The 1,153,433-nt window shown below is 45.3% G+C and overlaps 2 protein-coding genes across 2 annotated transcripts in view; both read right to left on the reverse strand.

Annotated features, from left to right (window-relative positions):
• Positions 1–74,514: 74,514 nt before the first annotated feature.
• LOC138516394 (uncharacterized) lies at positions 74,515–820,907 on the reverse strand. The gene is made up of 32 exons (XM_069631475.1): positions 820,729–820,907; positions 769,648–769,825; positions 656,511–656,588; positions 622,805–622,921; positions 591,791–591,868; positions 591,587–591,700; positions 585,183–585,777; positions 582,688–582,887; positions 554,404–554,831; positions 533,086–533,240; positions 502,707–502,915; positions 478,855–478,994; positions 476,143–476,256; positions 447,092–447,250; positions 444,732–444,855; positions 428,301–428,510; positions 426,277–427,160; positions 408,784–408,923; positions 366,366–366,494; positions 360,468–360,799; positions 337,924–338,057; positions 320,576–320,704; positions 313,125–313,372; positions 276,564–276,732; positions 266,428–266,629; positions 191,468–191,598; positions 161,654–161,823; positions 155,690–155,844; positions 147,265–147,471; positions 130,808–130,902; positions 100,547–100,671; positions 74,515–78,162 (listed from the first exon to the last, which is right to left on the reverse strand). Exons 1-32 carry the CDS (start codon positions 820,860–820,862, stop codon positions 77,891–77,893), a joined length of 6,555 nt encoding a protein of 2,184 aa, XP_069487576.1. The 5' UTR covers positions 820,863–820,907; the 3' UTR covers positions 74,515–77,890.
• A 205,254-nt stretch (positions 820,908–1,026,161) lies between these two features.
• Positions 1,026,162–1,153,433, reverse strand: part of RWDD4 (RWD domain containing 4) — a 139,264-nt gene continuing 11,992 nt past the window's right edge. Inside the window, exons 2-7 of the mRNA XM_069630209.1 lie at positions 1,093,032–1,093,112; positions 1,077,704–1,077,813; positions 1,077,444–1,077,594; positions 1,076,960–1,077,071; positions 1,068,153–1,068,328; positions 1,026,162–1,026,224 (exon numbers count right to left, since the gene is read on the reverse strand). Of these exons, the coding sequence (XP_069486310.1) occupies positions 1,026,162–1,026,224; positions 1,068,153–1,068,328; positions 1,076,960–1,077,071; positions 1,077,444–1,077,594; positions 1,077,704–1,077,813; positions 1,093,032–1,093,112 (693 nt within the window). The remainder of the gene's footprint in view (positions 1,026,225–1,068,152; positions 1,068,329–1,076,959; positions 1,077,072–1,077,443; positions 1,077,595–1,077,703; positions 1,077,814–1,093,031; positions 1,093,113–1,153,433) is intronic.

Consider the following 1,153,433-nt stretch of genomic DNA (forward strand, 5'->3'; position numbering starts at 1 on the left):
TTGGGAAGTAGAGAACATTATTAAAAAGCTCATAACCTCCAACTGTAAAGGTGACTCCTGCCCAGCACCTATCATTAAGGAGGCTGCCCACAAGCGGGCCCCATTTATTACTACCTTCATAAACACCTCCTTTAAATCGGGGATTGTCCCAGACAACCTCAAGGATGCATGGGTTATCCCTCTAATTAAAAGAAAAAAAAAACTACCCTCGATCCTAGCAACCCTGCCAATTACAGACCCATTACCACGGTGCCTTTCCGCCTATCTACAAATTCAGGCATACCTTGAATCCAACAAACTTCTTGGCCTCCGTCGATTGGGCTTCCGTCCTAGACACGGAACTGAAACATCCCTTATTGACCTAAAAACACAAATTGAGGACTTAAAAGATAAAGGCAAGCTGGCCTTACTTTTATTGCTTGATCTATCGGCAGGTTTCGATTTGGTCAACCACCAAATTTTTTGCCAGCACCTTAAAACCACTGCCCACTTTTCAGACAAAGCAACCTCTTGGATCAGATCATTCTTAGCAAACTGAACCATGCATGTCTTTTCACCTACCGCTTCTGCTGATCCATCATCAGTCCTGTGCGGGGTACCACAAGGCTCATGTGTTTCCCCAACACTTTGCAATGTATTTACGAAGCCCCTCTTCGATATTCTCGACTATCTGGGTGTCACCTATACCAATTATGCTGATGACACCCAGATACTCATCCCGATCATGGGCAACCATGCTATTGACTCTAAAGCACTCAATGAGGTTTACTCGGTCATCAGGCTTGGATGGCACATCATGGACTATGTCTAAATGATGAAAAAACCGAGCTACTCATTTTAGGCTCACACACTAGACTCGGTAAACTGGACCTCGCCTTCAAAGCCTTCACTATTGACAGAAACACCATTAACGTTTCTAATTTTACTAAAACACCTTGTCACTCACAAGACAAACTAATGCTGTGGTATCAGCTTCAGCCTACATATGAAAGCTTATAATAGCTTTAAGACTGTTCTAACGGCTCCTAACTGCATCATCCTCGCCAGAACTCTTGTTATGTCTAAAATGGATTACTGTAATGCCCTATATATAGGTACTATATAGGTACTAGCCAAAGGAACATCAAAACGCTCCAAGTTACTCAGAATAATGCCATGAGGGCGGCCCGTAATATCCCTAGGAAACTCCAGATTTCCGACACACGCCACAGTCTACATTGGCTCCCTGTTGCCGCAAGATCATCACTCAAAACTCTTGCTTTGACTCACAAATCCCAAGCGAACCAGGCACCCATCTATCTTGCTAACCGCTTCACTGCCCACACTTAACTGACCCTTAAGATCTGCCGAAGCCCACTCACTCATTATACCCAGATTCAAGCTCCAGAAGGCAGGAGATTCTAGCTTCTCAGTCCTTGCCACCAAACTCTGGAACACATTACCTCTCACACTCAGAGCCAAACCATCTTACCATGTGTTTAAGAATAAAGTCAAATCCTGGCTCACTGAGCAGGACCACACTCCATCTCTTATGTAAATCTGCTGCACCTTCTACAACCATCTCTTTATTTTCTTGCGAATATACTTTCCTACTTTAGTAACTGCACTGCCTTGGCAAATATGTAACCCATGCTAATTCTTGGCCTCCTTGTAAATATGTATTCAGTATTACACTCTGTTATTGTTGTAAATTACTGTTATTTTATGTACCTTGTTACCTTGCCTTGTAACTATTGTGCCTTCCTTAAGAAATGCACCCAGATGCCCTTGTGCCAGGTGCGCAATACAAATAAAATAAATACACATACAAATATCTATCGGGAAATCACCATATGCATTTGCTTTGATCCCCGTTTCCCATAAAATGCAGCAATTGAATTTGTCATTACATACCTGCACACTAATAAGGGTATAATCGGCACCACTGTCAATTAACATGGAAACGGGTACTCCTTGGATTGTTATAATTGTGTATGGTTTGCGCTTCCTCACTTTTCCAGACACAGCATTCACTTTTTCTCTTCCTACGTTCACATATTCTTCATCCTCATTGCTTGCACTGATTTTCTGTGTTTGACCTCCAAAGTTGAAATTTCTACAACATCGGGCAATATGACCCTTCCTGCCACACTCACGGAAAACAATGTGTATCGCTATGCACTCTTTGTCATATGTAAAATGTGATCCACTACCACACCTGTAACTCCTTTTCTCTGTTATTCTCTGGAAGGACCCCATGGTCGTTCCACACTCCTCCTGCTGGGATTAGCATCACTGGATGCATCTTTGGCTCTTCTATCAAGTTTTTCACCTTGTCTCACAAACCGTCCTGTGGGTTGCCTCTGTGTCGACTTTGAAATTTTGTGCACAGCACCTTCTTCTATGTTGATCTTACTATCGCCACTTTTTGTTCCTTTATCTAGCTGGAGAGCCTTGATACGCTTCTCAGTATGTTCCACACTCTTTGCAATCTTATAGCTCTGCCCCGGGTAGGGGTTTGCTCCCTCCACATCTCCTGCCTAACCCTGTCATTGTTGCACTTTATCATCAGCTGGTCCCTCATCCTGGCAATGTTAATGTTAAAGGACATTTGTAATGCGCACTATCACCACTGGAGTGGTCCCGTGGCACTCTGGCGGCTCTGAAAGAGGGAAGGAGGGAGGGTGAGTTAGTGGGATGAGGCTGGAAAAGTGCAAAGGAGCTTTGATGTGCTGTTGCCGGCTTAAGCCCGGTGGGTCCTTTGGCTGGGCCTGGGGTGTTTGTGGCCGGTAGTCGTGTACTGTTGTGCGAGTCTGTGTGTTTTTTGTCTTGTTGTTGCAATTTAGTGAAGTTTGTGTGGTTTGTTGTGCTGTAGGTTTGTGGTTGTATTTGGAGTTTCAGAGGTGTATGCAGAGGGGGAAATTGTTAGTGGATTGGCTAGTTGCCATTTCTGTCTTGAAGTGCGGTGCTGGGTTTGAGTAATCTGCCCAGATCGGGTGTGGGAGCATTTCTGTGCCTCTGATCCGGGCTTGTTTGGTATTCAGTCCCTTTCACATCTGGCCTCCACTTCCATCAACTTCCTTCATAACCTTACCTGTGTTCCTTACCCACTCATATGGCCAATGTACCTGCTAATGTCCACAACTCAGTTAGAGTGTGGTGATTGCTAACATTTAGACAATTCTATAAGAGTGTGGTACCTGGTAGCAACTATGGGGCGAGTGAGGATGTTGGCTGGGGGGGGTATTGATTTTGTTTTTATGGGTGTCGCTTGTGTTCTATTTGACTTGGCGTTACCTGTCTAGGTGTTGTGGGAGTTTCTTAGTCTGTTCTGAGTGTTGTCAGTATCCTCTTAAGTTTAGTCATCCTTTTTCCTTTTTGTTTCGGTTTTCAGTTTGAGTCTGTGGTGTTGAAGAGCCAGGTTTTTAGAAATTTCCTGAATTTTAGGTGATCTTTGGTGTTTATTTCTTTTGGGATGTTGTTCCAGGTTTTTGCCGCTAAGTGGTAGAAGGAGGTGCTTCCGAGTTTTTTCTTAAGGTATGGTTTTAGTTCCAGGTGGATTTCGTTGCTTGACCTGAGGAGTCTTGTTGGCTTGTAGATGGTTATTTTTTCTTTTGTAGGAATTCTTCTCCTTGTCCACTGATTTCCCTGTGCGTTATGCACATTGTTTTGAAGGTGATGCAATGTTTTACTGGGAGCCAGTGTAGTGTTTTCAGGGCAGGAGTGATGTGGTCTCTTCTGGATAGTTTGAGGAGTAGCCTGGCTGCTGTATTTTGGATCCGTTGTAGTTTCTTCAGGAGGTATTCTGGTATTCCAAGGTAGAGGCTGTTTGCATAGTCTATTCTTGACATCATAAGGGCGACGATAGTGAGTGTTTTGTGCGTGAAGGAGAGGAAAGGTAGGATTCTTCCTGCTGTGTGGAGGAGGAAAAAGCATTTATTGACTGTTGCATTATTTGTGGTTCTAAGGCCAGGGTGTTGTCCATCAGTACTCCCAGATTTTTCACTACTTTAGATGGTGGTGGTGCGGTTCCCATTTCTGTTGGCCACGGGATGGCGGTTTCGTTCTCTTGGTCTTTGGATATGATCATGATTTCTGTCTTTCTAGGGTTGATTTTCAGGTTGTTGGCATTCATCCAGTTGAAGACTTCTTTTAGACACTCGATTATGGTTGAGTGATCAGTTTGGGTGTCTTTGATTTTGTAGATGATTTGAGTATCCTCTGCGTAGTTGTAGCATGTAATGTATTTTCTGAAGATTCTGATAACTGGAGTCTGGTAGATGTTGAAGTACAGTGGTGATAGTGAGGATCCTTGTGGCACTCCAGTCGTTCACTCGTGGGGTGGATTTGAAGGGTTTAATCCATATGGTTTCTGTAAATTGACATTTCTTAGCCAACCCTCTCAGTGCTGTTATACATTCTTGAATACTCTCACCATTCTTCTGATCCCTGGTTGCAAACCGATACCGCTCGAGAATAATATTTTCCTCGGCTTCCAAATGCTTGTCAAGCTTAGCCAGGGTTTTCTCATGTGCATCTGAGTCCTCCATTCCAACAGGTTCAGGTAATTTACACAAAATGTCTTGACCTGTAGGCCCTAAACAATGAAACAGCAGAGCTTCTTTCCTCTCATTGGAATAATTTGAGCCAAACATGGCCAGTGCATATTTCGTGAAGCCCTCTCTCCAGTCGGACCAACGCACCCTAGGTTCACCCGGCGTGGCAACGAAAAACACTGGAGCTGGAACTTTAGCCATGTTGAGTTATTATGACACCTGGACTCGAACCCCAGCAAACCGCTACACTTTCTAGTGTTTTTGTCTCTCAATTTGCTTGACTATAATTTGAACTTCTGCAATGTTGCCAAACCTTTCACAACTTGTGTGCATAAACTGTCTGTTATTTCACAACAGGCATGCGTGCAGTGGTTAAAGCGACTATGTCCTTGTTTCACAAAGTTACTGTCTTGATATCGCCATCCATGCAGTAGCATCGTATTCACTTCCGAGCTGTCACTCACCAATCAAACGCTGTTGATCGTTTCATCCCTGTCACCACTGCCCTGTGAAATTGCTGCAGATCCGGTGTATCACGCTCCATAACTTGTCGTGATGGCCGCCGTAAGGACCATCAAACCAGTCTCAACCACTTGGCTGTCAAGTACTCAGGTCCACTGTGCTCCGTTGCTTGTATACGTGGTGAGCACGGCAACCAGTTTCCCAAGATGGCCATCACGCAAATCCACGTAATAAGGTCCCCTTTTCTTTGCATGCGTGGTAGCTGTTGCTTGTTTATGCTGTTGCTAGGGCAACCATGGACTTTGCACCCATTGACGTAGCAAGATCCTCTTCCCCTTGTACACAGATCACCATGGTAACCAGTAAGTTTCCACTCTGATACAACTTGCGTATAATCATTAATTTCTTCTTTGTTTCTCGTTGTCCTCCATGCCCACTCCTTACCGCTTTCTTCGTGTTCTTGCTTGTCCTCTGCTCTGAGTGCCTCCGCTCCAGGCAACAGCAACACTTTCTGGGTACAGGGCAGGATCTTGACCTCTCTTCGCTGTTGGCCCTCACAGCAACATGCGCAGAGCCTGGCGCTAACTCGCCTTCCACCTCGGCACACCTCACTACGCCGCATTGCGCACCGGAGGCAGGTTCCCGCTCCTGGGCTGCTCTTTCATCTGCTGCCCATGCTACGGCAATCTCACATCAAACCTAACGCTTTCTGCAAGGGTCGTTTCGCTGCTGCTTGCACCTCGTCGCCAAAATGTTATGTATGGAGGTAATGACACAGGGACACAATCTGGAAGGAATGCTCTTTATTAAGCCATAGTCGGTAACAACCCCCAGCTGGGGAAACGACTCAACTGACTCCAGCGGAATCAGAACCTTCTAATGCACTTATCTCCAAGTTCTACCTATGCTAAACTTGGAACCTAATGACTATGTACAGGGCCACTATATAAACTATGTACGATGCAACTATATACAAATGCACATGCCTACATGCAAGCAGCTATAACATGGTGGGTTCTCCTTCTGTGTCTACTTCTTGGTCTGCTTCATTCGGGCCTATTTCACTTGGTGACTTCCTAATTCAGTGACTGTGGTTAAGAATATGGGAGTTGTTTTCTGTTCCTCATTGTCTATAGTCCCACAGGTTAGTGCCGTAAGGAAGACTGGCCACTTCTTTTTGAGGACACTTCGTAAGATACTATCCTTTCTCCCAAGGCACTTACGTCCCTTGGTTGTGGCCTCTTCGTTGTGACCTCTCTTGTAAATGGTCGGATGGACTATTGTAATGCTCTATAATCTGGCCCAACCTCTGGGTTTGATACATAGGCTTCAGCTCTTACAGAATGTGGCTGCTTGGGATGACACTGCATTATGGTACCCATATCTGTCCTGTTCTGCAGACCCTCTGCTGGCTCCCAGTGGCCAAGCGGATAAGTTCAAGTCCTTCTGCCTCGTCCATCGCGCCTAATATCGGCAAGGCGCGGAGTACCTACAAGGCAAATTCCCGCATTTCATTCCTGATCAGACCCTGCGTTCTAGTAATGCCCATCTTGTAGTCGTCCCTAAAGTTCGCTGCTCTAGAATAGGCGGCCGTGTCTTCTTGGTGTCCGCAGGCAAGCTGTGGAATGCACTGCCTATTGCTGTGATGCAGAAGGAATCCTCTTGAATTCAGACGCTCTCTTAAGACCTTACTCTTCTGCACCACCGTGTTTTTCCTGTACATAAATGCCTGTAACATAACCTACAATACTAGGCTGCATCTGCCATACGCAACCCAGCTAACTTAAAATAAGGGGAATTGCCTATATGCATCTGCTCCCTGCTGGGCTGCTCCTAGCATAAGCAGTCCAGCCTTGTGACCTGGGGCCCCTGCACACTTGCTGCCTATTGCTAGAAATTCAGAGCCATTGCAAGAGAAAATGTCACATCACGAAAGAGGAGCAAAGATCTAGAGACAGCCCTGGCCAGGTTGCTCCAGAAGTAAGGTGTTCTCTTTATATATAGTTTTTTTCTACAGGGCACTATATGGACTTTATATTGTATAAGACTTATTTTAAATATGGGAAAGGAATTTTTCTTTTTAAATGTTTCGTTTTTTAAATCTTTAGATATGCAGCTGTTTAGGATTAGTTTAATTTGTATATGGTGTCTTCTGATTTCCCTTTTAGTAAAACACTCTGAAAACCCTGCTAGTATACTGGAAGTGAAAAGTATAAGTGATCCTTATAACAACTAAAATAACCGTTCAACAACATTCCTTTGTCCGCCTTTCATTTTGTGTGCCAGTTACTTTAACCTTGTGTCTTTTTCCTTGGGGGTATTTGGGGAATCCTGCCCTAACCTTCAGACTTTTCCTACCTTCACCACATTCACAGCAAGGCTCACGGGGGTGATCCTGAACACAGGGAAACCTGGTTTGGAGATGGGTAAGAGGCGGGCCAGGTTATAAGTTAATGCATTAGATGTATATTGTGCCTGCCTACACCTGTCCCCCAAAAGGGTGCGTAATAAGATCACCTGACCCCCCGCTACATTTTTCGGGGGCATTACTGAGATCTCTTTGGTATGCCTGTACCCTCCCTATCCTTCATACTAGCTCATGCCCACCCTTTTTCCTGCCTGTGGTAGGGTAGTTTGCTAGAGTAAGTTTTGTCCCTTTCCTTCTCACTTCCCCAATCAGTTTTTTTGTATGCACGTTTTGGATAGGGATTTGTATATATTGTTCTAATCATTTTGTTTTTTAGCCGGTTTTGACAACTTATCTGACAGACCAATACCATCCTCATGGATCAGCTTCAGGTAGCCAGCTGGGCTGAGGGTGAAATTAAGCCTGACCATTGCTTTATCATAGGTGAAGTCCCTTGGAGCACACCTCTATATTGGATGCTCAGGTTGACGAGTCCTAGAGTCCCTCACTGGCCAGGTCAAATGCCTGGGTAAAGCCCCTTGCCAAGCAAGAACCAGTATCCTCGTCTGCTACTGGCCTAAGGAAGTTGACCCTGACACATTGCTGCTTACCATCCATGGGGGCGCCCCTATAGTGTCAAATCCTTTCTGGGCATTGACCACATGGGCAGGGTTGCAGACAAGTGCACCAGTCGCATCACCTATGCTTAGCAAAAATCCTGCCTTGTCCAGTGTATGTGCCATCATGGCTGCGCCTGTAAGCACCACCATTTTACCAGGGTCTGGCGTGCTCACATGCGCTACACCAGAGGATCGAGGTGTCGAACTGATTGCTTCCCCCATGGCGGATACTTTCAAGGACGTGTTTCACTGCACGGCCCCCATGTCTGCCTGAGACCCTTCTCTGGGGAGAAACCAACCCTGAGGGGTAAAGAATACAAACTTTGAGTGGAGCAGACCAACCGGATGTCACATGATTGGAGAGTTACCGACCGGGAGAAGAGGTATTGCATCATTGAGAGTCTGCATGCGCCTGCATTGAGGGTCCTCCAGGCACTCTGTGACATGAACCCACAGCGAAGGACATGTACAAGCTGGATGGAGTGTTTAGAGCTACCGAGTCCGGTGCAGGGCTGATTGTGAAGTACAATGCCACCTGCCTTTAACAGAGTGAGCATCTCAGAATATCTAGCTAGGACTGAGCTGATTCTTCAGCAGGCTCTACAACAGATGGGAATTCAGCCAAACAGCCTGAACCTGGTCAGGCTGCAACCAGTCACGTGTGGAGCCACTGTTGCTTCTGCAGTTACAACTCTGAGTACGGACCTAGAAACCACCACCCTTCGATGAACTCCTCTGAAAGGTGTGTACTCTTGAAGGAGATTGAAGACGCAGTGTACAGTTTAGTCAACTGGTGTCTCCTACACTGCCCCGGAGTATGACGTGAGACATCAAGTGGAGGAGTTGTGCCAAACCATCCAGGCGATGCAGCTGCAGAGGGTGCCTACCAAGCCACAGCCTGAAATGACTTGGAGAGAGAGGGGGGAAAAAAAAGCTTTTCCGGCATGCTTAAGAGCCATTTCAGCCATAAGTGAACCCAATGGCGTGCTGCACCACTCCAGCCTTGCCAGTTCTCCCATATGTGTGGACAGGAGGGCCACACCTTCCGTATGTGCACAAACCCACTGGATGTAATAGTTGCAGCAAGGTTCCAGACCTTGAACACCCCAACTCATGCAATGGTGAGTAGAGACCACCAACAATCCTGCGCTACCAGACTGGCCCAAGGCTGCAGTGACACCCCCAATGGGCAAGTAATCTGTGAACGAGCATCCACCCAGACCGGCTAGTTCACCTAAGCCGAAGATCACCTGTAGTCAAACTACCATCAAGTGCATTACCCTAACATCATGGGCAAAACCTTATGGGCTTGTAGAACCACCAGCTATTGTGACGGTTGCCATCGCAAGATGACGGGCCCAAGCGATTCTGGATAGTGGCTCCCAAGTGAATATCGTCTATAAGCCATTCTACTAAAACACCTGGTGCATATCCCATTGGAGCCCTTGCCTGGACAGAACTGTCTCTGCATTTGAGACAACTCTTGCAAATATTTGGGCTACATCTGGTTCAGACTGCAGGTTCCACACAATGCTGGAGTCTGCACTCGTATTGACACCCTGATTCTGGTCTGCGGTAGTTGGAGAGCAGAACCCACAAGACCAGTGGTGATGGGAAATTCCTCAATATTTGCACTAGCAGCATTATGTCGGGAGATGGCTGGACATGTTGTCCATCTGCCAACAGGGGTACTTTCAGAGAGATCTGGTCCAGAGCTCCACCTAATGGACCCATTGGAGATGTTCGCACCACCGGTTTGGGCAGATCAGAATCCCAGCACGCATCACTGTGACTGTTCCTAGCAGAGTGCGACTCAGCGGAGAGCAATGACCAAGATTTCTGGTAATGGAAGCACCAGAACGTGGCGAGCATCCTGGGGTTTACTGGTACAATGCACCATGGTAACAACCGATAGAATAGACCTGAAGTTTATCAGGGTACCAGACAATAATGTGACCAATAGGATCATCTGCGTACCAGGATGCACTATCATCGCACAGTTCCACCTGACCTCTTCTGTAGCCCCAGCTAGTGTTGCCACCGGCCCATCCGAGACAGCGTTGAATCCAAAGACATCAGATTTTGGAAACTTCTCGATTTCGGAGAGGAACAAGGAGCACTTGAGGGGAGGAGCTCGCCCTGCATGCCAAGGCATTCTACACAAGCCCCTGGGACATTGGTAAGGCCCATGGAGTGGAACACTGGATCCGGGTGTCTGATGACACTGCCTTCAGGGAGCGGTTGCAATGCCAGGCCCAGGGGGACATGTAGGATGTATGCTGCTATCTGGACGGGGATTGTCCAGGAGCCCCTACGCTTCTCCCACTCATCAATCGGAACAAAAATGGGGATATCCTGATGTACATCGACCGCCATCGACTTAACACCTGCACTATTCTGGTCCAGTACACCATGCCCCGGGAGGGTGAGGCATTGGTCTGCCTGACTGGGAGTAAGTGGTTTTTGGTCCTGGATTTGGAGCGACTTTTACCAGATTGTGATGCATCCAGTGGATTGTGAATAGACCGCTTTCATCTGTCCGTTAGGATTTCATGGGTTCGTCCAGATGTCTCAGCGTATCTCCAATGCGCAAGCGACTTTGCAGCAGCTCATGGAAAATAATATTGGTGACAGGAAACTCTTTGAGGCACTGGTGTGCCTGGATGATATCATTGTGTTGGGGAGGACCCTTGAAGAACACAACAGGATTCTCAAGAAGGTGCTGCATCATTTGCAGGAGCAAGGGCTAAAGGTGAGTGTGGGTAAGTGCCAGTTTTGCTGGATGACTGTCAAGTACATCGGACATATAGTATCCATGGACAACATCGCTGTGGATCCAGCAAAGATGGGTGCCCTCCTCACCTGGCCAAGACCTCATGCCCTCGAGGAGTTAGTTTCCTTGGATTCTGTAACTACTACAGGAGGTTCATCGTGGGATACGCAAACATCTCCCGACCACTTGTGGACCTCACCAAAGGATACCCACCTACCCAGAGGAGCTGCAGGAATAATGCTAACTCTAAGGATTATCTTTATCATCCATTGGAGCCCTTCTCCGAGTGGTGGACTGACTGATGTCAGCAGGCCTTCGAGGAGCTCAAGTTGACCCTGGCCAACGCGGATCCTCAGTTGCCTTACACCTTGCATGTGGACATGAGTCTAGAGGGGCTGTTCTCTGCCAGGATACCAATAGTGAGATGAGACTGGTCTCTTTCGCCAGCTGAGGCTGGCACGTGGCTGAGAACTACCCAGTCCACACGTTGGAATGTTTGGCATTGAAGTGGGCTGTTCCAGAGATTTCCAGGAATACCTCTGTTGCCACCTTCATGGTGAGGACAGACAACAACCTCCTTAAGTATGTGTTGAAATCAGCAAAGCTGGATCCTACCAGACACTGATAGCTTGCTACACTGTCACAATTGCAATACAGACCTGAACACACTAACATTGATGCATTCTCTCAGAGGCCTCATGCTCAGCTGGATGATACAGCTGAATCCACCCCTTTGAAGGAATTGTCTTCAGCAGGCTTCATAGCTATCTGCAAGGCTGCAGGTCTGCAGGAGCGTGGATTGCTTGGGATCCTTAGTTTAGGCAGTATGCACGTTCTACTGCAACATCATCAGTCTGGAGGTATCTGAACTACCGCGTCTGACCCGATTTTGAGATCTGTACGTCACAGCTAGTGGATGCTGGCATTGCTCTGTTCCTGAAATCCAAGACCACGGGAGCTGATGTATCCAGAGATGTCCATCATGACCCTGAGCAAGCTGTGATGCTGAAGGAGTGGAAGACGCTCATGCAGAAGGGTGGAATGCTGTACAAGGAAAGCAAAGTTGGAGAACTGCTACTAAAACGCCTGGTTTTGCCACAGTGATTCCACGGAGCTTTATCGTTTGCACTCCACGACTAGCATGGACCTCTTGGCAGCAACAAAACCTTTGCGTTGGTGCGCTCAAGGTTTTTCTGGCCCATACTAGCGGGGGATGTCAAGTATGTATGCCAGCACTGTGCTATGTGTGTCACCAGGAAGACCGTGGCATTTCCTGCAACCTATCTTCACCATCTGCAGAGTTACAGGCCCGTGGACCTCGGCTGCATCGACTTCCTCAAGCTGGAGGTTGACAGGTGAGGTGTACAGAATATCCTGGTGGTGACCGGCCACTTCACTTGGTACATGCAGGCATTTCCAACCAATGGTCAGCAGTCCACCACTGTTTCCCGTGTGTTGCAGGAAAAATACTTTGTGCACTATGGTTGGCCGGCCGTGATCTATTCTGGCCAGGGACCGGCCTTTGAATCGATGCTCATCAAGCAGATGCTAGAGCTGGTTGGCATCTAGAAGACCTGTACAACTCCATATCACCCTTGGGGGTGGGGGGGATGCCCAAGTTAATAGAACCCTCTTGGCAATGCTTGGCACCCTGAGGTCAGAGGAGAAGAACAGATGGAGTCACCTTGTGGCCACCCTGACCCATGCTTACAACTGTATGAAGAATGATGCCAATGGGTTTGCATTGTATTTCTTGATGTTTGGATGGGACTCGCTGCCTGTAGATCTGTGTTTTGGAATTTACACATAAAGAACAGGCACTGGGAACTACGCCACTATGTAAACGGCTCAAGTGTCAACTAGAGCAATCCTATCAGTTTGCCCAGGCTGCCAAGGAGAAGACCGCAGAAGGAAACAAACGCTGCTATGACGCCAAGATCAGGTTTCACGCTCTCTAACCTGGCAATTGTGTGTTGATCCACAGCCTGGGAAAGAGAAGACACAACAAGCTAAAGTGGGAGTCTGTCTTTCATCATTGATAATCAGCTGGCAGGGCTCCCAAACTACTGACTGCGAGAGGAAGGACGGCCAATGTAAATCAAGACCTTGTACCGGAACCACCTGCCCCAGTTGGGGATGAGGTTGAGCTGACAGCAGAGATGACTGAAGGGGAATTGGCCAAGGGGACAGTAACAAGACAGCAGTGACTCTGCACTGAAAGAAGGTCCTTTTGAAGGCTCAATCCCTTGAAGCCTCTCCAGCTACTAAGGCTCTGAGACCCTGAGACCATCAGAAGACCAGCCGGAAACCAGTGAAGATTCTGATGCAGAGGGTGATTAGACTGGTCTCCACCCAGACCAATGGTTAAAGAAGACTCTAGTGTGAGTCCCTACACCCATAGAGCTAGATCCCACTCCCAGGGAACCTGAACCCCATCTTGAGTGTTTTGTTGGAGTCCAACCCAGATCCTGTTCCAATCGTCCCTGCTACGCTGGATGTGGTAGAGGAACCCTTGCCCATTTCTCTGCTGGAAGATGGGGACCCTGACTTGGTAGAGTGCACACTACCGGGTCAGGAGGAAAACCTATCTGAGGCCCCGGTTGCTCTCTATCATACCACCAGGGAGAGCAGACCAGTTCTGAAATGAACTAATGATTTACCAGGGATCTGGTGTGAGGTTTCCATTACCTGTGAGGTTTCCATTACCTGTTCTTCTATCTTCCATTCCTTCTTCTCTAGAGCAAGTTTCTGGGAAGACTAAGAGGTGCCTGAGATTCAGGGTACTGGGTAGTAAATGGTGGCCTGTCTATCAAAATCATGGTTTGATAAGTTTATAGAATATACCGAGGCTATCCTTGTGGCTGAGGATAGTTCAAAGTGGGAGGGGGCATGTAACCCCTGTTTGGGGTAAAACTAAAATAAAGAATTTGATCCCCAGCATGCTGAGGATCCATAAAGGAAAAAGAAAAAAAGGTTAGAGTAAAGTACCCTCATATGTGGTTGTGCAAGGGTTCCTTTACGCTTAAAGGAAAGAAAAACATTACTGGCATGAGCAGAGCGCTGGACAACTGTTGAAGCCCTCCAAGTGTTTTGAAGCACTGTGCTCAGTGCCCGGTTTACCACCACTGCCTGGGCCTCTTGATAAGCACTCCCCTGCTTGTCCAGGGAGCACCCACAATCACAGCTGCCTCTCCTGGCACCCTTCTGCTAACTGCTGGCCCCATTCAATTACTGGCACTCTTCACCGCAGGGGAGCGCCCAACGGTTTCAGCCCTCCTGGGCTCATAAATAAAGGGGCTGCCCCTGACAGGTTGCCCATTAAGACCTAGCAAACGTGGCCCAGGAGGAGTAGTGCTGTGGGCTCCCACTACTGCATACAAAACCATGCTGCATCTGACATATGCAGCCCGGGCAACTTAAAATTTCCCCGTATGCTACTGCTACCTGCTGGGCTGCTCCTAGCATAAGCCGCCCGGCCCTGTAAGAGACTTTTGGGCTCCTTCACACTGTTGCTGCTGGAAATCCAGAGCCATAGAACGTCACGAAAGAGCAGCAGTATGTGTGTATGTATGTATGTATATGTATGTATGTATGTATATAATATATATATTCAGTGAAAAAACTTTGTTAAATGTTGGAGGCACGTCACGGTTAAATTGCACCAATAAAAACCTATCAAAACCTGATGAAAAAGTGTGTTAAAAGGATTTATGGTTACAAGTAAAATCGAAAAACCCTTAAAATTCGCCAGTCATGGTAAGCTAACCAACCATAACTTGCGCTACCACCGTGCACTGCTAAGACTAACGCCCATGACATCATTGATGACCTCACAGGCCTGGCCCCTTGTTTTTGTTCACTGACATATCTTGGCTAGGTGGTTTTGTTCACTGACAGAAACTGAAAATTCAAAAGGTAGTATATTTGTAGACGTTACCCTTCTCATATGTTCTTACAGTACTATCCTTAGGGTTCAGTCGCTGCTTGTGGTGCATATAAATGGGGGAAGAAGCAGGCCTGAAACACCGCAATCGATTCTGTACATGAACAGGTTATGAACAGTTTTTGATGATGCTGCTTCTTTTTTGCTTGCTTTACTTTCCCTGTATATGCCCCAGATTTGTATGCGTTGTGGTTTTATATGTTTTGTTTGTAGTAGGACAAGTGTGTAGTAAGTGACGAATTATTAGCTAGTTATTACATGTTTCACAGTACGCAAAAGTCTGATACGGAAGCATTCATTATTTTACTATCCAACATTGCAAGATTATAAATGCTGCACCTCCTATGGTGCATGCTGCAGCCAATGACTGCGTTTTCTATGAGTAGGTTCTTGTACTGGAAAGAACACTGCAATGGAATGTTGTTTAGAGCAGTACATTGTTTAATAAAGTATGTAGTTCATGATACGTCTCCCAAATCACCCATGACAGTTTTTTGCCAACATTATAACCTCAACCCATTTAGGGACTTTTCATCTAAAGTAAGTGCACATTTGATGTCAGCGATTTGGCGGTTTGGGCTGTAGGCATGAGCAATTTTTTTTCCCATTGCGTCTATGGAAAACATTTTTTGGGCCCCCCCCTAACAACTTTTCCCCTCCTTGACGAAACCTCACCAAAATAATTCAGAGCGGGCCATATATTTTTTTTTTTTTTGCAAGGTTTGGTAAGGATTCGTCCAGGGACAGCGAAGTTATAAGCCACACAAAAAGTGCTCTTCATATGAGTTAAGCAACTTAACCATAACTACACGGCTGCAACCACAGGCTTTGTAAAATATATAGGACAAAAGAAAAAGCTGATTGCAGCTTTGTGGCGGCACACCCCTCCACATAAGAAAGTACCAACCAGATGAAAAAAGGATCTCTGTCATAAGTCCTTTATTTTTCAAAACGGTGGACAAGTAACTAGAGCGAAAACAAACAATAACGTGTTTCACCCTTGCGGGCTTTGTTGGATTGTATATATATATATATGAACAAGCGCAGAGTGGAGTGTGAAACGTGTCGTGCTGAGCAGGATTTTCCCAAGGGCGTCCTGCCTCTGTTGTGGGTGTTGCTGTCCAACAGCTTGACAAATGATTTTTTTAATAATAAAAATTCGTAACTTATTACTATTTGAGTCTGAGTTTTTCCTTTCTCTGACTCATTAATGTGGAGATTTCATCTCGCCTGAAGTGCGGTTTGTTTTTCCTTCTATTTCTCGTGTGTGTGTGTATGTGTGTATGTATATATATATAATCGTTTTTTTGTACAGTGCACTGTATGGACTTTTTATATATATTTAATATTGGAAAGGACATACTTATATTGTTTTTTTTAATCTTTAGATATGCAGCTGGTTAGGATTCGTTTAATTTGTATATAGTCTTTTGCTATTTCCCTTTTTGTAAAAAAAAACTCTCAAAACCTTGCTGGTGAACTGGACGTGAAAAGTATAAGTGAACATATAACTAAAAGAACCGAACACCAGCATTCCTTTGCCCGCCTTTCGTTTTGTGTGCCAGTTACTTTAACCTGGTGCCTTTTTTTCTTTGTTGGTATGTGGGCATGCTGCCCTAACTTTCAGACTTTTCCTACCTTTACCGCATTCACAGCAGGGGTCACCGGGGTGATCTCAAACCCAGGGAGGTGGGTTTGGAGACAGGTAAGTGGCGCATCAGGTTATATGTTAAGACATAATATGTATATTGTGTGCCTGCCTGCACCTGTCTCCCAATAAGGTGCGTAATACGACCACCCCGCTACAATAATATTCACTGTAGTGCCTTGCAAAGCATCCTAATGTATGTCGCAGCATATAGTAGTGTTTCTTAAAGATTTTTGTGATGGTGCTATATTCGGACATGTAGTAATGAAATACTAGTTTTGGTAAACGAAGTATAAATGTTTCTGATTTAGTTGTGAGTTTTTAAATTAAACTAAATTTCTTTGTGAATGTTAATTGTACTATATTTTCTTAGTGGTGGACACCTTTCTCCCACATTCATTGTTCATATATAACTGCATACGTCATGATCTGGAAATCTTAAACTGCCACCACTGCCGAAGAGACAATTAAGCATGACTCTGGCACACAATTCCACCGGTCCTGGATGTAACACCCCAAGTATTTATATAGGCCTGTGCCCTCTTACCTCAGTTCTTCTGTATGCTATGGATTCTTCTTTGAAACTAGCCAGTGGATTTCAATTTAGCAGTTTATTTTCCTTTTCTGTCCTTATATATTACCCAGGAAGTCTCCAGTATTTGTATGTGGAACGGAAATGCAAGATTCACATTTGATCACAGATCAGCCCAATACAGTATGTGTTGCCAGTCTGTGCGACCACATTCCTGTCCGCCATGCCAACCCCTGCAGCCACAGGTCATCCATGAATGCTACCTGAAAATCTTCAAGGTGCTGAATATATTGTACAGGGCTAGTGTGATGAATCCAATGGAGTCATCACTGGTACCCCGGCGGTGACCTCCTCATGTGGCCAGGTGACAGCAGTCACTACCTGATCCTGGGGGCAGCTATAGAAAGGAGGGTCACATGGGAGGAGACGGCCTCTGGGGTGATATCATGGCTTCATTGGATGAGACATGGTATCCCCTAGATGATAATTCTATCATGCCCAATACCCTAATTGCCATACCCCTGTACCTTCCCCCTTGGAAGAATGGAAAAAACATTGCCAAAGCATGTAAACCCAACCGCTAACTTTGGTCTACCATGTGGACGTAACCATGATTCCTCTATCAGTTCCAGCTATTTATAACACAGAACTGCTTTGCCATCCAGGCATGTTGACAGTGATTACCCAAACTCTTCATCAAACATCAACAATGGACTCCTTTTCTCAGAATCCCCTGAATACTGGGATGAGGAAGAGGAGAAGAGCGGTGCAGACCGGATGAAGCTTTCATCCCAGCGAGCGCTCTAGCTGTTGGCCGCAAACACCTATGCCCGGGAAATGTAAAAAGACTGGCAGCCCAGTATCTAAGGCTGCTGCTGTTGGCAAGAGAACGGTCTGCCCCTCTGTGAGGCTTGAGGTCCCGAACAGGTGTGGTGGAACCATGCGGCTCAAAGCAGCATAAGCAGGGAAACTCTGTTAGAACGGGGCATGCTGCAGAGATGGTGGGAGATGGGAAGAGACACCTGGGTGTTCACTGACCGCAGAAAGCAGACCCTTACTTGCTAGAGCCCAAACCGGCGTGCTGAAGGAAGCCACAGGAGAAGAAAGGACACTGAGAAAGCAGTCATGAATGGAAAGCAGGAAGAGTACTTTCACTGAGTGACTGCAAACGAGCCCGAGAACAGCAACAAGAGGCTGTGAGTCAACCCAAGAATGGTGGGGACCCTGGATGTATCGGCAGGCACACCATATGCAAATAATAGTAAAGCGGTCTGAAGAACAATAGAAAGCAAAGAGACTAATTGTAAGAAGGCAAAGTGATTTAAAATTGAAGGCCTTACCAGTATGTGAATGCACATACATGGAAACACAGAAACGCATAATATATCAGTAGGATATATTAACCAACCAAGCAAATGTACAATTGTGGAAGTGAATTAATATAAGAAGTCTGGGCAGGAAAGTATACCAAGCAATTACAAGTCAATGACTATACAAAGTCCTTGCAGGAGAGTATACCAGGCAATTACTACTGTGGTACAAGAAGCCCTGGCAGGCAAGTTATACCAGGCAACCACAAGGGTGTAAATGCAAGAATCGCCGGCAGGAGAGTATACCAGGCAATTAGCAAATGTGTGGAAACAAGAGGTCCTAGACAATTATATTAGGACTGGGTTGGCCAGACAAGCAGTAGCAAACTCTTGGCCACAGAACTCTGGAGTGGATAGATGCATAGCACTTTGTGTGTCACAGTGCCACTGTGGGCCTAACAAAACCAAAGCAATGGTTGTATAAAGAACTGTTTGTGATAAAGAGGAATACAGGGCAATTGAGTCATCCTCTGGAACAAGGACTCTTTATCCCTGTAGAACTTTGAGTTTGAGCTACTTATTCTTTCTTTATGAACACTTTCTTTCCCCAAATGTATCAACGATTAAAAATATTTCCCTTTTTGTTTTGTTTAATGTGAGGGTCAGAATAGAACTTTTTGACACAGGGACAGTTTTGATTTTGACGTCCTGACACAAGCAAATCCTTGGTTTAGGTAGGGTAATTCCTCTTAGAGAAGGGCCAGAGAGGCCTTTTCCCCAAAACCTTTTATTTCAATAAAAGTCTTTAGCCATGTTTTTGCTTAATTTGTGCCAGTTTCATTTCGGACTCCCCACATTAGTCTGTCCTGGTCAGCCCTGCAATGCCTTGCTTCAAATGCAGATAATGTGGCGAAGCAAGAGAATATGACTGTCCTTCTAGTAGAAGCACTTGTCCTCTGCCTGCTCATAGAAAATTCCCCTGGAAGAAACTGATTAAGAACCAATCTTTGTCCTGAAGAATGTGCAAGAGTGTGGTTCCATTCTCTTCATGCATCTCCACAACTGCTGAGTTGGGGGACATTCTGGCAGACTACGTTGCTGATTATTTCTTTTTTTCCCCTCATAAACCCAGAACATTTGAACATTTGACATCCAATTTATTTTCCAGCACCCTGGTTTTGAGGGTTTTATAAGGTGTGCTGGTGCTTTTAGGAAGAATACATCACAACCTGCTGACACCCCACCTGTGCAGGCTGTGTGTCAGTCAAGTGTAGCATTTTGCTTCAGCACTTGTTGCAAGGCATATATTTTCCTTATTGACCGTGTACCACAGATATTGACACAGGAACTGTTCCAGATGCAACCTTTCTATGCCATGTATATGTGTAGCTACTGACCCAGCTCTGACGAGACCATGACAACAAAAGGGAAAATGGCAGAGAATTTGTGAAAGTGAGGAGAAGGGAGAGAAAACAGGACTGTGACAAGAGGCTTGAAGGGAAGAAGGAACTAGTGAGAAATGCAGTAGGGAAGAGGGAAAGGGTGTCTGAGAACAAGAGGGGAGCTAAACTGAATGGGTGGATATAGAAGGGGGGGCAGAGGAAATAAAATATGTGGGAGAATGTAAGCGGAACAAGCAGGTGAGGGAACATGAAAGGAAGCATGGACAACGCAAGAGAAGATTTAGAAACCAGTAATAGTGAGCGACTGAACAGGAGGGAAAGAAGTGCAAGAGAGAAAGGGATATTTGAGTTGAAAAATTGCCAGAACGGGAGCGAAGGGCAATGAGTGGGAGAAACAAAGTAGGAGAGGAGTGGCGCCTGATGGGGAAGGGAAACTGAATGAGTACAGATGATTGAATGGAAGAAGAGGGAATGGAAATGCGAGAAAGGCAATAGACTGAGCAGGAAGAGACGACAGCTAGAATGGGAGAGAAACTAAGATGGAATAGAAGTGGGTGATAAAGAATTGGAGGATGGATGGCTGAGCTAGAGAAAAGGCAGATCAAGAGTGATCACAAAGACTGAAATGGAGAGGGGTGAGAGAACAGTGGGATAGGAGATACCGCATTGACAGAAAGACAAGAGACTGGCTGAAGGGAGAAAGGAAAGACCATGCAAGGGAGTTACCTGAGGAGGAAAGAAACAATATTGGGTGTGTGAGAAAAGGAAGCGATTGCAAGAGTGTGGCAAGGCTTATGCAAACAGCTGAAAAATAGGTAAGGGAAAGCAACAAGTGCAAGAGATTGAAGAATGGAATATAAAATGAAGCGGACTAGTTAGGAATTGGAGACATTAGATGAGGAAGGAGTGTGATAAAGAGTGGAATAGTAGGCATGGGAGGTGATGACAATGAATTGAAAATCAATAATAGGAGCAGGATACAAAAGAATCTATCGCTGCTTCTGGTTCGTGTCTCTGCATACCCCTACCCTTCAATGCCCTTGCACAACAAGCAATCACTTCACTCTCCCTTATTTCGACAGTGCCACTCTTCTTCAAATGAATTTAAACCAACTGCCTCATGTTCACGTCAACGGGATCACATTGTAAACCTGATTTCACTCTTTGGCGACATCACAGATTGAAAGGTATGTGCAAGAGTGGGCATTTAGCCTCTTGACATTCTGTTTGTGACCATTAGTAGGTGGTCTCTGGCAAGTTGTTTGGGTACTTCCTCAACCCCTTCCAGCAGCCTTAATGACGGTTCACGGGGTGCAGGGCTCTGACCTCTAGTGTTTTCTCAAGGGGGTGGGGTAGAGGCTTGTTACATTTTGAAGACCATTGGTATAGGACAGGGGTCTGCAACCTGTGGCTCTTCAGATATTTTGTTGACTCCCATGATCTAAAACCATTGACTATGCTAGCTATGGATGGAGGGAGCTGTAGTCCAAAATATCAGAAGAGGCAAAGGTTGCAGACCCTGGATATATGGGAGCACAAAGTCTAATCCTCTTTTTGATGCCTTGTTTGCTGATTTTGTTTTTGAATGGTTGTTGCCTTAACACATACTCAGAAATGCATAAGCTCATTTATTACACGTGGTCTTCTAAATAATGCATTGGTTTTTCTGCAATTATGACACTCCAGGAAGAAAATAGATAGGATTGACATCCTAGAGTTGACGCTCGCTCTACCTTGTAGGAAAGTGCTTACCAACCCCTTGAGGGGGTAGAGGCTTTCTCATCTCCATTAGGTTCATGACAAACCAGTAGTAAAAGTAAGTCTATGTGAAGATGAGCTTCCTTCATGCAGACGGTATTCCTATGTATCCATATCTAGACGATTGGCACATCCGTGCTACCTCGTTTGGGGGGTGGGAGATTCTAGTTTGCGCCTGCCTAACTTGCTACGGCTAGGTAATCAACCAGACATTCCCGTCTGACACCGGCTCCTGCTCCATTCCATTCTGGGGAGAATTATTCTTCTAGTTTGGAGATCTCTCAAACTTCAGTCTCTTCTGGAAACTTTAATGGATCTGACGTAGACCACTGCTCAACAGTGGCTGTGGGTACAAGGGGGAGGATATGTTGGCTTGTGTGTTTACTTTCCCATGGGTAAGGTTACATCTTAAGCCACTGGTTCAAATGCTGAAGACTGATCTTCAATTGTACCTTCTCAGTGGAATTCATTTATCTTGCCCGAGGGCATTTTTGGGACTGCAAATGCATGTCACAAAAGGCGGGTTAATAATTACCAGGCTCTTGGTTGCTCCTTGATGGATATGTTTGCCATGAGTCCCGACAGTCTGTTCCCTGTTTATTGTTCCTTGTTCAGAGACCATCATGCTTGGGTGGTAGATGCTGGAACAGCATGGTGGTTGGTGTTTTTTTCTAAACATTTTGTTTTTTACACCAGCTTTTGCAGGTCAGGTGAGATTCAGATCAGGTAAGCGTAGTAAACTAATCAGTTTGGTCAACAGCATAGTAACTACAATAAACCAGTAATAGCAAGATAGTTGAAGCTGTCTGGAGAAGGCCGGAGGAAAAGGCCTCCACTGCTCTCTGCTGCGAGAGACCGATCTAACTAGGAAGGAATCAGCTGTTTGCGGCATCAACGACCTCAAGATGGCTGACATGGTTGCCAAGACAAACAACATAAACATAATCTCACTCAGGAGCTTCACCACCGCAGGCCCGGGTGAGGATTGGCTGCCCCAGCATGCCTGCTTCTCCCCTCCTGCCTTAAAGGAAGAGGGAGGAGAACGGCAGGCAAAGCCATCTGGAGAAGGCAGAGGGAAAAAGCCTTAGCTGCTCTCTGCAGCTCTCCGCTGCTTGGAGATGCAGCCTGCCGCCAGCCATGCTGTTAATCCTGCTAACAAAGGTAAGCCCCCCCCCCCCCCCTGCTATCAGGAGCGTTGTATCCCTCCCCACCCTCTCTTTTGATATCACCACAGCAGCTACATCTACGCCAGCTTTGTTAGATGCCAGGATCACACTACTCTGAGCACGCACCATCACTGCCCCACTTGCCTCCTATGTCCCCCTGCCCCCCACACCAGGAACTCGCGGCTAGGGTCTAGGTCCCATTCCCTTCAACTGCCCTCCACGTTCTGTCTAACCAGTTGACCCACAATAACAGCTTTATGTGTTACTCAGTACCCGCGGACGCCCACGTGACACCAGTGCCATTATTTAAGTAGACCTCCTGCCTGGCTCGACCTGAGGCTAACCCAACTGGATCCCCTCGGGCTCAATGCAGGGTTCTATCTGCCCCTATTACACATCATGTCAAACCTAATTCTCTCTAAAAGACATCCGCGCGAATGTAAACCAAGGTGCACAGGGTGTTACGGCTTTCATCTGCACTGTCACTTCAAAGACTTTTCCCTCGCTCTACAAGTCTATTCCACACGAAAGCAGCCGCCCTCGGCTGCCAACACCATCTGTTGACCACCCAGCACCGTCCTTGCCTGCAAATGCTTTTGAGAGGACACCACAGGCTCCAGAGGATGCATTGCTGCCCCTTTTGCTAGAACCTGTCGTAACCATCACCATGCCTTTAACCGACACCTCCCATGATGGTAGAGTATATGCCCATATTATACCACCAGTTGTTGACCTCACTGTGCCTGTGATTATTAATTCTGAAACTACCACACTGATTGCCCCTATGATACCACCAGTTGCTGCCACCACTGTGCCTGTAATGATTAATTTTGATAGTGCTTAATTGACTCTGATTCCACCTTAGGTTTCAAACAGGTCTTCATTAAGCCCACCCATATCAAAGGACGCACCCTTGACTGGGTCGCTCACCACATCTGCCCGTTCACAATCACAGCCATTTCACCCATTCCCTGGTCAGACCACCACTCCATTTGTTTCGATCTTAACCTAGCCAAAGGCCCTCCCCGTGTAAGAGACTCCACTCCCCCCTGCTCTCACTAGGCACTCCCATCAGCTCACCAAGGATAGGCTTTTACCCGACCTCCTGGAGTCTGCCTTCAAACCCCCTTTCTCCATTGACTCGGATACTCTTGCTTTCACCTGCAACACCACCATCACCCAACATCCACCATCACCCAAGCTGTTGACGCCATTGCACTAAACACACTAATGCTTGGTTCTCATCTGAGCTTCTTGAGCTGTACACTAGAAAAAGAGCAATGCACTCCACCTGGTTAGCCAAGCCTAGTGACTCCTCTAAAACAGCATTCAAGACTATCTCCAGAGAATATAAAGCTGCCATAATTAAAGCCAAAGCCAACACATTCAACATGAGGATAGCAAACGCTAAATCAGATTCCAAAGAGAGCGTTGCCATTTTCAGGGAGTTGGGAACAGCTCCCGCCCTGCCAACCCTCACTAAAGATGAAGACCGGTGTAACAGTATCCAGGCTGCCTTGCCCGACAAGCTGAACATCCTTCAAAACAAAATCGACCACCAACAGGCCCGAAGCCAACACATATCTAACCTCTAAAGTAGCACCTCTTGTGACTCCCCCCTCCTTTTCCTTCAAGGAAATGAATGAACAGGAAGTCATTGCCCTCCTCAAATCAATCAAACCCTCTAATTGTAAAGGGGAAGCCTGTCCCGCTCAACTTATCAAAGAATGTGCCTCCACCCTCGTCCCGTTCCTTTCGGCCTTTATCAATGCTTCCTTCACATCAGGCCATGTCCCAGCTTGGCTCAAAGAAGCTTGGGCACGCCCGCTCCTGAAGAAGCCTGCGCTTGACCCAACCTTCCCAGGGAACTACAGACCCCTTAGCACAGTCCCTTTTCTCTTACAAATCCTCGACAAAGCAGCTTACTTGCAGGTCCAAAAATTCCTTGAGTCTAATAACCTTTTTGGTCTCCGCCAGTCAGGCTTCCGTCTTGGCCATGGGACTGAAACCGCACTATTGGACCTCAAAAATCAAATTGGTGATTTCAGAGACGCAGGCAAACCAGCCCTCCTCCTGCTCCTCGACTTATCTGCAGCTTTTGATTTGGTGGACCATAATACCCTTTGCCACCATCTCTCCTCTGCTGCTAATTTGTCCCCTAACACTACAGCATGGATCACATCCTTTCTCCATGGAAGAGTTATGAAAGCTTTCTCTGACCAAGCTTGCGCCAGCCCTAATCTGATCAAATGCGGAGTCCCACAGGGCTCTTGCATCTCACCCACACTCAACAATCTTTTCATGAGGCCACTATTCAACTTCCCGGACACGCTAGGCATCACAAATACAAACTATGCTGATGACTCGCAGGTCCTCATCCGCCTCACCGGCGACTATGAGTCTGACAGGAAAACCCTGAACTCGATTTACTCCACAATTCAAACCTGGATGGCAGAAAACTGGTTGTGCCTTAACGGAGAAAGAAACTAACTACTACTTATTGGATCACCGGCAATCCTAAAGAAACTCGATGAACAGTACAGCTCCTTCACAATCGACAACACTCAAATCCCAGTCTCCCAGGTGGTCAAAACCCTGGGGGTCTGCTTAGTCTCCAACCTCTCGATGACCAGACAGGTTAACGCCATAGCCTCTGCTGCGGCCTACCACTATAAACTGCTCAATGCACCTAGACCTTTTCTGTCTGAGCAGAACTGCCTCACCATAGCAAGAGCAATAATCTGGTCTCGGCTTGATTATTGCAACGCCCTCCTAGCAGGCACCTCCGCTAAAAACATCAGAAAACTCCAGACTATCCAAAACAATGCCCTCGGGGCCACCACCGGCATATCCAAAAGAGACCACGTTTCAGCAACCAGGAAACTAGTCCACTGGCTCCCCATCAAGGAACGCATCATTTTCAAAACTCTTGCCCTCCCACACATGTCTCCATAACACTGCCCCCCTGTACCTTTCACAGAGAATCGCCAAACCAAACACAGACAGACGCACCAGAACCGCATACACTAACCAAATCACCATTCCTAAGACCTTAAGGACTTGTGCAGGAGGGTCTAGTTTCCCTGGCATTGCCACGACCCACTGGAACTCCTTATCACCGCACCTGAGAAGCATTGACTCGCACATAGCCTTCTGGAAAGCTATCAAAACTCTGTTGCTTGTATAAACTGGGCCCACCTGGCCTCTCTGCTTTCTAGTGCTGTATGCTACTTCTCCCCATGCTATGTAACCTTCTCTGCTAATGTATGATTTATGTAACACAGAACCACCTTTGTACTTGCTTCACCCCACGCCGTTAGGATTTCCTCTCTCTGTAACCCTGAGCAAAGCCTTCTTCCTTGTAACCTAAGACCCTTTCCTGTAACAGCATCTTGATGCCCTTGGGCTGTTAGCGGGCTTTACAAATCTAAAAGAATAGTATAGGGAGAGGACAGATGAGGGTGGAGGAAGCATACAGAGGTGGCCAATTGCATGACTGGTACCAGAAGACATGGACCATCTCCCAAAACAAGGATTCGAGGGGATTGGGTCCTCCGACGTATTCAATATCTATGACAGTAATCACCACAGCTGTGCTGCTTCAGAAAATCTTTCTGCGTCCTGCGTCTATGACGTCGATACGCTGTCCTCGAGGGCCTCCGTCGAGCCGATGTCACCGTATGTTATAAGTAGGACGCACGACGCCCGTAGCCTCAGTTCCGTTTTTTCCACAAACTGGTTTGCTTCGGAGATCACGGCGCGCCTCGGTCTGAATCCTGTTCTTTTGGTTCTTCGAAACCTGTTTGTTTGTGTACTGAAATGATGTCTTCGGCTTCTTCCACCCCGCGGTCGGGTTTTAAGAAGTGTCGGGTGTGCGGGTCCAAGATGTCGTTGACGGACACGCACAACACTTGCCTCTGGTGCCTCGGGGAGGACCACGATACGGATGACTGTCGACTGCCAGTTGCTTACATCGAAGGCCTTGCAGGAGCGTAAGAAGAAGCTGTCGGTGGGTAAGGTGGCCAAGCCCCGGAAGTCGAGATCCACTGGACTTTCGATGGATGATTCGAGGGACGACTCACCACATCGCCGCCGTGAGTCCGGGGGGTCTCGGTCCAGGAGTCGGTCTCGCCATTCCTCTGCCTCTTGGAGGCACTCACGGAAGCGCCGTCACAGGTCGCCTTCCCGTCCTCATCCGAGGACTCCGCCCGTCGGCGGGTTGCCTGTCCCAACAAGCATTCCATTCTGAGGAATGGGATTCCTTCCGAAAGGAGATGATGGCGATTTTTCCATCGCAGGGCTCCGGTCCGTCGTAGGACGCTGGCCGTGACCGTGCTAGAGACAACACTTGTATGCCTTCGGGCTCGAGCGGTGGTCGTGACCACCGGGCGCCTTCGAGGTCCTGGTCGGACAAGGATGGTCGCTCTAGACATGCCCGTTCCAGGTCCCGGTCCTCGACGCCCTCGAGACCGCGTGAGCCTGTGAAGTCTTTGAGGAAGACATCGATGCCTGCGGCGCCGATGTCATCGAGGGACTCTCTCGAGGCTCCGTCTCCGAGGAAGTCGTGGACTCCATCGGCACCCAGGCTGTCGAAGGACACGCTCAGGGCTCCACCCTCGAGGCCTGTGTCGACGCCATCGAAGTTGTCGATGCCCTTGACGCCTTTCGAGGCTGCTTTGTCGGAGGTGCCTCGTGGCACGGTGGAACCCCCAGAAAAGTTCTGGCCAAGGCTAAGAATGTCTTTGTCCCTCTTTCTGTGCCCTCTTTCCGACCTCTGGATTTTATTTCTGAGGGGGATGAGGGATCTGAGGAAGGTTTGGTGCCTGAGGAGGTGCCTGATGAGATTTTGTCTAGTCACAGCCAGATTGAAGACATGTGTCAGTCGCTGCACGATGCCAGTGGCCTGGACACCTCTCTGGAGGTGGAGTTCTGTCGGCCTGAGCCTGACACCCATGCCAAGTCCTCGTACTGGCGCCTTATGTCGAGGGTCATGGAATACTTGGGGTGGTCTGCGCCACCTGTGGATTTTCTGCAGAATGATCTGACGGACATCCTCGAACAAGGTCCTCCAACTGACCTGGTACTGCCATTCCATATGGCTTTGCAAAGAAGGGTGGCTGCAGTTTAGACTGCTCCAGAGAGTCTCCCGGCAGTGAGCAAGTCTTTGCCGTGAAAATACCGTCTTAAGTCCTCCAGGACTCTTGAACTTCAGGACTGGTTGGTGTCCCTCGACCTCAAGGACACTTATTTTCATGTGCCGATCCATCCAAAGCACAAGAAATACCTGAGGTTCGTGGTTGGCGAATCGCACTTTCAGTTTCGGGTCCTGCCGTTGGGATTGACCTCCGCCCCGAGGGTATTCACCAAGCTCGTGGTGGTGGTGGCAGCGCATCTCAGGAAAGGGGGATTCACGTCTACCCCTACCTGGACGATTGGTTGATCAGGGCGCGCTCTCCTGAGCAAGTCCTGGATCATCTGTCCGTCACCTGCCACTCCCTTCACAGGCTGGGCTTCTCCCTCAACTTAAAGAAGTCCCATTTGACGTCAACCCAGCGGCTCCAGTACATCGGAGCAGTGCTCAACACTTCCCTGGGGCAGTATTTTCCTCACTAGGTGAGGGCTCATCACATTCAGCAGATGGTGCACAAGTTTCAACACGGCCAGAGTCTCCCAGCGTTCGAGTTCTTGAGGTTGCTCGGCCTCATGGCATCCTGCATTCTTCTGATGCCGGAGGCCAGGTTGCGGATGAGATCTCTGCAGTGGGCCCTCAAGATGCAGTGGTCGCAGTCCTCCGGCAGGATGTCGGACCCCGTTCAGGTGCCGCCCTCGGTCGCCCAGGACCTTCTGTGGTGGGGCGTCGTGGTGGGCCGTCAAAGGTAATCTGATGAAGGGTGCTCTGTTTTGGCTACCCTGGCCGGAGGTGACGATCGTGATGGACGCATCCCTCACGGGATGGGGAGCTCATGCCAACGAGTTGACGGTCAGCGGTCGTTGGTCTCCGTCGGAGTCCAGACTCTATATCAATCTGTTGGAGCTGCGGGCCGTCAGGCTTGCCCTGAAGGCCTTTCTGCCGACTGTGCGAAGAAGGAATGTCCTGATTCTGACGGACAACACAGTGGCCATGCACTACCTCAACAAAAAGGGGGGGCGGGGTCACTTCCTCTGTGTAGGGAGGCGATGTAGCTCTGGTTCTGGGCCATCCAGCAGGAAGTTTCGATCTCGGCAGTTCATCTGGCCGGAGACAAAAAACAAGACGGCGGACGCTCTGAGAAGGTAGAGCGCGATCTCTCGAGTGGGAGCTGGCTCGGGAGACTCTCCTGGAGATCTTCGCCCTTTGGGGGACCCCTCAGGTGGATCTCTTCGCCTCCAGTGTCAACTGGAAGTGCGAAAGGTTCTGCTCGTGGGAATTTCCTCCAAAGGAAGCCTTAGGAGACGCGTTCGTGGTGGAGTGGTCCTTCCCACTGCTGTACGCATTTCCTCCAGTCACCGTCATCCTGCAAGTGCTGCAGAGTTTACAGAGGTTCAGTTCCCGGATGATCCTCATTGCTCTGGCTTGGGCTCGGAGGACGTGGTACCCAGACCTTCTCGACTTGTCCATCTGCCCTCCACGTCGTCTTCCCTACCGAGATGACCTGCTCTCACGGGAGGGGGGGGGTCAGGTTCTCCATCCAGAGGTCAGATCCCTCAACCTTCACGCTTGGCTTCTGAAAGGTTGAGGTATAAGGATTGGGACCTCCCTGAAGAGGTGATGGAGGTGTTGCTTTCGGCCAGACGGCCGGCAACAAAGTCCCTGTACCTTTGTTGTTGGAGAAAGTTCTGCGACTGGTGCAGGGTTAAGAATGTGGATCCTTTTTCATGTGACATTCCTGTAGTTAAGTCTTTTTTGCTTTCGTTGGCCCACAGGGGCCTACAAGTGGGTAGTGTTAAAAGTTACCTGGCGGCGCTGTCTATATTTAAGCGCTCGTCTGAGGAGTGTTCTTATTTTAAAATTCCTTTTATTTTCTCTGTTTCTCAAAGGACTCACTAATGTGTTTCCGCCGGCACCTTTCCAGGTGCCTGGTTAGGATTTGAACCTTGTTCTGAAATTCCTTTTGGGTGCTCCGTTTGAGCCTTTACATTCTTGTCCTTTGAGGCTGTTAACCCTTAAAACTGTCTTTTTAGTTGCGGTCACTTCCGCTCGCAGAGTGAGTAAGTTGCAGGCACTTTCAGTTAAGCCACCCTTCACTGTGTTTTATAAGGACAGGGTTGTCCTTGGAGTTCGTCCTTCCTTTCTTCTGAAGGTGGTGTTGGAATTTCATTTGAGCCAGAAGGTTATCCTTCCGGCATTTTATCCTCCTCCACATCCTGGTAAGGAAGAGGAGAGGCTCCATAGGTTGGATCCTGGGAGAGCTTTAAGTTTCTACATTTCTCGTATTTCCTGGGTTAGAGTGGACGATCAGCTCTTTATTGGTTACGCTGGAAGGCTTTTGGGACACGCTGTGACTAAGCAGACTTTGTCTAGATGGATTATCTTGGCAATTTCTGAATGTTACCGCTTGGCGGGTAAGGACCCTCCGGTAGGCTTACGGGCCCATTCTACTAGGGGCATGGCTGCCTCTACTGCCCTGCAGAGGGGTGTTCCTATTCGTAACATCTGTGATGCAGCCACTTGGGCTTCGGTCCATACTTTTGTACGTCACTACTCCCTCGATTCTATCCAGGGGCAGGATCTGGCCTTTGGCAAGGCGGTCCTTTGCTATGCAATTTGATTGGGCATTCTAAATTTCTATATTCTAAATTTTTTTTCCCTCCTCCATACGTTGATACTGCTTTGGGAATCTGTCATAGATCTGGAATACGTCAGAGGACCCAATCCCCTCGAAGAACAAGTTACTCTCTTACCTGGTAACGTTCTTTCGATGGGATGTTCCGCCGACGTATTCCATATCGCTCCCTCCCTACCTGCCCCACTACAGAATTTCTTATGCGATTGCAGCTTACGTTTCCGCAAGGCTTTCTGTGGTCCTACTGGCAGTGGTTTGGTGCCCCACATTCTGGGGGAAAAACTACAACTGAGGCTATGGGCGTAGTGCGTCCTACTTATAACATCTGTGACGTTGACAGAGGCCCTCGAGGACAGCGTATCGACGTCCTCGACGCAGGACGCAGACGCCGAAAGATTTTCCAAAGCAGCAAAGCTGTGGTGATTACTGTCATAGAAATGGAATACGTTGTTGGACCATCCCATCGAAAGAACGTTACCAGGTAAGAGAGTAACTTGTTCTACGATTTCTTTATTTAAAAAGGTAGGCTGTGAGTTTATTTTGTGAAGCAATGATAGTTCTGATCTTGGTTCTTGTGGGAGTGGGATGGCATTCCTAATGAGTGTCTGCTGTGTCCAGAGTTTTTGCACCCTATCTTTCTTACCCTGAAGGGAGTAACCGCCAACTGCTTGGAAGGAGATGATCACAGCTGTCTAAGCAGAGCATACACTTTCATCTTTGCAATAATGTAGCCTGGGTTGAATCCCCAGAAAGTTATTCATAGGATGCAAATGGTTAGTTCCATTTTAGCAGGCACTAGGAGGCATAACAAGGCGATGTGGTCCTGGGTGGAACCAGAATCAGCCCAGCAGCCTTGTTTTGAACCATCTCTAGTTGGTGGGTTAAGTATTTAGGGAGTCCGAGATGAAGGCTATTACAGCAACGTAAGTGAGATGTGACTATGGAGGAAGTGACCTGGATTATGTGTTGCATGTTAAGAAGAGGGAGTTTGAGCCTAAGATCGAGGAGCTTGAAATTAGATTGTTTTGATGATCTCTTGTATCTGCTGAGAAAAGGACAGGAGCCTGGCAAAAACTCTGCCAAGGTTTCTTCACAGTGGCGGAGAGACACAGAGAATGTCCCAGGCTGGAGATCCAGGTAAATGGAAAAGTGTTCAGTATTTGTAGCATTCTATTGAAGGCGGTTGTTGAGCATAATGTTTTGGATTTTTAGTAGGGAGATGGAGCTGGCTTTGGAGCCCAAGGTAGGGTTAGCAAGATTACAGAAAGTGTTTGTGTTGTCGTCTTAGGTTTGGAAGGTTCTGAAAGGAAAAACGTTGCATGGAGGCTTCAGGTACACTTTGTAAAACCTGGGGGGAGAATAGAGGCTTGTGCAACTAATAGAGTGAGAGTCTGAGTTCTAATAGAATAGAATAGAATGAGGGAGGTACAGCCGTGGAGATTAGGACCGTATCCTCTGCATAAATCAATTTTGTAAGTTATATTCCATTCACACTCAATCTCCATAGCGGTGTACCTCTGCTTAATTAAGGTTGCACAAGGTTCTGAGGTATGATTTAAAGAGCAACTGCTTAGTGCCTCTAGCGACTTGGAATGTCTCATTAGACCAAACTCCATCTGCTGACTCAGTGTATAAGCATCTAAATATACTCCCAAAATCTAAACATATAGTGAAATCATAAATAGGCCTATTGACACGATCAACCATGTTGTTTGCATCTAAAATAAATCGGTGCAGTTGGTCTTTCTTGTTTACTGACCAACTCTGTCACATCAGGGGACAAATGATATAACCACCATGTCTCTGAACAAATCAAATCTGAGAACGATGAATCAGTTGAAAGAGATTGAGCCATCTATTCATGTAAATCTTCACCAGCATTTTAACATCTACATTTCATAGTGAGAAAGGATGTTTTTCTTAGATCTAGTGTGGTCCCAACCAGGCTTTGGAAGGGTAATCGCAACAGCCTATGCTGAGTTGCAAAATTCCTCCATCATGTGTTTGAAAAGATGGAATACGATGGGGATTAAATAATCGGCAAGCTTGTAATAGAATTAGGTTATGATTCAACCATGGTCCAGAATCTTATGATCTTGGGTATCCGTTTGTGTCAAGTTGAATTGTATCCAAAAAATGCTAATTAATCTCCTGAGGGGTATGTATTTTTGTGTACAGGCCCTTAGAGTATTAATTGAGCAGTCCACAGATCCACTCACTGTCACCGCCCCGCTCTTATCAGTTTACAGGCAGGTAGCCTCTCAACATCCTGCTCCCCCTATTTCTGTTCAGACTAGAACCCCTCTATCCCCCCTGCTAACCCCCTATCCCTCCGGCCCTTCGTCATCCTCCTAACCACCCTGCTGCCAGTATTTTAATTCAGAAAGAAGACCCCTCTTGGCCAACCTCTGAACCACAGGTATGAATTTGTTTTTTGTGGTCTCGCGCAGAAGGGATGTGACCAAGCGTTTCAGGCCGGACTGCTTCTTTTGGGGTGGCACCAAGCCTGATTTGTACTTTTCCCTTTCCCTAATGGCTTGGCTGGCAAAGAACTGTGGGCTGGAGGGTTACCGAGAGCAATTTCAGAGGTTAGGATTCATTCCAAACCTTCCAGCCATCACCTCTTTTGTTGTGCCTTAGTTACCCAGAGTGGGATGAGTATGCTCAGACATGGATCCCATACCTGCTGGGCTAGAAACACAGACTACACCTCACTGATGAAGCCATTGAGGGTGTAACCTCTATTTTATTTATTTTTATTTATTTATTGTATTTGTTACACGCCCAGATCCTTGGGTATCACAGTGAGGTTCCAGACAGCTTAATAATGCATACATTCAATTGGCCATTGTGGCACAGTTACATTCACATTTAAAGGAAATTAACACAAGAGATTATCTCAAGGTAAAAATAACGAACACCGTTACTAGCAATGCAGTGGGGTATATACAAGTACAGAACTATTTACATGTGTTGTGCTGAGTTTATTGGTATTGATTGAATAGCCAGGTTGTTTGTGATTTCTTTTGAACCTCGTGAATGTTTCCTGATTTTTGATGTTTAAGTGGTAGGGAGTTCCAGTGTTTAGCGGCTAGGAATTGAAAGCTGCTTTTGAAACTGGGTATTGCTAGTAGTGAGTGGTTGTTAGATCCTAGGGATCTGGTGATTTCCTTTTTTGGTGATTGCATGGTTTAAGTAGATGGGAGCATTTTTATAGAGGCATTTGAAGGGGATACACAGGGTTTTGACGATGGCTGTGTCTTTGATGGGTAGCCAATGAAATATGGTCAGTTTTTCTTATTCCCAGGGTTGCCCGAAGGGCTTTGTTTTGTATAAATTCTAATTTGTTGAGGTTTGAGATGGAGGTACCAAGTAGTAGTACGTTACAATTGTCAAGTCTTGATTAAAATCAAGGCCCTGGCTAGTGTGATGCAGTTGGTGGGTGTCAGGAATTGGCGACTAAGAGAGATGAGTTAAGAGGTGTAGGAGGTGGAGGATGAGTGCATTGATATGTTTAGTCATAGAGAGGTTGGTATCCAAGTAGACTCCTAAAGTTTTTACATGTTTTAGTACTGGGATAGTGGTACCGTCTGTTAATGGCAGCCTAGTCTGGATGAAGAGCGCTTATTTTGGATTGAGGGCCCATGATGAGAATCTGTCTTCTCATCATTGAAGCAGAGGCTGTTTAATGCCATCCAATTTTTGATTATGGCACAGATTTTGTTGATAATCGGGGTATCTTGGGTGTAATTCCCTGTGAGTGGGATAAGGATCTGGGTGTCACCAGCAAAGTTTGTGTAGATGACACCCATGTCATCCAGAGCTGAGAAGAGAAGCTTTGTATATGCGTTGTAAAGCGTGGGTGAGAGGCAAGACCCCTGAGGAACGCCAATAGGGACTGGTATGGGGTCTGCAGCTTCTTTGCCTATGGACACTCTAGATGTTCGTTCGGCAAGGAAGGTTTTGATCCACATGGTAGCATCTGTGGAGAAGTTGAAATCTCTAGCTACGGTGGAGCAGAGTTTATTGTGATCTACAAGATCGAACGCTGTGGATATGTCCAAGAGGAGAAGGATGCAGAGTTTTCCTGAGTGTCTGATGGAATCCATTTGGATTTTAAGATCCATGAGGGCTGTTTCCGTACTCTGGTTAGGATGGAAAACAGATTGTCTGGTGCCAAGGAGTTGGTTCTGTTCCAAGTGTGCTTGGACTTGGTTGTAAGCTATTTTGTTGAGGATTTTGAGTAGAATCGGGACTGCGGTTATTGGCCTGTAATTAGTGGGCACCGCTGGGTCAAGGCTGATTTTTTTAGGAGGGGTGTGACCCAGGCTTCCTTGATGCTGGCTGGTACCTGATTGGTATTGAAGGATGTATTTTCGAATTTAGTTATGATAGGTGTCGGTATGGGCACATGACTTGACTACTTTTGCTGGGACAAAATCTCCTTTGCAATTAGATGCTTTGAGATTGGATATTGTGTTAAACACTAATTCTTGTGAGACAGTAGTGAAGTAGAATATGGGATTGGTGTTTTCGTTAAGGGTAGGTAGGTGATTGTCAGTAATAGGTTTATCTGCTAGGAGTTGTTTTTTGGTTGTGATTTTGTTTTGAAGTAGGTCAATCTTTGCCGCTAGGGCGTCTTGGATAGTGGTACACCACTCTTTGCTGGAATTGGTAGAGTTGGTGGCTGGCACTGGATTTTCCAATTCTTTTGAGATTGAGAATAATTCTTTTGAGTCAGAAGCAGCGTTACTGATCCGAGTGTTGTATGCATTTGCTTTGTGGGAGATAATGGCTGTTTTGTAGGTTCTATCAGCCTCCTAATAGGCTGCTTCAGTCTCTATTGTGGGATGTTTTCTAAAGGTGTGTTCGAGAGCGCGTTTGGTTCTCCTCAGTGAGACAAGTTCTTCATTGAACCAGAAACATGATCGTTTGTCGTTGCGTTTGGTTTTAGTAGTGAGTGGTGCTAGTGCGTTGATGGTGGAAGTGAGGCAGTTGTGGTAGGCATCTGCTAGTAGGCGTGGGTTGTCATTGGACATATCAAACGTATCCAGAGCTTTAGAGAGCAGAGGCTCTAAGTTTTCAGGTATGAGTTTACAATGGTTTCTGGTTTCATACGAATGAGTGGTTTTGGGGATGGTAGCAAGGGGTTCAATGGTATCAAGGGGTTCAATGGTATCGAAGGTGAATATGATATTGTGATGGTCTGTACAATCTAGAGGAAAAATAGAGTCGATGGAAATGTCAGTGTTGAGTGAAAGGATCCAATCCAGGGTTCTTACTTTAATGTGGGTAGGGGCATTCACTACTCTCTGGGTTTGCTTGTGGTCTGGTGCAGAAGGGATGTGACCAAGCAGTTTGGGCTGGACTACCTTTCTGGCATGGGACCAAGCCTGTTATTCAAATGGTCTTTCCCCGTTCTGTAAAGGCCTGGCAGGCAGATCATCTAGAGGGTTACCTAAAGCGGTGTCAGAGGTTAAGATTAATTGTAAGCCTTCCAGCCACTGCATCTATGTTGTGCCATAAATTTGCTTTCTGCCATTTGTATCACACGCATGCCCCATGCTGCACCTGTTTTGGCATACTTCTTCTAGGTTGTATGCTGTGTTTGTTGCAATGCAGTAATGTCCTCCAGACCATTGTTTCTGCCAAGTTGTGATTCCTAATTCAGTACCCCATGCTGCCCCTTTATTGTGGTTTTAAATACCTCCTGTACTGTGTATATCCTGGCTGTACAACTCTTCCCTGAATAGTTATCCACTTATCTCTTTGAGAGTGACCACATATGTTTTATCCTGTAATATCCTCCACCCTCAAGTGCCATCTAGGTTCCTCTAATTTTAAATTAGGTTGAACTTTTGTGTGATCTGAGATGCCAACCTTTTGGATTTCCAGCTCAAGGTATCCAGCACTAGAGCCTTGGAAATGTGTTAAAGATCATTGTTTTTTAGAGGACAATTGTGTATCTGGGTGTAATATGAATACTCTGTAGCACTTGCGGGAAAGTGCCTCAATGGGAGGTCATCAGTTTTTTTATTTCTTTGTTTGCGTAGTTTTGTGAGAATCTGCACTTAGCAGATGGGCCTGGGTAATACTGACAAGGTGGAATGAGGTACTCTCACAAATGTATCAAATGAATACCTCTGCAGTTTGCATCACACTTGCTGCATTTTCATTTTGTGATCTACATGTAAGGAGTTTAGGTATGATCAAAATATATTTTCTTTCCTGCAACTCTTTCTAGACGCGCTGGTCTGGCCTCCATAGTATGCACATGTGTCAAGATTTTCATACGATCTGATGTGATATTCTTGTTCTGCAATTAATTATTATGCTGGAATTTGTGTCTTTTCTGTATTGCATTTATCTACTGGTAACAGGCACCTTCTCTCAATGTATTCTCTGAATCAACTTGACTAAAGAGCTCTGGGTGAGACCTTTTAGTATGTAAGTATTAATGGATTTGCACCCTGGAAGGGGGAGCCAGCCAATCAGATGGCTAGGAACACAGACTTGACCCACTGGTGAAAGCCCGCGTGCCATGCCGTCTGACGGCTGGCTACCCCTCTGCCATCTACACCCCACCCTCTGTCCCCTTATTTTTTTGTTTTTTTTTAATTCCCCCTACCCAACTTTCCTTATTTCGGCTCCGGTGGCACTCTCTGCAGCTTCCGCTCTGCATCTGACAGCCACCATAAAAAAGGGAAGAGGGGCTCCGTACGGAGTCCTGCCTTCCCTTTCCATGGTGGCCATCATGGAACAGTCTTTTTTTCTCCGTGAACGGGACTCCGCGAAGCGTCCTGTTCATTGAAATTCGCCCCGTCCTGTGGCTGGGATGGGTGCTAATGGCCTTATGTACCCGTTCCACGGGCATCACCGGGTGTAACGGACCGGGCCCTGTTAACTGCCCTTGCTTCGCTCAGGCTGTAAACTTGGATCCAGGCCCCCTGGTGAAGCCCATGGAACAGGTACCTAACGGCACCCCCTTTACCTTCCTGGTCGTTTCTGTTTTGATTATCAAATGAGTGTTACTTCTAATATCCTTGTTTTGAACATCTAATTGAAAGCTTTTGAATTAAAAAAAAAGGGGGAGTGGGAGAAACTCTTAGTGTTAGATGAGCTGCTAGAAAGAGCCCAAGTGGGGTGTGGCCAGGCGGCACCTAATGTAGACGTGCCTGCTGTGGGCTCTTGTCACATGAAATCTAAAACCCCTGCATTATAGCTTTATTTTCTAATATAATCCCCCCTCTACTGTGCAGTGAAGCCCCCCCAGCCCCCGGCTTAGGTACTTGTGCACATGGATGATTGGAGCTCTGGAGAGGGATGTGCAGTGCTGAGCCCGACTGGACCGGAGTTGCTGTCTGTGAAATATGGTGACGCTTGGGAGAGGCTGGGGGTCCGAGCAGTTGCTGGCCTAAGATCCAGAGGGCTGCGCCGGTGGAAAGTAGAGCTGCAGCGGTTTGGCCCGCAGTGAGGCGCGGGCCTAGTGACTGAAGGCCTGGAGCGGGAGGGATGACTTCTACGTGGTGCCCACAGCGCTGCTGGCCGGGTGTGCTGGAGGCCTGACAGTGGAGGAAGGCGACAGCGGCGGCGGCAACGGAGGCAGTTGGGGAACCCATCTTGACCAAGAGGATGCTGGGAAGGGAACTGGTTCGAGTTTGGAGCTCAGAAACAGCTTCAGAAAACCCAGGAGGAGGAGAAAGTTGGCAAAAATCTTGCTGAACTATGAGAGGGTTTCCTCCTCCCTCCCGAGGAGCCACGACCTGATATTTTGGAGTACTGTATGCCTGATGAGAGCTGAGCTGTTCTTCTGAGTTTCTATATACTCTGCACAGGGTGTTCATTCTAATTGTCACTCCTAAGCAGCCAGGATTGGCACACACATATGTTGTTTTTCCTTTTCTTGTTGCACGGTTGTGGGGTTAGAAGGGGGGGGGAAGATGTCACGGGAATTATGCCCGTTTCAAAGTTATTTCACGTGTATGTGAAATTGCTTATTGCCCGTTGTTGCGATTCTATTATTCTTTTTTTTTTTTTTTTTTTAAATGTTATGTTTGACTTGTCAAACTTTTCATTTTTTTTTTTTTTTCTTCCCGTTTCCCTGTGCTCTTCATGCTACTACATCATTATTCTGTTTGTTCTTTTACAGTTCTTTGTTGATTTCGATCCAGAATTTGATCACTGTGATGATCAACCAATGGTTGTTTCCTTGGAGCAGCTTTGCCCATCGCTCTTCTGTCGTCATTTGTTGCTCTGAGATTTTGAAGAAGTCTCTAAATATATCACGTTTATTTTTTAGCTCTGGGCACATCATGATTAGATGGAATAAGGTTTCTTGCTCCACTGGGTCTTTACAATAACGACAGATTGCCGAGATGCTACGTGTTCTATCTATCATTGACAAGTATTCACGCGTGGGTAGGATATTCAGACGAAATCGTAAAAATAAGTCGCGAATTTTCACACTGGGGAATTGAAGTAAGTACGGAGGCATCTCATTGATAGCTCTTACTTCCATAGCGGTGTTTAGATGTCTTTTAAATTTCTTCTGATCTTCTGTTGTTCTTATCCAGTCATTTTCTTGTACTTTCCGTTTGGCATATTGAGGTCTGTTTCTCAGCATTTCTTCAGTAATGCCTTCATCTTGCATATTTCGTTTGATCTCACTTATCCACTTTGTTAACGCTGTAATTTGGAATGCATCTTTTTTATCTTTGAAAATTTCCAGTGATGGGATGTTTTCTTGCGAAATGATTTTTCTATATAGGTCCATTTGTTTCCAAATTACAATGGATTGGATAGATTGGAGGGCAAGTTCATATCGAATTCTAGAGATTGGTAAAGATTTCGGCAGAGCAAGGGTTTTCCTCCAGAATATAGCTTCATATCTTGGCCATTTCAATAGATGTTGATTTATCAACGATTCGCTCGCATAAGTCAGGATTGGAATGACTTTTTGCTTATACAATAAAGTTGTAGGTTTTACTGTATATGCACCATATTTACAGTGAAAGAAGCGGCCTTGTCTTGACAACGATATTGCCTTTTCTTCGATATTTTCTTGCCATTCTTTTTCGTTCTTAGATGGGTTTATTATTACACCTAAATATTTTATGGATTTGGTTGCCAGAATGCTTTTGTGTTCTAGGCAGAGATTTGGAGTCCTTTGCTTCTTAGAGTTTTCAGTTATGAGTTTCATCATTTTGGTTTTTTCTGTATTGATTTGTAGATCATTTTCCTTCATGAATGTTTGCGTTTTGTTCAGTGTTATTTGTAGACCTTTCACCGTTTTGTCCAAAATAATAATATCATCGGCAAATATTAAAGTTTGGATAGGTTCACTATTTATCTTCGGTGGATTTGCCGTAGTGTGTTGAATATTTCGTTCAAACTCATGGGTGTAGATATTGTAGAGGCAAGCAGCTAGTGGACAGCCTTGCTTGAGCCCATTCCATGTGAGTATTGGTGCTGTTGCCTTTCCGTCATTTGAGAGGCGAACTCTAATTGACGTATTCGAGTATAGTTGTTGTATTGGTTTCAGAATGGCCGGTGGGCAACCCCATGCAGCCAATTTGAACCATAGAAGTTGTCGGTTGACTAGGTCAAAGGCCATTTTTAAATCTATAAAGATTGCGTATACCTGCTGTACTTTTGTAAATGCTTCGTGTTTTATCATGTTCAGCAGCAGAAGATTAACGTTGGTGCTTATTTTTGAGACAAAACCGGTCTGTCTTTTTGCTTGTTTACCATGGTGTATGGCCCAATCAGTTAATTTTTTCTCAAGATAGCCTGCAAATAATTTGCCCAATGGGTCTAATAGTGCTATCGGTCTGTAGTTGGTAGGGTTTTTTCTATCTCCTGCCTTGTAGATTGGTATTAAAACGGCTGTCGACCATGTACGGGGAATCTCATTCGTCTTTTCTATCAGGAGTAAGAGATGTGAGAAAAATTTGGCCCAGTGTTCTGGATTTGCTTTAAGGTTGCTGTTAGCCAGCCCATCAGGTCCTGGGGCCCTAGATGAATTCAGACTCCTCATAGTAGTGGTGATATCTTCTATATCCCATTTTAGGGTCCAGGGTTCAGTGTCTTCTTGTAGACTTGAAGCTGGTTGGAGTATTGGTTTCTTATATAGGTTTTGATAGTGTTTAACCCATATATGTGATTCCACCTCTTGAGTCAGGGTTTGCTTTTTCGATGTGTTGTTCATCAAGGACCACAACTGTCGCGTGTTTTTTCCACTTAACGCTTTCAAGAGTTCTTCTGCATCATGTTGTTTCGTTGTCATTTTGTATGCTTTCATTATGTGGGCAAATTTTTGATTTTCTTTTTTTATTTCAATTGCATTATTTCCTTTTTTTTTCTTTATTTGTCGGAGTTGTTTGTAGTGTTTCTTTTTTTCTAAAAAGATTTTAAGGTTGAAATAATGAGTATGCAACTGTTTGGCTCTTTGTTGATTTCTTGATGTGGATTGCTGATATTTCTGTAAGATCCAGCCATAGTTTAGTTTATCTTGGTCCTTCATCGCTGTGTCTTTAAATAGGTTAGTTAAATCTCGAGCTTGATGATCTTTAATTCTAAGGCGATTCAACCCGTTAGTTATTTCAAGTTCAGGAAGATTCAAACAATGATCGCATGAAGGTTCGACCGGCCAGGAGATGAAGATTTGACGATGATCGCTATTTGAGTTTGACACATTCGCAGTGCGATTTGTGATTTTCCGAATACCTTCTGTTGTGAAGATATAGTCAATTATTGTGTTGGAGTTTTCTCTTGACCAGGTCGGCAACGGGATGCCTTTTTCGTTGGTGGGTTGCACGCTTAGGCAAATGTTGCGTAACGTCATTTCGTTGATCCATTTTCTCGCTCTCGATGACATTTCGTTAGGTGCCAATTTCTTTCCTTCTTTATCAAAGAGGTGGAAATTGAAATCTCCTGCCAGAATGATTTCGTTTGTGCTATTACTGATATTCAGTCCATCGATTTCCTCACATATAGAGTCGATGAATTTGTTGTCAGACATAGCTGTAGGGTTCCAGTAGATGTTAAAAATCGATAAACGCGTATATTTTGCAGTATAAGATGTATTGGATTTCTGTATTGACGGAATGTTGATGGTTAGGAATTGGGCCCATGGGTGGATTATTTTACTTTGCAATATACGCCATGTGAGTTTTATTTTTGTTAGTATGAGCATTCCTGAGGCTGGTCTTCCTTGTTGAGAGAATATGGCTGGATTCGTAAATGATCTATAACCGTCGCACACCACTTCCTCTTTCAACCATGTTTCCTGGAAACAGATGATATCGACTTCTTCAAGTGTAGATGTCTCGTTTTCCAGAAGATGTCTGTAACCCCTCGTGTTCCAGGAACATAAGGTTGTATGAGGGTTCAGTGAGTCTTTTCGTTGTTATAGGTACGTTTTCTTTGTTCTGTGGTTCACTTCTAGATTAGTGCTGGTTCTTGGCTTTTTATTTTGATCGTGTGGTCTCAAACTTAGATCGTTGAGCTTTGGTCGCCCTTCTTGGATGGTGTATTGTCTGTTTCGTTTGTTGAATATATTCTTGCTAAAAATTTGTAGCGTTCTTGTTTTTTTTTCTGCCATCAAACGAGATACCATTATTTCCTCTGTTTGAAATCCCAGAGTCGATAGGTGATGTTTATTGTCAATGACACATTGCATTGTGTCGTAGTTTGAGAAATCAACGTGGGCTTCTTCCATATATTGCTTGTTTGGGAATATGATTAACTCAATGTCTTCCGTTTTTATGTGAGACAATTGTGGGATTGCCTTAAACAGGCGTAGGGTATTGGATCTATTTAAGATGACAGGAGCTTCAGTGCTTGAGTTGTTCGGAAATATGGCCAGTCGATATGCACATGATGCATTTGACAGATTTTTAAAGATTGGTCTCGAGAGTTTAGTTGTTGTATGAATCGGCGTGTGACCGTTGGTTTCTATGGGTCTTTCTGACTCATCTGCTGGCCATTCTTCTTCAATTGACACTGTCGAATATGCCAAAGAGATGTTGCTTTGGTGCACATTTTCGATGCTTTCGCTCCGAGTGCAGTCAGATATCGAATTTTCATATTCATCTATTATAATGTGGGATTCATCTTGAGAGTTTATAGAAATGGGGTTGTAGGCTCTTCTGTCATCTTCTGTAGAGATGTCTGTCAGGTTACTTGAGTTTGCAGGTTTAATTCGCGATTCTTGTCTGGTTAAATCTTTAAGTCTCATTGACTCGTTAGCATGTGGCATAAAATTTGTAGTTCTATCTCTTTGTTCCAGGGTCGAGGATGTTTGCTGGTTAATTGCATCTATGAGTATATCTAATGGTTCCATCGTTGATTGGTTGTCTTGAGGTGTAAGATTTCGAGCTTTATCTTTTTTTCCAGCGATTGGAATTGGATGTGATAGAGTAGACTGATTATTTGGTAGAGATTTTCTGTTGGTCTTTGTTTTTTCATTGTTTGTTTTCTGCGCATTTAGTACCTTTCGCAGAAATGCACGTGACCCGTTTTTAGCAGGTTTTTTGGGCTTTGGTTTATTCGATGAGTCCTGTCCCACTAGTCCTCGTTTTGAAAGATCAAAGATATCAAATGGTGTGCAAGCAGGAGGTTCGGTGGTGTTTTGCCACACAGACACCAGGGGTTGTGGCACTGGCACTGGATAGGGTTGATGGTCATATTGTGTCGTTTGGTCTATTTTCCTCATGTTCAGGTTCGATTGGTTGTCTGTCTGAGTTTGTTTAGTGGTCCATTGTAGGGTCGTTGGTACTTGTGCAGATTTTTTTACTTTATCATCTACTATTTTTTTTGTGATAATTGAGAATGTGTCCATTAAATTTAGTTTGTCAGCTCTATCAGCTCTTGCCACTTCGGCTAATCTATTTTGCCATATTCTTGACGATTCAGCTTCATATTTTAGTCTTTCTTGTATGGAGTTTATAAGGGATTCAAACTGCGTTTGCTTGGTCAAGAGCATTGCTAGCAGTGTCGCTTGATCCTTGATAGAATCAACCATCGCTTCTTCAATTTTTAAAAAAGGAATCATAGCTGTTGATAATACTGCTACCAGAGTGTTTTGGAGATCTAGCATCGTCGTCGGTATTCTTTGTTGGTATTCTGTAGGATTACTTCTATTCCCCAGGTTCACTCCGATGGACGAATTGTTTTTATTTGGATTGTTTTCCAAGGGTTCATTCGTAGGTGAAACGGTTCTGGGTGAACCGATTGGGGTAGATGTCTCCATTTTTCCGATTTGTTTTGGCGTAGAGAATCCGCCAAACACCTCCTTTATTTTTCCTTGTGAATCCATAATCGCATCAATTTCTGTAATGTCGAGAGATAAACGGGCAATTCTTGCTTTGAGTGGATTTGTGGGCTCATCATTTCTCATAGCAGTCGGCAGATGTGTTGTTTGCCATTGCCGTTTGGCTGCCCTTGCACGCTCTTGTAGCGGTGTTTGGTAATGAGCTTCTAGTCTCAGATTTTGACCTTGCATCTCTGGAAGTGATACTGATTTTGTAGCATCACGTATGGGGTATATGTGTTCCGGATGGGACGTGGAAGGTGTGACCAAACGTATGGTTTTTATGTCTATTTTGCCAGATGCAGGTGTGTGTGCTACATGTTCAGGGTTGTCCAGGCTATCCTGGACTTCAGGTTTAACTTTATTTTTATTATAAGTATTTGGTGTCTTAGAAATATTCAATATGGTTTCATCTAGATCTCGTTTGATGGTCATATTTTGTGTAGATACTAACGATTCGTCCCGTTTACCTTGTAGCCTTGTTCGGGGCCTTGTGGTTTCCATGTAGACTTGCGATTCCTATCGCCGATCCAGCCGCAAACAGCAGAAAACAGCCTCGCCCTTTTCTCCACCGCGGGCTTCTCGCCACAAGGGTGACGGAGTGCTGGTTATGTAGGTACTTCCTGTAGGCGTGTCACACGGACGTCAGGTGACGCTTGTCACGTGATGCGGGAATGATGGGTAAGCACGCCGCTCGCTTCAACTGCTATCGGCTCCTGCCAATAGACTTACGCGAGTTGGAGCGGCGCTTCACCTTTCCTTGGGTCAACAGGTAAGATTCAGGATCGAGTGATCGATTAGTAACTCAGCCGCACAGCAGAAAACAGCCTCGCCCTTTTCTCCACCGCGGGCTTCTCGCCACAAGGGTGACGGAGTGCTGGTTATGTAGGTACTTCCTGTAGGCGTGTCACACGGACGTCAGGTGACGCTTGTCACGTGATGCGGGAATGATGGATAAGCACGCCGCTCGCTTCAACTGCTATCGGCTCCTGCCAATAGACTTACGCGAGTTGGAGCGGCGCTTCGCCTTTCCTTGGGTCAACAGGTAAGATTCAGGATCGAGTGATCGATTAGTAACTCAGCCGCACAGCAGAAAACAGCCTCGCCCTTTTCTCCACCGCGGGCTTCTCGCCACAAGGGTGACGGAGTGCTGGTTATGTAGGTACTTCCTGTAGGCGTGTCACACGGACGTCAGGTGACGCTTGTCACGTGATGCGGGAATGATGGGTAAGCACGCCGCTCGCTTCAACTGCTATCGGCTCCTGCCAATAGACTTACGCGAGTTGGAGCGGCGCTTCGCCTTTCCTTGGGTCAACAGGTAAGATTCAGGATCGAGTGATCGATTAGTAACTCAGCCGCACAGCAGAAAACAGCCTCGCCCTTTTCTCCACCGCGGGCTTCTCCAAGGAGTGCTTCTTGTGTTCTCAGTTCTATATTATGTCACTCTTCACTGCAATGGTTTTCCTTTTTGATGGTCACTTAGCTTCTTGGTCTGTTCATAAGACGGACCCGCACTCCTTCACCTCAATGGTCACAGAAGAGCAGACCGCACACCTACCGCTGCACCACAGCCTCCTTCGCTGCTGATTCTATTATTAATCTGAGGGTTATTGATCATAATTGTTTTTGGTCACACGAAAGGCTTTGGTAATAAATAGTGAACGACTCCCTTTTACAGGTACTCTCTCAATTGCCTATCTGACTCGCCTAGTTAGATATTGGCCTGAAGTGGAGCATGATGTAATTCCCTGACTTTCTCTACTTGAGACTGAATGTGAGGGGTCTTAATTCACTAGTAAAACGTAAAGCATTGTTGCATAGACTTGCCTCGGTGGACGTGGCCCTGGTTTTTCTGCAAGAGACCCACCTATTGGAAGGAGAAGGAAAATGGCTGCGTAATAGGTTATGCCCAAGGGCATATTTTGCCACCAGTGGTTTTAAAATGCGGGTGGTTGCCATCATGTTTCGCAAGGGCTTACACTTGAAGGTGTTGTGGGACTTGCGAGACAAGGAAGGGAGATTACGATTACTGAAAACTCTCATGAATGGCCGCAAAATTACATTAGCAGTTATATATGGAACAAATGATAAACAGGATGAGTTCGTGGTAGGTTTTTCGGATACCCTGGCTGAGTTTGCAGAAGGGGATATTATCCTGGGGGTGAGGGGGAGATTTTAACTGTGTTATAAAATCCAGGTATGGACAAATCGTTAGCACCTAATGACAAATGAAATATTTACGCCATTATTGTGAGAACACTCTTTGATAGAGGCATGGCGCTTCTTTAACCCTGGGGGAAAAAGATTATACCTTCTATTCACCTGTTCATAAAGGCTTCTCTAGGCAAGATATGTTTCTGTTTTCCAATACTCTCATTCCTGCTGCTAAGGGGATAGATATTCTGCCGAAAGCTTTGTCAGCCCCCTCACCCTTCTTAAGCTAACACTAGATTGGGTTCAGACCGCACCACAGCATAGGCCTCCTGGAGGCTTAATGACTCTATACTGACTGCTATAGCTCTGAGGGCTTGCATGGAAGAAGCTATAAAACTATTTTCAAGATAATGATAATGGGGAACTGGACTCTCGGGCGACATGGGTTGCTGGTAAGGTGGTTCTGCGGGGGTACATTATTGAGCAATCGGTAGCCTGGGGGGAAGGGCTCACACACAGCAACAAGCTGTGCTGGAAGGCATAGTCCAGGAAAAAGAGAAGGAACATATAGAGAAACGTATAGAGAAAGAGAGCCTGCGGTCCCTGCGGGACCTCAGGGTATCCTGACAAGACTTGGAGGCTCCCCTGACAGGGAAAGCTGCCGAATCGATACTTCAAATGAAACAATTCTTTAATTCTAGAGGAAATAAAGTGAATAAATTGCTAGCCAAATTAAAGAAGATGGCCACTTGCAATTATATAGGGGCTTTGAGGGACTCAAAAGGGTCATCACAGAAGAGGGGAAATTGCAGGTACTGGAAAATCTCTTTCACGTGGCATCAGCCCCACACCAGGAGAACCGCACCCACATCCATGATTTTATTGAACAGGCACAGCTCCCCCACATTCCTGAAGAGGCTACAGAGGCACCAGAAAGGGAGATGACCTCTCAAGAAGTATCCCAAGCAATTCACTCGCTGAAACCTTGGGGTAGGGAATCCCTTATTCAGGTCCCCAGGGAAGTACTGGCCCTCTCAGATCCCAACTCTGGGGGTAGACGAGTGACGGAGGATCACCTGGGTGGGGGAACCCAGGGTTATGCTCTGGGGGCAATGCCCCAGGTGAGATGTGGTATACTGAAGGGGTAGGCTGTACCCAATGAATCTCTTACCTAAATCCAACTACCCCTCTGTATATGGTAAATCCCCTAAAAACCCAAACCCTGTTGCACTCAAACTACATCTCCCAGAATCCCCGTTTTCCTGTGTCCTATCTGAATACTCCCAGTGATTCTCCTCCCCGTCCCTCTGATTTATTATTTCCTGAATTAACTTTTTCGAAGACACCTACCCCCTAGAACGAAGAATATAATCCCTCATGACACATTTTCCCCCCATCCTACCCAGTAGGATACTTAGAGACTCTACCCTCACCCCTTTTCCGACACAAACACTTTCCCACACTGTGAAAAACAACGGACTAACACCACAGCCGTTTTCCTGACACGTTCCGACACAAGGGTCAGGCAGAGTCAGGCAATTGACAAGAACTACACACACCTGACGGCTCTTACTCTTCCCCACAGAGATAAAAGGTGGAGCAGGAGAGCACACATTGAGCACGGCAGACTGCACCACACGACAGCTGTTCCAGGACGGCAGTTCAAGAGGAGGAGAAAGGTGGTGATAACCGAAAGGAATTATAAGTCCGGGAACAATAGCTAGTGTGTGGACTAACAGATGCCAACAGTGCATGGAGCCCTCCTACACTGATAACCAAGTCAGGGAGAGATGTTTGCTACTGTGGTACTGGCCTTGACTCCAGCGACGAGAAATACCAAGCGGTTCATGACAGCCGGTGAGTCGGAGTGAGAACCGATAGTAAACGGAACTGTGTTGAATGAAGTTTGCAGATGGCAACATAATGTGAATCAAGAACAAAGACGTTGTGTGTTGCAGAACTGTTGAAACCATACAGGAAGAGACCAGCTGCATAGAGGTCTGGCACCACGTGGGCGCTCATTCGAAAGACTCTGACTGGTCCACATTTGTTAAAACTACAGATCCCAGGAGGCCCTGGAAGAGCCGATGCAAGAGGTCAAAGTGGTCATACAAGGGTCAAGTAAAAGCCCTTGTAGAATCGAAAGTCTTTGCCCCATAACCAAGAGGAAAGCAAGTAAATCCTGCATTGTGTTAAGTAAAGTGAACTGTGCAGCTGGCAAGTGTGAACCCTGCTGAGGGATGCCTGCAAAACAGGGTGAAGTTCGATATCCCTTTGAACGTTGTGTTGACAAGAGTGAACACGGCTGAGATATGTCCACAGTGAAAGATTGTTTAAAGAGACAATGAGACTCACAAATACAACAGTGAAATATTCTGAGCAAAAGGCTGCAGTGAAACCGACCGAGGGAGGCCCAAGTTGTAAGAAGAATCAGAGCCCGGTTAAGGGGGATCCAAGGGTGAAGATAAATCACCCAACATGAAGATTTATTGAAGATACATTTTGTTTGTTGTTTATGGTCTGTTTGGCCCCAGAAGATCCTTGTTTTGTTGCAAGGACCTATGACCTCGTGCTGGCGAGGCCCAGGAGTGTACTGTGCTCAAGAGTCTGCCTATTCCCGTGCTAAAAACGTGGGGGAAGGGAGACCCGAGCCAAACCATCCTGATTTACCATTTGGTAAACGCTACTTTCTTTTCTTGAGAACATTATCCCACACTATTTTGTAACTTGGTTGAAAGGATTGCCAATATTTCTTTTTTTTTTTTTTTTTGTATAGGCCCTTTTTATTTGACAAGTCGCCACTAGGACTGCCTTATTATTTGATGGTCGTAGCTTGCTCCCATCTTAGATTTACGTTTATATTAGGTGTTTTTCTCCCCCATTGTACAGTTGTATAAACACCCTTTAACTGTGATCACTTGTGTATGTCTTTACTGTTGCCTCCATGAGTTTGTTACACTTCCAAAAGCCAAAGCCCCTAGCCCAGATGGCTTCACAAATACATTTTACAAGACATTTGCGAGCTCTCTGACACTGCATCTCACTAAACTCTTTAACTCCTTTTTAAAGTCAGGGAAAGTATCAGATTCAATGGCAGAATCATCCAGAACCTTGTTGTTAAAGCTGGGAAAAAATCCAGAGGATTGCACTTCGATATCGATGTGAAACCTTATAGTAAAATCCGACCTACCAGGTTGAGGGAGGTCCTCGCACAGATAAATACTAACGACCAAACTGGCTTCATAAAAAATAGAAGTGCCCATGATAGTATTCGGAGGGTGATTGGCTTAATCACCTTGGCTCCTCGAATTGCGGGTAGTTTGCCCCTCCTGTTCCTGGATGCCCATCGGGCCTTCGATAGAATGACTTGGGATTATCTGCATGCTCTATTACCAGCATTTGGATTCTGCCCATCCTTCATCAGACTAATTATGGAAAACTTTCACATTCCAGCAACTAGAGTTAAGGTTAATGCCCTTAGATCACCATCGATTCCCCTAGGCAGAGGAACGAGGCAAGGATGCTCTCTTTAACCCTTAGTCTTTGCCCTAGCAATAGAACCCCTGGTGCAGATGATATGTAACCATGCCCGTATCTTCGGACTTTGATGTGGTCCGGACAGGGGGCACAGCAATCACTGCACCCCACTAAACTGGCCGACCTCTCAATTATCTTCCCCACCATCCATTAGTTTGTAACCTGCATGTACCGATCTCTATTTAGCAATTGTTACCCATATAAATCCATTGAGTCGTCAACTGGGTTGCCACTCAGCCTGATTGTGTAAGTTAGCCATACCTCATATTTAACCTGATTGTGTAAGTTAGCCACACTTCATGTTTAGCCCGATAGTGTAAATTAGCCACATCTCACATTTAGCCTGATATAGTAAGTTAGCCATATCCCATATTTACACAGATTGCGCTAGACAGGCATTCCCTGCATTTAGACCATTTGCGGCAGCCAGCCCTATCTCTCATTTAGACAGACGTCTTGGCAACACATCTCAAATTATTATCTCATTGAATGCTGTGCCCCTTCATTAGGTCTTTCCCGGTGCCCAGGTTTAAAGTTGCTGCAGTACTGCTGTGGCCCCCTACCAAGGTGTCCCGATTCAAAGTGTTATTGGTTGCTGCATCCACTGTTGTACCCCTATCCAAATCAAAGCGCTATTGCATTGACTGTTTTGCCCTCTTTAGGCCTTTTCCCCCCTCATCCAGGTGCCCCAGGTCTAAGGTTGCTGCATCTACTGTTGTGTTCCTCTACCCAGGTGTCCCAGATCATAGAGTTATTGCGTTGACTGCTGTGCCCTACTTGTTTACTGTGTTTAACTAGCCATACCTCCCACTTAGCCTGATTCCTTTGTAAGCCATCAGTTTAAGTATTACTGCATCTACTGTGAATATCAGCTTGCATCACATCTAGACAGAATTGTAACTATTAACTTGCGCTGCACCCAGACAGAACTGTGAATAGCCTGCGCCAAATCTAGACAGAATTGTGAAGATTAGCCTGTCACATCTAGACAGAATTGTGAATATTAGCTTGTGTCGCATCCAGACAGAACTGTGAAAATTAGCCTGCATCACATCTAGACAGAATTGTGAAGATTAGCCTGCTTTGCATCCAGATAGAACTGTGAAGATTAGCATGCGTCATATCGCGACTGATTTGTGTACATTAGCTTGCATCACATCCAGACAGAACTGTGAGAATTGGCCTGCATCGCATCTAGAGATTTGTGAATATTAGCTGTGTGACACTAGCTTGTGTCACACCTAGCGAGAATTGTGAAGATTAGCCACGCGTCACAGACTATGAAATAAACCATGTGTATCACTATAAAGAATTGTGTAGATTAGCTACATAGAAGAATTAGAGAATAGCCAATGTACTAACCACCCCACTCTTGCTCCCTCCTACACACCATCACACACCATACACGCCCACTGGGCTAGCCAACCTACACACTAACACACACTCAACACAAGTAACACAACCTTACAACAATAAACCTGGGCACTGGACCTTACCCATACGGATACAACAAGCCAGTGCGCACAACCTGAAATACCATCCATTCTACACATAATACACACAGGGCCTCATTACAAATCAGGCAGTCCGGAAATAACGGTGGCGGTAAACCCGCCGCAACCCTCGTTTCCGGACCGCCTGATCCCGACTCCTGCAGGCGGGAGGTGATGTTCCCACCAGGTTTGACCTGGCGGGTTTAACACCGCCTGCCTGCAGGCGGACAAGGAAACCCCGGCAGCATTACGAGATGCTGCTGGTGTTTCCATGATCCCCATTCCCATTGAGTCCCATAGGACTCAATGGGAATGGGGATTACCACCATTCCGCCTCCGTGATTCCCGGAAAACCGGGGTTGTAATGCCCCGGTAATTCCGGGAATCACGGAGGCGGAATGGTAATACGAGTCCGGTGGTAACCAGGCAGTTTTACCGCCTCGGTTACCGCCGGACTCGTAATGAGGCCCACAGACACACTACTACATAACAGTCATAGAAACAACCCAGGCATTGGACCTTACCATACGGATACAATCAGCCAGTGCACGCAACCAACCATCTGCAAGCCAACACACACAGACTCCAGTTTCTCCTGGTTCTGGACCTATCCTATCACTCTTCCCTCACTAATAAACCCTGTCCTCTTTCTTATAGAGCCATGTGAGCGTCTGGAGACTGCCCATGGGCGGTAGCGGTGTGCGGTATAAATCAACTTAACATAACATATGGGGGGAGTACACATAAGGTGGCATTATATGCTAATGATATTGTTTTTTTCCTTCATACTCCCCTGACGTCTCTACTGACACTCCTTGAGCTCCTGGAAGAGTGTGCCGTGATTTCTGGCTTCTGTATTAATCATGGGAAGTCAGTGGGGCTTACGATCTCAGAACCTGCTGAAGTCCAAAATGCTCTGCAGTCCACCTTTCTCTTTAAATCACATATTTGGGGGGTACATATTACTAATAGCTAGAAGGCTCACTTGGGAGCTAATATTCTCACACTCTGAAAAGAGGCTAAGGCTACACTTCGACGGTGGGAGATGCAGGAGATCTTTGGGCTGGGACGAACAAGTGCAGTCAAGATGACCTTGCTTCCGAAACTCCTGTATGCCTTCCAAGCCTCACCAATCATTGTCCCAGAGCGGGATCTACTAGAAATACAGAAAGCAGTGGGGCAGTTCATTTGGCAGGGTAAACCCCAGAGAATTCCTTGCAAAATACTCTTGAGGTCAAGGGATTTGCAGGTGTGTGTGTGGGGGGCGGCGTTGGTGTGGGAGGGGTTAGAGGGTCTTGTTGATTCAGCGCTATTTTCAGGCTTCGCAGTTGGCTCCAATGTCAGATTGGGCCCGTAAGGAACTCATGTTGGCAACAGTAAAGGCAGACACAGGTGATCACAGTTCAAGGGTGTTTATTAAACTGTAAATGCATGGTGGAAAAACGCCTAATCTATACCCAATTCTAAGATGGGAGCAGGCTTCGACCAATAAATGAAAAAGAAGGCCGTCTGTGTGGCGTTGTGTCAAAATAAAAGGGCCTGCACTAAAGAAAAACCTATTGCCAATTCCTTACAACGAATTACAGAAAGAGTGTGGGACAGGGTTTCAATAAAGAAATAAGTGTTTCAAATAATAAGTCACGATTTGATGCCAGGAGTCTCCCTTCCCCACGTTTTCAGCACGGGACAAGGTGGGACCTTGGAGACAGCACATGCTCGAGCTTTCCCAGCACGAGACGACAGTTCCATTCCAGCTATCGGATTCTTCGATGGTTAAGTCTCTTTTCAATAAAAAAAAGTCTCTTGCCTTCGAGGGCCTGATGTATTAAACAGCAAACTATCAAAAAGTTCCTTTGCAAATGGACTTTGGGTGAGGACTTTTCACCCCTAGATCTCCCTTGACAGGGCTTGGACCCACTTGACAAGGGGGGCCATTCATTTCCCCTGGTTTTCCAATACTTTTTATTTTTAAGAGTCTCAATATCTTTTTAAACAGTTCTCGAGGCTTCACCCCTGATTGTCAGCTTCCCTCTGCCGGGTTCACTCGCACCAACTTTTACAGACAGTTCACTGTGGACACCCCTTGGTTGGGTTTACTTTGATCCACACACTATTCTGGTGGTTGGCTTCTCTCTGCCAGGTTCACTCTCACCAACTTCTACAGACAGTTTACTATGGGACTTTAGACTTTACCCGTCTTGTTAGCATCCCTCCGCCGGGTTTACTCTTGCCAACTTTTGCAACACTATGTTCAAGTGTTCAATTCACCAAGCGGGATTCATTTACCTTTCTTTCACAATCATCTTTTGGTCAAAGACTTTCAACGGTACAATGGATTTTACGAGACCCTTGTATGACCACTTTGACCTCTTCTAGTCTTTTCACAAGGCCTTCGGGTTATGGTAATCTATACCATCAGGTAATCACCCAGTTTCCCGCATGAGTGCTGGACTCCTCTGTTGCTGCCCCCCCCCTCTTTTCTCAATAGTTTCTTTAAATCTCTCAAAAGTTCATATTAGCAGCTGGCTACTTTTCGTTCAACACAGTTTGGTGTCTTATCTACTCTCCCCTCGACTCACCGGCTGTGATGAACCTATTGGCTTTCTTCTTCTGGCATTTGTTTGTGGTCTTATGTTTCCGTCTACAGAGGTTTCATGGGCCTGGATCAGAAAGGGCAAGGTCACTTCTCTCTGTGTCACCCTCTCGGTATTCGCCGCCTTTCGCCTCCTCTTGAACTGCCACACTGAGTTAGCTCTTACGTCATGCGATATGCCTTGCTCGTCCTGTGCTCACATTCTCCACCTTTTATCCCTGTGGGGAAAGGAATGGGCTGTCAGGTGTGTATGATTCTGGTCAATTGCCTGACCCTTGTATTGGGACATGTCGGGTAAATGGCTCTGGTGTTAGTCCGTTGTTTATTGTGTTCTGCGAAAGTGTTTGTGTAGAATAAAGGGGCGGGGGCAGTGATTTGGAATATCCTACCTGGCAGGATGGGGAAAAGATGTTGAAAGAAGGGGGATACCGCATCTCACCTGTTGGTGTCCCACTCCCCAAAGATCCCCCATCCAGGTGATCCTCCCTCACTGGTCCACCCCCAGGAACTGGATCCAATATCGATGGTCATGTTCTGGCCACCTGGATGACAGATCCCCGGGGACTAGCCAGGGAGACGCCTTCAGGTTTCTCGCAGGCTTCAGGAGAATGGCACCCGAAATGGAAAGTATTGGAACAGGCCAATTTACCTTTTCCCATAGCTCATCTCCCGTTTCTTCCTAAAACCGTCAGGGGTATTCAAAGGGCCTTTTAGAATAATCTAGGTCTACCTTCTACCACTGGGATAAAGCTTGCACACAATTGGGACTGAAGTCAGGACTAGGCCCTCTTTCCCCAGTACTGCAAAATCCAGAGTTCTCCCCAGGCCTGGAAAAAAGTGTTTGCACAATTTGAAGTTTCTGGGGTTTTACGGTTAAGAAACCTATACACAGAAGGGATACCACCTACGGTTGCAGAATGTAAAGAAAAGTTTAAACTATTTGAGACGGAACGGATTCGATATGCTCAACGCCGTCATTGGATGTTAAACAACCAAATTAGGCAAGTGGTATGCCGGCCACCTAAAGGAATAGAACTCAAGGTGATAGAGGGCCAGGAAACATGTACAATATCCTCCTGCTATCGATTTCTGGAAAATGCTTCTCTAGAAGAGAGACTAGCTTATATGGTATGCTGGGAGAGGGAAATAGGGATTGAAATCTCAGTGGTATCTTGGCAAAACAATCTGGTCTTGAGCTCTTATTAGAGAAGGAGCTATTAAGTTATGTTATCAGTGGTATGTGACCCCTCAAAGGCTGCATGCAATCCATCCTGATCCGTCAGATCGCTGTTGGCATGGGTGTGGGAAGTTGGGAGACCTAGCTCACATGTGGTAGCACTGCCCAATCATACTAACTTATTGGCAGGAGATTTGCTCTAGGATAAAGGACATTACACAGGTCGCCTGCTCCCCATTTGTCCATTGGCCTTGCTGTTTGGGGATGTCCCTGAAGATGGCACCTACCCATTGACAGGGGCTCGAGAAACTTGATATCGAATTTACCGATGGCGGCAAGAGTAAACCATGCACGCTTTTGGAAATCTTCAGAGAGCCCCTGCACTTCATATTGGTGGGTAAAGGTGTGGGAGATTATAGTCATGGAAAAGCTTACCGCACTTATTGGGTCACATGGTGAGATTTTTACGCACATGTGCCCCTTTTCTGGACTTTGTCCAAGAGAGAGAGAGCACATCTTTTTTCACCCGCAAATTTTGAAACGCCTGTTTTAAAACGCACAGCACATCGATGGCCTTCATTTGCAATTAGAGCTCACAAAACGTCTTGACCTATTCGTGTGATTATACTTTTGTTGTTTATTTGTGTAAGGTATTGTTTAAATATGGGGGTTAATTCCAAAATGTGAAAACGAAATTTCTATGTATATTAACTTTTTGGGCGATATGGCATTGATGTATGTTAAGTGTGTCGAGTTTTCAATAAAAAGACGGTTTGGAAAGAAAGAAAAAAAAAGAAAGGGTCAATGCTTAGGTATACAACTTGGCCATGTCCCCCCACCCAACCTCCCGACAGGTCCACTAAGATATCCAAGCCTGTGACAACCAGCCTGCTACACCATGCACAAAGTAGTTGTTTTGACAGACGACCAGGTAGGTGAACTCTGGTGTTTTTTTGAATGGGTCACAAAGTCCCGCAACATGGAAGTAAACACTTTCCTACTTGGGATAGGATTACGTAGATGTCTCCTTAATTCAGGAGATGCACAACAACACCTGTTGATACAGAAGAGGGAGGTGGTTGGAAGAAATGGCATATGGCCATGCTGATCCTTAAGCTGCAGCGGTTTCAAAATCTGGATGAGTAGAGAATATAAAAAGGTTATTGTAAAGGTACGTATACTGGGTCCCCCTGCGTTGCTAAGGCTCTGTCTATGCAGTGGTGGCGAGTGTTCCTGTTTTAGATTAAAGGATAGTTCCGGGACTTTTTTTTTATTGTCCCTACGGTTCGGCCATGTGTTTTTAAGCATAAATCGGTAGATCGTAGAAAACTTTCCTATGGACCATACCCGACTTTTCGTCCATTAACGCACTCGAAATCAGCCGCCATTTTCTGATAATCCTCTCACTTGCCGCATCGCCCTGGCTCACCTGCTTTTGCGGCACTAAATCAAATCCCCCGCCCCTGAGCCTGACATCAGCAGACGCGTACCGCCCATTTCCCAACGCCAAAGCACGTTTCGTGTCAACAATCGCTGCGCCTCAGCTAATGACGTGTCGCCATGGAAATGGCAGGACGCCTCTTTCCTCAATAAGTATAAACACACCGTTTCACAACACACAGCAGCAGATTTTCGATTCCATTATTCTCCCTGTGTTTGAGTATTCTGTGACTCGTTTCTGTGCTCTGGTCAGCTACCTTCGCCACTTCTAGGCCTTGTGAACACCTGTACCATCTCTGTAAATTATTTTACTTTCTTTACCACACAATGGCTACAATAATGCCGTATATGTACGAGCCCGAGTACACCGAGGAAGAACTACTGGAAAGGCAAGCACGCGAAAACGATGGGGATTCGGACGGCAGTTGGGAGGACCAGTCAACGGATGAAGAGCCTGGACCATGTCGCATGGACGGCGTCTCCACCTGGTGCACGTGCAATCGGTGCGAGCTAATGCCAACTGAGGAGGAGAACTGCTGCTGCCGTGAAAATTCCGGGTGCTTGGCCTACATTTCGGAAGGCGAGCCAAGTCCGCAATGCATCACCGAGCTGCCAGAGTTCAGGGAAGCCTGCCTCTCACGGACCGTGTTGAGGATGATGATGGTGCTTATGCACGAACTTCGCGGCACTGTTCGTCCGCGTAATCCGAGTAACGAGTAAGTATACTCTGGTTTTGATGTCAGTGATGCCACTACTATGTCATGGTCGTCTCCCACATATAAATTGGGTCCATATTGTTCATTTTCTAGATAGAATTTTTTTCAAAGCAGAATGATAAGAAAGTTTTGTCATTTTAATACAGTTTGCATCTTTCATTTTCACAGGTGGTACAGGCTGGTGGCCTATCGTTGCTTCACTTGGTGGCTTCACGGGAGGCTCGGACACCGCGTTCGGAGAGTAATACCTGCCTGTGCGGTACTTGCCATTAGACAACATTTCCCAAGCGACAGTGGACAATACCGCGGATTTTCCCTGGATGTGCTGCAACCGGAACTTTACAATGTGTAATGTTTATTATTTATGTTCAATTGAAATTAAGATCTAAAATAAAACCCAACATATATTTTAACAATGGTTGTTTTCATTTTTTAAATGAATCTAGTGTGTCTCCATTGAATAGTCTTCCTGTGCCTTGTCTTGTCACACCACATGTCTCCGGCCAGCATCCTCCCTCACGCTGGCCGCCCACCTTCAATCCACATAACCTTTGCACCCATATATTCTCCTGGGAGGGTGAGGTATTTATAAAGTCACCCCCCTGCCTTCCATGTACTAGATCCTGCAGCCTGCCTCTTACATGCAGTTAGATGGCCTCTCCTTGGTGAGGCCCTGCAGCAAACGAGTCTTGTCTGCACGACCACCGCCCCAATCCACCCCCTGCCCTATCAAAGGCAGTTCGCACCGGGGTACTTGTGCTGGCAAGTGGAGCTGTCAGGGAGCGATAAAGGCCAAGAGGTGCCAAAGACCATGTACACTTCAAAGTGGTCTATAGAGCATGGGTTGTTGTTCCCATGTCTACCTCCACACCCTGTGTCTCCTGCCAAGCATCCCCCCTCACGCTGGATGGCCCCCTGCAATCCACATAAGCGTGTCTCCATTCACGAGTCTTCCTGTGTCTTGTCTGCACGACCAGCGCCCCAATCCACCCCCCGCCCTATCAAAGGCAGTTCGCACCGGGGTACTTGTGCTGCCAAGTGGAGCTGTCAGGGAGCGATAAAGGCCAAGAGGTGCCAAAGACCATGTACACTTCGAAGTGGTCTATAGAGCATGGGTTGTTGTTCCCATGTCTACCTCCAGACCCCGTGTCTCCTGCCAAGCATCCCCCTTCACGCTGGACGGCACCCTGCAATCCGCATAATGCCACGACATATAGACGTCATTCATTCACAAACACACCCCTGTTTCGAATTCTTTATAACGCACTTCATATTTCTAATGAGCACTTCTTTGCGCTTTGCTAGTCAACCCGTGAAGGTGCTGGTTATCTGCTCTTCGTCTCTGTGAACTTCCGTGACCACTCTGAGGAAACTCCTCAGTTTGCAACCGGTGAACTGCTCCCTGTTGTACGACAAGAAAGTACTCTGATCCCTGCATCTAACTGTTTGTTCGTCAAGGTAAGGCCATGTACCATAATCATTTTGCGTCCAATTTCTTTTTGTTCAAGACAGTACATGCAAGGAACTAGTCACATGTTCTGAGTTTACATTGGTATTCATAGAGAATTGTTGATCTTTACTTTTCAGAACTTTCCACAATGCCTGCCTGTTCCATTGGCGGTTGCCCTTCGAAGACCCATAATAAATCTGAAGGTACTATAATGCATGTTTTCCCTAAGACAATAGATCAGATAAGAGAATGGGTCCGATATTGCGGATATCCACCGTCTGAGCTTGAAAGTAGAGTCCTAGAAGTCTTTGCGGACAAGAGGGGTGATCGATACCGCATCTGCAGCAGGCACTTTAGCTCAGACATGTACTCCACATCATTGCTAATAAAGAAGAACACACCGCGAGCGAGGCGAAAATTGCTCTCAAACGCTATTCCCACTCTATTCGTCCACATCCCTCCACTGGTGAGTCAAGTTTACGTATTTATCTCTCGGCCTTGCGGTAGTGTGTAGCATTAGCTAACAATAATTTCCCCATTTATGTATCCACTCAATATGAAGGCGGAAGATTCTCCATCCGTGTCGTTATTGCAGTCATCAGCCACTTCAAGCGCCTATCGGGTAATCTTACTTGGCTATTCTGCCACTGACTTTTTTTAGGCATGAAAATCAATAGTTTTAATTTATCGTGTAATTATTTTACCTAATGGTACACCCTTGTACTCGTCCTCTAGTCTTTGTTTTCAGTTATAATTATTGTTATCCAAAATAATGCAAGTACTGTCTTTCAGGGAGATGCTGAGGAGTCCAACGTATTGACGACAACCGTTGATGTCACTCAGATGCTCGAGGTACGTTTCCGGACAGTTCCATCGATGGAGATCATCAGATCTTGCATTCTTGTAGCGTGATTGTTACACACAATGTTTCTTTCGTTTTTAGCCATTGATATGTCCTTCTGTCGTCGCCCTCCTATGTGTCTTCTTTTTTCAATATTGTGTTCATTACTAATGAAAGTCCTACGTTTCAGGGAGTCGATGGAGCATTAGTCCAAGAAGAAGGGGGAGCATGCAGTTACGGGTCGGCGCAACAGCTTGCCGAAGTGTGCACCGCAGTTACATCGTCCCTTGATGTTCTTATGCATTTCGAGGTATGGATACTGACAGTTCGATCAAGCGAAATCATATGACGTGATTACATCCGCTATACTTCCTTCTTTATTAACGCAAGTACTATGTTTCAGGGAGATGACGGACCTTCTTCTACAAGAACATCACCCCTAGTAGTTGATGCAGATCTCTGGGTGGTGACACTTCCAACGATCGAGCAAATCGAATCATATTTACATATCCATTATTTATTTTAGACAACTGATCATTTGTGCAGGTCTATTTAGATGAGCCGTTGACGCCTGCACAAAGTTTCTGTTCTTTTTATCAAAATAGAAAACCATACTAATGCAATTACTGTGTTTCAGGGAGTCACTGAAGCATCATCTTCAATAATATCATCAATGGAAGTCTATGAGGAGCCCGAGGTATGGATCTTGACAGTTCCATCTAACTAGATCAACAATGCGTGAATAATTGTCGTTTGAATGTTCTACACAAAGCGTTAATTCGTGTTTTGCTATTGAGATGTATGTGGGTATTGGTCCCCAAGTACATTTTGTGTTTTCGATATTATTATACATACTAATGAAAGTTCTATGTTTCAGGGAGTCGATGGAGCGTCAGTGCGTGATGGATGTGCTTATCATGAAAATATAGTCGTTGCAGCGCAAGAGGAAGTGGAGACATGCACACACGAGTCGGAGCAACAGCGTCCTGATGTTGAAGTTCGAGGCAAGAAAGTTTCAAAGAAAAGAAAGCAAAAGAAGGTTAGTGTCCTGGTCACTATATTATGTTGTTTTTCACTGTTAATAGTTCAATACTGTAAGTTGTGTTTAAACTGAACATCCCTTTTCCAATCTGTCCTCTAGTTGCGAGTGGGTGTACGAACTAGATCTACACAGACAGTGAAGCGAACGAGAGATGTTGCTTGTCAAACCTTTTGGCAGGGACTGGAGATGCATCGTGCCAATGGGAAGAATATGAAGTGATTGACAACGGAGCTATACCACATCCAGCCATTGATAGTGAATGTCCTCCTGGTAGTTCGGATGCAGTCGGAGATCAGTTCACAGAATCCACACCCGCAAAAACTAAGACCGCGAGAAAGTTGAAGAAATTGTCTTATTCACCCATCGCCGGAGAAGGAACAGATGTTGCAATGGAAGAGAATGAAGTGGACGACAATGAAACACCATCAATATCACTGAACATAGCGGAAGACGATATCATAGATTCTACCTTTCATGTGAGTGACATGTCCTCAACGTTACAGGCCGAACCAGCTGGGATGCAGAGTGACAGTATAAGGAAAGAGGCCAAATTCATTGTATTCGATAGTTGTTTGATTGATATTATTATTCGGATGAAATGTGGGCATTCGGTTGGTGGGGAAGTATGTGGGGAGCCATTGATTAATGTGACTCGTGCAATTCGAGGCACTAACCTTAAAATACATGCCACCTGTACAAAATATCATCCTTTCTCATGGTCTGCACAACCCATGCTGGGGCAACTGCCAGCAGGCAATCTACTTTGTGCAGCGGCTGCACTTTTTAGTGGTTCAAGTTTTAAAAAGTTAGTCTTTCTTTCAGTTTGTGGGAATCCATTTCATTGCGAAAACTCAGTTCTACAAATACCAAACCGATTATCTATTTCCAGCCATTAGCGAAGCTTGGAGAATGGAAAAAATGTCTATTGATAGTACATTCGCGGGCAAACGGTTCAGGCTAGCCGGTTATGGACAGTGCGACAGCCCAGGATTTTCAGCCAAGTACTGCACCTACCACTTTCAGGACATGGAAAGTAAGAAAATTGTGAGTTCGGTGGTCGTGCAGGTGTCACAAAGTACATCCTCAGTGGCCATGGAGAAAGTTGGCTTTGTAGCATCATTGCAAGAACTACAATCGCGGGGAATGGTGATCGACCTGATAGCCACGGACAGCCACGTTTCAATTGGCAAGACAATGAGAGAAGAGTACAAAAATATAAATCACCAATTTGACGTTTGGCATCTTGCAAAAACAATCAATAAAAAAATGTCTGCTGCAGGTAAAAAAAAAGAAACGCAAGGTATTTCACAGTGGTCCAAGTCAATCAGCAACCATCTTTGGTGGAGCTCAAAAACATGTGGAGGGTCGTTGGAAATTCTACTGGAAAAATGGTGGTCAGTAATGCTACACTGTACAAACGTTCACCGTTGGAACACAAACCAACATTTCCACAATTGTGAACGTGGCCATTTGTCCACAGAGGAGGCACGGAAGAAGAAGTGGTTGATTCCTTCATCACCCACTCACAAAGCCATTGAAAAGATTGTATTTGATAAAACTATAACAAGAGATTTGAGGGGACTCACGGAATTCTGCCACACTGGAGATTTGGAGGTGTTCCACAATATGTGCCTAAAGTACAGGCCAAAACGATTGCATTTTGGCATGGAGGGCATGATAAATCGGACTCTTCTAGCGGTCTTGGCACATAACCATAATGTTGGACGTCAACAAAGTAGGACGACCGGAACTTTAGGGACGCTTCGCTACAATAAGGCCTTCACTAAAAGAAGTAAACAATGGGTGATCAAACCAGTGTTTGAGGATATGCAATATGAGTTTATTGAGAGACTTATTGTTGACGTCCTAGATAGGCACATAAATGGAGTTGTGAACGAACCTGTGCAGGGGACAACTGCATTGCCACCCAACATTGCCTCTGTTCCATGTCCACCTAAAGAAGAGCTCATTGAGAAATACACATCACGGTTTAAATGATTGTAATTTGATTGTCTGTTCTCTCGAGTCTCCTCATGTCGCAGGCCCATTGAATATGTGTATCTATGTAATGTGTAAATTAAAGTGATTGCTCAGTGTACATGCAATGTGTCTATCCAACCTTGTTCATCTGCGCATTAAATTAAACCAAACAGTATTATAAATCATTTTTCAAAAAATATAGAATGTCTCCGTATTTATGGTTCTCTGGGGCTGCAAAGCAGGCAGACAAAATGCAAAAATTGAGTGTAAATTTCAAGTCCTGTGAGATGGCCTTACACTGAATGTAGCTAAATAGGAATGTGCGCTCGTTCAAAGTGAAGGTCAGCTGCTTTGATTTTTTGCTCGGGTGCCGGAATGGCCCACGACTCAGTATAAGGTTGTATTGTTATTTGACCTTGACAGGCCGGGACCATCCCGAAAGACTTCTTTTTGGGGGTGTGAGGCAATAACGTAAGAAACGATAATGAAGCCATTTCATGTTCGTTCATTAGAAGAAATAACGTCGGCATAGAAGGAGTGGTATTTCGGGGCTGCCCTACGCACAGACACAATGGAAAATGCAAATATAATGTAAGTAACTCTTTAGATGATTTTATACCGCAATTTAATTACTATACAGTAGCTTTAAAGACGGGTTAAGTTGTACTTGTTCGTTCTATGTGGCATATTGTTTTGTACCGCCACTATCTTGAGGAGAACCATCTCCTTTTACAGAAGCACCTCAAAACCTTCCTCTTTGCTTCTGCTTTCTCTCTCCCTCTCCCCTGCTACAACTGGTCCACTGTCTGCGACCTCAGTCCTGGGCCCTTCCACTCTCCACCTGCACTGCCTCCCTGTCAACCCCTGCACTGGGGGACTGTCTCAGTATCCTACAGCCACCCCTTGATGTATAATACCCAGTTGCACTGTCCTAGCTATGAAACAATTTCCCGACCTAATATATAAAATGAATAATTTTAATAAAGATCTGATGGTGAGACTAATTTCATTTTTTATGTTTTTCAAACAGGTACATCATGCATTACTGCATGTGTCACGAGTACCAGACACCGGCGGATGGTTTTTTTAACCGCCAGTTGCTTCTCCGCGTGAACAACGTTACCACCCTGACCATTTTATGGGACGATCGCCAAGTACAAGTATGCCCTTACGCGGTACTAACGGCTAGATGCAACATACAGACCGTTGTGGTGGCCTAGTGCCTCGTTGTTGGAACAGCCATGTGATTATCAGTGCGACCGAAGAGCTTATTTTATCGTAAACCAACACCCTGTGTACTGCACACGAACATCGCTTGCCTCAAGACGGACTATTTTGGATCGAGAGCAAAGAAAAATGCAAATCCCAGAATATTCTCTAAACATTTGATGTCGAATAAATGTACTTTGCCAAATGTACAATCTTGCCATTTGCTTTTAAACCACAGTTTCATATTCCGAATTGTGGCGCTGTATTGTGAGATGATCTAAGACCCTGTGTACAGCAAAGGAACATCGCGTGCCTCAAAACGAACTTTTTGGAACGTGAGCAAATAAAAATGAAAATCGCTGAATATTCTCAAAACATTTGATGTCAAATAAATGTACTTTACCAAATTTACAATCTTGAAGTTTAATTTAAAAGTACAGTTTCATATTCCCGATTGTGGCGCGCTGTGTTGTGTGAGCTCATCTGTGTTGATTTCCGGGTTCTGTGTGGAGTCGCGTAGAAGACGCCTGGGCGCGTTTGCCTACGCAGCTCAGTCACGTCACGGATAGAGGCGGGGAATATGAATGTTTTGATAAAGTCTGTTTCAGGGGCGGGGGATTTGATTTAGTGCCGCAAAAGCAGGTGAGCCAGGGCGATGCGGCAAGTGAGAGGATTATCAGAAAATGGCGGCTGATTTCGAGTGCGTTAATGGACGAAAAGTCGGGTATGGTCCATAGGAAAGTTTTCTACGATCTACCGATTTATGCTTAAAAACACATGGCCGAACCGTAGGGACAATAAAAAAAAAGTCCCGGAACTATCCTTTAAGGATGTGCTGACGTAAGAGTGGAACATTTTGATCATTGGAGGGAATTGATATTATGCTGGACCTGGTGGGGGATTGATCCAGGAATTAACACATTGGGATTACAGGGTCTGAGAAATTCTGAAAGAAATCCTAAAAATAACCCCATGGTAGAAGCACGGAGCCTACTCCATGCCAGACTTAGAGACCCCACTTACATGCCATGTTTAGTACCTTTACAACAGTGGACGACTTAAGTACCTCCAGATCGCTCCTGGATAAGTGTGAAAGCTTGATGGCTGTTTTTCCTGAGTATGCCCTGACACATCTAGTAGGCTTGCTCCGTAGAGACGGACCTTACACGAAAATTTGGTACATACATTTAAGCCCCTATCAGAATCAGGTAACTGAGACACAGGTAATGGATGTGTCCAAGTACTACATGGATCTGAACGCAACCCCGAAATTACCAATGGGAATAGACACTGGCCGGACACCCTTTAGATCATGAGGAAATGGGAGGCTCTTATTCAGTTTCACCTCACCGCGCATAGAACATAAACAGAAGAGTGGCAAGTTTCTTGGGGCAAGACTGCTGCTAACTGGACAAAAAAAAGGGCCATGCAGAAAGACCTCCAGTACACAAAAGACCTTTGGTATAGGACCAAAGTGGCTCCCATAAATACTGTCACTAATCCATCTGACAGCAAGGAAGTCTGCGGGAGTCACAATAGCTTTGGATCCTTCCCATCTATCTTCCAACAATCAGGGCAATTTCATAAAAAGCAGCAGGCTTACTGGCAAGCAGAACCCTGTACAATGTGAATCAATGAACTGACACATATGGAAGCCTGACACCCACAAACCCACCAAACACCGCTGCCAGGCCATTCCGGATGAGCCTAGTGTATAATAAGTGTTATTTTGTTACCATGGCAATGGTACATCTGTTTCAAGAAGACCACATTCCATTCTCTCTTTTCCATATTGGCAATGAATTACCTTATCACCATACTTTATTTTTTTATGATTTATAGTCGGTGGGACTGGATTCGACTTATGATTTCCTACTTTTTCTTCACTCACCTTTTCCCTGTAAGTTGTGAGTGAGCTTGTGGTTACTCATAGGACCTCTTTCAAAGTCTACTAGTCGATTATTAGGGTTGTTTTCTGTGTTTAATTCATCTCTCCATTTCTTTCCATTTGATATACTATTGTCTTTATGAAATATTGGTCCCTGAGTACAGAACTGTTTAATTGCAGGCAGCTTGTGTTACCTTAAATATTGCTCTCCCGAAATTGTGGTGAGTGCATGGGCGCAATCATGTGGTATAAACTCTAAAAACATTACCTTCAAACAATTACAAGATACTTTGTTCTATAAATTTGGCGTTGAAAAATGTGTAAAGTCACGTGTGTCTAAGTGTTTGAGATCTTAGTTCCTGAATTATTGCTCTTAGAGTCGGGATTCACTCCTCGGCCAATTGCCTCTATCAACATGAAGTCCTAAAACTTTGGTAAAGTCACATGTTATAGGTGTGCCTGCATCGTCCGCAAGATTATACTCAATTTTGGTGGAAAAGCTATCTCCTTTGGTTTTGAGACCTATTTAGGTATTAGCAAGGTTTCCTTTTCCCTGGCTGCCACTAGAGCTCTGGGGTTCTTCTGATTATTGTTCAAACCATTGACTGTTACTATTCATATCTCCCCATAATATCCAGGTATAATATTCCACTTTCTGTCATGTATTGCCATGCTTTACGATGGTCCTTTTGGCACAAATGGAGAAACCGCCCTTTATTAAGCTGTTCATTCCAGATGGTCGGCATATGTTGCCTCTCCCAACATGGTGCCCGGAACGTGACGTATGTTTTGCGCTCCCTGGTTTGCCTTTAGACACGAGAATCCAATGTCATTGAGGGGTGCCAGGGCCGTAAGAGTTCTTGCAGCGTTCTTTAAAGGTAGGTGCGGACTATGATGTTTTGCCTCTCAACGCTATGGTGTTGGTATTTTATCTCGGTGCTTTCCTCTTTCTGTGTGTTTGTTCCTTATTCCTCATTTTCCTTACCATTCTGTTCCTCCTGGATTCAATTTACCTTCCACCTGTTTCTGGATTCTGTTTTTCTTCCATATATACACCTATCTACATCCTTGCCGTATTTCACTGGATCCTGCTTGCTGCCACTCATACCTTACCTGCCTCCTTCCATTTCCATTGCACTTTGTGTTGCTGCCAGTCTTGCCATGTCCGCCTCTTTGTCTTTTGTCAATGACTGCTGTTCTCGTTACTTAAGGATTACTGCATTTGCAAGATTTTGGATTACAAACTCATCTCTAGAGTAAGTCTATAGGCCTCATTACAAGTGCTCCGGTCCGGAATTAACGCAGCCGGTATAACCATACTGGCACCATTTTTGCATCTGCCTAATCATGACCTGCGAACCCAGAAATAGCACCACCTCCAACCGCCACGGTGGAGTTAAAGCTCCGGTAAACTCCGTCTGCACGGAAACTCCTCTGTTGCTGCCAATACGAAACACCGTGAGCATCACAACTAGCGCGGACATGGAAACACCGACAACAAAATGGCGGTAAAACCGTGATCACGTTGGCGGTACTGCCGCCACAGCGAACATGACGTTAAACTGTGCCTGGTGTCCTGAATCGGGCCACAGGTGCACCAAATCAGCCCAGCTGGACGGAGGAGGAGGACCAGGACCCCAGGACCCCAGGACCCCATTGTCCAGGACCCCATTGTCCAGCCGGCAATACCATGCATCAGGGCCTCACCCCAGGACACATTATACCGGCTGAACCGTCCAACAATCCTGTACATCACTGGCCTGATATAGGACGACATCAGCAGCCACATAGACACCGCCACCGCCACCCCCCCCACCCCCGTCCTGAAGGTCATGTCTGTACTGCACTTTCTTGACACCGGTACCTATCAACACACAGTCGGTGAGCTGCACGGCCTATCCCAACCCTGTTTCTCAATAATCCTGGTTCAGGTACTGGATGCCCTGTTGCGCCATGTGTCTGAACAGATTGCCCTACCCCATACCCTCCTCCAGATGATTGTCACCAAGTTGGCCTTCCATGCCATAGCAGGCATGCCAAATTGCATAGGTGCAGTCGACTGCACCCACATTGAGCTGAGAGTACCACGTGCAATTGAAATAGTGTTCTGCAATAGGAAACAGTACCACTCACTGAATGTACAGATGGTATGTGATGCGACGCAAGTGATTACACATTGCTACGCACGTTTCCCGGGCTCAACCCATGACTCGATGGTACTGCGGAATTCAACATTGCCACAGTACATGGAACGCTATGCTGGACAAAGCACATGGCTATTGGGTGAGTACAGCTGCCAATGCTCCGGACCTGCGTAAGTGGGGTGTGTGTGTGTGACCAGGGCAATGAGCTACGTGAGTGGGCTGCTGCGACTGCACATGCATCACTCCCCGCCCATCCACTGAATAGACAGCAGAACCCAAACTTCACAAAGCAACACATGACAGGTAGCCACAGTGAGGCCGTACACACCCTGCTGCCTGACACACACAGCCTGAACTCCTGCTGGCACACACACCTGGAGCCACAGCAAACCCCCCCCCCCATAATATGCAACACAGCACTCACAATGCACATGATGGCTGTACATGAGACGTCCTGCATTTACTATATCATCAATGTGGAGTGACCCTGCCATCTGTGCACATCACTGCACAATGCCATACTCACAAGCCACATGCACACCAATGCATTGGTCAATGTCCAGCTGCCAACCCCCACTATGATGGCCATAGAAGATTAACACCCATCTGTGAAAACACTGCATGACACATACGCATGAATGACCAATGACACAAGATTGCACTACATCTGATGAAGACATGATACCACCAACATTGACATGTCTCCCACATCTACATCCCATGTAGGAGATTCCGGATATGCACTCACGCCATGGCTGATGACGCCTGTACAGAGGCCAAGGAACAGGCATGAGGATGCATACAACAGGGCACATGTCCGCACACGTGGCATGATTGAGAGGACATTTGGACTACTGAAGGCCCGGTTCCGCTGTTTAAGCTGATCTGGCGGATCACTGAGCTACAGCCCAGTGAATACTGGTAAAATTATGCTCGTTTGTGCCATGCTGCACAATCTGTGCCTGCGCAGGAACATTCCAATGCCCCCAGATGGAGATGATGAAGATGGGGATGGGATGGCACAACCACCTCCTGGGGGTCCACTAGATGGACAATGAGCACGGGATGCACTGATTCACATTTACTTTTGAGAGACAGCACATCCACACCATTTCAGGGATATGGTGATGCCACTAAATGAATAAAGGGTATTTCTGTGACCAAATTGTAATTGTCCCTACGGGTCGGCCATGTGTTTTCAGGCATGGATCTGTCGTTCGTAGAAAAATTTCATATGGACCTTACCCGACTTTTCGTCCACTAAACAAACGATAAATCAGGCTGCTGTGCGCCGACATTAGGTGATAATCCTATCACTTGCCCCATCGCCCTGGCTGACCTGCTTTTGCGGCAATAAATCATGTCCCCTGCCCCTGAGCCTGACATCAACAAAGCATTCATATTCCCCATCTCTCCCCGTGACGTTACTGGACTGCGTAGCCAAACGCGCCCAGTCGACTTCTACGCGACTTCACACAGAACCCGTAAAAGAACACAGAACATCTCACAACACAGCGCGCCACAATTTGGAATATGAAACTGTGCTTTAAAAGCAAACAGCAAGATTGTACAATATTCAGCGATTCGCATTTGTCTTTGCTCTCGATCCGCAAAAGTTCATCTTGAGTCACGCGCTGTTCCTTTGCGGTACACAGGGTGTTGTTTTACGATGAAAGAAGCACTATGGTCGCACTGATAATCGCAAGGCTGTTCCAACAACGAGGCACTACACCTCCGTAACGGTTGGGATGTTGCTTCTAGCCGCTAGTACCGCGTAAGGGCATATTGGTCCTTGCCGATCGTCCCATAAAATGGTCAGGGTGGTGAAGTTGTTGACATGGAGCTGCACCTGGCAGCTGAAGAACCCGTCGGCCGGGGTCTGGAAATTATGGCATTGGCAGAATGGAAGGATGTACCTGTATTAAAAACATAAATTAGTCTCTCCAGCCGATCTTCATTAAAATTATTCATTTTATTTATTGGGCCTGAAACTATTTGCTAGCGAGGAGAGTGCAACGGAGTATGTTACGTTATTCCCACTAACCCACCCCCTCTCCTCCGCCTTTTTCAGAGCCGCCTGGGCGCTAGGGGAGCACTTCGGCGTTGATAGTGCGCGGTACAAAATGCCACATTGAACTAACAAGTACAACTTAACCGGCCTTTAATGCTACGCTATTGTTAATATATCTCGGTATAAAATCATCTAAAGGGTTACTTACATTAGATTTGCATTTTCCATTGTCTAGGCGTAATGCAGTCCCTAAATACCACTCCGTCTGTGCCAACGATCTTTCTTATAGTGAACAAACATGAAAATCGGTCTTGTTTCTGAAATTTCATACTTATCCTCTCTTACGTTATTGCACCCCTCCTTCAAAAGAAGTCTTTAGGCACGGTGCCTGTCTGTCAAGGTCAAAAAAACAATAGAACCTTATACTGCGAGTCGTGGGCCTCTCCGGCCCGCGAGCAATAAATCGAAGCAGCTGACCTTCACTGTGAACGTGCATACATTCTTACTTTGCAACATTCTGTGTAAAGCCATCCCTGAGAACTTGAATTTTACACTCCATCTTTGTATATTGTCCGCGTGCTTTGCAACCCTAGAGAACCATCAATATGGAAATAATTGTCTATTTATGTAAAAGTGAGATTTATCGTTTGTTTAGTGGACGAAAGGTCGGGTAGGGTCCATAGCAAATTTTACTACGATCGACTGATTAATGTTTAAAAACACATGGCCGACCCGTAGGGACAATAAAAATTTAGGACCGGAAATACCATTTAATTGTACTGCATATGAAATGACAGATGTCCACTCATTATGGTACTTTTCAAAGGTGTTGTATTTTCGATAAACCAGGTAAGAAAGTGCATTGGGTAGGTAAGCTGTACACCCGTGACCACCCACCACCCAAACGTACACACCCCCAACCAGGCCCCAAACGACTAACCCCCTAATGGGCCTCCCCCACCACCCAAACGTACCCACCCCCCTACACCCATGGTGTCCCCAAATGTCATGTTGACTGGCAGCCCCATATGCCACTATTTGCGGGGGCGCTTATGCGATGCCGTGTCCTTGCTGGCGGCTACAGTCACCCGACTAGAAAGACTCCGTGTCCTGGCAGTGGCAGAGCTGGATGGGGTGGTGCTGGCTGAGGTGACTGTCGGTGTGACTGTGGGCAAGCGCCCTTGAAACACCTGCTGGGCTACCAACATTGACTGAGCAATGCTGGATTGCACACTGTTCCCTTCCCTGACATGGCGTGCCAGGGTGACAATGGTGGCCGCAAATCGTCCAATCGACCTGGAGAGCCGCTGCACCGACGTAGCATTGCTCTCACGCTGCAGCCTGGCCTCCTCCCGCTGATGCACGGCCTCCTCACGCTGACTTTCCACCAGCTGCGTCAGGGTGGCCTGTTGTTGCTCAAAGTGCTGCAAGCGTGTACTGAGCTCAGCCATGGAGGGAGTTGGGGAGCGCATGGGGCTGTGCAGTTCTTGGGGGCTGAACTGTAGGCCATGGATGGGTGACACCTCATCCATGTTGTCCCCCTCACCCTGTTGTACTGCTTCGGCCTGCATGGCCGGGGCACTTCCATCACTTGATGCAGCCTCCTCAGCTGTGCAGATGGGCTGCGAATCATCATCCGGGGCTAGGGTGGGTGCCTGCATGGGGATGGTTGCGTATGCTGGTGTGCCTGATGTAGCCGGTGTGCCTGATGTAGCCGGTGTGGCTGATATACCCGGTGTGCGTGATGCAGCCGGTGCTTGTGTGCCGGAGCAGCTACCATCATCCTCCTGGCAGAAGTGCTTAGTTGGGCGCCTGCAGGTGGCCGCTGCGTTGCCTCTTGGCCGTCGCTGTCACTTGTCTAGACTGTGGGGATACAGAGGGCATGCTGTTAGTTGTGTGATGTTACTAGATGTGTCCATCACATGCATCCAACATGATAATCCATTACCACTTGCATGTACACACTTGTGACTATTGATGCACTCAGGTGTTTGTGACTGCTTCCAGTCAGGCACGCACTGTGTGCATTTCCAGGGTTCATGCTTTGGGGATGTGTTACTTGTCATCTGGCCAGTCAGTGGGTCCATTGGGTCACTCCTGTCCTGTTGGAGGGGGGGGCATTGTGAGTGGGTCCATTGGGTCACTCTTGCCCTGTTGGGGGGGGCATTGTGAGTGGGTCCATTGGGTCACTCGTGCCCTGTTGGGGGGAGGGGGCATTGTGAGTGGGTCCATTGGGTCACTCTTGCCCTGTTGGGGGAGGCGGGGCATTGTGAATGGGTCCATTGGGTCACTCTTGCCCTGTTGGGGGGGGGGGGCATTGTGAGTGGGTCCATTGGGTCACTCCTGCCCTGTTGGGGGGGGGGGGGGCATTGTGAGTGGGTCCATTGGGTCACTCCTGCCCTGTTGGGGGGGGGCATTGTGAGTGGGTCCATTGGGTCACTCCTGCCCTGTTGGGGGGGGCATTGTGAGTGGGTCCATTGGGTCACTCCCATTCACACCTATGGATTTGTACTATGTGCACTTACCAGCATGTGCAGGTGGGCTCACTCCTGCCTCTGCCTCTCCTGTGCCTTGGATGCCTTCGAGCCAGCTCTCCTCCCACGGTTGCAACTTGAGAGGGGATGCAGGGCCTCCACCAGTGCCAGTGCTGTGTTGGCAGTGTGCAGTCATGAGGTTGCGCACCCGGAGCCTGAGGTCATCCCACCTCTTACGGCAGTCCTTCACAGAGCGTGTGGTCACACCGACCACTGTGCACTTGCGTGCTGCCTCCGCCCACACCTCCTTGCGCCGTTGCTGAGTAGCGCGCCGCTGATCTGCACTAAAGAGCATTTCCGCATGCTCAACAATGTGGTCCACCAGAACTGTGAGCTCAGCCTCACTAAAGCGCGGCTTTCGCTGTCTGCGTGCTGGTATCCTGGATGCCATTCAATGAGTTGTCAGTCTCAGGGAGGTAATCTGACCTGTGGTGTCTGAGGATGGCAGTGGATTGTGCTTTATATAATGGCCGCCTCTCTATTTCCGTTTTTTTCCCGCGGTCATGCTGTTTCCGCTTCCGGTGTTTCCGTGTCGGCGGGGGCGGACACGGGTTTAGCACCGTTTTCTGTGGCGTAAAGTCCATGTGCATGGGCGTTTACATGACGGCGGTGACTCCGTTTCCGCCTCTGTGTGTTGCGCGCGACCCAAGTGCCGTAATCGGCCCTTCTTTCTGCAACCTTGCGTTCGCGGAAGTGGAGTAACCGTCGTCACGGAATCACCGGATTCCGGCACAGCCAACTCGTAATGAGGCCCTATGTTTTTTTTTTACCCCTTGTGGGTATTTCTCTTTTCCTTTAAGTTCACTCCGGGGGTCACAACGGCTGTTGCACCTAGTGTGGTGTGGCTTCCAGAGAGGATTCCCCTTACCTGCAGGATTCCCCTCTGCGGCACAAGCATAGAACAGAACCCTCTACAAAGTCTTCTCATAAACATCAGGTAAGCACAAACCCTACTATTTACTTCTATTATCTTTTCGTTCTGTCTATGCCACCACTTCTAGGCTGATACCACAAAACGTTTTATCTCTTTCTCGTATTTCACACCTGCTATTCACAAGACTATCTCATCCTGCATCCTTGCCAACTAGTCCTAGATGTCTAAACCATTTCCTTTATCTTAACTCTTCCAAGACCGAACTTCACTTCTTTGCTGCTTCCTCTGTTCCTCCTCTTCTCCCTCCTGTGTTCATTTCTTTCACTCCAAATTCTCTACCTATTTCAGGCTGCACACGCAATCTTGGAAAATACATTGAATATTCCCTTATCTTTTCTGTTCACATTTCTGAAGTTTCTCGTTCGTGTCGATTTCATCTTTTCAACCTAGATCGTTTCTCTCTTTTTCTGCTACCAAACTACTTGATTCCGCTCTTGTTTTTTCTCGCTCCTTCAACTGTTCCACTGTTCTTCCATCTTTTCGTCTTGTTCCTCTCCATCTACAACTCCTCCATCTACCTTCTCTTCTCTCTCCTATCTCAGCAATCTACTTCTCCTGCTCTAGCATCACTTCACTGGCCTCCCTTTTACTCCAACTTGCCCTTCAACTTCCTATAATAACATATATAATTCCTATGTATTGTCTTTAAATCCCTTCACAATCTTGCTCTTCCATATCTTTCTTCACTCATACATTTCTACTCTCCCTGGCTTCACTCCGAATCTCAATTTCTCCTCACTGTCCCTCGTCCTCCCTGTGCCTCTTCTTGTTTTCGCTCTTTTTTTTTTATACTTCCACCTCTTCATTGGAACGCGGTTCCTCTTTCTCTATGTTCTCTCTCGTCCTACTCCTTGTTTCGCTCTCATCTCAAGGAATACCTTCTTTCATTAATATTTAGTTATTCTTTCTTTTAAGCTTTGTCATGATCATTTTGTTTGTACCGTAATGACTTTGTGAAGCGCTTTGGCATAAAGCACTATAAACATGCAAATGAAATACAAAAAAAGAAATAATCTTGTACCTGCAATCTTCATCTATACTAGATCCCATGCACCATCTGTGAAACCCTTTGCACAACGCTGTGTAACTGAGGTGTCTGCAGTTATCCACAGTGTAATGCTATAATGATTTGGGGGGGGGGAAGGAACGTGTGCAAAGGCGTTTTCTTTGTATTTATGGAACGGCTTGTGGATCACAATGTAGACTCTCCATGACTAGCATGCAGTAGCAAGTGTCACATTTCTGGTAGACGACCAGTGTCCAGGACTGAATTGGCCGGGAAAAGGTGAATGCAGGAAAAAGGCAAGAAGATAGTGGAGGAAGTGATATCTCGACCCTCCAAGCCATACCGGTTTGGCAGCTGGACAAGACTGGATGATCATTGTCGCTTATGTGCGTAAAATGTAGTGTTATCACATCCTAGATATATGTACCCGTCTATAGTAGGGAAATAGACACTGAACCTCCTAGCCAGGCGGTGAATATATACTTTACCTGTCTGCTACTTTCTTTGGAATGAAAAATGCCTTTAGAAATGGGTACACCTGATACAACCTGACAAAGGTTGGTTCCAATTGAACATCCCTTGTGCCAATTCGGTTGTAGTGCAAATAATATGAAGCTGGAATGCAAGTGACAGAAGCTATAAAATACTGCAAACACACTGGTAAAACATGAGCACTTGGAATTCACAAAATTCATTTTGACATCTGGGTTTGGAAGACACATTTGAAGACATGTTTGCAAACCATTCCATTGTTTATTTTCTGTTGTTGTAAACATTGAGTGATAATTACAGCCAACCTGAGTAGAACCCCAAACAGCCATACCACAAGAGGTAAGTACAGGTCATAGAGGGAGTTTGGAAAGGAGTGGCATATGCAGTCTTCATAACACCAGGGGAGCCCGAAAATAAAAATGACTGGGTAGGTGGACCATGCAAAGAGCCCTTCCAATGCAATGCGCTTCAATGGGAATTTACCAATTTTAATCGCACTCCCATTTCAGAGTGTCCACAACATTGCCCAACTGTCCTACTAATAGAAAAGGGTGTTCAAGCATGCTTTGGGTCTCCTGCTTTCTCAGGGCCCCAGGGAACGGGGTACCGTCACAGAAGATATAGTGCACTGGTACTCTATTTAATACAGCTGTCTGAATCTTGCCTCTCTTACAGCATTGCAGAATCCTGTGAGCCCAGAAGCAGCTGGAATGTAGCACCCCAGTGCTATATAAAACACCAAAACAATCGAGCAAACCTCATCTGCCCACTAGGCATAAGCACCATTTCTGGGTGGCAGTACCTTGAGCTGAAAAAAGGCTTCATCCTACTGGAACTCATGTAGAGGTCTGCTGAATGTTAATATGAGTGTTGTCTGATATGAATGTTGGACACCACGTATATACAGATATATTACCATAGAGCCGCTGGTGGAATGACAACAAGTGGTCCACCGAAGCCTAACAAAATTATAAGAGTGCTAAATGATGTGCTTGAAAGGAAGAAAGGCAAAACACTGGGCAAAGTAACACTGGCTTTATGCATCTTCTTCGTTTAGATTTGTCCTCCACTCGTGCAAATCTTGCCTCTGATATCAAGCGGCATTCACAGCACGAGCAGAGAAGGGATACGAGTCTATGGAGAGGAGAAACATGTTGTAGTAATTGCCTCGTCTCTCCTAATAGGGCAGGGGTCAGAAGCAGATCACAGACTCTCTCTACAAGTAGCGGCATCAATTCGGTATGGAGATGAGGGCAAAAGAGGACAAATGTGGCTTCGAAATGCGGGAGCGACGCCTCGTCGCTGGTGAGGGAAGGAGCTGGAAAGCAGCTCCAACTAGAGAGTGTGCTCTCTTCGTGAGGGATATGTTGTGCATTGTTTTCTTTCCAGGGATCAAGCCGAGTTATTGGCCCTGGTTAGAGTAGGAGCACACCATTTTGTGGTTTCGTTTTTGAAGAAGGCGGCGGTAGATTTAACTGAGTACATATGCAGTGAGTCAGACAGTTATTTACAAGGCATGTGATTGGACAGGATCGAAATGCGTCGAGAAGATGGCTAAAGGAGTCCATGTATAGTGGCAAGAGCAGAGGGGGATTACTAGCGCTGAGGAGCTTTTCGGAAATCGATGATGGACTTGATGAGATAGCCATAGAGAGCGGTTTAAATAGAATAACCTTATGGTTTGAGCAGACTAAGTACAGTACAGTGACTACATTTGAGAAACAGGGGGCAGCTATCGCTAAGTTCAGGTGTGGTTATGCCGAGGATTAGGGATAGCAATATGCTTCAGCAGCCACCTGCAGAACTGAAGTGTAACAAGGTGATCTAATGGAGCTGAGCTCAAGAATCAAGGTGGGGTGCAGCTGGAGAGACATTTTAAAGATATGCAAGCCCTGCTTTACAGTGCACCATGGGCACCGCGTTAAGGATATAGAATTCCATTCTATTCTACACTGACAGCCAAAGCAGAGATGTTGGGACCTGTTGAACATGGAATTTGTCTTTTGCTTATCGGCTGTTCTTGTCGCTCGTTTTTCAGACAACTGGATCTTCCACAGTGAAAATTACATTATATGAGACACAAAGGTGCTGGGCTCTGACGTGTAGATAATAGCTACGTGTGCTATGTGTGTAAAGGTGAGGTAAGCATATTTTACACCATTATGAGTTTGAGGTTTGCCTTTTTCAATGCACTGGCCATTGCAAGCTGCAGAGCGAGATTGCAGGCAATGATGATCCCAAGGTTTGTTGATGGCTGCGCTGGAGCTGAAGTAGATTCAAGAATGACGTACAGGTGGAAAGGACTGTCAGGGTGACTACCATTACCAGCATTGATGATTACAGCTTTTGAACTGCTCAATACCAGGTGATTGGTTTGAATCCTGCGGGAGCTGTTTGTCAGGCAGTCAAATGTCTGCACCCTGAATTTCCTACTCAGGGGCCCGGTCTTGATTGTCACTTTTTAACTGGAAAAAAAGTTGGTTATCAACAAAGGTAATGAAGCTGCTAAATGATGACGTCACTTAATGGCTACTTAAAAACGTGGACTAAGATCAGGGACGGGGTTAATGCCGATGTCCTCTCTAATGCCCCAGTGGTTGTGGAAGAGATACAAATGCCCTTATTCCCCAAAAGCAAGTTAAGAATCATCTCTCAATGCCCAAATGGCAGACTTTCATCTAGGAGAGATACTAAAGCTTACTGTATGAAATGCTCCAGACAGTTGCAGCAGTGTAAGTACTGTTGGCTGCCCCTGATCGCAAACCTCAGTTTAAGACTGATGCAAAAGTGTGTTGGCCTTGATGGAAGTAAATAGTTGTTGAGTAACATATTTCTGCAGGAGCCTGTTCATGAATATGGTTGAATATAGACCTGTACTTGTATACATTTGCTGAGTGGGGCTTTCCTTTTCATTCTCAAGAGAAAGAGCCAGCAAGGCACGTTCAAGTAGAGGAAAGCCTGAGACTTGCTTGAAAGAGTCTTGGTTGATATGTAAACCTTAACAAAAACCACTTTGGGAAAGACCCATAATGTGCCTGATTCCAAATTATAGTTTTAAGTTAAATATGTTTCCCGACTAAACGTTTCATGAATAAAAGGAAATGATAATTCATCATGTTTTTGAGTTTTGCTAGTGGAGCACAGATGGGATATTGTCTTATAGTATTAGACAAAATATGTTACGCTGTAAACCTCTTCCTGGTCCCTAGGCCTAATGAATAGTATTTTCTGCTCCAAAGGCCAAACGTAAACGTTAAATAGGATTGTAATATGGATTCTGCTTGCCCAATTCCTGGATCTGTAGGTCAGATCCGCTAAGATATTGAGGCATTTTTTATTTGTAACAACACTTCATGAAGACAAAGTATTATAAAAAGTATGATTTCAGCTGACACCTGGAATACTTGACATACGTGTCAGTGGAGTGATTAAGTGTGTACCCACGTTTTTGCATAACCCTCTAGTAAACATATGTTTGGCTGATTACACTCTGGGTGCTGTGCTGTGCATGGAGTCTGCTGTATATGGGCGCCCAAGCATTGGTGCACAGTCTAAACTGAAGGCGTCAGTGGTCGATCTTTGAGGTTTGATTTGAGCATAAGCAAGTTTTCCATTGGTCAAAAGTGGCCTAAGTTTTTGTCCACTTGTTCATTTTCATCCACCTCATCCTCACTGCTAGTGTCATCTTCTCCAAATAAATCTCCTCCAATAGTTCCAAGGTTTATTTTGTCTTTGGATGCCAACTTCAAGGTGATGAGAGCAGGACTATCACTCATTCCAACGAGCATTGTCTTTCTGTCTGCTGCCAGAGAAAGGCAGCATATCTTGCTGTCCGGTGTGAAGATTGATATGAATGTGCCAGCATCCAGGTCCCACAGGCTGACCTCATCTATAAATAAAAAGGAATAGTTATGGGGGCCCATTAGGGAGCTAATTGAAAAATCTATATACTGTATAGTGACATGCATACATTACATTCTAAAATATATAATCTGAATACTGAGACACATACATTGTACACTGAGATGTATATGCTGTATATTGAGATAGATACATACATTACATACATTTTGCAGTGAAATATATTCGCTGTTCACTGAGATCTCTACACTGGATACTAGGATGCATGTACTGAAAAATTGAAATATATACATTATATATTGAAACACACACCCACCCATGTATATTTAATAAGTACAACGTAATGATGTTACATTTTGCATACTGTTTTGATTGTGATCTATATGCTCATTAAATGTGTCCGATCTACATAGAACTTAGAACTGATAACCTCATCTCAACAGTGGAAGTAGTGGTCCACCATTTGCAAGCTGAGGTTTAATTTAACATGCTTTGGTAGAAGCCTACATATTAAGTGGAGCTAAGAACCAGAAAATACATGTATCCCTACAGGTTTCAGAATGTAATGCAGATGTTCCTGTGCTTCACCTCTTTATCTTACTAATTCTAATCCAATGTTCCCCGTTTCGTTCCATCCTGTATTGCTATCACTGTGTTCCCTGTTACCTTTTTCATGTAATCTACTACACTATATTAGGGGTGTGTGAAAATCGGGGACTTTGCTAACGCACACTTTGTGAAATTATGTACAAAACTTCAATAGGTGGGCAAAGAGTACATTAAGCAAAGCTTTTGGAATTGGGAGTGTGACGAATCACTGGATGTTGCCACTTCTCCCCGAGGGGGAGCCCTTTCCCATGAGGCCAGGGAGTGAGGCCACTACCTGTTAGTCCCCCTCTGGGTGGTATAATGCAGGAGGATCTGATGGCGAGGGACACCCCCCTAGAGTGAAAGACAGCCATCTAGGGTGTAGCTCTTATGCAAACATCAGACCCCGACACACTCTATCCTCTCCTTCTTCTGATAACCTCTTTGTAGACAGTAGATCTATGGACTGTTATAAGGCACACTACCTCAAGGTTCTGGAAAGTACTGAGATGAAGAAGAACATCAGGAACATAAGTAATCCAAGTACTGGGATGAGGTGGGACACAGGAACTATGAAGAGCAATACCAAGAAGGAACTACAGCGGTATAGACGTCTGCAGAGGCGTGCTTCCTCATGTGCAATAAAAAACAAAGAAGGACTACCTATCTCTGAGACAAGCTTGGGAAGCACGAAGGAGACATGGAGAAGGCCAGAGCCGAGAGCAGACCACTCCCGGAGTCGAGAGGCCAATGGGATTCCTTTGCTACATGGCATACAGACAGTAACCAGAGGCTGGCAGATGGCCCTGCGAATGCAAGAAGCAGTGTCCATACCGGCGCTCCAAGGGCCGGGCAGGAGTTCCGCGAGGTGAAGGCACGGAGATACCCGCCCAGCATACGGAGTAGAAGGACCCCAGGAAGAACTGGCTGTGCATCCCAGGAACAGCCGAGGTAACTGGAGAGGCACAAGGACCGGTAGGGGCTAGAAGGTACAGGAGGCAAAAACCCTGTATGAATATAACAAACAGGACTATACCCCTCGTGTCAATACTTGGCAAGAAAGGCAGCCAAGGGAACATCAAGATAAGGGAAGAGCAACAAGGGTTGGAGACCTAAACCAAGAGAGATATATTCATATTCCTTGTGGCAGTACTTGGCACGGAAGTGGGTCAAACCAAAGAAGAAGAGAACCAAGGGCTGAGAACCCAAAAAAGAGAGTTATATGATTCATCTTCCTTGTGGCAGTACGTGGCGTGGAAGTGAACCATGTTGGCCCAACTAAAGAAGAAGAGAACCAAGGGTCAGGACCCAAACCAAGAGACTGCTACGAGTCATCTTCCTTGTGACAGTACTTGGCAGGTGAGTGAACCAAGTGGGCCTAACCAAAGAAAAAAGAGAAGCCAAACATGATAAAGAGAAGACCAGGGGAAGAGAGTAATTCCCCCTGCTTGCAAGAGATTGTTTTGTGATTACCAGGAGAAGGTGATCATTCTTCTGGTAACTCAGACCAGGAGGAAAGTCCAACAGGCCTGGGGAAGGGAGTCATTTCCCGAGGTTATTTTGAGACAGAACCGCAGGAGAGGGGGGCATTCTCCTGGCCCACCAAGGAAACATTGTGTGAAGCTATACATTGTTTTGAAATACAGAATATAATATATCATTTATACATTTGTATAACATTTTAACTATGTAAAAGAAATACCATGTTTTTTGTGTAACTTTATAAAAACGTGTACAATATATATTCTACATCTGGCATTTTACATTTCACAATTTATTTGTAATTTTATTTTCAATTAGCCTTTGGGCCTTAATATAAAACCAGTCAATATTGTTTTTTATTATTGTTATAATTAGATTTTATTTGTTTACTTTTGAATTGTTAAACTTTGTGATTATTTGTTTTTGTTTTTTAATCTTGATGATTATGGATAGTTTTGATTTAATATAAACCGTATTCCTTCCTGTATGAATTTCATAACAAATGTAAGAACTATTTGAATATGATACAAGTGACGAGCGCAGATAGTGCTTATATAATAAAAACAAAATAAAACCTTGGGACAAAAACCGTGACTATGAAGATCTGAAAATATCTTCATGAAAATATAAACACAATTTGCACCTATGCACCCCATGGGCCAACATGAAATCCTGTGTATTAAAGTTTCCCTCCAAAAAACATAGAGATCTATACCTAAGATGTTCTTCCGACAATGGAAGTCTTAGGACTGAAACTGTTAGCACCTAAGGAAATGTGTGGATGTCGTGCATGTGGGCTAGTCCCAATCAAATCTTTCTTTCACCTGGGCCTTGAGTGCCTGGCCTTCTCGGGGCTCAGAATCTGTCTTCCTGGAGGGTTCACCCACTCGACTTCTTGGGTATTGTCTGACCATCTTTGGGACAGGATCATGACTACCTCTAACGCGGCTCTAATAATAGCTCTGACAACACTGCTTGAGTAAATATTTAAGGATCTGAATAAGAGAATGTTTTGGGGAGAAGCTGACTGGAGAGCGATACGGGGGGGACTAATCTCTCTCCCTAGAGCTGCGCTGGTTTTTGGTACCTGCTGACACATTCTGTAATGAGACACGTGCACTGTTTTGGGGATTAACTAAGTTTAAGTTTTTGTGAAGACAGCTTTTCCATACTGTGGTCTGATTATGTTCTGCTATTTTATTTTATTACTTATTTCCTTTTTTTTTTTTTTTACTAAACTGTAAAATTTAAATTGTAAACTAAGCACACTGTTCTTTTTAAATCAAAAAAATAATATTGTATTGTTAATGATTAATTTTTTTAATTAATCTTGAGCATTACTGTTTGTTAAGATGAATGTTATTTTGTATAAATAGTTATAGCTAAGTGTTTAGTTTTTTGTTAATGTTGATTCATGTTTACTATTTCTATTTTAATTAATCTTGTTCATTCTTCTCAATTCATGTTATTTTGCATTGCTCGTTTATTCTTTAATAATAATGACAATTTTGATTTTTTGAATTTTAAAAGCTGTGATATATTTTATTTTGTGTACCTATTTTTCATTTGTACTATTCCTTTAGAAAGGTGATGAATAATTTTGAATTTATTGTGTTAATATTTTCATTTCCATGATTTCAAGGCATTGTTTTTATTTTTGTATTGATCTTGCTTATTAAGTTTGATTATCACTTTAATAATGTACATTTTTATTTTATGACTATTTTATTTTATCTTGTATATTTTTTTTATTTTGTATCATTATGTTCTTTTCCATTAGTCTTTGTTTATTTTCCTTTTTGATCCATTTTGTTGATTATTTATTTGGTAATCCTATTGTATTTCTTATTTATTTCTATTTTCGCATTTGTTTTTTATTAATAGTTAAATTTTTGGGATTGGAGTGGACATTACTAAAGGAATCACAAAGGTTTATGGCAGAGGAGCATGGCACTAGAATGTGGAATAGTAAATCAAAAGTGAGAAAGAATAAAACTGGATACTGCCAATTTTGAACAATTTAAATTAGTGTGCATGGAAATAGTGTAATTAGTAATGTGTCTATTTCAGCGCTTGAGAGACATTTAGTCCTGCCAGGTCCAGGAGCCTCGTCAGATTTGCAATTAGGCGTATGTAATGCATGTATACACCAATGTACAATATATGTACTTCAGCATTTGTTTTTTTCCTAATAAACCCTGACTACTGCACACACCTAGTGAATGCATATTTATGTTTGTTCCTCTTCCATGCAGGTACAATAATCAGTCAAGATTTAATTTTCTGAGAAGGCCTATTGAAAAATGGCACCTTAATAACAAGCTGGAAAAAGAAAAATGTTCCCTCCTCCAGGAAAACAATCAGTGTGGCTCAGACTGGCATCAAACCATCACAATTCTTCAGGAGAAGTTGAAAGCAGCAGTCACCATCTAATGTGCCTGGTGCAACTACTAGTACTGAACCTGGTAGTGAACAAGGCAAAAATCATTCTGAGCCCAAAGTGCCATTTGAAAGCACCAAATAAATACCAATAAAATACAAGTAAATGTCCCTTCCTCTGACTGGCACTGTAGTGCTGGAGGCAATCTTAGGTGGTGGGGTATAAACTGAAAAGGATGAGCAAGCAATGGAAAAAAGCAGGCAAGTCTAGCCCTGGTTGCAGATAAGGAAATGACATCTAATGCAAATGTGATTGCTGATGATCGTGAGGAAAATCACCCTCCCCACCATGCTTTTCATGCGATGATGTATGTGACCCTATATCGATCCCTGCAGATAATGGTAAAAGGAAGATCGAAAAATAAATCATGCACTCTATTGATGTTGACATGTACTGCTCTTAGCCCTAGACATGTGAGTGCAAGTTTAACTTAGCAACATAAAACAGCATCTGTATTACTCACCAGTGACATTTATTTGCCGAAGACAAAGACATTAAGTCACATTAGGGCAAGTAACACAAGTATAAATCAAATCGCAGTAGCAGTAACCAAGAGTAATCGAACAACCAACAGGCTCGGGGATCTCCTATGCCCATTGAATCTGCTGGCACCACCAAAGCTCTGTCACTGATTTCTCCACTGTGAAAAAGGCCACAACATCACCAGGGGATTCTTTCCACCGTTGATAAGATCAATGACTGCTTTGCAATCTACACAAAATGCAAAAAAAAGCTATACATTGTTGAAAAACAGGAACACATTATGGAACCGTAGGACCGTGGGGGTCACTTGGAAAATATTCCTTGAGTGGAATTGCATGCTCATCATTGAAAAGAGTCCACATTGGTTGGGCGATGGAAGTTCTTCTGAAAGGACAGGGCACGTTGACAACAAAGAAGATGTTGGTGGTGCAATATCTTTGAGCAGGATACAATGCCCCCAGCACCATCCAGGTGGCACCATCCAGGTGGCACAGAACAGTCAATCCTGTCAGTTTGTGGTCACCACTTAGTTAGCCAGGCACCCCTGCAGCTAACACACTTTCACAGTCAGTTGCTTAAACACACCGGCATCAAAACTCGTTTAATCAAGACAACAAAGTACCCCTCTTGCTGAACAGTCCATTGACCGGGCAACCACCACAACTAACTCAATGCCAAACTGAAATAAACATGACAACAGAAATCTCTTATTGGATTCAACACAAAGTAACAAACATCCTGGCAGTATTCAATGACAAGTTTTTGGGATGAGCAATGCCAACGCCAATGACTGTTAGTTTTGTTAGCCACAGGTTTAGGTCATTGGCGTATCTGCAAAAAAAGCTGCTCTTCCTCAGGAGAGCAACATATATCAACAACAACTGATCAGAGCACCTGAGAGCTGCGAGCCTTGGAAGCAAATGGAAGAAGCCATGAACACCCGACAAGTTGACATTTCTGGTAGGTGAAGCTATTGGCAACATGCAAAACTATTGTGAATGTGACAAATAGACTAAGCGATGAAAAGAGGACAATAGCATTATCCACAACTAAAATGTAGTTACAAATAATACATTGTTAATTCATTACTGCACCACTGGCCAACCAGAGGCACCTGAAAGGCAGCAGCTTCAGAAAAGGATTCACAAACAAAAGCAAAAGAGAGCACAAACATTACACTGGTTAGTTCATCATTACTGTGGATTAACAAAGTCATTATTGCCCTAAATAAAATAATATGACTAAAACATGCAAATACTGTTTTAGCAAATCATGTTACAAGTATTAATAAGAAACCCTTTACAGTGTTATTAGGAAACCTCAATTGCATTAATTAATTTGGGTAACTCCATGAACACCTTAGCTCAACAACAATAATGAACTATAAAATTACATTTATTTACACAGCCAAATTCACATTTTTGCCACAGCCAAACCCCTACCAAAAGCACACTTCATAATAAGCCACTTAGACAAGACCAAAATAAAACAGCATCAAATGCAGCCTTTACATACACATTAAAACCAAGAAACCATAACTATTGAAACACTGCTACCACTAAACCACACCCACCTACCCTGTGAAATGAAAATGGCAACTGCTTTTGGAGAGGAGTTTAACTGTGTTGGTGAGAAACCTTTTATTTGGTTACTAGGATACTATGGTTGCATTACAAACAACCCTTTGTGCATTAGCATCAGGATGAACTAAATCATGTAACATCACCCAAACATTACCCGCACAACAACAACCAATAACTAATACTTACATCTATTTACTGAGTCTGCTTCATGTCTGTGTGTGTCACAGACAATTCCCTGGGGAACAAACCATAAAAACGACTGCTCATGAGACTGAACCCAGAGCTCACCAAAGCAAAACTGCACCAAGTACAGCATTTATGTACACCTTAAAAAAGTAAGAAACTATACCTATTGACACGGTGCTATCACTAAACCATTCACATTTGCTGTGCGAAAAGGAAACTGCAATAAAATACATCAAATATGTACACCTTACAAACTAAGAAAACCAAAACTATTGAAACAGTGCCACCGCTCGAACATTCATGCCTAAAATATAAAAGGAAATGACAACTGTTTTAGGAGAAAATTGTAATTGTGTGTGCAAGAAACCTTTTATTTTCATACTAGGAAGACCTACTCGCACTAAATACGCTAGCAGAGAACTCTACTAGGATTGATGAAATTGTGGTATAACACAACCAAAAATGTACCTCACAAACACACACCAGTATCTAATTATGTACGTCTATTTACAGAGTTAGCTTCATGCGTGTGCCAAAGTAAAACCACTGTGGTACAACCCATCAAAACTACTGCTCAGGTGTAGACACCAAGAGGAGACCACCACCCACTAAAACTACCACTCATGAGATGTCACCCAGAAATTACCAAAGCAAAACAGCAAAAGCAATAAATAATGCAGGAACGTACACCCTACAAATAAAGAAAAGACCTACTGAAAAGTAGGACTACAACAATAAATTATAGCACTGGAAACTAACCGCTTTACCAAAACAGAAATGTAACTAAGTCAATGGGGGTTAGTAAGGAATAAATTAAGTATTGGTACTCGCAACATTGCTAGCAAACAATTAACGAATAAACATGTAAACGTGTCAAAAACAACACGAAACCATCTGCTCACTGTGCTGGCAGCATTGAACAAAACCCATGAGGTTGCAAGAAGCCAGCAGCAGCCTACAGAGGACTGCTTATCCTTGGTTAAATGTATTCTCCTAATACAAATCAATAACTTAGACAGCAATCAAGTAATGGACATCCCTCTACATTACGTTTTTAGGTATACCTGAACCTGAAAATGGCTGTGTCAAAGGGGACTCTCACCAGCACATCCCAAACCGACTCACCTGCAAGACAAACACAAACTCCACACAACTCATAACACTATACACACTATGAGTACCGAAACTATGACTGCTGACACTACACTCATTACTAGGAAAACAATTACACCCAAGGCTGCATGCCCAAACACACTCACATTGAAAAGATTCCCCAAACCTATTTCCACTCTCACAAAACAAGACAACTACACCCCTCCTAGCAGTCCCAAAATACACGGTGAACATTCTGATATATCCACCAGCACCACCCCAAACAGCACACTGCAAACATCTGTATGCACAACTACAAGTGTCATTTGCCCTCTACTTATGGGGACTATGCGCAGGAATAATTTGAGCTCTCAGACTGGCAAGATTTTAATAAATTCAACTGTAGTAATTTACTCCATGTGCCTAGGCATTTTACAAAGAGGTAATCCCCATGACTTCAACCTGGAGCCATCTTGTAGGTTAAACCAAATGCAACAAAACACGCTGTCGCGTACTATAAACACAGAGAAGATGACTAAATAGCAAAGAGGACTTCGCTAAGCACTTTATCTTCCCTAATCTAGCTACCGTATAACCTCTCCCACTGCCCCACACATTGAGGCAACCCAGAAAAAATGTGCCCCAGCCCATGTTGGTGAGCCTTGCCCTCTACCAATGTTACAAGTCAATTGGCCTCATTACAAGGTTGCCAGTCCGGTAACCACACTACCGGTAAGCTTGCCGGTACCGTTGTTACCGGACCAGCAAACTACGAGTTCTGCGGGCAGGTGCCCTTCAGCCCGGCAGGTCTGACCTGCCGGGAGGGACGGCAGCCACAAGCTGACCTACACGGTAGCACCAGCACCGTTATTTACGGTGCCGGCGCTACCGGACTTCCCATTCCCATTGAGTCCTATGGGACTCAAATTGTAATGGGGATCAATTTTTACCGGCACCCGCGAAGGGGAATTACCGGGTCCGCTGGGGCCAGAATGCCCCAGTACATCCCCATTGCTGGGTGCCGGTAAAAAAATGACTCTGGCGGCAGAGGTGCCGGTATTGGCCGGCATGGCTACTGCCAACCTTATAATGACCCCCAATATCAAAAAAAGTGTATAACTACTTTACATACATTGCCTTAAGCAAAGACATACCATTAATGTGGCAGTAATAAAAGTGTCAACCTGTTTCAAAATGATACGCAAGCACACTACGCTACATAACAAAGGCATTTTATACTCTACACAAATTAAGTTCCACATGTTTAAAAGGCATATGTATGCAAAACAATCAAAAAACATATGACAAGGAAAAATGCAGTATGACTCAAATGATACTGGCTTCATTTAAAAGAAGTTTGACAACTACAATTGAAATGAGTCCTGCATACTTATAATTACGAAGGTAATCAATGAAAACTAGCGAAATCATCTATTTCTATATTGTTCTTGCAAGTTATGTTCACGTCTCCGGGAATGTCTCACAGAGAGCCTCTGAAATGTAAAAGATTCACCAATAATGGAAGGTGATCCTTCAACACGAGTATAATATGCAGGAACCAAACCCCAGTGAGCAAAACACTCTGTAAATGTGATCTTTCAAAAAGTAGAAAGAAAGTTGAGAATGGATTACTGCATCTAAAAAAATAAACTGAAGGAAATAGGAAATTAAAGTCATTAAATAATCTACATAATGATCTGACAAAACAAAAATTATTATTTCATCCTTGTAAAAACCATACTAGCCCTTAAAGCTCTCGGTACGCATGGACCATTTTATTCTGCTGTGAACCTACTGAAAATCATGCCAGCCCGTAGCAGGTCTCGTAACACACAGATCATTATTTCATCCATGCACCTGTGAACATTGCTGACTCTAAAAGGACTTGGCCAAACAAAAAAGGATATGAAATCCAACCAGGAAGTGACTCTCTAAAAACTAAAAAAACATCCTATGCATCCAACAAGTTCAACTGACCGAATCCAGCTGAAGTTGTACAATAGTATTCCAGTGGTAAAAAAATGGTGCATTACACCCGCAACCTACTTGCTGCCATCAGTTCGGAATACCACACAAAGAATAAGCCATTAAATGAAAAGTAAAATTCTCATTTTAAAATGTACCTGTAAGAAAGACAAAACCTCTTAAATGTTTAAACAGTCCTTACCTAAAAAACATACTTTTAGATTTAAAAAATCCACACAACTGATACGTCACATGAAACAAAATACACACCGGGGCTCATTATAAGTCTTGCGGTATACGTTAAAAGTGGCGGTAACAGTATAACTGCTGCTTTTACCATTCCATCAAAATAGGAGACCGTATTACCGTCGGCAGTAATACCTTTGGCGGAATTAACGCTGACGGATTTATCGTTGGCGTTCTGACCGGTGAAATCATAAAGCAGTATTATTGCCATATTACAATCTTGAAAATGGTGATAATACCATTGAAATTGTGCGATAATACCACCAAAATCTCAGTTAATGCCACCAAGAAGTTGGAGGTATGTACATACAGGTGATGTAAATTAAGCCACAGGTGCACCCAATCCACTCAGAAAGGGTTCATTCGGCCCACATCTTCCTCAGACACACTTTATAACACCATCATGTTGCCACTGGCTTCTGTGCGCATGGACATGCAGCTGCTCCAGCTCTGTATTGAGCTGCAGAGACTGGAAGAGCAGGATGCAGAGGAGGGGGAGGAGAAGACACCATGCAAGCCGTACGCCCATACCCAGGTCAGGCCTTCACCCTGGACCTTGATGGACACCCAGCTAATCACCCTGTACCGGCTTAACAGGGAGATCATTGCTGAGCTGCTCACCCTAATCCAGGATGACATAGAAAGCAGGATCAACATCAGGACAGTCTTGTTGAAGATTGTGTTGGTCCTGCATTTCATGGCAACTGGCACCTTCCAGCACACTGTGGGGATGCTGCATGGCATGTCCCAGCCCACATTTTCCAAAGTGCATGTGCAGGTTGTGAAAGCGTTCCTGCGCCATGTCTCCCAGCACATCTCCCTGCCCAACACCCCGGCACAGGTAAACGCCATGAAGGCACGTCTCTATGCAGCAGCCCACATGCCCAATGCCATTGCTGCTCAGGACTGCACCCATGTGGAGTCGGTGGCACTCTCGCTATCTGAAGAGGTATACTGCCACCGGAAGCAGTACCACTCCCTGAATGTCCAGATCACCTGTGATCCTGACCTCCTCATTACACACTGCTGTGCCCAACTCCCTGGTTCCACCCACGATGCCATGGTCCTGCGGAACAGCACACTGCCGAGCTACATGGAGAGCGACAGAGGGCAACAGACGTGGATATTGGGTCAGTACAAGTGCGATCACACAGACTATTCTCGCAGCCCAATAGACATGAGACATGACATCTGGGGTGGGTGATTACCACAACTAAACAATGCATGCCCTGTCAAGGACCTATACATGCAGGATCTGCACACACCCCTGCACATGAGAGACTAACACCAGCAGGACTAGGACATGAGTGACAATGCTGCAGTAAATTGCCAATGCATATGTGCCCAACAGGCTAGCGACACACACATAGGACTACAGGAACCACAATGCAACGTTTCACACCCCTATACATGGAATGGCACGCTACAACACTGTGACAAAGGAATGCAACACTGTCCGAAGTGCCATGTACTCAGGTGACCATGAATGTGAAGCTGTTGCAGAATAGACACACACAACCTGAACTAGTACCACTAAAAACCCATCAAGGCACATGCATGGGAGCAATACACAGGTACAACGGCATGCTGCCCTGTCAATCACAGACCCAAAAGCAATGAGTGCTGGCTGTGAGCTGTGTGCATGATGTTCCATGACAGAGCAAATGTACCCCCTGAGTGACGGACTCCATATACAAATACTGGTATGGTAAAACACGTTGTGTGACAATACTTGTGAAATGCATGCACAGGCTGTCTACCAACATGCCATTGTAATGTGTAACACATCCACAATTCTCTGTGACTGACACCTATGATGTTTGCCCTTGCAGTTGACTCTGGATGCCCCAGCTACCATTGCTGATGACACCAGTGTGGAATCCACAGAGACCACAGGATTTGGCCGACAACAGGGCGCATGTTCAGACCAGGGTCTGCCTGTTGAAGGCTTGTTTCTGGTGCCTACACCATTCTGGAGGGTCCGTAGTGTACAGGAGAGAGAAGGTGGGACAAATTGTTCTTGTCTGCGCCATGCTGCACAACATTTGCATCAGGCAGAATATTCTCCTGCCCCCTGATGAGGACATGCCACCCCCAGAAGAGGAGGACTCACTCACTTCCTGCGGGTGCTGTGCTGCCACACTGAGCGGGAAGAGGGTAGAGATGGACGTCTGGTTCGTCAAGAACTCATTCACAATTTCTTTTGATGACAATTGAAATACACTTGCTACGCACCTCTGAATATAGTCACATTATTGATTTAACAATTGCACACAATAAGAATGTCCTAGCATTCCTTTCAGTGAACAACTATTTAATGTGCAAATGCAAACAACCCTCCCCCAAAACTCTCCCTGAACACCATCCCCAAAAGACCATTCCCAAAACACCCCCAATGACTCTTCCCCAAAACCCCTCTTGTACACCATCCCAACACACTCAACCCCAAAGCACCTCCTCCCTCTCCAATGTCCCTCCCCAGAAACCCTCCCTAAACACCATCCCCAAAACACCTTTGTCTGACAGTTGCTTCCGGTGCCTCTTGGGCAAAGAAGCCTGCTCCAGCACCTTGGGAGTCAAGTGGCGCTGTGAGAGGTGCCTTGGGGTGCTGGGTTGTGAGCCCTCTGTTGTGGTAGCACAGATGGAGGGCTCTGACCCGTGGGCCAGGATATAATGTAGGGTCAGCTGCATGCACTGATTTAGTGTCTCAGCAGAGGCGGAGGTCGCCTCTGTGTGCTCCCGCACTCTCTGACCTACTGAGGTCATGGCAGCAGTGGCCTGGCCAAGGGAACGGGACATTCAGTGGCTACACTGCTGCAGGCACTCAGGCATTGCCTCAATCTGTAGCTGCCGCTGCTCAATGGCATCTAGCCTCGCCCATACAGCCACCCGGCAGAGGTGGTGGGCTGTGTGGAGGGTTTGGGCTGAAGCATGGGGAGTGGAAGCCTATGTCCTGCTCCTCCTCATCCCCCTCCTCGTCAATGCTATGGACAAGGCCCATGTTATGATGGACTGGTGGCTGCACTGCCCGTGATAAGAGATGGGCGTGTTGGTACCCTGATGTTTTGCAGCCAGAGCAGGGACAGAAGCAGTGTGTTCTGCCACAGGTGCCTGCTATGGCATGGCAGTGGCACCTTCGGTGGCAGCCGTGCCACCTGTCTGGCCAGTGGAGGGGCCACTGTGCACTGCCTGCCAGAGTTTCCACTGCAGTGGTAGGTGGTGGTGTTGTTTCTGCCCTGCTCTTTGGCTTTCTCCCACTGCCAATGGGTCTGGCCTGTGCTGGGGGGGTGGGTGGTGTGCCAGCAGTGGAGCGTCTAGCCACCTTGTCACTGTCTGTGGAATGTCTACCTGTTGGGAATAGAATGGCATGCTGTCAGTCATCTTGCAGACATGTCTGCAGGCTTGCAAGACACTCATGCAACATTGTGTGCGTTCTACAGATGCACGTTTTGTATGATTGGCACGGGTGGTATCAGACCAATGAGTGCTGCTACTACTAGGTGGTGGTAGTGCCTGCTGAGGGTGTACACGGTGCATGCATGTGCATGTTGACTCTTGTGGGTGCACTGGGGCTTCAGTTGCCAACATGGATTGTCATGGCACGCATGGGTGCATCTCATTTTTCCATGTGTTGGCATGTGCATTTTACCTACAGTACATGTGCATTACTACATTTACCCGCCTCCCCTGGCACATGCATATACTCACTGTGCATTTGCTGTGATTGCCATGTGTTTGCCCATACCTTTGCCCATCTATGCTGGGGGACGCATGCTGTTGGCCACTGCATTCACATGTACGCGGTGTCTGATAGACTTACCGCCATCACTGTGCCTTTCTGCTCTGGCCTCCGTGCTCCCAATGCCCTCTATGCCCTTCATGTGTAGAATAGAGCTGGCCTTCTCCTTCCACGGCATGAAGGTGAGTGCTGCCACTGTGCCACCTCGTGTGGCAGCACTCTCCCTCCTGTGTCGTGAGATCAGGCTGCGGACCCTTGCCTTTAGATCATTCCACCACTTGCGGCAGTCCTCAGCATCTGGGAGAACAGTGCCAACTGCTGTCACCTTAGCCATGATATCTGTCCATATTTCCACCTTCCTCTGTGCAGAGGTCTTCCTCTGCCTGCTTCCAAACCGCTCCTCAGCATGCTCAATAACTGCATCAGCCAGTGCAGTGAGCTCCAATTCCGTGAAATGTGGCTTACACAGCCTCATTACCTTTCCCATGTCTTGATACATGTTGTTTCCCCAAGTATGTTGTCTGGATGGCAACAGAAAATAGGAGATTCAGAGTCGATTGTGTTTTTAAAGATGGCAGCCGCTGTGTTTCCCGTTCTGGCAGTGATGTTATTTCCGCAGGCAGTAATACTGCCGGCGGTGATACCACTGGGTGTGCCAGCAGTAACGGTAATACTGTTGTGTTTTGGCGGTATTACCGCCCAATGTCTGTTGTTGGTGGTAATACCGCTGGACGGTATTACCATTTCCGCCAGGAGGGTGTGCATGTGCCCACCAGGTCATAATATGGTGGTAATTCCACTGGTCATTCCGGTGGTAACGGTAATACCACTTATGTCGTATTACTGCCAAACTTGAAATGAGCGCCACTGTGTTAAAAATAAATTATACAAGGCAAAATTTTCTATCACTCCTACTGGAAAAAGATGTGGATTAATTAATAATATAAACACTAACTTTAAACCCCTTGCTGTGTCCCCAATGTACCTATCCTCCATGCACCCCACTTCATGTCCGGAAAATATTCTTCCACCAAAGTTGATCGTGGAACACAAAGATCTATTCACCCCGTTCCTGCCAGATTTTTAAATGCATCTTTCAAGGATGGCCACGTACCCGACTCAATCAAGAGTGTCACAGTTACCCCTCTCCTTAAGAAGCCCAATGTGAACCCAAAAGAACCAAGCAATCTTAGACCGACCACAAACTGTCAGTCCCTCCTTAAGATCTTAGATACATTTTCCACTTCTCAGCTTCGAGCACATGTGGAACATAATAGCATCCTCCATAACAGGCAATCGGGCTTCCGACCTTCCTTCAGCACAGAGACTGCTCTCATCGACGTCCAGTCCCATATGTTAAAAATAATGGATGATTGGAAAGCTGGCATGTTCATTGTATTGGATCTACCCGCAGCTTTCGACTTGATAGATCACAAATGTCTTCTGCACTCCTTAAGCCATCCAGGTCACTGCTTTAAAGAGGCTGCTGGCTGGTTCCGCTCATTCCGCTCAAATCGAGACTCCAGTGGGGCTCAGTCTCAGTTCTCTCCATCAGCGCCCATTACATGTGGGGTACCCCAGGGAGCGTGCCTATCGCCCATGCTCTTCAATGTTTACATCAGATCGCTGTGCTTGCTCCTAGACAACTTAGGTGTATATTTCACAAACTATGCATATGACACCCAACTAGTCATGGAAATTAGTGCCGATCACACCAAGGACTCGACTACCCTAACCAACATCTAACCAATATCTATAATCAAATTGAAGACTATGTAAAAAAACTGGCTATGCCTAAATGGCAGCAAAACAGAGCTCTGGATTTTTGGCTCATGGCAGGCACAGGGAAAACTTAGCAAAGACTACAAAAGTTTCCAAAACAGAAACAATGACATCCAAGTACAAAAGAATGTAAAAACCCTGCATGTTCAATTGGAGTCCTCCTTAAATGCAGATATTCCACCATGTGAGTCAGAACTGCAATTATCATCTACGCCTACTTAGGAACATTCGCCCTTATATTACAGAAACGAACTGCGCAATCATGGCCTGAGCAACCATTTTAATCAGACGCGACTACTGCAACTCTTTATTAAGTGGAGCCTCACTCTTCAACCTTAAAAAGTGTCAGATAATACAGAATGATGCAGTGCGTATTGTCAAAAATGTCACAAAAAGGACCCACATCTCAGACCACAGAAGGGACCGCCACTGGTTACCGATACTGGAACGCCTACAGTTCAAAATGGGCACCATGGTCCACCGTTGCCTCTTTGGAACAGCCCCTGCCTACCTCAAACATTGACCCCGCCTTACTTTCCCTCTTGAACCCTACGCTCCTCCAACCAGGGGCAAGTGCTGGGTCCAAGCTTCAAACACACTAAAGGCCTAGGAAGATAGCTCCCTGCAAAGACAGCATATTTTTGTAACACATTGCCACTCGCACTTAGGATAGGGGCAGACGTAAAATCATTTCGGAAGTCACTGAAAACTTCAAGTGATCCGATTAACAGTGTAGTACTTATTATTTATTCTTCTTTGTTTGTATGAGCATGTTTATGTCACTGCGCCCTGATACCTGTGGGCTGCCGGCGCATTATAATAAATAAATAAATAAATGTACAGCATTGAATGCTCCCAATGCTCTCAAGCTTTGTTTTCAGTTTTGAAATCCCATAAATACATATGAAATAGAAAACCTAAAAGGTACAAGCAAACCTTGACATGAAAATGAATACATACCTAATACGTGAACAAGTGTTGCAAAAGAACAGGTTCCATCAACAACCCCAAAACAATTAATTTCATTCTTACTCTTGCAATATATAGAACTCAAAATTAGCCCTTTCAAAATGCAACTGTAGCCATACAACACTACTGATTAACACAAAGTGCACATTTTATATTTTTATATTGGCATATCCTTTCCAAAGCATATCTTTAAAACAGTCCTGACTACAAAAAATACAAATGACTAGCAAACACAACATAATGATAAATAATAACAAATAAGTATATCAAATAGGTACAGCACACAAAGAACAGATTTAATCAACCATGTGCTCATATGTTCACGCATCAAGTGGCCACATTCGCCTGTATTATAAATGTAACTCTGATCGATATCTCTCTCTCTCTCTCTCTCTCTCTCTCTCTCTCTCTCTCTCTCTCTCTCTCTCTCTCTCTCTCTCTCTCTCTCTCTCTCACACACACACACACACACACACACACACACACACACACACACACACACACACACACACACACACACACACACACACACACACACACACACACACACACACACACACACACACACACACACACACGCGCCACCTCCCCCCCCCACACACACACAAGGTCCTACCTCTTTTACAATATGTTGTGTAAACCTCTTGTACCATGATAACTGGCAAAACAATCCATCACACACAAAAATACAATTGCCCTCATTACGGGTCCGGCGATAACCGTGCCGGTAAAACCGGCAGGTAGCCGGCGGATCCTTAATGATTTATCGCCCCCTGGCTTGCCAGAAACACTGGGGCATTACAATGCCGGTGGTCCGGTAAGTCAGGCACTGGTAAAATGTTGATCCCCATTCCCATAGAATCCCATAGGACTCTATGGGGGTGGGGACTAAGGAAGCACCGGCTTCCGTGAAAGTCTGCGGGTGCGTGCCGTTCCACACACCAGGTCTGACCCTGGCGGGCACTACGGCACCCGCCCACAGACTTGTAGTTTGCCGGTCCGGAAACAACTGTGCCGGTAAGCTTATCGGCACTGTTGTTTCCAGACCGGCAACCTTGTAATGAGCACCAATTTAATTCTCAGATCATTAGCAAAATAATACACAAACCCCGCAAAAAATATAAAATAACACTACTTAAAGCAACCATATAATCATTTTTAAAATCTACAAAATGCAAATTCATTTAGCAACATAATTCAGACCAACAGAGACCAAATCCTAAGGCTAAAGCTAAAGGCAAAAGACTGGGACAGAAGCAACACCAGTTGCACTAAATTAGCGCAAAAGAAAAGATATACGACCTTTGCCTCACAAGGTTTTCCACCTAATTCACCCTGTACCTACCTTACTAAATTGCCCAACCTGGCACAAAAAAGATTCATTATATATCTCTGGCTTAACTTACTCCCCACAGTTGAATACAGGGGTGCTTGGACAAACATACAACTGATGGGCAGAAAATGTAGATTATGCCGTATAGAGATCGCAACCGACAGGCACGTATTAAAATGTTGTATAAGAATGAAAGCACAATATCATAAGGCCTATGGGAAGTTTGTGGACCGTATCGAACGCATAGAAACGGACCAATTTTAATTGTAAACTATACACTATACTGTGCAGAATCCATTGGGATTACAGCAGCAGCATACCATTTATGGATCACGTTCTTAAATATATTCATTTAGCTGACATCAAACACACCCTGCTCTGTTAGAATTTTATAAAGTGTTTTAACATTAACACAAAATAAATGAAACCAGGACATTAGTCAATAATATATAGTTTTTTAAGAACACTTTTACGAAATGTGTGATTATAACATGCATAATGTTTATCAGTATTGATTTTATGAAATGTGTGATTATGTAATGTAACCCTATGAAATGATTTATTTTGATATGAATTTTATATAATGGATGATTTTATGAAATGTGTTATTATGAAATGTATGATGTGCTTAAGGTTTTGTTAACCAAATGCACAATAAAGTTTTTAAAAAGATAGAATAATAGTTTGTGGTCTCTGAATAACTATGTTTTAGTTTATTTGTGCGCCGAGTACTGACAAAGTCCATGGGGCTGTGGAAGAAATCTACCGGCAGAAGCATGATCTGCTTAGAGGACCACTGAGGATTAAGAAGTAGAGATGGATGGACACATATAATGGGGAGCTGCGCGACAAGGAAGAGAAGGCAGAAAGTAATTTAGGGACAAGCTGGAGGATAGGAACACTGAATAGAGATCAGCAGTGTCATATTTAGGCTTTCTGCTGCCCTCGGCCCAAATAAGTGCATGCACCCCCCCCAACTTTACTTCACCTCTGCCAGACTCTGCACCTTCATCATATTCTGCCCTTTCATTATACTCTGCCCACATTGTCCAAACTGCTCCCCTTTGCCTTTTCAGGTTGCAGGGATTAGAAACGTATTGATTCCTCTCTATTAATTCATTTCTGTCATCTTCCATGTTATGTTAGTTGAAAGAGTGTTTTCAAATCTCTGCAGCCCAGGATTTGGAGAAGGCGGTGTGTTCGACAGTTGAGTGTACTAGAGGTAATTGTTATGGCTAATTGTCTACTTTTGGTTAGGTCCAAAACAATTTTTTAGAGGAAGCAATAAGAACATAAGCTGTCTGCCACTTGGACACTAGAGAAAGAAGGTTGGAACAAGGAATTTTGGTTTCAATGCTCATATCTGATTTCTCCCTCCAATTACCTCTGCCACTCTATGGGAAGCACCTAGACTGTACTGTAATATTAATGGAACATGACTACATTACTACATCCGGTCTTGTCAAATGGTAAAGATTACATATGAAATATATGCAAGTGGTACAGGCACAACTTATACAAATGCTGAATAAAAGTAACGCTACCCCCTTCTAATGGTTACAGCACTGGTGTTAGCAAGGGGCACAATGGAAATAAGGCAAGTTGCGTGCTGCATTCCCGTGCGCTGGAAGCCATACAAATATGGCAAAATCACAATGAAGTTTGTAAACTCTGCTTGGGCATAAACACCTCAGTAGAGAAAAAGACAGTTGAAGAAGGTTCTTGGAATCGTTGGCTGTGTATTCTCACCAGTGGTCGAAGTGTATGAAAAGAAGTAGTGGAACTATGTTCCCTGCTGGCCTGCCCCTGCTCCCCACAAACTCCATTGCCAGAACCTCTCCCACACACAATACACCCCCCCAAACACTTGCACCTGCTGTTTAAAGGAACGTTCAGTGCAGTGCACTGAAAGTGAAGGTTTCAACTTCTTCCTACACTTTTATTTTAAAACAAAACCATTCCCCAACGGTTTCTTTTTAAAATAAAAGTATAGGACCTGTACAAGATAATTTAAAAAAGTATAGGAGCACCGCTCCCGACCGCTCCCGCTCACCTCGACCACTGATTCTCACAGTGTAGTAATGGATAAGGGCACCCTGAACATTCATGTGTGGGAAGCAACAGGATTCCTCTTAGCTGCACAATGCAGCACCTTTTATAACAAACGAAGTGGCACATACTGTTTACATCATTGCTGTTTGTGCAATTGTTCAAAATACCCAACACTAGAAGAGTAAAATTGAGCAATGGATCGGGCATTCCAGCACAATATTACCTTTTGTGGGTGTGGTTTAGGACATGGGTATTGCCAACTTGCATTTAAGTTCATTTAAAATGTGCGTTAACTCTGTAGAGCTGATTGGACTGTACAATACATAGGAACATTTAGAGATTTGCGTTCTAGATACAGATGTCTTGCTGTCGTTAGAAGTACTGTTTCACAGTAAAAGTCTTGCCTCGTATTTAAAATAAATGTAAAGATTACTTAGAAACATCATAGTTATGCATTGTGTGTCATACTTAGTTGTAAAGGTGTCCCGTAAAGATATCCATTCGCCATCTTTACAGAAGCTGCACGGTGTTAAACAGGCAAATGGCATCCCTGCTGGGTTTATCATGTGTCTTTGATGACATTCTGCTGCACACTCAGTACCACCAGGAGAATCAACAGTACCTTTGGCACACAGTTTTTGTTCTCAACCTTCTATGGCTTTGGGTAACCTTTCATAGGTGTCGTGATGCACTTGCACATTCAGACGTACGCCATTTTAACTTCCATATAATCTATTTCATACTTGCACCTTTTGGGCGGTGACAGACCTCTGAAATGGGGGGCTGGTGAGAGAAATTAGTGCTTGCTTCTGAACATCATATTAGTGCCGCTTGTGGGAAATTTGTGCTTGACTTAAGCATAGGCTGCATTTAATATTGTAAAATGGTGCATACTTTTTATTCTAAGGAGAAACCCACCTTTTTTCAACAGTTTAAAAAATGCATGTTGTGTATTTGAATATAAACGTGATTGTTTAGTACATTGTATGTGTGTATTGATTAGAAAGAACTCCAAAGATAATGTGGCGTGGCACCAATAAAACCAATAAGGTTTTGTCTGTTTTGCATATGAAAGAGCATTTCGGGAAGATATGAATCACCAAAGAGTTTTATATCTGTCATATACCTCTTTGAGAGTTGTATGACTGAATCACTAAATACCTAATGCATGTTGTGTTTGGTACGGGTTTCCTTTTTTATTTTTAAAACAAAAAGTCACCCTAAAAATAAAGCTTTTGTAAATATCAAGCATATATACAAGTTTGGCCATCGGTGTCAGAGTGGAATGACTGCTAAAAGATCATAGTTACTTGCAGTTTTGTGGAGCAGCCAGACTCAGATGACACAAAGAAAAGATATAGAGGTGGACACAAAAGAGGGGAGAATGGACACTGATAAAAAGGGGCATAAAAGGGGAGATGAAATGAGGGAGAGGGCAGAGAGTCGCAATAAGGAAGTGATGGTAGAGGGTTACATAGAAGAGAATGCAGAGGGCGGAACTGTAACGAGAGAATGAAGGGTGATCCAATGTAGAAAGAACAAGCAGGAAGGGCAGAGGGAACAGAAGGCAGCCAGTGACATACAATAAAGAGGACAGCGGGTGATAAGGGAAGGAGAGGGAGTTGAATGGAAACACAACATAGGACAAGAGTGGCACCGAGAAGTGGGGGATGTGCAGCAACCGTGTCATTTTCTTGCTGCCAGGTGGCTTTTACATGTATTATATTGCAGCATACATACAAACAATTTCTCTGATAGGTAAAACAGTTCTTCACTTTTTTCTTTTTAATTGGGGTAGTACAATTGGGACCAGACATAAAATACAATCATAACTACATTCTTGTAAAAGTAAAGCGTATACTACACTGTACTTTCAAGATGCTTTGCCAAATAGAGAACATATTGGGGTCATTTTCTAATCCCTTGGTGTGGTAAACAGCTGTTAAAATACCTGTTTTACGTCTGCATAGGATTTTCTAAGTTTTCATACATGGAGTGGGGGTAAGTAACAGAATATGTGTTTCTGTCTCCCTTTTCCCATCCACTTGTCAAAACCTATTTTTTTCTGCCAACATGACATTTTCATGCAGGTTGAAATTTGCCTGCTTTTAGCATCAAATAACCGGCATATTCAATAGATATGTATTGTAAGTGCCCTTTACCATGTCTATAGAGCAGATGTCGTTTACACTTTTGCGTTAAGAAGTGCAAAAGTGTTAACCTGGTTCAGACAGGAAAATGGTTCAGTGAGCGCCAAGTGCATGGAAGTGAACATGTTGGCGGTCCCCTCTGTGCAATTTTTCACTTTAAACAGATGTCCCCCATCCAATACTATTTAATAAAAGGCCAGATATATAGTGGTCCTACTGTGTTAATGAAAACCTGACTTTCACGCTAGTTGTGTATAAAAGTTTTTTTTAATGCTAATATCTTCAAATTTCAACAAGAGAAAAACAAAATGGTTCCACAAACCTGTCAGCAGGATTGCCTTTGCCCCTCCTTCAATCACTTGCAGTTTGCTGTTCATTTTGAGGTGCATATTTTCATAGCCTCGAATCACCTTGTGTCCACTTCTAAATGGATCCCACACCTTCAGTCTGTCAATAAATAGAGTTCATATGTTATTTATTTTATTTATTGTGCTTTAGTTTTAGAAAAACAAAACCTTGCAATAAAAGTAGACAAAGGGCATTATAAAATACATCACAATACATGTTAAAAAAGTATCTTTAGAGTACAACATAATGACAAGAGAGACCATCATCAGATTATGGACCTGATTCACAGAACGTTTTCCTATCGGATTGCACCATTATAAAACAGTTCTGTGATTCAGGCCCATATATACCAATGTAAAAACACAGTACGATACAAATTACGTTTTGAGTCTATCATGAGAAAACACAAACATTGCTATCATACTACTGCTAAAATTAAAGAAACCTGGGTACCATATAAAATTCGACCTCAAAACTCAGGGTGGGAAATATAATCGAGCTTCCATCACATTTAATATATCTTGTAAAACTTGCATAGTTTCCTTGCTGATACATTTTGAGTGCCCTCTTCCTGTTGTTTTTTTCTCCCTCTCTATTTGGTCCAACCCTTTGACCCAGCATGATGCTTTCTATACTACAGGAAGAACATACAACTATAGTCAACCCCTCAAAAGCCAATTACTTAATGGTATTCATATGATTCCGTGTAAATGGACTAAATGGAAAACAACATCTATGACAAACTAAACATTTCATTTGCTGTATCAAGAGTTTTATCCTGGTCACTAGGATAGAGGTCCGAGAAGCGGTTTTACTGCCCGTTAGGTGATATAAATATCTCAGAAATCTCACCTGTGTGCACCAAAGTAGAGGTCCTTTGGCAGGATGTTGTGACCAGTCGTCGTACTTTGCGCGGATGTGCAGAAACGACAGTACTGAGGTGAACGAACACAGTGTTGACCACATGGGAAAACTGATGAGTCAATTACAGGTTTTTGCTACAGATATGGGTTGAAGGTAGACTCCCACAACTATGAGCCAGATGGCCTGCAAGGCATTTAAAGAGTGCTGGCCAACCAATACGTTCTTGGACTTGCTGGGGTTCAGTTTTACACAATTGCGATCCAACCAATTGCCTGTGGTTCCACTGTAGCATGTCTGGATTTTTCTGTGTAGCGGAGGGAAATGTCTATAAATGCACAGTCAAAAAATATCAGTCCAGTGTGAGGTATTAAGCAAAACCTAGCCTTTTAACATACTCTGTATTATGTTATTTTACAGGATCTCATTATAATTTAGCTTCAGCCATTTACATTTCCCCTTGGCGTTTATACAGTACTTGCAGTCAGTCTTTCATAACTATAAATGTAAAACTACAAGTACCAGAATCTGGTAAGTAAATAAAAGAAAGACTCAATGTAGCTGAACACCTCACATCTGACATTGGACAACTTGTAATCTCTTCCCTTTCCTCATCTTCCCCCAGAAACACAATGGGCCTCATTAGGACCCTGGCGGAATGGGTTTAACGGCGCCGGTAAAGGTGCTGGAGCCGTTAAACCCATTCTGCCCTATTACGAGGTCCCCTTGGTCAGACCAGGCGTCCTTTGAGGGGACCAGGGCGCTAACAACGGGCACGTTATTAACAGGCACGTTATTAACGGGCCCATTGTTGGCGTCCTCCCCATTCTCATTTAGCCCTATGGGGGCTCAAATGGGAATGAGGATGGTTAAATTGAATGAGGAATTACCGGGTCCTTCAAGGCTGGAATGGCCCGGTAATTTCTCATTCAAGGAACCTGGACCCAGACCCGAGTTTGGAGGCAGCCATGCCCTTTTTAATGAGGCCCAATGTCTCCAGAACTCTGGCCCTCTCCAGGCTGGACTACTGCAACAGCGTCTTCCTCAATCTACCTAATTCCTCCCTTTCGCCCCCTTCAACTAATCCAGAACAGGACTGCAAGACTTATCCTTGGCCTCAAACCCAGGGACCACATTTCTACAGCTCTAAAATCTCTCCACTGGCTCACGGTTGCTGCGAGGATCAAGTTCAAGACCCTCTGCATCATCCACAGAGTCTTCTGGGGGCCCGCTACATCCAACTCTCTCTCCGTAAATACCTCCCTGCTAGAGCCCTTCAGTCTCCTAGCTCTAACTCTCTGCAGATCAGACGCTTTTCCAAGCAGTGAGTGTGGAGTAGATCTCTCTCCTCTGCAGGTGCCTCCCTTTGGAATGACCTCCCTGCCCCTCTCAGACTTGAGCCGGATCTCCTTAAGTTTCTGGAAGCTTCTTAAGACCTTCTTTTTATCTTCCTACTGTGGGGTACATTTACCAGCTCAACAGAAATCCCTGCATCACCAAAATGCATTTTCAGCCGTTACAAGAATAATGGCTGTGCTGTGTCTGCTGAGCACATATGGGGCGAGATGGTGCACAGACACCCCGAGAATGGCTGCATTTATTTTCTTCATGTGTACCCAAAAAGAGGAATTCAAAGGCAGAATGGCTCAGCGCTGCTGTGCTGTCACCTCAGAAATGTAACGCTGCTAAAGAAAATGTTCTGCGTTTAAAACAACCCTCCACTGATGCTATTTTCATCTTCAAACATCACCCAGTTTGGTTCCAGTAAAACCCAGCCATGTCCATCTATATTCAGGTTGAACACCATCAAATGAGGGCCATTCCTCCTTGAACGGCATTGGTGTGTCAAATAAAGTCTATGAAAAAGCAGGAATTATATTTCAGGCTTCATTGAACATTTACTTTGGAAACAAATTTAACACACGCACAACACTTCAAAAGAAGCTCTCTCTCGCCTTTTCCTGATTTCAGTTTCAAAGAACCCTTTTCTTGAACATATCCCGTGGGTAGAAATTGACCAGTGCTATGAAAGCTGACTGAAAGCAAAATGCGAGGAAAACCGCATTTTTAAATAGACATGAAAATAAAATTAACCTGTGTTACACTGCTTGGCAAAGAAGTGAAATGCCACTTTGAAAGCTAAATGTGAAATCATCCCAAATACACGCATAGAAACAGTATATATTTGTGGGACTGGGGTGGTTTAAATGTATAATATATTTATGTATAAAAAGAATGTTTGAAAGCTGCTTGAAAGCAGCAGAACCAGTTTTGCCTGGGAAGGCACTTCAAAGATATCCAACCCCTTGGGAAATGAAGCCCCTTTACAATTATGAAAGGCCCTGAGGTGTGGGAAGTAGCGACCTCGTCAGACTGGCCGGCACTTTTGCAGCCAGGGACAATGGATCAAGGGGAACTGGTCTTGTCACAAGGAAGTGTGAATTTCTTTGACATCTCTCCTCAGCTTCCACTGCCTGGGATGAAAGAGCGTCATGGTAACCCTGTTGTTCAGCTGACCAAGAAAAGACATTTGGCTAGTGTGTTGGAAAGACTGCCCACTTTTGGGAACAAAGCCAGTCCATTTGAATCAAAAGACATTTTACATTAAGACATTTATTTCAGTAATATGAATAAGCAGTAATGTGAAATTATGATGGGGTTTAATGTGATTTTTGTAGCAACAAGATGAGACGATGTGGGTCTTCATAGCATGTGGGGGACGTGAACGGCATTAAACGGGCATTTCTGAAGGAAGCCTACATGACACAGATGTAAAAATGTAATGGAAATATGCCCAACATTGATAGGCTCATGAGTAGCCATTTGTAGAATTTTAGGTGAAATGTCCATCGAAATGGCAAAAGATTGCTAGAAGGGCAAAGCAGCATTGCACAGACTTGGCGTTTGAACCAGTATACTCCTTGTGAAAGATGGGATCTGCCTATCTGATTTTCATGAGTATAACAATTGTAAATATAAGCGTTTTGTTTTATAACTGATTTTGGCAAATGTAACTGTTGTATAACAAAGCACCTCATAAAACACACACCCTAAGACTGATGTCACTTCCCTGGGCCCAATATGCTTGCAGGGAGGCGGCGACAACCACAGCCTGACCTATCCTATCTTAGAGGTATGTCCAGGTTATTTCCACCCACATAGTAAAAATCCTTTGATGTCATCCTGCTTATAAAAGGAGGAGGCATAGAGAGAGTCAGGACATTCAAATTTCAGAGATTCAAAAATCCAACATTCACAATCCAGAGATCCGGACATTCCACATTCACCCTACAAGACTCCAGAGCCAGGCCAGAGGTAGCTGATCCATATCAAGGCATAACCTCCTATCGAGGCAGAACCACTATCCAGAACTAAACCCTTCAGAAATCCCAATAATTCAGGGGTAAAGGGGAACAAGCTGCTGACCCTTTGGTAGAATCCAGTTACCAGACCTGTCCATGCCAGCTGATGCACCCGCTGTCCACTGTGACCAGACCCCGGTTGCCCCGATGTTCCCTAAAAGGAGGGCCCCGCCGCTGTGCAGTGACCAGATCCTTGTCCCGCTGTCCAGAGACCCGGTTAGCTGTCCAAACTACCCAACTCAAGTGGGTTTTGTAAGTATCACCCTCCCCAGTAGCCAAAAAGCTGCATACACTGTCCTGTTACTTTGTATTCTGTCCAATCCCATAAAAATCCTATAAGTACCTTAGTAACTTCTTACATTGTCAGAATCCTCTGTGTATCCTGTCCTTGGAAGAATCTGTGTTAGTCTCCATGTGTTAGCGCAATTCTTTCCCAATCATTTCAGTCCTTTGAGTAAGTCCTGAATAAATTAATTAATTCCCCATAGAGATGAACGCGGCCTGAATAGGTTAACCTTGCAAATTAACCTCCTTGCAACTGTGTCTTTCTTTAATAATCTAGCACTTAAAATATAGTTGCAGTAAAACAAATCATTCGGCTAACAAAACCGAGTTTGCCCGTGCAAGTGTTTCCTTTTAAAAATCTGATTTTTCCTTTCCTTTTAAGAATCCCACATCGTCAACCATAAAGAGTCACCTTTTCACTTTAGTATCATTCCTGTTATGTGCCTTGGTACCTCATCAGCAAAACCGATTTTCGATTCTGTCTGTTTAGCTCATTTCTGAAGTTGTTTGCTTGTTTTAAACCTGTGAAAACTAAGAGATTGCAATTTTGCCACGTGTGATTCTTGCTGCACTGTTTTTCCTTCCCAAAGTCGGTTTTCTAACCTGTATGCATGTTGTTTAGTGCCTTGCCTTGTAGCTTGTAAGTTTTCTTGCCTCTTTAGTACAGCCACACAAATTCATGTCTTATCCATTCAACCGCACATGTAAAATAACTATTCAGTAATTCTGAGTGCCATTTTGCTCAATTTTAAGGGTTTTCAATCCTGGTTAGTCGGATTTTCAATCTAATTTTTGCCTAATGTACCTGACTCCTTGCTTCTCCTCTCCACCCACACAAAGTCTGGTTAACAGGGGTTGGAGGGAGTGTTGCAAGGGGAATGCACAAACGTGGTGCCATTTAAAAGTATTACCCAAAATGTAATCTTACTTTCATTAATTTTTGCAGTGAATGTCTGATGTTAGAAAGTAAATTAAGTGTATCCTATCATTTTACTGTGTAATTATCACCACACTGGTGATTGCTGCCCTATATTGAATCTGTTTGATTTTCATTTGAATTTTAAAATAAATAAATATAATTACACACTGGCCTGGTTCATGGTCCATTGCGACACGGGGTGTACGTCCAGGGGGGTGTGAGACTGGTTGGCTGCCTTCTCAAACAGAATATGAATTTAATAAACTTAACAGCGTATTTATTGTGCACCACATCCCTGGCCAGTAGAAAGAGTCCTGGTCTGGAGTGTGCTGTGTCTTTAAATACGTGACATTACTTACCTCTCCCCCTCCTCTGGTAATGTCCCTGTCTGCCTCTTGCTGGCTGCCTGGTCCAGTCTACCCCTGCACTTGGTCTCCCCTGATAACCCCCTCATCCTGCACTTGACCTGGGCCGCTCCCCCCACACTAGCTTGTCTAGGCCTGCACCCTTGTAGCCCTTCCAGCCCCTTACCTCGCATTTAGCTCGTGGACCTTCCTTCCCCTGCACTCTCTGCTTTCCCCTGGCTCTGTCCACCTGGCCTCCCATGGCATTCGCTTTTTTCTCATGGGCTCTTCCGCCCTGATTGGCACTCCCCCCTGCACTTATCTTACTGCACTTGCATGATCTGAATGTCACAAGGACTAGTAGGATCATTTTCTTTTGTCCTCCTTGTTCCCCACCCTCTTGTCTTGTTGCACATCGAAACACATTGTGTGTAGGCGCATTATAAATACCCAATAAATGAATAAATAAATACATTCTGGATCTATGGCTTGACATGGCTCCATGGGATTTTACTGGTTGTACACTGCCGGATGCACTTTTCAGTGCTGTTGGAACATATGTGGCTCTGCCTGTGTGGCACTTGGGTCTAAATGGCAGCATTCCAGGATTTTTGCTCTAATCTGTTTTAGGGGGTCACCCTGAATCTCCAGTGCCTTGTACACTTTGGCCTCCTCTTGCCTGCATCTCCACTCACCCACCTCTTGGACCCGCTTCCTATCAAAGAGGAAGAGAAAAGGCTTTTCCCAGCATATTCATGATAAGCCAGGCTCTGCCCTCATGCCATGCTGCCGAAATTCATGCTTCCAGATTTGTTCTTTCCCAGCATTCATCCCCCGGCCCATTTAGACTCTGCGTATTTCAACTGGAGTAACCAGCCAGTATGCTTTACATACAGGCTGGCATGCAGCAACATTCTTAATTTCGAGTAAGGACAAGCAACAGGCTGAAATTGGTTTGGTGGGTATGAACGGGGGGTGCAATAGAATAAAATGGAATGATGCCAATGTGGATTGTTTTAATGAAACTATCAAAATTACTTTGTTTTTTAATGTGTTTGTTTTTTTATTGGCATTTTTAACATGTACAAAACATACCCATCTCCCTTCTCCCCCCGGGTGCCTGGTTTCTGCTCCATTAATATCACGTGATCGCGATACGTATGGTTGCTTGGCAACCGACGGTCGCAAGACTAGTATACGTCATATTCACGGGACGTACCTGCACTCAAACTTGTTTTTCCCTACGATGCGAGTCAACGAAGTCGCTTGCTCCTCACAGCGAAGGGAGTGGATACTGAGACACGCTACGAGCGCGTGTTGAGGGAGGTGAGTATAACCCCATATTGGAGCCTATTTTTCGAATAAGGCCTTGCCTGGTTATATTGGGTTGTAATGGATACTTGCCTATTCTGTGTTTAGGACCTACTTTGGAGGCGAAACATCAGGTTGTTACCTGATCCATTGGAGGACGTTTGAAGCCTTGTGAGACACTTTATCCATTGGAAATGTCACGTTTCTCTACGGCTCTATTAAGGTGAGGGACCAGAGGTGTTGGAGACACGGGGTGTCCCATTAGATTGCTTTGAGATTCTGTGTGTATCTGTATAACAGATCTGTGTAGATGCTTGTTAACAGTCTGTTCTGGGGGCTTTTCGCCCCGTTATTTTGTTTTGGTACAGTTTAACCGTGGGGTCTGTTGTTGGACTAGACGACCAGTGTCTACAGAACTAAGGAGTTGTAACCTTATTTGGCCTAAGAAAATTATTCTCTTGGGACGCCAGTTTTCAGGTAGAGATATAGTCACATTTTCCTACCTTTTTCTTCCCCTTTTGGTATTGAGGGCTAGGGCTAGGTGTAGTAATGCAAACCTGTGACGCCCACATATTGATATGTTTATATTGTCTTTGTTGCACCCACAGATTTTGGAATATCTTTTTTGAAAACTAAGAATAGAATTTTGAGCGGAAAAGGACTGCCATTTCAGAGCACAAGAGATATGATTGCCCCTGAGGAATGTCCAGTTAACACACAACACTAAGGACAGAAACTTATATAAGTTGGGCTATGACGAGCACAGTGTGGAATAATAATTAATTTGGCACTGTTCTCGGTTTTCAGGTTCCAACTTTTGTTTCCTGTGTCTTTTAATTGTTTAAAATTGTTTTTTTTGCTTTGTATATATTGTATTGTAACGCGCATATGCTTTTTAAGTGTTTTAGATCTTTTTGTCAGGGTCTTGTGTTTTTGAGTTCTTTTTGAATATTAAAATATGTGATTTGGAACATCTTTTGAGGACATATACTGATGATTGACGAATGTACAAGGTGATGTCATGGTATTACCATTTGTGTGCATTTTGGACATTGTTAATGTTTACTAGGGATTAGACTCCTCCTTTGTTTGTAAAATAATTCGATTATATCCCCACTTAGTAGGAGGGGTGAATACCAGATACGTGTGGGGTAATACCCCTGTAGAAATTTCTGCTCCATTAAGACATGTGTATAATGTCACTACTAGCCGCAGCTTGACTTTTTACATTATGTTCAGTATTTTCAGATTTTGGGGGAAGCATTGTTGCATATAGTCGACCCGAAGGTCAAAATCAATCCCCAGTCCTTGCAAAAGTTATCTCTTTCCCCCTGTATCCCATAGGTCACCCATTCCATGGCTAAAATCCCCCATATTTTATGTAACTATTCAGTGTTTGTGGGGGGCACCTTTTGTTTCCATTTCCTAGCCAGGCCACTATTAAGAGAATCATGAATGCTTTCCGTTGGGTTTTCGCAGGAATCTGGAACTCAGGGTCAAAAAGACTGCACATCCTTTCCTTCAGAGAGTAGGTTGTCTGTCCGCCTACCATTTGTTGTATCTGGTCCTTAACTTCTTCAGAGAAACCCTCCAGAATCGGGCACTCCCACCATATGTGTCTCCAGTCCCCTCTCCCTGAGCAACCCCGCCAGCATTCGTGTGTTTCTCCTGAGTACATTGAGTGCATTCTTTTGGGGGTGTAGTGCAACTACACCATTACCTTTTAGCATGCCTTCCTAGTTTGAATGCATCTAGTTAATATCGGTATTTGTTCCCAGAGGTTCTCGCAGTGTTTTATAGGAATGTCTTCCCCGAGTGTCTTATGCCAATTCTTCATGTGTGTCCAAGTACTGTCAGGGCACTCTCCTTGCAGGATAGTGTATCGTTTTGAGACCAGTATTTTGTCCCCTCTGTGTGTTGTGATAAACAACTCAAATGGGGTCAGATCTCTTATGGCGGCTTTCTTTATCTCAGGTTGTTTTAGCCAGTGCCTCCGTTGGTAGTATTCTAATTCGTCCTTCTATGTTAGCCCTAGTTGTTGTTTACGGTCTTCAAACGACCAAGCTTTGCCACCCCCCATCATGTCTCCCACCTTTTGACATCCCATATCTCTACATTTCTTAAATGTACCTTGGTTCATCCCTGGTGAAAACTGTGGGTTCCCGAAAAGAGGGGTGAACGTAGATGGGGTAGTGGTTAACTGCCCCTGACTAAGAAGGCAATCCCATAGGTCAAATACTACCCTTAATATCTGACTCAACCCCACGTTCTGGGGTCTATCTTGTCTTTGTAACCACTGCAGTCCCTCCAAGGGAGTCCCAGCTACTGTCTGGTTCATTCTGGCTCCTGGCTTTGACCTATCATTCGAGAACCATGTGTGTATGACCCGCAGTTGAGCAGCCTCGTAGTACTTGGCGAAATTCAGTAGTCCTAACCCACCCTTTGATCTAGGAGCCGTCAGAGTCTCAAGGGCTATTCTAGGGCGTTTGTTTTGCCAAATAAATTGTCATACCAACTTGTTAACTGTTTTGAAGAATGATTGGAGGACTTTGAGGGGTCGCGCCTGGAAGTGATATAATAGTCTAGGAAGTGTAGTCATTTTTATTGTGGCTATCCTACCCAGCCAGGATATGCACATGGGAGACCATCTGCGTAGGTCTGTTTTGAGTTTGGCGAGCAGCTCTGGGTAGTTTGCCCCATAAAGGCTGGATACGGATTCTGTTATTTTCACTCTTAGGTAAGCAATTTTGCCTTCCGCCATCTTAAATGGGGAGAGCATTGATAACTTCCTTATCTAGATTTCTGTAAGCCCCAAACTCAGCAACTCGGATTTGGTCGCGTGAATCTTTAATCCTGCAACCCTTTCCATGTCGGAAAGCTCAGTGAGCAACGCTAGTATAGAAGTCTCAGGGTCTGTCATGGTCAACATCATATCGTCGGCAAAGGCTGCTACCTTGTGCTCCTCTTCCCCAAATCTTATTCCCTTTATAGCCGTATTATGTCTAATTGATGTTAGAAGCAGTTCCAGAAACACTGCATAGAGAAGTGGGGATGAGAGGCATCCCTGTCTCGTCCCTTTTGAAATTTGTACCTTTTCAGATAGGTGAGAGTTGATTGATAGCCACATCGTGAGGCTGTAAAAGTTGGCCTTGACCATGCTTATGAAGTTGGGACCTATTCCCATCCGTTCCATTGTCTCAAACAGAAAAAGCCATTCGACCGGTTGAAGGCCTTTTCAGCGTCAAGCGAGATCCGTACTGCTGGGACCTGATGATGTTCCACCTTCTCTATCAGGTGGGCTAACCTTCTAGCGTTATCCCATGTCTGACGCCCCCTTATAAAGCCTGCTTGGTCTGTACCCACCAGTTCTGGCAGGAAAGGTGATAATCTAGCTGCCGGGACCCCTGTGTAGAATTTTACATCCAGATTTAACAGAGCTATGGGTCGGTAGGACTCACAGACCGTCGGGTCTTTGTTAGGTTTGCTGAGCAGCACTGCTTTAGCTTTTGTCATCGACTGAGTCACGGACCCCCTGTGGTGCATTGTGTTAAAGAGGCAGGCCAACCTTGGGCTCAGTTGTTTGCTGAAATTTTGATAGAACCACGCTGGAAACCCTTCTGGGTCTGGCTATTTGTCCCTCGGCAGTCTCTTGATAATATATTCCACCTCTTCTTTAGTGATTTCTGTCTCTAGTCCCTCCATGTCTGAGGTTATAAGCTTCTTTAGGTGGAGCTTCCCCAAGTATTGCTGTACCACTTGATGGTCTGGATTATCGGATTTATATAATGACCCATAGAATTCCTCAAAGAACCCATAATTGTTTTTGCATGTGCGCCAGGAGACCATTTTCCAGAGCGCCAGGGGACCATTCCGGTGGTGATAGTGCGCGGTACAAATATCCTTTAACATTAACATGTGTGGCTATTGACCCGTCCATCTGTTTTATAGACGTTATTGTATGGCTTGCTTCAGCCCTTCTCAGTTCCCTGGCTAGGAGCCTGTTAGCCCTACTAGCATTTATGTAATAGCGCTGCCTTGTGTTTAGTAGAGAGCGTTCTGCTCTGCATGAACGGAGTAGATCAATTTTGCCAATAAGATCTTTTAATTTCTTATAAGTGGCTTTACATTTTCTCTTGCTTAGATTCAACATGGTCTCTTGTAGTTGGGATTCCAGTTCTGTTTCCATTGCTATCCTCTGTTTCTGTTTGTGGGCTTGAAGAGTTATTATTTCCCCTCTCATCACCGCTTTGAATGCTTCCCAGATCCCTTCCTGCGTTGCATCCTGGTTTTCATTGTCTGTAAAGTCATACCTATCCTATCTCTCAGATGTACCACCATTAGTTCATCTGCAAGAATCTCCCTGGGATGTGCCCAAGCCCACAGCCCTCTATGAAGTTCCCATCTTTTAATTTCTACTATTTTCGGAGCATGGTCAGACAGCGATATAGCTCCTAAACTTACCTCCTCCACTTCTCCCAAAAGAGCTGTTGACAACCAGAAGTAATCGATCCTAGACAGTGTCTGATAAACATGTGAGAAACTGGTGAACCCACTATCTCCTCTTTTTTTCACTTGCCAGAGGTTCTTGAGGGCTAAGCCTCCTTCAAGAGATTAGTAGGGGGACGTCCCTCATGGCTACTCCCTGAACTCTTGTCCTTGCTGGGCTCCCATGCCAGGTTGAAGTCGCCCGAGAGAATAATTTCACCTATTGCAAACTTTTCTAACTTCCGCATCACCTCTCACAGAAAGCCCTCTTGCCGTATATTTGGTGCGTAAAATGTCACCTGGATCACTTTTGTAGGTCCCAGTTGTATTTGTAAAAATAGAAACCTCCCCTGTCTGTCTTCTAATGTGTGTAGTACCTTGGCCTGAAGTGAAGCCTTGAGGCCTACCAGGACCCCTGCTGTCCTTCCCTGGGCGTTTGCCTGGTAGATTTGTGTGAAATGGCATGAAACTGATTTATCGGTTCTCTTAATGTGGGTTTCCTGGAGCATTATTATATCCACCCAGTGACGGATCAATTGCCCTTCCTCTTTTTAGCGTTTAGCTGGGGAATTTAATCCCCTTACATTATGGGAAATAATTGTGATTGACATTGTGGCCTTTATGTATTGTTCCCTGTTCCCTTGCCAGTGCCGGGGGTTGTAAAGTGTTGCCGGCGTGTTCTGCACTTGTAAGTCTTCCTTGCTCTTGTCTCCCTCCCCCTCCTTTCACGCACCATCCCCCTCCCCCAGGTTCCCCAAAACTCCCCTCCCTCCCTCCTTACCCCCAGTAACTTTAATTCTCCCATTACCCGACCCCTTCCCCGTTCAGGACCATTTTTCCGAAGAACTACGCCAGATGCTATACTGGGGCTTCGGTCCTGGTGAAACCCTGTGGGTCTCCTCTGCAGGGGCGAGCTACACCCCCTTTCGGATTCTGTGATGCCACTCCAAAATCCCTCTCTCCGTCTGGCTCTTTTATCTAGCTCCGTCGTACTTCTGATTGTTTCACTATGTGCAGGGGAACTTAAGTTGCATACTTCATTTAGGTGTTACATCTCAAGTCCCTAATGTTTTGCCATTATCCCTCGATGGAAAGTACACCACCCGTCTTGGCCTGGGTTCCCCTCAATTTTGTGCCTCTGTTGCCCTTCCTTCCACAAACTCCCATCCATTCCCACAGTTTGTTGCTCCCGTTAGGGGACGAGGGTCTGGATATTCGCTGCGTGTTACTTTCTTCTTCCTCAAGTTCATTACCGACAAACCTTCTTGGCATGTTGTGACTCACTGTTGTCTACCTTCCCACTGAAAGAGGAGCCCGAACAGGACGTCCATTTGTAAGAAATCTTCTTAGCGATCAAGGCTTTAGTCACTGGGTTCATGGCCCTCCTTTTTGATAGAGTAGATAGCACCAGCTCCTGGCAGAGTTGGATTTGAGCTCCATTGATTGTCACTCCTAAGTGGCCTCTTGCTGCACAAAGTATGTCTTCTTTCATGTGTAGGACGATAGGGCCGTTAGAATGTCTCTTGGCCTAGACCCTGGCTTTTGTCTCTTGGGACCTACCCTGTGAACTCAGTCTATTCTCCCATCCTCCGGATGCATCTCTGTCAGAAGGTGTCCGAAGCATTGTTGTATGGTATCCTTCAGGTCTCTATCGAGGGTTGCATCGCTCAAGCCTTTCACCCAGATATTCGACCTGCGGGAGCGATTCTCCAGATCTTCCGACTGCATCTTGAGGTTACAGGTGGCTCTAGCAACTTGTTCGAAGAGGTTGCTGTTTTGTCTCACCTCTTCCGCTACCTCTGACAGCCCTTGTTCGTTTATGTCTACTCTGGCACCCAAGTCTGTAACCTCATTCTTTAGTTCCTGTACAGAGTCCCGCAATTTGTCCTTCATCTTGGTGAGTTGGTCCTGAAAGGAGCTCACCATTCTGTTTTCCATGCCTCTAAGTCATTTCTGCAGGTCCTCTTTGTTCAGCGCCTTGTTCTGAGTTCCCCCTCCTTGGGCCTGCCTTTCGGTTGATACTCTGGGTTTGCGGTCCTGGCTTCTTCCGAGTGCTGGTGCCAGCACTGTTCCAGTTGGCCCCCTTGTGGGTCGGATGGCCCTTTAGGTTTGATGGGGGGGGTCTTCCCCCTGGCTTCAGGCATCTGTGAGGCTCTCAGTGGCTTTTTGTTTTGCACCTTCCCTGCTGCTGAGTTGAAGTGGCTTACCACTGCAGCCCTGTCTTTTTCCCCCTACCAAGTGATCTCCCCTGGTGGGTGAGTCGGCAATATGGTGAGGGGTTAGGGCGTGGGAAGAGGCGAGGGAGGCAGATGTCAACAGTATACCAATTTTCTCCAGGTGCCTCTTAGATCTCCTCACTTCTCACTGTTGATTTAGCCTGGGGGGGCTTCCCATGGAAGGTGGTGACTCGCCCTGTGCTGTGCCCTTTCCCACATTTCAGCTCACTCCTGATGGTACATAGTGCTTCCTGGCTGCTCAGATTTGCAGCTTATTATGTCCTTCCCAGAGCCGGTATATGGCTGCTCGTTTACCTCTGTCCCCTGTGATTCTCTCAGGGACGGTGTTCGGATATATATCCCTTCTGGTGGCTTCACTAGTAGAGCATTCACTACGCTTGGTGTACGCCCCCATGTGTTTCTCTTGGTGCCTCTTCTAGTGTTGGTGGCGTTGGGGGCTCTTTTGTTCAGGCTGCTTTTGTTTTCCGGGCACCCAAATGTCTCCTTGGACCGGGAGGAGCCTGCGTCTGGTCCGCAGCACCTCGCCCAGCAACCTCCTTGTCCTCTGTTTCTGTGGCCGTGTCCGAGTGGGAGGGGTTAGGAGGGGGAGGGAAAGCGACCCCTGCTCCAGCCCGATTGGGCTGTCCGCTCGAGGGCCTTGGGGCAGGGAGGGGGTCACCCACTCCTCACCTCCCCCTACTCACTGCTGGTTACCACTGGTCATCACTTGGGACAGGTCTCCTCCTCATACGCTACGGGAGCTGCCACGGTCCTTCCGCCTCCCGAACCTGCTCCGGCTCTTCTTGTTGTCCCAGGCTCGCACGTGCCAATGCTCCACTCCACCACCCAGTGACCTTGCTGTTCCACCCTCTGCGTTGGGGCAGCAGGTCTTTCCTTAGCTGCCACTGGTGTGTCACAGCTCTGCAGGGGTTAGAGATCTCGCTCCATCGGACACCATCTCAGCTGCTTCCTTTATATTTTCCCGCTTGTCAGATGTATCCCGTACTAGTTGTATACGGGTGCTCTTCCCTTTTTGAGTTAGCCCGAAGGCCTGCTACTGTAGGCCCAGACGGAGGACTGGAAAGCACATCCTCACGTGTCAGCGGCCATCTTGGAATACTCAAAATGAAATTACTTTTATTAATACTACCATAGAGCAAAAAATCCAACTTTATTCTTTAATAGTACTGTCAATCTAATTAAGAACGATAAACAAAGACTGAAAAATTGGCTTAAAGCCCAATGTTCCAACCTATGGCAGCAGGAAGGAGAGGCGATGTTGGCCATACTTGAGAGGAAGTTTGAAACCAATTTTTGGTCTATTATAAGTACGTTGGATACTAAAAAGGGGGAGGCCTAGATGAATCCCATTCCAGAAGAGGTGTGGGTGCAGTATTTTACAGCACTATATGGGAGGAAAGAAAGATGCGAGTGGCTGGATTTATCCATGGATACCAGTTCATGGGATTTGGATTTTATGCCGAGGAGGTGGTAGGGTTGATTAGGAGCGGGAGTAGCTCAAGAGCTAGAGGTCCAAACCAACTCTTGAATATTATCTTTAAACAGGCTCCTGAGTTATGGGGATTTTTTTGTTTTGTTTAAGATATTGGGCCTCATCACGGGTCCGACGGTAACCGTGCTGGTGATAGCGGCAGATTGCCACTGGATCTGTAAAAAGTTACTGACGCCTAACTTTCCGGTAACACCGGGGGATTATCACCCCAGCGGCCGGCCGGGAAGTCAGGCGCTGGTAAAATGTTGTTCCCCATTCCCATAGAGTCCTATTGGACTCTATGGTAGTGGGGACCACGGAAGCACTGGCACTGTTAAAAACGGTGCTGGTGCTTCCATGAAACTCTGCGGGCGGGTGCCGTTCCACCGGCAAGTCAGACCTGCCGGGCGGGAAGGCATCCGCCCGGCAGACTTGTACTTTGCCGGTCCAGAAACAACCGTGCCGGTAAGCTTACCGGCACCATTGTTTCCGGACCGGCAAGGTTAAAATGAGGCCCATTGTATGTAAACAGAATACTCCCAAGTCCTGGAAAAATGCTCTCGTTATCCCTATATACACAAAAAGGGTAACAGAATAGTGCTGAACAACTGTAGGTCCATAACCCTAATCGATGCAGAATGTAAGATCTTTGCTGCACTGATTTTGGGAAAGTTGGAGAGCTGTGCTAATGAGGCTGGGTTGCTCAGAGTAGCCCAGACGGGTTTCCGGAACGGATTGTAATGGGCTCCTTATTACCTGTATACAGTCATTGGCTTGAGGGAAGCATGCTGCACCTATCTATATGGCCCCCTTACGCGTCTCTGCAGCATTCGGTTTGGTTGATCAGCATATATTTGCGGGCTAAACTACATAGGTGGGGCGTTCCTATTGGGCACCTAAAACATTCTGATATACCACCTTTCAGATACCTTTATACAGGTAAGCTAAACCATGAGGGAGTACTGTCAAGGAAGGTGGCACCCTGTCTTTTTAATTTATATGTGTAGCCGATATAGGAACAGCGTTAGAAAAAGTGTCCTCCAAAATAGGAAATATTAAGTTATCATGGCTAGCATATGCCGATGACCTTTTACTTTTAGATTTCACACAATTGGTCTGGATCGCTTGTTAATGGCTTTTACACAATTTATGGAGGAGAATAAATGAAAAATCAATCTGATGAAATCTAAAGTGGTAAAGTTTTGCCGGAAGGATGAGAAATGCAAATTGAATTGGTCTATTAAGAAGGTAAGACTTGAAGTCACAAGTAGTTTATTGTATTTGGGGCTTCCTATTGTGGCAAATCCGAAAAAGAACTTGATAAAAAATATGGGAAATTCTCCTTGGCAGCAGTTTTAAAATATTATATGGGTATGGTCGTCACAAAACTCTTGTATGGTCTAGACGTTTTCCTGCATTGGCTCTTAGAGGAGCTGGCCTATTATGAAGCATTTTTAAGGCAGAGAACACTCTATTTTGTTCCAAAATGCATTCGAATCATGGCAATCAGGCATGAGTTGGGCCTACAATCTTTAAGGAGTAGGGTTGTGTGGAAAAAAAACTGGCCTTCTACCGTAAAATACTGTGTTCCCCAAAGGACACTATGTATTCAGAAATAGGAATAGATTCTTTGGCATAAACTGGTGCTTCAGTTAAAGATTGTATGGTTAGCTGTATGAGATATCTTCAGGAGGTAGACTTGTCCAGGGAGACTTTGATTTGTAATCCAATGAAGGTGAAGAGGGATGTCTGATGATGGTATGTGTTCAAGGGGCCTGCAGTTAAACACATGGTTTACGGAGTGGGGACTCTGCTCCCTAAACGGTTGTGTACACTCAGATTTTTCCAGGGCAAGATCACATTTGCAGGCACCCAGGCCACCTCTACAATCGATTATTTGTGTATGCTCATCCAACACTGGCATCCAATTATGGAATTCACGGTTGTGGATGAAATGGTCAACCATCATTTCCCTATGAGACTGTTCTTAAGGAAGGGACACCCAGATTGCTCCACTGTTGCCCACCCACACCTAGACCTCTGCAAAATAAACCCACACTGCAAACGCAGGGTAAGATGGGAAAAGTGTGACCAGAAAATGGTCCAACACAAAGTGGTGAATATTAATTTTCGAACATATCACATGTATTCTTGATCATGATACCGAGCTAAACCAAATGATACTCGCCTCTGAAAAACTCTGGAGGTCCCTGACAGACTTATTTCAGAGGGACTTTAAAACTGACAAAGGAACTCCAGTCAGTTGTTTTAACGATACATGCAGGGTTGCACAAAACACACTGAAGGAAGCTCTATGCAATATTGATAGCACCAGGGGAGATATAACCAGGGCAAGGGCCATTTACAAAAGGTTAGTGGAAAACAGGAACATTCAGTTACAGAATGCAGCGTGGAATGAATTACTTCTGCCCGCCTCCAACAAGCAATCTAAGAAATGTTGGGACTTTGTTGCAGGTGGACCAGCAAATAAGAGAGGAAGGACACACGCAAAATGTGAGTGGCAAAACCTGGCTAGACCATTTTACGTTTCTGCACGAGGGCCAGGTAGTTAGATATGAGGGCAGTGATTGGTGTTCCTCACTGCGCCTGACTTTGAAGGAGGTGGAAACTGCAATCAAACAGCAATCAAAAAACCGTGCACCAGGCCATATACAGCCCCCTCTGATTTATTCAAAGAGGAATTAGAACTGTGGGCCCCATTGCTGACAATCTGCTTTAATTCATACCTGGAGTCAGGAGTATACCCACAATCATGGAAAAGTGCCATTATATACCCCAAATTTAAAAAAAATGGGATCCGGGTAGCCCCCTGGGCTATAGGCCCATTTCTCTGCTGGACACCTCCTTCAGGGTCTGTGGTCGTGCTGCCTTGCAACACCTAGAGGAATGGATATCCCAAAGCCAAATCCTCTCAGAAACCCAATGCGGCTTTAGGCCAGGTTTGGGTACTCGAGAACAAGCATTAAACTTATATCTGGTAGGGGCATCCTCTATCTTTGCAAGGGTCAAATCGATTTATCTGGCATTCATGGACCTGCGCACAGCCTTTGACAGAGTGGACAGGGCCAAGCTATGGCAGGTGATCGGGTCCATGGGATGACCAGCTGAGTTGTTAAAGGTACTGCAAATCATCCATGAGGACAATAGAGCATGTGTTTGTTTTGGGGAGCAATGGAAATGTAAGGCTACTTTGAGGTAGCCTCGCGAGTGCCCCAAGCTTGTGTCATAGCCCCTGTATTATTTGCACTGTATATTAACGATTTAAATGAAGCACTAGTGGAAACAAAGGCAGATTTCCCTAGGGTGGGCATCAAAGCCATGCCTGTATTGGTTTACGCCGACGATATGGTTCTTATTGCCCACACCCCAAAAGCCTTACAGCAGTTGATATATGCGTACACCAAATTCATGTCGGACTTGAAGCTATCCATAAACACAAGTAAATTAGCAGTGATGGCATGCTCCCGAAGGGGAGGAAAAAAGATTAAAATGTGTAACATGACAAGTAATGGAGCCATTATTCCACAGGAGACCAAATTTGATTACCTGGGCTTTTGCGTCACTGAAAATTAGTGGGGGCTATCCCACATACAGAAACGGAGCATGAAACTGAAACAAACTCCGGGGGCATCTCGCGCTTTAGGACAATGTGCCAGGTTCAACCAATCAACCTCATTTCTGAAGTTTACAAAGTTCAAGCCAAAGCCACGACTAATTATTGAGGTAACCGAGAATAACTTTTTAAAAAAAACTATTGGGCCTCCCTTGTTCCGCCCAAACTACGCTACACATACAGAGCTGGGTTTCACACATATAGGGGATGACTGGCACATGACTGGCACATAGCACTACTGCTGCATCCGCTAACATTATGGTCAAACCTAAGTGCTAGCCTCTCCCATAGCATCATTAAAGGTTTAATGAGGGGACCTTCTTGGTGAAAAATGCCATGGCTGAATTTTATTTTAAACTGCCTTTCACAGCTGCATGTTCGAAGCTGGCACCGCCCAGACGCATTTCTAGCCACTGTTGAGTCTAATAAGTATAAGCAGGCGTTCCGTACTTTAGTTCCCCCAAGCGGGAAACATCTGGGTTTCTGAATGACTGAAATAGAAAACATATGCTAATCACTCAACCACATGTAATTCAACCTTTCCTGCTGTATAGAAACAAAGTGATAGAACGCTGGGCACTGACCAGGGCACGTTTCCACCTTTTATGGCTCAGGGAGAAATGGCTGAGCCATGAGCAGCCTATGGGCTGCCCGGGCTGCAATACAGATAAAGAAGAATTGTTACATTTTGTTCTCTTGTGCCCATTTTACCAAGATATTAGAAAGCAGACTATTGCCCCCTTATTGAGAGAAGCCAATTTTCATCAATGTCGACCTGCTCTGACTTTTCTGTTACTTGCCAATTAAATTGCTGTTGCATGGGGGTGGTTGGAATTCTTAAGAAAGTCATGTAACAACAGGAAACATCTGATGCATGATTAATCTAACTTTTTAATGTCTTTTATCGATGTCACCAATTATGGACATTTTAACATTTTGTTTTCATACATCTTGTCCGATACCATGTATTGTTTTATTATCTGTGATGTGGTTTATGGATTATTTTATCTGAAAATACTTTGATTGATTTAGGTGAAGAGGGATGTGGTTTTAAGAGACTGGACACGAACAAGAGAGAAGTTGGGGGGGTTTACCTTGTATGGGGACTCCTGTTTCCTCTTTTCACGCTTCACTATGGCCACCCTCTATGGGCTCTCCCCCCTCCCCTTCCTCTGAAACCAGAAACCTGGGAGTTATCTTCCACTGCTCTCTTTCATTCCTCACATCTTGGACCTTGCCAAGAAAGCCCATTTCCTACTCTAGAGCCTCCGAGGCATCCTCCCATTTCACCAGAAGCTTAATGTCTCCAGAGCTCTGATACTCTCCAAGCTGGAATATTATAACAGCCTCTTCCTCAATCTACCTTCTTCTTCTTTGCGCCTCCTCCGGCTAATCCAGAATAGAGCTGCAAGACTTATCCTTGCCCTCAAGCCCAGGGACCGTATCTTTCCAGCCCTAAATTCTCTCCACTGGCTCCCGTTTGCTGCAAGGATCAAATTTAAATCCCTCTGCATCATCCATAAGGCTGTCTGGGGCCGGGGACCACGCTATCTGCAACTTGCTCTCACCAAATACTCTCCTTCCAGATCCCTCTGATCCTCTGGCTCTAACTCTCTGCTTGTCAAGCGCTTCTCTAAGCAGAGAGCGGGTGGCCATTCTCTTTACTCGGCTGGCTCACTCCTCTGGAACAGCCTCCCCCTTTCTCTCCGTCTTGAGCAAGATCTCCTCAAGTTTCACAAGCACCTCAGGACTTTCCTCTTCTCCTCCTTCCCGTGTTAAACTCCCTCAGTCATTGTGATTGATGGCCTGGGCCATTATGTGTCCCGTCCTTCTGTCCAATTGCCCGCAGCATCAGCCATCCCTATGTACTTATTGTATTGGCTGGTGATCCCCCCCTTCCACCAAGTGGTCACTGCCTAGCACTTACCTGTTGCCTTTGCAACTGCTCACCGGCACGTGCCCCTTCTGTGGAACCTCTAGCACTTACCCCCTCCCCTGTCCCTTCTCTCTCTCTGCACTTGCATGCTCCGAATGTTCACAAGGCCTAGTAGGACCGCTATTGTATTTTTGCTCATCACTGTTATCATACTTCATTGTCTTGCTCTTCTCTTGTTCCCTTCCTTTTGCCCTGTGGGTGCTTTGAAACCCAATTCCTTGATGTATAAGCGCCTTACTAATGCTCAATAAAATAACATAAAAAATAAAAAAATGTAATGTGCCTACATAAAAGAGTTGGTATAGCGGAGCAATATATACTGAAATTCCATAGGGTGATCTCATATTTTTTATTTTATTGTTCATTTGTAATGCGCTTATACATGTGTGTGTGTTTCATGGCGCAACAAAGAAAGGGGGTGGGTCAGTGGTCGAAGTGTAAGAAAAGAAGTAGTGGAGCTATGTTCCCTACAGGCCTGCCCCACCCCTCACAAACCCCATCACCCACCCCTCCCATACACAATACAAACCCCCAACCACATTTGCCTGCAGTTTAAGGGAATGTTCAGTGCAGTGCACTGAAAGTGCACGTTACAACCTCTTCCTACACTGTTATTTTAAAACGAAACCGTTCCGGAACGGTTTCTTTTTAAAATAAAAGTATAGGAGCTGTAAAACTTAATTTAAAAAAGTATATGAGCACGGCTCCCGCTCACTGGGGTGGGTGCAGGGGGAGCCATCCATCCTACTAGGCCTTGTACATTCAGATCGTGCAAGTGCAGGTATTTATAATGCGCTTATTACCCCAGATAGATGCATCGATTTCAAGCACAGATCCGGGATTCAAACCAGTGTTGCTCAGCGTGGTCTTCCTTCCCAGACCTGCGCGTTGCCACTGAGCTATCCGCCCTTCATAATGAATTCATGAGGTTCAGGCTAACTGTATTATTGACGAGGGAAATTGTGTGCATTCAGAGTGGCCTACCAAGAGAATTGGCTTTTTGTAGGTTCTGTTCCAATATAAGGGATAGTGAATCTTTGAGACACGTGTAACCCTGAACCTTCACTGCATCGCCTTTCTGGGCAAGTTTGTGTATAACAGCGCAGGTATATACAGAGAACCTATGGAAGACTACATTGGGAGGTTGATATGTTTCTTTGTCATTGGAGGTTTAACGTTTTCTTAAAGATTTAGATTTTTATAAATAATGAAAGGTATAAAGAATATGTTTTATTCTGGCATTTACATTGAATGTATTTTCTTGGAATATAATAATGAAATGTATATAATGTGATTTTATTTAATGATGAGATGTATTTAATGTGTTGAGATTCATTTTAAATGTGGATTATTGTAAAGGTGTGTTTTAAACCAAATGCAATGAATAAATAAAAACATCTATTGTACAGCCCCTACAGGGCTGGCTTTTAGCTCAGTAAGTTTAGCACCTACACAGAGATCTGCTGATCATACGTTCGATGCTAGCCTGGCTCACTTGGCCTTTTATACTTGTGAGTACCACTGAGATTGCTGAAAATAGCACCTATTATTCTGGCGCTCCGAGATGAGATCATTCGGTTTGTGTTGTTTGAAATAGAGGTATCCAGTGTCATTATGAAGCTGGGTGATATGTTGCTATCTGGTACTTCAAAGGCTGGAATCCCCGCTCCAAGATGCCAGCTGGAACTAGAAGCAAAAAGCCGCAATTATGATGTGTTGCGCACACCTGCAAACCTAGGTTCAGAAGACAAAGCCCTTCCTGTATGATTGGAAAATCTATTAGCATTCATCCCCAGGATAAAATGCCACTTTTTAAACCACCTTTACCGCACTCCAAGCAAACCCAATGTTTAAAAAAAATGTACGGTCGCCAGGCAGGTCAACACTTAGAATCTCTGCAAATTAAGCAACTGGAGTTTTTCTACAGGCAAAGTGAGTTGACGGGTTACTGGTGCTACCATATTCAATGGTAGATTCAAACGAGAATAACTTCCTTTGAAGTAACAGCTGTATATTAGAAAACAATCCCAGAGTCCAGTACTGTTGTTAACTCTGACGTTTTTCAAAACTGGGGCCCTTCTGGCAGAATTAAATGCACGCTGTGACAATAGAGTGCAGAAAGAGCATAGAAGTGGGACACCATTTGCAATAGATAAGCACGTGCGCGCATTTGTCTAATGGAAGTGTCTGATGACGACTACAGTTCAGAAAGAGAAACATTGACCTATAGGAAAGAGAATTTATTTGGGTGTAATGTACACACGAACCGACCTACTAATGGGGCACAGCTCGTATGTGTTGGGTGCTGACCAGCGATTTGGAGCATGCAAGATATCAACACAGATCCTCAATGAGCATGTGTTTTACATTCTGAGACAAGTCTGCAACATAACCTATTACGTTACGCACAAGCAGCGCCTTGGACAGGACATGAGTCGGCAGATCCACTATTATGGGCAAGCTGAGGATACTGTACATGAGAGAAACATAGCACCACAAAACCTGTCATCCCAGTAGCCCTTGCCATCCTGCCCAAAGCCAGGCCACGAGCTTGGCCAAGAGCACAGAAGGGAGAAACTCTGTGGGCTGAGGCTGAAGAAACATTTACTCCTGGGTGATCCCGTAGACAATTGCACAGTATGCCTCAGTGCTGGAAACTGCCCCAGTTTACACAAGGTGACTGAGCTTCGGGACTGTCACCAGCACCAATGCTGGCAAGTGGAGAGGTGTAGCCAAACCGCGAGCGAGCCGATGTGCCTGGTTCTTCCCGTAAGCTAAGAAAGGAAAGTCAACGGTACCAACTACTGTCTTCCCTCGCTTTTCTTGTGCAACCAAATCCATTACAGATGTGTGTTATTTCTTTGAAATGTGCACATGAAAAGAAACATTAAACCATTTATAAAATAATCTGGTAGTGCGGCAACTCTCATGAAGAGGGCGACGTCATGCAGCTGTAAAATAATGAGAGTAGAGTTTATTTCCTCCTCTTAGGGAAAATCCATAAGTGCCGGGGAGACAGCCCACAAGCCCCCTCCTCCATCCCCCGCCCCACCATCCAGACAGGTAGATGTCAACAGACAACCCTGGAATCCAGCAGGGGAACCCAGGGGTGGCCTGGCAACCAAAAGTGACCCAGAAACTGTTTTTCAAAGCAGCCTCATATTCCACCATGTGAGCAAGCCCAACTCCTCCAAGTAGGGTCGCCCCAGAAGAACACTACTGAGTTGTAAAGCACATTTGTCGCTGTATAGGGATTCTAAACTAGTTAAGCATAACACAAAACTGACATATATCAATTAAAGAATGAGGCATAGCATACCGGAAGCTACATAACCAATTCTTTACTTCAAAGCGATATTGGGTAGGTTGAGGACCGATGGAAGGAAGAAGGCGCAGTGCATGGGAGTGAGGGTAAGAGGAGAAGAAAACCAGGCTGCCGGCAAAAGAGGCCCATGGTGCGGAGGCCCACCGGGAAATCTCCAGAGTTGGTGGTAGGCCAGTCCACCACTGGGGGAACCACACAGCAACATTCTATTCATGCTCTCCGACACCCGTGGTATCACTAACATGCTGGAATTCCACAACGGCAGAAGAAAGGCAGGGCGACTACCAAGGCACCACACGTCTTCCCTCTCACACAGGCAACCAAACCAAAATAGCAGCAATTCTCCTAGCATTCATTTAAAGTCTATTCATGTTGGTCATTATGGGCAAGTCATTCACTTCAGATCAAAGCAGAAAGAGTGGTGGTGTAATGTAAAGTGGTCTTATAGCGCAACCTCAGCCAATTTTGTGGTTTGGTGGTTAAACAGCTGTGCAAGGTAAAGGTGGAGGGAAGGGGAATGTTAGTGGGAGTAGAGTGAGAGGCAGGTGTGCATCCTGAATTGTCGATGAGTGCAAGCCTAAAGTATCCAATTTCTGTGTGCAGGTAAGTTTCCAAGTGGTGTCTGGAAATTACACTTTGTGTGTGTGTGTATCCAGAGGGGATCCCTGCTTGTAGCTGACCTGCTTGACTCGCTCACAGAGAATACCTGCAGGAGAGCGCGTGGTCTGGCATGTGTGTGTGTGTGGGGTAAAAAGGTCGAGGATGTGTAGGGTCATAAGGAGTGGGTTCTGCTGGAGTTATTGTGAGGTAGTGAGGGCTACTAGCATGTGTTCAGCTGCAGTGTGTGTGTGGGGGGGGAACGAAAATGTGTCTTGGCTAGTGCATACATATTTTATTGAGTGTATTTATCAGGCCAAGGGGGTCCTGGCAGACATGGGAATATTCCTGGGGAGTTAATGCAGGGTCATAGTTTTCACATAATCCAATTGCCCTTTGCCCGGTTTAGGCCAGAGCTTGCTGGGGGTCTTCATGTCCCATGTCTGTAGTGCAAGGATTAAGGGCCATTTCGACCCAGTTGGCTCCGGGCCTCAGTGGAGTATAATCACATTATTGTGTTATTAGAGAGGACTTGGAAATTCTGTGTTCCTTGTGGCGGGTGTCTTGGTGAGACTGGTCTGATTGTGACAACCAGCAGAACGTGTGTTCTTTAGCTCTGGTTATCCTTATTATCCTTGGTCCAGTCTAAGCCTGTGCTTGAGGGGTGGTCTTGGATCCCAAATCAGGTACAGGGCACGTGGGGGGACAAACCCAAATTGATGTCTGTGATTTCTTCGAAAATATTTCACCTAATGGAGATTTCACTGAATCTATTTCACTGAAAAACGAAATCTACTTTTTACTTTTTTTACCTTTTTTTGAATGTGGGGGGAGACCCCCCTCCCCCTTCCTACCCTAACTTCTACCCTTACCCCACACCCCACCTATTATGCATTACACAGATACCATTTCCCCTACCATTTTTGGTGAAGTCTCATTAGGTGAAATGGTGTTCGAAGAAATCTACGGTAACAAACTCAAATTACACTGACCTTGGGAGCTTAGCATTCTAATATTCAGCTTGTGTTGGGTTCACTGTGCTCCTATGCTGGAGGGGTGACCATGGGGTCCTGTGCTGGCTGCGGAGGATGCATGGGCGAGTTGGTGTGCCTATGTGTACTGTCAAACAGTGTTTGATTTGTAAGGCTGAAAACTCCATTAAACTAAGTTAAAATCCAAGGTTATTTGTCTATAAATAAACATGTTTGTTTTTCAAAGACAGGTGAGGTAACCTCTACGGAAGTAATTAAAAAAAGAAACAATGGTGCGTGCCAACTTCATTTATTCTAGAGATAAATGGACTTTCTGCACATTTACGATCTGGGTAACTTAAAGAAATACACCTATGTGCCGAGTCACAAACAAACAGGCTGTTTGGTGTAAAATGTGATAGTGTGGCTGCGACTGTGTGCAAAATGCATGAAGGTTTAGCAATTGCCTCTGTTTTGAGATTGCAGGGCACAGTATTGAACCCCATAAGTACAAACTCAGACCTTCATTTTTCTGATGCCGATATCTTGACCCCCATGAAATCCTGTAATAGCATCAATTTTTGCAACGTTTAGAAGACGAAGGAATCCGGCATAATTCTCTGTAAAATGTGTTTTATTCCTGAGGAAAAACTGCATATTGTGGGCCTCCATGAACTGCAATCTGAGCAAAATTGAATACATCCTAAACTTATTGATGCCATTTGGACACATTTTATCTCACTCATTTGTCATGACTCCTTACTATATTGTATCTCTTACACCCGGTCCTGACAGGGGGATGGGGTGGGGGAGGGGGCGGAGGGAGAGAGAGAGATAGAGATATATAGATATATATATCAGACTGGTTGCCTAGTCATCTGATTTCTCAGTACTGCACTGTTCATTTGCCACTTCAAAGGCTCCATGGGGGGGGCGCATGCTAGGTCCACTATAGTCAGTGTGATTGGTGCATGGTCTGCAATCTCCATAGGCTCTATATCTATTGTGGAGGTCTTCGGAATCAATGAAGAGGTGATCAGAAGCATGTCTAGTCTGGAATAGCTTTTCTGGACTGCTGAATAGAATGTGTAGTCTCTTTCCCCCTGATGGTGAAACCGCCACGTTTCTACCAAGTCCAATTACCTCAATAACCTTGTTATTGCTTTGAGGTTCCGTACATCTGACATTACAGCCAATGAGGTTTTATTGATATAAGGGTCTATTACACAATTAAAGTCCGTCCCAAGAATGAGTTCACTTTTCCTGAAATGTGCATTAACGGAATGTGGTGCAATAAGAACTTGTTTTGATTCTTGTTCGGGCCATATATCACCATACAAGTGATTGGAAATCCATATAGAAAACCCTTGATGGCCAAATACTTGCCCTCAGAATCCACAGGACTATCTTTAATGTTAATCTGAATATTGTGAGCTAATAGGATAGCTACCCCTCTATTTTTCCCTGAAAAGGCAAAGAAACCCTCTGGATATTCCCTATCATTCAACCGCTTTTCATCTTGGGTGAATGGGTGCGTTTCCTGTAAAACCCAATTCCCCCACCCCTGCTCTCTCATTATCCTAAGAACTGCATTTTACCTTAGAATTGAGACCCCAGCTGTTCCAGGAACCTACCCTTAGATCTGCCATTGTATTTGTATATTATCCCTCTTTTGTGGGGAATAAGCAGAGAGCTCAGTATAAGTGAGGGTACAGGATGGCAATGGGCATAACCTTTTTCCCAAACGCTAACACATGATGATGTAAAAAATACCAATTTAAACTCAAACACCTTATAACAACCAGATATTCCCAGCACTTGGGCTCTCGACATCGTACCTTGTTTGACATCATCGGAGCCCTGTGTGCTGGGGTCAACATGTGCCCTCTCATACCCGACCCTCTCTCCCTCTCTGCCCCTACCTCACCCCCTAGCTCGCAATAGACCACATGGCTTCGCCTCTCTTCCCCCGCCCAACCCACAATCAGAGATATGTCCCCTCTCACCCACCCCCACCCCTCTGGTCCCGATGGGCATGAAAGAATAAACCAGCCGGGCTTTACCACCAATCTAGGCTTCCAACTGGGCCACTGGAGGGCAGGGGAGGGGGGGGACTAGCCCCAGTCAATAAGGCCTCTGTGGTCATCAAGTCTCTGCGGAGCAGCTAAGGATAAGTGATTGATCTCGGGCTGGCTGAGAAATGCCTCTCAGTTTGCTACGTGTTCCAGAATTCCCCTCCGGGTTCTGCTGGTGTCCATTGCTGTCTATTGCAGCTGTCGGCTCCTCTTCCGCCCACATGGAGGATACTTATTCTTCTTTGCAGATGTTCTATTTTCTCTCCCTGACCTCGAATAGGAGCCAGCATGGGAAACCCCACCCGCAGGCAATCTTTCTCCCCCTTAGCTACGATGTAATCATGTTAAGGCATCTTCGCCTGGCCAGAGTAGACTGTGATAGATCCTGAAGCAGCGTTAAATTGGCCTTCTTGTACGTGATACTATTTTGCTTTCTGGCTTCCCGTGTTACAGTGTCCTTCTGGTGATAGACGTGCATCCTCGTCAAGACATCCAGGCTTAGCTTGTTTTTAATTTGGAACGAGTTATACACTCTGTGAGTTCGGTCCAGAGTGATCTCCTCCCCAGCGGGCAGCTTCAGAATGTGGCGAAATAGACCCTTTACATAGACCTCCAGTTCCTTGTCCGGTACCTGCACTGGTATCCCCCTGATTCTAATGTTGTTTCGCACAATGCATTATCAGAATCTTCCTGTTTCGCCATAGGAATTTCCATCTGCTGCTCCAGGCAATCCATTCCCTCTCTGAGGAGAGCTTGTTTGTGGGCCTGCTCCCTTACTGTGGTCTCGACTTCTTCCAGACAGGATTCTGCTGCCTTTATATGCGTGTTAATTTCCACAATCGACCCTGCCAGCTCATCTGTACTGCACTGAATTTCCTGCTTCATTTCGAGGAGCATGGCCCTTAGGTCGGCCCGGATTGATGAAATGTTCAGTGGTTCTTGAAATGGTTGGGGTGATGCAGCTGTCTGGACCTGCATGCAAACCTGACTAGCTTGCTTTTCCCCCACTTCTTCCTGTCTTTGCAACAGCTGATTGATATTCCCTGAACCTGTCCCCCTGGTTTAGCTGGTGTTGACATTGTTTATCTTTTGGATCCACGGTCGCCACCCAGATTCCAAGGCTCTCTCCAGGTGTCCCACCAGCACAGGGGAGGGTCCTGAGCCACGACCAGATCTCCACAGCAGATCTGTGAAGTGCCGGGAGAGGGCACCGTCCTCACCAACAGAGCACTTGCCCCCTCTTAGCACCACGCTCCAATGAGTTCAGCTGCGTTTTGAGGCTCAATCTCCACTCCAACATAACTTGTTTGGGAATCACTCCAGGCCTACTGCAGGTCACTTAACTCACAGGTACTCTGAATATTGAAGCCACCTTCTGGCTCCCTGGGGCTCGCTGCTCGTCCTACTCCTCCCTCCGCGCTGCTGCCAAGATCACTCAGGGACAAGTGTCAAGGCCTGACCGAACCACTCCAGCCAATGAAGCTCAGCAAGTGGAGGCAACCATGGCAGCCAGTTAGCTAAGTACTTCCGCCTCAATCATTTTCCTCTCTGGCATCAGGTTCTCATTGCTCCGGGATCCTCTGTGTCCTGCCCCAGTAGCATCAGCCCCGGCCGATCATCGCTGGGCTCAGCCCCCACTGTGCGGCAGGTGGAGCGTGTGCCACCACCGTCTGGGACAAAAGGGGGGAGGTCCACACCCTTGTCAGCCGCTGGCACTCCGATGATTAGCGCTGGATGCCATCTTGGGGAGTCACGTTGCTCCGGCATGCATTCAACACAGTCCCGCCACTAGATTTCTGAGGGTCATCTTCGCACGAGGGACCCATTAGCCACCAAGACACAGGAGCTCACTGGAGCCGCGTCTCCATGGCTCGCCGCTTGGCCACAGCTCCGGTTGTTGCTTTATTTTGCCCACCCTGAATGGAATACAAGTACCGCAATGCGATGTGAGCATAACAAATTGCCTTTTTGGTTTTGCAAATGCACTTTCCATGCTTAGCCACACAGCAAAAGGTACTGTGTGATCGCTTCATTGCCTGACAGGCTGCAATATTGAAGCTAATGGGATAGCCCACAATTGGGCTATATTTAGGCCTGTTTTTGAGTTCAATTGGGCTACATGAAGGTTTCCATTTCTAGCAGCACAAGTCAAAGTGCACAATGCAAGTCCTTAGAGAGCATCTCAAAGGTATCTCCTGTTGTGTGCCACGTGTAGTTTGCGTATGTGTAACCCACTCATATTTACATTTTTTAAACTGATGCCAGTCATTTGTGTGCATAAAAAAGCTTTTCAAATCGGGCCCATGGATTTGGAAAAAAAAATAGACAAAACCCTACCACTATATTGTGCCATCTGTAGTTGTAATGTGCTCTGTTCTCACATGGCATCTATTGACAGTACATTCTTAAGCCTTTGCCTTACTTGCTCCCCACCGTGATGCCGAACACAATGCGGCTGGCATCGTCGGTAATGGCCATGCAGCAGACGTTTGGCTCCTTCTTCAGCTTCTTCTTGACCTGGAAATACAGAGGAATCAGTCAGTAGCGCAGTTGCATCCATGTCCATATTGAGTACTTTGCATTTTAGCTCCCATGGAATGATGGCAGTACATAGATTTGGAGATCAGTTATCAATCGGGGAGGAGCGCGCAGCAAATCGGGCATGAGCCCAAGTTCTCAACGAGCTGAAGGTTGCTTCCACCCTCCACTGCTCCTTCCTCACCTCCTGCTGCCTGGTCTTAACCTCACTTTCCCTTGTAATAAAATTGTGCTTATTTCTCTAAGTTCTGCCACACACTCTCGCTCGCCTCCAATGCCCCCTCCATATCCTCCTGCGTCATCATGGAACTGGTAGAAGGGCTCCTTCGGGTTAGCTCGCTGACATTTATTTTGCATGTAGTTTCTTTTTTATGGAACAAACCGGTCACGCCAGATGTTTACCCCTGGGTGCTAACAGCAATAATACATTCTATGGTAGATCTTCACGCGGGAAATAGCCCACCTCACATAATAACTCATGCAGAGGGTCATTACCGTCCAATACGGCCCACTATGGAAGGCATTGTCGCCAAGCGCAATATTTACTTAGTTGTACAGCAGAAGGGGGGAGGGGGAGAAGCATCAGCTCTCAAACATTACCATTATATCTAACATGCAAATTCAAAGGGTTCCATGTGTTCAAATCGTGGCAAAAATGGCCGTGGACACAAAATATTGCGGCACAAAGGCCGTGGTTTTCCTGCCGCAATCCATGTAAAAGGTGCAGGGGACACCCCTGCAGCCCCTGCTCCCCTTAAATGGTGTAATGGGGTACACCTTTAACAGGTCAAACCACAGCATTTCTTCCGCAATTTTTTGTACAGGCGACATTTTTGTTGCGATTTTATCACTGCATACCAATCAAAGGACAGCGCAATCCAGTTGCAGTCTATGAGAGTATCATGTATATTAGCGATGGTCTATGTATTTTCTGAAATTTGTGGATTTACCCGGGGGACTCAATGCATTTTATCTTTCAAATACATATTTTTCAGCAGTTCACTTTTTGTAGGCAATTCGGGGGCGGGGGTCACATTATTACACCCTATATCAATTATCACTCTACCAAATGAAAGCTTATAAGCTTTGGTAAGTCACTTACAGTAAGATCAGTGCTGAATGAGCGGTGGGACTTTGTCCATTGTAACATAGTGTTAAGCTTGTCTGAGTGCTCTTGATCGTCCATGTGCCCCATGTAAATGAAATGTAATTGGAGGAGCAGAGCAAGTGGGTGAAGTGGATGTTATACATAATTAGGCCTTGTAGGACTCTTGGGTGGGGGTTGGGGGCAAGGAGGTGTCATGATCATGGGATAATACCCGCCCCCATTTGTGCCACGGGGAATAAGTTAGGGAAGGGTATTTTCAATGGCATTCATGCAACCTCCCCTGCACCCTCTCCCAGCCCTCGAGGGCTATAAGGCCATTAGCTCTTGGGTTTAAGCCTCTTTTTTCCTCATTTTCCCTCCGTGAAAGAGAGGGTCAAGATGGTGGCTATTGATATTTGAAAAGAAATATGAATGTCCCTCTTCAATGTTGCCGGAAGCAGCACGAAAAAGGATAAGTGGCATGTCAGACAAAAGAGGGTGAGCTGCGGAGGGAGGTGGCAGCAGGCAGCTGGCACAGGCAGAGACAGAAGGCCCGGGAAGTGGTATATATCAGTAGTTATCGACCACATTCTGATCATTCTGATTGACTGCTGCATAGGCTATTACGGCAACCATGTGCTCGTTTTTAATATACACCAAATGATGACGTAGAAATCCCCAAATGCATGGGACCCCCCTCGGCCTACTGTCCCCACTTCGGCCATTCTCTGGGTTACCCCTTTTCTGGATGGCGCTTACACAAGCGAAACGGACACGGATGGAGGCTTATACACCAGCACTTTATTTGTGCGGCTTGATGGTGAAGTTCCCTGTGCCAAAACTAATGCCTCTTCCCCTAAACCTTCCTCCCACAACCTCCCACCACGCTTGGACTGGCCTATAGGGCAATAGACCCATGGCCGAACCAACAACCACAAAATTCTGGTGTGGGACAGATTTTTGGGTCAAAGTGGGCCACTTTATTGGACAATTTGGACCAGTTTGCCGAGTTACTTCACTCTGTGGCTAGTAGTTTTGACTTGTGTTGCTGAATAAATATTCTTTAAAATGCACAATTTGCATCACACTTGATCAAAACACTCCTGCTTGGTTACTATTCAGTCTGTCACAAAAGGAATGAATAGCCATTTGCAGCGGTTGGCAACTTTTTCATTCGTGCCCGAGACAATTTTATGCCCCAGTCTGACCCTATCTCCCTTTGTTCTCCCTTCGTGGTCCGGCTGTGTGGGCTGTAGCTCTGTTAAAGGGCCAGGTTCTGTCCCGTGTAACACTCTGCAGCGCACCCTGTGCTGCTAGTTTTCAGCGATATATGCAGTAGACTTGCAGTCACTGCCAAACCTCAGGACCACTAGGGCAAGCTTTTCATGTCAGGGTTGGGGAGAAGCTTGACACTCAGAGCCAGTGTACAGTACTGGTGAGGAACACGGTTCTGTAAGGGAAGTAGCTCCTCTCCAGGGCTCAGAAATATCACTACTGAGGGAAATTCCAAAATTAGTTTATTTTCGTTTTTTTCTGGTGATGGGCTAAGTGTTTGGAGTCTTAAAGTTCCAGAAAACAATTGAGAACAGGGACAATAACCATGTCTTTATAAGAACTGCTACTTTGTGTCAAGTAGAAAGGTAAGATCGCTCAGCCCATTAAGCGCTTGCCTCAGCTACCTGTGTGCAACCTGCCATCACAGCTTTTAATCTCTGAGAGGCCAACTCAGACCACCATCATTCCGAGGTCGATAAACAGGGTAATAATGAGGGCAATTGCAACAGCTCATAGAAGGGGGAAGAATCAATCCAGCATGAAGCACTATACAAACACCTTTTACAAGGGGTAGACTGATTCAACTCAATGGCGAAAGGCAACAAAAAGAGGCAGGTTAAGGGGAAAGGAACTTTACACGGAGCTAAAGATAATTTCTTGTGATATCCTGTGATGTGACCTCAGAGGATGTGTCCGCAAGTGCCGAGAGGGGAGGATACAGGCTCTTGTGTAGACAGATCCAAATTCTTAGACTGTTTGACTTATGAAGAGTCAAACACCCCTTCCGCATACATATGATTTTGTTGCTAACACACTGATATTTCTTCCTCATGGAATTTTTCTTCATGATTAATGCAGAGATACAGATGGCTATGTTCTCTTTGACTGAAGAGAAACTCGTTTCTGGCTATGCACCAGCGCCAGAGGCGTTGCTAGGGGGGAGGGCTGAGGGGGCTATAGCTCCGGATCTCTTGGTTGTAGCCCCAGATAAAAGCTCAGGGACTACAACCAAAAGGCTGTAGCTAGCCCAAAGTCCCTCCATTCCCGACATTAGCGTAGCCCCTGATCTTTTCCAGACCTAGCAACACCCCTGACCAGCGCTGAAGTCCACATTGCGGCTTTGCAATGGCCCTGACAAAAGGATTTTAATGATACAATGTGAAGTAAAAGGGAATGTTCTCTCAATGCTACCGCCCAACCGGACGGTGATCTTAATGACCTGCAGTGGTCGGGTGCGGGTGCAGCGCAACCGGCGACTCATCGTTGCAGTCAATTATTGCAAAAGAAGACGAGTAGATGTGACAAACGGATGCACCAAAAACGGTCGGCATGGTACCTCACCAGCTAGGTTAAACAAGACCTAAATGGCAAAGACTTAGGGTCGGTACAATTTCTATTGTTCAGGACAGAAGAGATAAGGAACAAGACAGCACTAACCAAAAGCCTAGACACTGCCGATTCAACAGCAGATATGCAAAAGTAAAAGGCACACTCAAATTCCTTCCCAGTAGCATAGGCAATAATTTGGCTGATGTTTACACTAATTAACATATCCTAGAGATTCCTGCCTGCCTGATGTCACCCAAGCATTTAAAAGAGTGGTGTGAAACCCTCAAATTACTTATTAAAGAGGCAGCATTTACAACACATGGCCCATTAGTTCTAACAACTATCTCTGTGAATAGGGTGCGGTTGCAGGTCCTGCAAGCTAACTATATTAAAGATGGATGTGCCTTGATAATAATATTTCTTAACTGATGGATTGAATTCCAGCTCTCTGTTCAGTCTCATGCTGCTACAACTGTATTACTCAAACCAGGATAACCTCCTCAGTAGTTACAGACAAAACAGCCACATTGCATCTTAATGCCAACATTCCTGCATGTGTCGGGGGATTGAGGAACAAATGCCCTCAATAACAGCCTCTGATCACTTGGTGTCATAAGGGGCAGGCTAGCAGTAGACAACCTGGAGCAATTGGTGACCGGTCAAGGCAATAGAAGAGCATGGTAGATCCTTTGGGCGCAGGCAAGGCATGGTAGTAGTAAAGTGCATTTGCCACTATTCCTTGAACGTCTACATTTTAGCGAGCTAGCCGGTGGGCCTATTTGAATCTACATATACAGGCAATATGTTTTTTAAAACGGCATAGATCATCAAAAGCAGCTCTGTTACTGGTCAAAAATGCTCAAAGCCAGGTGACACTTTGGGCCTAATCAAGAGTTTGGCGGTAACCCTTAAATACGGCGGTAGCGCTGTTACTGCTGGATTTAAGGGTCCGACAAATCATGGCCTTGGCGGATTTCTCACCAGCTCTGAGCTGGGGGGAAATCCGCTGAAAATTCGCGCTCATACCGCCGGCGGTATGAGCGTGAAATTTCCCCATTGAGCCCAATGGGGAGTGGGGCGTTCCCGAATGGGCTCAATGGGGAATGGGGATTTCCAAATCCGCCAAACCCGTTATCCAACGCTAATAGCGCCTGTGGGTTTGGCGATAGCGCAGATAGCGCCAGCGCTATTAGCACTGGCGTTACCGCCCAACTCGTGATGAGGCCCATTGTCTAAAGCTTGGAGGGTTTCAAATATAGATCCATGGAGCTGTCAATCCAGGTCGTGATATCAATAATCAGTGTGTACAAGGACAGCTGAAGGGGGTGGGAGGATGTGAGATGCCTAACTGTGAGATCTGAACATTGCCCAGGGAACAACAAATTACCTCTGTCTCCCAATGGAACAATGGATGTTCCGTGTGGATATCGTGCATGAAGTCACAGGTTGTTGATTATCCTCCTGTTTCTTTAGAGTTAGAGACCCTTCACATTAACAACTCAGAAACAGCACAAGCTCTCACCAATCATCTTAACTTTCTATTTTCAAGAGAGCAAAGAGGAAGTGTGCAAAAATACAGTTAAACTACTAAATGTGCCAGTAATGTCTCTAGGCTTCATTATTACAATACCATTCTTTTCATTAGCTTCAATAACCCATTAAGTAGTTCAGAAAATGTAAATGCTGAGGCGAGGCTAACGATCAGTGCACCTACCTGTGATCTACACAGGCCACATCCATTACACCGCCTGATCCCACTTGCCCAGCCTGGGATTGGCTGTGCAGCTCTATTTCCGCATCAGCACGCCACCGATAGGCAGAAGCCGAACAGAAGGGAGGACCGAAGTTGCTGGGCCGTGTAAAAGGGCCTGTCTTCGCCTGTCTTGCCGCGTCGACACCGCAAGGCACGGTACTCCGCTCATCGCTCAATCGGTAAGCACCTGTAACCTAATCACCCGCCACCGAGTCATTCAGGAGCATATCAGTTTTCTTGACATTTACGCGCCAGAGCTAATCTGAACAAATTAATCACCACTCTCCCTGTAACTCTTGAGACAATCCCAACTGTTGTTAATCCTTCGGTTAATTGTCCCTTACCATAATTACTGCTGCTGCATACCTTGCTACCTCTGTTATCACCAGCTGCGCATATCGTGCATCAGCTCTCCTTTGCCCACCTGAATTTTCGGTTCCCAGCAGCCTCATTGTAATAATCAGCTTGCAACTAATGTATCCACTGTTCCTATGTTGCGACTGCACTGTATTATGTCATATTGTGTCTCTTATACTTTGTAATACACCAAAACGTTACTTAGCAGCCACACAATCTCCTGCATTAACAATACTATCATCATGCCAGACTCCTAGACACATATTGCCATCTGCTTAGGTGCATCCTCCGCGGATACCACATTGCATTGTACTGGCCTATTGCCACATGTATTTTACCAGTCTAGCTGCCTCTGAACTAGCCTTTCACAGCATTCATCTTGCCTATCCAACTTGACTATCTAACTGCCTTTTTGCCTAAAACTGCCTTGTTCTAGCCTACTGGTACACGTATTGTACTGCCAAACACATTCTGCTTAGCTGTCTTTTACAGGCCTTTTGCCTCATGCATTTTGCCTTCTTAGTTGCCTTGCACTCGCCTATTGCTATATGTATGTTGCCTGTCTAGATGCCTCTATACCAGCCTATGGCCACATGCATTCTGCCTACTTAGCTATCTTTTTACGTATTTCCAGATTCGTTTTGCTTGTCTTGCTGCATGATTTGGCCCGCTGCCAAGTGCATACTGCCCTTCCAGCTGCTGACTGCCGCATGCATTTGGCTAGTTGCCAGACTGTCCTGTATCCTCTATGCCATTGAGAATAAATAGAACCAGCCTATCCTATCCAATTGCACACCCGTATGCCATTACGGACCAGCCTACTGCTGCACATATCTATGCCAATGTTACCTCACTGATTCCTTAGATCTTATCATAGCATGTTTATTACAGTCCATAACCTTAGTGCCCTAGGTGCTATACTCACGCTTAACATCCTATGGTGTTCTGGCAGACTCGCTCTCCCTTATCATCGAGACCCCGTAAATTGGCCTATCACCAAGATGACGGCAGATACACAGCAAATAACCCATGCAACTCTAGCAAAACCACTAACACAAATCTTAGTCATTTCCACCCCATGTAAGACTAACTCTAGGAACATGAGACTCAGATGTAACCGAAATAATAATCACCCCACAAGCCAAACGATCACCAATACTAAACACAGTATTACGCACTGTATAGCCACTACTAAACACTGCAATCAGCAACCTAAAGAAGACACACCCCTGCTAAAGGGGGCCCTACTAAATACTAGGTCCCTGGTGGTGCATGCCACCGAAATTGCAGACTTGATATTAACTAATAACCTTGACTTTCTTGCCTTAACTGAGACTTGGTTACATGATGCAGCAGGCCCTATACTTATGCTAGCAGTACCTGATGGCTACTCCATCCTCAGACAAGACAGACAGGAGTCCCGAGGCGGAGGTATTGCCTTTATTTTTAAAACCTGCCTAGCCATGAGACTTGCCCCATCCCAAAACTTTAAGTCATGTGAAACGCTCACAGTCAAACTCCCACTGGTCAACTCACAAACTTTAACCCTTCACTTGATCTACAGACCACCAGGTCCCATTGTAGCATTTGAGGAGGATATATCTATTTTACTCTCAAATAACCTAAAAAACACATCACAAGTCCTACTCCTAGGTGATCTTAACTTAGGATTAAACGACCTGCTTGACACACCAGCCACTAAAATGGCCACTATCCTGACTTAATTTGACCTATTCCAAAAAGTCCTCTCACCTACTCACAATAAAGGAAGAACACTAGACTGGGTGTCAGACCTTAATTGCCATGCCAACATCACTTCCATCTCCCCTCTAACTTGGTCAGACCACCTACTGTTGTCCTTTGTGCTTAATACAATTAGGCCTCTCCCCACCCTGATACCCACCACCCGCCTACCTTAACCAGAAATACAAAGAGAATATTACTGTGTATAAACTCATCCCAGCCATCCTCCCCACCCTTAACTCTCTTCCAGACAGCACTGACCCAGGTACCCTGGTTGACGAGCACAACAAAATCATGGCAACCTCACTAGACTTAATGCCCCATTAAAACTAAGACCAAGTAAGCCTAAATCTCATTTGAATAAATGGTTCACCCCATACCTAAAAGAGCTAAGACAAAAAAAAAAAGAACTTGCGAGGCCGCATGGCAACTATCCTCTTCAAGAGATAATAAATCCAAACTAAGATTTACACCATCTACAAAAAAGAAATCTGCCTGGCCAAAAAAGAATCCTACAACAATCGGATTTCTCAAGCCAACTCCAGCATGCAGGAGCTATTTACAATCCTCAAAGAGCTAGAAACCCCCATCCTTATTCCAGATATTTGCACCAAAGATAAAAGCTGGTGCTCCAGCATCCAACATGCGCTATCCAATAAAGTAGCCACGCTCCAAAACAAAATTGCTAAAAAAAAGCATCCCTGAACGTATCTGCAAATGCACCACCGCCTAACACCCTTACCACTAACGCTACTCCCCCTTCTCCACTATCTCCTCCTAAGACTCTTATCAACCCCCCTCCCTTCAGCTTCTCTAAAACATCAATCCGGGAGGTTGAAAAAATCATACTCTCTCTAAAACCATCCAACTGCCAGGGAGACCTTTGTCCAGCTCAGCTCATCAAGGACGCTGCAAGGGATCGAGCTCCCTTTATCTCCAAACTAATAAACGCCTCATTTACATCTGGCACCATCCCCACCAACTTAAAAGAATCATGCGTACTCCCCCTGTTAGGACCCACTAATACCCACCAACTACTGGCCCATTACGACAGTACCGTTTCTCCTAAAAATTCTAGATAAGGTCACCTATACACAAATCTAGAAGTTCCTGGAACTACACCACCTCCTGGGTGTACGCCAATCTGGTTTCCGGCCACAACACGGAACAGAGACAGCCCTCATCGACCTGAAGACCCAGGTTGATGAACTTAGGGACAAGGGGAAATCAGCACTCCTTCTTCTCCTCGACCTCTCAGCTGCATTCGACCTGGTGGAGCACAAGGTCCTATGCAGTCATTTGGACTCAGCAGCTCATTTCTTCAGGGAGGCCATAACCTGCATCAAATAATTTCTGAGTGAGAGAACCATGCAAGTATTCTCTCCCTCAGCAGCGGCTGACCACATCTCCATAACTTGTGTGGTCCCTCAGGGATCATGGGTCTCTCCTATACTATACAACATATTTACTAAGCCCCTCTTCTACGATCTGGACAATCTCGGTATCACCTACACCAACTATGCAGATGATACACAGATTCTCCTCCCACTTTCAGTGGATTACGATGAGGATTTGGCCTTGGTGAATAGGGTGTATCACATCATCCAGGCATGGATGGCAACTCATGGTCTATGCCTGAATGATGACAAAACAGAGATCATCATTCTGGGAACCCCCAACAACCTTAAGAAACTATGACCTGAATACGCGCCCTTCATAATCGATGGCAACCTTATTAAAGTGGCTAATGAGGTAAAAACCCAGGGATTTTATCTGGACTCAACCTGCTCCTTCTCCAAACGAGTCAACAGCATGGCTTCCACTGCTGTGTATACTTGCAAACTTATACGAACCGGCAAACCTTTCCTATCCAACAATAGCTGTATTATCCTGGCCAGAGCCCTCATTCTGTCCAGGATTGACTATTGCAATGCCCTCTACTTCGAATCCAACAAATCAATCATCAAAAAAATCCAAATACTTCAAAACAACGCCCTCAGAGCGGCCTTGGGAGTAGCCAGAAGAGAACATATTTCTGAAACCAGGCGTCAAAATAATTGGCTCTCCACAAATAACAAAATCAAGTTGAAACTTGCCTCACTTAGATACAGATCCCTTAATAAGGCAGCACCTAGTTATCTAACTGAGAGATTCCATAGAAGGACCTCCACCAGACCATCCAGACTACCCCAAACTAACTGCCCCCACGTCCCCAGTTTCAAACTTTCCAAAGTGGGAGGCAGGAGCTTTCTGGTTAGAGCAGCCCAACTCTGGAACTCCCTGCCACCTACCATCCGTGAAGACCCGTCATATCGCAGCTTCAGATCTGCATCAACTGGCTCAAATGCACCGACCTCTAAACCTTCCATCCTTTGGATAGCTTTATAACCAATCGGTATCTGCTTTTCTCTGCCCATGTATACATCTACAATGTATACTCATGTATATATCTACAATGTATATTTGTTGTCCTACTGTGTACTTTGCTATTTATAGAATGTATTGTATTTATGCTATCCTACTTTGTAACTAAGCTTTAAATTTTCCTGTAACCCCTGCACCCTGATACCTAAGGATCTGGAGCATAATACAAATAAATAAACAAACAAACAAACAAACATGTGAAGGAGTGTATCCCGGTCCCTATAGTTCATGAGTTGGGCAATGACCGCGTGGGGATGGGCACTGGGTATTGGCCTGCCGGCAGGGATTCTATGTGCCCTCTCGATGGAAAAAAAGTTTGAGAGCTTTTTGGGTGCCATGAGATCCGAGAGCCAGCTTTCTAGGAAAAGCTCCATGAAAGGTCCTTCTTCTTTTTCTGGAAGGCCAAGTATTCGCAGATTGTTGCAACAGGATCTGCCTTTGCTGTCCGCCGCACGAGTCTCGAGGGTGGTAAACTTGTGCGCCACGTGCTCCATGCGTTCTTCCAATCTTTTAACGGTGTCCTCAGTGTCTGATATTCGTTGTTCGGTTTCTCCCACTCAGGATGTCAGATTCCACAAGTCCTGACGTAGAAAGGAGACTTCGGAGGCCAGGCCATCGATTTTGATCTCCACCGAAGTGCTGGATTCTCTGATGGCTGCCATGATGTCCGTGAGTGATGGTATCTGGTTTGCACCCCCATTTGTTACATCCTCTCCCAGGTTGTCTGCTGCCCCATGGGCTTTTCACAGATGTGTTTGTTGTGTATCTGTCTATTTTATTCTGTGCTGTCCTCTTGTGGGGGCATGTCTTTCACCAATGCGTGATTCAGTGGATCACCTCAGGAACCCCAGTTCAACTTACATTCTTTTCAGAGCCGGTGACTTCATTTCCAGGTAAGCAGAGAGGTAAGTATTGCGCCACAGGCCTCTCAGGCAGTCGTGTTTCCCACTTTCCGGGTAGGCAGATCGGGTGGCGGGGGGAGTCCCCCACCCGGAGTCCAGGGCCCCAAGGGTTCAAAAGATGCCAAGGGTGCTCCGCCAGCTTCAATTGGGAGCCAATGGAGTGGTATTAGTTGGTGTCTCATGTGCCGCTGGTGGTGAGAGCCTGGCCCGGTGTACTGCCTTGTCTTAGCCATCTCAGGGTGTTAGGGCTCGGGGTCCCGAGTGCCCGGCCCTACCTCAGTTCAGCTGTTCTTCTCGGCCTCAATAGGCTTGATATATTGCTCCTTGCCTTCTGGGGGAACAAGCCTCCTATTAGCAGGAGCCCTAGTACCGCCTCAGTACCATATCAACCATGTCTCAGCTTCCTCATTCACAGCACTGCTAGCTTCTCTTTCAGTTGCGCGTAATCCCCCACTTCACTCTGTTTACTCATTCTCCCTCCTCGCTTTCCAGCCAATGCACTGGTGTCCCTTTAATGTTATACTCACTTGCTTGGCCGGGCTCGCCCATGGGGGAAGGGGGTGTGTATCACACAAGATGGCCGCCGCGACTTGTAGCAATCTATCTCTCCGTTGAGGTGGGGTTGGAGGGATCGAGGAGGGACCCACAAGTCCTCCGCTCCCCCCGCTGTGCCAGGCACAATTCACTCCCATGTGCAGGGCTTACCGCGGTGGGGGTGGATCTGTTTCCCGTGTCTCCCCTCAGGCTCCTGCCACTTGGAAACTCCTCCAAACACACAAATGCCAGCAGCCTGGCTCGGGCACTCAGTGTCTTTCTACTTAATTTCCTTTTCACATTACCCCAGCGGGGTCCAGTGGAAGTCTGTCGCTGGAGTCTTGCTACGGCGGTCCACAGTGCGCTTCTTATGCCTGTGATTGTGGCTGCCGTCTGACTGCACATCTGTCGGTCAATGCGTCCTGGCAGTCAAGCAGACGGTTATCCCCCACAGGCTCCCTCAGTTATGTCCTGCCAGTCTTCCAGGGGGCGTGGAGGGTGTCAAGCCAGGCCCCAGGTCCCTGGTATGGTCTGAGCAACACCCATTGTCCGTTCTCTTTCGGCAGCATTGATGCGTGCCCACGATTTCCTCCCTCGGGTGGCCGCAGGTCTCACTCGCAGTTGGGTCACCTTTGCTGCGTCAGCAGAGTCATAAGGCTTAAAAGGCTCTGATTTTCTCCAGGACTTTGGGAGAATAATGCTAATATGTTCCTCCCACTATCGCTGTTGATTGCTTGCAACGTTTATATCGTTAAGCAGGATATTTATGCAAGATAAAGGCAGCCCTGGGGTACCAGCCGATCTTTACATCTGCGTTGTCGGCTGGTCGACAGCACCCCCGCCCCATGGGCAACCTCTTGACACATTTGGTAGGACATTCTTGAATGGTATGTACCTTCCTGTGATATTCCTTACATTAATCTCCCAGAACAGGGTGACTATCCTGCGATTCCAAAGGGCTGCACTGGGCAGGAAAACATGCACTGCACGGGACTCACAAATCTGGAACGTGATTCCCAATGACTTGTGGGCAGATACTAACCTTTTGATCGTCTGAAAGTTATTTAAAACGATTCCTTTTTGCCTGACAAAATATTACTGCCTCTGTTTCAACCAACAGGCACTTTGATACCTTGTAGAGCATTAAAATACTACTTGACAGCAACGATGATGAACAAGGCTTGATTCTTTATTCACACCCAGGGAAGGGTGCTCAGCCAATCAGGTGGCTGGAAAAGCGGTCGAGAACACACTGTGTACTGCCTGCTTTTTCAAGCCACCCAAGACCGTTTGCCGGGTGGCGCCATCTTGATTGTGGGTAGGCAACATGGAGTTGCTCCCTGTTGCCTCCCCACATCTGCACCCACCCCCTCCCCCACCCCAAAAGACGTACCATTTTCCCACTCCCTCTCTCCCTCCCCACTTACCTGCTGGACTGGACCTTTGTGCTCCGGTCCCAGGCCTCCTCCCAATTGTGGCTACCGCTGTGGAAATAGAAAAGGGACAAAGTCCCTTTTCATATGGCAGCCATCTTGTTTTTTTATTTTACGGGAGATTGGGCTGGTGGAATATTTGTGGAGCCCATCTCTTGTAAAACTCAGAAAAAACCCAGGTTGCGAATAGCAATCACCCCCGCTCAGGGTGGGCGTACAGGGCTGGTAACGGCCCTGAACCCTTACTGAGCCCCTTGCTTAGCTCAGGGCTACCTAGGCTCGGGCTGGTGGGCCATTACCGGCCCTGCACACACCCCTAAGCGAGGTGATTGCTACATTACACTGACTGCATGATGGGTGGCTCACTTCTATTGAAAATAAATGCTATGTTTAAAGGCGTCTTAAGCAAGTAACATGTTCCCATAGCCTTCATGTAATTCTGAATATTTGGAGAATGTCTTACAGCTGACATGAGAGATTTTATTCTTCAAATTGATAGTGGTGGATGGTCTGAGAATATTCAATCACCTATTTTGGTATTGGTGGTTTTGTAACTCTTCAATGTCTTATGTAAGACATTTTCCCACTCCCCCTCTCCCTCCCCATTTACCAGCTGGACTGGAGCTTGTGCTCCGGTCCCAGGCGCTCCTCCTGCCCGTGGCTGCCGCTGTGGGACAAGTAAAGGGACGAATTCCCCTTTCCTATGGTGGCCATCTTGTTTTTAATTTTATGGGAGATTGAGCTTGTGCAATACGTGCGGAGCCCATCTCCCATAAAATAAAGCAAAAAATAAACTTCCCACCCGGATGAACCCTGGGGTGGGAATATCAATAACCCCCACTCAGGGTGGGCCTACAGTGCTGGTAACGGCCCTGAAGCCTCGCTGAGTCCCCCGCTGCGCTCAGGCCTACCTTGACTTGGGCTGATGGGCCAATACGGCATGCACGCCCTCCTAAATGGGGGTGATTGTACATTTCACTGAGTGCATGATAGATGAAGCACTTCTATCGAAACGAAATATTCTATGTTTAAAGGCGCCTTAAGCAAGTAACATGTTCCCATAACCTTCATGTAATTCTGAATATTTGAAGAATGACTAACAACTTGCATGATAGATTTTATTCCTCAAATTGATAGTGTTGTATGGTCTGAGAATATTAAATCACCTATTTTGGTACTGGTGCTTTTGTAACTCTTCAACGTCTTACTTAAAGCATGATTGTAGTTACACTTTTTCTTGTTCTGGACTTCGATGTTCAAACCTCTGAGCAAAATGATCAGGGTTGTGTGGCAGAATTACATATTTGACAAATGCTTTTTAAAAAACTGCAACTTTAGAGGGTCATGTGTTGTTTCAATGGGGATAACACCAACGACTGGCACTTAAGCACCAGACAAAGGGAACCAATACAGGGGAGTCATTTATGGGTTGCCAGGGGTTACAAGAGCGGCCCCTATTTATTTTTTGTGACCTCTGGACCAATCCTGCGACCCCATGGCCCATCCACCAATCATATCCTGGGAAATGGGCCGGGGGCGTGGCTAAGTCATATGCACGCCGAGGCAAACAGAGGCATGCACCTTTTTGGGCTCCATTTTGTTGCAGTCTCTCCAGCGTACCACTAGCAGCCAGCCAGCATGCCTTGGCAACTTTGCCAGTCCCCCCCCTCGACGTTCAGCGATCCTCCTGCTGATTTAACACAGGTGAAGACTGGAGATGAATAGCAGGGGGACAACAATTGGTGTTGAGGCAAGGCGGGTCACTCACCGGCACCCAACCGGCACCTGTCGCACCGAGCCTTTGCTGCAAGCCTTAGTCGCACGCATCTCACTCCCGGTATCATATTTATCGCAGCATTACCACCAGCGGCGGTAATTTGCAAATGTTCTTCCTATCCTTGAAATGGATACTATAGAATCAATCGGCGGCAGGTTGACAGAAACTGAAACTGTCAGCGGTGTCCTGTGTTACGGGTTAAAGGGGGGCCTTTTTGTTTACTTTTTTCCCGTTTGATGAGCAATGGGATCTCCTTTCTAATCATGGGCGTAATTTTAGGGGGGGACAGGGGTGCTTGTCCCCCCCAACTTTCATGGCAGACCATTTTGTCCCCATTCATTTGGCTTGGGCACCTTTTCATCAGATGTCATGCCCCCCCCCAACATTTTCAGCAAAGTTACTCCACTTTCTTAACACCATTTGTCCACAATAAGTGTACATCTCGTGCCTGCAGCACGTGTCTGGTGTTTGCCTCTAGGTTGTTCAATTCAATTTATTGTTAGTCTGGTAGCATGGTCTGTGTAAATGGCATGCCTGCCGGATGTCGCATTTCTCGAAAGTTTAATTGAAGTTGTTAGTATTCTAATGTTGCGCCAGACATCAATAAACACGCATACCCCCGACCCCTGCGTTCCCCAGAGCCTTCCCTTCAGGCACCTCACCCTGCCGCATAACCACGCATAACCCTTTCCCCCCGACCCCTGCGTTCCCCACAGCCTTCCCTTCAGGCACCTCACCCTGCCGCATAACCACCCATACCCCTTTCCCCCCGACCCCTGCGTTCCCCACAGCCTTCCCTTCAGGCACCTCACCCTGCCGCATAACCACGCATACCCCTTTCCCCCTGACCCCTGCGTTCCCCACAGCCTTCCCTTCAGGCACCTCACCCTGCCGCATAACCACGCATACCCCTTTCCCCCCGACCCCTGCGTTCCCCAGAGCCTTCCCTTCAGGCACCTCACCCTGCCGCATAACCACGCATACCCCTTTCCCCCCGACCCCTGCGTTCTTCCCCACAGCCTTCCCTTCAGGCACCTCACGCTGCCGCAGACCCAGAAGCCGCTCCCACGAATCTATAGTGAGAGCAGGTACAGTGCACAGTATGAAGTAGATTTATTGTATTTGGTTATTTATATAGCGCTCTTTCCCCACTTGTGTGGCAACACCACAAAAAAGAAACCCTGCTAAGACCCGAGCACCGGGCAAACTTTCAAGAAAGATTGAATAAAAGTGGAGTGGGTTATAGAGACTGTGACCTTGCGACACAGATTTGACAATGATATAGACGATGTGTGGCGCACTCGAGAATACAAAGGATTACCCCTGGCTTCATATGCAAAATTGAAGTTGTTAGTATTCTAATGTTGCGCGGGACATCAATAAACACGCATACATTGGACTTATTCCAAAGTTGTTTATATCCAAATATTGTTTCCAATATTATCACACAGTACTTGTAGTATGTCTGAATGCCCTTAGTGGTTAACACGTGTTTCAGCCAACAGGCCTTTCTCAATTCCGGGCTCGGTATTCTGATACATTATTCACTGTCTCCAAACAGTAATTCACGTGTATTCAGTAATCTGGTATGCGGGTCGCTATTGAGGCTTCCTTTGCACCAGATGGCAACTAGCCCGGATATTTGGGAGCACATTTGAACATTAAAACGGGATAGGCTTGGATGCATGCTAGATTGCAGATTACTGAAAGCCCATAGTTCAGGTTACCGTTCCAGTGCCCAAATCCCATAGAGTTATGTAGCTGATCTTCTCATCGTCACTGTAGTTGGAAAGTGCCAGGTAGCTGCCGGTGTAGGTCAGGGCGGCATGATGAAGGAAGAGCATCGATGTTCGGTTCTCCAGGGTGTGCAGGTGGGACATGCTCTCAAGACTAAACACGCAGAGGTGGTGGGCATAGTAGGAGCACACTATCACCTGAAAGGAAATAACAATTGATAAGGTTATGATTGTGCCACAAAGTACATAGAAAACACATCCACTTTCTTTTATTCATGCAGGTGGTGTTTATTGATAACCCTACTGTTAAAAACTCACGGCTCTAGGTGTACCAATGAATAACCAAACAGAAGAAAATCGGAGAAGGTTGAGGGCACTACTCTCCTCTCAGCAGATCATTCCTACCTCAGGAACCGCTGGACAATCAAGAGGCTTACAGCGCGGGCTGTACTGTATGGTACAAGCCTGCATTCCGAGCTGCCTGAGCAGCCAGCGAGCCCTTCCCTTGCCCGCTCCACCTTTACCACTTAGCACCTGTGTAGTTTCCTTTCACCACTTGCATGCTGGAACTTGTAGTTTCCCATTGTAAGGTTGGGCCTACAAGTCTCAGCATACAGGATGGCTGGAGGGGAACTGTTAAACTTGGCAGCTGTTCTTAAGGGCATCCCTTTTTGTTGGGCCCATGTCCGAAGGAAGCGCTTCACTCGCAGAGCTATCCCCCTCTACATTTTTACAGATGTTTACATCCCAAAAAGTAGGTTTTCAAGGTTTGTGTAGGAACGTGCCCATTGCTGAAAAACAATCACTGGTGGATCTTGTGCCGAAAACCAGAGCAGGACTGCTGTACCCACCTCCTCAATATCATGACACACATGCAAGGTACTTTCACGGGAAGGCGTGGGAGAACGTAAGATGGTATTTAATGTGATCACCCTTATCATACCCTGCCCCCTTGCTTTTTACTTCCTCTTTACATTCTTTGTGGTAAAGAGTCGAATGTGTTTCAAGGGACCAAAACGTAAAAAGGCAACCTAATGTATATAACTTTTGATCGGGCATGAAAATACATTCTTTCCAACTCCCTGACAAGTCTGGGTCATATTGCTCCTTCTTCAGAGGCATTAGACACAGCTAGATTAAGGCAAAAATATCCACCCAGGCAGTAAAGTTCCAGAGGCGAAGTTAAAGGCCCAAACATAGCAAGCATCTCTAACGAGGTCTCTGAAGCCCTTAGCGCCCAAGAAAGCCTGCCTGCGGGAGTATTATAACTATTAGCACCCATACATAATGTCCGGTGTATTACTATGTCAATTTTCGAGGAAAAACAATGACTGCAAAAACAGATGGCTGCCATGAAAATTGCGAGGGGTCCCTTCTTAATTTCCATTGCCATCCATCAGGAGGAGCGTGACACTGGCGATGGAGGCCTGATGAGCAGAGGTTGGTTTGCATACTAGGAAGGCAATGGCGGAGGGATGCGATGAGGGCTTGGAGGGAGGGCCCATTTCTTTACCTGTACTCCTAAAATGAAATCGCCAAGCTTGAGGCGAAAACTGAATTCCATATTCAGAATATGCACTTCCCAACTCAGAACACTTCCTGGGAGGATGGTAGGATGATACCAAAAGGGCACACGCCCAAAATATAAACACTTCATACAATGCAAATACCCGCGTGGGTCAGCGACATGGATGTTACATAATCAGGACAATCCGAAGGCCTTAAACATATCATCACCCGGGCGCTTGTACATTCAGCCGATCCCCAACAAGTGGGAAGGGCCCACACAAGGGACAGACATGAGTGAAGCATACCGATTCACCAAGCCACTATTCTGGAGGACTGGCACATTTAGTGGCACACAGGTTAGTAGGCCAAGCCTACAGTGCATCAGCCCCAACCTCAAGAACAAGTAAACTCAATACAAACCTCACCACCATACACACACACGCACACACACACAAATTATTGACATAGGCCCTCATTACAAGGTGGGCGCAAAGGGATACCGGGCACCGGTAATGGCACCGGTGCCGGTAATCCCTTTTCACCCTATTCCGAGGTCCTTTGCGGGTCCTTCCCTTAACGCCTGGTTTTACCAGGCGTTAAGGATGGCACCCGCAAAGGCATACCGGGGTCAATAACGGTACCGCAATTTACGGTACCATTATTGACGCCTTCCCATTGAGCCCTATGGGGGCTCAAATGGGAATGGGGAATGGCTTTTCAAATGGGGACTTACCAGTCCCGCAATGGTCGGAATAGACCGGTAAGTCCCCATACCACCAAGTCGGTGGCGGTACCGGTATTGGTGCTAGTCATGGCGCTAATAGCACCATGACTAGCACCAACCTCGAAATGAGGGCCATAATGTTCCTTTTATGCAATATATCTTTCGGTTATCTTTGTGGTTTCTTAGTACGCCGAGTCCCAAGGAACCTCCCCCACATACCAAACATAGTAAAACGGTTTGACCAGTATAATATAATTTGGTGATATGGAAAGCTGGGATTTGGGCCCAGGTTTCTTGTTGTCCCAGTTTGCTATTTGAAAATAGGCTCCATCACCTCCCATCCTTTCTTTAGTTGTAAACCAATGTAAAGAGGCAGGGAAACAAGAGATAGAGATGAGCCAGGGAGTCTGTCTTCTCTCTTAAAGCCAAATACAAACTGCATGGCAAAAACAATACCTGGGCTCGCCCTCCCTAACCCGCAATACACAAGCAATACCTAGCAGCCTCTGTACCCACCCGCACGCCACAATATAAGACCCCATCTTTGCATCCTGCCTCTCCACAAGACAAGACCCACACCTGGCATCCTACCTCCTCAAAAGTGTGCATCAACATTATAGTCATTTTTTAAGTAACACTATAGATTATACAACCATATGACTGAGACTTTCCTTACAGCTAAGACAGAACTAAATCACTGCTGTCTGAGTCTAATTTTGATAGTGAAGTAAAATAAGGAACAATGAGGTAAAGTGATTTGCTCAGGGTCCAGTAATATGTGAAGTGTAGAAGACAGAATTTTACAATTTACAATTTAGACAGCAGATGAGACTTTTGTTCAAAGCTGTGATTCAAGGACTAAACATGTACATTGTTTCATAACTATGTCTTTCAAAGAGCTAAGTCATATGATAATGCAACCTGATAGAAACACATGTTCCAAAGGCAAATATGCACCACTTCATCGAAGAAGAAAGGGGCTCATTCCGCCCTACAGTCTGGTGCATTGACGTTGAGGCTAGGCTCAGATCGCAGCAATAGTCACTCAATCAGCTGAACTATCTATCCAAATGTGTACCTCTTTCTCATTTACCTTATTTGCCTTGCCCGTCACCCTCCAGTGTCCTTCCCTTGCACATCATCCTCAATGCCCTTTACCCACTACCCCTTATAATTAACTTTCAGACAACTAACTTTCACACTCACACACTTCCTTTGTCCCTATTGCACAGCCACCAATTCCTTGCCACTCAAACCCTTCAATTGCCCATCAAACCAAGTCCATTCCTTGCCCGTCACCATCCTCTGTTGCCCTAGCTCACGTGTGTTTGGTGGCCCACCTTGGCATTTGCCAATCCACCTGTGCCAGACACTGTAAAGAAATGTGATAATTGTGAAAAACCTGAAGGTGTCTCCCTAGCCAGTCCCCAGGGATCTGTCATCCAGGTGGCCAGGACACGGCCATCGCTATTGGATCCAGTTCCTGGGGGTGAACCAGTGAGGGAGGATCAACTGGATGGGGGGTCCTCGGGGAGTGGAACACCGACAGGTGAGATGCGGTATCCCCCTCCCTTTGACACCTTTTCCCCATCCTTTCACGTAGGACATTCAAAACCACTGCCCCCCCTTTTCTAACACGAACACTTACACAAAACACAAAGGGTAACAGACTTACACCAGAGCCGTTTACCTGACATGTCCCAATGCAAGGGTCAGGCCAAGTCAAGCAATTGATCAGAATCACACACACCTGACGGCTCTTTCCCTTCCCCACAGGGATAAAAGGTGGAGCCAGAGAGCACAGTACGATCACGGCAGACAGCACGACGAGATAGCAAATCAGGCATGGCAGTTCAAGAGAAGTAGGAAGGCGGCAGGAATGGAGAGGTTGGCGAGGAGAGAAGTGACCTTGCCCTTTTCGTCACAGACCCACGGAACCTTAGTGGAAGATTGCCTAAGGCTACAAACAATAGCACAAGTGTCTTGCAGCAGATTTCAATGGTACATGGGGCAAGCCTACGCCGATAAGCAGGAGAGAGAGAAGCTCCCACGACTGTGGTACCACTGGCCTTGACTCCAACAAAGAAGAAAAGCCAAGCAGTTCATCACAGCCGGTGAGTCGAAAGGGAAAACGATAAGAACCGGGCTGTATTGAGTGAAAATCGCAGAGTGGCAAGTTTGAACCAAGTTCTATGAATTGTGAAAGAACTGTAACAAGTGTTAAGGGGGAAACCAGCTTCAGTGGGAAACCGGCACCACGTGGGTGCTAACTCAAGAGACTCTGGTCAGGCCCCGTATGAGAAACTACAGATACCAGCAGGCCGTGGGAGAGCCAGTGCAATAGGTCATACTGAAGGTCAAGCAAAATCCCTTTACAGTCGAAATGTCCGTGGAAACTATTTAAAAATACATTAAAATGTGTGGAATACGATATATGAAGGACCAACGCCCAGAAGAGGGGGACCCAGGTGTGAAGCCATCACCCTACATGAAACTGTGGTAAACAATTGAGAAGGGGCAGCGCCCAGAAGAGGGGGACCCAGGATTGAACCCATCACTAGTGAACATTGGGAACGAACTTTCATTTTTTGAAGGCACTTTTGTTTTTGTTAGTTGAAGACATCAGGTACTCGAAGGCAAGAGACTTTCAAGTGAAAGGAGACTTGGCCATCGACAGTCCTGAAAGCTGCCATTATAACTGTCGTCTCATACTGGAGAAGCCGGAGACTGTTCTGTGCTCCAAGATAGCACCTTACCCCGTTCTCAAAACGTGGGTAAGGAAGACCCAGGCTACCACATTCTGACATATTATTTGAGAACACTTCTTTCTTTTCTTGAGAACTATCCCACACCCTTTTTTGTATTCGTTGTAAGGTTTGGCAAGGTTTAGCGAGTCCTCCTGGGAGCTGCTGATGAATCAAGAGTACAGGTGACCTGTTATATTTATTTGTATTTATACAGAAGGCGATGTGTGTGTGCGTTTATGTTTCAGTCGGAGTAACTGGGGTTATGTGTTAAGTATGTTTCTACTGTTTAAAATATATGTGGAAGGCTGTATGTGTGTGTTCATGAAATTGCGTTTCTGTATATGTTGTTGATTTACATGGGTGTCTTTTGCTGTTCACATAATAGTGTTTTGGACAAGTCAAGGATGTACTGTCAACAGACACACTTTGTAGTGTACTAATAGGGAATAATTCAAAAGAACTTTACATCTTTCTGCATGGGTTTGCCAACTGTGCCCGAAAGTCACCTCCACAAACAATGCAACAGCCTTTGCCATAAGCACAATATAGTAACATCCATGAGTGCTATTCGGGGTACAGTAGCAAGAAGAACAAAAATAGAAACAGTCCAACAGACCATTGAAGCGAGCCACGCAACAATAAACACAAATGAAATTACGGAACCACCAACAACCGACGCACCACCAACCGATGCAACCCTGAACCGTTTTGAACCCATAGATGAAGACGTTTTCTCCATACTAATAAATAACACCAACCTCGCTGGATCCCCCAGTGATCCATGCACAAGGCATCTACAAATAAATCTCAACCACAGCACCCCTGCATCTTACTACCGGCTACTGATGAACCTATCCTTAAACAGAGGAATAGTACCGAAATCTTTCAAATCACCTTACTTCAAGTCACTCCTAAAATACAAAGCAGGAAGCACGGAAGATCCCATCAATTAAAGACCTACATCAAATCTACCCTACCTGGTGAAGCTACTGGAGAAAAGCAAAAACTACTCACCCACTTAAAAACAAATGGAATACTCAACCACTCGCAAGTTCGTTTCGGATCCATGGCAGGAACAGAATCAGCACTTCTATCCATATGGGATAACCTAAAAATAAATGCAGACAACAGAACACGATCTGCCCTCATACTACTGGACATATCAGCCATGTTCGACACAATCAGACACAAAACACTAATTAAGAGACTGGAGGAATGTGGTGTAAAACACTTTGCTTTACAGTGGCTAAAATCTTTCCGCACTAACTGAACTGAAAGAATTTACCTACCGTCATTTACCTTTAGCACCAAAAACATCTCCTGTGGCGGACCACAAGGCTCTAGCCTCTACCCACTCCTTGTCAATTTCTACATGTCCCCCTAAATGAAAATCATTCGAACCACAGACTGTCCGCCTACAACTATGCAGGTGATACCAAACTCTTTGTCAAGATAGCTGCAACCCAAAACCAAAACAACACCCTCAACTATTGCCTCGCTGACAAATACAGCTGGATGACAACAACCTCAAGCTAAACCAGACTAAAACAGAAATAATGATCTCACTCCCAGAGAATAACGGAATAGACACACAACTGAACTGGCCACCCGCAATGGAAACCCAACCGGAAGTATCACTTGTGATACAAAATCTGGGAATACTCATGGGCAACTGACTCTCACTAGTACGACAAGTCAACGCTATAGCAAAGAAATGTGGAAAGGATGTATTCTACCTCCTGCCACTATTTAGAGGGATCCACCTCTACCTCTCCTTCCCACACAAAACCCTTGCAATCATCTTCCTAGTATTATCAAGAATCGACTACGCAAACATCTTCTACCTTGGAATGCCAGAACAGCTCACAGAAAAACTGCAACACAACCACAACACTGCAGCAAGGATACTCCTCAGACTAAACAGAAGAGACCACATCACACCAGCAGAGGTGTTGCTAGGGGGGCATTAGGGGACTATAGCCCCAGGTCTTTTGGTTGTAGCCCCGGATAGAATCTCAGGGGCTACAACCAAAAGGGTAGCTAGCCCCGAGTCCCGACAGACCCCACATTAGTGTAGCCCAAGATCTTTTCCAGACCTAGCAACACCCCTGCAAACCAGTCCCGAGAAGCCTACACTGGTTCCCAGTTAAAAAATGCATTAACTTAAAAGCCCTATGCTCCGCCCACAAATCACTACACGGACAAGGAGGTAAATTCCTACAAGCCAAGGTCAACCGCTAGCACTTAAGACGAAACCTAAGATCAAGCAAGGACCTCCAAATTGAAATGCACAATACGAAAAAAGGAAATTCGGTGGAACTGCATTCTCACATCTAATTGCCAATCTATGGTGCCCAATCCCAAAGCAGACAAGAACAACAGAAGGCCACTTCACCTTCAGAAAATTACTGAAAACCTAGCTATTCAACTCACAATGATTTGCATAAAACAGGCGCTGTGAGCAGTATCACTGGGGACCGGAGATAATCCAATGACAGTACGGATTCTGGAACCAACAATAAAACAAACACACCGTACCAACCACTAACCATCCCCACTCCTTGCTCCTCTACCGCATACCCCTCACACGATCTAACGGGCTAGTCTCATCACACAAACACACAACCCACACATCCACCATAACAGCTAACTGCCACAAGCAAACATCCCAGTCACTGGACGCTGCCCTTCCGGACACAATAACCGCCGTGCACACAATTCAAACTCACTTAGAAAGCCAACTTGCACAGATGCCAGTTTCTCCTTGTTCTACAATCGCCAACAGAAAAGCACAACCTGTATCCTAATCCCTCTACCCTCACTAACCAATGCAACCCACTTTCTTACAGAACCACATGAGCGCCTGTAGACCCTGCTCATAGTAACAGTGTATGGTATAAGTCAACTTAACATAACATACAATTAAACTCTTTTCATAATGAGGTTATCAACGAGCAAGGCACTCACCACCAAACTTTGGTAGCATTCTTACAAGGTGAAACCAAGGACAAACTCTAATAAGTTAAGGACACTTATTTCCTTGGCAATAAGGAATGGTGATAAGCTGCTCAGGTTTGTAACAGATCATTGGTGTATGAGCTCAGTGGTGCCCACATTACCACTCAGAGTCACAGAGTCCATTCAAATGCTTACATTGCCTCTGGGCGATTTTAGCATGTGCCTGCCACCTGTGCTCTTCTCCTTTTCACTCACTCACTGTGGGGCTATCTAGGCTCAACTCAAGTGCCTCATGCCATCTACACAGAAGCCGGCCTTGCACCTCTCGTTTCCATCCTGGCAGGATGGATTTTGAAAGGGTTTCTCTTTTTAATGTTCTTTTTACATATTGCAGTCTTGGGACAGGGAGCAACCTACCTGCCAACGCTGGGGGAAACGTAACCTTTGCCCCCAGCCAGCTCCCCCACCTATGCCTTACCTTCTCATTGCCACTGAGCAAGTACTGATCAATGGCATTGGACTTCTCAATGACGATCTGCTGCAGCTTCTCCGTCTCCCGTCTCACTTCCCTGTCCAGGCGCCGCTTCTTCCCCGTCTTGGTTTCATTACGTCTTTCCCAAGGAGTCAGAAGTGCTGAAAATGACAGGAGCTCGTTAGCTCATTACTACAAAACCTACGAACTGCAACCACCAACAACATTTTGATCAGTGAAGTCAAATGTAACTGTTGGGTAAAAGGCGGACTGAGACACACAAATGCCACAGTGATGCTTAACATCCAAAATTCAACCATCACTTTTAAACAGACAAATACAGATCATGAATTGTAAAGGTTTCAATGTGTCCTTGGTTCCTCCTGGGCGCAAAGGCCTATGTTTTATAGTAAACCGTGATACCAGTTTTCTCCCGGGCGTGCCTTTGTGGCTCCCTAACCGGAAAACAATAATGTACTCGTATAGAAAAAGGGAAAGATACAAGTGAATGAGCAGCATTTGGAATTAAAGTTCATCACAGCTCATTCCATTATGGCTCCTCGGGTGCCCCTTCAAGCAGGGCTTTAAGTGGGCCGGGGCCTGCCGGGGCCGGGCCCCGGCAGTCTCCAAAAAGTGGGACTGAGCCGGGGCCCTGCCGGGGCCCCCGTCCCACCACACGCAACATTGGCGGGATGCCGCCGCGACGGGATATGCGCCTGCCATGAAGTCAGGCGATCTGACAGAAGTGGCAGCCAGCCACAGCAATGCTGTGCCTGGCTGCCACTTCTGTAAATCATAGTAACTGCCTCTGGTGACCTCTCGCGCGAGGGGTCACCAGAGGCAGTTACTGTCCCTTTGTTTCCCCAGGTCGCCGAGGCGTCTTTAACCCTCGGCGGACCTGGGGATTCCTTGATATTTTTCGAGGTTTATGAAAGATGGCTTGAAAAGTACACAATTCAAGCCATCTTTTATAAAGCTTTGACGACGGACAATTTTGTCCGTAGTCAAAGCTTTATAAAAGATGGCTTGAATTGTGTACTTTCAAAGCCATCTTTTATAAAACCGAAATGTTTTTTTAAAAAAATGGCCTGAAAAGTAGGCAAACCGTAAGGTATGCACACACACATATATATGCATGTTATATACCTGTGTGCGTACCTTACTATGGTTTGTGTTCTTTGCAAGCCATCTTTTCTAAACATAGAAATACATATTTCTATGTTTAGAAAAGATGGCTTGCAAAGTACACAAACCATAGTAAGGTACGCACACAGATATATAACATGCATATATATGTGTGTGCATACCTTACGACTTGTGTACGTTTTAGGCCACGCCCCCCACAAGCCACGCCCCCAAATGAGGGCCCCCCCTCGATTTCTTACCCCACTTAAAGCAGTAATCAGAGTTGATGCCTACCATTCATGTGTCTGCAAAAATGGACCCCTCCAGTAGAGGCTTAAGCACATTGCTCCCCCTCCCCCGGAACCTGAGAGCCATGGATGGGCAGCACCCAATTATCCTGTCAAATTCATGCTGGTGGCCGCAGCTGGGCTCCAGCCAACCACAAGAGGGGGAATGACCTCCAATCAGACGAAAGGCTCATGCACAATCAAGTCTATACTAGGGCAGAGCAAACATACAAATACAAATAATCTGTAATCTTATGCATGAATGCCATACATATTTTTAAAAAATTAGCCAGGCAGCTGCATGATTAATACCCTGATATAATACAAACTGAACTGATGGGTGTTGTTACGTCCCAAACTGAACATTAAGAGTTAAAAAATGCTTACATTATTTCAGTACTGATACCGATAAGCTTTAGTACTCGTGTTTGGGCTAGTAGGTGGTGTGTAAGGGCCATCTATAAGATGAACTATTGTATTGTATTACAGGTAGGAGGGAGATGACATCTGAGGAGGGACACACATCTCGTGGGTGTTGTTTGGCTATTTACCGACCCATTGCCTGCCAATGGCCATAATAATCCCTATAGCCATTCCCACCCACTACCTGCCCCTTCCCGCCCTAAACACATCCTCGTGGGATCTCTTTGAGCTCTCTCTATCAAGCATTACCATCACATTTTAGCCTGGCAGTGTTTTTTTCTAAGCAGCCTACTGAGAGGTAATGGCTTAATTGCAGCTGTAAGTGGCTACTGGTCTAAAACTATTTTCTTAACCAAGTGTGTTTTCAGCCACTTCATTTAGATCTCTTCCATGTACTGAAATCCTGTTAAAAACCAGCTATGACAAAGCCAGCAGTTTTGGCTTGAGGCATGAAACAAGCATGTGCAAGGTACTGACATGGTATGCCCAGGTAATCCCTCAATTTTCCAGATGTTGTGATCTTATGTCTAAGGAGTACTTTATATCAGTGCCTAGCAAATGCTTATCCCATAACTACACACAAGCCCAAACAGTTGGCTCTGCCAGTTCTTATTTTATCAAGCTCTGTGGATTTAAAGACAGAATGCACACATTGAAATTCAAACCTACAACCTTCTAATGATTACACATGTTTTTGCAGCTAGTGCATTAACCCACTGAGCAGACATTTTGTAGACTGGTAGTAAAAAGCAGCTGAAGTTCAGTGAAATTGCAAACATTTTGTACCCAATGGTGTTGCTTGATACATATGTGTGAGAGAGAGCGGGATAAGAAGTATCCTGACATTAAGTTGTGCACCCAAAGTTTCATCACAGCCCCTATTGTCTTTGAAAAGATTCAAAATGGTTGGTTTCAAATTCTTCAATTTTCTAAAAGTGATATAGGAGGACCTATACATATGTGGGTGTTTGACTGGTACACTTAAGGGGGTCATTACAAGTTTGACAGTAGTCAAACAGAATTACTGTTGGGTGGATAGCTCAGGGGCAACACACGCAACACAGTTTAAATACCCGGGTCTGCGCTCAGAAACCTCTGGGTATTAAGCACGTTATAAATAACCAGTTATAATTAATAATCATATGTGGTAAGCAGTCATGCACACCCTACTGTGGGCTCCCATTGAGGACATGCAGTAATATTGCATGGGTAATATGTCCTGGGGTAATGGAATTTTCCTCTACACCAAAACAGCAGAGAAAGGAGAGTTAAAGCATTGAAACTGGTGTAAAGGTGCGTCCAGGATCACACAATTAGTCAGAATAATACTCAATGTTGGAGGACTCAGGTGCATGTCAAAACCCAGCTCCAGCTTCATTCAAAGAACGAATCCAAGCCAGGACAAGCCAGGACAGCAATTTCATTCTCATAGCTTGCACGTTTTTAGCATTTGCAAGCATGTTTTGTGGCAAATCTACTTAATTAATGAAGTCACATTAAACTGTCAGTTTACAAAACCTACAGTGAATGTTAATGGCTCAAACTATATATAGACTGTATACGGGTCAGTCACTCCTTTAGTGGATACTTATCTGATGGCTCCGCCTGGACCCATCCTACTACAGCTAATATTTCTAATACATCATTTGTAGGGACAGTTAATTGGTCGACATTATCTATTATATACGTTGTGGCAAGGGGGCTTGTTATTGGTTGGCCTCTACTTTACCAACCTTGGAAACCTTTGACAAGGCGTTAAGATATGAGCGAGATATAAGTGGGGGTAGAGACTTCCATTATCTGCCATATTTTCAATTTAAGAATATTCCTAATCATCCCTGAACTTGGCCGCCTGGTGTCTGTGTGCATGCTGAGGGAGTTATGCACATGGCCTATCTGTGCTTGGCTCATAATGAATAGCCAGTATTTTCTACATCTGGATCACGTGTTAGGATACCATATTTGAGAGTGGGTTTCCTTCTATTTATTTAGGTTTTAGCTAATGCTAACATGCATGTTGTGCTCTTTGTGGTCACTGAGGACACTATTCAGTTACTTTCTATAAAGTCTTTTAGCTTGCTGATCTCATGCACCTGGACCTCAATGGTTGTTTGTGCTCTTATTAAAATTGATTAACTGGGGAGTTTACCGCTCCTTGCCCTGGGAACTGTTATCCTGTGCCTTGGTTCAGTTCATCCATTACTCCCTTAGTTGTTTCTGACCTTGGCTGTAGCTGTGAGCTACTGTCTGAGCCCTGTACGAGTTTCGAGGCTACATGTGTTTTTGTAAATTCAGCATCGTGGGTTCTGGGGACTTGTTAATTCTGAAACCTGCTGCGGCCTCTGAGTTTAGGAAAATGCCTGTGCCTTAGTTCATTCTTCGCCATGGTATGCCCTGCATCTCTTTCATGTTATTGCTCATGGGGGCTACATCTATACGTGTGCATGTCCTTTGCGTCTATGTGCAGATGTCCTTCATGTCTATGTGTGAGTATTATTTGTGTCTATGTGCTCTTCGTGTATATGTGTACTTGTGTCTGCTACATGTAGTTTGTGTGTATGTGTATAGTCATCTAGTTATTCTTTACCTAAGTATATAGGAACAACTATCTATCACCCTACTGGTGACACAATCAATTCTATTCGTAATGACAACTTCATGGTCTTCGTTTGTTTCGTCTTTTACCCATAGACACTTGGGGTGGTAGGGCTGTCTCAGCTGGTATTGTTTCTCACCTAGACGATAATGGCGAGGGGCAGGACCAGGAAGCGGTACTTTCATACTCATCTGATTAGGGGCCATAGGAGTTATCTGCATATTCATCTGCCCCATTACACTTGGAAAAGGCTGGAGCGGTAAAACATCCACGGTTTCTAAATGCTGCAGGCGCATGTTGGATAAAAACGTAATTTGACAGCAAGGAGCTGTTAAACTATTCTGTAAGCGGCTCCCCGCCGCCAAATTTTCATCATTTGCACAAGCGTGTACGCTGCCTTCTGACTTTCACATTTGCACTGTGCAGTGCAAAGTGAGTAAACGCTACCTGGCAGGCTGGCATGCCAGGCAGCGTTTACTTTTGTTTGTGAGTGAAGCTGACAAGCGACACTCACAAATAAAATGGAAACTGGCCTGACATTCACGCACATCGGGGAGGGTTGAATTTCACCTTGGAAAACTGCTTACCATGCGTGCATGTTAAGCAGTGTTCCCAATGGTCAGGGAGGATTTAATTGTCATTGTACATGCTCCCTACCATGCATGTACAATGGATCGCTATGGGGTCTGCCTGCTTTATGCTGGTGTATAAAGCCGCAGGACCCAATAGAGAACTCCAGCATTTGCGCGGGGATGAAAATCCATGCTAGCACAGATGGCGAAGCATTTGTATGGTGGAGAGGAAGGGAGCGGCGGGAATGCAAGTTGCGTTCGGCCCCTACTTTCTGCCATACAAATATTTGAAAATGAGCTGTGGAGTGATTGCAAGCCATTAAAACCTTGCTCAAGGTTTTTACGCTGTGCAATCACGCTATTGCCCAATGGAAAATAAGCACCCTGCATGTTTTAACACTACCATTACAGTCTTAAGGACCCCCTAGGGATTTAAAAGAGGCCAGTTATTTTTCCTACGTACATGAAATAAATTCAAGCGACCACCTTTGGCTTAGAGGAACTTTGTTCTTTAGACGTTAAACAGAGCTGGCAGCTTTAGGTCTAATGTTATAGCGGAAAGACAATCAAAACATTAATATTTTGAAATATATAATATATTTCCCTTTTTGGCTATTAAAGACATGACAAACATGCATAAAAATGCAGATATGTGACTGTTATTTCAGGAAAAATTGCAATTAGCAAATAAATCACAGTTAAACCAATCTAAAACTGTATTTTATGTCTTCATTGGAATTGATTCTGAAAAGAACATTTTACATTTTTGTTTTCGAGTATGTGTTTGTGATGACCAATAATAGTCAACATAATGGAAATAAATCATATATTAAACAATATTTCAAATGAAGTGGTGGGGCATCTTAATTTGTAGGCGATGCAATTTCAGGGTGGTCTCCTAAATAGATCCCCAAAAACATCTTTTTACAGCAGCCCACCCATAAGTTACCCCAAAGCCCTTCTGCACCTGCAGTTTCTTTTCCTTGCCTTCTTCTTGGCATAGCCTCTGAGGATGAGGTATCATTTGGTGCAGAATGATCAGGCAGAAGGTTGAGCAAGGAGGGCTTCTCCTTGTAATCTGGTCTTATTCGATGTTTGATAAATCCAGTATCAAGGCTCCAGATGACAAAATGGTCTCTGAAAAAGAAATCCAACATATAATCTTTCTGCCAACCTTTTCCAAAAAATGATTCATTCCTACAAAATGCATATTTTCCTCCAATCATAAAGCATGGTAGAAGAGTGCTTTTCATTAGCATACGTTTGTCGCTTAATGAGCACACGCTTTTTGGGGCTTGTGTGGCAGTCTATACAAGCTTTGGTCAACCACTAAATAACTCACTCTTTCCCCCATCCACAATTTACATTAAGCATAGATGAACCAAAACAAGGCACAGCTAGAACACCAGTATTTGCCATTTGTTCATGATCCGAAATGTATTTAACAGTTGTACATTTTTCTCCCAAAGCATTACTCTTATATACATTCTCTTTCGTCAATCACGATTTCAATAAATGGTGTACATCTTCAAAAACAAACATGTGCCTGCACTCAAACTGGATTGTACAACCTATTCATCTTTCATTCCATTTGATGTTTTATAATTCAGTCTAATATGGATCTGAGTGTAGAATGAGAAGATTCCAGGAACTGGTGTAAATATTACTATCCTTGATTTATGTATTCTATTTTGGGTGGTAAAGTCAAGAAAACAACTTCCCACAAGCCAAGGTGGTATTGGCATTCCATGGCATTTCAAGGTCTCACTAGAAGGGAGCTTAAGCTGTTGCTAGAGAAAGCTTTACCTCTCTTCCAGTTTCCGGACTATACATAGCAGACAAACCCTTATGCCAATCAGCTGTTCAGTAATGAAGAAAGAGAATGGTGAAGTGTCAATCATTTTGCGGAAGCTTTTGTAACTGTTCAAATGGGTGAACAACTGTCTCTTGCATATGTTGGATGTTAAAGCTTCTTCTGTTTCCATGCTGCATGGCACGTTGAGGTTTTTTCTGCTTTTATGTTGCATTACAGCGTAATTCAAGAATATGAAAACGAGGCTCGAAATCCATGAAATGCAGCTGCTTTGTGATGCAGAAAGCGCCTTTCTTTGGTCTATATCGTCTTAATTAAAGCCATATCTTCACAAGTGCCATCTTGCGATGGCAGGTCATGCCTGTCAATGTTGTTGTTGGTTGTAGGTGTCAGTGCAGTGATAATGTTTCTATTCAGTGTGATTTTCTTGTGCGCAATAACTCTGAGCTGCAGCATGTAATTATACATTCTAATCAATGAATCACTACATTATATTGTAGGAGAGTATTATCACTGTGTGTGTTTTAACATTGAGCTGTGTAACATGTATTGAGACTATACATAATCGGAAAAGGATCTGTGCATTGTATCATGGGAGAACCTTTCCACTTAATGCTTAATTTTACAAGATAGTGTGATTCAACTGATGGCATGCAGGCTCGATGCAGCCTTTCAAATCATGATTAATGGCCCGCCAAATGACTTGACTGTGTCCCGCTTCTGTCTGTTTAATCTCTAAATTGAAGAGAGAAAACAAAGCAAGGCAGGCATTAAAACATGTTGACAAAACAAGAGCGGTAATAGCTGGAAGGTTTAGAATTAAACTTAACCTCTGGCGTGGCATTGCTCTGGGCAACTGTTGAGATCATTGTTCTTTGCCTGCCAAACCATTACCGAATGGGGAAAGGTCATATGCAAAGCAGGCTTGGCCCCAACCCCAAAAGGGCAGTCCAGCCTGAACTGCTTGGTCACATCCCTTCTGCACGAGACCACAAGCATCCCCAGACATGTTTTGTGTCCCATTGGTCGTCATCAGTGAGGCACACACCGTAGACATTAGCTTATACATTCCATAAGGGGGAAAGTAAAAGAAAACTACTGGGAGATAGAGACACCCTTATCAGTTTATTCTGGTGATTTCTGGGAAGGAGTATATTGTGAACTCGTGTGTTTCATTGGGATGAAAGAAACTCAATTAGCACTGGGAGATTTCAAGATTCATTACACTCAAGCCCTGTGATCATGCATATTGTGAGTTCTTGTTTTCTATGTGGAGGAAAAAAGCAATCTGCACTTGGAGGTGAAGGGATTAAATGCTGTGTAACTTTGTGATCTTTAGTGAACAGTATATTCTGAGTGCATGTGTAGGAATCATGGGTAAAAAACGCAATCAGCGTAGCAATCAGTACTGGCGTTGGAGGCATTATTACAGTGCAGCCTTGTGATCTTAGTCAAACAATATATCCAGAACTCTTGGGTTGCACCCATGGAGGAAGAAGGAAGCAATGCAAATTGGGAAGTGCATGTATTATTGCAGAGCCACTTTGTGATCTTGGGCAAAGAGTATCCTCTGAGCTCTTATGCTCCATTCTGAAACATGAAACACATACATTGTACGGTTGCCTGTTTTCCTTCGTGGAGATTCCTGCACAGCCTCATCAATCATTCTTCGTAACCCAGTCTGAAAATGGGGCCCATCTTCTCCTACAATCCCCTGGGACCTGAGATAGGTGTTGCCTGACAGCATGCTTCAATGTCAGGGGATTTAACACTGGGCAGAAATGTCCCATAGATATGATACGATATGATATGGCATTTATAACACACCTATACAGAAGTGTTTCAAGGCTCGACGAGGCAAGGGAGAGGGAACAAAGGGGAGACAGACAACGATCCTACTAGGCCAGGTGTCATTCAGATCGCGCAAGTGCATGGGAAGGGGGAAAGGGAAAAGTGCGAGGGGGGAAGGGAGAGGGCAAAGTGCATTACATAGGATGTAGAATAAATAAAAACGGCCAGCTGCTGGCAATTACATGGAATGTGCAGACATATGTGCTGGTAGGGGACTGTAGGGATACAGAAAACAGTCCCCAGGTGCAGGGGTTGCCTGGGAGGCAGTGCAGGTGTGCAGCTGGCGGGGCCTGGGCCCGAGATCAGAAAGGGTGGCCAGGTAACCAGTGCAGTTTCAGCCAGGAATTCAGCAGGGGAGAGAAAGCAGAAGCAAAGAGGAAGGTTTTGAGGTGCTTCCGGAACCGGAGATGGTTCTCCTGAAATTTCCAGGAGGCAGGAAGGCTGTTCCAGAGGGAGGCCCCTGCCGAAGGGAATGATCTACTACCAACTCGTTGCTTGGAGAAGTGACTGACCCTGAGGGAGTTGGAGGCGGATGAGCGAAGAGCTTGAGACGGAAGATATTTAGGATGAGAGAGTTCAAGGTATTGCGGCCCCAGAAGGCCTTGTGGACAATGCAGAGGGTTTTGAACTTAATCCTCACAGCCACTGGGAGCCAGTGCAGAGATTTCAGTCCTGGAGAGATACGATGCTTGGACTTGAGGCCAAGGAAAATTCTTGCAGTCCTGTTTTGAATAAGTTGTAGAGGGCAGAGAGTAGAGGCAGGTAGATTTAGATAGAGGCTCTTACAATAGTCCAGCCTAGAGAGAACCAGGACTCTGGAGACAGTGAGCTTCTGGGGGAAGGAGAGGAAAGGAATAATACCTCTGAGGAGGTGCAGCTGGTAGTGTGACTTCTTAGAGGGTCAGAGATGAGAGGAGAGAAGGAGAGTGTGGAGTCAAAGATGACCCCAAGGTTTTTAGCCTCACAAGTGGGAGCAGGAAGAGGGCCAAGAGAGGCCAGCCAGAGAGTGACTGGAAAAGAGGCAGTGGGTGTGCCGATGAGTAGAATCTCAGTCTTACTGGCATTTAGGCAGAGGTCATTGGTGGCACAACACTCCTGGAAAGCAGAAGGACAGTCAGAGATGAGGGAAGGAGAGGAGGAGGCAGAGGGTAGCCTGAAAATGAGCTGGATTATCATTCGCATAGCACTGAAAATTGGGGCAGAGAGCGGCGATGCGGTGGGCAAGGAGTGCCAGGTATTGGTTGAATAGCCAGGGAGAGAGGTTAGATCCCTGGGGGACACCACAGATAGAGAAACAAATATCAGAGAGGAAGGACCCAAGTTGGACCTGGGAGGGTCGATTGGAGAGGAAAGAAGTCAGCCATGCCAGAGCCTGACCAATGATACCCAGGTTATCACGGAGACGGTTGAGCAGGATGGCATGGTTGACAGTATCGAAGGCAGAAGAGAGATCAAGCAAGATGAGGATGCACAGGGTGTTAGAGTCAAGGTTGGAGAGCAGGTCTTCACGGATGTTCAGGAGAGCAGTTTCTGTGCTTCTGGCATCTCTGAAGCCAGACTGATAGTCATGAAGACAACCAACAGATTCAATGTGGAGATTAAGCTGGGAGATGGCCAGTTTCTCCAGGAGCTTGCCCAGGAAAGGAGTGATGGAGATTGGGCGATAGTTAGCCGGGCAGGAGGGGTCGGCAGAGGGTTTCTTAAGAAGAGGGTGCACAAGTGAGTGCTTCAGGGGGATGGAAAGACTCCAGTGGCAAAGGAGTGATTGCAGAAATCAGCCAGGACAGGAGCCAGGGAGTCGATGTGGTCCTTAATAGTTTTGGAGGAACAGGGGTGAACCTGTTTCAACGAGACTTTCATAGATCGGACTTGTCTAGAAACCTCGTCTGCAGAGAAAAGGTGAAAGGCAGAGAAGGAGAGGGGGGTAGTTGCAGAAGGGCCAGAGGAAGAGCAGGGAATAGCACGGGGAGGCGATAGGAGGAGAGTGAGGACAGGATGTCCTGAGTTTTTTAAATGAAGTGAGAAGCCAGTGCTGTGCAGAGGGCCTGGGAGGGGATAGGAGAGGTAGAGACTGCGGCAGGATTGGCCAGTTCCTTGCAGATTTTAAAGAGTTCAGCTGAGTTGTTAGATGCCACATAGATGCAGGCTTGGATATGAGCTCTCTTCTTGGTGAGGACGGAGAGCCGGTATTGCCTTTGCAGCAGGCCAGTTTGTCAGAGGATGAACATGAAGCACACCATTTCCTCTAGGCCTCCCTGCACTTGCATTTTAGGGTGACGAGGTCTGAGTCATACCAGGAGTTACACTTGGCTTCGGGCTTCAGGCGGATTCTCATGACAGGGGCAAGGATATCAAGAGTATCGGATATAGAAGAGTGGAGCGTGGAGAGGGCTGTGTCATAGCATCCCATATGCATAACTGTGACCTTTCTGCCTTTTGCATCTAGCTACGTGCCAGCAATACAGCCAGCAATACATTCTAGGATTGGGGTAATTTCAATAGCATTTATATGTGTATACGATAAGCTTGAACTATTCTTCTGTACCCTATATCAGGTAATGCTTTCCTTATGTTTATACGAAATATTACACATCTTTCTCACAAAATGTTACATTTTAACTGAAATGAAATACAATGTTTATAATTCAAAATAAAGGCTAGAAGGTGTAATTATGTTATTTTACTTTTTAAATGACACATTTCTAGGACAAAAGGGCAGTTGCGCTGCCAGGCTAACCATAAAAGGATTGCAAGGAACATTCTCCAGAAAAGCCCCCGGTCCACCCCCTGGGTAATTCTTTCCGGACCTTTTTCAAAATTGCTGGGCATTTGGGTGGAGGGATGAGGTGTGCATCACTTTTCCTAAAGCTGCGTTTGACATTTCCTGTTATGGTATTTCACATTCTTTTCTAAAGTACAACAAATTGATCTGTATGTTGCACTTTTCCTAAAAAATATCCAACCAGGGGTGGCCATGTTTATTCACACAATACTGTGCCTCGCCTGAACCGTTCCCCATTAAACCTTTAGCAGTCTATCATGGGTGTAAATATAGTATGATTTACAGGTAGAGCACAGTAGTGTTTAGTCGAAACAGCAGGGAATCATGGGTATGTAAATGAGTCCTGGCTAAAGCATGCTTGATAGGTCCCGTTGAGCGAAAAAAAAAAACTCAAATAAGGCTGAAGATCAAACAGGGAGCATGGCAATCTGACAAACCTCAAGTAGTGGTAGTATTGGAAATGTTCTTCAAGGGCAAATCTACACGAGCCTATATGCAATCATCAGCAAACTATTCTATGTAATGTTTCAAATGTGCAACATTTGGCTTTCCAGTTTTGCACTAAAACCCCCATCAGTTCTAACCAGCACATCCTAACCAGCATATCCAATGGTGAGGGACCAAGGAGGCATAGTTCAGAACATCTTGAGAGCTTCAGGTTGTGTGATAGATGAAGCATAAGATACATTTACATACACTGCTTTTTCACCTTTGTATCTTTCATACATTCACTTGTTTGCATGTTCATGCAATTCTTGGAAAAGCTGAAAAACATCAGGTGGGCGTCAGTGTTATGAGTGTCAAATGGAACCACATTGTGGTGTCTGATAGGGTCCCCCAAATGCCCCCTGGTGTCAGCCCACTCTATTTTCTAAAACCGTTGCATCCAGAGAACATGTCAGTGTCTTTTTACTAACCTTTCTTCATTGTATGGTTGGTTTGATTATATGTTAATCAATATATAAGACTAAGCTGCAAAACAACTAGTTTTATCGGTAAATACAGGATAGTATTGTTTTCTTTTACAACATGAACTTTTGAAGATTGTAACATGTCAAACTACATACCAAGTGTTGCCCTTTAAAGCAGGTTGTGTAGAATTAAAATTAGGTCCAAATAACAGATTATGTAATGCTTCTTAGCTTTTTTAAGCATTTTGGAGAGCAGCCAAATTGGAATTTTACTGAATGCAGGTGTGCACAGAGCACCCACCATATTTATGCCTTCTCTATTGTCACTATTATAACATTTACAAAGAGTGCAGCATTTGCTGCATTCCTTTTTATGCAGTGTGCCGTGGCAGCATGCAATGAGGAGTCTGGTATAGTGATTGCTATAAACTCATTTCTTTAATGAACAAGCCTACCTATCACAAACTAGAGGTGGTTTCCCTACCTCAAACAAACAATAACTCGGGCAGTCAGGAAGTCTGTGTAGTCCACATCAAAAGTTCACAGTTATAGTGCAAACTCCTATTCTATCCCTACCACTTAAACACAAATCCTAATCTAAGAAAAATAGTTCTTACTTAAAACCTAGGAGAATGCCTCCCTTCTCCTGGGTATGGGTCTCTCAAGGTACAGCATTCTCAAGCTCAGGAAATGTTCCAAGTTCACAAACAATGGAGATGTTCCCAAGTCCACCACAGAGTTTCAGAATAACTCCCTTCTCCAGGTGTGGCCCCCAGTTCTTGTAAACCTTTTCCAGGCTAGCTTATCTTCATTTTCTTTAACAAATGTTGCAGTTTTCTCCAAGTGTTTCTTCCGCCCTCTACTTTCTCTACCTTCTTTAAGTTGCCCAACAGGAACCAGGTAGAGGCTTGTCATTTGTGTTTTGCTCTTTCGAAAAACCAGTGTCTCTAGCACAGATTTGGAACAAAGGATTCTCTACCTCTTCCTTTCAAAAAAAGACATGTGTCCTGTTGGTTTCCAAGGGACACTAACTCTTGGTGGGATCTGGTGTTGATGAAAAGAAGACAACCTCTCGTGTACTGTCGTGTGTTGCAAAAGGTATCTTCTGGGTCACAGGCACATGCCCATGAGGCTGGCAGTTTCTGGGCTGTATACCAGGAGGATACTGTTTTCGGCAAGCATGCTCTGAAGACCCCTGGATGCGGGAGCTGATCCTCTCGGGACGACCTCTGCATCTTTTATCTTTGGAGGCAAATGCTTTAGTGGCAGCCCAGGCTTCAAAGTAAGACACTTTTGTATGTGATTTGACTTTCATTTACATATCCCGCTGCTCCCTCTGGGACTTTCTTCCATTCCCACTACCTGTTCTGGGTGGGGAACATTTCACTGGTTCTTCCTGGGGCTGTTCTGTGATGTTTGTTTCTTCCTTCTTCTTTTGTTGGGACTTTGCTTCACAGCCCTTGGCTATAGCCAAGTTGGGCATTCGTTGCAGACCTGACCACCCTGCCCTTCCAGGTAGCATATTGCTTGCACTTCTGGCTGTATCCCATGTAATCGATCCGCGGTCAGCCAGTGCTGGAGGATTAAATGTCGTCCACCTACTACAGGTCCCGCCACCAACCCACTTTCGCTTAGTTTTAATTATGCTGGCCACTATCTAGATGCTCTTTGTGCGTCCCATGCTCAATATTTTCCACTTCACCCGACCTTTTCTCAATAGCTTCACCTTTGTATCGCCCTGTCTCTCTCTCCCGGGCTGTACCATTTTTGCCTTTCCTCGGTCTCTCGCTCGCCCTCCAATTTCCATCATTTTTTTCTTCTACTACTATGACTACTACTATGACTACTACTACTAATACTACTACTACTACTAATACTACTGTAGAAATCCTGCTTACATCGCAAACGTGCTTGTGTGTTCAGACCAAGAACACCCTTCATGTAGGTCTCCTTCTCTGGACCCTCTTGTCCTCTCGTTCAATCTCCTTCAAGTGTGCCAGCTGCCAAGATGCAGTCCAGGCTTCCCACTGTTCATCTCTGCTACACTGGAGAGCTGCCTCACTGCAGTCTCCCGAAGGCCAGTTCCAACCTTGCAGGCTTCACGACGGCGTCCTCGCTCGCCGGGTTTTTCTTCCGGATTCAAAACAGAACTAAGTCCCTCTTTGCTGTTTGGCTTAAATAGCGGGGACTGCCCCAGCGTAACGTCAGTTCGATTGACAACAGCTGGTTGAGTGTTATGGATTTCTAAGCTCTGACCTGGTGGGCAGAAGTTTAGGAGGCCCTCCCTAGTTTAGTGGAACAGGGGAAACTTCTAGACAAACCAGACTAATCTGCTGTAGTTTGGCGCGGTGAGAGTGATTTGAAGCCCACAATGAACACACACAGTAAAACTCCACAGATTACCCTTAGACAGATGTATACCAAAAACACATTTATTATGGGCCTTTATAACAAAAACATGAATAAACCAGGTATCAAGACAACAATGATCACACACGCTTATTCACTATGTAACATACATTAATACGATTAGCCTAAAGCTGATGATGGGTGAAAGAAATAACCACAACCTACAACAGAAAGGGGTTAGTTGAACACATATATCAGCAAATATATCAGTTTAGGCAGTCCATCATCAACAATCCCTAATTTATGTAGTCCAGCCCTACGAAGTGAGGAGCCTAGCGCTCAAAGTACAGTTGTGTATTACTATGAATGAATGAGCAATTCTCACAGTATTTCGTACGAAAAGGTCGGAATCAAATGTATAAACATCGTTTCACTTAGTCCAAGAATTCATCAATTCACTTTCCACTTCATAATTCTAAAAGTCTCTTTCTTTAGTAATTTGTGAATTATCAATTAAACATTCTATAAAGTGCCTATTAGGAATATTTTCTGTAACTATGTAAATATCATATCTATATTGCACTGTTTATTTGTGCTGGTACAACTGTCATATTTTCCCTTACCTTCCACCTTGGATTCCAACTCATCCTTGGTGTGTTATACTTTAAAACTGTTGTAACAGCACCTCTCCCAACCCCCAGTTTTTCCAATCAGTTTCACCAACTAATATCCTGCCTTTATTGAAAGCATTGCATCCCACTTGCCAACTTAAGAACGTGCATTTAGCAAATGCTGCACTGTATCATGCAGAATCCACTATCATTATCAACTTGATAAATGTACCTCTTAATGAAAGAACTGTTCCCTACTCTATGAAACAATCGGTTGTAACACTGATCTTCAAAAAGCCATCACTGGAACCTACCGTTCTCAACCAATTCCATTCTCTTGTTGTCTAATCTCTTTTTGAGTGAAGCAGAGTTGTCCCATTGGGGCTTACGCACCAGTCTCATATCCAACTCCTGTTCTGTATCTATATTGCAAAATTTCATTTTAACATCTCCTAGTATGTTGTGCACTATTGGCTTCTCCAACAGCTTGTGTGTTTGATAGAATTCTCTCTTCGGATATAAAATGTGCAATTTACCTGGGTTCCCTATTCCCTTCCTTGTTTAGCTGCACATTCAAATCATTGTTATCTCACAAAGAGCTGTGTACTGATATTGTAGGATTTAGAGAGATAAAGGCATCAGTGACAATTTTCTAAAACTAATGTTAGAAAATATGGAGACCTAACGGATATGGGGAGGGTGGGGGCTCAGCAGTATATAATCCAAAGGCAGTGATAATCCATGAAAATATTTAAATTCAAATCTTCTAACACAGAAATACAAGTGGAGCCAGGGGAAGGAAAAGGAAGCGACAACTGGGGCAGAAGGGATAGTGCCAAATTACATTTTGGGGAATGCATTATATTGTGTCTGCATCCACTAACTTATCTTTTCAGGAAATATCTAATAGCGTGCTATTCTGCTTCTCCTGATCTCCATGACTTCCAAGGTAAGCACCATGCTGCTACCTTGGTTCACCTCGAAATGGAGTTCTATGGCAGTGACAGGAAAATTCAATTGAATTGAATCACAGAACACAAAGCTGAGGCTGAGACCCCATCTTCCAACCCCAGAAGCCACCAGGATCATGGCCTCTTGCAATAATGTACCTGAGAGTACGGCTCTACATATCACTTTTTATTATCAGCCGAATCGGCCATATTGGCCATAGATCTCAACGCTGATCAAAATATATCTTTGCTGCTAGTGTACATAGACTTTCATTTCACTAATATGTGGCTGCAGCATTGAAGGCCTACCTGTTGTACCCTTCATAAGCCCTTGATAAACCATGTGACCAGGGATCAAACCTGGTGCAAGTCTAATCAACAGGGCAAATGCCTCATCATCCCGATGACGCCAAAATCCAGTTGGTACCAGGATTCTATCCACTCCACCCTTGCTACTTTTATTGGGTTCAGTATATTGTACATTGTACATCTGTTGTATTTATTTAGAAAATATGTACAGGTTGGGGCCAAAATAACAAACTAGTAAGGCCTACGTTAAACTAAAAGATGTATAGTGTTTCCGGACAGCTTAACAAAAGAAAGTGTCTCGCGATTGATGGAATTTGTGTGTCGGATGTGCCCGTTCATTTGCATTTCCTTACTGCTGCCTTATGGTGCGGCTTGATGCCTTGATGCCTGAACGTATTGGATGCCTGGACACATTGACACCTGAATGCCAAGAGGAGCGTTACTCGGAGGATCACTGGTGCACGATTGCACGAGTGTCGGACCTTTGCCTTTTACGGAAGTCCAGAGGATAGCAGAGGAGAGTGGCGGAGCAGGGAATGCAGTGAGGACACCCTGCTGGCAGCAAGCAGTGAGCAGGAGTGCCCGGAGCGGCACAGTGTTTGCTTCCAACAGGGGAGTAATATTGTGGGGAGCAGTAATTTTTGCCTTTTGGGAGCAAAAAAAGCTGAAAATACGCTAACACGCTGTGAGGCAGCTGTCAGTTTTGGGGGCTAACAGCAGAGCTTGCAGAAGACTCATATATTTTGCACATAGGCTCCTTTGCCTAAGCCGCAGTCTAGCTGCTAACACAGGTGTACTGTTTGAGTCATCATTACACACTTGTTTGCTCTGTTTCCACGCGGGCAAAAATGTTAATACAAAAGAAGTGTGTTGAGCATTCTGTAGGGTGTATTGAAGAACTGAACCAGGCCTTCTAGTCATCATGTGTCTTGTCCTGGTAGAGTCCAAAGCCATGGTTCTACTAGATTGGGCTTATCTAATGTATCCTGAACCGAGGGGTTCACCCCCAATCGCAGCTGCAGCCACAGCCGCTGCCCAAACCAAGCAGCAAGTGCATTCTGCACTCTGCAGTGGAACGGATCAGTCAGCAGGTGAAAACTGTGTGGGAAGGGGCCCTGGGTACAAGCTCATCATTTTGAAAATGGTGTGGACTATAACGAAGTCCCACAAACGGAGCAAGTAATATCTGTGATTGAAATACTGTGCTAGAAAGGTAATAGTCAGAGTGAACTACCATCTGTTTGGGGCTAACCGCTTGTGCAAACCGGCTGCTGAGTCTACAAAGTTCAAGTGTAGGAAACCTGCCATAAAGGAAACTAAAACGCTTTAATCCAAGAAGTGCAGAGCAGATGCCCATAGATGAATTTATGGAAAACAATCTTTTAGCGCACAAAGGTGAGGACTTGGGAAAGATCACAGCGTTATTTTTCCTCTGCACCGCATATAACTTTTAGTGAGTCCGTAAAGGTGGGTCATCACATTGCTAATGCATCAATGATATGTTCAGTCACGGATTATGGAGATGGAATCGAAATATCTGGCCTGGTGCTACAGGACACTGAAAGACAAGCGAGTATGTCGTTTAAAAACATATGCATCAGTTTGGAAGACAGGATAACGCCCCGGAAGGGCCTCATCGTCACTAAACGCCGAATTAAGTGAGTCCCTGAGAATGTTTGATTCCCCGGATAGAGTGAGTTGGAAGTGAGTCACGTACAGAGTAATATTGAGGCTCAGCTGACCAGCAACGGGGTCAGGGATGAGTCTGGGGCACTGATAACTGCCCACCCTCGTCAGTGTTCTGTAAATTGATGGATACGGAAGACGTCATAAGAAGTGGAGACAGCCCACTAGTGGCACTACATTTGGTTCTGCAATCCTTCATACGCATATATGACACTGTAGTGGGGGACGTTAGAGCGAATTCCGGGTTCTCAAAGAGCTAAAAGATCTTTTATTGAAAGGAGATTTTTGTAGTCCACATGAAAAAAGAAGATCGGTGGACTTAAGTAAGACTCTCACCAGTGTACACATGGAAACACAAACCAATGCAGTGAACAGCAAGACTATTGCACAGGTGTTGGTGAGTGATGGGGGAGGGACGTTGGAGTGTGCTCCTCGGGCTAAGGATGGGGTGAGAATGAAAAAGTCCAAGAATTGTAAAGGTGTGAGGCAAAGCAGACTTGGGGATCACTAAGCAATGACTAACCAAAACATAATTGTAATAGAAGATTCCCAGATCCCATCACCATCAGAGGTGGACCGTAAAAAGGCCAACGTTAACAAATCTAATGTGGACGGTAACATAAGCCAAGAGGTCCCAGTGAAAGTAGCAGTGGGTAACAGAAAGCAGTTAACATAAAAGAAGAAAGGGAAAAGGGTGGGGAGTGGAGCTAAAAGGAAAGTAGGTGGGGCAAGTCTGATCATTGATAGGGAAGTGTTGGCTCTTACCTGTGAGGGTAGAGGGGAGCCTAGTAACATGCCTGTGATTGAATGTGTTTGTGCATGTAAGGCGGGATGCTGTGGTCCATCACACAAGTACCACCAATTTAATATCTTCTATTGAAAAAAGCGCATTTGAGGAAAGGTGAATATCAAGGGTGGGCAAGGAAACAGGGCAAATGTGGGATGCACAAATTGGGACAAATAGCCATACCTCAGCAACATTCTCACCCTTGATTTTTTAATCATAATTTGAAGAGGAGAGAGAAACTCCACTGTATCGAGTTAGAGTACTGCAGACTGCAGCTCTTCTCTACTATTAATGAGTTGAGTGCGGTTTTCTATTTGGATATTAAGTTTGTTCATTTATTTGATAAACGGAGGATGGGGAAGTGTGTAGTTCATGTTTATTCAAAGGTGATTGAGAAACTGATCTATGCTTATCAGGAGGAACTACTAATAAGGGGGTATGAATGCTACTATGCCAAGAAGAAGGATCTAGGGGGACATCATGTGGACAGCCGGGGGAGGGTTTGCAGAACAAAATGAATATAACGTATTCCATGACACAGGATGGATGGAGGCAGGTCCACCTGGACAAGGACCCAGGAAACTGGTTTTGGCTGGCATCTACACTTACCATTACTAAGTAGGGGAGACCTGGATAAATAAACGGAGGAGTGTAAAGTGCTGCATTGGAATTCCCGGGGGTGGAGCTGTTTTCAGAAAGTGGGTACGAGGGCTCTCTTTTTAATATATGACATTGGGCCTCATTATGATACTGTGGTAGCTGTGCTGGTATCATTTTTTTTCCGGCGCCCGCGAATGGGCAATTACCGGGTCATTACGTCCTTGCCGGACACAGTAATTGCCCATTCGCGGGTGCCGGAAAATATTCTTCCCCATTCCCATTTGAGCCCCCAATGGTGGCGGTGCATCCAACATGCTCTGCTCGCGGGTGCCGGTACGCCCGCCATGTCACACCTGGCGGGCGAAAAGGCACCCGCGAGCAGAACTCATAGTTTGCGGGTCCGGTAGTAACGGCACCGATAGCTTACTGGCCCTGTTACTACCGGACCGGCAAACTTATTATGAGGCCCATTGTCTTTGTACAGGAGACATGCCTAATGTCAAAGCCCATAATGGATGGGTTTAGTGTTATAACAAAAAATGCTAAGAAAGGCAACAAAGGGCATCCGTTTGGAGGGATATTGATGGCATTTAAAATTAAGCAAGTAAGGAGTAGCAGCTTATCTCAACAGCTCCTGGACCTATCCCTGAAGACATTAATAAGAAATTATTATGAATTCTAAGAAAAAGATAGAAGAGGCTGAAAACCCTGCTTCAAAGAAGCCCAAACAGATTGTGGAGATGGATGATACTCCAAGCATTCAAGATGTCTACAAAATACTTCTCCAGGTTCACCAGGATGTTTGTGATGTCAAGCTTACTCTGGCTGAGCTCAACTTAAAAACAGGTCAACTTGATGGCAGAGTGTCTGATTTGGAAAAATCATCTTTAACTATGAGCACTGAAATAGCTGGCAGCTTTCAGGCTTACAACAATTTGAAATCTGATTTGCAGAAAGAAAAGGAAATGCATTTGGAGATGGAAATGAGGATGAGGGCTAAAAACATCAGATTGGTTGGAGTAGATGACTCTGTTGGAAATGAAGCTTTGACTACCTTGATTATTCAAGTGTTTAAGGAGAGTTTCCACTGTGACTCAATTACAAAGGATGACATTGATAATGCCTTCAGAATTGGAAAGCTCATGGGGGTCAAGGCGAGACACATTCTTGTATCCTTTTTTAATCAAAGATCAAAGGAGTGCTTGATGAATGCAGCCAGACTGAAGGGGAAAGCTTCATTCAAAGGTAAACCTATTTTTATTTATTTTTATTTTTATTTTGACTTTCCCAAATAATTTCTACTCCTGAGGAAATCGTTTAAGAATGCAAAAGACCTGGCCAAACAACTTAACTTGTAGGCCTTCCTTAACAAAAGTAATGTTTTTACAATTGTAATGCCGGATGGTGAAAAGAGCACTTCAGACCCTGCACAAGCCATGAACTGGTTGGAAATATATAAGAGAGACCTTCCTATAACTTCTCCCCTCAGTTAGGATGTGTTTTTCATGTTCCCTTCTGCTCAGTTTGGATCATATATTTTTATTTACCACTTATTTATATTACATTTTGCCATTTATTCATACATTTATATGCATTAAAATGGCGCCGGTAAAATGGTCAGTTAACGCTTGCTATTTTCAAACAATTACAATGGAACCTCTTTGCGCTGTGTTGGGCTTCAGCAAACCTCTGAGCATTCCATCCAACTCCGACACAGTCTTCAGATAATGGATCCATTCCGTATTCTATTATTTTAATCCTGGGGCAGTGGACTTTATAACACGTTGATTTAAAGAACACGGAGTGGCTACGTGTTATTTTCTGCGTGTTCTCCGGCTGCTTCATTGTTTTCATTTTTCGGATGCCGCTTTAGAATAAAGGACCCTAGACGCACGACGCGTGGATCAGCTTACCACAACCCAGCTTCACTGAATTTCCGGGTGCCATTCCATCTTTACGATTCTGCAGGGCTGCATTGGATTTCGGCTGCTGGGGTCATGATCTCATGGGTCTCGCAGCTCCATAAAATGTCGGAATTGGATGACATCTGCGGTGAGTTTTTTCAGTTATGTGGCTCCGTACTTCAGTGCATTGTAGTTGCTGAATCTATCCTGCCTCTATCTCCTCTCAACCTGTGCTCATGGAGGTGATTGAACTGATACTTCATTTTGCCTGAACATACTTTTAATGGGAAACGAAATGTTTTACATCAACAATACCTCTTTGCCTGGGATTGAAAGCAACATATTATTACTGTGGAGCTCAAGGCTGTTTCCAGGATTTTTTTGCATACACGCGTGATGAACATGTCATTTCTACATGGTTGCTTGTCACGAGGAGTAATATCTGTCCTGAATGTTTTACGTTATGGCGGACAATATTTTCGCATTTTTTCTCCATTCTACTTTTGTTTTCTGCCACTGTTTTAATCTTGGAGCACTGTGGGACATGTTACAAACTCAGTTGTTTTTACAGTTTATCTCATGTTTATTTCTAATCAAGTACAGATTTACTGGGAATTTTGTGCAGCTTAGTTCCTGGGCTCACTAATTACAGTGGGTGTTATGTCCTTTGAATAGGTAGCGTGGTTATACTTGTTTTTAAATGATTCCTTAGGTTTATGTTTTATGTTTTTGGTAAGTTTCAGGATATAGTGTTACTGACAGGGGTATGTGGACTTTGGGGTCCATTAATAATGCTTTTTGTGTTTAGGTTTGATGTTTAGTTTGTTTTTCTGTTTTTTGAAGCAGGTTTTATCGTTAGTGATTTACAATGAAAAATTTAAAGTTATGGGGATAATATATGGGACTTGGGAGAGGTCCTAGAGATTGTTTTTTAATGTTTTCTTTAATATTTTTTAGGCTGAATAGACTTCACAGTCTGGACTGTTCTTTTTCTTGGTTGTTTATTTGTCTGTTTTTTACTTTATGTTTTTATTTTTTTGTTTTTTATTTTTCTGATAATAGTGCAATGATGGCTTTGAAGCCAAAAGGTGCAGTTAACGTTAAAGAAAGTGTTTACAATGTTGGATGATATGAAGGCGTATTATTGCTTTTTACAAGAAACACATATTTTAGCTGAGGAGATCCCAAAATTAGAGAAAGAATGGGTTGGAGCTGCTTTTGGGTCTTCTTTTACGGTGAGATCCAGAGGAGTAGCCATATTAATTCACAAAAATATACCTATTAAAATTTTGAGAGAATGTGCTGATAAAGAAGGGAGAATGATTGCTTTGTTGGTTGAAATTCAGGCGGCACTATTGACTCTTTACAATGTGTATGCACCCACAGTTGATGATGGTTCATTTTTTAGAATGGTTGCATAGACTCTTTTAGATTTGAATTCGCCTAATATCCTTCTTGGAGGAGATTTCAATACTATTGTTGATCCTCTGCTTGATAGAAGTCAGGTCGGACGGGTTTCTCGGAGTGATCTTCATCATAGAGCACTTATGTCGCTTTTAATGGAACACAACTTGAAAGACAACTGGCATCTTATGAACCCAGATAAACGCCAATATAGTTTTTTCTCAGGAGCTCATGGTGTGTATTCTAGACTGTATATGCTTTTGACTGGCGGGGCGGTGACTGAAAGCTTTATTTCTTGTAATATCAGTAATATACTGGTGAGTGATCACGCCCCTGTGACAATGCGTTTGAGGTTTAAATTTCAATGTTGCAGGTCCTTTTCATGGAAACTGAATACATCTATTTTAATGGATGATGATATTTTAGATTGGATTGTGTCGGAGGCAAACTTTTTCGTTGATGAGAATCGCTCATGTGAGGTCAATTTACTGAACAAGTGGGAAGCCTTTAAATGTTGCATGCATGGGATTTGCCTGGGACTGTCAAGTAGTAAAAAGAAAAGAGAAGAAAAAAGCAGGCTGGAACTTGACCTAAAAATTAGTGAGGTATCCAAGGATGTAATGCTTGATCCATCTAATTCTACTAAATTGACAATCTTGAGGAGAATTAAAAAAGAAATGGATGATATTTTGTCACTAAGGGCAGAACGTAGTTTGTTCTACTCTCGTTGTGCATACTTTGAAAAAGGAAAAAAGCGCGATAGATGGCTCGCATATAGGCTGAAAAAGAGAGTGCCTGAATCTGCTATTGCTTCTATTATCGACTTGGAAGGCAGAATTACATTTGATCCTAAAAAAATAAACTCAGTTTTTCGGGACTTTTACATGAAACTATACAGCACTGAGGCTGGCATCACAGGCAGGGGGAGGGATTTCCTTGGAAAAATTATGCTTCCTAAGATCCAGGATGATGAACGTGAACTTCTGGATGCTAATCTGATAATTGATAAGGTTAAAAATGGAATTTCAAAACTGAATGTTGGTAAATCCCCTGGTCCGGATGGGCTTCCTTGTGAATTTTATAGAATTCTTCCAGATTCGGCCCTGGAACTTTTGAGAGATATGTTTATTGCCAGTAAATCGGGTGAGGCATTGCCTAAAAGTACATGTCATGCGTCTATTTCAGTTTTTCTGAAAAAAGGGAAGGACCGCAATCATCCAGCAAATTACCGTCCCATCAGTCTTATAAATAATAAAATCTTGGCTAAGGTTCTGGTCTTATGACTAGAGAAGTTTATTCCTAAATTAATTGATGAAGAGCAATCTGGCTTTCTGAAAAATCGGCGCACGTCTAGTAATATTCTGAAATTGTTACTTAGCATGGAAAAGTCTGATGAGGTCAACTGTGATGCCGCTGTCCTTTCCCTTGACGCTGATAAAGCATTTGACAGGGTTAACTGGGACTTATTTGTCAACTCTAAGGGAGAAGAATCTTGGTGATGTCCTCATTTCATGGATTGCGCTTTTGTATACTAATCCGACGGTGGATGTTAAGACAAATGTTCACCACTTCTATTCATTTTAGTGATTGAACCGCCTGCTATTTGTCTAAAAAATGAACCGGGTTTGCATGGTATAAGCTGCTGGGGAGTTATGCAGAAGGCCTGGTTATGTGCGGATGATCTTTTGTTGGTGCTTCAGAATTTGGATGAATCTCTCCGCTGCCTGATGCGGATTTTATATGGTTACCATGATTCTTCGGGCAGCAAGATTAATTGTTTAAAGTCAAAGGTATTGCCTCTTTCGCCTCAATGTGATAAATCTCTAGTCACGGGATTGGGATTTCAATGGTGTGATACGCGCTTGCGCTAGCTGGGTGTTTGGCTGACTTCTCCTATTTCAAATATGGTCGATGTGAACATGTGTAAGATCATTAAAGATTCTAAAATGGATTTAGCAAGGTGGTTTCTTCTTAATCTGTCCCTGTGGGGTAAGGTTAACGCCCTTAAAATGAATTTGGCTCCCAAAAATAATTTCATAGCTAGTATGCTTCCCTTGAGAATTAATAATAGTTACTGGAAAGACTTAGACTGTCTCATTCAAGAATTTTTATGGGATAAGAAACCGCCGAGACTTAGTATTTGGAAATTGCAACTTCCAGTTCATCGGGGTGGATTGGGGGTTCCAATTTTAAGGCCTATCACTTGGCCTTTTCATCTCTTTCATTCATTCCTTTTTTGAGTGGGGCGTCGGACCGCTGGGCGGTGGCAGAATCGAATGACTTTGGTCCGCTTGGCCCGGAAGCTTTGTCAACTACTAATACTAAGGATTCTGGCAGTAGATCATAAGTGACGACTTTTTTTGCGCTCAGCTTGGAGTGAGTTGTTGGTGTTTTTGGGTGTAGATGCTTTTAAATGTCAGCAGGCCTCAATTTGGCTGAACCCTAAGATTTGAGACAATATTAAAACCATTTTCTGGCCTGATTGGTATCTTGCTGGCATTAAACAGATTTCCGATCTCAGTAAGGATGGCCGATGGATGACTGCGAATGAGATGAGAGTGAGATGGGACTTTGATAACCTATCGGATTCTGCTTATAGGCGTCTGAAGAAGTCTGTAGGTGATGTTGACTGGTCAGACACTCTGGGCCTGAACATCTTTCTTACTAATTCTAATGGAAAGGAGGGTGGTCTGGCGAGTAGAATTTACAAATTGATTGTGTCAAATTATCAGGGTAATGACAAACTACGGGAGGTTTGGAGCGAGAGGATTGGCTTTGAGATTGATTCTGAATGTTGTCAAAATATATGCAGAAATGTTTCCTTGTGCTCACTGAAGTTAGGTGAAAGATCTCGACAAATTAAGATTCTTAATCGTGTATTCTGGTGCCCGGAGACTTTACACAAAAAGGGTCTTACTATCATGCCTGCGCCGCTGGCGCACGCATTGGCAACCATCATGGACTAATTGTTATTCATTTACCTACAGAATACTCTTGGAACAGCCCCTATTCACATTTTGGTCCTTAATTCTCATTTGCGTGACTTTGATGCTTTTTTATTTTACTCAACTAACTACACGTACCATAATGCACCTGGCTACAGTCCTCAATTCCTGGCTATTCTCATTCATCGTTATTGGGACCACAATCCCTAGAAGCTCTAGCGGCCAGTGCTGCTTCCACCTGCTCAGGACCAGAGAGGGAGGAGGCAGATTGTCTTCAGGTGTGCTGCTCCAGGTGCTGTCAATTAGCCTGCCTCAGAACAGGGCAGGGCTGTATATAAGCAGCTGCCTGCAGGAGCACAGTGTCTTGCATCTTGAGATCTCCCCGCTCCTGTTTGCCTTGACCCTCAACTTTGTATGCTGTTCCTGTTGCTGCATTATCCTGTTTTGATCCAGTGCCCTTTCCGGACTCCCTGCCTTGCAGCCGATGTCGCTCTGCTGCCTTCTACCTACAGTCCTTGTCCTCTGGGCTCCCTGCCCTGCAGCCTGCCTCACTCCGGCTGCCTACAGTCCATGTCCTCTGGGCTCCCTGCCCTGCAGCCTGCCTCACTCCGGCTGCCTACAGTCCTTGTCTTCTGGGCTCCGTGCCCTGCAGCCTGCCTCACTCCGGCTGCCTACAGTCCTTGTCCTCTGGGCTCCCTGCCCTGCAGCCTGCCTCACTCTGGCTGCCTACAGCCCTTGTCCCCTGGGCTCCCTACCTTGCAGCTTGCAACCCTCTGCTGTCTCCAAGCCCTTGTCCCCTGGGCTCCCTACCTTGCAGCCTGCACCTCTTAGTTGCCTACAGCCCGTGTCCTCTGGGCTCCTTCCTTGCAGCCTGTCTCCCTCCGCTACCTACAACCCTTGTCCTCTTGGCTCCCTGCCTTGCGGCTTGCTACACTCCTCTGCCTTACAGCGTGTTTTACACTTAGCTGCCTACAGCCCTGCTCCGCTGGGCTCTCTACCTCGCGGCCCTATTCTTTTGGGCACTCTGTCTGTCGCCTACTACTAATCACTCTCTGTCCTGTTCTTCTGGACTCCCTGCCTTGCAGCCTACTACAGTCCTCCACAGTCCACTACAGTTTGCCTGCACCTAGTGCCACTCTTGACTGCAGACCTGCTTCCTACTTTGCAGCCCTTCTGTTTTCCTGACTGCTGCTCCCTTGTTCTCTTCCTTGAGTCCTCTGTACTCGACCCTAGGTTATGTATGTCAGTCTAACTGCCTTTCCTTCTGCTAGATTGCTCATTGACTTCCTTTTCGCTGGATATTTCTGTTCTTGTCTTCTCATGTGTCTTATGTAATCCCTTTGTACAGAGCTTGCCTGTTGGTTTCCGGCAGGCAACCTCTGCCCCTTCCCTTGTCGCGTTTTCAGTGTTACAGACACCCACTGCTATTGTTCCCAGCCATGAGCATACAGCGTGGGCCTCTGTTATAGCAATCTGTGCAGAAGGCTGGAGTTTCCTAAGGTTCGTGGAACACTCTTTCCCATTTCAGCATACACCGCAAGAGGGAATCCAGTTTGTTTGTACCTTTGTATCTTTTGCCCCTTTTGGCACACAGCTACAGTTTCCTACTCTTCTTTCTTGTTGAACTTCCTGCTGTGTGTGCTTATCTGCTACCTTACTTCAGCACAGCCACCCAAACCCTACCTGGGTACCCTGTCCCACTCTTGACAGAGTGCCATCCCTGACACTTACAGACAGTGATGAGTGCTGGGGATGTGTATAGGATGTCGGATCTTTAGAACACATGCTGTGGAGCTGTATACAGGTAAAAGGTTTTTGGAGTGAAGTTTGTGATGTATGTGACACGATTACTGGTGGGGGGTCCACCTTGGATTTCAAGACAATGATCCTAGGCGATGACTCTGGGTTGTCAGATCTCTTCTCTGCCCTTAAAAAGTGGCTTTTTAGGGGTGCCATTGTCGGCAAGAGATTGGTACTTCGAGGTTGGAAAAGCCGGATTCCTCCTTTATATGAGGATTGGGTCCAAGAAATGCAGTCTTTCAAGGATTGAAAAAATTATTTATAAATTGAAACGCAAATTGACCTCGTATGATAGGATCTGGAACAAATGTAATGACTTTTTTTGAGTTTTCTTTTTCCTTTCTCTGCTTTGTTGTTTCACTATTATGCTCAGTTTGTTTTACTCTTGCTTATGTATATAATTGTAAATATATAAATAATAAAAAAAGAAAATAGTATTTCGACAATATCAGAAGCACTGCCTCCTTCACTGCAAGGATATACGGCAGAGATTTAACTGTCTTAACCATCAATCTCTACTTTAATCTGCTGAGAGTGGAAATAGACTCGGTCTGGAATTGGTCTCATATCCCCCTTTGAAAAATTGGGTAACAGGAGGGGGTTAAGTGGGGTAGTTGAAACTGACCTATAGTGTAAAAACAGTAAATGTGGGCTCACATGGGCACAAATCTTAGCAAGATGGGACTTTCGGCAGTTAAATGCGTTGGCATCCCCAGAGTCGATCCCTACACAGACGTGGCATGGTTCCTTTGCAAAATCAACCATAGGTAATACCTATGTAGAAAACATCAAAGGCATAAATATGAAATCGTTTGATGTGATATTGACTGGAGATAGTGATCATAATATGCTGATTGTTCCTTACTCATTTTTGAAAAGGGAAAAGCAATAAAGGAAGCCAGGTGTGCAAATCCTGTGGTAAAGCCTCGAAGAACAGTGTTCCAATTTAGTAGAAACATGGTCAATGTGAATAAATGTATAGAAAGATGGTGGGGCAAGCTATGTGAAAACGATAGAGCGGTGTACTGCGCCAGGTGAGTTTACACAAACACTAACGCTGATGAAGCAGTATAGTGCCTCAACTCGTTGGTGGAAGCAAGAGGTTTTTGTTATTGACAAATCCCACTTTGACAAGGCTATTGCCCTAAAGAAGCGATCAATGCGATCCGACATTAGGAATTTGAGGAAAGCAAATATGATAGAAAGTAACACTGAGGCACAGGCCGTCAAGTGTTGTAGACAAAAGTAGAAAAGATGGGTGAAGGTCACAAGCTGCAAATCAATATAAAGGAAAATCAAGACCTGTTTAGGAATCTGATTGGAAAAGATGTTAGACTGGTTTGGTGGCAATTGAATCACAAGAATAAGATGCAAATACATTGTCAGGCCTGGTGTGTTTCTGAGGGTGCATGGGTTGCTTCAGTGAAATATAAAGGGGATGCGAGTGGTGCGTTAGGAAAATCAAATGCTGATAGGCCATCAGAAATACTGTGGACATATGTTTTTGGCAAAGATGATGTTGTGACCATAATAAAGGGGCTAAACGTATCGAGAGCCAGTGGGCCCACTGGAATGTCCAATCGGCTTCTAAAAAGTGGAAAGGAACTACGGGCAGATGTCCTTTATCGACTGTTTAAGTAGATATTGCAACAGGCAATTGTCCCGAGTCGTGAACTGTGCCTATTTTGGTTCCAATTTTAGAAAAAGGCCCTACAGGGTCTCCAATTAGTTATCGCCCCATTTCATTACTGGATGCATCCCCCAAAATGTTGGCGGCTTTGGCACTAAAGGATCTAACTAAGTGGGCAGAGTTAACAGTTTAAACCCTCTACAGACAGGGTTTAGAAAAAGCCTTGGGACCACACTAAGCGGTATGACGCTTGCTTCTTGTATGGTCCAAGCCAGAGGAGGCACCGGGAGAGGGTCTGTATATAGCGGGAGTGGATCTCTCCTCAGCATTCGACAGTGCTGACTTGGGAATGTTATGGATGAAATTGAATTTGTGGGGGATTGACCCAGGTTTATGAAAGATGCTTGTATTGCTATACTCAATTAAAAGCAAGGGTACGATTAAACACTGACAGAGATCTTTCTAGGTTTATCCCTCTGGGCAAAGGAGTAAGACAAGGATGTGTATTAGCTAGCATATTATTGAAGCTTTTCTTGGCGGATCTGCGGGAAGTGAGCAACAGTTGGGGAGGATACCCATCCAGATGTGCTGGTTTAAGAACAAACTGCATTGCCTATGCAGACAATCTGATCTTATTGGATTTTACCCCGGCAGGGTTAAAGAGATCATTAAAAGGATGTCAATATATCCAAGTTTTAATAAACTAGAGATAAATCTGTCAAAATCCTTTGTAGTAACAATAAGTAACAACAAGCGAAGGAAACACTGTGTGTGATCAATTAATGAAACACGAGTGGCAGAAGTTAATATCTTTAAGTACCTGGGCTTCTCATTTTACATTGTTGATTCACTGAAAGTACTAAAAGAGATCATCGAGATCAAGGTGCTATCTTGCACAACCTTAAGGAAGGTCATAAAAAGTAGGATGTGTGCATTTTCTCTGATCCCCCTAATAGAGTTCTATTGAATGGAAGGGACCTCTATGGTGTCATACAAAACCAAATGTATACATTTCATTAGTAGGCAATTCTTAGATATCTTGGGAGGGTATCGTTTTGAAAGAGGTGTTGGGTCTGCTAGATCTATGCCCATAAGTATAATGTGTTTAGAACTGCTTCTTCAGTCATGATGGGCACAATACTTGAAGTGATGCTTGTTTACATATGTTAAGGTAATCAAAATGGAGAGACCCACTTTGGGGGCATATTTGGGTGAGATTATGGATGGCGGGCGTAACATCTTTCTTTGGAACTATAAGAAGCGATGTATCCACTTTATGGAAGGGTCGGGTATTTTGAGTACAGATTCCAAAATAGTTATGAAAAGTAAAATCAAATGATGGGACGTGATTAAAGATTTTAAATACCTCAACAGATCTATTGTAATAATGTGCTTTATTATACTCTGACAAAGGACATTAGAATTTACCTAAGAAAGTTCCTGGCACAGAGGTTTTGCAGGTGGTACTTCAAATTTAGACTAAATTGCCTACCAACTTTGGTAAGGATTGGTCCGAGTCTGGATATCCCAAAGGAATCGTGGAAGTGTTGATTGTGTAAAACGGAGGATGTCGAGACTTTGAAACATGTGGTAATAAAATGTCCTTTGACTGCTTCGGATCGGGTATCATTTTTTGGGTCCTTTTTGCATTCACTTTCGGCAGTTGTTTCTATGGACTTTTGGGATAGACTAATGACAACATCACAAGTCTCGCTAATCTTAGCTGTAGTGACAATTATTATAAAGATTTATAATGATTTATGGCAAGTAATTACTGGAGGCGAGGATATGCTTTTGGGTTTAGTTACGTGTTAACTGAAAATGTGGGTTTTTAGAGAAATTTTAAGATGAGTCTGGATTTTAGTGACATTTTAAGATGAGTGTGGGTTTTATAATGAAAAATTGTATGAAATATATGACATGAATTTTATAAGGCTCCCGGTTTTCTGGTATTTATTTTCCTGCCATTTCCGTCTGTATCTATCCATATTTACTTTTGGGCCTTTTTTCTCTGTATTTATCCACATTTATTTTGTGTCATATAAAAAGATAATTTGCAACCAGTATTTCTCTGCATTTATTCTAATAAAAAATGCATTTATTAAAGCACACATGCAGCCATTTAGGAAATAAATGGCAACTCATTTTTTCCATAACACAAACTGTCACTTCAGTGACTGCTGCTGCCTTAAGATATATGCTGTCAGCAATTTGAAGAACTTTAATGCTATATTTTTACAACCTTTACACCATCCTGCATGTCTGAAATACGATAGGCCTGTTTTTTTCAATTTTTAAAAATAAATACAGACAGAAAGCAGATTGATTTGCATCTGTATTTATGGGGGGAAATCAGTAAAAACTGAAAACTGGAAGCCTTATTTATGAATAAATTGTGTAACGATATTTTGCATACTAAAAACACAAATAATTGTTTTTAAAGTGTCTCACGTTAAGAGTGTTCCAATTAAAATATCTCCAGATCACAGTAAGATTGGGCCCATCTCTTCTGGTTGCCTAACACCATTACCAGTAAGCACACAGTCTCAGCTCCAAGGTCTCCCAACTCCTTTGAGTCCACCTTGTGAGTTTTTAAGAGGTTCCTGAACTCTTCATCTAGTCCCCATATTATGGGTCTCTAAGGGGTTTCCAAACCCTTTCCCCACAGTTTTCTGTGTTTCTTCTCCTTGTTTCATCATCCCATGTCAAGTCTTGTTCCTTCACCTTTTGTATCTTTGGGCCCATCACTTTCTCTTCACTCTTCATACCCCACCTCTCTTGTGATGTGATTACTTCCCCTTACACATTAACAGTATTAGATTCCTCCTCTGCACCCCACACCTCTCTCTCTACCACCTCCTCTTCTAGTTCCTTGTTATCTTCCACTTTCACTCGAAGTTCCTCTTCCTGCACCTTCTTGATGTTACACGTTTCCCCTTCTTTCTAACACCTACTCCATCCACTTCCTGATGTTTCCTCACTCCTCCATTTATTTCATCAACTCTTTCAACATGTTTGCATCTCTAGAACCTGTTCTTTTCTTATCCACCTCTCACCAGTGTTTTCTTGCACTGGCCACCACCTGCTTGCCACCTTGCTCAGCCATTTGGGCACCTTCCTCACCCATTTGGGCACCTCTCTTATAACAATTTAGGTTATCCAATTCTCTTCTAATTCTCTCACCATCTTCACCCCTTTGAGCACCTTCTTCTCCTTCTGGTTTTGTCGCCTCCCAGCACTTTGGGTTAATCATCTTCCAACTTGTTGGCCTTTGTCTCCCCAGCCACCTGGCCCTTTATCCTCCGAGGCCGCTGGGTCTCTTGATTCCCCACCTCCCGGGTGTGACCTTCCCCAGCATTCTGGGCATCCCCTGCAAAACCCTATCTCCTTACTCCATCTTCAGCGCCTCTCCCAAGACTTCCGCCAGGCTCCAGGGGATCTCTTAATTTTCCTGTCTACAGCTCTGGCTCCTTCTCCAGCTTTTTCGGTTGACCTCTCCAGTGAGCTTTTGCACCTAATTTCTCCACCAACTGACTAAGACCATGGACGTTTATATGGATTTGGCCCCACCCTCTCGCCTCTCTGTGGAGCAAGAAGATACAGATATTGTATGGATTGGCTGTGTGGTATTGTGAGATGTATCACCACTGACACAGTTTGAGGCTTACCCACCATGACACTGTCCGTATATTTGCAGGGCCAGGATGAGACGATGCACAGGTATTAGGAGTGCAACAAATCATCTGTACTGTAAACCAGCACCCCAACCTAACAGTGACCAGCACCCCAGAGAACTCAGCACCAAAGCAGACACAATCATTTCCTGCCCCACAGCAGGACAGGTAAACAGCAGAAAAACCATCCGACTGTATGCAAGACCTTGCTGGAAAAGTGGCAGGTTCTTAAAGAGGGATTTAAAACCTCTCAACTGGGTCCTTGGGAAAAGGCAGGCACTGATTGGTGCAGATGTCAGATGATCACTGCAACCAATAAGAAGGGGAAAAAGAGACACAAGCCCCCCCCCCCCACACTATAGAAGCAGGCAAAAGGAAAGGCAGGGTTTGGGTTGTTTGGCGAAGTTGCAGGAGGAGGTGACGGTGAAACATGAAACCAGACGGATGACAGACAGAGAAGCAGAATATAGGGGAGTTGGTGGCAGAGCTTAGCAAAGGTGAGGTATTTGTGTGTGCAGTGTAGTGTAGGAAGTGGAAAGATGGGTGTATAGAAGGTGGGCGTATAGAAGGTGGGTGAGAGAGAGAGAAAAATAGAGATAGTGTGGGATAGGTGTGAGGGCAGTAGTCAGTGGGAGAGGGAGTGAGTGTTAGAAGAGATATGAGGGGGGCTCGAGGAGAGGAGTGTAGGGTAGAATTGGGGATGGGGTGAGAATAGAGAGAGTGAGTATAGTCGAAGTCCCTGAGCATACGGGTGAGGAGTAGGAGTAGTGCAAAGGGATTGGAAGTAGTAGGACAGACGGAGGAGTACCATCAAAGGGTGGAGGTGAAGGTTATAAGTGCAGATGACTATGGGGGAAGTGCAAAGAGGGGAGAGTAGTGGCAGTGAGAGGAGTAGTACTGCTGGTAGTTGTAGATGTGCTGGAAGAGTATAAGTAGTGCTGAGGAGGGAGAGTTGCAGAAGTGCAGAGAAGGTATTAGTAGAGTAGAGAGTGGTATGAGAGAAGAAAATAATATCTGAGGATGGTGGTAGACGGAGAGAGAGTAACATCTAGAGAGAGTAACATTAGAGAGAGGAGAGAGACGTGTGGAAGAGTGAAGGTGAGTTGAGTTGGATGGAGGGGTATACGGGTACGAGGAGAGTAGTACGGAGATTGAGTGAGACGTGAGGGTCTGGCGGTGCACACCCCACCCTCTAGTACTAACATCATTGACAGTGTAGGGCTAGCTAGGAGGCCTCTGGGGAAGTAGATAGCCTGCATTCAGCGAACCATCTGTAAACAGAAAAGTTATGAGACAATTGGGTTACTGGTCGGTAGCACTAACTGGGGGTTACAGATGCTTGGGTTAGGGAGGGAAACCTAAGGGAGATGAGAGAGAGAGAGAGAGAGAGAGAGAGGGATGGGCCAAGTGCTACTTTCAAAACTCCTTTTCCAGGCGGTGCATCTGGATGACCTACCTGCCTGTTCAAGCTGAAAGTCGTGCCTACTGAAAACAGATGATCCACCATTTGTGAAATAATCACCGTCACCACTGTGAAATAATATGTCCAGTTATACATTGCTGTCACTGCTGCTGCCTCCAGTGGCTAAGGTGCTCTATGTAATAAATCATGATGTCCAGGCAGTGCATCATGTGCATGGTAAGTTCCAATGAGTGTCAACCTCTTCGATCAGTTTATGGCAGGCTGGCTTATTCATCCCTTGAAGCGCATTCAGGACATTTCAGACACTGTGAGAATGGCTGTAATGCCAGAATACATTCTCTGCATTAGCCAATAGCACAAGGGCTGCTATAGAAACAAGAGCGGAAGGGGATCACTAACCCATTGATAACATTGTCAACAAGGGTATATTTGTAAGGCCGCCATTATTCCTAAGAGTCGCTATAGTACTGAATGTAATCTGAGAGTACACTCTTCAGTCATTTGTGTGTGGTTAAAGCCCTACATGAAGACCAGGGTCCATTTGTCTTTGGGTTCATGGGTACTGCTGTAAGCACGAATTGTCAAACACACTAAGTGAGTGATTACAGTCATGCAGTCCATACTTTAACCAGTTTTCCACATGCAAGCTGTCAGATGAATTTGTCTTACTTGGAGTCATACAATAACTTTCCAAGTTTCATCAGCACATTAGTGTACAAATCTGTGATTGCAATTTGGGTACAATATCATACCCCTGACGCCTTTTAGCGAGGTAGCCTCATCTGTCTTTACTTGTGGGAAAACCTTCTACCTCACAAAATAAAAGGGAGAAAGTCCACTGCTAGCTTGGGTGTCTCCAGGGATACATCCTCATGCACTGGAAGGATTGTATCACTGCCTGCTGCTGCACCACACCTCCAGACTCGTTCTCCCAGCTCCTGCCAGGCGTACATCATAGTTGCTAGGGTCACAACCATCTCTGAGATGGTGGAAGAGAATCCAAACAGTTTCAATATCCGGTTGTATAAAAGAAGTGAGAAAAAGCCTCCTTGATACAATGCAATATGAAATGGAACTTCCATATGACCATCTGCAAATGCTTATCTTTGCACAACGGTTTCATCCCAGAAACAAGCACACATTTCAAGCGTGCTTATGCATATTTCCCCCAAGTTATACCTGTTTGGCTCAATAGTTTGTAGGGGAAACTCAGATCACTGTCCTAATCTTGAGCCATGGGTGAAATATTCAGGAAAATTGCTGTGTTGTGTGAATGACCACTGTGAATGTTCTTTATCCACTATAAATAAACAAGAATAATGCACTGCTGAACAAATTGACTAAAACCTTACCTGTTTTCTGAGAGACCAAGCAATAGGCCGCCATCAAGAATCCTGTACTCATGCTTCGGGCAAGGAATGATGTAAAGACCAGTCTGCTTCCTTACATATTTCTTTTTAAGGAGGTCATAGGTGAGCAGCGTCTGTCAAAACAGCATGTAATAGACCAGAGATTAAGCTACCACCATTCATCACCAACATTACATTTCATTCATATATTAGAGGCCACCCTACTGAGGACAGAGATCGGTCTTAGCTCCCCACGATAGAGACAATTACTGCTACCATGGGGATGACTTTCAGGTTGTGTGGAAATGTGGTGGAGGGTTCGATCCTAAATTACAATTTACTATCAAGCCAACCCCAAGAACTTTATGAGCAGAAACATGTACATTCCAGCTGCATAGAGTTAAGTGTTAAAACATGTATGTAAATTGTTGTTTAAAAGGATGAAGAAGATATAATAACTTTAGAAATTACAACAATGCTTTCAAATATGGGTCATACAGTAAAAGCTCGATTATCCAGCACCTTTGGGAACCCAATGGTGCCTAGTAATCAAAGGTGCTGGTTCATTGGCTTTTAGTGTACTTTCCTATCCTCTATGCATCTCCAAAATATATCTTGACCTTGACTTGATAGACACATAGCTGGCACATTCCCAATACACTGCTTGCCCCTTTTTTCAAGATCATACGACACATTGTACGGTGCTATCCTGCATATTATGAGAGACAGCACATCAGGAGACTGAGATTTGCTTCCTTGGTATTCCCCCTATTGTTTCCCTCTTGCTTAATGGCCCAGCTCCTGATTGGCAAAGCAACATGATTGTTAAGTGGAAAATGCTTCCAATTCTTCCTCCTTATGTTGAACACTTGAAACACTTGTGTATAGGCGCATTACAAATGCTATATCATATATCATATCATATCATAACTAGCAGCCATCTTTAGTGTCAAAAGCACATACAATGATGTGTATTTTTCAAATGGGTTTTGAAGATCGGTGTCATGAGGCCACTATTGTAGACTACTTTAAGGTGTAGGCGAAGGCGGTATTGACCTGTCAGGCCACTGCACAGTTTTTAAGAGTAGAGCAATAATACTGACCCACAATGCAGGTCTCAGTTTCCCCTCCTCTGCAATGGTCCCCATTAGAGGAGGGCGTATTTAAATCCTCTATCTTCCTCTAAGTGGCAGGCCTCTTGCCTCCTCCTCCTTCCTGTCTTGCAAAGGCCTCTTTCCCCCACCCCTTTGAACGCATTGATGACTCTACCCACCCCAACACAGGGTTCATCTATCATCCATCCCATTAAGTGTCTGTCACTTCTCTGCCCATGTCCAGATCTCCTCCCCAAGTCCTGGTGCACAGGATTACCCTTCCCTTTCTCCAAAAGCATATGTACTTTTTTCTTCTTTTGGCATCGGCATTCATAGAATGTGATATGAGTTTATGCTCCTAGTCTCTCAACTACAGACCAAAGATTCAATTCAATTTAATTATACTTACTTTGATATCCGGACCTGATCTTTGTATGACTGTGTATTTTTTTGGTATGAACACAAGTTAGCTATGATGTGGAACCCTGACGTATGTGATTTGCTAGTACATCTAGTTGTCTGGTTGTAAGACGTTTTTAGATGTACAGGCTCGCTTTTATGTAACAAAAGTTATGGTTGACCGACTTTTTCTTTTAAGTTGTGATCCTATAGCTGAAGTTTCAATAAAAAAAAACAAAACAAAAAAACATATGTACTTTTCTAAATACCGTCAGTGTATGAGAATCACCCAACCCCAAATCTCACTCTTTCCAAGTGCACTGAATCCCTCCTTTTCAGCTGCCTGTTAGGTCACTTCTTTTGCTCATTTGAAATCTTAGAGGCCTCCATTTGGAAACATTATGCTGCCATATCAAATGTGCAGGACCTTTATCTTTTCACACAAGTCATTTCCTAGAATACTTTCTTTTAAATTGTATTTCCAAACTGAACATTGTCAAATGTTTTTGGGTAGCTAGGTAAATCACTACATGTGGGCACTGGTTGTTTTTTTGTCAATTAAAACATATAAAAGGTGGTTCGATTTTTTTCAAGAATGCATACTTGTGTATGCCAAGTAATAAATTAGCAACTTCTTCCAATCTATTATGACGGTTTATTTGGCGCCTATATAAATTAGAGGAATTGCCCTATAATTAGCACATTTTTGAGAGTGCTTTATTTTTCATTTAAGAAGGACGTTCTCTCTACTTGAAATACATTGTTGTACACTTAACAGGGTTGATTCGTGAAAGTCAAGGAACATTTTAATGAACAGTCTCTATTTCATTGATATGGGCTAGGACACCTGAGATTTAATAGCATTTTTCACTTCCTGGAGCTTAATCAAACGCTTTTGTTTGTCCTTTTATTCAATTGGTAATTTGAGCAGATTATTAGTTAAAAGAAATTCCATAGTAGTGCTTTAGGCATTTTGTTCACCATTATTGTTTTGGTAAAACTTTGCAGATTCTTTGTTACTCTCTGAAGATGACTTTTAAATTATCCTGCTGTTTTGCATGCTGTGAATAACATTCATTTCAAGGTATATGTTAGCAGTTTACCACATATTTCATCCTAATTCCAAAAACTCTGTTTAAATCCAATATTCAGCTTTTTATCATGGTGCCTGCTGATGTTAAATTAAGCTAATTCCATTTTCTTTGTTGCACTAAACTGGAATTTCCAGAATCGATGGCCTCAGAGTCCAGCACTTTCAATGCTGATTCACGTCTGATTATTGCTGCAGATTCTGTATTTTCCTGTATGGGGCATGAGAGATTATTTGGCCTCTTAAGTAAGCTTTTGAATTTACTGAAGCTATAACATTTCAAAAACCTTAGGCATGTGCATCTTGCCTAAAAGGAAAGGTAGGCATTGAGGGGCCGATTTATGGAAAAGAGCGCATTAATCGTGCAAGGGCCGTGCGCCAAGAACGACACTGCATGAGCCTGCACGTAGAATAATTAATGCGTGTCCCACGTATTCATGGAATTTTCTGCGCAAAGTAACCGTATATGCAAGTCGCGGATGAAACGCCCCCAACACGCCCCCAGGCAAAGCAAAAAACAGCTACCTTTGCATGCTCCCCTGGGTGTGAATACACGCACCCTTCAAATAGTGTGTGGGGTCTCCCGCAAGTGGGCCTAGATGTTAAGTATTCTGTACGGTGTGCCCCGTAACTGTTACCAGCATCCTGACAATATGCGGATGGTGTGTCGTTACTTGGGTGAAGCTCTGAAAATCTGCATACCAACCCCTGTAAACCGTTCCTGCTCCATACTACACAGTGTACACGCACACCTAAGTCTGATCAGATCCCCAGCTGCATACACGCACCCCTAAATCCGACATGCAAACCCACCTACGCACTGCGATTGCTATGCGCAAGTGTTCTTACGCTTGCCTGCGGGTGGCGGAGAGATGGATGGATTTTCATGGGCATTTCACAGGTGGGAGGTTGCGCTGTCACATCCATGAATACGATTTGTCATGTGGATTTGTGGGCGTGCTATGGACTGCCTGTGTCCCTGACCCACAATGCAGGTCTCAGTTTCCCCTTCTCTCCAATGGTCCCCATTAGAGGAGGGCGTATTTAAATCCTCTATCTTCCTCTAAGTGGCAGGCCTCTTGCCTCCTCCTCCTTCCTGTCTTGCAAAGGCCTCTTTCCCCCACCCCTTTGAACGCATTGATGACTCTACCCACCCCAACACAGGGTTCATCTATCATCCATCCCATTAAGTGTCTGTCACTTCTCTGCCCATGTCCAGATCTCCTCCCCAAGTCCTGGTGCACAGGATTCCCCTTCCCTTTCTCCAAATGCATATGTACTTTTTTCTTCTTTTGGCATTGCCATTCATAGAATGTGATATGAGTTTATGCTCCTAGTCTCTCAACTACAGACCAAAGATTCAATTCAATTTAATTTTACTTACTTTGATATCAGGACCTGATCTTTGTATGACTATGTATTTTTTTGGTATGAACACAAGTTAGCTATGATGTGGAACCCTGACGTATGTGATTTGCTAGTACATCTAGTTGTCTGGTTGTAAGACGTTTTTAGATGTACAGGCTCGCTTTTATGTAACAAAAGTTATGGTTGACCGACTTTTTCTTTTAAGTTGTGATCATATAGCTGAAGTTTCAATAAAAAAAAACAAAACAAAAAAAACATATGTACTTTTCTAAATACAGTCAGTGTATGAGAATCACCCAACCCCAAATCTCACTCTTTCCAAGTACACTGAATCCCTCCTTTTCAGCTGCCTGTTAGGTCACTTCTTTTGCTCATATGAAATCTTAGAGGCCTCCATTTGGAAACATTATGCTGCCATATCAAATGTGCAGGACCTTTATCTTTTCACACAAGTCATTTCCTAGAATACTTTCTTTTAAATTGTATTTCCAAACTGAACATTGTCAAATGTGTTTTTGGGTAGCTAGGTAAATCACTACATGTGGGCTCTGGTTGTTTTTTTGTCAATTAAAACATATAAAAGGTGGTTCGATTTTTTTCAAGAAGGCATACTTGTGTATGCCAAGTAATAAATTAGCAACTTCTTCCAATCTATTATGACGGTTTATTTGGCGCCTATATAAATTAGAGGAATTGCCCTATAATTAGCACATTTTTGAGAGTGCTTTATTTTTCATTTAAGAAGGACGTTCTCTCTACTTGAAATACATTGTTGTACACTTAACAGGGTTGATTCGTGAAAGTCAAGGAACATTTTAATGAACAGTCTCTATTTCATTGATATGGGCTAGGACACCTGAGATTTAATAGCATTTTTCACTTCCTGGAGCTTAATCAAACGCTTTTGTTTGTCCTTTTATTCAATTGGTAATTTGAGCAGATTATTAGTTAAAAGAAATTCCATAGTAGTGCTTTAGGCATTTTGTTCACCATTATTGTTTTGGTAAAACTTTGCAGATTCTTTGTTACTCTCTGAAGATGACTTTAATATTATCTTGCTGTTTTGCATGCTGTGAATAACATTCATTTCAAGGTATATGTTAGCAGTTTACCACATATTTCATCCTAATTCCAAAAACTCTGTTTAACTCCAATATTCAGCTTTTTATCATGGTGCCTGCTGATGTTAAATTAAGCTAATTCCATTTTCTTGGTTGCACTAAACTGGAATTTCCAGAATCGATGGCCTCAGAGTCCAGCACTTTCAATGCTGATTCACGTCTGATTATTGCTGCAGATTCTGTATTTTCCTGTATGGGGCATGAGAGATTATTTGGCCTCTTAAGTAAGCTTTTGAATTTACTGAAGCTATAACATTTCAAAAACCTTAGGCATGTGCATCTTGCCTAAAAGGAAAGGTAGGCATTGAGGGGCCGATTTATGGAAAAGAGCGCATTAATCGTGCACGGGCCGTGCGCCAAGAACGACACTGCATGAGCCTGTACGTAGAATAATAAATGCGTGTCCCACGTATTCATGGAATTTTCTGCGCAAAGTAACCGTATATGCAAGTCGCGGATGAAACGCCCCCAACACACCCCCAGGCAAAGCAAAAAACAGCTACCTTTGCATGCTCCCCTGGGTGTGAATACACGCATCCTTCAAATAGTGTGTGGGGTCTCCCTCAAGTGGGCCTAGATGTTAAGTATTCTGTACGGTGTGCCCCGTAACTGTTACCAGCATCCTGACAATATGCGGATGGTGTGTCGTTACTTGGGTGAAGCTCTGAAAATCTGCATACCAACCCCTGTAAACCGTTCCTGCTCCATACTACACAGTGTACACGCACACCTAAGTCTGATCAGATCCTCAGCTGCATACACGCACCCCTAAATCCGACATGCAAACCCACCTACGCACTGCGATTGCTATGCGCAAGTGTTCTTACGCCTGCCTGCGGGTGGCAGAGAGATGGATGGATTTTCATGGGCATTTCACAGGTGGGAGGTTGCGCTGTCACATCCATGAATACGATTTGTCATGTGGATTTGTGGGCGTGCTATGGACTGCCTGTGTCCCGTCCCTCATAATGCCCACTTTTTCCCTTGTTCTTCCTCATTTTCTGAGTTCCGCCCTCTGCGCAGGCCTCGCCCACGCTCTGCATGGTGTCTCGCGAAAGGCAGTCAACCACTCGCAGAGGCGTGCAGAGCCTGCGCAAAATACACACGAGTTAGGAAAAAGTGCTGCGCATTACATTTCATGAATCGACGGACGGGATTACGCACGCAGTTTGCCGTGCAAGTTCCCTATTTTCCGTGCAAGTAATTCCATGAATCGGCCCCTTAAGGTGTTAGATGAGGTGGTAAAGGATATGTGATGACTGAGGTTGCTACTGAAATTTATTTTGGGAAGTGGTACACACCTAATTGAGTGCTTGAACATTTATTTTACAGACCATTGGCCAAACTCCTTCAATTTGATAAACAGGCTGATCCAGGGAGGCGATGAGCAAGTTGGTGCTGTAAATCGCTCTAGATAGATTTTTATGTATGACATAGCTTCACCACTCAAGGACTAGACACATTGCGCTCAATGATGGAAGTGCACAGACTGATATCAATAGATGGCAGAGCCATTCCACATTAAGACCTTGGGGATGTGTTGCTGCATTTAGAGTTGGGTTAATATGGTGGGCAAAAGGACTACTGCAGAATAAATGCTTCCATACTCCAAAATAATACTTTTGTGGAATGTCGTAAATGGGGGATTGATATATTAAGTTGAGAAAACGTGGATTCTGTTTCCAATCTATATATGCCATTGGGCAGTTTGAAGGCAGTAATTTATGCAGGGACGTCATTTCACCAAAATGTCAGGGGTAGCGGAAGTGACATCACACGACCCTTGACCTCTGATGACATCACAGGAAGTGATGTCAATTGACCCCACCCTGAAGTGACATCACGGGAAGCCACGGAACACAACCTTTCACCCCTTGTCAAAACATGAAGGGGCATCACATAGCATTGTTTCTAAGTACAATACGTAAAATATGGTCACTGAAAAGTGATATATATTTCATACAGGAATGGATCACCATATGTATCATTAATATCAGCACGTATAGGCCCATATTACCAAATGACTCTGAATGCAAGCAGACGTCGAAGTCCAAATGATAATGATGTGGTATGATATAGCACTTACGCTTAAGCACTTCATATTGAACAAATATACATACAATATCACCCAACCTGTGTTGGGACTCATTTATCAACCTCAGCAGGATGAAAAGCTGAGTTGACATGCCGAAAGTCGAACCTGCAGATCACACACACAGTGCAGTCGCAAGCGCTCAACCCAGTGAGCTATCTTACTGGCTATAGCTATCTGAAAATCAGAGAGATAGGTTTAGCTCGATCTGCCTGTGACAGCCAGTTTTTAAGGTTTTTTCCTTTTTTGAAGGCAAACAGAGGTCGTTCCAATTCTGGATTATTAAGTTGTAGAAGGTGCCAGTGTTTATAAATCATTTTTTTGATCTCCTTATGATAAGAATTAAAAGTGGTTACACATACAATGCGTTGATTAGTGATATCTGGTTTATTCTGTTTGGTAAGCAATATATCTCGATGCTGATATCTAGCTCTCTTGCGAGCCTGTCTAAGTAGATGATCCGGATATCCTCTAGCTTTTAATCTGGTAGTGATGATATCAGCCTGAGTAGAATAATCACTAACTTTGGTGCAATTCCGTCTTGCTCTCAGAAATTGCCCGTAGGGGATACTTTCTCTGAGTGCTTTCGGATGAAAGCTATCAAACCGCAAAATGGAATTGCGGTCTGTAGCTTTACGGAATAAGTCCACAAAAATGTGCTCACCATCAGTATTGACTGTTAAGTCCAGAAAGGGAAGCGAGATGTTGCTAGAGGTCATAGTAAATTTAAGATGTGGATTAAGAGAATTAATCCAGGGGAGAAAGATGGTATGGTCCCCTTTGGTGGTATCCCAAACCATGATAATATCGTCTATATATCTTTTATATAGACGTATAGCTGCAAAGAATGGATTGGACTCATGTAATATGAGCGATTTCTCGAATTGCCACATGTAGAGGATAGCATAGTTGGGGCAAAGGATGCCCCCATTGCTGTACCCTTCACCTGTACATAATAGGAGTTCTTGAATCTAAAATAATTTTTGGTAAGTGCCAGTTCTAAAAGCTGGATCAAAAATTCACTTGGTATATGTTGAGTCTCAGTGCGGGTGTCCAAAAAATTGTTTAATAACAGTCAGGGATTCATCTTGTGGTATTTTAGAGTACAGAGACTCTACATCTAGAGTAATTAACATCTCATGTTCTGGATTAAAAGGTAAATTTTTGAGATGTTTAATGGCATCTGTAGTATCTGCTACATAAGTCGCAGTATTGGATGCCAGGGGTTTCAAAAAATAGTCAAGAAATTGTCCCAATGGTTCTAGTATGGAGCTACAGAGTGAAACTATGGGACGACCCGAGGGATTTAAAAGGTCTTTGTGTATTTTAGGTAGTATGTAGAATAGGGGGACTCTAGTTCCCTTGTCCGTAAGGAATAAAAATTCCTTTTCGCTGATAATGTTGGCCTCGCGTGCTGTGGTGCAAATGGCATTGATTTCTTTACTAATTCCTTCAGTGGGATCCCCACTCAATTTATGGTATACCATGGGATTATTAAGTTGGCGCATCACTTCTGAATCATACTGGGTGGCATCTAGGACAACGATGCCACCCCTCTTATCTGCTTGCTTAATCACAATGGACGAGTCTTCTTTTAGTTTTCTCAGGCATTCCCATTCCTTGTGAGAAAAATTGAAACTGGATGTGTGTGGATGCTCAGTGATTCGTTTATATAATAGATTGAAGTCCCTGAGGACAGCTTTTTCAAAGATCACCGTTTCATCTGTCACCATATTCCGACTGGGCGTAAAGTTAGACTTATTCCTGAATGGGGTAGTAGAGCCTTCATCAATGTGTTCTTTGTCGTTCTTACCAAAAAAGTCTCTCAGTCTAATTTTACGGAACAAGCTACGCAGTTCAATCTCCGTATTCATTTTGGATGGATTTTGCATAGGTACGAAAGAGAACCCTCTCTCTAGTATGGAAATTTCAAGAGGACTCAAAGTCCTGTGGGAGATATTGTAAACCAATGACTTAGGTATTACCTCCTGTAGGTCCATCTCCTGGTGTGGAATTGATTGTCTAACGGTGGTGGTCCTAGGTCGGGAGGAGGAAAAGGAAGGTTGGGGGTGGGAAAGGGGGCATTCTGTCCATATTGGGCAAAAGGAGGCAGAGGACCATATTGGGGAAAGTGCCAGTACTGTCTGTCTCCTCTACCTCTATGTTGTCCTCTGTTCCTTCTGTTGCCTCTATTATGTCTACCCCGATTGGGGTGGGACTGGCTACCATCAGATGACGTGTCCGAGAAAGTGACCCTTTTATTGTGGGATATAGGGCCCATTTGAGGATCAGAGTTGGACCAATATCCTGGTCCTTTGTAATCAGCATTAAGATAAGGGAATGTGCCTTCCTTAGTGAAGGCCAATATGTCTTTTTGTAGTTTATCCATTTTTGCTGTCTACGGAAGTTATGTACTTTTGAATTAAGTTATGCACAATTCACTTATGCTTACATCTTAGGATGTTTAGTGAAATAATATGCACTTTAACTGGATATGTTCAGCATTAATTATGTGTTTTTATGCTGTTTTTATTTGTACGGTAATTGAATATTTGTTTATTAAAGATTGATTGAATACTTCTCTATGTTCCTTGACCTGATCTATCCCCATATTCAGCTCCCTCACAGTGGGCAGTATATTCCACTGATTGATTCTATGGTCTTGTTCGCATGAACCCTCTCTCCCCCTTGGTGGGTCTGTTCTGTTTTGGTTCTCCCCTGGGTTCATGGTGCTGGGGACGCCTATTCTGGATTACATCAATGCTAAATTGTAGCCTGGTTTACACATATCCATTAAATAGACGAATAACTATTTTACACCTGAAAGTGTGCTATTCATTTAATTGGCTCTGCAGCCCTTTTAACCAGAAAAAATCCATATTTATTCATACTGCCTGCCAGTACAGTTCAAAAGGTGTACAATGTTCTAAAAGTATTGAGGCCTTGTTTATATTCATGTCACAAGAAAGGCATTTCATTTATGAGCGTTCATGGCAATATACTGTATTTAAAAGACATGTTGCATTCTTACACTGCTTTGAATGCGAAATGTGTCATTTAATGTAACAAATGCAGACTGTTTGCCCTATTAATTTTTCAAATCCCATTATGAAATCATAACCTGTTTATATTGGCAAAAACCCAAGCCAGTGAATATTCTAAAAGCATGTTTACTGAGTTGAAAGTGTAACTTTTCGTTTGAGCTATTTCCAAGCCATTCGCTTTTAGAGAAAACGGATAATCATTAATTATTTATTTGAGCAATCCTTGATTTCATTTGCAATGAAATACTGCTCAAAATGTTCACAATTAGTGTTTTGATAAAATGTCCATGTTACATATAGGAGAATGTAGCTGGCGGTTTATGGCAGTAGCTGGATAAGAGGTTCACTGAGGGCCTCATTACCTGGATAAGAGGCTCACCGAGGGCCTCATTACAAGTTTGGCATTAATGGTAAAGTAGGCGGCATTAGGAACTGCCTGTTTTACTGCTCTGCTAAATTATGATTTTCGTTTAACCCAAAATGCGTTCTTTACATAACTCTCCATATTAAACTCCTTGTTAAACTCTAGGACAAAGCAGCTCGTTGTTCATCAGAGGGGATTAATATAAGAGGCTATGAGACTCCAGTGATTCCCCTAATTTTGCTTACAGAGTAGGTCAATGTTAATTATAGGAAAAACTAGCTGGGAGTGCAGGCGAAGATTGGTTGCTAGTTATCATATGATCATCAGAAGGCCTGATTACATCAAATATAAAGCACTCCAAAAGGGGAGTGCTTACCACAGACCCTGTGGAGTTCCTGACTAGCAGGCTCTATGTGGGACAAACCTGATGGGGACTGGATTGGTTAATAGGAGATGAGCAACCTTACCAAATCACATTTCCAGGAAAGAGTAGATCTGCAGTTTAGTTCTGAATTACTGGTATTCTGCCAGTTTTTCCAGCAGTGGGCATACTGTATTTTTGTTATGTTAGCTCATATCTGTTCTCTGAGGTTTTGGAAAGCAAGACACTGAGGCATGCTACATCATTGGGCATAACATATTTCAAAATCTTTGCTTCTCTTGTACTTCTTCTGGCCAGGAAAAGATGAGCCATGGGTGCGTTGGTGGATCTAAGAAAGGAATCAGACAGGTGAGTTGCTGCTGTTTTACCTACATATTTACTGATGGCTTTACACTGCTTTTAGGACATTGCCTTTTAGTAGTTATGGGACTTGATAGGGTTTCCACCCTTCCATTTAATCGGTTTCCAATGGCTGAAATAAGATCACACAACTACTGACTTGCTCTGCTGTCAGTATTTCTTTAGTTTTACTCTGCCACATTTTAGATGTCTATACACGTCGTTCATTGACTGCAGGCTTTACATTCCTATAAGTGAATAGACGTAGAGTAGGATTCTGGGACTACATTTAAGTCCACTATTATTATTAGGAATTGCTTATTGTTCGACTATCCTATTTTTAATGCTTATATATCATCTCTAAAATAGAATAAATAAACATAAAGGATGTGTGAGAAATTTGTGGTATGAATTTGAATTTTATGAGTATAAACCGTCACTATTTTTCAAGTATAAATTCATGTTGTTTTAGTGATAAAAGTCTGTAGCGAAGTTTGGATGACGTCTACCATTAACCAGTTACGCAAAAGTAAAAGGATTTGATTCCTAGATGTTCTGGGGGGAGGCCTACCTACAATAACTTTGCTGTTTAACAGTGAACCTGCCAGGTGCTCTGCAGTAGAGGGTCCTCTTGCCATACAGCATAGAAGAGCCCATTACGGGTATCGCGGTGCAGGAAATAAATTGGTGGCAACAGAGTTACCGCCACTTTTCCTGCTCCACCCCACCATACTATGAGTATGGCCCTAGAGTAGGGGAATTACCTCCAACATCATGCTGGAGGGAAATCTTCCCACCAAAAATTGGCAAATTCCGTTGGTGGAAATTCCGTCAAAACGGCCACATTGAGTCCAATGGACTCTCAAAAGAATTGGGATTAACTCCACCACCACCACTTGCAATCCTGTGGTCATTCCGCAAGACCAAGTGGCAGTAATGGTAATTCCATTGGGTGGCATTATGGCAGATTTACCCTGGAATACTGGCCAACTCATAATGAGCCCCAGAGATTTAATCTCTCTGGGACACTACATCATCTTTTAAAATATACTCTGTTGCAAAATCTGTCCCAGTATGTTATTCTGACGGGGTAGCAAGCAATGTATGATGAAAATGATGTCCGGAGGAACACATTCATGAATCCTCCAACTTTCCCCCAAACTCGTAATTGGGCGGTGCAGTAATGCAGCGGTAACGCTATTACTGCTGCATTTTTACTGCATCACCCAACTTGTGATGAGGCCCGATTTAGCTGTCTCTCGTCCCCCCACGCTCTGATTATGCTTTTGCAGAGACAATTTTTCAAAGTGCCTGCTAATTTGCAGGTTCAATTTCCCAACTTACTATTAGTCAGAGATTTTAATCTTAAACCTAATGATCCATTAGATCGCTCAGCTGCTCATTTTATTACTGTCATGAAGGATTTAGGTCTTCAACAGCTTGTTACAGAACCCACTCATCAGTTAGGAAACAAGTTAGATCTTGTTTTCTCATCTGAAGCATTGACAACCATTTTCCCTGTTCTTCTTGCTGTTTGGACTGACCATTTTATTGTCCCTTTTGCTATAGGGCTTAAGTCTAGCTCTCTCACCCCTGACATCCGTGTTGTTATGAAACGAAATTGGTGCTCAATTGCTGTCTTAGATATTTCAACCTATGTTAACAAATGTTGTGCTACACCACAGATCTCTGATTTGTCAACACTCACGCAGGTTTTTACTAGTACTGCCAATTTGCTGGCCCCATATAAAACTCCCCAAGACACGTGGCCATCCCTCGGACCCCTGGTTTAATGAGGGTATCAGGACACTTCGGCTTGAATGTAAAAAGGCTGAATGGAAATGGCAGTTAACATACTGCTTGGCTGATAAAGTTTTATTGCGATAAGCTACAGTTATTTATCATAAAGCTATTTGCAAAGCAAAACACATTTTCTACAGCAGATTTGTTGAAACTACTCTTAATCAACCCATGGAGCTTTTTAACCTTGTACGTTCACTTACGTCTAGCTCGTACTCTCGCGAGGTGGTTTCACCATTGCATGTGCTTTGTGATTCGCTGGCTAGTTATTTTACACAAAAGATTGTTGACATCCGTGACAAAATGTCTTTATCTGGCTTGAAGACGGGAATATTTGCTATGGGTGCCACCCATTCCTGGTCTTGTTTCCCTTCTTTTACATCTGTTGATATAGTCGCTGCTACCAATAAGCTGAAGTCTGCCTCTTCCCTTGACCCCATTCCTCTAGCTTCATTGAAAGACATTATGCCCTCGATCGCACCGAGGGTTGCCCAGGCGGTGAATCATTCTTGTTTATCTGGCTCCATCCCTTCAACATTGAAACACACCCTAGTGATCCATCTTCTGAAATAAACTTCATTTGACCCCATTATTCCGGCAAAATGTCACCCTATTGTTAGGACACCTACCTGTGCTGGGCGGCGGGGCCCTGGGGGGCGTACTGGTTCCTGGCGTTTGTACCCACGTCTTAGATTGTGGGGAAGACGCGTCGCTCCGGGCACAGTTTCCCGGCGGATTTGCTCTGTCCTGGCCCGTGTGGGGCACGGTTGTCGTTCGCGCATCGGTTCGAACGGGTTTGCGTTCCAAACCTCGTTCGCGCGGCGACGCCTACTCGCGCATGCGCATTGCCGCGCGAGTCAAGCCTCGTTCTCACACAGGACCGCTATTTCAGCAATCCGAATTGGTATTCCCATCGCGTCTCAACGCGGTTGGTTCCCTTCCGCCACGCTCCCTGGTTCCGTGGTCCGTTGGTCCTGATCCAGTGCCTGGGCCTTGTCCTTTCTTGCCCCAACTCCCCTCTCTGGCCTTTCCTTTCCCTTCCTGTCCTCTTGTGTACTCCTGTCTCCTTCCTGGGGGTCCTCCCTGCTTCCATCCTTGCCTGTATTGCCCGCCTCCTGCTGAGTCTCCTGTGGCCCTGGACTGCCTCTCCAGCTCCCCGTCTTGTTACCTTGGACCCCGGCTTACCTGCACCTGTATCTTAGACTCTTTGCTTACCGGCATTAATTCCTTGGACTCTCAGCTTGCCGGTATAAGCTACCTTATACCATCCTGGATAACTGCTTGGGATACTTTGCCGATACCTGCCAACAACATCTACGACCTTCCCAGTCAGTGCTTGCACTGTTCTGACGCCACGTTAATCTTGGGAAGCGTCATCCGTGGCGTCAGGAGCGGGCCCCAGTTCAATCCTGTATTACAGGACGGATCCGGGGTTGGTTCTTTACGTTACTACTCTTCAGTTGCGAAGACTTCATCAGCTACGAGTCTACCTCTACCACGACCTGGCTACCTCAGCACGCAAGACTTCTGGTGATACAGGTACGCCCCGTCCTCGGGATACGCAACTTAACAGATTGAGACGCCTTATCCCCAGTTCTGTGACGGAGATGGAGGAATCCCAGGTGATCCATGACGAAGTTAGAGCTTTAAGGGCAGAAATGGCGGTATTACGTCAGGAGAATCTCAATCTCCGCCAGATGGTTATGCAAGGAAACCCTGTGGAGACACCCATGGCTACCACCGCATCCATGAAGTTTGATGGTGATCCTAGGCGTGTGGCGGAATTCTGCAACCATTGCAGGATACATTTTCTGTTCCGGGCATCACATTTCACACAAGAAAAGGCTAAGATTGGCTACATATTGGGAAACCTAACTGGAAGTGCCTTGGCTTGGGCTTCTCCCTTGGTATCAGCTAACAGCCCCATTCTCAACGATTTCGTGGCTTTTGAGAAAGCGTTTTTGGAGGTATTCCAATCTCCCAATTTGGCAGTTACGGCACAGAATCAGTTGATGGATTTAAAACAAGGATCCAGTGATATCATCACATATATAAGTCGGTTTCGTCAATTGGCTACGGACTCTCAATGGCCCGAAGTAACGCAGAAGACCCTGTTCAGACGTGGCCTAAGAGAAGAATACAAAGACGAGCTACTTCACATACCCGAACCTGAGACTCTGCCGTTGCTCCAGGAACAGGTCCTGCGTATTGATCATCGCCTGGCCGAACGAAGAGGCGAAAGACGTCGGTTAGAGAGGTTCCTTCCCCGACCTCTTCCTCAGGCTGGAAGTGCACCCGTCAGTTCAGAGATGGGTCTAGAACCCATGCAGCTAGGAGCACTCAGAGGACCATTATCGGAGGCTGAGAAAAGACGCAGGAGAAGTCTCCGTCTTTGTTTGTATTGTGGTACAGCTGGACATTTTCTCAGCGCTTGTCCGTTGCGACCAAACAAGAAGGTGGGAAACCAGGAGGCCTGTCGCGACAGAGGAAGGCAGTGACAGGCCCTTCGATCTCTTCAGTCCTTCCCATTCCTGTGACGACCCATCCACCCATGACTCCGGTGGCTCTTATGGCTCTTCAGATCCGGGTTACCTGGCAGAGTAAATCAGTGATCGTAATGGGTCTTCTGGATTGTGGAGCCTCAGGTAATTATGTGGACTTTGAATTTTCCAAGAAGAACGGGATACCGCTGCTTGACAAGGATTGTGTTACCTTGGTGGAGGTAATTGATGGAACCCCGTTGGCCTCCGGTCCAGTTCGTCAACATACCGGAATTCTACAACTCCAGATAGCCGAACACCACGAACTGATTTCTCTTGACGTGATTAAATCACCCTCATACCCGATAATACTGGGGTTACCGTGGCTATTACATCATAATCCCATTATTGATTGGGTTTCCCGTACCCTGACCTTTGCTTCCAATCGATGTAGTCGGGAGTGTAACACCTTCGGACCTAGCACCGGATCTTCCACGATTGCTACTCAGACAGAAGGATCAGGACCACTTCAAGTATGTACCTTGTCTTCGGTACCTTCCGACTACAACGATTACCATGAGGTATTTTCTGAACCTGGTACCATACCTCTGCCACCACACAGAGACTTTGATTGTGCCATAGATCTACTACCCGATGCAGTAATTCCTCATGGCAAATTGTATTCTCTATCACCCCACGAGAGGGAGGTCCTGCAGGAATACTTGGATGACTGTCTTCGGAAAGGTTATATAACACCATCTAAGTCACCTGCGGGATTCCCTTTGTTCTTTGTGAAAAAGAAGGAGGGCACTTTACGGCCTTGTGTGGACTATAGGCAATTAAATGACATCACACGAAAGGATCGATATCCATTGCCCCTGATACGCAACATTATGGAGTCTTTACGGGATGCCCGTATATTTTCTAAATTGGATCTCCGAGGGGCATACCATCTAGTACGTATCAAGCCGGGCGATGAGTGGAAAACGGCTTTTAAGACCACAGCAGGGCATTTCGAGTATCGTGTAATGCCGTTTGGTCTGTGCAACGCTCCAGCCGTTTTTCAACGGCTGATGGATGACATTTTCTCGGATTTGATTGGTGTGTCCGTATGGGTCTATCTCGATGATATCTTGATATTCTCCAAAGAGAAAGAGGAACATCTACGTCATGTGAAGGAGGTCCTTGGTCGGTTACATCACAATCATTTATACGCCAAAGCGGAGAAATGTCTCTTTCATCAGAGGACTATCGAATTTCTTGGATATGTTATTAGTGAATCCGGAATACACATGGATCCTGCCAAGGTAAGGGCGATTCAGGAATGGAGACAACCTTACGATCTGAAATCTCTTCAGCGTTTCTTAGGATTCGCCAATTTTTACCGGCGTTTCATACCTGCCTATTCGGAAGTAGCCGCGCCTTTGTCTGATTTGACCAGCAACAAGACTCCGTTCAGATGGACTACAGCAGCAACCAATGCTTTCAAGAGACTGAAGGAGGCATACAGTTCTTCCCCAATTTTACATCATCCGGATGAGAACAGGCCATTCATCGTGGAGGCGGATGCTTCCGATTTTGCGGTTGGGGCTGTTCTTCTTCAAGACGATCCTCAGATAGGATTGGAGGTTCCTGTTGCCTATTATTCCCGGAAGCTAACATCCAGCGAACGGAATTATGCAATCATTGAAAAGGAGTTATTGGCCATAAAGATTGCATTCGAGGAATGGCGTCACCATCTTCTGGGAGGAAGATTCTCTGTGGAAGTACGTACTGATCACCGGAACCTACAGTATCTACGTTCCTTACAGTGTCGTACTTCTCGTTTGGCTCGTTGGGCCTTGTTCTTCTCCCAGTTTGATTTCACGATTTCCTACATCCCTCAGTCACGTAATTTGAAGGCTGACGCTCTCTCCCGCTCCTTGGAAAACAACGTTGAGCCAGATCATCGAACTCAACAATTACTTCCTTCCAAACACTTTTTGTTGGTCATAACTCAATGCTTGGATACCATTCTACGGGACACTCAAAAGGACCCCAAGTATTCCTTATTTCTTCAACACCCTTCTATTAGGGAGAACGGTGGTCTACTTTTCTTTCACACTCGGTTATACCTCCCCACTGAAGTACTTCGGACCGCCGTCCTGCAAGCATTACACGACTCTAAGATCGGGGGACATCGCGGCATTCGATCCACTCAGGAACTGGTTTCTCGTCAATTTTGGTGGCCAGGATGGGCCAGGCAGACAAGAGAATATGTGGAATGTTGCCCAGTGTGTGCCCAGGTCAAGATTCCACGAAAGAAACCCATAGGACTTCTCCAACCCACCGAGAGAGCACCTTATCCTTGGCATACTATTGCCACCGATTTCATCGTGGACCTCCCTCCCTCGGAAGAAAATACATGCATCATGGTAGTCATCGATAGTTTTTCTAAACTAGCCCATTTCATTCCATTCCGGAAGGTACCTTCAGCCAGTAGTATGGCTCAGGCCTTTTTACATTCTGTTTATCGCTTACATGGACTTCCTGAGAAGATTATTTCAGACCGTGGATCACAGTTCATTTCTGCCTTTTGGAAACAACTCTGCCGTCACTTGGGTGTCCAGCGTGCTCTCAGTTCCGGCTATCATCCACAAACCAATGGCCTGACCGAGCGGACAAATCAGACTTTGGAGCAATACTTACGCTGTTTTTCCAATGCTTCTCAATCCAACTGGGCAAAACATCTGGATCTAGCTGAGGTGGCTTATAACAATTCCAAACACTCGGCCACTGGAATGAGTCCTTTCTATTGTTCCTCGGGTCTACATCCCAAATTGATTCCGTTTCATCCTGTTCCTTCCAGTACAGTTCCCTCCGCTGATCAAATGGTTGCTGTCATCCAGAAGAATCAGACACAGGCCACAGGAGCTCTCGCCAAGGCGTGTGCGAGTATGAAGGCACAGGCTGATAGAGGTAGGAGTAGTGAACCAGCTTTTCTGGTTGGGGACATGGTATGGCTCTCTTCTAGAAACTTACCAGTACGCAATCTCCCAACTAAATTAGCACCCCGTTTTCTGGGACCTTTTCGGGTAGTTAGACGGATCTCTTCTGTAGCTTTCAAATTGGATTTGCCGCAGTCTTGGCGGATTCACCCCGTCTTCCATGTGTCTCTCCTCAAGCCGTTTCGGTCTGATCCGTACGGTCGTTCACATTCTCGGCCTGCGGCCATTGATGTGGGGGGCACTCCGGAATTCGAGGTACAAGAGATTTGTGACTCCCGTTTCTTCCGGGGTAGGCTTCAGTTCTTGGTGGACTGGAAGGGTTACCCTGCTTGTGATCGGACTTGGGAACCCTGTGTGAACATTCATGCCCCCCGTCTACTACGGGAATTTTTTCGTAGGAATCCTTGGAAGCCGGGTGCTCCGGGTCTTTCTGGTGGGGAGCATAGTGTTAGGACACCTACCTGTGCTGGGCGGCGGGGCCCTGGGGGGCGTACTGGTTCCTGGCGTTTGTACCCACGTCTTAGATTGTGGGGAAGACGCGTCGCTCCGGGCACAGTTTCCCGGCGGATTTGCTCTGTCCTGGCCCGTGTGGGGCACGGTTGTCGTTCGCGCATCGGTTCGAACGGGTTTGCGTTCCAAACCTCGTTCGCGCGGCGAAGCCTACTCGCGCATGCGCATTGCCGCGCGATTCAAGCCTCGTTCTCACACAGGACCGCTATTTCAGCAATCTGAATTGGTATTCCCATCGCGTCTCAACGCGGTTGGTTCCCTTCCGCCACGCTCCCTGGTTCCGTGATCCGTTGGTCCTGATCCAGTGCCTGGGCCTTGTCCTTTCTTGCCCCAACTCCCCTCTCTGGCCTTTCCTTTCCCTTCCTGTCCTCTTGTGTACTCCTGTCTCCTTCCTGGGGGTCCTCCCTGCTTCCATCCTTGCCTGTATTGCCCGCCTCCTGCTGAGTCTCCTGTGGCCCTGGACTGCCTCTCCAGCTCCCCGTCTTGTTACCTTGGACCCCGGCTTACCTGCACCTGTATCTTAGACTCTTTGCTTACCGGCATTAATTCCTTGGACTCTCAGCTTGCCGGTATAAGCTACCTTATACCATCCTGGATAACTGCTTGGGATACTTTGCCGATACCTGCCAACAACATCTACGACCTTCCCAGTCAGTGCTTGCACTGTTCTGACGCCACGTTAATCTTGGGAAGCGTCATCCGTGGCGTCAGGAGCGGGCCCCAGTTCAATCCTGTATTACAGGACGGATCCGGGGTTGGTTCTTTACGTTACTACTCTTCAGTTGCGAAGACTTCATCAGCTACGAGTCTACCTCTACCACGACCTGGCTACCTCAGCACGCAAGACTTCTGGTGATACAGGTACGCCCCGTCCTCGGGATACGCAACTTAACACCTATGACTCTTCAACCCTTCTTAATGAAGCTTAATGAAGCTTCTTGAGTCCTTGGTTACTCCTTTGATCAGTGCGTTTTAAAGAGTCCCATTTTATGACCATTTCCAATCAAAGGTTTGCCATTGCCGCGTTACTGAAAGCGTTATTGTCTCTGTTGTAGATGGCTCATCTTTCTGATCAAGGTGGTGTAGGTGCGTAGATTCTATTAGATCTATCGGCTGCATTTGACGCCATTGATCACTCCATCCTGCTCAACCGCTTCGCCAGGGAGGAACTCTCAGGTACAGTACTTTCTTAGTTTAAATCCTTTTTGACTGATGAAGCTCAATCTCTTTCTCTCTCTTTTTTCCATTCTGCGCCTGTTCTTTTGATGTGTGGGGTCCCTCAGGGCTCTGCTCTATACCCCGTTTTGTTCAACGCATATATCCAGCCTCTGGTTGAACTCATCCACTCCCACGGCCTCCTCTGCTACTCCCATGCTGATGATACACAGATCATCGTGTGTTTAAATCTTTCTGAGCTGGATATTGCCTATCAGCTGAGGAGTTGCCTTGAGACTGTGGGATGTTGAATGAGCAACAACTGGCTCAAGTTGAATGGGGACAAAACTGAAGTGTTGGTGATTGGATCTCCATCAGCTGTCTCCCTTTGGACCCCATTTTTCTGGATCTTTCTGATTGGTCCTTTTCCAACTATGGTTTCTGTGGTTAAAGGAATGGTTCGGTCAGAAATATTATTGTCCCTATGGTTCGGCCATGTGTTTTTAACCATAAGTTGATCGATCGTACAAACATTTCCTATGCACCTTACCAGAGTTTTCGTCTTTTGAACACAAGCGTAATCAGGCAGCAGGGCGTGGCCATCTTGTGATAATCTTATCAGTTGTCGCATCGCCCTGGGTGAACTGCCTTTGCGGCACTAAATCATATCCCCCGCCCCTGAGCCTGACATCACCAAATCATTGATATTCTCTGCCTCTCTCCGTGACGTTACTGAGCAGCGTAGCCAAACGCGCCCAGTCGTCACCTACGCGACTTGACGCAGAACCCGGAAAACAACATACATCCTCTCACAACAGAGCGCGTCACAATTCGGAATATGAAACTGTACTTTAAAAGGAAACAGCAAGACTGTACAATTGGTAAAGTACATTTATTTAACATTAAATGCTTCGAGAACATTCAGCGATTCACATATTCAATAAAAATGGAACTTATTTTCTTTGCTCTCGATCCGCAAACGTTTATCGTGAGTCACGCGCTGTTCATTTTGGGTAAACAGGGTGTTCGTTTTGTGTAAATGAAACTCTTTGGTCGCACAGTAAATTGCAATGCTGTTGCATCAACATGGCACTAGACCACCGTAAAGGTTGTTATCTTGCTAGGAATCGCTGGTACAGCGTAAGGGCATATCGGCCCTTGGTGATCGTCCCAAAAAAGAGTCAAATAAATCCAGTGATTGACATATAGCTGCAGCTGGCGGTTGAAGAATCCATCAGTTGGGGTCTGGAATAGATGACAATCGCAGAATGGCAGGATGTACCTGTTTGCAAAACATAAAAATAGAAATGTGTCTCAGTAGGCGATCTTTATTACAATTAATCATTTTACTTATTAGCACAGATGTGACACAATGCGAACCAAGGGAACACAACGTGGAAAGTACTCCGCTATTTGCTTCCAAGGATAGTGCAATGGAGTATGTTCAGCTCTAAACGTAATGTGTAAACTGAGGCAACCATTCGAGGTGCACAATGTAATGATTTATTAGCATTGAACCAGGGGGAAATGAGTGGTGGTGCACTTGCGCTTCATTGCAATATGCCACACAGAACTTACCAGTACAGTGTAACCCAGCAGACTGTCAGATATTGATATTTGGACTAGTTCTGGTATAAAACCGTCTAAAGAGAAACTTACATTATATTCAGCATTTCTATTCTCTTGCCGTAATGCAGACCGCAAAGCAAACTCCATTTGTGTAAATGATTTTTCATAAACTGAAATTACATGTAACTAAGTCCAGTTTTGGAATGGACAACCTTATCATATCCTACGTTATTACACCCCTCCTTCAATTCAATCTCTTTCGGAATGGTCCCTGTCTCTCAAGGTCAAAAAACAATAGAACCTTATACTGTGTGTGCGACCCGTGGACCTCCCCAGCTCCCATGCAAATATTCAAAGCTGGTGACCTACACTCACAATGAACATACATTCTTAGTTTGCAACATCTCGGTCAACGCATCCATGAGAACAGAAATTTTGAAGCACGGCCCTGGAGGAAAATTGGCGGCCGTCACTGCTCGCTGTTTGTGGCGCTGCTGAGGGGTAGGGGAAACTTGCCGACAGAATGCGCCCTACTCCAAAATTGTAGTCGAGGAAACACAAAAACGGAGTCAAAGTGTGTCTAGTAATAGCCCCGCCTCTGCTTATCTCACGGTCTCCTACCCCATGGCATGTTTTCACAGTCAGTACTTCTTCCGTGCCTAGTATCTTATGTAGCCTGGGTCCCATCCCTTTTGTGTGACGAGCAGATATTCAGCTGTTTGGGGAACTATATGGCAATGCAACAGCCGAAACCCAAAGATTCTTACACACTGTTATCCATCGGGCACTAAAACGATAAATGAAGGTCCCACAGTAGCTCGACGAAACTGTGAAATGTGAAAGCAGTGTTACATTGTATGTCAATCGTAACAATTGTACTATTTAAAAAAAAAAGGACAAAGAGGATAGATTTCAAAAGAGAAATTGCATACTTTATTTGGACACTTTATAAAAGCTATATAAAATTTTTTGGCAAAAATAAAAATGGATGATAATCATTTGTACCGGGATTTGAACTGTTCAACAAGCTCTGCTTTAGGTGGACATGGCACGTTGGCAATGTTTTGTGGCAATGTATGTGTGCTCTGAACAGATTTGCGCGCAATTCCATGAGTATGCATCTCTACGACATTAATAATAAGATAAGCAACAAAATCGAATTCCATTTCCTCATATACTGGTTTGACCACCCATTTTTTGCTTCTTTTCATAAAGGCCATAGTGTAGCGAAGCAACCCTCAGTTTCCTGCAGTCCTAGATTGTTCACAGCCTACATTCTCGTTATGCGCTAATACCACTAGTAATGTCCCATATTTCATCCCTCCGATGACGAAATGCAATCTCTTTGGCCTGTACTTTAGGCACATATTGTGGAACACCTCCAAATCTCCTGTGTGACAGAATTCTGTGAGTCCCTTCATATCTCTTGATAGAGTTTTATCAAACACAATCTTCTCAAGGGCTTTGTGTGGAGGTGAAGATGGAATCAACCACTTCTTCTGTGCCTGTTCCGGGGACAAAGGGCCATGTTCACATTGGTGGAAATGTTGGTTTTCTTTCTAGTTGTGAACGTTGGAACAGTGGTGCATTAGTGACCGCCATTCTTCCAGTAGAATTTCCACAGACCCACCACATGTTTTGGAGCTCCACCAAAGATGGTTGCTGAAAGACTGTGACCACTGTGAAATACTTTCCAAACCTTTTTTTTCCCTGCAGCTGAGATTTTTTTATTGATTGATTTGGCAACATGCCATACATCAAATTGATGTTTAATATTTGGAAACTGCTCTCTCATCGTCTCGGCTATTGAAACATATCTATCCATGGCTATGAGGTCGATTTGCATTCCCCTCGATTGTAGATCTTCCAGTGATTTTACAAAACCAAGTTTCTACATGGCCACTGAGGATGTACATTCGGACACCTGCACGACCACCGAACTCACAATTTTCTTACTTTCCATTTCCTGAAAGTGGTATGTGCAGTACCTAATAGAAAATCTGGGGCTGTCACACTGTCCATCGCCGGCTGGCCTGAACCGTTTGTTGGAGAATGTACTTTGAATAGACAATTGTTACATTTTCCATGCTTCACTAATGGCAGGGAATAGATAATCACGTTGATATTTGTAGTACTGCGTTTTAGAAATGAAATGGAGTCCCACAACTTGCAGAAACTGGATAACTTCCTAAAACTAGAGCCACTGAAAAGTAAAGCTGCTGCACACAGTAGATTGCCAGCTGTCAGTTTCCCCAGCATCGGTTGAGCGGACCATGAAAATGTTTTATGTAGCATTTCACAGGTGGCATGTATTTTGAGGGTACTGCCATGTGTTACACGAGTCATATTCACCAATGGCTTCCCACATACTTCCGCTCTCACTGAATGCACACATTTCAGCATCTTTATAATCTCCATCAAGCTGCTGTCGAATACTATGTATTTGGACCCCTTTATTAGACTGCCATCCTGCATTAATGTTGTTTCGGACGGAACCATTGTGGACATATCAGCCAAACTGAACATACTATAGTCGAGATCTTTGTCTAGTTCGTCGGTCAATTGTGTTGATGCTTCAGTCTCTGTCATTTCAACATCTGTTACTTGACCGTGAATAGGAGAAAACATCAATGTCGACTGGTTTTTGGGTGTCATTTTTTTGGCGGGTGTCGATTGTGTCAAGTGCTCTGCGACTAATGTAAAAGTATCTTCTATACATTCAGTTTCATCTTCATCTGGTGGACCAGTCACATTGTAGCAATGGTCCAAAAACACTTTGCTGGATTCGCCGGTCACATTAAATTCATTTTCTGGCCATTGGACAAAGGCATCTCGAGTCTCAACACGTCGCGCCTAAATTAATAGTTCCTCCATGGTGAAATCAGTTTGGCAAGCAGCATCTCTCAGTTGTGTCGCTGTCTGTGTCTGCACAGTCCGTACTCCATCGGGCAACTAAAGGATAGATAGGAAAAAGGTTGTTCAATGTAAATCCAACATCCAGTATCGTACAATTTACATTAAAAAAAGCATACAATGAAGGCCTCAGCACAAAACAATTGCTAAAAATAGAAACTGTTTACAAATAACCTTATTTTTCTTTCTCTTCATTGAAACCTTCTTTACTCTAACATCACCAACAGCAAGTTGGTGCACCGACTCGGATCCACAGGCCTCCCGTTCAATATACAGATCTTGTATACATCCCTGGAAAAGAGTATCCATTTAAAATAAGTCATTTGTATTACAAATAAAATTAGACTGACTTTCTTTCTTTAGAGGGTACTGGCAGTACGCATACCTCTGGCTCAAGATCGACTACAAGGGATGATGTAATTGTAGAGAAAGCTCCAGCAACTCCCTGAAACACAGTACCTGCATTAGTATGGATGAAAATATTGTAAACTGGACACACACATTGGGACGACGGCAAAGGTACATATCAATAGCAAAACATGAATTAAACATTGTGTAAACGAATGACACAATATGTAAATATGATCAGATTATCTAATTCAATGGAACTGTCAGTACGCATACCTCTGGCTCTGGATCAACTACAAGGAATAATGTGATTATAGTGGCTGCTTCAACATCTCCCTGAAACACAGTACTTGCATTAGTAAGGATGAAAATATTGGAAATTGAACACACACATTGGGACGCGGACAAAGGTACATATCAATAGCAAACCACGAATGAAACATTGTGTAAAAGAATGACAGGGTACGTAAATGTGATCAGATTATCTCAAATTCCATGCATAAAAAAATTCCGGGACTGAATAGCTAAGTAAGACTACCTGAAACACGCTCAAAGTGGTTGTTGACTCCAGGCAAGACATGGATGCTGAATCTTGCTCCTTCATATTCAGTGCATAGTCATCGAGTTGTAAAGGGAAAACATTATTTGATTTAGAAATGCTAATCTTAAAAATTGGCATGTAAGTAGACAGATTACAAAAACATTATGCTTATTTCAAAGGACACTATAGCATAGTTATTAGTGACATTTACACCTAAAATAGCAATCAATCCATTTGGTTACCTGCACACTACCACAAGGCCTAAAGTTAAATCCGGAAGCGTGTCTCACCTGTGATGGCATGTGAACGAATAATGTCAGAATAGTGTTTGGGAGCAATTTCCGAGTCGTTCTCAGTTGATTCTTCTTTGTGTGCAAGGTTGTGTCGTACATATTCGGGTAAAGTGCAGGTTGCAGATGCAGTATCGATCACCCCTCTTGTCCTCAAAGACGTTTTTTACTTGACTTTCAAGCTCTGCCGGTGCATATCGCCAATATCCGACCCATTCTCTAATTCGATCTACAGTCTTAGGGAATACATGCATTGTAGTGCCTTCAGATTTGTCATGGGTCTTCAAAGGGCAACTGAAAATCGAACATGCAGGCATTGTTGTAAATTCTGCAAAAAAAAGGTCAACATTATTCGAAATTTACTTTGCATAAAAATGTGAGAAAGAAGGAATTAGACCATACATTCTTCAATGCAAGCTATGTTTTGGTCACCACAGCAAAACCAGTGCAGCGTGGGCAGCTGTATTATAGGATATCTTTCATAAACAATTCATTGATGTGACGAAAATCAGAACATGTTACTCGTCCCTTGAATGTACTATCGTGCATGAAAAGGAAACATGCTTATATTATAGATACGGTCCGCAAAGGATGCAATTCGATGCCAACTGACACTGATGAAAATTGATATATTGATAACATAACAAATGAAACTCAAGTCAATAGCAATTAGACGAATGAACATAGCACTAGTGAGTATGTTAGTTCGAAATAGATAGAAATTTACAGATGAAGGAGATATGATTAGGATACATGCCCTTACCTTGACCAACAAACAGATTCAGCAAGCAGAGTAGTTGGTGGCAGGAGAACAGGGAGATGTTCACAGGTAGCACACTGACGAGTTGACTTGCAGCGGTCACAGAAGTTCACAGATAGCATGACGACAAGCAGATTAGCATCGGTCACCGGGGTTCTCAGGTAGCACGTTCAAGAGTTGACTTGCAGTGCTCAAAGATGTTCTCATGATAAATATCAAGTGGTTTATGAAGAATTACAGAAAGGGTTGTGTATGTGAATGAATGACGTGTATATGTCGTGGTATTACTTGGTTTGCTGGGGCGCGGTCTGCTTCAAGGGGAGCCTGCCTAGAGACACAGTGTCTGAGGAGGGCATGTGAACAATGACCTGTGCGCAAAAGATAGCTTTGACGTATACATGGTGTTTGGCACTTTGGCCGTTCGCGCCCCTGACAGCCCCCCTTGGCAGCGCACATCCACTGGTGCCAACTGCCTTTGATAGTGGAGGGGGGATGGATGGGCCTGAGGCGTGCAGACAAAGCACCGGAACACTGCTGAATGGAGACACACTTATGTGGATTGCAGGGGCACGGCCTGCTTCAAGGGGAGCCTGCCTGGAGACACGGGCTCTGAGGAGGGCATGTGAACAATGACCCCTGCGTGAAAGATAGCTTTGAAGTGTACATGGTGTTTGGGACCTTGGCCGTTCGCGCCCCTGACAGGACCCTTTGGCAGCGCACATCCACTGATGCCAACTGCCTTTTATAGTGGAGGGGGGATGGATGGGCCTGGGGCGTGCAGACAAGGCACCGGAACACTGTTGAATGGAGACACACTTGATTCACTGAAAAACTGAAACAACCATTGATGAAAAATATGTTGTGTTTTATTTTGTTTCTTATTTTGATGGCACAAACTACTACACATTGTAAAGGTCTGGTTGCAGTACAGTGAGGGAAAATCCCCTGTACTGACCGCTATCACTGGGGAAAGTTTCTCTAATGGCACCAATGACACAGGAGGGTATTACTCGTCGAACGTGGTGTCAAAGCCTCCCATGAAGCCACCATGTAAGCCAACGATAGTCCACCAGCCGGTACCACCTGTGAAAGAGTAAGATACAAACTGTTTTTAAATGACCAGGATAAGTGTATTAAACCTTAGTTGTCAATGCCAATTCTTATATCCAATGGCATTTTTGCCAGGACAAATGCTACCTAGACACTGCACAATATTGAACAACTTTTATATGACTATTACTAGAGAATTGCAAGACTTAATTGGTATGACCATGATATATTGAAGTTATGACAATATAGGAGACAACCATGAAATAAGTAGTGGCCTAACTGACATCACAACCAGAGTATACCCACTTGTTACTCGGATTACGAGGGTGAACTGTTGCGCGAAGTTTGTGCATAAGCACCATCAAAATCCTCAACACGGACCGTGTGAGGCAGGCAGTCCTGAAGTCTGGCAGCTCGGTAACGCATTGCGGCCGTGGCTCACCTTGCGATATGTAGGACAAGCATCCAGAGTTTTCTCGGCAGCAGCAGTTCTCCACCTCGGTTGGCATTAGCACGCACCGATTGCAGGTACACCAGGTGGAAACGCCGTCCATGCGACTAGGCCCAGGCTTTCAATCTGTTGAATCGTCCTCCCAACTGTTGTCCAAAGCCCCATCGTTTCTGCATATTTCTCTTTCCAGTAATTCCTCCTCAGAATACTCGGGCTCGTACTGGTAGGGCATTATTGTTGCCATTGTGGGGTAAACATATACGGAAATAATTTATAGCGATGGTACTGCTATCTGTTCGCACGGGCTACAAGCAACGAAGGTCGCTGACCAGAGCACAGAAACAAGTCACAGAATACTCAAAGAAATACAGTGAGAGGAATGGAATAGAAAATCTGCTGTTATATGTTGTGGAATGGTCTGTTTATACTTATTGAGGAAAGAGGCGTCCTGCCATTTCCATGACGACACGTCATTAGTTGAAGTGCAGAGAATGTTGACACGGGATGTGCTTTGACGTTGTGAAATGGGTGGTACGCGTCTAGTGATGTTTGGCTCAGGGGCGGGGGATATGATTTAGTGCCGCAAAGGCAGTTCACCCAGGGCGATGCAGCAACGGATAAGAATATCACAAAATGGCTGCGCCCTGCTGCCTGATTTTGCTTGTGTTCAAAAGACGAAAACTCTGGTAAGGTGCATAGGAAATGTTTGAACGATCGATCAACTTATGGTTAAAAACACATGGCCGAACCATAGGGACAATAATATTTCTGACCGAACCATTCCTTTAAGGATTTGGGCTTTAAGATCTCTGTCTCTTTATCGACTGAAGCCCAAATTGGCACTCTTTGCAAATCTTGTCACTTTCCTTGGAAGGTGCTTTGTAAAGTTCTTCATTTTCTTCCATCTCATTTATATAGATTACTGTAATTCTTTATTCCTAGCTCAACCAGTGTATCTGATTCATCACCTTCAAATCTTACAGAATCCGGCAGCCAGAGTGTTAACTCAATCCCCTTTTGGGATTTACATTTCTCCAGTTCTGCGTTCTCAACACTGGCTCCCTGAGTCTGAACAGATTCAGTTTGAATCCCTTTCTATAGTCCATTCCGCCTTTTATGGTACAGGTGCAGAATACCTCCAATCTCAATGCGCGCATATGTCCCTCTGCGCTCGCTTCGTTTGCAAGATGCTTATCTTATTCAGGTCTTGCGCGTTAAATATTCTCAGATTGGGGGCCACGCCTTTTCAGTGGGCACAGCTAAGCTTTGGAACTTACTTCCTCGTGCATTTTATGCGCAAATGAGAACCACCTACTTTTTAGGTCTGGCATTAATTCATTTCTGATGGCCTTCTCTTGTTGGGGTTTTCTGTCTTCACCTCCAAGGTGCCTCTGGACGAATGCTGCACTTTACAAATAAAGATAACATAACAAGAATGGCTGCAGCTTGAAAATCTACCCAGGGCAGAAGGAAAGAAATGACTCTCAACATCTACAAGCCGTGGACATGGGAGGTCACTGTGTCCCAGCAGGATTTTGCCACACATCAAGCCCACAAGGGTCAGACATGTGGAACACTATGTAAATGTGGTGTAACATTCTACCATTCAATGGGCCTGTGAGTGAGTATATGATTAACCTTCCAAGGTGATAAAACCCTGAACTGTGAATAATATTAGCTATGGGAAGACTGTGCCAGGACATTAGGTCCTATTTAGTTTAGGATATGTTCAAACTTGTTTAGAGCTTTTTTTACACTCTTGTATTTCCCTATGCCCCTCTTGATGTATCAATATAGTTTCCTTACAAGAGTTCCCTTAGGCTCTTTTCCATTATTTGTGTTGGATTCAAATAAAACAAGGGTCAAACTTGACTTTATGTGTTTCGAGTCATCCATGGTTCTTGTCACATTGCGGCAAATGATGTTAGAAGTTGGCTCAACAGGACCTGATCTAGAGGCCCCACCCAGATAGGCCTCAACCGGATTTAAAGTGTGTCCATGTTAGAAAAAACCACACTACCCTACAGGGTCATCCCGGAGGTTTGCAGGGATTGATATATATAATATACAAATCATATATGAATTAATATACATCCCCAATGTTGGACAAGTAAAATTGTTGTCAGTGGCCAATAGGGGAGAGGGAGAGTTTTGTCTGACCCATTCCACTAAAAGCCAAAACCTTTGGGTAGAGCTTCTGAAAAATTCCCTAACTTTGCTGCAGCCCAGCAAAATTACCCCTGCTTGCAGAGTACATTTAACCAGGTCATATTGGCCCCTGAAGGGAAAGATAAACGGGGTCCTTACTTCATAGAAAAACAAGGCCTATTATAAACGATATAGAATAATGCCAGAGGTGATGGAACTACTAGATATCAACCACGGTACTAAACACTTTCCAACAAAGAGATTGGGATAGCCCCTTCCCACCCTACTGGAGGCCATCTTGGGATGTAAAAATCAAAGATTACGTACTCTATACTTTCTATTGGCCAGGGATAGATAGACAGTTCAGACATTATTGTGCGACGTACCCCATATATGAAAAGACCCCAAGAGCTGAAGTTCCCCAAGCTCTACTACAACCACTACCTATTATTAATGTACCTTTCCAAGGATAGAGATAGATATTATGGTCCACCTGCTCAGTCTGGGCACCAACGTATTGTTATTATTGTAGAATATGCCACCTGCTATTCAAAGGCTTTCGCTATATAGGCAAACTCTACCTAGATGATCCTTGAACATCGTCACCAGAATAGGGTTTTCAAAAGAGATCCTTATGGACCAGGGGTCTAGCACATTTCACATCAAAGCCCGCTTGCATAGCCAAACATTTTCACCTGACTAGATAGACCCCAAACCAATGGCTTGGTGGATTCATTTAATCGAACTTTGAAGAACATCTTCAGAAAGCTGGGATCCAAAGACAGAAATAATTGGGACAATGTATTACCTTGGGCACAGTTTGCACTAAGGAAGACCCTGCAAGCCTCCACTGGGTTGAGCTCCTTTGGATTTATGTATGCTAGACATGCTGCACAAAGGTTGGTAACAGCAGGATGACCAAGCAGTGAACATCACCCAATTGTTCCAAAGAACAAAGGACAGGATGACCCTTGCCCAGGAACTGATGAACCATCCTATAGAGTTAGGCTAAAAAAACAGAAGAGAATATATGACCAGAACTAATGACTATGGAAGTAGAAAATAAGGTGATGGTATGCCTGACCATCTTCAAAAACATATTAGCATAGGGGGTTGGCCCTATGTCATAATAGAAGTTTCAAGCGACCATTACTACTGAATCTAGCCCTCAGATACATAAAGAAGGACCAGATATACCACATAAAATGGTTGAAAGCTTGGAAGAATGATATTGACCAATCCCTTATTGCAACAAACGGGAACAAGACAGTGGAAAGTCGAGTGATCAAGCCAAACACTAGCATGATTACTGAGGGATTGGAGACTGTTGAGAATGAAGATCTGGAAAACCTTTTCAATCACTTCTACAATGTATTCTCAGACCTCCCTGGGAAAGTACCAAGGACTCTACAGCTGAAAGATATGTTGTGCTACCCACAACAGCTTGTTATACCTAATTTAGCCCAACCTTTTATCCTACAGGAAAATGTTTTTTAAGGGGGGTTTATTGGACAGTTCTAGCCCAAGAGCATCAGGGCCATGAGAGATCCATCTTTTTCCTCAGCTCTACGCTATTCCACAGGAAGAGTAATTATTAGTTACTAAAGATGAACCCGTGCCCTGGCTATCCCAAAACAAAAACAGAATTCTCTGGGTCATGAGGTGGTTTTTTGGATTAGAGTCTTATTCTTTATGGTAGGATAGAGGGAGGGAATGCTTCAATCAAATGTTTACTTTCTGAGGCAGCAACCTCTTCCCTCTTGCAAGGAATCTAGTGGGAGCCACAGGGAAGGTGGGGGTATCAAACAATGTCTGATGCTTCAGGCAAGGGTAGGGGTACTGGAGTCAATGAGGGCTAGGGGAAGCTATTCGCTGAGCAATGCAACCCCAGGAGGTGCTACAAGGGCATGCCACAGGTCCTCTATCCCCTGCCCTTCCTTCTAAGCAAAGTTACACTAGAGACCCTGCCATCCTTTAAGGGAGCACTAAGTTGTGGGGAATCATGGAGTAGAATGGCGGTCCATGAGCTGAGGTTATTAACAGAAGTGAAATTGCTGGAATTGTTCAAATTGAGAGCCATCAATCTGCAAGTCAAACCACGGGTGACTCACTCACTTACCAGAAACAATCATGACTTGCCTACTAACCACAAGCAATTGCGGAATCTCCTGGGGAGATCAGGACAGGCATAATGAGTGCTGTGGAGCCATGGAAGTATCAGGTGCCTTCTATAACAGTGCCACCTAATCCCAAAATGGTGGAGGGAACTTTTCTGCTTTTTGCCTGCGATTGATAAGAAACCAGATAAACACTGTCCCGGGAAAGTGGCTGCACTGGAGGGGCATGAAGCTATTAGGAATGGGGCACATTTAGAATGCCACAGACCTAAGACAACAAGTCAAGAGACACAGAGGTCATGGGGGAAATTGGAATCAGCTTCACATTATAAAAGGGGTCTGATGCAAAAGACATTCGATGGTAGTGAGTTGTGCAGCAAAAGAGGAGAAGACAGTCAGATGGTTGAAGGAGACAAGAGTGAGACAGCTTGGAAGACAAGAAAAGGAAATGATGGGAAGGGAAAGGAGGCGAAAGAGAGATAGTTAATGGGGAAGTTGAAGGAAGAGAGTGTAGAGGAGAGAGGAGGAGTGAGAGAAAGAGACAGTAGCTGGAGGAGTTTATTCAGTCTTGGGTACTGTAAGAGAACAACCTTGCACAAAGCCTAATGTGGGGCCACAATACAGATGCCAGTACAATGAAACTGAAAACCTGCTGGGGTGAGATTCACAGACCCCAGGGGAAGAGGATAATGTAGAAACTGAATAGTTGGTCTGAGCCTCCATTGGGCTCACCACCATACCTTCTGAGCCCAAAACACACTATTGTAGTACTGATCTGACTTTGGCTGAGAGGCCAGAAGAATGACTGCAGCCTGAAAATCTACACAGATAATTCTGTCAACGTTTACAAACCCAGGACAAGGGAGGTCACTGTATCTCAGCAGGGGTTTGCCAGACAGCAAGCCAAGGGGTTGGGGGAACATTCCACATTTGGTACACAATATGTGTGTGCTAGGACACTTCCTGTGACTGTATGAGCAATCTTTCAGGGAAATGCAACACTGAAATGCTAATGATATTAACTTAGAGATATCTAGGCATAAGACAATGGGCCTCATTACAGTTTTGCTGGTGCGTTAAAAGTGCTGGTAAAACTGCCGGAAATTCTGGCACCGGCACTTTCACTGCACAGGCAAAACAAGTTTGCTGGTGGGGGAAAGATTTTCCAAGATTTAGCCAAGAGCTGGAGGTAAATCTTGCCCCCACTGTCAAAAAAATGCCAGAACTACTGGCAACGATAATTCCAGTGCCGGTAACTCCGGCAACTCCATGGAATGGGAATTTACCTGCGTTTCCGCCACTTGGAATATGATAGAAATTCCGTCTTTCCAAGTGGCAGAAATGATATTACCATTTTGGTGGCATCCCACTGCATTTACCGGCGGGATACCACCAAAACTACACCCCGACTAGATTATGGAGGATGCTGCTTAGCCTTTTCAAACATCACAGCCCAATTTTGAATCCTCTTCCAAAAGGAATTTGCACAATTCAGGGCCAAATTACCGTTCAGAAAACTCTAAATACATGGCTGTTCGACAAACCAAAATTAACTAAGTCCCAGCCACCAAAAGTCATCTGGGGACGTTGACACTGCACCAACTGCAACTTCACAGGAGCAGCTGCATCACTCCAGCGTTAAGAAAGCTGTCCTGACTTCTAATCAAGAGCCGATTTCAAAGCACTCTGAATCTTCCAGCGTGCTCTCAAGGCCATGGAGGCTCACCCCATACTTCCCAAGGAGGCCTTTGAGATCTAGCAATTATGTACTCTCAACAAGACCACTATAAATTAGAGAGAGACACCGAGACTCACCCTTCGCCAACATCACAGTCGAAACTGTGGAATTCTGTTTCAAGAGGAAGTCACACAATCCAGATCCACTATGGCTTCTGGAAATCACCAAAGAGATTGCTGTTAATTAAATTGTAATTAAGGGCCAGCCATTATCAAACCGGAAAAACTGAAGTACTCCTAGTTTTCTCCAGTTTATGAGTGGGTCTCAATCATCATACATCCCATATGGTGCATAGTTCCATTTTGAACCATTATGATATGGCGCCACAATACCTAACAGCCACCATTTTGACCCAACGTTGCGAGCTGGCACTGAACCAAGACCAACTCTCCAGAATACGGACACGTGCACTGCAAAACAAGTCTTAACTCAAGGAAGGCTCATAGTATGAATGTGGGGGATGTCAACCAATGAGAACATGAAAACAACCACCTTCTGGGTCACATCTAACGTTGGACTGCTTCCCAGGAGACCTATGAGTGAGTTAGGCCAATCCAAGAATTGCCAGTCACACCACACCACATTTACCAACTCTGGACAGCATGGTAAAGGTATGGTTAGTGCTACTACACACTTTCAGATTTCTGTTATATTACCTGCCAGCAGGGTGAGCTACAAGACCCACTGCAAGGGGCAGATGCAGGTGTTAAACTTAGTCCAGGATCCTGATTGAGTTCTAAGAGGATTCCCCCCTGAGTGGCAACCCTAGGTGCTCCTCTGCTACCTTGGCCTCGACTCCCCACTGTGATCTATACCCTAAATGGTTTTCTGTTAAACACAGAATCCCACACACTGCAAGGCACAACCTTTGACTCAACCTTGGGTGCCCTTCACCACCAGCTCATGAACACCCCAATTGTTTGCCTGGGATTTGCCCACCATGACTTCAACCTAGTTGCTTTTATCACCAGCCCTGAGCCACCCGACTGGAGCAATTATGCCCCAATGGGATTCTCTGGCAGGGGTGGACTGGGAATCAAAGAGGCCCTGGAAATAATGTTCAAAATGGCCCCATATTACACAATTTCAGCAGGCCCAACCCTTTTCCTGTGAGAAAATGTCGAAATATAATAGGTAACCACACAAGAGAGGCCCATGGTGCAGAGGCATACCAGGACATTTCCAGAGTTCCGTATAGGCCAGTCCACCCCTGCTAACGGGGCCCTACTAGATGTCTAGTATGCATGACTGCTGCCATTGTCTGGGCGACTGTGGTTTTCAGGTTTTGGGGGTGTATGATCATATGAAAAGTGATTGCGGCAAACTGTTCGAAAAAAACCAGCCCGCATACAATCACTTCTCATATGATCAAACACACTTAAACCAACCCACTCTGCACCCCCCAACTACCATCCCCTTCTCTACTTACCTCTTTACTCGCCGCTTGGTGCACTTCAGCCCTGCGGCGTCAGATACGTCCCTCTAACGCAGGTCGGATCTGATGCTGCAGGGTCCCTTTTTTTTTCTTCAGTCCCCCGCCCCATTATTAAGGAAGCAGGGGACACCCCCCAACCCCCCAAGGCTAATACATACCGAACATAGGGAGCGGGGGACACCCCTGCAACCTCGCTCCACATGTTCGGTATGTATTTGCTTAATTGTTCGGTTTAATTCTATCAAAAGTTACTGACCAAATTCGGTGAAATGTAACATTAGTTCAAATAAAACCGAACAATTATATTAGTTCAGGTTTTCACACTGCCCGCCTCTCCTGGATTCTAGCCATTGCTTTCTTGCCTTATTGGGACTGTGTATCAATTTAGTCTGATCTGGGTACCCACTATTGTGCCCATGGACGTCTTCCCTTTTTACTCCTTTGTGATCTAGGAACAGGCAATGCACAATGCCTACCACCACGAATACTGGCTTACTCTATGGCACGAGAGGACCTCTACACAACAGCCACACCTTAGGTGCAACCAGCACTTAATTTATAACTAAATGAGTGCCAGGGCCCAAATGTTTTCTGGCACACATGTGCAACATTGGCGAACAACGCATCGCAGGTAGCTTCCTCCACTTACTTCTGTTAGCCATGGGGTTACCATTTTGGGGTTGCAGCTGCAACTGCCACCGGCTCATTGGCTGTGATGTGCAAACTATCTATGACAGAAGTGCCATTGACAAATACCAATAACATAAAAGTGATTGTGTCTTGAAATTAAACACCACATGTTTAACTGCTTCTATAAGCTTATCATCCTCTTCATCAGTTTCCTCTGAACCTATAGTTGTCCAATGTAATATGTTGACAGTCTATCCAAAGAAAGTGCTTTCTTCCTTGATGGACACATGCAGAGCAAACCATTACTGAACATATGAGCATGCCTGTGAAACACCTCAGCAAGATTATATTTTATAGGTAGGTTGGCATTCAGCACAGGCACTCTTCCTTGGTAATGGCCGTGTCCCTCTGGTGGTACTACTGGCCAATAACTATCCTGTTGTCCTCTCTGTGCCAAATGACCTCTGCCCCACTAATTGTACTGGCAGATGTGTGGCACTGACCACAGTCATGTGCCAGTGTGTGTTTAAGACCTAATGAGCTGGCATTCTGGCATGCACCTGCGTTTTGGTGAACCCACGCTGGCTGCATACCATAAGCAAAAAGGGGAAATGCCCACCTTACTAAGGCATCGCATGTGCTTTTGTAAGTGCCCCTGTCTGCAGAGGCGCATCAAAGCCAGCATTCTGCTGACACTGGCAACTACACATATCCATGCTCGAACAGCTGCTGAAACAGTGATCTGTACCTGGTACTGGTGCTGCCTGGCTGCTGCCAGTCCCAAACACATGAGCCACCCACCCTGCTGCGGTAGTGCTGCCAGCTATTACATAAGTGGAGCACTGCCAGTGTCCTTTTAAGTCTTCTACAGCAGTGTCCTAGCAAGCCCAACATGAGCGCCAAGCTCTGCCACGTTCTGGCTCATTGGTGTCATTAAACTGGATACCTGTGACAGCAGCACCGGCATGGCTCATACTGCTGTTGCTTGTTGTGTGACTAACACTGACAGGTAGTTAAATAAATAGTTGCCAAAACGCCACATTATAATGGAGCTGAGTCTAAGTCAACTGGTGCCAGTGCTAAGAAATAAGTGTCAGGGTTCAGCCATATCAAAGACCCCGACACATTAAGCACTGGGCTCACCACCCCTTGGACGTTCACAGGGTGACACCAGATAAATACTCCAAATGACCATCCAGGTCTACAGGGACTGCTCCATGCACTAAAATGCTAACGTTCTACCTCTAATGCATAAGAGGACTGCCAACCAAGCCACCCACCCATACAAAATGGGCAATCTTTCCAACACAATCAAAAATGTGGTATCTCGCGGGAAACTATAACAGCAATTTAAATGGTTTAAATAAAAAAACATAATACTATATTGGAGCCTAACCAGGAATCCTAGACTGGCGGTGGCTAGGAAATTACTCACATATTTTTTTTTATTAATCATCAAAACACATTTTCAAAACTTCTTCAGGACCAAAAAACATATTCCAGTGGGATACTCCCCAACTACTTTTTTTCTTTTTGTTTTCAGTTATAGTTTCATGCGAGACACCACTTTGTGATTGTATTATTGTCCTCCCCAGGTGTCTGCGAGGTTAAGGAAGCACCCATATATTGTTTTTGGCACTCTGCCCAACAGATATCCAACATTAAAAGGCAACCAGTACTTCCTTGCGAGACGGTCACCCATGGTTCCCCTCTAGTTACATATATCTCAAATGCTCTTGACACAAATCACAGGTGACATCAGAGCTCTCCACTTCCACAGCTAGCTTCGACTCCACCGCCCCAAACTAACGAGCAAGCCAGGTCAGGGCATCTCCCTTCCCCGACCAACTGACCACAAGCTGCGTTACTCCACTTGGAAAGCTTACATTCTGACACCGCCCCGTTTAGACCCTCCACCCACAGGAAAAATGAACACCAAAACACCAACCAACAACCTGGGCAGCCACCAGACACCCCAAGCGAAATACACACACCCTAGAACTATATCAAGCCTGGAAGCACCCTAATATTTCCACCTCATTCACACCACAGAATACGGACACCCCAGCCAACCTGCCAACAGCAGCACCACTATCAACACCGCCTCCTCCAGACTATAACCCAAAAAGAAGAGAAACAACGAGAAGAGAAATCAACAAAACCAGCGCCCTCACTCTTAATTTCACAAAAACACAAGGAAACCGCCACCCACCACACCAAAACATAGAAGAAGCAGAAGAAATCGGCAACCAAACAATTAATTTAACAGACCGCTTCAATGACGAAGCAGACCCCATGGAGCTCCCATCAATCTGTGACAGCAACACAGAAGCACTCCAACTGAACAACCGCAATAACAAAACAAATATTAAAAAATAAACCACACCACATCAAAAGGATCCACTGCAACCTAATGAATGCAAAATCAGTGTCAAAACATGCCACATAGATTTACGACCTCCTGTGTGACGGAGGTATCGACATCCTATTCAAAACGGTTAGATAACAACTACAAAATCACACTGCATAACTGCCTCCCTGACAACTTTAAGTGTTCACAGGCAAACAGGAAAAACAAAAGAAGAGGAGGAAAAACAAAAGAAGAGGAGGACTTGCAATAGCATACAAAGAACACCTGAAAATCAAAACAGATGAACCACTAAGCATCAAAAACTGCAAATCCCTAATCTTTCACCTGACAGCAGACCCCAAAACAAAACTCAAATTCATTCTGGTGTACAGACCACTGACATACGACGTGATATACGTGGACACCTTCACAGAAACCATTACCAATCTAGCCATTGAGCAGGAACACCTGATAATCCTCTGAGACTTGAATGTCTGGTTTGAAGAAGAAACCGCTAACTCACAAAAATCACTAGCCAAACAACTGAAGACAATGAATCTACATCAGTTAGTCAAAGGAGCAACACACCTAGCGAGACACACTCTAGATGCAATCACCAAGAAGCCACCAATACAGATCCTCTGGAGCGATCACCTCATCATCCCATTTGTGATCATGCTACCTACGAAAGCAGCCAAACAACCCGACAAACTGCCGACTATCATAAAAAGAAACTGGAGGACTTATCAAAGCTAGAAAATTAGTAGAACAAGTGGAATTGAACAAACCATCAACCACGAATCTGAATGAAGTGGCCCTCGACAGAAAAAACAGAACTACTTCACAAATGGATCACCCGAACAATCAACGATATCTCCAAGGAAAAACCTTTCACCCCATCGTGCAAGAGAGCAATGGCAAAATGGTTTACCCCGCTACTCAGCACCATGAAAAGAAAAAACAAGAAGCTTGAGCTAGAATGGAGTAAAAAATACTACCAGGCAAAAAAGAAAAAGACAATTCCAACAACAAATCTGTCATACAAAAAAGGAAATCCATAAGGCCAAAAAGAAATATTACGACAACCAAATCACCAAAGCTGCAAATACCCCAAAAGTACTGTTCAATATCATTAGCAAAATGAGAAACCCCCTAGGCTGCAACAACACACCAATACCCTCATTGAAACTATGCAACGACCTTGCTGACCACTTCAGTTACAAAATCAGCACCATCCACCAAATCATACAAATGAGACCGCTCAACCAAAACACACAACTCACCCTCCCAACGAGGAACGTCAGAACAAACGCCAATGTTTCCCCCAAATATCAGCAGAGACATTAATCAAGTTGGTAAGAAATAGCAACACAGCAGGCTCACCCATGGACCTCTGCCCACCAGACCTACACAAGTCAATCCTCACTCAAGGCACACCAATGGAATACTACAGAAACCTCTGCAAGTTATCACTTTCAACAGGGAAATTACCATAATATTTCAAATCAGCATACATCAAACCACTCCTCAAGGACACATCAGGCAACGTGGAAGACCTCTCCAACTACAGGCCCATCTCAAACATCCCCTACCCAGCGAAACTACTCAAAACATATGCCTATAGAATAATACAAGAGCATATAAAAAAATACCTACTGCTGGACCAGGCACAAGTCGGCTTCAGTCCTATGAGACAGACGGAAATGGCATTCCTCACAATATGGGACGACCTAAAGACAAATGCAGACTCGGGGTCATTACGAGTGCGGCGGTAAGGGGTTAAAGGCACTGGTAAGGATGCCGGTGCCGTTAACCCCTTACCGCCGCATTACGAGGTCCCTTAACGGGTCCCACTAAGGCTGGCTGGTAAAACCAGTTGTCCTTAGCGGGAGCTGCTAAGGGACCAGGGAGCTAATAACGGGCACGTTATTAGCTCCCTCCCCATTCCCATTGAGCCCTATGGGGGCTCGAATGGGGATGGGTATTTTGAATGGGGACTTACCGGGTCCTCCAAGGTTGGAATGCCCCAGTAAGTCCCCATTCAAGGAACCCGGACACGAGTTTGGAGGCAGCCATGGTGCTAATAGCACCATGGCTGCCTCCAAACTCGTAGTGACCCCCTCAGACACAAGTGCAGCTCTGATACTTCTGGATGTCTCTGCAGCATTCGACACAGTCAACCACTCATCCTCATCAGGAGACTGGAAGAAATCGGAATCAATGACCTAGCCCTACTCTGGATTAAATCATTCTTAACAGATAAAACAGAAACCGCCTGGATTAAACCTTTTAAATCCTCTCCAAGGGAAACCACCTGTGGAGTACCACAAGGATCCTCCTTATCTCCACTCCTCTTCAACATCTACCTGACTCCACTAATCAAGCTCATTAAAAGAGACAGCTTCACATGCTACAACTACGCTGATGACACACACATCATCTACAAAATACAAGACACACTAGAAGAGAACACAAAGCTGGAAGACTGTCTACAAGAACTATACGGTTGGATGAACACAAACCACCTCAAACTCAACCCAAGCAAAACAGAAATAAAGTTTTAAAAAAGGAAATGTTTAATTCGCTTTCTCATAACCGCAACCAACAATAACCAAACAACAATTATATGGCATGACTTTATCAATGGCTTAATACCGTTACCCTTTTAACGTCCCTGCTCCTCCCCATCCCCCTTAGCCTGTACATTCCACATCATTGTTCATTCCACCACACTGTCTCCCACATCTTCTTGTGTGCCTTGAGTAGCACATTCTGTTTCTTGCTGATCAAACAATGTCACAGTCAATTCAATCCATTGGAGAATGCCCGTTCCTAATTCTTGCCTTTGTACCCTCAACGCTTTCTCCCACACCCCGTTTCCGTTGTTGCCCACTTCTTCAGGTCCTCCCACCATTTAACAATGCTGAGCTCCCAGGTGGCTTTCCATCTCATAGCAATACTTCGCTTGGCTAATATGTCTTTCATTTTTGCCATGGTTTTCTGTTTGGTATTCCTCTTAAACAGACCCAACAGGCATCTAACAAAATGCCCCCTTTAGCTACTTTACTCACCACTTTCCCCCACAAGGCCTGAATCACCCGGCAACACCAAAACATGTGACTCAATGCTGCATTTGCCTCTGTGCATCTGGGACACACTTGGCTGTGGGCTGCTTTAAATTTTGCTACAGTTGCAGGTGTGAGATATGCTCTCTGCGTAATGTACAATTGTATAAGTTGTAGCCTGCCGTTCCTGGACACCTTTTTATGATATAGGGAAATACTATCCCATTCATTATCTTCAAACCTTCTCCCCAGGTCTTCCTTCCACCTTGCCTTACATTTCAATTGCGCTCTCGAAGAGTAGTCTATCAATACCTCAAAATTCCTGGAAATAGCGTGTCCCCCGTGAGAGATATTTATGAGCGTTTCCAAATCTTCGCATCCAAGGGTCACCCCTGTGACGGCTGGCCACCTATCTTTTATTATATGTAATTTAGTCCTGTGCAGTAGAAATTGGCCTTCGTGTATGCTCGTTTTCACCCTCAGCTGTGCAAAATCTAATCATCCCTCCTCGTTTCGCAAAATATCCTACCATAGCTATTCCCTCCACCTCCCAATATGTTCTCACTCTCTTCTTGTGTCCATGCGTTTCAGACACCACTGCTACTAGGGGCGTCTGTGGCGACAACGGGTCTCCCATTCCCATGAATCTTCATATCCTCTGCCATACTTGTATCCCTAACTTGACCAGTTCAGGATATCCACCCCGCTCATTCCGGGAAACCCAAATCAAGTCCCTGAGGAATAGGCTATGCACTGCTGGTTGCAAGAGAAACGTGTCAACAGTGGGGTAGTCAGCCATCCAGTGTACCACATACTGCAGCTGACAGGCCAGGAAGTATAGTTCAAAGTTCGGGATCTTCAGTCCACCCTGCGCGTATGGCCTCTACAAGACATTGAAACAGAAATAATGCTTATACCAAAAAACGGTGAAAACTACATCCCATGGCCAACAGAACTAGGAGCAGCACCGACGTTGTCAATGACAGTGAAAATCATTGGAGTCCTGATGGACAACGCACTAACACTGGAACCACAAGTTAATGCGGTAATCAAAAACAAGTTCTTCCTCCTGCACACAGTAAAAAGGATTCTAACGTTCCTTTCCTTCAGCCACAAAACAATCACAATTATCTCCCTCATCATGTCCAGAATAGACTGCGCCAACAGCCTGTACCTAGGAATGCCTGAATGCCTACTAAAGAAACTGCAATGTATCCAAAACGCAGTGCCCAGACTCCTGCTCAGACTAATACGAAGACATCACATCACCCCAGAGCTGAGAATGCTACACTGGCGACCGATAAAACAACAAATACATTTCAAAACAATGTGCATAACGCACAGAGCAATCCATGGCCAAGGAGCAGAGTTCCTAAAAAAGAAAATAACCATCTACCTTCCAGCAAGACCACTCAGATCAAGCAAGAATGTTTGCCTAAAACCAAAACCATACAATAATAAGAAATTAGAAGGGTCATCATTCTCTCACCTGGCAGCAAAAACCTGGAACTGCCTCCCAAAAAATATAAGCAATACAAGGAATCACCTGAAATTCAGAAAACTACTTAAAACTTGGGACTTCACATAAGAATCAGAAGTGAACGACTAGCAAAATAAAGACTCCACTGGAAACAGACATGAACGTGACCCTCTGCACATGTCATTCCATACTCTTTCACTGGTGGAGACAATTCAGCAATGAAATCCACTGGATGATAAACTCCAAAACAATATACCTATTCTTGGGCTATGTTATTAAATTACTATGTAACATGAACAGAATATTAATAAAGGTTTACAGACATTGGAAAACTTCTGGTAATTTTTACTGATAAACTTAAAATGTATGCGCCCCTAAAAAAAGAAACTTGTAATATTTAGGCCAACTGTTTAAGAATAATTAATTATTCGTTTTTGAAGAGCTAGTTGCAAAATATAGAATTCATCAGCACTGACATTTAAGTACCATCCCATACATGTGTACTAAGGCCAAAAATACGTTGTTCAGTATCTCAAAGATACACAACATTTTGGCACTGTCCATGAACTGATTCTGCAATTTCGGTTGGAACATCGTATACAATTATTCAGAACCATCCCTTAATAAATCTCTCAAATACAGCTAGCAATTGGGATAACATTTTAAAATCGGAAATGTCTACGGACGTGATCATGGGAACACTTTGAAATTAATAATAAATATGGGATGGGTTCTAAAATCAAATTATACAATTATAAACCTATCTACAATATGTATTAGATTTTAGTTAAAGGATTTAGATATACATCCTGTAATTAAGGTAAAGGTATTTTACAGGTTTAACCTTTTGCTGATTGTTTGCACAAGTTCTCTATGTTTGATAGTCAGTAGGATTCAAGATAGACTTTCTAACATCTTTGATATTGAGTGCCTTCTAACGGAAACTAAGATAATACTGGCCATTTTATAAGGGTACCTGGGGTGTACTACAAATCTGTCATTAATTGCTGGTGCCATACACAACATTGGCATCTACTGTTTCTATTCTAAAGAATATGAAATATCAGAACTCTTTTTAGCAATTTGAGAATTGTTCTTCTAGTATTTGGACGCTGTCATCTCCCGAATACTCTTCAAGCTCTTAACTAGTATAGCGACAAAGATGCTTCGTACCTTTATCTTTTTTACCTGTGGGTGATTTCCTCTAATTTATTTATTTGTTTGGTAAAATACCTTTCCAATTTGGTGATCTGATAAGTTATGTTTGTTCAAATTCAATCAAATAATAACAGAATGATAATAAAGAAAAACATGTAGAATATTCTGCACTAATATGCCACATAATTGATCATTAAGGCAGAAGCAACATACTATGGCTTCAGAAAGAACATCATCATTGTACCCTTCAGAACAATGCATAATGCAGTGAATTGCCACCAAATCATTATGGAGTCCTGAGGAAGCGCACCAAAAATGTGCTCACTCTCCAATAAATTGATATGCACATGGAAGCATTCCTTGAGACTCATATATCAGTTTTGTTGCATTGTCAGGTCCTCATACACTACAACAGTCACCGACCTTACATATCATAACATGTCACTATTTCTTTTCAAGAGGTGTCTGGCTAGTCCTAGCCCATCTCGTCTGGGAGACTGTTTCACCTCTTTTTTTGTAGCATTTTTTGTGGGGGGGTGTGCCTTTTCTACATCATACGCACCCAAACCCCCACTACCATACAATACAAATACAATTCTAGCTATATCCCAACCCAACCCCCCCTAGAAATACTGCAGAAATACAGCAAAACTGCCATTTCAACAAAATTGTTGACAGCACAGCAACAAAGTGGGCAAGTTGGGTCTGACTGGTCCTTGGATGTAAGAAAGACATACGTTAAAACTCTGTGGTGGGATGTATGAAGTAGGTCTATACAAGATGATAGATTTTCAGATAGACACATAGATGTTTTGTACCTTTATCTTTTGTTTCTGTGGCTTATTTCCTCTCATTCATTTATTCGTTTGGCAAAATACTTTTCCAATATGGTGATCTGATAAGTTATGTTTGTTCAAATTCAATCAGATAATAATAGATAGAAAGTAAAGAAAAATGTGTAGAATATTCTCACCTAATATGCTACAGAATGGAGCCCGCAAAATACATTATACCATTATAATTCTATTCAACAGAATAACACCTCCAAAACCACTTATCTATGAATTATGCAAATAAGAAGCGATGTGCCACAGAATATAGCTATAGAATCTTCGTGCTACAGAATACTGATCTACTGAACCCCATATGACATCATCAGAATGACTTTGAGGTTGTCACTACACCTGTGCCAAGAAATAGGGTCTTTGCAATCATGGCACCACGAAGTATGGCAATCAGGAGTAGTATTGTTCCTCAATAAATCTTAAATGGATTGAAGTATTACTGTCGGTGATAATGAAAAGCCACATTTTACCAACATTTCCCTCTTTCCCGTCAAATACTGAGCCCAGTTTAGCACAGAAGGGAACAATGCAAGGGCCTTAATTAGACTGCCACTAAACAGTGGAGTAACATTAACATTTTGCATCAAGAATTAAATGAAAATATCATTTGTAAAAGAGAAAAATTCAAATAAGGTAATTGGGATAATCATATTCACTCTACCCTTTAGAGCAATGTATATTGTGGTAGGTTGGATCAGATAGACTGCTATCATTTATATTAACCCTATAATCGCCACATCAACAACTAATAACGATATTGTATGGTGCATGAACTTAATAAAAAGGATTACAAATCGATATCGTAATTGGATAAAGTTGTGGCGCATATCGAGTAGAAATGTGTGGTGGCAAAAGGTGATAGCAGCATTAATCAGTAGGAACACAAAGTGAATTTGGCAATTGCTTGGTAATGCTAAAGGGAATAAAATCGGGTTGGATATGAATCCTATTAATGAATATCAGTGGAGCGAATACATTGAGCATAATTTCTGCAGCCCCGTAGTAAAGACAAAAGTGAGTTGTCCTATGATCAAAAAGATTTCAAATTACAAATAAGTAGAGATGATATTTTAATTAAAATGAAAAAGATTTAATTCCTCAAGGGCACCTGGGCCCAATGGCCTAGCGAACATAGTCCTAAAAACCGATCCGGCAGTATGGTCCAGGATACTCGAGATGTAGTTCAGAAGAGTAATAGCTACTGGACACATGTCAATGTCATGGAAAAGAGCAATATTAGTAGTCCCTATATTTAAAAAGGGCAAGCAGTCTGATTTATCTAATTATACACTGTTATTAATGTTCGACAGCGCCGGGAAGCTGTTTGCCTCTTTTTTTATTGGTCGAGCTTACTGAATGGACAACAAGTGCTGGCATATTGGATACATTCCAAATCGGATTCAGAGCTGGCTCATCTACTATGCACAATCTGAGATTATTAGATATGCTGATTGCAACAGCCACCGCACAAGATGCGCCAGTTCTGTATTCACTTTTTGTTGATTTTATAGCCACATGTGACTCTGTTAGCAGGAACAAAACTGTGGCTAAAATTGGCATATTATGGATGTCCGAAGTATCTGTTGCATTTTTAGAAATGTTATAACAAAGACACAAGATACGGCTGGACAGCAGGGGGGCCATTTCATCCCTTATAAATTCTAAGAAGGGAGTTAAGCAAGGATGTGTTTTGGCTCCCGTGCTGTTCAACCTGTACGTTGCTGATCTGCCCATATGTCTCAAGCTTGCACCATGTTGTCCACCACAGGTTGGACCTTTCCATGTCATTAGCCTACTTTGACACAGGCAGTATAGCACAGTGGCAACACGCTCATCTTTGTAGCAAGACGACGCAGAGCAACACAAGTTTGAACCCCGGGTCTGCGCTTAGAAACTTCCTTGGTATTAAGCATGTTATAAATAACCTATATATATATATTTATATATATATATACAGACAAACTTGTAATTTTTGACCATACCTACTCCAGTCTTAATAGGACCATTGGGGAATTATGGCGATATGTGGCTGAAAATAAGCTAACAATCAATAGAGATAAATCCGGGGTTATGCTTTTTTCCTATAAGGGGCTTAAAAGACTGAAATGTATATCACCTGAGGGCCCTATCGACTATACTGATAGCTATAGGTACCTATGTGTTGATATTGATTCCAGACACAATAATTTCGATTGTTTGGGCTCTAAGAAAAAAAATGCAGCATTGCTTACCTTGTCCATATTCATATTTTGAAACAAACACCTGGTTATAATATGGATGGTGCCCTTCATCTGTATAGACAATGTTTCATCACTGCAATTTGCTGTGGTTTAGAGGCACTAACCTTGAATGATTTAGCTTGGCTAGATCTCCTAGAAGGCAAGCTATGGAAAAATATCTTGCAATTGCCGGCCTGCATCCCAATGACTGTTCTTAGATTAGAACTGGGTCTCATCTCATTGCAAAGTAATGTAAAACAGGGAATTTTGTATATAAAGTCCATGATAATCCAAGTTGCCGTTTGCTGTCTTTGCTCAGGGACGCTATGAAGCCAAATACCAATGAAAGATACGTAGAGGCTGAGAGAGGTTTCTTTAAGAAAACTGACTGGCATCTCAATTGGGACGAGGACTTTTATACACAGAAGAAATCCTTTCTCAAGAAGGCAGAGAGATGAGACTGGTTACAGCACTTTGAGCATCTGTCTTCATTGAATAATTATGCCTATATAGCAGAAAGGTCTTATAATTTCAACACTACACACAAATACTAGACTCTTTGCCCTTCGCCTGCCTTGTGCAGATTTGTATTACTAATGCGCATTAATCGCTTTCCAGTCTTGTCTGTTTTAGGACCTACTTTGAAATTAAGAAAGAAATCCTCACAGACTGCACTCAGCTCCTAAAGATTCAGTCAGTCAGAAAATGTTATGACATAAAGGCACTTGGTAAGTGCTTGATTTATTAGTGATACAAATAATAATCAGTGTTCCTCATTCAAACTGAGATAAAAGTCAAATGAATTGTCTGTGACAAATTCAATTTAGAACGCATACAATAATTGATTATTGCAATGCCCCTAATACATCAGTATATATATATATATATATATATATATATATATACACATACAGAGATCGGTTAGTAGTGTGATACAGAGATATATCTGATTTTTTAACAACACTACGCCAACACGTGTTTCGACCCTCCAAGGTTGTCCTCAGGGCATACACTAGTCTAAATAGCCCAACACATTCATTTTAGAATTACAACCATATATGCATTTCAAGATTGGTGAAACTGATTTTAAAACCAAAAACTTTTCAGGGCTTTCAATAAAGCTTTTAGCCCATCACATTCAGTTTAAATTTTACAGAGCATAGCTCTTTCAATCTAGTCTTAATTTCGAAAGGAAACAACCAAAAGAAGGAAGGGGGAGACAAAAAAAAGAGATATGGTCAGCAAAATGTTACTTCACATTTTGATGTAAAAATTGCAAATTGAAAAAGTGATTAGCTTTAGTTAGCGATTTTTGTGTGCGTTCGTAGTGGTAAGTTTAATTAAAGATGGTAGTTTAGTTAAACTCCTTATCATTTTTTCACCCAGAGCACAGTTTGGTTTAAATATTTCTAATATAAAAGATAACAGGAGACTCGTAGTTACCTGTGGTTTTTTGTACGAGCCGCGTTCAAATCAAATAAGTAAGTTGTATATTGACATTTTACATCTGCTTTTTTCAGTTTGCATAGGTTGTTTTGTCCTATTTCTGATCAGCTGTGGTAGAAAAGCAAATATGAGGAGGGACGAGATAAGTACATACTAAGGTAAGTATGTGCCCTATCCTCTTTATGTAGATTACATTATATTCATACATGTCATTTATAGCAATGAACAAATCTTGATTAGCAGTTTACCTGCAAATCGCAGACTATAATGTTAATTTGCTTTTGAGCATGTCTTTTTGTCAAAACTTGCGTTCGTATCACCATCCTACTTAGATAGCAGCGATGTGAAATAACAAATGGAAAATATCCCCAAAGCTTTATAAGTACGCGTATTAATTTCGTTACAAATAATTGTCCTTGTTCATGGTAAGGGGCTTGAGACTCAATTAAGCGTGCATCACTTACCATGTATAACGCTTTAATGCGTTTACAGGGATTTCTCATTAGCGAAACGCCGTCGGGCGGCGTGGGTGCATCGGGAGTGAGTGCTGTCTTCACATAATTCTGTAGTGCTAAGCGTTCAGTTTTGGTAAGATTATTATTTTTGCTACTGAAACTTTTTTGAAAACCATCAATGTGTTTATGAATTTCTTTTGTAATTGTTTTGTAGAAAGTTTTAATAACGTTTTCCCCAAAACTGGGGGCATGAATTTGGATCTGTTTCTGTGTTCTTTGATATCAATGTTTCTCTGTTGAACTCCTACCTCTTTTTGAATGTCACTAAGAGTTTTGGATTCTTCTCCTGCTAAGTTCGATATTAGGTGTATGTTCTCAATTTCTTGAATACTTTGTGAGCTAGTAGGCAGAAGAATTTCTGATGGTCTATATATTGTTGGTTTGTTATGGAAGATCAATCTGAACTTCGGCCATGTTTGATGTTGCACTGGGTGCAAAGGTGAGGCCATAGTTTAGAACAGATAATTGTTGTTTTGAGAGGTGCTTGTCAGATAAATTGAAGACTAAGTTTTTAGTATTGGCTTGATCTTGGCGTTCTTTAGACTTGATCTGGTAAATCTTTTGTTAATATTGCTGCCATCCTCTCTTGTTTGCTCCTCTTCCTCTTCCTCCTCTGAGGTTGTTGGAGTCGTTGTGATATTTCGGATATTCGACACTCAGAGGCGAGCAAATAATATTTAAAATTGTTTATTTGTAAAATACACTTTCCATTATTTCTAAAAACCTTTGTTCCCTTAGTAACTGCCAATCACAGACGGTACAATACCCTGTCTCGTACAGCACTCAGAGGTGAGAAAATAATATTTAGAATTGTTTATTTGTAAAATACACTTTTTCAATATTTCTGAATAATATATTTGACACATTGAATAGAAAAAGAAATAAAAGTAACTTTAAAGTTAAAATCAATGTCTCTTAGAACTTCTGGTAACTCGAGACCCGTTGCCAGGCAAACAGGAAACACGTGACCAGTCATCTGACCAGAAGTACTTATCATATTCCATAGCAACCAGCACTCACTCCCGATGCACCCACGCCGCCCAATGGCGTTTCGCTAATAAGAAATCCCTGTAGAAGCCACCAGGGGGCGCACAGGCAATGGCTGCCTGAGTGTACTGCTCCCGCCATAGCCAGGCAGTTACAGGGGATTGAGCCCCCCGATCCCCCCCAGGCAGACTCAACTTGGCGGATTGGCGTGGTGACCCCCCCCTCACCCCCCCAGGCACCCCACGCGCGAAAGAGCGACGCTCGAGAACCCCGGGGAGCCTGAGAACGAGACCTGAGGCTTCCGGGGTAACAGCGAAGCGAGGCGTCGGCGGCCGCGGTGCCAGGAGTGGGGAAGCACCCCTCTGGAGCGGCGTGGACGCATTGGACGGGCCGGCCTCCCACCTCGAGCAACCCCCTACGCCTGCCGGAGGAGCGGCCTGGCCGGGGACAGTGTCCCCAACAGAACGGGGGAGCTACCACAGAGTGGGAGGCGGGCCCACACCTCCCCCCCCTGAGCCGGGGCATAATACGCCAGAGGCTCGATTCGGCGGACAGCGAGGGCACGCTGACTGGGGGCTGGTGCCCCGGGAGACTGGGGCGGAGGTGCCAGGGCCCGACGTCCCCCGGAGCCTGCCGAGATGGAGTGAAGAAGCAGGGCTGGCTCTGGCACGGAGGCTCCCCGCGAGAATCCTTGGCACTGGCCATAGGGGCCCAATGAAGATCGCGCAGGCAGGCAGGAGCCTCCCGCAACGCATCAAGGCCTCTACACATCCACACGGGGGGCCCAGGAGAACACAGGAGCCGCTTTCGCGCCGGCCATTGTCCAGGAGGGATCGGAAGGCACCAGGTGGGGACGGTGAGGCGGTGCCGCCGGGCCCTTTGCCCAAAGTGAGAGCCCCTGGGGCTAGTGCCTGCGGCCACAGTTGAACATTTCATCCCCACCTTGGGACACAGAGAAAACACTGTTAGTCCCGGGGTATTCCGCCCGGTGTTGGAGGGGCGTGTGCCCACCCGGAAACTACCCCGTTCCCCCCCTCGGACCACAGTGCCCACGATTGACATTAAGTTGAGGGCAAGGATCACAGTGCCCTGCCCGCCTACCCTGTGGAAAAGGCCTTACGGGCCTGGTCAAACAGACTCAGCTGACCACGCCAAAAGAAGTCCCCGACTGCCACGGCAAAGCTGGACTGGGTGAGAGGCCCCCGCCCGGTGGCGGTGAGGCATGTGCCCGCCCAATAGCGACCCCGCTGCAGCAGCAAAGGCATATTACAGTCAAGTGGTAGGAGACCTTATCCCAGCCCCCCCCTCCCCGCGAGTCCCCTCTGGGTACCCCAAGAAGGAGACCACCGGCCGACCCGGGAGGGGTTCCCCAGTCCCCGCCGGGGCCGCAAAGGTCTCGGCGGCAAGACACAGGGGGTGACCAGATCAACTGGCGGGAAACCTTGCAGGAATATCGCTTCCAGGAGGCAGCAAGTAGTAACAAAGGTGCAAGCCTCAATAGAGACATGGCCCAGTCGAAGTCCCCGGCACCTTCCACAGTGCCAATGGAAATGGGTTTTTCCTCAATCCTGCAGGAAATCAGGGACATGCGCTCCGACATCGCCCAGAAATTCGAAAAGATGGACCAAAGGGTGGACAAGGTCGAGGACAGACTGTTACAGGTGGAGACCAACCAATCAACATCAGTGTCCCAAGAATTACAAATAGACATGAGGCTAGCCGCCCTGGAGAAGAGGAACGAGGAATGGGCCAGGCAGATGGATGACTTCGAAAACAGGGAAAGGAGGGACAACCTCAGAATCTTTGGGGTGCCCGAATTAGAAGGAGAAACGGAGAGAGACATCACCCAAGCGGTGAGAGATATCATCACCCTCCTGTTTGCAGAAGAGATGACAACGGAACTCACATTCGATAGGGTGCACAGGGCAGGAGGTAGAGCAGGGGGCCCCCGGTCGATTTTGGTCCGGTTCCACTACTACTCAGAAAAGACAAAAGTGCTGGAGGAGGCCAGAAAGGCCAGGAGATCTCTTACAATAATGCCCAGATTTCAATTTACCAGGATCTCTCCGCCTATACATTGGCCGAATGCAGAATGTGTCTCCCCCTAACACAACTGCTCAAGGAGAAGGGAGTGCGCTACAGATGGGGCTACCCCTTCTCCCTGGCCTTCAAATATATGGGTCAACGGTCAACTTTGATCACAGAAGATGACATACGGGGAGCCATCCAAGATTACGTGGTAGAATCGAACCCCGGAGGGGCCCAACGGGTCCGGAGATGGACAGACCAAGTGGCCCAGGCCCGTCGGGAGACAGGAGAAGGAAAACTGGCCCGAGGAAATTCAGAAAAATGAACACTCCGTCACCAGCGAAGGACAGAGAGCGGCACGATGAGGACTGAGGACGGGGGCAACCCGTCAAGTTCTGGATAGAGGAGAGATGACTCAGAGGTTCTACCACTAACGGCGTCCCCACGAACAGCAAGTATAAGGGGTCCATTGAGGGGACGATGTAGCAGGGGTGCAGGGGGGGGCTCAAAGCGATGAGCTTTAAAAGGATCACCTGGCTGAGGTGGGCAGGCTGGTGGTTCGGCCAAAAGCCAGCAATGGCAGAACTAACTGGCTGGACGCCGGGGAGGGGGGGGACACACATGAAAGTTGGGGTTGTTCAGTTAGGGGTTGGGAATGGGGGGCAGTTTGGGAAACGTTTCAGGCTCACCCTGGGGGAGGGGTGGGGTGAGAGGGAGCGTGCAAGGAAAGGTAATGTGATGATGTTGACCGAGAGAGATGAAAATCTAGATTATGGCTGATAGTCTGCCGGCCCTGGGAGTGGGTTCACTCAACGTACGGGGCCTGAACACAAAGAGGTCCCTGGTCTGTAGGGAATTTAGAAGGGCGAACCTTGACCTTCTCTTCTTGCAAGAGACTCACTGGGCACTGGGGAAGGATCCCAAAATGCAGGGGGGAGGAATTGGAGAGGTTTTTTGTGCATCCCACAAGGCCAAAAAAAGAGGGGTGGCCATTTCATTTTCTTACCAAGAAATGGTGGCTTCGAAAAAGAGACATAGTGAAAGACCCAGAGGGCCGCTACTTGCTGGTACGGGGGTCCCTGCAGGGCGCCCCACTTACTCTTGCCGTAGTATACGGTCCAAACGAAGGTCAAACTCTTTTCTGGGAAGAGGTGAGGGATAGACTCAAGCTATTTGTTCAAGGCACGGTGTTGGTGGGGGGGGGGGACTTCAACATGGTCCTGGACTCAACCCAGGATAGGAAATGCGTTGGTCCCCAGATCTCCAGGGCAGCAGACGAGACCATGGAACGAAACTTCCAAAGGGTTAACTCGAAATTAGGCCTGGTGGAAACGGTCCTGACCCCCAGGACGGGTGCCCCCTCTTTCACATATTACTCAGCCATCCACACGTCTTTTTCCAGAATAGACTACATCTTAGTGGATGAGATCCTGCACCCATTTGTCACCGGCCACAGGGTCGACCCCGTCCCCTGGTCGGACCAGGACCTGGTCCGAGTGACCATAGCAAAGGGATGGCTAAGTGACCCTAGGGGGCGATGGAAGTGTAACAAATCCTTGTTGAAGGATGAGGTCCATGCTCAGGAGGTACTAGACGCCATAACGGAATTCTTCGAGCTTAACGATAATGGGGAGATAGGCTCACACACCCTATGGGACGCCTTCAAGGCAACTTTAAGGGGAGTCCTCATCAAAAAGTGATCCCAGAACAAAAGAGAAAGGGAAGCCCAGGAGAGGTCTCTGAGAGAGAAAATAGCCCAACTCCAGCCGGGGGGGCCCCCAAGTAGAACCCTTAGATCGAGATCAGGTAGCCGCCCTGGACGACTAGAGGCTCCAGTTGAAGGATTTCCTAATACACAAAACAAAAAGGAGTCTTCAACTGGTTAAGCAAAAGTATTACGAAAAGGGGGGCAGGGCGGATAGGATTCTAGCCTGGAAACTGAGGGAGGTACAGAGAAGTAGAATGGTGAAAGCAGTGAAGAACGAAAAGGGGTCGATAGGCCATGGCACGCCCCACATAGGAGAGGCCTTCCGCCGATACTATGAAAAATTATACTCATCAGAATACAACGGGGGTGAGGCTGAGATTGAAGGGTTCTTGAACTCTATACAAATCCCGGCCCTGACTAGGGAGATGGCGGAGAGGTTGGAGGGTCCAGTAACCGAGGACGAGGTGGAACACGTGATCAGCGGGATGAAGGTGGGCACTTCCCCGGGCGAGGACGGCTTCACAGTGTACTTCTATAAAAGGTTTCGCTTGATTCCAGCCCTGCACTTAGTAAAGGTGTTTAATGCGGTGCTGGAGGGGGGTACTCTCCCGGATTCCATGATGGAGGCCATAATTGTTGTGCTGCCCAAGGATGGCAAGGACCCCACGGAGTGCTCCTCCTACCGCCCAATATCTCTGTTGAACATTGACGTAAAGATCCTAGCTGAGGTAGTTGGGAGGTGGATGGAGGAGATTCTGCCGAAACTGATCCACGGGGACCAGGTGGGGTTCATAAGGGGAAGACAGGGCTCAGACAACATCCGCAAAACTATAGATTTGTTCCATTATGCCCAGGGGTCAGACCTCGATGCGAGTGTCCTCTCCCTAGACTTGGAAAAGACGTTCAACAGGGTCGAGTGGAGATACATGGAACTCCTCCTCCAGAAAATGGGCTTTGGGGTACACATTAGGGAATGGGAGGCCGCGCTGTACAGAGCCCCGAGGGCAAGGGTACAAGTGAATGGCAGGTTGTCAGACCCATTCCCCCTCTCACGGGGAACAAGGCAGGGATGCCCACTCTCTCCCCTGATCTATGTCCTTACAATGGAACACCTGGCCATAGCAGTTAGAGCACACCCGGACATCAAGGGGATTAGGAGAGGTGAAGTAGAATTCAAGCTTTCCTTGTTCGCGGATGACATTCTGGCTTACCTGGTGGATCCTGGCTCCTCGCTCCCCCCCTCCTGTCCCTGAAGGCCGCATTTGGGCATTTCTCGGGGTTAAAGATTAACGCATCTAAATCAGTTCTGCTGCCCATGAGAACACGGGACCCCGGCTTAGACCCCCTGGACAGGCTCAATGGGATAACAGTGGGGAAGGTCTCTATCCGATACCTGGGCGTCCTCCTCACCAGGGATCTATCAAAACTTGCCCCTACCAACTATGACCCTGTCATGGCAGGGATCACCGCAGACCTAAGGAGATGGGGCTCAATGATTCTGTCCTGGTACGGCCGCATGACGGCAGTAAAGATGAATATACTACCGCGTTTACTGTATCTCTTCACTGCTCTCCCAACCAGCGTCCCTGACCAAACCTTTAGGGTTCTACAGAATGCAGTGCGGGAGTTTGTATGGCAAGGTAGGACCCCGAGGACCGCGAGGGCTGTCCTGACCTTACCAAGAGAAGAGGGAGGGTTTGGGTTGCCAGATTTTCATCTTTACTTTCGTGCCTCCCAGTTGCGCGTCCTCCTAGAACATATGAAAGAGGGGATGGGAACCTATTGGTTCTACTTGGAAGACATGGACGCCCATCCTCTTAAAGTTCGAGACTTCCTGTGGGCCCCACGCAGGTTCATCCCGAACAGACTTAAATCCCACCCAACACTGGGAGTTCTCTGGTCAATCTGGAAGGAGGGCCCCCAGACTGCATACTTAACGTCGTGGCCGTCCCCGATGTCCTCACTCTGGTGACAACCCCTCAAACTGGGAAGTAGGGGGTTCCGCAATGCACAGGCCTGGTCTGACTCGGGAATGGAGTGGGAGGGGCAGATGTTCAGGGAAGGGCAATTCCTAGCATATGAGGAACTGAGAGACGCTCTTGGACAGGGGTCCCTCTCCATACTTGATACAGCGACCTCAAGGAAGGGGGCGGTATCCGGGATGTACAAAATCCTGAACACTATTAACTTAGTGGAGAGGAGGGGCTTTCGCACATTTTGGAACGGTTTAGCAGGAGAGGTGATCTCGGAGGAGGCCTGGTCAAGGATATTTAAAATAGCATTCCACGGGAATTCATTCACAGCAGACATGGAACACAACTTCAAGATTTTGCAGGGGTGGCACAGAGACCCCGTGAAATTGTCAAAAATGTTCTCGGTAGTGTCCCCCGAATGCCCAAGGGTTGTGACCAGGCCAGAACGAGGGGCCACATGTGGTGGCACTGCCCAAAAGTACAGGCATATTGGGAGAAGGTAAGGGGTTGGATCGCTGAAGTCTCTGAGGAATTATTCCCCAGAACCCTCTGACGATGTTGCTGGGTCTCCCTCCGGAGGACACGGATATATACAGGTAGCCTAGAATGTGGGAAACAATGCTGAGGGCGGGAAGGTTGGCCCTACTACAGAAATGGAAGAGTCCGGAGACCCCCTCAAAGGAGGACTGGCTGAAAAAGGTAAAGAATATGTTCATAATGGACAAACTAACGGCAATGATGAACAATGACTCTGGCTCATTACAAGCGAACTGGTATGGGGTGCAGCAGACCTTGGGATGGGACGTTCACTGAAGTCTGGCAGGGGCCCCGGCGGGGGCTGACGGGGATGGGGCAAGGGAGGGACGAAAGATGGACCGGGCGCCCACGGCCCGGGGGGATGTGGACGAAATACAGCCATAAAAGATTCAACGACCACATTTACACCCAAGCTCCGGACACAATGAGCCTTTAAGGATACTCCCAAAATTATGGTTCAAGTTGGATTATGTTACTAGGGGGTGGGTTCGTATTGGGGTGGAGGGTGGAGGGGAGGTGGGGCAGGGGTTATTGGGCCTGTCGAATGTTTATCCTTTGAACATGCATTGAGCCCGTTTGTTACACTAAAAAAATGCTAATAAAACTAAAGTTTAAAAAAAAAAAGAAATCCTTGTAAATGCATTAAAGTGGTATGCATGGTAAGTGATGCACGCTTAAATGAGTCTCAAGCCCCTTACCAAGAACAACGACAATTATTCGTAACGAAATTAGTACGCGTACTTATAAAGCTTTGGGGATATTTTCCATTTCTTATTTCAGATCGCTGCTATCTAAGTAGGATGGTGATACGAACGCAAGTTTTGATAAAAAGACATGCTCAAAAGCAAATTAACATTATAGTCTGCGATTTGCAGGTAAACTGCTAATCAAGATTTGTTAATTTCTAAAAATGACATTTATGAATATAATGTAATCTACTTTAAGATGTAGGGCACATACTTTCCTTAGTATGCACTTATCTCGTCCCTCCTCATATTTGTTTTTCTGCCACAGCTGATCAGAAATAGGACAAAACAACGTATGCAAACCGAAAAAAGCGGATGTAAAATGTCCATATACAACTTACTTATTTGATTTGAACGCAGCTCTTACAAAAAACCACAGGTTAACTACGAGTCTCCTGTTATCTTTTATATTATAAATATTTAAACCAAACTGTGCTGTGGGTGAAAAAATGATAAGGAGTTTAACTAAACTACAATCTTTAATGAACCTTACCACTATGAACTCACACAAAAATCGCTAGCTAAAACTAATCACTTTTTCAATTTGCAATACTTTACATCAAAATGTGAAGTAACATTTTGCTGACCATATCTCTTTTTTTTGTCTCCCCCTCCCTTCTTTTGGTTGTTTCCTTTCGATATTAAGACTAGATTGAAAGAGCTATGCTCTGTAAATTTTAAACTGAAGGTGCTGGGCTACAAGCTTCATTGAATGCCCTGAAACGTTTTTGGTTTTAAAATCAGGATTTCTTTCTTAAGTAAACTTAGTTGTTTTTAGGTGGTAGTGAAAAAACACCTATCTTTCCCCACGGCTGCAGCACACAACAGCTGACGGTTTGTTTGTCTAACTCAGTCAATGATTGTGCACTTCCAGTATAGGGGTTTTTCACAAATACTTACGTACTTTGAAATTAACCCAAAATAAAAGATATTGTCGAATCTGTAAAGTAAATGTGTTGCCAGAAAAAGGTAAAACTGTGTTAACAGAATGCAGGGAGCTTGGCTCGATTTGTATGTGCGATTTAGGGAAATTTGTTTACAAACTGGAATCTAAAAAAAGCGATGCCTTTTGGAAGAACTTCCTAAATTCAAAGAATGAGGCACTACAAATAGCACTTTCTGGTTAGAGGTTGCTAAACGACTTGTCTGAAACTAGACGTGTTTTGCCAAATAGTATAAATGACATACTTTATGAAATTATTATATAGATGGAATTATTTCACTTTTTAATCGAAGAATTATGAAATATGAAACATGATATACGTATTTGTATGAAATATGTGTTTCATGACGGGGGGCGCTAGCGAGCCCGGCAAAGATGGCCGCAAGTCCGTAAGACTCTTCAGCACCACGTCTATCCGGAGCATTATCCGGACATCTCCGTAGAAGTTTTTGTGGCCACGCGGCGAGTGAAGGGGTGTTCTGACCCCCGGCCCCCTGTGGAAGTGGTTTTGTGACGATCCGGAGCAGCGTCGGCTGTCGGCTGGTGGAGCGGAGAGCTGGCCCGAAACCACGCGGGAGAAGTGCGGGGGAAGGGCTGCTCGATTGGAGCCTGGAGCGGTCCAGCGGCGTTGCCTACTTTGGGGGCCGTCGAGAGCTGGATGTGACTGCCTGGTCTGTTGGAGGGACCGCCGGGCCTGGAGTAAATGGCAGACCTACTGGAAGACGCCCGAGGCCACTGGAGAGGGCGGCCGATGCATGCCCGTGGACTGGTAGAGTGAGCGGATCGGGCACTTCTTGGACTGCAGGCCTGCGAGTGTGGCCGCGCAGCGACTCCCCGGGCTGTCCTGCCTCCAGGGGAAGGTGGTGGGTGGCCGTTGGAGGGGCGTGTGGCTGCCTGGCGGGGCCCCAGAGGAGGCTGTGAACGGGGTCAGTGTGACTGCCTGCCAAGTAAAGAGAGTTCTGGGTGCTGCGCACGCTCCGTAGTCACGGCTGGATTTCGAATAGTGGAGGGCACCATTTGTTTCACTGGTGTCCCTGCAACCTGTGGAAGTCTGGAACCCTGAGGCCAGGCGAGGACTGATATTGTGGAATGTAAGTGACTTTGTGCCTCTAGAGTTTGGAGTTGGATGCTGCAGGAGTACCTGGCTCGTGGCGCCCCCCCCAGCGGAGCTGGTCATTAAGACCTACATGTGGTTGGCGGCTGGCCTGACTTCCGGGGGGCTTGGGTGAGACCTGGTTCCGGCCCTTCGGACAAGTATGGTGCCTCTGACGCCTGGGGCCCCCAGGTGCAAGGGGATCGACAGTGGGCATACCGGGTCTTTGTCTGGGGTTGTGGTCTCCCCGCCCCTGGAGGTGTAGGTGGGGCTCAGGTGGAGAGTTCCGGAGGACTAGGAGTCGGCTGGGTGTGTAAAAGGGCCAGCGAGGAGGACAATCGGCTTGCCCGTGAGAGCCGCAGAGTGAGTGTTGGCTGTTGAAGAGGTGGCTGGGGCCCTTGCCTCCCGCACACTGAGGTACATGGTGTATGATGTCCAAGTCCAGCAAAGGGGGCAAGCAGCAGTCCAGGCTACACTTCGAGACAGTCGCGCCGGCCAAGGGCAGCGGGCCAATGGACAATGCGATGGGGGCTGAGCCGGACCCTGTGACGGCTTTTCAAGATATAAAGGACATGTTCATGCAGCTGCAATCCGGGATACAATCCTTGGTTGGGAAACTGGATGCGCTCACCTGCAAAGTAGACCAAATGCAGGTCCGTCTAGATAAACATGGGGAGCGGCTGGATGAAGCAGAGGGGCGAATATCCGGAGTGGAGGATGTGGTGGCCTCAGTGTCGGGAGAGATGTCTGCGGTCAGGAAAGCATTGAGGGAACTCAAGGAAAAACAGGAGGACCTTGAATCAAGATCCCGCAGAAACAATGTCAGGATTATTGGTTTGCCGGAGTCGATGAGTCGGGGGAGCTTGGAGTCCCTGGTAGAAGATATCCTGCGTGAGGCACTAGGATCTGAGGGCTTCTCCCCACTCTGGATAGTGGAACTGGCTCACAGGATACCGAGTGGGAGGGGACCGGTACTGGGGGCCCCTCCGCGTCCCTTGATTGCTCAGCTGTTGAACTACCGGGACAGAGATGTGGCTCTCTGCAAGGCAAGGGAGAGGGGTACAGTGTCCTATAAGGGTGCTGTCATCAAGTTTTTCCCTGACTTTTCGGACAAGGTGCAAGCGGCTAGGAAAATGTTCCTAGATGTGAAAAAGAGGCTACGGGACAAGAATATGAAATATGCCATGTTGTACCCGGCTAAGCTGCGGGTCGTGCATGGAGAGAAGGTGTTGTTTTTTCAGACTCCAGATGAGGCCGCCTCCTTTTTGGATATGTTGCCGAACTCTCCTTAGACAAGGAGGGGAAACAACTGATTCTGTGTAATGTGGGATGGCGGCACCGGCTGTGGGTGGTCACACAGCACTTGGGGCTTGAAACTGCTTGGAGGCAAGTCTCTTGGTTGGTGCTGGCGAGTGTCAGGCTCGTATTCACCCTTTGAGCGATAGGAGATTATGCAGATGTGGGGGGTATTACGAGTGCTGGAAAGTTGCGGTATCCAGTGGAGAAGGGTGGGGGTTTTGGATATGCTGCAGTTCGGGGTGGGGGGTATGGGAGAGGGACTCACCGAAAAGTTGGGGAGTTGTCGGTAGGGGTGGGGAGAGGGAGGTGTGGGGGCGAGAGGGACTTTCTGGTACTGGCGGTGTGGGTCTGGGGGGCAACATACGGAGCGGGGTTGGTAAGTATCAAAATGCTCCATGATGGCAATGCTGAACTGTATGACCTGGAATGTCCGGAGCCTTAATGGTCAGCCTAAGGCTCGAAAGGTCTTACAATATTTGAGGCAGCACCATGTAGAGGTGGCCTTCCTACAAGAGACTCATCTGATGGAGGACACATAATCCAAATTCGGTAGGAGCTGGGGGTGTCATCAGTATTTTTCCTCCTATTCCTCTTACTCGAGAGGTGTGTGCATCTTAGTGCACAACTCAGTGGGTTTTAGGCAGACAGAGGTGGTGAGAGATCAGGAGGGCAGGGTTCTACTGGTGCAGGGGATTATCCGGGGGAAACGCTACACGCTGGTGTGTTATTACGGTCCCAATACTGATAATACTGAATCGTTGGATTGGGTGGAGAGACGACTGGGGGAGCTTCCTGACGGGGAAATTATCTGGGCGGGACATTTCAATTCTGTATTAGACGCTTCCCGGGATCGGACGGGCAATGCGGCGTGCTCCAATAGTAAATGCTCTACTAAGATACGGGGTATGCTGGAGGTGTGGGGACTTGAAGACATTTGGAGGGTAAGGAACTCAGGGGTAGACCACTTCACGCATTACTCAGCCCTGCACGGTTCTGCCGCTAGGTTGGACTACTTCCTGGTGTCCCAGGCGATTATGGGTCGGGCTGAAGGTGTAGATATCCTGGCTCGGACTCTTTCGGATGATGCCCCTGTTTTTTTTGTCTTTCACGGTTGGGGGACAGGGAGGATCCAGACCTTCGTGGCGGTTTAAAAGTGATGAACTCCTGGATGGAGTTTTTCGGGAGGAGCTGGGCAGAGCTATTGATGGCTATTTTGAGATGAATGAGGGGTCAGTGTCAGCAGCAGGTATATTATGGGAGGGGTTTAAATGTCTGATAAGGGGGGAATGTATAGCAAAAGAGTTGGGAATATTGAGGAAGATTCGTGGGGACTTGGCAGTTGTCGAAAGTGAGTTGATACTCTTACAGAGAGAGGAGCCTAACACGTCCAAAGGCCAACAGGGTAAAATCATGAAGATGCTGCAAGAATTCCACGCTTCAGCCCAACGTGAGGTTAATGTCATGATCTCTGCTTCCAAAAGGTCAGGGTTTTCCCAACTCCCTTGGAAGCAGATCCATAACCCAGGTTCCGAGTGCCAACCAGTCCCAATTGGGACCTTTTGGACCCAGTCCTGGCGCCAGTGGCACCAGGCTCATAAATATGCACAGTCCCCGCGCTGGAAGCGCCGGGCTCATAATGCTTGGGTGGACTTACCTGCAGCAGACCATCCTGCTTACTTGCCTGCCAGTTGAGCCTCTGATCCTCTTCTGTTTGGAACTACTTTTCCTGTTGGGTGGGGCAGGAGCCACTCCCTGGATTCAGAACACTGGAACTCTTCTGGAAAGCAGGAACTCTTTTCTTACCTAGGCGTGGCTGTGGAAGGAGACACCTAAGCACTAAAGGAGGCTATTTAAACCACACCCGATGGATGAATCTTGCTTTGCGTTATTCTGCATCCTCTGCAGCAGAACGCTCATTGTGTCTTCTGCATCTGATCCTGGGCCTAAGGAAAAAGGCTTACCATCCTGAATCCAGTCTTCAGCAACACCTATAAAGACAAGAAAGAACAGGTTAGCATTACGGTCTTCAGTGACAGCTCTTCACTTACCTGGTCCATCGGCTGTCACCAACGCCTCGCGCTGCATTCCGGCATCTGAAAGACAAAAGCTTACCAACTCTTCGCACGCTCCGGAGGCCTTCGGCGCTGCATCCCGCATCTGAAAGACAAAACAAGGTGCGTTTAAAGACATTGGGGAACTTTAATACTCACGTGCCATTACTCCTTTCCACATCTAACCCAGTGGGTATTCCGGCACCCTGCAGCCGCTCCGAACTTGTACCTGCAAAATAAAAAGACAGTTAGAGCGCATCGTGAAGCAGGCAACAAGCGCTTACTTACGTGCTTCCAGGCGCTTCTATTCACACGGGCTCCATCTTCAACTCACTTCAGCCCGTCATCCGCCATCGCCGGAACCCTGCAAAACAAGAAACATCATTACTAAAGACTTTAAAGACATTAGAATTACTCGAAACTTACAGTTCGTGCAGTAAACGACGGACAGCAGTCCTCTGAAGTCAAGAGGCCTGCTCCCCTTATCCAGTGAAGAAACTGGTTACAGCACCCTGCCCCGAGGCAGATGGAGAGCACGGCGTTCACTTACCTAAGGTGAGAGCGTTAACCTTTGGGGTTCTACAGGAGAAGAGAACGGGAAGAAGAGAGAGACATTCAATAACCCAGTTCCTTAATCCCATATTTTCTATCTGCAGACATCTTACCCTTCAAGTCAGACATACAGTGCACAGAGGTCCAGCCCAAAGAGCCAGCCGTGTGTTACACATCACCTTTGCAGATACGGTATACGCCCAGTCAAGACCGGCGCCTCTACGGGAATCAGGTGAGCGTTACAGAACGCAAAGCCTACCACAAAACTCCCGTCCAGGCGCTATGGAAACCTCAGATACCGACCAGCTAGCCCAGTTACTTGGGGAACTAAGGGCAGAAGTGCATGCAGCCCGTCAGGAAACGAACGCTCTAAGAAGGGAACTGATTATTTCCAAGGAGCGAACAGATGATCTCGCTAGACAATTGCTACAGTCACAAGCCGGACAGACCCCGTTACCCGCATCTGGGGGAAATCTTCCTTCTACATCCTCTATGAATCCAGTGCAGATCAACCTACCTGGGAATGTACCTCTGGCTCCGCCCGAACGATTTTCTGGTGACCCAAAGAGGTTTGCAGTATTTATCAATCAGTGCCGGTTGCATTTCTTATGCCGGCCAGCAGCCTTTCCAACTGATCAAGCTAAAGTAGCTTTCGTGCTTTCGTACCTTAGTGGCAATGCGGCAGACTGGTCGATCCCTCTAGTAAATCAAGATGATCCGGTCCTCCATGATTTTCAAGCTTTTCAGCTCAGTATGGAAAAACTGTTCGCAAGACATTCACAGGGACAGGCCTTGGACAATGAGCTTCTTTCGTTGCGACAAGGTAATCAAGACCTTTTGGCTTATATTGCGTCTTTCAACAGACTGATAGTGGAAACTCAATGGCCTGAGGACAAAAGGATTACGCTGTTTTATAGAGGTCTACGTGGAGAGCTCAAAGATGTGTTAGCCCAAGTAGTGAATCCCCCACAAGATTGTTCGGACTATATAGACTTAGTCGTTCAAATAGATCACAGACTGCAGAACAGGAAGGCCGATCGTTCCAAGTTTGATGCTCGAGCATTTTCCAAACCGCCAACTCCTTCCAAAGGAGTAGACCCCGGGGAACCCATGCAAATAGGGGGTCTGAAAGGTCCTCTAACACAAAAGGAGCGGGAAAGGAGAAAACAGTTGCAATTATGCCTCTATTGCGGAAACTCAGGGCACTTTCTTCGAGACTGTCCGGTGAAACCTGCCAAGAAGGCAGTAGGAGCTGCAGTTACCAAAGTTACAAACTCTGAGCAGGGAAACGACCTCGCCCGACAAGAATAGAGGTCCTCTTGCCGAGCGTGAAAACCAGTTCCGTGACCTCGCATTTCGTGATACCTATGGTCCTCATTAGCCCTGATAATCCGGATCGATTACATGCAATTGAAGCTTACGTCGACAGCGGTGCCATCGGCAATTATGTGGATCATGAAATGGTTTTGAGGATGAATCTAACTCTTTGTCCCAAGGCTGTTAAGGACGTCATTACTACGGTGGATGGTACGGAGATAGCCTCCGGGCCAGTAACGCATACCACTCAAGAGGTGACGCTAGTAAGTCAAGATGGACACCATGAGAAGATCGTGTTCGATGTGATCAAGGCCCCTCAGTTTCAGATTATTCTAGGAATACCTTGGTTAGAGAAACACAATCCTCTGATCGATTGGCGAGCAAGAACGGTCCAGTTTCCAGAATGTGTCTCTACTTGTCACCCTCCACCTGGTGTTGCACTGGCAGCAATTTCTTCAGAGACTCCCCAGTTACCTCCCGAATACCTAGAATACCAAGATGTTTTCCGGAAGGATCAGGCTAACTCTCTACCTCCTCATAGGTCTTATGACTGCCAGATAGACCTGATACCTGGATCTACTCCTCCTTGTAGTAGAATTTATGCCCTCACCGAGCCTGAGAACCTTCACCTTCGACAATACCTGGATCAATACCTGGCAAATGGGTTTATTCGTCCTTCCAAGTCCCCTGCTTCTTCAGCTTTGTTCTTCGTTCCAAAAAAGGAAGGAGACCTTAGAACTTGTATAGATTATCGCTCCCTGAACCAGATCACCGTTAAGAATAGATATCCGTTACCTTTGATCCCTGAACTCCTGGACCAAGTCAGAAAAGCATGCATATATTCAAAGCTGGATCTTAGAGGAGCTTACCACTTGGTACGAGTAAAAGAGGGCGATGAATGGAAGACGGCCTTCCGCACCAAGTATGGACTATTTGAATATCAGGTCATGCCCTTCGGACTTTGCAATGCCCCGGCCGCCTTTCAATATTTTATGAACGATGTCCTCAGAGAGCTCATAGATGTGTGTGTTGTTGTTTACATTGACGACATCCTCGTTTATTCTTCATCGGAATCTGAACATCGGAAACACGTGAAAATGGTCCTCGAAAGATTGCGTCAACACAAACTTTTCGCTAAGTTGGAAAAATGTGTTTTCAACGTAACTGAAGTTGAATTCTTGGGATTCATATTATCACCTGGCGGAGTGCGTATGGATTCAAAGAAGGTCGATGCAGTTCTCAAATGGCCATCACCATCCTCCGTAAAAGGTGTGCAAAGCATGTTAGGCTTCGCTAACTTTTACCGCAGGTTTATCCCCGAATTCTCTCGAATAGTCCAGCCCATAACTGCCTTGTTAAAGAAAAACAAACGTTTTGAATGGTCTACCGAGGCGGAACAAGCTTTCCAGGATTTGAAGACTAAATTTATTTCTGCACCAATCTTAAAACACCCTCGCCCCGAACTCCCCTACATCGTGGAAACTGATGCTTCAAGCCTTGCCATGGGGGCAGTTCTATCACAAAAGGACCCGGTAACCAATCAGTTGCATCCCGTGGCATTTTGGTCCCGCAAATTCTCGCCTCCTGAAATCAATTACACGATTACTGACAAGGAACTTCTGGCTATCAAGTCTGCCTTTAAGGCTTGGCGGCATTATCTGCTGGGGGCCCGACACACCGTTACTGTGATTACGGATCACCGAAACCTGCAATATTTGAAAACCGCAAAAGCCCAATCCTCTAGACAACTCCGTTGGCCATTATTCTTTGCCGAGTTTGACTTCATAATTACCTATCGACCTGGTACAAAGAACGGTAAAGCTGATGCCCTTTCTCGGATGGGAGTGGAAGAACACTTGATCAACCCTAAACCTGTACCAATCATTCCCGAACAAAGAATTCTGGGTGTAATCGCCACAGAATCCATAGAGGAAGTTAAGGATAAGGCCAGGCAACTTGTAACTCCAGCAGACATACAGAATTGGCATCTGCAGGGAAAGGACTTTGCAGTAAAGGACAACTTATTGTATTTCCAAGAACGATTATACCTACCCAGCACAGATTTACAGAAAAAAGTAATCTCTTGTTATCACGATTCTTTAATGGAAGGACATCCCGGTATGGCCAAGACCTCAGAAAAGATCAAGCGCTACTTCTGGTGGCCGTCTTGGAAAAAAGATATCAGAGACTTTATAATGTCCTGTGGAGTATGCGCCCAAAACAAGAGTCAAAAGGAAAGACCAGCAGGCCTCTTACGCCCTATTGACACCCCACCTCGCCCTTGGCATACGCTTTCTATGGACTTCATCACCGATCTACCTCCATGCTCCGGATACAATACGATTCTAGTAATCGTGGACTTATTCTCCAAGATGGCGCATTTCATTCCGCTCAAAGGCTTGCCAACAGCAGCAACTCTGGCCCGAGAATTTCTCGAAAACATCGTCCGACTGCACGGTTTTCCTTCGGTTCTAATTTCGGATCGAGGTAGTCAATTTATTTCTCATTTTTGGCGAAGTTGCTGTCGGTCGGCTCAAATTGATGTGAGACTATCGACCAGTCACCACCCTCAGACCGACGGACAAACCGAGAGGACCAATCAAACTCTGGAACAGTATTTACGCTGCATGCTGCAACAAACTGAAAAAACTTGGAAAGACATCCTTTGGATAGCCGAATATGCCTACAATAACTCTGTCCATTCGGGAACTGGGAAAACCCCGTTTTTTCTTTTGTACGGCAGTCACCCTCGAACCTCGGAGTTGGATCCCCTCCAAGATCTTGAAACACCAGCAGTAGACTACCTGCATTCTACAATCACCCAAGCCTTTAAGGAAGCTGTTTCTCACCTTCAAAGGGCTAAAGAACAATACAAGAAAGGAGCAGATCAACATCGGAAGGAAGCCCCTCAATATCAATTAGGGGATCAAGTCTGGTTATCCACCAAATATCTACCTCTAAAAGGGCCACGCACATTCAACCCAAGATACCTTGGTCCCTATTCCATCACTACCATAGTAAACCCAGTAGCGGTCAAGTTGGACTTGCCCCCGCACATGAAGATACATCCGGTCTTCCACGTCTCTCTATTAAAACCCGTGCAACCTCAAACCCGACTAACTAAATCTCCAAAACCTATCCTAGTTGATGGAGAACTCGAGTTTGAAGTCAAAAGCATTCTGGACTCCAAGATCTCCAAATCTAAACTATTTTACCTAATTGACTGGAAAGGCTACGGCCCCCAAGAGAGATCCTGGGAACCTGCTGAATATGTCCACGCTCCTCGCCTAATCAAAAGATTTCACCGAACATTTCCTGACAAGTCAAAACCCCCGGAGAAGCCCGGTTTGGGAGGGGCCTTGAGGGGGGGTACTGTCATGATCTCTGCTTCCAAAAGGTCAGGGTTTTCCCAACTCCCTTGGAAGCAGATCCATAACCCAGGTTCCGAGTGCCAACCAGTCCCAATTGGGACCTTTTGGACCCAGTCCTGGCGCCAGTGGCACCAGGCTCATAAATATGCCCAGTCCCAGCGCTGGAAGCGCCGGGCTCATAATGCTTGGGTGGACTTACCTGCAGCAGACCATGCTGCTTACTTGCCTGCCAGTTGAGCCTCTGATCCTCTTCTGTTTGGAACTACTTTTCCTGTTGGGTGGGGCAGGAGCCACTCCCTGGATTCAGAACACTGGAACTCTTCTGGAAAGCAGGAACTCTTTTCTTACCTAGGCGTGGCTGTGGAAGGAGACACCTAAGCACTACAGGAGGCTATTTAAACCACACCCGATGGATGAATCTTGCTTTGCGTTATTCTGCATCCTCTGCAGCAGAACGCTCATCGTGTCTTCTGCATCTGATCCTGGGCCTAAGGAAAAAGGCTTACCATCCTGAATCCAGTCTTCAGCAACACCTATAAAGACAAGAAAGAACAGGTTAGCATTACGGTCTTCAGTGACAGCTCTTCACTTACCTGGTCCATCGGCTGTCACCAACGCCTCGCGCTGCATTCCGGCATCTGAAAGACAAAAGCTTACCAACTCTTTGCACGCTCCGGAGGCCTTCGGCGCTGCATCCCGCATCTGAAAGACAAAACAAGGTGCGTTTAAAGACATTGGGGAACTTTAATACTCACGTGCCATTACTCCTTTCCACATCTAACCCAGTGGGTATTCCGGCACCCTGCATCCGCTCCGAACTTGTACCTGCAAAATAAAAAGACAGTTAGAGCGCATCGTGAAGCAGGCAACAAGCGCTTACTTACGTGCTTCCAGGCGCTTCTATTCACACGGGCTCCATCTTCAACTCACTTCAGCCCGTCATCCGCCATCGCCGGAACCCTGCAAAACAAGAAACATCATTACTAAAGACTTTAAAGACATTAGAATTACTCGAAACTTACCGTTCGTGCAGTAAACGACGGACAGCAGTCCTCTGAAGTCAAGAGGCCTGCTCCCCTTCTCCAGTGAAGAAACTGGTTACAGCACCCTGCCCCGAGGCAGATGGAGAGCACGGCGTTCACTTACCTAAGGTGAGAGCGTTAACCTTTGGGGTTCTACAGGAGAAGAGAAAGGGAAGAAGAGAGAGACATTCAATAACCCAGTTCCTTAATCCCATATTTTCTATCTGCAGACATCTTACCCTTCAAGTCAGACATACAGTGCACAGAGGTCCAGCCCAAAGAGCCAGCCGTGTGTTACACATCACCTTTGCAGATACGGTATACGCCCAGTCAAGACCGGCGCCTCTACGGGAATCAGGTGAGCGTTACAGTTAAATATCTGTGGGACAAGGCAGCACCTCATAGGTATGGGGAGGGGCCGGCCCCGGGTAGGTCACTTGCTAGGGCCACCCGGATCCATGGCCGAGACAGCAGGGTTATGGCAATTACAGACGACCAGGGTGTAGACCACATTGATGATGAGGGGATCGCTAAAGAGTTTCAGAAATGTTATGGTCATTTATATGCGTCCCAGTTGCAGTCTGACCAGACCACTATTGAGGCGTATCTGGATCAGGTGGGTCTGTATTGGTGCTCGGAAGAGCAGAGAGAGTGGTTGAATAGGCCACTATCTTTGGAGAAAGTGGTTGGGGCTATTAAATCATTGCCGGGGGGGAAGTCTCCGGGCCCGGATGGATTTACTGCCGAATTTTATAAGTGTTTTGCTGACAAGCTGGCTCCATATCTATTGCGAGTGTATCAAGAGGCGGTGTCAGTAGGCCGACTTCCGGACTCTCTTAGAGAGGCCGTAGTAGTGGTATTGTTAAAACCAGGGAAACCTGGAGGTGATTGTTCCTCGTATCGCCCGATTTCGCTTATCAATTTAGATAATAAAATCTTGGCGAAAATTATAGCGACCCGATTGGCGCCCTTGATGCCGACACTTGTGAGGGCTGATCAGGCGGGTTTTATACCTGGTCGGTCCACCTTGTTTGGGTTGCGGAGGATGTTTGGTTTGATGTCTGCGCTCCCAAAGGATGATCCGGTGGTGGCAGTGTTCTTGGACGCCGCCAAGGCTTTTGATTCAGTTGAGTGGCCCTTTTTGTTCATGGTTTTGCGAAGGATGGGTTTGGCGGGTTCTTTATTTCATTAGTGTCGCTGTTGTATAAAGATCCGGTAGCTAGGGTGCGGGTAAATGAGCTAACCACAAAGCTGCTTTCACTCGAGGGGGAAACTCGTCAGGGCTGTCCCCTATCCCCTCTGCTGTTTGCTCTGGCGATTGAGCCGTGGGCTGAGAGGGTGAGGGATCACCACCTACATCGAGGAGTCCAGTTGTTCAGTTTGCATAGGGTAGTGATCTCGCTCTACGCAGATGACATGGTCCTATTGTTCGGCGCCCGGAGATCAATCTAGATCCCATTATGGTGGATGTGCAGCGGTTTGGCGATGTCTCAGGGCTCCAGGTGAACACCACCAAATCGGTCATATTCCCGTTGACGAATGGACCGAGTCAATTCCAGGATGCTTGGGGTTTTCAGTGGGAGTTGACTAGTACCCGTTATTTAGGTGTCACTGTGGCTAGGGAGGAGGAGGTGGTGTACCGCAGGAACTATGGGGAAGCTCTTGAACTGGGCAAATCTGCGATGATGAGATGGAACTCTCTTCTGATTAATCTGTTTGGTAGGAAAGATCTTGTTAAAATGTCCATTCTGCCTGAGCTACTCTATGTGTTTCTTAATGTGCCTGTTAGAGTACCCCAGCGGTATTTTCGGGATCTCGGCGCACTGGTGTCGAAATTTATTTGGGCCGGTAAGAGGGCCCGGGTCTCCTGGGTTAAACTCACAGCACCAATTCGGGAGGGGAGACTAGCTTTGCCGGACCTGGAACTGTATTACATAGTGATGCAGGCTAGTTTTCTCCGGTATTGGTACGGTATGGTGGCCGAGCGTCGCCATGTGGAGATTGAGAGGTCCATCGCGTCGCCGCCGCTGCTACGGTCGATTATCTTGACTGCACTGGACCGCTTGCGGGCGCAGAGGAATCTGGTGGAGTTAACATGTAGGGCTTGGTCCCTCCTGGAACGTGTCCCTATAGGTGGAATTCTTTACTCACCTGACTTGCCGGTTATATATATTCCCGGTCTTCCTTTGACCAGTGAGGCGGGATACGTGACGATGGTGAAAAGGCTGGGTGTCACTAAATTCGGAGACTTGTTCCCGAACGGGTGGTTTGTTACGCTGGATCAATTGAAAGAAAGGGGGGCCCTCTCGGGCTTGGATGTTTTTTTGTACTACAGGTAGAGGGTTTCGCTGCAACGGTTGTTCCCCTCCTTCCCGGAATCACCCCCGGTGGCGGTAATGCTCGATAAAGTGATCGGGGGGGAGTATTGGGAGGCGTGTCCTCTCTGGTCTGTATGCAATGGGCTTGAGAAATAGAATGGGAGCCGGGACATTATGGGAGAAGACGTTGGGTAAGGAAGTACCGGTGGCCACCTGGGATTATTGTTGTGAAGTGACTCGGAAGGGGGCTATTAATACCAATTTTAAACTGATCCATTTCAAGTTCCTGCACAAGTGTTACTATACCCCAGCTCAACTGAAGGAATATTTTCCCCAAATGTCGGGGGATTGCATCCGGTGTGGGAGAGAGGGCGCAGGGTTCCTCCATGTGGCTTGGGAGTGTGGGGAGCTTGAGCATTTCTGCAAACAGGTGTTTGTTGTGATTGGGGACATTGTGGGACAGGTGGTTCGGCCGGATCCTGTGATGGCTCTGCCTGGTTATACCAAGCTGATACCTAAGGTGACTAGGAAACTGATAGGCTCCTCCTGATCCTGGCTAAACGCCGAGTGGCCATGGGCTGGGGCAAAAAGCGGGGTCCAACGGTCGCCCAATGGTCTGCTGATATTTTATACTGTAACGATATGGAGACTAAGTGGAGTGCAATGAAGGGACCGAGCTGGGGGGATAGGCAGATGTGGGATGCCTATACGATATATCTCCTTCAACAATCCTCTGATCGAGGCTCTAATCCTGTACTAACACGGGACGATCTACCTAGCCGGCCTGGTGGGGAGATATCCGGCTGTTAGTTGCTGGTGTTTCATCGTGCGTGATCCGGGGTAGGTGGGTGCTGGTTGCGGGCCTGAGGCTGCAGAGGAGATTAGGCGGGGGCTGCACTGGGCTAGGTGTTTTAAAGGGGACTGTTTATGGACAATGGACCTTTTCCGCGCCTTGTACTCTAGGTACCTCTGGGGTGGGCTTTGTCAAGAAGGGACTTTACACCTATATGTCAGTACCGGGAGGGGGGTGGGGGAGTGGATGGTTCTGGTGGTTGTTTTGATTGTTGTACTGTTTGGAAAATTCTAATAAAGAAAGTTTTAAAAATATATGTATTTCATGAAATATGTACTTTTTTATTTTTTATTATGTAATTATGTGAAAAGTTTATGTTTGATCTAAATCACATTAAAATAAATAAGTTAACCCTATTCAAGACGTCATTGCTACACTATAGTGCTGCATTCAGAAAGCTGACACCATCCTATCTAGGCACTCCGGAAGGGAAGTGCGGCTGCTCTAACATTGCTATCAATCACCATAACCATTATTTCCGTTTTCGCAGAAATTCACCTTGTATTTTAAAGTCAGAATTTGTTCCAATTCAAGTGAATTTTCTGATTATTTGGGTTGATACCTCCTGCCTTTCACGCGTGTTTGTCTACTGTTGATTCCTTGTAATACCCACGTCTATTGCAATTAGTTATTTATTTCCACTCTTTTTTTTTTAAATCAGAATAAAAAAAAATCAGTCTTTTTTGCCACAGGATTTTTGCGGCAACCATATCACATACGACCATAGCTGTTTGGTGCTAGTCTATGAATTAGCTCACACGAGTTTGGCTGTAGTTCAGCAGTAATTCCACGGAACTACCGCCAAATGAAATTGCTGATACGCCCACTTGGTCCGGTGGATATTCCACTGGATTACAAGTGGTGGTAGGCAGTGTTAGACCCCAGCCATTTATTATTTTGGCAGAATTACCACTGGCAGTAATTCCGCTGGCGGTTATTCCACCGATTTGTTGTGATTTTTGCATTTTTGCTGGAGATGAATTCTCCACTTCTAAAAAGATGCGCCAGCCAGAGCCTGCTTCACTGAGCATCATGCAGCACAGTTAACCATTTGTGTACCAATCACGTGCTGTGTGCGCAAGTAAAAGCATTTTTCATGGCACTCGCTACAAGCAGTTTACACAATCATGTGCATTTTCATTTGACTTTGCCTGCTGTGAATTACTGCTCTTTTGTTTAAACATGTTACGTCCCCTTTGTGTTCGGTTGGGCACGGTAGGGATAAAACATTTTTTATTATGAATACACGTTACTCAGAATTATTTTCCGTACCAAAATAGCTACTGTGTATTCTGATATTGCAAATTAACATAAATGATTTACTGATTGAAATGCAGGTGCTAGGCCAGAGCAAAACGAGGACTTTCACCAAGGACATTACTGAACTGCTAAACCCACCTCCTGGCCAGAAACGCTATTAGCACCCCGGGAACAAATCTGGGTGCTAATGGATTTTTTAAAATGCTGATTTCCCTTAACAAAACTACAAAAATGGCCACTGGAAATACTATTGGGTGCTTGTGCTGAGCCCCTTTATTATTTCAATTACCAGCAGGTAGGCAGCAGAGAGCAGGAGGGCAAGCATGTGGTGTGGGGTAGCCTTTGTCCTTGGGATGGATTTTCTGCGATCTGAGATCCGGCATAATACTTCTTCACGGGTCTCGGATCCGGCTTTCAAGGATTTTAGTGTTTCCAAATTGGATTTTTTGTCGAAGCCCGGTTCTAACGTACGTTGTCAGGGCATAGATCAAGAAACTTAACCACTAGACCATTTGAACTTCTGATCAAAACACACGTTAATACACTTGTTTGCTTTGCAGTTTGCAGAAAATATTTAAGCAAGCTTTGTATGTTTAAAAGGTGTGCACTTTTTATACTTTGCTTGCAACGTTATAGGAAATACTCCTCCTCACTTGGGGTTATTTTATAAGTGTTGCAAATGAATTAGTCTACTGAAGTAGATATGTTTTTTTTTATGGGGGAGCTTAGAAAAATCCCCCACGTTCAACTACATCCCGCCAACCCCCTCCAGCCCTGTCGCTGGTGGAATCCCACAGTTAATCATTTCCATTTCCAGCAGTGGGGAGATGGCAGGGTTGAGTGGCGCGAGATTCCTGTTAGAGGGGCCAAGGCCAATTGTCGGGTGAAGGTATATGTGCAAAAAAACATAGCGGCAAGCTGGATGCACACTGGTGTTTGTGACAGAACAGAGGTTTTTATTGCCACTTTCCGCCTGCATGTATGGCCACTTGACTGGCTGGCATCTCACCAACAGTGCTAATTTGAAATGTACTTCAGTAATATTGGTATTGAATCACGCATATCGTATGCACATGTACAATGTCAATTTGTTCCCACCTTGCATCCAAGTTTGATTGGGTTGAAATGTACTAATGTAGGTAATTAACATACGGTATGTTGTAAAAAAAAAACATACGGCTAATGGAGATAATGGGCCTCATTACAACCCAGGCGGTAAGTTCCCTACTTTACCACCATGGTAAACTCTGTTTACACCATGGTGGATGGCGGATTTACCGCCCAATTCCGAGGTGAGTGGGGCGGTAAATCCCCATTCCCCATTTACCCTTCCCCATTCCCATTTTTGCCCCATAGGGCATAATGGGAGTGGGGAAGGCGCTAATTACGCCACCGTAAATTACGGTGCCGTAATTAGCACCAAGGCGGGTTAGCGCCTTGCATTTTAACGCCCGCTAAAAGCAGGCGTTAAAATGGTAATCAGGCGTTAAGGGTTAACGGCGGCGACGGCGACGGCGCCGTTAAACTCTTAACGCCTGGGTTGTAATGAGGCCCAATGACAGAATAATGCAGGAAATATGCTGGATTCATATGCAAAACGAACAGTGAGTACCTGAAATAGGGGTCGTGGTGTTTCCGTGAAAGAAGCCATTCCCCTGTCTGTCAAGACAAACAGTTTCATGTCTTTAACCAGAACAATATCGGAGCTCTCGACCAGTCCACGCTCCACGCGAACAGCACTGCTCTTGCACTTTGATTTCACAATGTTCCACACCGTGATGACCCCAGGTCTCACACTTCGGCAAACCACATACCTTCAGAAAAAGAATAGTATTTACAGTCAGCAGAGCAGACAATAGGTAGACGTTTCAGACTTCAGTAATGTCCATATGTATTTATTATATACACAGTAGGGCAATAGCTCTTTTCAATTCCATGAAATGGGATCAAAGCAAAATCAACCTGAAACAATGCTTCTGAGTTCCTAAGATTTACAAGCCTCCTATTCCTGAGAACATTATCAGTCTTCATTTGTATATCCTTGACTACCCTGGCACCCCTGATGTGTGCCCTGCATGATGCAGCAAGCCTCGTTAAAGGGCTCTGCAAATTCAAGCACATCACCCTGACCCTCATCGAACTGTACTGGCTACCACTACAAGCCGGTATCATCTTCAAATCCTGTTGAATTATCTGCAAGGCTGTCATCCTGAAGTCCCCAAGCCTCCTCACCGAGAAACTCTTCATCTCAGGAGGCTTGCGATCCACCAGAAGTAAGGAAATGTGCAGACTTGATTTACGACAGTGCAGGAATGAAAGAACTAGAAGACAGGCCTTCTCTGCCTATGCTCCAAGACTCTGCAACCTCCTCCCGGTCAACATCAGTCTTGCCACATCACTTCTACAGCTAAGGAAAGAGCTCAAGACCTTCCTCCTCAATACCTAGGAACACACACCCTGCACTCCCCACCCTACATGAGACTCAGTGATCTGCTCCCCACTGTCTTCTCCCCATGCTGCCAATTGCCCACCCTCCCCTGTAAACTCTCCGCTCTTTTTTCTCTGCTTCCCTCACTGTGCTCTTACCCCTATGATTGTAAAGCGCTCTGTTGCTTCCCGACGCGTTCAATAAATACAATACTAATAATAATAATAATTAATAATAATTTATATTAATTTACCATTAGGGCCCAGGAGGATGTGAGCACTTTTTGGTCTTAATTACCTGCAACTCAAGTTAATATTCCCAAGCATAGTGATGGCTGTTAATCAGGGTTCACACTCCTAGGCTCTAAATGTGTTAGCCTAGTGGGCAATGCCAAGCGTGACACCTTGAGCCATTCCTGGCATTCCTGGTTTTTCATTCAAGGATTTATAGTTTTATTTTTCCCATGACAGGAGTGGGTATAAAATTCTCAGCTCAACCACTTGGCAGCTAGGAGTGCTTCAATGGGAAAATGTGTTCAAAACGAAAGACACAAAACCAAAGAAATATGGGTGTCAAGACACAGATGGCATCTAAAATCCTGTTTTGCTATCCAAATGGGTACATGGATGACATTGGTATGATGGAAGCTACGACAGACCCTGTGTGGTGAAAAGTAAAAATTGAATGGTGAAGAAAGAGAGGGGCGTGGAGGAATGAGAACTAGAAGCAGAGCAGAAGCTGCAGGAAAAGCAGTGAAGCAGCAGATAAGCACAGGTGCACTAGCCAGAGCAATTAATATCTGCAGAGAGGTCTCAGACCAGGCAGACAACGAGAGCGGGATAGGATGTGTGAGTGCCTTCCTCACACCTATCAGCAAATGGTGTCCCTCATTCCAAGAATCCTCACTGGATTATCAGCCCCCAAAGTTCCATTCGGGGTGCTAATTAAGCACTAAGCCCCGAGCCGGGGGGCCGTTAATGCTTTGGGTTAATGTTTCGGGTAAGTCCTGTGGTCCATAGTTACCGGGGCATTACCAGAAGCGGTAATGGACCCCCACCGAGGGGCTTATTGCTATTGGTACTCCGCTCTGTTAGACCAGGGTACTAATAGTTTATTTTTTTGGTTGTCAGATGCACCAACGTTTAGCAATTGGAAAAAAAAGCTGCAATGGAAAGGGATATGTAGTCCGTTCTCCATTTACATTGCAGCCATTCATATGAGTAAACAAGGATGATGGCCGCCATGGAACAGGGAGAAGAGACTACACTAAGTGCTTCTCCCTTTGCATGGCGGCCATTCGATCATTGAATGCGCCTCAGGGAAATGTTTTTAGTGCTGGTAACGACTAGGTGAGGGCCAATGAGCTTGTTTTTTACAAGCTCATTGCGCCTCGCCGGGTACTAATACCAGTTATGTACCTTTGCATGATAAAGACTGCACAAGCCTGCACAAAAGGAAACCAAATATGTCATTGCAAATAGTTTAGGTCCTGGGAAACAAAACAGTCTTCACTTTTAATGCACAGTGCTGGCAAGCAAGAGTCTAAAAAAAACATTTCTAGAGAGCAAAATAACTTTAAACTCAGTTCATCAGCTCAGTTGCCATGGGTAAACTGCTTTCCCTATGTCAGATATGGATGAAGCTCTCCAGATGTTTTGGGCTATAACCTCTATGACCCATCGCTATTTATTATATGGGCTAAGGCTGATGGGTAAAGTACTGCAAAGCATTTGGAGAGCCAACTGTTGAAGACCACTTGGTGAACAGTCCTGGGCTCTTCTTTTTACAAATACTTGATATCGGACCCATAAGTACCATTTGTTCAAGGAAAGCCAGGGGTTGACAACCTGAGGATCTCCCTCCAGATGACTTGTCTATATAGCTCCTACCAGCACTAGCCGGTATAGCCAAAGGGGAGAGCCACCATTTGCCCACACCAATTTAAGTGAAACATGACTAAAACTGCATGGCTGTATCTGTTTGTTAAATGAAAATGGAGGACTGGAAATTGTTGTCCAGATGACATGCAGTCATCTGGTCACCTTGATATTTTGAGATGATCTAAGTAAACAAGGCAAAAACAGCACTGTGTTTTTTAAATAAAAGTATTGTCTTTCCTGGGTCTTCTTCTTTGAGTCCTGCAGCTTCAAGGCGAGAAACTGGCCCCATGGAGGGATAACGAAGGTTTAGGAGTAGCACTCTTTTTCTGAGTGCTACTTCATATCACTTATGATGAGGCCCTTTATAACACTGACATCAAGGTTAACTGCATGGCAGTAAGGATAAGACGACTAAGAATGCATTTGAAACATCAACCTTAGAACATGCAAAAACCCACCACAATATGTTGAATTTAGAACCAAAAGTCGGTCCAGTTCCTCAAAAAGAAACTCAATATCAGGGATATTTTGTAATTTGATGGAAAATGAACTGGAGCATGTTTTTCTTTTTTAATAAGGTTAAAAGGAAGTCCAAGAAAGAATCTGAAACTTAGCAGATTTTAGAATAGAAATACAAAATCTAAAGCCAAATGTACTGCCTCATTCCCTAATCAGTAAAGAATGTTTGTGTACAAATTATGTCAATTGTACTGCTTGGCATCTCAGACAATCTCCTAAACATTTCATGCAAAGGATTGCATATTTTTGTCCCTTAGGATGCTGTCCCCTTTTTTAATCAATAGTTGTCCAAAAGAAAATCCATAGGTTTTGCCTCTGGTTACAAAATTACATTGCATTGAGATACACTTGAATGTCTTGGAGGATTATGTGGATTTTATTACAATGTGGGATTCTTTACTGTGAGAAGCGTTGTCAAATCCTCGGCAATATAGCCATGGTTGAGTCCCTTTATTTATATTATCTGTCCATACCCTGCTCTGTGGAACACACCCAGCTGCCCAAAAGCGTACACCAGGGGTACAGGGCTGTACCCTCACCCATGGGTGCCATAAGGTATCCCAAGGTTCTCTATTCACCACAACCAAAAAGAGGAAGAGCTGCACTGCCAGGAGTCCCACATGGACTCCTAGGCAGAAGACAACACACAACACACATGATAAGGTAGTACAGGACAAGGACATGGAAGCCCTGTTCCTCCAATGCATTTCCAGCATCACAGCCATGGCCCGGGAAATTCTTGGAGAAAATTGTCACTAACCAACTGCAGGAGTTTGTAGAAAAGGAGTACCTTCTGGATCCGCTTCAATCTGGTTTCCGCCCAGAATTTGGGACAGAATCTGCCCTGCTGGCAGTTTGGGATGAACTTTTATGGGCTGCAGACCAAGGGAATCTCTCTCTATTAGTAATTCTAGACCTGTCAGCAGCGTTTGATACGGTGGACCGTGGCATCCATGTGAAGCGACAAAGAGAATTAGAGCAGGTTTCAACTAGGGCAATCAGGTGGTTCACCTCTTTTCTGTCAGGGCATCAGCAACAGGTGAGGTCAGGAGGTTTCTTGTCAGAATCTCTCTTGCAGGATTGTGGGCTTGTCACCTTTATTGTTCAGTCTCTACTTATGGCCCTTAAACATGGTCTGCTTCCAGTCATAGACGGATGACACCCAGGTGTTCATTAGATTGGACAATGTGGAAGAGTCCTTTACGACGGTAGATGAGGACTCTTGTGATAAAATTGTGACAATATTTAACAACCAACTTCAAAAGCTTATACACTGCCACGCCCCCATCAAATGCAAACAGGTTAGACCCAACCCAAATCATCAGAAATGATTTAATGCTGAAACTTGTAAACTTAATACAGAAAAGAGGAAATTAGAGAGAAAGTGCCAAAAAAAATCCCTCCAATAGCAACAAAAGGAAATGGAAAGAACTGGATAGCTTATATAGAGAAAAACTGATGGAAGCAAAGAAAAACTACTTTAATTAACATATCACTGCATGCTCCAGCTCTACTGGCAAACTGTTTTAGGTTCTGGACAATTTGGAACTTGCCCCCCCCCCACCCCCGAAGAGGATTAAATTCAAGTTCTCCCCTATCTCCCTAGAAGACATGAGCACTTTACTTTGTACCATCAGACGAACGGCCTGCTCTGAGAATATACTACCTCCCAAGCTTATCCTGGACAATGCTGGGATTTCTGCCCCTGCCTTCAGACCAAAATGCTCAGTATTTTGGACATAGGAAAGGCAGGTATGCTGATATTATTGGACCTCTCAGCAGCATTTGACTTGCTTGACCATCAAAAACTCCACGAGGCTCTAGATAAATCAGGCAATCGCTCTCAGGAAGCCATTGACTGGGTTCTTTCCTTGAAGAACGGAGCGCCAAGATCCAATGGGGTGACCAGTTCTCCATGCCCGACTCAAACTGTGGCATATCCCATGGGGCCAGCCTATCACCCCTTCTGTTTAATCTCTATGTACCCTATTAACCAACGTAGGGGTCTTTTTCACAAACTTCGCCGATGACACGCAACGAGTAATTGAATTGAGCGGTTGTCACACTACAGACAACAACAAGCTCGCTTGCATCTAAACCTGGGAGAATGTTGGCTTGGCTGTGTAGTCGGAATGATATGAGATCGCTGATATGCTCCTTCCGGAACGCACACCTAGAGGAGGTATTCTCATATCATTCCGTCTACACAGCCAAGCCAAGTGGACATAAATTAGGTGTTTTATGAATATTATAAAGTATTATACGCCGACCCCCTGGGCAGAGAGGAACAGGACATACAGGATGTTTTTGAATCAATAGCACTGCCTCAGCTGGATGCTCTCCAAGCAGAGCCACTGCAGACACCCATAACCCCAGAAGAGATAATAGTCACTATTAGGACATTGCCGACGGGAAAAGCACCGGGTACGGACAGGCTCCAAAGTGAATTTTATAAAGCCTACGGCAATGTGTTAGCACCATTGCTGGCAAAAGTGTATAACAAGGTGTATGCAGATAATATTCTACCGGGAAGCATGAGGGAAGCCCTGACAGGTTAAGTTGCTTAACCAAGAGAAAATAAGTACAGACTGTGGGTCCTATGGGCTGCTGTCGCTGCAAAGTCAGTACAACAAGATACTCACAGCCATCCTGGCAAATAGACTTTGTAAGGTGATACATATATTGATCCACCCAGATCACGCAGGGTATGTAACGGGAAGGAGTATTTCAGAGAACCTCAGGAGATTACACCATGTTATTTACTGTACAGAAGACAGCAATGTAGAATATGCTGTGGCCTCCTTAGACGCGACTAAGGCATTTGACTCAGTACATTGTGACTGATTATATGCCACTATGATAAAGATGGGGAATGGGCCACGGTACATGAGATGGGTAAGGCTGGTATATAGTGAGCCAAGGGCCAGAGTCAGGACGGGGAGTACGTACCCAGAAGCGTGGCAGTTGCACAAAGGCACAAGGCAGGGATGCCCGCTGTCCCCAATGCTGTATATCATAGCAGCTGAACCTATGACAGCATACTTGCAGCAGGAATACAGAGATGTGGGGATAGGCATAGGCGGGGTGAGGTACGTGGTATCAATGTATGCTGATGATGTGTTACTATATCTAAATGACCCAGAGACAACTCTGCCATATATCCTGGAGGTACTGGATAACTCGAGCAGGTTAACAGGAATCAAAATCAATAGGAATAAGTTGTGCCTCTGTCCGCTGGCCGCTATGGCAAAGAGGACTTAAGAGGACTTGCCAGTCCTTCCTCTGCCATGGAGTAGGTACTCCTTCAGATATTTGGGAATTAACATCTACCATGGCCCTAAACGAGAACACAAATTTAATACAGTGCGAGCCAAACTTGGGTCAGTGAAAACTATGGAGTTTTGGAGTAAGTTACCGCTGTCGGTAATGGGAAGTGTAGCGTTATTGAAAATGGTTGCACTGCCAAGACGCATGCACTGCTTCGGGAACGTCCCATACTAAATACAGAGACAGTACTTTCAGGAACTGGAAAGAATGCGTAGGGGGCTCCTGTGGGAAGGTGAGAGGAATAGGGTGGCCTTGTGCACGCTGCAAAGGCAGTACGCACGGGGGGAGTTAAAGATACCTAACTTTGAGATATACTTCCTGGCGTGCCAGCTGAAATATGTGGTACAATGCCTGGCAGACGATCCCACGACGGAAACAGTGCTGTTACGACCAGCTATAAAAGGGAGATACATGAGGGACCTGCTCTGGATCCCCTGCTCTGGATCCCAAGCTGGTAATCCCTATTTGGTGGAGTTGGGCATTCGAATTTGGAATAGGACTTGCAGCGTTATGGGGATAGTGGACCCGCTCTCACCACAAATACCGATAGTGGCTATCCTGAGAGGGAAACCAGGCAGTAGGGCAGTGGTAAGGGCACAATGGGAAATGTGTGGAGTAGCCACGGTGGGAGATCTGTGGAAGGAGGGAGGGTGGAAGACATTTTGGGAACTACAAGAAGCTGCTGACTTACATCCAGGCCAGTTCCTGCTATACAATACAGTAATGAAAACATTGTGAGGAAGATGGCCGAACAACACGGAGGAGGCCATAGCTAATGAGGACATTGAATTTATGCTTACTGTGGCGGAGGGTGGACATGGTAGTTCTAGAATTTATGAGATATTGCTAGATCAAACCTCACGACCAGAACTGAAGTGTACAGAGAAATGGGAAAGGGAACTGTGGAGGACCTTAGGGGATAGAGAATGGGAAAAGGTAATATTGTACCACAAGAAGGTCTCTAGGAAGGTCAAGCTGGAGTTAATACAATTTTATATCACACACAGAGCATACCTCACGCCGGCTGTCATTGCAACGTTTAAAGGTGCGACCAGACAGGAATGTCCTAGATGCAGGGTGGAAAATGCTGGGCTTATACACATGTTTTGGGGATGCCCGATAGTGTAGGAATTCTGGAAAGGGATTGCACATAAAGCAGCCCATGGCAGTATAGAGCTAGACACCCAGACACTGGAGGCCTGCATGCTAGGTTGTTACAAGAGAAATTTGAAAGATAAACCGTTGAAGAAATTCAAAGAATTGTTGTATATACTGGCTAAGCATAGCATAGCCATGAAGTGGAGAGATACTAAAGAGCAGAGCATAGCTGAATGGTGGAGGGAGTTGGAGAAATGGTCTAGAGCAGAAACAGGGGCATGGGAGAAAGCATTAAGAGAACAAACGGCTGAAGTGAGCATGGATATCAAATGATGGATAGCGTTGACGGTAGGCGAGAGGGACGAGGAGGCAGTGTAACTGGCAAGGGAGGAGGGCGATTCTACATGTTAGATATTCATAATCATATAGGTCATATAGGCTAGGCTGGGGGGGGTTTGATAGAGTTAGTTGTAGTTGAAGAACATATAAGATGTTATACACGCTGAATAATGGTATGTAGGAGTTGTTTATAGAAATGCAATAAAACAAAAATGTTCTTTAAACCTTGCTTGCATCTGCAACTCCATTCAGGCCTGGATGAAGACAAATTGGATTTACCTCAATGGAAGCAAGACTGAGCTTATGATATTTGTATCTCACCAGGCTAGGGCCTAACTAGATACAGACTATACCACTTTTATGATCAAAGACACAAATGTCGAGGTCTCTGATAAGGTCGAGAAATTAGGTGTCTACTTGCCAGCATCTCTAGGAGCCAATGCCCATGCAGCATACTTGAAAAATAACTGCCAATACCACCAGAGGTTACTTCGATGTATTAGACCAGTCCTGAGTCAACAAAACAGTACCATCATTGCCAGAGCCACAATCTTATCTATAATGGACTACGGGAATGCGCTGCTGATGGGGGGCTATAAAAATGCATTAAACAATGGCAGGTCATAAAGAACAATACAGTGAGGACAATCACTGGAAAAACAAGAGGGGAACACATCAAAGAGGATAGAAAGTCCCTTCATTGGTTAGCCCTGGAAGACTGCATCATCTTTAAAACAATGAAACATTGTCCATCACTGTATATTTGTATCTGCCCCCGCCTACTTAAAAACCAAGTAACCATATATGAACCAGGTCGCCCCTTAAGATCCAAGGCTCAAAGGATGGTGAAAGTCATTCATTCCAAAAAAGCCAATGGACTTGGGCAGGCTTTTCCTACAAAAGCGGTATCTAAGTGGAATGAGCTCCCAAACATCCTAAAACTAGAATCTAACTATCTTTTAGAAAGAAATTGAAAACACTGTTGTTGAAATAAACGACCCATTTGAATGACAAAGAACAGGTAAAGTAATCTACTCAGGTTTTGTAATCTTGCTCTGCTGTCCCGTTTACTACTCGTTTGTACATGGCATGTCTACTTGTAACGCGCCCTGATGCCTGTGGGCTTCGGCGCGATAGAAATAAAAAAATAAAGAAATACGAGGGTAAGCCTCTGCTTGGATGAAATCAGCAGCTGCATATCTGCTAACTCTCTCCAACTCAATTCCAATAAGACAGAGATTGCTCTTTTGGGACCAACACATCTCCTTAAAGAGGACCGATGTCCTCTGCCCCCAGTTCTGCTGGGTACAGAATTAAAGGATGCATCCAAGTTAATATATCTTGGTTGCAAATGGCAGAACAATCTTGGCCGTGGGGTGAAATTGGAGCCAAAGTGCAGACTGTACTTTACTCTTCGTATTTGCTCAGACACACTCTTCCTCTTGTCCCTGTAAATGATCATGCGACTGTGTTGGGAGCTCTGGTAAATTCGCAGCTCGACCATTGCAACAGCCTCTTAGCGTCCCGGCCAAACAAGTTCAGAGACATCAAAAGGTGCAGAACGCTGACGTTAGACTGGTGTTTGGTGTAAGGTAAACCACACATATCTCTGGGCTTCATCGTTCTCTGAAATGGCTGGCAGTGGAGGATAGGATTCATTTCAAGATCCTCTGTCTGATATATAAAAGCATTAATAATCTGGCACCGGCCTACTTGCCAGAAAAATAATTGAATTATTATCAGCCTACACATGCATTTCGATCACAGGAAAAGCTACTCTTGGCTATTCCCCCTTTGTACTGTGTATACAGAGGTGACCATAGATTCTATCTGTTCGGACCGAAATTATGGAATAGTCACCCATAGGAGATTAAGAAGTTGGGGTCTCGCCCTCAGTTACAGAGAGCGGTAAAAATGTACCTGTTTAAATAAGCAGAGGAATCATTACCATATTTTGCTGAGGAACTTGTCCTTCTACCGGTCCACCGGTTATCCAACCCTGCCAACTTTTTGCCCTCTGCGCATAGATTTGATTAAGTATGTCATGCTGCGCGATACAAAACCCTTAATCAATCAATCAACACTTTGTATGTTCCCCCTGATAATTTACACCTGGCTTGATCCAACATTAGACTTGTTTTCATACTTTGAACTCACCTGGGAAAATGTTCCATAACGACAATTTCCTGAATACCGTCGGGTTTTTTACCCCTGTTCACCATAACACTCAAAGACTGGTCATTAATCCGAGAAGCCAAATTCCATGACTTAAGGTAATTGTCATCATCGCTGAAGGCTAAACAATAACGGAGATCAAAACAAACACCTACAATTGTAAGAGAAAGATGTGATTATTTTGTAATAGCACATCTGCTCTATTTATGAGTCTTATTTAATGCTTTTTAACATTTAAATAATTTAATAAAAAGACAATTCAATCACTGGTTGTACAATTATGATGCTAGAAACTGAAGCCCTCCATTTTTTCTGAAGAGAAACATTGCTTGCACAGTAGCAGCCAACTTTACATACATTGATAATGGGCCTCATTACGACCCAGGCGCTAATGGGTTAACGGCGCCGTAAAAGGCTGCGGCGCCGTTAACCTATTAGCGCCTAATTACGAGGTCGCTTTGCAGGACCCGACCTTAACGGCTGGTGTAGACCAGCCGTTAAAGTAGGGACCCGCAAAGGGACCTTGGTGCTAATTACGGTGCCGCACCGTACTTAGCGCCTTCTACATTCCCCTTGAGCCCTATGGGGCAAAAATGGGAATGGGGAAGGACCATGGAGGAAGGGGGAATTACCGCCCCGCCAACCTTGTAATGGGGTGGTAATTCCCCCTTTCTCCATGGCGGAGCCGGTAACTTACCGGCATGGACCATGGTGCTAATAGCACCATGGTCTTCCGCCAGGGTCGTAATGAGGCCCAATGTGTCTCTCCAAATCTAGTGACGCTTGGGGTGGACATGATTATGCATCTTATTGGATGTTTTCTATGAGTGTCCTGGGTTCTAGGTTAAAGGGCTCATCCTCTAAGTGGCTAGCCCAACCTGCCATGTTAAATCATAGAGCAACACAGTAAACCTCTAAGGAAACTGACAGTTGTACAAAGCGATTCAAAGCGTACAGCTTCTGTAGCATTCCTGTAGCGCCTTGCAAACACACACTTCTTCAGGTGCTTTATACTGGAGAATATAGTAATCCAAAGCACACAGTAGATGCACCAGGATGGACCACTTGAGCAGGCTGGCATACAATATATTACCATGTAAAGTCATTATTTGTAATCATTCTAAACAATGCCAGAAAAACACTTTTTTAGGGATAGATGTTGTTTAAACGAAGGAGTGGGCAGCTTACACAATAAGCTGTAATAGCCTGTTCATACATACACAATATTGAACAGCTTTCTGAACAGGCCCTTTTCTTCATTGCAATCAAATTGAAATATGCCTATGTAGAAATGACCATAATACAGATTTTTTGAAAGGTTGGTGGTGACTCAGCTTGTGCTATTGTTTTAATGTTGGGTGTGGCTCAACTAGTGCACAATGTATGGAATGGAAGGTGCGTTCCGTATCAGTAACTGACATGGGGATTCATTCCTTATTAGCTGATATGAAATGGGAGGACTGATAGATGCAGATGTTTGGATTTGCGAGTAGCTGCATTTGCTCAAAAAGTTAGTTCATCGTGGGACGAGAAATGGATCCATGGATCCCTTTTAAGCACCCAGCCAAGATAATGCATGCATTGCACTGCACTGCACTGCACTGCACCTGGAGCAGAATGGAAGGTGGCACTTCGCTCCCAGCAGCAAAGAAAACCTTTCAGGGCATAAAGAACTCAGCACTTGACCTCGAACATGGAGTTTTTTCCAGTGTCAAAAACACTGCTTGGGGGACACATGGTAAATATTAATATAGGCTCCCAAAATATACAATCTAGACAGACAGGAGAAATTAAATTAAATGTGCAGCAAAACAGCAATAAGAAACCAACAACACAGGCTATTTTTTACAACATTAAAGCTAGGAGTCAGAATTGTTCAAAGCTCCACCCTTTGAAACGTTTTATGGACTAACTAAAGTATGATGAGATGATACAGTGATTATAGTCACAGAGTGAATTCGGTATTATTGTCTGCTGGTCGCCTCTAGCCTTTCTTCATATAATGAATAATGAATGCTACTGTTGGTAGCTAAGGGCATAGCTGCATCTAATTTGTTCTGCTTGTCTCTGCCAGCCCACTGTTGGAACACCAAGGAAACCTCCTCCTCCTCCCTGTGATCCCTTTGATCCATCATCATGTCACTCACCTCCCTAATACACTTTTGCTCTTCTCACGACACCATGCTTCTGACTATATTACTACTCCCCAATCTGTCCACACTCTTCCTCTCTCTCAGGACCTCTGTCTGCTCTAATGCTCTTTATCACCATTCCCCCATCCCGTCGCTCCCCATCCTCCACTCTCCGACCAACCAACACCCCAGCATGCTTCTCCCCCTCACACTACCCACTCCACACTCATTTACTCTACCCATCTTCCCCATATTATTCTTTAACCTGTGCCCCACCTATCAAAATCACTCTGTAGCTCTGGAATGCCCAATTACTTTACAATAATGCATCTTTCATCAATGACCACTTCAATTCCTCTCACCCATGATGAACTTCACCGCAACGTGGATCTCCCCGTGACATGACACTTTCACTTTGGCTGCTCTCATTGCGGACTGTGCCACTTTTTCTCCCTCGTCTCAATTCACTGATAAAGGTGATGGTAGTGGCCTAATGATAAGCAAGGGCACACTATCAGCCTCTCTTCTGTCCCTGACTTTACGCCCTAGTGTTTTAAGCGCATGGCTGTCCAACTTCTCATTCCCAACTCTTTCATCAACCCCTAATCTATCGCTCACCAGGCATCTTTAATCTTTTCTGAATTTGACCTGCACTTGAATTGATCCCAACCAACCGATGTCCCTGTGGTCATGTGGAGCAAACTGAATCTCTCCAATAGTACAAAGGCCCATGAGCTACAGTTGTTAAACATACTCTCTGATCACTCCTTGGTCCACATACATAACTGTCCAGCCACACCTGGGGTAACTCCCTTGAACTCATCTCCCTATACTCCAACCCCATCTCCTCTGCTCCATTGATGCCTCCTCCTCCGATCATGCACTTATCCACTTCGCCGCTCTCACACATGCCTTCATTTATCACTAAAAATAAAGTTCAAACCGGACTCCATGGTCCCATACCTCGACCAAGTCAAGTCCTTGCAACAAACCCTGCCTCCTCCACTTGCCCACTCTATAAAACAAGTGTGATATTGCACGTGCTACCTCGTTTGACTATCACTATTCTGCTCACTCCTTCACCACCTCATGGCACCACACGTTGCCGTGCAACTAAACAGCCATACAACAGTAGAAGACAACAATCGATATTTACTTACAATGCTGGTGCAATGATCACTCTATTTCTGTTCTCACTGGCCCTTTCCTTGCCCTCACTGACGCGCTTGCCTCTGCCAAAACCTCTTATTATACTGATCTCATATCCTCTCTCCACTCACACCACTTGAAAACCTCTATGACCGTCCAGGCTATGCTTACCCCTATACAAACTCTCTATCCTCCTCTCTCTGTTGATACTTTGCCTGTTACTCTCCTGCAAATTTACTAAAATGCGCAACATATTATCCACCATCTCATCTCTACAACCACATCCCTGCCTCAGTCCACCTCCTGTTGCCCGACACTCTCCTCACTATCCCACTTCTTCCCCACCTTCCCGCAGAGTTCCTAGCCAGCCTCTGTTCAGAAAACTCATCGTCTGTTCCCCCACACCACTTTGCACCACACGCAACTAAACAGCTTGCACCTACCACCTCCTCCTACCTCTCCTCCCTCTTCAATTTTCCGCCATCACAGGCATCTTCTCTGCCTGCTACAAAACAGCCACTGTGACCCCTAACAATACCTCTTTGCACAGTCCCAACCAACTCTCTCCTGCGTTATCCCCTCCAAAATCCTTGATTTGTTGCTAACCACCTTGTCGACTACCTCAAGGATCACTTACTCTGTGATCTCTTTGCACAGCCTATTTAACATGACAAAGAGAAAGCTAAAAAAATAGAAAAGGCATCCACTTGCTCATAGAGAAATCGTTTACATTTACATGACATCTCATGATGAATGCTCATGTTGAACCCTCTCCAGTAGAACCAAGTTTAAAATTTTAAGCGGCGGGGGCATTACCGACTCAGGTAATGCCCTGGGGCCCATAGTTATATGCACGAACGAAGCGAGGGCCTTAGCGAAGGCCCCGGGGCATTACCAGATTCGGTAATGCCCCTGCCGCGAGGGGCATATAGCTATTAGTATCCCAGTCCGCAAAAACTGCGTGACCGGGGCACTAAAAGCTTTTTTTTTGTCCTGAAACGCTGCGGCATTTCGGGAGAAAAAAAACGGACGTCAAAGAAAATGGGCGCCATGGAAAGGGAAAACTGAGTCCGTTTTCCCTTTCCATGGTGGCCTTCAGGAGCGGACGCGCTGGAAACAGAAGTGTTTCCAGCGCGTCCGCTCCCGGGGAAAAAAAGAAGGTAAGTGCGGTTGGGAGGGAGGAAGGGAGGGGAAGAAAAAAAGAAAAAACGTACCTGGGTCCCTGGCGGGGGACGATAGAAGACTCCAGCCGTGTGGAGGCTCGGAGCGGGGATGGCCCCGCTCTGAGTCTCCACACGGCAGGAGGCTGCCATCGTCCCCCACCGGGGACAAGGGATAGAAGGTAAGTGGGGTGAGGAGGGAGGGATGGATGGAGGGAGGGAGGGAGAAAAAAAAAAAGCCAAAGTTTTACCTGAGTCCCCAGCGGGGGGCGAAGGCAGCCTCTCAGCCGTGGGGAGGCTCGGAGCAGGGATGGCCCCACTTCGAGCATCCTCATTGGCTGAGGGGTTGCCTCGCCCCCCGCCGGGGACAAAGGCAGTGGAATCCCGACAGAGGGATTCCCGGCATGGTAATGACTCGGCGAGGGCCAATCAGAATGGCTCTTTCATTCTGATTGCGCCCTCGCCGCGTACTAATAATGCTTAACATATGATGACAACCTTATTTAAATCCTACCAAATAAATACACATTTAAAGTAGCAGCTCAGTTTGTCTATTTACGGTGCTCATCATTAAGGGAACGTTTTCACTTCACCACAAAAACTCCTAAACATGCATTGCTATTATCATATTTCCTGAAATACTGATAGCCCTCAGGATGAGTCAATATCGCTTGGGAGAATGACCCTTCTCCAACTTATGGCCTGAGGCAGAGCATCGGTCCGTAGCCAGTTATTTAGTTTCAGGAAAAAACAAAGACTAAAAAATGAGGAGTACAAAACAGCAAATGAGTTAATAAAGAGGGCATCAAATAACTACTAGAGGTATAAATGTCGAAATACAGATAGGGCTGTAGAATTACAGGTGTGAGTTGTAGTTGTAAAAAAAGTCCAATTAGTGTACAGTATAAAATAGTCTAAAGTGGAGGGATCTACGTGTTGGTGCTGCCACCCACCCACCACCAAAACAATATTGGAGAAAAATGGCAATTACTTCGAACACTACTACATTACTTTTTTCACTTTTATGGTGCACCACATGCCCCATTCACAAACATTCTTCTACTGTCATTCCAGTTGTTTTTCTTGCTCCATTATCCCTTTAATATCCTTACGCTGCACTCCATCCAGCCTCACCTCCCACCGGACTCATTCTCCGTTTCCTTTTATTTATAGAAATAGTTGTCTTTTATTTGTCTTTTTCCAGGTTGGGGGGTCCTCCTGTAATCTGCTCTTGTTAAATGGAGGGGTGGGGTGTAAACCCCTGTAGCTCCTTCATACATCTCCTTTTCCTTTCCTACTCTGGATCTACCTCTTACCTTTTTCTTCTTCAAACCTTTCTAGTTTGTTGATTAGGTGTGCATGGCCCCTGTCCTGTAACTTACATTTGTAAGGGCTGCCATGGCATAAGATGCATATCATGACAGCGGCTGAAAAGCACTTAAAAGCTATGTCAATGCTGTTCAACAAACTATTGTATACAGACATACACACGTGGCCTGTGGTCTGCTTTAAAAAAATGCATTATGCTGTGCTTGTGTAACACGATGCTACTGAGACACAATGATTTGAACACTGATCTGAAAAATCGGATCTTCATTTTAGTGATGGGTTTATAAATGTAATGACTGGTTGTTTTGATATGAGACATTCAAACTCGGGTCTTGTTGAACAACAAGCAATAAGTACTAATTTCACAACATTCTTACAGAAATATTCTTGTGCTTAAGCGGGCAAAACATTCATGGGGGTCACATTCGTTGAGCAGCTGATCAGTAAAGGGGACTGTTAGGGAGAATTCTCAAAAATGTGCTAATTCCCTGAACCTTAGAGACCCCCAGCAACTTTGCTGGATTTTGAGGACTTGATTTTTTTTTACCTGGAGAGAGTGTGACCCTTTTTCCTACTCTCTCATGTATTTTGATATGTGTTTTACCCATATGTTTTTTTTTGGTTATGGAGTCTAACCAACTCCATATGCATCATCTTTTACAATTGTGTCACAAAGCACCTTCAGTGCAGTGACACAGGGAAGTCTTTCAGATTTCCCAAGGTTTAAATACCTTCTCTGGGATCAACTACTGTTTCCCAGAACAGTAGAGTGAAATTGACTTCACTTAGCCCTGTACATTTCTAGACCCAGCACACCCTCTTACATTAGAGTGCTGGAGGGGTTACTTAGTATCCCCTATGTCTAGTTACTCATGTAACAATCAAATGTTCCTCTTTCCTCTCAGAAGGGCTGGTGGCAGTGGTTTTATAACAAACTACGATGATTTTTCCCGACCGCAAACTATTCGTAGCTCCGGTAACGTTAAATCGCGGGAGCCATGTTTTTCAAGATGGCACCCAGCCATCGTTGCTAAAAACAGGTCCGGGGCTTCTTTTTTTGCCATTTCTTTGTGAAAGGTCCTTCTAGAGTTTTCCTCTGCACGTCAAACCCGTTTTGGTCTCTTTGTTCATTCGCCTTTGGCGGGCTTCAGGAGTGAAAGACCGCCTCTGGCTCCAGAGTGTCTGGGGTAGGCAGAAAGTGTGGGAAGTGCCCAAAACTCCCTGTGCTTAGTCTCCTAGGAGACCCAAATGCACTCTGTGATGATTGGCTGGCTGACTGGCAAGGACAGCCACCCTGCTGGGTCAGTGGCAGCTAGGCTGGAATTAATCGGAGAGAACTGAATAAAAGGTGAGTCTCTTGGCTTGGAAGGCAGAGTCGACCACTGGAATGAAGGAACCGAAGAAGAGCTTGAAAAGGACGTCTGCTGCAACTCCTGGACCGTTGGTTTTCCCGGTGAAGCCCTGCTGCAGGTACGAATCATCAAGTTCACATCGACAGAGAAGCCCTGCTAAGGATGTCTCCCTTTGAGTTGGTAGGACCAATCAACTCCCAAGTAAGCCACCTGGACTCTTCTCTCGGAGCTGGTTGCTTTTCCTCAGCGTGCCGCAGGAAACTGTGCGCCAGGGAGAGGAACACCAGATTCTGTGCTTTACTTGTAAGCTGGCCAAAAGCGTTTGGAATATCCTGCGGACTCCCACGACGTCGGACCGACCGAGTCTGACCCTCCTCAGCTGAGTGCAGGACCTCTGAAGCAAGGACTGTCCACCATGACAGCCAGAACCAGCGTTGTTACCAATGCGGTAGCTGAAACGCAAAACAGCCACTGAAATTGAAGTTTGCCAGTTGCAAGCTTTGACCAGTCCCAGTGCATTGCAGGAGTCCCCCAACGTCCTCCCTCTTGTCCCCACGACTGAGGCCCAGGAACAGTGAAATCTGCAGGAATTGCCAGGAACAGAGATCATCAGCGGCATCTTTTTCTTCATTGAAAGGTACTGTAAAACAAGACGGAGAGAACTTACCTCTCACTGTGAAAGTGCTTGAAACATTTTCAGCTCACAGGCCTAATCAGCTTGTGACCCAACATATGATTTTTTCTTTTTACAAACTACTTCTAAGAACTTGTGCAGAGACTTTTCCGTTTAACTACCAGAACTGCTTTATCCTATCCAAGACTTTAGCCCATTGCCTTTGGCCTAGCCTATTGAATTGAATTGACTCTTCTGGTGAACTCAAAATATTTGCACTGTCTAAGAATAATTGTAGTCTTTCATGTTCTAATAACCTTTGCCTTTTACTTACTTTTTAAAGAGTGCACAGTATTGAAGTATATTTGTGTGCTATTATATGATTGCCTCCTTCTAATGAGTGTTTTATAATTAAACTGCTAAATACATTATTAATTGTTATATAAGAAAGTTTGAGTGTAAGAGTCTATTTGAATACCTGTAACTGTCGATCTTTGTGCAACTCCACTACAGCTCACATTTCCCCTCTTGAGATAAGCCTGGCTGCTCGACATGCTACCAAAACTGTGTAGTACAGACTTATACCAAAGGTTGGTTTGCTTACACCTGTGGTCATAGTTGTGTGTAGTGTTCCCAAAGGGTACGGCATACAAACTTTGCCTAACAGGGACATGTATTTCCCAATACTCTTTTACTAATATACCTCATTTTTGTGCATTTGTCAGATGGAGTTGGGGAGTGTGGTGGACATACCATGTCCACATCCATGTTTTGCTTTGCCCGATAGATGTGGCTGACTTACCGCCAGCATGGATTTTCATGCTGGCAGTAATGCCATGGATTTCTATGGAATCGGCCTGAAATGACCACATGGTAAAACCGGGCAGATACCATTGGAATCCATTGTAAATGCTTCCTGCAATTGTTAATTGATGGAGGCATTTAGACTTTCCCACCAGTGTAGTGTGAAAGTGGAGAGTAAAGGGGATTTTTCCAGTGTTTTACTCCTTACTTTTCCACTCTTTAATCGAAAAGGCGAAAGCTGCATGCAGGGACCCTTTTACAGTGAAGTGTAAACAGAGGTGGTCCCCTCCTTGCAATGTACTCAGTGTTTATTCATGCTGTCTGCCAGTGCAGTCCAAAAGCAATAGAATCTGCTCATTATAATCCGGAAACTTGTGTAAGTGGCCAATTATGTCATGCAGATCCTAGTGCTGGAACCAGTAATGAAGTGCACTATGGCTGCATGTTTATTTTTCAATATTCGATTATAAAAGCAGTATAGTTAGATGAATTAATCATTTTTTTTTTTAGCAAATGCACAGTATTGTTGAATAATGAAAGCACATGCTGAATTTCACTTGGACAGTTAACCTCACACCATTTTAATGTTTGCTTTGTAGCCATTTGCATATGGAGTTAAAGTAAAGCCATGAATGATTGAGCGTATGTTTCTGCTTACAATGAGATGCTTTGTAATACAATTCTGCCCAAAAGGTTAACAATTATTGTTTTCATTATAAGCACATTTTAGGTATATGGAAGAACAGCCAGCCAGTTAGAGGAGTCAGATAAGAGGATAATTTTGCTTACCTAACTTTACATGTTAAATATAGGGAAAAGCAGCCACTGGCTAATGGGAGGAATTAGAAAGAAGGTAATGCCGCATTTATTCACTTGAATTGATTATATATTACACTACTTTTAAGCATAGGGAAGAGCAGTCGGGAGCTCCAGTGGGAAGACACGGTACGACATTACAAACAAAGATTGGTTGTCAAAATTCACGCAGTATTAGATAAGGCCAGATTGACCCTTAAAATCGTCCCTTCTGAAAAGTGCATGGTGTAGAGTAGCCCTTCAGCGCTCACACCAGAAAAAATAAAACCCACTAGGGAAAAATGTTCAGCACACTTCTTGCAAGGAGAACAAGGTTTAATCTCACAAAAATACAAATACGTGCCAGCAAAGAACACTGCTGCCATGGAGCGCGCTGACAAAAACAGCATACGCAATGGGTTTTAAAGATACACATCATAAAAAGTGACGTACATTACATAGGTTACAAATCTGTGTAGCTGGTTGGTGCAACCCTATACACATATAGCCAACTCCATAAGGGATGCCAGGTGATTGATCCCAGCATCTTCTGTCCATTGTTTTCCACGTGGGGATCTTTTTCTTCCATCACCGGGTACAAAGTCTCTAATTGGTAATTTAGTTACACAGTTCATTATTTCATAGCTCTACGGTGCACCTGGTACCGGGGACATAATTGAGGCATATACTCTCGAGGTTGTGATAACTTCTCAGAACTACATGAACCCACACGCCTATCCCAGGCACGCTGGCACCTTCACAAATTTCCGATCTGCAGTTTAAATGAGTTCCCTTCTCCCCTGGCTCCTCGCAGCACAAATCATATGAACCAATCGTGGGGGAGACCCGTCACCTCTCTCTGACCTTCCTGATCTATTGGACAATTTACAGGTTTATGGCCAGGGGTTTTGGGCTGCTCAGTGCACTCAAATGCTTGAGACCTCGACTCAGGGGTCCCTGACTGCGAAACTTAAAGATCTAGACTGGCAGAGGCCTAAAGCCCTCGCCCCCCACCCCTTCCCGTGGGATAGCTCTCCAAAGATCAGTTCCGACTCTCCCTTGGCCTTGCAGGGCACATTGCTTTCAAGATGGCATCTAAAATGAAAACTCGTTACACATGTGATATTAATGCCAGGATTACAATTCTACTACAATCCAGCTCCTGTTGGTGACTTCCCTAACCCCTCCATTCCTCCAGTTCCCCTATATCTCCTTCTACAATCACCTCGTCCTAAATCACAGAGGGGCCTCGTACATCCACCCCCTCCCCCAACAATGGTTAGACCCAAAATCCTGAACTCAGATTCCATGCAGAGCATAGCTAATAGGCAATAGATGGGATCGGAAATGTTGCAGACAGATTTTCTATTTGCACCTTGGTTCACAATTTTTCCAAATTCCATTTTTGTTCTTGTTCATATAGTTTTGAAGTTTAAATGAGACTTTTTAATATACCTTTCTTCTCCATATTTCTGCATGTTTTCATGGCCTTGAAACGGAGTGGACATTTTTCAGGTTAGCTGTTGACTGTCCACAGGTGTTTGGGGTGCAATGAGTTGAGATGTGGTATGAGTTTGGGTGCAGCACATTTCAAAACATGCACTCCACTTGATCGTTCTTCTGACCAGGAGAAGTGAGCCCATAAATATATTGGTTGATGGAAGATAGAATTTCACCAGGTGGATTACTACTGTTTTTCTTGTTTTTATCCATGGCTTTAGATTGCCTTTAAGGCATTGCACATAGTAGTCATGGGATTTTCATAGAAATGTTAGGCCTTTGTATTTAATGCATTTGCAATTGCTAAAATGACATCATGTTATTATTAGCTTGCCTATCTAGGCAGGTCTGCCTAACCCTATCCGGAGAGCAGTAATATGAGGATATCCTTGTTTTTACAGTGACATATTTGCGATGGCTAAGCACGCTACAGCTTGGCTGTAGATCACAGATACCTAGAAGTAAAGATGGGGAGTAGGATGCTATGATTCTGTTCAAGCACATCAATAACCGTTTATTGATGTGCTTCAACTGTTTGACTAAACTAGTTTAATGCTCTTTAATCATCACTACAAGAGAATAAGCACATCTGAATGAAAAACAGTTTTGTTATGTGGTTCTACCTGGTTTCATCAAAGTAAATTACCCTGTGTGTTTTCAACTCCTGTCCAGCCCCCACCCCTGTCACCTAAGCTCCACATCCCCCGCTAACATCCCCAATTCCATTTCACAGCCATCTCCACAGAAGACATCACCACCACAGCCCAGCACCTCAAACCCTCCAACTGAAAAGGTGATGCATGCCCTGCGCCACTACATTCACTCTGGCACTTTGCCGATTTTGTCAATGCCTCCTTCACCTCCAACAATGTTAATACGCACCTCAAAATGGCATGGTTCTTCCCCCTTATCAAGAAACCACCCCTCGATCCCACCTGTCCTACCAACTACCAACCAATCACCACTGTTCCCTTCCTCCTCAAAATCATTGACCGCGTGGCCTATTCCCAAATTTAAAACTACCTTAAACAACATCAGCACAGAAACAGCACTCTTGGACTTAAAAATCCAACTCGACCATACCCGTGATTCAGGCAACTTGGCCATTCTACTCCTCCTTGACCTATCAGTGGCATTTGACCTTATAGACCACGATGTCCTTTGCTAACACCTCCTCACAAACTTTCACTTCTCCCACCAGGCAGTTCACCGGATCAAATCCTTCCTGAGTAATCGCACCTCGAAAATCTTCATAAGTGATCACTCTGCAGATCCCATCCCCCTCCCTCAAGGCTCTTGCATCTCTCCAGCACACTAGAAAACCTACACCAAACCTCTTTTTGATCACCTCGACGCTCTAGGGATCCCTTTCCAAACTTTGCAGGTGACTGCTGCCGATCTCAGGGACTTACGCCCATGACATCAAAGTCATCAATCAGAAAAACAGTGTTATACAGAACTGGATGGCGACCAACAACCTTTGTCTCAATGACGAAAAGACTGAGCTTCTCATTGTAGGTCCCCCCCACCGGCTAAGCACCCTGGACCCATCCTATGTCTCCTTTTCCATTGATGACACCACCATCCAGGTCTCTAAACACGTGAAGACACTGGGCATATATCTTGAAGCTGAATTTAACATGTCCTGCCACATCAACACACTGGCCTCTTCCCGAGCCTACACCGCCAAGCTCATATCACTGAGGAGGAAAATTCATCTGACCCACAAGCTGCCTCCCCCTTGCACAGGCTATCATTGGCAGTAAGCTCGATTATTGCAATGTCCGGCACCTCTTCCAAGAACCTGGCAAAACTTCAACTCCTACAAAATAAGGCACTTAGGACAGCCCTAGGCCTCAAACTCACCGACCGCATCTCAGCAGCAAGAAGAGAAGTTCACTGGCTTCCAATAAAAGCACAAATTGACTTTGAAACACTTGTCCTTGGCCCCCGATTTCTCTACTGCCCGCATTGTTGCAAAACCAGTGACTCGATGTCTCCGTTCTCCATCAAGCCACTCACTACTCACCCCCAAATTCCAACGTTAGCAAGCAGGGGGCTCCAGCTTCTGTGTGACTGCTCCCACTCTTCCTGATCACATCATAAAGCAACATTCACTCCTGCTATTAAAACAACTCCTAAAAACCTGGCTTTTTAACGAGTATGCCTAACTGAATTTTACCACTTTGATGTATACTGTTATCTACAGCTTTTGACTGTGTTTCACACACCTGTACGAGGGATGTGATACCTCTGGGTCTGGGTGCTATATAAATGAAATAAATAAATAAAATAAGTACTTCCCCACTAAGTAATTCTGTCATAGTAAATTACCATGGGGGTAATTAACTTTGATAAAAAAAATAATACGTGCTTTATGTGTTCGTATGTGTATCTTTATGAGTATAAAGATGTGCTAAGTTTGAATGATTGTTGTTTCAGTGAGAAAACTGTGCAGGGACGTTTTGAAAAAATCGAAAGTTAATAATTTACATAAGGGTAATACAAATTGTTTCCTAGATGCTCTAGTCTAGGCCCATGACAATTATGCAGCCTAATATTAAACCCACCAGGTACTCAGCGTAGAGAGGTCCCTTGTTATGAAGCACAGAGGTCTAATTCTCTCCAGTGGGGTCTGGTGATTTAAAAAAAAAATGAATTGGCATGAATATTTACTCCAATGTTGTTGAGCTATCAAGTATAGCAAGGAAGCTCCAATCAACCAAAATGGGTTTGAGTTGGATTCTCTCCACTGAGTTTTTTATGGGTTAAATGGTTCATTTTACAGCACACTTTTTTTTTGTAAAACTGGATAAAACAACAATCGCAATTTAGAATTGGCTTTGTAGCCTTACTCATGACAAAAACAAAAGATTCAAATTTACCAACTGCATACAGAAGCATTTTGCAACACATTCTCATATTGCATTTACCTACAATCGATGCCAGAACACATTTTCCTGATGGTTGTGCCCATTTGCAAGTATTCCGCCATCATTTTAAGAAGACATTTTCATCCTGGCTGTGCCAATGAATGCCAGCATTGTCTCTGTAAAAAGACAAATCCATGGTGCCTGTGCTGCCAATATAAGGCAGTATCCCCATGTCAGAACACTCATATTGGCTTTACCCATAATGCCAGGAATGCAACTGTAGGAAAACATGCCCATGCTAACTTTGGCCATAAATGTCAGAATTCCCATCTAAGAACATACTCAAGTTGCCGTTATCCATAGTGCCAGAGGGTCCACGTTACGAATACAAATATATGCTGGCTGTGCAAGTATATGCCAATAGTCCCACATTAGAACATGAATGTTGGCTTTACCAATAATGCCTGTAATAATGCCACTGTAAAAATATGTTCATACTGCCTGTGCCAATACATGTTATGTTAATGTGCTTCAGTGAATGTGTACATTTAAGTATGTTGCCATAGCGCATGTGCATTTCATTTACAGACTGCTTCACCCCTAGGAACTGGCAAGGTTCAAACTGTATCACATTAAACTGGATTTAATTTAAAAAAAAGTCTAACAAAACGAAAGTACCTTAAATGTTCATACATGGGATAAAACGGGACATATTTCATAGTTAGTGAATGCTTTTATATTGCGCTCACCATGGACAGAACCACCTCTATGTATGAGCTGCAGCAAACATCAAAGATCTGAGGAAATCGTATCCTCTGACTTGATTTCCAATTAGCTCTATTCTTTCTAGATTACAGCACTGAGCAACCCATATACATTTCTTTGGGAACCCCCTTAAGAAAAGGAAGGAAAATAACATATTTGCAATCTTATATATGTGATGACAGCCTCCAGTTGCCTTTAAGGCAGGCTGTGTTGTTTTGTATACTAATACTTTTTCACCTTCATGCTCTCTCTACCGGATTGGAACGTATGTCTTGCAATTTAGTTGCTATAGTAATAATGGACCAATTTAGGGTCCAAGTGATTTTTTCATTATGTTAAATATTCAAGTATTTGCAAATAGATACTAGGCTATATTTCATTAAGAACCAATACAATGAAGACCAGTGCATTGATTACTGCTTTTTTTTTCTTGGTAATATCTCAGACTTGTGTTTGGAAGTCTAATCAGACCAACCTTAGAATGAGGACTGAGAAGACTGTTGAGACATTGTTCTTCCAATTCAGCACAACATGAGTCCATAGATTGCCCTTCTCATGTGATACCTATAAATAATAAATGAGGTGCCTATGGCTGAATGCCCTTATTGCATGAAATAATATGTGTTTGTACTTTATATCCTGAATAAGAAATGCAATTGTAGTAATCTGCCAGAGGCCAAAACTAGTACTAGTAGACATTCAATACCATGCACATTTATTTTAGTTATGTTACTATGTATTTTGTGTGTTTGAATATGATTTGTAATTAATGTGATATGTGAAGAGGATATGTGAGAGAAGTGTGAATGGAATTATTTTACCGTATTTACCATAGTCTTTGTCATGGCACCCACCATTGCCCATGCCTTGACAAAGACCACGGTCGAAACATGTGTTGACTCGCCTCTCAAATGCACCTAGCATATTCTGCTAGGAATTCTGGTTTATCTGTGTAACTACATTAAACCTTCACTGATGACAACAATTCAAGAGTTGCTCCATTATCTCAACAACCAAGAATCAAGAAATCCATGGTCATAACCAACGGTTGAAACCAAACACCAGCGCCTCTACTCAACAAGGTTTGCCAACCAACCCACACTAAATTCAGTCATTGGGAATCTGCAGTTTCTATTATTGCAACATATCCATCAACTGCCAGTTAGCACAGGGGTCGACTGGTCCTCCAAACTCCATACTACTGCTGCATTAACTTGAAGCTCCAGTGTTAGCTTGTTGTCCATGAGAAGTCTGTTTTTTTTTTACCACTTTAAAGGGTTCTGGTCTAGTTCCAATTTCCGTCATCCATGATATAGGTAGTTGTTTAGAAGGGTGATGAAACGTGATCATGATTACATTTTTATTCAGGTTGAGTTTCAGGTTGTTGTTGCTCATCCACACATTGATTTGCATAAGTGTTTGTCATAAGTATATGTGGTGCAAGGTGTGTGAGTATTTGTAAGTGTCTAGCATGTGAGTGTAGGGCATGTAAGTGGCAAATAAGTGTTTGGTGTAAAGTCATATGAAATGTGCATGTCCTATACTCCTCCTATATGTATGAAAACTTTGATGTGGGTTTTATAAGCATAGGATGTATATAAGAGTTTGTCATTTCCTACATTTACGCAATCCACAGCTCCTCTACATCTTATATACAAATGAAAACTGACATGAAATGTACATCTCTTACACATATGTGAACAGTTTGTAAAAATGCACATTCATTCTGCTCATGTCTTATACACCTCCTATATATATATGAAAACTCACATTAAAGTGAGTTTTATACATGTTGGAAGCTTATATGAGCTTCTGTTTCATAACCATACAGATTGTATATCATATGTGCCTCATTTACAGATGAAAACTCACATCAAAGTATGTCCTGAGTGTGTGTCATACAGCTATGACATATGGTGTATAGCATTTGACTTTATGGCACATCAGTGGCATTTGAGTATTTGGTATGTGAGTGTGTGGCATATGAGTGTCTGGTGTATGAGTGCCATAGGTATAGGATAGGTATAGGTAATGCGTGTATGGCATGACAGTGCAGGTCGTGACAGTGTATGCTGTGTTAGTGTATAGTATGTTAATGTATGTTGTGGGAGTGTATGGCGTAAACGTGCCTGAAGAGCATTTGGCATAACACCATGTGCCATAAGTCTGTGGCATGTAAGGCATGCACTTCAAGAATGTGGCATACGAATGAGTGGCATACAAATACACAGTGTGCATGTGTGTGTGTGGTAGAAGTGCATGTGGCGTAAGGGTCCATGGTGTAAGACCATGTTCCATAAGAGTTATATGCCATAAGAGTATGCGGTGCAAGATTGTGTGGCATAAGAGTGTGTCATAAGTGTGGGTGTTGTAAAAGTATGTGGTGTAAGGGCATGTGGCATAAGAGTGTGTGGCATAAGAGCCTATATTGTAAGAGGATATGGCATAAGAGAGTGTGTTATAAGAGTGTTTGTTATAAGAATGTGTGTCATAAGAGTTTGTGTTATAACAGTGTGTGTTAAACAAGTGTGTGTCGTAAGTGTTTCATAAGAACATGTGCCAGAAGAGTGTGTTGTTGAAGTGTGTAATAACTGTGTGTCATAAGTGTGTTTTATGAGAGTGTGTGTCATAATAGCGTGCACCATAAGTGTGTGTGGCATAAGAGCAAGTGGCGTAAGACCATGTCACATAAGAGCATGTGGTATAAGAGAGTATGGTGTAAGAGCGTATGGTGTAAGAGTGTGTGTCTTAAGAGCATGTATTGTAAGAACATGAGCCATAAACATACGTGTATTAAGAGAAAATGATTTAAGAGGACATGGCATAAGAGCATGAGACGCAAGAGCATGTGGCAGAAGAATGTGTGTTATACGAGTGAGTGTCATAAGAATGCATAGTAAAATTGTGTCATAAGTGTGTTGTATGTATGTCATAAGTGTGGCTCATGTGTATGTCATACTTGTGTGTGTTGTGTGTGTCATAAGAGCATGTGTTTTTAAGAGTGTGTGGGGTAAGAGAATGCCACGCTAGAGCTTGTGTCATGAGAGCATGTGTCAAAAGAGTGCGTGTGTCACAAGAGTGTGTGTCGTAACTATGTGTGGTGTAAGGCATATGAGTGTTTGTGAGTAAGTCCCTGGCATGTTAGTGTGAATGTGTGATGTATAAATAGTGTATGAGTGCTTGGTGTAAAGTCATATGAAATGCTAATGTCCTATACACTTCCTGTACGTTTGAAAACTCATATTAAAGTGAGGCTTGACTTGAATTTTATGTGATCTTTTACAAATATAGGAGGCATATAAAAATGTTACATCTTGTACATCTATGCAATTTACATCTCCTAAATGTCTTATATATATATATATATATATATATATCAACACTCACATGAAAGTCAATCCTAACTTTCATGTGAGCTTTTATATGTATAGTAGTGTACATTTACGAAATCTACATCTAATACAGGTATGTGCACAGTTTGTATAAAACATACACATTCATGCTGCACATGCTAGATATAGAGATCAATGTTAAAACAGTAAATCTTGGAATTGGCCAGCTCGATTTTCTAAATCTTTTTTCATTGCACCAAATCCCGTTAAGATGTAAGTGCATGGCAAAACTTTTAAAAATCAAAGTGGGCAGTTTAAAGATATTTGGCCCGAAAAATGTTTACATTCGCCTAGGGAAAAACCACATGTTAAAAGTTGACCAAAACCGGATTAAGTATGAAGCTGTGGATAACAATTTGGAGATTTTCCATGTGGGGTTGGATTTTCTCAATGTTTACTTTGTGAAATGTTCAGAATTTTTCACGGAAGGGTTCAGAAGTTGTTAAGACAATTTGACTTAACCTTAGCCATGCCGTACACTAGCGGAATATTATAATGTATATATTTTTGTTATATTGATTCATATACATTTTGTCCTAAATATATTGTTATATATGTTTATGAACGTTTCTAACAGTGTTTTTGCATTTGGTGGTGATGTGTTATTGTGGATGATGAAAAGCTACTTTGTGCCTTACAGTACATTTGTTGTAAAATGCGCTCCCATCAAAACCTGAAAACTCAAGATTTGTACTGCAGCACACCATATAGATTAGGCGAGCGCTGCATACTTTATTGGATAAGGCAGAAAGATAGAGCAATATTTGTCAGATTAGAGTTTACATGGCTGATCCCCAACAAAACGAGAGGAGCATGGCAACTAAGAATACTGACCCTAAAAGTATAGGATCCACTAGTCGGATACTGTAGGGGGATCACATACATCGTGCAGCTTACCTAATGTGACCAAATCTCTGCTCAGATACGACATGAGCGACATTTATGTGGCGGCTGAGGAGGTTACTTCTGAGTAGCCTTTCCGTCACTCACATATGGTACGGATGAGGCAGGGTTTGGAAGAGGTAAAGTGCAGCTGAGTGAATCATGTGGCAAACAGACCAACACAGCTAATTTCGCAAAGCCTTACCCAATATGTAAAATGTCCTAAGTAAGGCCTATGCATAAACACTTAAATTACTGTGTGACCATGCAACTGTAATAAAAATACAAGTTCAGCATGGTATGATGGAACATACTTATCAGCTGAGAGAGTAGCACTGTAAAAGGGGAGGGGCTCTTTCTGTTAAATGGAAATCAAAGGCTTATTGCGTCTAATCCATAAATGCTGGGGCATAGGTAAGTATAACCATGTGCTGCGGTAGAATGAAATGCAGTAAATAGGCCCTAAAATCCTAGCTTCTGCTTTAAAAGTGTGCAAGCAGTTTGTTCTCATGGCAAAGGCCGGTGGAGCTGGTTCATTAGCACAGAGCATGCAATCCCAGGCCAGAATTACGAGATGAACACAGAGGTTGTTATTTTTCGAGGTCAACAGATTAGAGCTCACAGGTTCTGCCAGTGAAATCGGAATATATGACCATTTTATAATTCAAAGTCATTTATGAAATGCGATTTTCTAATGAAGCCGGCATGAACTACGGCAGTTTCAAATCGCCTGCAGACTGTTTTCGCTAGGAAGAGGGTTAGACTGTTCCCAATATGCAGCAATTATGCAGCAGCTTGTCCATGGGTCAAGGCTCTGATTGTGTCATGGTGAGTAGACGTTCCCATGAGAGTCAGAAAGAGGCGACCAGGGAAGAATAACAAAGTTCCACTGGTCGTCTCAAGTGTTTCAATTACATGATTTTGTGTTGTTGGAATTGGGGGTGGATTGTGATGTCACAACTTTGTAATTGAGGGTGGTGTAGGAAGGTCAATGGAACCAATGATCAATCGTAATGTATGTATTCCTATATGGGTACCAAATGCGAGGTCCAATCATTTCTGTGTGGGGAGATTTTGTTTTATGTCGCACAATCGCAAATGCTAGTTATTTTGCTTCCTATGAAGGTTTTAATTTGAGGTTGGTTCTTTGACAGCACCTTTTCATGCAGTTCTTTTCCGTGTTCTGTTTGAATTTGCTGTCCCAGCTGTATCTGGGCCCCTGAATAAAATTACATTACTTCTTGGACCGGCGTACACTCCATTTTGACTACTTTTGTAATTTTTTGGTGAGTTCTACGAGGCGCCCCCTGATACATTTTTGGAGGCCCCAGCAAGATATCTTTGCACCTCTAGCGAGGTACAACAACTCCAGCCGTGCTCCCGGAGGAGGTCGGGACAGCGTCCGTTGGCCATTACAAAGAGCTCAAGCTGAGAGGTCTGTGGACGCCACTTTCCAAAGGCCCTCCTGGTCTAGTGCTGCCTTCACTCGGACTGAAAGTGAAGGCCTTTAAAGGGAGACTCTGAGATCGTGGAGAATCTCCGAAAAGGATACGTGAGTGTACCCATGCATGAAAGCGCCATGGGCAGGAGGGACTCTTTTATGGTGTATAGGATGCACCCTTGTTAGTGGTGAAGAGGGTGATTGGACATGCTAGCATTAGATATTAGGTCTGCCACACCGATAGGGAGCAGATAGACAGTGGCACATCTGCACTAATCAGGATTCGTTGTTAAGTTGGTGGGCCTGAGGAGAAGGCCACTTTTATACGAATACGATATAACAAGGCAGGCCTGTGGAGAAGACCATTGTGTGCAAGTATTGAGTGAGAGGTGTGAAAGGGCGGGGGCTGCGGAGAAGGCTGTAGCGAGTGAAACTAGGGTGATCGAGAGGAGTGGTAAGTATAATAAAATAATAAAGGGAAGGAAGGAAAGAGAAGAGGAGAGTACTTTAAATAGAAAAAGAGGTAGGGGGATACCCTGTCATCTTGTTGGTTAGATGCTCTATTTTACCATATGTGTAAGAGTTTGCTCCAATACCACAATAAAATAGCAAAGTACCATTTCGAGTGGGTGAACAACATGGTGGGCAGGTGTTACAAAGAGTGCCCCTGAGAGGGAAAGTTTGATAAAGATATTATAGAAAGTATGCACTCATACTTGGCTGCCACATAAAAAGTAGTAAAACATAAAAAGAGACAGGACATTCTGGGGCTTTGGAAATTATACGAAGAGAGAAAGGAAGAAATGGAGAAAGGGAAAGAGGAGGAGGAGCAGGGAAGTGCACCGCCACCACCATATACAATATACCCGTTATGAAAACCAGCCGCAGGGTATACAAACCCTAAACGAGTGTGGCAAGACAAGGAAGGAGCATGTCAAAAGAAAGATGAATGGGTAAAGGCATTACCAGCAAGGACGAGCGAGGGTAGAGGAAATATTTAAATGACATAAAAAAGAGCGTGCAGCAGCAACTTGACAGTGCGCTCAAGGAGGCAGAAAAAAAATGGAAAGGGAAATAGAAGAGAAAGGAAAGGAACACGAGAAGGGAGTGAATGAGAAGGGGTGGACAGCAGGACGCATACAGTTTAAAATAGACAAGTGGGGATGGGACTCTGACCACAGTGGAACTGACACGGCAGACGAAGGGCACATCATATGAGACTGGGAAGACAGTGGTGACAGTGATCATGGGAGTGACGATCTATAGACACACAGTCTGACAGACAGGAGAAGGGAAACGAGATGAGCGAGAAGAGGAGGAATGAGATGAGTCACTTGGTGACTGGGGAAATAGGTTCCAAACCAGGAAAACCAGAACAGCAATAGAAAAAAGGCCACAACATGGCAATAAATGCAGAACATGCACCCAAATGCCCCTTTTACAGGAAGCGAAGGGCGTGTTCCCCTACATACCATAGCAAACGATGGACAGGGCAATCTAGTTTACAGTCTACCTTCATTAATGGGGGGGTGAGCAAGAGGATTTATGTTTTTGAGAAAGAGACAGCAGAATAACATTGGCCAAAGGAGACATACAAAGTTTGTTGGCAGTATTGGTTGGGGAGAGAAGTGACAAAATATGGCAGCAGGCCAAGTATTCAGGGTTAAAGTTAAACTCTAATATACACGATGGAGCACCCTTTAACAATTATCAACCACATATTTGGAAGGCTCTAAGGGAACTCTACGCAGACACATCAGACATGAGGTCTATCCTGGCTCGTAAAATGAAGCTTGATGAGGATCCCGCGGAATACATATGGTCCACACAGGAAATGTGGATGCAGGAAAATAAGCAGTCATACCTTTGTTTTACCACATCTTAGTATGCGGGTTCCGCGCAGATGTGCAATCTTATTAGAAAAGATAGTGCAAATCGAGGTAAAGGGGTGGCCTGAGATACAAGCGTCAATTGTACACTATTGCAAACGAAAGCAGGAGAAGGATAAGGAGACTTTCAATAATGCAACCAATGCAGAAAACAAATTGGTTCAGGAAAAACTAGCAAAAATACACATGAAGGGAGCAGTACTCACAGGGCCAGTAGTGGTTTCACAAGCTCAGCAAAGGGGGCTTAGAGTGGCAATGGAAATGCAGACCGGCGGTTACTCTCAGGTGCCACCCAACCAGCAATGGGGAATGGTGCAGATGTAGCAGCAACCCACATTAATAAACGTGCAGCAGCCAGGGGTTCTGCAGGCAGGCGGAGGAAGTGGGTACATAGGACAGTACCAGACAGGGAGGGGATACTATGCACGTGGAAGGGGAATGGGATATAGGGGAATGACTCCATGTTTCGGGTACAGTGCTTCGCATGTGGGAATTTTGGACATTTTGCATGAACATGCCCGCTTATTGCACAGGCAGGGCAGCCACAACAGACATAAATGCAGCAGACTCATCAACAGGTACAGGTCATGCCACAGCAACAACAGACATACATGCAGCAGACCCCACAGCAGGTGCAGGTAAAGCTGCAGCAACAGCAATTACAGATACAGCCTGCACAGGCCCAGGGTGTTACTATCCAGGGACAAATTCAGGCACAGAGTGGGGAAATGACAGGAACTCAGAGTACAGTTACCATACTTCAGGCACCAGCGCAGACACAGATACCTGAAGGGGTAACCATACTGGGATAGAATATCATACCCCAATACACTGGAGTGACAACGGATGCCCATGGGGAGGGCGAGTGTGTCCTGTTCTAGCAGTAACTGAAGACCCTGAGGAGGAACCAGAGGTAGCAATTCAGATAGGACAGAGGGGCTTTCCTTTCTTATAGCTACTGGGGCAACCAGATCATGCATTAAGGAAGAAGGATTTGCATTATCTAACAAACGTTTGGACACACAAAGCTTTTCGGGGACAATTTTGAAAGTACCTCTGACAAAAGATTTACCCTTAACGATAGGGTTGCAGCATATTGCAGCACCTATGTTATTTTCAAAAGACACTGCCATCAACATTCGGGGGAGGGATCTACTCAACAAATTGAACACCACAATTTCATTCTGAGAAAAGGGGTTGGTGTGCTTCACACCCAGGCTGTATCCAGCTCGGGTGGCAGTACTGATTCAGGTATACTAAGCACACAGCACAATGAGAGGGATACCCACACACATAGAGGTGTTTGTGTACGGAATACACGTGTTGTTGGGATGGCTGCCAGGGATTGCAGGGAATGTGTTTCGACTCTCCAACGAGTTCTTGTTCAGTTCTCATTTTCCCTGCTCAGTTAGCCCAGGCACACACACTCTACTGTACTTGGAGGAAGTAATAATACAAAAAAGACATGCTTATACTAGCTGCCACTGATGAGAACAACATGGAGTGGCGCTCAATATTATGTATTGATCCCATATTTACATTAACAAGAGTAAGTAACAAAGAGTTGTTTGCAACAAAAGACAATGAAGAAGGAGAGGCAGTGTTCGAATTGAGCCTACCTTGTCCAGTGCCCCAGATGACCCAGATAAAAAAACAGAAAGCACAATATGTGCAGGAAGATTTGGAAAAAGTACCCAAGAATCTGTGGACAGCAGAACCCCATGATGTAGGACTACTCAAAGGGGCAGGGGCGGTACACATCAAGATAAGAGAGGGAGTACTGTTGCCACGAGTAAAGCAGTATCCACTCTCACGAGAAGCAGATGAGGGCATAAATGAGACACTGTGCACCCTATGGCAGCAAAGCATTATACAGGTGAGCGTATCACCTTGTAACACCGCTATCTATCCAATTAAGAAGGCAAAGGGAGGGGCATGGTGTTTTATACAGCATTTACACCATCTGAATGACATTATTGAGGCAGGGTATCCATTGATTCCAAATCCTGTGTCAATTTTTTGCAACGTTCCTGCAGAGGCACAATATTTCACAGTGGTCAACTTAAAGAATGCCTTTTTCTCCATTGCACTACACCCAGACTCTGGGTATCTCACCCCCTTTACATATTGCGGGATGCAGTTTGAGCAAACTAGAATGCCTGAGGGGTACTGTGAAGGACCTAGCGTCTTCAACAAGAGTGATACAAATGGATTTGAGTAATTTACAGGTTGTTTGCACAGTGATACAATATGTTGACGACTTGATACTGTGCAGCACAAAAGAAGAAGACTGTAGAAGGGACTCAGTGACACTACTGACACTGCTAGCAGACAAAGGATACACGGTGGACAGGGAGAAATTGCAATACTGTCAAAAAGAGGTAATGTGCTGAGGTCAAATTGTGTCAGCAGACGGGAGAAAAATAATGCCAGAGAGAGTAGAGGCCATACACAAGGCCCCACAACAAAAAGCAGTGAAAGAGATGCAGCAATTTTTGGGTTTGTGCAACTTTTGCAGAGCATGGGTGTTTGACTACTCTACATACATCAGGCCATTGTTGCAAGCACTAAAAGAAGCACAGAAAAACAAAACACATATAAAATGGAAGCTGAGATGGGCAAAGGTTTTGATGAGCTAAAACATGAGTTACCACATGTGCCAGTGTTAGCAACTTCCAATTACAAAGAGAAGTTTCACCTGTTTTCACACTCAGATTGAAAAGTAATGACTGCAGTACTGACACAGAAAAGGGAACAGGGACACAAGCTACTTGCATATTACAGTGGGTTTGGCTGCAGTTATACAGGGACACTTGCTGCTGCCACATTCGCTATTGAAAAGTCTCCCAAAATAACCATGGGGTGCCCAGTATTCCTGTACATGGAACATGCATTATTTGCAATATTGGTCCAACTTGGGTCCTTCCTCTCCTCTATCTCTATCTCTACCTGTGGTGTTCCCCAGGGGCTCTAACCTCTCCCTGTCTGTTCAACCAATACCTGGCACTTCTTACCCACTGCATTGCCGCTCTCTGTCTCAACTTTCACTGATATGCGGATGACACCCAACTCATTTTCAGGCTCCCTTCTGCCACTTCTACTTCTCCTTCTCTCATCTCTGACTGTCTTCTATCCAGGAGTGGTGTGCCACCAATGATCTCTGCCTTAATGCCAGTAAGACTGAGATTCTCCTCATCAGCAGTCCTGCTCCCTCCTTTCCTGTCACTTTCTGGCTGGCCTCTTTTGGCCCTCTCCCTGCTCCCACCTGTGAAGCTAAAAACCTCTGGGTCATCTTCGACCCCACACTCTCCTTCTCTCCTCACATCTCTGATGTCTCTAAAAAGTCACACTAGCAGCTGCATCTCCTCAGAGGTATTCTTCCTGTCCTCTCCTTCCACCAGAACTCACTATCTCCAGAGCTCTGGTTCTCTCTAGGCTGGACTACTGCAACAGCCTCTTTCTAAATCTGCCTGCTTCTACTCTCCGCCCTCTGCAACTCATCCAAAACAGGACTGCAAGACTTGTCCTTGGCCTCAAGCCCAGGGATCGTATCTCTCCAGGACTTAAATCTCTGCACTGGCTCCCAGTGGCTGCAAAGATTAAGTTCAAAACCTTCTGCATTGTCCACAAGGCCTTCTGGGGCCTGGTGCCTCAATACCTTCAACTCTCTCTTCCTAAATATCTTCCTTCTCGAACTCTTCGCTCATCCGCCTCCAACTCCCTCAAGGTCAGTCGCATCTCCAAGCAATGTGTTGGTGGTAGATCTCTTTCTTTGGCTGGGGCCTCCTTCTGGAACAAACTCCCTGAAACTTGAGGAGAACCATCTCCGGTTCCGGAAGCACCCCAAAACCTTCCTCTTTGCTTCAGCTTTCTCTCCTCCTCTACCCTGCCGAACTTCTGTCTGAAACTGCACTGGTCACCTGGCTACCCTCTGATCTCAGGCCCAGGTCCCCTTCCCCTGCCAGTTGCATCCCTGCACAGCCTCCCTGGCATCCCCTGCACTTTAGGACTGTTTTCTGTATCCCTACAGCCCTTTATCAGCACTTGTCTCCTGATATCTTCACTTACCCTTGCCAGCAGCTGACCGCACTTTTACTTATCGCTTATTTATTCTATTTATTATACTTTCATTCCCATGTACTGCACTCCCCCCTCTCCCCTCCCCGCCCGCACTTGTGCGATCTCATTGTCACTTGGCCTAGTAAGATCGTTGTCTCTGTCTTCCTCCTGTTCCCCCTCCCTTGCCTCGTCACGCCTTCAAACACTTGTGTATCTGTGCGTTATAAATGCCATATCATATCATATCATATCATATCATATCATATCATATCATATGATTCAGACGGATAGTGAACATATAATAATAACTGTTCTTTTTTTTATAACACGCTCAATACCAACAAGTGGTTTCTAAAAACCGGATCAGGATTCAAACCTGTGTTTTGCTGCGTTGTCTTGCTTCCAAGACAAATGCGCTGTCCCTGAGCTATCCTTCCATACCTCCCCATATGCTTTCCATTCTGGCCAAGCATCAAACTCATTAATTCTGTAATATAGTGAATGGTCTCTCTTTGTGGCAACACATTTTGAGGCAGTATGGCGCACTATGCTAAATTATATTCTTTATAAAAGGATACGGCTTGTTATAATTGTCTTGGGATTCCTGCTACCTCTTGGTATTAGCCCTTTATATCGGAGGATATTCTTATAAGAATTGGGAAGCTGGAGAATTCCCAGCCAGCTGGCCCTGATGGGCTGCCGAATATTGTCCTTAAAAATAATCCACCTATGTGGGCCAAAATCATATTTACATTATTTACCTTGATTATATCTCAGAGGACGATCCCTACCTCATGGCATATAGCATTTGTTGTCCAAATTTTCAAAGAAGTGGAATGGATTGATCCCTCAAACTATTGTCCCATTACTTTTGGATACTAGCTGTAAAATAATTTCCTCTATATTACTCAAACAGATATTGGTTTGGGCTATAGGTGCCAGTAGATTGGATATCTTCCAATCAGATTTTCGAAAAAGGGTGGAAATTGGGTTTATGGTCTTTGCAACGAAAACACTGCATCGAAAACGAAAACCATTGAAGGAAATTCATTGTATTTAAATGCATCGAATTGCTATCTTTTACATGTAAAAGTACATATCTATCGAAACTTGTCCATCGAATATAGGAATGGACAAGTTTTGATGGATATGTACTTTTAAATATAAAAGATAGCATTTCCATGCATTTATTTCACATGTTAAAACCTTACATGGAGCTGTCCAGTACTGAAAACTTCAAAGTATTTTGGCCCTGGCCAGCTTCATGTAATGTTTTAATGTTAATTATTTAATGGGGGGTTCCCCCAACCCCCAAGGGCATCCCCCAACCCTAACCCAGACCCCAACCCTAACGCAGACCCCAAACCTAACCCAAACCCTAACCCTAAACCTTGCCCTAACCTTATCCCTATTTCTAACCCTTGCTCTAACCTTAACCGTATTTCTCACCCTTGCCCTAACCTTAACCCTAAGCCTACAATCCATCGAAATCCATCAAATTATATTCAATGAAAATGCATCTAGTTGGAAAGTATTTTCAATGAATAAAATTCAATGGAACGTCCATATAACTGGAAAATTGGCTTAATTTTTAATCTATTGATTCAACAATCTTTGGAGAAGCGTACTCTGCTGTATATGGTATTTGAAGATTTGTCAAATGCCTTTGATGAAGTCAATAGAGTCAAATTATGGGGAAAAAGTAATTCCTGGAGTATGCACAATTCTCTTCTGGACATATTAATCCATTTGCATGCTAACTCCTCCCTCAATGTTCGATTGGATCATTTTGGGATGACAAATGGGAAAATACCTCAGTTTGATGGGCTTTGTCAGGTGTGTGTGTGGACACCTGCATTGTTCAATCTTTATATTTCATATTTCAGATTTATATTCTCACTTGGCATTGGCCAACTCTTTTCATCCAAAAATAGGGTCCATTCCATTAATTGTTTTGCATACAAAGACGTTCTCATAGTTTGAGATAAAACTCCTATTGGCCTACAAAGAACTATTAATATATTTGAGGACTACAGTGGCTTCAATAAACATGCAAAAAAATAAAAAAATTTAAGATTACCAGTGCTAGGAAACCTTTGCCCTTTTATTGAAAAGCGAGTTCTTCTAGATTGGAAACAGACAAAGAATTTGCCTATCTTGGGTTTCAAGTATGCTGTAAACCTGATATAAGTGATATACATAGAAATTGCAACAGAAAGCCATAGTTTTATCAGTTCAAATGATTAGGCTTGACTGTAAGTATGGATAATTCTCGGCCCTTCCATTAATATGCTTTACAAATATAAGGCAATGCCTCTTTGCTTTATAGTGTGAAATTTCTTTATCTAAAGCCATGACTTTAGGACAGTTTAGAGGGCTTAATTTGGAGAAAGGTTTTGGCACTTTCAACTCTACCCCCTGTGCGGTCATCCGATTTGATTTGGGTCTCACATCCTTGGTCAGCAGGATTACGTACCAAAATGTATTCCGGTTTCAGAAAATGTGGGATTGTCTATCTAATTCCATGTTCCCCTTACTTCAAAGTTCAATCATGATGGGTGACTCACAGATTATAGCGAATTAGGCAACGTCCTGCAAGGAAATTCTGTCTGTTATCAATATGTCCAGAGATAGCCTTATGAGGGATCCTCTGAGGGTGAGGAAAGAAGTGGACTGGTGCTTAACATGTAATCTGGTGACATCATCATTTAAATTACATTGTAATTTGGTCTTGGAAGAAATTAAATGAAACACCATACTGCCCCATCAAATCAAATGCCCATCAAAGTATATCCCATCAAATTGCAGGCTAATTAGATAAAATCTCACTTTGATACATGAAATTGTGGGGTAAAGATTGAAAGTACATTATCATCTCATCCACTGTAGATTAGGCCATATATCGAACAAAATTGAGACACTGCAACATTGGTTCCTGGAATGTACATATTTGCACAATCTGAGAATTGCGCCTTTTGGTCATTTTGTTCATGATCCAATATTTTTAAAAACAAAAGAATTCTGGGATAAAATTTTGAATGGGTATCCGACTACGCGGATTATTGCAGCAGTACATTTTATTGTGGCTTTTTTTAAACTTGTGTAACTACCACAATTTATATCTGAAGTGTGCATAATTTGCAAGTCACAGGGGAGTTCAGAGACCAAATAGAGGAACTAAGCAAGCCTAAGGCCAAATTCCTTTATGAGGTCATGGAACTCTGAGATGACTTGCACATGTCCTTGTTACATACAGTTAGGGGACACTGTATTCGCTATAATGCATGACCACAAACTCATCTCCTTTACTAGTTGACCTCTTCCTTAATCTAATGTAAGAGATCTTCCATTTGTTGCTCCATATAACTAGTGAAGAATGTGTTTTGATTTCAAAAATCAAGATGCAGCTTGTCGTGTGTTGAAGAAAAACAGTTTGGACAATTTAATAAAAATAAATTGAAAACAAGTTTTCATTTTGTGCTTTAAAATTAGTAAAGCCATGCTGATTCGTGCTCACCTGTGTTAAACACCTCAAGTGAATAAATTAAACATGTTCTCATAAACAGTTACAGTTCCTTGACATCTGTAAAGTGTCACAGAAAACTATTTCACAAGCACAGAATTTGAAAAGCTTGTCACGGCTTTAAGTGCAGCATTGACATCTGGAGTTCTGCTCTGTGCTGGCAGGCATTGTGACATCACAACCGCAGCATAATAACTGATTACAGAGCGGTTGTAATGTCTTCTTCTTAATTATCGGATGCATGGGCGGACCCACGCAGGCGCTTCCCCATCCTAAAGGATGATGTGCACCAGACCCACCAATCAATACTTAGCTTACATAAACTCACAACTCCTCCCACCGCCCCGTGGTTGTAATGTCATTTTCTTATTACAGGTCGGTTTTGATCTCACAACTAGACTGTAATAAGAACATTATTTCCAGGCTTTTTTTACTGATATTGCAGGCTACTCTGTGTCCGAAGCACGTCATTTTATCCAGTTCTTAGTACAGTACTATGTATTCTTCCTAGTCAGTAGTACAATATTTATTTGTATTTGTATTTTGTATTTTATTTGAATTTATAGAGCAACAAACCCTGCAGTGTAGGTAATGGTCAATTCCCAAATTACAGGCCTAAGTGAAGCAAGGGCCTTAACAGGGTCCCCGACATCATTACAAGGGGATAATGCCCACCACTAAAAATACTGTTCAAGGTGCTAATAGCTGTCTTTTTAAAGTTGTGAAAGTGTGAGGAGAAAACTTCTCGAGTTTAAATAAAACTACCAAGTAAAATGGCCACCATCGATAAAGTGAGAAGGGAAGTACTGATATCCTGTCGGGGTTAAAATGCCCATTAACGTTATACCATCTTTTAGACGGCATAAGTGTATGCATAAATCAGAAGGAACCAATCATGAACTCTGAAGGGCAATCAATTTCTACGTCTTAAATGCCACCCCTTTCCAAATCTGAGTTTTGTACATGAAACCTTCTGTAGTTTAATAGCGGAATCCAGAGGAAAGTTTCATACAGAGTTGATACAATTATTGTGAGATGTGGAGAAGGACAACGGTTTGCTCTTTCATTAGCAGCTAGCGCGAGTGGCTGGACCAATCCGAACACGGGCTGAAGTTTCTTGAAAGAATGACAGGAGGTAGTTCCCTTCAGCCTTTTTCCCTGCAGCCCTTTTAATCTGTAATACTTTTTTTTCAACTTGTGAAATGAACCACACACTGTCAAAAGTTAAAGGAGAAAGCTATGGGCACTCATGGTGCTAAAAACAATAATAGCTAAACCAATAAGGCATGCTTTCAAGGGATGTGCTCTGGCCTATTAAGACTGGACTCGGCCACTAGCACACAGTACAGACCTTGGAACCATGTATGCTTGCTTAATGCAAGCTTCCATTCTAGAACATTGCTTTCTCTGTTTTCCTGAAAAGAAATGCAATGGAATAGTCCTAGACTTGTGTTTCCCAGCTTTGAATATCCAATGAGCAGATTTTCAATCGTGAGCTTATCAACTTCAGGTTATGTCTGCATCACATATGTGTGCATGACAAATTAAATGAAACCTGAGTAAATTTCATTCTCTAGGCACTGGAGTCTGAGAAAATGGCACTGCAAAATACCTTTATCGAAAGGAAATATACACTCAGGGTAGGGTGACCAGATTGAAAAAATAAAAAACCTGGACAAGGCAACTAACATAAAAGTAGGACTAACTTTCAACTGTAGCTATCCAGGCACTACACTTCAGTAGCGGTTGGAGGAGAAGAACAAGTTACTTACCCCTGGTAACGTTCTTTCGACTGGATGTTCCTCTGACATATTCCTCGCCTTTGATATCTCCAATATCCAGCTTCAGCTGCTTTGGAATTTTTTTCGGCAGAGGGCGCTGTGCGTCGATGCAGTCGACTTGATGTCCCTCATGGGCCACCGTCTCGAGGATGATGTCATTGAATGCATATATGGCACGCACAGCGCCCCTTGGCATCAGTTCTGTTTTTTCGTGTCATTCTCTAGTAGAACTACCCACATCAAAGCAGATTTGACCATACTAGACTCTGAAGGAGCGAAAGCTGCAATAACATGGGAAATTCTACTGAGAGGTAGGTCGGGAGGGGAGGTGAGAAATACGTGGGAGGAACATCCAGTTGAAAGAATGTTACCAGGGGTAAATAACTTGTTCTTCGAATGGATTATGTCCTCCCAAGTATTCCTCATCTTTGATAGACTCCCAAAGCAGTGTTTATTTTGGAGGCGGGAGTAAGAATTTTGTCATTAATGGTTTCCATGAACGGAATGAAGGACTACCTTCCCAAAGCGTCCATCCTGACTTAAGGTGGAATCAAGGCAGTCCTGCTTAGTAAAAGAGTGAATTGTAGACCAAGTGGCTGCCTCACAAATGTTTTTCAAAGGATCACCTCTTCGCAAAGCAGAAGTATCATCCATGTCCCTAGTGGAATGGGCTCTCAAGCCTTCTGCTGGATCCTTGCTGGCCAGCCTGTAGCATTCGGAAATAGCTACAATAATCCATCTGGACAAGGTCTGTTTTGTTACAGCCTTGACCCATGTATCCTATGAATAGTTGGTCATCCAGATGAAGTTTTGACAACCTTGAAATGCAGAAAATCAGAGCCCTTCGTGGGTTGAGCCTGTGTAACCTCTCCTCCTCCTTGCACGGGTAACGTGGATGGTAGAAAGTGGGTAGCACAATCATTTCTCATAAAGGAAAGTCTGAAATGACCTTAGATAGGACCTTGTCCTAATGAAATACTGTAAACAGTGGTCTAGAGGATAGTGCCTACAACTCACTCACTCTACAGGCTGATGTTAGTGCTACCAACAGAATGGTCTTGACCGTTAGTAGTCTTAAAGGACATGAATGGAAGGGTTCAAATGGTGCACACATAAGAAACTTTAACACCAGATTTAGGTCCCAAACGGGAACCTGAAAAGGAGATGGAGGGAACACATTAGTGAGTCCCATCAGAAATTGTATCATCAAAGGGATCTTAAAATATTGTTTCTTCAGACGAGCGCTTGAAGATGGAATGCGTCGCCAAATAACCTTTAATGGTCCCAACCTGGAGCCCCAGATTTGCTAAATGCAGCAGAAAAGATAACACCTCTGGTGTCTTGCATAGTAAAGGGTCCACATTCTTGTCTCTATACCAGCTGCGCAATTTCTGTTCCAACTGCAGCAGTACAAAGACTTAGTTGCTGGCCTTCTGGCCAAAAGCAAAATCTCCTTTCTGTCATCTGGGAGGTCCCAATCCTTGTATCCCAGCCTCTCAGAAACCATGCGTGATGGCTGAGTTCTTGACCTCTGGATGGAGAACCTGACCCTTCTCTCGCGAGAGAAGTTCCTCTCTTTGTGGAAGACGTATTGGAGGGCAGATGGACATGTCTAAAAGGTCTGTGTACCACGTCCTCCTGGCCCAATCTGGAGCAATTAGGATCATGGATTTCCCAAACTTTCTCAACCTCATGATCACGTGAGGAATGACGGGGACTGGAGGAAATGCGCACACGAGTGGAAACTCCCAGGCTACTATGAACACATCTCCTAGAGCTCCCCTTGGGGGAAATTCCCTGGAGCAGTACAGTTTGCACCTCTCCCACATCCACCACAACAACCTCTTAGACCATTCATTACTCTCGCTCTACCCACTGAGAAGCAGTACTGAAAGGATCTACCCCTCCAAGATGTTCCACTGGAGTGAAAAGGCAGAGGCTGTCTAATAGCAGCACCTAAAGACTTGGGTGCCACCTTCGAGGTCTGCAGCTTCTCAAGGCTTTCGTCAGACTTGCTGCCAAAAAGATGAGACCCATCAAAAGACATGTAAAGGAGTATAGACTGCACGTCCGGTGCAAAACCAGACTTCCTTAACCACGCAAATCTGCATATTACGGTGCTTGCCGCCATGGCTCTGCTGACACTGTCAGCAGAATCTAGGCCCGACTGAAGAGACCCGCACATGGCCTCTTTGCCATCTTTTACAATGGCCAAGAAACCGTCTCTTTCATCCCCTTATGGAATATGCTCAGCCGCCATGGAAATACAGTCCCATAGAGTGTAAGTGAATTTTGCAAGGGCACATGTAGAGTTGGCTGATTTAAGAGCTATGCTCCCAGCAAAAAAGACTTATCTTGACCAGGCATCTACCCACTTATCCTCCCGATCCAGTGGGATGGGCAGATACGCATCCTGCTTGAAGGCTGCCTGCACCACCAGACTCTCTGGGGTAGGGTGTTTCGACAAGTAGCTGGGGTCACTGCTTGGCAGTCTGTATTATTTTGTCAGGTTATTTACTGCCGGACTTGACTCCAGTGCTTCCCAATTAGCAATTACTCTCTTCTGAAGAGCGACATGAAAGCAAAGGTTAGGGTCCCTTTGCGGACCTTTGTCTAGGATATTTGTAAGGTCATCCTGTTCCAATGGGAGGGCAGGCCTGCTCCATCCCAGGTAATCCACTACCTTGGTCATTAATTGCCTGGAAGAGGCATTTGCGTCCTCATCTAATTCAGGCTTTCCAAATTCCAATTCCAGTGACGTGTCCACTGCACTGGCTGTCTGTACATTTTCATACAGGTCTCTTAACCTGGATTCTTCTGATATGAAACTATCAGGGGCATTTGGTGTGCCATACTGTAAACCAAAGGGCACATCATTCTCATCAGACGGCTCATTGTCCTCATAAATAGAAGTGAGGGACTTAAAGAAATACTTCCTTGGTAAAGGAGTAAAGGTTTTCTGCATTTCAGGTAAAGGCGTCCATGGCTTCGAAGGCTTCGAGCCAGATGCCCATGGAGCCATCGATGTCTTTGATGAAGACGTTTTTGACGTCGATGGCACTGGTGGCTTCGATGGCGTCAACGACATCGACTTGTCTTTTGACTTGGGACTCGAAGAGTTCCTCTATGATTTCTCATTGTGTCAAGGCCTTGATGGCTCTCGATGGCAATCTGGCCTTCGTCCCGGGCTCGAGGGCACGTAGGTTTGGCTCTAGCTCTTTCCTTACCAGCTTCAGAAGGCGCAGGAGGAGCATGGCCTGCTTGCTTCTAGAGTTTCTGGCTCTTGAAAACTTTAAGCATTTGCTGCCTGAATGATTCCCATTCAGCTGTAGTGGAGGCCTTAGTGGGACAAGATATCGTCCTCTCAGGGGAGGAGTTGGACGAGGACGTCAGAGTAGATGATTTGTAATGCCTCAACTTTAACTTCTTCGACAACAACGAGGAGTGGTGGAAGCCAGTCCGTGACATGGTGCTGCGCATGCTATATATCCCTTTTGATGACATCTTTCTCGAGATGGAGTCCATCGAGGGACAACGAGTCGACTGCATTGACGCACAGTGCCCTCTGTAAAAAAACAAAATCCAAAGCAGCTGAAGCTGGATATTGGAGATATCAAATATGAGGAATACATGGGAGGACACAATCTATTCGAAGGGGGTTTAAGTGTTACTGTTTGAATAAACACATATAATTAATGTATCGCAAACTACCACTATCACGAGATTGTGCATTCATGCCTGCCAGCTATGAAGACCTACTACCAAGAACCGGCATCACTGAGTTTTCAAATGGAAAAATAATCTTTTGAAAGGCGCACAGAGCACCCAGTACCGGGACAATACCGGCAAAACCAGCATGTCTGGTAACCCTAACTCAGGGCCTGTTTATGAGTTTGGCTTATTTACAACTGCCGCATGTGCTAATTACTGGGTTCTTCCTGGAATGGTCTGCATGGTTTCAAGCAATGCAGAACTTTCCGTTATTCCCCTTTTTGGAGACCTATATACTTGCATCGGGTCCGCTAATTACTGCATGTGGTAATGATTTTGTCCACGCTGATTTGTCACTGTGATCCCGATTGATGGAGGGCCGCAGCGTAGCATTGCTTTTAGCTTTGTATAGATTTTTTATTCATCTTTTTTAATTACTATATGAACACATCTGAATGGGAAACTTATGTCTTTCTTGTAAATTCTTAGATTTTATGTCACGTGCTCCACATTTTAACTTGATTATGTAATTGATTCTTAAGAAATAATGTGCTGATTGTTAAGTACTATTTTGAGCATGCACTCAGACAGATTTTAAGGGTGTGAATGATTCTAAGATATTTTTCTTTTACTTTTATGACTGTGTATGGAGTTTTATGTGAAAGGTTTCAATTGTGAACCGTACCACAATAAAAAATAAATAAATAAACAATCGTGTGTGGAGATATTTACCTCTATGTAAATGTAGGCTTTAAAAAGAGTTTCAGAAACTCGTAGTTGAGCGGTGGGGTAAAGCACAAAGTAACGTAATTACCGGATGTTTCACCCCTACCACCAAACTCTTAATCAGGCCCTTTGTTGTCTCTTACCAAAGAAATAGCAAACAGCTGCAATATGGGTGAGGAGCCATTGTCATTGTTTGACACAACACTGGGCCTCATTCCGACCCAGGCGGTAAGTTACCCCCTGGGTCGTACCTTTACCACCATGGCGTAAACTGCGTTTACGCCATAGTGGTTGGCGGACTTACCGCCCCATTCCGAGGTTGGCGGGGCGGTAAGTCCCCAATCCCCATTTACCCTTCCCCATTCCCATTTTTGCCCCATAGGGCATAATGGGAGTGGGGAAGGCGTTAATTACGCCACCGTAAATTACGGTGGCGTAATTAACAACAAGGTCCCTTAGCGCCATGGATTTGAACACCTGCTAAAAGCAGGTGTTAAATCCTCCATGGCGCTAAGGGACCTCGGAATCAGGCGGTAAGGGTCGGCGCTGTTTACGCTGCCGTAAACCCCTTACCGCCTGGGTCGGAATGAGGCCCACTGAGTCTTATTCCTCGAAATCAAGTTGCCATCTTGACCCATGGCATGCCATCCCTACAAACGCCACTCACCTCCATTAGGAACCGAACAGAATTTCGCAATATGCTTGTGGTCTTCAGTTTCCAAGTTCCACACCACAATTTCAGTGGTGTTGGTATTGGGTAAGGGGGAGAAGGCTATCACGTGTGATCCTTGACGATTTACTGAGAAGGTGGAAATGAAATCGCTGCCACAGCCTTTTATCGAGCGGATGAATTCAAAGTTCTTGGTGCTGAACAGCTCTATATGCACGGTGTCCTGCATCTTCAGAGAGGGGTACCTACGTGAAAATACAGCATGCAGGGGTTAATACATAATACACTCCGCATACAATGCAATACAGCCAATGGAAGACTGCTGAGGCATGCAGGAATGGCTAAACGTGTCCCAGTCACGCACAGGAGAACACAGGCCATGACATGGAGAACACCTGGAATGGGGTTATGGTCATGTCTCATCACCATCTCCAAAACAGCCTCCGTTTCCACACAGAAAAGTAAAACATGACTCGTTAACGTCACCTAGGCTCACCAGGTTGTTAGCGGGTCAAGCACAAGCTTTCATTTCAAAAGACATGGCGGCCATTTGATTAGGACATTGCATTTTTACATTACACAAATGTATTAGTTACATTATTTAGAAATTGCAAATATATTTACCACCCCTAAAATAAAGCAACCGTGCTAAGAAATAACTAGGTATTGCACCACAATGGGAAATGCAGGATATTCACTTTCTGGAAATGTTAAATATTTTCATCCAGTGCACACAGTACTTTCAGTGTACATGCGATATAGGTTTTCCTCTATAGGCTCAGTTGCATTTGTGCATAGTTTCTGGCGAACAGCCAATGAAGAACCGAGCAGGCTATACTGTTGGGGGCAGGCGGATTTCGCTGTACAGCAGACTACATTCAGACCGATTTGAACAAGCATTGGCAGTAGTTTGGGCTTTTTTGTATGCATTTGTATGCACTTCTATGATGGTACTACCAGGTGATAATATGGCAACAGATGGAACATGATTTGATTACCTGGGCATATGACAGCAGTTCCTAGCAAATGCTTAGCAACAAGACAAAAGCCAAAATTGTTGGCTTTGTCAATGCTTTTTTTTTAAACAGGCCATCAGTGCCAGGACCAGCTATAAATGAAGTTGCTGAAAGCACCCTCAGTTGAGCCATTTTTATCGCACCAGTGTCACACCTACATCTATAGGTAAGCCATTAAGTCTCTGCACTGTGCTTAGAAATAACACATACAGGTCAATGTTTGATGTTACTGCTTGATAACGTGAACTCAAAAAGATCACAGGAGTACGTGTTATGGGCTGGAAGGAGCTGGTAATCGTTTGTAATGGCCATTGGGATTAGCATGACCAGAGGAAGCCAATGGGTGGGTACATAACCAAGCAACACCCACAGCTGTATGTCCCTCCTCACATGTTATTGCCTTCCTAGCTTTACTCCAATGCAATCGCTTCAGCTATTAGGTGGTGCTTACGCTCCAACTAGTATCTAAAACTAAAAAGCAAGGCAAAAAAGAACCAAGTTTCCTTGTTCTGGGACTCAGCCACACGCCAGAGGTTTCACCTACTGAACACACTTTTTAAAGCACTGAGCCTTGGAGTAAAATAATATATGGCCCAGCACTCTGTCTGTTACAGGATATCTGCTTAGAATTGCCTGAAACTGATAATTGATGCTAGCCCCCATCTAGTAAAGAACAAAGGCACTTCCATGTTTGGTGGAAAAGTTTACTGCAGTCTCTGGCCATTTTGTTTTATTTGGACTTTTGCACCAACATCAGACAGGGGTTGCTTTCCGATGTGGGGAGGACAACCAACTATGCAGATCCTCAGCCTCCTTTGCTCCCAACCAAATGAAGTTGATTTGAGCAGCCAATGAATAGAGATGTTGTTTCCTAAGGTATTGTGCACAGCGGCTGAGCTCACAAATACAAGACCTTGAAAACTTCATGAATGGATCAGTCCACCTGGTCCACGTCTCTTGCATGGCTTTCACAGACGTCTGGACTAGTTACCTAATGAACAGTACTGCAACCATGGCATACTGCCTGGGAAGATGGCCACACTTCATCTTAAACGGGACACCCAGGAGAAGGCCGTGGAACCCAGAAGTTAGAGGTTGACAATAAAGGTACCTTCAAGATAAGTAAGATAAGATTTTGTTTCTTCCTTCAAAGATTCTATGGATGTCCCTTGAAGTCTTCTATAATCTGAAGAAGCAGCGCAGACCTCCCTCATGGAATGTGTAGGGGGCTCCTAAGCCTTGCAAACTCCAGAAACATACAGGGATATGGAAGAATTGGATTCATTTTTTCTTCAAACTTCTCAAGGATTTGGTCGCGAATTCACCTTTTTCTGGAAACTAGGACCGGGCAGAGAAGAGACAATGAGAGCTATACTTGGAGGGTTCTGCTTGCAATCCCCAAATCAAATGTCCTGTACTGACCCTTGAATACAGAGTCCTGGTAGTGGAACAGAGAACAGGTTGAGTCTACAGTCATCCTCCAGGGAACAACTGCAATTCCCGCAGGGATTCAGTTCAGAAAAGCAAAGGTAACCGCAGAATTGGGGAGGGAAAGAGGGAAGGGCTCCCAGTGATGGCACTTAAATTGCTGTGTGGTATGCATCCTTGTCCCTGAAAACAAGGAAAGGGGTGCTTTTTCGAAGTGTAAGACACAGAGGTCTGCCTCTGTGGAACAAACAAAAGGATTGCTTTTTTGCATAGAAAGCTGGCACCTATCAAGGCATTTTACATATCGTGATGTTGAATTCATAGCAGGGCTTCACAGGCCCCAGGACAGTCCCCATGTCTGTTTCTTTGAAGCCATGTCTTTTATTACTAGGCTGGGGGATAGACACAAGTGTGAAATGGAGAGTGCTAATGGCCCCTTTGTCTGACAAGTCATAGCTCACTAGGAAGGGACCATAAGCATTCCAAAGCCCCTCATTCTGTGTATACTGCATAGTAAATGTCTGCACCACATAAACCTGATTGTTCTACATAGTATGTGATGTGTCTAATTTGTTGACATGAAAACAGTGTGGTAATAATGCAGGCCCATTTAACTCACAAGATGCATGTGTTTGAACTAGCCTATCCTTACAGACTGTGTTGCATTACCAATATTAGCAATATTGTGCATAGCATATAATACACAGCACCTGATGCACTATGTTTGTGACTGGAATATACACAGTCCTGTTGTGAAGCCATATTGACTCTAAGCTCAATGTCAACTACCATAGGTCTGCACACTAGTTGTGTGCCTAATTCCCCCCCAATAGTTAATATATTAGCACTCATGGAGGATACACCGACTCTACAAGTACCTTATAACCAGAATCAAAGCCAACTGCATTCACTCAATGCCTGTACTTTGGGTCTACCTAAAACTAACACACCATGCAGCACCACCGTCAGAAATCACAGACTCCGTTTTAGACTACCCAAACTATTTGAACCTCTCGCTAGATCAATGACCCTTACTAATGTCAGGAAAAAATGCCCTCTACTCTTACAACCCAACATAAAGATAAACTCCTTCCCTCTCACACCACTGGCATCATTGAAGGAGAACCACCAGCAGAATAAATACATCACTGCGCTACATGATGACGAAACAAACACCCAGATTCCACAAAAACTATTGACAAATAATAATGCTCCACACCTCAAGGGAGCTTTAATAAACGCCCGACCTCTAGTGGCACATGCCTCAGAGATAGCTGACCTTATACAGGCTGAAAAGTGTGACTTTCTACTCTCATGCTCGCAGTCCCCAACGACTACTCCATACTCAGCGCAGACAAAACTGAGGCGCATGGAAGAGGAATAGCTCTCATAGCTAAGACCTCCCTTTCCATGAGACTAGTCCAGTCAACTGTTGTCAAATCATGCAAAGTCTTGACTGTTAAACTACCCATAGCTGTATCCCAAACACTAACTATCAATTTAATATACAGACCCCCAGGCTGCATTGGATCCTTTGAGGAGGACTTAACCTCCATTATTTCCGACAATCTAAAACGCTCCTTGCAAGTGCTCTTGCTAGGAGACCTTAACCTGAGATTCAGAGACCCTAAAGATCAGCATGCATCCATAATTGCTGACTCTCTTAATGAACTAGGCTTCACTCAAAGAGTTTCACTTCCCACTCATAACAAAGGAAGAACTCTTGATTGGTTGGCAGACTATAATTGCAATGCGTCCATCACATCCATCACCCCTCAGTTTTGGACAGACCACTACCTCCTAGTATTCTCACTAGCAACTAAAATAATTACAATTAAAAACAACACCTTAGTCCCACCCACAGCTACCAGAAACAAAAAGAATATTACTGCAGACAAACTACTACCTCTAACAATTCCAAAACCTAACTCTTAACTAGAGTCTACTGATCCTACCATCCTAGTCAATGAATACAACAAAATAATGTCCGAAGCTTTAGACTCCATTGCACCACTAAAAATGAGAGAAAGTAAACTCAAAATGCACCTGAACACATAGTTCACACCCCACCTCAAAACCCTAAGAAAAGAAAAAAGAATTTGTGAAATCATATGGAGACAACTACCCACCGACGACAACAGATCCATCCTTAGTAATATGTCCTTCCAATACAAAAAAGAAATACTTACAGGCCAACTCAAATATAAAGGAACTTTTAATTATCCTAAAAGAACTTGAAACACTGTTCACTGTGTCGGATAACTACATAAAGGACAAAAATGGGTGTACCAATATTCAAAAAGCTCTCGCCAATAACGTAGCAACATTACAGGACAAGATTGCTAAGATTGCTAAAAAAGCCAACCTCCCTAATGCGTCTATCCAACCAAGTTTCACTACTCCTTCACACAAACCTAGATGCCTTTTTAAGGTTTCTAAAGTTTCAATCCTTGAGGTTGAGAAAGTTATCCTTGCTCTCAAACCCTCAAGTTACCAGGGAGGCAATTGCCCAGCCCAAGTCATTAAAGACGTGGCTATAGATCTATCTCCATTCATATCAAAGCTAATCAATGCATCCTTCTCCTCTGGCACAATCGCCAATAACCTTAAGGAGTCCTGGGTACTCCTTCTCCTCAAAAAGCAATCACTCGATCCAATAATACCCACCAACTATAGACCGATCACTACAGTAGCCTTCCTGCTCAAAATACTAGATAGAGTAGCATACATCCAAATACAGAAGTACTTAGAACAGAACCATCTATTAGGAGTCCGTCAATCAGGCTTTAGGCCCCAACACGGGACCGAAACAGCCCTGGTAGACCTGAAAGCACAAATCGATGCACTCAAAGACAGTGGCAAAACTGCTCTGCTACTACTACTCGATCTCTCGGCTGCGTTCGATTTGGTAGACCATAAAGTCCTCTGTAACTACCTGAACTCGGCTGCGCACTTCTCGCAAGAGGCCATAGGTTGGATACAATCCTTCCTGAATAACAGGACTATGCGAGTCTTCTCACCCTCCGCATCTGCCAATCCTATTCCCATCACCTGTGGAGTGCTGCAGGGCTCATGTGTCTCTCCTACATTGTACAACATATTCACTAGGCCCCTATTCGATGATCTAGATGATCTTGATATCACCTACACGAACTACACAGATGATACCCAGATTCTCATACCACTTACGGGAGATTGTGATAAGGATTTGGCCTTGGTGAATACAGTGTACCTCATCATCCAGGCATGGATGGCTGCCCACGGTCTATGCCTGAATTATGATAAAACTGAGCTCATCATCCTTGGCACCACTACAAACCTTAATAAACTGGGACATAAATACTCTAACTTTGAGATCGATGGCAACACCATTGAAGTAGCCAAAGAGGTTAAAACATTAGAATTCTATCTAGTTGTCACCCTCTCCTTTACCAAACCGGTAAACACCATGGCCTCCACTACCGCTTACACGTGTAAGTTAATTAGAGCAGCTAAGCATTTCCTCTCTACAAGCAGTTGCACTACCCTGGCCAGAGCTCTAATTTTATCGAAATTGGACTACTGCAACTCTCTATACCTGGGGCCAACAAGTATATCACCAATAACATTCAGATTCTCCAAAATAACACCCTGAGAGCAGCGCTAGGTATACCAAAAAAGAACATATATCTGAGATAAGGAGCAAGAACAACTGCCTCACCACCAACGACTAAATTCTGCTAAAAACTGCCTTCTTAACACATAAGTGTCTTAACAACGCAGCCCCACGATATCTCACAGAAAGATTTAACATAAAGCTATCCAATCGGCACACCAGAATAGTCAACTCAAACAGCCTGATGGTTCCGTGGTTTAAACTCACCAAAGTGGGAGGGTGCAGCTTCCCAGTTCAAGCTGCCCAGCTTTGGAACTCTTTACCCCCTTCTCTGAGAGCTAACCAAACTTACCTGCACTTTAGACACAATATCATCACCGGATTAAAGAAAAGGACTGCTAAATACGCAAACTTGCTCGCGGGCTCACCCCTGCATTGTATATAGTTCTGATTATAACCTTTTACTACCAGCCTTCTCTAACCTGACTGTAAATAATATCTAACGTCTTTATTACATTTGACTGTACTGAACATGCCCTTTGTATTTTGTTATAATTTGATCTTGTATATATTTGTACAGCCATTTAACCCAAGCTGAAAATGTTCTTGTTCTCCTGCGCCCTGAAACCCTCGGGTCTGGCACGCATTATAAATAAATAAACACTCATGTGTGAAACAATTCGGTTCCATGTGATTCTATCGACGGTTTTTATTTTGCTGCATTTTGTGCTGCAGATTTCTTTGGGGGGTTACCCTCCCAATCTCCCCTTTAAAACTATTTGCAATCTAGTCCCCGCACCCACCTACACCTTATATCCCTCTACACACCTACCCCTTATTTTTGGATGTTTTTTTGCGGAAAGAAATCAGCGGCATAAAATGCAGCAAAAAAAAAACGGCGATAAATGGACGTTGTACCAACAATTCTGTTCTGTGAAGACAAACAGGGCAATACACAGATGTCTGGTTGCCTTCTGCAGGTAAGAGATTTGCAACTATCAGGGTTTTGTAATTGTTTTACGGATTTCATGATTTCTGGAATAAGGGGTATTTAAAATGAATATTGAAAACAAGGAAAGGGGGTGTTTTTAAAAAACTGAGATGGGCATGGGTACAACTTTAGACTGAGTGCCACCACCGGGGAAGGACTCTGGTTCCCGGGCACATACTGTAACTACACAGTCACTAATATAATTAAACAAAGTACTGTACACTGAAAAATTGTAGTCAGCAAGCCTTTAAGTATTCCGGGGGAAAATGGGACAATTAGAGAGACTGATTCCCCTCCATTGTTTTAAAGGGAGAGGTACACTCTCATTGTTAAACAAATGTTTACGGAAAATGTGCACATTTACAAAAGTAACAAGGACAGGAGGATTTCTTTCAGAGGAACGTCTGTGATTTTTTACCTGCAGATCATAACAAAGTAGTCTTTTGTTACAGCAACTCCTTGAACAGAAGCTGCAGGATCTTGTGCAGTTAATTTGGTAACAACCACTCCTTTTCTGGCGCTGAATACCCTGGCCTCCATTCCACTTCTGCAAAGAAAGAAAGACTCCATCAAATGCCATTGATAAGATACACTTGCCACATACTTCAGAATGCTAACCAGAAATTGAAAGCTTCTAGTCCATTCAAATAGAATGTCACTCCCTACTTCACTGGCTGGGGCATGCCCCTACCTGCTACTCCGCCCCTCAAACAGACCACCGTACCCAAACTGTAATCCCCTAAGACCCCCGCAGCAGGAATCCAACTACCCCATCTGCAAAGGTAGAGTGATTTGAAATACAGATGTGGAATGCAAGTGTTGTTCACCTGTCATAAATTCAATTGTATGCATTGGGACCGAGACAAGTGGCGAATTACTAAGCAGGATGCTTACTACAGACACTGGTTGCCTTATTCTGGGCCCAATAAGATAGAACTCCCAGCATTACCTAATTGGGAGACATTCGTTTCGAGAGATACATTGCAACCATGGGGCTGAATGCAGATTAGGGCTTGGCTACCATGCACATTCCTAGTGCATCACAAATGTGTGTTTGTTTGTTTGTTTTATTATTTGTAATGCGCACCAGACCCAAGGGTATCAGGGCGCAACAATTACAAGAATATGCAAAGCTTAGTTACAGTGGGTCATAAAGTGAAATACATTAATTACAAAAATATGGCAGAATGACTGTCCCACCAAGAGGCCCCATAACATGGACGAGAGGCTGAGAGGCCTAAGTAAGGTTCAGAACAATTAGGTGTTACCTGAGAAATACACAAGTAAATAAGTCAGAGAAGGAGGCGGAAATTGCTATCTGGAGAAAAAATAAATAAGTGAATTAGAGAGTGGATTTGGAATGTGGCATGATGCACGAGTGCCCACTTTTGGTCGGTGTGTTTTCATGAGCAAGAATGCCAAGGTTGGCCTCGTGATCCTTGCTCCCCGTCATAGGATTCCAGAGGCGGCTTCTAGCAGCCTTGACCAGGGCGGACCCTACAGAGGACATCAGGAGAATGCTGGGGAGTACATTACAGATAGAGGAGACCACTGAAAACACTGAAGAGGTGTGGTTGGCGACGCAGGAGGAAAGTTAAGCAGTAGCAGCGACACAAAGAACAGAGCTGATGCTTGGCCTGGCAAAACGAGCCATCAAGGACACTTCTGAGTTCAGAAGCAGACTGATTCTATGCTGTCCGGCTTCATACCGTGAGCGCGGAGGAAGGTCATGTATCTGGTTATGATATTTTTGGGATTACACCGGCTCTCTTTCAGGCTTCCCCTTCTCTCTTACCAGACTGTCTGGCCACAATTCAGGAGTGGTGTGCCGCCAATGATCTCTGCCTTAATGACAGTAAGACTGAGATCCTCCTCATAACGACACCGCTCCCTCCTTTCTTTTCTCTCTCTCTACCTGCCCACTCTGGGCCCTCTTCCTGCTACTTCCTATGAGGGTAAGAACCTTGGTGTCATCTTCGACTCCACCCTCTGCTTCGCTCCTCACATCTCCGATGTCTCTAAGAATTCAAACTATCAGTTGCACCCCCTCAGAGGTATTCTTCCATTTATCACTTTCCCCCAGAAGCTCACTGTCTCCAGAGCTCTGGTCCCCTCTAGGCTGGACTACTGCAACAGCCTCTTTCTAAATCTTCCTGCCTCTACTCTTTGACCTTTACAACTTGTCCAGAACGGGACTGCAAGACTGGTCCTTTGCCTCAAGCCCAGGGATCGTATCTCTCCTGCTCTGAAATCTCTTCACTGGCTCCGTGTGGCTGCAAGGATGAACTTCAAGACCCTCTGCATCATCCACAAGGCTTTCTTCGGCCTGGCACCGCTCTACCTCCAACTTTCTCTTCCGAACATCTTCCTTCTTGAGCTCTCCGCTCATCCACCTCCAACTCTGCGAGAGTCAGACGCTTCTGCAAGCAGAGAGTTGGGGGTAGATCTATCTCCTCAGCTCGGGCCTCCCTCTGGAACAGCCTCCCTGCCTCTCTCAAACTTGAGCAGAATCACCTCTGGTTCTGGAAGCAACTCAAGGCCTTCCTTTTTGCTTCTGCTTTCTCTCTTCCTCTCCCCTAATGATGCACCTGACTGCTCTGCGCACTGGTCACCTGGCCACCCTCTGAACTCGGGCCCAGGCCCCTGCATGTCCAGTTGTCCTTGCACTGCCTGCAGGCTCCCCAGCACTTAAGGGTCTGTATCTGCAGCCCTACAGTCCCTTCTCTCTTTACTTATGAGCCACCCGCTGGCTGCATTTGTGAGTTAACTCCACTTCACCTCACCCGTGGCACCTCTCGCCTTCCCTCTTCCCCACACTAGCGCGATCTGAATGACACAAGGCCTAGTAATTCATTATTTTGTCCTCCCTCTGTTTCCCCCTCCTTGTCTTGTCGCGCCTAGAAACACTTGTGTACAGGAGCTTTATGAATGCCACATCATATCATATCATATCTCTCCAAATGTCATACATGGGGCACCGAGCAGGACACACATGCATCATTCCTTACACAGAATTCTCATGACATCATGCATGCTGGCAGGGAGGACAGAGTAGATAGAAAGCAAGTCCCAACAGTTAGCACAAAAGTGAAAGTTTCAAATCTTGATATCTGACCAGATATCTGATATCAAAACTGCATAGATCTCTTTTGTGTTCATATATTGGAGGTTCAATGGTGGAGAGGATGAGTAGCTTGTTAATCCACTGGTCAGCACTAGGTGTGTTAGACAATTTCTACAGCCTTAATATAATCTTTTTAGGATGCATTATATATTCGTAAAAACATAATTCTTTCAGACTCGTTGTCCCCATGCATAAGATAGACTACTTAGTTAGGCCCTCTTTCTCTAGAGCAAGGTTGGCCTTTCGGAATTGTTTTCCACAATACTTGGGTTCTATAAGAAAGATGATCCAGTGTACCCTTCATGTTTTTGCATTTCCAACAGTGTTCTGTCTTAGATATTTTCCTCTGGAACATTCACACTTCTAAACAGAATATTCTGGCAGACTCTCTGACTTCTGTCAAACTATGGCAGATGTAAATTTTCACAACATCTCGCCCAATAGCCGACGTCCAATTTTTGGTGGACAAATGCAGATACTGTCGATGAATGTCTGAAGAATGTTGATGGGAAAAGCAACTGTGAGTGAATTCCAATGTGAGTGAAACGAGTATACTGATTTAGGGAGGTGAATCCTTCATATGCAGCACTACGCCTAATGTAGCTAAAGAAAGACACCATGTAGAATGTTATGGTTTGCAGATAAAATTGAGAAATTAAACTCTCATTCTGTTTGCTTAGATATTTACAAATGTACTTAAAATCTTGCTTACACCACCAAAAGTATATTCACGTTTCACAAACAAATGTTACCTTTAATGAATACTGATATATGAATGTGGGTCTTAATTGCATTAAGTATAACATTATGTGTAGGTTAGCACTTGAAGACTGGATAAATTGCCTTGGATTTCTGAATTTGCTCAGCTCGTCATAAAACATGATTGTGTTAATTGGGGAGAGTTAATCCCTCCTTGGTAAGGGTATATAATCTTCTCTGTGTTGCATTGAAGTCAATGTACTAAGAATGCTACCAAAACCTGTTCATAAGGGGGAGTGAAAGCACTGTTTTGGATTACTTGGGAATGCATGCTGTTCATTTCAGTCTTCACCCTGTAGTGCTGATATTAAAGATGTATCAAACCAACCTTACTCGAAATTCAAGTCCCTCATCTGTTTTATCGTTACTAATCCAACATCTAATCCTTTGGACCAAAGATGAGACATGCTAGGTAGCAATGGACTTGCTACACGTATCAGCTTATCTTGTACATGTGAGAAGCCGGTTGTGGCTCTACAATGACTTGACTCATGCAATACCAGGCTTCAAAGCATTGGAAGGGACAATTGATGCAACCCAGGTGTCCTGGTCCCTGCCCCAAGGAGTGATGGCTTAAATGTGGGGAGGCAGGCTGTTCAAGGTTTTTTGCCCATTGCAGAGGAATAGATTTCCGTCTCTCTTTCTGTTTCTCATTCTCTCACTTTCTCTCTCGTTTGCCCTCTCTCTCATTTGTTTCCTGAGAAGGATATAAGCAGCTGTCCCGACCGCAAGACTCCCAATCTGCATTTCTATGAATGCAGGCTCCCAGTTTTTTCCCAACTCCCCTATATAGGGTATCACCCTCTACCGTCTCCCCAGACCCTTCTACCCCTTTCCCCAACAAAACCGTATGTTTTTTTAAATACATTAATTAATGTTAACGGACTGCAATTTTCAGAGATCTGTATCTTAAAATGTTATTTGTTAAGTTACTCTCCAGAAAAGCACAGCATGTCGAAGAGGAATGGGTGTACCTGCTATGCTGCTCTTCTGTGCTCCCAGACATGTCAGCTGTGAACCCATTCTGTAAAAATGCATATGTAAGCAGAGTGTATTTTTTCAGAGTGTATTCTTGAGACACTGTTCTTTGGTGCAGTGAACCCATGCCTCGACCATGATTTAAGGTACTCCTCTGGATGGCATGAGATGGGGCCTTTGGCTTGCAGGATCCAGAGACACTGAATGGGGAGACAGCATTTTCTCAGCAGCAGCCCCACCTTATGGAATCACCTTTGCAGCTACATACCATAAGCCACCTCTCAGATGCAATTCAGGAAACTTCTAAAGACCTGGTTTACCACTCAAGAGTGATTAACTTGCAGACAAGACGGCTCTCCGCGGCTCCGTCTTTTGTCTTTTGGTCACTTCATAATGTCTTTTAGCACTAGTAAACATGGTTACTTTGTTGTTTGTGACCTACAGATAAATACACATTACAAATATGGTATCCTCTACCTAACATGAAAGGCTGTATTTGGCATATAATCTGCACCTGGATATGTGATGTTTATAGCTCGCACATAGGGTTAGATGTGGGCATAGGCAGACAAGCTGCTTACATCATATGGTGACAGGAGATCACCATATGAAGATGCATCTAGTGTTTGACGGCATCCCCTGTGCCTATGAGGCTGTCCCTGATGGTCATATAATGACTGAGGCTGGACATGAGACAGCAAGTGGCATTAAATAAAGCCAGACCTATTGGCTTTGTTAATGTATGTATTAATTATCATGGAGACATGGAAACATTTAATATAAGGTTAATGAGCATCAATGCGCATTAGGGATAGCTAATGTGTTCCTGGGTGACATTAATGCATTGTGGCATTGTTTCCCATCACTTAGTTTACGGGTCTCTGTAATTAGCCCCCAATGCATTGGTGCCTATGAAGAAAAGAAATTTGCTATTTTTAAAGTTTAACTTCCATTTGGTTTTATGGGGAGTCTTCTCCCCATTTCACTCTTTGTACTTCCACTTTCTACTGCACCCACTTATAACAAACCCTCTAACCTGACAAAAATGATTCTAAGTGATCCGGCCGCTGCTGATTTTGCCGCGGCTGGAATGTTCTCATGAGAAAGGTGCGAACTACCAAAAGTTTGCACCTTTCTCATGCGAACACACTTACATAATATGGGGGCTGCAGGGGTCTCCCCCGCAACACCTAGCTCACTATACTTTACAGTCCCCTACAGGCCCCGTTTTATTTTTTCGTTTTATTTTTTTGCGGGTGTGCTGCGGGGGTGTCCACCGCAACACCCCACTCACTATGCCACACAGCCCCCGCAGTCTTATTTTTTCTTTTTTACTTACCTGAAATGCTACCACCAAAGGTTCAAACTTTTGGTGTTCGAACCTTTAGTGGTATCATTTTTCGGTCGCTTTGTACGGTCGGACCTTGTTTTTGGTCCGATCGTACAAAACCACAAAAATATATGTTTCTTATCCTCCAGTTTGGGTAATGTAATGGTGCTTGGTCTATTCCCATTATCATTGATTTCACTCCATGGCCAGATTAATCAAAGAAACTCCAATGTGTTATTGTTACTCAGCATGCCTGTATTGACTGAATCAGGAAGTATCTTGAATTGAGGATATCCTAATAACTGATCCAAAACAAACAAAGTACCCAAAAAGTAGACACATGTTTCATACACAGTACTGTGCTTTTTCAAGGCTACGCAATTAGTGTGCTAAGTGGACAATTGCATCAGCCGGATAACTGGAGAGAAAGGATGTCAGCTTGGCGAGGTTCACCGAGTTTGTATTTTCAGCATAAGCATCTAGACTGAGGATCATATTTAGGACCATTTGTGTCTGGTATTGAGCACATGGTGGACTGTCCTCCCCCCATACTGCACTGAACTGCTGGTTGCAGGATCACTGCACCTCCCAAACACTTTATCACTTTGATGTGGTAAGCCTGCTCAGAGGCAGATTCTAATCCTGGATTTCCTCTCCCTGCTTCCCTTTTTGGCAATTTCTTAAATTAATTTGAAATGCATTTTTGGTTTTAGAGGCGTTTTGACCACTTTTATTTATTTATTTATCGGGCATTTGTTAGGTGCCTATACATCAGAATTGTGTTTCAAGGCACCGCGAGGCTAAATAGAGAGGAAACAAGGGGGACGCATACTCCTTCTCAAAGAAGTCACATACCTGCCGGTAGATAAATTGCTGAAATACATTATGGAATGACTACGTGTTGTAGCTGGTTCAGGGTGGCAATCAGGGTGGCAATAGGAACTACACAAATACGGGCTCTTCGCTTTTGTAGAGTTAATGTTGCCAATGTTCACTATCTGTAAACAAACACATTTCTTCAGGCACTAGCAGTAGCTACCATTAAATAAAATAATGTGCAGGATATGAGATTGATTAGCAAGGGTGTGGGGGAATAAGGGGCCTTTATGCAGGGCCCAGAGACATGGCCCAAAAGTAGAGAAGAGTGCATGATGCTTTCAAGTGGTTATCAGATTTTGCTTCTATTTGCGTAGCAACCTTCCTGGCCAGCAAGAGTGCATGGAATGCATCCTCATCTCTGCTTCCAGTGCAGTTGGATTCCAAGCTTTGCTTGAACAAGTGTGGACAACATTGATATTTCACAGCTAACCATGTTAGCAAGGTAGCATACATTCTTGCATGGCCACGAAGAAGTAGGCTGTCAACATTCAGTTGTAGATTTAGTAATTTGGGTAGAAGTCTATTTTTGTTTGTTTGTTTATTTATTTATTTATTTATTGTGCGCGCCGGACCCTGAGGTAGCAGGGTGCATGAGACAAGGAGATTTACAGCTTGGTTACAGAAGTTACAAGTTACAGAACATGGAATAAAAGCAATAAATACTTGGCTCCACAGGGTGAGACAAGTACAAGTGCAGACAATGCGCAGACAAGCAGTCAACATATGACTAGCGTATACATAATAACAGGTCAGTCTATATCAGGTGCAATGTATGTGGAAGTACGTAGGGAGAGTGCTGGTTTATATAGCATTCTCAGTGAGCCATTTTATTGTGTTCTTTCTGAAGTTGTTGAACGTTTGGTCAGATCTAAGTGCATCAGGTAGGGCGTTCCACATTTGAGCTGCCTTGGCTGGGAAACTGGATCCTCCAATAGTGGTTAGCTTAAATCTGGGCACTAGGAGGCAGTTAGGACTGGCTGTTCTAGTGAGTCTAGTAGGATTTTTTCCATTAAATCGTTCTGTTAGGTAGCTGGGGGCTTTATTATTTAGGCATTTGTGGATGAGGGAGGCAAATTTAGGGGCTGATTCATGGAACAAACGTGCGCCGAAAATCCCAGCGCAAGCAGGCGCAAGCGTGAGAAAGCAAGCGTACGCGCGCGATTCAAGGAAAGCGCTGCGTTACTTTCCCACTGGTTGTGCGCCAAATCCGTGCATGGCGCACGCTGGCACACACGTCGCCAAACAGCGTGCGGTCAGCGCACAGCGAAAGCGCACAAAGCGCAGCGCACACAACGAAAGTAGGCGGAACAGGGGGCGTAACATGCGGAATGGGGAATAACGCGTGAAGAAGAAAGCGTAACGGGGGAAGTAATGCTGGGAAGTACACAGAATGCCCACATGCACGCGAACCACATGTATTCATGGAATCGAATAGGGCAAACCCGCGCACGGGCAAAGACACGCACAGGCCTAAACACGTCCGCCACACAAAGGCAGGTGGTAGGTCCCTGCGCATTACAAAAGTGTGCACAAATAAAAAGCACGCATATACTGAGTGGGCTACGTGTATTCCTGTGGTTCGCGTGAAGTTTTACACGCAAAAGGGCCCTGTGCGAGTGGGGTACGTGTATTCCTGGGGTTCGCGGGAAGTTTTACACGCGAAAGGGCCCTGTGCGAGTGGGGTACGTGTATTCCTGGGGTTTGCGTGAAGTTTTACTTGCGAAAGGGCCCTGTGCGAGTGGGGTACGTGTATTCCTGGGGTACGCAGGAAGTTTTACACATGAAAGGGCCCTGTGCGAGAGGGGTACGTGTATTCCTGGGGTTCGCGGGAAGTTTTACACACGAAAGGGCAATGCCTGTGCGCGATACGTTACAGACGCGCTTACGCGCTAAGGGCCTTTGGTCCAATGAAATCGCGTACGTGTTCTGACGCGCTTACGCGCTAAGGGCCTTTCCTCGAATTACACGCTGATGTGCAATTTTTTCACGTGCCAAATCACTCCGTATCAAGCTGGTCACGCGGCCACACACGGAAGGCCACGCTCCTGCCCTGAAGGCCATTTTCCTGCCCCCCAGAGCCCCGAGCACGCTCCCACCTGCAATCTGCTGCTGCCTGACTGCCTGCTGCCCATGTGCCCTGCCATTTGCTGCCTGCACGTCAGCCAGGGGTGCAGTTGCTGTGACCACCCCTGCTGGAACTGAAGACTCCCGACTGGGATTCCATCGCTCCACAGCCCAGCCCCAGGATCCAGTTGCCCACCCACTCCTGCCTCTCATGTCCAGCAGAACACCATCGGGCAGCACTGGCAACCCCCAGCCAGAGAGGCAGAGGGGCACCAGCTTCAGTGCCAGGAAGTTGGTGTCCTGGTGGAGCAAGTCCTGGGGCAGTATGATGCCCTCTTTGGAGGTTTGCGTGGCGACAATGAAGGACCGACCAGGATCTGGATGGACATCGTGACTGCCATCAATGTGGAGGGGGTGGCAGCCCGCGACTTACATCATGTCAAGAAGCGCTGGGAGGACTTCAGGTCCAGGACCCTCAACAAGGTCCGGCGCCTCGCAAAGGCAGCGGATGCCGAGGGGCGCCGGGGCCAGCTGTCGGACCACCAAATGAGGGTCCTGGAACGCATATGCCCAGCGCTCTACGTCCAGATCCTTGAGAGGCAGACCCGTCTGGAGTCGAGCGGTAAGTGTACATGCAGAGTGATTGGACGCTGTGCGTGTCGTGGTGTGCCAGTAGTGTGCAGGTTGCACATGTGTTTTTATAGGGCCATGTAGGAATGTGTATGAACATGGGCGTGAGGCTGCCCACATGTGTGTCCTCTCATGTGTGAGACACATTGATGGTGTATGTGTTGTTAAGCATGCTGGACAAATGCAGGTGTGGGAGCACACATGTTTGAATTTCTGTGTATGTACATTGGCAAGGTTGTGGCATGGATGGTGGTTCACAATGCATGTATCTGCACTGTGTACATGTGCATGTGTGTGTACTTGACAAGTGTGCAACTGTGATGCAACATGGATGCATGTGACACTGATATGTAGAAGGCTGAATGGCAGATCTGACATGTATGGCGATCTCATCACTGAAACAGTTGGACGAGATGTAGACATGCATGTAAGTGTGGTGGCGTGTGTGCATGTCTACTGCACTCCCTGTGTTTCATGTGATGTCTGGCTCACCTTTGGATGCTCATGCTGTTGTATGTGTATGGATGGTGCTGGCTGTTGTGATATGGCTGTGGAATTGCTCATGTGTGTGCGTTGAAATGACATGTGTGTTGGGGATTGTGATGCCATGTCTGAAGTTTGACACTGCCACTCATGTGCAACTGTCATGTGTGTTTCAGTCCATTGTACAGTGCCCTGATGCTTGTGTCCTATCGCTCCCTGTCTGCAGCGTCAACTAATGAAGAGGGCGGAGAGGGTGCTGTGGAGCACAGCGGCAGTGATCGCACCACCAGCCGGAGACGCAAGGCCCGGCTCCCCTCCCAGGTTGTCATCTCGTCAGGGAGTGAGGAGTCCGGTGCCGCATCCCAGGCCGCAGCTGCCGAGGGTAGGTCCAAGAGAAGGAGGTCGGAGTTGGACTCCTCGGCAGCAGAAGGGGCAGCTGAGACCCAACAGGGTCCGACGGAGGAAGATGGCACAGAGTCATCGAGGTTAGTGGGGGGTTTGGTGGAGGAGGAGGCCGTGCACGGGACAGACACAGGGTCTGGAGGTGGGGATTCCACTGGTGCTAGTGGTGCAGTGCAGGGGCAGGGACAGGAGGCAGCACAGGCCACCGCGGAGGTGCCTGTGTGTAATCCTGTCCCCGATCCTGTGACTGCATCATCCTGCACCAGCAGGGATGCCTACGTCCAGACCCGTTTTCAGGGAGGGGATCCGCTTACAACAACTGGCCTTCCTCTCCCTGCGGACGTGGCTATCCGGGACCGGGTTGAGCCTGTCCTGAGTGGGATGGCGTTGCGTCAACGGGGCATGCAAGATGACCTGCAGTGTTTTCGTGAGGACACTGCATGTCATCTCGAATGCCTCATTCACCGCGTAGACCTACTGGGACAGCTCACCAGGGCCGGATTCCTCAGGTTGCTGGACCTTGTTCCGACCCCCTCCTCACCTGAACCCCCTATGAGCCAGTCGTCCTCCATGCCATCTTCCCACCCATATATCACCTGGGTACCCTGTGGAGCTCCCTCTGACCCTGCGGCCAGGCTGGTGGAGGACACATCCCTGCCACAGTCAGGAGTCGGACGTCCAGCAGGGGTGGCAACAATAACAACTGCACCCCAGCCAGAGGAGGATGTGCAGGCAGCAAGAGCCAGGGCACAGGCAGAGGCACAGCAGCAACAAGGTGGGAGCCATAATGGCTCGGGGCCTTCAACATCGGAGGGGCAGGCATCGGCCAGAGGGCAGGAGGACCCAGGACTGGAAGTGTCTTCCGTGTGGCAGCGGTTAGGCTATGCTATAGATGCGGAGCGGCAGCGGGCAGAAGAGGCACGGCTCACGATGGTCACAGCGGAGAACTCCATTCGTAGGGCTCCGAGGTGGGCCGAGTGCCTCGAGGCAATTCGCAGGGACCTGGAGGTCCAGATGTCATCATCCCTGCGAACCCTCGGGGCCATGGAAGAGGACCGCCTCTGGGACATCGAGCAGGAGTTTGATGATGCCCTGGCCTGGGACATCCAAAAGTGAGCCGTCGGACTAGCCCGCTGCCCTTGTAAATAGTTTTTAGAGTTAGGTTTCCTTTTCGTTTTCCTTTTATTTGTGGTCAATGGACAATGGCACACAAATTTGTATATAGTTATATTTTTAGGTAGTTTGTTAGGTAGGTTTCATTTGTTTGGTTGGGATCATGGACCCTTTACATCCTTGGACAATGGATTGTATATAGTTTCATCATGTATTCATTTTTTTTTTTTTTTGCATTATGGACATGGATCAATGGATTTATTTTTTCCGGACAATGGATTGTAAATAGTTGGACTATGGATTGATTTCTCCTTTTTTTATTATGAACATGAAGCAATGGAGATTTTTTTTTTACATTTCCTTTGGATTTGCGTTGTTGGAGGGTGACTTTGGACTGTTTTTCTTTCTAATTTATTTGGATCGGTTATCATTTTCATTCAATCATCTTTTTAACATGCTTTTCATTTCATGTTTCATATTTTGGTATGCTTTCATTTCATTTTTGATTTTATGTACATAATACATTTTCATTTTTTAGTTCCATGTGTGGGATTCGCTCATTGGGTTGATGCATGTGAAAATGTGGGTTTACACAAGCAATGCCAACCAGTGTATGTGTGTGACGGACATGTGTTGATGTACATAGTTGACTTTTGGTTTGTGTCATGAGATCGGCATTTCACTGCTGGGGGGAGGAGGTGGAGGGGGACATGAGTGGGGGCCTGCTGGCAGGTGCCCTGCACTGCTGGGGGGTGGGAGTGCAGGGGGACATGAGTGGGGGCCTGCTGGCAGGCGCCCTGCACTGCTGGGGGGTGGGGGTCCAGGGGGACATGAGTGGCACATGAGTGGGGGCCTGCTGGCAGGTGCCCTGCACTGCTGGGGGGTGGGGTGCAGGGGGACATGAGTGGGACATGAGTGGGGGCCTGCTGGCAGGTGCCCTGCACTGCTGGGGGGTGGGGTGCAGGGGGAAATGAGTGGGACATGAGTGGGGGCCTGCTGGCAGGTGCTCTGCACTGCTGGGGGTTGGGGGTGCAGGGGGACATGAGTGGGACATGAGTGGGGGCCTGCTGGCAGGTGCCCTGCACTGCTGAGGGGGTGGGGGTTCAGGGGCCATGAGTGGGACATGAGTGGGGGCCTGCTGGCAGGTGCCCTGCACTGCTGGGGGGTGGGGGTGCAGGGGGAGATGAGTGGGACATGAGTGGGACATGAGTGGGGGCCTGCTGGCAGGTTCCCTGCACTGCTGGGGGGTGGGGGTGCAGGGGGACATATTTGGGACATGAGTGGGGGCCTGCTGGCAGGTGCCCTGCACTGCTGGGGGGTGGGAGTGCAGGGGGACATGAGTGGGGGCCTGCTGGCAGGCGCCCTGCACTGCTGGGGGGTGGGGGTGCAGGGGGACATGAGTGGCACATGAGTGGGGGCCTGCTGGCAGGTGCCCTGCACTGCTGGGGGGTGGGGTGCAGGGGGACATGAGTGGGACATGAGTGGGGGCCTGCTGGCAGGTGCCCTGCACTGCTGGGGGGTGGGGTGCAGGGGGAGATGAGTGGGACATGAGTGGGGGCCTGCTGGCAGGTGCTCTGCACTGCTGGGGGTTGGGGGTGCAGAGGGACATGAGTGGGACATGAGTGGGGGCCTGCTGGCAGGTGCCCTGCACTGCTGAGGGGGTGGGGGTGCAGGGGCCATGAGTGGGACATGAGTGGGGGCCTGCTGGCAGGTGCCCTGCACTGCTGGGGGGTGGGGGTGCAGGGGGAGATGAGTGGGACATGAGTGGGACATGAGTGGGGGCCTGCTGGCAGGTTCCCTGCACTGCTGGGGGGTGGGGGTGCAGGGGGACATATTTGGGACATGAGTGGGGGCCTGCTGGCAGGTGCCCTGCACTGCTGGGGGGTGGGGGTGCAGGGGGACATGAGTGGGGGCCTGCTGGCAGGTGCCCTGCACTGCTGGGGGGTGGGGGTGCAGGGGGACATGAGTGGGACATGAGTGGGGGCCTGCTGGCAGGTGCCCTGCACTGCTGGGGGGTCGGGGTGCAGGGGGACATGAGTGGGACATGAGTGGGGGCCTGCTGGCAGGTGCCCTGCACTGCTGGGGGGTGGGGGTACAGGGGGACATGAGTTGGTGATCAGTAGTGCAAGCTGACACGTGGCTTGCCTGGGGGGCATGCCCATGGTGGAAGGGCTGACATGACCAGGGGTGCCGGGTAGTCCCCTGTGGTGTGGGCTGCCTGCAGGGGCCGTGGAGGGTGTAGAGGGAACACCTGGAAGGACCCACACTGCCAATTCACGTGTAGGACTCCCCGCGCACCCCCGAAATACACGTACCCTGCTGAAATCGCATGTGAAACTTCATGCGCACCCCAAAATACACGTAGCCTGCTGAAATCGTGTGTGAAACCTCCCGCGCACCCCCGAAATACACGTACCCTGCTGAAATCGTGTGTGAAACTTCCCGTGCACCCCTGAAATACACATAGCCTGCTGAAATTGTGTGTGAAACTTCCCACGCACCCCCGAAATACACGTACCCTGCTGAAATTGCATGTGAAACTTCCCGCGCACCCCCGAAATACACATACCCTGCTGAAGTCGCGTGTGAAACTTCCCACGCACCCCCGAAATACACGTACCCTGCTGAAATTGCATGTGAAACTTCCCGCGCACCCTCGAAATACACGTACCCTGCTGAAATCGCATGTGAAACTTCCCGCGCACCCCCGAAATACAGGTACCCCACTCGCACAGGGCCAATCACGTGTGAAACTTCCCACGAACCCCTGTAATGCATGTACCCCGCTTGCCGTGCTGGTACAGGGTTAGCACAGCCCTTTGCTCTGGATTGGGGATTTTGATGGCTTTTCCCTGCGCGAGGGGCGTTTTTGGGGGCGTAACTGCCGCTGCTGCAGGGTCGCAGCACCACTATGCGCCACGGCTGGTTTTGGTAGCTAAAATCCATGAATACGCTGTGCGCGGAAATGGATTTTAGCGCACCCGGCTGGCGCAGAGGTCAGAACCCGGATTTGCGGACGCCAAGGAGATGGTTCCCCTCAAGGAAGTTCTGAATTTGGGTGTAAGCTACCTTGTCTAGTATTTGTAGTAAGAAAGGCACCATGGTGATAGGTGTGTAGTTTGTGGGAATGTTGGAGTCCAGTGTTTGTTTTTTCAGAAGGGGGAGTACCCAGGATTCCTTTAGGTTGCGTGGAATGGTACCTGTAGTAAAGGAGGCATTGATAAGTTTTGTGATGAAGTTGTTCAGGGCATTGGTCGCCTTTGCAATTAGATGGTTTAAAAGCCAGAATAGTTTTCTCCACCTCGATCACTGAGACCTTAGAGAAACGGAATTGGGTAAGTCCTTTAGGTTTAGGTATAGGGGTTTTGTCCAAGGGAGTTTGGGTTTGGGCTGGTAATGAGGCTTTCTTTAGGGCGATTTTAGTTTGGAGATTAGACACTTTGTTGGTTAGTGCCAGCTGTATGTCTGTGCACCAGGTTTTATCTTTGATGGAGTCATCCTGTACTGCGATAGGAGTTTCCAGTTCTTTTAGGATGGAGAAGAGCTCCTTCATGCTGGAATTGGCTTGGGAAATCCTATTATTATACGTTTCTTGTTTGGCTAGGATGATATCCATTTTGTATTGCGTAGAGATGTTGACTAGATTGGTTTTGTTTCCAGCAGTAGGATGTAGGTTCCATACCGTTTCACATTTTGATTAGAAGATAGACAGGTGTCGTACTGAACACGCAAGGAAAGAAGGAAGACAGGAGAAAAGAATGGTGGACAAAATCAACGAAAATGGACTGAGGGGACAGTGGGAGAAGCAGAGAACACAGAAATGCAAATTATAAAACAGGAACTGCTTGGTAAACATGAGAGAGGCAGTCATGGAGGCGCAGGGAGAGTAGGAAAGGCTGAGTGGAAAGGGGAAATACAGGGAGGACACGGACTGCGAAACAGCGAGAAAGGGGAAGGGAAGGGAATGTATGCATCAAAAGCAGGACCTGCAGGAGAGAGGTGAGCGTGAAAAGCATTATTTACACCAGCAGGACATCCGAGTACAGGGCAAGCAGGACAGTGGCAACGAGATTTGGCCGGCGATCGTTCCGATGGAATGATACTTCCTGGCTCAGGAACGTCGATTGGATCCTCACAGTATTTAAAAGTCATATAATTGCTCTTGCTGGGGGCTTAAAGGCTGAGATTAATTTTTCCAGCAAACACAACGTATTTCATAGCCACTCTTTATCTGCTGTGCACACATTGATTCAAACAGACACACAATTGACTATTATTTTTTTTTTGGAGTTAATTGAACATCCACCTATGGTTTAACAAAACCGTGCAGACACAAAAATGCAAAAATACATAAACATAAAAGTACGCTGACAATATAAAACATAATCTTACTGACAAGTCAGCCCCCAATCAGAGAACAGAGACTCCACGGCATCTCACATCCTTAATATCACAAGGAGGTTCTTGAACAATAACACATTCTAAGTCATAACATGGCATCATTTGCTCTACAAGAGCCAAGTAACAATCCCACCCATGACAGCAAAATAGCATGCTTCAGCTCCATGCTTGGACAGGCCAATTAGACTTTTACTGGGAATTTCCACATGAGAACCGCAAAATGTACACAATCATTCCCTCTGTGGTAATATGCAGCATGACCACAGGACAACTAATGATCTAAAATGATTACAGAGGATGAGCATAAACGTGCACCATACAGATTATTTGGGAATATACCCCATATCTCTAAATGCCTGCTTTAGATGGTTTCCATGCGCAGTGTGATATGTATTTTTAAATCAAAGCACTAGAAGCGTATTGCTGCTTTCTCCCTGCACCAGTCAAGTCCTGAATCGAGCTTTAAAAGTATTCAGTACTTCCATTTGTGAATACAATGTTCTGATTGGAAATCAAATTGCATTTCCAGGCCCTTAAGAAACCTCCAAAGGTTATCAGATTTCTCAAAAAATACATCCTTCAAGAGACACATTATTGACTCCCAGCCTGCAAGCTATCTTTGACAAAATCTTCAATAAACAATAGAAAACAAGCAGTGTAGTCCTAACTCTAATGGAATTATTTGGTTAGGCATATATTGCAAACCAGTGGAACTAAAACCTACCTAGGTTACTAAATCTTGTTGACAAGCAATTTTTTGGTTCACATAACGATGTCGGTCTGACCGCTCCAGAGAAAACGTTCATTCGAGATGGAACATTAGTCATTGTGTTGGGCATTACATTTGTCTAAAGCCAGGGTGAGCTAAATTGTTTTTTTCTTTTTTTATGGTTTTCAAGAAAAATGCTGCACCAAGATTAAATCACAGATATGCATAATCCCGAATGATGACAAATTGTTCACATCCACTGACCAAGATTATTTTTAAATATTCCCCAAACATATGGTTTTGGTCTTTTAGTAATTTGCATTAAGGTCTTTACCAAAACAGTTCTCCAGGGTCCCATCAAGAGGCACTTTAGACATACGAGAGTTTGGCCCAGGGGGACTATGCCACCCACAAATGTCAAGCTAGAAATATAACCAGATACAAACTTTGGTGGAAAGGAAAATCAGCCATGTAAACATTGAATAGCTAGTGGGCCAACAAGGACCTCTTCTTCCGGTCTGATCTGTGATGATCATACCTGACAGGGAGCACCTCTAATCCAATCTCACTACAGTCCAAGTACAAAAGAAACTTTCTGAACCAATGGGAGTGAGTAGTCACCTAGAGATGCCCCAAACCTCCAAGGTTTTGATCTATTGGCGCAATAGAAGGCTGTGTCGCGGTTGACAAAATATATCTGCAACATGATAGTCAACTTCCCCACTTCCATCTCAACTAGCAAGGCCAGTAGTCACCTATTGGGTAGTACTGATGAACCGGGGCAAAAGCCTGAGTGGGAGAGCAAGTACGCCATTAGCATTGTTATACAGAACTATCCTACCAATACTGTTACACTTTTAGCTGGCTAGGATCACGTGGTAGTGTTATACTAACCTATAGGCGAAGAGGACATATTCTTTAACAGAATTCTTTGAAACCAATATAGAGCGATCTTTGTGGATAGGGGCGTCATCCGGAGGAATTTCCACTTCACACAGCAGTTTACAGGAATTGGCCAAATCGAAAACCTACAACGAAATACGTGTGTTAAAAGTGTCAACGTATTAAACCACATCTACATCTTCCTTCCTATCCAGGAGCTTGTGAAGTACAGGTCACAAATAAAGTTGGACTATCGATAGTATGCAATAGCTTCATTGATTCCTGCACCCTCCAAGAAATGAAACTTTCAAATCAGACATGCATTGTTAAAATAAAAATCTCCCTTTGGAATGAAAGGATAAAAGAAACATAGATTGTAATAATGTTGCAGACCTTGCATTTTACATGCCATAATGCTTATAATGCGGATTAGATTTCATCACTTTACTATGTATTTAATCGGTTTTGTACAACATATGATTAATACAGTATTTACAAAATCTAAGATGGTTACCTTTTGTCCAGTTTTAAAGTTCTTTTTATTGATTTTAGCAAACAAAATTAAGCTGAGTTGACATCTTCCTCCCGAAACAACACTAGCATATGAGACAGAAATCATGGCTTGTTCAACATAATTACAACACTTCATGGGTGATTTTGTGTTGCAAACATTTGACATAGCCAACAGCCTCTTCTGGTCAGGGAAAAAAAATTACGTTACGCTTTTGGGGTGATCAACAGTATGCAATACATTTCTAGCAAAATGATAAGATACAAATGGCGGCATAGTGGGTCTGCAAACCATTAGCACTCCAGATGTTTTGGACAACAGCTACCATAAGCCCTTGCCAGCATAGTCAATGATAGGGAGTCACGGGAACTGTACTCCAAAGCAGCTGGAGAGCCGCAGGTTGCAGACCCCTATAGCCACTTGCAAAAACGCTGGACTGCAGCTGAGCGCAAGCAGTTTGTGCAAACATGGAGGGTTGACACCGCCTGCTTGCTCTTTGCCCAATCAAGTGCATCCAGGGGCGGACTGGCCTATAGGGAATTCTGGAGATTTCCCAGTGGGCCTCTGCACCCTGGGCCTCTTTTGTGTGGTATTTCCAAATTTTCACATAGGAAAAGCATTGGGCTTGCTGAAAATGTTTCATATGGGGCCACTTTGAAAATGATTTCCAGGGCCTCGTTTGGTCCCCAGTAATTATTTCCAGGACCCCTTTTGGTACCCAGTAATTATTTCCAGGGCTTCTTTTAGTTCCGCGTCCACCCCTGAGTGCATCGTTGCACAAGGTGTTCATAGCAATATACCTCCACCATGAGAATGCAGTCCATGCCCTAGACAGTAGACAGGTAAAGAAAATGCTGTGCAACGTTATACTTTATTGATCAAAATCGTACTATGCCTTATTTAAGGGGGGGCACAACAATGAGGCACAACCTCCCTCATCCTGTATGTCCATCTTCTCACCTGTCTCCCCTTCTGAAGTCTCCACCCTCCTCTCCAAAGCCCACCACACATCCGCCCCACCTGACCCTCTCCCTTCCCTTCTCATCCCTAAGATTTACCCTCTTCTTATCCTCTACCTCACCTCTTTCTTCAACATCTGTCTCTCCTTAGCAACCTTTCCCTCTGCTTTCAAGCATGCTACGATCATCCCAATTCTGAAGAAACCTTCTGCTGATCCCCTTCTCACCTCTAACTTCGACCTATCTTTCTTCTCCCATTCCTCTCCAAGCTTCTCGAGCGCCTTACCTACTCTCAGCTCTCATCCTTTGTCACTAATTTCTCTCTCCTACCACCCTCCCAATCTGGCTCCGTCCCAAACATTCTACTGAAACTGCTCTCACCTATATCCTTAACTCCCTCCTCTCTGCTCGCCATTCCAAGCAACATTTTATCCTTATTCTCCTCAATCTCTCTGCTGCCTTTGACACTGTCGATCATCCCCTCCTTCTCCACACTCTTTCCTCCTTTGGATTCAAAGGCTCTGTTCTCAACTGGTTATCCTCTTACCTCTCGTCCCGCTCCTTTTCTGTCTCCTGGTCTTTGCGGTCCTCTCCTACCCATCCTCTTGAATACGGCGTACCCAAAGGTTCGGTGCTTGGTCTTTTCCTCGTCTCTCTTTACACCTCCCTCCTTGCCCCTGTTATCTCCTCGTTTGGCATCTCCCACCATTTCTATGCCGACGACACTCAACTCTTTCTCTCTTTCTCAACTGACCTTCACAAAAAACTCTCTTCCTGCCTTACTGCCATAAAGAACTGGATGTCTTCCCGCTTTCTCTCTCTTAACACTGACAAGACCGAAGTCATATTCTTTCCCTCCAACTCTCTTCCCCCTTCTTCTCCTCCCCCATTCATTCACTTTCCTCCCTCTAATCTCCCTATCTCTCTCCATGCTCGTAATTTAGGTGTTCACTTTGACTCCTCTCTCTCCTTCTCCCAACATATTTCTCTCACTTCTCGCACCTGTCGCTACCACCTCTTCAATATTCGTAAAATCCGTCCCGCTTTCACCTTCCATGCTACCAAACTCTTAATCTCTTCCCTCATCTTCTCCTGCCTCTTCTACTGCTCATCCCTACTCTTTGGACTACCTACTTCTCATCTTGCCCCCCTCAAATCCATCTACCACTCTGCTGTTCGTACCCTCTGTCTCCTTACCTCCAGTGACTCCATCTTTACCTCCCTCTCTTACCTTGGCTGGCTTCCATTTCACTCCCAACTTAAATTTCACTTTCTCTGCCTTGTCTTCAAATCTCTCCATGGTCTCGCTCCCCCTTATCTCTCATCCCTTCTCTCTTTCTACTCCCCCTCCAGTTCCCTTCGGTCTGCTGACCATTTCCTTCTCACTGTACCTCCGTCCCCCTGTGCCTCCTCCCGTGTCCGCTCTTTCCAACTCCTAGCGCCTCTGCACTGGAACTCCCTTCCTCTTGCAATCCGCTCTACCCCCACCTTCACCTCATTCAGCACTTCCCTTAAATCTCTCCTCCTCCATTCTCCTCCTTGAAACCCCTTCCCCCTTCTGCATCCCCTCCCTCCTCATTCTTTCCCCTTGACTATCTCCCACCCCTCGCCTGGCCTCCCCACTCTCCCCCTTCCCCTTCCCTCCTCCTACGCATCACCACCCCTTCCCCCACTACCCAGTCCTACTCCTCTATTGTCCCTGTCCTCTTCAGTTAATTGCTCTTCTCACTGTTTTGTTGATTTATTCATATTGTAATTTTGCTTTCACCGTTATATTCTTTATGTTTTTATGTATTAAGTTGTTCCACTGTACAGCGTTTTGGTGTAAGGCAATCTATAAATCAATAAATACAAATACAAATACAAACAAGACATTACACAAATACATGTAAAACAGAGATAAATCATATCATCAGCAAAAATAAAAAATCCAAACAGAACACAGGGCCCTATAGCAGGTCCTGGGAAGAGGCAATGTTATTGTGCACATTAGGGGGAGGGGAAGCTCATAGCATAAGTATCACTTAAGTGCAACAGCCTAGCGTTGGGCAAGGCGCCCCTGCCTGGCTACGGTCATCTCCTCTGAGGAACGACTGCAAAATCAGTGTCACAGAACTCTTAATGGCAGCGTGCATGTCACATGGAAGACCACCGGTGGTCAGCTGGTCAGCCTTCAAACAGCAGCGCTCCGCTGCAGCGGGAGCTGCCACCTCAAGCACATAGAGTGCATTCTCCTGGGGAAGAAGTGCCGCGATAACTGTGTATAATTATTCCCTAGCTGTAATCTTGCCGCCTGGAGTTGTGCAAATGTAAAGTGACCCCTACTTTTGTTTCAACAGTCTCGAGGGGAAGAGCTTGGGCATAGTGCTTACTACCAGGATTTTGCATTTTCAAATCACTGTAATGTATCATGCTATCTTTACCCCTAACCTATTGGTATTAATTTGTATCATCTTCGAAACAATGAAAAGCTATGTGCACATGCTGGGATCACACAGTTCTCAGCAGATAGCTAGCTCCTTGAGTAATGTATATGATATCTACATAGCACTTTCTACCATGGCTTTACAGTTCCAATGCATTGTTGTGTCCTCAATTAAATAGTTTGGTTTGCACTGAAAATTAAGCAATGAAAGGCTGTGTACCTGCTGAGGCTATATGCAGGTTGCACGCACAGCTCAGCAGCAGGCACCTAGCTCACAGAGTTATCTCAACTACTAGGACGGCCTACACAGGCACAGCCAGACATTTTCAGATTTTCAGAAAGGTGATTTATTCTATTCCTTTGCAGATCGAACATAGGTGTGAAAAGGATTAGGACTAGACACTGGCCTATACCACCCCTGAGCCTTTTATAAAACAGCAAGTACCCAGTAGCGTCAGTGAAGATGATGCCAACCTTAGACATGCTAACAACCTACCTGAACTTTCCATTTTACAGCCACAGGAAGAATACATCTGTAAGATTATTTCCCAGAAACAAGTTCAGTTAGAGAGAAACGTGGATGACACAAAGAAAATGTAATGATAATGATAATGTCCTGTTTTTCTTATGTCGTCCTTGTGTATTTGAGCGCCCCGATGTCTGCGGGCTGCCGGCACATAAGAAATAAACAAATAAATCAAAAATCAAAAAATTGCTAATAGACCTGAGGTGCACAAAAAGTAAACAGGGTATATATATCGTTTTAAGAACAGGTTTGGCACATCAGAAAAGTAGAGAGAAAGTCATGTAAAGACTCAAACTAAAAAAAAACTTTCCTGGTAAAATTGTGACTGTATGCTACATCCTTCAGGAAGGAGTGGTGGGCAACCTAATGAGCATAATCTAAAAAAGAATGTGTGACAATGGCCCCTGTTTTAGCTCGAGTGCATTATGGATGGAGGTAGGGTGTCCCCAACCAGTCTTTTATGCAGATCCTCAGGGTGGTTTGGGCAGGTTCCCCTGGCAATATCTACCCAACACCCGGGCACAGGTGGCAGGGTGTAGTATTTAATTGTTTACACATTCAACCACATCTATGCTCCATGTTCCATCTCTGTGTTATTGTGCTGGAGGTTCATCTCAATGAAGTGTAATGAGAGCTTATTTCGGTGGCAACGAGGATGGGATTTTTCAAGAACGGCAGCCCACCGAGTAGCCATTCAACTACAGTGTCTTTAACTGATTGAACCTCGCATCGGGTGAATTGCAGTCTGATTGGATTATTGACTTTCCACTGCAGAAAGAGACGAATTTGAGAAAGGACGAAGCGTCATTCTACATAACCACAACACAGGAGTCGCCACTAGTAACCGATAAGTGAACTGGGTGTCCAGGCTGTCTCCAGATGAAAGCAAGTCACGCACAATGAAATGAAATGCAAGCCTGTGGAATAAGCTAAATTGCTCACTATTAAAGACAACCACAGAGCCGGAATGTAAATATCAGCAATGTTGACTTTAAAGCGAAGCGCAACAACGCAAGAGCACGCATGTAATGTAAAGCTAGGAAGCCATCACATGTATTCTTGTTCAGAGATTCCTTATGGACAGCATTACCAAGCACGATATGATATTTATTTAGGATTATAAAACACTGCACTTTGATATATAAGGCTGCGCATCATTCAAAGTAGCATTACCCACTTGAGCGAGGCAATTATGTTTTGGATTGCACCGAGTTCCATAGATGTGTTGAGGCAATGATGCAACGCGTTGATTAGAGGAAAGGACCTTTCAACATCCAGAAATGTGCAGCCATTTTGGTTTCCGGGGAAACTGATGTTATTGTTGCTACTTGAATGTTGAGAGTATAACGTATCCAGCTCATAGTTACATAAGGCATTGTAAGTTAAAAGTGAACGATACGTACAAACAATATTCATTGGCCGCATCACAAAGTAATTTCATTATCACATGAAAACATTGCAAGTTCAAAAGTGAATGGTACAACAAATTTACACCAGAAAAGTAAATGGCAAACCTCATGTGAGTGAAAGCAACAAACGACCACAGCCAATCTGAAATATATGCATTGCAAATATTACTAGGAAACAAACCACAACCACTATCAATCAATAAATACAAGTAAAAACGAGACAACATTTGGGCAGGAACAAATTAAGACAAAAGGTCCATAAACATACAATTGCAACCGCAATACCATTGCTCAAAATGTTAGCAGAAGTGATTTGGCAAGCACCAACAAATGACCAGTTGTTCAAGTACACCACCAGAAATTCGTAGCATTACATAAAAGAACATTGACTCTACAGTGCTCATTTCTTCAAGTAGTCTGAAGAAGGACATTTGTCAACTGCAATAATCTAACCATTAATAATACAAAGCATACCACCGTCAAATTATTTTCAAGATATAAAGGGTGAACCAACAGTGCCCTGGAAACGATGGAAGAAACGTTTTGATCATCAAATTTTTGCGGCTCATGGTCTGAATTTTTCTAATGAACGGAAGAAGTGCTTACTCATACACTGCCTAGAGAATTATGGGCAAGAACAGTTTGAGAATCTTTCAACTCTATCGATGAAGAAGTCGCAGGACCTACAGAGTGTGAGAAATGTATTAAAATGTTAAACTTGCATTATGAAAACACTGTGAGCATCATTCTTGAAAGATATCATTTTGGGAAGCATAAACAAGAAGCTGGTGAAGCAGTAGAACAATTCATTACGGCTCTACGCGGATTGGCTATTTCATGTGATTTTGGAAATACCTTAGATGAACGTCTTCGCAATCAATTTTTGCTAGAATGAAATAATGGCAAAGTAAGGGAAGCACTTTGGTCTAAAAGAAACCCATCCTTAGAGGAAGTTCTCAGAGTTGCAAAGTAGGTGGCACACACTAACAAATGTGTGAAAGAACTTGTAAAAAGAGTGGAATGTGAGAATAAGGAAGAAGAATTATCACAAGAACCAGAATTTTAACAGTTCAAGGAACGGAGTCTACCAAAAGGAAACAATTTGTCAAAAAAGATGCAGCATATGTGAAGAAGAAAGGAGCTCGGTTTAAGGAGAAAAGAGAAACCAGTGACAGGCGGCGATGTTACAGATGTGATAGTGGATATCATTTAGCTAGTAGTGAAAAGTGTCCTGGCATCAAGGAGTTATGTAAACGGTGTAATTAAAAGGGACATTTTACCAACTGCTGCAGAACCAAGATGGATAACATAGAACATGTTGATGAACTTTGTGAAGAACTAGAAGAATGTACATTTTACGCAGAAGATTGCTTAGTCAACACAGTTGAAGACGATAATGCAGACATTGAAAAACCCATGGCAGTGATAGAAATCAATGATAAAAACGTTAGAATGGTTATTGACTCTGGTGCAAAATATACGCTACTACACAAGGTTCTCTTTGACAAAGAATTAAATTCAAGTACCACATTGGAAGAAGTTGATATATTATACCTGTTGCATATGGTGATAAATGCATTGAATTGGAAGGTTGGTTCTGGTCCACAATGAAATTTAAGGACAGATCAGCAAAGGGTAATATCTATATCTCAAAAAATGGAATGCAACCACTGAGCTGGTCTCATCAAAGGAGACTGGAAATAAAACTGGCCCAATGCCAAGGAAGTAGTATATGCGGTGGACCAGGAAAGATCATCAGAGAGGTATGGACAACATTCAGTGTTCCGGGAAGAACTTGGTGCTTCAAAGAATGTCGTTCCTGTGGTGCAAAAAGTGAGACCTATTCCTTTTGTGCTAAAATCAGCTGTGAAAGACGAACTTGAGAGAATGGAAGCACAAGGTGTAATTGAAAGAGTGGAGTCATCTGAATGGGTTTCACCTGTGGTAATAGTGCACAAACCCAATGGAAAACTAAGGTTGTGTATAGACCTCAGGTGTGTGAACAAATGTGTGATCCTAATAGGCATCCCCTGCCTAACATAGCTGAAATGCTAGGAACAATTAAAGATGCAGAAATAATGAGCACCTTGGATCTGAAATCTGCATACCATCAGATCATGTTACATCTACTTTCCAGAACTATTACTGCTTTCATTACAACAGTTGGTTTGTTTGATTGTAAAAGGATGCCACTTGGGCTCATATCTGCAGTAGCCGTGTTCCAACATATAATGTATCAGTTATTTCATCACATGCAAGGGGTACTTTGTTTCCAAGATGATGTGTTTGTTTATGGAAAGGACCAAAAGGAACATGACAGTAGAGTTCATAAAGTGTTAGATATTTTTAAAGGAGCAGTCTTACATTGAGTAAGGGCAAATGTAAATTTAACGAATCCAGTATACAATATTTAGGTCATCAGATTTCTGATAAAGGTATTAGACCTAAAGAGGAGTTAGTTAACTCCATTCTCAACTTTCCCAGTCTTGATAGCAAAAGAGAAATTGATCTTGTTTTTAGGTGTGGCTGAGTATTACGCCAACTTTATTCCTGACTTGGCAAAATAAACTTTTCATATGAGGAAACTGGTAAAGAAAAATGTGAAGTTTGACTGGAGTGATCAGAGTTCAGGATTTAAATAGTGCACCCACATTGACATTTTTTAATCTCAACAGAAGGAGTATTCTCACCAAAGATGCTATTAATCATGGTCTAAGGGCTGTGTTATCCCAAGTGGGAGGTGGAGTAGACTACCCCATTGCGTTTGCCTCAATGGTCCTGAGGGAAGCGGAATACAATTACTCTGTCATTGAGAAAGAGTTACTGGCAGTTAATTGGGCCATTGAGAAATGTTGCTCATTCATTTGGGGGTATTAAATTTGTGGTAAGGTCAGACCATAAACTTCTCAAAGAGAGTCTAATGACCAAGGGATTAGATAGTCTCCTTGAGAATTAGAAAATGGGTGACGAGTCTGCAGAAGTATAATTGGGATGTGGAATTTGTTCCTGATGTCAAAAACAAATCGGCCAATTGTTTGTCAAGATTGACTAATATTGTTGATAGTGTAGAGGACGAAGGAGGTGATGAATAACAAATATAAATGTGTATCAATAAATAGTATCAGAAGATGATTGGTTACAAACATTGGCATCGGATGAGGTTCTTATAAGAGTGAAGGAGCGTTTGTTGTATGGAGCAAAAGGTAATGATATTACAAAAGGTGAGCTGGCGGATGCTGTAAGACATGTGTTTATTGAACTGCATATTAACAAAGGTTTCGTTTTCAGGGGTGACAAATTATATCCACCTTTTGGAGTAACGAAGAAAATATAATATTACAGTTAGCACATGAGGGACACCAAGGTATGACTAAGACACAACAACTAGTTAGGCAAGACTTTTGGTGGCCCGGGGTTGATTTAGAAATAGAAAGGCTCATTAGAGAATGTTGCAATTGTGAGGACTCCAGCAAAGGGTACCTTGCAAGTCAGGAACTCATGACCATGACATCCATACCCACCATACCTTGGGAACAAGTAGGACTAGACATTGTTGGTCCATTGAGAAGTCAAGGGACTTTGAGATTTTGTATAGTGCTCATTGACATGCTTTCTAGGTGGGAAGAGATTGAGTGGGTGCAGAATATTTGCTCCAAGAATATCATTTCGTTTTTGGATGTAATATTTAAAAGTGAAGGTTATCCCACCACTATCATTACAGACAATGGAGTACAATTAGTGTCAGAAGAAATGAAAATATTTGTCAGAGACAATGGAATTGAGCATAAGACAAGTTCGATCTATCATCCCCAGACAAATGGCATCATTGAGAGTGTTGTGTGTGGCTTGACTGGGAGATCAGGAATGTTGTGATGTCAAGTGGAGTGTTGATGCTTGAGTGCTGGAATATGTGGGTGAGTGTTCTAGCCTGGTGAGTTGGTTAGCCCTCTGCCTGAGTGATGGGCCACCAGTGTTCAATGTCCATTATGTAACTTGAAAGTAACTTGATTGACTGCCTGTACAGATACCTAAGAAGCATGTAATAAACCTGGCAAGTCAACCTAAGAAGGTTGGGAGCTGCTTCATTTCATTGGTGACCAGGATGGGACACTGAGAGGGAAGGTTGGGGGTCTTATGCATGCTACTTGCTACTGGAATAAAACCCCTTTACATTGGTGACGAGGTTGGGATAAATGGCAGTTGGCTTGGGACACTGAGAGGGAAGGTTGGGGGTCTTATGTGTGCTACTTGCTACTGGAATAAAACCTTGTTGCATGCATTCAAATCGTATCTTAATATGTTTAGTAACTTTAAAGTTAATAAACCTGGCAAGTCAACCTAAGAAGACTGTGATGTTTGCTGGGCTTCGCTTCTTACTTGTTTGGGGGATGCAGAAGGAAAAAGGAAGATGACACACTGCCCCCAAACAAGTAAGGAGCGAAGCCCATAGCCCAGGGCGCAGGAGGGGGAGGAAGAGAGAGGGAGGGATCAGCTGCCCATTAGGTGCAGGTAGAACTATTCCGAGGGGCTGAAGCAAGAGAGTGGCCCATAAAGTGAAAGAAAGAGCAGTGCCCACAAGATTAAGAAGAAAATGGTTTCTTTCGGTGAAATGGGAACATGCGCCCATAAAGTGAAAAGAGATGCAGCGTTCACAAATAGGATGAGATATTGGGCAGAAGAAAGCGCTCTCATAAGGGTCAGGAGACCGTAATCCCCATAGGCAGGAGAAAGGGATAGCTCTATGGAGAGTGCTAGATAATGAGTAGAGATACCCTGCGGCTGCGGTGGATGTTGAGCATAATCATTGCGTATGCGGGGTGACACATGTAAGATAGTCTTCACCAGATTGATATCTGTATGTTAATACAGCACAGACAGCTGCATAGTGAGTAAAAGTACCAGCTGAGGTACAAAACGGCGGTTGAAGGCAGCGATCTGTACTGCGTCGCTCTATGGGTGAAGTGATGACATCACCAAGGTGATGCAGGAAGTTTGCGGTGAGGTGGAACGCTCAGGGCTTTTCAAATTAAATGAACACTCAAAGTGGGTCATGTCTGTGTGCTGGATATAACCTATTGAGGAATTGCAGCGTGTAGGTTGCTCATTGCAACATGGACATTTAGGTCATTGCAAGCATTTATGTTTGTTCAATTTTATTATCCACTTTAGGATTGGTGTAGGTATGGAGTTTATGACATCTATGGGCGCAGTGGTTAGAATGAACTTTTTGTGGTTTGTCAGCGTTTAGGTCACTTATTCGTGACATGGACTTTTAGGATTGGGTTGTATGGGGTCTGCTCATGTCATCCATTATGTTTGAGTGGGTACATTTTCTTTTTATAAATGTACGGAACACTGCAACATAAACTGTATTATCCATGATTGTGAAGCATGGCGTATGGTATGGAATCTCTGCATGAGTGTGGGGAGAGGGCGGATTGGGGGTAGCGCCTTCAACCTTGTGCCACAGGTGTGGATATGACCATCTGTTTATTGTGGGGGTAGCTCCTCCTATGTGTTTGGTGAGCTGGCGGATTGGGGGTAGCGCTTTCAATCTTGTGTCACAGGTGTGGATATGACCACCTGTTTATTGTGGGGGTAGTGCCTCCTATGTGTTTGCTGAGCTGGTGGATTGGGGGTAGCGCCTTCAATCTTGTGTCACGGGTGTGGATATGGCCACCTGTTTACTGTGGGGGTAGCGCCTCCTATGTGTTTGGTGAGCTTGGGTGAAGCTTATACTAAATTTGTAAGTGTGGTTTGGCTGATCGTGTGTGGGTGCCAGGTCTGCATGTTGTATGTGTCTGGGGGTAGCGCCTTCCGTACAGTATGGGTGGGATTGTGGTAGAAGTCCCACATGGTTCAGCAATGTATATTTGTTTGTGGTGGTAGCGCCACCATTTCAGTCGGGGTGTGACTGCGATGGTAGTCATGCATGGTAAAACCATGTATGCTTGTGTATGGTGTTAGCGCCGCCAGTTCAGTGAGGACGTGACTGTGTAGTAGCCATGCAGGGTTAATAGCTATTATTGCTGGGTGGTAGCCCCCCCAGTCAGTCGGGGTGTGACTGTGATGATAGTCATGCATGGTTAATAGCTATTATTGCTGGTTGATAGCGCCCCCAGTCAGTCGTTGTGTGACTGCGTTGGTGGTCATGCATGGTTTAAAGAGGTATATGTGTCGGGGGGTAGTGCCCCAGGTTTTGGTGAGGGCATATCTGTGGTGATGGACATGCGGAGTCACACATATACTTCGACCTAGTGGTCCTGTACCATGTCTATTTTGTTTTCTTGCACGCAGGCGGTTGTGTTTGGCTGCACTGTGTGCTAATTTATGACTCGTTCCATCTTTCAGGGTTCTGAGTTTCCAGCGATGTTGGATGATGGTCCCGGTGTGCATGGCCAATGCATTGGGAATGTTGTGAGTGGTAGAGTGTTAGTGCACGTGTTGTGTGCTTGCCCTGGTCATGCGAGTCGGTGTGGATGGCATTTGTTGGTGTGAGTGGAGGTGTGTCTCGCAGTGTTTTGTGTGTTGTGGGTCAATGGAAAGAGGGGAGGTGTGTTGTGTGTTGTGTTTTTTGCTTTGTTGTGTGTGGTGTGCTATTGTAAAGGGGGAGATGTGTTGTGTGTGGCTTGCCTGGGAGATCAGGAATGTTGTGATGTCATGTGTAGTGGTGATGCTTGAGTGCTGGAATGTATGGGTGAGTGTTCTAGCCTGGAAGTTGGTTAGCCCTCTGTCTGGGTGATGGGCCGCTAGTGTTCAATGTCCTTTATGTAACTTGAAAGTAACCTGATTGACTACCTGTAAAGATACCTAAGAAGCATGTAATAAACCTGGCAGGTCAACCTAAGAAGGCTGGGAGCTGCTTCATTTCAGAGAGGTTCAACTAAGTGATAAAGAATAGCATCAGGGGTGCTTTGGCTAGTGATGGTGACTGGAGAAAGGCTGCTGAGGACACTGGTGTTGCACATAGATTCACGCCCCACTCAACACAGGGGTTTCTCTTTTTGAAATGCTAAGAGGTAGAAAACCAAACACAAGAGTATGTCCTGCGTGGTTGGGCATAGCGTGCAAAAAGAACGTTGATTTTAAGGAGGTAGGACAGAAAGTATATCAGAAACAATTAAGTAACAGTCTTTTGATGTGAGGAAGGCTGTTAAGGAATGTCATGTGGAAGTGGGGGATTGGGTGAGAATTAAGCTTCCACAAGCCAGTGCCAGATGACTCATTAGGTGGTCTGAACCCCTAAATAAACTAGAAAGGTTCCATGGAGCTATAAAGGTCTCAGATGGTGGAGTGTGGAAAGTAAACAGAGTGTGCTAGTGTTCCAAGGAAGTGTCCAGGGGTAGTAACATGGTTAAAAGTAGGGAGGAACATGAGGAGGATGATAAATGTAGGAAAATGAAATTCCTGGAAAGGAGGAGTGTCACCCGGACCAAAAGGGTGTGTGGAAGACCGTCATATTTGAAGGATTATGTGAGCTAACTTTTGTTCTTGTTTTGTGAAATTAAAACACATGGGGGGTCATTACGAACCAGGCGCTAATTGCGCCAACTTTACCACCATGGTGTAAACTATGTTTACACCATGGTGGATGGCGGATTTACCGCCCCATTCCAAGGTGAGTGGGGCGGTAAATCCCCATTTCCCATTTTCCCTTCCCCATTCCCATTTTTGCCCCATAGGGCATAATGGGAGTGGGGACGGCGCTAATTACGCCACCGTAAATTACGGTGGCGTAATTAGCATCATGGCAGGTTAGCGCCATGGATTTTAAGCAGCTTTTAGCAGCCGTTAAAATCGGAATCAGGCGATAAGGGTTAAAGACGGCGTTAACCCTTAACGCCTGAGTTGTAATGAGGCCCATGGTCTCCACTACGAACCACCATTTTGTAATATGCCATATGTTACTCTAAGTTATGCTTTTATGCAATATTGTACTCCCTGGTAATTGCATTGGTTGTTTCTTTTCCAAGTTTAGTCTCCACTACGAACCACCACTTTGTAATATGCCATGTCACACTATGTTATGTTTTTATGCAATATTGTATTCTCTGATAATTGCATTATTTGTTTCCTTTCAATTTTAGTAGAATTTTGGTTATTTTGTAAATATGTATAAAGAAGGAAGGTGTGTAGTATTTAATTATTTATACATTTCAACCACATCTATGTTCCATGTTCGATCTCTGCGGTATTGTGCTGGAGGCTGGAATATCGAACATGGGATATAGATTTGGAAAGATGCTTAGATGGAGTGTAGAAGGTGGAACACAGAATGCCATAGGAAAGATGCTGATTTGTTTGGTTTGCTTTTGTGTTGTGGAAGTGACCGGTGGGCTAATCTTGAGATCCAATAAATTCCTTCATCTCAATCAAGTGTGATGAGAGCTTATTTCAAGGGGCTTTTTACATTGGCAGCAGAACTTGCAGAAATCTTTTCATGCAGTCCAAAACATTACTATCAGTGGGAATGAGAAAGGCGACCAAGTGGACCAGGTGGGAAATGTACTCAATTCAACATTTCTGAATTCAGAGATGTGCGCCCAGCCAAGCATAATATCAAGCTTGCTTACCAGGAAAACTGCTGTCTGAGCAGCGCTGCCCTGGAGAGCACACACAGAGCTCCAGCACTCCCACGCAAGCGCACCCAGCAGGATAAATCCAAAATGGCACAAGGGCTTTCTAAATTGTCAAGAGGATTCACAGATGCCTGCAGTGCAACCTGTAATAAAATCCACCAATCTCGCTCCAGTCAGACAAATCACATACCTTCTAGAAACCTTGCACAAAGGGAGTGGAGGAACACCTATATAAGGAGGCTCAAAAGCACAGCAGTGTGTGAATTGTGAGAGGGCGGTGTTTGCACAGGATGGAAAGAGGCTAGTCCAGAGGTTCAAATGTGGCTGGAGGCAGAGGGCACAATGGAGGAGGAAGTAGAGGAACATTTAAGAAGGAGGGGGTGAAAGAGGGAGGTATAGAGGAGTAGGAGGAAATACCTAAACAGGGGGTGAAGTAAGGCCCTAAGGAGATGCTAGTTGCAAAAGAAATATCTAAGGAGGAAATAGTGGTGAAAGATGGAGTTAAGGAAAGAATTGCATGAGTGGATCGGACAAGCAAGAGGAGAGGGTAAGATCAGTGAAGGATGGAATCAAGAGAGTAGTGGAGGAGCCAGAAAAGATCATAAGATTTAAGGGCGAGTGGTGATTCTTACCGATACTTAGGAGTGGAAATAGAACCACTAGGTGATTATACACTATGTAAACAGGGGCGGATCACACGTGCATTACAAGTAATATCATTAGTTTCATCTTTTACCAACAAACAGGGTGGCTTCACGCTATGGGGGACCCGCCATCTTTATATGCAAGTATTTGCCCCTATGGTTATATATGGTATTGAGTCGCTGCTAACAGTTGAGCTAGAGTGGCTTCAAGTGATTGAAGGCAAGTTCTGGAGACGCATGCTGGGACTTCCTCCGGGGGTACCTATGGCTGTAATAAGATTGGAATTGGGCCTACCTTCTCTAAAAGCGTTGGTATTAAAAAAAAGAGCTGGGATATACTTGAAGATAAGACACTCCTTTAATCCCCTATTGTCGGTTATTCAGCAGGAACTAACTAAAAAAAATACCACCTTATCCTTCCATAAAGATATGAGCAAATTCCTCACCGACATTGGCTGGATTTGTAGAGGGACTTGTGTATCGAATGAAACTTTACACGCACTTGAGAAAAAAATAGAACTCTGGGATTGGTTAGAAAACTTCTCCCATTTGAGTAATCTCAAGTCATATAATTTTGTGAAATACCGTACATATCAGTATATGAGACCTCAGGCCTATTTATATCTCTGCCCTACCAGAAGACTCCGACGATTTATCATTCTGTTTCGGCTAGAACAGCTGCCCACCCTAACCAACAGAGGAGCTTGGAATAATATCCCTACTAATGAGCGGACATGTCGACTCTGTAAATCTTTATCATGCCTAGAAACAGCTAGGCATCTTCTGACGCAATGTAAGGCCATGAAAGAGCCGATTATAAAATTTCTGGGTGAATTTGTACATGATCTATTAGCCATTCATGAATTGTCGTTCTGGCATTATTGTACCAACACATGTAACATGCACTTATTCATTGCACTTTATAATGTATGGCAAATGACTAAATTAGGCTTAGGACCTTAATTGGACCCGAATAACAACCGCCTAATCATTTGCTTTCTTATTTTATTTTATCTTATCTTATTTCTATTTAATCTTATATGAATTGCACACTGATGAATTTATGATCTTCAAAACTTTTTTTTTTTTTTTTTCTCTATATTTGATGTTGACTTATATGGTTGTATGTTTAGGATGTGTTTGTAATATGTGTAAAGTTTGAATTTATTTTCAACCTGTATCACATTAAAGAATTTGATTTGATAATTATAATTGTTCTTTTATAACACGCTTAATACCAGCGAGTGGTTTCTAAGCGTGGATGTGTTCTCTTGCTTCCAAGACAAATGCGTTGCCCCTGAGATATCCTTCCTCTCCTGTAAAAGGAGTGGTCATGGAGGAGGTTGAGACTGAAGGAGTACAGAAGATGAAAAAAGGAATAAGGCCTGAGAAGGAAGTGAGTAAAGGGAGAAACGTGCCCCACGTCTAGAGGGTGTGTGAGAGAGGATGGAGGAGGTGCGAGCATGTGGAGGAGTGCCAAGTAGGAGGATAAAGAGCTTTTAAGAGGAGACAGTGAGAAGGGGAAAGTGTGAGTAGGCCCCCCAGGAACAAGTTTATGTTGAGGTGATGAGAGGAGAGTGAGTTGCGTGGGAGGGGCTAGAGAAAGGACAGGGTTAGGCTGTAGTCGTAAAGTGATACATTTGCTATTGACATCAATCAGCATGTCAACATCATGGGCAGTTTTGATCATTAGCAGTTTTGGACGTGTGAACATTAAAACCATCAAAGCAGTTTTGGTCATGAGAAAGAAGTCCTAGCTGCACGGACAGTGAGGGAAGAGAAGAGCCCATTTGTTGGACAGCTAAGAGAGAAGGGACAGGTAGCAGGTTGGGTGGTCGTGTAGAGGGGGAAGGGAATAGATGAGTGGGGAAAAGGTGAGGCACGGCACCGGATGCAGGCATTTACACATGTTGGGTACTGAGGGACTAAAGGCCAATGGCATAAGGGCAGGAGGGGGTTTGAGAGATGGGGAGAAAGCGGTGGTGCAGACTCCCACATTGACAGGGCTGCACTCGAATGAGGCCACGTCTGGGCCTCAGCAGGCATTGATGAAGCCTGCTTTGGGTATATGTGTGCCACACCACTCCGGTGCAAGGAACTGCAGTGCTGTGGGGATCAGGAATATGCCAAATGGAAGATGGCCTGGGAAATGGAGAAGGTGAGGGCTCGTGAAAGGGGAGTCAGTGGCAGGGGAAGGCAAGATGAAGAGGCAGTCTGAAAAACAAAACAGCAAATAGCCAAGTGGATACAGAGGGAAGTGCAGAGCTCATTCACCTGTGAGGTAAGAGAGCGAGAGGATGGTGGATCGTGTTGTGGGCGGGGGAAGAGAGAAAGGGAGTGGACAAGTGGAGCTCAAACAGGGGCTTGGTGAGAAGGAGATTCCAACAGGGGCAAATGAGGAGGATGGGTGGCGCAAGAGTGTGGCATTAGCGGATTTGAGAAGGCTAGTAAGGTAATCATTTAGAGTGGCTGTTTATTCACAGTTGCTGAGCGACATATTCCACATATTGGTGGACAAGAAACAAGCAAGTAGCCACTTGCATGGTATGAGTGAGCCAACAATGAAACTTACATTGGATAACACGCGACAACCAAACATGCATCCTTTACTAGTGACACAATGAACCACATACAACAAAAGCAAAGTGCTTGAAAAACACGAACAATTAAAAAACAAGTGTATTATACATATTAAAATCGGCATTAACACCAATTATATCCGAATTGTTTTCACAATTGTTTACATCCAAAAAATAACCACAAAATAGGCAATGTAATGTGATGGCACACTTCTATTGCTCAACTGTCAGTGTTTCGTATACCCCAGTGGATTTAAGGTGATGAGATGTACTATTTGATTGTTTTGCTGGGTTGCATGCAGAGTTCAATTGATCTCCTCTAGGGAGGTCTGGACACTGCTATGTTCATTAATAGGACTGACAACACAGGTTGTTACTAATTGTTAATAGTTTTCTTCATTTAGATGGCCAATGAGCAGTCCGGGTCAAAAATTGTTCTTCTTATTCGTGAACATGTGAAGCGCACTATCACACTACATTGTGTATTTTGTGGTTATTTTTTGTATGCAAAAATGTTTTGAAAATTCTGATATGATTGGTGTTAGTGTTGATTTCAATATGTGTAATAAAATAGATTTTTAATTGTTCATGTTTTTCAAGCTCTTTGTCTTGAAATTCTGCATTTTGTTGAATGTGATTGAATATTACCCTCATAGTAGACAATGCCTTAGCACCCTCTTTGTTTTGTTAGGGTTACCCAGTGCTTGAATTCGACACAATGTACCCACATAGATCCTGGACAGGGAGATTGTTGAGAGCCCCCAAAAGAACCATCTAAAAACATTCTGAGCCTGTATTGCCTGTCTCCTGGCCTAGTTCATGACTGGAGCTGCACCCATCATCAGAGTAGTTCGCAACCCATAAAAACAAGATTGTGAGGGACACCTGATAAAAACCTGAAGGACGTGTTGAAAAACCTTTTTACCTTTTTGGACCAAGATTTGCCATTCAGACATTTCCATACCTCTCAACTCACTCGCCATGGAGTTACGTCACTCACCCACCAAGACTCTTAACTATCCGTGCAGTTCAATAGAGCCCATTGAACTAAGAAATTTCACCCGCTAAAAACTTAATTGGAAGATTTCACCCACCCAGTACACTCAAAAGGATAAGAGCTATGCATGTTAGTTGAACCAGCCCAAGTTTAAATTAATTTCCTAAGAAGTCTTCCTTGACTGAGACTATACCTCTTCTGAGTCTTTGTGAAGAAAACAAGTGGCACCGGCACAAAGAAGTGATCAACATACTGAAGCAAAGACAGAGCTGAAAGCTAAGGTGGGCACACTAATTTGACAGGAGAACACAGTTGAGCCTGTTCATTCTTATCCAGAGACGTCATTTGGGGTTCGCCAGGGGACGCAGCGGCGACCCCTGGGGTCTCCCTTGTTACACTTGTATTAAAAAAAAACATTTAAATGGAAACTCGTGGGCACTGGAGTAGCGGTGGCCCCTGCTGATGGTCCCACCAGACCTGGTCTGGGGGCCCCAGCCCAGTCCTCACCCATCAGGGAGAAGGCTTGGTCTGGGCTTGCAGCACGAAAAGGAAGCACTCAGTAGAGGTTGACCGTGACGTGTGACACTAGTCACATGCAATGTTAAGCTCCAAACCCTTCTCCTCCCTCTTCCTCGCATCTCATATACAGGAGCGAGGAAGCTCTCCCAGCTTTCCGTTTCCTGTTAGTGAGCAGCACAGAGGAGCTGAGGGTGGCCTGGAGTTATGGACCGAAGCTGGAAAAACAGGTAAGAAGGCTTTAAAAAAAGAATGTGATGTGTATTTTGCATGAGTGAAGTGTGTGTCAGATGTATGTATGTGCTATGAGTCAGTGAGTAAGATGGATGTAAGAAAAGGTGTATGAGTGAGGGACTGGTGGGAATGAGTCAGAATGTGATAGTGTGTTTCAATGTTATGGATTGGTATGGGTCTGTGTGGAGAACGCAGTGTGAGTGGACGTGCGAGAAGGAGTATGGGTCAGTGAGTCATGGGTGAATAAGTAGGAATGTGATAGTGTGTGTTTGAATTAATATTCTGGGGGTGAGTGTGTTTCTGTGTGGAGAATGCAGTGCAAGTGGACTTGAGAGGTTTATGGGTGAGTGAACAGTGGGTGAGTGAGTGGGAAAGTGTGTGGGAATGTGTGTGTGTGTATGTTCTGGGTCGGTGGCAGTTGAGTGTGTGTGAGAGAAGGTATATAGGTAAGTGAGAGCTGGGTGAATGTGTATGAATGTGATTGTGTGTGAGTGCATGTCTGTGTGGTGAATGCAGTGTGAATGAATGTGATGGGAGGTGTATGGGTGGGTGAAAGGAGATGCGTGTGTGTGTGTGTGTGTGTGTGTGCGCATGCATGCGTGTGTGTGTGTGTGTGTGTGCTTGCGTGCGTGTATGTGTGTGAGAGGCCCTGGGAGACTGGGGATCACTAGAGCATTTTGCCACATCCTTTATTGACTTTGCATGTTTTACTGGTATTTTCGGGCAAAGTCAAGTTCATGTGTGTCATTACCTGGCCAGACTGGCATTTTGGTACAGCCAGTCTAGTCATTGCTTACTGTGGCATGACATGCATTCTCAGAATCTATGATAAAGCAAGCATGACAAGTAGTGTTACCTCGCTAGACTGATGTTTTGGTGTAGAGGCCTGCATACCTCTTACTGTATCATGTTTTACTGTAGCATGATGTTTTATTAACTGAGCATATATGATGAAGCAAGGATGGTAAGTGTTCTTATGTGTGTGTAGACTGGCTTACATTGGAACCAGTTACAACATGTTTTCTTACTGTGACATGTCACTTTTAATGGCCAAACCAACGGGAGTATTTTCTATTATAGGAGTACTGGTATATATTGCCAGAGCCAGCTTTGTGCCTACTGTCAGTAATGATACTATAAAAAAAATCTCAAGGCGAACATGAGTATGTTCTTATATGGGAATTTTAGCATGTGTTGGTGGAGCCAGCATGGACATGTGTGGGCACAGCCAGCATGGAAATGTTTTTTCTACTGGCATATACTGAAGCGACCGGCAAGGAATAGGAAATGTGCTTGTGCACTTTTTGTGACTTGCATCTATTCTACATTTTTCATGAGTTACCCTACACCCTACAAAACCGATTGCAAACGGTTTTGTAGGGTGTAGGGTTTTACCTAAATTTTCACAGAAAGTATTCTTTGTAATGCACCATTTTAACCCATTATTCAAAACATTTTCTAAAGGGAGGGCAAAGAATCCCCCGAACCTCTCAAACACGTTTTCGTTAGTTCTGGCCCCCTCGCTATGCTCGGTCGCAATCGCATACTTGTGGCAAATATTTACACCCTCCAATAAAACAACTCACCAACCACCACTGGTGGCTGGTATATTTGGGACCAGGCACAGCCGCCTTCTTTCTACGCTACGTGAAACATTTAAAAATGATTACAAAAAATATTTACTTCTTTCACTTGGAGTAGTGCATGCCCCTGCAGCGGCATAATCTTCATGGACATTGGTGTTTTTTTTTTCATGGACATTGTACACATGTGGTGGACCGGGCCGGGCCGGGTTGTGGCATGCCCTGCACTTTGTTAAGGATCTTGGGGTCGGGTGGCACATTTTGTTTTACGCCAACGATTGGGGTCTGCTCACCTTGAATGCATTCAAGTGTGATGTGAATGGTTGAGAGGAGCAGCAAACTGGACCAAGACCCTGCTCAGGTGCAACACTGTTCAAGAAAATAAGTGCTGGACACAGAGTCTCAGAAGTGAGAGAGCCACAGAGTGATTCACCCCTCGCACTCAAACTTCTTCCTGGAAAGAGCTTTGTGGAAGCTTCATTCACGGGCCGGTCCTGGTGGGTGGTCATTGAATAACGCAACTCGCACCTTGAGCTCTGAAAATCGTTGGTGCATTGAGCCCTAATCAAAGCCTAGAACATTAAGGTGTAATGTTTGCTCTGGGTAGTGGGGGTCAACATGTGGCTGCTTGTCACATAACTTAAAGATAAATGCACCCGGAGAGAGATGGCCACAATTTACAACTGCACAATAGGTTTCTTCTATCATAGTGGTAGCTGACTCATAGATATATTTGTAACCAGGGAATTTTGTTGATACTAAATCCTTGTCCATGATTTAATTTTCAGGTCTTGCTCGTATAGCATTTTGCTCATGGGTAAACAGACAGCGCACGCCGCCCCATTTCAGTGCTTCTTTGGTTTGTTTATAACAGCAATGCCACAGATAACGTGTACTTATGTGTCCATTGATCTATAGATGTTTCATACACCAGCTGTAGCCTGCGTTTCAGATTTCAGTTACCCCGTTACAAGTACTTCATTATATAAATTTTACACAAAGGCCCATGTCGAATCTGGAAAATGACATTCCCAAATGTGTGATCATGGACAAATCACGCCTCTCTTTGTGTCTTGGTTCTTATGTCTGGCTGAAATGAGAGCACCTGGAAACACAGGTGTTAAACGCACCTGAAGGCCGTGTGCCATCGCTTACTGTGATGTCACTTGGAGGTGGGGTCAGATGACACTACTTCCGTTGATGTCATCAGAGGTCAAGGGTAATGGGATGTCATTTCTGCTACCCCAGGCAATTTGGTGAAATGACGTCCCTGTTCTTACCTGCAACCAAATTGCTTGCATACATACAAAAATCAAGTGTTCAGATTTGTGAATCAAACCAAGTGATTAGTACATCAGCGGTTTCTAGGTATATTGATCAGGATTAAAACAAACCAAACAACAAAATGGATTGGCCATTTTTAAATATGTTTGAAGAAAAGCAGTAGCAGAGATGCATTTATTTTCTTTTAGCAAGAAATAACTTAATTCCAATATCTAACAACAGTCAGTAAAGTGCCATATGATCATTGAAGAATGTCTGGATTGACAATTGATGTAGTTGTCCCATGCCACCTAACACATTATAGTCTTACCTTGATCAAATGGCTGCCATCAAAAAAGGCCAGGAGAAGCTGACCGTCCATGGCCGATGTGAGTATTGGGGCATCCACAAATCCTTTTGCTGCATGTATCATTTTTCTCTGGGACAGATCCCAGACCTGGAAGGAGTTGTTTTCAGTAACGGCAACCAGCTTGTTTTCATGGCAGACCGTGATGGAGTCAATGTTCCGTCCAACTCCATGGAGTGTGAAGATAGCTTTGCCAGAAGGCACATCCCACAGCTTCAAGGTGCCATCTTTCGATGTTGTGACAACCATAAGTTCAGTCTGCGTTTCTCCAACTGCTGTTATCCTATCCATGTGTCCTGAAAGGTAACGGCAGTGAATGTTTACAATGAAAATACCTTTATTCTATGAAAGGAATATGAAGCAGTCCTAATAGAAGTTGTAAAGAGCTCATCAATGGCCTGTGTGTGACATGAGGGGCCTGAGAAATCACCAATAAAAAATATATTATTTAGTCTTGAGACAATGTCAAATAACCTTTAAGAGGTGAGAGGGGTGCCAGGTCATGGGAAAACCCTAACATGTCCCGCAGAGAAATATGTCTCCTAAACATCCGGAGAGAAGATCCAGGGGCGAGTTTTGGGACCCCCGAGTGATGACAGATGAGAGAGTTAAGGCCCTGTTACTCTGTTCAGTGGATCATTTATTAAAATCAAGTACGTTACAAAAATCAAACATGGAGTCATGATTTTGTAGACCACAAATGAAAGATAATTTTGGAACTTAAAGGCAGAAACAGATTATACAATATAGCGTGCACTAACAAAGGTTCACGCATCTATTCTACTAATATGATTCCTCTTCTGATCAGCCTCAGAACAAGAACCCATTGCAGCAGCTTCATAGCAAAGAAAGTTCCAAATTATTTACAACAAGAATTTCGGAAAAATAACACTACTATTGACCAAATAATGTTCGCCATTTTGTTGTTTCAAGGCTGACTCGTTTCAAGAATCCCCATAAACTTGGCAGACAATTACTGGCTAGGTAAGCAGCCGGGACACTTCTGGAGGAAAAATACAGATATATTCAAGTGATCGCTTAAAGGAATGTTGATGGGAAAAGTAATCGTAAGGTATTTAAGATGGAAGTGGAAGAAAAATATTGATTTAAGAAAGCGAGCCCTTTATAATCAGTGCTAGACCTCATTTCGAATTATATGCTGGCAGTCAGAAAAATGCTGGCTTAGCAAAGTTATTTAGAAATATGCTTACACCACTACAAATATGTCCATTCTTCACAACAGGAGTCAGTCACTCTAAATGAATAATGATAGAGGAGTTTCAGTTTGAATTGTATTAAGGGTACACACATATGTTCTGGACATCTCTTGAAGACTGGCAAACGAACCTGCTGTGTTTAGGTTTGCTTGGGAAGGTTGAAACCATCCTTAGTGAGGTCATATAATCTTCTGTTTTTTGCATTGAATACACTACTCAGAATGTTATAAAATTGTACTGTAAGGGGGATGGCAAAATAGTTTCAGGTTGCTTAGGAATCGTGTGTCATGTGTTCCGGTGTTCACCCTGTGGTGCAGCTATTAAAGATTTACTGAACTAACCTCACCCAAGATTAGAGTCCCTTCCCTGTTTTCCATGACATCCTCCTGCCTGACCCTAACATGCTGGGCTTAGACAGAGACCAACCTAAAAGATTAGAGAACAAACCACACGTAGGAATAAGGACGAGTGAGACACACTCACATGGGGAAGAGTTCAAACCAGGGGTAACAGCCTCATGAATCTGAGCTCTTATTACAACAATTAACTAATCAGTTTATCTTTAAAAGAGGATATAAACCTCTTGACTTACAAGGTAATATGGATTGCTCGTGGATGACAATCCAGCAAGATAGGGAGAGAGACAGCGAGAGAGAGGTATAGAGATAGCAAAAGAGAGAGAGAGAAAGAGGGGAGAGAAGGAGAGAGAGGTGTTGCAGCCAGATGAAGAGCAGTGAGCCGAAAAGGCCAGATGGGCAGGGAAAGACATGTAGGAGAATCAGTAAACCAGAACGTGAGTTGGCAAACCAAAATAATTGGATAGTGACAGAATGACAAGCAGGAGAAGCATCAAAGCAGAACCTCTGTTGCCCAAGCCATGACTGCGAGTTAGAAGGGGAGTTGGCTATGCCAGTGGAACCAAGCTTAACTGAAGCCAGTTAAGCTTAGCTATGCCAAGAGGCCTGCTGCAAAGGGCCTAGAGACTGGCATGGAGCTTGGGCTTTACAGTAGGGAAGTGTACTTGGAACACTAGGTGAGCTGTATAAGCAAACTACATTTGCAGAGAAAACTCTCATTATACAATCCCATTGGCTAAAGTGCACATCCCTGGTGCTAATCTTTATTGTAAAGTTTTTCTGAGTCTCCAATCAGCATAAGAAAAAATGCTTAAATGTACATTTCATAACGCTTCCCACAGGCAGGTAAACAACACACTGTTTTAAGTTGTTAATACAAATAAACCAGCATTCCTCAATTTGCATTACATTTTTACAAGGCACCAAATAATGTGCATTTTGTTATTTTCTCCTTTCAAGAAGCCAACACTGCCAGCCATTTCATGTAATTCCATAGCTCATGGGCAATTGCATATTTAATATACCCAAAAGGCACAACAAAAAACCTTGCACTCCAAAAGCCAGGTAGATAATTGCTGCAATACTTCTAATGATGTACCCAGTACTAGATAGCGATACAATTCACTGCTGCAACCCAGCATGTATGGAGTGGGCAGGAAAAGAGAAATTCAGGATACAAGAGAGATTTCTACCTGGAGGGTGGGTGTGGAATGGCAGGGGGCAGAGGCATGATTAAGTGACATGGTGGAAGGCTGCTGGTAGACTGTCTTGTGAAATGTCTTTCAGAAACCCTTTATGTCACAAGCACATTAGGCCCTTCTCATCACGTTTGCTTTACTTTTCACAGGAAAGTACACGCACTTCTTTTCTGGCTTACTGTGCTTGTAATGCTACAGTACCAGATCGTCTCGAAGGGGTTGTTATACTTTTAATGTGACGGTGGCAGCATTTCTCAAAGCGGCTGCAATACTTTTAAAGGGACAGTGGTATGCACTGCTTACAGGAGCTGCTGTACCTATAATGTGATGGTGCCAACAATATTCGAAAGGGCTGTTATGAATTTGATGTGGCAGGGCCGGGGCCAGCCCCTCCCAGTAGGCCAGCCCCTCTCGGTAAGCCTGACAAACATGCAATGTGACAGCACCAGCACTTCTCAGCAATACTGCTATCATATACATATACTGTCCGGAAGCACCCCAAGACCTTTCTCTTTGCTTCTGCCTTCTCCCTTCCTCTCCCCTGCTGATCTCTTGTCTGACACTGCACTGGTCACCTGGTTACCCTCTGAATTCAGGTCCAGGTCCTTGCCCGCCCAGCTGCACTCCAGCACTGCTGCTGGCGACCCCTGCACTTGTGGTTTGTACCCTGCAAGCCTACAGTCCCCTTACATGCACTTATTAGACACCTGTTGTCTGCACTTTAACACCCGCACTTACCATTTGTTGGCCGCACTACTTGTTGTTTTGATCCCATGTCCCATGCTTTGATCCCATGTCCGGGACTTGCCCAACCTCCCTCCCCCTTGCACTTTTCTCCTCCCCTCTGCACTTGTGCAATGTCAATGTCACTAGGCCTAGTAAGATCGTTGTCTTTGGCCTCCCTCTGTTTCCACTCCCTTGCCTCATCACGTCTTGCAACACTTGTGTATAGGCGCGTTATAAATGTCATATCATAAGTGTGACTGCACCATCATTTCAAAAACTGTAATCAGTGAGCACCTGCACCTTTCAGCAGGTCTGATATAATGTTGATGGGGCATTACCATTATTCCTCTGAAGAGCTGTTTTAATAGAATAGGCAGCGCCAGTACTTCCCAGCAGGGCTCCTATGCCCAAAATGGGTCAGTAGTGCAGTTCCTCTTCCCCTTTAAGGTATAATCTTCATCATTTCTGTGTTTACAGGTATTGTAAGATTCTTAACAGTGCCCGCATCCCTGCCTCACTTTGAATGTGAAAGTACCAGCATTTCTCATCACGAAGCAGATACCGGATCATTTGCCAAGGTTTGAAATGCTGCAAAGATCAAAAAGGCACACATATTGCAAATATTTCATTTGAGCACGTTCCGAATCAATGGTTGAAGATGTATTACTCTGCCCTCTTATTTAAATGTCACTGAATTTGTTCCGTTAATATTTCCATGCCAAAGCATCACAGTACAGAAGCCGAGTGCCACCCTTCCCTTTGGTGTACTGGGACACTTAAATTTCACCTTTGCTCTTCAAATGGAAAAAAAGGCCACATGCTTTAATTGTATCAACATGTAACATGATATTAACATTTAAAAATGATAGTGCCCTTTACTGCCTCGCTTCTTGGCGCTGTACTGTACAGTGGCGCCTACAGTATAGAGCAATGCCCCTTCATCGTGGATTTAGAGAGAGATATTGATTGCGGCAGAGGCGCCTGATTTACATCTTCCAAAACATTGGGCGGCCTAAAACACTAAGGACCTGATTTAAAAAAGTGTTTCACAATGGCTCAGTCCCATTTGGGCTGCATTCTAAATGTGGCGGTCTGGACATAAGGGTGCCGGTCGCACGGTACCGGCACCCTTTCCAGGACCGCCACGCTACAACTCTGCCTTCTAGAGGCAGTTGCACCCAGCAGGTCTCACCTGCCGGGCGCAATGGCGCCGGACATCAGAGTTGCCATGGAAATACGGTGGTGCTGATGCTCCCGTGAACCCATTCCCTTAGATTCCACGGGAACGGTGACTTCCCGAATCCGCCGCCTGACATCCCGGGCCGCAGGGACTTGTAATGTCTTGTAATGTCCCGGTGGCACTGGGATATCAGGCGGCAGATGAGGACGGCGTACCAGCGGATTACCGCCGTCCTCGTAATGGGGCCCGATCAGGCCCTAAAACCCTCCTTATGCGCCCACAGTAATTAATGGGATCTGCCCGATTATAAGAAATCTGCCGCGTTTGGGGGTAATGAATGAAAATGTCCTGAAATCCTACATGCAATATTTCTGGTATCCTCCAATTTGTATGTATTTAATTAATGTCATGATTTCGTATCTATTTCCATTCTGGTTTTCAGGATGGGAAATGGATTGCGCGCAGTGGCGGGCCAAAACGCGACTATGCATTTTTGATTTCAGAGGCAGATAAGTGTAATTTTTTTAGCAATCCGTGAATTCCATTGGAAACGGTAAGAGAAGGTGCCCACATTCAAAGAGAGCCCAGATTTATTTGTTTTTTTTCAGTTTTCGGAGGGAAGCGCTTGTGCTCCCCTTCACTTAAGGAAAAAAAAGTAAACTTGTTGAGTGGTTATTTAATTTTTTTGACCTCATCTTATTGTGTAGAGATGGGCATTGCAGGAGTATTTATGAGATATCTGACCCTATAGTCAGACGGTATTTACCGCACGTGGTATTCTTACAAATACTGCATGTGGCAATTACCCATATTACCATATGGCAAGAAATAAAAACAGGCAATATTTGCAAACAATGCCTGTTTTTTGCCGTCACCACCAAACTCATGATGAGGGACTCAGATTCATTATCATGGAGAACTAGCAAAGGTTCTGAGGGCCTGTGCACTGCTATGAACCCGGCAGCCATGTTGGAGGTGAGGGACATTAGAAGCTACATCAGGGCTGCGGCCGAAAATCTCTCCAGAACATTAATGGTAGACGAAATTCAGCAAGTTCATATTTAAGAATAGGAGATGCTTTGACAATCAAACTGCAATGTACTGTTGAAACATAAACTACTTACAAGGGGGAGCGTGGTGGGATATACAAAATGGCGTCATTATATCTGCCCGGGTCACCATACCTGCTAGCGATTCAAAGTGAAGTCCGCCCGGAGGAAGTAGGCATGAAAATGCAGGCACAAGGGCAGGAATTGAAGACTGCAGGCAATCGGTAAGAAGGGCTGGCGAAAAGGGGTACACTCTAGGGTCACCTGCGGAAACAGAAAGAACCAAAACAAAGATGTTTCTGTAGGCATTCAAAAAAGCAAAAATGATGAATTTATGGAAAAGTCAACATATTTTAGAAAGCACAACCAAAATCAATGGGTCAACAAGTAACATAGCATATGTTTTATTATGCATGTAAGTGTATAGAAATAAAAAAGTGAAACACATATTATTCTTACAAGTGATTAAAGCAATGGGGAAAAAGGGGACAATGACCATGGTTTCTGCTTCTTCACTGGATCCTTCTTCAGGGTCAAAGAGTGGAAACAATTTTCTCAATCGTCACATGGTCTCTTGTATGGAAAGAGCTTGATATTCCAGGATGTCATTTGTTGCTAGGCAACATTAACTGACAGAGATGTTATGTTAAGTTGATTTATACCACACACTGCTGCCATGTGTATGGTGTGCAGGTGCTCACGTGGCTCTGTGCGAAAGTGAGTGGGGTAGGCTGGTGAGGGAAGAGGGATAGATTAGAGGTTGTGCTCTTTTGTTGATGCTCGCAGAACCAGGAGAAACTGGCATCTGTGTCTGTCGGCTCTCTGAGTGTGCTTTGTTGTGTCTGGAGGGATAACGTCCAGTGTCCGGGTTGTTTGTTGTTTGCGGCTGTTTGTCCTTTCAGCAGATGTCTGGATTGTGTGTTTTTGAATGTAGTATGGCTGGCCCTTTCAGTATGTGTGGTACGTGGGAGGAGAGGAGCGAGGAGCCATCATATTGTAATAATTAACCATCATTTTCAACTTTCACCTGGTGGATCGGGAGCCATCATATTGTAATAATTAACCATAATTTTCAACTTTCACCTGGTGGATGGCATATTATCCCACCAGGGATTCAGACCATAGGATATGTTCAAGGCAGGGTCGGACTGGCCCCATCGGCCAGTCGGCCCGTGGCCGATAGGAAATCATGTGTGGAGGCCAGGGGGCCGGTTTTTGGCCATGCCTTGGGCTGGTTTTCTTTTGAATATTTTTTTTAATTAAATTGTTTTATTAATATAATATAGAGTGCGTGTCACACAACTGCCTGCAGTGCAGCCGCCCGCAGCCTCTCGGGCCGCAGTGTGCAGTCAGAGTCAGTGTGTCAGTGTGTGCCTGGCTGCGGCTGGGATTGCGCGTGCCGCAGCATTAAATTGATCCCATCCCATTCCCCTTGCCCGGGGCGGGCCAAACCAACAGGACGGCGTCGGCGGATCAACTGCCGCACTCTGGCTGGGGGAGGGGGCGGCTGGGCTGGGGCACAGGGGCAGCGTATAAATCATCAAAGCAAGGTAAATGTTACCTTGCTTTGATGATTGAAATTTTGCATGCATGATGTGATGTATGCATCATAAATTATGATGCATGCATCAGGCAGCATGCATGGAAATTAGAGGGGCGGGGGATGAAAGTGCCGCCACTCCAGGGGGATGGGGGCTGGGGCCGCTGTGCGCTGCTCGAGCCGGCTCACTCAAGTGAGTCAGAGTCTCAGAGAGACAGTGTGCAATTTGCAAAATGAACTAACAGCCGGGCCAGCACTGGGCAGGCTGCTGGAGCCTGGAGGCTGACTGCAGGGCAGGGCTGGGCTGGGCGGGGCCTGGCTCGGCCCAGCGGTGCACACATTAAGTTGCTTTCAACTTTGCAGAAAGCAGCAAATTTGTTGCACTTTTGAAAAGTTGAAAAGCAACTTGTGCCTGCCTGGGGGCCGCCAGAAAAACAGGCGGACCATTGGGCCAATGAAAATGTGGCTGCAGGCAGCAGCCAACGAGACTCTGTGCCGCCACCAGCCTCAGTCACGTGACTGACTATATTTTCCCTGGGCCTCTGACCCGGTCTACAGTACTCACTACTCAGACAAACAGGTCGGACTGGACTGGGGCTGCAAAGAGAGCAGCGCACAGACTAACAGTGACACCAGGAGGACGAGGGACGTGGGGGTGTCGGAGGCTGCCGTACTGTAGTGTCCAGGAGTCAGGAGGAGAAGGACCACAGTAGCAGCCACTCCAGCAGTAGCAGCAAGCTGAGGCCAGGGGCCCAGGGCACACAGGCAGCCAGCCAGCCAGCCTAGCCGGCCGGCCCGGGCAGCCCCCACAGCCCAGGCCACAGCCACCTAGTAGTACCCTCCCACACAGCCACAGGCGTGCGCCACAGCTGCCTAACAGCGGACGCCACAGCTGCCTAACAGCGGAGACGGAGAGAGATGGCCCTGAGCTGAGGTAAGACTCTAAGCTACCATGCAATATGTATACATGGAAGATGTAAGGTAACTCAGTGGATTAAGTTTGTGCCATTCTTATCTCTTATACATGCAAAGAAAGGCCCCATTCTAGTTAGATGCCAGTCCCGGTTTCAATTTTGCATTCTGGGACTTGTACTACAATGTGGAAATCCGGGACTACAAATCCCAGAATGCAAAGTTAAACCTGGGACTGGACTAGGTTCTACCGACTGGCATCAGTGCATGGGGCATTTTGGCATGTATGTTGTGTTCAATTTGTAGGCTTCTTGATCAAACTCAGTCTTTCACCCGCCGAGGTGGAGAAAAGTGCACAGTGGAGTGAGAAGGATTATTTAGTCTTCAAGAAACAATTCCTTTTTAAGCGTGTACTGTGCAAATGATTTTTATTGCACACGCGTGAGATTCCCGCCAGCACTTTTCATGAGCCCATAATTCACTGTTAAAAAGCAAGTTCATCCAGGAAGGCAACAGGTGAGAGTGGCCGGGCACCGCCATAAAATACCTTAAAGTCGCTAGTCAGAGGATGTCGCTCGGTGGAATTAGACCGAGAAGGGAAAGTCGGCCCAAAAAGAGGCTTGTCACAACTATGTTCAAGTTTTCACACAGTGCTCCAAAATCTCCTCTTCCTGGCTTCCCGGGCTGAACAATGGGAAGTGGGGGTGCAGAGGTGGGGGGCAGGAGCCTTGAGGGAGGTTGGCCTTCATTTATTAATCTAGTGAAAAAGCATGCATTTCTTTCCCTCACCCTCTATCTATTTATCTGTCTGTCTTTGGTTGTCTATCTATATTATATACATATGACTATGGGAGAATCCAACTTGCATGTGATGTTAGGTGTTTTTTTCAAATGTGTACCCTTCATGTTTCAATTTGCATTGTCTCCTTGGGTTCTGGCGGATCTGAAGGAGAGGGGTAGGGGTGGGCGGGGGTTGGGGAGGGAGTGGGACATGCCAAATTCCTTTGGTGTTGGACCCGGATCTTCTGGAACATTCAAGATTCTTTAAAACATATAAACGTGTTGTTCACATCACTGTCAACCCCCAGGGCATCCAAATGACACAATGGCAGAGCAGATGTTGCAATTCTCCAGAGCAACGAAACTCATTTTAAACACTAGCGCACTCCTGTGAGAGCTTTATCCAGCAGAACCATCTTAGCAGTACTTCAGTGGCTGGTTATTACCAGCTTCCTATAGATAAGTACTTTGAAAAGTGACACAGAGCGAGCTCTTGGCGGAACACTTGTAAATGATGCTCAACCTGAAGGGGAAATCTGCACACGCTGCACCCAACACATCGCTGACTTCACCCCACCCCTGCCGGCCTTTCAGAGCTACCAGCCCGCCATGTTATCCCAGTGGCTAGCTCTTCCTTACATCAGGGTGGCAACATGCCCTGTGTGTCACCCGACTAACATTTTAGATATGACTAAGTTGTGACTAATCCAATGTACATTTGTATGGAACTTGCAGTTCTGTACTTATGGGAACAATTAAACTACAAGTCCCAGCATTCACCGGGCTGTTGGTTTAAAATGCAACTATGGTGGCCATTTGACGACTTAGCCCAGTTGACTTCTTAAAGTTTCTACCCGCATTGAGGTGTCAGTGAATGACTTTGCCCCAGCCCTACCAGACTTACAGGAGCAGCAGCCTACTGTGGAACTAAGGACTTGTGACAGGGCTCCGCTAAGAGCTTAGCATGGTGTTTGGCTGCAAAGAAGCAGCTCCTAGGGGCTTCTTTGCAGTGCTACTAATCTGCTGCTAATAAGAATATGAATATGTAACCTAAATGGGCAGACATCCCCTGGCACCTTTTCACGAACAGGGCACAGAAGAAGGCAGACATTTCAGGCAGGGTACACACCTGCCATACTTTAATAAGGTTCAATTTAATCTGGCTCAAGCACACCATGGCTTCTTTTTTCCTCAGGTACCTGTTTACAGCCTGGGCCCTGCCAGGGAAGGGCCAGAAAGATCGTCAAACCTGGACTTCAAGAGGCTTTCATTGCATGTATGAGGTAACTATTGCTGAGAGTATGGGATGTCCTGTGAGTGTGCTGCCTGCTTTCCCTATTTTGCCAAACTCTGAAGCTTGAAAAGAGATGCACGTAGGCTTGACTAGCGGCCATATTTGCACCAGACCTGCAGATGAACTTAACTGGTCTGCTGTTAAATCTCAGTTACCAGTTAAATGGTATCCATCACAGAATAATTGCTCAAGTTACTATAGCCGATATGATAGCGCAGTGGGTTGAACGCTTGCTGCTGCGATGTGTGTGTGATCTGCAGGTTGCAGGTTTGAATCCCAGCAAAGCAATCTCAGCCTTTCATTCTTCTGAGGTCGATAAATGAATACCAACGCAGGTTGGGTGATATTGTAGGCATATTTGTTCTATAAAAAAGAGCTTAAGCATAAGTGCTGTACAATAACATATTATTATTTTGCCTTGGACGTATGCTTGCATTCACAGTAATTTGACAATATGGATCTAAACACACAGATATTAACGATACATATAGGGATCCATTGTTGTATGAACTGCATATCACATTAGTGAAATCATGACCATATTAGTCTACTTTTGATGCCACTTCCTGTTTTGTCAAGGGGTGAAAGGTCGTGTTTCATTAATGGCACTGATACTGTAGAAACATCTGTGTTTGCGCAGTGAGAAGCGTGGTAGGCGATTCACGGATGATGGTTTAAGGGCCACTTTTTTTGAGGCGCGGGATGGGGCACTTTTTTTGAGGCGCGGGGTGGGCCACTTTTTTGAGGCGCGCGGTGGGCCACTTTTTTGAGGCGCAGGGTGGGCCACTTTTTTTTGGGTGTCCAAGCCTATTTCTTGTCCCAGTCCGACCTGGTTGAAGGTGAATTATTCTTAATAATATGGCCAAACATTTAGTGTTCTTCGTAATTCTTATACTGTGCTATGACTGACATACACAATAAAAGGAAAGTAAAAACAAAAAATGTGTGAAACAAATTTTAAATATGACACATAAAATAAAAAAAAGGAATAAAATAAACAACTCTAACAGTGGAATAGGATAACCTGCCATCGGCTAGAGCCTGGCACATGGAGCGACGAAGCGCCGGGTCTCCCTGTCCAGTGCCTGCGTTTATGCTGCCCTAGATTTGATGTTTATAGGGCCACACTGGTCCCCACTGCTGCTCCTCTGCTGGTGGCGCCCAAGGCAGCTGCCTAGAATGGCCATGTCCATAATTAACTACAGTGTGTAGCGTCTCCGACCACAGAAGCTGAAGGGCCTCTGAGATCCTCTGTTATTAGTGACATGGTCACTTTTCTGGCCAGTCCCTTACTTCCTTCTGTCATCATTGAGCCCCAGACTGGCAGGGAGAACTCACCTTCATCTATTCACAGTGTCATTCAAATGGTCACCCCTTGACTGCATCATACTCTGCAAATCAGTTCTAGGATTTTGATCTTTGATGCTTGCAGTTTGCTCAGCTTGCCAATAAGGCAGAGTACAATACTTTTTTTGTTCACAGATCGTTGAACTGATGTATCTTTTAATCGAAGGTCTTCACTACAGGTATGTGCACGAGTTTTGGAAATCACAAATCACGCAACTGCCTCTTTGCCTAGAGCTGGCACAGGCAAAGTACAGGTTTAATGAGCAAAAAGAGGTTTTCAGAGCCTGACTTAAGACCCAAAGGTTCTGCGGAGAGCGAAGGGGCAAGGGGAAGTGATGTTGCTATTTAGTGCCTAAATGAAAAGGGAGGTCTGCCTTTGTGGACCCAGCTTTATGCCGGGACAGTGAACAGAAGCTCATTGGAATAATTTAAGCTGTTGTCCTGCAACCTAGTGTCATACCTTAGAAACAAAGGTGTGGTCAAAAGCATAAAAAAGTCCTGTTCACTATGAAGAACAGCTAAAAAAAATGATCCTGCATTTAATTGGCAGCAAATGGAGTTTGGCCAAAATAGGTGAGGTGGGGCGACATCACAGGGCACCAAAGACCAGCCTCGCGACTGCATTCTGAATGGGCTGTAAGCCGAGGAGCAGAAAGTTCTAGATAATGTGGGTTGCCACATTCCACAATTACTGTGGACTCCCCCATGGCTTTCAGATCCAGAAAAGGGAAAACAGAGAACGCGCATAAGATTTTCATTATAAGGATGCAGATTCTGGAAATAACACACACCTCTAGTCCAAAACAGAGGGATTGGCCAACATCTGAAAGCAAACTGCGTCACAGAAGAAGTGTGTGCTCTGGGGTAAAAGGGAGAGGGCAGGGGAGGTGAGGAAGCCGTCTGGGGATTGAGGGGAGCTGGCACAGATGAGGGGGGCACTTGGTGATGCCCTGGGGGGGCAGAGAAGCATTTTTTCTTTGGGCTGTTTTGCTGATCTACATGGCTTTATCCGGGGTTACAAAGAACTACAGATAACTGCAGGTATGTGTAGTTCGGCACCAGCGGTTACATTTAAAAATAAATGTTTTTGGGGAAAGAAATATTTATAACTATAGTGACATCGGGGGTGAAAAATCACTGACTGTGGCAAAAGGCCATGGCCAGTGACTCGATTGCCATCCAGGTTTCCAATTCATGCAGTAACCAGGAAAGACCCTTCTTGGCTTCAAAGTGAGTAAGGAGCCAGCCTTCTCAGGCCATGTTGCCTAATAAAGGAGCCAAACTTACAAGACCACTTAGAGGAATGGACCAGCCCTTTTCTTGCTTTAAAGCTAAGCCGGGTCAGTCCTGGTTACTGCATGAATGGACATCTGAATTATTTACTTTTTTTAAATACCGCCACTGTCAGCCCTTGAAGGTTTTGCACTCGGAGACACTTTTCTGCCTTTTGCTGAATTGCATTGTGGTATTTGTAGTCTCACAGTCTATAATAAAATAGGTATTTTTACAGAAACAGTGGGTTTCCCATACCTGCAGTAACTTGGACAAACTCTGCTTAGCTTCAAAGTCGATCAAGGACATATTGCCTAACATATGCCCCCCCTTATAAGGACCCTTAGAGAAACATGGCCTAAGGGGGCTGGATCCTTCCCCGCTTTGAAACTAAGCAGGGTCATTCCTGGTTACTGCATGGAAAGCAGACAGTCCACGGTTCTGAATGCCGTGTGTTTTCTTAGTTTTAATTATCTCATAACACACAGCATCTGCATTTTATAAAACAGAAAAAATGAAATTGAAAAAAAATCACATTTATGCTGAGCACTGCTATCAGCAAACCTTGGCCTTGAAGAGTTCGAAACGTAGCACTTAACCATTATGCTACAAATATGTTATTGTTTGGGTTATCACAAGTTTCATACCTAGCCTTTTATCATTGAACATAGTATTTTGTTCAATTTAACTAATTTAATTTAATTAAAAGAAAAGCAACGCAAGTGGGAGGTGGCAAGGTTTGCTGCAGTGCAGTCGTGTGATGGTATTTAGCATGAGGGCATTTAGACATGGTTGCAATGTCAGCCATGTCCAAACATCCCTTGTGCCAAAATAACGTCCTGTAATGGCTTTCGCTCTGAAAAGGGCATGCCGAAATGGACGCTGCAGCGGAATTCCTGTGCCAAATCTGCCCGTGTCAAAATGATGGCGCTGAAAAGGGGTGTACCGCTTAAAGAATGCTGCTTAACCAAAGTGTGTGCTCCATGGCAAATAATTTAATCTCACTGCGCATTGCCTAAAACATTGTGAGTTCTCAAAGTTTTAAATATCTCATAACACACGGCATCTGCATTCTTTTTTTTTAAATCGTGCTACTGTCAGTCCTTGAAAGTTTTGCACTCAGAGACAATTTTTTTGCCTTTTGCTGAATTGCATTCTGGTATTTGTAGTTTCACAGTCAAGATGGCAGGAACAATGCCACAATTGTACATATTTGCCTAAAACAGTCCCATAAGGATTTATACATTTGAGTGACACTATGGTATGTGTACCTTTGAAGTTAGCTTTATAAAGCACAGTATTGTTGAAGCCAGACATGTAGGTGAGGAGGGGAAATGATGAGAGGGCAAGTAAGTCATGAGTATTTGCCCACAATGTGGCAAGAGAGTTTGCAGTCCTGGACACTGATACAGATATTTTCCCCTGATTGTGGTTGCTTTTCAGGGCACCAGTAAAGGACACATGTGGGTGGACAGTGTAACTTTTTTTCAGAGGGTGGATGCAACCCCTCGGGTTTTTTTGAGGCTGGTAAGCTTGCTCAAGTATTTGGATACCAGGAATTTACTCAAGTTGTCATGTTCCCAGTGCAGACGCTTAGCCACAGACCACAAGCACTTGTTTCATGTTGGGATTTTGTTTTCCATGGAATATTTCACTACAGATTGCGGGTGTTAAAAGGTGAGCACCTTTTATACTTTGCCAGCATATTTAATGAAAGGTTTCCTCTCTCAGGTTTTTTTCCTGGTGTTTATTACTGTTTTAAACGGCCAATGCTATTTTGTCTTGCACACTTTCTTCTAAGGAAAAGGTCAATTGAACTACATTTGTATATTTCACTTTAAAATATGTGGCCACTTACTGTGTGTATATTCATGGGTGCCAGCTTGTGAATTTCCCTATGGGGGCAAAAGTACCTGGACATATGTTAATCTTGCAGCCGTTCATTTTTTACCCTTTTTTGTGCTGCTTAAATGTGGGTAGTTGGGGTTGTGCGATGTACCACAACAGTCACCAGTCGACCGGCCATAAAACAAAGGGCTGTTAGCATGGTGCTTAACCAAAGTGTGTGATCCTCTGCAAAGAATTTCATCACACAGGGCAATAACTAAAAACATTGGGGGTTCTCAAAGCCTGCAATGTTTTATACATAATAAACAAAATAGATATTTTTATAGCTACAGTGACTTTGAGGGTGAAAACTTACTGGTGACCAAGGTCTCCCATCCATGCAGTAACCAGCGCCAACGCTGCTTAGCTTCAAACCAAGGAAGAAGCTAGCCCCCTCAGGCCATGGTGCCTAACAAATACGACAAGGTTACAAGACCACTTAGAGCAACATGGCCTGAGAGAGGCTGGCCCCTTCCTCACTTTGAAGCTAAGCAGTAGTGTGAGTATATTCATGGGTGCAAGCTTTGATTTTCGCTATGGGTGCAGAAAGTACCTGGGCATATGTTATTCTTGCAGCCGGTTATTTATTTCCCGTTTCTGTGCTGCGTAGATGTGGTTAGTTGGGGTTGTGCGATGTATCACAACAGTCACCAAGAGACTGGCCATAAAACAGGGGGCTTGGAGCACGGGACAGGACATTTTCAGAATGGCAATTTAGGTGCACGTTGTTATGGTGTGACCTTTTCACTGCAGGTTCTGTTTGGGCACACCCAGTAAAACGGAGCCAGTTGGGGCAGGGACCTCTTGGCACAAAGGTGTTCTGGCGTGAGAGGTCGCAATTGGCGTGGCATGAACCTGCGGGCACTTTGCATTTTGTACCTTTCGGCACAAGGATGTTTTGGTGCGAGAGGTCGCAATTGACATGGACCTGCATGCACTTTGCATTTTGTAATATGGATTAAACGTTAAAAAGATGTTAATGCAACATTATAAAACAGGAAGGGACATGTATTGCACAGTCGTTGCAGAATTGAACAAGTATTAAACATGAAACACATTTATTCACTGCAACGTTATAAACTTCATCCCTCACAAACAACTTCACACCATGCGCGCGCGCGCGCTCACGCACGCATGCACGCACGCACGCATACACACACAAACACACATTGCATGCACACCCTCTTAGATGACATGCATACCCTCACACTACATATTCCCCCTTAAACTGCACATATATTCAAAAGGAGGACTACACCGTCTCTGGGCAACATTATAAAACAGAAACAAAAATTAAATTTAAAAAAATCACATTTATTCTGAATGCTGCTATCAGAGAACCCTGGCATTAAGTAGTTTGAGACACAGCACTTAACCATTATACTACATTGATTTTATTGTTTGGATTTTCACAAGTTGCCTAGCCTTTTATCATTGAACATATTAAATTATTCACTAAGTATGAAATATATGCCCTACGAAACACCAAGTGGCATAGTGGTTAAATGCTGGGCCTTGATCTCTTGCAGACCAGGGTTCAAGGCTGTATGTTTTTTTCTATTCCGTTAATTTAATGTAATTAAAAGAAAAGCAACGCAAGTGGGAGGTGGCTTTGTTTGTGGCAATGCAGTCCTGTGATCTTATGTCCTGTGATCTTATGTAGCATGAGCGCATTTAGACGTGGCTGCAATGTCAGCCACTTGTAAACATCCCTTGCGCCAAAATAACGGTGCCAGAATGGGTTTTGTGCGAAATGGGAGCTGCGTCGGAATGGCCACGCCAAATCAGCCCGTGCCAAAATGATGGCGCTTGGAGAACGCTGCTTAACCAAAGTGTGTGCTCCATGACAAACATTTAATCTCACTGCACATTGCCTAAAAACATTGTGAGTTCTCAAAGCCTGCACTCTGAAGGCCATGGCTACTGGTCTGGAAGCATTCTAAAATCTATGGAATAACAAAAGCCTTGAAATTCAAGAAAAAACTTTAGTTGCAGGGAAGCTAAGGTGAGCAATACTTTGTAACAGAACCTTTGAAATTCAAGGAAAAACCTTTAGTTGCTGGAACATTAAGGTGAGAACTTAATGCATCAAAACCCTGGAAATTTAGCTAAAGACACCTTATCATTTATGCTCCCTGTTGCGCAGACTATGACCACAATGATGACATAACAGATCACACATTTACTAACTTGGTGGTTTCGATGACCATTTCAATGCGGTAAGGCAAGGATTGCTCGCCCTTTTGAAACTGTCGCTCAGCGAGATGGCATCAGTTTCGGTGCATATCTCCACCATCGGAAGCAGGCCCACATCTCAATTACAAAGTAATCTCAGAAGGAAAAGGCCATGAGAAATGGTATTTTGATCACTTAAACTACATGCTTATTTTGCATACATCAGCCTAAAAAATAAAGGTTAATGGTGCATTGAGAAAATCTACAGTGTTTTATTCCTAGTAGGTCGGAAGCCGTTTTAACCCCTATTGCCTTCTTTTTCTGTTCAGGTTTTTCCTGCAATACAGATTTTTCTGCAGTTTGCACAGTGTTTGCCTCTGCCTGCCAAAAGCAACCGTGTCATCAGTGATTATCAAAAAGTAACATTGTGGTTAGTTCAGTTCCCTACCTGTTTGACCTCTGGGACAGGATTCCTTTGAATGTCCACTCTCTTCTGATTACATTTATTAAATGTACAATTTTGTGGGGAGTATGCTTTCTTTTGCTCCCATCATCTATGTTTCACATTCACTTCTGATATGTCAAACAATGATGTTTTGATGAGTTTATATTTTGGATTCAGTGTCAGTGCTTCATTCGTGCAGGTGTTTGCCATGTCAGAGCCCCAGGACTTATTTTTGGTTCCATACGATAATGTCGCCTGGATAAAGTTCCAGTGAGGAGACTTTTTTTCATGACCCCCTAAAATACTTTCCCCAAATATTCTAGGAGGTGATTAAATATATATTAAAAATGCCAACCCTAGAACATTTGGGGAAAGGGTTTGACTTTACAGAGGGTGCATTTTTTGGGAAATGTTGCCCTCTGGTGGCCATTTCCCAGATGACTATCACTGGACACCACATTTTTCAGCACAAGCACTTATTATTTCACTTCAATTGCAATTTGTAATGTAGAGGAGCAGACGTGTACGTCACTGATAGACTCTGTCCCCTCACCTCGGTCATACTGGAACAGCAGTTGAAGAGCCCATTGTGTGACACCAGGTATTGTCCCAATAAAGCATCAAGTGTATGAGAGAATATGCACTTAGACAACCGTATCGAATGTACCCTCACACCGAAGGGGTGGAAGGATGTCTGCACACTCCAATGGACATCGAAGAGCTATAAGTGAAATTGGACAAGGGCAAAGTGATGTCACGAAGAGAAGATATAATGACACACTCAAATGATATGCAAATACTCAAAGAATGAAGATGTAACGGAAGCAACAAAAGAACCATGTAACTAAATATTAAGAAATCATGTGCACCAAAGAAAGTAGAGACGAAGTGAATGTACATATGCAGAAATGGATAGATCAGAGATAGAAGCTTGCTGCAGAAGAAAATAAAACATTACAAAAGTGGTCATGAGAAAAAGATGGACGCCGGACTTGTGTTGAAAACAATCAAACTATCTCAGAGACAGACCAGGGCTGCAGAGTCACGAGGTGCTGGAAAAACAGCTTTGTGTAAGGAATAAAGAGGAGTCTCTTGGCCTGGGATCAAGGAAAATAATTGCAAGGCACAAAAGGTGTCAAGAGGATAAGCCATGTAAGTAAGACATATTTCTCTTAGATTGAACAAAGAAGAAAACATTTGTAAGTGCCAAGTACTGGACAGTCAATGATGCAGAAAGCTTATGTGAGGTAGAGAAACCAAGTCTCTAGAGGCCAATATGAGTAATGACACCCAGCCTATTTGAATTAAATAGTACTAAATAAAAGGTCAAAATGGACAAAATCATGGTCTCCTCAAACGCGATTCAGAAGTTGAAAACAAGGGCTATTCATTAAGCTCCAGATGAAGATAATGGTGTATCTACACTCCCTTGAAAGTTCAATAACAGAGAACAGGCTGCAAGGTAAACTGTAAAGAAGAAACCTTGGCTTGGCGCCTGACTGATGAGAGATGATGGACTATTTGGGCAAGTGGGTAGTAGTCTGATGTTGTTCTCTGCACCTGGGTTTCATTTAGCTTATGTGCTGCTGGCAAGCTGAAAGTCCTGGGTTGGAAGAGAATGCCCACCAATTAGAGGGTCTATGTAGCAACACGCTATATAATGTTGTACAGGCCAACCCACTGCTGTTATTCTGCTATAATCTGTGCCTATTAGATAAGGGGCATCCAGTGATATTAGTAATACTTATATGATATATAGGTGTATATGTTTCCTTAACCAATCCCTCCCTTCAATAGGTTTTATAGTTTGCCACGTAGGATAACATCATAAATGAAGGATGTTGAGGTGTAAAGCCTTGGTATAATCGAAACTAAAGTGTGAGTGTGTGGACTACATTTTGATGTTTGCCAGACTGCCATATTTTATTTGAGCTGATAATAAAGTATTATTTTGCCATATTCTTTGAGTCTGTCCAGTTATTTGGATCTGAGATCATTTTTGGAAATTCCTTCGAGCACATGAGACGCTCCAAGGTGCTAGTGCACATTTTGGTAGCGCTGTGGATGGTTCTGGTCCAGTCGACCTGGGCCCGGATCTAGACTCTCTAACTATCGACAACTTTTGCCATTAGCCAGAAGATCGTGGAGCTTCCTGTGGAGAGTGGCGCTCAATAAATAAGTGTGCAAAAAAGAATCGGTCAGCAGGTGCCCCTTTGAAGGCAAACTGGTCGATTGGGGAAGAGTCAATGCTGAGGCACTCGAGCTGAGCCATGGATGTAATTAGAGCTTCGAAAATGGCAAATATGAGGGGAGGGACTGTATTATAAATATATGTATATAAGTAACAGGGTTTTTGGGGATTACAAAAGAAAATAAATAGATACCTCGATTCCTGGTTCCAAGAGGGTGGAAAGGTACGCACTAACACAGCAAACAGGGTTTTAATTAAGGATTCCCGAAGCAAGACCAAAAAGAAGAGGGTGTATCAAACTCCAAAATGGGGTAAAAAGTTAGATGAGATACATTTACGAGAGACAGTAAAGGAAGGCGTCTGCAAAAAACTAAAAGTGCATATGTGTATGCGGTTATAAATATGTCAGTGCAAAACTTTTATTGTGTCTAGTTTAAGAGATATAAAACGATAGTAAAAAATCAAGGTGATTATCAGATTTTTAAATCAAGCAATTGATGTCAATCAGGATAATAAAAATCAAAGGAAAATAATAAATAAATAAATAAAGAAGACATTCTTAAAGTGTCAATAATAAAACAACAATATGGCAAAAAGTGATAGAAATTGTAAATGAAGGAATAAAAAGAACACTATTGCATAGATTTTCTAAATTGGTAAAAAAAAACTTGGTTTTCTGGTAATGGGTGGCGATTGATGGTGCTTCCTCAAATCAATCAGTGTGGCATATTTAATAAAAGTAAATAAAAGGTTGAAACATCTGGTAATTATTGACAGTGGAAATCAACTTGTCACCATGGGGGACACAACCCCTTCTACATCTATAAGGACACTGCCAACATATACACCCAAAACTAGACAGTATCACTACATATTATCCCCACCAAAAATATTGCTGTATATATGGTCGTCTGGAACGGCCATAGGTGATATTTTTGGGGGATAATTTTTGGGGGTTTTGGGAGCAGGCGTTGCGGGGGTGTCCCCCGCTCCTTTAAAAATAATGCTGGGTTTGCCAGGGTGTCCCCCGCAGGTTCCATGCCTTAATATCGCCGCAAAAATATGGCGATATTTTTGTATGGTGATATTTCTGCATAGCGATATTTCTGCACGGATATTAAAGGAATAGTGCGCTCAGAATTATTATTGTCCCGAGGGTTCGGGCATGTGTTTCTAAACATACGTTGATCGATCGTACAAACATTTGCCATGCGCCTTACCGTAGTTTTCCACTTTTGTACATATGCAAAATCAGGCAGCAGGGTGCGGCCATTTTGTGATAATCTAATCCGTTGATGCATCGCCCAAGCAGGACTGCCCTGGCGGCACTAAATCATATCCCCGCCCCTGAGGCTGACATCACTAGATGCGTACAGCCCATTTCACAACACCAAAGAACGTCTTGTGTCAACATTATCGGCGCTCCAGCTAATGACGTGTCTCCATGGAAATGGCAGGACACCTCTTTCCTCAATAACTATAAACAGACTGCTTCTTAACAGACACCATTAGATTTTCTTTTTCATTTCTTTCACTGTCTTTTTTTAGGTATTTTGTGCCTCGTTTCTGTGCTCTGGTCAGCTACCTTCACTGCTTCTAGCCTGTACGAACAGAAACCAGTACCATTACTATCCATTTTTTTTGTTTCCCCCATAATGGCAACAAAACAGCCCTACCAGTACGAGCCGGGGTATTCTGAGGCGGAATGACTCGAAAGAGAAAGATGCACAAACAATGGGCTTTTTGGACGACAGTGGGGGGGGACGATTCAACATATCAAGAGCCTGGGTCTAGTCGCATGGACGGCGTTTCCACCTGGTGTACCTGCAATCGGTGCACGCTAATGCCAACCGAGGAGGAGAACTGCTGCTGCCGAGAAAACTCTGGATGCTTGTCCTACATATCGGAAGGCGAGACAAGGCCGCAATGCAGACTTCAGGGCAGCCTGCCTCACACGGACCGTGTTAGGATTATGACGGTCCTTATGCATGAACTTTGAGCAACAGTTTGCCCTCGGAATCCAAGTATCGAGTAAGTGTACTTTAATTATGATGTCACTTAAGCCACTACCATTTAATGGTTGTCTCCTATATTGTCGTAACTTTGATCTATCAATGCCAAACAAATGTAGTCTTGCAATTCTATAGTAATAGTCGTACAATATGGTACAGTGTCTAGGTAGCATTTGTAATGGCAACAATGCCACTGGATAGAAGAATTGTCATTGGCAACTAAGGTTTAATACACTTATCTTGTTCATTTATAAACAGTTTGTATCTTTCTCTTCCACAGGTGGTATAGGCTGGTGGCCTATCGTTCGTTTACATGGTGGCTTCATGGGAGGCTTGGACACCGCGTTCGACGAGTAATACCTGCCTGTGTCGTTGGTGCCATTAGAGAAACTTTCCCCAGTGACAGCGGTCAGCACAGGGGATTTTCCCTCACTGTGCTGCAACCGGAACTTTACAATATGTCGTAGTTTTGTGCCATCAAAATAAAACACAACAGAACTTTTATCAATGGTTGTTTCAATTTTTCAGTGAATCAAGTGTGTCTCCATTCAGCAGTGTTCCGGGTCTTGCCTGCACGCCTCAGGCACATCCACCCCCTCCATTTTCAAAGCCAGTTTGCACCAGTGCATGTGCGCTGCCAAAGGGGTGCTGTCAGGGGTGGGAACGGCCAGGGTGCCAAACACCATGTACACTTCAAAGGTATCTTCTACACAGGGGCCATTGTACACATGGCCTCACCAGACCCAGTGTCTCCAGGTTTGTTCCCCTGAAGCAGGCCGCGCCCCTACAATCCACATAAGTGTGTCTCCATTCAGCAGTGTTCCGGCCCTTTCCTGCACGCTTCAGTCCCCTCTGTCACCCCTGCATTATCAAAGGCAGTTCGCACCAGTGGATGTGCGCTGCCAAGAGGTGCTGTCAGAGGTGGGAAAAGCCAAGGTGCAAAACATCATGTCACATCAACATAGACAGTGGGCATTCCCTCACACTTGTCTTCTTCATTGACTTTGTGTGGGGAATTAAGGTATGCCTCCATGTTGTCCTTGATTTTAAGACTTTAGTCCTCGAGACAGTTTTCTCTGGCACAATCATGCAAGTCAGCCAGACCTTGCGTGAGGGGTCTCTTCTTGTTTTGGCCATATCTGACCTCCACAGGTAAGCCTTGCATTGACGGAATCCAGGAAGTAATTCAGTAATTACTCACATTTCCGGCCTGGCTCCTGTCACTTTGGAGATATTGCAGAGGCTGTTGTGGAGTCTCCACTATGATGTGTTCCCTCTGGATAAACAGGCGGTAATTCTTCAATGCCCACACCGTCGCCAGGAGTGCCTTCTTACAATCGTTGAATTTTTCCTCCACTGAGGATAAAGTCTTACTCGCATTGGAGATTACTTTATAGACCTTGGGGTCATTCCGAGGTAGGCGGTAAGGGGTTACGGGCGCCAGTAACCCCTTACTGCCCTATTCCGAGGTTCCCTAACGGGACCCGCTGAAAATGTCTGGTCAGACCAGACGTCCTTAGCGGGATCTGTTAGGGGACCAGGCAGCAAATAACAGGCCCGCTATTTGCAAGCCCATTATTAGCGCCTTCCCCATTCCCATTGAGCCCTATGGGGGCTCGAATGGGAATGTGGAATGGTATTCGGCATGGGGACTTACCGGGTCCACATAGGCCGGAATGTCCCGGTAAGTCCCCATTCCGCCTACCCGGACCCGAGCACCATGGCTGCCTCCAAACTCGGAATGACCACCCCCCCCCCCCCTGTCATGCTTTTGGTATAATACTGCAGTCCCGCATGTATTTGAGAACTCTGTCTCCAAGAAGAACTCCTTGTTTTCGACAGGGTAAGCTAGGCAAGGCGCTTGTGAGAGGCTTCTTTTGAGTTGTCTTACTGTCTCGGCTTGTTCTGACCCCACTCCCACTTGACCCCCCTCAACAGATGGATCAGGGGTCTTGTGATCTCTGCGTAATCCTCAATGCACTTTCTACTGTAATTAATCAGTCCAAGGAGGCTCCTTAGTTCCCGCAGAGTTGTGGGGTCTTTTAGTTTCTGGAGTGCTTCTACTTTCTTTTCCTGGGGACAGAGACTCTCAGGAGTTATCTCATGCCCCAAGAAATTGACATGGGTCCTGCACCACTGTGCTTTTTGGAAAGAGAGTTTTGCTCCGGCAGCACTCAACTGTGTCAGAACATAACAGATCTCCGCTATGTGTTCCTCCACAGCTGAGCTTTTGACTAGAACATCACCTACATAGGCCAGGTTACCCCTTTCACCCAAGTCGGGCATGGCCTTATGCAGAAAGATATTAAATTAATTGCCGGAGTTGATGTATCCGAAGGGAGTCCAGGTCCAAGTGTACTGCTGCCCCCGAAGGTAAAGGCCAGCTTGTATAGGTCCTCCCTACTGGCAGGTACAGTCAAGTACACATTGGTCAGGTCAATGGCTGTATATACCATTGACCCCTGGATCTGGGCCAGCCCTTGGTCAATGTAGGGAACAGGCCATTGGGAAGTATGGACCCGTTTGTTGAGCTCCCTTAGGTCAGCACAGAGTCTCCACTGGCCGTTTAGTTTAAAAATCCCCAGCACCGGATTATTGAAGGTGCTGTGGACTGGACGGATTAGTCCACGGGACTCAAGGTTCTTAATTATTTCTGTAAGGGACCCCATTGATGAGAGAGGGAAGTGATATTGTTTCACAAACACTGGAGTCATGCCAGAGTCTGTGGGAATTGTTGTTGTGTGGATGTCGGTGCGACCACAGTCATATGAGTCCACCGCAAAGAGATCTTGAAAATCTAAGAAAACTTTTTACAATTTTTGCCTTTGCTCCAGAGTCTCACAGGCATCAGCTGAGTTGACTCTATATTCAACCATCTGCCTGAAGCCCAGAAAGACTTCTGGTTTGGCTATCTCAGTGGCGTCCTCCAGCTGGGTGGAGAAGTCCCTGGTCAAAGTACTGACTTGGATTGATGGCTTCAGGTGGGGAAGGCAGTCCTGGTGGACTTGAAAGATCACCTCGTCCCTCCTGAAGTCACAGGTCACCTCTCCCTTACCATAAGGGCAGGAAGAGTACACCAGGAAAATCCCCCCATGCCGGGTGAAGATCCTGTCTGGTGTTATGTCATTGTCGCCATCACTGTCAAAACAGTCGCTTATGATTGGTCCTACCAGTTCGTTACCTAAATCTATGGAAAAATGTCGGTAATCAACCGCCATTCCAATAATGGTGCCTGCGCCCAGAGTGATACTCCTAAGGTCGCTGTTATCCACCTCTATTGGAATGGTGTTGTGTTCTATATTGACTAGTGGTGTTGGGTTTAACCTCAGCCCCTGCAGTTGGAAATGAGCATTGAGGCGAACATATGCATCAGGATATTTCAGTTTCTGTCCTCTTTTAATTTTTACTTTAATTGAGAATTGTCGGGTCCGTTCTGGGATGGTGACTTCCTCTCCAATCTGAATTTCAACTGCATATGGCAGCAGTTGAGCTGACCCAAATGCTTTCTCTGGGTGATCAATGTCCATGAGATTAACCGCTAATTGGCACCAGGCTTTGAAGTGTATCAGGTCCAAACTAATGGCAAAGCGATTGAGAATGTCACTGCCTAAATAAAATGCAGCAGGGACATCTCGCACGACCCAACAATTATGGACTATGCTCTCGTTATCTATAGACATTTTGAGCATACACCTTCTAGGCAGGAGATGTATGGAATTGGGTGTTTCCAGGTCCATTTCCCATTGGTCTAACAATTTAAATGTGGGAATGGCTGGATATTTTGGGAGTTTTTGCAACATGGCCTCGCTGATGAAGCTCTTACCGTTGTTCACGCACACTCGGGCAAGAACAAAATCCTTTCCCTCACTTAACTGAATAGGGATGAACAACTGTTCTCCAATTTTCTGAATGTCAGCCAAGCTTTGAGCTGATTTCTCATCATTTTGGACTATAGAAGTGGGATTTTCTGATTGTGAATTTCTATAGAATTTCAGAATATTCCCTTCCAGTGTGGAATGCCACTTAAGAATGGAAGGAAGGTTGATTTTCAGAAATAGAGAGGACTTCCCATCACCAGTTTGTTGTCCTACTGCAATTACTGTCACGTCAGGGATTTGGTTATTTTGGAAATGGAATTCAATTTGGTCAGGTTTTTGTTCAACGATGTGGCATGTGCCATTTAAACTAACATGGTTGACACTATGTTTTAATTTCATTGGTCGGTTAGTCTGGGTCCAGATGACCTTATTTACACAATCTATTAGGGGGGACAATCTACGCAGGATGTCATTCCCTAGTAAACATGGTGTGCCCTCTGGAGTCACAACTATGACCGGGTGCTTCACCTTGTGTTGCCCAATTTTAAGGTCTAAATCTGCAGTCCCCTCGACAGGAATTTCCTTCCCATCGAAGTTCTGAAGTTGTCCAGGAAGAGGGGTGAGAGGGATTTGGTATTTCTCCCCCCTTCCCGAATTCAGCTGGTCAAAGGCCTTTTTTGACAGAAGGGTGGCTTGGGATCCAGTGTCCACCAGTGCCAAAAATGGTACATTGCCCCTGTATTTGGACTGGGGCATAACATCTTCCCTCCTTTTCCTCAAGGGGGGAAAGATAATGCACATTTTGGGCCAATTGGTGGATTCATTTCTTTGCTCTGGATTCTGACAGAAGGTGATTTGGGCAGGATTTTGTTTGGGATCTTGGGAACCTGTAAGAAAAAGGTGACCGTTGGATATGGGGGGGGGGAGTTTTGGGCTCCCCTGGTTTTGATTCTGGGCTGCCCCCCCCCTTTTTTGGAGGCAGTCACCAGAATTGGTTTGGGCCAGATGATTTTCTGGCTGGTCATTCTGGGGTTCAATGATGGGCGGTTTTAACTCGGTCCCCACATCTACCCAGTCTTGATCAGGATCTCTCGGGACCCATTTTTCCTTGGGAGGAGTTCCTCCATCTCTGAATGAGAAGATCCTTTCTCCAGAATCCTCTGAGGACCCCTCTCCTTCAAATTGGAAGATTCTAACCTCCTCCACAAAATGGGTCTTTTTAGGCCCTTTATTTCTTCCACCCGCCCTGTGTTCCTTAGGTTGCAGACTTTCGGGGGCAGGAGATTTTGGTTCTGGTTCCTGGTTTCCAGGGGCTTTTCACAAGTGGGGAAGGAAGCTTCCTCTAAGGCCCCCTTCCCCCTGTGCCTCCTCCCTGGATACCGGTGGGTTGTCAGGGTTCTCTCCCCGTCATTGCTCTGGAGTACCAGACCCTTGATTTGAGGGGTTCTGATCGCCATGTTCATCTGAGGGTTCTGCTGAGCCCTCAACATGCGACCCAGATCCTGTGCCAAGTTCTGGACCTGGCGCTCCAGTTGAGACACCTGCTCTGGCTGGTACGGGGTTCTCCGGTCTACCCTAGGTTGATCAGGGGAAGGGTAACTGTTCCTTCTCCCATAATACCCTTGGTTGGGATAATTCTGGTACCTCTCCCCTCTCCCGGATTGGGCTGTCTGGGCTCAGGAAAGTGGAGAAAGAAAGAAGGGTTGTTTTGGGGGTTGATGTTTGGCGGGTACCGGGGAAAGAAACTCAACCCGGCATTTAGGGGATTACTGCCCTCCTGGGGAAAGTTAAGAGGGAAGTTTCCTGGGTTGACAGCTACCTGGTTGAATCCCCCCCTTGGGCTGGAGGAGTCCACACATAGCCCAGGATGGGTATGTTGCCCTTGTAACGGGGGCTGATATAGTCAGGGGAGTTAGGGGTCCCATTTGTGGGGCTACCTCCCTGACTACCGGTTTGGGATTGGCCCGAGGGCCTTCTGGTTTTTGGTTAGGAGGATTTTGCACAGGAATATTTGTAGGCCCCCCCATCTCCAGATCTAAAACGGGGGCAACTTCCACCTCCGCCACCTTAGCAGCAGCAGAGGTGTTGGTTGGTTTTGGGCTTTTATTGACACTTTTATTTTCTACTGGTTTCTGCACTTCATAAATGTGAGTTCCCTGTTCAATTACCCAATCTAGTGATCTATTCTCATGAAAATCCCTCACCAGCTGGGTCATAATGTATTTAGGGAGTGCATGAAAGAACGTATTGATGAACTCCCTATTGTCTGTGCGCATCCTCCTGGTGGTTTGCGCAAAAGCACGTTTCAGCTCTTGTACAAATTCTTGTAGGGCTTGGTCTTCCCAACATTGCATATTGTAGGCCACCTTGCAGGCCTCTTAAGGGTTTCTATTTATTGAGAAATGCTTTAAGATGGCCGCCCTACAGGTGGACCATCTTGAGTGGTTCTGATCCTCCAGCCCTGCAAAGAAGCTGGAGTATTCAGGTGAAAATGTCCACTTGACATACTGAATGCAACTTTGGCTATCCTTCAGGTGGAAAGTATCCATCATTTGTTCATACAACTCGAGGTGCTCCCAAACTGAATATTTGGCATTTTTATGATAGGGCGTTATGACACTCCTAATGGCCTTTATTTGCTTCAGGGGATCTTTCAGTAGGGACCTCTTAATTTTGTTGGCTTTTTTATTTTTGGTCACCCTTGTCCACTCATCCTCTGACTCAGAGGCACTGCTACAGGAGGTGGCTGTCTGATCCTCTAGGCTCTTCCTGATTCTGCGGGCTTGGGATTGGCTTGCAGAATGTGGGGGCCTAGTCTCTTGAGACCTGTGGCGCTCAGAAGAGTCTACTGACTCTCCCTTGCTTCCCAGGATTGGCTGAGTACCCCCCCCCCCCACTGCCCTAGCTGGGAAGAGGTTTTTAGGATGTTCTTTGTGGGCCTAGTTTCATGGAATTCCCCACCAAATTTGACTGACTGATCCTTTGGTAGGTGATATTTTTGAGGATCTAGTTCTCTGATTCTCCCCTCACTGGAGTCTTCCGGATCAGAGAGGCTGGCCCTAATATTTGAGAATCTGTACATAGATGCCCGCCCAGCCAGTTCTGGGAGGCGCTGATCTGTCAGTCCCATATTTCGCATTGTGCTGAAGTCTACCATCCCTTTGGCCCTTGGTACATATGAGCCAGTGGACATGAGGGTGGCAGAGTCCATGGGATTGAAGGGATTAAGGTCCCTGATGGCAGGGGTCCTGAGATTATGCTCAGGGGTTTCTCTTTCCCATCTTACCTCATCTCTTTCAGCCCCTGTTCCCTAATGGCATGCCAAAATCTGACCCTTTTGCTCTTCTATTAAAGCCTTACTGGTCTCTATGATTTATTCTTGCACAGCTATCCGTTTGTGGAGCCTGTCATTCTTTTCACAGAGAGCCTCATTGTCTCTCTGTGCTTCTTGCCTAGATTGGGAATACCGGGCCAATTTTTGCTGCAGGAGACTCACCTCCTGAGTTTGATCCTTATTGGCCTGAGTATTCTTTTCCAAAGCATCCTCCACCCGCGTGGTGTGCTTTAGCAGCTTTTCACAATCAGTTTTGATTCCACCAAACTCCTGAAGGGCCAGCTTTCTTTCCTCTAACTTAGTTTTTAATTGGGTGACTTCCTGGCCTAAGGTGTCCCTCTTCTGAGTTAGAGTGCCCCTCTGTGCAGCCAGGTCGTCCCTCTGTTTTTTAAATGCACTAGCTTTTTGGCGCTCCTCATCAAACTCCTCTTGGGAATCTGGATCTGCCCTTCTTGTTTCTGGGTAGTTCAAATCGGTGGGATAGCGAGCTCATCAGGCAAGCCTTATGGTAGCAAGCCAGATAGTTTCAGGATGCTAGTTCCAAGATGATTTCCCACACCACAGTGCTCCACTGGGTTGTGAGAATAAGTTTGAGGATTGAGGCCTTGCTGAAAATGGTTCAGCTACTGCTTGGCAAGATTCTTGGCATGTGGATCTGGAAGGATGTTAAAGGCTGGATGTAGAATGCAGGAACAAAGTGCTTAGCTGGAATCAGGAAAGTCAATGAGTAAGTGAGTCAGTAAGATCCCTATGTGATGTCAGCTGTCTCTATTTATCCTTTCAAATGACATCACAAAATGGGTGTATGGGCCAGCTTAACTAAGCTTGCCCCTGTGAACTGGGATTGGATCAGGACCTCATACCTGCCTTGCATCTGAGTGATTGGATCAAGGACGGATGATGTCACATTTATGGTTTGGCTTTTACAGTCCTTAGAAACCTCCCCTAGCCACTAATATTAAAATCGATTTTTGTCCTAAATACATATTTATACATTGGTAGCCTCTACAAAAATTACACACAAAGATTCCATATTGTATGTGGTAGCTGTTCCTCAAAACCCACAGCTCTGGGATCTTGTTTCACCTTTCTGCAGAATTGTGTCCATTTCGCAATGAATGCATTTTTCAAACTTTCTGCAACTGTGTGTGTTTACCATAGGGATGTGTATTTAAAGTTTAACAATTCTAGCATGAATACAGTTCACATAAAACCACATATATTGCCATTCCTGTCCAGAATATGTTACACAGTTCCACCGCCTCTTGAAACGTAAAGTCAAAAATTAGACTAACAAATCTATCCTTTTTACATTTTTCACTACTTCGGATAACAAGTTATGAGTTTCTAAAAATGGTTCATTATTTATTCTTGGCAGCAAATGGACCGCCCTTTGTCTGTCCCTGGAGCTCAAGGAGTAGCCCCCTCCTTTGTGGAATTCCTTGAAAGAGCAGTTCACGACCCCTTCACACGTCCATTTCCTGGGCTGGAGGATCTGCCTTTGTTCATTCTCTGGCTGTATACAAAAGTCTGGCCTAGCCCACAATTATCATCTACCAGTGAGTTTCTGCTGAGAGGATTTCTCTCCCCTTGGGAGAAACCTGTTTTTCCACTTCTTGCAGGCCCAGCCAGGCTAATTTATTCTTAATTTCTTAAAATCCAGCAGAGACCAAACTTGTTGCATCAAATGACATAAATAAATTACTTTCTTAGCTTTAAACCTGTGGGATCAAAAACACAACTGAGATCTGTATTCCTTTTGGCAACAATCCTTTTATGTTTGCTAATCCGGCAGACTTTTAGTTTAGATACTTTGAAGTTTCATCTGGAGAGCTCATCTGACAGGGCTGTCATTCACAGGTAGGCCAGTGTGCTGCACACAGATTTTGACAGGGGCTGTCATCCACAGGCAATCCATTTTTTCAGAGAAAATGTTCTGCTCTTTACATTTTAGGACCTTGTACATTCACAATGCTTCATGAATACTGAATTCTAGTGCCAAGCAAGATTTTGAATGTTTAGAAGTGTTGAGTACAGGCATTTTGGAGTTTTTAGCACAAAGTAAATGTCATTTACAGGCACATTGTTTGAGTTTCATTTGCGCAGCACTGCTTCTCCCTCTGCACTCTATATGTTTTCTTGTCATGGAGCCCACTGGCACATTTTCTGCAGGATGTGCTCTATTTCACCACACATGCCCCATGGGTGGTAAGTTGTGCAGCCATCTTTTTGTGTGTTGAGTAACGCGGTTTTGGAAGATTTTGGCGCTCACAAGAGTTTTGCCGCCATGGTTGCTGTTTCTTTCACCATAACTAGCAGGGTGATGCTGCATAGTATAGCGGAGTGGGTCAATACATCCCACAACAGCCATTCTAGGGAAGAGGGCTCATGACATTTGGAGACAAGCAGGGTATTCAAGTGTGACTGCACAAAACTCAACACACGACGAAGCACAATTTAATAATTGCAGAGCAGATGTATGGTGGGCGCTCAGGCTACAATATTGCGATACATCAAACATTGGTGCGATTATAACTAGGAAAATGGGTGAGGATGAAGATTCTGTTGCCTTTATTAAAGATATTTAAGAGCTATTGTGTCTCCAGACAAGAGAACCAAGGGAGAAAACAGTGGCATTATTTTACCACATTTTATGCCAGGGACTGCCCTAGTCAGTGCAATGGCAAATGAAGAAACAGGTAGTGATGGAAGCAAAGCCATGACCAGAAATATAATTGATTATTGTGCACCATTGCCGATGGATACAGGAGAAAAATAAGAAGAAAGCTGAGATTAGAAAGCTGAGATTATAAAGCAGGAGGAAGCAAAGATAGTTCCGAAAAATTTGTCAAAATTAGCCATAGAGGGAGCGTTATTGACAAGTGGGGAAGGTGTGACAACTTAAGAGATAGGGCCAGTGCAACAAAGCAATTTAGTGTAGCCTATGGATCAGAGTGGGTACCGTATTTGGCCAAGAGGGAGAGGGAACGAAACTAGGGGAGCATGAGGTGGATTTCAAAACCCTCAGGGAGGAGGAGGATTTAATGCCATACAGCCACAACATTGTTGGACTTGTGGAAAGATGGGATACATAGTCAGAACATGCAGGCACAGAGGAGGTATGCACCAAAATTGTCAAACTCCAAGAGGGGGGATGGGCTATGTTCCACAATATAATACAGAACCTCAGGAGTATTATGCTCAAGATCACATGCAGAAGCAGCCACATGCCCTGCAAACACAGCAAACACAGCAAGCACAAGCTCCATTACAGATGCAACCACCACAAGGGCAATCACAGCAAGTGCCTATGCAAACACAACAGATACAACTTAGCAAGCGCAGACACAACAGGCCATGGTACCACAATGGAATATGAATGCACACCTAGAAAAGGGAGTATGACCGTGGTAGGAGGAAATCCTTTCACAGAAACAGGGATGAATTTATATCCACAGTAGGACAGCCCACAGAGTGACCTAATGTGTATCAGTGACACCAGACACGCAAGAGTAACCAAAGGTCAAGGTAACAATAGGAGGCAAGACATTTTTGTTTCTTGTGGACACCGGAGTGACTCGTTCCTGTGTTTGTGAGGAAAAATACCCAATGTCAGGCATTGCCATGGATGCACAGGGATTCTCTGGGGGAATGAGCTTAGTTCCTTTTACAGATGAATTACCAATCTCTATAGGAGAACACGATGTGTCTATGCCATTATTATATTCTCTGCAGATACCAGTTAACATATTAGGGCGTGACTTGATGACAAAACTAAACATGACAATATCTTTTACTGATGAAGGAATAGTGTGTTCCCCTCCAGGGATACATTACATGAATGTGAAACAGTTTATATTAGCCTTTGGAGGCCAGCAGGCATTACGAGGAGCTCCTTTAGATCTAGAAGTATTTTTGGATGGAGTGACTTTTTTATAACGTGGTTACCCATGTTGGTAGGTAAAATATTGAGAATACCTGAAGAGACCAGAAATACCCATGATGGTGAAGAAGGACAGGCTATCCTCTTAGTGTTAGAAGCAGCAATGCTAAGAGAAGAAAGGGTGGTTGATCATTAAGCAGATGATGAGGGAAGAGGATGGATAGCAGTGACAGCCCTCAGTGAAGGATATAGGTTGATAGACTTAACAGACGAGGAGCTTTTCATGGATGATTACTCAGATGTATTGTATTAAAGTGGAGAACAGAGAAATACCGCAGAGAATGGCAATGGTAAAAAAGAAACAGTCATTTTTTCCAGGAAGATATAGAGAAAGTGCCAAATATTTTATAGACTACCAGTAGATACGATGTGGGTCTATTGAAAGGAGTAGGAGCAGTTAAAATTAAGAAAATTAAGCTTAAACCAGGAGCAATCTGCCACGAGCAAACCGATATCCCATGTTGAGAGAAGTGGATGAAGGTATATTTGAGACTATTTCCGCTTTAAAGAAGCAGGGAATATTGGTGCCATCTGAGTCCCCATGTAACACAGCTGTGTACCCAGTGAAGAAATCAACTGGGGGGTCGTGGAGATTTGTTCAGGGTCTTCGTCCCCTAAAAAAATGTTGAAGCAGAGTTTCCTTTAGTTCCAAATCCCACTACAATAGTATGCAACATCCCATCTAAGGCCAAACATTTTACAGTCATAGATTTAAAAACTGTGTTCTTCTCAATTCCCATTCATGATGACTCACACGATTTGACTTCATTTATTTTGTATAGAAATACGTACCTAAAACATACTCGTTTGCCTCAGGGGTATTGTGAGTCCCCCTCAATCTTTAACAGGTTCCTCCAGATGGACCTAGGTAATGTACAGTTTAAGAGTGCAATAATTCAGTACATAGATGACATTTAGTGGGCAGCGAGACAGAAGAATGATGCAGAGAGGACTCTGTTCGACTCATGACCATACCAGCAGACAAGGGATACAAGGGTGACAAGGAGAAGCTACAATATTGTCAGGAAGAGGACCTGTATTATGAAGACGTCAGAACCTAAAAGAGTGAGGGAAATGCAACACATTTCAGGCCTATGTAACTACTGCAGAGCCTGGGTTTCCGATTATAGCACATGTATCCGGCCATTTTAAAAGGATTTAAGGAAGCACAGTTAGAGAAAAGTAAGATAACACGGATAGAAGAAATGACTGCAGGATTTGAAGAATTAAAAAGGGCAATCATTACAGCTCCTGTGTTATGAATTCCAGATTATCATGAAGAATTATACGTATTTTCCCATTCAAATAGAGAAGTTATGATAGCAGTCCTCACACAGAAAACGACATTAGGACATGGACTCAAACGATTGGCTTACTATAGTGGGATTTTGGATCCAGTAATGAAAGGGCATTACCCTTGTGAAAAAGCATTAGCTTCTGCTGCATTTGCTATTGAAAAAGCTTCAAGTATTACAATGGGGGGTGTTCAGTGACATTATTTGTTGAGCACGCATTATTCACTATTCTAGAAAACCCCAAAAGTACATTGACTACACAAAGAGCATCAGGACAAGAGGTAATTATTTTGAACCCTGCGATCAGAATTGTTAGATGCAGACTAGTGAACCCAGCAACCTTCATAGCAGAACCAGTAGGAAAGGATACTTATGTACCTGACTGAACAACTTATACTGAGTTCTATGATAACATTCCCTGTGTTAGAGAAAATGCTCTCGGAGGGGGGGAAGTTTATCCATGCAGATGGCACATCAGTGCAAGATACATCCCTATTGGATAAGATTATTGGGGGACTAAGACTTCCATTAGCTATCTCTGTCATTAAATGTGCAGGCCACACTAAAAGAACAGATATGATTCTCACAGTACCGAAGCCACAGATGTGGATGCAAAAAAGGCAGCATATTTTCCAAACATTTCTGATTTTGAAGTAAAAAGTGTTAAACAGATGTTAGGATGGGTCATGATGGTAGAGGAGGGTTTTAATATGTTGTCTATTGTTTAGTTAATTGAGTTGCATGGTCAAGCCCCACAAGAAGAGCAAGATTAATGGAGCAAGCAGGGGTATTATTTTCCCCCACTGAGGCTATATGGAGACAGGATAGCACTGTAAATCCAGTTATGCCTCTAGCATTATTGAGGATGGCGCTGGAACAGCTTTACTACCCCATGGATACAACTCGAGAGAGTCTTGCCGCTATAATTGCAGAAGATTGGTTTTCACTAAATTTATTAGAACATGTGGCACAGTTTATTGTCAATTGCATTGTGTGCCAGAAATCTACAGCAGGGCACACTAGACCCAATGGCCCATTTCAGCATCTACATATAGATTATGTGGATATATTGCAGACATACAGTGGCTATAGGTACATGCTGGTAGTTGTATGTCCCTTTTCTAGATGGATTGAGCAGGACCATGCATGCACCCGATGTCACATGTGCTGCCAAGTTCCTTGTGCGTGAGGTGTTTCCAAGATGGGGTGTGTGCATTCCCCAGTGCTCCAACCTCTCTCCCTGGTTCTTTAACATTTATCTTGCTCCACTTGAACACCTATTTTACTCTTTCTCCCCTTACTTCTAGTGGTATGTAGATGACACACAACTGCTCTTCAAACTTCCCTCTGATACTCTCCTTACTTCTGCCATCATTCCCAACTGCCTTTCTCCCATCCAGTCCTGGTGTGCCTTCAATGATCTCTGCCTAAAAACCAGCAATACTGAGATCCTTCCAAATGGGACTTCTGCTCCCTCTTTCCTCCCTTCGCTCTGGCCTCCCTCTATCAGCTCTCCCCTATTCTCCTTGATCCAAAGCCAGAAACCTTGGAGTCATCTTTGATTTATCTCTTTCCTTCCCCCCTCACATCCAGGGTCTTGCCAAGAAATTCCACTTTCAACTCCACCTCCCCAAAGGAATCCTTCCTTTCCTCGCTTTTCCCCAGAAGCACAAAGTCTCTAGAGCTCTGGTACTCTCAAGGCTGGACTACTGCAACAGCCTCTTCCTTAATCTACCCTCCTCCTCTCTCCATCCCCTCCAGTTGCAGAAGCTACATTAGCCTAATTTTGAGCAGCCTCCTTTATCATTATTATTATGGTATATATTGAGGTCGGACCTGGCTTCGAGAATCAATGGAGCACTTTACAGTAGTATACAACAATACAAATACACAACGGAGCGTTTTACAGAGGTATACAACAGTACAGATGCATAGCAGAGAACTTTTCAGAGGGAACAACAGAACAGATAGACAGTGGGGATAGGATACAGAGTCACACAGAGGAAGGCTACTGCTGTACAGGACGGCAGGGAGGAGAGGGGTGGATGGTGTCTTGCGAGTCAGGTGGCACGGGGGTGATGTGATGGCCTAGGTCATGAGAAGGAGAGAATCCTTGAAGAGGTGGGTCTTAAGTTCTTTTCTGAATTGTAGGAGTGGGGGAGTGAGCCTGATGCTGATGGGGAGGAGGTTCCATAGTCTTGGGGCGTAGGCAGAGAAGGATTGTTTTCTGGTCCTTTCCTTTTTGCAGCAGCAGATTTCAAGTCTGCATGTGTCGTGGCTTCTGGTGGTGTGCTGTCCACCAGAGATGCTGAGTTTCTCCACGAGGTAGCTAGGTGACTTGAGGGCAACAGCCTTATAGATGATGCAGCAAGACTTGAAGATGATTCGTGAGTACAGTGGGAGCCAGTCAAGGTCAATGAGGGCCGGGGTGATGTGGTCATATCTGCATTGAACGTTGATGAGGTGTGCGGGCGCATGTAGCACACTTCTTAGGAACACAAGGGCAGACGACGGGAGGCCTTCAAGGAGGGTATTGCCCCCCATCCAGGTGGGAAAGGAACAGTGCTTGATTTTTTTAAATATGTGTATCGCGCATAGCCCAAGAGGGAGCCTGGCAGGCAGCAAACTGTATTTGGGTGCAGATGGAATTATAGTTGAATAAACAGCAATTTACCTGTACCAGTTGACTCAGAAAATTACTTGAAAAAAAACATTTTCAATTGCTTCCTGAACATAATTAGAGAATTAATTTGACTTAGCTGTACAGGAAGGGAATTCCAGGTGCAGGGCCCTACGTGCCTACACAAGAGAAATGTTTGTCACCCCAACTGGTGGTTCTGGAAGGGGGGATTACTAACAGGTCCTTTCCCATGGATCGCAGTGTGCGAGTGGGCCGATGACTTACAATCCTAGATGTCAAATAAATCGGAGTGAGACCATGAATACATTTAAAAATGAGGCAAAGAATCTTAAACTGTATTTGCTGCTGCACTGGGAGCCAGTAAAGACCTTTCTGGAACTCTGAGATCAGTGTGTTTCAGGATAATAACAAAAATCTATCGCACAACTGAGTTCTGTGTGACATGGAGCTACTGAAGTTGGTATTTATATATACCAGCCAACAGGGTATTACAATAGTCCAATATGGTGTTCATAAGAGCTACCACCACCATTGGACGATCTTTCTCAGAGATAAGCGGGAGTAAGGGTTTCAGGAGTTTAATCTGAAAATAACAGGCCTTGATAATTTAGTTGACCTGTAAGTTACTACTCATACTGGACTGCTAAATACAGCCCAGATTTGTTGCTGTCTGTGTATATTTAGCTGCCATTCCAAACAGAGTTGGACAGGGTACTAAGTCCAGCACATTGATCAGTTTCTTTTTTGGACCAGGGACTATAATCTCTGTCTTAGAAGGATTTAATTGGAGTCTATTGCCCAGCATCCAGGATTGCATTTTTTCAGCGCATTTTAATATCCGCTTAACTGCCTCAAAAGGTTGCTTTAGGCAAACATATATTGTCTGCATATGAATGGTAACGCAGATTGAATTGGGCAAATATATTGAGCAGTGGGCGGATATATAAATTAAACAATATCGGAGACAAGGTTGAGCCCTGCAGGACACTACAATTTACAGGGAGATCTTCAGACAGGTATAAGCCTGCCTTAACCTGTTGAAAATGGTTGGACAAAAATGATGTGAACCACTGAATAGCCTTATCGGACATATGTGACAATGATGATAGTATGGATTGAAGTATGCCAAAATCCACTGTATCGAAGGCTCCCGACAGGTTGAGCATGACAAGCATGCTCATATCTACATTGTCGGCAGTCTCGAGAAGCAGTCTCGAGAAGACGGTGAGTATGGAGGTTTCAGTCCTGTGACCTACTCAAAATCCTAATTGGTAGGGGTCTAAGATGATGCTTTTTGAAATTTCTTTTTATTTAGCATTTTGGTTTATAATTTAAACCTTACAGCTAATTTATCAAACATTTATGTACACACCAGAAAAAAAAGAAACAGAATAGAATGAAAATCATTGCAAAAATGATTTATCTTCGTAGGAGGACCAAGCCTCCACCCCTTACCAAGTACCTTTTAAAATACATGTGTCTTCATAGAGACAATATTGTAATGTTTAAAATTAGCATGTTTTTTTATGAATTATGACAAACATTTCTTTTAAGAATGTCAAAAGCTCCAAAGTTAGCAAGAAAAATGTCCCTAACCATCTTTCCCGTTGCTGTTTTAGTCCCGGACATAGTAGAGTCAGATGGTAAAGCATCTCCCTTTAGCCTTTACACAGTTTGTATTCATAATTTCTTAGATTTTCCGTTATTGTCACTTCTGTAAATTCACGAATGGGCATCAAGTTTAAGTGGAAGCGCAAAAATTGAGATCTCAAGTATTGACTCGGGAATTTTTCCAAATATCTTTGTGGCTTTCCTCTAGGTCTGTGTTCCAAAACCATATGCCCATAAAGTTTTAGTTCTCTCACCTTTTCTCTTGTGTTGATCCAGTCTTGGTCAAAAAGTTTTGTTTTTATCTTACACGGGTTTCTCATCAGAGTGTATTCAGAAGTACTCAGATCATTCAGTACGTTTAAACAGGACTGTTTCCAGACTGCCAAGGCTGTTTCCGTACTGTACTGTAAAGCTTTATTTAGCACACTGAAGCCTCCCTCCGGAGTGCCCAGTAGACATTTTTCAAAAGAATGCTAATGTTTTCCATTGCGTAAAAGCATGGAGTGAGACCAGCCCCAGCTCTTCTCTCAACAGTTGGTTAGGTGTGCTGGGCGGTAAACCAAGCATATTTCACCAGAACAGTCCCTCAAGTTTTGGCCATATTTCAGCTTGTAGGAAAAATGATGTCTCCGAGCCATACGTAACTATCGGGGCTATTTTCATTGTATAGAAGTCAATCACAGGCTTAAGTGTAAATTTGCAATGCTTGCTTTGTATTATCCATGCCTGTGATGCCAGGCTTCTGATCTTAATTTTTACCCTGGCCCCTCTCGGAGCATCTACTGCACTGTTGTTTATACATATCCCCAAATAAACCATACTGGGCACTTCTACCATTTTTTTGCCTGCTTTTTGGAAATTTTAAGACCACTTTTCCCGCCCAAGGTCAATATTCTGGATTTTGCCACATTAATTCTTAGGTCATTCTCAACCACATAAGTGGATAAAGCATTTAGTTGTCTCTGCAAACCTACTTGAGTCTGGTCCAATAAGATTAGGTCGTCCGCGTAAAGCAGGCGACCTATCATTTCTCCCTATTCACTATTCGCTCGCTATTCTTGGAGGGAACATTCTGATGTTATCTAATGCATTGGGAATGTCTGAGATGAATTGATGGAACATTGCTGTGCCAGAGTGCACCCCTGTTTCAAACCCCTCGTTGTTATTATCGGTTCAGATAGGTGCCCACTTTTGTGAAGCCTCACTTGTAAACTAGTGTTGGTGTGTAGCACCATAAGGGCCTCTCTCACATCCCTAGGGCAACTCCATTGTTTCAGCTTCTCCCATAGTTTGGGTCTTTCTATGGTGTCGAACCCTTGGGTTAGGTCAATTTAGGCTAGGTATACTTTGCCCTTCGCCTTTCCTTTGACTGTTGCCTTGATTAGATTGATTATAAACAAGTTCAGTGCAGTCCCTATGTCTTTCTCAAATCCCACCTGCCATTTATTGTAGTGCCCCATGGTCTTTTTCCAGGTATTAGGGGCCTTCAGTATCAGTGCCCCAACGATCTTGCCCATTACGTTAAGAAGGGTGAAAGGCCTGTAATTAGATGGATTGGTCATATCACCCTTCTTAAATATTGGGATGATGATCGACGAACAGCAAGATTCTGCGATCTTCGTTGTTAATTTGATTTTCTTGAATAGCTTATACATCACTCCAGCCCAAGCATCCAGATCTTCCTTTAGTGCACAATTCATCAAACTGTCAGGTTCTGGAGATCTTTAATTACTCGCCATCTTAAACAAGGTTAAGATTTCCGATCTCTCTGTTGGAAATGACCAGCTCGAATTTGACATATCCACCATCTCCCGTGACAGAATTTCTGTATTAAATAGGCCATTGAAGTGATTCCACCAATTCTCTGCTGATACTCCATTCGATGTTAGCGAGGCCTGAGGGGCGTTTGAGTTTTTCAGAATTCTCCAGATTCCATTTTTGTTTTTATTTGCAACCAAACAGAGCATTGTTTCTGTGTCTCTCTGGTGTAATATCAGCTTGTGGCTTATTATCCCATTTTTAAATTGCTGTTTTAGTTTTTTAAAAGAAGCAAGATCATAATGATGTGTTTTCCTAATGTATCTCAGATTCCTTTGCAAGGTCTTCTCTTTCGAAAACACTGCCGAGTCAAATGAGTGATGTTTCTTGTAGACACTCCTGCCAGAGACCTATTCGAACGCTGTTAGTTTTTGGCCTTCATCCGCTTGTGCCTCTTGGTAATTAGCAATTTTCACTATATTGCTTCCTGGCTCAATGATTAAATCAGCAAGCCTTGTTCTAGGCTTGCGCTAGTCCAGTTTGCAATAGTTATTGACAAAATGTTGTGGTTGCTTTTGTCTGTCTTCTGGATCATGAAATTCTCCAAATTTGCAAAGACAAAAATAATAATCAAGGATTTTTCCCTCTCCACCTCTCCTCCATGTCAATTGGGCAGGGATGTCACCTTTCACCTGACCATTAACAATGTAGATGTTTTCCCCATCCAATTCAGCTCTCCACATTATTCCTCTGTCAACAAGCTTAGATGCGTTGTGGTAGGAGTTTGTTATTAAGTTTCTCCTCTCATCAAAACAATGAACGTTTAAATCTCCACAGATTAAGATGTCTAAATTAAATGTTGTTTTCATACCTTCGTCTATTATGTCTAGTACTGCCTTTACAAATCCCTCTGAAGCTTGTGCGGCTGTGTTCCAGTATAGATTTAGAATATGGAGGAACGTCAATTCAGGCTGACCATTAGAGCCAACACACATTAAGAGTACTTGTATCAGTGGCGAAGGGCAGTATTCCTTGATTACGTTGACATTTGAGGTGTTTCTTTAAAGCAAACAGCAAGCCTGCCATTGGGCATCCCATCTGCCCCTTAATTCCCTTGTTTATAAGGATGGAGTAGCCCGCTAATAACGGAGGGTCTCACAACCAGGTCTCTTGGAGGCATAATATGTCATAGTCTTCAAATCTTAAATCTCTGACTTCAAAGAGGTGAGCAAAGCCTCTCATATTCCACAATGCCAAGGATATTTTTTTTGATTTGCCCACCAGATGAACTCCTGGTTCCGATCTTAAACGCTGGGGTTGGGTGCTGTCACCGGCAAGTGCTCCTGCTCCCGCCAGCCAGGCCCCATTTTCCTGCTTTGTTTCGGATCTGTTCGACCCTTTGCACGTTGTTCCTGATGTAGATTTTCTTCGGTTTTCCATCGTAATTTGTACTTTCATGTCTTTATCTTCTCTGTCTAGAAGCCATGCTTCTTGGGCGTTCAAACCATCCTTTTTATTGTCCTGTGATAGTTTCTGCCACGCTATATTAGTTCTTCTGGGCTTTACAGTGAGGGCCTCTCTTTTCGCTTTAGATGTTAAGAAGATGTTATCCTCTTCATCATAATTAGACAATGCAAAGCGCATGGGAAGAAATCTTCCAGATGCTTGCATCAACTTTTTCTTTTTTCCCAAGGATGCAACATAGATTATTGCTTTGTCCAATCTTTGGTCCTCTGGGAATTCAACTACGTGAATATCCCTTGAGTCGATATCCCTCAGTGCTGAAATGCAATGAACGAGTCAGAATATTTGCCCTATTTAGCACTAAGTCGTCTCTTCTGGGCAGGATGCGTTCCAACAGTAGACGATATATGTTATTATCATTCTGTTGTCGGACCTTACACCCTCCATTTTTTGAGGGACCCTCTTCACTGTTCAAAAAGGGCACTCTCTCCTTACTGTTTTTAGTTTGATTATGGATGATTGCTCTTTTCTCATCCATAATTTTAAAGGCCCCCATCTTCTCTTTGTAGCTCTTTATGACTTTTAAGGGGACAAATTTGCAGGACGGTTTCTCCTCATCTGTGTCAGAGCGGAGATAGTCCTGTTTCCTTTTTTTCTCCACTGCAGATGATTGATTGTATAAAACCCTTCTTTTCTGGCCATTTAAAGGTATATGAGGTATGACTTTTCTAGTGTAGACTTCATCCTCTTTGTTCCCCTCAAGATGGACTGGACTTCTTTCTGCCAAAGTTCTGGCAGGCTGGTTACGGAGTTTGGTTGTTTTCCTTTTCCTCTGTATTGTAACTAGGCTTCTAAGGACCTCCAGAGTTATTGGAGTCTCTTTATCAGAGGCTTCATCCAGTTTGTTTGACCCTCACTAAAGGCCCACAATTAAGGCTGCATTTAATCTCCCCTATCCGGCCTAGCTGCAAGACATTACAGCCCTCAAATGACCATGGAAGCAGGCCCCAAGTGAGACCATGCCACTGGGCTGTCCTGAGGAGATGCAGTTCTACAGCACTACTAACAGTGCTAAGATAGGCGCACTTGACTTACAGACCAAGCTGCTGGAGGCCCAAGATGAAGACTGCCTGCCTCCACTGGCCATTCATTGGCTGGCACATGAACTACTGGCCAAGAACTACTGGCACTGTACCCTGGGAGCCTGCTGGCGACACCGGCCCCCACTAAAGGTCCACAATTAAGGCTGCACTTAATCTCCCCTGTCAGGCCATGGATGCCACTGCCGATCCGGGAATCATGCTGCCCACCGCCACTGAAATCTCAGTCTCTACTCTGCCTGAAACTTTGCGCTACTTCCGGCAACCTAGCAAGCCCTGCTGCCAAGGTCATCCTTCTGCCGGGCAAAGGAGAACCTCCTTAGAGGCCTCCCACTTGATCAAAACTCAGACTTGAAAACATAAATACTACCCAAAATGGGTTACTCAAAGAACTATGACACAAAATGCAAATTTACTGGTGATGTTTAACTTTCAAAGTGTATTGTTGCAGACACTGTTCAAGACCACATCTCTTTGTGTTTATTTTCTGTTTTGACCACTTCTGTCTAAAGTGGCAAACAGACCCAGGGTCAACCAAATGCTCACAATACACTGTGAGCTTTCACAATGTCATTAATGTGTTGTGTGTGAACTGGCCCATTGCCAGCTGTTTTATTTATCTAGAATATGTATTAATCTATAGATCTTTAATAATAAAGAGCTGTAGAAACATTGAAGTCTTCCGTGTGTGTTTCGAGGTTGCATACCTATGAGACAAAGATGGTCTTGTCCCATTGGATCAAGGCAAGGGTATGATTGTTTCTGCATTAAATAATTGCACAGATTGAAATACCAGAGGGTTGGACACCCCGCCTGTTCCACTGTTTGTTCAGCCCATTGTCCTCCTCACTCCAGAGCTGTCCCTTTTGTTACCTTTCTGCTGCCTAATGCCACAGGCCACCTTGGCAGAGCGGCCATTTCTCCTTGCCACCACAGTGCCAGGCCTCCAACCTGCATTGCCTCCGGAGCAATACCACACACCTATTGGCCAAGGTAAACCATATCCTGTCCAAGGCATCTGTTACTGTATCGAGCATTGTGTGCCCATATCTGTAAAAAATTATGTGCCGCACCTGCGTGTTAACCACTCCCCCCCAAACCCATCCCATTCCTCCCACCTGCCTTCCCCACTGGGCGAATCATCACCATGCAACCCGATGCGCTGGCATACTGCCTAGGAGCTCCCCAGCCGATACAATGGCAGGGTGTTCCACTGCATCACCATTAATAGCCCAACTCCTGGCCCTCCTCATGCAGCCAGTGCAAAAACCTCCCCCCTGCTAGGCACTACACCACTCCTGCACATTTTGAATCTTGCCGCTGATCAAGGGCTGAAAGCCCAACTCACCTGTTGCTTTGTTGCACTTAGCGCAGTGACAATAAGGAGATACAGCAAAGACTGCAGGCAGTCCCCCTAGCACCCCTCTCTCTCCTTCACCCCTAACATAAAAACCAGAAACTCTCTCCTGGGTCTTCGCGCTGTCACAAAGTTCGGCTGTAATACCAAGCAGCAGCCCACCCACACAGGTGGCAAGGCCACCCCGAACATCAGACACCAACAATTACTCTCCAGTGCGCACCTTCTCTCCCATGACCAATCAATAGAGGTAAGGAACTCTCGCCTAGGAGAGCCCGCCCCAAGCACATCACACCTTAAGCGCAAAAGAGCTACCTCCCCTAGGGCTCTTTTGCCCCTGCAATCTACCTTCCTACCCCGATCTAACCACCCCAAGCCTACAAGGAAACAAAAGCATCAACAACTACAGCGAACACGACCTGCCGCTACTCGAAACATTATGCCCCATCCCCCACCAGGGGAACAGGCTGCCCAGAATGTCCCAGTAGTTGCCCCTGCCAATACCATACAGAGCACTACTAAATTCAGCATACCTTGTCCTCTGCTTAACTGTGCACTGATCAACGCCAGATCCATTCCAGCACATATACTAGACAAAAACGACCTCATTAAAGTCTCCAATTTTGAAATATTAGCAGTCACTGAAACATGGCTACACGCAGCCTCAGGTTCAGCCCTGTCCTTAGCTATCCCTCCTGGCTTCGCCATCTTCAGGAGCGACAGACCCAATGCCAGGGGTGGAGAAGTAGCACTCCCTGCTTATCAGAGAAGTGTAATACCTGCGACGGTAACTGTGATATACTATCAGTTAAACTGACCTTGTCTTACATCTGAGTGGGCCAGGTACTTTCTACTACCTTAACCTTAACAGCTAAGTATCTGTCCACTCTAATGGCCCTTGTCCTTTGTCCCTGGTCAGACCACCACATTCTGCACTTCACAGCAGCGCCCATCAGGCAAGCCACCACAGCCACCCCATCGTTGCCCTCTACTCTGATGTAAAGGTGATATCTGTCCGGCAGCCCTCATCAAGGATTGCTTTGAGGCCCTGGCACCCTTCATCGCAACCTTTATCAATACCTTCTTCTCCATTGGAGTAGTCCCCGCTAGCCTCAAGGAAGCTTGGGTACTCCCATACTTTAAAAAAACTCCCTGGACCTCACGGTCTCCACCAATTACAGCCCCATCACTACTGTTCCCTTCCTTCTAAATGTTTTGGACAGAGTTGCCTACCTGCAAATACAGCACTACCTGGAAACAAACCATATTCTTGGTATGCGCCAATCAGGGTTTCGTCCCGGCTATGTTACTGAATCTTCTCTGTTTGACTTGTAGACTCAGCTGATTGAGATCAGGGATGAGGGCAAGCTGGCCCTCTTGCTTCTCCTTGACCTATAGTCTGCGTTCGACTTGGCCAACGATAAAATCCATTTTTGCCACCTGACAGCCGGAGTGAACTGTTCACTGACGGCAGCAACATGGATCACCTCCTTCCTGGAAAACAGCTCCATGAGAGTCTTCACCAAGAATGCTAATGCCCCCTTGGCAACCATCTCTTGTGGCGTACAGCAAGGATCTTGTGTTTCCCGGACACTTTACAACATCTTTACAAATCCTTTATTTGATTTACTTGACTCCATCGGCATAACCTTCACAAACTATGCCGATGATACCCAAATACTACAACCCCTCACAGGCATCTACCAAGAAGACACTGTCAGGCTAAACTCTGTCTACTCAACCATCCAGACCTGAATGGCTATTCGCTGCCAGTGTCTTAATAACGATAAAATTGAGATCCTCATAGTAGGCCCTGTAGCAATGATTAAGAAGCTGGACACCCTCTAGACCTCCTTCAAAATCGACGGCACCCCGCTCTCGGTCTCCCCTTCATTAAAGACAATGGGAGTTTACCTGGATGCCACGCTCTCACTTACACGGCGAGTGAACGTTATCTGTTCTTCGGCTCCCCACACCACCAAATGGATCAATGTCTCTAGACCTTTCCTCTCCCCCGACAGCTTCCTTAGGATTGCCTGGGCCATCATTGGTTCCAGGCTTGACTACCGTAACATACTGTTCGCAGGTACCTCGGCGCACAACATACGGAAGAGGCAGGTGATCCAAAATAGCATGCTTAGAACCGCCCCCAAAATTTCAAAACTAGAGCACATCATCTCAGCTAGGAGAAAAGCCCATTGGCTACCTGTTCGAGAACGAATCCTATTCAAAACACTATCAATCACGCACAGATGCCTCTCCAAGACACTGCCCCCGACCCCTCTCAGATAATCAAGAAAGCAAATGTATCCAGACCTTCTAGAGCGCATATGCTCACCGCCTAGTCCAAACCAAGTTCAAACAGGTTAAAGCCAGTGGCTCGAGCTTTCCGTCTATTGTGGAAAAACATTGGAACTTAATCCCACCGGCCCTGCGAGCCAAGAAATCATACTAAACCTTTAGGAAATCACTGAAAACCTGACTGTTTGCATAATCTCTCGGTACCTATGTAATTGATGTATATGTAACTTATGTGTGAACGAGTAACTGGTCATGTAACAGCACCTTGATGCCCACGTGTTTAGTGCACTTAATGAATGGATAAATAAATAAATAAATAAATGTTATGGTTTAACATATAGAAGATATTCAGTGTTGTAAATAGGGCAACCAGATCTATGTGATTAATACGACCCCCAGAGGTCCGACGGCTGAAAATGCTGACTTTTTTTTCCTTTTTCAACCCCCTTTACATCACATCCATATGCGTGGGGAGACCCCCCGCAGATCCCCCATACTATTATTATATCCCATAGCCCCCCCCACATATATATGTGGTGTAAAGGCGGGGTAAAAAAAAGAAAACAGTCAGAATTTCGGGAGTCGGAATTCTGGAGGTGACATTTTGGTGTATTTTCGGGCAACCATGAGTTTTTTAAATCCCCCTGAATAGGCAGATCCAGTGCCATTGATACTTTGGATCTATACTGACCTCTAAATCAGTAAGATGGGATCTATGAACCGGAAGAGATCTGAAGATCAAGGAATTCATTGTTTGGAAATCAATAAAACAGGTACAAATCAAAACGTCTTTGCGTTTTAAGAATATTTTAATAAATTGAAATACAGGTAATTGATATATTTTCATCATAATTGGGCTATTATCGAAGGTCTTGTGTTTGTTCTGGCAAAATGAATGATGAGGTGTTTTGAAATTGGAGATGAATGAACTATGAGAAAGTAATGCTGATTCTGGGTTTCCAGATCTTGTTATTCTAGTGCCTGTGCCAGAAGCCAATCAGGTAGAGCACAGTAATGGATGTATTACAAACTGGGCTAACAACTGGCAGATCATGAAGAAAGCTAGGGAATGGAGTTCACCCGCAGGAGAAGGGAGATACCAATTGGTCAGCACGTAAATTGCTCCTAGATCCTATCTTTTAAATTCCCTCTATCTTCAGCAATGCAGAATGAATGAAAATGGTGGTATGCCAGTTTCTAGATATCGCAAAGTTCTGAAATAAGTTTGATACAAGAGGGGTCAAGAAAAAATAAGGAGTCATTTTGAGAAAATATAAAGAGTGATCCAAGAGGTGACAATGCCTAGGAATTGGAATTGGCAGGGTACCAAGGGGTTGGGTACCATAATCGCATCCAAGGGCATTGGAACCAGATTTTCACCCAGGGTGTAACAGAAAGAGGCAGTGGGAGAGGCATCCATATTGCGGTTAATTTGAGATTCTCAATTATGAAGAAAGAATTGTTAGTGGGAGTTTCAGGAAAGAAAAAAGACGCTCCTTCACAAAAAGGGTGATACGTGAATTCACTTTAGAGCACTAATTAGTTGGAGATGGAAAATGAGGGTTGGAATTCAACAAGGCAAGGTCCAGGGCAAACAGACAGGGATAATATGAAACCAAAGACATAGTTTGAAATCTGGTAGTGTTCAATTAGTCAGCGGGCATGAAGGGAAGTTCATTTCACTGACTACATCTGGGCTCTAACCCTCGAAATGCTGAGAACAAAATGACCAAATAACAAAAAACACAAATAACAAAACCCTCCCAAACAGTAGGTTGTCCTATAGCTGTATTATTCAGATGTCTCAGAGACATCACTTTTCTTATTTGTACTGTAGAATACCCATTACATTTTGAGGAGCAATTGATTACACTTCCGTGTGTACGTTCTTTTTTTGCATTGGACTTGCTGCATTGGGTTTGCAATCAAAATATGCAAATAATGTAGGAATTGGACCACATCACTTGTTACACATATATTCCAGATGATAAAAAAAGTAGACCAAAAACTATCATTTTTCTTGTTTATGTATATATATAAATATATATATAAATATCAATAAATGTGACAAAGTACCTGGTGCTATTGGTTTATCTATCTCAATAATCTGGTGTAGACGTCCCACGATTTGGGATGCCAGCTGACAGGGATCCTTCAGGAGAACATTCCTGGACAACTTGAGAGTTTCAAGCAACAGAGTCAGGTCAGCGGTTGGCCTGCGGTAAAAAAAGGTAAAAGAGAACCGAGATTCATTATGCAAGTATACCCCTGCGCCTGATGTGAAAGAATGTAAAAGAGAAAGTAATGTCTGGGGGCACATAATACTTCAGAGCACAAATATACCACCATAGACAGTGGCATTTTATATCATTTCTCAACTCATGTGTTTGTCCTGCAGACAAATGTGTGCCCAGTAGAAACTATCAGTGAGCAATAGACAAATATGTGTGATGCATCGATGAAGTATTGCCAATGCACCACAAATATCAATAAAAAGATTATAAGCCAGTAGAAAATGTACTACTCTTAAATATTGCACCTGGAAATATAATCAGATAAATTGAAAATACCGCCCTATGGTATCAAAGGCAATGTATTGCCCTCATGGGAGTTAATAACGCACATTCAGAACTGTTAGAAATTAAGACAATCCGAATCCCTATTTTTCGCCAGGCTGATGCCGCTACATGCCATTACATTCAAGGTATATCTGGATGCTGCTTAGATAACCCAACGTGGTGTCAAATAGTACAGGGTACTGTCAATACTCTATGCCAGCCTGTCATTTCCCTCCTGTCTGGATGGCATATTGAGCATCAGAGAATTGCCAGTACTCTGTAGTATGCTAAATATGCCAGAGTTCAGCTCAATGTACCACATTTCCATGCCAATTCGTCCTGTGACATGCCATTTTCTTGTGCAGAAAATGACTATCTAATTTTTAAATTACCTCCAGAAAAATTAGCGTTCCAGTTTCACGCGTGCTATGCCAGGTTTTTATTTCCCAAATTAACCACATTATAAGGTCAATTTTTATTTTACTTCATAAACATGTTTCTGCCAGTTTCAACAGTACTATGTCAGTTTCACATCATCTCAGTAATTCCAGTTTCACATTGCCTTCACATAATTGTCATACGTTTTCAACAATTCTATGCAGCTCTACCACCCATTAAGTACATTTCTGTGACAGTTTCTGTAGCTCCCCTATATATCTGACATGCCACTTTCACATTAGGGTTAAAAATGTCCATATATCTGGTTACTATACATTATGTGGTGGAGGTGAGTCTACTAGCCATTTACCCTCTCTCTTGTACTTAGATGTCTCTGCAGTGTGTGCATGGTGGGAATATAGCTACAGCGCAGCCTTATTCTAGTAGGATATCATCCTCTCCCTGTGTCCAGGGACTATATCACTTCTGGACCATGCACAACTAGAATCTCTGGGCCTTCTTCTCAAATGTTGGCACTGGACATAAGGCTGAGATGCCTGTGTGCATTTTCCAGATGCTCATGAGAAAATGCTGTTCACAAGAAGTTGCTTATGGGCATCGTAGAGATGCATCAAGCATCACCATATTTGCTCAAGTTTTAGCCTTTGTGAATCTGGTAGCAGGTAAAAATGTGAGATGCTCATGGGCATCTTTTGATTAGCACTAGTGCAAATCTTTGAGGATAAGGCGCCCTCACTAACTCTGCCAGTAGAACTCTGGAGAAGCCTATTGGCTTACTGTGAGCCTAGCTCATAGACAACATGCCTGTCTTGGAAACAAGACGCCGCTGAGCAGCATGGACTCAGTCCCTGGCCCTGTGCTGAGAGGATGCACTCCAATTTAATTTATTTTTCATTTATTAGGTCTGACACCTCAAGCAGCAATGCGTCTATTAAACACTTAATATGCATGACCATATGTTGCAGGACCAGAAATGTGCGATCCAGACATCGACTGCTGAATGAACAAGTAGTGTAGCTTTGATATCCTCCATTAGACTAATAGTTTAACGCATTTTGCATGGTTAACCTGTTGTGGTTGGTTTCCTCTTCCTCATACAATAACAACTAGATCAGTAAATGCCAGAGTAGTAGCAAGCTTTGCTTTACAGTATTTTCATGGAATTAATGTTGTTCAATTATAGAGCATGTGATTCTGTTGCATAATAAGTCAGGTGCAGAGTTGACAGCAAAGTTAATGCAGTCCTGCAGTCTGTTGTCCTTTGCTGTATGCTGTGGGTAGACCCACATAACATCTTTTACTTTCCGCGGAGCGGAACGCAGAGTTGACCGCAGAGTTAACGCAGTCCTGCAGTCTGTTGTCCATTGCTGTATGCTATGGGTGGACCCACATAACGTCTGTTACTTTCCGCGTAGTGGAACGCGGAGTTGACCGCAGAGTTAACGCAGTCCTGCAGTCTGTTGTCCATTGCTGGATGCTGTGGATGGACCCACATAACGTCTGTTACTTTCCGCGGAGAGCAACGCGGAATTGACCGCATAGTTAACGCAGTCCTCATAGTCGGAGATGTCAGACCTGAGGAGCTGCATGTTGGGTACAAACCAGCCTCTGCCCTCTGAGACGGATACCGGCAGACGCTGTCTGCGGAGTCATTCGACCCAATTGGAAAGATATCACTGGTGAAGCGAGGTAAGACTTTTTCTGCCTCCCGAGGTGATTCTTCGGCTCGCCTGCATCTCCCTCAACCTTTCTTATTGACCCCCTCAATCCCCCTTGGCGGGTTCTGAAGTTTGTTCAAGCCCGGACGCTTGTGGAAATGTTGAAAACGCTGAAAACGCTGAAAACGTCCCAAACTTCCTGAAATTGGACTCGGACCCACCTGACCTACCTCCTCCTAGTGTTGGGGGTGATGAGGCCAAAGGGACTGGATCCATGGCTGGCTGGGAAGCACCTGCTCCAGCTCTACCGCCTTCTGCACTGCCTTCTCATGCGCAGACGGCTGGCGCCTCTCCAGCTCTCTCTCCTGCTTGTCAGATCACTGCTTCAGCGAGAGGTGAACTAGCCGAGACTGTCAGACGACGGTCGAGGCTGGACCTTCACCTGGCGGAGCGGAGGAGCCCTGGGGGCGAAGTTTTGACCGACACCAAAAATAAAGACAAGCAACAAAAGAGCAAAAGCAAAAAGATCTCTACAGGCCCAACGCATAGCAGACAGAGGGAGTGTCCCTGACAACGCCAAAGACGGTTCCTCAACGGAACCGCATTAAGGACATAGAGCAACCTACAAATCAGCCGAGTGCAACTGGCAACCTACTCTTCAGGGCGACGGCCCAAATACACATGGGCGCAGACCCAGATGCCTCCATCAACATGACCCCCCAAAATTGTGATTTAAGCCTAAGCGACCGAAACATAATCACAAAACAGCTCACTGCACCGACCGACGTCCAACATTCGGAAGCGGACCAGGATGTCTACGAGGACGAACAAAATGAGTCAAGAACATCAATGGAGATGAGCAAAGACCATTCACATATCGACTTGTCGAGATCAATCATCTAGGCATCCACGCCCAAAAAAACCTCGCCTCTCAACACGAAAATAATTCTATATAAAAAAAGAGGAAAGGGAAAAGTACAAGGGACTTTGAACTCTGAAAGACCAGAAAACAGAGGCGAAAAAAACAGAAAAAAAAGAAAGGAAAAACCAATTTGCCACAAACAAGAAAACTGGCGCCGGGAAGAAACCTTTACCTAACCCATTGATCTCAAGTGCCCTGCTTCCCTTCTTCAAAAACAACGTAAGCGCAAACTGGAATCAGAAAATAAATTGTCTGATGCAGAAATTCTGGAGGCGCTAGACGAAACACAACCCAGTATCTAAGTGCAGAAAAACCAAGACCTTCTTACTAACCACCACGACGCCCCTGCATCATCACTTCCTGATAGCAGAACTTCAAGATCCTCACCGAGTGGTTCTCAAGTGGCGAGCCAACAAACTACTGATAATTCACGGCCTCTAAACAGCCAACAAGTAATGGGGCAAAAAGATCAAAACCAGTCGGGCGGGAGAAACGAAAAAGGGGGGAACCATGGCGGACCCTTCCCTGGCTGCTAATCATGTAGGTGGAGAGGCCATTCTGCCAGCCCGCCAGCCTTCTCACCAGGAAGGCTCAACAGGGGCCCAGATGAGCCATCAACCCTGCGTAAAAGTCTACTTTCAGCGACCCGAATTGGCTAGCACACTGACGGGCACGTCTCGTGAACTGACAGCCTTGATCCCGAACAGCCGAGGACTATTGACATCGTCCCCTACACAAATTTCAGCTGTAGAGGAGAGTAACTTGACCGAAAAAACAACGCTTTCTCCTCTTTCGGATCACCACGCAGAACCCACTCGGACACCACTCAAAAATAAAAGATTAAGCGAACTACCTGCAGATTCACAAAAAGACTCACCAAATAAGAAACTGGACCTGATGACAGTAATGTCAGCAATAGCAATCGCATTGGCCCCGTTTGGCAAGCTCTATGAAGCAATCAATGATTCAACCAAAGACAATACAACAATGTTGGCGATGATTCACTCAAAACTCATATTTGTCGAGGGTTACATAACGGCCGTCGAGTCGAAAAACTCAGAACAACAGTCCCTATGGGAATCCAAACTGGCATGTCTGGAAGCTAAACTGAATGAAAAAACAGCCATCCAAGAGGGCGTGCTAGTGGGCACAGAAAAAGCTACACAGACTCTGACTGACAATTCCTGTTTGTGAATCGCCCCGATTTTCAACAAACCAGTCACGAAAGCGACAAGAGCCACAAGTCCATTACCCAATGTGGGCCTATCTACTACTCAACCAATTCTGAAACACGACTCTACCGCAAAACAGAAAGTGGCCCTGCGACTAGCTGGAACTGACCAGCGCGCCACTACAAAAGTAAACAACCTTGTAGCCCAATCTTCAGTTAAAGACCTTATCCAACCAATCTTGACATCACCAGCTGTCCAACAAACAATCACTAGGGAGGCCCCAGTGACCCTAGATTTTACCAAATCGCCTTGATCGCCAGCTGAATTCTCAGCCTCGAGTGCCTTAATGGACTTAACGCAACATTGGGAGATGGATGCTAAAGCGGAAGAAACACCAGAACGCAGCCGCTCGAACACCACTTCGTCAGTTGGTCCCGCTGTCCTAGGCCTTCTGACACCACCCCTCAGACCAAACCTAATCTCTGCCACTCTGACACCAGAAACTTACCAATACCTGGTACGCAACCAACAGACACCCATTCCTCAAGCTCATTGGTCAGCACCTCGTCAGACCTTTCACAAACATGAAACCATCGGCTATCAAAACCTGTACTGGCTAACCAGATGCGTCCCTCAAGGACGAACCTTGACGAGAACTATGCGAGAGGCACTTGCGCCTTTAAATGGGAACAAGTGTTGTGTAAAGACAGCTATATGGTCCTAAACAGAAAGTCGGTGCTTAGAATACTAGGAAAAATAGAAACGCTGCGGACATTAAGAACAGAAGATTTCACCTTAATCAAGCCCTATCATAGAGACCAAAAAGCAAAAGCCTACCTCCATATCAGAGCCTCTGCACTTCAAGATGTCCCGCTTAGCGTGTACAATGAACTTAAGCATGCCGGTTATATTCTCTCAGAAATTCCAAAGTCATATGAGGAGTCCCGGAAAACAAAGTACAGTGATACTCAGACAAGAAAGTATCACTATATATCAAAAACTGAAGAACTGTACAACTCTCAGAGACACAAGACTAATTGGTCTTCCCGAGATAACAATCACCAAAGACCCTAGAGGCATCACTTAGAAAGGTGGACATCTTCCAACGGCCAGGCCCAAAATGAGAGTGAAAAAAAAGAAGTGACGGACAAAGACCTGATAAGACCCACGAACGCAAACTGCTTATGAGTTTTCAAGAAACCCCGCCACAACGAGCCAGCTTGGAGACAACAAAAAGACCTTTGCGATCTGATAACAAGATCATTTCATCTAGATGTACATCACCGGACATGCCTGAGACAAGTGTACAAAGGCCAGAAACACTGTTGGAGCGCCTTGTTTGGTGTTTGATTTTATTATGTTCAGCAGTAAGATGTTTACTGCAATACTTCCATTTTTTTGAAATCCTATTTGGAAAGGGTCTGAGCTTGGCGATGTTACTTTGGAGTCCTAATTGACAGCTCTGCAAAAGAGCAAAAAAAGCAGCAGATCCTATGGGAAAAAACAAGGAACCTCACAGCCCAAATGAGAGCCTTCGACAAGAAATATGGCAGATACGGCTGCACTAAGACAGGAACTCTGTCTTCAGTCGTGGCCGCAACTGTAGAGCAGAGCTCCATGCAACTATACAAAAAACCTCTACTGCCAGACACCCTACGTATATATAGGATCATCGCTGAAGAAATCAAAAACCATCACTGCAAAATACTAAACACACGGGCAGAGGAGCAAAAAGAACAAGTTGAACGACTTAGCTTGTACTGAAGATGACCTGAAAGTAAACCCGCAAAGAATTACATTTAAAATGGAATACCAAGACTGGATCACAACATCTGAAAAAGCAGTAGCCACCAAACTTCAACAAATTAAAAACTCCTCTGGCTTACTGCTCTAAATTTCCAGATAAACAGCTGATGAAAACCGTCATGAGAGCACGTTTGAACCTTCTCCCTACCCGTGACATCTTAGCCATTAGACTGCAGACAAACATTAAGGAATGCAGACTGTGCGAGATGCCAAAACAAACAGAAACTCTAAGACATCTTCTGATGAATTGCTCTGAGATGAGACAAGATAGAACAGCGTACCTGACCACGCTATGCGCTGATCTGGCCATGGCAGAAGAGGAAGTATGGTGGAACCGTCTGATCGCCGGGGAAAACACAAAATGGACTATTGCCACGGCAAAGTTAATTGAAATTGCTTTCAAAAGATACATTTACGTTCATACTCTTCGGACTAAGACGTCTCAGTGACTTCTAAAAACTCTGGGCGACCTGTCAACGCCGTTTTTCACGCTCCACAATATGAATTGTTCGTTCTTCTTTTTTCCTGCCTCTTCTTCTATTCTACTTCACTCATGGTTTTTCATCTATTTTTGTCGTCTGTTTAAGTTTTGCTGTTTCACGACTCTACTATTTACACTGACCTGCTCAAGACCTTGTAAAAATCGATACTCGATTATATACAAGTAATAAATAAAAATTACAAAAATAAGCCAAGGTGTGTTGTGCCGTAATTATGCTTGTCAGGATCCAAAAAAAGAAATGTTTTATTTCGTGTAAATTCAATTCAAATGCAAAGCCTAGATATCAAAAATGAAAAGTAATGTGGATAAGCAACATTTGATTTAATGAGCATGGATAAAATAAAAAGAGTTGAGTTGCTAACACACAGACACAAATTCCCTTTACATCAAAACAACACTCTGGGCCTCATTACACGGTAGGCGGTAAGGGTTTACCGGTACCGGTATTTTACCGGTACCGGTAAATCCTTACCGCCTTACTACGAGGTCCCTTTGCGGGTTGGGGAATTTAACACTTGCTTTTTGCAGGCGTTAAAAACCAACCCGCAAAGGGACCAGTGGAGCTAATTACGGTACCGCAATTTGCAGTACCGTAATTAGCGCCTTCCCCATTCCCATAGAGCCCTATGGGACAAAAATGGGAATGGGGAAGGGCAATGGTGGAAGGGAGAATTACTGCCCCTCCAACCTTGGAATGGGGCGGTAATTCCCCTTTCCACCAAGGCGGTGCCGGTATTTTACCGGCATGAACCATGGCGCTAATAGCGCCATGGTTCACCACCTTCCGTGTAATGAGGCCCTCTGTGTTTACTGATTTGCTTGCCAGTAGGTGCTGTGTAAATTAACATTGTGCAAATACTATTTGAATATAACTAGGTAGATGTTGATATGGAGGAAAGATTTTCATTTATGGTCATACTTATTAATAGTAGACATTTCAAAGTATGCAAACATAGTGGACCGATGTGCATTCATTTGTTGATCCTTAGACATAGAACATTTACTTAAAGTGGGATAAAGTTGTGAAATAAAACGATCAATAAATTACAATGTGAAAGATGTCTAGAAGGGGTAGCCCTGTATTCATTCCATTAGTCAGAAATGTCTCAGTTTCAACGCATATGTGAATATTCTAGATTCCGATGAATAGATAAAGTTCCTTATCTAAATTGAACCCCCATTTTATTTCCATGTTTTTATGGCTGCACAGTTGCCCCCTTTTCATAACTTACAACGTTGCCTACCCCCGCGTTTACTTGCTGGTATATGTTACACATCAAAATATATAAGCTCATCTGTAATATTGCTTCGGTCATACACACATCTCCAGTGTGTTGCAAGGGGTTATTTTGCATCTTTATGTTTTACTGTTCATATGGGTTCTAGGACTGAATCTTGTAATCGTTTCAGTGTGACCCTGATGTAATGCTGTTTGTGCACATTCAGAGCAGTATATAATTTATTTTATTTTTATTTTATTATTAAAGCACATACCTAGCTTGAGAGCAGTGGAGCACTGTACAGAGGGAAGGTAGCCAGCATTTGGGGTGGCATCTTTTAACAGGAGCTCAGTACTGAGTTGAGTCTGTAGTCGGTATGTGTGTAAATTGGAATTAGTCCTCTTTCAGGTGTTGTTGAAGAATTCTGGGGCATTCCAAGCCGACACCGGGATCGAGTTCCAGAGGGTGGGTGCGTGACAAGAGAAGGATTGTTTGTGGCTCCTCTCTTTGCAGACGAGTCGTGATTGAAGTCGCTTGGTCGATTCGCTGCATGAGGAGCATGTGCCCCCCGATATGTGGAGCTTAGACGCAAGGTACGCTGGTATGTTACTCATGACCTCTTTCTAGATGATACATGCAGTCTTGAACAGTATCCTGGCTTGGAGAGGAAGCCAATGTAGCTCACTAAGGAGAAAGCTGATTCAGTCACATTTCCGTGCACCTGTAATAAGACCATGTGGACTACTTTTAAGAAACCAAGTGAGCAGCTGGGAGCCCTGTCAGGAGAGCTTTTCCCCCATCAATATGCAAGACCACAAGGGCCTGCACTACGGTCCGGAGGTCCTGTGACAGGATGAAGGGTTTGATTTTTTAAAGGGTGGAGATTCAGAGCCAGGTTGTTTGGGCCTTCTTGGCTATGTGTTTCTGGAAGGAGAGGCTGCTGTCAATGGTGAAGCCTAAGGATTCTGCTGAGTCCAAAAGGTGTGGATCAAATCCTTCTAGGCGCATATCATTGAGCCATTGTTAGAAAGGTTATTTTTTAGCGTGTGGACCAATGGGGATGAATTTAGTCTTGGATAGGTTTAGTTTGAGGTAGGTCGTCCACATCCAGGACTGGATGATGGCTATGTAATCACAGAGACGATTTATGTCGTCTGCGCTATTTAGTCTCATGCACAACTGAGTATCATCCGCGTTGGTGGATGTCTATATTGGGATGTTTGCGGAGAGTGCCGAGAGACTCAATGTAAAGGTTAAAAAGGATTGGTGAGAGGAAGGAGCTTTGGGGGACTCCACAGGAGACCTGGAGTTGGTTAGAATGCAACAAGTTAATCTGAACGACCTGGTGTCTGCCCGCAAGGGTTCCATGTTCTTTTGCCGACAGTAATTACTTTGTGGTACTTTATCACAAAATAATTGCTTTGCATTGTTTCAATTATTTTTCCTATATTTTGGGGAGGTTGCCTCTTCCCCTTCATTACTACCCCTACTCCAATTTATGCCCACACCTTTTATACCCCTTACCCCACAATTCCATAAATAATTTGATGGAAATTCAAAGTAATTACTTTGTGGTAAAGTACCATGAAGTAATTACTGTTGGCAAAAGAATGCGATACCGCCTGAGAGGTAGCAGGTAAATACATTTGGGATGGTGCCAGAAAATCCTATCCTGTCAGCAAAAGGGGGGAGAGAAAGGTGCAGTGGTTGACGGTGTCAAATGCAGCAGAGAAGTCAAGGAGGACAAGAAGGCATAAGTCGCCCTTACCCATGATTTGGAGGGCATCATCCACCACCTGGATGGTGACTGTCTCAATGCTACACTTGGGGCAGAACACTGACTCATAGTCAATTAGGAAGTGAAGTTGTTCAATTTAGGCAAGTAGTTGTGTAGCGATTTCATTTTCCAAGATTTTGCCAATAAAACGGGAGGTCCATAATAGTCTGGAACTGGGGTTGGTTTTTTCAAAATAGGTCATATGAGACCAGTCTTGAGGGTGTGTGGGAATTACCTTTCTGTGAGGGAGGCATTAATGACGAGGAGGACAATGAGTGCCAAGCCTGTTTTTTGCTTAATGATGGCGACTGGGTTTATATTGTCAGAGTAAGAAGTAGGCCTGATGAACTCAATCATTTATAGGAGATCCGGGGGAGAGAGAAGAGAGAATTCAGACCAGAGCGACAGTGTGCATGCCGGGGTGCAAGGAGCACTAATGCTGTCAGAGGTTAATTCTATGGTCTCTCAGATTTTGTTTCCTTTTTCAATAATAAACGTGTTGATTCTGTCACAATTATCCTGACTTGCTGGTAACCTTGGGGTCGGTTGAGGGTTATGTACAATGCGTTACTACTTCAAAGAGGGATTTGCTCCAGTTTAAGTCTAGGGTGTTGCCTTTGTTGAGCGTGGGAGGAGAGCACAGTTTGCTTAAGGTTCATGTAACTTGTCAGTCCAAAAAGCGTGCATTGAGTGTGGTTGTCAGCCTGTGGCTCAGGGACATTAAAATCTCCAAGAAAGACATTATTAGAATGTGCTGATTTGGCAGAGGAGAGTAAGTTAGAGATGTCAGCAATCAAAGAGTCACTCCTGTGAGGTGGTTTGTAGGTGATGGATTCCTTGTGCGATAAAGGGAACCGACAGGTGAGCATTCAAACTAGCTTGTTCTAAGATAGGTGATGATGGAGCATGGGCAATGACTCCTGTGGATGATTGCCACTCTGCCTCATGCCATCCCTGGCCATTCGACATGTTGGATGCAGTAGCCTTGAATTAGGAGGACATCGAAAACATTGGGATAGATTGGAGGTAACCATGTTTCAGTGATGAACAGATCATCAAGGTTGTTTTAAGAGATGAGGTCAGCGATCTCTTCAGTGTGAGTGACTGCTGAACGAGCATTGATCAACATGAGAGGACATGTGTGAGTGGTCCATGGGTGTTGGATGGGGGCAAGGGCGATATTGATGAGGTTTGCTAGGTTGTTTGCCGGGCTGCCCAGGGTGCTTGGCCATTCAAACCCTAGTAAGTGTGAGGATGGGGTTTGGAGTTAGGAGACACATGGTGATATCCTTTGGCGAGTAGTAGTAGTAACGACTGATTTTTAGGTGAAATGCAGGATAACGGGCCTGACGCTTTGCCCTATCAGGTCTGAACAGGCACAAACCGGTGAAGTCCTTTTCTTCGTCCCTCCTTTGCTGAGCATGCAAGTGATGGGGCTACCTAATGAGAACTGGTTAAATAGGTGGTGGGCAGAGCAACTGAGTGGCAGGCTCTAGTCACATGCCCATACTAAATGCTGTATGCCTAGAGCTGTCTTAGTGTCCATATGTAGATGCCAGGAAGGTGCAGAAACTGGTGAGCATAGGAACAAGGGTCAAAATCAGAGATAGGTTGTTGAGGTAGTTCTTACAAGCAACAAGTTTAGCTAGAGATCTTATGCTGCCACCATGGAAACCCGGGAAGGGAGAGCCACATGGACTGGGAGAACAAGCTTAGCAAGGAAGCAAAGACACTTGTTCGTTAGCCAACATCCCTTTGCTGAGCCAACTGGGCGAGTCTGGTGGAGGAAAGTTAGTGTGGGAGAACAGATTACGTGAGTGCTCCAGTGGCCAATGAGGGTGCTGGTCTTTGGAAGTACAGGACCTTCACACATTTGCCATGCCCCACCAGAATCTTAGATCGCGTGGCCTATGAACAAATATCTGAACATCTAAAAGCTCACCCTGTTCTAAATGACCATCAATCAGGTTTTCATGTGGATTTTGGAGAGACAGCTCTTTTGCTACTCGATCTTTCAGCTGCGTTCGACCTGGTGGACCATTCCATCATATCCACCAAGATGAATGAGGTTGCTAATTTTTCACCTTTAGCTACCCAATGGGTTACTTCATTCCTCTGCAATCGAGAAAGTAGGGTCTTTTTTAGACAGGCCGAATCTGCTCCTACTCCTGTTAGGTGTGGTGTACCACAAAGGGCTTGCACCTCACCTTGCTTATAGAATATTTTCACTGCCCCGTTATTTACGATGTTAGCTTATGAGGGTGTGTATTTTCCAATTACGCCAATGACACGCAATGTGTCATCCCGTAGTCCTGCTCTCATGATCAGGATGAAGCAGTAATCAATAAAACCTTTGCCCTTATCGAAACCTGGATGATTCGTAATAAGTTAGCTCTTAATAAAGATAAAACTGAGCTGCTGGTAATTGGGTCGTCCCATATGTTAAAGAAACTGTGCCCCAGTTATGAAAGCTTTCATTTAGGAGTCGAAAAAATCATCCCTTTGATGAAAGTCAAAACTTTAGGAGTAATATTTGACCAGCGTCTCACCATGAAACCTCATGTAAGCAGTCTAGTATCATTTTGTGCTTATTATATAAAGCTGTTGGCTCATCTAAGACCTCTTGCAGGGCCAGTCTTAGACCAGACTGCACCCCAGGCAGGAAGCATCATTGGCGCCCCTCCCCCAAAAAATTGCAACAAATATTTTATATTACAAATGTTGTAAATAGGGGCACTCAATAAAGAATTAGATGTAAATAAAGCCACTCAATTTATAAGCACTCTGTGTGTCCTTAACTGAGATCCTGTTAAAAAGGAGCATTGGCAAAAGACATTTATGGCTTGTGCATACGTTTTAAGCATTTGCCAGGCACTGCTATTAGATGCCCAGGTACACGCACCATTTTGCACCTGCTACCAAGAATGGGTAGTTAATACCACTATGGCTGTGAATGGTAAGTGCCTTTCCCATGACCACATAAAAGCCCAAACTGTTGGCATTGGCAATCCTTGTTCGAGTTGTCCTAGGCTGGCCTGGGACATGTCTCCTGCGAATGTGATTGACCCCCGCTCTGGACTCGTCTCCTCATTGTTACTCTTCGGAAACGAGGGCAGCCGTTAACACCCATTCTGAACTTTATAGCATTCCTTGAGCGCTATGTGGTGACGCACTGCAATGCGTGCGCAGTTAGCATGTGACAAAGAGGTCTTCATGAAGTTATCAAAAGTCATATAAATTATCACATTTTCTCATAAGTGAGATAAAGAACTGCACAGCATGCTGAAGGAGCTTACTTTTGGCACACCATATTAACAAAACTAACAAATGGCCAGACCTGAGCTCAGTGCACACCTGCTCTTTGGACCAGAGAAGTCAGCAGTGTTTCCACTCACGCGTTTTGCATTGTTCAGTAAGTGAATGTTACAATGTTCGATTCGAAACCAATGTTGTTTAAGAGTTTATAAACGGCTCTAGCTCAAAAACTAAAGAGCAAATAACATTTCAAATTTCACTAAAAGGGCACCAGATGTGCCTGTGTTTCTCCTTTAGTCCCAATGCAATGCTTGTAAAGAGCTTCTGAAACAAAATGGCACTACTGTGAGAATATATTGTTTACGTTCTATCACACGATTACAGCCTCGTTTTGGTGTAATCCCAAGCCCACATTACAGAAATGGTGCACCGATGCAAGTGCAATTGCAAGTGCAATTTTGCACAATATAAGCACTCGGTCAAAAATTGGCCATCTGCAAAAAAGTATTCTTTCAATGCATTTTTGCTCCAGGGCAAAGTTTGCCCTAGTGCTAATACTATGGGAAACTTTGTCCTGGTGCAAAAAGGCACTGAAAGAATAAATGTTTTTCACTAAGACAATAACATTGCTTATTAGAACGTGTACAAACTTTGCCCTGGTGCAAAGATTCATTGAATGAAACTTGTTTTGCTCTAGAGCCATGTTTGCCCAAGTGCTAATACCATGCAAAATTGCACATGCACTGAGGCAAAGGTTCTATAATTTGACCCCAAATGTGTTTACTTTCTCCAACTCCATGTTGCCCTCTTTACCAACGTCGGAGGGATGAAAGGACGAATGGACTTCTCTGGGATCTGAACCCGTACCAAGCACCTCGTGTAAGGATCTCAACACGAGAAAATGCTGACCTCTCCTAAAAAGAAGGATTGAACCCAAGATGAGACTGGAGCCTTGGTTTGGACCACAATGAAAAAGTTTGCCCTAATCAATAAAGTAATTTTGATCCTTTTTTGAGAGACTGTTGTAGTGTTGCAGTGTGTATTTTAAAGTATATTTGATCCATAACACTGGTCGAAACCTCTAGCTGCACAGCAAAGTAACTCATCAACCTGGCCCACTTTGACCAAATAAACATGGCCCCACTAGCATGTTGAGCCTGCACTTCTGACATTGCCCTGCACACAAGTATGAACCCGCTGATGTGAAGGTTGCTGTGGGTCGCATGAGCTTAATCAACTCAGCTATTTCCACCTAGCATGCTTTTCACCTATGACCACAGCAGCAGTAGCTCAAACCATGAACTGGTTCAGCAAGCATTAACATGTTGTTTGCAGTAGTAACCCATTAAGCTATCATTGCCAAGCAGGATTCAAGCGTGTCACTTGGAGATTGCATAATAGTATTTTCAGCCGGTGCATTAATTCACGTGCCCATACTCATTGGGGCAGGGGATAGGGCTGGACTGTTACCAGGAGGAGACAAACCTTTTTCCTCAAAGTTTGCTCATGTAACGCAATAGATTGACTTCTTGAGCTATCTTACCCAAGCTAGATTCTATCCTTTGTCTTGTCGGCTGCCCACACATATCAGCTGGAGCCTGCAGCCACCAAACTATCCCACAAGCAAAGGTTCAAATCCGTAGTTTGCAGGTCGTACACAAATCGCAGCAACCTAACCCACTAAGCCATGCAGCAAAGCAGTATTCAAATCTGTGACTCACAGGTGCACAGAACGAATTTCTGCTGCAGTACAATGCAACCTATTGAGCTAACTCACTAAAGCTATTTAAATCAGAGGCATGCACATTTAAATGCTGATCCTTGCAGCAGGCGCAATAACTTATCATGCCTTTTAGATAGCGTAGTGGAGCTTGAATTAGGGCAACCAGAAGACTCATGTGGCACCACTTCTCGGTTATGGGCTTTAATTTAACAGATACATTCTGGGAGTTGTCTTGGTTACTGCACATGAAGCAGTTCGATGTATGCTCTTGCTAACTTGTGATTTATAGAAAAGAAAGCTTCTGCAGCAGCAGCAGCTAAAGGAGCTGCCAAGATCACGGGCGGGCCATCACCAGCAGTGTCCCCAAAACACATACCGTAACCTACTGTTCACGGCTGCACCCACTCCTCTTTTCTCGCAAAAAGAGGGTTCTTTTCAACCGCAATGCTGCCAGCCCCAATCAATCCTCGGCCTTCCTGTCTCTGTGTCAGTAGCAGTGCACTGTGTGCGCGCGCATAGTCTGGAGTAGGGCACATGTGCCCATGGGCCTGGCTGGCGCCAACGGTGCCGGCATCACCCAGGGGGAAGTCAATAAAGCAACAAATGTTGCTAATTTGCCTGCCAATTGCTGCCCTGCCTGAGGGCCGAGGATGCCACTGCAGCGTGGTAGCAACCCAATACGAACGTAACATTTAATGATGAATTTGCCTGGCTGGCCTGTCTGTGGCGGGTGCGTGCGACCTGGCCCTGGCTTTGCAAGCTTGCAAATTGCAGGAGGAGCACCGGCTCGAGGCTCAGGCGAGCGCCCCCTAGAGGCTGACTGATGTCAGGCAGCCACCTGAGCTGGCAATCACAAAGACCGGCCCTGACCTCTTATCTCATAAAACAATGCGGAAACCATCGCTAGAGCGATCATATGGGCTAAGATTGATTATTGTTCCAGCCTACTAATTGGTGTTGATAAAGCTGCTCGGAATAAACTACAAATCTGCCAAAATGGAGCCATAACAGTGGTAATGAGGATCACGTCAGAGACCATATCACGGTGGCAAGACGCACTATTCAGTGGCTACCAGTTGAGTCCAGAATTCTCTTTCGAATTCTGACTATAATATAGAAGTGCAGACAGGGAAAAATTCCTGGTTATACAAGAACTTGTGGCAGATCATTAAGATCGAATAATCAGAACTTTCTGGCTATCCCTAAATGCAGAACTGTGAAAGTCTCTAATGCAGCTTTCTTTGGAATCACACCTAAGGTTTGGAACTCCCTCCCTTCAGAGCTCAAAGGTATTGAATCTATAGATATCTTCAAAAAGAAACTGAAGACTTACTTGTTTACTTAGGCAATAAGACTCTCGAGCTCCTTATGAATTAACAACCTGCAAATGATCATGGCTCCTAAATGTTAATTGTTGTCTATGTCTTGTTGCGCCCTCAAGGCCCAGGGTCCATGGCTGCGCATAATAAATTGTTTAAAGTAAAGTAAAGTATATTAAGCCACCATCTTAGGAGGGAATCAGCCTTCAACAGGTACAAAGACAGACCAGGCACAAGCTCATCTGAACCCTCAGACTCTGAACAGCACGGGATGATGAGAGTATGCCCCAAGTTGTTAGAAACACTGGCACGTCCGTAGAGAGAAGCCCCAGCACTTACAGGCATATGGTAAGATTTTTGGAAGATGCCACCCTCGGCCAGCCAATTAAGGTGAGGTCCCTTGAAGACAGTTCTTTCAGCCTCGCAGGGCCTTCACACTTTGAAATAGGTCTGTAGATTATTAGGCCAGCATCTTAAGTGGGAATTAACCCTCAACCAGAACAAAAGCAGATGAGGCACCAACTTTTCTGAGCCCTTTGTGTCCAGCAACACATAATGAGGGAATCCCGCCCTCAGATGTTGATAACATGGGTTCTTTGGTAGAGATATTGGAAAACATAATGGTAATACCTATTAAACTAATGCTGAGCACAGCCTAAGAAAAGATGCACATATAATGAACAATGGTGACATGTGCTAAGACAACTAGAACAGTAAGTGATCAAAAGTGGATTTCTTACCCTAATGTTTGCAGATATGGGTATAAGGGTTGGTAATCTGGAAATTAAATACCGCCCCTTCCCACCGGACCACACTCATTGTAGAGAAACCACTACTACTTGCTGGTTCTTGAAAAGCTTAATTGTACAGGAGAACTGGGATTATCTTCACCTTGAAATACCATATTCACAAGCTTCTTTTTAGCGTCCAATGATAAAATTGTCCATTGCCACTTATATACATGCACAACAATGGCGCTGATGAAAGTGGATTAGAGGACCATAGTTTTGTCATGTATGTGTTAAATTGCTAGGGAAATATATCTCAGCAATTTATGCGCTTGAACATTTCAATTCTGGCTGTGGAAAGTCAGACCATCATTTTGATAAATTGAATACCGTAACATTGTATAATGAAAGCACCTACTGCTGTAGGGCCTAGAACACAACCGTATGCCAAATATGTGTGCAATTTAAAGCATGGACATCTTCATTGAGGGGGCTGCTTGAAGTGTTGAACTTTGACCCTTTGAACTCACCTTTCTGGGCTTACGGCTGCCCTGAAATCTTCTTCTACGTCAACTATGGACGAGGCCCATATTTTGTGCAGTAGGTATTCATACTTAAACAGGCATTCAGTCATCAGCCTGGAGATCTGGTTGGACTGGATTAGGTGATATGAAGTGCCAAGGAGTTTACGGAGATTGAATACATAGTTGGTCTTGGAACCCATCTTTAAAATCCACGCTAGGGGCAGGGGTACGTACTGTTCATCCCCTTTGCGTGCAGCATGGCGGGTCTTGCTGCCCAGGTAGTAGTCAGCAATTGTGGAATGCATGGTCAGTTGCAACTCTTTTGCCTTCAGGTACCTGTTAATGCATGCCTGGCGCACAGCTGAATGAGCCCAGCGGAAGACATATGTCTGCTCAGTTCTCTGCTCTACTAGATGAGCACCAAGGTCACTGCGGAGCTTCAGCCACAGTCCTTGTGGGAAGAGCGGAGCGGACACCTTCTGGTATTCCTTTATCTCCAGCATGACCGCCCGATCCAGCGACAACAGATCGAGCAGTTCCTCTTCAGTGATGCCGTTCCGTGCCAGTGCAATATAGCCCAAAGTTTTTTTGACCACTTGCACCCCATGGTTCTTTTCCATCCGGTCCAGCAAGGTGGAGAATATCTTGGGGAGGTCTGGTGGCAGGCAGATCTCTTTGTCCAGGCTGAACGATGTCCATGCACTTGACTCTCTGTAAGCGCAGACCACATAGAGGGGTATCGGACAGGCAACGCAAGCTTCCAGCAATGCCTTTTCCTGGCCATGTGTCAGCCTCCGCTGGTCTCTTTCCAGCAAGCTAGCAGTCATCCCTTGAATTTCGACAGAGCTGAGCGGAGGAACCTGGAGAATGCTTGACGGCACTGTACATTTCTACAGAACAAGAAGAAATACACGTATTAGTTGCAGAAACTTAGTTTCAAGACCATATCTCAGACCAGATGTTGTACACAGTATATTCTGTCCATCGACTCTTCCGTTTTTAAATTTATGGTGGCTCCTATTTGGATGAAATAGTGTACAGCTGCAGATTTAAAGCGATCTCATAATTCAGATTAAGGAAATAGCAAACAATATCATGTCTTGACTGCTAAAGAGGGAAAATAAATCATAGTCATCACTAACCATGAGATCAAAGATGGGCCTGTTCTCTTTGTATACGAAGCGTAATGTGATCCAAGCACACCTGGAGGTCCGGCTCTATCCAAAATGAAGTCTATCCAATGTCATATCTAAATGGGCAGTCACCTAAACTTCAGATGCATAAGTGTGGAGGTGCTGTTCTCTTGGCGAGGAAGCCCAGCAGGTTACACAACTGCTTCAGGAATCTCAGTGTTATGGGCAAGGCCAAGATTTGAATACAAGTAAGGCTGGTTCAGCATTTCATTCTCCCACACAGAGTAAAATGAGTATTGTGTACTTGGGTAGTAGTGAAACCAGTTACTCAGCGCGATGGAGTATATACATCATCTCTGTTATTAACAAATAATATGTACGATGTGCATTACTTTTTACAGCCTGCTTTTAGTCAGTGTAAATGAAGGTATAAAATTGGTTTTGCAAAAGGCACAGGAGACTTCGTGAAAAGTTAAGAATGGGATTTTTAAAAAGAATTCTATGAACATTTCTTTCTGCAGTGCTGTATGTGCTGGCCATGCCATATCCTAAATTAACAAATGTCATCCCAGAGTCCTGCAAGTGTTAGATACCAGAGTAGGAATCCTATACAGAACCCTGCAACACCCTCTATTTTCCAAATGGATTTATTTAAGCAATTCTGCCTTCAATTAATGATATCATATGTTTTTTCAAATTATCTACTTACTAATGTGGGGAATAAAGTGAATGAAACGTAAAGGATTGCAGTAAAGGGAGATCCATAAATAGAAGCTGTTGTGGTGCACTTACGCTTCAGAATACAGAACATACTACACGCTATCCAATGAGCAGAATCTACTAGATCCTTTTTTGGCCAATGAAACAAGCTTATATTGAATAGAGACTGTTCATTACCTCCAATGCCTTAAAGCAGGAATGCTCAGACTTGGTGGTTGTTGATATGACTACACAGACATGTAGGGGCAGCTCTGCCGGCAGCCAGGACAAGTTGAATTCACCGTCCTCGGATAACTCGTCCAGACCATCGATGAGGATTGCCAGGGGCTGCTTCGCGGTAGCAAACTCCAGCAGGGTTGAAAACTCATTCACCAGCTGCTTCAAATCCTTAAAGGGGTAAATCAGAGAGAGAAAGTTTGAAGAGGAACCCAATAAGGTTTGAGCCTCTAGAGAAATTTGGCATTCATGCAAAAGTAAAGTCAAATGAGAAAATGAGCCTTGGAAAAACTATCAACCAGTGCAAATACGGAAACCTGCAAAGCAATGCCAAAAATGCAGATATTCTGGATTTCTTAAATACAACATAATTAATCTCATTGGGGATTTAAAAGCCATAGCTGTTGTTCTAATACTTCTGAGTATCAAAAAACAGAGACCTGGTTTTTCAAAGTGGCCCTTTGGGTTCTTTTAATTTTACCAATGAAGGATGTACTATTCTGGGCATAGCACAGTGTCACGCTGTGCCGCTGACACACTATCTCAAAAATATTATTAGACAGTGAAAGTCACTTTGCATCAGGGAGGTCCTCTTGATGAAGCTCTAATCAATCAACAGTGCCTCGGCTAAATGGAGGCTGATGCAGGTGCACGTTCGCCCGTGCCACATTGCAGTACAAACCTTTGAAGCCACAATGTGCTTGTGGTTTCAGGTACCACTGTAGGAATGTAGTCACAGAGCTCCAAGAAGCAGGTCGCTGTTGCACCCGCTGCAATGCATATGTCATTTGGTGTGCACCAGCAAACCGCGTACTACTCAATGCCCAACTCCTACCAATTGCGAACACCCTCCATGGCCAGTCACACCTTATCGCCCCTTCTCAAGGCCAGCATTAACCTCAATGCCCAATATCCCCACTCACTTACACTTTACCCAAAGGCCCCTTTCCCTCCAGCTTATGCATGTCACTGCGATTCACCATTCGACAAACAAACAACACTTGTGGCTCTCCAAACCTCTCAACCTGCCCATAAAACAACACCTGCATCTGCAACACAAGCACATGTATTACTGTCCCCAATCACATCCCTTGCCTCAATTGCTCTGAGAGAAAGACACAAACACACGGCACTGTCAACCCTACCGCCTTCGCCACTTATAAAGCAGTTATACACCTCATCATGCCAGAACAAACATTGCAGTGATGGGCTTCTACTAACATATATTTCCAACGGTCCGTGCCCCTAATTCTGCTTCAGCAACTGCTTCTTTAAGTACATCTTAATACACATCACCCATCCACCTCCCTTAATATCATTATGATCCTCTGCCACCTGGGAACTGTTGGCTCATTCATTGAGGTAGTTGACCTCCCCCCTTAATTTTCTTCCCCCAGAAAGACCTCCCACTGCGTGGCAATTTTAAGCTGGTCTCCAATTGCTAGGCCTGAGAGCCTCTTCTATTTTCAATTCTCTATGATCACAAACTGACTGCCAACCTAGTCCCGCAGCAACTCTTTTGACCTCCACTTTCACATTAAATCCATATAACTCTCATTCTCAAAAACGGACTAATCACGGTTTGCCTTCCATTTCAATCAGACTAGCCGATAAGATAGCTCAGCGGGTTCAGTGCTTGTTGCTTCGATCTGTGTGTGATCTGCAGGTCCTAGGTTTAAATCCCGGCAAGGCCAACTCAGTCTTTCATCCTTCTGAGGTCAATAAATGAGTACCAACTCATGTTGGGTGATATTTTATGCATATATGTTCTCTGTAACGCTATATAAATAACACATCATCAGATTCCAAAATGATGTCCTTACAGTCCAATCACCCTCCCACATTCAACCTCTCTAGACTGGCCCATCATTCCGTGGAATGCTCACTGGCACCTGTATTCTTTGCCAACAGCCCCTCTTCACTCTTACTGCCAACCTTGACATTTCCAAATGTTCAGTACTTTCAATCTTCCTGCCCTCACACTCTGCAGCACACATGCATCCACCCTGCGTACGGTTCATGCAACTCACACTCACAGCCAACAATTTCACCATCTTCTTCCTAGTCAGGATCCAAACATTAGCACCCCACTCTCATTCCAACTCACTCTACCCTCTTTCACCACCACCTACCCACACTCAAACACACACCGTATCCCTCTATGCTAGCTTTTTCCCAACCCCTCAGACCAAGATAACCACAGTCTCTGCTCAACAAACCCTTATACTTAACACTCAAACCCACTACCTTTTAATGAATCCAAAATCATCAGCACATATGCACCTTACGTTGACATTTTCATGCTCAAAATCTTACACTTGCACCTTTATAGGTAGTCATTATTATTTATTATTAGTTCTATAAAGCAACCTGATTTAGATGAAACCTTCTGCTAATAGAAAAGCTTTTGCATCAACAATTAAAAACCTAGCTTTCAAATATGTATATGTATATTTTGTTGAGTAATTAATTAAAACCTAACCTAACAAACTAACTTAGAAATCTACTCTAAAAATCATCATTTATATTTTAGAAATATTTACTAAGAAACACCCATATCGTGTTCCCTGCCATTAATATTTTCCAAAGCATTGTATCCAATAAAGAATCCAAATTATAGACAAATCAGTCAAAGAACAGGTTCTTCAATTCATATAGATTTTGGCTTTCAATATAAAGATGGCACAAAGTTTCAATATTACTAAGTGCTTTACAAATATGACAAATTCAAGAATGATGCAGGATTTTTTGCTTTGCACCCAGCACTATATTTGCTGGCAATACATGTATTCCAAACATCATAAAAATTCTTGCAAACAATTTTGGGGGAATTTTGATACAGTACAATTGAATATCTTTAAAAGAAGGGAAACCCCCAAGGTATTTCCTCAAGGATGTGTTTTCACTAACATGTTGATAATTCCTTCTTTGAACACACATATCAATGTCCACATACATAATTTTTCCTAAAAAACGCAAATATTATCCATTGTGTTTTCCTCCACACTGATAGATTTCATAAATATCCGACAATCCCCCAAACACAAATAAATCACCTGAGACTGAGCCTCCTTAAAAATCTTCTGAAGCTAAAAAAATATATTAGTAGTATCCGCTTCCTATTTTATTTTGGCATATAACATTAATCAGCATTTCATCCCATGTGCTAATAAATAATTTAAAGCAAGTTCACACCTCAAAACTTGAACTGAATTGCCAGCAGGTAAACCCCATAGATATCTTAATAATATATAGCCTTCCAGTCTGTTTAACCCATCCCAATCCAAGCCAAAGTCTATTTCCAAACCATAAAACACCAATGGGATGACTTTAGATTGATATGCAGTAGAACTAGCTGTATTCTTTATCTAATATTTTTAGCATTGCCAAGACAGGATATATTTGTGCAGATATTTTAGAATGCATGGGGAATCCCACAAATCATACTCCTGAACTGACACCAGACATTTTCATTCACAAGTCCAAACAAACTTCCTTTTCCTATACTTAATCGGCTCCAATATCATAATCTTCATCTTTTCAATTTTATTTTTTTAACATCTACTTACAGACTCTAAAATACGGTGGAGTCCCATTGGTGTTTTATCTAAGATTACACCATCCATGTAGGCCAGGTACGGAATAGGATATGATCCTAATTTCGCTGGATAGATATCTACTTTTTCAAACACAATTTGTAAATCTGATAGGTATAAATTGAAAAAGCAGGTTACCAATATGCACCCAGTATTTTAACCCTTTGCCCACATGAATATTAACTGAAAGAACATCGCTCATTTAATCACACCTGCATGATAGTTTCTGAGTGTAGTACCATTGATTTATTTTGAATATTTGTATTTATTATTTGTATTTATTATTTGTATAGCGCCATATAACAAGCATCAGGGCACTAACATACATAAAGGACTCGCAAAGACCCAGGGACAAATATCTGCCTATTTATAATGCGCAGAGCACGCAGGAGACAATACTAGCTTAATGACCAAATCACCCAAAGAGGTGGGATTTCAATGCGCGTTTGAACGGTACCACTCTGCAGCTCAGGTAGTAAAGTATTCCAAAGCTTGAGAGCAGCATTGTAAACGGCACACTGTCCACATAAAGCTAGCTTACTTCTTGGCATAGTCAGCAGATTGGTGAAGTTAAACCTCAAGATTATCTGTGCTGGCAGCCAGGAGATTCTCTGATAAATAGCGTGGGCTATTACCCAAAAGGCGTTTTTTCGAAATGGTAAATTGTCGAAAATGTATCCGGGCTTCCACTGGCAAACAGTGTACTGAGCACCTGGCCTGCGAGACATGATCTCTTCTCCTTAGTTCTTCCACCACTCGCACTGCACTATACTGTATCACTTGAAATTTAGTGATGCTACCCTTGCTTATTGATATAACAGGCTTCCACAGTAGTAGATCTTAGCTCCAATGATTGCTCTTTCTTTGGTCACAGCTTTCCTTTGAGAGAAATTATCTGATTTGGCTCAACTGCCAAAAATGGTATGCCGAAATCGAGATTATGTTGTTAAAATGACTTTAAATAGACATTTCTGAATCTAAATAAACCCCTAGGGTAAAGCTTTCATACTCAGCACTTAATTGCTCAAGTCTGATGGTAGTGCCTTGTAACATTAACTCAGTCTTAGTATCATTGAGACCCAGCCCACTATGAGCCATCCAGTGTTGGATGAGGCAGTACACCTCATTGACAGCCTCAGAGACCTGCTTACAATGCCCTGAAATAGGGATCAGGCAGTGACTGTCATCTGCATAGTTGGCGTAGGTGATGCCTCTAGCATCCAATAGCTCGAACAATAGCTTTGTAAAGATGTTTTATAACGTGGGCGATAAGCAGGAAGCCTGTGGTACCCCACATGGCACTTTTACAGCATCAGCTGCCTCAGTCCCACTAAACACTCTGGATAACCGATCAGGCAGGAATGATTTAACCCACCTCTCAGCCAAAGACAGAAAAAAATTAGCAAAGCAAGACAGTCTGCACACCAGAATTGTGTGATCGACTAGGTCAAACACGAGAAATAAGTCCAGTAACATCAACAACACAATGCCACCTTAATCCATGGCCTGCAGGATGTTGGAGTTCAGGTCCAAGAGGGCAGTGTCCATTCCATGTACCTGCCTAAAGCCTGACTGGCGTTTGCCGCGATGTTATGACTGTAAAGGTGTTCCTGGACCTGGAGATGCGCAGCTCTATCCAGGGTTATTAGCAAGAAAGGTATATTGGCAATAGCTCTATAATTGCCTGCAACATCAGGATCTAGATTAGACTTTTTTTAGTAAAGGTGTAATCCAAGTTTAATGAGGTCTGGCACAAGTCCCTCAGAGAATGATTTGTTAATAAACTTCGTAGTGAGAGGAAGTAGCAGAGGAGCACATACTTTAACCAAGGTAGCTGGACAATCACCCTCTTTACAGGTGGTAGGTGAATGTTGGGCAATAATATCCAAGACTTCCATCATTGGCCTGAACAGCAAAGAATCTGGCTTTCCTTCAGCTACCATGCCAGGAGCTGAATCGGATACTAGTTCCTTTTCCAGGGTCCCAGCCTGAGTAGAATGAACTAAGTCCAGCTTAATATCTTTGATATTCCCTCAGATAGTTTGCACCTTTTTTATCAAAGCTTCCTGGATAGATGCACACCAAGATCTGTTTCTAGTCCGTTTCATTTTCAGGGGTATTGGATCTTCTAGTTCTTTTAGGATCTTAAAAAGTATCAGAATGAGCAATAGTAATGCGCAGATCATAATTCAATTTCTTAGCTTCTATAATGGCATGCTTATACTTTTTTGCAGGACTAGTATAGGCCTCCCTGTTTTCAAAGATTTTAGATTTGGCCCAGGCATTATGTGCCTTACCTTTAATCAGTTTTAGATCATGTAACTCCAACGCGTACCATGGTTTGTTGAGATTCTAAACTGATAAGGTGCAGGCTTTAAGTGGTGCCCCATGATCGGCCGCCCTGGACAAAATATTCCGACATGCCAGGGCCGGATCCTTTGGAGCCACTTAGGCATCTAAGTTATGTTGCAGAGGAGTAATGTTACATGGAGTCATTGCTTCCTCAGTGAGTGCCCAGGCATTCCTAGAAGTGATAGTAATCTTCTCTGGCTTCTTCTTCTTTGGAAAAAGCAAAAAATGAGTAAAACTGTGATCAGACCAAGGGCACGACAAAGTGAGCACTCCCTTCAACCTGGTATTGCAACTAGCTAGCCAATCAAGAGTGTTTTCTTTTATAATGGATGACGTCGCTTTTCCCTAGAGGGGAGCCCCTTTCCATGAGGCTAAGAATGTGAGGCCACTAACCGATAGTCCGCCTAGGGGTGGTAATATGCAGGAGGATGTCATGGGGAGGGACCTCCCTCCTGGGGCAAGGTCATGCATCTGGGATTTTTTTATTAGCATTTTTAGCATTGTATTAGCATTAACTTATTAGCATGTTATTAGGATTTTTTTATTTTTACTATTTTTCTCCTTTCTGTCCTTCACCCCAAACATCTCGCCTCACTGCAATTTGCCACTGAATGGATCTCTGCGGCCGCAGGCTGAACTCTTAAAATATGGAAGACGGGTGGACACCAGGGGGCGCAGCGAAGCTGTAAGCTCTGCGTAGGCCTCCAACTCTGAGGTCCAGAAAAGTGGATTGAGCCCCCACTTGCACCCCCCAGTGGAGAAAACGGGACAGCTCGGTGTAGGAATCCACCCAGCACCGACTGTCCCAAGATTGAGGAGAATCGGTCTTGTACAAGCGGAGAACGGGCCCAATGAATATCGCTGAGAAAACAAAAGCGGAATCCCACCCGCTTCTGTGCAGTGAAGGAGGAGGAGCGGGCGCCCCTCCGAGCCTGCAGCGCCCAGACGAAGAAGTGAAGGGGCTTGCCGGAAGCTTTGGTCCCCGGCCCCATATTGGCAAAGGATCAAGGTGGCTGTGCCCCCCCCCCTACTTGAAGAGACGGAGGAACAGCACAGACTGGTCCACACTCCGTGGACCAAGAGGCGAGTTGGAGCCGCTTTGCCGAGTCAATACACAGCACCTCGCATCTGGAGAGGGGGCAGCGCGGACATCACTGGCATCGAGACTCGTCACCCCCCGGCCTGAACCAGAGGTGAGCTGTACTTGACAGGGGGCTGGGGAAGGAGATACGCCCCCCCCCACCTGCAGAGGCACTCTGATTCTAGCGGGCGAATGCCTGCCAGGGCTATGGCTATTACGCGCCTGCATGTTACGTGCTTGTGCAGGCAGATGCATGCAGTGCTGAGACCCGTGGGCAGACCGCATAGGACAGCCTAAAGACCTTGTCCACGTCTGGGGCCATAAGGGTCCAACATTGACCCCACCATCGATGCTCCGGAGCCTACTCTTCTCGCGAGGAGTGCTTTCAGAGAGTGGTGTAATGACGGTTTATTGGTGACACCCCCCCCAGTCAGCCCCCAAACCCCAGGAGGGGCAAGGGCTGCTTACCATGAGATCCTCACTACCACAGACACGCCTCCTACAATAAATGAACGGTGGTGTGCCTACTGACCATCTGGACAACATAGCAGCCCTGGTCAGTGAGAGGGTTGGGCCCACAGTCTTGGGGCGTGTGCCCTCGGCTGAGACTTTGACCAAGGGGAACATAGAAGCAATTAATATTGCACCCCAGGAAGAGAGGAGCAGCTCTTGAACTCTCAACAGTTCCCCTGGAAGGGAAAAGCCCCAGGGAGAAGCAGCAGCCAGGAACCGGCTGAGCATAGAGGAGTGATAAGCGGCCAGAAAGGGTGGGTATCTGATTACCCCCCACCGTGCCCCCCTGTGGGGAGGACCCCGACACAAGGGCGAGTATCCACTACAGGGCCAGAAGCGACAAGATGGAAGTTCAGAAGAATAAAGAGTTCAGAGGACAGGAATTGCTCGGAGGAGAGGCACTCCGCCAGCCCGCTGGCTTGGCGACATTAGTGTGTTGTGGGCCCCCGACATAGGGGCATGTGCCCACCACAGGGACAGTGGAACGAACCCCGAGAACGAGAAGAAGCCAGACTGCAGGTTGACTTGCCGCACTGAGGGCGTTGGAACTGTTCGAAGAGGTGAAGGAGCTACAAAGAGAGAGCAAGGGGAGACGCACATGTGCTGGAATTGAAGTGCATGGAAATAAGGCAGAAACTGGCACATACAGGTATATCCCACTTCGCGCCAAGCTCTGGACCCCTCATAAACCCAACATGGCAACCAAGGGAGACGTGGAAGCCTTGCTGGAAGAAATCAAGAACATGAGGGCGGACATTGTCGGAAAGATCGACAGAATCACACAGAGGATCGACAAGATGGACGAGAGACTCGAAGGAGTTGAAAACAATCAGACCTCGTTGAACACTCTCGAGATGCAGATGGATCAGAGAATAACCGAAATGGAGACCCGGGAAGAGGAATTCCGCCTAAAGATGGACGATTGGAAAATCGCGAATGGTGGAACAACATAAGACTTTTTGCCATCCCGGATAGAGAAGGAGAGTCTGAACAGGACCTGAAAAGGACGCTCCATGAAGCTCTTATTTGAAGATGACTCAGTTGATGAACCAAAGATTGAAAAGATACATAGAGCAGGGGGAGCTTCCGGAGGCCCCAAGACCATCCTAGTCCGGTTCCACAACTACAGCGACAAGGCCATAATCTTGGCGAAAGCAAAACGCAGTGGTCCAGTCACCCTTGACGCAGCGAGAGTGACGATCTTCCAAGACCTGTCATCACTGACTCTGGCCCTGAGATGGATGTGCATGCCCCTCACAAAGTGGTTAAAGGATCAAAGAGTCTGCTATAGATGGGGCTACCCATTTTCTCTTACATTTGAATTGGAAGGAAATAAGGAGAGGCTGAGAATGGAGAGGGACATAAAAAACGGTATGGCTGAGCTTTTGGGCAACCAGGAGAATAGGCAGCACCAAGGCGGAAGGCGAGACGACAACAGACAGTGGCATATCCAAGGGCCGAGACGGAGACGCATACCTGGCTCCAGGAAATACAGGAGGATGAATGCCTCCCCAGGGACGGATGCTTGAAAGACCTTAGGAGCATCGGCGCACCGACCTATGGGAGTGTGGTACCCTTTACAAAGCAGGAAGTTGATGGTGCAGGATCACGTGTTAGTTCCAGGGTGTTAAACCTGCGGAGAGACCATCTTGAGAGTGCCCCAGAAGTACTAGGATCAGGTTGGGCCCTGGGGCACTCTGGGGAGAGCCAATGGACCTGAGGAAATGTGGCTGCACAAATGCCATGTTAAGGGTTGACGCCCGGACCTCAAGTGGTTACGGGAACGTTGGGCTAAAACGGTTCTGGCGAATCCACATACTCGGGAATGGGTGCCGGTGGACATCCTGGACATTAGCGGTCCTGTGACGTATCAGCTAATGGGGCGTGTTCAGTGTGAGAATTGTTGTGGATTTGTGGGGGTAGAACACTGGGGCTAAGAAAGGCTGGAGTGGGGATTCTCATCAGGAGAGGATTGAATCTGGAGGTGACCAAGGTGTGGGCAAATGTCGAAGGTAGAGCTCTCATGATTGTGGGCCCCGCGCAGAAAGTGACCTTCACACTAGCAACAGTGTACTCCCCTAATACGGGTCAATTCCGATTTCTGCAGAGAATACTCCCGAAAATAATGTTGCAGGCCTCTTGGCATGTAAGCCTTGGGGGAGATTTTAACCTCTGGGCAGACATTTAACTAGATAGGCAAGTGGGTAACCCCGAAACACGAGACCTGTTAGAGGGGGGTCGGGCTGGGGTCATGGAAAGGCTAGAGGTCTATGGGCTACGGGATGCATGTCAGGGATTCCACCCGAATGAGAAAGGGTACACCTTTTACTCGACATCCCATGGTACCTTCAGCATGATCGACTATTTGTATGTCACGGGCAGCCTGTGGGAGGTGGCGATGGGCTCAGAGATTGCGCCGATCACATGGTCCGATCATGACATGGTCACAGTTCATTTGAACTGGGCAGGCCTCCCACACAAGGGATCAAAGTGGAAATGTAATGAGTCATTGTGGAAAGACCCCGTCTTTCAAACTGAGATGGAGGGGAAAATAAGGGAATATTTTAAATTGAATCATACGGGAGAGATACCAAGGAGGACGGTGTGGGAAGCAGGAAAGGCAACATGGCGGGGGATCCTGATCAGGGAAGGGGTCAGTAAAAAGAGGGAGAGCGCTCTAATAGAAGGCAGGCTGAGGAAGGTGATAGCCCATCTGGATAGAGTGGCACAGGAACGCCACAGAAGGGAGGGAGAACAAGGTCCAGGAAGCCAAACGGAAGAGAGAGGAGCTCCGAATTCTAGAGGAAGGTCAGATAGTTTGGAAACTACAGCTTGGCAAACAGATGTTTTACGAGAAGGGAGACAAGGCGGACGCCCTGTTGTCCGCCAGACTACGGTGACAACATGCTGAGAGATCGGTGGCGAGGGGAAGGAAGGTACCCAGAACTCAGGGACAGGGGGAATCCCAGAAGCGTTCGCAACATTATATGAGACCCTATATAAATCTGGGACTGGCCACATGCAGTCGAGAATAGATGAATACATGGAGAATGTAGAGATGCCGAAACTCTCCTGTGAAGAGGCCGACAAACTGAATGCCCCAATCACTGCAGAAGAGATTAAGAAGGCAGTGAAGAGGCATGTTTCTAAAAGTCTTTTCTCTCTTCTCTCCTCCCCTTGATTGTGGAGCTGTTCAATGATATTCTCGAGACAGGTGTAGCCCCTGACTCTTTCTCGTGGGCGCTCATCACGGTGATCCCCAAGGAGGGCAGGAAGCCCAAAAAGTGTGGATCCTACTGCCCCATATCGCTACTAAACATCGATGCCAAGATATACACAAGGGTACTCACAGCAAGACTTGAAATATACATGCCTCTTTTGATACACTCTCATCAGGTTGGATTTATAATGGGGAAACAGGGTACAGACACAATGCGGAAGACATTGCACCTAATCCACGAGTCATGAAACATGGAAGGGGACCCGGTCCTCCTCTCCGTGGACGCGGAGAAGGCGTTCGATAGGGTGGAATGGGGTTTCCTGGAGATGGTCCTGGGCAAAGTGAGACTGGGCGCTAGGTTTAGAAGGGGAGTAAAGGCAGTGTATATGTCCCCCAAACCGTTGATAGCGGTTAATGGGGATTATTCCTGATTGTTCTAACTAGGTAGAGGAATGCAACAAGGTTGCCCCCTCTTGGCGATATTGTTTGCCCTCTCTCTTGAGCACCTGGCCCAGAGACTTAGAGGAGACCAACGGGTAAAGAGACTTAGGGTGGGCGGAAGAGAATACAATGTGGCTCTATATGCAGACGGCCTGCTGTTACATGTACAGAACCCACTGACATCCATACCTAGGGCAATCCACATTTTTGAACAGTACGGGGAGTTGTTTGACTTCAAGATCAATAGGGCCAAGTCCATTTTATTTTCACTGCGGAAACCCGACCAGGGTGCGATTTGTAGATTTGCCCCACTGGGTCTAATGATTGGAGGCGACACCCTTCGCTATCTGGGAACAAATCTTATGAGGGACCTAGACACTCTATATGATGCCAACTTTCCTCCTCTTCTCTTGAGCTTCTGGGCCGATCTAGGAAAATGGCAAAAACTCACTATATCCTGGCTTGGGAGACTTAACGCTGTGAAGATGGTGTGTCTGCCTAAATTCTTGTACCCATTCCAAATGCTACCGATTCATCTTATGAAACCCTTCTTTGGTGAGGTAAAAAAAAAGTATTGTACGAGGTCCTAACATTGCCTAAAGAAAAGGGTGGTGTGGGCCTGCCGGATCTACAGAAGTATTATGAGGCGGTGCAGTTAAGAGTTTTTGTCCCCCAATTGAGAGTGCAAAAAGGACTTCAATGGACTTAGACAACATCAGTCTGACCGGGGTCCCCAGCCATGGTTGCAGAATGGCTGTGGGACCCGAGAAGCAAGCTCATACGTAGAATTAGGGACCACCCGATATTGGGCACCATATGGGAGATCTGGAGGGGAGGGGTTCACATGCAGGGGAGCACTTCATGGCCATCTCCCCTGAGTCATATCTGGGCCCCAGGGGTCCGAGAAGACATCCCTAATCACGAGAGATTTCAATCTTGGTTTGAAGCAGGTCTGAAGAGAGTGAGTCAACTCTGGAGGGAGGGCAGTTTTGTTACAATCATAGAATAAGAGGAGGCATTGGGCACAGGCCCCCTACCAATCTTTCCCTTCCTTCAGCTTAAAGGAATCTTTGAGGCACAAATGGAAAGAGAAAATCCAGAGAGACCTTACCCCCTTCGAAGAACTCCTAGATAAAAGGAGAGACTCTAAGGGCCTAATCTCTGCCATGTACAGAGCTTTGATAGATGCTTAGAAGCAGTCACCTGTAAATCTGAGGCTCAGATGGGAAAGGGATCTCGGGTCATAAATAGATCCCGACCTGTGGGGGAAAATATGTAAAGGAGCCTCTTAAATATCGATAGCAAGCCAGTACAAGATGCATGCCATTGAGCTCCTACACAGATGGCAATATGACCTGCATAGATTATCAAAGATGTTCCAGTCAACGAGTCCCCTGTGCTTGTGCCAATGTGAGGAGAGTGCGGATTACTGGCATATATGGTGGGGATGCCCTCGTGTTAAGGTGTTTTGGGATTAAGTTTTTGGATGGATCAGGGAACTGGACAGGATCCAACGTACTAATGGACCTTTCTTCATAGTATTTGGGTTTGAGGAGTTGGAGCGGGAGCTCAGGAGAATGACAGGGGTGGCAGCGCCGCTCTTACTGGCAGCACAGGCTTGCCTTGTGATGCAATGGAAAGGGGTTAAGGTACCAGGAAAGAAAGAATAGATGAATGTTGCCAAAAATATTTGTACAATGGAAAAGATAACTGCAGCTCTCTATGGGAAATCTGCTCCGAATTAACTGCTATGGGGTGAATTCATGAATAATTTTATGACCAACACCTTGGAGATTGTATTGTATAAAGAACACGGACCCAGACGTCCACAGAAGGTTCACTTAAATTTCAGAAGAGTCTCACCCGAGTAAGCGCATAATACATATGAGATTGTGCCTCAATCAGGCGGCCAAAACCACCGACTGATAACAAATGAACAAACTGTTCACACACCACAGCCAGGAGATCAACGGATAGCGATAATCACGGGAGAAGACTCCGTTCCACATGGGGGAGTGGTGTTGTAATGTAGGTGATGAGGTGTTGTTCGGGAATGGGAGGGGAGTGAAAAGTTGATGTTCATAATATACTCCAAACAATGTTTTTATGATGTGTGAAATGTCTTTGAAAACCTTAATAAAACAAAATAAAAAATAAATAAAAATGGAAGTCATCTTTCTCCCAGCTTCCAATGTCATCGCTCCTTTCGGCTCTCCTACGTCCTTCATGTCTGTCCTTTATTCTCCCTCACACAAGACTCACAATCTTGGGTTACTCTTTGATAGTGACCTATCACTGCAACAGTTCATCACTACCACTGCCTCTGTTGCTCATATTAACCTCCTCAACATTCAAAATATGTGTCCTTTTCTTACTAACAAATCTAGAAAAACTCTAATCTCAACCTTTGTGCTCAGCAAACTGGACTACTGCTGAAGCCTATTCCTTGGCCTTCCTCTCTACTCTTTCCTCCCTCTAGACAAAGTCCTCAACTTTGCTAACCACACTCGCTACAGCCCACCCAGATCCTCCCCCCACCTCTACCTGAGAACAACATGCTGGTTGGCTCTGCATGCACAACTAGCTATCAATGTTCTTGCTCCTCCTCAGTACTTGTCTCATTGCATCTTGGTTTACTCCCCATCTTGATCCCTGCGATCCTCCTCTACACTCAGCCCCACAGTCCCATATCCTCCCTGTGCCTCCTCCGGTTTCTGTTCTTTCTCCCTGCTCGCCCTACTCTACTGGAACTCGGTGCCTATTACAATCAAAGCCAGACCAACTGTGGATCTCTTCAAAGCTCGGCTTAACCTTCACTTACTTGCTAAAGAGGGAGCTCCCCCATCCACCCCACTTGACCCCACACTTCCTCCAATAACGCTTAATAAATAATGTGATTTTGTATATTTAATTAGTAGTCCTGTTAAGTTTGAAGAACTTCCCCCCCTTAGGTCAATGTTATCTTTGTAAGTCACCTGTTTTCTTATATACATTTTGTTTCTGTTTGTTTTGTTTTGTATCTGGTAATTATAATTGTTTTTTAAAAACAATGTAATTGTTTTTTATAACACACTTAATACCAAAGAGGTTTCTAAGCGCAGACGTGGAATTTGAACCTGTGTTTCTCTGTGTCATCTTGCTTTCAAGACGAGCGTGTTGCCACTGAGCTATACTACCATTGTATATTTCCTAGTTCTTTGCAATCTCATGTGTTATCGTTAGTCATTTCTGATCGAAACTGACATCCTTGTTCTTCAAATCAATACAAATACAGCCTATAAGGGACCTGCTCCTAAAACATAAACATTGGACCACTCATAATAATCTCTGTTAAAACGCATCCAAAATAGAAATAATTATTGGGGATTCTGGTACCAAACACCTTACCATTCAAATGGTCCACCCTGATAGGGCAAACTTTGACTCCCTTGACCAAGCAAAATACCTTGGAATTCTACTTGTAGTTACTTATTCTGAGGAAACTAACGCTCTATCTGGATATGAAACAGAAAATTAAAATAATCTGGGCACTGGTCCAGTCTCACTTGGAATACTGCAGTAGTCTTTACCTTAGTCTAAACAAAATCCAAATACAACCACAGCAACTCATCCAACACAACGTGGTAGGATCGGTGATGGGTTTCAAAACTTGGGCTCACAACTTAGTGGGCCTGAAAACCCTCAACTGGTTCCCAGTGGAGAAACGCATCATCCATACAGTACTCTGCTCCATCTTCATATCCTTATTGAAAATGAACCAAGTTTCTTGATTAACTACATGAGCAATGACATGTCAAGGTGATCAATGAGGTCATCCCTATCCAACAGCCTAGCAATCACCCCTAGGTTCAAACGAGTGAGGCATGGAGGAAGAGCATTAGCTGCATAAACAGCTAGACACTGGTACAACCTTCCACTAACTCTGAAAAATAAACCAAAATTGCTTAAGATTCAAGAGAAACCTAAATACACGGCTCGTGAAACATACTGTGTGATCACAGTTGTTTACTCTATCTGCCCCATGATATTACGGAAATATCCTGTCCTGCAGGCCTCCAAATTGCCTCCCTTGCTAGCACTTGATTTCTAAACCAGTCCTTGTTTCCTTTTAACACCTCTTATATATTTGCACTTGTCCTACGCTGACGGTTAATCCCTGAATCTGCTTCCCTCGGCCCTGTGACAGGTTACCTGGTGTAGCCCTGGTAGCTTTATTTGAACAACTCTACATGTTCAACTTCTCTTCCTGTTATTAATGCACCAGGACCTACGATACGTTTTTATGACCTTCTTCATTCTGTATTTATTTTTCCCATGGCATTTAACTATTATTCGCAATCTCACTGCATCTATGGCCACCCAGATCTTGTGACTTAGTTTCTCCTTAAATATATTAGAAAGGTATTTCTGGAATGCTGCTGATGGCGGTATTCCAGAAATACTGCTACTGGTGCCACTGTCCCAATGGTAAAAGTGTGATTGCTAGGAGTTTGGGAAATACTTTGAGGTGCTAAGTTGTTGCGAAGTACCACTGGCAATATTTCTGCCCAAAAATCTGTCCAGACTGTAATGAGTCACTTATCATGAGTCATTTTCAAAAGACTGAGGGAAATCTGTGAGTTGCATGGTGAGATGCTCCCCCCTAATTTTGATAATACAGCCCCCAAAAGAAACAACTTTGAACAGCCCCAAATAGAAAGGCACACAGCTATTGAAAAGGAGTGAAACCCGAAATATTCAAAAACAATTATTAAAAATAAATATTGCACACACATCATACAACAAAAAAGCAACATTATTCAGAAAGAAGAAATTGATTAGAAAAAACTGAAAAGTAATTTTCTAAAAAGAAATGATTACATTATCACATGTAAGCTAAATATATATCACTGCATTGTTGCAGGTAATTTACTGCATGTTTTTCTCAATGGTGGTAGAACCCTCTAAGGATAAGGATAAACTTTAAGTTTTGGAATGTCTAGCTTTTCTGTCAGCTACTATAAATTGGATACCAAATGTTCTGAAGCAAGAAGATGAAACCTGAAGGTACAATATCATGTCTCAGCACTACCAAAACAAATCTTACATTATATGTGCATATATTTAATGATTTAAAGAATAAGCCAGTGATATAACCGAAACATTTATTAAATGAAATTTGAAAATGTAAAGAAGGCAACTGCCATTACCTCAGATATTTTTGTTGGAATACTGTAAATTTTCGCAATCTGGTAGCAAAGGTTGCGTAACATGAGACGGACATTCCTACTTTCGCCAGTGACGCCAACAAATCGCAGCACCACCCTCATATCCCTGTGTAAGGATGAGAATAGGCAAACATGAAGGTGTGGTCGGCAGTACACAAACAAACAATAACTAACCTTTTTATTTGGCTAGTGGAAGTGCAACTTTGGTTGTTTTGTAGTGAATTGGACAGTGTTAGTTGTCATTATGCATCATAAAGGTACTGATTTGATCAGCCTCGGAAAAAAGGCAACCGGAGACAGCCTTGTGGGGGTACAAACCTGTCTCCTTCAGAAGAAACACAAAGTCATTTTACAAGCTTCGGTATCCATTTAACCAATCAGGATGAAGGATTCAGTATTTGCATCACCCAAAGAAGTAATATTTGTCCAAAGCTAAAGAGTAAAGTACTGAGGTAAAATTGGAAAGAGCTGCACTTACAATAGCTAGAAGCGGTATCCAATGGTTTTATTGCAGAATGTCCACTGCACACATTTTTCAGTAAGAATATTCATTGCTATGAAACACACCGAACATATAAGACATTGGACACTTGAGACACTGGAAACAGAACTATACAGATTTACTTCAAGAAAGTTCTGCTTTATTTTATGGCCGTCTATGAAGAGATGCTTTTGAGAAAGGAAGATAATAAGATCTTTGGTCACGATTCCTGGTAATATAGCCCTTCACTGAGCAGAACTGCCGAACAATAGCTACAGCCATAATTGGCTCCTGTCTTGATTACTGAAACGCCCTCCTGGCTGGCACCTCCACAAAAAATATTGATAAGCTCCAAATTGTCCAAAATAATGCGCTACGGGCTGCCATTGGCATCCCCAGACGACAACACATATCTGCTGCCAGGAAACAAGTCCACTGGCTCTCCATTAAAGAACTGGTCATCTTCAAAACTCTGGCCCTCACACATACATGCATCCACAACACATCCCCCAATACCTAACACACTAAACTACATGCAAACAGACCTACCATACACCAACCGAATCACTGTGCCTAAGATTCTGAGAGCACGGGCAGGAGGCTCCAGCTTCCCCTTCATTGCTGCTACCCAATGGAACTCCCTGCCACGCCACCTCAGTGGTATAGCATCCCACTTAGCCTTCCACAAGGCAATAAAAACAATGCTATTCGTCTAAACCAGACACTCCTACCCATCAGAGCACCATCCACCGTGCTCCAATGCGATGATTGAACCTGTGTTTTGTAACTAAATTACCTGTAACCACGGTACGCTGTACCCATTCGTCTCAACTGTGCCACACTGATTGTAACCTGTAAACAAAGTATGTACCTGTAACTAAGACACCTTCATGTAATAGCACCTCGATGCCCCCGGGCTGCCAGTGCACTTTATAAATGCAATAAATACATACATTGAATTTAAATTAAGGTGAATATTTGTATGGTGGAACCCACTCTACTTGTTAAAGGGACTCCGTACTCCATATATATTCTACTATGCTTGTACAGTTCGTGGAATGAGGGGTGGCGGTTTTCCATTATGATAAAATAACTGCTGTTTTTGCTGTTATCAGTAAAAAGACAGTCCATTGGTAGCAGGTGTCAAGTGATGGACTAAAGGGTTTCAGGTGAATCCTATCCAGATATGGCGGCATGCAATGTACCTGTACATTTGTACTCATTGAGTTATGTCTTAACAATGAGGCCACGCCATTCAGGAAGGGCCCCTTTTATCCCAAAAGGCACTACTCTGTGGCTTCCCTGCCGTCTGGATCCTGTCTCATGAAAGGAAGTTCTCTTGAGTGAATAGTGGCGCACTGAACTATTGTCCAAAGTTGTTTGCCAGCTATAATAGAAAGGCATGCGCTCCTCTAAGCAAAAGCCAAACTTTTCTCCTACCACAAGCTGCCAGAGCCCATCCCCAGGCTACAGGCTATGTCACATTTAATAAGCAGTGAGCTATGCGAAGTCTGCAGTTCCTAAAACTTCATTTCACCTGAGCACGAAGATAATGAAAACAAGTTTCCCTCTAGAGAAAATGGCGTTTCTCTTCATTCATGTATTTTATATGTTTAAAATGATGAGGCGCAAGGAACATGCTAAGTGCACTTGCCTGGCTTCATGCACTGTCGACAGTTTCCATTCAGTACCTAAGGCTCTGCGTAGTACAATGAATCACCTTGGTGCACCGTTTAAGTATGCAGCCATTTTAATTAAATGAATGATTGTTGTCATAACCCCCCACAGAGGAGGAAATATATTTGCGTTGGTATGAAACTGTGGCAATTGAGATATGACAGTGCAGATGTCACAAATGTACCCTGGTATCCAGGTCGGAAGTAGCAATGCTGCTTTTGCCATGATCGCACTTTTTCCGCATCCAGCTTCCCCATGAAGTAGGACCAGTCTTCTGTTTGACGACTGAACACAGTGTTGCAGGTCCTGTAAGCACGCTTCTCTTCCGATGAAGACTTTCAGCCTGTGGAAGAAGAGCACAACCAGCTTAGACAGATGTTAAGATGATGGGTACAGGAGGATATGTCTGACCTAGAAACACAAAAAGCAAAGATTATTAATCCTTAGAAATCGTTGCCCAAATTCATTAACCTATCAAGAATTCTCCACTGGGGTGCAGCTTGGTGTCGGCAGTGAGACTAAGTTTAAAAAACTAGGGAGGATCTCTTGGTGGAGAAGGAAAAGTTAATTACCTTCAAGGGTAGCCACCACAGATCCATAAACAAATATTTCCCAGCTGCCATATTGCCACCCAGGGTCCAGTCTGCTCTCCTGGAATACTACAAATGTATTAATTGGGAAGAATTTCTTCATCCAGAGGTAAAGTTCTTACTTGTAACAATAAGTGCCCGGCAAGGCAATACTGTCCAGATTCATCAGCTTATAACATGTCCTAGTATCAAGGCTGGCACCTGGGCTGCCAGGAATATTCAGTAGCTTTCTGAATTGAATGAGGGTCACCTGGGTTTCTCAATAATACTTCATAGTATAACCAATTAAATTCTGAGTTTGTTTATAATTCAAGCTACCACACCGTCAGAAATAATGACAATATTGTATCTGTGTGAGCCTCGGACCCATGCTTCACCTTATATGAAGAGATAGGTTGCTAAGCCTCCAGTCTCAATTTGACTAACAAGGCAAATATTGTGGCGGTCATCACCTGGCACAACGGGGCATAACGGCCTGGCAGCCCAATTTATCTGCCCGAGCAAAGCGAGGGCGGATAACAAGGGCTCTGGGACGTTATCCCCCCTTCCACACCTTGGAACGGGGGATGAAGGCCGTTAGCACCCTGGGTTGGCAAAGCGGTAGAAAGGAAAATCCTTCTCCAAGAAGGCCACCATGGAAAGGCGAAGAGGCGACGAGAAGGAGCGGATGCGGCGGCAGCACTCGCCGTCACCGGAATAAGATAAGGGGGGTGAAAAATAAAGGGGGCTGGGGAAGATGGCGGCAGAGAGAGCTGGCCGCCAGGCGGCTTGGAATGCAGGCTTGTACCGGCGGTTCATGTCTGCGTTCCTAGCCACCTGATTGGCTGTCTCACCCGCCCAGGGTGCTAATGATGAAGAAACTATGCACTTACTCTTGTGCTATGTAGGGCATAAGACAGCGCAGACCGGATATTAGAAAGTGTCAACGAGGAACAGCTGAACACACACAAGGAAAAAATCCATCCCCGCATTTGAAATGGTTTGCCTAGAAACAAATTTCAAAATAGCAAGAAAGAAAAACGATCGATTGTAGAAATCAAAATCAGCATTCCTGTACCCAAAGGTAGACTTAAAAGACACCGTTGATGATGTGCTAAAGCTATATTTACATTTTATTTTCATTTTTTTGAAATAGGAGACAGATGGCTTACAGAGGTTTTATTGCAACATGTGGTGTTCTTCACACAATATTTATGGGATATGAGTTCCGGTTACAAGAACTTTGAATGCGAGGTGAGCAATCGGGCTATACAAGACAGCACACTGTATAGTTGCTTTTCGCATTTTTACACATTACTTATTTTCTGTTTAGGTACAGGGAGATGAAGCGATTTGCTCGACTCACATGTGTTGCTTTCCCAAGTACCGAAACCGGGATTAGAACCCTGGTCTCCAAGATCCTAAACCAGACACTTTGCCGCTGCCTGACTCCAGCAAAGTTGCAGGTGTAACAATATAAAGCGTATATAGGCGTCAGTGAAGCTCATTACAATTCTAAACTCCACATTAGGCACACGAAAGTTCTTTCAAATGTATATATTCCATACATACAAACAATGCGATTGCAATGTGTTCCTGTAGTGTCAGCCAAAGGGCTTGATTAACAAAAGCATTTTTGAGTGGGACCCATTCAACAATGCGTTGTAAATCAGGCCCCAAATATCTACAAATGCAGCGCAAGTCTGAATTATGTAGAGACCTGATGATCACTATCCAACACGGGCAAGATAGCTCAGCGAGTTAAGTGGCCGGTGCAAACATCTGTTTTCACTCTGCACTACAGAGGCTAGAATCCCGGAAGCACTGACTCAGCCCTTCATCATTCCGAATTCATTACATTTCGGACCAGTAATTGGGTAGCATTAACAACTATCATTTCAGCATTTAAAACCTCCCCTTCCACGTGAGAACGATGCTTTCCGTCTTGTACAGGCTGAGCACAGCCCGATGTAACTACATCACCGAGTGAAATATAAGGAATGTTTTTAATACTCCTCGACATTTAATTGTTACTAGTTCGACTACCTGAACAAGTGCAACTCGTGAATTATGCAATAGTGTCCAATACACTGTCAAGGAATCCCACAGACTGTGGGGGCTATGCGTTCGTAATACATGTGCTTGATACTTTTCTCCCTGTACTTTGATTGCCACTCTTTTGTCAACTGACACAATACTGACACAATACTGCTTATGCCTTGAAAAAGACCCAAGAGGGTCGAAACACGTGTTGGCTGTCGCTCCATTTGAGCCCATTTTTTAATTGTTGCCTCCACAACACCATTTGGCATTAAACGTCTCTATATATGTGTGCCACACTTCTTTCTGTACAGTATTAAGTTTTAAAAGACCAGCGCGCCAATGCTTTAGGCACTTGGTCAAATTTGGGTTCTCACCCCTTTGGGGACGATAAGGCACCGCCGCCCCCTGCCTGCATATACGCAGCTAGGTACTTACACAGAAGAACCAATGCACATAGTCTTTCACTCTACTTAGCACAGTTGGATTCTTGGTGTAGTGCCTTAATAAGTGATTACAGAAGCAAGATATTGTCTGACTAGCATTATCTATCCCCAGCAGGCACCTATTAACTGGGCTTTAAGAACCATTGTCAATCAGAGAGAAGAACGCTTTGCCCATAAGAAATCCAGGGTGTCCAGTCAAAGGATCGAATACAAAAGGTTCGAATGCAAAAGGTGAGAGTCAATAGGAACAAAAACAAAAGGTTCAAATTTTTTTTTTAATTATATATTTTTTGGGGGGTTTCGGTTCAGGTAGAAAAAGTGTTTTTTACCACAAAAACGGGGGTGGGGGAACCCCCCAAAAAAAAATGTAAAAAAAAATAAGAAATTCGAACCTTTTGTTTTCGGTCCTTTTGATTCGATACTTTGACCTATAACCGAAATCCAGAATACCCACAAACGAGTATCCTGCCCATATATATTGGAATACAATGCAAAGTAACTGACCCTTGTTCAGCATGACCTCTAAAATGTATGCAGCATCCGGACAAATTAAGAACAACAAATACAGCTGCCAACCGGAGGACCCAAAATGTGCAGAGCCACAATGCCAGAGATAGTCTTGCAACTGAACTCGGGCTGCCAACTGCAGAATGGACCAAATGGCAGGCTAGGAAGACAACCCTAAAACTCACCCTGGTCAAATGGGGTTCCCGAACACAGCCCATGTATTTATTTTTGTATTTAATATTTATAATGCGCCTATGGTCCATGGGCAAAGAGGTGCACAAAAAGACAATAACCAACGAACAACAAACAGAATAAGTACACCAGATACATAACATAAAACGCATCCATCAAAAACCACTTTAAGGTACCAATGGTCAGATTTACATTAAATGTCAAGCAAGTGCAAGGCAATCTGGAGGCCGATTAAGTGAAGAGGTAAGACTTAAAAACCTTCTTGAAGAGCGGCAGTGACTGCATTTCTCTTAGATCTGGTCGAAGATCATTCCAGAGACAAGGAGCCGTGGAGTCGAAGGCCAATCTCCCAGCTCTTTCGAGTTTGACACGTGGGGTGATCAGCAGGTTGGTGTTATTAGAATGCAGTGAGCGAGGGCTAGATTTGAAGATCAGTCTGGCTTTCAAGTAGGACAGGGCACTCCATACTGACAGTAGTGACCCGGAAATTAAGGCGCTCCCTCACTGGAAGCCAATGAAGAGCACGACGCGCCTCGCTAATGTGGTTACTGCACCTACACTGATTAACGATCCTAATGGCACTATTCTGCAGTGTCTGCAGTTAAAATAAATTGCCACGTAATGGTTACCATAATAATAAATGTTTGTCCCAACAATGGCACGCGCCAGATGGGCATAGTTCTCTTTAGAAAGGAAGGGGCACATACAGCAGAGCAGCTCCAGACAGTACAACGTTGTAGATACAATGTAGTTGGTCTGAGCTTTCATATTTATGGTGGTGTCAAGGTAGACCCCTAAGGTCTTACCTTTGGCTGCCACTGGGATGGCGCAGCCAGCGATTGTAAACTCCTTCAACTCCGGGGGAAGCCTACCCAGTCTATATTGTGAGCCAGCAATAAGAAGCTCTGTTTTGGCATTATTGAGTGCTAGTCCATTAAAAGCCATCCAACGTTGGCTGATGTCATGAATCTTATTCATATTGGCAGCATCCGATTTGTAATCCTCTGAAAGCTGAAGCAATACCTGTCTATCGTTGGCGTGGTTAGTATAAAGAACACTGAGATCATCTGGGATATCAAAAAGGAGTTTAGTAAACACATTGCAAAGAGTAGAGGGCAAACAGGATCCTTGAGGCCTGCCGTATTCCAGATTAACTGGAGAGGCTACGGCAGATTCACTAAAGACTCTAGCCGTGCGTTCGGATAAAAAGGAATGAACCCAGCTTGCGGCTTCAGGTGAAGAGTTAGCTGAGGAACACAACCCATCAACCAATATGCTGTAGTCGACCAGGTTAAATGCTGCAGAGAGAGCTAGGAGTATGAGCAAGGCCAACCCGCTTAAGGTCTAGCAAGGCGGTCTCAGTGCCATCTATGGCCCTGAATCCCGACTGCCTACAACCAAGTTAATTGTGCCTTTTCGAGATGAAGCTGAACCTGTAAATAAGCAACCCCATCAATGATCTATAACAAAAACAGCATATTGGTTATGGCCCGATTATTAGTAGCCACATTTAGTTCTAGGGATTTTTTTTCAGTAGTGGGGTGATCCAGCCCTGTTTAATAGATGACAGAATCATGGCGAGCTAAAGAAGTTACTAATAAACTGGGTGATAGTAGCCACCAAATTAGAGGCACACTCTTTACAATAGCTGCTGGACAAGAATCCCCTTTGCAGACCGTGGGTTTAAGAGACCCTCAATGACCCATGCCTCATTGAGTGTCACGTTTAAGGGTGCCTGGAACATCAAGGTATGACAGGTTGGTCACAGAAGGACATCTGTCTTTGATAGGTACTCTGGCTAAACTGTAGGACTCTCTATTTTAGTTTAGGATGTCAAGTTATGTTGAATTATTAATTGAGTCGCATTCCACCCCTTACTATATCTCCTCCAATGGCTGAAAGAAAGTTCATGCACTCCTCTAATCCATTCCACCTGCGGAAACACTAGCTAAGATAAACGCTCTACTCTGACACCCATACCCTATCTACAAATGGACTACCCTAAAACCGATCAGCTAATTGACAGACAGATACAGCTGTAATGTCCATGACATATTCATAGTACATCATTTAGACATCATCCTTGCAGGTAATTGACTAACACTGCTAGCCCATTTTTCAGCACTGCATGAGCCCTGAAGTGTTGGACTTGTTCAGAGCCCAGAGGTTGGCTTGTCCTAGATGTAGTGTTTACCAAATGACTGACTGCATTCTCACAGCCCCTCCTGCCCAAGGAATGATCAAACATAAACTGTTTACCATTCTCCCTGCAGTCATGTGTACCTCCCTAATTTGCTGTATGCGGAATAATGAGAGCCTGCATGGCAGATGTGTGAGTTTGGAAAGCCAAATTAAAAAGCCTGGGACATGAGTGACAGGTGATCAGAAAGTGCAAACCAGTACTTGAAATATTGTACTATAGAGGATGTTTTGTGGTGATGGTGGTTACAAATCTCTGACCAGTCAAGAGAAGAACCAATGGAATTACACACGCTAGCATCAATATTAGAAGGAGGGAGGCAGAGCAATGAGGATTGCACATGCCTATCGCTGTGAGTAAAATCAAAAGTAAATTAAAGAGCTGTAATTGTCTTGCAACACCAGTGTTGGAAAGGGAGTGGAAACAGCGATGCTTACAAATTAGGGAACACTGATGCGAGGTGGATGGGCGTTTTTTTTATCAATCAGAACCACTGGCATGGTTGGAGAACCAAGGCAATGGTTGGTGGAATACGTTTTTGGACTGTACAACAGTCATGAATCTGGGAATGAACTGGGATGAAGTACATTCAGGAGTGGACAATGGAGGAACTGCTCATCCTGCTTAATGACATATCAGAGACCTTTCCTGGAGATTAGTTAATAAGGAACCCGGTTTTGCTGGGAAAAAACAGGTTCTGTAGCACCAGAAATCACCAAGAACCCTGGGCACTGAGGCTTGAAGACATGTCAATGCAACATTGGAGCGTGTAGCCATACAAGCAATAGACAAATAATAGACACTGTTAATATCTATGATAGATTCTCTGAACCATACGGCAGAACTGTTAAAATGTACTGCATCTTGGGCCGATGGTCCTAGAGTATTCCAGAGCACAGATCGCTGCCAGGATCATTTATAAGGAATATAGCCCTTCCAAGCTCCTAGGTAGAGCACTCCAAGGCAAGGTGATTGTATTACAGCTTTACAATGGGACTCTGAGCTCTTAGCTGGTCAGAGTCCCTTTGCAAGGTTCAGATCTGGCTATGAAAGAACCATGTGCTTCCTTCATGGCAGTCTTACACTGAACTGATTTGGATTTGATGGCTTATTGGGAACCACTGTCTGTACTGACCCGAGCAAGTGACTAGATATTACACAAGGTCAGAAAAACCGAGACAATTGGCTTTATGGAATTCTGTTCTGCTGCAAATTTGATCGTCATCATCTGTGTACTCACCCTTGCGACTAATGATTGGGAAACTAATAACTGCTCACTTTCATGCATTCATAAAAGCAAAAAACAGGAACGATAAAAAAAGCACCACTGCCATTGTTCTGGGCTTCGTTTTTCCACCTTTCCTACCATTAAAAAGGAAAAAGAACCAGACTTAGTCCAACCGCAAAAGTCTAGTCCAAATTCCTTCAACAGCATCTGTTCTGCCCAGCCTGCAAGCAACCCCGTAACTAATGAGGCCAACCCCTGCTTATCAATGATCATAAAGGCCATGGGCAGAGGTGCGGGGAGGGTGGAGTAGCAGTGAAATCGCCAACTAAAGTGGCACCGAAGAGAGTAGAGACCCATTTCAGCATTACTATTATTCAATACCTATATTTACCTTTGAGCAGTTACCAGCAATAGCGAGCACATGATTGTTTGGCGACCCACGCAATGCGTGACCTGTGCACAGGTACACACGGCGGAATGCTGGGAATGTTGTCCCCCCTGCATTGCACTTTTCAAGCTGCTCTAGCCAATAGGCGCATTCCTGAGTCATGGCGGGGGGCCAATGCAGCGAAACTGACGATGCTGCAGTTATTTCAACAGCGTCCATTGCAGAGTGTGGTATTCCGGTCATGCACTCATCGGAACAGTCACCATACAGAACGCAGCAGGAGCAGTGAGATGAGATCTTTCAGACTCGCTCAATGTATGGCCAATATCATTCAGGCCCGTTTCGAAATGCCTACATATAGGCTACCAAAATGAGATTTTATTTTACTGAATGGATTTAACCCAGGTGGGCTTTGCTAGTTTGTTGCCACACTGCACCCCAATGTGTGTCTTCAACGTATAGTCAGGCCATGATTAGGTCTTAAATATAATCAGGTCTGGGCTTGTTGATCCACCAAGCGCTAACACGCAGTGGAGTTTTCAAAATGACCCAAAAGTTTGCAAGCGAAATGAATGAATCCTGTTTGCCAAAGAATTTGGAGAAATGCAAAGGTCACCCTTTTTCTCAAAGGTGACCTGCTCATTTCTTAGGGGCTGCGCGCCACCATGTATGATGGGCTGGCCTGACTCTTGCGTGCACTAGTACGAGGGGAGAATGCGAGGTTAGCATAACCCCTCATTTACCAATTATGGGTTCTTAAAGGGCCTGTAATTGTGAAATGTTAAAAAAGAAAACAAGTACTTCGATCCAATTTTTAGGAATACAAATGCAAAATCGAGAAAGTAGCGGCTCACACAGTTGCTGTTCCTCTTTAAAAAATAATTCACGAAAAGGTTCCATAAATCACATGTTGAAATATTGCACACCCCCTGCACCATACCAACCTGGCACATGGGGGGGTACTAAACTTCTTCTTGGATGTGAAAGCACCTTTCCGCTAGCGAATTCAGGAGGCTAACAAACAGGTATCCTGTCCAAGAACGCGCTAATCTCTGAGTGGTAGGCCCTTTTCTTTTGTGTGCACAGTGTATCACAAATACTTGAGAAGATTAGCACCATTGACCTTACCTCAGGCTATTGGCAAATAGCTCTGACGGACCATGCCAAGGAAAAGGCTGCGTTCTCAACCCCTGAGGGTCTCTACCAGTTTAGAGTCATGCCTTTTGGGTTGGAAAACGCACCTACTACCTTCCAAAGATTAGTCAACCATGCGCTCAGTGGGTCTGAGAGACTTTAAATGAGCCATGTTTAATCACATCCTTTCTCCCATCTTACCCTCTGCCAGTATTTGGGAAAACTGACCAGATGTGGATTACTCTGTACACAAAAACATGTATATTTTCCACAATTCACCCTAGACCACAATAAACCAGAACCTGTATGTTTTGAGCATATACATTTCTCCAACCTTGCATTCCGGATGTTCTATCCAACTCTTCTCTTTCCGCATATTGTTTCTTGCACCTGCTGTCTTTATTCGTGGTTTCCTTATTTTCTTGTTTCATACTCTCTAATTATTTTAATTTCACATTCATTTTTAGCCTGTCTTTTGTCTTATTTTCCACAACATGTCATTATTTCCTCTAGCTCGCCTTCTCTCTTATCAATTCTTTTTGTCTTTTTCCCTTTGCCCCCTCACTCTTCCCTCTTCGGTCTTCACATGTTCCTTCTACTTAGAGCTGGTCTTTGGCTCCTGGGGCATACACCCCAATCAGCACCAGCAGTGGCTTGTGGTGGGTGAAATCTATGGGCATATTCTCCATTTTGTAATGCAGGCACCGGGTGAGCAAATCAGCACACAGTGACTTTTTCTGCACCGGTGCTCAGTTGTATCTGGCACACTTGTGCCAGAGGCTTTCTCTAGTTTGGGGATAGGTTAAGTGTGAGCTGGAGTAATCCCTTGCCATTACCTCATGACAGATGTGAGGAACCATGAGAAGGGACCTCCAGCGCAAGCCGCGTAATACCAGCCATTTAACGCCAGTGGCTTAGGTGCACTAGTACAAATCTATCTAGCACAGCTCAGGCCTTAGCTGCCAGTACAGGTGCCAGGAGACCCACAGCCTGGGTTTCATGGAGGGTCAGAGTCTGCATCTTCCATGGTACGGACCACCCGACTCCTTCCCTAAGACCACTTGTGAAGAGTGCAAATGTTCACCACCCGCAGAGCAGTCTACCATTTGCACACCCATGCTAAGGAGATATTGAATTGAATTGAATTAATTGTTTATTTGTATAGCGCCTATACACAATGTGTTTCAAAGTGCTTCAAGGAGGGAGGGAACATGGGAGGATACAATTACATTCTTACAAGTCCTTGAAACAATTCAGATGTGAAATAACTATCATATTCAGCCTGGCGACATTTCAGATAGTGCAAGTGCAAGGAACAATTAAGGAGGAGATTGGAAGGGAAAAATGAGATAAGTGACTATTATACTAGGTCAGACGATTCAGAATAAGGCTGGGGGGGAGTGGGAGGAGAAGACCAGGAGGGATTGGGGAGACGGACAATCTGCTATCAAAGGTCACAGGACAAATGATAAGAGTTAGTGCTAATGGACACAAAAATGCATGGGGAGGAGGAGAGGGCAAGGTGGCTGCGAAAAACAGGCGGCTAAGATTACTATGCCTGAAGGCAATTGAGGTAGTGCCAGACTTTAACAAGAAGAGGGGAGGGGTGGGGGGAGGAGAGGGCAGGTGGCTGCGAAAGACAGGCGGCTACGATTACTATGCCTGATGGCAATTGAGGTAGTGCCAGAAATTAACAGGAGGGGGAAGGGATGGGGAGGAGGGAATAAGGTGGTAAGGAGGGAAGAGAAGTGATGATGAGGGAAAGGGCAAAACAAGCGACAATGTACTAGGTCAGAAGACCTATCAAGTCATGCTAGGGGGAGGGGAAGGAGAAGAACAAAAGGAGGGGGTGGGACATAGATGTGCAACCATCATACAGGTCAATACAATAGACAAGAATGAAATAGCAAAGTGCTCGAGAAAGTGATGGGGAGAAGGAGGGAAGAAACCACAACAAGGGAGAACAAAGGGGGAGGGAGGGGCACAAACCATTCAGGGGGGGCAGGAGGTCGGTGGGGTTCACAAAGACAATCACTGGGGCAATGGGGTGGGATTGGGGGCACAGAGACAATCACGGGGGCATGGGGGTGGGTGGGGGCCACAGAGACAAACACAGGGGGCATGGAGGTGGGTGGGGGCACAGAGACAATCACTGGGGGGGTGGGGGAGTGGGGGCACAGAGACAAACATGGGGGCATGGGGGTGGGTGGAGACACAGAGACAGTCACAGGGGGCAGGGGGTGGGAGGGGACACAGAGACAGTCACAGGGGCATGGGGGTGGATGGGGGGCACAGAGACAGTCACTGGGGCAGGGGGTGGGTGGGGGGCACAGAGACAGACACGGGTTCATGGAGGTTGGAGGGGGCACAGAGACAGTCACACACATTACCCACAAATCTACTTTATGTCCATGGAAATGAGCGAAATACCCTCCAGAATTCAACTGTGGAGGAACTCCACAGGCCTAAACACTATTACAGTTGAAGATCAGTCCAACAGTCACCCAATGCGAAAACCGTGGTGCAACGTTAGCTCCTTTGCCACTTTGGTGCCTTCATTAGTGCTAGAATTTGTTATTTATTTGGGTGTCAATCCTTCTTATTAATGTAAGGGTGGCTTTCCCCTTCCTGAACCCTGATTATGCAACACTGCATGGAGAAAACCTTTGTGGGTAGACAAATGGGTAATATCATTCCTGTGTCTAAGTTGAAAACCTCGTAGAGCTGCTAGTGGTAGGTGTATTGTTGGGGAGGAACTTCAACATGGGATGCAAATGATGCCGCTGGTAAGAATAGGGATCAAGTGCTGAAAGCGAAAACGTAAAAGTGTGTAATGTGCATCTTCTTATGCTGATTAAAGAAGAAATGTGTCCCTGCCAATCCAACTTTAAATGTTCTGGCGGGTAGCAGAAGGACACGGATTCCGACTTTCCATTTTACATTTTACTGTTATTTTATTAATTGAAAAAGTGTGCAAACTCTTAACTTTCCCTAAGCTATAGGCAGGGGTGTTGCTAGGTCTGGAAAAGTTCAGGGGCTAAACTAATGTCAGGAAGTTTGGGATTCGGGGCTTGGTATAGCCTTTTGTTTATAGTCCCTGCGCTTCTATCCGGGGCTACAACCAAAAGACCCGGGGCTATAGACCCCCGCCCTAGCAACACCTCTGGCTATAGGTCTTCCTTACCTAACAAAACTAACTAGTGTGATCGTCAGTCATTAGTGAAAGTCCAAAACAAGTTGAGTCCTCTGTCCAAAACTAACCTACCACTATTTAGAATAACTAAGGCACAGGAGAATGACTCCCTTCTTACGTGGTTCTTCCTTCAGCTTCAGTTCAACAAGGTGTTTTCCAACAGTTCTTGGTAATTGTTTTCATCAAACTATAGAGTTCCGATATAGGGCTTTTCAAAGTCTCAACTTTCTCATTTAATTTATTCCTTCTTTCCTTTTTGTCTTCCTCTTCTTTGGCTTTAAACACATTTATTCTTCTTCTGTCACAGGACAGTTTTACTTCCTTCTCTTTTCCCAAATATATAGTTTCCTCTTTATTGATTGTCCACTCTTTATCTGCCTACTTTTCTCAGGTAGTTCTGATACTTTCTCTTTGCTACGAGAAGTAGAAAAGTTCCTGTAATTATATACACTCTCCTCTAGTACACGTATTACTTCCTCCTGTATGAAATAGTCTTAATACTTTGTCTTGACTGGGACATGTATGAGCGTGCCAGTTATGATTCTCAGTTTCTTCACGTATTCTCACTCCTTTATCTGGACTGGGACGAGTGTGAGCGTTCCAGTAATTATTCTCTCTTTCGTCAAGTATTCTCACTGCTTTATTTGAACTAGGATGAGTATGAGTGTTACAGTAATTATTCTAGCTTTCCTTGAGTATTCTCTCTCGTTCATCAGAACTGGCACGAGTATGAGCGTTCCAATTATTAGTCACACCCCCCCCCCTCCAGGGTCTACCATTTTCCCTGTTACCTCTATTCCTCAGGGATAACGTCAGCGGGGCTCACATGCAACTGGCACCTCTTCCGGTCAGGCTGGCCTCTTGTTCCTTCCTCGTTTCTTTGGGCTGTCTCCCCGTTCCTTCCTCGTTTCCTGGGTTCTGAGCTGCCCCAGGGAAAATGGAATTAGCGTCATGAACTGACTCCTGGTCCACTGCCTTACATTAGCAGTCACGCCACCACTCCTTTCTGACTTGGGATACCGATTGCTCTTCTCGGTCTCTCACTCTGCTTGCTTTCCAGTGCGCCAATCGTTGGGCTCCATACCCACCCCCACCCGTTGCTCCAGCCTCGTATACTGGGTGGCCTGCCTCTCGTCATCAGCTCTCGTCATGCTGATTTGAACATCCCGGCTTCTCACTGCAAAGTGTCTGCCTCTTGGTTTTATGACATTACTGTAGAGGAGCAGGTTGACGTGCTTTCCCTAGCTCCCGCCCACTCACCGCCGTCATATTGCTCCAGCAGGAGAAGAGTTTTATATGGGACCCCATGCGTTGTCCCTATACCGTGTTGAGTGCACCAGAGACGTTATGCACTCAGACCACCATACCAAATGTACCCTCACACTGAAAGAGTGGAAGGGCGTCAGCACGCACCATTGGACATCATGGAACGCTGAGTGAAATCTGATGAGGGCAGAGTGATGTCATGGAGCAGATATACATGCATGGTATCTGAGAAACTACACGGATAATAGCCGCTGAGCGTTCCCGAGAGAACAAAAGGGCCGCAATTGGAGCCGTTGCCAAAGAGGTCCGGAGAGATTACCTTGGACAGCATAAATGATTACTGCAATGCAGGAAACAATAACGATTATGATGACAATGACCACATAAAGTCTGTGTTCCGACAGACTAGAAAGGTCAGGAGTAATACTCCGAACCTGGATGAAATATCTATCAAGTTGCCAGATGGATTTTACTTAAATGTCCGGAAGCAAGCATAGTGGACTACAGATCAAAAGTGAAGAAGCATCAAATTTGGGAAGAATAGCATTCTTGTAAAAATAGTTTGTCTGTCCTGAAGAAGGCCCATACGTAAAAGACCAACAGCATTCGAGAGTGCAGTGTATGAGTCTAGATGGCCGAAACATATGTCGACAAATGCAAAGGAAATTTTTATTACATTTTTCCTTGTTCTCCACATATATCTACACCCAGGGATGTTCTTTATGAATTATAATATTGAACCATACCCCAAAATCAAACGTAGTAATATAGAGAGAGTGTATAGAACAAATACAGGAAAAAACAGTCCTCTCTAGACAATAGATGCATTCCTCTACGAGGGATTTTTTGATAGATAACGTTTGTTTATCTTGATTCCCAGACTTTGAGAAAGTATTTGTCCCAATATGAATTGCTTTGTGCTTTTTTTTTTAAATATGTCTGTTTCCCTAATGTGTTAAGTTTGATGTAATGCACTTGAATGAATGCAATATATGTGTTTTTTTAGAATTGTACACTGTTTATATAAGATCTGTTCATAGATCTTTTTAGAAATACATTAAATGAAATAACAAATTAGCTTTTTGAAATACTAGAGCTCTGTCATAGACAGTCTACTATTTGAAGAGATTGCCATTTTGACTGATTTGCAGACACTGAAGGATATAAAGGAAGGGGTAGTCGACCTGTTAGCTCTTTGTTTTGCTGGCAGATATACAAAGACATACTGAAACAATATGAAAATACTCAAGTGTGACGATGTAGCTGAAGCGACAAGCGAAATATGTACGAAATGATAAAGTAATCATATATGCAAGGAAGATAAAGTAACTTGCTGACCAATAAGTGTAAATACGCAGTAACACAAGATAGATGAGACATATAGAAGCTTGCTATAGACGAAAATATAACGTGTTTAGGAAGGCCATAATGGGAAGATGGAGGCAGGCTTGCGTTAAGACTCAATCCAGCTACTTAAGAGAAATACCAGGGTTGCAAAGTCAGGAAGTCAGGAGATGTTGGACACACAGTTTTGTGTGCAAAATAAAGAGGAGTCTATGTTGGCCTGGGATCAAAGATGCTACTTTAAGGAACAATTGCAAGGCACAAAGGGAAATGGACGGATAAGCAATGTACACAAGGTCTCTCTAACTGAACTGTAACAAGATTTACCGGGTGGCTTCTTTGTAACCCTTAATCAAGGCTTCTTAAGCTCTGACATAGCGCCCCGATGCCTTCGGGCTGCCATGCGCTCTACAAATTTAAATAAATATTTCTCTTAGAATAAAGAAGAAGAAAAGATCTGCAAGAGCCAAGTATTGGACAATTAAAAGTGTATAAAGTCTATACAAGATGGAGTGAGCAAGTCTCCAGAGGCCAAGAGAAGCAAGAACTCTCAGTATAATTAAATCAAATAACAGTAAATAAGAGGTCGAAATTGACACATTTGCGGTCTCCTTACATATGATTCAGAAGTCGAAAACAAGGGCTATTCATTAAGCTTCGGATGAAGATACTGATGTGCTTACACTCCTTTAAATGTCCCAGAACAGAGAGCAGGCTACAAGGTCAATTACAGATGGGAAACTTTGACTCATGGCTGGACTGATGAGAGATGATGGATTAAGTGGGAAAGTGGGGAGTAATCTAACGTGACTCAAGCTCATGGGTTTTGTTTTGCTCACGTGCTGCTAACAAGCTGAAAGTCCAAGGTTGGGTGAGAATTCCAACCAATCAGAGGGTCTATGGGGTAACCTGCTATACAATATTGCATAAACCAATCCGCTGCCATTTTCTGTGCTATAATCAGTATTATACATATTTAGAGGTAGTTTGAGGTGTGCCTGACCGATAAGAGGCAGCCAATGATGTACTTACCCCTATGTGTATCATAGGTAAATATGTTCCCCTAACCAATCCCCCCCTTCAATAGGTTTTACAGTTTGCCACTTAGGATGACATCATAGTCTAATGTCTGCCAGTTTGCCCTGCTTTATTGAATTGAGAATAAAGTAGTATTTTGCCATATTCTTTGAGTCTCTCCAGTTATGTGGTCTGAGATCCTTAATAGTAATCCCATCTAGTACAAGAGATGCTACAATGTGCTAGAGCACATTTTGGTAGCGGTGTGGACGTTTTAGGTCTAATCGACCTAGGCCTAGGTCCAGACCTAGGGATGTTCAACTGCTTCCGTCATTAGCCAGAAGACCGCAGAGCTTCATGTGGAGAACGGCGTGTAAGAAAACCTGTGTAAGAAGATACAGCTGACAGGTCCCACTTTGAGGAAATTCCTGTCCTGTCCCAGCAGGTGCCCCGCAGATGGAAAGCGAACTGGTCGGTTGGGGAAAAGTTGATGCAGAGGGGCTCAAGCTGAGCCACGGATGTAAGTAGAACATCGAAAGTGGCAAAATGTAGGGGGAGAGACTGTGTTGTAAATAATATGTATAAAAGTAATAGGATTTTTCGAGATTATAAAGAAGAGAAATAGATACCTCAATGCCTGGTTCCAAGAAGGGCAGAAGGGTACGCACTAAAAATATTTAAAATAGGGGTGTTAAGGATTCCTAAGGCAATGCCAAAAAGAAGAGTGTGTATCAAACTCCAAGATGGAGTAAAAAAAAATAAGATATGATATGATAATGCATTTATAAAGCGCCTACACACAAGTGTTTCATTTACTAAAGGTAGTAAAGGAAGGCCTACCTTTGTATGGGGTGAGAATAAAACATTTGTTGTGTGTAAACTAATAGATATAAAACAATAGTAAAAAATCAAGGTGGTTATTAAGGTCTCTAATCAAAAAGATTGACGTCAATCAAGAGGATAAAATCATCAGAAAATAATAAAGAAAGAAAAGATTCTTAAAATATCAATGATAAAACAATGAGGTACTAGAAATTGATAGAAAGTGTAAACAAAGGAATACAAATAACATTGTTGCAAAGATTTTAAAAGTAGTTAAAAAATTATTTGATTTTTGGATAATAAGCAGTGATTGATGGTGCCTGCTCAAATTGATCCGTGTGATATATTTGACTAAATAACGAAAAGAATAAAAGGTTGGGTAAGTATAGACAGTCAAGATCGACTTGTCATTAGGGGGGACACACCTCTTCTACACCTATGTAGGACATTGCCAAGATATACAGCTAAAATAAGAAAGTATCATTCAGTGTGGGTTCAAGGCATGACCAATAAGACACTCATGCTGTGGCCTCAAGAGGGTTTGTTGTCAAAAACAAATTTACGACATATGATGACATATTTTTATGCTATATATAAGAGAAAGATGTTACAGAAAAGGTGGGCGATTTTAGAGTCATGGAAGATATATCCGAGTGAGAAAGAAGATCCAGCCGAGAAGGGGTGGATGCTTAGTCAGCATAAAGGGAAGGATGTAATGCCTTCGGCTCCCGTTTCCTCTTCTGAAAATAAGAGCGTAGATAAAGAAGAGTAGGGATTTTATCCCTTAAAGGAACTAAAAGCAGCAGCGGGGTACGTTAATCCGATATAGGAGCCCTCGCTTATAACATTAAGGACAATATGGAAGAGAGCAAAAGCAGAGAATATGAATATATCTCGACACGCGATGAGAGTAAACGGCGTGATGAGAGGGAGGATAGGCAAGACAGACAGATGGAGATAGAGGAAGAGGCTAGGAAACAGAAAGAAATAAAGGACACATCTGAGGGAGTAACAATAGTACAGAATGAATGGATGGGAGGACAAATATGACTTAAACTGGACGATAAGGGCATTGATGGGGTTTGAGAAAGAGAAGAGTGAGAAAAGAAAGAAAAGGAAGAAGAGAGAGCATATAAAGAAGAGAAGAAAAGATAAAACAAGCGAAGGGAAGAGCAAAGAAGGCATGAGGCAAGCAAAGAAAAGGAGAGGTTATAAGAGAGGAAACAAGGGGAGATAGAAGCACAACGAATGAAAGTATGTAGGCTGCAAAGAAGGCGAGGAAGATGATTTAAGGGAGATGAGGAAGAGAGAAGAAAACATTAACAGAAGTAGAGGACTAAAGGATGATGAGATAGAGTATCTATGTCATAGAAGCCTAGTGCCGATTGAAGCACAAGAACAATTTGAGGAAGAGAGAGGGTCACAACAGCCTCAGAGAGCTGATGACATTTGAAAGCGAGCAAGACACGCAGGTGTGACTGCACAAAACATAACACATGATCGAGTGCCATTTAATAATTGCAGAGCAGATGTATGGTGGACGTTCAGAGTACAATATCCTGATACATCAGATATGGGTGTGATTATGACGAGGAAAATGGGGAAGGATGAAGACCGTGTCACCTTTATTCAAGACATACAAGAACAATGCATTCTTGAAATGAGAGAACTGTGAGATAAAACAGTGGCATTATGTTATCACATTTTGTGTCAGGGACTGAAATGAAGAAATTGGTGGCAATGGAAGTGAAAACATGGTGAGAAATACAATTGACAATCGTGTATCACTGCCGTTTGTTGCAGGAGAAGAAGAAGAAAGCTGAGAGTAGGAAGCAGGAAGAGGTAAAGTTAGTTCATAAAAAAGTATCGAAACTAGCCATAGAGGGAGCGGTATTGACGAGTAATGAAGGTGGGGTGGCACATGAGATGTAGCCAGCGCAGCAAAATAACCTAGTCTATCCCACAGATCAGGGTGGGTACAATATATGGCCAAGAGGAAGAGGGAATGGACATAGAGGAGGAGGACGAGGTGGATTTCAGAACCCTCAGGGAGGAGGAGGATTTAATGGCCGACAGCCGCAACAATGTTGGAATTGTGGGAGAATAGGGCAAATAGCCATAACATGTAGAAGCAGAGGAGGCATGCAGCAAAATTGGCAAACTCCAAGAGGGTGGATGGGCTATTTTTCACAATATAATACAGAACCACAGGAGTATTATTCCCAGGATCACACGCATGTTCAGACAGGTGCACTCCAGCCACAGCCAACACAGCAAGCATAATTTCAAATGAAATCGCCACAAGGGCAACCTCAGCAAGCGCAAACACAACAGGCCATGATAACCACAATGGAATATGAATACAGGAGCCCAGTAAGCACCGGCAAATTAGGGAGTGTGGAGCAAAATCCTTCACAGGAACAGGGATCAATTTATATCCACAATAGGTCAGCCCACAGAGTGACCTGATGCGTTCAGTTACACCAGACCACCAGGAAGAACCAAGGGTCAAGGTGACGATAGGAGGCAAGATATTTTCATTTCTTGTAGACACTGGAGCAACTCGTTACTGTGTCCATGAGGGAACATATACAATGTCAGGCATTGCCATGAATGTGCAGGGATTCTCTCGGGTGATGAGTTTAGTTGCTTTTACAGATGAACTACCAATTTCTATAGGAGAACACAATATGTCAATGCCATTATTATATTCTAGGCAGACACAAGTTTACATATTAGGGCATGTCTGAATGACAATACTTCACATGACGATATATTTTACTGATGAAGGAATAGTGTGTTGGATCCCAGGGATACTTATATGAATGTGAGAGAGTTTATATTAGCCTTCAGATGTCAGAAAGCATACAAGGAGTTCCCTAAGATTCAGAAGTATTTTTGTATGGAATTACTGTTTTATTTATCATGGTTGCCCAGGTTGATAGGTAAACTTTTAAGAATACCAGATGAGTTTTTGTTTAAACCAGAAATCCTCATGGATTATCCCCTTGGAGTTAGAAGAGAGGAAACGGTGGTTCTTCATGGAACAGAAAATGAGGAAAGAGGATGGAGAACAGTGATAGTGATAGCCCGCAGTGAAGGATACAGATTGGCAGATCTGACAGTCTGACAGGTGAGGAGTTATTTAAGGATGAGTACTCAGATGGTGAATTAGTATTTTTCATAAGTCCCACTTATTGGATTAAAGTAGAGAATAGAGAAATACCACAGAGAATGACAATGGTAAAAAAGAAACCGTTATTTTTTCAGGAAGATTTGGAGAAAGTGATAAATATTCTATGGACCACAAGTCCATATGATGTGGGTCTATTGAAAGGAGTGGGAGCAGTTAAAATTAAACTTAACTCAGGAGCCATTTTGCCACAAGCAAAGCAATACCCCATGTCTCGAGAAGCAGATGAAGGTATATTTGAGACTATTTCCCCTTTATTGAAGCAAGGAATATTGGTGTCATCTAATTCTTCATGTAACACGGCTGTGTAACCAGTGAAAAAAATCAAAATGGCGTCGTGGAGATTCATATCGGATCTTCACTCCCTAAACAATATAGTAGAAGCTATAGTAGAAGCTGAGTTTTCTTTAGTTCCAAATCCTGTGACAGTTTTGTACAACATCCCATCTAAGGCCAAATATTTCACAGTTATTCTTACAACCTCTTACAACTTTGGTACTCAGACGGGGTACTCACGGCTCTTCGGAATCCAAGATCTGACGTGAAGAGGTAAGAAGCGTCCCCCTGGAGGTCCAGAGGCCAGATAATCTGTGCTCTGTGCTCCCCAGGGGGCCGCCCCCTGGGGAACCCTCTCGGGGAAGAAAACCCAGACTGTGCAGATGTAGAGGAGGATCAGATGCACAATGTCCGTAGTGTCAGGTAGAAGGATGAAGAAGATTCCAATCCAATCGGTGCAAAATGACTGAAGATTCTTGAATGCAGTAGAACACTTAGACGGCTGTAGCAAGAAGGAAAGGAATGGGGCAGCAGAATAAAGAGACAGAGGAAAGACAGAAGAATGAAAGGAGAGAGAGAAGGACAGCTGGAGTCATGAAGAATAGTGTTTAGGTAAGTCAAAACGGAGATAGAGGAAAGGTAAGTGCAGAAGAAAGCCGCGAGCGACTGAGAACAGAAGCTGCAAGCGGAGGCTACCGAAGCCGAGGAAAAGAAATGCCGAGGGCGGCAGGAAAGGTAAGCACTAGAAATAGCCGCGAACGGCTGGAAAAAACAGAGGCCACAAGCGACGGCGAAAAAGGAAACAGAGGGAAAGGATGCCAAGGGCGGCGGAAAAGACAGAAAGCAGAAAACAGTGCCGAGGACGGCTAATATGCGACAAGCTCCGAGCGGAATAGTTGGGAGCGGGAGGAAAGGAAATTGGAAATAACCGAAGAAATGGTAAAAAACGAAGGAAAGGAAAAAGGAGGAGGTCTGAGTGGAAGCCGGTACCAAGGATACGAGCGAGCAACAAAAGGAGCAATGCGAACAGAGTAGCAACGTAGTTACCAGTTTGTTCACGGGGAATAAGTACGAACAATTGGTAGAAAGAGAGGACGGACAAAGTGAAAGAAAAAGACTAGACCTGTATTGTTAGTGGATAGAGATGTTATCAAGGAGCCGCCATCTTGGATTCCACTGAGTATATCGTGGTTGATGTAACTTCCAGTGTCTCCATAGGCTTCTAGGAGTTCTTCTAACAGTTATAGATGTAAAGAATGCATTCTTTTCAATTACACTTCATGAAGTCTCACAAGATTTAACTTCCTTTTCATATAGAAATATCCACCTAAAACATACTCGTTTACCCCAAGGGTACTGTGAGTCCCCTTCAATCTTTAATAGAGTCCTCCAGATGGACCCAGGTAATGTTCACTCGAAAGTGCAATAATCCAATAAGTGGATGACATTTTGGTGTGCATTGAGACAAAAGAAAGATGCAGAGAAGATTCCGTTAACCTTATGGCTATACTCTTAGAGAAAGAGTATGAGGTGGACAAAGAAATGATACAATACTTTCAGGAAGAGGTCTTCCATATAGGAGAGTTGATTTCTCACAAAGGAAAGAAAGTGATACTTGAGAGAGCAGGAGCAATTATGAAGACTTCAGAACCTAAAACAATGAGGGAAATGCAATATTATTTAGGCCTATGCAACTATTGTAAGGCCTGGGTTTTCAATTACAGTACATATATTAGAGCATTTCTAGAAGGACATAAAGAAGCACAGGGGGGCAAGAGTAAAATTACATGGACAGATGAGATGATTGAAGGATTTGAAAAATGAAAAAAGGTAATCAGCACAGACCCTGTGTTAGGAATTCCAGATTATCATGAAGAATTGTACGTATATACTCATTCAAATGGAGAAGTCATGACAGCAGTCCTCACACAGAAAACGACATTCGGAAATGGACATAAATCATTGGCTTACTATAGTGGGGTATTAGATCTAGTTATGAAAGGGCATTACCCTTTTGAGCAATCTTTAGCTGCTGCTGTATTTGCGATTGAAAATGCTTCAAGTATAACAATGGGATGTTTAGTAACATTATTTGTGGAACACGCATTATTTGTGATTTTAATGAAACCCAAAAGTATGTTAACCAAACAAAGAGCACCAGGATGCAATGCGATTAAAATTGTTAGAAGCAAAACAATGACCCCAGCAATGTTTATAACAGAACTAGTAGGGGAGGATGATTATGTACATGATTGCACAACGTAGGCTGAATAAAATGATGATATTCCCCAAGCTAGAGAAAATGCCATTGGTAGGGGGAAGTTCTCTTTATTGACGGTCCTTCAAAAATTGACTAAATAACTGGCAAAAAGGATACTGGATCAATAATAGTAAAGCTGAACCGAGAGGGTCAATTTGAAGTAGTGACAAGCACGAGATTGCCTTCGCACAGGCTGGAGAATTAGTGGTGCTTATTGCTGCGCTTCAAAGTTTTGAAGATGAGGAAGTGACGGTGTACTCTGACTCTGCCTATGTGACCTCAACTGTACACGCAGGTTAGCCGTAAAACAATTAGCAGCGCATTCTAAAAGGGAAGATGTCATTTCTCGCGCCAATGAAGCCGCAGGTTTAGAAGCCAAAAAGGCAGCCTATTTCCCAACCATTTCTAATTTTGGAATAGAAGGTTTTAAACAGATAGCAGGACGATGCATGTTGGTAAAAAAAGGCTTTAGCATGCTGTATTTTGTTCAGTTAATTGAGATACAAGGTCGAGCGCCACAAGAAGATCAGGATTTATGGAGGAAACAAGGGTGTTCATTATCCCCCACAGAGGCAATTTGGAGACAGGATATCACTGGAAATCCAGTTATGCCTCTAGCATTATTGAGGGTAATGTTGGAGCAGCACCACTACCCCGCGCATACGCCTTGAGAGAGTCTTGGTGCTACAATTGCAGAAGATTGGTTTTCACCAAATGTGTTAGCGCATCTGGCACCGTTTATTGTAAATGGCATTGTTTGCCAGAAATGTACTGCAGGGAACACTTTACAAACAGTGGGAAGAGTAATCCCTAGACCCAATGGCCCATTTCAGCACCTACATATAGATAATGTGTATATGCTAAAGACACGCTGGTTGTGGTATGTCCTTTTTCTAGATGGTTTAGGGCAGGTCCATGCACTCACACTGATGCCACATGTGGGGCCAAGTTCCTTGTGTGTGAGGTGTTCCCAAGATGTGTGCGAGGTTTTGCAGTCTGACAATGGACTGCATTTTGTAAATTAATTGTTTGAACAAATAGTTCTTCTATTATGCATTAATAATTCCCCTCCTAATTCCCCTCCTCCCTTCATCCACTTCCCCCCTTCCAATCTTCCCATCTCTACCCATGCCCGCAACCTTGGCCTCCACATTGACTCTTCTCTCTCCTTCTCCTCTCACATCTCTCTAACCTCTCGCACCTGTCGGCACCACCTCTTCAACATCCGCAAGATCCGCCCCTCCCTCACCTTTTATGCTTCTAAACTCCTCATCTCCTCCCTAGTTTTCTTCCGAATCTTCTACTGCTCCTCTCTTCTCTTTGCCCACCCAATCTCCCGCCTGTCCCCCTTAAAATCCATCTACCACTCCTCCATCTGTACTCTATGCCTCCTCGGCCCTCGAGACTCTATATCTACCTCACTCTACCATCTCGGCTGGCTCCCATTCCTCTCACAACTGAAATTCCAATTCCTCTGCCTTGTCTACAAATCTCTCTATGACCTCGCCCCCATCGTTCCTCGCTCCTCTCATTCTACTCATGCTCCCGCTCTCTCCGCTCAGCTGACCTATACCTTCTCACTGTACCCCCTGCACCTTCTGCCTCCTCACACTTCGCTCCTTCCAACTCTTGGCCCCCTCCACTGGAACTCCCTACCTCTCCCCATCCGCTCCTCACCCACATACCCATCTTTCCGCTCCTCTGAAAGCCCTTCTTCTCCACTCCCCCCCCGACTGTCCTTCCCTACCTCTTCCCCCATGACCCCTCCCCCTTCTACCCCCTCCACCCACCTCCTCCCGATGCCCTTTTATTGGCCGCTGTAACTACCCGTGAGTGTCATAACACCTGGGAATACCCCCGCCTCCTTTTGAGTAAATTGTTCTCCCTTTGAGTAAATTGTTCTATGTACTGTACTGCTGGCTTGTTTCAAGTGTGTAAATATGCTTCATTCTCATGTATTGTTGTTGTTATATTGTAAAGTGCTTTGGTGTAAAGCGCTATATAAACCCAATAAACATAAACATAAGTTGTCCTCAGTATACCATCCACAGGTGAATTGCATCTGTGAGAGATTAAACAGATTGTTAAAAGAGCGAATAGCAAAAAAAAAAATGACTTTAAAGAAGGGATGGCTACATTGCCTACCCCTTGCCTAATATGCCCTAAGAAATCAGCCTGGCTCAGATCACCATCTAACTCATCATGTGTTGGTGACTGGACACCACATGAAACCCCCTCTTGCTCCTCCAACTAGGTTAAAAACTGATGCCCATAGTGTAGCAAAGGTACTAGGTGGCGAGATGCATGATTACTTAACAACAATGACTGCAAGTGTTTCTTTCATGTCTCAACAGGTGAAACACCGGAGGGAGAGGTCAAAGAGAAGCAACAAAGGCAGTCAACCCATTGATGCAGAAGATTTATTAAAGCAACCCAGTCTATATCCAGGGGACTAGGTGCTGGTACGAATGTTGGTACGCACTTGGAGTACTCCCCGTTTTGAAGCACCTTATGAGGTGGAAAAAGTCACCCACAAAGCTGCTAAATTAAAAGGACGCTGAGCCTGGCTGCATTTGCACAATATCAAACCATATGAAGGAGAAACCTCGACCCCTCCTGCAGCTACCGACAGTGAGGCAGGAGAAGAAGCAGACTTGTTCAATGGCTAAGAGAAAAGATGAGGAAAATGAAGAGCACAGAAACACTTTAAATTGCGGACCAATATCTTTCAAATCTGCTAAAGAATAAATTGACTTGCAGTTCTCCTGGAACTTTTTTAGACAGGTCATGTTTTAAAACAATCCCGGAGCCGAAAGAAAAGATGCACACTTAATTTCTTATGTTACCCATTGTAATAACAATACATACATTCTTGTATGCTATTTTTATCTATATATTACAGTCTTATCCAGCTTTAGTAAGAAGACACATGAACATTGTAATGTTTTTCGGCAATCCTAAGAACAATAACATTATTTTCAAGATAATTATAGAAACTATCTTGCAGTTCTTGATATAGAGAATTACATTATATATATTAAAAGGACAAGCAACGATGAGCAGGTTTAATTCTATAAGAGGCTCATTGCCATCAAGAAAATGGATGAGTATTCGTAGAATAATAATTGTGATATCATTCTGTATTATGATGTAGGTATTCCTCCTGATAATTATGGTATTTAGACATGTTATAAAAATAATACAAGACCTGATGGGGGACAATGAAACATTTACTATTGTCCCCAATGAAAGCACAAACAGCATTCTTTATAATCTTACTAGGTACCTATTTCTATTCAAAAGGGATCTATAATTCCACTAAAGAATGCAACAACATGCTTCATGAATAAAGGCCTGGTTCCAGTTGGAGAAAACAAAGGATGCAGGAAGATAATTGAGGTCCCAGGAATGAATGGAGGAACTGCAGTATTAATTGACCAATATTGGGCCTGTGGATCCAAAGCATACTACATGCAGATGTCTAAAAAATGGGGAGGAGTATGCTCTATTGTAGCAATACATGTTTCAGCATTAGTGAATCTTCAAAGTGACCTCAATATTGATGGATTGCCAAAACTGTATGAACACCAGAGGAGAAAGAGGTCGCTCATTCTTCACTGGCTGAAGAGAGAGAACTATTTTTCATCAAAATCAATAAAGGTGTATGAAGATATTTCAGATGAGCATAAACTGTTCAGTAAGACAGTAAGACAGCAGTGATAATTACATCTATATTTATGCCAGGACTCCAGACTGTAGTAAATGCCAAGTGGCTGCAGATTACAAGAGGGGAGCTGTTACATATGATCAATGCAACAATAAAAGGATGTAATGCAATTATAGAAGAATTGAGAGTCATCAGGCTGATGACTCTCCAGAACAGGTACGTCCTGGATCTAATTACAGCTATGCAAGGAGGCGTGTGGGCCAAGATCAGGCTTTCTTGCTGTACATTTACACCATCTCATGATGGGGAAAATGGTTACCTGACAGAAGCAATAACTATGCTGACAACCATGCATACGAAGATGGAAAATGAACCATGAGACAGCAGGGGACGATTGATTTTAATTTCTATTGTCATGGATCCCAACCTGGTTGGTGAATGCCTTCAAAATACTTAGAGCAATACTATTGTTGGTATTGCTAGAATTTCGTCTAGGATAATCTTGGGACAGTGCCAAAAGACAGCCAAGAAAACTATTCGGATGAAAATAATGATTGATATAGATGCTGGAACTGGTGAGGAAATGAAAAATGAGGAAAGTACCAGTTAGAATATAAAGAAAAGCACCCTGGCACTTCCAGGATCAAAGTTCTACTACCGTTTAGGATCATAAAAAATATGTAGGACGTTGAATATTCTGTCCACCATCAGGCTATTGTTGTCACATGACCTGGAGTGTGGATGAACATATAAAAAAATGCAGTTCACCTGACAAAGTTATGGATTCCAAAGAAACAGCAGTATGAAGAGAAGATGAAGGAGATTGATGAGGAAAATATGGTCGAGGTCTCGACCAGAGAGGGTGATGTAGAGGAGCAGGTGGAGCAGGTTGACGTGTTTTGCCTAGCTCCTGTGCCCTCATCGCCTTCATATTGGAACAGCAGTAAAAGAGCCTTATATGGGACCACATGTGTTTTCCCTATACAGCATCGAGTGTACGAGTGACGGTATGCACTTAGATAACCATACCAAATTTACCCTCACACTGAAAGAGTGGAAGGATGTCAGAACGCCCCTTTGGACATCATGGAGCACTGAATGAAATCTGATGAGGGCAGAGTGATGACATGGAGTAGATATACGAAGGCATGCTGAAACAATATGAAAATACTCAAGAGTGATGATGTAACTGAAGCGGCAATCATATATGCAAAGAAGATAAAGTAACTTGCTGACCAATAAGTCTAAATATGCAGTAACGCAAGATAGATGAGGCATATAGAAGCTTGCTATAGAGGAAAGTAAAATGTAGTTAGGACGGCAATAATAGGAAGATGGACGCCGGCTTGTGTTAAGACTCAATTCAGCTTCTTCAGAGACAGACCAGGGTTGCAGAGTCAGGAGATGTTGGAGAAACAGTTATGTGTGTAAAATAAAGAGAAGTCTACATTGGCCAGAGATCAAGGATGCTATTTTATGGAATAATTGCAAGGCACAAGGGGAGGTGGGTGGATAAGCCATGTATGTAAAACATATTTCTCTTAGATTAAAGAAGAAGAAAACAACTGCAAGAGCCAAGTATTGGACAATTAAAAGTGTATAAAGTCTATACAAGATGGAGTGAGCAAGTCTCTAGAGGCCAAGAGAAGCAATAACACTCAGTATAATTAAACCAAATAAAAGTAAATAAGAGGTAGAAATGGACACATTTGCAATCTCCTCACACGTGATTCAGAAGTAGTAAACAAGGGCTATTCATTAAGCTTCGGATGAAGATAATGATGTGCTTACACTACCTTAAATGTCCCAGAACAGAAAGCAGGCTACACGGTCAATTACAGACAGGAAACTTTGGCTCATGGCCGGACTGATGAGACATGGTGGATTAAGTGGGAAGTAATCTGACATGACTCAAGCACCTGGGTTTTGTTTCGCTCATGTGCTGCTAACAAGCCGAAAGTCCAAGGTTGCGTGAGAATGCCAACCAATCAGAGGGTCTATGGGGTAATCTGCTATACAATGTTGCATAGACCAATCTGCTACCATTTTCTTTGCTATAATCAATATTATAAGGTATGTACAGGTAGTTTGAGGTGTGCCTTACAGATAAGAGGCAGACAATGATGTACTAACCCCTATGTATACCATAGGTACATATGCTCCCCTACTCAGTCCCTCTCTTCAATAGGTTTTACAGTTTGCCACGTATGATGATGTCATAGATTATGCATATTGGGGTATGAAATCTCTGTATAATCAAGTTTGTGTTTGAGTGTGCGAGCATCAGTCTGATGTCTGCCAGTTTGCTGTGCTTTATTGAATTGCGAATAATGTTGTATTTTGGCATATTCTTTGAGTCTGTCTGGTTATTTGGTGTGAGATCTTTCTTGGTAACCCCATCTAGCACACAAGATGGTTCAAGGTGCTAGAACGCCTTGCTGTGGGGCTTCCCTAGCAAACTGTCAAAGTCCTTCTTCTCTGTTGTCTCAGACTTTGTATTGCTCCCTGGGTTTTCTTCGTCGCAGTACTACATGAGTTTTGCTTTGCAATTATCACTAATGGACTAGAATAAAAAATAGCAGGCTCTGAGGAATTCTTATCCTTTTCTTCAGAAGTTGTCGTAAGGGAGGATTCATGTTGTGTGATTTTGGGAGTTCTTTATTAGGACGGTAGTCCTTGTCCCCAGGGGGGGAGTCTGTGCTGGTTAGGTCCTGCTTGCCTCTACCCCTAGGGAGGGTATTGCGTATACAGCTCACCTCCCTTGCATCAGAGGGGAAATGCTCCCTTCTGACGAGAATTGGTGGAATCCCGCGATTCATCACAATGTCCACTGTCTTAACTGAGTTGCCAGTTTGCTTGAACCTACCATTTGGTGAAAAGCAAACACTGGCTTTCATCGCATGAATTGAAGAACAAATTCTGTTTTTATGCAACAAATATCAAACCAATCCTTATCTTTTGCACCGACTGAGTATAAGGTGTTGGCAGCATTACGCGACAACTCCGAACATGCTCTTCTAATGGTTTCTTTAAAAAATATATATTTCGAGAAAGATTATTTAAAATGTGAAATGCAGCGCAACTTGAGAGTTAAACAGAGATAGCAGTCGCATTGCTGTAACTGGAAGCAAAGCTATTCAAGCAGAGTTTCTTGGATCTCCATTAAGCAGGGACCGGCAGAGGGGCAGTTCCTCAAAATCTCCAGACTACGTCTTCAACTAGATATTGACCAAAGAAGCCTCAACTGCTTGAAAAGTAACGGGAGGAGCACCTAAACAAGCACACGCTTACACCAAGTGTCTATTCTAGACGTGCACTATGGAATTGACACATCTGGTCCTAAAGCTGGGTGCCTATGATCCGAAGAGCTCATGAAATTGTTGTTCCACCCTTGCCCCCCCAACCCTGCAGGCGTGGCACGTGGCCAGTTTTTTATAAAGAGCCTGTGTAGGGTAAGCCTTTGGCAGGATAGGCTCTGCTTAGTTCTACTTACAGTCTATGGCAGTGCTCGGCATGCTCCAGAATCTCCTCATTGCACAGAATTCGGATCACTTGCTTCCTGCTCCGAGCATCAGGCACGCCAGGGAACTTCTGGGAGCTGGTCATTCTGCGATATGGAAAATACAGGAAAACTTCAAATACATTATAGGTTCTTGTACAAAACTGGTCTTTAACAGTGGAACAAACACACGTCTGAAACCCCTTGATATGCTATCATGGCAGCATTGCTGGCAGATGACACCAATGATTACAATAACAAGAATAACTCACAATACAGTGGAAAACACGATAACACATAGTACATTTTCTACAATACATAAAGATAGTAACCATCAAAAATAGTGCACCATGGAAAACATACGTAACATATTCCAGCATAGTAACCATGCAAAACATAGTACACCATAGTAAACAGACAATACATGCCAAAGCATAGCAATGTGCAAAAATAGTGAACCCTACGCAGCATGCGCAACATATTAAAGCATAGTAACATGCAAAAAGTAGTGCACCAGGGCAAACATGAAAAACATTCTAGAGAATAGTAATGTGAAAAAAGTAGTGCACCATAGCAAACATGCAGTACATACTAAAGCATAGTAACGTGCAAAAAGTAGTCCACCATAGCAAACATGCAGTACATACTAAAGCATAGTAACGTGCAAAAAGTAGTCCACCATAGCAAACATGCAGTACATACTACAGCATAGTAACGTGCAAAAAGTAGTCCACCATAGCAAACATGCAGTACGTAGTAAAGCATAGTAACGTGCAAAAAGTAGTCCACCATAGCAAACATGCAGTACATAGTAAAGCATAGTAACTTGCAAAAAGTAGTCCACCATAGCAAACATGCAGTGCATAGTAAAGCATAGTAACGTGCAAAAAGTAGTCCACCATAGCAAACATGCAGTACATACTAAAGCATAGTAATGTGCAAAAAGTAGTGCATGTTAGGAAACATGTAGAGCATACTAAGGGATAAGAAATATGCAAAACATATTTCACCACAGAAAATACAAAACATGGTAATGCATGGCCAATATGCATAAGTTAGGAAAGCATATCGAACTTTCAAAACATACAAATGTATAGTATACGCTCAAAACTTTGTGAAGCCAAAGGAGAAGCACCGAGAAGAAACTTCTTTGGTACCGGAAGAGTTGTTAGGGTCCTTTCCTACATTCCCTTCACATGCTGGTGGTTGTATCAAAAAACGTGCACGGCACCAGTCTGCAATGCCTTTGCCAAAGGGAAATTGAGAAACGCGCTATTGTGTCTTTCTGAGTTGAGGTGTCTCTTTGAGAGTTTGAAGGCAATAGATGTCCTAATACCTCCAAGTGGAATTATAGTTACCACCCGTGGAAACTGCACTGTACCCTCTCCTCCAAATTGAGAGTTTTCATTATTCCCATTCTGAAGTCCCCCTGCCTTCGCTTCAGAATGGAGGAATCACCACCAGGTGTAGTGCCATTCCACATTTGCCATTGTAAGCTCATGTCAGTGCACAGTCAATGTCCCTTTTTGCTAGTTTGAGCACCACAGTGACAATAACCTTGTGCACAGACAGCCACACCATGCTGAATGTGCCCAATATCATCCGATTGTGGAAGCTAAGCATTGTGGGGCCTGGTTAGTGCTTGCATAGTAGATAGTATAGATGGTGGAGCAACACAGGAGAACATATTGTCTGTCTCTAGAATGCTAAGCATCTGGAGTCGGAGAAGTCGAATACTACATTTAGTATTTAACTTGTCTTTTTATTGCATTTATGGTTTTAAGCGGCATACTATATGAAGACTATTCACCGTGCTGAACACTAGACGATTACTAATAGAATACTAAACAAATGCTTGTTTCTAGTCTTTTAGTCTTCATTTAGTATTGAATACTAAACTCCCACTATTGACCACTACTGAGAAGATGAAAATAAGATCCTCCATTTCGGTGAGGGGAAGGAACCATTTGTGAATCCAAATATCTACAAGTATATTCATCTTTTGAAGAAGAGAAAAGGGTGTACATTCTAAGGCTGTACTGTGTAGGGGGTGTACTAGATCCAGACGATGCATTTGCCCCTCTTATGCTGCCTGAACAATAATAAATGGAGCATGAGGTTTTGCTGATGGGTCATATTGTACCAGGGTCACGCCAGGCTCATGATCAACCTTGTTATGCATCCCTTTGCTCCTGTCCCAAAGTGGCACAGGATCATGTGTAGCTTTCCCTCAAACAGGAAAGGGCATCTTGCTGGTGAATCAGGAATATGCTTTCCTCCGTGGGCAAATGTCATGGGCTTTTGCACACACATATTCACAAAGGAAATCAGAGCAGATCCTGTTTGGCATGTTGCATGCAACTTTTTTAATGCAAATCAAGATGATGTGCTAGTGGACCCCCTTCACATGCATTTATTTATTCGGTTACTTATTATATATTCAATAGTTCATTATGGTGCTCCATTGCAACGAAAAATTGTCTCTAAAGTCCATTTGGAAAAGAAAGTCACAGAAATTGCAGAATTGGATGCAAAGAAAGAAGGAAAATGTTGTATCTAAATGGAATTTGTCTTTCCACAAACTGTCAAAAGTCTCTCGCATTGGTCACTGCCTTATTTCTAACTCCTCCCTTCCCCCCTCGATAATACAATTCACAGTTTGAGTCATGTATTGCGCTTCCTTTGGATAAGGATGTATGCTGCTACCTGTTGAACTGACTGATCACAATTTTCTGGAATTCGATGCAGATGCGCTCCAGGTAGTAAGCATGGGATCTGTTGGTCTTGGCGTTGATGCCATCCCATCCCCAGCTGACGCTGTAGTCGTAGATGTTGGTGTGGCGTAGCTGTGGATGGAGAAACAGAAAAATGTCAACCAGACACTTCCCCTTTCAACCACAAACACAGATCTGAAGCAGAACTGCATACCACTTGAGTACATTAAACCATCTTCACATCAGAACATACACTTTACTGTGGGAGCAGGCAACAATCAGCAGTGTGTACACTTCACGGCAAGCCTACCTCCTCGATTGGGTGAATCCGGACGACATTGCCGTCGCCACTCTTTAGAGAGTTTGGTCTCTCGTTTGGTTTGAAACCCCATCTTACCATTAGATTAGACAGCTTTTTATCTCTCACTTGAGGGTTGTAGAAATATCTAACAGTGGTGAAGATTAAGGAGATGATAAAATAGGAGAGTTATCAGAGGAGAATTGTGAAGCGGGGATGAGCAGGAGAGAGGAGGCGGAGTGCAGTAAGGTCAGTGGGAGAACAGAAGAGCAGGAGGAGGAGGCAGATACTGAGATCAAACGAGGAACAAGCGAGGCATGAAGCATTGAGGAGGTGCAGGAGAAGCATGAGGATAAAGATAGAGAGAAGTACAGAACAAGAGAAGGCTCCCCCTGGTACGAGATCACAGTGGCTCATCGAGGTGGAGAAGTTGGGTTGGAAGACTGTAAAAGCAGGACCTCGGAAGAGTGAGTTGGCGAGACGCCCGAGAGAAGCCTGTAAAGACCCTAGGGTGGCTTCCTGTCTATGTATGGATCTGTGCCTTCATTTGGGGGCACCTCCAGGGTGGCACCAACTACAAAATCAGCCATCAGGCTCCAGTACACATAAGACCCAGGAGGAGAACACCTCACCATATGCTGGCTGCACAAGAACACTAATGCTTAGAGTTTGCTATGGGCCGAAAACAACAAGATAATGAGACACATTTTTCTGGGAAGCTCTCATAATCTTGCTCCAGTGTGCAGCAAAATCTAATTTTATAAACAAAATAAAGGTTTATTTCTTTATGGCATAATTCATAGCAACAAGTTGCAAAGTTGTTTCGAACAATGATGAAGGCCGGTTTCTGCTCCTTGGTGGCATTTCAGGTTGTCCCTTGTCACTTGTTTTTAGCACATCTTGCCCTGCCTCCAATTTCTTACATTCCGCCATTTGCAGCCTCACGCTTATGATGGAAAAGCAATACTACAAGTACCAGAATGCAAAAGCACTAACCTTACAATTACACCTCGCAGTGCCCATGATTAGCTTTCTTAGCTTCCCAAAATGCTGCGCGCACCATTATTTTAATTGGGTTGTGTTCTTATTTTGTTCAGTGCCACAGGTGGCCAACACATCCAGTCCAGATTTTCCTCTTTCTTTTCATTCTTTTGTCTAAAGTTTCGTATTTATAACTTCACATGGATAAAGCATGGGTACATAAATGAAAAGAAAAGGTCCCATCCTCTCTAGGGGGGGTCTGGATGGTAGCCTTCCGAATGGAAAACACAACTGTCAGTCGCTCCTCTACCACAGCCAAATGAAGCCCCCACCTGATAAGTAATCGGGGTGACTTACAAATATCAGGCCTAGGCTTTCAACCTTGATGCCATCCACAGTGCAGGCACGCTGGCACGCTCTTTAAAATGTATGTAAAATGACAAGAAGGACCCCACAAAATATCCAATTAAATAAATAAATAATACACGTAAAGTGGCAATCAGTCAATCAACAGCGACGTGATGCTTATTAAAGTAGACTTGAAACTTCAAACTAGTAAGCCGACTCTACAACTCTTTTGAAGGTGCAAGTCCGGGTGCAGAAGGGTAGAAGAGGTTGGATTATGCAGATAAAGCTTAAAAGAGCACAATCTCCACCTAAAATGAATCCAGCCTTGCACCAATATAACCATCCCAAAAAGCACCTAGAAATCCCCAAACTTTCAAAGAGCCCAGTCAAGGCCACAGATCCAAGAGGAGGAGAGTTCAAATCTCTTTACTACATGCAATCCACTTGGTTTCAACACTCTCTTACAGCTGCCCTGTATATTCATGCTAGGCAATCTCCAATTAACTCATCAATCACAAATGTCTTGAATAAATTACACAGATATCTGGCACTGTGTCCTGAGAGCCAAAATCCCACTTTGTGGTAAATGTTGCATTTAACAAATAAGGTAAGCTAAACTAAACTAAATAGGACACATAGATCTCTCTCCACAGTAAAGCAAAGTGGAGAGAACGGAAAACAGCGATCACAATCTACTGGTAGCAACTTGGCACATGTAAAAACCAATGAAAAGAACTATGCCAAATGAGATGGAAACCTGTCTGAGAGGAAATCGCCTGAAATTGACGGAACAAAGCATTCATGAAATCACAAATGCCTATAAAGCAAACAATAGGGCGCAAGCTGAAGTAGCAGGCCTGCAGATAATCGCAGTAGACTATGTACCACTACTGTCAGCATATCGAGTAAGGAAGCTACGAGACGTACACAGTCAAAAACGTATAAGCACTCTTATAATCTGCAGTTGGTGGCACAGAGAGCTTCCCTGAGGAAACTGAAACGCATGGCAAAAAACTCAAAATCGGCAAACATGGAAGACAAATTAAAACTGGCACAAAGAACCTACAAAACCTGGGTTTGATATCATCGTGCAGCCTTAATTCAACAATATGCAGAACAGATGCTGCGTAAGATAAGTGCTAAAAGAAGTAAGGTCTTCTGGTCTTTAATTAACTCGACAAACAAAAGTACTAACGATGCCCTACAGAATAACGTGAGCGAAGAGCAATGGGTTAAGTTTTTTGACGACCTGTACAAACTGCCTGAAACGCCAACTTCATCCATCGAACATCAAGGAGCAACAGCATGGGAAATTCCATGGGACACCGTAACCATCAAGGTAAAAATTAAAAAATTAAAAAACTCAAGGGCCCCTGGCCTGGATGGAATTGCCAACCTTGACTTAAAATCTAATGTGGATGTTTGGGCGCCTCTTCTCTGTCAAATCTTCAAGAACTGCAACGAAAACAACATCGTCCAAGCTTCTTGGAAGACAGCAAATGTTGTGCCGATCTTCAAAAGAGGAGCAAAAGAAGATCTGAGGCATTATCGACCAATAGCTTTGCTCAACGTTATTAGCAAGGTATTTGGGTCATGTGTTCTGGAGGAATTACAGACCTGGTTAAAAGAAGTAAACTTTATAGATCATTTCCAGTTAGGCTTTGTAAAAAACATTGGCACAACAGCAAATATTCTTCTGTTAAGCACCCTCAAAGCCAAAGTACAACATGGCAGTCCCAGAGACGATATGGCTTTTGTTGATCTTGTACAAGCCTTCAATCAAGTGAATCGGGATCACCTTTGGGCAAAATTAACACGCAAGGAATACCTGGAAAAACTGTTGGCTCGTATTAAGGTAATGTAGGAAGGAACATCAATGAGAGTCCGCCTGAACGGGGCTGGTCATCTATTAAAGGAAATTCGGACCTTTCGAGGAGTGAAACAAGGTTGCCCCATAGCTCCAGCTCTATATAATGCGAATATAGCAGACATCGAAGAATGGGCACCAGACATCAGAAGTTTCCCTCCCACCATAGGTTGGACCAAAGTCTCGCGAATTGTGTACATCTTATTAGACCAAACTATAGTGGGCCTCCAGAGGCAACTGAATAGTCTTCTTGAATACCTGATGGCAAACAACATGGAGCTAAACAAGAGTTAACCAAAATAATGGCGTTTGAAACATCGAGAAGGACAGCTCGAAAGGGAAAATGGTACGTAGTAGGTGAAAAACTAGAAAACGTGAGAAGCTTCAAATATCTGGGAGTTACGCTAACTAACAGCAGCACGGAATTTCCAATGCAGGAGTCTTTAAAAGCCAAAATGGAGACCTTGTCTCACCAAGCGATGCTACTGGACAAGAAATGTGGGCGATACTCCCTTATACCGGTGATGTCTTTCTTCAAGGCCAAAGTTGTACCATGTATAACGTACGGAACCGAAGCGATGCCACAAATCCTGAAACAAATCTGGGACAAACTCGAAGGCTTGTTTTGGAGAAAGGTGCTTGGCCTTTCGCAAACAGTTCTGGTTTCACTTATCAGGCATGAACTATGCTTACCTTCTTTGAAGGGCACCGTCAAACGAAACACCATGATGCTCTTCAGGAAAATAAACACAGAGCCCAAACTAAAAATCCTCGCGATCCTAAAAAAATAACTGGACAGTGAGAAGAACAAAATCCTGTCAAAATGGGCAGCACGGTGTAGAAACCTACTTGAAGAGGTAGCCTTGACGAGGGAAGCGCTCATAGGAAATCCAGTCAAGGTGTCAAAAAAACAGATCGAACTAGATTGGATCGGAATGCAAGAAACGGCAGCAACCGACAAATTGACAAACAACTCACCTAGTTATCGAATGAAAATGAATGAGACAAGAGGATGCCTGAAGAAATTCCCAGACAAGAACTTGGGACGAATCTTCCTGAGAGCCAGACTGAACGTGATACGGACTAATGCGATTATGGCAATCAGAGGAGAATCATCTACGAATGAATGTCGCTGTTGCAAGACAAAAAAGGTAGAGACAATACGCCACCTAATTTTGACGTGCAGTGGAACGCAAGGAGCAAGGGAAATCCATCTTATGAAAGTCCTGAAAAAAGGAAGCACTCTGGATGAGGAATCGTGGTGGACACTCCGGATGAGTGGCAAGAAAACAAAGTGGACCATTGTAGCCGCTTTATTCTTAAAGCAAATTGGCCTCGCATAAGAGATCTAGGAGGCCTGACGTTAGACGTGAAGAAGGAAACTCACCTCAATTAAGAACACAGACTCTTACACGTTAGATGGAATTGTGATGCTGGACTATTTTGTAAAAATTGTTATACAGTTAAATCAAATTACATTTTTTTAAAAAAAACACTTCCAGATACTTATATTACCCTCCAACCCCCAAATGCGATTGGACAAATCCTCTTCCAAGAAGTCCAATTTTTCCCCAATTCTTCCATTTTCATTGGTCAGGCTTATCTTCATTATTATCTTCAGATGATATTCAAAACACACCTCTTCTTGGGATTCGTTGTAGTAGGTTGTGACGCCAGTACCTTTAACTTTAAGTATGATTGCACATGGTTCTACTGACATATTTCGGCCAATAGAGAGAGGTCTGCTTAAACAGGATTTTCTTTCAACTATAGATAGCCATCTCCATTACACACACTCCTGGTGCACTGTGAACCTTGCCCTGTTCATATGACCTTATTACTAGGTAACTAATTCTCTTTCCCATCAAGAATGTTCCTGCCATTTTGGAATGCCTGTGTAACAACTAACCATAGAAAAAAGCACCCCATTGTATGGATTTGTGTTCGTGTTGTATTCACAGTTTTAATATTGTATATTTCTAAGTGATTTATGTGAATTTGCAACACTTTCCCAGTTTTGCTGTCATCCACCATCATCAATATGGTGTGCGCAACATGAATCCCTTGTAATAAAGGGTACCCTCGTTGACCACCCCGACAAGACCATCTTGCTGGTTTAAATATTTGCATCAAGTATGGCACATGTTAGTGAATAATTGACATAGAGGGGCTGCTTATTGTGACGACATCCATCATACATCCACATATCCTGGAAACGATTATTATAACTGGTACTGGATCCTGCTTAAAACACTTTGTGCATAAAAACACAGCTATAATTCACAGTAGGAAAATGTAAAGCCACCTTTTATTTTCATGATTCTTTCAAATGGCGTAGTACAACTATAAACTGGAATATTATTTCATCTCATTGGTTGTATTGTTTACCCACACAATTTGGATAGCATAAGACTAGTAGATGATGTTGCTAAGCAATTTAAAAAATATATTATTATTATTATTATTATTATTATTATTATTATTATTATTATTATTATTATTATTATTAGGGTATTTATTGAGCGCTGAACTACCTCCAGGAAGCAACAGAGCGCTTTATAATCATAGGGGGAAGAACAGAGTGAGGGAAATAGAGATGGTTGGTCACAGATATGTTCCACTCACAAGAATTTTTCATTTTTCATTTTTGTTTGGTACATTATTTGTAGATGTGTTGAACTACCGGCCTTGAAAAACACAGGAATTGGATTGAAACACATGTTGCCACTGTTGTTTGACTAACACATCAAAACAGCAACAAATGAAGACACTTCTGACAACTTCATCAGAGACTAAAAGTGTGTAACTGCCCACTATTATTGATTAAAATTGCATGGCAGGGGACTAGTTGGTAGCATCCATAGGGCCCCTCCTTTTATTTGGGAAATGTGCATAGCCAGGACGATAACAGAATGTCTTTAACGTCTGACTCAGTGCAACATCTTGAGTGCACATTATTTCCACAGGCTTTAAATGAAAAGCTGATCTTTGAAAGGAAGCATGAGCTGGCTTTCTTGTCTCGGGAGGATAGCTCAGGGGCAGCGTGCTCACCTTGGAAGCAAGACGACACAGTGCAACACAGGTTCAATCCCCGGGTCCGCGCTTAGAAACCTCTGGGTATTAAGTGTGTTATAAATACCCAATCATATCATAAGTCTGTGCTAGCTGAAATGCCTGTCAATCAGCGTGAAAGAGCCAAGTCAGCTACCCACCTTTGATAGAAATCCATGCTGCCATTGGGCACCTGCCAGCCACTCTTTGTGACACCTGGAATGAAGTTTTCACTTTCCCAACAATTGCCCATTGTTAAGACGGATTTCTGAACTCTGTCCTGGTGGCGCAGAAGTTCAGAGGGCCAACCTAATTACTTGGAACAGGGTAACCTCTGGACGAGCCAGCCCAATCAAGGTAGCGATCGCGGCGGTCAAGACTAGGTCTCAAGAGGGGTGAGGGTGACTGAAAGCCCGCAATGAGCACACAAAGCAAGAACACTTACAAACTACTCCAAACAGTTGTTATATTAAAAATATATACACATTTATTTCAAGGCCTTTAAAACAATGATCGTAGCGAGAAAATCACAATATAACGGTAGTAAACCAACACATACAAACCAACACATACCATATCAACACAATATATATACAAATACAACAAGCGTTATATGCACGAAATGTGTAGTCCACCTAAAAGGGAGGGAAAACAGGCAGTGCGCAATAATGCTTAGACCCAGTTCGCCTTCAGAGGCACCTAACTAGATGGAAGTCCGAGTCCTGCGAAGAGTGGAGCCTTGTGCTTAAAAGTACCTGCACGTGCTGGTGCCAACGGGCAAAAGGAGAAGCTCTTCGAGGGAAATCAGGCAGTTCAGTTTAGTGCACAAAAGAAGAAGAACAAGTTCCACAACTCAAGCGCAGCCTCCACAGTGGGCAGAAGCAGAGCGCGAGTACGGAAAAGGGTGCTGTTTGACACAGCGGGGAAAAGCAATGGGCTCCTGCAGGAGGGCGACCAGATCCTAGCTATGCTACTCACCGGTCCCCGATGCAAGCAGACCTAGGCTTCTCCGCGTCAGTTTCAGTAGCTGGCAGGTTCAGAGGAGCAGGGAACGCCTTGTCGTCGTGTCGAGTAAAAAGACGTCCCAATCGAAGAAACCCGCACAGTTTGTTACCACAGCAGGGCAACGGAGCGGCCGTGTGTATCTGAGCCAAATGTACACTACTCTCTTCAGACCTGGGAACGCCAAGTGTACGAAGCGTGTGAGAGTGACAAGAACTCGAAATACTACACAACCTGGCGGCGGTTACAGAGCAAGACTCCCGTGTAAGCTGGTCAGTCAGCTGGATGGCCCAGAGACGCTTCCGAAGGCTTACTGGCAGGAGATGGTGAAGATGCCGAGAATAGCTGTTCCCGCTATTCCAAGGGTCGAAGTACCAGTACAGGCCTTCTGGTTCGATCAAAGGTGAAAAGGGTTTCACAAGACGACAGCAGTGCAGAGGAGAAGTCCTTCAGCGGGTCACCAGCGATTCCTCGGTTTAGCCTCTTGGTTGCAGGATACTTGGCTCCTGTATTCCTTCGTTCGTGAGAACTCAGGAGATCGACATGGTAGTGGTGTTTCCAGCCCCCTCTTATCCACGGTTCCCTTCGCGCCAAAACGGAGGGGACCCAATGGGAGATCCGCTCATCAACACTCACACCATTCGTGGACCAATCACAGACCACGGTGGTCCCAGGCATTCACACCACCCTAGACTCTCTGGCACCCAGGATGTGTATTGGGACCAGACATCCCAGCCCACATCCTGGAGGCACACACAAGACATGTAGAAGCCCGCGAAAGCATCCGTGTTTCGCGGGAAAGTACATGCCCAAATAAGGAAGGCCCCGGGTCGGCTCGACCTGGGGAAGGTGAAGGGAGCAAGACGGTCAGCGGACAGGACAAAGGAGCCTCGTGGTCTGGCCATTTTGGGAGCCAGGCCAACATTTTGGGTTAAGCGCGGAAAACGCGCTTAGAACGCCAAAAGGAGCTCAAAACACAAGAAACGATCGCTGCCACCATTCCTGTCCCTGAATCACTTGCACCGATCAATTACAATCCTAAACGAGTATCTAGGGCCTGTAGAAGGCTAGAGACCCAAGAGAGCTGTAACTTAGCTTACAGTGCCCTCTTGTGTCATGTTGCACGAAAGCCGCAACATGATAAAAGAAACTACGGGAAACAGCGTTCCCCGGTACTCACTGTCTTAAGGGTATGTCAGTTTCCCCATAAGAAAGGAGCGAAAGCCCAGAGGAGTGCGGCAGAAGGCTGCACTTCTCTGGCAAAGTCAAGAACAAGGTGAAAAACAACAGCAAAAAGTTTAGGGGTTGCCACATGGAAGGAAAATTACCTACAATTACGAAATCTTTCCTAACACTCGCCCCTCCCAGACTATGGACAGGGGGAACTAATTCACCCCTGGATGAGTCTCTTGTTCAGGTCGGTTAAACATTCTGGACAACCCATCAGCATTGCTATGTTGGACACCTGGCCTATGCTCAATAGTGAAGTCGAAGCCTTGTAGACTTATGAACCACCTAAGCAACTTTGGATTCTCCCCCTTCATGTTCATTAGCCACTTTAAGGGCTTATGGTCAGTTTGCACAGTGAAGTGGGTCCCATAGAGGTAGGGCCTCAGCTTCCTTAGGGCCCACACAACAGAGAAACATTCTTTCTCTACCGTGGACCATCTGAGCTCTCTGTCCTTAAGCTGGCAGCTAATAAAACCAATAGGGTGTTCCTTACCCTTCTCGTCTACTTGTGATAGTACAGCTCCTATCCCAGTGTCAGAGGCGTCCGTCTGCACGATAAAAGGTCTTTGATAATCAGGGGCCCTGAGGACAGGGGCCTGGCACAAGGAGTCTTTTAAGCCATTGAAGGCCTTCTCACACTCGTCGGTCCAAGTTACCTTCTTGGGTTTCTTCGGAGTTGTGAGGGCAGTCAAAGGGGCAGCTTTGGTGCCATAGTCTGCCACAAAATTGCGGTAATACCCCGTGAGTCCTAAGAAGGCTCTCACTTGGGTTTGTGTAGTGGGGGTAGGCCAGTCTTGTACTGCTTGTACTTTACTGGGAAGAGGCTGTATCCTCCCTCCACCTACTTCATGTCCAAGGTAAACCACTGAGCCTTGTCCAATCTGGCAATTACTAGCCTTTATGGTCAGGTGTGCTTTCTGAAGAGCCTGGAGCACAACCCTGAGGTGTTTCACATGGTCTTCCCAGGTGGCACTGAAAACTGCTATATCGTCCATATATGCAAGACAGAATTCGTCCAACCCATTCAACACATGATTCACAAGCCTCTGGAAAGTGGCAGGTGCATTCTTCAACCCGAACGGCATTACCCGGAATTGGTAAAGGCCGTCTGGAGTAGAAAATGCTGTCTTCTCCTTGGCATGTTCTGCTAAAGCTATTTGCCAATAGCCAGCAGTGAGGTCAAACGTGCTGAGGTACTTGGAGGCACCCAAAGTATCCCCCAGCTCATCTGTTCGAGGCAAGGGGTGTGCATCTGTCTTGGTGACAGCATTCAGAGCCCTGTAATCCACGCAGAACCTCAATTCAGAAGTGCCTGCCTTTGGAACCAAAACCACAGGGCTGGACCAAGGACTACTAGAGGGTTCAATCCCCCCAAGGTCTAACATCTTGTTGACCTCGGTCTTAATATAAGACCGTACTTTGTCTGACATCCTGTATCCCCTACTTTTGGTAGGTACACTGTCTCCTGTGTCAATGTTATGTTTGCACCAAGGTGTCAAACCAGGCGACTGTGAAAACAGGGGGGAAAACTGCCTAAGCAAACTTTTCACCTCAGCCTGCTGATCAGAAGTCAGGTGAGGGGCCACTCGGACACCCTCAAAGGAGCTATCTGAAGGACCGCTTTGGAACAGGTCGGGGAGAGGTTCCGACTCTTCTTCCTCAACATCTGAAGCCAGTAGCAGCGCTGCGATTTCGACTCTTGGGACAAAAGCCTTCAGCCTATTCACGTGAAACACTTTTGGAGCCTGTCCAGGCCTTCCAAGGTCCACTAAATAGTTAACCTCACCCAGGGGCTCCACCACTGTGTACGGGCCTGACCATTTGTCCTGTAAAGCTTGAGGCCTTATGGGATTCATGATCAGGACTTGCTGACCAGGTGTAAAGTTGATGAGGGAAGCTTTCTGGTCGTACCAATGTTTCACCAGCGCTTGTCCTGCCTTCAATTTATCACTAGCCAAGCCCATCAGAAGTACCATCCGTTTTCTGAGCCCTAGCACATAATCAACTACGTTGGTAGTAACAGGGGGAGTGGGCATCTCCCATCCCTCTTTGACGATGGCTAAGGGTCCCCGTACGGGATGACCGAACAGAAGTTCGAAGGGGCTGAAGCCAACACCCTCCTGTGGTACCTCTCGGTAGGCAAACAGTAAGCTTGGTAAAAGAAGATCCCATTTTCTTCTCTGAGGTTCCGCCAGAGCCCCAATCATGCTCTTTAACGTTCTGTTGAAACATTCCACCAGACCATTGGTCTGGGGGTGGTATGCAGAAGAGAACTTGTAGGTGACCCCACATTCTTTCCACATAGCCTGCATATACTTCGACATAAAGTTGCTGCCACGATCCGACACAACTTCTTTAGGGAAGCCAACCCTAGTAAATATGCCAAGTAAAGCTTTTGCAACTGACTTGGCAGTTACAGTTTTCAATGGGATGGCCTCAGGATATCTGGTTGCATGGTCGACCAGCACCAGGATAAACCTATTGCCCGAGGATGTTTGCGGGTCAAGGGGACCAACGATGTCGATCCCTACCCTTTCAAGCGGTACCCCCACAACTGGGAGCGGTACCAACGGAGCTTGGATTGTCGCGCCAACCTTACCAGACAACTGGCAGGAGCACAACTCCTGCAGTGACTTTCTACTTGCACCCCCATCTTGGGCCAGTAGAAGTGCATGGATAACCTTTGCTTGGTCTTCTTCATACCAAGGTGACCAGCAAGGGGAACTTCATGCGCCAACTGCAGGAGGAAGGGCCTAACAGCAAGGGGAACCACCAACCTCCTATGGTCTCCTTCTGTAGACTCTGTGGGCTCACTATACAGGAGTCCACCTTCCCAATAAATCCTATGCGTCCCAGGAGGTTCACCCTCAAGCTGGGAGCAGGCCTGTCTCCTTAGGCCTTCCAGAGATGGGCACTCACGTTGGCCTTTACTGAATTCGTCCCTATCAGGACCTCCTTCAACTAACAAGTCTTTTAGTTCAGGATGATCGTTGGGGTCAAATACTTCAGGCATCGCCACCTCCTCGTCAGGCCCGGGCGATTGACCAACTTCCTCCACCGCAGTGGTAGGCGAGCTCGGGGGAATATTCTCTTTCCCTCGTCTTGACTTGTCGACTCCTTTCGCCTTGGGTTTCCCCTTCGACGGGGGCAGCGTATTGGTCTTGGCCAATGCTGCCCGTGCTTGAGACCGTGTGTAGGGTCTTTCGGCAGTGTCTCCTACGAGCCCTAAAGCTCTGAGATCATTACCTAACAAGACCTTTCCCGGGACGTTTCTCTGAATGCTCACTGGAATCCTGACTGCTGTACCATTTAAAGTAAGATTTACAGGTATTACTGGGAACATACGGAGTGGGCCGTCAGCCAACTTAGTGGGCATCAGAGTAGCTCTGGCAACTTCCTCTGAGTCTACCAAGGTAGAATCCACTACAGTGCGACTGCACCCACTATCCCTAAGAGCTGGAGTATCTACTCCATTGATCAGCACACTGGCCCTCATTACGACCCTGGCGGAAAGGGTTTACGCCAGCGTAAATCATGGCGTACCCTTCCGCCTTACTACGAGTTCCCGTAGCGCCATGGAGCCTTTTTCGCCTGCTTTTTCCGGGCGGAAAAATCCATGGCGCTACGGGACCTTGATGTTAATTACGCCACCGTAATTTACGGTGGCGTAATTAACGCCTTCCCCACTCCCATTATGCCCTATGGGGCAAAAATGGCAATGGGGAAGGGTAAAATGGGGATTGGGGACTTACCGCCCCGCCAAGGTCGGAATGGGGCGGTAAGTCCGCCAACCCCCATGGCGGAGTTGGCAGCTTTGCGCCATGGACCATGGTGCAAATTGCACCATGGTTCTCCGCCAGGGTCGTAATGAGGGCCACTGTCTTTAAAGTAGTGCTTGGTATTATCCGGAATCCTAGCATAAGCCTCTGCGACTTTAGGCTCCCAGGAACCCAGGGACACTAAAACTACCTCAGCCTCTATCCCACTGGGAAATGAGTCTGAGGAGAAGGATGCTCCTGTAATCTCTTCTTCCTCGTAGGAGGAGAAGGCCAGATTAGCGGAGTGGACCCCCAAAGGTCTAACCTTACACCGGGGATCCCCCTTCACATGGTCAGTTGCTCCACAAGCAAAACAAGATCCATTGGGTCTGTTTACATAGGGAGGCTTACTGTAACCAGAGTTCTGTTTCGGAGGCTGACCTCCACTACCCTGTGAGTTCTCTTGTGTCTTACCCTTATTTTTCTTTTGTGGCCCTTATGAGAAGAAGATTTATCAGATGCTCCACCCTCCATATCCTTGGACTTTTTCCCTTCCTCCTGCTTACCAGGATGAGTTTTGTCCTTATGGGACACTCGATGTGACATCCATAAGTCGGCTGCAATGGCCAGCTTCTTAGGATCTATCTCCTTCGAATCGGCCAAATGCTGCTTAAGCTCCGGGGAAGAAGATGCAAAAATGTGTTCCAGCATGACAAGATTTATCATGCCTTCGAAGGTAGAAACCTTATAACCATCGACCCAGCCAGTTAAGTTTTTCAAGGATTCAGTGACATAAGATACCCAAGTAACACCTTCCTTTTTCTTACACTCTCTGAAACGTTTCAAATATTGGGACAGAGTCTTCCCAAACTTTAAAATGAGAGTTTGCTTTAACATTGCGAAATTAGCTCGCTCAGCCTTCGACATTTCCATAATGGCACTACAGCCAGAATGGGGCAGTCTGCTGAGTAACCAGGAAATCTTATCAGCATTGTCAACTTGTTGAACTTCGCATGCATACTCAAACGCATTCAGCCCGTCCATAATGTCATTCCTTTCTTCATACACACTGAGCAGATCTTTCGGAAACCGTGGATGAGAGGAAGCCCCAGACCCATGTCCCGGACCCTTGGACCCATTTGCAAACTGAAGCTTGGCCAGTTCCAACTGGTGATCCCTGTCTTTTTGTTTTTCTGCCTGTTCGATTTTTAGTTTGGCTATGCTGAATTCAAGCTCCTGCTGCCTAAACCGCAGCTCTTGCTTCTTGAATTCAAGCAGAGCCTCCCCATCAGCACTGGCAGAGGAAACATTAGACATCTCGTCCTCCCTGTCCTCGTGGTCGCGATGGATCAGTGCAGCGGCAGAACCGTCGGTTCTACCAGTGAGAGCAGCCCCACCACCTTCCGCACTGTCCTCAGAAGTTATAGCGTCAAGCTGCGCTTCTTGCCACGCCACGATTCTTTGGATCATTTCCAATTTCGTGCCTTGAGAGGAAACACCTCTCTCCGCACACATCTTTTTCAATGTTTCTGATTTGGAAGCATTTAAAGTTAACAAGGTATTTGTTTCCATACTGTTAGATAGGTCTATGGCTTTTTTAAAGTTATACTACAACAATTCACTACGTTGGAATAACCTGAAATGCCTTAGTTCATGCGCAACACTGGATACCTTCAGTCATATCCCACCGCTGTACACCAATTTGTTAAGACGGATTTCTGAACTCTGTCCTGGTGGCGCAGAAGTTCAGAAGGCCAACCTAATTACTTGGAACAGGGTAACCTCTGGACGAGCCAGACCAATCAAGGTAGCGATCGCGGCGGTCAAGACTAGGTCTCAAGAGGGGTGAGGGTGACTGAAAGCCCGCAATGAGCACACAAAGTAAGAACACTTACAAACTACTCCAAACAGTTGTTATTTTAAAAATATATACACATTTATTTCAAGGCCTTTAAAACAATGACCGTAGCGAGAAAATCACAATATAACGATAGTAAACCAACACATACCATATCAACACAATATATATACAAATACAACAAGTCTCAAGCGTTACATGCACGAAATGTGTAGTCCACCTAAAAGGGAGGGAAAACAGGCAGTGCGCAATAATGCTTAGACCCAGTTCGCCTTCAGAGGCACCTAACTAGATGGAAGTCCGAGTCCTGCGAAGAGTGGAGCCTTGTGCTCAAAAGTACCTGCACGCGCTGGTGCCAACGGGCAAAAGGAGAAGCTCTTCGAGGGAAATCAGGCAGTTCAGTTTAGTGCACAAAAGAAGAAGAACAAGTTCCGCGACTCAAGCGCAGCCTCCACAGTGGGCAGAAGCAGAGCGCGAGTACGGAAAAGGGTGCTGTTTGACACAGCGGGGAAAAGCAATGGGCTCCTGCAGGAGGGCGACCAGATCCTAGCTATGCTACTCACCGGTCCCCGATGCAAGCAGACCCAGGCTTCTCCGCGTCAGTTTCAGCAGCTGGCAGGTTCAGAAGAGCAGGGAACGCCTCGTCGTCGTGTCGAGTAAAAAGACGTCCCAATCGAAGAAACCCGCACAGTTTGTTACCACAGCAGGGCAACGGAGCGGCCGTGTGTATCTGAGCCAAATGTACACTACTCACTTCAGACCTGGGAACGCCAAGTGTACGAAGCGTGTGAGAGTGACAAGAACTCGAAATACTACACAACCTGGCGGCGGTTACAGAGCAAGACTCCCGTGTAAGCTGGTCAGTCAGCTGGATGGCCCAGAGACGCTTCCGAAGGCTTACTGGCAGGAGATGGTGAAGATGCCGAGAATAGCTGTTCCCGCTATTCCAAGGGTCGAAGTACCAGTACAGGCCTTCTGGTTCGATCAAAGGTGAAAAGGGTTTCACAAGACGACAGCAGTGCAGTCCTTCAGCGGGTCACCAGCGATTCCTTGGTTCAGCCTCTTGGTTGCACGATACGTGGCTCCTGTATTCCTTCATTCGTGAGAACTCAGGAGATCGACATGGTAGTGGTGTTTCCAGCCCCCTCTTATCCACAGTTCCCTTCGCGCCAAAACGGAGGGGACCCAATGGGAGATCCGCTCATCAACACTCACACCATTCGTGGACCAATCACGGACCACGGTGGTCCCAGGCATTCACACCACCCTAGACTCTCTGGCACCCAGGATGTGTATTGGGACCAGACATCCCAGCCCACATCCTGGAGGCACACACAAGACATGTAGAAGCCCGCGAAAGCATCAGTGTTTCGCGGGAAAGTACATGCCCAAATAAGGAAGGCCCCGGGTCGGCTCGACCTGGGGAAGGTGAAGGGAGCAAGACGGTCAGCGGACAGGACAAAGGAGCCTTGTGGTCTGGCCATTTTGAGAGCCAGGCCACCATTTTGGGTTAAGCGCGGAAAACGCGCTTAGAACGCCAAAAGGAGCTCAAAACACAAGAAACGATCGCTGCCACCATTCCTGTCCCTGAATCACTTGCACCGATCAGATACAATCCTAAACGAGTATCTAGGGCCTGTAGAAGGCTAGAGACCCAAGAGAGCTGTAACTTAGCTTACAGTACCCTCTTGTGTCATGTTGCACGAAAGCCGCAACATGCTAAAAGAAACTACGGGAAACAGCGTTCCCCGGTACTGACTGTCTTAAGGGCATGTCAGTTTCCCCATAAGAAAGGAGCGAAAGCCCAGAGGAGTGCGTCAGAAGGCTGCACTTCTCTGGCAAAGTCAAGAACAAGGTGAAAAACAACAGCAAAAAGTTTAGGGGTTGCCACATGGAAGGAAAATTACCTACAATTACGAAATATTTCCTAACACGCATGAAGACCATCAAGCCATGCAACTTTAAGAACAGACCTTGACCCATCAAGCAGCCTGTGTGTCACTAAAGGGTGCTCGAATACCTCTGAGCCATACTCATTGGAAGCGCCTAGAAGACCAACTGGATGCTGTTGAACCTTGTAAAGAGTCTAAAGTAGAGAACCTGTGGGCTAGGTGTCATTCCACAGGCATCATCATGGGCACCCAGGTTCCCTGACTCTACACTTTAGGCCATTAAGACTGGTTAGGTGCCCGTTCTCTAATTGGCCAAAGACATTCCAGAGTTTCCTTTTCCTTTAACTGTTTGCCTATTTTTGCTACATCTTCTGCAATTCAATTCCCAATTGACAGCCCTACCTTAACGATTTTATTAAAACTGTCTTCATATGTATTTTTACCCTACTGCGTTGGGTGGTGTTTAGTAAAGACTTATTCTTATAGATCCTTGCGTGGACTTTTTTACTTTCTTGTTTACCTAAATATTGATGCTTGGATGCTTCAGCTGCTGATGCCCATCTCTGCAGAGTATGGCTTGCCATTGGACCACGTTACCAAAATACAGGCAGGGGAAATACACTACCTTCTTTTGTCTATTTAATCGTTATGATGGGCACACATGATGAGACAAATTGTTATACAACTTTAGGCCGAGCTCATAGAAGCCTTTGACCACCCTCAACCCCCCACACCAACCTCTGTATCCCCTCTATACCTCTGTCCAGAAAAGCATTTCACCTCACAACCTCGCAGAACAAAAGGGAAACATATTGCAGAATAGGCCACGCTAGCAACACACTGGCCTATTAGGACCGTTTCTCGTTTTATTTTTCATTCATTGTCATCGTTTTTGCTCCCTTAGTTCCCTTCTCTTGTGCCTTGTGGTGCCTTGAAACACTGTCCTGTTGTATAGGCGCCTTACAAATATCCAATAAATAAATAAATGAACTAGTGCTGGAGTCTAGTCAAAGAACACACACCGAAATGGCATTAAATAAAGGGTAACCGTAAAAGATGGAATTCCAAAGAGGCAACCAAAGCCTACCCCTGAAAACCGCGAACACAACATGAAAAAAACATACCATATCCACATAGAGTAGTTCTAAATGTAGAAACATAATCAGGTGAGTACAAGGCCCTCCCCCATACAGCAACCCCAGATCCATGCATTCCCAGGCCACAATTTAAGGAGAACGAACCCCACACAAATCAGGCTTGTAACTCTGCACACCAAACCTTTAGGAGTTCTGTCCTGATTAGGAGGGCAGGAGACCATGGAGAGCACGTGAGAAGGGAGGGGAGGGGCAAGTGATACAAGTGACACCTCCCTCGCTCTCACTGAGTCCACGGTTCTGATGTTTTCTTGCTGATAATGAAGGCCAGTCCCTGAATCCTGGCCGTCCAGAGCCTGTATGAACCCTGGGTGAGTGTGGACACAGTAGAAAGGGAAAGAGGTCTGTAATGAAGGTCCAGTATGCATGTACGTATCAACACGTTTGCTAATACCAATCCCCCCTCCAGCACACGCAGCCACCAGAGGAGGCCCACACTGTCCACGGAAATTTTCGTCCCATTCTCTGCAGCACCCTACAATCCATATATTGGGCCAAGACCATTGATAGCTTTGAAGACTAACGATGAAAAGGGTATACCCAGACTGTGCATTGGAGCAATGTCTTTTCCATCTGTTGCTATGCATGTGAGCATGTGTGCGCTGTGTGAGAAGGTCTTGTTTTGGGCGAAGGGGGCGTTACAAGTGCATCAGGCCACACTCTACCACTATTTGCAAGTCTAGTTGGAGTACCAAATCCACTGACCGCTTTCTCTCTCTGCTGGCCTTGCTTTACATCACGTGACTGAGGTCCCACAGTTTTCGAGCTGCCGCCTTTGGTGGCACTGGGGCTGATTTACGGTCAAATTACCGGGCATTGTTCCCCAAGGCCTTGACAAATGAAGGGCTTTGCCAGATGGGATAAGATCCAGGAAGCACACTTGGTGCACTTGAGCTAGGAACTGTGAGCACTGCTCCCTTCTTACCAAGAAAGGAAAAAGGGGCTTCCATGGTTATAGCCAAGGGCGCACTTCTCTCTCACCCAAAGTTCCTACCACCTGGCAACCCTTATTACTTCACTTAGGGAATTCAGGGGAGTGCCCAGGCAGACCCTCTCCCCTCACCTGCCATCGCTGTGTACATTGTGCATGAGATAGATAGCGAGAGAGAGAGAGAGAGCGAGAGAGAGACGGTGGGAAAATGGGAGCAGTTTGCAGAAGCCTGGGAAGGGATGGGGCAAATATGTGTCCATTTAAGTATGATCGATAGTAATGCGTATGTTTTTGTCAGTAAAACATTATGCGTTCAGTTCACTGTGCTCCATTTCACTGTTTCTAAGTGCCTTCATCATCACGCAGTCCAACTCAATCACGGAGCACACAAGAGAAATCCACGGTATGCGACAGACTCCACAATTACAAATGCTGGCCATCCACCACCACAAGTGACATAGAGAAACATCCAAATGGCGACAACATGGCTGGCAGTTCCCAAGCTTGAATAAAACGGACTGGTCAACTGGCCTTCAAAATGGCATCCAAACCTACTGTGAACCCAATAGCAGCAAAGGGTGCAGTGGCAATCTGTGGAACCTGGAGAATGGTTCTTACAATCAAAGTGTAAAGCGATTGGGCGGTGGCTCGTTCACTTCAATAAATGTAAATGAATTCAAGAAGTTATACCTACTCAGGTAAGTTCCCAATTTTTTAATGGGTGGGTCAGTGCTCGGAGGGAACTAATATCATAAAGGATACGTACAAAAAAGAGACTGACTACCCCTCTTTTCGCTACTTTGGCCAATGGGACACTGTTTGTACATTACCGCGTGTGATCAAATTGACCCGTATTCCACATGGGAAATGTGGTGAAAGACACACTTAACTTCTGTAAAAACATGATTTTATTCAATTCTCATTTTATTATATCAAACAAACTTATTAAGAGACATCAAAAACACACAATTTGACGTCAACTTTTAGTCATAAATTACACCAATAAAAGACTAAAAAACGGTGCAACGTCACAACACTGGAAACAGGGAAAACAACTTATTACAAACTGAAGAATCAGTCACAGATAAGACAGGACAACAAATTCAATTAACAATTCCAAAGAAAAGGAAGAGCCCCAGATTATTTTCTGTGGGTATCTTGGATAGTCGACATGTTTCGGCCAGCTTAAATGTTTTAGACACTATCCCTAGTGTCACTAGCTCAGTAATAAGAGGCCATCTTCAGGACGCTGATTTCTTCACAATAACACCATCATTCTTTATAACCCCTGGTGAATGTTCATAAGATAGTAGTATTTGCCATGATCTTCACAATGAATCAATCTAGAGAGAGTCACCTTTGGCAGAATTAGTGATTATCTGTCAAGTGCCACACAGACAAATTGCGAGTGGCTGTCCCCCATTTCAGTTTGAGAAACTTTTACATTTATGTTCCGGGTCTGATTTAGAGGGCTGATGCAAAGTTCGAAAGTATTGCCGCGTTATCAACTGCGTGCATGGAAACCAGTTCTATGAAGTACTGGATAGCAAGCCACGATTCAAAAGTGGTTGGAAAAAGGTGCGTGTAGTGGATTACAAGGGGTCCTTTAATCAATAGTTATTCCCTCAGCTCGGTACGAGTGAATCACGACGTGCGCGGCTCACATGGAAAACTGCTAACGCTGCCAGGTGGCAAACATGAAGAATCAGGGTGGTGGCTGTTGCGTTATCTCTATTGAACACATTTGACATTTTCAACCATAACATGCTTCTGTGCAGCCTTTAAAATTAGAGAAACATGCTCTTTGTTAGCAGTGTGAAAATCAGTTTAATCTGGCAGTCGTTAGACCATATAACTCTCTTTTTTTAAACTTAAAATGAGTAACCCCCTATTGTGAGGTTGCGCATGAATGCGCTCCTTCCGCAATGCTATTTAACGATCCCTGAACACGTAGCATAGCCTGTGGCCTAACGACCCGAGTCTGAGCTCTAAGTGTCTACAGAAATAGCTGGCATTACATAAGTTGGCTTCTACCACTTCATATTTAATTAAAACTAGTTTCCCTATCTGGATTTCCTGCATCAGTCTCAAGAAATGCTGCTTTGATGGACGACGTAGGAGAAATATTTCTGGGAATAAACTATCTCCACCCAGTTACCAAACTGATTTAATCCTTTTGGGTTAAAGATATGCAACTACACAGATGACACACAATTCATACTCAGTGTAACTCCCTAGCTGCAGAAGCCAAATCCACTTTTATTGGCTGCTTTTCAACCGGCCGAGAATAGACCAACACTACCTTCCTAAATCCATCTAAGACAAAACTCTTTCTGCTAGAAGAATGGACTGCCAAGTCCCGAACCTTTTTCATAGCCTTTGGCCTAATGAGGTCAGTGCATACCCAAGTCGGAACTCTCTGTCTATAGAAATAGCCACCATCATAAAAGGTGACCTTTTCCTACGTAAGATTGTTTTTTAAAAAAACAGTTGCCCTATCTGGATTTCCTGCATCAGTTTATAGTAGTATTATTGCTGTTGCAGGCTTGTATGGGGTATGTAGGGGACACATTTATGGGATTTCACAAAAGTGACATTGAGGAAACATCAAAGACTCCAAAACATTTGACCATATTGTTATTTCAAGTATCCTGATATTTTACTGTCCCTGTTCTTCGCTCCCTGAAGTGGTTGGTGTACCTACTCTGGCAGGCATGCTGCCATCTCCTGAAATAGAACTGCCATTCTGGCTGTTCAGACTGTAGCAGGCAGGATTGCTGGTAGCTGGATGGGCGGATCTTACCCCCTTTGCCCTCCCTCCGTGGACTTGGGGAATGGCCTTTGGAGTGGAGAAAGGGTGTCTGCCATCCCAGGGGACGTGGGGAATTGTAAAGATTGTCAGCCCATGGTGCATGACTCCAGCAATTTTGGAGTATGATGTGGATTCTCAGGTGAACCCAGAGTTTCCCTATGTCAGGGTAGCACAATGCCATGAAGGGAGCAGATCTTAGAAATCCTTAGAATTCCTTTCCTCTGCTGTACATGCAGCGCCGCCGGGCAATCCCTGTAACGAGCATTCCAGTAGCACCAGATCCTTGACGATATCTGGCTCATCATAGCACAGAAGCCCATGAACTACGGCGGGAGTATTAACTTGAATCTGTTGGGGAGAAGGTGGGTGGAAACTTGGCCAGAAGCGTTGCCTATGCCCAATGAAAAACAGAGGTTCAACTGTACTAAAATGGCTGTGGAAGAAAGCAAACAGTTTACCACTGTACACATTCTAGTTTGTACTCACGGTTCTAGACACGTCAACTCAGGAACATAAACACAATCACAGCACCATGACCAATAATAGTTATTTTGAAGAAAGGGTTCCTGGAATGCCCCTCTTGACCCCCATAAGCATGACAGCCCGAAGAGCCAGAAATACAAGATGCCAGTCACTGTTTGGCCAGCCCCCAGGAGGGCCAGTAACGTCCACATATGCAAACAGATATTCTCTCAGACAACCATTCAGACCTCATCCATCTGACGTCTTGCTGGATACAAGTGCCTCAACACTGATCAGGGACACAGGTGCCTCACTGGACCTGATCGACTAATGACAAATATCCTGCTGTGCTGACATCATTAGAGACACCATGACGTAGTAACATTAGCCCCGAAGCAAACTTGCATCCCTGCACAAAGTTACACAGACACACACTTGCACACACGAAGAACATGCATAAACAGTTCTGTAGATAAAGGACAGATACATATACATACTGTCAAAAGCCTTTCTTATTTTCTCTCATTAGCCAAACGCAGAAACACAAGAAAAGCAGGAGATGCAGAGCAAGCTTGCAGTCACTTATTGCAACTAACCCTATGGAACTATAGGATCGTATAAGGAACCTGGAAGGACCATGTACCACTAACCTATAGGGAAAATATTACAATATAGATATATAGAAATCATAGCATAACCATAGTAGAAGTACATGAAGCCTCAGGCCTCAGAATATGGGACGAAGGAAAACAGATTTCACAGCACGCTGTCCAGGGCTGATGCTTGCAGCCAAGGTCAAAAGCAAGCAGAACATTCCTGGCCTCAGAGACAAGAAGCCACCTGCAAAATAGCAGAATAAATCCTCACTAATTGCAGACCAGAAAACTTAATTTTGCAGTCTTCACCCACGTGATCCGGCCGAGCTGAACAATAGCCATTTACCACAGTGGGAAGAGGAGCAGTTCCCAGCCAAGCAGACAAGAACTGATACATGTGTTGTTTTACAATGTTGCAACCCTGCAGCCACTCTCTAAGGTAAAATGGTTATACCAGTAGCAACAACGGGGACACAAAGTCTTTCTCATTGCCTTGAGAAGGTACACGGAGCACTGAGAACAGAGCTCGGTCCCTGGCCTAAGGAGACCAGCTCCAGCCAGTCAGGGAACACAAATCCAGGGGTGGATGGAAAAGGGCAAGGGCCAATGGTAATCCTGCGACCCTTCAACAATGTAATAGATAGTTTGTGGGGAAGGCTCAGGCAAATCCACCTGACATGAGAGGGCCCGTTAGATAACCACTATAGGTACAGGCTATAGGCACTACCACCCCAACCACCCAATCGTGTCAGCTCTTAGGTTTTTGGGGAAGAGCCCGACTTGTAATGCCATCACACAACAAAAGCCCCTGACACGGGCTCAGAAGCTGTGATTGCTGGAGATTTTGCCATTTCCTGTATAATCCCTGTCTGTTATGGAAAATAAAGGACAGTTCTAAATTGCCCTTGGCTGAGTCCTCCGTCTGTATAATGGGGGAGGGTTTGTTGGGCCCTGTGTGCTCTGAACGGTGAATGCATAGTGTGAACCCCGGTCTTCTGGTATACCTAAACCATTTTCAGTCTCAGTCTAAGTGACTGAATACTCATTGTTAAACCACTGATATGACACCAATCCAGAATCATCATAAAGATCGGATAAAGAAGCCTGAGGAGTGGTGTTTGCAGGTTAGTAGTTTGTTCAGACACCTGAACGTGGGTGGTCCCTCAGCAAAGGCCTTACAAACATTGCGACTTACCCTCACTAATTGACACACATACACACTCATGCATATTCCAAAACTTTGATCAGTGAAGGCAACGCAGGAGATTTCTTTTACCTGTGTCCTGTATGCTTTTCTAGGGTATCCACCTCTCATCACTTTAATGGGTACATAATGTTCTGTTTCCATGTCCTCCCATCTAGAAGTTGATTGTTGAGAAGTGTTTGGCATGTGTCATAGAAATGAACGTTCTATGGTGTTGCCCTGCCACAAGGCACCACATTGTGTTTGAGTTTGACATCTAACTTATAGGTTTTACCTTGTTTTAGATCATTAAACACCCGTACAGAAATAGTACACTTTCTTTGCATTTTCTGTTGGAAAGCCATATTCATCAAACTCCTGAGACGAGAAGCATGAAAGACCTAGGCTGTACATTACTTACCCTGCTGTGGATGCTTTTAATGAAGCTCTGATGTGCCTCATGCAGCTCTTTGTTGATCTCTGGCTTCAATGGAAGGATGTCAATATATCCGGAGGCGGTTTTGCTCGACAGATTGTACTGCAGATCAGTGATGACTCTCTTGAAGCAATGGCAGTGATCCTCGGGAACTCCAGGAACCTGGAAGCTCTGATGAAGCTCTTGCTGCATAACTAAGACCAGCATAAAGGGACAAAATCAAACTCTTTAAAAGGAACATTTTCCAAATCTTGTGGTGGCCAGGTATCACATGAGGCATCTACGTCACATGTAAAGAACACATACACATACAAAACAAGTTATTCAGTTGGAATCTCAGAATTCACAATGAATTAATACTATATGATGCTAATGTGGTGGATTTATCCCCTCGTCTAGAGTCTATATTGAGGAAAAAGCCTTTCATCCTTTGTGGCCAGGTAAATTGTATAGTACAAGGAAGAGTAGAGCAGACATTTGACAATATTTGGAGTACATATACAAATCAAAGCTATATATATTCTCTTTTCATACCAATAAAGGATGATATGCATAAGTAGGACCAGTAACCTTAATGCAACCTCAAGCTCACTGGTTTGAATCCTGACAGGGTTTTCTAAGTTCTTCTGGATACGCCTAGTAGCATTGAGTTCATCAAGCTCAATTTTACCCTTCCCCTCTTCTCCCTTATTGTTCCTTGCACTTGCACTATCTGAAATGTCGCCACGCTGATTATGATAGTTATTTTCTCATATTCTAAATTGTTTTCAAGGACTTGTAAGAATGTAATTGTATTATCCCTTGTTCCCTCCCTCCATGAAGCGCTTTGAAACACATTGTGCATAGGCGCTATACAAATAATCAATTCAATTCAACTCAAAAAGCCCCCGAAAATCAAATTCCAGTTCATTTTTCAGAATAAGAATCAAATACAACAAAATCCATTTTATACAAATGTGTCTGATACATATTAAATGTGGATGTTCTGGAAACATGATTGGTTTTCAATAGTGGGTGGATCTACAAGCCCCTCCCTCCACATGAACAGCCAATTTGCCAGGTCTTTTCTTGGAACGAGAAGAAGCGATTGAGAAGTTAGTCATCTTGCTTATTACACTGGTGTAATGCTCACCTGATTCCCACGGAGGCGCTGATCTTGGCAGGAAGGTGTCTGTGACTCGAAAGGTGATGTGCAGAACCCGATGGGCTTCTGGGGTCGAACCTCTTCGCACTGTGTGTCGAACTCGTAGGGTGAGGTTTCTGCAGGTGAAAGAATATGGGGGTTAATGGTCTGGGCTGTTCAATGTCCCTCTTCCTCTCTCTCCCTCTCCGTAGAGCCCCCAGGTCAACGTGCTCACCTTAGATAGGTGAATGCTGGGCTCTCCATCTGCGTCTGGTGCAGGGCGCTGTTGCCAGTTCCTTCACTGGTGAAACATAGGCCTCTTGGACTCAGAAGACCGTTACCGTCGTTAACTGCACGAGCAGTGAGTTTCCAGACACCTTTTTAGTCTTTATAGTCTTTAGGTGCAAGGCACATTAACATTGAACAGGACTTTGTATAATGCTTTTCTCCCTTTTGTCTTGCAGGACTCTTGAGGAAGATGGAGTGAAGCGCCTGGAAATGCGTGAGTAAATGCAAGCGCTCTAACTGTCTTTTCCCTTGCAGCGTAGTTCGTGCTGAAGAGACGCCGGAGTATTGGAGGCGTTCTTTTGCGAAGAGCGCGATGGGCGTAAGTAAATACCTGTCTAATGTCTCTTCTTTTGTCTTTCAGAAGTTGGTTTGCAGCGCCGGAGTCCGCGGAATGTCCGTTAGTAGATACAATGCTTTTATCTCCGCAGGCGGCGATGCAGTGTGAAGAAATCCAGAATTCACGGAGTGCCGGTAAGTAGTGACAATGCTTTTGTCTTCGCAGGCGGAGGTGCAGCGTGCCGAAAATGACCGCAGCCGATGGATCAGGTGAGTAGCACTGCGAGTTAAGGCTGCCTTGCTAACCTGCTGTTTCTTGTCTCTGCAGGTGCTGCTGTCGACTGGATGCAGGAATGGTGAGTATGCTTCTTGCAGATTCAGGATGCCGGAATGGTGAGTATGATTCTTGCAGATTCAGGATCGTAAGAAGAAAGGCTGGAACAGAGTCGGTGAGCGTTCTGCTGCAGATGCAGAATAACGCGAAGCACGTTTCATCTATCGGGTGTGGTTTAAATAGCCTTGGAGTGATGAGGCGTCTTCCTCCACGGCCCCGCCTAGGTAAGAAAAGAGTTCCAGTTCCAGAAGCTTTCCAGTGCTGAATCCAGGGAGTGGAGCTTGCCCCACCCAGGTAAGAAAGTAGTTCCTGTTCACAGAGGACTTCTAAGTGGCTGGTAAGTAAGCAGCATGGTCTGCTGCAGGTAAGTCCACCCAAGCATCTGCACACATAGTATGAGCCCGGCGCTTCCAGTGCCGGGACCGATGATTCTGATGAGCCTGGTGCCACCGGCGCCAGGACAAGGTCCAAAAGGTCCCCGTGGGGACCGGCTGGTGCCTAGGATTAGGGTTAGGGGCCTGCTTCCAAGGACATTGGGCTGGTCCTGGCTCCTTGGAAGCAGTGATCATGACAGTACCCCCCCTCAAGGCCCCTCCTAAGCGTGTCTTCTCCGGGGGTTTTGGCTTGTCGGGGTGATTCAGATGGAATCTCTTGACCAGCCGAGGTGCGTGGACATATTCTGAGGGTTCCCAAGACCTTTCCTGGGGGCCGTATCCTTTCCAATCAACCAGATAATATAACTTAGATTTGGAGATCTTGGAGTCTAGAATGTTCTTTACTTCGAATTCGAGTTCTCCGTCCACCAAAACAGGTTCTGGGAGTTCAGTCAATCGGGTTTCTGGTTGTACTGGTTTTAATAAGGAGACATGGAATACTGGATGTATTTTCATATGCGCAGGTAATTCCAATTTGACCGCCACCGGATTAACTATGGTAGAGATGGGGTAAGGTCCAAGGTATCTCGGGTTGAAGGTGCGGGGTCCTTTTAGAGGCAGGTGCTTAGTGGATAACCAGACCTGATCTCCTACTGCGTAGTGAGGGGCCTCTTTACGGTGTCGATCTGCTCCCTTTTTGACTTGAGCTTTAGCTCTTTGCAGATGGGCAGTGGCTTCTTTAAAAGCACGGGTAATCTCAGAGTGCAAATGATCCACAGCAGGTGTTTCGAATTCTTGGGGAGGATCCAGATTAGAGGTTCTAGGATGATGTCCGTATAATAGGAAGAAGGGAGTCTTCCCGGTTCCAGAATGAGTCGAATTATTGTAAGCGTATTCAGCGATCCAAAGAATATCCTTCCAAGGGTTTTCAGTTTGTTGGAGCATGCAACGCAGATATTGCTCTAGAGTCTGATTTGTCCTCTCGGTTTGTCCGTCAGTTTGGGGATGGTGACTGGTTGAAAGTCTTACATCAATTTGGGCTAGACGACAGCAACTTCGCCAAAAGTGGGAGATGAATTGACTTCCCCTATCGGAGATTAAAACCGAGGGAAAACCGTGTAACCGAACAATGTTTTCTAAGAATTCTCGGGCCAATACCGAAGCCGAAGGTAGGCCCTTCAGGGGAATGAAGTGAGCCATCTTGGAGAATAGATCCACGACTACTAAAATGGTATTATACCCTGAGCATGGAGGTAAGTCCGTGATGAAATCCATGGACAGGGTATGCCATGGACAGGGAAGAATATCCAGAGGGTGTAAAAGGCCGGCTGGTTTCCCCTTCTGACTTTTATTCTGGGCACACACACCGCAGGAGATTACAAAGTCTCTAATATCCTTCTTCCATGATGGCCACCAGAAATGTCTCTTAGAGAGTCGTGATAACCGGAGATTACTTGTTTTTGTATTTTCTCACAGGGCAAGTACAATCGTCCTTGGAAATATGGTAGGTCTTGATCCACTGAGAATTCTTTTCCCTTTAATTGCCAGTCCTGCAAATCGGCCGGAGTTAGGAGTGACTTGACTGTAGTCTTGATGTCTTCAAAGGATTGAGCGCTGACCAACCCCAAAATCCTTTGTTCTGGGATTATGGGTATTGGTTCTGGATTGGTCAAATGTTCATCTACTCCCATCCGAGAGAGGGCATCTGCTTTTCCGTTTTTACTGCCGGGTCGATAAGTAATTATAAAGTCAAACTCAGCCAGAAACAGAGCCCAGCGAAGCTGTCTGGAAGATTGAGCTTTGGCCGTCTTCAGATATTGTAGATTGCGGTGATCAGTCATTACGGTGACTGTGTGTCTGGCTCCCAACAGATAATGCCGCCAGGCTTTAAAGGCTGATCTGATAGCTAAAAGTTCCTTGTCTGTAATTGAATAGTTGATCTCGGAAGCCGAGAATTTGCGGGACCAAAAGGCTACTGGATGTAATTGGTGTGTGACCGGATCTCTTTGTGACAATACTGCCCCCATAGCAAGACTAGAAGCATCCGTTTCCACGATGTAGGGGAGTTCTGGGCGAGGATGTTTTAGAACAGGTGCAGAAATGAATTTAGCTTTTAAGTCCTGAAAGGCTTGTTCTGCTTCAGTAGACCATTCAAAACGTTTGTTCTTCTTTAACAGAGCGGTGATGGGCTGGACTATCCGAGAGAATTCAGGAATGAATCTGCGGTAAAAGTTAGCGAAGCCTAACATGCTTTGAACTCCTTTTACCGAGGTTGGTGATGGCCACTTGATGATTGCATCGACCTTCTTTGAATCCATATGAACCCCATTAGGTGACAATATGAATCCCAGGAACTCAACTTCGGTTACGTTGAAAACGCATTTTTCAAGCTTGGCAAAAAGGTTATGTTGACGCAGTCTCTCGAGAACCTTTTTAACGTGTCTCTGATGTTCCTCTTCAGATGATGAATAGACAAGGATGTCATCAATGTAGACAACAACACACACATCTATGAGTTCTCTAAGGACATCGTTCATAAAATACTGGAAAGCGGCAGGAGCATTACAAAGTCCAAAGGGCATCACTTGATATTCGAATAGCCCATACTTGGTGCGAAAGGCCGTCTTCCACTCGTCGCCTTCTTTTATTCGTACCAAGTGGTAGGCTCCTCTGAGATCCAACTTTGTATATATACATGCTTCTTTGACTTGGTCCAGGAGTTCAGGGATCAAAGGTAACGGGTATCTGTTTTTAACGGTAATTTGATTCAGGGCGCGGTAATCTATACAAGTTCTAAGGTCTCCTTCCTTTTTTGGAACGAAGAACAAAGCCGAGGAAGCTGGAGATTTAGAAGGACGGATAAACCCGTTCGGTAGGTATTGGTCCAGATATTGCCTGAGGTGAAGATTCTCTGGCTCGGTGAGGGCATAAATCCTACTGCAAGGAGGAGTTGTTCCGGGTATCAGGTCTATTTGACAGTCGTAAGACCTATGAGGAGGCAGGGTGTTAGCTTGATCCTTCCGAAAGACATCTTGGAATTCTTGGTAGTCGGGAGGTAATGTGGGAACCTCAGAAGAGATTGCCGCCACTGAAACTTCAGGCCGAGGATAACAAGTGGTAAAGCATTCTGGAAACTGAACCGTCTTTGCTCGCCAGTTGATCTGAGGATTGTGCTTCTCTAACCAAGGGATTCCCAGAATGATCTGGAACTGAGGGGCCTTGATCACATCGAACACGATTTTCTCCCGGTGTCCCTCCTTGCTCACCAGCGTCACTTCTTGGGTGGCGTGCGTTACTGGTCCGGAGGCTATCTCCGTGCCATCCACTGTAGTAATGACGTCTTTTACTGCCTTAGGGACAAGGGGTAGATTCATCCTTGATGCCATTTCACGGTCCACATAATTGCCGATTGCTCCGCTGTCGATGTAAGCTTCAATTGCATGCAAACGATCCGGACGTGCAGGACTAATGAAGACCATGGGCACCACGAAATGCGAGGTCACGGGACAGATCTTAACGCTCGGCAAGAGGACCTCTACACTTGCCGGGCTAGGTCGTTTCCCTGCTCAGAACTTGAGGTACTGGAATCTGCGGCTCCTACAGCCTTCTTAGCTGGTTTCACTGCACAGTCTCGAAGAAAGTGCCCCGAGTTCCCGCAATAGAGGCATAATTGCAGCTGTCTTCTTCTTTCCCGCTCCTTTTGGGTTAAAGGACCTTTCATCCCCCCTATTTGCATGGGTTCCACAGTGTCAGCTCCCTTAGTAGAAGTCTGTGGTTTAGAAAACACTCGGGTATCAAATTTAGAACGATCAGCCTTCCTGTTCTGTAATCTGTGGTCCAATTGGACGACTAAGTCAATATAGTCTGAACATTCCTGTGGAGGGTTCACAACTTGAGCTAACACATCCTTGAGCTCTCCACGCAGGCCTCTGTAGAAAAGCGTTATTCTCTTATCCTCGGGCCATTGAGTTTGCACTTTGAGTCTGTTGAATGAGGCTATATGGGTCAAGAGGTCTTGATTACCCTGTCGTAATGAAAGAAGTTCATTGTCCAAGGCCTGCCCTTGTGCATGTCTTGCAAACAGTTTCTCCATGCTGGACTGGAAGGCCTGGAAATCATGTAAAACCGGATCATCCTGGGTGACTAAAGGGATCGACCAATCTGCGGCGCTGCCACTGAGATAAGAAAGTACGAAAACCACTTTGGTCTGGTCTGTTGGGAATGCAGCTGGTCGACATAAGAAATGTAAGCGGCACTGGTTGAGGAACACTGCAAATTTCTTTGGGTCACCAGAAAAACGTTTGGGCGGAGCCAAGGGCACATTACCAGGTAGATTGATTTGCACTGGATTTATAGATGATGCAGAAGGATAGCTTCCTCCTGGAGCGGGCAGGGGTGTCTGTCCTGCCTGTGTTTGTAGCAATTGCCTAGCGAGGTCCTCTGTTCGCTCCTTGGAAACTATCAGTTCTCTTCTTAGAGAGCTTGTTTCCTGACGAGCTGCATGTACTTCTGCTCTTAATTCCCCGAGCAACTGGGCTAAGTGATCAGTGTCTGAGGTTTCCATTGCGCCTGGGTAGGAGTTTTGCGGCGGGCTTCGCATTCTGTAACGCTCACCTGATTCCCACGGAGGCGCTGATCTTGGCAGGATGGTGTCTGTGACTCGAAAGGTGATGTGCAGAACCCGGTGGGCTTCTGGGGTCGAACCTCTTCGCACTGTGTGTCGAACTCGTAGGGTGAGGTTTCTGCAGGTGAAAGAATATGGGGGTTAATGGTCTGGGCTGTTCAATGTCCCTCTTCCTCTCTCTCCCTCTCCGTAGAGCCCCCAGGTCAACGTGCTCACCTTAGATAGGTGAATGCTGGGCTCTCCATCTGCGTCTGGTGCAGGGCGCTGTTGCCAGTTCCTTCACTGGTGAAACATAGGCCTCTTGGACTCAGAAGACCGTTACCGTTGTTAACTGCACGAGCGATGAGTTTCCAGACACCTTTTTAGTCTTTATAGTCTTTAGGTGCAAGGCACGTTAACATTGAACAGGACTTCGTATAATGCTTTTCTCCCTTTTGTCTTGCAGGACTCTTGAGGAAGATGGAGTGAAGCGCCTGGAAATGCGTGAGTAAATGCAAGCGCTCTAACTGTCTTTTCCCTTGCAGCGTAGTTCGTGCTGAAGAGACGCCGGAGTATTGCAGGCGTTCTATTGCGAAGAGCGCGATGGCCGTAAGTAAATACCTGTCTAATGTCTCTTCTTTTGTCTTTCAGAAGTTGGTTTGCAGCGCCGGAGTCCGCGGAATGTCCGTAAGTAGATACAATGCTTTTATCTCCGCAGGCGGCGATGCAGTGTGAAGAAATCCAGAATTCACGGAGTGCCGGTAAGTATTGACAATGCTTTTGTCTTCGCAGGCGGAGGTGCAGCGTGTCGAAAATGACCACAGCCGATGGATCAGGTGAGTAGCACTGCGAGTTAAGGCTGCCTTGCTAACCTGCTGTTTCTTGTCTCTGCAGGTGCCGCTGTCGACTGGATGCAGGAATGGTGAGTATGCTTCTTGCAGATTCAGGATGCCGGAATGGTGAGTATGATTCTTGCAGATTCAGGATCGTAAGAAGAAAGGCTGGAACAGACTCGGTGAGCGTTCTGCTGCAGATGCAGAATAACGCGAAGCACGTTTCATCTATCGGGTGTGGTTTCAATAGCCTTGGAGTGATGAGGCGTCTTCCTCCACGGCCCCGCCTAGGTAAGAAAAGAGTTCCAGTTCCAGAAGCTTTCCAGTGCTGAATCCAGGGAGTGGAGCTTGCCCCACCCAGGTAAGAAAGTAGTTCCTGTTCACAGAGGACTTCTAAGTGGCTGGTAAGTAAGCAGCATGGTCTGCTGCAGGTAAGTCCACCCAAGCATCTGCACACATAGTATGAGCCCGGCGCTTCCAGTGCCGGGACCGATGATTCTGATGAGCCTGGTGCCACCGGCGCCAGGACAAGGTCCAAAAGGTCCCCGTGGGGACCGGCTGGTGCCTAGGATTAGGGTTAGGGGCCTGCTTCCAAGGACGTTGGGCTGGTCCTGGCTCCTTGGAAGCAGTGATCATGACAACTGGTGACACATTGGTATTCAAGAGAGAAGAGTGAACCTGCCATGTGATAATATCCCCGCAAAAATGTCACAAGAATGGCGTTGTTTTTCTGTGGCGATATTACCATATGGAACATGCAGGGGACACACCGGCAACCTACATATTTTTTTTAATGGAGCGGGGGACACCCCTGCTACCCCCGCTCCCATTTACCCCATATATTGGTCCCATAAATAATGTCGCCTATTCCGTTTCCCGGCGACTGTATGTATGGCGACATTATTCATGGGGATAATATTATCTGATACCGCCCAGACAAGACCAACGCCCAGCCCATCCTTAATCAAGGTACCATGATCCAAGTAGAAAGAGACCCAGTTGCTGAGGGACTGTGAGTGTGATTGTTGCAACATTGCTCCTTTTCAAGGAGCAATTGCAAATGTATGCCTTGAGCGGAACATTTGAAGGCAGACCCAGCAGCATTGCACAAAGCTGCAGGCATTGGGTTAACAAGCGGCAGTCTTCCCTCATTGATATTAATTGTCACTGCCTGGCCAGTGCATTTAGATTCCGATTTCAGGGAACAGGTGTGGGTGAAGGAAGGTCTTCTGAAGACAATAAGTGTTCAATGTTGGGTTCAGTTGGCAAACTCTGGATGGTGAAATTAAGGGGAGGCCAGGCTGTTGATGAACACGTATCTGTGCCTCTTTAGGGACCCCTGCATCAGAAGGCATAGTAGATCTGAGACTGCTACAGTGTTGCTGTAGAGCCCTTGGAGAAAGTCACTGCTGTGGGATGAAGCTGTCACTTTAAGGTGCTCCCAGCCAAGCCCTTGTGTCTGCAGAGCAATGAGGGATGGAGGCACATGGGCAGAGAAGGACTGAAGAAAGCAATGCAGTACATGTGTGAAAACTGCAATGAGTGACAAAATCAGGGCCTTGAAAAGGGATAAATATAACTGGATCCTGGCTTCGCAGAAGTGGTGAGCAAAGGCAAGAGTGGTCACCTTGATAACAGCATTCCAAATGCTTTTCCAGCATGGAGCATCTGATATGATATGATATATGATAAGACATTTATAATGCGCCTTTACTCAAGTGTTTCTAGGTGTGACGAGACAAGGGGGGACGACAGAGGGAGGACAAAACAAATAATCTTACTAGGCCTTGTGTCATTCCGACTGTGCAAGTTTGATAACGCAAAGTGCAGGGGGGGGGATATCTGGACACAAATCTTTGACTGGGTAGAAAATATTGAACACAGCCGATTGACAATCTTTGATGCTTACCCAGACTGCACAATCTTGAAACACAAGGACACCAGCAGGCTCTGTTAGGGGGTTTACAGCATTATGTCCAATGGTGTTTTACGAGGAATATATGTCCCTACCACGCCATGAGTTTAAAAAACAAACATGTTCGAAGAAAAATAGGCATGTCTTTATTTTATTTGGGCCCCCCAAGTTCTCCCTTTACTTAATTGTAAACAATACCGAACTGCCTCCCCACCCCTTAAAATCCCTTACCCCCGTATATTTCGATGAGTTTTTCATTGTACATTTTTCAAAAAATATTATATCGAATAAACTCCTGGGGATGAAACAACGCAATACCATTTACGAGTACAGTGGACATAATGAGATGTGCAGGAGCTGTGAGGTGTCTTACAACTACACAGTGTGATGATTTTCCAAGGGTTGCTGAACAGAGTATGATGACACCTCCCTTTGCAAAGCCTGCAGACGATAATTGCACATTTTGCATCACTTTGAAGGGTGATGATGGTTGCAAGTTGAGGGTTGTGCAGGCATTTTTGACGGACCCAGATATAACTCAAAACACACAAAAGGCTGAATAATTGCCCTTCTGGCCTCTGGAAACCCTTGAAGGAAAGAGGTATTGGGAAATGTTTATGACCGATGGAACTAAAATTTACTTTTCCATACTGCTCCAAAATGCCTATTCTTGGGGGTCAGTTTTGTCTCAAATTAATGTGGGTCTGCACAGGTTTTATTGTAATCCCACCTAGGTTTTGAAAGGATTTGAGAAGAATGTACCTGTCTAGGGACTGCCCAAATATGCTTTTATCCTGCTACTGGAGAAGTACCCCGATATAGATGTATGCTTTGGAGGCAATTCAACTCTGTTATGACAGTTTTTAAAGCAAGTTTTTAAAGCAATCAATCCTGCTACCTTGCAGTCAGAGATTTGAAAAAGAGTGTGATTCCTAACTGCGACCCTATTTTTCTTAATGTATAATTTCTCTCTGCCTTTATTGGAGTGTTACCACACACATCACACACAGACACATGCGCACACACACACATGCACACACGCGCACACATTCACTCGCGCACACACACACACACACACACACACTCTCTCTTTCGCTCTTTCACTCACTCTCTCTCGCTCTCAGATTAACACTGTTTTCCATCATTGGGCCTCATTACAACGAGGGTGGCCGCGGTATGATATGAACGGTGCCGGTAAGGGACCGGCACTGTACATACCGGGCCGCAACATTCCGAGTACTGCAGCGGGTCCCGCTCTGGATGCCTGGCCAGACCAGATGTTTAGAGTGGGACCCGCTAGCAGTCCAGGATGCTAACAACGGGCCCGTCAGTAACGGTCCTGTTGTTAGCATCCTCCCCATTCCCATTGTGCCCTATGGGGGATCAAATGGGAATGGGGACGTACCGGGTCCGGGTCCTGCGAAAGGGAATTACTGGGCCCTCCAAGGTCGGAATGGCCTGGTAATTCCCAATTTTTGGGACCCGGTACCCAGCTTGAGGGTAGCCATGCCGGTAAGAATGGCATGCCTACCTCCAAACTCCAAATGAGGCCCATTGTGTTTCATTTTAATTCTTCCTTCTTAATTTTAATTTTGTTACTGCAGGCCATTTTTTAGTTTTGAAAGGAAGCTTTGCTAATTGTTCATTTTATTTATATAACTATTTAATTATAACTCCTCCTCTTAATGTTTTTGGCATATCAGTGGTTTTGTTATCCAAGCACATTATGATACGTATGCTATATTCTGCCATATTTGTTTATGTGGTATTTGCAATGTCACGTCTATTTGCAGACAGCTGACAGGGCTGTGAAATAGGGAAAGGTGACCTGTAGCGTTCCACACAAACCCCCAAATAATTAATAATAATTCTATAATACATTTTATTTGCACTTAATTCAGGAAAAGGGCCCCATCGCCCAATGTAGACTGGCAAAACAGACTCTACAACCCCTATGAACCTATGATTAGCCTGCTGACCTCTATTAACATGGTGAAGTACCTGCAGCCCAGGTTGAGAAGCTTAAACAAGGCTGGATTATGCAAATTAACAACCTACCACACCACCATTACCATCCCCATGAAGCTCTGACCAGGCCTCAAGAACTTCCAGCCTGCCCGGCCCAGTGCCTTGCTTCCATAGGAGCAACAGATCAAAACCCAACCTCATTTAAGAGTGGCCATAATTCCTGCCAGCTTTTCTGTCTATAGAAACTGGTTGCTAGGGGTCTAGGGAGGAAGGGAGGAAGTAAAAGAATGCGTGCTCACATTTTCACTTGGAGGTTACTTGAACACACGTAGGCTATTCAGGAAGGAGTCAATGGCCCTCATTACAAGTTTGCTGGTCCGGAAACAACGGTGACGGTAAGCTTATCAGACCTGGCAGACGGGACGTCACCCACTTGCAGAGTTTTACGGAAGCACTGGCACCGTTGCAAAACAGTGATGGTTCTTCCATGGTCCCCTTTCCCGTGTAGTACTATGGGACTCCACGGGAATGGGGATTAACAGAATTGCCGGCACTGGTAAATCACTAAGGGTCTGGCGGCAGCCTGCTGGTTTTACCGGCACGGCTACCGCCAGACCCGTTCATGTCTGCATTTACTTACAATGGACAGGTGCCATCCCAGGATGTTGTCCTTAATTTGACTGTCTTCTTGGCTTCTTTGACTGAGTGAGACTGCTGAGCTCAGAATGTTAAACACATTATGCTTATTTTCCTTCTATATTTTAAATAAGATCATTTTTATTGGTATTTCACAACAGTGACATCTCTGCTAATAGATTAGTTAGTGATTAATGGAGGGTCTTTATCACAGAAAGCTGACCTCTGCACTACTTGCCTTCGGATGTTGAGCCCTGGGTAAACACATATTGTGGTTCCAACTGTTTAGCTATCTCAACCATTTTAAAGTTACATATAGAAGGGTACGGCTTTTTGTGTAATTCTAACTGATAATGTCAATTGTATTTATGTATGCCTTATCAACAAGTTTAACTCAATCCGTATAAAGAATACTGTATGTTGACTTGCCATCTTCTCGTATACAAAGGCAATATAATTTATATAACTTTGTGGATCATTCGTTTAACAGGGCTGCACAAGTGGTATTTATCAAGGAATAGAAACACTTGTCCTGATATATTTAACATTATAGGGGTTAGAATTCATGCACAGTGCATCTTGTTTAATGCAACATATTACATCCATTCAAATAAACATGTCAGGTTGTTGGCAGTGCTCATAATCAGTGTGGTGTGTTGATGTGAATAGGCATCAGCTCCGTCACCTCTGTGTCACCTGGATTACTTATATAAATTACAAGAGATCTGAAGAAACAGGAATGACAAAAATGTTTATGTAAAACATTTTCTGAATAATGTCCACGAAAATTCATCCCTATAAAATCATAGAACTTGATGGAGGAAACCTTCAAAAGTTTTGTTAAGTAAATGTATGCAGTTCCATTTTAGTTTGTTGTAAACCTATGGTCAAATAAGACACACCACAGGAAATGGTTAACATTTCCAAACAAACTGCTTCAGGTTAGGACTGCACTATAGTATCTTATACCCCACCTGCAATGGTCACTGATTAATTTATAATGAGGGTCTTCAACCCCTGAAGGGAGATGGGAAGAGCTGAATGGTTGTTCACCAGTTGAACTCTCACCACTCCCCCTATGACTCGCATCACCAAAAATGCTCTTTTCATATTCGTCCACAGCACCACAGACCTCACTCATCTGCTGGCCTAACAAATATGGTCCCTCACTCTCTTCCACACTCACTCATTGACACACATACACTCATGCATGTTCCAAAACATTGATCAATGTAGCCAACATAAAATATATCTTTTGACTGTTCCAATCTGTCTCCATGTCCTGCGGTGAAGGATGTTGAAAAGTGTTTGGGATGCATATAGACATAAATGCTCTATGGGGTTGGCCTGCCACATGGCTCCTGATCTAACCTATAGATTGTACCTTGTTTTAGATCGTCAAACCCTTGTCCAGAAAAAGCACACTTTTTTGCATGTTCTGATTGCGAACCATATTCATGAGACCAGGGACATCAAAGACATAGACATAGATGTACAACTGGAAGAGGCTCCCCACAGTACTTTTATTAACCCACGTAACCAATACCCGAGTGCAGGACAGGTGGGGTCATTCATATAAGGGGAATAATCATTCTCCTGGCATAGTATTCCTAAAAGCCAGCCTTCCCTTTGCACAACATAAATATGGAGCAGACACCTCATGTAGCAGCTTTCAACTCATTAATCCACTGGGGCACAATTGTTCTATCATCGTACTGACGAAGATAAAGATCACTTACCCAGGTCCAATTACAGTATTTCTAATAGTCAGCAGTCTTGTGCCACTGTATTCCAGAGGGAAATGCATTGCATTTATTGTTCAATTCTACTGATAGCCCTTTTTCTACAATCCAAGTAGTTGTAATTGCTACTATAATCCTGGCACAAAATTAAATGGATTATTTTCAATGTTCTCTTGTTCCTAACATGGGTGCATGGCCCCGGCCCTGGCCCTGAGCATTCCCCCGGGCCAGACAGCGGAGAAGAAGCAAGCGTATAATGGCAGCAAGGGATGTCTACGGAAGGCTATGGTGAGAAAAGTAGCTTGCAATATATCGACAGTAATTCCTCATGTTAACGCAGCTTCACGTGGCAGTGTGCGAACACAGTGCGAGACAATCAGTGAGGGCACTTCCTATCTTATATGGAACACATAACAAAACCAAAAGGTTCCATGCCTCAGCACTTGAGTACTTCAGCTGGGATACCTTCAATATAAAAGAAATGCTTGCCATGTCTCGATCTTAGGTGTACTTATAGAGCGCGCGTACGCCCAAGGACACTTAGCAACATTATAATCAACCGTATACATCCTTTCCTAAAAGGAATCATGCAAAGAGAAAGGTCTTTAAAGACCAACGGAAGGAAAGATGATCAACAGTCGACCGGAGATGGAATGGAAGCAAATTCCAAACCTTAGCTGTGTCGACAGAAAAGGCGGGTCCGGCCACCCGGCTGAGCCATACACGCGGAACTAGAATAATACAAGACTCCTGGGAGAAGAGAGGGCAGTTAGAGACACATGGGCAGAACTTACAATGAAGGTACTCAGCCCCTGTTGCATAGAAGGCCCGGTGCACAATGCACATAGATTTAAACTGGACCCTTTGTGCAACAGGAAGCCAGTGTATTTGACGTAAAACATGAGAAATATGCATATGGTAGTGGGTTTGCGTTACCAATACCGCAGAAGTGTTTTGCAACACTTGAAGGCAGTGCACTAACTAGAGTGGCTGGGTCAGATACAGCGAGTTGCAGCATACTAAGAACCAGGGCTGTAACCACAGGTGCATGAAACTGCAGAGACAAAAAAAACAGCACCCAAAGCAGGAACCTAAGCTTATAGTGTCGGGATTGGCATACAGATGCCACCTGAGCCTCAGAAGAGGAAAGTTTAGCTCCCAAATCCTTCACCACAGACACCGGTGTCGGAAAAGAACCAAGAGAGGAAAGAGGGAGTCCATAAGGAAGAAACTGAAGGGGTGCTCACCACCGGGACCTCAAGAAGGCATCGGAAATGGTTTTAGGCACCCCGGTTCATTGGGGTGAAATCTACCCCGGGGTACAAACCTAAAGTACAGAAGAGGTGCCGGGTCCCGGCTCAGCCCTGAACCTACATTGCACTTGGGCAGAGGAATTGACACACGGTGGCAGAGGGGTGGAAGAGGCCCCACTAACAGTGGGAGAGAGTGAATAGGCCGGAGGGGCCTGGGTGATGCAGGGCTCAAAGGGGGAAGTACCTGCCAAAGGGAGACACCCTGCTCTAATTGGGAAACATAAGGCAAAGTGGTGGACTGGTGGGGGTTGAGTGCAGACCCATCCAGCGCGGTTGGAGCACATTGGGAAGCCATCGGTGGACCTGAGGCTGGGGGGACGCTCAGAGAACCCAACAAGACATTGCCATTCCCAACCCTGAGGGAGGGGGTGGTCAACCCCCAACAGAGATTTGTGGTGGGTCACTCCCAGTAATCTGGCCACGCAGCTGTCCTGGAGGGACCCCGGGAAAAACTTGGACACACAAGGGAGATCCCCACAGGGGTCCGAGTTCTCCAACGCTTCTGGAGAGGGACAGGGAGTGAACTAAAGGAGACCCACCCTGAACAGCACATGATGGCGGCTGGGGAAGGTACGCCTGCACCTGTTTTGACCAGAAATGATCTGAGGGATATATTTCAGGAGATTAAGGTGATTAGAACTGATATTCAGGCGTCCATCTGGAATCTCAGGGGCATGGTCGAAAAGCTTGAGGACAAGATGGACGGGATGGAGAGCAATCATTTACAGGTGGATCTCCTTGACGCGAAATACAAAGCACTTCTGGCAGACCTTGAAATGCAGGAAGAGGAAACCTTGCTGAAGCTGGACGATTTGGAGAACAGAGAGCAGCATAATAACTTACACATCCTTGGAGTTAGAGAGCAGAAGGGGGGGTCAGCAACAGAGGTGGGACAGAAGGTACAGGGACTGATCAACCAGCTGTGTGCCCTGGAGGGGGGTTAGGATGTACAACTAGAAAGAGCCCACAGAGACAGAGGTGGAGTGGTAAGAGCCAAAGGTCCATAGTGGTTCGCTTCCTCAGATATAGAGAGAGGATGGAGGTGCTTGAAAAGGCAAAGCACCTGGGGAGCTTCCAGTACAAGGGTGACCCAATTAAAGTATTTCAGGACCTCTCGGGGCTCACACTTGCATGGCGCAGAGACTGCCGCCCCCTCATGCAATGGCTAGCTGACAAGGGCATCCTATATCGCTGGTCCTTTCTTTTTGCTCTCTCAATTGAATGTGTGGAAGTGGACTACCGTGTGACTAGTGGCCAGGAGGCACAGCAAGTACTTCAAGTCCTCAAAGGAGGGGAAATGACCGAAGGGCGGGAAAGGGCGGAGACCACATCATCAGATCAGCGAGGACTGGTGGGCCTGCAGAGCTCCAAAAAGAAGATTCCAGGTGGCAGGAAATTTAAGAAGTTGAATACCCCTCCACAAAAGGGGTCCGGAGACCTGTGAAGAAGCACATGGGGGAGTAAGCTTTTGTAAGAACAGGGGATGCTGAGGGGATAGAGGTGACACTGAGGACAATGGGAGAGGCAGCTCATCGCCCCTAGCGGCACACCTTAGGGCATTGGGGGCGGGTGGGGCTTGGAATTATGGAATGGAGTGGCAGATCCAAAATATGTATTGAGAGTTCTGTACCTACTGAAGTCGAGTGGTTAAGAGGAGGAGTTTTGGTTACGAATGGTGCACCTTGAGAAAGGGGGCCAGGCAGAGGTGCTCAAGATGGGGTCTTTAAATGTTAAGGGCCTGCACTCACCCACCAAACGTTCATTGGTGGGAAGGGAAATGCGGAATTGTGATCTCAATGTTCTCCTGGTGCAGGAGACATGGATAGTACATGGGGAAGAAAGCCCAATCCCAAGAGTGCATGTTGGACAGGTTTTCTGGGCCTCAGTGCCCGTCAAGAAGGGAGGGTGGGTGTCATTTTCAACCGAAGAATGAGTATTGTGGACCCAGTGGTCTGGAAAAAAAACGAGTGGGAGGGCCCTGGCGGTTTCAGAGACTATTGAAGGTTTGTGGTTAACCATTGTTGCGATATATTGCCCAAATGCAGGGAAAATGCAGTTTCTGCGAGAAGCCATGGGGGAGATATTTGACAGAACTGAGGGTCCACTCTTGGTAGGGGGAAACTTTAACATGTGGGCGGACAGGGAAATGGACCACAGCGGTGGGCGGGCTCCCTTGGAGGGCCGAGAGGGACATTCAGAGGGTAGGTTCATGGTCTATATGTCAGAGCAGGGGATGCCTGATATGTGGCGGGATTGTCATCCGGTGGAGAAGGGGTTTAACTTTTTTTTTCTCGCCCATGGGACCAGAACAAGAATTGACTATTGGTTCACGCAACATCATCACGCTAGTAGGGTTGGCATGTGTGACCACCGCCCCCGATCAGTTGGTCAGACCATGATATGGTAGAAATGGGCATATCTCTCACAGGTTTGAGACCCCGGGAGGCCCTATGGAGGTGCAATGATGTCCTCCTGAAGGACACCGTCTTTGCGGAAGAAATTAAAACAGCAATTGAGGAGTTCTTTAGACTCAATGACCCAGGGGAGGTGGAAAAGGGTATGGTGTGGGACACAGCAAAAGCTACATGAGGGTCCTCCTCATCCGGGAGAGTGCCTCCAGGAAGAGAATTAGGGCCTTTCTCACTGAAAAACCCAGGGGGGGGATTCATCACTTAGAAAAGGCAGAAGGTAAGGGGGCTGAGGAGAGGGAGGAAGACCTTCAGTTGGCCAGGGAGAAGCATCAGGAGCTGAAAGACCTAGAGATGGGCAAGGTGCTGCCAAGTTTGCAGTTCCTGCAACAAAGATATTATGAGAAGGGAGACAAGGCCGACGCACTGTTGGCGGCTAAACTTCAGGGCCAGATGGAGGAGCGCAGGGTTTCTGGGATTAGAGACATAGGAGGGCGTCTACACTCCTATGCAGGAGAGGTGACACACGAATTTGCAACAAACTATGAGCATCTCTACGGGAGAGAGGGACGGAAGAGGGGTCTTGTCTGAGTATCTGGTGGGGGTATCTCTGCCGAGCCTCCGGAACATTGAAAGCACCGAATTGGAAAGTCCAATTACCCAAGAGGAAGTGTTGAAAGCAATAGGGGGGCTAAAATTGGGCAAGGCATCGGGGGAGGATGGGTACACAGCCGGGTTCTACAAGACTTTTGCTGGGTCCCTCACGCGGCACATAGCGGGCCTATTTAGTAATATCATGGCAGCAGGGAGAGCCCCCCCCTTATTTTCGGAAAAGCATTAATTACAGTTATACCGAAGGCTGGCAAAGATCCAAAGTCATATCGGGCCATCTCACTACTTAACGTAGATGCAAAGATTTTTACCAGAGTACCCACCACAAGAATGGAGGGCCGCATGCCGAAATGAATTTACACAGATCAGGTGGGGTTTATACAGGGTAGGCAAGAGGCTAACACCCTGCGCAAGACGCTACACTTAATGGAGTCCGCTGCGAGGGGGCAGAGGAACCCGGTGTTAGTAGCCCTGGATGCCGAAAAGGCTTTTGACCAAGTTGACTGGATCTTTCTCTATGAGGTAATGAAGAAATTTGGGTTTGGTGAGGGAATACTGAGGATTTGTGCATTCTACGCAGCCGCGATGGCCCAGGTCACAGTAAATGGGCGACTGTCACGGCCCTTTGCACTACAAAGAGGGACAAGGCAGGGCTGCTCCCTCTCTCCTCTCTTGTTCGCCCTGACGATGGAGGTATGATATGATATAATTGGTTATTTATAACATGCTTAATACCCAGAGGTTTCTAAGCGCGTACCCGGTGATCGAACATGTGTTGCTCCATGTCGTCTTGCTTCCAAGGCGAGCACGTTGCCCCTAAGCTATCCTCCCGAGGCCTAAGTATGGCCTTGTGGGTTGAGGGCATCAAGGTAGGGGATAGGGAATTTAAGCTTGGACTCTACACGGATGACGTCATGTTACACATGGTGAACTCTATCAAATCCGTCCCCATACCCCTGGGAATAATTGAAGAATATGGGAGGTTCTCCAGGTTCAGGGTGAGAAGAGAAAAGTCAGTGGTGTTTCCCTTTGCTTTGGATGGTTTTAGGGAGGTGGACGTGCTTAGGCCCCTGGGATTACAAATCCAGCCGGAAGGTCTGAAATATCTAGGGGTCAATATCGTAAGAGAAAGACCTGGGCCTCGCTGACTACCCCCCATATTCGATAAGTTGTTTTCCGAAATGAGCACTTGGGGAAAGGGACAGCTTTCATGGATGGCAAGGCTCAATGCCGTAAAGATAAACCTTCTCCCGAGAATATTATACTTGTTCCAAATGTTGCCAGTTCATGCTCCGGAAGTACTCTTGAAAGAAGTAAAGTCTGGCAAGGTCAGAAACCCAGGGTGGGATATGGGACTTTAATATTGCCAAAAGACCAGGGAGGTGTAGGGCTCCCAGACCTGTTGATGTACTATAGAGTGGTGCAAATTAGGGCACTGGTCCCACACCTGAGGGAGGGAGCAGGAAGGCAAATTATCAGTGCTGTTGTACCTCTGGCTTAAAGGGATATTTTCCGCAGACAAATGGAGGGAACTCACCCAGCGGGACCTCACGCCCGTTGAAAAGGTTCTTGATGGTCACACGGCAATGAAAGACCTTATGTCACGTCTTTATGGGGCCCTGCTGGAATCCAAGCAGGGATTATGCAAGGGCTCAGGGCACGATGGGAAAGGGACCTGGAGATGGAACTGGAGGGGATTCTCTGGCAGCTGATGTGAAGAAGGGCCTTCAAGACCTCCATATCGTGCCAGTACAAGTTGCATGCTATGAAATTGTTACATCACTGGCACTACAATCAGATGCGTTTATCTAAAATGTTTTCCACTGTGGACCCTCGTTGTTGGCATGACTGTGGTATTAGGGCTGATTACTGGTATATGTGGTGGGGATACCCCAGGGTGCAGATGTATTGGTCTGTTGATGTACTATAGAGTGGCGCAAATTAGGGCACTGGTCCCAGACCTGAGGGAGGACGTGGGGAGGCAGTGGATATATTTGGAGAACAAGCATTTGCTCCCGGTGACGGTGGGATAATGGCTGTGGGTCCCGATGAGTAGACTTCCGAAATTAATTCGAGACTATCCAATATTGGGAGGTCCTGAGCATGGGAGGAATTAGGGAGGGGATTACCACATGGCCCTCCCCGATGAGTATATCTGGGCTCCACCGGTCCGCGATGCAATACAGAGGTTGAGCGCTACCAGTCATGGTTTGAAGGAGGGTTAGCCAGGGTGGGCCAGCTATGGAAAGGAGGAGAGTTCATAGGCATTCGGGACTTGGAAGAGGCACTGGGGACAGGCAAATTATCAGTGCTGTTGTACCTCTGGCTTAAAGGGATATTTTCCGCAGAACAATGGAGGGAACTCATCCAGAGGGACCTCACGCCCGTCTAAAAGGTTCTTGATGGTCACACGGCAATGAAAGGCCTTACGTCACGTCTTTATGGGGCCCTGCTGGAATCCAGAGCAAGGGTTATACAAGGGCTCAGGGCACGATGGGAAAGGGACCTGGAGATGGAACTGGAGGGGATTATCTGGCAGCTGATGTGTAGAAGGGCTTTCAAGACCTCCATATCGTGCCAGTACAAGTTGCATGCTGTGAATTTGTTACATCACTGGCACTACAATCAGATGCGTTTATATAAAATGTTTCCCACTGTGGACCCTCGTTGCTGGCATGACTGTGGTATTAGGGCTGATTACTGGCATATGTGGTGGGGATGCCCCAGGGTGCAGATGTATTGGTCTGAGGTCCTGGGATGGATTAAGGATGCAGGAGGAAGGGAATGCCGGCTGGACCCTATGTTGGTACTGTTTGGGCTTGAGAAGCGGGAGGATCAGTGGCAGGTCCTTCCACCACTAGTGCATTTTCTCCTCTTGGTGGCACGTGCATGTCGAGCCAGACACTGGAAGAGGAGAGGACCCTCTACACAGTAAAAGAGGTATCAGGTAATAAAATTGCGGCAAAAATAATCGCGGCAAAAATGCTGTGGTTTGACACGGTAAAGGTGTACCCCATTACACCATTTAAGGGGTGCGGGGGTTGCGGGGGTGTCCCCCGCTCCCCTTAAATGGTATAATGGATGCGGGGGTTGCGGGGTGTCCACGCATCTTTTACATGATTTTGGCAGCAAAAAACATAGCATTTTTGCATCAATATTTTGTATTCATGGCCATTTTTGCTGCGATTTTAAGACATGGGACCGTAAAAGAGTGGTCTAATACTGCAAAAGATATATATTTAATGGAAAACATCACTGCAGCGATTCATGGAGGGAGTGCATCCATAGAAACTGACTGGTTAAAGTTCCACAATGGATTTGACTGAGAGGGAAGAGGGCATAAGGTCCATAAAGAGAGGACCGGCCCGGCCCGGAGGTCTTTACGTTTTTGGGATGCACCAGGGAACATTATAAGATGTGAGTTGAATGCTTAGGGACCATTCGAACACTGGCTTAACAATAAGAGCACAGTTGAACCACTCAGTTGCCGAGGGAAGAGTTTAATTGGTGGGCAGGGGGCTGAGGGAGGGTGGGGAATTAACAGGGGAACAAGTCATGTTATTAGGATCAACAGTAGAGGGTTCATTTCTCGTGTTGGTCTGTTTTATTTTGATGCTTGACTATGTTTAAAATCAATAAACTTCAATTTGTAACAAAAAATAAATAAAGCACAGTAGCACAGTAGCCTGGTGCAATAGCACATGGTCAGATTGGTGGTAGGAAGCCCTCCGCTTCCACTCAGCCTGCCGCGGCTTTAGTCGCAAGAGCTCTAGATCACCATCAAACCAAGGCTCAGACCGACGAGCTCGCTGTCTACACAATCTCATAGGTGGATGCCAGATCCACCACTGGAAGGGTCATGCACCCTGAAATAACAGACTGGGTCACCTTAGCAGCATCAGCAGAGTGCCAGCTACGCTTCCACACTTTAGGTTTAGAACAAACCTCCGGGCTGGCCTCGGCCACTACTAGAAAGGGTATTAGAAAGTGGCCCAACCTAGAAAGGGTATTAGAAAGGGGTCCGACTACACCAACTGCAAGGCTGGGTAAACCATGACCAATGTATGCAAAGAAAAAATAAGATCAAGTGTGTTTCCAAGTCGATGGGTGGGGACAGACACAAGCTGTTGAAGATCAAAGACCTTCATCCCAGACAGAAAACGCAGAGTAGGCTGATCTCATTCGCAATTATCTATGAGGTTAAAATCCCCAACAACCACCAGTTTGTCAAATTTAAGCCAAAGCTCTGCTACAAAATTTTAAAAAGCATCGGCAAAAGCCGAGTCATGTTGTGGCGAACAGTAAACTGTTAAAACGTAACAAGAATATAAAGGCGTAACTGAAAGACAAAATAATAATGCTTCCATTTTTACCTTAGGGTTGCACAATATTACACAGGTAGCCTGGGTAGACCTATATACTAAGGCCACACCACCCCCCGAAGTGAGAGAATGGCAGTCCATCTGAATAATACTGTAAGATGCTGGGAATGCTTGTGCTTTTACTGGACCTGAATGGTCACGCAGCCATGTTTCCTATGGCAGCAAGCTACAACCATCAAATAATAATAACTCAGTCCTAGTGGTGTCTTTCCAAAATAAAAGGGCCTATACTAATAAACCTAATGTCAATCCTTACCTCTAAATACAAATAGTGTGGGAAACAATATTATGAAAGAGAAAAAAGTGTTCGCAAAATGATATGTCAGAATGTTCAGGCCGTTGGCCTCCCTTCTCCATGTTTTCAGCACGGGATAATGTGGTTCACTCGAGCTTAGCACAGTCTATGACTTCTCTAGCACGAGGATGCAGTTCAATCATTAGCATCAGGGCCTTCTGTGCCCAACTCTCTTTGTCTTTCAAATTCTCTTCAGTGAGAGGGCCTGATGCGACAAAATAAACAATTTTCCTCTTTCAAACTTTCACAAGTATTCATTTTCTTAGGCGATTCACTATTCACCCCAGAAACCCTCAGCCAGGCTGTGATCCTTTTAACACAATGTTTTTCACCTTGGATCCCCCTCATCCGGGCTCAGATCCTCTTAATACAATGTTCGTATGAAATTCTTTCTTAGGTGACTCATGGTTCACCCCGGATCCCCCTCAGATGGGCTTGGATCCCTTTAACACAATTAGTCTCCCTCAACCGGGTTCGGACCAATTTCAATTTCACATGTAACTCTTAACACAAACTTGCTTTAACCAAAAGCTTTTAGCTGATCTTTCTCCGTCGGGCTCGGACCAACTTCACCTAGCTTCAACTATCAAAGACTTTCGAATGTGTACAGGGTTTTGCTTGACCGGTTGGAGGACCACTTTGATTTCACAATTCCTTTTCTTGTAACATTTTCCACCTTTTAATTGAATAGCTAACAGAGACTTTCAAATGAGCACCCGTGTGGTGCCAGACCACTCTGTCTACGGTATATTATCCTGGCTTCAAAATTCAATCACTCATCTGCTGTTTAATTATGTTTGCGTTGCTTGCCACATATGCTTCATACACTGTTCTCTTCAGTTTTCACTCTACAATGTTGCTGCTTGCAAACTTGGCTGCAACACAGACCGGTCTGGGATCAGCCTCCCCAATTCACCGGCTGTGCTGACTTCACTGGTGCTGCTTCATTTTAGGACCCAAGGACAGTACCACAGTGGCAAACGATTCTCCCCGCCTTGACTATCGACACAGCAGAACCCTGGGTACCTCTGACACACAATGCAGGTTTCTTCAGCTTTGATTCCGGGTATTACGTTGCTTATTCTCGAAGGTTCATGAAAGTAGCAGTCTTTTGCTGAAAAGGTCAAGGACACTTCCCTCCTAACAACCCTCTTAGGTCTTGCCGTCTTATGCCTTGTATTAAACTGCCACCTTTGAACTGCTGCTTCCTCGTGTGCTTTGCCTTCCTCAGAGTGTGCTTTTGTGCTCCGTCTTTTATCTGTGTGTGGAAGTGTGATGCAAGCCAGGTGTGCGTAATGATCAGTAATTGCCTGACCCTGCCTGACCATGTGTTGGGACATGGCAGGTATACGGCTCGGGTGTTAGGCCGTTTTCTCTCAAAGTGAGCTGTCTGTGAGAAAGTGTTTTGGGGTCATTACGAACCAGACGCTAATTGCACCAACTTTACCACCATGGTGTAAACTACGTTTACACCATGGTGGATGGCGGATTTACCGCCCCATTCCAAGGTGAGTGGGGCGGTAAATCCCCATTTCCCATTTTCCCTTCCCCATTCCCATTTTTGCCCCATAGGGCATAATGGTAGTGGGGAAGGCGCTAATTACGCCACCGTAAATTACGGTGGCATAATTAGCATCATGGCAGGTTAGCACCATGGATTTTAACGGCTGCTAAGAGCAGCCGTTAAAATCAGAATAGGCGTTAAGGGTTAACGACGGCGTTAACCCTTAACGCCTGGGTCGTAATGAGGCCCTTTGTGTCGGAAAGGGTGGGGGGAGTTTGAGTTCCTAAGTATCCTACCTGGTAGGATGGGGTAAAATTGTTACAGGGAAGGTGATACCATGTGTCTCCATCCGGTGTCCCACTTCCACTCCCCAACGACCCCTCAACCAGGTATTCCTCCCACACTGGTCCACCCCCAGGAACTGGATCCAAAAGCGATGGCCGTGTCCAGGCCACCTGAATGACAGATACCTGGGAACTAGCGGTTGAGGAACCCTCAGGTTCCTCAAAGCTACCAAAGAGCAGTCCTTCATGAGACATCACCTGAAGGTCACTAATCAAACCCGAAGACTGCAGGCCCCGACCCTGCAGCCCATCCACAGCATGGATAAACACAGACGGCTTGACTTTGGCACGACTTTGGCGTGCAAGGCTCACACCTGCTGAGCTTGTCTGCTGTGCCTCCATGTCTGTGTCTGCCCCCGCCACTGCTCTGAAGAGAGCAAAGATAGACCATGAAGCGTGTCTTGTCCGCAGGACAGGCAGAGGATGCAATTAAAAAGCCAGGCAACTTCTAGACCATAAATGGCGGTCTACAAGGAACCGAACGCAAAATAAGAAAATAAATGAACTGAAATAGTAAAAGAAATTAAATGGCGTCCAGTCACAAGCTAAAAGGAAAGGAACATAAACATAATCATAAAACATAAATTAGAAAAGCAATTTAAAAGCTCAATAGGCAAATTAAAACCAAGTTAAGTATTCATCGGTGACCGTAACCTACATGCAATCAAGAGGCACGCGATCATTGAAGAAGACTCCAGAGTGCCTAGCACCACCCACTGTTCCAAAGAGAACAATGTCAGACTGCAAAGCATGTCTCATCTGGGAGGCAGGCAAAGGAGGCAATCAAGGAAGCCAAGTAACTTTCTAGACCACAAATAGTGGTCTACAAGGACCCAAAAATGAAGAAAAATAAAATAAGCAAATAAATTAACTGAAACAGTAAAAGAAATTAAATGGCGTCCAGTTACCCGCCTGCTCGTGAAACAAGCTAAAAGGAAAGGAACATAAACATAAATCAGAACATCAATTTAAAAGCCTAATAGGAAAATCAAAATCAAGTTAGGTACTCAGCCGGTGGCCATAACCTGCATCTCGATTTCAGCTGCACTGTTTCCTCCAGGCATGTCATGGTATTTATACACTGAAAATGCTCAAACAAATGCCTGTCTATTTCTCTGTATGACCGCTCTTCATGTCCCTTGTGTTCTAAGAACAAGAGTAGACTAATCACTTTGTATCAATTGGGATGATTTGGGAGATTTACAGGACATCTTTGCTGAGTAATAGTCCTGGGGATGGAAGGGCTCTTCCCCAGTAGGCTGGAGCCCAGCTGGCTTCTTCCAATGCCCAGGCTGAGGACTAGAATGCTATCAAGGGGAAGTGTGTGGGATTTGACCGGGAGAGCGTGTGCTGATTTACACTGACCATTTCAAGTCATGAAAGATCTGACACAGTGTCTAGGCATTATGTTACATGAGAAAGGGGTTAAGAATATTCTGGATATTAGAACCAGAGGACATGCGCTCAACAGCCCTTACAAGGTCTGGCTAGGCATTGAGTGTATTCAGCTAGAAACACATTCTAACAGCTTACTGCTGGCACACTGGCCCTTTTCATGTTGACTTACGTCAAGTAAACTGCGGAGGAACAATTCCATCCCTGACACTGTTCATCCACCATGTTCAACCCCTGTGTTCTGCTCCCACTGATTCATCCTTCCTTTTTGCCACCAGTTCCAAACGTATGCAGCTGGCACTGAAATTCTCCTAAGCTGCATGGTACTCACTGATAACCTTGCATTCTTTCAGGGGTGTCTGGTAGCCAATGGAAAATGGAGTCCAAAGTGGCTTAAACAAACAGTTACAAGGCAGATGTGATTGCCATCCCATAAAGACCTCTGGATATAAGATGTCTGACCATCTGACATGGGCATTTGTCCCTCTCCTAATACATATCTGTCAATGGTCCCTTAGGTCAGGGCCTCCAGCACTTCCTATTTCATTGGCTGAAGGCACAGAAAAATGTCCACCAATTTCTCCAATAAGAGTTAAGACACAGCAGGTACGGCCATAGTATCAGCTCAGCTTAACCATGAGAACAGCCTGAATGTGAGTCTTCCATGCTTTCTCCTTTCCAAGATGCAGTTTGTTCAGAGTGTATTAGCCATGCTTATTTTTAAAACTCACACTCAGTGCCATGTAGCTCTTCTGCTAGGCACAAAGCCACTCTTTGACAAATTGGACCATCTGGGTGTCACCTACACCAATTATGCAGATGACACCCAGATACTCCTTACCCTCTCTGGTAACTACAAGGCCGACATCGCCCTGGATTAACTAAATCTTCTCCATCATTCAGGCATGGATGGTCCTACACGGCCTCTGCCTGAATGATGAGAAGACTGAGCTTCTCCTTGTTGGGTCACCCAATAACCTGGCGAAACTCGGCCCCAGCTACAACAGCTTCATCATCGATGGTATTACCATTCCTATTGTTAAAAGTGTGAAAACCCTTGGCTTCTATTTTGATGCCAACACTAATCTGTCTAAACAAATTAACATGACTGCCTCAGCCACTGCCTACACTGGCAAGCTGATCAGAGCTTGCAGACCTTTCCTGTCCTCTGACAGCTGCCTTACGCTGGTCAGGGCTCTCATACAGTCCAAACGGGATTACTGTAACAGTCTATACCTTGGTGCAAACCAATCCATAATCAATAAACTAAAGGTACTCCAAAATAACGCACTACGAGCAGCCTTAAACATTCCCAAATGAGATCACATCTCCACCACAAGAAAATCATGCAAATGCCCCACCATACAACAAAGAATTGACCTTAAAACCATTTGTCTCACCTACAAGGCCTTAAACCATCTAGCCCCACCTTATCTCACCAACAAATTCACTATGAGGGCTGCCTCCAGAATTACTAGATCCTCCAACACCTTATGCCTAACAGTGCCTAGATTCACATTAAAGAGAGCCGGTGGATCCAGCTTCACGGTCCTTGCCTACGAACTCTGGAATACCCTACCACTCAACATTAAATCTATCGAGTCCCTTCAGTCTTTTAGGAAACAAGTTATCAGTTGGCTACTGGACAAAAGCGAGCATTCTTCATCTACCCTCTCCCATGCCTGATGCTACTGCCGATACTTAACTGTACCTACCTCAAAACTATTTTATTGCATAAATGTACAAATGTATAAATGTAAACTTAGTTTAATGTACTCTGTAACCATCTTCTAATGCACCCTTTTACCTCCGGGTCTGGAGCGCTATATAAATAAATAAACAAACAAACAAACAAACTTTACAGCCTCCCTCCCAAGAAACATCAGCAGATCCATGGTGCTCTTTGTGGCACGCCATGCATGCTACAGGCTCAGTCCTTATTTTCTTCACTCTTATTGGATTCTACGTATGTCTTTTAATGGTGTACAGTGAAGTCTTGTAACTTCCCTATACTGTTCCGTGCTTTACAAAAGCCTATTCTAGTGACAAATAATTTTCGGGTGTAGAACTCAATTTCATGGCCTGTGAGGTGATTATCTGTCCTCCTAAACCACCTACCCTCTTACATTTCATAACGCTGCATGGTAGAAAGTACAGTTGGAGAATCTATGAAAGAAAGAGAAGCTTTTGCAAAAACGGAAAGCTGATGAAGAAGAAGTACAACACAAGGAATTGTGATTGCCAAATTGGAATCAACTTGGCTATCAACCCATGTATATATGTAATTAATATGTATAGTTAGTAACCTTATGGTGACATGGGTCATGGGTTTCTGTAAAATTCTCGAGTTCTTTGCAAACATTAGAGTGGAGCACGAAAACAGCAACAACTGTGCACCCAGAAGACACCCACTGTCGTTATCATTGATAATTCAGAACCCCTTCTCAACAGAATTATGAGAACATGCCACAAATCCACACACAATGTGGAAACTAGGACTATGGGTGATCATACTGTAAAGGAGCAGATGGACACGTCATCCCTAGCTCCTGCACCCTCACCTCCATCATATTGGAACAGCAGGAGAAGATCCCTATGTAGGAAACCAGGTATTGTGCCAATTCTGCATCGAGTGTATGAGAGACGATATGCAGTCAGACAACTGTATTGAATGTGCATGTGCCCTCGCACTGAAAGGGTGGAAGGATGTCTGCACACACCATTGGACATTGAAGAGCTAAAAGGGAAATCGGACGAGGGCAGAGTGATGACATGAAGGAAAGACACAAAGACGCGTTGAAACAATAGGCAAATACTTAAAGAAAGAAGATGTAACTGAAGTAACAAGAGAAACATGTAATGGAATATGAAGAAATCATATGCACCAAAAACATTTGTGAGTAGAGACGAAGTGAATGTACATACGCAGAAACGTAAGGAAGATGAGACATATAGAGGCTTGCTGCAGAAGAAAATATAATGTGACTGAAGCAGCCATGAGAAAAAGATGGACGCTGGACCCGTGTTGAATGAAACCATTGAAGGTACCTCAGATATATATATACAGATATATACAGATATATATATATATATATGTTCCCTTAACCAATCCCTCCCTTCAATTGGTTTTATAGTTTGCCACATAGAATGATGTCATAGATGACGAATATTGAGGTATAAAGCCTCTATATAATCAAAACCTAGGTGTGAGTGCGTGGACTACATTTTATTGTTCGGCAGATTGCCCTATTTTATTGGAGCTGACAATAAAGTATTATTGGTAATTCCATCGTGCACATGAGACGATTCAATGTGCTAGAGCACAATACTCTATCGGGTCGGGCCCCTCGCAATCTCTAAATAAAATCGCACAGACTTTCTCACAAACATGCAATGGTCCAGCACTCTAGGTGCCAGCCAAGAAGTTCAAGAGATTTCAGGTCATTTCCCTTCGCCCTTCAAACCAAACAAGACCAGCAATAGCCATTGTTAATGGAGATGATGATTGACAACACCAGACCATCAGTTCTGATCCAAAAGGACCCCTCCCACTTAACCTGCTCCTCTGCGCTTCAAACCAAACCTCATCCCCCTTTTCTATTAGAATCATTTAGATCTTTCAGTCATTCCACGTATTAGAGTCCCACTGTAGTCCATGAGGATTGCCACATTACCGCATGCGATGCTTAGCATATGCAGGAATAAGGAATGCGTCAATGGTGTGGTGTAGAGGACATTTCCTCCACACAAAACCAGACAGTTATGGAGAATTGCAGTTTTGAAATACTGAATTTGGCAGACCGGTTAAATATGCAGTATTTAAATAAATAAACAAAAATAAATATTCAGAAATGCAACAGGTTTTACCATTACCACCAAACTCTACACAAGGCCCTTATTAGAGCACTCATGTCATACGGAGAAACTGTAAGGAAAACAGGGACTCCCAATCAGAGTCACTGAGAGGAGGAAGCGGGTCTGAAACGGTGCTGTGGTGAGGTGCTGATGCAGTTGCTTACCGGTTCTTAGTAGATTGGCAGCTGCTTCTTTGCCGAGTGCAGCTGATGCATATTCCTGCAGTATTTCATGCAGTTTCTGGCGTGTGCTCAGCCACTTGCTTTTCGCCTGCTGTCTGCGCACGGGATCCTTGCTGAATATATCTCCGAGGTAGGTGCTGTGCAAGACATACATTGGGGATTTGTTAAAAATAAAGGCAATGCAGCGAATGAAAAACAGCACATTGCTGGACTGCACCCCTGTATTCACTCACTATAAATGCATGGCTGGTGATTTGGTGGGCGCACATGTACCTTAGAGTGAACGTCTTTACTATGTTGCATTGTACGAGAGTAGTTGAGCAGTTATAGTTAGGCCGACCTCATCTCCACAGCCAAAGAAAGGGCAGCATTTATAAACTGTCTGGCTCTGTTCTTTCCCTCTGTCGGCAGCATCTAAACTTGCCATTCTCATTTGCATCTTCTACACAGCTCCTACACAACTTGAACCCCTGCCTTTGTCATTCAGTGAGTTATTTTATGGAAATCAATGGGTGCGGTTGGCGTCAATTGAGGAAATACTGCACATCACCCTCCACCATCACTACAAAAATAGTAACCACCCCATAGTATGTGCGGTTTACTCCAATGTGTAGAACATAAGTTGGCACAGACGCCTCGAAGAGTTTTCCAGATCTGTTACCAGTAACCAGAGACAGGAATCCATCATCTTCTGGTATCTTTGAAGAGCATTTGGGTGGCACACACCATCCAGCAAATCTTTAGCCGATCTCTCACCCACACCTTGCCAGCAGGTACACCTCAACAAACTCACAGACTGAATCTGTGCTGGGCCAAAAAAGAAAATGCTGCAACTACATTCTCGATTGCTGTAATATACGGGAACATGTACAGTTCAGAATAATCTTACAATGTTAATTTAGAGACATTTACAAAGTGCCAATGTTGACCTACAGAGCTGTCTCTTGAGTTGACTAAGGCATAACTGTGCCAACAAAAAAGAGCCGAATTAACTTGGGACCACTATCTCAGAATGCAGGACTGTTTATAACAGACAACCTCGAGGAAGAGTTGCTACTACAACTGTCACTGGAACCACAAACATACCTGCACAACATCAACAAGATGTTCATGATTTGGACAGAAGGCAAAGATTCTCTTAAACTGTTGCATGAGTCAATGAATAGCCTCCCCCGCCACATTCCATGCCCAATAGACTAATCCAGGATGAGAATACACTTTCTGGAAACCCCTCTCTCTGTGGGAAGGAATGGCCAACTGGAAACAACAAAAAGCCGGACAGGGTTCTATGTAATCTCATCCTCACAAATTACAAAGTACTAAATTACTTTGTGGTAGGTTACATCCTTGGTTTTTTCTCTTTTTTTCTTTGAATGAGGGGGCCCAGATACCTCCCTTCCATCACCCTACCCTTTCCCCATTTCTCCAATCTTCCACACCCTCAATACCTGTACCCCTCTACATTTATACATCTATGTCTATGTTCCCTCATGCTAAAACCTACTATGGAGTAACCTACCACTTTGCAAATTATGTTGGTGAAACCACGATATACAGAGCACAGGACAAGTTTCCATCCAAGCTGCACAAAAGGATGTGTCATCTACAGCCAGGCAATCAGGTACCAACATGAGGATAACGGACATGCAACTTGCAGCTCTCCAAAAATTGTTTCTGGAAGAGGGACCCTCATGGAGACAAATTGACAGGAAGTTTGATCCTGTATTGAAAATTGCAACCAAGAACCTGCAACAACAAGTTTGCCTTGTTAACACCTATCACCAAGCATTACCACAACTGAACAGAATTATTAAAGACGTGCAACCAATATCCAGCCGAGACGAAGCACTGAAAGACTTTTTCAGTGAACCCACTTAGTTGCGTACAAGCTACCAACAAGTCTAACACAGTCGCTGACAAGAAGCGCATTTCCATTGGATGGATGATGCAATACAAGGAAATGGGAAACCGGCCAGCACGTGAGCTCTGTATCTACTATGACAAGGCACTGAACTGAACAATACAGATTCAAGGAACTTCCATCTTCAAACCGTCCGACATCCAATGCACAAGAAATGCTTGAAAGAAAAAAAGTATGTAGGTGAAACCTGCAAAGAACGTCGCACAAGAATGAACCTACAGAAACATACCGATTCAAACTCTTAAATAGAAAACCCAGTAGGGCACCACTTCACACAGGATGGGCCAGACTAAAAGACCAGTTGGTTTTGGTATTGAAGGGTGATCTCACAAATACAAGACAGAGAAGAGCATGGAAACTCAAACACACCGATTCATGGAATTAATGTGTGCCGAAAAAATCGCCGCGCAAGCGTGCAAAAGCGTGCGAATCGCAGCGCAAGCGCGAAAATCGCAGTACAAGCATGCGAAAGTTGCGCACATCGATTCATGGAAGTCGGTGCGCGTGTAAATCCTGGGATGTGCGCACAAGGGCGCACACGTCAAAAGTGGGCGGAACACAGGGCGTAACACGCGGAATGGGGAAAACGCATGAAAATGTGGGCGTTACGGGGCAAGTACAGGAGGTAAATGCACGGAACGCCCACACGCGCGCCTACAACACGTATTCATGGAATCGAACAGGGGAAACGCGTGCGCCAAAAAAGACGCACTAATCCGGAAACACGTAGGCCAGCAGGAAGCAGCCGTACGCGGCCCCGCGCAGCATAAAAGTGCGCGAAAACAACAAACAAGCTCAGACGCTACAATGAATATACCATTCCTCGCAGCAGTCGTCGTGGGACACCGCAGGAGGAGGAGGATAGCCAGGCCCAGCATTTTGACACCAAGGACCAGCCTTTTTGGGATGCCTGATGACCAGGTGTATGGGACGTACCGGTTCCCACCACACATAATACTCGACCTGGTGAGTGAGTGGGAGGATGACCTCACATCACCCACCCTGTGCTCCCAAGCACTGAGCCTTTTGGAAAAGGTGCTCAATGTACTGCACTTCTTGGCCACTGGTGCATTTCAGCGGACAAGTGCCATAGTGGGGGGGGGTGTCACAGGCCACGCAGTCACGCTGCCTACACCAGGTGTTGGCCATCATGACTGCACGCTCTTCAGTCCGCAGGCACATAGACATGCCCGGAACACCTGCAGAAAGGCAGGCTGCCGTCCAGGACTTTTACAGGGTGGCACACTTCCCCAAAGTGCTAGGTGCCCATTGATTGCACCCATGTGGCTCTATGTCCTCCCAGGGCAACTGAGCACATCTATAGAAACAGCAAGCACTGGCATTCCATCAACGTTCAGGTAGTATGTGATGCCAAGGGAATCATTACCTCAGTATATGCCAACTATCCAGGGTCCACCCATGACAGTTTCATTTTCAGAATGTCACCCCTAAACCGGGAACTAGAAGCTGGGCGGCATGGCGATACATGGCTGCTTGGTGAGTGTAAATGCCTCTGCACATGCATGTAAGTCAGATACTGAGTAATGTCACAACCCCACTAATGATACCCATCATCACCTCCCCAGGGGACAGTGCCTACCCTCTGAGCACCCACATGATGACGCCAATTCGGAACCCCACCACACCACCCGAGGTAAGCTACAGCACAGCCCATATTGTAACCCGGGGCATAGTGGAGCACACATTCGGAGTGCTCAAGTCACGCTTTCGCTCTCTTGACCGCTCTGGTGGGCAGCTGCTATACGCGCCCCCAGTAGTGTGCAGGATCATAGTGGCAGCATGTGTCCTGCACAACGTAGCAACCCCTTCGGGGCCTGCCGGTGGACATGGTGGTGCCCCCACATCCCCAACCACATGCACGGCCGATGCGCATGGGAGGGGAAAGGGCACGTGGTGAGGCAGCCCGTACCCAGCTGGTGGCTAATTACTTCACCTAAATTCACACCCCTGTGGAGTGCACACAGCCCTGGCACATACCAGCTGACAATCAATGATGATGACATAAGGGACAGTCAACTGTCACAACCATACCAGCCTGAGATTGGTCACCTGGAAGTGTTACATTGTGTGCATCCCTACCTACTTAAAGACAACCAATGCTGTATGACAAAAAGACACACATTTATGCTGCATGAATGACTACCCCCTTGCAAAATACAACATTAAAATAGTGCCATGTCACCCAACCCCTCCCCATCTCAGCTACCCAACACACCATGGCATGTCATGCAATGTGAAAGCAACCAAATGAATGCACAATACATGACACAATTGTCACAAAGTTCACTGTCCCAAATGTAAACAGGCCACAGACAATATGCTCCCAGTAATCAATAAGAAACAGCACACATGAACAACACAATACAGCAAAACCGGATGAAACAGTGGCAAAATATGACAGTACAAAATAAAGTAGTGCAAGTCTTACAACCTGAATAAGCCAGCACATCGACCCCTTCCAACTGCAGAGTGTTGCTGTCAGGCAAATGTGTCAGTTTACTGCACACAACATGAACTGCATCTGCAAAGGAGACGGCCTTGTGAAGACATGAAGAAGGTACATGTGAATAAGGAGGAAGACATGGATGCACAAGCACATATCAATACACCATGCAGTGTTCAATCCAACAACAATCCCCACTAGGGATGTCCACACAGTTTTGACTACAGACTGCCCACACAGCTCATGGGAGCCCAATGTCACTGTTTAAGTCACTGTCACTTGGTCACACCCTTTGCAAGCCCATGGAAAGGGGAAGCAGGAGGGGTGTGTGTGTCAGGAACCCAATCATCTAACCCAAAGACAGGACAAGCCTGCATGTGCCCAGCTGGAATACACAGTGGATGCCCATGGGAGCCACACAAGGCAACACACTGTAAAAAAAAAAAACAAATACAAAAATCAAAAATGGCCATGTGTGGACCGGGGGGGAGGCCACCCAGGAGGTTCGAGGACAGGGTGCACCCCAACACCCACCTGCGTGGATGTTGCGAAAAAAAATACCTCCATGGGTTCATGGCCTACACGGCTACGCTAATGTGGGAGAACTGCTGTCACTCTCTTCACCTCTGCTGCTACATCAGGAGGTGGCCGTGCTATGGGAGGCAGCCCACGCAAAGCCCTGGTATGGTCCTCCATGGCAGAAAGCATGCAGGTGTGGAAGGTCTGGTTCTGGAGGATGATAGTACGGAAATCCCCATGCCGCACCTCACGGGCTGCCTGCATTTCTGCATGCATGGCCTTGCGTGATACCCGGATCTCCTCACGAGTTTCCTGGAGCTCAGCTGAGAGCGAACGTGTGAGCTGCTCCAGCTGCTGTTCTGACCTAAAATTTCGGGAAGCCTCAAGTTCACCCAGAGTCTCCCAGAGGAAATGGAGTTCTAACCTCAGGGCTTCCCTGTGGCCCTGTGACTCTACAGATATGGCTTCGCGCAGAGTCTCCAGTGCCGCCCGTCGGTCCCTGTTGGACGCCAACATGTCTTCCCTGTGTGATTGGCAAATGGAGTCTTTTACCTGCTGTTGTTGCTCCATCTGCCTTTCTGGGGGGAGAATGGAAGTGGCTACCCTATCCATTGCCTGAGCCATCATTTCAACCGATGCTCCCTGTTGTGCTGCTATACTGTGCATGGAGTTTTCCCATACAGTATTGCCTGGTGGCATACGGCCACCGCGTCGGCGGGCACCACACCTGTTTGGGGCAAGGCGATCTGCACCTTGCTGTGCTGGCACTGCCTGATGCTGCAGGACCGCATTCCTCCTCTGATCTGCTGGCCCAGGAACAGGATCAGATGTTGTGGGGTGTAACCCTGCATCCGTAACCGCCAAAGGCAGAGTTACCAACACTAACATCCCCATAGAGGGGTCTACCCCCGGTGCAGGTGGGTTGGACAGAACAGCATCCCTGCTAGAAACACTCACCTGTGACGGCACATAAGTCCCACTGTCCGATTCAGCACCTGAATCATGGAGGTCTGGGGAGGTGCACCCAGAGACACCCGTGGACAGTATGTTCAGCAGGAGGATAGGGTTTTCACCCACCACCACACCACGTCCTCCACTGGTGCCCGGTCGTGGCTGAGATTCCTCCTGGGTCTGCACTATCTCCTCCACCTCAACAGCATCAAGTGCGTCATCACCTGCAAAAACATGAAAGACAACAAATGGAAACAGGCATGAGCACCATAGCACACACATAGGCCTGCCAAGCCAGAGATCCAGTGCATGAATTACACATGTCCCACATGACTATAACCCTGGTATGCATGCACTGTCAATGAGTTAGAAGGGGAGGCAAAAAGCAGACACTGAGGACACCAAGATGGAAAAGCAACACATTTCCTGCATGCTGGATAGCACTGGCATCACAGATTAGCCTGTGAGTGGCATGTCCAATACACATACATGACACATACCAGCACACAGATGGCACGTAGTATAGCCATGGTACATTTGACAAGTACAGCCATATGTCAGTGAATGAGTACTGTCACCCATCCATGTGAGATGGACATGATGAGATGAAAAAAGCTAAATAGTGTGACAAAATATGCATGTGCCACACACTGCAACACATACAGTGTACAATTATACAGTGATGGCAGGCAGATGGATACATCAATGGTTGGTCACTTCAACATGACAGGAAACAACTATCATGTTCCACATTCAAACAGGCCCCAAAGATTTATGTGAGCAGGCCCTTACTCAATCAGCCTGAATGGTCAAATCATTCCCATAACAAGGTAATAAATGTGGGCCAATGTGGGGTGTAATCTATGACAGAAGCATGTCACATATGTGACATTAGGGCAGAAAAATGCGTTGGAAAAATGGGAGGATTGAAACAATCAGGCTGAATGAACACTGAAAATTCAGAACAATGTTGTTGCAAGATGACAGTTCAAGGGCAACTGCAGTAATGTGGCGCTAATTGGCCACTGTGGTCAGAAGGGATACTGTCATACCCAAATCCAAAGCCGGTGAATGGTTTGGAGGAAGCACATGGGTGACCCATACCACTCAGGAGTACACACACTCACCTGGCACTCAATCATTACACATCACCCAAGAAACATACACATGGATTACACACACTTGCATGGGCACTCACCGGACAATGCTTCATAATCTGGTAGGTCTCCCACGGCTTGGATCTGTTCCTCTGTGACGAAGGTTCCAGCAACAGACTCATGTTCAGTGAGTTGGTCGTCCTCTGGTGGAGACCCACCGCCAGTCACCAGAGTAGAGGCATGATTGGAAGCCAGCTTGTTCTTTGCTCTGCGTTTAAGGTCATTACACCGCTTGTAGCAATCATCAGCTGTGCGCCTCATAAATCCAAGGGCACTAATGTGGTCCACGATGGTCTGCCAGTGGACCCTACATTGAGCAGGAGTAGTCTTACAGCCTGCAGTCACCACCATTTCGCGGCTATGTGCCAACACATAGGCCACAAGTGCATCAAGTTTGGCGTCATTGAAGCTAGGCTTCCTTGATGTGCCAGAGTGTGTAGCCATGTCTGGGGTCTCAGCCTGTAGTGCAAGAGAACCCTTCTTCTTCTTCTCCAAAGGTGGTGCGGATCCTGAGTGGCTTACGCTGCTCTGGACAGTAGGGGCAAAAGCACAGGTGTACTGGGTACTTGAAGCCTGTAAAGGCACAATGACCAAAGGTCTTGGTGCAGGCATTGGCTGCAGAGTGATGTTGGCAGGGCCAACGTCGGTGTGATGGACCTGGACCGTCACTTTCCCGGCCGGGAGACTCGGAGCTGGGGTGGATTGAGCTGCAGCTGCCCCTGCAGCCTCCCCATCCTGGCTACTTGGGGCAGCAGATGACATTGCTGCCCCAGATCCACGTGGCCTGGTGACAGCACTTTTCACCGCCACACGTGGCTTAGACTTGTTGACCTGGAAGTCAGCCTGGGAGTCATCTTGTACCGGTTCAGTTGACAAAATGGGCCGGTCCAACAAGGGCTGAGCTGAATGGTGTCAGCTACAATTCCCACAACCATTGGGGGGGCATAGGTGGCCCCGATTGGTCCTCCACACACTGGGCTCAAGGGGCACCCTGCAAATCTTGCCCAAGCCCCCGACCATGCCCACCACGCCCACCTCTTTCAGATCGGCCACTTTTGGCTCCCCTACTGCTTGGTCGCCTCCCAACCATGGCACTGATGTTGTTGTGCGTATGGGAGTTGCAGTAAACAATTGTCCTGGGCCCTTGGGGTGAAAGGGATAGGGTACTAGATGGAATTTGTACCCTAGTGCTCTAGCAAGGCTGTGTGTGACCCCTGGGGGAAGATGACGGGTCACGCAACGCACAGGCACCCCAAAAACAAAAGTACACGTGCACGCAACCCCTGGTAGACCACATGCATGGAAAAATGAACCCGCACTACGCTGTGGCACCCAGAAACACAAAAATAAGCATACACGTGTTACGCGCAGCCTACAATGACCTCTGAAGGGGTATGCGACACACGGGGGCAACCACAGTTGGAAAATACATGCGCGACTCACCGTCTGCCTTGAAAAAGAACGTGAAAAATATGCACGTTTGCGCGTTGGCAACACCCCCGCCAAAAGAAGAAAAGAACGCAGTCTGAGGAAACAGGGAGTACGAACTGGAAACGTTGTGAAGTAATCGCGTGTGAACCAACAAGAAGTACAAGGATCACCCGCTCGCTCTCCACGAAAAGCACGTACAAGTAAATAGCGTCATACTCGTACCTTTTAAGCCAGCCCACACGTGCAACGTCACTTACGCGCTTATGCGCTAAGGCCTTTTCCTCCAATAGCACGGTGATGTGCAGTTTCCGCACGTGCTGATTCACTATGCACCCGTGTTGTTGGGAACACCCACACGCGTAAGGTCACAGATGCGCTTACGCGCTAAGGGCCTTTCCTGGATTTTTTCACGTGCCAAATCACTCCGTATCAAGCTGGCCACGCAACAACACACAGAAGACCACGCTCCTGCCCAGAAGGCCGAATTACTGCCCCCCCAGAGCCCCGAGCACGCTCCCACCTGCCATCTGCTGCTGCCTGCCTGCCGCCCACGTACCCTGCTATTTGCTGCCTGCACGTCAGCCAAGGGTGCAGTTGCTGTGACCACCCCTGCTGGAACAGAAAACTCCCGACTGGGATACCATCGCTCCACAGCCCAGCCCCAGGACCCAGTTGCCCACCCACACCTGCACAACACCATCTGGCACCGTCGGCAACCCCCAGCCAGAGAGGCAGAGGGCCACCAGCTTCAGTGCCAGGGAAGTTGGTGTCCTGGTGGAGCAAGTCCTGGGGCAGTATGATGCCCTCTTTGGAAGTGTGCACGCCGACAATGAAGGACGGACGAGGATCTGGATGGACATCATGACTGCCATCAACGAGGAGGGGGTGGCAGTCTGCGACATCAAACATGTCCGGAAGAGCTGGGAGGACTTCAGGTCGTCCAGGACCCTCAACAAGGCCCGGCGCCTCTTGAAGGCAGCGGATGCCAAGTGGTGCCGGGGCCACCTGTCTGACCACCAAATGAGGGTCCTGGAACGCATACGCCCAGCGCTCCACGTCCAGGTCCTTGAGAGGCAGACCCGTGTGGAGCCGAGCGGTAAGTGTACATGCATACTGATTGGACGCTGTGCGTGTTGTGGTGTGCCAGTAGTGTGCAGGTTGCACATGTGTTTTTGTAGGGCCATGTATGGATGTGTATGTACAGGGGCGTGAGGCTGCCACATGTGAGTCCTCTCATTATGTGAGACACATCGATGGTCTATGTGTTGGTGAGCATGCTGGCCAAATGCAGGTGTGGGAGCACACATGTTTGAATTTCTGTGTATGTACGTTGGCATGGTTGTGGTGTCACACATGGATAGTGGTTCCTGCTGCATGTATCTGCACTGTGTACATGTGCATGTGTGTGTATTTGACAAGTGTGCAACTGTAATGCAACATGGATGCATGTGACACTGACATGTAGAAGGCTGAATGCCAGATGTGACGTGGATGGCGATCTCATCACTGCGACAGTTGGTAGAGATGTACACATGCATGTAAGTCTGGGGGTGTGTGTGCATGTGTTGTGCACTCCCTGTGTTCCATGTGACGTCAGGCTCACCTTCGGCTGCTCGTGCTGTTGTTTGAGTATGGATGGTGCTGCCTGGTGCAATATTGCTGTTGAATTGCTCATGTGTGTGAGTTGAAATGACATGTGTGTTGGGGAGTGTGATGCCATGTCTGAAGTTTGACACTGCCACTCATGTACAACTGTCTTGTGTGTATCAGTCCATTGTACAGTGCCCTGATGCCTTTGTTCTATCTCTCCCTGTCTGCAGCGTCAACTGATGAAGAGGGCGGAGAGGGTGCTGTGGAGCAAAGCGGCAGGGATCGCACCACCAGCCGGAGACGCAAGGCCCGGCTCCCCTCCCAGGTTGCCATCTCGTCGGGGAGTGAGGAGTCTGGTGCCGCATCCCAGGCTGCAGCTGCCGAGGGTAGGTCCAAGAGGCGGAGGTCGGAGGTGGACTCCTCGGCAGCAGAAGGGGCAGCTGAGACCCCACAGGGTCCGACGGAGGAAGATGGCACGGAGTCATCCAGGTTGGTGGGGGGTTTGGTGAAGGAGGAGGCCGTGGAAGGGACACACACGGGGTCTGGAGGTGGGGATTCCACTGGTGCTAGTGGTGCAGTGCAGGGGCAGGGACAGGAGGCAGCACAGGCGGCCATGGAGGTGCCTGTGTGTAATCCTGTCCCCGATCCTGTGACTGCATCATCCTGCACCAGCAGGGATGCCTACGTCCAGACCCGTTTTCAGGGAGGGGATGAGCTCACAACAACTGGCCTTCCTCTCCCTGCGGACGTGACTATCCGGGACCAGGATGAGCCTGTCCTGGGTGGGATGGCTTTGCGTCAACGGGGCATGCGAGTTGACCTGAAGTGTTTTCGTGAAGACACTGCACGTCATCTCGGATGCCTCGTTGACCGCGTTGACCTACTGGGACGGGTCACCAGGACTGGATTCCTCCGTATGCTGGACCTTTTTCCGACACCCTCCTCACCTGAACCCCCTATGCGCCAGTCGTCCTCCATACCATCTTCCCACCCATGTGTCACCTGGGTACCCTGTGGAGCTGCCTCTGACCCAGCGGCCAGGCTGGTGGACGACACATCCCTGCCACAGTCGGGAGTCGGACGTCCAGCAGGGGTGGCCACCACGACAACTGCACCCCAGCCGGAGGAGGATGTGCAGGCAGCAAGAGCCAGGGCGCAGGCACAGCAGCAGCAGCAACAAGGTAGGAGCGATGATGGCTCGGGGCCATCAACATCGGAGGGGCAGGCATCGTCCAGAGGGCAGGAGGACCCAGGATTGGAAGTGTCTTCCGTGTGGCAGCAGTTGGGCCAGGCCATAGGTGCGGAGCAGCGGCGGGTGGAAGAGGCACGGCTCACAATGGTCAGGGGGGAGAACTCCATGCCGAGTGCCTCGAGGCTATTTGCAGGGAGTTGGAATCCAACATGGCATCGTCCCTGCGAACCCTCGGGACCATGGAAGAGGACCGCCTCCAGGACATTGAGCGGGAGTTCGATGATGCCCTGGCCCGGGACATCAGAAAGTGAGCCGTCGGACTAGCCCGCCGCCATTGTAAATAGTTTTTAGTGTTAGGTTTCATTTTCGTTTTCCTTTGATTTGGGGTGATTGTACTATGCCCCACACATTTGTATATAGTTTTTTTCTTAGGTAGTTTCTTAGGTAGGTTTCATTTCTTTCGTTGGGCTCATGGATCCTTGAACATTGCTTGTACATAGTTGAACATTGGATTTATGTGGACTTTTTATTTGGATTTCACCATGGAGCAATGGATTTTACTTTTTACGTTTCCTTTGGATTTGCTTTGGTGGACGGAGAGTTTGGACAATTAATCATTTGGATTTCTTTGGATTGGTTATACTTTTCATTTTCCTCTCTTTTGGACATGCTTTTCATTTCATATTTGACATTTTTTTATGCTTTCATTTCATTACATTGATTTTGGTCATAATACATTTTTATATTTTACTTCCATGTGTGTGATTTGCTCATTGGGTTCATGCATGTCAAAATGTGGGTTTACACTATCAATGGCAAGCGGTGTGTGTGTGTGACGGACATGTGTTGATGTACATAGTTGACTTTTGGTTTCTGTCTTGAGATGGGCAAGTCAGTGTGGGGTGGATTGGGAAGATCATTGCATGTCAAGACTGGGGTGGCGTGCTGTAGTATTTTGGTGGACATGAGGCCCATGATTGTGCATCTTCATGTCATGTTGGGGGGACATGAGTGGGGGCCTGCTGGCAGGTGCCCCTCACTGCTGGGGGGGTGGGGGTGCTGGGGGACATGAGTGGGGGCCTGCTGGCAGGTGCCCCTCACTGCTGGAGACGTGGGGGTGCTGGGGGACATGTGTGGGGGCCTTCTGGCGGGTGCCCCTCACTGCTGGGGGGGTGGGGGTGCTGGGGGACATGAGTGGGGGCCTGCTGGCAGGTGCCCCTCACTGCTGGGGGGGTGGGGGTGCTGGGGGGCATGATTGGGGGCCTGCTGGCAGGTGCCCCTCACTGCTGGGGGGTGGGGGTGCTGGGGGACATGAGTGGGGGCCTGCTGGCAGGTGCTCCTCACTGCTGGGGGTTTGGGGGTGCTGGGGGACATGAGTGGGGGCCTGCTGGCAGGTGCCCCTTACTGCTGGGTGGTTGGGGGTGCTGGGGGACATGAGTGGGGACCTGCTGGTAGGTGCCCCTGACTGCTGGGGGGGTGTGGGCGCTGGGGGACGTGAGTCAGTGCTCACTTGTGAAATGCACGTACCCCGCTCGCACAGGGCCAATCGCATGTGAAACTTTCCCCGCACCCCCGAAATACGCATACCCCGCTCGCACAGGGCCAATCGCATGTAAAACTTTCCAAGCACCCCCAAAATACACGTACCTCGCTCGCATAGGTCCAATCGCATGTAAAACTTTCCCTGCACCCCCGAAATACACGTACCCGCTCGCACAGGCCCAATCGTGTGTAAAACTTTCACCACACAGTGGGGTATGTGTATTCGGAGGGGTGAGCGGGGAGTTTTACCTACGTTTTCATGATTGGGGGGATGTATGCTGGTCCACTGGCCTGTGCGCCATGTACAGGATTTGTGCACTGTTCATGGCGCACGGGGAGGGGTTGGGGGCATAACTGGCGATGCTGCAGGGTCGCTGCGCTACTCTGCGCCACGGCTGGTTATGGATGTTGAAATCCATGAATACGCTGTGCGCGGAAATTGATTTTGGTGCACGCGGCTGGCGCAGACTGCCGCACGCGCACACTGTGCGCCAGCCGCATGCACCATTTGTGCGCTGAATTCTATGAATTACCCCCAAAATGTTTGAAGACACTCGACCTAAACAATAGAAGTTTGAACAAAGACGTGGGGTTCATGCCTCACTATGGTGAATTTTGAATCTTAGCCAATCAGGCAACATTCCACGTGAACACCAACAACGTTCTCTTCAGTTTAATGTACGTGTTAGTAATTATTCTCCCTTGGCAAGACATAGAATTCACACAGCATTTGCCCATACCTAAAAGAACTCACAGATCACTATGCATAGCAGTGTAAAGTGGTTTTTGCAAAGTACTTTTACGTGTTGGAACCAATGCAGTCAGTCAGTACTCAGCCTTCAGAACAAGCAGGGATAATGCAGTATGAGGGTCTCTCAGGGTCTGTGGATTTCTGAAGGGTAACTGCTGGGGCTTTACTCTCCAATGCTCTTCCACGGCTGCCAAAGGTGTAGCCAGGCAATCATGACAATGTGGGCCTTCGTTCAGTGTAACTGGCTATAGCGAAGAATTGCCTGTGGGGCACTGGTGAAAGAGGAAAGGCTGGGACACACACAACCCATCCCTTGCCTCTGACTCGGGAGTTCTGCTGCTGCATTCCCTTCTCTGTCTCTCCTTAAAGAACGGTGGTCTTCCATCTTGGGGACCTCTTGACAGTCCTCCCAAATGATTGACTAGGTCCAGCATTGTCCAGTCTAGGCTACGTCACTGGAACAGAGTCACACTGAGCCACTGGCCCCACTCACGACACCCCCAATGCTGATGAATGGCTGGCTGGCCTCAGGCAGCCATAATGGTAGTATTATTCCCTGTCCTACATCTTCACTCTTGGGCTGCAAGCACATTTTCAGCACATTGACCAAGGACAGGACACCTCTGTTCTCTCAACCAGCTCGTAGTGTTTCTTTGCGCATATATTGCATGGCAGCTTCTGTGTAGGCCAGTTTGTGGGATACAATCTCAAACAGCTAAATATATTTGCAGAACTGTTACAAGATTGCTAGATCTGTGTTACTTAGCTTCAATTAGCAAGGCAGCTAAAAGCAATGACAGTAAGTGTATGTGCACACATTTAAATACATACATGAGGTTTGAGATTGCTTTGTTTGTAATACATCATGTAGAAACCAAGGCTAACACAAAGGATAGTATTTACTTATATATAGAGACTGTTAAAAGCAAAAGCAGAACCAGTGAACCAGACTTGAGCAATTCTGAAGCTTGAAAATGAAGGTTTAATTAGGAGATATTTTGTGAGAATTAATTCTCAACCATGTGCGGTTACATCTCCCGCCGCCGCTAATACTATCAGAGCTACAACTCTAGTCATCAGCTTATAAATCAGCATACATTCATCAATTGGTCAAAATGTACACGTTATTATTTTACTGTCATAAAATGGCTAATTGGCAATTCAACAGATAAATATGAATTACAATACACGCTTCTCTGTAACTATAACATGTTGGCTAAATGGGTATGGTTTGTGTATGTTTTGGGGGAAATTCTGTATTTATGAATGTATTCAACTATTCTTTTGTTGAAATATTTTTGCCTATCGAAGCAGTCGATTACAATTCAGATACATTTTTGATAAGTTTTTGTGAATTATATATGAGAAAGATTGTACCTATTCAGTAAACTTATAACTTATAAATTGTGACCAATTGATAAATGTTTGCTGATTTATATAAGAATCATTAACTGTACTTGCTTGCTGTTGAGGCTGACTTTTTTTTTCTGTTGGTTAGGATGCGTCACACTGATGGTGATATGTTGAGTGCTTGTAGTTCAAATGAAAATGTGTAGTTTGCAGTTTAGTTATGATCTTCTATCATATTTTTGTGATGATCTTGACACTTCTTTCTCTTTGTTGCTTGCTCTTCCGTTTCAATTTTTTCTCATCACGACTTTAATCTTCATCTTTCCACTACTCTTCCATCCTGTTCTTTTCTTCTGCTTCTTCAATCTTAACTCTCTTCTACCCTTGCCATATATTGGGCTTGTCTCTTGATTTAATCCTTTCCTCATTCTCACTTTCCTCCATCCTTGCCTCCCATTCCCATTGCTTGGATTATGCCCTGCTCTCATTTTCCTATTGCCCCTTCCCTCCTCTCCTCCTCTTCCCTCTTCCTATGCCTATTCTTATTCTCATTGTAATCTTAAGACTTTTGATACTCCTTCTCTTCTTTAATCTATTAATTATTCTTTACTCTCCCCTACCCTCCCCCTTCCTGCACCGTATTTATCCCCTATTGCTGCCTCTACTCTTCCATCCTCTGCGCCATTTCTCACCCTCTCTTAAACCTTCCCAACCTTGGCTTTCCCCACAGCTTTGTTCCCTCCAAAACTTCTCTGCAACAGGCCAAGTATCAATGCAGGAAATTGCAATCTTCTCCTGACCGTCTTCTACTTCCATAGCTTCACTCTTCTCATGACATGGCTCTCCATCTGGCCCAAAAACATTATTTTTCTGATCTTATACAATTGTACTCCCCCCGCTGACTCTTTCACCTTGTCAACCACCTACTTTCTCCTCCCCTGACTCTGCTCTACACTCTCGCGCTCATCTACTGGTCTTATGAACTAATTTTCTAGAAAGGTTATTTAAATGCGTTCATCACTTCCACCTCTCTGCTTCTTCTCCTCTATCTGTTCCCCTTCTCACCTTCCAGACTTTGCCTTCTTTCATGCGTTTTATTGAGTCTGACACCACTTATTTTCTCAATCAGACTAACTGCCAATTCTCTGAATCTTACTACCAGCTACCAGTTCTAACAAAGTCTTGGTTTGGGCAAACCTCTGCTATTTGGATAACCTACTGCCACCCAAATAGAAACAGGATGACGAGGAGTATATGCAGAGTTGCTATTCACACTTTTGACATTCTGCCATGCTGTGTGATCCAGAACCATCCCTGAAAGTTCTTTGAATGCCAGGTCATCTGTGACACCATCATACTAAACATGTAATTCATAGCAGTAGTTATCTACCACACCCCATCCAACGATGGCTACCTCTTTAAAGAGTTCATAGACATGATGTTAGGTATGATGTTATATGTTCAAATGGTTGCACAAGCAATCCTTCATTTTTGTGAATTAACAGTGTTTTAGGCTTTGCCGACCCAGGCTTCGTTTTGTGGATCTCAACATGCACAGACCCTCATGACTTTATAAAATGCGTTCTTATCAATGTCACCAAAACTCTTGCCCTGCTCACGGTCTTGAAACTGAAAAGATAACAGACGATATAGTCTGGCTCTGGCCAACTGAAAAAGGGCAGTTCTCAGGCTTGGTAGATCGAGGTGAGTTTCAACCTTATTTCAGACTAAAACAGGATAATATAAAGGTATTAAGAGGGTATGGGGCATATTTTACTAACCGGATCAACTAGTGTTAGGACAGTTTTTCTGAAGTCCAGTTAAGGGCCTAGTAAAACCATTCAACTGAGGCAGTACAAGACTCCACTCTTAGTATAAGACTGTACCACCTGAGTACATGGTAGCGTAGGCAGAGCAGCCAGGCTTATCTTAGGAGGGAGAGAGGGCAGTAGATACAGTACAAGTGAAAATTGTAATACAAATGATCCAAAGAAACACTGAAACACTATGTATTATAAAAATAAAGGGTTTATTTAAATACACGTAGGCCCAGATAAATCTAGGGGTTAAGTAAATACTGAAACATTATATGAAATCACAATATAAAACACAACACTATACTTGAAGGTACACAGACCCAAGTATAGACCTTATTTGGAACACCTAACAGTAGTTCTAGGGAAGTCAAAACCTTGTTATACACATTTAGTATAGGCCAAGCCTATTCCTTGGGAGTAAAAGACCAATGGTTATTTTTAGATTACTTTTGGTAATACAAGGACAGTAGGCCCTTCCAGTTGTACAGTGACTCTTGTAACAAATCACATAAACAGTCAACTGAACAATATACTTTTGGTGAATAGTGAAACACTTATTCTAGGTGCAGTAAAAACCTATAACTACTTTTGTCATAACACACAGTTATACCAGGTGAGCAAAACCTAATGGATGTAATATACAATTACAGATGCTTTGGAAATCAGGGAACCCCAGATGGAGATAAGCAATAACTCTTGTAACTTGTTTTGGATGGCACACAGCTAACACAAGGTAAGTAAAACCTACTTACTTTAACTTCACAATGAAGGGGAAAGGAAAACCCAATGTCACACTTTACAGAATAGATATTCTAGGTAGGCAACAACCTATTGTAGACTTATTAAAGACAGGCTAGCAGCAAGTCAGGGGAAGCAAGACCCAGTTGGGGGACACTCATACAGTTATCCTAACAGGACTAACCTGGTGATACCAACAGTTGGAGGACACTCATACAATTACCCTTTAGGAATAATCTGGTGAAACCAACACATTACTTTTGTAAAGAGGCACAACCTAATCACAGGAGAGTAAAATACCTTCACATCTACTTTCTTTTAGACTGGTAAAACAGTGGCTAAGGAAGAAAAGATGTTAACCATACTTTTAAGAACAGTGCATCACACATTCAAGATCAGTAAGAACTTTTGTAACTGTTCACTCTTAGAATTACAGTTACCAACCAACCAACTCTTTACAAGTAAGTAAACCACTTGATTTCTTTTCTAGGCAGAAGTCCCAATCCCTTCAAAGTCTTTCCCTTTGAGCATGAGTGTTCTCAGTGGCAGAAGGGGGGTCACTAGGACTAGTGACCAACAGGCAGTGTTAGAATAAGTTCTTTAGTAGCAAAAGTCAGAGTTTCCTTAGGAAAACTGGCAACCAAGTGAGTACTTTACTTCTAGGGTTAGAAGAGGGTCCAGGGGCTTCGCAGAAGACACCCCAGCAGGATTCTAGCAGTGGGACTGGGTGTACTGGACGAGGGACCTCCCAATCACAGAAAACACCCCAGGACTACACAGAAATCCCAACAGGCTTAAGGTAAGTATATACCCAAGCCAACACAGTACCTCAGCAATGAAGAAGAGATTGCAGCAGGAGAACTTCAGGGACTGCAGCCAAATACCCGGTCACTGGATTCCTTGTCCTGGAGACTGAACACAAGACCTCAGAAGGGACTTTGCAGCAGGGATCGATGAAGAAGGCTCTAGGCAAGATTTCTCTCGCAGCTGAATGCGGTTCTGCGGGTTTGGCGCCTTTTCAAGGAGCACAGATGAAGACAGAAAATCGCGGTTGAATTCTCGTCGTTTAAAAGGTCCAGCACTCTTGTGAGGGGACTTTTTGGACTCGATTCGTGTCTCTGGAGATAGACCAAGATGCCCACGAAGTTTCAGCGAGATTCGGAATTCGGAAGACCGTGCACCGCACAGTGGCAGGAGGTCCCAGGGTATTGGGGTATTGCAAGAACGCAAGGTCTCAGGAACCCGTGGGATGGCTCAAAATGCAGGTCGTCTTGAGTCTAGTGGGTCTCACCAGGCTCTGGGTTCGGGTCGTCGTTTTCGGAGACCCCAGGTCGATCGGAAGGAAGGGCTGCAGCAGGCTCCGGTTACAAAGCAGGCTCTCCGGCCGCTGGAAATCATTCCCGCCGCTTTTCCTTCGTCATCCTCTTCGGTTTTCAGTTCCAGTGGTCGACATGACTTCAGCTTCCAGGTTTCCAGTATTTATTAGGAACTGCAACACAACCTCTGCATTCTCTCCCCGCATTTTACAAGAAAGGGGCGTTTGGCTGTCCAATCAGGACAGCCAACCCCCCACTGGGATTTGGCCCAGTTGAAGGAAGACCTAAGACAAAGGAGGGGGAAGTTTGGGACCCCTCCCCCACTTCCTGTGCTTACAGACTGACTGGAGCCTGGGCGTGGTGTCCAGGGGACTCCCGCCGAAGACAAAACTCAAACAAAGGATTTTCCCGCCCTGGATGTCAGGGGAAGGGACAAGAAACGACAAGAAACACTAAAATGGCAGAAAAAGAAGACAGGGGCCATTTTGGTAAAAATGAGCACCCTTAGGTGCCTTTACTGCAGCTGTGATTACAGCACGCGGTAAAGGTGCACCAAATTAGTAAAAGGTATCACTGCCACCAGCCATTAAAGGTAAGTTTGTCACTGTAACAGAATTGTTACAGTTTAAATGTGAAAGGGGATACATTGTATCTCCCCAGCACTCCACATAAGGTGGGGTGTGCTGGTTTCACAGAAGTAAATGTAAAAGGGATCCAAAGATCCTTTCTACCCTTGGGAACTGTAGTTCACCCAAGGTTAGCACAAGAAAGTTAAAGGGGGAGCCCCTAGGGCAACCCAGCAACAACAGGCACTTATTGCCAATAAGTTGTTAAACATGATAACTTTAAAAAGACCCTATGGAGAGTCTTAAAAATGACACCCATAAAAAGAGTTAAAGACAGGTGAGTGTGGAAAAAGGTTCCCACTCACTGAGGTATTAATGGAAAATATCTCACTAGAAAAGCAAAAGGTTCTGGAGTTGAACCAGGCAAGGAAGATTTACCAGCCCTGTGGAAATCTTACCTAACAACTAGTCGTCCAACCAACCAAGGGAAATCTTAAACATTATTTGAGAAAAAATTAACCCTAAAGCACTAAAACACTCCTAATAACTACCAACATTTCTTTGAAGATCTACACACCTTTCTTGAATCAAAAATAACAAACATCTGAGGAAACTTTGCCAGCATCCCAATGCTCTTGGCTAACCCCTCCCCAATATCACCCACCACATGCACACCCCTATAATTTTTTAATGCAATGGAGGTAGATGAATTGACAACATTCAGCAGGTCAATGCCCAGTGGCTTGCTTCAAAGACCTTATTTCCATTTTAGCACCAGACATCGCTAATATTCTTCTTGCATTCATCTAAAGGGGTCGGGGTGATTATATACATGAAACAAGCGGTTACCTTTCTGCTCCTTAAGAAACAAAACAAAAGAGATGATGGCTGTGAGGTTTAGAATTAATCTTACACCTCTGGCGTACATCTGGCAACCCAACAAACCATTGTTCTTCAGCCTGCCAAGCCATTACAGAAACTAGAAAGATCACATGCAAATCACCCCTTTTCCATGAGACCACATGCAACCCCAGACATTTCTCAGCCTGATTGCTCATGGTCTCGTGCAGAAGGGATGTGACCAAGTAGTTCGAGCTGAACTGCCCATACCTGGGTGAGACCAAGCCTAATTTGCATATGGTCTTACCACTTTCTGTAATAGCTTGACAGGCTGAGGAATGATGGTATGGAGGTTTGCTCAGTGCTAAACCAGAGGTTAGGATTAATTCCAAACCTTCCAGCCATCATCTCTTTTGTTTTTCTTAAGAAACAAATAGCCGCCTCGTTAAAGACAGAGTTCAAACCTCCCCTTGTTAAAGAAAATACTAGAATGAGAGGTGACACCCCAACTCCAAGAACATGTGGATCAACACAGGCTTTCATCCAACCAATAATAGGGCTTTATTCCAATGAGCGGAACAGGATCCGCCCTGAACAACATGAGAGAAGACCTCCAACTGTGCCTAGATGAAGGCAATCAGGCAGTCATTATTCCCCTCTACCTGTCAGTTGCCGATGATACTGTAGATTATGTCACCTTACCCCGCAGACATTATAGCAAACAAGGGTGCAGGGGACAACCCCGCTGTCCTTATTCACTATAATGCCACTGAATGGGGGATTTGGTTGAAATGTTCAGCCGTTTGAAATTTTCGGCCGTTCGAAATTCGACCAAATTTCCCATTCAGTTCATTATATTTGGTCAATTTGGGTAATTCAAAGAAAATGAAACCGTTATAATCCATAGCAACCAGAAGGCTACCCTCTTTGCCTATGTATTTTACACATTGTTTTGAATGCGTAATTCCACAAGGAGGAAAAAGATTACATTCAGAATGCCCAAAAGTGTCAATTTCTTGTGTTAATCATCTTTGCCCAGGTATTTACTTTTTGCCCAATGATTAGAACGAGGCACAATAATTACTATTAAACATTTCTAGAGAGATATTCCAGATATATTTCATTGGATATTTCATTTCATTGGATATGTCTCACCTTATGGTTTGAAGTTTGTAAACACTTGGGATACAGTTTTCATCCAATCTGTACCATTGGGTAAGAAGTCCTATTTCTTTATCGTAAGTTGCAACCGATTTGTTTTTGTTTACTTGCATTGCATCTTGTCCATCTTGGGTCATTTTCAGTTCATGTTTTAGATCACAATGAGCTTCAGCTATGCGTGCTTTAAACTCATGAGTGCTAGCCTCACTCTGTTGACTAGCAAGCTGACCAGAATCAAGACCGTTCAGTGACTTCACTTGCCCATCCGGTTCATCAGCTCCAATCAGTGCAGCTGGTTTTGACTGCTTTTGTTTGATTGTTTCCATCTTCATTTTCTCAATTGTGCCTTTTATCGTCTGAAAATCCTTTTGAGACAAGCTCACCGGGAGGACAAGGTGGTCATGTTTTTGTCCTAAGAAAGACTACAAGAAAATATGGAGAAGTTAATGTTCAAAATTTCAAATGAGCACTTCTTATATAAATGTTACCCCGGAGCATTATAGTATATAGGTTAATGCCATGCCCTTATCATTCCAAAGTAAATTCCAGCAAATGGCAGATAAAAGAACCACTTGTAAAAGTGAATTCAACATCTGCTCCCTCTTTTCCCATATGCAACATCTTTTCAACATAAACAGCTGTCTCTCTGTGCCCATTATTCATCTCCCATATTGTAGTAAATCGACTGCTAGTCCATGAGGTTTGACCACCATGCAGATGCATCAACAGCAGGTGTGTTCGGGGAACATGACAAGGAAGGAGGCTTGTGATTGTGTGTGCTTGGTTCAAGCCAACGGGTTCACTCAGCTGGCAGTCGATAGCTGTTGAAATAACTAGAGTAGATTTCTTAGGGCAAATGACCAGAAATTAGCACCAAGACTTGATCGCCTAATGACACCTAAGAAATGCTGTTATTACCCGTGAAAGCCAAAGGCCTTGGTGGTCTCGCTAGACACGGCACCTGTGTGAGACATGGTGAGGCCTGAGACTGCTCATAGCCATCCCCAGCTTTCCTATGAAGGAGAAAAGGGAATATGAATTTTGAAATCCTGGAGAGCAGTAACTCTTGAACCCAAAGGCTCAAGCCACGCAAAACCCCCATGCACATAGGAAAACTATGGGAGTTCCCAGGCAGCCCTTCCCCCGCACCTTCATTCCCTAATCCTTCCCACACAATGAGAGAAAGAGAGAGAAATAGAGAAAGAGAGAGAGATGAAGACAGAGAGCAAAAGAGATAGTGAACACCCAAGGTGTCTGCAATGGACAAAAATGGCAGAAGGGTTTATCAAACACTGGGCCTCATTACATGGAAGGCGGTGATCCAGGGTGCTATTAGCACCCTGGACCATGCCGGGAAATTACCGGCACCGCCTTGGCGGAAAGGGGATTTACCGCCCCATTCCAAGGTTGGTGGGGCGGTAAATCCCCCTTCCGCCATTGCCCTTCCCCATTCCCATTTCTGCCCCATAGGGCTCTATGGGAATGGGGAAGGCGCTAATTACGGCACCGCAATTTTGCGGTGCCGTAATTAGCTCCGAGGTCCCTTAGCGGGTTGGTTTTTAACGCCTGCAAAAAGCAGGCGTTAAAGCACCAACCCGCTAAGGGACCTCGTAGTAAGGCGGTAATGGTTAACGGTCACCGTTACCATTAACGGTGGCCGTTAACCATTACCGCCTTCCGTGTAATGAGGCCCACTGACATCTAACTCCCAGCCCGGCATGCTAACTGACACCCACAAAGTCTGCAATAGCGCCCTGCAGAGGTCCTCCATTACAAGTACCCATTCTCTGCTTCCCTCTACTCTAGCCTTGTTGTATAGCCAGCATTCCCTCACTCACAACCCCTCCTTAACCTTCATGCCATGCACTAACCAACATGCCAACAGCCGCCCCATGATATTCGCATGCATGCTGTGGATGCTTCCCAGCATGAAGCAACTGACCACCCAGGAACGCACAAACCGCAAACAATGTTTCTTACTACGTAGACGATTACCCACACCAAAGGGCTGATTCTGATTCACACCACCTTTTTAGCAACTGCAACATCGCTCTGCTGCTGCTTCTAGACAAACCTGCCCACCACATGCTTTTGCAAAACCCAAGAGACCTCGCAAACGGCAGAAGCTGTGCTGCTTATGACAAATAACATGAAATAGAATATGTATAAAACAGCCAGCGAGCAAATGCTTCTTGTAGGTGCACCCACCTGATCAGCTATACATAACAGGATTACCAGGGCCAAATCAAGCTCCAAGGAGCTCTTTTCAATTCTCAAAGAATTTGAGGGTAAATGCATGAGTAAACCAGCACCTGCTAAAGGCGCTGCTTGGTGCAAAATGACCTACGAAGAATTTTCCTCCAAAATCACCTGCCATGAGCTGCCTACTTTGGCACAACAGTGTTCTCTGCTTACTGACAGGGCTGTTTCCTTAGACCCGCTCAGCCCCCCAGTGACTCAAAATAAAAAAAACTCTGCTCAATTTGTATTTAAACAATGCTCTGGGCCCAGATTTGCATCATTGTGGCCGGCATGACACCCACTGCATGTCAGGGAGATAGCTCTTCCCTCAAACATCTTTAAGGACTGCACGAATGTCTTGACCCCATGGGTTATCAAATTGATTAACCGCTCATTCATGAAGGGTAATGTTCCCTTGTCTCTCAAGCAAGCATGGATCACCCCACTTTTGAAGAAAAACAATTTGGACCCCTCTATACCCAAACACACCCAGCCAATAACAAACGTCCCTGTTATGCTAAAAATCATGGATCGTGTGGCATATCTGCAACTAGCAGATTTCCTGGAATGTAACAACATCCTCAATCCCCGACCATCCGGCTTTAGAGCCAAGCATGTTACGGAAACCGCCATGTTGGACCTTAAAACCAATATCACCAGGATCATCGACATAGGTCAGCACACCCTTTTTATGCTCTTGGATCTCTCAGTGGCCTTTCACCTGGTCGATAATTCTTACTAGTGACCAGGTTGAACAAACAAGCTCACTGTATGGACACTGCCACTGAATGGCTATCATCCTTTCTGGGACCTCGGACTGCCAGAGTGGCAGACCTGAACAAATTATAGTATTGTGCATATATGGCAGACCTGAACAAATTACAGTATTGTGCAAGTACATTTATTTATTATTCTGTATTTTATTGTTGTCTTTCATGCACTTTTTCTATTGTGGAGATTTGTTCATTTATATGCATTTCACTATTCAGATTATCTATTTATAGGGTAATTTTTGTTCATATTGTTCTTCATATTTTCTAATAATTTGAAAAATGTGTGTGTTTTTTATTCTCAATAAAACACACTATTTATTTCAACACAAAAGATCCCTTTCTCTTACTTACCTCATTAGATTATATACTTTGGTTACTCAGGGGAATTCAATTATTATTTTTTGATATCTTTGATACCCAGTATGAATGAGTTTCTAAAGAAATTAGGTTACCTTTAAATTAATTTTTTACAGTTTTTGGAATCTCTTGTTGTTTAACAGAGTGGCAGTGGGCGGCATTAGATCTCTACCCTCGGCTATCACCTGTGGGTTTCCACAGGGGTCCTGCATCTACCCCACTTTGTTTAATATCCATGTCATGCCCCTTCTCGCTCTCTTGGATGACCTGGGTGTTCAGTATACCAACTATGCTGATGACACTCAGGTCATCCTGGAGTTACCAGGCATCTATGCTCAGGATGCTCTTGGTATCAACTCAATCTATGAGTCAATCCAGACATGGATGACAACCAACTCACTTGCCCTTAATACAGGAAAAACTGAGCTATTGATCAAGGCTTCTGCTCAACGACTCAAAAAACAGCACACTTGACAACGAGTCCTTTATCATCTCGGGTAGCAAAACTGAGTAGCAAGTAGTGTTAAAACATTGGGTGTTCTTCTTGATGCAGAGCTTACTATGAAACCTCATGTTGCCCACGTTCAAGCAACCTGTGGCTACATCTTATGAAACTTCTTAATTACATCCGTCCATACATTTCCTTCAGCAACAGTTCTCTGCTGGCCACTACTCTCGTGAACTCAAGCTTAGATCATTGCAACTCTACTGTTGGGTACATCACAAGCTAACATCAAGGCACTTCTTATTACCCAAAATGGTGCTGTCCGGGAAGTTCATGGTCTGTCCCAGAGAGATAATATCTCTGAGGCAAGGAGGGGGCTTCACTGGCCCCCCGTTAAACACTCTGTGACACACAAATTACTCACATTGACCTACAAATGCCAGAGCGATGAGGCACCTCAATATCTCATAGATAGCCTCAAGGTCTCCCGTCCCTGCCGCACCCTTCGGTTTCAAGACATGCACAGTTGGTGCAACCCAGGTTCAGGCTCATCAGACTCGGCAGAACCATCTTTGATGTCTACTGAATGGAATAAGCTTCCACTAGCCCTAAAATCAGTAAACTCCCTTAAAGATTTTAAAAAATTGACCAAGACCCATTTGTTCAATCTCAAACCAGATTAATTAACCTGTTAACTTGGTCTGTCTTGCTACCTGCTAGCTACCTTTTTCTGTTATCTGACTGCTCTATGTTTTATGTGCACCATGAGGCCTATGGGCGGGCGGCACTGTACAAGAATTAAGATGATTAAATAAATAAAAAAGAGCATCCATAGTGAAATGGAATTGCTTCTGAAATGCCAACTATTTCAAAGAGTCGCAAAGAGTGAGCCTTGAGATGAGGTGCCAGTGCCATAGCAAGGGAAATGATCCAAAGTGTGTCTATTGTTACTGCACCATACTGCCAGTGATCATCTGCACAGTCCTATGGCGTACCATTGCCTTGCTGGAGTCTCCAGAGGAACTGGCTTTGGTAGACAAGGCTGTGGTATGACCGAGGGGGAGGATCTCACAAACGCCACTTTCAGTAGATAAGGAAAGTAATGTCAAGGGGCAAAAGGAACAAGCAGAGAGGAACTGATAACTCAGACATGAAGCCTGAATGATATGATAGGTTATTTATAACGCACTTAATACCCATAGGTTTCTAAGCGCAGACCCAGGGATCAAATCTGTGTTGCTCTGTGTCGTCTTGCTTCCAAGGCGAGCACTTTGCCGCTGAGCTATCCTCCCGAAGGAGGTGGTGGTTATGACCCGGAGAAAGACAGAAAGATCCAGTGAGTAGAAGCCGAGGCGCTATGAGTGATGGAGGCCGGGTGAGTAAATAATGAAGGGCTGAGACAGAGAAAGAGCCATCAGTAGCATGCCAAAGCCCAAGAAAAGAGCGAGAAATATAACTAGCAACTGAAGTGCATGTTGGGAGTTGGAGTCTGGAGAATTCCCAATGAAGCGTACGAGACATAAAGCGAGAAGAAAGCACGAGTGGTTTTAAGAGATCGAAAGCAAGAAAACAAATTTTGGAAGTTGTGATTCTAAAACTCCTCAATGCAAAGTGTGTGTCACTGAGAGGCCACAAAAGGACCACAGTGAACTGCTTAGCACAAGAGGTGCTGAGAAGGAAAGAAAGCGAACCAGTGAGGAATTGTTTATTGGAAGATATGGAGTGTGAGAAATGTGAGAAGCAAGTTTGTGCACGTTGGAAGGGAAGGAAATCAGGAGAAGATGTTTTAGAAGTTGTGGTTCTAAACCTTCACAGTGCAAAGCGTGTGGCAATGAAAGCCCTCAAGGGAACGGTTTCCTGGGAGTTGGCATCTTATCACACCCCAACATGGAACAAGAAGCTCTAAAAGAGCAAGACTGTTACCAAAGATAAGTACAGACAAGGCTAGGCGTTCCAAGATAGCGATTCGAGGAATGCAAAGTAAAGATGAACTGTGAAGCATGGTAACCACTCCTAAAAAAGAAGAGCCACCTGAGAAGGAGTGTCACTAGACAACAGGAAACAGACACTTGGATAGGTAGGCAGAACCAGGACCAGCTGAGACAGGAATATACTAAGTAGGAAAAAGAGTACGAAAGCCCTAATGAGAAGAAAATATGTCTTTTATTGATACGATAAACAAGTTTGTTTGCATTTTATATGAATTATGACATCATCCATTGGCCGCCACATATCCATTTACTGTGCAACTGATGCCTAGCCACTGATGCAGCTTCCATATGTGGAAACTGACTTGTATATAGCTATGGTCTTTCATGCCCATTAAGTCTATCCTTATGAGCACTGTGCACTATTAACACTGCAGACTCAATTTGTTCTTCCCCTTTATTGATTTATTTCATTTATAAAGCGCACACAAAACCCAGAGGTATCGCAGGGCTGTTACAGACCAGTGGCTTGCAAGCAATCAGAAACACTGATACCGAGAGTAATACAGGTTACAAGGGGCAACACATTCTAAGTAAACAACCAGGTTTTGAGGGCTTTTCGGAATGCCCAATATGAGGGTTCAGCTCTTAGAGTGGGAGGCAGAGAGTTTATCTTACCTACCCTTTGTTTATCCCTTCCCTTTTGAGGGTTTATTGTTATTGTTATTGTTATTGTTCTTTTGCATTTATATAGCGCCTTATATACCATTGGTATGGTCTGAAGGCGCTGGTAGGTTGAACGCCCTTGGGAACCGAAGTTCAGATCAGTAGAGGGAGTAGAGAGAGTCAAAGGTGCGTGTGGGCACCATGTATGTGTGCAGCTTGTGCGGTATTCGTGTAATAGCTGCTTCTTAGCGGTAGGTGTGGTGGTTGAGGGGTCAGGAGTATGTGTTCGTTCTGGCAGGATTAATCCAGACCGGATGTGGCTGCGTTAGGCCTGAGGAGAACGCCTGGCTGGGGGTGTGTAACCAGCAGTGTTTACATAGAGTGATGTGGAGTATGAGACGGATGTTGGTATGAGAACAGTTATACCGAATGGTGTCATAGTATCTCTGTGTTCTAGTTGAGTGGTGGTGTAAAGGAGAGAGTAAGCATATGGTGGGTTATATGGTCAATTCAAGTGTTTTCTAAAAATGTTCTAAAGAGGCTATTGGGAACACTTCTAAATTCTACTTTCTTAGAGAGGCTATTGGGGACACTTCTAAATTCAACTTTCACAGAGAGGCTATTGGGCATACTTCTATAGTCAGTTTTCACAAAAGGCTATTGGGACACTTCTAGGTTCAACTTTCCACAGAGGCTATTGGGCACATTTCTAAATTCTACTTTCACAGAGGGGCTATTGGGGACACTTCTAAATTCTACTTTTCACAGAGAGGCTATTGAGAACACTTCTAGGTTCAACTTTTCACAGAGGCTATAGGGCACATTTCTAAATTCTACTTTCACAGAGAGGCTATTTGGGACACTTTTAAATTCTACTTTTCACAGAGAGGCTATTGGGAATACTTCTAGGTTCAACTTTCACAGAGGCTATTGGGCACATTTCTAAATTTAACTTTAACAGAGAGGCTATTGGGCACACTTCTAAAATCGACTTTTCACAGAGGCTATTGGGCACACTTCTAAATTCAACTTTAACAAAGAGCCTATTGAGGACTCTTCTAAATTCAACTTTCACAGAAGCTATTAGGCACACTTCCAAATTCAACTTTAACAAAGAGGCTATTGAGGACACTTCTAAATTCAGTTTTTACAAAAGGCTATTGGGGACACTTCTAAATTCAACTTTAACAAAGAGGCTATTGGGGACACTTCTAAATTCCGTTTTTACAAACGGCTATTGGGCACACTTCTAAATTCAACTTTCACAGAGGCTATTAGGCACACTTCCAAATTCAACTTTAACAAAGAGGCTATTGAGGACACTTCTAAATTCAGTTTTTACAAAAGGCTATTGGGGACACTTCTAAATTCAACTTTAACAAAGAGGCTATTGAGGACACTTCTAAATTCAGTTTTTACAAAAGGCTATTGGGGACACTTCTAAATTCAACTTTAACAAAGAGGCTATTGGGGACACTTCTAAATTCAACTTTAACAAAGAGGCTATTGGGGACACTTCTAAATTCAACTTTAACAAAGAGGCTATTGAGGACACTTCTAAATTCAGTTTTTACAAAAGGCTATTGGGGACACTTCTAAATTCAACTTTAACAAAGAGGCTATTGGGGACACTTCTAAATTCAACTTTAACAAAGAGGCTATTGGGGACACTTCTAAATTCAACTTTAACAAAGAGGCTATTGAGGACACTTCTAAATTCAGTTTTCACAGGAGGCTATTGGGCACACTTCTAGAATCGACTTTTCACAGAGGCTATTGAGGACACTTCTAACATGCTAACGATCCCATTTCTATCTAGATGCGACGCAGGCTAGGGTTCAGAATTCTAGGTGTGGTGCATGTTAAGAATACCAATTCTTATCTAGATGCGGTGCAAGCTAAAGCTCAGTTCCCTACACGTGTGGCACTAGCTAAAGTTGGCAAGTAAGTTCATGTGCATCGTAAGGCAGTATTTGCAATACATTTACAGTGGTCGCAAGTCTTCCTAGGTATGTCTTGATTTAAGTCTATGGCAGTCTATGCTATGGAAGGTAAGGTAGAGTGACAGGGGCTTTCTGGAGTAGAGTGATTGCTCTACACCCCACCCATGCCATACTCACAGTTTTGTTGGTGTCTGGCTTCCTTTGCTTCCCCTGCGGACACCTGCAGACACGTCCTGGAGCCGCCAATGTCGGAGCCGCCCTTTGCCCCGGGCCCTTAGCCGCAAGGGCTGCCGGGCAGGGGGCTGCCCTGGAAGGGTCAGTCAAAAGGGGCCAGCAAGCCAATCAGACCACGGGGGACGGCTGGGGGCGGGAGGAGGGAGGAGAGGGGAAGCAGGGACACGGGGCGGACAACGCTGCAGGCAGGGCCCGGGGGGCTCAAGCAAGAAAACAAGGCCCAGATCACAAGGCCCAAGAGGGAATGGGCTCGCACCCACGCTCACCTGAATACGCCCGGATGGAAAGGCGGTCGGGAGCTGGGACGGCGACTAGGTTCGCCGGCTGCCTTACAGCAGCCAATCAGACCACGGGGGACGGCTGGGGGCGGGAGAAGGGAGGAGAGGGGAAGCAGGGACACGGGGCGGACAACGCTGCAGGCAGGGCCCGGGGGGCTCAAGCAAGAAAACAAGGCCCAGATCACAAGGCCCAAGAGGGAATGGGCTCGCACCCACGCTCACCTGAATACGCCCGGAAGGAAAGGCGGTCGGGAGCTGGGACGGCGACTAGGTTCGCCGGCTGCCTTACAGCAGCCAATCAGACCACGGGGGACGGCTGGGGGCGGGAGGAGGGAGGAGAGGGGAAGCAGGGACACGGGGCGGACAACGCTGCAGGCAGGGCCCGGGGGGCTCAAGCAAGAAAACAAGGCCCAGATCACAAGGCCCAAGAGGGAATGGGCTCGCACCCACGCTCACCTGAATACGCCCGGATGGTCATTGCAACGAACCTTGCATCGAGGTGCCTTTGCATCGAATATTTTCCATTTAAAAAATGTGCATCAAATGCTTTTTTTTCTTTTTGTTTTGGGGGTAGGGAAGTCCCCCCAGAGACCTCCATTTTTCACCCTTAAAAATCCACCTAAACAAAAATTAACCCTTTACCCCCAAAAAACATGCATTCAATGCACATTTTTAGATGCAAAAAATGTGATGCAAATGCATTCGATGGTATTGCGTTTGATGCAATGACCAGATACCCGTTTGAGTTTTGGCAAATAGGTGATACCTAGTGAGGATGAGCTAGCTGATGGCAGTATGGGTCTTAAGCCTCTGAGTGAATTTCTCAGTCACCGTATCTTGTTTATGTTTAACCTCATAGGTGAGCATCTTTACTTTGGGTACTATAGGCCAGAGTTTGCGGTGAAGCACTGCAAAGTGATGTTTATCTATGCCCCTGTGTCGACGAGTACAGGCATGTCTGTTGACTGTATTCTTATTTTGCGTGTTAGGTGCCGACACTGGCCTGATTTAGGCGTACAGATGGTGAAGATGAAGAATACTTCTTCCCCGGTGTCTCCGTCTGAATGCTCTGGCGGCACTAATCAGACACCAGCTCCCTAAGGTAGCATTTACAGGACAACGAGTGTCTGCAAGCAGCTTGAGTGGCCTGGCTTTGACTTTTGCCGCCAGAGCATTCAAGCCTAAGATACACAGCAGTGTTATCAAATGTAAACCTGCTCAAATTGATGATGCTCCATAGAAACATTAATTGTGACATGTTTTCTTTAATTTATGGCAGGGTGTAAGCACCGTTTAAAACTATTTGAAGAGAATGGGGTGAACATTCCATTAAACAGCTTAGAGAAGTGTTTGCATCAACGGTACTATTTCATTTCATCACCTGCAATGTCCATCCCCTGGCATTTTAACGCGTACATTCTAACGAAAAGTCATTGTTTCATTTTTTGGGGGGAGGGTTACTTATTTGTACCTATTCCCTACCCACCAAACCCTTATCTGCCCTTCCCCCCCTAAAAAATTCAATGAGCATATTCATTGTAGTATACAGGTTAAAATGTCAGGGGATGAAATTGTAGGCGATGAAAGGACGTTGTACTGCGTCAAGTAACCCTCCGGGGACTGTAATGGAAGGTAGCTATGGAAAACAGACTCACAACGCTTAAGTGTGTCTTTTTTCCATGGCAGACCTTCACTTGGGAAGGGAGAATTGAAGAGAGGGCGAGGAATGATTGGCGGACCAGAACGGCACAGTCAGGAGAGGTGTATGGACTAAAAGCAGAGCTGTGAATGCAAGTGATGAGATTCAAGCACTCTATGTGATGTGCTGAAGAGTCAGACAAGTGAGGGGAGGAGATCTAGGATGGTTGAAGCATTCAGAGATCTGAGGCAATACATGGCAGAGTACACTGAAACACAGCTGAACAATCACATCGCCAGCATTCAGACCGCAGTGGGGGATGTTGCCATGCAAGGAGACCAGAGGTGCCGCTGGAGACCAGAGTCAGAAACAGGACGGTAGGTGAGCTAGAGGAAGACCGCAGATCTGACACAATGCTTTAATTAATTCAGAGTCCCAGGGAGTCACAGAATGCCGAGATGATGGGGACAAAAGAAGGGCCTCAGAGAGCTATCAGGTGTCCCCATGAATGTCCTCATACATAATGTCGCCGGGAAAAGCATTTGGAGACATTATATATGGTGACATTATGTATGGGGACAGGTTGCAGGGATCTCCTCTGCTACTGTTGTAAAAATAGAAAAAAAAGGGGGGTTTCGGGTTTGTCGCCTGCATGTTCAATGTAATAATGGCTCTGCAAAAAAACTGCAACTTTATTTTGTCAGGAGACATTATTGCGGGGCATTATTACATGGAACCCTCAGGGAGCATTAAGGTGTACACATTCTTGGAATCTGGAGGAGAGAAGGGACTGGCCTACAGGTGCTCGATTGCAGGTATAAGAAAAGAAGCCATTAAGAAACAACAACAAGCACAGCACTCCAGGAAGTGAAGTCCAAAAGCATTCATTGAACTAAAAAAGATAGCAAATACTAAGAAAACACTGCATTCTGGGAGGTGAGGTTCCAAAGCATTTAATGAAAGCAATTGCTAATAGAAAAAATGCTGCATACTGGGAAGTGAAGTCCCAAAGCATTCAATAAAGAAGAAAAAAAAGGAAAATTTAAAAACAACACTTCCTTCAGGGAAGTTGCGTCCCAAAGCATTTAGTGATTGAGAAAGAGGTTGTGAATTCAAAAACAAGGTTACTCTCTGGGAAGTGAAGTCCCAAAGCAGTCTGTTAATGAGAAAGCCGCTATTTTCAAAAGAAACAGTGAATTCCGGGAGGAGAGTGCACAGTGCCAAAGCATCTGGTGAATGAGAAAGAGTCTAAAAATAGGAATACAACACGCAAAGCACTTCATTATAACGAGAAATGCTGCATTCTAGGAATTGAATGTTAAGTCTCCAAACTATTCTGGGAATGAAAAGGAAAGTGTTCAGAAAAAATGCTGCATTCTGAAGTAGAAAGAGAGATAACATACTAATAACACAGTATCCTGTGGGAATTGAAACCAAAGACCCAAGGCACTTTGTTAATGAGAAGGGAACTGTATATAAACAATGACCATTTCATTCTCTGGGGTAGAGTTAAAGTCCCTAAGCATTTTCTAAGTAGGAAGGAATTGTGGATACAAAGATAAGGCTTATTCTAGGGTTTGGGGTAGCTGCCTCATAGCATTATAAGGATGAAAATAAAGGCTAGAGCGTATGCAGGAAGGCGTTTCATCTTACTACAGGTGAGGGGAGCCAGAGGTTATCAACTACGTCTAAAGAGGATGGACAGCAACCTCAACTCGAGAAGGAGTTTCCCAGGATACAGCTAATTCCTCAAGAATATCTGGGGAATGAAGTAAAACCACAAGGCCTTGGTTGGCATCTCCGGTACCAGTAGACGACAAGTCGCCCAGAAGACCCAAACTCGAAAGGAGGGAGGAGGAAGCCTGAGGGATGGAGATGACAAAAGAAAGGGGGAGCAGCAAGGAGGAAGGTGGCCAGGGCAGAATCTAGAGAAGAAAATCCTTTTGGTCATGAGATTACATTGTTTGAGTACGAACAGTGCTGCTCCACCACCTGCATTTTGATGGGTATGAAGTGTTTAACTGTAACGTATGCAAAGAGGCCTCGGAGATCTAAAAGGTAGAGCACCCCACTGTGAAATATTTTAGCAGTAATTTGTGGAGTTAACCACACACTATTTCACTATTGGCTCAATATAGAACTGTGCCCCGCCTTCCTTTTTGCACAGGGCACCGCAGGCCCTGACATTTTTAATTTTACTGACGGGCCAGTGCTTTTGATGATACGAAGTTTCAAACTTTAATCATCATGTACGTGAGTCAATTCTCGTGCCCTTATTTTTCGCATGTTTGCCTCATTATTTGTATACTACTGCCGTTTTGGAAAATCTGAATGCTATTGGCTTGGTGGTTTCTCACGTAATGGATGCTCCAAAGTCATCCAATCCCTTAGCTGCCAAACAGGAAGTCATTACAGTTCGACTTTAGGTTCAAAAGATGAGCAAATATTCCCCCCTCAGATCGGCCCATTCATTTCTTATCAACAAGCAAACACACCAGATCTTGTATTATCCGCACCACTGTTTTTCCTATTTCTGAATTTGAAGAAAACGTGTACTTTGCAGGTTATGTTATGTTATTGAGATGTATACCTTGCACCACTGCCATTTTCATGGTCTCCAGTCGCTCAGGGGGATATGAAAAGGAAGGATGGTTAGGGTGGGGTTAGTTAATGGGATGAGAGGGAGAGCGGAAGAGAGCTTTTTGCTGTGCTGTTGGTAGCTTCAGATCGAAAAAACAATGTGTGCTGGGTTTGCTTCTAGACGTTATGTGATTTGGTGGCGTTTTGGTTCATGGGTCTGCATGTGGTCATTTTGTGTGTCTGTGCTGTGGTGCTGTGGGTTTAGTGTGTTGAGATTTAGAGGGGTGTCAGGTGATGTGTCTAGTTTGCTGTGTGGTTTCAGTTTGGTGCTCTGTTAGAGGTGCATGGGTGTGTTGTAATTGGTGGTTAAGAGGCGTGTTTGTTGGAAAGTGGAGAGTTTTTGGAGCGTTAGTGGTGAGAGAGCTTGTGGGAGCTAGTAGGCTACTTTGGTTCATTTAGGGTTATGGTTCCATTATGTGGTGGTTAGCAATGTTATGGTTTATTTCCGTTCGCGTGTTCAGTTCAGTTGATTCTATTTTGGTGGTACCATGGTCTCAGTGGCTCTCCTGGTTTCGGCATTGGTTGTTTTTCTTGGATACCACTTTCTGTTTAAATTGGTGAGTTAAAGAACCAGGTTTTTAGGAGTTTCCTGAATTGTAGGTGTTCTTCTTTTGTGCGTAGTTCCTTGGGGAGTGAGTTCTAAAGTCTTGCTGAGATGCATGAGGATGCTGATCCTCCATATTTGATTTTTGAGTATTGCTTTGGTTCGAGGCGTTAGTCATTGTGTGATCTCAGAGTTTGTTTTGGTCTGTATGAGATGGAGGTTTTTCCTTGGATGAATTCTGCTCCTTATCCATGAACCGCTCTGTGGGTTAGGCAAAGTGTTCTAAAGTAAATACTTTTTTAAATGGTAGCCCAGACCATCCAGCTGATAGCGATTTTGCGATCCTGTAAAATGCTGCGAAAACTGACCTTTTTCAAAAAAGCATAAAACAGCAGTTTATGCAAAAACGACTGCAAAACGCTTATTTTGCAAAAACTGCAGTTTAAAAAATACCGCAAAAAGACAGGTTCTGAAAACCTTTTTTTGATGCAAGTAAAAAAATGCGCAAGCCCATCTCATCACTTGAGCCCCAAAAATTAGTCCAATCCACAAAAGGTCATCAGAATGGGCGCATCCCATATACGCCGATTCAGATGGCCTTGTTCACCTCTTTGCGCAAATCAAGGGGCGTTTCTGTGTATTTAAAAGTGCATCCCGAATTTACAAACAGGATTCGCTTTTAAATGTGCAAAATAGTAGGCACACTATGAGCCTGCTTTGAATAGGAAGGAGGGGGACTGTGCACTGCATGATAGGGTCATGCCTGACCCGGTCCTGCAACATTGTATTTTAAGCATGACAGCAGAGGTATGGGCCTGTCATGATGAAATGCGCTGGGAGCCTGCAGAACGTATTGAACGGAGATCCAATGTATTGAAGGCGGCTGGCCAGCGCATCATTTGCGCCACAGTTCAGCCCATGGAAATGCGCAGGTCACCTTTGAGAGCAGAGAGGAAGCATTGTAGCAGTGGACCAGAAATCAGAGCAGGAGCAGCGGACCAGAAAGCAAAGGGACCGCGGGCAACAAGGGGAGCGGTGGGCTACAAAACAGAGAAGGAGCAGTTGACCAGAAAGAGGCAGTAAGGTTCACATTGCGAGATAGGATCAGTGAAGAGGGCAATAGAATGGGAGAACGCATGCAAGATGAAGAAGTTGCGAGAAAGAATGAAGGACTGTAGACTGCAGGAGGAATTAGGGAGTGTAAGGTGTGAGTATGATTTAGTTTGTGGCAGAGACTGGGTGTGCAAATTGTGACTTGGCAGTGTGACAGAGCGCATAAGTATGTGACTGACAAAAAACCATGCTTGACCTGGATGTGGATGTTGGGGTAGCCAAGGTGACTAGTGCTGTCATCTGCTGAGAAATGCTGGGCCTTGGGGTGGCATGGGGAGGTTCCCCTCTCTAACCCATCAGGCCACTTGCCAGAGGAAGGGACTCACCACACGGTCTCACCTGGGAACACTGTCCCTTTAAATGACTTGGTGAAGTGTAGCAGGCAGAACAATCAGGCGGTGACTCTTTGCCCCATGGCCCTCGAAAGGATTCCCAAAACTCAAAATCATAGTGTGCTACTGAAAAGTGTGTCCACAATAGTAAAATATGCATAAGTGGTAAACAAGCTAGTCAAAAGGTCAGAAGTCTTGCAGAAGAGGAGTCGGCAGTGCAGAGAAGACACTGTGAGCTGCAGTCAGGGATGTAATGCACCCACATAGCTAGCCACTGAACATGTCGGAGACAAGAGCCCTTTGAAGGTATCTACCGCCCATTACTGCGGCCCCACAACCCCACCAGAAACACAGCTGTAGCAAACTGACCATTCCTAAATTTCCAATCATGATCACTGAGTCATTATGATATACAGGGGAAGACGCTCAAGGGAAACAGTGGCCTCAAGAAAGGCCAAGGTCCTATAAAAGCTAGGAGGAGCATAGGGGAAGTGACGACATATGGAGACCGAGCAGGCGTAAAGGTTGTGTTGTGGTGCAGATGAGATTAGCTTCAGGTGCAGAAAGGGGGAGGTTGGAGAGAGGTGTATAGTAGGAAGGAGAAAAACGAGGCGACTTGGAGGGGAATTAGAAGTAAGGAAGAAGGAAAAACATCAGGAGAAATCAGGGAGGAGATTGAGTATAGTAGAGACGAAGAGGCAGTGAAGATGGAGTTAACAAAAGAAAGATGGAACATTAAAGCAGAGGAGATGTTTGCAATAAAGACTCGGGAGGAGGTGGAGGGCGTAAAAGAACTGCTGGAGGTGGAGGGAAGTGACAACAGTTGGTTAAGAACAAGGAGAGTCAGACGAAAGCAGGGAGAAGGTGTTAGTGAAGGTAGTAGGCAGCACTCAGCCTATATCAATGGGATGTGAATGGATGGGTGGAGGTGCGAGCATGTGGTGATGCGACATTAAGGGGGTGGACAGGCAGGAGAGAGCTAAAAGAAGAAGCTGAGAGGGGAAGCATGGTTCCTCTTAGTCATAAGACTGCCAATGGATAGACATAGATGGGTCATCGTGAACTAGAGATAGAACCATGCAACTGGGAAACCAACAGAGGGAAAATCTCCATCTTGTAGGAAGCTGGTTGCCTAACCCTCTGTAAAGGCTGCGGGGCCTGTTCAGTTGCCTACCAGACTCAACCTTTGCCACTAAAAGGCCCAGTGAGCAGGCCCTCTTGACACCTGGAGAAGGGGTATCCCACAGCCAGCTTGAAAACAGCAGAGAGGGCATATTATACAGCAGAACCAGAAAGGAAGTGTGCGGCATTCAATGCCCAGGAATTTGAGCATTGTATGGACAAATCATCTTTGCCAGGGAGGGACTCGCAGAACGGAAAAGTGTGCCAAGATTGACATTTGCACTAATGAAGAAACCATTATGCACTTTAAGTTACCTATTATTGAACACTAACATTTGGGGTTTTTGTGTGTACCAGTCCCCAGATTTATCCTACAGTTAAAACTGTTCTTGAAATGGGGTACCTGAAGAAATTATACTGACCCCTCTCCTCTCCCAGGACCAACACCACAGGAAATGTCTTTCCACTGTAGGGTACAGAAACACACTTGGTTAGGATCTCATAGAGGATAGAAAATGATATATTGAAAAAGATATTTTTTTTGTTCATGAATTATTTTCTATGATCCAACTTCATCAAGGGGTATCATATTTAAAAAAAGTCACATCAAATTGTATTTATACATAACATAATTATTGAAAAAACACTAGTACAAAAACACAGGAATTATACTTTATATCTACTTAGAGAAATGGCAGTAAATTAATCGATCAAAGAAGTGTTAGTTGTACACGACCATACACCCAACCTGAAGTGCCATTTCATTAACAAACATATTTTTGAACATTATCTATACAAATTGAAAGCTAAGAGATGTCGACACATTGGGCCTGATCACGACTTTGGCGGTAACCCTTAAATCCGGCGGTAGCGCTGTTACCGCCGGATTTAAGGGTCCGCCAGATCAGGACTTCGGCGGATTTTGCCCCAGCTTTGAGCTGGGGGGAAATCCGCCGGCAGTAAGAGCGCGAATTTTCCCCATTGAGCCCAATGGGGAATGGGGCATTCCCGAATGGGCTCAATGGGGAATGGGAAATTAGTGATCCGGCGCTATTAGCGCTGGGGAGTTCGGCGGTAGGGCTAATACCGCTGGCGGTAATACCGCCAGCGTTACCGCCAAAGTCGTGATCAGGCCCATTGTGTTTTGGCCTTATGGAGTGAACTGTCACATATTCCCTTTGTGTGTTGCAGCCTTCATCAGACAAGTGTTGTTGAAGAAATTCCAGACAAATGGACTCCAGTAGATAGAAAATTCAAGAATTGAGGAATTATATAGCCATATCTAAGACCAGAATATTACACAGAATAAAGACAGATTTCATTTATTTATTGGGTATTTATAATGCCCCTATACAGCAAATGGTGTTTCAAGGTGACGCAGGACAGAAGAGGAGTGGGGGCACAGGGATGAAGAATCACAGAACAGTTCTACTAGGCCTTGTGTCATTCAGGATAGTGCAAGTGCAGTAACAAGAAGTGCAGGGGAGGGGAACAGGGAAGGAAGAAGAGAAAAGGAGGGTCTTGAGAAGCTTACGGAACTTAAGGAGATCCGGCTCAAGCCTGAGAGGGGCAGGGAGGCCATTCCAGAGGGAGGCTCCTGCGGAACAGAGAGAGTTCTACCTCCCACAATGTGGCCGCAGGGAACAGAAAAACCAGACTTGTGACTTTCTCTGACACTTAAGTATCGTCAGCAGAGACTGACCAGGAACAACTGCTAACAGGAGGTGCATCTTTAACCACAAACCAGAGTGTCCCTCCACAACAACAGTTTTTTTCAAACGGGTAACCAAAGAGGGAGAAACAGAAGACGTTATCTGCCAAATGAGGACCAAGCAGTGGTACATGAATCAGTAGAACACCTAAAAATCCCCATTGTTACTTTTCACAACAGCAGATGCACGTATATCCTGACTGAGGGTAGGAACAAGCGCAGACCACACTGTGGATTGGGGTGGATACTATGCCACACAGGTAAACTCCCTGTAATTCACAAGTTTAGATCAGCACAAATGCCCATTTAACTGCTCCTCATTTCATAGCCATAGTGGATCATATATTCGTGGACATTTGTGTTCCCTCAGGCAACTAATTCATTTTGTGTGAAGGTCAGCATGTGTGGGGCCAGTTCGGCCCTGCACATGCTGATATTCAGCAGCTAAACTGCTTTTACATTTCTTCATCCTATAGCCCAGGCAAACCATACATTTGAGGACATTCACAGGCAACTTATTTGTACTGGGCGACCCTACATTGTTTCAACATCAGCACTCTCTGAAAAATAATGGGCCTCATTACGAGTCCGGCGTTAACCGAGGCGGTAAAACCGCCTGGTTAACGCCGGACTCGTATTACCATTCCGCCTCCGTGATTCCCGGAATTACTGGGGCATTACAACCCCGGTTTTCCGGGAATGACAGAGGCGGAATGGTGTAAATCCCCATTCCCATTAAGTCCTATGACACTCGATGGAAATGGGGATCATGGAAACACCGGCAGCATCTCGTAATGCTGCCAGTGTTTCCTCGTCCGCCTGCATGCGGGAGGTGTCAAACCCGCCAGGTCAGACCTGGCGGGAACATCACCTCCCGCCTGCAGGGGTCGGACTCAGGCTGTCCGGAAACAACGGTGGCGGCGGATTTACCGCCACCGTTATTTCCGGACCGCCTGGGTCGTAATGAGGCCCAATATCTGGTAAAATCGGAATCCTCGGAGCATGCAGTTCATTGTATAATCCAACAATAATAGAGACACTGATAGGGAGTCCAGTATCTCTCACTTGTAGAGAGAAACAAGTTGAATAGAGGCAACGCATGTGCCCTCCAACCACGTAAGATACTATTTCCTTCGAAATAAGGAACAAACAACCCTTTTCCCCTTCCACCAAATGACTGGAGCAGGAGACTGTTCGTAAGGCAGCTATGAAAGAAAAGGATATAAAATAAGGTAGCCAAATCCCTCACCTGATGGTAAAAATATATCGTTGCCCAATAAAATAAAAGTAAATGTGAACTATCTAAATTAAGTTGGTAATAAAAATGATACTGCTAACAATTAGCATATTTATTAATTTCGGCGGCTAGACTAATTTGGCAATCACAATTAAGGGTTAAACATGGGCCTCCTTACACGGATGGCGGTAGGTATTTAACGTTACCGGTAATGGAATACCGGTAACGTTAAATGCCCATGCGGATTACGACCCGTCTCACCGCCATTAGCGGCACCGCTAATTACGGTGCCACTAATAGCGGTCAGTCCGCGTGCGCGCGACCCGCCAACCCGTAAATAACGACATGCCGCTAATAGCACACCATCACAAGGCCAGTGCACACGGCAATAGCGGCATGGTAAATAGCCCAAAACCCCTTACCGGCATGGCGGAAATATCGCCATTGCGAACCACCCGTTAAAAGAACTAAGCAGTGTCAACACCTGCCACAGGTGGCCAAAATCAGCACAGGTGGAGGCAATGGAGACTGTGGCTGCTCAAAAGAAGCACACCACACCCCTTCCCACACCAAGATGGTTCCAATACTGGCAGCATTACATGGCCTGGAGGACCTGATTGCAGCGCTGCTGCTACAACAACAGGCTGCACAGAGGAGAGGCAGGGGGAGGAGGAGGGCCAGACAGGCACAGCAAGCACCACCACGCCACCTAATCATACCACAGAGACACCCACCAATTCCCTGGATCAGAGCCAGTCCATTTAACCTAACACCTGAGCAGATACACAGCCTGTACCGTCTGGACCGGGACACCATCACCAGCATCGTGGACATGATACACAACGACATTGTGAGCCTCATAGATATCCGAACTGCCATCCCCCCTCTAATCAAGGTGGTGACAGTGCTCCACTTCCTGGCCACAGGAACCTACCAGCATACAGTGGGCCAGATGCATGGCATCTCCCAACCAGTATTCTCACGCATACTGAACCAGGTACTCGATGCCCTCCTGAAGCATGCACCCGAACACATATCCATGCCACGGACTGCCCAGGAGATTGCAAACACCAAAGTGGCTTCTATTCACTGGCAGGCATCCCAAGTTGCATTGGGGCCATCGACTGTACACATGTGGAATTGGTCGTGGCACATCACAATGAAGTAGTCTACCGAAACAGGAAGCAATTCCACTCCATCAATGTCCAAATGGTATGTGACGCAAACAAGATAATCACACATTGAGGTGCCCGATTTCCAGGATCTACCCATGATTCCATGGTCCTGCGGAACTCAACTATCCCCCGCTACATGGAGCGACAAATGGGACAACGTTCGTGGCTACTTGGTGAGTTCCATGCAGTGTGATGGGGGGGGGGATAGATAGATACTCCAACTGGGTGTGCATTGGGGGGATAGATAGATACTCCAACTGGGTGTGCATTGGGGGGGTAGATAGATACTCCAACTGGGTGTGCATTGGGGGGGTAGATAGATACTCCAACTGGGTGTGCATTGGGGGGGGTAGATAGATACTCCAACTGTGTGTAGCCTGTAGTCCGTCGCCCAAATGCACATACAGATGTACGCCAATGGGCATCTGTGAGGGCAGCAACGTACTTGGGATGAACGGACATGCAGGTATATGCCACACAACAGAGCTGACAACCCAAATCTGGTGACATCAAACATCAATCCTCATCCACATTGCACGACACTCCACGCCACGAAATACACAAATGTCATCCATGCCGCCAGCATAGTCATGCAGCATTCCTACAGCACAACATCAACAATGCATTGTGCCCTTGGATGCATGCAAAGGTATACCCCCTAGCTATGGCAATGCACCACAAACCCATGGCACCACTGAAGCGTTGCCTCTCAGCATGGCAACAGCAATATCGGAAGGACAGTACACCACCAGTGTGGTACCAAATGTGACACCAATGACCTGGCCTCACCCAGGACATGGCAGTCACTGTTGGAGGCATCCATGGGGCATGTCTACTTGCATGCTTGTGCTCACCTTTGCACAAAGCAGTCACACAGACCATATTTATTGATGCAGTTGAATGTGTACATAAATCAAAATGATAGGCCAAAGTATGTGACATGAACAGGCCACACATGTGTCAAAAAGTAACAGGAACCCATTCCTCCCCCCATGTAGGTGATGCCGGCTATCCCCTGAAGAGGTGGCTCCTCACACCTGTACGGAACCCACAGAACAGGCACGAAGAAGAATACAATCATGCACATACCCGTACCCGGCTCGTCATTGAGCAGACTTTTGGACTGCTGAAGTCACGGTTTAGGTGCATTAGCAGGTCTGGTGGCGCCCTCCTGTATGGCCATGAGAAAAGGTTGCAAAGATCACCACGGCATGTGTCATGCTGCACAATATGTGTATGAGACGGAATGTGCCACTGCCCCCTGACGTTGAAATGGAGGCACCTGATGAGGATGATGATGGGGATGAGGATGGAGGTGAAGGGGATGCAGGTCATGCAAGAGGGGATGGCCAGGAGGGACGTGCTGTGAGACAGCATTTGATCAACCAAATATTCTGAGTGACATGTAGTCATACTGTCACCTGTATATGGCTGGCGATGCACTGGTGTCTGTTTGTTAGCTCACAATGGACCTTGCCGTCAATAAATTGATCATACACAATGAAGGAGTGAAGGCCTGTGTTTTGCTCAAACAACAGTGTATTAATGAACAGAAACAGGAAAATGTGCAAGGCCCCAACCATCCCGCCACCCTTCTCCCCCCCAACTGTCCCATCACACCCTTCCCTCCACCCCCCACAACTGTCCCATCACACCCTTCCCCCTACCCCCCACAACTGTCCCATCCCACCCTTCCCCTCACCCCCCACAACTGTCCCATCCCACCCTTCCCCTCACCCCCCACAACTGTCCCATCACAACCTTCCCCCCCCAACTGTCCCTCATGAGTCTCCAACAATGTATGTGTCCAGGCATGCACAGAGGTCAATGGACATTCATGCCCTCTTGTTCATTGCCAGGGCCAGCATTTGGGGGCTGGCTGGAGGTGCGCCTGGTGGTGCGTGTAGAGCGTCTGATTGGGCTTGTCTGCCGTAAACTGGTGGTCGAAGAGGTGGCAGACTGTCCTGGTGGAAATTGGCGCTCCATAGCATCTGCGATGCGTGTTACCACCTCCCGGACGCGTATCAGCTCCCCACACAGCCTGTCTGTGCACGACTGCATTCCTTCCCTGGAGTGCCTGGATGTCTCCCTGAGGTCAGCCCTGAGACGGGCAACCTCCTCCACATGTTGACCTACGAGGTCTGTGAGAGCCTGCTGGCGCTGGATGACGCTGGCCAGGTCAGGGGAAGTGGCGGCCGGTGGTGGTGTGTCTGCTGCGCATCCTGATGCTGGCTGGTGTTCAGATGCCGCCTCTGTGGGGCTACTGAAGCCCTCCATAGACTCGTGAACGGTGACGTGCGAGCAAGGTGTGTGTAGAGGTGATTGCTCGGGGGTTACAGCAGGGCTTGGGGTGTGCATAGGCAGATCTATTTCCGTGGGCTAATCCACGTCAGACAATGGGGCAATGGCTGCTGCCTCCCCTGCCGAACTGGCAGCAGCTGAGGGTGGACCCTCGGTGGCGGTGATTTGGGGGGGGAGTGGACCTCCAGAGGCGGGGCAGTAGGGTTTTGCGTGGCACTGGCAGTGGCGCGCAGGAGTTGTTTTGGGCGCTGCAATAGGGGCCTTGGCCTTTTTCCACCTGATGTTGTTGGTGCGTCCTCGCTGGGTTGTGGCCTTTTCTTCTTTTGCACAGGTGGTGCCCGGGGTGCTCCCTCGCTGTCTGTATGCGACCCTGTCGGGGACAAGAAGGGGGATGTCATTGGTTATGGCCGCATGTACTCAATGCAGGCTACATCATGAATTCATTTGTGGCCGTTTGAACTTCATTGTGGAGGAAGCAGGTGAGGTGTCATTTCAGTGCCTCATCCATGCAGTGTTGTGTGTGGCACTTGGCTCTGTTGATTTATGCATGTGTGTGTGTTGGGGTCTGGTGCTGACATGCACAGGGTGGGATGCATGTGTGGATGCCGGGCCATCCAGGCAGTGATCCAGGGCTGCCATTTGTGGGGACTTGTACATTCACATTGCATGCTTGCATCAGTGCACTTACCTCCATCAGAAGTGTCCGGCACGCCGTGCTCCATCCTCCCGACTCCCTCATAACATTCTACCCCGATGAGGTTTGCACATGTTTCCTCCCACTCCTTCAGCTTGATCGGTGACCCTGATCCTCCAGCGGTGGCAGTCTTGTGGTTCTCGGCCAAGATCATCCTGACCCGGAGTCTCAGGTCGTCCCATCGTTTTCTGCACTCTCGTACAGTGCGCGTGCTGGTGCCTACAGCACTCACTTTTGTTGCCACTTCAGCCCAGATTGCTTTCTCCTTTAGGAGGGTCTCCCGCCTCATGTCATTTGCGAAGACCACTTCTGCATTGTCCGCTAAGGTTTGAGTCAGCATCACCAACTCCTCGGTGGAGAACTTCTCCTTTCGCTGGCGGTCTGTTGTTTTTTTTAATGCCTTGGGCATGGTGACAGTGTAGCAATGGGTCTCAGGCAGCAAGGTAACACGAACAGGTCCAGGGGGCAGAGGATGGCAATGGATTGTGTTTTTAAAGATGGCCGCCGTGCTCTTTCCCGTTCCTGTGCGATGATGCTATTTCCGGTTCCGGTATTTAACGGTCACCGCTATTAGAGGTGGCCGCTATTTGCACGATGCGTCAAGGCGGAGTCGCTATCTGCACTGTCGTGGAAGGCGCTAAGTGACTTTTGGGAGAGATTAGCGGCAAGGCTGGAGGGGCATTACCGGCATGGCGCAAAGCTCGTGTCCGCGTACTCGTAATGGTACGCTATTAGCGCACTCCTATGAGGGTGGACACGTTAAGGGCGCCATGCTGGTAATTTGCGGATTTTACCGCACAACGTGTAATGAGGCCCATGGTCTTCATTTCTCCATTTTTATTGTAGTGATCAACAGAGATCTCATATGACACGCGAGTCCATTTGTTGTGAATTTCCTCAACAACACTGTCATGATGAAGGCTGTAACACACAAAGGGAGCATGTTGCAGTTTGCTCCATAAGGCTGAAACACAATGTGTCGCCATCTCTTACCTTTAAATTTGTATAGTTAATGTTGCAAAATACGTTTGTTAATGAAATGACACACCAAGTTGGGTGTATGGAGATGGTGATGTACAACTAACAACCACTTCTTTGATGGATTGATATACTGGCATTTATACAAGTAGATACAATGGGCCTCATTACGAGTCAGGCGTTAAGGGTTTTAAGGCGCCGTAAACGGCGCCGACCCTTAACGCCTGATTACAAGGTCCCTTTGCGGGATGGTGATTTTAACGCCTGCTTTTTGCAGGCGTTAAAAACCATGCCGCAAAGGGACCTTGGTGCTAAGTACGGTGCCGCAATTTGCGGCACCGTACTTAGCACCTTCCCCATTCCCATTATGCCCTATGGGGCAAAAATGGGAATGGGGAAGGGCCATGGCGGAAGGGGGAATTACCACTCCGCCAACCTCGGAATGGGGTGGTAATTCCCCATTCCGCCATGGCGGAGTCGGAGAGTTACCGGCATGGACCATGGTGCTATTAGCACCATGGTCCATCCGCCAGGGTCGTAATGAGGCCCAATGTCAAATTCCTGTGTTTTTTACTAGTGATGTTATGTATCAATACAATTTGATGTGATTTGTATAACTATGATGACGCTTGATGAAGTTGGATCCTAGAAAATAATTCATGAAAAAACAACATATCTTTTTAAAGCTATTAATTGACTATCCTCTATGAGATCCTGACCAAGTATGTTTCTGTATCCTACAGGTAAAGGACAACTTCTGTGGCCTTCTCTCATTGAACATTCACAGCCATGTGACTCTAGTGACATCTACCAGCGGCAAATGGCCATTAGGTATTGCAGATGCTTGGAAGTTCAAATGAATACTGGTCATCACTACAACATGAAGTCACACTTCAAAGACCTCTCCAATCTGCTAAGACTGAGAGACCCTTCTCACACTACCAACACCCAATCGATCTCTGTAGCCACTAAAACACATATTACGTATAGCTCTGGCAGCATTCTCCTACCCATAAATAATCACTACACACATCCCTGACTACCCCCTCCTTAACACCTTTGCCCAACCCGCTGTGCTCACCTCCTGTTCCATCAAATCATACCTCCCCACCCACGAACAGGATAGCATTAAGGTGTGGCCCCCTTAATGCAAGTTATGACTTAAAGCACGGATCCAATGAAAAAGATACACTCACAGACCATGGCCTCTGTGTCCTGGCCTTCATAGAAATGTGGCATATTAATACCTCGACCAGTGCTCCTTGATCTTCTGCCACTGGAGTTCTATATACTCTCCAAAAATCCTACCACTGCAGGAGGGAACAAGGAGTAGCTGTAATCTAAACCAGTGGCCCTCATTACAAGTTTGCCGGTCCGGAATTAACGGTGCCGGTAAAACCGTACTGGCACCGTTTTTCGGACCGGCAAACTACGAGTTCCTGCATGCAGAGATACACAAAAACACCGTTACTATTACGACAAGGTGCTGGTGGTTCCGTGGTCCCCATTCCCATGGAGTCCTATGGGACTCCGCAGGAATGGGGATTAACAGAATTGCCGGCGCCGTATTTACCGGACCACCGGGGCTGTAGTGCCCCAGTAAATCCGGCAGGTCCGGCGCCAGTAAGTCACTACGGGTCTGGCGGCAGCCTGCTGGTTTTACCGGCAGGGCTACCGCCAAACTCGTAATGAGCCGCAATGTTTTATTTGATTTTATTGTGTTATGGTTTGAAGCAAATCTTTCACAAAACGTACATAAACATTAGTAACATTGCCTCTCATAAAACCTACTAGATTTATCTGCATCTGCATAAAATGAAATTTTAAAAAATTATTATTATATTCAGCCATAAGATGCTGACCCACCAAATGGATATAATTGCCCCTACGCCTCGTCCCAAAATAAAGCTTTCTGCTTAGTGTTTTGAATAAAAATTATTTGGCTGATAAAAAGTCTAACCTACTTGTTTCATAAAATCCTCACATTTCCTCATAAAACTAGAAAGTGTATAGTAACTATGGGTATGAACGGGAGACTTGATTTGGCCAGGCAGAGTTACTTGATTAGCTCGCCTGACTTTCATATGCAACTCTACCCTTCTTTGCATAGATGTGTGCAGGTTTTCCTAGCCTCGTCTTAAATTTGCACAGCTGCATATTCCCTGCCTTAAACTCATTGCACTGGCAGCCAATCAAACAAGGAGTAGATTTTAAAGCTCTATGCATTGTACCGCTATGCTGGTTTGGTCCGTCACGTGACTATATCACTAAAGCATCCCTTTATTGCAAAACAACCAGATACTTAAGGTTGGCATCCCCAAAAAAACTCTTCCCTCCTCCCCGCAAAAGCCACAGTGAATCCTCTGCCCTCTGACCTGCGCCTCGAGAAATACTTTATCAAGTTCTTCTTGTTGACTCTTGTGTAATGGAAACAGACTTGCATTAAAATCATCTTCCTACATATCTTTCATCCACTCCCTCCTTAGCTGTGAACCCTCGCCTCAAGTGCCCCCGTGCCTTCCAAAAGTTATTTAGGTGCTATATAAAAAACCAAAATGAAGTATAATTTGATGCATCACATGAGACTGTGTAGGAGTTAAGCCTGGTAAGCCATTACAACTAGCTAGATGGTCACAGGTGAAACTACCAACCCACCAGGATGTGCTATGAGCAGCAGGAACATACATAAAATCACAACACAAGAATAGATTCCATATTTTTAAGTTTGAACCATTTTTAAGAGCAAAAAAATAAGATTCTAAGAAAATTTCTAAAAAAGGGTGAAGACCCAAGTTGTTTAACTGGTAGTTAAAAAAGGTACACAGAAAATGTTGCTATGCCACTCCGTTACACGAGGAGGGATGGGTTTATCAGCTTACCAAATGGTGAAATATTCTTGGGTTTTCAAAATGACCAACCAATATGTAAATGATCTCAAAGTGTTTGAATAGTTCACAGGTAGAGGGCCAGTCTCTGACATGGGAAAGCCTGCCCTTCTCAAATCCCACGGCAGGGCCGACTGCGCCTTCCACCCTTCCGAGATCGATACAGCAAGTACTCTTACAACGTGTGGTAATAATACCACCTCTTATTACAGTGCTTAGAAGCTGTAGGAATCTGTCGTGGAACGCTAAAAAACAAGATACATTATTAACTGCAATGAACTTCATGTAAATGTTTCCCATGCAAATTCATTGGGCCCCCCACCCATGATTTTGGCAGCAGGAAAAAAATAAATAGTGCAACACAAATATTCAAAGAGCTAGCATCATCTATGATTAATTCAAATATGAATAGCTAACTACTAAACTTACCGAATTCCATTGCGGATGTCCTGCTGCTGTAAATATAGCTCTTACAGTTGGAGTGCCTTCATTTAAATGATGTGTGAGCCTTGGGGACACTGGCAATGTGGGCATAGGGATTTGGAAGATCACAACGCTTCATCATCACATTGGCAGATCACATTGGCAGATGGGTACAAGTTTCCTTGTTCTAATGCTATTTCTCACATTTTGAGACGATTTGCTATTTTGTTGTAAGAGCAAAATAGCTTTATGTTGGATGGAATGATTGGGACTATGGGTTACTCAATATGTGACCCAGCAGATGTTCAATTTACCAGCCCGAGCCAATGTGGTCAATGGTAAAGGCTCATGGGAGTCGTAGTGAAAAACATTTGGATGGCCACATAATGAGTAACATTTTAGTGGGTCGGCGAGGCAGCCCTATGAATCTTAAAGTGCTTCATATGATCTGTGAGCGCCTAAGAACTATGACCAGGAGGTCCCACAGGCATTCGGATCGCTTACAGACAGGTTGATGAGTTGACCTCAGAACAACATTCAAGTATTCACATAAAAGATACGGACATAGAGTTTCCAGTACGATTCTGCCCCAAAGGAATGATTTCCGAGGCAAACTTACAAAGAAATGTGGCTGGCCCGAGTCTTGGCACTCCTGGAGGGTCTTCAGATGCAGCAGCGTCGTCGTGTGGTCGTTGGTAACTCCATCAGCGAGGCCCCATCTCAGATCGAACATTTTAAAATGGTAGCCTCTTTCCTTGCAATAGGCGTAGAGATTGGGGTATACCTTTTCGAATAATGCATCTCGTTCAGGCTGTGAATCTGTTTAGAAGATCAGAAAATGACAATCAGCCACATATCTTTCCAGAGGCCATGCGGCTCCTTGTGGGAAATTCCCCTCAGAATAAGTGTGACCTCAAGCTTTAGAGATACAGCAACCTCCAGAACATGCATGTGCGATGCGATGGCCACAATTCGCAGCCGATGTATTGCAGCAATATGTGGGGATCCAAAGGAATCACCTGCGCCAGTTGCACATCATTACCTACAATATTCTGTGCGCCAGTCTGTGGCACAGCCGCACAGTTCTTTAGTATGTGGCTACAGAGTAGACCAACCAGCACTCCTTGGCAGAATAGGCTCTTGACTTTCAAGGGAGCGTGGTGCTGGCGTCCTCAGCAAGGTTAGTAATGTCCCCGACACTCATGAATGTCAGGCGAGACAGGGGAGGTGTAGCCCACCCTCTCTCAGGCCTGGTGTTCTAGTGGTTCTCCCTTCTGATTAACAGAGGAAGAGCCTGTGACTCCACATCCTGGTGGGGAGCCTCCAACACAGTGCCAATGGCCCTCTTTACTGTCTTTAAAAGTCTTGTGGGGAAGGGCGTAAAACGTAGACCATCTCCTGGGTGGTTTTAGTTCTGTGCCTCCCTTGGACAGTGTGTTACCCAAGCAGGTAACTCATGAAATGTGCAGGTTGTTCATCAGCACCCATGCATACTGTGTTCTACAGAAATAAGTGACGGCCTTATTATAAGTTTGGTGATATCTCGACAGTAAATCCACTGAGCTACCACCAAATGTATTTATCGTTACCACTACTTGGTCAGGCGGAATTACCACCGGGTTACAAGTGGTGGTATGGTGGTGTTAGTCCCCATTTATGGAAGGACTCCATGGGGATTTCAGCAGAATTACCACCGCCAGTAATTCCGCCAGCAGTATTTCTGCTAAAATGACATTTTTTTGGCAGTAAGGTGGTGGAATTACCTCCAGCATTTTGCTGGTGGTTGTTCCTCCTTACCTCCAAACTCATAGTTCGGCAGTGCAGTAATCCGTTTTTGGCCAAACCCATAAGGAGGCGCGAGCCCTTTACGCCACCCACACTCTTATTATAATACTAGTGTCGTATATTTTCATTCAACATCAAGATGACAGTGCTATGTTGATAAATAATAATAATAATAATAATTCAGCATTTATATAGCGCTACGAACCCTCAGGTATCTGAGCGCTGCTTATTATTACCCACGGTGTGTGGTGCTCATTTATCGACCTCGGAAGGATGAAACGCTGAGTTTGGCGCTGCCGGGATTCGAACTTGCGTTAGCAGGCTCTGCACTGATGCTCTACTCGCTGTGCCACTTGACCGGCTAAAGAGAGGTGAATGTGCCAGAATCCTGATATAATGAAAGGTGCTGCATAAATGGAGTAGTGAAGACTTGATACAACTTGCTGCTTCATTTTATATTGATGTGAAATGAGCAGTTTGCTGAATGGGTGAAAGAGACAGATACAGGACTGAAACACACCCATCATGAGTCCAGCCAGAGCCTTAACCATTAGTTATACGTTCTGCAGGTACAAAATAAGTAGTCTTTCCAGATATAAAAGTATCAAGGTTATGCAAAACCTAACTTTAGCACTTCTTTAAAAGTGGCCTTTTATGTTTATGTGTAAGGCATTTTTAAAGTGCAATGAACTAATGTCTCAAGCTTCTACGGAAGAGCATAAAAGACCAGGAAATTGCTAAACAGTTAATCAGATCTCAAGAAAAGTACATTGTTAGGTCTCTTCCTAAAGGCTAGCAGATTGGATATAGGACACAATTCCCTAGGCACTGAATACTACAATCTTGGAGCACAGTTTCAATTCTTTGGCTACACAATTACATAATGTTTACACAAATCACGTTTTACCAATGTGATCAATCCTAATTGTAAAAGCGCCAGAAATGAGTGAGGTTTCTCAGATGTTCTGTTTTTGCAATTCACAGGGGATATCACTTTGAAGCATAATATTTGTACCTTATTTTACATTTGTTAGCAAATAGTCATACGTTTTGTAGCCCCATTTCATAAAAGATGCACTAACAGACATTGAAAAGTGTGGCAGGTGTATAAATGTGAGTCAGCCTTTGGAAATGCAGCCACCAGATGTTCTTGTGGCAATGCCTCTTTGTGATAGTCTGCCACAAGTTTTCATGTACTGATATTTTGATGAATTTTCGAAATATAACAATACAAGCATTTTAAAGCAGCAAAGACATGTTTCCAAAGTAGACAATAAACAAGGTATTTTGACAGCTTAGAATATTTAATGCAAAGAGTTCTGAGATTACCTTGGTATCCGCCACAGATGTATATCTTAAAGATTTTCTTTCCACGTGAATAGAGCGCATCAATGCGTCCTCTAAGGATGTCTTGCTCTGTGTTAGTGTATGGGATGTGGCCTGGTTCATCTTCCTCTAACTCCTCACACCTCCTCTGGATCATGGGCAGATTTTCCTCTGCAGGAACTGAGTCTGTTCCTACTCTGGACCTCGGGGAGTCTTGCGGTAATAAAGGGCATATTCCTGTTGAAGCTGTGCAGGGAACATTTTCTGCTCCTGAGCTGCTATTGTCTTTTGAAATCAGCCCTTCAAGAGAAGCAGTAGTTGGTGATATTGTTTCTACTAAGCCATCCTCCAATGAGATTACATTTCCAATTTCTGTATCATGACAGTCAGTCTCAGAACCCACAAGCTGAGCTGTATGCAGAGTTGTTGGCAGGGTCCATTCGTTTGTGTCAGCCCTTGTTAGAATTTCCATAGATGTTCCACTGAAGTCATTCTGTCCTTGATCTAGAGAATCAGTTGAAAAAACACCTTGAAAATTGTCTGTGAGTATTCTGTCAGGTTTACTGTCCAACTGCTGATCTTCAGTTCCTTGAACTGTCTGCAGAAATAAAAGTGATATTGGCTAAAGCTAAAATGTACTCTCTCAGCAAATCAGGAATTGCCAAAGATCAAAAAAATATTACAAATAAAGAACATGTTGTTTCAGAAGAGGTAATTATTGGTCTTGCACACCTGACATTGTAAGTTAGATTTCAAATTTTAACAGTAGGCCAAGACAAAAATGATGTATGTTTAACTCTAACATCAACCAATATGTTGTATAAAAAAGTAAGTACTATCTTGTTTTATCCCCACAATGTTTATAGTGGTCTGTTTGGTCGTGGCAGGTTCATATTTGCGGGAATTTGTTGTTTTGTTTTAATAAGATTTTAGATTAAAAATTGGAAAAAGTAACATCGTCATTTAAAAACTTTATAATGTCATTGTAATTAGAAATTTCTAAAATCTTTTTAAAGTCTTCTAAAATGTCTCAATTATAAATAAAAGGTTAGGAAATTGTACTCGAATTTCTGTTCAACAGTTTAAAAAGTTTAGAACGTAAATATTTTTAGAACTGACAAATTAAAAAGGTCGACAATATTTTTTAATATTTTAACGTTGACTTTACCATTATAAGTATGTTCTGAAAAGCTGTATTATGTGACTGAAAATGTTCCAAACTTATTTTAGTTATTTATATATTATTTAATTTGGAACATGTCTAATGCCCATTAACATTTGTTTTACTTTAAGAAGCATCCCCAAAAGAACAAAAAGAACCCAAATTGGTTCTTAAACAATGTGAAAGTAGAAGTGGTGACGCACTTCAAATACCTCGGAATGACGATCGACGGATCACCTAAAGAGCAGAAAATGCAACAGATCCTGTGGGACAAAACAAAGAACCTTACGTCCCAAATGAGAAACGTTGACAAGAAATATGGAAAGTTCTCCTTACTACCGGTCATCCACTTTTATAAGGGAAAAGTTGTGCCGACTTTGATATACGGAATGGACGCCACTATCAATATGCCATGTTCGATATGGCTCAAACTGGAAGGATGCATGTGGAGGTCGGTGCTCGGCCTCCCCAACTCGGTGTCAATGGCAGCCCTTAGACGAGAACTAGGTCACTGTCACTAGCCGCTACGGTTGAGATCCGCTCCATGCAACTATACCGTAAAACTCTACTCCAAGACTGTCTTCCCATCTACAGGGTTATTGATGAAGAAATCCCAAAAAATAAATGCAAAATACTTAACACATGGGCAGAAGATCAAAAGACCAAACTGATTAACTTGACTTGTATGGCAGGCGACCTCAAGGGAAATCCAGAAAGAATCAAACGGAAAATGGAATACTTAGATTGGATCAAAACCGGTGTTAAAGCAGCAGCGAATAAACTGTTAAAACACCTTCCTCCAACCTTTAACAAACTAAAAACCCCATTGCCCTACTGCTCCAGATTCCCAGACAAACGACTCCAAAAAACATTCCTGAGAGCACGTCGAAACCTCCTCCACACCTGCGAGATTTTGGCCTTAAGACTGCAGACAACAACAACCAACTGCAGACTGTGCAAGGAACCCAACCAAAATGAAACTGTACGACAGCTCCTTCTCCACTGCTCTGAGATGAGGCAAGAGTGATCCGCATTTCTCACTCCGTTATGGGTCGACCTAGACATGGCCGAGGAAGAAGTCTGGTAGTCTCGACTGATGGCAGGGGAAAACGCAAAATGGTCCATTGCAACGGCAAAGCTTTTGGAAGTGGCTTTCAAAAAGATTAATTCTGCTTCATCACACTCGTCCTTGCTTACTGTGCCTTAGAAAGGCTCATCTTCCGCTCACTGATGAAGCCCGACTAGGCCGAACATGCGTCTGGGGTTGCTGATGGTACTCTTCTTCAGCGAATAGCCTAGCATTTTGGTTCTGGACTGCCCTCATGGGTGGGACCAGACTGATGTGCAAATGGATTGTTCTCCTTTTTCAAGGGTGCAGTGAGCTAAAACGTGGTTGTAGACCCTCCTGCGCCTTGAAACACTTGTGTATAGGTGCATTATAAATAACCTATCAATCAATCAATCCTGAGGGGGAATAATTCCATAGAACAGGGTATTTGGCCCATGTTCGTTCTGCGTAGAGGGGCTCTCACACCCTTGTTTAAATCTCAACATCCTTCTACGTTATATGAATTTTGCTACTATTGTATGGTAGAGTACGACATTGTTCTGATTTGAGAGACATACTTTTAAAATCCAATTCTGAATTTTCCCAAATCAATAAATTGCATCAATGTACCTACTATGTATAAATGCATCTTTTTGTAAAATATTTTAGATTTCTTTCAAATATGTGTTTCTTCGAAATATGACATGAACGAATTACAAGACAAGGGACACATTTTGCCACCATGGCAACTCCACAGATCTGCCTGTACAGATTACTGTTGAAAATGAACATATGATTCCTTAAATTAAAATGCAGCAATTCCAAAATCATTTCATTGTAGAGGAATTAGGTGGGTGGAGGAAGTAAGTGGCTGATCTGTGGCGAAAAAATGTTTGGACTGCCAAAATTGCTGATTCATTTTCAATGAATGTATGGAGACCTGTAACATCTAATGCTACTAAAAAGTAAACAGTTTGCCAAAGTTCTGTTATATTTTCCAAGTTCTGTAATAAGTCCATTGCATCTCATAAATCACTTGGTTGCTTGATAACAAGTGGATTTAATTGTTTATATATAGATTGAGATTTGTGTTCTATTAGGGAACAATTCTGCTGATAATAGGTCTTAATAGCAGAAAAACTCTTATTGTCAGAGTGCCGTAAATGGTTATTTACCTTGTGCAATGTGTCTTTCAAGTCCATAGTGGGAGTAATGTGAATTTGTGGACTGATTAAACGTGCCAAAACCTTTGTATCCCCTTTATCAAGATCTGTACAAATTACAGACCATTTACAAATGTGCTCTTTCTTAAAAAAAAAACTCAAAGAGGTCCTCACAAGGAAACTTCGACTGTTTGTAGAGGTGTTCCTTCTCTTGCATTCCACCCAAATAAACACATAAAATTGGACTTACTCCTAGATGAGGGGAATTCCAGCCTGCTCATGTTTTTAGACCATTCTGCTGATTTGAAAGACCTAAATCATTCCACCTGTTTCGTTGCATGAGGGCGGTGGGGCCGGGAGGGGTGTTGGATGCTGTAGAACTTCTTATGTCTGGGTATATTTGTTTCACTCACCAGAGCTGGAGGAGAGGGGGAGTCAACAGGGGTCATTAATTTCACCTATATTTTTTAACATATATATTAAGCCCCTCTGTGATATTCTTGTAGAATATGGAGTGGTATTTGAAAACTACCCAGCCATTACCCAGATTGACATCCATCTGGAGGGTGACCAGAAAGTAGTCAGTTTCTATATACAGCAGATTTCAGTTGAATAGAGATGTGGATGAAAGAAAATTGGCTCAGTGTTAATCAGGATAAATTGAGATTTTGCTTGTATCATACACACACTCCATGTGAAAGGTCACAACACTCTATACCAACTTCTCCATCTCTGGATTTTCTATTCAAGGCCAGAAGAAAGACAAAATATTATGAAATGCCCTTATTTCATCCTGTTCTATGGACTCACAAGTCAATTATATTTCCAGCATGATTAACTACTACCTAACACTACTCGCACTGATTAGACCTGTACTGTCTGAGGCTCTTTGCCCACCATAGCCCGTTTCATCACTGGGACAAAGTTGGATTACTGCAATGCAGTTTTTCTTGGAGCTACCAGATAGACTCTCCAATGCCTTTCAGATCTTGCAAAATGCTGCAGCGAGAGTCGTTGCCAAACCTCTGTGGTGTGAACATTTATCTCTAGTGCTCAAGGCCTTAATTTCCTCTCAGTGAAAGCAAAGATAGGCATTAAAGCCCTACAATTGGTTCACACACTATGCCTGATCCAGTTCTGTTGTATTTTAGCAAACACCTTAAATGGCCGTCCTCAGCAAGGCCTCTGTGTACCAAGACAGAGTTTATGGTGGTTCTTTGCCATTTCAAAGGATGGCAGGGCCTCAGGTGGGCATTCTAGACACTGGAACACACTGCCTGGGGAGATGTGGCACCTTAAAGATCTTGCCTTAATCGGAATGAAAATTAAGAATCTACTCTTTGAATATCAATCTGTCACCCTACCGATTTCTTAGACATTTTGAATTTTATAACTTTAGGATTGGTACCGTATTTTACTGCATCCACGGTTTTCATGATTCTGTCATTATTTCGATGGTTGTAGGTCGCCTAACCAAAAGAACAATTATTTTGGCCGATTTTAGGCGGCCTAGAAAAATCAAAATATTAAAATGTTTTTGCACCCTCACCCCCACTTCCCAGATTTACTCTAAATCGAGAGGGTTTCACCCTCTGCCTACGCCGCCCCTCTGCCCTCCCAACATTCCCCCCACCAAAACACACACAAACACTAACACCCAACACACACAAACACACACGCACATATCCACTTATCCGTTCTCCCTCATGTCCGCTTCTGGGTCCTGGTCGTGCCTCTCAGCCCCTGCGCGCACTCGTGTCCGTCACAGGGGCTGACATTTCAATTTAGAAAGACCGCTTGTGCGGTCACAGAGCGGTCTTTCTAAATCGTTTTTTTCTGCCTTTTTTAAAACGATCTATTGACCTAATACCTGTTTTCCTCAAGGCTCTATTTGTGTTGACACTCACAGATTCCTGCACTCTAACAGTGTTTTTATCCACAGCCCAATTGCTGCACGTCTCTGTGAATCTGGGCATGCCAGCATAAAGCAACATCCCAAAGTCAAACGAATAGACACCACAGAACTCGAGGAACCCCCTGTGATATAAAACAGCACTTCTATGAACGCAAAGATGCAGCACCAAAAATAAACACATCAGGTGGGTGTCCCAATGCGTGAGCGGGGGAGATCATATGAGCTATATTTTAGATGTAGGGAAATGCAATAAGAGTCCTGGACATAATACAAAATAGAAAAACATGAATAATCACTGCAGGCTACAATAGGAAGAAAATACTTGTTTTAAAAGCTACGTATCAGGGGATGGTTGTATCAACTTTGCTGATCCTGTTATGCCCATGAATGGTTTCTGGCCAAAGCTAGAGAGAACAATGCTACCCCCTATGTTGCCGCTTGCTACCCATGTCCACTGATTTGCAGCACCTGTATTTAATCAGTGTGACCACTGATATATTGCCTTATACATGGTGCATGCTAGTTTTAGTAGTGGTGTGTGCCTGCGGTTAATCTATGTTTGTTAACATGATTTAGCCACATTTCTTTAATAAATATTGAAGACAAATATAATGACCCATGATCTATGCCAAAGATCATGTGACATGACTACCAATGGGTGGGTCAAAGGTTGTGTGATATCTTTTCACCTACCCCTAGGAGTTGGGTGAAATGATGCCACTGGTTGTGAAGTGGATCAGATCTCCCTACATCTGAAGATCTGAAGGTAACTCCTTAAACTAGGTGCTTCTCTGTGACTGCACAATGACATGTGAAGTCCAGGGTCCTGTTATGCCAATTGACAATGGCATTCATTCAGTTGATGTTTGCAGCACATTGGTCTGCACCCACATTAACCTTCCTTCCCCATGAAGCGTAGTCCCACTGGCCACAACACGGCGTACTGATTGCACTTAGCCTAATTCCCGGTGCTTCCTTTGTAGGTGGCACTGATGGCAGCCTCCTTTCTATGGAAGCTGTTCCCACTTTTTTGTCTAACCCTACACAACAGAGTGTAACAATAACAGCAGTTCATTTTAATAACATTGACGTAAAGCAAAGTTCAAGCCACAAACTTACCCCGATCTTGAAGGCCTCAGTACTTCGCTTTATGTACTGACGCCCATCCCCTGTAGAGGTCTCATCTCTTCCAGCCTGGCCCCTTCTTCGGCCATGCCGATGTTGCATACGGTCCTAAGCAGAGGGGTAAAGGATATGGACTGGTGACATGCTGTTTGGGCTGTTCAAAGCACTTTGAACAGGGACATGCTATGGGCCACATACCTTCAAATGTGATTTAATGTAGGTCTCCATCTCCCCGCTTAGTGTTCTGGTGGGTATATTCCAGTGGCGATCCTCAATCTGCACAGAGGGGTAACAACAAAGTAAACATGGGGTGTCTGATATCTAATGACAGCAATAGGGCGTAATCTGCCTGATGAAGGAAGATTGTGTGCAGTGTGTAGGGACTCCCAATGAAAACCATTACAAAAAAGAAGTGCCACAATAAACCTAGCTCTTCTCTGCTGTGAAGTCACAGCAGTGCACAACCCAAATGATTGTACACTGAGGTGATATCATAGCAGCAGGTTGCCAGGGCTGCTGCAGATTAAGTGTTGTGGAAAGTCTCAGCTTCTATAGTGCAGCCTGACCACTGACTTCTCTTCATGCCATCTCCACCTCAGTAACATTGGCTCTTCTCATTAAAAGGGGAAGCTGTGACTGATCCAGGTACAGCCAGAACCCAGCCTGCCTCAGGCATAAATGTGTCCTTAAAGAGATGCGAGAACAAAGCACCACCCCATAAGGGAACAGTGGAGAAGGGGGTAGGTTTATAGGTTCCAAGTAGCACCATAGACATCTAAGCTTCACTCTTGTCTATGATGTCACTTGACTTGAAAGAAATGAAACATGTATTCTTTGTTGATGCCTACACAGCTCCAATTCTGTGTGGAAGAAAGGCAAACATGTTTTATAACATTTATTCTGTCTAAAACTGTGTATATTTCAGAATGCCGGATGTACTATTGTAAATCCATGAAGTGACCCAAAACCTTTAAAACCCACTTGAATGAATGAAAAAGCATTGCAGACATACTTATTGGTAACTTACTTTATGGAACATTTCTTTCTGGATAGAAACCACCTTGGATACTAATATTGTATTGGCAAAATACTGCTCTTGTCTATCTCTGTAAAAGCAAACCGAAAAATGTGTGCTTGAGATCCTCGCCCCCTTCCCACAGACAAGTATTTTCATATGCAAGGTGGAAAAATAGCTGTGTTGGACATCACTTCCCTTGCTGTACAAAGGGGTGGGCTGTCTTCTCTAGTCACTGGTCAGGGTCGGACTGCCCTATAGGGCAATCGGCCCATGGCCAAACCAAAAAAAAGCAAAATTCGGGTGTGAGCCAGTTTTTTGGGTCAAAGTGGGCCACTTTTTTGGCCAATATGGGTCAGTTTGACAGGTTGACGAGTTTCTTCACTATGCGGCTAATAGCTTTGACCAGTGTTGCTGGATAAATATTCTTTAAAAAGACACAATTTGTGCCCAGCACTACATACTTGTCCCCTTATGTTTTTGTGGAGTATTATAAAGGCAAAACATATCCCATATGGGAGTGATAAGTTTGAGTCATATTTTGGAAAATGGAGAATGGCATGGTGGCAGTAATATGCGCTTCGATGGAATGGCTGGGAATTGTCCATTGGGGTGATTGCAGATGGGGGCAACACTGGGCTCTGTGTTGGAACTGCAGGGCAGAAGAAGCATAGATATGGGTAGCGTGTCAAGGACGGTGCTCTTGTACCAAGATCCACATCTGCCATATCCTACAACAGAGATGAAGAATAGGGTCTACATATGAATGATGCCATCACTGCCTGGTGCTGTAAGTGCTATGATGAGCAGAATAAAGAATACTATGCTTCTAGACAGCACTAAGGCAAAGGAACAGACTCCTACTGGGGCAACAGGGCAATAAGGCAGTGCCCGAGTGGCTGACCTGGCAGACCATAGTAAGACCGTTCTCTGGACCAATCCAGTTTGAAATGTAACCAAGACCACTAGCCAATGTGTCTTAAAATATGCCATTTTCCACAATAGTTCCTCAGAAATGTGGCCCATGGTACTACTCCAACAGTTCGTTGTGAAAAGTCAAGAGCTTCGATTCATGACTGTAGACCACTGTTGGGTAGTGTTGGCTATTAGGTGATGGCTTAAATGGCACCTATAAAACGAAATTATTGCACTGAGGTACAGCTAGGAGGGAGATGACATGTGAAGAGAGACACACAGCTTGAGGGTCTTGTTTGATCATTTACTCACCCATTGGGCCTCATTACGACCCTGGCGCTAAGTGGTTAACGGCGCCGTAAAAGGCTGCAGCGCCGTTAACCACTTAGCGCCTTACTACGAGGTCCCTTTGTGGGACCCGACCTGAACGGCTGGTCTGGACCAGCCGTTAAGGTAGGGACCCGCAAAGGGACCTCGCAGGCAATTACGGTACCGCAATTTGCGGTTCCGTAATTGCTGCCTTCCCCATTCCCATTGAGCCCTGTGGGGCAAATATGGGAATGGGGAAGGGCAATGGGGAAATGGGGAAATACCGCCCCGTCAACCTTGAAATGGGGCGGTATTTCCCCATTTCCCCATGGCGGACTCGTTACAACACCGGCACCAACCATGGTGCTAATAGCGCCATGGTTTAGCGCCGGTGTTGTAATGAGGGCCATTGACTTCCCATGGCCATACTAATTCCTATGGGCATTCCCACCAACTACCTGCCCCTCCCCACCCAAAACACATCCTCCTGGGATCTCGGAGAGCTAGCTCTGTCAAAAAGTAACATCACAATTTGGCCTACCAGTGTTATTTCTAAGCAGTCGGATACTGGTGTATTAAAATGTCTTGACCAAGTGTAACATCGCCCACTTGATTTATATGTTTTCCTTGCACTGAAGCCCTGTTAAAACTAAACATTGACAAAACCAACAGTTGTGGCTTGTGTATAAGTACTAGGCATTTGTCAGGAACTGCTATCGTATGCTCAGGTAATCAGACCATGTTCCAGCTGTGTCCATCTTATGGTCAGGAAGTAAAATGATGGTAGTGCCTGGCAAAGGCCTATTCCGTGCCCACACAAATGACTCAACTATTGGCTTTACCAATGCATGTTTTTTTGTGCCAGTCCGACCATGAGAAGGGCCATTGTGACAAATTGTCTTCTGCTCTGCACAAGGATGAGTAGAGGTTAAAGCACCTACTGAGCTCTTACACCACGTGCCAACACAATCATAAAGGTGTAACAAGCACTGTGAAGAGATTTACTGCCTTTTGTGGTAACGTGGGCCGAGGAAGGCTATGCTCTCAAGAGGGGTGTGAATGTGAACCAGTAGCAATGCAAACAATGAAGTATAACAGTAAAGCAATGTCCAATCAAGGTTCTATAAAAAATATATATATTTTAATTAAATACACCATATGCAATAATAACTAAATACAAAACACTATAAAACCCACTGGTGTTGTCTTATAGGGTGGTTTTATAAAGCACTGCAATCACACAAGGGTATCTTTTTCAGAGCTAAACTAAGAGCTGGCACAAACAGAAGTGCTATAGACCTGATGAGGAAGACTTGAATATAGGTTAAAAGGGTTGGTTTTTAATCTTTTCCAAAACAGTAGAAGATTAGATTCTCTTTGTAGGACAGCGGAAAGGGAGTTTCGGAGTCTACTGGCCTCGACCAAGAAAGAGTGACCACCCAACCTTGCCCTCCTGTAACCTCGTATGTTCACTCTTCTGTGCAACCTTAGTCTAGAAGAGTGCACCATGCCATAGGTGTCAAGATTCGTTGTAAGTGGAGTTTCCTTTGGGTGTTGAAGGCTTGCGAAGACCAAGAACATACTTAAAACAATTATTTGATTCTTCACTGTCAGCTGTGTAGGGATTGCATCGCTGGGTAGGTGTGCTCAGACTTCTTGTACTTCATTAGGAGCCTTGCTGTCATATTTTGTTCTTTTTGTAGCCTAAAATTAGCATAGTCCAATAGGCCCAACTAGATTGCATTATTAAAATCCAGGTGTGAGGCAACCACAGAGTTACAGACTAACACCTGATGAGAGAAGGACAAGTAAGGGAAACATTTCTTTAATTTCTTTAGAATAAAATAACATGATTTTGGGACCGCTGTGACTTGTGAGTTCAGGGTTAAGTTCTTATCAATGATGATGCCCAGGGTCCTGACCTCCTAACTTGAGCTTTGGCAGTGTCCAGAAGAGTTCGGCCAGCAGGCTGAGGTCCGCATATTAGGTCTCTCACTTATGGCTAAAATGTCTTTCTTGTCTGGCTTAGTTTTCAGGGACTTCATATCCATCCAAGTCTTAACTGACGAAACACAGTACCTGATCTTATCTGACAGAAAAACATTGTTCTCACCAAACTGGGTATTGTCAGCATAATCAAAATATATCGCTTCAGCCTGCTTAAGGACTTTAATTAGAGGTTATAGGTACAGCTTAAAAAAAAGGGGATAGGGGAGCGCTGAGACCTGAGGGACACAGCAGTCCAGTGCAAAAGAGGAGGAGAAAAACAGACCAAACTGTATCTACTGGGTACGGTCTTGCAGGAAGAATTTGATCCAGTTAAACACAGTATCGTGGATGCCCAGGTTGTATAACCTCTCCAGCAGGATCTGATGGTTGATGGTATCAAATGCTGCCAAAAGATCTATCAGGATTATGGCCCCCATCTAGTTCTTATCGCCTTAAGTTCGGGGATAGACCGTGACTAATGGAGTAACAAGTTCCAAACTACGCATGGGTCTAAAACCGAACTGGCATCTGTCCAGCAGGTTTCCTTCTTCAACAGCATTTTTTTTTTTTTGGGAAACAACAGCTCTTTCCAGTTGTTTATAAAAAAAAGCTAGTTGAGCGATGAGGCAATAATTAGACAGCGTGGATGGTTCTAAGGAAGGATTTTTAGGCGAGGCTTAGTGACCGAGCGTTTTCAAGTGGCTGGAACAAGACCGGAGCAGAGTGAGGCACTAAAGAGCTAGAAGATTATGGGGAGTCAGGAATGAAACTCTGACACAGGTTAGACATGGTTTTGGCTAAAGACCTTTATTGATAAAAAGGGGTTAGGAAAAGGCCTGTCTGTTCCTGCACTAGAGGTGTTTTCCTACCTGAACTCAAAACCCAGGGTCTGTCAGTGTCAGAATGTCCAAAACAAAACCATCCTGTGCCCAAAGTACTATTCTAAACCTCTAATTCTAAGGAAATGTACTCTAAGGTGAAAAGGATAATGCCTTTAGCCTTCAGAGCTCAAATGGGCAAACAAATAGGTAACTCCAACAAAAAGTCTCTCAAAGATATAATTCCTTGCTCCAGAGAATGTTTCCCTTCCCCTGGATTCTTCTTCCTGTTTTCTATCAAATAACAGTTCTTGGTTTTCCCTCTTGTTTGACACCACAATGAAATACAACTCTGTTTGTTATTTGTTTTGTCAGGATACCTGGTGTACTCTCCTACCATGGTTTTGCTCCTTTAGTCCTTTGTGTCAGTACTGCCTTTCTGGTTATTCTTATATGCTTCATAATTTGTCCTTGTCTGTATATTTCCTTACCAGGTCTTTCGCTGTGCAATTGTACCTGCCAGGAGTACTCTACTGCCAAGATGTCTTGTAAACAAACACCAGTAACTGCCTGGTGCCTGGTATACTCTCCTGCCAGGGCATTCCAATTGTGTGCCTCTGCTCACGCTTCCACTTTAGAAAGTTCACCACATTAGCCACATTAGCTAATACCATGTTTATTGAATGCTGCTCAGTTAGCATTTCATATATGCATATATAGCACATACTTGCAAACTTCAAAGTCTTCTTTCTTTAGAATATGTACTTTCACTATCTCTCTCTCGGGTTTGGTAAATGTCCCTCTTTCTCTCTCAGTTCTGTTATGTTTAATTATATGAATTTGGGGTGGTTGCCAATGTGCCACAGTGTCTCAGCGTGGACTCACCAGCTCTTCGTGGTGTTCTTTATTTCACTCGCAGGCCGCCAGTAACAATCTTCGGTTGCTTTCCTCCTCGAGACTGTTCGCTTTCTGGATCTCTGCTTCTCACGGCTACAGCTGGTCGTGTCTACAGTAGGTGAACTGCTGCTTCCTGACACCGGCAAATGCTCAGTAGCCCTGCACTGGCTTCTGGCATTCCCGCCATGTGTCGTCTTCTCTGTGCAGCCTTCTGCTTCTGAGCACCTGAGCTGGATGGCTCCACCAACCTTCTTCAAGCCTGTCGATCACACATAGAGGAGCAGCCCGCTCCCACCAGCAGTCGCGCTGAATTTCTTGCGGTCCTGATTTAAATGTATCAGGCACAGGTGTGTGCTTGCAGCAAATAGAGGGCTGCCGGTGCTCGGGCTTCTCTTGCTCTGCATTCCTCGACTCCTCTTCTTGATAGCAGTGTTGAGGTGGTTATGAGAAAAGTAGTCACTCTCTAGCAACCTGCATCAACATGTTGGATGAATGTCCATAATGGGTTTTGATGGCAATACAGTCATGGAGCACTGCAATGAGGAATCATGACAGATGATTTTAACAAGTTTACAATGTAAGTTTGTATTTCAGAATTGGTCTATAGATTGTATCAAAAGGGATTCACTACTCTCCATGGAGGAAGCAGGGGAGGAGTTACAATAGGCCATTAGAGTGTTGCAAATGGGAGGTTTATCCTGCAAGGTAAAAGGGGGATACCATGTCTCACCCGCTGATACCATCACCCACTCCGGGAGGTGGTCTCCCCCCATGTGATCCATCCTCATATAGCCGTCCCAAGGTCAGGATCAGGTAGCAGCTGCCTTCCCCTGGCCATATTGGAGTAGGTCAGTGCTTCGAAAGAAGTGATGCTACCATCGGATGAATTACAAGATGCTGTCAGCGAAGACTGGGCTTATCTCCTGAGCGATCATTGGTGGTACTGAGTCCAGAGTGGAGAACCAATATTTTTCTGAGGTAAGAAGAAATGTAACGTCCTGCTGATCTAATTCAATAAAATCACTCATGATGGTATTGAATGAAAGCTCATTCACATCCGCTACCCTTGTAGAACAAACACAGAATATGGAATATGGAATAAAGCAAGGCAATAAAAACCACAATGTTCAAAAAGGATATGTTCTTGAGTTGCCAAAAGGGATTAATATGACCTATCCAGTCTCTAGGAGACCACAATCAGGCAATAATTACTTTTGTGGTGTTTTGGTGGTTCGACAATGGCAAACTAGGCTTCTCGGTGCTGTTTGGCAGTGGGATGTGGTTCAAAGGGCAGCAGACGTGGTGGTCCAGCGGTAAGCAGATGTCAAATTGGGGTTGAACTAAAGAAGATTTCAGTTTGAAACATTACTGTGATGTAGATCATGGAGCTCACCAGCGTTGGTTACGCAGTCAAGGTTTGCGGCGCACATGCTGATGACGGGATGCACAGGTGAGCTGGTTCAATGTGGAGGCTCAACGGACACAGTTCAGAAAGACCACCAGGGTCTGTTCGATCAGCGATTTTTTCAGCAATGACGAAGCTGGCGGTCTGAGCAGCGATTCAAGCAGTGCAGATGCAGCATTACTATGTTCAAGCCAAGGCAACGTAGGGCTTTCATATGGGACAGTGTTGCATTGATTAGGCTCAAACATATGCAACTGTGGTTCGAGGACCATAGAGTGTCAAGGCCAGCTCCAGTGTGTGCTAATCTGTGTTGAGCACCCTGGAATCATGGCTTGCCGTGGTTCAACAGTGAAATTGCAGAAAGCATGGCTGTCTTGGCTCTCAGGAGCTGAGAGTTCCACTCCAGGGTCTCAGAAACAAGCTGAGTCATTTTCTTGGGCTCTCAAACACAGAGGACGCAAGCACAACTTCGGGGGTCCTTCAGCACAGTGAGATGCTGGGCAACAGTGTGGCTGGCAGAGATGCAGGTCTTGTTCCAGCAGCAGTTCACCTCCAATGGTACCTGGGGATGGTTATGGGACAGAGCTTGCCTCTGCCTTGGAACACTAGCCTTCATCTCTCAACTGGAGAACTTTGGAAAGGACTGCTCTCCCAAAAGAGACCAACAAAATCTTCTTGAAGTTTTGAAATTCCAGAGCTGATTCCAGGAAATGGTAGGAGATCTCTTCTTTTAAAGCAAAACGTCTGCAGTGATTGGACAAAGGCAAGCCTGCTTTAAAAGTCAATTCCCTGTCCTTGGAACCCATGGACGTTGCCTTCTGACATCACACCCAAAGTTCTTTGTTTTACAGGAAGTGGATGGGACAGAAGGGAAAGATAGAGGCAGAGACAAACAAGATGATGTAACCTTCCTCCAGCTGTAAAGTGCTCCCTTTTCTACGCTAATCCCACCCCTTCCCTTCTCAATAGAATGAAAGGCTGTATGGTATGCAGCACCCTGGTGTGAGGCTAATTCTGTTTCAAATGGGTGTCCCCTTTGATACCTGTACCCAGAACAGCTTCCAAAGGAGTGGATGACTCTTTGGGGAATTGCAACCTGCCCTCATAAAGAAACAAAGAGATGCAACACCCAAGGCTACATTCTTGCTGGCAACAGCAACAACATACTGTCTAGGGAGAATGCACATACATACAGCTCTACAGCTGAACTGGTCTGCCTGAGCTGACACATGAGTGATATCAAATTGATGTGGCTTGGATAACTATGAGAGATGCTGGCCACCATACCCTAAACACAGGTATGGCTTATATTTGCAGTTTAGTGTGCTACCAGGACAGCATTCTCACAGTTATGTCGTTTTGGAGCATGGGTGCATATCTTAAATGCAGCCCCTCTGCTGCAGTGACTTGGCTGCCACTGCAGATGTGAAGGGCACCTGTGACCGCTGACCCTGCTCTGGGCCACTTGAGAGCAGGCGCTGCAGATCAGACTACTGATGTAACTGGTTACAGATGTACCTTTAGCATGGGACTTTGGGAAAGAGGGACTTGGCTAGCAAGTCACGCTTTCTGAGATGGAATTACCTGCATCATTTTATTAGTTAATACAAAAAGAAATCCAGGGCTTCTACAGCCTTGCCAGGGGGTAATTTCTCACAGCCATTTCGAACAGGAACCTGAGCAAAGAGTCATGCTTGCAAGCTGCTGAACGCTTGAATGGTCAGTCATTAAAAAAAGCCAATTCATAGTGAAGTTTGAGTGAATGGTCTGTAGGATGATGGAAACTACCCCTACCGCCTTTGGGCAGCTGCACTGGCATCTCTTGGATAGAAAAGGTAAGAACAATGAAGAATGACGGACTGTGCAAAACACTTTTCAAGAATAATAAAAGAATCGTTTTCCAGGATGAAAGAGGCTTTACTTTTAACTCAAAGAAGAATATCTTGCAGAAGTGAAGGCTCTCTTTATATTTGGGATTCTATATAGCATAAACCTAGCTAGGATGCAACCAAGTTCTGTACATGTGGCTGAGGGTAACATATGAGGTAAAGTGGAGGTCACCATAGGTGGCATGGGATGTTCCACCCATGGATGTGATGAGGGAATGCAAGGAGCCTAGGTGGCAAATAGGTATTGATTGAAGGGGTGCCGTCTATATTGCCATCGGGATGGAGTTTCAGCAGGCAGGGATGAGTGTAATAAGAATATTGCAGCCACCATGGGCTCGATGGTTATATACTGCAAATGGAGGCAGCAGGGTCGCAATTTTTTCATTCCCTCTGTGTGGTTCTACTGTGGGATGTATTTACCCATGCATCCGAGCCCTACCTCAAAACTGTGCAGTACTGACATGGAAAACATCATGATGGCCAGAGCTTCCCAGAAAATGCACAGGGAAATGCATGAAGAATAGGCTGCCACTCATTTTTGCCGATGTTATGGGCACAGAAGGACACTGCCTAAAACCACCATTGGACTACCCACACAGTAGTCTGAAACCATTGGGAGTGACAATGCTGATTGCCAAAAGCAAACCCATAACTGTTGGGAATTCATTTTCTTAAATCCCAAAAAGGGGTGCAGTACCAGTACTCACCACTATCCAAAAGCCGGCGTTTTAAAACACCAGATTTTACTTTTGTTTGTAGAAAACTGAATAAATGAACCCAAAACATGCCAAAGAAAGACTTACTGAGAGGTGGATCCAATGTAAAGTTATATTCTGAAGTGACTTGAAGATTTATAACAAGACTGGCTGAGCTGTGGATTTCAGCAGTTTAAGTAAATTTGGACTGAAAGACACTACAAATCTAATGTTTAAAAGAAATGAGTGACCTACTTTTGTTTCAATTGTTTAAATGTCATAGTTTTAAACTTAGAATCAGCATCATAGCTGCATATGTAAAACAATGTCTTGACTTAAACTGGGTAACAAAAAGTGACATTTTATCTGAAACCTGGCTTAAGGAACTGAATTCTGCCCACCAGCCACCCCCATCAGGAGTGAAACTTGAGTCACAGCTGTGTTCTCAGGCCTATCTGCCTTTTGCTGGCCACACTAAGGATATGCCATCTCTCTGATAATTGAATTAAGGGGAGCCCCCACAGAATACAGGAGCTCTGAACAAAGCCCTGTCCTGACCCAGGCAGATGGTTTATTGCAGATGTCGTAAATGTAGCTTCCTCCTGGAAGGACAAAGGAGGGGCACTGCCTGTGAGAGCAAGCTGGCTTGGCAGAACTGGAAAAACCAGAAATTCAACCTTGTGCTGGGGGAAACCACACCCCTTTGGGACCAGAACATAACTCTAAAAAGATGAATAACTCATAGAGTGGACTTGTGAAAATTTTATAAATGATACCATAATTTTTGTGATTTTTCTGCCCACATTTTAAGAGGTTTTTAGAACCGGTGGTATGTTCAGGGGAGTTTTAGCGGAAAAGAGGATATTACTCAAAATGTGTGCATGTGAAAAATCTGACACTTCATCAACTAATGTCCATACTCCTTGCGCACATGTGTGTAAATTTGGGGTAATGTCCGGTATTGCAAACCAGTTAAAAAGTGCAAAATATTGCCATTTCTGAATGCAAGCTCCCAGGAAGAGCAGAGTTTGAACAGGGGATACCTCCTGTGATATGTGAGGGGTGCGTGTAATTTTAAAACAATATGTACCTCTGCAAATATGTATTTGGTTCAAATCTAGATTTGTGTGCAAGTTGACAGGAGGAGTGGACTCTCTGCAGGCTGTAAATTGACATCACTTTGACACAACTTAGCTCCCCCAATCAGGGGAGAAATGAAAGCTTGGCCAATGATAAGTGGAGAGGGGCTGGCTTGTGATGCTGCTCACACACACCCATTTTCAAAACACATAAAAACAGAGAGACAGGACCTTCAAATCCATTTGCAGCTGGAAGCTCTGCCGGGAAAATCCATACTTTACCTCCATCAACCTTCAGAGACCCAGACCAGACCAGCAGAGTAGAGCTGACCTGTTAGCAGAACCAGAGAGAGCTCACCCAGATCACTGTGAAGTGCAGAGACCAGAGTCCAGTCTAAAACCTGACCAGATCCGTGGCGAGGCCCATTTCACTCAAGAATATAGTGTGAGTACCTAGAAAACTGTGCAGAACCAATCTCTTAGTTAACATAATATAATTCAATTCTATTTTAATCTAAGTAGAACTGCCTCCTAACTGTCACCTGTCATTTGTAAAGCTGTCACCTGTCATTTTCTAGTTGCAAGCTGCACTTGTCTTTTTGAACTTTAAAATTTCAAATCTGAAAAACGACCTTTATTTAATCGCTCATATCTCCGTAACCGTTTGTCCTAGAGACTTGCAGTAACCGCATTCCTATTCTTTATAGTTTTGCCGTAATCGTGAAAAACGCACTCGCGAATTTACCGCGATTTGCAAATTTCTTCACGTGTAAAAATCTGCTGCTGCTTGCCTTCCATTTGCCAGAAATTCGTTTAACCTGCTAGTTACACCCTGGATCCTTGCTAAAGTGAGCCTGGACTAATATTAACTTGATTTCACTCACCCTGAACCTCCTAGAGGGAATTAAAAGCATTTTAGCATATTTATTTCTACATTGCCAGCACATTTAAAAGCATTTGGGCCTGTGTTTTCAACGTCTGTAGTCTAAGTTGCTGGGTGAACTGAATCACATTTGATTGCATTTCTGAGAACTGTGTGCCTTCCTTCCATTTACTTGCATTGCATAAAAGGGGGGGGTGAATTGTCCAAGAAAGTGATTACATTGTCTTTTGCTGAAATCCTATCAAGTTATTTTCTGTACTGCATTTCATTCCACATTGCATCCATTTGAAACCATAAAAGTATTGTTGCTACCTTATCCATTTCATGTCAACTCCTTAGTGATTATAAAGAAGTGTGCTAGTGCCAGATTCTCCGTTGTTAATCTTTAGCATATCAGATTAAGTGTGATATTCAATTATTAATTATTAAAAAGTGTGATAGATATATATTGCTTTACTTCTCAAATAAACCTTTTAACTTGCAAAACAGAACTACTTCTTGGCTCAGTAGGGTCAGGGGGATTCTGAGAGAGGGGTGTTATATAGGGGTAGTCATCCAGAACGCATGAACTGGACATAAAGATATATCAATAAGGGTTTTCATTCAGTATTCTAGACTAGGCGTTGACTTGGCTGTAGTGCTGAATTGAATCCTCTTACAAATTGGGGGCTCGTGCCGGACGTTTGGGTTAGATCTACCATTTGTGCAGATTAATACAGCGTGCCAGCTGACCAGATACACATATCCGGTCGGATCACCACGCTGTGTTACGCTGTAAAGCACTCCTCATAGGAACGCTCTAAGAAAAAGGTCTGTTTTGCAAAAATAAAATACTAATTTCTGTAAGTCAGGACAGAGACCAATCTCTAGAATGACGACCTTAGTAGACATGAAAATAGCCAGAGAGCACCTCTTACATAAACTATTTGTGAGAGGTGAATGGACTGAACAGGGCCAGGATGCCTGGTTGCAGGCCATCACGCGACAGGTCACTGAAACAGGGTCAGACCTATGGAGAGATCAGGGTCCATTACATGTGGCCCTAAGTGAACTATATATGGCTCCTAAAGCCAAAGATGAACACAATAAGATTGCCAGGATAGCAGCATACCTGTACCTATATATGGGAGACATGCAGGATAAATGCACTGAAAGCCAAGATCTGGCAAATAGGCAACGGATGGCAGTAGAGAAGGCCCGATCTGATCTGGCCTCTTCTGAGCAGAGGCTGCAGAGGAGCCAGGAGTCAGAAAATGATAGTAGGCAATATATCATTAAAATAAAAGAGGATATGGGCATCCTACAACAGGAAAAGACAGACCAGGATACCAGATTTCTGGCCCTGCAGAAGGAGCACCAAGACAGTTTGGACTCCTTACTGCAGAACCAGAAAAAGTTGGAGCAACAGATCAATTTCAACAGCGCATGCGCGGAGCAGGTAGTCACCCTGCAAAGCCAGCTAGATAGAGAGAAAGAGGAGAGCAATAAACTGATTCTGAAAGACCTGGATACCCAGGCAGAGTTTGATGAGGAGCGCCAAAAAGCTGGTGCCTTTCAACGACAGAGGGACGACCTGGCAGCACAGATGCAGGCTCTCAGTCAGGAAAGAGACACTTTAGGCCAGGAAGTCTGCCACTTAAAAAGGAAAATGGAAGAAAATCACCTGGCCCACCAGGGACTGGGTGACCTCCAAAAAGAACACCAGGACTTGCTAGAGCACACCAGGAGGGTGGAGGATGCTCTGGCAAGACAGGAGCAGGCCAATAGGGACACAGCTCAGGAGGTAACCCTCCTGCAGCAAAGACTGGCCCAGTGCTCCAGGACCAATCAGGAAACGCAGAGAGAGAATGAGGCTCTCTGCCAGCACAATGATAGGCTCCAACAACAGGTAGCGATGCAGGAGAGACTGATAGAGTCTAGTAAGGCCTTAACTGAGGAACTGAAGGCACAGGCTCTTGCATTGCAACAGGGAGCAGGGGCGGATAGAGATGAGGTTCGCTGGGAAAGAGAAACTCCTGAGCATAACCCCAGGAGCCCTAGTACCAGAGGCCTTTATCTCTCTCGGTCCCTGGACTCTGCCACCCCCATGTCCCCTGGCGCACATGAGCACAGGGCCACAGGGATGGCAGATTACTATCCAGCCAGAAGCATGGGGCTCATAGGCCAGTACCACCCAGGAATGGAGGGGCGGGCATGCGGGTATGGGCACCCAAGTACAGTACAGTTCAGTGGGGAACCCCAGGAGAGTAGGCCCCTTAAGGGCATCCTGAAAACCTCTGCCCAGTTAGGTCAGTGGGGGGGGGTACCCAGCAAATCCTGGCAGCAAGGAGGGATCTGAAGACTCCTCTGAGCGGTACAGGACGCAGGAGACCAGGTCCCCACATTCTGCCAGCCATTCCCAGGCTCGCAGAATCCGGGAAAACCTGGAAGAACAGACGGGAACCTCTGGGAGCAGTGCCTCTGAGTCAGAGGATGAATGGACAAGGGTTACCCGAACCAAAAAGGCCAATAAGGCAAAAAGGGCCTTGCTTAAGGACCCATTAAAGCAGATTAAGGCGATCAGGAGCGTCATCACGCCTTACCATAAGAACGCTAAGTATTCTGTTTGGGAGCACTTAGAGTTGTTTGAGCAAATGATGGAGACTTTCCATTTGAAGGACAGCCAAAGCTGTATTCAATATGTAAAGTGGACCTTCTCCCCGGAATACTCCAGTTTCTTTGCGGGGCTGGAGGACCAAAATCATCTAAGATGGTCCACCTATAAGGCGGCCATCTTGAAACATTTTTCCATTCATAGAAATCCTCAAGAGGCTCGCAAGGCAGCCTACAATTTGCAATGTGGGGAGGATCAGGCCCCACAAGAATTTGTGCAAGAACTGAAACGTGCTTTTGCGCAGACCACCAGAAGGGTGCGCACAGACAGTAGAGAATTCATTAATACATTTTTTCATGCCTTGCCCAAATACATAATGACCCAGCTCGTGAGGGATTTTCACGAGAAAAGATCTTTAGACTGGGTCATTGAACAGGCTACCCGGATCTATGAGGTGCAGAAACCGGTAGATAGCAAAAGTAATGCCCAGAAAAACCCCAAAGCCAACAGCACCCCTGCTGCTGTCAAGGTGGCAGAGGTAAAGGTCACCCCCGTTTTAGATTTGGAGATGGGGGGGCCTAAAAACCTACCTGCACCTAATAATGCTAGGCCCAGAAGGTCCTCGGGCCAGTCACAGACAGGGGGCCAGGGAGGCAGCCCCACAAATGGGGTCCCTCGCTCTCCTGATTATGTAAGTCCCCGCTACAAGGGAAACCGACCCATCCTGGGTTATGTGTGGACTCCCCCAGCCCAAGGGGGGGGATCCAACCGAGCACCGAACCCAGGGAACTTCCCTCCAAACTTTCCACAGGAGGGCAGAAATTTACCAAACCCTGGGCAGAACTTTTTCCCCAGATATCCACCCGACTTTCAGCACCAAAACCATCCATCCTTCTTTCCCCAATTCCCTGAGCCCAGACCACTGAATCCGGGAGAGGGGAGGCCAAGGGTGGAGGGGTACCCAAATCTTCCCAACCCGGGGTATTACCAGAGGAGGGACAGCTACCCTTCCCGGGATCAGCCCAGGGGAGAAAACAGGGCCCCGTATCAGCCTGAGCGGGTTTCCCAGTTAGAGCGCCAGGTTCAAAACATGGCGCGGGATCTGGGTCACATACTGAGGGCTCAGCAGAACCCTCAGATGGGCGTGCCGGCGCAGAACGCACCCAACTCTGGACCTGGTGCTCCAGAACAATGACGGGGGCAGCACCCCGATAACTCACTGGTTCCCAGGGGGGAGGCACAAAGGGAAGGGGGGTGTAAAGCCTTGGAGGAAGCTTCCTTCCTCACTTGTAAACAGCCCCTGGAAACCCAGGAACCGGAAACAAAATCTCTTGCCCCTGAAAGTCTGCCTCCTAAGGAGCAGAGGGGGGGTAGGAGAAACAAAAGACCCAAACAGACTCAGTTTGAGGAGGAGGTACAGATCTTCCAATTTGAGGGAGAGGGATCCTCAGAGGATCCTGGGAAAATGATCTTCTCCTTCAGAGAGGGGGGAACTCCTCCCAAAGAAAAATGGGTCCCTAGGGATGCAAATCCAGACTGGGGAGATGTGGAGACTGAGCTACCGCCGCCCACCATCTCATCCCAGAACCAACAGCAAGAAAATCCCCTGGTTCAAACCCATCCTGGTGACTGCCTCCAAAAAGGGGGGGGCGGCCCAGAACCGGAGCCAGGGGAACCCACAATGGCTCTGATCTCCAGTTGCCAACTTTTTCTTTCAGATTCCCAAGGCTCTCCACAGAATTCTGCCCAAATCTCTTCGCTAGCGATGTCCAAAACCAGAAAGTTAGCCCACCAGTTGTCCAAAAATGTGCATTATCTGTGCCCCCTTGAGGAGAAGGAGGGAAGATACTATGCCCCGGTACAAGTACAGGGGCAGGGTACAATTTTGGCACTGGTGGACACTGGATCTCAAGCCACCCTTCTGTCCAGAAGGGCCTTTGATGAACTGAATGCAGGAAGGGGAGGGAATTACCAAATTCCTCTCACCTCACTTCCTGGACAACTCCAGAACTTTGACGGTTAGGAAATTCCCGTTGAGGGGACTGCAGACTTGGACATTAAGATCGGGCGACACAAGGTGAAACACCCGGTCATCGTAGTGACCCCAGAGGGCACCCCTTGTTTACTAGGGAATGACCTCCTGAGAAGGTTGTCACCCCTAATAGATTGCGTAAACAAGGTCCTCTGGACCCAGACTAGCCGACCAATAAAATTAAAACAGAGTGTCAACCATGTTAGTTTAAACGGCACGTGCCACATGGTTGAACAAAAATCTGACCAAGTAGAATTTCACTTCCAGAATAGCCAAATTCCAGACGTGACAGTAATAGCAGTAGGACAACAGACTGGTGATGGGGGGTCCTCTCTATTTCTGAAAATCAACCTTCCTTCCAGTTTAAGGTGGTATTCCACACTGGAAGGAAACACCCTGAAATTCTATACTAATCCACAATCAGAAACTCCCACTCCTATAGTCCAGGAAGATGTGAAATCAGCTCAGAGCCTGGCTGATATTCAGCAAATTGGAGAGCAGTTGTTCATCTCTGTCCAATTAAATGATGGGAAGGACTCTGTTCTCGCTCGAGTGTGTGTGAACAACGGTAAGAGCTTCATCAGCGAAGCCATGTTCCGCCAACTCCCAAAAGATCCAGCCATTCCCACCTTCAAACTGATAGACAAATGGGAAATGGACCTGGAAACACCTAATTCCAAACATCTCCTGCCAAGCAGGTGTATGCTCAAAATCTCCATTGGCAACAAGAGCATAGTCCATAATTGTTGGGTCGTGCGAGACGTCCCTGCCGCCTTTTACTTAGGCAGTGACATTCTCAATCGCTTTGCCATTAGTTTGGACCTAATAAACTTCAAAGCTTGGTCCCGATTAGCGGATAATCCCATGGGCTTTGATGATCCAGAATAAGCATTTAGGTCAGCTCAGTTGCTACCTTATGCAGTTGAAATTCAGATTAAAGAGGAAGTCACCATCCCAGAAAGGACCCGACAATTCTCCCTGGAAGTGAAAGTTAAAAGAGGACAACATTTGAAAAACCCTGATGCTTACATACATCTAAATGCTTCTCTCCAACAGCAAGGGTTGGGGGTAAACCCAACTCCATTAGTCAACATAGAACATGACACCATTCTAATAGAGGTGGATAACAGCGACTTAAAGAGTATTACTCTAGCCGCAGGCACCATTATTGGAATGGCGGTTGATGACCGACATTTCTCCATTGATCTTGGAAATGAACTGTTAGGACCAATCCCCAAGGACTGTTTTGACAGTGACAGTGATGACAATACAACACCAGACAGGATTTTTACCCGGCATGGGGGGAACTTCCTGGTGTACACTTCTTGCCCTTATGGTAAGGAAGATGTGACTTGTGACTTCAGGAGGGATGAGGTGATTTTCCAGGTCCATGAGGGCTGCCTGTCCCACCTGAAGCCTCCGGTCCAAATCAGCACTCTGACCAGGGACTTCTCCACCCAGCTGGAGGAGGCCGCGGAGATAGCCAAACCAGAAGTCTTTCCAGGCTTCAGGCAGATGGTGGAAGAGAGAGTCAACCTAGCTGATGCCTGTGTGACTCTGGAACAAAAGCAAAAGTTGAAACAAGTTTTCTTGGATTTCCAAGATCTCTTTGCGGTAGACTCATATGACTGTGGTCGCACCGACATCCACACAACAACAATCCCCACGGACCCTGGCATGACTCCAGTGTTTGTGAAGCAATATCGCTTGCCCCTCGCATCAATGGAGTCCCTTACTGAAATAATTAAGAACCTTGAGTCCAGGGGAATAATCCGTCCCATCCACAGCACCTTCAATAATCCGGTGCTGGGAATATTAAAGCCAAACGGCCAGTGGAGACTCTGTGCCGACCTCAGGGAGCTCAACAAACGGGTCCATACTTCCCGATGGCCTCTGCCCTACATTGACCAAGGGCTGGCCCAGATCCAGGGGTCACAGGTATTCACTGCAATAGACCTGACCAATGGATACTGGACCGTGCCTGTCAGTAGGGAGGACCAATACAAACTGGCTTTTACCTTTGGGGGCCAGCAGTACACATGGACCCGGACTCCCTTCGGATACCTCAACTCCGGCAATGAATTCAACATTTTCCTACATAAGGCCATGCCCGACCTGGGTGCGAGGGGTAACCTGGCTTATGTAGATGATGTCCTCATCAAAAATTCATCTGTGGAGGAACACATAGCGGAGATCCGTTATGTTCTGACACAGTTGAGGGCCGCCGGAGCAAAACTTTCCTTTCAGAAAGCACAGTGCTGTAGAACCCGTGTTAATTTCTTGGGGCATGAGATTACTCCTCAGGGTCTCTGTCCCCAGGAAAAGAAAGTGGAAGCACTTCAGAAACTGAAAGACCCCACAACTCTGCGGGAACTAAGGAGCCTCCTTGGACTGACTAATTACAGCAGAAAGTTCATTGAGGGCTACGCAGAGATCACCAGACCCCTGATTCATCTCCTGAAAGGGGGGGTCAAGTGGGAATGGGGTCCAGAACAAGCCGAGGCAGTAAGACAACTCAAAAGAAGCCTCTCACAAGCGCCTTGCCTAGCTTACCCTGTCAGAAACAAGGAGTTCTTCCTGGAGACGGGGTTCTCTAATACGTGCTTGACGGCAGTATTATACCAAAAGCATGACAAGGTCAATAAAGTAATCTCCTATGCGAGCAAAACTTTATCCTCTGTGGAGGAAAAATTCAACGATTGTGAGAAGGCACTCCTGGCAACGGTGTGGGCATTGAAGAATTACCGCCCGTTTATCCAGGGGGAACACATCATAGTGGAGACTCCACACCAGCCTCTGCAATATCTCCAAAGTGACAGAATCCGGGCCGGAAATGTGAGTAATTCAAATGCTCACAACGACCTTTCAATTGCACAATGGAGTAAGGAGACCCCTGATGCTGATTTGATTACAGCTCAGAAGGGGGATCCAATAATTGGTAAATTTTACCAGCACCTTGAGGACCCTGAGAACTTTCCCCTGACGGATACCGATTACACTGGGAAAGAGGACCTAAGAGTGTTGATGAAATGTCCAAAAATGTTCCGAATCCAAGACGGGTTGTTGGTAAGGAAATCCAAAGCTGGCCACTATCAGTGGGTGGTTCCTACCTCATTCCGAAGCCTGATGTTAAGTCACGCCCATGATGCGGCCACTGCCGGTCACAGGGGGTTTCACACAACATTGGAAATCTTAAGAGAGGTTGCATACTGGCCACACATGGGGCAGGACCTCGACCAATACTTGAAGGGATGTCTTGTGTGTGCACAATTTCAGCCATCATCCCTCACGCACCGTGCGCCTCTCCAAAAGAGGGGGATGACACTGCCATGGTCAGATTTACAAATCGACTTTGTAGGCCCCGTGATTCGCTCTGCTAGGGGGAATAAGTACATGTTGACTGTGACATGCTTGTTTACCAAGTGGGTGGAATGTCTCCCAGCCCCAAATTGCAAGGCAGAAACCGCAGCTGCCCTGATGATTAACCACATCTTTTCCCGTTTTGGTCTACCTCAAAGGATTGAGTCAGACAGGGGTAGCCACTTCACCAGTGAAGTAATGACAAAGATGTGGGAGATACTGGGGGTCAAAAGGAAGTTACATATTGCTTACAGGCCAGCTTCTTCTGGGGCAGTAGAGAGATATAACCGGACAATTGTGAGCATCTTAAAAAAGTTTAAGGGCATCCTGAAAACCTCTGCCCAGTTAGGTCAGTGGGGGGGGGTACCCAGCAAATCCTGGCAGCAAGGAGGGATCTGAAGACTCCTCTGAGCGGTACAGGACGCAGGAGACCAGGTCCCCACATTCTGCCAGCCATTCCCAGGCTCGCAGAATCCGGGAAAACCTGGAAGAACAGACGGGAACCTCTGGGAGCAGTGCCTCTGAGTCAGAGGATGAATGGACAAGGGTTACCCGAACCAAAAAGGCCAATAAGGCAAAAGGGCCTTGCTTAAGGACCCATTAAAGCAGATTAAGGCGATCAGGAGCGTCATCACGCCTTACCATAAGAACGCTAAGTATTCTGTTTGGGAGCACTTAGAGTTGTTTGAGCAAATGATGGAGACTTTCCATTTGAAGGACAGCCAAAGCTGTATTCAATATGTAAAGTGGACCTTCTCCCCGGAATACTCCAGTTTCTTTGCGGGGCTGGAGGACCAAAATCATCTAAGATGGTCCACCTATAAGGCGGCCATCTTGAAACATTTTTCCATTCATAGAAATCCTCAAGAGGCTCGCAAGGCAGCCTACAATTTGCAATGTGGGGAGGATCAGGCCCCACAAGAATTTGTGCAAGAACTGAAACGTGCTTTTGCGCAGACCACCAGAAGGGTGCGCACAGACAGTAGAGAATTCATTAATACATTTTTTCATGCCTTGCCCAAATACATAATGACCCAGCTCGTGAGGGATTTTCACGAGAAAAGATCTTTAGACTGGGTCATTGAACAGGCTACCCGGATCTATGAGGTGCAGAAACCGGTAGATAGCAAAAGTAATGCCCAGAAAAACCCCAAAGCCAACAGCACCCCTGCTGCTGTCAAGGTGGCAGAGGTAAAGGTCACCCCCGTTTTAGATTTGGAGATGGGGGGGCCTAAAAACCTACCTGCACCTAATAATGCTAGGCCCAGAAGGTCCTCGGGCCAGTCACAGACAGGGGGCCAGGGAGGCAGCCCCACAAATGGGGTCCCTCGCTCTCCTGATTATGTAAGTCCCCGCTACAAGGGAAACCGACCCATCCTGGGTTATGTGTGGACTCCCCCAGCCCAAGGGGGGGATCCAACCGAGCACCGAACCCAGGGAACTTCCCTCCAAACTTTCCACAGGAGGGCAGAAATTTACCAAACCCTGGGCAGAACTTTTTCCCCAGATATCCACCCGACTTTCAGCCCCAAAACCATCCATCCTTCTTTCCCCAATTCCCTGAGCCCAGACCACTGAATCCGGGAGAGGGGAGGCCAAGGGTGGAGGGGTACCCAAATCTTCCCAACCCGGGGTATTACCAGAGGAGGGACAGCTACCCTTCCCGGGATCAGCCCAGGGGAGAAAACAGGGCCCCGTATCAGCCTGAGCGGGTTTCCCAGTTAGAGCGCCAGGTTCAAAACATGGCGCGGGATCTGGGTCACATACTGAGGGCTCAGCAGAACCCTCAGATGGGCGTGCCGGCGCAGAACGCACCCAACTCTGGACCTGGTGCTCCAGAACAATGACGGGGGCAGCACCCCGATAACTCACCCGTTCCCAGGGGGGAGGCACAAAGGGAAGGGGGGTGTAAAGCCTTGGAGGAAGCTTCCTTCCTCACTTGTAAACAGCCCCTGGAAACCCAGGAACCGGAAACAAAATCTCTTGCCCCTGAAAGTCTGCCTCCTAAGGAGCAGAGGGGGGGTAGGAGAAACAAAAGACCCAAACAGACTCAGTTTGAGGAGGAGGTACAGATCTTCCAATTTGAGGGAGAGGGATCCTCAGAGGATCCTGGGAAAAGGATCTTCTCCTTCAGAGAGGGGGGAACTCCTCCCAAAGAAAAATGGGTCCCTAGGGATGCAAATCCAGACTGGGGAGATGTGGAGACTGAGCTACCGCCGCCCACCATCTCATCCCAGAACCAACAGCAAGAAAATCCCCTGGTTCAAACCCATCCTGGTGACTGCCTCCAAAAAGGGGGGGGCGGCCCAGAACCGGAGCCAGGGGAACCCACAATGGCTCTGATCTCCAGTTGCCAACTTTTTCTTTCAGATTCCCAAGGCTCTCCACAGAATTCTGCCCAAATCTCTTCGCTAGCGATGTCCAAAACCAGAAAGTTAGCCCACCAGTTGTCCAAAAATGTGCATTATCTGTGCCCCCTTGAGGAGAAGGAGGGAAGATACTATGCCCCGGTACAAGTACAGGGGCAGGGTACAATTTTGGCACTGGTGGACACTGGATCTCAAGCCACCCTTCTGTCCAGAAGGGCCTTTGATGAACTGAATGCAGGAAGGGGAGGGAATTACCAAATTCCTCTCACCTCACTTCCTGGACAACTCCAGAACTTTGACGGTTAGGAAATTCCCGTTGAGGGGACTGCAGACTTGGACATTAAGATCGGGCGACACAAGGTGAAACACCCGGTCATCGTAGTGACCCCAGAGGGCACCCCTTGTTTACTAGGGAATGACCTCCTGAGAAGGTTGTCACCCCTAATAGATTGCGTAAACAAGGTCCTCTGGACCCAGACTAGCCGACCAATAAAATTAAAACAGAGTGTCAACCATGTTAGTTTAAACGGCACGTGCCACATGGTTGAACAAAAATCTGACCAAGTAGAATTTCACTTCCAGAATAGCCAAATTCCAGACGTGACAGTAATAGTAGTAGGACAACAGACTGGTGATGGGGGGTCCTCTCTATTTCTGAAAATCAACCTTCCTTCCAGTTTAAGGTGGTATTCCACACTGGAAGGAAACACCCTGAAATTCTATACTAATCCACAATCAGAAACTCCCACTCCTATAGTCCAGGAAGATGTGAAATCAGCTCAGAGCCTGGCTGATATTCAGCAAATTGGAGAGCAGTTGTTCATCTCTGTCCAATTAAATGATGGGAAGGACTCTGTTCTCGCTCGAGTGTGTGTGAACAACGGTAAGAGCTTCATCAGCGAAGCCATGTTCCGCCAACTCCCAAAAGATCCAGCCATTCCCACCTTCAAACTGATAGACAAATGGGAAATGGACCTGGAAACACCTAATTCCAAACATCTCCTGCCAAGCAGGTGTATGCTCAAAATCTCCATTGGCAACAAGAGCATAGTCCATAATTGTTGGGTCGTGCGAGACGTCCCTGCCGCCTTTTACTTAGGCAGTGACATTCTCAATCGCTTTGCCATTAGTTTGGACCTAATAAACTTCAAAGCTTGGTCCCGATTAGCGGATAATCCCATGGGCTTTGATGATCCAGAAAAAGCATTTAGGTCAGCTCAGTTGCTACCTTATGCAGTTGAAATTCAGATTAAAGAGGAAGTCACCATCCCAGAAAGGACCCGACAATTCTCCCTGGAAGTGAAAGTTAAAAGAGGACAACATTTGAAAAACCCTGATGCTTACATACATCTAAATGCTTCTCTCCAACAGCAAGGGTTGGGGGTAAACCCAACTCCATTAGTCAACATAGAACATGACACCATTCTAATAGAGGTGGATAACAGCGACTTAAAGAGTATTACTCTAGCCGCAGGCACCATTATTGGAATGGCGGTTGATGACCGACATTTCTCCATTGATCTTGGAAATGAACTGTTAGGACCAATCCCCAAGGACTGTTTTGACAGTGACAGTGATGACAATACAACACCAGACAGGATTTTTACCCGGCATGGGGGGAACTTCCTGGTGTACACTTCTTGCCCTTATGGTAAGGAAGATGTGACTTGTGACTTCAGGAGGGATGAGGTGATTTTCCAGGTCCATGAGGGCTGCCTGTCCCACCTGAAGCCTCCGGTCCAAATCAGCACTCTGACCAGGGACTTCTCCACCCAGCTGGAGGAGGCCGCGGAGATAGCCAAACCAGAAGTCTTTCCAGGCTTCAGGCAGATGGTGGAAGAGAGAGTCAACCTAGCTGATGCCTGTGTGACTCTGGAACAAAAGCAAAAGTTGAAACAAGTTTTCTTGGATTTCCAAGATCTCTTTGCGGTAGACTCATATGACTGTGGTCGCACCGACATCCACACAACAACAATCCCCACGGACCCTGGCATGACTCCAGTGTTTGTGAAGCAATATCGCTTGCCCCTCGCATCAATGGAGTCCCTTACTGAAATAATTAAGAACCTTGAGTCCAGGGGAATAATCCGTCCCATCCACAGCACCTTCAATAATCCGGTGCTGGGAATATTAAAGCCAAACGGCCAGTGGAGACTCTGTGCCGACCTCAGGGAGCTCAACAAACGGGTCCATACTTCCCGATGGCCTCTGCCCTACATTGACCAAGGGCTGGCCCAGATCCAGGGGTCACAGGTATTCACTGCAATAGACCTGACCAATGGATACTGGACCGTGCCTGTCAGTAGGGAGGACCAATACAAACTGGCTTTTACCTTTGGGGGCCAGCAGTACACATGGACCCGGACTCCCTTCGGATACCTCAACTCCGGCAATGAATTCAACATTTTCCTACATAAGGCCATGCCCGACCTGGGTGCGAGGGGTAACCTGGCTTATGTAGATGATGTCCTCATCAAAAATTCATTTCCTTTCAGAAAGCACAGTGGTGTAGAACCCGTGTTAATTTCTTGGGGCATGAGATTACTCCTCAGGGTCTCTGTCCCCAGGAAAAGAAAGTGGAAGCACTTCAGAAACTGAAAGACCCCACAACTCTGCGGGAACTAAGGAGCCTCCTTGGACTGACTAATTACAGCAGAAAGTTCATTGAGGGCTACGCAGAGATCACCAGACCCCTGATTCATCTCCTGAAAGGGGGGTCAAGTGGGAATGGGGTCCAGAACAAGCCGAGGCAGTAAGACAACTCAAAAGAAGCCTCTCACAAGCGCCTTGCCTAGCTTACCCTGTCAGAAACAAGGAGTTCTTCCTGGAGACGGGGTTCTCTAATACGTGCTTGACGGCAGTATTATACCAAAAGCATGACAAGGTCAATAAAGTAATCTCCTATGCGAGCAAAACTTTATCCTCTGTGGAGGAAAAATTCAACGATTGTGAGAAGGCACTCCTGGCAACGGTGTGGGCATTGAAGAATTACCGCCCGTTTATCCAGGGGGAACACATCATAGTGGAGACTCCACACCAGCCTCTGCAATATCTCCAAAGTGACAGAATCCGGGCTGGAAATGTGAGTAATTCCCGAATTACTTCCTGGATTTTGTCAATGCAAGGCTTTCCTGTGGAGGTCAGATATGGCCAAAACAAGAAGAGTCCCCTCGCGCAAGGTCTGGCTGACTTGCATGATTGTGCCAGAGAAAACTGTCTCGAGGACGAAAGTCTAAAAATCAAGGACAACACGGAGGCATACCTTAATTCCCCCCACAAAGTCTTTGAAGAGGACACGTGTAAGGGAATGCCCACTGTGTATGTGGATGGATGCTCTTACCATGTTGACAACAACGGGGAAAAAGAACTGGTGGCTGGCGTAGGGAATGCATGGGTGAATGAGTCCCCAGAACCCTCCGCTGGATACAAAATTGGTCCCCGAAGTAGTCAGGTGGCAGAATTGATGGCTGTGCATCAGGCCATCCTCACTGCTGTCCAGCATCAACTCCGCGAACTGGTCATAATCACAGATTCGGATTATGTACGGAACGGGTTCGTGGAGCACCTGGTTAATTGGAAAGCCAGAGGCATGTTATGTGCTAACAACAAACCCTTGAAACATGGGAAGTTGATCCAAAACATTGACGATCTGGTCACCTCGAATGAGATGACCATCTATTGGAAAAAGATCAAGGGTCATTCCAAAGTAGAGGGACCAGACAAAACTGGGAATGACTTAGCTGATCAGCTGGCCAAAACCGGGGCCATCCAAGGGGATCTAATTGAGATTGAGTCCCTGTTGGGGGAAATCCAGGTCACTGCTATCACTAGGTCCCAGACAAATACTCACAACGACCTTTCAATTGCACAATGGAGTAAGGAGACCCCTGATGCTGATTTGATTACAGCTCAGAAGGGGGATCCAATAATTGGTAAATTTTACCAGCACCTTGAGGACCCTGAGAACTTTCCCCTGACGGATACCGATTACACTGGGAAAGAGGACCTAAGAGTGTTGATGAAATGTCCAAAAATGTTCTGAATCCAAGACGGGTTGTTGGTAAGGAAATCCAAAGCTGGCCACTATCAGTGGGTGGTTCCTACCTCATTCCGAAGCCTGATGTTAAGTCACGCCCATGATGCGGCCACTGCCGGTCACAGGGGGTTTCACACAACATTGGAAATCTTAAGAGAGGTTGCATACTGGCCACACATGGGGCAGGACCTCGACCAATACTTGAAGGGGTGTCTTGTGTGTGCACAATTTCAGCCATCATCCCTCACGCACCGTGCGCCTCTCCAAAAGAGGGGGATGACACTGCCATGGTCAGATTTACAAATCGACTTTGTAGGCCCCGTGATTCGCTCTGCTAGGGGGAATAAGTACATGTTGACTGTGACATGCTTGTTTACCAAGTGGGTGGAATGTCTCCCAGCCCCAAATTGCAAGGCAGAAACCGCAGCTGCCCTGATGATTAACCACATCTTTTCCCGTTTTGGTCTACCTCAAAGGATTGAGTCAGACAGGGGTAGCCACTTCACCAGTGAAGTAATGACAAAGATGTGGGAGATACTGGGGGTCAAAAGGAAGTTACATATTGCTTACAGGCCAGCTTCTTCTGGGGCAGTAGAGAGATATAACCAGACAATTGTGAGCATCTTAAAAAAGTTTGTGGCAGATTCTGGGCCAAGTTGGGATATCCGATTACCTCTGGTCCTAATGGCCATCAGATCTACCCCTTCATCTGCAACCAAAATGTCACCATTTGAGTTGATGACTGGGCGCAAGATGGTGCTTCCGCAGCATTTGCTCTACAGGACCCAAGAGCAGACACTGATAAATGCCTCCACAACTCATGAGTATGTGGAGAATTTAAGGAAACACCTTCAACATGCTTTTGCTTATGCTCAGCGGAATCTAGAAAGATCAGCTGATAGCATGAAGACCCACTATGACCTGAAAACTTCCAGGAAGGAATATCAGGTGGGGGACCGGGTCTATCTATACAACTTCCAAAGAAACCAGGCAAAACAGCGGAAATTTTTGCCTACGTGGAAGGGACCCTTTGAGATCATCGACAAGATCTCCCCTGTGGCCTACAAAATCCACATCCCCAAAGGCGGTTTGGCAGAGGGGGAAGACAAGTGGGTCCACATAAACCAGTTGAAATGTTGCCATCCCAGGCACACTCTGCAACAACTGGAGGAATCCTCTGGAATCCTAGCGGGTACTGTCTCAGACTAATTCAGTTCCAACCATAAAACATACCACATCTAGTCTCTAAAATATTGTGATTTGCATGAAACTGTCTCTTAGTTATACTGTTTTTTTTTCAAAATAAGAATGTAATGTTTTGTTATGATGAAATGCATATGCTGCCCCACTATCTCAACAGTGGTGGAAAAATGTCTATGAATAGGTATTGCCGCTCTTCCTTTGTCGTCCTAGGAGAAAGAAAACCTTGAGACGGGCCAAGGAGGACGATCCGGAGACCGGGAGCTGAGACGCAACGGGCCCGGGGTACCGCCCAATTTTCCCATCAGGACCGGCGAGGAGAACCGATCGATCCACCGGATGAAGGAAGAGATGCTGAACTGGCCATCTACCGGAAGAAGATGAGAACTACATCCCAGGTCTTGCGAGTCCCATCAGTGAAACAGAATGGCCATCGCAAGAGGGGGGCTTGTGGGATGTATTTACCCATGCATCCGAGCCCTACCTCAAAACTGTGCAGTAATGACATGGAAAACATCATGATGGCCAGAGCTTCCCAGAAAATGCACAGGGAAATGCATGAAGAATAGGCTGCCACTCATTTTTGCCGATGTTATGGGCACAGAAGGACACTGCCTAAAACCACCATTGGACTACCCACACAGTAGTCTGAAACCATTGGGAGTGACAATGCTGATTGCCAAAAGCAAACCCATAACTGTTGGGAATTCATTTTCTTAAATCCCAAAAAGGGGTGCAGTACCAGTACTCACCACTATCCAAAAGCCGGCGTTTTAAAACACCAGATTTTACTTTTGTTTGTAGAAAACTGAATAAATGAACCCAAAACATGCCAAAGAAAGACTTACTGAGAGGTGGATCCAATGTAAAGTTATATTCTGAAGTGACTTGAAGGTTTATAACAAGACTGGCTGAGCTGTGGATTTCAGCAGTTTAAGTAAATTTGGACTGAAAGACACTACAAATCTAATGTTTAAAAGAAATGAGTGACCTACTTTTGTGTGTCACATAGGTTTCAATTGTTTAAATGTCATAGTTTTAAACTTAGAATCAGCATCATAGCTGCATATGTAAAACAATGTCTTGACTTAAACTGGGTAACAAAAAGTGACATTTTATCTGAAACCTGGCTTAAGGAACTGAATTCTGCCCACCAGCCACCCCCATCAGGAGTGAAACTTGAATCACAGCTGTGTTCCCAGGCCTATCTGCCTTTTGCTGGCCACACTAAGGATATGCCATCTCTCTGATAATTGAATTAAGGGGAGCCCCCACAGAATACAGGAGCTCTGAACAAAGCCCTGTCCTGACCCAGGCAGATGGTTTATTGCAGATGTCGTAAATGTAGCTTCCTCCTGGAAGGACAAAGGAGGGGCACTGCCTGTGAGAGCAAGCTGGCTTGGCAGAACTGGAAAAACCAGAAATTCAACCTTGTGCTGGGGGAAACCACACCCCTTTGGGGCCAGAACATAACTCTAAAAAGATGAATAACTCATAGAGCGGACTTGTGAAAATTGTATAAATGATACCATAATTCTTGTGATTTTTCTGCCCACATTTTAAGAGGTTTTTAGAACCGGTGGTATGTTCAGGGGAGTTTTAGCGGAAAAGAGGATATTACTCAAAATGTGTGCATGTGAAAAATCTGACACTTCATCAACTAATGTCCATACTCCTTGCGCACATGTGTGTAAATTTGGGGTAATGTCCGGTATTGCAAACCAGTTAAAAAGTGCAAAATATTGCCATTTCTGAATGCAAGCTCCCAGGAAGAGCAGAGTTTGAACAGGGGATACCTCCTGTGATATGTGAGGGGTGCGTGTAATTTTAAAACAATATGTACCTCTGCAAATATGTATTTGGTTCAAATCTAGATTTGTGTGCAAGTTGACAGGAGGAGTGGACTCTCTGCAGGCTGTAAATTGACATCACTCTGACACAACTTAGCTCCCCCAATCAGGGGAGAAATGAAAGCTTGGCCAATGATAAGTGGAGAGGGGCTGGCTAGTGATGCTGCTCACACACACCCATTTTCAAAACACATAAAAACAGAGAGACAGGACAGATAGGGACCTTCAAATCCATTTGCAGCTGGAAGCTCTGCCGGGAAAATCCATACTTTACCTCCATCAACCTTCAGAGACCCAGACCAGCAGAGTAGAGCTGACCTGTTAGCAGAACCAGAGAGAGCTGACCCAGATCACTGTGAAGTGCAGAGACCAGAGTCCAGTCTAAAACCTGACCAGATCCGTGGCGAGGCCCATTTCACTCAAGAATATAGTGTGAGTACCTAGAAAACTGTGCAGAACCAATCTCTTAGTTAACATAATATAATTCAATTCTATTTTAATCTAAGTAGAACTGCCTCCTAACTGTCACCTGTCATTTGTAAAGCTGTCACCTGTCATTTTCTAGTTGCAAGCTGCACTTGTCTTTTTGAACTTTAAAATTTCAAATCTGAAAAACGACCTTTATTTAATCGCTCATATCTCCGTAACCGTTTGTCCTAGAGACTTGCAGTAACTTTCCTCTGAAAGCTGGGAATCGTGGCTTTTAAACGAATCCAGAAACGCATTCCTATTCGTTATAGTTTTGCCGTAATCGTGAAAAACGCACTCGCGAATTTACCGCAATTTGCAAATTTCTTCACGTGTAAAAATCTGCTGCTGCTTGCCTTCCATTTGCCAGAAATTCGTTTAACCTGCTAGTTACACCCTAAATCCTTGCTAAAGTGAGCCTGGACTAATATTAACTTGATTTCACTCACCCTGAACCTCCTAGAGGGAATTAAAAGCATTTTAGCATATTTTTTTCTACATTGCCAGCACATTTAAAAGCATTTGGGCCTGTGTTTTCAACGTCTGTAGTCTAAGTTGCTGGGTGAACTGAATCACATTTGATTGCATTTCTGAGAACTGTGTGCCTTCCTTCCATTTACTTGCATTGCATAAAAGGGGGGGTGAATTGTCCAAGAAAGTGATTACATTGTCTTTTGCTGAAATCCTATCAAGTTATTTTCTGTACTGCATTTCATTCCACATTGCATCCATTTGAAACCATAAAAGTATTGTTGCTACCTTATCCATTTCATGTCAACTCCTTAGTGATTATAAAGAAGTGTGCTAGTGCCAGATTCTCCGTTGTTAATCTTTAGCATATCAGATTAAGTGTGATATTCAATTATTAATTATTAAAAAGTGTGATAGATATATATTGCTTTACTTCTCAAATAAACCTTTTAACTTGCAAAACAGAACTACTTCTTGGCTCAGTAGGGTCAGGGGGATTCTGAGAGAGGGGTGTTATATAGGGGTAGTCATCCAGAACGCATGAACTGGACATAAAGATATATCAATAAGGGTTTTCATTCAGTATTCTAGACTAGGCGTTGACTTGGCTGTAGTGCTGAATTGAATCCTCTTACACTACATTCACGTGAAGCAGAGGCCCCTGCTTACAAAGTACGTACTGTCAGAACACGGCAGAGTATCATGCACAGCACATGGCCGCAGATAGACATGTAGTCTGCAGTATGCCATGAGTTAGAAGTGTAGTTTTACATAGGGCCCAACACTGCTTTTGCTGCTTCAGAACTCCAGCGTACTCGACAACAGTCAAACCAACAGGGCTGTCTGCATCTTTCACCAAATGACACCTTTATCAACTCATACTTTAAAAAAAAATACTTTTGCTACACAGTTTTTACAAAAGATTGAACTCCAACTCACCCCAGATTCTCTGAAGTCAATCAGTTTGGCCAAAGATTTTGGAGAATTGGAAATCTGAAGTGAGAAAAACATCTCTTGCAGGTTTTTGGATGGTGTCTTTAAAACAAGGCTTCTGTGCTGTGGTAATAAAAAAAGAGAAATAGTTGCTGCACTTACAAATAAGTGTTTTATGAAATACACTTAGCCAATGATTTCCTATGTAATTCAGAACAAAGATTTACGCCCATAGTCCTGAAGATGGGACCCAAATCCCAAAACGCATAGAGAGGTTCCACAAATTGATTTAGAATGACATGTGGACACTGATTGAAATCTGAAATTTGAAAACAACTGCAGGATAATATAGAAATTGAATTCTTGAATTGTTCTCCTTGAAAAGATTGTATATTTTTTGGATAGGATTGATGTTTATATATGGGAAAAAAGGGATTAAGATTGTGTTGATTATTTGGGATAAACAGAATATGTTTTGGGAATGAAGAAATATATGTGAATGATCATTGAAAAAGATTGTGGTTAATGTATTATAATGGTGAACATTTTGAATACATTTTTTAAACTAATTCAGAAATTGTATTTGAAAGGAGAGAAGTGTTTTACCTTTCATATTGATTATTTTTGTGGAATGGCTAAAAACCCATTTAGAGTGTGTCTGCGAACCTCCCTTTAGTAAGGAGGAACTTAGATGTATGTGTTGAATTGTACTGATTTGGCCTAATTGGTAAGTCCCAAACACACCTGAAGTGTTCAGAATTTAACTAACCTTATTGACATCTTGGACTTAGATTTCTATTTAATTTTAGTGTGTACCACTGTTTGTGTGTGTTTAACAAAATCTGTAATCAACATTTTAGTGACGGTTATGGTATCTGCTCAATGGCATGGGAAGGCATCTATCCAACCTTAAATAAAATGTCCACTATTACTAAAACATACCAGTAATTATTGGATTTCTGGAGCTGGAGGAAATCTATCTGCAAATTTACAAATGGTCCGTAAGGTCATGATTGTACTACTGGCAAGAATACACTATCTGCAATAGGCCTGTGCTATAGCAGACCATGTGAGGCATACCAGTCTTGTCTCAATGTGGCAACCATAACCCCCTTTCCTACATGGTGCAGTCAATGATAAATGCAAGCCAATTATGACAATAGTACATTTGCTGCAACAAGGCAGCCATGCTTGACTTGTCAAGGGGTATCAGAGTATAGACAACCAACGTCTCTGTGACCATGAGTCTTTTTCTAATTCTGGTGCTGCTTCTTAAATGTTCCCTGGCTCTTTCAGTGTTGTGAATGGAGGGTTTTAATCCAAAATGGTATTCTCAAAACATATTCAGCATGAGAGTCGGAAACACCTGCCTGTTTGTAGCAGCTTCTGCTAACATGTTACCACATTTAGTCTAATTGTTAAAAAGTTGATGTGCAGCACATTTCATAATTGCTAACTGACTGTATAACATGATGGAACCTGAGAGGGGTGCTACGTAACTATGGTTCTTGGTTGGGGAAATCCCCAGAGCTTCCCAAATGCCCAAAATCATGTGCAACAACAAGTGCATAGAGGGCGCTCTACCACTTCCTGAACAGAACAAACTGCATAATCCACTGCCAATCTGCGTTTATCATCTCTGGTCATGATCCATCAAAAAAGTACATTAGGTTAGGTTTTTGTACTGGAATGTTGAATAAGTCTTGCCTGGGTGCAAGAAGTTTGTTGGTAATGTCAAAACAGAAATGTTGTTAACTGCAAAGGGGAGTAGGTAGCAATTAAGTTGTATTAAGGACCCAGCAATGTGTCTGTGTTATATGTGAGTAGTTGAGTAGTATTCAAATGCTGAGTTTTTGTTTTTCATAATAGGGCTGAAATGGCATGTGGGACAGCTACCTGCTATGGGGACTCTGGTGTGCTATACAATTGGCCAATTGGTACTTACCTAAGGCATGTGGGTTGTTCTGCTGCAAGTGTGTTATCGGTTGTACTATAACTAGGCTTTCTGGATTTCAGTAAAATCCAATTTAATCCAATTTCTGCACCCCACCCTCCAAATTCTTTTTTCTCACTTTTAGCGGTTTATCATAAAATGTCTGAAAATGTACACTAGATGGCAGTGCTAACCTTGCTACACATAGATTCTTGCATTCAAGTGAAAATTAAAAGTAAGGTCAGTGCTGCTATCTAGAGGACATTTTTAGAACTTTTCATACTGAAGATGACCTAAACTAAAATAAGCAATATGCTTTGTTCCCGTTAATAATTATTTATTGTATGGGCCATGTGTTTTTAAAAAGTAACAGTTTAGAGTTAATTTTCGGATTCCCGAAGCTACAAGGCTGTAAAGGTTCAGGAAGCAACTTGTCATAGAAGGTCCAAATGGATTCCTTGATCAAATGGTCCCTTGTATGACAAACATACTCCACCAAACATTACTTCACTCAAGTTCTTTTAGGGGAATGGGCCAAGAAAAGGTCACTTCTATTCCCATATTGCACATTTTTCAGTAAAATGGGAATTTACAGTTCAGTTAAAGAATATCAGGGTTATGTCTGTGATTTGGCATCCAAAATTCCTATCAAATTAAATATCCATCTCCTTTTTAATGGCTTCAGAATCTATTTAAAAATCCACGTGGTAAATATGCAAACTGTGCGCCCTGAGGCCGATGGGCATGTGGCACGTTAGAAAAATTTAAATAAATAAATAAACATATTTTTCCCCAAGGGCTCCATTGTGATCTGTGTGATCAGGAGATTAGTTTCCAAAAAAGGTTGTTTCCGGTCTATGTCCTGCATGCAGCTTTAAACATTTATATACAGCTAAACCTTCCTCTGTCCCTCATGCACTGCTCCTTCCTCTCCTGAACAGCATGATTTCTATTAACTTTGGGTAGTGCATGTCTTAGGGGTTACTGCAAATTGCATCTTAGGCAACTAGAGCCCATCAATTGCCCATTTGATTCTTTGTATTTATGTATGTGTAGTTTTCTTTTTCTGTTTTATATTCAGGACTACATGTCCAAGAAAGGAAAGAGATAGCAAGGACTGCATCAGCATAATCTGTGATTGTTTTGCTTCAAAATAATTATACCTAATAAACACACAGGAAAAAAAGATACATTGTTATCCACACTGTACAAACACAGTTGCCTGTGACTTGTTTGGTTTAACATTGGGTAAACACTGATAAGCAGAGATTTTGAAAATGTTTGAAAACCATGGAAGAACATCACAGAATTGGAAAATAATACACACTGAAATTAAGAAACCCTAACTATGACACACAATTAGTCTCTGTTTTTCTCCAGCAATATTAATTCACAGTCCAGCATCGGGCCGGCTCTATACAATCTAATGTAGATTTCCTCTCTCAGTTTCCCCCGGTATCCAGAGGCCCTTAGGAGGAAGGCGACTTAGAAGAAGGGATGAGGACCCCTCTCATGCGGGGGCAGGCGGCCTGCCAGGGTGTTTACCAGAGCCATTCCTGCCCCAGAGATGTGGTGGGGTAGTTTGGATGGCCCCAGTCTCTCTTCCTTCTACCTGTGCCAGGCTAAGTGAACTAGGCAGCACCTTTTGGTACTGCTGACCTGTTGTGTACAATGCTGACCAGTTTCTTTCTTCTTGTGCCATAGGAATACATTATCAAGAAGGCCTGGAGGAGGAAGAAAGAGCAATGAACCCAACCGGGACAGAGCTGGGGAGGAACTGCTAGACCATAGGGCGATCCTCACATTAAACGGGCAATCCAGGGTGTGCAGTAATAACATTGCGGCAAAAAAGATGTCTGTAAAACAAATTGCAGTAAAAATGCTGTGGTTTGAAACGTTAAAGGTGTACCCATTATACCATTTAAGGGGGCCGGGGTATGCGGGGGTGTCCCCCACTTCCCATAAATGGTATAATGGGTCTGCGGTTTGCAGGGGTTTCCCCCGCATCCGTTACATGGATTGAGGTGGCAAAACCATGGCTTAACCCCTCAGCAGTTTCCATATGTGAAATGACACCATTAGTCCTGGAAGTGAATTTAACAGAGAAACACAAAACACTTTAATAATAATCAATGATTTGTTTAAAGTGCATTCTTATTAGCTAGACTGCAAATAAAACATTAACTTTACGCCCCCTTGTTATGATGGATTCTCCTGTTTTCTGAACAGACTCTGTGTAAGGAAACTGTTCACACAGCATGGAACATTGGGGAGCATCAACCCCTACAGGGTGGAAATGTCAAATAAGACTATGGTCTCTAAACTGAAGAGCTAACATTCATTAAAGGAAGGAACAGAACTGTGAATTGATAAAGTGGATTCATCGTTAGGAGACACTTACATAGTGAAAGCAAATTACTATCAATTTGGACTTAATAAACTAAAAGAACTAAAACGAGGACTATTATATACGTGATCAGTTAATGGACAAAAAAGACAATCCCAAAAACTCAGGGAGACAACAATAATGGATGATTAATCAAGCCGAATAAATTATTTCAACTACAAGGTTAAAAAGAGAATTTGCTAACTCCTAGAGAACTCAAAACACCCTGATGAAGAGTATGTAACTCGAAGCCCATGTAGGCGCAATGCTGTAATGAATCAACCCAATAAAACAAGACATTTACAGGAGCCAAGTGACAAAGGTTTTGTGTTTTAGATAAATATTAATACAAACACAGAGTGCGGCTTCAGGATTCTAACATTTTGAATGAGGAAAGAATTGCACTGTATGCATAAGGAGGTTAACCTTTTCCGATATATGGCTGCATCACTACCAACCATTAAAAAACATAGTATAATTCTGTTACATGGTAGCAGAGAAGACACAGTTTTCCCACTTGGCTGTGAAATACAGTGCTAGTAATAGATCTTATATTATTTATCCCAAACAGACCTTTTCTTTATTGATTTAAATGGGAATACACCTTGGAGTATCATCCGGAGGACAATGGCACAGTGGTATGACTTAATAGTATTTTTTGGACTATGGAATAGACAGTAGGAAATTACTTTGAAAGAGTTATTGTGGAATTTAAGGATATCTCTAAACACAACCACATCAATACCACCATTCAAATTTATAGGGACCAAGGGGGATCTTCAATCTCAGCTCAACCTGGGTAAATGACAAGGTGGGGGAGGACAAGGGAAAGTTGTGAGAAGTATATGAGAAAATTAGAGATGTGAAAAAGAAATACAAGCAGTATAATAATATCAGTGTGCCACAATTAATTTGTAAGTAGGAGAGGTAGCGAGAGTAAAATGAAAGTTGAATGTGGTGTGACAGGGTAAGTGATATGAACATGTCAATGGGGGCCAAAGGACCCCTTTAAAGCTGGGGTAGGTGGCCTGTCAGGGCAACGCCAGAGCCAGACCTACCCCAGAGATGGTGTGATGCACCCCCTTATAGCACTAGAATAGCTAGTGGACCCAAGGAAGCAGTACCTCCCAGAGACCAACAGCTGAGACAAGTACCACAATTGACCTGGGTCCAACAGCAAACACATGGCCCCAACCAGGAGGAAAGGAATGGTTGCCTGTGGAGGAATGAACTTTCCTCACTCATCCAGTACCGATTGGGAGACCCAAAGCATGCCGGGGCGTCCCAAGATTCTCTTAACAGGAGCAGCAGTGACAGAGCTTGAGACCGCAGGAAGCACCACATCAGAGGGGGGAGTCCAGAGAACACTCCCCAAGATCCATATGTACTGTGACTTACAGAATACAAGAGGGGAATAGAGATCAAATGTCACTTGGCAAGATAATAATAATAATACTAATAATGATACTAATAATAATAATAATAATAATAATAATAATAATAATAATAATAATAATAATAATAATAATAATGATAATAATGATGATGGAAGGAAATTGAGGTTACAATGTTGGTGAGATTGAAGGACTGTATAAAGGCGATTATGTGTGTAAAGTAGGAAGATTTGGCACAGTCCAGTGCAGAGGAGAGAGAAGCAAGGTGATCTTTGTAGATTAGGAGAAAGGGGTGGGTCTAGAATTCGCACAGGAGTCATAGGTCATGGTGCACATTCATTTTGATAATGTGTATCTCAGAGGTGATCCAGGGCTGAGGATGGGGATGGCACTGTATGAATATGCATTTAGGATAGTTATGGTCAAAGGAGCTATTAAGTGCACAGTGAAATTAATTCAGAAAAATACATGGTCAATGGGGGAGGCATGAATGGGGTGAAGAGACAGAAAGAGGTCCTCACATTATCACGGTATAGTGGAAGAAAGTCCTGCTTGAATTTCCTTTTGGTCATTGCAGGAAGAGAGGTGAATAGAGGGTGGAGGGACATAGATGTAAAAGTGAACTATAGAGTGCTCAGAGGGAAAGGGGTCAATGGAGGGATCAGAGGAGAGCAAAGAAAAGAGAAAGAAAAGGTCAAAAGAGCTCCCACTGGAGTGGGTAGACTGGTTGTGGATGGTGTAGGGGGACTGGACATATAGAAGGAAGTTAGGTTGAAACTGGGTGGCTGCGGAGGTCTTGAGAAGGTTAAGCTCACCCAACATAACAATGGGGTTGAGAATAAGGTTTAAGTCGGGGACAATGGAGTTTGATAGGGCCAGGGGGTCAGTAGAGTGCCAGTTCAGAGAGAGTAGTAGAAGGGAGTAGTTTAATTGCGACATGTTCAAAAGAAGTAGAGGTACTGTCAGAGAGAGGGGAAAAGGGCAGTGGTGAGGGCCTTATTGATGAGGAACCCCACTCCCCACCCTTCTCAATAGGTCCACCCTTCTCAATAGGTTGGGAAGAATCAGAGACGATATCAGAGTCACTGTAAGGGGCCACTAGTTTAACAGGGTTATGCGGGGGGAAAAGGTCAAGAGAGTTTCCACCAGAATAGGTAGCCTGGTCGTTGAGGGAGTAGAGGCCCTGGTCAGATGGAAGGGAGTTAAGGTCAAGGCGGGTTGCTGCAGGGGATTTGGGAGTTTTGACTGAAGGCTATTAGGGAAGGGGTTTAGAAGAGTGAGTACAAGGAGGAAGGGAGGCAAGCAAGGTGTGCGAGGCACGGTAAAAGAAGCAGGCAAATGAAGAGAGTGGAGGAAGAGCATAGCCTAAGAGGGATAGGGAGAAGCTAGGTGGGTGAGTGGCAAGGGGAGGGGGAAACATTGGTTGGGAAGGAGGGGTCTAACTTCTGAGATAGGCTAGAATCAGGCTATAGGTGAACAAAAGACAGTTTGCAGGCATATGACCATGGGTGGTTCTCTAAGGTAATGTCCATGTCTACAGTGAATGGAGAGTATCTGGGTCGAAGGATCCCTATGTGTCGAACCAGGAGTCAGGTGAAGGGTGAGTTAGGTGAGGTCCTGGCTTGAGCAAAAGGTTTGTAGGAGGCATGGGCATTGAGGCCTGACAACTTGGAGGAGGTGATAATAGTAGAATGACAGAGGAAAGAGATGGTAGACACAAGAAGATAGACATGACAATTGAAGTGGGAGAAGGTGTACATCAGCCCTCAGCAGGATAAGACAGTAGGAGGATAAATGAGACAAGGACTTCAGATCAGAGAGGAAATGGGGAAGAAGGCCCTGGGCAATAACCTGCAAGCAGGAGAAGGGGCCTGGGAGCTAGACGGTGTTAAAGTAAATTCCTGGCACCAACTTCATCTCAAGCTGTACTCCCAGATACAATAAGAAAAGGAGCAGTGCATCCATAACCAGTGTCGAGGAAGAGACTCAGGTCTGAACAGAGAAAGAGACTTAGCACTCGATAGTCAAAGGTATGGACGCAGAAAGGCCTGCATTTAATTAGCCTACAAGAACTCACTGTTGCCCTGGGGTGAGGGGCTTGCGACTTCGCAAGGTTGAGAGACTTTTACTTAGTAGATGCAAAGACTTTCCCGTTTGTTACATTCTGTTTACTCTTTGCGTGGAGGGTTTGGTCCATTAACAAATACTATAAACCTGCACCTTCCGAGTCTGGTCATTTGTACACCCCTCACATTCTCTGTGATATTTCCTAGAGGGGCGGATGTGAGTGAAGCAAAGGAGGTCTCTAGTGGTTTTTTCCCATTTTGTTACTGTAGTAGGTGTCCTCAACATCTATAATACCTTCTCAGTGGGGATGGTATTATTCTTTTATGATTCTTTAACACCCTGCCCCTCTTCTTCAACACTGTCCTGACTTTACAACAGTGATTCCCTGTCTGATTAACAGCCAATCAGGCAAGTTATCATATTTCACAAAAAGGTTTTGGTCAATCCAGATGCCCCGAGGACGTTTATACCTGACCTTTTACCCAGAAGATCCTTGTGTGTCTGTTTCCCTTAGAAACAGAAGCTTCATTGAGGAAGGGTGCTACTCTTGTATTTAAGTAAGCTTCCTTTCTACTTTTGACACATGAATGCCATACATGTGCTGTGAGGAGTAACAGCAATAGAAAATAGTGTTTTTGTAATGTTATTCTGTTTTTTTCCCAGGGATTTTGTGTTCTTTTAAAGAAGGTTCCAGGATTTCCTTCTGTTCATCTCCAGTATTATGCCTCAGGCAGGACCTTTCTATAGGTAATAGCTGGGGACTAAATGCAATATAATACATTATTTCTTGGCTTGGCAGGCGAAGCAAGCATCAAGAGAGTAAGTCTATCTTCTTCTGTAGTATTTGCATGTCTAAGCTGCTCCTTGAGTAGAGCTCCATTGGGCCAGTATCTTCTTTCATCTAGTGTCATTGTGCATATGCTATGCAGTCCACTGTTTCTAGGATTGTACAAGAATAAGATGAAGTGTGATAACATTGCTCTGGTCAGACGGGTACACTAATTCCTTGTGAAATGTGGAGAATAGATATCTCAAATGGCTTGCTATGTGGGGCAGAGAAAAACAAATGTTGATCAGCCTTGCTTTCTCCCAGAGTGTTGCCAGGTTGTGGTCTGCCTGTATTGGTGGTTGGCTCTGTGTGGTCCAGTCTCTATTTTTAGTTTGGGGTCTGTCAGTTTGTACTGTCAAATATTTCCATATGGTTTGTGGTTTTGGCAACAAAGGACTGCTCTGGAAGTTTTGTCAAGGTATCCATAACATTTTGTTCGGCTGAATTGAATATGTGGGTGTGTTTATATGATAATTGCATGCCAGAACCTGCTTTGGTTCCTCAGAGGTTTCCCTCTCCACATGTAAAGGGCTAGATCAGTTTGTCACAAGGGGATATCCTGCTGTTACTGTAAGGTATGCTCCGCATCCATTCGGAAATGGGACACGCTGTTGCAGTATTCCTCTTCTGCTGAGGGATTTTTTGATACTTCTTGTGGTGTTGGGCGCTTTCTATTAGTTCGAAATGGGGTTATTGCCATGGTAGCTGTTGCTGCTTTTCTAGGGTTCTAGGGATTCTATTTTTTTAGCCCTCTTTGGTTTTTAACTTTACTCTCCCTATGCTTCACTTATTAGTAGTTTTGAGCTTGCTTTTTAATTCCTCCTTTTTGCTGGAGGTCAGAACAGACACAGGTTGTCAATAGGGTAGACACCGTCAATGGGATCCGATTGGAATCTTTAGGACTGAGTTTACTTAGATGCCAGGCTGAGAGCTCATGAAAAGCTTAATTCCAGCACCCTGGGTGTGCTTTGGTGGAGTTATCCACCTGTGTGCCCTGTGTACTTTACCACTGTGTGCACCTCACTCGATCCCAAGCCATAGGGTTACATGATCCCAGTACGTCCCTGAACACAAAAGCAGGGAGAGCACAGCAGTTTTCATGATTGGAAATTGTATGCAACTGAGAGTTCAGAGAGTAATACAATTTCTTAAAGTCAACAAGGCCACTGTATTTTATATTTTAAATACACATGTGCCTGAAAGGCAGTGATGCTGCTGTAACTTGGCACATGGCCTCAGAATGATACGGTTATTGAGTGGTGGATGTAGTATTGCTGCCGAATGTGAACACTGTAGTCTCAGGAGGATAGCTCAGCAGCAATGTGCTCGCCTTGGAAGCAAGACGACATGGAGCAACACAGGTTCAATCCCCAGGTCCACGTTTAGAAACCTCAGGGTATAAATAACCTATCATATCATATGATTCATGAGCCCCCTTCCCCCCCCACAGAATTAAATCTATGAATAGACTTGCACCCTGGTCATGTGTCCTTTCTCCTAGTCCTCTCATTGACCATCTCTTCCTCTACTGCACCTGCATGGGTACTCTCCCTACACTCTCGTCACAGTATTGTGCATTGTAAGATGTAGGCAGGTTTTACTGGCTACAGTTGGTATCATGGGTCACGTGTCCCCATTAATTGCAATGTACAAAAAATGTATTTGGTCTTCAAATGGGAGCTTTTAAATCCTGATGGGGTAGGCTTCTTTCAGAGAGTACCCTGTTGTGTACAGCTAAAGGCCTTAATAATCAGGGCCAATTGGCCCCTGCTTCCCGGGTACACAGAAAAGGCCTATCTAAAAAATCAATACGCTAGAAGAGCCCAGAGGCAGTAGCGAGCACTTTGCAGGAGGTTAACATATGTATATCCATTAGTGGGGTGCCCCACTCAGTATATGAATATCAAATGAGAGGCATCATGGACAGCGACTTCTGAGATAACACAAACACCACACCATCATGCATGACATGGGGCCTGGCCTTATGCCAAGGGATGGCAGAGTGGGTTTGAGCGCTGCTCACATGGTTAATTGTAGACCATTTTAAAGGTGGTCACGCCTGCTCTTCCCTTTTTAGCCCCACCCTTTTCTTGACCCCTTATTTTGTGTCTTTGCTTTGTTTTGTATTCAGCATGTTTGCAAAGAATAGCACACATTTCAATCAATCAACCAATCAATCAATATCTCAGCCAGTTTAGGGGGACAATCGTCCATGGGCTATCAACTTCAAACCACAGAGTGGCCTTTGCTTTCATTTCTCTGCCAAATGCATTATGGGCCATGTAATCCTAAACAAATCCCGTGATATAAATTCAGAACAATCTCCTGGGTGGAGATAAAGTTTGACTCCTTGGGTTGGTGCTACAAACGACAGTGCATATTTCATTCAAGCAATATTTTATTTCTAGTAATGAAAAGGTTTGTAGGGGGGGACAAAAGAAATCGCATTGATAATCTAGGGGTTTGGAACTTGGGTGTTTTCATCCCTGGATCGGCTATCTCCAGATACACAGCAATGAGGTGGCAGAAGATCCCTTTGGCTGCCAAAGTCATGAGACAGACTGCTCCCCAAACATAAAACATAAAGAAGGTTGCTGACTCTTCAGAGTCCCCTCAGCCCCCAGCAGTAGCTTGTTCCAATGCTGCTTCTATTATGTATGTCCCAACTTTAGGTCAACAGGCTATGACAGTCACAATAAAAAAAGCATAAAGTAGAGGTTTGAACCCAGACGCAAGGTTACTTGGGCCAAAGCGGTGCTCATGAAGCTCGTACATGCATACATAATCTTAAGCACACCACATTATGTCCCCATGAGCTCAGCACGGTCTTTGAGATGGCATTCTGGGCTTTCTCTTCACACCAATGTATGAAACGACATGGTGGGATCGCCAGTTTCCCTGGAGGCAAGGAGGCTTTAACACAAACCCCAGTTGCTCATTCATATTAAACATTGCACTAATGGTGTCAGTTAAGGTCAGATCCATTTTGTTTATTAAGTGTGGGAGGAACACCCTTAGAGCTAAAACAAATATCCTTTAGTTCTAGTAGACATTTGTGTAGCTTCCTGTAACTTTTGGTCCAGTGGTCATGAACTTTCAGAGGTTCTATGGTGTCTTCCCCAACATATGATGAAGACTCTGTTGTTATGTATTCCTGAGTTTAGAGAGAGATGAAAGGCATTCCTTGGAGAAGGGTGGTCTACCAAGTCATCCATGGCAGGCATTGTTGGACTTAAATAGTGACACTGGTTGGCGGTCAATAGATCCTGTGACGAGTTGTATACAAGGTATAATTGTGTGTATCATATTACAAGTCATCTAGTCATAGCTATCCGTATGCATGAGGAATTCAGCCCTAAAGCCTTTTGTCAGAACGTGCTTTGGTGAGGATCCTTAACCTAAGGTTTGTTTGTCCTACTTTGGAAGAGCAACCTTCCATGACAGAATGTTCAGGTGGTTGTCTATAAAGGCAAGGGTCCGAGTCAGCAAGAGAGTGGGTATTCAGACATTGAAAAAGGACCCTAGAAAAACTAGGAGACTCTTCTCTTGTGGCAAATCTTCTGAGGTGCACCACCTGGAGACAGAAATGGGGCTACTATTGGTAACATCAGCTTGGAGAAAGCCCAGTGGGCCCAGCCTATACAGAAAGGGAGTACTCTACATTGGAATTGTCCCTGGCCCTCTGTTAACTGTAGGAATTTCCTGTCAAGGGGTTGCAGGGAGGCGTGAAAAGTGCATACATTCACTCTAACGGAAGGAGTAATAAAAATATGTGTGTTGTGGTGACATATTTGATATTCACGCCTGGGATGGGCTGCTTGAAATAGTGAGATTCTTTGATTGTGCGTACACTGTCATCGTTCTTTCCCTTCACGGATCACCATGACATGAAACCGAAGGATAGACTACAGAGAAAGGTCAGGAGTTTTAAGTGAGTTCTCTCGATCCTGTAGATGCTCTGTGATCCTTCTTGCCATGAAAGCCTGCTGGTGTTGAACTTTAAGTTTGTCGTTCTTAGTTTTGTTTCTTGGCACTCTAGCCTGCAGGAGTTAGATCACGCTTTGTAGAATTTTCTTTCAATTAAAGCCCTGTTTATCTTGTTTGTACTCCTGCCACTGAAGATTGGACGCCCATCTACTGCTTTGGGTCAGTCTAACCTCGGTTAGTAGCAACCAGCTTGGTTTTGGAAAACAAAATGTGTTTCCATGGCAATGTTTTGGTCCTATGATGGGAGACTGTCCTTAGATACAGCTAAAAAGAAGACTATGGGCCTCATTACGAGGTTGCCGGTAAAATCGGGGTCATTACCGGCATGCCAGTTAGAGCGGGTCCATGCTCGTATGAGCCGGCTAATAGCGGGTGATTACGAGTGCGCGAGCACGCGCGACCCCCCATGCCGGTAATGGAAATACCGGCTTGCCGCTAAAGGCCCTCCAACCCCCCGATTGTCACATCGCGGGACCCGCTGATACCGGCACCGCCTAGGAGCAACCCCTAAATACTGGCACGGTAGTACCACCATGTAAATACCGTGTTCGCAAAAACGGACTCAGAAGTTACATCATCGCGCAGGAGCAGGAAATGGGCCGGCGGCCATCTTTAAAAACACAACCCATTGCCATCCTCCCCAACCAGCAGTCCTTTCGTGTTGTGTGGAACCAGAAAACACTCAGGATGTCCAAGGCAACCAGGAAGATGACCCCCCGGAAGCGGAAACAGCTTTTCTCTGACGCTGAGCTCAATATGCTGGCAGACACTCTGGCCCAGCATGCAGACATCATCAGGTCAAACGACATGAAGCATGCTGCCCAGATGAAAAAGAAGCAAATCTGGCAGGAGGTTGCCCAGAGGGTGTCGGCTGTGGGGACCACCCCACGTACAGTGCACGACTGTCGCAAGCGGTGGGACGACCTCCACCTGAGGGTGAGGAACATCCTGGCAGTCAACAGGAGTGCGGCCATGACAACAGGCGGGGGGCCACACTCACCAGCAAAGCTGATGCCATGGGAGGAGACTGCCAGCTCTTTCATAGATCCGGAGTCAATAGAGGGTTTCAGAGAGATGGAGATGGGCGCCGCATCATCCACAGAAGGAGGTGAGTGACCCAGCACATCCCTGTAGGGGAAACCATGACGTGGCACAAGTGACGTAGAAGTGAGACTAGGCAAGGCAATGCATGTCCCAGACCCACATCTACATATCCATTCAGGAATGCGTGCCACACCCTGCCACACACAAATGCATGCTGAGTGCCAATCCCAATACCAACACACGAGCAACATAACTCGACCGTGCCCATGTAACCCAACACACAGACACCATATCAATGGCATGCCACCTGCCATGCATTCATAGTCTACATGCCCCCTCAGAACACCAAATGCCACACCCATGTAATAAATGGATGCATGAATGTATGGAGATTTCACAGCACAATAGAATGTAGCTGGCATGTGACACCATCACTGATGACATGCATCTCTTCTATCCCCTAGGCACCGATCAGGAAGATGCCAGGCAGGACAGGGGTGCAAGGGCATCTACATCACGGCAAGGGAGAAGGGCCACTGCCACCACCACTCCCCAGCCTGAGAAACAGGCCAGACCAACAGGCACTGTGCCAGACCGGGCTGAAACCCAGGAAAGAACACCTGCAGCCAGTGTAGGCCACACACATGGAGACCAGCAGCAGCCACCCACAACAATGGTAGGTGTTCCTGTACCTGCACCGCCAACCACTGCGGATGTTGCGGATGCTAATGTGGACACTGTAGGGTATTTTGTGGAGATTTGGGGCCTGACGGTATTTTATTACCGCTGAGAAATAACTTAGCAATAATCACTCTTTGTATTCAGATTTGGCCATGTGCAACAATAATACAATGGACATGCATTATTTCAGCACCCAGACCTGCATATTTGGTATACGTGGTTGGTGGTATTTTGGTGAGCATAATTCCCTTGTTTTATTTGTGGCCCCAATGTCCAGAATCCCTTATCTTCGCTTAGATTTTTCGTGTGATCACTAGAGAGACCTCAGACCTGCATTCTAGGGAAACCACAATTTCCAGGGATAGTGTTGGTGCGCCACCATGGGCAAACTCACTGACTTATTTACGACAGAGAGCTATATGTGGTAGTCTTGTGGTAATTTCCACTACCTTATATACGGTAGGGAGCTATGTTCAGAGAGTCTCTCTTCCCGTTGGCTCATGTACCTCCAACAAGTTATACTACAGTCACTCACAATTATTCATACTGATTCTGACATACACACATCTGTCTTAAAATGACCATTGCACTGTTTAAAAATCTCCCCACATCATTGGCATTGTAATGGTAAATAGAAAATAAACCACCCGTCTGTTTTCAAATATTTTCTGTATTATAAAATTTGCATTTAGACATAATCTCATTCTTTACAGCAATAAAAGGGAACAATCAAAGCATTTTCAATGACACACTGCAATTATAGTGGCGGAGAACAGAACTTAAATTGCAACATTAGCACTTGATTAAGACACGCACGGGACTTTCATTTTTCTACACTGACTGCATACTTTCGTGCACACACACAGCTCCCCCAGTTAGGTAATTACCTTATCTGTTTAGAGGATTCTCTCTGTGAATGTGGCTCTCTTGGCTCAACTCCAACGAAAAGGGACGCTTGCCTTCTCAAGCCGGGGTCATTGCCTGGAATTCTCAGCTTTTTCAGATAGGACAGCCTCTGCCAGTGGAAATGTAATTCTTTCAGCTTTCCCCAGTCTCGACTGCAGCAGGACACCCCCACAGCCAGGTCTTCTCCCCAGTAGTGCAGAAAGATGTCTGCCTGTCTTTTTCCCTGCTACTGCCCACTAAAACTTTCCTCTCAGCCCTCTTTATGACGTGTTCCAATGAAATCCATCATCTCTCATCCTCCTACTTTTAAACAATAGCTTCGCTTATACATTTGCAATTGTTGCAAATCTGACTTCCTTCCTCCTGCAGTTACTGTGCACAACAACACGGATAATCAGGCAGAGAAGAGAGGAAAAATCTGCACACTCATTTAACTGGTTTTCAAAATATGCCTAATTCTGCAGTAGAGAACACATTTTATTAGTGAGTTATAATAAAATAAGGTTTTATTAGTCAGGTTAATGGTTAATATGTTAGCTGTTAATTTTCAAATGTGTCTCTAGCAATATAGGCATTTCAGGTGAAAAATAGTGTGCATTTTTAAATGAACACGTGTGCTTTTAACTGTAAAAATAGCTTTGCATCTTATATGTTAAAATCGTTTTTTGACTGAATAGCCTGTCTTTCCTTGTTAATCTGCTAACCCATATAGCAATGCACCGCACCCTTGTGGTGGTGCTGCAAAAAAAAAAATGCTACTTGTGCAGTAGTGCTGTAATGCTACTTGTGCAGTAGTGCTGTAATGCTACTTGTGCAGTAGTGCTGTAATGTGCTGTAACATGCCAAATATCCTTACATATACCCTCCTTTTGTTTTTAGAACTTGGCTATAATCCAAGCCAATTCCTAAAAACAACTTGTTCTATTTTTTTTTTTTTACAATATAGCAATCCAACAAAATGAATATTCATGTGCATCAATGAAAATTTGCAATTAACATTTCATCTGAGTCCATCAGTTCATAAAATGTTCCACATTTGCCTTCTCAGTGGAAGTGGCATTACTTTAAGTTTAAATTTTCCAAGTCAATTAAAAACAATGAAATAAAACAATTAACTAAAACAAATAAGTAATATAACAAGTTAAAATAAATAATTAAAATAATAAATACGTGGAACTTCATATGCCGGAACTTTTGCTTTGTCTCTTTTGGTATATCCCGACCAGCGAAGTTATTCGGTTCATTCGAGTACTCTTTCATCTTGGCAATCTTGAATCCACAGTAGTCATCTCTTTTGGCATTCCGGTTATTTTGTCTTCACCTCCACCTGGAGGCAGGCATCTTTTGGTCTTCATCCAGGGGACTCCAGGACTCCATCGTCTCCCGTGGCCTCTGATCCCGGAACCTCCGATCAAATAATGTTAATCGTCTAAATCAAAATAGAAAATAAACAGATTAAGTACATAGCACAATACTAACTTCATCCTTTTGCCAAAAATAAAACATGCTTGGTAAAAATACTTCGTTTTTTTTTTTCTTTTTTCTGAAATTAAACACAAGTTAAAAGAAAACAAACACATATAAAACAGCATTCAATATTTAATACACTTTCTCTCTGCACACCAACCACGAGCTTCCGTTATATGTGCATTTATTTATTTATTTATTTATTTATTTATTTATTTATTTATTTATTTATATTATATATTTTCACATATATTACAGTGTTTATGTGCCATCCTAACAATCAACTTTTTTTTTTTTTTAACTTCTTTGTCACTGCCTCCTGATCACACCCATTTATTTTCTCAAGGGACTCTATCCGTTTCCACATGCTCAAGCTGCCTGATCTCATGTCTGGGATGGCATGGTTTGATCTGATTTACATGGACAAACTGCTCTATTGCTGTTTCACCTTCATTTTTCAAAATTTTATACACTACAGGAGAGACTTTATCTATAATTCGGAATGGCCCCTGCCAGGCTGCCAGAAATTTAGAATTTTTCTGTTTTCTTTTTCCAAAATGAAACTTGTACACCTGATCCCCTACATTGTATTCCTTTACTGATGTCTTTTTGTCATAATATGACTTAGCACTGTCAGCAGCTCTTTCCAGATTTCTCTGCACAAAAGCAAATGCATGTTGCAAATGCCTCCTCAGTTCATCAATATATTCATGAACTGTGGATGCACTCACTAGAGTTTGCTCATGTGTTCTGTATAGTAGGTGTTGTGGTAACACCATTTTCCTACCTGTTAATACCTCATGGGGGCTAACACCTGTTGCTTTGGCAGGAGTCGACCTGATTGCCATCAAAACCAATGGTAAACGCAAATCCCAGCTGGAACCTGCTTCTGCCACAAATTTCTTTAAAATATCCACAACAGACCTATTGCTTCTTTCAACTGTACCTGAAGACGCCGCCCGATATGCGATATGTAGTTTCCTTTTCACACCTAGTATTTGCCATACCTTACTCATTAGAGTACTTGTGAAATGACTTCCTCTGTCTGACTCAATTCTTTGTGGCAACCCAAACCTTGAGAACACATAGTTCACCAGCAATGTGGCTGCTCTTTGCGCACTACAATCTGGTGCGGGAATGCACTCAATCCACTTTGACATCAAACATACCACACTCAAAATATAGCGGTGTCCCCTGCTCGACCTTTTTAAAGGACCTACATAGTCTATTTGCAAATCTGACCATGGGAGAGTTAGGCCTCTTTTCATCAATGGTGCTCTATGCATTGGTGAAGCAGGTTTAAATTGGGCGCATACTAGACATCCTCTAGTATATAATTCCACATCTTGGGACATATGTGGCCAGTAAGCATAATCTTTTAGTATTTCTAATGTCTTTTGTGAACCTCTATGGCCTGCAGTTATGGCATCGTGTGCATGGTGTAGCATTAGTCCTCTGAATGAAAGGGGTACTACCCACTGTATTTGCCCTGTTATGGACTCTCTAATCATGAGTCCATCCTGTAATCTAATTCGTGTTTTGTTCTTTAATAACACCCTCAACTCTTCTTTTCCCATACAATCATTTTCTGTTAAAGGATTTTTTTCAGGATCTATCAAATGATTATAATAGATTCCCAAAATTTGATCATTCTTTTGTGCCTCAATCAAATCTTGGTCTGGCGTGTCATGACTCCACTGCACCACCGGTTGATCTACCTCCTTTGGTGCTTTAGAACGTGTGACTGCATCAATTTGTATTTCACCCATCAAATAATCAATAGGTAGCAATTCTCCCATCACAGCCCCAATCTTAGCCAGATGGTCTGCCTTATCATTTCCCTCCTTATCCTCCCCTGGTGTTTTTAAATGCCCACGAATTTTTCTCCAGTATATTGTTAAATTATTTTCTGACACCAATTTGTCTATGGCTTCTATCATTTTTCCATGTTTAAGTGGCTTTTTGTTGTATGTAATCATGCCTCTTGCTTTCCAACCAGGCAAATACTCCACAAAGCTATTCCGTGCATAGTCAGAATCAGTCACCAGGACAATTTCACTGAACTTTTTATCAACTGCAGTAGCAATTGCTTTATAGATGGCTGCCAATTCCGCTACCTGACTGCTCCTATCTCCAATCCTCATCCCTATACTAGGAACGCCTTCACATTTCAACCAGACATTTCCTATTCCTGCCACTAATTCTTTATTACTGTCATTTTCAATGTGAAAAGCACAACCATCCACATATACAGTTGGCAAATCCTTGCATGTTTTTTCATCAAAAGCTTTGTGTGGTGATTGTTCAAATTCCTGCAAACTAGCTTCCACTTCCATTTCATTTGGTATTTGTTCAGCTGCACAGTCATGTAAGTCAGCTAACCCTTGAGCAATTGGGCTCTTTTTATTTTGTCCATATCTTACTTCTACGGGAAAACCTTGTAATGCCAGCGTCCATGAAGTGATTCTGGATTGCGCTAGATTGCCTGATCTAATTCTTTTACTCTCTAAAAATTGCAAAGGTTGATGATTTGTTTCAATAATCACCTTTTCTCCCTGAACAATGGGGCGAAAATGTTGTAGCGCCCACACAGTGGTTAATAGGGCCTTCTCGCATTCATTAAATTTCATTTCAACTTGGGAAAATGCCTTACTTGCATATGCAATGGTTTTGTGATTCAAATCGTGTTTTTGTGATAACACTGCTGACATACAATGTTCAGAAAAGCCTATTTCTATAAAAAAATCCCTGTCCTTTATGGGGTATGCTAAACATGGTGCCTTTACAAGACATTCCTTCAATCTAGCCACTGCATCAGATTGCTCTCTTTCCCATCTCCAGGGAGTATTTAGTTTAAGCAGTTTAGTCAATGGTTGAGTGATTTCTGCATAATTCTCAATGAACTTTCTGTTATAGCCTGTCATCCCTAATAAACTTTTTACTCCTTTCACATTTTTAGGATCTTTTAATCTTTGTATGGCCTCTATTTTCTTCCTTTGTGGATTTAGCCCATGTTCAGTCACTTCATGCCCTAGAAAGTTCACTTTTTTCTTGCACCATTGTGCTTTTTGCAAAGATACTTTGGCGCCTGCTTTCTGCAATTGGCCAAGCACATGTCTTATTTCATCAAAATGGCTTTTAAGGTTTTCATTTTTTATCAAGACATCATCCACATAAACTATTGTCCCTCTTTCCGCTGCATCCGGCATGGCCTTTCTCAAAAATATGCCAAATTCACTCCCACTATTGATGTACCCGAACGGAGCTCTAAGCCAGGCATATTGAGTCCTGTCAAATGTAAAGGAAAATAGGTGTTGTATCTCCTCTGCCAATGGCACACACCAATATCCAGATGTGAGATCTAACGTGGTAAATACATTTGAACCATGTATCTGAGCTAGGCCCTGATCAATGAATGGTAGTGGCCATCTAGATACTGGTACTCTTTTATTTAACTCTCTTAAGTCTGCACACAGCCGCCATTGACCATTTGGCTTTAACACACCTAAAATAGGCGTATTGGATGTGCTATGAATGGGCCTAATTATTCCCCGTGATTCCAAATTTTTTATAATCTCTGCCAATGATTCTAAACATGCCAGCGGTAGTCTATACTGGCGTACAAACACTGGATTTCTGCTACAACCTTCTGGTAGTGTGGCCACATGTAAATCAGTTAAACCACAATCATAAGCATCTTTTGCAAATACATCCTTAAACTCCATAAATATTTCCCTCAGATTGCGTCGATCCTCATCGCTGTTACATGCATCCGCTAAGGAGATCTGCTCTTCTACCATTCTGGAAAATTCTGGAAACTCTTCTGGTAAAGGAATCTCAGCGCTTTCCTCTAACTGTGTGGCTGTGTCTTTTTGTAGGGCTGCCACTTTCAAATATTTTGGCATATCAGCTTCCACTTCAATGGGCTGATTTCCTGTTTCATTTTCATTTAAATTAAATATTATGCAATCCTCTTGATGGCAGCACACTGTCTCATTTGCATCATAAGGATACACAGAATGAATTTTAAATATTCCTTTGCGCTGAGAGTCCAGGTGTTCTGGTAACTCGCCCCTGGCATCTACATATTTTTCAGGAATATTCCCAATCACCATGTTATTTAAATCTGCCGTATAATGTGATTTTTGTATGGCCATTCCTAATGGGGAGTTTTCCTCTAAATGAACGTCCTGACAACCTTTATTATTTACCATGATTTTTACAGATCCCTCACCAATCTCTACCAATGGAATGTATTCATAATCCAGGCCTTGCTGTTTTATGGATTCATTCAGGCATACAAATGCATCAGAGCCTTTCATCTGCTGTCCATTTTTGCATTTCAGTGTTATTGCAAACTGTTTTGTAAATGCAGGAACAATAGTATTTTTTCTCATCTGTAATTCGACTGCATAAGGAACTAGTTGTGCACAATGATAAGCCCTTCTTTTGTCTTCAAATTCAGGCGCCGGCCCCCCTAGGCGTGACCATATTTTTTGATTAAGGAAATCTAACACCATACACATTCTGTGCATGATGTCATTGCCCATGTAAAATTCATTTTGTGCTCCACTCACTATCCATACATTATGGTAAATTGCTTTCTGCCCAATGCTAATTTTAAGCATGCATCTGCCTGTAATTCGGTTTTCAAAGTCTGGACTGTCCAACCCAGAAACATATTGGTTTTTAATCCTAAATTTCGGGATTTCTTCCCTCTCCATAATTTTTTGCAACAATTTCTCATTAATGAAACTCCTTTCATGTTCAAGCGCTAAAGTGGCTTTTATTGTTTTAAGATAATCATTTATACCAGCGTGAACCCATGGTTGCTCATCTTCCATGTGTATCTCTGCCAGAGTGGTAATGTGTTTTTCTGAATCTGTTTTAGGAACAATATTCTGTTTGCATGTATTCTCTTTTAAATAGAAACGTAATGTGTGTTCGTCTATGGCAGTCTGCCAATCTTTCCTTGGGTCCAAGTATATTTGTACAGGTAGTTTTTCATTGTCGCTCTGATCTTTGTCTTGACACCTTAATATAACAGTGACACTAGGTATGCAGCTATTCTGGAGATATACCTCCACAGCATCATTTGTTTTGGCAACGGTGTGACATTCTTTTATATTGCTGTTTTGTGATTTTAGTTTCTTAGGCCTCAATGGTTTTTTGGTTAAGGACCACAGCACTCCATTCACCCCATCTATGAGAGGAGACAATCTTTTCAGGCAATCTGTCCCCATCAGAAATGGAATTTCACAAATAGATGTGATCAATACCTCTTGTTTCATTCTGTGCTTTCCTATTTTTATGTCAACCTCAGTTACACCTATGATGGGCACCTCCTCCCCATTAAAGTTATGCACTGGGCCTTGATTTGCCTTCACTGTGATCTGACTCTGTGGAGGCCTCCCTTCATTGATACTCTTTACCAGCTCCTTGGACATAATTGTGGCCTGTGCGCCAGTGTCAATCATAGCAAAGGTGTGGCATTTTTCTTCTACAGTGATGGGTGCATAATATCTGTCCTCAACTTCCTCTAATACACATAAGAAATGTGAATTCTTACTGATTTCAGAGCTCACCTTTCTCAGGCCTTTTTCACTTTTGGCTAAGCACATTGGTAAATGAAAAGACATTTTTCCCTCCTTTTTACCCATTTCTGTGCGAGATATTTTATTCATTTCTCCATGTTCAGAGGTTTTTTGGAGTGTGGCCACCGTTCGCCCATCCATCTGGGTAACATCAGAGACCACATTACAACCTTCCAACTGAACATGTGTCACAACATCATTCAGCAATTTGTCATTTTTTAATTCTGTGCATTTGTGATCATTTAGTGTAATACCAGCCCTTTCAGCCTCTTCAAAAATATGTGGCTCAAAGAATTTTTCAGGTGATTGACTTGTACCCTCCTTGTGAGTATTTCCTTTTTCTGTCTGTGTTTGGTAATTGTTTTGCTTGCCCAGGGAAGGAGCTATGGCATCCCCACTTACTCCCTGTTCACTGGTATTCCCCATGCATGAGTCATTTTTCTTAAATCTGTCCCTTTGTTCTTTTGGAATTCCTAATGTTTCTTTTTCATTTGTGCAAATCTTTACTGTTTTATTTAGCTCTAAGTTAAACCGTACCTCTTTTTTAGAAGTATTTGCACTTTCTGTCACAATTTCATTTACTGGTACTTTCATTTTTAATCCATTAGACATCTCAGAGTCGTTATGCAAAATTATATCAGAGCTATCTGTCATTTTGGCACTGCAGTTATCATGAGTACTTAGTCACTTTTCGGAAGCCCCCCGGTCATTGCTATGGCCATCAGCCCCCTCTTTGGAAGGTTGTTTTTGCGCTGTATAGAGCTTTCCTATTTGCTCAGCTAACATTTTCACTTGGGCCTCAAGGCATTGGAACCTTTCCACCTCTCTAGGATCCTCTTTCTGTGGCCTAGGTCGATATTGGTTGTTTTCCCCCTGATTGGATCTATTCTGATACCTCTCAGGTGATTGATACCGGTTGGGATGGTTTCTGAACTCTTGATTCATTTGTGGAGGGGAGCGGGTTGCACCCATCCTTTGATTATAGTCCCCTGGTGGGGAATCATTGTACTGGCGTGGACTGTAGTTCACGTTTTGCTTCATGTCCTGTTTCTCAGATTGTGGGTACTGGCCCCTATATTGATTTCCATTATCAGTAAATCGATCCACATATCGTGGCCTATCCTGATTACCATATATCATGGTGCTGGGATCAAATCTGCTCTGTGTCCCCAATGACTGGTAGGGACCATCATTTCTTTGATCTTGATTTTGTCTCTGGTTATTGTTCATACCTGCCATATCAGACCGGTATCTTACCCGGGGTCTATCTCCTAAATATCTAGGGCTGATGTAGCTCTCTCTATTACTAGGATCATGTGATTGGAATATTGGTACAGTAAATGGCGATCTTTGTTGATTACCCCTTTGTTCAGGTGTCACATTATTTTTACCTTGGCTTTGAGCAGACTCAAGGGACATTTTGGCTGACCTGATTTCCATTACTGTGGCTGAGGGTTCTTTAGATTTAGGCCTAGTATCTTTCATTTTATCACTTTCTCTACCCTGACAATAGAGTACCTCATATAGCTTGGTGCTTTGATGTACAATCCATTCAAGGGACTTGTCACGGTCAAATTCACGGACCAATTGGGATATAATGTCTTTCTGTAGCCCATAGAAGTATGCGGTTTTAAACTCATTGGAATTTGAGTCAAAAGATACATCAAAGCGAGAGAATGCTCTTTTTAAGTCTTGTAAAAATTGGCGAGGTGATGTATTAGGTCCAGCAGTAATAGTGTACGCAACTTTCTTTGCCTCCTGCAATGACTGAAAAGGAGAAAAATGGCGCCTAATTTCTTTTTCAAACTCCAGCCATGTCATATTCTGCTGTTCATTTAATCCCCTTATGATGCTGGCCGTCGGGGCATCTAAAGTTAAATGAAAATATTGTCTGTACTGTTCCTTAGGTATCTGGAGCGCTTTAAAAATGTCATGCACCGCTTCTAAGTGATCCTCAATGCAGCATTCACCTCCCTTTTTAAATGGTTTGATCAGGGCTTTAATGGATTTCATTATTTTTATGGGGCTACTTGTTGCAATGCATGGAATTGCACTATTTTGTGATTCAATCCTGTTTTCAGGTGTATGAGATTGGTGGCTGCCCCCAACGGGAGTATCAAATCCCCCAAGGGCGCTGCAACCAAGTTCAGTCACCGGCCCAGTCACTGGGGCACTAGCTCTTTGGGCAGAGCTAGAATTCACCTCCACTCCATTGAATGTGGTACCCTGCCGCCTCTCCTGGGACCTGGGAATGCACATTTGCTGTTCTAAGTCCTTACACTTTTTAAGGAGTCTGTTGGCTTCATCATGCAAATAATTATTTTCATCACTCATTTTATTAATTGCCTCCTGCATATCGCACATTTGCATTTGGCATTCATTGAACTCTTTACTTCTCTTGTCTCTTTCTTGGATCATTTTAATCATTTCTTGTTCTACACTCTGGAGATCACCTTCTTTTTCGCAATGTTCTTTTTGTAAAATCTGCATTTCTGAAACAACCTCATCTTTATCCTGCCTAATGTGATCCACTAAGGCTTTTAAGTGTGTCAATTCTTGCTCACTATCTTCAAATTGTTTCTTGTTTTTGGATAACTGAGTATCAAAGTCTCTGCATTTTAATTGCATGTCTTTTTGGCATACATCCAATTCTGCTCTCAACATTTCCTGATTTTTACTTGCCCCATCTAATTCAGTCTTTAACCTGTTAATTAGCTGAGTATCATTCTCTTGCATTCGCAGTGACTTGTTTAAAATAAACCATATTTTGCCGCATAGCCGTATTAAACAGTCTTTCTCTGCACTTTTATCGGCTGCATTCAATAATCTTGTAAGGCAGACCTGAATTATGCTGCCTTCTGCAAAAATATTGTCTAGTTTTTCTTTCTGCACCTCACCCTGAATGCGGTTACTCCATTCTAAGGTACTGTTCGAAGACCAATTCCCATGTGCAAATAACTTTGCCTCTAAATATTGCACTAGATCTGAGAATGTGGTTTCCCTTTGTGACATTCTGAAATTCGTTTTTAGTGGCACACTGCTATTATAAAATGGGTTCCCTTTAATGTGCAAATGGCAGTGTGAGACACGCTTGCCACGCCCAGTAGGTACTCTATGATCACTTTCCCGGCCTGCAACGCACCATAAATATGTAGGGTATTTTGTGGAGATTTGGGGCCTGACGGTATTTTATTACCGCTGAGAAATAACTTAGCAATAATCACTCTTTGTATTCAGATTTGGCCATGTGCAACAATAATACAATGGACATGCATTATTTCAGCACCCAGACCTGCATATTTGGTATACGTGGTTGGTGGTATTTTGGTGAGCATAATTCCCTTGTTTTATTTGTGGCCCCAATGTCCAGAATCCCTTATCTTCGCTTAGATTTTTCGTGTGATCACTAGAGAGACCTCAGACCTGCATTCTAGGGAAACCACAATTTCCAGGGATAGTGTTGGTGCGCCACCATGGGCAAACTCACTGACTTATTTACGACAGAGAGCTATATGTGGTAGTCTTGTGGTAATTTCCACTACCTTATATACGGTAGGGAGCTATGTTCAGAGAGTCTCTCTTCCCGTTGGCTCATGTACCTCCAACAAGTTATACTACAGTCACTCACAATTATTCATACTGATTCTGACATACACACATCTGTCTTAAAATGACCATTGCACTGTTTAAAAATCTCCCCACATCATTGGCATTGTAATGGTAAATAGAAAATAAACCACCCGTCTGTTTTCAAATATTTTCTGTATTATAAAATTTGCATTTAGACATAATCTCATTCTTTACAGCAATAAAAGGGAACAATCAAAGCATTTTCAATGACACACTGCAATTATAGTGGCGGAGAACAGAACTTAAATTGCAACATTAGCACTTGATTAAGACACGCACGGGACTTTCATTTTTCTACACTGACTGCATACTTTCGTGCACACACACAGCTCCCCCAGTTAGGTAATTACCTTATCTGTTTAGAGGATTCTCTCTGTGAATGTGGCTCTCTTGGCTCAACTCCAACGAAAAGGGACGCTTGCCTTCTCAAGCCGGGGTCATTGCCTGGAATTCTCAGCTTTTTCAGATAGGACAGCCTCTGCCAGTGGAAATGTAATTCTTTCAGCTTTCCCCAGTCTCGACTGCAGCAGGACACCCCCACAGCCAGGTCTTCTCCCCAGTAGTGCAGAAAGATGTCTGCCTGTCTTTTTCCCTGCTACTGCCCACTAAAACTTTCCTCTCAGCCCTCTTTATGACGTGTTCCAATGAAATCCATCATCTCTCATCCTCCTACTTTTAAACAATAGCTTCGCTTATACATTTGCAATTGTTGCAAATCTGACTTCCTTCCTCCTGCAGTTACTGTGCACAACAACACGGATAATCAGGCAGAGAAGAGAGGAAAAATCTGCACACTCATTTAACTGGTTTTCAAAATATGCCTAATTCTGCAGTAGAGAACACATTTTATTAGTGAGTTATAATAAAATAAGGTTTTATTAGTCAGGTTAATGGTTAATATGTTAGCTGTTAATTTTCAAATGTGTCTCTAGCAATATAGGCATTTCAGGTGAAAAATAGTGTGCATTTTTAAATGAACACGTGTGCTTTTAACTGTAAAAATAGCTTTGCATCTTATATGTTAAAATCGTTTTTTGACTGAATAGCCTGTCTTTCCTTGTTAATCTGCTAACCCATATAGCAATGCACCGCACCCTTGTGGTGGTGCTGCAAAAAAAAAAATGCTACTTGTGCAGTAGTGCTGTAATGCTACTTGTGCAGTAGTGCTGTAATGTGCTGTAACATGCCAAATATCCTTACAACACCCAGGGTGTCACAGTCGTGTCCACTACACCCACCCCAAGCCCCATGACCACCCCTCACCCCATTTGGAGGCCGACGCCAGTGACGATCCCTGCCTCCACGACTCCGACCTCAGAGATTCTGACATGTGCACCTTCGAGGAGGACAGCACCTTGGATGTGGGTCCCACACAAGCTCCATCAACCACCCCGGCTACCACCACCCCGGCTACCACCACCCCGGCTACCACCACCCCGGCCACCAGCACTCCCGCTACCAGCACTCCCGCTACCAACAACACTTTTGAGGCTTGCCTGTCGAGGGTGGAGGCACAACAGGAGTCGATGCTAGACCTAATGCAACAGTATATTGCCGATGGGGAGGACTCCAGGAGAGACATATCTAATGCCATTGGGGAGACCACAGCAGCCATCACTGCAAACACTGCGGCCGTTAACGCGTCCGCAACCCTCATGAGGGACTGTCTGGGGCAGTGACGCAAGTCCTGACGTCCATCCTGCTCCAAATGCAGGCAGCCACGCCTTGGAGCAGGCATGGGACCAGCCTCTGACACGTCCACTGCTACGACCCCTTCAACCTCTGCCCACTCAAGCCCCATGCGGATGACCCGGAGAAGTGCATGGCACTCGGACAAGCCACCCCCAGATGCCAAGAAGGCCAAGAAGTAGGGCGGCCAGACAATGGCCGTTGGACACATGGACATTGGTGAAGGGAACGATCTTCATTGTACATTTGGGGACAGCTGGGGTTTGTAGGGTGGGTTGGGGAGTTCACTGAGGTCATTTGGGGTTTGTAGGGTGGGTTGGGGAGTTCACTGGAGTCATTTGGGGTTTGTAGGGTGGGTTGCGGAGTTCATTGGGGTCATTTGGTGTTTGTAGGGTGGGTTGGGGAGTTCACTGTGGGTTGGGGGGGAGTGTTCACATTGTTGCCCGTTTGAAAAATACACCCGTTGTGTGCTAAAAATGCAATGGCTGGACATTCTTCATTTTGTGCATGTACTTTTAATGTGTGATGGTGTTCAGTGGCCAACTCCAAGAAATATAAGTGTGCATGTCCACATGGAGCCAGTGTGTCACTGACACATGTCTATCATAGTCCCTGTGTTTCAGAAGTATTCGTGAATTAGTGCTTGGCATACAGCATGGCCATCCCGTGCATCACGTACTGGCAGGGGGGCTACTTCACCTCCGTCTCCATCCTCATCATCCTCACCCGGGCCATGCATGTCAATGTCAGGTGGCAGTGGTACATTTCTCCGGACATACATGTTGTGCAGCATGACACAGGCCATGGTGATCTTTGCCACCTTCTCAGGCCTATATAGGAGTGCCCCACCAGACCTGCTGAGTCAGCGGAACCGCGCCTTCAACAGGCCAAAGGTCTGCTCAATCACAACACGGGAACGCGTGTGCACACAATTGTACTCCTCTTCACGGCTGTTCTGCGGGTTCCGCACAGGGGTGAGTAGCCACGGCCTCAAGGGATATCCTCCATCACCTGCAAGCAGATACAAATAGGTGTGTGTCACTCTGAACTGCCACCTTCAGGGAGCACAGTCATGGAGGCAGCTATTTGGTGTGGGCATGCACATGTCCCTGTACGCATGCAAAAATGTTACCTAAATGCAATCTATACTGTCATGAGGTGTAGTAGTCTGGATGGCGTTCAATAGATAATGCAGGGTGTAATCATGTATGCTGAGGCAGATGTGCTGTGGTAGTGCAACAATGTTTAGCCTCCAATTCATGCTGTTCATCCCTCACTATGCATGGTCACACTGACCACATTGCCACAGTTGCCATTCTGTTCATTCATGCATTGCTTGCCATCAACATGGTGGCCTGTTTGTGCCTCTTACTTGTTGTCATCGATATGCATTGATTATGATATGTGGCCCAGTGATGTGTCATGTTCTGTTTGGCTGGATCAGGTCAGGAGTTTTTAGCTCTGCATGCATTCTCCAATCACCGGCTATTGGCACCCAGGTGCATTATGCCCCCCCTTTCCCACCCAGGTGCAGTATGCCCCCCCTTTCCCACCCAGGTGCAGTATGCCCCCCTTATGCATCCCCACACATCAGTACCCCAAAGCACTGCCATAGGACAGTTGTGCTACTCACCAAGCAGCCAGGCACGTGGTCCAGCATGTCGCTCCATGTGACGGGGTAGCGTGGAGTTACGCAGTGCCATGGCATCATGTGTTGATCCGGGATATCGGGCACAGCAATGTGTGATGATCTTGCTGGAGTCACATACCATTTGCACATTGATGGAGTGGTATTGCTTGCGATTGCGGTACACCGCCACTATGGCATGGGGGCTACCAATTCCACATAGGTGCAGTCGAGTACACCAACACAATTGGGCATGCCTGCCAGTGCATGGAAGCCCACTTTGGTGTTGGCTATCTCCTGGGCAGTCCATGGTAAGGATATGTGGCTCCTTCCATGCTTCAGGAGGGCATCCAGCACTTGGTTCAACATGCGTGAAAATAGTGGCTGTGAAATGCCATGCAGCTGGCCCACTCTGTGTTGGTAGGTGCCTGTGGCCAGGAAGTGTAGCACAGACACCACCTTTAGTAGCAGGGGGATGGTAATGCGTATTTCTATGAGGCTGGCAATGTCGTTCTGCATCATGTCCACTATGGTGGTGATGGTGTCACGGTCCAACCGGTACAGGGTGTGGATCTGCTCAGGGGTTAGGTTATAGGGGCTGGGTCTGATGCGAGGGATTGGTAGATGTCTACGAGGCACTGCTGCCTGCGCTGGTGGTAATTGCTGGGCCTGTCTCACCCTCCTTCTTCTCCTGCGTCTCCTCTGTACTGCCTGTTGTTGATGCTGTAGTTGTTGTTGTTGTTGTTGCTGTTGTTGCTGTAGTTGTAGCAGTATGGGCATGTCCTCCAGCGCCATGATTGCAACAGCTACTGATAGCATTTTGGTGTTGGAAGGGGTGTGGTGTATGGGTGTGCTCATTTTGTACAGGCCCAGCCTCCATTGACTCCACCTGTGGGGATTGTGTGCACCTGTGGCAGCTGCCTTGTATCCTGATTGCTGTTTGCGGGTGGTCCGCGATGCCTGTATGGCCGGCATCGTGCAGCCCGTGATTACCGGCTTCGCGATGCCGGTATTTACATGTTTACGTGGGTTGTGATGTCCCCCTATTACCGGCATGCCAGTATTTGCTCCACGAAGGGGTGCGTGTACGCGCCTATGCCGCTATTGGCGGCACCGTTGTTTAGGGTGCTGCTTATTCTGGGTTTGTGGGTCGGAATACACCGGAGCGGTAAACGATGCCGGTATTACCAAAACGGCATCATTTTTCGCTTACCGCCAACCTCGTAATGAGGCCCTATGACTTTCACTTCACATTGAAACTTCAAAACGCTCAACTAAGCTTGTCTCAAGGTTTCGGCACAAATGTTTACACGCCTCAGGCTGTATGCACATGGTCAAGGAACACACTCAGGAGGGTGATGGGTACCGGATTAGCCTTGGCAAGGCCTAATACAAAACCGTGAAACCGTGCTGTGCTCCTGCTGGAGAAAAACTTTTCTAAAGAGCCAGATGGCTAGTATTGCTTTAGAATTGCACTGGCTAATATGCCATCATGGGATGCTTGTCTATGGTGGGTGGCAACGCATATATTTTCTTTAACTTTTCCTGCACAGATGCAAACACACCCACATCAGCTGCTGTTGCAGTGGGATCTTGTAGGCCCATCCAGTATATTATGTCATACATGCAGTGCATTATGTCATACATAACCCTACATATTGTTTTGTAAAGGTTTAGGTCCATTTTGCTCAGCTGCATCATTTTCTGGGTCTTGTTCGAAAGGCAGAGCGGTGTCCTGGGTGACAACTCTGATGGGCACAGCTTCTGGGTGTCAGTATGATAGAAATGTACATCACAGTTGGGTCACCCTTACACTATACTTGCCTTATAAGACTTAATGAAAAGTGTCAAAATCCTTAATCTTATATTGTTTATCCTCACAAAATGTGTGTATTTTCTAAACACTTGTACACCACATATTTTGGACCCTTCACTTTCATTATGAAGTCCCAACACCCCTTTTCAGCATGTGTTTCATTCACAAAACAAATCCTAAGAAATGCCCTTGTAAAAAGACAACCTGCAGAGAAAGGAGTGAGAAATAGAATCCCACAGATGAGAGAGGGAGATCATCCGGGCGCAATCACACCCACACATGCGCCCCAGCTCATGGTTTGCTTTTGCTGTGCCCTTTTAAAGAGTTCTCTATTGCTGGCATCAAGGACAATAGCAAAACAAAAGAGGTGATGGCTGGAAGGTTTCAAATAAATCTTTAACTCTGGCATTGCTCTAAGGAGCCATCCAGACCATCGATCTTCACCTGCTAAGCCATTGCAAAAGGGAAAAGAACGTATGCAAATCAGGCTTGGTCCCACCCAAAAAAGGGCAGTCCATCCCGAAGTGCTAGGTCACTTCCCTGTGCACGAGACCACGAGACCACAAGCACCCCCAGATAAGTTTCTTCCTCATTGGGCGTCATGAGTGAGGAACCAAGGACCATTACATTTCCAAGGTATGGAGAAAGAGGGAACAGTAGATGGTAGCATGTCTGCCTAGTTTGATACATTTCAGTATCAAGTAATTAAATGTAATATTAATAAGGAAGATCAGCTGACATGTTCTCTCTAATGGTCTTTGACAGATTTCTCTATTGCACTTTAAAGTTTATTTACATGAAAAAAGTTACAGTCTGCGCAAATCATGCTTTGCATTGTATTCGTAAAAAAGAACAGTAATTGAAGCTCCACTTTTGAAATGATCAAGCTCATGCAGAAAGATAAAAGGCTCAAAGAGCAGACTACATAGTTTAGTCCAATATTACATATGCAAATGAATACACAGACACTAAATAAATACCTTATTAGCACACCCTGTTGTCTGTGTCTTTATTTATTTCCCTCAGGGGATAAGCATGGAGCCCCACAATCACGGCCCAGATTAGGACAGGTGCTACTCTATGCTCCCACTTGCAGCCCCTGTGTACTGATTATAAACCCCATGGGCATGCCTTTGGCGTTTTCTCGTTTTAGTAGGACGCTGCTGGTTGTCCTTGTTTTCAGTCAATGGCCTGCGTTTTCACTAAAGATAGGATACAACATTAGAAAGGCCTGTCCTCTGGGTAAATATGATGCAATGTCACTACATGCAAATGAGGCCAAATGTCACGTGATGTGATGGCATCCGCTAACCCTGTTATTTTTAATGAAATTATGCCACTGCTTCATGGGTGTCTCTGTTCAGAAAGAAGTTGGTGGTCTGTAATAGCTGTGTCTAAAAGCACATGCAATGCTTTAAGTAAGCCGGGGCCTGCCAGGGGTGGGCCCCGGCAGTTTCCAGAAAGTGGGGTTGAGCCGGTGCCCTGCCGGGGCCCCCGGTCCCACACAACATTGGCGGGACGCATTATCCCGCCCGGCCGCCATTATGTCAGGCAAGCTGACAGAAGTGCCAGCCAGCCACAGCGACGCTGAGGCTGGCTGGCACTTCTGTCAGTCAGTGTAACTTCCTCTGATGACCCCTCAACAGGGTCATCAGAGGAAGTTACTGTCCCTTTGTTTGCCCTCCCCAGGTCACTGACCCTCGCGAACCCGCAGGCTCCATGATCTAATATGCAGATTAGATGACGGAGCTGCGGGTTCACAGAGGGTGAAAGGCGCCTCGGGCTCAGTGATCTCTGCTCCAGCAGATAGATCACAGAGCCCGAGGCATCTATCTCGGTTGGCAAAGCTTTATAAAAGATGCCTTGAATTGTGTACGTTTCAAGCCATATTTTATAAACGTAGAAATATTTCTATGTTTATAAAAGACGGCTTGAAACGTACACAATTCAAGGCATCTTTTATAAAGCTTTGTCGACGGACAAAGCCACCTTGGGTTTTGTCCGTCCTCTACGCTTTATAAAAGATGGCTTGAATTGTGTACGTTTCAAGCCATCTTTTATAAACATAGAATTATGTTACGAATGTCTATGTTTATAAAAGGCGGCTTGAAAAGTACATAGTAAGGTAAGCACACAAGTTTGTTCACTTTTCAAGCCACCTTTTATAAACATAGAAATATGTAACATTGCTATGTTTATAAAAGATGGCTTGAAAAGTACACAAACCATAGTAGTACGCATATAAACATATAAACGCTAACATATATTTATATATTTGTTTGCGCACCTTACTATGATTTGTGGACTTTTAGGCCACGCCCACAATGAAAGCCACGCCCCCCAAACGAGCCCCCCACCCCCTCAATTTCTTACCCCACAAGGAACTGGTAGGGGGCTGGAGGAAAAGCAGGAAAGGATAATTTGGGAGAGGGTGTCAAAAAATATGCTCCCATCCTAGTTAGTCATCCCAGGAGCCACTGTGTTGTGACTTTGGTGGCGTGTTTGAATGTCCTACTGGAACTCTCAAAAGGATGAATCATTATGTGCAAACCCTGTATCCACCATGATTTTGTTCCCCATAGACTTATCCATCTGCTAATATCCCCCGATGGAAATGCGCTCATCCCCAATACCCGGTTTGCTATCACTGTAAGATACATACCATTGTGTTGCTTGCAGAATTGGCAATGGTCTTCTTGGAAATTGGCGGGAAAGCAAGGACTTCCTTGCAGTCTTCCTGCTGGTAAAAACAATGACATTTGAATAATCCTGCATAAATTTGCATGCACAATAATAATCCCAGCATGCGCCTGAAGAACATAATGTTTCAGGTGCTGACATGTTTTCACGTTGTCAAGTATAATAAATGAATACATAAATAAAATACAATTTTAAAAAAAGAAACTCAAGTTTTTAAAGCCACCAGTAGTTTCAAAGGGTGAGGCATCACTCTCCCGCTCTCCCACCAAAAAGCACCTAAATGTTCCTCCCTCTGGTAAGAGAGATAAGACCTCTTACTGAAAAGAAACAGCAATTTGCCCCAAGGCAGAGTGAATGAAGATGTGAGGGGTGGAGTCTCTTGCCTTTGAAAACCCGGTCTACAAAAGAGCAGCCATTTCATCTTTAATTCAGTCAACCCAAGAGCAGCAGAAGGTGAGTCGAGAGAGAGGTAGAGAGAGAGAGAGAGCGAAAGAGAGAGAGAGAGAGCGAAAGAGAGAGAGAGAGAGAGAGAGAGAGAGAGAGCAAGAGAGAGAGAGAGACTTTTGGGGGAGGGCAGGAGAATATGTTGTCAGTTTCCTTACATACTAGCTGGTTAGGTCATATTATATTATGTTGAGGCCTCATTAAAATATAATGTTTTTCTTGGGGTCGCTCGAGGGCCAGCAACCAAGGAGGCCCACACAAGTGCACATCGGACTAATTAGTTTGAATACCCACAGTGGAGCATCACAAAAAGGCTGGTGACTCAATCCCCCCCAATGGTGATGAAAAACGGAGCAGATTCGGCCGAGCTCGACTGCTGACAGACCCACCCGGCTTCCTATAGGGAAAGCAGCCTGCCTTTATTTGCCGGAAGAGAGCAAGGAGCTGGGAGCTGGCCCGGGAGGCCTGCGTTCCCCAGAAGGTGGACAGAAGCAAGGAGGCAGCCTCTCAAGGTGAGAGAGCTGCAGGCTGGGTTTGTAACATCGCACACCGGACCAGGTGAGATATAGACCCGGTGCTGTGGCCGGCTCTGGGTACTCCGGAGCATGAGGAGACCGGCCGCAACCCTCGGAGGTGGCGCAGTGCCCCCTCGCCATCCCTGAGAGAGGCGCCTAGCTGCAACCTGTGAAGAGGAAACCCTGCATTTAGAGATAGGGAGAGCCTCTGAGGTGGGACAGGAGGAGATGAAAGAGGGTGCAGAACACCATACACCACACCAGATATTGACTTGGTGCTGTGATGGGCTCCGAGTACTCCGGAGCACGAGGAGACCAGCTACAACTCTCGATGGTGCAGCACCCCTCGCTACCTTGGGGGAGGCGAATAGCTGCAGTCTGTGGAAGAGGAAATCCCGCTTGGGTGTGAGTAACACTGTGGACCAGAGCTGGTTCAGTGCAGGTCTGGTGTGTTGTGGTGAGTGGACTGGCCAAAGACGGAGACAGAAGCTCATCTGTTAAGTGGCCCTATGGTATAACCCATTCACAGGGGGAAATAAGGCAGAGTGACCACAAACACCCCTCAGTTGCAAAGACTGATACTTGGCTGGGCGCCCCCTTCCCCTTGTGAACTAAGAGAATTGGGGGATTCTAGAGGTGAGGCGAACAGCCCATAACCAGGAAGAAGTGGTGGGAGTGCTTGCTTGTTCACCGGAGCTGTGAGATCACTGAGGAGAGTACTATAACCAGAGGCTGCGGTGGCTTTGACTAGACACGTCAACCTCGCCCAGGTTAGCAAGGATGGAGGCTACAACAAGTTCCGGCCGGCAGAAAGCCAGGACAGAATCTGAACAGGAGCGCCCTTCTGAATTGAGCCTGGTGCTGGCCGAAATGAAGTTTGGTTTTGCTGTAAACACCAAACTTGACGGTATGGAATTTAAAATGGACAGAATGCAGGAAAGAATGGAAAAAGAAAGTGGCCGACTCAGGGAGGCAGAGCACAGGGTTGGTGTACTTGAGGACATGAGTGGTATGGTCAAAGCTGCAATTCGGAATCTGCAGAAGGAGGTCAAGGAAATCCGAGACAAGAACAAAGATTTGGAGACCAGATTCAGGCGTAATAATTACCGGGCCATGAGTCTATTCGTCTCGCAATCTGGAGCAGTTCATGGAAACCTTTTTTAAAGAGGTGCTCCATGACTCGGAACTATCATCTCAGTTTTTAGTGGAGAGGGCACATAGAACCTCGGAACAGACTCTGAGGATGGGACGGAATCCTCGCCCAGTCATTGTTAGACTTCTAAATTACTGTGACAAAGACGGTATACTGAGAAGAGCACAGGAACTAGGGGGAAGTCAAGTACGAAGAGGCAAGGGTATGCATTTTTCAGGATTTTACACTCATGGTGCAGAGGGCACGATTGTCCTTTTTGGCTGTGAAGAAACTCCTAAGGGATAGACAAATACAGTATACCATGTTGTACCACCGTAGGTTGAGAGTCGTGCACAATAACAAGATATTGTTCTTTACTGACCCAACTGAAGTAGCAACCTTTGTGGAATCTCTGCCTAAACATTGAGGGCCAAAAGAGCTCGACTCGGGAAGCTTGATTTTTGGGTACTTATGTTGGGCCAGGGGGATGAGCTGCTCTCTGACAGCAGAGGGTGTATTGGAAATGTTTGGCTGCGCAGCTGGGTGTGATGTGAAGGAATAATGTAACAAAGAGGATCTATTGCTGTACATCCTTTTGTGATGGAGCCCCTCCCCCTGTAAAAAGGGAGCGGATGTGGGCGGATTGTAGGAGGTTGCCGGGTCCGATGCCCTGGGTAGGCACCCTAGCTCGAAATGGTGGATGTTAAAGTTGGGGAGGGAGGGAAAGGGTCACTGCCAGTTGGGGGTTGGCGGTTGGGATAGAAAGGTACCTGCAGTTAAGGCAGTTTTGGGGTTTGGAAGAAAGGAGGTCATAGAGAGCGGGGTGGGGAAAGGGGGAGGGAATGGTGGGGTTTATTGAAAAAAAGGTTCATCTGATTGGCACTGCAGTGGTTGAGTGCACAGCTAAGTTGTATATCAGAGAGGCAGGTCCAGTGGAGGGCATCAATGTCAGTGGGATTAATGGTACGAGACACAAGCCCTGATAGCTGTACCCTCCTGAGCTGGAACGTTAGGGGCCTTAACAAATCTGCTAAAATGCGCAAGGTGGTGGCTTACAGTGAGCGACATGGTGCTAAAATTTTTATTTCCTCAGGAGACTCACCTGCAGGGCATGCAGAACATGGGACTGGCGAAATCATGGGGGGATAACAGATTTCACACATCTTTCTCTTTTTATTCACGAGGAGTATCCATAATTATTTATAACTCTTTGGGGTTCCGGCTCTCTGCACAAGAAAGCGATCCAGAAGGGAGGTATGTTATTGTGAATGGAGAAATTGCGGCCTGCCCAGTTACACTTGTGAATGTTTATGGGCTGAATGTGGAGGATCCTGGTTTCTATTTCACCCTATGATCAAATGCTTGAAGTATTCACATACACACTTGATTGTAGCGGGGGATCTGAATGCAGTGCTGCAGGCAGGGCTGGATAGATCCTATGTGGTGGCCGGCCTGACTCCCTGTCACTAAGGCTATTCAAGGGGGTATGTCGGATTTGGGGCTCATGGATGTGTGGAGGATGTTGCATCCGAGTGAGAGGCGCTACTCCTTTTACTCCTCAGTGCATGACTCATGCTCACGCATTGATTATGTCCTAGCTAGACCAGAGCTTATTCGGGGCAGTATATCATGTATGATGCTACCAAGGACACTGTCATATTACTCCACAGTGGCATGGACATTCCGGTTGGCCGGCCTATCATTAGTCAGGCGTCGCTGGCAATTTAAGGGACAGGACTTACTGGATGTGGTTTATCGTAGTGAAGTGCATGAAACAGTAAAAACCTACCTCAAGCTCAATTGGGCTCGGTACATTCTGCAAGAACGCTCTGGGAGGCGTTCAAAATCACCCTGAGGGGACACTGTATTTCGACTGAGTGTGGAGTGTTGAAGAGTATCCGAAATAGATTAGATGGCCTGGAGCGTACCCCAGTAAATTTGGAGAGTTGCAAAGGTGAGCGGGACAGCGATGAATCCTTAGCTGAAGTCCGGGAGGTTCTGAGTGAATTTAATACAGAAGCGGATAGGGAGGTATCATTCTTAGCCACACCGCAATGAACCCGTAGATATGGGGAGCAAGGTAGGCCGGACAGATATCTAGCGAGAATGCTGAGTAATGCAAGGGGTCAGGTTGACATACCGGCAATACGCCGTTCAGATGGAGCATTGTTGAACGACCCAGGAGATATTCTGGCGGAATTCAGGCAATTTTAAGAGAACTTGTATGCTGAAAGGGCTAAGGGACACCCAGAAAACGTACGTAGTTTTGTAGATGAAGCGTCCATAAACCAGTTCAATGAGTAGGCAAAAGTGGTACTAAATACTGCAATTACTGTGGAGGGTATTATTAAACCAGTTAGATACCTCCCGTCGGGTAAGGCACCAGGTTCAGATGGGTTCACGGCGGTTAATTACCCTCATATTAAAACCAGATAACGACCCAGTGGACTGCGCTTCATACAGACCAATCTCCCTTATTAATGTGGACACGAAATTCTTCTCCAAAATTCTGGCGGATGAACTGCTGCCGTTCCTCCCGGCAATGATATATGCAGATCAGTCAGGGTTCATCCCGGGGAGGAGCATAGCCCTTAATCTCCAGAGGCTTTTTGGTGTGCTGTTCCAGATAGATCCCACAGTCCAAGCAATAGCAGTGTTGCTAGATATGGAGAAAACCTTTGACTCAGTGGCTTGGGATTATCTGTTCGCAATACTCAGAAAAATTGATACCCCTCTTAGTTTCTCTCGGGTATTAGAATACTATATTCAGACGTGTGGGCCAGAATTGGGTTGTTTGGAAGACTATCAGAGGCATTCAGGTTGAGTCGGGGAACATGGCAGAGGTGTCCACTATCCCCACTCTTATTCGCCATAGCAATGGAGCCCTTAGCTGTGAGACTCAGACAACTTCATGTGCAACAGGGCTGGCGCTTGGAGGCACACGTGACCTAGTCTCGCTATATGCAGACGATATTATTTAGTTTATTAAAAACCCTCATAGCAACCTAACCCCCCTCACACAAGAAGTTGAAGCGTTTGGGAATGTACCAGGGCTGAAAGTGAATTGGTCCAAATCAATTCTGTCCCCGCTAAATGAGAGCTCACGAAGACCAACGGGAAGTGAGGGATTCAGATGGGAGGAAAAAATCAGTGAAATATTTGGGAGTCCGGATAGGTAGATCTAGGACGCAGCTATTTCAGTATAACTATGGCATGTGTATGGAAGAGCTTAGAAACCGAACAGATTGTTGGGGTTCTGTCCCAATTTCGCTCCTCTGGAACATAGCAATTGGTAAAATGATCATCTTAACCAAATTACTGTATATGTTTCTAAATGTCCCAATATAGCCAGGGCCCCAATTCTTCACAGAACTATTCGTTACTGATTAAGCTACGGTGTAGCCCGAAAAAGGCCAGGATAAGGTGGGAGTACCTAGTTAGACCATGGGAAAGGTGCAGTGTTGGATTGCCGGACTTATTCCAAGATGACATAAGGCACTGGGTAACCACTGGAAGGGAATTCTGTTTTCTATGTCCACTTTGATAGCCTACGGTAGACCTACTGCCAGCCCTTGGGATTTTGCGTAATTCACTGTAAATCCGGAAACAAGTTAGTGTTTGTGGAGCTCAAGTTGCAGCTCGGAAAGGGCATCCGCGATGGTGGTGTGGCATAACAGGACATCCTCCGCATACAACAAGATCTTATGCATTGGGGATTTGCCAGAGAGCCCACGCATCTTAGGGTTTGTTTGTTTATTTATTTATTTATTTATTTATTTATAAAGCGCACCACACCCTCTAAGGTATCTGGGCGCATTACAAGACAGCTTAGAATCACAATTTGGTACATACAGACAGGGAATGGCACAATGAGGTAAGTATCAATACAGTTTGAGCAGAATGATGCATATGGGCTATCAACAAGAACAAGTCACATGGATAAACAATAGTACTTAATAAGAAGAGGTCATAGGACAAGTGCATATTCAAGCAGGGAGAGAAAGGCAAAGTCAGCTACTCTAGATATTCCGGACAGGAGTGTCATTCACATATAGCAATTCTTTTGTGTTGAATCTAAAGCTTTGGAAAGGCTGATCAGTACATAGATGTATGGGGAGAGCATTCCAAGCTATGGCGGCTTGAACAGGGAAGCTGTTACCTCCAGCTCTTTTCAGGTTAAATCATGGAACAGTGATACAGAAGGAGATGACGGACCTAGTTGGTCGGGATGAGGTTTTTCTTAAAATGTTCTCACTTAGGTATTGTGGAGCAGCTTTGTTGAGGAATTTCTGCGTGATGGAGACTAGTTTGAAGTTAATCCTATCTTTGATAGAGAGCCATTTGTAATTCCTTCTAAATTCTGAAATATGATCTCTCTAGGGATACTTAATGCAGCTCTGAGCGCATTATTTTGTGGTGTTTGTAGGTTGTTTAGGATACGTTTGTTTGCTCCTGCATAAAGTGCGTTACAGTAATGCAGTTTGGACAAGATTAACACTCTTGCGAGAATAATGCAACTGTTTGTCGAGAGGTATGGTTTGCATGCATGTATAAGCTTACATGTGTAGAAGTGACTGAGGCTGCCACATTAACTTGTTTACAGAGATTCAGGGTAGAGTCCAGGTAGAAACCAAGGGTTTTGGTATCCTTGGGTGTTTTAATGATGTTGCCGTCAATATTGAATGCAGAGTACTGGACGTACAATTTGTTAAGGTTAATAGGGGTGCCTAAAATCAGGATTTCTGTCTTCTCATCATTCAGGCAGAGGCTATGGGTAGGATTCCATGCCTGGATGATGAGATATATTTTGTTGAGTAAGGCGATGTCTGTGTCATAGTTCCCTGATAAGGGTATGAGTATCTGGGTGTCATCTGCGTAGTTTGTGTAGATGACACCCAAACTGGTCTAGTTTGTCGAAGAGGGGCTTGTTAAATACATTCTACATTGTCGGAGGGACGCACAAACCTTGTGGTACTCTGCATGTGATAGGGATAGGGTCCGTGTCATCCGACTGGGAAAAGACTCTCATCAATCTGTTACTAAGAAAATATTTGATCCAGTCAGCAGCTACTTGTGAGAAGTTTGCCGCTGAAGAAAAGTGTTCACAAAGTATGTTGTGGTTCACAAAATCGAAAGCGGCTGAGAGGTCAAGTAGGAGGAGTAGAGCACATTTTCAGTTGATCTATTTGCATTTTCAAGTTGATCAAGGCCGTTTCCGTTCCATGGAGGGGTCTAAAGCCCAATTGTCTGAGCCCTATAAGATTGTTTGCCTCTAGGTAGTGCTGGATTTGAAGGTAAGACACTTTATCAAGTATTTTGAGTAAAAACGGGACAGTGGTGATTGGCCTATAGTTAGTTGGTATCGATGGGTCAAGGGAGGCTTTCTTGAGTAAAGGAAGAACCCAAGCGTTTTTGAGATTTCTTGGAACTTGGCATGTCCTAAAAGAGGCATTTATTAATTTTGTAACAAAAGGGGCGAGGTCTCTGGCTGCTTCTTTGACTATTTGTGCAGGGCAATGGTCAGCTTGGCATCTCGATGGTTAAAGAGTAGCAATGAATTTTTCAACTTCGGCTGTGGAGATTTGAGCAAATCGGAATTCTTGGAGATTATTGAGGGCTGTTTTTTTTTGCGGTCTCTGGTATGTCTCTGAGTTAGAGAGGATTAGCCGTTTGGAAGCAATTTTGTTTTGTGGGCTGGCAATCTTATTTGACAGAGCATTTTGGATGTCCTTGAACCATTCTTTGTTTTTAGGGCACGAGTCGTCAGGGGCGATTCTAGTTCCCTGAGGATTGCAAATAATTCCTTTGTACTGGAACTCGCTAACTGGATCCTTTCATTATAGGTTTCTTGTTTGGTGTGGATGACCTCAGCTTTGCAGTAAGTGGGTATTTCGGTCACCTTACCTTTGTTTTCTTTTGAAGGTAAGCTTTTCCGATTGGCTTCCAATTTCCTTTTTTCGAGCCTAGGGGCTTTTAAATGGGGTTAAATCAAGTATTGAGGTGTGCTTTAGGTTTGCTGTTTCGCAGTTTAAGGGGGCAATGGTGTCTAAGGCTTGAGTCATGGTGTTATTGAAGAGGTCTACAAGTTCTGCTGGGTCTTGCGAGTTAGATAAGTTTAAGGTCGGGAGCAAGTGGGGCAATAACTTGTCAGTAGTGACATTTCTTTAATTTCTAGTGAGGATAGGTGGGGCCATTATTTTAGATTTGTTGGATCATCTATTTGCGCAGATGGTAAAGGAGATTAAGAAATTATTTGTCCATGGCTGGGGTTCTATCGTTGTGATAGAGGTTTCACAATTGAAGTCGACCACCCAGTCAAGTGTACTCCCTTTCACATGGGTAGGTTGGGCGACTCTTTGTTTGAAGTCTATTTCAGCTAGGGAAGACAGTGATCATTTTGGCTGAATGGTCATTGGGATCCTGGAAGCCTAAATTGAAGTCACCTAACAGTAATATTTGAGATGTAAGTTTAGTTTGGTCTAAGAGTAAGGCAATGATGTCCTCCTCGAAGGACCCAATGGGACCAGGAGGTCTCTATATTAGATGGATGGTTAAGGAGCTATTTTTAGAGGTGGCTATCTTAACTGTTAGAAGTTCGCAAGATTTGAGTGTAGGTGTAGTTGTTACTCTGAGCGCTAGGCTAGTCTTGGCAATGAAGGCAACTCCTCCGCCTTTAGTTAATTCTCTGTCGGCCCTTACAATAGTGTAGGAGTCAGGAATGGCTAAGAGGAATGATGGACCTGCAGCAGCATGCAGGCAGGTCTCTGAGATAGCTAGGTAGTCTAGATCTCCCTTGTTGATAATGTCTGCTATATCTGTGGCATGCGCAATGATGGATCTCACATTTATTAAGGCAGCCTTGATATGATGGTTCGTATCTTGGGATGGGGTCATGAGGCCTTTATTTAAATTCATAGTAGATTTTATGATCTGAGAGGTGTTAACAGTGGGAGGCGTTGCTAGGGCATTTTAGGGCAGCTTTCTTAAAGCAAGGTAGTATGCAGACTTTCTCTTGGGGTAAGGCAGCTGGCACTGCATGTTTGGTATATTTATAGCTAGGTCTTGGTGATAAGGATTGTCTGGATAGTCTAGAGCCTAGTCTGTTGTTTCTAAGGTCGCCACGGCAGGGTTGATTCGCAATTGATTTGCTTGTGAATAATTTAATCCATTGGCTAGGAGTAGGAATATCAGTTGTGATAGTTTGATTGGATTGGTAGGTAAGAGGGCTACTAGGGAATAGTTCAAGGCTTAGGAGGAATGAGGTTGGTTTAATCTGTGGTTCATGATAGTTAAGTTTTAGAGGAGGTAGAAATTTGGTTGGTTTAAGACCTGTGGATAAGCAAGGATTCATGTTCTGAAAGGGCTGTATCTCCTCTGACTGGCGACAGCCAATCTCTATAGTGTAGAGGAAGCTTAAAATAAATAGCGACCAATGACTAACCGAGAGGGGCTTTGTAGTATACATGCTATGTTATCGGCAATCACAGTGAACCTCAGTGGATTTACCTGTGGGAGAGTAGTACGCTAGGCAGATTTGAAGTGCCTGGTATCTAATTGAGCAATTTGTGCATCTAGTAGGAAGTAATGCCACTAGATGCCAGTAAATGGCCGGCTAGTGAAATGCAGTAAAATAAGCAAGGTTAGAATCACATACAGATAAACGAAAAGTAACTATTTTAGCATCAGGTGCAAAGGTAACTATGTTATATGAACACAGACAGTTCTCAGTCTCACTGCGCTGAACAGTGCAATAGTGACAGGTGTTCCAAGTAATTCAAAGAAGGAGGGATTTCTCATCAGTCCAATGAGTTTAATAACGAAGTAGCCTGACACGTGTTTCGAGTCATCGCCGACTCTTCATCTGAGGCTGAAAGTTTCAAGAGCTAGCCTAACCAATTAAGTATATCGTGGCCAGTGCCAGATGCACTCTCTCACTGCTTCGCAATTGCGGAACTCTGTGCAATGCTGCTGAATTGAATGAAATGAAAGTGGGCTTACTTTCATTAGGCTAGCTCTTGAAACTTTCAGCCTCAGATGAAGAGTCGGTGATGACTCGAAACACATGTCAGGCTTCGTTATTAAACTCATTGGACTCATGAGAAATCCCTCCTTCTTTGAATTACTTGGAACACCTGTCACTATTGCACTGTTCAGCGCAGTGAGACTGAGAACTGTCTGTGTTCATTTAGGTTCTTAACTGTGGGTGGCATCTGGCAGTGCTCCCACACCCCTCAGCCACCTGCTGCTTTAGTGCTTCCCTAATTTCTTCAGTGTACAAGCGCTGTGGACTTTGACTTGTTCTGCCAAACCTGTGTGTTTCCTAACTATGTTAAATGCCTGTTAGTCAAGTTTTCAAAATGCAGTTGATACAAGTACATAGCCGCATGGAAGCTACCGTAGTGAACATATGCCGGCACTGACCAAATGCGTTAAGAGCACAGGTTTTGAATAGAGCAAACAAGAGGATGAGGCATGCTAATGAATCATTATTGTACACAATGCCGACAGTGCGTTACACTATTAGTGAGTACAGGTGGACGGTAAGGGGGGTGTGTCATGCGGGCAGAGGGTGGTATGTGGTCAAGGAGTACGTAATGTTCCAGTGTGCAACTCAGCAGGACCAGGCGAGTAGAAGAGTCTTACCGCATGAATAACTCTGGCAGGAGCCAGCAACGAGGCGCAGGTCCTAGAAGCTCTTGGTGCTAGTATGGTGCGCTGGATGTGTGGATAGGGGGTCTGAGTCGGGCAGGCCTCCAGGCCTCCCGGCTCTGACAGGCTCAGACAGGGGTTTGGCCTTTGTTCCCAGCATTTGTGGTTTGCTCTAATTATCTGTGCAAATAGCTCCATTGTGAGAGCAAACAAAAGGGGAGATAGGGGGCAGCCCTGATGGGTACAACTGGCTATTGGTATAAGGTCGAAGAGGGTTCTGTTTAAGAAAATCCTAGTCACTGGCACAAAGAAAATGGATCGAACGTATGCTATGTATTTTGGGCCAAACCCAAACATCTCAAAGGTTTTGAAGATGAACCTCCAATCCACCCTGTGAATTGGAGTATGAATGTCTTTGTGAGTGTGAGTGGTAGATCCCTGGCTACTAGGATCACATTCCCCCGGTTTTCTGGTTTCCGCCCACTGGAGACAAAGTATTAAAGTGCATACTCAACATGCCTCAGTCTAAACACATCTCCTGGAAGTAGATGTATTTCCTGAATGAATGCGATAACCATTTCTAGGTCATAGACCCTCTTACCAATAGATTTCCTTTTGATTGTTGAATAAAGACACTGGACATTCAGCATTACAATCTTAAAAGAAGAGCCTATTGGCTAAATATTATATCTCGTCTGAGCCTTCCTCAGCCTTGTATCCTTGACCTGTCCCCATCAAATGTAAGCCTCTAGATTTAAACATCTCAAACATTAATTATGATAACCAAGAATTTATAAGAGTTCAGGCCCCCCCCCAAAATAAACTAAGATAGAGAGCAGCTAATGACAAAAAGCTTGAATTTAAAAGATAACATAGCACTGGCAAGGGCCATTCCATCCGGGCTAGGGGCCAAGACCCCTCTCCATCCCCTTCATGTTAGGATCTGGAAGTCCATAGGGAGAGGATGACAGATGTCAAAGGGGCCAGCTTCTAACTGGCCTCAGAGTTTAGTCTGTTGAAGTTCCCCCCTGGCCCCATTATTTGGCAGCCAAGTTACAGTTCTGCGATTAAGTCCATCTGCTCAGACTGTCGGCTTTGTTTCACAATAGGGTATTGTGAGGAACCTGAAGATATCCTCACCCCTTTACCTCGCAATGCCTCCACCCAGGTGGCCAGGGAAAAGCCAAAACTACGGGATCCTGATCCTCGGGGAGGATATGTGAGGGAGGACTACCTGGGGGAAGGTGACCTAGGGAGAGGAGGTGAGCGACCCGTAGGTGAGAAACGGTATCCCCCTTTTCCATTTCACAATGAATCTTCGCTTTCCCAAGCCTTTGTAGGCTATTGTCATTCCCTTCCCCACTTCCTAAGTAAGTCACTTCCTAACACCCACAAGTTTAGTACTGGGACGAGGAAGAGGCAAACCAGATCAATGCATCCTTTCCCATTTACTTGCACTATCACTTACAACAATTGGGTACTGTGACGAGGAGGAGGCAAGCAATGGCAATTCAGAACTCCCAAACAGGTAGTGAGCGGTCTAGTCGTTTTGGGACCAATAAACCTGGTGGGAGGTTTAAAACTGACATGAACAGAAAACATGGAGGCAGATGGAGAAACAGGTCGACAAGCAGCTGGGGAAGCAGGTCGACGGACTGCTGGAGTTGCGCAGACCCGTACTGGAAGGCGGAGTGGAGGAAAAAGCACTCGAGACCACCAGACAGATATGCAGGCGTATGCAGTGGGAAGTGGAGCTGAGAGAAGCTGGAAGCCTGTGCCAGATTGCAGCAAGGAAGCAGTTGTGACACGTCAGAACTTCGGGGAGGAGCCCGAGCTACGTGGGACACAGCAGTGGCAAACACAAAGCAACAGAGAGCCGCTGCAGAGGAAAAGAGAGAGACGCTGCACGAGAGAGAAGGATCGTGGCAATTAGAAGCCTTGCTTTATCGCTGTGTACAACAACAGGTGAGTCTGCCTAAAAGAGAGGGACACCGGGTATGGCAAGCGGGCTCACAAACCCGTGAGGACATTTGTTTTGAATACCGATATGAATGAAGGCCAAACCAGTACTTTTGAATACCGGTATGAATGAAAGCCAAAACTACTACTTTTGAATACCGATATGAATGAAAGCCAAAGCCAGTACTTTTGAATGCTGATGTGAACAAAAGCTAATACTTTTGGAATACCAAATTAAAAAGGAAGATGTTAAAGAGCAATTGTGAAACCATTGAAAAGACCCCATGAGGAAAGGAAAGGGGGACTTTTCAGAAACCATCAACCAGCATTTCCTATGAAGGAAAGTTATAAGTTGTGGAAACGAACATTGGCAAAGCTATATGTATTTGAATATAAAGGATGTTTTGTGTTTCAAGTCAAGGAACTTTTGCTTTATGAATTCTGTGGCAATACCGGTGAAAAGTAACCACATCAGAGGAGCTGGAACCTGGCGGGAGTAGCACGAGGTGAGAAAGGGGCGCAACATGTAACTTAGATCAGGGGACGGGCTGAGAATATGTTGAACACTGACGAGGAAATTAATGGGGAGTTCCGTGATTATTACAAGACATTATATTCTAATATGGACAGGTGTCAAGAGGACAAACTTGCCCGATATATTGGGGATATCGCACTCCCTGGCTTATCTGAAGATGCATGCTCAGCCCTAGAAGTGCTGGTCACGGTGGAGGAAGTGGCGGATGCAATCGTGGCACTGGCCTCTGGGAAGGCCCCACGATCAGACGGCCTGGGTATCGAGCTGTATAAAGAACTCGGGTCATTATTGGCACTGAGATTGCTGAAATATGGGAGGAATCATTTGTTACTGGCAGGCTTCCATCAAAGCTTTCCGAGGCTATTATTTCGGTGCTGCTAAAACCAAATAGACCAGCACAAGACATGGCCTTGTACCGACCTTTGTCATTGATAAATACGGATGCAAAAATACTGGCATCAAGGCTATTACCACACAACATGTCAAGATTGGTGCACCCAGACCAGTCAGGATTTATCCTGGACCGACTACCGCACTTAACCTATGGCAGCTTTTTGGCGTCATGTCACAGATCAACCTACAGGCCAGGGCAGTCACCACTTCTCTTGACGAAGAGAAGGCATTCGATTCGGTGTCATGGAGGTTCCTTTTGGGGTTTTGTAACTAGTTTATTGGCTGTATCTGACTTTTGTACGCCGACCCAGTGGCCAGGGTTCGAACTAATGGCAGACTGTCAACGGCCTTTCGGTTGGGATGTGGGATGAGAGAGGGTTGTCCACTGTCCCCATTATTGTTTGCACTTATGATCGAGCCCCAAGCTCGGATAATGCAGGATAGACAAGGCCATAGAGGGGTCCGTATAGCTGTCCCGCCTCAGATCACATCCTTATACGCGGTTGGCACTTTGCTATGTATTCGAGACCCGGAGCAGAACATGGGACCGATAATGGAGGCGGTTTGTAAATGAACACACTATTCTAGGTATAAAACGAATGAGGCGAAATCGAAACTATTCCCGTAGACTGATAATACACTACAACCCGTTGATTTTACAACACCAGTTATGTCTAAATGACGACAAGACGGAGCGCCTTATCCTGGGCACCTCGCAACACCTGAGCAAACTAGAGCCGTCCTATCAGTCATTCACCATAGACGGTAATACCATACGAGTCTCGAAAGATACCAAAACGTTAGGTTTTTACCTTGACGCCACCTTATCCTTATCTCGACAAATAAATGCAGTCAGATCTGCCTCTGCATACACGTGCAAACTTATTGCAGCTTGCAGACCGTTTCTTACCACCCCTAACAGTGTCACACTAGCTAGAACTCTCATTATGGCCAAAATTGATTATTGTAGTGCACTCTACTTAGGCACCAGCCAAGAGAACCTGAATAAACTCCAAACTACCCAGAACAATGCCATTCGAGCTGCCCTAAAAATCCCCCGCAACCACCACATTTCAGAATCCAGAATTAACCTAAAGTGGCTACCTGTCAAGCAGAGAATCTCACTCAAAACACTTGCCCTCACGCACAAATGCTTGGCTAACAAGGCCCCTATCTACCTCTGTAGTCGGCTGTCTTGCCACTCGACCTCCTGTCCTCTAAGAACTGCCCAGACCCACTGCCTATCGATCCCTAGGTTCAAACTTCAAAAAGCGGGGGGCACTAGCTTCCCTGTCCTAGCCTCTAAGCTATGGAACTCCCTCTGCGTTACTATCAGAAACGAAGACTCTTTCAACACATTCAAGTCCAAAACCAAATCTTGGCTTTTCGACCAGCACTAAGACATGCTTAGATACTCTGGAACGCTGACCTCCGTTATTACTTTCTGTACACCCTATGGGTATATCCACTGTTAAGCCTTAGCGGCACTGCAATCACTGTAATGTATGTAGATAGAAGCTCTGTCATTATTTGGGTAATGTAATTTTTATGTCTGTACATATGCATTAATGTAATGTAAGTCTTATGTCTGTATATATGCATTATTGTAACTTTGTACAAATTGCGCCCTGATGCCTCCAGGCCTGATGGTTTGCGCGTTATAAATAAAACAAATACAAATACAAAATTTGATGGGTGATGGGATTCCGGTGGGTCCTGAACAAGTTTAAATATCTGGGTATATTAGTGCCTCGCTCACATCGCTCTATATATATTGATAATCAGGAGGCTTACCTCCACACTCTAACCACTAAGCTGCGGTTGTGGGCTTGTTCGCCCATGTCACTGTATGGGAGGCTGTCCTTGCTTAAGATTGTGGTGGTCCCTAAATTGTTACATTACTTTAGCACTATTCCGATATGGCCCTGTAGACTTTTTTCCAAACTTAGATCCCTTGCTATTGACTATGTCTGGGACAAGGGAAGCCGGATGAGTTGGGAAGGATAGGCGTAACCTTATCATAAAGGGGGCCTGGCTGCACCCGACTTTGAGCTATATTATATAGCAGTGCAGGCACAATACGCTGGGCTCTGGTATTTCAACTCCCCGGGGCCGATACACTGTGGACTGGAATCATATAGCGTGGCACCGACGGATCTTCGATCGGTCATCCTTGGACACTGTCATATAGATTCCTGCACTTTTGATCCAGTCTGCACCACGGTGAATGCGTGGTCGAGGATGTTTAAAAGTTATCCGTAAATACCACCTCCCCTTGAGAAATTGCCCGGAACCCCCACCACTCCCCCCCAATATACAATCTCGATATCCAGAGAGCGTGGGACGCTGAGGGGTGTATGGTTTTACGTGACTTGTTCTCAGAAGGGAGACTTGTAACACCGGAAGAATGTGTAGCAAAGTTGGGGGAGGGTCCCATTAACACACTACAGCCCTATAGGATGAGGGCAGCAGTTCGCCGTCGATGACCGTCATTCCCTCGGGAACCAAACTTGAATGAATGTCTGGAGGCGGTGGTGAGTAGAAGTAACACCAGAAGGCTGGTTTTAAATAGGGCGCGACAAAAGTGGGAGACGGTCTTAAACACCGAAATACAAGATGACCAATGGCAGACATGGTGCCAACTGATGAAGGAAGTCTCACTTAACGTGCGTTTACACCTAATACAATTTAAGGTGTTGAATACATTACATTACACTCCAGTGCGCATTTTCAGGTTTACGCCAAATGTCAGTGATGAATGTGTGAAGTGTGGAGGCACAGGAGCGGACTCTTGTCATATGTATTGGGGCTACCCATTGATAGCTCATTTTTGGCAAGAGGTGGCGGAGGTACTGTATGATATAGTGCAGATAACCCCTGTGCTCTCTGCCCCTAAGTATCTCTTGGGGGATATTGGTAAAGTCTATGTTATAGTCCGCAGATTCTTCCATCTGAGTTGTTTAATTGCCAGAAAACGTATATTAAAATATTGGAAATGTAATGTTGCCCACACATGTGCAGAATGGCTTGAGACATTAACATTTGTTAACGAGCTGGAGGAAGGCTACACTGCAATGGTCACACCCATGTGCAGGCCAAAAGACATTTGGGGGACATTCTGAGACTTTCTAGCACGGACCAACAGAGGGGAGAGTGGTGATGAAGAAACAGATCTCTAGGGTGTTGTAAAATCGAAGTGTAAAGGAAGAAGAACATAATTAGAACTGTTGTGTTGATATGAATAATGAATGCCAATCTCATACGTTGTACCAAGAATGTGTTATGGCTGACTGTCTGGGCCTTGTAACATTTCTGCCTACATGCTAAATAAAGTTTGAAAAAGAGTCGCTGCAACTTAACCCTGAGAACTGTGTTTTGATAAAGTTGAGAGACTTGAAGCTTGCGGGAAGGGAACCCCTTTGCATGGTGAACTGTCTTGAAGCTTGCGGGAAGGGAACCCCTTTGCATGGTGAACTGTCTTGAAGCTTGCGGGAAGGGAACCCCTTTGCCTGGTGAACTGTCTTGAAGCTTGCGGGAAGGGAACCCCTTTCCATGGTGAACTGTCTTGAAGCTTGGGGAAGGGAATCCCTTTGCATGGTGAACTGTCTTGAAGCTTGGGGAAGGGAATCCCTTGGTGTTGTGAATTGTCTTGAAGTGTGGGAAAGAGAATCCCCTTGTAAGCCCAGATCTGGGAGAAGCTTTGAACTGTTATTGAGCAATTATTATTTAGCTACTTTAACCCATACACATTTTTCCAAGTATCAAGTGAACGCCAGGTTAGGTTTGGACACAGACAGAACTTTTAAATTGGACATCCTGCCCCAGACTTTCCTTATTTTTTGTTAAGTAGAGAAATTCCTCTTAGAATAGGGCAAGTTAGGCCTTTTCCCAACCTTCTTTTCATTTAATAAAAGTGTATAGCCAAAACTATACATCTCTTCTCTGTATCTACATCATGATGCCTTTACAGCATCCATTTGTAAGGGGGAGTACTCATACTTTTGTCAATGGCTCGCCTCACTGCAGCGTCTTCGTGGGGCTCCATCTTCCCTTGCTCATGACTCTACCAATTCTCCTTCACCTCTCGTGTTGAGTCTCGGCACCTCAGTGTCCTCATCATGCTCTTGTTTGTCACTGTCTTCACTTTCCTCTTTCGGGTTCATTAAGAATTGTCCACTGTTCGATGTTGCAATTGACCATTGCTTCCCCTCCCAGGTAAAGTTGAGTGTGCAAGGGAAGCCCCACCTGTACTTGAACTCTTCAGAACAAAGCCAGTCTGTCATTTATATTATGTGTTTTCTCTTGAGGACTGTGGCCACTGATAAATCTTGGAACAAGGTGATGCGACTATCTCGGAACTGAATATTTGGGAGCCCCCTTGCCGCTTTCATTATGTCCTCTTTTATTGTGAAGAAATTGACTCTCATGATAATGTCTGGAGTCCAACCTGATCGAGTAGAGCTACGCATTGGGAGCTGATGCGTCCTATGCAAAATCATCCCTGTCTCATCGGGAAGCTTCAGCATTGAGCCGAACAGATCTTGGATGTAGGCTTGGAAAATGGCAGGGGGCACATGACTCTTTATTCTCCAGATGTGAATATTGTTACGCCTTGCTCTATTTTGGCAGTCTTCATGGTTCTGCTGTCGGTATAAGATTTGAGAGTCAAGGGCTTGGACCTTGTCCGCTACTTCCACCAGGCCATGATACTGATCACAAGGTTTCTTCTGTCTCTGTGATTCGTTTCTCCCCCATCAATACCTGCTTGTCCAAGGAGGCCACTTTTTGTGTAAGTTCCGTCATTCTTCCTTGAATTTCCTTTTTTATCTCTGAGAGCAGCTGGTTAGGTCACTTTTTGTTGCAGTCACATTTGAGGGATCTTACAGTGGGAATGCGGTGTACTTGCATGGTTGCTGTCACGTCTCCTTTTTGAGTCTTGTCTTGGGCACCCTGCCTCTTGGACCGCCCCTCCCAGGTGCAACTTGGTCCCTTTCTCTCTGCCACCTCTCTCTCTACCTGTGGCATTCCCCAGGGCTCTGGCCTCTCACCCTGGTTTTTCAACCTCTACTTGGCCCCTTTGGCCCACCTAATCTCTACCTTCTCTAACTTTCAGTGTTATGCAAATGACACTCAGCTTTCCCTCAGCTTTCCCAGCCTCCTCTCTCCCTCATTCCTTACTGTCTATCTGTGATTGAAGATTGGCGCACCTCCAACGATCTCTGCCTTAATGCCAGAAAGATGGAGATCCGTCTTCTTGGGACCCCTGCCCCTGCTTTCCCTCTCTCACTCTGGCCACCCGCCTTGGGCCCTCTTCCTTCGCCTTCCTGCGAGGCAAACAACCTTGGTGTCATCTTCGATTCCACTCTCTCTTTCTCACCTCACATCTCAGAAGTCGCCAAGAAGTCCCACTACCAGCTGCACCTCCTCAAAGGGACTCTTCCATTTCTCCCTTTCACCCAGAAGCTCACTGTCTCCAGAGCCCTGGTTCTCTCCAGACTGGACTACTGAAACAGCCTCTTCCTCAATCTGCCTTCCTCTACTCTATGCCCTCTGCAACCAATCCAGAACAGGACTGCAAGACTTATCCTTGGCCTCAAGCCCAGTGACCGTATCTCTCTAGCCCTGAAATCTCTCCACTGGCTCCCAGTGGCTGAAAGGATCAAGTTCAAGACCCTGTGCATTGTCCACAAGGCTTTCTGGGGCTGGGGCCCCCAATACATCCAATGCCCTCTTCCAAAACACCTTCCTTCTCGAGCCCTTTGCTCAGCTACCTCCAACTCTCTAAGGGTTGGACGCTTCTCCAGGCAGAGAGTGGGGGGTAGATGTGTCTCCTCTGCAGGTGCCTCCCTATGGAATGGGCTCCCTGCCCCTCTCGAACTTGAGCTGGATCACCGGAAGTTCTGGAAGCAGCTCAAAACCTTCCTCTTCTTCTCTGCTTTCTCTCTCTTCCTCCCCTGCTGCCCTACCTGACCTACCTGTCTGCTGTACCAACTGGCTGCTTGGCTACCTGCAGAGTCTCACTGGGTACAAGGCTCTTTCTTGATCAGTCACCGTTCCACTACATCTGGGCCTATAACGCACTTAGGGGCTGTAACTGTAACCCTACAGTCCCTTGTTCTCCCTCCACTACCGAAAGCTGCGCTGCCCCAGCTGCACTTACTCAGAGCATTGCTGCCCTGCTTTCTCCTCCCGTTTCCCTTGCGCTTCCCCCCTCCCTTTCCACTTGCACTTCTCATTCTCGCACTTGCACGACCTGAATGACACAAGGCCTAGTAAGATAGTTTGTCTTGTCCTCCCTCTGTCTTCCCTCCCTTGTCTTGTCACGCCTATAAACACTTGTGTACAGGCGCGTTACAAATGACTTATATCATATATCACCCATCACTGTAATTATATCAGCTCCTTTCAGAGTTTTAGCAGCTTTCGACGCCGTTCTTGCTGATGCTCTATAAGTGGGTGATTTGGCATGGAGGAGAACCCTCCATCCGGCAAAGGCTAGCCAAGGGGGGATAAAAACGCTTGGTACTGCTATGCCAAATACATTTACTTGCATCAGGGGGCGCTTGTACAGTGCAGTGGCAGTGGCATGCAGCTGAAAGTTTACAGGTTCCTGGATGCTATTGTGTACGATTCTATGGCACCTATTGCAGGGTGCAAGAGTTATGTGTTCTTCCTCCTGCAGGAAGACGTTTCACATGTAGTGTCTGACATGTCCTTGGCTAATTTGCAGGAAGTGAATGAACATGCCCTACAGGCCACACAGCTGCCGTGGGGTTGTATTGCACAGGCTGCAGTGTGGATGGTACTGCCATGGAATGGTATGTTGCGTTGACACTTGCAGGTTGTTTTAAAAGTCTCTCAACCAGTGAAGTTGCATGATGTGCTTGTCCCTCCACCCTTCCCCACTCTGTGTTACTGTGGTTGAACTCCTGTTATTGCTGGTCGTGTAAAAGATGCTTTCCATTGTTCCCTTGGGAGGTGGAACGCATCTTGCCCATTATTGCCATCAGCATCCAACTCGGGCTCCATGGGGCAAGGACTCTGAGGGTTAGAAAGTGTGATAGATGTGGAGGACCATAGCATTCTGAGCCTCGAAATCTGATGACTGGCCCAGGCTCTCACCTGATGCCGAGCTCTGCCTCTTTGAGACATCAAGCACATCTTCTGATGCTACCTTCCCCAATTCAGTCTACTGTAAGATGGGTGGGCGTTTCCACTTAGGTCTGATTTATGACCTTAGGGCTGTCCAGCTTGAAGCTGGTTGCATTGATTTATCCAGGACTTGAATGCTCAGTGTGCTTCCGTTAATAGTTGGTAGTGCGACTATGCCACACACACAATTCGTGTACTATCATCTACCTTCCCAACTTTCCTAGGACGTCCTCTTCCCCGGCACGTTTGGCCACCAAGGAAATGTTATCTATGTGCTTACCTACCCGTTTTCTAAATGTACATGTGTAGTTTGAGACACCTGGCATGGAAATCTCGAAAGGCAGTGTTATGTCAACAACAAGATAAGCCTGGGCAATAGGCTCACCTACCACCCATCCCAAAACTGTATGTGGGTGTGCTGCAAATCTCTAAAGGAGTAGCATTCAATTTGTGAAATTCACATTTAGTTCTGAGTGCCAAGGCTTACCCACCAGCTGTGTTGCAGTTGTGTTGCAGCCAATAACGCCCGGGTTTGTGTTTTATTCCTAAACAGTACTCCCCGAAAAATCTAGCACTGATTAAATGATACTTTTCAAATTTCTGGCATTCTTCAATTTATAAAATGAAACTTCCAGTGGTGAGTGCCATGGTCTCCCACCAACTTTGTCTTAGGATAACAGGATAGTGGGCCAGTCCGTACATCAGTCTTTCTTTATGCACATAAATGGGAAACCTTTCCCCCATGACATGGGTCCACATCTGGGCCAAACACAGAGGTATTTAGGTGAACAAGGGACAAGAGCCCTCATTGAATGAAAAAATAACACCAGTCAGAAATATCATTGAGTATACAGAATTGCTTTGCTTGACGATCATAGGTCACATTTAGGAGAACCCGCACAAGTTAACAGGGAGCAACAATCATGCACGCGAGGAACCAGGAATGGTTACAACATGACTTCCTTTTTGACCATTCTCCTGATATGATGCCACATTACCACCTAGTAGGAAGGAAGTGTGCAGCAGCCATACCAGCTTCAGATCCATCAGACCAATCTAAGAGCATGCAAGGTAACATTAGAAAAGAGAGTAGACTCTTTGAAAAGGTGTACATACCTGCACTGTCAGGAGCTAGATATGAGATGCCATCACTAAGGCCGGCTGGCGCAATCTGCAATGCAGGGAACAGCATGCACAAGAACCTAGGGTAACTCTCTATCCTTCACACTGAACATTGACAACAGGCCACCTTGATGCAGCAGGCTACCATAATGGCCTCTGAAGGCTGTTTCTGTGTTGCACCGTACAATAATGCAGGCCTGGTTCACATACCCGTCAAACACACACACCAAAATCGAGTGCTCGCCAAAGATTGCGGTCACATTTTTAATCCACGTTATGAGGTTGTGTCGGAAAGTGAGGAAGGGTTGATCCGTCTTCAGGGAGGGTGGTAGGGAGTTCCAGAGTTGAGCTGCTTTCACCTGAAAGCTGCAGCCACCAACTTCAGTCAATTTAACTCTAGGTATAGATATGTTGTTGGAGTTAGCGGATCTGGTGAGTCTTGTAGGTTTTAATCTCGTGAATCACGCAAATCCCACTGTAAACTCATCTCCACATTCTCAGAAAGAGCAGCCCTCCCTTAACATGAATAACACATTTGAAGTTCCCAGAGCACTCATCCTCTCATGCCTCAACCACTATAATAGTCTCTATCTGGGTATAATCTAAAGGAACTGAAAGTAATTCAAAAGAAAAATACAATGTTTGCGCTGGATCCACATGAAGCCTTCAGTTCATAGCTCACGAAGCTTGAAAGTCCTCAATTGGCTCTCTGTGGAGAACGGGATTCGACACAAAGTCCTCTGCCTCATTTTTCGATTGTTGTGAAATTACGGACCGATATATTCAAACTCATACTTAAGAGTGTTGAGGTCAACATAGAACAGTGATCTAATACTAACCGGGTTCAAGAGAAGGCGATGTGGAGGGAGATGAGTGTTAGGCCCAAAACACTAGAACAAACTCTCAACCTAAAGTCAGCAAACAACGCCAAGAGATTGAAAAGAAATCTGAAAAACTGTTTTACCAAATGCAAACGCTAAGCAGAAATCCCACCTGCACAACAGTACTGCTTTGCCCTGCTAGCTGTGGCCCATAGGATCCTAAGCACTGCCCTATACAACAAATAGCACTTTTACAGTCTCCAGCTGGCCCTTGCCATTTTGTCAACATTGCTTTGGTCCTGCAAAAGGTTATTTGTCCTGTCCCTATTTTGTCTCACCATGTTTAGTTATGATTGTAATGTTAGCACCACTAAAACCGGGTAACTTGTGTAGCAGAGAATTGGCAAATTGCCTCTTTTCTGATTTGTGTAGCCCCACCCTATTTGCGTCAGTGACACCATGGGCCTGTCACTTCCCCCATGCCTGTCCAATGTTCATTGGTTGTTTTGAGTTTTATGTCCATCTCCTCCTGGTCTTGCTTTGCACTGCATAATTTCCGATTCCTGGATGCTTAGAAAAAGTAAAGTGTACCTTAGAAAACACCTAAATAAATAAATACATCTTCACAACTAGATTCCATGGTATCACTACATATTATCCCCACCAAAAATATCGCCATATATATGGTCGTCTGGAACGGCCATAGGCAATATTTTTGGGGGAATAATTTTGGGTTTTTTTGGGAGCAGGGGTTGCGGGGGTGTCCCCCGCTCCTTTAAAAATAATGTGGGGGTTGCAGGGATGTCCTCCGCAGGTTCCATGCCTTAATATCGCCGCAAAAATATGCCAATATATTTGTATGGCAATATTTGTGCGGGGATATTAACACATGGAACCGATTCCATGGAACTTACATTTTTCCACTCATTTTCAGATGATCTCTACCCCTCTCAATGCCATGCGCTAATTCTGTCACATGTCTTTATAGGGGGCGCAGTGAGCCAAGAATATTCTAGAAGCTACAATTTACAGCCACCTTGGTCCATGGCTGAATAACTCCATGGTGCCACTGGTTTTTCCAATAGACGTGAACCCATGGATCAAAGTTTGGAAGAAGGAAAAAATAAAGGTTTATGCTTACAGTTGCTGAAGAAATCGAGGCACAAAGGGATAGCGTTTGCGGTCCAAACCTGCCCTGAACAGGTTCAAACAGGTTTTGCAACGTTGAAATCCACTGTGTAAAGTGCCAGCAGTCTTGCTTAAGTTTTAGGAAATGAAACAGGCAACATTACTCAACAAAATCATTTGGATAATCAAACAGTCAACAAGCTTCGAAATTGTGTCTTGATTTATTCGACTCACTCAGTTATCCCTGTTCCCAAGCAATATAAACCTGCATATCATAAGCCTCACAGAAACATGGTTTAACAATGTATCCAGAGCTGCCAAATTGCTGCTGACGCCTCCAGGCTACTTGATACTGAATAACGACCATGCAGCAAAGTTAGGAAGTGGCGTGACTATTTTTCTTTTTACCTCTTATACCAAGACCCCATCTATAGTAGAAAGTATTTTGCCACGGACTTATGAGAATTGCTCCTGGACCTTTCTTGTCAGCATTGCCTCTGATTAGATGAAGTTAATCTCTGGGCTGACAACAAACAGGACCCATATATTCAAGACCTAGGAGTATCTTCTTTTGAGCTGGACTTCTAGTACATTTAAAAGGGAACATTAATCTAAACAGAAATATCTTTGTCAACAATTTTGTTGTCCATCCTCTAGACTGGTCGAACCATTTCAAATGTGAATGTGACATTGCACTGCTCTGCCATTTTTTTATGCTCCTTCTTCCCCTGCTTCTAAAATGGTCGTCCTGCTTGGCCGTTACAATCCCAGTATTTGAGACTTAGTATTCAGACTGGATTTCCAAATGTACCTTTATCAAATAATCTTGATCATCAAATTGATTCAATAAACACCCCCTCCCTTCCTGTCACCTACTCCTCCCTCCCCTGCACATATTACCTTTTTTTTCTTTTTCTTTGCACTTGCATGGTAGGATTGACACAAGGCCAATATAACCATTATTGTTGTTTTCTTTTTCCCATGTCCCTCCCCCCATTTTTTGTCTTGTGGTGGCTGGAAACACTTGCATATCGGCAGCATACAAATGCACAATAAATATATAAAATAAATTCATGTGCAATAATGCAAGATTGTTTCATATTATTGAAGATTCAAAAAAGAGAAGGGGGTCCTTTTGTCGTTATTATTCAATTTACAGCCTGATCTAATTTATTAACCAACACTAGAGCACGTGCTGTGTGTTTCGCAAAACCACACACAACTCCTCTGCCAAGCTATCTAGCTGCCCGGGTAAACTTCACTATATACGAATCTGTAACATTAGGATACATAAAGATTGAGGAACACTAGTGAGACTTGGACACTGATCAATATATCTAAAAACAACACTGAAGGAGCAAAATATGAGACCAATAGCACTCGCATAATATATATATATATATATATGGACTTTTGAACCATACGAATTAGATGAATTGTTCAGCTTTGAGAAGGCCTTACAGAGGAAACAGACCACACATGCACCAGTGCTGGCTAATAATGGGCATACAGCTAATACATTTGATAAGAAAGACCCTTCTAACATTGGAGAAGATTCTTGTCCTGTGCCTGCCATAGGGGCAAACACCCGTCAGAAGCACCTGCGTCTCCAGATCTATTGTTGGAATGATGCCTCTGCTGAGAATGAGCTTGTAGAATGACCACTTGTTCTCAACAGAGACAGAGCGGAGCCTAGGTAGAAGCAGCTGGTTTATTGTATTTCATTGGGTTGATTATGGAGATAAGACAGTAGAATTGAAGGAGTGCCAGAGAGTGGATTCTGATGGTCACTGAACATGGAGCGCTTCCCTGGGGCAGTTGATAAGGAGGATTTGTTGATGTCAGAGGCCCTATAAGTGCCACTGAGCATTGTAATAGAATCCCTTAGTTAGTGTGCATGTGCTAGAGAATCAGAACGTCTGCACTCAATGAGTAGCATGCTCACCGGTGGCAAAGGTAGCAGCATGACGTGCCAACCCCCTCATGTCAAATCTGTTTAAAGCATTGCATTAGTGCAGGGAACATGGGAGTCTAGAGTGCCAGGTCCACTGGATATTGCGTAAAGACATCTCCCATTATTTTTCTCATTGGACTCCCAGAAAATCTCACACAGCTTCTCCAATGGGAGATCTTTCCTTTGTAGTGGCCTAGGGATCGTGTGAATGCCCACATGAGACCACATGTGTCCTCTGTGCACATGGTCAAAAGTATGTGGCACAGCCTGCACACGTCTTGGGTCTTGCTTCCTGTCGGTTTCATCACTTAGTCGGGCAACAGTACCCTCTCTGGCTCTGTCTCCCCCATCCACATGAAGGGATAATAGAGGTTGTCTCCCTGATTCCAAAGCTATGACATCAGAGCATCTCCGCACGAGATCACTATTCAGCCCACAAGAGCATAGCTGTTTTAGCTGATATCAATGAAGTCAATGGGTTTAATATGCGTTTTCTGAGTGACAGAATGGAAGAAATACATCAATAGTATGTGATCTAAAGTGGCATGGGCAGCAGTCTCTTGAGAACATAACTTTTGCTAAATGGTATACCATTCTCCTTTATCTGGTTAATTTGTTCTTCATAAATGTATTTGCGTGTTCGCTGTTAGTGTATGATAGTGGCAAGCTAACACATTCTTAGTGTTCCAGGGAGGGATGCTGGACTCCCACGAACCACAGATCCATTGATTTTAAATAATGAACTAAGCCATGAGTTCTTTGCACATTCCACAGGAGAATTATTTTAAAATAATCTTTTATGTGATCTCTCTACAGAAACGATGTTTGTTTCATGGAGGCGCTTGGTACACGCTTGACTAAGCACACAGGGTAGGACAATGGTCTGCTGGCTTCATGGTGAATAGTCCCAAGCAGTGCAATTATGATGACTGCCTTTCACACAAGTAACCTACAAGCTGCAACATGATTCATGGCCAATTCTAATTAAGAGACCGACATAGCGTTCGTGGGGCTTCTAACTGCTTCCCCCCTGCCCAGATATCCTGCTATTCGGTTGGAGAGGGAAAAACAGAGTTTGAGGAATTACCATTGAGGAAAGGAGCCAAGTTACAACTTTCTCAGCAAGGAACACAACTGCCGGCCTCTAGACCTCATGATGTGCTGTGGCCCATCACGATGCACCCCACCTACACCTGACTCCCACTCTAGTCCCCCTTGAGCCTTGAGTGCCGGGTGGATGGGTAGACATGAAAAGTCATGCAAAGCCTTCCTGAGCCCTCCTACTGCTGTACCATGCTGCCCCACGGCCTAGCTTTCAACCCTGTGCTGATTGCGGAGGGATATGAAGAGTGGGATGTGCCAGGGTGGAAATAAGCCAGTATCCATCCCTCCTGCTGAGAAACAGACACTAGGGCTCCAAGTGCCAGAATTCCTTGGGGCTAGCCAGACTGCTGTCACCTGCACTGTGGACATTACCTCAATTATACAACAGTTGCATACATGTGAGCACCGTGTAAGCATCTGATGGTATGAAGTAATAACATTGCGTCCAAAAATGTTGCCATTACAAACAATTGCGTCAAAAATGCTGTGGGTTGACCCGGGAAAGGTGTACCCCATTATACCATTTAAGGGGAGCGGGGGTTGCGGGGGTGTCCCTCACTCCCCTTAAATGGTATAATGGGTCTGCGGGATGTGGGGGTGTCCCCCGCATCCTTTACATGGATTGCGGCGGCAAAACCACAGCCGCAATTCTTTCTGTAAACTGCCATTTTTGCAGCGTTTTATCACAGGGAACCCATCTGATCTAAGACTCAGCAATGATAAGCCCATCAGCGGTCTGTGTTGGCCCAGTACAGCGGCCCCAGAGGATGTTTTTTTGATTCAGTGTCTTGTTGGGAGGTGGACACCTGAAATTGAGGAACGATGCTCTATTGCCCATTTATGTTCAATCAACAAATGAGCGTGTGCTTTCAAAATATGTAATATGTTATCCCTATTTGAATATTGCTGTACCTAACCCCAGTATAGATAAGATTGTTTAGTGGGAGGGCTTGTACCACCTGAATTAGGCGTGTCTCTCTTCTGCCAACTATGAGACTTTGCCACCCCCACAATAATGTTATGTTATTTGGCATTTGTATAGCGCCTTTTACCACTGTTATGATTCCAAAGTGCTGTGGGTTGAACGCCCTTGGGGACCGCAGTCCAGGTCAGCAGAGAGAGTAGTGTAATACAACTTGCTTGGGTGCACTTAGTATGTGTGCAGCCAGTTTGCAATAGGTGGTGTGCAGCTGCATACTAGTGTTAGGTGTGATGCAGTGTTTTGTGTAAAATCAGTAGAATGTTTGCAGCAAGAGCAATGGACTATGGTATCTGCATTCTGGCAGCGCTGGTGCGTGAGAATGACGTTATGTGTGCAGCTAGGCCGATTCCGAAGGGTATAGCTGCGTTCTAAAGACTGTTGAGGTGAATGTGGAGGTGCGTAAGTATGTGTGCAGCCAGGCCAAATTATTCGATGGGGTGTAGCTGCATTCTATTGTTTGTTGGTGCAGAGGTAAGAGTTAGCATTGTTGAGTGTTTGAGTGTCTGTGTGTTTCCCAGGGGACCTTGTTCTTGTTCAACTTCCAGTGCCTGTCGATGGCATGGTATCTCCCCATTTCTTCATGGGTCAGATTATTTTGGGAAAGACTAACGGGTGGTGACAGGCAGTTCTGTCCCAAAACTCATGCTGTTACTGTATAGGTGCTAGCGACGTCCTCGTCTGCAGTTCTGCTAAATAGAATCCTTGAAAGGCAGTTCTACTAGGACATTCCCAGATAGTTGCGATTAGCAGATAATAAGTGCTAGAACATTCTTTGCTATATAATTCCCAGATGTGTAGGATTAGCAAGCAAGGGCATTTCCTCGATTGATCGAGTAATCCGTAGTTCATATTTGCAGGCCAATCTCGAAAGGGTTCATAAGGGCTGTTAGTGCTTATTGGCAGAACGGTTGCTAGTTCTGCTAAAATGATTGCCGGTGGGTAGTTCTGCTATATACATTCACTGGTAGGTGTGATTAGCAGAATAGCTGCTAGACAGACCACCAGTATCTAGTTCTGCTCTTGGATTTCCAGGTCCGTAGAATTAGCAGGAAAATGCCTTATTGGACTGATTGTATAGTGTATAATTGCATAACCTTGATCAAGTTCATGAGTGTTATTGGTGCTTGGGTTAAGAGTCTAGCACAATCGCCCCTGATTAATGACAATTAAATAACTCTGGGCCTTAGAGTGTACGGAATTTCTGTGGATGAGGTGGTCCATCAATTCTGTCAGGTACATGGGTGCAGCTACGATTCAGGTTTGAAGTCTGGGCAAAGACTCTAGGTAGTCGAGTTAGATATCGGCAGGCCTGACGGTCTATGTAAGGGTCCATAATCAGCAGGGTACCATGCCAGGTGTCGGTCGTGGTGGTAGCTCAGGTGGTTCACTGCATTCCCTTATGTGTTTTTAGGCAAAGAGCCAGGTTTTGAGTGCCTTCCGGAAAGCCATGTAGTCTTCGCTGTGTCTAATGTGGGGAAGCAGTGAGTTCCACAAAGTTGGCGCCCGGGTTGAGTAGGCTGGCCCTTCGATCCTGGCCAAATTGGAGGTGAGAACCACTAGGAGGAGGGCAGTGCTTGACCTTAAGGTGTAAGTCAGGTGGTAAGGCATAATCCTTTCTTGTATGAATTTGGGGCCTGCTTTGCGCACCACTCGGTGGGTAATACATAGGAATTTGAAGGTGGCCCTGTGTCCAATTGAGAGTCAGTGTAGGAGCGGAGAGCTGGTGAGATATGGTCCCTTCATCCCAATGCGAGAAGCAGTCTGGCAGCTGAGATTTGTACTCTTTGTAATTTGTTTAACTGGTAGGCCGGTGCACCCAGGTAGAGGGAGTTGGCATAGTCAAGTCAGGACATGACAATGCACATAATTGCAGCCAGTCTGTTCGGGTAGGTAAGGTAAGATGGCAGGCTTTGGATGTATTATCGATGTGGTGGGACAGAATTAGGTCTGGGTCCACTGTGCAGCCAAGGTTGAATCCTCATTAAATCCTCATTAAAAGAATATACAAATATTACTGCCCATACAAACGCATCTGTAAAGGTAAGGAGCTACACTCCCATCACAGAAGGTTCCCTTGAGAGTAACAACGGCTCTGGCACACATTGGATTACACCTTCTAAATGTCAGGGGGTTGAGGGCAGAGATGTGCCCACAAATTAGAGGAGCGAAAAGTGCACAAGAGACAGGAGTGTAAAGAATCCTGCTGACAAGAAAAGATAGGCAAGTACTACAGACAGGCAACAAAGGCAGTGAACAGAAAGGGTCAGGGAGTACAAGCAGGACAAACACTTTAGATTCAGGAAAGGAGCAGCAGGAGAGGGTGTCTGTGTCAGCAGCCTAAGGCACAAACAAGGAAACATTAATCACAAAACTGAAGCCTGTACGGGTCCAGCAGAAACTGGACCAGCAGAAACTGAACAATGACTGCCTCCTGCAGCAGGAACCAGCACACTGTTAACTATATGGTACAAGGTACAATACTGAAACGCGACAACAGAATGGGGCAGAGATTCCCTACTGGGAAACCCAGCAGCCAAACTCTGAACAAAGGAATTACACAAGCACAAGCGAGGACAAGAACAGTAACAGAAATATCCAGGGAAGAATAGGAAGTCACAGTAAGCAAAGTTTAAGACAGAGACCAGGAATGAAACAGGAAAAGCAAGAAGAAGATAATCTATGTGCAATGGTACAGGAGACTGAACTGCAGACTAGAAACTAAGGACCGGAATCAAGGAACAGCGGACTAAACTATAGACCAGGAACAAGGAAACTCAGGACTGAAACTCTGAACTGCAGACTGGTAACAATGAATGCTGGGAGCTGTAAATCTGGACTGGAATAACAAGAGCAGGATTGCAGACAGGTAACAAGGAAACTCTGGACTAGAACCTTGCAAGCTAAAACCAGGTACCATGGACTATGGGCATGTAACAAGGAACTGCGGGCAGGGAACAAGATAATTGGTGGCAGAGCGCAAAGGGTTGCAGACAGGGAACAGAGGGCTGCAAGCAGGAGAGCAGGGCTGCAGTGCAGGAAGCACAGAGGTGCAGGCCAGAAGGCAGGGGGGTGCAGGCAGAGTAGCAGGGCTGCAAGGCAGAGAGCTCAGGGCACTGGAACAGGAGCAGGTTCTGGAAGCAACAGCACACATCCGAAATCAAAGGCACAAAGTGCTGTGGACAGGCTCAATGCAAGAGCCCTGTGCTCCTACAGGCACCTGCTTAAATACTGACCTGTCCTGTGCTGAAGCAGGCTAATTAGCAGCACCTGGAGCACCACACCTGAAGGTAATATGACTCCTTCCTCTCTAATCCTGAGAAAGTGAAAGCAGTGCTGATCTCTAAGGCTTCTTTGGATTGCAGTTCTAAGACTGCTGCATATGAATAGCCAAGGCTTGAGAACTGCTACCAGGTGCATTATGGGATATGTAGTTTGTGAAATTACGCAATGAAGTACCAAAGTCTTGCAAACAGAATGTAAAGACAACATTATAAATAGGCATTGTCCAGGGAGGATTATGGAGATGAATGAGGCCCAAATAGTGCTGCAAAATGGCTGCCAAGTGGTGACGTGACATTAAATCCAACAGACCAAGTCTGACCCTAACTGGCGATGATAGCAAGTGTCGTCTATGGCAGACGTGCTACGCCTGAGCGATTCTCTGGGTGCTATTGAGGACTGGCTGTCTATACTTTTTCATTAAAGAGGAATCCCACAAATTCTGCCTTTCTTCTTGTATCGTCCTCTTCATTTGGTCCATCTAGTCAGGACTGGCTTTCACCTCTTTTTTCTTTAGGAATCACCCCTAAGCTAAGGTAGCGTCTACTGCTAAATCCTTATGCTTTTTTCTTGGTTCAACTTTCACCTTTATGGGTCATATTGCACAAATTAAGAGAGCTTGTTTTTGTCCATTTTCTTTATAAAAAAAAGGCAAAAAATGGTATTCCTTATTCAGACTTCCATATTCAAGTCCCCGCTCTAGCACGTTTTTCTTTTTTCGAGATCTCCTGCATCACCTACAAGGCTGTAGTGTTAGGTCAACATACCTGTTTGGCAGCTAAATTGTAGATCTATGAAGGTCTTAATCGCACAAGCAGCTCAGACATTGAAGATTCCAAGAGCAAATACTCCACAATGTTGCCACTCTCACTTTTGTGCACAAGCTTTTTCTGCAGCTGGCCCGCAAGTCTAGAACACCCTCCCTAATTCCTTTTGTCGCCTTCCCTCTTTACTCACTTTCCACAAAGCTTTAAAAACTCACTTGGTATACTAATGTATAATTTAGGTAATACTTACGTTTTTTCTTAACTTGTTTCTTTCTTATTATATATGATGAATAGCTGCTACTTTTAGATTATTTTTAAATTTTTTGTACAGCACGCCGATTCTTGCAGGTTAAGGTTGTGCTTTATATATTTTTAAATAAATAAAAACAGTATGGTTAGCCCACTAAGAACATAAAAAAGTATTGACAAGACCAATAGTTTGGGCTTTTGTGTAAGTATGCGATAGGCATTTACCAGACACTGACTTAAGGGTACCACCTAGCCATATGATTCCAACAGCTGGAAAATAGAGTGGTTACATGGGCATAGGATGGCAGTACCTGGCAAATGCCTATCGATACCTCAAGCCACAACTGTTGGCTTTGCCGTTACTTGTTTTTAACAGGACTTCAGTGCACAAAAGAGATTAATATCAAGTGTCTGAAGGCACACTTAGTTAAGACATTTGGCCTCATTACAAATCAGGCGGTCCTGAAATAACGGTGACGGTAAACCCGCCGCCACCGTTGTTTCTGGACCGCCCGATCCCGACTCCTGCAGGCGGGAGGTGATGTTCCCGCCAGGCCTGACCTGGCGGGTTTAACACCGCCCGCCTGCATGCGGACGAGGAAACATCAGCACCATCACGAGATGGTGCCGGTGTTTCCACTTCCCCATTGAGTCCAAGAGGACTCAATGGGAATGGGGATTAACACCATCCCGCCTCCCTGATTCCCGGGGTTGTAATGCCCCGGTAATTCCAGGAATCACAGAGGCGGAATGGTAATACGAGTCCGGCAGTAACCAGGCGGTTTTACCGCCTCGGTTACCGCAGGACTCGTAATGAGGCCCATTGTTCTTACACCAGTAGCCATTTACAGCTGCAATTAAGCCATTACATCTCAGCAGACTGCTTAGAAACAAAACTAGAAGGCCAAAGTCTGATGTTACTGCTTGATAGAGAAAGCTTAACGAGAAAATGTATTTTGGGCGGAGAGGAGAGGTAGAAGGTGGGAATGGTGGGTCATTGACAGTCAATGGGTGGTTAAATCCCCAAACAACACCCACAAGCTGTGCCTCTCTCTCTCCTCGCATGCCATCGCCGCTGCCTGTACTCCAATGAAATCGTTTTGCAGAGAACCACATTTCCCGGCTTCCCCTGCTATATATCAACATTGCTGCGTTAGTGCATTTGCAGATGCTGGATCTTTACGCATTCTCAATGGGTTCTCTGCGTTCCGGCTCCTTCCCCGGCTCCTGCCCGACCGGTAACCTTACTTGGTCGCTGCCATAGTGTACCCTCCCACCTCCAACATAATTTTGTAAAACTTTCCCGGGCCATGTCCCCACCACTCCCGGCAGCCCTGCCTAAGGGCAGCATAGCGGCTGCCACTATGATGAAATAAAGAACAATGGCTCTCTTATCATACAGGGCAGATACCAGGTGTGGAACTGACACACTAGTGGAATATTCTAACCAGGTGGGTGAAGAACAACGTATAGCTAATGGTCAGATCTTGAGTGATTTGCCCATTATGTCCATCTTGGTGTATAATGCATAGTGGAATATTCTAACCAGGTGGGTGAAGAACAAACAACTTATAGCTAATGGTCAGATCTTGAGTGATTTGCCCATTATGTCCATCTTGGTGTATAATGCATAGTGGAATATTCTAACCAGGTGGGTGAAGAACAAACAATTTATAGCTAATGGTCAGATCTTGAGTGATTTGCCCATTTTGTCCATCTTGGTGTATAATGCATAGTGGAATATTCTAACCAGGTGGGTGAAGAACAAACAACTTATAGCTAATGGTCAGATCTTGAGTGATTTGCCCATTATGTCCATCTTGGTGTATAATGCATAGTGGAATATTCTAACCAGGTGGGTGAAGAACAAACAACTTATAGCTAATGGTCAGATCTTGAGTGATTTGCCCATTATGTCCATCTTGGTGTATAATGCATAGTGGAATATTCTAACCAGGTGGGTGAAGAACAAACAACTTATAGCTAATGGTCAGATCTTGAGTGATTTGCCCATTATGTCCATCTTGGTGTATAATGCATAGTGGAATATTCTAACCAGGTGGGTGAAGAACAAACAACTTATAGCTAATGGTCAGATCTTGAGTGATTTGCCCATTATGTCCATCTTGGTGTATAATGCATAGTGGAATATTCTAACCAGGTGGGTGAAGAACAAACAACTTATAGCTAATGGTCAGATCCTGAGTGATTTGCCCATTATGTCCATCTTGGTGTATAATGCATAGTGGAATATTCTAACCAGGTGGGTGAAGAACAAACAACTTATAGCTAATGGTCAGATCTTGAGTGATTTGCCCATTATGTCCATCTTGGTGTATAATGCATAGTGGAATATTCTAACCAGGTGGGTGAAGAACAAACAACTTATAGCTAATGGTCAGATCTTGAGTGATTTGCCCATTTTGTCCATCTTGGTGTATAATGCATAGTGGAATATTCTAACCAGGTGGGTGAAGAACAAACAACGTATAGCTAATGGTCAGATCTTGAGTGATTTGCCCATTATGTCCATCTTGGTGTATAATGCATAGTGGAATATTCTAACCAGGTGGGTGAAGAACAAACAACTTATAGCTAATGGTCAGATCTTGAGTGATTTGCCCATTTTGTCCATCTTGGTGTATAATGCATAGTGGAATATTCTAACCAGGTGGGTGAAGAACAAACAACTTATAGCTAATGGTCAGATCTTGAGTGATTTGCCCATTATGTCCATCTTGGTGTATAATGCATAGTGGAATATTCTAACCAGGTGGGTGAAGAACAAACAACTTATAGCTAATGGTCAGATCTTGAGTGATTTGCCCATTATGTCCATCTTGGTGTATAATGCATAGTGGAATATTCTAACCAGGTGGGTGAAGAACAAACAATTTATAGCTAATGGTCAGATCTTGAGTGATTTGCCCATTATGTCCATCTTGGTGTATAATGCATAGTGGAATATTCTAACCAGGTGGGTGAAGAACAAACAACTTATAGCTAATGGTCAGATCTTGAGTGATTTGCCCATTATGTCCATCTTGGTGTATAATGCGGTGCCGTATCCCGTAAGGATCTGTAGCTCACTAGACTACGCCAAACAGCTAACAAATAACACTGACAGCCTGACTTTGCTTAAGTCCAATAGCAACATGGATCTGCCTTTAACTTCCCTAACACTGCAACCCACATGGGTGATGTACCCAGCATGCAGACTCTCTCTGAACCCAATTGCAACATGGTTCTGACTTTAACCTAGTGAAAGCCCTCTAGTATCGTACAGTTCACTGCTGAAGGATTCAATAGAATGCTGAAATGCCTGCTGTTAAAAACTCGGTCCTTAATCAGACACTCCACTGAAGTGGCTGATTGTATTCTTACCCAAAAGATTGATATATGTGCTATTGCGGAGACATGGCTGCATGCTGCTGCTGGGCCTGCACTTTTGTTAGCGCACCCAGCAGTTCATCGGCAACTGACCACCTGTGCCGGGGTAAGGTGAATTCTAGACTTACTGCACTAAATCAGTAGGGTGTAGCTGCACAGTCATGCCAGTAAGCATACCTCTGCATGGGGGGTAAAAGGAAGATATGAGAACCCAGAAGAGTGTAAGAAGTGTCCCGTCACAAAAGAAAGCCAGTCACCATCCCAGATGGGATCCATGATAAGGTGGAAGGTGCAGTGTTGCCCATGGAAATGGGCAGAGGACTGGAAGCTACAGGGATGGACACAATGCCATAATGCATCCTCATGAAGAGATATTTCATTCCATTGGGTAACCAACCTACATGCTCCATTGCAGTATCAACAACATCACCAAACATCCCACCACCTCATGCACTAGAGGCCATATGCCAGCAACTGGATGCAGTAGAACTGCTGTGTGTGAGCACCTAGGGGTGGAAGGATAGCTCAGGGGCAACGTGTCTGTCTTGGAGAGAAACAAAGGTTCAAATCCCGATTCCGCGCTTAGAAACCACTTGTTGATATTAAGCGCGTTATAAAAGAACAATTATAATTATATAATATATCAATAATATGGCTACTGTTTCCTACCCTTTAAACTGCCTTCGATACTACCACCATTCACTGCTACATACAGTTGTTGTTGTGTAGCCACACACTGAACTTCCAGGCTGGAGATAGATAGGCGAATGCAGAGAGCACCAGCCAAATGACTGGGGTTATGAAAGGTCATCCCCTAAATTGCAGCCCTTGGTATTTATGGTTCAAATTATTGTAGGGAAGTTGTAATGTCAATCACTCCGGGCAACATAGAGATTGCCTTTTAAAAAATATTGTCTACACGCTTGACAAATAATCGATGTTGGTTGAAACTTGTGATCGTTTTTGTAAAACAGAATGGCTGAGTGGGACAAAAATAACAGAAAAAGGCCATTGGTCACCTAGGAACAAGCAAAGTTGCCCAGGCCATCTGGAAGGTGATATAACTACCTTATTGTGCTTTCCCCAGTTCCCATAGGCTACCAAGCGCATGGCTGAACCCGAACCTCCAATTTTAAGCAGCTACATTGAGCACTTTATTCAGAAGATTCCATTCTATTGCAGTATTATATTTAAATTAAACTGATAATGGCAATAGTAGGCGCCAGTTAGACAGCTAGTTATTTTTATTAGTGGTCTTACATTGGGCGCAATGTCCTCCATCAGAGGTTATGTGAGCGTGAAAAAATAAGGGGCAAATAGACACAGGTAAGTAACGACCTACAGCAATACACATGCATCATGCGTGGAGAACTACAAATGGGTACCCTGCTGTTAATTGGAACGTTGCGTAGATTTACAGTACAGACAGGAAAAAATAATGGCAGTATTGCCACTGAAAGAACACATTCATATGGCTTTTCCCAAATATTGCCAGTATTTGCCCTCTCTGTAAAGACCCACCTTTGATAGCTTTGCCCCAAATGTTTCCAGCAGTGCCCCCTGTAAATAAACAGCTGTGATAGCTTTGCTCCAAAATGCCAGCATTTTCACCTTTAGGGACATTCCTGTGATGGCTTTGCACAACATTCCAGTGCCCCCCCCCTTTAAGGACACACCCTTAATGGCTTGCCCCCAAAACGCCAGCATTTGCCCTATAAGGAACACCTGTGATGGCTTTTGCCCAAAATGCATTAGACCCTTTATTCTTTTATTTTTATTATTATTATTTTATTTGGTCGGCTGGTAAAATCAACCTTTCAAATACAAAAAGAAATACAGAGACATAAACATCATCAATTACATGTAGAATGTTCATATACACAAACAATTTAAGTGAGATCATAATAATTATATGAGATGCAGAGCATGATTATTTCATCATGAGTTTTGCTTCCATATATTGACTCTATTTTATATATTTTTTGTTTGTCCCTATTCCACCTACGCTACCGGCATCGATTGGCTGCTGACCACACTTATTGACCAATCGTACGCCGGCAAGGCGTAAGCCAGCCCACTGAACTAAGGACCACTGAATCAAGGACAGGAACCTGTCCTGTACCTGTCCAGACCGTCCAGACACCAGCGCCACGAAACTATTATCAGCTGGACCCTAATCTGTGTTATCAAGCACCATAACAGTCTGTAAATTCATGCTGCCCCTATTACGTTGTTCCACCTTGCACCTCTATTGCTGACCTCTTTACATTACCACCTGCCGTTCGGCACTACGCCCAGCACTATATTGATCCTCACTTCTGTGCTCCGGCCGCGGCTCCAATATCACTCTGCACATGTATATTTGCTTGTCCACCCTCCAGCACCTGGCAATGCTTGCCAACAGAGAGCCTTAATGTCCAAGCCGAATGTGCACCATTTATCTTGCGCTATGCACCAACACGTGCTCTATAGGGTACCCTCTCCAGTATACTGACTCTTAATGATACTCCTGCCCTCATCTTAGTATCATCACTGAAATTGCTAATCAGCGCACCTCGCAGCCTCTCTGTACTGCCCGTTGATGATTTGCAAATTAACAGCCATTGCCTGCCTGCCATAGTATTGCCCACCATGATTGTATCTCTGGTAATGCCTACTGCCTCTATTGTTATGTCCTGCATCTAGCCTAGCACTGCCTCATTGTTATAAACTGCATCTAGCCTAGCACTGCCTCATTGCTATAATCTGCATCTAGCCTAGCACTGCCTCATTGTTGTAACCCGCATCTAGCCTAGCACTACCTCATTGTTATAACCTGCATCTAGCCTAGTACTGCCTCATTGTTATAACCCGCATCTAGCCTAGCACTGCCTCATTGCTATAATCTGCATCTAGCCTAGCACTGCCTCATTGTTATAACCAGCATCTAGCCTAGCACTGCCTCATTGTTATAACCTGCATCTAGCCTAGCACTGCCTCATTGTTATGTCCTGCATCTAGCCTAGCACTGCCTCATTGTTATAACCTGCATCTAGCCTAGCACTGCCTCATTGTTATGTCCTGCATCTAGCCTAGCACTGCCTCATTGTTATGTCCTGCATCTAGCCTAGCACGGCCTCATTGTTATGTCCTGCATCTAGCCTAGCACGGCCTCATTGCTATAACCTGCATCTAGCCTAGCACTGCCTCATTGCTCATTGTTATAACCCGCATATAGCCTAACACTGCCTCATTGTTATGTCCTGCATCTAGCCTAGCACTGCCTCATTGCTATAATCTGCATCTAGCCTAGCACTGCCTCTTTGTGTTAAAATCTGCATCTAGCCTAACACTGCCGCATTGTTATAACCTGCATCTAGCCTAGCACTGCTGCATTGTTATAACCCGCAGCTAGCCTAGCACTGCCTCGTTGTGTTACAATCTGCATCTAGCCTAGCACTGCCTCAATGTGTTATAATCTGCATCTAGCCTAGCACTGCTGCACCCCACGAACTACTACCATATACGAGCACTCTCAACACAGACCATCCATGGCATGTCTCCAATTTACTTTCATCGCTCTTTCCATATACTTCTACCACACCCAGTCCGCCACTATACCTTCCCTAAGAGCCAACATTCAAATGCCAACCATCATCCCACCTCGCCACCACAAGATGCTCTTCACTAAGGGCCCATCGCGCCCTCCTGAAGTCCACTTCTACACACCTGCACCCCACAATCTCATACGTAGGAATTCCTTCTTAGGATACCGCACCTCCCAACCCCTCGCTATTAAATTCAGCCGCAACTCACAAATAACGACACACTCTAACACACTCAGAAACCGTCACAAGAACACATCCACCACACTTCATGACCAACCTAAATGTCCTAAAGACTCGCCAACACCCACCAACATCAAACTCAACTGTGCCCTTATAAATGCCAGATCCCTTGTTGCACACGCCCTTGAGATATCAGATCTCATCACAGCAAACAACCTGGATCTACTCGCAATAACTGAAACTTGGTTACATCCAGCAGCAGGACCTGCACTTATGCTTGCAGTCCCAAAAGACTACACCATCACCAAAGCCGATAGAACATCCAGCAGAGGGGGGGGAATTGCCTTCATCTCCAAAACCCAGCTATGCCTAAGAGAATTGACTCCTCTCCCATTCCCCTCTGGAGAGCTCATATCCGCAAAATGACCACTCTCTGCCCAAAGCACACTCCTAATTCACCTGATCTATAGACCTCCAGGCCCCACCTCCACATTTGAAGAAGACATCTGCAACCTACTCTCTCACAACACCAAACCTACTTCAAAAATCCTACTACTAGGAGACTTGAACTTAGTGTTCAAAGACCCTCTAGACTCCCACGCCAGAACAGTAGAACAATCCCTACTCGAACTAGGCTTCAAACAACACCTGTCAGAACCCACCCACTGCCACGGCAGAACCCTGGACTGGGTTGCTAACCTAAACTGCAATTTGAACCTAATCTCTAATAACCCATGCCCATGGTCCGACCATCATATTATCCACTTCGAGCTTGATTCAACTCACATCCCCCCAGTGACACTCCCAGTCTCCTCCAGCATTGACTAGGAACAACAAGGCCATCACCTTGGACGCTATCCGCACACTCATCCAACCCATATTCAACCCACCTCACACCACTATACTCGACCCAGAAGCTCTAGTGAACACCTTCAATAAAAACCTACAACTGGCGCTAGACCAAATCGCCCCCATCAAACCCAGAAAAGCTAAACAACACAACCACCTCAACAACTGGTTCACACCTGAACTAAAAGCACTGAGGGAAACTAAAAGAGCTGCAGAATCCACATGGCTAAAAAATACTCCGCCCACAATAAAGATCTCTTCAAGATAGCTGCCACCTCCTACAAAAAAGCTATTATCAACACCAAAAGCGACACTTTTTAAGACTTCAAATCTAATGTGAAAGAACTCTTCACCATTCTCAGAGAAATGGAAGCGCCCATTCCCCCCAATCCACATGTGTCAAAGACGCCACATGGTGCGCCAAAATCCAAAAGGCACTTTTAGACAAAATAAACCTACTCCAAACTAAAATAGAAGCCAAAGACTCCTTCTATCCACCAAAGTTACTAACACCAACCAAACCCACAAACCTCATCCTAATAACGCAGAACTCTTTGAATTTGCCCCAGTCACCATCGCTCAGGTTGAAGCAATAATTTCCAGCCTCAAACCTTCAAAATGTCAAGGGGACATCTGTCCCGCACCCCTCATTAAAGAAGGAGTTAAAGACTTTTCACCATTCATCACCACGCTCATAAACTCCTCCTTCGCATCCTGCACTGTACCCAAGAATCTGAAAGACGCTTGGGTCAAACCATTGCTAAAAAAAACACCCTAGACCCTAACACTCCCACTAACTAACGTCACATCACCACCGTACCATTCCTGCTACAAATCCTTGACAAAGCAGCCTATATCCAAATCCAGAACCACCTAGAAACGCATAACCTCTTGGGCCTCTGCCAATCTGGCTTCAGACCTAGAAACGGCACTGAGACAGCCCTTCTAGATCTGAAAATCCAAATGGATGAGGCTAAAGACAAAGGCCACCCCTCCCTCCTTCTACTTCTTGACCTCTTAGCGGCCTTCGACCTGGTCGACCATAACATCCTAACCACACTTCTAACCACCTCTGCCTCCTTCTCACCCAATGCAGCCAAATGGATCCAATCCTTCCTATCCGAAAGATCCATGAGGGTCTTCTCAGACAACGCATCCGCATAACCCGCACCTATCACTTGCGGAGTTCCCCAAGGCTCCTGCGTCTCCCCCACCCTCTAAAACATCTTTAATAAGATGCTATTTGACCTCCTTGATGACATGAATGTCCTATACACCAATTACGCTGATGGTACAGCAAGATCCAAGACTGGATGGCTAAGCATGGGCTTTGTGTAAACGATGACAAAACCGAGCTCTTACTCATTGGCTCCAAACAACGCCTCACTAAACTCGACCCAAAATATAACTCATTCATCATCGACGGAAACCATATTAAGGTCTCCAATAATGCCAAAACCCTTGGTGTCTACCTAGATTCCACATTGACACTATCAAGACAGGTTAACGCCACTGCTTCCGCATCAGCCTACACTACTAAACTTATAACGGCCTGCAGACCTTTTTTATCTACTCACTGTTATATCATCCTGGCAAGAGCCATGATACTCTCCAAACTTGACTACTGCAACTCACTATACCTAGGCACTAGCAAGCAAAATATTCACAAACTTCACATTTTACAAAATGACGCCCTTAGGGCAGCCCTTAACATCCCACGTACTGACCACATCACCCACGCAAGACAGACGGCCAACTGGCTCCCCATGAAAGACAGAATCACATTCAGGACCCTCATGATCACACACAAATGCCTTAACAACACAGCCCCAAAATACCTTGTCGACAAATTCTGTACCAGGACATCATCCAGACCCACTAGAACTAACTACACGCACTGCCTCGACATTCCCAAATACAGACTCCAGAAATCAGGCAGCACTAGCTTCCCAGTCCCAGTAGCAAAAACATGGAACTCCATGCCCCCAACACTGAGAGATGAACATCACTTCCCTGCCTTCCGCTTCAAAGTCAAAGCATGGCTTCTCTCTGCAATCCCTTGCACATAACTTCATACCCTCTTCTTCCACTTTCAACCTGTATGTACATGTATACTGTTCTTATCCCAGCCTTGCATAAGTGCTCATACTACTCAATCTTGTAAAATGACTTTAATCATTGCTTCTAAATCCTGTCTGTAATTAACATCAGCAACCACCCCTAATCACCTCTGTATATTGTATACTATGTAACTTTAAATTCCTGTAATTATGTAACCTCACATGTATATTATGTAACTGTAAATTCCTGTAATTAAGTAACCTCACATATATGTAACCTTTACTCAAGACCAAGCGCCTAGCTACCCCTGGGTTCAGCGCGCTATATAAGCAAATAAACTAAACTAAACTATGTTTTTTTTAAAAATATTTTTATTGGTTTATACAAACCTTTAAAAAGAAGACAAATACAACACATATAAAACATTTTCCACATTCCAAGTCTTCACCCTCCGATCAGTTCAATTTCGTTTAGGTACACAGGTTCGAAATCACACATGCATAAATTACATCACTTTGGAGTTTAACTTTCATTAGGCTTTGATTTTATAGGCACATCATTCAGCGCGTCCTTTATCACACAAATAAATGCCACTAGAGCGTATAAGACAGGTCGATTAGAGCCGTCGAATAAGGCTCTCCACCAATCATCCTTTGTCAAGGTTTGGTATTTAGCGGTTATTGAACCAAAAATGATAGATCTTTGCTGAACAAACCCAGAACATGACATTGTCAAGTGTTTTAAAGTCTCGATTTCAGACTGGCAGAAGCGGCACTAAACTAAACTATAAGGAAAATCATATAGTGATTAAAACAAGGTTGTATCAAGTTCCATGTAAATATTCATCAGGTTTACTATTCCTGTCATTGTTTGGATTCAATGTTAACCGATGATAAGATGAAATCTAGATATTGCGTAATGGCGATCCTAATTGCCAATTTTTTACTAGTGAATATCCTGAACCATATTTCATCTTCATTCATCGGGGCATACAGATGTAACAATTTACTAAAATAGATTTTTCTTGTCATGATTAGAGCTGGACAGATTACTACCAGATGTTGAAATGTTTCTCGACAATTCATATCAAGACAGAAGCGACACTGGTTTAACTCTTAAGGCAGGAGCCCCCTCTTTGCCAATATTTCACCTGTTGGTAAAAGATTGAGTCTGAATCGCAGGTACTGTTGTCTGACATGGGGTGATGGAAACTTTATCAAATAGTCCGACATAACTGGAATTCTTTTTTACCCAAATAGTTGTTCATTGAAGTCCTTATAAGTGCAGCATTTGGCTCTATTACAAATCCAATCATATTGGTATAATTTTATCTTTGCTCGATCTGGGTTTGATAATAACATTTCTATGGGTATTGAAGCATCAGATAACGCAATTTCTCCATTTATATGGAAAAATGTGCGCTGAGCTAACAAGATGGTACACTACTGCGCTTAGGATGTTGTTATTCGCAAGGCCTAATAAGCATTTTCGAAATAGGCGACACAACTTCTGTGTTAGCTGCACAGAAAGTGAAATTAAGCCCAGTTCGAATCGGATCATAGGAAGTGGGGTGCATTTTGGTAATTTTAGCACAGATTTCCAGAACCGTGCTTCACCAAATCCCAGATGTGGGGCATCATTGGGAGTTTGGGTTCAACTCCATACAATAAGATGGGCACCACTTTGGCTTGATAACGACCCTTTAAGAACACACTTGTGATCCCTTTTTCCAATGCGGCCATCTTCAAAAACACAATCCATTGCAATCCCCTGCAGACAGGACCTGTAGAGCCTAAATTCCAAACACACCTTGAAGAAGATGTCGAAGGCAACCAAGAAAGCCGCAGCTCGCCTGCGTAAACCAAGATTCAGCGACCAGGAGCTAAACATGGTAGCCGATACCCTAGTGGAGCAGGCCAATGCCGTATTCTGTGCTGACCTGAGGCATCCAGCACAGCTAAGGAAGAAACAGATATGGGAGGAGGTAGCGCAAAAGGTCAGTGCGGTTGGCACCACCACTGCAAAAAGCAGTGGGACGACCTGCGCCTGCAAGTACGGAACATTCTGTCGGCCAATCGCAGCCAGGGGCTGGCAACAAGCGGCGGGTACACTCCCCCATAAAGTTGACAAGGTGGGAAGAGACGTGCAGCTCCACTATTGATATGGTGGGCTTCGAAGGAGTAGGCGGAGCGGAGTATGGAGTCCCATCATCGGCTGATGAAGGTGAGTGGCCCTTTGCACACAACACAAGTCCCCACAAACACCTGACATCCACATTACAATGTTGTCCTACAAATGTGAATCTGATGAGAGCTACTAGATGGCTTATCATACACACATTCACACATCCCTGTCTATATGCTGGCCCCACCACTGTCACATCAAATTGCATGCTGCATGCCGCTCCTATGCCTAACACACACCCGATACACAGAATAACAGCACATTTCACACAGCACGCAAGCCACAACACACCTGTAGGCCACACAGCAGACACCATGCCCAACATGTCAACGGCTGAGGGATGCCAATACCACCCCCTCCATCTTGCATGCACCCTGTCCGCCACAACAACAAGCATGCAACGAGCCACATCGCACAAACTGCACAAACACCAATGCAAGCATGATGCAAGTACTCCCATCACTGATGGCCTGCCTCTCTCTGTCCCCCACAGGCATGGATGCAGAAAGCGACAGGCATGATGCTGGTGCACAGCCCAGGACACCAGCCAAAACACCCAGTGGTCGGGATGATGGCACCAGGCCATCCACATCCAGGGGCACAAGGCTAATCCAAGTGCCACACAAGGCACACACCAGTGCCCAACCAGCTGCACCGCCGCTAACACATGACAAGCAAGCACCTGCCCCTGCACCCCAGGAGACACACATCTCACAGGACAAGGCCACATCTCTGGAGACCGAGCTTGACGGCTCACAGTTGGCAGCCAATAGCTCTGTTGGGGAGGCAGCTGCATGTGCATCACATAGAGGGGATGAGGACGAGGGGTAGGGGGTGTGTGGGAGGTGGAGGGTACATACATGTTGTGAATTCAATCTGCACAATACACCTGTTGTGTTAGAAAAATCTCATGACTGGACATTGCTTATTCAGCGTGTGTCAATTTATTGAATGACAGTGTACAGTGCAAATTCATCCCCAAACCCAGTGCCCATATTCACCCTGTCACAGTGCCCAGGGTCCCACATCCATGTCACCCTCTGCATAACAGTGCTTTAGAAAGTATGATTTATCAATGATTGGCGCACAGCACATCCCTCATGTGCATCGCGGCCTGGCCGATGTGCAACATCTTCTCCTTCCTCATCTTCATCTTCACCTGGTGGTGGCTGCTTCACGTTAGGTGGCAAAGGGACGTTCCGCCGGATGCACATGTTGTGCAGCATGGCACATACAATGATGATCTTGCCCACCGTCTCAGGACCGTAAATGAGTGCGCCACCCGATCTGCTGAGGCAGCAAAACCGTGCCTTCAGCAGGCCAAAGTTCTGCTCTATGACCACAAGAGTGCGTGTATGGGCACGATTGTAGTCCTCTTTGTGCCTGTTCTGCGGATTCCTGACAGGGGCCAGGAGCCAAGGCTTCAGGGGATAGCCAGCATCACCTGCATGGGAGCACAATAAGGTATGTGTAAGGGTATTCCTTCTGTTCCATTTGTGCTCAGCCTGTACATCATTCATGCTCATATGCAGTATATCGTGAATGGCAGCTATTGACTTGACATCTGCGCAACTATCTGCACTGTACACAACTTGGCACTCCATGGTGCTGGTCTTGGGTGACCTACACGATTTAGGGGCCTTGACATTGGAATCACCAACCACCCAGATGGAGTGACAAGGTCCATGATGTAGTCACATGTGAGGGTTGTGTGGCAGGGGATGAGACTACATGCATGTTGGGCAATGTTTGATGCATTTGGCTAATGCACTACGTGACACAGCTTGTATAGTCTATCATGCTTATGGATAATTGTTGACGCCATGCACATGTCCCTCAACATCTTCACACCAATCACAATGGCACTATATGATTATTGGTAGGGTCCCCCAGCGTAGGGATGTATTCGACTTGCATGCTGGGACTCATGTGCTGTGGGTGATTCCCCCACCATTCGCACCCATGTAGGTGTTGTTCAATACTTAATGGCTCCAATTTGAGGCATCCTTGTCACATGTGTTTTCCCATTTGTATACATCTGCACATGTTGCCATGGTGTTATGCAGTGTTACTGTTGCGGAGGGGCAGTGACAGGGGATTTCCCTGAGGGGGATATCATACTGCGCACTCATGGAAGCATGACCTGCGAGGTGCTTCGATGCGGTCCTGTGTATTCAGCTCTGTGACTGCATGATGGTGCATTGTGGTGCTGTGGGTACGGGCAGGTGATGTCCAGTGGACAGATTCAGGGTGTGCGCTGATTGTGAGTCTGACTTTTCCACATTGGTGTGCAGGCCAAATATGTTGGCCTCCATTTTCTGTGTCATGCATCATATTTGTATGATTATGGGCACGTTGTTTGCCAGCATGGACAGTGTCCAGACACCCCATTGAGGACATTCCCATGGCCCAGTGGGCAGACAGGTTGCATATGCATGCCCCCCCACGATACACTCCCATGGCCCAGTGGGCAGACAGGTTGCATATGCATGCCCCCCCACCCCACAATACACTCTCATGGCCCAGTGGGCAAACAGGTTGCATATGCATGTCCCCCCACCACAATACACTCCCATGGCCCAGTGGGCAGACAGGTTGCATATGCATGTCTGCCCCCCCAGGATACACTCCCATGGCCCAGTGGGCAGACATGTTGCATATACATGTCTGCCCCCCCACGATACACTCCCATGGCCCAGTGGGCAGACAGGTTGCATTTGCATTTCCCCCTGCCCCCACGATACACTCCCATGGCCCAGAGGGCAGACTCACCCAGCAGCCAGGAACGTCGTGCAGCATCTCGTTCCATATAGCGGGGTAGCGAGGAGTTCTGCAGCACCATTGCATCATGTGTGGATCCTGGGTATCTGGCACAGCAATGTGTCATAATCTTGCTGGCGTCACACACCATCTGCACATTGATGGAGTGGTATAGCTTCCGATTGCGGTACACCACCTCCATGGCATGCGGGACTACCAACTCCACATGGGTGCAGTCGAGGGCACCAATGACATTGGGCATGCCTGCCAGTGCATGAAATGCTATTTTCGTGTCATTCACCTCCTCTTCTGTCCGTGGCAGGGATATGTGGGCCCTTGCGTGCTTTAGGAGTGCATCCAGCACTTGGTTTAGCACACCGGCGAAACATGGTTGTGAGATGCCATGCAGCTGCCCCACTGTGTGCTGGTAGGTGCCTGTGGCCAGGAAGTGGAGCACAGACACCACCTTCAGCAGAGGGGGTGGTGGCGGTGCGGATGTTGATGAGGCTGACCAAGTCTTCATGTATTAAATCCACTATGATGGTGATGTTGTCCCTGTCCAGGCGGTACAGGGTGTGGATCTGTGCTGGGGTTAAGTTGTATGGACTGGCCTTTAGGCGAGGGATTGGTGGCTGCCTGCGGAGAACCACTGCCTGCACTGGTGGGATTTTCTGGGGCGGTCTCACCCTCCTTCTCCTCCTGCGTCTTCTCTGTAATCCCTGCTGTACTGCCTGCTCAAGGAGTAGCAGTGCAGGCATGTCCTCCAGCTCCAGTATCTCAATTGCAAGTGGAATCATTTTGGTTTTGGAAGGGGTGTGGTGTGTGGGTGTGCTCCTTTTGTGCAGGGCCAGGCTCCATTGCCTCCACCTGTGTTGATTGTGTGCACCTGTGGCAGTTGGGAACACAGCAGTTTGCTATTTACGGGTGATCCGCGATGCCGGTATTGCCGGCATCATGGTGGCCCTTCTTACCACCGGACTCACTTACACCGTAACACTTACAAGTCCCGGTGGATCGGGAAGTCAGCCATGGGAAAATGTTCCCCATTCCAGTGGAGTCCCATAGGATTCCATGGAAGTGGGGAGACAGAAGCGCCGGCACCGTTGTTAATGGTGGCGGTGCTCCCGTGACAAGTCTACCTACCGGGACCGTTGCACCCGGCAGGTCAGACCTGCAGGGCGCAACGGCCCCTGCAGGCAGACTTGTAGTGTGGCGGTCAAGAAAGGTACCTGGTACCGGCACCCTTAATTCCGGACCGCCACACTTTTTTTGAGGCTCACTGACTCAATGCAAGCCACTGATGGCTGCTCTCAGAGCACAGATGCTATTGTGACGCAGTACAGAAAGGCAGTGTCAATACACAGGCAACTATTTAAAGCAGGCAAGGGTTGTACAACATAACAGGAAAAGAAAAATAACAATGGTCGACTAAGCTGGAGCTTATTGTGAACCTTGCAAAGATTATTTTTTCCCTTTTCCATTTACCCTAGGTTAGCAAAGCCATGACTTTATTAAGGAGATATTGTCGTATTGTAAGGTAGGTAAAACATTTGACTCAAACGCGCCTCTGGGGAGCAGCAATGTCAGAATGGACACATCAGTAGGTAGGCTGCTGAAGAGAGCTCCCGGGGCTCACTGCCCCTGGGTAGCCCCTCTGCCCACTATGGAGGATGTGCTCAGAGCCAGGACGATAATGTGTGAGAGTTGCAGAAGAGCACAGTCTGTACATGCTACTGCCGGGCGATTATTAAACCTAGGCAGGGAGAGGATCACTGCCACAGGAGGGCAAATACTCTTCAGCAGTGGGGAGCTAGGCATTTAAAAAAACAAATGACTAAACATTTGCCAACGAATTGGCATTGTTTGAATTGTCAACAGTGTTTTAAAATCAGATTGGCTGAGTTGTACACAATAAAAGAAAAAAAGCTTTGGCTGTCTTGGGGGTACCGAACTAAGCCAGTTGTCAGGATTATTTGAGTGCACCTTCACCAGTTCACCTAGGCAACCAAAATTGCGGTTGAAGTTGTGCCACAGACAGTTGGCATGCCGCTCTCAATTACAGTATAATTATTTGACAGTTGACCCTCTCACGTGCTGCTGACAAGTCTAGCAGGATCAGGGCTGAAGACGAGTTGTCATTCAGCGATTTGAGGATGGGTTCTTTCATGAAGAGTAAACTGGTTTCAGTACCTGGCTGGTTATATATTTCAATAGTTCAGTGGGTGGTATTTGCTTCAGATGTTTGACGCTTGGGGTGAGTTGGATGAACAATTAGTCTTATTAGTATTCAGATGATCGCGGACTTCTTTCAACTTTATTTGATTTGGCCATCCTCAAAGGGCAAGTTACAGAACTCTAATAAGACAGTGCCAAGATGAGTCAACTAATGGTTGCTGGGCAATGCTAACATTGGGCCCTGCAACACCCTGCCAGGGCCTGTGCTCCCCTTGCTGGGCTTTGACTTTGCATTTTCCATCACTGCGACACTTCCATGATGGCTGCCGTTGTGACCATAAGATTCCCCAGAAATTATGCTGGCAAAAGCCTGCCTCCGCGTTCAATGGATTGGCTGAGGCTTCTCTTTGTGTGCCTTGACCCGGGAGACGGCAGCCGAAGCCAGCAGGTGAAGCCAGCCCCCACAAAGGGTCTTGTTTCAAGGGCCATGCAACACCCTGCCTGTGCCTGTCCGGGCGCGTATTCATATGTGACATGTTCTCTTGATGTGTTCTTCCTCCATACCACCTTTGACTGGTAATATAAGGAGGTTATCTCCTCAGATAGGTTTGCTACACCTTTGGTGCTTCTTTCGTCCACCTTAGCTGGCTCTCCTCTTGCCTCACCTCCGCAGCTCAGTGGAATATGTGGGCCGGCCATTTCTTGTACCCCTCATACTCCCCCTTCATTCCACAAGTACCTTTCTAGTGGGAAGCGCCTATTATGCGATTACTGCCCTACCGGCTATACTTGCACTCACCAAACCTCCGTTGACTTTTCCGGGGATGATGACTTTCCTTACCCACATCCCTTGCACTCTTACCGGTACCTCAGAATAGACACAGGTGTACTACCACCATCATGCCAATATCATTACGCGTCTCTAAATCACTGCCACTACTGTCCGGTGCCACCACTGCTCCCTCCCGTCTCATGAGGCAAGGCGATGCCGGTTCGTGTGGGGCTAACCACTGTTGCTCTCCTATTCATGATCATTTTTGGATCCATTTGGTTTTCGAAACACCTGTCTCTGCCATTGCCTCTTAACAATGTACTTTAAACTGCATAGTATAGACTTAGCCCCCCTTACCAGATAATCAGGGTTGTCAACAGTGCACCCATGCTTTTCTTGCTCGCCATGTTCTCCTGCACACCTGAAGTAGCCCACGCACCTTGCTTTACCAGAATGTGTACACTACTGGCTTTGTCGTTTGTTTCAGACCTGTGCTGTATTTTGCATTTAATCTACCTGGAACTACTGGATCTAACATGTTTTTTACTCATGTTGTTACTCATGTTTGCTTAATGTGCATTCATACTTATATTGTCACCCACGTCTGCTCACATACCTGCTGTAGCCCCCGGTACCATGAGGCGAGGCTCTGCTAGATTATGTCTTGCCCCTTGTATGCTGTTACCTGTATGCATGATCTTGCACTTTGCAGAATGTCACTTCACACTTACCGTAACTAGCACCCTGATGCCTGAGGGTTTGGTGCGCTGCTATGAGTGTCAAAATAAAATAAATTGCTGTGCTATTCATATGTTGTTATTTCTGTTTGTCACGCATTTTGATGTTGAGATATTAGTGTGAAGGAGAAGTTTGAGTAGGTTTTGGGTTCTCTAAAAGATGGATCCTTGTAGTTTGGGGGCTATTAGGCAGTACTTGTGTGGCGTGGCGTGGCGTTGAGCGCTCGCTGCTGCTATCTATGTGGGATCTGCAGGTCGCAGGTTTAAATTCCAGAAAGGCCAACTCAGCCTTTCATCCTTCCGCGGCTGATAAAGGAGTACCAACTTCGGTTGGGATGATTAATATATGTAAATATGTTTTATGTACAACGCTTAGGCGTAAACGCTATATAAATAACAGATCCTTATCATTTAGAGCTTTCCGTCCTTCCCTTCTACACACACTTATCTCTCAGCTTGTCTCTCTGCAGTAACAGTGAAGATGGTTTCCCACTTAGGTGGTTAAACCAACCTGAAGAAGGTATTCTTCCTTCAATTTTTCCTTTAATCTGGGTGGGATTGTGTCTAGAATTCCATTGTTCACTATACACTGTACTTTCTACCTATGCAGGCCTTCCCTTTCATTCTGCGCGTCACTCCAGCATCTGTACTGTCTGCGACTTTTTTACACTCCTCTCAAATCCCACCACCACAACCTCTTTCGATGCTGGCAACCTATCAATTTCAGTTTAACTTCTGGATTGTCTTTAAATGCGTTCCCTTTATTGCTCCACCATATCTCTCTTTACGGAGTTTCCTCCTCCATGCAAAAAGCAGACTATGCCCAGCTCTTCTGCAAATCCTCTCTGTGCCCTGTGCTCCATGTGTACCATCATGGTTTACCAACTTAAGACAAACACACATTCGACTGGTTCCAGGCTGTTACCATTCTACCTTTTCCTGTCCTGCCTTTCTGAGCATCTTATCTATCCCTCGTCCTCAACCCAACTATCTACCCGACTTTGCTTCTCTCTGTCACAACTGAATGTTACATCATACTTACATAGGAAGATGCAATATTAAAACTGCAAATTCAACATGAACACAAACTCATACAGGGCGATGCTTTTTTACACAGGCATTCTAAAGTGGCAAGGACAGTCTTGATGAAAGAGAATTAGTTACTTAGTAATAAGGTTGTACAAACAGGACAAGGTTCACAATCCTTGCAAGGGAACAGATGTTATCTAGCCATTTGTATTAAAATCTTTAGAGGGGGACTAGTCATTTGGTCAGTGGTAGTAAACCTAAGGCCCGAATCCAGGGTCCGACGGTTAAGTACTTTTCCAGGTGATCAGACGGAGCATGTGACCGCAAGAATTAGACGAAGGCACCATGAGTTTGTGGAATGGAGATGGCTATCTGTGGTTCAAAGAAAAATCCTATTTAAGCAGACCTCTCTTTATTTGCCAAAATATGTCAGTTGAACCATGTGCAATCATACTTAAAGTTAAAGGTTTTAGGCCAGTTATTTCTGGCAATGAATTATGTTTTCTATACCAATGTTTAACCATGTACTGACTTCATGACCTACTACAACGAATACCAAAAAGAGGTGTGTTTTGAATATGATATGAAGATAATAATGAAGATAAGCCTGACCAATGGAAATGGAAGAATTGGGGAAAGATAGGATTTCATTGTAGAGGTTTTGTCAAATCATATTTGGGGGGTGGAGGGTAATTAATGTATCTGGGAATGTTTTAAAGTGTTGCAAAAAGTATACAAACTGCCAACTGATGTTGTATTGTTGTGACTTGTGTTAGTTTGGTCCTGCAACACCATCTAACCGCTCCCTGAGCTTTTGTACAATAAACCTGCTTTATGAACAACCATGTACTCCTTTCTTAAGTAGTGGGCCTGTTTTAAGGTGATTAAAGGGCCACCCCTACAGATTGTCCAACTTCCATTTATTTCCCCCTAATGATCCAGTGAGGGTGGGGAAAATTCAGACACATATCACTGGGCCTGACACGTTACTGAATATCTTACTATGTCCTACACAAGCAGATCACTCTTGTCTATTACCCCCGACTTTCAGAGGCAGACTGGACTATAAGGAAATTGGATAGATAACCAAACAGGGCGTTCCACAGAGAGGCTTTTCAAATGGGACAGACTTTAACAGATCGCTCTTCCTGACATGTAATTGACTTTACCCAAGACTTACTGGCATCAACCTAGGAGAATATGGAGTTAGGGAAGAAACAGAAAGGCAAGAGAGACTCTGACGGAGACCTACCGGCAGCGAACCAGGGCCTAGCAGCATAGAGGGATGCATTCTTGAGATCAAGAGGAGCAGGAATTATATCCAGAGCTTGTATCAGGGGTTCCCGATTAGGGATGCCTATCCAGCTCGAAGCAAGCATCCATGGACCACCAAGTAACTGTAACCCCCAGCAAAACCCCAGACTACCCAGGGCAAAGCTATTTTCCCTGGTGTCAAATCGAGACTATATATTAGCATTTGCTAATTAGTCCCTGCTTTTAATGTAAAATTGTGAATACAACTAAACCTACCTCAAAATGTTCTGAATGCAAAAGTGATTATATTTCTTTTAAGTTCTGTTTAATTAATGCAAAGAACATTCAGCGGGCACATTGTCCACTCCGAAGCTGGTGTTGGCTCAGTACCAGACAGGTAATCTCGAACACCAGGGGCCTCAACACAGCCTTGATGGTATCCGGCACCACCACTGCAAATAGCATTACCGCTATTCGGTCCGGGGCTATTAGCGACAGATCACGAGTAGCGGTATGGCGGTAAATCCCCATTCCCCAAAGGGGTTTTTTGGCGCTATTAGCACCAGCGCTATTAGCGCTGCCACTAATAGCGCCAAAAATTGGCATAAAATTGAGATTTTTACCTCCAGCACAAAGCTGGAGGTAAAACTCCAACTTTCCGCCCGACTCATGATTGGGCCAACCCTTAAATGCGGCGGTAATAGCGTTACCGCCGCATTTAGGGGCTAACGCCCAACTCGTGATGAAGCCCCAAGTATCCACACTCTGAGGAAATATGGGGTACAAATATGAGGGTAAACCTATGTCAACTGACTGCTTTTTCCTTATTTTGGCTCTGGACAGCCATTCAGCCATGGTGTCTTCAATGATTCAATAAGAAATAATATGAGCTACTATAAATGATATGCTTGGTTATGTTAAAGCTTTAAATGTAGGGTGTCTGCACTCCTACTTCCTACATCTAGACTGTGGATCCAGGCCTCATCACGAGTTTACACATAGAAAATCGTTTGACCGCTGCCTGGAACTCTTTCCATTGGGAAGCCGCCAACACAGAGGTTTTGAACCAAAATCACTTGTCTAGTCTTTAAAAATCTGAGCACAGCAGGACTTAGTGATTCAATAACCATAACCATGCTCTGAGCCTCAAGTTGTCTGACGGCATTGAGTGGCTTCGAGGTGCTCTGGGCAGCGTAGTAGGCCCACTCCCTAGCATTATAACCACAGGGCATGCTATTTAAATCTTGCTGTTTATTATTAAATATCACGTGATGGCCAACACAAAAAAGTAACAATAAATGTAAAGGTGTTTTGAGGACCCAATTTCCCTGGGGAGGCAACACAGGGGACATCACGTGCAGAGCACGTTCTGGCCAAGTTACAGTTGTTTTACAATGGCAGTGGTGGAGTGATTATTGCTTTTGAGACCATCAGGGTCTAATTTGTGTGAGTTTGCTGTGTTGTGCTGCAACCATAAAATCTCGTTAATAAAGACTGTTCACGGAAGGTGAATGCTTTCAAGAGGAACTTGGCCATAATGTCCTCTGAACAAATGTGTTGGGACTGGCAATATATCTAACACGCTTCCTGTTTGAGGCCTCACGCTTCTTCTAAGGGCGGTAACAATATGGGGTCATCATTACCCACTATTAAGTAGCAGTCAGCAAGGATGAAAGGCTGAGTCAGTCCTGGTGGGATTCAAATTTCCAAAGCGAGCACTTCACTCGCTGAACTATCCACTACCCGGCATAGGCACAGTAGCCCCACCACGATGGCATGCCTTACCATGTTTGTTTCTGTGGATGTCCCGGTAGTTTAATTTACTTCATCCCTATCTCCTATGCCTTCAAGTAGTTTAAAAACTCACATTTTACTACCCTTGGTCTATCTGCATGGGCACTTGGTTTTCAATGCGGTCTTCTTACATTTTTATTTCATTCTAAAATGCATTGAGGATCTCTCTATGTGTTTGTGAAAGCGGGATAAAAGCGGCGGGTTCCTCGCTCATACATCCTTAGGCCACACCGCACAGTGCACAGATGACCAATCTGCTGGGAAAGAGAACATGTCGGCTGATTTAAGAACATGGAAATCATAACTACTTTACAAACCCCTAAAGAATGACAACAGGGAAGTTGAACAATAATGCGATTATTTGAACAATATATTGTGGCCTTCTTCTGTATTCATATAATGTATGCCATTTGTAATTGGATGTGTGTGTGCATGGTCTGCACTGTGCGTAGCGGTGAAGTCCACCAGTCACAGCCCCCAGTTGTTGGATGTGGTCCAAGATCGGGGTGCCATGGTGGTACAGCAAACGCAGCCTATGTTTAAAGCACGAGCATCGGGGTAGAGTGGACACAAAAGGACGTAGTCCCCTGACTATTTTTAGAGAGGCCTTGGGGTGAATTAACGGAGGAAGGGGAGTTGCCTCATTACCTTTTCAGGGAGATCCCTTTTGGGGTGAGCTAACTGAGGTGGGGACATTATTGTCCCCTTAGTGCCAGTCATTCGACATTCAGACCAGCAGGGCCTGGTGAGGGGCTCTTAAAGGTCTCTCGTCGCGTCTGTGGGCATTGGTCACTGCCTTAGATGTTGCCAGGCCTTTATTGACAGTCAGTTTCCACTGTTCCCCAGAACCCCTACATCTCATTGCTCCATAATGTCCCTGTTGCCATCTCTATAAAGCCTGATCATGCACCGAGTGTCAGTTCCATACTTTCTCTGCGTAGCAACAAAACTAGGTTCCATAATGACCTACTATGTCTATATGTGTAGCAGTTTATAAAATGCCCAAGCATCGACATGGTACCAGGTTCACACATGGCCGATGGTAAGACACCTGCCAAACTATGCTATTACCCCATTGTCCACACATGTGCCGTTTTCATGATGCCTAGCCTAAGGACACACTTGCTAGCATGGGGGCGGGGCACAGGGAATTGGGCAGTGTGTGGGGAGCAGTGCAATTGGACCTCAGGGTTGAGTCTGGGGGTAGAGTAATGTCCTGACCAGGTGAGGTGGAAGGTCAGAGGGGCATGGTGGTGCTCGGAGAAAGCAGGGGCATATCATTGCCAGGAGTAGGTGGTAAGGGTAAAAGGACGCCAGCAGAGCCCGGGTGAGGGCAAAGGCTCGATGCTCCCGAACCTCATGTTGATGTACATGTTTATTTTTAAGACCAAATGCATGATGTCTGCAAACTCGTGTGTAGGAATTGCAGCAGACAATGGGCCTCATTACAAGTCTTGCGGTCCAGGAATAAGCGTGCCGGAGGCAGCGTACCGGCACCCTTTTCCGGACAGCCAGTCTATGAGAATGTCTACAGGGGCCAGTGCTCCGGGCAGGTCTACCCGTCCGGGAGCACCAGCCCATGCACGCATGGTTTTCACTGAAGCACCGGCACCGTTAGCAACAGTTCTTCCGTGTCCCCATTCCCTGGACTTCACGGGAATGTGGACTTATAGTTTACGCCACTTGACATCCCGGGCTGCCGCGACTTGGTATGTCCTTTGGCACCGGGATATCAGGCGGTGGAAACAGTATTTCGAGGTTGGTGGTGACCTGCCGGTAGCACCAGCGGTTTACTGCCGACCTCGTAATGAGGCCCATTGTAAACAATCTGGATTTCAGAAAGGGGGTTGCAACCAAAACACTGTTAGAAATTGAGTGCCTGCAGGCACAACCAACTCCGCGGCCATTTAAAAAAACTGCTTCAAAATGCTAACTTCCATTCGTTTTTAATGTTCTTAATTTTGTCATTACCATGATTAGCGCCTGTACTCCCCTTTATGTTGGAAGTGTGATTTAAAGGGGATTGTTTTTTAAATTTCTTTTCATATTTGTGTCATTGTGAACACATGATCAGAGCCCCTCAGCCCCTATTATATGGAAAGGTTGGTTTCCACATTTTGCAATAAGAAAAAGAAAATGTTTCTCAGAAAACTACACTTCATGTGGCATGTATGAATAACTAAATTAGGGATTGGTAGGGACTACACATAGGCCCCCTCATTATATGTTTGCTGGTCCGGAAAAAAGTGCCGGTAACACCTTTACCTGACCTGCCGGTAGTTCAAGCCCCTACCAACAGATCTTTCACTGAAGCACCGGTTACTAACGGTGCCGGTGCTTCAGTGTTCCCATTCCCGTGGAGTCCGCTTGGACTCCACGGGAATGGGAACTTACTGTTCCTCCGCCACCGTATATATCCTGGTATTACCAGGATATCGGGCAACGGAAATGATAAGGCGAGGTTAGCGGCAACCTCGTAATGAGGGCCATAGACTACCATTGCTCATGGCCTTACGGTGTTCTCCTGATTGAAACCAAGCTCTAGTACCGGGGGTTTCTTCATTTAAATGATGGGTGTCTTGGCAACATTGGTTTTGTGGGCATCAGATATCAGACGTGTATGTTGATGTGCCCCTAAAGTAGATAAAATAAATGGCAAATTGGTAAAATACACATTGGGCATTTTAGCTGCATATTGGAAATGCGTTGCTTATTTCAAAATTACAAGTGTTTAATGTTTTGTTGGGAGAGCAAAATCACTATGTATTGGGTTTTCTCCATAATATGGCCATAAACCTTGCAAACAGTGCATTGAAATCTGCACTAGTTTTCTATGTTGGACTTCTTTGAATGTTTGAACATGGGTGACTAGCAGGGACTTGGCCACCCCTACCTACCTTCGTATTGGCTAAAATGCACACACGCATTCTATGACCTACGGACGTATATCCCATACTTGGACTTCGGTCCCCAAGGGCGTTCAACCTACAGCATGTTGAGACGATACCAATGGTGAAAGGCGCTATACAAATGGCCATTACATTACATTACTACATTTGCATTTGTCTTAGTAGGTCACTCCTTAAATCAACAATGCAAGTTCCAAATACAAAGGTTAAAAGGATTGGGTGTAACAGATTCGCAAAGCAGTCCCTGCATTTCTTGGTGGCTTTTATTGAATGGCAATTTTCTTGCACGCATCTCTTTATTTATTTATTTTATTTCTTGTTATGCGCCACATGCCCATGGGCCCCAGGGAGCACACAAAACAGAAAACACAACAAATACAGACATGTTACATGATCAGATAACCAGGGACAGCAGCAGGGTGCTGGTTATTGATTGAATAGATAGGTTTTGACCACACTCTTAAAGAGAGAGAGTGAATTTGCCGTTCTTATTGCCAAGGGAAGCACGTTCCATTCCCTGGGAGCTTGTAATGGGAAGCTGTTGCCACCAAACTTTGCAAATTTAAACTGTGGTTATTTTAGGTTTATAGCCATCACTGGATCGCAGGGAGTAGGAAGGAAGATCTATGATCAGTTGTTTTGTCAGTTACAGAGGAGCAGTCAATGTCCACCACTTGTAAGTGAATGAAAGGATTTTGTGAAGGATCCTGTGTTTGACTGGTAGCCAATGTAAGGTCCTTCTGAATTCAGTGACGTGGTCCTCTCTGTGCAGCCAGAAGACTACACACGCGGCCCCGTTCTGGCCACCTGTGGGGATTGCCCTTAGCCTGTGTTGTTCCTGATAAGTCTGTTGAGGTAATCTATTCCTGTGTTCACCAAAGCAGTGGCAAGAATAGATCTGTTCTCGAGAGATAAGTAGGGTCTAATTTGATTCAGCAGCCTGACCACATAACCACATGAGGAGTGCGTGTGGGATACATGGGCTTTCATGTTCAATTCTTCATCTAGAAAAACAGCCAGTGTTTTGATGCAGTCTGACACCACAATTTGGTTATTGGCGATGTTGAAACGACTAGAGGAGGCATCACATTTTGCAAGACGCTGGCCCGTGGTCACAACCAAGAGTTCTGTCTTGTCGTCGTTCAGAGCCAACGAGTTGGACAGCATCCATTACAGCATGGTAGCATATACGTGGTTGAGCGGTTCAGAGTCCTGGGTGTAGTTGCCAGATAGCTCGAGAACCACCGGTGTATCAACCCCGTATTTGCTTTATCAGATGCCCAGGTGGTCCAATAGATCTAGCAAAGGTCTTATATAGATATTAAAGAGTGATGGTGAGACGCAGGAGCCCTGTGATACTCCTGCATTGATGAGACTGGGGAAGGATTGAACATCCTACACTGCTACTCTCAATACCCTAGGGCCAAGAAAGGATGCTATCCAATCTGAGGCCCCATCAGAGCAGCCCACCAGAGACTTCAGCCTGTCGACAAGAATGGAAGGGTCGACCGGGTCGAACTCTACCGAGAGATCCAACATCATCAGCATTGCCGAGTGACCTTTGTCCACTATGCTGCACTGGGTAGTCTTAAGGTCCAGGAGAGCCGTCTCTGTCCCATGGCATGCTCTGAAGCCAGACTGATGGATACCTAAGATGCTATTTTTTTCCAGGAATGATCTCAGTCTCAGAGCATGGCTTGAACTTAAATTCAGCTATCAGGGAATTGCTAATGGAGACAGTGTGTTTCAGTGTTTCTTGTGAGATAGTGTGAAAGCCAGATTGTTGTTTGGTATGAATGGTTTTTTGATGCCCAACAATTTTGTTAGAGAACTCTTCTTGAATCACCTGACACCAAGCAGCACCAGGCTTGAAATTGAACTGCATTCAAACTTGCACAGACGTACCATTACCATTATCAATGTGCAACAAAGCCAATCAATGGCCAATATTCATCCATAACATGGGAGAGTTCTGATGCAATTATCCCCTGGATTTGGGTGCATCTCACAGGCGATCTTTATACCAGATTAGGCAACAATGGCATTTTTCCTACTGCATTTACTAGTTAATGAGAAGGGAATACTGGGGTTTTAACAGTCCAAATACTCTCCAACTGTGAGCATACGACCTTATTGGGACAGTGACCTAGGCCTATACAGATGATATGTAGCATACAATGTATACCCTCCGGTTTTGCATGGCCTCAGTGTTATTGTTTGGTCTGCTCTCTTCTCCATAGCATTTAAGACTAATCTCTTCCAAATTCATCTATGCAGAAACAACATTTCCCTCTGTCCAATTTGACTCACTCCTGTTGCTTTCTCCACTTCTCCTCTGACCTGCTACTATTGCCCTCTACCCTCAAGCTGGCCCTACACTTATCTGATGCTGCTTCGTCTTATACACTACCCGTAAAGTGCTCCTCCGCCATTTGGCTAGGTTCATGCCATGCAAATACATTCATAAATAAAGTGTGCATGCTGGGGGCGTACGTCATATGTAATGAGTGCTTAGGCAAAGCATATTGGACAATGTCACGGCGTCTTATTAGAATGGCATTCATTATGGGAATTTGCAACTCAGTCTCTGAAATAGTGCTACCGCGTCAAGGGGCCTCAGTTAAAGAGTTCCAAAAATACAACTTAATCTTACTTTTTTGGTAACAAAATAGTGAGTTACATATGGCATGGACGCAACGATCAACATGCCTAGCTCGCTCTGGATGAAATTGGAGGGGCGCATTTGGAAATCGATCCTGGGCTTGCCTAACTCTATCCCGAGGGCGGCTATCAGAAGATAATTGGGCTTCCTGTCGCTGGGTGCTACGGTCAGTGTGTCTTCACTGGCCATGTACAGAAAGACTCTTATGCAAGATGGCCTTCCAATTTTCAACATCCTCGGCGACGAGCTTGCGGCCACGAAATGCAAGACAACCCAGAAGTGGGTCAATCAGCAACAAAATAAACTGGAAGAGATAGCATGCACAACAGAGGATTTGATCTATAACCCACAGAGAGTGATTCAAAAACTAAAAAACCAAGATTGGATAAATACAGGCGAGCAAACAGTCACAATCAAGCTCCTGAAACATCTGCCGCCAACATATAATAAGCTAAAATCACCTTTGGCATATTGTATAAAATTTCCTGACAAAAATCTCCGGAACATCTTCCTAAGATCACGACTGAATCTGCTTCATACCAGAGAGATCCTAGGGATAAGAAACCAAGCCAGCATTACAACATGCAGACTGTGCCAAACCCTGGACTCAAAAGAAACAATTTGACATCTCCTGCTAAACTGTCCATCTCTCAATCCAGAACGGGTGGCAGTTCTGGCCCCCTTGTGGGTAAATTCCGTTCTGGTAGAAGAAGACACGTGGTGGTGTCGCCTGATCTCGGGGAGAAGGCACGTTGGGCAGTAGCTACATGCAAATTATTGGAAGTAGCCTTTACAAAAATAAGCGCCCAAGTCATTAACTAAATCAATCTGCGCCAAACTCCACGGCTCTGCTAACCTCAGGCCGCAACTTAACTGAAGCCCTGGGAGGGGACGTAAGGAACTATGGCAGCATCTCCTCCTGCTGGTCATGACTTTTGAGGACTCTGAGGGTACAGGATAGTACAAACTATGCAAACTATGGGCAATTTTTGAAACTGCATGAAATAGCGTATTCATGTATTTGGAAACTTTACTTCGTCTTCATTCTGTCTCGCCTTGTAAAAATCATTTTTCTTTGATTAGATACAAGTAATTAAAAAAAAAATGTTAAAATATTGAGTTTTCTACTTATGCATCCCAAAATGTTCATCTATTCCAAGAAGGTCAAAAAGCTCAGAGCTAAACAGGACTTGAGTTCTCAAACAATGGCTGTTCAGAAAGCATTGAGGTTAATCTCTTTTTGTATGTGCACCACGTTTCGTAAACATCAAGTTGACTTGAAAATGCAAAGTATTTACTCCTGAATTATCGGCAACACACTACCCCCATCCTTTCCTTTGCCCGGTCACATCATCACACTGTCCCTTCCAACATTCTGGGCAAAATTACTCCTATGGACTCAACCCATCAAAATACGAACATCAAGAGCACAAGCTGCAGGCAAACACTGCGCCATGAAAATTCATCAAAGCTGCAGAGTGCAGTGGAGGAGTCCACCATGCTCCACCATCAAATGTTGCAACCTTCATGCAGGGGTCTGGGAAAGGCAGTGGCTAGTAATTCCTGCAGGGGTTTGAATGGAAAAGTGCATTTTTCCACACCACCCCACCACCACTCTACTCTCCATCACAACTCCTATATTCACCAAACTTGCCATAAAGATTCAGAGGCTCAAAGACATGTTAGGGAGCAAGTCCTCAGCTACCGAAAAAAGGACCTCTGATTATCGACCTTATGTTGCAATCTTAGACACTCACGACGGCCAACTGCTTACTATATATTGCTGCGCCACTCTTTTTGCTTGGCAAGGCTGTACATAACAGGTTTTACTATTACAGGATTACAAGAATTTCCATGTCACAAACAAACCTGTGACTTCCGGGTAGGATAAAGATCTGGCAACAGGTGCTTACCTGCGTACAACCCAAAAATACTGTGGCAGGTCTTCGTACCGTGCCAATTATTTTTGTGATATTCTTTACTGAGACATTAAAAACAAACATTGGTTAAGTCAACGGGTTGTATTTTGTGTAGGCATTTGCCAGGCATTGCCATAATGCTGCTAAATTGCAATAAAATGGCAACAGCTGGCAAATGGTGTGAATACCTGGGCATATGATGGCAGTGTCTGGGAATTCCGATCCAATGCCTAATAATAGAGACAAAACGGTTGGCCCTGCCAATTTTTGTTTTTGACACGAATTTAATACAGGAACAGATGTAAGGGCACACATATTGCTTAAAAAGCAAGTGGCTGAAGGCCCACTTGGTTACCACATTCGTATTACATCAGGAATTTGGTGACATTCATTTCCAGAAGATGGCTTTAAAAACATGCGTCAAACCCATAGACCGCCATAGTTTGATGTCACTGCTCGAGAGAGCTGTGTTAAAGAGATCCCAGGAGGGTGCGGTTTTGGAGGGGCAGGTAGTGTACAGGTATGGCCATAGAGACTAGCATTGCCATGGGTAGTCAATGAATGGGGGAAAAACACCAACACCATGGTGCCCTCCTGGAATCCCATCACCCTCCTTGCTGTACTCCTGTGCTGGTAGGTCTGGCTTCATAGGTGGCGCAGCACCACCTAGGAGCCAAGACAAAAAAGAAAGCAAAAAAAGAAAAAGGCACAGGACAGGTCTGCATATATGCAGGAGGCTAAGTGTAGAAGGGAACGCAGGCTCAGGGGTAGCCTGCCAAAAAGAATGGCAGGGTAGCAGCCTGAGCCCATTCTCTCTCTCTCTCTCTCTCTCTCTCTCTCTCTCTCTCTCTCTCTCTATATATATATATATATATATATATATATATATATTCAATGGAAAAACATTGTTACAGGGACGCTATGGTACACTGCTAAGACTAACACCCAGGACATCAAAGATGACATCACAAATGTCATTGATGATGACATCACATGTGAAATAAATGTTGATGAAAAGTCCCTACCTACAAGGGGATGTTTTTATTATGTTGGGATTGTGTAATGTTAAACATGTAATAACTAGCTAACAATTCAAGACTTACTACACACTTGTGCTAGTACAAACAATACATATGATGACCCACAATGCACATAAATCAGAGGCACATATAGGGAAACTAAAGTAAGGAAGAAATAAACAGCATTTTCAAAAATGTCAATAGCATTCAAGTTTATCTTCCTGTATACAAATGAATTGTGTGTTTGAGGCCTGCTATTGCCCCATGCATGTGCACCATGAGCTGAGACCAAACCCTAAGGAAAGTACTTTAAGAACATATGACAATGTTAACGTTTTGAAATATAGCACCTTTTGAATATTAATATTTTGATTTTCAGTTAATAAAACCACCTGGCCCAGATTTTTCAGTGAACCAAAATAAATGAGCCAGATACGTGATGTCATCAGTGATGTCATCAATGACATTTCTGATGTCATCTTTGCTGTCCTGGGTGTTAGTCTTAGCAGTGCACAGTGGTGGTGTGAGTTATGGTTGCTTAGCTTACCATAACTGGTGAATTTCTGAGGTTTTTTGGTTTTACCTATAGCAATAACGTCCCTGTAACAATGTTTTTCCATTGAATTCATAGGTTTTTATTAGTGCAACTTAACCATAACGTCCCCTTAACTACGTTTTTTCTTTGAATTTCACAGGTGTTCATTAGTGCAACTTAACCACAACATCCCTTTAACAAAGTTTTTTTATTGAATTTCATAGGTTTTTAGTAGTGCAACTTTACCATAACGCGGGCCACGGCACCTTTTCTTTGTTGAGTTTCTGTGGTACTTTGTAAAGTGTGACGGGGTATTGTTACCTTTACACAGCGAGATGTCCAGGGAACCCTTGCCTCATTGTGGTAAGCCTTACTCTTTGAAAACTAACATGCCTTTCTCTAGTGGCAATTGTGGCTTGGGCAGCTGTACGCCGACAAACCCACTCGCATTAGCCCCAAAACAATTGTCTTGGCTGCTTCTCCTGTTATGAATCCTTCGTTTGGAGTCCCAGCATTTACCAATCATAACAAAGTACCAGTATCCATCATGACTAAACCTACCGTACACTACAGTGATTGCACTGTCAATCTCCTTACCACAAACAATACTGCCCCTTCATGTACTCAAAAATCCTTTGCAGCGGTTCAAGCTATGCCTCATATGGTGTCCGATTCCACCCTACTGCAATTTCTTGATAATAGACCTGGTAATGTGAGTCGCCTATTTCCATCCACAGGGCCAACTCTACACGACGAGAGGTTTGTTCTGAGCCCTGTCCTTTTCTTGTGTAAATCCCACACTGAGGCGGTCTAAACAACCCCCCTCGATAACTCCTGCAATCCCATGCAATCCAATGATTGAAATCGCTCTGTCGGCCATCAATACTACAATGCTCACTCTGTTCAAACTTTTCGAATCTTTAGACGCCAACATTTCGAAACAAACTTTACAGCTTGACCAAGTCACACTTTGGTTGAACCTTTTGGCTCCAAGAAAACTGTTCGTAGTTTGGAGGTGTTGAAACGCTCTTTGCAACCTAACAAAGAAGTGGAAATCATTGATGAGATTGAGACGGCTGTTCCAAGAACGCCGTCGCCGTCTGTTCTTCCTAGTTTCCCAGCAGTGATCCACCCAATCACAGAATGCACAGACATACCATCATCAAAATCGAAAGAAAATGATTTGTGGATAAGTATTCCACACACTTCCCCTACCAATCTGCACAATCTGCCGATGATGCCAGATATAGACGACCCTCGCTTGCTGGCTCCCAGTGAGGGGCCTACTGTTAAACTCAAGAAGAAAAAGGGCACAGGCACCTCTATCAAGAAATCTAAAAATGTACCCTCAGTTCGACACACAAAAAACACTCTTACTTCTTTCTTCCAAGCCATAGGGGCAGCAAAAACACACCTGAGACAGCCAAGTCAAAAATCGTTGCACTCTAAAATCAATATGATTGGCACATCTTCCGCTGGTCAATCAGAAGAGCTGAGCTCCAAAGATTTACCTTTGTCATAACCCCCTTTAAATGATTTGATCAATGAACTACACAAAGAAAGCTTACCAACTGTAACGCAGCAAGCAATTCAGGTTCTTCCCACTATCACCACCCCCAAGGTAGTGATGAGCCCCCGACTTGCTAAAGATCCCCCCACACTCTTGTCAATTGAGCAATTGAAGGGCGCATTGGACAGCTATCTGGCCCAACGTTTATGTGCCCCCAGTGACCCAACCACAACCAGAAACAACACCAAAAGTGTTGTTGCAGCCATCCTGTACTGAGACACACAAGCCTCTGACTCGATCAGTGTCATTTGCCATTCCACCGCCTCAGTGCGCACCTGATAAGCCTTCCTTGTCCACGCAGTCTGATCCCTGGCAATCCTCTAAGATTGTGCCACACCAAACCATCACTGCTACGATGTCGGATAAGCTGCATAGGTTCTCACGTTATACTGAGTCCTTCACCTCAGATTGTCATTCATTGATCATGAAATGTCGGGAGGGTCCGTTTCCGACCTACACTCTAAATAGACAGAGTGTGATCAACATCTTTGGAGACGTGCCTGACTTGGAGGACATCAGTTCCTGGGACATTGATCAGGTTGAATTTATCTCTGATAAGGTCTCCTCGGTCATTAGACTCTGGATTCCGTCAGGTGTTGTGCTCAATGGAATCTGGCAAGCCAAAATGAGACTTTTTGACATGGGTTTCTTAGTTGATCAAGACCCAGAAAGATTCACCTCTAGGTTGATTCAACAAGTCCCGACATCAAACATCTATACTCAGAGGCGAGACGAAATTGAATATACCACAGATACATGCCAGTCACATTAACCACCAGCCATTTCATGCCACCAGTTCCTTAGACTTGCCAGGTGGAACACACTGGGCCACTCCCATCTACAGGTCTCCCTTTGTGATTTACTGGTCAGTCATGATATCTTGGCATTTCAAGAAACATGGCTTACCGTTCTGCCCATTTGGGACAACTATGAAAGGATCCTTTTACAAAAATCAGACAGTTAAAAGGTTGTCCATTGTCCAGCTTATTGGTTGCAGTAAATAAGAATCGAGGTTTCTCAATCTCGGCCTGGGACGCAGTCAGCTCGTTCTTACAATTAGTTCGTATTGTGTGCCCACAGCATGTTATTGCTTTGATTAATATATATATGTGATGAATCTATCCAGGGTTGTTCAGCGGCACGGCCTTACTGACTCCAAGATGGAGTTGCGTTCTGCTCAGTGTACCAGTCTAGTGGATCACGCCACAGAAGTAGCTCTGATGACCACACCCTCTTCCAGTTCAGTATATCCGGAAGACAGACGAAGAGCTCCTTGCGTCGCTACTCTCATAGGAGTATTGCCACGCTGCATGAGTTTGCCTAGCCTATTGTTACTTAGGGCTTTGGGGATCTTATTTTCTTTCTACCTGTTATTTTCACATCATACTAACCTTTTCTTCCTCTTTACCCAGACTTCCCGAGGCTCAGTCCTCGTAACGCTTATCCAACTCATAGCGCGGACGAATATCTCGTTGCATACCGCGCTCAGCCCACCAACGCCGCAGTGTGTATTCGTCCGATAAGCTCCTCCCCTTTAGCGTTTCGCTACGAGCGTACCCTTTCTTCCGGATTAACAATAACACTCTCTTTCTTCCACATTAGGAACGACTCATTCAAACAACATCAGCATTCTGATCTCCACGATCAGGAAAGCGCAAGTGCTTCAGATCAAGGAACGCTTCTTTTCTACGGGTAGGAATACTTATTGCTAGATCCATACACCGGGTAGAGCTCCGAGTTACCACTCTCCTCTTATTTCTCTCTTACTTTTCCTCCCAACTGCTCAGACCTCACCCTCTCGCCTTCTAGGAACCAAATCCATTCCCTCTCTGTTGCTGCACTCCAGGGGTAAGAAATGGTACGGGAGAATGGGGAAACGGCTTAGGGAGATACAACTGAAACCTGGGTGTAACCTCCCTTCCTTTCCATGTAGTTAACTCCGGAGAATTCCAGATCCAGCTAACAGACGACAAACTTATCTGGACCACAAGTCTTCGGTCTTCTTCCTTTGAAGACAGCGCATAGGATTCTACGAACCCCAGCAGCTCTTCACAGGGTTTTTTCCCTTCAAGGTTTCCCTGGAGTTCTCTCTGTGCCGGAGCCTTGAGCTGGGTCTCAGAGGGGATTACATGTAGATTCCTTTAATGTACAAAGCAGTAGTCATCTGCAGGGGCCAATCCTAATATCGGTAGGTGGTTTTCCGGTTTCTGCTTAAGCTCTGGTTGTAAGGTTGAATCCCAGCATTACAATATCGAAATCCTGCTGGCCTAACAAATGAGGCCTTTTACTCAGGTCTAAGCAGACTTTTTGAGTCAATTTTGCTCTGTCCCGATATCACTGATACAATGGTTGTTGGCGACATAAATTTAGACTGCCTGTCTGCTAAGAACACCGGCCACTGCAAAGAAGCCAACAGATGGTCCACCTTTATGTCAGACAGGATCTTTCATATGCTCAATGGTGAGGTCGAGGGAGACATTCTGGCCAAAGCGACCTGGCAACGTGCATCCTCGACAAGCATTATAGACTACATCTTTGTCGATCAAAATCTATTTCAACGTGGTTGGGCCTTCAATGTCATACCTCAATCACACAGTGATCACAATCTACTTTCGGCATGTATCAATTGGAACTCACCATCAAGCAAGAACTATGTCAACTAACAATGCCAGATCTCGTCTTCATTGGTCAAATACCACTTTGGGTGTTTTTGACATAGTGATTGACCAGAATGGCGAATGTCGGTCTCCAATGCCATACACAAATCTCTTGCATTCTTTCCTTCGACCCATCTTTGCCACGGATGGACAAAAATGTAAGCATGCCCTTTCCTTTGACCCTGTAGTCAAAGCCGGGAAAGCTGACTACCGTTATCAGCGCAGGATAATTATTAAATCTACTAAGGACTGTCCAAAACCAGCCCTTAACTCCTTACGATGCAAATATCGGCAATGGACTAGAGCACACAAGGCCCAACAATATCAGAAGCACAGTGAGCAAATGTTACAGGTCATAGCCACCAAAAATTCCGCTGCCACTTGGGTCCTTCTTAACCGAAGCACCACTCAACATCAATCAGTATCCCAAGTAAATTCGATCAAAGAACATGAATGGGTAGCTCACTTTACGGAATTATACAATGATCCCGAATTTGCCCTCTTTTCTCCGGTCACTGATGCAGCAGTAGCGTAGTCCGTTGCTTGTTCTCCTTCTTTCTTGGAACGATTTATTCGAGAAATAACTTCATCCAGGACAGCTGGCCTTAATGGGCTTCACAGTCTAATGTTCAAATCCAACCCAAGTTGATGGGATGTGATCTTGGACAAAATCTTTAAACAAGTTGTGAAATCCAAAGTAACACCTCCATCATGGAAAACATTGATCATTGTTCCTATTTACAAAAAAGGCGACCGCACTCTGCCGCAGAATTATCGACCCACCGCATTATTGGACACCCGGGGCAAGTTATTTGCAAAATTGATACTCCGTGTTTTGAATGCATGGATGAAAGTTGGTCAGTTTAGAGATCTATATATATCAGGGTTTGTCGCTGGCCTGGGCACTCATATTAATCTCTTTTGTCTCAATGCTATAAAAGCTCAATGCCACATATCCAAACAATCAGCTTATTTTGCATTTATAGACCCACATGCGGCCTTCGACTCGATATCTCGGGTAATGCTGATGTCAAAGTTGCAGAGAGACCAATGTCCTGCGACCATACGAGAAATCATCTATGCTCTTCACGCCCAAACTTCCATACGCATCCGATTAAATTTAGATGGTCTATTATCCATTCCAATTCCGACAGCGTGGGGCCTCAAACAAGGCTGTCTACTCGCCTCAGCGATGTTTTACTATTTCATCCATGATGTGAGACAGATCTTCGCAGACGTAGACTCTGACTCCCCAATTCTTAATAGCAGTGCTGTCAAAACACTAATCTATACCAGTCCTCATTGCAAAAACACCAACAGGTCTGCATAAACTACTAACCGCCTTCACTTCCTACATTGATACAAACCAACTCATAATCAATACTAATAAAACACAAATCGTAGTTTACTCTGCGTTCAAAATTGCTCATAATAAATTTACATGGTCCATCAAAGAAACCAAACTCTCGATTGTTTCAAGTTATAAGTATATAGGTATGATCTTTGAGGATGCGCCTAATGCTGTAGGCCAAGAAGTGTGGAGCAAAAACTAACTACTGCCATCTCACAAACCAAGATAATTCTACATCGATACAGTAAATTCACACTAAACCCGGCTTTATCCTATTGGAATCAGAAAGCCATCCCATGCCTTCTTTATGGCCTTGAAACACAGCCGATTTGGACTCAATTTTCATTTGACAAATTAGAAGCCATATTTTGGAGAAACATTCTCTCCTTGCCAATATGTATTCTGGGCTCATGGCTTTGCTATTAACTTGGCTTAGTTTCGCTCCATGCTGTCTACTTGTGGCGTTTGTGTGCTCTTTTCCGGAAATGCTTGATTTCGACAGGTTGTCATAACGTCTTACAAATTTTGTCGTCATATTTGTTTTCGACTACTCATGTCTTTGTACAAAAATGGATGAGGGAAGTTTACTTTGCCCTAGCTAGAACTGATATTACTGTAAAGATCCTGGTCACAAATCCAGACAAAGCTAAACATATGTTATACCGCCATCACTGAATTGCGACCCAGACAAGATGCCTAAAATATAAGAACCATTGCGATCTATTTTTCTATCCCAAACATATGAAAATTATGGAATCGTATTTGGTAAAATCCCCTTCACTTGCTATGCGAAGTGCCATCTTAAGGCTGCGCTTCAACCTTTGGCCCACGCGCATCATTCAAGCAAGAAGCAAAATTATAGATACACAAATTAATTTCTGTCATTTCTGTATGAATAGAGCCTCTCCGGCGTCGCTTGAGCATCTTATTTCAATCTGTCCTGCATTAACAGAGCTGCGGCAGATCTATTTTGGTGATCATTGTTCCTATTTGGGCTCACTGGAAGTGGAGCTAAAATGGCCTTATATTTTATGTGCGGGCAAAATGTCCATTCAATTAGCTTCTGTTAATTTCCTAAAAGCCCGTAAGTTGGACTCATAACTGATCCAGAAGTGTTTTTGATGCTTTATTGCGAATGTAGTGTCATGCATTTTTATGAAGAATTTGTTCATTTTCATATGTCTGCGTATTTTGTATTGATATACATAACGTCCCTTCAACAAAGTTTTTTCAGTGAATTTCATGGGTTTTCACCAGTGCATGCTATTTTCCTACAACCTACTAATATCATACTTAGCCAATAAGCAATATTTTTGTCCAATTTACAAAGTTTCACCTTAAAACTCTGCCATTTCCCCCCATTTTGTACATGTCTCTACACTTTTTGCAACTTTTTGAAATAATTTTGCATCTGTAGATGTCCGGAACGTCTGACTTCATCGCAGACCTTCTGGACAGTGCCACGTGACCATATGCTTGCGCACAGCATGGTGACGTGTTTGTGAAGGCGTCTGCACTTCGTGATCAGATCCGTGCTTCGAAGACAGTTCGGAACTGCATTTTCTACTGATCTAGGAAATTTCAACTTCAAAATTTCCCTTGCACACCGCCTACACCTTTTCATACTCATTACCCTTTACCAATCTAGTGCACAGTACATAATTGGAAGAATTTTATCAAAACTGCTATTTATCTTAAAAATGGCATCAGTTATTTGCCATCCCTTCTCCCCAAAAGCCACCACCACCACCAGCTGGAGGACCTTCACAACAAAAAAAGCGCTCTACTTTCAAAGACAATGAAGAAGACAAAGAAGATGAGGTAGAGGAAGTGCCTACTTCTAGCACCAAGATCGAATCATGGGTGTGCCAGTTCTTTGCTACTATTGGGATTGTACCAAAGGCTAAAGCTACCAAAGTGAAATGCACTGATTTTGTACTCAGTCGCTGACTACCTGGACAGTATTCCTACGGGCCCACCTCCGTGGGCAACCACACCAAATCCAATGACCGCAATGCTCTCAGAAAGGTTGTTCCTTGTTCAGGTTTTTTTTAATGTTTTCTCTGTGCTGTCCACGGACCCCAAAAAAGTCTGCAAATCCAAGATGGCAGACGGTTAAGGAAAACCGATGCATTTCACGTTTTCCCACCACCCAATCAGCGGCCGCGCCCCCAATGTCTGCAGACCATGCAAAAGTCAGCAAATTTTTCTGGCCAATCATAGGCCAGTCCGCGAACCGAACAGGGAAGTGAGTCCGCGGAGCGGACATAGATATCACTAATTTTTTTGCCTTACGTTTTGGTCTTTTAAAAAAAATACTGGACGGAATTACACAAAATTAACAAAAGCACGCTTTCGGGACTAAGCTGCCGCTCCTGCCGTAAATTTGGTGAAAATCCGTCCAGCGGTTTGGGCTGTAGGCATGACAGAATCTTTTCCCCTTACGTCTATGGGAAAAAAGACCAAACGTCACCAAACTTTGCAAAGGAATTCAGAGTGGGCCACATACTTTTTTTGCAAAGTTTGGTGAGGGTACATCCAGGGGGAGCAAAGTTATAAGCCACCCAAAAAGTACTCTTCCTATGGGTTTAGCAACTTAACCATAACTACAAGGCCACTACCGCAGGCCAAGTAATATATATATATATACATACAATGGCACACACCTAGCCATAAAGGAAGCCTCAAGAAGGGAATTGGCTTCAAGTTTATTCAATGAAACATTGAAAACAACCACAAGCACAGTAAAAAGTAAGACTTCTCCACCAGCAGAATCAGATGAAATTACACTCCTTAAAGAACACGAGAAACTATCCAAAAAGGAGATCAGTAAATGGTGGGAGGAGCATTCACTCCAGAATTATATTGACATGAAGAGAATACCAAGAGGTTTAAGGATATTAACCACACCGTCTTGTGAGGAGCAGGATCCAAAAATGTTGGAAGAGTGGGGTGCTGCTACTAATTCCTCTTAAAAAAATCTACTGGGAATATTAGTAAAATATGCCGGGAATGACAGAAAAAGATTTTGATCAAAATTGCAGAAATATAGAAGAAACTAGACAAAATTAAGCTGGGCGAGGACAGTGTGAAACTGAAAGCAAACATTGAAAAAAATCTCATAATCTTTGAGGAAGAAATTCAACAGAGAAAACAACGTATTAAAGGATTATGAGAATGGCCGTGTGTACACTTTCGACAGACGCTTTGACCAAATGAGGGCACAGACCAAAGTTCAGAAGGTGCCCATGGCCGAAAATAGAGCCGGAACCTCCAATGAAGGTTCTACAGCCTCAGAATCTGATGTCACCGAAAATGAAAATGAAGAACCCCCAGTTCGATTACATTTTTTAGAAGAGATGGCGCTTGCTCTGTCAGGATGGGAGGACGAACAAGCAGACTGGAGCAGGCAAAACAAAGGGGACAAGCACGAGAAGGAAGACAAAAATGAGGAGGGGGCAGAGGGGCAAACAAACCGACAAAGAACACCTCAGGAAGATCACTGGGCTCTGGGAACTAAAAGGAACGGCCATTGAGACAAGTCTGCAAATGTCGATTGTCAACCTGTCCGAACATATTCTAACAGAATCACAACACTCAGCACTCAGTTTGGTTCTGAATTTCTGTCTTGCACCGGAATATGACTATCCGCAAACCAGGATAGATTTTGATCAATATATCCGAAAAATCAGACTACAGAAATTCTTCATGATTAATCCCATCAAACCAAAACAAAGAATCGCCCAAGTAGGGCGGACTGAATTGACGAGGTCAGATCTGGATATTTTGTCTACTCTCATGTTCCTTCAGGAAGGGGGCGATTCAGCCTCTGAACCCACCGAATTAGACCTGGATGAATTAGACATTAACATGGATTGGTACAAAACTACAAAATTGAAGAATAAATCTAAGTTCGCACCTCCGGTCACAACAGGTGGAACTTTAGAGACATTTCAAAGTCTGGTGATTGAAGATCTGAAAAGAATGAGACACAAGGAGGCCAAAAACTATAAACCCAATATAGGGAATGAATACACTAAAGCCTTGTAAGAATTGAACCTTGTGCCTAATTGTATAATTAAGGCGTCAGATAAAGGCCGTAACATCGTACTCATGACTAGAGATCAATATGTGCATGAGGCCAATAGGCAACTCAATGATAAAACTTGCTACGAAAAACTTGCTGAAAGTCCTATGAAGGATTTAGAACTTAAGGTACAGAACTTTCTCAGCAAATGGTCCGAGGAAGGAATGGTGGAAGATAATATCAAATTTCTCTATAAATCTCACTCGACAACACCAACGATATATATTTCCTTACTAAAATACATAAGAGTAATTCCAAGCTTCCAGGTAGACCCATCGTAACACTCACTGGGTCATTGTTAAAGAACATGTCTAAATACATCAACAAATCTCTATTTCCTTTCGTTCTGACATTACCCTCATATTTAAGGGATACGAAAGATTTTCTGTCAAAGATCAACGAATTACCTTGTGATTCAGATTTTCTACTGGCCACGATGGACGTAGTTTTCCTATATACGTCCATCACACACGAACAAGGAATGAAGGCCTGCACTTATTTTCTGAACACTAGATCCTTAAATTACACCAAACATTCAGAAATGATTATGGCTATGATTCATCTCTGTCTAACCAATAATGTATTTTTATTCAATCAAAAGTACAATCGACAGAGCCAAGGTACCGCGATGGGTACGACCTTTGCCCCTTCATATGCAAATCTTACAATGGGGTATTGGGAGAAATATGGGCTTGGAAAGAAGATAACGAGAGGTTCACGAACAAAGTGATTATGTGGCAACGCTACATTGATGATTTATTCATCATTTGGAAGGGCACTTCAAAAGAATGTACAGACTTTGTGGAACAGTTAAACATCAATGAATTCAATCTTAAATTCACTGAGACCCACAGTCCTAAAGAAGTAGTATTTTTGGACGTTACTGTCCAAATCGGGAATGGGAAGATCAAGACGAAAATGTTTCGAAAACCCACGGGAGTAAATGCCCCGTTACATGCCAATAGTGCCCACTCCCAAAATTTAATCTGGAGTATTCCATATGGCGAGTTTATCCGTCTTCGGAGAAATTGTTCCGAACTCAGTTCATACGATGAAGAAAGTAAAATTACAGCATGGGGTTTTAAGAAACAATGTTACCCCAAACAAATCATACAGAGAGCCTATTTAAAGGCACGTCAATGTGAGAGGTCCACACTTTTATCGGATCACACAGATAGGATACTGAGAACGGATAAAGAAGGAACAACTCGTCTAATTTTGACGTATGGACAATCTGCTAAATACATCAAAAGCATTATACGCAAACATTGGCCTACACTAGTAGTCGACACAGACTTGAGGCAATCATTGGGAGAATATCCCAACTTCTCTTTCCGGAAGTGCCAATCCATCAAGGACAAACTAGTGAGCAGTTTCATGCCACCTGATATCACTTCACATCACCCTAACTGGCTGAGTTGTAGGAAGGATGGTTTCTACAAATGCAGAAAATGTAAAATATGCCAATATGCGGAGGAGTGCAGCACATATTTACATCCTATACTCAAGAGAACTATCACCATTATGGACAGGATCACATGTGACTCTGAGTATATTGTGTATGCACTCAAATGCACTTGCAATAAATGGTACATAGGGAGTACCAAGTGCAAATTGAAGGTACGCATACAACAGCACATTAGGGCAATAAAGAATCAGGATTATGCATACCCAATAGCGAAACACTTTTGGGAGAAACATGAAGCAAAGTAATGTGACTTCTCGTTCATTGGGTTACAGCACGTCAAGATTTGACCCAGGGGAGGAGACAGAGAAAAATTATTGAGACAACGGGAAACGAGATACATTATCGATTTCGAGAGAAAGTTCCCATTGGGACACAACATTGACGTTGACCTTTCCCTTTGAATTCTCTTATGCAAGAAGATTTTTTACTCCCCTTTTGGACATCGATTGGGAGTTTGTTTTTATGTTATTTTCAGACACAGGTTACCCAACACCCTCTTACAATTACCTGCCCCTTTCTCTTGTGTGTTTTCCTGCCAAATGTGGTAATGGTGATAAAAGCCCATTTTATAATGTCATCTTATTTCTGGCAAAGTAAGCCACTAGAAATCCCAATGAATTATTATGCATTATACGCAAAACTAAAGAAACGTACATTCAATGTGCAGGCACGGTCTTATACTATGTCATTGATGAGACAAGATGTACTCACCAAGGTCACTTATTAACATTTTGTTGAGAAGCACTAGTCACTTTACTGTATTTGGCAAACATTGTATGTTAAATGAATTTTAGTGTAGTACCTTGGAAGAATCATGTGTTGTATGCACTATGCATCGCATGGCTGAGACTGACCGCAAAATGTGCATATGCAACTAGATTTTGCATCACTCAAATGACATACATATGTACTTATTTGTAATTGAGGATGTTAAAATTACGGGGATATTTGATTGGATGTAGTTCCGATCAAATATGAGTAATACTGTATGACATCAAAGCATCACTAAGATGGCAATTGTTATATTCATAACATTTGATATGCATGTTTATATCTGAAGGGGTGAGCCCTTAGTATTTTGACTGTTGAGCTCCCATGTTATACCTCAGAACGAAACCACTACAAAATGACGGGTGATCGGGGCTGGAATCTTGCACTGAGCAAATGGTAGCAGTCCTATTTCTATTCCAACTGCTACTCTATGGGTGAATGATTTAAATACTGTGTTTGTTTACGAGGAAGACATGTGATCAAGCTACAAGTCATAGCGAAACGCGTCATCGCCGGGGTTTTTTCCTTTTTCTGGCTGGGCGAGGGCTGGAGGTTTCCACATGGATTTTTAACATTTGTATTAATAAAGAAGACTTTTAATCTGTATCTGGCTGCAGCAAGTTTTCTGGGAGAACGCAAGGATTGACTCGAATTTTGGCACACCACTCCGGGAGTGCGGCTCAAGACTGCACTGTGCAGACGGTGCGGAGGATTGTGGATATATATATATATGCACACACAAATAGGGAATAAAAATGATACACAGCAGGGGAATAGAGCAAAAAAAAGTAGACTGTAAATTGTAACTCTAATGGGGGGTGGTAGTGCTTTTTAAAGTAGCTAGCCAAACATATGTCTTTTTACAAAATCGTGGCGGAAGGGTGGGGGTGGGGGCAATTGCAATGTTGGGAAAATGTAAGTGTGATGAAATGAATACTTCTCTGGATGAGTGAATGGATGAGTTTTGAGTAAAACATCTACTCAACCCCGCACTACTACTAAACCAGCAGTGATCCCAATCCTAGATGTGAAAATGGCACATCTCGACAGGTCCACCATGGGCACAATACCAGGTTTACATTGGCCTCTTTTGCAAGCGTAGGCAGAGGACAGTCTAGAGCTTCATGAGGGTTGTGAGCTGATGCAGCTGCAGCACCAACAACAATAGTAAAGTAGTAGAAAAATGAAAGAATATCCAACAAGAGTTCTAAAAAAATAGGGTCAATGTCAATGTTAAAGTATATGTCTCTAAAAGGCAAAGAAGGGGCGCTTAAAATACACTATGGACTTTTAAGATGGACCAGGGGGACAGAGTCTCTTCAAATACCTTTGTCTCTTTGTCTTAGGTGCTTGACAGCATTGAGCCGAACTTCTAGCTGCTTTCCTCTAGTTGAACCATTGTCAAGACTTTCCAGTGAGAGTCAATGTTGAGTTGGACTTCGAGATAGGGCTCTCTGTGGATTGAGTCAGAGCTTGAGACAGTTTGAGTCACTGGGTCCTAACAGCTTGAGTCAGCAGTAGAGTCAGATCGAAAATGATGCACCTTCTGGGTTGAGTCAGGGTACGAGATGGGAAAGTTGATGGCTTCCAACAGAGTCGATTTATGAGTCGGGTTAAGATGATACTTCCGATGGATCAAGTAGGCACTCAGATTAAGCAAGTCAGAATGCTTCCACAGCGGCGAGTTGGCAGTTGAGTCGCGGCAGCGATGCGCTTCACTGGGTCGAGTCGGTGTCGAGACAGATCGAAGAGGCCATTAAGTAGTTTGAAATCATTAGAGTGCCACAAGCTGCACCACAGATCATGTAGTGGCTCGAAGTGAGTCAAGCGAGGGCAAGCCGGTTTGAAGATGTCTTGAGGTGTTAAAACACGTTTCCAGCTGCTTCTGGACTTCTGGGTTACTGGGAAACCCAATCCGCTGTCTCCAGGGACATGGTGAGGCCTTCATTCTGCACTTCCACTCCACGAAGCTTATCTGTCACCTGCAGAGATTCCTTCACCTAAGGTGAGAAGGATCCTGGTTCCTGTGCACAGGGAGCAGAGAGGCCTTGATCCACAGTAGTGTCAACCCCAACGTTCACTGAGGATGGTTAGGGGGCAGAGTGTTCCTCTGCCTTAGAGCTCTCAGTCTTCTCCTCTCTGGCAGAGGGCTTTAAATTAGGCTCTATTCCCAGTAGAGCTGAAACTAATCCTGCATCTTCACGTAAGTGTCCAACGTTGAATACACAGCGGGCGGGGTTTGCTGTCCGAATACAGGCAAAATGCTGCAGCAGATTAGTCCAAAAAATCCTGTTGTCAGGGGTGCAAATCAGGCTGCTGTAACATATGCCCTTTCCTTTATGACATTGGATCCAGAGTGCTCTGCGTGCAGGATGTGGAGGGTGCAGGAAGTGTAGAGAGCTCTAGCAGAATTCAAGATGGTGGAATCCCTCTCTCAGCCTACACCTCTCCTTTGGCTAACTCTAACCCCTTCCGATATCTGAAGGACTCCAGCGATCAGCAGCCTGGTGTGAGAATGGCTTTTTTATGTCAGTACTGCCTCTGAATCATCTGTTTCAAGGGGACCTCCAATGGAGGGTTCTTGTATACTGGAATGATGGTGTTCGCCTTCTTCAGGGGGGCCAAAGAAGCACTGCTCACCAAGCTGACAGAATGTGATATCCAAATGCTCTGGCTGTATAATTGTATGACCCCATTAGCCACCATGGCATAACCAAACAAGGCTTATATCTACAGGTTTCTTTATAAGTGTGTTTTGGCTAACATATAACCTTTCACACATTCCTTATAAAAAAGAATCGATATATTGTAAAATAAAAAATGATACATCATATCAAATATTTAACAAACCAATACATTTGTACAGATTGGCATTGCCAGACAAATAAGCAATAACATTTATCATTTACACATTACTGCAAATTAATAGATGTGTAGATTGATTAATAGGTGTGTAGCTTAACTTGCTTATTGACATTTTCTATGTTTTTGTAATAATCGTGTTAGCTATTGAAGTTAATCATGACCAATAATTATTATTTTGTTCATAATATCATTCTATAGGCACCTTAAGGAAGTTGTTAGCGATATTGAGCATCCATAGACACAATGTGAACAGAATTTTTAAGATGGAATGTTAGCAGTATTATGAACATAATCTCCCAATATTTGATGCATTGCCCATACACGTAAGCACATTGTGGAAGTAGATGGGGCAAACTTTCTAGCACTGAGTTTTGTTTACAAAGACGACAGGTTCTCAGTGCTGTTGGTGTTCCTCGTCTAGCTCCCACAATGAGTCGAAATGGGAGAATGTTAAAACACAGTCAAATTCAAAGATCATAGATTTCGTGTCCCGGATATGAAATTATATATATAGTTTGGCTATTGTAAATGCGTGTTTTACATAATCAGCCTAGGTTTTGGTGACCTTATAAATAATCAATCTTATTAGACCAGTCCCAGTTGTAGATTTTATTTTTTAGTTGCGTGCATAATACATGAGCATCAAGGTTCCAATCTCGTGCCTGCCTAAATGATAAAATAATATGTTTTATTTACAGTTTAACGTTCCACCAGACTGACTAGGGTGCACAATTGTTATGTTTTGAATCAAGAGCTGTAATTACAATTCCCCTTGGCCTGTTGGAACTTTGTATTCTAGCCGCTGTCAGGAATGCACATGTGACCTTTGAACCTGCCATGGTGCCATTGCATGGCTGATACCGGGAGCATCAGGAGACTATCTCAACAAAGGTACATGAGTGCACTGTAATTTTGGCATAGAGGATGATAAAAGGGTGGTTATGATTAGCAGATCTCCCCTTCCGAAACTGAATACCTGCATCATTTTATTGCCAAAAATCAAAAAGGTTCCGGCTATCCTACCCTCACCGGATTGCATTCTGTTACAATAAGCATGTGAGGTTTCAAAGTCGCCTTGTTGGTCTACCCCTAAATAAAAGACAGCACTGTTTCTGACCAACAACACTCAGGTGCAGTATCCTTGCAAAGGAAAGGAAAAGACCACATTCCGCCCTCCAAAAAATAACGTGGTCTGCAAAGTAAGGTTTCAAAGTGTGGAGGACCAGTTTCGCGACACCTCTCAAGCAATGGGGAACTGTGTGCGCCAGAGCTGGCAGCAGCAATGCCAAGGCAACTGAATGAGCAATCTCAAGGCAGGCATACATGCAACCTCTCGCTCATTCCTCGACAAGCTGGGGGGTGGAGGGGGGTGTCGCGGTGTGGATGAAGCCGCTCTCCGTGCATTGAATTCTAGACGCAGGACCACCCTCCTCTCGCCACGCAAAATGCAGTCTCGAGCTGTGCGCAGATAGGCAGCGACAGGGGAACTCATAAACACTTCACAGAACCCAACATTACATCGCACTTTTCAAAACACACACAAGGGCTTACTTTGCGCACATTCTTCTGCGTATAAATCCCATTCCGGTATAAGGTCCACATTCCTTTCTCCGGATCTTTACAAGCAGTAATCCAAACTGGTCAGGATTACAGAAGCAAGTTTGCCCTTAATTGTGATGGGCAGGGAAGTGTTCTGCAGACGTGTGTTCAGGAAGAGACGCGCTGTGGCGCGCGGGTTTGATGGGGCTGCTGGGGCTGCTGGGGCTGCCGGCATTACCGTAGCCCGTGCCGGAATGACGCCCGGTGCCTCCGTGATGTGAGCGGGCAGAGCAGAGAGCACTCCAGAGCCCGCGTCTCGCTCTTTCTGGCTGTCAATGTCTTTGTGGGGTGCTCTGTTGATAGGGCGGACGGGGTTTCTCAGGAGGAAGAGGTGTGGCGCCGATTCCCCCCCCCCCCTCTGAACCTCAAGCGAAGGGGGTGCGGACAGGTGCAATGGCCCAGGATGGCTCCCCGCCAGGCGCAAGCTCGGCGTCCCATAGCAACGCTGACTCTGTCCCTGTTTGCTTTGTCTCCCGGCGAGTTGACCACAGGTGTAGCGGCACCATCCCTGCATTCAGGTGGCGCCCAGGCTGTCATTAGCTCGGCCACAATAGGACGGCAGAGCGGTTGCTGCTGACATATGGCAGTGACGCCGTAATTGGCAGGTGCAGCTGGCCCCGCAACCGGCAGCTCCTGTAACACTCAATCTGATCCTGGGCAGGCTCTCCGAAATGAAAGGTATACAATTAGCTAAATGGATCTTACCTGGATATAAAAGGCACAGCAGGCCCGTAGTATATATACCAAGAACATCCAACTGCTATTTGTATAAACAAATGGAAACATATGCGAATGTCCTTCATAACAGTCAATTGTGTTTGGCAAGGACTGTAAAGCGTGAACTAGACGTGAACTGGCTTGTAGGGGAATGTAGAAAGGCGTTGATGGGTTTGCACATCTGAAAGGCTGGTTGGGCTGGTGCAGAGTGAGTCAAATGTCAGCGATGGCTGAAATGTGACTTCTCCTGGCCCAGCATGCGAATGACTCAGCCTCAGCTGCTTTATTTATTTATTTGTTTGAATTTGTAGAGCGCACTGCTGCCCGTGGGCATTGAGGTGCTATTATGAGACAGCTTAAGAAGGCTTGATTCAAGGTTACACGAATGTGGCCTCAGCATAGAAAGCTTGATACAGAGAGCAAGGTTACAGTTACAGGATTAACAGAGAACAGCAGAAGGCCTTCAGAGGTATCAAACTGCCAGCAAATATAAGGTCTCTCCAGGCCAGTCTGCCCCTGTTGGGTAGAAAAGGGCAGTAGTTGTCAAAGCTCCACCCCGGTTAAAAAAAAATCACATCTAAAACTTTTAGTCAGGGTGGACTGGGAAACAAATGCGGCCTGAAAATATTTTTCTAAGTGGCCGCATATTCAAACATTCCAGAAAGAGCAAGTCCAAGGGTGGCCATGGGGGAGGGGTTAATATTCAAGAACATTTGGAAACAAATTGGTCAAAAGGGTTAATTGTGAAGCACATTTGGCCATATATAGAAAGTAAAAAGAAGCAAAGCATTACAGAAATTGAACAATAACATGTGTTAAGAGCGAGGTATAAAATACTGGAGGCTTCAAAGCAGAGCTGGAAATGGGAACAATTTACTGGGGGAACTCTCACATCTTTGGAGGGGCAGGGCTGTGGGAAGGAGGGCGGGGCTAATGGGCGTGGCCCTGGCCAGAATATCTCTTCGTAGAACCCAATCTTGGCAATTTGCATAAAAGCAAAGAGCATTATGGGAACATCATAATGGCCACAATTTTAAATGTTAAACATGTCTTATAGTGATTCAGTAAGAAATCCTATAAGCGAATAACGGACTCTTCCGTTTTGATTGATCACCATTTTCACCCTAATAAAGAGATGTCTGTAAAGTGCAGGACATATATGTCACTTTGCACAGCTACAGCACTGTTTGTTAGGCTTTAGCAGTTTCCAGTAGCAACTTTTGCGTGTGATAATGCAGCTTCAGATCTTGGTAGATTGCTATGAGAGCCACTGGCAGGAGGAAAAGGCAACACACTGTAGAGTAGCAGGTGTGATCCGGGACAGTCTTGTGCTGGCTGGCCCATGGGTCTGGGGGACTCTCTCTTGTTCCGGCCTATTCCCTGCACTGCTTCTTTACCTCAAAGGAAGGTGCGGGGAAAAGCAGCAGAAAACCAGGGCAGAGGGGTCGCAACACGCAGGCTACTAGCTCCCCTCACCCGTAGAGTGCCAGAGACTCCTTCATCGGGCAATGTGTGATATACACGTGTCTTATCTCATCACGAGAATCCGCGAGGAGCTCTCGTGGTGAGAGAAAGATAGAATGTTGGAATGTTGAGAGACGTAGGTTGGTGAACGCTCTGACATTCAAACCAGAAGATCGTTGCAGCCACAGTCGGTGGGGCCTTGCATCCGTACTCCTCTATCCATATATTTAATTACCTAAAGCTAAATAAAGGCTTATTATATACATACAAGGCCTCTTGTCCTTACCTCGACCACTTCAAGTGGCGACGAGGATTTTCACACGCCCCACCGCCCCACTGCCCCCGTGCTACCTGGTTCCTACGAGCGTTGTAGCTGGCTGCGCAGCTCTCCTACGCTGCAGCCGCTCCGCTGCAACGGTGAATTCTGCACGGCGAACGTGTAGCAGGCCGCGCAGCTGTCAAGAAGCTGTGGCTGCTACTTTTCGCTCCTCATTTCGGTCCGGATGCTGATCGAACAAACGCTGGAGCATTTAAATCACAGTGAGTGGTTGCGCGATCGTGTGTCAGTACTTCCTGCATATAATTATTTGTTTTTGTTCCGGGTTTTGACACGCCCGGCTACGTTGTTTCCTCTCTCCTCTGGCTGGACAAATCTACCGTATTGCATGGTATAGGAGGGCACTCCTGGTTGCAAAGAGGTTTCACAAACAAAAATAATATTGATGCTATTAAGTACAGCATAATAAGGATACGGGGCACACAAGACTGATATAGAATTTTGTGCTGAGTTAAAGAGAGATGAAATTGATACAAGGAATTCAAGTAACTATAAGAATCAACGCTGCAGTTTGCAAGACATACATATAGCTTGCATAACTCTTAGCCCTTTTACTATCATCCAACAAAGTGTACACCATGTCTTTTAACAGTGTGCCACCACCCATGCTTTTCCTGTCGGAGGTTGGGGTCCCAGTGATCCCTTGGGAAAGGTGGATCAAATCATTCGAGCACTATGCTGGTGTTGTATGTGGTCAGAACTGCAGTTTGGAGAAGAGGAAATCTCTTCTTTTACATTGTTTGGGCCCGGCAGGACAAGAAAAATTTGAAAACTTGCCAGAACTACCACCTGAGGAGGATGTTGATCTCAATGTGTATGAACGCTCAGTCAAGAAAATGAGCAAACATTATGAGAAGAAACGGAGTACGATTCTGGAACGTTATAAATTTGGGAAGAGGACTCAGGAAGAAGGTGAGAGTGTGGAACAATACATTACAAATTTAAGGAAGCTGGCTAAAACATGCAATTTTGATGCTCAGTTAGATGAAAGATTAAGAGATCACTTGGGGCGTGGCTTGGAAGCCATGTGAGAGGACGCGCTCTTGGGAGAGCTCCCGGAGATCCTACATTCATCCTGTGCAATAGTGCATTGGCACTAACTCCCGCAGGCCAGAAACGAGAGTACCTGTCCATGAATATGAGCTGCACAACTATGGAAGAGCTGGAACCTCCACAAGCCCGGCAACGGTAGATAAATGCCATCGAAGTTCCTGGAGTCGCGGACCGGACGGAATGAAAATGGCGGCCACACCGGACAATGGAGGGGACACAAACGCGTTGAAAGGAACACCCTCGCGGTGACCGGCGGCGACGTGGGCGGTGCAGGCCGTGGAGATACAGATAAGCCTTTGGGAGAGCGTCAGCGCGTCTCTGTGGGCACCGATGACCTAACGCGGGCCTGGGAAACGGTCGGCGACGGTCGGCGGTCGGCACTAGGACCCGCCTGAGCTGACTGGTGCAACGGACTACGTGCTTTGGCCCTGACCTTTGGGGGACACTCGGATAGTGGCTGATCCTACGACGGGGTCGCGTGCACGGGCCCACGGCTTACAGCGGCTGTGGAATGGCGAATAAGGCCGTCAGACAGAGAGCAAAACAGCCCACATTGGACGAGTTTACCAAGACACCGACGGGCCCAGAGAGTGCTCGGACCAAGGAGAAGCCACCCATGGCTAGCCCAAATCAGGACGTGCTGGCTGCTCTCGCTGAACTGAAAGCGGACTTGAAAAGCGCTTGGGAGGCCAAGCTTGAAATGGTGGTGGCGGACCTGAAAACAGCGCTCGACCTCAAAGTCGGAGAAGTTCGGGAGGAGGTGAACCTACTTCGACAGGATGTGAAGGCCCTATCGGAGCGCACAGAGAGTCTGGAAAAGGAGGGCAGCGCCAACACGGCAGATTGTGCCTCACACAAGGCCGACCTGCATATTTTGGAACAGAAAGTACGCAACTTGGAGAACAGGGCCGAAGAAGCGGAGGGGCGCGCCCGAAGGAACAATATCCGTTTTGTGGGCATCCCGGAAGGATTAGAGGGTCATAATCCTACGGACTTCATTGAAAATATGTTGCTCCAAGAGATCACCGGGGGTGCGCTGTCGCAGGGTTTTGCGGTGGAGCGAGCACATAGAGCATTGGCTAGGAGGCCTCCACCGGGCGGTCCGCCCAGGCCGATGATAGCCAAAATCCTCAACTACCGTGACCGGGAAAGGATTTTAGAGCATTTTCGTAAAGGAGGAACCATCAAAAGGGGGGAGGCCACTATAACGGCCTACCCAGACTACACCATGATGGTACAGAGGAGTCGGATGAACTTCGGGGCGGTCAAGAGAAGATTGAGAGAGGCAGGGAAGAAATATATGCTCCTCTACCCGGCCAAATTAAAGGTGATCCACAATAATAGATCCTTGTTTTTTGAGTCACCGGAGGAAGCCATGGGTTGGCTGGACATGCAGGGCAGCCCCCAGGAGTCGGAGGTCCGGGCGGATGAAGGTGGCAATGAGAGATAAGTGCTCTACGACGAGAGAGGGAGACTATGGGACTTGACTATAGTTATTGCTATGGCCTGGGGAGGTCGGGCCTAGAACTGGATGTTAAATGCACTGTTTGCACTGCAATTGTTGTCGTACATGGGAGCCTTTCGGGGCTGGTCCATTCACCCCCGTTTAGTATTTCTTAGTTAAGTGGCCGCTAGGGCAACTTTACCCTACTGGGCTCTGTGTGTAACAGCCGGAACTAGATGTGGGGGGGCCTGAGTTCCCGGGATGGAGCTGGGCAACAGTTGGGGAGGGAGTTGGGGGGGAGGGGATGGGTAGGGGGAACGGGGGGGTGGGGGCAGTTGGGGTGTACATAGTGTTGGGAGGTTTGAATGGGATCGCGAGCCCTGAGGGAAGATTTTGGATGAGACTTCTGGATAGCATGAACGAGCAGGGATGGTCGGGGGGGAGAGGGCAAGATATCAGTACATCATGGGGGAGCTAAAATTGTTAACATGGAACGTCAGGGGCCTCAATAGCTATCTTAAACGGAACAAAGTTATGTTGTACTTGAGGCGACAAAAGATAGACGTCGCATTACTGCAAGAGACGCATTTGACCCGAGACAAATTAGAGCTGGTGAAGAAAAAGTGGGGTGGAACGGTGGTAGGATCCGCATACTCAGCTTATGCTAGAGGCGTGCTGATCTGGGTGGCGCCGCATGTCCCGTTTCAACTGCAGCAGGAACGTGTGGATACTGAGGGGCGTCTGGCTATGGTGAGAGGGGTAGTCGAGAACAGAGAGATGTGTGTAGTGAACACGTATGCCCCGAACCAGGGCACGGCAGAGTACTTCCGGACCATGAGTACCAACTTGAGTTGGTGTGTGGGGAGTGCGGTGTTCTGGGGAGGGGATTTCAACTGTGTGTTGGACCCGGGGATGGACAGATCCGACGATAAGGTGATTAGGCCCGCCCCGGCAGCCCGGGTGCTGCGGACGCTGCTGCGGGACTTTCAGCTCGATGACGTGTGGAGGACCAAGCACCCCAATGAGAGACAGTACTCGCATTACTCGGCCCCGCAGCGGCTGCACACCAGGCTAGACTATATTTTTGCCACGTCGGATGTCCTGGGGGATGTGTCTAGTGCGGAATATAGAGCGAGGGTCCTCTCGGACCACTCGCCTATGGTGGTGGGATGGCAATATGGCCGCCCCAGAGCGCGGATCCCGACGTGGCGCCTGCGCGCAGAGGCGCTTAAAGACCAGGCTTTTAGGGAAGACATGCGGGAGGAAATAGTTAGCTATTTCGATACCAACACTGGCAGCGTTGACTCGGCGGGAACTCTGTGGGAGGCCTTTAAGGTTGTGGTACGAGGGGTGGCGATTGCTAAATCGAAAGGTTTGCAGAATGGGGCCCTGGTCGATTTACAGAAGGCGGAGAGAGAGCTGGAAAAGGTGCTGAAGAGCGAGCATATAGATAACGAACTGGTGCTTAAACTGCAGCAGCAGTGTACAGAACACTGGGGGAGGCTCTGTAATCTAAATTACAAAAAGTATATTGAAAGGCAACATGCGGGAGGAGATAAAACGGGTCGTCTTTTGGCATGGTTATATAAAAGAGAAACCCCGAGGCCCCCGATTAGGACAATAATTAGAGAGGATGGGGAGCAGATAAATACCCAGGAGGGTGTCAATGAGGAATTCGCAAATTACTATAAAGCATTGTATGGGGATCCGGGTGGCGGCGACCGGGAGGAAATGTTGGAGACCCTGCAAGATATCGGGCTGCCCAGGATAAGCACGGAGGAAAGAGAGGAACTAGATGCCCCAATAACACTAGGGGAGTTGGAGGCGGTCGTCCGGCAGCTACCCACTAGCAAGACCCCAGGAACGGACGGCCTGCCTAGTGAATTTTATAAAACTTTTGGAGCGGAAGTGCTCCCCCCGATGCTTGATATGCTTAATGAGGCGTTCGAGAAGGGGAGGTTGCCGGAATCGCTCAGGGAAGCGATTATTATACCGCTCCCTAAGCCTAATAAACCCGGGCATAGTTGTGGGTCGTACAGACCAATATCTATGCTGAATCAGGACAGCAAAATACTAACGGCTGTCCTGGCCAACAGACTGCGGAGAGTGATAGGCAAACTGGTACACCCGGACCAAACGGGATATGTCCCGGGGAGAAACATTGCCCAAAACCATAGACGACTCCACCGGGTGATTGAAATGGGATTTAACAGTGATGGGGAAATGGCGATAGTGTCGTTGGACGCTGTTAAAGCCTTCGACTCGGTTAATTGGAAGTGGCTGCTGGCGGCCTTGAGAGAATACGGACTGGGACCAGGATATATTAGATGGGCGGAGCTGCTGTACAGCGCTCCGCTGGCTAGAGTTCGGACGGGCATGATTATATCCGAGAGATGGCAGCTTAGTAGAGGCACTAGACAGGGGTGTCCTTGGTCCCCGATGTTGTATATCTTGGCCCTGGAGCCTCTGGCACTGTACTTGCGGCAGCAGTATGATATCGCGGGCATTAAGGTGGGGGGAGAAAACCATCTGATATCCCTGTATGCGGATGACTTGTTACTGTACTTGAGTCATCCGGAGGAGAATTTACAATATATCCTGGACGTGATGGGGAGATATGCGAGGTTGTCGGGCATAGCGGTCAACCCCCAGAAATCGTACATTTTCCCGTTGGGCTGCTATAGGGGTGTTCCCGCGGAGCGGCTGCCGGTGCTCCAGGTGCCCTGGTCAGTCAATACATTCCGTTACCTGGGAATAGATATCTACCACACGGTGGAGGAAGAATACAAGCGCAACACAGAGATGGCTGTTGAGAAGATACGCGCATGTATGAGCTTTTGGCAGAAGTTGCCCTTAGCGATGATGGGGCGTGGGGCGATGATCAAGATGGTAGTTCTGCCTAGGCTGCTACATTACTTTAGCAACATCCCATACATGATCCCTAAGGGTTTTTTCACTAAAATAAATGGGGTTTGCAGAGAGTTCCTGTGGCATGGTACTCGTAACAGAGTAGCGCTCTGGAAGTTACAGAACTTTCATGAAAAGGGGGGAGTCAAACTCCCAAACTTTGAGGCGTATTACATAGCGAGCCAACTACAGTTTGTGTCTAAATGGCTGTCCGACGAAGAGACCCCAGAACTCAGACTATTCGGGCAAGATTGTGCCCCATTTTTCTTAAAGGAGGTCATTTGGTTGCCCGAGGCTGTCACGAGAGGGTACCCGGCGATGGTGAAGCTGGGGTGGAAGGTGTGGAGACGGGCATGTACAATGATGGGTGACCCACTTCCGTGTTCTCCGCAAATTCCACTGGTTGCCCTGGCGGGGGTGGATGGACAGCTGAGGGAGATTATTAGGACCTACTGGGAATCGGTGGGGTTGGTGACATTGGGCGATGTGTGGCAGGAAGGTGCTATTAAGGGGTTTGTGGAACTTAGCGAGGAGATTGGATTGCACGAAGGCCAATATGTTACATACCACAGATTGGGGAAGAAAATACGGGAACTGTGGCCTGAGAATATCATGGCAGACGAATCGGAGGTTACGATGGCGGGGATATATGATACAACGGAAGGGGGACATGAAATTTCTAGGCTGTATGAGATGGTGATGTCGAAAGTTGGGAAGGAACTGGCATGCCTACGATTGGAATGGGAGAGTGAGGTGGGGATCGAAATGGGAGATGGGATGTGGGAACGGGCTTTGGGGTACCACAGGAAAGTGTCTCGAAATGCCAGACTGCAGCAAATACAACTGTACGTCACGCACAGAGCGTACATGACCCCGCTGAGGATATCCAAATTTCGGAATGTAGGCAGACAGGCGTGCCCCAAATGCGACGAAGAAAATGCGGACATGACGCATATGTTTTGGGCGTGCCCAGTGATTGAGGGGTTCTGGAGGGAGGCGGCGCGCAAGCTGAGAGAGAGAGGGGTCACGTTTGCCATAGACACCGCCTGGGCATGCCTTCTGGGTGGGTTTCCCAGACCTCGGCAGCAGAAACATGTAAGCAAACTGAAAGACTTAGCGTATGTGCTGGCCAAACGACGAATAGCCATGGCCTGGAAAAAATGTAGCAAGCCACGGGTTGAGGTGTGGTGGAATGACCTACAGAAATGGGCGGAGGCTGAGACAGTGGTGTGGCAAGAGGCGAGTTGTATGTCTTGGGAGGAGGAACTGGGCTCTTTGATGGCATGGAAGACACTGATATCCTGCATATTCGGGACAGGGATGTTGGGAGATCCAGATGATGACGATGCTCGCTCATGTGCAACAGAAGCGGAACAAGACATGGAAAATGGCTCGCGAGGGGGGAGGGATCAGGGGAGTAGTGCGCACTAATGGTTAAATGTTTATTGAAATATTGTTTATTGCACTGCTGTTTGGTTTGTATCGTTGTTTGTGCTGAAAAATCAATAAAAATCTATTTTAAAAAAAAAAAAAAAAGATTAAGAGATCACTTCATGTTAGAGTGCAGGAGCAGCAAAGTGAGAGAAAGGTTATGGGCTGAAGATAATCCCACTCTGGATACAGTTTTACGTGTGGCCAAGGAAGTCGATCATACAGAGAAATGTGTCAAAGAATTAGAAAATAGGCTACAGGCTACTGAAATTAAACATGATATTCCTAAAGACAAAATCACAACACCCAACGTGACCAAGAACAGTGAATCCATAGCCCTAACAACAGAAAATACCAGTAGAAGATACAAGTCAGAAAGGAGTGGCAGAGTATCCTGGAATGATGATAAAAGAAAAAAAATGATTCCTAGAGCGAATAATGTTGATGTGAGGAAGAGGAGCCCACGCAGACGAGGAGATTACTCTAGGAGGAAGAACACAGGGAGGTGTTTCAGATGTGATGGTACTGACCATTGCGCAGATAATGCAGAATGCCCTGCTTTAAAAATTATATGTGGGAAATGTAAAGGCAAGGGACATTATGCTCGATGCTGCAGAATACAGAATACCTCTACAAATTGGATAGGAGGTGATAATTACAGTGATGAAGATGGAGAGGAATGCGTGTTTGTTATAACAGATGAAGAAAATGAGGAAGAAATGGAAAGTCCCAAGGCTATGGTGTGTGTTGACGGTGTAGACATGCACATGATGATTGATTCGGGAGCCAGATATACCCTAGTGCCACAAAATCTGTGGAACAGGAAGAAACATGAATATCTGCATGAGTCAGACATAGGACCCAGAGCATATGGTGGAATCAAAATAGATGTCATTGGATGGTTTTGGGGCACGCTCAAATTCCAAGAGAGGAAAGCAAATGGAAAAATATATATTACCAAAGCAGGAAGAACACCTTTGTTGAGCTGGACTCATCAAAGCAAACTCAAAGTGAGATTAGATGCTGCATCCAGTGAATCGGTGTATTCAGTTGAAAGTGGAACTATGAGAAATCAAGAAAACAAGGTCATCAGTAATGATGACATAATGAAAGGGATTTTCAGGAATGAAATTGGATGCCTTCGCGGATTTGTTCATGAGATTAAAATGAAACTGAATCATACTCCGGTAGCACAGAAACTGCGCAGTATTCCACTATCAATGAGAGATGAGGTGAGGAAGGAGATTAAATTGTTAGAAGATCAGAGAATCATTGAAAGAATAGATGCCAGTGAGTGGGTTTCAACATTAGTTGTGCTAAGAAGAAAATCCGGCAAGCTGAGAATATGTGTGGACATGAGGGAGCTTAATAAAAGCGTGATCCCTGACAGACATCCACTCCCCAATATACAAGAAATTGTGTCTACTATTGGGCCTTCAAAATATTTCTCTACACTCGATTTAACTTCAGCATATCACCAAGTAAAATTACATAAAGAATCTAAGAAGTTGACAGCATTTATTACGCCAGATGGGTTGTTCCAATACAGGAGACTACCTTTTGGGTTGATATCAGCTGCTTCAGTATTTCAAAGGATTATGCATAAACTCTTTGAAGGTGATCAATGAATCATTTGCTTTCAAGATGATATATTGGTGCATGCCATAGATCAAAAGGAACATGATGAGAGATTGTGACATGTCTACAAGAAATTATATGAGGCAGGAATGACTCTCAGTAGGGATAAATGCAATATCAATCGCAGAGAAATTGAGTATCTTGGACATACCATATCTGCTGATGGTATTCGCCCAAAGAAGCAGTTGTCTGATGCTATAAAAAACATGCCGAGACCCAAATCAAAGGAAGAAGTGCGCACGTTCATAGGGATGGCGGAATATTATTCCAAATTCATAAAAGATTTTGCCTTACATACAGTTCCACTACGTGAACTCCTGAAGAAAAAGATCTTTGAATGGAATGTAGAATGTGAGGAAGAATTTGAGAATATCAAGCAGGAATTGAGCAGAGCACCATCATTAAAGAATTTAAAAAGTGGAAAGAAGACTATAATTACGACGGATGCTAGCAATTTGTTGTCACCCAGGAAGTTGATGGGAAAGAAAATTTAATTGCATTTGCATCAAGACTGTTAAAAGGTGCGGAAAAGTTTTATGCCGCAATAGAAAAAGAGATATTGGCCATCAAGTGGGCGACGGAGAAGTTTAGAAATTTCATTTGGGGAGTAGAGGTAGAAATCCGCACTGATCATAAACCATTAATACATGTCATTATGAATAAAGGATTGGATAATGTGTCCAACAGAATAAAAAGATGGGTCATACTTTTGCAAGAGTACAACTGCACAGTACGATACGTACCAGGGGTGAAAAATCGCGCTGCCGATTGTCTGTCACGGCTCACCAACAATGTAGAGAATGATGATGAGAGTGAAACTAACTCAGAAGTTGTTTTAAATATAGAGACATTTTCCATATCGAAAACAGAATGGGAAGAGGCTGAAAAAGAAGATGATGTTATGCTGAAATTGAAACAAATTTTTCAAAACAGTAAATATCTGAAGAAAGAGAGGTGATCGGATAATTCCACCTGTGAACCTGTGACATAAGATTATTGAGCTAGGTCACAAAGGTCATCAAGGAATAGTGAAGACCAAACAGAGAATACGTGATGACTTCTGGTGGCCGGGATGCGATTTGCAGATCGAAAGAGTCATCAGAGAATGTATCCTTTGCAATGAGAGTGACAGAGCATGTGTGAATGCAAAATACCCTATGGTGGTAACGAGTATTCCAGGAAAAATATGGGATGAATTGGACATAGACATTTTAGGACCTATTTTCTGTGATGGTAAACAACAGTTTTGTCTTGTAGTAATTGATCTTTTGACCAGATGGGTAGAAGTTCTTATTAAACCCAATATGAATGCCAAGACAGTTGTGGAATTCATGTCAGAAATATGTGCTAGAGAAGGTTTCCCCAGAAACATATTAACTGACAATGGAGTCCAATTTAGGTCGAAGGAAATGGAGAAATTTTGTATTGAAAATTCTATTACGCATAAAATAAGTGCAATATACCATCCGCAAACGAATGGTGTAGTTGAGAGATTCAACAAAATACTCAAAGATGCCATTCGTTGGGCTTGGGCAAATGGACTCAACTGGCAAGATGCAGTGAAAAGAAAGATAATTGCTCACCGGTTTACACCACATTGTACGACTGGTTTGTCGCCATTTGAAATGAGTAGGGGACGCAGAGCAAACACTAAGTTGACTCCATCCTGGATGGAGAGGGAAATGGTTGTGAGAAAAGATTTTGGAGAAGCAGTGTAGAACATTAGAAACACCCAGCTAAGAAACAAAATAGCTCATGATAGTCATGTAGGGAAAGGAAAAGATAGGAAAACACCCACAGTGGGGGGTTTGGTGAGTATTAAACTGCCCCCAGTACTGAGAGATGGTCCTTGCAAATGGTCCAAGCCGATGGGTGTAGTCGAAGTTTTCAAACATGCAGTAAGAGTGAAAGATGGAAGAGTTTGGAATATGGAAAGGGTGTGTGTGATGAAGTCATGTAGTAATGTAAGTCCAAATGAATCTGTACATAAGGAACAAAGAAGTATGGATAGTGGTGAAAACATGGAAGAGAGTGATAGTCGTGTGAAATTAATGTCAAACAGAAATGTAATGTCGACAATATCCTTGCCAAAAACAAAATCAGATTTCTCACGGGTGTCAAGAACAGGAAGGAGAATTTGCAGACCAGAATACATGAAAGACTTTGTATGAGTATTCAAAGGACACAGAAGAAATCTTTACCAGACTTTTAATGGACAGCAGGAGGCTAAGGAAGGGAGATGTGTAATATACACGTGTCTTATCTCATCACGAGAATCCGCGAGGAGCTCTCGTGGTGAGAGAAAGATAGAATGTTGGAATGTAGAGAGACGTAGGTTGGTGAACGTTCTGACATTCAAACCAGAAGATTGTTGCAGCCACAGTCGGTGGGGCCTTGCATCCGTATTCCTTTATCCATATATTTAATTACCTAAAGCTAAATAAAGGCTTATTATATACATACAAGGTCTCCTGTCCTTACCTCGACCACTTCACAATGCAAAGTTGACTACATCGTGCACCTAAGACAGAAGTCTGCCATGCACTTCTCAGCCTATTGGCGACTGCATGTGTCTTTGTATGAGGAAGTACAATCAGTGGTGCTATTCTTTAATCCAGTGATCAGTACTCGTCTTCAGCACCTGAGATAGAAGTAGGTAGGCGCTACTCTTAAATCCAGTTGCAAGTGAGGGGATTGGGACTTCTGAAAGTGGTGGGAATGCTTTGCATTAATCAAAACAGCATTCCCCTCTATCGCCAGAGAAACCCCGACAGTGCAGGAATCAGATATTGAGCGTTCACGTGGAGCACTCAATAATTTGATGACCACTGAAGCCTTAAACAAAAGTTTACTATTTAGCAATAATGAAAGTACATGGAAGCTAATTACAATTTTGGCATTGCGGTAAAAAAAGTGGCGGTAATTGCATTAGCGCCACTTTTACTGCACACCGCCAAATTACAAGAACAGAAAACCGGTGGTAATCCACTGGTGGAATTAGTACTGGCAGAATAACCACCAAGAAAACCAGTGGTAATTCCACCAGTGCTAATTCCGCCAGCAAAATTACCACCCAAAAAAGCAATAATATTTCCACCGAATTACAAGATGAAATACTACCAAATTACAGCAAAAAACACAGGTGGTAATTGGGGGCATTCACGATCTCACAACTAAGACAGCCACTTCTCTTTGAGGTGCATGCATAGTGTAATGCCGAGAGCGGGAGGCCGCCTACTGCCAACACCGTGTGCATGGGATATACATCAGCAGATTTAGCAATCGGATGACCTGGAGCTCCTGTGGCAACTGTAAGAGTTTCCTGGCGTTCTGCAGTCCCGGAGTATACCAGCTGGAGAGGCTGTTGGGAACGTGATGCAGCGGCCTACCTAACTGGCTGTGGGATGAGGTGGCAAGCAGAGCCTCTGAGGGACTACGCTGACCCAGACAGCTAGAGAGTTCGCTGTGTACTCAGCGTCTCTCTCCTTAGCCGCCACACCCCAAACTCAGCCATCCCGGGTCCTGTACTGTGATATCTGTGACATGAAGCGACCTTGCTACCTCGGCGGCCCCCCAATCCATTCCCTCTCCTCTGCCCTTCACCAACCCCCCCACCTGAAATAACTCACAGATACATTTATTTGTGGATGTTTAGGCCGCAGTTCCTTTATTAAGCAGGAGGTAGCTTACAGGTGCTCCGTTACTCGCATTTGGCAGTACTGCTCAGGATATTCTACTCTGAGCAGCACCCCTTTACATTCCCCACTTGTTGGCGAGCAGCATCCGTGGAGCGGAACTGACGCTGTTACTTTTACTTTACTTTAGCCAGGACTCCCGACTTGGCGAGCAGCTTCAGTTAAGCTGAGGGACTACGCTGACCCAGACAGCTAGAGAGTTCGCTGTGTACTCAGCGTCTCTCTCCTTTTCTTTGAAAATTCACAGTGTTTTTCATTTACGCTCATCAAAGTTCACCGCACACGCAGTATCTTTGGTATTTCGTCTTTAGTGAACATTGCCCTGCTCAGAATACATCGCTCTGTGCAGCGGTTAACAACATTAAGCGAAAGAGAAGAACTTACGAGCAACGGGGCAGACGTTTTTACTCGCCGGCAGGAGAGTTTCAGAAGCAGACGGGATCCAGGCACGGCAGCAGCGTTCGCAGGCCGGGAATTCTTTCTGCAAGTAGGTCAAATGCTCCCTGTGCACCGCGGTTGCACAGAAACAAGGCTTGCTGCCTGCCAGGAACAGATATGTAACAATTTGTATGCTTACTTGGAAGCAAGCCAACGCAGAGCAACGTGAGTAATCACTAACGTGCACAGAGAATTGTAGTCATTATCAGCATTAGAAAAGCAGATTGGAGTCTACAAAGCTAAACTTTAAACCGGAAGGGTCGGAACACGTGGACACGATAACATTTTAAAACCAGGAAGGGCGCTAGCAATTTCAGGCGCTAACAGGGAACAAAGAAAGGAAGCATTTGTTTTTTATTTTATGAACAAATTTGTCATAAAGGGAACACGCCGCGATTAAAGGGAGGTTTCTTCTATTACATAAAAAAGGTATTTTAGCTACCATTGGAAGAATGCACAAGACATGGGCAGATTAAAATCATATGGGTCCTGTATAAGGAGCTGCTTCAGCTCAGAAAGATACAAGCTTGTTTGTGGACCCTGCACGGGACCCAAACAGCTAGAGAGTTCGCTGTGTACTCAGCGTCTCTCTCCTTTTCTTTTTTCCGCAAACCCGCCTACTCTAGAAAAAGGGAGAAGAGCAACGGAAGGAAAACCAGGACACCGTACAGTGACCACAACAAGTTGTGGGACAAAGAAGGTGGCACAGGCCTGAGGGGGTAACCTCAGGACCCGGTGCCCAAAAGTAATATATGACTACTGATATGCAAATATTCTTTATGTTTCCACAACCATATATGTAACAATAAAAACCTACAGCCTTTTTATTGCCAACACTTGACCAAATGTTGTGGTGTAATAATTTATGGTGACTACCAGACATACACCCACATCCCAACACCCACATCCCAACACAACAAAGGTAAGGTTGCCTGCATATGGTTCCAGCAGTTATAGTGGATGTGATCTGGAGCGGGGGTGCAGGCTGTGTCGTGTGTGGTCTACTGCCGAGCTGCTGGAGAAGATAGGGAGGACTGCCTACCCAGCAGGGCTGGACTGCCCTATAGGGAACGCTGGAGATTTCCCGCTAGGTCTCGGCACTCTGGGCCTCTTTTGTGTTGTATTTCCAAATTTTCCCAGAGGAAAAGGGTTGGGCTTGGTGAAAATGTATAATATGGGGCAACTTGGAAAATAATTTCCAGGGCCTCTTTTGGTTCAGAGTCCACCCCTGCTGCCCCGGCCTGTTGGAGGCTCAGCGCGGGGCTATCTAAAGCAATGCTTTTGACCAAGGGGGTGGCCCCGTTCCCCCTGCTGGGCATTGGAGTTGGGGATACTGTGGTGACCCGAAAATGAGCCTGTTCGCTGTCTGGCTGCTCCCCTGATGGACACTGTTAGTTTGGAGGGCGGTAAGCTTTGGGGGTGAAGTTCTGGCCATGTGCAGGGGCAGCCAGACCCGTAACATTGCTGCCCCATACTGGCTTCCCGGAGGCAGGCTGGGAGCCATACAGTGCAGGGGGCAGCTACTTGAAATTATTGATCTGCACACTTAGCTGTGCCCATGGTGTACAGCGTGGCCACCGTGAGGATTGACTCCTTCTGAATGTTTTGCCAGCGACGTGACCGGTGGGGCATTTGAGATGAGGGTCTTGCTGGGCCTCTAAACTTCTTGCTGTAAAACAACCTGTGACTGGCATCATTAGACTGCTGCTTTCACCTTTACTACACCCCCCGGCTTGACCAGGCTGCAAAGAGCGCCCTCTACATGGCAAGTTGTAAAGGGCAATAAGAAACAGTCTCATTTGATGTTCACACATAAGGAGGGTTTGACCGCAAGTAAGCACAAGATGCCCTCGCCCAGGGGAGAGGCTGCTGACATGGGGGAGCAAGTGAGCTCTGTTGTAGCAGGCCCGGGTAGCAGTGTGGGCAACCCCACTCCGTACTTGGCAATAGTACTGGCCGAGATGAAGAGTGGATTTGCCCCCATTAATACCAAGCTGGATGGCATGGGTGATATTTGTTGAGGTTGAGTGGAATGTGTGCCCTTGGTGTTGTTATTGTCGTCTATGAAACAGTATAGCCTAAATGCTGCAAACTTTGAGATGTTTGGCCTCCACCCCACGAGGACCGCCCATAGGATAGGCCCTTGAGGTCATTGAGTCTGACATCCCCAGGGATTACCCCTGTTGTTACATGGTGGTGAAGGGAATAATGGGGGGGGTATGTTTTTCTCTGTGTGTTCGGAGTGGGCTGTGGGGAGGGGGTGGGAACAGGACATGTTGGATGGTTGGTGGTTGGGTGGTGGAAGGGCATGGGCTGGTTGGTGTTTAAAATTGAAAATGGTTCACATCTCTACATAGATGGAAAAATGTGTAAGCGGCTATGTGTGTGTAAAGATACATGCAAGAGTTCTGTTGGAGCTATATGCATGGTTCTGCCTGGTTATATACTCTGTATGGTGATTTGCACTGTTATTAGTTGGAATGTCCACGGGCTTAACAACACGTGTAAAGTGCAGGCAGTGGTGAATTAGGGCGACCATCATTGAGGTAATTTAATACTAATGCAGGAGACCCACCTTGTTGGGGTTGCAAATGGAGGAGTGGCCGGGTCCTGGGCGAATAGTAGATACTATTCATCATTCTCTACCTACTCAAGAAGAGTTATGACCCTAGTTCACAGGTCTCTCAGGTTTCGCGTCCTAGAGCAGGTGATCTACCTGACATGAGAGGTATGTTATTCTATCCCGTGTAATAGCCCAGAACTCTATCATGATTTTTAATATTTACGGCCCAAACCTGGGTGATCCAGACTTTTTTGAGGTTCTATTACTCAAATGTCAGAAATGTATGGATACAAACACCATCTGGGCAGGAATTTTCAACTTGATCTTTGATGGGTTCAGGGACAGATCTAGGAGTAGTGCCAAGCCCCTTTACCAGGTGGCTCCTAACCTTGCAAGTTGCATGAAAGATTTGGGGCTGATAGGTGTGTGGAGAATGCTACATCCAGAAGATAGGGAATATTTGTACTATTCGTCGGTCCACGACATAATGTCCCAGATTGATTACATCCTGTCCAGCCCAACCTCAAAAGGTGTGCCTGACCACTAGTTGTGATCTACTCCTGAGGACGTTGTCCGACCATTCGCCGATCAAATGGACGGCCGATTTTGGTAAGGAAGTGGTGGTGTGACCTTTCTGGCATTTTAAGGCATTGACACAGACTCGCATATCTTTTCTCTTTCTGAGATTCCATTTCACCCTCCCATGCTACTCTTGGTTGGTTGTCTTTTCACTCTCAACTCAACTTTAATTTCTTAAGTCTCGTCTTCAAGTCCCTCCACGGGCCTGCTCCTGACTAGCTTTTTGGATTGGTTTTCATTTAGACCCCTTCTCGCTTTCTTCGCTCCTCTTCCTAATTTCTCCCGGTGGCACCTCGTCCCCCATGTGCTCAATCTCGATTTTCCTCTGCACTGGAATGCCCTGCCCTACTTTATCAGTTCTATTTCTGCCTATCCTCTATTTCGTAAGTCGTTGAAGTCTCATTTTCTCCAACATGTTTGATTGATTGTTTTTAATTGTTTATCCTTATTCATTTTTAAAGTACCGCTATCTGTCTCTCTGTACAGCACTTTGGCTTAAGGCACTATATAAAATATAAATAAATACAAATACAAATGTAGTATTCCGTAGTGAGGTTTTGGATATGACCGTGTCATATTTTGAGTGCAACGTGGGTTCGGTTAAATCTATGGCCTCCATTTGAGAGGCCTTCAAAGTGTTTCTTACAGGCATGTGCATGTCTTTGGAATTTGGGGTATTAAAGTGCATTAGGCAGAGCATGTCTGCAGTTGAGAAGGAGTTGAAAGTTTTAGAGTTTAGGCTAGAAGTTGGTGATAATGTGGGTATGCTGACTTTGATTAAAGCTGGGCTAGACCGATTTAGGGCAGAGGCAGAGCGGGCAGTGAAATACCTGGCGCTTCTGATTTTGGCTAGGAAGTATGGGGAGGAAAAGAGACCTGGCAATTGCCTGGCCAAGCTGATAAAGCAGGAGGGTGAGGTTGCTGACATTGCTGCAGTACGTACTGAGACAGGGGTCATGGTTTCTGATGGTCGAATTGATATTGCAACGCTCACTGAACCTCTGTGAGGCATCATTACCGAAACCAGGCCAGGATGCAGTTGAGGTGCTAGACATGCTGTTTACGTTATAGGATATTTTTGTGGTTATAAGAGCCTCAACCTCGCCTAGAGCACCATGCTTTGAAGGCATTACAAGTATTATAGGGAGTTTGGCCCTAATGTGGCATGCTATATGCTGACTGTGTTGCAGGAGGCATTGCATGTGGGGTCGCACCCACTTTTCTCCGCGAGGCAATTGTTACATTTATTTTGAAACATGGGAAGGACCCTTTCGACTGTGCCTCATATGGCCCAATTTCACTGTTCAATCTTGGTGCTAAAATATTTGCAAAAATCCTGACTGATAAGCTACTTCCCTGCATGAGGACTGTTGTACACGAACATCTGGACCAATCAGGGTTAATTCCTGGTAGATCCACGTCATTGAACCTGCAATGCCTGTTTTCCATCCTTTCGCAAAAAGATCCCAAGGCGCAAGTAGTCGCAGCCTTATTGGACGCCAAAAAGGCATTTGATTTAGTTGCGTGGGAATATTGGTTTCCGGTCTGGAGGATAGTGGGCTTGCTGAAATATTTACCTGATGCGGTACAACTTTTATATGCAGAGGTTAGCACCCGCATCGGGCTCTTTTGGAGGCATACAGCGCCATTTTTCTTGGGGCTTGGAACTCAGCAGGGTTGCCCACTCTCACCTCTGCTCTGTGCTATTGCAGTAGAGCCTCTGGCGGAATGTCTTTGGAAATTCCATCGTGAGCGAGGACTTGTGATGGGTGGTGGGAGGGAGTTAGTCTACCTCTATGCAGATGACATCGTCTTGTACCTGAAGCACCAGAGTATTAACTTTCTCACACTAACAAAGGAATTGGAAGAGTTCGGGAGATTCTCGGGTCTTCCAATAAATGTGTCCAATTCAATCTTGATCCCTTTAACTGAAGTGACGCAGGAGAACCCCTGGATATAGGATCCTATAGATGAGAGCAGACATCTGTACAGTATAAGTGTTAGTAGGCAATATGAAACCTTGATGAGCGAGAACCATTTGGCCTACCTGCAAATGCTTAGGGACAAAGTTGATTGATGGTGTTCATTGCCCATCTCAACGATGGGTCGATAGCTATAGCCAAAATGGTTGTATTTGTTTTCAAAATATCCCAGTCTGACTGGAAATGGCGTTTTTCTCAGAACTGAAGTGCCTGGATGGGAAGGTTAGTGTGGCATCCTAAGAATTCTCTGGTTAAATGGGACACGCTCACTAGGCCATATGTGGATGGAGGGGCTCGGGGTTCCAGATATGAAGCTGTCATTTCTGGTGGTGCAGCTTCACTTTGTTAGTTACTGGGTTTCTAGTTCTGTTCCTATTCCCATGTGCATATTGTGCGGTGCTCTGTTCGCCCCTACTCTCTGCAGGTACGTTGGTGGCATTGAAAGTGAAAGATAGGTGTAGATTCGATTTGGTTGCCTGTACCAGACATGCATGGAGGAGGGTTCTTAAAGGGGTAGTTCACTCAAAATGTTGTTTAAAAAGATTTTCCATGATAAAAAATATATACTCAAATCATTTTTACTAAAAGTTTCAATGTAAACTTTTCTGCAAATGATGCTCAAAGTCAGGATTTACTATCACTAGGGGGCATCCTTTTTGTGAAATGAACAAGCCTTGTATGTTCATGTTAAACTCTGCTCTCGCGGCAGTAATCAAGTAAAAGCCTCCTACTGAGAACCTTTGCTTATTGCTGCCAGAGATCAGAGAATGCAGTCATGCTCCAGCTGGAGGCTCCACCGCCTGCCTGCCTTTCTTGTGCCTGTGCTCCCGGTGAGTGCTGCCCCCACCCCTTAATTTCTATTTATAAATCCTCTGGCTGCCGCAATCCTACATCAATGAACTTGGGTTCTCCGAGTTCATGAATATAGAATTGCGGCGTGCGGCAGTGTATTCATAATTGCCAGTACTTTCGTTTTAATTTTCCTGAGTTCCCCCAGAAACTTAAAACAAAAGTACCGGCAATTATGAATATTGTGCCGCAATCGGCGTGCGGTGTAGTATTCATAATTGCAGTGACTTTTGCTTTTAGCTTCCTGGGCTCCAGTCGGAGCCCAGGAAACTTAAAACGAAAATACCAGCAATTATAAGTACTATGCCACCCACCGCAAACGGCTGCAGCATAGTACTGATATGATATGATATGGCATTTATAACTTGCCTGTACACAAGTGTTTCAAGGCGTGAGGATGCAAGGGAGGGGAAACAGAGAGCAGGCAGAGACAACAATCCTACTAGGGCAGGTGCATTAATATCGCAAAATTCATAATTGTGGTGACTTCCACTTTCATTTTCCTGGCCAGGAAACGTAAAACAAAAGTACCAACAATTATAAGTACTACGCCGCCTGCCGCAAATGGCCAGCAGTGAAACAAAAGTACTGGCAATTATAATTGCAGTGACTTTTGCTTTAAGTTCCCTGAGCTTCTTCCGGGCCAGGGAAACCCAGAAAACTTTAAACAAAGGTCCTGGCAATTATAAATACTATGCCGGCAGGCTGTAGCCTGCCAGCATTCTGTGCTCTGCAGCAGCAATAAGCAAAAACTCCCAGTAGGGGGCTTTTGCTTGATTACTGCTGTGAGAGCAGAGTTTAACATGAACACAGGAGGCTGGTTCTTTACACAAAATGGATGCCTCCTAGTCAGAACTTTAAGCATCATTTGCAGAAAGGTTTACGTAGGAACGTTTTGTAAAAATAATGTTAATATATATTTTTTATCATGGGCAATCTTTTTAAACAATAACATTTTTGAGTGAACTACTCCTTTAAGTGACTGTAGGTGGAGCATCCTTACGCCCCGGCTCTTCAGATATGGAACATAGAGTCCATACACCCAACTTTTAATGGTGTGACAGCTAAGGAGTGGGAAGACATGGGCATTAGATAACTGTTTGATTTATATCCTGATGGAGTCTTTGTGATGCAAGATCAGTTTGGAGAGAAGGTGGGGTGGGAGTTCTATCAGAGATTCCAGTACATTAGAATGCAGGCAGCCTTTAAAGCATGGTCCCCATCCTTTCCGGCAGAAACGCCCAGTGTCCACCTATTGCAGAACCTTTTCAACTTGGCCAAGGCAAAGCACCAGGTTTCTTCTATGTATAGGGCAGTCTTGCAGGGCACCCCAAAGCCAGAATTAGGCTTTAAAGCAAAATGAGAAGCTGATGCTGACGTTACTTTTACCAAGAATTTGAGAGTGTATGCATAGTTGTGCTGTAAATACTGGATCTAAGCTCATACCATTTAAGATCTTCCATAGGGTTTACCTGGCCCCCTCGCGCCTTAGCTTGTTTGACCCTGCTAAGGATGATAGAAGCCCCAGCTGCTGAACTGGGTCGGAATACTTCATTCATATACTGTGGTCATGCCCCAAGCTTCCAGATTTTTGGCAGGAGGTGGTGACTACATATAGCCAGATGCTGGATACTGAGGTTCCTTCAGATGTTCTATAATGTATGTTTGGTTGGCTCCCAGGGCTATCAAAGTGCTACCAGAAATGGTTAAATGGTTAACTACCGGTATGATAATGGCACAGAAGTGTATTCTGTTAAAATCGTAAAACCCTGCCTCCTCAACTATAAGGCAGCGGCGGGCAGATATGACTTGGCTTTGTGACACCGATCATGAGTATGGTATGCTAGTTTCTGCGGTAGGTAAGCCATGAGAAATCTGGGGCCCTTTTACTATGTTTCTGGGATTTCGATCATGGGACGAGGCAGTGGTGCCCCAGGTCACCCAGGCCTTTGAAGATAGATCTAATGCTAAATAGAGTGGATGGTGGAGAGTCGAATAAGGGATACTGCTGTAACCATTGCTTCGTTTTACTGTGCACAATTGGAAGCTTCATTGGATAGTGTGGGATTTCAGATGCTTATTATCTGTGCTGATATTGCTCAATGGCGCACTGGAAAGCTTCACTGTACTGTTTCTTATGATGTCTATATGAGATGTGAACCCTAATAAACAACGTTTTAAAAATATTTTTAAAAAAGGCAGTAATTCCTTCAAAAATGCATTTCAGTTACTTCCACCTCAGAGGTGGAGGTAAATGAATGCAGGTGTGGAAAATAAGCCACTGATGCATCCAATTGCATCCCAAACAGTATGTAAGGCCTTTCACTAAACCCACTTGGAAGCAACATGCAGCCCCTAATGGGCATGGATTGTGGGCTCCACAACTTGGTGTTATATATTGAGCTGGAGAGGCATGGATTGCGGCAGTTGCCAAGGAGACTGCCTCAGCAAAGGCAGAGAAGACATACCACGAGGAGCCCACCCATACCTCAGGTCAGACCCTCATCTTGGACAATGACAGATGATCAGATAACAACACTCTACCAGCTGAATAGGCACACCATAGCTGACCTGCTTGGGCTCATACAACTACAACTCCAGAGTGAACCCAAATCAAGACAGCAATCCCACCCCTGCGGAAGCTGGTGGCAGTTCTGTACTTTCTACCGATTGGCACATTGCAGCACACTGTTGGGATGTGTGACGATTCATGGGATCACATCACTTCTCCGCAGGCAATAGCCCTTCCCTGTGAGGCTAGGGAAGTGAGCCCGCGACACAGCATTCCCCCTTAGGGTGTCAGGAAGCGGGACCTCACAGGGAGAGACTCCCCTCATGGGGACAAGGACTCCCATTCCATGACGGAACTCCCTAACTCACTTACTCTTGAGACCACAAAGTCTGCTGAGAGATGATCTCCCTCGTCTCAGTAGTTGTGTCAAGAGTACCGAATGGGAATAAGACATCGGGAGTAATCTCCCTCATCTCAGTAGTTGTGTCAAGAATACTGAACAGAAACAGAAAGAAAGCCTCAGGAGTAATCTCCCTCAACCCAGCAGTTTTGTCAAGAGTGTTGAACATAAAGAAGGCATCAGGAGTCATTTTCCTCATCTCAGTAGTTGTGCCAACAGTATTGAATGGAAAGAAAGCCTTGGGAGTAATCTCCCTCGTCTCCAGAGATGTGATAAAAGTACTAAGTGTGAATATTATATCACAAGTGATCTTCCTCATCTCAGTTATTGTGTCAAAGAGGCTAAAAGAGAACAGCATATCAGGAGTAGTCTCCGTCAACACTCTATTCTCAAGAGGAAAACTAAAGCAAAAGAGTGCCACAAGAGCAGGCTCCTTTGTCAGAGGGTTAGAAAGAAACACAGACACTTTGGGAACAATTCCCCTTGTACTCATGGACAAGAGGAAGGTAGAGTAAGGCAAGGTATAACTGTGTTTTGGAAACAGAAGGTGTGTATAACCTTTAAGCAAGCCCTGACAGAAGCCTGGGAAAAATTGCCACGGTTGATTAAAAAAACTGTTGCAGGAAGTTATCCAAAGATAACCAACGGTTGGACCAGGAGAAGGGAGTCATTCTCCTGGTTATCCAGATAATAGTTGAATCAGAAACAAAGGCAAAAGTTTACCAAACTGAAGCATGGAGGCTGACCAACTTGACCAGGAGAAGATAACAGTTGGTGAACTGTTGAACTAGGAGAAGGGAGTCATTCTCCTGGTATTGGTTACAAGTGCAGAAGTTGAACTGTTATGAAAAACTAATAGAAACACACCCGGTGGGCTGATCCCCTTGAACCAGGAGAAGGGAGTAATTTCCCTGGAAGTATTTATGTTGATGTATTTTGTTAGCGGTAGGGCTAGAGTAGGCTGGTTTGGACAGAGGACAGACACTTTGAGTTTGACAACCACCCTGATGATGAACACTCTACTTATTCTCTAATTAGGTAGGGAAAGCCCTTTAAAGATAGGGAGAGACAGACCTTTCTTCATTATTATTTAAATAAATATTCTAGTGAAAATGCCACCCCTCTGTACGACTCCTTATTACTGCAGGCCACAGATGCTACATGGCATGTCGCAGCCAACCATTTCTATAGTATTGGCACACATGCTTGATGCACTAATGCGGCATGCACCTAATCACATTGCCATGCTCACAACCCCACAGCAGGAGCATGCCGCCAAGGCAAGTTTCTATGCCACAGCACACATTCCCAACATGATTGCAGCACTGAACTGCACACATGTGGCATTGGTACCACCCCAGACACAGAAGCAAATGTATCGCAACAGAAAACAGTACCACTCCATGAACGTACAAATAACATGCAATGCTGATCTGACAGTGAGCCACTGATGCACACGTTTCCCAGGTTCAACCCATGATGCCATGGTCCTGAGGTACAGCACCCTGCCAGCGTTCATGGACTCCCAAAGGGACCATAATACGTGGATAGTGGGTAAATAGCAACAGTGAAAATACCATGCACAATGTGGGGCAAAGAATGTGAAGGTATGAGGGGCAGGGTGCTCACAGGAGTAGTGCCATACACATATGGCACATATACAAACAAGTGCAAGAACATATGAGCAACAATGCAAGCCGACATGGGTCACGAAGCTCTACACCCCAGAGTGCACTGCCCTTTGTCCACATCACACCCTCTCATAGGAACAGTAACATGAGTGGCACTGATAGTACGGTACAGAGAATGCATTGATGTACACCTATCGATCTCTGACAATAACCACAACACAGCTACAAATAAAAAGGCATACACTTGACAAGACTGCCCAACTATGCCCAGCGGAATGGCAAATCCAAAGTAGCAGTAGGCCATTAATATGTATACAGTAAGTACTTGGAAATGGAGGCAACCAAAGAGGCAAAGTCTTTCACCATGCATCTGGATCAACAGCACTCCTCCGCCATCAGCCACTGTAGGATCTACACACCCCTAATGGCATACATAGAGAGGTTCCCTGTATTCCTGATGATATACCTGATGCAATTGTTAGACATGCTGCAATGTTCAATGAGGCCTGTGTATACAAAAACTTCCATTAGTAATCATGACATTTACCTATTGCAGGTGACACGGGCTATGCACTGCTGCCATGGCTAATGCATCCATCAGAAGGACTGCAACTCTGCAGGAGATGGCATACAATGAGGCACATGCACGGACCAGGGTGTGCATTGAGCACACATATTGACTGCTCAAGGGAAGATTCAATGCCTCCACCGCACAGGTGAGGCACTCGCATAGAGTCCTGAGAAGGTGGGGAAGATGGACATGGTCTGTGCAATGCTGCACAACATGTCCCTATGCCTCCTGAGGAAGACATTGGCCACCCAGAATCTGACTCTGATAATGCAGGTAATCAGAGGCTACCTCGAGGTGGACGTGAGGATGCAAGGGAAGGGCGCATCATCCGTCATGAACTGATACAGAGTTTGTTTTAATTGCACCTGTACATACTATCAAGACAAATAATCATATTTCATGCACTCAATGACTACTGTACTCATTTGTTGGAGTGATCTCCTTTATTGTAAGTGAACAGCCCCCTGCCCAGATGCCACCCACATACCCGACAGTCAGTTGTCCCCCCGACATCCACACCCCCAACTGTCCCTTGCCCACCCACCACCCACATCCCCAACTGTTACTTGCCCACCCACATCCCCAAATGCCCCTGGTCCACCCACGACCCACATCCCCAAAATAATGCTGTTGGCATGGTCCCTCCTATTAATTTGGCTCTTGCCATCTCCATGTGTTTCAGCTGGCGAGGGTGTATGTCTGAATGTGGTGCTGGGCAGGAATCCCTCAGTAGGTATGGCCGAGATGGAGCTGCCCATGTCAACCCCACAAATGTGCTAGAGTGTCAGAGTCATTGCCCTCTGCAAAGTCTCATTGCCAGAGGACATTGACTCTGCCAACTCCTGCACACTGATGCTGTAGCATTTGCAACCCTCCTGCTCTGTCTCTATACAGCGGCAGCCACACTTCTTGAGGCCCCCTGATTTGCCTCCCACATGGCCTGAGCGTGCCCCAAGTGCTCCTGTGTGATGGCCTCTATACACTCCTGCCTCTGCTCAATTTGGCTCAGTCTCTGCCACAGCATGTCCAATGTTGTTGTTGGACTTGGTGATGATGGTTCCTGGGGCATGATACACTTGGCCCTCCATCTGCAGTGTCATCAACATCAGGAGTGGAATCACTCTCCGGATCATGATGCCACTGCAGAGGCTGTCCAGTGTATGGGGGGGAAGATGTGGTGAGAGGGGTGAAGGGAGAGGGAGGGAAGAGGTGGAGAGTCATGCTGATGGGGCAGACCCCTTGTGATGGCAGAAATGTGGGGCATGTTTGCCTCAGTGTCCACTGCCATCCTTGTCACAGATCTGAGAATTGGCACACTTGTGGTCTGAGCCACAGAAACTGATGCAGCTGTGCCAGTGGTCACCACTGTGGTTGTCATGGAGGCACATATGGCTGTGGTTGTGGTGATGGTGGTGGCCAGAGCATCACAGCTGCTAAAGGTGGGGATGGCACTGCTGTCACCAGTGCTGGCAGGTCCAGCTGCTGTTGCTGTCAAGGCATTAGGCACTATGGTGGCTAAAGCAGACGTTTTGCCTTTTGTCCCTATGACAGACCTCTGGCCTGCATCCCTGGAGGTGTGGCGGGAGGGTGGTGCTGGGTCTGAAGTAGTGGTGCCAGAGGTGCCTGCTGTGCTGCTGCCTTCCAGGTCCTCCTAGCTACCATGGCTACCTGTTATGAGATAAGTAACGTGCCATCAGCGTGCACAAGGGGGTGTTTGTGCATTGCATTAAAGAGCTGTCCTTAACTCAACCAACCAATACAGTTCTTGTGGGGAAGGCTGTTGGTGTTTGTTTCACATGTGGCACCAGGTACCATGCAACTGGTCAATGCCTATTGAGGGGCTCAATGCAGTAGGTGGTGTAGCCCTGAAGGGACTGGGTAGTGGCCACGGGGTATCACATCGGTGAGGCTGGTTGTAGCGTTTAATTGAGTAGGCCTTCACCGATGTGTGCGGCATCCCTACAGCTCTTCATGTGTGTGGATGGGTGGCATAGGTCACACATAGGTATTTCTGGCCCATTGTATTGCATGTGTGCTTATGCCTCTGTGTGTGAGGGTGCTGCTATATGCTCATGCACTGGAGAGTTGTTGGTCCATTCAGGGTACATGTGGCAATTTATATGTTACAAGTACAGTACTTTTTACACTGTCCTCTCACTGCACGTCCAAGTGTTTTTGGGCGTGAGCTGGCAGGTGGGCAGTTTACCGTTGTGTGTTGGATTTTGGAAAATACCGCCGCTGCCACAATCAGGTAATTGGGGTGGGGGCGGGATGATGGGGGAAGATGGTGAGCGGGGAAAGCAGCCATCAGGCAACTTGGAACGCGGGCTTACATCAAGTGTTCCTAGCCACCTGATTGGCTGCATCCCCTATGCCAGGTGCTAATGCAATATAACACATGGGTACTTTTTATTAAGCACAATACGCAAGTGAGTTCAAAACCATTTTAGATGGATGCACGTGAGAGAAAAAAGAGAAAGAAATGTGTTTACTACATATTTTATATTTTGCCCTGTTAGCACAATTAGTAAAGCAGACTGGTTTCATGCTGTGAAACCTTGTTAGAAGGATACATTTTGATAATACTACCTCTTGTCTGCCTGTCTGCAAGGAGAAGCTTCAAAGTCAATTATGTTACACCGCTTAGACAGCTTAAAGTTTTATGTACCCACTAACCATGTATACAACCTTAGTTACCTAGCTTAGGGTGGAACACAAAGTACTAATTAAAAGAACTACTTTCACTTTTATGCAGTCATAGAAATGTCCATGCACTTTGCATTGAACATTATGAGATCAACAAATGTATACAAAACGGATGGATTGTGAGGGAGGAGGGCATGTCCTCTTTTCTCACAGGGGCCCTGTTCATTTGAGTTGTGTCTACTGCAGCGCTGTGAAGTGAAAATACTCTGAATGTGACCTGACCTAAAACAATATATTTCTCTGTTTTACGTGACACTGCCCAATGGTAAACGTCAGCATTCCTGTGCAAGATCTCTCAAAGTGTTAAACATAGGGGCGAACAGCATTTTGACACCATTTAAACTAGGAATAGATATTGAAGATTGTTTCTGTCTCATATTGTAAGCATTATCAATGTGGCGCAGCGTGACCTTATACATTATCTTTTGCTTAGCGCAACCCAGAAGTGACATTAGCACCCGGGGTGGGGGGAGCAGCCAATCAGGTTCCTAGGATTGCGGGCTGAAACCGTTAATCTCAGCCAACGAGTTCCATGGAACCTGCAGGCTGCTTCCTCTGCCTGCAATGCCATCTTTCCCGCGCCCACCCTTAACTTTTTATTCCCTCATCCCCGCCCACATACCTGTTTTCTTTGGCGGCAACGACCCCTCTGCCGCTGTCCTTCTGCCGCCATGGAAATGGAAGAGGGGCTTCATCCCCACCTTCCATATGAGTTAGACTGATCAAAACTACTATCCGCATGCTGAAGTAACTGATCAAACGAACCATGTATGCTACATACTTTTAGAGATCTCTTAAGTGATTTAGATGACATAGTTCATTTCACACACGTCTGAATGCCCGATCACAATGTTTTCTTTTCTTACCCTTGGTGTATGTAATGTTTAAAAGACTGGCTTGCATGCTAAACCTCTTGTTGTACATGGAGAGCTTGTGCGGCCAGATGACCAGATTAGCAGCGGACCAGAGAGATGATGGGCCAGATGAGCAGTGGACCAGAGAGGTGATGGGCCAGATGACCAGATGAGCAGCAGACCAGAGCAGTGACGAGCCAGATGACCAGATGAGCAGCAGAATAGAGAGGTGACGGGCCAGATGACCAGATGAGCAGCGGACTAGAGAGGTGACGGGCCAGATGACCAGATGACCAGCAGACCAGAGCACTGATGGGAATGGGGAAGGGCCCTGGTGAATGGGGAATTACCGCCCCCGCCAACCTTGGAATGGGGCGGTAATAGCTCCATTCGCCAAGGTGGAGTCCGTAAAGGTTTGGAGGACGCCGTGGCGCTATTAGCGCCATGGTTACCTCCAAACTCCTAATGAGGCCCTATGTCTATGTCCTTTCTGTATGTTTATAATTTAGTGTGGCGATTCTGACTTTTGTGACTTATCTGCAGCATTTTAGGTGTGTGCTTGTTTTTTAAGCTTATTCATATGGGAGGTAACTTGTTTTGAAGGGGCATTCAGCTTGTTTTTTTCTTCCAACCTGGCAACACTGGTTAGATGTTGTATGGGGGAGATGGGTGAAATAAAGAGAAAGTCCTCCCTACAACCGAGTGTCACATCCTTTATTTAAACTGGTGTTTAACAACTGGCAACAAGGCTATTTCCACCGCGCACCCGGCTCCAGCTGACGATCCCGCCAGCAGTGATCCCACTGCGTCACAGCTGGGACCCTGCTCTGAGCTCTCTGCTGGTTGAAGCAGCAGGCATTGTGGCATCACATCCGAAGTGTAATCACTGATTACAGAGCAACAGTGACAATCTACAAGCTTTTAGAATGCTATCACAGGCTGCTTCGTATTCAGACATGGTAATTAAGTTTTCAGATTGTAATACAGATTTCAATGTTTTTTGCTGCAATATTTACCCATGGAACTTGCGGGGTTGGGAGCAGGGGACACCCCTGCAACCCCTGCTCCCTTTTACCCCATAAATTATCCCCACCAATAATATCGCCTAGGGCGATATTATTGGTGGGGATAATATTACCCAATACTGTTACACCAAAGTCAAATTTCCGACTGCACCTCCTCAGAGGTACTCTGCCTTTCCTCTCCTTCCCCCAGAAGCTCATGGTATCTCAAGCTCTGGTTCTCTCTAGCTTGGACTATATCAACAGCCTCTATCTAAATCTACCTACCTCTACTCTCCGCCCTCTGCAACTAATCCAGAACAGGACTGTGAGACTTGTCCTTGGCCTCAAGCCCTGGGATCGTATCTCTCCAGCTCTGAAATCTCTCCACTGGCTCCCAGTGGATGCAAGGATTACATTCACAACCCTCTGCATTGTCCACAAGGCTTTCTGGGCCTGGGTCCAAAATACCTTCAGCTATCCCTCCGCAAGTACCTCCCCTCTCGAGCTCTTCGCTCCTCTACCTCCAACTCACCCAGGGTCAGTCGTTTTTCTAAGAAACAAGCTGGGGGTAGATCTCTGTCTTCGGTTGGGGCCTCCCTCTGGAACAGCCTCCCTGCCACTCTAAAACCTGAGGAGAACCATTCCCTGGTTCCGGAAGCACCTCAAGACCTTCCTCTTTTCTTCTGCCTTCACTCCCCCTCTCCCCTGCTGATCTGTTCTCTCTTGGCACCATTCACCTGGCCACCCTCTGTCTTTTGGGCCCAGGTACCTGCTCATCCTGCCACCCTCCCGCACTGCCTCCGGGCCACCCCTTGCACTGGGGTCTGTATCTGTACCGACCTCTGGGGCCCGGTTTCACTAACCGCCATATCATTTGTTATGTCGGTGACAGGAATAGTTCTTATGGGCTACCCAGTAATGGGGATATCAGTAGTAGTGGATATGTTTGAGCTCTCATCAATGGCGTCCTGATTAATAACAGGGAAATCTATTTGATTAGCTTGGATGGAGGGGTTTGATAGGGGTAGTAGGTGAGGCAGAGCCTAAATCCTCCACTACACAACCAGCTTTGCAACCTTGTAGCATAGTATACGACTTGTTAATGCCGTTAAGGGTATTCCTTAGTCTATTCATTATAGTAACTATCTGTGTATGCATCGATTGATGCTTATCTAACATACCTCTGACAGCGTCAATTGTTGCAAGTACCTCGGCTAAACCCATTTCTTTGAGAAGACAGGAACCACTACCAGAGCATCCCTGCGTGGACTAGCGCAGACTACTTTTCACGCCGGGTTCAGGGAGAAGTACACGTCACAGAACTACAAGCCTTTGTCGGTAATGTAGTTCTCAGAGGCTTGTAATGCATGCAGAGTTCAAGGGTACTCTGGTTCAAATCGCACTTACAACGCAACACGAAACAAGATATTATACCGAAATGTTGACAGGGAAATATGCCTGTCTACCTACAGCATCTACCAGCCGCAAGAATGAATGGCAGAGCCTTGAGATCGAATAATCAGCACCTGCTACTTGTTCCAAAACGTAGAAGTGTAAAGGTCTCCAACTCAGCTTTCTTCGCTATTGGTCTTAAAGTCTGGAACTCCCTCCCCCTAGAGTTGAGAAGGATTGAATCTCTGGAGATGTTTAAAAAAAACGGATTGCCTGTTTTTTCTTTTATCTAGCTGCATTGGCTTTTAATTGATTTTACCTGGCTTTTGTTAATTGTGGTGTTATGTCTTGTAGCGCCCTTAAGCCCAAGGGTTCATTGCCGCGCTATGAAAATACTATAAAGTAAAGTAATATTAGCGTCTATGGCATGTTGTGACTATGTAGGCGTTAACTGTGATTGCAATATAGAAATAATTATAGAACCAACAAACACCAATACAGGCAAGCGGCACCAGTGCAAACGGGAATGAAAGAGATGTACCTTTAACTGCTAATGAACTCACCTGTGTACCTCTCACAGAGAATGCGCGTGGTCTGCTGAAGCAGCCCACCGTGCGCTCCCGGAAAAGTCTGATGTTGATGGTTTTCGCCCTGCCTGTATTCGGGTCCGCAGTGAGGCTCCTCGGGGCCCGCTCGATCTTTAGACGTTGATTTCCTGGGGGAAGCATTTTTACAGAGCACCTGCACAGCGAGAGAATGACAAGCTCAGTACATGGGCAGCAGTGATGTACTGTGTACAGGAGCGGCTGTGAGAAACTCTACAATTACCCACTGTCCCTCTTCCTCCCTTTTTCTCACCACAGTACCTACAAAGTGAGCTGGATATGCGATAATGGTTAGTTATTTATATAGCGCTTTTGCCAAAGCACTGTACATAGAATATATTTACTTACAATTATGACCCAACCGAGGTTGGCACTCATTTATCGACCTCGGAAGAATGAAAGGCTCAGTTGATGTTGCCGGGTTCCAAACCTGTGATCTGCAAATCACACACAGATCACAGCAGCAAGCACTCAACCGGCTGAGCTGGCTTACCCATTAGATAGGAAGCCATGTCATTATTATTATGGTATTTATTGAGCCTGGGCCTAGCTTTGAGAAGCAATAGAGCACTTTCCAATAATAAGGGCAAGAACATGGTGAGGGGAGCAGAGAAACAAGGGAGTGAGGAGCTAATAACAGGAGAGGGGGAAGGTGGGAAATTTGGCAGCAAGGGGCCTACAGTTGACTAGGAGAGGAAGCGGTGGCTGGGGAGGGTGCATACACCTAGGGATTAGGCAAGAACCATTCCTTGAAGAGGAGGGCCTTGAGCTCCTTCCTGAACTGTAGAAGTGAGGGTGCAAGTCTGAAGTTGACGGGAGGAGGTTTCATAGTATGTTATATTATTATATACTTGTTGCTTTAAATATGTTTCGCACCTTTCATGGTCAACATAGCCCACTCCAGGGGAGGTATAAAGGGGTTTGGCTTCCCAAAACTCTCCTGTTTGTCGCCTATCTGTCGACAGGTCCATCTGTTGTGTTTTAGAAGGAAACGAAGACCAGGCTTAAGATTCCTAGCTGCCTTTGGTTATTGCCCTCATCCACAGGGCAAAGGTTGGTTGATTTGAGGCATGCTGAAAGCTGGACATTTCGTCTGCCTGGACCTCTGATAGGCTTGGGCTCAGGCTGAGTGCAAGAGAACATGGATCAGAATTGGTGTCAGCAAATACTCCTGTTCAGAGGTCCTGCAAAGGTAGCAGATACATATGGCATGCTCAGTTTTGCCATCCTGCACATTACCATTTATGAGTACATGCTAGAGAATAGTAAAGTTGAAATATCTTATTTTTACGTGCTACAGGTTTTATGCTGTTGAGTTAAGGTTTATTGTATATCATGTTTTCTAGACCCCAGGGTCAGAATTACATCAACATCAGCTTCTACTGAGTCTCCAAAATGTGAGCTTATGTCTCACTTAGGAGAAAGACAGGATCAGAAAATGAATTTGGTACAATTAAAATACATTTACAATGCATTATGGAATGCCTTAACTAACAAATAAAAAAACACAAAACAATATATTTAAAAAAGAAACTACAGAGGGTACAGGAGGCCACGTTTGAAAATAGCTGAGCCAAAAGTTACCCTTCGCTGGCAGACCCTTACGCCACTCAGCAAAAACAAAATAACAAACTAAACCATAAAACAGCACTATCTTACTCTAGGACAGTGGTCTTCAAACTTTCTTGGCCTGGGCCCCCTGAGCAAAATGTGGGCAGATCGAACCCCCTAAAAATGCCAAATGGACCGTAAGTCCAAATGGTTATGAAATATTGCGTGCCGTCACCGCACCCTACTCCCAGTATAGTGTCTGGGCTCCCCCATCTGCTCCCATCACAGTCTCTGGGAAGTGATGACCCCACTGTGATGACCCTGTGATGACCCCACTAATGTCCCTGGGCTCTCCCCACCCTGCTCCCACCACTATGCCATGGCTCCCCCCCATCCTGCTCCCACTACAGTCCCTGGGCTCCCCCATCCCATTCCCAACACAGTCCCAGAGGCGGCTGGTGCATTTTTTAAGTGAAGGGGCATAAATGTATCTCCCAGATATGCTACAGCAACTGAGCATAGCGAGGGAGCCCAAGCCAATCAAGGGGGGAGTGTGGGTTTCCCCCCAGGATTTTTTGTTTTACATAATTGGTTAAAATGTTTCATTTTAGAGCATACTTTAAAAAAAAACATTGGGTAACAGTTTGCAATTGGCGCTGGGGGACGTAGGAGGCAGGCATGGTATTTTTTATTGGACATCTATGATAGATCTCTAGTAAAAACAATACCATCCCTGTCCCCTGGTGTCAGGAATCTGAGGAAAGCTTCAGGTTGGCGCTTCTTGCTTTGCAAGAGGCGATAAACTACATTTCCCATGATGCGTTGTGAAAGGTGTAGTTCTCCTATCGCGCGCTACAACAGCTGCTCATTAGCAGCAACTGTTAAAACTCGCCGCCGCCCGTGCCTCGGTGCAGGTAATTAATGATTTTCAGCACGGGTGGCGGCAGCTTAGGAGCAGGCACGCAGAAATTCTCAGACGCCGAAGGACTCTTGGAGCATCCCCGGGCCGCGAGAGTGACGAACAGCTGAATAACCACGGGCCGCGTCGGTGAAGCGGGCTCCCATAAGCTTCGGGAATCGCTCTTCAGGTTCCGGATGTCCTTGTGAGGCATCCGGACCATTAGTTAAGTGTTTTTGACTCCAGTGTTCATATTCTGGAGTTGCTATATGCTTACTTGTTTATTAATTGACTACTTCAACGCTGTAGTGGGTGTGTGAGGTAACATGCCCTAAGATACATGCCATGCATTAGACACGCCATGTGGAGAAAACATGCTATAACGCTCTGATCGGATAAAACTGGGCACTGTGAAAGATATAGAGACTATGTAAAGAACACGCATGGGTCCACACAGTACAAGGGCATGTTCGTGTGTGTCTTTTTTCCTCAATCATTGTTTGTGGCTTCATTGTGCCCGACAGGCCATGTGTCTTGTGTCTACATAAAAAGGGACACTCTTTTGTTTGTGCCATTTAGCTTGTAAGCCAATCTATGTGTTTTCAAGAAATGACTGTCCAAGTCCTACGTTATGTTCAAGCCCTATGTTACGTTCAAAGTCCATGTTCTAGGTTATCCGCTTATGTTCTGTGAGGTGCAAAGTGGAGTTTAAAGAGCTCTTATGATTCGTATGTAACAAGGTCATTACAGGTATAGGAGGTCAGGTTAGATGTTCAGGAAATAGAGGTACAGGTTCAGGAATTTCGCTATATTGTATGTATTTGCTTGTGTATGTTCCCTTCCTTTCCTTTGTCACTCCATCCCCTTTTCCCTAACTCCATCTTCCCCCCATTGGCTGCCACGTGGCTTCCTGTGATATCAGTCTTCAGGCGCCCGTGCCAACCACGGTGGGAGGGGTCAATCTATTTGGCTTCTGCGGTTCGGAAGAGGGAATTGAGACCTCTATTCCCTTATAAGTTTGACACCTGGGCCTCACAGCGCCTAACAAACTCACACAATCAACGTGATTATGTGTTTATGCGAAGTGCTGGAGAGCTCAGGGGGAAGGCATGGTATTTTTTACTGGACATCTGTAGAGGATCAGCCACATGCCTCTGCAGAAAGTCCAGCCCCCTACTACCGATATGCTAGGAGCCTGAAATCGTGGCATCTTTGACACCAGCAGTATTGACCATTCTGCAGCGAATATTCATGAAAATATACCCATTGAGAAAGCCGTATCAAATGTATTCCCGAAGAGAAGACAATGTAATGGAGGAGCTACCCGAAGGGATATGAAAATGAGAGAAGGAGAAGCTGGTGACATCACAAGAGACAAGCGTGATGCCCTGAAGACTGGTTGAGGAAGAAAATGTATGCATCACACAGAAACCGAGGACTAAAATAAGAGTCTAGTAACTTTAAAGTACAAAAGAAAATTGCATGTGTCAAGAGCACTGCAGAAAATGAAAGCCGTTCAATAAATGTGCAGATGCAGCAATGCAAGTAGATTAAGTGATCACAGAAGCTGGGTACACGTAGTGAATAGACTGCAGGCAAAGCCGCCATTGTATAGACTGTATAGAAGCTGGACATCGTGTCACACATTTATTAAGCTTAAACCCATGGAGAGAAGAGCTGAAAGCTGTGTCGGAGCAAATAATTAGTCACAATCGTGGAAGAATTGGAAGAATTGAGAAGAGCTATCTGGCCTGGTGTCAGGGCTGAAGCAGCCAAGACTGGTTATCTATTCCGGAAGGTAGTGAACTTGAGATGCTGAATCATCCCCTGTTAAGGTGCCAAGAAAGAACACCAGCGCTAAGTTTATTTATTTAAGACAATGAAATGCTGCAAAATGGGCCAAATGGTGGTCTCCTGTCACGTGAAGGATGGAAACAAAGTTAGGCATGCAGTCCCAGAACTAGGATAATGGATGCTCACACTCCCTTATATTCCCAGAGACGACAATACACTGCAAGGTCAAGTTCAAAGGCAATCTTCATGGCAGAAGGCATGGGTGATGAGAGACATTGGGCTAATTGGGTGGGGAGGTAAAGTCAAGTCCACCTCCTGGCACTTGGGGTATGAGCTTACATGCTGTTAGTGAACGGAATGTTCCAGACTGGCACGAGCATGCCAACCAATTGTAGAGGGCCATATAATGAAGGGCCTTATAGTTTGAGAGCCAATAATATACTGGGCCTCATTACGACCCTGGCGGAATGGGTTTAACGGTGCCGGTAAAGGTGCCGGCACCATTAAACCCATTCCGCCCTATTACGAGGTTCCTTCGCGGGACCCGCTCTGGAGGTCTGGTCAGACCAGACCTCCTTTGCGGGTCCTGCGAGGGGACCAGCATGCTAACAACGGGCCCGTCATTAACGGGCCCGTTGTTAGCATCATCCCCATTCCCATTGAGTCCTATGGGGCTCAAATGGGAATGGGGATTCATTTTTACCAGGTCCATGGAATGGGCAATTACCGGGTCCGCCAAGATCGGCATGACCCGGTAATTGCCCATTCCATGGACCCGGTAAAATGTCATTACCGACAACAGCTGTGCCCTTAATAAGGGCACGGCTACCGCCAGGGTCCTAATGAGGCCCACTGTGTACTTAACAATGATGAAGAATGACTTGCACTAGAGGTGGGCATAAGCAGTCCACATGACAGTAGATGTCCAATCACAACCCAACCCCTTATAGAAAGCATACTTTCTCCTGAACCTATCACAACCCCCGTAGGTTTTTCTTATTTACCACGTAGTATGACATCACGTATTAAGAATTATTTGCATATTAGAGTGATTTTTTATGAAACGCTTCGAAACGCTTGTTCGACGTCCGTTGATGTCCATTGTAACCCACTGTTTTAGACAATTGATATTAAAACAGAAAATACTTTGCCATCTTCCTGATTCAATTATTTGGTGTCAGAGTTAATCTGCATCCTATCCATTGCATGTGTGCTTGCAAAATGGCTCCAACGCTCACATCTATCATAGATTTCCAGTAAAAATATAGCATCCCTGTCCCCTGTCGCTCGCAGCACCTAACACACGCACACAATTAAAGTGATTATGTGTGTATGCAAGGCACTGGGGGGGCAAAGGGGAAAAGCATGGTATTTTTTACTGGACATCTATGATAGATGGCCAGTAATAAAATACCATCCCTGTCCCCTGGGCTCCACGGCGCCGCAGAAGGAGAGCTGATTTTGGCAGGTGGGTAGAGGGATTGTGCAACCAAGATCTTTTAAAAATGCCTTTGTTGTACAACCGTCCCCAGGTGCCCCCACTCGCCAAAGTCTCACACACACACACACACACAAACATTCACACAGCGAGCACTCTATCATTCACACAAGCACCCATCACCATACACTCACTCATTACACAAGCATACACGCATCCATCCACATAAATAAATAAAAAATAAATTAACATAAACTTATCCTCTGTCCAAGTCCTGAAGTTTCCGCCCCAGTGGTCCAGCTCCAGCATCATCAGGAATCTGGAAACAAGAGCTTCCTGGTTCCTGCACATGAGTGCAGGGGCCCAAGTGTGGCTGCTGAAACCTCCTGCTCCAGCCTGCTTTGGCTGTATGTGCGAGGAGGCGCAGGAGCTCCCTCTCGCACATACAGAAATGCAGTTCCCCAGCCAGCATTTACAATGAGCTATGCAAGGCTGGTGGATCAAAGCACCCCCAGCCGTGCATGGCTCATTTAGAATGTGTGGCTGGGGAACTGAACTGTGAAAGGGAAGCATTGTTTCCCTTTGACTGTGTAACCAGGAGCACTCCCTCATCTGGAAAAAGCAGCTGATGGAGTGCTCAGTGTTTCACTGGGCTGGCTCCTTGGCTCCTCCATAATGGGTGAGGGGGGGGCACTGGGTCAATGCACCCTTGCCCATTATGGACAAGCCACACCTGCCCAGGGCTCCCCCTGCCCCCGCATTTTCATTCCTGCCTTAAAATTGCAGGGCCTGCAGTAGCGGTAAACACACCCCCTTGTACAGACTTTTCATCAAAATTAATTTCATATGTGATGTAATCAGTGAAGTCATCAATGACATTTGTGATGTCATCTTTAATGTCCTGGGTATTAGTCTTAGCAGTGCACAGTGGTGGTGCGTGTTATGGTTGCTTAGCTTACCATAACTGGCGAATTTCTGAGGTTTTTCGGTTTTACTTGCAACCATAATGTCCCTTCAACAATGTTTTTTCATTGAATTTCATAGGTTTTTAGTGGTGCAACTTAACGTTTTTTCAGTGATATATATATCAAGGCAAGGCAAGTGCCTCCTTCATCACAAACGGCTCTGAAACTCTGGTAACATGTTGGGAACTTTTCCCTCCACAATGAAGAATAATAATGGCGGCATGTTTGCACGTCACCAAAGTCTCACAAAGACAAACCAAAATCAGTCACTTCATTGCACGTACTCCATACCACTACAAATCCACATGATAGAATCCAAAATGAGCAGCCACTGCAGTGTTTTCAATTCATTTTCAATCAATGGTTTCAGAACTCCCCCAAAACTCATACGCTGTGGCTTGTGAACCACACAGCCATTACCGCACCTTCTGCATTTTTGTCGACAAACACACCATGTACCACAGTCTGTGTGTACAAACCACACCCAGAAACCTTATTGAGGAATGCTGTAGCCTCCACAGGGCCATTTCTATGGCGCCATCTGCAAAAGGGCCAGATGTGATACGTGCAACCATGCAACTAGCGCGGTGTCCGTGGACTTATCCTGCTGTGCGCGCGGGAGTGGGGGAATACATTTCAACCAGGGTAGGGGATTTCGTTTGTAGTGGTGGCTCTGAAAAGTGCCTTTTTAAAAAGTTTTTTTAGATGCTTCTGGAGAAACACCTTTATTTTCGGTTTTTGTATGGGGTTCTATTTTCTTCCCCTACTCACTTTCTTACAGTAAACTTTTGAACGCCTCCTTTATATTGGCAAACAACAGAGCATCACCAATCCTGGACAAAGAAATGCCATTTTCCTGGAAACACACCGCATTTCAAGAATGAATGCTGTCATGGTTGCAGAAGAACATCCCACGAGCGGACAAAAAAAAATCACACATGCTTCTATTGATGAGACCCCTCGCAGCCACTGGCTGGGCACAGCATACATTAGGATAGTCCCATACTCTTCTTGGTGTTATGGCAGAGAAAACCACCTGGGCAGTGGGAACCCGTGAACAAGTCATCTAACCCAAATGCATGCCGCCATAATGCACAACGACACTGTGCACTGTAGCAAAACTGGCCACTTGTCTGCAAAGTTCAAGAATAATGCCTAAACTGCGGACATCGACAGCGCACCACAATGCGTCCACTCCTTCCAAACTGAAATCGCCATCAACATGCCTTTTCTGGGCATACTTGTGCAGATCTACCACAAAAGCATCACCCAAAATCAATACAATGTGTGTCTCCAAGTGAGCCCTACTCACTGTGCACAGTATTGAAAAATAGTATTACCGCCCCTTCCTGTGAACCACACCCTCAGAACCTGATTGGATAATCCCCACAGTCCCATTTCCATTGGCCTGCATGGAGAGAAGCGCAGACTGTGGCACTTGCGCTTCCCCAAATACCACGAGGGCCACGTTCCAATAAACCAGGACCAATCCTTCTTCCCTTTCCACTATCTTTTGTCCAGCACTACCTCATTGGGTACTGTTAAATAGACACACACACATCCACCAATCACATCGAAGATGTCAGCATGTAATACTGTCTGTTCTGTACAACACTTCATATGTACCGTTACACAATCAGAGTGCAAGTGCTGTGTGATTTGAAAGCACATCCAGTACAAAGTTCTGTACAACTATCTAAGATTTCTGCAATCACATTCATCCACATGGCCACCCATCACCGTAAAGTACAGGTAGAAATATTTTCTGTACGGGGGGCGCTGTTGAGCGACCAGCAAGATGGCCACCTAGCTCGTAAGCTTCAGGACCCACAAGCTACAATCTGCAATAAACGGCGCAATCCGGCCACCTGTGCCCTCCAAAACAAAGCCTGACTGCCCCCTCTACACAGGGCACAATCTGTAAAAAAAACGCTGCTGCTGGGCCCGCCTCCTTGTGAACCGGAGGGCGATGTGGCCTCGGCGGCCCTCAGGGTCGCGCTGGCGAGACGGCGTAGCAGCACGCTGAGGTGCCCCACCGACCTGCAGCCGGACCCGGAGCTGCCGTGGGGAAGGAGGGATATCGCCGCTGGTCTGTGCCTCCGCTGGGGACGGCCGCTGCCTTTCCACCGCGGCGCCCTCCTAAGGGCGGGCGGCGACGGTAGGTGCATCGTAGGGGGAGAGGCTTCGGGGCTGCCATCACGCTGTGGCCTCGCCTGGAACCCCTGTACTCCCCAGCTTATCGGCGGTGGGGGCCGCGGCTTTCCCTTCACCTCCCTCGGCCCTGGCATTCCCTGCCACCTTGCCGGGCACGAGGGGGAGCTTGTGCCGCTCCGCTTTGTTCGGAGCTCGTAGGCACTCGCCGCGGCCGGCCCCTGCCTGGGGGGCCTGGCACAGAGGACCAAGCAAACGCGGGCAGCTCCCGGCTTCCCCCGCGTGCAGGCTGCCTGTTTTTCCTGGTGTCCGGGCTCCGCTGGACGGGAGCAAATAAAACCCATTACGTGGCGACCTCTCAGGAAGTGGATTCAACAATAGAATACCTTCGCATATGGAGGCCCCGCACATCCATGTGCTGCTATTCTGCTCTGGTAGAACTGTGACAGAGCGGGCGCTGTTAGGTCAGCATTAACGCCAATATATCAGCGCAAGCAGCTCAAAACACACTACCTTCTCATTTGTCTGGCCCCCCCATGTCCACTCCATCAACGGCATGATGCTCTGTGGGCCCAATCACTACACACAGCGCTAATGACTATCTAGGAGTTCTCCAGGCCCCTCAATTACTGTCTTCTGCACCTGTGGCTATTGCGAATCACTTGCTTAGCCCACCAGGATATGACCGTTCTGCCCAGATGTGGCCTGCAGCTCCCCTGACGCCATTGCCCATCCACGACCTGCCCACCCCCAACTAGTCAGGGCAAACACTTGCATCACTGGGCGCATTTCTCTACACGCCACAACCACTTGCTAACTGTCACCTTCACCCTGAGCCTCTTAACATATGAACCCCACCAAATCCGACAGATTGGTAGCTACCCCCTACTACAAGCATGCCCAATAGGATGCGGGAAACCAGCAAAGTAGGCGCTATGGACACGTTTGCCAAGGCAATGCCCAGGGCGGACCAAGCATCCTCCGCCACACCACAAGATGATACGGATGCCTTGCCGGAACCCCCCCAGCCTGACTTAACTGCAATGATGGAGTCCATGGGCAAAAACTTTGCAGCCTTCCATGAAAAATTGGATGACATTATTGCGAACGTTGCCTCCTTAAGAGCCAAACTCGATCAGCATGGGGCCAGGATCACTGAGACGGAGCAAAGAATGGGAAATAACGAGGACAATGTCCACGCCCTGCAAAACACGGTCACGGAGCTCGTCCGCGACATGAAACAGGTCAAGGCCAAGTGCGATGACCTCGAATAGAGGTCGCGAAGAAATAACATTTGCATTGTAGGGGTGCCCGAATCGGCGTTAAAAGGGCGGATGGAACTGGCGGTCGAACAACTCCTCAAAGACCTCCTGGATAGTCCTGTGATGTCACCATTCTTTACGGTCGAAAGAGCACACGATCGCTGGCACCCCGGCCTAAGCCTGGAGATTTCCCCAGGCCAATAATCGCTAAATTGCTAAGATACAAGGACAGAGACCTCATACTACGTCTGGCCAGAGAGAAAGGGGAGCTAAGGCTAGATTCACAAATTATTAGGATCTTCCCCGACTTCTCAGTGGGGGATCAGATGGAGCGACGCCAGTTTGGCGGTGTAAAAAAAATGTTCAGAGACAGGAAAATTTAATACGCGATGCTCTTCCCTGCCCGCCTCAAATTCACCCACCGAAACACACTGTACTTTTTCACTGTTCCGGACGAGGTAGTTAAGTTCATCGAGGCACAAATCGCACTGGTGGATCCCCCGGAGGATCCAATGGACGACGACTAAGATCTGGGCTCCCATGCCTTAGTGGTAACCCCTACAGGCTGTGGTAAACCTGCAAACAGCCCCCCGGTGGGCTGACTAGTTCCCCTTTCCTTGCTCCTCTTTGGGCCTAATACCTTGCATCAACATCTCAGGAACACTGCCTGTGGAAAGGAATATATCCCCATTTGGCCTGTTTGCAACGTCCTTTTCCTGGCCGTTCCTCGGAAACTGAGCTTCACTGTTAGATGCCGCCCTACGGCACTTTGATCTAGCTACTGAATAATATGTTTGCTTTACCGTAACCTATGTTCCATCAGCCGTTTTGAAGTTTTGCTTGCTCAATATGCATTAATATTGTGGGACCGATGGCAGCGGCAGCCCCCGCTTGAGGCGGAATGTTCACGTATGAGCCCCTGTTGGGCTACTGGTCAAGCGTTGCCAAGTTGGGGGAGGCACGAAGTTGGCCACTGGGGGGGTGGGCACTATCACACTGCTTGTTCGAACTGGGCAGTGAGGGTGGGGGGGGTGGAAGTTGGGGAATGTTTCATGAAAACTGGCAGGAAGGTTATGACAGGTTCTGAAGGGAAGCGTGCTTGGGCCGCAGCGACACACATGGTTGGAGACAGAGATGGATCCTTTAGTTGGGATGTTCCATTATCTGTCACTATGGCTGTTAGAATGATGATATGGAACGTTTGGGGATTAACAAATTTCACGAAGTCCCGCAGGATCACGGCATACACACAAAGACACGGGGTCAAGGTGCTCCTCTTGCAAGAAACCCACGCTCTGAGACTCCTAGCACCAAACCTGGCGCAGACCTGGGGCCCCAACAGATTCTATACCCAATACTCTACTCAATCCAGGGGGGTCTTGACTCTTATCCACAAATCGGTTAAATTCATGCTCCACAAAGCCCACATTGATACAGACGGCAGATACGTGATCCTGCATTGCAAACTGGATAATGTAGAATGCTTGATAGCCAACTCATATGGTCCCAACACCGATTCCCCCGAATTCATAGATGCAGTAATCGATATCCTAGCGAGATATGTAGAGGTCCCCATCATATGGGCGGGAGACATGAATCTTATACTCGACAATGTCCTGGATAGAACGACCACCTCACGCAGGGTCACCTCCCGTGCCGCCAAACAACTCCTTAAGCATATGGGTTCCCTAAATCTACATGATGTGTGGAGAGTCCTCCACCCCCAGGAGAGGGACTATACTTTTCACTCAACAGTACATAGCAGTTCTTCCAGAATTGACATGTTTTTACTGTCAGGGTACAGGTAGGTAAGGTGACAGATGTTAAGATCCTTCCACGAACGCTCTCTGATTACTCTCCTGTATTGTTACAGATACAACTGGGTAAGACTCGGACCGCCGGACCCCCCTGGCGCTTTAAATCTGATGCACTGTCTGACATCATCTTTAAGGCTGAGATCCTATCGGACATAAACGCCTTTTTTGAAAATAACAATACACAAGACACCACTGAGGGTACCCGCTGGGAGGCATTTAAAGTATATATTAGGAGGATGTGCATCTCCAGGGAAGCAGGGGTTCTCAAGTCCATAAGGCAGGCCCTAAACAACTCGGAAATTAAGCTTAAAGCATTGGAACGGGAATATGCTTCTACACCAGCCCCGGCAACCCTAGCGAAAGTTAGAATGGAATTAGAACTATTCGAATCTCATGCCCTAAGCGAGGTGCGATACTATGCTTGCCCCGTGGCCGCCCGAAGGTACGGTGAAGGAGACAGACCTGGGAGAACCCTGGCTAAACTAGTGCGTGCAGAGGGGGGTAGAGGTCGGGTGGATAGCATTCTCGATGAACAGGGCTTACGACACTGGTCTGACCAAACCATCATAGACATTTTCGCCAGCTTCTATGCCACTCTATATGGCCCCCAGCCAGAACACACAGCCGATGACCTGGACGACCTACTAGAAAGCATTCCCATGAGTATCATCTCCCAAAGCACGAAGGAGCAACTTGATGTCCCGTTCACCATAGATGAGATAGTCCGGGTAATTTCAGACCTCCCCCCTGGTCCAGACGGCCTGTCTTCTGAGTTCTACCAGGAACATGTGGCCATTCTGGCTCCGGTACTATATGGGGTCTGGACCGAATCATTGCGGGTAGCCACTCTCCCTCCCTCCTTAAGAGAAGCCCTGATCACTGTCCTCCCTAAACCGGGTAAACCCCCAGATGAATGAGGTTCGTACAGGCCTTTATCGCTTATCAACACGGACACGAACATTTTTGCTAAAATAATAGCGAACAGGTTCCTTCCATTCATGCCCCATCTGGTCCACGCAGACCAAAATGGATTTGTCCCTGGCCGATCTACAGCACTTAATATCCGCCGTATATTAGCAGGTGTTAAAATCCATGGCGCTAAGGGACCTTGTTGTTAATTACGCCACCGTAATTTACGGTGGCGTAATTAACGCCTTCCCCACTCCCATTATGCCCTATGGGGCAAAAATGGGAATGGGGAAGGGTAAATGGGGATTGGGGACTTACCGCCCCGCCAACCTCGGAATGGGGCGGTAAGTCCACCAACCACCATGGCGTAAACATAGTTTACGCCATGGTGGTAAAGGTACGACCCAGGCGGTAACTTACCGCCTGGGTCGTAATGAGGCCCATTGTTACAGAATTGTCTTCAACACTTTTTGCACAGTGTAAAACAAAACAGCATTGCTAATGTTGGTCAAAAAATGCCATTTGCATGGAACCAGTACAAATGTCGCTCATTAATGATGTCATAGTCGGTGGAGAACATCCCAGCAGTGGACATAAATTGACACATGCTTCTGTTCATGAAACACCTTCCAACCTCTGGCTGGGGACAAATGACACGGCAACCATGCAGCCATGTGGCAGAATTCACAAAGGCAACCTAGGCACCGCCACCTCTACCCAACCACCACACCATAATACAGGGATGCAGGCAGTCATGTTCCAATTATCGTAATCCACAAACATACCACTATGTTTGGCACCGATACCCACTTCCATCCACAAAGCAACCAAACAACAAAACAACAAAATCTTGACAGCATTGGTCCTGCTCCCAACACTCTAGTAAGTGCATAGAACCAATGCAGCATAGTGCAGTACAGCACTTACTAATCTGCCAAATGCACACTACCAAAGCACATATAAGAACCAGTTCACCCATACCCTCTTCTATATGGACACTATTCCAACACTGCACCCAGTGGACACACTGCAGGACTGCTCACTGCAGCATCTCCACCCATACACCGACAACTGTAGGATGTCCTAACAATCACCACACCCATGGAACCAATTATGTATGCAATGCAGCCGAACCACACACACAAAGCAACAATGTGATTCCTACTTGCAACCAGTGGACATACCTTTTCAACCAGTGGACATACTTTTCCGTGCAAGAGCTTCAGCCATGCATTGAGGGACAACGGATTTACCACACACACCATGCCATGGAACACGCTACATTTAAATGTTCATGTCACGTGGAAAGCACTCCCCTTCTGCAATTTAGCCTTCCACCACTCATCACAGAAAGAGATTGCCGCTGGAGCTGTCATGCCATAAGGAAGGCTGCATGCAATCACCACAGAAGGTTGTTGCCTGGTGAGGTAACTGTGAATTGGCATAGTAGGCACGGATACCACTGGCACACCACTGTCTTCTACTATATCAGATGAACCACTTCTCACTCCCCCACCCTTTCCATCCCTTCTTCCCACCACCGGATGCCGTGAAGTATGTTTTCTAGGGTTCCATGTCATTTCATCGTAGGATGTTTTTTCGTGGGGTATTTTACCGCGATTTTTTATCTTGAAAAAACCCATCAAATTTCTTTTTTTTCGATTCAATGGGTTTTTTCAACAAAAAAAATTGCGGTAAAAAACCCTGCGGAAAAACATTGTCCTTGGATACAACATCCCGGCGTTATCGTAAACTTAGGACGCACATCACGTCACCACACAGTGCAGTGCAATCAAACTATTGACCACGCAGCGAACCAGGAAATGGGATGCCAGAGTGGAGCCAGATATGACAAATTTTAGTGGGCACACTGTTACGTACAACAGCCCAGCCATGCACACACTGCCTTAGGGGCTTGGCACCCACACCACAACACTATCCTCCGATACACCATGGTGGCGTTTCCCAAATGTTTTGACACACAGCACGCTTCCCTACAGCCAACCACCGCTGCGTCCAATGTTCGCCGCCATCATGGCGTACTGTAAGCCAATGAGACTTTTGTCCGTTATGCGAACCAGGAAATGGGTCGTGGAGCGCAGCCAGATGGCACACATTTTTTGAGACATACATTTCAGTTCTTTGCAACAAAAGTACTGGTTGGATTTCCACCAAACACACAAAAGCACGCTTTCTGAACCAAGCCCCTGCACCTGCTGCAAATTTGGTGTCAATCCGTCCAGCCGTTCGGCCTGTAGCCGTGCGCAAAGTTTTTTCCCATTCAGTCTATGGAAAAAAAAAATGGGGACCCCCCTGTAACTTTGCCCCCTTTCCACGAAACTTCACCCAACTTTTAGCAGCCCCATATACCTTTTTGGCAAAGTTTGGTGAAGATTCGTCCACGGGGAGCGAAGATATAAACTGCCGAAAAAGTGGTCTTCCTATGGGTTTAGCATATTAACCTACCACTATATTTCAGGCTGGTGTTTCACACCCCCTGGGAATGTGGCCACACCGCCTGCCCAAGGGAGGCGCACCCCACAGTTTGAATACCTATGCTCTAGAAGAAGGTGGAAAGCAGTCAATCCAGAGAAACCTGAACCACCAAGGTAAGGCACCAAGCAATTCACATCAGCATCAGATATTGGCTAACACAAGAAAGAGCAGAGATGCTCCAAAATCAGATTTTGGAAGCACTGGACATCCTAAAGCAAGTGAAACAATTCACCCGACCAGAGAAAAAAGAAGCCTCAAGGTGGTACACCCCTGAAAGAAATAAACCAGAAGCTAGAACAAGCATGGAAGAAACATTACAATCAGCAATACAAAGTTGCATAGCTTTGTCAGTTCCAACACTACAAAGCAGCAGTCTTAAAAGAAAAGAATTTGAATGGCAAACCTCCCACACAAGTTCTTAAAAATCATCAAGGAGATGAGAAACCTTAGCTCCTGCAACAAAACATCTACATCCTTTCAGAAATGATACAACCTCATCCCCCTTTATTTCCAAAACATGGTCAAAATGATCCATCAAGCCACAGATGCAGCACCTTATGTTCATGAAAATGCTAAAGATATGGCACCCAACAAGCGAAGGCACCACCCGGCAATCAACCTCTTGACTCGACACCTAATGCCCTCCTCCCTTCCACACAAGATACCCACTCAGAACAGAGACCACAGCAGAATTTTGCTTAGTATGCTTTTAGCCAGATAACCAAGAAATGTATGATCTGTCCCGTTCCACCACAACAAACTTCATACTATAATGAAGACTTCTACCCCTTGACATACTTTCTGGCTTGCGCTCTGGTGTTCTTGCTCCAGGTGTCCCACCACATTTTGTTCTATACTGTGTTTTTGCACCCTGTGTTCCCTTTCCCCGCAATATACACTCTGGATTGATTACGCTCCTGTGGTGTCTAACAGTAACATGTGCTAACCTTACCCCACTAGCACTCTCAATGTCTATGGTCAAAAACATAACATACAGACCAACTAATCTACTCACAGATAGCAGTTTAATAACCCCCCCAGCAGACATCAAACAACAGAACACTACAACTCTATAGCTAGCTTGCATACCACACATTTCCAAAACTATGCAACGCCTAACAACATTGCACAAGGTACATAAGAAAATAAAAGATGCAACCAGGGTAATCTCACAAGTAGGCCCTGAGAACCCTCTATTCAGGTGGCCAGGGGAGGGCCATCGCTCTTGGATCCCAACCCTGGCAGTGGACAAGTGAGGGAGGATCCCCTGGGTAGTGGAGTCTGGGGTTGTATCCATGGGGGTACCCAAGGCGAGACGCGGTATACCCATGGGAGAATAAAAGAGGAGGAAGAAGTCCCAGAAGCCTTTATGGGTTATGCTGACTCTCTTATCCCTGATCCAGGTCTCATTGCTCCAAATTCAAAGTCCATTATTCATGGTCCAAGGAAGAGGAGGAAATGAGTTAAGTAAACCAAGGCTAGAGAATGTTCCGATGTACGCTGTCAATATCCTAACCGTATTCTGGTAAATAGAAGTAACCCTCTATCCCAATTCAATTCCCTCTCTCACCATTTCCCATCTGAAACTTCTCAGTTTTTATGGGATATTTGCAATCCAATTCCATCTCCCCCTCCCAATTTTCAACAAATACCGGGAAGAAGAAGAGGAAACCAAGAGTAGTGAGGATTACCTGCATGAAACACTTTGAGAAACAAAAGAAAGACTGCCACCTATTACCATTAGGTTGTCCCAGTTATAGGGTCAGGCATTTCACATTGACTACTCACACATGAATCCACTTGACTCCTATGCAAAGTATAAAAGGTGTGGTTATGCACAATCAATAGGGCGAGCTGTGAATCCTAAAGGAAGCCAAGGAGCAGATAGCTGAAGGGAGAGGAGCCTGGAGGATCTTCCTACCACATTTTATCAGAAAGTGAGGGCAAGCATAGGTTGAGTCACAGATGGATTCAGACATCGACGGCCCTTAGAAACATCAGTTGAGGGAACCATCCCTTTAGATTTAGGGCCAGTTAGGTATTACACCAACCCCAGAATTGTAGTAAATAAAGGTTTTGGAACTATAACACTTGAGTCTGTGTCTCTCTTGATACCATGCCTGTCTCACACATACCAACACGCTCAACTTGCACTAAAACTGAAAGCAGGCATGATTAGGCAGGAAAAAGAAAACACAATTGGAAATAGCAGGAGGCTAAACGCCCACATATGAACTAGATTCTGTTCAGTGCACGCAAGCATTACACCCAGAACTCCCAAACCTTCCAGGCAGGAATTGACAATCAACCCCACCACAATGTATAAGGATCGCAGGATGTTACCAAAAACCCAAACAAAAACACACGCTTGGTCACAAATGTCTGGCATATCAATAATGAAAGATCCCTCTGCAACTACAGCCCAGACTAACACATCGACCCAACTGACCTATTAGAACTATTCATGAGGAACCCGTATCAGTGATGGAGCGACCCATAAACCAGTGAAGGGCATAACTATGGAGGACAAGACACAAGACAAGACAGGGACACAAACCGCATCAGAATGGGTCTCAGTTGTGAAGAATAAGACAGACAGCAACCTGATCAATGCTCACTCTGTGTCCAAGCAAAGAATGGAGATCCATAGAGAATGGAGAGGGAGACACTGGCATATTGTTCATCACTGAAACGTGGCTATTGATGGTTAAAAGGTTTTAGCACACAAATCAATCCCAATTAGTTTTAAACTCCACCAGGCCAGTCAAGATAGGAGGAGGAATTGCCAAGACAGAACCAATCGAATTTCAACGTTATCCACCTATGGAAATTGCAGACTGTGAATAACTCCTCATCCACCTTAACTGCAAACACCAAATGATCTTGTCCTTACTGCTCATACACAGAACTACTTCAGAATGGACTCACATGTTACAATTACATAGATGGCAAACACATCATTTTTAAAGTGACCACCAACAATGACACAGGCACCGCTCTCACCAGCTGTCTCCCTCAAGTGAACACATGGATGATGATTATTAACTTAAACCGAAACCCTGACAAGACATAAATTGTGTTCTCGTCACCTGTTTTACCACAGGCAACAGTATCCTGGCCCAAACACATGAGCTCCTTCCAGAAAACTTCTAAAGTGATTAAGAGTTTGGGGATCCTTCTGGCCACTGGACTTAACCTGGAACCATAAATCAATTCCACAGTAATGTTTCTACAATCTTAGTTCAGATAGGTGGCTAATGCCTGTCCTCAACTTCCCCCATAGGGGCCTCACTTTCATTTGCCACAGTATTGAGGATGTGCGTTTTAATTCTAAAGTGAGTTTTTGTTTTAGCTTGGCTTGCACTTTTGCCATCCTGTTTTATATTCTTTAGAGGGCCATAGGCACTGGCTTGCTGTGCACACCCAAATAATGAATACAGGCACAATAAGGAGAGAGACACGGCTGAACTGCAACCATTCCTTAATAATGGCTAACCGCCAACAGCCCCCCGAAATGGCCCCTTCCCGCCCCCAAACTCCAGACTTGCGCACAGGCTTCCCAGTGTCCCCGCCACACACTATTAAAGCGGCAGCGTCCTGGCGAGGACAAGCCCTCCCCCACTCTGTCTCCCTCCCTCTTCACTTCCCCATCACCCATCTTGTGTGTTCTATAAATTTCTGGTCCTCTGTCTTCCAGTGGTTTGGATCTTTTCTTGTCTGGATATCCTTTGCAGAGTCGTGCAGCAGCATATAGGACACACCTCAGGGGTACCAGGGTCGTCACTGGAAGACCTTCCAGAAGGGCATTGCCCCCATCCCTGTGCAAGAGGACCAATGCTTGGGCAGAAGATTCTTGGATGAAGGGCTTGATTTTCAACAGGAGGTGAAGTTGGTACCAAGTCATGTACCAAATCATGCCTTGCGATGTGCTGCTTGGAGGAGAGGTGTCTGTCGATGTCGAACCCAATGGCCTTGGTGCAGGTGGTCAGATGTGGTGTGAATCCCTCAAAGTTCATAGTGGAGTTCCAGGTTTGAATGTCAGGGTGTTTAGTGTTGTTGGTCAGTATTAGGAGTTCAGTCTTGAGGGGTTTTAGCTTCAGTTAAGCACTAGACATCGAGGACTGGATCAATGTGAGGCAGGACTTGAGCCTGGGGCTTGTCTTCGATAGAGGGTATCTTGCGGTAGAGCTGCATGTTATCTGCCTTGTTATCACCATATTGGTGATTTGGATGTTGTGTGGCGTCAGGAGGGTTTCAAGTTCCATGTGAAGGTTGACGATCACAGGGTAGACAATGAATCATTGTGGGACTCAACAGGTGAAGGGTAGAATTGGTGATCTGGAGGAATCTATTTAGATGAATGGGTGGTCGTTAGCAAGGTAGGATTTGAACCAGCTGAGGATATCGCTGATCCTCATGTGGTGATGTAGCATGCTGAGGAGTGCCTGCTGGCTTACTGTGTCGAGTCCTACTGAAAGGTCAAAGAGAACCAGGAGGCAAGGCTGGCCATTATCGAAGATGTTACAGGCATCGTCAATAAGCTTGCTGGTAATGGTTTCAGTCCTGTATGTGGGTCTGAAGCCACATTGGTAGGACTGAAGGAGGTGGTTGGTTTTGATGTGTTAGATGTATTGTGTGGCTACTACCTTCTGAAGGACTTCACCTAGAAAAGGAAAATGTGTGATGGGACGGTGGTTACTGAGGACATCAGGGTTTAGTGTTGGTTGCTTGAGAAGCTGAAGGATTTGTCTGATCTTGATGGTTGAGGGGAAGGGGCCTTGAGTTAGGCAGCTGTTCATGATTGTCAGGTAAGGGAGGAGTGCTTAAGTCGTAGGGGCCTTGAGTATGGCAGCAGGGATGATGCCATCCACATACACTGTGGCCATGAGGTCTTCCATGTTCAGTGTGTTGAAAGTTATCCAGGTAGAGGCGGTATTGAGACCTGGTATTTTGGGGGTTTCCCGTGCCTCGGGCCGCCCTGTACTGGCATCCGCGTGCATGCATGCAATAAGACTCATACACACACGTCCGTACATTCCAAGGTCCCGGCGGCATCTGCCAGACGGACCGTCTTTATTTCCAACGCGCATGCGTGGCCAGAACGAGGCTCGCGCATGCGCACATCCGTAGAAGACATAACATACCTTTTTTTCTTTAAACAAAATAGTGCAATAACTTACAACTAAACCATACTCAGAAAATAGCATTAACCTTTTTTTACTAGTGGATCATTAGCCTGGAATAGTCACCTGTTCAGTCTCCAGAGTCTAGGACGTAGTCCTTGAGTCGAGCAGGTATAGCGTGGCCTTGTCACACAGGGTACCTCCGTTCCACATGCGGGATGGGTGGTGGGGTCCCGACCACCGGCATCTGATCCATGGGTGGGTCATCTTCAGGTACTTCATCATCATCCTCTGGTCGTGCAGGCGCTGCTGGGTCGACATTACAGGGAAGGTTGTCAATTTTTTTGAAAAGGAATTGGTTGCGGGTGATAGTTCCTCTTGCATTGGCCGTGGTAATCATAGACCCCTTAACGTGAGTGATGGCCCACAGTTGTGGTTCGTAGGGCAATGACAGCTTTCATTCTGGCCTGGCCAGCACCGAGTCTCCTACCACTATCTCCTTGTCTTGCATTCTTCTACTTTCAGTCTCCTTAGCGTTGTGTGCTTCTCGATCTTCGCTCACTCTGTCATTGTCTATAACCCCCGGCTCACGCCCTTCCACTTCGGTGAGGAGCCCTCTCAGGCAGCGCCCAAACAGAGCCTCTGCTGGAGCCACTCCAGTGGACTGGTGGGGTGTCGTTTGGTACTCTCTAAGAAACTCGAAAAGAGTCCTCTTTAGTTCCCCTCCACTGTTCGCCGCTATGCGGAAAACCTTGTTGAGCGTCCTCATGAGCCTTTCGGCCTCTCCATTTGCCCGGGGCCAGAGTGGCGACACTTTCCGGTGCCGTATTCCCTTTTCTCTCAGATATTGAGCCAATAGGTTCCCCGTGAAGGGTGGCCCATTGTCCGAGCAGAAGATTTCAGGGATGCCATACGTGGCGAAAACATTTTCTAAGGCCAGGATGGTATGGTCGCTGGCTGTTGAGTCCACGAGTTCTACCTCTGGGTACCTCGACCATTGGTCGACTACCACTAAAAAGTACATACCCCTTCTGGTGGATCCAAAATCTGCGTGGACTGTACCCCACGGCTTCTCACTCTGTTCCATTGATTTAATCGGCGGTGCCCTTTTTAGGGGGCTCGCTGCTTGGCACGACAAACATCCTTTCACATGTAACTCAACAAGGCCCTCCAGATCAGGGAACCATATTTTTGGTTGCAGCCTCGCCTTTGTCTTTGCCACGCCCTGATGTCCGGTGTGTGCCAGCTCCAGGACTCGAGGTCTCAGCGACTGAGGTACTACAATTTACCACCCTCTTAACAGCAAACCATCCTCCGAGATGGAGAGTTCATCACAAACCTTCCATAACGCCTGAAGGTCCCTCTGGGCTCTGTTTTCCCTCCTTGTATTGTTTTGCAGGATGTCTCTCTACTCCCCGCCCTGAATTGCAGTTCGGATGACCTTGAACACCTCATTGTTCGCCGGCTCTTGTGCCACTACGATTCTGTCCAACGCCACCGGCATGGCACATTCCACAATATTGTGGATAAAGTCTTGGCATTCTACTACTTCTCCCTGGCCATGTTCCCTTTTCTCGTTGGGGTGGCGGGACAAATAGTCCGCAGGATTGTTTGTTCCTGGCCGGTACACTAACTTGACTCCATATTCAATGAGGGCGAGCATCCACCGCTCAATTCTGGGAGGTGGTTTAGATGACACGCCCGCAAGGATGGGAAGACGTGGCTTGTGATCCGTTATGACAGTTACGGGTTTCCCAAGGATATACAAACTAAAATGCCTGCAGCCCCACAGGATGGCCAGGGCTTCCCTCTCAATCTGTGAGTAGCGTCTTTCAGTTTCTGTGGGGGCTTTGCTTGCATATGCGATGGGTAACATTTCACCTCTCGCGTCTTCTTGCATTAGGACAGCCCCTAGGCCCACGGAACTTGCATCCACGACGATCTTGGATTCGGCAGAGGGGTCAAAGTATGCCACTGTGTCCTGATCGGACAGCGCCTTCTTGATGGAATTGAACGCTTCTTGTTCTCTTGTGCCCCAGACCCAGGCAGCGTTGTTTTTCGTGAGGGCCCAGAGGGTTCAGAGAGGGATGCCAGCCCCTTGATGAATCGACCACAATAATTAACCATCCCCAGAAAGCTGCGGACTTCTGTCGGTGACTGGGGGCTTGCGGCCTCGCGGATGTCTCTGACTTTCTCCGGATCCGGGGATACACCGTTCTCGTGAAACACAAACCCAAAGAATCCAATGCGATCCTTGAAGAATTCGCATTTTTCACGATGCAAGGTGAGTCCAAGGTCTTTGAGTCTCTGCAAGGTTGCCTCTAGACGCTTCATGTGCTCGGCATGGGATGTAGCGAAAACCAGAATATCGTCACTCATATTGATTACTCCCCTTAGCCCCGCCAGAGCACCCCTGATGGCATTCTGAAAGACCTCTGCGGCAGAGGATATCCCAAAGCTGAGGCGTTTCAATTGGTACAGACCCTCGTGCGTGGTAAAGGTGGTAATGTTCCTCGAGTCTGCATGCAGTTCTAGTTGGTGATACCCTGCCCTTAGATCCAGTTTGGAGAATATCCTGGCCCCCTGCAGTTCGCTGATGATGTCATCTATAGTGGGGGTCAGGTGGCGTTCCCACTTAATGGCTGCATTGGGCAGCCGCATGTCCACACAGATGCGTACCTTGCCCGGTTGTTTAGGTTTGGGCGCCACCACGATTGGCGAGACACACGGAGTCGGCCCCTCCACCCTTTCAATAATGTCCATACTGATTAGTGCTTTGAGCTCGTCTTCAACCTGGGACCTAAGGTGAAACGGGATTCGTCGGTGCTTCAGCGCCGTAGGGCGGATGGTCTCATCTATGTGTAGTCACACTGGCTCTGCTTTCAGTCGGCCAATCCCTTGAAAGGTACTCTCAAACCTCTCCAGAAGTGACTCAACGTCCCTTTGGTAGACCGCAAGTGCAAAGTGAACCAGGTCCAATGCTTCCGAGGCCGCACAACTCAACAGTGACCATGGGCTGACATCAATGATGAAAAACCTTGCTTTTATCACCTTGTCTCCTCGGGCTACAGGAGCTACAAACACCCCTTTGATGGGTAGGGGATCATCACCACCAAATGTGAACATTTTTGCTGTTGATTTGTCCAACGGAGGGGGACCTGGTATGGCCTCATAATGTTCAGTGGCCAACACGCACACCGAGGCTCCTGTGTCTATTAGTACCTGTGTAGGGACCCCTTGAATGTCTACAACGCACGTTGGTTGTCTGCGTTTCTTGGTCCCGGTAGCCAAGTTTGAGATGAAAAAGACTTCCTCATCCTCTTCCTCCTCTTCCGCGATGTTAAGTCTTTGGACATCCTGTTCGACGGCAGCAACACTGTGTTGTCTTCTAAACCCACCGCTCAGCCTAGCGGGCCCTCTCTGCGTGGCAACTGGGGCAGCAGCTCTGCACATCCTGGCATAGTGCCCTGGCGTGTTGCATCTTCCGCAGACTCTCATCTTAGCTGGACAGTATTCCGAATGCGGCAAGTCATACCCGCAATACTGGCAGATGGCGGGACTACCTTGCAGTGTTGCTGATTCCTGCCTCTTCTGGCTCCACCTGGGCTTCGTCTGGGGTTGTTTCCCGACAGCAAAAGCGTCCTCATGCTTGCCTGGGCGTGTGGCCGCATCCATCTTAGCTCCTCTACTTTCGGCGAGTTTGTACACCCTTCCACTGTCTAAAATCTGCGCCAGCGACATGCCATGCTCCCTCAGGACCTGCCTCCTCAGCTTGCCTGAACTGCAACCCTGAATCAGTTGATGGCGGATCATTAACTCCACATCTGTCCATCTGCACGTGGTGGCTAGCCGTCTCAAACGTGCACAAAACTGATCTAACGACTCATCCTCATGCTGCTTCTCCCTGCACATGACAAACCTGTCGAAGTCAACGTTGGATAAGGGGATGAAATGATCCTTCAGTGCAGTTTTGACAGCATCATAGTTCACTACGGGTAAGGAGAGAGATTCGTAAATGCGCAATACCTCTGTGCCCGCTGAGTATAGTAGCGTGGCCACTTTGGCATCATCGTCTGTCTCCCCAGTGGCAGCGAAAAACATATCAAGTTTCTTGATCCATAGAAGCCATCTCGGACCCAGTTTTGACGGTGGACCTGAGGTGTCAAATTCTTGCATTGGTTGTAGGGATCCATGCTGCCTTCTCACCACTCTTGCTGCCGCCGGAGCGTCTCCATCGCTGTCCGTCATGTTCACAGGTCGCACAGGCACCTCAGTCCATGTTAGAGGCTGCAAACCTGGCTGCACTCAGATTCGATGTACCTGACCTCTTGGGCAAAGTTGCTGTGATGATGTGAGAGGTTTGCTCCTCTCCCACAACCTGTTAGCTCAGGTAATAGTGCAATCGTCCCTCTTGAGGGAAATTGCAGGGTGTCCAAAAATTGAGGGGTTGTTTACCTCAATGTTTAGGCAGTGCACGAGCACCCTCCCGGGCCGCAACCGCCTTCAACATCAAAACAAAATGGCCGCCATCACTCGTGTGAGATTTGTAATACACGTGAAGAAGAAATACCCATAATGACACGTTTACACATGCCGAGCGTTTCTCTCCCCGTGTCCCACCTCGTCGCCAATGTGATGGGGGCTTCCCCTGCCTCGGGCCGCCTTGTACTGGCATTGCGCGCATGCATGCAATAAGACTCATACACACACATCCGTACGTTCCAGGGTCCCGGCGGCATCTGCCACACGGACCATCTTTATTTCCAACGCGCATAGAACGAGGCTCGCGCATGCGCACATCCGTCAAAGACATAACACATGGGAGGTGTGGTGTGGTGTGCTATCAGTTGTGTGCATTGGTGTCTATGTGCTTGTGGATCATGCTGATCTTGTTGATGAAGAAAGAGTTAATAGCGTTGAAATATTTTATGGAGTGGTGGGTTGGACAGAGGGTTAATGCAATGAAATGAATGATCCCTTTGGAGAGGGCTATGCTTTCGTTTTTAGCCTTGGCAGTGCTGATCAGTTGTCTACATGTAGACCTCGCCAGATCCTTGAGCATGGCGAGGTCAGATGAACTGCAGGATTTTTGCAAAGTCTTTTCTTGTTTTCAGATGGTTCTTTTGTTGAAGATGAATTTTTTCAGTGCACCAGGCAACAGAAGGTTTAGGCCTGAGGGTGCATTGTTTCACTGGGGCATGGGGGTTGATGTTGATTGCTAGGGTTTTGTCGAGTTTGTGGAGAAGCAAGTCGTAGTCTTGCTTCTCCTGGGGTAGATAGGCCCATGTGAGATGGAGGTTGGTAAGGTCTTTCGTGAGAGCCTCCACTGGGATGTTCAAGAATTATCTGAATGCTTGTTTGATGAGTCTCCGATGGGTGTGCTTGACTGGGGTGGTGTAACTAATCTCAAAGGGGATTGCCATATAATCCGACCAGTCGAGCGGAATTGGAGAGCTGTGATGGAGGGTGGGTAGGGCATTGATGACAAGGTTGAGGATATTACTTTTCCTATGAGTCATGTTCTGTGTGAGGTTCAGAGTGTCAAGAAGGCAGTGGAAATCTTCCTTCATTGACTTTGTTGCTGGATTCCTGAGGCAAAATGTTGGCGTACCTGAGAGTCAAATGCGATGAGTGATGAGTGGTGATGGCGAAGATGGTCTTTTGGGATCGAAGGGTGAAACACATATTCAAGGGAGCTTACCTGATGTTAGTGGAGCAGGTGTTTTGGTCGTGAGCCCTTCCTTTACGAATAGTTAGAAACAGGAATTGCCATTTCTTCATCCTCCTTTTGCTTGGGACGCACGGGCGAGAGATGTTGTCACGCACTCACCTGTTTTTCCCCAGAGTTGGGCGCATTGCAGGTCTCCATTACAGCGCTGACTCCGGGGCCACTCTACTGCCCTGTTCATCCATTCACAGGGGCCCGAGGCGCCACTACCCTTTTTCACGGGCCTAACAGTCCCGCTACATTGTAGCTGGCAGATGCCAAGGCGACTCTGGGAACGAACACCGAGGCACGGCAAGCTCCGCTCACGTAACCGACGCCGCATCACGTGACACATCAGGAAGTGCTCCATAAATTCAGTCAGGCTCCGTCACTCGGTGCTTCTCAGCTGTTTTTACGAGTGGCGTTTCGTTTGGATCTGCATTTTCTATTCCGTTTGACCGTGGCTTTGTATTCTGGACCTCCTGTGGATTTACCCTCTGCTCTGGCGACCTCGTTGGTTTTTTTTAACTGCGTTTACAGCATTTTGGACCTTGCCTTTTCCCTGCATGGACTGCTATCGGATCTCCCTTTGGTTTGTTGGTTTTTGAACTGCCTTTGGAACCACTGATTGACTTTGGACCTTCAAGTCACCATCTAGGTGGCCTCTCCTGGAACTGTTTACTGCAACTCCTCCTGGAACTATTTTCTGCAACTACTCCTGGATCTCTCCCCTTGCTGCACTTCTTGCCGTTCTCAGGTGTTCCCTTACATGGACGCTTTTCCCCAATCTCCTCCTAAACCCTTCATGGCAAAATCATAGATAGGTCACATTTCCCCGGTTCTTGTTTTTTCATTCTGTTCTCATTAAACTGCACTGATAACTTCCTTCTTCCCTTACAGCTACCTGAGGCTCCTCTGCAGTGGTTCCAGCCTATCTGTGGCCTCAATAACTGGTCAGGCAGTAGGTTGCGCTTCCCTGACTGGTACTTGGGGACAGAGGTATATTTGTCCATGCAAAGGTGCACGTCTTGACAGATGCCCTTTGATCTAGGAAGGCTGAGCAGGTGGGTTAAGCTTAGGCTACATAGTTCCGCTTGCAACAAATCACCAACTGCAAAAGAGGTTGGAGATCTGCTTAAGTATGGAAAAAGAGTGGCTAAAATGAGAAGGCACTAAAAAATTAGCACCGATTGATGGGTGGGTGGGGCTTTGCTCACGTGACCTAGATCCAATTTTACCAGCTCACCAACGCGATTGTGGTGCTAGAGTATGGATATGTTGATCACCAATATTTACTAATGTCTTATTGCAGTAACTTGTGTAAATGAAGAAAACAATGTTTGTGTATCTTCTGTGTAAATTTGGATTGTATTTTTATTATCGGGTCTCAAAATAATTTACTTAATTACTATAATTAAACATGGAAATTCATCATTTCATGCCAAAGCTGAGACTTGAGAGGTCTGATTTTCAAAATATTTTACCATTCCAGGCAGTGCTTCAAAAATACATTAGGAGAACATAAGAAAGTGCCCACAATCTGTCGGACACTCGCGTCCTGTGCACACCTATAACAACTGGGTACCAGTCAAAGCTTCAATTTCTAAATGAAAGCTTTGAATCTATGATCCCCTTACTGGGAGTCCAAATGTTATCTCAACAATTAAGGTGTGTCTTTAGATCTATGTATCCTTATGGGGGTAAACAAATCACTCCCACTCTGTTTTAGCATAAAGAGGAATCCATATATTTAATTGCTTTGTTGTACAAAAAACATTCAAACATATAATGATATTGTAACGCTCACCTGATTCCCGTAGAGGCGCCGGTCTTGACTGGGCGTATACCGTATCTTCAAAGGTGATGTGTAACACACGGCTGGCTCTTTGGGCTGGACCTCTGTGCACTGTATGTCTGGCTCGAAGGGTAAGATGTCTGCAGATAGAAAATGTGGGATTAATGAACTGGGTTATTGAATGTCTCTCTCTTCTTCCCTTTCTCTTCTCCTGTAGTCCCCCAAAGGTTAACGCTCTCACCTTAGGTAAGTGAACGCCGTGCTCTCCATCTGCCTCGAGGCAGGGTGCTGTAACCAGTTTCTTCACTGGATAAGGGGAGCAGGCCTCTTGACTTCAGAGGACTGCTGTCCGTCGTTTACTGCACGAACGGTAAGTTTCGAGTAATTCTAATGTCTTTAAAGTCTTTAGTAATGATGTCTCTTGTTTTGCAGGGTTCCGACGATGGCGGATGGCGGGCTGAAGTGAGTTGAAGATGGAGCCCCTGTGATGAATAGAAGCGCCTCGAAGCACGTAAGTAAGCGCTTGTTGCCTGCTTCACGATGCGCTCTAACTGTCTTTTTATTTTGCAGGTACAAGTTCGGGGCGGCTGCAGGGTGCCGGAATACCCACTGGGTTAGATGTGGAAAGGAGTAATGGCACGTGAGTATTAAAGTTCCCCAATGTCTTTAAACGCACCTTGTTTTGTCTTTCAGATGCGGGATGCAGCGCCGAAGGCCTCCGGAGCGTGCGAAGAGTTGGTAAGCTTTTGTCTTTCAGATGCCGGAATGCAGTGTGAAGACCTCCGGAGCGCACGAAGAGTAGGTAAGCCTTTGTCTTTCAGATGCCGGAATGCAGCGCGAGGCGTTGGTGACAGCCGATGGACCAGGTAAGTGAAGAGCTGTCACTGAAGACCGTAATGCTAACCTGTTCTTTCTTGTCTTTATAGGTGTTGCTGAAGACTGGATTCAGAATGGTAAGCCTTTTTCCTTAGGCCCAGGATCAGATGCAGAAGACACGATGAGCGTTCTGCTGCTGAGGATGCAGAATAACGCAAAGCAAGATTCATCCATCGGGTGTGGTTTAAATAGCCTCCTGTAGTGCTTAGGTGTCTCCTTCCACAGCCACGCCTAAGAAAAGAGTTCCTGCTTTCCAGAAGAGTTCCAGTGTTCTGAATCTAGGGAGTGGCTCCTGCCCCACCCAACAGGAAAAGTAGTTCCAAACAGAAGAGGATCAGAGACTCAACTGGCAGGCAAGTAAGCAGCATGGTCTGCTGCAGGTAAGTCCACCCAAGCATTATGAGCCCGGCACTTCCAGCGCTGGGACTGGGCATATTTATGAGCCTGGTGCCACTGGCGCCAGGACTGGGTCCAAAAGGTCCCAATTGGGACTGGTTGGCACTCGGAACCTGGGTTATGGATCTGCTTCCAAGGGAGTTGGGAAAACCCTGACCTTTTGGAAGCAGAGATCATGACAGATATTGTACAGGAAATCAATCCACACGATCCAATTTACATAAGCTCTCCGCGTATCGGGGACACTCCCCTTCCTCAGGAGCAATCAATCTTCCTTCAGCCATTAATATTCTTGTATGATAGAATCTGCAAAACACATGTATATCATATTAGAATTGTATACTAGAACTTTTCATTGTGCATTTTATAACCATTTAAAGCACTTATGCTAGTGTAGTACTTGTTTACCTGGAGAGATTCTAAGGCTGTAAATGTGAAATATTCAACTTATAAGCTACTCAGGCAAATCCTTGTTGCGATAACTGGTACCCTGTCAAACACCACAAAAGTGGCTGAGATCAAGAGATTGCATACATGTCATGGGCACTAAAACAGTGATAAAGCCACCTAACAACGTAATGCATTACAAAATGGTGCTCGAAATTGCTAAAAGCTAGGCCAGGGACCGCTACCTTGCTGCAATCTGTAAAACAAGAGTCCAAAGATATGCTTTAAAAAACATGGAAGTTCTGGCTGAAAAAATTATTTGAGCGGGCTGTAACCTGTCTTCTATTTCTGAGCACCAGCGTAGCTCTAAAACGCAATACAGAACATCACAAGATGTGGTTAGGTGAATCAATAAAAGGCTTCCCATCAGAAAATTCGAAATACTCAAATTTAGCAGAGGTAGAGCATTACCTGCTGTAAGCACTGTTGAGCTGTCCTGTTCTTCCAGTCTGAATGCGCATGGAAGCATAACAGCCGCTTTTTATGAATAAAGGAGAAGTCAACCAGGTGGGTGCGGTCGTGCACAGTTGCCAGTACTCATGACGTAAATCAAATTGGTAATGCAACACAGAGGCAACCATTTCCTCCAGCTGACAACTAGCAGAGGTAACTAAAATAAGAAATAGCCCTGATTTGATACGTTATGTAGCTACGTAGTTAACTGGTCACAAAATGCTCCTAGATGACATCCCGTGTCGGTGGCGTACGTAGCGAGTGTTATGTCCCTGTGCCAGTGGTGCTGGCGGGGGATAGAATGCTAACGGGCCGCGCCAGAGTGCCAGCATGGGCGCGGATCAGGAGCTCAAGAAATCAGATCATGCTGCGCGTTGGTTGTGCTCTGCTCTGCCAGCTTCTGGCAGGCGGGCCCTTTATTGTGCCCAATGCCATTGCGTTACCCGTGATGTGAGGCGGATACAACATTCCTCCTTCATTTTAAAAGAACAAATCATTAAAAAAAAACAGTGAACACACATGGAGGCTACAGTGAACACACATGGAGGCTCCCCCTGCATACTCCAGTCCTATGCAGGCGAGGCACTCCCCTTGCTTCTAAGGAACAGGAGATGCCACCAAGTCTTTGTAGCCTTCACCAATCATAGTCTTGCAGCCTCGCTGTGCCATTGGGGGTGGCCCTCAGGGTGTATCTATGAGGCTGTGGGGGTGGGTTTGTCTCTGATTCACCTCCCCCATCCTGCTAAACTTCTCTCTGGACGGGTGCAACTACTTCGTCCACTAGCTCATCTGGGCTGCCACTTTGCATGTCCTCTTCCTCGGCCATTGGCGCCAGATGGTGCTGTGCTGGGTCATCATCTCCTTGTAGTTGCCTGTTTTTGTATGTCCACATCTCCTCAGCACTTTCCTGAAACAGGAGGCATTTCTCGTGATGGTTTGCTGTCCTCTACTTGCAGTCACCATCGACCCTTGAGTACTTGTCACCTTCCACGGCTGGTGGTCGTATCCCAACTCTAATTTGGACTTTGTGGGCTTTTGCAGTACCAACACACTGTTTCCTACTTTGTGACTGGCTTCCCTGGCATTCCTCTTGTGGCTCATCTACTTATTTGCTGCAACTCTTTTTGCGCGAGTCCATCCACTGTCGATGTCACACCCTTGCTCGGGTGATGAGGAATAGACAAGTTTACCATTGTTCCGTACATGAAGTCTGCTGGGGGTACATTTGTTGAGCTATTAGGTGTGACTCGGTAGGTCCTCAATAACCGGTACAGGTCCACCTGCCAGTGGCTGTTTTGACTCTTGGAGATGCATAGCACCTTATTGATTGTCCTCATAAATCTCACCACATCCCCACTAGCTTCTGGCCAACGGGGGGTGATGTGGTGGTGTTGGATATGGAATTCCTCCATGTATTTTTTTTATGTCTGTCCCCTGGAAAGGTGGTCCGTTGTCGCTCTTGATACGGTGAGGCAGACTATGTGGCGTGAAAATGTTCTCCAATGCAGGGATGACAGTGTCCGCTGAGGTTGAGTTGATGATCTCCACTTCGGGGTACCATGAGTGGTCGTCAATTGCTACCAGGAGATAGATGCCCTCTTGTACAGTGCAAAAGTCAATACTGATGGTGTCCCCTGCATAATTGGCGCTAAATTGGTATGTGGATTTCTAAATTACAGCATCGCATCATCTGCGTAGAGGGATATAATCTCCGGAGAACCAGACACTCTGATCCCTCTATGTGAATGTTTGTACCTAATACGGTCTGCCATGGGTTCAATAGCTATATGAATAATAGGAGAGATAACGGGCAACCCTGACCGGTGCCTCTCGCTATATGGAATGATGCTGACACAGATCCATTAGTGCCGATTCTAGCAACAGGTGAGGCAAATAACTGCTGGATGTACGACAAGAAGCCAGGGCCACATTTCTGAAGAACAGTGTACATGTATTGCCACAAGACTGAATTGAATGCCGTTTGTATATCGAGTGAGTGTTCGCTCTTTTATTGGAATTAGTACCCGGGGGGGGGGCAGCCTATCAGCCAATGAGAAGGCTCGGAACGGAGGCATTACCAGCAGTAATCCCCCCTGCTCCAAGCCACCTCACGGCTGGAGGCCGCCATCTCCTCGTATTGCCTCGTCCCTTAGCCCGTGTGGTCCCTCGCTTCTTTTTGCGAGTACATTGCTTTGTTGTTTCCTCACTGAGTGCACTGTTTCTTATACTGGCTGTGTTTCCGTTATATTCCTCCCTCATCTAGGTCCTCTTTCGCCGATTGCTTCTGGGGGGTTTTGTGGTTTTTTTGTGTTAGCCTCACTGACTGCCCTGTCCTGTCCTACATTGTACTGCTGTGTGTTCCGCTGCATTCTTCCTTCCTCCAGGTTCCTATTCCTTCCTCCAGGTTCCTATGTGCCAACTACTTTGTCCTTTTTGTTTGTGTTTTTTGTCTTCTTAGCAAGTCATTCATTTAGCAAACTATTCTATTATCTGATCTCTTGTCGTATCGGTCAATTGTCTACTATTGTCTTGTCCCTCTCTGTATCGTCTGCTTGTACCCCTCTGTGTGTCCTCCCCTAGTGTCTCCCCCCTCCCATCACCCACAGTGTCTCCCCCACCCAACCCGCACCTCCCACCCCCCTTAATCGCTCCTCTCCCTCTACCTACTCTATGGTGCTCTCTGTTTCTCCTCTCTTTTCTAACTGCTTCTCTATTGCGTATCCTGCTTTCCTTACTAGGTCTGGTAGGAAGAGGTTTAAAAAGGACATCCTGGTCTCCAACCCAGGCCTCCCTATCGCTGACACCTATACAAGTGCTTCTTCCAGGAAAACCCTCACCGACATCCTCTTTGTTGTTCCCTCACCAGGCCTATGGACTCTTCATATGGTCTCTGTGCTTTCTCCTTTCTCTTCTTCTCCCATTACTTTCCCTCCTTCCACTCCTCTAAGGTCATCATCAATGTTTACCTGAATGGTACCGTCTTGGTCCAAGGCACTCAGGTCAACCTTCTCCTCTTTGATAGACACTTCCCGTGCCCCATTAATTTCCTTTCTTCTCCTGCTGTCCCCTCTCTTCCTTCCACAGCTTCCTTGCCTCCTCCCTCCTAATCTGCCCCCTCACGGGCTTCTTCCACACCTGCGCAGGGTGTATCTCCGATTTGTACCCCTCCGCGAAGTCTTTCCAACCTTCTCCATATTGCCACTCTCAACCCTCGCTCAACTGTCAAACACTCCTGCAACATCTGCCGCCTCCTGGAAGAACTTGACCTCGATGTCCTCGGTCTCACAGAGACATTGTTCACGGCCAGCTCTGTCATGAGCTTTGACACTCTCCTCCCTGATGGCTACAAGATCCTCTCTGCGCCCAGATCCAACCGTTTCGGAGGAGGTGTAGCCCTGATCTTCCTGGAGTGGATTCCTGCCTCTGTCATTCCTACGCAGGCCTACTCCTCTTTAGAATGCCTTGTATGAAGGCTCTCTCTCTCTCTCTCTCTCTCTCTATGGCCACTCTCTTACTGTGGCTACCATCTATCGGCCACCTGGTCAGATCTCCGCCTTCCTCTCCGAGTGGGCGGACCTGTCCTCCTCCCTCCTGGCCTCGACCACTCAACTCCTCCGTCTTGGAGACCTTAACATCCACCTGGATGCTTCCTGTCCTTCCGCTGGACTCTTTCGTGACCTCTGCGACTCTCGCTCTCTTTCTATTCTCCCCTCCGGCCCGAGTCATTCTGCAGGGCACACTCTAGATGGTCTGATTTCCTCAGACCTTCCCCTTTCTATCCCTCTCGCCACTCCGCTCTCCTGGAGTGATCACTTTCTCCTTTCCTCCCATCTCGCCCTCTCTACCCCTCTGGCCAAGCCAACTCCAGCACTGGCACCTACCTTCTCAGATATCCGACCTATGAAGCGTGCGTCAGTTGAGGCTTTTTCCGCCACTTTCTCACCCCCTCCTCCTCCTTTGGCTGACTCACATCCTGGCACAGCCCTTTCCATGCTCCACTCTGCTGTCTCTGATACTCTTAATGTTCTTGCCCATGTCATGAGGATCTGCTAGAAGCCCAAAGCCAAGTTCAACTCCTGGTATGACTCTGACCTCATTACCCTTAAACGCAAGTGCAGGGTGGCTGAGAGGAAATGGCGTGCTTCCTGTGCATCCTCTGACAAAATGGCCTGCCGCCTGCTCCAAAAGCAATACCGGCTCTCTGTCCGCACCAAGAATAGAGCCCACATCCAAGCCCGTGTCTCTGCAGCATTCAATAACTTGGCTGAACTCTTTCAAATCTGCAAGGAACTGGCCAATCCTGATGCAGTCTCTACCTCTCCTGTCCACCCCCCGCCCCCAGGCCCTCGCCATGGACCTGGCTGCTCATGTCATCTCTAAAACTCAGGACATCCTATCCTCTCTGCAATTCTCTCCCCCTCCTCCCTCTACTCTCTGCCCTTCCCTTGGCCCCCCCTGTGGCCACCTCTCCTCCCTCCTTCTCTGCCTTTCCTCTGTTCTCCCCTGACAAGGTTTCTAGACAAGTCCGATCTATGAAAGTATCGTCAAACCAGTTTCTCCCCTGTGTTTCCAAAACAATCAAGGACCACATTGGCACCCTTGCTCCTAGCCCTGGCTGACGTCTGCAACCACTCCTTCACCACTGGAGCCTTCCCCTCCCCCCTGAAGCACTCTCTTGTGAACCCTCTTAAGAAACCCTCACCCGACCCCCTCTGCTCGGCTAACTATCGCCCGATCTTCATCACTCCTTTCCTGGGCAAACTCCTGGAAAAGTTGTCCATCTTCCAGCTTAATCTTCATACTGAATCTGTTGGTTGTCTCCATGAGCATCAGTATGGCTTTAGAGCAGCCAGAAACACGGAAACTGCTCTCCTGAACATCTGTGAAGACCTGCTCTCCAACCTTGAATCTTATGCCCCCTCTTTCCTCATCTTACTCGATCTGTCTTCAGCCTTTGACACGGTCAGCCACGCCATCCTGCTCAACCGGCACCGTGATAACATGGGTATCACTGATCATGCTCTAGCCAGGCTGACCCCTTTTCTCTACGATCCAAGCTCCCAGGTTCAACTTCCTTCCTCTCCTCTATCTCTCTCTCTACCTGTGGTGTTCCCCAGGGGTCTAACCTCTCTGCCTGGCTGTTCAACCAATTACCTGGCACCTCTTGCCAGACGCATCGCTGCTTTCTGCCCCAACTTTCAGGGCTATGTGGATGATACTAAGCTCGTTTTCAGGCTTCCTTCTGCCTCCTCTTCTCCTTCTCTCATCTCTGACTGTCTGCTATCCAGGAGTGGTGTGCCGCCAACAATCTCTGCCTTAATGCCAGTAAGATGGAGATTCTCCTCATCGGCACACCTGCCTCCTCCTTTCCTGTCACTCTCTGGCTGGCCTCCCTTGGCCCTCTTCCTGCTCTGACCCATGAGGCTAAGAACCTTGAGGTCATCTTCGACACCACACTCTCCTTCTCTCCTCACATCTCTGAGGTCTCTAAGAAGTCACACTACCAACTGGACCTGCTCAGAGGTATTCTTCTTTTCCTCTCCTTCCCCCAGAAGCTCACTGTCTCCAGAGCTCTGGTTCTCTCTAGGCTTGACTACTGCAACAGCCTCTTTCTAAATCTGCCTGCTTCTATTCTCTGCCCTCTGCAACTCATCCAGAACAGGACTGCAAGACTTGTCCTTGGCCTCAAGCCCAGGGATCGCATCTCTCCAGCACTGAAATCTCTGCACTGGCTCCCAGTGGCTGCAAGGATTATGTTCAAGACCCTCTGCATTGTCCACAAGGCCTTCTGGGGTCTGGGGCCTCAATACCTCCATCTCTCTTCGTAAATATCTTCCTACTCGAGCTTGTCGCTCCTCCGCCTCCAACTCCTTCAGGGTCAGTCGCTTCTCCAAGGAACGAGTTGGTGGTCAATCTCTTTCTTCGGCTGGGGCCTCCCTCTGGAACAGCCTCCCTGCCTCTCTGAAACTAGAGGAGAACCATCTCCGGTTCCGGAAGCACCTCAAGACTTTCCTCTTTGCTTCTGCCTTCTCTCGTCCTCTCCCCTGCTGAATTCCTGGCTGAAACTGAAACTGCACTGGTCACCCTCCTCTGATCTGGGGCCCAGGTCCCCTCCCCGGCAGCTGCACTTCTGCACTGCCCCCCTGGCAACCCTTGCACTTGTGTCTGGATCTGTAACCCTACAGTCCGCTACCTGCACTTTGGAGACTTGCTGTCTGCACTTACCCTTGCACTGCACTTGCCACCAGCTGACCGCACTTCTTTTATTAATTATTTTATTGTTTGATGCCATATACTGCACTGCACCCTCCGCTTTCTCCTCATACTTCTCTCCACCCCTCTCCCCTGCACTTGCACGATCAAAATATCACCTGGCCTAGTAAGATTGTTTTCTGTCTTCCCTTTGTTCTCCCTCCCTTGCATCGTCGTGCCTTGAAACACTTGTGTATAGGCGTGTTATAAATGCCATATCATATCTACCCCCGCCGGGGAATGAGGTAAGTGTGATCCCCCAACTCCTCCCCCATCCTCCTCCCCCATCCACAGAATTATTTTGTTTACTTTTTTAATGGGCTCCGTGAAAAGAGAGAAGGGACTATGTGTAGTCCCTTCCCCCGTTTCCATAGCAGCCATTTCATTTTGTTTACTTTTTCAATGGCCGTCATGAAAGGGAAAACAGACTTTGTTTTCCCTTCCCCAGCGGCCATTTTGTTAAACAATTTGTTTTCTGTTCCGAAACACCACCGCATTTGGAACAGAAAGAAAAATGCTTTTAGTACCAGTCTTACGGGCTAGGGTACTAATAGCAATAATCCCCTCATGGGGGGGCATTAACACTTCAGGTAATGCGCCGGGCCTTCTTTAAAGCCCTCGCTTCCCTCAGGCCTGTAACTATGGGCCCCGGGGCATTACCTGAAGTGGTAATGGCACTCCCTGCTCGGTGCTTATTGCTTAATTAAATTGATCTATAGCATCATCTCCAGCTGTATCCATCTTAAAGCCACGTAGTCTCATTATGATAGTGCTTGGCAAATACCTAACCCATGCCTACACAAAGCCAACATGGTTCACAATAATGTTTTAAGACTTTCCCCCTGGACATTAGAGTTTATTCTAGGGCCACATTGTGGAGCTGCTGTAAGCATCACTCTTTCATAAGAAAGAGCCCTTTGTCACAGGGTGAGAGTTAAACATGTATTATGTGTATCTATGGGAGGCACTTACAAATTCACCAGAATGGAAGATGACATCCCCTCTTCACAAAAAAGGATGCACAATTGTCGGGGTTCTTCAAAATCCTGAGTGCAATTTAAGTAGACATTAATGATTGTCTTGGAGGAGTGAAAGGGGGCCAGGAGGGCCTCCCACTGAGTGCCACCATTAATGGGAGAGGAGGAAAAAGGAAAGAGAACAGAGACCCTATGGGGGTCCATAGGCCGGGAGAGGGAACCACAAAGAGCATGTCGGTAAGGGTCTGTCTGGAGGAAGCACTGGTGTGTAGTTATCACTGATAGGCAGGCTTGGATTGGAGACCAGGATGTCTTTCCTGGGCTTCTCCCTGCCAGACTTGGTTAGAGGGATAGGATAGTCGATAGAAAAGCAGTTAGAGAACATCGGTGAGACATAGAGCACCATAGAGGGTGCAGAGAGGAAGATGAGGGATAAGATGGGGGGAAGGGCCCAAGCAGGGACAGGGAATAGCGCTGGGGAGCAGGCAGGTGGGGGGCACCACAGGGAGGACACAAAAGGACGGGGGCACATAATGGACAAGAACAATGGACCCGAGGAATCAGAAGCAAGCATTGTCAAGAGCAAAGTACAGCTCAACAGTAGGGGACCCAGAGAAAAAGGATGCAGATTCAAAGAGCCAACAAAGCACAGAAGCAGAGCAGGCGACCTAGAAGGGAAGAAGCAGGCAGTATAGTATTTTGTATTTTTTGTATTTCTATTTATTTGTTTAGCTTACCAGGCCCAATGGCAACCAGGCGCATATCTTAGAGCAACAGGTACATATATGGCAAAGATTACAGTTACAATCAATCAGTTACAGTCATAAGAGCAGTAAAGTACATAGCAGTGCAGATAGGCAGGGAGGAAGTTGTCAAATAAAAAGGCAAAAAGAATCATATGGCCTGTGAAGGCAATTAGTCAAATGTAGCGGATAGCCAAAACTTAGCTTTGTGTTTGAATAGGGTTGGAGGTGGCAAGGATCTGATGGTGAGTGACAGTGTGTTCCAGAGTTTGGCAGCTAGATAGTGAGATGCCAAGAACCGTGGGGAACAACAAACTATAAGAGCAGAGGAGAACAGCACAAAATCGGAGCAAAGGAGGACGCACAAGGTCAATCACAAAGAACCAAGAAGTAACAAATCTACAACAGGAATGCAGGCAAATGCTTCAACGGGATACAGTTTTTTATACCTACTTTATTTGACGATCAGATATCCTATTCAATTAGCAAAATATAAATAGGCACCATGTTTGTGCTGAACACAAAAGATTTTTTTGCAACATATGTAATGTTCACACTTTGTCAATTGAACATGGAATGCACATGGTCATATTCAAAACATGCTTCCACAATAAAAAGGCGGTTGTGTTCTTCCCATACTTAATATAAATAAGTATTTCCTCAATTTTCTTGCACCTTCAAAGTGCTTTTTTTGGAAGGCATAACATTGTAGCTATATTGTTGTTAGTATTTTTCCTGCTTTATTAAATGTTTCCCGAGTATGGTCTTAAGTTGTGTCTTGCATGTATTTTTATATTTTGTATATATGAAAGAGAGAAATCAACACACAAATAAAAGAAATTAGGTATTGGTGATCACTGTCCCAGGAATACCACATATACAGCTCACAAGATCATAACAAACAATACATATACTTTTATTGTATAAAAATCATCAATTCTTAAAAAAATGGGTAAAGTTGCACAATATGTAACATACCAAATAGCATCGACTCAACATAAAAAGTGTACAAAATACATTTACATAAACAACATCAATACAATAATGAATTGGACTCAAAACTCATGGGCATTAAATAAGATCAATATTTGACCCCATTGTGTTGTGCTGTAAAACTGCCCGACATGTTTCAGTCCCTACAATTCATTAACGGAACCTTCTTCGGGTTCTAAAAAGCCACAATATCTACATTGATTAACGGATGTGCAACCTGGTCTCCACAGCGTAGAAGTGCTTCTTTTAGTGAATGGTATTAACTCTTTCGGTGCTAAAATTCACTTATGCTCCTCAAACGTAGGGCAGAAAGTTATTTCCAGAAGAGGTCACGTGAGATGTCCTACACAGTACACTGTTTGAAATAATTCACCATAGTCTGGCTGCCAATGTATGGTATCATGTAGCTACGTCCCTGGTGTCCTTGGATCTGTTTCATACACCGTCGTTTTCCTCTTAAACACAGTTTCCTTTTTCCGTTCCTAACGAAAATGCAGCATAGGGAGGCAAACTCAAACAAATCATGGCTTGTCATGTTGGTATAAATTGTTCTATATAGATTTGTATGAGTGTTTCAGTTTGTATTCTTTAAGAAGTGTAATCCCCATTGTTTTTTTTTTGTTGTGTCTTGGTCCAATGTCAAACCCAGATATCCTGCAAAAGGATCTGTAGAAACGATTTGCAATAGACCAATAGAAATGTCCACCAAGGTTGTACCAAATTCTAGAATGTGTCTTTATACAACTGTTTCAGAACAACTGGGGTCAATTGACTACATTTCTGGGACGTTTGGCTGCAGCCCTAGCATCACACAAAGTGTTAGACAAACAAGGAGGCTTCCTCGAATTATGGGACATTTGGGCGACCTGTACACAGCACATTTTCCATTATCCCTGAACGCATACACACGATGCACAAATGCTTCTTCTATGATGCTTGTTTTGTTTCAGACAATGGACATTTGTGTGGCAAAGAATGGAGTGTCCTATTTAAGAAAAAGTTGCTTGTTAGTCTTGACATAGGTGGGTGGCACTGCTTGTAAAGTGAAAGGGTGCTGGTGAAATGCTTGGCACCTGCAAGTGACATACCTATGCCGGAGAGACTGTTCCTCATTTTACCTTTGTCAAAATTCCAGCCAACCAGTTACACATGTTTTTTATTTGATTGGTGGCATGTGGGTTTTTGGCATCTTCTGCACAATCAAATCCGCCTACTGTAGGAACTGGTTATTTTTATTTTTTTAATCTGCAGTCATAATAACAAACACAATTCAGGTTCTTCCATCCATAAATTCAAAGAGCTCTATTAAGGGTGCTGCGCTGCAGCTGGGCCAGTCAGTGCAACAAATAGTAAGGGGGCCAGAGCAAATGTTGGGCCTGGGCCTCACCAATCCGCCCGCCAGCCCTATATTGGAGATGTGGGCCCTGTCCTCCAGTGGGTCATCACTAGGCCCTAGGCACTTGCATGTTGTGATTGTGTGTTATTCCAGCATTTTGTTTGCCGGTTGGCGGTATTAAGAAGTCAACTCTGTACTGTGCGAGTTAGGTGGGAGAGCACAATGTGAATTTTACGCACATTCTGCATGAATACCTGCTCAGTGGTGGCACTCTCAGTCTAAAGTTATACTAACGCTTGTCTCCATTTTTTTAAAACACCCCCTTTCCTTGTTTTCAACATTCATTTTAAACACCCCCTTATTGCCAAAATCAAGGAGTCTGTACAACACCCTGATGCATGACATTTTCTGACCTGCACAAGACCACCAGACATCAGTGTATTGCCTTACTTGTCTTCACATAACAGAATTGTTTGACCAAAGCATCTTCTAAAGAAAAAATGTGCAAGTGTGTATGCATTTCTTTAATTTCTTTATTGTGTACTCACTTTATTACAAACTTTAGACATATTTTACAAAAAGAAAAAGAAAAGAGACATAATAATATAAAAACAAGATTTGGGTGAGATGTAAACACGCAACTAAATAGAAAATTACAATAATCAACCATCACACAAAATTTAATGTCAATCCCAAATCATTCATTATGACTAATATGTATAAAATGTACTGCACTATAACATCAATTTGCACATTTCTTGGAGGCCTCTTTCCATATATTGAAAACAGCATCTATAATTACAATCAATGTAGCGCCCAATACAGTGGACCAAAACTGGTCTACAGTGCAGTTATCAATATTTGTAAAAAATACATTATAGCCCCATAAGTAGCGAGTTTGCAATGACTTACAATTCGTTAAAACATGGCGACTTGTCTCTATTTCCATGTGACACAGTCTGCACAGGCGATATTCATAAGAGATTTTTTTGCCGAGCTCCAAGCAGGTCCACAGTAGGGAGCAAATTCAAACGTAGGTACGAAATAAAACGTTTACATTTGTTTGTACATAGCTTCGTCAAATATGTGGCTGGTGAGTGTGTATGAAAATGTAATCTTAAGCAATCAGAATATCTAGTCTTACCATATAGTTTGTTAACATTGTTTGCCATGTCCCAATGTCTAGCTCTTCTTCTGATTTTATCAAGATAGTTAGGGTCAGATGTCATTTTTTTTTATTGTGTTTTAGTCAGAAATATGACTTTTCACAAAAAAGAGTCACAATTTAAATCTCATACAACAATTAAAAAGAAGTAATTTGATTCATAAAAACAATACACCATCACTGAGAATATTCAAACAGAAAAGTATAAAAACTAAGATCAAAAGGGAGAGAAAAAAGGAAAAGATGATAACATCATCTACTATTAACACTTTTATTTTATTTTTTTAACTCTTTATTTCTTATTTTCAACAAGCTACAACAGAAACAACAGTATCTACATCTCAGGTCAATGAGTTAGAAACTACACAATAGCTTAAGATAATTATTATAATAGAATTGTCAAACGTAACTCTAAATTCTACAGTAATTAACTAAGACCAACCTAAAACATAACCATATGCACTAAACATACGTCAACAGAAAAGTAAGACTACACAACACAAAACAACCACATAACCAACACAATGCCCCAACTATCCACATTATCAGAAAGTAAACCATTTAACTCCACTCCACAACCCAATCCAGCATCATCCATACAGATCAACAAAGCTTCCCCACAGTTCTTCATAAAGGGTTTCTTTGTTTTGTTTACTATACATAGTTTTTTCAAATCTTGACAAAATCTTAACATCCAAAATCCACTCTTCCACTGTTGTTTTTTTTCCTCATCTTCCAGACCTTTAATATCTGTTTAGCTGCCACCAACAAAACTTTGCTCACCCCACACAAAATTATCCAGCTATTATCTCGCCCCCACTTGACAATACCACCACTCTTTTACAACTCCACAACATATGTATCAAACTACCCTTTTCCTTCCTACAACCCCATCAGCGATCATCATCAACCAGCCCCAATCGACACATACGCACTGGGGTCCAATATATTCTGGCCAGTATCCTCTGATGGATGTAACGCAATTGTAAATCCACTTTAGCATTCACAGGGATTTTCCAAACCTTTTCCCATTCTTTTAGCGTAAGTTCCCTGCCTAACTCCTCTGACCATGACAAGCGTAACCTTTCCCAGGAATCCAACCATTTGCCATCAAGTTGCATAACTTGCATACAATTCAACACTTTTTGAGAACTATTAACCAATATTTTAAAAATTTCCGGTCTCTTCAAAAATGGAGCATCCATCATTTGTTTCCTTTCTGAGAGTAAATTTACAAGTATATTATATCTTCTTAATTCCATATTCTGCAGTCCAAACTTCCCAACTAAATTATTAACACACTAAATCACTGATAACCTCATTACAAATATTAACGATAAAGAAATAACAATGATCATAAGTTTCCTGCCACATATGATCCCCACAAACATATTTTGACACTATCCTATATTCAATTCCTCCAATTTCAACTTTAACAATTTTGCAATTTCTATTGTCAGTAAAGTCTTGTTACCTGAGACTAAACTCTCCCAAAAAGAGTCTGTATTCAGCCACCAATCATGGCAGACAAATCTAGACTGAGATATCAACCTCATTTCTGAGGTTCCTGAACAACTGACAAATGCCTCAATGATTGAACACAGCGGTCCTTGCAGAGATCACAGATATTGTTGTCAATTACATCTCTATATCTGATATGATGGATTTCACGGGTTGGCAGTATATTCAGATGAAATCTCAAGAAATCAGATCTGACATAAGGGTCAGGAGATTTCTTTAAGTACATAGGGAGCAGAGATCTGGGTTAATCAACAGAGGTTAGGGACGGAGAAAACCTTGAGGAGCACATGGCCTCAATTTTCCGGATCCAATCTGATCTTTTTAGGCACTCCTTCACTTTCATTGGGTTACGGATTAGAACTTCTTCCGTACACTCAAACTCTAGCAGGACTTTTGTACAAACCATCTTTAATTTATTCAAGTATTGATTTTTACACCCCTGCAAAGCAAACGAAGCATCTTTCTATAGTGGCAATGAGTGTGGAACTAGAATTGACCTGTACAAAGAACACCACCTCCATTCCATCCATGCCTTCATTCACTGCATGCCCAGTTTGTACCATACGCTGGCAGTTGGAACGCACTTGGGTAAGCATAGAACACGCTTCTAGAGTTTGCCCTCTAGTCTATCCCATTCTAATACACGGGACTGAAAATTGGTTTCGAGACCAAATAGCAATATAGGAATTACAATGTAATACAGAATAACCGGAAGGATGGAGAATTTGCAAAACTTGCTTATAATCTTATAGTATAGCTGTAATATTTTGGCCTCTTAAGTCACTATCACATGTTCTTTGTTGGGTAAAATAGAACAACTCAGCCTTAATAAGTGGCTTCTTTGGCAATCGGTATGATTTGGTCATCCAAATGCCAAAGAAAATGTTTTGTAACTTTCAAAGGATGTTTAAACACCCGAATTTTTGACTTGAGTGGATTTATCCTCAAATCAATAAGCTGCGCATATTTCTGAAGCGCACAGAGCATTCGTTGGAGGTCAATGTGTGTATGGTCCAAAAATACAATATCATCGGCATAGGGGCCATCCAAGAGATTTTAGTTTGTCCAATCTTTGGACTAGTCAACCATTTAGCCACATCAGAAAGATATAAATTGAAGAGAAAAGGGGCGACAATGCAGCCTTGACGTACCCCCATATCTATTCTGATCGAGCTGTACAATTTCCCAGATAGTTCTCAGTCTTTGTGCAATTCAATTAAAATGGCGAGCAGATTTTCGGGTAGGCCCCAACTCCTCAGCTTTTCCCACAAGTGGCACCTGTTGATCATGTCAAACACTTGCAACAGGTCAATGCAAGCCCCATAGAGCAGTGGACCACCCTTTGAGAAGGACCCACAACTGGCAGTGCTCAAAACCAAACCATTCAAGGTGGTCGAAAGTCAATCTGATGTTTTGATAGTGTACCCTTAGCTGCTGCCCACTTTTCCAGATCCTTGAGAATTAACCCTGCAAAAATGTTCCCATCCGCGTCCAAGTGGAATATTGGACGATAATTCGACGAAGCAAAGCGGTCGCCTCTTTTAAAAATGGTAACAATTATGGCACTTCTTCATGACTCGGGTATATATTTGGTAATAATAATTCTTCTAAACATAGCTGTCAGCACTCTAGACCAGAGATCAGGGTCAGATTTTAGGATCTGGTTACTCAGACCATTAGGGCAAACTGCTCGAGACACTGAAGATATTTTTATTAATGTTTTTATGACATCTCGCGAGACATTTAGTTCCGAAGTCACCACATTAATGGGTGCGGCCCTATCAGATTTAACTGTACCATAAAGATTCGACAAATGATCAACCAATGCATTTTTGTGTATAACCCCATCTTGAGTGGTATTGTGGGTCGTTTCCATCGAGCTGATCAAGGACCAAAAGTTACAAGAATTGTTCACTGAAATGGCCCTCAACATAGATTCCCTGTCATTTTGAGGACGTTGACACCTATGGGACCTACACCAACTTCTATAGTTACTTTTTATGGTTTCAGCCTCACTCAGATACACCTCTGTGTCCTTTATATATTTTTTAACAGTCTCAAAGACTTCCTCAGTTCCCTTCTCCCAGGTCTTTTCATTGAAACAGTGAATATGGTTAACAGTCAGGGGTGGGTTTGCCCTCGAGGGAGGATCTAAATCCCACAACAACTTTACAAAATGCTTAGGCTCACACAATGTTTCTACCTAATTTTCGTGAAGGGGATCAACGGTGAGACTGAGCAATTTATTGAGGTTCCTCCCACACCTTTCAAATCTAGTTACTTTATTGCCTCCATTATTCACACTTAATTCCAGTGGGTAGAACTCCAGCCCAGGATCTGTTCGTTGGACAATATGGGCTTCTAGGATCTCATGATCACTCGGGAAACCATTGGTAATAGAATAGAGAAGTGAGTGCACTGTTCAAATAACTTTTTGGAGAGGAATAGATAATCTATAATGGAAGAACTCTTGTTCTTCTTCCAAGTCGGTGCAGAGGGAATAACATCTACCATAAAACTTCTCCTAAGCCATATCTCCTGGAAGACACTAAATCAAAACTTTGACAAATATAAGCCTTCCTTGAAACTTTCATAAAAGAGTTGTGGGCCCTTGTGTTCCAGCCCAACAGTTTAACATTGTCATTTGTTAGAGCGGCTTCTCAAGTAAGCCCAGTCTACGTAGGATCTGGGAAACGATTTCAGGCACCGCAGCCCACATATTAGAAGTCTCTTCCCCTTTCTGTGAGTCACTTTGCATGGTTTGAGTGGGGATTCTTGCTGAATCTTTACTAGAGGTGAGTTTAATAGGCAACTCCTGTGAGTCTTTATAGCCCAATTTTAATAAGTCTTCCTCAGCTCCCATAATTGCATTGACCCCCAGTCTCCATTTTACTCCAATGTCCACCATATCCGTGGAGGGTGTGTGAGGAAACTGGATATATTCGATGTCAGCCAAAGTAAAATAGTATAAATCAGCGACATCTTTAAATAGAGACACAATCATACTCCGGTTTAAGGGCTTTTTTCTTAAATGACTTCCCACCACCCTGTGGATGTACATTTTTGGAACAATTCTTTGTTGCAGGCCCTGGAACTTTTTACCTTGAGCCAAGAGACGAGAGGCCGATCTGGTCATTGAGCATGTGCAGGCGGTTAATCCTTGGTTCAAAGGACCGCAAGACTCACTGGAACCTCTGAGATCCCAGCCTTACTGGTCTCCATGTTGAATTTCTTTTTTATGGAAGCTTCCTTTGGAAACACATTCCTTAGGTCTTCTATTACTTTTGCCATCTGAGGATATGCAACATCGGCCCTATTTGAGATCGCAGTTTTGAAACCTTCAAGCAAACGTTCAGGCAGCGCCTTCGTTTCATTTAAGACTTTCCCTCCCAGTTTTGCTCTGAGGAAAAATAGGAGCGTTCTTCATGGGGACACTAGGTGTATCAGTTTGGATACCCACTGTTATCCTTGCAATCTCAATTTTATGGTTCTCTGATGTAATGGCCATTTTGTTTGTCAACTTTTTCTTTCCTTTCTCTCCTATCGCAATTCCAGCTTTGGAGGCCCTCTTCGCTGCCTTTTTTGAGTCCATCACTTCTTCTATATGGGCCAATTTAAGTTTACGAATGAACTGGTTGGCCTCTGTATTCCTAGCTTTTTTGCTTCTTAAATGTTTTGTTTTCTTTGCCTGACATTCAGGCAAAAATGTCATCCTGGTCTGCTTTTTACGCTGTTTTTTAGTTTTGTCATTTAACTTATGGGGTAAATCTACAATTTCCTTGGGCGGAGATGAGCTCCTTGTTGGCGAAGAGATTGTAGTTGGTTTATTTAAGAGGACTTAACCTGTAATCTGCTCCAAGCACACAAATTCCTCTAATGTGGAGACAGAGAGGGGTGTGCCGTTCATCGACAAGCCTGGGGTCTTGTGTGCAGATTTTTCCAATCCCAATCTGCACTTTGTGTGGTTTAGACAATGACCACCTAGGATTTCTTTACCCAGGTTCATGTTCGAACAACAAGTTCATCCTTTGCCCCCTCCCACTGTGTCTGCAGAAAGCCAAGTTTTACAGAATTCTGTTTGGACAACTCTTGAAGTTCTATTAGAGCAGTACCCGTAGTTCGATTGATAGCTGATTTTAATGCTACCAATGTTATTTCATTGTCTTACATATCCATGGTCAGTTCCAAAAGAATTCCAGAGTGGTGTTATACTTCCGTTTTCAGGGATTCAAATACTTTGACCAAGGAAGTCAGAATGAAATTTAAGGCAGAAAGCGTAGGCGCTGACTCGTTGGCAGCGCTACTTGTTTGTACTTCTGTATGATGAGACCATAAAGTACACTCTATGCCTCCTTTTGGATCTTGCTTTTCTGTGCCTACTTTTGGGGGATCTATTAAGGCAGAGATGGCATTTAGTTCAAACGAGGAGTCCAGGGACATATAGGGGATCAAGGAGCCACCCCTTCAGTCCCCATTCCCTGTAAATTAGCACCATGTAACATATCAACATTAGCACTCTCCCTCCAACAGCAAGGGGATGCATCCACATCAGCCTTTGTGGTGTAATTTAGGCTGCAGGACCTTCTTTGGTGAAAGAATTCAGAAATTGTGTTTTTTAGAGTTGTGGTAATGAGTGTATACTCTAAATTTGATGGTAGTACATTCATCATGGGACCGTGGTTAGGTGTCAAAACAGAGGAAACTCTTACACCGCAGGCCATGAGGTCCCTCATTCTAGAGACAGTTGGTACTTGGTCATCCATGATAAAATGGCACTCGGAGAGAACAAAACGACCGCCACCAGCCGGATAAGGTTGAAATATGGATATATCCGGGATAGCCATTATTTATTCCAGGTGGAGCGGTCCCATCAAATTCTGGGGCTTTTAAATCGTCCCCCAACACTCCACTGTGTAGATTGTATGACCGGGACATTCTTTTCCTTTCTTTTGGAATACACTAACTTCAAAATTGAAAGCAAACGTAGTGACTCTCGGAGTCCTGCAAATCACTACACAAATCACTATGTGAAAAAAAAAAGCTAAAGGCTACACTGAGCCAGACCAAGTCTGAAATATATATATATATATATATATATATATATATATATATATATATATATTCTATTAACTGTAATTGACTGCTAAATTTATTGCAACTGAGCAAGGTGTTATTGCACTTGGGGGCTGTGAACTGGTAGCTCAAAGGCTTCCAAGAGCCCACAGTCGCCGCCAGAACCCCCCTAGGGATCAAGATAGTAGAACATGCCTCGCCACACTAAATACTTCGCTGTCCCAGACACCAACAAGGGGATGGTCACAATCGCTGTTCCAGACATCAACAAAAAGATGGTCACAGTCAATGTGTGGGGAATATAATAGGCGCAGCAAATCAATGTCTGAGGATTGAGGTCTTACGGGGTCCTGGGCTCCAATGGCGGCAGACCTCACTTGTTCGCCACACTCCAACAGTAACAGCGGGGAGAGGGGAAGTGTTCAGCTGCAAGGTGGTAGAACCCAACATAGCCATTCAACTCTTGTCAAATCGACCTCGTTTGTCCTCGTTTGTCTTGCTCGTCTCTGCTCGTCTACCAAACGGTTTAATTCCGTTTGAGGAAAGGACCTCACACGTTAGCACGTAGGATCGTCAAGCCAAACTGATCCAGCCGCTTCTGGCAATCATTGGAACAGAGAAAGTTAGCACCAATACAATCAGCACACAGCACAGACTCCATTCAGAAATGAATGCTGTCGCAATATCCTCTAGACCAGCAGAGAAACTATTTTTAGCACCATAGTCAGACACTTTGCCGATAAGTAAAAATAAATCATTTGAGATCATTTAATTTCCCAGGAACTTCACGTATAGGAGCGTTCTCTGTACCAGCCACAAAGTTGCAGTGAGGTGACCCCGTACTCTAATCTCAATGCTTCTACTGGGACACAATTTGGGACATTTATGACCGATCTCAACATTTTATCTTCCAACTGTTCTAACCAGGGGACCTGATTTTTACCCAAAACCGCCATACCGTATAGTATAGTTGCCACCATACTAAAACTATATACCTCCAATAATCCTTCAATGTTATATCCACCACAGTTCTTTATAAAATGTTTAAGGGCTAGCCATTTTCGCTACGCTTTCAGAACAATTCTTTCTTGGTAGTAAGAGTCACTGGGATTAGAAGTAATCGAAAAGCCCAGTTAATTGTACTCGGTTACTCTATCCAGGTGGGTGTCATCAATATACCAAGTATAATTGTCCTTGTCAATACCTTTTTTGCTAATACGCAATATTTTAGATTTAGCTGTATTGATCTCCATGGCGTTCTTTTTAGCATAGGCTGACAATGCTTTTATTGAGCGCTATAAACCGACTGGGGTGAGATCGAACATCAGAATGTCGTCGGCATATGATGGCCAAGGTATCTTTGTACCATTTATACTCGGGGCTGAGGGGAGTTGTTTATAGGACGAAAAGCTGTGCTCAAATCTGCAGTAAACAGATTATACAGGTTAGGTCCCAGTACGCAGCCTTGCTTAAGGCCGTTATTAGTTTGCATGTATTCAGAACAGGTACCCTGCGAATTCAAGCAAACCGTAATTGAGATACAGTTGCTGTATATAGTACAGTAAATCTCGATCTATACCCCAAGCTATCCGTTTGTCCCAAAGTAGAAGGAACAAGGTCAAAAGCCTTGCTGAAATATATACAACAATATAGATGTGGTCTAGTAGACTTCTTTGTTTCACCTGCTAAGAACTGCAAGACACTAACGTTTGTTATGGTGTTATAATTTTTCCTGAATCCTGTTTGGAAGGGATTGAAAATATCTTTATTGTCAATCCATCTATTAAGTTTGTGCAAAAGGATAGAGGCGAATATTTTTTGCCTCGAGTCCATCATGGCAAGTAATCTGTAATTCTGAGGGTTGAGCATTTCCCCTTTTTTGAAAATCGCGACTAAGATCAATTTTTGCCAGCTAGGGGGTATAGTACCGGATTCTTCAATGTGCCTATACAAAAGAACTAATATGTGCGCCCACAATGGGGGCACGTGAGCCTTTAAGATTTTTAATAATACTACACAAGAGCTCCTCATCTATCTCCAATGGGGACATACTTTGAGTAGTAACTTGTGCTTTATTCAGGTTTGGCACAATTTCAGGATGGAAGTACAGTTTGGAAATATATTCAGCCCACGTTTTTTCAGAAATAGAGTTAAGTTCACAGGAGCTACAGTCCTTCTTATTTTCGTTATAATGGGCCCAGAATTCTTTAATATTGTGCAGTTTAAGCCATTTCATCAACAAAAACCAATTAGAAGTGTTTGTTGAAAATGTGTGATGTTTATGTAAATTCCTGTATTTCGTTGCCAAATTTTTCAAGCGCCTCGATTTATCCTCAGAACTCAATGGTTTGTCTTTTTAACCATAGCGCTCTCTGCTGTAGGCTTTCCTTTATTCTACAGCTATGATATCATATGGTTGGGCCATTAATTTCCCAATACCATTTGAGAGCTTACCTCCAACATGTGTATGCATTATTACCTCACTGTTTTCATGGCAACTTAGACACATCACAGACTAGCTAGAAAAAAATCAAGTTTACGTGGTGCGGGCATTTAGTACACAGCTTTGTAAAGCTAATAGCTCCTTCAAAATGACTTGTCGGGGAAAGGGGCCATCAGCACTCTCGATTTCACACTTGTGTCTGCCCCCGCCCATTAATTAAAGATAAGACTTAAAAGAAATATGCACACAAAAAAACTTTTATCAAGATTTCCCGGTGGCAAACCTCCGCGTTTTACACTTCAAAAAGCACCCCTTTTCCTCGTTTTGAAGAAATAGTAGGCGTACCACGCACTATTAAAGTGCCAGCAACGGGAATACCCGCCTCCCCCAACATCTTTGCAGATTCTACTCTCACTGGCAGTCAGCGATTATAAAGCAAATAAAAGCGAAATACATACTTGGAGGAAAGTTCGGTGGCAGCAGAAGGGGTGCCGTACTTTCGGGGACCACTAGCACTCATCTTCCCGGCAGCTGCAGCATCCTGTACATGAGTCACACAGCGGCAGCCGGGGCTCCACACACTGAAAAGCATTCAGTGGGTCCCCATGGTAACCCCCTTCCATAAACCGTGGGCACGGCCGGGGACTGAGGGGTGGGTGAATGAAGACCTCCCCCATCCCTTATGTACCGGTAGAGATAGGAAGTGCGTGCGTGCCCCAGGGAGGAGTAGCCATAATCCATGCCCTCTGTGCCATGACACTCTAGTGCAGGCCTGCACTCTCCAGGACCCACCACGAGAACCCATCGTGTATCTGCTAGCGGCTGCTGGGGGTGGGATGAAGTAGTTGTGCGCTGTCTGTGGTGTGGCTACGTCCATTGCCGCTCCCCTCGGCAGGGGGCTCAGTGCCGCTACGTGTACGTCCGGCTTCCTCAACACGGGTTGCTGGGTGCCACAATGCCACTGGAAGTTAGCCAGACCGGCGCTGTGTGTGGAGAGCTCAGCCTTCAGCCACATACGAGAAATGTGCGGGAAGCTGCAGCGTTTGGGTTTTGAATTCTGGCAATTGCTGACGGCCATGTGATGTCAGCCTGATGTCAACTATCCGCTCTTTTTCCAGGAGATCCACCCGGGTTGGGATTGGGAGCTTAGGGCAGATGCTGGATCTGTCTGCTCTTTTCTGCAAAAGTTAAAGTGGAATCGCATCAAAAAAACGAATACAAAAGAACCGAGGTCGAAAAGAACTAGGTTTTTGGCCGAATTCTTGTGGTATTTTGATTCCTTTTATTAAAAAAATAGATGAGGGGTTGGGTACGGGTATAACCAAAGTGTGAGGGGGGATGTGGAAGGCGGTGCAGGGGTCTCCCCCACCTTAAATATTAAAAAAAACTATGAAACAAAAATCTGTTTTCGTAATTCGGCCAAAGAAAAAGTTGTTTTAGGCCTCTTTTTTTTCTTCTTTATCATAACGTAGAACCGTTAAAGTACCTGTTTAGCCTATGCAAAGTATTGGTCCCGTTTGGAAAGCGACGGTAATGTTGGAACAAAATGACTTCTACCTTGCAGGAATACAAGGGTGAGTAGAGGCTAGCCAGCAGAATCATAAACGTAAAACAGACACAGTTAAAATATATACCTCCTTTGCCTTTTGTGATAATGTGGGCCAAGGGAAGGCTATACTCTTAAGAGAGACGTGAATGTGATCCAGTAGTGACCCAAACAGGAAAGAGAAACAGTCCAAAATAAAGGGAATGTTCATTCCAATCAACGGTCTGTAAAATATATGTACTTTAATCAAACACACTATCTGCAAGAAAACTAAAATGGAAAACACTGTACAAAACCCACCCCCCATGGAAAGAACAAAGATGCAACACACAGAATAATGCAGCACTCCGAGTATGAAGATGGGTGATTTGCAATTCAACTAACCATAAAAAGTCTATGTTTTTGGATTAAAAAGGTGCAATAGTGACCTAACCACTCTCTAGTGCCCAAAATGGACCAAGGGGGTAGTTACTGGTCAACAGTACCATGTTTTGGTTCTTTGGCAGCTTAACAGTGTCAAACTACAAGCTTGCGCAAGCGGCTCAAGATCAGTTGGGGCACAATGGATCGTGTGGGCCCAAGCAGCAACTGTCCATTGAGCAGGTTCAGGTGCGTTAGCTCCTTTCATTCAAAGACAGCATTCGACGATGCAGGTCGGGGTGTTCCCCAGGATCTGTTCGAGGTCGAGTTGGGTTGTAACTGCCAGGAAGGGACGATGAGTGACAATCTAGTGGTTCGAGTCAGTGGACGGCAATGGTTCGAAGTGGTGACCCTGGTGCTCGGGTATGTGCTTCAGCAAAGTGGCAGTTCGAAGGTGAGTTGCTTCAAGCCTAGCTGGTGATGGACTCAGTGAGACAATGCAGCATCAAGACAAATTGAGATGTAGGCACTGCAGTTTGGAATTTCAGAGGAATGCCAAAGGCAGCACTTGCAGGATCCTCTAGTCCAAGGGAGGCGAAAGCGACACTAAGGCAATTCAACCGGTTTCATGTGGCAGAACAGGGAGTCTTAGCTAATCTGGTCCTCCAAATGCTGTTAGACCCACTCCAGGGGCTCTAGGGCAAGAGGAATTCTTTCAGGGTCTGCTTCCCAGCCTCAGGTGATTCTGATGCGTAGTGGCAGTTTTTAATCCATAGCAAGTGAAAGGTGCCATGGGAGTGGGTAAGGGGCAGAGATTTCCTCTGACTTAGACTGCTCCTACGTCACCTCAGTGGCTGAGGGCTTTCAAAAGTACAACTCTCCCAAAAGAGGTCCATATTAATCCTTCTGAGGTGTTTGTTACAGAGTTAATCAAAGAAGGAGTGGGACACCCATTCTTTTAAAGGTAAAACCCCACAGGTGATTGGAATAAAGCTAGCCTGCTTTAGGGGTCCAATCCCTGCTCTTGTCATCCATAGACCTTTCCTTCTGACATCACGCCCAAAGTGATTTGCCTGCTTTGTGCCACAGGAAGGGGAGGGGGCAGAAAGGAAAGATAGAGGCAGCAGAGAGAAACAAGATGGTGGAACCTTCCTCCAATTGCAAGAGCTCCCTCAGTCCACATTAACGCTGCCCCTCCCCTTCTCAATAGAATCAAAGGCCTTTAGATACACAGCACCTTGGTGTGAGGCCAAGCCTTTTTTGAATGGGCGTGCCCTTTGATTCCTATTCCCAGGCCAGCTTCCTGTGGAGTGGCTGTCTCTCTGAATAGGGTGTTACCTGCCCTCACAAAGGGAGGCCATCCCAAGGCTTCTTTCCTGCCAACAGTGGCAAGGACAGCCTTGCCTAGGAAGAATACACACAATCCCTTCACAGCTGAGCTGGGTTTACAGGGTTGACATGTGTGATGTCAAATTGCTGTGGCTGTAATAATTATGAGAAATACTATTTAACTCGGAAGGATAGCTCAGGGACAATGTGGTCGCCTTGGAAGAAAGGCAACACGGAGCAATACAGGTTGGATCCCTGGGCCCGCACTTGGAAACCTCTATGTATTAAGCGTGTTATAAATAACCTATCATATCTTATCATATACCATAAATCAGGTATGGCTTATATTTAGAGATTATTCTGCCACCAGAACAGACGACTCATGATTATGGGTTTTGTTACAGGGGTGCATCTCTTAAATGTAGCCCCTGTGTCCTCTAAACCTGCTCTGTGCCACTGGGCGAGAAGGCGCTACGGACAAGTATTTTTGATGCTACAGGGTTCACACTAGGCATTTGGCATGGAGCTTATAAAGAGGGAATCTTATTTGCAGATTACCCTTTCAAAAATGAAATTACCCACATCATTATATTAATTGATAAAAATCAAAAAAGCTACAGGTTTTACATCCTTGCCACTGGCAATTCCGCACAGGTTCACCTACCTTTTAAGCAGTGTGAGAGAGGTGCCGTCACGGTTTCATCAAAATTATAGCAATCTTACGAGAAGTAGAACAGTCTGTAAATGCTGGTATCATCATATTAAAAAAATATAGCATCCATGACAGGACGTGCCAGAAACACTCAGAGTAAATCACAGATTGTGAAAGTTGCCTCCCATCGACGGTCCATCCGCCGCATGCTTATACCAAATGTTACCAGTGCTACATGTTTCAATTACACATTGTAAAATCCAATAATGTTAACACTTTACCTAAAGAGATTAATGAGAGCAAAATGAGAACAGTACATAAAATGAAAAGTTTAGTACAGCCAGTCAGAAACCTCAGCCAACCAAGTGCTCACTGCTAAAACCTGCATTCAGTGTGCTGCTCACAGATTCGAATCACAGCCTTTCATCCCTATAATTTCTGAAACTGAATTCTGTGTAATTACATTGGACAATTCAAAGAGGTGTTAACAGCGCTGCGGAAATCCAGTCACAACCTTAGCAAGCATTATAAATAATAGTTTGCATACCTTCAATGATTTTCTCGTGTGGCTGTTCACAGGAGGTACACTTCCAATGATGATTACTGGGTGACACTGTGGCATGTGTGACTTGGCAAAAATGTCTTGTTCTACTTTCACATTTTAGATCAGAGGCTTTTTTCAAGCCCTTTTAAACCTACCACAACTTTGCTGGTTTTTTCTACACATGCCCAAATGCTACAATCAACAATAATGTTTGCAGTTACTAGGAAAAAACCAGGAGAAGGAAGAGGATGAGGAGGATGAAAAGGAGGAGGAGGAGAAGGCTAATAAACTATACTACACTGATTATTCCTGATATTGATGAAACCAGTATGCAGTTGTCTGTAGCCTGGAGAACTGTCTGTTTTTAGCTGAGGGGGCTGCCTATAAAATACGTCCACCCGATAAGACAAAGACAACTTTATGGATCTAAAGGCTTGCATTTGGACTAATTTGTATATCCACAAAACGTTTCTCATGTGGTTCTGAAGTAGAGGTGAACTTCCAATAATGGTTACTGGGTGGCACTGTCACATGTGTGACTTGGCTCAGTTTTTCCTCATTCAAATATGTAAATATATATTTGACAAACGAATTAAATAGGCAAGTTGTAGAGGTATGTCTCCCGCCACAGTCCACTCATCCTCTGCAGACATCTCATATACTGCAAAATGCAGAGAAAGAAATGGAATATGCCTTACCTTTACAAAAACAGCTTAAAAGGGTAAACCAGTCTCAGGTTTGTGTATATATATATTACATGGCCCGCGGTAGAAGCCGTGCAGTTATGGTTAAGTTGATAAACCCATAGGAAGGGAAGACCACGTTTTCGGCAGCTGATAACTTTGGTCCCCGTGAACGATAAAACTTTGCCAAAGAAGAATATGAGGCCCGCTGAATTTTTTTTTCTCTATAGACTGAATAGGCAAAAACGTTGCACACGCCGACAGGGCAAATGGCTGGATGGATGTTAACCAAATTTGCAGCAGGAGCAGGGGGTTGGTTCCAAAAGTGTGCTTTTGTGTGTTTGGTGGAAATCCGACCAGTACTTTTGTTGCAAAGAACTGAAATGTACATCTCAAGAAATTAGTGATATCTGGCTCCGCTCCGTGGACCCATTTCCCTGTTCGCTCCGCGGACAAAAGTTTCGGTGGCTTGCAGTACACCGTGATGTCGGCGAACATTGGACGCGGCCGGTGGTTGGCTGGAGGGAAGTGCGCTGTGCAGCAACATTTTTGGGAAATGCCACCATGGTGTATCGGAGGACAGTGCGGCACCGAAAGGGCCTGGCAAACATACTTTAAGCCATGTGGTGGTGGGAAGAAGGGATGGAAAGAGTGGGGGAGTGAAAAGTGGTTCCTCTCAGATATGTCATTAGGTGGAAGAAGACGGTGGTGTGCATGCATTATACGTGCATATTGTGCCAATTCGCGGGTCCCTCCACAGGCGACTACCATGTGTGGTGAATGAAGGCAGCCTTCGTTACGGCACGATAGCTCGTGCGGTGAACTCTTACCCAGGTGACTGGTGGCAGCTCAATTGCAGAAGGGGAGTGCATTGCACATGACATGCACATTGTAATGTAGCGCGTCCCACAGTGTGTTGGGTGTGGTAAGCTCTTAGCACATTCGACGCATGGGTGGAGGCCTTGCACCGACAACTATGTGCTGTGGTTGCAAGTAGGTTTGACATTGTTGCCTTGTGTGTGTGGTTCGACAGCATTGCATACATTGTTGGTTCCATCGGTGTGGTGATTGTTAGCACATTTTACAGTGTTTAGGCCATGGCTGCAGTGAATGCAGTGAACAGTCCTGCAGTGTGTGCACTGCGTGCATTGTTGAAATACTGTGTGCATAGAAGTGGATAGGGTTGAACTTCATAGTTTATCGGCTTGGGTAGTGTCCATTGCACACAGTGCTGAGTATTCTACTGCCCTATGCAGTATTGGTTTTGTGTACTTAATACAGTGCTGGAAACACGGGGACTGTTGTAAAGATTTTGTGGTTTGGTTGGCAGTAATACAATGCTATGTGAATGGAAGTGGGATGGGTGCCGGACGCCATGGTATGTTTGTGGATTCTGCTAATTGTTACGTATTTGCATGCATTGCTGTATTATGGTGCGGGGTTGGGTAGAAGTGCCGCTGCCTATGTTACATTTGTGGATTGTGGTACCTGGTCAAATGTTCGCCTGCATGGCTCTGTTATGTAGTGCTGGGTGTGGCCAAGTCCTAGACTGTTGGGTACATGGCCAAAAGGCTGTAGGCCATGCATCCAAGAGCCTAGACCTTGACGGCAGCCACAACATAATGCAGCCATGCAGTTTTTACTGTGCATCTCTCAGAGGGTGGAGACCTTTAAAGAATGGTTGTGGAGGACATTTTACACTTGGTAGAACACCCGAAGTAAGGTGATATGCATACATTACTGTATGGTGTAGGCCATTGCACGTGGGGAGGCACATGTGATAATTTCCGTTTGCTATTGGTTGCCCCTTATAAGAGCCTTGCTTTATATTGTGCCATGAAAGGAAGTCCTCAGCATCACACATTTAAAATATGGACAATGTACACAGCCACCCACATACCGTTCACCAAACCCACTGGAACGTCATGCAGCCATGCATGCAAACATGTGGCCAGGGTGAAAGTTGGCAGGCTCAATTGCAGATGGGGAGTGCATTGCACATGACATGAGCATTTAAACATAGGGTACACTATGGTTTGTTGTGTGTGGTGAGGCCCTAGTGCCTTGGATGCAGGGCTGGAGCCCTTGCACCGACAACTATGTGGCCTGCTTGCAAGTAGGTTTGACATTGTTGCGTTCTGTCTGTGGTTTGTGAGCATTGCATACTGTTTTGGTTACATGGGTGTGGTGATTGTTAGCACATCCTACAGTTTTTAGTCCATGGCTGGAGCTGATAGAGTGAATACTCCTGCACTGGGTGCTGTGTTGAAATACTGTGTGTATAGAAGTGGATAGGGGAGAACGGGATATGTTATGCGCTTGGGTAGTGTGCATTGCGCAGATTACTGACTACTGTATTGCACTTTGAAGTATTGGCTGTTTGCACTTACTAAAGTGCTGGGAGAAAAAAAATATTGCTACTTGTACTTTGTGGTGATGGGTTCCATATTGGGTGAATCTGGATGCTGAAAGCATGCATACCTTTGGTGAACTTTTTACTGACGGTGCTTTGAAATCACACAAGACATGTACTATGAGTGTGTAACGGTACATATGGAGTGCTGTACAGAAATTATAGTGTTCAATGCAGAGGTCTTGGATGTCATTGGTGCATGCCTGTGTCACTATTGAATAGTACCTAAGGAGGGAGTACGGCAAACAGAATAGTGGAAAGGGAAGGACTGTCGCTGCTTTACTTTACTGGGGCGCGGCCCTCACTGTAGCTGGGAAAGCGCACATGGGAAAGCATGGCGGGCCTAGAAATGAAACTGTGGGGATTATCCAATCAGGTGTCGAGGGTGTGCTTCATAGGAAGGGGCGGCAATATTTTTTCCCAATACTTTGTGTACTGAGGCTGGCAGAGATGGAGGGACACAGAGTGCTGGTAGTGGGTGATACCTTTGTGCAAGATCTGTACAGGTATGCCGCACAAAGAGGCATTGCTGCTAATTTTGAGTTGGAAGTAGTGGAGGCTTTCCGGGGTACTGTGTATGAGTGCAGTTTTGGGGGTATGGTTGACCTTTGCGGATGTGTGGCCTCTGTCAGTACTGTTGATGCTGTTGTGGTGCATTATGGTGGTCTACATTTAGGGTACATGTTGTGTTGACATTTGCTCCGTCGCCTAAAGAAGTTGATGGAAGCAGTGATCCAGATTTTTCCCACTGCGAAGGTGGTTTTCTCATGCATAGCACAAAGAGGAGCATAGGACCATGCCGGTGTAATTTGTCCCGAGCCAGAGGCCGGAAGGTGTTTTATAAACAGAAGCATGTGTCAATTTATGTGCAGTGCTGGGATGTTCTCCACCGACTATGACATCATTAATGAGCGAAATTTGCACTGGTTCCATGCAAATGGTATTTCTTTCACTGCCATTGGCAATACTGTTATGTTTTACACTGTGCAAGAAGCATTAAAGAGAATCCTGTAAAAATGTTACGAGGAAAAGAAAACAGAAACTGAGATAAAGAGCAAAAACAAACAAGGTTCCATGCAGATGGCATTTCTTTGACCGCCATTGGCAATGCTGTTTTGTTTCATGCAAATGGCATTTATTTGAGGGCCATTGGCAATGCTGTTTTCTTTTACACTACGGAAGAAGCGTTGAAGAGAATACTGCAAACATGTAAGGAGGAAAAGAAAACAGAAACTGAGATAAAGAGCAAAAACAAAGAATGTTCTGTGCAATCCTTAATTTAAAAAAACACATAAAAAAGCTCTTTTCAGAGCCACCACTACAAATGAAATCCCCTACCCTGTTTAACATTCCCCCCCCCCCCTCCCGTTCATAGCAGGATAACTCTGCAGACTCTGTGGCACTGTCAGGATTACATGTGCCACATCCGGGCCTTTTGAGGATGGCAGGCATGGAAATGGGAGTGTGGAGGCTAAGGCATTGCTCAATAAAGTATCGGGTTGTGGTGTGTATGCCAAAAACTGTGGCAGAAGGTAATTTCTACAGACAAATGCAGAAGCCTATGGTTGAAGTGTGAATGGCAGGCATACTGTTTGCATGCATGCACTGTATGTACTTGTTGTACATTGCTAAGAAACATTGAATGTTGCTTTTGTGCGATATTTTAACGAATTTTGTAGGAGATGGGCGCGGAACAAAATTTGTAGCATTGTCGGAAGGAAAGAAGACAGATACTGTTTGGATATTGGAATGCCTAATATGGGTAAATGAAAATGTTGAAAGCATATTCCATTGCAGTGGCACTAGATGGTAGGTGATGGGAGATAGAACAGTACGTCTTTTAAGTACGTTGTGGACGTTCAGTGGCAGACAGCCTTCTCAGAGGCACTTATAACAGAGTTGTAAAAATAGTTTACTAAAAATATTTCTACCTGTACTTTGCAGTGATGGGTGGCCATGTGAATGAATGTGGATGCAGAAATCTTGGATAGTTTTACAGAACTTTCTACTGGAGGTGCATTCAAATCACAACGCTTGCACTTGGAATGTGTAATGGTACATATGAAGTGTTGTACAGAACTGACAGTATTACATGCTGACATCTTCGATGTGATTGCTGGATGCCTGTGTGACTAACAGTACCCAAGGAGGTAGTGTTGGTCAAAAAATTGTGGAAAGGGAAGGACTGTCCCTCCTTTACTGGGGCGCAGCCCTCGCGGTAGTTGGGGAAGCGCACATGCCACATCCTGTCCTTCTCAGCATGCTGGGAATGGGACTGTGGGGATTATCCAATCAGGTGCTGTGGTTGTGCTTCGCAAGAAGGGGCAGTACATTTCTTTTATTACTCTGCATAGTGAGGCCAGCAGACATGAGAGCTGTACAGTGTTGTTCGTCAGTGATGCCTCTCTGCAAGATCTGCATAAGTATGCCGTACAGAGAGGCTTTCATTGCAATTTTCATTTGGAGGGAGTGGAGGCTTTGTGGGCCGGTGTCGATGTTTGCAGTTTCGGCAATGTGCTTGCACGTTGTAGAGAAGTGGCCACTTTCGCTACTGTTGACGCAGTGGTGGTGCACTATGGAGCACTCCATTTGGGTTTCATGACTTGTGCACATGTGTTCCGTCAATTGAAGAAGTTAATGAAAGCAGTGAAGCGCATTTTTCCCACTGCAAAGGTGCTTTTCTCATGCATCCCACCAAGAAAAGTACGGGTCTATTCTAATGCATTTTGTCGTCAGCAAGAGCTCGGAAGGTGTCTTATCAACAGAAGCATGTGTGATTTTATGAGTGCTGGAGGGATGTTTTCCTGTGACAATTACATCATTGGTCCTTGAAATGTGCACCTTTTCAATGCAAATGGCATTTCTTTGTCCATCGATGGCACTGTTACTTTGTTTTACAATCTAGAGGCTGCAGTGAAGTTGCTATTTTAAGAATGTGATGAGAAGAAAACAAAAACCCATATAAAAACCAAAAAAAGGAGTTTCTTTGCAAGCACCAAAACAAGAAAAAAAAGGCTCTTCTCATAGCCACCACTACTAACGAAATCCCCTACCCTTGTTGAAATTTGTTCACCCACTCCCACACCCACACAGCAGGAAAAGTCTGCGGGCATCGCAGTAGGTCTAGGATTACACGTGCCACATCTGGGGCTTTTGAGGATGGAGGGCATGGAAATTGGACTGTGGAGGCTAAAGGATTGCTCAGTAAGGTCTCTGGGTGCATTGTGTACACACAGACTGTGGTAGAAGGTGTATCTGTAGAGAGGGAGGCAGAAGCATACGGGTGTGGCTGTGTTTTGCAGGAGTCAGAGTGTATACATTTTGGGGGAGTCCTACATACATTGGTTGAAAGTGAATGCAAAACACTATGCAGTGGCTATTCATTTTGGATTCTATCATGTGGATGCACACTGGTATGGAGTACCTGCAATAAAGTAGCTGAGTGTCGTTCCTCTTTGTGGCATTTTGATGACGCACGATCATCCACACAACACAATTTTTCATTGTGGAGGGAAAAGTTTAGGACATTTTACCTGAATTTCTCTGCAGTTTGCGACAAAGGGCACACTTGGGCAGGGCATGCGTATGTGCCCAAACTACTGCATAATTTTTTGTACCATTACGCAGGCACGAATGTTGCTGCGTTCTTCTTGATTTGGTCCGGAAATGGTGAAAGCGAGGCACATTGACAGAAGGCTATTTGTGCCTTTTTCCGACATGTGACAATGTCCTACTTCCACAATGGAAATATTACGTTTCATAGCACGAACATTTTTCCCACCAATGATGTTCATTTCTCTAATCCTGGCAATGAGGTTTTTCTGCTACGTATGGAAAATGCATAGCTGCCCTTTTTGGAAGTTGTTAAGACGGATTTCTGAACTCTGTCCTGGTGGCGCAGAAGTTCATAAGGCCAACCTAATTACTTGGAACAGGGTAACCCTGGACGAGCCAGACCAATCAAGGTAGCGATCGCGGCGGTCAAGACTAGGTCTCAAGAGGGGTGAGGGTGACTGAAAGGCCGCAATGAGCACACAAAGCAAGAACACTTACAAACTACTCCAAACAGTTGTTATATTAAAAATATATACACATTTATTTCAAGGCCTTTAAAACAATGACCGTAGCGAGAAAATCACAATATAACGATAGTAAACCAACACATACCATATCAACACAATATATATACAAATACAACAAGTCTCAAGCGTTATATGCACGAAATGTGTAGTCCACCTAAAAGGGAGGGAAAACAGGCAGTGCGCAATAATGCTTAGACCCAGTTCGCCTTCAGAGGCACCTAACTAGATGTAAGTCCAAGCCCTGCGAAGAGTGGAGCCTTGTGCTCAAAAGTACCTGCACGCGCTGGTGCCAACGGGCAAAAGGGGAAGCTCTTCGAGGGAAATCAGGCAGTTCAGTTTAGTGCACAAAAGAAGAAGAACAAGTTCCGCGACTCAAGCGCAGCCTCCTCAGTGGGCAGAAGCAGAGCGCGAGTACGGAAAAGGGTGCTGTTTGACACAGCAGGGAAAAGCAATGGGCTCCTGCAGGAGCGCGACCAGATCCTAGCTATGCTACTCACCGGTCCCCGATGCAAGCAGACCCAGGCTTCTCCGCGTCAGTTTCAGCAGCTGGCAGGTTCAGAAGGGCAGGGAACGCCTTGTCGTCGTGTTGAGTAAAAAGACGTCCCAATCGAAGAAACCCGCACAGTTTGTTACCACAGCAGGGCAACGGAGCGGCCGTGTGTATCTGAGCCAAATGTACACTACTCACTTCAGACCTGGGAACCCCAAGTGTACGAAGCGTGTGAGAGTGACAAGGACTCGAAATACTACACAACCTGGCGGCGGTTACAGAGCAAGACTCCCGTGTAAGCTGGTCAGTCAGCTGGATGGCCCAGAGACGCTTCCGAAGGCTTACTGGCAGGAGATGGTGAAGATGCCGAGAATAGCTGTTCCCGCTATTCCAAGGGTCGAAGTACCAGTACAGGCCTTCTGGTTCGATCAAAGGGGAAAAGGGTTTCACAAGGCGACAGCAGTGCAGAGGAGAAGTCCTTCAGTGGGTCACCAGCGATTCCTCAGTCCAGCCTCTTGGTTGCAGGATACTTGGCTCCTGTATTCCTTCGTTCGTGAGAACTCAGGAGATCGACATGGTAGTGGTGTTTCCAGCCCCCTCTTATCCACGGTTCCCTTCGCGCCAAAACGGAGGGGACCCAATGGGAGATCCGCTCATCAACACTCACACCATTCGTGGACCAATCACGGACCACGGTGGTCCCAGGCATTCACACCACCCTAGACTCTCTGGTACCCAGGATGTGTATTGGGACCAGACATCCCAGCCCACATCCTGGAGGCACACACAAGACATGTAGAAGCCCGCGAAAGCATCCGTGTTTCGTGGGAAAGTACATGCCCAAATAAGGAAGGCCCCGGGTCGGCTCGACCTGGGGAAGGTGAAGGGAGCAAGACGGTCAGCGGACAGGACAAAGGAGCCTCGTGGTCTGGCCATTTTGGGAGCCAGGCCACAATTTTGAGTTAAGCGCGGAAAACGCGCTTAGAACGCCAAAAGGAGCTCAAAACACAAGAAACGATTGCTGCCACCATTCCCGTCCCTGAATCACTTGCACCGATCAGATACAATCCTAAACGAGGATCTAGGGCCTGTAGAAGGCTAGAGACCCAAGAGAGCTGTAACTTAGCTTATAGTGCCCTCTTGTGTCATGTTGCACGAAAGCCGCAACATGATAAAAGAAACTACGGGAAACAGCATTCCCCGGTACTGACTGTCTTAAGGGCATGTCAGTTTCCCCGTAAGAAAGGAGCGAAAGCCCAGAGGAGTGCGGCAGAAGGCTGCACTTCTCTGGCAAAGTCAAGAACAAGGTGAAAAACAACAGCAAAAAGTTTAGGGGTTGCCACATGGAAGGAAAATTACCTACAATTATGAAATCTTTCCTAACACTCGCCCCTCCCAGACTATGGACAGGGGGAACTAATCCACCCCTGGATGAGTCTCTTGTTCAGGTCGGTTAAACATTCTGGACAACCCATCAGCATTGCTATGTTGGACACCTGGCCTATGCTCAATAGTGAAGTCGAAGCCTTGTAGACTTATGGACCACCTAAGCAACTTTGGATTCTCCCCCTTCATGTTCATTAGCCACTTCAAGGGCTTATGGTCAGTTTGCACAGTGAAGTGGGTCCCATAGAGGTAGGGCCTCAGCTTCCTTAGGGCCCACACAACAGAGAAACATTCTTTCTCTACCGTGGACCATCTGAGCTCTCTGTCCTTAAGCTGGCGGCTAATAAAACCAATAGGGTGTTCCTTACCCTTCTCATCTACTTGTGATAGTACAGCTCCTATCCCAGTGTCAGAGGCGTCCGTCTGCACGATAAAAGGTGTTTGATAATCAGGGGCCCTGAGGACAGGGGCCTGGCACAAGGAGTCTCAAGCCATTGAAGGCCTTCTCACACTCGTCGGTCCAAGTTACCTTCTTGGGTTTCTTCGGAGTTGTGAGGGCAGTCAGAGGGGCAGCTATGGTGCCATAGTCTGCCACAAAATTGCGGTAATACCCCGTGAGTCCTAAGAAGGCTCTCACTTGGGTTTGCGTAGTGGGGGTAGGCCAGTCTTGTACTGCTTGTACTTTACTGGGAAGAGGCTGTATCCTCCCTCCACCTACTTCATGTCCAAGGTAAACCACTGAGCCTTGTCCAATCTGGCATTTACTAGCCTTTATGGTCAGGTGTGCTTTCTGAAGAGCCTGGAGCACAATCCCGAGGTGTTTCACATGGTCTTCCCAGGTGGCACTGAAAACTGCTATATCGTCCAGATATGCAAGACAGAATTCGTCCAACCCATTCAACACATGATTCACAAGCCTCTGGAAAGTGGCAGGTGCATTCTTCAACCCGAACGGCATTACCCGGAATTGGTAAAGGCCGTCTGGAGTAGAAAATGCTGTCTTCTCCTTGGCATGTTCTGCTAAAGCTATTTGCCAATAGCCAGCAGTGAGGTCAAACGTGCTGAGGTACTTGGAGGCACCCAAAGTATCCACTAGCTCATCTGTTCGAGGCAAGGGGTGTGCATCTGTCTTGGTGACAGCATTCAGAGCCCTGTAATCCACGCAGAACCTCAATTCAGAAGTGCCTGCCTTTGGAACCAAAACCACAGGGCTGGACCAAGGACTACTAGAGGGTTCAATCACCCCAAGGTCTAACATCTTGTTGACCTCGGTCTTAATATAAGACCGTACTTTGTCTGACATCCTGTATCCCCTACTTTTGGTAGGTACACTGTCTCCTGTGTCTATGTTATGTTTGCACCAAGGTGTCAAACCAGGTGACTGTGAAAACAGGGGGGAAAACTGCCTAAGCAAACTTTTCACCTCAGCCTGCTGATCAGAAGTCAGGTGAGGGGCCACTCGGACACCCTCAAAGGAGCTATCTGAAGGACCGCTTTGGAACAGGTCGGGGAGAGGTTCAGACTCCTCTTCCTCAACATCTGAAGCCAGTAGCAGTGCTGCGATTTCGACTCTTGGGACGAAAGCCTTCAGCCTATTCACGTGAAACACTTTTGGAGCCTGTCCAGGCCTTCCCAGGTCCACTAAATAGTTAACCTCACCCAGGGACTCCACCACTGTGTAAGGGCCTGACCATTTGTCCTGTAAAGCTCGAGGCCTTATGGGATTCATGATCAGGACTTGCTGACCAGGTGTAAAGTTGATGAGGGAAGCTTTCTGATCGTACCAATGTTTCACCAGCGCTTGTCCTGCCTTCAATTTATCACTAGCCAAGCCCATCAGAAGTACCATCCGTTTTCTGAGCCCTAGCACATAATCAACTACGTTGGTAGTAACAGGGGGAGTGGGCATCTCCCATCCCTCTTTGACGATGGCTAAGGGTCCCCGTACGGGATGACCGAACAGAAGCTCGAAGGGGCTGAAGCCAACACCCTCCTGTGGTACCTCTCGGTAGGCAAACAGTAAGCATGGTAAAAGAAGATCCCATTTTCTTCTCTGAGGTTCCTCCAGAGCCCCAATCATGCTCTTTAACGTTCTGTTGAAACATTCCACCAGACCATTGGTCTGGGGGTGGTATGCAGAAGAGAACTTGTAGGTGACCCCACATTCTTTCCACATAGCCTGCATATACTTCGACATAAAGTTGCTGCCACGCTCTGACACAACTTCTTTAGGGAAGCCAACCCTAGTAAATATGCCAAGTAAAGCTTTTGCAACTGACTTGGCAGTTACAGTTTTCAAATGGCCTCAGGATATCTGGTTGCATGGTCGACCAGCATCAGGATAAACCTATTGCCCGAGGATGTTTGCGGGTCAAGGGGACCAACGATGTTGATCCCTACCCTTTCAAATGGTACCCCCACAACTGGGAGCGGTACCAACGGAGCTTGGATTGTCGCGCCAACCTTACCAGACAACTGGCAGGAGGCACAACTCCTGCAGTGACTTTCTACTTGCACCCCATCTTGGGCCAGTAGAAGTGCATGGATAACCTTTGCTTGGTCCTCTTCATACCAAGGTGACCAGCAAGGGGAACTTCATGCGCCAACTGCAGGAGGAAGGGCCTAACAGCAAGGGGAACCACCAACCTCCTATGGTCTCCTTCTGTAGACTCTGTGGGCTCCCTATACAGGAGTCCACCTTCCCAATAAATCCTATGCGTCCCAGGAGGTTCACCCTCAAGCTGGGAGCAGGCCTGTCTCCTTAGGCCTTCCAGAGATGGGCACTCACGTTGGCCTTTACTGAATTCGTCCCTATCAGGACCTCCTTCAACTAACAAGTCTTTTAGTTCAGGATGATCGTTGGGGTCAAATACTTCAGGCATCGCCACCTCCTCGTCGGGCGATTGACCAACTTCCTCCACCGCAGTGGTAGGCGAGCTTGGGGGAATATTCTCTTTCCCTCGTCTTGACTTGTCGACTCCTTTCGCCTTGGGTTTCCCCTTCGGCTGGGGCGGCGTATTGGTCTTGGCCAATGCTGCCCGTGCTTGAGACCGTGTGTAGAGTCTTTCGGCAGTGTCTCCTACGAGCCCTAAAGCTCTGAGATCATTACCTAACAAGACCTTTCCTGGGACGTTTCTCTGAATGCTCACTGGAATCCTGACTGCTGTACCATTTAAAGTAAGATTTACAGGTATTACTGGGAACATACGGAGTGGGCCGTCAGCCAACTTAGTGGGCATCAGAGTAGCTCTGGCAACTTCCTCTGAGTCTACCAAGGTAGAATCCACTACAGTGCGACTGCACCCACTATCCCTAAGAGCTGGAGTATCTACTCCATTGATCAGCACACTGTCTTTAAAGTAGTGCTTGGTATTATCCGGAATCCTAGCATAAGCCTCTGCGTCTTTAAGCTCCCAGGAACCCAGGGACACTAAAACTACCTCAGCCTCTATCCCGCTGGGAAATGAGTCTGAGGAGAAGGATGCTCCTGTAATCTCTTCTTCCTCGTAGGAGGAGAAGGCCAGATTAGCGGAGTGGAACCCCAAAGGTCTAACCTTACACCGGGGATCCCCCTTCACGTGGTCAGTTGCTCCACAAGCAAAACAAGATCCATTGGGTCTGTTTACATAGGGAGGCTTATTGTAACCAGAGTTCTGTTTCGGAGGCTGACCTCCACTACCCTGTGAGTTCTCTTGTGTCTTACCCTTATTTTTCTTTTTGTGGCCCTTATGAGAAGAAGATTTATCAGATTCTCCACCCTCCTTATCTTTGGACTTTTTCCCTTCCTCCTGCTTACCAGGATGAGTTTTGTCCTTATGGGACACTCGATGTGACACCCATAAGTCGGCTGCAATGGCCAGCTTCTTAGGATCTATTTCCTTCGAATCGGCCAAATGCTGCTTAAGCTCCGGGGAAGAAGATGCAAAAATGTGTTACAGCATGACAAGATTTATCATGCCTTCGAAGGTAGAAACCCTATAACCTTCGACCCAGTCAGTTAAGTTTTTCAAGGACTCAGTGACATAAGATACCCAAGTACCGCCTTCCTTTTTCTTATACTCTCTGAAACGTTTCAAATATTGGGCCGGAGTCTTCCTAAACTTTAAAATGAGAGTTTGCTTTAACATTGCGAAATCAGCTCGCTCAGCCTTCGACATTTCCATAATGGCACTACAGCCAGAATGGGGCAGTCTGCTGAGTAACCAGGCAATCTTATCAGCATTGTCAACTTGTTGAACTTCGCATGCATACTCAAACGCATTCAGCCAGTCCATAATGTCATTCCTTTCCTCATACACACCGAGCAGATCTTTCGGAAACCGTGGATGAGAGGAGGCCTCAGACCCATGTCCAGGACCCTTGGACCCATTTGCAAGCTTCAGCTTGGCCAGTTCCAACTGGTGATCCCTGTCTTTTTGTTTTTCTGCCTGTTCGATTTTTAGTTTGTCTATGCTGAATTCAAGCTCCTGCTGCCTAAACCGCAGCTCTTGCTTCTTGAATTCAAGCATAGCCTCCCCATCAGCACTGGCAGAGGAAACATTAGACAATTAGTCCTCCCTGTCCTCGTGGTCTTGATGGATCAGTGCAGCGGCAGAACCGTCGGTTCTACCAGTGAGAGCAGCCCCACCTCCTTCCGCACTGTCCTCAGAAGTTATGGCGTCAAGCTGCGCTTCTTGCCACGCCACGATTCTTTGGATCATTTCCAATTTCGTGCCTTGAGAGGAAACACCTCTCTCCGCACACATCTTTTTCAATGTTTCTGATTTGGAAGCATTTAAAGTTAACAAGGTATTTGTTTCCATACTGTTAGATAGGACTATGGCCTTTTTAAAGTTATACTACAACAATTCACTACGTGTCCTGGTTGGAATAACCTGAAATGCCTTAGTTCGTGCGCAACACTGTTTACCTTCAGTCGTATCCCACCGCTGTACACCAATTTGTTAAGATGGATTTCTGAACTCTGTCCTGGTGGCGCAGAAGTTCAGAAGGCCAACCTAATTACTTGGAACAGGGTAACCTCTGGACGAGCCAGACCAATCAAGGTAGCGATCGCGGCGGTCAAGACTAGGTCTCAAGAGGGGTGAGGGTGACTGAAAGCCTGCAATGAGCACACAAAGCAAGAACACTTACAAACTACTCCAAACAGTTGTTATATTAAAAATATATACACATTTATTTCAAGGCCTTTAAAACAATGACCATAGCGAGAAAATCACAATATAACGATAGTAAACCAACACATACCATATCAACACAATATATATACAAATACAACAAGTCTCAAGTGTTATATGCACGAAATGTGTAGTCCACCTAAAAGGGAGGGAAAACAGGCAGTGCGCAATAATGCTTAGACCCAGTTCGCCTTCAGAGGCACCTAACTAGATGGAAGTCCGAGCCCTGCGAAGAGTGGAGCCTTGTGCTCAAAAGTACCTGCACGCGCTGGTGCCAACGGGCAAAAGGAGAAGCTCTTCGAGGGAAATCAGGCAGTTCAGTTTAGTGCACAAAAGAAGAAGAACAAGTTCCGCGACTCAAGCGCAGCCTCCACAGTGGGCAGAAGCAGAGCGCGAGTACGGAAAAGGGTGCTGTTTGACACAGCGGGGAAAAGCAATGGGCTCCTGCAGGAGGGCGACCAGATCCTAGCTATGCTACTCACCGGTCCCCGATGCAAGCAGACCCAGGCTTCTCCGCGTCAGTTTCAGCAGCTGGCAGGTTCAGAACGCCTCGTCGTCGTGTTGAGTAAAAAGACGTCCCAATCGAAGAAACCCACACAGTTTGTTACCACAGCAGGGCAACGGAGCGGCCGTGTGTATCTGAGCCAAATGTACACAACTCACTTCAGACCTGGGAACGCCAAGTGTACGAAGCGTGTGAGAGTGACAAGGACTCGAAATACTAAACAACCTGGCGGCGGTTACAGAGCAAGACTCCCGTGTAAGCTGGTCAGTCAGCTGGATGGCCCAGAGACGCTTCCGAAGGCTTACTGGCAGGAAATGGTGAAGATGCCGAGAATAGCTGTTCCCGCTATTCCAAGGGTCGAAGTACCAGTACAGGCCTTCTGGTTCGATCAAAGGTGAAAAGGGTTTCACAAGGCGACAGCAGTGCAGAGGAGAAGTCCTTCAGCGGGTCACCAGCGATTCCTCGGTCCAGCCTCTTGGTTGCAGGATACTTGGCTCCTGTATTCCTTCGTTCGTGAGAACTCAGGAGATCGACATGGTAGTGGTGTTTCCAGCCCCCTCTTATCCAAGGTTCCCTTCGCGCCAAAACGGAGGGGACCCAATGGGAGATCCGCTCATCAACACTCACACCATTCGTGGACCAATCACGGACCACGGTGGTCCCAGGCATTCACACCACCCTAGACTCTCTGGCACCCAGGATGTGTATTGGGACCAGACATCCCAGCCCACATCCTGGAGGCACACACAAGACATGTAGAAGCCCGCGAAAGCATCCGTGTTTCGCGGGAAAGTACATGCCCAAATAAGGAAGGCCCCGGGTCGCCTCGACCTGGGGAAGGTGAAGGGAGCAAGACGGTCAGCGGACAGGACAAAGGAGCCTCGTGGTCTGGCCATTTTGGGAGCCAGGCCACCATTTTGGGTTAAGCGCGGAAAACGCGTTTAGAACGCCAAAAGGAGCTCAAAACACAAGAAACGATCGCTGCCACCATTCCCGTCCCTGAATCACTTGCACCGATCAGATACAATCCTAAACGAGTATCTAGGGCCTGTAGAAGGCTAGAGACCCAAGAGAGCTGTAACTTAGCTTACAGTGCCCTCTTGTGTCATGTTGCACGAAAGCCGCAACATGATAAAAGAAACTACGGGAAACAGCGTTCCCCGGTACTGACTGTCTTAAGGGCATGTCAGTTTCCCCGTAAGAAAGGAGCGAAAGCCCAGAGGAGTGCGGCAGAAGGCTGCACTTCTCTGGCAAAGTCAAGAACAAGGTGAAAAACAACAGCAAAAAGTTTAGGGGTTGCCACATGGAAGGAAAATTACCTACAATTACGAAATCTTTCCTAACAGAAGTAAAGCACACATTTCTCTAGTAGGTCTTGCGCACTTCAACCCTTTGCAAAGCAAACAAACATAAGAAGAACCCTCTTTTTACAGGCAGCTCTTTGTACCCGAACTGACTGCAATTTTTTCCACAGAGACACGCCTTGCATTATTTGCCACACAATGTGTGGAGCGTATAGACAGCACGACGGCCTGCATCCTTTAATTGGCAAATCGATTTTTTACCTCTGAAAGGAGCTTTCTTTTATGTTTTCCTTTTTTCATTTGTTTGCATGTTTCTTGGTCTTCTAACATGCGACACAGAAGTAAAGGAAGGAAAGGAAGGGTACGGAAGGACCACCACAACAAGGATAAAATAGGGCCAGTGCAGACAGAGGAAGATGTTGGGTGGCCTTCACTTAAGTAGGCGGCAGCCATTGTCATGCTCAAAGACTTAATAGTTCCAAGCAATTCAAAGTTGCTCCCTCCTGCAGAGTATCGCGTCGCCATACATGCACAATACAAAGCCCTTGGATAGGTAATGGTGTGCTGCGCAGCATATGCTGTGCAACGGTGCTGTAGGGCTATGCTACCCTACAGAAGTGTCTCCATGGTGTTGGCAGGAGCAGATGCAGAGTATGGTGTACAGGACAGTAACCTACTGCACTGTTGGAAGGTCAGTACACTGCACACTGCTGCCTTGTATTTTGATTTGCGGTGTCATCGCTTGCAGCATGGTCACTTGATGGCACAGCATTAGCCGTAGCACCAGCACTGACGCAGATGAGTAAATTGTGAAATACAAGAATGCTTTCAACAAGGACAAACGCAGCTTCATTACGTTGAGCAAGAGCATAATTATTCAGGCAGCGCCAATGGCCACAGTTCCTTTCAAAGCAACACTCATATTGTTTGAGATCTGAAGGTTCTGCTGTTTACCTTTACAGACTGACTACAGACTGTCACACTTGCAGTGACATCCGCTCTCTAACACTAGAAACCGCAGGTGAGAACTTGACACTTTACCTCACGGTGCTCAGAGTGGAGATGCTATGTCTGTTTCACAGGTCATGGAAGGGCTAACAGCACATTCATTAAAATAATGGGCCATTTAACACGCCCACCCTACACTGGAGGATGGTGCTTCTTGCTCCCACTGGGCCTCAGGCAGCCAGGCCTGCTGCAGCCATAATTCGGTAGGTTTGGACAGCAAAATACATAGGTGGTACGACTGCTTTAAATGCGGTAGCATACAGCATGATTCGGTAGGGTTGGCAACAAGGGTTGTGTTACCAGTACACAGAGGATAAAATACGTCTCTGCATAGCTGTGGAATGGACATACGAGCGCTCCCACAACTAATTAACAGTGCAATAGCAGATGCGAACATACAGCCAGTACTCGAGTCCTACGGATACCTGCATTGTGATTGCACATACGCCGGGCAGGTGCAGTCTCACTAGGGAACCTCTATTTTGCTTACCTGCTCCCATCTAGCACACTATTCTGCGCCACATACTCACCATGCAATTTCAACACAAAAGGAAAAGCTACTTACAGAACCACCAACACTTTACATGTACATGTTTAATGTGCACGATACATACACCCTACTAGCAAAGGGAAGGGGTAGCACAAATGGATACATACACAGGGGAATTTGGGATCTCAACAAATTTGTCATGTGGGGAGCCAAGGATTGGGGTGTCATCGTAACGTCCCTCCTCACAGGGATGTTGTTGGGGATGGTGCGCTGGGAAATGGGGAAGGGGTAGACGTGAAGGTAGGGCAGTGGTATTTCATTTCTCTAATAATATGTCCTTGTACAACATCTTTTAAGGTGGCTAAATTGTTTAGCAATTGTTCTACTTTGACGTCCAGGCTATATAAGTTGCCTTTTAAAGCGTTTCCTTCATTTCCTGTGGCCATATGCTGTTGTGCAAGAGGTGCCACATCTGATGCATTGCTTTCATCTCCAGTATGTCCTGTTAAAGATAAAATATAAGGTTAGGTGTACATGAAGCAATACATATTAACAGTCTCACTTTTCAGACTGTGCTACGTACCAATGGCGTTACTATCGTTACTCATTTTGTGAAGAGGGAAATTCTCTTCCAGCCATTTTTGGGTGCTTTGCATTGCTGCGTACAAAGAAACAATCATAATTTTCCACTGTTGCACACTGCACAAGTTGTGCAATTATATGAGAGGCTTCAGTGTACTTACCGCGTTGTAGCGATGTTCTGCTGTAATATTGTTGGACGCAGACCTCACTTCGCCTATTGGTGCATTCAATTATGGTGTATACCAGTGGTCGCCAAACGGTCGATCGCGAGCTACCAGTAGCTCGCCTGAGCCTCTTCAGTCACCCGTGCTGGAGATATTGAAAAATAAACACCTTTTGAAGTAACATTACTTTTTCAGCTACTGTCCGTGTTCAGGATCTGAACCCTGGTCTTCCAGCTTGCAGGCGCGGAGCTTGGATGCTGTGCCACGTGGGGCTGCTTCTAAATGCACTGACAGATGTCAGTATCACATTCTGCTTCTGTGGTTGCCTACAGTACCATAGATGGCCTTGTGCGCCCCCATGACACTATCTTGCTTGAGCGAGCAAGCTCTTGTTTGCCAGAGATGTTTGAGGGGCTGGGTCAGGATCAGTGTGTGCCACGCAATGAAATAACACCATAGCACTGTCACTCAGCTCCAAGCTGGTGGTCTCCAGCGTGAATGCCAGGTCCTCTGGTCTCTTGGTTGTGAAATGCTGCAGAGCATTTTCTGAGATGGACCCTGCTGATATGGAGTAAGAAAGCATCTGTAGCCCAGAGCTTGGGGTCTGTCGGTACCAATACAGGTTTGCGTTGGAGGTGCCCATTGCAGAACAGTAGAGGGACGCAGGGCCACCTTTCCGTTCAACTATGGACAGTGGACTTTGAGAAATAATAATCTGATGTCTGGCACCTAAAATAAAAAATAAAAAGCATATAGCAGTAAGAAAGAGACATTACAAATCAGAAAACGGGTCTTGTGCTTTACTTACATGTAACAAGGGCCAGGACATGGGTGAGTCTTAGGATACAGTCCATCATGAGTTTAACAGTCTAGCTTCTAATCTCTAGTAGGCAGAGTAGTGTGAAGGAATGTTCACAGACTGTTGTGTCATCTCTGGCCTTTACAACAGCATTATTAAAGGTAAGTTTGGCCCCTCCTCTTCTATTGGCTCACTTCGCCAGCACCATGCCTCATTAAGAGCCACCCATTTTGCTTCCCTCTAGCTTATTTCCTCTTCTGCATATTTCACCGAGGGCCCTCTGGCACCCTCTCTGTCACTGCCTTGAACCCATTTCCTTCTGTCAAGCATAGAAGTGAGCTGATGCACTTATGTTTTGCAAATTATGCCTGCCAGAGTTTACAAATGCCACTTCCAGTGTAAACAAGCATTTACATTGCCAATAGGTCTGGATTTCCTTTGGTCCTCCATGCAGACATGCATTCATAGTCAAGAATACTGACACATAGAAACATGTACATATACCATAGATTTAGTCTCAAAGAGGGCTGACATAGAGCTACACTAAAGTTCACTTTTTTTGTGCTTAAGGTTAGTGTCTTGATAAATGCAAAAATACCAGTTTGAGAAGCATATAACATCTTTATAAATCTAATCTGTGCTAAAACACAGAGGGGCAGACAAATAACATAGTATGTGTGGTGTCTGACACTAAAAAACATTTCAATGCAAGCAGCATTTTTCAGTTTGGAACCTTTTGTTTTTTGATGGAAGTGTGAAATGCACATTTGGAAAACAATAGTGTGCCCAGCATGTAGAAAGCCTTCATGAAACTCAAAGGAAGGAGCACACAAATTACAGGATATTTGTGTGGTAGTCCAACAATGTTTTATTTTTTTTATTTACTTGATTGAATCAAATTAATGATTTTTACAAGAGAGGAAAAGGAAGAAAAGGAAGAAGAAGAGGAGAAAGACACGTAGCAGTATACGGTTGTAACAAAATTAAGAAATAAAATTGTGGTTCCTATTTGGAGTTGTAATGCAGAAACCAATACTACTTTCCCCTCAGCTGAACTCCTTTCTACTAAACATCCACTATCTAACACCCAAACCATTCTCCTACACATTGTATATATACCTCCAGACGCCCTGCCCACCTTCGAAGAGGATATCTCTCTCCTGCTTACCACCAACACCAAACCCAAATCACAAATTATCATCATAGGTGACTTCAATCTGAGACTCAATGACCCAAATGACAGTCATGCTACCTCTCTCAACGACACCATCACTCATTTAGGCCTAACTCAACACATCAATAAACCTACACATACTAAAGGAAGATCCTTAGATTGGCTAGCAGATGCTGATTGCAACCTTTCACTGACAGACATCACCCCCTGTGCGTAGACAGACTATCACCTCATCACCTTCTCGATACCCAAAACCGCATCCAAAATAACACTCTTTACGAGGACACCTCAAATAATTTCCAGAATCAATCGTAACATCACCATAGAAAACCTCAGACTGCTCCTCATGCTCATCGCTAAGGTTAACCTCCTTACTCGCAATGATAACCCATCTGCCTTGGTAGATCTCTACAACAATACTCTGGAACATGCCCTCAACCAGATAGCTCCTCTCAAACAACAAAAGGCTAAACCAATCGCCCACACCAACAAATGGGTCTCAGCAGAACTAAAAGATCTCCGTAACATTAAAAGAGCGGCAGAAACTATCTGGAGAAAAGCTCCCTCGCCTACTACTAAAGATAAATTCTCTCCAGCAGCCTCCACCTACAAATCCGCTATCCTTAGTGCTAAATAAGAGATTTATAACCTGAGAATACACAATGCCAAATCGGGCACGAAAGAACTATTCTATATTCTAAGAGGGCTTGAATCACCATTGCCACCCACTGAGGACTGCATCAAGGATAAACCCTGGTGCAATAATATCCAATTAGCCCTATCAAATAAAATTGCCCTTCTACAAGCCAAAATAGAGTTTAAAAAAGCCAGCCTTGCTGCTAAAGACAACCTTAGTAGCAATAAGAGCCGCACCACTCCAGACTGCCCCCTTTTCCACTTTTCCCCAGTCACTGAGGAGGAAGTTGTAAAGATAATTGCCAGCCTCAAACCCTCTATCTACAAAGGTGACCAGTGTCCGGCCTCAGTCATCAAGGATGGAGCCAAAGATCAAGCCCCATTTATCACCTCTCTGATTAATTTGTCTTTTAAGAACTCAGTTGTTCCCAATAACCTCAAAGAAGCCTGGTTCCTCCCCCTTCTTAAAAAAAACAATCTCATTCCTACGAATTACAGACCAATCACAACGGTCCCTTTTCTCCTCAAAATACTAGATAGAGTGGCATACCTCCAAATACAACAACATTTGGAAGACAATAACCTTCTAGGCTTGCGACAATCCGGCTTTAGACCCTGACACAGGACTGAAACAGCCCTCCTGGATCTAAAAATCCAAATGGATGAAGCCAAAGGCAAGGGCAAACTGGCCATTTTGCTCCTGTTGGATCTATCCGCTGCCTTCGACCTGGTTGACCACCAGATCCTCACACAACACCTCTCATTGGCTTCCGCATTCTCCCAGAATGCCACCAAATGGATTCAGTCGTTTTTGTCTGATATGTCGACTAGGGTCTTCGCCCCCGCAGCGGCTGCTGACTCTGTCCCAATCCATGGTGGAGTTCCCCAAGGTTCCTGCATCTCTCCTGCACTTTACAACATCTTCACCAAGCTTCTCTTTGACCGTCTTGATGATCTGGGTGTCAGCTACACGAATTACGCAGATGACACCCACGTCCTCATCACACTCACTGGGCGCTATGACGAAGATGTTGCAAAACTCAACGAAATGTACCTAGAAATTCAAGCCTGGATGGCCACACACAGCCTCTGTCTCAATGATGAGAAGACAGAACTGCTCATGGTAGGCTCCCAGACTCGCCTCAGTAAATTGGACACCAGGTACCAATCTTTCACCATTGATGGCAACATTATAAAAGTCTCCAGAGAGGTCAAAACACTAGGTGTGTACCTCGACTCCACCCTATCGCTGGAAAAATGAATAAATGCCACCATCTCATCCACCACCTATAACAACAAACGTATTAATTCCTGCAGGCCATTTTTATCCACTACGAGCTGCCTCACCTTATCCAGAGCATTGATATTATCCACGTAAGACTACTACAATACACTCTTCCTTCACACCACTACCAAAAATCTGAACAGACTCCAGATTTTGCAAAATAACGCCCTTAGATGCGCTCTCAACCTACCACGTAAGGCCCATATCTCGCAGCCAGCAAGGAAGTCCGCTGGCTCCCCATCCGAGACAGAATCAAACTAAGAACTCTTGTAATTACACACAAATGCCTGTCACTGACTGCCCCACGTTACCTGTCTGACAAATTCTCTAGACATGCCACGTCCAGACCCACCAGAACACCGTACCTTCACCAACTGCAGATTCCCAAATTCAATCTAAAAACTGTTGGAGGCTCTAGCTTCCCAGTTCTAGCTGCACAATGTTGGAACACACTCCCTCTATTAATCAGATCGGAATGCTCCTTCTGGCCCTTCAGAGCCATGGTGAAATCGTAGCTTTCTACCTAGCTAAATGTACATTTTAGCCCATAATTGAACTGGACCACTCTGTAACCCGGTCCTATACTATCTGTTACACCTGTATCTTGTCACCTACTGTATTCTTGTATTCTTCTGTATTCTATGTACCACTGAATGTATGCACTTTTGTTGTGCAACGTTATGTAACTATGCTGTCCACAACTTAATGCGCCCAGCTACCTGAGGGTTTGGCCGCGCTTTACAAATAAACAAACTAAACTAAACTAGTCTAATGCCTATTGAGACATTCAAGTCAGAGTTCAGGCGTTTTCTGTACATAAACAGAAAGTTGCATTGGGATTACTGGTTTAGCGACCCAAGAATTTGTTTCAATAGCTGCGCGATAGCAATTGTCTAGGTAGTTCTTTCGCCAGCTATTAATCTTTTCCACCACACCGGTTCTTCTTGAGTGTAGGAGTGTAGGACGCCAAATGCAGCAGCAAGTATTTCGTTCTAATCTTCTTGGTTCCGGGGCAGTTTAGAAGTAAGTGCCGTAATGTCTCAATCTGGTCTTCATGTGGGCACAAACGGCATTTATCTGAATTTGCTAGACCTCTTACAACCAAGATCTTGTTTCGAGAAGATTTAAACGAGCTCTCATAAAGATGTTCCTTACTGACTTGTTAGGAAATGTTACCAGTTACCAAATAATTTGGGACGCAGTTTAATTTCCTCGACTGTGGTGGTAGTCCAACAAATATCTGATAGATAGCTACTAATAAATAATAATGCAACAAAGAGGTTTTTGTAGCTCTTAATATAACCGTGAAGGCATATGTTATTTCATCTATTTATAGAGGGGAAAAAATCAGGCCAAAATAATATTGGTAAAAATTATGAGGTTTATAAACATCCCCACCCCGATATTGTCTGCTAGTAGCTCTCCACTGTTGGCCTCCACTACAACTAGCTCTAGCTAACATAAAGGTTGGAGACCCCTGGTGTATACTCTATGCTTTGGCTCTGTTTGTTTCAGAAGTACATAGTTTGCAGACCTACTCCATTTCTCCTTGCAATGATACATGGTGCTCTTTGTACATGTGCCTTCTATTTGCTGGATGCAACCACTAGGTACGAGCATAACTGCCTTTCTCAGCGCATTGGATGCCGCCCGATGTTCGCCAACTGACGGACAGTTCACAACCACTGTGGCCATTACTATGGAGCCACCGGTTTCACTATGCTCTATAGTACATCTATAAAAATTAAGAGTATCCTGGTAAAACCCTATGGAATTCAGTGCAAAAACCGTTGTTAAAGGGACATTATAGTTAAGGTGTGCTACTAGAACCCTTTCACCTTTACTGAAACAACAATGATAAAGGAACGTTATGGATAAAGTGCCCTACTAAACACCTATGAAATTCACTGACAAAAAATGTTGTTAAAAGGCGTGTTATGGTTCAGTTGCCCTAACAAAAACCTATGAAATTCAATGCAACAACCATTTGAAAGGGACATTATAGTTACTTTGCACTAACAACAACCTATCCATATTATGGTTACAAGTAAAACCGAAAAAAAAAAAAGAAATTCACCAATTATGGTAAGCTAAGCAACCATAACTCGCGCCACCACTGTGCACTGCTAAGACTAACACCCATGACATCAAAGATGACATCACTGATTTTGTTTAGATGAGTAAATTCTTTAATAGATTAAGTAGTTCATGATAGGTCTCCCGATCACCCCTGACATCTTGTTACCAACATTATAAACTCAAGCCCTTGTAGGGACTTTTCATCAAAATGAATTTCACATGTGATGTCATCAGTGATGTCAATGACATTTGTGATGTCATTGTTGATTTCCTGGGTGTTAGTTTTAGCAGTGCACAGTGGTGGCGTGTGTTTTTCGGTTTTACTTGCAACCATAAAGTCCCTTTAACAAAGTTATTTCAGTGAGTTTTATAGGTTTATATTAGTCCCTTTAACAAAGTTTTTTCTGTGAATTTCATGGGTTTTTACCAGTGCATGCTATTTTCCTACACCTTACTAATATACTTATCCCAATATAGCAACAGTTTTGTCCAATTTACAAAGTTTCACCTTAAACCTCTGCCATTTCCCACCTTCCAGCATCATTTTTAACACTTCTATACACTTTTTGCAACTGTTTCCACTGTTTCTTCGTCCCTCGATGTCTGCGAATGCAGGACGTCATTGCGGAACTTCCGCACAGTGCCACTTGACCATGTGCTGTCATGCGGCATGATTCCAGGAAAATGTCTGCACTGTGTGAACGGGTCTATGCTTCGAGGACAGTTTGGAACTGCATTTTCCACTGATCTAGGAACTTTCAACCTCAAAATGTACCCTTGCACAGCTCCTACACGTAAACTTACTCATATCCATTAACAATCTAGTACAAAGCACATACTTGGAAGAATATTAGCAAAACTGCTATCTTAAAAATGGCATCAGCTATTGCCACCCCTCCTCCCCAAGAGGTCCTACACAACAACAAAAAGCGCAGTACTTCCAAAGACAATGAAGAGGACCAAGAATATGAGGTAGAGGAAGTGCCTATCTCTAGCATCCAGAGAGAATCATGGTTGTGGAAGTTCTTTACCACTGTTGGTAATGACCAAAGGCTAAAGCTACCAAAGAGAAACGGACTGAGTGCAACCGTGTGCTCACTCGTGGACTACCTAGACAGTACTCTTACGGGACCACCTCCATGCACCGTCACATCAAATCCAGCCACCGTAATGCTCTCAGAAAGGTGGATCCTTTCTTAGCAAGTAGTAGGCTGTCTGCCTCCACCTTATCTTACTCAACCAATACTGTAACCACATAGCCTACCTCTCTGGGACACAAAATCCCAGCAGCTAAATCCCACCAGCTACCTTGCAAGCAATAAAAGAGGCTGTTGATCCATATCTTGGAAAACAACAGTCCTCTGTGTATACTGCAACACACCACTGTGCAGGGGGAAGCAATTTCAAAGTGCTTTTGAAGCTGTAATCAAGTAGCATGAGAAACACTGCCACCTACCATAGAAGTAACACACACGTAACATCTTCCCCTGTCCACCTGCCCGTCCATATTTTTGGTTGGTGCCTCTTCCCTCATTTCCCTCCCCACCTTACGTTCTAACCTCTGAAAAAAAAATACATCAAACAACAACAAAAGGAAGGTTGCATTAGGAACCACCTTTCACAGTTAAAAAATAAAACAAAACAAAATTCTTATAGACTCCATCTACTTTACATTTCTCAGTAAAGGACATAGGGCCTCATTATGGCTTTGGCGGTAGCCATGCCGCTATTGGCGGCCTGGCTGCCTCCAAAACCGGGTCTGGGTTCCCTGACTGGGGAATTACTGGGCCATTCCGAGTTTGGGGTGCCCGGTAATTCCTCCCTCAGAGAACCCGGGCCCGGACCTTCCCCATTCCCATTCGAGCTCCCATAGGGCTCAATGGGAATGGGTGCAGGGAGCTAACAACGGGCCGATTACGACCGGCTTGTTGTTTGCTCCCTGGTCCCCTTGCGGGACCCGGTAATGACGCCTGGTTTTACCAGACGTCATTACCGGGTCCTGCGAGGGGATCTCGTAATCAGGCAGAATGGGTTTAACGGGTCCCTATCCATTTGCGGCACCCATTAACCCATTCCGCCAGGGTCATAATGAGGCCCATAGACTCAATAGGATTTTCCAACATTTCCATTAGCATTTTGTGTTATGCTAATGGGAATAATGTGGCGTTCATCCCCTGTTCCAGGAACTGGAACGGGGGATAACGGCCCGGCACCCCAAGTTATTGACCCAAGAGAAGCAAGGGCAGATAATGAGGGCTCCAGACCGTTATCCCCCGTTCCCGCACCTGCAATGGGGGATGAAGGCCATTAGCAACCCGGGTTCCCAAACCATTAATCCGGGGTGCTAAAAACAAAAAAAATAATTTTTCTTCCTACACCTACAGCGTTCCGCTGTAGGAAGGAAAATCCTTTTCTATGATGGCCACCATGGAAAGGGACGGCGGGGCTCCGTACAGAGCCCCTCTTCCCTTTGCATGGCAGCCTGCAAAAAGCGAAGAGAGAACCCTATGACCACAAGCACATTTCTTTCCCTTTCAAACCTATCCCACTTTCGAATAACTTTACCACATAGACGGTCCCAGGTGGAGATGGCCACTTTAACCCCATTTGTCTTCCCTCGTGGTCATGGCCAGTAGCCCGATTGTCCAGGTCATGACCTTATGCCATGACCTAGACAAGATGGCCACTGCCCATGGCCCATAGCCACAGGCTATACCTCAGTCACCAAAAGCAGATCACTATTATTTGTACCTACATTATGACACTTGTCAAAAAATAAAACACAGGTAAATTTGCAAAACCAAGCTTTAAGGTCCTTGCCAATGCTCCTTACATGAGTTTGCTGGAAATCTGCCCATGTTTTATTTTTTCTAAAGTGCCAAAATATATGTACATACAATACTCATATAACTTATCCCCCACTTGACATAATCCATTTAGACTTTACACGAACATTCAAGGTTTGGTCTATAATCTTTCTGGAAACTTTTGTCCACATTCGTCAAATGGCAACAAAGTTACAAGCCATCTAAAAATGTTGAGAGCCCCCCCTTTAATTTAGCCCCCTCTTGACAAAATCCCACCAAACTTTACAAAAACATTTATATCTAGATCTAAAATGTTTTTCCAAACTTTTGTGTAGATTTGTCAAATGGCACCACATTTATAAGCCTTTACAATATTTTGGGACCTGCCCTCTAATCATGTTCCCTCTTGACAAAACCATTCAGAATCAGGTGTAGAATAAAATTCCAAAATGTCATGCAGTTTTATTGAGCAGCGCCGAAGTTATAAGCCATCCAAAAATTGCTTTTCACCAACCCTGTAATGCAAGAATAGGCATAGATGTCCCCAAACATTAGCTTCTTACGGCTATATCCCATCCCATCCTCATCACCCTCACCTCCCCAGAGATTGTTTGATAAGTTTGACAAGTGCAATGTTGTGTTTTTCAATATGTTTTATCGCAATGTTCGCGGACAACAGCAGCTGTCCTCGAATCCAACATGGTGGGCGCTGGCGCACTTCACGCTTTTCACCATCCAATCAGTGGGCGCATCCGATGTTCGCGGACATCACGTCACCCTCTAGGCCAATCGGATGCCCGTCCATTGGCCAAACAGGGAAGTGAGTCTGTGGACCGAATCCAGATATCATTCATCTTTTTTTACCTACTTTTGGACTGTTTTAAAAAAATACTACTAGACAGATTTACACCAAATTTACAAAAGCCCACTTTCAGGACCAAGCCGCTGCTCCTGCCGCAAATTTGGTGAAAATCCAGCCAGCGGTTTGGGCTGTAGACATCAGCAAAATCGTTTTTCCATTACATCTATGGAAAAAACTGAAATATGGGACCCCCCCTACAACTTTGCCCCCCTTGACGAAACCTCACCAAACCTGCCAGAAGAATGCAGATTGGGCCATATACATTTTTTGAAAAGTTTGGTAAGGATTCATCCAGGGGTAGCAAAGTTATACGCTGCCCAAAAAGTGCTCTTCCTATGAATTAAGCAACTTAACCATAACTACAGAGCCGCTACCACAGGGACTGTAATATATTATAGTGCGGCAGTCGCCACACTTTAGTTGAGTATTGAGATACATGGGGAAACCCAAAACATGAATTGCTAATAACCTTTGACTCGTATGACAGATTTGGCAAACAGTTTGCAAACAAACAGTGTGTCAAGGTCCTCCCAGACTAGAAATATAGGGAAGGATCCATTAAAAGATTAAATAGTTATTAAGAAAGTGAAAAAAGGCTATTTCGGCCTACTCCCCATTCCCTTTCCCATAGAGAAAAAGTTCAAATCTCTGCGCAGGGCACAGCAATAACCAAGAGACAGAATTGGACCAGGTTCAAAACAACTTGGGTAAGAAGCATTGACTTGATTTCGGGGAGGGGCATGGGGTTATTTCACCCAGTAGTTTTTTAAATAATTTATGGGGCAGGGGGTGCCCATTTCACCCAAAATTATAGCTCTATCTCCCATGGTGCTCTGAAATGAAACCCTTAAAATTTAGAGGATGTGGAAAGTCATGACCAGCTTCACTCGGTGCTTTCACATTATGAGAGACATAGCATTATGGGGGACAACAACGGGAGGGGTCCGTGTTAAGCCAGTTGATGACTTTCCACATACACTGAATTTCACGTGTTTTGTTGCGTTAAATCTGCTCAATTTAGCTGCATATTAACTCAAGTTTTTTCAGTGAATGTATGTGCTGTGTTTGCACAAATAAATTTGCAAGTTATTTCATATTGGCTGTTTCTACAATTTGTTCCAGCATCTCGTGACCCGGTATGCGGTCTGCCTGATTGCTACAGGTTTCTGTTTGTTTTTGTTATATTTCAATGTGCATTTCCGTGATGGACTGGCACCAGGAGTGCCAATCCTCTTTCTGGCGCGGCTTGACCCGCAAACGCATTGTGGGCCAGTGCGTAGCCTCTGGCGGCTTATTTCAGGCACTCAGGAGTCAATCTGGAGCATCCGCGAGAGCCGTGAGCCTGCTGTGCCCATCGCCTGGTTGATGGTGACATGTGTCGGAAAGGTGCACGTCATCCCAATATGGGTAAGTACAGCAGTGTCTCTATAGTTTCTCATTACATATTCATGGGGTATTGTTGCCTGATTGTACTCCACGCCAGTTTCTGCGACAAGTCATTTTGTGCTATTCAGCACGTTTGTTTTTGACCAGTCGGGTCTACCAGAGAGCCGTTATTGAAAGTGCAGTTTTTTTACACAGCATGCAGGGTACAAGGGAGGCAGCACACCTACTACAGGCTCAGAGTATTTTCAATTAACAGCAGGATGTGTTGAGTTCTTTGAGCACTCGCATTAACAGCCTGACCCTGCCATCAGCAGGTAATTGATTTTAATTAAGGAAATGAGAAGCAACAAAGGAAAGAGATCTCTAAGTGGTGGGAGGAACACTCCCTTCAGAATTATCTGGATGTTGGTCGTGTCCCGAGGGGGCTACGAGTGATGATCACCCCTTCCTTTGAGGATCAGGATCCAACAATGCTTGAGCAGTGGGGACTGCCGAGCATAGAATGTTCAGCACCCTTTCTGACTATAGTGATGAAATATGCCAACCTGGATCGTGCAGTGGCACTCAAACTTATTGAGGCGGCAGAAACTGAGCTTAAAGATATCCCCTCAACTGAAGATGGCATTAGACTCTGTGGCATGATTATTGGTAATCTTTTGACCTATGAGGAAGAAATGAAACAACATAAGCACAGGAAATGTATCCATGACAAAATGGATTATGATAGTGGGAGAGTTTATACTTTGACATTCTATGCACCCAATCTCAGTCCAAGACATTCTATCTCCAAAGAAGTTCGGGCAGTATCATCTGAATCCAATATATCCAATTCTGGGAATGACGAGCCCATCATACGGCTGAATGTTTTAGAAGAAATTCAGCTCCGGTGCGCAGATGGAAAACTCATTAAAACGGGGCAGGGTCGTGGAAAAGGCAGAGGAAACAAAAAAGCAACAGTTGGAAGAAAACCCGTCAAGAACAACATGGGACAGGACTCAAATCAAGAGTCCCAGAGCAGGTTAACTCGCTTTGGGGCACGAGCCAAGAAATAAATTCCATGGAAGAGAGACAGGTGTTCAATTTGTCCTCACATGTTTTAAAGAATGATCAAAAGAACCTTCTATGTTTGGGGCTCAATTTCTGTCCTACCATGTCGTATGACTGTGTCCAAATACGTGTTGACTTTGAGTCTTTTTTTTGCAAAACCAAATTGAAATTATTTTTTTCCAATAACCAAGCGAAAACTGTGTGATCCATGCCACATGGAGGGAAAACCAATCTCTTAACTTCAGATATTCAAACATTGACGGATCTGGCTACACTGGTGGATGCTTCCTTCGATCCTATTAACATTGACTTTGGAGAGTTTGATATAGATTCTGATTGTTTGTTGATTTACGATTGAAGGCCAAAACGAAGTTCACTCCCCCATGCCAGTCGGGAGTTGTATGGAAGCATTTAATGATATGTGGATATTGCAGACTTAACGAAGCTACGCATGCCCTCGGTCCCATTATCCAGATGAAATCCTACCAGGTTGCAATGGCAGTTGCAGAATTTGTCAGACATCATAATCAAACCATCCAATAAAGGGACCAATATTGGTTTAATGAATCGCTGTGATTATGTGAATGAGGCTACATGACAAAGGTCCCTTACGGCTGACTCAGCTAAATCCTTTCAAGAAGCCAACAAACTCTTTAAATCGACCCTCGTGGCTCATAAAGCTAATGCCCTGAACGGCCGGATAAACAATGCTACATCAAACAGAACTTTTTACTATTCTCAGAGATTTGGAAAACCCCAACCCATCCACTGCCATAATCAATTCCAATAAACCCTGGTGTACAACCATACAGGATGCACTTGCCACAAAAATAAGTATGCTCCAAGACAAAATTCGAGCCAAGAGGAAATTCTTGGCCAGCAAAATGACCCCTCCCCCAATTGTGAATAGAGACAGGGAAAATGTAGCTATACAATTCAAATTCTCGCAGGTCAGCCAAGACCTGCTTGTGGATACCATTTCTACTTTAAAAGCATCTAACTGCAAAGGAGATTTCTTCCCTGCCCACCTTGTTAAACTTTGAGCACACGCTAGCTCCCATCATCACCAAATTTGGCAATCCATCCTTCAATACAAATGTGGTCCCTGATAGCAGTAAAGAAGCATAGGTTACCCCACTCATCAAAAAACCCTCGCTGGATCCTAAGCTACCCACAAACTACCGTCCAATAACCACAGTGCATATTTTGCAAAAAATTATAGATAAAATAGCCTACTCTCAAATACAAAACCATCTTGAACAAAACCAACTCCTTGGCGCCAGACAATCTGGTTTCCGGCCAAATCAAAGTACCAAAACAGCATTATTGGACCACAAAATGCAGACGGACTCAATAAGAGACTCAGGTAATATCTGTACAATACTCCTTTTAGACCTTTCTGCCACTTTCCATCTGGTGGACCACGACAAATTATGCATGACTCTGTCAGAAAATGTCCAATTCTCACATGAAGCCACTCTGTGGGTTGAATCCTTCCTCACAGAACACACTTCATGTTACGATCACCTGGTCGACCAGCTATATGACTTCTGTTTCTCTCAAACCCTTCTTCCCAGAATGTGGTGAGCATGCGCCAACCCATAAAGTCTAACCTGTTGATTGATGATGGTGAGCTCCCTGTCCTGCTTCTCACTGCAGGGGTGCTTTTGATGGACCGAGTTCTTTCACTGGCCCATGTGCATGGCAGCCCAGACTGGCTGTGGCTAAATCACTCCTGAAGGTAAGTGTCTTATGGCTTTTCAAATATTGTAATGTTGATTCTTGATTATTGTCCGTGTCCTTTTAATGATGTCTTTCCTCTGCTTTCTCCTAATAGATGATATGCGGCCCAGCGGTAGGTGCGGTGCATGAAGCAAGACCAAATGGGAAGATAATGGAGTCCACGGTGCTCTGACAGCAGGTGAGTATTGGTTTAAGGTTAAGCGCAAGGATTTGTCTAAGCGCGACCTTAAACGTAAAGTCTCAGTAAATTCTAACCTTGTCTTTATCTTTTTCTCTTGCAGGCACCGTCTTTCATGACGTCGGGCTGGAGCGCTGCTTTCCGGAGTTCTGGAGATGGAAGATGAATGCCAGAGTCCACGATGATGCATGCCGAAGGAAGCAGATTCCTAGGTAAGTGCTGCGGCTGGTAGCTGGAAACAACATAAGATGCGCTCTGGAGAGTAGCTGAAAACAGGTAAGATGCGCTCAGGCTGGTAGCTGGAAACAGGTAAGGTGCGCTCAGGCCGGTAGCTGGAAACAGGTAAGATGCGCTTAGGTGGCAGTGAGCGTTACGCTGCAATAGCAGAATAACGCGAAGCACGTGCATGAGGGCTGAGCAGGCTTATATACCCCAGCTCTGGCTACACCCATTATTCCTGACTCATCAGCCCCACAATGCCACTCCTACAGGATGCTTACACGTAAAGGAGGCATCAGAAAAGGAGGCATCTTTTCTGAATAAATTGTATCATGGTGGAGGTACATTGATGACGTGTTTGTCATATGGAAAGGCACTTAAATAGATTGGTTAACCTTTGTGAAGCACATTAATGACTACACCGTCAATTTAGTGTTTACTGCAAATCACAGTTCCAGTGAGATTGTGTATCTCGATGTTATTGTGACCTTAGATACACTTGGTTTACATACGTTGGTGTATAAAAAGCCTACTAGTTCAGGACTCCCACTGCATGCATCTAGCCGTCATCCAGCCAGTTGTAAAAGGAGCATACCCTATGTGGAATTTGTACGATATAGCAGGAACTGTTCTGATATGCCGCAGCATTTGACATATGCTGCGCTCGAGCCTCACACAACTTTTTGAAGTATGGGTATATTAAGGGTGTCATTAAGAGTGCTTACACCAAGGCCTGATTGCTCCATCGAGATAATCTATTGTCCATGAATAAATTGGAGAACCATCAGTGAGGATACCCGGCTGATTGTCACTTTTGGCAGCTCATTTGAGAGCGTCAGACACATTGTCCAACATCATTGGCATGTGCTCAGGGTGGACAAAGATCTATCATCTCTATTGGCACCATGTGCCGTACTCACATTCAGACGAGCACAGTCACTGAAAGATAAATTGGTGAGGACTTTTTGCCACCCCAGTCTAAGAATGCAGCCTGTGGCATCTGGCTGTCTTCGACACCTCAAGGGTTTGTCAAATGTCATAAATGCTAAGTGTGTTCCCACACAGTTGCACAGAGATCTTATATCCATCCGGTCACAGCCCAAACTTGTGCCATTAAACAATCCTTCACCTGTGGAACTGTGTTTGTTGTCTATGTGCTCTGTTGCCCTTGCAACAAGTAGTACGTGGGCAGCACCACCTGCAACGTAAAGGTGAGGATCCTTCAGCATCTAAGAGCGATAAAGACATCTGTCCCTCATACACCATGGCAAAGCATTTTAAAGAACAACATGAAAACAATTCACAGCTACTAACTTGTTTTGGGGTTGCCAATGTTAAGATCAATCCCAGGGGAGGTAATCAATTTCTCCAGCTAAGTCAGCTGGAGACCAAATACATTCTGTATTTCGACACTAAAGTATCATTGGGTCACAATGTAGATGAGGAATTGTACACCTTCCTAGGTGTGTAGTCCATCGGTCCGACTTGTGTTTGTTCTTTCCTGAGCTGCATTCATATTTGTCACTACCACAAGTAACGTTTCCCATCCTGGCACCTGTTAATCTCATTTGAATGCAGAGTTCTGTTCTTCTGCTGTTCTTATTACTTGTGTGTTCCTTCAACTCTTTTATGTATTTCATGTCTGAACATGAGTGGATTAATTTTTCGGCTCTTTTTTTAAACCCCCTCCCCTTTTTTACCTAGACTCTTTAGTTATGATATGATATTTTATTTATATATATTTAGTTACCCTTTTTTGTTGTTTTCGGTTTCAGTGGGTTCCCTTCCATCTTGTTCCCCTTCGCGTTCTATCATTATGGTCTAACCTTTGTCATACACTTTATCAGCAAGTGGCGGGCGATGCATCTCCATTGTCAGTGGGCATTTTTTAGGCAGTATGTACACTCCAATTTTTTGAGGAGCACCCGGTATGGGTTCTATTTGGGCAGTCCAGTTTTCTGGTTCCTCTCCTCTGGGCCACTGCACCTGTACGTCTTGAGCGGATAGGTTTATCGCATGGTATCAACCTTTTTTACATCAATTGCATATTTTGCCCTTGTATTGTCGATCATTTGATGCACTTGCACATTATTCATTCCCTGTTTTGCAATTTATTTTGCATAACTGTTAGTACGGCATTTCGCAATGTATCCATAATTGTGGCAAGCGTTGTTGGCATGATCCCATTTATAGTCGTCTTGAGACTTTCAATGATCTGCATATCGCTGTTGGCACTTGCACTTTATTGCCACTTTGGCCCTCTTGCTGATTGCATCCGTAGGTCTTGAACATTCTCTAGTGGCAAGTCTAATTCAGCTGCTACCATTTGCACTTTAACTTCATGGGTCCATCTAATGTTGATTTGGTCCAGTCATACCACTTTGGTGTGAATACATTCCAAGATGTCTGCCTTTCTGCTTCACTGTTTCCTGCTGACATAAACAGTGGCCACTGACATAGTGGAGGGACTTGGGAGCTTATTTAACCATGTATTTCCTACTGCCTCCTTTGTGTGATCAAGCGTTACCTTTCCATTTCTCTGTTTTTGCTGTGTTTGCACAAATAAAATGTGCACGTTATTTCATCTTGGCTGTTTCTGCATTTTTCCCAGCATCTCGTGACCCGGATATATATATATATATACACATTACACGGCGCACTAGCGGCCGTGTAGTTATGGTTAAGTTGCTAAACCCATAGGAAAACCACTTTTTGGGCCGCTTATAACTTGCTCCGCGTGGACGAATTTTGATAAAACTTTGCAAAAAGTATATGGGGGGCGTTGAATTTTTTTGAAAAGTTGGGTGAGTTTTCGTGCAGGGGGGGTCAAATGTATAGGGGTATCCCACATTTTTTTTTCCATAGACTGAATGGGCAAAATCTTTGCGCATGCCTACAGGCCAAATGGCTGGACGGATTTGAACCATATTTGCGGCCAGAGCGGGGGCTTGGTTTCAAAAACACTGCTTTTGTGTGTTTGGTGGAAATCCGACCAGTACTTTTGTTGCAAAGAACTGAAATGTACGTTGCAAAATATTAGTGATATCTGGCTCCGCTCTGCTGACCCATTGCCCTGTTCGCTCCGTCTCATTGGCTTGCAGTACGCCGTGATGTTGGCGCACAATGGACACGGCGGTGGTTGGCTGGAGGGGAGCGTGCCGTGCGTCAACATTTTTGGGAAACAACGCCATGGTGTATCGCAGGACAGTGCAGCACCGAAAGTGCCTGGCAAACATACTTTACGCCATATGGTGGTGGGAAGAAGCGATGGAAAGGGTGGGGGAATGAGAAGTGGTTCATCTGAGATATGTCACTAGGTGTCATTAGGTGGAAGAAGATGGTGGTGGTGTGCCTGCAGCATCTATGCATACGGCGCCAATTCGCGGTTCCCTCCACAGGCGACTACCATGTGTGTTGAATGGAGGCAGCCTTCGATACGGCACAATAGCTTGTGAAGCGACCTCTTACCGTGGTGACTGGTGGCAGCTCAATTGGGGAAGGGGAGTGCATTGCACATGACATGAACATTCTAACGTAGCGCATACCATGATGTGTTGCGTGTGGTAAGCCCATAGCCCATCTGATGCATGGTTGGAGGCCTTGCACCGACAACTATGTGCCGTGGTTGCAAGTAGGTTTGACATTGTTGCCTTGTGTGCGTGGTTCGACAGCATTGCATACATTGTTGGTTCCATGGGTGTGATGATTGTTAGCACAGCGTTTAGGCCATGGCTGCAGCAAATGGAGTGAACAGTCCTGCAGGGTGTGCACTGGGTGCAGTGTTGAAGTACTGTGTGCATAGAAGTGGATAGGGTTGAACTACATATTTTATCGGCTTGGGTAGTGTCCACTGTGCACAGTGCTGAATAGTGTACTGCACTACACAGTATTAGTTTTGTGCACTTAATACAGTGCTGGGAACATGGCTACTGTTGTGAAGATTTTGTGGTTTGGTTGGCAGTAATACAATGCTATGTGAATGGAAGTGGGAAGGGGTGGCGGACACTGTGATATGTTTGTGGATTCTGCTAATTGTTACATGTTTGCATGCATCGCTGTATTATGGTGCGGGGGTTGGGTAGAAGTGCTGCTGCCTATGTTACATTTGTGGATTGTGGTACCTGGCCAAATGTTTGCCTGCATGGCTCTGTCATGTTGTGCTGGGTGGGACCAAGGCCTAGACTGTTGGGTACATGGCCAAAGGCCATAGGCCGTAGGTCATGCATCCAAGAGCCTAGGCCTTGAGGACAGCCACCACAACATCATGCAGCCATGCAGTTTTAACTGTGCATCTCTCCGAGGGTGGTGACCTTTAAAGAATGGCAGTGGAGGACATTTTACACCTGGTAGAACACCCAAAGTGAGGTGATATGCGTACATTACTGTATGGTGTAGGTCATTGCACCTGTTGCACATTAGGGAGGCACATGTGACCATATCCATTTGTTATGGGTTGCCCCTTATATTGCGCCATGAAAGGAAGTCCTCAGCATCACACATTTAAAATATGGACAATGTACACAGCCACCCACATACCGTTCACACCCAATGAAACGTCATGCACCCATGCATGCAAACATGTGGCCAGGGTGAAAGTTGGCAGGCTCAATTGCAGATGGGGAGTGCATTGCACATGACATGAACCTTTAAACATAGGGTACACTATGGTGTGTGGTGATGTCCTAGCGCCTTGGATGCATGGTTGTAGGCCTTGCACCGACAACTATGTGGCCTGCTTACAAGTAGATTTGACATTGTTGTGGTTTGTGAGCATTGCATACATTGTTCGTTCCATGGGTGTGGTGATTGTTAGCACATCCTACAGTTTTCAGTGCATGGCTGGAGCTGATGGAATGAACACTCCTGCAGTGTGTGAACTGGGTGCTGTGTTGAAATATTGTGTGTATAGAAGTGGATGGGGTGAACTGGATATTTTATGTGCTTGGGAAGTGTGCATTGCGCAGATTACGGACTACTGTACTGCACTTTGAAGTATTGGCTGTTTGCACTTACTAGAGTGCTGGAAGAAAAAAAATATTGCTACTTGTACTTTGTGGTGATGGGTGCCACTCTAGGTGAATCTGGATGCTGAAAGCGTGCATACAGTTGGAGAACATTTTATTGGAGGTGCTTTGAAATCACACGGGACGTGTACTCCGAGTGTGTAACGGTACATATCGAGTGCTGTACAGAAATTATAGCGTTTGATGCAGAGGTCTTGGATGTCATTGGTGCATGACTGTGTGACTATTTAATAGTATCTAATGAGAGAGTGCAGCAAAAAGAATAGTGGAAAAGGAAGAAGGACTGTCCTTGCTTTACTGGTGTGCGGCCCTCGCTGCAGCTGGGAAAGCGCATGTGCCACATCCTGCCCTTCTCAGCATGGTGGGCATGGAAATGTAACTGTAGGGATTATCCAATCAGGTGTCGAGGGCGTGCTTCATAGGAAGGGGCTGCACTATTTTTTCCCAACACTTTGTGTACTGAGGTTGGAGGAGATGGAGAGACACAGAGTGCTGATAGTGGGTGATACTTTTGTGCAATATCTGCACAGGTATGCAGCGCATAGACGCATTGCTGCCAATTTTGAGTTGCACGGAGTGGAGGCTTTCTGGGGCACTGTCTATGAGTGCAGTTTCGGCAGTATGGTTGACCTTTGAAGATGTGTGGCCTCTGTTCGTACTGTTGATGCTGTCGTGGTGCTTCATGGAGGTCTACATTTGGGGTACCTTGTTACATTCACCTGATATCCCAGGGGGAATCTGGAAGGCTTTGAGATCTGGAACCCTGGATGCGTAGTTTCCCAGTGCTGAATAATGAATCTGCAATTACAGAAGGGAGGATTTGTGATAACTGTCTTTAATGGGTGAATCTCCACCCCCCCTCTGACCGATCCCCTTCCCACTGGGTCTTTCTCACCTTAGTTATTTGTAGGGTGAGCTATCTGTCCTGCATTTCTTGTGCAGGGTCGCTTGATGTTTGTTGGCGAGCTGCCTGAGTTGCTTCACTGGTGCAGTGCACCTTCCTTGGGCCCAGACCTGCTGTGACCCCGAATCTGCTGATAGGCAGGTAGGTTTGTTCATTGTAAGTCTTTGTTCTGTTTGTGGTGGGACTTCTTTAATGTCTTTATCACCTTGTTTCAGGTGCGAAGGTCTTGCTGCTGGCATGCCAGATGGAGAGGCATGTTTTTAGGTAAGAGAAAGTGTGAAGCACGGCGCCTTTTTTTGTCTTTTAAAGCTAACCTGTGTTTTCTTCTTCTCCTCCTCACAGGCCGCTGTGGTGCTGCGAGTGGATGAGAGTGCAATGAAAAAACTGGCCCCCAGAATCCGTTAAGGTAAGTAAAGCACTGTGCGGTTGTTAAATATTGAAAGTGAACCTGAATACGTCTCCTTTTCCTTTGCAGGGTGTTGCTGTGGTGCTCCGGATAGAAGCGCAGCGTAGTGCAACGGAATTCAGGTGAGACTGGTGGAATTCGATGTTTTGGGAGTGCGCGCTTTCTAATATTGTTTTATTGTTTTCTCGTTGTTGCAGGTCACACTGTTCGAGCAGCAGCTGTGGTAGCGGTTCGCCGGAAGTCCTTAAGCTAGTGCTCACAGGTGAGTGATGTTTCTTCTTCTCTCAGATTCCACAGATTGCAGCCCAGTTGAGATGCTGAGTGCTGGATGGTGTATTCTCAGGTAAGACAGAATAATCTTGTTCTTGCTTTTGCAGGACTACAGGAAGATGCTGAAGACCAGGAGCTGTACACGGTGAGCGTCACGCTGCTAGTTGCAGAATAACGCGAACCGTGTTCTGCAGTCAGGGTGTGGTTTATATCGCCCAGGTAAAGTAGTACCAGGGAAAGTAGTTCCAGACCTGCGACACCCAGAACACTAGACCGCATGGCTTGGTTCTTAAGAACTAGGCTGTGTGGTTGCTTCCATGTTGGATTTAAAGACACATGTAGTCAATTGAAAGTAAGCCTGGTAAGTATCTCCTTACAGTACATGAGCCTGTTGCCAGATGCCATTTGTCTCCAGCCAGAGGTCGGAAGGTTTTTTATAAACAGAAGCATGTGTCAATTTATGTGCAGTGCTGGGATGTTCTCCACCGACTAGGACATCATTAATGAGCAAAATTTGCACTTGTTCCATGTAAATGGCATTTCTTTCACCGCCCTTGGCAATTCTGTTTTGTTTTACACTGTGCAAGAAGCGTTGAAGAAAATCCTGTAAAAATGTAAGGAGGAAAACAAAACAGAAACTGAGATAAAGAGCAAAATAATTGATGTTATGTGTCTGCACTTGTATGAAAAATGCCAATAAAATACTTTAAACATTTTTTTTACAAAAAAGCAAAAACAAACAAGGCTCCATGCAAATGGCATTTCTTTGACCGCTATTGCCAATGCTGTTTTGCTTTTCACTATGGAAGAAGCATTGAAGAGAATCCTGCAAAAATGTAAGGAGGAACAGAAAAAAGAAAACGAGATAAAGAGCAAAAACAAACCAGGTTCTGTGCAAGCACGTAAAAAGGAAAAAAAGGCTCTTTTCAGAGCCACCACTATTAACAAAATCGGTTTCAAGTTTATTACCCCCATCCCGTTGCTAGCACGATAACTCTGCGGACTATGCGGTACTGTCAGGATTACACGTGCCACATCCGGGCCTTTTGAGGATGGCAGGAATGGAAATGGGAGTGTGGAAGCTAAGGCATTGCTCAATAAAGTTTCTGGTTGTGGTGTGCATGCCAAAAGGTCTGTTTATTAGCAAACTAATAAAAGCTAACATTTTTTACATGAGTTTGAGTTATGTGTTTGACAACAGCAAGCATGTTGTTTTCAACAACGGTTGCCCAAATTGTGGGGGCTCCCAAAAGGGTCTAAAACCAGTGTACACTGAATTCACCTTGTACACCCTTAGATTCATAGAGGGTAGGACAACCCCCTTGTTACAGCTTCTCCAGCCCTCCAGTCCTTCCCGATTCAGGGCAGCCTCTTTTTGTTTTACCATGTCTAATGATCGGCATTGGAAAGCTTTCTGTTAATGATAATAGTTGTTTACAAAATCTGCCCTCCAATGTGACCCAGTTAGGTTGGTCTTTTAATATCTTACTTGCTGCTCCAAATGTTACTGTGGGCACAACTTTTTGTTTGTGGTAAGTGATGATCGAGGCATCAGAGAATTTCCCTAGTTTCCATTTGGATTAATTTTGACTTGGGAGCGGAGTGTTCATTTTATATTTGAGTTCCTCTTTATATGGAATATCCGTCTTACTTGTATACATGTTGATTCCCAAGTATTTTAGTTTTTCTACAATCGATATTTGATGCCCTTCAATTGACCACTTTATCTCCATCTTTTTTGGCTGCATTTTTAGATGTTCCTATTATCAATATGTTCGATTTTTCTGGGTTTATCTTTAAATAGTTTTTTCCCCCGAAGAGTCCTATTGGCATTTGATCTAATATTATTAAGTCATCTGCATAAAGCAGGTGGTTTACATCCATCTGATTAATTTTCAGCAGGAATGATCTTAATTTTTCCAAGGTTCTGCTGTACAATTATATAGAAGTTAAATAGCGTTGATGCCAGCAGACATCCTTGTTTAATGCCGCTATTCGTTGGTATTGGTCTGGTTAGATGGCCTTCTCTATTCAATTTAACTCTTATGGATGTTCCTGTATGAAACTGATTTATTAAATGCATTAAATATGTGGGTCAGCCCTCTTTCCGTAGTTTTTCCCACAATTTGATGTGTGATACAGTATCAAAGACCTGATAATCGATAAAGGCAGCATATATAGGTTGTTTTTTTCTTAATTTCTTGATGTTTTAAGGCTTGCATGATTAAGATATTCAGTGTGGTACCCACACCCTCTATAAAGACAGTGTGGTTTCTATCTCTCAGATTCTTTTTGTCAAGCCATTTATTGAAAGCAGCTAAAATGAATCTTGCATAGATCTTCCCTGCTGAATGTAATACGGCCAAGGGTCAATAATTCTCAGTCTCCCTTTTTGAACATTGGGAAAATAAAAGATTGTTTCCATGTGGCTGGTGTTCTTCCTGTCCTTTTTATTTGCTAAAATATCTTTAACAAGATCATAGCCCATTTTTCAGGAGATTTTTTAATAGTCATGTTGGAAATGCCATCGGCCCCTGGTGCCCAAGATGTGCTCAGTTGTTGGATGGCAATTTTTATGTCTGTTATATCTATCTCCAAACATTGCTTGTCTGTTGTGTTTTAATTACTACTCTCTTTTTCTAGGATATTACCTGGAAATAGTTTGGAAAAATATTCCACCCATCCCTCTTCACCAATACTGTTTAATGTATGTGGTTTACTATTAATGTTTGCTCCTTCCTTGAGCAGGTGCCATATTTGCGCATTTGATTTTGTCACAAGAGTTCTTAGCATTTGTTTATTTGCATCTTGTATTTTTTGATTATTATGACATTTTGTATACTTCATAATTATTTTCCTTTTCTCTTTCTTATACTTTTCATTACCTTTAGAATCAATGTTTTCTTTTTTTCCCTCTTGATGATCGGATCAAATGTTTTGGACATTTCTTTCCCTTTTCTGTTGATTTTCATTCATTTGTGTCTAAATTGAAAAAGTGCATTGATATAGTCTTCCTGCACATTTTGATTTATGTCAACTAGTAAAGGGTCCATTTTCTTTTTGGTTCACTTAATTGTGTTAAGTCCCTGATTCACTTCCAGAGTCTCACTATATCTGCATTTATCATAACTTATATCCATATTACATGTTATGGATAATATATTGCGATCACTTAGTTCTGTTGGAATTATCTCAAACATACTTATTATTTCAGAATGTGCTTCCGATATAAATGCATACTCTATTATTGACTCTGAGTTTTGATTTTCCAGGCACATCACCTTTTACACTTCCATTGAGAATCATCATATTTCTGTCTTTGATTATTCTTAACCACTTCTCTGCTCTGTTTGTTCTTATTTTCCTATCATTACCTATGCACTTCGCATTTAAGTCTCCTGCAATTAATGTCATGCTTATTGTTGGTTCTTTGTCAATCTTTCTAGTAGGCCTTCAAATATCTTCAAGAATTGTTCATCGCTTATGTTTGCCAGGTTCCAATGTGTATTCATTATGGCCATAGCAGGAGCCATGGGATGCTCTCTTTTATCAATCTCATACTTCAGCAGCTGTAGTCCCGGTTATGGATTAGCCCATTGCGTAAATTTTCCTATCAGCGTCATTTTCAGCGCTCCTACAAGGCCCATTGTTGGTCTTTCTTTATTGCCTTTTAATGCAGGGACCCAGCATATTTTATGTTATGGCCATGTCGGACGTGCTGTCATCCATGTCTCCTGTAACATGACCAAATCTTAACCCTAATAGATATTTGCTCTTTCTACTTGGCTTAAATGTTTGTGCCCTCTGGTGTTCCAGATAGCAATTTTCATTATCTATGGAGATTTTTGTTTTATAATCTAGCGTGAATTTCCGTGTTTTATCTCTTTTCTCGCTTTCCTCAACCAGTCCCATTTTGCCAGTTGTTTCGCAGGTACCTCTTTGACTACCTTTTCATAGTAAACCTCTCTTTATAGGCTCCCCCTGTTGCCCTGACACTTTATTATTAGGTGTGTTACGCTCACCTTGTATCCACGGGGACACCACCCAGCCCTGTTTGGATGATTTGCACTCTTGAATCCTCTCCCAGTCCCTTGGTAAGGCCTCTGGTTAAAGATGGGTCTACAATATAGGAGAACTGGATTCAATACCAGATTGTCTTTATGTTTTCTCACCTCCCTTGTCCTCAACTCCTTCCTCCCCCTTGGGCCCTCTCCTCACCTTAATATTGTGGATTCTCCATCCTGCTCCTCGTGGCAGGAGCGCGTAGATGTGGGGGGCGAGCAGTGACCATGTTACTTCACTGGTGCATGCCCCCCCCTGTGGGAATCCAGGCTTGCTGCGACTCCGTAGGTTTGCTGCTTTACAGTCTTTATATGCAGTTCTTATGTTCCTCTTAGTTCGAATAATAATGTCTTGCTTCTTTCCTTTTAGGTATGGAAAGGTATTTTGGTGTTGTCATGCAGTTTGAAGATGGGCATGGGCCGTTAGGCGAAAGTGCAGTGTGCCCGATGCTGTCCGGTGAGTAATGCGCGATGCATGCGCTGTTTTGCCTTTTATATCGCTAACCTGTGTCTTTTCTCTCCTTGCAGGTTGCGATGTTCCTCACCGAGTGCTGTAATGTTCCAGCAATGATACTGAGATGACTACCCAGGTAAGAATTGTGTTGCTTTCTTCATTCGGGAGGATACCTGAGTAAACGCTTACTAATGCTGTCTTTCTTTCTCCTCTTTCCAGATTATGGTATTCCAGGATGTATAGGGTGCTGGATGATGGAGTTCGTACCTTCAGATGAGTGGAACGGAGGTTGTCGATTGAATTAAAGACACGATACTGTTCCAGGTAAGTTTCGTAGTGTTCTTTCTCTCTTTGCAGGTCCTTGGTTTCAGGTAAGCTGGCATCAAAGAACTGGGAACGGTGAGCGTTACGCTGTCCACAGCAGAATAACGCAAAGCATGTTCTGCTGTTTTGGTGTGGTTTAAATAGTCTCAGGTAAAGTAGTCCAGGTAAAATAGTCCCAGGCCTGCCACACCCAAAGTAGTCCAGGTAAAGTAGTCCCAGGCCTGCCACACCCAAAAGACTAGACCGCATAGTTCTGTTCCTTGTAACTGAGCTATGTGTGTGCCTCCATGTTGGGTGAACCCCCCCAAGTTAAATAGTCCCAAGTAGATAGTCCCATTCTAATGTTTTTCTTCATGATGGTTATGAGCCTGGCGCCAAAGGCGCCAGGACTGACTGCCAGAGAGTCTTGGATGAGGTTTTAAGGCCTTTGACTTGGCCCTAACTGGAAGGCTGACTTGCCAGTGAGGGCCAGGGGCAAGGGTCATGACAGCACTCCCCCCCAAGGCCCCTCTCACAGTGGCACTTCTGCCTGGTCCTGGTTTGGCTGGGTAATTCTGATGGAACTTTTTAATTAAGCGAGGTGCATGGATGTATTCACTAGGTTCCCATGATCTGTCTTGAGGGCCGTATCCCTTCCAATCAACTAAGTAGTATATTTTGGATCTGGTGTATTTTGAGTCTGGGATATCCTTTACTTCAAACTCTGGTTTTCCGTCAACTAATACTGGTTTTGGTGGTGTTGTAACCCGAGTACCGGGTTGTACCAGTTTCAGGAGTGATACGTGAAACACAGGATGAATCTGCACAGTGGGTGGTAGGGCTAATTTAACTGCCACTGGATTTATTATGGATTCAATAGAATAAGGTCCCAGATATTGGGTACGAAAGGTCTGAGTTCCTTTTATGGGGACATTTTATGGGCACATATTTTGATGCTAACCAGACCTTGTCTCCAATTCGATAGTCGGGTTGGTCAGCGAATTTCTTTTGTCTGTTCTTGGCTTGGAGTAAATGTTCTGCTGCTTCTTTGAAGGCCTGGGAAATAGTCATATGCAGGGTTTTAATCGCTGACATTTCCAAAGGGGATATCCAATTCTGCAGTACGTGGATGTCTATCATATATAGTGTAGAAAAGGTTTTGTCCAGTGCTGGTGTGTTATGAATTATTATAGGCATATTCAACTATCCATAACAAGTCCTTCCAATTTCTTTCCACTTGATGTAACATGCAATGTAAGTATTGCTCGAGGGTTTGGTTTGTTCTTTCTGTTTGGCCATCTGTTTGAGGATGGTGACTTGTGGATAGTCGAATGTCAATTTGGGCCATTGAACAGCATTTCCTTCAGAAGTTGGATACAAACTGACTACCTCAATCTGAGATCAAGACCGATGGAAAGCCATGTAGCCGTACGATTTCCTCCAGGAATACTTTTGCTAAATTGGATGCATTTGGAAGAACCTTAAAAAGAAGAAAATGTGCCATTTTAGAGAACAAGTCTACAACTACTAAGATGCTGTTGAATCCTTGACTGGGAGGTAGATCTGTAATGAAATCAAAGACCAGCTGGTTTCTGCTTTTGGGACTTGTTTTGTGTACACACACCGCAAGATTGGATAAATTGTATGATGTATTTATGCCATTAGGGCCACCAAAAGTTTTGTTTTACTTTAGCTAGAGTTTTGGCAATTCCAGGATGACCTTCAATCAGGGAATCATGATAACCTGAAATAACCTGCTCTTGTAAATCTTTACTTGGCAAGTATAGACGGTTCCTAAAATATGGTAACTGGTCTTTACTGGTGTAATGTTCTCCTTGAGTACACCACTCTTGTGAGAAAGTGGGATCCATAAGAGTTGGATCTTGTATTGGAGTTCACCCTGTGTCAATGTTGTCGTAAGACCCAGGGGTTTTTCTTCTGGAATGATGGCTACTGGGTCTGGAGTTATGTATACCTTTTCATCAACACCCATGCGGGACAAGGCATCAGCCTTTCCGTTTAGGACTCCTGGCTGGTAGGTGATCACATAGTCATATTCAGCAAAGAAAAGAGCCCACCGCAGTTGACGGGATGATTGAGCCTCTGTTGTTTTTAGGTATTGCAGGTTTCGATGATCAGTTATGACCGTGACAGTATGTCTAGCACCAAGGAGATAGTGTTGCCATGCCTTGAAAGCTGATTTTATAGCCAAGAGTTCTTTGTCTGTGATAGCATAGTTGAGTTCGGGAGGTGAGAATTTTCGTGACCAGAAGGCCACAGGGTGTAACTGGCCAGTTCCTGGGTACCTTTGTGAGAGAACAGCTCCCATAGCCATGCTAGAGGCATCTGTTTCAACTATATAAGGGTGGTCTGGGCGAGGATGCCGTAGAACTGGAGCAGAAGTACATTTTTTCTTAAGCTCTTGAAAGGCCTTCTCTGCTTCATCGGTCCAATGGAACTTTTTATTGTTTTTTCGCAATAGTGATGTAATTGGATGTACTATTTGGGAAAAATCTGGGATGAATCAGCGGTAAAAGTTTGCAAAGCCCAACATACTCTGGATTCCTTTAAATGAAGTTGGTGACGGCAAGTTAAGAATGGCATCTACCTTGTGCCTATTCATTCTGATACCTTTTGGTGTGAGGATAAAACCGAGGAACTCCACTTCGGTGGCATGAAAAGGGCATTTTTCAAGTTTAGCATACAGTTTATGTTGGCGGAGTTTAGTAAGGACGGAGCGGACATGCCTGATATGGTCTTCTTTTGTAGCAGAATACACTAAGGTGTCATCAGTGTAAACCAGGGCGCAAATGTCGATTAACTCCTGCAAAACATCATTCATAAAATACTGGAATGCAGCAGGAGCGTTGCAAAGTCCAAAAGGCATTACCTGGTATTCATAAAAGCCGTATTTGGTACGAAAGGCGATTTTCCATTTGTCTCCTTTGTTCACTCGAACAAGATGGTACGCCCCCTAAGGTCCAGTTTGGTATAGATTTGGGCGTCTTTGACTTGATCCAATTATTCGGGAATAAGGGGCAGTGGATAACAGTTTTTCACTGTGATCTGGTTTAATGCGTGATAGTCGATGCAAGTCCTCAAATCTCCTTCCTTCTTTAGTACAAAGAATAAGGGACTAGCTGCCGGTGATTTAGATGGGCGGATAAATCCATTTGTGTCATGACCGCTGCCTCCAGATACTGGGAGTAATCAACACGCTATCCCTTGAAGATATCGAAGCGAAAGTCAGTCAACTAATAACTCCTGAAGATTCATTGAATTGGCAACTGAAAGGAAAAGATTTTACGATAGATCAGAATCTATTGTATTTCCAAGGATGACTATATTTGCCATGTGTTGACTTACAGAAGCGGGTCATCACCTGCTACCATGATTCTCTAATAGAAGGACATCCGGGAGTTGCCAAAACCTTAGAGAAAATCAAAAGACATTATTGGTGGCCATCTTGGAGGAAAGATATTAAAGATTTTGTGGCTTCTTGCGGCATCTGCGCACAAAACAAGAGTCAGAAGGAAAGACCAGCAGGTCTGCTACATCCAATAGACATTCCAGCATGCCCTTGGCATACTCTCTCAATGGATTTTATCACGGATTTACCCCCCTGCTCCGGATACAACACAATTCTAGTAATCGTGGACCTTTTTTCAAAAATGGCTCATTTTATTCCACTGAAAGGTTTACCCACAGCTCCCGTTTTGGCCCGAGAATTCCTTGAAAACATCGTCCGGCTGCACGGTTTCCCTTCAGTGTTAATCTCCGATGGAGGGAGCCAATTTATTTCCCATTTTTGGCGAAGATGTTGTCGTTTAGCGCAAATTGATGTACGACTTTCCACCAGCCATCACCCCCAAACTGACGGGCAGACTGAGAGGGCTAACCAAACTCTGGAACAATATCTACGCTGCATGTTGCAACAATCGGAGGGCACTTGGAAGGATGTCCTTTGGATTGCTGAATACGCCTACAACAATTCAATCCATTCAGGCACTGGAAAAACCCCTTTTTTTCTGCTGTATGGGATTCATCCTAGAACCTCTAATTTGGATCCACCTCAAGCTCTCGGAACGCCCGCTGTAGACCATCTGCATGCGACAATAACTCAAGCATTTAAGGAAGCCACAGCCCATCTTCAACGAGCCAAGGAAATGTATAAGAAAGGAGCGGATCAACATCGAAAAGAGGCCCCTCAATATCAAGTAGGAGATCAAGTCTGGCTGTCCACTAAGCATTTATCCCTAAAAGGACCACGCACCTTCAACCCAAGGTATTTAGGACCCTACACGATCACGGCTGTGATAAATCCGGTGGCTGTGAAATTGGAACTACCTACTCGGATGAAGATACATCCCGTTTTCCATGTTTCTCTCCTAAAACCTATGCAACCCGGAACCCGTTTGACTAAACCTCCAGAGCCAATCCAGGTTGATGGAGAACTCGAATTTGAAATTCGAAACATCTGGGATTCCAAAATTTCCAAATCGAAACTGTACTACCTGATTGATTGGAAGGGATTTGGCCCCCAGGAGAGATCTTGGGAGCCTTCAGAATATGTCCATGCACCTCGTCTAGTCAGGAAGTTTCATCAGACTTTTCCCAACAAGCCAAAGCCTCCGGAGAAGACAAGCTTGGGAGGGGCCTTGAGGGGGGGGTGCTGTCATGACCGCTGCCTCCAAAGAGTCAGACCCAGCCCAACATCCTTGGAAGCAGGGTCACAACTTCCATTCCAGGCACCAGTCGGTCCCCACAGGGGCCTTTTGGACCTTGTCCTCGCGCCAGTGGCGCCAGGCTCATAAGGGAACCCAGTCCCGGCACAGGAAGCGTCGGGCTCATATTGAGAGGAATGGTGCTTGGGTGGACTTACCTGCTGCAGACCATGCTGCTCACTTACCTGTAGGATGATATCCTCATCCATTCCTGGCTGGAACTACTTTACCTTCTGGGTGTGGCCAGCACCACTCCCTGGGACTGGATACTGGAACTGTTCTGGAAGCTGGAACTTCTTTCTTGCCTGGGCGAGGCTGTGGAAGGAGACACCTAAGCACTCCAGTGGCCTATTTAAACCACACCCGATCAGTGCAACGTGCTTCACGTTATTCTGCACTAGCAGCAGGACGCTCACCGTGTCAGCTCCAGAGAATCTTCAGCTTCTGCATCTGTGAACAAGAAATCTTCAGTCTTACCTCCCGGAAAACCAGTCTTCAGTCTTCAGCAGCGTCTGAAAGAGAACAAGGACACCAGGTTAGGACAAGGCAAAACCAGCGCTGCACTTGCCTCGTCCATCGGTGCATTCCGAGGCCGCGTACCGCGCTCTTCATACTCCGGCAACCCTGCGGAAACAAAGAACATTGGTTAGTGAATCTCCGTGATAATTTTGCTTACCTGTGCCACGTACGCCTCGATCTCTGCCAAGCGCTGTTTAACCGCACCTGCAAAAACAAGAAGGACATCATTAAGGGCACTGTACGCCATCACTACTCACGTGCCTTCTAGCTGCAATCTGCTTGCCCATACTCTGGCACGTACCTCGGCGTCCATCTCCAACGCCGGCTGCTACGGCTACCTGAAAAAGGGAAAAGAGACATTAAGAAGTGCATTTAACTTCGAATAACATTCTTTTGCTTACGTGCCTTCACAAGCTCCGGCATTCTTCTCGCTTACCTTATCTGCATACCGGACCTGCAAAGGCAAGAGACATTTAAGGGGACATATAAATAAAACTCCATATTCAAGCAATTACCGTTCGTGCGGCTAACGACGGCCTTGCTCCCCGACTTCATCCTCTGCAATCAAGAGGCTGGGCTATTAACCAGTGAAGCAACTGGTATTAGCGCCCCTGCACAGACGCAGGATGGAGAGCTCCGCTTTCACCTATCTAAGGTGAGCACACTCAGTCTACGAGTAACGTGGGGAGTCCAGAAAGGGGAAAGTCAGATTGGCCAACCAGACATACATTAACCCCTTGTTCTCCTACTTGCAGACACCTCACCCTCCAGGTCAAAATTACGGTGAGGAGAGGGCCCATCCAGGGTGTTACCAGAGGCCTGCGCGTGACCCTAAAAGACACTGAAATCTCCCAGCCTGGACCTGCGCCTCCGAGGGATTCAGGTGAGCGTTACAATTTGCCAGGTACTGATCAAGATACGATTTCAAATGGAGGTTTTCTGGTTCAGTAAGTGCATAGATTCGACCACAAGGAATTGCGCACCAGGTATGAGGTTGATCTGACAATCAAAGGGCCAGTGCGGTCGTAGAGTATTGGCTTGTCGTTTCTAGAACACGTCTTGAAAATCTTGGTATTCATTTGGTAGAGTACTAGTCACATCTAGTACAATCGCCGCCGTACTGGGAGTAGCAGATGTACATAAGTCTGTTTTCCCCTTTTCATGGTAATAACAGGTGCGAGCACAATCATCGGAAAAGGCCAACTTCTTGGCACGCCAATCTATTAGAGGGTTGTGAGCTACCAACCATGGCATCCCTAAGATTAGTCGAAACTGAGGAGCTTTGATGAGATTGAATGCAATAGATTCTTGGTGTACATCCAGGCACAGTAGGATTAGTGCTGCTGTGCATTGGGTTACTGGTCCGGAAGCCATTTCTGTCCCATCAACAGTAGTAACTTTTTCAGTAGTCGACTTAGAGCATAAGGGAAGCCCTATCTCTGCTGCCAGATCCTGGTCTACATAATACCCAACTGCTCCACTGTCTATGTATGCTTCGACAGCATGCATCCGAGACGGTTGTTGGTGATTGATCAAAATTACTGGTAATGCAAAGTGTGAGGTCTGTGGCTCATCCTTCTCGCTCGACAAGCGGACATCTACGCTTGCCGGGCTTGGTCGTTTTCCGGCTCCTTGTTATTATCTTCCTTCTCTGTGGCTCCAACAGTTCTCCTTGGTGGCTTCACTGGACATTCTTTGAGGAAGAGGCCTGATTTTCTGCAATATAAGCATAATTGCTGTTGCCTTCTCTTGTCTCTTTCAGTTTTAGTTAAAGGGGGCCGTACAACTCCGATGTGTATGGGTTCTACCGTGTTTTCCAATGTACTTGGAACATTATCCTTTGACCGGACATGCACAGCTCGAGTGTCTAACCTTATCCGGTCCGCTTTTCGGTCTTGTAATCTGTGATCTAATTGCACCACAAGGTTGATTAATTCTCCCCAGTCTTTAGGTGGGTTAACCACTTGAGCAAGGAAACCTTTAGTTCCCCTCGTAGACCCCGATGAAATAGTGGGGTCCTTTTTTCCTCAGGCCACCCAGCTTCAACGACTAGTCTGTTAAACGTTGCTATTTATGGAAGCAAGTCTTGACTTCCTTGACGGAGTGACAAAAGTTTGTTGTCTAATGCTTGGCCTTGGGTATGACGAGCAAAGAGTTTTTCCATTTCCATCTGGAAATCCCCAAAGTCATGTAACAACGGGTTATCCTGACTTACCAATGGTACCGACCAATCGGCAGCACTGCCACTCAGATATGACAAGACAAAAGCAACCCGCACTTGGTCGTTAGGAAAAGCCCCAGGTCTGCAAAGGAAATGAAGACGACACTGGTTCATGAACGTTGTATACTTCTTGGGGTCCCCTGTAAATAGTCCAGGTGGAGCTAAAGGAACTGCCCCAGGAAGGGTTATTTGTAGTGGATCGGTGGAATAAGTTGGTACAGGTGCTGGCGGAATGTTACCAGGCAATGGGGTCTGTCCTGCCTGTGACTGGAGCAATTGTCTACTAATTTCGTCGGTACGATCTTTAGTAACAATCAAATCCCTCCTAAGAGCGTTCATTTCTTGCCTGGCTGAATGTACTTCAGCGCGTAATTGTCCCAACAACTGAACTGGTCAGTTTCTGAAGTCTCCATGACGCCCAGGTGGATAATATTATTGAGGCTTTGCGTTCTGTTACGCTCACCTGGTATCCACGGGGACGCCACCCAGCCCTAGTAGGATGATTTGCACTCTCGAACCCTCTCCCGGTCCCTTGGTAAAGCCTCTGGTTAAAGATGGGTCTGCAATATAGGAGAGCTGGATTCAATACCAGATTGTCTTTATGTTTTCCCACCTCCCTTGGCCTCAGCTCCTTCCTCCCCCTTGGGCCCTCTCCTCACCTTAATATTGTAAAAGATGGATTCTCCGTCCTGCTCCTCGTGGCAGGGGCACCTAGATGCGGGGGGCGAGCAGCGACCATGTTACTTCACTGGTGCATGCCCCCCTGTGGGAATCCAGGCCTGCTGCAACTGCATATGTTTGCTGCTTTACAGTCTTTAATGCAGTTATGTTCCTCTTAGTTCGAATAATAATGTCTTGTTTCTTTCCTTTTAGGTATGGAAAGGTATTTTGGTGTTGTCATGCAGTTTGAAGATGAGCATGGGCCGGTAGGCGAAAGTGCGGTGTGCACGATGGTGTCCGGTGAGTAATGCGCTATGCGTGGCGAGGTTTTGCCTTTTATATTGCTAACCTGTGTCTTTTCTCTCCTTGCAGATTGCGATGTTCCTCGCTGAGTGCTTTAATGTTCCAGCAATGATACTGACCAAGATATGACTACCCAGGTAAGAATTGTGTGGCTTTCTTCATTCGGGAGGAAACGTGAGTAAACGCTTACTAATGCTGTCTTTCTTTCTCCTCTTTCCAGATTATGGTATTCCAGGATGCATGCAGTGCCGGATGATGGAGTTCGTACCTTCAGGTGAGTGGAACTGAAGTCGGTGATGGATTGAAGACAGGATACTGTTCCACGTAAGGTTTGTAGTGTTCTTTCTCTCTCTGCAGGTCCTTGGTTTCAGGTAAGCTGGCATCAAAGAACTGGACACGGTGAGCGTTACGCTGCCCACAGCAGAATAACGCAAAGCATGTTCTGCTGTTTGGGTGTGGTTTAAATAGTCTCAGGTAAAGTAGTCCAGGTAAACGTAGTCCAGGTAAAATAGTCCCAGGCCTGCCTCACCCAAAGTAGTCCAGGTAAAGTAGGCCTAGGCCTGCCACACCCAAAGGACTAGACCGCATAGCTCAGTTCCTTGTAACTGAGCTATGTGTGTGTCTCCATGTTGGCTGAACCCCCCCAAGTTAAATAGTCCCAAGTAAATAGTCCCATTCTAATGTTGGTCTTCATGATGATTATGAGCCTGGCGCCAAAGGCACCAGGATTGACTCCAAGCGAGTCTTGGATGAGGTTTTAAGGCCTTTGACCTGGCCCTAACTGGAAGGCTGACTTGCCAGTGAGGGCCAGGGGCAAGGGTCATGACAGGTGTCTATGGATATCCTCATCCGTCTCCTTCCCCTTTTCATTAGGCTTTGTGTTTTTCTTTATATCTGCATCTGTATTTTCTTGTTTCAATTGGATCTCAAATCCTTTATTCCGTATACAATGGCGTTCTTCCCATATTATTTTCCTAACAACTAAAGAAGGTACTTTTATTATCTCAGAATCCAGTTTTTCTATTTATCACGATAGTTACTGTTTCTATATCCCTAGATCTTATTTCTTGTAGGGATTTGATAGTATTTAATGCTGCCATTATTGAAGTTCTGTTATGATATGGGTCTGTATCTGTTCTTTCTGTCATCACTATTGTGAAGTTGCGATTTCTATGCAGATCCAGCTCTTTTCCCTGCCTGTTCACTCGCTTATTTGTATCCTCCTGCTCACTTGCAATATCGTCTTTCATTTTTGTCTTTCTGTATGACATTTGTTTTTTGTATTTGTTTGTTATTGAATCTTTTCTCTCTTTCTCTATTTTTAATCCATAACCTTTTCTCTTCCATTGTTCTAAATTTGGATTGGGAGTCACTAAAATTTGGTTTTACCAGATCTATTATATCTAAAGTAGCTTCTCCCTCCTCTTCTATTTCGGCCTCTGATCTTATTGTGTATGTACTCAGGTTCATGAGCTCAGTAATACTATTTTCCTGCTCAAAGCTGCATGCGAAACAGCTGTCCTTGTCAGGGTTCATACTTTTATTTTCCCCTGATTAATTTCTCAATTCTCTCTTTCCAGCCATTTCTTTTGATTTACTTTCCATCTGTCGTCGTTTCTCAGGTTTTCCTTTTCCTATATCTCCTGGCAAGGTTAAGGCTTTTATAAATTTCCTTTTGCTCGCTGTTTATTTATTGAATTTCAATTTCCCCTGATTTTTTGTTTTCTTGTTATTTTTTTTTTTTTGTACTATGTCTTTTTTTATTGCGTTTCCTCTGTGGCTGAAATATATCAAATACTATTTCTTGTACTATATCTTGCTCTTGTATTGTGCCAATATCACAATCGCTTGCCTCTTTGCCAGGATCTCTTGCAGGTGGCTGTCCTACTTCTGCAATCTCTATGGAGTCATTTCTCTTCTCCTGCATGAGACTCATCAGAAGAGTCTCAGCTATTCCACTTCCCACGAAATCTTCCTCTGTTGTTACTTGATCTAACATGGTCCCAGAATTGTCCTCAGGCCCCACCCCGAGTGCACATCTGGCCTCCAAAACTGACCACATTTTCACATGCCACGTTTTCGCAATGGTCATTTCATTTTTTTATTTCTTGCATTTGCAGCTTTATTTGATTTACTTGCCGAAAGACTTGGTCAAAATTATTGCTTAACACTGCCAATGGCCCTCATTACAACCCCAGCGCTAAACCATGGCGCTATTAGCACCATGGTTGGTGCCGGTGTTGTAACGAGTCCGCCATGGTGAAATGGGGAAGTACCACCCCATTCCAAGGTTAGCGGGCGGTACTTCCCCATTTCACCATGGCCCTTCCCCATTCCCATTTTCGCCCCATAGGGCTCAATGGTACTGGGGAAGGCGCTAAGTACGGTACCGCAAATTGCGGTACCGTAATTAGCACAGAGGTCCCTTTGCGGCACCCTACTTTAATGGCTGGTAAAACCAGCCGTTAAGGTCGGGTCCCGCAAAGGGAACTCGTAATCAGGCGTTAAGGGTTTAACGGCGCCGACACCTTTTACGGCCCTGTTAAACCGTTAACGCCAGGGTCGTAATGACCCCCGATGTCTTAGTATTATTCTCAATTCTGAGGTCCATATGTTCATATTTTTAGTTAATCCAAATAACCCAGTGTTCATGGCTGCAAGAGTATAATCATACGGAAGCACGTTTGGGTGTCTGAAACCAAATGAAGGTCTCGGGGTGGGGCGAATATAGATTCATCTGTTGACACTGAGGAATTAACAATCTATTTCCAGCTCTCCCTTCTAAAGCGGAAGAAGCAGATGCATTGTAATCATTTTCGATACTGGGTTCCTCTGTTGGAAGCATCTGCGTTTCCGGTACTAGCATCTCTCCACTCATCTCTAGGCCCTCATTACAACACCGACGCTAAACCATGGCGCTATTAGCACCATGGTTGCTGCTGGTATTGTAACGAGTCCGCCATGGTGAAATGGGGAAGTACCACCCCATTCCAAGGTTGGCAGGGCGGTACTTCCCCATTTCACCATGGCCCTTCCCCATTCCCATTTTTGCCCCAAAGGGCATAATGAGAATGGGAAAGTCGGTAATTACGGTACCGCAAATTGCGGTACCGTAATTAGCACCAAGTTCCCTTTGCGGGTCCATTCCTTAACGGCTGGTAAAACTAGCCGTTAAGATGGGAACCCGCAAAGGGACCTCGTAATCAGACGCTAAGGGATTACCGGTACCCTTATCGTTACCGGTAATCCATTAGCGCCAGGGTCGTAATGACTGTATTGTCACAGTTGATCTTTCCGTATATGTTGTTATCCATACAGGCATTTCTCTCATTCTCAGTTTCCCAGCTGTATCTACTTATAATTTCTCCATCATTCATATCATTCTGGCCACCATCTTCAGCAGCTTCATTATTTTGCAAGAGAAAATTTTCCAGCACTACTTCAGAATATAATCTCGGTATTCCCATATTTCCATTCTCATGCACTTGGGCAGATGTTACAACTTGAGAAGGATCAGGCGGGTGTCTATTGGTGTTTTCACTCGTTGTCTGGTTTTTATAGCCCAAGAGTCACTTACTTCCTCATGGGCTTGGCTGTCAATTTCCATGAGTTCTGCATTAGTCACGTTAGCTGATGCAGCTTGATTCGGCAGTGCCGCCGTGTCTCGTTCCTTAGGTCTCGCATTATGTATGGGAATATTTGCTATCCGCTCCCTCTGCCCAGGCGACCATTGCCTTGTTATATCAGCACCAGCTGATTTGGAACGCCTCGCGCGTTCAGCTTTGTTCTCGCACCTCATTGCATCCCTCTCCTTTCTTGTTTTTCGGCCCTTCTGTGGAGTGCCTGTTTTTCTTTACATGATACGTGCAGCACCAACAGGCATATTCCTTTTGAGCGTATACACCAAGCTCATGCCAGTAAAGGTCAGAAAACATGTACTTTGCTCTGTACAATTATACGCCTCTTCGAACAAAAACCCAACAAAAGCCTGAAACGGGGAGTGTCTCAAGGGCTGCTCAGCTGATCAGCCAAACAGCACTCGCTATCAGCACTCCGTTGAAGCAGGCAGGCACAAGCTTATGTGTGCCTCTGGGTAATTGTGGGCAAAGACCAGATCTAAACAAAAACAGGTTTTTAGTGTTCCCTGTGCGTGTATATAACAATAGTATAGTCAATAATGTCCAGACTTCATATCAGTCCTACCAGGCAGACACTGAGGTCAGTTTTTTAAAAACAGGAGGAGGATTATGAGTGGAGGGGGGCTGGTAGGCATGTTGGGGGGAGTTTGGTGTAGTGGAAATGCAATTTTGAATTCAAAGTATTTGCAGATAGCTGCGGCTATCAACAGACGTCTAAAAGGGGCTCTTGTATAGCGGCGTCTATAAAAACACACTTGCGTAGCCGCGTTGATACTACTCTGCGTTTCATTGGGTGCCGCGGGTATATTTAAAGCTGCATCTATAAATATACATTTTCTGTGCAATAATCACACTTGTATGTGGATGATCCTGTACAGATTTTTATTTGTGTATGTTACTTCATGTACTTGGTTTTTCAAACTAAATTGGCCTTGAAACCTTCAAATCAGGTGATTTGGGGCTTGCAGAAAAATTTACATATACCCACGGCTACAAGTGAGCTTTGCAGCCGCGTTCAACAGTTTCTTCTTTACTTTCATCACTCTTGCTGTTTGTTTCAGTTTTCCTCATCGCCATTGATGTAAAGCATCCTTGTTATACTTTGTAGGTGAAACACTTAAGGTGTATTCTTAGTTACATCAAGATCTTACAATAGAGGACACTTGAGGACACCACTGGGTCCAATCACCCAGGTAGGCCCAGCTCCAACTGGCATAGGCTGGAACCTTCGCACACACTCACAGGACAACATTCTACAGCAAGACTCCTACATTCTCACATCTCATGCATTCACAGATAAGCACTTTACAACACCCACCTTCATCAGAATGCTCCTAGCGAACTTCCAACTCCCCTCCACGACCTTTATGGTCAACTGGAAAGTGACGTCCAGTATAAACATACAAAGGGGCACACGACAGGGATGCCCACTATCGCCCCTGATATTTGAAGTGACGATGGAGCCCATACAAGAGGTTATAAGGCAGGACCGAGAGGTGATGGGGGCGACTGGGGGAAGGGCGATAAATAAAATAGGTCTGTATGCTGATGACATCCTACTGTTTCTTAGAGACAGTATTGGTTCACTCCCCCAGTGCATTGGGAAGGCTACAAGAATTTGAGGGGGTTTCAGGCTTTACGATAAACTTCACCAAGTCTAAAGCCCTGAACATCATGGAGGAAGAAAGGGAGATTGAAACACTGAAAGCATGGTACCCCCTAATCTGTTAACCCGAGGCAATAGAATACTTAGAAATATATCTAACGAAATACTATAAAAGCCTATATGGAGCAAACATAACCCCACTGTGGAAACAACTGAAGGAAGCCCTACACAGTTGGGACGCCCAAGAACTATCCTGGTTTGCACGCATTGCTGCAACTGAAATGACACTGTTCCCCGGCTGCTATATGTGGTGGGCTCCCTTCCAATAGACCTACCCCTTAAGATGAGTAAGGCACTTCAGAAGGATGTAATTACTTTTGTGTGGCATGGGAATAAACCCAGAATACAAAAGAATGTCCTGACTAGACCACCCCTTCTGGGGGAACTTGGGGTCCCTGACATTGGGAGGTATATTTTGGCTGCGCAGGTGGCACCAATGTTAAAGTGGATGGGAGGGGACACACTGAAAAGCTGGATGGAAATAGAGCAAGGGGCAACCACTATTCCCCTGGGGACATTGCATGTGCTACAGGCACGAGCCAGGGCAGCAGGGGGACAGTTACTAGAAGCCACCTGAATATCACTAAAGGGCTGGGACACAGCACTTCGTAAGCATCACATCACACCGGGCCTAGGACCCTTCACCCCGATGGCATATAACCAAGATTTCACCCCCGGGAAACAAGACAGGATCTGGGATAACTGGGGTCAGGCATGGACACTCCACCTAAATTACTTTTTCCGGGAAGGAAACCCCCTTACATTCAAGGAGTGTAAACAGACATTCGGAATAACAGCGAAAGAAAGATTTACATATACACAAGTCAGGCATTGGCTATCACACAGGGAGGTCAGAAAGGCAACCACTAGAACACCGATGGGGATGGAACTAACCCTGCAAGAGGGAGGGACCACGAGAGCACTATCTAGAATGTTCAAACTATGGAGCAGCACACCATTGACGCTGAAGTCTAAAAATCGAAAGGTTGGTGTCGACTTTGAAGACGCTTGAATTTGACCGTGTTAAGGATACTTGACAATTCAGAAGAACAAGTTACTCTCTTACCTGGTAACGTTCTTTCGATGGGATGGTCCGACGACATATTCCATATCTATGACAGGTAATCACCACAGCTGTGCTGCTTCAGAAAATTTTCGGCATCTGCGTCCTGCGTCGATGACATGGATACGCTGTCCTCGAGGGCCTCCGTCGACCCGACGTCACTGGATGTTACAAGTAGGACGCACAACACCCGTAGCCTCAGTTGTAGTTTTTTTCCCAGAACGTGTGGCACCAATCGTCTGCCAGTCTGACCACAGCAAGCCTTGCAGAAACGTAAGCTGCAATCGCATAAGAAATTCTGTAGCGGGGCAGGTAGGGAGGGAGCGATTTGGAATACATCATCGGACCATCCCATCGAAAGAACGCCACCAGGTAAGAGAGTAACGTGTTCTTCGAGGGGATTGGGTCCTCCGACGTATTCCATATCTATGACAGACTCCCAAAGCAGTACCAACATATGGAGGGAAAAAGAATTTCGAATATAGAAATTTAGAATGTCCAATCAAATTGCAGAGTAAAGGACCGCCTTCCCAAAGGCCAGATCCTGCCCATGGATGGAATCTAGGGAGTAGTGTCGTACATAAGTATGAACCGAAGCCCAAGTGGCTGCTTCACAGATGTTTCGAATAGGAACACCCCTCTGCAGGGCAGTAGAGACAGCCATACCCCTGGTAGAATGGGCCCGTAAGCCAAGCGGAGGAGGGTCCTTACCCGCCAAGCGGTAACATTCAGAAATTGCCAAGATAATCCATCTAGACAAAATCTGCTTAGTAACAGCTTGTCCCAAACGCCTTCCAGCGTAACCTATAAAGAGCTTATCGTCCACTAGGACCCGGGACATCCGTGAAATGTAGAAATTTAAAGCTCTCCTAGGATCCAACCTATGGAGCCTCTCCTCTTCCTTACCAGGATGCGGAGGAGGATAAAATGCCGGAAGAATGACCTTCTGGCTTAAATGAAATTCCGAGACAACTTTCGGAAGAAAGGAAGGACAAACTCTAAGGACAACCTGTCCTTATGAAACACAGTGAAGGGTGGCTTAACTGAAAGTGCCTGCAACTCACTCACTCTGCGAGCGGAAGTGACCGCAACTAAAAATACAGTTTTAAGGGTTAACAGTCTCAGAGGACAAGAATGTAAATGCTCAAATGGAGCACACATTAGGAATTTTAGAACAAGGTTCAAATCCCAACCATGCACCTGGAAAGGTGATGGCGGAAACACATTAGTGAGCCCGTTGAGAAACTGAGAAATTAAAGGAATTTTGAAATAAGAACACTCCTTCGACGAGCACTTAAATATGGACAGCGCCACCAGGTAACCTTTAATGGTACCCACTTGCAGGCCCTTGTGGGCAAATGAAAGCAAAAAAGACAGAACCACAGGAATGTCACATGAAAAAGGATACACATTCTTAACCCTGCACCAGTCGCAGAACTTTCTCCAACGGCAACGGTACAGGGACTTGGTTGCAGGCTGTCTGGCCGAAAGCAACAACTCCATCACGTCTTCAGGGAGGTCCCAATCCTTATACCTCAACCTTTCAGAAGCCAAGCGTGAAGGTTGAGGGATCTGACCTCTGGATGGAGTATCTGACCCCCCTCCCGTGAGAGCAGATCATCTCGGTAGGGAAGACGACGTGGAGGGCAGATGGACAAGTCGAGAAGGTCCGGGTACCACGTTCTCCGAGCCCATGCCGGAGCAATGAGGATCATCCGGGAACCGAACCTCTGCAGCACTTGCGGGATGATGGGGACTGGAGGAAACACATACAGCAGTGGGAATGACCACTCCACCATGAACGCATCTCCTAAGGTTCCTCTTGGAGGAAATTCCCACGAGCAGAAGTTTTCGCACTTCTGGTTGACACTGGAGGTGAAGAGATCCACTTGAGGGGTCCCCCAAAGGGCAAAGATCTCCAGGAGAATCTCCTGAGCCAGCTCCCACTCGTGAGAGATCGCACTCTGCCTGTTCAGAGCGTCCGCCGTCTCGTTTTCGTCTCCGGCCAGATGAACTGCCGAGATCGAAATTTCCTGCTGGATGGCTCAGAACCAGAGCTGCATCTCCTCCCTGCACAGAGGAAGTGACCCTGCCCCCCCCCTTTTGTTGAGGTAGTGCATGGCCACTGTGTTGTCCATCAGAATCAGGACATTCTTTCCTCGCACAGTCGGCAGAAAAGCCTTCAGGGCAAGCCTGACGGCCCTCAGCTCCAACAGATTGATATGGAGTCTGGACTCTGACGGAGACCAACGACCACTGACTGTCAACTCGTTGGCATGAGCTCCCCATCCCGTGAGGGATGCGTCCGTCATGATCGTCATCTCTGGCCAGGGTACCCCAAAAATGGAGCCCCCCCCCCTCATCAGATTGCCTTCGACGGCCCACCACAGAAGTTCCTGGCCGACCAAGGGTGGCACCTGAATGGGGTCCGACATCCTGCCAGAGGACTGTGACCACTGCATCTTGAGAGCCCATTGCAGAGATCTCATCCGCAGCCTGGCCTCTGGCACCAGAAGAATGCAAGATGCCATGAGGCCGAGCAACCTCAAGAACTCGAACGCCGGGAGACTCTGGGCATGCTGAAACTTGTGCACCATCTGCTGAATGTGATGAGCCCTCACCTGGGGAGGAAAACACTGCCCCAGGGATGTGTCGAACACTGCTCCGATGTACTGGAGCCGCTGAGTTGGTGTCAAGTGGGACTTCTTTAGGTTGAGGGAGAAGCCCAGCTTGTGAAGGGAGTGGCAGGTGACAGACAGATGATCCAGGACTTGCTCGGGAGAGCGCGCCCTGATCAACCAATCGTCAAGGTTGGGGTAGACGTGAATCCCCCCCTTTCCTGAGATACGCTGCCACCACCACCATGAGCTTGGTGAAGACCCTCGGGGCGGAGGTCAATCCGAACGGCAGGACCCGAAACTGAAAGTGCGAGTCGCCAACCGCGAACCTCAGGTACTTCTTGTGCTTGGGATGGATCGGCACATGAAAGTAAGCGTCCTTGAGGTCGAGAGACACCAACCAGTCCTGAAGTTGAAGAGCCTGGAGGACTTGAGAAAGAATAACCATCTTGAACTTGTCCTACCTGAGGAGCCTGTTCAAACCGCGGAAGTCCATGATGGGTCTCAATCCCCCATCTTTCTTCGAAATAAAAAAATAAGGGGAATACCATCCCTTGTTCCTCTCCGCTACAGGCACCAGTTCTATGGCGCCTTTCTCCAGCAGGGATTGTATTTCCTGCGCAAGGAGCGGATCCGGACTCTTCAAAGAGAGATTCCGTGATGGATTGTTGTTAGGCCTCTGCCGGAAAGGAAGACAGTAGCCGTGGGCTATGATCTCCAGAACCCACACATCTGAAGTAATGGCACGCCACTCTACAAGATGCTGCGCCAGCCTTCCCCCAACCGGCGAACTATGGGACATGGACTCATGACTGAGCTGAAGCAGCTGCGGCATTGCCCGAGGGCAAAGAGGCAACTGCCGAGTGGCTTTGACACCTCGAGTACCCTGTTTTCCCCCTCTGGTACTCCTACAGTGGCCCCTTTGACTTGCAGATCCTCTCGATTTACCAAAGGATGAGTAATATCAAAAGGAACCTCGCCTCCATTGCTGTCCCCTAGGACGAAAAGGCGGAGGTTGGCGGACTGCAGCGCTCAACGACTTCGCTGCAGCTTTGGAGGTCTGCAACCTCTCAAGGCTCTCGTCAGCCTTGCTGCCAAAAAGATGTTCACCATTAAAGGGCATGTTGAGGAGCCGGGCTTGCACATCCAGAGCAAACCCCGACTTCCGCAACTACACAAACCTGCGTATTACGGTGCTCGCCGCCATGGACCGGCTGACACAATCTGCCATGTCCAGACCCAACTGAACGGACTCACACATGGCATCCTTGCCATCCTGCACAATAGCAAGAAAACCATCCCGTTCCTCCCCTTCAGGAATATGTTCAGCCGCTAACGAAATACAGTTCGACAGAGTATGCGTGAAACGTGACAAGGCACACACGGAGTTGGATGCCTGTAAAGCCATACCCCCTGGAGAAAACACTTTCTTCGCCCAGGCATCAAAACGCTTGTCGTCCCTATCAGGAGGGATGGTAGGATACGGTGCTTGCTTTGCTGGGGCCGTAGCCGCCTGCACCACCAAACTCTCCGGAGTGGGGTGCGTGGTCAAGTAACAGGGGTTGCTACTGGCTGGGTGGTATTTTCATGGCAAAGACTTGCTCACTGCCGAGAGACTCTCTGGAGCAGTCCAAGCTGCTGCCACCCTTCTCTGCAAGGCCATATGGAACGGCAGTACCGGGTCAGTTGGTGGACCTTGGTCAAGGATATCCTTCAGGTCATCCTGCAGAAAATCCACAGGTGGCACCAACCACCCCAAGTATTCTGTGACCCTCGACATAAGGCGCCGGTATGAGGACTCGGCATGGGTGCCAGGCTCAGGCCTACAGAACTCCACCTCCGGAGAGGTGTCCAGACCACTGGCGTTGTGCAACGACTGATGCAGGTCTTCAATCTGGCTATGACCAGACAAAATCTCGTCAGGCACCTCCTCAGGAACCATACCTTCTTCAGACCCTTCATCCACCTCAAATATAATCCAGAGGCTGGAATGAGGGCACAGAAAAAAGGGACAAAGACATTCTTAGCCTTGGCCAGAGCCTTTCTAGGGGGTTCCACCGTACCACAGGGTACCTCTGACAAAGCAGCCTCGAAAGGCGTTGAGGTCGTCGATGGAGTCAAAGTCGAGCATGGCGCCGGCGGCTTCGACACAGTCCTTGAGGACGGAGCCCCAAGCGGGTCCTTCGACAGCCTGAGCGCTGATGGTGTTGACGGCTTCCTCAGAGGGGGAGCCTCAAGAGAGTCCCTCGACGACCTTGGCGCCGAAGGCGTTGATGTCTTCTTCGAAGACCTCACAGGCTCCGACGGTCTCGAGGGCATCGAGGACCGGGACCTGGAACGGGCATGTCTAGAGCGACCATCCTTGTCCGACCGAGACCACGAAGGTGCCCGGTGATCGCGACGACCGCTCGAGCCCGAAGGCGTGCGAGCGGTGTCTCTAGCACGGTCACAGCCGGCGTCTTTCGACGGCGCGGACGGACCGGAGCCCTGCGACTGAAAAATCACCATCATCTCCTGCCGAAATGAATCCCATTCCGCAGGAGTGGAATGCTTGTTGGGACAAGCTACCCACCGACGGGCGGAGTCCTCGGACGAGGAAGGCGACCGATGCCAGTGCTTCCGCGAGTGCCTCGAAGAGGCAGATGAATGGTGGAACCTACTCCTGGACTGAGACCCCCCCTGGACTTACACCGACGATGTTGAGAGTCGCCCCTCGAATCATCAGTTGAAAGCCCAGTGGATCTCGACTTCCGGGGCTTGGCCACCTTACCTACAGAAAGCTTCTTCTTACACTCCCGCAAGGCCTTCGATGTAAGCGACTGGCAGTCTACACAGTCATCCGTGTCGTGGTCCTCACCGAGGCACCAGAGGCAGGCGGTGTGCGAATCCGTCAACGACATATTGGACCCGCAGTCCCGACACTTCTTAAAACCCGGCCGCAGGGTTGAAGAAGACGAAGACATCAAGGAAATCTTCACAACGAACAGGTTCGAAGAACCGAACGAACAGAACTCAGAAGAACCGAGGCGCGCCGAGATCTCCGAAGCGAACACATTCGCGGAAAAAACGGAACTGAGGCTGCGGGCGTCGTGCGTCCTACTTATAACATCCGGTGACGTCGGCTCACCGAGGCCCTCGAGGACAGCGTATCGACGTCATTGACGCAGGAAATTTTCCGAAGCAGCACAGCTATGGTGATTACCTGTCATAGATATGGAATACGTTGGAGGACCCAATCCCGTCGAATACACAGATTGGGACACAAACCATCAGCTTGGGAATTGCTTCTTCCCTCCCTCAGTTTTTTCTGTTAGGACTATATGTTGTTGTACACTTCTTGTGAAGTGCAGTTTGTCCCCTGAAGAAGTTCTCTGATAGTTTGTTTCTAAAAAGAAAGAAGAACGAAACATGTTGGGTTGTAAAACGATGGAAAGTAGAGCAGTGTCCACGGTGACATATTAAGTTGTAATTGTTGCCTTTCTGCAGTGGAAGGATTTATTCACATAGAACCATTTATTAGGTTAACAGAGGCGGCCTGCATGAATAGTGGCCTCCTGTTCTGCAACCATTGGTCTTTGCACTTGAAGGTTTACTTCAACTTTGTATGTTGCACGGTACAGGTAGTTTTTTAGCAAGCGTTTTTTTACATTGCAATTTTGCACAAGGGCTAATTGTTTTTTTAGGCCGTGTGATGTAAGGGTTAAGTTTTATTAATGAAATGCACCGTGTATGTTTTATGATGCTTTTTGTATGTTTTTAGGATATATTGTATTTTCCTGTTTGTGTAATAAAATTGTATGTATTTATATTTATTGTAATGCGCTTTTACTCAGCACCTATATGGTACATGGACGGAGTAGTCCAAACACACAAAGAGAGTCTGACGTGACACTTGGGTTCTTCGGTTCCAGATAGTCCTTTGCGTTCATAGGGGCTGAACCCCAGTGTCGTTAAATTTCCCCCTGGTCTCTTTTTGTATTAGTGTGATATTTAGTGTGCCCATAGTTAAAGATTCTGACTACTTTGAGGACTTCAATAAAGATTTTGGGACAGTATCTGACACAGGAATGTCAGACTTGGCTTTGGGCTTATTGCTATGCGAACTCCTATTATGTAAAACGCAAAATGTGTTAAGAAATGCTATTTTAGTACAGAAATTAGAGGTTGTAAAATGTTGGGATGGTTTAATTGAAGTTTACATGTGCAACAGTTTTAAATAGGAAAAACTGTTTTTGTTTTAATGTTCTTTTTGCTGTACACACATACTGGCAGCTGTCAATGGCAGTTTACTGTGCACATAGTCCCAGACAGTCCTGTGATGTCCACGAACATCCTAGATGTTCAGGGGCATCAATGCTTGTTTGTGTATTACAGGGTTGGTGAAAAGCAGTTTTTGGATGGCTTACAACTTTGGCGCCACTGAACGACACTGTATGAAATTCAGGAACTTCATTCTAGACCTGATTCTGAATGGTTTTGTGTGGTGCTGTTTTGTCAAGAGGGAATAATATTAGAGCGGGGGTCCCAAAATATTGTAAAGACTTATAAATGTGGTACCATTTGATTTTAGATCTAGATATAAATATTTTTGCAAAGTTTGGTGGGATTTTGTGAAGAGCGGGCAAAAAAGAGGGGGGTCTCAACATTTTTAAATGGTTTATAACTTTATTGCCCTTTGACAAAAGTGGACAAATGTTTTCAGAAAGATTATAGACCTAAACTTGAATGTTTGTGCAAAGTCTGAATGGATTTTGTGAAATGGGGGCTAAGTCATGACTATTGTATGTTGAAAAAATCAAACATGGGCAGATTTCCAACAAAGTTGTCTAAGGAGCATTAGCAAGGACCTGAAAGCATGAATATTTTTTGACTAGTGTCATAATGTAGGTAGAAACAATAGTGCTATATCTGTGGTGATTGAGGTATAACCTGTGGCCATGGGAAGTGCCCAGACTGTCTGAGTCATGGCATAAGGTCATGACCAGGACAATCTGGATAATGGCCATGACCACGAGGGACGACCAATGGGGTTAAAGTGGCCACGTGCACAAGGGACAGGCTATGTGGCAAGGTTTTGTAAAATTGGGATAGGTTTGAAAGGGAAAAACAAATGTGCTTGTGGGTACAGGTTGAAATGCTGGATGGGGTTGCAGCAAATATAAACGAGGGGAGTCAGCAAGAACTGGAAAACATGGTTTTTGCAAATTTGTCCTGTGTTTTCTTTTTAATTAGTACACAACACAGTGGTCAGTCCTTAAGGTGGGTGGGAGGGAGTTCCACAGCTGGGCAGCTTTGACGGGGAAACTATTCCCTCCAGTTGTAGTCATTTTGAAGGTGGGAACTGCTCGGCAGTTTGTGTAGGCTGCTCTAGTAGGTCTAGAAGAGACTCTTCTTTTAAACCTCTCTATTAGGTAGCTCGGTGCTAAGTTATTAAGGCATTTGAATGTTAGAGATGCAGTTTTCAGTTTAATTTTGTCAACTATGGAGAGCCAGTTGGATTGTCTTCTAGTAGTCGATATATGTTCTCTTTTAGGGATTCCTAGTGCTGCTCTAATGGCATTATTTTGCAGTATTTGAATTTTCTGAGTAATGTATTCATTAGACCCCAAATAGAGAGCGTTACAGTAATCTAGTTTGGACAACACGAGTACTCTTGCCAGCGTGGTGCATCTGATTGTAGAAAGGTAGGGTCTAGCTGATCTGATCAGCTTACAAGTATAGGCTGTGGATGATGCCATAGCGTGCACTTGTTTAGCCAGGGTGAGGCTAGAGTAGATGTAAAAACCTAGTTTTTTTACCTCCTTAGCAACTTTGTGTGGCTGTCTATGATAAAGGTTGCGTAGTCCTGGCTGAGTTTCTTAATGTTATATGTAGTCCCCAGTATGATGCACTCCGTTTTGTCATCATTCAAGCATAGTCCATGACGTGCCATCCATGCCTGGATGATAAGGTATATCCTATTCACCAAGGCCAAATCCTGTTTGTAATCCCCAGAAAGTGGGATGAGAATCTGGGTCTCATCTGCATAGTTAGTGTAGGTGACACCTAGAAGGTCCAAATCGTCAAACAGGGGCTTAGTAAAAATGTTATACATGGTAGGGGAAACGCATGATCCCTGGCGAACACCACACGTAATGGGAGCGGGGTCTGCAGCTGCTGAGGTAGAGAAGACCCTCATGGTTCTCTCACTTAGCAATGATTTAATGCATGCTATGGCTTGGGGCGAGAAATGTGCTGCTGATTCTAGATTGTTACAGAGCACTTTGTGATCTATCAGGTCAAACTCTGCTGAGAGATCCAGCAGGAGAAGCATGGCAGTTTTTCCGTGGTCTCTCATCTCGTCAACCTGGGCCTTAAGATCAATACGTGCTGTTTCAGTACCGTGCTGTGGTCTGAAACCAGATTGTCGGGTACCTAGGAGTTGGTGCAGCTCCAGGAATTTATGAATCTGTAAATAGGCCACTCAATCTAAAATCTTCAGTAGGAATAGCACCGTGGTTATGGGCCTGTAATTTGTTGGAATCGCCGGGTCAATTGTTAAGGAGGGGGAGGACCCAGGATTCCTTAAGATTGCTCGGTATAGTACCTGAGGAAAATGAAGAGTTGATAAGTTTAGAGATAAATGGTGATAAATCTCTGGCAGCGTCTTTTATTATTTGATCTGGGCAGTTATCACCTTGACAATTTGAGGGTTTGAGCGATAAGATTATTTTTTCGACCTCCAGTATGGAGACTTTGGTGAAGTTAAATCTTTGTCCTGGTTTGGCAGTAGTATATGGTTTGTCAATTTGGGTAGTTGTTGGAGGTAGGTTTCGTTTTTTCTTATCAATTTTGATTTGGAGGGTGGCAATTTCGTCACTAAGGGCCTTCTGAATGTTAGAACACTATGTTTTATTTTTGACACAATTATCCGGTACCGGGTTAGGGTTCTCGAATTCCTTTAGTATTGTGAAGAGCTCCTTGGTTCCTGATTTGGCTTGCATTATTCTATTGTCAAAGCTTTCTTTTTTTAGCTCGCTTTATTTCAGTTTTGTATTTTGTAGAGATGTTGGTGAGAGTAGCTTTATTCGCCTCTGAAGGTACTAGTCTCCAAGTGGATTCACATTTGCGTTTTTCCTTTCTTAGTGATTTTAGGAATGGGGTAAACCAGGCATTTAGGTGTGCTCTAGGTTTGCTGTTTCTCATTTTTAGTGGGGCGATAGTATCCAAGGCATTGGTCATGATTGTGTTAAATTAATTAACTAAAGATGAGGGATCTAGTGTATCTGGCAGTGAATCTAGGGTAGGTAGAATTAGCAGTAATAGCCTGTCTGTAGTTGTTTTTTTTGTTCCTTGTTAGCATAGGGGGTGCTACAGCATTATTTTGGGGTTGGAAGGTTTTGACGTCTATAGAGAAGGCTATAAGAGCGTGATCTGTCCATGCTTGTGGACTGATGGAGGTGATGGTTGTGTTGATTTATGGAAAGCCACCCAGTCAAGTGTTTGGCCTTTCTCGTGGGTAGGCTGTGTCACTCTTTGGGTAAAGCTGAGCTCTGAGAGGACATTAGCTATGTTTGTGGCTTGTACATGTTTAAGATCATTGAAGCCCAGGTTCAGGTCCCCTAATAAGAGAGCTTGTGATGAGTTTTTTAGATTATCTGAGAGGATTGTGGAGATGTCCTCTTCGAAGGAACCAATGGGACCTGGTGGCCTGTAGATAATGTGTATGTTAATAGTTTGTGAGTTGGATGTTAGGAGCTTGACAGTTAAGGATTCACAGGAATTGGTGTGAAAGGGCGTTTCTATTCTTATTGACAAATTAGTTTTGGCAATGAGTGCTAGGCCTCCTCCATGGGAGTTAGTTCTGTCTTCTCTGAAAATGGTGTAATTAGTAGGCACAGCGAGCATCATGCTGGGCCAGCCGCTTGATGTAGCCAGGTTTCGGTAACGGCTAAGAAGTCGTAGTTGCCTATTTGTATAATGTCAGCAATTTCAGTGGCATGGGCTATTAATGACCTGGCATTAATGAGTGCTCCTTTAAGGGTGGGGCTTGATATAGGTAGCGTAGATAAGGCAGGTCTGTTGTGTTTGGCTAGGCTAGTCCGTGGTTTGTGATATTTATTTGTTTTGTCATTTTGATTGGTAGCGGCACTTATTATGGAGTAGTTTTGTTTTGTAGTGTCCTTATGATGACTTCTGTTATGGGCACATGTAGTGAGGTACCTGGCAGGTGGTTTGTAGATCTTAGGTAGTCTGGATCGTAGTTTGGAGTTCCTACATGTGAGATCACATGGGATGTTAGTTATAGTGGGATTAGGAATGGGTACATTTCCTGAAGTCTGTTCAGTGCCTAGGGTGGTCACGTGCAGTCTGGTGTTACAGTTAGGACTTTTAGTGGGCATGTCTAGTGAAGGTGTGCTCGCTGGCGACATCAGCCTAAGGACAGTCAGGTAAAGGAAGATAATAAACATAGTAAACTGGGAGCCGCAGGGCGCTCACAGTCAGGCTAAGTAGCAGCACAATACGTAGTGGGGGCGGCAGGGCGCTCAGAATCAGGTAGAATGGCAACACAATACTTAGTGAGGGCAGCAGGGCGCTCACAATCAGACAATCAGGCTCCTTACACCTTGTTAATAGGCAGTAGTATTGCAGTAGTATTAGGCAATGGTAGCGTAAATTATTACAATTACTTAGATTCTCAATCAGCCGCAAGTAAGTGTGCTAAGAAGCGGACACAATCAGGAAGTAAGGTATACAGTTCAGTTATGGTGTAAGTAAATACGTAAGGTTACTCTACTACATGAATGGCTATACATAGATACAATAGCATAGATGTAGTATAATAATGCAGTATGCAGAAGGATAGTGGCATGCGTACATTCAGCCCCTTATGTTGCATTAGCGTGGAGGAATAGGCTAGGACATTTTTACTTAAGACCAATGGCATCAGGTACTGTGATGTGCGATCATGTGAAGGTGGCTTGCATGTGCACAGCACTTTAAAGAGCAGTAGTATGCAGGGATAGGCTAAATCAGATTTAAATGGCTTAAGCACAATCACATGGGTGGCCAGTCATAAACATGCGTTAATGTAATGGCCAATGTGGTGGCTGGTGGGGTTCATTCTGGGCGAGATGGCGACTGGATATAATGTGCAATACGTAATGTCATCACATACGAACAACCTGGTCACTAAGGTTTCAATGAATTAGCTCACAGATGTTCAAAGATATAGCATAAAAAAAGCATAATCACGATTACCGGCAGTAAGTCACAGATGACACTAGTTCAAGAGCAGCCATGTGTGTACACCGAATAAGAAACGCAGTGGGGGTGAGGGGGATGTTGCACCGGTGGGGTTTTATACATTAAGCAGCACAAGCTATAGAATGCTATGGAACAAACTAGTAGTGTTAACTACTTCATCAGCGGAGATGTAATAGGACGTCAACATTAGGTTTCAAGAACGGAAAAGCATGGCAATTAGAACAAAGGATAGATTAACTTTGTAACTCATACCATGGCGCTGAGCAGGCACATGAGGCTTGTGTAGACAGGTAAGTGCAGGGGAACTTCGCAAGAGGAGCGTGAGAGGCATAATGTCTGGCCCTGGGCACTGTTGGCACTGGACAGGCTTAGGACAGGAGCCTTTTTTCGATTGTCTTCTTCCGAGGGCCAGCGCTCGGCTGCCGGCGACACCCCGTTGGCTAATGAATACGAAGCTAGCCAATCAGGGCGAGTCTGGACCCAGCAGCTTACAAGGCAAGAAAACAAATCCTGGCAACTAGGAACATGTCGGCCATGTTCAAATGTGGAATCCTCGTGTTTGGCAATGGCGGCTGCTGCTAAACATGCAGAATGGCTCTGAAATCTTTGGCAGTGATGTGGCACAAATAATACTTGTGCTCCTGGTAGGTTTCAATGGGGTAACATATTTAGCTTGTGGTTACAGCCTGAATTGGTGGACTAAATTACAACAAACTTGTGCAACGAGCATTAACAAGGACCTGCAGACATGTTTTTGGAAATATGTGTTGTGTTTTATTTTACCAAACTGTAAGAATGTAAGTAGAAAAACTAGTGATATACATTTGCTGTCTGGGTAGTGGACCTTACCCTCAGCAAACACAAATGTGTACTCCGATTTACTTATTGGGGAATGCAGCATGACTGATGCCTGCGCTCCGTGGATTTGGAGATTTGCCATGGTGGCAAGCCATGAGCAGGGGCCATTAGTTACATTATTATGGTACAGTGGACAAGGAACTGGGATGCAGGGTAGGTGCACTAAATAAGAGGGGTTGTTTGGTTCGGCTGGGGTCAAGCGGGAGCTTTATGGCATAGGCAATTGAATGATTATTTCCATCCCCGGCATGCACTGCTGGTAACAACAGACATAAGTATGTGTTGCAAAAAATATGTTTCTTAAAGGAGCTTTATAGTTTTTTTATGTATGTGAAGAGTTGCCCATCTAATGTTCTGTTTTAAAGGGTGGGAACATTAATTATGATCAATTATGTGGTGCAAGTTTCCTGAAATCATGTGGATTACGCGTATTGGAAATTACATGAGCACTACAAAAAATAAAATGCTTGGGGCTCATGTGTTATGTGTATGGAAATTGGCTGCACGTCGAGTAGGTGATTCCCCCAGCGCGATGCCACCAATACTTAGTGAAATGTTAATTTTGACAATAGTGTCTACTTTACATGTTCCAGTTTTCCCATCTGGTAATGTCTAATTGTTCTGCACAATAAAAATGTTCTCTTTCAAAAATGGGCTGCATGTTTGAAATATATAATACAAGAATGAATGTACCCTAAAAATAGCACAATCTCCTTAAACTACATGTCACATATATATATACATATATATATATATATATATTACATGGACGCGGTGGTTAAGTTGTTGTTTCCATAGGAAGAGCACTTTTTGGGTGGCTTATAACTTTGCTCCCTCTGGACGAATCGTCACCAAACTTTGCAAAAAAGAAGTATATGGCCCAGTCTGAATTATTTTGCAAAGTTTGGAGAGGTTTTGTCCAGGGGGGGCAAAGTTATAGGGGGGGTCCCAAAACTTTTGTTTTTTCCTATAGACATAATGGGAAAAAACTTTGCGCACGGCTACAGCCCGAACCGCTGGACGGATTTACACCAAATTTGCAGCAGGAGCGGCGGCTTGATCCCGAAAGTGTGCTTTTGCAAATTTGGTGTAAATCCGTCCGGTAGTTGTTTTAAAAATGACCAAAATGTAAGGCAAAAAAATTAGTGATATCTGTGTTCGCTTCGCGGACGGACTTCCCTGTTCGCTCCGCGGACAGCACCCCGATTGGCCCATGGGCTTGCGTCATATCTGTGGACATGCAACGTGTTCGCTGATTGGACGGCATGGGGCACGTCAGATTTTCTGTGGCGCCCGCCATCTTGTATTCGCCATCGACCGCGTACAGCGCGGTGAAACTTGGATTCAAAATTGTATTTAGTGGAGTGTGTTGGTGTGTAAGAGTGTTTGGGGAGGGTAGGGGCGTATGAGATAGGTTCAATGTGTTCTTTTTTATGTGCTACACGCTTTTGTTGTGTTCGATATGTCCGCCGAGAACATGGCTGTTCTGACATTTTGTAAATAAACTAAATGGTGGGGTGTTCAGAGGACGGAGTATGTGTCCTTTTTTGTTCGCAAGGAAGGTAAAATTGAGCTAAAAACACTCGCGGTGTATTTAAATGCACAAACTGAGGGTGTCTTGAGGACGCTGTCCGTATTGTAATCTGTCAAGTTGAATGTGTTCTAAGAACACGCGCGGTGTCCCGAAATGGTTGCAATTACACAAAATGGGGGTGTTCTGAGAACGTTGTTTGTATTGTTCGTTGTCAGGTTGAAAGTGTTCTACGAACCCTCCTTTTGTCCGCTGATAGTACAATTTCCTATGGGCCTCACCCGACTTTTTGTCCACTAAAGAAACGATAAATCAGGCTGGTGTGCGCCGACATTATGTGAAAATCCTATGACTGGCGCTATTGACCTGGCTGACTTGCTTTTGCGACACTAAATCATATCTCCCGCCCCTAAGCCTGACATTATGAAAGCATTCATATTCCCCGCCTCTCTCCGTGACGTTACAGGGTGCGTCATCAAACGCGCCCAGTCGTCTCCAGTCATACGCGACTTTACACAGAACCCAGAAGACAACACACATTATGTCACAACATAGCGCGCCACAATTCGGAATATGAAACTGTGATTTAAAAGCAAACAGCAAGATTGTAAATTTTGTAAAGTACATTTATTTGACATCAAATGTTTAGAGAATATTCAGCGATTTGCATTTGTCTTTTTTGTCGATCTGCAAAAGTTCATGTTAAGCCACGCGATGTTCCTTTGCGTTACAGAGGGTGTTAGAACACAGTGCGCCACAATTCGGAATATGAAACTGTGGTTTAAAAGTAAACAGCAGGATTGTACATTTGGTAAAGTACATTTATTTCACATGAAATGTTTAGTGAATATTCAGTGATTTGCAATTGTCTCTGCTGTCGATCAGCAAAAGTTTATTTGGAGCCACGCGCTGTTCCTTTGCGGTAGATAGGCTGTTGGTTTATGATAAAAGGAGTAAATGGTCACACTGATAATCGGAAGGTTGCTCCAACAACGAGGCATTAGACCACCATAATGGTTGGTATGTTGCTTCTAGCCGCTAACACTGCGGTCCTTGGCGATTGTCCCATAAAATGGGGAGGGTCATGAAGTTGCTTACATGGCGCTGCACCTGGCAGTTGAAAAATCCATCCGCTGGAGTCTGAAAATCGTGACATTGACAAAATGGGGCAACATACCTGTTTTAAAAGACATAAATTAGTCTCACCAGCCGATCTTAATTAAAAATATTCATTTTATTTATTAGGGCGTGAAACTATTTGCTAGCGAAGATAGTGCAATGGAGTATGTTAATAATAAAATAATAATAATATTTTTGCATTTATATAGCGCTAAGAACTGTCAGGTATCTCAGCGCTGCTTATTATTACCCACGGTGTGTGGTGCTCATTTATCGACCACGGAAGTATGAAAGGCTGAGTTTGGCCGTGCCGGGATTCGAACCTGCGTTAGCAAGCTGTGCACGGATGTCAAAGCGAGCGCTCTACTCGCTGTGCCACTTGACCGGCTACAGTGAAGTGGCACAGCGAGTAGCGCGCTTGACCGGTTGCAGACCGGTTAAATTATTTCTATTAACCCACCCTGTGTTGTGTGCCTTTTTCAGAGCCCTCTAAACGACAGGGGATCAATTCGGCGGTGATAGTGCGTGGTAGAAAACAATATGCCACATTGAACGAACAAGTACAACTTGACCGGGCTTTAATGCCACGCTATTGTTATTATATTCCGGTATAAAATAATCTAAAGGGTTACTTACATTATAATTGCATTTTCCATTGTCCAAGTGTAGTGCAGTCCCAAAATACGACTCCGCGTGTGCCAACGATCTTTCTCAAAGTGATATAATATACAAAAGTGGTTTCGTTTCAGAAATGTCATCTTTATCGTGTTTTACGTTTTTGCTACACTTCTTCAAAAGAAGTCTTTCAGCACAATCTCTGTCTGTCAAGGTAAAAAAAAAAATAGAACCTTATACTGGGAGTCGTGGGCCTCTGCGGGCTGCGAGAAAAAAATGGAAGCAGCTGACCTTCACTGTGAACGAGCATAAATGCTTACTTTGCAACATTCTGTGTAAAGCCATCTGTGAGAACTTGCTGTTTACACTACATCTTTGTATATTGTTTGCGTGCTAATAAAAAAAGTTTGTTTAAGGGACGTTATGGTTCCAAGTAAAGCCGAAAAACCCTTGAAATTCGCCAGTTATGGTAAGCTAAGCAACCATAACTCGCGCCACCACCGTGCACTGCTAAGACTAACACCCAGGACATCAAAGATGACATCGCAAATGTCATTGATGACATCACTGATGACATCACATGTGCATTTACTTTTCATGAAATTTGTGTACTAGGGATTTTTATTATAATGTTGCAAAAAAAGTGTCAAGGATCATTACAATAAATATCATACCGTAATTAGTGCTTTGAACGATGCATTGATATAAATAGCATTGTATTTTGGGGTCTATCTAGTATACTGAGCTACTAATGGAGAAACATAGCATTATGTTCAGCGTACAAGATGAAAGTATAATATTTGTAATTCTAATATGTTGAACAATTAAATGATAATTGTCCTGAAATGTTCGAAAATAAACAAAATGGGGGTGTTCTGAGGACGTTCTTCGTATTGTGTGACTGCTTAGCTGTATGCAATGAGGGAATGGCACAGAGAGTAAAGTGGGAATGGTAGAAGGGGTGTCGAAGAGTTACGCGGTCCGCAGACACCGCGGCTGTCCGTGGACAGGGCGTGCTACACCCGGGGTATTCCAGCAAATCCAACATGGAAAGAAGACTGTACGGATTAGCCAATCAGATGTCGAGGTTGTGGATTTGTGTTAAAAGAGACTGTGTGTGGTGAAGATGGCAGAAGTAGAGAAAGTCAGGGTGTTGGTGCTTGGAGATATGTTTGTGCATGGTTTACAACAGTACGCTCGATGCAGGCATGTTGAAAAGAACTTTGATGTGAAAGGAGTGGAGGTGGTGTGGAGCACTTTGCCTGATTGCAATGTACAGGGAATTGTAAAAGTTTGTGAGGATATGGCCACGATGAACAGTCCGCATGTGGTAGTTTTGCACTATGGTGCTTTCCATTTGGGCAACGTCAGTGCCCCTACTTTGTTGGCTAATTTGGAACGCTTGGTTCAAGCCGTAATGAAGATCCTTCCAAATGCGAAAGTAATTTTTTCTGGATTACTACCTAGGGCAATATGGGACAATAGTTCAGTTTTTTGTCCTCAGCAAAACATTGCTAGGTGTGTCATCAACCGAGGCATGTGTGCCTTCATGCTTAGAGCTGGTATGTTCTTCTGTAATAATGAGAATATTGATGCCAGTAATACTGTTCATTTTAAAGAAGATGACATCTCTTCATCTTTTATGGGAAATGCCTTTCTATTTTAGAATGTAAGGGTTGCTTTGGAGAAGGTTATGTGAAGATTTTAGGAGTAAAGTAAGAAAAAAAACAAGAAAGAAAATACAAAATAACAGGTGTCTGTCAAGCATCTGTAAAAAAAACGGCTCTTTTCAGAGCCAACTTCAAAGGGGAAATGGGGCACACTATTTAAATTTACATTTACCACGCTCAGATTCTCGATATGTCCGCGGACATGGCGGTAGTCCGCGGACATCAAAATCACTACGTGGGGGTTCAGTACGTTCTATTTTACATGTATATGAAGTCAGTGATATTATGGTTAAGTTGTGCTACTAAAAACCTATGAAATTCAGTGAAAAAACTTTGTTAAAGGGACGTTATGGTTAAGTTGTGCTACGAAAAACCTATGAAATTCAGTGAAAAAACTTTGTTAAAGGGACGTTATGGTTCAAAGTAAAACCAAAAAACCCCTGAAATTCGGCAGTTATGGTAAAATAAGCAACCATAACTCATGCCACCGTGCACTGCTAACACTAACAGCCTGGACATCAAAGATGACATCACAAATGTCACTGATGACATCACATGTGTATTTACTTTTCATGAAAACTCTGTACAAGGGATTCTTATAATGCTGACCAAAAACTGTCAAGGATCATTGGGATAAATATCATGAGCTAATTAGTGCATTAAGCAATGCATTGATATAAATAGCATTCTATTATGAAGTTCTATCCAGTATACTAAGCTACTTATGCAGAAGCATAGGCAGTGTGTGCAGCATACATGATGGTGTAATATTCATAATCTTGCCATGTTGAATAGTGAAATGATAACTGCTTTCTTATTAGAGTTTTGCGTACTGTGAAGGTACCGTAATTAGCACCAAGGTCCCTTTGCGGGTCCAATCCTTAACGGCTGGTAAAACCAGCCGTTAAGGTGGGAACCCGCAAAGGGACCTTGTAATCAGGCGCTAAGGGATTACCGGTACCGGTAATCCCTTAGCACCAGGGTCGTAATGAGGCACCTTGACTGTTACTGAGCAAAACCATGTGGCCTAGATATGTCAGTAAAGGAAAATAAGGGGGAGCCAGACATGTGATGTCATCAGTGATGTCATCAATGACATTTGTGATGTCATCTGTGATGCCCTGGGTGTTATTGTTAGCAGTGCACGGTGGCGCGAGTTATGGTTGCTTATCTTACCATAACTGCCGAATTTCAGGGGTTTTTCGGTTTTACTTTGAACCATAACGTCCCTTTAACAAAGTTTTTTCACTGAATTTCATAAGTTTTTAGTAGCACAACTTAACCATAACGTCCCTTTAACCAAGTTTGTTCACTGAATATATATATATATGTAAAATGAGACTAAGAATAATATTTTAAGAAAGAAATATTAGTCACCAAACACATATAGGTGGTCTACTATAAATTGTTTATACAACCAACAGAATTATTTTTATAAAGTGTTTTATATCTTCAATTGTTTCAAAATATTTGAAATATTTTCAAACAGGTGAAGAAGTTATTGTAGTATGACAAAGAATCAAAGAAGAAGCACTACAACAACTACTCGCAAAACCAACCCTGGATTAATTAAAACAATTAAATTACCATTAGTTTTGGAAAATAAATACAATCAATTAAAAAGGATATTGAAAATGTAAGAGAAATAATGAACAGTAAAAATCACATTGACTTAGAAAACATGAAGATGTGGCTTGAATGTTCAGTCACAAAAATTGCAAACATGAATTATGATGAATTATCTGGTGCAAGTTTGCCAGTCTGGAAACAAGAGTGCATAATCCGGCATGAACTAGGTCTACTTTGAAAGCCCAAAACACATTACCAGTAATGCTGATTAAGTGGGAAAGGGCCACATTCAGATACCAGGGGGGAATTTATTTCATGACCCTAAGTCGGAACACCTTCAGAACACAGGGAAAGCAGTAGGAAAAATAGAGAAATCTATGGCTTTTTGGGAGATACTACCACTCTCGCTGTTGGGGAGGGCGGCGCTGCTGAAGATGGTGGTGCTCCCGAGGCTCCTCCATTTGTTCACCAACGTCCCATGTAATCTACCTAAAAGATTCTTGAAGAGACTAGACACTATATGTTGTAATTTCCTATGGCACAACTCGAGATGCCACATGTCCTTGTAGAGATTGCAAAGGCTGTATGAACAAGGAGGTATTAAAATCCCTCACTTCGAAGCATACTTTATGGCGTGCCAATTACAATTCGTTACAAATTGGTTGTCAGACGAACAGTCCCAGGACACCCAGTTACTACAGCCACTGTGTACACCATTCTTTTTGAAAGTGATGATATGGATCGTTACGGCATGTGCCCCTGACAATCTGCTGCTTTTGATGCTGGGTAGAGCGACATGGCTTAGAGCTTGTTGCTTTCTGGGTAGAGAATCGCCCTACTCCCCCCAGGTCCCACTAGTGACATTGAAAAGAGAAGACCCACAATTCAGATTAAATGTGCAGAGGTATTGGGAGCCAATGGGAATAGCGACGGTGGGTGATCTGTTACGGGAAGGAAAACCAATGGACTTTGATAGACTCATCTCAGAACAGGGATACACGCAGAACAACACCTTATACACGCTGCTCTCCTTAAGAGAGTGCAGCATAGATGGTCTCCCACTGATGGGACACTATATGAAGATGAGATCATAGAAACACTATGATGTTTGAGAGGGGGACACACAGTGTCAAGGATTTACGAGTTATTGATGTCACTGCTTGTGCAGACCAGGCGCAGCAGGGAAATTGACTTACAGGAGCAGCTCATAGATGCAACCCGGGGAAGAATATTAGCATACCATAAAAAGGTTTCCAGAATTGCAAGGCTTCAGCTGATCCAATTGTATATCACTCGTAGAGCGTATCTGACCCCAAAGAAAATTGCCAAACATAGCAAAGTGACAGAACAGGCCTCCCCAAAATGTGGAATGATTAATGTGGACTTAGTGCACATGTTCTAGGTTTGCGCGAAGATCCAGCAATATTGGGAGGAGATAGCTCAGGCCTTGGCCAAGACGGGAATAATATTAGACACAGGCTCCCCTGCTGCCGGCATGCTCAGCATTTGTGCGCGTCCGAAGCAGACTAGACACGTTAGCAAGCTGAAAGACCTAGGATACATCCTTGTGAAACGTAAGATAGCTGGAAGCACACAAGCGCCCGGAGCTCCGCCTATGGTGGAGCGACCTCCAAAAATGGACGCTTGCTGAAACCTCTGTTTGGCAAGAGGCGGCCCGTCAAGGCCAGGGTAAAATGTTGTCTTCGATTCATGGAAGAATATGATACAGGATTTGCTGGCATCAGCGCACAGTGCAGCCCAAGGGGTCAGAGATTACCCACCAAAGGGGGCGGACTAATACCAATGTGGGGTGGGGGAATTGGGTTAGACAGACACAATTGGCTGTACATGGTTAAGTACAATATACTGAAGTCTGTAAATTATATTGTTGTTAATAAACCAATGAAAATGTTTTTAAAAAACGAGGTCTACTTTCTTTATATAGTTTTTATACCTGGAAACTTTGCTCTCTATATAGGAAAAGCCTTATATCCACCACTTAATATTTAGCATCGTCCAATCATAGTTTTATTGCCACATGGAAGCAGGAAACCATGAAAATCATGAGGGAGGCAAATATGTCACCTGAGCGGTTAATGAAAAATCTGACACATGCTAAGCAGAAGCTATGCCAACATGACTGGATCTGCAATCAGGACCTATGCATGAAATATATAGAGTTCCAAAACAACCCATATGGCTTAAAAAAATATTAAATTCCTGAATCATACCTAATCAAGTTTCCATCGCCCTCATACAGAAGTGCTTTTCGGAGATTTCGGCTTAACTTCTGGAGAACAAATGCTGTGCTAGCAAAATGGAAACTCATCCCCAAATCCGATAACATATGCAGAGTTTGCAAAAAAATAGATCAGCCTGAAAATCTGCAACATCTATTAACAGCATTTCCGATGCTCATAGTCGTGCGGACTTCTCAATTGAAAATGTAATTCAAAGACCTGAGAAATCTAACACCTGAAATTCTATGGCATGAAATATTTCAAACAGGAATCGCAAATGTAAAAATTGCTATGATTAGATTTCTTCTATCGTTAAAGCTCATCTGAAGAAATTCAGTAACATAGCTTTGATTAATTGAGAGACTTACACATTTCAAGAATCTTTTATATGTGACTTTATATATTTTATCATTACTTTAAAATTACTAAATTGGGAAACATAGATTATATTCCCAAATGAAATAAGATTTCAGATGATTATTTGATCTTCATGGTACACCTTGATATGTACTCTAGAGGAATACAGATGATATAAGTGATCAAGATAATGAAAATCCAAAATCGTTTTATATGTATGTTTTGTCATTGTTTTATATTGATTTTATCTGCATGTTTTGTAAAGATTCCTTTGAGAATCAACACAATAAAAACAAGCACACACACACAATACAAACAATATATACATAAACCATTCATGGCAAAGATATCAAGAGAAAAAAGCTGCAAAATAAAACACTAGCATTGGGTTTCTCCACCAATCTTCGGTTTTCACACCTAGCAATCCTCTGCTTAGACTGTAGGTCAACTCCAGCTAGACAACATTCATTCTACTGCTACTCACATAGCTGTGCTCTGTCACGACCTTCACCCTCCTAACACCCATGTAATCAGTCCTTCTTAGTCATCCTCACCCAATAACATGAAAAGTCAAATGCTGCACCTGTTTCGATCTATTCAACTATCATTGGGACAATAGCCAGACCCACTATCCTACATTTCACCTACACACAAATCACTACTACTCAACAAAACGTATCAACATGTATGTCCTCCCTTCACTGCCCATCTGCACTGCACTAAACATCAATGGCCATGTCACCTAAGCAGACCCAGAAAACCATTTTAGCAAACATCATCCATACTATTGTTTCCCCCAACTCACTATGCACCCTCATTCATTTTACATCTCTCTATGTCAGTGCATTGTATAACAACATATTGCATTACATAGCATGAAACCCAGATAGATTCCTTTACCCCCACCAAAATACACCATTTGCATGCAAATTGGAAAAATGCCAAATATGATTGTTCATTATTCACAATTACTACCAACAATTACATGACAGTGAAAATCCTGCAGTATAAAAACATTTCTCATACTATGAAACTCTACTGACTTTGCCACTATAACGTCACCTTCTTCACTTCGTAATTTCACACTTCCACAATTCTAACAGTAGAAAATCACCAATATAGGGTCACAAAAAAAACAGCTTAATATCCAACTGCAAAGTACACACACAGCCACAATAGTTGTCAAGGGTAGAGTTATACTGCTTGCTTCACACTAGGATTTCCTATGCACCCTCATTCATATCGAGGAGCATGAGCTCCTCGGCCAGGTCTGCCACTGCACGAGCAGTGGGCACCCTCCGCACCTCGCCCAGCTGATTTCCGCGTACTTATTGGTCCCGTGACTGCGCACCGCATCCACCCCTGCGAGATCGCCTTTGGAAGCGCCGGAGCGCCCAATATTGCTGCAGCGCTGAGTCACAAAAGAAGAATAGGCTGCCATGCTTAAATCTGCAGAATTTGCCATTTTTTTGCACCATCTCGCAGGCCAGGTACATGAAGTACCTCCACGTTTCAAGATGGTCGCCCGCTCTTTGTTGCAGACCACAGTAGCCTAACCAGGCCCTCGAACAGCCCCTGCCCCATCTGATTAGCTGTCGCTGGCTCCGAAGGCCGGATTGGCCACCGGCAGGCGTAGCCGGCCCACTCTTCCCAAGGCCCACGGAAGCAAGGCTAACACCTGTTCCTTGCCTGTTTCTTGCTGATTCTGCCTCTGCCAGCCCCCCTGGCCCAAACAGGATAGCACCAGCATGAAGGACACGCTGCCCCAGGACCACGCACCACCGCCTTCCAACTCCTGAGATCAACGGGTAAGCCCACCACCAGCATATTATGTGCACCCAGTTATCCTTAAACTGGCTAACTCCCACCCCCATACGCTAAACCCTTCCACCTGGTTGCCGCTGCACACACCTACCGCCACTGGCCCACACCACTCTGGTCACGGCAGCTGGCCAACCATCTCGTGACAATTGTACTCATAGCTAGCCATGAGCGCACACTGCTCTCGGCTGCACACCTCCTTCAAACCATACTTCAATTCAATGTTGTTACAATGACTGCACCATTATTTATTTATAACCTGGCTGCTCCCATCAGCCCTGTCCATTGACACTAGCGTATGCTGCCCACTGCCTTGCCTTACCCAGCACGCTTCAGTAAACCCTTCGTGTGACATTCGAATCTATGCAGGTTGGCACTGTTATTATTTACTGCCTGAACATTGCATTTTGCTCATTTCTGTGATTTTCGAATCTAGGCAGGTTGACACTTCTATTATTTACTGCCTGAACATTGCATTTTTGCTCATTTCTGTGATTTTCGAATCTAGGCAGGTTGGCACGGATATTATTTACTGCCTGAACATTGCATTTTTGCTCATTTCTGTGACATTCGAATCTAGGCAGGCTGCCATTGTCACTAGTAGAACACTGCATTCTGCCCATTGGGAGACTATAATAGTGATTTAGTGCCACGTGCGCCCTGCCCCTATCATAGTTGTATTTTAGACTTCCTGACTACTGCTCACAGCTCAACAGTGACATCCACATAGACAGTATATGCTAACCACCCGCCTTCCAATTTATAGCGTATTGTGCCCTCTGCCATCCAGGCCAATATTGTGCAATCTTTTTCGCACTCATCAGTAATGTATGCCCCTAGCACCTGAGCAAAACTAATCACACACAATATGTACTTGCTGCCCTTTCTCATCTGCATAGTTTGCAAGCTACTCCCCTTTAACCACACCTCACCCCTCTACATCAAAGCACCTCCACCACTATCAAATCACCTTGAGTCATCAAGGACACACAAAGGAACTCCTGCCCATGCCTTCACACACTCCAGACAACACAGCTCTGATGATACCTAACCTTAACCTCAGCCTCAGACTAGACAGACTCAGAGCCCGCACCCTCCCTACCCACTACCATGCTATCCCCACGCACATACCACACAGAAACTGCAGACTCAGCTCACACACTTCTAAAGTGCATACACCCCACCACCGTGATATTACCTCCACGCTCACTATACCCAGAGGTAACTCCCACTCACAATGTACCATCGCACCCAAGGCAGACACCCACACCATACCTACAAAAATCTCTAGCCCAACGCTATACAAATGCGCCCTAATCAATGTACGATCACTCAATGCCCACGCATTAGAAATAAATGATCTAATAACTACTCAAAATCTAGACTTACTTGCAATCACAGAGACCTGGCTCAATGAAGCTTCCGGCCCAGCTATTTCATTAGCCCTACCACAAGGGTATGCCATCCTCAGACAGGATAGGATAGCCAGAACAGGAGGGGGGTAGCCATTATTCACAAAGAAACACTCTCTATCAGAACCGTACCCCACCAAGAGGAAGAAAATATTGACATCCTATCAGTCAAATTAGCACTCTCTCCAAATAGCACAATATTCATACCACATACCGCCCTCCCGGCCCAACCACCAACTTCATAGATCAAGTCAATCACCTCTTAGGAAACAACCTTAAAAAATCTACTAAATCACTTCTTATAGGTGACCTTAACCTAGGATTCAATGACCCTAAGGACAAAACTGCTATCTCCCTAGCCAAAGACCTCCAAAACTTAGGCTTCTCTCAAAAGATCACCTTGCTTACTCATGCTAAAGGACGCACCCTAGATTGGATTATAGACCACAACTGTAACACAGCTATCACCTCCAACACTAGCCTCCCATGGACAGACCGCAACCTTCTCCTATTTGACATCCCTGTCTCACCAAGCGCTAAAGTGCCTACTAAAGCACCGGCGACCCAAGCCAGAAGTGCCAAAAAACTTACCGCAGACAACATCAGTGCACTCCTCAATCTGCCATGCCTAGCGCCCCCATTCTCCGCTGACCCGAACATCCTCGCAGAAATATTCAAAGACACCATCACATGGGCTGTCAACTCCGTTGCCCCATTGGAAAACAAAAAAGAAAAAAAAACCTTCCACTTTAATTCCTGGTTCACTGAGGAACTCCAGACTTTGCGCAAAGACAAACGCATAGCGCTCAAAAATTGGCAGCTTAACCCCTGCGATACCACAAAAGCTAACTTCAAATCCATAGCAAAAAAATACAAAGACGCAATCTTCCTTGCTAAATCTGAAGCCTACAATCACTGCATCTCAAATGCTAACTCCCGCTCCAGAGAACCTTTCAATATATTCAAAGAACTAACCGTTTCACCCACTTGCCCTGATGAAATCGTCAAAGACGAGGGGCATGGTGTACAGGCATTCAAACAGCCATGCTTACAAAAATAAACCTCCCCCAAAACAAAATATCCCACCACTTCAATACCCTACCAAAGCAAACTGCACAGGCACAGATAAAACCCAATGTAAAAGCAAGAAACGTGCCCAAATTTGCATTTACCGAAATCTCCGAAGCTGAGGTCACTGACATCCTCAGACACCTCAAACCTTCACAATGCAAGGGCAATGTATGCCCCCCTAAAATCATCCAAGACTGCGCAGAACCACTTGCCCCCCTTCTCACTGCCTTCATCAATACATCCTTCAAAACGGGCATAGTCCCAGACAGCCTTAAAGAGGCCTGGGTACGCTCCCTCTTAAAAAAAACGACATTAGACCCTACTAACCCCAACAACTATCGACCCATAACCACAGTCCCATTCGTCCTGAAACTACTTGACAAGGCCGCACACAAACAGATTCAACTATACCTTGAATCCAACGCAATTCTAGGATAAAGACAATCGGGATTCCGCAGGGGACATGGAACTGAAACCGCCCTTCTAGACTTAAAAAACGAAATTACCAACATCCTAGATAAAGGCAAGCCCGCCCTCCTCCTTCTCCTTGACCTCTCAGCGTCATTTGATCTAGTAGGCCACATTACTCTTACCAGTCACCTTACACACGCTGCACACTTCTCAAATGACACACATCATGGGTAACATCATTCGTAGAGGGAAGAGCTACGAAAGTGTTCTCTAACACAGCACATGCAGCACCCTCCATCATCCACTGTGGTGTACCACAAGGCTCCTGCACTGCCCCTACGCTCTATAATCTTTTTACCAAGCCACTATTTGATAAACTAGACGCACTGGGGATCACCTACACAAACTACGCCGACGACACCCAGGTTCTTCTCCCACTGACAGGAAATTACCACCAAGACGCGGCTACCCTACAGCAAATCTACTCTACCATACAAGCTTGGATGGCTACCAACAGCCTCTGCTTGCCCGAAATCCTCATTCTAGGACAGAAATCCACCCTCTCCAACCTCCATCCACTATTCATTAATTTCAACATAGACAATTGTATCATCCCAGTCCTATCTTCAGTCAAAACCCTAGGGGTTCACATAGATGCCACGCTATCCATGGACAAACAAGTTAGCGCCATAGTCTCGGCATCAGCACTGAGTACCAAACTCATTAATGCAACAAAACCATTCCTAACCAAGGATATCTGCCTTTCCATCGCCCAAGCAACTATAGGAGCCAAACTAGACTATTGTAATGCGCTCCTAGCCGGCACCTCCAAAAAAAAAACGTATCTAGGCTCCAAACAACCCAAAACAACGCTCTCAGAGCAGCCCTCAGCATACCAAAGAGAGAACACATCACACAAGCCAGAAAGTCAGCTCACTAGCTCCCAGTCAAAGACCGTATCTCCTTCAAAATTCTCACAACCACCCACAAATGCATCAACCTCACAGCCCCCCCCTTATTTATCTGACACGATAGGCAGACATCAGTCCACGAGACCAAGAAGAGCATAATACACAAATCAACTAGTTATACCCTGCATCAACAGAACAAAAGCAGGAGGCATAGGCTTCCCCTTCCTCGCACCCAAACTCTGGAATTCCCTACCTACTGACCTCAGAACTGACGCATCTCTCTTCTCCTTCCGAAAAAAGCTCAAAACTGCCCTATTCAACTAACCTCGTTCTCATGTGCTCCTGCTTCTCTTGAATATGTGTAATAAGTGTATCTCGTCCAATGTAACCCTATGGACACTAACTGTATGCAACTAAGTATAAGCAACACTGTAACTAGCGCCACGATGTCTTCGGTCTGCTGTGCGCTTAACAAATGTGAATAAATAAATAACTTCCAATGTCACTGAGAAAAAAAACTTTATTTGCAAAAATATTTTCTGGCAAACATAAGCATAGCATACCATGTCATACTGCTTCATCACTCTCATGAAAGCACTGAAGTAAAATATAGAAAACCCTACTTTCCAAACAATACTTATAAACTTGACCAAATGAGACACCTAAACATACTTTAGTTATCTTACAAATACAATAATTCAAACGGTACATGTATAAAAGCACACTATCACTCACCTTCAGCTGCCCCAAATAATGAATAGATCTTCACCAGAGCCAAACCCAGAACATGTACACACTCTAGTTCTGAAATCATACTGTCAAAAGTTCCCACAAATGTCACAATTCAATAGCACAAAAATAGGACTGTAGAAAGCAAACGAGTAAAATGACGAACACATTTCTGTCACAAGCTATATCAATCAATGAACCCCAACACAATCCTTCATACAATATTTACACACTACATTAAAAAAACAAACTTTTATTTTCTTCCTCATTTTTCTCCATAAAATACCCGAGGCTATAACCCCGGCTACACGATGAAAACCCACCTATAGGCGCGGCTGCACAAACATTTTTCTAATGCGTTCAAAAACACATATCAGAACAATTTCAAAATCAATTCACATTAGCCTTCAGGTGACAACATCCAAATAGATGCACATGAAAAAATCTGTGCTACAGCATCCATAATATAATATGATCACTGCACCAAAATACAACCGACTGTAGCCGCGGCTATAGCGACGCAATAGCGATAGTCGTGGCTGCACCCACCAAACATAGACAGCATGCCATTTGCCTGGCCATACCCATGGCTATCCTGTGATTCATACCCACGGCTATCAAAGACCGAAACATGCGATTGGTGAGTTCATACCCATGGCTAGCGCACAACAGTTATAGCATCGGCTGCATCTGAGAAAAATACATGACATGCCAGTTGCCTGCTCGTACCCGTGGCCTGTCCCAGGCAGCCCAGGCAGTACCCGTGGCTGCGATACACCTGACAGGGCACAACGTTTCATTGTCTGATACCAAAGCCATGGTTATTTTAAAAAAGGACAACAAATGCATTTTCCTTTTCCAATATACTTAAAAAGTTCTCTGGGTGGCTCTTAAAAGAGCTTTTGGGTTCTTCTAACAAAACATGACCAACATGTTCAATCAGAGACATACTCTTCACCTCACCTCTTTCAAAGAGAAAAAAACCTGTGCTCCCTGTGAAAACCATTTCTCCACAATCACAGTTTATACCACTCTTTCCAAACACTCCATCTAATATTATATTACGAAACCAGAAAAACCAATCCTTAGAGAACTCATGTGACTAATAATATTTAAATTAACAAATATCAGTCAACAAACACATATAATTTATCTACCGATTGTCAAACTATCAAATGTATATACAAGCAACCCACATATTTTGAAAGTGTATTATGTCTTCAAATATTTTCAAACAGATGAAGAAGTGATTCCAGTGTCCAGAAGATTCACAAAGTAAGCAGCACAAGGACCCACCAATCTGATTATAGATTCCTTGATAGAATTAAAAGAAATAATGATTAATATACAAAAAGACATGCAAGCAATGAAAAAGGACTTTGAACATTTAAAAATAATCATGCAGAGTACAAATGCAGAAAATGTGGCTACAGAACAAGATATCATGTATTATAAATAAAACTGAAAGAAAACCCATAACCACATCCCTTCCCAAATAAATTTATTTTCAACAAACTGAATATTTATTTACCCCTTTTAAGTATGTACACCTATATGAATTATTATTGATTTAAAAGTATTTGAAATGTTACACTGTTTGTAAACACTATATTCAATACATATTTAAAAAGAAAACTCTTTTTTTTTTAAAGTATCTTTATCTGCGGCTACCAAAATATCCAATCACGCTGCACCATCGAAATCGCGCCTGGGACCCCCATGCGGTCGTTGCTGCAGTTACCCACGTCTCCAAGTGCCGATGGCTCGTTGGGCTGGATCCTAGCCACGACTATACATCTATGTTTAAAACAAATTTATGATATCCTTCCATCTGAAAAAAAGAAAACCGAATCAGTTCAATGACACACACACTTTAAATCAACACAATTGAATGCACACATTTTTATGACCCTCATATTTTATATGCAGTGCATCAAATGCACTATATAACAGATACATTAGCTCACTGTTCTCTTTGCAGATACTAATCAGCGCCTAGGTAGGATAAGTAAGCTTGGAGAACAAGATAAAATAGGGTAGGATAAATAAACTTGGAGAGCAAGCCATAAAACAAATACAATTTATCAAACTACTTTTTTAAACTTTTTTATTTTTGCCAGCATTGTCTTTTTCATGCTGTCATTTTCATTGTTTTATATTTTGCTCCCTACTAAAACATTCCAACATGTCTGAACATGAGAGCACAATTACTGACAACGTCATCATTTGGACCAACAATCCACATGAATGAAAAAAAACAGCAGACAGTTGGCGCCTCTTCAAAATCAAGAAACACTGCAACAACAAAAAAAGAGGCAGAGGAGAAACTCTTCACCTTCTACAATAAAACTCTACGCTGTGGACCTTCTAATGTGTACCTTCTAATGTTCCATCGCAAAGTCTAGGATCATCAATAATGATTAATCCATCAAAAAAGAAAAATGCATGGGACCCATTAATTACATAGACAGATCAGCACTACCTGCAGCACCCCATCCACTAATGCAAAAAGTCAACAGTGGTATAAAGTGCACTGACTCCTCTTTTACCAACTCCCGCTCTTTCCATGATGCAAATCATGTGTAAACAATGTAAAATCATTATAAAGGCTGGAAAGATCACAAAGAAAGGTTTCCACACATCTGCTGCTTCAATCCCCAACAGAACCATTTTTTTAATATAGGTTGACCTTTCCCAGGAGTTAACTGTACAACATCTAGTGCAAATCCACTGGGATGATGATAATTCAGCTACAAGAAAATACAAAAATAAGCACCTTACAAAAATGAACTTGCACAACACCACCAATGGAATTACCTTACAAAACACTTGAAACACCTACAAGTAATGCATAGCTCAAAATAAATTAGAAGTCCAAGAGGTACAATCAAAGAAACCATCAAAGAAACCATCAACCTTAATAAAAAATACAAAAGCTAAACTTCATAAATACAGTAAAAAATACTTGCCACTCAAACACAAGAAATGTAGAAAATAATAATGAACACTATCTGATAGCAATGGTCACTACAACTAACGCACACAACACTGCAAATAAACCGTAAAATCTGTAAATACAGAGTTACACTTACTTTCACATCAGCCACACTCCGGCCATGTGCACAGTCAGAGTTCAAGAATCAAAAGGACAAAACTGTAGAAAATGGTGGCTTTTACATTTTCCAAAACAAACACCAAAAAAAGAGGACTATATACCAATAAAACTACTAAGACGGGTGACCCATGTTCAGCACAACCTATCACTTAGCCCTACACAAATGCGAAAGTAACAACCACCAATAACAAACAATGAAACTGACACAAACCCACCTAGCATGTTTCATAGCCGTGGCTATTCAACACTGATACAGACCTTGATATGTACCCGCTGCTACACGCACTTTTTCCTGCAAGCCCCATGTCAAACTAAATTGGCTTTCAAGCCTTCAAATCAAATATGTGAACAACCAAGTGCATAAAATAACACACACAAATAAAATGTTGTACTGTATCATGCACATGAAGTTATGATTATTGCACAGAAAATGTATATTCATAGATACGGCTTTAAATATACCTGTGGCTCCATCCGTGATGAAACACAGCATAGTATTGAAGTACCTACGCACATGCTTTTTATAGATGTGACTATCCAAAAGCCCCTCCTACATGCCTGCGGTAGCCACAGCTATTCACAAAAATGTTGAATTCAAAATTGCATTTCCCCTGCAAATAAACTCCTCAAACTGTCCCCCAACATACCTACCAGCCCCCCCCCTCCACTCCTCATAGTCCTCCTCCACTCCCCTAGGTCTCGTATAATCCCACAAACACTCAATACATTTAAAATGCCACCCCACACAATATTCTGGGTAGTCGCGGCTACCACACGTCCACAAACGAATAACATGTCACTTGCTCCAATATACCTGCTGCTACAATGGGGAGGTGTAGCACCATCGAATAGTTATAAAGTACAACACAAAGGTCATACATACCCTGCTCATACAAACTACTAGAAATTCATACTAGGAATAATTTTCCTGGAAACAGAGAAATACTGCAGATATCATGGCTGATTTGAAAACAGTGTGGCTGATTGGAGACAGTTTGCTCTTTTGGTTGCTGGCTTTTTGTGAGAAACTAAATATTAACATGGACCTAGGTTTGAGAGATTTTACCATTAAATAGTTTGGATTGCGGGGAATGCGCTGGTTCTAGGTTTTTCCACATTGATTACGTCTGAGAAGTGTACAGGGTAGCCAGACGTCATACTAATTCATTGTGGACGAAATGAATTGGGGAATTTACAAGAGTTAATCCTTACTTGAATGATGAAACAAGACATGGGAAAATTAATGGAACTATTTCCTCACACCATCTTTATCTTTTCCAATCTCACTCAGAGGCAAACGTGGAAATGACCACCAGATTTAATGGTAAAATTAAGAAATCCCAGGGAAATGTAAATAAAGCAGTTTCAGCATTCATGACAGACCACAACCAATTATGGATTGCGAACAACAACATAGAGTTCTACATGGCCAGTTTCTATAGACATGACGGAGTACACCTAACCGATGTAGGAAATTCAGTGTTCCTTGATAACAACAAAACAGTACTCCTGATGTGCTAATGTTCTACACTCCGTGTACCCCAAAACAGTCCTTTTAAGGACTACTCATACATAAATACACAAATACAATAAATAATAACCCAAAAACATTATACCCGCGACTACAGTTCATTGGCGTTTACGATAGCCGCGGCTACACAAAGTCAGTTAAAGGGGGGACTGACTTCAAGTTTCATAGTACAATCCAACTTAAATGATGAATACAGAAGACCACCACACATGTACTTATGTCAAGTAACTGCAAAATAAGAATCATGAGAAAAGTACATAACAGTAAACTAAATTGCACACCACACCCACACAATATAATACCATAAGTGAAAATACACAACCTAAAATAAATTGTATGGCGCATCTAAAAGTAGACTGCAATTTCTCCTTTTTAAATTAATTTTGTTAAACAATTTTCTTCTATCTTTCTGCAAAGTCTCACATACTCAAAAGTCTGAAAACGCATCCGAAGTAAAAAGAAAAACTCTTGAATACCCATCAGGACACTGACCATGGCCTTGGCCATGGCCAGTGATTTTCACCCCCATCGTCACTGTACCCAAATAAAGTACTTTCAAAAAAATATAAAACACTGACACCCCAAACTATATTGGCACAACTACAGTACTACACATACCCTTGGCTATCTGTAGTCTTCGGTAGCCTCGGATATAGGCACAAATATCAGCAAAGCGCCCAGAAGAAAAAGCTTTCCCACACCCCAGGAACCTCACCATATGCTAGCTCCCGCCACTTCACAGATGGCCTCCTCTCCTCCCCTGCCCTCTCCCTTTCACCCCAGATCACACACTGCTTCTGTGATGCAGTTTGCTTTCAGATGTCGGCTACTCGCGGGTATAGCCAAGGATACAGAAAGCTTTGTGTTGCAAATCTCGGTCCCTGGACTCCCTCCAACTCCCAAATTTCAATCAGTGCTTTCTAAGCATCCCCCACCTCTACCCTGAAGGCATTTATATTTTTGTTTACCTGCAAATAGCGTTTTACAGCATTTCATTTTCACATAATATCGGCTACTTTATTATAGGGCGGTAATAGCCGCACTATAGCTAAGGTGAGTCAGAGACACATAGGAACCCATCAAAATTCAATTTTTTTTTTCAAAACTATTCTCATTTTCAAACATAACCACAACCCCCTCATCTTGACGGGACAAAGCTTTAACACATAGAACGTTCTCGGTTCAGAGTTCTAGTCCCAGACCATCTCCATCCAGGGGGGGGTCCATGGTTGTGCACTTAGCTAGAACATTTCGAACATAGGTCCAACATGTCAAACATTGTACACCCTCCCCTCCTCCTTCCCCTTCCCTCCCTATCCCCAACTAGTATGGTTTCGATTTATGCTTTACTTCATTATAACCTCGATGTGAGGAGTTCCATCACCCGGCATAGCTTCGGCGAGTTACTTCCTTCTCTAGCCGTTGCCTTCTTAATTTTAGATTGCTCTCATTAGTGCTAGTCTGTTGTGTTAGCTTCCCTATCTTTGACAAACTCAAGAAATGGTTCCCAGGTTGTCTGGAATTTCAGATATTTAACCTCTCTCAGAGCATCTACTTTTCCATTGCCATTGCATTCCAGATTTTGACCCACCAACAAGCTATTATTGGGCCCTCCACATTTTTCCACCCCTGGGTTACGGTCATCCTTGCAGCCATTAATAGTTGGATGATGAGAAGGGCATTGTTCCCCGTCGCTGCATAGACTCCGTCCACCTCAGTGCCCAATAATACTACCTTTGGTGTGAGTGGGAGTTGTTTCCCTGTGATTTCTTTTAGTGCCCCAGGACCTCCTTCCAGTATATCGCTGCTTGGTGGCAAGCTGTAACGCTCACCTGATTCCCACGGAGGCGCAGGTCTGGCTTCGAGTGCTGATGCTTCTTCAATGGTGAAGCGCAGGACTCTGAAGATGGACAGGAAGGGCCCTCTACTCCGGCTTCTCCGGCTCGCAGGAATATTCCCCTGTGCGTGAAAAGGGAGTATTACCTACTGACTGAGTTATGATCAAGCCTCCCACTCTCTTCCAACCCTCCACGATACCCTTCCACGATTCCCCGTGAAGTCTCACCTTAGGATCAGGAAGGATGAGCTCTCCATCCTGCTTCTGATGCAGGGGCGCGTTGAAACCCAGTTACTTCACTGGATTGAGGATTGATGGGAGTTCAGGTAAGCTTGACTATTCAGGTAAGGCTCTGTAAAAGTTCTGTTGCAAGTTCAAAAGTCCAAGCTTAATAATAATGTTCATTGTCTTTTTGCAGCAAGCGCTAATATTTATGTCTTTTTTCCCCTTAGGGGCCAGGGTTCGGAATGCCGGAGATATGGCACTGACCCGAAGTGAAACGTGCAGTTCCAGTTCCAGTAAATGGCAGGTTAGTTCTGGATGAGCGCTCGGGAACTGACTTTGCATACGCTCATTCAATGTCTTTGTCTTTTTTCCCCATAGGGGCCGGGGTCCGGAAAATGCCTGGAAGCGGCAAGACCCGAAATGAAATGAGGTAAGTCTTATTCCCTTCCTTCTCTCACCTCTTATTCTTGTCTTTTTCTCTAGGCTCTGGGAAGTGGCTGTGTATCCGGATGATCGCTGCTGAAGATGGAGGAACCCAGGAAAGGTGAGTGAAATGCAGCGCTGCAGCGATCGTAACGAAATGCTTTTAAAAATAATGTCTTCCCTTTCAGGATCGTCGGTGATGTCTCCGTGGTGCAGATTTAGCTGCTAAGGTCTCTTGTCTCCCTTTGCAGGTGACCCAGGATGCTGACAGGCGTGGCTGAAGTCCAGATGCAGGAGCTGACACGATGAGCGTCCAGCTGCGAGGAGCAGAACAACGCGAAGCGTGAGTTGCTGATCGGGTGTGGTTTAAATAGCTTTGGAAGAAGTCCCAAGTGTGTATCCTTCCTCCGATCAGGTATGTATCCTTCCCCGACCACACCCGGGTGGAAAGTAGTCCCACAGGTAAAGTAGTTCCATTCAGGCCTCAAGAGGGCCTGGATGTGGCAGCATGGTCTGCATCAGGTAAGTGCACATGAAAACACTTGAACACATGTCTAGCTTTATGAGCCTGGTGCCTAAGGCGCCAGGACAGAGGTCCAACATGGACCTGGCGCCTTAGGCGCCAGGACTGCGTCCAAAGGGCCCCAGCTTGGGCCCGCTGGCACTCTCCTGGGGGAAATGATGCCTGCCTCTGGGGTCGCTGTGGTCGGACCTGGCTCCTTGGAGGTAGGCATCATGACAGTACCCCCCCTCAAGGCCCCTCCCAAGGTTCTTCCCTCCGGGGGTTTGGGCTTGTTCGGAAATCTCCGGTGAAACCTTTATACTAATCGAGGTGCGTGGACATGGTTACTAGGCTCCCACGATCTCTCTTGAGGTCCATATCCCTTCCAGTCAACAAGATAGAAGAGTTTCGACTTTACCACCTTGGAGTCTAAAATGTCTTTAACTTCGAATTCTAATTCCCCTTCAATTTGAACTGGATCTGGAGGCTTGGACAATCGGGTTCCTGGTTGTACTGCCTTCAAAAGTGATGCATGAAAAACTGGATGAATACGCATGTTGGACGGTAGATGCAGTTTAAAGGCCACTGGGTTGATTATAGCTTTGATGGGATAAGGTCCTATGAATCTGGGATTGAAGGTTCGTGGGCCCTTGAGGGGTAAATGTTTAGTTGCTAGCCATACCTGTTCTCCTACTTGGTAAGGAGGAGTTTTACTTCGGTGCAAATCAGCGTTTTCTTTATACTTTTTCTTGGCTTGCTGTAAATGAGTTGCAGCTTCTTTGAAGGCTCGTGTTATTGTGGAATGCAGATGATTTACTGCGGGCATTTCCACCAGGGTCAGAGGTGGATCTAGGTCAGAGGTCCGAGGATGGTGACCCTACAAAGTATAAAAGGGGGTTTGTCCGGTTCCAGAATGCACTGAATTGTTGTATGCATATTCTGCGATCCAAAGGATGTCTTTCCAATTTAACTAGGATTGGTGTAACATGCACCGAAGATATTGCTCGAGAGTCTGATTCGTTCTCTCGGTTTGTCCGTCGGTCTGGGGGTGGTGGCTGGTGGATAACCGCACATCTATTTGTGCTAGTTGGCAACACTTCTTCCAAAAATGTGAGATAAATTGACTTCCACGATCCAAGACTAATATGGAAGGGAAACCATGTATGCGAACTATATTCTCCAGGAATTCCTTGGTCAAGGTGGAAGCTGAAGGCAAACCCTTTAAAGGGATAAAGTGGGCCATTTTGGAGAATAGGTCCACAATTACAAGGATTGTGTTGTAACCAGCACAAGGAGGCAGATCTGTTATAAAGTCCATTGACAGGGTGTGCCATGGCGCCGGTGGAATATCCAAGGATTGAAGTAGGCCGGCTGGCCTTTTCTTTTGAGCCTTGTTTTGGGCGCAAATTCCGCAAGACAGTACAAAAGACTTTATGTCTTTTCTCCAAGAAGGCCACCAGAAGTGGCGTTTGATTTTTTCCTCCGTTTTAGCGATACCAGGGTGTCCTTCCATTAAAGATTCATGATGATGGGCAATAACAAGTTCTTGCAATTCTTTACTTGGCAGAAACAACCGCTCCTGGAAGTAGGGTAAGTCATCCCTAACGGTGTATTGAGGACCCTTTTGACTCCATTCCAGTAAGGTTGAAGAGTCTAGAAGTTGTTTTACTTGCGTTTGGATATCCTCAATAGTTTGCAATGAAGTTAAGCCTAAGATTCTTTGCTGAGGTATGATGGGCACAGGTTCTAAGCTCGAATTAGGTTCTTCCATGCCAATCCGGGATAAGGCGTCCGCTTTTCCATTCTTGCAGCCAGGGCGATAGGTAATTACAAAATCAAATTCCGCAAAGAATAGAGCCCATCGGAGTTGTCGTGAAGATTGAGCTTTGGCCGTTTTTAAATAATGTAAGTTTCTATGGTCCGTAATTACAGTGATGGTGTGTCTTGCCCCGAGAAGGTAGTGACGCCAAGCCTTGAAAGCAGATTTGATGGCCAGTAACTCTTTATCGGTGATTGCGTAGTTGATTTCAGGAGGAGAACATTTTCTGGACCAAAAGGCCACTGGGTGTAGTTGGTTAGTTTTTGGGTCTCTTTGCGACAGGACAGCTCCCATGGCCGAACTGGATGCATCGGTTTCCACTATGTACGGGAGATCTGGGTGCGGGTGCTTCAATACAGGTGCAGAGTTGAATTTTGATTTCAGATCCTGGAAGGCTTGTTCGGCCTCAAGAGTCCATTCGAAGCGTTTGTTTTTCTTTAGGAGAGCGGTGATGGGTTGGACTGTTCGGGAAAATTTCGGGATGAATCTTCGATAGAAATTGGCAAAGTGAGCATGCTCTGAACTCCCTTCACCGAGCTTGGAGATGGCCATTTGAGGATGTCGTCCACCTTTCGTGAGTCCATTCGGACTCCTTGAGGTGTCAGGATGAATCCGAGAAACTCAACTTCTGTGGTATGAAAAACGCATTTTTCGAGTTTTGCAAATAATCTGTGCTGGCGCAGTTTCTCAAGAACTGCCCTAACATGTTTTCTGTGATCAGATTCTGAAGAAGAGTACACCAGGATGTCGTCAATGTAAACAATGACACAGACAATGATAAGTTCCCGAAGAACATCATTCATAAAGTACTGAAAGGCAGCAGGTGCATTGCACAAACCGAAGGGCATCACCTGATATTCGAAGAGCCCAAACTTGGTGCGGAATGCAGTCTTCCATTCGTCGCCTTCTTTTATGCGCACCAGGTGATAAGCTCCTCTGAGATCTAACTTGGTGTACACACAAGCGTCTTTCACCTGGTCGATAAGCTCAGGGATCAAGGGCAGAGTATAACGATTCTTAATCGTTATTTGATTTAGGGCGCGATAGTCTATACACGTTCTAAGGTCGCCTTCTTTTTTCGGCACGAAGAACAGAGCTGAAGAGACAGGAGACTTGGACGGGCAAATAAAACCATTGGCTAGGTACTGATCTAAATACTGATGCAAATGCAGGTTCTCAGGTTCCGTAAGAGCATAAATCCTACTACAAGGTAGTTGAGCATTGAGTACCAGATCGATTTGGCAATCATAAGACCGATGGGGAGGTAACGTGTTAGCCTGTTCTTTCTGAAAAACGTCTTGGAATTCTTGGTATTCTGACGGTAGCTGTACAGGGGTGGAAGTTGCTGAGGCTAGACCCATAGCTGGATTTCTTAGATAACAAGTTGGTTCACAATCAGGAAAACTTATCTTCTTTGCTCGCCAGTCAATTCTGGGATTATGTGTTTCTAACCAAGGAATTCCAAGAATTACTTGAAATTGTGGGGCCTTGATCACATCAAACACGATTGCTTCCCGATGTCCATCCTGACCCACCAGTGTCACTTCAACAGTGGAATGCGTTACCGGCCCTGAGGCTATTTCGGTTCCATCTACTGTAGTAATGACATCTTGGGTTACTTTCGGGCGGAGAGGAAGCTTAATCCTGAAAGCCAATTCAAGGTCTATGTAATTTCCAATAGCTCCACTGTCGATGTACGCTTTTATAGCATGCAACTGCTGAGGCTGTTTTGGGTCCACGAGCACCATTGGCATGACAAAATGCGAGGTCAAAGAGTTAGTTTTCAAGCTCGGCAAGCGGACCCCTATGCTTGCCGGGCTAGGTCGTTTCCCGAATCAGGTGTCACTAATTCGTTATCAGTAGCTCCAACCACCTTCTTAAGTGGTTTAACTGGACAATTTTGAAGAAAGTGACCGGAAGTCCCGCAATACAGACAAAGTTGCATTTGCCGCCTTCTCTCTCGTTCTTTCTGCGTTAATGGTCCTTTAACCCCACCAATTTGCTTTTCTATTTTGAAGTCTGTGATCAAGTTGAACCACCAAGTCAATGTAGTCTGCGCAGACCTGGGGTGGGTTTACTATCTGAGCTAGAACATCCTTAAGCTCTCCGCGCAGGCCTCGATGAAACAATGTGATCCTTTTGCTTTCTGGCCATCCAGTTTCCACAACCAGTCTGTTAAAGGTGGCTATGTAGGACAGAAGATCCTGTTTACCTTGTCGTAAGGATAGCAGTTCGTTATCAAGGGCCTGTCCTTGAGAGTGTCGAGCGAACAACCTTTCCATGCTGGCCTGGAAGCCCTGAAAATTCTGGAGAATGGGATCATCCTGATTTACCAATGGAATAGACCAATCGGCAGCACTGCCACTGAGGTAAGATAGTATAAAGGCTACCTTGGTCTGGTCGTTAGGGAAGGCTCCTGGTCTGCATAGAAAGTGTAAACAACATTGGTTCATAAAGACGGCATATTTCTTGGGATCCCCCGCAAAACGTTCAGGCGGGGCCAAAGGCATGTGTCCAGGTAGATTAATTTGTACTGGGTTACTAAAACCCATTGATGTGGAAATGTCTCCGGAATTAGGAAAAGGAGTGTGCCCTGCCTGGGCCTGTAATAACCTTTTGGCTAGGTCATCTATTCTTTCCTTGGATAAGATCAGTTCTCTTTTGAGAGCGTTAGTCTTCTGGCGGGCTGAGTGCACCTCTGCCCGTAATTTCCCCAAAAGCTGGGCCAGCTGGTCAGTCTCGGAGGTCTCCATAGCGCCCGGGTGGGAAATTGTGGGTAGGCTTCGCGTTCTGTAACGGTCACCTGATTCCCACGGAGGCGCAGGTCTGGCTTCGAGTGCAGATGCTTCTTCAATGGTGAAGTGCAGGACTCTGAAGATGGACAGGAAGGGCCCTCTACTCTGGCTTCTCCGGCTCGCAGGAATATTCCCCTGTGCGTGAAAAGGGAGTATTACCTACTGACTGAGTTATGATCAAGCCTCCCACTCTCTTCCAACCCTCCACGATACCCTTCCACGATTCCCCGTGAAGTCTCACCTTAGGGTCAGGAAGGATGAGCTCTCCATCCTGCTTCTGATGCAGGGGCGCGTTGAAACCCAGTTACTTCACTGGATTGAGGATTGATGGGAGTTCAGGTAAGCTTGACTAATCAGGTAAGGCTCTGTAAAAGTTCTGTTGCAAGTTCAAAAGTCCAAGCTTAATAATAATGTTCATTGTCTTTTTGCAGCAAGCGCTAATATTTATGTCTTTTTTCCCCTTAGGGGCCGGGGTTCGGAATGCCGGAGATATGGCACCGACCCGAAGTGAAACGTGCAGTTCCAGTTCCAGTAAATGGCAGGTTAGTTCTGGATGAGCACTCGGGAACTGACTTTGCATACGCTCATACAATGTCTTTGTCTTTTTTCCCCATAGGGGCCGGGGTCCGGAAAATGCCTGGAAGCGGCAAGACCCGAAATGAAATGAGGTAAGTCTTATTCTCTTCCTTCTCTCACCTCTTATTCTTGTCTTTTTCTCTAGGCTCTGGGAAGTGGCTGGGTATCCGGATGAACGCTGCTGAAGATGGAGGAACCCAGGAAAGGTGAGTGAAATGCAGCGCTGCAGCGATCGTAACGAAATGCTTTTAAAAATAATGTCTTCTCTTTCAGGATCGTCGGTGATGTCTCCGTGGTGCAGATTTAGCTGGTAAGGTCTCTTGTCTCCCTTTGCAGGTGACCCAGGATGCTGACAGGCGTGGCTGAAGTCCAGATGCAGGAGCTGACACGGTGAGCATCCAGCTGCGAGGAGCAGAACAACGCGAAGCGTGAGTTGCTGATCGGGTGTGGTTTAAATAGCTTTGGAAGAAGTCCCAAGTGTGTATCCTTCCTCCGATCAGGTATGTATCCTTCCCCGACCACACCCGGGTGGAAAGTAGTCCCACAGGTAAAGTAGTTCCATTCAGGCCTCAAGAGGGCTTGGATGTGGCAGCATGGTCTGCATCAGGTAAGTGCACATGAAAACACTTGAACACATGTCTAGCTTTATGAGCCTGGCGCCTAAGGCGCCAGGACAGAGGTCCAACATGAGCCTGGCGCCTAAGGCGCCAGGACTGCGTCCAAAGGGCCCCAGCTTGGGCCCGCTGGCACTCTCCTGGGGGAAATGATGCCTGCCTCCGGGGTCGCTGGGTCAGACCTGGCTCCTTGGAGGTAGGCATCATGACACAAGCCCACCACATATGGAATAGGTCCCCCCTACCACTGCATTGTCTCCAGCAGGTAGGAGGGGTTCATTTTGTGTAGCCTATGTGGGGTCAGATACCACCTGTAACATAATTTATAGGCAGTCTCTTTAATCGCAGTGCATCTAGACATCTTTTGTGCCTTCCTCCAGATATGCCCCCATTCCTCCTCTGTGTCACGAGTGCCCAAATCCTTCTCCCAGTTATCTTTGTATGACAGAGTAGCCCCCATTTGTGCTCTGTCTAATAGTTTGAACATTCTAGATAGTGCTCTCGTGGTCCCTCCCTCTTGCAGGGTTGGTTCCATCCCCATCGGTGTTCTAGTGGCAGCCTTTCTGACCTCCCTGTGTGATAGCCAATGCCTGACTTGTGTATATGTAAATCTTTCTTTCTCTGTTATTCCGAATGTCTGTTTACACTCCTCGAATGTAAGGGGGTTTCCTTCCCGGAAAAAGTAATTTAGGTGGAGTGTCCATGCCTGTCCCCAGTTATCCCAGATCCTGTCTTGTTTCCCGGGGGTGAAATCTTGGTTATATGCCATCCGGGTGAAGAGTCCTAGGCCCGGTGTGATGTGATGCTTACGAAGTGCTGTGTCCCAGCCCTTTAGTGATATTCAGGTGGCTTCTAGTAACTGTCCCCCTGCTGTCCTGGCTCGTGCCTGTAGCACATGCAATGTCTCCAGGGGAATAGTGGTTGCCCCTTGCTCTATTTCCATCCAGCTTTTCAGTGTGTCCCCTCCCATCCACTTTAACATTGGTGCCACCTGCGCAGCCAAAATATACCTCCCCATGTCAGGGACCCCAAGTTCCCCCAGAAGGGGTGGTCTAGTCAGGACATTCTTTTGTATTCTGGGTTTCTTCCCATGCCACACAAAAGTAATTACATCCTTCTGAAGTGCCTTACTCATCTTAGGGGGTATGTCTATTGGAAGGAAGCCCACCACATATAGCAGCCGGGGAGCAGTGTCATTTCAGTTGCAGCAATGCGTGCAAACCAGGATAGTTCTTGGGCGTCCCAACTGTGTAGGGCTTCCTTCAGTTGTTTCCACAGCGGGGTTATGTTTGCTCCATATAGGCTTTCATAGTATTTCGTTAGATATATCTTTAAGTATTCTATTGCCCCGGGTTCACAGATTAGGGGGTACCATGCTTTCAGTGTTTCAATCTCCCCTTCTTCCTCCATGATGTTCAGGGCTTTAGACTTGGTGAAGTTGATCGCAAAGCCTGAAACCCCGGCAAATTCTTGTAGCCTTCCCAATGCACTGGGGAGTGAACCAATACTGTCTCTAAGAAACAGTAGGATGTCATCAGCATACAGACCGATTTTATTTATCGCCCTTCCCCCAGTCACCCTCATCACCTCCCGGTCCTGCCTTATAACCTCTTCTATGGGCTCCATCGCCACTTCAATTATCAGGGGGGATAGTGGGCATCCCTGTTGTGTGCCCCTTCGTATGTTTATACTGGATGTCACTTTCCCGTTGACCATAAAGGTCGTGGAGGGGAGTTGGAAGTTCGCTAGGAGCATTTGGATGAAGGTGGGTGGTGTAAAGTGCTTATCTGTGAATGCATGAGATGTGAGAATGTAGGGGTCTTGCTGTAGAATGTTGTCCTGTGAGTGTGTGTGAAGGTTCCAGCCTATGCCAATTGGCGCTGGGCCTACCTGGGTGATTGGACCCAGTGGTGTCCTCAAGTGTCCTCTATTGTAAGATCTGGATGTAACTAAGAATACACCTTAAGTGTTTCATCTACAAAGTGTAACAAGGATGCTTTACATCAATGGCGATGAGGAAAACTGAAACAAACAGCAAGAGTGATGAAAGTAAAGAAGAAACAGTCTGATGAGGGGGGAGCAGCAAGATGAGAAGAGGAACCACTGCCCCCCAAAAAAATGAAGTAAGTCCCATCACCCAGGGAACAAAGATGTGAAAGAAAAGCCCAAAGTAAGGGTAGTTATCACCCAGTGCGATGATTACTGAAGTCGGAGGAAAAACCTAGCTCATCAAATGTGGAACCCCATTAGCTAGTATCCTGCGCAGAGCACAAAAGCAATGCCAGCATAGAAAGGCACAGTAATAAATGGGGGAGTGATAATAGATGTCCCCTGCGCAACATGTTAACTGAGAAAACATAAGAATGTGCGTTTGAAACGGGCAAGAGACATTAAAAGGAAACGTGTTAAGAGCCCAAGAAGAAAGAAGTTTAAGCTAGGCTCAGAAGAATGTTGCAGGAGAACTGTAATAACAACACTGGGAGGGGGGAGTAAAGTTAAGGCCCAAAGGTGAATTGATTCCCCAAGAGCGAAGCAAGCCCCAAAGTGGAGAAGTACAGGCAGGGGCAAAATGCAGGGGGAAGTATAGTGAAAAAAGGCCTCAGCCCTTGCCCAGGGCATCAGTGAAGAAGAGGAGGCACTTCAGAGAAGTATCAAAAGGGGTTTCTGAACAAAAAGGTTTCCCCAGCGCAGGCTCTAAAGCGGAATAGTGAATATGAAGGGGAGTAAAGCCCAGTGCAAAGGTGGATGCAGCATCAAGTGTTAAAGCCGGAAGAAAAGATAGTCCCAGCGCTGGTTCAAGGATTAAAAAGGGCCCGAAGAGCTGCATATAAAAGTGTAATCGCCCCGCAGCACGGAAGAGTAAAGATAGCCCAGCGCATATGGCCCCGTAAAGGCACTGGGCATTGTGTTCTTACGCAGTTCCTTGGTATGGTGAATATAGGAATACAAAAGACACACAGCAGCTAGTGCATTTAATGGAGCTATGCCTGGCAAAGAGATCCCGGAGCGGAATTTCAGGGTATGCTGGGAGTTCTATGGCAGCCACAAGGGGCTAGCAGGACAGCGTGAGGAGCATAGAGAAATTGTTTGGGAACAGAAGCCATTTTATTTGCGTGAGGTGATATAAAGCAGTGAAGTGATGTGCACATTAATGGAGCATAATTCTGAAGAAGAAAATGAAGTTATTGGGTGATACTACATCTGCAGTATCCTTTTGTTTAAAAATTTGTTTTTACAATGTATGACATGGTTTATGAGATGTCACTGTTCTGGTTAGAATTGTCATGCATGTAAGGTATGTGTGCTAGAGCGGCATGTTGAATTAGTTGGCTGAATTGATGATTAACGTATGCTGCAATAAAGGATATAACTTTTTAAGGATTTGCAGGTATCTATGGACTTTTACAGACTTTTTAGAAATACAGTCATTGAGCCTCATTCCTAGTCCGGCTGTAGCTGTGGTGGAAAAACCAGCAAGCTGCCACCGGACCTGGAACAAATTACTGCCTCCAGACTTGCCAGATTTACCGGGGCATTACAGCCCCAGTGGTCTGGTAATTCCGGAGGCGGAATAACGTTACTCCCCATTCCCATGGAGTCCCAAAGGACTCCATGGGGATGGGGACCATGGAAACACTGGCACCGTAATTAACAGTGCCAGTGTTTCCATTTCCGTCTGCAGCCGGGTGGCGTTACTCTCGCCAGGTCAGATCTGGCATGAGTAACACCACCCGCCTGCAGAAATCGTAGTTAGCCGGTCCAGAAACGGTGCCACTACCATTTTACCAGCACCGTTAAATCCAGACCGGCTAACTTGTAATGAGGCCCACTGTGTTAAGTGTGTTTAGGTGAAGAGCATGAAGTATGCCAGGAGTGGCGAAATGGAAGAGCCTGTGTGTGTAAGTTAGTAATAATGATTTGAAGGCTTTGCAGGTATCTGTAGATTACTAATGGACATTTATGGACTTTATAGAAATGAGTTATAGTCTTGCTAGACAATTGTATGGGTGTGATGTATGCCTGGTACGGCAAGATGTTTGAGCCAGTGTAAGTGGGCTAGAGGTAATTCTTTTTGAGGCATTGCAGGGTTTATGTTGTGCAATACAACAAAGACTTTTAGCAAGGCAACATGACTTTTCACCATGCTTGTTTTTGTTTGGTGCTAGCAAAACCAAAACAAATTGTAATAATTTAAACATGTAGATCATTCTTGGTAAGGATGGAAGTATAGCACTAAGTGATCTGAAATGTACCAAGGATGACAGAGAGATCGGAGTGATTATGTCAACAAATGTTCAAGAGTTGTGTACCCTCAAATGTTTAAGTTGAGGTTGTGCCTAATATACTTAACTAAAGGGAGGTCTTGCCTCCCACATTGAGAATCTGGGTGTCAGATTAAATTAGGGATGTGAAGTAGGGGTCATGCCCAAAGAAGATGTTAATGAGGTCATGCCGCAGCAATGGTTAAGGGGGTGGGGTCACGCCTGCACTCAGATATTAGTAGTGAGTTTCCCGATATATTTAATAAGAGGTCACGCCTCTACAAGGTGGTAATGGTTAGGTTGCGCCAAGGACCATTTATTAGAAGAGGGAGGGTTCCCTGAGCCATAAGTGTTTCTAAGTTGGCAGTGGGGTCAATCCCATGATGATTTTAGAGTAGCACACGCTCTTTAAAAGGTGCAAGTTGCTGTGTGAATGTGCGTTGTGTTTTCGTGAGAAAAGGAGATGTGTTGTGAAGTAGATTTGTTATGTGTGTGTATCTGAAGTAAGAGAGGGAGACATGTTGTAAAATGCTTATCTGTGAATGTATGAGATGCGAGAATGTTGGAGTCTAGCTGTAGAATGTTGTCCTGTGAGTGTGTGTGAAGGTTCCAGCCTAAGCCAGTTGGAGCTGGGCCTACCTGGGTGATGGGACCCAGTGGTGTCCTAAAGTGTCCTCTATTGTAAGATCTTGATGTAACTAAGAATACACCTTAAATGTTTGACCTACAAAGAGTAAGAAGATACCTTTCTACAGTGGAGTCACAACCAAATTTCTTCAGGACCAATTGCATGTATAGTCTAGACTATCAAAGGCCCGACATGCATCCAAGGCAGGTATTGAGAACTTTTGCCCCATCCTAGTTCCTAAGTCTATGTCTACCGCCCGCCTTATATTATCCTGCGTGTGTCTCCCTATTATGAAGCCTGTCTGGTCTTCGTGAATTATTTTAGGTAATACTTTCACCAGTCTTGTTGCCAGGATTTAAGCATATAATTTAGTGTCAGTGTTAAGCAATGATATTGGGCGATAGCTAGTGCAGTCCTCTGGGTCCTTGCCTGGTTTTAGTATTAGGACCATGATCGATCTCCCCATATCCAGTGTGACTGTGCCTGTGCCCCTTATGTGGTTAAAAAGTCTAGTTAATGGTCCCAGTAGTTGGTTTCGGAATGTCTTCTAATAGCCGCTCCCTAGCCCATCCGGTCCCGGAGTCTTGTTAAGGGATTGGCGAGTTATGGCGTCACTTATTTCTTGTGCAGTTATGGGGGCCTGCAGATTGATATTGTCCTCTTCAGTGATTTGGGTCAGAGCAAAGGTTGACATGTAGTCTTTTTGTAGTTGTGGGGGGAGGTTCTCCTTTAAAAGATCCTGATGGAACTTCTCCATTATGTCTAGTTTCTCCTCATCTGAGATGCATAGTTCCCCATTTTGGTTTCTGAGCTGTGATATGTGGTTACGAGTCCTGTGTTTACGTAGCTTGGCCGCCAGAAATCTATTGGCCTTCACCCCTGAACATAGTATGTCTGCTTAGTGTGTAGTATGGATTGTGCAGTGCGATCTTCTACATGAGGTTCCAGCTGCGCTCTCACCTTGCAGATAGCTCTCAGCGCTTTTAGTGATTGCCTGGACGTGTTTATTTATTTATTTATTTATATTTATATAGCGCGCAAGAAGCCCAGGGGCATTGAGGCGCTGTTACTTGCAATAACTTAGTTACATGGTACAGGCATGAAAGCGATTGTTAATACATTATGAATACTACAACATATCATACTGTTGTTACAGATATTGCATTGGGACGTATATTACAACACATATGATAAGTATTCGTGCTGGTGTGTCGGGTTTTATGTGAAGAGGGTAGTTTTCAGAGTTTTGCGGAAGGTGGTGAGGGAGGCCTCCCCTCGGATAGTCTATAAGCATTGTGTTGTGCTTCGGCCTCCTGTAGTTCTACTTTGAGTTTCTTCCTAATGAGCCCTCTTTCTCAGGTATATGCTGTCGCCTGCAAAATGAATTCCCCCCCGGATTATCGCTTTCCTCGCATCCCAGATCCCTCCTCAATCTGTCTCCCCATTATCATTTTCCTGAAAGTAGTTATGTAGCGCTTTCTCTATGTGTGCCCTAAGTGCGATGTCTCTCAGTATCATTTCGTTCAGACGCCAGCTTTTCCTGGGTGTAGCCATATCTTTTGCCAGTACTAATTGCACAAGAACCGGCGCATGATCGTAGAGATACTTGATGCCTATTTGTACCTTTTCCATTTGAGGGATCAATGTGGCTGAAACCAGGATCATGTCAATTCTTGAGTATCACCTGTGGGCTGCTGAGTAATGAATGAACTCTTTCTCTTGTTCATGGAAAAATCTCCAAGTTTCAACTACCCCTAGTTCCCTGAAGAGTTTACCCAGTGCTTGTCTGTTTCTACCGTCTGCAGCTGTAGGTGGAAGCGTTTTGTCGAGGGCTGGGACCATTACACAATTAAAATCTGCACCAATCAGTATCTGGCCTTCACACCACCCTCCCAGTTCCTGGAGGATTTTCCCCAGATATAGGGCCTGCTTCTCATTTGAGGGATAAATCGTGATTAGAGTTTATATTTGACCATCTATCGTGCCCTTGAGAAGCAGATATCTGCCCTCCCCATCTCTAAACAGAGCCCTTTTCCTGAATGACACCTTGGCCCCTAGTGGAATTGCCAATCCTTTAGTCTTCTTTCTCCCCAAGGCATAATACTTTTTCGGGAAAGCTTTGTGGGCCATTCTTTGTTCATCTACAGGGAGTAGGTGGGTTTCTTGTAAAAAGACTATTGACGCTTGAAGGTCTACAAGTCTCACTAGGATAGAGTGTCTCTTCACAGGAGAGTTGAAGCTCTGTACATTCAGAGTTATAACTTTCAAATCAGACATCTCTCCCTTTCTCGTTTTCCCTTAACTGTTCGCTATGCCCCTTCCACCCGGGGGTGTTGCATTTCCTCTCTCTTAGGAGACCATACCATAGAATTCCCCCGATTAACTGAATAGTAACTTCAACCATCCCCTCAACTCCGTCTTTCCCCCACCCCCTCCCTGTCTCCCTTCCCTTGGACCAAGGTTTCTTAGAACCTTCCCCAGATACGGCCCAGGGTGGTGGGTCCCATATTTATCCCCACTACCTTTCTGCCAGGACATAACCATATCCTGAGGTACGATTCTGATGTATGCATCCTCCTCATCCCACCCCACCCCACTCGGGTGGCCTAGTTCATCTCCATCATTTCTTTAAGTCCCCCCGTTTACCCCATGTATTGACTTGAACCAGGGGCCCAGGGTCTACTTAACATTTAGTGTCTTGCGTAGTGTAGCTCCTCTGGATTTCACTTCGGTCGTGGCTCTGTCAGGCCTATCTCTTTGGCTCGCCTCCTTTTAGAGGAGAAAGACCACTCCCATTTTTTGGGTATTTCCTCTTTCCGGTCGTGGTTCATTCCCTTGCCTGTCCAGGGATGGTCTTCCTCCTCCATCTGAAGCAGGGCCATTCCTTCCTCGCTGTTTGCCCTCCCACATAAAGAACAAACCAAAGGGGTATGCCTGTAGGCTATTCTTTTGGCCATCAACACTTTCGTACCGGCTGCATCAGTCTTCTTTTGTGGAGAGTGGAAATGGCAAGATCTTGAAATAATTGGACCAGTGTTCCGTTTATGGGGACCGTCTGTTGCTTCCTCGCTGCTCGTAATATTTCCTCCTTAATTGGGTAGGAAGTCATTGCCAGAAGGAGTCTCTTGGTTTCACTCCCGGGTCTCCCTTCTTGGGTCCCACTCTATGCACCCCGTCTATAAGTATGTCTACCGGTTGCGTGCCTGTAAGGAGGCTGCTAAAGCAGTGTTGCATAGTGTCTCTCAAATCTTTGTCCTCAATCGTCTCCCCCAGGCCTTTGACCCCAATATTGGATCTTCAGGATCTGTCCTCGAGATCTTCTGCCTGGAGTTCCAAGTTGTGCGTTGCTCTGGCAATCTGTTCAAGGAGAATGCTATTTTGCTTTGAGTCTTCTGCGATCGCAGAGAGCCCTGCTTCTGTGGTGTCCACTCTGTCCCACAAGTCCATAATGTCTTTCTTCAACTCTTGCAAGGAGGACCTCAGGTCTTCCCTTATCGTGCCCAGCTGGTTTTGAAGGGAGTACATCATTCTGCTTTCCATGCTCCTCAGGCATCATTGCAACTATTCCTTATTGAGAGCCATATTCGTGGTTTCCGCTGGACTGTCCCTGCAGTTCGTTTGTTCTGTGATTTCCTTGTTTCGGTGTTCGTCCGAGCGGAGTTGTCTCCAACAATGTTCCAGTTGCCCTGCATGTGACTTGGTCATGGTTTTATCGGAGTGTTCTTAAATTTGGGTCCCTGGCATCTGTGTCTTTGCTTAGGCACCTCAAGTTGGGGGTCGATTCTGGATTTCATCTCTGCGTCAGAGTTGGCTGCCCCCTTCTGGGGCTTCCTTGCGGGCCTACTTGAGGTGTGGGCCTGGCTTGTGGAAGTCCAGCCGGCGCTGTATAGGGCACTCCCTTTGTGTAAGTCCTTCTGAAGGCCCAGCGTGGATCACCTTAGGGTCTGGGGCTCGCGTTGTGCTCCTTAGTTTGTGCACTTTGTTAGGGGCCTTATTGGAGCTTTATTGTTAATTATGTTGTCTCCCCTTTTGCGGGGGCTGGTCGCCTTACCTCCACTGTATGCCCGGTTATGTTTGTTGTAGGGTGGGGGCTTACTCAACCACGACTTTCTGGGTTTTAAGAATTATGGGCAACTCTGCTCCCAGTTCCTGTCTTATGGGTCAGCCCCTGGCTTACTCCCAGGTCGTCTCTGGACATAACTTGGGCTTATATGCGACCCCCAGTCAATGCAGTATGGGGCATCCCTTGGTGTGCCTTTAACGTGAGTCGTTCTGGGGGCCAAACATATCACTCCTTAAGGCCCCGTGCTTGCATTGTGCTCCTGAAATTGTGCTTGCGTGCAGGCAGGTTGGGGGAATCTTAATGTGATGATGGTGGTGTTTCCCTCCGGGGGGCTTGCTTGCCCAGGTCTTTGAGTATTGTGGGTTGTAGTAAGTGCTGTTACCTACCTTGCGGGTGGGCCCCTGGGTTACTCCTTTAATCTCTCCTGCGTCCCAGTTTCTCCAAAAACGCTTGAGTTTTTGTATGGCCCCCAGGGAGGGGGACGGAGTTGCTTTGTGCAGGGAGAGCTGGGTAGCGGTCAACGCAGCATATTCCCTGTTGAGCCTCTGTATATTTCCCGGGGAATGTGTAGGTACTGTTCGGGGGTTGCTTTATCTTGTGTGGAACGCCCTGTGGATTTCCCGGTTCCAGGTCTCCAGCCACCTCTTTCTCCGTGGGTGGTGCTCCGGATGCTGGTATGGGGTCGGTGGACTGCGGTACTCCCGGTCCGCTCTCGGCAGGTATCCCGTTCTATGTCTGTGCGGCACTCTCCATTGGCTCTCCCCTCCCTGGCAATGGGGAGCCTGTGTTTCTGCGGGGAGGTCCGCTTTCGGCGCCCTCCGATGTGGTGTTGGCATCTCTCACATGCTCTTTTTCAAGTTGCGCACTCTACGTTCTTCGTATGTAGCTAGGGCTGAGTCCAGTGATCGTTGCAGGGTTACATTACTGCTCCAGAGCCACAGTGTCTTGGAGGTTCCGTTGGAGTCGCAGGCAGCTCAGCCCCTCTGATGCTGACCTTCGGAGTTGTGGGCTGTTTGCTCCACTCAAGTTTGCCGCTTCTGGGAGGTGTTGTGCCCTGGCCTCTCCCGGGTCCCCCACTCTCCTTCACCGCTTGCTCGGTGCTTGTGGCATCAAACTTCTCAAGTTCACAGTTCCGTGGCCGGTCGGCAAGCTACACTGCCTTTCAAGTCCTCAAAATTATATTGTTAATAAGTTTTGATTTGAGTAACATATTCGGGCAAAATTTCAAAAATGATTAAAAGTCTGCAGGCCCCCCACACCCCTGACTGCAAAGTTTTGTAAACATTTGTTTAAAAAAAATCTAAAAGTTATTAAGCGTCAATAGAATATTTTTTCCTCCAGAAGTGCGGCCTACTTCCCATTAATTTTCCCATAGACAAAAAAGGTCAATTTTTGCCAAAGCGCACAGCTCAAATCGCAGAACGGATTTGGAGCAGGTCCGAAACAACTTGGGCATGAAGCGTTGACTCGCGATCCAGGCAGCGTTTGTGGTTATTCCGCGCTGTGGTTATTTTAAAATTTGACAGAGAAGGGGCTGCCCCCTTCTCCAAAAATGATAGTTATATGTCCCATGGTGCATTGCAGGATCACGATGGAATTAGTTTAATTTCTGAAAACCATGATCCATTGGGCCTCATTACGGGACCGGCAGTAACCCTGCCGGTGCTACTGGCGGGTTGCAGCCGAACCCGTAAAAATTTACCAGCAGCTGACATCCCAGTGCCCTCAGCTTATTAAGAGTCCGGGAGCCGGGAAGTAAGGCGCCAGTGAATTTGTTAATCTCCATTCCCATAGGACCCTATGGGAGTGGGGACACAGAAGCACTGGCACCGTTGCTAACGGTACTTCCGTGACGGGTCTGCCTACCGTGGCCGCTGTAGCCGGCAGGGTCAGATCTGTCAGGCGCAGTGGCTACGGCAGGCAGTACTGTAACATGCTGGTGCAGAAACAAGGGTGCCGGTGTGCTTACTGGTACCCTTGTTTCCAGACCGGCAGGGTCCCAATGAGGCCTATTGTCTTTTTCATGTTGTCATTTTTATTGTTTTACATATTCCTTCCCGTATGGACATTCTTTTAAGGATTTCAATCAGGCACACACACGGGTCTCGCCTAGCATGTAATGCACAAATGAAATATTTATTTAGTATGTCTATAGGTTCAATATTCTGAGTGATATACCACTCATATCACACCCATCTCAAAATACCCCCCAGGTCACACTGGACCAGGAATCAGGCTGGTTTGTACAGGTAAATATTTATTTATTTTAAAATTCAAATCAACACAAATTTTAATATATATATATATATATATATATATATATATAGTGCACTTCACTAAAAAAAACTTTTCAAACGTGCCATAACTACCCGCACCACTGTCCTCTGCTAACACGAACACCCAGGACATGAAAAATAGCATCACAAATGTCATTAATGACATCACTGATGACATCACATGTTATGGTAAGCTAAGCAACCATAACTCGCGCCTCCACTGTGCACTGCTAAGACTAACACCCTGGAAATCAAAGATGACATCACAAATGTCATTGATGACATCACTGATGACATCACATGTGCATTTAGTTTTCATGCCAAGCCTCCACAAGGGATTGTCATTACAATATTGGCAGAAACTTATCACAGACCTTTCATATGCCAAATAGTTCCTTAAGCAATGCATTGCAAAAAAATTCCATTGCAATACTGAGTTCTCACAGGTTTTTGGTAGGGCAATTTAACCATAACGTCCCATTAACAACTTTTTTTTTGGTGAATTTTATGGGTTGTTAGTATGACAACTTAACCATAACGTCCCTTTAACAAAGTTTTTTTTTTTTACTGAATTTCACAGGTTTTCAGCAGAGCAACTTAACCATACCGTCCCTCTTGCAAAGTTTTTTTCTAAAGATGATTGGTTTACAGTAGTGCCACATAACCATAATCTAAAGCAATTTCTGACTTATTTAAACACCTTGCGGAGAATATCACTTGACAATATGCTTGTGTACAGCACGGTAACGTGTCCCAGAATCCATAAACACTTAACAGTAAGATGTTTGTGTCATGGACAATGTGGAAACAGATTTCATATTGATATAGGAACGTCCACCTGCAACATGTGCCTTGCACAGCGCCAACACGTATAGGTTGTTATCCATTAACAATGTAGTGCACATTGCATACTTTCAGCAAAAGTTTTAGTTATCTGAAAATGACATCAGCTAAGGCCATCCATCCTCCCCAAGAAACAACAGCACTACTATAATGAAGGAGCATGACAAACACTGCGCCAACCTTAGAAATAACAAACGCACAATATTTTTGCACCGGCCACCCACTCCCCCATATCACTGTTTGATACGTCTTTCCTAATTTTCGTTCGCAAATGGCCTTGTTAGCTGTCCTACCAAAAAAGAAAGCCATCCGTTAACAAAGTAAATGTTACGTTAAGAACCACCTTTCACAGTACAGGACATAGATGCAATAAGATTTGACAATAATAGTATAGATGTGAAAAGCATTAGCGTGTGCTACAGAAAAATGGGATTTCTGGTTAAACAAAATCCTTTTTCAAGATGGCCACCATCGAAAGGAAAGGCGGTTGTTCCATACATAGCCCCTCTTCGCTTTCCATGACAGCAAGGAAAAAGCAACAGTATGTACCGTGACGCAGAACCTGTAAATAAACATACAGCGAAGTACATTTCGAAATGATATGCGTGATTTTAAAAGAAAACGGTTACATTTTAGAATTTGGAAAGTACTTTTATTTAACAAACAACTGTCAGAGATGAACGGACTAATTGCATTTGCAAATAATTTGTAGCAATGACTCCAAGGGCCAACATTGAAAATGTTCATGGAGAGACACATGCAGTTAATTTCGCATACGCAAAGTATGTGTTTCTGTTGAAGCGCTCCATTTGTTTGCACAGGTATTTCCAACACGGAGGCATCACCGTTGCTTTACACCACCATAAATGATAATAAGTCGCTCCTTGTCGCTAGCTCAGTGTAGGGACAGAGCGGCCCTGGCCTGTCATCCCATAACATTATAATGGACAAGCACCCAGTCACCAGCAGTTGCATCTGGCGTGGAAAGAAGCTGTCACTCGGCATCTGAAAACGTGACACGCACAGTACGGCCAAATGTGGCTAAGGGGAAAACGTAAGACAAAATCTGTGTCAATACCCAACCTTTAGGAAAAATTTCCAAAACAGACACAAAGATTGTGGAAAATACTACACAAATGTAAGTGGCCAAACATGACATTTTAAAGAAGTATTAGAGTTCTCCATGGGGACATATGACACCCTACAAACGCAGATAAACAGCACTCGCCGTAAGGGTTAAAAAAACAACAACTACACAGTGACATGATCATTCAGTTATGGATGCAGAATGAATGGACAAGCAAGAAAAAATTACATGTCGTAATGTTAAACAAGACCAAAAGAATGTGCAAACTGACACATAAAGCTATGTGGGCAAGCATAACATTTCAAAGAAAAAGAAATAACGTTCACCAACGGTGACTCTAGTCTTAGCTTGCAAACGCGGACAATGTACACTCTCTGGTATTGGAGGAAAATTACAACTCCGCAAAAATATAATACTTCAGTTACATTGTCACAATTAGTGTACAGTCGTCAACATTAAACTTACATCATCTTCACAGCCTCCATTATTTTTGGCAAAGTCACATAGCAAACTGTTCGCATCAAAGAATATTCGTGAACTGATATTTCATGTTCCTTACAAGCGTTTTTAAACTATAACATTATCAAATAGTATTTTTTTTCAAACTTTGATTCCTTGCGTAGCTTTTAAAGTTTCACTTTCGCTCAAGGTCAAAAAACAATAGCCCCTTATGAATTCACTTGAATGCGTGGGCCTACTGAGCTTGCAATCAAAAAAGCAAATGAACTGACCTTCACTCAGAAGGCACATACATTCTCACTTTGCAACAACATATGAAAATCCCCATCAAAGACTCCAGGTGGCCGCCTCACATTTCAAAACATAGGACGCCAGTCCGACTTCAATATTAATCTGAAACCATTACAACACAGACGTAGGCATTGCTCGCCATACATTGAGCACCAACTTCCACTTTACCGTATGAATTTGGTGGCAGGAAACCTGCCCACAACCAACATGCACCCAAGACTGCAGGCCCTCCCCACAACCACCTGAGTGATGTGCGGTAGTACGGGTGTATCTATAAGTGTGGTATGCTTCAGTGGTTGTGGCCAGGGGCTACTCTCCTAGCTGTATGTCCCCAGATATTACAATGTATGGGTGTGCAGCGACTTACACCTCCAGTGCCCAAGACTCTACACACTCCCCATAACCATCTGATCGATAAGCAATACTACAGGTGTATCCATTGCTGAAACATGCTGTGGTGGTAGTGGCCAGGGCATACAGTCTTGGAAGTATGGCCTTCGGCCTACGGCCTACGGCCATGCACCCAAGACTCTATGCCCTGGCCACAACCACTGCAGCATGTCACACACATGGCTCTACGCCCTGGCCACAACCACCGCAGCATGTCACACCCATGGCGGCGTACAAATGAATAGCACACTCATAGGTAAAAAATTATTTAATTACAGCTTGTACTCAATTTCAATGTTCGCTAAGACCACGCATGTCCTTAGAACAGTTTCAAGTTGCCTGCGCACAGCACGGACTGAAATACTACCCTTATGAGACCCCTCATTTTCTGTACTTACAAACATCCCAAACAAGGCAGGCATAGGGAATACATCATTAACACCTACAAATACAGTTTTTCACCCATCTCTTACTGTCTGAACCTCCCCAAGCACTCTGACACAGCAAAATAGTTTTCGAAATAGCATGTTGCCGCTGGTGGCCGCTGGGCTGTCTGCGGATCCAAGATGTCGGGCACATCCAAACAATCTGACGCTGAACACGTCTCACTGCAGCCAATCGTCGTGTCCGCGCTCATGACGGCAACCCCTTAGCCAATGGGTATCTTGTCCACGGAGCGGACATATATATCACTAATTTATTTGCTTTATGTTTTGGTCATTTTAAAAATAACTACTGGACGGATTTACACCAGATTAACAAAAGCACGCTTTTGAGACCAAGCCGCCGCTCTTGCTGCAAATTTGGTGAAAATATGTCCAGCGGTTTGGGCTGTAGGCGTGCACAAAGTTTTTTCCCATTATGTCTATGGGAAAAAAAGATGTTTTGGGACCCCCCCTATAACTTTTCCCCCCCTGGACCAAACCTCACCAAACTTTGCAAAAAAGAGTGGCCCATATACTGTTTTTGCAAAGTTTGGTGAGCCTTCGTCCAGGGGGAGCGGAGTTATACGCCGCCCAAAACGTGCTCTTCCTATGGAAACAGCAATTAACCATAAAAACAGGGCCACTACCGTGGCCGTGTAATATTATATATATTCAGTAAAAAAACATTGTTAAAGGGACGTTATGGTTCAAAATAAAACCGAAAACCCCCTGAAATTCGCTAGTTATGGTAAGCTAAGCAACCATAACTCGCGCCACAACCGTGCATTGCTAAGACTAACACCCAGGACATCAAAGATGACATCACAAATGTCATTGATGACATCACATGTCTGGCTCCCTCTTTTTTCTTTAGTGATATACCTTGGCCAGTAATAGTTAGGAACAAAAAAATCAAAAAGTACTATATTTGTAGACTTATACTTCAAATATTTTCTTACAGTAATTCGTTTGGGGTTCACTCACAGCATACGAAACATATACATAGGGAAAATACACACTTAAAAAAAGAACGCAATGCTTTCTGTGTATGAAGACAATCAGTAAGGTTATCAACACGTTCTTATTGTTCTGCTTTTTTTTTATTAATGTACTTTCTCTGGATATGCTCATATTTGTATTCACATTACTTTCTTTAGGGTGCAGTCACATCATGTGATAGTTATACATAGGGACGTAGTAGGTTTGAAGCAGAACAATAATTTCTGTGCATAAAGATAATCAGTTAGCTTATGAACACTTTCTGGGTCTACTGCTGCTTTTTTGCATACTTCACTTACCCTGTATATACTCATATTTGTATGTGTCGTTGGGTCTTTGTGTTTTGTATGTAATAATGAAAGTATATAGTAACTGGGTTTTATTAGCTACTTATTACATTTTGCACAGTACACAAAACTCTAATAAGAAAGCATTCATCGTTTCACTATTCAACGTGGGAAGATTATGAATATTGCACCTCCATTATGTATGCTGCACACAATGCTTATATTCATATATGAGTAGCTTATTATACTGTAAAGAACTTCATAATACAATGCTATGTATATCAATGCATTGCTTAATGCACTACATAGCTCATGACATCTATTCCAATGATCCTTGACACTTTTTTGTTAACATTATAATAAGAATCCCTTGTACAGACTTTTCATGAAAAGTAAATGCACATGTGATGTCATCAGTGATGTCAATGACATTTGTGATGTCATCTTTGATGTCCTGGGTGTTAGTTTTAGCAATGCACGGTGGTGGCGCGAGTTATGGTTGCTTAGCTTACCATTTCAGGGGTTTTTTGGTTTTATTTTGAACCATAACATCCCTTTAACAACGTTTTTTTACTGAATTTCATAGGTTTTTAGTAGCGCAACGTAACCATAACGTCCCTTTAACAAAGTTTTTTCATTGACTTTCATAGGTTTTTACCAATGCATGCTATTTTCCTACAACTTACTAATGTCATACTTACCCAATATAGCAATATTTGTGTCCAGTTTCCAAAGTTTCACCTTAAAACTCTACCATTTCCCACCATCTGGAATAATTTTTAACACTTCTATACACTTCTTGCAACTATTTCAACTAGTTTTGCATCCGTAGATGTCTACGAACATCTGACTTCATAGCGGACCGTCCAGACAGTGCCACATGACCATACACTGGCGCACGGCATGATGACATATCTGAGAACCCGTCCGCACTTCACAATAAGATCTCTGCTTGGCGGACAGTTTGAAAGTGCATTTTCTACTGATCTAGGAACTTCCAACTACAAAATTTCCCTTGCACAGCTCCAACACCTATTCCTACTCATTATCCATTAACAATCTAGTACACACTACATACTTTTAGCAAAACTGCTATTTATCTTAAAATGGCATCAGCTAATGCCATCCCTCCTCCCCAAGAGCCACCACTACTGCTGTAATCAAGGAGCATGAGAAACAGTGCCCTCTAACTTAGAAATAACACACGTGCAACATTTTCCCCTTGTCCACCTACCCCTCCATATTATTGTTTGGTTGCTCTTCCCTCATTTCCCTCTCCACCTTTCGTTCTCAGCTCTCCTGCCAAAAATAAATACACCCAAAAACAACAAACGACATATTCCTTTAGGAACCACCTTTCACAGTTAACAAATAGAACTAAAAAAAAATATATAGACTCCATCTACTTTATTTCTCAGTAAAGTACATAGACTAAATCAGATTTTCCAACATTTCCATTTGCATTTTGTGTTATGCTAATGGGAATATTGTGGCGTTCATCCTCTGTTCCAGGGACTGGAACTGTGGATACCGGCCCAGCAGCCCAAATTATCAGCCCAAGCAAAGCGAGGGTGGATAACGAGGTCTCTGGATCATTATCCCCCGATTCCAGCCCCTGAAATGGGGGATGAAGGCCATTAGCACCCTAGGTTCTCAAAGCGGGAACCCGGGGTGCTAAAAAATAGGATTTCTTTTCCAACACCAGGACACCGGCGGCGTCCCGCTGTAGGAAGGAAAATCCTTTTCAGGGATGGCCACCATGGAAAGGGAAGGTGAGGGTTCCATACAGGGCCCCTCTTCGCTTTCCATAGCAGCCTGCAGAAGGCAAAAAGAGAAACCTATGACCATATTACCACAAGCAGCTCCTTACGCAAGTTTGTGGAAATCCACCCATGTTTTATTTTTTCAAAAGTGTCAAATCTATGCACATACAATCGTCATATAACCTAGCCCCCACTTGACAAAATCCATTCAGACTTTACGAAAACATCTAAATCTAGATCTATAATCTTTTTGCAAACCTTTGTGTAGAGTTGTCAAATGGCACCACATTTATAAGCCTTTACAATATTTTGGGACCCCCACTCTAATTTTTCTCCCTCTTGACAGAATCCCACCATACTTCGCAGAAACATGTATATCTTGATTTATTATCAGTTTGCCAAATGATGTGTAGATTCATCAAATGGCACCTCATTTATAAGCCTTTACATTATTTTGGGACCCCCCCTCTAATTTTTCCCCCTCTTCACAAAATCCTACCAAACTTCGGAAAAACATTCATATCTAAATGTATTATCAGTTTCCCAAATTAAATGAGGATTCGTCAAATGACACCTCATTTATAAGCCTTTACATTATTTTGGGACCCCCTCTAATTTTGCCCCCTCATGACAGAATCCCACCAGACTTTGCATACTCACTCAGAATCAGCCCAGGAATATACTTGCAGAATTTCATGCAGTGGCGCCAAGGTTATAAGCCATCCAAGAACTGCATTTCACCAACCCTGTAATGCTATGGTGTTCGCGAACTTTCACAGGACTGTTCGCGAACATCAGGACTGTTCGTGGACTTTCGTGGCAAAAAAACACCTTTTTTTGCTTCTTGCAGCCATATCCCATCCCATCATCATCACCCCTCACCTCCCCAGAGATTATTTGATGAGTTTGACAAGTGGAATGCTGTGTTTTTTCATATGTTTTTACCGCGATGTCTGCGGACATTGGCTGCTGTCCGCGAATCCAAGATGGCAGGTGTTTCCAAAAATCTGACGCACTTCACGCTCCTCACCATCCAATCAACGAACACGTTGCATGTCCGCGAACATGACGCAAGCCGATTAGCCAATCAGGACACTGTCCGTGGTGCGAACAGGGAAGTGTGTCCGCGGACTGGACATAGATATCACTAATTTTTTTGTGACCTACTTTTTGGTCATTTTTTAAAAAATGGGGCCGTGGCCTGAAGCGCCGACGATGCGGACGCTCCTTTGATGGCCGCCATGGGATGCCCGCTGCCTCGATGAACTGGGGCCGACAAGGCCAGAACGACGGACCTGAAGATGTCCGAGGCTCTGTGAGACCTTGAAGCAGAGGTGGCCGCGCTCCTGGAGTCCCATGGGGACCAACCGCGGAGATATGGAGCCTTAATCCCCCGTCTGCATCTCAAGCCAAGATGGCAGACGGGTGCTCGGGGGGCCGCGGAGGCCGAGGGATGGCGTGAGTGGGGGAGGGGCTCCTGCCCCTGAAAAGTCATTGCTGCGGTCCCCCACCACTTCGGACCCCGCACAAAACATCTTCCACCGGGGGCTCCCCCCGCCCTTATCCTGCGAGCAGCGGTGAGTCCGCTGAGCAACCGCCCAACGTGGCCCGTGCTGCCCTACCTGTGCGCTATGGCCCCCGGCTCCAGCTACAGTGAGCTGGCATCAGTACGCCAGCAGCCGGAGGGAGGAAGCCTCCCACACACGACCGGCGGCCTTGCCTGCGGCCCCAGCCGCACTCCAGATGGCCGGGGAGACCAGAGACTCCTGCTCCAGACACAGGCAGCCCCGCCTGCACTGATCGAAGAAGCACCATCCTGGAGAGGAGTTGAGTCGGGGGGTGGAGGCATCTGCCGCGATGCATTGCTCTAGAGCCTCTCCCACGACAAACCATCACAGGCAGCGGCGGCCACCATACCCAGCGGTCCAGAGCAACCCCCACCGGCACAAGGGACCGGCAGCAGCAGGGGGGCCAGTGCATCATCGCCGGGACCCCCACCCTACGCCCAGGCTCATCAGAAGACAGGCTCTCCCGGTCTCAACCCACCGCAGCTCTGGTCAGATATCCAAGCAACCGGGGAGATGGCTCACACTGTCCTGAGGGCAGGCTATAAGCAACACGGTGGTAGACGGGCAGCCCTGGTGAGCCCCCAACGGCAACCAAAAAGGGGAAGCCAGATGCCAACTACTCTCCATCAACCCGACACACGAGAAGACTTCCTGTCCTCCTGGGGCACCCCAGCCCACCTTCTGCGATCCCCCCTACTCACCTACTGTGATCTTCTGCCCCCAACACTGCTGAAATCACCCCTCCAACCTCCAGGGAACGCAGAACCCCTGATTCAACCAGCGAAACAAGATGACCAAACAAGCCAAAGTCGGCAAGAATGCAGACATTGCAGCAATGCTGATGTCAACGGACAAATCTAAAAAACAAGAAATCCCTGGTTCCACCCCTCAGTGGACTGTGTGCCCTCGGCAACAGAGCTGGTACTCGTGCTGGATCGTGTGAAGGGCTGACTCTTGGAGGTAGAACACGACAATCCCTTTCCCCCTGGGGCAAAAGAGGAGGATGAACTTGATCGCCCCTCCATGGACTGCCCGCTAGAGCCCCTTGACCCCTCGGCTTGGGAGCCAGTAGCATTATCGGCCTTGGGCCTTCCAGAACCAGAATCGAAGTGACATTAAGGCTTTCATGGCTGACAAATCTGAATTCAGATCATGCATGTTGGAACTATCTATCAAACTGGAAAACACCGACCAGAGGGTAACAGACACCGAACAGAGACTAGGGGAAGTCGAAGACCGAACCCAAGACCAAGCGTCCACCCTGGTGGAGGTCCAGCGCTCAATCAAACTCCTCCAGGATAAATGCGAAATATTAGAGTTTAAACAAGAAGATTTGGAAAATATGGCCCGACGCAACAACTTACGCATCAGAGGGGTCCCGACCTCAGTCCCAGATAGAGACCTGGCAGAATATGTGGGGGACCTATTCCAAGCCCTTCTCCCAGACCTAGAAAAGTCACGACTCCTCCTGGACCGCACAAACAGGATGCGCCCATGTCGTGGAGTGGAATCCGACGCTCCACCAGACGTCATCACCAGGGTACATTTCTTCACGACAAAAGTAGCCATTTCTGCAATCAGCCGCTCTCGTGATGAGATAACCTTTCAGAGCGCCCCCATCCAAATTTACCAAGATTTATCCATTCTCACCCTCCAGAAAAGGCAAGCTCTCCGACCCCTGGCTGTCTTTCTACAAGAAAGTGCAAATACAATTGCATTATTTTGATGATAGTTGTTCACTCCAGACAAAAAATGTATCGACTATTAGTGCCCATGCATATGAATCTTCTTTATCAAACAGGCTTCTTGGTAAATAGTTTCGACTTGATTGGTTATCTATGCCTTCATCAGGATTTGGATGAACCAAACAACACTTCTAAAAAACAAACAAAAAGAAATGTTTACAATTAAAATGTTGTTAAAAATACCTTAATGCCTTCATTCACTCAGTTACTCTCTTTAAACAACAAAAGTCCAAACTCGGGGAGAGGACTATATAGTATATCTCTATACCCAATACAAAATTTGGCTAAATGAAGGGAACTGACTCCAGTTCATTTTTCACAAAACTGCCTGAGTGCGGCATACATCACAGGGGCCTCATATGATCTAGCCCCCCCGTCTCCCTCAAGAATGAGTTAAAGACAGTGTAATCAAATCCAAAAGAAAAAGAAAAATCATTTCCCAATTGTAAAACAATATCAATTAGTGCCACTGTACTTTCCCTTAATCCCACAACTTGTCTCCTCCTTGTCTCCATTTGAATTTTTGATAAAATCATACCTGAAAACCAAACTGCCAATGGTCAAATGGTTTTTACTTAAGCAGCCTCTCGTTTGTGCCAGAGATACTGGATCAAGTTCCGATTTACGTAGTTACAAACGTGCCTTAGGGATACTAAAAAATAAGCAGTCCCTAAAAGACAAAAGACGAAAAGAACAATTCCATCTCAATCTATATAGTGTTCTAACTCTAAAGCAGGCCAGCTGAGGCATGTAATGGCCGCAACAATTACCTTAAAGCCGAATGGATTGTTCACCTCGGCTTCGTTTCATCAGAAACAAACACAATCTGTCTCTGTTAACAGAGATAAAGCCATGAGTCAAACATTAAGCCCCTTCCCTCTGGATAAACAACTCTGCATATGGTGAAACCACCAAATTCTCTCACCCAATGAGATTGGCTACGGTCTTGTGACTCCCACTTAGAAAGTCTTCTGAACGCGCAAAGTAAACATGATGCAAACGGGGCGTCCAATTCCCTCCGTATAGCGGTTCCTATTCTGTGTGTAGAAACGCTTCTGAAAAGTCAAATAGATCGTATAAAGCTAGTATTAAAAGGAGGCTCTTTGCTGCGTGCCGTAATGTTAGGGGAGAGATAATCATGCTATTGGCCAGCCATTCTGCTTACCTCGCACTGTTTAGCAAGACGATCATTGCCCGCAATGACTTCCGACAAGCTGAGGAGACCAAACGTCATACGCTGGTCCCTCTTTTATGTCAGAAGTCCATCTAATAGACACAAACAACGGACCAAGAACGTTTGTGTGACCTAGAGCTATCCCAAAAGGCAAAAACAGGATTAGATTTGCCGCACGCGTTATTTGCATCAACAAATGAATTAGACGTGACCGGAGCCGCTTAGGCGCCGTCCTGCTTTGAAATAAAACAAGAAGATAATAAATAACTATATATTTTGAAAAACAATTATAAGTTTTCAAAAAATGTAAGCAGCAAAACATACTAGACCAATAATGTCTGGTATAGCCAATTCACTACCGAGAACAAAAGAAGTCTAATAGAGTCTAAGGTATGCGCATTATGACTTCATGCAAGCCAAATATGCACCCTATTGTCTTGATCACTATTCGCCTATCACGAGGCCAAATCATTGAATGAGAGAAAAATACTCAATTCCATTCCTCCTGTTGATTTAGGCCTATAGTGAGGCTGTTTGTGTGATATATCCACCACTGTTCTTTTTGAGTTAGACGTGCTGCCACATTAGCCGCATCTGTGCCAAATACTTTTTCTACAGCCCACCATTGTAGATCTTCTGGGCTGTGATTAAGTTCCAAAAAATGCGTAGTCAACGGGGCATTTAACGGTCTTGTTCTAATCTTAGATCTGTGTTCCCCTATTCGTAATTTTACAGCTCTAGTCGTCTTGCCTATATATGCCTTTTTACAAGGGCAGATTATTACGTAGATAACGTTAGCACTAAGGCAGGTGGTGTGTTGTCTAAGTTTCCAGTCCCTTCCATGAATGTTAATGACAGAAGTAGCTGAAGTACTGGAGCAATTGCAACAATTGCCGCAAGGAAAATGCCCAACAATTGGGGGCATACCCCAAGTAGCCGTAATAGTAGGTTGAGTCTCTTGTAAATAGTTCCTATCCGCCTTGCAAACCCAATTTTTGATGTTCTTGCCCTTCTTAAAAGCATAAATGGGTTTGGGTAACCTCTGCATATTCAGTTGAAGTAAATGCCAATGGCTAGAGATAATTTTCTTAATTTGATTGTGCTGTGAATTGAATGTGAGTGCACAGACTATTTGGTCATCCTTCAGCTTTTTTTCTTTTGCATCGTTTTTCAATAGAGTCTCTCTATGTTGGTAACGGGCTCGTTTTTTACGATATCCGCTCTCTAACAGTCTCTCTTCTATAATGGAAGCTTGTTTAGTAAAATCTTCTATTTTTGTGCAATTCCTTCGAGCTCTAAGGAACTGCCCGTACGGAATGTTAGATTTCAGAGACTGTGAATGAAAGCTCTGATGGTGCAATATTGTATTCCTATCTGAGTCCTTTCTGTACAAGTCCACGACCAAGCTCTTATCGTCCACTTTTATCAACAGATCCAAAAAATGCAATCTCTTTATTGCTAGTCTGAATCGTGAATTTCAGATTGGAGTTTAGATTATTAATCCAGATGAAGAAAGCATTATAATCCCCTCTCGAACAGTCCCAAATAATGAGTATATTGTCAAACGGCCCTTCCTCAAACCAGCCTTGGACATGTGGCGCAAGTGAAATGGTTTCACCAATTTAGGAGCATGCACTGCTTCTGCTGGCTCCCAAGTACAATCCTCCGGTCCATAGCCTTTACATTGGATTAAAAACCACATCTTCTGGCCGTGTTTCATGACATCCAAAATTCGTTCCACTTCATATTCCACCTGTCCTTCTTTCAGGATTGCTGGTGGTCGTTTAGTTGTCATCCCAGGAGCTGCGGGTTTAAGAAGAGATACATGGAATACTGGGTGTATCGCTAGATTCTTAGGCAAACGTAATTTCATAGCAGATTCAGAAATACATTGAATAACGGTATAAGGCCCAATGAATCTAGGCATAAATTTTCGTGATCCTATCATGGAGAGGTTTCGAGTTGAGAGCCACACTCTATTTCCCACTTGATATTTAGGACTTTCCTGTCTATGCTTATCGGCTTGTGTTTTATACTGTCTTTTGGCATGTTCCAAATTGGTTCGTGCTTTTTGTCTGACTTCCAAAAGCAACTGTTTGCGCTCCTGCAATGCTGGTATACTTTCTATTTTGGGCAAATGTTCAGGTATCATATTCTGCGCCTGACCATACAGGCACTCATTAGGAGCCATTCCCAAAGAACTGTGAAAGGTGTTATTGTATGTGAATTCTGCTAACCAAAGAGCTTGCACCCAGGATCCTCTTCCATCCCCCAAATACCCTCGCAAATATTGCTCAAGTGTTTGATTCATTCTTTCCGTTTGACCATCTGTTTCAGGGTGATAGCTGGTGGATAGTGCACAGTTGATTCCTAATAGTCGACAAAAAGCACTCCAAAACCTGGAAGTAAACTGAGAACCTCGATCTGAAACAATGCTCTAGGTAGACCATGTAATCTCACTATGTGTTGTAGAAATAACTCCGCCAATTGGCCTGCCCCTGGTATTCCAACACACGGCACAAAATGTGCCTGTTTTGACAAGAAATCCACTACAACCAATATTGTATCAAAATGATTGTCAGTAGGCAAATCTGTGATGAAATCCATCGAGATGTGAGTCCAGGGTCTCTCAGGAGTCGGTAATGGCTGTAACAAACCTCTTTTCTTAACATGATCTGCCTTATTTCTTAAACAATTTTCACATCGTAGCAAATAAGTCATAATGTCTTGTCTTAATGTGGGCCACCAAAAGTACTTTTCCAACATCACTTTCATTTTTTTCTGACCTGCATGTCCCACCAAGGGAGACTTATGACACCAAAACAAAGCATTTTCTTGCAACATCTTGGTTGGTAAATACAATCGACCCTAATGATATGGTAAGCCATTCGTACTGTCCTAGTCGAATGACTCTTTTGCCACTCTTGCAGTTGTCTAGATGATACTGCTTTCTTTACCTGTTCAATCAACTTCGTGGTAATAGTCCCAATAATCCTATCGGGTGCAATGATCGTTTTTGTTTCACTTATTGGATTGTCTAAATTCTGTTGCCGGGATAAAGCATCAGCTTTACCGTTTTTCTTTCCCGGCCTAAATGTCACCACAAAATCAAATTCATTGAAATATTGAGACCACCTCAATTGTCTTTGACTCAAAGATTGAGCTGTCTTAAAGTATTGTACATTTTTATGATCTGTTACTACCACAACCTGATGTTTTGCTCCCAGTAAGTAATGCCTCCACTCAAAGAATGCTGATCGGATAGCCAATAGTTCTTTATCAGTGATGAAATAGTTTTGTTCGCATCCAGACAATTTCCTAGAGAAAAATGCCACCGGATGCAAAACTCCATTCTCATCCTTTTGGGAAAGAATAGCTCCTATGGCCACATTGCTGGCATCTGTCTCCACCTGAAAGACCCTCTCAGTGTTTGGATGACTAAGTACTGGAGCAGTGGTAAAGGCTTTCTTCAATTCGTGCAACGCTTTTTCTGCTTCAGCACTCCAATGAAATCTCACTGCCTTTTTGAGTAATTGTGTCATTGGGTTAACACTGTTTGAGAAATTACTAATAAACCGCCTATAAAAATTAGCAAAACCCAGAAAAGACTGAACATCCTTTATGCATTGTGGAGATGGCCAATCCCTGACGGCCTGCACTTTTTTTAGGATCCATCACAATTCCTGTTGCTGTCAGAATGAAGCCCAAAAACTCCACCTGGGTCACATGAAAGGCACATTTCTCTAGCTTAACACACAGTTGATAAGCTTGCAACCTGTGCAACACAGCTTTCACATGCTGCACATGCTGCTCTAGAGACTCTGAATAAATCAAAATGTCATCTATGTACACAATAACAAAAACATCAAGAAAGTCATGCAATACCTCTTGCATAAAAAACTGAAAAGCCGCTGGAGCATTACATAAACCAAAAGGCATAACCAAGTATTCAAATAACCCAAACTTTGTCCAAAAAGCGGCTTTCCACTCATCACCTTCTTTTACTCTTATCAGATGATATGCTCCTCCCAAGTCCAACTTAGTATAAATCTTGGCTGTCCTTACTTGATCTAAAAGGACTGCAATCAAAGGCAATGGGAACCTGTTCTTAATTGTCACCTTATTTAATGCACGGTAATCTATGCAAGTTCGTAAAGTGCCTTCTTTTTTTGGAACAAAAAACAATGGTGAGGAGACTGGGGACGTAGAGTGTCTTATAGACCCCTTAGCCAACATCTCTGCCAAATAGTCATGTAAATACTTATTTTCTTTTTCATTAAGAGCGTAAATCCTGCTGCAAGGTAATTTTGCCCCTTCCTCAAGATCAATCACGCAATCATATGGTCTGTGAGGTGGTAACTGCTCTGCTACCTTTTTGTCAAATTCCTGGACAAACTCTTGATACTGTGATGGAATCTCTCCACTCATGGCCCCCACCACCTGATTGTCCAATCCTTTCTCTACCATAAATTGGACAGGTCCTACTTCTGGTACCATATGTGCCTGACAACTTTCCTCCCCAAACCACAAGACTTGTCTTACCCAATCAATCCGAGGGTTATGTAGCACCAACCATGGCATACCCAAAATCAATCCGAACTGCGGGGCTGCAATTAAATCAAACGTGATTTCCTCCTTATGCCCAGATGTACAAATCATCTCCAATGCTTGTGTCTGTTTCCGGATGGGCCCTGATATTAGTGTTGAACCATCCACAGATTGCACTCCCTCCATCTTCTGTTTATCAACCAAGGGTAATCCCAACCTTTCAGCAAATTAAATATCCACAAAATTGCCTGTAGCCCCAGAATCTACCATGGCCATCACTTCTTGTTTAGTACACGCAAAATATAATGTTACCAGAATGTATAAATGAGAAGTTTTACTTCCCATCATATTTGCCACCAATCTTGGGAACCTGAATTTGTTCGGGCCTGACACCTGTGTTCCCCCTAAGGTCGGCCCAACTCTTTTCCCGACTCCTTAGTACTCTTTTCTCCACCCACCTTCCTTTGCGGGGTGTTGGGACAGGTATGTATAAAGTGTCCTGCCTGCCCACAATAAAGACACAATTTATTCATTTTACGTTGTTCCTTTTCTAAGGCTGATAATGGTCCTCTAATACTGCCAATTTGCATTGGTACCGCTTCACTCAGTCTTCCTCCTCTACCTCTATCCAGCCTCGCAAATGGTATTACTTCCGGTCTTTTCTTATCCCCTTTTCGCTCATTCATCCTATGATCCAATCGTAATGCCAAGTCAATCATTGCCGTACAAGTACTTGGTTGCGGCTCTACTTGAGCAATAGCATCCTTCAACTCTTCGCGTAACCCCTGGTAAAATAACACTGTTTGTTTAGCCACTGGCCACTCGGTTTCGATTACCAGCCGATTAAATTGTGTGACATAGGTGACCAAATCCCTCGTTCCTTGCTTCAATCCCAACAACTCTTTGTCCTGTGCTAAAGACACCTCTCTTCTATCAAATAGTCTGCCAAATTCTGCCAAGAAACCATCCCAATTATATAGCAATGGATCATCCTTTTGTACCAAAGGCATGGCCCAAGCCGCTGCATCTCCAGTTAAATAAGAGATTAAAAAAGCTGTTCTCGCCTGTATACTCTCAAAAGCTGTGGGTTTACACAAAAAATGTAATCTGCATTGCGTGAGAAACGTCATATATGTGTGAGGATCTCCCGCAAACCGCTCCGGCGCTGCTAGAGGAACACTGCTCGGAGGTTTCACAATGATTGTTGGATTTTGACTTGTGGACGCTCCCTGAGTTTGGTTGCCTTCCAAAGGAATTCCCTGAGCTACCAAACCCTGAACTTGTGTTTTTAGATTATCTGACTCTTGTCTGGCATGTGCCAACTGAATATCCTGAAGAGCCTTTAGCACATCGGCTAAAGGCGGAGGTGTCGCGTCCATTTGGCTTGGGTGGTTGTAAGTATCCCAATAAGGGGGTGGCTGATTATGTCAAATACAAGAGAAGAGAATTCGACACTCTCTCCCGAACCACAGAAGCTGAATGAAGTCGACCCTCCACCCGTGGTTGTGGATAGGGTAGGGGAAATTAGTAACACCGGTAAGAGGGTTAGGAAAACCTATGTTGGATAGGACAAGGGGAGCAACGGGAAAAAACCCTACCTATTTTCCTCTGAACACTTAACACCTATATCCAGCGTACCATACACAGAATTTATACCTGAGATTTGAAACACCTTAATACGTGCCTCTACACAGTCTTAGACCTGCTCCTGCGACCTCATAAACACAGAAACATAGATGATACCCTACACATGTCATACTTGGGAGAAAATCCCACAATGAATCAACAAACACATGGCCCGTGGGCTTAAAGAAAACAATGAATATGAACACGTAACATGAAACATGGAACGTATTTGCAGCAACATAAATAACAAAATACCATATGCCACTTTTGATTTTAGAACGTGATGTGCTGTCATGCAATGCAGTAATGGCTCTTCCACTCGCATTGATAAATGAAACTTGCAAGCGAGCAACCTTATAGCACTGGATTTCAAGGCGGCAGGATACTAGGACAAGGACAAAGCTACATATATCCGAGCGATAAGCGCGCCGTTTCCACACACATCAAATAACACCCATAAGAGCGTGATTCGGTGCGCCGCCACTCGCCCTGTACTTAACTGAAGTCCGGGAGGCCCGCAAGCCTTCCCGGACATAGCAGTTTTCAACTTCTAACGTGGATTCTGCAGCCGCCTGAAGTCCGTGTTCCCGTAGAGAGTTTTCACATGCTGCCGCCAGCGTCGTAGCTTCACCTGCTTCTTCAATACACAAAATAAGCCACACCTGCCGTGGCTCTATTACTCCTTATAAACGTTTGTTAATCCTTACCAGCTGTGTCAACGGCCGCACGGCCCTCAACTACAATTTTCCTTAGAGAATGCTGGGAACTGTAGTTAGAGTTGCATTTGTGAATTCCACAGACCTCTACCGCCTTTTGCACACACCTTTCTTGCACCAGCCCTTTTTCCTGACATCTTTGCTCTCATAAATAGCATGGAAATCTCTAAGAACCGCTTTCTCAAAGGTAGCAGTTTCTTTAGATATCATGTTCAGCGACGGGGTAAATTTAGAAGGTGGTTTAAAAGGAGTGTTAGGACTTATTTTCGTGGAAGAAATCTGAGTATTACCAAAGAAATCTTTAAGCCTAATCTTACAGAACAGGCTCCTTAATTCAACTTCGACCTCCATTTTACTGGGGTCCTTCATTGGAATGAAGGAAAAACCTTTTTCTAATATGGAAATTTCTTTAGATGACAAAGTCTTATCAGACAAATTATAGACAGCGGAAGGAGGGCTTACCTTCTGTGCGCCCTCCTTCTTGTCTCGAATACATTTCCTAATGGAGGAGGGCCTGTCTGAGGTGGAGGAAAAGGGAGTTCTTGAGGTGGGTAAGGCTGCATCTGCCCTTGGGGGGCAAACCCCTGAGGGTAGAAGTAAGGAGGATATTGGAAGAAGATATTTTGTCTTCCTCTCCTTCCTCCTCTTTGTAAGCCTCTACTCCGTTGTCTATGATTTTGCTGATTACCTCTCCTACCTTTTTGATAACCATCTCCTTCATCGGAGGAGGTATCGGAAAAAGTAACCTTCTTACGAGAAGGCATCCCTACTGTGTTACTATCTGGGTCCCTCCAATTCACCGGACCCTGATAATCAGCGCTAAGGTACGGATATGCCGTTTCTTTAGAAAAATGTTTTACATCTTTGATCAGTTTTTTCCATTTTTTTCACCGTAGTGATTTTAATGAAATCAGTAACTAGATTCTCAATGGTATCTAGTTTTTCTTTGATATTCATAATGGTGGTGTCAGCCTTAAAGGCTGTTTCTGCCTTTTCAATCTCTTCCCCAACCGCCATGCTTTTTTTCAAAGCTGTATTTATGGTGAGAAGCATCCAGTCTCTACTGTACTTTGTTCCTATCCCAGAAAAAGCACTTTTATATTCAGCATCATCTACAAACGAACAAGGCTCATTGCGAACAAGTAGTCCTGTGGGAATAATGTTCTTCTTTAAATATTCCGTGAGGAAATGGCTGTGCATTTCTGTTCTAAATTTCTTTTTCTTGAGACTGCTTATTTTTTAGTATCCCTAAGGCACGTTTGTAACTAGGTAAATCGGAACTTGATCCAGTATCTCTGGCACAGACGAGAGGCTGCTTAAGTAAAAACCATTTGACCATTGGCAGTTTGCTTTTCAGGTATGATTTTATCAAAAATTCAAATGCAGACATGGAGGAGACAAGTTGTGGGATTAAGGGAAAGTACAGTGGCAGTAATTGATAGCGTTTTACAATTGGGAAATTATTTTTCTTTTCCTTTTGGATTTGATTACACTGTCTTTAACTCATTCTTGAGGGAGACGGGGGGGCTAGATCATATATGAGGCCCCTGTGATGTATGCCGCACTCAGGCAGTTTTGTGAAAAATGAACTGGAGTCAGTTCCCTTCATTTAGCCAAATTTTGTATTGAGTATAGAGAGAGACTATATAGTCCTCTCCCCGAGTTTGGACTTTTGTTGTTTAAAGAGAGTAACTGAGTGAATGAAGGCATTAAGGTATTTTTAACAACATTTTAATTGTAAAAATGTATTTTTGTTTGTTTTTTAGAAGTGTTGTTAGATTCATCCAAATCCTGATGAAGACAGATAAGCAATCAAGTCGAAACTATTTACCAAGAAGCCTGTTTGAATAAGAAGATTCATATGCATGGGCAGTAATAGTCGATACATTTTTTGTCTGGAGTGAACAACTATCATCAAAATAATGGATTTGTTTTTGCACTTTAATTTTCTACAAAAAAAACTTAAATTGAATGTTTTGATAATTTTTTGTGTGGAATGAACAACTATTATCTAAATAATGGAATTGTTGTTGCACTTTCCTATATTTCTACAAAAAAACTTAAATGAATTGTTTTAGGAGTTGTATTAGTTGAATGAATGTATGAATGCCTGCTATATAGGATGTTTTTTTTTTAAATAAAAATGAATTAATTAAAGACGTTCATGATGATTTTTTACCATAATTTAAATAAAACAAAATGATGATCTGATCTATTACCTTTGCCTTGTCCTTCAGTTGCTCTCCTTATCTTGGCACCATTACTTGTTCTTATATATTGCTTTACCTCAAGGTGTCAGATATTTTGTGAGGTTCCCACCATTTTTGTTGATTTGTCTTTCTACAAGACCAACAAATCCGCTATCGATGGCCCTTCCCCACGGCCCTACAATTCTCCTACAAAGGCAACCAGAGAAGGATCAGCCATCTGGGAGATGCCGAGAAGATCATGAATCCGACCCCCCCTGAAGCATGGTCACCCATGAATCCTGAGAAGGCTACCGACTCGGACCTCCCAAGGTCGCCCAACGCTAAACCAAACTCCTGGTCCAGAGTCCTGAGGTTCAGAAGGAAGAAATAGCCTCACCCGAGGGAACCCCATCATCCATGATACGTGAAAGCTTGCCCCGACTGTCGAGGCGGCAGGCCCCGCCCCACAGCCTATGCCCGCTTCCGAGGAACAATCCATCTAAGTCCTTGGAAGGCAATACCTATAAGTTTAACCATGTTGGCTATGAACAGTTACTTGGCCACGTTGGCCAAGCGGGGTGCTGGACCTACAGACCTGCCCCCCCCCCCCCCCCCAAGTTAAATCTCCGCCACCCTGTTGGAGGCTGGAGCAAAAACCTCATTGAACAGGAGAGTACGAATCCACAATTCCCACAAGATGCCGGCTGACACAACTTCATCACCCGCTCCACCCCAGACACAGCAATACCCTCGCCTCTCATCCCAGATCACTCCACCCTGAAATTCGTCTCGCTGAATGTTAGAGGACTAAACTCCCCAGCCAAACGCAAATCAACATTGCAAAAACTCCAAGACGAAAAGGCTGCGCTGGCCATGCTGCAGGAAACCCACTTACTGCCAGTCGATTTTGGGCGCTTATGCTCCCGCCTCTTCCCGAAACAATTTGGCGCATCTGGAAATTCCAAGAAAAGAGGGCACTGCCATTCTCTTTGGGAAGGGGTTGGACCCCCAGATTCTGGACACGAAGCTCTGCCCGTAGGGCCCATTCGTTGCTGTGAAATGCCTTCTACTCAGGGAGCTATACTCCTTTGTGTCAATATACACTCCTAACTTGGCTCAAGCCGCCTTCTATGATGCCGTATGTGCTACCCTCCCCTCCTTCCTAGAGGGCCAAGTTATCATTGGTGGCGACTTCAACGGAGTTCCGGACCCCATAAAAGATAAATCCCACCCTCCATCACCCGGAGACTTCACCTCAGCTTTAGCACTCCTACAGCTATTCAGAACGCTGGAGGTGGTAGACACATGGAGGGTTCTCCACCCCTCGGAAAAAGACTTTGGATTCTACTCCCACGTCCATAGAACATTCTCTAGGATTGATCTCCTTCTGGTCTCCCCCCAGATTCTCTTGTTCACCAATGACGTCACCATACGCCCACGGATTCTGTCGGACAATGGCCCAGTGTCCTTGGAAATGCGGATTCAGGACCCCCCCCCCACCCGGCCCAACGTAGATGGGCGCTTTATGATCCAATCCTTAACGAAATGCCGCTTAGGGACTCGATCGCAACTACGATCAATAATTTCTTCCAGGAAAACCCCATAGCAGACACCTTGCCCGCCAACACCTGGGACGCCATGAAAGCGGTCGTAAGGGGGGAATTAATAGCACATGGAGTAGCCTTCCACAAAGCCAGACGTCAAACCCACCTAGCCCTCGAAGATGACCTCTGGAAAGTGGAGCAAACTCAAAGAAAAAGGATGGTCCCCCAAGAACCCAACGAGCCATTTGCACGGCACAGAAAAAGATCAAGGCCCCCTACGCCGAACACACAGCACACCAAATGGCAAAGGCCAAACGATTCTATTACGCCAAAAATAATAAAGCGAACAAATTATTGGTAGCCAAACTGCCCAAAGCAAAACGAAAGAACACCATCATTGGACTCCCCGACACGCAAAGTCGAACCCAATACGCAGAGCAAGACAAACGCCGCCTTGCAGCAGAGCATATGAAACAGGCAATGACCGCCCCGCCAGAAGAAGTGAGCGAACAAAGGGAATATCTACGCAAAGCAACACTCCCCCGAATCCCGGATTACACTCGAGACCTCCTGGACACACCAATCTCCAGTGAGGCGGTAGATGAAGCCATAAAATCACTCAAATCCTGTGTGCCAGGCACAGATGGCTATACAAACAGGTTCTACAGGGTTTTCAAACACCAGCTACTCGCCCCACTGGTACAACTGTTTAACTCCTTTAGAGAGACCGGTGTTATAACCCCCTCCATGCAAGAGTCAATCACGATCCTTCTCCCCAAACCTGGAGGGGAGCCGAGATGCCCAGCCTCATACAGACCCATCGCTCTTCTCAACATTGACGGCAAAATCTACTCTAAGATTCTGGCAACTCGCCTAACTCACATTCTCCCAGACATAATCCAACTGGACCAAAGTGGTTTTCTGAAGAACCGATCTACGGCTGACAATTTTCGCAGAGCCCTGAACCTGGTGGACCTAGCCTCCCGTGATGCACAAGGGATGGGGCTCATGGCACTGGACACAACCAAGGCGTTTGACAAGGTGGATTGGACATTTCTGAAGCTTACCCTAGAGACATTTGGATTTGGGCTGGAATTCCGCACTATGATCCTAGCCAACTACAAAGTGCCCAAAGCCCTACTTAGAATCAATGGCAATCTCTCAGCCCCCATTACACTGACCTGCGGAACTAGACAGGGATGCCCCCTGTCATCACTTTTATTCGCCTTGATCGTGGAGCCCTTCGACCAACGGATTAGGCTGAACCACCTAATTAAGGGTCTCCAAGTAGGCCCCTTGCACCATAAATTGGCCCTCAACGCAGACAACACCCTCCTAACCATCAGCGACCCCTGCAATTCCTTGGCACATGCCTTGGCAGAACTAAACAGCTATGGAAGGGTCACAGGGTTCACCATTAACTTCAATAAATCAGCAGCGCTGGGAATAGGGATCTCATCAAGAGAGCGAGAAGACCTGATCCCAAGGTGCCCAATCCAATGGAAAACAAAGGCCATCAACTACTTGGGGGTCCAGATCCCAGCCAAACCGACAGACGTCTATTGCATGAACTTCCCTCCGCTCTTCCAAGAACTGGAAACTGACCTGAAACGCTGGGCGTCCCAAGAGATTTCCCTGATGGGCAGGATCACAGCGTGTAAAATGAACCTACTTCTGAGATTCCGGTACACATGCTCTGCCCTCCCGGTGATGATCCCGACCCCAGCACTTCAGAACCTACAGAGGAAAATGCTGCAATTCATCTGGAGGGGGAAAAAGCCAGAATCCCGAGAGACATGATGATGGGGAATGCAAAACTTGGTGGTCTGGGAGTCCCAGACCTCCAGAAATACCAGATAGCAGCCCAACTAGTGTGCACCCAGGCATGGCAAATAATCACTAATCGCCCCAGATGGGTGGACATGGAACAATTGTGTTTAGCTCTGCCCCTATGCTTTCTCGCCCACATCCCACCGGCGACGAGACGGCAATGGCAGGACCTAGTACTAACAACCAGGCATACTGTTGCCATATGGGACAAAACGCTGAAGCAAAAGATGATCCCAAGGGGACTCAACCCATCATCCCCGGTCTTCCTGAACCCAGCCTTTTCACCTGGAACAGCTCCCCAAAATTTCAAAAACTGGATTGCAGGTGGATTGGAGACTGTGGGGCAACCCTTCGAGGGAGGACAACCACTCTCTTACGAATGATGTAAAGAAACCTTCCACCTTCAAGAAAAAGACAGGTTTACCTACCTCCAACTGCATCATTGGTGCACCCACCCACAGACACACCAAGCAGCAACCCGCCCTCCCACCCCTATAGAACTAACTCTCAAGGACCTACCAATCCGAGGGAAGATTTCTGTACTATACAAGATTCTCCAAAAATACTTTCTCGCCTCCAAATCCCGGTCCATGGCACAATGGGAGGCAGACCTAGGACACCCCATAGAGGACCAATCCTGGGTGGACATCTGGACCCGCACCCAATCGGCATCCGCCTGTGTCACGAATAGAGAATGCGCCTACATAATCTTACTGCGCTGGTATTATCCTCCACTAAGACTGCACTTCGTGAATCATACTGTGGACCCAGCCTGCTGGAGACGATGCGGCCAATTAGGATCCTTTTTCCACATGTGGTGGACTTGTGCCAAAGTCCAGAGTTTCTGGAAGGAATGGCTGGCGGTCATTGCAGAAATCACGCACATTACACTTCCACTAGAGCCCGAACCTATTCTCCTGGGCGCCCCGGTTCCCGGGATTTATCCACACACAGGCCCTAAAGCCAAACTGTTATCCCAATGTCTGTTGGCAGGTAGAATAGTGGTGGCCGGCACATGGAAATCGGCAGAGGGCCCACTCCTGCCCGTCTGGTGGGTGAAGCTATGGGATGTGTTCATCGCAGAAAAGGTGACAGATGCTAGAGCAGGTCTCCTCCACCGCTTCCAGAACATTTGGAACCCGGTCCTTGAGTTTGATCGAGACTTCCCAGCATTAACATACAAACCCCAACTGGCCAGGAGGGTCCTAGAGAGCTGGCCCACCCCACAGGAACAGGAACAAGGGGAAGGGGACCTGAATACCGGACGAACACCGGGAGGGTGGGTATAGTAATACTCTTGTATAATAACGCATACTAAATGTAGACATCAAGTGAATATAATGTTTTCCTGCCTTGTTAAATAAACATATTTAAAAAAAAAAAGAAAGAACTACTGGCACGATTTTCACCAAATTTACAAAAGCATGCTTACGGGACCAAGCCACTGCGCCTGCCGCAAATTTGGTGAAAATCCATCCAGCGGTTTGGGCTGTAGGCATGAGCAAAGGTTTTTCCCCATTCAGTCTATGGGAGAAAAAATGTGGGACCCCCCTATAACTTTGCTCCCCCTGGACCAAACCTCACCAAACAATTCAGAGTGGGCCATATACTTTTTTGTGCAAAGTTTGGTGAGGATTCGTCCAGGGAGAGCAAAGTTATAAGCTGCCCAAAAAGTGCTCTTCCTATGGGATTAGCAACTTAACCATAACTACACGACCACTACTGTGGCCGTGATATATATATATATATATATATATCTCCAAAGAAAGGAGGAAAGGCGAGCCGCACTCCCGCAGGCCAAGCAGCAATTGCAAAACTCCAAAACACGGACAGAAAGCAGGGAAACACAGTATTGAAAAAACGGATGAATTTTAATGTTTCCACATAGATAGTAAGGTTGTACAAAATCAATTAGTACAACAAGCAACAAGACACACAGAGGCAGGACGCCATGGTACACAACCTGAACACAACGCGTTTCGCGCTCCACTGAGCGCTTGATCACGTAACAGAAGGGGAGGGATCAACTGATAGAAATACAATGATGACTACAGTCCTATTACTCTGTTGATTAAATCATGGGTCCATGGCTAAGGAGAATGGTGCTGGCGGCCATGATGGAGTGGAGTAAAATGCGTGCACCAGTAAGGAAACAGGAAGATGATCCATAGTCGAAGAAGACAAATGGATCATATCTGCAATTATATATATTAATATATATATATAAAGGGAATACTGCATATATGTAATACTGCAATTTGTAACAGACTTTGCAATTAAAGATGGTGCCACAATAGCGAGAAAAATAAACATTGAAGCACAGTCAAAATGACAGAACACATATGCAGTGGAATATCAATGACAATTCCTGAATAACAGTTGCTCATGCACGCAAAATATTAGTTGATTAAACCACACATCTATACAAAGACTGCATATGAAAACGTTAATGCAGTGATGACGCCTTGCAGTCGGGATATGTTGTGCACACCTGTGAGGGATAAAGACAGTAGCATAGATGGTGTGCACACAGCCATCCAAGAGGTGCAACATATGAATATAAATGTTGCATACAGGCTGTGTATGCAAACAATGACCCACGGGACTAAAGTGCATAGTGCATACACCAGGACAGGCTCATGATAGTGCGGGGGAATATAATATTAACCCCAAATTGCAGAATCTAGTATGACGTTAATTCGGTAAAGCTAAAATCTACATGCATGATTGCAACCAATTAAAAGAAACGAAATAATGACACTGCAGTATGATAATAGAGCCAGAACAACCCTCGTCATCACAAATAAAGGAATCTTTACACCTATACATTTCATCAACAGGTCGGACAACACTCCTAATATAGACAATGGTTATAGCTCTCATGATCTGATCAGGGCATAAGTATATTGTGCTCGTAATATAGATACAAATATATACAAGGTACTGACTAATCAAGTGCAAAATAAGCAAAAGGACATCAGAGTATTAAAATGGCCTCATGATTGCAAAGCCATAATAAAGTGCAAGTGCATTAGTGACTTGACCTTTAAACGAGTATTAAGGTACACGTACATCGGCAGCTACGGGATGTTAAAACGGCCACAAAATGTCATGGCCTTATTAAAGTGCAGGTGCATCAGCAGCTAATGCTTGAAGCAATTAATAAAGTGCAAATAGAAGCAGCTACCAAATTTGGCAATTTCAAAGCACACATAGCTAAGTAACTGCATGCGTATAGGACTGTACCTTTACACAAGCATTCAGGTACCAGTATATTAGCAACTACGAAAAGTAGAGATGGCCTCAAAGTGTCATGGCCATATTAAAGTGCAGGTGCATAAGCAGCTAGAACAATACACAATAAAAAAATGCAAATATAAAAAACTGCCAAATTGGCATTTAAAATGCACTCATAGCAATTTAAAGCCCAGAATCACAGATCATTACACAAATAGTAAAGAATGGAGCAAGAAATAGAAATAACCATCGAAGTACAGCAAGGCAAAACAGCACACCAGAACACAACAATAGGTGGATCCCGAGTTGAAACCAATTAAAAAGAAAAGAGTTTGATGATATAGACCTCCCCACAGGTACTAGAGTGAACAGCCAAAGTATAGACAATCCAAAATAAAATTAAAATGGGAAGTAAAGAAATAATCTCCAGGACTCAAGACAAAGAAAAAAGAAAGAAGAATCCAAGAACAGCAAATCAACGTCCAAAATGGACATAGAAATCAAAGAATGAAGGAAAAAGCCCAAAGAAAGAGACAGAGCAACAACAAAGTGGCGAGGAAGGCATATAAAGAAAACTAAGTGCCCAAAAAGGTATATAGTTCCTTGTCAACATTGTGGCCCTTCGGGTGCTTGGTATCAAGATCTAGAATGAATCTAGTTTCAAGTTGTCTTAGTTTTAAGACACGATCTCCACCCCTAGGGTGGGCAGGTACATGGGCCACTGCAAAAAAAGTTAATAATTTCACATCATTGTCATGGTCTTGTTTGAAATGTTTGGCCATGGGGTACGCTGGATCAGAGTTCTTAATGGCTACGAGATGTTGTAAGATTCTCAGATAAGATACCTGAGCTATCCAACTTCACAATGACATACAGGTATACAATCTCGGAATGACTATGGCATTCAGTGAAGTTAAGATTGACCTTGTTGATATTAATACTTTTAACAAAAAGTAGCCAATCGCTTTCAGTGCCCTTCCAAATAATAAAAACATTGTCAATATACCGCCACCAAGACACAATCTGTGTTGGAAACGAGGTTGCAGTTAGATCAGAAAGGAAAGTAGCCTCCCACCACACCATCGTGAGATTAGCATAAGATGGTGCAAAGGTACTTCCCATGACAGTCCCCCCAACTTGCCAAAAGAAGGACCCCTCAAAGAGAAAGACATTGTGTAAACAAAACAGAAGCATATCCAAAATCATAGAACTGTGTCCAAAATAATTAAGAGAGCGAGTGTCCAAATAATATTTGCATGCATTAATGCCCACAGTGTGATTGATAGAAGTGTATAGGGAGACCACATCTAGTGTGGCCAAAATCAGATCCTCTTCCCAAGGTATATTTGTGATGTGTTGAAGAAAATCCTTAGTATCCCTCAGGTAGGATGGCAGCACTGATACAAATAGAAAACGTGTTTCATCAATAAATTGAGCCAGATGTTCTAGTAGTGAGCCACATAGGGTTACAATAGGCCTGCCTGGGGGATACTTAAGAGATTTATGTATTTTGGGAAGAAAATAAATCGTGGGTATTGTGTGGCATGCAGGAATGAGAAATGTAATCAGTTCATCCTCCAAGAGATCTTCTTTCGCCCACTTTGTACACAAGGTAGTAAGATCAGCCCTTATTTCTAGAAATGGATCTTTAGAAAGCTTCTTGTAGCACAAACGATCATGTAGCTGTCGATTGGCTTCAGCTACATATTTGCCTCTATCTTGGATGACAATTTCCGAGCCTTTGTCAGCTGGTTTAATGACAATATTCGGCAATTGTTGAAGTCCACTGATAGCCGCACAATGTGTAGAGGTCAGGTTCTGCTTGGTCATATTAGTTTTCTTACGTAGTTTTCTGAGGTCACTGACACAGATCATGGAATGCCTCGATGCAGCCCCCTACTGGGAATTGCGGGTTAAATCTTGACTTGTTTTTCAGTTTGGTACGTATGTCCCAATTAGGATTGATATCAAAGTCAGACAAATCAAAATTGACAGCGTCAAATTTATCGTCATCAAGGCAGGCCAGATCCATGAGTGATGGAATATCAGAAATCAACAGGTCAGTGCCGCCGGTCCGTGATATCGGAGGCTTGGCAGTAGTAGAATCGGTGGCAAAAAACTTTTTTAACTTGATTGTGTGCAGAAATTTATCAAAATCGATGCGTACTTGTACGTAGTCAAAACTTACAGTGGGACAGAAGTTAAGACCAAGAGACAAGTGCGAAGTCTGTGATTTGGTAAGGACATGGGTGGACAGATTAATTATTTGGCAGCAGTTCATAGTATCTGTGGCTAAAATTTTATCCGAGAACGCATTAATCTGCCCTGTTGGTGCCCCTTTGGACCATTTCCCACGACGGCCTCGGCGGATGATCTTCCTGCTTGTGATTTCTGTCCTTTTCCTCTTCCTCTTGTTTTGCCACTGCCTCTTTTTTGTTTTTTCCCGTCCTGGCATAGCAGTCGCATTTCGTCTAAAAAATTCAGTTTTGGTGTGGGTTCATCGGTCTCGGGTACAGAGATGTCCGACTCTGATGTGACAGCGCCCAAATCGCCAGACTGTGCATCTGTGAACTGTATAACATTGGTCCTGCGGAGGGAGTCAAACCGTTTGGCAAAAGTGAAGACTCGGCCCATTTCATGATCTATTTTGTCTCTCAGAAACTTCCTATGTTTCCGTTGTTTAATCTCATCTTCATAGAAAATCAAGCCTTCATCAATTTTGATACGTAGTTGTTTGCCTTCCTCTGTGGGAGGGATCTTGATTAATTCCGTCTCTACTTTGGCCAATTCCTTAAGTGCCAGCTCCCGATCACGTTTGCCATATTTGACTAGGATTGTTAAGAACTTGCCGGAACAATCTTTACTCGCTTCACACCACTCTTGGAGTATCAGTGGGTCTTGATCCTCGAAAGAGGGAATAGTCATAATGCGTAGACCTCAAGGTATTCTGCCAATGTCCAAATAATTCTGAAGAGAATACTCTTCCCACCACTTCGATATCGCTTTCTTACGCAATTTCTCATATTCCCTTAATAAAGTCACTTCCTTGCTAATGTTTGCATTAGACTTTTTATTGGCCCCTATAATGGGCGGCGTGACTGTATGTTCTTGTTGTTCACTAAATAAATCTTTAGCCTGGAGAAGCCGGGCTGCAACCCAGGCGTCCTGCATGTTGGTCATCTGAGCGGTTACTTACATCAGAAAAAATGAAAAAAAATATCAAAAAAGCTCACTGTCCGGCTGAAGCGGCCGAAGCAGAGTACCGACCTATCTCAAATGGGGCAGCAATCACCAATGTGGTGACGAAACAATTCAGAAAGTAAGTAAAGCAATTTAATTCACTTAGATCAATACAGAATAGAAAACACAGGAAAAAGAACAGTTTTAGCTTGAGAAAGATGGCGCTTAAGTCAATATTTCCCCCTGCAAAGTTCTTAATTCACACATGAGCAATTCTACACAGATGCAGGTATTCAGGAATGAACAACAGCATACAGTGTTGGAATATTATCTTCCCTCCCCAAACAAGAGAGAAAACGTTTTTGGAACTTGGACACTTTTAAAAACTGACAGTTGGAAATGGCTTTGTGAACAATGAAAAGTGTGCAAACATTTTTAAATTGCTAAAAATTCCTATGAGAGCAACACTAAACAGGTCCTAACAAACATGAGCTACAAGATAAACAACAGTGCACACTTTAGATCGGAATGGAAGTTAAGAAACACTTTGAATGGAAAAAGACACGTGTAATACTTTTCTAAAATGAGAATTCACGGCTAAATTTCACTATGCGATTTTTAATAAAAACGGGTCAAATATGCTGTTTCACACTGCGGGTTTTAGTTGTGGATGATGTAGCTACAGATCTTAGGTTTAACTGAGAGTTGAAATGAAGTCCCTAGCTATAAAATTGAAGAAGTTATGTACGTTTTAGTGAGAGGAGTTTTTGAAAAAAGTAGAACAGAGAAAAGCAGAAATTCAGTTTTGAAAATGACAGATCGGTTTTATTAAACTAGATTATTGACTACAAAAAAGAGAATGCCACTCATGAATCTCCACAGTTACGCACGACTGCTTGTAACTCTTCACGTGTGATACTCTGTTTTCCGTTCTGTATGGGAATTACTTTATTTAACCCAAATCACTAATGGGTTATGGTTTTGTAAAACAAATGAGACAAATCAGCGGAAGAATGGCTCTGACTATATTAGGGTTCCTAAGTTAAAGATGGGATGGTTGAGATCGGGGTAGGACAAGGCAAATACATACTATGTGTTACTATGATTCCTGTTGATACAGTCCACTGCAATATTGGACCGTCAGGGTTCTGGTCATCACGGGTCGGGTCTACCGGCAGCAGGGCACCTCTGACAGGATGGTCAGCTGGGCGGTTCTGGTCAATTTGGACTGGCACCTCAGACTGGATTTGGATTGGATCTTCTGGACATTGGACACGGTAGATTAGCATGATGGCGAGTTTCAGGAGGCAAGTGTAATGGTAGCAAGCCAGACTTTTTTCCTGAAGTTTAGGATGGTTGGATTTGGGTCTAGCTGAAAAGGGTTCAGCAAATGCTGAGCCTTGGTTTTTGCAAAGAAGTCTGGAATCAGGACAAGATGAAAAGTTCTGGACAGAATGAAGAAGTCAGGAACAGAGAGCTGCACGGAAATCAGGAGGTAGTCAAGAATCATGGGTGTCTGTGTGTGGTGAAGTTCCTATATTTATCATGCCAAGTGACATCAAAATGTATGGTAGGGGCAGAATTTCAAACCATACCCCCACGGCTGTGAGTGGTCAAAGGCACTTGCCTTGTTCTGGTTGGAAGTCAGAAAAGGGTAGTCATCTTTATGATGTGATTTAGTAACTCCCACATTTATTTGAACCATAATTTAACTTTTGCACAAATGCACATTTCTATAATTATGCCCCCTAATAAAATCAGACACATACATCATATATTTTGTGAGTTATCCTTACGTCCAATTGCCATCTGTGTGAGAGCTGTCTTTGTCGTTCTGTGGAATTCTGTCCATTTTAATCATAACAGTTTGGCCTAAGAATTTCTAATTCAATACATTTCTGGGCAATTATCCCTAGAACATGGGTATACAATATCATATTTGCAGCATCAATAGTTTTGCCACAGTTAGGGTTTTGGTGTATCTTTTGTTCCTTATGTAGTACAGTGTTAACGAAGGTCTCCACAGAAAGAGCAGAACATTAGATTTATAACTACCAATGTTTCGATTTGTCCTCCTTCATGGGGCAAAGTTAAAGAGTTTCAAAACTTAATCACAAATAGGTATTTAAACACCAAAAGTTCTTGTCAGTTTAAATTCTTTCCTTTCAACAGACAACAGCTGTCACATCCCTTTGACCAGGGTGGGGTGTAGAGGGAAGTTTCCTGCCCCTCCCCTAAAGGGATCAGTAGGCATCCTGCCATTGTCCTTGGCTGGGCCCCAGGGGAATGCCTAATCAGTTCATTGTTGTAAATATGCGAGAACCTCCAGCATCAATTAAGCCTTGCTGTAGCAGCAAGATGTTAACATGAAGTGCCATCGTTCCCAGGCTCAGCACTGTCCCATCAGAATTAACCAGTTAACTCCAAACTGGGTTACTTTAAGATTTCACTTAAAATCTTTCATTTAAAAGACATAAAAAGAACAGAGTTTATAGGGGATTTTGACAATTAAAGGAATTAAGCCCATTTCTGTCCTTGAGTGCTGGAATTTGTTTGCATGAATTTAGCGCCACAACAGCACTTTGAAGGTTGCAAATGGTTGGGGAAGCTGCATTTTCAAAGGCATTTTCGGTTTTTAGCCCACTTCGGTGGCCTTGCTTCATGTTACATGTAACAGCACCCACTGGCAATCTCCTGCAGTGATTTCTGTTTTTACACCAACTTTGACTATGTGGCAGGGGTGTGCAGCCTTTTGTGATGGTGAACCATGTGCAGTTTTGTAGATTTTTGCACGGACAGGGGTTAGCGCATCCATTTTTGGCAGTTTCTTTCCCCATTGGCAAAGGGGTGCAGTGGGGCACATTGGCATGGGTAAAAATATCCCACAATTCCAACATGTCCGATCACAAGAGTACCAGCAGTGGCGATATCATTTGGTTTCCGAATTCCTTGCCTCTGACGAAGAAGGCAACGCACATGAATAGCACTGCTGAGAGTTGGTGCTTCTTTAAAGTTAGTAAACACTGTTCCATGAAAGAGGCAGCGGATGTACTTTGCACATTCTGCAACAAAGCTCTACACCGTGGGACTTCAAATGTTCTGTCTCAAAGCTTGGGGACATTAATCATGATAAGTCATTTGATGCGAGTCTTCTTGAATGATGTGGATTATGCGTATTGGAAATTGGACAAGATGGTCTGACCCATACTGGGCTGCAGTCTTTTTTGACTTATATGTGGCCTTATATCTTTACTGTAGCTGTGAGCTGTGGTTGTGCATAAATCAACCTGCACCTATTAAAAGGTGCTGCTAGCAACAGCTAGAGCTTTCAGACATTTGCAGCATTGGCACACTCTATTTGAAGAGTTATTAGAAATTCTAGAGAGGTGGCTTACATTTTTGTGGCATTGTCTTTTTTTTATTTTATTTTTGTGTCAGCAGTTGGACATTTGAATATGTGTAACATGGCTCATGAAAACACGAAGACGTGGGACTTCTAATGTTTTGTCCAAAGGCTTGGGAACATCAATCATAATAAATCACGTGGGGTGAGTCTCCTTGGATGATGTGGCTGATGTGTATTCAAAATTGCACAAGGTGTTCTGGCCCATAATGGAGGGCAGTCTTTTTTGGCTTATGTGTGGTGTTATATCTTTACTGTAGCTGTGAGCAATGGTTGTGCATAATCAACCTCCTCCCCCCTAAAAAAGGTGCTGGTAGCAACAGGCAGGGTCTTCACACACTGGCAGAACTGGAACACTGTATTTGAAGAGCTATTAGAAATACTAGAGAGGTTCAGAGAGGAGGCTTTTCATGAAGCGTTTACAGATGTGGTGCTTCCATCTCCAGTACTAGCATTTGGATGAGCGAGAGGCATTCCTAGGATCTTTTATTTCTGATGCAATGCATCTGTCAGATGTTTTCATCCACTTCATCCCGGGATACTAATAGTGTATTTATTCAGTTGAAGACACCAGCATTTGAGAACTGAGAAAAGAAAGAAAAGACGTGGGATGAAGTTTGGGAACACCAATTATGATAAAGCATTTGGTGCGAGTCTCTTGGGAGGAAATTACATGAGATGGTCTGGACCATACTGGGGCTGCAGTCTTTTTTTTTTGGCTTATATGTGGTTTGATAGGTTTATTGTAGCTGTGAGCAGTGGTTGTGCAAAATCAACCTCCACCCATTAAAGGTGCCATTAGCAACAGCCAAAGTATTCAAGCACTGGAGCACTCCATTTGAAGAGTTATTAGAAATGGTAGAGGCATTCAGACAGGAGGCTTTTCATGAAGTGTCTACAGATGTGCTGCATGTCCATCAGTACCACTTGGATGAGCGAGAGGCCTTCGCAGTATCTTTTCTTTCTTATGCAATGTATCTGTCGAAGTCTTCATCCACTTGATCCTGGGGTACTAATAATGTTTTATTCTGTTGAAGCATCTGCAGAATTTCAGAACACAAAAGCGATAAAAGAATGTGGGATATGAAGCTTGGGAACATCAATTATAATACATTATTTGGTGCAAGTCTTCTGGAATGACTGGATGATGTGTATTGGAAATTGCATGAGATGGTAAGGACCATACTGGGCTGCAGTCTTTTTTTGCTTATGTGTGGTCTTATATTTTCACTTTAGATGTGATCTATGGTTGTGCATGATCAACTTAAGCAGGGGTGTGAACTGCACAGACTCCCGTTTTACCAACGCCCAATCTTTCCATGATGCAAGTCAGATGTAGATGTCTCAACTGCCTAGTCAAGGGAGGTGCTACATTTAAGGAATGGTATAAGTTAATCGCTGAATACCTTATTACCTGTAATTCTTATTTTTTGTTTAAAGTGGCAGTTCCCCCCTTTCTAAAAATAAAAAATCATATTATATTAATTCCCTTTGTTACATATTTCATTCTTATGTGTTTTCCTCCCCTATTCCATCGCCCTCTTTCCGTCCCCCGAAATGGCCCTTTTAAGTTACAAAAACAGATAAAATTGAACAGACTGCAAATATATACTACAATATTTATTGTAATTTATTTTATGCAGTTTCAGTAATTCAAATCTCCCAATTGTTTGTTTCCGTGGTAACACTTAACAGGGGCCATAGTTTAGCTGCAAATAAAAGCACTCCAGCCGTTGCTCACGCTAGCTTTGCGCGTAAAATCCTGCAATTCATTGGCTGATGCTGTAGAGCTGTGGCTACAAATAATATTTAAAAATAAGCAACTTTGTGTATGGAATAACAAAACCCTTGAAATTCAAGGAACAACCTTTGGTTGCAAGGAAGTTAAGGTGAGCAATACCTTGTAACAAAACCCTTGAAATTCAAGGAAAGAACACTTGAGTTGCAGGGACGTTAAGGTGAGAACTTAATGCTACTAAACCCTGGAAATTCAGCTAAAGCACCCCCTGTTGCGCAGACTATGACCACAATAATGACATCACAGATCACATCACTAATTACACGTGTATGAGAACAATGGTGACATTACAAATCACATCACTGGTGACAACACTGATTGCATGTTATATTACATCAATAATGGAATTAGACATAAATTCATTTATAAGTTAGCTCATGAAAACATTGATTACCTTAATAACAATTTAGGCCGTAGACTTGGCCATGACAAAGGCTGGGTCAGTGGCCAGCACCAAAGGCTATAGCTAGACGTTGGCTAGTGTTATATAAAATAAATTAAAACATTTTTAAAAACAATGTGCATGGTTAAAAGCCATGCCTAGTAGCCTGTCACTATTTTAAAATATACAGTAGGCAACGTTGACAGCTGTAGTTAGTGGCCATGGCTAAAGGCCATAGCTAGTGTCTATTAATATGTCAGAATATACAGTCATCACATCCAAAGGCTGTTGCCACTGGCTAGTATTGTGTTGAAGATCGTGGCTGGTTAATGTATGTAATATACAGTGAGCACAGTCGAAGGCCATAGCTAGTGGCTGGCTAGTGTTGTGTAATACACAGTGGACACGCACAAAGGCCATCGCTTATTGAATTTCTTTATTTTAAAATGTACACTGGACATGACCAAAAAATGTACAGAGGGCTGAAGGTCAAAGGCCATGGCTAGTAGTCCATTTATATGTTAGAATATATAGTGCGCCCGGTAAAAGATTGTGGCCACTGTCCAGTATTGTGCTAAAGTCCACGGCTAGTGCCTGTTCAATGTCTATGATATACAGTGAACACTGCTGAAAGCTGCATCCACTGGTAAAGGCCAACATCTATGGTTGGTATCTTGTTAACATTTTAAAATATTCAGTGCACATGGGGTGAAGGTTGTGACCATGGTCCATAACTGAAGGCCATGGCTAGTACACATTCATGTGTTAATATATATTTGGCTATGCACACTGACCATGGCTGAAGCCCATGCTTAATGGCAGTTACTGTTGTAATGTAATTAGTGATGTCATCAGTGATGCGATCTGTGATGTCATCATTGTGCTCATAGTCTGTGCAACAGGGGGTGCATAGTTAAGGTGGCTTTAGCTGAATTTCCAGGGTTTTATTGCATTAAGTTCCCACCTTCACATCCCTGCAGCGAACATTTTTTCCTTGAATATATATATTACGCGGTAGCAGCCGTCTAGTTATGGTTAAGTTGATAAACTCATGGGAAGAGTTTCAGTGGCTTATAACTTCGCAACCCCTGGACGAACCCTCACCAAACTTTGCAAAAAAAAAGTAAATGGGCGGCTCAGAATTTTTTCGCCAAGTTGGGCGAGGTTTCGTGCAGGGGGTGAAAGTTATAGGGGGGGTCCCACATTTTTATTTTTCCCATAGACTGAATGGGGAAAAACTTCTACAGGTCGAACGGCTGGATGGATTTTCACCAAATTTGCACCAAGAGCAGGGGCTTGGGCCAGAAAGCGTGTTTTTGTGTGTTCAGCGGAAATCAGACTGGTACATTTGTTACAAAACACTTAAACGTATGTTGCAAAAAATGTGTGATATCTGGGTCCGCTCCTCTTACCCATTTCCCTGTTGGCTCCGCAGACATAAGTGTCATTGGATCGCGGTACAGCGTGGTGTCAGAGAAGTTTGGACGCACCCAGTGCTTGGCTGGAGGGAAGCGTGCTGTGCGTCAACATTTTTTGGGAAAGCTTCCATGGTGTATCGGAGGACAGTGCAGCAACGGCAGGGTCTGCAAAATGTACCGTACGCATTGTGTCGCCGGCTTAAAGGAAGGAATGGCTGGGGGAGTGAGTAGTAGTTCATGTGACATACGTAGGATAGTATTTTCTGTGGTGATAGGAGGCAGCTGTAGTAACGGTCCCTTCGTTTCTCCCGCAACCTGTTTGCAGGGAACTGTTTTCATGGCGAGTGCTGGCAGCTCATTTGCAGAGGAGGAGTAAATTGCACACGAGATAGGTTGGGTGGGAGCGCGGGTGGCAGTGCGGATGGAAAGCGGTAGTTGGGCACATGGAGGCATGCATGGGTGAATGAAGGTGCGGTGGGTCTGTGGAAGGATTACACTATTGTGTGCATGGGTGAAAGCCATAGCCCGTAGGCTGTAGGGCATGCACTGAGGAGCGTAGGGCTGCATCATACACACCGCAGGAAGGGATGTTTCAGTCTGCATCCGGTACAGGGTGGTGCTTGCAAAGTGCGGTCTGTGCCGATTGGTTGCAGTAGCGTTAGTGCTGCAAACTGATTGTGGGTAGGTTGGCAGTGACAGTACTTTGTGAATGGCTGTGGGTAGAGGTGGTAGAGGATGTGGTACGTTTGTGCATTCTGGTAAGTGCGACCTATGTTCGTGATTGCGTGTTTTATGGTGTGGGGGAGTTGGGGTGAAGTGCTGCTACCTATGTGTGGTACGTTTGTGCAAAATGGTAGCTGCCCATGTGGCCATCATGTTAGCTGTTGGCATTTGCTGCTGCATAGCGCCATGGCAGTGTACAGGTTGGTTAAGAGTGTTGGTGGCAGTGGTGTCTATGTGCATTGTCGCAGAAGCTGACATGGAGACATGCATGGTGGCATTATGTTGCCATGAGTGTTCAAGGCCTAGACTATTGGATGGACTATTCAAGAGGCTAGACCTTGAGAACACACACACCAGTAATTCATTTCTGGAAGGTGCAAGGTGGTGTACATAAGTTGGCAGTGACACAATAGCGTGTGATCGATAGTGCGTAGGGCTGGTGCAGGCTGAACTATGGTTGTGACACGTTTTCATGAATGGGTGTTTTATGGTTTGAGGGAGATGGGTAGAACTGGAGCAACGTAACGTTTGTGCATAATGTTGGGTGCCCACATGGTCGCTTGCTTGGATGTGCAGTGTTGCGGTGGGTGTGGAAAGGGTTGCAATGTTGTCTGCATACCTAAAGGTTTACTGGGGGCATGTTAGGATGTTTGTGGATGCTGCAATATTGCGTTCTTTAGCAGACATTTCTGGTGGAGGGGCTTTGCAATCAAACGGAACGTGTACGTGTTGAACGGTAAGAAAAGGAGTGGTGTACAGAAATGACAGTATGCAATGCAGAGGTGTTGTATGCGATTGGTGCATGCAGGTTTTGAAATGTGACAGCACCCAATTTGGGGAGTGCTGCAAAAAGTGACCGTGCAAAGGGAAGAAGTATTGGCACAGCTTTATTGGGCCGTGGCCCTCACTGTAGATGGAAAAGCGCATGTGCACATCCTCCCATTATGAGCAGGGTGGAAATGGAAATGGAATTGTGGGAAATAGACAATTAGGAGTTTATGGCGTGGTTCATGGGAAGGGGCGTTACCATTTCATCACAATACTGTGTCATGAGGGAGGTCGATATGAAGAGATGCACTGTGCTTATCGTCAGTGATAACTTTGTGCACCAACTACAAAGGTGTTGCATGCAAAGAGGCGTTGCTGGTAATTTCGGGTTGGAAGAAGTGGGCGCTTTCTGGATTGTGCACATTTGGGTTACATGTCATGTGGACGATTAATCCGTCTACTGATGAGGTTGCTGACCGTAGTGATGCATATTTTCCCTACTGCCATGGTGGTTTTCTCATATCACACCAAGAGCAGTGTGGGTCCATGACTGTGTAATTTGTCCCCAGCCAACAGTCAGAAGGTGTTATAAACATATTTATGCATCGGTTTATGCAGACTGCTGGCATGTTCTCCACCTACTAGGAGATCATAAGGTCACAAAATATTTATTTGAGCGCCATTGGCAATGCCGTTTTCTTTCGCGCTGTGCAAGAAGCATTGACCAGAAGGTTGTAAAAAAAATGCGAGGACAGGCAAACAGAAATGCATACAAAGAGAAAATGTGCTTGCAGGCACGTAAAAAAAATAAAAAAACAAATAAACAAATAAAAACGTTCACACATACACTGGAAGACTGAATCCCCTGCCTGGTTTCATATTGTTTACCACCCAACCCCCCCCCACCTTCACTATCATGAAAAGGTAGTGGATTACGCGGTACTTTCAGGATGGCACATGCTGGGTGGCCATGTGGATGTATGCGAATGGAGAAATTGTGCATACCTTCATTGAACTTTGCAGTGGACGTGCTTTGGAATGGCACATTTGTACTGTGAATGTGTAACAATACATTTCAAGTGTTGCACAGCGGTGACAGTGTTAGATGATGGCACCTTCAATTCGGTTGGTGGATGCACGTGTGCCTGTTTACCAGTAACCTAATGAGGTACAGCTGCAGAGAAGACAGTGCAAAGGGAAGGAGGACTATACTGGTTTCACAGGGGTACGGCCCACACGCTATCTTGGGAGGTGCACGTGGCAAAATCTGCCCTTTAAACCACCTTGCCCAATGACAGTGTTGGGATTAGCCAATCAAGTAGAGTGGGTGTAGATAACAGGAAGGGGAGGTGAAACGGTTGCACACTATACTCTGCGTACTGAGGGTAGATTACAAGGCAAAACTTATTGTGTTGCCAGCAGGTGCTCCCTTTGTAATAGATTTGCACAACTGTGTTCTGGAAAGAAACTTCGACAGCAATTTTGGTTTGGAAGGAGTGGACACATTGTGTAACGCTGTGCATGAGTGCCATTTCGTCGATATGCATGCACTTTGCAAAGACCTCGCCACGTTTCCAGTAGTAGATGTTATCGTAATTTCTTACGGTGGCATGCATATGGGTTACCTGCCTTGCTTACATTTGTCCCGTAGACTGAGGTTGTTGCTGGATATCGTGAGGACGCTTTTTCCCACAGCCAAGGCACTTCTCTCAGCTACAATACCGCGAAGAGCATGGCCTACTGCTCATGGATGTTGTGCCGAGCCATGCGAAGGAATGTGTCACATCAACAGAAGCATGTAGACTTTTGTGTCCGCTCGTGGAATGTTCGTCTGCAACAGTGACCTTATTACTTGTGGACATGCAGAGTGTTTGCTTGTCTACAGCATGCAGTGAAGAGTTTACTGAACTAATGTGCGTAGAAGAAAACTCAAATGCTACTGAAAACAGACACAAAAGGTTTTTGTGGAAGGATCTAAAAAAAAAAGAAAAAAAAAAAACAGACTCTGAAGAACTTCCCCTGCCCTGGATGCAAGTTATTCCCCGACGGCTGCACGCAGCACAGAAGTCAAATGCGGGGATTTTGCGGGTGGCGGCAATGAAAATGGAACTGTGGAGATTGTCCAATGAGTTGCTTAGGATGTGCGGCAATAGGAAGAGGTACTCCTGCTGCACTGGGGACCGGCCCTCGACATACTTGGGGACTCGCACGTGCCAGATTTGATGCTCCTCACTATGTTGGACTATGGAAATGGGACTGTAGCAATTGCCCTATCATGTGCTGCTCAGGGTGCGCGACAGAGGAACGCGCGCCAATAGGAAGGACTCCTCCGGCTTTACTGGGGAGAGTCCCTGGTGGTACATGGAGAAAGGCACATGCCACATTCTGCGTTTGTGAGCATGCTGGCCAATAGAAATGGGACTCTGCCCTTTGGCCAATGAGGTGGTCAGGGCGTATGTTACAGAAAAGAGCACCAATAGGAAGAAGTCCTCCTGCTTCACCGGGGCACCTCCCTCGCAGTGATTAGGGAAAGGCACATGCCACATTTTTCCCCTTCTCACCATGTTGGCCAAAGGAAATGGGACTATGGCCTTTGGCCAGTCACGTGCTCCGGGTGTGCATCACAGGAAAGGGAGTCATTCACTTTTCCAGAACTTTGTGTACTGCGGCTGGCAAACATGGCAAGGCACACAGTTTTCATTGTGGGTGATTACTTTGTGGATGATCTGTGCGTGTATGCCCTCCAAGAAGACTTGTCTAGAAATGTAGAAAATTAGCCACACATTGCTAAGTTTGCAGAGTCTCCCACAAAGTGGACAGCAATACTTTAAATGCGGTAGCCTACTGCATGAATACATAGGGCTGGCGACAGGGGCGGTGGTGTTAGCATACACTGCATGACCCATGCATGGGTTTAGGTATGGAATGTAAACACGTGTGCTTCCACAACTACTTAAAAGTGCATTTCAAGATGCGGACACCAATGGAGTCGTACGGATACTTGCCATGTAATTGCACATACGCCAACCAATTGAAGTCTATATACGTTACTAAAAACCTTTTCTCTTTACTGCCCAAACTACCGTAAAGCAACGTTATGCTTAAAGTGCCCTACTAAAAACCTATGAAATTCACTTACGCAAAATCTTGTTAAAAGGGACGTTATGGTTAAGTTGCACCAGCAAAAAACCTATGAAATTCAATGGAAAAACATTGTTACAGGGACATTGTGGTTACAGGTAAAACTGAATCCCCCCCTGAAATTCGACAGTTATGGTAAGCTAAGCAACCATAACTCGTGCCACCAGTGTGCACTGCAAGGACTAACTCCCATGACATCAAAGATGCCATCACAAATCTCATTCATGACATCACTGGTGACATCATATGTGCATTTACTTTTAATAGGAAGCCTCCACAAGGGATTGTTATTGTAATGGTGTCAGAAAACAATCAAAGATTATTGGAAGAACTACCATGGGAGAAGTAGGTAATAGAGGAATGCATTGCTATACACACCATTGTATTACACACTTTGTCACTGTACATGAAGGAACTTGTGTGCAAACGTCGCCATTGTCTGCACCATGCCTCATGGAAGTGTAACCTTCAAATCTTTACATGTTACATAGTGAAATCATGAATGCATTCGTTTTAGAGTGTCGGGTACTGTGAAACATGTAAGAAGTAGCTACCATTGCCTTTATAACTACATAATTGCACTACTGCACAGAAACCATAAAGACACCACAGTGCATACAAACATGACCATTATACAAGGAATTAACCCTTTACGTGCCATGGGTATTTTCCCCAGTGCCAAGGCCTTTTTTGGTGATTTCGGTATGTGGCCATTCAATGCCTTGTAACTTTTTTTGTTACACAAGATATCTCAGCCATATTTGGCCCCTTTAACACCAGGAATCCTAGGTTGCTGTAAGGGAGGGTGGGGGGGGGGGGAGAGAAAATAACCAGAAAGGGTGAAAATGTTGTGTTTTTTCAAAAAATGCCAATAAAATGTACAAAGAAGCCTATGTTTTTTTCCTTGTAAGAGCTAGGAACAAATGATTTGCTGTGCTGGATTCCCCAATTTCCTGGCTTTCAAGAACAGGTTGTGTGGAAACGAAAACAAATTATGTTGATGTGGTCATCAACCATTTTGTGAGAGATCAGCGATTTTTGCCAATTGGACATTCATGGACGGAATGGAAGAAAAGGGTAGAAAAGCCAAATTGGAGGACAGGGAGGCCTACATTTCTGAAAAGTACACAAAATTCCAAGTTTAGGAAGGGGTGATTTGCGCAGGTCAGGCAACAACTAGCTAGGGGAAAATGCCATAAATTGGGGAAAAAGCAAGAAAATAAAAAGGTATGTGGTGTACATGGTTGGCTTGGTATGGCAATGGCTTCTATGAATTTTGAGAAAAACACTCTGCTACATTCCCCTGATTCTTGCAGTTAGGAAAGCACACCTTTTTTGTAGTGTTTCACAAAACAAGCAATACCACAAACCAAACACTGAGCCATGGTACACAGGAGTTTTATGCTTACGGCCTGAACAGACATACTTAGCATGTGTAAATCAGGAAAACCAATGTAGTGAGGAACGGCAGCCATACATTTTTGGAAAGAGCATAGGCAGACCTTTTCTAGGGTAGGTGACTTGTGCAGGTTACAAAAGTGTATGGTGCCTAAAGCAGCGACTAAATGTAGGGCACATTTGGGAAATTAAAGGGTTGTGTGACAAAGGGCACCAGCAAATGGGTCAAAACATTATAAAAACCAAACACCACAAAAGTCATATCTTCCCACGTTCCCACACATGTCCCGATGAAAACGGTACTCACATGTGTGGGTGCACCTACCTGGGCGCCAAGGGGAAAGCCGAACACACCCCTAACCCCAAGTCTTTTCCGACATCTGAATGTCACGATTTTTCCAGATGGGCACACCATACAGATATGGGCCTCGGGTGTCCAAGCCACCAAGGAAAACTCTGAACACCAAGCATTTCTGAAAAAAGGACACTGTGGGAATCCGCAGAGGTCTTACATGCGCAAATCGGCCCAGAATGTATTACCCAGAAACCCTGGCAAAATCCAAAATTAGGTAAAAGTTTTCCGCACATTTCACTCGGCTCACCCACGGAAACGCACCGCCAACACCACATGGCCTACCGTTCCGTATTCCCACAGGTGTCCCGATGAAAACGGTACCTCACATGTGTGGGTGCACCTACCTGGGTGCCAAGAGGAAAGCCTAAAACACTGGTAACCCCAACTCTTTTCACACAGCATCATTTCAGGAATTCTGCTCATGTGCACACCCTACAAGTCAAACCTGCAAGTCAAACCTCTGTGCATTCCCACAGGTCTCCTCTTTTGAGAACTGCATGGGGTTCCCTGTTTTCCTTGCTGGCTTCGAGACCATAGGCCCAAATCTGTAGGTTGCCCACATGATCAAAATATGCTGTGCCGAAAGGCTTGGGGTTACCCTTTTCCTTTTGCGCCCCGGTAGATGCACCCACACATGTGAGGTACTGTTTACATCGGGACACCTGTGGGAAAGCGGGAAGGTATGACATCTGTTTGTGACGTGTTTCGGTGAGTGGACATAGGGAAATGTCTCTGAAATTGGCTGGAAATGAAGACAATCTTTCACTAACATATATAGACCAGGTGGTTTTGTTCACTGACCATCAGAATATAAAAAAATTGAAAAGGTGCTATACATCTAGACGTTAACCTTGTCATATGTTCTTAAAGTACTTTCCTTAGGGTCTGGTCTCAGCTCATGGTGCACATACATGGGGAAATGAGCAGGCCTCAAACACTCAATTCATTTGTATACATGAAGATAAAGTTGAATGTTAACATTTTCTGATGATGCTGTTTCTTTCTTCCCTACTTTAGTTTCCCTGTATGGGCCTCCGATTAGTATGCATTGTGGTTCTTCAGATGTATTGTTTATACTAGCACAAGTTTTGTAAGTCTTGAATTGTTACAAGTTATTACATGTTTAACGTTACTCAAAGCTCTGATAAGGTAGCATTCATTATTGTACTATCCAAAATTACTAGATTATAAATATTGGACTTCTAAAGTGCATGCTGCAGTCATTGCCTATTTTTATATATGATTAGGTTTCTGTATTAAAACAACATTCCAATACAATGATTTTAGAGGAGTACATTCTTTAATAGATTAAGTAGTTCTTGATAGGTCTCCCGATCACCCCTGACATCTTGTTACCAACAATATAAACACAACCCCTTGTAGGACTTTGCATCAAAATGAATTGCACAGGTGATGTCATCAGTGATGTCCTCTTTGATGTCCTGGGTGTTAGTCTTAGCAGTGCACGGTGGTGGCGCGAGTTATGGTTGCTTAGCTTACCATAACTGGCGAATTTCTGGGGTTCTTCGGTTTTACTTGTAACCATAACTTACCTTTAACAAAGCTTTTTAATTGAAATTCATAGGTTTTTATTAGTGCAACTTAACCATAACGTCCCTTTAACAAAGTTTTTTTCAGCGAATTTCATGGGTTTTTAACCAGTGCATGCTATTTTCCTACAACTTACTAATATCATACTTACTTACCCAATATAGCAATAATTGTGTCCAATTTGCAAAGTGTCACCTTAAAACTGCCATTTCCACCTTCTAGCATCATTTTTAACTCTTCTATACACTTTTTGCAAATATTTCAACTGATTTTGCATCCGTAGATGTCCATGGACATCGGACTTCATTGCGGACCTTCAAGACAGTGCCACATGACCAATCACTGGCGCGCAGCAGGATGACGTGTCCGAGAACCCGTCTGTACTTCGTGATAAGATCTGTGCTTCGCGGATAGTTTGGAACTACATTTTCTACTGATCTAGGAACTTTCGACTATTCCTACTCATTATCCATTAACAATCTATAGTACACAGTACATACTTGGAAACGTTTTAGCCAATCTGCTATTTATCTTAAAAATGGCATCAGCTAATGCCATCCCTCCTCCCCAAGAGCCGCCACCACCACCACCAGCTGGAGGACTTTCAAAACAACAAAAAAAAAAGCACAGTACTTCCTAGATAATGAAGAGGACCAAGAAGATGTGGTAGAGGAAGTGCCTACCTCTAGCACCCAGAGAGAATCATGGGTGTGGCAGTTCTTTAACACGGTTGGGAATGTACCAAAGGCTAAAGCTACCAAAGAAAAAAATAAAAACAGAGTGCAACTTTGTATTCAGTCGCGGACTACCCGGACAGTAATCCTACAGGACCACCTCCATGTGCTGCCACACCAAATCCAATGAACGCAATGCTCTCAGAAAGGTTGTTCTTTTCTTAACAAGTAGGAGGCGGTCTTCCTCCACCTCATCTTCCTCAACCAATACTGTAATCACACAGCCTACTTCTGTGGGACACAAAATCCCACCAGCTATATTGCTAGCAACAAAAGAGCCTCTTGATCCATTTTTTTCAAAGACAACTGTCCTCTGTACAAACTGTCCTCTGTACATACAATAACAAAACATTCTGCAGAGAGAAGCACTTTCGAAGTGCTTTTGAAGCTATAATCGAGGAGCACGAGGAACACTGCTCCCTACCTTAGAAATAACACAGGCACAACATTTTCCCCTGTCCACCTGTCCCTCCATATTAGTGTTTGGTGCCTCTTCCCTCATTCTCATGCCAAATAAAAAATGTTTTAAAAATTTGAACACTAAAGAAATGTTCCTTTAGGAACCACCGTTCACAGTTCAAAAAATAGAACTAAAAATAATGTATAGACTCCATCTACTTTACATTTCACAGTAAAGTACATAGACTCAATAAGATTTTCCAACATTTCCATTTTGGGTTAAGCTAATGGAATATTGTGGCGTTCATCCCCCATTACAGGGACTGGAACGGTGGATACCGGCCCAGCAGATCAATTTATCAGCCCAAGCAAAGAGAAGGTGGATAACGAGGTCTCCGGGACATTATTCCCCTCCTCCTCCCCCCCATTTGAAGCCCTGTAACGAGGGATGAAGGCCATTTGCACCCTTGGTTCCCAAAGCGGGAACCCATGGTGCTGGAAAAAGGATTTTTTTTCCTACACAGGGACGCCTCCGCATCCCAGTGTAGGAAGGACAATCCTTTTCCAAGATGGCCACCATGGAAAGGGAAGGTGGGGTTCAATACAGGGTCCCTCTACGCTTTCCATGGCAGCCTGCAGAAGGCGAAGAGAGAACCCTATGACCAGATTACTACAGCACATTTTTCTTCTCTTTGAAACCTATCCCAATTTCGAACAACTTTACCACAAAGCCAGTACAAGGTGGACATGGCCACTTCAACCCAATGTGTTGTCCCTTGTGGTCATGGCCAGTAGCCAGATTGTCCGGATCATGACCCGGACAATCTGGCCACTGCCCATGTTTACCGGCTATGCCTCAGTCACCAGAAAGGTATATCACTATTTTTTGTACATTATGACACTTGTTCAAAAATAAAACACGGGCACATTTGCAAAACCATGCTTTCAGATCCTTGCCAATGCTCCTTGCACAAGTTTGCTGGAAACCCAAGTTTTATTTTTTCAAAAGTGTCACATGTATGCACATACACCAGTCATATAATTTAGCCCCCACTTGACAAAATCCATTCAGACTTTATGAACATTTATTCTAGATCTAAAATCTTTTTGCAAACTTGTGCAATTTGACGAATCTACACATTTATAAGCCTTTGCAATATTTTGGGACCTCCCTACTCTGATTTTGCCCCCTCTTGACAAAATCCCACCAAACTTCGCAAAAGCATGTATACCTAGATCTATTATTAGTTCCCCAACTTAAGTGTAGATGTGTCAAATGGCACCTCTTTTATGAGCCAGAATCCAACCAAACTTTGTACACTCATTCGGAATCAAGTCAAGAATAGAAGTGCAAGTTTCATGCAGTTTATTTAAGTGGCGCCAAAGTTATAAGCCATCCAAGAACTGCTTTTCACCAACCCTGTAATGCAAAGGTGTCAGCGAACATCCAGACTGTGTGCGGCGAAAAACACCCGTGTTTTTGCATTTGCGGCCATATCCCATCCTCATCAACCCTCACCTCCCCAGAGATTATTTGATAAGTTTGACAAGTGCAATGTTGTGTTTAATATTTTTTTACCACGATGTCCGCGGACACTGGCCGCAGTCCGTGAATCAAAGATGGCGGGTGTTTCCAGAAAAAATCAGACACACTTCATGCTTTTTCACCATCCAATCAGTAGGCGCGTCCAATGTCCGCGGACACCACATTGCCCTCTAAGCCAATCAGAGTCCTGTGCACAAACCGAACAGGGAAATGGGTCCGTGGACAGGACACAGATATCCACATTTTTTTTTAATTACATTATGGTCGTATAAAAAAAAAATACTGGACAGATTTACTCCAAATTAACAAAAGCATGCTTTCAGGATCAAGCCACCACTCCTCCCACAGAATTGGTGAAGATCCATCCAGCGGTTTGGGCTGTAGGCGTGAGGAAAGTTTTTTCCCATTATGTCTATGGAGAAAAAAAAAAGTGGAACCCCCTTACAACTTTGCCCCCCCCCCTTGACAAAACCTTGCCAAACTTGGCATACAAATTCAGAGTGGGCCAACTACTTATTTGCAAGTTATGGTGAGGATTCTTCCACGGAGAGCAAAGTTGTAAGCTGCCCAAAAAGTGCTCTTCCTATGGGTTTAGCAACTTAATCATAACTACTGGGCCGCTACTGCAGGCCCGGCCAGAAATAGTATAAAAGTACGTCTCCAGAGATCAGCTTATAACAGCAAAATATTTTTCATTGTGAAAATATTCATGCCCATGCTGGAGGAACATGGCGGCATTACGCGTTTCTCAAAGTTGTCGTTGCGTGTTCACATAATTACACCCAGGTGACTAAGTGGATTTTAAAGGAGACCATTCCTCTAATATTCATGAGTCCTTTCTCTGTGTTCACAAAGCATTGCTAGTGATGTGCGTCCTCAAATGTTTACCCTGTCAGCCATATTTGAAAGGATTGTGCCTATGTTTGAAAACCAAACATGGCTTAATATTAAAAATAGGTGATCTGTTTATGAAACAGTAATACATCAAATAGAGATGTACATTATCAATATGCAGGTACAGCTACATACTACAACCATAATGGTTATTTTTATGCAAGTTTAATACCATGCTATATGTGGAGTATGTCTAGTCTGCTTAAAGTAGCATGCCCTTATAACAAATGCTGTCCGAAATCTACACCCTAGAGGCACCCTTTCTGCATAAAGTACATTTTGACAGGTGGGAACACCCCCTGTGTGTTCTTAGTCCCAACCCCTTTTCATATAGGATTGATATCAACTCGATATAAATTCAATATACAACTGATAAAGATTACATCTATTTTTTAATCAAATGTATATTTGATATGATAAGTCATTTATAACGTACCTGTACACAAGTGTTTCTAGGCACAAGACAAGGGAGGGAGGACATAACGATCTTGCTAAGCCTTGTGTCATTCAGATCACACAAGTGCAGGGAGGGAAGGGGAGAAGTGCAGAGCGTGGGGGAACTAGTAAGTGCAGCTGGGAGGGGACTCATAAGTGCAGTGAATCGGGGGACTGTAGGGTTGCAGATACAGTCCCTTAAGTGGCTGGGAAGCCTGGAGGCAGTGCAAGGACAATCGGTCAAGCAGGCGCCTAGTCCCACAAGTTCAGTGGGTGGCCAGATAACCAGTATGCGCAGCAGACAGGGACATCAGCAGGGAAGAGAAAGCAGAAAAAGGCCTGAAGTTGCTTCCGGAACCTTCAGTCGTCCTGCTCAAGTTTGAGAGAGGCAGGGAGGCTGTTCCAGAGGGAGGCCCCAGCCGAGGAAAGAGATCTACCCCAACTCTCTGCTTGGAGAAGCGTCTGGCCTTCTGAGTTGGAAGTGGATGAGCAGAGGGCTCGAGAAGGAAGATGCTTAAGAAGACAGAGTTGGATGTAGCGTGGTCCACAGCCCCAGAAAGCCTTTTGGACGATGCAAAGAGACTTGAACTAGATACGCGCAGCCACAAGGAGTAAGTGGATAGATTTCAGGGCTGATTTCCATCTTTCAATAAAATATGTAACAGCAGTCATTTCTTAAAAGGTCCCTCTATTGTTGGTATGCTACAATAATAATTTTTATTTCAGCAAATATTGCGATATTGAATAACCACGCAAATTTGAAGAAATCAAATGCCTGTTATGATCAAGTAAAAATTGAGGTATTTGAAATGTGCCCTTTCAAAATGGCCATCACTCGCTATAGACGAACCAGACGCCAGCATGGCAACATATTGATTGGTGCCAAAATGCATAGCACTATAAAACTAATGCTTATCTTTTCAAAATAGAGTTAGATGCAAATTTGTACTGGTACACCTTAAAGTGTCTTACACATTGCATGAAGTAAAGTTAAAGTAAACAGATAGTCCGTGGAACAAACAATGGTTCCAAGATGTCCGCCGCACGTTTAGATGTGTAGACGTCATCACTGCACGCAATGACGTCATCTCGCGCCATGTTAAAAGGTATATAAACTGAAGGAATCGACATTGGCAGATTCATCCAGGATCACGGATGAATCAAGTCAATCGTACCTTGATAAAAGACTTGCTCCAACAGAAAAATAAAGTAACACTTAAACTATAGTTTTACCCTCTTCATTTTGGATCTAGAAATTTTCATTCACTCTATTTCTCCACTAATGGCTAACTCAGCCAGGCTAATGCATAATTTGGTAAACTGTTTGCATAATTCCATTAAAGCTATTTTCATAGGCAGTTTTGTAAAAACAATGCCCAAGGTATACTATATGTGCATTGAAATTAAGTCACCTCTATAGGCAATTTTTTTTTTTAAACCGTCTGCAGAGAATAGAACACATCTCAAATTTAAGGTTATTCATCATAAACACATGGAATAACATCTAGTACAGAATCAAGCAAAATAAACTAAAAAAGCTCTGTGCACCTATTTTTACAGATTTCAGAAGAATATACACCTGTACAAGTAAATGAAAAATACAATCATTAATACCAATCAAGATTAAGGAAACAAATCTAAGGGTGAGTTGTCCTCTTCCATACAGATATGATATATGTGGTTTTCTTTCTTTATGTCTATACCAATTGAAATAGAGAACAATTCTAATTATCTGTATAGGAAAAACGTGTTTTTTTTCTGTCCGTTTAGAAATCTCTCCTGAAGAACCATATCTAAAGCTATGGGGAAACACGTGTTGGGAGATAAAATGATACTATAAGGATGAAGTAAAAGACTTGAATGTATGGATCAAATACATGGATTAAAATAAATGACTTGAAAAATTGACTAATTCCTTTCTGGGGAATCGCACCTTTCAGGAGTACCAACTTTATTATTCACCAGTCTGGTCTACATATTGTTTCAGCCACAATATAGGCACTCCAAGTGCAGAACCTGGAATCCTAAAACAAGGCACAAAGGATTCGCTTTGGAGAGGTAACAAAGCTGAAATAGGCTGAAAAATTGGACTTTCAAAGGAGAGATATGATCCCTGGGCATGAGGCCAAGGACAAGTCTTGCAGTCATGTTCTGGATGAGTTGTAAAGGGCGAAGAGTAGAGGCAGGCAGATTTAGAAAGAGGCGGTTGCAGTAGTTCAGCCTAGAGATGTCCAGGTATTTGGAGACAATGAGCTTCTGGGGGAAGTGAGAAAAGGAAGAATACCTCTGAGGAGGTGCAGCTGATAGTGTGACTTCTTAGAGATGTCAGATATGTGAGGAGAGAAGGAGAGGGTGGAGTCAAAGATGACCCCAAGGTCATTAGCCTCACAGGAAGGAGCAGGTAGAGGGCCCAAGGTGGGCAGCCAGAGTGAGAGGGGAGGCAGGAGCAGGTGTCCTAATGAGGAGGATCTCAGTCTTACTGGCATTAAGGCAGAGATCATTGGCGGCATGCCATTCCTGAATTGCAGACAGTCAGGTATGATAGAAGGAGCAGTAGAGGCTGAGGGGAGCCGGAAGGAGAGCTGGGTGTCATCCGCTGAACACAAAGTTAGAACAGAAGGTAGAGATGTGGTGGGCCAGAGGTGCCAGGTAGTGGTTAAATAGCCAGGGAGAGGGGTGAAACCCCTGGGGAACACCACAATTAGAGAGAGCAAAGACCCGAGTTGGACCTGGGATGGTCAATCTGTGTGAAAGTAGGTCAACTAGGCAAGGGCCTGACCACATAGACCCAAGTTGTCTCAGAGACAATTGAGCAAGATGGAGTGGTTGACTTTGTCGAAAGCAGAGGATAGATCAAGGGGAATGATCACAGAAGGAAGGTTAGAGACAAGATTGGAGGAGTTTTTCACAGGGGTGTTCATGAGAGCAGTTTCCGTGCTTTTGGCCGCTTCGAAGCCAGACTGGTGATCACGAAGCAACCAACAGATTCAGCATGAAGATTAAGCTAGGAGATGGGCAGCTTTTCCAGGAGTTTGCCCAGGAAAGGAGTGATTGAGATTGAGCGATAATTTGCCGGAGAGGAAGGATCAGCAGAAGGCTTCTTAAGAAGGAGGTGCAAACTTTTTTTTTTAATTTTGATATGAAAAAAGGATATAAAGTTATATAAACTTCGTATTAAAATAAAATAATTTTAATTTAAAATGTCCCGTGTCTGGGAGAATGCGTGTGCGCTGCTGCCCGTTTCAGGTGGAAGTGAGTGAAGAGCGAGACTGTGAATGTTAGGGTTTGTTCTGATGACACGACAATGGGTTAGGTTTTTTAAATATATTGCTAACGGCATGATTTTATATAGATCTATGCACAGTAGCTGACGTCATGATTTTATAACACTTTTTATATAGATTTAATATGAAAAATGAGGTTGTGTTTAAGGAACGCCGTCATAATTTTAAAATGTAAAGTAGAGGATTGTGCTATAATCGGTTTGGGAGGGTTTTGGTATTTAAAAAGGTGGATAAAAGCTGAATAAAAATGTATAAATGTGAATAAAAAATAGTTTATAATATCTGGTTTCGTTTTTAGGTTGAGCCAGGGCAGACTTGCCGGGGCATGTTCACCCATGTTTGCGCCATAGCTGGGCATACCCAGACATACATTATGACAACGCAGAGCTATAGGTATAAATACGAACATTTAAGTTGCATAGCATGAACACAAATATAGAAAATGTTGGGCTATTTCCTTTACGGACAGTAACATTAAACTTGATAGAATGCCAATAGAGGTAGGGACGATGGCCCCATCTAAAAAGGCAAAGTGCACTTTAAAGTTCTAATCTATTGTTTTTCCAGCAGTGCAAAGTGTAGTTTACTTAGCTAGCAGGAAATGCAGATGCATGGAGGTAGAGCAACAGAATTATGCACATGCTAGCCAGCCAGAAGTGTTTGGCCTTTTTAAAAATAAAGAGTGGAGATCTTATGCTGGACAATGTTTATTGGCTGCAAAACACAGTCATGTGCAGTCAGAGATAAAATGTCAAGTGTTTTCTGGGAGTGCATGTTTTCCATTTGAAAAACAATGTTCACAAAAACACAGCTTCATGCCCCAAATGCAGGCATGAAGCCGAGTGTAATATACTATGACAAAGCAGAGCAATAGGTATACAAATAAAAACATCCACGTTGTATAGCATGAATAGAAATATAGAAAATGTTGGGCTATAGCTTTATTGGATACTTACATTAAACTTAAGGGGTGCAAATAGGTCGGTACAAAAGGCAAAGTGTGCTTTACAGGGGTGAAAACAAAAGTTCTAAGCTATTGTTTTTCTGGCAGTGTAAAGTGTAGTTTACTAAGCCAATGCCTGGGGGTAAAGCGACAGAATTTTGTGCATGCTGGCCAGCAAGACCTGTCTACCTTTTTTACAAAAAAAAGAGTGGAGGTCTGATGGTGGATAATGGTTGTTGGCTGCAAAACACAGTCCATATGCAGATGGAAACAAAATGACAGAGCAAAGGTTGGTTTCACAGCAGCTAGACATAAGTTGAAACTAATAGATCTGGACAATGCTTGTTGCAGTTAAATGAAGACAATACAAAAGGACAGAAAATGGGGTCTGGCCTTTAAAAACACATGGCATGTTTGTAATTTTAAACACAATGGGCCTCATTACGGGTCAGGCGGTAAAAATGTACAGGTGCCTGACTTTCCAGTGCCACTGGGCTATTATACGTCTGGTGGCCCAGAAGTCAAGCAAAATCGTCCCTGGGAAGTGGGGCCAGTTTCTGGCCATGCCTGGGCCAGTTTGGAAGAAAAGAAAATTGAGAAAAAAAAATTCTCTTTTTTCAAATTGCTTTTCTTTTTCAAAAAGCCTTTCATCCTTCTTAGGTCAATAAATGAGTACCAGCACAAGTTGGGTGATATTGTATGCATATTTGTTCCATAAAAAATAGCTTAAGTGCTATACAATAACATATCATTTTGCCTTGGACATCTGCTTGGTAATTTAGTGTACTTAAGAATAATGCTATTTAATAGCACTTCCTGTTTTGTCAAGGGGTGAAAGGTAGTGTTTCATCGCTTCCCACAATGTGACTTTGGGGTGGGGTCAAATGATATCACTTCCGGTGATGTCATCAGAGGTCAAAGGGTCGTGAGGCGAGGGGTGGGCAATTTTTTGTCTGTGACCGGGCCCATTTCTTGTCCAAGTCCAACCCTGGGTGCCGGTAATTTAGTTAATCCCCATTCCCATAGAGTCCTGTAGGACTCTTATGGGAGTGCGGACACCGGGAAACCCCTGCACCGTTAACAGTGCCAGTGCTTCGTGATGGCTTTGCCTACCATGACCGCCGTGTCTGGCAGGGGCAGACCTGTTGGGCACAGCGGCTCCAGAAAGCAAACCCGTAGTTTGCCGGTCTGGAAACAAGGGTGCTGGTGAGCTTACCAGCACCCTTATTTCTGGGCCAGCAAACTCAGCATGAGTCCCAATGTGTTTGGACACAATCCATACAAACTATAATTACCTTTTACATCTTTGATATACTTATTAATGCTTATTCTGTATGCAGTCTTAGATTGTAAACAAATGGCATTCTTATCTTTAGTTGGTTATGCCAATAGTCATTGGTGTGGAAAAGCATTACAATAGTAACATATATTGAACACTGATTCGATATATACACTTTGCCTTTACCAATTTACATCTTTGTAAGTTTCCACGGCCACTGTCTGTATTACGACAGCTATGTTCTAGTTTGTAACAAAGCTATATTAATTCTCTGTCTAGCATATTTCACACTCATTCCATCGTTTCATACCATTCTTCTTCAAACACGTCAGGTTGACCCAGTCATCCTCATCTTCTGATGGTTAATAACATTTCACCCTACTCCTGCTCTGTAATAGGTTGAGTGGGTAGTGGACAAGCATGGCCTTTTCCGCTGTAGAGAAGGAGCCAAAAGCCTCTACCGGAAGCCTGGCCCCTACATTGCCTATATGTTGGAAACCGGAAATAGTGACGAGCAAGACACCTGTAATGATGGCAATAACACAAGTAGCCTTTGAAGCAAAGTATCCATTGAGAAAACCTTTCTTTATGTATCCACGAAGAGGTGACAGTCTCTTAAGGAAGATCTCTGACAAGCAAGAGAAGATGGACTGGTGACGTCACATGACAAAGTGACACACCAAGAAGGAGATGGCAGAAGAGAAAGTAAAGAACATATAGGATTTGCTGATGAAGTAATAATCAAGTGAACGTTCACATGCAAAATGAAGATTATACGTGTGAAGAGCACAGAAGAAAATGCAAAGCATTTAATAACTGTACATAGGCTGGAAATGCAAGTAGACCAAGTAATCCTAAAGGCTGGCTATACATAGTGAATAGATTGCAGTGATACGCCAAGGTGTGTATATATATATATATATATATATATATATATATATATGCATATGCATAGGAAATCTGGATGTTAAACATGTTTTAGCAAACTGAGACCCCATGAGCAGGGAAGCGGATAGTGGGCACAGTTTAATAAAAGTAGCTGACTAGCAAGAAGAATTCATGATGGCTTGGTGGGGCCCAGTGTCAAAAGGCCAGTGCAGCCGAGAACTGGTTGTCGAGCTTCAAGAGATACAATTAATTCGAGAGACGGGATCAGCCGCTGCCAAGGTACAGCAAAGAGACAATGAGTGCCATGTTTTATTTGTTTTAAAACCATTAAATACGGAGAAGAAGCTTGAAAAGTTGTCTCCAGTCAAGTGACCTAGATGGAAATAGACTTGGGCAGACGACACAAAGGCGAGAAGATGAGAGCATGCTCACACTCCCTTTTTATTCCCAGGAGTTGTGAGGCTTGCAAGGCCATGTTCAAAGGCTAATTGAATGACAGGAAGTAAGAGTGATGGTAGATGTTGGGTTATTGGGAGGGGAGGCATGGTTAAGCCCAACCCACCAACACCTGGAGTATGTATGTGCCTTTATTGTATTCACGGCAGACACCAGTCAATATTCTGGGGCACGATTTAATGACAAAGCTTAACATGATGATTTTGCTTAATGATGGCATAGTGTGTTCCACTCCTGGGACACACTATTTAAACATGGGCAAATTTATAATGGCATATACCTCTGCGAGGAGTGCCACTCGAACCTGAGGTTTTCCTGTATGGGATACGCATTTTGTTAACATGGTTGCCTAGCTTACTGGGGAAGACTACGAGAGTACCAGATTAGTTTCTATTTAGACCACAGATAACTATGGACAAAGAGGGGGGACGAGCCATCCCTCTAGAACTAGTTACAGCTGTAGTACGAGGGGAATTAGCCATGCTCGAAGGTTGGGATGAGGGCAGTCCATGCAGAACAGTGATTGCTATTGGGGGAAGGGCACATATTGAATGATGCCACAGATGAGAATTGTTTAAAGACGATCCAGCAGATGAGGAGTTGATATTTGAAATGAATATTACTTATTGGATCAGAATAGAGAAAAGAGGTTCTGCAGCAAATGATAGCACAGCAACATCCAGAATATTTTGACAAGGATTTAGAAAAAGTGCCAATCTCGTTACGGACTACTGGCCCCTATGACATGGGGCTATTAAAGGCGGTAGAAGTTCAGATTAAACTGAATCCAGGAGCAATATTACCTCAAGAAAGACAGTACCCCATGTCTCGAGAGACAGATGAAGGTATTTTAAGACTATTTCAGCATTAATGGAACAGGGCATTCTAGTGACGTTAGAGTCACTGCGCAATACCGCAGTGTATCCTGTGAAAAAACAGAAAGGTGGGTCATGGCATTTAATTCAGGACATAAGGCCAATTGTAGAGGCAGAGTTTCCTCTAGTTCCAAATCCTGCGATGACACTATGTAGTATCCCTGTTGAGGCACGATATTTCACGGTAATTGACTTGAAAAACGAGTTTCTCAATACTGTTGCAAAAGTATTCTCAAGATTTGATGTCATTTACATTTCGTCACACTAAGCTGAGAAGCACAAGGTTACCTCAAGGGTATTGTGAATCTCCATCAATTTTTAATGGGGTCCCCCAGATGGACCTAGGCAATATTGAATTGAAAGTGTTGTGTTGCAGTACGTAGGTGATATTTTAGTTTACAGCCCGACAGAAGATGAGTGCAGAGAAGACTATTCAGTTAATGAATGTCACAATACTTCATTAAAGACAAGCGCCAAGTTATCTCTGATTATCACCATTTTCCATAGTGTAGTGCCTTTTATGATGACACTGGTTTCGGCCATTGGCCTTTTTCAAATCAGGGCATGGTCAATTGGTCTTTAGTGATTAGATTCACTCTGATGAGATCAAGGGTTAAATCCCTAGTTTATTCAATTTGCTAGGTTTCTCGCGTCAGCTCTTCTTCGGGTGTAACAGAGTACAAAAACGCTCCCTTGCCTCTTTTATACATCAATTCAGTTAATGGTTATCCTAGCAGACAAGGGATATAAAGTGGACAAAGCAAAGTTACAGTATTGTCAAAAGGAGGTATTGTACATAGGTCAGTTGATCTCACATGAGGGGGGGAAAAAAAAGTTACACCTGAAAGAGCAGAGGCAATTATGAAGACTGCAAAAAACACACTATAAAATCACATGCAACAGTTTGTGGGATTATGTAACTATGTTAGAGCATGGGTATTTGATTACAGTGCATACAACACATCACTTTTGCAGACATTAAACAAGACACATGCAACTAATGATAAAAATCGAATCGACTGAGGAAATGGAAGGATTCAATGAATTAAAGAAAGCAATTTTTACAGCTCCAGTTTTAGGGATTCCCAATTATTCTGACGAGTTCTACTTATTTTCACATACAAATGGGACAGTTATGACAGCACTGCTTACACAGATGACTACCCTGGGGTATAAACCACTGGCATATTACAGTGGGATTCTAGATTATTATGAGAGGACACTTTCCCTGTGAACAATCACTGGCAGCAGCTCCATTCACCATTGAGAAGGCTGTGAGCATAGTGATGGGGTGTCCTATGACTTTATTCATTGAGCATGCTCTGTTTGCTATTTTGGAAAAGAGCAAGGGTACGTGAACATCCCAGAGAGCATCTGCGTATGAAGTGGTTATATCGAATCCTGCAATAAAGATAGTCAGATTCAGGATAGTGAACACTGCCACATTCGCAGCAAAGCCTGTGGCAGAGGGTGAACATGTGCATGATTGCGCTAGCAATGAAGTCATATGACATACCGTGTGTAAATGAAAACTCGTCAGAAGGGGAGATTCTCTTTATTGATGAGTTGTCAAAAATCAATCAATACAACAGAGAAAGGCGAAGTGGTTCAGCTGTAGTGAGATATATAGCAGATGGAGAGTTTGAAGTTGTGGCGACCATAAGGCTGCCACCTCATTTTAATGCACAGGAATTGGTGGCGTTTATCGCGCTTGAGAAAAACAAAGGTGAAGAAGTGATGGTGCACAGTGACTCAGCCTATATGACGTTGACGTTCACGCAGGGATAGCACATTGGAAAATGATGGGCTACATCTGAACGAACAGCACTCCAGTGCAACAGAGTATTATTGGACAGGCTTATTAAGGCACTGCAGCTTCCAGCAGCCATTGCAATAGTTAAATGCACAGCACATACTAAGAACTGATTTTATTTCACGCTGAAACAAAGCCACGGACGAAGAAGCCAAAAGGGTTGCAGATTCTTCAGATGTTTCAAGTTTCGACACTCCTAGTATAAGAGGAGGGTGACTATGGCTACAGTAATGCAAGAGGGATTTAATAATTTACCGAAAATCAGTTGATGGAAATTCAGGGCAATGCTTCACAAGATGAGAAGGAATAGTGGGAAAGGAGGGGGATGTTCCTCATCCCCCACTGAAGCCTTATGGTGGCAAACAGTACAGGAAAGCCAGTGGTGCTAGTAGCATTACTAAAAGGTAACGCTTGAACAGCTGCAATACCCCACGCATGCAACTAGGGAAAGCCCCACAGCTACTATAGCAGAAGACTGGTTTGTACCAAACCTGTTAGAATACGTTGCATTTTATGTAGTAAATTACATTGCATGTCAAAAGTTTACTGCTGGGCATACAGTGCAAATAATCATGGGAGTGATCCCTAGACCGAATCGTCCTTTTCAGCATTTACATATTGACTGTTGACATGCTGCAGGTATGTAGTGGATATAGGTATAGGATAGTGGTAGTGTGTCCCTTTGAGCGGGATTAAAACTGGTACATGCACACATCCTGATGCCACTTGCGCAGCAATGTTTCTAGTGGGGGGGAGGTGGGGAAGATTTCCTGGATGGGGAATATGTGATGTGCTGAGATCCGACAATGGTCCACAATTTGTAAATGAACTATTCAAACAGATTCGCTTGTTATTGAAAATAAAATACATTTTTCTTCTGCTCATCACCCGCAAGAGAACGGGATGAGAGACTCAACGGTCTTCTCAAAGAGAGAATTGCAAAATTGAAATGGACACTGAAGGGATGGTTTGATTGCCTACCCCTAGCATTATATGCATTAAGGAATCAGCCTGGGTCAGACTGCCTCCTCACAGCCCATGAACTAGTAACAGGGAGGCAAATGAGAACGCCTCCGACTCCTCCATCGACGAATAGAAGTGATGCCCAGAAGACAGCAGAAATGTTAGGAAACGATACATGATTAGTATGACCGCTAGCATCTGTCATTTTAGATCAATACAGCAGCAAGAGGTGTCTGTCTCAGGATGCAAGCGAATAACATTCAGCAATTGGGCTACAAGAACGATTGCCTGTACCTAGACTATTTGTGGGAGACACAATCCTAGTCCGCAATTGAAGTGGCATGAGCCCCGATTTGTTTGTCCCTATATCGTTGAGAACATTACTCCCTCAGCAGTCAACGTCCAAGAAAGGCATGCCTGGATACACTTGGGCGATGTCAAACCATATGCTAGTGAGACCGATCCACCCCCACCCATTCAGAAGCAAGCCAACACGAAGTAGATCAGCACGTGCAGACTCGATAGATCACGAGGAAGGACGCAGAAGGGGTCAAGTAAATAAATGCAAGTGTGCATTTGGACTGTGTCTTTCTGTGAACAATCCTTATTATAGCAGGCATGCAAACTTGCTGCTTGAGCCACAGATCTTTTGAATTTGGACATTAGAAATATTTCAGTCCCAAAAGGTATGCCAGATCTTTGCTTAACAACTGGAAGAGGGAGCAGTTTCCAGGTTTGTTCCTCACTGAATTTCTTTTTGGTCTCTCTAATGGTTGTCTAATGTCAACATACACTGGCTCTTATTAGCAGTTTTTATTTTTCTTTTGCAAGTGTATCCTGCACTGGTGGGGAGAAGTACTGACGTTCAGGCTTTCTTGCAGGATCCTAAAAATGGTCCAGTTATAAGGTGATTGCCGTCAGCAATAATTGAGAAAATATTACAGCTTCCTGAGCACCTGACAAATTTGCCTGATTAAAGAAGCGTTTCCTTCCTTAAAAAGTAGTTCACAGGTAAAATGTGGAGTCCTAATAGTGATACAGTAGTAGACAACGAACAAGCCCAGCGACACGTGAGGAATCATCGCTGGTCGGGATTAATGTATTGGTGCCTGATAGGTTTACCCTTACAGATATATCTGTTGTAGGGCAAGGCCATATGTGATTATCCCTACACCAGTGAGACACATGAAGTCACCTACCTCACTGACAAATGTATACTGATGGTTTACATGAGTTGCTTACACATACTCTTCTTGCAAGAAAGAGTATGTAAAAGAGGCATAATAGAAGGAGTTAAATGATTATCTAGAGAGTACAGCACATCTGGGGAATAACATTTGGCATCAACACATGAAAGAAGTAGGCAAAAGAACCTCAGAGGAGAGTTGCTATGTTTGTGCTCTCCTACCCTATGCATTGGGGAATTCTAAGATATTCATACTTATAGAGATAGAGTGCAAGGTGTGTTAGGCATTGAGCTGTCTGGACATCTGTCTTGCAAGAGGTCAATTCCAGAGTCAAACGGCATCCCTGGTATGCGTAATAGAATGGTCAGCCCAAGAAGACTTTAAAAAAAAAAAAAAGGTAACAGGTGCCCATCTCCAGAAAGACCATGGCATGATAACCTGTTCTGTGTTTTTTTTCCCCACTTTGAGAGTTTGCAGCCAACGCTTTTTGCTCACTATACCCTTCACAGATGGGAAATATCCACTTGCATATCAGTCTTTGTCCCGCCCACATGGGCAGTCCAGCACCGAAATGCTATGGCAATTCCCTTCTGAACAAGAGTACCAACAGCCCCAGAAGATGATTATGAACAAAATTTGAAAACAAGAGCAAGACCCCACACCAGAGATCATGTGATAAGATCTGAACAGCCAGGAATGAAAGGAGCAGGAATTAGATGGGAGATAAAGCTTTTTTGTCAAGGAAAGACTGAAGAAGAAATCCGAAGATGCGAAAAGAGCACAGATGCAGATTTGGGGAACACTACTTTGACCAGATGGATGGTAAGAAGGCGTAGTCATATGCAGACCAGTTATAGATTGTGTGGAGAGAGGATGCAAACCTCTCGGGCCCAGTGCAGATAGTACCCTTAGCAAGTGCAGAATTGTGCTTCAGAAATAATGGCACAAGAAAAGTTGGAGAAAAATCAACAATGCAGACAAATCTTTGATGTGGCAGGTATGAAGGGACAGTAGTGATGATGGATCACTACTGGGCTTACGGATCTAGACCTTATATGAAGCTACCTAGATATTAGGGAGGACTATGTTCTATAGTGATCATTCATGTTCCAGTATTAGTGATTCTGAGGAGCGACTAGAACATTGGAGAGGTTCCAAAGGCTGATGCTCATTTAAAGAAGAAGAGGTCGCTTGGATTTCCCAATTGAACAAAGAGGGAGAACTATTTCTCAGCCAAGTCAATAGAAGCTTTCAATGCTATTCCATATGAACACAGGTTGTTCAGCAAGACTGCGTCCATATTCGTGACTATCTTTATGTCTGGGATCCAAACAATGGCATATGCTAAATGGTTACAAATAACCATATGGGAGCATTTGCAGACTATAAACACTAACAAAGGGATTCAATGCGATCAAAGAAGAGCTGAGAGCTAGAAGACGGACACTCCAGAATAGATAGGTCTTGGACATGACCACAGCAATGGTTGGAGGTGGCTGTACAAAAAAAAAACAATCGGAGAAACATGTTGCACATTCATACCTTCTCATGACGAGAATGGGACCTTGACGGAAGCCATAACTATGCGGACGAAGTTACACACCAAGATGGACGATGAAGTAGAAGACACTGCAGATGACAGCTGGTTTGCATCACTCTTCTCATGGGTTCCACAGTGGATGGCGAACATCTTCAAGTTTCTTGGCGCATTACTGTTGATGATAATGCTTGGATTCTGTATGATCAGGATGATGATCACAATGCAAGAAGACAAAGAAAGCAGTAGGAATGGAGATTATGATCAATATTGAATCTAGGCTGGCACCCAAGGAACTTCCTTTATGAAGAGATCAGAAACTGAACAAAGGCCAGTATCCAAGCGCCAGAAGGGACAATGTTCCTTTATCCGAGAGACCACAAGTAGTATGTGGGAAGATGGATTTACTGCACTCCAAGTGGACAATGCCAACAATGCCAGCTAATGACCTGGAGTGTTGACCATGTAAAATCAGCAGGATCTTTGAAGGGTATGAAGATATGGACCCCAAAGAAGCACTTCAAGAGAGGATATCTAGCTATGGAGACAGGTGAGAGAGTGGTCAATGAATCAACCAGAGGGGGGGAAATGTAGAGGAGGAGCCAAAAGCCTCCAACCGATGTCCCGCCTCTAAATTGCCTATATGTTGGGAACCGAAAATAATGACAAGCAAGGCAACTGTAATAATGGCAATAACACGAGCAGCTTTTGAAGCAAAGTATCCATTGAGAAATCCTTTCTTTATGTATCCACGAAGAGCTGACAGTCTCTTAAGGAGGATGCCTGACGATCCAGAGAAGATGGACGAAAGAGCCGACTGGTGACGTCACATGATGTAAAGTGACACACAGAGAAGGAGATAGCAGAAAGCAATGAGAACATATAGAATGGGGTGATGAAGTAAGAATAGAGTAAATGTTCATATGCAAAATAAAGGTTACATGTGTGAAGAGCACGGAAGAAAATGCAAACCTTATAATCATACAGATGCTGGAAACGCAAGTAGACTATGTAATCGGAAAGGCTGGCTATACGTAGTGACTAGATTGCGGCGATGCACCAAGGGATGTATATGCATAGAAAATCTGGATGTTCCACATGTTTTAGCAAACGGACCCCATGAGCAGGGAAGCTGAAAGTGTGGCACAGTTTAATAAAAGTAGCTGACGAACAAGAAAGAATTCAAGAGGGCTTGGTTGGCCCAGTGTCAAAAGCCCAGAGCAGCCGAGAACTGGTTGTCGAGCTTCAAGAGATGCAATGAATTCGAGAGACAGGCCGAGCTCCTGCCAAGGTACAGCAAAAAGACAGTAAGTGCCAAGTTTTATTCGTTTTAAAACCATCAAATACGGAGGAGTTCAAAACGTGGTCTCCAGTCACTTGACCTAGATGGAAATAGACTTGGGCAGACGGCGCCGAGATGAGAAGATGCAAGCATGCTCACACTCCCTTTTTATTCCCAGGAGTTGATGCTTGCAAGGCCATGTTCAAAGGTTAATTGAATGACAAAGTAAGAGTGATGATCGATGTTGGGCTAATTGGGTAGGGAGGCATAGTCAAGCCCAGCCCACCAACAGCTGGGGGTATGCAGTAATAAAATTGCAGCAAATATTACGCCTTTACAAAAAGAATTGCGGAAAAAATGCTGTGGTTTGACCTGGTAAAGGTGTACCCCATTGTAACATTTAAGGGGAGCAGAGGTTGCGGGTAGGTCCCCTGCTTACATTAAATGGTATAATGGGTCTGGTGGTTGCGGGGGTGTTCCCTGCATCCTTTACATGGATGGCGGCGGCAAAACCAGCCTTTTTGCCACGTTTTTTGTGTAAACGACCAATTTTGCAGCTTGCGTGCTGCTATCAAGTGGAATATTCCAGAAGGGTAGTAGTGTGCCAACCAATTAGAGGGCCATGTATCAAAGCGCCCTATAGTTCGTGAATCAATAAATCGTGTATTTTATGACAATGAAGATGACTTGCACTAGAGGAGGGCTTAGTTGCCCACCTGACAATAGAGGTTCTACCACAATCCTAGACCCCATAGAAAGTATGACAATGCATTACTTACCGTAAAAGCATTTCTGATGGTTGTATCTGCTTAGAGTCACATGCTGTGCATAGTCCGATAGCCAGTGGTCACTGCAGAGTATTGCATTTTTTTTTCGTAGTCGAAAAGGGGACGTCGACAAGGCGAGTCTGTAACACTATCCCTATAGTGCTGTGTAGTGTACCCACAATCCCTCGCGCGTCAAGGTCCCTCTATTTGTATTTTTTCTGCCCTGAGGGAACCTATTAGATGTGAGCGAGTACAGAAAAGAGATTATAGAAAAAAGTCTATGTTCCTTCCATCCGAGCGGGGAGGAAGGGTGGGCGCATGTGAATCTAAGCAGATACAACCATCAGAAATGCTTTTACGATAAGTAATGCATTGCCTTCTGAGGTTTGTTAATCTGCTTAGAATCACATGCTGTGCATAGACTAGCGAGCAGTACCCGGAGTTGGAGGTGGGTTGTGAGAAGGAACAGTACAGAAAAGATGTCTTAATACTGCTTGTCCCACCTGGGAATCAGATCTAGAGTGGGCATCTAGAGAGTGTTTTGTAAAAGTGTGAACAGAACTCCAGGTTGCCGCTTTGCAAATGGACTCAAGAGGGACATTTGCAATGAAAGCTATGGAAGCCCCGGTGCCACGAGTGGAGTGTGCTCTTGGCTTGAAGGGTAGTTCTCTCTTAGCAAGAGAGAAACAGAGTGATGCATTGTACAATCCATCTAGAAATAGTGGATTTCAAAACTGCATCTCCTCTTCCTGCTGCCACTGAGACAAAGAACTGGATTAGTCTTTCTCAATGGTCTAGTTCTTTCCATATAAAACATCACTGCTCTGCGAACATCCAGTGTATGCAGGCTCTTCTCACCTAAGTTTGAACGTTGGTAGTTCTATAGACTGGTTGACATGGAATTTAGATATACATTTTGGTGCAAACCTAGGATGTGTGTGTAGAACCACCTTATCCTTGTGAACTGTAACAAAGGGGTCTAGTACAGAGAGCGCTTGTAGTTCACTTACTCTCCTAATGGAGGTGATTGCCATTAGAAAAGCAGTCTTAAGAGTGAGATCTTTAAGTGTTGCTTTGTGCCTGGGTTCAAAGGGAGACCCCATGTGCCTGGTTAGTACCACATTTAGGTCCCATCCGGGAGCGGGGTTAGCTATGGGAGGGTGGATCCTCTTCACTCCTTCCATGAAGGCTTTAATAACTGGGACTTTCCACCATGACACTAAGTTGGGAAGTGGTGTATGCGGAAAGTGCATCTAAATGGTCTTTAATAGAGTTAAACACCAAGCCTGAGTCTAGTAGGTGAGTCAGGTACAGAACAATTTGTGTGGGAGAGCAGTCAACTGGGTTGATGCTCCTTCCCCTACACCAGATGACAAATCTTTTCCATTTGCTAGAATAACAGTGACGAGTGTTAGGCTTGCTAGCCTCCCTGAGAACGTCCATGCATCTCTGCGGGAGTTGTAAATGTCCAAATTCTATGATCTCAGGAGCCAGGCTGCTAAATTCATGGTCTGAGGGCATGGATGTAGTGTCCTGCCCTTTTCCTGTGACAGCATGTTGTACGGGCAGGGAAGTTTCACTGGAGGGGATAGGGACATCTCCATCAAGTGAGCGAACCAAGGTTGTCTGGCCCACATAGGGGCCACCAGTATCATGGTAACTTGTTCCTGGTGCATCTTGTTGAGAAGGGGAGTCGGGGGGGTGGGGGGGGGAAGCGTAAACAAATGTCCTTGACCATGGTATCGATAGACCCGTTCCCCTTGGATTGGTTCTGGGGGTACCTGGAGGTGTAATCTTGGCATTGTGAGTTCTCCAGAGTTGCGAACAGGTCTATTTCTGGGAATCCCCATTGTGTGAAGATGATGTCTTCGTGTAATCGCCATTCGTACTCGGAGGGCAGAGGGAAGTCTCTGCTGAGTTCATCTGCTAGCAGATCGAGTTCCCCTGGTACATGTTGTGACAGTAGGAACATGTGTTTGAGAGCCCACTTCCAGATGTTCTGGGACAGCGAGTGCCCCCCTGCTTGTTGCGGTAGTACATGGCTGTAGTGCTGTCCGTGAGGACCATCACTGTCTTCCCTTGTAGGTGTGCCTGGAAGGCGTTCAGTGCCTTGAACACAGCTAGTAGCTCCAGTAAGTTTATGTGCTTGGATGCTACACTCGGAGTCCAGACTGCATTAGCAGTCTGATGGGATAGGTGAGCCCCCCCCCCCCCATCCTGAGGGATGCGTCTGTGGTCAGAGTGGCTTCCACTGCAGGGGTGGCAAATGGTTTCCCCATTACCAGGTTTTCCTTCGACCACCACCATAGCGAGAGAACCAAGGCCTGCGAGACCATCACTAGATTGTCCCATTGTCCGCTGGCCTGACACCACTGGCTGTTGAGCCACTCTTGCATTGGGCGCATGCGCAGGCACGCCTGAGGTACCAAATAAATACATGACGCTATCATTCCTAGTAAGCGCATTGCTTTGCATACCATCACCTCTTGACCGGCCACATATTGAGGGATCTGAAACAGCATGTTTTGGACCCTCTCGTTGGAGGGGAAGACGAGGCCGTCCTTTGTTCGAATTAGAGCCCCTAGGAATTGTTTGATCTGGCTGGGGTCTAAGCTGGACTTCTTCTCGTTGATGCAGAAGCCCAGTTGAAACAAAAGGTCTACAGTCTTTTGGGTATGTTTCGTAAGAATCCCCTGTTATGAGCCAATCGTCGAGGTAAGGGTATACTGGGATGGACAACCTGCGCAGGTGGGCCGCTACCACTGCCAGTACTTTCGTGAATACTCTTGGCGCTGATGCTATGCTGAAGGGTAGCACTCTGAACTGGTAGTGTTTGCCCTCTATCATGAACCTGAGGTATTTCCTGTGCACTGGCAACATTAAAATATGAAAGTATGCATCTTTCATGTCCAGTGTTGTCATGTAATCTCCCTGAGAAAGCAGGGGGATTACCTCCTGTAGAGTCACCATACGAAACTTTTGAGGTTTGACAAATTTGTTCGCTGGGCGCAAATCTAGTACAGGGCGCATGGTTAAGTCCTTTTTAGGTACAATGAAGTACACCGAATAAATACCTTCCGTTACCTGGGATAGAGGCACGACCTCTATGGCTCCTTTTTCTAGTAGTTGGTCCACTTCTTGAAGAAGGATGGCGAGGTGTTCCGGTGACAAGCGTCGTCCCCTCGGGGGTCTGTACGTAGGGGATCTGTTGAATTCTATACAATAGCCGCGGGCTATGGTTGATAGTACCCAGCGGTCTGATGTTATACCCTCCCATGCTGGAAGAAAGGATGTTAACCGGCCCCCGACCGGCGTAGCATGGGAGGGGACCCGAACCTTTGAGTCATTTGGTGTTGGTGGCTTGGGAACCTCTAGGGGTGGGCCCCCGACCTCTTCCCTTGCCACTACGTTGTCATCTTTGGTTATATTGTCCACTGGTGCCTTGGTTAGAGGACCAGTTACCTGCAGAATATTGCGGCTGCTGTTGCCGTTAGCCTCGGAAATACTGCTTATTGCCATAACCACGTTTGTTGGGAGGTCTTGAAATTTGATCTAGTGTCTTGATGGTGTCAAATTCTTTCTTTGCGGTTTCTAAAGCCTCATCCACCGCTTTCTACAAAGAGGTTTTCATCTTCTATAGGTTTGTTAATAAGAGATGCTTGAGTCTCAGGTGGTTTAAAGCCTGAATTACGTAGCCATACACGGCGTTTCAGTAGGATTCCTTGTACTAGGGAACGGCCGGCCGTTTCTGCAGCATTCATTCTTGATGCTGCTTTGGTTGACTAAAGTCCCTTCAGTCATCGTCGTGGCTAGAAGGTGAGTACGTATGGGTTCCGGTACCTCCTCAATGTCCTTGCGTAGTTTGCCCCATTGTGCATCTGCGTAACTTGCCAGCAAGGAGTTATTGTTGGCAATTCTTGCGGAAAAGGCAGCTGAGGCTGTAATCCTCTTTCCTAGGGCATATCATTTTTTACCCTCTTTATCTGGTGGTGCCTTGCTAGTTGACAGCGGCACCCCCGCTCTCTTCCTGGTATTTGTCACCACTAAGGAGTCTGGTACAGAGTGGCCCTGATGTATAAAGGGTCCGATGGAGAAGGACTAAACAATTTTTCTATCCTAGGGTGGACCCCTCTGATCAATGCAGGAGTGGATAGTGAAGGAATAATTCTCCTCCTTACTGAGACTAGGAGGGGAATGGTTTGGCTGACAGGGGGTTTCTCCTTAATGATTTTTTCGACAAAGTCGATGTCAGGAGAAGTTTCCCCGGTTTCGATCTCAAAATGCGCTGCTGCCTTACGTAGAAGCGCATTAAAGGTGGGTTGATCATCTATAGGCGATGTATTCCTAATAGGCGAGTCTTTAGGAGGGGACAGGTTTATGGCTTCAGGGTCTGAAAACACTGACGGGGACTGCCAGGGCTGTTAGGTCCCTTCTTCTGGGTCTTCTCCAAAGCCCCTATCACCCATATCAGGGTTGTCTTCAAAACCTTCCTCCTGTAGATTTTCTTCCCCCCTCATTGCCTAGGAATTTAGCATCCTCCTGAAAGTGGGTGTCCTCTTCAGTGAGGTCATATAAATCTACATTTTCTTGGGGTGGATCAAACAGCCTGGGGCACTCGGCCCTGGGATCCTCCTGAGGTCCCTCTCTTGATCTCTTAGGTGTTGGAAGGTTCCGAGTCTCCATAAACCTCTCCATCCTGTCCATACAGAACTGGAGTCTGTAGGGTTTCGTGAGGTACTCCGGAACGGTCAGGGGAGGAAAAGGAGGGCCTTCCGTTAGGAAACGCTTTGACCTATCCCATAACGTTGAAGAGAGGTCTCCTTCGCCTTCAGAAAAGCCTTCCAGTAGGCTAGGAGTCCGTCTCGACGGAGCGGGAGGTTCCTGCCTTCCTTCTGGTCTTTTCGGCATCTCCCGGGCCTTTTGAGCGGTAACAGACGTATCTTTCGCCGTCAGTCTTAGGCTATCGGTGGAAATGATCCTTGCCAGGTTCTCGACAACTAAGCTGTCTGTCGAGGGTACCTCAGGCGTCGCCGTTAGAGGCGTCGTTTGCTCTACGTCGACAGGCGCTCTCTGGCGGTGCGCGTCTGGCGGTTTAGTGGTAGCGCCCTTATCAGGGGTTAACCCAGTCACTGGTCGCATATGTGGTTGCGAGGGGGGCTTCAGACTCTTACGGTCTAAGGCCGCCGGTAGGACCTGCGTCTCCGTTGGCGCCAACGCCCACTTCCTCTTCGACGAGGAAGAGCCAGGGTTATGTGTTTATGGGAGTGTTTTCTGAGTGCGTCCTTGTCGCCAGGGTGTTCATCCCCATAAGCAGGGCGTGAGCCGAGCTTGTCGGGGCTGGGGAAGGACGAGGAGGAGCGTGAACGAGGTCTACGACTTCCGAAACGGACGTCGTGTTGTCACATTCCTCGTCACTTTCGGCGGCGGCGGTGGGTGATGAGTCAGACCTAGACATGGCGTTGGCCGCCCACCTTTTGACCCTACAGTCTTTTAAAGTCTTCAGCTCAAGTAGCTGACAGGCCGCACAGCCGTCTTCCTTGTGGTCGAGAGGCAAGCAACGGTTACACCGTTTATGCTGATCTTTCCAGGTAAACTTGCCCTTACAAGCGGGCAAAACCTAAAGGGTGTCCTTTCCATAGCTGAGGAACAGATAGCATGTGACAACGACCCTGAGGGAAAAGGAGTGGAAAAGGAAAGGCATTCTCAAAGAGAAACAATAATGTCCCACGACCCCACTCTCCCTACTGTATTTGGCCGTCGAGGCCAGGCCACGTGTTCGGCGAGCAACCTCCTCCGTCGAAGGCACCGCCGTCGGAGATCTTGATCGGCGGTGAACAGCTACGACGACGAAGGAGGGGTGAAAAAAAGAATAAATTAAGGGCAACCAAAGGTCAAGTAAAGTTTTTGCAATGTCTCTCGAGGGGCTCTGCATATAGGCGACCAATATCTGGGTGGAAAAAAACAATCTGAGGGACCTCGATGCGTGAGGGATTGTGGGTACACTGCACATCACTATACGGATAGTGTTACAGACACGCCTTGTCAACGTCCCCTTTTCGACTACGAAAAACAAAATGCAATACTCCGCAGTGACCACTGGATGTCAGACTATGCACAGCATGTGATTCTAAGCAGATTAACAAACATCAGACATGTAGATGTTTAACATAGACCAACTACAATCCAGTTTAAGTTTACAATCCAGTTTAAGTTTTACAGTTTGCCACGTAGTGTGATGTCAGTGATGAAGTTTTGCTATATAAATGGGTTTATGCTTTCCACCGAGATCTTGCTATGAGAAGTCCATTGAACTCCCTGTTTTAGATAATTGCTAATAAAACAGCATACCATTTGCCAACTTCATGAGTCAATCTTTTCATTGATGTTTGAGTAACTTCTGCATCCCCATCCATCCCATAAGAGTGCCACCTCGTCTTGTGCGGAGTTCTGGACAAATCCAAAATGGAGAAAGAGGCCGAGGACAGGCAGTGGATACAGCAGTTTGCGATTATTCCCAGTATCGATTTACCAATCCTTCGAGAGAAAGTGGATGCTTGCTAGCTGGATTAAGATTACACCACAAGATGTGGAGAGTCTTGGGACACAAGCAAGCTCGCAAGTTGCCCGCCAGAAAAGAAACAGATCTTTCCAGTCATGGTGGTCTTGAAATAACCTGTCTCAGCCAGTGGACGATAGGTTTTCATATGACGAGTCGTATGGCACAGGGAGAAAACTGTAGAGTGCACAGTAGAAATTGTTCAACACTGGCACAGAGCCTGCAGGTCAGAAGCTGCAAACTGTCTATCAGATGGTGTAGTATATCAAAGCCCCGAGGGGCGAGGCATAGACTATTGGGTGAAAAAAGTCTTGAAGGAAAATCTGTTGCAGTTTATGGATGCACCTGTCCCAACTGTGCAGAAAAAAGGATGGCCCCTGAAGAATGCCCGCAAATAATTAAGCCATGGCCACATGGGCCTGCACATTTATTTTTATTTTTTTAATACTGCTCTGCTTCATACAACACTTAGTCCCCCATAGCAGACTAACTCGCGTATGTACGAAAATGTCAGGATATAGGACTATTTATTTTAGTCTGAATAACAGGAAACCTGGTCAATGATTTGTCCAGAAACATGATCAGTAAAAGTATTTATCAAATCGATTGGATTTTATTCTTAACCTCTAAATATAGTAAAATGAACATCTTAATACAGCACACAAACAGCAGATGAATAGTTATTTATTAAAATATTGCACTCAAAAATTATGCATTAGGGCAGCTTGTCCCCATTACGTTTTTTCTTTTTTTTACAGAGGTTTTTTCAGCGTCACAAAATGCCAGATTAGTTAAGTGGAACATTTATGTTTCTTCGCCCTAATCAATCACTGTGGGTCAATTTTAAATGCAATTTCATAGGAATTAATAGCATGACGTAGCTTAAGTTTAGCACCCAAAAACAGAAAAACCCAATAAGCCATCAGGAAACCTTGGAGAAAGCAGATAATTTGCTGTACTCTTCAATTCCATTAGGCTGTGCTGCAGATCAACGGTCTCCAGTTTTACCATGGTTACGAAGACGATGTTCACCTGCTTCATGCACCAACATTAGAAACATCGCGGCAATGACAGGGACGCTGACCAATGTCGGAGTTCAGCAAGGAAGTCGCCGATCTAAATCAGATTTATGTTTGCTGCAAATAACCTGGACACGGTCATGAAACTGACATTATGGGCAGGTTTGCAATACTAAATAAGCCAATGTATTCTTATTTGACAAAAGCGTCCTTTAGGGGGTTTCATGAAAGCAGCGTGGACTCCTCCATGTTAACTCAATGGTATCCAGAGGAGCAAGGTGAAACTGTGATCAAAAAGAAATGCCCACTTTAAAATGATTATCCAGAACAGTGTAAAGTAACTGCTGACTGTATACCACAACTTTCTCTTGCTTGCAGTGCCATCTAATGAAAGAAATGATTGTAAACTGAAGCATGCATTTCTTGCTTGTATTCATTGCATTTGCCTTTACAATGCTCAATGCCATGTGTTCATATACTTTTCCATCAAGAAATACACAGATTCCGTGAACTACTTCATATTCCCTTATTGGTCATTAATTAACATTACTTTAAGGCAACAATTTATTTTCTGGTTTTTGAGCTTTCAGGTTAGCAAATAAAAATCTATTGTGTAATATTTAGGAAACCTATAAAACGGTCATCTGTCTTTTTTGTATAAAATTACTTTCGACTTTCTTAATAAATAACTATAATAAAACAAAACTGCATCTTGAAGGTGGGGAGCATCACTAAGATGGTAATTCGTGTATTAAAGTCCATTATTCTTCCTCTTTAGAACCAGTTTTGGCCAACTACAAAGAAAGAAGAAAAGGCAAGTTAAAAAAGTGTTGATCAAATGTTAACAACTGATTGTGTGTACATGGACATTTTGGAAACCATGACATTAAACACATCTTAAACATACTGGCATGCCGAATGCTAAAATGACAACCGTTATACTGCTTGGATGCAGACCTACTCGAGAAGTATGGCATTTGCAAAGGCACAGACTTGTTAGTGCCGTCCCTCCAACTTTCAGTAACAAATACAGAATTACGTTGGCACTTTCAAAATCCCAGGTAAAGCAAAACAGTTTAGAAATTGTATCTATTGGGTTTCTAGTGCTAGACCATTCAATTGAAAGATAGGAGGCTTTTCACTGTTTAATGAAGGCTCATCAGTTAAGAAGGGATCAGGAGAATACTGCCCAGGATACTTGCTCGTAGTAGATTTAATAGAGTTTTTACCACTTGAGTTTGTCGCAAATATATGTGGTGGGTGTAGGTTAATATTAAGTTTAAGGGAGGGCAGGCTGCTGTGGTCCACCCGCACATATTTGCGGGATTTATTTTAGACAACTGCTTACATACCATCAAACATTAGTATAAGCATTTGTATTTACAAAGTATGTGGAGGTGGAATGCTGTTTAGAATGTTATCTGAATGGTACTAGTAATTTCATTGAAGATTGTAAAATGTCAGAAAAAGGCTATGCATAGCTCCCATTGGAGAGGGTGCAGCACTGTTCCACAACTGCTAGCACTTCCAAAGTTCCAACTTCCCCAACCAACCCCTCTTGCTAGCAGTCCTCTCACCACTCACACCGCAACACTATGCTATCACACCACCTCTTTCAAACTAGCATCTCCATCACCCTATAGTTTCATTCATCGAGTTAACTGAAACAGCAGAACACACAAGATCCACTTAGGACACTACCATGCAAGCCACAAAGAACAAAAGACGACAATGATGGCAAAGTGTCACTCATTACTTAACAGCACATAACAAAAAAAAAAAAGTGTGTCAGACCACAAAGTACATATGAGGCATTCCGAAACACTCCTAAAAAAAAAAAAACGGCTGAAGAAACAGCCACTCTCCCAGACAGCCAGGAGAAAACCAAAGTCCCAAACATGGCAACATGTCACTTTCCAAAAGCACCATTACAACTAGGACAGCCTAACAGCAAGACCACACACACACACCTATGACAATAGCCAAGTAAATTAGGCAACACAGTGCTGGTCACAACCAACAAACGGTGAATAACACCATTGTTTCACAAGCACCATCCCATACACTGAGTGTACATACTTGGCAATTATTTGTTCTTCAGACTATAAAACCAACATTTGAAATCCAACTAATCAACCTACCTCACCAGCAGTTAACATATTGCCTCACTTGGTCGACTACCTTTCCCACTCTCTAGCAGCCAGTCAATTCATTTCTCAACCATTTTACTACTGTTGACTCATTTTTTACCCATCCAGATCACCTATAGGTACTTTGATTAAGTTGAATGCCTTGTTGTGTGGACCACAAAGGGGAGCCTCAGGGGCGGGTGCCACCCTAGCCAGTGTATGTTGGGCCTGGGATTGATATGGGGAGGATCCGTCATCACCTTCCCTTGTTCCCAGTTAAACAGGATGTGACAATAACAGTGACCAAAGCACAGGCCAGTCTTGAGGTCCTAGCCTCCTCCCTCACCACTATTCCAAGCCAAGGGAGCGCCAAAATCCCTGGTAGTTTCAGTCCGGTCCACAACCCTTATGAGATGCGTCTCCACCCCAACCTCTATTGAGAGCTTCAAACCCTCACTTCCCCTTCTGGACAGACAGAACGCACAAACATGGACCCAGGTAGCTTTCCCATTGAGAAGTGCATTCTGTCCATTCCACAATAGCAGAGTGGTTCTTGACACAGTTACAGCTTTATCTGGTAAACCAAAAGGAGTCATTCTACAAGTTTTGAGAGACTAGCACTGAACAGTACTGTTCTGCAGAAACAATGTTGGCAGTTAGCAACTTCCCTAATGCTCAAGATTCAGTGCGGGAAACAGTTACTGAAACATTGTTCCCCCACCATTAATCTCACATGCGGGGGATATAAAGCTTCAAGTATCGGATGCTGGGTGCACCCAAGAGATAACATGCCTTAATTACTTCAACACATTCGAAAAATAGCCAAAAAACGAATGAAAACAAAATGAGCAAACGACGAATGCCAGATCATTGTAACACTTCATCCTGGTGATTTGTTAAAATCTATTTGCAGAACAGAAATATTATCCAAAATGCATGGGATTTTGATCCATCATTTATCAGGCAATACATCAGAAAAGGAGTTCAGCTCTATTAAAAATGTCTCTAAATTGTGGCAGATAACTGAAGAAACAATATTTTGTCACTAAACTAGTTCTAAACGCAATAGAACAGTCCTCCCAAAACAAAACTGACCCCCCCTGTTCCCCCAGAAAACAAAATCCTGGAGCTACCTACATATGTGGTACCTAAATCAAGATACTTATAGAACTAAATGAAAGTCCAAAAGACAAACAACCCTACCCAAGTGGGATAACAGTTCTCTTTGTGTTACTCAATTAAAAGCAACAAGTTCGAACACCGGAAAGAAGACCCACTTAAAAACTGAACCTGTAACTGCCTCCCTCTCCCCCAGCTACTTGTATGGGATGTTAGCAAATCCACTCTAAAAATAAGGCAGAAAACATCTAGACTCATGTCAAGAGACAATATACGCCATTGTCTGTAAAATTAAACAAGATGGTGCCCGGGTTCGACATTAACATGCACAATATAGTCAATGGGATGCAGTCATTGTGCATGTGACTGACATTACTGGAATGAAAACGCTAAATTACTGCCATTGTAAAAAAATATGCAAAAAAAGAATGCAAAAAAGCTGCCCCAAGAAACTGGGTGAAATACAAAAATCTTTTCTGATTAAGAAAATGTTTCCAAGCACAGGAATGCCTAAATAAATAAAAAGGGAAAACACATGCTGATTATATGGGTGTAATGGCTCTAGCAGCATAGGGAACATAGTATCTGCTCTATGCATGCATCTTTCACTCATCCCGACAAAACATTTTCATGATGCTCTCAGTAAGCAACATCGGTTTCCTAAACAAAAGATAATTTGCGATGTAAACTAAATTTCTATATGTACAACAACATTACACTCCCATTCAGAAATACAGTGCGACAGCTCTGTCCCTAGGAGGCCGACCCGGGTTAATACCAGAGCCAGTCCTGAACCAGCGGTGGGGATTGAGAGTTGAAAGGGCCCCAGTTACTACGCCTTTCCCCGTGTGCCTGGTTGCAGGACCGTAGTACTAATATCATCAAATGCCTACAAGCACCAATCTGGTCAGTGTGTGTCTGTCTTGCAGGGCCTGCCACCTCAAGACCAGCAATATCCAGTCAGCGAGTGCCCAAAGAGGAACCAAGATGAACAGACAAGAGGCAGAACGAACTGCAGAGTAGCATGTACTAAGAAGGCCATCATCTGCTCCCGGGGAAAGAAAGCAAGCCCCAGAATGTAGTGCTCTTACTAAATGCACCCCCCAGAAGAAAACCCAAACTGGTAGAACGCCAGGGCAATGAATGTCAAGTGAGACTTGTGCCAACATTGACAATATGCTTACATGCATGGGGTAGCGGGGAGACAGAGAGAGAGAGAGAGAGACACACAGAGTGTGTGTGTGTGTGTGTGTGTGTGTGTGTGTCTGAGCCATCAGAGGAACCTCACACGAACTGGGAAATTCATTGTTTGGAGCCGTCGTCGCATAAAACCAATGGAGGGGGTGCCAGGGGAGAGATAAAAGTGAGAATAAGGAGCAGGAAGATGTGGCTTAGTCGGGTGATGCCAAGCGAACAGCATAAGGCACAAGACCAGTTGCAGGAAGATGGAGGAAAGGAACATGAAGATTTATTGAAGGATTGTGCAAGGAGAGGTAGTGCAGGAGTGGTACTAAAGTTGAGTGTGCGTGAAAGGTGGGAAAGTGGAGTGTGATGAATAGGGCGGTGTGGGTATAGGGAGTTATGTATGGAGGCAGGAAAATCGAGGCAGTAGTATAGAGGGTAGAAAAAGTAGTAGGGAGTAAGATCAGAGAGTGGAGGCAAACAGTAGAGAAGAAGATAGAGTAAAGGAAGGTCGGGAGAAGACTAGGAAGAAAGGGAGACAAAGACCCAGGGAAAGCAGAAGTCAGGCACTAAGTGATCTCTAGGACTTCAGAGCATGAACTACCTAGATTGTTCCCAGAGGGAGTTGAAGGCGTTCACCTTTAGGCTATCACATACAGTAAGACAGGCTTTAGACAGTAGGGGTCACTGTTAGGGAGATTATTTTTATGCTTCATCCCCTCTCCTAGTGAGACCTCCAGCACTTTACCTTTTTCCTTCAGTCCTGAATTAGTGGAGCCTCTCCCCCCCCCCCCATTCATTCTTGTGGGCTCTGTCTTTTTGAACGAGAGAGAGAGAGAGAGAGAGAGAGAGAGAGAGAACACGAGAGAGCACGAGAGAGAGAGACTTCGTATCTCTCCCAAAACTCTACAGTTTGAGAGAATGGAGTGCCAAATGGATAGTTAGTATCCCCCTTCTCTCTGCGCCTGTGACTTTTTAGTCACATACCATCACCTAATTATGGCTGCTGACAGCGGACATGTTCTACCAACTATTGTGAATTTATTACACCGCAGGCTACGTCCATAGCCTCAGTAGTGCACACTAGGGGCACTCAAGTACCAACTTGGGGCCTCCCTTCTTTTTTCGTCATTACCAGCGTGGTTGTTCTTGGTTAGCCCTTCTACCATTCTGGGAGGGGGAGGCAGGTGTGTGCATGTTGCGTTTGGTGGGAACCCATAGGTATCCCCGCCTAGGCTCCGAAGTGTCTGGGCAGGCAGGAAGTGGGGGAGGAGTTTTCCACTCCGCTGTCCTTTGTCTGCCAGAGTGCCTGAACAGGTCCAGCTCCGACAGGTCTGGCTATACTGATGGGACAGCCAAACGCCCCTTTCTGTAAAATGCTGAGAGAGACTGCAGAGGAGTGTGTGCTGGAACTGTATGAAAGGTGAGGCTTCTGCAGTGAAAAGCAAGTTGACCACTGGAAGCTAAAGTAACCGAAGACAAGAGACGCCCGCAGACCCTTTGCAACACAGTGAAGCGACCCTCTGCTATCCTGACCCAGTTGTATGTGTGACAGAGGAGCTTTGAAGAGGACTACTTCCCTTTGGCTGGTGGGAACAACCAGTCCCAAGATGATCTTTGAAACGAGCCATCTCCCAAGATCCTAGGAGTTTCCAAAGCTGCAGAACCCCAATACCAAGTGACCTGCTGCCCATTTCGAGTCCCTCAAAATCTTTTCTAAACCTGTAAGGACACTCCAGCGATCCGATTCTACTCGCCCAGACCCCCCCTCACCAGAGTGTGGGACAGCAGGAAGCGAAGAAGATTGACCAGGCTATACGTGTCCTTTGTGATGCTGCAGAAAAGGCGTCAAAACCGCAGAGTGAACCAAAAAGTTGCCGAAAGTCATGCCACAGGTCCTCCCTGGAGATTGCTGCTGAGAGATCCCCTCCATTGTCCTGCCTTCAGCCACCAGACCAAGGAATCTGGAGGTCGGGCCAGAGCTGCAACATCACAGAGCATCCAGCACAAACATTTTCTTCTAAACCAAGGTGGTGTGTGGAAAAAGGCATTGCTTGCCCGATTCCAAGAAGTCGCTCCTGAGCGTTGGAGTACACGTAGATGTGTCCAGCCAACCCTCTCTTAGCTCCGACCAAAGTCGCTGCTCATGTCCCCCTCAAGTCAGTTTTAAGGTCTCCTTTGTTAGTTGATAACTTGCTGCTTCAATAACTCTAGACACTGGAAGAAATCCACAGGAGCTCCTTGTAATTCGCCGCTTATCAAGACTTCAAGCCCTCTTCGAACTGCATTTGGCTACGGTTGCGTTTTTGGAGTTAAAAGACTTACTAGGCGAAGAAACGGTCTCTAGAAGCTTAAACTAAGCTCATGCTACATTAACTAACCATTTCTGTCCCTTTAAGTGACTTTACTAGACGTGTTTGCAGAGTAAATGTGTTGCTCTATAAACCGTGGAAAACTGCATGAGTGCACCATAACCGAAAATATTGTCTTTTCCCTTTCAAACGTTGCAACAAATGTAACCGCGAACAAACACAAAAATGAAAGTGCCCTTTGAAGTGTATTATCAAGTGTTCCAAAGTGTTCTAACATAAACGTCTGAAGTATTTAAAGTAATTCTGGTGTAAATACAATATATACTTTGTCTATAAATATATATGCGCAAGTGCTTCTTTGTTGTGCCCGTCTAGCTAAGATTCAGTTTACTTACCTACAGCTCCCATCTTTCTCTTAAGCCTAGGTGCTCTGCCACTCTACCAAGGTCATGAGCTAGTACAGTCTGATACTAAGATTTGGAGGATCTACAAACCACTGGGATAGCTTACTAAAGTCTTACTTCCAGTAGGACTTTAGGAAAACTCCCCTTACAGTCACTGATCTCTAGTAACCATTCTGATGTCGAGTGACACCTGGGTTAGTGAGGAAATGCCCATTTTAGAGAGATGGACGGCCCTTATAAGCCCCCTTAAAAAAAAACCAATCCGTTTTCAAAAGTTGTGCATTATATTATATGAAACTGTGCATATTACTTCCAAGATCTGGAATTTCATCCACGATGTATGTTGTCCTTTTATTAATAAAATGTCATACTACACATTTCACACTGCGGGTCCTAAAGCTCAAGCATAGTTTGGTCTACTGTTTGGTCTCACGGACCTTTGCTTTTCAAGAAGACCGTCAAACATCATTTGCCACAAGGGTACTGTATAGTGTAAATTATGTAAGATTAATCACGTAGCAAAATGGCATAAGATTTACTCCCCATTTCTCGGATGGCACACACTTACCTTTTGTAACATTACCACAATTCACACTTTGAAGCATGAAAGGCCATTTTGTTTGGTGATGACCCGTTTTAGTAATATGTCGAACAAACAGAGCTCTCAAATGTTTACCATGTATATGCAAATAATTAAACTGTTTTCCATTTATGATCACGTGCAAAAATTCCCCAAAATGTATGTAATCTTGGAGTTTGACCGTGTAGAAAATCTCAAAATATACCAATTTATTTATTTTCAAGTGTTGCATGCAACAGTTGTATTGTCGTCTGGTCTTCCTTAGTCGCAGCTATAGCCAGCTTATCCGGTGAGGAAACCCTGCACTAAACAAACGGCTAGACGTTTTCTCCAATGGTTTAGAGCACTCTTCTCCCATGTTTTACTCTTTAAAAAAAAAAAAACAGACTGTAGGGTAAGCACTTCAGTGTGCTTAGTGGGTGAAAACTTGGTCACTGTAGGAAGCGGTTGTGATCCATTGGTTAATGGAATGTTTGCAATATTTGATGGGAGCAACTTTCAACTGCTACATCTAGAAAGCATTCCCCTTTTCTGCCCACATGCTGTAACTTGTATGTGTTCATCTGGCTCACTGACTCAGTGATCCATTAAATAAAAATCTTTGAGGGAGTGTATTTAATAAGGCGAAGCGTGCAGATGCATTCCTTGCGCCACTCCGACACCTTGCACCCGTGGGATTCAGGCCCGCGAAACAGCATGTCCGCACTGATCAGCACGCCAACGAATAAACAACGGGATGCACATCTGGACCTTGAGCCACACTGCGAGTTGATGAGAGGTGCAGCGCTGTGAAGCTACTAGTAGCTACAAACACTACTGAATACACAAAGGTTGACTAACAAAATCCCTATGTATGGAGAGAACTGTTAGGATAAGAAAAGGCCTAACCTATCCTGTAGGTGGCGGGGGAATATACAGAATATCCCCTGACGTCTCCAAAACATGATAGAACATTGAGTAAAGTAGCCTCTGGAGATTCCTTGAAGAAATGGGGAGTGACCATTTATACAGGCCCCCAGATAGCAGCAGACCATAACAAGGCAGCGAGAGCGGGGCCCAGAAAAACGTATTAATCAGTAAAACAAGAGGAACTTTTGGCAGCTATACAGGGTCAAGCACCGACATATCTAAAGCTCCACAAAAAGAAAGATGCAGGTAGGTACAGAGGCATTTTCAGTTCCTCTCAAAAAAACGAATTAAAAAAATTTATTTAACAAAAAAATAAAGGCAACCAAGTTAATAATGCTGTGCTCGGAAACAAGAGATAAGCATAGAAGGGAGACCATTTCTGCCCACGGAACCTCCCTACCCCCTCACCATAGAGCTGCTTGTGAGATGCCTGGAGTCCCACAAGGAGGACATTAAAGAAACATTCAGAATTGAGTTGGTAACTATGCGTTCAGACGAATACAACAGGAGACAATATTTTAAACTTGCAGACAGCACGGATCAAAATGAATTGGCCATCTCCACGCTGGAGGCTAGAATGCCTAAACTGGAATAAGAGAACAAAGCCTGGGGGTGTGGCCAGCGAGGAACTGATGCAGCAGTGAAACTCTGGAGCTCCGGCCCCAGACCGCACACTAGCTTGCCTTTTAGCCTGTTAAAAAAAAAATAAAAATATATATATATATATATATATATATATATATATATATATATATATATATATATATTTTTTTTTTTTAAAAAAATAGCACTCTGCACCAGAAGGAAAAGCGCATTATGGATTGGAACCCCCCCCAGAGAGCCTGAGGCATGGAATAACGGGCGAAAGGCCCGGTTCCAGTTTGCTGATCGAGCGAACAGAAGGGCAGAGTGGCACTGACTGATGGAGCAAGATGGCGGAGAGCGCAAAGACTGCTGGCTGGGGCACCTGAACATCGGACCCTCACCCGGCCCTGCAGCGCCACTAGCTAAGAAGCGCTGCACCCCCTAGACAACAGCAGGGGAACACCAGTAGATAGTGGAAGGAGGCTGCAATTAAGCAGAGCGAAACCGGGTAGGACAGCGGAGAGCCATGGGAGAGCAACCGACTACAGCCACTGAATCATTCGGCAACAGGGATCGTCCCTCTAGAGGAGTGCGGACCTCTGCTGCCCGGAGAGAGAGGAGGTCAACGAAGAGCGCCGACATTGAGCTGGCCCAACATAAGTCCAGGGACTGGCGACCACTGACAGTGGGGAGAGGATCGGAAAAGGCGGGGAGCATACTGCAAGGAAGAACTCCTAGAAAAGGTATGTATGTGTGGCTGAATCCCTCCCTACATTACCCCATCTACGGGACTGCAGAATTTATGTGAACCCCTGGGGAGAGGAGATAACGTGGACCACCCGAGAGCCGGAGGCCCGAGAGAAGTAAGGCTGAAGGAAGAAAGGAAACTGAGGACGGGATCGGGATCCCTGGGTGCAGCACAGCAGTCAGACACCGCACGTGGAGAGGAGGGGCACAACCCGACTGCACCAGAGTGACACAGGGGAAGTGAAGGATGACCCCAGGCAGAGAATGCTCTGGCCAGCCTAACACACATACGGTAGACACTACGAAGAGCAGTGGCTGGCACCAGACCAGGTCGGGGCATCGGTGGAGAACAAACACTAGATGGAGAGACTCACCTCACTGCTCGGAGCTGAGCTGGAGGGTTCTGGGCACCCCGGTTGACAGGGCGAGAAGGACCCGAGGCATGATAAGGGGGCCACAATTTCGACACGGGAAAAAGTAGGATTTACAGCCTTACTGAGCGACAACAATTTGATCTAACAGGGCCAGGAGGACACTGAAAAAGTTGGGTTCTAATCAGACTACACTCGGGGGACCCAACGGCCACAACCACTCCAATAGGAGCAAGACACTCAACACAAGATTGCATCAAAGGTCCAGGAGCCACCAACTGGTAGGGCAGAACAGGATTGAAGCAACAGGCCAGAGGAGGAAACCCAGAGAAGACACCAGGTATCCCCACCCAGACTATCTCCTATAGACAGCACAGAATAAAGCCACTACCCAGACCAAACAAGAGCGCCCAACGAGAGACTGCCATTGGGAGATCACAAGGACGGAAGTTTGAGGGGTGACCATAAGCCAGGAACCTCAAAGTGGAGCCCTGGTGAAGGGCATCAAAAAATTGACAACTACACTGCCACCAAGCAAAAGCCAAGAAAACCGATGGGTGGGGTCACTCTGGAAGGACTCATGGCGGCCATATAGGATGCTAGGACATCCCTGGAGGGAAAGATAGAGGAAGTGGGAGCAGTTGTGTACCTGGTGCAGACAGACCTACGCAAAGGCAGCGAACGGCTGACGCAGGTGGTGCAGCGGGTGAGCACAGGTGAGGATGATCTGGCCATACTCAAGAATCAAGTGCGCAGCCTAGTGGGGATGACACGAGGACTGGAGGCAAAAACAGAGGACTTTGAAGGACGATCCCATCGCAATAACATTCACCTGATAGGGGTCCCGGAAGGCTAAGAAGAGCAGAGTACTGAGCTGTGTGGAGAAACTGATCCTGGAATCTCGGCAACCTAAAGGCTTATCGAAACAGTTCACAGTGGAACGGGCTGCCCAGAGTACCTGGAAGACCCCCACCCTCCAGGAGGACAGCCTAGAGCAATAGTGGCCAAATTGTTGAATGATCGATATATAGAGATACATTACTGCAGGTGGAGCACAAAGCTGGATACATAGAGGCGGAGAATGCCAAAATCCTGATCTTTCTGGATTTCACGCAGGAAGTCCAAAGAAAGAGGCGGTCCTTTGATTCGGCCTGTAGAAGCCTCTGGGAACTTCATTTGCGGTACATTAATATCTTTCCGGGTAATCTGCAAGTGATGGAGGGAGGCAAATCCTTCCTATTTACTTCCCCAGAGGCGGCATGGGACAGGCTGGACAAGAAAGCACAGACAAGAGCACCCGGAGGTCTCAGTGACCGACAGCCAGGGGAAAAAAAAGACAATTAAAGAGTGGAGGGCTAAACCAAAGAGGATTGAGAGAAGAGGTTTGGCAAAGGAATCAGTGGTTATGCATGATGTGTTGCGGCTGGAGTGGACATAATCCAGCCCACCCTGGACATCGGGATCCCTCTGATCAGACTGAAAACTGGTGCGAAATTGAGGCCGATCTGGGTCGGTATAGGTTGAGGGGGGTGGGTGGGGAGAAGAGAGTTGGGGGAAGAGTTGTTTAATGTTGGGGGTAGGCAGGGGAGTCTGTTGTGTTGAGCAAGGGGCAGGAGATCCTGTGCCACAGCAAGCATCAAAGGGGAGGGAGTGACCTCAAGCGGACATACTTTACTTGAAGGCATGGGCACAAACACCCTTAAAATAGGCACGTGGAATGTGCAGGGACTGGGCAACAAGGGAAAGAGCAAAGGTAGGATAATACTAAAGAGGCACTCCATACAGTTGGCTCTGCCGCAGGAAACTCACATGCAGGGGGCAGACCTACGAGCATTGGAGTCCACGTGGGGAGGACAGGTATTTAGCTCTTTGTACTCGACATACATTAGAAGAGTACGGATATGGGTAGCTCCGGGGATCCCCATTCAGGTGGAACTAACAGTGGGGTCATGGAAGGGAGGATGATTTACATTATGGGTCGGTGGGAAGGGCAGGAAATTTGCATGATAAACTTGTATGCCCAGAACGTAGATGAGAAATACTTAGTGGTGAAACTGACAGGTCAATGTACGGGACTGTACATCTGGATGGGGGAGGGGGGTCTTCAACTATGTGCTAGACCCAGAGCTGGACAGAACAGGGGAAGGGGGCACCACGAAAAGACAGGCATAAGCAGTGCTGCACCAAATTCTAGGGGAAATGATCTGGTGGAGCTGGAGTGAAACAGATGGAACGGAAAGGGGATACCCTTATCCCTCGGGGGTACATGGCTTGTATTCCAGACTGGATTACTTATTTACAGGCAGGGAGCACTTCACCGGTTTGATACACCACAATACCTAGAAAGAACCCTGTCCGATCACTCACCATTGGTGATGAGACTGGGGTAAAGGGGTCTCCTCAGGGGGCCACAATATGGAGGATGAGACAGGGATTACTGGACGATGTAGCTAATGCGCAAACTCTGGGATAGGACATATCCTCTTTCTTTGAATTGAATGAGGGATCAGTGAGTGATGTAGGAACACAGAGGGAAGCATTTAATGTGACCCTGAGTGGAGTATGCATGTCCCAAACAGTGGGGGTTAGGCAGACTCTGTATAACTCCATTAATCACTTCGAGGGGGGAAATCCAGAAACTAGATGTTAGGCAGAATCCTGTGCAGTTCCCTTGGGGACCACTGCAAAAAGATTAAGACTACAGGAGTAAGCAGTAAACCCAATTGATAGCAGTCTGCACCACCCAGATTTACCTGGTAGCTGTGGCTGAGCAGTCAGACGTCTCTCAAGAAGAGTAAGGCAGTATATAGTGTATACACAATAGGGCCAAAAACACAGTGGGACAAGCAAACACTGACCAGAGCTTTGTATCAAAAGTATATCATTATTTATTTACCACACACTTTAGAAAATAAACTAGCGGGGGTGTGGCTTGAGCCGACACAATGCAGTCGCTCCTCTAAAGCCGCCCGTGGACTGCCCGTTGCTATAGCTAAAATCATGCGGTTCCTGTGACCCACACGATCCACCGACACCAGCTATGTGAATCGGAACCGATGGGGCACTAGCAGCTCAAAGATGAAAGCCAAGAGAAGGAGCACTATGTCCGTAATCGCCGTTTGAATCCCGGTCCCCCCCTCTGCCGCTTGGGGAATCCAAGATGGCGGGCGCACGTATGATGGCGTGCGCAGTCAAGAGTTGGAGGCAGGCCTCCCCGTAACACATAAGCCAGAGGGGCCGGATGAGCATCCAGACAAGAAGCGGGGGACTGTTTCCATCAACCTGTGGCCAGCAGCCCGGCCTCCCCCCCCCCAGAACGGGCAGAGAGCACCGCATGCACCGAGAACTGGCGGGGGTTTTCCCTGCGGAGTGATCCACTTCCCTGGCCCCGTTTTATGCTCCCTCTTCCTCCTGGGGCGCCCCGGCCCACCCCGCCTTACAGCTACACGCCCAGCGGACGGAGACCTGTGTGGGCTGAGCTGATGGCTCCTCTGAGTGCCCGGTGGGGCCTACGGACATATGCAACAGCCCTTGAAGCGACCCAATCTCTTGGAGCGGGGATGGGAGACCCTCCCCCCAACGGTTGGCGGCAGGAGCCTTCAGCAGGAGCCCCTTGAGAGATTTAAGCTAGGCTTAGCCCGCATGCTCTTCTCCCTGAGCCCTTCCTGGGGCGCTCCAGCCCACGGCCCTGCTGCCCTCGGATAAGGCCTATAACCCGCACGGGCAGCTCCCGTAGCAACTCTCCTTCACCGCTACAGCACTCCCGGCAGCCATTGTCCCGCCGACGACGACCAGCGCAATGACTAAGAAACAAAAGACCACCAAGTCTTCGGACATAGCAACTCTATTGATCGCATCCGATAAAACTAAGAAACAGGACTCCTGCCCCTCTATTTCACGGGAATCCCTAGACAACAAGGGACCTTGGGCGACCAAAGAAGACATAAGTGAATTCACGGCAGATATCAAATCAGAATTCCGCTCTTGTATGGCAGAACTTACAACTAAACTGGAAAGCACGGATAAAAAGGTCTCAGAGGTTGAATAAAGGGTGGGAGTTGTTGAGGGCCATATCCAAGATCATGCCTCCGCTCTAACTGATGTCCAACGCTCAGACTATTGCAGGACACGCAGGAGGACCTGGAAAATAGGGCCCGGCGCAACAACCTCTGTATTCGGGGGGTTCCCACTTCGATCCCAGACAAGGGGTTGGCTGAATATATGGGCCTCTTTTTCCAATCTCTCCTCCCTGACCTTGAAGATTCACAGCTTCTCCTAGATCGCACCCACAGGCTGAACCCCCGACGCGGAGTGCAATCGGATGGCCCCCCTGACGTCATCACTAAGGTGCACTTCTTCACCATGAAGAAAGCCATCTCAGCGATAAGCTGCTCCAAAGACGAAATTACATTCCAAGGGACCTCCCTCCAGATCTTTCAGGACCTTTCTCCTCTTAATCTTCAAAAGAGGCGAGCCCTCTGCCCACTGACCACCCTTCTTCAAGCTCAAAAAATCTGCTACAGATGGCCCTTTCCCACAGCTTTGCAATTTTCCTACAAGGGCTCACTCAGGAAAATTAGCCACCTGGAAGATGCTGACAACATCCTGCGTCCAGATGCTTCCAAACCTTCGCCTTCCCTGCCCTCCGACGCAATGGCTAACTCGGACCTGGTGGCCTCCCCTAACCCCACACAAAATTCTTGGTCGAGGGTTCCCAGATTCCGGAAGAGGAACTAGTCGGATGCGACCCCATGATGGAGCCACCACCTTTATCCCGGCTCCTCAGCCCGGCACCATGATCCGATCAGCACCCTCAGGAACACAGATGTGCTCTATCCCCAAAAGCAGCAGGCATTATTCCACGGTCCATGCCCGGTTCCAAGGCACAGTCCACCTATGAGTCCTTGGAACGAACCACTGAGACTACCTGTAAGGTTAGCCTTGTTGGCTACACACTGTTCTATGACCCCGTTGGCCAAGGGAGGCACTAGACCCACAAAAGGTCCGTCAACCTCAGTTAAAACTCGGCCCTCCCGTTGTTGGCCCGAGAAAAACCCCACAGGCAGGTTGGAGAATGGCCACAACAAAGCGAATAAGTTACTAGTGGCCAAACTTGCCAAGGCGAAGAGGAACACCACAATTGTGGGCCTGCGGGACCAACAAGGCAAGGCCCAGTACGCTGACCTGGACAAACTGCAGCTCGCTACGGCCCACCTGACTCAGGTGATGACCGCTCCGGTGCGGGACATGGAGGAACAGAAGGAATACCTACGGAGTGCAGCACTTCCCCGGCTAAAAAGAACAGCCCGTGACTCTCTGGAGGCGCCGATTACTGACGAGGAAGTGGACGAGGCAATAAAAGCACTTAAATCCCAAGCCCCTGGCCCTGATGAGTATACAATCAGATTTTACAAGATTTTCAAACCCCAACTATTAGCACCTTTGGTACAGTTATTTAACTTGTTCAGGACCACGGGCACTGTAACCCCTTCCATGCAGGAGTCAATTACGGTCTTACTACCTAAACCTGGAGGCGATCCGAAGAACCCTGCATCGCATAGACCCCTTGCCCTGCTCAACATAGTTGCGAATATATACTCTAAAATCCTAGCATCACGACTATCTCAGTTCTTGCCGGAGAGAATCAGTGCGTATCAGAGTGGCTTCCTCAGACACCGCTCCACGGCAGACAACATTCGAAGAGCCTTGGATCTGGTGGAACTTGCCTCCCGAGACTCCCAGGAACTGGTGCTTTTGGCCCTGGACGCAACCAAGGCGTTCGACAAAGTAGATTGGACTTTCATGAGGCTCACCCTTGAGGCTTTTGGATTTGGCCCGGATTTCTGCACTACGACGCTAGCAAATTACAAAGCTCCCAAAACTCTCCTCACAGATAATGGCACTCTTTCCTCCCCCATCGACCTAACTTGCGGAACCCGACGGGATGCCTGTTATCGCCACTCCTCTTCGCTCTAATTATGGAACCGTTTGCCCAGCGGATCAGGTTGCACCCTGCAGTCGAAGGCTTTCAATCAGGCCCGGTACACCACAAGCTGGACCTCTATGCAGATGATGTCCTCCTGACTATCACGAAACCCCGTTCCTCCCTCCCTCCCTCCCTCAAACCCTGGCTGAGATAGCGAGCTATGGCAAGGTCACGCGCTTCGCCATCAACTTCTGGAAATCAGCCGCCATGGGAGTGGGCTTGTCCCGGGAAGACCGAGAAGACCTAATCCCGCTGTGCCCAATACAATGGACGACCAAGGGAATTAGCTACTTAGGAGTCCAGATCCCGGCCAACCCAAGCGAGGCATATCGGGCTAATTTTCCCCCATCATTTACAAACTTGGAGGCAGATTTGAAGCGCTGGGCGGCACAAGAGATCGCTGATGGGCCGTATTACAGCCTGTAAGATGCACTTACTACCGAGACTTCTGTACGCGTGCTCCTCACTTCCGGTGCCGGTTCCGGCGCCAGCTCTTCAGCGCCTACAAAAGAAAATGCTGCAGTTTATTTGGAAGGGGGGAAAAACCCAGGATCCCCAAGGCCACGATGCTGGGCAACGTGAAACTCGGTGGCCTTGGGGTCCCTGACCTACAGAAATACCAAATGGTGGCTCAACTGTCCTGTATCCAATCATGGCAAGTCCTTACTAACCGCCCTAGATGGGTGGACCTCGAACAGGCGCAATTACCCCTCCCGCTGCGCTTTCTTCCACATATTTCCCCCCCCCCCACCCCCGGAACGGCAACAGTGGCGGAATCTTCTGGCGACCACCAAACACACCATCTCTGTATGGGACAAGGCGTTGAAACAGAAGATGATCCCGACGGGGCTCAGCCCCCTCTCCCCGGTATTTATGAACCCAACCTTCTCACCTGGTCTGTCTCCCCGAAATTTTAAATCTTGGATTGCAGGAGGCCTAGAGACCCTGGGACAACTTTTTGAAGGGGGCCAACCCTGCACATTTGAGCGATGCAAAGAACTCTTTAAGATCCAGGAACAAGATAGATATACATATACCCAGCTACAACACTGGTGCACCCAGCCACACACTCGCCAGGCAGCTACTCGTCCCCCCCCCACAGCCATCAAATTGACTCTTAATGAGCTCCCGCCCCGAGGGAGAATCTCCACTCTATAAACGCCTCCAAACGGATTTCTTAACCTCCAAGACCCGGTACATGGCCCTATGGGAGGAGGACCTGGGCCATCCGATTGTAGACCAGCAGTGGGGTGACATCTGGTCCCGGGCTCACACCTCCCCATCATGCATCACTAAGAGAGTGCGCCTACAAGATCCTCCTTCGGTGGTACTACCCTCCCCTAAGACTTCACCACATGAACTTCACACTCAATCCACAATGTTGGAGACAATGTGGCCAAATAGGCTCCTTCTTCCACATGTGGTGGTCCTGCCCAAGGCTCAAGCCTTTTGGAAACAATGCCTAGCGACGATAGCGGACATCACTCCGATGCGACTGCCCTTGGCCACCGAACCCATTCTCCTTGGAGCACCGATCCCCAGGATCTACCCAAGGTCTGGTCCTAAAGCCAAACTATTGTCGCAATGCCTTCTTGCGGGCAGGAACGTGATAGCCCGCACCTGGAAAACGACGGAAGGCCCGCTCATGCCTTTCTGGTGGATGAAAATCTGGGACATCCTGATCGCCGAGAAGGTGACGGCTGCCGGGGCAGGCACTCTACATCGCTTCCATAACGTCTGGGGTCCAGTATTGGATTTTATCCAAAGTTTCCCGGCCCTATCATTCATGCCCCAACTAGCCAGGAGAACTATTCAGGATGGAGATCCCCAGCGGGGACGTGAAGACGGAACTTGAGACCAGAGGGAGGGGGGGGGGGGAGCGTCAAATGGTATTACTGTATGCTTCATGTCGCAAGTGATTAAGCTTTGTATTGTCATAACCTGCCTGTTAAAATAAACATGTTTAAAAAAAAAAAGACAATACACTAGCACTATAAGTCAAAGCAAGTTCAAAACACAATCAGAAAAGTATTTACACCTACCCTAGCAATTACTAGACAAGTCTAAGTTAAAACACCACTTTTTATCAAAACAGAGGTGAGCGCATAACTTAGATGGCACTCCAATAATTAGGTAAAACGGAGAGAAAAAGGCAGAGCATGAAAATAAAACAATTCCCAACACTTTTCTAAGTCCAAAGCAAGTCAATGAAGGCAGTATACACTATAGAGCCAAAGTTCATAGGCCAGGCCAACTTTAAATGGAGCAAAGTGAAATGTGCACAGGATCACACGGTTTAAAACACACTAAAAGTCTTTGCAGAGTGTTCAAAAGAGGATGGGGTGATTTGAGAAGTAAAGTTAGAAGATCTGGAGCCAACCCAGTTGGAAAGCCAAGGATTTAAGGGTCACCTTTAGCAATCCGAAGAAAGGGCGGCCAGGTGGAACACGGTACCTTAAAGAGAGAGGAAGCTACAGCAGCAGCAGTTGTTCCTGGTAGTGGGTGCAAGTCGTAGTTTCGACCAGGGGAAGATAAGATCTCGTTGAGGAGGAAACTGGTAGTCGTTGCACTGCCCAGGGAAGAGACCAGCCGCAGAGTTCGTCGGTAAAAGGTGCGTTCCTTTTATTTGCGGTCAAAGTGGTGAAGCTTGGCTATCCGGTCGCCGGGGTGCTTGGCACGGGCGAGTCGACCAAGAGACTTCTTTGGAAGGCGAAGTGGCGAACTGGTTGATCCCACCAGCTCAGAGGAAGAACACTCTTCCAGCAGATCTCCTCTTGTAGTCAGGAAAGTGGTGAGGCCGTTGCAGCAGGGCTCCACCGGTGGTGTCGTCGTTGCAGATGGCTCAGCTTCTTCCCTCTTCGGATGCTTAGGTCCTATGGCGACTTCTGAAGTTCCAGTCCCAAAGGCCCTGCTTTTATGCAGAAAAACCCCCATTCAACAACCTAGCTGTCACTCAAACATGCCAAGTGGTGAGCCGGACAGCTCACCACTGAGCCAATCAGAATAGAGTGCGACTTGATTTGCTAAGGCAACCCAGTCCAGGGTGCCAATTCCCCCTCCCCACACATCCTGTGGAACCCCGACAGAGTGGCACCATTTGGAGGGCTTCTGTGGGGAAGCCCGCCAAAAAGTGGAACAAAGGGCTCGACCTTGGTCAGAGTTACAGAGACCGACACGAACGCCATTTTAGAAAAGACTTCTGGCAAAAAGACCCAACCGTTGATTTAATATTAAATAAACCGGCAGTATCTTTAACACTGCACCAAAAAGTGGTGCGTTTAAAATCCATGGGAAAATCCCATAGGAAATATTCTGGTGGAATATTTTGCGTGGTAACCACTGCCACCAGACAGAAACTCGACATGGGGGGACTGGACAGTGCCCCCTTGAAAACAGACCCAGCGGCAATATAATTAACCCCTTAGCTTTTTTTTGCTGCTTTGGCCGCTTCTCGGGCATCTTCGGTGGCTTTGCCAGGATCCGAGGGGGATGTGTCCTGGGGACACCCTGCACCTTCCCCCCTTTACACCCAGTGTTGTGTGAGCCATGAAGCAGTGATTATGGCATCATGTCCTGCAGGGCTGGCGTGTCCTCCTGTTCAGCAACAGTAAGAAGCAAAGACTACAAGAAGCACAGAATACAAAAGTGGCCCTGGATAATGAGTCCAAAGTGGTCCCATGTTGCACTGAGGGGCGAGGGAAGCAGAAAAACAAGTGTGCAGTGAGGTAACACCAGAGGAAGGGAAAGATGAACACGGCGAGGGAAGCAGAAAAACAAGTGTTCAGTGAGGTAAAAAGCACGATCAGACCGTGTGGCCGGAATAACACCACGTAGAGGATTAAACCGAAATACAACGTAAAAGCAAAAGAAAAAAGAAAGGATCAAACGAATCAAGCATTGAAAACAGCTGGCTGCAAGGTGATTATTAATTCAAATAGTCAAATGCAATAAAGGTGTGGTACCACTTTGGTATCGCATGTTTAAGTACAATTTAATGTATGCAAGATGAAAACATGGAACACACGTGTGCCACAATTGGCCTATGTTTCTGGTCTTTTGAAAAAAAGACTAGGAATCGGCGTCCATGGACGTTCGCGTCTATACATTTGGAAATTGGAAAATAACATATACACAGGTAATTGCGGCTTAAATTGAATTGTCATCATTGAACTATGCGAATGTACAGAATATGTGTAGATATTCACAAAGCCTAGTTTGCCTGAATGAGCCAAGTGTCATTAAAACAGAAAAAAAGATGCTGGAGATGTATAAGCAAAATATGAATGCTAATGAATAGCTTATAAATAAACAGTGTCACCTCTATTGGGACACGCAATGTATTGTTTCACACGACAGAAAGTAATTTTAGGTCAGCGAGCTGAAAAGACTATGTCAACAAAATACAATAATACACATTAGAATGGTCAGTTTCAACAGATCTTCCACATGTACGAGCATGTGCACATGAACAAATGTGACAGAAGTGCACGGCCAAAATGTATTAAGTGTCCCAAAGACGGCTTCGAAGGAGCCTAGGAATTAGGTTGGGTCGCACTAGGACTCCCTTCGAAACTTGAACCACGAACTGGTGTAGACACGAAAGCTGTGAGAGCACCTTGAGTGTCCCCCATGGATCTAACCTCTCCCCCCGGCTGTTCAACCAGTATCTGGCCCTTCTTGCCCACCGCATTGCTGCTCTCTGTCCCAACTTTCAGTGCTACGCGGATGATAACCAGCTCATTTTCAGGCTACCCTCGGCCTCCTCTCCCCCCTTCCCTCATCTCCGACTGTCTTTCTGCTATCCAGGAATGGTGTGCCGCCAACGACCTCTGCTCTGCCTTAATGCCAGTAAAACTGAGATTCTACTTATCGGCACACTCACTCCCTCCCTCCTTCCCTGCAGCTCACTGGCCAGCCTCCCTTGGCCCTCTTCTTGCTCCTACTTGCAAGGCAAAAAACCTTGGGGTCATCTTCGACTCCACACTCTCCTTCTCTCCTCACATCTCTGACGTCTCTAAGAAGTCACACTACCAGCTACACCTCCTCAGAGGTATCCTTCCTTTCCTCTCCTTCCCCCAGAAGCTCACTGTCTCTAGAGCCCTGGTTCTCTCGAAGCTGGACTACTGTAACAGCCTTGATCTAAATCTGCCTGCCTCTACTCTCCGCCCTTTGCAACTCATCCAGAACAGGACTGCGATACTTGTCCTTGGCCTCAAGCCCAGGGACCATATCTCTCCAGGACTGAAATCACTACACTGGCTCCTAGTGGCTGCGAGGATTAAGTTCAAAACCCTCTGCCTTGTCCACAAGGCTTTCTGGGGCCTTGGGCCAAAATACGTTCAACTCTCTCTTCCTAAATATCTTCCTTCTCGAGCTCTTCGCTCATCCACCTCCAACTCACTCAGGGTCAGCCGCTTCTCCACGCAACGAGGTGGGGGTAGATCTCTCTCCACAGCAGGGGCCTCCCCCTGGAACAGCCTTCCTGCCTCCCTGAAACTTGCAGAACCATCTCTAGTTCCAGAAGCACCTCACAACCTTCCTCTTTGCCTCCGCTTTCTCTCCCTCTCTCCCCTGCTAAAATAACTGAACCTGCACTGAATCTGCAACTGGGCCACTCACCGATCTCGGTCCTTGGCCCAGCCACTCTTCCCTGCACTGCCTCCCTGCACTACGGGACTGTCTCTGTATCCTACAGCCCCGCCTCCCGGCACTTACCTTGCACTTGCCACCAGCTGGCCCTATTATTTATCTTGTATTCTACTAACCCTGTACTGCACTTTCCCCTTGCACTTTTCCCTTCCCCTCTTACCCTTGCACAATCTGAATGACACCTGGCCTAGTAGGATCGTTGTCTGTCTCCCCTTGTTCCCCACCCACCCCCCTGCCTCGTCGCGCCTTGAAACACTTGTGTATAGGCGCGTTACAAATGCCATATCATATTTCAGTACTTCCACAATATGATGGTTTGTACTGGTTCTGTTCACAATTTAGGACTAGTAAAGTCAATAGTGACTTTACATGCCCTGGGAGACAGTCAGTCCCAGGGTATGGAGTCTATGCTTGGGTGTCACTATGACACCCCTGTGTTACTGCACTGAGGGTGCTGTGTAACACATACACAAAAAACAGATGATACCCTATGGAGTAAAAAGAAACCATAGCCCATAAGCAGACAAAAAGTCAAAGACATACCTCAAATCATGCCTAAGAGTGGGAGAAAAAGAGTCTCACTCTTAGCAGGAGAAAAAAAAACCCAAAATCCAGCAAATCTGCTGGGGGACTCACTAGGTTTGGGAAATTAGCCTTATAAGAGAATTCTCCCTAACACTAGAAGCGGATTTAGCAAAGGGACAGCAGGTCAGCGACCTGCTGGCTGAAAACATGTCAGCACACAGGGAGGTCCAAAACTCCCTGGCGCTGTTTGACCGTAGAAGTTACACCGAGCGCATACATGGTGAAGGTGGGTCGGCTTTTGGCATGGCTGATATGGCAGGAACACCCAGGCAGAACGATTACACAACTGCAAGATCCTGCGGGACAACTGGTGGTCACACAGCAAGAAATAAATGAGGTTCCAGGATTATAGCCAATAGTATGCGACGGAAGGTACTTATTCGGACCTAAAAGCCTTAGATCTGCTGGATCTGGTATGGCTGGCTACATTAGAAGGTGAGGCAAGGGAAGCGCTAGAGACACCAATAAAAAAAGGGGAGATACACAGCGAAATAAAGTCGATGCAGGCTAATAAAGCCCAAGGGAGCAAAGGGCTTCCGGTGGAACTTTATAGGAAAGTTGCTGACATCCTGGTAGCCAAACTAAAACAGGGTTATGATATATGATATGATAGGATATGGCATTTGTAACGCGCCTATACACAAGTGTTTCAAGGCGCGACGAGGCAGGGAGGAGGGAACAGGGGGAAGACAGACAACGATCCTACTAGGCCAGGTGTCATTCAGATCGCGCAAGTGCAGGGGTAGGTGGAAGGGAAAAAGTGCAAGGGGAAAGGGGAGAGGGGGAAGTGCTGAACAGGGTAAGTAGAATAAAAAATAAATAATAAATAGGGCCAGCTGGTGGCAAGTGCAAGGTAAGTGCAGACAAGTGCTGGGAGGGGGGGGGGCTGTAAGGGATGCAGAGACAGTCCCGCAGTGCTGGGGTTGCAAGGGAGGCAGTGAAGTGGAGAGTGGCTGGGCCAAGGACCGAGGTCGGTGAGAGTGGCCCAGGTGCAGGTTCAGTGCAGTTTCAGTGAAGAATTAGCAGGGGAGAGGGAGAGAGAAAGCAGAAGCAAAGAGGAAGGTTTTGAGGTGCTTCCGGAACCGAAGATGGTTCTCAAGTTTCAGGGAGGCAGGAAGGCTGTTCCAGAGGGAGGCCCCTGCCGCAGAGAGAGATCTACCCCCAGCTCGTTGCTTCGAGAAGCGGCTGACCCTGAGGGAGTTGGAGACAGATGAGCGAAGGGCTCGGGAAGGAAGATATTTAGGAAGAGAGAGTTGAAGGTATATAGGCCCCAGGCCCCAGAAGGCCTTGTGGCCAATGCAGAGGGTTTTGAACTTAATCCTCGCAGCCACAGGGAGCCAGTGTAGAGATTTCAGTCCTGGAGAGATACGGTCCCTGGGCTTGAGGCCAAGGACAAGTCTCGCAGTCCTGTTCTGGATGAGTTGCAGAGGGCGGAGAGTAGAGGCAGGCAGATTAAGATAGAGGCTGTTACAGTAGTCCAGCTTCGAGAGAACCAGGGCTCTGGAGACCGTGAGCTTCTGGGGGAAGGAGAGGAAGGGAAGAATACCTCTGAGGAGGTGCAGCTGGTAGTGAGACTTCTTAGAGACGTCAGTAATATGAGGAGAGAAGGAGAGTGTGGAGTCGAAGATGACCCTGAGGTTTTTTGCCTTGCAAGTAGGAGCAGGAAGCGGGCCAAGCGAGGCTGGCCAGAGCGCTGCAGGGAAGGAGGGAGTGGGTGTGCCGATGAGTAGAATCTCAGTCTTACTGGCATTAAGGCAGAGGTCATTGGCGGCACACCATTCCTGGATGGCAGACAGACAATCGGAGATGAGGGAAGGAGAGGAGGAGGCCGAGGGTAGCCTGAATGCACTCCAAAAAGGGGGAGCTACTGGAATCCATGAGGGAGGCAGTGATCACAGTACTGCTGAGGAAGGATAAGGACGCAGCCCAATGTACATCATATAGGTCCATCTCAAATGTGGATGCTAAGGTCCTGGGAAAAAAGCGGTCATCCAGGTTGGCGAGGGTAGCTCCAGCTCTGGTGCACACGGACTAGAGTGGATTCATAGGGGGCGTGATACAGCCATGAATCCAAGTAGGTTACACCATGTGATGGTTCTAGACAAGGACTCAGAGGGAAATGGCGCTGACGCAGTCCAAGCTTTTCACTCATTGGAGTGGCCATGGTTGTCTAGGGTACTGGAGGCTTACGGGTTTGGAGGTGGGTTCTTGAAGTGGCTATGCCTGTTGTATCACAAACCCACAGCTAGGGTGAAAACAGGGAACTGGTATCCCAAGGATGGGCATTAGGTAGAGGGGCACAGCAGGGTTGCCCAGTCTCACCTATCCTCTTCAGCGCTAGAACCATTGACAAGATATTTCAGATCGCACATCCCTGAGGTGGGCATATGGGCTGGAGGGATGTGTCATAAACAGATGATATTCCGTTATGTGGGCGATCCTCTTGGCAATATGCCTATAATATTGGAGGTGCTAGACAACTTCTGCAAAGTACTTGGGGTTCCAGGTCTTCATCGAGATGGAGGCGAAATTCATGTACAACATTGGGCAGGCCCTCTCGTGTATTGGGGAGGCAGTACAATTCTGGAAAATGCGGCCCCTCTCGCTGATTTGGAGAATAGCCATTTGCAAAATGGTGGTCCTCCCAAGGCTCTTGGATTACTATTGCAAATATCCCATATATGTCATCAAAAAGGTGGTCTTTCAAATGCTAGACAAGACGTTGGGGGGGGGGGGAGGGGGGTGGGGAACTGATGTGGAACACGGGCAGAGTCGGGTGGCCATGCGAACACTGCAAAGGTATTCACATAATTGACAAAAACATTTGATCGAATTTTTTTGACCTTTATATGGGGGTGGGTAAGGGTATAGATTAGGTTGAGGGGAAGTGGGCAGGGTTGCGTTGGGTTTTCCCCAGCATTTTAGACCAAAAAATAAAAAAATTAAAATAAAGTCAAATAAATTCGATCAAATGTGATTAGGTCAAATGCTTTAGGTCAAATAGACCCAAACCGCGACAAAGACAGGAAAAGGGAGGGATGAACATGCCTACTTTTGAACTATATCACATGGCGGCACAGTTATAATGGGTAGCACATTGGCAAGTGGACTCGGGAGGGGGGAGCAAGGGGTACTAGGAGGACTCACAAAGGAGAGACAGGGTGAAGGACCCATAGGGGGCAAAGGGGATACTAAGGCTTTCAGGACGGTATGAGTAATCTGGAAGAAATTGCTGGCTGCAAGTGAAACGGCTATATAGCAGGGACCTCCCAGTGGCCTTCGACGCCACCATTAGGGTAGCGCTGCGGACCATAGGGCTCGGAACCTTTAGAGAACAATGTACCTCCCTAGGGGACGTCTTCGTAGCGGGTAAATTACTAACTTTCGAGGAATGAAGACAATCATATGGGGGTGGCAAGCGGTCACTTCCTTACATATGCAAGGGCGGTGAAGCGAATGGCAGAAATATGGAGAAGCATCCCAGAGGGGAGCCCACTTATGCAAACACTACTGGACCTAGGAGGAGGGCAAGAGGGTATCCCGCGTGTATGGGGCATTGCAAGCAACAAGACACGATAAGGGCCTGGCGGTCAAGGAAAAATGGGAAAGGGATTCAGGAGTCCCCATTACAGAGGAGAAATGGAAAAACATGTGGGACCAGGTAAAAAAAAAAAAAAACAGGAATGCACAATTCCAACTAACTCAGTTTTACTACGTTCATAGGGTGTAATTGAACACCCGAAAGATTGCACTCAAATCATCGTCGTCTCATGCTTGTCCGAGATGCAGAAGGGATCGTGCAGGTCTGTGGCACATGGTTTGAGAATGTCGATTGTCGCAAAGTATTGGGGAGGTGTGCAGGAGCGGCGAACACTTTATTGGTGAGCAGGTATGAATGCACACGTATGAGGTATGTCTGTGAGGGTTGTTACCCGGGGCGAAGAAATAAAACAAAACTAAAATTTTTTATTTTTTTTACTGGGGCTACCCAAACGGCAAATAGCGATAGCCTGGAAAAGGCCCGAGGGCCCATTGCTGGGGAAATGGCTTCAGGATGTACATAGGTGGGGTTTTGCAGAGGTGGCTTACCTGAACAAACAGACCCGAAGGAGGATGGCAAAGGCCAAAAATTAATGGTCTGCAGCAACTCACAGGAGGAAAGTGAAAACAGGACTAGTGGCACCTGTGGGTCAGGGGTGGTGTGGGAAGGAAGGGAGGGTGCAGGGCAAGGAGAGGGAGGGGGAAATGGAGAGGGATTTGCTGTTCGGGCTTTGTACGGTTCGATTGTTTAAGCTTAATAAAGGAACCATTTTTTTTTTTAAAACGAACATCAAGGGCCTTATGGAAACGTCAGAAGCATTATAAACTTTAATCGTATTTGTATGTTCTTTCCAGGCCCTGTTTTCTACATCGTCACATTTTTTTTCATATGTTCAGCCAGGACCTATCCACAAGTGTGCCGAGATACCCATCAAGATTGATAGCATAGGGTGAGCAGACGGTCTAAAATCGATCGCTCCCCATGCAATAGAAGCACAGGATTTTAATACGAAAGAAAATTTACCGAGGTCTGTAAGAAAGGTTCATAGAATTTCGGGGCAGCAAGGTCCAGATATCTCAAGATTTAGCCCAAGGGACCCTAGGAAGGAAGCGGACAATGCAACAGATCCGTTAAAGCGAGATATCCGATATAAGTATTCTTACCCATTTGAACTACAATTACAAATCAACAATGGGGTACACACTTTGGTTGAAACAGTCTGGTCTACAACTCCTGAATGCAAGCAAGGCACCATCAGAGGGGTCATCCTCTTTGCAAGGGAATAAATCATCGACAGGTGGCAGAAGAAAAGGCCTATGAGGGGAAATAATAAGGAATAAGACTTATATAGGACTTAAGTCAACATCCTTAGTTGAGAGCAAGATTTGACATACTGGTGCACATACATTGTGAATTTCATTTCTGATTGAGGTGGACTTCCATAATGGCTAGAAGGAAATGGATTTTTAATGTCTGGGCATGATGAATGCAGGGGAGGTACAAAGAAAAGTGATTAGGAGGCCGATGGATGGCAAAAAATACAGGGGGTGGGTAAATACAGATCAGACCGAGGGTTGGTTTATAGATCTGAGATGTGTTGGGTCTTAATTTTGTAGATAGAGAGCCATCTTCAAGAGAGCTTGCTTCAACAATAGGAAGACTGCTTGTGGGTATTCTGAACAGCTTCCAACAAACTAATCAATTGGGGTGTGCTCCAACCTTTTGCAAATGTAGTGTTGTCATTAAGGGCACCATTTAGAAAAATTGCGACTTACGAGCTGTAGATACCGATTTAGTTTGCTTTAAAAAAAAAAAAAAGGCAAACATCTTAACAAAATAACTGGTAAAAAGCATCAAGGACCATCCCAAAAACACCATCTTCCATTTTAAATATATGGAATATTCATGTGATGGGCCATGCCCAAAAGGGACGAAAAGATCTACGTCTTTGTCCTCGTCTTTAAGGGAACTGACGGCTCGAGCTGTGCCCGTGTCCGTTTTTATTCCCTTGAGGTGCTCATCTATCTTTTTCCCAAATAAGTCTTGCCAATCGAAGGGCATGTCCAATATTTGTGCTTGGACCTCCGGTCTGAAATTGGTAGCTTTCATCCAGGCTTCTCTCCTTAGTACAGTACCGTGGGCCATTTGTCTGACGCCTGATTTAGCCACATCTACTGCTGCGTCAATCATATGATCTGAGTTAGCCTCTCCGTCCGCTATGATTGTTCTGGCTTCTTCCTGGAGATCCGCTGGTAAATGTTTGGCCAGTTTAGACATACGAAGCCATAGCTCACGGTCAAAAAGAGCCGTCATGTCTAGTGCATTGCCCACACTGATGTAAGAGAGGCTGACAAGGATACCTTCCTGCCCATGGCCTCTAACTTACGCCCTTTCTTGTCTGGAGAGGCCGATCAGGGCAGACTCTGGCTTAGTAGGTCCCCTTAGATAAAGTGGTGCTGTGTCAGGAGCTTTGCATTTCTTTTCATATCTTGAAACCAGAGCAGGAGTGGATAAGGGCGTAGCCAATATCTTAGATCCAGAGTCCCATATGGTATCAAGAAGAGGAATGGTAGTGACTGTTCTATGTTTTTCCCTGTGATCATAAAGCACTGACTTTCTCTTCTGATGTGACTTGCAATTTGAATAGGTCTGCAGCTTTGCCGATTATGGTATGAAAGGAGACCAAATAGTCAGTGGTGAAGAGTCTCCTGGAGAATCTTTCTTTCAAGGTTTTTCAACAATGTAATCGTCCCATTCGCTATGAGTGTCAGGCTCATGCGTAATCTACTCTTCCTCGGGGTCTGAGAAATCCTTGAAAGGGTACTCTTGCCAATCTGAAACCGATGCAGTCGATGGCACAATCGTTGGATCTCGAATAGGTGATCTTGGCCTAGGCGATGATCTCGAAGACGGGACCCTTGTCGGTGATGCATTGAGCGTCCTGCTCCTGGATCTGCTAGGAGGCTCAGGCAATGTGTTCTTTTATGTGGTCTGCGCTCCTGGAAGGAGAATCTCTTGGTGTGCTATGTTGAGGTGAGATGTTCCTCTGGAGATCTTACCCCCTTCGTTATGGATGACCTATTCTTTTCCCTTTGACATTTGTTAAATTCGTCAATGAGCCTTTGCATCAATTGCATGAGTGTTGGATCGTAAGGATCGGCAGGTTCCTCCATAGTTGGATGCCAGGGAGGGCTGTGTTCCTTGGGGGGGGTGAGAAAAAGTTGTTCACCAACGAATTCTGTGTTCGAAAACTCCTCCTGAAGAATGATGTCTGGGAGTTCTGTCATCTCTCTTAAAGGAGATAGTTGTGCTCCTGTTGATTCCACAGTCTCTGATATAGGAGGCACCGTTCCCATTGGTTTGGTGAGACTGCTTTCATTGGATGGCATAACAGTGGCATCTGCGGAGGGTGTTTTGGGTTTTGTTTTTTCCGTAGACCAAGAAGTTGATGGTGTCGTCGACGGCGTTGTTGCATGTTTTGTCGACGATGGCTCCACGGACGGGTGACGGTACCGATCTGTCGACGAGAGCTTTGCAAACGAGTGATGGGATTCCTTAGTCGACGATGGTTTCGTGGATGCGGATTTCGACGAGGATTTGGTCATCGATGACGAGGTTTGAAGTGTCGTTGTCGTGGACGATTTAAGTTTCGCCGACAGCTTGGTCATCGATGGGCCTCTATGGCTATTGCCGCTCGTAGATGGCATTTCCGTAGACGATTGCCCCCTCTGAGGGATTTTTAAAACGCCTCCTTACCTTTGGAATTGTTTTTCTTTCTTCAGGATGTCGTTTCTTGTGGTCTCCAGAGCCCAAAGTGGGTGAGTTAATTCCACCTTCTTACTTTTATGAGAGGGAGAAGTACTCCTTTCCACTGAAGGGGCCCTTCTTTTTGAAGTTTGCCCCTCAGATGGTTTGCTAGAATGTACAGGAGCTGTCTTGACAGATTCTTCGTCATAAGATGGACCTTTGGCTTCTAAATGTAAAAGAAGTCTTCTGTGTCTGTCCTGCAGGGTTTTATTGGAGAAAGTCCCGCAATTGTCACATTTATTGATTTCATGAGGATACAGGCAGTAGATGCATTGCTCATGAGGATCCTTCATGTAAACAAGCTTCATGCACCTCGTGCAGTCCCTGAACAGGGAAGGCTTTTTTTGGCAGTTTGAGGTTATCATAGTTTGAGGAGAATTTCACTCGACAAATTTAAGATGCAAAATAATGTTTTCTGAGCCGAGAAACACAGATCAGATAGAACTTCATCAGGAGATCACAATGGGGTATTTTTTGAGAATAAAATATATCTAACAAATAGAAAGGATTTCGAAAAGCTCAGAGAGCTGGAGGATTCCCTCAGTCCGTTAGACTGCAGTGAAAAATCTGATTGCTGACTGGGGCGGAGCTTAAGCCCCGCTACCTCATTGGTTAGGGCCATAAGGGACCAAAGTGAGATGGAGGGACTACACAAGTGAATGGCTCATGGACTATAATGGGCAATCTACATTCATATTTCTATGGAAATGTATATATTTACATTTAACAATTATTTAAATCACTGACAACGGGGAATATTCAACCATCTGAACCTATGAACGATCCAATGCTGGAGAACTCTGTATTGTGTAACTGTCAGTATTGGATGTGTGTCAGAATCAATATTTAGTCCCATTCAGCCGCTTTTTGTATAGCTTGTTCCATGCAGTCTTCATGACCTTGTTCTTCTGCTGCTTTTTATTTTCTTACAAACCCTTAATGAACATGTGAAATAAATGAAATGTTTGCATTCCCCCCTCCTCCACCATGGAAAGAATTCTCTGTACAAGTCTGTAAAAAGGTGGGTGGACATTAGTTTAGGTTAAGCAAAGATTGGCCACTGTCCCTAGCAATGGATGACTGGCAACCTTTGGCTAGGGGAAAGAGTACAATTATCTGGCGCATGGCACAGGTGCCAACGCCCACAATGCAGTGGCATCATCTTCCAGTGCAAGCATAGTCAACCTCTCTCCCACCCACACATTCTCAAGTGTGTATATACAGCAGACAGGGACATTACTTTCCTTTTATGCACCATAAAGACTGGAGGCCCTAAGGACCCCTCTGCTGCATACCAAATGTAGTAAAATTATTTCACCAGGATAATAGAATTTGGTGAAATAGGAAACATGGCATTTGCACCCAGGTTTCCTTGTGTCCCAGTTTGCAATTTGACAGCAAGCTGCATCTCCTCCCATCTTTAGTTTTAGACCAATGTAAAGTGGCAGGGAAGCTAGAGAATGCATTAGTGAAGCTGAGCCAGGGTGCCTGGCTTTGTTCCAAGAGCCAAACGCGAGTTGGCACAGCAAAAAGAACCATACCTGGCTTCCTGCATCCCACAACACAAAATCCATACCTGGCACGCAGTCTGCCCAACCCAACACCCACTGGCATGCTGCCGCCCCACAAGTACGCATTAAATAAATTGTTAATTTTATAATTATAAACACTGCAGATTATAAACGCATAAGAGTGAGGCTTTCCCTACAGATATTTAAGTATAATAAGGCACAAAGATGAAGTGATTTGCCTAGGACTACACAAGTGTCTGAAGTGTGAAAGGTGGCGATTGGAGGTCTAGATTTATGGTTGCAAAGTTTCTAATTCAGACATCAGGGGAGACTTAATCTTCTCCTATTCCAGCTTCATTATTAGAACCAAGAAATATCTTTCTGCAAAGTTATTTAAGGGCTAAACTAGTACACTGAAATCTAGCTTTCAAATCACCAAGTCACATGATAAAGCAACCTTAAAAAAGTAATATGTTTATAAAGCAAGTATGCATCACTATCATAAAAAAGAAAGCGGTTGAGCCAGACCCACAACCGGGTGCGGTGGCAAGCAGGTCAGACAGCTCTCTGCAACAATCAGTATCTCTGACCTACCTTGCAATAGTTGATCTTCTGCCTCACGCACCCTATAGTCCTTACCATTAATCCAAGCATTCCTCACTTCCAACTCTTAGCCACTGATGTTTCGGTCAGCCTGCTTGGCAATACCAGTCCCCACCCACTATACAAGGAGTGCTTCTTTATAACACATCTAGAGAAAGCCTCCATATTAGGGCCCACGCTTGAGCACCTCTCCAGGACATCATGCAACCACACACCAACCCCATCTTTTACAATGCTGCCATCGCAAAAGAGCCTTTGTTTTAAATGAGCTGCACATACCTAATATTTTCTCACGCTTACCGAGAAGTAATCTCATCTGAAAAAACATGCTACCACAACCAGTTAACCCATCCAGCGTGTTTTTCACCACAACTGCAGTGTTTTGTCTACCGGCATATCACCTTAGTTATTCCCTCCAACCTTCTTTCCTCACCATAAAACGAAGGTCTTGGGAAACCCGGGCGGGGACACAATACGCCAACACTAGGACACAGTTCAGGCACCACAAGACCACTATAGTGGTGAAGGGCATGGTATAAATATTGGATAACATGCCAAATGCAGGGTTTGATTAAATACCAGTGGGGGTATTCCATATGAAATAAAGGCAGCATTGCAATATTTTAGGCAGTGTTTCTGCCGAACATCTGCCCCTTTATATAATGTAAAGAAATTCAATTTGGGCCGGATTTAAACGATTTTATTTTCTGTACAGAAGGGAAGCACAAGGACCTCCCTTCAATACATTGAACATTTCTTTTACAAAGACTCATGGAAAAGTGATGGAAAGGTGGGCATATCTGATGCACCCAGCCCTACAGATAAGTGGTGCATCATTTATGCAGGTGGGCCTCAACAACTGGTTTGAAGTCCTTACCCATTTTAGCCTCTGCGGCAGCACATGACACTGGAAATCTTATTCCAAACATTTTGACTGGACTCCACAGAAAAGAACATTCTTGGTGCCTCAAAGCCCCATGCCATCAAACCCCAAAAAGGTAGGTAGCATTGTATCCCCAGCCATTTAGATGCATACCAAGTGCAGATGTATTGTCCACTGGATTATTGCCCTGCACCCTAAAAGTGCTTATGGTATATTATGGCCATTCAACATTGTACATATTAAAATTACATGCTTGTTCCAGGGTAAGGTCACTGAATGTTTTCTCATGGGTTTTATTTGACATTACTTGCTTTCCTCTTTGGTATGTTGAAAGTGACGGTTAGTTGGTGAAGTAATTAATGTGGCCAGAGAGTGCTCTTCTCCACAAATATTGCACTTTAAGGTTTTGAAGCCCTGAAAAATTAGATCTTGCTGATTTTCCTGTGCAATTGGGTAAGATTATTTAAATAGGCCCCAATGACATAATGGCAAATCAGAGGATGGTCAGCAGATGCCAGCGCTGCCTGCATAGCCGTGTGCCTGAATGAAACTGTGCTCTCACCTCCTGTAGAACCACCAGCACACTGGATCCCTGCATTTTTTTAATTCTCTATAAAAAGAAAAGAATAATGTGATGTTTTAAATATAGTTTAACATAGATATACTGCTTCTAAGCACTGTAATTATCTGACCTATTACCCATTCACGGTGCTTGGATGAAGGGCAGAGTTGGCGCGACTGGGTTTTCAAACCCTTAATGAATCAAGTATGTTGAGCTTCAGCTAACCCTCCATAACCTTTCATGCATAGAATGCCTTCCAATCCGATGCATGAAGCAACAGAAAGTAAGCACATCTAGCAGGAAAGCGTTGCTGCAATGGGTGGCATCCCAAATAATTCTAGCCTGGTGAAAGATTTCCCAGTAGTTTGGGGACATTGTAACCAGGCTCTCCCTACTTCTAGGTAGTCCAATGTTTTTCATCCAGCTTTGGGAAGATCTCGGACAGCTGTGCATAGGATCCATTGGTAGAATGGCTCTCCATTCTGCATTCAATACAAACCACTAGTTGAACGTCATCTGGATTTCTATATTGAAAGGTTAGGTCAAGGGTAGCTAATATTACTTTGCATTCTGGAACTTGCAGTTTTCTTTGATATAGGGAAAACAAAATTATACAATGACACTTTTTTGCCAATTATGGATTTATTGGTCTACAATGTGATGTGTGCACTATTTAAGTCCTCTCATTGGAGCAATGTGTTATTTTTGTAATTTAAAGCCAAACATGTACATTCGAAACAACTTTGATCATACTACGGTAAGCGAGAACCATAAGAGGCACACTGTGGCAGGTTTAGTCATGGATTGTATCCAAATAACCACAGATTCTCTTGATTGTCACTAAGAACAGATGGCAGCGTGTTACCGTAATTCTGGTAGAAGCCTCTACACAAGTCCAAGCCTTATTGGTTCCCTGACATGGGCGACTTACATCTTTACACTATCAGTTAGGAGTTTTTCCTTATCAGTACACATAAAGCGCCTATCTCACAAGATTTAGGCAATACACTCAACCGCTAGATATGACCTTTTCGGAGTGTGTTTATTGCTATTTACAAAGAATAACGCGGATGTGAGGACTACCAGCTTTGATCAGTAGGACGGCATACACATTGTAGATGAGGAGTACGATTAGAAAGCTTTGAAGTCAAACCACCGACAGACAGTTATGATCACCACTTCTGTACATGATTATTTTAACCTGACATTTCATCTGATTAACTAAATTCATTGACTAAAAGGGAATCAATGATTCTTTCAGGTTCCCTATAAATAAGAAGTATTTTTGTATGCCATAAGAGACTTGTTGAGGATCACTTTTAGTGAAACCCTCAGTGATCTCCAGTCGGCACTCACGTCAGGTATGAATATACCAATTCAAGAAATTTGAATTATGAAGTAATCACGTTATGAAATTCTAGCGAACTGACATAATTTCTGTTTATTTACATTTAACAGTATACACATTGTGAAAAGGATATTTGGATTGACATAAAATCTGGCTCCTGAAGGGATACTAGATGCCGAAACGTGTTGAGCTTTTGTATGAACCCCCCCTTTTCTTTTACTTTCTGGGGAACACATCCCTGCATTTTGAACTGCTCATTTTGAAAAAAAAAAATCTTTCCTTTGTATTTGAATCACAATTATACTATGCACTACCAAATACTGTATTGTACAATATGAATCTAATATTGTAGATTTGTATCTATACAACATACATCTCAAGATTTTAGTAAAAACCGAGAAAACAATACATGCAAGTGCCTTTTCTTAAGCATATGTATAACAAATGTGGATATTCCATTGTGTCTCAAATTTGTGCTTTTCTCATACGAGATTTATAGTTATAGACTTATAGATTTCTATGAATTTTCGTTCGTCTTTGGACAATAACCCAGAGTGTGCATGGGACGCGAGTGTTCCACAGACTGGACACGGGTTCTCTTTGTTCGATTTAACCACGATCTAGTGTCAGAGTCGATATACACTACCGTGCACCTCTACATCTATAAGATTAATTACAAACATTGAACTTTTAGGTGTGCAGCTGTATAAACCATTTCTGCACGTTCTGAATACTCACAAGGCATAGTAGGTTCGCCCCCTCCCCCATTCTTAAATTGTGTTTTAATCTATTTCCCTCCAATGCTCTGTCCCTGCCCTGTGGGCGCTTTGAAACAGTATTTTCTTATTGTATAAGCACCTAAAAAGCAAACCATAAATAAATCATTCTGGTATGGGTCTTTTGCTAGCACTTCCCTGGTTTGACTTTTGAAGTAAGTCAGATGCCACTGAGTAGCTCGGCAAATGACTTCCCTGGCTGCTCCAACTGTTGATATAAACATTGAAGAAATTAATGAATCAAGGTTGTCACACATTTTGTTAGCCTCTATTTTTGTGAGCTCGGTTTACCATTTTATCCCTGGGTTGTGGGGGAGGGCAAGGTAGATCATGCTAGGAGAGGGCCATGCGTAACTGGTTCTGGGAAGTGATGTTGGATCAGACCTGGAAACCATGAATTCCAAAAGCAACAGATGGCATTAACAAAGAGCTGCAATGTTACAGTGAAGAATGCACTGTCCATAGGGGAGTGGAGGGGAAGTGGTATGTTCCAGGGGAGAATAGATGTGGGAGAAAGAACAGTAGAGGTTACATAAGCAGAAAAAATGTATTTTGTTAAGTAGGGGAAACCACTGATGCATCGGCATCCATTTTCTATTACTGGCTCTATGCAAAGAATTGAAAGTGGTTGCACCAGGTTCTCTACAGCTTGGGTAAATTAAGAGTTTTGATAGCTAATGGTTGCAAGAGTTTACTTCAGGTGAACATTACAGTATGTTTGGACAATAAATCCGGGCCACATCTCTTAATATTCACACTGGGACATGAATCCTGTTGAAGGGCTTTAGAATCCAACAATATGGTATACAGAGTATCTCCAAACCTGGAGGAAGAGCAGGCAGGCATAGATTGTGTCGACAAGGCAGGTGGCAGAGCAAGCTACCTTGCTACCAGATCACTAGGTATAAATGGCATGGTATGCAAGGTCGCCGATTAAATACTGCCTGTTCTGCCACAAAATTATTATTTTTTTGGTACGTGACTGACCATATCCCTTGACCCTAATCTATGCGGTCTAAATTCTGCAACCCCCGTTGCTTGCTTCTTTTATTAATCAATGCCAACTTGTAGGTCATCTTTTATAGCCCAGTCAGGGAATCAGATGGAGTTTGGGAGCAAACAAAGAAACAGTCTTACTGGTCATAACAAATTTAGGCCACCAAATGGACTGCTCTTTAGCAATGTATCCTGGCCTGCAATCGTTTGTGGAAGTAACTAGAAGAACAAGAATATCAACGATTCTGCCAACCCAACCAGGAGAGACATGCTCCCACACATTAAACGAATAGTGGTTGAACAGGAGGGCACAAAGTGACACCTCTGCCCATCTAGTTGGATCCAGCTACTTTCAAAGATGGAGATGAAGCACTGTTGTACGCAAGTTATTATGGATTAAAAATGTGTCGTACATGTGCAATATCTCATTTAAGGTGCATAATCGATATACATCTCTTGTTTGTAGTGTGGTTTATACATGTTTAACCTAACGCACATGACCATACAGGTCACATGATTTGAACTAATTTGCAAAAGAACGTTTACTCTCGTAATACTCCCGCCTCAAAATCTAACCTGGAACAATGGATTCACCCCTCACCACTTACCCACGTTATGCGGAACGGGGTCAGAATTGGTCCATTGGTGCATAAAAGAAAAACATAAAAGAAATTACAGCCAAAAAAATAAGTACAGTAGTGTTATGAACCATTACTGCAAGTAATCCATTCACTTTTTCCATTAACACCGGCAGTGATGGCATTTCTGAAACACTGCGACAGTGGTAAACTCCAAGTTGGGCCAAATTTTAGAATTACCGCCTGCACATGTGGTCCATTTTTCCAGCGGTATTTCCTAAAAGGAAAAAAAATCCAAACACTAAACGACCCTCCCCCCTTAGTTTGTGGTAAATTAATTAATACCTGAACATTACATCGTTCAGTGCAAGGTTTTTAAACTCTCCACAAAAGGGAGTATCACAAACAAACCAACAGCAATTTCTATAGCCACCACGTATAGTCGCAATCATGAGTGCTAGACAGCGTGCGGTTACTGCAATGAACGATCAAGAACCTCACCAGAACATAAGGAAACGTTCTAGGAGAAAGGAAGGACAAATTCAAAAGATATGAACCCTTCCTTCCTTCCTTGAAAAACAGAAGTCACGCTAAGCTGCTGAGGAATGAAAGACTAATGGCGTCTGGACCATACGGATACCAACATTACCATCCAGGGTAACAGAATCTGCCATTGAAGTGCGTAAATTGCCACTGGGAGGTATGACCAGGTGCCTGTGGCTTAGGTTCTTCTTCCTCACTCACTCGGTAGGCTCAAATTTCTGAAATCAAGAAATGTGCCTCTCCCATCTAAACAAAAGCTATGCAGGTCTTGCAGAACTCTTGCTTCGAGGCAACCTGGAATCAGACTTTCAATATATTCATTTATATTTACATATTGCAGCTCTGGCGCAGAGACTGAACAGCCCAGCCAGCCTAAGGGGCAACTGCTCCTTTGCTTCCCCCACCCCACCCCCCTTTGCAGCCAGTTCCTGGTCCCAAGCCGCAGAATTTGCATGCAAGGGTTGCAAAACTGTCTGCAGATGGGCCATTGATCTGTAACATACCTGCATGGTGGACTGAAAGGAAGACGACTGATCAGCTGAACCTTAAGAACAGCTCATCTGCCTTAGAGGGTTCCAGGCAAAGCCCCTTCCGACTTCAAAATAGACTGTCTGCCAGTTTGTCACTAAACTGGTTACCAGAGATTGAGAAGCTATGTCCCCCATCTTACCCTGGGACCAATGGACTTTATTCATTACAATTTTCGTTCAGTAATGGCCCCAAACACAGGGCGTCTAGTGCTTTATAAGGTTCAAAGGTTGAAAAGGTGGGAGGTGAAACAAAAGTTTCTAAATATTTTCAGCAAAGGTGTAAAGACTGAAGGGCGGTATCTGTACTCCTGCCCTCTATATGGCAGAGTAGAAGCACAGAGCACCCCAGCCAAGATTCTCCATTTGGTAAACATGGGCGAGAAATCAAGGCTTAAGCTCTCAGGTGGTGTTGCGGGCAGGTTCTTAAGTACAGTGTAGTCCCCAAGACCCCACAAAGGAATGTCCACACACTATGTTAGTGATAACACAGTTCTTTATATAAATACAGCCTTGATTATGAAAACATACAATACCACTTTGTGCTTAGCCAATTCTATAATGATAAATATCTACAGTCTATGTGGTACCACAATTACTTCTTTGATTCCATTAAAATGCATCAACTGTAGACAGCTTCAAATGGCATACAAATCAATTAATAAAAAGACCCAACAATAGATTTAGGAGAAAACAAGTTAAACATTCGGCAGTATACTGGGCCCCTACTACCAGGCACAGTTCTGTGTGAGGATGCCCCACCTGGGGCATTTATACAGTTAGGTTGGCTAGGGTCTGTTAGTGTGCAGGGGTACTGCACTGTTCAGTCATGGGGATCGTTGGAGCGTAGCCAGGTCAGAGTGTTTCGCCTAAACATGTAGTAGGATTGGTTGGTTCTGATGTTGAGTGGGAGGGCATTCCAGTGTTGGGCTGCCATGACCAGGAAGCTGCTGCCGCCCATTTTATTTTGTCTGAATTTGGGTACCTGTAGGCAGTAAGAGTTGGTCATTCTGGTGGGTCGGGTGGAGGTTCTTTTTACTATTCTGGTTGCGAGGTATGGGGGAGCTGCATTGTTTAAGCATTTGAAGGTGAGTGATGCTGTTTTAAGTGAGATGCGGTCACAGATTGAGCCATTTGCGTTCTCTTCTCTTGTTGGATATGTGTTCCTTGTATGGTAAGTTAAGGGCTGTTCTGAATGCGTTGTTTTGCTGGGTTTGGAGTTTGTCTGTTATGCATTTGTTGGCTCCTAGGTACATGGCATTACAGTAGTCGAGTCTTGACAGTATTAGGGCATTGGCGATGCAGCTAGCTTGGGAGAGGAATGCTCTACGTGCCCTGATAAGCTTGCACGTGTAAGCGGTAGAGGATGCTAGTGAGTTAACTTGTTTTTTAGTGACAAGGCTGAGTCAAGATGAAAGCCTAGAGTTTTCACTGTTTTGGCAACTGTGATGGTGTTGCCATCAATGTTAAATGCCTTGTAGTTGGAGCTTAGTTTTTTTAGGTTGGCGTTGGAGCCAAGGAGCAGGATTTCGGTTTTCTCATCATTCAGGCATAGGCCGTGTGTGGCCATCCATGCCTGAATGATGAGGTATATTTTGTTTACCAAGGCCGTATCTGAGTCGAAGTTGGCCGAAAGGGGTATGAGGATCTGGGTGTCATCTGCATAGTTAGTGTATGAGACACCCAGTCTATCCAACTTGTCAAATAGGGGCTTGGTAAATATGTTGTAGAGGGTAGGGGAGACGCAGGAGCCCTGAGGAACACCGCAGGTTATTTTGATGGGGTCTGCTGTGGCTAATGAGAAGACCCATGGTTCGATTGTCCAGGAATGATTGTATCAAGGCTATGGCCTCTTGAGCAGTGGGCAGCCGAGGCCAGGTGTTCGCACAAGACTGATCTACCAGGTCGAAGGCCGCCGACAGATCGAGGAGGAGAAGCATGGCGTGGTTTCCTTTGTCGTTAATCTCATTGATCTGGGTTTTAAGATCGATTAAGGCAGTCTCTGTGCCGTGCTGCGGTCTGAATCCAGATTGGCGGGCACCTAGGAGTTTGTGAGTATCCAGATATTGCTGGATTTGTAAGTTTGCTACTCTGTCTATTATATTTAACAGGAATGGCACCGTGGTGATGGGCCTTTAGTTAGTGGGGTCTATGGTTTGCTTCTTGAGGAGTGGCAAAACCCAGTATTCTTTGAGGTTGCTTGGTATGGTGCTAGAGGAGAAGGATCCGTTGATCAGTATGGTTATAAAGGGAGCCAAGTCCCTGGCAGCATCCTTTATTATCTGGGGTGGGCAGTTATCGCCTTTGCAGTTGGAGGGTTTGAGTGAAGCGATAACTCTTTCTGTTTCTGGAATGGAGATTTCAGCAAATTTGAAGAGATTCGGGCCTAGTGGTTTAGCTATTTTGGCATGATTGCTAGGGGGTGAGTCATTGGGGTTTTTTTTGCGCCATTTTAGTTTGGAGAGTTTTGGACACTGGTGCACCATTGTTTGTCTTTAGTTATGTTTTCTGGTGAGGGTATGGGGGATTCCAGTTCCCTTAGAATAGCAAATAGTTCCCTGGTATTGGAACTGGAGTTTTTGATTCTCTCATTGAAAAGGTTCTTTTTTGTAGTTATTTGCAAAGAGTTTTAAGTTGTAGTTTGTTCTTTTCTGTGGGGGTATTGCGCCATTGAGTTTCTAGTTTTCTTTTTTGCATGCTTAGTTCTTTCAGATGGGGGGTGAACCAAGCGTGAGCTTGTTGTTTGCTCTTGTAATTTTAGGGGGGAATGGTGTCTAGTCCTTTCTTCATAGCATTGTTATAACTTTCTACTAGACACTCTGGGTTAAGGTTGTCAGGGAGAGGAGTGTGACTGAGTGTGTGTGTTTTTTTTCTCCCTCTTGTGGAACAACCTCCCCCTTCCTCTTCCTCTTGGTCTTGAGCCGGATCTCATCAGATTCCACAAAGCTCCTCAAAAATGTTCTATTCATTTCCTCCTTCCTTCCTCTGCCAACCTTGGTGATCAGGGCCCTGCATCCTAGGGGGCCCTGGCCTTCCCACACCCAAACACCTGAGTTTCTGCTTACGCACAACACTGGCCTATGCCATTGTAGGCCTGCACTTAACCACTTATTGCAGCTCAACGCTGCCTAACACTTACTTTACTTGGCACTTACATCTGCTTCTCACCCACAAGCAGACACTTCAGTGCTTACCCCCCACTCCCTCTTCTCTCTGCACTTTCTGAATATTCCCAAGGCATAGTAGGCTTGTCTTTATCCTCCAGTGTATATATTTTTTTATCCCATTTTCACTCCCTGTTGCCATGTGGGTGCTTAAAACACAATTTACTTGTTGTAAGCACTGTTAGTAAGATTTCCACAGAGCTGGTAAATCTTCCTTTCCTGGTTCAACTCCCGAACTTTTTGCTTTTCTAGTGGGATATTTTTCATTAATACCTCAGTGAGTGGGACCTTTTTCCACACTCACTTGTCTTTAACTCTTTATGGGTGTCATTTTTAAGACTCTCCATAGTGCCTTTTTAAAGTTATCAGGTCTAACAACTTATTGGCAATAAGTGCCTGTTGTTGCTGGGTTGCCCTAGGGGCTCCCCATTTAACTTTCTAGTGCTAACCTTGAGTGAACTACCGTTCCCAAGGGTAGAAAGGGTCTTTGGGTCCCTTTTACATTTTATTCTGTGAAACTAGCACACCCCACCTTATGTGGAGTGCTGGGGAGATACAATGTATCCCCTTTCACATTAAAACTAACAATTCTGTTAGTGATAAGCTTACCTTTAATGGCTGGTGGCAGTGATACCTTTTACTAATTTGGTGCACCTTTACCGCGGGCTGTGATCACAGCTGCAGTAAAGGCACCCAAGGGTGCTCATTTTACCAAAATGGCCCGTCTTCTTTTTCTGCCATTTTAGTGTTTCTTGTTCCTCCCCCTGACATCCAGGGCGGGAAATTCCTTTGTTTGAGTTTTGTCTTTGGCGGGAGTCCCCTGGACACCCCGCCCAGGCTCCAGTTAGTCTGTAAGCACAGGAAATGGGGGGAGGAGTCCAAAACTTCCCCCTCCTTTGTCTTAGGCCTTCCTTCCACTGTGCCAAATCCCAGTGGGGGGTTGGCTGTCCTGATTGGACAGCCAGACGCCCCTTTCTTGTAAAATGCGGGGAGAGAATGCAGAGGTTGTGTTGCAGTTCCTGATAAATACTGGAAACCTGGAAGCTGAAGTCATGTCGACCACTGGAACAGAAAACCGAAGAGGATGACGAAGGAAAAGCGGGGTCTCCGAAAACGACGACCCGAGCCTGGTGAGACCCACGAAGACCTGCATTTTGAGCCATTCCACAGGTTGCTGCGACCTTTCGTTCTTGTAATACCCCAATACCCTGGGACCTCCAGCCACTGTGCGCTGCACAGTCTTCCGAATCTCACAAACTTTGTGGGCATCCTGGTCTATCCCAGAGACATGAATCGAGTCCACAAAGTCCCCTCCCAAGAGTGCTGGACCTTTTTACGACGAGAATTCAACCGCGATTTTCTGTCTTCTTCTGTGCTCCTTGAAAAGGCGCACAACCAAATTCAGCCATGAGAGAAATCTTGCCTAGAGCCTTCTTCATCGATCCCTGCTGCAAAGTCCCTTCTGAGGTCTTGTGTTCAGTCTCCAGGACAAGGAATCCACTGACCGGGTATTTGGCTGCAGTCCCTGAAGTTCTCCTGCTGCAATCTCTTCTTCATTGCTGAGGTACTGTGTTGGCTTGGGTGTATACGTACCTTAAGCCTGTTGGGATTTCTGTTTAGTCCTGGGGTGTTTTCTGTGATTGGGAGGTCCTTCGTCCAGTACACCCAGTCCCACCGCTAGAATCCTGCTGGGGTGTCTTCTGTGAAGCCCCTGGACCCTCTTCTAGCCCTAGAAGTAAAGTACTCACTTGTTTGCCAGTTTTCCTAAGGAAACTGACTTTTGCTACTAAAGAACTTATTCAACACTGCCTGTTGGTCACTAGTACTAGTGACCGCCCCCTTCTGCCACTGAGAACACTCATGCTCTAAGGGAAAGACTTTGAAGGGATTGGGACTTCTGCCTAGAAAAGAAATAAAGTGTTTAACTTACTTGTAAAGAGTTGGTGGGTAACTCATTCTAAGAGTAAACCGATACAAAAGTTCTTACTGATCTTGAAGGTGTGATGCACTATTCTTAAAAGTATGGTTAACATCTTTTCTTCCTTAGCCACTGTTTTACCAGTCTAAAAGAAAGTAGATGTGAAGGTATTTTACTCTGCTGTGATTAGGTTGTGCCTCTTTACAAAAGTAATGTGTTGGTTTCACCAGACTATTACTGTAGGGTAATTGTATGAGTGTCCTCCAACTGTTGGTATCACCAGGTTAGTCCTGCTAGGATAACTGTATGAGTGTCCCCCAACTGGGTCTTGCTCCCCTGACTTGCTGCTAGCCTGTCCTTAAGTCTATATTAGGTTGTTGCCTACCTAGAATAACTATTCAGTAAAGTGTGACATTGGGTTTTACTTTCCCCTTCATTGTGAAGTTAAAGTAAGTGGGTTTTACTTACCTTGTGTTAGCTGTGTGCCATCCAAAACAAGTTACCAGAGTGATTGCTTACCTCAATCTGGGATTCCCTGATTTCCAAAGCATCTGTAATTGTACATTACATCCTTAGGTTTTACTCACCTGGTATAAATGTGTGTTATGACAAAAGTAGTTATAGGTTTTTACTGCACCTAGAATAAGTGTTTCACTATTCACCAAAAGTATATTGTCCAGTTGACTGTTTATGTGATTTGTTCCAAGAGTCACTGTACAACTGGAAGGGCCTACTGTCCTGGTATTACCAAAAGTAATCTAAAAGTAACCATTGGTCTTTTACTCCCAAAGAATAGGCTTGACCCATACTAAATGTGTACAACAAGGTTTTGACTTCCCTAGAACTACTGTTAGGTGTTCCAAATAAGGTTTATACTTGGGCCGGTGTGCTTTCAAGTATAGTGTTGTGTTTTATATTGTGATTTCATATAATTTGTTAGTACTTACTTAACCCCTAGATTTATCTGGGCCTACCTGTATTTAAATAAATCCTTTATTTCTACAATACATAGTGTTTCAGTGTTTCTTTGGATCATTTGTATTACAATTTCACTTGTACTATATCTACTGACCTCTCTCCCTCCTAAGATAAGCCTGGCTGCTCTGTCGACGCTACCCCGAACTCAGGTGGTACAGCCTTATACTAAGAGTGGAGTCTTGTACTGCCTCAGTAGAATGGTTTTGCTAGGCCCTTAACTGGACTTCAGAAAAACTGTCCTAACAAGCACCCAACAAATGCAATGATAAAATAAATATATGCCGTGGGTATCCAGTGGATAAATGCTAGTTTGTGTGCGTGTGTTAGTTTGCAGAGTCGAATGTGTAGGCGATGCTGGCTTTTTGGTCTGGTTTTTGTGTGGGTAGTGGGTTTCATTGAAGGTAAGGTGGGGTTTTGTGGATAGGACCTTTGTTAGTGAAATCTTTTCTCCAAGACGAAACTCTGTTCACTGTGGGAGTTTTGAAAGTACACAAGGGTCCAGGACTTGTCAAAGGACTACTAGAGGACCCAAGGTTGGTCCCTAGAAGGGAACTGCAGAAACAAAGGAATTCTCCTTTGACTGACTGGATTGTGAAACATCACAGAAAATGAAACGATCAGGGGGACTGCCAGGAGGCCCTAAACATACACTTACCCCCTAACCCCCCCATCTCCCCAACCATCCCAAAAAAACATGACGTGGCCCAGTAGGAGGGTTTAGAGTTGCCTGACCCAACTGCATCACTTGCAAGGTACTACTGGTAAGATTTTCTACCATTAAGTTAGAAGGTAGCTTTACTGTCAGGGATAAATTTGATCCTTTTGCTCACAGGTCAGACCTTTTGGCCTACGCCCTGGTCTAGAGAACCAGGCTAACGCATTCTCACCTTTCCTATTAGATAATAGGAGAGAACATTGTACCCCATAGGATCCATTGGAACGTCCATTTAAAACCAACTACATTTGTCTTGAATATCCTGAAGGATTTGATATACTTGTGTTAATTACCCATTTAAATTGTAGGTTAGATAGTAAAACTGGATTCTTATTGTCAATGGTTTTTACTGTGAATGTTGGTTGGGTGTTTGAATGGAATTGCTGAATTGCTTCTCTCAGGTGCTGAGCTTAGCCAATGTTACCAAAGGGTTAGAAAAGGCAGCAAGGTTTTTTTGTTTTCTCGAACAAGAACCCACAACCCTTAACAAAAAAGAAAAAAGCATTTTTTTTAAAATAAGGATTCCAGAAAGCCTTTAATTACATCTAGTTAGACAATGCATCAGTACACAACATCTTAAATGCTTCCGATAGGGGACAAGGAAGCAGAGCTATAAAGGCAGCTGCATTTGATCGTGGCTTTAGAAAACGCTCCACACAGCTTTGCGGGAGAAGTCATGCCTTTAAGGTCCTTGGCCACACAAGACAACCCAAGGGGACATAAGGTGTGGTTGGGTGTTGAAGTGCAGATACTTCCAGGTTGCAGAAACCTCTTATAGGCGCTCCATTGCTTCCGGAAGCTAGGACCGTGCTCAATACCCTAATAATAATAGCTGGATAATTGTAGCAAAGGGCCTGAAGGTACATTAGTGGGCATTTTGAAAGGAGAGCATGAGCATGTGGCATACAACAGGTGCTTTTTCCACCAGAATTCTGAACAGCTAAACAAGGATATTACTTCTGCAAAAGAAACGCCCCTTTCACACAGGTAACAGTAATAATCAAGAAGAAACCTTAAAATAGTCAACAATAAGATTTTAATGGCAAATAGATTCATGGCCACGGAAGAGCACTCAGGCACAATTCTATACCTGTATCCATCGAGTGGAATTGGGGGGCAGTGAGCAGAGAAAGAATTGGCACTGTGGAATTCTGGCTTCACAGTAAAACAGGACACCTTTAAAAAGGTTTACCAGTGCTCTGGTAGCGGTAGTAGTTCGACAGCTACAATTAGTCCACAAACAACTCCAGAAAAGACCCTACTCTGATATACTGAAAAATATAAAACACAAAGTAAGTACTTTTGGTATTAATACACACCATTAAAAAGATGCCAGCATATTCAAACAAAAACAGTTAAATCTATACATGGGATCTCCTTATCCCAGTTTCTATATGTGGGTCACCTACCAAGGGTAAGCACAAAACAGTGTTCTGGGGCTTGGGGAGAAGCAGGGAACCATTAAACATAACAAGCAGGTAAGTGCCCTATGTGTCTGCCCCATACAGTAGTGTCCTAGACCTAGTTGTAAGGAACCAACGCATGACTATGGCAAGGGAAAAGAAAGTAAACATTACCAACCGGGAAAAATATGTAAAATGTATAAGGCATAAAAACCGCACTCCATATCATTTGAAATTCCAAGGGCATTATACAATTAATAATGCACAGGAGCGACTGAAACCAATAGCCAAAAGCTTCCAAGAATCAGCAAAACATTTTTGTAAGTTACCCCATTCATACATTTCAATGGAAAATAGTTACTAGAAATAGCACAATTTTACACTTGCAGTAACATAGTAGATATGCATAAGAAGAAGGAAAAAAAAAAAACCAGGCAAGTACTAAATATACCAAGCTTGGTCCAGAGCTCAACGACCCCCCCCCCCTAAGGACCTAGGAAAAATGTCCAAGAGCAGGTAAGTAGCACAGAGTCAATTTTTGAAGAGCTCCAGTTAAGTTTACAGTTCCATTAGGATGAATGGGAGAAAGTTAAAGTGCCAACCGATTTCAGGGAGGCAAGTCAGCTTGTTGGTTGCAACAATTGCATTTGTGGCATCAGTCAATCCAAAGGAAGGCCACAGGAGACCCTAAATAAGTGATCCAGAAGTCAGAAGATGCGCCAGAGGAAGAAGCAAAACAGGAGGACCCAAACCGAACTTCATGCGAAGTACCTGTACTACATGCCTGTAACCAATGACTAATGTAACCTGTAACTTACTGTAACTTGTAACCGTTCTCTAAGCTGTACACTTTCTTATCCTTTGCGCCCTTATACCCCAGGGTCGGGTGCGCATAATAAATTCTAAACAAACAGTAAAGATGTGCCCTCCAAGGAATCTGTACCACAGACCAGTGGAACAAATAAGTACCTTGAATAATCTCCGACTCCAGGACACAAGTTCACACGTCACTTATGTTCAAACAGCGCAAACCAACCCAGTAAGTAACCAGGTGCGGTTTGTAGGATTTGGTTCTCTAGGATTTGCTCCACCTCTGGGTCAATGAAGACCCAAGCAACGCAAGAAAGAAACAAAAAGTGACTGTCCCACAACACCTGCCCTCAAGCCAGGAGTGAAAGATCCGGTGATAAAGACTAAAAAATTAAACAAAACAAAAAACAAAAAAGGAGGGGGGGAACAAACCCCCCCCCCCCCCCCGAAACCCCCCAGGAAATGGCTCCCAGCAGCAGGGTAAAAAGGCATCAATACAGCTGCAAAGGCTAACAGGACTGAGACAACAGCTGGTGGCACCCACAGGCACCCCAAGCTGAAGCTCTAGTGGGTAGTTGATCCTGGGGTTAAATGGTGGTTGGCGGCAGTAAAACGGCCCAGAAAGTGTTTTGGCATTTAAGGCTCAATGCAGCATTCTTGGGGAGACTTCAGGGGGCACAGAAAGAACCTTCAGATGAAAGAAAATCCCAAACAGTGATGTGCCTAAAGCACTGTTCCTAGCTAGGGGGCCAGGTAAGGGTTAAATGGTGGTAATCGCAACAAAATTCTCCAGCAGGTCAGCATCCCAGCTTCCTCCTTGTTGCAGAACGGGAAACAAAGAGATTGCAACAGTGGTAGGACCAAGGGTAAATACCCCTACACCAAGGGACTGGCCCAATGCCAGCCAGCGAAGCACTAAGGGATTTGAAGCGGAGGGTCAGATGATCTGACATACTGGTTGGCTAGTAGGACTGGGAAGCCTGTGCAGACTGCTTTTACTTGTGCAGGATAAAATCTCAACACGTTTCAGGGATAAAACCCCCCCCCTTCAGGAGCAAAACAACTGAAAACAAAATTATCTATTTCAGTATATTCCAATTGCATTTCAGATATATAGCTTTATGGGACCACCACCAATACATCCAGTTCTTTCTCCATCTCCAGTGTTGCAATTAGAGAGAAGTGCCTAGAGGATTCCAGAGTTGTACTATTAGAATCGCCCTTTGTGTGCTTAAACGCAATTGTATATCAAGAAAAGACCACTATCCAAGCAGATGGTGAATCAGCATGCCTAGAGATGACAAAGTTAAGTCCCTTAACCCAAGAAATCTTCTATGTGTATAGAAACCATACCTTCATTCCAAGTAGAATTACCAATCTGTAAAACAGTCTCTAAAACAAACTCTGCGGGACTATCTATGCGGGGGTGGGTAGGGGGCTAGGGGGAAGAGTAAGAAGCAGGGCGACGAGCTCAGCTCCCAGAACTTCCCTAACCTACATGGTCCTTTAATCTCAGTGTAAACCACCCGGGAAGGCATTCTATTATCCTTACTGTACCATGCAGATCAGCCAATGATTTCCACAATATGATCCTATGTAATTCCATCTATCGAGATGTCGGATTCTACGTCAGATGGAAGACAAAAAGGGAGAGGCACAGAAGGGCCCATCACTAGTTGCCATACTTTAATGCAAATAGGAATATCCACCAAACAAATACTTTAAAAAATGACTGGCACAGGGTCAAAGTATCTTACTCCTTACCTTCTAGTTGAAATGTTAAACAACTCATTCTAAAGTGAATACAGGCAATCGTGAAATGTATGGAGCGCGCCTGTTACTTGTATCCAGCGAGGCGTCAATGCTGTGATAAGACTATAAAAACAAGCCCTTAAGAGGGCACCAAGGAGACGCGCAGGCAATGGCCGCCTGATTGTGCTGCTCCCGCCGTCGCAGGGCTGTAGCAGGGGATTGAACCCCCCCCCCGAACCCCTCCAGGTGGTCAAAGCAGGACGGAGGGGCGCGAGGAACCTCCCGGGCACCCAACGAGCGAAGGAGCGACGCTCGGGGCCCCCGGGATCAGCGATAACGAGACCCGCAGTGTCAGGCGGGGACGAGGCCGCTCCTAGCCTCGGCGGCCGTGGCGCCGAAGAAGCGTAGGAGAGCCCCAGGGAAGCCGCGCGCACACGGAAAGGGCTCCCTCCTTTCCCGCCTTCCTCGACGGATCCCTCAACCCGATCGAGCACTTGGTCCCGCGGATCGCGGGGGCCGGTTTGATCCGCACCACGGACCCGCACCCCTTCACCCCTATCCCCCCCACCCCATCGATGGAAAAAAACCAGCGCTGGGAGGACCCGCGCTGGTGACCCCTCTGGAGAGGTGCGGGAACCCCAGAGCACCGGGGGGGGGGGGGGCTGCCCCCAGCAGAACAGCTGGCCCCACGCCACGCGCCACGACGGGAAGAGCCCAGACGAGATTCTACTGGCCGGCCGCACGCCGTGAAGGAAGGCCCGGAGCAGGAAGATCCACCTGGGTCAGGCAAGTGTGGTGCTCCCCCCGGATTGAGCTCGGGGTCCCGCCGCCCCCACGAGGAGAGTCTCGGCAGCTACGCACGGTCCTCGGGAGCGAGGCCCCCGCCAGACCTTGGTGGGGCGTGTGCCCGCCCGGGGACGACATTGTTCCCCCCCCCACCCTTGGGGACGAAGGTGTGGTGAATTGAGGGGGGGGGGGGGGGAGCCCACGGACCCTGTGGCCCACAAAGACCAGCGGCAGCCTAAGCGCACTGCGGCCCCTTCGGCCCGGGTGTGTGGCCCCCGCCTGGAGACGGCGGGGCGTGTGCCCGCCCGGTTGAAAACCCCCTGCAGCAGCGCACGGCGGTAAGGGAAGGGCGCGCCTCGCCCGGGGGCCCCCTCCCCACCCGCCATCACACCCCCGATCCGAGAGCCCCAGGAGGGGAACCACTGGCTAACCCAGTGGGGGGGGGGGGGAGCCCGATGGACTGGTGGCAATCCCTACAGGAATTCCGCTTTCAGGCGATGGCGTCCAGCAAGAGAAGCCCAGGCCCCCCCCCCCCCCAAGGGACTTGCAGTCGGAGACCCCAGGTCCCCCCACGTCTGCCATGGAAAGAGGCTTCGCCTCCATATTACAGGAGATCAGGGACATGCGATCTGACATTGCCCAGAAATTCGAAAAAAAAGATCAAAGAGTGGGCAAGGTCGAAGACAGACTGTTGCAGGTTGAGGCCAACCAGACATCATCGACGTCCCTAGAGATGGATCTAGGGCGGAGGATAGCGGCCCTGGAGAAAAGGGAGGAGGAAAGGTCCAGGCAGATGGACGACTTCGAAAATAGGGAAAGGAGGAACAATCTCAGAATTTTTGGGGTACCGGAACAGGAGGGGGAACGAAGAAAGACATTACACGCGCGGTGAGAGACATCATCACCCTCCTCTTTGCCGAAGAAATGACCACGGAACCCACATTCGATAGAGTGCACAGGGCTGGAGGGAGAGCAGGGGGGCCCCCGTTCTATCCTGGTCCGGTTCCACTATTACTCCGAAAAAACAAAGGTGCTGGAGGAAGCCAGGAAGGCTCGGGAGATCACCTACAACAACGCCCAGATTTCAATCTACCAAGATCTCTCCGCCTACACCCTGGCCAAACGCAGGATGTGTCGCCCACTAACACTCCTGCTGAAAGAAAAGGGGGTCCGCTACCGCTGGGGCTACCCCTTCTCTCTGACCTTTGAGTACATGGGCCAGCGGTCAACTTTGACCACGGATGATGACATACGAGGAGCCATCCTGGACTACGTTGTGGACTCGGATCCCAGGAGGGCCCCGTCGGGGCCGGGGAGGGAAACCCCGGGGAGCCCAGGCCCGTCGAAAGACAGGAGACGAAAAACTGGCGCAAGGAAATACAGGAAATTCAATACCCCATCGCCAGTCAAGGAGGGGGAGCGGAACGATCCTGAGGTCTGAGACCTGGGGAAACCCACCGAGTCATGTGGGATACACAGAAAGGCCAGCGGATTCACCATTAATAGCGTCCCTACGAACAGCAAGTATGGGGGAGCCATGAGAGGGACGGCACGGAGGGAGGGGGGGGCTCACAGAAACACGCTTTACACAGAATGCCCGGCTGCAGCGGGTAAGCTGGTGGTTCGGCCAGTAGCCAGGGATGGCAGAACTATTTGGCCGGGGAAGGGGGAGGAGACACGAAGTTGGGGTAGTTCAGTTACGGTTCAGGGAAGGGGGGCAGTTGGGGTCTTGTTCTTGGCCCACCCGGAGGGAAGGGGAGAGGGGAGTCGGGGGACGAAAAGTCGAACCAAGGGAGCACGCCAGGAAGAGCATGTTGAGAACGTTGACAGAGAGAGGAAGTCTTAGATTATGGCTGACAGTCTGCCCCCCCCCTGGGTGTGGGCTCCCTAAACGTACGGGGCCTAAACACCCCCACGAAGAGATCCCTGGTCTGCAGGGAATTTAGAAGGGCCAACCTCGACTTTCTCTTTGTACAACAGACTCATTGGCCGAGGGGTAACGAGCCCAAAATCGGGGAGGAGGAATAGGGGAGGTCTTCAGTGCTTCCCATAAAGGCAAAAAGAGAGGGGTTGCCATCTTAGTATCGAGGAATACAGGCTTCGAGAACAAGGCCACGCTGAAAGACCCAGAGGGCCGCTACCTGATGTTACAGGGGTCCCTTCAGGGGGCCCCGCTCACCCTAGCTGTAATCTATGCCCCAAATGAAGGCCAAACCCTATTTTGGGAAAAGGTAGGGGACAAACTCAAGCCCTTCGTTCATGGTTCGGTGGTGGTGGGGGGGGGGGGCTTCAACATGGTCCTGGACCCAACCCGGGACAGAAAATGCACAGGCCCGCAGCCCTCCAGGGCGTCAGACGAGACCATGGCGCGTAACTTCCAAGGGGTTAATCTAGACTTGGGACTGATGGACACAATCCCGATCCACAGAACGAACACCCCCCCTTCACATATTACTCAGCTACCCACTCGTCGTTCTCCAGGAAGGATAGATTATATCTTGGTGGACGAGATCCTGCACCCATTTACCTCAGGCCATAGGGTTGACCCCATTCCCTGGTCCGACCACGACCTGGTCCGAATCACGATAGCAAGGGGAGGATTAAGCGAACGCAGGGGGAGGTGGAAGTGCAACAACTCCCTGTTAAAGGATGAGGTACTAGCCCAGGAAGTTCTTGAGGCCATCACAGATTTCTTTAACCTTAAAGATAGGTAGGTGTGCATACCCTATGGGATGCCTTTAAGGCCACCCTACGAGGAGTCCTGATCAAAATGGGAGCCCAGAAAAAGAGGGAGAGGGAGGCCCAGGAGAGACTACTGAGGGAGAAAATAGCCCAACTCCAACCGGGGGGGCTCCCCACGGTCCCCTTGGACCGAGGCCAGGTGGCCGCCCTGGAGGACTGTAGACTCCAGCTGAGGGACCTCCTCCTCCACCAGACAGAGAGAAGCCTCCAACTGGTCAAACAAAAGTATTATGAAAAAGGGGACAGGGCGGACAGGATTTTAGCTTGGAAGCTGAGGGAGGTACAGAGAAGCAGATTAGTGAAAGCAGTAAGGAGCGAGGGGGGGGGGGGGGGGGGAATAGGTTACGACAACCCACATTGGGGAGGCCTTCCGCCAATACTATGAGAATTATACTCGTCCGAATTCAACGGGAGGGAGGCGGAGATTGAGGGGTTTTTGAACTCAATACAGATCCCGGCCCTATTAAGGGAGACGGCGGAGGGGTTGGAGGGCCCGGTGACGGAGGAGGTGGAGCGCGTGATCAGAGGGATGAAAGGGGGTACTTCCCCCGGCGAGGACGGCTACTCGGTCTATTTTTATAAGAGGTTCTGCTCAACCCTATCCCCCTACTTGGTTAGGGTATTTAATGCAGTTCTGGAAGGGGGACCCCTCCCGGACTCCATGATGGAGGCGATAATAGTGGTGCACCCCAAGGACGGTAGGGACCCCTCGGAGTGCTCCTCCTACCGCCCAATTTCTTTGCTGAACACTGATGTAAAGCTCCTGGCTAAGGTGATGGGGGGCGAATGGAGGGGGTCCTTCCAAAGCTCGTCCACGGAGACCAGGTGGGGTTCATTAGGGGGAGACAGGGCTCTGACAATATCCGAAAAACCATAGACTTGTTCCACTACGCCCAGGTGTCGGACTTAGACGCGTGCGTCTTGTCGCTCGACTTTGAAAAGGCATTCGACAGGGTGGAGTGGAGATTCATGGAACTCACCCTCCAGACAATGGGCTTCGGGTCACACATCATGGGTTAGGTGGCGGCGTTATATAGGACTCCAAAGGCCAGCGTTCAGGTGAATGGCAGGCTGTCAGAGCCTTTCCCCCTTTCACGGGGAACGCGGCAGGGTTGCCCGCTCTCCCCCCTCATCTATGTCCTCACCATGGAACCCCTGGCCATAGCGATCAGAGCACACCCAGACATCAAGGGGATCCAGAGAGGCGAAGTAGAATTTAAACTCTCCCTGTTCGCCGATGACATCCTGGCCTACCTGGTGGACCCGGGATCCTCGCGCTCCCCCCCCCTCATGTCCCTGATGGCTGCATATGGTCGCCTCTCGGGGCTCAAGATCAATGCCTCTAAATCAGTCCTGCTCCCCATGAGAACGAGGGACCCGGCCCTGGACCCCCTGACCAGCCTGGGAGGGATAAAAGTGGGGAAGGCTTCCATCCGATACCTGGGCGTCCTCCTCACCCGGGACCTCTCCAGCCTCGCCCCAGCTAACTATGACCCCATAATGGCAAGGGTCACTGCGGATCTGAGGAGATGGGGGGGGGGGTCGATGATCCTGTCCTGGTACGGCCGTATGACGGCTGTGAAGATGAACATACTCCCGCGCTTACTACATCTCTTCACTGCCCTCCCAACCTGTGTCCCCGACCACACCTTCAGGGCCCTTCAGAATGCAGTGCGTGAGTTTATATGGCAGGGTAGGACCCCGAGGCCAGCAAGAGCAATCCTGACCCTTCCGAGGGAGGAGGGAGGGTTCGGGCTGCCGGACTTCCAACTCTTTCGCGCTGCCCAGTTGCGCGTACTGCTCGAACACATGAAGGAGGGGATGGGTACATACTGGACGTACTTTGAGGACATGGACGCCCACCCACTCAAGGTCAGGGACCTCCTGTGGGCCCCAAGCAAGTTCATTCCGAACAGACTAAAATCACACCCAACGTTGGGAGTCCTCTGGGCGATCTGGCGGGAAAGCCCCCAGACGGCGCACCCAACGTCATGGCCATCACCGATGTCATCGCTCTGGGGTCAGCCCCTCAGACTGGGAGGCAGGGGGTTCCACAACGCTCAATCCTGGTCCGACTCGGGGATGGAATGGGCGGGGCAAATATTCAAGGAGGTGGAATTCCGCCCCCATGAGGAAATGAGAGGCCCTGGGGCGGGGGACCCTCTCCATTTTCGAATATCTCCGCCTGAAGGGGATTTTGTGCGACCAATCCTGGGGACAGAATTTGAAAAGACAGTTGACCCCCCCCTTCGAAAAACTCGTGGGCACAGCGACCTCCAGGAAGGGGGCGGTATCAGGGATGTATAGAATATTGAACACCGTCAACCTGGGGGAGAGGAGGAGGTTCCGTACCTTCTGGAACGATTTGGCGGGGGAAGAGATCTGAGGACGCCTGGGCAAGGATATTTAAGATAACTTTCCATGGGAACTTATTCACAGCGGACATGGAACACAATTTCAAGATCTTGCAGGGGTGGCACAGGGATCCTGCGAAGTTAGCGAAAATGTTCACGGGAGTGTCCCCCGCATGTCCAAGGGGGTGTGATCAGGTCGGCACAAGAGGTCACATGTGGTGGCACTGCCCGAAAGTCCAGACATATTGGGCAGAGGTACGGGGCTGGATCGCTGAAATCACTGAGGAACTACTCCCCCAGAACCCCCTAACAATGTTGCTGGGCCTCCCCCCAGAGGACACAGACATATCCAGATACCCAAGGATGTGGCAAACCATGTTGAGGGCGGGGAGGGTGGCCCTGGCACAAAAATGGAAGAGCCCGGAGACCACATCGAAGGAGGTCTGGTTGAAAAAGGTCAAGAACATGTTTCTGATGGACAAACTAACGGCAATGATGAATAACAAGTTGGGCACATTCCAAGCGAACTGGTTCGGGGTACAGCAGACCTGGGGATGGGACGTTCATTGACCCACGAGGAGGAAAGAAGGAGGGATCGGGCGCCCACGGCCCAGGGTATGGTGGACGATGTACAGCCACAAACGTTGTCAACGTTCTACTTTTTTCTCGTGCTCCGGACAAATAAAGCTCCCGCAGCATCTCCCCAAATAAGGAGACCCGTCTGGGTCAAAGTTTCAGGGGGGAGGGAGGGTCTGTTTCGGGAGGGATAGGGGAGGCGGGGAGAGTTGTTGGGCCAGCTATTGGTATATCTTTTTGAATTTGCCTTGAGCCCTTTGGTTATATTATAAAAAATGCTAATAAAACAAAGTTTAAAAAAAACAAAAAAACAAGCCCTTCCTGTTTAATAGGACGACGCAACATAGACGACAGATTCGCCGTCCGGGTTAAGTGTCTCTTGGATTAATCGACTAGATTGTCTTTAGGTTCTGTCGTGTTGTCAGACGTTGCGTTTCTTTACCCGTGTCCTCTCCTGGAAAAAAAGAAAAACCCAAGTGTAGTTCTTGGCCGTTCTATTGTGGGGTTAGTGTGGTTTGTACCTGCTCTTTGGCCGTCTTCGGGTTCGTTAGTTGTGAACCCCGATTCTGTGCTGCTTGATCTGATGAGCCGCTTGTTCCTCAGCTCGGTATATTTGGTCTATATTTGTCCATCCATGTGTAGACTACATCATTTAAGTAGTCATAAGTGTCCCTTCTATATTTCTGCACTTTTTGGTTTTCAGATAGACTGCTGAATTGTTCTTAATGTCCAAGTATTTATTTCTAAATCCGTGGCTGAAAGTGCATTGGGTGGTTCAGTCTGAACGTCAGATTTATTTTGTTGGGTTCGAGTTTTTACAGTACCTGTACTGTTAGTAAGATTAGATCAAAAGGAACACTTATTATCTGTTCCCATTCGCAAATTAAGTTGCGACCTTCCTTACAAAGTGTTGGTCCGAGGGGAATACATACGCCACATGGAATGCACTGGGCACAGTAATATTTGGTGAGGGTTATCACATGCAGTTTCTCTACGCATTAGTCTTTAGGTGACCCACCGACTGCAATAACCTTCTACACAGACTCTGCTTCCATCCCCCCCAAAACACTATTAAGAGCCTACCATACAGTCAATTCCTCAGAGTAAATAAGATTGTACAGGACGAAACAGATTGTGCGACGTAACACAAGGATATGTCGACAGATTTAGAGCTAAAGGATGGAATGAGTGACACTATATCAAAGCTCAAAGACAAAGGACGACATGACTCCTAATCGGGCCATGCTCTTCTTGGAAGAGAGCAGCAGCCAGGCTCAATGTCCAAGGCCAATAACCAGGATGCACTACAGGTTTCACAGAAATAAGCTGCATTAGATCCAGTCACCAGGATGAATTCCCACTTCAGCTGGTGGATGCCAGCTACAGGCTCAAGATTCCTCAGAGATCATGTTAGGCAACTGCAGCAATGCAGGGCTTTGTACTGGTTAGGCCCACCAGTTCAAGGGAAGGAGGCACTGTGGAAGGCCTACTGTTGAATAGGGACCAGAGCTTAGTGTTGCAGTGGGTGGCTCGTGTTCCAGCAGCAGGTTTCCGGTATTCATCTGCAGCTGCTTGCTCTTTGGATCCTTGGCTTGATTGGTCAACTCAAAAATGGGTTCAGATTCTCTCCAGATACAAAAGACCCTGGGCGACCCTCGCCCACCCATCAGGTAAAACTACAATATTCAAAGTCTGGGGTATCTGATCAAAATCATGGAAAGCTAGCTCAAGTACAGCCACGAAGAAGATGCTTCATTTGGCCACATGCAACAGCCTGGGAGCAATATAGCCAAAGAAACAGTGAAGCACAAAAAAGGGATTTAAAGAATGTGGATAGCCATTGTGAGCACTGCTGCACACAATTCACTACCATATGGTTCAAATAAAAATGTAAAAGCTCACCCCAAAAAGAGGTTTCCAAATTGTAACCACTGCCATCATCCTGTCACCCATACTCCTAACAGTTTAAGGAGCACTTATGTAACCAAGTAAGCCTTCTGCAACAGCGCCACGATGCCGAAGGGCTGCCTTGCGCTTTATAAATTCAAATAAATAAGGAGTTTAGTATAGGGAAACCTTGTGCTTCTATTGTTTTTGAAGTGCTAAAGTAGAAGTAGACCAATGGGGGTGGGGGGATGTTAGGTGGGAGACAGAGACCTACTGCACTGGTAGCCTTAATGACCAACAAACGTCCCCATAATTAAGAGGAGTTATTCCCAGGAGCGATGTTTGAAAAGACCTAAAAAAACAGGTCACGATCTCAAAACATTCAGCATGGATGGCGCACTGAAATTGGTGGAAAACTGCAAAAAGAACACTTTCCTAAATACTTTTAGGGGACTACTTACAACTTTTAAGTAGTTTCCTTGCTGCCTTCACTCACTTCTCATTAAACATTGTAGAGTACGTGTTTCCATCTGTAATCATCAAGCATCCTGTGACAAGGCAATTCAAAGCACTGCTAAAAAGCATACTCACTTTGATTAGGTCTTGGGATGTTTAAAAAGATGAAATAAAGATGGTTGGTGAGGCCATTGGGAATAGACACTATTATAAAAAATAAAATACCTTAAATAACTATTTCCAAATAAAATAGATAAGTCTGCACACTTACTTTTGCGTCTGCATTTCCATTTCATGGAAGTAAACCAAAACATAGGACATGATGAGGTTAGTCTGGGTTGGGAAAGCAGTTTCTTTTTGCAACTTTCCTTCCACTGACAACAATGGAAATACCAGCTATGTGCTATGGCTTAAACTGTGTACTGACCTTTTGGGGTCAAGCAAAGCCTTATGGCTTTACTTACCTTGCTCGACTTTTTGGTGGCCCTAGTCAGCCCATAAGGTTATCAGTGCAGCAGGACAATGTCCCAAGTGTGAGATACCCCTTCGGTTTTACATCTCCTTACTATGAAGTGCTTCATGGATTATCCTTTTGATGTGCCCGGGACAGACTAGTGGTGGCAGACTAAGTCGTACTATTTTTCTGATGCGCTTGCATGTACATTTTTTACATAACAGAATGCCATTTGAAGTACAATATATGCAAGGGCCATGACATGTGGCTTTTCCCCTGTCCTTTGCCCTTCTTAGGTCAAAAATTGTCATGGGTGGCATGCACTTTGCTGGATCCAGCTTGTATTACCAGAGAAAGTGAGGGTGTGATCTGGACAAATATGGGGGCCGAGATGGTCTCGTCTCAATCCACATTTCAGCCAGCATAGATCTTGTTGCTGGCCAGATGTGGGTTTTAAGGCTCTTTGACTGGACAGCCTTTACCCATTGGGTGCAGACCCTTGCCATTGGAAGGGTGGGGCAGACCCGGCCTGAATTTGGTAGAATGGGAGTCCTGCAGCAGTTTCTCAGAGCAAAGACTGCAAAGTAGAGGAGTCAGCACTGAAGACCCAGGAGACAGTGGGGGATGACCAGCATTGCCAAAGCCAAGTCCTGGTGAAGCCCTTCCTCTCACTGCGACCCTCGATGACCATTGCTGGTGCTTTGACCGTTGGACTGGTGCCATCCTAGGAGCTGTCCAACATCTGCAGGGGGCTCACAGCTGCTCCAGACACCATCCCATGCTGGAGCTCGGTAATCTGCAGGCCGAAGACTTGTGGGCGAAGACCAGCGATCCTGCTTTTGAACAGAATGAAGAGGGGACTTCATGAAGCAGAGTCTTCCTTGCCACCATAATCTTGCCTGCAACCCCCTGACCTGGGTGACCTTCCCTGCTGCTGCCTCTGCCTTTTTCTAGAACGGCAGAGGCAATAGGGGAAAAGTCTCCTTTTATTATGGGATCTGTTGTGGCTGTCCTGCTAGAAGACCTATGGTACCATCATAATGGATTGCAGAACCACCATCTAGCCCAAACTAAACCTACTGTGCATCCGTGGCCCCTGGACCCACAATAGAAGTAGGTGGGCCCATTGATTCCGAGCACCTATGGGGTGGTCACTCACAATCAGTTTGGGGCTTGAGCATGCATACCCGTTTCTGCATCCAGCCAAGCACCCTCCTGACAGCGATTGTATGGGCATAAAGTCCATTTCCTAATTCTCCATTGCCCAGTAGTGGCAGTTGGAGTTCTGGCCAAAGATCATCCCCAAGGCAACCCATTAGTGTGGTCGGATTGGGATAATACCCCTAAAATATGTGTAATTACCCTTTAAATCCCTATAGTGGGTACAGCTGCAGAATAAAGCGACATATTGGCTTGGCTAAAATTTATTCTGGGGGACGTTCAAGACTTTCTGCTCCCTCTGCAGCTTTTTGCCTGGTACCGACTGTTGCAGCAGTACGCCTACTTACCTAGTAGGAAGGACTGCTGAAGTGGCAGGATCATTAAAATCCTAAGGCAGGATACAGTTTAGGTTAGTGTTTCAGAGATCACGCCTTGACTTTTTCATTACCCGATTTAGACTTCAATGCCTAATAACTTAGTATATTTGTGCACTCCTGTATTGTCCATTATATTTGTGTTTTATATGTGATTCACCGTACCATTTCACCAACTGCATATCTTGCCAAGTATGCCTCGTGACCTGCTCACAAACTAGCGTGGCATCTCAGAACCACCCCCCAGTGCTGGCCCTGAAAATCCATCTTAATCTGCATAGTTACATTTTTTGTTTATTAGAAAACCGGCACTTATCAGCTAGGCACATAATCCCACTACACAACTTTAAAGATGAACACTTTGGGGAGCAAAACTGGTTAATTAAACCCAACAAAATGGTTATTAGAAATGTTCCTTTGAACTATATACTCACATGCTGGAAGATTGAGTAAGTGCCGGAATATGGAAAAGAAAAAGAAGAGCCAAGTAAATTTACGAACAGTTTGGGAATAGACGTCATGAACTGCAGGACACATTCGATTAGGACCACAAATAGTACCTTAATGACATCTACCCAGTTCCATCCTCGTGGGAGCTCCCCTTTGTTATCTGCAGATTAAAACAAAAAGAAAATCATTAAAAAAAAGGTATTGATAAAAAAAAAAAAATATAGGCCTTTTCATTTGTGTAAGCAACATTAGCTAGAACACAGTTTACAGGGTTGGTTAGAATAGCCATAGTCGTAAACTCTCGGGATATACGCCAGTCAGCCAATGGGTTGCTTTTGCCAAAATGAGGAACACCACCATTTTAATGACTTGGCCAATTCAGGAAGTTGTGGACAGACGATCACAAAACAGATTAAATATCATTTACAAACAGTTGCCTACAGTGAGATGTATTTTCAATCGAATTTCTGTATGCAACATGGGTCGCTAGCAGGACTTACTTTTCTATTGGCTAAAATGCACACCCATTCTAAACTCCCGACAACTGACAATCGCCCATACCACAGACATCCGCCCCCCACTATCACTCCTCCCCGGACCCCCCACCACTATCCCGCCCGAGTGGGTTCACCTACAGCGCTTTGAGGGCAAACCAATGACCCTTTTGATTAATGGCAAACAAAAAATGTATCACAGTACAAGAAAAACAAAAGGACCATTTATGTGAATAGAAAAGGCTTTAGTTGAGAGGTTTTGCTACATTAAGCACATCATCAATTATTGGATAACATGGGACTAATTAGAACGCGTGCGTTTTAGACTTTGCAGACTATGGTCAGAAGATCAGTTGCACTTTTTCTTTTATCCTATCAACTTGCAAAAAAGTAGGAGGCAATCCCCAGAAGGGTACCTGTACAACAGCACAAACAGTGGTACATAGACCGGGAACAAAACAAAATAGGCGATTACAAAAGTGTAACATTTGCCCATGGTGGGCAAGTGCTGCAAACTAAAGAGGAATACTGTAAAGATGTACAAAAATACATTATACTGCATTGGGAGTGGTGGGGTCCGGTAGGGGAGAGGGCTGGGAGTTCCCCCTTTGGCCAGTAGCTGAAGTTCAAGCAGAGCTTTTGAAGGGATCGACCATCATCTGGCTTTGATTGTATGGGCAGCTGGCTCCAACGGGGAGAAAGAACAGAAGTGAGAGGAGGCAGCATGGATGAAGTTGAATGCAGAGAAGAAGTGGAGGTAACGAGATTGTGAGTGGACCAATACAATCAGCAGGTAGCAGAGCAAGACCATTAATAGCTTTGTAGACCAGAAAGAACCTGAATAGGGAGCAGTTGTGTGTGGAGATCCAACCTGCATAGTATCACTAGATAGAAGTGGGGAAAGGATCAGTTAAAACTGTAGGGAGTGCTGGTAGCCAGGCTGAGGACGGTCTAGAGAGGAAAGATTGGAGCAGAAGGCCAAGAAGTAGGCAGGAGCAGTAGTCTGGTCTGGTTTACTGAGCATAAGAATGAAGGTTAGATGTTTTAGTGTAGAGGAAGCAATGGACGAATTTTACAAATGTTGAGAAAACTAAAACAAGCAGCTGAATCAGTGGCATTAACTGTTGTCATTAGGTCACCATCAAAGAAGATTGCAAGTCTGAGTCATGGGAGAAGGAAGCAAGAAGGTCAGGAAGGAATTGGGTGAGCAGGTAGGGATGGCATTGGAAGCAGGGAGAAAGAAGTCTCTTGTTTTCAAAGACTTCAGCTTGAGGCAGCGGACAGCCAACCAGCGACGGATTGCAGTGAGGCAGTTGCAGATCTATTCGGAAATGGCTGGTGTGAAGGAGGGAGAGGAGAACATTCTTTGAATATTGTCAGCAAAGAGGGGACACTGAAAGCCAATGATGAGAAGTCTATTTAACACAGATGTAGAGGGTGAATAGCATGGCGTCCAATGACTGTCCTTTTGGGGAAGCCAGCATGGAGAATTATGGGGTTAGAGATTTGAGAGTTCAAGGAGATTTTAAAGAAGCAACCTTCCAGGTAGGAGGGAATCCATTCTAGAGCAGATTTACAAAACCCAAGGTCCTGTAGACTGAGGAGTGGTCATTGTCAAAGGTGGTAGAGAGGGCCAAAAGGATGTGTACTAAGACTTTGGAGTGAGAAAGTTGGAGACCTGCATAAGTGCATTCTTGGTGGAGTGCTTACTGGGAAAAAAAGTGGCTCTTCAAGGCCATTATCCTTAAATGATTTGGCTGAAGAGCACCTGCTCAAGGAACTTTGAGTGGTGTATGAGAGACAGTAGATGCTAGTTTGCCGAAACAGGTGGGTCAGTAAAGGGTTTTTCAAGAGGAGTATGACCGCTGCAGATTTGAAGGAGGAAAGTTAATGTCCAGCAGAGAGGGATTATAGAGCTCAGATAGCAAGGCGCAGGATTGATGCCAAGTGTTCACTGAGGAGCAAACTGGTCAATATGGGCACAAGGTCAGCTAGCACTTTGAAAGATGGGTGCTTATTCAGTACAGAGTAGAAGAAGTGAGGAGGAAGAGATGGAGCACAGGAGGAGGGTGGGAGAGAAAGATAAGTGCTGTAAGAAAGTGCCACATTTTAGGGATTAGAGGAGAAATAAGAAAAGTGATAAGCAGAGAAGGGCGGAGGAAAAGGATATTTGGAAGTGTGAGCAAAGATCGGAGAGTACACTACGTTTGCGGGGTAACTGCAAAGGGAGCAGACCTTTTTGTGAAGTAGGAGGATTTTGCAGAGTTGAGGGCAACAAGGACATTTTTGTAAGCTAGGAATATGGTGGGGGTCAGGAATTTGCACTTTCAAAGTCAAAGATATTCCTTATACGGTAAGTCTTTGCGACTTCAAAAGGCTCACACATTACTCCATTGCAGCACAGTTGGCCCAATACAAAGGTATTGAAACTCGAACCTGATGATTTTATATTAAAACTGGATTAACATGGACAGGTTTTTATAAACAGACATGTGCATTGCAAATCAATTTTGATATATTTTTCTTTTGAGGTCACAGAAGGTTTTAAGGTAGGTCAGAGGTGGACTAACGAGGGGAATCTGTCTTTCCACTTTACAGGCAACCTTGTAAAAGTTTCCCTCCTGTTGAAGTTCAACCATTGCTGGTAGAATCCTTGAGAACTAACAAGGTCTCTAGATCACATACAATCAGATGGTGGAAAGAAGGATGGGGAAATGATCAACTAACAGTATTTAAAAGAGATTAAAAAAAAACAGCGGCATATGTGGATAATGCATGGATGATGGATGTGCTCTAATCACAATGCTAAAACAAGTTTAAGCCGGCAGTCTTCAAAGAACTTACAGATTTTGGTACAGACCGGTCTATACGCACAATCCAAAAGGGAGAAGACATCCGAAACTTCAAAATGAAACCAACTATTAGATCCATGGCCCCAGGTAGCTCTATACATCAAAACACAAACTAGAACTATGGGTCAATAGCAGAGGTCTGCGAGATCTTAGAGGGTGGACATGGCTGAGTCTACAAGGACTCCACATATATGTAGAAGGAGCGCAGCCACAAGACTGATTCAGAGCCTTAAGTTTGATCAAAAAAGGCCCTGCAGTATCTGGTCAGGCATATGTTTTTGGAATGAGACGCATGCAGATTCAAATCTGGTCTAGAGGTTTAAGAGCGCTGAATTCTACTAGGGCACATGGAACGTCCTGCACCAACCTTCACATGTGCGAAGAATACCCTACTTCAATAAAATCTGAATAGGGATTATAAAAGGATCACCTATGCTGTATGTGAAAAGATTAAACATAAAAAGGATAGTATGACTTTCAGAAAATAAGAGCCATTCACTCTCATGCTATTGATTTTATTCCTCTGACCCAACTATATGAGGAAAGGAACAAGCCATCACTTACATTTAGATCAGTTTTGTTTTAGCACAGTCTTTGTCAAAGAACAAAAATTGGCTGAGGTGGGAAATTCAGAGCCCATCTGCACAGATTCCTGTAGTTTGTGCCTTCAGATACCAGGGACAGAAACACTGGACTCCAAGTTGAGTGTTGCCAAACATCTGCAATGGCTACAGATCAAGTGGGGTTAACTGAGAAGCCTACAGATGCAGAGGTTACTCTGAACATATTGTAGCCAGCAAGGAGTGGTAATAATCTATTGTGTAATGTTGAAGGATGTATTATAACACTAACAGCAAAGCATCACTTCTCTTTGAGTGGAATAGAGCAATTGGTTGTTTCCAAGAGACCAGGTAAAAAAGCATGCAGTGCTTGAGAAAGATTATGAAAAGAGCTAGCCCTGCGACAGGTAGGCTTATAGCTTGCTTAAAGAAATAGAGCATATGGACACTGGGCATAGGAGATGTGTGGTTGGTTAGTGAAAAGAAGTCCCAGGAGCATCTGCCATATTAAATGCTTAGTAAAATCCTTGAGCATCAACAAGGTCTCCAGATCACATGTTTCAACTCCTAAAATGATGGGGTGGTGAAAAGGATGGGAAAATGTCAAACTAACTTACCTTTCTCGTTAAGGAATAGAAAAACAGCAGCAGCTAATGGATGGATGGATGGATGACGGGTGTGCGCTAAACACAGTACCATAGCAAGTTTAAGGAGGCAGTCCTTTCATCTTTCTCCCTAATAATTTATGCATACATCCCAGACTGTAGCAGGGCAAGCTGCTGATCAATTTACTAAACTTCGAAGCAGACAAAAAGGGTATGGCCCGCAGTACTGCCTAGTCTTGGGCAGTATCTTGATCCAAAGAAGCATGGCTAAACATTCAAGTTTAAAAATAAAATCAAGTTAAAAAATAAGTTATAACTGCTTTGTTCCACTCTCAATACTAAGGGGCTGATTCACAGAGTGCTTTCCAATGAGATTATGCCATTACAAAAACGCTTCTGTGAATCAGGCCCGAAGAGTGCTCTTTGCGCAAGCCATTTCTAAAACTGCTGCTCGTAAGAAAGACAGCAATGACTAGGTAGTTAGTGGATTATCAGACCTCAGCAGATAGTAAATCGCAGGGGAACATTAGTTAAAATTCATGGATCTGAAAACAGGTAATAAAAAAGACATGTGCGTGGTTCACTATACAGAGGTCAACCCTAAAAATGCAAAAAAATCTTTCAGCCGTGCAAGACTAGCAATTACTGTTCTCATTGGACCATAATGCAGTAACTGCTGTTCCAGAGTAAATTAAATCACGCATTTGTCATCAGGAATCTGTCGAGTTTATATATGGGCCATAATCATAATAGATGGCCAAGAATTTGGCCAGACAAAGACTGTCTTCTATTACAAGTTAATTTCATGGTGATAACAGAAAGATACCAGAAATGGGTTTCTGTGTAGCTAGGGAGGATTTAATATACACAAACCATGATATTTTGAGACAGTTACACTCTGAACTTAGATTTTTGTTAAATATAAATTTGTTAAGAATGGCTTTTTCCATTGGCCCCAAACCCCCAGCCAAAGGAGAATGGGTTCCATCATTAACTAGTCTAAAAAAAAAAATTAAAAAAAAGGCATGTTTAATTCCATGTGCATCGTATCATTTTATGCAGATTGGGGAAGACCAAACCTCTTTTCCAAAATGGTATTTTCCAGGGTACCTAGTGGAGCAGTAACAGCAAATACAGCACCATATTCGGACACTGCTTTAGTACATTTGAAATAGAATCGCAATAGGTTGGGAGTTGAATCTTTTTTCAAAGCTAGCAATGCTTTCCAAGTACTTTGTCATTTTGGCTCCTAATTTGTGAATGTGCCGATTGACCTTTAAAATTCGACAAGAAAGGGACACCCAGGTAATCAGACTGTACCATAGGTAGTTTCCGTCCCAGAACTCAAATGAAATACTTCCGTTTACTACGTGTACCAGTGGAAAGCAAATAATTGAGGCAGATTTCACTACATTTTGGGTTAAGTTAAGCTTTTGCATTAAATCTGTATAGATAGACGTCAAAACAGAGGTGGCTGTGCCAGTAAAACAGTATAGCCTGCATATGCAAGAACCAATCTAGAATTTGATCCTACATGAGGAACATCAGCGACAAATTTATTTAGCGTATCAGACAGGCTGTTAACGATACAGGGGAAGATATGCAACCCTGCCTCAAACCTCATTTCATAGTGTAATGACATTGAGGTGCCTTTTAAAGATTACTGTTACACTGCCTGACGCAACACACTCGATCGGCATAGATTAAGCTGAAGCCAGAGATCATAGCTTGATCTTGAGGTGGTCTTGAATTGGGTGCGTGACATGATTCAGTAATTATCCTGATGCCATATGTATTGAAGGACATATTAAACACCTTAGCAGATATTAACCAAGGTAGGTATTCATTTGCGCTATATTGTTGAATTTGTTGGGTGGAGGGCAGAGAGTGGGTTGAGGTCACAGGTTTGACTAGTAAGTCAGGGGCTGGTACAAAATAAGAATACATTCTCCTGTATGCCCTCAGCAATAAGCCAATGGGCAGCATGATGTATATCACGTGTAATGGGAAAGTAAGTCTGCCCTAAATGGATTCACTGTTCCTTGTAAATTTCCTTTTTTTTTGGGGAATAGCAGATTGGCATAGACCTGCTGGCCCCTAGTGCATCAACGTTCCGCCCGCTGTGTAGAATGCAGATAAACCTACACATAAGTGCGGCAGTCTGGAAAGGAGCGCGCTAGTGGCGGTTTTAGGCCACAATTGTTAAAACAGGACATGAAAACAGATGGGCCGTTGAGGAAGGAGCCTCCAATGTGCTACAAGGAAACAATCATAGTAAAAAATAACACCAGGGAGGCCTAATCATCTCGGGTATAAAAGGCTACAAGTAACAATTGAAGAGTAAATCATTTACAATAATAATGTGTGAAAAGTAATAGTAAAACACAGAACAAGCAGCAGAGCCCAATAGTGAGTCAGGTGGGGATTTCACTCAGCGCTCTGTAGTCTATGAATTAATTAATGGACTAGCCTCTGCATGGAGCAATAATCTTCACCTCAGACACTTCACTTTGGTGCCATTACCACTGCACTGCCCTCTGAGCAGCCTCACATTTTTGCTGCTATTCCCTCATCTCCCTGCCCCCAATCATTGGAAGGCTCTACCTCTGGCAATCAAAATATAGCCACCTTCAAAGAACATCAACCCACCCCAAAAATGCTCCCTTGAAGGACCCCATGCCCAGTCCCATATATTTGTTCCTCACCTTCACCAATAACCTATTCCAATATTTTGTTTTTTCTCCGGTTATTGTACATATTATTTAGGACTGACCATTCATCACCCTGCCAATACTGCTTGATGACCTATTCTCTTGAACATCATGAAAAGGAAAATGCTCAGCCTACCGTCATAATTCTTGCATAACATTTCTGATTGAATGGTAGATTTGCCTGTGCTCAAATAGAAACAGCTTGTGGCTATACGCCTTTTTCCATTTTCTGGTTGTGACCATTTGCACCTTTACCATAAATTACAGCACTATTTTGTACCACTAGCTGTAGCGGATGCCGTTCTCCAACTTTATTCATATTTTGCTTTCTTGGATTTTTCCCCACTTCAAAATGACAATCCCATAAAAAAACACCCATCCAATCCAACTGGGAGGTAATGGATTGTGCTGCTTGGCCATATCAAACTTGAATAATAGCAGGGAGACCCCTTAATGTAGGTGTAGAGGAAAGCAGAGCCTTCTACTGTGACGGAACTGAGCAACAGAACATGCAGATAGCATGAGCAACAGGATTCTTCTATTGTTGAGAGGCTTTGCAACAAGCTTCTACTTCCTGGGCTAGAAATAATCAGATTAACAATCCACTTGATGGGTGAAAAATACCCATAAAAATGGACAAGCATGGAGAGCGCTTAGCAATTCACCAGGGCATTGTTTGCTAGTTACTTTAGCAGCTCCCCAGGCTAAAAAGAAATAATCAGAAATGCATTGCACACTGATCGTGTGCATCTTTAAGGTGTGTCCCACATATTCTAAGACCCTCCAGTAAGAATGATCAGGAGATTATAGACAGCCTACTGATACTAGTCAAAAACCTCACCATTATGCCCTGCCCAAGCTTTGCAGCTCAACTCTGCCCCCATAGCCTACTGCAGGGTGGAGTTCAGAGTGGACTAGCCAAGCCAGCTTGGGGTGGCACTGTGAACAGAGGAAGCAGCAAAGGGGTGGGTATTATCCCTAACAGTTCCTGTAATTCATTAGGGTAACACATTAGGTAGACAAACACACAAGGTTGAGGGGGTGTAAGGGGAAGGGTTACCAATTTGGGCAGGAAAGTAAGTGTCCAGGGACAGAGTCCATAAAGCAGTACAGGATTCTCTCTAAACAAAATGTGGCAGAGAAGCCCAATGTAGCAGGGAAGACTTTCTAGATAAGTGGTTGTCACCATGGAGCCAAAGCCTAAAGCTGGGTTCTCATTTAACGAGCTAATAGGAGTGGTCTTCCTTCTAAATGAACAGATTACATTTAAATTCCCAATTACAAGGGTTGGGGGGGCACAGGGGGTGGGAATAGCCTCAGGATTTGAATAATTTGGTCAACTTAGGCCAGAGAAGAGAAACACATGGTGCCAGTCACATTGGAGGTTGCCATGGACAGGAGATGGTCAGAGAGTGTAGGCCCTTGTGATTTGCGGAAGGGCTCGCTACGAGTGGGAGTGTGGTCATACAAAAAAATAAATAATAACAACTTAAGCAACATCAAGTACCAAGCTTGTCAAAACCTCACTCTACATCACACCCAGCACCCTTGTGATGAGACTCAACACACCTGTCTTATCTGCCAACTTCCGTTTCTGGGATTTAGTCAACTGCTCTTTTTTATCCTTTTTCTTACTCGATGAGACATCAGTGATTGCAATGGAGTCATTTCCAATTAAAGTCTGGGATTGGATGAATAAACAAAAAACATTTAGTGTAAACAGCTCAGTAAATCTTAAAACAAAGCACAATTTTTAGAACCAGAGAAAACCAAAAATTAATTGAGGCCCAAAGATTATGTGGGAAGGCACATCAGACAGTGTCCTCTTTCAGATATCACAGATAATCAAGATCAGCAGGCAATCCATGCTAGCACCTACTTAAACGTCAGCTAAATCAAGAGCACAACGATCTACAATTTTGCACTACTGTAAGCCAAGATTAAATGGCTTACTATTGACTTTGTTGTTACACCAATTTAACAAATAATCAATGTTCTAGCGCCATCATAGGTCTCCTTATAAGCTTCAAGAAACAAAGAAATATATACTCGCCACATTATTGACATACGGTTGGTGATCCTCCATAAGCTGTTCTTGGTTGTCTTTGGCATATTCAAAAAGTGTGTACGTCATGGAGGTCCCTATATTAGCTTCAACTTGCTCAAGTAATTTATCTAATATGTTCTGTTTAATAGCTGGTGATCTGTAAGTAATTCAAAGTATGTTGCGTTCAGAGACAGTAACAATTAATAAAAAACATGTGAAAGAAAAAAAAAAAAAAAAAAAAAAAAAAAAAAAAAAACACTACTTACATGCTGTTATTGAAGAAAGCGTTCATAGATATGGTGGGGGCAGTTTCTGGGTAGCTTTCTGGCCACGATATGTCCATAAGGAAGGCTTTGGGATCCCCATGTTCACCTACCTAACAGAAATTAGAAATACAAATGAAATTGGTTCCTAAAGAATGCAAAACAGGTGTTTTAAGGCAATGACAAAGCAGATTTAGATATCAATTGGAAGATTTTAAAAAGTAAAGTTTGTACAAAATTATTCCAAGTACCTAGCAAATGAGCCACAGATTCATTGCACTTGGAAAAGGCTACAGTTTCAATGTATTTATGGATACTGCATAGCGGTCTTCTTTCTGCTTGGATGTCAACTATCAGATGCCTGTACATGGAAGGCATGGGTGCACAACATATGGGCCACGGGCCAGTTGCGGTCCGCCATGCCATTTTGTCTGGCCCGCGAGGCACAAAGACTTTCCTAATGGAGTGCGGCCCAGAAGCAGCATCGGCCGCCCTCCATTAGGAAAGTCTTTGAGACTCTTCTCTTCTGGGCAGGACAAAACACTGGCCCTCATTGGCTCAGCACACACGCACTACGTCGCTCCTATGAGCCACGTAGTGCGTGTGTTCTGCACCAATGGAGTGCCAGCACTACGGCTGGCATGGTCAATAAGGCTTGATGCCGGAAGACCACTCCAGTTACCTCGCCAGCGGTCCAGCTAGCCTGCCTTCCAGCACGTCCGGTAAGTGGTCTGTTTGTGTGTCGGGTCTGTTCTGCTGTATGGTTGTGTTGTGTATGTTGAGATGCAGGGGGGGAAGGGGGGGGGCTCACGTGTGCATGAATTTGTTTTTGTATGTTTGTTGAGATGCAGGGGTGGGTGTGGCTGTAGTGTGCCTGTATGCTTTCTCCCACTGCTCCTTCTTCGGACCTTAGTAAAAAGAAGAAAACAACTGCACATTCTAGGTTACATTGCTTCCTTCGTAAACAAAATAGCAGTGGTCAAATGCTATTTTGAGGTATTGTAGACACAGCAGCCATTTTTTTTTTTGCAGCTTCCTGTTGAAGTCTCAAAATTACCGCAATTCCTCAAACTAGCCCTTGACCACTGATAAATATTTGTATTTACAAAAATGGTCCAACATGGATTTTTCAGTGTTTGTTTATGCCCCAGGCAGTCTTATCCCTTCTCCCTCGAATATAGGGTTTGACCAAGACGTGCACAAATACCAAAAATTGTATGTTGCATTGTAAATGAAAGTATTTGTCAGTGGGCAGGTGCTACTTTGAGCAACTGTAGACCATTTTGAGTCTGCCATGTGATCATGAACTTGCACACTCTCCCACCCTCTCCTATTTTTTTTTAAAACCTTTATTTATCGAACTTGACAATACAACAGCGAAAGACGAGCATTACATAGTTTGTAGGCGAGAATACATTCAGTATGCACAATGGATTGTAACTTGTACAAACAGTGCAACATCAGTAGGTGCGAAGGCCATCAAAGATATAGGTAACACGAGGACAATCAAAGCATATAAATTAAGTAGACTTGGGACCAAAGAGGTTTAGACGTCAGTCGCATCTTCAGTGTCAGTGGATAAGGAGGAGATGTATGAAAGGAAGGGAGCCAAGATGTTTCTTGGTCTAGATACTATGGGTTGTAGGTGTATCCAGTACTCTTCGGTGTCAGAGGCCCAGGTGACAGCACAGAGCCACTCAGCATGTGTGGGGTATCTAGGCTGCAGTCAGAGCAATAAAATACAGCAGGTCGCAAGAAATGGACATGGGCCCGCCAGTTTCCTAGAGTCCCGGCCCATCCTGGGAAGTTCATGAAAAACAGGGAGGGGGTAATAATGCAGTCTAACATATCAGATAGGGATGTGCACCCCTCTTCCCAGAACTGGGTCAAGCGTGGGCATAGCCACACCATGTGTATATAGTTTGCATCATCAGATTTACATCTTTGGCATGTGGGTAAATGATCTTGTGACATGTGGTGCAGTCTGATCGGGGTAGGATGGAACCTATGAAGTACCTTAAACTGGATCAGTTTGAACCGTGAATTAAATGAAATCTTGTGGGTATGGGCACACATGTGAACACAGCGCTGGTCTGACATCTAGATCTTTACCCCAGGAGTCTAATCTTGGTAAATGGGGAGGTTGCCTTGCTCTGGAGGGTGATGTATAGTCTAGAGACCTTCCCCTTGAAGGTCAGTTTAGAATTTCTGACACTAGTGGATCATCGGGGAGGGGGGGGGGGGTGTTGGGGGTAAATCAAGGGCAAGTCGGAGTCAGTTCTTAAGGGAGTGGCACAGGCCTGCATAGTGTAACCAGTGGGAGGGTCTATCTCGTAGGGATTCCAGTAGGCCGACCATTCAGTGACGATGCCCTGTTCAAACGAATCTCAGACAAAAAGCAGTCCGGCCCCCTACAACTGGCGTGTTGTTGCGGCGTCCACACGAGGAGACCCTGGAAAGAAATTCCAGGAGGGAAAGCCACCATGGAAAGGGTGCGAATTGCCCATTAGTTTCCACATTTTACAGAGGGCTAGGACTGTGGCTCCAACTGGGTCAAGTGGTTCAAATTTCGTTTTGCAAGAAGGGAGAACCATCGAGCGAATGTCAAGCCTGTACGTCGCAAGACGCTTGAGTTTAACATGGAGGAGGGAGGGCAGGGGGGTTCTGTAGTAACAAACCAAAATTATGCAAAGTGGGCCTGGGCAGCCACCCAGTACCCCTCGAAGCTAGGGGCGCCAAATCCGCCCTTTGACATTGGGGAAGTCAGCTTTCGGACTGTCAAAAGAAATAATAATTTAGCATTTATATAGCGCTAAGAACCCTCCGGTATCGGAGCGCTGCTTATTAACCACAGTGTGTGGTGCTCATTTATCGACCTCGGAAGGATGAAAGGCTGAGTTTGGCCCTGCCGGGATTCGAACCTGCGTCAGCAGGCTCTGCACAGATGTCAAAGCGAGCGCTCTACTGGCTGTGCTATCGGACCGGCTGAAAGTACCGATAGTTTAGGTAAGTGTTGTAAAGTATTCTGGGCCTGGCCATATAGGGACATTTAAGAATCTGTAAAGGGGGACTGCGCATGCGCGAGCCGCGCATGAAGGGCTAATCGTCTCGGGCTCCCGGCGGCCGCGGAATATATCCTGTAATTATTCCGCATATCGGAACCACCCGACCTCAAGACACAGCACCCCGGTGGCGGACGTCCCCAGGCAACAATAGCTGTGGCCTGGGGCGAAATCGGACCCGGGAAGGCGAAGAACGCGACCCCGGATTCGCCGGTGCGAGACTTGCCGCCATTGCCGTGTGGCTGCAGAGCGGCCGCTCCGCCCCTCCCCCCCTGAGCCATCGAGGTGCGGGCACTTCATAGAAGGCAGGAGACGGCCCCGAACCGACACCTACAGGCTGCAACCCGGAGCCCCTCTCTCCCCGTGCCACGCAAGGCAGCCAGAGGCCTGCCCACGCTGCCGGGCCGGGCGGCATATGAGAGGAAGAGGATGGGGGACGAGGCACGGAGTTGAGAACTCTCTGCCCCTCCCCCCCCGCCACTGGTGAGACAGCAGCATCTGGGGTTGAGCCGCGACGCAGACACGGGCAACACGGTGTCGCGCTCCCCCCAACAATACCGACAAGGTACTTGGAGCCTCTCCCCCCCCTACCACCACCCAACGAACCGAGGTAGAGCGTCCCGCATGAAGGAAGGGGCACACCCCCCTCCCACGACAACAGAGCTGGGTGAAGGGGACTGAAGGCACTCTCCGCCCCCACCTCTAGGAGCACCCTGTACTGGTGACTGTGCGCATAACCTCACCCCCACACTGCGAAAGGGCTTAAAAGGCCCGGAGGACTGGCCACAAAGCGGCAACTTTGGGACACGATTGCTGGAGGCACAAAGGCCCCTGATGCAGACCCATAGCCCCACTGGCAAAAAGTTCTGGACACACACCCCACAAGGGGGAACAACTCCCGGTGGGAACGAGCATTGGGGCAACCCCCCCCCAAAGCTCTACCGGACCGCCGCAGATCAAGGGCCTTGGGCACCATTACCGCTGGGAGACCGGGCCGTCACCCTACAACCAGGTCCCTGGGAGGATAACACTCCTACAGAAGTGCACGTGGTGGGGTGTGCGTGACTGGCGCCTGAGACAGCGCCCCTCTGCGCTTCAATCCACTCAGGAACAGTACACATTCGAGACGGTGGGCACAGTCCTCACGTGTACGCAACTACAAGAAGCCCCCCCCCCCAGTGGACCATAGACTCTCCAACAAGTATACCGGACCACCCAGAACTGAGGATTGGCGCTTAAGCAACCCACGCAGCCCCTGCTTCGAAACAGAGACAGAGTGGCAAAAGATAGACGACCGGCGAGCCCACCCCGACTTGGTCCCCTCGGCAATCCCCGCGGTGCATCCACACGACCCACCCGGGCCTAAATCCTCACATAAACCACCGACTCGGCCATGGGCAAAGACAAGGTCAAGCGGCAAACCCTGCAGAGTAAAATGGACCTTTACACAGTGGAGGCCCCCTCCCGCCAGGAGACACAAAACCCGGCGGAAGCAGGCAACATGGAAGGAACTCAGGACCCCCCCAACTCTCCCTGAATGACTTAATGAAGGCAATTGGTGACTCGAGAACTTCGCTGGAACTTAAAATAGGAGGTGTCTCCACGGAAGTATCTCTCCTACGCCAGGATCTCCGCAACCCGTCGTACAGGGTCGGAGAAGCGGAACAAAGGGTGTCGGATACAGAAGATAACGTCCGTCAGTTGGAACAACAACTAGCCATAATCGCCCAGAAAGTCAACCAACTTGAATACCGGGCCGAGGACAGTGAGGGCAGGGCACGCCGCAACAACCTCAGGATTCTCGGGATCCCGGAGAGAGAGGAGGCCCTAGTGTCGAACTTTTCATAGAGGACTGGCTACCTCATGTCTTCGCCCCCAAGAAATTGTCGAAATTCTTCTCTATCGAGAGAGCACATAGGGTACCCACTGGGAGACCCACCCCAGGAGCCCCGCCTAAAACAATAATAGCACGCCTCCTCAACTACCGGGACCGAGACGCTATCCTGCAGATGGCACGGGCCTCCGGCCCGATCACATACAACGGCTATAGAGTGGGGTTTTTCCCGGACTATACCAAAGAGGTCCAGAAGGCTCGCCAGTCATACGACTCAAGAAGAAACTTCACTCCTTGTCAATTAAGTTTGCTCTCTTCTTCCCGGCGATACTCAAGGTCCACCACGAGGGCACGACCCATTTATTCCACAATCCCAAAGCAGCATGGGATTGGCTCGAAACACAGATCCTCAATGGGCCCATAGCCCGACGCTCGCCCTCCGGACCGCCTGCGTGCAAACCCGGGCCCGGGCAGCGCTCGCCACCCTTCACCCAGAGACCCGGAAACCGCATCGCCACAGCGTCCCACCCAAAATACCAGAGAACGGATGAGGTCTGGGCACCACAGAACCGAACTTGCCACGTGACAACACGGAAACTACATCATTGCGGCCGCCACCGTTCAAGTACCGCAGTCTCCACAAGGGCTACCACCCTAGGTCGGGTCATCCCGACGCAGTTTAAGTTCATCAAGTTATAAGTTCAATGTTTGGGCGACAGGTGCTCCCAGTTGGGGGCGGGAGGGGGGGGTAGTACAGGGTGGGGGGAGTTTTGGGGAAATCGAGGAAACAGAATCACGAGAAAAGAAAGATGGAAACCGACGAGAGCAGACAAGGCAAACAAATACTGTTTTGGGCCAGGACCAGAGACACAAGTATCTGCCAGCCTTCAGGCGCTCCAATGCGAAGCGGCCCCCGGATGTCCCCCAAACAACCCCCCCCCCCCCCCCGAGAGCAAAACGACATACGTCCCCGGGGGGAAAAATGCAACTGCCACTAATCCTCCCTGCTACCCCACCAAATAGACTCACGCAGACAGGATGAACTCCAACAAGGTGACAATACTGTCCTGGAACGTCAACGGCCTCGGCTCCAGCATAAAGCGGAGACTGGTGCTCCAGTACCTAAACCGACACTCGCCGGACATTGCCCTCTTAAATGAGACGCACTTGATAGGCACAAACACCAACTTTTTCAAAAGGTCCCACTACTCGAATGTCTACCATGCCGGATTCACGAAAGGAGCCAGGGGCACAATGATTCTCGTTCACAAGAGAGTCCCTCTCCAGGTTAGGAAGGAAGATCAGGGCGGACCCCCGGGGCCGCTATGTACTGATGCTAGCGGACATCTGGGGCGAGAAATGGGGCCTGGAAGCAATCTATGCCCCCCCCACCCCACGCTGACGAAAGAACTGCTCGCCGAGCTTCAGAGCTTGCTCCTGGAGGAGGCTGATGTGTGGGTGCTCGGAGGGGACTTTAACGAAGTAATGGACCTCACAGTCGACAGAACCTATAGGCGAGCTGGAACATGCCCCACCTCCACGCCGCTCGTCACATTCGCCGAGGACTCAGGAATGGTGGACGCATGGCGCACACTTCATGGAGACGAGGCAGGGTTCTCCTTCTACTCCGGTGTCCACAAATCATTCTCCAGGATCGACTACGCCTTCCTCCCCTGCAACATGACCCACAGGCTTCTCAACGCTGCATTCCTCGCGAGAGGAATTTCGGACCACTCCCCGCTTCTTTTACCTCTCAAAAACTCCTCCTGTCGCCCGGATCGTAATTGGCGCCTAAATGCATACCATCTCCGTCTTCCTGAAATTGCGGAGGAGCTAGAAAAGAGGACAACGGAATATTTCGAAATTAATGAGGGCTCTGTGGACTGCCCGATTTCGATCTGGGAGGCATACAAAACAGTCCTACGAGGGGAGGTTATTTCCACAGTTTCCGCCTACCAACAACGCCAAGTCCAGAAGATCAGGGAAGCAGAAACACGCGTCCTCGAGTGTGAGCGACAAATCCTTATCCAAAACACCCAAGAAGCAAAGGAAGCGATGCTCACGGCACAAGACGCCCTCAGTAACCTGTCCCTAGACAACGCACAAACTGCCCACCAATTAGTCCGGAGCCAAATATATGAAAGGGGCGACAAAGCTAACAAGACACTGGCCTGGTTGGAAAGACGCGTGCAAAGCAGGGGACACGTAAGGGCAATCAGATCTCTGGATGGGACATTGTTGACAGAAGACTCGGATATCGTCGAGGCATTCGCCACCTATTACAAAAATCTTTATACCCCACCCATTGGGAATCCATCAGTTGAACCCTCTCGATACCTCGACCACATCGAGATTCCGATACTCCCGCAACACCAATCTGATCTCCTGAATGCTGACATCACTGACACCGAGGTACAAGATGCACTGGCGCAACTCCAACCCGGGAAAACTCCGGGCCCCAATGGGTTCCCAACTGAAACGTGGAAGTGCCTCGGTGGCATGCTACCTGCCCACATGCACCGCATGTTTCTACGCAGCAAGGAACTAGGAGCACTTCCCCCAGACCTCAGGAAGGCATGCATAGTTGTCATACATAAGCCTGGGAAACCCCCGGAGGAATGCGCCTCCTATCGTCCGATATCCTTGATCAATGGCGAAGTGAAGGTTCTCGCCAAAACACTCGCTAACAGACTGCTGCAAGTGATTGAGACCCTCGTCCACCCAGACCAATGTGGTTTTATGCCCAATAAATCAACTCGGATGAACTTACGCAGAGTCCAATTGGCGCTGTCCAGGGCAAAGGAAATACCAGCCCCACTCGCCCTCCTGGCGGTGGACTTCGAAAAAGCCTTTGACTCTGTGGGGTGGGATGCTTTGTGGGAGATCATGGCTAGGATGAACCTGGGGCAGACATTTATATCCTGGGTAAAACTTTTATATGCATCCCCCGGAGGCCACGGTGAGGGTGAACGGCAGGTCCTCCAAACCATTCCCCCTGGGTCGGGGCACGAGACAGGGATGCCCGCTGTCTCCATTCCTCTTCCTCCTTGCCATCGAGCCGCTAGCGATTGAGCTTAGAGCTAACACCAACTGGACTGGTTTCGTCTGGCCGGGAGGGGGAGAAGATCACCTTTCGCTCTATGCGGATGACCTGCTCTTATACCTCAGTAACCAGAGTATCTCGTGCCCGGTGGTCTCCCTCATACTCAGGGAATATCAGTACTTTGCAGGCCTGAAGGTTAATGATGCCAAAACCATCTTCTTCCCGATTCAGGGTGGCGAGTCGGCGATCCCGGAGACCTGCCCATATCACGTCTCTATCAGGGAACTCAAATACCTGGGTATACGGCTCGACCCGACGCTTGATGGGTTCCCCCGGCTTAATATACAACCAGTCAGAGCGCTTCAACAGAGACACCCCCCCACTGGCAATCTCTTCCCCTATCACTAATGGGCCAGGCCGCATTATTCAAAATGATGACCCTTCCCAGACTATTGTATGTCCTCCAAAATGCCCCATTCCCCATCCCCAGAGAAACATTCGCACCCATTGACAAGAACCTGCGCACACTGCTATGGGGCGGGAAACAATCCAGGATTGCCCTTGATACGCTCCAGAGATCGGTGTGGGAGGGAGGCATCGGTTTACCCTGCATACGCACCTATTACCTGGCCACACAGTTAGGGGTGGTGAATGACTGGATCCACGCGGATCCCACACTCCCACACACCCGTATAGAGCTGGAGACCATGTCCCCGCTAACACCACTCCAAATCCTCTATGCCACCCACGATCAACTCCCGGTGCTGCCCAAAATGACCCACCACATCCGGAGCGCATGGCGGGCCGCACACAAACTAATCGGCTGGGAAGAACAGCCAACACTGTCGCAACCCATATGGCACAATGCGCTCCTCCCGGAACTAGTGAAAATGGGCTCCTTCGGTCACTGGCTGGCAAAAGGAATACACATATTAGCACACGTGATACAAGAGGGTCGCCTCCTGAGCTTTGAGACCATGCGCGAACAATTCGACCTGGCACCCATGGACCGGTTTCGGCATGCGCAACTGTCCCGCGCCATCCGCACCCAATTCCCCGACACTACGGTTGTACCTCCCTGCTCTCCCATCGAGACCAACATCCTTGCACAGCACATCTCCTCTAGGGTCACTTCCACTCTCTATCAGGCCCTTAACTCATTCGGGGCTACACAACTCGACGGGCTAAAGGCAAAGTGGGAAAGGGATCTGGGCCCCCTGGAACCTGAAGATTGGGTGGAGGCGTTAATGTCCCCCAGAGAAATTGGAATAGAATCCAAGCTCAGACTAATACAGTTGAGGATTCTCCATCGTTCATACCACTCACGCACTGCAATGGCCAGATGGGGTGGAATAGAAGACGGGACATGTGTCAGATGCAAAACTGAACCCGCCACCTTCTACCATATGATATGGGACTGTCAGGCGATACAGGCCTTCTGGGTGGGCTGTGTCAACACAATCTCAGCCGCTCTGGCGACACCAATCCCTAGGGACCCCAAGATGATACTCTTGGGCATTGGGGGTGAAGTGGACCTGTCCAAATATGAGAAAATGTTTTTGGCAATTGCATTGGGGGCAGGCAAAAGACTTATTGCGGCCAATTGGGGATCTGCCGAACTACTGAGCCTGAACCGTTGGAGTAATGAGTTGGACAGGTGCGCAACCTTAGAGCGCCGGATCTATAATGCAAGGGGCTGTCCCCGCAAATTCGGAAAAATATGGGGTAAATGGCTAGACGCTCAATGAGCCCTGCGATGGGGGTACACCTGTAACGCTGCTAGCATGGTTTGCCTGCCTTGTCCTATTGATGTCTTACGGTCCTCGGCCCTACGGGCCCAGTTGCTATGGATAATTGCCTTCATCGTGTACACCGCTGATTCATGTACGTTTCTCTATGTCATGTTGTTAAAATTCAATAAACAGAGTTCTAAAAAAAAAAAAAAGAATCTGTAAAGGAGTTGAGGTAGTACCACCATTTTAAGGTTGGCGATCTGACCAGCCAGGGAGATCGGCAGTCTGGCCCAACCCGTGCATTTCAAGGCAAAGGTGGCTAAATATTTCCTGAAGTTTGCTTCGTATAAAGTGTTTTGGTGTCGTGAGCCCGTTACACCCAAATAAGTGATCTCGGATTACGCCCACGCGAATCCCTGAGGATTCGGGTGGGGGGAGTTCTGACAACCGTATGCATCTACGTGCGTGTCACGGATGTATCCTGTCTGCCAATGGTTCAATAACTAGTGCAAATATTAACAGTGAAAAAGGGCGGTGTGAACTCTAGCAGCAGGGGAAGAATATAGAAGTTTAACCCAGGATCCAAGGTTAAGGCTGAAGTTGCATTTCTCGAGTACCTGCCATAGGAAACTCCATGAAACGGCACCGAAGGCCTTCGGCATATCAAGAGTCACCGCGACAGCCCGTGTGTTCGGGTCAATACGGGGCAGAATGTTGAATAGCCGACGCAGACAGAGAAGTGGATCAACCTGGGATAAAACCGGATTGGTCTGGGTGTATAATATATTGCATATATGGGGCCAATCTCAGGGCTAGCACTTAGCATAGATTTTGACATCGCAGTTGATAAGTGAGAGGGGGTGGTAGGAGCCACATTGTGTTGGGGTACCATCATTATTGCTTCATGGAGAGATGGGGGGGAGGGGGGAATACCGGTATCGCAGGCTTCGCTCCATAGGGCCAATAATTGTGGGACAAGGCAGGATTTGTAGTGCTTATAAAATTCAATTGATAGGCCGTCAGAGCCAGGGGCTTTACCGGAGGATAGTAGCTCTATAGCGTTGGAAGTTTCTTCAAGCATGATCAGGGTATCTTAATGCTTCTCTAGTTTCCATGGAGTGGACCGAGAGCGGAAGACTGTCTAAGAAGATCTCTAGGTCGGTCATAGCGTCCCGATCTGTGTTGGAATGGAGGGTTTAGTAAAAGGAGCGAAAATTCAGAGTTCACATTGTGTGATGATAAAGCCAGTGAACCGTAAATCCTCTATAGCCTGGACAAGCGATGTCCCGTTCTCAAGACGGATCAACCTGGCCAGAACCCGATCCGGATGCTCTCCCTTCCCGTACCTAGGCACAGACCGGGGGTCATCAAGAAACCTCTGTTCCCGTTCGACATGAGCACGGAACGTAACTAGTTTGGAGCTTATATCGGCAAGATTATCAGTCAGCTGCGAGGAGGCATATTGAGTCTCAAGGGAAGAAAGTCTAGATTCACGCACAGCAAGGTCCCTCCGTATTATTCTGAGGATCCAAGCCTCTTTGGAAATCGTTATGCCCCTCGACATAAACCTTGAATGCCTCCCAGAGGGTGGCCCGAGATTCGACAGAGCCGGTATTCAATGAAAAGAAGTAATCTATGCTGGTTCCCATTTCAGTTTCAAAAGCAATATCTAATGAGGTGTGTGGTTTTAATCTCCATAAGCGTGTCTCAAGGTTTGTCCGTACACCACCTCAGGGAGATCATTACAGGGGAGTGGTCCAAGAACGTTCTGGGGAGGATAGACATTCGGGTAACGATTAAACAAGTGAGTGAGATGAGCCATCTATGCGTGAATGAGAGTCATGTACCGTGGAGTAGAACGAGAACATTCGGGAGTTGGGTTTAAGCAGTCGCCACGCATCAACGATACCAAAATGGGCTTGCAAGTCAATAATGGTTCTGGCAGCTTTGGAGAGCTGGCGAGGTTAAGAGCCGGATCCATCATAGTTAACGTCCAGAATAGTGTTAAAGTCTCTGCCCCAAAGTATGGGGATAAGGGGGAAGGCAGAAAGTAGGGTGAAGTGTGTGTAGAAATCAGGATCATCGATATTGGGGCCATATATGTTTAGCAATACGACTTCTCTACCCTGCAATGTCCCATATAGTAACACATTCCGCCCCAGCAAGCCTACATGATTCACCTTATGTTGGAATTGGACGCTTTTATGAATGAGGATCATAACCCCATGGTTTTGGGTGGAATAAGTGGTGTAGTAGCGTTGGGAACCTCAGGACCTTGCAAACCCCTCCCAACGACTAGACATAGCATGTGTTTCTTTGGGGGGTAGGTAGAGTAGTTTTGCCTTGCGACGTTCAATGTACAATTGCATTTTCCGCATTTTGGTGAGATTACCAAGCCCCCTAACATTCAAGCTCATACATTTGTCATCTGCCATTGTGTCGAAGGTCCAGCATTAGTATGAAGTTATCCCGACCAGGGATTGCAGTACTCTGTCTCGGCAGGGACAGCGAGGCCACAGTCCCATCAGACCAGTCAAGGTAGACCGGGGCTCGGATCCCCAGGTGCATGTCAAGTATTTTTCGAACTATAACTCCCTTCCCTGCGTCCCACGCCATTCCCCCAATCAAAGAAAGGATAACCCCAACCAACATAAACCCAGTCACAACCAGTGGCAACATTGGCTGAGGGGCCTTGCGCCGGACATGAACGGCAACAAATCTGGAGTGGAATATTAACTAGGCATTAGGCAGTGCGTAGTATAATGACAATACAGAACAGTAGAAAGGATATCAAACTCGCAGGCCAGAGCCAGATGTCAGATGGTCCGATCAACTCAGTGGTCAGTTAGCAAATCGATCATCCTAACATTCATCGACTAACAAAAAATCAAGCTGTCTGCGGAGACCGTCCCACGAGCCGCTCAGCCAGGGAAATGGTCTTCATTGAACTTGGAGGTTTCCTCAGGGATGGTAAAGTAGCAAGTTTGTTTAGAGTGTTCGATCCCGAGTTTAGAGGGGTGTAACCGAGTATTTGACCCCTAGGTCTCGCAGTTTCTTCTCGACGACCAAGAAGTTTTTCCGTTCCTGCTGGATGGCCGTGGAGAAATCCAGATAGAGATGAATCCCGGAGGAGCCCAGAAGAAGGTCGCCCTTGGCCCTCGCCACACGAAGCAGAGTATCCCTGTCGTGATACATTTAACACTCTAGCTATAATGGGGCAGGGAGGAGCACCAGATCTTGGCTTCGCCATGAAGGATTGGTGGGTTCTCTCAATGGCAAACTGTGAGGAAGGTTTCGAAGAGTCTAACAGAGAAAACAGCATTTGCTCAACAGTCTTCCATGGGGCCCTCGATGCTGTCCTCTGGGACCCCAATGATGCGTTTATTATTGCGCCTGGAACACTATTCAAGGTCCTTGTTCTTCTTGCTGACCTCTCTGACCCGTCAAGACAGGTCATTCACTTCACCTTGGAGGGCCACAATGTCATCCTCAACCATCCCGAGACTGGTTTCTACCTCTGTCACCCGAGCATCTGTTTTTTCCATGTGGGCGTTGATCGATCATATGGTCCCACTCATGTCGTCCAACTTGGAATGAATGGCAGTGAACCCCTCCCGCATGTATTCCATCATTTTCTGTGACTCAGAGTCTTAAATGTTGCAATGGATGTACCTTGTTCTGGTTTGGGTTCGTTCAACTTCTGTGTTGTTTCAGTGTACATATTGATTGAGCTCTGTTTCTTGCTGGCTCCTTTGGTCATGGTGCCCTCAGTCACCTGGGATGTAAGGGTGCACAGTTTCCACGCTTCAGAAGAAGGAGCTCCTGAATTAGAGCAACAATATTAAGAGATGGTGCGGGTATCCACCGTGTTCTGTAGCCAAGAGCCACATTGCATGGTCATGTGGCTTTAGAGCATCGCCGAATCGGACAAATCCAGTACAGGCACGGTAGTGTCAGAATCTCAAGCCAGAGGGTCAAACAAGCAGGCTGCTGGCATCTCAGGACAGGAACAGTAGTCCCACACTCGTGACTTATGTCCCAGGGATGGAAGGATGTGGGGGTGGGTGGAGGGATTGCTCCTAAGTCTCTGCCAGTCCAGGATAGAATGGGCCTCAGCAAGACCACGAAGAATGAATGTTGCCACCAGAAGCACATAGTGCTTACAGGGGAGTTGTGATGCGGTGGAAGGGCGTTCAAGATGGCTTGTGTACCTACCACACCATGGTGAGAGATGGGGGTTGACGGTGGGGAGTTGCAGCGAGGGTCCCCCGTGCATGCGCCGGGGTCAGTGAGATCCAGGAGATGTGATGGAGGAGCCGCCGGGTCCAGCAGACCAGCTTGGTCCAATGCAGCGCAAGTGAGGCCCCCGGTGGTAAGTCATCCGTGGAAGGGGATGTCACTGGCAGCAGAGGTGGGGAACCATGCCGCAGGGTGGACTGGGGGGGGGGGAATTGGGGGTGTTCAGCAGCAGCTCCTGCAGCAGTTCTGTGTAAGCTCAGAAAGGGCGCGTGATCTGGAGCTTTGGGCGCCCCTCCCCCTGCTAGACCACAAACTCTGGCACTCGCGTTCCCAAGAGCCCATGCACCATGGAAGTGCGCCGTGGGTAGCCACAATGGGTTCAGCCGGCTCCCAGTCAGATGTGATTAACTCAACAACTGTCCCTCTCCAGACAATGCCCGTAAGCCAAGTCAGTTAGCAGGTCCACGGGCAGTGGCCAGAGAAGTTGGAGTTCAATCGCAGCACCAGCATGGAAGGATATTTTAAAGTCTTCTCCTCGATCGGAGCTGCGCATTCAGACAGCCGTCTCGATCAAGCGCAACAGCACCACCAGTCCCCCTCCCCCCAATTTTGCCACAATTCCTCAAAATAGCCCCAGACTACTAACAAAACTAGCATGCAACAAGATTTTTCAGCATATATATTTGCTGAATATATATGCTGAAGGCTGTCGTGGTTTTCCACAATACCATCACGGATCAAAGTCTCTTGCCACTTTCTGTAACAATGTTCTGTGATTTAAAATGGATGTCAACACATGCAAATCAAGCACTCCTACACATCATTTGTCACACAGCCCCTCTCACATCATAGAATCTGCTCTGTATATTGATAAAGGGCATAATTCTTTACACAAAATGGCCTGCATCCTGTCGAGGGGCAGCATCTCACTGACATCTGTTGCCGGCTTTCTCAGCAGAAGAGCATAAACTACCCATTTTTAGGGACAGTTCCCAAACTAGCCTGTGTATTGAGAACAGTGAATATCCCACGATATTTCTACTCCAAAATGCATGTATGCCAAGAAATGCACGTTTTTCATATACACTGGAAAAAACACTTGCATTCCATTTTTTCTGCATAAAATGTATAAACACTGAAAACACACCATTGAAACTGAAAACCAGAAACCCTAGTCTAAACAATTTGGTTTGTGTAAATAAAAAATACAAAAGAAACATACCCCAGGCGATAACCAGAACTACTTTTGAAGAGTCATTTTACTCCCAACTTTCAGAATAGGGGATAAAAATACACCTGCTCTAAAACGTTAACTGAAATCCTATGCGGTACGAGTAAGCTGATGCACATAAAGTGTTCACTTGGCGTACACACACCACTTGGCTTACACACCAGAGAGCAATTTCTCACAAGCTCTTACCCTATACTGAAATGCAGCGGGGCCAAGCTCTTTGAAACATTCATCACCCTCATAAATGGAACGCAATGCTTCCAGCTCCATCTGAAAGAAAAAACGAGATTTAGCTAGAAACAAATTCTAGAAGTCTTTACCAGTAGAATTGTAACCCCGCCTCCCAACAGAACAAATAAATAATCTACACATTGCCAATTTAGACGGTGTGATGGTACAAAGTGCTAATACAAACAGGGGCAGAATTTCACCACAGTACGCAGAAGAGCTATGCTGCACTAAGCTTACAAATGTTGCTTTGCAAATGTCACTTCCCCAGAATGCTACTGAAAGGATAAAATATTCGGTCCTTCTCCACAAACAATAGAAATTAGCAAAAATAATTGAAGTGTTGCTTCCGATCATGGCACTAGTCACACTCGGTAGATCGTCAGTGAAATCCACTTGTTTAGTTCATTGAAGCACAGGCAGATTTTCTGCAGATTTATAGGGCAATTTTGCGATCAGTAAGGCAATACAGTGGAGCAGGGGATAAATTAAGTGTTCCAATCATATTATAAAATGCTGTACACGAGTGAAGGCGGAGCTTGGGGAAGCAGATTTAGTGACCTTGGTCAGGTTACTGAGATTGGTGGAAGACTAGAAAGATTAACTAGATGCAGATTGAGAAAACCGAAGATCCTACATGCAATCAAATCCTTACGCCATAATAAGGCACCTGGGAGTAATGGATTCACGGTTGAGTTTTACCACACATTTGCAGAGCTTCTTGTCCCCCACCTAAAGAGAATCTATGATAATGTGAAACAGGTATTCTGCCGGAAACCATGCAGGAAGCAGCGATTACGGTCCTTCTATAGAAGGACAAGGACCAGATGAATGTGGCTCGTATAGATCTATTTCGTTATTGAATGTGGATGCTAAGATCCTTTGGAAAGTGCTTGATAGCGCCTAGTTTTGTACACCTGGACCAATGCGGCTTTGTGGGTGGACACAATACGACGATGAACCTACGACGCTTGCAACACATCATGGACCAGATGAAAGGGTTACAAGATGATTTGCCAATTGCATCTTTGCATGCGGTTAAATCAGTCGACTCACTAGCATGGCCATTTTATGTTCGGGAGCTTTTCGGTTATGGGCAGGTATGCAGGGCTGATTAAAACTTATACAATGGCCCCATGGCAGGAGTTAAAATTGGATGGCCTCGAGATGGGCGTTAGAAAGGGGGCAAGACAAGGATGTCCGTCATCACCCATATTGTTTGATGGCACTGGAACCATTGGCTAGATATTTCGGGATGTACATCCGCGTGATGGGAATTCATAATATTTAATTAAATGCAGATTAGATGTTACTATTCGTAAGGGACACACTGGTAAATATCCCCAATTAAGGAGGTCTGGATAACTTTAGGAAACGGTCAGGTAAACAGGGAAAATACGGTCCCATTTCCTCTGGCGGCATTATGTGCAAAGCAAAAGGAGACCTTGCTGGATTGGGGTATAAAATGGGAATCTGAATCGTTTAAGTACCTGAGGGTACATGCATGATGAGATGGAAGACACATATGTACACAACACCGGCAGGGCAAGGTTAGGTATGGGGGGATGCAGTGAACTTCAGAAACCAATGAGAAGAGGCAATGTCTTCCAGGACGGGGTTGGTTGGTAGACAGGTTAGTTCAAAGAGAAGAGAAGGACAAGCCCTCAGATTGGAGAAAGATTTCAAACACTTTCACCGCAGCTGAACGAACAACTGGATTTGCACAGTACCTTAAAACGGAGAGGGAGCTGTAGCTGAGGCAGATGTTCCTGGTAGTTCCTGCAGGCTCACGGTTCCTGAAGCAACTGTCGGACAGACAAGTAGGAAGACTGGAGGGTCCTGCACTACCCAGGGAAGAAACCAGCAGCAGAGCAAAGCAACGAATAAAAGGTGCGCTCCTTAAAACCCAAGCAGGGTCCAACCTTTCCTGGTTATCCGGCCCACTGTAGCTCTGTACAGCTAATTCGACCAGAGGGATCCTGGCTTGCCGTTTGGGCAAGCTGGTTGGTCCCACCAGCTCAAGGGAAGAAGTTTCCTGGAGGATCTTCTCTGTCGTCGGATTCTGAAGATTCGGAACTGCAGCAGGGCTTCACCGGGCGGTTCAGTCATTGTAGGGGTCCTCTTCTGCCAGATCCTCGTTTGTTCTTTCGGTCCAGTGGTGACTTTGCTCTTCCAGTCCCAGAGACCTGCTTTTTATACAGTTTCCCCCCCATTCATACAGCCTGGCTGTCAATCACACAGCAGGGTGGCTTTCCTGGCAAGGACAGTCACCCAGCCAATAAAACAGGAGTGCGACTTGGGTTACCAAGGGAACCCATGGCAGGGGTCCTAAAACCCTTCCCTCACATTATACCTACCCAGACTCTCGGGCGCCTAAAGGAGGGCTTCTGAGTGGAAGCCTGCAAAAAGGCGATGACCAAAGGAACCAAACCTGGTTAGGCACGCAGAGTAAAACACTAGAAAGACATTTACAAAAAGAAATGGCGAATAAACCCAGCCGGAACCGTAATAAAATATATATGGTCAAGCGGGTTTATGTTTGAGGCTACTACAATAGCCTAAAACAATACCATGGTTATTTAAGATAACCGCGGTATAAAAAAAAAATAGGTTAGATACCACTGCCACCAGCCAAGTACTGCCACCAGCCAAGTCTTAATGTAAAAGGAGTGAAACAATGCTCCAAGAGGCACAGAAAAAAGGGATAAGAGGTAACCCTTTCCAATACTCCATGTAAGATGGGGTGTACTGGGTCTGTGGATTAAAGTGACTAAAGTAAAGTTAATGGCAACTTTACCCTTTTCTGGGGGACAGTAGTCAGCCCCAGAAAATGGAGTCGGTGGGAAGTCTCAAAGACAACCCTTTGTCACTGCACTGAAGGTGCTGTGTAACACATGAAAATGGTGCCATGGAGTAGGTGAGGCTCCAGTGCCCAAGATCACACAAAAAGGAGAAATACACATAGCAAAACACATGTAAGAGTGGGAAAAAAGGCTCACACTCTTACCAGGTGAAAAAAATAAACCCTAGAAATCCAGCAAAGCTGCTGAGGGACTCAGTAGGTAAGGGAAAAACCATTTATGAGAATTCTCCCAAACACTATACCATGGCCATATTCTGTTAAAACAGCGGAAGTGCAACATGCAGGTGCGCCATCAGGGTAGCCTGCCTACACAGGCACAAGAACAAAACGCACAGCATGGTGAAGCCCACAAAGAGAAGCAGCAGAAACAAGGGCACAGTGGAGGACCTATAACCCAACCGGAGGTGGGGGGGTGGGGAAAAAGAGGCTGGCACACCGGAAAGGAGCCCCACTTTACAAATTGACACCACCCTATTCTGAGGGAGCAAGCAAAATTGGCTAGGGAGCCAGCACAGAGGCCCCTCAACGCAGGTGCCACTGCATCAAGACGACACTTGCTGGTGAGGCCACGGACCCCTGAAAGACGTGACAATACGAAAGTCAACCCCAGGCCCATATACAACAAACAACAAAAAAACCAATTACCAGAAGGCGGTAGGGAAGAGCCGAACGCCAATGATGCGTAAAGAACTGCTTTACTACATAAAGGCACCAACTACTGAGCAGGCACTCCGGGCTGCACTAGCACAACTGTTTGTCCCCGGAATAAAAGCCAAGCGGCACTGAGCCTGCGTAGCTTGCACAACGAAAAACCCAGACCCCCGAGACACGAGGCGACCACTCCAACAGACACTGAGATGGTGTACAAACTCCCCAAAACGAAAGGGAAGTAGCCCACCATGGAAGAATACACCAGAACACCACAATCAATGGATGGAGCTAGGAACAAAGAAATTCACAGACAGGCACAGAACCAACAAGTAGCGAAAGACAGATCCTGGAGGCGATAGACCTTAAGGTCATGTGGGAAACCAAACTAGAAGCAGCCATGACAAATCTCAAGACGTCACTCGAATTCAAGATTGATGCAGTACAAGTGGATGTCAACCTACTGCGACAAGATGTAAGAGTGATAGCAGAACGCATGAGCGAGCTAGAGAAAGAAGTCCAATCAAACACTACCACCTGCACGGCGAACGCCTCAGAGATTTACACTGCGCCAACAAGTGTGTCACCTGGAAAATAGGGCTGAGGAGGCTGAAGGACGAGCCCGGAGGAACAATATACGCATATAATAGGGCTCCCGGAAGGCGAAGAAGGATCAAACCCGACTGATTATATAGAAACCATGTTGCTGCAAGAAATCGAAGGAGGGGCACTCACCCAGGGATTTGCGGTGGAGAGAGCCCACCGGGCACTGACACGGAGACCGGCGCCCCACCGAGGCCAATCATCGCCCAAATACTAAACTACAGAGAAAGGGAAAGAATCCTGGAATATTTGCGTAAAGGGAACACCATAAGAAGAGCAACCGCAGCATTAACAGCATACGCGGACTATACCCTTCAGGTGAAAAGACGCCGCCTAAACTTTGGAGCAGTCAAGAGGCGACTGCGCGAAGCAAGCTTCAAATACGTGCTGATGTACCCGGCGACACTGAAAATCTATCATAAAAACAAGGCATTGTTCTTTGAGACCCCAGAAGAAGCCATGGACTGGCTGGATGCACAGAATGACCTGCAGGAGACAGGATCAATGCGATGGCAGAGACGATAAGTGAAGCATCGGTCTCAAATATTGAAGTGCTGGATACAATGACAATGAGACTTGAATATAGATCCGCATAGGACTGAGAATTAGGACATACATACGGAGGGCAGAAAATACAGTAGCTTTAATGCGGGGGACAAAGAGGATCCAACTCGCACCCCATTAGATAGACTAGTTAGGTTGCCAGTAGTGCGGCAACCACCTGCTGGGTTCCTAGCACAGGGTGCTCCAGGGTAGGACTAGATGTGGGATAGCCTGAGATCCAGGGATGGAGCTGGGTAACAGTTGGGGACCGGGAGGGAGGGGATGGGGGAGTGTTGGGGAGTTTATAGTGAAAATAGTTTGGGAGCGAGCTTATATCCACGCAAAAGCATGCATGGGGTGCAGGATAAGGTGGGCGGGGGGAGGCAGAGATGGGTCGGGATATGGATGAGATGGGAGACCTTAGAATAGTAGCCTGGAACATCAGGGGACTCGACAGCTATTTGAAGAGGAACAAGGTCATGATGTCCCCGAGAAGGCAAAAGATAGCTATAGCCTTATTACAAGAAACCCACATCACCAAAGAGAAATGGGAGACGATAAAAAAAAAAATGGAGGGGGACCACCATTGGGGCAACGTATTCGGCATATGCCAGGGGAGTAATCACCTGGGTAGCGCCACATGTACCCTTTCAGCTGCTGCACACCAAAGTGGAGCCGGATGGGAGGATGGTGGTGATGTGTGGCATGTTAGAGAACAGAGAGCTATGCATTATCAACACATATGCCCCAAACCAAGAGACAGTGGCCTATTTCAAGACTTTATACAGCAAAATCAGCCCCCACCTGGGGGGTGCAGTCATATGGGGAGGGGACTTTAACTGCATGCTAAATCCCAAAATGCACAGATCAGGTACGAAGCAAGACAGACCTACTCCCGCAGCTAAAACCCTGCACGCCCTGCTGGGAGATTTTCAGCTGGAAGATGTATGGAGGCAGCAACACCCGAATTATGGGCACTAGTCACACTATGCAGCCCCACAAAAGCTATACACGAGACTTGACTACATGTTTGCCACTCCGGAACTCATCGGGGAGATTGAGAGGTCAGAATATAAAGCAAGGATACTATCGGACCACTCCCCTTTGGTTCTGGCGTGGCAACACCAGCCCCCCAGAGCCAGGATCCCAACGTGGAGGCTCAGAGCCGAAGCACTGAGAGATAATGCATTCCGGGAGGACTTAAGGGAGGAGATAACCTAATTTTTTTAACGTAACATTGGCAATGTAGCGTCGGAGGGTACTCTGTGGGAGGCTTTTAAAGTGGTGGTGAGGGGAGCGGCCATATCCAAGTCCAAACGGCTTCCAGAGGGCATAACGCAAGAATTACAAGAGACTGAAAAGAAAATGGAAGCAATCATGAAAAGAGGGGACACCTCACAGGAGGAAGCTGAGACTATGAGCCAATTACAACAAGAATGTGGTGGGCTCTGGGAAAGATTATGCAACTTAAATTATAAAAAATACATTGAAAGACAACATGCAGGGGGGGGGGGGGGGACCAAACCGGGGAGGCTGCTAGCATGGCTATATAAGAATGAGACACCCAGATCAGCGATCAGAGAGATAAGGTGAGAGACACCCAGGAGAGTGTAAACGAGAGATTCTGTATATTCTACCAACACTTATACGAGGATGCTGGGGAGATGGCGAAGCAGGAGATTCAGGAGACATTCGAGGATATAGGGTTACCTAAATTAGGCACAGAAGATGGGGCATCTAGGTTCTCCCCAATTACGATAGAGTAACTAGAGACAGTGGTCAAACAGCTGCCCACCAGCAAAGCCCCTGGGGCAGACAGGCTCCCTAGTGAAATTCTACAAAACGTAAAGGCAGGAGGTGCTCCCCCCGCTACGAGCAATGCTAAAGAAGGTCTTCGAGAAAGGGAGACTGTCGGAATCCCTGAGGGAGGTGATAATCATTCCGCTCCTTAAACCCAATAAGCCAAGCACAGACTGTTGGTCGTACAGACCGCTATCCATGCTAAACCAGGACAGTAAAATCCTTATGGCGGTGCTGGCGAATAGACAAGTAATAAATAAGCTCATACACCCAGACCATGTGTCCCAGGTAGGAGTATATCTGATAACCATAAAAGGCTCCACAAGATCATAAAACAGGCGGAAGGCAACCCATGTGAAATAGCAATAGTCTCACTGGACGTGATTAAAGCCTTCGACTCTGTAAGATGGCCCTGGCTGATGGCGGCCTTGAAGGAATATGGGATGGGACCTGGGTACCTGAGGTGGGTGAAACTGGTATACAGCTCCCCATTGACCAGTTAAAACGGGAGCGATCATCTCAGACAAATGGCAATTCAGCAGAGGCACTAGACAGGACTGGCCGTGGTCCTCGATGCTGCACATCCTAGCATTAGAACCTCTAGCGATCTATCTAAGGCAACAATATGAAGAGATGGGGGTTCACACTATGGGGGGACCGCACTGATACCACTGTATGCAGACGATGTGCTGTTGTACCTGCGGTACCCGGAGGAAAACCTACAATATATTTTGGAGGTAATGGAGCGGTACGCGACACTATCCGGCATAGCGGTTAACTCCAAAAAAAATTGTGCATTTAGGATTTCCGCCCTTAGGAAGATACAAAGGAGTCCCACAGGAAAACTTACCAATCTTGTAGAAAGTCTGGGAGACCAGAACGTTTAGATACCTGGGGATCAACATATCACACGATAGGAGACGAACACAAATAGAACACAGAAAAAGCGGCAGAAAACATTAAAAACAGCATGGGGTTCTGGGCAAAGCTCCCCCTAGCCATGGTGGGGAGGGCAGCCTTGCTGAAGATGGTGGTCTTGCTCAGGCTACTACACTTTTTTGTAAACATCCCACACATGTTGCCCAGACGTCTTTTTTATTAAACTTCAGAGTCTATGCAGGGGCTTTCTTTGGCACAACACCAGAAAGAGAATTGCCTTATGGAAATTACAGAACACATATGACAGAGGGGGCATAAACTTGCCGAACTTTGAGATATAACACTTGGCCTAGCAACTACAATATGTCACCAGTTGGCTGATGGAAGCCAAGACGGCAGAATCTAGATTGCCAAGGGATGAATGTGACCCGTATCTTTTGAAAGAACTGATTTGGCTACTCAAATCAGGAGATAAAAATGGCGATCGAGATTGCTGGAACTAAGCTGGAAGACACGGCGCAAGGCATGCCGGGCTATGGGTAACCCGACCCCATGCTCCCCGCAGGCACCACTTGTGACGCTATGCAGGGTGGATGAGCAACTAAGAAAGGGGATTTGCAAACATTGGGAGCCGGTAGGCTTAGCAATCCTGGGAGATATATGGCAAGAAGGGAAGGCATTGGATTTCCAAACGATTTTTTATTTATTTTTTTTTAATTATTTTTAAACACAAACTTAACCAACTTGTAGGACATTTCCATATGTACACTTCTTGTCTTTACATTTGCATGTTATGCTTCAGTCTACCCCCCTCCCGCCCCCTTAACTCAAGCTCCTGCTTCAATGCCTTAAAGGCATGGTCTAGTAAAAAATGTTATTGTCCCTACGGGTCGGCCATGTTTTTTTAAGCCTAAGTGGCTCGATTTTAGAAAACTTTCCTATGGACCTTACCTGAGTTTTCGTCCATTAAATGCACGCGAAAACAAGCACCAGGGAGACGCCATTTTCTGATAATCCTATCTTTTCCCCCGATCGCCCTGGCTGACCTGCTTTTGCGGCACTAAATCAATTCCCCCGCCCCTGAGCCTGACATTATCAAATCATTCATATTCCCCGCCTCTCTCCGTGACATTACTGTGCTGCGTAGGCAAACGCGCCCAGTCGTCTTCTGCGCGACTCCACACAGAACCCGGAAACCAACACAGATCAACTCACAACACAGCGCGCCACAATTCGGAATATGAAACTGTACTTTAAAATGAAACAGCAACACGGTAAATTTGGTAAAGTACATTTATTTGACATTAAATGTTTAGAGAATATTCAGCAATTGCCATATGAACTCCGAAAGCCATTTATTTTCTTTTATCTGTATCCGCAATAACTGTTCCGTTTCATCTTGAGTCACGCGTTCCTTTATGGTACACAGGGTGTTCATTTTCGTAAAAAGAATCACTTTGGAAGCACGGTGAACCACAAGGCTGTTCCATCAAGTAGGCACTAGGCCAGCGTAAAGGTTGATATGTTGCTTCTAGCCACTAGTACAGCGTAAGGGCATGTGGGCCCTTGGCGATCGTCCCATAATATGGTGATCGTGCTCCAGTTGTTGACACGAAGCTGCAGGTGTCTGCTGAAGAATCCATCCGCCGGTGTCTCAAACAGATGGCAGTGGCAGAATGGGATCAAATACCTGTTCTGAAAACAAAAAAAATTATAATTAGTCTCGCTAGCCGAACTTCATTAATATTACTCATTTCATTTATTACGGCCGATCAGAAACTATTTGCTTGCAAGGATAGTTCAATGGAGTATGTTCGTCTCTAAAAATCAATGCGAAAAGTAACGAGATAAATCGAGGCCAACACACAATGATAAACGACAGTTAGTCTACATGCGTGAGGAATCATATACGATATGGCATTTGTAACGCGCCTATACTCAAGTGTTTCTAGGCGTGACGAGGCAGGTGGGGAACAAGGGCAGGCAGACAACGATCCTACTAGGCCAGGTGTCTTTCTGATTACGCATGGGGAAGGGCTGTACATGGTTAGTTGAATACAAATTAAATAATAGGGCCAGCTGGTGGCAAGTGCAAGGTAAATGCCGGGAGAAGGGGCTGAAGGATACAGAGACAGTCCCGTAGTGCAGGTAGGCAGTGCAGGGAAAAGTGGCTGGGCCAAGGACCGAGATCGGTGAGACCAGTAGACCTGCATGCCCATGTGCCCACGAACACGTTTTACTTGCTTTTCCTAGCTCTTCATTCATTTATTCATGCATCCATTCATTCATTCAATCTTCATTCCGGTATAAAAGCGTGTAAAGATTTACTTACATTATATTTGAAATTTCCATAGTGTCTCTTCGTAATGCAGTCTGTAAAACGGACCGTGCTCTTGACAATGATTTTTCGTATACTGAACTAAAATGAAACTCGGTCTAGTTTCTGAATTTTCTGCCTTATCGTCTCTTACGTTATTGCACACTCCCTTCAAATGTAGTTCTTTCGGCATGGTCCCGGTCTCAAGGTCAAAAAACAATAGACCCTTACACTTCCAGTGCGACATGTGGGCCTCATCTGGGCGCTGTCCTTCGCATTCTTTATTTGCAACATCACCTAGTCTAGGCATCTGAGAGAACTTGAAGTTTAGAATCCGTCTATGTAGTGCGCCTCAATGTGCAAATTCGAACTGGCTTCTCTCCCAAATGCCACGGCCCGCTTGGCTGGCGCGTTCTAAGTGCCCCAATTTTGTCCCCGTTGTCTGCGAGCTTTGCAGCCCAAATTGAGACATTTAATTTTTTGCGGAAGGTCAGGGAAAGTATAAAGTACCACAGGAGTTGAGTTAAAAGTGAGATTTATTGTTTGTTTGATTATTTGCAATACGCAAGCCTACCCTCCGTTAACAGTGCGCAGCATTTATATTTACATGAGATGAGACATGCGAAAAATATATACATACACATATGTGAGGTGAATAGAGAGAATTCAAAGATGACACCCAGCTTGTTTGCCACCGATGATGGTGAAGGTAGGGGTTAGGTTTACAGGTACACTGTACAATAACATTTATTTACAAAAAGACAATCAAATTGCAATTATTTAAACCGGGATTTGTACTTCACAATCAGCTGTGCTTTGGGTGGGCATGGCACAGTCGCAATGTTCGGTGGCAATGGATCACTGCTCTGCACAGAAACATCCATAATTCCATATCTGTGCTTCTCTAACACAGCAACAATAAGGCCTTTCACAAAGTCGAACTGCATTTCATCATAGACTGGTTTGATCACCCATTGCTTACTTCGTTTTGAAAACACCTTAGTGTAGCGAGGCATCCTTACTTTACCCCTAGTCCTAGATTGTTCACGTCCGACATTGCTGTTATGGGCCAAGACCGCTAGTAGAGTGTGATGTTTCATGCCCCGAAAGCTAAAATGCAAGCGCTTTGGCCTGTACTTTAGGCAAATATTGTGGAACACCTCCAAATCTCCTGTGTGACAGAATTCTGTCAGTCCTCTCAAATCTCTTGATAGAGTTTTGTCGAAAACAATCTTCTCAATGGCTTTGTATGTCGGTGAAGATGGAATCAACCACTTCTTCTTCCGTGCCTCCTCTGGGGACAAAGGGCCATGTTCACATTGGTGGAAATGTTCATTTGCTGTCCAGCGGTGAACGTTGGTACAGTGGTGCATCAGTGACCGCCATTTTTCAAGTAGTATTTCCACTGACCCCTCACAAGTTTTTGAGCTCCACCAAAGATGGTTGGTGATAGAATGTGACCACTGCAAAATACTTTCAAAACCTTTTTTTTTTCCCTGCAGTCGAGATTTTCTTATTGATTGATTTAGCAAGATGCCATACGTCAAATTTTAATATGTGGGAACTGCTCTCTCATTGTCTTGGCAATTGAAACGTGTCCATCCGTGGCTATGAGGTCGATGTGCATTCCCTTGATTGTAGATATTCCACTGATTTTATAAATCCTAGTTTCTCCATGGCCACTGACGATGTACATTGTGTTACCTGCACGACCACCAAACTCACAATTTTCTTACTATCCATGTCCTGAAAGTGGTAGGTGCAGTACTTGGCAGAAAATCCAGGGCTGTCGCACTGTCCATCGCCGGCTAGCCTGAATAGTTTGCCTTCGAATGTACTTGCTAGAGACAATTGTTCAATTTTCCAAGCATCACTAATGGCCGGAAACAGATAATCACGTTGTAGTACAGCGCTATATATGTAGTACAGCGCTTTAGAAATGAAATGGAGTCCCACAAACTGAAAGAAAGCCTCTAACTTTCTAAAACTGGAGCCACTAAAAAGTGATGCAGCTGCACACAGTAGATTGCCTGCTGGCAGTTTCCCCAGCATTGGTTGTGCAGACCATGAGAACCTATGATTTAATCTACAGGCGGCATTTATTTTGACTTTACTGCCTTTTATTTGACGAGTCACATTAATCAATGGCTTCCCACATACTTTCCCTCTAATGGAATGCACACATTTCAGCATACTTATAATTTCCATCAAACAACTGTCGAATACAATGTATTTGCTCTCTTTCATTAGACTGTCATCCTGCGTCAACGTTGTTTCGGCCTGTGACGTTGTGGAGATTTCAACACATTGGAAAGTAATATCGCTGATATAAAGTTCTGATGCGTCTATGGATGCTGCGGCTGGTTCATTCTCTGTCATTTCGACATCTATTACTTCAACATTGATGGGAGAACACAACAATGTCGACAGGTTTTTTGGTGGCAAATTTTTGGCGGGTGTAGATTGTGTAAATTCATCTGCAACTACTTCAGAGCTATCTTCAATACATTCAATAACATCTTCTTGTGGTGGTGCGGTCGCACTGTAGCTATGGTCCAATGCAACTTTGCTGTAGTCTCCAAACACAGTTAATTCATGTTCTGGCCATTGGACATGAGCATCTCGAGCCTGAACACGCCTCGCCTCAATTAATAGTTCCTCCATAGTGTACATGGTCTGGCAAGCAACATCTCTCATTCGCTTCACTGTCTGTGTATGTATAGTTCTGACACCCACGGGTAACTGGAGGAGAGATTGGAAAAGGGATGTTCAGTTTAAACACAAGATAAAGTGTAGTCCAAGTGACTGGAAAAAAACATAATAGTCCCCAGCACAAACATTTTTTTAAAGTTCTGAACTGTTTGTAACTAACCTTTTTTTGGTTTTTTTTCTTTGCAACTTTTTTGACTCGACCTTCAACATCTTCACGCTGTAGCTCCGATTAGTTTCCGCATGTCCTCCCTTCCTCTTGCGCTGCAACGACTATATTTTCTGTATCCGCATAGACAGCCCGGAATGAGGCTCCATCGTCTCCCTGAAACATAGTACTTTCATTACTATGTATCAAAATATTGTTAGCATAAAACACACGTGAGGACGAACACACAGGTACATCTCAATAGCAAAACACGATTTAAACATTGTGTGCAACAATCAAACGACAAGTATTCGACCAGTGATGATCTATTTCAATGGAGCTGTCAGTATCCATGGTTTATAGACATAATTTCGAAATCAAAAATTTCGAAAGTCATAAAGTCGAAAAAAAAATGTCGAAAAAAATGTCGAATTTATTTTTTATGACTTTTTTTCCGAAATGGGGGGTTCCCCCCCCAACCCCTGTTTTTTTTTTTACCTTTTTTTTAAATATAAACTAGAGCCCAAACAAAAATATCGAACAAAAAAAGAATCGACTTTTTTTTTTCGACATTTTTGATTCGACTTTTTTGACATTCGAAATTTTTTTTTCGATATTATGACTGGACACCAGTATCCATACCTCTGGCTCTGCATGGACTGCCATGAATGGTTGTATTGGAGAGGAGGCATTCGCATCTCCCTGAAACACAGTACTTGCATTAGTATGCTTTTCAATATTGGAAACACAACACACACTTGGGGTCGACGGCACAGGTACATATAAAGAGATAACCACAAATGATGCATTGTCCAAAAGAATCAAGGAAAATCTAAATATGATCACATTTCATCGACTTATTTCTCCGATTTATTTACATCTGCATCATCTAAATTGGATGTTGTGATTGTAGTGGAAGCTTCGTCGTCTCCCTGAAACACAGCACTTGCGTTAATAGGGAAGAAAGTATAGCAAATGGAATAACGTTATATGATCACGCATGATGGAGCGGTCATTATCCATACCTCGTGCTGCTGAAGAATATCTATGGATGTTGCAAATGTAGTGCGCACTTCCGAAAGCTGTTGCGCCGATTCGTATACGCATGGTCCCGCTTCCGCTTCCCCTGGAATTACTTGAATGTCAGGCTCTGCATCAAGTGCAGGGGTTGACGCTCCATCAACTGCCTGAAACATAGTACTTGCATTAGTGAGGATTACAATAGTGAAAACATAACACACCTGGGGTCGACAGCACAGGTACATATCAACGGCTAACACCGAATGAAACATTGTGTAGAACAATCAAACGACAGGAATTCCAGCTCTGATGACGCTCGATGGAGCCGTCAGTATCCATACCTTCTACAACATTTCTAGATGTTCTTCAACAGCAGATGTGGCGGACGCTTCAGCATCTCCCTGAAAGACAGTACTTGCATTAGTATGGATAACACTAATTATAACTGAAAACAACCACCAGTGGACGATAACTAAGGTGTATATCAATTGGAAAGCACTAACTAAACATTCAGTAAAATAATTGCACGATAAAATAAAAATATTACTTGACATGCATAAAACAGGTCTGTAGCGGATTAGCCTAGTAAGATTACCTGATACGCGCTAGAAGTGGTTAATAACTGCGACCACTTCAAGGATGTAGAATGTTCTTGCTTCAGATTCAAGGGATAGTCAAGAAGTTGTAAAGGTAAATTAATGATTGATAATGAAATGCCAATATTAAAAATAGCCATGTAAGGCGACAGAATACTTGTAAAATGCTCAATACAGCACAGTTCCCTGTTCCCATATATATACATTGCGTTTGTGGGTTATGAAATCGAAAAATATATTCGTAAATGTCATTATTCAAAAAACTATACACTCATATCAATATCGACCCAAGATGTTGGGTACATGTCCAAGGAAAAGTGCCGGCTGCAGATGCGGTATCGATCACCCCTCTTGTCCTGTAAGACTTGTTGGACTCTACTTTCCAGCTCATCCAGTGGATATCCGCAATGTCTGACCCATTCTCTTATTCGATCAACAGTTTTCGGGAATACATGCATTGTAGTGCCTTCAGATTTAGCATGGGTCTTCGAAGGGCAACCACTAATCGAACAGGCAGGCATTGTTGAAAATTCTGAAAAGTAAATATCGACATTATTATACAATCTTCAAGAATAAAGATTTGATACAAAAGTAAATGAATCATACAATGATCAATGCAAGGTTTGGTCGCAGGAACTATACCAGTTCATTATGTGTGGCTTAGTATTTGCATAAATTGCAGAAATGTATAAATGATGCGACTAAAAACTGAACATGTGACTCATCCCTTGGATGTTCTGTATTGCACGAGAAGGAAACATGCTTACATTATAGACTGGACCCCCGAAAGGTGCAATTCGATGACAATAGACACAGATGAAAATAAATAGATCTATTGATAGCATAGCAATGGAAACTCAAGTCAATAGCAATGAGACCAATGAACCTAGCACTATTGTGTACTCAACTCGCAAATAGATAGAAATTTAAAAATCTGCGAAATATGACTAGGATACATGGCCTTACCTTGACCAACAAACAGTTGGATTCAGCAAGCAGAGCAGTATGTTGCAGGAGAATAGGTGGGTGGCCACAGGTAGCACACTGATGGGTTTGCTCTAAGCAGTCACAGAAGTTCACGGATAGCACGACGACGAGCAGATTAGCGTAGATCTCAGTGGTTGCCAGGTAACACGTTCAGGAGTTGACTTTCAAAGCACAAAGATGTTCTCATGAGACATTTCAAGTGGTTTATAAAGTATTAGAAACAGGGGTGTGTTTGTGAATGAATGACGTATGTATGTTGTGGTCTTAGGGGGATGCCTGCTTCAAGGGGAGGCCTGGCTGGAGACATGGGGTCTGAGGAGGCCATGTGACCGATGGCCCCTTGGCGTGGGACACCTTTTGAAGTGTACATGTAGTTTGGCACCTTGGCCTTTCGCGCCCCCGACAGCCCCCCCATGCCAGCGCGCATCCACCGGCGCGAACCGCCTTTGATACAGGGGGGTGGGATGGATGGGCCTGGGGCGTGCAGATAAGGCACAGGAAGACTGCTGAATGGAGACATGCTTATGTGGATTGCAGGGGGGCGGCCTGCTTCAAGGGGAGGCCTGGCTGGAGACACGGGGTCTGAGGAGGCCATGTGACCGATGGCCCCTTAGCGTGGGACACCTTTTGAAGTGCACATGTAGTTTGGCACCTTGGCCTTTCGCGCCCCCGACAGCCCCCCATGCCAGCGCGCATCCACCGGCGCGAACCGCCTTTATATCAATATATAGTATATCGTATTTAAATCAATGATAGCATATCGCTGCTTATCAATAACAAATGCCACATACCGGAGATTCTTGTGAGCACAGACCCACACTTCAACCGGTGTATTATAGTGGTCAAGACCCAAGGCCTGTATAATCCAATGGTAATTGTTAGTATAGACATATGTGTGACTTTTATAGAGACATAACCCACTGAAAGACTTTGAACAAGTATTTAGTGCATGCATTATTGAGAATATGTTATGTTAGCTTAGATAGATCGTGACCACCCTGCTTCACAGCGACCAGACCTTCCACCATTCGGAGCACAGATGTCTGACGTCCATCCTTGAATGGAGACACCCTTGATTCATTTAAATAAAATCGAAACAACCGTTGTTAAAATATATGTGGCGTTTTATTTTGCATCTTATTTTGATGACACAAAAATACAAGACTTTAAACATTGTACAGTTCAGGTTGCAGCACAGCGAGAGAAAATCCCCTGTACTGACCGCTGTCACTCGGGAACGTTTCTCTAATGGCACGAACGGCACAGGCGGGTATCACTCTTCGAACGCGGTGCCCGAGCCTCCCGTGGAGCCACCATGTAAAGGAACGATAGGCCACCAGCCTGTACCACCTGTGAAAAGGAATGAAACAAACTGTTTTTAAATGACCAAGATAAGTTTAATAAACGTTTGTTGTCAATGACAATTCTTGTAACTAATGGCATTCTGCACGGACAAATGCTATCTAGACAATGCACACTATTGAACGACTTACATGCGTTACAATGATATATAGATGTAATTTTGGATATAGTAGAAGAACATGCAATAGGAGTGGCATGACAAGCAGAGTATACTTATTCGTTACTCGGATTACGAGGACGAACAGTTGCGCGAAGTTCGTGCATAAGCACCATCATTATTCTCAACACGGCCCGTGTGAGGCAGGCTGCCCTGAAGTCTGGCAGCTCGGTGATGCATTGCGGTCGGGGCTCGCCTTCCGAAATGTAGGCCAGGCATCCCGAGTTTTCTCGGCAGCAGCAGTTCTCCTCCTCGGTCGGCATTAGCTCGCACCGATTGCATGTGCACCAGGTGGAGACGCCGTCCATTCGACTAGGCCCAGGCTCTTCATCTGTCGATTCGTCCTGCCAACTGCCGTCCGAATCCCCATCGTTTTCGCGTGCTTCCCTTTCCAGTAGTTCCTCCTCGGTATACTCGGGCTCGTACATGTAGGGCATTATTGTAGCCATTGTGTGTTAAACAAACTAAAATAATTTATAGCGGTGGTACTGGTATCTGTTCACACGGGCTACAAGCGGCGAAGGTAGCTGACCAGAGCACTGAAATGAGTCACAGAATACTCAAAGTAACACAGAGGAATGGAAAATCTGCTGCTGTGTGTTGTGAAACGGTCTATTTATACTTGTTGAGGAAAGAGGCGTCCTGTCATTTCCATGGCGACACGTCATTCGCTGAAGCGCAGCGAATGTGGACACGAGACGTGCTTTGGCGTTGGGAAATGGGCGGTACGAGTCTGCTGATGACAGGCTCAGAGGCGGGGGAATAGATTGAGTGCCGCAAAAGCAGTTCAGCCAGGGCGATCGGGGAAAAGATAGGATTATCAGAAAATGGCGGCTCCCTGGTGCTTGTTTTCGCGTGCATTTAATGGACAAAAACTCGGGTAAGGTCCATAGGAAAGTTTTCTAAAATCGAGCCACTTAGGCTTAAAAAAAAAAAACATGGGCGACCCATAGGGACAATAACATTTTTTTACTAGACCATGCCTTTAAGGTTAGTTACTTAAGGTTTATCTCCTTTACCGTTTTCAGGCATATCATCTTCACTGGGTTCGACCTGGGAGAGTCCCGACATCATAGCTACCATTTGCCTCCATACTATCAGGGGTCCCGCTTCCTCCTCCCCTCGCCTGCTGACTGCTTCATATCATGCCACCGTCTCATCCTCTGCCCACTTCAGGAGGTCATTCCACCACACCTCTAATCTGGGTCTTTGGGATGCTTTCCAGCCCATAGCGATTCTCCGTTTGTCCAGGATGTAGGCCAGGTCTTTCAGTTTACTGATGTGTTTTAAGTTATGTGGTCTAGTAAAGCCCCCAGCATGCATGGCCATACTGACTCCACCTCAAACTTAATCCCCTTTTGGGACGGGTGGTTTAAACTTCTCCCAGAACCTTCCCAACTCTGGGCACACCCAGAACATGTGAAACATCCCGGCATCCACCTCCCCACACTTAGGGCATTTCTGTGTCACTGAGTTTCCAAACCTAGCAATTTTACTGGGGGTCATGTATGCCCTGTGGGTAATATAGCTGGATCTGCTGCAGACCCGCAATCCGGGACACCTTCTTATGATACCTCTGGGCTCTTTCCCCTTTGCCCATCCTGCATAGGCTCTCCCACCTCCTCCTCCCAATCCTGCCTCAGTTGGAGCAACTCCTTACCCACTCTGGACATCAGTAATTCAAAAATTCGGGATATTTCGTGCCCGCCCTCCGAGATATCGTACATCGTTTCAATGACTGCATCGGGTTGTTCTACTAGTACTGCCTCGGACCACTTTTCTCCCACTCGTTTGAGGATTCTGGTGTATGTAATGTATTGTCCTGTTTGTACCCCGGTGTCCTTCATTATCTTTTGAAAGTCTAGTACCTCCCCTTCTTGCCATATGTCTCCAAGGGTGACTAGGCCCATCGGTTCCCAAAATGTACGGATCCCCTTTATCATTTGCATGTCCTCGCTACATAGCGCTACCAGAGGCACCTGCGGGGAGCATGGGGTCGGGTTTCCCACCACTGGGCACGCTTTGCGCCATATTTTCCAGCCTAATTCCAGCAATCTCGCACGTCCTTGCATCTCTGATTTAGGGAGCCATATTAGTTGTTTTAGAAAGAATGGGGTACAGTCCCTACTTAGTAATCTAGCTTCTGCCGTCTCTTCTTCGGACAGCCATCTGGCCACATACTGAAGCTGCCCTGCCAGGTGGTATATCTCGAATTTCAGTAGGTTTATGCCCCCCCTCCATCATGCGGGTTCTGCAACTTCCATAGGGCCACCCTGTTTCTGGAATTATGTCATATGAAACCCCTGCATAGGCTCTGGAGTTTCGTGAAAAAGCATTTGGGGAGCATGTATGGAATGTTTGTGAAAAAGTTTAACAGCCTGGGCAGAACCACCATCTTGAGCAAGGGCGCCCTACCCACCATGGCCAGGGGGAGTCGCCCAGAACCCCATGCTGTTCGCAATGCCTTCCACGGTCCTCTCCATGTTGTATTTATATTCGTCTGCGACCGTATGATATATATATATATATATATATTGACCCCTAAGTATCTGAAAGATCTAGTCTGCCAGGGTATCTGCAAGATAGGTAGGTCTCCCTGTGGGGCCCCCCCCTATATCTTCCCAAGGGGAACATGCTTGACTAGTTGGAGTATGCTGCTATACCTGAAAGGGTCACGTAGTATTCTATCACTTCCAGTACATACTGTATGTTTTCCTCTGGGAAGCGCAGGTATAGCAAGATATCATTGGCGTACAGTGATATCAAGTGCGGGTCCCCACTTCGCATGGATCCCCATCTCCCCGTACTGTTGTGTGAGGCTGATTGCTAATGGTTCTAGTGCAAGAATGTATAGCATGGTGGACCAGGGGCAGCCTTGCCTTGTGCCCCTGCTGAGTTGCCATTTGTCTGAGATTATCGCGCCCGTTTTTGACCCTAGCTATTGGGGAGCTGTATACCATCTTAACCCACCTCAGGTACACAGGTCCTATCCTGCATTCTTTCAAGGCTGCCCTCATCCACGGACATCTCACAGAGTCGAAGGCTTTTACTGCATCCAGCGAGACTATATCCATTTCACCGAGGTCACTCTGTTCTATTATATGGAGGAGTCTCCTATGGTTGTCGGTTATGCTCCTTCCCGGAGCATAGCCAGTTTGATCAGGGTGTACGAGTTTGTTAATTACCCTTTTTAGTCTGTTTGCCAACACTGCCGTGAGAATTTTGCTATATTGGTTTGACATGGATAGGGGTCTGTATGACCCGCATTCCGTGCTTGGCGGGTTCAGAAGCGGAACAATCATCGCTTCTCTTAGGGATTCCGGCAGCCTTCCCCTTTCGAACGCCTCATTTAGCATAGCCAGCTGTGGGGGAGGTGGTTGGGGAGTAGGAGTACTTCTTGCCTATACGTTTTGTAAAATTCACTAGGGAGCCCGGTCTGCCCCGGGGCTTTGCAGGTGGGTAAGTGCACCGTGCACCCCATAGAGAGGGGGGGTGGGTAGTATTTCTTGCCTATACATTTTCGTAAAATTCACTAGGGAGCCCGGTCTGGCCCGGGGCTTTGCAGGTGGGTAAGTGCACCGTGCACCCCATAGAGAGGGGGGGGGGGGTGGGTAGTATTTCTTGCCTATACATTTTTGTAAAATTCACTAGGGAGCCCGGTCTGGCCCCGGGGCTTTGCAGGTGGGTAAGTGCAGGATCACTGTGGTAATTGGGGCCTCCAGGTTCTCCCTTTCCTCATTTAATTTGGGTAATCCCATGTCTTCCAGCGTTTCTTGCGTCTCCCGCACTGCTTCCTCCCCTGTATCTTCATAGAGGCGTTTGTAAAATCTAAGGAACCCCTCGTTCACTCCCTCCTGGATGTTCCAGATCTGCCCTTCTCCCGTTATCTCCCCGATTACTGTTCTCGGGGTCTCATTTTTATATAGCCATGCCAACAGCCTCCCTGCTTTGTCCCCCCCTGCGTGTTGCTTTTTGATGCATTTTTTTATAATTCACCTCGTGTGAGGTAATTCCCCCTCCTCCCCCTTCCCCCATTCCGCATCATTGTTTCCAATTTCCTCTGTCTCTTGTAGCTCTCGCTCTATGCCCCCTTGGAGCCCTCTAGATTTGGATATGGCTGCACCTCTTACTACCACTTAACGCTTCCCATAAAGTTTCTTCTGACTTCACGCTCCCTATGTTAGTGTCAAAGTACTCAATCTCCTCCCTTAAATCCTCTCGAAAAGGACGAGGCCTGCAGGGCTTCGGCTTTAAGCCTCCATGTCGGGATTCTTGCTCTGGGGAGCTGGTGTCTCCACTCCATGACCAGGGGGGGATTGGTCCGATAGTATTCTTGCCTTATATTCCGAGCCCATCATTTGACCTAGGAGTTCATAGGCGATTAACATAGTCCAGTCTCATATACAGGTTTTGTGGGGTGGCGTAGCGTGAATAGTGCCTGTCATTCGGGTGTTGCTGTCTCCAGATATCCTCTAGCCCAAAGTCTCTCCGCAAGGCCTGTAATGCTTTTGCGGCGGGGCTGGGTTTATCTAGTTTCGTATCTGACCTGTCCATTTTGGGATATAACGTGCAGTTGAAATCCCCTACCCATATAATCGCACCTCCCAAGAGGGGCTGATTTTATAGAGTCCTGAAGTAGGCCGCTGTGTCTTGGTTGGGGGCATAATTATTTATGATACTCAATTCTCCGTTTTCCAGCAGCCCTCGCATCACTATCATCCTCCCGTCTGGCTCCACTGTGGCTTGAAGCATCTGAAATGGCACATGAGGAGCTACCCAGGTAATCACCCCCCTGGCGTAAGCTGACTGTCGCTCCCACGGTGGTCCCTCTCCACTTTTTCCTTGACCACCTAGTTTCTCTTTGGTGAGGTGGGTTTCCTGTAGTAATGCAATGTGAACTTTCTGCCTTCACAAATACATCATTACATTGTTCCTCTTCAAGTAACTATTAAGGCCTCTCACATTCCAAGTTACAATCCATATGTTGTCCCCGCTCCCTCCGACCTTGTTTGGCATGAATGTGGGCTTGTTCCCCATCAAAATTCAACATTAACTCCCCAACTAACCTAAGTGAACATACGTGCGAGAGCAGTGAAGGGGAAGAGTCCCCAGAGACATGACATTTGGAGGAATAATGGAGGAAGCTCGAGTTGAGGGGGGGGGGGGGTTTCAGTAATAAAGATATGCAAATGTATGCTTAAAAGCTTGAAACTGTCTGGAGGGTTATTTGTTTGTTGTAAAAACCAATAAAAAGGGTTTAAAAAATAAAACTTAAATATACAGATGTATCAAGTGATTGAGTTAGCCACCCTCATTTTAGACGTTTGTATTTGCTACATCATGATTTCGTTGCCATAATAGCTCCAAGACCACCAAGAACCAGTGCAAAATGAGAAGTGCAGCAATACTCCTCAATACATTCTTTTATTTATTTGTATTGGTTAAACATAACTTTTACAAAATCCAAAAAGTAGAAAGTACAAAAGAGCAATGTTAAAAACAAGACAATACCTTCCATAGAAGAAAAAAAATAACCTAACATACATTATCAATACAAAATAAAACATAGAACAAATAAAAGCACATACCAATTAAATCTAGGCATACTTTGCCAATATAATACGATATATAAAATAAATTCAATGTATACATTAGCAGACCCTACATTACAGGTCCTCAGTATTGCAAAGTTAATAGCACGGATAGCATCACAATAGATTTTACAAAAACTCCTAGGTACATCTATACAACGGCACATGCAGTATATTCATTTCAGTTTGCACTCGATAAATCCATCGCCGTGGAAAGAGGTACATTAGTATCAGCTTTTGATGACAATTTACAAGTATAATTCAGAAACTGAACAACAGCAATCTGCAAAGAGACCCTCTCCCCATGAAGCATTTCCCCATCATAGACTATCAAGGTTTACATATTCTGCGTTTTGCACAAACTTTTGGAAGCATGCTACGCGTTCCCATCTTAATGAGATACAATCAATTATTAGATGTTGGTCTCACAGAATCATAGCAACAACACCACAGAACCTACACAACGAGGGAGTACCACTCCCAAACGCAGGAATTCTTGTCACAATCGCTTATCGGGAAATTTGGTCAAATATGGCTCCAAGATCCCCCACCCCCTCTTTTAGAGTGTAAAACCAAATGCTGATAGAGACGTGTTTCAAGGACCTTTTCGATTGTAATGCTCCAATCCATATACCCCGAATTTGAACTTTATCTGGATTGAAGATTAGGAGCTCACAAGATACCCCCAGTTTTACCAAAAATTCAAGGCATTTGACTTTAAGATACCTCAAATAACCCGCGATAGACACCATTACGTAAGCCACTCCCCATCAGATCATACAAGGTAGCTTTCGGGGTGATAATGCGCTTCCTAAAGAGGGAGACACTTCGCCACATGACCACATTTCCCATAGAAAGTAAACCCAACGCATAACGTATTGCAGCTAAAGGAACACTTGGGTAAACATTTAAAAACTGACCTCAGTATACGTGCTTCTTATTTTGATAGTTCACCTATGACCCACAGAGACAAAAGCTCCAAGCTGTAACAAAAGTGCGGTATTATCTTACACTTAGAATAGCGCAAGGTTGATAAAAAGAAGAATTTTCCAAATTTGGTGTCGATTTTTTTTTTTTAACCAAGCTATTTGAGGGCTGCCCTTCCCTTCTAAGTAATGCTTATAGTGTGCTTTCTTTTTGTTACCAAGCATAGGAAAGCCTAGAATGAGTATACATGGTTTTACTGCCAATCTTTCACGATTCAGGTACCAGGAGTACTTCAGCTCACTGGGCCTGGAATGAAGTCGCAGGATGACTGTCTTTTTGGAATTAATTAAAAGGCAATTAGTCAATGTGCAATCTCTGAATGCAGTCAACATATGTTGTAATCCCAGAGGGGTATGGTCAAAAAGTATAAAGTCATCAGCATATGCTGGCCAACTGATCTTAACTCCCTCCACCACAGGTGATGCAAACGCTGCAGCCTCTAGCACTGCGCTGGCATCCGCCACAAACACACCCTTGGCTTAAACCGTTTGAAACATTTATGGGAATGGACAGCATTCCAGTGTTAAGACGCACTTATAGCTTTGACCCCTCATGTAGATGATACAGGATCAAATTAGGGGAAGACCAATTTGTTTAAGCTTACCCCAAAGTATGTTCCCGTCTACCATATCGAAAGCCACTGTAAGATCTATTGAGGCTACGTAGATGGGCACACTAATGGCCTTCCAGTCTTTACCTTGTAGGATCTTCAACAGTAAACCACCTGCATCAGTCCCCGTATTCGTCTGAAAGCAGCCAAATTGAAACCTAGACAGGATGTTATTTGTATCAGACCACTATTGGATGGGCTTCAAAGACCAGAAAAGATTTTCGAATCTGCATCCAAGAGTGCGATCGGCCTATAATTGGCAGGGCAAGATCTCTCCATTCTTGTACACTGGAACTATATAGGCAGTATGCCAAGTTCCCGGAATGGTCCGTACAGTTACGATGTCTCGAAAGAACATTAGTAGAATGTTTGACCACAAGTCCACATTCCCTTTAAAAATAACATTGGCCAACTCATTAGGCCCGGCTGCCTTAGACGTAGAAGCCTTTCCGTAACAGTTTTAATAAATCCTCCTGTAGAATTACAAAGTTCCATTTTGAGTTTATAATGGGAGGAAGATGTTGGTTCTTCGAAGGGGCATATAGTGTACTAAAATGGCCTTCCCATTGTTCCTCCGATATTGCAGAGGATTGCACAGTAACTTGGCATAAGATCTTACTATTTATCAATTCCCAAAACGTTCGAGGTGGAGTCCCTTGGCGCAGTGAGCATATTTTCTCTGTCAAAGAGTGGCTCAATGCCTCTTTATTTGGTTCTTCCATTGGTTACTGACCTTTTTTTTCAGTACCTCTTTATCGGAGAGAGGCCCAACTTCTGAAGATGCCCAAGCTCCCTTAATCTACATAATTTTAGATGTTTCACTGTGGCATCATAGGTATGAACAGGTTTCATTTTCCCACGGTTAAGTCCTAAAGGGGACGCTGCATTCTTTGTGGTTTGCACATAATGACAAAAGGTATCAGGAGGTGTAAAGGGCCAATTTCTTTCATATGTTTGAAATAGTAAAATCTGACAAAAAGACAGCATTTGTTTTGACCACATTATCCTTTTGCCACACAATGCAAGTCTCTGTGGAATTGACATGTAGAGCAGAACGGTAAATCCCATAGTCCGTTTTCCCCCCATTCCCCACCAAACATCAATTCTAACATTTTGTGATTGCTGCAGTCGGTTCCTGTTGGACTAAATGAGACAGCTAAATTCAACAAGGGGCTCGAAAGAAATCTATAATCTATTGTGGTACAGATATCCATTAAACCATGTAGATGGATCCAATATTTTACTTATAAGATCACTAGCATTGTAAAGACCCCATTCTGCAAAGAAATTGTGCCACAGTTGCCGCTGCAGCAACAGCCTGGGGGTCCACCTTCAATCATGTTATTTGGAAGACAAGATAGTATGCCCCAGTGCTTTCCCATGGCATTCCCTCCTCTCCCATGCCCCAAGTTTTACAAGGGATTCAGTCAGGTTAATGTTAAGGCTCCAGTATATATTAACCACTGATATGCTACATGGGCCAGAGTTATTTATTAGCTGCAGCAATAATGCTAGACACCACATAGAAATGAGAAAAACCTTTTTAACTGTCTCCACATGTCCATTCGGATAGCGATTATAAGGCCCCCAGGAGGTCTGCCTCGAGGTCCCTTAATACCTAGTTCTGAATATACTATAAATTCATGTAGGACATAAGGAGCAGCCAACCAGGTCTCAAGCAGACATACAACAGAACATTTCATTAAGCTGGAACATATTTCAGGTGAGTTTTTTTTTTTTTTTTAGAAACTAGTTGCCCCTATTGTTCCAAGGCACTAGGGCAGGTTTTCCAGCCGTGTTATCTATTGGGTTTCAGACCCTGAAGTTGTGTAAGGGAGTCCAGTAGGGTCATGGCAAGCCACCGGAACGCTGGAGTCATTTGACGCCCCTACTCCTGAAGTCCTACTTTTACCCACCCGAGTATCATCCACACAACTTACCCTTGTGTCCACCGTCTATCTCAGCACTAGTGTTTACAAAACCCTGGCTAAAACTACATAGATCGCCACATTTATTTGTGAAATGACTCCACCGCCAAAAGTACTGCCTCATTGTGCGACAATAAAAAACAATCTGCACATAGTCATAAAGCTTGTGGATTTTGTGCACCCAGAACGTTATGTCTCCTGAAGAAATCAAAGCAGAATTTCATTAAACAGGGCCAAGATGCTCCATCGATTTAGGGAAAGGGCCCGCCATAAGAAAACACAAAATGCAGCAACACACTTGGGTCATCAGGAGGTCTCAATTCGATTTCTTCCAACAGGGTATGATAGTTGGAATTAAGTGACCTGGGCTCCTCTAAATGTGGCAGAGGACTTTGCTGCCCCTCTTCCGAATTGCCATAGTAGAAGGGTGCCCCCCGCCCCTCTCCCTCTGTGAGGCTGCTCAAACATTTCCCAGATTGGCCGCCTCCCCAGCCCACAACATCTCTGAATTGGGTTTCCTCTCCCAACTCCATTTGCATATTTCCAACCACAGAATTTTGCTCTTGATTCGCCTTCCCAGACATTTACCAGGTTGGCATCCTCAACAGCTCAGGAGGTTGGCGCATTGGATTGAAACCTCTGCTCCCCAATATACATTATTTCCGGTCAAAGAATCGATATTTTTGAACATTCCCATTAGCTGTAATAACATCCTCCGAGTACTGCCCGCTAACTTTTATCAGGCAGGGCATGAATGGGTATCCGCAACAGACCGATTAAGATTGTCGAACGAAAAATGTCCAACTCACGTCCAGAGGGGAAACTTTCCCGGGCAAGCTCAGAGGCGTCCACACCAAGCGAGGAAGTCTGCTCCTCTTGCAGAATATTGACATTTCCCACAATTGGCAGGTGTATTGCCTCAATCTATACTCCCCGAAGGCCGCACAATGGTGCGGAATGAAAATTCTCCAGTGCCCCTGAGGAAATTCCTCCGGGGCCCGGGCTTCCCTCAGTCGGTTTCCTGGAGTCCACTCACTGGTACAGGTGGGCCATCATCCTGTGACCCAGAAGTGGCACCACCCTCAAATACTTGCCCACTATTGGTCCCCTTTAGATGTGTGGGAGCCCGCCCCTACTGCAGTGCTACATGTTTATTAAAGCTATCATAACAACCGCCACATTATTAGATCTAGGTAGTGCGGCGGACAGAGCTCTATCCTAATTTACGTTTTTTAAAAATAACCCCCACCCCCCTTTTATGTGACGTATCAGAGGCTAAACAGAATTCCGTTAAATCTTCTCCAGTCAAGTCAGAATCGGCCTCCACCTCCAGTCCAGTGAGGCTGCAGCATCATCCCTTATAAAGTTTCTCCACGATTTTCTGGATTGTTTATTACAGGCTTTTTCTAGTCGAAGCTGCGGGTCCCTTTTTTTCTTTTTCTCTTGCTCCTGCTCTTAAGCTGGGGACAACTTTTGGGGGGTAATTCTTCCGTCATGATTTGAGGCTGAGCCTCCTTACTCCCAGGGATACTTTGGCCGGCCTTGACGTTTTCTTTACCATCATTAATGTCACTCTATGCTAGCCCCCAACATTTTAATACCTGGACCAGGTGGCCCTATCCCAATGGAAATGCCAATTTCTGCACTGCTGCATGTGCACAAACAACCCACACTCTGTATTGCAAGCAATACTGATAACATTGATCAAAGAGAAACAGTATGCTCAGACTATTCCTTCAGCATCCTTGTGTTAAAGTTCCCTCCATCCCTACCCATCCCATCTCTTCAGGAGTACTTGCCGCCTGGGCGGAGGGCACAGGATACTCTACCTCCACCCAGTCTGCCAGCAAGTCGCGATTCTGATGTGCCCTCTGAAACTTCCAGCATAGTGAGATCTGTGACAGAGGGCGGTGATGGAGGTAGGGGCATAGCAAAGGGCAATTCTCATGATATTTTCAACTGGTGTGAAGACGAGGGGGGCTGAGAGGATATCATCGTACATGCCCTTACCTCCATATTTGTTAATGCTTGAACAGAGGGTCGGCTTCATTTTTAGGAAGTGAGAATTACTTGCTTTCAGTGCTACAACAGTGGGTTCCAAAGTCCTAATTCAATACTTGTCTCCACAATACCTCTATGTATTGTTGCCCTTTACAATCCAACACATGACGGATTCCAGAAACACTGCACAAGAAAAGGATACCAGGAAGTGGCAGCCGAGAGCGTTGGCGTGCAGCCGTATAGCCCAATCAGACTAATCAGCCACTTCGCTGCCACTTCTGGTGCGCACAACCTCTCTCTTATGGGTACTCCAGAGAAAAGGGAGGAGCCACTGTTAAATAGCAAAACAGAGGCAAATCTATATATTTATATATCTCGCCCAATCCGATACTTGCACCAAAGCCCAGCACTCTGTGTATACCGAGGTGAAGCTGCCAACAGCACACCACTTCTCCCACTCCCCTCCTCGCCTCTCGACTAACCCTATCCGCCCTCCTTCCTGTTTACAGATCCGCCAGAGCACCTGGGTACCAATTCCGTTGGTGACAGTGCGCTATATAAGTACATTTAACATAACCTTAAACGTCCATAATCTCCATAGTAAATTCAGAACAGGGTAAATACCAACAATCAATGCTGCACGCTTCAAGATCACAGCTGCTCGCTATATCGCCGGCAGAGTTTCCAGCTTAATCAGTCACTTTGCTGCCACTTCTGGTGCGCGCACAACCACTCTCTTATGGGTATGTCAAAGAAAAGGGAGGAGCCACCAAAATCAATGCTGCACGCTTCAAAATCACAGCTGGTCGCTATACCATCAGAGTCTGCAGCCTTATCAGCCACTTCTGGTGAGCCTTAATGTTGAGGGATGTTCCAAAGAAAATATAATAAAGCAAGCCTCAAAATGTACACTCGCCACTGGCTAGCGATATTTGACTCCCGATGAGTGAGAGATATACAGTGTGCCTGTGGAAAACTGAAGGGTCAAGTAACTTTTTATGCCTGGCTAGTAGCTTTCAATTTGAAACGTTGCTCCCTGGAGTAAAGCATGTTTAAATGAAGGAACGCAAATATAATTCTTCGTTCATACAAAAAAGATGCACTGATAACAATGTATGAAAAACACCCCTCTCAGAGTAGATGGTCCACACGGAGTGTTCTGCGTTTTGCTGGTGAAGGCATATACCCTTGTGCGCACACTCCAGAGTAAATATAACACGCCATGGCATAAAGCCAAGAGATAAAAGGATAAAAAGGTTTTACTTAGAACAGAAGTGTCAGCAAACAACTCTGCTGCCTGAGAGCGCTCTGCCAAAAATGACACGTGCAGCACATCAAGAAGGCCCAAAGCACCAGTGACATATATAGTAGAAATCCACATGGCTGGTTGGTGCAAACATATGCATGGGCCTTCTCCATAGGGGATGCCAGGTGCCAATTGGCTGGTTCTTCCTCGTTGAACTGGCTCCACGTGGGTCAGCTGGGCTCATCTTGCAGTGCAGGTCAGGGCAGACATGAGATCTTTTTTTAATGAAAAACTACAGTTAAAACTTTGTTTCAGCTTCCTCTAGAACATTTGATATTGTTTCATCAAATCCCAAGACAAAAAGCAATCCATATCTTTGAGAGAAAGATTTCAGACAATTCGATTAAAACAAGATAAGTAGGACCATCATTTGTTACAGCATCTAAGTAGCATCCTCAAGGAGGAAATTTTAGAAGCGCATCCAAGTAATTCACAAATGCACAGGCATGTTTTACATTATTGCCAGAAGAGATTTTGTGCCACCAATCAGCCATATCTTTGTCAATAGGAGCAAATTGACCAAGGGGTATCGAACGTAAATTAGAAGTTTTCACACATTCAATGACTAGATGTTTTAACGATTCGACTGCCACATAACAAAATTGGCATAAATTGTCTTTTACCAGGTTGTCCTTTCTTTGCCACAAGATTTCCTTGGATTTCAGGGTGTTAGTACGAAATCTCAGGAATTGCTTGCGATAATAGCGAGAAGGGCAGTGCAGCAGATAATTCAGCTGGTTATTTAATTTAAGATACAATATATCTAGACAATGGATCTAGTCGAAACTAAACAACTGAAACCGGCTATTCATGCATTATGACAGGCACCTGGCAACACAGGAAAGGGGTACCAGGACGAGGAGAGGATAAAAATACAGTCGTGCTGACCCCCACATTCAGGTCTTCATTAATACTGCAGTTCCCGCACCCAAAGTCTCCCCCTGGGGTTTGAACTAGGATTTAACTTCCCCGGTGCCTCATGATCCAAAAATACATGTCTTGCTATTGGCAATATATACAGTCGCGCGGACTTAGATCTATGGTGGGCACCTTAGGGAAGTCATGGCCTGGGGGCCGGATAGTTATCGCCATGTTAAAAGGTAGTGGGTCAGGTCGATGAAGTGTGGCCTGCTCCGGCCTGGCTGGGTGGGCATCAGGGGCCCAATGGCAGTTTAGTGAGATGGATGAACACAGCGCTGGAGCCTGCTACTGTCTCACGCTCTTTGAAGGGTGCATTCTCGCAAGGGATACTAGATATTTACAACACTGAAAGGACAGGAGGGAAATGAACTTCGTGGAACAGGGCCCATGTGGAGCAGGCTTGGTGTATGGATGTTGGGCTGGGAATCTGAGTGAACTCGGGACTTGTGCATCAGTATGTCTCGTCTCGGCCTAATACAAAATGGAGTCGCAGAGCATGGCTAGCGCCATTTGCCTACTTCTATGCAGTACATGGTGTGACTGTGGGTGGGGGCTATTCCCCCCCGAACCCCTTGTAGGTTATAGCTCCTCGTATCGGGACCACCTAACATGAAAGCGCCTAGGGGCGTGGGATAGGCTCATTTCCATCCCAACATTCCCCCCTTTGGTTACTTCTACAGTAACAAATGCACCCCCTCCATTTGCTTGTCTTTCTGCTTCTTTCCATGCTGGGGTACCCTTTATAGACATCCACGCTGCATAAGTTTCTCAAACTTTCCGCTGCGCATAATGTTCAGATGTAAAGGTCATGTATATGCATCGCCACCCCAAATAGTGTGTCCACTTCATTCCCATGATATATTGCAATCATACGATATTTAGGGACCGCATTTTGTGCTGTCTGTATTTCTACTTCCTTTGTATCATGAGGGACCTGTTTATTATAACTATTCCCAATTGTCACCATCATCGCACTATTAGGTACTGCTTTGGCACAACAATGGAGACCTAACTGGCACTCACAAAAAAAAGAAAACAAGATTAACACGATGATAGGGATCAGCATCTTTGCAGTAGTTCCAAAGTCATGATGGTACCCAGCCGAATGCCATGTTCACCGAGTTGTCTTCTTGTATTCCTGCTTCCTTTTACATTCTCACACCGAGTTCAGGCACTGCTGCCATCACATGCTGAAAATGGGACACTATCGCATCTGTAGAAGGTACGAATGAGCAACATGAAATCACAATTCTTTTGCATCCCCCGACCTCCATAGCTTTGAGGAGGCCGAGGACATACCAGTTCTGCATTGTCATTAACCAGAGTGCTCCAATTTCCACCTTGCTGACGTGAAACCCTTCTTCAGTGTCATTTTCCAACTGCATCAGCTCCCAGCAGACCATTTGAAGCCACTTGGTGTTGGCTCTGGTTTGGATGCTGGGCACAAGGGATGCGAAAAAGGTCTCTGAACTGAAAAGCTTATCATTTGTCGGGTATTTGGGCAAACAAGTCAGTGGAATCTTAGGACAGGTAACTGGAGGATTGTTTTTTCCTGATCAGGAGATTGTGGTGCTCTTCTTCTGGAAGGACACGGAAGCCTGTGGGTGACGCAGTAGGTATTACTTCTGTTGGCTCAGATGTTCCTTGTCCATCAGGCAATGGCCCCCCCCCCACCTCTTTAGGTGTTTCTCAGGTACTACCAACAGGGCTGAATGCAGCGCTGCAAGAGAACAATAGCCCCTCCATGATGACGGGAGGTGCATGTCAACTTTTTTGCCACAAACCCAACAGTAGTCCATCAGCGCTGCAGTTCCTTTTCTGAGGCCTGGGATAAGCAGTGTTCCGTTACCCATTTTGTTGGACTCTACAGAAACAGCTCCTTCACTATACAAGCAAAGTTCATAATCAATAATCTTTTTGCTGTATTTTCACTGGTTTCTCAATTGCGGTAATCCATGTCAAGTTTCATAACATGTTCTGTCCATGTTTTGTTTGCAAAGGCTAGTGTTCCTTCGGAGTAACCACAGAGTCCTTCTGCTTTACACATGAAAGTTGCTTCTTGCCATTGTTTTCTGCAAAACGTGTTTCTTGTATGGCCAGGAAAGGTTTCTTGAAGCACTTGGGATTGTTCGCTCCCGCCTTGCATTTGCAAATGTCCGGGTCAAGAAGTTTCCGCTGGACGCTGCATGCCTGAAAAGGTGCCCTTTATCCTACATAGTGTAAGGTGGATGAGACATTGTGTTTCTTATAAAGATGCCTCTTGCAGCACTAAAACCTTGGGCACCCCAGATGTGTGCGGTGTTAAGGAACAAACGTAGCAACTCCAATTAGTCATTAGTCTTCCCATTGCACTCGTATCAGAGTGACAACTGTTTGAGTGGCTGGGATGACAAAGGTCTTCCACTTTATCAAATCCTAGACCATGATATGCATCATATTTACTTTGGCGTGTTTGCCGTTTTCTTCAATCGCTATGCAGGGGAAATTCACTTTTGTTACAAAGTGACCTTTCAGCACGTGGGGCTAATAGTGGAAACATTACACTATTACACAACGTGGACTGGGAGTTGTTACAGGTAGTATTTGTGGTATTAGGCATGGTGCGGTTCCCCCGCCCCCCCAATGCAGATTGTTCGATATTTGGTTACTGGGACATTACTATTTACATGCTTTCATTTGGAATTGGGGAGTAAGAGGGACCTATGACCAGGTTAGGGGCTGGGGTAAACATGTTAAATAATGAGGTAGATGGAATACTATATAGGGTATAGAGGTAGCATTCGGGGCACCTGGTGACTCGTTAGTTACATTCTCACTGGATATAAGAATATCTGGGACTCTTTTTATGCAGGCTAGTGACGTTTGGAACATAGTACCATTACAGGTCCACTTTTGGCCGTCCCATTCCCCCTTCTTTTAGATGGGTCCCCCAGATAAAAGAGGCTCCCCAATGAACACCCACTATGAACATTATGAAAAACAAACATGCAGAAAATGTCATTCCATAATTAAAGCTATATCTTCTTGTAAAACTAATCTTATTCCTACTGCTATATACATTTGCATTTTCATTCAGTGGTGTCAGTCCTATTATCGTAACTGCGAAGATGGAGAGAACGGGATGGGTAAATGAATGATATGGGGAGAGAGATAGTTACTTGTTGTAGCTCATGCTCTAGCAGCAATGCATGTTCCCTTACATTTTCACATGCATTACTATAAATGACAGAGCTACATATTAGGAGGCAGTGGTAATTGTCTGGTCCCCAGTTTAGGTACTTGGGTGGGTGTGTGTGTGTTGCCTTGTGCTTTCCGTACATCTGAAAGGTGGATCCAATACTGCAACCCCTTCACTTTTACAGCAAGCGGGGTGCAGTATATTACTTCATATGGGCCGTGGAACCTTGGGGTGTTGCATTTCTGAACAAAGCTTTGCATGTAGAGCCACTCTCCTGACAATAAGGGCTGGATGGGGGTACTTTCTGCTGGAGTCCCTGTGGTGGCCTCACCGTCTGCTGTAAATGGGGGTGCAATTTGTTTTGATATACACCTCATTGCTCGTGTGAGTTGTGTGTGGTATTGTTGGCATTCGTCTCCTAGGACATTGGGGACAGATGGTGGTCCTTGCTAGGCTGTGTGCATAATTGGAACAGGAACAGGGGCAGGAGGTACACCAAGTTTCTATTTAGGGTGTTGCATAATTTGGATAACCTACTCTTGAGAAGGCAGTTTATTTTCTCCACCACTCCATTCGCTTGTGGGTGGTAAATTGAGCACATCTTGAGTTTTAATCGCTAAGAGGGATGCCTCTTGGAATAATTCAAAGAAGTGTGTTCCATTGTCTGACTAGCAACTTCGTTGCACACTTCACGTCTGGGTGGGCACAGGGCCCTGCTTCCACCCAGCGAGAGAACCACCACAATCGCGGGGCAAGGTGCCACGCAACGTTCGAGTCATCACTGTGCTGAATACTTGGCAGGTGGTACATTGGACCACCATTTGGGTCAGGTACTCCTGTAAATTTGGAATGAACCCATCTTCCTCAAGATAGGGAGCTGTATGTTGCTTAGAACTGTGCGCTAGGGAATGTAGTTGCTCAAATGCTATGTATAGTAGCTCAACAGGCATACCAACTTTTCTGGTAGTTTGTTGTCTCTATAGCAGGTCAGATCAGTTGGTGATTAGGCACATCTGCGCTTAAGCCACAGATCATGCTCTGCTCTGTGGTTCCATTATCTGTGCTATGGGGAGTGTTGTGTATGCGTCTGTTTTCTGTATTGAATCTTTACCTGACAATACATTCTGCACCCATGCATACTGGGAGATAAGCTGCTCGTTTGGCTTCTGCGTTACCAAACGATATTTGTTCTGTGTGTGCTAGGCATTTGAGGACGACCACCAACACCAAAGAAGGTCCTGCAAGGGACGAAATCAATTTGTTCAATAGCCCTGCATGTTGCACTGGGAACTCGTCTGCTCTCCTAAACCCTCTTCTCCATCTGGATAGTCCTGCATGAACAATCGTGGTGATGTACGCAGAATCTGAGTAAATTGTCGCACAGCATCCTTTGGATGCGTGAAGGGCTCCAATTAGGGCTACAAGTTCCACCACCTGTGAGGAATAATGCATTGGCAATCATTTCATGATCAAGGTTTCATATCATGATCAATGTTTCATACTCCCCCTCCCCCCCCCCCCATCTTCCATCCTTACTACTACTGCTGCTCCTAAATGTTTCTCACCTGTCTCCTAGTAGATGGATGCTGATCCGTCAATGAAAAACACTCCCTCCTCCCTCCTCCCCCCACCCCCTTCCTCTAGGGCATAATACTCTTTTGCCTTTGGTATGTCATCTCCTTCTCCTTCATATGTTGCACAGTCATGCTCTTGCAGGTCTTAGACAGTGCATGGCTCAGTAAGGATGCGGCAGGATTTACTGTTGTAAATCACACCACATGGATATTTGGACTGGACAAAAGGATTTCATAAGCGGATGCTCTCCGTGTAGTCAGGGTGGACTTTGATCGTTCCAATATTGCAAATAGCAGTGACTAAGCACCCCATGACAATTGTGGAGATTTTTTCAATGGTGAAGGCAGCAGCTGACCTTGCATGACCAAATCGAGTGCCACTGTAATAGGCCAGTGGTTTGTGTCTCATCGAGTTTTTCTGTGTTTATACTGCTGTGTCATGTGGGTACCATTTGAATGTGAGAATAAATAGAATTATTGGCCATAACCAGGGATCGCTAGTACTGGAGCTGTTGAGAGCAGATTCTTTAGGTCATTGAAACCGGTTATTTCTGCTGTCCATTTAATAGGGGTTTTATCTTTGTGCTTCCTTGAGCCCTTGCAGGAGGGGCCTGTTGTATGCTGCATAGTCCAAGATCCAAGCCCCTCAGTAATTGCATAGCCCCAAGAACCTCTGCATTTCCTTCACTGTGTTCGGTTTGGCAGTGGCACGTACTGTTGCTTCTCTGTCTGAATCATCCCCTTTCCATCTATGGAAATGAGCTGGCTAAGTATAGGACCTTTGCTAAACAATACTGGAGTTTTCTTGTCTAACTTGTACCCCTTTTTTGCTAGCAGTTGAGTAGAGTAATGGAGTCCCTTCGACAGCTCTGCTTGCTGTCGCTGCAGACCGTTAGGTTGTCTACGTACTGACTGATCATGCTGGGGACCTGAATATTGCCATGGCCTTCTTGTAATATCCTATTACAGATACTGGGGCTTTCACAGTACCCCTGGGGTAAACGGCAGTGCTCGTATCGCAGGGTGAATGCTGTTAAGTTGTGATTTTGGGTCGAGAGGCACTGAGAAAAACGCATTTTTCAGATCCACTACAATGAAGTGAGGGGCCTGTTTGGGATACAAGATTTGGAACAAGAGAAGATTATTTCTATAAAATATCATTAAGGGGGCAATGGTCCTGGATCATCTTCCAACTCTCCCCACGTGGCCTTCTTGATCAAGTAGATAGCAGCATTGCATGGGGACATTGAAGGGAAATTATTCCCTGTTGCAAAAGGGCCCGTAGTGTTGCCTCTTGGTATAGCTCCTGGTTTGAGTTATTTTTACAGGGGTTACTTCTTTTAGCACTCCCACATCATGTGGGTTGGTGGTCCATAGGTGGGGCAGGATCTGTTGCATACCGGTTTCACAAAAGGATGGGGGACCATTAACAATAGCCATCAGAGGGCTCAGTATTTTCCTATACTGTACTATAGTCAATTCTCACAATGGTATATTGGTCAATGCATAGCACTGTGTGCCATTCACACCCCTGGATGTCAGTTCATAGAACAATTATTTTCGTAGACACTTGCAGCCCTTCTAAATCTAGAGACAGAATGGTACCAGCTACCACTTCGGGTGTTCCTACGGAGCGGAAGACAAAATCTGCAGGTACTCTCCATTCTTTCCTGCTAAGCTGGGGTACTGCTCTTGCTAACACTCAAATTCCATATGTGAACATATCGGGGTTCACAGGCAACCCTCTCACCATTATTTCATTTGTCACTGCATGGATCACCAATATTGCTCAGAAGCAGCACATGCAGGGGTGGAACGACTCCTCTCTCGGTGAAGGATATGGTCATATTCACGGAGCAGGTCCCTCCCCAGTAAATTGACAGGTGAGCTTTCATAGTAATGGAGGGGTGCTCTTACTACTTCCCCCCTCGCCGCCCTCCCCCCCCCCATCTTGACATCTAAATCTTCTGTATATGGAACCGTTACCACAGCCCCAGAGAATCACTGTGTGCCTAGAGTTTGTCCTAATAACAGGAAGTCACCTTAGCAAATGCATGACTTCTCTGCCCCCATGAAGGGGAAACTGTTTATTTCCTATCTCTGTCCCCACCAGTGGTTCCTCTTCAGGATGCAAGGTCATTGACAGTACTGGACACACAAGTGCTCTTGGTGGGCAGTCCTAGTCGGGATAGGTCTCTGTCCCTGGGCAAGAAAATGGGTCCCCTCCCATTACACAGGCATCTTAGTAAGGCACTGCTGAGCTGTTTGTAGCAGTGGCGAAGGGGTGTCTGTTTCCGCCTACATGATGATTGGGGCAGGTTTGCTGTGTGTGCACTGTATGAGGGGGTGGTGCTAGGTGCTTGGACCGGGCATCTGTGGGGGTAACTGGGGGTATGTTAGGGGTATTTCGTATAGGTTCATCATGGATCCTTGGCATGGCCCCTGTGGACTACCGGGGTGGGGGTTCCTGTACCGCTGTTGATTGTAGTATTGTTTATATAGATAGTTTCGTCCCAGCCTGCTGTGGCATTCCATGGCAAAGTGCCCCCATCTCCCGCATGACCAACACTGCCCTTGCCCACCTCTTTGCCACTGTCCTCTGAATCCCCTCCCTCGTCCTCTTGGTGGTCTTCTTCGACATTGGGGTCTCGTGTATTGTTGATTTCCTCCCCACTGTTCTTGCCCATTGTCACACAGCAGCCATCCTCGCCTGTGGCTATGCAGGCACCCCCCCCCACCATCTGATCTGGGGCGGTACTGCTGCTACTGTACTCACTTTCACTTTTGTTTGCACTCGTTTCGCTTCCTCGGCCTGTATTCTTTGACTAGTTTACCCCCCCCCCCCTCTCAACTACAAGGATGTACTACCATGCTTTCAATTTCAGGCCAACCTTTTGCTTCTATGCCCGCTATCTTATCAAGGGCCTTCTGTACTTTTGGGAGTCCCCGCTTTATAATACAATAAAACAAGGACGTTGATTGGTCCCAAGCAGTGCCTGTCTCTGCTTTCCACATCTCTTGGACCTGAAGAATGAACTGCGTAGCGTCTTCCTCATCTCCAAATCGGGAGTATCACAGAAGGCTCTCCGCTGTCCATCCCACACACGTGCTCCGATATTGTTAAAGGAAGACCCGTCGTGGGAGTCATTACTTATGGTTACTCCCCGATACCCTGCCTTCACCCACATTGGTTCTGCCCGGTCTCCTACCGCAGACACTATCAAGCTTTTGCTAACCCATGCATTTGTTTCTCGAAGGCGTAAATCCATCTTCCCACGCCTGCCGTGAGTGGGGGGGGGGGGAGCGGTTGGGGGGGAAGGGTGTGGGAGTATTTGCGGAGGCTGTTTATTATCCATCTGGGCCCACGGACCATAATGAGGCCAACCTGCTCCTTTATGGATCAGGGGCATTTGCAGATTCGATTTTACTTTCCCACTTTTTACTCCACCTCCTTTCTTTTTCACTAATGCCATTCTCCCAAATATTTCTCGTAACCTGCCTACCCACATCCCTTCCACCCTTGGTTTTGTCAGGTGTACTTACAGGGCTCCTCCCACTGCTCCTTCTCCATCAAAGTCACTCCAGTACTCCACGTCCCTTATTGATCCAACATTTTCATATCCCAAACTGACTGTCTCCCCTTCCTACACGCATGTCCCATATGGGGGCGCTGACAATCCTGAAAAGAAAAACCCCTGAGGGGGCGTGGCTTAGTAGCCATGTGAGGACGTGTTTTTTTCTGTGTCTCCTGTTGATCCTGCAAGTCACACGGACTAATAGCGCAGCGCGAGTGCTGGAAATGGAACTGTGGCTAAATGACTGCAGCGTGAGCATGGACACCGGGAATTCGTGAGGACTCATGATGCAGTAAATAAGTTATCAGCCTATGCGAGGGGTGCACTAATTGTGGCGGAGGAAAAGAAAATGGTGCTGGCACCGGAACAAATGAAATGAATCGTACTCGGCTGTAGCCGAAACAAAATCAATGATGCAGGGTCTTAATATATGCAGACTACAGTGCCTACCAACAACTCTGCACAAAGCGTGACGGACGGAGCACCCGCGAGCTGGAACTGACTACGTCCAAAGCGAGTTATATGCCGCCCCTCGGCCGGGGCACTGTGGACAGACAAAGCGCAGAATTCGCACAGAGCGAATCCAAGGCGCAGGAGTGAGCCGCGGCGCTCGGGCACTGTGGATGCGTGCACCGAACACCCGGACGACTGTTGCAGGGCTAATTGCCGGAGCGAGAGCCAAACAAACAGTGGGGCAAACACACTCGCTCCTCCCCTTACACACACAGTACTGGGGGCTGATAAGCCACGACAAAGAAGGCTGCACCCTGCTGACCCGGAGGTGCGTGGAAAGCAGAGCTGCATACTAGAAGCAACTGCACCTCAGTGCGAGTGCCAGACATGGAGTGGGGAGTGCATCAATTGAAGCGGAAGAAAAAGATGGTGCTGGCGCTACAACAAAGGAATCGTCCTCGGCTGGCGCTGAAACGAAATCAATAAAGCAGCATCCTAACGCATGCAGTATACAATGCTCACCAACAACGCTGCATGAAGTGTGACGTACAGAGCACCCGCTAGCTCGAATTGACTGGAGAGCTAAGGAGAGTTACATGTCACCCCAGAGCTGGATCTTTGTGTACAGACATAGCTCAGAATTCGCTCAGAGCGAATCCAAAGCACAGGGGTGAGCCGCGGTGCTCGGGCACTGTAGATGTGTGCACCGAACACCCGGACGAATGTTGCAGGGCCAATTGCCGGAGCGAGCTCCAAACGAACACAGGGGCAAACACACTCGCCCTCCCATCCCCCTACACACACAGTACTGGGGGCTGATAACAAGTCACAACAACAAGAAAGGCTGCACCCTGCTGACCCGTAGGTGCATGGAAAGCAGAGCCTGCATACTGGAGGCAACTGCATAAAACTGGACTTCGCGCACCGACGGGCGCTGAACCCAAATGAAAGGCGGTAAGAGGCTGCCGTGACCACGGACGGATGGGAACACGAACAGGCTGAACTTCTGGGTCCCACATGGTACGTGTGAGCAGGGGCCCTGAGACATTGTCTGCACATGGCTTTATTGTAGAGTGGTTTACTGCCTGGAAGCCTGCAAGAGACACACAAACCAGTCTGACCCTGCTAGCTGAAGGGCCTGATAAATGCAGAAAGCTGCACTGAGGTACACTCAGCAGCAGATGCTCCGACCGGCTTTTGGGGTCAAAAAAGTATAGACACTACACCAACAAGTGTGGTACTTCCCTCCAACGTCAGCCACGCACCCTCTGCGAACGGGGAGATACAAGGTAGACGAATGCACAAACCATAAACGCTGTGGAATGGAGAAAGTGGCTGACATAAGCCAGCAGAGATAAAATGATACTCAAACTACCTGCAAGGCAACAGCTAAACGCATTATAATTCAGGCATGAACATTGAGCCTGCAGGATCAGGAAAACATGGGACCCTTCTAAAAACCTTGCTGCACAATCCCAATGGTAATTAATCGCCTAGGCACGAATCACCAAGAAACATTGTTAATGGCTGAGCAGATTTGGGGTACTGGAGGTCATAGCCCTGCCATCCTGCACTGAGGCACACGACGACACCAAGATGGTGGCCAAGCAGGGCAAAGCAAAGGGGAAGCAACCCACATTGGAAGACTTTGCAATGACGCCACAACCAACTGAAGGAGCTAGAAACAAAGAAAAGACCCCACAACTGGATATATCTACAGCTCGCGACGATCAATGGATCCTTGAGGCTATTGCAGATCTGAAACTATCTTGGGAAACTAAACTGGAAGCAGCCGTTGCCGAAATCAAGACAACACTGGAACTCAAGATTGGCACAGTCCAGGAGGACGTGAACTTAGACGAGATGCAAGAGCAATAGCGGAACGCACAGGCGAAATTGAGAAAGAAAGGACTTCAAAACACAGCTGCATGTGCATCCCACTCCTCGGAGATACATATACTTAAGCAACACATGAGCAACCTGGAAAATAGAGCGTAGGAAGAGGAAGGATGCGTCCGACGAAACATGCGCATCGTGGGGCTCCCGTAGAGCCCTAACCCAATGAACTACATCGAGACGATGCTGCTGCAAGAAGTAGGAGGAGGGGCGCTCACCCAAGGATTTGCGGTGGAGAGAGCACACAGAGCCCTGACAAGGAAGCCACTGCCGGGGCCCCCCCACCCCAGACCAATAATTGCCAAAATACTGAACTATCGAGAAAATACTAGAATACTTTTGAAAAGGCAGCACAATACAAAGAGCATCCACGGTCATCACGGCGTACCCGGATTATACATTGAGTGTGCAGTGATGTTAGTTAGGGGACAAACCTACGTCCACGTGCCAAGGCACAAAACACAGAAGACAAGGGAGGATAGGGGCGAGACCGGTTATGGATGAATGATGGGAGACCTTAAGATAGCCACCTGGAACGTCAGAGGGCTAAATAGCTACCTAAAAAGAAATAAGATCATGATGTACCTAAGGAGGCAGAAGATAGATATAGCCTTCCTACAAGAAACCCATCTCACAAGGGAAAAACTAGAGGTGATGATGAAGAAACGGAAAGGAACTACTGTGGGGGCAACGTATTCGGCATATGCCAGAGGGGTGATCACCTGGGTGGCACCGCATGTCCCCTTCTAACTATTGCGCAGAGCCAGATACAAGTGGCCTACTTTAAGACCTTAAATGGTAAAATATGTCCGCTCCTGGGTGAGGTGGGGGGGGCGCGGTCATATGAGGAGGTGACTTCAACTGTACGCTGGATCCCAAGGTAGACAGGTCGGATGGGAAATTAGATAAACCTACCCCAGCAGCTAAAACTCTGAAGGCTCCGCTGCAAGACTTTAAGATGGAAGACGTGTGGAAACTACACCACCCAGGTGATAGACACTACTCGCATTATTCAGCACCGCATAATCTGTACACACGGCTGGACTATCCGTTCGCCTTCCCGGAGATGTTAGGAGATAGTGCACACCGAATATAAAGCTAGAGTCCTTTCAGATCATTCACCGCTGATCTGAATATGGCAACACCAAGCTCCCAGAGCTAGAATTCCAACGTGGAGGCTGAGGGCCGAAGCACTGAAAGACACAGCGTTTGGAGAAGACCTGAGAGAGGAAATATTTGAATATTTTGAATACAATACTGGTAGGGTAAAAATCAAACGGCACCCTATGGGAAGCATTTAACGTGACGGTTAGAGGTTCAGCGATGGCAACATCCAAAGGGCTGCACGGTGGTATATTGCAAGAGCTGCAGAAGGCAGAGGAGGAACTAGAGGCAGTTATGCGTAGGTGAGATGACACCCCAGAAGGGGCAGACACTATAGATAAAACAGGTCTGTGCAGAACACTGGGAAAGACTAAGTAACTTGAACTACAGGAAATATATGGAGAGACAGCACGCTGGGGGTGACAAACCGGGGAGGTTGCTTGCATGGTTATACAAAAGCGAGACACCACAGCTGACGATTAGGGCAATACAGGGGGAGGAAGGACAGACACTCGATACCCAGGAGGTGGTGAATGGAGGGTTCCTCGAGTTTTATAAACAACTGTATGGAGACACGGAGGCAGGTGCGTGGGATGAGATAGTGGAAACAGTTGATAGTGGAAATAGTGGAAACACTTGGAGACATTGGTCTGCCCAAATTGAGCACCGAGGAGAGAGAGAGAGAGAGAGAACCTAGACGCCCCAATCACATTGGAAGAACTAGAGGCAGTGATCGAGGCACTACCCACTTGTAAGGCTCCGGGGGCCGGTGGACTCCCCAGCGAGTTCTATAAAACATAAGACAGAAGTGCTCCCCCCCCATTGCTAGCTATGCTGAATGAAGCCCTTGAAATAGGACCTTTGCCAGTTTCCTTACGGGAAGCGATAATTGTCCTGATTCTTAAACCAAACAAGCGGAGTACGGATTGCGGATCGTATAGACCACTATCCATGCTGAACCAGGATAGTAAGATCCTCACAGCCGTGTTAGCGGGGAGACTGAGACAGGTCATACACAAACTTATACATCCCGAGCAGACAGGATAGGTCCCGCACAGAAGTATACCCGATAACCTTAGGAGGCTCCACCGGGTCAAGGAACAGACAGAAGGAGAAGGGCAGGAAGTTGCAATTGTCTCCCTAGATGCAGTGAAGGCCTTTGATTCCGTTAAATGGCCATGGCTAATGGCGGCCTTAGAGGAATATGGAATAGGGCCCGGGTATCTGAAATGGGTTAAATTACTGTATAGTTCGCCAGTGGCCAGAGTTAAGACGGGTGCAGTCATCTCAGAAAAATGGCAATTTACCAAACAGGGATGCCCCTGGTCCCCGATGCTATATATTCTTGCATTAGAACCCCTTGCGATATACCCAAGACAACAATATGGAGAGGTGGGGATTATTACGTAAGAGGGACCACATTTAATGTCACTGTATGCGGCCGATATGTTGCTATACTTAAGATACCCGGAGGAAAACCTGCAATACACCCTAGAAGTGATGGAGCGATTTGCGTTGCTCTCGGGCATTGCAGTCAACCACAATAAATCGTGTAGGTTTCCCCTGGGGTGATATAAAGGGACTCTGCAAGAGCACCTACCCATCCTACAAATACCCTGGGAGACTAATACCTTTGGATACTTGGGAATAGATGTCTACACCATGCTGCTGAAAACAAACACAAATGCAACATAGAAAAGAATAACAAACATTGAGAACAGCATGAGATTCTGGGCTAAGCTCCCTTTGGCCATGGTAGGGAGGGCAGCTTTAATCAAAATGGTGGTGCTGCCGAGGCAGTTACACTTCTTCAGTAACATACCCTACCTGATACCTAAGCAATTCTTTGTTAAATTCCAGAGCATATGTAGAGGCTTCATCTGGCATAACACTAGGAATAGAATACCCCGGTGGAAACTAAAGAACACATATGATAAAGGAGGTATAAAACTTCCCAATTTTGAGATCGACTATTGGGCCAGCCAACTACAATATGTGGCCAAGTGGCTATCGGAAGATCCAACAGCTGAGTCTAGACTAAGATTGGACTGTGCTCCATTTTTGTTGAAAGAATGGATATGGCTGCCCAAAGCAGAGCTTAAAGGGTGTCCTAGAATGTTGGAACTAGGATGGCAGATATGGCGGAAAGCTTGCCAGGCCATGGAAAACCTGACTCTGCGCTCTCCACAAGTGCCACTAGTGGCAATGACAAGAGGGGATGTGCAACTGAGGAAGACGATATACAAGCACTGGGAACCGATGGGTATCACAACAATGGGAGATATATGGCAAGACGGGAAAGTACTGAAGTTTGACACGCTGGTAGAGGAAACAGGCCTACATTTAGGACAACATATCACATACACTAGACTGGTACGACGAGTTAAAGAAACGTGGTCTGAAATAGTGCTCGAAGACCGACCAGACACAGTCATAGACACAATATACGACATTGCAGAGGGGGGGCATGAGGTATCTCAAATCTATGAGCTGCTGATGACTAGGGTGGGGAAGGATGCGACCCAGCTAAGACGAGATTGGGTGGACGAGATAGGAGGAAGCATGAGTGATGGACAATGGGAGAGGGCTCACAGGTATAAAAAGGTGTCTAGGAATGCAAGGTTGCAACAACTCCAACTATATATAAATCATAGAGCATATATGACCCCCCCCCCCCGAGGATAGCCAGATTTAAGAACATAGGAATACAGACATGTCCCAAATGTAGGGAAGTGAATGCTGGGATGACATGTTCTGGGTATGCCCAGAAAATCGGGGAATTCTGGAAAGAAGTGGCCCACCGCCCGACAGACCAAGGCATCACACTAGATGTTGAGTCGGTGTGGGTGTGTATGGTGGGGGTTTACCTAGGCCACGCAAGCTAAGGCAGGTGAGCAAACTTAAAGATCTGACCTGCATACTGGCTAAGAGCAGAATTGCCATGAGCTGGAAAGCATGCAACAGACCTATGGTAGAGGTTTGGTGGAATGATCTTAAGAAATGGGCTGAGACAGAAACGGCAGTATGGACTGAGGCAGTCAAAACAGAGGGGGGGGTCCGGGGGGGGGGAGAAGAGGCAGACACATTGACAGCCTGGAGGCATTTAGTGGCCACTTTATCGGGATCCACCCAAACAAGCCCAAGCGAAGATGATACCTCCCAAGACGCGGAAGAGGGAACTTCCCCAGAAGATAAGGCGGCAGGCGAAACGGAGTAGGCTTAGGTTGGGGGGGGGGGGTAAAGGGTAATTAGCAGCTATTTTCTAATAAGACACGAACACGAGTTATGTAAAATGTATAACATATTCCGCTAAGTTTGTGTTTTAAATGTTGTAAAAGTTCATATAAATTGTTAAAAAAAAAATAAAAATAAAAAAATCTCCTCAATTCCACTTGTCTTGCTGTGGGGGAGGAGGCGTACACAGGGGCAGTGTGCCACTCTCTGATCCTCTCGCTGCCTCACATACTGCGGGTAATCTAGCCAACTCCGTACTGGTAGAGGTCAATGCTACTTCAATGTCCCTTTCGCTTACTCCTGTGTGGGTGGGAGTTGTTGGTGGATCATATGGTGGGGTGGTGCTGTGCTCGCATTTGCTAAAGCACTTCCCCCTGACACATAGGTCGGATTTAATTACCCCTCCACTGGTCATGTTAGTAACAGGTACATTTTCTTTGGCTCCCCTTCTCCCATGCTACAGTCACCAGTTGTCAAATTTTCCAGTGCAATCGCTTTTTTTCTGGGACGGGTGTTTCTTCAAACATCCACCACAAATCTAATATTTCCCCTTCTATTTTGTAGTGACTTCCCCTTGTATTTGGCCGTCAGGTATGTGGACTATGGCACCCTTGTCGAAAGACCCTTCCTCTGGCCAGGAGTAGGGCATTCCTTCACCTTTTGTTTCCATTGGCCGTGGTATTAATCTGGTCACTGTACATAGGCAGGCTTTAACAAAATGGAATAGTAGGGTGCCTGTCCCTCAAGGTTGCCCTCTAACTAAAGTGTGCGTCACAAAAACTGTTTGTGTGCTATTCTTCCTGTCCATATATATCGCTAGGGCCAACAGTTTTGGTCAATGTACAATCAACACATGTATGTTAGAACTGTCTTTGTGCGGTCAAACAAGGAGGACAATCACTTTTTTTAGACCAAAAACAAAACACACCCAATAAGCAAGTTTCTTCCCCTTAGAGCAAACCCCATGCCTCACCTCATTCACACCATACCTGCCCCTCATATATATATATATTTTTTTAGAAAACATTTAAATGACAAGTTAAACCAACAACCACCACTACTTCTTCTTCTTCTATTACTACTTCTACTTGTTCCTGAGCCCTCCAATTAAACAAGGCTCCTACTTGGTCTCTGTATTCTTATTTTCCTGCACTGGTCGGGACAGTGCACTGTGGCTGCCACCTTCTATCCCCTCACTGGGATAGGCTCTCTTTCCTTCCTTTTTTATATTCTCTGTACAACTTAAAATCTAAAGAAAAAAGAATTTAAAAATAAATGGCGATTGGCCACCAGGGGGCGCATGGATGATCTCCTATCCCGTGTAAGCACCGAGCCCCCACACCACGACCCCCCCATGAAGAAAAACCCAAGGAACGTGCATCGGAATATCCCCCCCACCACCCAGAAGAAAATCCGATCAAAATCTGTTCCGGGAAGCCTGAGAAAGTGCTGTGCGAAGTTTTGCGCCGATGACGGCGTAAAAACGAAAGTAAAACGGCCCAGCACGGCCGTGCTGGAGAGCGGACCCACCCGGAGAAAAATGCACAGCCTGAGGCGCACCGGCCAGCGTGTACCCCCCGGCCCCCGAGCCGCAGTTCTGAAGTGCCCCTAACTGCTGCCCAGCGCAGACCCCTCAGTGACACCCCCCAGCCCGCGGACCACACGGAGGACCCTGCCGGGAGGTAAGCTGCGCCTCCAGTTAAACGCTGTGGCCACGGTGCCGTGGAGCGCTGTGGCCCGTGGATGGGGCCCCGAAACACAAGGAAGCTATTTGGGCCTACCCACCGGTGAGTCTCTGCCGCAGACGTTCTGCGCTCCGCGGCCCGCAGACGCGCACCTTGGTGCGCGGAGACGCGGCGAGGCTCCACTGCAGGGCCCCCACACATTGAAGAGCTCCTGCCCGAGGTGTTCTGCGCACCGCGGCACGCATACGTGCCCCTACCCGTGAAGCGGCGATGTGGGCCCACTGCAGGACCCCCGCCCAGTGGAGAATCGGGGCCCCTAGTGTCCTGCGCTCCACAGCCTAGGCCTCTATAAAAGGACATCTGAACCTGGGGTCTGCCACCCCCTCTGGAAACCCCATCAGGAGCAACGGACCACAGGAGCAGTACACACAAACCACCACCCCCTACTTTTTATGGACACATAACCTCCCAACCTCTGCACACCACCTGCCCTTCCCAGAGCACATGGCAAGGGCCGTTGGGACTGAGGGGAGGGCCCCCGAAACAGGAGCGTGTGCCTCCTCAAGTGCCCAGTATAGACTTGAATTGAAACCAGGGGGACGCCCCTCAACCTCTCCTCTACATAGGGGACCCTGCGAATCACGAGGTCTACCCACTGGAGGGTGTGGACAACACGTCCGTCTTTCAGGGTGTGAGCAGTACAACTGTGTGCATACGAATGATCAAGAACTGTAGAAGCACGCGGCGTAGCCCGAGAGTGAAGCCCTTACATCCTACCCACGCCAAACCCAAAACAACGAGGCAAAGTTCCCAAATATATGCAAGCCAAAATAAAGCTAGCCACTTACGCCTACGCTCCCTCAAACCGTAAACTCACCACCCCCAAGATGGCAACGGAATCTGTGGCACATGGAGAGACAACAGCCACGAAAGGTGACATAGCAGCCCTCCTGACGGAGATAAAGAATATGGGGGCCAATATAGGTGGCAAGATTGACAAGATCACCCAACGCATAGACAAGATTGAGGACAGGTTGGAGGGAGTGGAAAATAACCAAGCTTCCATAGATACCTTGGAAAGACAACTCGAAAACAGAATCACGGATCTCGAACAGCGAGAGGTTAATACAGATTAAAAATGGACGATTTGGAAAATCGAGAGAGGCGAAACAACCTACGTTTTTTTGGGATCCCGGAACAAGATGGGGAGACGGAGGAGGGCCTGAAAGCAACGCTTCACGATATCATCAAAATCTTGGCAGCCGATGACGAGATTGATGAACCAAGAACTGAGCGGATCCACAGGGCGGGTGGTCCACCAGGAGGCCCGAGAGCGGTCCTCGCCCGCTCCCACGGATACCAAGACAAGGCAAAGATTCTCGAGAAGGCAAGGCGCGGGGGTGTGATCACCCTTAACGGGGCCCAAATAACCATATACCAAGACCTATCCGCTATGACACTGGCGCTGAGAAGGATGTGTGGCCCCCTGACGAAATGGTTGAAAGAGCGGGACACCCGATATAGTTGGGGATACCCCTTCTCGCTCTCTTTCGAACACGATGGCACGAGAATCAGACTGCAATCAGAGAGGGAGATAAAGACGTGCATATCTGAACTTGTTGATGCCCGTGAACGAAGGGAAGATGGAGACGCCCCTAGGGATGAAGGGCGAAACTGGAAACTCCGAGGACCTAAGAGACAGAGTCAAAGGATCAAGAAAGTTTCGGAGAGGTAACAACACTCCGGAGGGGGGACAAGTGAACTAGACCAGCAGCAACTACCTTGACACCATGGGTGCATTTTAGACAGAGGCTGCTTCCGGTCCAACGCAATACCGACAAATTACAGACCCATCACCACCGTCCCATTTCTGCTTAAAATTATTGACAGAGTAGCGTACCTGCAAATTCAGGACTACTTAGAAACTAACAATCTACTAGGCTCACTGCAATCTGGCTTCCGTCCCCTTCATGGTACTGAAACAGCCCTGATTGACCTTAAGACCCAAATTGACGAGTTGAAGGACAATGGCAAATCAGCTATGCTACTCCTCCTTGACCTATCTGCGGCCTTCGACTTGGTAGATCACGCAGTCTTATGCAATCACCTCAGTTCCGCCGCTCATTTTTCAAGTGATGCCATAACCTGGGTACAATCCTTCCTTGCAAACCGGACAATGAGAGTCATCTCCCCCCCTAGCAGCCGCTGATCCCACACAAGTTTCATGCGGTGTCCCTCAAGGATCATGTGTATCTCCGACGATGTATGACATCTTTACTAAGCCTTTGTTTGACAAGTTGGACAGACTGGGTATCATCTACACTAATTACGCAGATGACACTCAGATCCTTATCCCCTTTCGGGCAACTTCTTGGAAGACACGGCCTTAGTAAATAAGATATATCTCCTCATTCAGGCATGGATGGCATCTCACGGCCTCTGCCTGAATGAGGACAAGACTGAGTTACTGATCCTCGGCTCAGAGCTGGCCATCAAAAAACTTGACCCAAACTATGCCTCATTCAACATCGACAATAATGTCATCAAAGTGATGCCTGCAGTCAAAACCCTCGGGGTCTATCTCGACTCAGCGCTCACTTTCAAGAAACAAACTAACTCACTAGCATCTTCCAGTGCATATACTTGCAAATTGATCCGAGCTTGTAGACCATTTCTAACTGAGACTAGCTGCATTACACAAGTGTTATGTACAAAGGGAGGCTTTCACATAACCAGTAGTTTAAAGGTAAAGAACCTTTTATTTGCAAGTTGATGACATAAGACGACCCCCAGCAGGAGGAGTACAATCTTCCCACTAAGGCCCTGCTTCTTCACGGGCTCTCCTTGGAACCCTGCTACATAAGATGCAGTTCTATGTTCTATAGTATCTAAGTGACAATAGACATAGTGAAGGAAATATTATACACTCATGGTTTAACAGGTAAACATTGGAAACACTGCACATCCTAACACCTCTCCTCCTTAAACATAACAAGTAACTGTGTGGGTGAGGACCCACTAAAATTGAAACCTGTAAAACACATATTGAACAACTGAAATTGAAACCTGTAAAATAAATATTATACACTCTCGGTTTAACAGGTAAAACATTGGATGCGCTGCAAGTCCTGGCACAAATCAAGAGCATAGATATATGACATCTAGTGGTTGATTAGGTAGAGTCACAAGAAAGTCCCTGTCTCCAACTAACTGAAGACAAATTAACATTGAAACGGAAAAGCCACCCTTTCCTTATTCCAAATAGCTCCTCCTTTGACCAACACTGACGAACCCAAGTCTTTCACAACTTGCTTGGGTTCAGAAAACGAGGCTCCTTTACGAACTTTGGTGGGGAGCTTGACTTTAATCCAATCACCCTCTTTGACCTTGAGTTCCCTACAACAATTCTTCTGATCATACCTCTCCTTGGATCTAACTCCAGCCTCAAAAATTCTCCTTTTTACACTCTCTAGATCCACATCCACCATTTTTGATTTGCCCATCCAACCTGGACATAAATGAGTATTTGGTTTTCTTCCTCTCAAGATCTCAAATGGACTCACGCCTGTGACACTATGGGTAGTTAGCCTATACTGGAACGTGCGTTCCATCACTGTTCTCACCCAATCTCCTCCAGTAGCCACCGCTATCCTAATAGCCTCCATCAGTCCTATTAAATCGTTCCACACACCCATTACTCTGGGGATGATATAAAGAAGTATTCACCTGCTCAATCCCATGATTCTCTAAGAATTCTTTAAACTCTCTGGAAACAAGTTGGGTCCCATTGTCAGACAAACACTTTCTTGGAAACCCTTCTCTCCAAAACAGTTGTTCCAAAAATCTGATTATACTACTACTGGATATGTCCTTGAGTACACATACCTCCGGCCATTTTGATAATAAATCCATGACTACTAATAGGTAGCTATCTCTGCCACCACCAATATTAAATGGACCGAGGAGATCCAACGCAATTTCGTCCCAAGGGACACGCGGGGACTCCCTCACTACCATGGGAACTTTTTGCACTTTCAAGCCTTTGTTTCCCTCAATACATTCCACACAGTCTTTGACTTGTTCCTCTATGTCCTTGTCGATACCAGGCCACCAAAATTCAGACCTCACAAGTCCCTTCGTCCTGGCCAGACCTAAATGCCCAACATGGGCCAACTCCAAGACAGACTTCCTCATACCGACTGGCACAACCATCTGGTGACCCTTGTATAAATAACCATCCTGAATCCATAGTTCCTCCCTCACTTTGGCAAAACCATTCATCTCGCCCCTGTGGCTCTTAATTTTACCTTCTGCAACCAGAGTAAGTACTCCTTGATATACAACATCCTCCGTGCAAGACACATCCCACTCACTTTTCTTTAATGTTTCATGCACCTGGAATATTTCTGCACTCTCCTCTGAACTTGTAAAGTCACTATCGTCAGAAATTTCCCTCTGGACAGATCTAGACAAGGCGTCTGCAACCACATTAACCTCCCCCTTTACGTGGAGCATGGTATACTGTAACCCTTGCAATGCCGTGACCCATTTCATAATGCGTCTTGACACTCCCTCCAAACCACCTTTCGTAAAAATTCCAACCAAGGGTTTATGGTCAGTGCAAATGGTGAAACTCCTCCCCCACAAGAATCTTTTAAATTTCTCGACACCCCAAACGCATGCTAGAGCCTCCTTCTCAATAACTGAATATCTAGATTCTGGGCCCTTCAAAGACCTGGACGCAAAAGCCACAGTCTGTAAACCTGTCTGATCCTCCTGCATCAGAACAGCCCCAACACCATAATCACTGGCATCAACAAAAAGCAATGTGGGTTTACTTTCCTCAAATATTTTCAAAATGGGAGCATTGACAATAGCCTCTTTTATCATCAAAAATTCTTTCTTGCACCGGTCACACCATTTAAAAACGACTCCCTTGCGAGTGAGAAATCTCATATTCCTCGACATTTCTGCTAACCCCTTGACAAATTTGCCGTAAAACTCCACCAGTCCCAAAAATGATAGTATGTCCCCTTTAGACTTAGGCTCCTCCATTCTTTTTATGGCCTCAATAGCCTCCTCCTTGGGTCTAACCCCTTCCCCAGTGATCTCATGACCCAGGTACACCACTTTGTTGGCTTTAAAAGTACATTTTTCCAAGGCAACGGTGAGGCCTGCCTCCTTCAAAATATCCAAAACTCTTTTCAAACGAACATCATGCTCCTTCTCATCGCTCCCACATACAAGAACATCATCCTGATAAGACATCACCCCTTTTTCACCCCCAAGTAATTTATGCATAATACTCTGAAACACACTTGCGGCTGAGACCAAACCAAATGGCATGCGAACACACCTGAACAATCCAATCGGGGTGATGAAGGCGGTGAGATCCCTGGAATTAGGGTGCAATTCAACCTGATGGTAGGCCGATTTAAGATCTAGTATGGAGAACACTTTTGACCCAGCTACTCCCACCATCAAATCATCTATTCGGGGAAGAGGAAACCTGTCTGCCACAACCATGCTGTTTAGATGTCTAAGATCTATACAGAGCCTCAAAGACCCATTGCCTTTTCTGACTACAACTATAGGACTGACCCATTCAGATGCTTCTATCTTTTCAATGACACCATCTCTTTCCATTCTCTTGAGTTCTTCCTCTACATCTCCTCTAAGAGCAAGAGGAATAGTTCGCAGTTTTGCAATCTTAGGGACAGCTCCTTTCTTTAGGCGAATTACATGTACAAAGCCCTTAAGACACCCCAATTTCCCAGATAACGTGGTTTGTATCTCTGTGGGCTCTCCTCCCGCAACAGACATTACCTGCTCGGGATGACTTGCCTCAAGCCTTATCTTCAATTCAGCTTGATCACTCCATGACAACAATTCACCCCCTCTGTTGGTAACATACACACAACCTTTGGCCTTCCTGTCCTTAAACTGTAATTCAGCATCAAAGCAACCTATATCATCTATGGGAACATCTCCATAAGCATTTGCTTTAACAGTATTTTCCCACAGAGTACAACTATCGAATTTGTTCCTCCACACTTCCACACTTATCAAGGTGTAGTCAGCACCACTATCCATTAGCATGCGTACGGGTACACCTCGAATTACAACCTCAGCATAAGGTTTCTGCATTTTCACTCTGCCATTGACAGCATTCACTGTAAATACCACTTCTCTGCCATCCTCACAATATGACTCATCTTCATAACTTGCACTTATTTCATGCACTTGATTTGACCCAGCATTAAAATTTCTACAACATCGGGCAATGTGCCCTCTCACACCACACTCATTGCATATGATATGAATAGCAAAGCAATCCTTATCCGAGGCTATATGCGACAAGCTTCCACATCTAAAGCATCTTCTCCCCGGAAAACCTCTGGATTGTCCTGAATCCCTAACCATCTTGAAAGAATTCATGTCTTTGGGAATCCCTCTGCTATCTTTTGCAGGAACCCATTGACGCCATCCTCTGCCAGTTGCCGGTCTGTTCTCTTCGCTCCTTTTAGCATTCTGCGAGGCGCGTCTTGGATTCCACGTACTCTGCTTCTGAACAACCTTTGACACCTTCAGCACTGAACCCTGACTCTCATCCAACTTGGGTTTACCATTGTTCACAGTATCCGATTGAAGAACTTCAATGCACTTATCTGTGTGTTCCACCATTTTCGCTATCTCAATTGCTCGATCCAAAGTGGGGTTCCTCTCTTTCCATAGTTCTTTCCTAATACTGTCATTGGAACATTTAATCATTAGCTGGTCTCTCAAGTGCTCATCCTGACAGTGAGTGAATTTGCATTTCACTGCTAAGCCCCTTAAAGCCGTGACAAAATCCTCGATACTTTCCCCATTCTTCTGCTCTCTCGTGGCAAATTTATATCTTTCCAATATAATGTTCTCCTCCACTCTAAAATGCCTGTCCAGTTTGGCTAATGTCCTTTCATATGGACCAGCATCCAAAATGTCAGAAGAGCGGCTCCGGCAATCTCTTTAAGACCTCTTGGCCTGCAGTTCCCAAACAGTGAAATAGCAATGCCTCCTTGCGCTCATTGGAGTAGTTGGCACCAAACACTGCTAAGGAATATTTGCTGAATCCTTCCTTCCAGTCTTCCCATCTAACCCTGGGTTCACCTGGCACTGCCAGAAAAAACACAGGAGCAGGCACATTTGCCATGTCTCAAAGTTGCAGAATAGAATAACAAGCTTGCAATTCTGGTTTAACCAATAGAGCTCCCACCCAAACAGGTAGGTGACACTAATTAAAAGATAGCTGCTTGGTTATGTACTCACCCTGGAGCGCCTCACCAGGGTCATCGGCGGCGACTCCTTTCTCAACCTTGCTCAGTGTGGGGCCGCTCGGAAAACACACAACCCAAAATCCAATTATAAAAGTGCCAAAGCCGTGTCTTTGCCAGCCCGGTCTCCACAAGTTCAACAAAATTGCAGGGGTCCAATTCCAGCTCCCACAGACCACGGAGCCTCCAGGGGTTTTCCTCTGGCGCTAGCAATGTCCCTCCGGTGGATGCCACACACTGGATGTCAGGCCGTCAATAATCCACTGAAAAAGGCCCTCCCTCAGGCAAGTCAGGCTGGCTCCGCTCCACAGCCAGCACACTTGATCTGTAGAAAAGGCACTGGGGGTCGTCCTCCGGGTCCCAGTCAAAATCCTCGTCGCCAAATGTTATGTACAAAGGGAGGCTTTCACATAACCAGTAGTTTAAAGGTAAAGAACCTTTTATTTGCAAGTTGATGACATAAGACGACCCCCAGCAGGAGGAGTACAATCTTCCCACTAAGGCCCTGCTTCTTCACTGGCTCTCCTTGGAACCCTGCTACATAAGATGCAGTTCTATGTTCTATAGTATCTAAGTGACAATAGACATAGTGAAGGAAATATTATACACTCATGGTTTAACAGGTAAACATTGGAAACACTGCACATCCTAACAACAAGCTAATGCACTCATCATATCCAAGTTGGATTACTGTAATGCTCTATATGCAGGAACAAGTATATCCTTGATAAACTCCAAAATAACGCTATTAGAGTAGCTTTAAATATTCCTAATAGAGCTCATATCTCCACCTCGAGGAAAAATATCCACTGGCTAAAAATCAAAGACAGGATTGCCCTCAAAACACTTTCCCTCACCTCCAAATGTCTTTATATAGCTCCCCCTTACCTGGTAAACAGAGTCAACAAGAGAACTTCAAACCGTCCCACTAGAATGACTAATGCCTACGCCTTAGTGGTGCCTAGATACAAAAATAAATAAATAAATAAAAAAAAAAAAAAAAAAAAAAAAAAAAAAAGAGTACAGCTGGCGGCTCCAGTTTTCCGGTCATAGCTGCGCAAACGTGGAACAAACTCCCTATGGATCTCAGAATGGACCAACCTTACCCTAGCTTCAGGTGGAAAGTCCTCACCTGGATACGTTCCAATGACACTTAGCTCGACCGTCCCATTGCCACCTGCTCTAGAGACCCTAGATGACTGTAACTAGATGAATTGATTTCTGGTTAACTAGCTTGAACTGTAGTTTCGCATTTTCTTGTACATGCACCTTTGTTACTAATGTGAACTGTATAACTGTATTTTTCCTGTAACCAAGTTCTCAAGTATCCTTGTATTGTCTGCGCCCAGCTATCCCTTCGGGTTTGGTTCTGCGCTATACCAAATAAACAAACAAACAAACGTTATACTCGATGGCTGTAAGTTGCAGTTGATAGGGGCCGGGGGGGGTGGGGGTCGGGGCTCAGACTCATGTGGTGTTTATTGTTAACAAAAGGACCGCGTGACGATGGTCCCTACTGGTGGTTCGTTGCTAGTTCAGTGAAGCTAACTGGACCTGCTCGGACGCTGTCAAATGGGCGGGGGGGGGGGGGGTAAGAGCGAGGGAGGGAGAGGGGGGAGATCACAAGACGCAGGGGAGGGTACGACTGTCACAGAATCTTTACTTACCGCTGAGATGGAAAAAGCACTAAGAATGGTTGAGGGCTTGGAACACAGGGAATGGCGACCTACTGCTGTGAATATCGCAATGTCACATACAGATGGCCACCCTTGATGCTAACACACGGGGCCTCTTCAAAGTTGGGACGCTCAATGTTAAGGACTTAACTCACCTACTAAGAGGTCGTTAGTACTAAGGGAGTTTCGGAGGGCCAAGATTGGTATTCTACTCTTACAAGAAACCAAATATATGAAAGGGGAGGAGAGGCCCATACTGGGGAAACGTTTTGGCATGGAGTTTTGGGGCTTGGGAGCACTGCGCAAAGGGGGAGTGGGTATCCTTATCAGAAAGGGAATTGAATTCCTTGTCTCCAAGACCTGGTCGGATGCAGAAGGGCGCGCCTTGCTAGTGGCAGGAACCATTGGGAAGGTTGAAGTAACGCTTGCCACGATCTACTCTCCCAATGTAGGACAGTTCCGATTCTTTTCTAGAACTATCCCCAAAATAATGTTGGAGGCTACTGGCAACATTATGCTAGGTGGGGGACTTTAACCTATGGGCAGATCACAATTTGGATCGGAAAACAGGGCACCCAATTGTTGATATTGCTGTGAGAGGGGAACGCAATGCTTTTGTAAGCATGATACAAGTATATGCGCTGGTTGACACGTGGAGGGCAATGCACCCGGATGAAAGAGGGTATACATTTTACTCACCCCCGCACAATACTTTCACCTGAATAGATTACATGTACCTCCCACAGGAACTATACGACATCACATCACATTCAGAGATCACCCCAATAAGATGGTCCGACCACGACATGGGCACAGTTGATATACATTGGGAACACTTACCAATCAAGGGTGGGAAATGGAGCTGTAACGAGGCCCTGTGGAGAGATCCTGTCTTCAAAGAAGAACTTGAAACAGAGATCAGAGAATACTTTAAAACCAACGATACTGGGGAGGTCTCTAAACAGAGTGGGTGGGAAGCGGCCAAAGCAACCTGGAGGGGGATCCTCATACGGGAGGGGGCACGGAAGAAAAGGGAAAGAACCCTCGTTGAAAATAAGCTCCAAAGCGAAATATGTCTGTTAGATAGAGAAGCCAGGGCGGGAGACACCACAGACCCCGATAAGATCCAAAAGGCTAGGAAAAAAGGGGAGGAACTCTGTCACCTAGAGCATGACCAGATCGCGCGTAAGCTGAATTTATTGCAGCAGAAATTTTACGAAAAGGAGGATAAGGATGACGCGCCGTTAGCGGCTAGACTCAAGATGCAACGGGCAGAACGTAGGGTAAAAGATCTCATACGCACTCTCTGACCAAGGGCAACATACACCCTCCATCCCAGAACTGTTCGCAAATTTTTATGAGTCCCTATACTCATCAGAAGTAGACCTAAACTCACAAGGGATAGACAATTAACTCATCGACACTGCTCTTCCAAAAGTGGCTGATACAGACTCGACCCACCTTGAGTCCCCCATAACCGAAGATGAGATACACGAAGCGATCAAACGACTAACACTGGTCAAATCCCCAGGTGAGGACGGATTCATTGCCGGTTTCTATAAAACCTTCGGCGCCCTCCTAACCCCATTCCTAACCACTATATTCAACTAAATCCTTCACACGGGAATTGCCCCAGACTCCTTCGTCCGAGCGCTCATATCAGTCCTCCCCAATGAAGACAGAGACCCCAAATGTTGCGTATCATACCACCCCATATCTCTGCTCAATCTTGACGCCAACATTTACACAAGAGTGCTATCGGCCAGATTGGAGGTCCACATGCCCCATCTTGTCCATCCCGACCAGGTAGGGTTCATAATTGGGCGACAGGGTGCAGACACCATCAGAAAGACTCTCCATTTGGTCGCAGCCTCCCAAACCATGAGCGACGATCCGGCCTTGCTCTCCATTGATGCTGAAAAAGCCTTCGATAGAGTGGAATGGGGTTTCCTTGCCGCAGTCCTCCGTGCCGTGGGAATAGGACCGAAATTTAGAAGGGGGATAAAAGCAGTTTACACCGCACCAAAAGCCTCAGTATCTGTCAACGGGGAGTACTCGAGATGGTTTGAGTTGAAACGCGGCACCCGGCAGGGATGCCCCCTATCAGCTATTCTCTTTGCCCTCTCCGTAGAAACCTTGGCCCAAAAAAATGCGACAGGACACTCAAGTAGCAGGCATGCGTCTGGGGGACGAGGAATTTAAAGTAGCGCTGTACGCCGATGACTTACTTCTCCATGTGACAAACCCCAATGCATCCATTCCCAGGGCTCTGTACCTTCTGGACAAATATGGCCATGTATCCGGGTTTAAGGTTAACAAATCCAAGTGAATACTCTTCCCCTTACAGGGATCAATGGAAACAAACACTGAGAGATACCTATCCCTGGGCCTTACGATAGAACACGAAAAATTGAAGTACTTAGGGATACATGTCACAAAAGCAAAGGATTTATACGAGGCCATTTCCCACCGCTTCTCCAAAAATGTCATGCAGGCCTCACCCGATGGGACAAACTAACCATATACTGGTTGGGGCACCTAAACGCGATAAAAATGACCTGTCTTCCGAGGTTTCTATACCCCTTTCAAATGCTCCCCATTCAGATGCCACGCCACTTCTTCGCAGAAGTCAAGAAGGCGATTTTAAAATTCCTATGGCAAGGGAAAAAACCTAGAATTGCATACTCCAACTTGACTTTACCAAAAGACAAGGGCGGGGTGGGTCTCCCAGACATCCAAAAATACTACGAAGCGGCTCAATTGCGAGTCCTCATCCCATCGTCCATCTTCGTAACAAACACCCCAGTGGATCTCTATGGACAATCACCATCTGTCCCCAGCAACAATCTCTGAGTGGCTGTGGTCCCCTAGAAGAAGAGTATTGAAGAGATCTAAGGCACACCCAATGTTTGCAACCATATAGGATATATGGCGAGAAGGCAGGGATATGGAAAAAAAATCACTACATGGCCATCACCAGTAAGTCATCTTTGGGCCCCGGGCATTAATGACCAGATCCCTAATGTAGAGAGGTTTCAAGCCTAGTATGAGGCAGGCCTGGAAAGGGTGGGACAATTCCTGAAAAATGACTCCTTCATCGCACTCCCTGAACTGGAGGAAGAACTTGGAATAGGCATACTGTCCGCATTCCACTTCCTGCAGATCAAAGGTGTTCGGACGAAACCTGCATGGAAGGACAAGTTGAGAAGGGAACTTACCCCGTTTGAAACCATACTCTGCTCCAGGACGGAAACGTAAGGGCTGATATCAGCCTTATATAAAACTCTAATAGAAGCTGGAAAAGGCTGAACAGAATCACTTAGGCTAAAATGGGAGAGGGACATGGGTGAAGATATTGACCCGGAGACATGGGATAAGATATGTCGAGCAGCACCCAAAGCTTCGATCTCATGCCAGTATAAGTTGCACGCAATTAAACTATTGAACAGATGGCAATATGACCTGCACAGGCTCTCCAAAATGTATCAGTCATCTAGTCCAATATGTTGGCTGGGCTGTGGGTGCACAGCAGACTACTGGCATGTGTGGTGGGGCTGTCCTCGGATCAGAGTATATTGGAATGAAGTGCTGGGATGGATTAGGGATCTAGACGGGATCCAGCGAACGGCAGACCCCTACCTAATCCTATTTGGATTTGAAAAAAATTGAGGATGAATGGAGAAGGGTCAGAGATATAGCTGCGCAACTGGTAGTGCAGAGGGCTCTATTGATCATGAAATGGAAATCCCCTGTAGTCCCGACCGAAAAAGAATGGGTCTGTGTAACCTAATATGTGCACGATGGGGGGGGGGGGGGGGGGGGAACTGACTTCAAATGAAAAAAATCACAGCATCAATACATAGGAAATCCACGCAATGTGACATCTTATGTTTGGAGTTTCTCAATAAGTATATGCTGGGAATGACACTAACATCTGGCGAATTACCAGTGCCACAGATCAATCCCATGAGAGATCGCCCACCAACAGTGCACACAACCTCAGAAAGTGGAACACCATGATAACCTCCTAAAGAAGGTGGTCCCCAAAATTCAACAAACCCATCAACCAACCCATCAAACGCTAGATAACACAACCCACAGCAACAGTCAGTCTTGTGGGGTGGAGGGAGGGAGAGCTGTCAACGTTCATTGACATTCTATAGGGGAGTTAAATACGAATGGAACAGAGTATCAGAATATTGTTGAAATGTGAAATTGAATCTTAACTGTTTTCTCTTTGTTCAACAGCAATATCAGTTTTTTTGTTATGCTTGTTATCTTCTGACGTAAATGCTGTAACCTGTGCAACAAACTCCAATAAAAACAATTAAAAAAAAAAAGCCATTACATTTCCACACTGGATTTCCGGTCTGTTCATTCACATCCAGTCACCGAGTGTGCCTGCTCCATTCCCAAACCGCTGATGTTATCCATCGCAGTCTATACTCACGTGTCCATGTTCTTCCGAAAGCCTCAGTTTGCGGTTAATCCACACCACCTCTGGGTCTCTCCTTGAGGCCGTACCCCGCTCCAACAAACAGGCAGGGTTTTTGCAAAGCCGGCAACCACAAGGACCACTTCTTCTGCGTATGTGTTTTTTGGGGGACTGGTCAGCTGTAGGTGGGCACAGCCTTTCCAGAGAGGCCACTGTATAGTGTTTTTTGGGGGACTGGTCAGCTATAGGTGGGCACAGCCTTTC

Source organism: Ambystoma mexicanum, chromosome 6q, assembly GCF_040938575.1.
Source record: "Ambystoma mexicanum isolate Mex_15411 chromosome 6q, UKY_AmexF1_1, whole genome shotgun sequence".
Lineage (NCBI taxonomy): Eukaryota > Metazoa > Chordata > Amphibia > Caudata > Ambystomatidae > Ambystoma > Ambystoma mexicanum.

Coding starts and splice junctions, on each gene's coding strand:
- LOC138516394 (XM_069631475.1), bottom strand. CDS start 820,862: ATGCTTTTCAGTGTGTGGAGCCCCGGCTGCCGCTGTGTGACTCATGTA. Junction 427,161..428,300: donor CCTGCTTTAAGGCATTGGAG/GTAATGAACAGT, acceptor CTTGTTCTGTAG/AAATGTACAGTGCCGTCAAG. Junction 313,373..320,575: donor TACTTTGTTATGATCTGCAG/GTAAAAAATCAC, acceptor ATTTTCACGTAG/GTACCCCTCTCTGAAGATGC.